This window comes from Rhamphochromis longiceps, linkage group LG3, assembly GCF_057381845.1.
Source record: "Rhamphochromis longiceps isolate RC_006_pf linkage group LG3, R_longiceps_female_GT1.1, whole genome shotgun sequence".
Lineage (NCBI taxonomy): Eukaryota > Metazoa > Chordata > Actinopteri > Cichliformes > Cichlidae > Rhamphochromis > Rhamphochromis longiceps.
In genome coordinates, this window is record NC_140559.1 from 59,742,889 (window position 1) to 60,623,213 (window position 880,325).

Genomic DNA, 880,325 nt, shown 5'->3' on the forward strand with positions numbered 1-880,325 from the left:
GGTGTTGAAGGCACTGGAGAAATCAAAGAACATGATTCTCACAGTGCTTCCAGCGGTCTCCAGGTGAGCGAGGGAACGATGTAGGAGGTGAATAACGGCATCATCCGCTCCAATGCCAGGCTGGTAGGCAAACTGAAGTGGGTCCAGTGATGAGCTTGTTAGGCGCCGAAGCTGAGCCAGGACCAACCGCTCCAGGGTCTTCATCAGGTGGGATGTCAGAGCCACCGGCCTATAGCTGTTGAGGTCCTTGGGGCGTGAAGTCTTTGGCACTGGAACAACACAGGAGGTTTTCCAGAGCTGTGGGACTCTTCCCAACCTCAGGCTCAGGTTGAAGAGGTGCTCCATCACCCCACACAGTTGGTCCGCGCAGGACCTGACGACCCTCGAGCTGATGCCATCTGGACCCGCTGCCTTCTTGCCATTAATCCTCCTCAGTTCCCTCCTAACCTGGGTGGTTGAGAGAGACAGGCTGGAGCCTTGTGTTGAGTGTGTATTGGATGCTGTTGTTGGGGGTGGGGGGGAGTGAGCAGGGTGAATAGAAGAGGTGTGAAGTGTCTGAGGTGTCAGAGGTGGAACAGCAGCAGTGGGGGTGGGTGAGTCTGCAGCCGATGTTGCAGACTGCCTCATGGCTGAATCAAATCTGTTGAAGAAATGATTCAGTTCATTTGCCCATCTCACATCCCTCCCAGGCAGAGAGTTCTGCTGTTTGTGGCCCGAGATGGTTCTGAGGCCTCTCCAGACTTCACCAACGTTGTTTTGCTGAAGCTGTTTCTCCATCTTCTGCCTGTAGCTGTCCTTCCCATTCCTTATCAGTCCCCTCAACTCTCTCTGCACCCTTTTCAACTCCTCTTTGTCTTTGGATTTGAAGGCCCTCCTCTTCTGCTTGAGGACAGCTTTAATTTCTGGGGTAATCCAAGGTTTGTTGTTGGAGAAACACCGTACAGTCCTGGTAGGTACGGTGTTATCCACACAGAAATTAATATAGTCAGTAATGCATGTAGTAAGGCCGTCGATGTCCTCTCCGTGGTCGTCACAGATCACCTCCCACACAGTCGACTCAAAACAGTCCTTAAGAGCCTCCTCGCTCTCCTCTGACCATCTCTGCACTGTGCGGGTGGCTGGTGGCTCCCTGCGCACTAAGGGCTCATACACAGGGACAAGGTGCAATGCAGTTATCCTCAGCGTTCCCTGAAACACATTCATAGTTAGGTTTTAATCAAACATTATTTATTGAATAATTAAAAAGTAATTGTACATGTTTCCCAAATATACTTCATGGAAAATTAGTCTCCTGAATTTTTTATATAGGGAGATAGGCCTCCATACCTTGGAGGGCCTGAGATGTCCCCAGAGAGGTGGCGTCTGATACCCAACCTGACATATAGACACAGACATACAGGCACACACAGACACAAACATCCATTCCCACCCTCATGCTCTCATATGCACTTCACACTCAACCGACGTGGAGACAGACATAAAGCTGAAATACTGATTCAACGTTCTCCAAAAGTTGATTCTGTTCATCTGTTCGTAGCGTTTTGTGGGAGAAACGTTGCGTCTCTCATCCAGGTGACTCCTTCAGTCTCACCTGACTGCAGGTTTCAATCTTATAAACAGGACATTTACATAATGACTGAAACCAGCCCACTGAAGGAACAATGGGCTGGGAGGTCAGTTCCTTAATCTTAATTATGCAAATTCTCATGACCATTGATCAACAACCACTGATCAATGGTCATGAGTACCATTCACAGCAAGCTGGGGAATGGCTGCAATCACAGCATTGTAAGATGGTGACAGATGTACCCTTAGGCCCCCTCCTCGTTTCAGAGATGGTCTTTCCCTTTTCACTAAATGGCCTACTTGACTCCACCCTCAAACCAGCGTTCCTCCGGGATGTTACATCCTCATCATTGAAAAAGTGTCCACTGGCCTGTAGGTGTAAATAGACTGCAGAGTCCTGGCCTGACGAGGTGGCTCTTCTGTGTTGTAGCCAGAGGTTGTTTGGTTTCCCCGATGTATAAATCCTGGCAATCCTCCTGCACTTAACAGCGTACACTATGTTACTCTGTTTGTGTCGGGGGACCCGATCCTTGGGGTAGACCAGTTTTTGGTGCAGCGTGTTTTTGGGTTTAAAAGCCACAGAGACCCGGTGTTTAGAAAAAATGCATCTCAACTGCTCCGATACTCCTGACACGTACGGGATCACTACAGGTTTTCTCTTAGGCAGCGGTTGTCCTTCTCACCTGGATCGGCTGGAGCTTTCTTTAGGCGCCTTTCCAGCTTTGACAAAAGTCCAGCTGGGACACACTTATGCTACGTCCAGATGAACAGAATCCACTTTTGGAGATTTACTTTCCTGGATGATTGAGAATGCATCAAGACGTTCCTCTTAAAGTGTTATTCAGTGTTGTGACAGTCAGCTGCTTCAGCTGCTGCTGGGATGGGCTGTGGCAAAGAGAACAGAGAAAATCCAAATCAGAGTTTTTCTCTGAATTAAAAGCAAGGAAACAACAATATATTCTACATGGTGAAACTGATGGTTTATGGTGTTTGGCTCTGTTTTTCTGTATTCATGCAGATAAAGTGTAAACTCAGATGAATTATACCATCAAATGTTAAAGGAAAATATCAGGATGAGTGTCTGTGAGCTGAGAAGGACGTGAAGCGAGCAGTTTATCCCAGAGTTGAAGCTGCTCTGTGTGCAGAGATGAGCTCAGATTCCTGCTGTGATTGATCAACAGTCACAGAAATGTAGACTTGTAGTTATTACTGCAGTATGGTCACAGCAGATACTGATAAACATGTATTATGAGGATGGATGATCATGTTTCTCACTCTCTCCTTTAAATCTCAGTTTTTTTCTTCTTCACAGTTTATCTGTTAATTTATTAATGAATAACACTGAAAGAGTTTCTGTTATATTTCCCCTTGAACATCAGCTTATTAGGGCGGCATTAGGAAATAGCCCCCCTCCAAAGAATGAATAAATGAATGATGATAATAATGAAATGATTCAAAAGCAGAGCTCAGAGTGGTAGAATGGTCAAACATGGATCCACGGGTGGTTCAACTGCATTTGGTGACGTGACTAAAGCAAATCTTTCAAATAATCCCACCATCAACGGGATGTTGTCTCCTTTACTACGGTTACTTTACTTGGTCACCGTGTGAGTTTCTTTGAAATGAACCAAATTCTTTTATTTGTTGATTGTTGCATATTTAACCTCTACAGTCAGGAAAGGAGGAGATGAGGCCTCAACAATGTTGGGTTGTAGCTGTGGTTCAGGTTAGAGTGAGTGTCCATGGAATAAATGTAAGTCAGTGAACTGGAAACATGACTGTGTTCAAACTTTGTTTTCCTTTTTATAATGAGTCTAATCAAAGGTGGACAGAAGTATCTCCACTTTGACTTTTCTGTGTCACCATCAGAGCTTCTGCACAGTGTGGAGAAAGATCCAGAAGCAGAGCTGGACTGCAGACAGTCAGTCAGAGCAGCTGTGTACAAAGTAAGACTGAACATCTGTCTGCTGATGGACTCATTTCTGAAAACTGGACTTCTTGTGTTGTTCAGACATTGAAGAGTTTTCTTTCTCTTTAGTCTCATTGTTTTTCTTTCTTTCAGCAGATGTTGGTCTGCAGGAGGTTTTAGATGAACATAAGATCAGCCTGAGGAGGAGATGTGAACGTGTGACTGAAGGAAGTGAGGAAACAGGAAGTAGAACCCTCCTCAACAGGATCTACACTGACCTCTACATCACAGAGGGACAGAGTGAAGAGGTTCATACCCAACATGAGGTGAGGCAGCTGGAGACAGCTTCCAAGATGGACGCCCTCCATGACGCTCCAATCAGGTGCCAGGACATCTTTAAAGCCTTACCTGACCAACAGAGACCCATCAGAGTGGTTCTGACCAATGGCGTGGCTGGTGTTGGAAAAACCTTCTCAGTGCAGAAGTTCACTCTGGACTGGGCAGAGGGCTTGGAGAACCAACATGTCAGTGTGGTGGTTCTGCTTTCATTCAGGGAGCTGAACCTGATCAGAGATGAGCAGTACAGTCTTCTGGAGCTGCTCCATGTTTTCCATCCAACATTACAGAAGGTTACAGCAGAGAAGCTGGCTGTCTCTCAGCTTTTGTTCATCTTTGACGGCCCGGATGAAAGCAGACTTTCATTGGATTTCACCAACAGGAAGCTGCTGTCTGATGTCACACAGAAGTCATCAGTCAGCCAGCTGCTGACAAACCTCATCCAGGGAAATCTGCTTCTCTCGGCTCTTGTCTGGATAACTTCCCGACCCGCAGCAGCCAATCAGATCCCTCCTACATGTGTTGACAGGCTAACAGAAGTACGAGGCTTCACTGACGCCCAGAAGGAGGATTACTTCAGGAGGAGATTCAGTGATGAAGAGCTGTCCAGCAGAATCATCTCCCACATGAAGACATCCAGGAGCCTCCACATCATGTGTAGTATCCCAGTCTTCTGCTGGATCACTGCTACAGTTCTGGAGCACATGTTGACTACAGAGCAGAGAGGAGAGCTGCCCAAGACCCTGACTGACATGTACTCACACTTCCTGCTGCTTCAGACAAAGAGGAAGAAGAACAAGTACCATGAGGGACGTGAGACGAGTCCACAGGAGCTGACGGAGGCTGACAGGGAAGTTCTTCTGAAGCTGGGGAGGCTGGCATTTGAACATCTGGAGAAAGGAAACATCATGTACTACCAAGAAGACCTGGAGCAGTGTGGTCTGGATGTGACAGAGGCCTCGGTGTACTCAGGAGTTTGTACAGAGATCTTCAAAAGAGAGTGTGTGATCTTCCAGAAACCAGTCTACTGCTTTGTTCATCTGAGCATTCAGGAGTTTCTGGCTGCTGTCTACATGTTCCACTTTCACACCAGCAGGAAGACAGAGGTGCTGAAGATGTTTCTAAAATCAGAATCTTTAATCAAGATGATTTTCAGTCTTTTTGATAACAAAGATCTCCAATCACTTGATGTATTTCTGAGGAGAGTCATGGAGAAATCCCTCCAGAGTAAAAATGGCCACCTGGACCTGTTTGTTCGCTTCCTTCATGGCCTCTGTCTGGAGTCCAACCAGAGACTCTTAGTAGGTCTGCTGGGTCAGACAGAGATCAGTCCAGGAACCATCCAGAGAGTCATCAACAACCTGAAGGAGATGAACAGTGATAAAATCTCTCCTGACAGAAGCATCAACATCTTCCACTGTCTGATGGAGATGAACCACCTCTCATTATTTCAGGAGATCCAAGAGTTCCTGAAGTCAGAGAACAGATCAGAGAAGGAGCTCTCTGAGATCCAGTGCTCAGCTCTGGCCTTCATGCTGCAGATGTCAGAGGAGGTTCTGGATGAGTTGGACCTGCTGAAGTACAAAACATCAGAGCGGGGACGACAGAGACTGATTCCAGCTGTGAGGAACTGCAGAAAGGCTGGGTGAGTCCAGATGTGATCACTAACATCATTGATCAGTGTAGGTTAGTAGTTTAATGTTGAAAATAAAATCAGATTGTAACCACAAAGTGTTTGTGTCCGTACGCTGCAACCTTCCACACCATTCCTTTATTGTACAGACTCAGCAGCAGCTCCATGGATCCCAAATCCAAGAGTGGAGAACAGATTTGAAGTGTGTCACATCCATGCAGTCACAGCTGTTTCCACCATGTTTCCACTGATATTGATCCTGTTCAATGACACGTTTCATATCAGTGAATATGTTCTTTAGGACGTCCACTGACATGTTTAAGTGTCCTGCTGGAAATCACTCAAATCATCCATGAAATCCATGAAAAATCCTTTTAGTGTTTCTAACTTCTCCCTCTGTCCTCTCTCTCTCTCCATCCTCCTCACTGCTTCACTGATAATCACACATACATCGTATTCAGCTACAAAATAACACAATAATATCATCTGATCATCATTATTATAAGAGCAGGATCCATATTTGATATCAGAGTAACACACTGCTTGGTTATGTGCAGTCATCATCAGTGACTGTGGGTCAAACAGAAGCTCTCTGATTGGTTGCTGACCTTGGTCACCTGTCCACTCTCACCTGTTTGTGTTTGCTCTCTCTTTGCTGTCTCCATCCTCTCTCTCCTTTCTCTCCCTCTCTGTCTTTGTACGTCACTCAGGTCCAATGGAAACAGTGACATTTACAAACCAATCAAAGACAAACTGATCCATGTCAGGTTATAACAATATTCAAAGTGAATACAGTCTGCTGCTGGACACAGACAGGTAACATCATTTTGACCTGCTGTCACCTGGATCTGGACTCATAAACACTGAAGCCCTGAACAGGAATACAAATCATTTTCTGCCAACTAGCGACACAGCAGCAGATAATGGCTCAGAAAGCTCAAATGAGCCAATCATTTCTGTGTTTAGTTCCCCTGAAATCAGATCTGATATCAACAGCTCTGAGTTCATTCATCATTATTGTCCAGTGATGAGATTTCTGCTCCGTTTGGTAACAGTCAGCAGGTTTTTCCTGCGTGTGGACGTGAACAGTCGTACCTGACAGCAGGTAGCAAACAGAGATTATCTTTCCAGCTGGAACTCTTCACTGAGCTGAACTCATTCAAAATGTTCTGGAGTCAAAACAGGAAACAGTCCAAATGTGTGTCTTCACTCTGACTCTGGATCAGATCTCAGTGACAGACTGTGGACATTATGGAAGCCTAAATGTGACACCATCTTCCTCCTTCATCTGCAGATTAAAGCCAAACAAAGATTCTCATTAAAAGTCTGCAGGTCTGAGAGAGACTCAATCGTTGTGTCATGTCAAACACAGTAAGAGGAGCTGAAGCACAGATGTGAAGAGCAGATTCATCAGATTATGACCTCACTCTGTTTTGTCTTCATATATATTCAGTCTGTGTTTATAATGCAGATTTTCTGCTTTTATAATAACACATTTTATTTTTTCTATCATCACAGACTGACTCAGTGTGGACTCTCAGAGTCTCACTGTGAAGTTGTGGCCTCAGCTCTGAAGTCCAACCCCTCCCATCTGACAGAGCTGGACATTAGTAACAACAAGCTGCAGGATTCAGGTGTGAAGCTTCTGTGTGCTGGACTGGAGAGTCCAAACTGTCGACTGGAGACTCTGAGGTGAGTTCACTGACTGCGGCTGTTGTTGTTTTTCTATATTTCAGATCTTTGATTGATGTTTGAAACTTTCTTTAGTTCCTACATGTTCAGGATGTGTCTGAAGACAAATGTGAAGAAGTTTGAGTGCTTTCAGAAATGTTGTCTTTCCAAACGACTGAACAACAGTTTTTCCTTTTGGCTCCAAACAGAAGTGACAGACTTGAGCAGGGTTCATTTAAAGGCTGACAGAAGTGGAGTGGTGACGGGGAGATGTTTGACAGGACAGTGTTTCAGCCTCCACAGGTTCATGTTGTGCTCCATCAGTCAGTGAAGATGAAGTCAGTGCTGATGAGGCTGTAGAGTGTGTGAGGGATGTGAATGAGGATGATGAAGATCTGATGATAGCAGGTAAAAACAGGCTGCAGAGACTTTGAGCCATACAGGGCACACAGTGTGTGTACAGAACAGCTGAAATCATTATGGAGGCCTCACTGGGATATGGAAGCATCACAGTACAGCTTCAGTGAAGCTTTAAAGTCTCTGATATGAGATGAGAAATGAAGCAGCCAGAGCTTTTTCATGAGTGGAAATCCACTGTGACTGTGAGCTGCTGCTACAGCCTCCAGATTAGCCAGCAGCTCATCCTGCTCAACATTTCCTCACCAACTTTAATGGAAGTGTGATGTTTTCAGCTGGAGTGATGGTCAGGGTGGCCTCCCTCTCCTCTTCTTCTCCTCTTCCTCTTTCATTTGTAAAGCCACTTCTGCTGCTTTCATTCATTTGGAAGTCCTGTAGCTGAGTTTGGGAGAGACTAACAGCCTCGGCAGCAGAGGGGAGAAAGGCTGTAACACCACCACTTTACTCTGTTCTACCTGTCACATCATTTTATCAGGAAACAAATATGCTCATGTTTTTACTATGTTTGTCTTGAAGATGTAAGAAGATCACATGGTGCTTTTTATTATTGTGTTGGTTTGTTTCATGTCTCTTGGATGGAGCCCAGCTGTGCGTGGCCCCTGGGCCTGTGGTCAGAGTGTGTGCTGGATAATCCGGCCCAGGATGAGGCCAAACTGACATGGGATGAAATGTCTGTCACATAATTGAGCTTAGTGTAGTTTCATTTCTGCACAATTTAAAAACAACCAAAACTTTGTTCTGTCTTTTCTATGTTATACTGTAGACTTTCTTTGATACTGTGTCCAAAAGGAGCAGCTTTTACTTTGAAGGGGAGCCGTCTGTTTCCTCTTCAGGTTGGATGATGGAAGCAAATGAGTGTGTGATGTTCTTTCAGTGTTGCACTTTGTAGACGCTCCCTGAGCACTGGTCTCACAGCCAGCTGCACATAGAGACCAGTGTTGTTAGTCCAGGTCAGAAGATGACTTGTTGGAATGAAAATGAGCTTGTAGTTTGTCTGCTTTAACCCTTTAAAGCCGGTCGGAGCGGGCACGCTCTGTTTTGAGTAACTCTTTTTAAATCCCGGTAACACTGCAACCACGTAAGCTAGCGCAATAATTTTTTTGCATATGAAACCGGAGGAGTTGTACTTACATCTTATGCCATCAGCTTGTCCTCGGTCACAGTTTCCTTCCACATAAAGCTTTGCAAAAACTGCATAAAAATCACTTGCAGCAACAAAAACATAATATTCCAGAAACACGCTTTGCCGATCCGATCAGCTATTTGTAACATTTCCTACGTCCATCAGCGCGAACTATCATATGTCCTCCATGTCCTGCCCAAAAGCGGGAGTGATGTCATTTTGTGGAAATGTAGTTTTTTACCATCAGGGCCTTATGAGCTTATACTGGTGTTTTTAAAAGTTATCTTTGACTTCATGACTTTCTGTGTCGTTTCTGGGATGCTTAGGACTCATATTGCACTGCTGGAAATAGTTTATTTTAATGCAAATGCTGTTTTTTTTGCAAATTTACATTATAATATTTATTTTCATTTTTCCTGCAGTATATGAAAATTGGTGTATTTCAAAAATAAAACTATTAAGACACTTAAAATAAATTTCCTGTGGTGGGAAACAATTTTGTGCAACTTTTTTGTATTTACAGTTTTGAGGGATAAGCCTCTTAAATTTCTCTAACTAGAAATATATGTTAAAAAAAAAGTAAAACGATTTTAAATTATTTTGTAGTTTATTGCACTTTTTTGCAATGGATGTAATTACTAATATGTAATTGTATGTAATATGTAAATGTAATTGCACTTAATTCAGACATATTATTAAAATTTGGGATATAATGGTTGTATTGATGTATATCAACTTGAAATGCTCCCAAAAATGGCACCACAGCATGTAAACATATAATATAACCTCTAGCGGACTTGGTTCTATGGTAGGTCTTAAAGGGTTAATAATGTGACTGGAAAAAGGTGTTGGACTTCAAATATGTCCATTTCTTTCACACTTCACCATTAAAAGTGAAGCCTTGTGGTTCCTGGAAGTAAAAACATGACTTTTTCAAGTCTTTGTCCTGTTTTTATGATAAATGTACGACTTTAATGTGAAACATTCAGAGTTTTTTCTCTTGTTGTGTTTGTTTGAAGCTGCTTCCTGTTGGCTTCAGCTGTTTGGAGTTTCCATTTTCTAAACTTCTACATTCTGAACCTTCTTCAGCTCTGAACAGATGATGAAACACTGAATGATTTCAAGCTCACACTTTGTCTAATAAACTTACATCTTTCATTTTTTATACAGATTGAGTGTCTGTGGTTTGTCAGAGATCAGCTGTGATTATCTGGCAGCAGCACTGAAGTCCAACCCCTGCCATCTGAGACTGCTGGAGCTGAGCCCTAACTACAAGCTGCAGGATTCAGGAGTGAAGCATCTGTGTGGTTTCCTGGAGAGTCCAGGATGTGGACTTGAAACTCTGAGGTCAGTCAGCATGTTTTAGTTGTGCTGAGATGAATACATAGCTGGACTGGCCATCGGGCATACCGGGCATTTGCCCGGTGGGCCGATGGTGATTTTTTGTTTTTTTGGGCCGATGGGGTTTTTTTTTTTCATGTTTTTTCCGTAACGGTATAAACACTGCACATGTTTGTTTTTTTGTTTATTTATAAGGAACCCCATTAGCTTCCACAACAGTGGTTGCTAGTCTTCCTGGGGCCCAAACCATCAAATACCACCAAATAAAATGTTACACAATGAGTTGGATGCAAATTGTCCACATAATTTGGCTCTTAGATCCACAATAAGGTTTTACAATTCTGAAAATGTAAACATGTGAATATTAAAAATTATATAAAAAAGCAAAAAAACCAAAACACAACACTCAAACAAAATACACAATTTCCATTACAAGTGACATTACCCTCTACAGTTTTTACAAATACATTAAAAACGGCCTAAATAGGCTTTTAGGTGATTTTTAAAATTATGAATAGAAGCCAATTCTCTAATTGCATAAGGCAACTTATTCCACTGAAAAGATGCTTTAAATATAACAGAGTTTTTCAAAAAGTTACTTTTAACTCGAGGAGTTACTAAATTGTGGTTAGTTGAGAATCGTGTAGCATGATTATGTATTTCATCTGGATACTGCAACTGAGCATAAAAAAAGTGTGGTGTGTTTACCAGTATTGCTTTCTTTAAAAATACAAGTAAGCCATAGTATAATTTAGCTTGTACAGAAAGCCAAGAAAGTTTATCGTGCATTTTATCAATACTTGTATAGTATGAACACCTTAACACTAATCTGGCCGCCCTATTTTGGACTAACTGAAGTCTGTTCAGATCTGTCTTATTAGCTGCAGAACAAATGATTGAGCAGTACTCTAGATGAGATAATACTAGTGCATTAATGACATCTTTCATAATTGAAGAAGTGATGTAAAAAGAGCATTTCCTAGCTATAGCTATGCCCTGTCCCATTTTCTTAATAACAGAGTTGATGTGCTGAGACCATGAAAGGTGGTGGTTTATGGTAACACCAAGTAATTTAATCTGGGTGACCTGTTCTAATGCCGATCCAGCTATGGAAAGATTTAGTTGTGGGCTGTTGACTAAGCGTACTCTACTTCCTATTAACATGGATTTGGATTTAGTCACGTTTATAATCATGTTGTTTTTACTTATCCAATCAAACACGTTCAGCAAATCTAGTTGTAACACGCTTGTCAATTCAGAGTGGCTACTGGCTGAATAAAACATGGTGGAATCATCAGCATACATTACAAGATGAGATTTATCCAGGACATACGGCAAATCATTTGTAAAGACTGAGTAGAGAAGTGGACCGAAGCAGCTGCCTTGGGGTAGACCACAGTTCATTTCACAGCCCTCCGAGAAATAACCATTATAATAAACCTTTTGCCTTCTTCCAGACAGATAACTTTCCATCCAGCACAAAGCAGCTGGTGAAAATCCATAACATTTTAGTTTATCTATCAAAAGATCATGATTTATCAAATCAAATGCAGCACTAAAATCCAAAAATACCACCCCGGCCAAATTCCCATTATCCAGATATTTGTACCAGTTATCTGTCATGTGAATAAGAGCTGAACTGGTGGAATAACCAGGTTTGTAGGCATGTTGAAACTGAGTGAGTAACTGATTTTCTATTAGGTAACGTTGAATTTGTTCATAGACAATCCTCTCCATAATTTTACTTAGAACGGGGAGCAGACTAATAGATCTGCTATTGACACCATTAAAAACGTCATTCTTGTTTTTAGGGATGGGAATTATTTTCGATTCTTTCCACTGCAATGGAAATAAGCTGCATGCCAAAGATCTATTACATATGGGACATATAGGAAGGGACACAAACTTGGCTGCAAGTTTGAGCAGTTTACTGTCTATGTTATCAGAGCCGGAGGATGTATCGTCAGGAAGTGATATCAATAAGCGCTCTACCATCTGCACGTTCACTGCCTCAAACTTAAATTGGCATAGCTTATTATTCATGATAACATCCTGTATAAGACGACGTGATAAGGTGGGATTGCCTTTGCTCATATTAGATTTTAAATTTGTTATTTTATTGCTGTAATAATTCGCAAAATAATTGGCTATGTCCTTAGCTTTACTTATAAACCTACCACCCGTGTAGATGTGAGACATCACCATAGCAAGATCTCTACCCATTATATTATTTAAAACTTTCCACACCTTTTTGCTGTCCTTATTGGCCTCCTTGAGCTTAAGTTGATAATATTCTTTCTTCTTGCGCCTATTCAATTTAGTTACTTGATTTCTTAACTCGTGATATCTTGCCCACTCTTGTGGACTGATAGACTTATGTGCTTTTGCTTTTGCTATATTCCTTTCTGACATTGCAACCTTAAGTTCATTATCTAACCAAGGTGCGTAGTTCTTTTTAACAGTAAATCTTTTTAAGGGGGCATGTTTGTCAGCCAGGTAGCAAAAGTTTTCAATAAACATAGATAATGCCATATCAGGGTCACTCTCGAGGCAGATGTCAGTCCAGTGAATTTCTTTTACGTCATTAATATACTTATCTGCATTGAAATTTTTGTATGATCTATGAAAAATAATCTTTTGTGCAGTTTTCAGTGGTTTCATTTTCTTGGTCAAACCTACAAGATTATGGTCACTATAACCAACTGGAATAGAAACAATATTAGAGCAATGCTCAGGAACATTTGTATATATATATGATCAATGCATAATGATGACCTATGACCTCCAGCGTTGACCGTGACCCGGGTGGGAATGGTGATCATCTGAGACAGGCAACAAGCCGACGCTGATGAACTTATCTTTTTCCTTAAAGAACAAGAAGGAGCTGACCAATTGATATTAAAGTCTCCTAATAAGAACATGTCTTTGTTTTCCTCAGTTACTCTTTCCAGCATTTCACAGATTCGTTTTACATACAACATATTACTACTTGGGGGTCTATAGCAGCAACCTGCTAATACAGGCCTGCCATAGAGCGGGTGTAACTGAACCCACACAATTTCCAGGTCGTTAAACATTAAGTCTGTACGTAGTTTGCTTGCCATCCATCCATCCATCCATTTTCATCCGCTTTGTCCGAGGCCGGGTCGCAGGGGCAGCAGCTTAAGCAAAGAGGCCCAGACCTCCCTCTCCCCAGCTGTCAAGAACCGAAGTTCAACACACAAGCTGGACCCAGGAGCAGAACACACACACAGCGGTACGAGAGAAAAAATAAACTTTATTATAACTGAGAGTGTCCCGGGAGAGTAGAAGGGAGAAAACGCACGGAACCAGAGAAACCGAGGGACCGGGAGAAGAATCGCGCAGGAAACGCCGAGAGCGGGACCGTGGGAGGCTGAAACAGAAAAAGAAAAAAGGATTATTGGGGTGCGGGTAAACCGGCAGCATATGAGGGGAGGTAGTGTACGCGTCTTACGATGATAGCGGGGCCAAGGGAACCGGAGGGAGGGGTGAGGGTCCGTGGGGAGAAGCTCCAGAAAGGGCGAGGCGGCTGGGGTTGATCGTGATCCAAATTCTGGACAGGCAGGTGGACAGGCTGGTGACTCAAAACACGCCGAGCAGTGATCTGGGTATACAAGGCAGAGTTAGTACTAGTTCACACGGATAGGATTGCCTAAGGACTTTCCCGTAGGTGTGCGTTACCGCTGAAGGACGATTACGGACTGGCGTGGAGCAGCAGGCTGGGCAGGATTAAATGGTCCACCTGGTGATCGCCTGGGATGGGATGCAGGTGTGGAGTCAGCGGCCACGCCCACGGGAGTGGGCATCCCATCAGCACCTCAGACGCCAGGCCGCGGACCATGACAGTACCCCCCCCTCAAGAGTCGCCCCCAGGCGACAGGCCGGGACCCCGCCTGCGGAGAGAAGCATGGAAAGCAGAGATGAGGCGAGGGTCCAGAACGAAGGAGCGCGGGACCCAGAGGCGGTCCTCGGGGCCGTACCCCTCCCAATCCACGAGATACTGCCAGCCGCGCCCGCGCCGGCGCGCATCCAGGATACGCCGGACCGCATAGGCCGGATGGCCGCCGACGAGCCGGGCGGGAGGAGGGGGCGTGGAAGGAGGGCACAGGGGGCTGAGGCGGACTGGTTTAAGCTGAGACACATGGAACGTGGGGTGCACACGCCGGGAGGCTGGAAGCCGAAGCCTGACCGCCACCGGGTTGATGACTCGGCCCACCTCGTATGGCCCGATGAAACGGGGAGCCAGTTTGCGGGACGTGCCCCGGAGTGGGATGTTCCCAGCAGCCAACCAAACCTTCTGTCCCGGCTGGTAGTCAGGGGCTGGGGCGCGGCGACGATCGGCGTAGTGCGCATGTCGTTCCTTCGCACGCAGGAGGGCGCTGTGAACGCTGCGCCATACACGTTGGCAGCGCCGAAGGTGGTGTGGAGCCGACGGGACGGAGAGAGTCAAGTCCTCTTCAGGGAAGAGCGGAGGCTGATATCCGAGAGACGCCTCGAAAGGTGATAGACCGGTGGAGGACGAGGTTAGAGTGTTGTGGGCATACTCCACCCAGGGCAGGTAGGTAACCCAAGAGGAGGGGTTTTGACTGGCCACGCACCGTAGCATAGTCTCCAGTTCTTGATTGAGACGTTCAGTCTGTCCGTTGGATTGCGGGTGGAAGCCGGAGCTTAGGTTAACCTTGGCGCCGAGAGCGGAACAGAAGGTCTTCCACACCTGTGAGGTGAACTGGGGACCTCGATCGGAGACAATTTCCAAGGGGATTCCGTGGAGCCTGAACACATTAGCAACCAACGACTGGGCAGTCTCAGCGGCTGAGGGCAGCTTGGCTAGCGGGATGAAGTGAGCGGCCTTGGAAAACCGATCTACAACGGTGAGAATGACACGCTTTCCGGACGAGACAGGGAGACCGGTAACAAAGTCGAGGGAGATGTGAGACCAGGGCCGGTGGGGTGTAGTGAGCGGGTGGAGCTGGCCTGCGGGGCGCTGGGTGGATGACTTATTACGGGCGCAGACGGCACAGGCAGACACATAGTCCCTCACGTCCCTTATTAGCGTTTTCCACCAAAAATGTTTCTTGAGGAGGTGCGTCGTTCTGTTCACGCCTGGGTGGCACGTGAATCGTGCTGTGTGGATCCAGTGGATGACAGCTCCACGGGCGGCAGCAGGAACGAAGCGCCGTCCGGGTGGTCCGGTCCCTGGATCGGGGTCTCCTGGGAGAGCTCGGCGAATGGTCTCCTCTATTTCCCAGGTGAGGGCGCCCACCTAGGATGGGTAGGATGGTGGCGGGGGGAGTCGCTTCGCTGTCGGAGGAGTACTGACGGGAGAGCGCATCGGGCTTGGTGTTCCGCGATCCTGGACGATAGGAGAGCGTGAAGTTGAAGCGGGCGAAGAATAGGGACCAGCGAGCTTGGCGTGGATTCAACCTCTTGGCGGTTCTCAGGTACAGGAGGTTCTTATGGTCTGTCCAGATGAGGAAGGGCTGAGCGGCCCCCTCCAGCCAGTGGCGCCATTCCTCTAAAGCGAGTTTAACGGCTAGCAGTTCCCTGTCGCCGATGTCATAATTCTTCTCTGCGGGGGTGAGTCGGCGTGAGAAGAAGGCGCATGGCCGGAGCTTATTCAGAGGCCCAGACCGCTGGGAGAGAACTGCTCCCACTCCCGCATCAGACGCGTCAACTTCTACAACAAACTGCTTAGCAGCGTCTGGGTGGGTTAGGATGGGTGTGGAAGTGAATAACCGTTTTAACTTAGCGAAGGCTGCGTGGGCTTCAGGGGACCAGGTGAAGGGCACTTTGGGTGAGGTGAGCTGGGTGAGCGGCGCTGCCACCTGGCTGTAGTTCCGGATGAAGCGGCGGTAAAAGTTCGCAAACCCCAGGAAGCTCTGAAGCTTCTTCCGTGACTCCGGAACCAGCCATTCCAACACTGCCTTGACTTTCACCGGGTTGGTCTTCACCTGCCCACCTGCTAGAATGTAGCCCAAGAAGGAGACGGATGAAACGTGGAACTCACATTTTTCCGCCTTGACGTACAACCTGTTTTCGAGCAGCCGTTGTAGTACGCTTCTCACATGGATGTGATGTTCTTCGGGTGTTTTGGAAAAGATCAGAATGTCATCTAGGTATACGAAAACAAACACATTTAGGAAGTCCCGTAACACGTCGTTGACTAGAGCTTGAAAAACCGCCGGGGCGTTGGTTAGTCCAAACGGCATCACCAGATATTCGAAATGCCCCAGTGGGGTGTTGAAGGCAGTCTTCCACTCATCACCCTCACGTATTCGAACCAGGTGATAGGCGTTCCGCAGATCCAGCTTGGTGAAGACTGTGGCTTCCTGGAGTGAGTCAAAAATAGAATTAATTAGTGGGAGGGGATATTTATTCTTGATGGTGATGTCGTTAAGACCCCGGTAATCGATGCAGGGGCGAAGCGTCCCGTCCTTCTTTCCCACAAAGAAAAAACCCGCAGCGACAGGGGAGGACGACGGCCTGATTCGTCCTGCTGCTAGCGACTCTTGGATGTAATTCTCCATGGTTTCTCTTTCGGGGCGAGACAGGTTATACAGTCTGCTAGAGGGCAGCGAAGCTCCCGGGAGTAAATCAATGGCACAGTCATAAGGACGGTGAGGAGGTAGTGAGAGCGCCTCGTCCTTACTGAACACCTGCCGAAGATCGTGATATTCGGGGGGCACGGAAGAGAGGTCCGGTGCGGGTGGCGGGGTTGAATTTCGTTTCGTTGAGGCGGAGGGAACGGCCGACCCCAAACAGTTCGCCAGACAGAACACACTCCAGCTCGCGATCCTCTTTCCGGCCCAATCGATGCGAGGGTTATGTTTCTGTAGCCAGGGGTAACCTAAGATAAGCGGGGTGTCAGGAGCGGGAAAAGTGAAAAAGGAAAGCTGCTCCTGGTGATTCCCTGATGTGACTAACTGTACGGGTGCAGTTTGGTGGGTGATATAAGCAAACACTTGATTATTCAACGTGGAAGCAGGGATGGGCGGCTCGAGTGGCGTGAGGGACACAGCTAATTTCTTAGCCAGTCTCTCATCCATAAGATTCTGTTCCGCCCCGGAGTCTACCAGCGCGGAGCATGTAAAGGTCTGGTTATTAGTTACGAGGGTAACGGACAGTAATAATCGGGGTCTAGTAGTGCTTAACGTGCTGCCCACCCGTATCCCCGGACTTACCGGTGGGCCGGGTCGTTTGGGCGGACCGGGCAGACAGCGATGCGGTGACCGGGCCTCCCACAGTACAGGCATTCTCCAGCCCGAAATCGGCGTTCCCTCTCCTCCGGAGAAAGCCGAGAGCGTCCGATCTGCATGGGTTCGGGCGGGGGAGGCGACGGAGAGCGCGCACACGCAGCCGTGGGCGTGGGCGGAGAAACACTGATCCCGGGGCGCAATACGGAGCCCATAGGTTTAAGCCGCCGCTCGGCATCCCTCTCCCGCAGGAGAGGGATGCTCGACTAGGTACTCCGCGATACTGCGCCGCCCCTGACGGAGCCCCAGCAACTTCTGTGTGGCGTCATCTTCCGAGACCGGAGGGGAGAACGTAGCCCGGAACTCCTCCAGGAAATCATCGTAATCGCAATCACGAATGGAGTGAGATGTTAAATAGGCCTCAGCCCACGTTAAAGCACGTCCCCGTAATAAACCTACAAAATAGGAGATTTTAGCTGCATCCGTGGGGAAGGCGTGTGGCGTGCGGCTGAAGAACAGGGAGCATTGAAAAAGGAACCCCCCACACAGGTCTAACTCCCCGTGGAAGGGCTCCAAAGGCGGAGGCGAAACGCCGTGGGGCACGGGATCGGGCGGCTTGGTTCGCAGCTGTTCCCGAGTGTCACTGAGCTCTTGGTAGCGGTCCTGGAGCGATTGAAGCTGCTGGTCGTGGCGACCGAGAATAGCGCCCTGCTTATTAATGGCGGAACGGAGTGGATCTGCTGGGTCCATACTGGCCAGTCCGTACTGTCAAGAACCGAAGTTCAACACACAAGCTGGACCCAGGAGCAGAACACACACACAGCGGTACGAGAGAAAAAATAAACTTTATTATAACTGAGAGTGTCCCGGGAGAGTAGAAGGGAGAAAACGCACGGAACCAGAGAAACCGAGGGACCGGGAGAAGAATCGCGCAGGAAATGCAGAGAGCGGGACCGTGGGAGGCTGAAACAGAAAAAGAAAAAAGGATTATTGGGGTGCGGGTAAACCGGCAGCATACGAGGGGAGGTAGTGTACGCGTCTTACGATGATAGCGGGGCCAAGGGAACCGGAGGGAGGGGTGAGGGTCCGTGGGGAGAAGCTCCAGAAAGGGCGAGGCGGCTGGGGTTGATCGTGATCCAAATTCTGGACAGGCAGGTGGACAGGCTGGTGACTCAAAACACGCCGAGCAGTGATCTGGGTATACAAGGCAGAGTTAGTACTAGTTCACACGGATAGGATTGCCTAAGGACTTTCCCGTAGGTGTGCGTTACCGCTGAAGGACGATTACGGACTGGCGTGGAGCAGCAGGCTGGGCAGGATTAAATGGTCCACCTGGTGATCGCCTGGGATGGGATGCAGGTGTGGAGTCAGCGGCCACGCCCACGGGAGTGGGCATCCCATCAGCACCTCAGACGCCAGGCCGCGGACCATGACACCCAGCCACCTCCTCCAGCTTATCCGGGGGAATACCAAGGCGTTCCCAGGCAAGCCGAGAGATATAATCTCTCCAGCGTGTCCTGGGTCTGCCCCGGGGCCTCCTCCCGGTGGGACATGCCTGGAACACCTCACCCAGGAGGCGCCCAGGGGGCATCCTTGTCAGATGCCCGAACCACCTCAGCTGGCTCCTTTCGATGTGGAGCAGCAGCTGCTCTACTCTGAGCCCCTCCCGGATGGCCGAACTTCTCACCCTATCTCTAAGGGAGAGGCCAGCCACCCTTCGGAGGAAGCTCATTTCTGCCGCTTGTATCCGCGATCTCGTTCTTTCGGTCACTACCCACAGCTCGTGGCCATAGGTGAGGGTAGGGACGTAGATCGACCGGTAAATTGAGAGCTTCGCTTTTACACTCAGCTCCCTCTTCACCACGACGGACCGGTGCAGCGTCCGCATTACTGCAGCTGCAGCCCCAATCCGTCTGTCGATCTCCGGCTCCCTTCTCCCATCACTCGCGAACAAGACCCCGAGATACTTGAACTCCTCCACTTGGGGCAGGAACTCATCCCCGACCCGGAGTGGGCACTCCACCCTTTTCCGGCTGAGAACCATGGCCTCAGATTTGGAGGTGCTGATCCTCATTCCCGCTGCTTCACACTCGGCTGCGAACCGTTCCAGTGCGAGCTGGAGGCCCTCACCCAGCTCGCACTGGCAAGTTTGCTTGCCATATTATCATTAATGTATAGGGCTACGCCCCCTCCAAATCTGTTCCTGTCCTTCCTATACAACTTATAACCGTTTATTTCAAATTCATTATTCTCAAAGGCAGCATCTAAATGTGTCTCGGAAATAGCCAGCACACTTATCTAACTAAGGGAGTTTTTCCTTCCCACTGTCACCAAAGTGCTTGCTCATAGGGGGTCATATGATTGTTGGGTTTTTCTCTGTATCTATGAAGCGCCTTGAGGCGACTTTTGTTGTGATTTGGCGCTATATAAATAAAATTGAATTGAATTGAACTTATCGTATTTATTGACAACAGTGACTGAATTTCCTGAGTCTTATATTTAAGGCTACAAATATTAACATGAGCCACTGAAAAATCTTTAACGGAGAATCCGGGAATAAGTATAGGATCCGACATTTGCAGACCGATCGATCTCAACAGCAACACTGCACATGTGTCAAGGTCAAGGCCCGCGGGCCACATCCGGCCCGGCGTACATTTATATCCGGCCCGCGAGATCGTTTTATATAGATGTACTATTATTGTTATGCATGGCCCTGCGATATGAGGCGCTAATAATATACAAACTACAGATCCCATAATGCAGCGCTGCAGCCTCCTTGTTGAACGCTAAACTTCTGTTATTGCGAAGCTAACCGCTCACAATGGTGGAGAGAAAAGTTGATTCTGAAAGCAGAGCCTTTCAGCGCCAGTGGGTGACTGAATATATGTTTACATACATTGCTGGTAAACCCGTGTGTCTTAAAGAAGACACACGGGAAGAAGAAGAATCTGACATTTCAGCAGACTTTTTTCATCAGAGCAAAATCACAAATTGAAGCTGTTGTGAATGAAAATTTTATTGTAGCAGAGGAGAGAAATGAGCCCGGTACCACTCTGAAGAGCTGCATGATGAAGCTGTGCGACGTCTTGTGTCCAGACAAAATGCAGATTTTGGAAAATGTGAGCCTGAGCAGAAATACGATTGCTGATTGGGTTTGTGAGATGGCCACTGATTTAAGAACACAGTTGTGTGAAAGAAGCAAAAACTTTATTGCATACTCTCTTGCTGTGGATGAAAGTACAGACAAACGGAATTGCACAGGGGGCCAAACAGAAACACATGAAGCAGATTTTCCTGTTCTGGCTTTTTATACAGATAACCTTCTAAATATTCTGCAGTCCATCAAAACTGAAGCAAACCATGAATCAACATGTGAACATGAGCTGATGCTGCTGAAGTGAAGCAAAGTTCCAGAGGTTTGATTACAGACACAGCTGAGAGTTTGTAATCTGTCATCATTTTAAAAGGTTTAAATTTCTTCAGTATTGAACAGCAGAAATGAGGCTTTGTTTTGGGAGGCCGACAGCAGTGAACACAACAGCAGACTGGTGCGTAATAAGCAGTGAATAATGCAGGAAACAGATTTTTGAAGGTAAACTGTTCTTGAAGTACACTGTTGAGAGAGAGAGAGCTGTGCAGGAAGTAAACGTCAAAGTCAGAGAGAATTCATGACGATGTTCATCAAACATAAAGCGTAGTTTGGATCTTCTTCTGCTGCTGGTTCAGTCAGTTTTGGTTGGAGACAGATGAAACCTGCAGCTTCAGGATCTGTGAGCTGTCCACTTTCAGCCCCGACGGCGTGTCCATGTACGTGCTGTCGAGTGAACGATCCACGCTCTGTGTTTCCATCTTTGTGTGTTTAGCTGCTCTCATTTACTGTTTTATCTGTTTGCTTGTTGTTGAAATACTTTTGGGAGCTTTAACCTGAGATTCTGGCAAAATACATTTATATTAAAAATCGATTCAGGATTGAATGAATCAACATCGCTTTATTCAAATTAAAACCATTTAAATAGGAAAATCCATTTTTTTACAGCCGCCTCTAATGCTGGGTAATGTCAGCTGGTCCATGTGCAGCTGGCTGTGAGGCTCAGGGAGCGTCTACAAAGTGCAACACTGAAAGAACATCATCCATAATCGCATCCAGTAGTGGCTAGTTAATGGGCGATTGTGGCTCAAGAGTTGGGAGTTCGCCTTGTAATTGGAAGGTTGCCGGTTCGAGCCCTGGCTTGGACAGTCTCGGTCGTTGTGTCCTTGGGCAAGACACTTCACCCATTGCCTACTGGTGGTGGTCAGAGGGCCCGGTGGCGCCAGTGTTCGGCAGCCTCGCCTCTGTCAGTGCGCCCCAGGGTGGCTGTGGCTACAATGTAGCTTGCCATCACCAGTGTGTGAATGTGGTGTGAATGGGTGGATGACTGGATATGTAAAGCGCTTTGGGGTCCTTAGGGACTAGTAAAGCGCTATATAAATACAGGCCATTTACCGGGCCATAAACATTGAGTAATAACTGCACTCTCATACAGCGAGACTCAAATGCCTTTAAACATCAGCTTATCCTGCTGATCCAAGTCCAACACTGAGTTTGTAAAAACATGTTTGTCAATCATTTTGTTTGGTTTCTGAGGAAAATGATTCAATAACTTTGTAGTGTTCTGTTGCAGAGTGTAGCAACTCCGATCAAACACCAAGCTAAACCTCTGTCAATGAATACACGAGTCCGAGTAGAGTTGACTTTTTACTCAGAATCTTCATTTGACAAGTGGTGAAAACTGTAGTTGAAAAGAAATACAGAATAGAAAAAATGATCGTTTACATAAATATTGCATCATGAAATAACTCAAAATGTGACCTTACACCTTCGTGTTAGCTTTAGCAACAGTAATGATCATCAAAACTGCCCTTTTTTAACATGTACAAATCAACCTCCATGAATCACAAATAAAATATAATTTTTAACAAATACCGCTATTTATGCCTTTTTAACACCTTCACCATGAAATATATACACTTACGACGTTGCCTGAACAATGTTCCCAAGTGGATGGCTGTGGATAAGCCTCAGAGCAAGACCGCATGTCCCTCTCCCTCTTAGAGCAACCAGGAAGAGGAATTAAACAGGAAATGAAGTAATACAGGTCACCCACCAGGAAGTGAGGTCACCAGCAAGCTAACCTTCAAATTTAAAGCTTCTTAACATTTTGAAGTCTTTTTACTGTTCTTTTTAACTTAAATACATACGAAAGAATTACTTTAAGCAAACATTAAAGATAAATGAAATAAATGCCTTTGAGGCATCACACTCCCCGCCTGGCCTGTGTGAGGCCACTATGAACTTGAATGAGTCCAAACAACAGTCCTTAAATCAGTCCTTAGGCAGAAGAAGAACTACTTCTGCAACTGGCCTAAGGAAGGTTCTTGTGTCACCGTGGTCGGTCGTTTTTACTTCAACCTTTCTCACATGTCCATCCTTCCCAGGAAAGGTTGCTGTGACTATGGCCATGGGCCAGTAGTTGCAGATGGTCTGCTTGTCCCTGAGGAGGACCAGATCCCCAACTTGAAGGTTTCTGCGTGTCACTGTCCATTTTTGTCTTTGTTGTAAGGATGGTAAGTATTCTTTGCTCCAACGGGCCCAAAACTGGTTTGCGAGCGCTTGAACTTGCCTCCATTGTTTTGTGAAGAGGTCCTTGTCTGTGAAATCTCCTGGAGGAGGTGGAACTCCTGATTTCTGTGTGAGGAGCATGGCTGGTGAAAGAATGAAAGGTTGGTTTGGGTCTGTAGACACAGGTAGGAGTGGACGTGCATTGATGATAGCTATAATTTCTGCCATTAGTGTTGACAGCACTTCATGGGTCAGGCGACTCTTTTGCTGCAAGAGCATTGAATCAAGGATTCTCCTGGCAACACCAATCATCCGTTCCCATGAGCCTCCCATGTGGGAAGCATGCGGAGGTCTGAAGTTCCAGCTACATCCTTGCTTGCTGAGGTACCCCTGTACAGTATTACCCATCTCCAACTCCTTGCTAGCTCCAATGAAGTTGGTCCCACAATCAGACTGAAGTTCCTTTGCAGGGCCTCTGAGAGCGAAGAACCGCCTGAGAGCATTTATACAGCTAGATGTGTCCATAGACTCAATCAGCTCAATGTGGACGGCCCTTGAACTCAAACAACTAAACATCATGGCCCACCGTTTTCTCTCTGCCTGTCCTCCTCTGGTGCGTCTGGTTACAACAGACCAAGGACCAAAGACGTCAAGCCCCACGTATGTGAAGGGAGGGCAAACCTTGAGACGTTCCGGCGGTAAGTTGGCCATACGTTGTTCTTCCGGTCTCCCACGCAGCTTCCGGCAGATTACGCATTTGTGTAGGACTGAATTGATTAGTCGCTTCCCACCCAAAATCCACAGTCCAGCTGCCCTTACTGCACCTTCTGTGAGATGTCGACCCTGATGTCTCACCTGCTCATGGTGATGTCGTACGAGCAGTAAGGAAACGTAGCTGTCCTTGGGTAGGATTACTGGGTTCTTTTCTTCACACGTTAGTTGAGAATGTTTCAGTCTGCCTCCAACGCAGATGAGACTACTCTCCAAAGTTGGACTGAGTTTATGCAACGGGCTGTTTGTGGGCACCACTTTGTTTTCTTGGAGGGCCGACAGTTCCTTGGCAAAGGCTGGCCTTTGTGCTACTTGCAGAATGACATGTTTCGCTTGAGCTATTTCATCCACAGTACGAGGTAAGCGGCATGTGTGCCACCCTGTACACCTGCTGTTTTGGTTTGAATGTTTGTGAGATCTTGCCACATGGATAAGGAAAGCCACAGCTCGCAGTAGAGAGGTAAAGGTGGAGAAACGGCGAAAGCGATCAGGGGTAAGTACAGGTTCCTTCAGATGAGTAGTGTAGGTGCGTACCTGTGGTCGAATCTCTGAGTCATTTCCCGGGTCGATGAGCTCAAACGTCTCACTGGTTCGTGTTGTTTCTGCAGATAACTGATGCAGGAATGAAGGTCCGGTGAACCAAGAACTCTGTGTCAGATGGGATGCAGGCAGAGATCTGGATGCATGGTCCGCAGGGTTTGCTTCCGTGCACACATAATGCCATTGTTCTGGTCTGGTAGATTGTCGGATACGTTGGACTCTGTTATGGACATATGTGTAGAAGCGTTTTGTCGTATTGCAAATGTACCCGAGTACCACCTTACTGTCCGTGTAGAACCTGACAGCATCCAATTTCAGATCCAGCTCCTCTCGGATGAGATCTGCCATTTCTACTGCAAGGACAGCAGCGCAGAGTTCGAGCCTCGGGATTGTTGGTTCAGACTGGGGTGCTAATTTGGCTTTGCCCATAACAAATCCTACTTCCACTTTTCCATCCTCCTGGATGGCTCTCAAGTAAGCGATAGCCCCAATGGCCATAGTTGAGGCATCTGAGAATACAAACAACTCTGTGCGCACAGCTTTGGTGAGCGAGGTTGATGTGTATGCACGTGGCACATGAAGCTCCTTTAGGACTTGGAGAGAATCTCTCCAGGTTTCCCATTTCTTCAGCTTGTCTTCTGGGAGAGGTGCATCCCAGTCAGTCAGTTCCGAACTAAGTTCCCTAAGAAGAGCTCGTCCCTGGATTGTGACGGGTGCCAGCATACCCATTGGATCAAAAACACTATTGACGGTGGAGAGGACTCCACGTCGAGTGAAAGGTTTGATAATAGTTGATGCAGAGAATGTAAATGTGTCTTTTCTGATCTCCCAAAGCAAACCCAGGCTGCGCTGCATGGGTGCTGTCTCCCCACTCAAATCCAGATCCTTGATGAGCGGGACACAATCTTCTGGCGGGAAAGCTCCAGTGACTGCTGGACTGTTCGACACAAACTTGTGCAAGCGGAGGTTTGATTCAGCAAGTGAAGCCTGAGTCTGTTGGAGAAGGTTGATTGCTTCTGCTTCAGATGGGAGAGACACCAAGCCATCATCCACGTAAAAGTGCCTTTCCACAAATTTCATTGTGTCGGCACTGTACTTCTGGGCACCTGCAGCAATGGCTCTTCGCAGACCATAGATAGCCACAGCCGGAGATGGTGAGTTGCCAAAGACATGAACCCTCATGCGATAGTCGATAACTGCCTTGGTGAGGTCGTTTTCCTCATACCACAAAAACCGGAGGAAGTTGCGGTGCCTTTCATGGACCAAAAAGCAGTGAAACATTTGTTGGATGTCGGCGAGGATAGCTACTCTCTCCCTTCGAAAGCGTAGAAGGACGCCCAAGAGAGAATTGTTGAGGTCGGGACCAGTCAGAAGCACGTCATTGAGGGAGACCCCGCAGTACCAAGCGCTGGAATCAAAAACCACCCTGATTTGGTTGGGCTTTTGTGGGTGGTATACCCCGAATGATGGAAGAAACCAGCACTCTTCATCTTCCCTCAAGGGTGGTGCCACCTCTGCGTGACCGTTGGCAATGATCTTCTCCATGAATGCCACATATTGCTTCTGCATCTCAGGTTTCTTCCTGAATTGGCGTTGCAAGGATTCAAACCTCTTAACCGCATGATCTTTATTATTTGGCAAACGTTGCCGTGGCTCCTTGAACGGCAATGGAGCAACCCAACTACCAGTGTCATCTCTGTGGACATTTGTATCCATGATCTCTAGGAAGAGGATGTCTTCTATTGATGGAGCAGGTTTGTTATCATGTTCAGATTGGTTAAACACTGTGTGTCCTAGCATCCTCTCTGGCATTTTGTTAGACTTGCTGAAGCTTGGCTGTGTTTCTTTGACATGCATGAAACTTGCACAGGGCTGAAATATGGAATGGCGACCGCTGTCTACCACATGGGTCTTGAATGTGTCCACCGTTGGCTTATGCACATTACCTAGGCACACCTCCCCTATCACCACCCAGCCTAGATCGAGACGTTGTGCAAAGGGAGCGTTGTGTGGCCCGTTAACTTGCTGCCTGACCTTGTGTGCTCTAAGCACGTCTCTCCCGAGCAGCAGGAGTATCTCTGCTTCTGGGTCTAGATCGGGGATGTGTTTGGCTATATGGTGGAGATGAGGATGATGCAAAACAGCACCTGGTGTTGGGATTTCCGCTCGATTGTTAGGGATTTCGGGGCACTCAAGGAGTGGTGGAAGAGGTATGAGCACGTTGCCGTTCAACGACTCTATCTGGAATCCCTCTGCCTTTCTGCCATACGTTTCGATGACACCGGAGCATGTTCTGAGATGGTATAAGAGTGGTTCGTTCTCCACACCAAACAGCTCAAAGAACTCTGGCCTGGCTAAAGAGCGATTGCTCTGGTCGTCCAGAATTACATAAGCTTTAATGGCTTTGTGTTTTGAATGTTTGGGGTAGACCTTTGCAAGGCAGATCTTAGAGCAAGAACGACCCCACTGGCCGGGGCCACAAACCTCTGTGCAGCTGGTTCTAACATCAGTTACGTTAGAGTCATCTTCTCCCTCCCCGCCATTCTCTTGTGGTGGTGGTGGAGCCTTGGTGAGTTGAGGTTGTGGGCCAGGGTGCATGGCTGCATCATGATAGATGCTTTCACACTCTAAGCATTTCACGGAAGATTTGCAGTCTTTGGCAACATGTGAAGTTGAAGAACAACACTTGAAGCATATTCCTTTCTGTTTTAGAAAGGCCTTCCTGTCATCGATGGACTTGTTTCTGAATGTCCTGCATTTTTTAAGTGGGTGAGGTTTATTGTGCAATGGGCAGTTCTTGTTAGCGTCGTTGTTGATTGTAGAGACATCTGTTTTGTGAACCGCGATAGACTTGTTGGTGTTAAAGCTCTTCATAGGTAATCTTTCTGGTTTTGTGGGGCTTGCGCCGTTGCTTTGACGAATAAAGCTGGGGTCATTTCGCTTCTTTGCCTCATGACAAACAAAGTTACAAAAGTAACTAAAGGGAGGGAAGCAGCCGTTATTCTCTTCTTTGTACCACGACCCAGATGACACCCACTTATCCTGGAGCCCATATGGGAGCTTGTCTACAATGGGTCCGATACCTCTGGAGGTGTCTAGATATGACAGCCCAGTGAGGTATCCATCCTCCTTTGCGCCTTGTATCTCCATAAGCAAATCCCCAAGTTCACGTAATCTGATGTGATCTTTGGCTGCAATTTTTGGAAAACTGTCAAGTCTCTGAAACAGTGACTGCTCGATCATCTCAGGGGCACCATAGCAGTCATTCAGCCTCTCCCATGCCTTGCGCAGAGCCAAACCAGCATTATTCACATGCACTGAGCGTATGCATCTTATTTGCTGTCCAGACTCTTTTCCTAACCATTTGGTCATGAGGTCTAATTCTTGTGTTTCTGTAAGTTGAACCTCAGCCACAGCGTTAGTGAATGAGGACCGCCATGCACGGAAATTCTCTGGCTTATCATCAAATTGGTACAGTCCTGACGTAACGAGATCACGTCGCGCCAAATATTGTGCCAGAGGGTCTGGAGGTTGTGGCACGCTCACTGGAAGCATATGCTGGGGTGTTTGTGATTGAGCACTTATATACATGCGAGGGTTTGTTCTTTCGACGTCGGTCTTCGATTCAGCTCTGGTCAGTTTAGACAGGTTTGTTGTGGGTGGATGCGTCCCATTATCCACGTCAGGCTTGGGCTTGCTATTGCTATGTTGGAATTCCGCTAAGCTTACAGGTGGATGCCATGTTCTGAAACTGTCTTGTGATTCTGTACGGTCTACAGATTTAACAGGTGGGACAGATACTGGTGCGAAGGTAGACTGATTCTGATCATTTTGAGAGCAAACATATTCACTAGTACGTTGCAATCTAAGCCTGTCTTCTGACTCAGATTTCATATTTTCTACATTTCCATGCATTTCTGCTACATCTTCTAACACCTGTGCTTCAGCGATGGCTGCGTCTGCTTCACGATTTAATGTTAGCACTTCCAGCTCTGTATCAATTCTAGCAGCTTCCAACTGATTTTGAGCTTCTCTAGTTTTCCTTTCTGCTTCTCTAGCAGCCTTTTCCAATTTTAATTTAGCCTCCTGGCTAGCATATGATGCTCGTACCTTAGCAGCTTCTGCTTTAGCTCTGGCGCGAGCCGCACTTACAGATGATGCTGATGTCACGTTGCTCCTGGTATTTGATACCGATGACTTGTTGCTTGCTGCCATCATGAACACGTAGGACCATCGAGTGCCGTCTTTTCACTGTAGTGTTCTGTTGCAGAGTGTAGCAACTCCGATCAAACACCAAGCTAAACCTCTGTCAATGAATACACGAGTCCGAGTAGAGTTGACTTTTTACTCAGAATCTTCATTTGACAAGCGGTGAAAACTGTAGTTGAAAAGAAATACAGAATAGAAAAAATGATCGTTTACATAAATATTGCATCATGAAATAACTCAAAATGTGACCTTACACCTTCGTGTTAGCTTTAGCAACAGTAATGATCATCAAAACTGCCCTTTTTTAACATGTACAAATCAACCTCCATGAATCACAAATAAAATATAATTTTTAACAAATACCGCTATTTATGCCTTTTTAACACCTTCACCATGAAATATATACACTTACGACGTTGCCTGAACAATGTTCCCAAGTGGATGGCTGTGGATAAGCCTCAGAGCAAGACCGCATGTCCCTCTACCTCTTAGAGCAACCAGGAAGAGGAATTAAACAGGAAATGAAGTAATACAGGTCACCCACCAGGAAGTGAGGTCACCAGCAAGCTAACCTTCAAATTTAAAGCTTCTTAACATTTTGAAGTCTTTTTACTGTTCTTTTTAACTTAAATACATACGAAAGAATTACTTTAAGCAAACATTAAAGATAAATGAAATAAATGCCTTTGAGGCATCACAAACTTGCTGCTAATACACAACATTTCATCATATTTCCTCATAAGCCTCTTTTGTCTGACCATTTGATCCCATTTGAATTTGCAATAAAGGATACACAGAGTTTGGTGACAATAATGACAGTAGATGTTTGTGTGAAAGTGCTGGAAGCAAATGAGTGTGTGATGTTCTTTCAGTGTTGCACTTTGTAGACGCTCCCTGAGCACTGGTCTCACAGCCAGCTGCACATAGAGACCAGTGTTGTTAGTCCAGGTCAGAAGATGACTTGTTGGAATGAAAATAAGCTTGTAGTTTGTCTGCTTTAATAATGTGACTGGAAAAAGGTGTTGGACTTCAAATATGTCCATTTCTTTCACACTTCACCTTTAAAAGTGAAGCCTTGTGGTTCCTGGAAGGAAAAACACGACTTTTTCAAGTCTTTGTCCTGTTTTTATGAGAAATGTACGACTTTAATGTGAAACATTCAGAGTTTTTTCTCTTGTTGTGTTTGTTTGAAGCTGCTTCCTGTTGGCTTCAGCTGTTTGGAGTTTCCATTTTCTAAACTTCTACATTCTGAACCTTCTTCAGCTCTGAACAGATGATGAAACACTGAATGATTTCAAGTAGGGCTGCACGATTAATTGTTAGAAAATCGCGATCTCAATTCATACTTATGTGCGATCTCATTTCCAAATGTCAACAATTAAAAAAAAAAAAAAAGACGACGATTGTACCGCATTTTGATCCGGGACGTACTCTGCATGAAACCAAGCGCTCACTCTTCCTGCTCAAGAAATGACAAGGGCGGAGCCTTATACCACGTGATACAGAAGCTGTGCCGTGTGATGCTAATATTAGCAGGGAAAAAACAACGGAGAGCACGTCAGGGATGACGAGAAAGTGACAGGAGAAAATCCGTCCCAGTCAACCACCCAAACATCAATAACGGGAACCTTATACAGCGCTTCCCTATACCCGTCGAACTCCCGCAGGCACAAAGAAATTACGGAGGCTATCACTTATCACCTGACCAAAGATATGGCTCCCATCAACACTGTGCAAAACGAGGGATTTAGGAAAACGATCAACACCCTAGACAAACGCTACACAGTGCCGTCCCGCCCCGTATTTTTCTATTGTTGCACTACCTGCTCTATACACGCAGTGTCGAGCAACGGCGGAGGTGGAATTTCAAGCAGTACAACATTTTACGGCAATGACAAAACGTGAGACATTTGTTGTTTTTATGTTTATTTATGGTTTTTATGTTCAGTCTCAACTGTTATAGAAGTTCTTGTGCTGTTAATAAGCGCAATAAATATTTATATTGGAAAAGAAAATCGTGACAGAATCATGATCTCAATTCTAAACAAAAAAATCGTGATTCTCATTTTATGCAAAATCGTGCAGCCCTAATTTCAAGCTCACACTTTGTCTAATAAACTTACATCTTTCATTCTTTATACAGATTGAGGGGCTTTGGTTTGTCAGACATCAGCTGTGATTATCTGGCAACAGCGCTGAAGTCCAACCCCTCCCATCTGAGACAGCTAGACCTGAGTAATGGCCCCGCCTATTTGTTGACTAACAACAACAAGCTGCAGGATGCAGGAGTGAAGCATCTGTGTGGTTTCCTGGAGAGTCCAGGATGTAAACTTGAAACTCTGAAGTCAGTCAGCATGCTTTAGTTGTGCTGAGATGAATATGATGTGAAAGTTGTGCTGACACTAAACTGCAGACATCAGGCTGATATTATACTGATCCACACTGAGGATCTTCATGGTAAAGTCTGTTTTCTTCTTCTCTGGTTTAGTCCATTGACTGCAGCAGAACAATGTTCACATTTCAAACCTTCAAAGAAGAAGAAAAATCCTCCACTGGATAATTCACTGTGAAACTCTCAAACTCTTCATTCCACCTTAAAGTCTGTCTGACACTGAAATCCAAAGCAAAATGTGTGTTTGCTTTACAGACAGCAGTCCAACACAAACATACACACATCATCCAAAACACAGTCCAACATCCAAATCTCCTCCACTGCCAGCATGAATGATGGGAAAGAGAAGGAGGAACACTCTGACATTCAGGGTTAGAATGAGTTTCATGAAGCAGACTGTGAAGATCAAAGCTGCATTAGAAAGCTTACATGAATGAATGAGTGGACAGAAGTGGACAGAGATCATCTGAAGCACTTCAAAGGCTTTAAATCAGCACATTTCTCTTTATTCTTTATCAACTCTGTTAGTTTCTCTCAGTTTTCTGTGGAATGAAGCTAACAGCAGGCTAATAAGATGCTGACCAATAGATTTCTATTAAAGGTTGTAATTTGTATATGAAAAAGTGCTTTTGCTCAGCAGGGATCAGCTTACAGGTAGAATACAGCTGCTGGATGGGATTAGCATGTCATAGCTATCTACCAAACTGCTAACTGGGGGATTTCAGGCCATCTATGGATCATTTTTGCTAACTATTTATTCAGCTTAGGCTCACAGGGCTGCAGCCTGTGCCCTAGCTGTCATAGGGCAAGAGGCGTGGTCCACCTGCACAGGTGAGCAGTCCATCACAGGGCCAACAGAGAGAGACAGAGAAGCACTCTCTCACATCCACACCTACAGCCAATTTAGAAGCACCAATAAACCTAAGCAGCATTTCATTGGACTGTGGGAGAACATCCAACCTCCACAGAAAGACCAACAAGCTTCAGCCTACAACCTTCTTGCTTTAAGGCACTAGTGCGAACCACTTTTCCCCATTTCAGCCCAAATCCTGCATCTTCCTGTTTCTGACTCCAGGCCAGCTCAACTAACACTTTCTCATCAGACACTGCCACCTAGTGGAGGAAGTCTTAGTTCCATTTGAAGCTTCAGATTACAGTTAGTTCCTTTAAAAAGAGGTGGAGATGGTGGGGCCACCTCTCATGTTTAGCTGTTTTCCACTTTTTCTTTGGTCATTTTAGCCTTTTTGGCCAGGGTGAAGGGAGTATCTGCCATCAAACAAGAAGACAGCCACATGTAACTACGACGGTGTTTGCTAGTTCACCTTACATGTATTAATGCAATAACGTGGTTAACCTACTCAACGTAAATTACACACGAACAACATAAAGCTACACACGCAGAGAAGAACGGCTGCTGCTGCCATCATCATCCGTCATCATTTCTGCTACACTGGCAGGGCTAGGGGTCAGGACTCTCCTCTTCGGTTTCTTTGGGTATGTTGCTAACTCCGGGTCTGATAACAGGCACCACACCCGCAGTAGATGTGCTCGGTGTGAGGTCTTGTAGCAAGCTATCAGATACTAGGGCTGCCACAATTAGTCGACTAGTCACGATTACGTCGGTCACGATTACGTCGACTATCAAATTCGTCAACGACTGATTTAATAGTCAACGCGTCGTTTGAAGCTTTGTAAAATCACAAAAGACGCAGGAATAAGTAGTATGATTTAAGAGTGTAATAACGGACTGAAACAGAAGATGGCGGCACTGCATGTACAAGGATGCCAGCTGCCGTTAAACCCCGAAGAAGAAGAAGTAGCTCTGTCCCAGAATTCATAGCGCAGCCCAGCTCAGTTTCCAACAATGGCGGCAGCTAGTTAGTTTTAATATTACTCTTATTATTCTTTCTGGGTCACAAAATAAACGTTCAACATATTTTCAGGCGAGAATGTAGCTGTGTAAACCTCAAATATCTGCTCCGTTTATCAAGACACCACATATTTTCAAAAGCGCTCCGACGTTTTCGGAGACGTCTGTTACCCACTACAGTGGGGCAAAAAAGTATTTAGTCAGCCACCGATTGTGCAAGTTCCCCCACTTAAAATGATGACAGAGGTCAGTAATTTGCACCAGAGGTACACTTCAACTGTGAGAGACAGAATGTGAAAAAAAATCCATGAATCCACATGGTAGGATTTGTAAAGAATTTATTCGTAAATTAGGGTGGAAAATAAGTATTTGGTCACCTCAAACAAGGAAAATCTCTGGCTCTCACAGACCTGTAACGTCTTCTGTAAGAAGCTTTTCTGTCCCCCACTCGTTACCTGTATGAATGGCACCTGTTTGAACTCATCATCTGTATAAAAGACACCTGTCCACAGCCTCAAACAGTCAGACTCCAAACTCCGCCATGGCCAAGACCAAAGAGCTTTCGAAGGACACCAGGAAAAGTATTGTAGACCTGCACCAGACTGGGAAGAGTGAATCTACAATAGGCAAGCAGCTTGGTGTGAAAAAATCAACTGTGGGAGCAATCATCAGAAAATGGAAGACATACAAGACCACTGATAATCTCCCTCGATCTGGGGCTCCACACAAGATCTCATCCCGTGGGGTCAAAATGATCATGAGAACGGTGAGCAAAGATCCCAGAACCACACGGGGGGACCTGGTGAATGACCTGCAGAGAGCTGGGACCAAAGTAACAAAGGTCACCATCAGTAACACACTACAACGGCAGGGAATCAAATCCCGCAGTGCCAGACGTGTTCCGCTGCTGAAGCCAGTACATGTCCAGGCCCGTCTGAAGTTTGCCAGAGAGCACATGGATGATACAGCAGAGGATTGGGAGAATGTCATGTGGTCAGATGAAACCAAAGTAGAACTTTTTGGTATAAACTCAACTCGTCGTGTTTGGAGGACGAAGAATACTGAGTTGCATCCCAAGAACACCATACCTACTGTGAAGCATGGGGGTGGAAACATCATGCTATGGGGCTGTTTTTCTGCCAAGGGGACAGGACGACTGATCCGTGTTAAGGACAGAATGAATGGGGCCATGTATCGTGAGATTTTGAGCCAAAACCTCCTTCCATCAGTGAGAACTTTGAAGATGAAACGAGGCTGGGTCTTCCAACATGACAATGATCCAAAACACACCGCCCGGGCAACAAAGGAGTGGCTCCGTAAGAAGCATTTGAAAGTCCTGGAGTGGCCTAGCCAGTCTCCAGACCTCAACCCCATAGAAAATCTGTGGCGGGAGTTGAAAGTCCGTGTTGCTCAGCGACAGCCCCAAAACATCACTGCTCTCGAGAAGATCTGCATGGAGGAATGGGCCAAAATACCAGCTACTGTGTGTGCAAACCTGGTAAAGACCTATAGTAAACGTTTGACCTCTGTTATTGCCAACAAAGGTTATGTTACAAAGTATTGAGTTGTATTTTTGTTATTGACCAAATACTTATTTTCCACCCTGATTTACGAATAAATTCTTTACAAATCCTACCATGTGGATTTATGGATTTTTTTTTCACATTCTGTCTCTCACAGTTGAAGTGTACCTCTGGTGCAAATTACTGACCTCTGTCATCATTTTAGGTGGGGCAACTTGCACAATCGGTGGCTGACTAAATACTTTTTTGCCCCACTGTAGCTCGATAGGTCACTAGAGCCCGTGAGAGCACCGGACTCCCGGCAAATCGTTTTCAAACCCACCACCATCTTTCTCCACTCTGGTTAAACATGATATATAAGTCACTTAGATAACTTAAAAATGTTATTGTTTGGCTTTTTTTTAGTATTTTATTTGTTCCTGAGTAAATCGGTTTGGCTGAGATTAAAGTTATAGTTTTTACACAGCTGAATAAACGTCAAGCAGACAGCTGATTATCAGAAGTGTGAGATGCTCGAGAATATACTACGGTGTCCCGTTATAGTTTAGATAGCAAGGAGTTTATTAAACTTCACCGAAACAATCTGCAAATTACATTAAAATTTAATAAGCTATCATCTTGTCTTTATTTTTAATTAGCATATACCTGAAACACTTAAAGCTGTAAGCTAATGATAGTTATATAAGAGCAGATGCTGCTGGTGCAATAAGCTGTACGTTTTACGTCCAACGGATACATGATCTGATTAGTCGACTAATCGCAAAAATAATCGGTGACTAGTCGACTATCAAAATAATCGTTTGTGGCCGCCCTATCAAATACGGTGCATTTCTCGGCTTTAAAAAAACGCTATGCCTCGCCAGGTGTTTCATCAGATTCGAGGTGTTACCTCCCTGCACAGTATCACCTTAAAGCACTTGTTGCAGGCTGCTGAGTTTGCATCTTTTGCTGTGAAGTACAGCCAGACTTTGGACCGCTAAGCCTTGGGCATTTTTAATCTGTAGCTCTGCTCTAAAAGAACGTACATACCTGAGCCCACCTACTATCCTTGGAAAGGTAAAATGATTGGCTAGAATCCAAAGTGTATCTCAGGGGGGAAAAAAGCACCGAAATGTGCACTGCTTTTCGGTTTGGTTACTATGTCAGAACTGGTGCCATAATGGCACCGGATACCGGTACCCATACCTACTGAGTGCCATAGGACACTTATCCTTTGTTTCCATATGCTGGGAACTTCCAAGGAGGACTGGAAAATGTGTAGAAATTTCCCAGTCAGTTCCTCACAGCACACTTCAATCATTTCCCTCCCACAGCATCAGCTTTTTCTCTCTTTGATCAAACTAAGAGATTTCCACACAAACACCTCATCAGTGGGACTCTCAGAGCTACCAGCCCTTTGCTACAATCACAAAGCTCTTCATTGAAATCAATGATATCAAAGCTGGAATCAAATGAGTCCAAGTCTTCTGCTGATTCAGCATCACATTCATCTTTGCTCCTTGTTCTGCATCCCCACCATGGACTTCATTCCTTTCCAAGCCAGCCTTGAGTGTCCTTTATTCAGCTCATCCTCTGCTTTACTTTTACACCTGATTTTAGCTGCTTTATCTCTCTTTCAACAAGTTTCTGTGCCTCCATCTTTTTCTTCTCTCCCTCATAAGAAGACAGCTTCTTCTGCCTGAGAACATGTTGGAGTGATTTACTAATCCAGGGCTGCTTATTGGGGAAAATACTTCCTGTTTTCAAAGTAATCCGAATTTTTCCCAGAAAGAAATGTAAGTAGAAATCGATGATCTAAGTGAGAACATGAGCCTTTAAAAAGTCCCAGTGGGTACAGTCAAAGCCGTCCCTCATTCCCAGTATAGTCTTTGGTCCTGACTGGAACAACTGTGTGCCCAGTTTGAGCTCTCTTCAGTCCTGTGACCTGACAGACCCAGAGGGGCCATCACATCACATTTAGAAGCTCCCCTAATGGAGCCACAACATATGTCCAATACTTAGTCTGTCTTGTTGGACCAACTGGAAGAAATGATTCAAGGACTTAGTCACAGAACAGAGATTCAAATCTCCAAAATCCAACTGGCTGCATCAGGACATATAGTCTGAAACTCTGCACAGTTTCCTGTTTGAAGCTGCTTCCTGTTGGCTTCAGCTGTTTGGAGTTTCCATTTTCTAAACTTCTACATTCTGAACCTTCTTCAGCTCTGAACAGATGATGAAACACTGAATGATTTCAAGCTCACACTTTGTCTAATAAACTTACATCTTTCTTTCTTTATACAGATTGAGTGTCTGTGGTTTGTCAAAGATCAGCTGTGATTATCTGGCAGCAGCGCTGAAGTCCAACCCCTCCCATCTGAGAGAGCTGGACCTGATCCTGAACAACCTGAAGGATCCAGATGTGAAGCAGCTGTCTGATCTTCAGCAGAGTCCAAACTACAGACTGGAGACTCTGTGGTCAGTAGAGTGATGGAGTGAGTGGGTGGTCACCGTCTCTGGTTCAACTTTTATCTGAGCTGCATTTTAATGATGTCTTTCAGATGGATGATTTTCATTGGGACTGGCTTTCTTCTGTGTCTGATGATTTTAAGGCACGCTGCTTGTTTTAAAACTGACTCAAATTATTTAAAGCCTCACACGCCTTGATCCTAAACACCCAGATAAATCTGCTCTTATTGACCTTTTTTAACTAATATGCTGCGTAAGTTTTCCACATCTGCAGTTTTTGCCAACGACCTGAGTGATCACTGCGTAGTTGGTGCTGTGAGAAACACTAAAATCTCACGCTCCGAGCCCGCATCAGTTTGAACTGGGGTCGTATTAAACAGGCTGACAATGTCAGTTTGGGAACATTTACAGGAGAGTTGTGTCTACTTTGTGGACAGACACGCCCCTTTTTGCCAGGTCAGGGTGAAAGGTCGGGACAGGCCTGGTTTGGTTCAGTACCGGCCGATCTCCTACATGAGAGAAACCAGGCCTGGGCAGGAAGTCTGGCTCTGATGCTAATTGGCTACGTTTTCATTAGCTGTGTAATTGGATTACTGCCTCCATCATCTAGATCCAATATAACTATTTTTTTACTGTAACGACTGACAGTCCAAACGACCGTAGGAGGTTTTGGCAAACTATAAAGTGTCTCTGCCAGCTGTGACTCCTCAGAGCTTCCTCCTCACTTAAATATCGACTCCACTCCTGTGTCAGACAAAACTGAAATGTTGCTTTAACAAACACTTTGTTGCTTCTTGTTCTTTGTTCAGCACAGTATCTGATGGTAAACCTCTTGCACACAACTCTGCTCGTAGTTCCTGCTTACTGATACCTTTTCCTTCACACCTGTCACAGTAGAAGAGGTTTGTAAGGCTTTGAATAGCCCCAACACCAGAAACTCGTCCTCACAATCGTTCTCCTTCCTTCTTGCACTTGGCTGCAAATATCATAGCTGAGCCAGTGTCTTATATTTTTAATCTTTCTCTACAACAGAAGGCTTTACCACAGATGTGGAAGTGTGCCTCTGCACTCCCCCACTGAAAGCTGGTAATTCTTCAACAGTTAGTAATTACAGGCCAATTTCCAAACTCTGTGTCTTATCTACAGTGTTGGGAAGGTTACTTTTAAAATGTATTCCGTTACAGAATACAGAATACATGCCCCAAAATGTATTCTGTAACGTATTCCGTTACGTTACTCAATGAGAGTAACGTATTCTGAATACTTTGGATTACTTAATATATTATCATGCTTTTTACAACAACGTGAATGTACTATTGCTGTGTGATTTATTACTATTACTGAAGGTCCGCGACTCCGAACTGTAGTAAAGGGACCTCTGACTAATACAGCGGGATCCCTGTCGGCTCATAGCCGAAAAATAGCTTTACTTTGTTGTGTGGGTCAACTTTTCTTGAGAGACGGAGAGAGGCGTTGAAAGACTGCTCCAACGGAACTTATTGTTTCGGAGGAAAACACGAACACGGTGTACAGTCGAGTCTTAATAGCTTACCTACAACTGGGCTCGTCAGGGACTCTTCTTGGCTGCAGTGGTTATTATTATATTTACATGCTTCCAGCTCCCGTTTTTCCTCGACGATAACTCGTACCTTTCCACTCCCCTTTTTCTCCCTCCTCGCGCTCACAGACCCATAACGTGTATGGCAGTCCATTCTCCCTGCAACACGGACTACACTGCCCATGATGCTACATTCTTTAGTAGCATCGGTACCGCCGTTACGGTAACACGTAACGGCGGTACATGTATTCCGTTACTCCCCAACACTGCTTATCTAAGGTTCTTCAAAGGCTGGTAAATAATCAACTTCAAAGTTATCTGGATGAAAATAGGATTTTATCTCCCTTCCAGTCTGGTTTTAGGAAACTGCACAGTACTGGAACTGCTTTGATAAAAGTTCTCAAAGACATCTATGAAGCGCTGGATGCAAAGAACTACTGTGCAGCTCTTTTTATTGATCTATCAAAGTCTTTGACACTGTCGACCACAACAAAAACTCTTCTGGCACAACTTCACCTACTTCCAAGCTGCGTGGAGAGGATGAGGATCTAACAGCACAGGAACTCCAGCAACACTCAGCAGCAGCTGCTCCCAGTCCCTTGGTTTATGAGCTGAGCTGCTGACCACAGCATTTTATGTCAGAGATTACTGGAAATAGGCCTTTCAGACCGAGCAGCTGGCTGCTTCTCTAATGTTCTTTTGGACATCAGCAGTGCGTTCAGCTCAATGGTCTCTCTTCCAGCTTTTTAAATGTCACTAAACGAGTGCACAGGGTTCTGTCCTGGGCTACTTATGTCAACGGTGTGGCACAAAATCTAGATGCATCTGTTCATTTTATACCATCAACATAGTTTTCAAACCATTACAGCAGCTGTTGATAGTATTCAGTCTCAGCTGGCTCAGACTGGCTTTAAATGTAGAAAAAACCAAAGTCATGTTGTTCACAAACAGAAAGAGGGTCCGCCTTTATTTCCTTCTCCTGTATCTGCTCAAAGTATTTCTATTGAAACTGTGGCCTCGTACACAGACCTCGGTATTGTGGTTGATGACAGTCATTCCTATAAGCCACACATTGAACATCTAATAAAGACACTGAGGCTGAAGTTGGGCTTCTCTTCCAGGAACAGATCATGTTTCACAGGAAAAAGCTTGTTGCTGCCACCTTTTTTTTACCTGCCCTGGATTACAATGACATGATTTATATGAATGACTCTGCTCGCTCTCTTCATCTGTTGGATTTTGTCCATCATGGGGCATTAAGATTTATAACTGTCTGTAAACCTTTAACACACCACTGTACTCTGTGTTCTCTGGTTAACTGGTCCTCATTGGTCTTACACAGGATGGTCCATTAGTATCATTTTATCTATCAATCTGTTTCTGGGTTACTGCCTCCTATTTATCAGAGTACATGTTAGGCAAACAGTTTAGTCACAGCCTGCAGTCTCAGGACATCATTACATCCACTGTTCCATCAGTTCATGCAGAGCTTGGGAAGAAGGCGTTCTCCTTTTCTGCTCCGTCTTCATGACCCAAGTGGATGAATTGAAGAGTCTGAAGGCAGCAGAAGGAACGATCTCCTGTAACGTTCCCTCAGACAGCAGGGTTGAAGGAACCTGTTGCTGAAACTGCTGTGCAGATTGTCCAGTGTATCATGGAGGGGTGAGAGTCATTGTCCATGATTGACAGCAGTGTGTCACAGATCACCTCCTCCAGGTGGTCCATTTACCATCTGAGCCTTCGTAGAAAGTAAAGCTGGCTCAGACCCTTTTTGTAGGCAGCGTCCATGTTGGCAGACCACTCCAACTTGTGATCCAGATGAACTCCCAGATACTTAAAGGATGTGACTATTTCAACATCATTCCCACCAGTGCAGACAGAGGAGGGATCTGTTTCTGCCAAAGTCCACCACCAGCACCTTTGTTTTGGCCACATTCAGTTTCAGGTGATTCTCCTCACACCACCTCACGAACTGACCAATCAGCCCTCTGTATTCCTCTTCCCTTCCCATTCCTGGATTAAAGAATCCAGGATCTCAACCAGTTTGTTATGTTCTCTCTTATAACTTAACTGTTAAAGTAACAACACCTGTTTGGTTGTTAGTAACTTACTTTATTAACCTTGTTGTGGAAAGGCAGAGGCATATCAATGTGCACATATACCACATTTGGTGTTCTCTACTTTACACAGAAAGTAGTACCACAAAAATATAATCAGATTTTACATAACAGCTCCTCCCATCCAGCTTTGATGAACACAATAAGTATCAAACAACCGAGATATTTTCAAGTAAATGCCGTAACCCAATAATTGTACTTAAACTGAAATATGACACCTACTCAGTGATTTACAACATAGAGGTAGGTTGAACTGGAAACCTATAAGTTAAGTAAGTAAACTTACGTTTGAAAAAGTGGTTAATCAGTTAAGTCATGATCAGTGTTGGGGAGTAACGGAATACATGTACCGCCGTTACGTATTTAGAATACAAAATATGAGTAACTGTATTCCGTTACAGTTACCGTTTAAAAAGGTGGTATTCAGAATACAGTTACTTTGTTGAAATAAATGGATTACACTGCGGTACTTTCCTGTTTCATTTTGTCGCGGGTCAGGACTGTTTGGGTTTTGTTTGACAGCTACGTTCTGTTGTTCCAGGCGGCAGCGTTACGGTTGCCATGGTTACAGGGCGACGCTCTCTCTCTCTCTGCGACTGTGTGTTTCCTGGGTGAGAGAGCGCCTTTTCGTTGTTGTTGTGCTAAGCTAACAGGCAGAATGCTACAAGCACAGCTCTAAAGAATGTAGCATCATGGGCAGTGTAGTCCGTGCTGCAGGGAGAATGGACTGTTATGGGTCTGTGAGCAGGAGGGAGAAAAAGGGGAGTGGAAAGGTACGAGTACATGTAAATATAATAATAACCACTTCAGCCAAGAAGAGTGCCTGACGAGCCCAGTTGTAAGTAAGCTATTAAGACTCGACTGTACACCGTGTTCGTGTTTTCCTCCGAAACAATAAGTTCCGTTGGAGCAGCCTTTCAACGCTTCTCTCTGTCTCTCGCAAGAAAAGTTGACCCACACAACAAAGTAAAGCTATTTTTCGGCTACGAGCCGACAGGGACCCCGCCGTATTAGTCAGAGGTCCCTTTACTACAGTTCGGAGTCGTGGACCTTCAGTAATAGTAATAAATCACACAGCAATAGTACATTCACGTTGTTGTAAAAAGCACGATAATATATTAAGTAATCCAAAGTATTCAGAATACGTTACTCTCATTGAGTAACGTAACGGAATACGTTACAGAATACATTTTGGGGCATGTATTCTGTATTCTGTAATGGAATACATTTTAAAAGTAACCTTCTCAACACTGGTCATGATGAGGTGAAAGGAGTGTGTTGGGTGTGTAATCAGGCAGCGGAGGCGACGTCTGGGTTCAACACTTTATTTTAGGCTTTACAGCGGAGCTCCATCTTGTTCTCGCTCTCTACTTTCTTCTTCTCCTCTTTCTCTTACCCAGCCTCATTAGCGACACCCCTGGTCTGACAGGGTAACAGCATGTACTAATTTTCTTCCCTTATTATAGAACCTTGTAAACACAACATCTCCCCCTTTTCTCAAATAATACTCTTTCCCTTGTAGCACAACATGAACCATTCGACAGCCTTTTACTTTTGAGGCAATTAGTAACTTCAGAACAGTATTATATATATATCCTGATAAAAGAACTGTAATGGCAAAGTAAACGTGCCCCGGATCAACCCTGAATCAACAGTAACAACCATGTGCCCTCTTCTCAGCTTATCAGAAGTCACAGCTGGAATTAAAGATAACTAATGAAACTCAAATGCACTTTCCCTTCACAGTCATTTCTCACATCTGCATATTTCTCCTTTCTTTTTACCTCTGAACTATTTCATAACAAAGTCTTTTGTCCATCTTGGTGGTTGTCTGTCCCTCTGCAGTGTGGGACGTGTAGCAGTCTGTGCTGAGCTGATGTTTTCTGTCTCTGTATCAGCTCTTTGTGTGTGTTTTGAGTTCTCTGGGACAAGTGAGAGACGTGCTGCATTCCATCTTCTCCCATCGCTGAGGATGAAAGAACTCTCACCCGTCTGCTGCTGTACCTCCAGCGGCTTGGTGTATTGTGGCTCTCCTTTTCCCACATGGAATGGCTTTCGTACTCTCACTGACGCACCCACAGTCACTTTAGTAGGTTTAGCACCTCTCTTTCTGTCTGTATAAAGTGCACTTCTTTTCTGTGTCAATGTCACTTTGGATCTGATGTGGTCATATTGTCCAGCATCCTTTGGTGGTGGTAGAATGTTGAGTTTAGTCCGCATGGCTCTTCCTCTGAGGAGCTGGAAAGGGGACTCACCGGTTGTAGCGTGGGGAGTCGCTCTATAACTTTGAAGCAGTTCTGTAACCACAGTTTTCCATGGTCGCTGAGTAGCTTGTGCTGTCTGTATGGAGTCCTTCAGTACTCTATTAAAGTGCTCCACACATCCATTTGCTTGAGGATGATAAACGCTTGTCCTGATGTGTTTTATGCCCCTTTCAGCGAGAAACTCAGCAAAGGCAGCTGAGGTGAACTGCGGACCATTATCAGTTGTAATTTCATAAGGGTTTCCTTCACGGGCGAAAATGGAAGTCAGAAATGCAATCACTGTCGCAGTTGAGGCGTTTGGTGTGAATGCGACTTCAGGCCACTTACTGAAATAGTCAACTAGTGTGATGGCAAACCTGCAGTCATAGGTTCCTTGTTCCAACGGACCAACAATGTCGACAGCAACATGTTGAAACGGACCCTCTGGGAATTTGATGGGTTGTAACGGTGCAGGTGAAACAGCTGCAGTCTTGTCACACAATTGGCAGGTTGTGCATGTGGACAATATTTCGTGGACCAGTTCATCCATGTTTGGCCACCAATATAGATCTCTCAGGCGTTGGTTGGTTCGGACCATGCCTTGATGTCCTTCATGGGCTAGGTGCACTACTTTTCCTCGCAGAGATTTGGGAACAATCAGCCGTGTTCCTCTAAATATCAGCGGTGACTCTGCTGCCAGTTCATGTCGGACCAGGAAGTAGGGTTTGACATCATCTGGTAAGGATTTGCTTAATTTCGGCCAGCCCGAAAGAACGATCTGTCTTAGTTTTGTTAATTCAGGACAGTCTTCACATTCTGCTCTGAAGTCAGCCAGTGGAAGCGCTGTTAGCTGAGGAGAAATTTCAGCAATCTCTGTGATTAAGTCCTGTTCAGAGTCTTCACTTGTGTTTGTGGTATGCAGGGGAACACGGGACATACAGTCAGCTATAACATTTTGGCTTCCTGGACGGTACTCTAAGTCATACTGGAAACACATCAGTCTGGCTGACCAACGTGCTATCCTCATGCCAGCTCTGTTCATCCCCTTAGTACTTAACAGGGTGGTGAGGGCCTGGTGATCAGTTCTCAGAGTAAATCTCTGTCCCCATATGTACGTCCTCCATCTTTCAACGGCCCATACGCAGGCGAGGGCTTCTTTTTCAATTGTTGAATATTTCCTCTCGGCAGGGGACAGGGTGCGGGAGCCAAAAGCAACAGCACGTTCCTCATTGTTTGAGTTGATCTGGGTCAGAACAGCTCCAAGACCATAATCTGACGCATCAGTGGTGATGAACGTTGGCAGATTTGGGTTGAAGATTGCCAGTGCTGGGCTTTTTAGTAGCATTTCCTTCAGTTTGTTGAAGCTTTCATTTGCTGTATCAGTCCATTGAAGTTCAGCTGTCTGACTTGTCCGAAGTAACTCACGGAGTGGTTCAACCACAGTTGCATAGTTTGCTAGGAATTTGCTGAACCACGAAGTCAAGCCTAAGAAGGAACGAAGAGCAGCCATGTCCTGTGGTGCAGGGGCTTTGGCAATGGCAGTCAGGTGGTCTGGGCTGGGGCTCAGGCCATCCTTGGAAATGACGTGTCCCAAGAACGGAATAGATGTCTGTCCAAATGAACTTTTGTTGAAGTTGATCTGCAGACCGACATCCTTCAGGCGTTGGAGGACAGCCTGTAACCGTTCATCATGCTCTTCTCTGGAATGTCCATACACTATTATGTCATCCAAGTAGTTCTGTACTCCTGTCTGGTCTTTTAGGACTGTTTGCATCATCTTTTGGAAGGCAGAAGGGGCTGAAGCAAGTCCAAATGGAACTCGGGTAAACTGGAAGAGTCCCTCATGGGTTATGAATGCTGTGAGGCTTCGGCTATCAGGGTGAAGAGGCAGTTGGTGATAAGCTGAACTTAAATCAATCTGGCTAAAATGTGTAGCCCCAGCCAGCTGTGCGAACAAATCCTCCATGTGAGGAAGAGGGTAACAGTCCATGATCACACTCTTGTTAGGTTCACGCAGATCCACACAAAGTCTTAAGTCTCCCTTACTTTTTCTTCCAACCACCAGAGGACTCACCCATTCAGCTGCATCCACTGGTTCGATGATGCCTGCTTGGAGTAGACGTTTCAATTCAGCTGACACCTCCTCACGTATGCTGAGTGGTAGACGCCGCAGTTTTTGACAAACTGGCTGTACTGTCTTGTTCACTTGAACTTTGTGGATAAACCCTTTAACAGCTCCAAGATGATGGGAAGAAGAGGAATCAATGTTATTCACCATGCATGTTTGTTTACTGGCTGGTGCTCCTCTTGCAGGATCCTCTCCTTTGTTGATGACTTTTCCAGCAATGATATCAATGTTAAGTGCTTTAATTAAGTCCAACCCCAGCAACGGTGATCCATCTTTAACTATGAAGAATGATCCTGGCACTTTTCTGTCATTGCTTGCAACCCTCACTGAAGCCTGTAGGCAGCCAATGACAGGCAAGTCACCTTTTGCATAAGTGACAAGCTTAACTTTCGGTTCAGTCAAAGCGCAGGGTGCAAAATGTTCTTTGTAGATGGCTTCTGGGAGGATAGATACTGAAGCTCCTGTATCCACAATTAACTCCAGAACCTGAGAGTTTCCCTGTGGTGTTTCAATGTTCATTTTGCATGTAATCTTATCACATGCTGCAGTCATCAGTTTGTGATCATCGACACATAAAACTGTGAACTCAGGAACAACTACTTCCCTGACCACTGCTACAGCTGATTTACAAACTCTGGCGAAGTGCCCTTTTTTGTTGCATTTATCACATTTTACTGTTGCTGCTGGACAGTTTTTATCATTAGCCAGGTGTTTCTCGGATCCACATCTGAAACAATGACGCTGTTGCTCTTTATCACTTGCCTTTTTGTGCCATTCTTTAGATGTAGGTCCCCGAGCTTGAGCCGGTCGCGCTCCTCTTTTTCCCCGAAGACGTGCGTCCTTCACCCCCACAGCTTGTACTGCAGCAGTCTGGGCCGTGGGTGCAGCAGAGAGGAGTGTAGCATTCTTGACCACAGCCTCCACCTGACATGCAATAGTAACTGCCTTGTCCAATGTAAGGTCCTCCTCCAGCAGCAATTTTTCTTTAACAACACTGAGATTAGCATTAGCAACAAGTTGATCCCGAATCATTTCACCCTCCATTATTCCAAAACCACATGGCACAGCTAACGCTCTGAGGGCGGCAACATACTGAGTCACCGTTTCATCAGCCCGCTGAATTCGCTGTCTGAATGTGTGCCTGCATGCCACTACATTCACTTTAGGGACAAAGTGGTTTTCAAGCGCAGTCATGGCTTCAGCAAACGTCGTACCTTGATTTGGCAGTGTGTAGAACAGTCGTTGTCCCTCTGGTCCCAAGCAATGTAATAAGACGGCTCGTCGTCTCGCCTCCGGCCATGCATCTCCCGTAGCATTTATCACTAGCATGTAGTTCTCAAAGAATTTGCACCACGTCATAAACGGTATTGGCGGCTCACCCGCATGTTGCAAAAAGGGCGGTGGGCTCGGCACTGAAGCGCTCATCTTCGTCGCCAATTTGTTGGGTGTGTAATCAGGCAGCGGAGGCGACGTCTGGGTTCAACACTTTATTTTAGGCTTTACAGCGGAGCTCCATCTTGTTCTCGCTCTCTACTTTCTTCTTCTCCTCTTTCTCTTACCCAGCCTCATTAGCGACACCCCTGGTCTGACAGGGTAACAGCATGTACTAATTTTCTTCCCTTATTATAGAACCTTGTAAACACAACAGAGTGGTTTTTCATTTTTGAGAAATACTGATGTCATCAAGAGGATCTAGAAGAGAAGTAAGAGTAAAAGCCAGGAGATGGCAGTAGTGCAACATCTTTGGATGCAAGCTGCTGTTAAAAATGACAGAAGAAGAAGTTTGCTTGATCATTCCTCAGCTCATCTGTGTGAAGCTGAGTGTAAAGAGGCTCCTGCTGTTAGAGAAACACTCTGACTGTTTAACAGAGTCAGACATGTTCAGACTGAATTTCAGTCAGAAACTCAGCATCACACTGATGAAGCTGCAGATTAATTGTGGTTAATTTCTGATTAACTTCTTTGCTGCCAGCTGAAATTTAAATGTAATTTAAAAGATGGATTCAAGGGTATTGGGTTTTTTGAACCCAAAGATATCACATGAACGTATATGAATTGATGTTGATGTTGATTGTGATTGGTTTTATTTCTTCAGTGGTTGTAGTGTTTTAATATTTAGTCATTTTTCCATTATTGTAATTGTGTATAAAGTTTAATTTGAATGAAATTTACATTCAAATGCTTTCAGTGTTGCTGTGTTGAGTGTTTGTTAACATTTGTATGGAAGACACATAAAGACATGTGACTAAAGAAATCTGTGCTAGAGGGACTTTTTAAATAAATAGTAGAAAACAAAACAGATGTTGAATTCTTTAGATAATTTTCTAGAAATCTATTTCTTTCTAAACAGAATTCAGAATATTGATGTTTGAGATGGAAGGTGTTTCTACAGGATCCTGATGGACACTCAAAGCTTTTATAAAATGTTCTCATTAGTTGTTTACAGCAGAATATCAATGTATGTGAACCAAAACAAAAAATAAAGAAAGAAACAAAAGGAGGGTGTGGTGTTCAGGAAGTACAGACTGTAGCTCAGCAGGTAGAATTACTAACTGGAAGGTTGGAGGTTTGATCCCTGGCTGCTCCAGTCTGCACGCCACGGTATCCTTGGGCAAGATGTGGAACCCCGACTTCCTCTCCGATGCATCCATCATAGTGTCATTGTTAGAAAAAGAAGTGCTTGTGTGAATGAAGCACGCTGTATAAAATGCTGTGACTGCTCATACAGAAAAGCAGCTCATAAGAACTGGTTCATTTTCCAGATAATTCCACTATTAAGACAACAGACATTGGGAGGCTTTCTCTGAGAGTAACACTGAAAGTCTTGCTGCTCCTCCACAAAATGAACTTCAGATTAAAGACACAGCTCAGCTAAACACAACTCAAACTAATCTACACTATTTTTCTTTATTACGCAGCGTTTTTATAACTATTTCCAGATGTTTCTAAAGATGAAAGCAGAATTAAACTCCAGCCTGATGCGTTTCTGAGGTTCCTGACTCTGACCGTCCCTCAAACGCCTCTCTGGGCGTTTCCTTCCGTCGCTTTTACTTTCACTTTCGTGAATGTTGTGGCGCAGTTGATCGTCTCGAAGTTAAGGTAACGTTAGCAGTCTGTACTGTTTTCCTGGCTGACATCAGCTGTGTGCAGCTTAGTTTCAGCATAAATCTGCTTCGTTTTATGTGAGATCAGAGTCTGGGAACGAGACAGAAACAGTTGATGATCAGCAGCTGAACTCGATGTTACTGTGGATCCACTGACTGATGTCTGTAGGCAGCTTCTCCTGCCTCCATCAGTCTGTGGCTGTATGGGCTCAAATTGTGGTCATAAATATTTTGTACTTATAAATCAGGATTTGTAGGTGTAAAAAAGATTTGTGTGTGGACTTAGCCAAGCAATACGTGTGAAACTCTGCACTCAAGTTTCAAGTACGACCCTATTTTTCTGCCTTTCATCTGATTAGCCAATGTCATGTCAATCACAAATTTAACAATCCAATCAGAGAACAGGTGGGTTTGGCTATTTGAGTGGTGCTTTATGAAGCTTCAGATCCTTGAAGGGAATAAATGCCCCTTTTCATTCCTTCATCACTAGGAAGTGTTACGAGTTCAAAATTGGGGATCGAGACAAGAGGAAAAACGATGATTTTAATGATCACACGCGTGGGAGATGGACACTGTATGCAGACAGCATCAGATCTCAAAATGGTGGAGCATTGCTCAAACTCTTATAGCCTCTGGTGCCTCCACCTTATCATAAAAGCCTAAACATTCACATGCTTTCTCTCACACGGCGCCTAAGCTACGACCTTGGCTCCCCGTTTATCTGCTCCTGCTGAGATGGGGCAGAAAACTCCAGCATGTTCTGTTCTCTTCTAATCAGACAAATAAGGCGATGACTTTCTGCAAACAGTATTTCTTATAACTCAGCAGTATAATGCATCATAAAACAATATCTTTCATTCACAACAAGCCAGCAGTCTAATGTAATGCAAATCAGTTTAACAAATGCAATAGTTATCAGCTTCTTCTAATTCAGGAGAATAATGCAAACTAAAACTACATAATAATTCACAATCTTTAATTAGGGGTCTAACATGGCATAAAATAATATTATAATTTAACAGAAGGAAAACAGTCTGTGGTGGTCCGAGTTTTGTGATTTTTTGTGTCACAGGTTTACGTGCTTAGTTAGCAGTTAGCATTAGCAGCACATGCTGCGTCTGATGTGAAAGGACCTTTATGCTGCGAAATGTGACTCACAGCAATGGTCCCGGGTCAGCCCTGACTTTGTGTTAAACTAATCCTAAAGTAATAATGGTAATTCTAACCACTGACATACCACAACTTTATCCTTTCAACAGCTACTGAAAGTTAGGGATTGACATGGCATTGACCAATCAAATGAAAGGAAGAAAATAGGGTCAAAATTTGTACTTGTAACTTGAAACTTGAGTGCAGAGTTTCACACGTATTTTTTGGCTAAGTCCACACACAAACCTTATTTTACACACACACAAATTCTTTTTACACATACAAAACTGATTTACAAGTACAAAATATTTATGACCACAATTTGAGCCCATAGGTGGATGTTGATTAACTGCTGACAGTGAGACAGGGCTGTCCTAAGAGTTGCTTTTCGGAAGTCGCTGCCAACACTTCATCTATAAAATGCATTTCTCTGCTCGTTCGCTATAGTCTGCTGTCGTATTTGTGTGCAGGTTATTTTCAGTTTAACTGGTGATGTTCATTCGTGTATTGTAGGTGAATGCGTTGATGATTGATCATAAATTAGTAAACTGGCCGTTTTTGTTCAATAATTCCTGTTTCATGTTCAAACCGTCAGACAGAAACTCTGCGTTTGTTTTTATGTTCTTCAGCCTGTTGTTCTTGAGGTAATCTGTGATGCGTTCAATGACCCTCCACATGCTCTGAGGCTCATTTGAAGAGAAACAGAACTTCATCTTTAGAGCATAAGTGGGTTTTTGCCCTCTTTATGCCCGCGGTCAGGCTCTGTTTATTGTAGTATAACACTCATAGGACACAGTGACCCGCTGCACACACACTGCACACACACTGCACACACACTGCACACACACTGCACACAATGACAGCTGCAGAGTTTGTGTCTGATGTATTAAGTATGAAACACTGTTGGGTTAAAATCTGGTCAGAATGAATCCAGGTGCAGGTGTGTCAGTTTAGGACCACTGGACTAACATCCAAGTGCTCACAATATAAAGTGTATTCTGTAGTAACATCCTGGTGTTGCAGCAACAGTCCCACATGGAAACGTCAACACTCAAACTCAAAGTCTCTTTTTGTCAACAATAAAATGACAGCAGACCAATTTGAACAAAGTTGGTAAAAAGCTTCAGAAATGAGTAAAATATTAAAAAGTGTCTTGATGCTCAATCATCCAGTAAATCCCCAAAGAGTTGATTCTGTTCATCTGGACGTTTTCAGCAGCATGGATCAGTGTGAGGACAGAGAGGAGGGAGTCCCTCCCTCTAAAAGCACTCTGTGTGGGGAACATGAGAGCCAGACCAAAGCTCAGAGGTGAGATGACCATCTCTAACTGTCCATGACTCTTCTCCATGTCACAGCTCAGCACTCACATCACTGCTCCATCATTATTCACACTCATACCTCTGTGTGTGTTGTTTTAAAGCCCAGAGCTGTGGGGCGTACCAGGCTCAGCTGGACATAACCCTGAAACTAATCCAGAGCCTGGACCTGAACCCAGCTGTGTTTCCTTAAAGAGCAACAGGTCAAAGGATATTGGTGTAAACTTTAACAAAAGTCTGTTATGTGACAAAGAGTAAGTACATTATTTTTATGAGTTTGTTCATCATGTCTTTAATTTAATATTTCCAGTTTTTCCTTCCTGTCTCATGAAGCTGTTACATTTATTGTTTTTCTTTTAGGATCAATAAGAGGCCAGAATCTCCTGGACCTGAACCCAGCTGTGTTTCCTTAAAGAGCAACGTGTCGAAGGATATTGATTTAAACTTTAAAGGATGTTCTTCTGCTGCTGAGAGGTAATGTGTGTCTAGATGTTGTTCCTGACTCTGTATTTCTAAATAAATCCTCATGTTTAATATCAGCTCAGCTCTTTTTCACACATTTCTATGTTGGTATGTGAAGCGGTGTGTGTTGGAGTGTTTCCACAAACACAGCAGTCAGAGTGGAAAGAGTGGATGTTGTAGGAGGTGTTTGTGTAGTGAAGAGGCTGAGTGTCTGTAGGACTCCAGCTGCTCCAGCAGGTGTCTCCTTTGTGCTTTGCTTCAAACACAGTGTAGGGAGGAGCTTCCACTCAGGTGTTTCAGGTGGTATAGCCTATGGTTTAGTTTGACTTCCTTCTGCAAACTCAGCTGCTCTGTTGCTGATACACGTCTCCATGAATATGATTGATCAGATGCTGCCAACACCATGTGTTTCATGTGAGCGCTCAGCTGAAACCCTGGGTTGACTTATCGAGTTAATAACAAGCTTCACGTGACTGTGAATGCTAAAGTGAATCCAGATAAAGGAACGAGACCCTGCTAATGTTGGACTCACTTCTTAGTGTAGATCCCAGGAGGAAGTTCAACATAGCCATTCTTTGTGCTAGCTCGACCAAACTTGAGACCACAGTGCAGGATAATGATCATCATCTGTCTCTGTCAAGGACATTTAAAATCCACAAATAACAAACATAATTATATTTGATCATTAAAAATCTCTTTTCAATTAAAAAAGCATGAGCACACTGGTGGATTACAGAAACATGAAAACTCGTTAACAGTAAAGTTAATTTAGGCGTAAACAAAGTGTCAAACATACTGAAGTAGAAGGACTGATGTTTGTGTTAAAATACCTTCTTAAAGCTGAAATACTGATTCAACGTTCTCCAAAAGTTGATTCAGTTCATCTGGACGTAGCGTTTTGTGGGAGAAACATTTCGTCTCTCATCCAGGTGACTTCTTCAGTCTCAGCTGACTGCAGGTTTCAATCGTATAAACAGTACATTTGCATAATGACTGAAACCAGCCCACTGAAGGAACAATGGTGTCACGATCAGGCGAATTACACACAGTAGTTCGGCGTGCCCGTGTGGCATGCTGGCTAGACTCCAACGCGGCGAAGGCTAGCGGTGGGTTGGAAGAGACACGCAGTTATTCTAGTAACGATCAGTGCACGAAGCGTGGCTTCGGAACTGTCGTCACAGATGGAGTGATAGGTTTGTAGCTTGAACCTATTCGCTGGAACGTTAAGACAATATAATTACACTGCTAAGCAAGACACAAATAGGCAAAGTTCTTCATGTTACTCGTGCACGGGAGAGACCGGACAGAGCGCCGTCCCTTCGCTTGACCCCAGTTGCTCTCGTCCGTTCTCCCATACACTGTCCTTTTATTGAGGTTACATGAATATGCATAGGTTCATTAACATACGACGTCTACATACAAACAAAGAGTACCTTGCCTGTGTGTGTGTGTGTGTGTGTGTGTGTGTGTGTGTGGACTGCTGATCAAAGGGTCAAACATCCTTGGTCAGGAAGAGGGTAGCCTCCCCCTCACCCTAGATGGTTCATCCTAGATAACACGGTGAGGAAGTCCTGCAGTTCATCTAAACAAAGAGCACTTAGACTAGAACAGACGCAACTACGTTAATCCTACCATAAAACAATAAGACACGGTATGACCTCTCATGCTCCCAAAGTGCTGTCTAATACACACAAAGTTTGCAGACTATCAAGGATCAAAACCTCTACCAATCTACAACTAATTACAAAACTCTAAGCATATATAAGTAAATATTTCTAAGCATAAATGACAATCAACAATACAAATCTAACACGGAGAGCGAGCGGAGCCAGGTGGGTGGCGTCTCTCCTTTAAACCCGGCCCCGTGATCAGCTGATCACCAGCTGACAAATGGGCTGGGAGGTCATCTTAATTATGCAAATTCTCATGACCATTGATCAATGTCCATGAGTCCCATTCACAGAGAGTTGGGGAATGGCTGCAATCACAGCGCTGTAAGATTGTGACAAATGTACCCTTAGGCCCCCTCCTCGATTCAGAGATGGTCTTTCCCTTTTCACGTAAATGGCCTCCTTGACTCCGCCCTCCAACCAGCGTTCCTCCCTACACATGATGAGGATGTAATTGAAAGAGTGTCCACTGGCCTGTAGGTGTAAATAGACTGCAGAGTCCTGGCCTGACGAAGTAGCTCTTCTGTGTTGTAGCCAGAGGTTGTTTGGTTTCCCCGATGTATAAATCCTGGCAATCCTCCTGCACTTAACAGCGTACACTATGTTACTCTGTTACTCTGATCCTTGGGGTGGACCAATTTTTGGCGCAGCGTGTTTTGGGGTTTAAAAGCCACAGAGACCCGGTGTTTAGAAAAAATGCATCTCAACTGCTCCGATACTCCTGACACATCACTACAGGTTTTCTCTTAGTCAGCGGTTGTCCTTCTCTCCTGGATCGGCTGGAGCTTTCTTTAGGAGCCGTTCCAGCTTTGACAAAAGTCCAGCTGGGACACACTTATGCTACGTCCAGATGAACAGAATCAACTTTTGGAGATTTACTTTCCTGGATGATTGAGAATGCATCAAGACGTTCCTCTTAAAGTGTTATTCAGTGTTGTGACAGTCAGCTGCTTCAGCTGCTGCTGGGATGGGCTGTGGCAAAGAGAACAGAGAAAATCCAAATCAGAGTTTTTCTCTGAATTAAAAGCAAGGAAACAACAATATATTCTACATAGTGAAACTGATGGTTTCTGGTGTTTTGGTCTGTTTTTCTGTATTCATGTAGATAAAGTGTAAACTCAGATGAATTATACCATCAAATGTTAAAGGAAAATATCAGGATGAGTGTCTGTGAGCTGAGAAGGACGTGAAGCGAGCAGTTTATCCCAGAGTTGAAGCTGCTCTGTGTGCAGAGATGAGCTCAGATTCCTGCTGTGACTGATCAACAGTCACAGAAATGTAGACTTGTAGTTATTACTGCAGTATGGTCACAGCAGATACTGATAAACATGTATTATGAGGATGGATGATCAAGTTTCTCACTCTCTCCTTTAAATCTCAGTTTTTTCTTCTTCACAGTTTATCTGTTAATTTATTAATGAATAACACTGAAAGAGTTTCTGTTATATTTCCCCTTGAACATCAGCTTATTAGGGCGGCATTAGGAAATAGCCCCCCTCCAAAGAATGAATAAATGAATGATGATAATAATAAAATGATTAAAAAGCAGAGCTCAGAGTGGTAGAATGGTCAAACATGGATCCACGGGTGGTTCAACTGCATTTGGTGACGTGACTAAAGCAAATCTTTCAAATAATCCCACCATCAACGGGATGTTGTCTCCTTTACTACGGTTACTTTACTTGGTCACCGTGTGAATTTCTTTGAAATGAACCAAATTATTTTATTTGTTGGTTGTTGCATATTTAACCTCTACAGTCAGGAAAGGAGGAGATGAGGCCTCAACAATGTTGGGTTGTAGCTGTGGTTCAGGTTAGAGTGAGTGTCCATGGAATAAATGTAAGTCAGTGAACTGGAAACATGACTGTGTTCAAACTTTGTTTTCCTTTTTATAATGAGTCTAATCAAAGGTGGACAGAAGTATCTCCACTTTGACTTTTCTGTGTCACCATCAGAGCTTCTGCACAGTGTGGAGAAAGATCCAGAAGCAGAGCTGGACTGCAGACAGCCAGTCAGAGCAGCTGTGTACAAAGTAAGACTGAACATCTGTCTGCTGATGGACTCATTTCTGAAAACTGGACTTCTTGTGTTGTTCAGACATTGAAGAGTTTTCTTTCTCTTTAGTCTCATTGTTTTTCTTTCTTTCAGCAGATGTTGGTCTGCAGGAGGTTTTAGATGAACATAAGATCAGTCTGAGGAGGAGATGTGAACGTGTGACTGAAGGAAGTGATGAAACAGGAAGTAGAACCCTCCTCAACGGGATCTACACGGAGCTCTACATCACAGAGGGACAGAGTGAAGAGGTTCATACCCAACATGCGGTGAGGCAGCTGGAGACAGCTTCCAAGATGGACGCCCTCCATGACGCTCCAATCAGGTGCCAGGACATCTTTAAAGCCTTACCTGACCAACAGAGACCCATCAGAGTGGTTCTGACCAACGGCGTGGCTGGTGTTGGAAAAACCTTCTCAGTGCAGAAGTTCACTCTGGACTGGGCAGAGGGCTTGGAGAACCAACATGTCAGTGTGGTGGTTCTGCTTTCATTCAGGGAGCTGAACCTGATCAGAGATGAGCAGTACAGTCTTCTGGAGCTGCTCCATGTTTTCCATCCAACATTACAGAAGGTCACAGCAGAGAAGCTGGCTGTCTCTCAGCTTTTGTTCATCTTTGACGGCCTGGATGAAAGCAGACTTTCATTGGATTTCACCAACAGGAAGCTGCTGTCTGATGTCACACAGACGTCATCAGTCAGCCAGCTGCTGACAAACCTCATCCAGGGGAATCTGCTTCCCTCGGCTCTCGTCTGGATAACTTCCCGACCTGCAGCAGCCAATCAGATCCCTCCTACATGTGTTGACAGGCTAACAGAAGTACGAGGTTTCACTGACGCCCAGAAGGAGGAGTACTTCAGGAGGAGATTCAGTGATGAAGAGCTGTCCAGCAGAATCATCTCCCACATGAAGACATCCAGGAGCCTCCACATCATGTGTAGTATCCCAGTCTTCTGCTGGATCACTGCTACAGTTCTGGAGCACATGTTGACCACAGAGCAGAGAGGAGAGCTGCCCAAGACCCTGACTGACATGTACTCACACTTCCTGCTGGTTCAGACAAAGAGGAAGAAGAACAAGTACCATGAGGGACATGAGACGAGTCCACAGGAGCTGACGGAGGCTGATAGGAAAGTTCTTCTGAAGCTGGGGAGGCTGGCGTTTGAACATCTGGAGAAACGAAACATCATGTTCTACCAAGAAGACCTGGAGCAGTGTGTCTGGATGTGACAGAGGCCTCGGTGTACTCAGGAGTTTGTACAGAGATCTTCAAAAGAGAGTGTGTGATCTTCCAGAAACCAGTCTACAGCTTTGTTCATCTGAGCATTCAGGAGTTTCTGGCTGCTGTCTACATGTTCCACTGTCACACCAACAGGAAGACAGAGGTAGTGGAAGACTTCCTGGGAGATTTTTGTTATGATTCTGACTTTGATTTTGACTATCATGATTATACTAATTTGCTTCGGTTTCCCCACATTAAACCATCTCTGGATGAATCATCTCTGGATGATTTCCCGAGGAGAGCCATGGAGAAATCCCTCCAGAGTAAAAATGGCCACCTGGACCTGTTTGTTCGCTTCCTTCATGGCCTCTGTCTGGAGTCCAACCAGAGACTCTTAGTAGGTCTGCTGGGTCAGACAGAGATCAGTCCAGGAACCATCCAGAGAGTCATCAACAACCTGAAGGAGATGAACAGTGATGAAATCTCTCCTGACAGAAGCATCAACATCTTCCACTGTCTGATGGAGATGAACGACCTCTCAGTACATCAGGAGATCCAAGAGTTCCTGAAGTCAGAGAACAGATCAGAGAAGGAACTCTCTGAGATCCAGTGCTCAGCTCTGGCCTTCATGCTGCAGATGTCAGAGGAGGTTCTGGATGAGTTGGACCTGCTGAAGTACAACACATCAGAGCGGGGACGACAGAGACTGATTCCAGCTGTGAGGAACTGCAGAAAGGCTGGGTGAGTCCAGATGTGATCATTAGCATCATTGATCAGTGTAGGTTAGTAGTTTAATGTTGAAAATAAAATCAGATTGTAACCACAAAGTGTTTGTGTCCGTACGCTGCAACCTTCCACACCATTCCTTTATTGTACAGACTCAGCAGCAGCTCCATGGATCCCAAATCCAAGAGTGGAGAACAGATTTGAAGTGTGTCACATCCATGCAGTCACAGCTGTTTCCACCATGTTTCCACTGATATTAATCCTGTTCAATGACACGTTTCATATCAGTGAATATGTTCTTTATGACGTCCACTGATATGTTTAAGTGTCCTGCTGGAAATCACTCAAATCATCCATGAAATCCATGAAAAATCCTTTTAGTGTTTCTAACTTCACCCTCTGTCCTCTCTCTCTCTCTCCATCCTCCTCACTGCTTCTTTCACTGATAATCACACAAACATCGTATTCAGCTACAAAATAACACAATAATATCACCTGATGATCATTATTATAAGAGCAGGATCCATATTTGATATCAGAGTAACACACTGCTTGGTTATGTGCAGTCATCATCAGTGACTGTGGGTCAAACAGAAGCTCTCTGATTGGTTGCTGACCTTGGTCACCTGTCCACTCTCACCTGTTTGTGTTTGCTCTCTCTTTGCTGTCTCCATCCTCTCTCTCCTTTCTCTCCCTCTCTGTCTTTGTACGTCACTCAGGTCCAATGGAAACAGTGACATTTACAAACCAATCAAAGGCAAACTGATCCATGTCAGGTTATAACAATATTCAAAGTGAATACAGGCTGCTGCTGGACACAGACAGGTAACATCATTTTGACTTGCTGTCACCTGGATCTGGACTCATAAACACTGAAGCCCTGAACAGGAATACAAATCATTTTCTGCCAACTAGCGACACACCAGCAGATAATGGCTCAGAAAGCTAAAATGAGCCAATCATTTCTGTGTTTAGCTCCCCTGAAATCAGATCTGATATCAGCAGCTCTGAGTTCATTCATCATTATTGTCCAGTGATGAGATTTCTGCTCCGTTTGGTAACAGTCAGCAGGTTTTTCCTGCGTGTGGACGTGAACAGTCGTACCTGACAGCAGGTAGCAAACAGAGATCATCTTTCCAGCTGGAACTCTTCACTGAGCTGAACTCATTCAAAATGTTCTGGAGTCAAAACAGGAAACAGTCCAAATGTGTGTCTTCACTCTGACTCTGGATCAGATCTCAGTGACAGACTGTGGACATTATGGAAGCCTAAATGTGACACCATCTTCCTCCTTCATCTGCAGATTAAAGCCAAACAAAGATTCTCATTAAAAGTCTGCAGGTCTGAGAGAGACTCAATCGTTGTGTCATGTCAAACACAGTAAGAGGAGCTGAAGCACAGATGTGAAGAGCAGATTCATCAGATTATGACCTCACTCTGTTTTGTCTTCATATACATTCAGTCTGTGTTTATAATGCAGATTTTCTGCTTTTATAATAACACATTTTATATTTTCTATCATCACAGACTGACTCAGTGTCGACTCTCAGAGTCTCACTGTGAAGTTGTGGCCTCAGCTCTGAAGTCCAACCCCTCCCATCTGAACGAGCTGGATATGAGTTGGAGCAAGCTGCAGGATTCAGGGATGAAGCTTCTGTGTGCTGGACTGGAGAGTCCAAACTGTCGACTGGAGACTCTGAGGTGAGTTCACTGACTGCGGCTGTTGTTGTTTTTCTATATTTCAGGTCTTTGATTGATGTTTGAAACTTTCTTTAGTTCCTACATGTTCAGGATGTGTCTGAAGACAAATGTGAAGAAGTTTGAGTGCTTTCAGAAATGTTGTCTTTCCAAACGACTGAACAGCAGTTTTTCCTTTTGGCTCCAAACAGAAGTGACAGACTTGAGCAGGGTTCATTTAAAGGCTGACAGAAGTGGAGTGGTGACGGGGAGATGTTTGACAGGACAGTGTTTCAGCCTCCACAGGTTCATGTTGTGCTCCATCAGTCAGTGAAGATGAAGTCAGTGCTGATGAGGCTGTAGAGTGTGTAAGGGATGTGAATGAGGATGATGAAGATCTGATGATAGCAGATAAAAACAGGCTGCAGAGACTTTGAGCCATACAGGGCACACAGTGTGTGTACAGAACAGCTGAAATCATTATGGAGGCCTCACTGGAATATGGAAGCATCACAGTACAGCTTCAGTGAAGCATTAAAGTCTCTGATATGAGATGAGAAATGAAGCAGCCAGAGCTTTTTCATGAGTGGAAATCCACTGTGACTGTGAGCTGCTGCTACAGCCTCCAGATTAGCCAGCAGCTCATCCTGCTCAACATTTTCTCACCAACTTTAATGGAAGTGTGATGTTTTCAGCTGGAGTGATGGTCAGGGTGGCCTCCCTCTCCTCTTCTTCTCCTCTTCCTCTTTCATTTGTAAATCCACTTCTGCTGCTTTCATTCATTTGGAAGTCCTGTAGCTGAGTTTGGGAGAGACTAACAGCCTCGGCAGCAGAGGGGAGAAAGGCTGTAACACCACCACTTTACTCTGTTCTACCTGTCACATCGTTTTATCAGGAAACAAATATGCTCATGTTTTTACTATGTTTGTCTTGAAGATGTAAGAAGATCACATGGTGCTTTTTATTATTGTGTTGGTTTGTTTGCTGTCTCTTGGATGGAGCCCAGCTGTGCGTGGCCCCTGGGCCTGTGGTCAGAGTGTGTGCTGGATAATCCGGCCCAGGATGAGGCCAAACTGACATGGGATGAAATGTCTGTCACATAATTGAGCTTAGTGTAGTTTCATTTGTGCACAATTTAAAAACAACCTAAACTTTGTTCTGTCTTTTCTATGTTATACTGTAGACTTTCTTTGATACTGAGTCCAAAAGGAGCAGCTTTTACTTTGAAGGAGATGGGGTCTCTGTTTCCTCTTCAGGTTGGATGATGGAAGCAAATGAGTGTGTGATGTTCTTTCAGTGTTGCACTTTGTAGACGGTCCCTGAGCACTGGTCTCACAGCCAGCTGCACATAGAGACCAGTGTTGTTAGTCCAGGTCAGAAGATGACTTGTTGGAATGAAAATGAGCTTGTAGTTTGTCTGCTTTAATAATGTGACTGGAAAAAGGTGTTGGACTTCAAATATGTCCATTTCTTTCACACTTCACCTTTAAAAGTGAAGCCTTGTGGTTCCTGGAAGGAAAAAACACGACTTTTTCAAGTCTTTGTCCTGTTTTTATGAGAAATGTATGACTTTAATGTGAAACATTCAGAGTTTTTTCTCTTGTTGTGTTTGTTTGAAGATGCTTCCTGTTGGCTTCAGCTGTTTGGAGTTTCCATTTTCTAAACTTCTACATTCTGAACCTTCTTCAGCTCTGAATAGATGATGAAACACTGAATGATTTCAAGCTCACACTTTGTATAATAAACTTTCATCTTTCATTCTTTATACAGATTGAGCGGCTGTGGTTTGTCAGAGATCAGCTGTGATTATCTGGCAGCAGCACTGAAGTCCAACCCCTCCCATCTGAGAGAGCTGGACCTGAGTAACAACAACAAGCTGCAGGATTCAGGAGTGAAGCATCTGTGTGGTTTCCTGGAGAGTCCAGGATGTGGACTTGAAACTCTGAGGTCAGTCAGCATGTTTTAGTTGTGCTGAGATGAATATGATGTGAAAGTTGTGCTGACACTAAACTGCAGACATCAGGCTGATATTATACTGATCCACACTGAGGATCTTCATGGTAAAGTCTGTTTTCTTCTTCTCTGGTTTAGTCCATTGACTGCAGCAGAACAATGTTCACATTTCAAACAGTGAGACTCAACGTATGGCCCGCGGCCCACACACGGCCTGCCCACCTTTCCTGATTCAGAGAGAGGGGACCCTGATTAACTGTGTAGTGTTCTTCCTCACAGTCCTAAGTATCAGACACAACAATGAATAATCCATAGCTGACTGTCTTTAGCAGGTCAAAGGTCACGGCACACAGCAGACAATGGGAAATATTGTAATTCTGATCATTTATCAGCACATATCCATATGTATAAAAACAAAGCTGACACTGTGAGACTTGATCAGAGGTGTGATCATCACAGCAGAGGCCTTTGTGTCAAAGCCACTGAGGATCAAACAGAAACACATGAATCAGATTTTCCTGTTCTGGCTTTTTATAGCAGATAACCTTCAAAATATTCTGCAGTCCATCAAAAACTGAAGCAAACCATGAATCAACATGTGTGTGAACATGAGCTGATGCTGCTGCAGGGAAGCAAAGTTACAGAGGTTTGATTACAGACACAGCTGAGAGTTTGTAATCTTTCATCATTTTAAAAGGTTTAAATTTCTTCAGTATTGAACAGCAGAAATGAGGCTTTGTTTTCGGAGGCCGACAGCAGTGAACACAACAGCAGACTGGTGCGTAATAAGCAGTGAATAATGCAGGAAACAGATTTTTGAAGGTAAACTGTTCTTGAAGTACACTGAGAGAGAGAGAGCTGTGCAGGATGTAAAGGTCAAAGTCAGAGAGAATTCATGACGATGTTCATCAAACGTAAAGCGTAGTTTGGATCTTCTTCTGCTGCTGGTTCACTCAGTTTTGGTTGGAGACAGATGAAACCTGCAGCTTCAGGATCTGTGAGCTGTCCACTTTCAGCCCCGACGGCGTGTCCGTGTACGTGCCGTCGAGTGAACGATCCACGCTCTGTGTTTCCATCTTTGTGTGTTTAGCTGCTCTCATTTACTGTTTTATCTGTTTGCTTGTTGTTGAAATACTTTTGGGAGCTTTAACCTGAGATTCTGGCAAAATACATTTATATTAAAAATCGATTCAGGATTGAATGAATCAACATCGCTTTATTCAAATTAAAACCATTTAAATAGGAAAATCCATTTTTTTTACACCCGCCTCTAATGCTGGGTAATGTCAGCTGATCCATGTGCAGCTGGCTGTGAGGCTCAGGGAGCGTCTACAAAGTGCAACACTGAAAGAACATCATCCATAAATATTGAGTAATAACTGGACTCTCATACAGCGAGACTCAAATGCCTTTAAACATCAGCTTATCCTGCTGATCCAAGTCCAACACTGAGTTTGTAAAAACATGTTTGTCAATCATTTTTTTTTGGTTTCTGAGGAAAATGATTCAATAACTTGCTGCTAACACACAACATTTGAACTCACAGACTCTGTCATTGGATATATTGGAAAGTGCATGGATGATACCATCACAAAAACCACTGTTCGCATATATCCAAATCAGAAACCCTGGGTAAATAAAGACGTCCGCTCCAAGCTAAAAGTGCGGACCTCTGCCTTTAACTCCGGGGATGCTGATGCATATAAAGCAGCCGGGTATGACCTCCGAAAGTCCATAAAAAAGGCCAGAAAGGACTACAAGGACAAAATGGAGTCCAGCTACCACAGCTTTGACACCAGGCGACTGTGGAATGGACTGTGCTGCATCACTGACTACAAGAAGGTCAACACAGTCAGTGTTCAGCCCACTGCATCTCTTGCAGACGAGCTTAACAACTTCTATGCTCGTTTAGACAACAGAGAGCAGATCCTCTACCCTCAGGAGGACAGTGAGGCTGCAACTCTAACTCTGAAAACAGAAGCTGTGAGATGGACCTTTAAAAAGGTAAATCCTCACAAAGCTCCAGGACCAGACGGCATCCCAGTCCGGCTACTCGGAGTGTGTGCAGACGAGCTGGCAGAGGTGTTCACCAACATCTTCAACCTCTCCCTGAGGCAGTCAGTGGTCCCCACGTCCCTCAAAGCATCCACCATCATTCCCGTTCCCAAAAAATCAGTGATCTCCTGTCTGAATGACTACCGTCCTGTTGCACTGACATCCGTCATCATGAAGTGCCTGGAGCGGCTGGTCAAAGGTCACATCTGCTCATCCCTCCCTGACACACTGGACCCTCTTCAGTTTGCCTATCGGACAAACAGAGCCACAGAGGATGCCATCGCCCTGGCAACGCACACCACCCTCACTCACCTGGAGAAAGGGAATACATATGCAAGGATGCTCTTCATCGACTACAGCTCAGCATTTAACACCATCATCCCCTCAAAACTTGCCACGAAGCTCGTCGACCTTGGGCTGGGAACACCGATGTGCAGATGGATTCTAAACTTCCTCACAAACAGGCCCCAGGTGGTGAGAGTTGGTAAGCACACCTCCTCACCACTCATCCTAAACACAGGTACGCCACAGGGTTGTGTGCTTAGCCCCCTCCTATATCCCCTGTTCACACACGACTGTGTTGCTAAACAAGAGTCCAACATCATCATCAAGTTTGCGGATGACACAACCATCATAGGCCTCATCACAGACAACGATGAGACGGCCTATAGAGATGAGGTGATGGCACTGTACGAGTGGTGCCTGGAAAATAACCTGACTCTCAACATCAGCAAAACTAGAGAGATGATAGTGGACTACCGGAAACGACCAGTCAGAGAGCACCAGCCCATCCACATCAACGGTGTCAAGGTCGAAAGGGTCAGCAGTTTCAAATTCCTTGGAGTCAACATCACTGAGGACTTCTCCTGGACCCTTCACACAGACACTGCTATCAGGAAAGCTCGCCAGCGGCTTTACTTCCTGAGGAGGCTGAGGAAGTTTAGCATGAATGCCAACATCACCTCAAATTTTTACAGGTGTGTAATTGAGAGCTTGCTGACGAGCTGCATCACAGTTTGGTACGGAAGCTGCTCTGCCAGCAGCCGTAAATCACTACAGAGGGTGGTGAAGGCAGCAGAGCACATCACTGGCACGAGGCTTCCTGCCATTCAGGACATTTATCTCCAGCGATGCCTCCGTAAAGCACACAGCATCATCAAGGACCACAGCCACCCAGCATATCAGCTGTTCTCCTTGTTACCATCTGGCAGATGTTACAGGAGCCTGTCTGCTCGGACTACAAGACTCAAAAACAGTTTTTACCACCAAGCCATTCGACACCTCAACCACAACACTTAAACACACACAACACAGCACTCAGAAGCTACCCTGCAGCTTCACAAGTACTCTGTTTAATCTGCACTGGTCACTCCACTTTATTGTTATTGATATTTATATTTAAAAGTGCAATACTGTGATTTTCTGCTGCTCATTCCTGTGCAATATCCCATCTGCCCTCCTGTCATATTTCTTTTCAAGATTTTGTTATTTAATCACTAGTGTACATATATTTATATTTATAGATACATATATATATTTAGTCATCTTTTCTCTTTTATCATGTCTCTCTAATATTTGCTCCTCACTATTTTTCTATTTTCTGTATTATTTTATTTTATTTTATTATATTTTCTCCTACTGTATCATGCTGCTGAGTGACTGCAGCTCGTCAAACACATTCCATTGCAATGTTGACCCTGTGCTAACTTGCATATGACAAATAAAACTGATAGAAACTGATAAAAAACATTTCATCATATTTCCTCATAACCCTCTTTTTTCTGACCATTTGATCCCATTTTAATTTGCAATAAAGGATCCACAGAGTTTGGTGACAATAATGACAGTAGATGTTTGTGTGAAAGTGCTGGAAGCAAATGAGTGTGTGATGTTCTTTCAGTGTTGCACTTTGTAGACGCTCCCTGAGCACTGGTCTCACAGCCAGCTGCACATGGGCTGTATCCCAATTCAGGATCTGCAGCCTTAAAGTACGCAGCCTCACCGATCCTCAAGGGCCGCGTACTCAAAGACCGCTAAGGCCGGAAGTGCGAGGCTTGTGAAATGGGACGGTCTAGCCTCCGTTGCGCTGCCCAGGTTGCCTAGAAACCATGATACTAACAGCTGGAAACGTGTCATACAGCTTTGTTTGACAGAAATGAAGGAGAAAATCTTTTGTTCATTTTTTTGTTTGCTTCTACCTGAGGTTTGATCATTCTCTGTAAGATTAAGCTCAGCTATTGAACGGCGTATATTTTAAAGTAAAGGCTTTAAAACCAAGTTAGTACAAATGTCACATAACTTTGCCAACATGTGGCCAACAGTAATGTTTTAATGTTCTTCGTTATTAAACATTTACACATAAATAAGTGACATAATATTCAGTACTTACTTAAAGTTTACTCTTCGGGTGCCCCTCATCCGCCGTTATTATCCACACCCACCACCGCGCTATGAATTCTGGGATATGTTGGGCCACGAAGTCTACACTGACACAGCCTTGAAATTCAGGGAAATGAAGGACGCATTTCAGGGCCGCATTTCGAGCAGCCTTTGAATTGGGACAGCCTTCAGCACGCCGCTGTGACGTAATCGGCCTTGAAATGCGTACTTTAAGGCTGCAGACCCTGAATTGGGATACAGCCATAGAGACCAGTGTTGTTAGTCCAGGTCAGAAGATGACTTGATGGAATGAAAATGAGCTTGTAGTTTGTCTGCTTTAATAATGTGACTGGAAAAAGGTGTTGGACTTCAAATATGTCCATTTCTTTCACACTTCACCTTTAAAAGTGAAGCCTTGTGGTTCCTGGAAGGAAAAACACGACTTTTTCAAGTCTTTGTCCTGTTTTTATGATAAATGTACGACTTTAATGTGAAACATTCAGAGTTTTTTCTCTTGTTGTGTTTGTTTGAAGCTGCTTCCTGTTGGCTTCAGCTGTTTGGAGTTTCCATTTTCTAAACTTCTACATTCTGAACCTTCTTCAGCTCTGAACAGATGATGAAACACTGAATGATTTCAAGCTCACACTTTGTCTAATAAACTTACATCTTTCATTCTTTATACAGATTGGTGAGCTGTGGTTTGTCAGAGATCAGCTGTGATTATCTGGCAGCAGCGCTGAAGTCCAACCCCTCCCATCTGAGAGAGCTGGAGCTGAGCTGCAACAACAAGCTGCAGGATTCAGGAGTGAAGCATCTGTGTGGTTTCCTGGAGAGTCCAGGGTGTGGACTTGAAACTCTGAGGTCAGTCAGCATGTTTTAGTTGTGCTGATATGAATATGATGTGAAAGTTGTGCTGACACTAAACTGCAGACATCAGGCTGATATTATACTGATCCACACTGAGGATCTTCATGGTGAAGTCTGTTTTCTTCTCTGGTTTAGTCCATTGACAGCAGCAGAACAATGTTCACATTTCAAACCTTCAAAGAAGAAGAAAAATCCTCCACTGGATAATTCACTGTGAAACTCTCCAACTCTTCATTCCACCTTAAAGTCTTTCTGACACTGAAATCCAAAGCAAAATGTGCGTTTGCTTTACAGACAGCAGTCCAACACAAACATACACACATCATCCAAAACACAGTCCAACATCCAAATCTCCTCCACTGCCAGCATGAATGATGGGAAAGAGAAGGAGGAACACTCTGACATTCAGGGTTAGAATGAGTTTCATGAAGCAGACTGTGAAGATCAAAGCTGCATTAGAAAGCTTACATGAATGAATGAGTGGACAGAAGTGGACAGAGATCATCTGAAGCACTTCAAAGGCTTTAAATCAGCACATTTCTCTTTATTCTTTATCAACTCTGTTAGTTTCTCTCAGTTTTCTGTGGAATGAAGCTAACAGCAGGCTAATAAGATGCTGACCAATAGGTTTCTATTAAAGGTTGTAATTTGTATGTGAAAAAGTGCAAACAGAAGCCTTTAAAAAGTCCTAGTGGGTGCAGTCAAAGCAGTCCCTCAGTCCCAGTATAGAGTCTTTGGTCCAGACTGGAACAACTGTGTGCCCAGTTTGAGCTCTCTTCAGTCCTGTGACCTGACAGACCCAGAGGGGCCATCACATCACATTTAGAAGCTCCCCTAATGGAGCCACAACACATGTCCAATACTTAGTCTGTCTTGTTGGACCAGCTGGAAGAAATGATTCAAGGACTTAGTCACAGAACAGAGATTCAAATCTCCAAAATCCAACTGGCTGCATCAGGAAATATAGTCTGAAACTCTGCACAGTTTCCTGTTTGAAGCTGCTTCCTGTTGGCTTCAGCTGTTTGGAGTTTCCATTTTCTAAACTTCTACATTCTGAACCTTCTTCAGCTCTGAACAGATGATGAAACACTGAATGATTTCAAGCTCACACTTTGTCTAATAAACTTACATCTTTCATTCTTTATACAGATTGAGTGTCTGTGGCTTGTCAGAGATCAGCTGTGATTATCTGGCAGCAGCACTGAAGTCCAACCCCTCCCATCTGAGACAGCTGGACCTGAGAGGAAACAACCTGAAGGATCCAGATGTGAAGCAGCTGTCTGATCTTCAGCAGAGTCCAGACTACAGACTGGAGACTCTGGTGTAAGTAGAGTGATGGAGTGAGTGGGTGGTGCTGTCAGCAGTATTGTACTAAACACAGTCAGTATGAAACAAAGATCCAGTGTTTTCTGTAAAGCTGCAGCTTCTCAGTGAAGCTGTGAGAGGAGAATGGTGACAGGCTTCAGGATTGGACACAAACACTTCCTGTTTCTGACCTTTATGGTCACCATAGTAACAGCTGTCACGCTCTGATCAAACACTGTCAACAGCCAATCATCTCTCTGAACAAAGCAGCACGCAGACCAATGACTGCATTCATTTCCAAGTTTAAAGCAGTGAAGAACACAGTCTGTAGGTGAGGAAGAATTTAGTGAGAGCAGATGTTTGGATGGAATTCCTCCAGTTAACAGCTGGAACCGTCCATCTGGATTGTTGGGCTTGTTGTTGGGGTTCCTACAGAGCTCAGAGTGGACACACCAAGGTTCTTCTAATGAATGAAAGTCCAAACTCAAACTAGGAGGGAAAAACATTGTCAGCAACTTCAATGAAAATCCAAAGATTAGAAAAAGTGAAGCAACAATGAGTCCTAGTACAGTCCCAGCACTGAAGTCCCTGCTGCTCTTTATACTGGATGTGCTGCATCACTGACTGACAGCTGATGAAGAGTCTCTGGAAACACTCGTTTATCTCCTCTGCTCTTCCTTCTTCTCTCTGCAGGTGGAGCTGGTGGTAAACAGGACGGTGTGTGTGCTGAGAGAGGAGGAGCTGTGTCCTGATGATCCAGAGAGGTTGAAGCAGCAGCAGCTTGTGTGTAGAGACGCTCTGACTGGGCCATGTTACTGGGAGGTGGAGAGGAGAGCTTCATCCAGCAGTGACTGACAGAGGAATGAGAAGAAGTGCAGATGACTGTCAGTGCTGCAGAGTGAACTGCTCTGAGAACAGCTCCACTGTCAGACACAATGTAGAGTCCAGCATCATCCCTGTGTGTCCCTCTGGATCTGACAGAGGATCATCAGTGTATCTGGACTGCTCTGCTGCTGCTCTGTCCTTCTACAGTCTCTGCACAGTCTCTGTCTGACTCTGGCTTCAGACCCTCCTGGATCAAACTCACCTGGAAAGACTTTCAAACATCACTCAATAGATTTGAATACAGAATATATTTGATATATACTGTAGATGTACTGTAGAGTTGCAGTTTGTCACTTGTAAATACAGTCTGTGAGCAGCTGTGAGCTGAAAGATCTTTCTAGAAACACGAAATGTTTTCACTCTTCTGTTGCTTTTTCATATATTTCCACAACATTAATATTGATCCCACCTGTCTCACCTGTTTCATGCTTTTATACATAATAACAGGACACGTGTGATCTGAGCGCTGCTGTGGTTGCTGTGCTGCACGTCTTCATTTAGATAACAGAGACATCTAGTGGTTCAGAGGGAGAACTGTGGCCTTTTGTTGTGGGCAGTCTGAGGTACACCTGTGCACTACTCATGATGTCAGATCAGCATCCTGATGTGGCACACCTGTGAGGTGGGATGGATTATCTCAATATAGCAGATGTGCCCACTACCACACATTTGGACTGATTTGTGACCACTGTTTGGGAGGGATGGTTATATTGTGTATCTGGAATGAATTTTAGGTCTCTACGTCCATCCCATTGGGAATGGGAGCAGTAACAAAGGTGTTGCGTTTATATTTTTGTTGAGTGTATTATAGATTAAGTGCCTGAGTTGTTAGGTGTGGATGATTAGATTATAGTTTATTGCAATAACAAGTTGTGCCTTGTTCTCAGATAGACAGCAAGTAGAGAGTGATATATGAAATGATGGGATGGAAGGAAGAAGAGAAGCAAAGAGTGATTCACAGGCAGAGTCTAGTTTATTTCTCATAGTTTTTGTTGCCTTATGGTTCCAAGCGCTGTCACCAATCTTTGCATTTTGTTATTATCTCATGACACTTGTTTAATCAGCTACCATCTCTCCTATGGACTTTTTAATGTCTACAGTCTCAGATCAACACAGCCCTGCCCTTCCCATATTAGATTCTTGATGAATGTGTGTTGTTGTTATTCAACCTGGTTCAATGTGCCCCTTTTTAACTTTGAGCACCCGCCCCTTTAAAGCTCTCTGCACGGCCCTGGATGGGACACTGCCTGGGAATACCAGGTGCTGTAAGCTTTTGCACTTCCACACACAAACTGCAGAGGGCACTTCTGCTCCTGCTTGTGCTTAGAGGCATGAGAAGTTAACATTTATGGGTGATAAAATCCTTTTTCTATATTTTTAACATGAGAATATCAGTTTTCCATCTTGTGTTCCAGAGTAATCGGACAAAAGACAAACGTAGAACAAGGAAAAAAGAGGCCAAGTGTCTCACCTATAAAACAAAATGACTGTTTTCTGAATAGTCTCACACAGATAAACATTTGCAGGGAATACCTTTTCCTTCAAAACAAACGTCACAGACTGTGTTTTTCTTTACTGATTGTATTTGAGTAGAAACTCAGATTAAAATGGCATCAGTGCTCATAAAATGATTTAACTGTAAAAGTAGGTGTAGTGGATCACTTTGCATAGATCTAGATAAAAGTGCAGTAAGCAAAGACTACAGTGGTCATTGAGCAGCTGTTCCTATAATGTGAATCTGGGATAAAGGCACAGATTATTTGTTTGCCTTTGTTTCCTGGTTCTTTCTTTCTTATCCAAATGGAAAAAGAGAGCATAAAAGTACTGTTTACAAGCAGCTTATCTATCTCATTGTGCCCACTATCATAACATCTTGGTTGACTGAGCACTGAGCCATCTACCACTCGAAATTGAACCTGTGTGGGACAACAACAAAGTCCAGTATACTAAGTTTCAGTAATGTGCAGTTTTTTCTGTGGAAGATGTAAATCTAAATAGATGTCCTATTGTATGCATGATATACCACTGAACTTTATAAAACAACTTCTAAAAGCAAATTTCGATTTATTTTAGATTTTCTCAAATCCAAACAGTGCTAAAAGCATGCACACAGTCAAATATTTTTCATACGAGGTGCTGAAGGTTCTGCAATGTTCTGTCAGTGCGCCCCAGTGCAGCTGTGGCTACAATGTAGCTGCCATCACCAGTGTGTGAATGTGTGTGTGAATGTGCGAATGACTGAATGTAGTGTAAAGCTCTTTGGGGTCCTTGGGGACTAAGTAAAGCGCTGTACAAATACAGGCCATTTACTGTGCGTGTGTTTATGCTCAAGTGTATGAATAAATTAGTCAGTTTTAAACAGTTGCAATTTAAACAGTAGAAGAGTGGCACTATATTTATATATTTATAAAGAATTTCAAACAACAATTAATTGATGCTCAAAGCAGGTTTATTTAATTAATATCCAGATTTCCAATTAGTTCCCAATTCATTCAGCAGCAAATCACATCACCAGTCACTTCAAGGCTGTATGTATTATTGTAAGGTAGACCCTACAATAATACATACAGAGAACCCAACAATCATATGACCCCCTATGAGCAAGCACTTTGGTGACAGTGGGAAGGAAAAACTCCCTTTTTACAGGAAGAAACCTCCGGCAGAACCAGGCTCAGGTCGGGGCGGCCATCTGCTGTGACCGGTTGGGGTGAGAGAAGGAAGACCCCCCCCCCCCCCCCCCCCCCCTCTGTCCCCTTCTGGCTGCCTCTGCCTCAATTTTATCCCACAACTTAGACATTCACATTATTCACACTCTCATTACACATACATATAGGATCTTGGGGGTGGGCACAATCACGGAGTCCAAATTACCATCAGGGTGTATACCTCACCCCTGACGTCGTTGCCCACCTCTCAATTTTAAATACACTTAGTCATTGAGGGCTAGCAGGAGGGACTATGCGCTTACCTGCTGCTCCTTGGCAGGTAGCTCCATGCCCTCCTGGGTTTTTTGCACCTTAGAACACATATGCATCAACACTACAATGAGCGGGTGGAGGGAGGTTTGGAGTCTTCTCCCACCCCCATTCTCTGCGGCCTGCTGGAGCGGGAGGGCTAGTAGGAGGAGTTGGCCGTCCGACTGCGGTCTGGGGTGTGGGGCCTCCCTGCTGCTGCGGAGTCGGGGTGGTCTGCCTCTCCCCACCGCAGGGAAAAGGGTAACACCACCTGGGTCTGGGTGCAATTCCCCCCTCCAGGGGCAAGGGTACCTAGACCCGGTTTGTAGAGTACGCTTGGGGAGTGTGATTGTGTGTACAGCGTCTCTTTATGTCTGTCTCCACGTTGGTTGAGTGTGGAGTAAGTGCATATGAGAGCATGAGGGTGGGAATGGATGTTTGTGTCTGTGTGTGCCTGTATGTCTGTGTCTATATGTCAGGTTGGGTATCAGACGCCACCTCTCCTGGGACACCTCAGGCCCTCCAAGGTTTGGAGGCCTATCTCCACCCACCACCACTTCCCCTGCCGGTGGCGGACTCCCTCAGGTGTCGGTGTGTTGGTGGTTCTTTGTGTCTGGGGGTGGGCGTCCGGGTACACACCGGCTCACTCCTTGGCGGCCGCTTGTCGGGGCCTGGGGCCTGGGGCTCGCTCGGGCCCCTTTGGAGGTGGGGTGCCCCCGGCCTCTCGGCCTGGGGCTCGGTCACTCAGGCACAGCTGGGGGCCGGCGGAGCTCACGGGCGCGTCACTGCAACTCCCCCTGACTTCTGCTCCGCGGCTGCTGGGCGAGCCCTCATCTGGGACTCTCCTCAGCTCTTACTGGAACAGTGGTGCGGCTGCCCCTCTGTTGGTCTTCCATGGTCTCTTGTGTTCTGGGGGCCTCTGGATGTCTGGAGTTTTGATCTCCTCCATACCCGCTTCACACCCTGGAGGACGGGGCTGTGGCCCCCCCACACTCCCTAGCAGATCATTACATGGAGAAACCTTTGGAATGCAAGCATGCTGATCCACACAGGTATGCACACATGGGTATTCACAGACGCGGACTAAAGCTTTCTTGGCTGCTGCCTCAAAGCACACTGTGCGCTGTCTATCTTGCGTGCTGCACAATATCGTTTATTATTTAGTAACTATTGATATCTATGACTAGCTAGTTTATTGTGATGGTGCTTTGTTTTCTCTATTATTATGTTGCTCTTTGTTGTTTGCGGTCTCCTCTGTTTGTTTTTTTTGTTTGTTTGTTTTTTTCTCCATACAGGTGACCCAGGAGTTTTTTTTTTTTTTTTTTTTTTTTCTCTCTCTTCCCCCCCCTTCTCACCGTCTCTTCTCCCCTTTGGTTTTCTTTCTTTCTCTCCCCCTCTTTCTCTCATTCATTCCCCCTGTCCTATTTATTAAAAAAAAAAAAAAAAGAGAGAAGGAAGACGTTTGTTGTAGGTCTGATTGAAGGACTGATGTGATGGTAAGTTGTCTGCTGCTCCGCTTTGAATATTGAGAGATTAGTTGATGGATTTCAAGCCAAATTGTGCCCAAGTTTAAGACCACATTCATTGGTTGTTTTTGTTGATGTTATTGTTTTGGGCTTTTTTTCCACAAGAATTTCTAGCTCCCCTAAAATTCTGGCCACCCAAACGATGATTGCTGCTGAGAGAGCACAAGGTTTTGTCCCCCTGTACTATTCATGTCCGTGCAGGGAGTTCTCCTTGAGAGGCCAGGGTCAAGAAAGGGATGCTTCAGAACCTCCGAGGGTGTTATGCGCTGATTTGCATCCAAGGCCAACATTTCTTTGATTAGCCTTACAAATAATGTTTGGCCATTTTCCGGTCCTCGCCTAACCTTCAGCAGTTGTTCGAGGTCATCGAGACGCTTAAGTTTTATATATCGAGTTTCCTTGGATCGATAATCTGTCTCGTATTGAAATTGTTCTTGGGTCTTAAATGTCCAGCGCTGTTCGTTGTAGTTATCCTCGATGAAATAGCTGTCAGTGTACAAGCCAGACTCTAGAAGATGATCTGGTAGCTGACCCTGGGTTTCAATTATGAATTTCAAAACATCATAATCGTCTTCCCCAGGATAGAGAGGCACCCCCGTAGCAAGCTCCACAGCTACCAGCCCCAGAGACCACATGTCGATTGCTTTGTTGTATGGAATGCCAAGCATAACCTCAGGTGCACAATAACCAATTGTCCCCACACGGTCACCAGGAATCACTGCAGAGGTGTTACATGCGAGGCCAAAGTCTATGAGTTTGACTTTGACGGGAGACTCACTGCGGTTCATAACCATGATGTTTCCAGGTTTGAGGTCAGCATGCACTATTCCCACAGAACCCAGGTGGAACAGAGCATTTGCGAGCTGATGCAAAATTGGCCTGATTTCTCTCATTGGGAGACCTCGGTTATTCCGGTCCCCAATGTAGTCCCACAGGCTTTGGTCGAGGAGTTCGAAATTCAAGCAAATGCGCTCTCCATCGAGGAAATAGCCGTTCCATTCGACAATGTTGCACCTGTCTGGATCCAAGCGTCGTAGCTGCTCCAGGATGAAAATTTCCAGTTTTGCCTGGAGCAGAATTTCAGGGTCACTCTTGTTGACTTTAATAGCAACCGTTTTGTTGTTTTTTGTATCGCGACATCTGGTTACCAAACCAAAGCCTCCTTCTCCAAGGAAGGCCTCCACCACGTGTTGATCTCCTAAAATGGTCCCTTTCGTTATTTGAAGATCATCTTCAGAGGCAGATGGGTTGGCTGAGGTGTTGATGTCTCTTTTTTGAGGAAATTCAACTGAGTTTTGGAAACTGTAGCTGAATTTTTGCGATCCATGACTTTTCCAGCTTGAAGGCTGCTGAGAGAGCACAAGGAGTTCTCCCCCTGTACTATTCATGTCCGTGCAGGGGGTTCTCCTTGAGAGGCCAGGGTCGAAAAAGGGATGCTTCAGAACCTCCGAGGGTGTTATGCGCTGATTTGCATCCAAGGCCAACATTTCTTTGATTAGCCTTACAAATAATGTTTGGCCATTTTCCGGTCCTTGCCTAACTTTCAGCAGTTGTTCGAGGTCATCGAGACACTTAAGTTTTATCGATCGAGTTTCCTTGGATCGATAATCTGTCTCGTATTGAAATTGTTCTTGGGTCTTAAATGTCCAGCGCTGTTCGTTGTGGTTATCCTCGATGAAATAGCTGTCAGTGTACAAGCCAGACTCTAGGAGATGATCTGGTAGCTGACCCTGGGTTTCAATTATGAATTTCAAAACGTCATAATCGTCTTCCCCAGGATAGAGAGGCACCCCTGTAGCAAGCTCCACAGCTACCAGCCCCAGAGACCACATGTCAATTGCTTCATCATATGGAGTGCCAAGCATAATCTCAGGTGCACAATAACCAATTGTCCCCACACAGTCACCAGGAATCACTGCAGAGGTGTTACATGCGATGCCAAAGTCTATAAGTTTGACTCTGACTTGAGACTCACTGCGGTTCACAACCATGATGTTGACAGGTTTGAGGTCAGCATGCACTATTCCCACAGAACCCAGGTGGAACAGAGCATTTGCGAGCTGATGCAAAATTGGCCTGATTTCTCTCATTGGGAGACCTTGGTTATTCCGGTCCCCTATGTAGTCTGACAGGCTTTGGTCGAGGAGTTCGAAATTCAAGCAAATGCGCTCTCCATCGAGGAAATAGCCGTTCCATTCGACAATGTTGCACCTGTCTGGATCCAAGCGTCGTAGCTGCTCCAGGATGAAAATTTCCAGTTTTGCCTGGAGCAGAATTTCAGGGTCGCTCTTGTTGACTTTAATAGCAACAGTTTGGTTCTTTTTTGTATCGCGACATTTCGTTACAACACCAAAGCTTCCTTCTCCAAGGAAAGCCTCCACCATGTGGTGATCTCCCAAAATGGTTCCTTTAGATATTCCAAGCTCATCTGAGCCGAAGGATGGGTTGGCTGACATGGTGTAATGTGTCTGTTTGCGCTGTGAATTGGTGAGAAACAAAACTGAACTTGTTTTGGTTTCTCTCGTAAATTGCTCTCAAAACTTCTCGAAAGGGTTTTAGTTGCTGCAGGTCAACGTCCGTTAAGCATAAAGTAACAGGTGAGCGCTCCTATTTATGGGTTTTGGGATCAAAGCAAAGTTATGACGTCAGAAAGGATCAAAGCAAAGTTACCGCGTCACAAGCGATCGAAGCGATTCTAATATGTGCGCATGCGCACATATGAGAAGCGATCGAAGCGATTCTAATATGTGCGCATGCGCACACACGTGCTTGTTTGTGTAATATTGTTCACACTAAACTTGACCCTAATCAATTTAATATCAGTCAATCAAAGAAAATGTTAGTTTTGGAAAATTTTAAAATGACATAACTGACAGTTAAAACATTTTTTGTTCATGTATTTGTATTTGTATTGTCTTCGGGGTTGTTTTTGCATACCATGTCAAGCTTTTCTGTATATAGTCATGTCGTAGATTTCGGAGCAAACAAGAAATTGAATTGGATTTTAATATTGCAGTGCTTGGATTTCGGATTTGGTGCTTAAAACTTCTTGAAACTGTAACCGTATTTCATTCACCACAAATAACTATCTGATTGAATAGTTTTCTCATCAGATAGAGAAATAAAACGAGTCGCAAAGTCTAAAAGCAACATTTCTCTGCCTGGGCTGTACCTCTGCACGTTAGTCTGTTTCAGTGTGTGACCCCTCACCCCCTCCCTGATCAGTCGGGGGTGAGTGCGCTAATGTGCCTGGAGGCCGTTTTAATGAGTGTTTGCTGGAAAACGAAAAATACAAGAAGGATTTGTACGTTTTCACAACGGGGGAGTTTGCGTAAGTACTAGTAAATAATTTTCTCGAGTGTGTACGTTACACATGTTATTTGTTTAAAATTGGTATTATTATTTTGCTAGCTAGCAAACTCGCGGGATAAAGGATTGAAGTGCACTCAGTGCGATACAATACGGTGGCGCTATTCTAACAGTTAGTTATTGCAGGGTAACTTGTAGAATATGCTGTGAATTGAACCAAGATTACACAGCAGTAGCAGTAATACGAGTTACTTCCCTCAAGTGAAAGCGTTAAACGTTAGCCCGATGCTTAACTAGCCAACGTCAGGCTTTCTGATTGAAGGCTAAAAGCGACGTTGTCACCAAGTAAACAGAATATTGATGATATTTTTGTGTATCGCTGCAGCCTTTTCAAGTATTAACCTGGTGTCTTTGGGAACAGCTTAGGGGGAAATGACGGTAATATGACTGAACCGTATGGGAACAAAGAATAGGCACTTTTTTGTGCTACCGAAGTTTCCTCGCTTTCATTCAAAATCTGTTTATCATTAAACAATTGAAACATAATGGCTTCAAGCTGACATTGAGGCCTGTGGGGCACTATCAGCCACTGAGACAGTAGACAAGTGACTATTTCACACTTTAAGGCTGCCTGTTTATTTAAGGGAGATGAACAGTACATTATAACTGTACATAATAATATCAATGATGATAGATTAAATAAATGGGTTTTTGAAAGACGCTTGTGCATTTTTAAAGTCTAAAGTGTTGAATTGATCTGAGTATGTCATCTGTTCAAAGCCTCTCCCAGTCAGTGCTGTTCTCTATGCCTGTCTTACTCTACATGATGTTATTAGCACAAACACTTTAAAGGTGATAATTAGGTCTACAACAATAACACAGACTGCAATGTAGTTAAGCGTCTTACAGTTAGTTTTGAATGAATGAACTTAAAAAACAACACAAGCAAAGATCTGTCTCCTCCTGTTTTTTGTGTCACATAAGAAAGAAGCATCAATATCTGATGAGAAGACTTATTATTAATTTGGCCTTTCACGTGGTCTTATTCAGGTGATGCGAAGTGAAATATGCATCCTTTTTATGGTAATGTGCTGGAAAATGTTGAAAATGGACATTAAACGTGCTCACAAAGTGCTTGAATTTGACCCTGAAAGGTGTATGAAGCCAGAAAAAGTCACACTTGGAGTAAAAACCTCTCATAGCAAGTTAATCATATTCAATTGATTTGATGCTTTCAGCACAAAATTTAGCCACACAGTCAGGACAGCGTCTGATTTACCTTCATCGGTAAACGTGTTTATGCAGTACATAGTAACAGTGTGGCTGAGTCCTCTGGTTCAAATCAGTTCCAGTACATTTGGAGATGTAAGTCTTAACCTTTCACATGCATCGGGAAGGAAAAAACATTTAATCTGCACAGTACTGCCGAAGTGCAGCGATACATTGTGAAGTGCACATTTCCATTTCTCATACAGTACCGAGCAAAAGTCTTGAACCACCCCCTTATTTTTTCGTGTTTTGCCAGGTCAGTCTGTGTTAACGGTGTTATTAACTGCATTCTTCAACTAAAGAAGTGAGAACAAATGATGTGGGCTTTTGTTTTTTTGCAATAGGCTGCAAGTAAATGTGTACAGATACAATTTAAAATTGGTTCTTTGTTAAGTTTTCTGGTCCTTTCCATGACTTAGGTGTCTGTTTATGTTTGAATGTTTCAGAGATTAGTGTGAAGGGTCTTAACAGACAAAAAGTGGTCAAATACAAGCCCTGGATTAAAAATCAGAAACACTTTAAAAAGCCTGGAGAGCTATTCCTTAATACCACTTTAAAGATTACAGGGAAGTCCGGATCCCTGGAAGCAAATGAGGGATGGCTCAAGACTTTTGCACAGTGCTGTACATGTCATGTTCCCTGTTTTATAGCTCAGCTCAAACTGACACGTTCTCACTAACTGCTTCTCATTTTCTCCACAGTGAACTTTGACCACTTCCAGATACTGCGGGCCATCGGGAAAGGAAGCTTTGGAAAGGTAATGCAGCCTCCATTTTTCACGCAACTTGTATATTGTTTGGCCTTAATTACCCACCACGGTCGTCATCTCTAAAGAATCAGTGCAAGCGAAGCGAAATGTGCTGGGATTACACTTTAGTTCTCGTGTGCTGCTGTTATTTAATAACAGTTATAAATGCAGCTTATGTAATTATTTCTATAAAGTCAGTTAGAGGAGAGCCGATTTCTATTTCATCTCACTCAATCTAGGTGGGAATTTTGACCCCACGTCTCAATTTAATTACAGAGCACATTGAACGTCTGGATGAGACTTCAGTAATGAATTCAGGACTGTGTGTGTGTGTGTGTGAGATACACAATTGGGGCTGCAGAGATTGGAATAGTTTACCTTCATTTTAAATATCACTGCCCTGTGCACATTGTCGGCTTTAAAATTCAAACTTAAAGAGTTTGTAAGTAAACTGGCTGAGATGAGACAGACGATGCACCGGGTCCTCGTCTGAGTGCTGGCTTTCAGTTGTGCTGTCTCTGTTGCCTAGCCATGCACACACAGACACTGTGCTACACTTACACAGTGAGACAGATGCTCACAGAGACGTCCAGATACATTTTGTCCTCGCTGGAGGTCATCTTGTGTTTTTTGGCCCACTGTGGCCTCACACCGAGCTCCTGCTGTTTTTTGAACACTTTAACAGCACCAGTCTTTAGCTTCCTGTTGAACACACAGTGGGGGGGTGCAGGAGGTAATAAATCAAGTTTGATTATCCTAATTTATAGCTGTCTTTATGTTAAGGATTAAAATAAAATTCACAAGAGGAAGGTGTTGGTGTGTGTGGTTGGGAAGAGAAGGGCGAAGCTAGAATGAAGCACAGAGGGAGGTGTTTGCCTCTCGCTGTAGCGCTGTGAAACACGATCTGTAGATTGCAGCTTGTGTAGGTGCTCCAAGAAAATGGGTTCATTGGCATGCAGCACTGTAGATGTGCACGTATGCACTCGCGAAAGAGAGAGGATGCTTGTGTTGCTGAGCTCGTTCTTGCACAGCGGGGAGATGTGAGGTAGGTTGGGGCTACCTCATAACTCCCCGCTGTGAGGCTGCCAGATGGGAAGAAGAGGAAACCGCCTCGTTGTCCTGAAACGCTCGTTTTCCTCTGCTCACTTTTCATCTTTACAATCTCAGCACTTGGGTGTGTATCTTCTTGCAGTGGGCCTCTCAGTTTCATTCTTATTCATAAGCTCCTCTTTGTGTTATTTAGTTTGTACCTGAAAAGTCTAATTTATGCCTGAGTACACAAGTACAAATAAAAGGAGTACCACGTACTTTAATGGGTCAGCTTGGGTCCAGACCTGAATTAGAGATAATGTTGGGCTGTTTTAGGTCTGAGCCACTAACCTGACGAAAACGCAACACAACTGCTGGTAAGTGCGTGTTGTTTAAAACAGATAGTTGGAGAGGCAGGTCAGTGCTTTTAAAGGTTTATCAGGTGTCAAATCATTTTATAGATGGGAAATGTAGGACTGTGCAAAAGTTTGAGCCACACCTTAATTCTAAGATATAACTTGCTGGGTAATGGGAAACGGGTGCAACAGTTTAAATTTGAAAAGTTTACATGAAAATACAATATAAAAGGCAAAAACAGAGTTGATATAATGAGGTAATGAGCTTGAGCATCTTTATCTTCAGCACGCCCTGAACTCTCTTAGGCACATTTCTTTGGAATTCCTTTAAGTAGTCTTCAGGAATAGTTCTCCGAGCTTCTTTAAGGACATTCAGAGCTCTTCTTTCGATATCAGCTGCCGTTTTGTTCCATTCTCTGCCGAGATGATCCCACACGGCTCAGGTCAGTCCATGAATGATGGTGTTTCGATGTGTTTAGTAAGCTGCTGCCGATCAGACGCTTTCCAGATGGTATTGCATGGTGCATCAAAGTCTGGTGGTACTTTTCATAATTCCATCAATTTTGACGAAATCCCCAACACCCTGGCTGAAATGCAGACCCAAACTATGGCAGAGCTGTACAGTAGTTTACAGGTGGTTGTAGACATATTACCACAATTTGAACCAGAACTGTCAAATTTTGGTTCATCACTCCATCAGACCTGCTGCTACTGATTTTCAGTCCAGTTCTTGTGTAATTTGTTATCCCTCAGCCTTTTCTCCCTGTTCCCTTCCTTAATAATGGCTTCTTGACAGCCACCCTTCACTGACACCATGAGATGAGGCTTTGGTGAACACTAGATGGATCAACTGAAGGACCAAGTGCATCTTTCAGGTCCTGTGTCAGGTGTTTGCTGAATTTTTTTTGACATGACTTTCAGGTACTGTTCCTCCACTGTAGATAGATTTTTCAGCTTGTCCCCTTTTTTTCTGTCTTCTACTTTCCCAATCCAAAGAAATTAAATAGTGTGTTTCTGTGACAGGTTGCTAGTAACAAAGTCCCTAAAGATAAAATTTAAAATTGGTTCTTTGCTAAGTTGTGTGTTTTGTATTGTATTTGACAACTCGGGTTTGTCCCCTTGAGTTAGGTTAAGTGGTTTAACCCCCCCAAAAAACAAAAAAATCGCTCTGAAAGCGATCAGGTACAAGGACTGGACTGAAAATGGGTGAAAAAGCAGTTAATGTCCAAAGAAAAACTTTAAATGACCTTCAGAAAGTCTAAAGAAAGGAAGAAGAAGAACATCTGGCTCAGTGCAGGCAAAATATAAAGAACTGAGGAGAGGCTCAAGACTTATTCACAGATAATCAATCAAATTAATCAAGCGTCATCTGGAAGCATCCTCCTGGCTGTAAGAGCGTCTCGTTTTTGTCTCATTAACTGTCTGGTGGCGCTCACAGTAGTCTGCTGTGACGGGGACCTCGAGGACTAATGTTACAGGGAAATCATTAGGAAAGTGCTTTGGACTGAGCTTTACTGAAATCTCAGTTTTCCCCCTGTCGGAGAGCTCCACCACCTCCACCCCTCCTCCTCCTATTCCTTCTTTTTAAACGTCAGTGCAGGTACCGTCTCCCTCCCTCCCATCCCTGTATTTTTGTTACATAGAACTTAGTGGCTGTGCTCACTGTTCAATTCAAGTTGGTTTAAGAGAGATGGTAGTTTAAAAAACACAAAAACAAGCTGTTTTGGTAAAGCAATATATATGATTATTAAAGATAAAATATAGTGTTAATTTGTTTGAGTTCCTTCCCTCTCTCTTTACTTCTCACTCTGTTTTGAAGCATCTGCCTTCCAGCAGATGGGGGAGACTGTATTGGCAGCTGCTTTCCAGGAGGATGTAGCTCATCTGTATCACGAGGCCTGTTGGGCCATATACGTCCTAAGAGTAAGAGTAATTTCCTGCTCTCTCTTTTCCTCTCTAACTTTTCCCTGTGTGCATTAGGGCTGCCACAAACGATTATTTTGATAGTCGACTAGTCACCGATTATTTTTGCGATTAGTCGACTAATCAGATTAGGGCTGCACGATTAATCGTTAGAAAATCGCGATCTCGATTCATACTTATGTGCGATCTCATTTCCAAATGACGATTTAAAAAAAAGAAAAAAAAAAAAGACGACGATGATTGTACCGCATTTTGATCCGGGACGTACTCTGCATGAAACCAAGCGCTCACTCTTCCTGCTCAACAAATGACAAGGGCGGAGCCTTATACCACGTGATACAGAAGCTGTGCCGTGTGATGCTAAAATTAGCAGGGAAAAAACAACGGAGAGCACGTCAGGGATGACGAGAAAGTGACAGGAGAAAATCCGTCCCGGTCAACCACCCAAACATCAATAATGGGAACCTTATACAGCGCTTCCCTATACCCGTCGAACTCCCGCAGGCACAAAGAAATTACGGAGGCTATCACTTATCACCTGACCAAAGATATGGCTCCCATCAACACTGTGCAAAACGAGCAATTTAGGAGAATGATCAACACCCTAGACAAACGCTACACAGTGCCGTCCCGCAACTATTTTTCTATTGTTGCACTACCTGCTCTATACACGCAGCGTCGAGCAACGGTGGAGACGGAATTTCAAGCAGTACAACATTTTGCGGCAACAACAAAACGTGAGACATTTGTTGTTTTTATGTTTATTTATTGTTTTTATGTTCAGTCTCAACTGTTACGAAGTTGATGTGCAGTTAATAAGTGCAATAAATATTTATACTGGAAAAGAAAATCGTTGCCCCTGGTGAGAGGCGGCGGGCTGGGGTGGGTATTCTAATATCCCCTCGGCTTGCTGCCGGTACGTTGGGGTTTTTCCCGGTGGACGAGAGGGTTTGTTCCCTGCGCCTGGGAACGCCTTGGTATTCCCCCGGATAAGCTGGAGGAGGTGGCTGGGGAGAGGGAGGTCTGGGCCTCTTTGCTTAGGCTGCTGCCCCCGCGACCCGGCCTCGGATAAAGCGGATGAAGATGGATGGAAGAAAATCGTGAGAGAATCGTGATCTCAATTCTAAGCCAAAAAATCGTGATTCTCATTTTATGCAAAATCGTGCTGCCCTAAATCAGATCATCATCCATTGTACGTAAAACGTACAGCTTATTGCACCAGCAGCATCTGCTCTTATATAACTATCATTAGCTTACAGCTTTAAGTGTTTCAGGTATGTGCTAACTAAAAATAAAGACAAGATGATAGTTTATTAAATTTTAATGAAATTTGCAGATTGTTTCGGTGAAGTTTAATAACCTCAGCCGTCTGCTCCTTGCTATCTAAAATATAACAGGACACCGGAGTATATTCTCCAGCATCTCACACTTCTGATAATCAGTTGTCTGCTTGACGTTTACTCAGCTGTGTAAAAACTATAACTTTAATCTTAGCTAAACCGATTTGCTCAGGAACAAATAAAATACAAAAAAAGCAAACAATAACATTTTTAAGTTATCTAAGTGACTTATATCATGTTTAACCTGAGTAGCGAAAGACGGCGGTGGGTTTGAAAACGATTTGCCGGGAGTCCGGTGTTCTCACCGGCTCTAATGAGCCTTGCTCCCGGCTAGCTATCGAGCTAGTGACTAACAGAAGTCTCTGAAAACGTCGGAGCGCTTTTGAAATATGCGGTGTCTTGATAAACTGAGCAGATATTTGAGGTTTACACAGCTACACTCTCGCCTGAAAACATGTTAAACGTTTATTTTGTGACCCAGAAAGAATAATAAGAGTAATGTTAAAACTAACTAGCTGCCGCCATTGTTGGAAACTGAGCTGGGCTGCGCTATGAATTCTGGGACACAGCTTCTTCTTCTTCGGGGTTTAACGGCAGCTGGCATCCTTGTACATGCAGTGCTGCCATCTTCTGTTTCAGTCCGTTATTACACTCTTAAATCCTACTACTTATTCCTGCGTCTTTTGTGATCTTACAAAGCTTCAAACGACGATTTTGATAGTCGACGTAATCGTGACTAGTCGACTAATCGTGGCAGCCCTAGTGTGCATCAGACTTTCGCCCCCCTCTTCTTTGTCACTCCAATGTTCTCAGCTCAGGCTGCATAGGAAGCTGGCATTTCTCTTGCCGGGCTTATTAAAGCCTGTGCTTTAGAGCTCTGGAGGGGGGCTAACACTCGAGGGGGACATGACAGTCATTGGCAGCGACAGCAGTTTAGTGACAGCTTCCTAATGTCAACAGTCACATGGACAGGTAAACATCTAAACGGATAGAAGAGAGGTGGATGGAGAGAGACAGGGAAGGTCAGAAGTTGTGGATGAACTCAGCGTGCGGTTCCTGCGTCTTCTTTCCCTGCGCCGTGCAGCTGCTTCAGTGGGAATAAATCCTCATTAGGATGGAAATGGGAAGGCAGACTAACAGAGACGGCTGCTGGAAATGAGTGGGAGTAAAAACGAGATGGAGATGAGGGAGTAGATGATCAAACCTTCAACGTTTTCAACTTTTTTTTCTCTTTTTTTTAACATCCGTTGGGCTCCCAGACGGCCAATCAGTCCTTCTGTCTGTAAAGACTGACAGTAGCTGCTTTTTACTTCTCATCCCTCCCTTCTTTGCACCTTTCAAAACCAACTCTCGTCTTTACTGCAGGGCTCTAGACTAACTTTTTGCCATGGGCGTACCGGTACGCCTAACTCTAAAAAGTTAGGCGCACACAAATTTTATAATAATTGATATAATATAATGTGTTTTTCTGGATACACTGTGCTTTTTCAGCTTTCAAAGATTGATGACACCGTGTCAGAGCACTGGCTATGAATTTCAGAAGGATCAGGACTTAACTTAACAGAAAAGTTAGCAATAGTTGTTTTCCTATTACAGCTACATCCACTTCTGTCGTGCCTAGGCTGCTCACTAGGGCTGGGTATCATCACTGATTTCTATAATCCATTCGATTCCGGTTTTCAAAGTCCCGATTTGATTCAACTTAGCCTCAGACAGTCAGAAATATTATAACTCTGATCATTTATCAGTACTGACTTCATCAGAATTGTGAACATCACAGCAGATGCCTTTGTGTGAAAGTAACTAAGAATAAAACACAGAAAAACATGAAGGAGATTTTCCTGGTCTGGCTTTTTATAGCAGATAACCTTAAAAATATTCTACAATGTTCTGCATATGAAGTTTAAATTTCTTCAGTATTGAACAACAGAAAAAATAGGCTTTCTTGTCCGAGGTCATTTAAGTGAAAAAAAGAAAAAGACAGCAGCCCACAGCGCTGTAAACAACGGTAGACTGGTGGGTAATAAGCGAATGAATAATACAGAAAACAGAGATTGGAGACGGGAAACTGTTCTTGAAGTACAGAGAGAGATAGAGAGAGAGCTAGCTGTGCATGGAGTGTGATTTTAATAGTCGTGGAAGCAAAACAGCAAAATTAATGACGACATTGATCAAATGTGAAGCGCAGTTTGCTGCTTCTTTTGCTGCTGGCTCTGTGAATTTTGGTTGGAGAGACAAAACCTGCAGCTCAGAATCAGCGCAAGAAGACGTAAACACAGCGCGGACCGGACGCATCAGGATCGCTAAGCTCCGACAGCGTGTCCGTCTACGAGCCGTCGGGTGAGAAAGCCGAGAAAGACAAAGCTGATTCTGATGCGTCGGTCCGTTCTGTGTTTACGTCTTTGTGTGGAATCAGTGTACCTGCTCTCATTTACACGGATTCGCATTTGCGACCAAATTGGTTGCACTCTAGAGCCCTGTTACTTGATGAAAGTTGGTTTTGCAGAGTTAATCTTGCAGCTCAGCCACAGCATAGGCCTCAGCAACCAAAAGCATGCTAGCGGGCCGTTGTTATTATGTTATTACTGTGCTTTTCGGAAAATAAGGCACTCTAAAAATCAGTCCTTTGATTTTTCTGGAAATCGACAGTGCTCCTTATAATCCGGTTTGCCTTATGTCTCTACCAGCTTTGCACATCTACAGACTGAAATCTTTGCCCATTCTTCTTCACAAAACAGCTCCAGCTCAGTCAGATTAGATGGGCAGCGTTTGTGAACAGCAGTTTTCAGATCTTGCCACAGATTCTTGATTGGATTTAGATCTGGACTTTGACTGGGCCATTCTAACACATGGACATGTTTTGTTTTAAACCACTCCATTGTTGCCCTGGCTTTATGTTTAGGGTCGTTGTCCTGCTGGAAGGTGAACCTCCGCCCCAGTCTCAAGTCTTTTGCAGACTCCAAGAGGATTTCTTCCAAGATCGCCCTGTATTTGGCTCCATCCATCTTCCCATCAACTCTGACCAGCTTCCCTGTCCCTGCTGAAGAGAAGCCCCCCCAGAGCATGATGCTGCCACCACCATATTTGACAGTGGGGATGGTGTGTTCAGAGTCATGTGCAGTGTTAGTTTTCCACACAGAGCATTTTGCATGTTGGTCTCATCTGACCAGAGCACCTTCTTCCACATGTTTGCTGTGTCCTCCACATGGCTTGTGGCAAACTGCAAACGGGACTTCTTATGGTTTTCTGTTAACAATGGCTTTCTTCTTGCCACTCTTCCATAAAGGCCAACTTTGTGCAGTGCACGACTAATAGTTGTCCTATGGACAGATTCCCCCACCTGAGCTGTGTATCTCTGCAGCTCGTCCAGAGTCACCATGGGCCTCTTGGCTGCATTTCTGATCAGCGCTCTCCTTGTTCGGCCTGTGAGTTTAGGTGGACGGCCTTGTCTTGGTAGGTTTACAGTTGTGCCATACTCCTTCCATTTCTGAATGATCGCTTGAACAGTGCTCCGTGGGACGTTGTTTCTTTTTGTAGCCTAAGCCTGCTTTAAATTTCTCAGTAACTTTATCCCTGACCTGTCTGGTGTGTTCTTTAGACTTCATGGTGTTGTTGCTCCCAATATTCTCTTAGACAACCTCTGAGGCCGTCACAGAGCAGCTGTATTTGTACTGACATTAGATTACACACAGGTGCACTCTGTTTAATCATTAGCACTCATCAGGCAACGTCTATGGGCAACTGACTGCACTCAGACCAAAGGGGGCTGAACACACACCCCACTTTGCAGTTATTTATTTGTAAAAAATGTTTGGAATCATGTCTGATTTTGGTTCCACTTCTCACGTGTTCACCACTTTGTGTTGGTCTTTCACGTGGAATTCCAATAAAATTGATTCATGTTTGTGGCTGTAATGTGACAAAATGGGGAAAAGTTCAAGGGGGCCGAATACTTTTGCAAGCCACTGTATGAATCCTGGTTGTGTTTACTGACCTGGAAACGATTTTATGTGCACGGCGCTCGAAAATCTGTCAAATGTTTTAGTACGACTTTGCTAAGCTACGAAGCCGCACCGCTTGATGGGTTGTTGGAGCATTACAGCTATCGTAGGCAGGAGCCTCGCGGAGTGATACGTACTGTGCTTCAACATAATATTACTGTATTGTGTGTTTGTTTAACCTCTTTTTAAGTTTTGTGGATATTATACATGGTTGTGCTGAGGATATGTCGGCCAGTTTCCACTGGAAATGCCTTTTGGTTAAACTGTCAGGGAGGAATTTGCATTTGCACTGTTACATTTTTATACAAGTTTAATGCACATGAAAAGCAGCTGCTTATTTAAGTGAAAATACATTGATTTTTTTTTTTTTTTTGCACAAATGAAGTGGAGTTGTAAAGTATTCTGTCTCGTGTCAGTTATATCGTTATCGCACATTTTCAAATTTATATCGTGATGAATATTTTTGGCCATATCGCCCTGCTCTACTTCTACAACATGCCTTGTGTAGATGAGTTAGTGAGCCAAACTGATCAGCTGTCTTATTGTGTCTGTTGAGTGTTTGGTTTTGTGAACGGCCTCTTTAATGCACGAGGGTGTGACCATCCACATCCTTGTATCTGTCCACTGTCAGCCATTCATTTTGTGCAAATCTGGCCAAGTCTTCCAAGTGTGCGTGTTTTTTTTCCTTCTGACCAGATGCAGCTTTCTGCAACATCACTTTAATGTCCTTATACTGATCACCACACTGTGTATGTGCGCTAAAACAGCAATCATTTCACTGCTCCTTTGTAGTGACAGGTTACAAAACGTCATAAGATGCTGCATGGCTGTACAAGATAGACTTTGGTTAGCAACAACTCTCTGAGGCCTTTACTGTGAAACAGAACGCTGTCTTATCCAGCTAACTTCAAGGGTTAATGTGGGATTTTTTTGTAATTCAAGACATAATGCCAGGTCAACTCATGCTTTGAACCTAATCTGCTCCAGAGCAAATCATGTTCCAAATGAGAGATCAACAGGTAGAAAATCACAACCTACTAACCAGTAAGACCGAAAAAGAACAAAATAAATAAAATCCCCGATCCTGGAAGGTCCCTCAGACCGCTGTGTGCAGAGAGTAGGAGTGTAAAATGTTTCAGCAGAGTCTGACGTCTTTGTCTTTCCATGATGAGCAACAATAATGAACATAGATTCTCTACAACAACTTTATTGTTTTGGAAGTATTAATATATGATCCCAAAACGTCTACATCTAACCTTTTAATCAGACCAGCAAAAATCTAGTATTGAATCTTAGCACAGTCATAAAAAACTATTTGCTAAAAGCATTTTTGCAGCTGAATATTTTAAATGACAGTTAGGATTACTGGTTGGCTGTTTCACCTGTAAGACATTAAAATAACATGCTAAGGTTTAATAGTCTATAAGGAATACACTCTGAGGCCTGGGCAGTGTTGTGCTAATGAGAGAAGGTTTGTGTGTGCAGTGAAACAGTAATTTTTTTATTTCATAATTTATTGATATGTTTGATCCTTTCTGAGCTGCGTTAATGAAGCAGTCATTAGAGCACCATGTCCGCTAGAATAGTTCTGTAGTTTGATGCTTGAGTCGTTGCGGACTTGTTGAAACTCCCTCACCCGTCAAAGCAGCGTCTTTGTTATTCGAGTCCAGCAGATGGCAGTGTTTCACTGTCTGACGGCTGTCTGAAGCTTCAGCTGGATTATCCGTTTAAATGAGATCGTTTTATAAAATTTACAACAACAGGCCTGAACCTGCTTAGCTCCAAAGAGCTGGCTAAACGATGGGGCATGTTCAGAATCTTCCTGAAGTTTAACAATTTCCCAAAAAGCTACACAAAGTGAATTTTCATATAAGACAAGAAGGAAAGAACAGGGTGTGACGTGGAAGGGGCACTCTGGCAAACAAATTACTGCTTTTATTAAGTTACAAAACTCGCAGTCTTGTTCACGAGTGATCAGAGAAGGGAACAGGAGATGGACAGATGGATCGGTGCTGCGGCTGCAGACTCTTCACCAGTCGATTTACGTCCTTACCCTCTGTCACAACGGGACTGAACGGACTCACGCGTAGGCTCTGAGTAGGGAACAATAAAGGTTTTTTATTTACAGAAGCACCAGGTGATCTATTTACACAGTGGGGAAAAGACGGGTTCCGGGAATCCACACACGAACAGGAGGGGGGAAAGACACTTGCAGTCCACACACGCTCCAAAGTCCTCACTCCATCCACGCTCCACGCTCCTCTTCACACTCCACAAGAAACACAAAAGCTCGCTCCAATCCTCACACACTTGATCGCTCAGGTAACACAGGGGCAGGTCCAGGGAAATCTATTCACAGAGATGCAAAAGGTTACTGTAAGAAGATCGCTAGGGAAACACGAGAATGAACTGAGCTGGGGTTAACACTGACGAGAGTCGGCAACGGTCCAGCGACGAGAAATACAGGGCTGCCATCTTATAAGGGGACTGGAACACTGTTGGGTGATGAGCCACAGGTGTCACCAGGTGCGTGGGCCAAGGGCAGGAGCCCACAGATGAGCTCCGCCCAGGCAGTGAGAGAAGGAGGGAGGGAGAGAGCGGGGACAAAATCAAAACAAAAAAACACATGTAGCCACACTGAGGCGACCGGGTAGACACAGGGACCCTGACACCCTCGCCTTTTTCACAAATGTCATGTATGAAAATCTATAATAACTCCAGTTATACGGATATCAATATCCTCATAAGTGAGGATATTGATAAACTGATTTGAACTTTTACTGATTTCTGTTTAGATATAAATTGATTCAAAGTGGTCAGATATGCAGATTCTGACCTTTCCTCTGGCAAATATATAAACTCACTGAAAACAGTTTGACTTTTCAGAGAGTTTCCTATCTATCTGTATTTTTACTTTAATAGTTAAGCACGATTAACATTTATGAAACAAAAATAAACAAGTTAATAAATGAAATGAAATAATACTGATTTATATATTCACTCTGTTTACTTTTTCGATATAGAAATACAATGAAGACTTCCATGTTCCTGCTGGTGGCGCTCTCTGGCACTGTGCTCTGCATAACTAACGGACGTGTTCAGAAATTCGAAAACCAGCATATCATCAACATGATCCCACAAGGGGGATGTGATGATCTGATAGCAAACAGAGATAATAATGGTAACTGTAAGCGCAAGAATACCTTTATCATTGGTGACTTTAATCAAGTTAGAACAATTTGTGATCCGAGCAATTGTATCAATGCAAATAGAAATCTTTATAAAAGCCCCACAGACATGCACATTCTGTATTGTAAACTGCTGGGACAAACAACGATACCCATTGTACATCCAGATACAGATGAAAAGGCGTATTGTAATTGCATGTGATAAAATCAATACTTTCCTTCAGCCTGTGCACTTTGAATGTTGCTCTTGAGTTGAGAGATGCTGTGAGCTTGCTGCCATCTTTAAACATCACTTCATGATGCTGGTTTAGATGCTTTATAAGACTTTGTTACGTTTCTTAAACAGTGATGAAAATAATAAAGAGGAAATATGAGAGAAGTGATTTTCAGTGAATGTTGAAAAAAATCCCACAATAACAAAAACGATGGCAACATTGCTACACTTTGCTTTCTTAGCTTGCATATTGTACATTTTCACAGTTGTTTCTGATTGGCTCCATCTTCTCTCGTTGTCACAGCTGTTGCTCAACTTTCAGCACTCATTAAATTAAAAAAACAACAAACAAAAAAACCAAGCTGCTGCTGGTAAGGTTGGCATTCTTGCAAGACTCAGTAACACAAAACAAATAAAAAAATGCACATCCCATGTTTATCCCATGTTATTCCAGGCTGAGTTTATGCATTTATGCTTATTTGTTTATAAAATATTATAAGCTGGTCTGAGGTCATTTGTTACTAAAGAAAAACAAACAAACACTGTGTCATTATTTAATCCACTAAAACTAAGACACAATGCAGAAGCAGTGTGTGAAAACTAAGTGCACCTTCACTGGTGTAGCATCTGCCTTAGAAACAATCAAGTCAAATGAAACTGTTGAATCATCTCTATGTGCTAAAGGCTCATTTTAATGCAGCATTAATCACGTTGCTTTAACAGTGCTGCATTTTAATAATGTTTATCACGTTCTTTGTAGATTTTAATTATCACCATCGTCGCTGTGAGAACATGTCTGGTTGGAGCAGGCGGCACTCAGGGATCATGTTGTGTGGAAGAAGAGTCATGTGATTGTTTTTTTTTTTAAAGATTTTTTCTATGAGTGCACAGAGTGTGAAACAGAAAGATAGGATTGACAGAGAAAGCTGATCATGTCTGTTGTGACACCTGCAATCTCTGACTAGAGTTTTAGGTTTTGTCAGGCAGCTAACACAAAGAAAGCCTGGCTTCATTGTACAAATACAACTTACATATACAACACATGACATATTACACAGAGTCATTATTTATTCAACAAAAACTAAGCCAGATGCAGTTTTTGGATTTTATTTCAAAATGTTCTTATTCTGATTGTTTACTTAATATATTTAGACACATTTGGTTTATTTCTATAAAAATGATATTTTACACAAAACTTCAAACAGCTGCCTGCAAACATGGCTCTTTATTGTAAAGCCAGGTATGAACAACAACCTGCAGCTGCATGCTGTTGTGGTCATTGGTGTCACATTATGTTCTGAACCACAAACAGAGAAGTTTCTTAGAACTGCTGGGCTAGTGATGTAGGTGTTGATGCAAATGATGGCTTAGGGTGGTGCTACGACAGTGTATAAAAACTGAAGCTCCCAGAGCCAAGTGTTATTTGTTCTTCCGTAACTGAGGTGAACTATAACCTGCTCAGGTAGAATTTAATAACAGCGTGTCTGAACTGCTCATCTCCAGGCTTCACGTCTCATTCTGTAAGAACTTGTTGTTTGTTTATGAACTTTTTAGAAACAACAGACTTTTGTATACTTCCAAGAAAGAGGGAGAACTTACTCTTCTGCCACACTCACGTTCATCTTTATCTGTCATCAGTTCAGATAAAAGCATCACTGATTATTCTGAACACTGTTTTAAAGCTTCTGCGTCACTCTGATTTCTTCTTAAAGTTGGCAGACAGGATTGTGAAGAAGGACATAGTGGATCCCCCCTTTTAATGAGCATATTATCTGTGAACACTGAATACAAACAACCTAAATGCTCATTAAAGAAGCAGGTTGGCTCATAAAGTGCTCTGTACTTGTTTTATGCAAGTGCTGTTTCTGGAAACAACCACCATCTGTAATCAACACAGGACTTATTGAACTGTCAGGTGTGCAGACAACATGGCACATTTTGGGAACACCTATAGTTGATGTCTTAATTATGAAAATAGCTACTATGTAGTTGATGCTTCCTGTTCTGCCAGAGCAGGTGCAGCCTTTGTGGAAGTGGGTTCCACTGGACCAGCGTCTGTGAACGATCCATTGTGGGTGATTTTTTTTTTTTGACCTTACATCTGTGTGTAAGGACCAACCACAACCATCTAAAATCTTTGCATGTTATTTTATCTTCTGTGTAAGAAGTACACAGCATACCCTGATGATCAGCTTCAAGGGTTCTCAGTGTAGGATGCATACAGTATGTCATGCTGAAATATAGAGCACTTACAATAGAACCCACTAGAAACCAATTATTTTAGCCTGGTTCCTTAAATCTATGGCATTTTTCCCATGCTGACTGATATGCTGCTCAGTGTCTTTTGCTGTCTGTCATGATCCTGGGCCATGTTGGCCCAGCATTCTTAGTTTTCGTATGTTTTGTGTGTTGTTCTTTATTTATGCCATGGTTTCTGTTAAGATGTTCCTTATTTGATTACCTCCTGTGTGCCCCTCTGTTTATCTGTGAGCCCTCGTTTCCCCTCCTTGAGTTTTATTCCATGTTTTCCCAGCCCGTTATGTCCGTGCTCTCCCCGTGCTGTCTCTCCTCCTCTCTGAACCTCCGTGTACTTCCTGTTTTACTTTGACAGTCTCCCGTCAGTGTTGCGTTCACTCCTGCCGTGTCTTGTTATGATTATCAGTGTCACCTGTGTTCCCCGTGTGCTCCCACTTCCCTCGTTAACCCTCTGTGTATTTATGTCTGCGTCTCCCTCAGTTCTGTGTCGCGTTCTCCCTCATTCATGGCCGTGTGTTTCTCTGTGTATTACGTTATAGTTTCCTCGTTTAGGTTGTATGGTTTTTCTCTCCAGCAATAAAGCTGTGTTTTGAGTTCATTCCTGCCTCCGTGAGCTTGCGTTTGGGTCCTCATCCTGCCTGCACACAGCCGCAACCATGACAGTCTGCTTTTAAATCAGATGTCACTCTGAACATAAACACAAGCCACAGCAGCCCAGCTGTCTTAGCTGAGTACAAGGATACATTTACTCTCTTTGTGTAAAATATTGTGATGATTTTACATTATATTAGGCAGGCAGCTGCCCAAATTAAACCGTGACTATTAGCAGTTTGGTTATTTTGAACGCCTCGGCTGGAAAAAATTCAAAATGGTTTGTAAGGTTGGCCACAGCTTTGTATGTAAAGGGGAGTTAGAAGATTGCTTCATATTTTAAGATTGATTAAGATTAATTAATATTTTTAATTGTTTTATTTTACATCTCACCTTTTACACTGCATTGAGTTGCTGCCATGTGATTGGCTGAGTGTACATCGTTCTTTGTTTCAAAATGGACTTAATGCTTGGTTGAACAGTTGTGATGTTTATCTCCTTTAGATTTATTTTTTATTTTCATGATGAAAAATGGTTTGTTGGTTCATACCTATGAAGTTACAGTGTTTCTGAAAAGCCTAAAAAGATGAATTGTTACCATAGTAAACTTCAAAGCAGACTTTATTATTTGATATAGTTATAAAATTGGATAAAAACTGACTTCAGCATAATATAAAATAATGTGTTGTCACTATGTATGCATTGGTCAACTTTCAGATCTATAAAGTTCAGCTCCCCCAGCTGTGTCTCCCTTCTGTGGCCCATTCCCTCATTACTACCCTGTGTATTTAAGCCCTGTGTTTTCCCATGCTTGGTGTCGCGTCGTACCCTCAGACCCTGCCTGTGTGTTCCTGCTTGGTTTCATGGTTTGGTTTCTGTTTTTGTTTCATGCCAGCAATAAAAGCTGTGGTTTTAGTTACATTTCGTCTCGGAGTCCTGCATTTGGATCCACATTTCCACCTGCCCGCACTCAGAGCCCTGACATCAGCATAATATAAAATAATGTGTTTTCCCGATACCTGATTTTTAGCACTATGTATGCATTGGTCAACTTTCAGATCTATGAAGTTCAGCTCAGTTATCTATGTTTTCATTTTTAGTTTCCATTTGCATTTAGATGCACGGCCGATTCTCTGATGTGTGATCTGTTTCTACCTGTGCTGATGCTAGCAGGACTAAAGCTGATCAAGCAGCAGTAAATATGTGAAGCAAGGCTGAAGGATACACTCATAAAATGAACAGAATCATAAGAATATAACAGCACGAGCACTGCAAATGCAACTAAAACATGTTGACATCAAATGGTATGTTATTTGAAATCTATATGAAATAATGACACATCTATGTTTTCCATTTTTTTTTTTTTTTTTTGTATTTATTTAGTTTTTCCACAGTTGTGTAAATCAGTCTGTCTGTGGACTGGTACAGCTGAAAAGCTGACGCAGCCAGTTCCTCTTCTTCTTCTTGGGTTTTTTGTCTGCCACAGTCTTAGCTTCAGTTTTGAGTTCAGCTGGATTGGTAGTTATCGTGTTCTCTCTGTCTTCTGTTTGTTGTAGAGAGTCATGCAGAGACATCTCAGTTGATGTCAGGGAGTCTTCTTCTTCTTCCTTGTCCTGTTCTTTGGTGTCTTTTTCCACCAGAAGCTCAGATTTTCCATTTGCTGTGTTGGAATTTTGTTCATTTTGCTCCTGTGTGATTTTAATGTAGGACGCTTTGACTTCTTTCAACTCTTGATAAAGAGTCTCTACTTTCATGTCATGAAGCTCCTTGTTGGAGCAGAGCTGGGATTTAAGCTCACTGATTTCCATGTTCAGTGTCTCCTGGTCCTGCCTATGTTTGTCTTCCTGTTCCTTGAGTTGGTGTTGAGCTTCTAGGAGCTGTTGTTGGAGTGTTCCTATTTGCTCTTGTTGAGTCTTGTATTGGAATTCAAATTGAGCCTCCTTCAGACCTACACAGTCCGTGTGCGAAGCCTCTGTGGACACGACTTAAATACACAGAGAAACACAGGGGAATTACACACAGGTGGTGGACACAGCTGGGAATAATCAACAAGACGAGACAGAGATAAAACTGAACACTCACATGAGACGCAGACCTTCACAATAAAACAGGAACAAGAAACCATCACACTAAGACGCAGACTCGACATAGAGAGAGAGACAGAAAATGACACATGGAACTAAACTAAACCTGCAAAAACATGACAACTCAAAATACTGGGTCAAACTGACCCAGAACCGTGACAGATTTTCTATAATGTTTTGCTTGAGCATGTCCTGCTTTTCTGTAATGTTATTTCTACAGTTTTAGCAGTTCTTCTCGAGGGAAAGAGAAAGATGTAAAAATCTTATACGTTATATATGTTAAATAACATGTGTAGTGCTCACATGTAATGCAGATGTTAGCTTTGATCTAACCAATGAATCCTGATTGGATGTTGTTAGCGTTAGCACTTGTGTTTGCTTCCCTGCTGTACAACAGCATTACCAAAATACAACTGAAGAAACAAACTCAGTTATGAAAAGTTTGTGTTCAGTTTGCAGTCGCTGAAAATAATTACACCTTTGGGAATGACATGGAAATGCTCCCACACTAAAGATTGGGTTTTGTTTTGGGGATTTTCCATCTTAATTTATCTGTCTTATTTGGCTACATCTACGACACTGCTATGCTCTCTCTTGCCTATGTTTTCGTGGCTGCTGCTATCTGTATTTTAATATATATATATATATATATGCAATGAAAATTCCCGTCTCGCCCCTCCCGGCAGTCTGTATACTTTAAGCTCGGGTAGTTTTTACACAGGATACGGGAGGATTATTGAGAAGAACCTAAGCAAACACGTGACAAGTTTTCAACAGGAATGAATGACAGTAAAAATGTTACCTCACAGATCGTTTTCATGCCATCAGTAATGAGCTGGTTTCAGCTGGACTGGACACACTCAAATGGCAAAGAAGGTTGTGTAGCCTTTGCAGAGAAGATGAAATGCATTCATGTAAATCAAAATGCATCTTTTAATTGAGGTAGAGGTTTGTCAGAGATATTATTCTCATAATGTACCTTTGTCCCAGCTGATTACCTTCATTAAACAGCAGGTTGCAAAAACCTCTTGTGTACCTCTTTTCAACCACTGGGAGGCGCTACAGCTTCATTCCTGTCACACTAAGGCAGCGGTAGGGAACTCCAGGCCTCGAGGGCCGGTGTCCCTGCAGGTTTTAGACGTTCCCTACCCCTGCACTAAGGCCTTTGAAATCTTCATTAACACTGAGTTTGAAATTTCTATCAGTCGAATGCAAAGGAGTCCTGTGGTTGTAGGACAGAGGTAGGGAACGTTAATCTGCCATCATTTAGATTATATGACAACAACCTTCAAATCTGAAGTCTCAGAAATCTGCTTCATGTACAAGTTCCTCCAATAATCAGGGCTAATATCACCAAATTGTACATAAACAGACTTTTACATGTTAAATATTTCTCAAATATGGGGAAAAAAACAATATAAAATACTATATTATTAACAAAATATCTTAAGATACAGCTACAAATTGCTTGAAACATTTGCAATGAAATATATAAAACAGCTTTATTGTCAGTGAGGACAAAGTTATAGTGATGCTGTGCTGGAGTGTTCAAAAGAAGACAGAGACATGAAGTATAAATATTGTATAATATTAAATATAAGAAAGAACAAAGTTATAAAAACATTAATAATTGAAATCTGCAACAATATTCACATAAAGTGTAAAATACAGAGTTAACTGTTTAATAGGTAAAGTTTAGGTCTTGCAGTCGAACAATGATCCCAAACACAGCAGCAAATCTACAGCAGAATAGCTGAAAAGCAAAGTCCAGACCTCAACCTGGGACATTCAGAGAGCTGTGCTTAAATAAATGCCCACAAAGCTCAAAGAACTGAAGCAACGTTGTAATGAAGAGTGGGCCAACATTCCTCCACAACAATATGAGAGACTGATAAAGTCAAGCAGAAAACAATTAGCTCACATTTGTGCTGCTAGAAGTGTTTCTAGTTATTCACAGGACTGTAGTTTGAATTTAAAGAAATGTGAAAGTGCACTGAAATTAACATAAAGTTATTGCAATTTTTAAAAAAATCAAGAAATCTAAGAGGAAGAAACAATGTAAACCACACAATTTTTTTCCTTATATTCTCCACACGGCAATGCACATAACATACATAAAATATTTGCATTTATCAATAGAAAATATACAATTTTTCCATAGTCATAGCCAGGCCCGATTACTGCCAAACCTGTGCTGAATCAATCACTTAAACAGGACCTGTCTGACAAAGTAGAGTAGACCAAAAGATCCTCAAAAACTACACATCATGGCGCAATCCAAGGAAATTCAGAAGCAAATAAGAAACAAAGTAATTGAGATCTCTCAGTCTGGAGATGCAACGTCAAGATGAACAGAATCCAGTTTCTGGGATCCTGAAGGAGAATGTCTGGCATCTGTTCACGACCACAAGCTGAAGTGCACTTGATCCAAAGCACACCAACAAGTCCACCTATTGATCAAAGAGAAAATGCATACTACCACAATGCATTGTTATTGCATCTCAGTTTCTCACCATCACTGATAATCTGACGTCTGCTGGACCTCAGGAATCGTCTCCATCACCTCTCTGTGAGGAGCAGAGAGCACTCGTGCTGCACATCCCACCTGTGTGCTGTGTTTACGTGAACCTGAGAGCACAGCTGTAGTGGTGACAGTGACTGTAGCGTTGGTGTTGGACACATTGACAGTGTTGTACTGTGAGACACTGAGTGTTACAGTGGGAGCAGGTCGACCAGTGGCTGAACAGGAAACAACCCACTCTTCAGCAGAGTTTGACTCTCTGACATCAACAACAGGTTCATGCAGCTCTGTGAAGGATCAGGAGATATAAAATAAGGAGTATATTGTTAAAGATACATTGACTTCTAACACATGTAACGCATTAAGGTACACGATTTATAAACTCCAGTTTGTTAATTATTTGTTCATTATTCATAACTATATACTTAATTTTTTAAAAATTAAGTGCTTTTGGTCAAATGGAATTTCTTTTTGGGTAATTTTAGCCCCTTTTAGCCCTCTGCCAAAATGTTTTAACCTTTCTGTCTCTAACAGTAAAACATCGTTCCTTTATCTTCTGTGTCTGGTGTGTTGGTCAGGATTAGCTAGCTTGGCAAAAAGTTCACATTAAACAAAGTGTGTTACTGTGAGGTGTGTGTTCGTACTATGAGTCACAGCTGGAGTTTTCTTGCGGGTGAAGGTTTTTCACCTCGCTGTCATTCTTGCATAAAAGTGTTTGACCCCTTCAGAAAAAAAAAACGAAATTTGGGATTATTTTTTGTTTTGTTCATTGTGTGTATTTGTTTCTACTTTTTACTTTTTCTTTTACTGTGTACAGCACTTTGGTCAACCTGTGTTGTTTTTAGACATGGTTATTGATTGATTGATTGATATGTCTTTGATTAAAATACAGCCTACTCCACATCCTCCAAGTTACAGAGAAGAGGAACCATCTGGGGTGAACTTGTGCACTTGGTATTGGCTGTCATGGTCCCTGTGCCTCTCCGGCTCGCTCATGTTGGCCACAGGTTTGTTTTGTTTTCTCTCCTGCTTCCCTGGGTGGAGCTCATTGTGGGCTCTCACCCTTGGCCCACGTATCTGCGGTGATTTCTACACCTGTTGCTGATCAGGCGGCGTCCCCCTTGCCTATTTAACGCTGCGGCACGGAGTATTCGGCACTGGAATGTTGAACCTCCCATGTTCGTGCTCTCAGCTCTCCTAAGACAAACTCTCTCAGTGTTGTGTGGCGTATTGATCTAATTGGACTCTTTGTGTTTAGATCTCCCCGGAACTGGTGGCGGACCCTGACCTGTGATCCCTGTGTGTGTCAACATAAGTGGAAATTGGAGCGAGAGTGGCTGTGGAGAAGCGAGTGTGCGTAAGAAGAGGAGTGGCGGAGTTTGGGCCGAGTGGAGAGCGAGTGTGGATTCCTTCCCCTGGAGCCCTGAAGCCCTGCCCCATGCACTGTATATACACATCACTGTGGTTTCCCTTCTGTGTTAATAAATTGTCAACCCTTTGCTTGCCAGAACGCTGCCTGCGTCTGAATCCATCTGTTAGCCCTGACATTGGATACCTGGAAATCAGTGAAGGGACCATTAATGCTTCAACTTGTACACAGGTTTGAGAGCAACCACCCAAAAGCTTCTGCTAATAAACACTAGTCTGTGTTTGTGATGCAAATGTTTCTGGCTGTGTTCACAAACATTTAGTAAGGTGAGTGAGGAATATTAATACTTATTATTAGATCATTAGCAGACTGTAGAACTTGACTGCACGCCAAGGTGGCAGTTCAGCCATTTGATTCATGTTGCAGCAGCTCATGAGTGAATGAACATCGTGCAATAAAAGTACTTCTAGAAGTACATTTTTGCAAAAACGTACATTGTGGAGGAATGTAGGGAAGACACGAGGGAGCCCAATATTTTACTCAAACGTTAATCGCTGCATCACACAACTGAACATTCAAAGCGCCACAACCTAACCCTCTCACTTCCCGTTACACTGGGTACGAGTGGAGCTACCTGGTGGTATGTACTTACATTTATTTAAATTTACTTGAGTAGGGTAGAGTCATGCTAATGACCTAATAATTTTATTCAGGTGTGTTGCAGCAGAGATACATTTAAAAGCTTCAGGACGCTGGCTCTCAAGGCCTGGAGTTTGACACCCCTGCTTTACACAAAGATGGGTTAAATCACAGTGCAAAGAATGAATGAATAAATGAAATATAAAAAATAAATAATTATTAAATAGTCTTACACATCAATGTCATTGGTTGACTTTTGAAGTATTTGAATCCTTATTGGGTTCCCTGAGTGACAGAAGGATTAAAACACTTTAAAATCAGTACTGAAAATATGTGCAGACATTACTAGATAGATTTAGGGTTAGAATCAATAAATCACTATCATGTTAAACACTCTTAGAGTTCAAACCTTCGTAGAAACATAAGTCCAGTATCATGGAATGAAACCTAAAGGTGCATTTGAGGGTGCAAAACGTTTCGTCGGCATTGTTGTGTTTGTTTGGGAGAAAACTTACAAACATACAGTGCAGCACTTCAGAGTTACACTGCTAGCGATCGAAGATTTATGTAAATTCGACAAGCTAAACGCATTCTGTACTGTACAGCAGGAGTCCCCAACCTTTTTGCGCCACAGACCACTTTAATGTCAGACAATATTTTCAGGGAACGACCTTTAAGGTGTCGCGGATAAATACAACAAAAGAATAAAAAAAAGAAAATGTGGTATTTTGTAAATATAATAATAAACGTGACTTGAGCTGTGCGCCAACAACAATGACAGTGACATCCTCCTCTCTGCTTTTTAATGCTCTCTGGTCGCTATGGTAACGCGTAAATAGTTCTTTCAAAATAAGACACACAACTACAACCATACATTTCACACCGGAGGATCAACTCTCGCAGAACGGTACCAAAAGACTCACGGACCGGTCCCGGTCCGTGGGCCTATTAGGGACCGCTCCTGTACAGGAGACACTGGATTAGATTGATTGACAATGGTCTACACTCAGAACGCACAACACGATGTGCTGTAAAAAAAATTAAAAAATCAGCGAAACAGCAAGTGTCACTTTTGGCCACGAACAATTTAGGGCATGGTGAATTTTTTTGAACAAACCCAGAGTGTTAAAAAAAAATTAAAACCATTTTTATTTATCAGCAGCATCAATAGTAACAAAAACGCAATTTAGTTTTCGCTGTCAGAGTTGATTTAACTGAAGTTACGTGTTTCCGGTTACTGTGGAGCTCCACAGCAGCTGCAGCCAGAAGCTGTTTCTACAGGATCCTGATGGACACTCAAAGCTTTTAGAAAATGTCCTCATTAGTTGTTTGCAGCAGAATATCAACCAATGTGAACCAAAACAAAAAAAGTGCTCTGCACATGTGTGTGAGACTACAGATTCTAGAATCAGAACTGCTGATTTCATTACTCTGAACTTTTAAAGGCGGGTTTGTATCTGAGAGCAGGGACACTTGCTGTGTTCAGTGTGACTCGTCTCTGCAGAAGGTCAGGGCTCTGATAGTTGCAGTTAGCGGGTGACTTACTGGGCAGGTGGATCCTGAGTGTCTGTGGGAGTCAGGGTTCATTATGGTCCTGGTTGCTACTGGAAATAAAGAAACAAAAGGAGGGTGTGATGTTCAGGAAGTACAGACTGTAGCTCAGCAGGTAGAATTACTAACTGGAAGGTTGGAGGTTTGATCCCTGGCTGCTCCAGTCTGCACGCCACGGTATCCTTGGGCAAGATGTGGAACCCCGACTTCCTCTCCGATGCATCCATCATAGTGTCATTGTTAGAAAAAGAAGTGCTTGTGTGAATGAAGCACGCTGTATAAAATGCTTTGACTGCTCATACAGAAAAGCAGCTCATAAGAACCCAGAGGGGAATGGAGACTTGCAAGAGTTGTAGAGACTGTCAGTGGAAAAGATGGACTTGTGCGAAGGGTAAAGATCTCACTTGGAGAAAAGAGACTCAATAATAAAGGTCAACGCTCTACTAAACTATCAGTTGTTGAGCGTCCAGTACAAAAACTTGTATTGTTGTTAGAAAGTTCCTAAGGTAACTCCTACATGGGTTATTTTGTTTTCGGAAAATTATTCATTTTGGTTCTTATGTAAACCAATTATTCGTAATTTTGGTGGGAGTGTAAATAACCCTGAATGCCTTTCCTTGCACCTTATTTTGGCACTCATTCCTGTTTTCTACTACCAACTTCCTGTTCGTGTGTAGAAGCTTTTATTTTGATGGGACGATTTCCTGTAAAAACTGTTTTTGGCGTAGTTTTCAGCAGCAGTCCCGGGAGTTTTGAAATGTGATGGCTTAACGGAGCCTATGGAGATTTCTTTTGTCATTAGCAGCCCCCTTGATAGAGGCACAAGGTATGGTTATGATATAAATGAGGACACGTTTAGATGTTTCTGTGACAGTTGCTACATTTGTTAAATGTTACGTTGATACGAACTTCATGTTATAAGGTTTACGATTGTAAGAGTGTGGATTATTTTTGCTTACACGCTGTTTCTATGTATACATCCCCAGCTCTTACGGTGAGATTGATGGTTTACTGCCATTAAACCTTCAAAACGTCATCAGTAAAGTGTCATCCTTCATTCGGGGGGGTTCACTACAAATTGTATAACCATCCATCCATCCATCCATCTTCATCCGCTTTATCCGAGGCCGGGTCGTGGGGGCAGCAGCCTAAGCAAAGAGGCCCAGACCTCCCTCTCCCCAGCCACCTCCTCCAGCTTATCCGGGGAATGCCAAGGCGTTCCCAGGCCAGCCGAGAGATATAATCTCTCCAGCGTGTCCTGAGTCTGCCCCGGGGTCTCCTCCCGGTGGGACATGCCTGGAACACCTCACCCAGGAGGCGCCCAGGGGGCATCCTTGTCAGATGCCCGAACCACCTCAGCTGGCTCCTTTCGATGTGGAGCAGCAGCGGCTCTACTCTGAGCCCCTCCCGGATGGCCGAACTTCTCACCCTATCTCTAAGGGAGAGGCCAGCCACCCTTCGGAGTGTTGTATTGCTTATAATGTTTGCACTCCGTGCTTACTGTCCCTTGTGGTCCACCGTAGTGGCAAGGGGGAGTGTTTGTTGTCACGAAAGTGGGTGTGTTTTATGTTGAACTGGACGAGCGGCAATAAAGATAATGGTGGCTCACGAAGCAGATTATGAACACGTTATTCATAAGTTTGAGACAGAACATTACACGGAGGAAGCTCATTTCTGCCGCTTGTATCCGCGATCTCGTTCTTTTGGTCACTACCCACAGCTCGTGGCCATAGGTGAGGGTAGGGACGTAGATCGACCGGTAAATTGAGAGCTTCGCTTTTACACTCAGCTCCCTCTTCACCACGACGGACCGGTGCAGCGTCCGCATTACTGCAGCTGCAGCCCCAATCCGTCTGTCGGATAACTATAGATTCCTTTTTGTGTCTCCTGAAGCTGCCCTTGCATTTGACAAGTCTTGCTTGTACTGAAGCTCTAGTTTAGTTGAATTGCATGTTTTCACTGTGCAGTATTAGTAAGGAATGTAGGAGTGCCTTCACTGGAGTCTCTGTTCTCTTACTGCGTGTCTGTGGTTCCCAGCACTGATACTGGATTGAGATTTACAGTCTATAAAGTCTTTAAAGGACTTCAGCGGCAAAGAGAATATTTTCACACACTTACTGGATGTTAAGTCTGTTTGCCATGACTTTAAACCAATTTGTTAAGAAAGTAAAATATCGTCTAGCTATTGTGATATTAATCAGAATCAGAATACTTTATTGATCCCGAGGGGAAATCATTTAATATTAATAATTAATCATTATATTAATACTCAATATTAATAGTAATTATTAATTAATAATATTTAATATTAATTATCACTACAGTGTCATTATTTATCTTTAAATTCATTTTAATGACTGCTAACTACGGTGCACTTTATCCAAAAATTATCCAGTATTTTATTTTGAGCATGAAATGCGGTCATTTCCGTTACGGTCTTCGTTACGTTCAACAAACCGGATCGCTTTAAGAGGCACAGCGCACGCGCGGCTTGGTTCACCCGCTTGAGGCCTCAGAAAGAGCACGAGATGCAAAGAACCAATAAGAGAACAACAGATCCACAGATCTCCAATCAACTATCGGCAACCTCCCGTAAGAACGCTACGTTCAGGTCCCAAAGGAAACCTGATGTTTCTGCCTTAAAACAATTAAATGTAACGTTCAAAGTCGCTCGAACTGGAGTTTACGTTTAAAATGATAATCTGATTGTTCCAGGCTAACGAAAAGAAGTAATTCAGTGAAAGTCCAGTTTCCCCTTTTCTGTGCATATATGTTACTAAAAAGGTTTTTTACTATACTGCATAATAACTCCCAAATTTGGACAAAATAATAAGAAAGTCTATGAAAAATCCTCTTATACAAACTAGCCTTCAGTGTACTCCAGAGAATTAGCTTAAAGTGTCATATAATAACAACAATAAATAACCATCATTATTGTATAGCACTATTTAAAACACATTTCTGAAACTCTTAACACATCACAGAGAGGTCTACATATCGCATCACACAGTATAGAAATATGTATATTCAACCATAAACTGTTACAGATCCTTCTTGCAAACATATTAACATTAAAGCAGTGGTGTGAATCATAGTCAATAGGAAATGGATAAATGGATGGAGATAGAAGGAAATGAAATTACATCTAATTATTACTGGTACATGGTACAGTATAGGACTGCTGCATATTCTTCCCACTGAATGTGTCCAGTTACCCTTAATTAACATACAATGAAAGCTGAGTTAGTCTGAGGATTGACCCTTGTGGGATCCCATAGGAGTGGAGTAAGCTGTTAAGTCTAATTGTTGAATGTTGCCATTGTGTTTCTTAAATTTGTACAGTCTTAGTTTAAGCAGTAGGATCAAAGCCATCCCTTTGATCCTGACCACCTCTCCAACCACTCTGTGCTGGGGGAGGTTTTATTGTAGATACATCCTATCTGAAAGATCTGTTTCTTTTGATGTAAACTTCCTGGGTTTACGACCCTTTGGTCAGCAGGAGGTCTGACACACACACACACACACACACACACACACACACACACACACACACACACACACACACACACACACACACACACTCTTACAGAAGTTCACACATATACATTTACATACAGTGGCTTGTCTTTGTAACCAAAGGGGGTTGCAAGGGGAGGTGTTTTGTAAACTATTGTTTGAAGTTTGTCAATAAAAGGCAGCGAGAGGAGGCCATCATTGGGGTTCTTTGTCGTGCTGGACACAGACGAGGCCTCCCTTGTGCAAGTAATGGATCGATCGACTGTCTTGTTTTCTTCATGATGAATAAGTCTCTAGAATTAGCGGGGTTTGTGGAAACACAGACCCAACATAAGCCCTGTAGTTATTTATATGAATTTTGAAGTGTTTGTGAGATAAGAATGATGAAAACTATGTGAGAGCATCGCTATAACTATAATCTCAGTTCACTATTCTGTTTGAATGGCATTAATCACCTTACCATTACTCAAGAATATTATTTTGGAGTTTCAGTAGGCACAGTGATTTACACACTGGTGCCTTCCTGCAAAAACCTGTTCCTGGTATTAACGCCTGTCAGCGGGGGGCTGTATTCCTGTTTTCTCCTACAATCCAAGGGCCCTAAATTTAATTGACCATAGTGTGAATATGAGTGTGTGGTTCTGTCTCTCAGTGATGGACTAGTGGCAGGTCAAGAGGTACCCATGACAGGTGGGATGGGTTCGTGACACCACAGGTTCCTAAGTTGGAGGAGAGGTTAAGAGGATGGATGGATGGATGGTGTTTTAGTGCTGTGACTCTGAGAGAAACTAGATTAGAACTGATGCAAGGTGCAGGGTTCCTTAACCAGTTGAAGAAGCAGGTTTTTGGAAAACTTCAGTAACGACTTGTATTTTAGAAATGTGGCTGTAATTATATAACAGTGGAAGACACAGGCTGCCTTCAAGTGTTCAGGTATCCAAAGCAAAAGCTGATAACATGAAGGAAAGGGGAGATGACCAGAAAGGTATCTTTGAGAGATTTACCAGGAATAATATCAGCAGAAGGCTATGCATATGAAAATTGGTATTCACGAAATCGAAACTGTACATTCAGGCAACAGTTATTAATTTAAATTAATGTTCAAAATATTTAAAATGAAAGATTTTACTACTTTGTGAAAAGTATTAGTTGATCTTGAATTTAAGGGCATCGACTCATCTTTATAAAGGTGGGACGGGGACCAGAAAAACCCAGAGAAGTAAGTGTTGGAGGGACAGGAATATTTTGCAACTAATTCGCTTATCTGGCCATAGGGAAGTCATTTAATTGGGTATAAAAGGAGCATACTGGAAGAACAGGGCTCTCATTGGTTTACCCATCTACAAACTGTGGCACAATATCAGAATAATGTTCTGCAGTGTAAAATCTTTACTGGGTAAATCTAGTAAAGATCTGAAAACCAACATGATCTTCTGTTACTCAGGTGGCATGCTGTCATGGAAATCACTGCATGGGTTTAGGAACACCTGCACGTTCTGCCTGTGAACACTGACATATCCAAATGGTCTGAGCTGAAGTTTGTTATCAGTGTTTAAAAAGGCTGCATCTCTGATGGTTGGCATTAGATCAGTGCCTATGGAATTGGCACCTTGCACATTTGGAAAGGAACCAAGACTGAATTATATACACAGGTTTTAGAGCAACATGCTCCCATGGAGATGATGTCTTTTACATGTTTATGGAGGATGTTGCTAAGCTGCACACTACAGCAGGGCTTTGTAGTGGAAGACCGCAAGTTCTGCACCAGATATTTGATGATATTTGTGACATCACGAGAGGAAAAGCCGCAGGACTGTTGAGCAGCTCTGTCCCTTATATCAGACAGAAATGGGACAACGATGCTCTCCGAAAAGTCCAGCACCTGGTCTCCTCAGTTCCCAGGTGTTTATGGATGGTTGTTGAAAGTAGAGGTGATGTTGGAAACATGGCCATGCTGCAAGCTTTTTGGGATGTTGCTGCCACCAAATTCACAATGAGCTCATTTGTTTTCTATGTTGCGTTATGAGTAAAGTATGGGTTCATGAGATTTGGAGGAGGTAAAGTTTGTTGAACAGCATGTATAACTTTAACTGAGCTTCCTTAGTCTTTCTTAGCCTGCTGCAGTTACAGTTACAGCCGCGTATCTGTTACAGTGAACCTGCCGTCAGCTGTATAACGTTAGCATTAGCCTGTGTTGATGCTAAGCTGCTATTAGCAGGTCCTGTTCAGCGCTAAGTTGTGTCCGGACGACTTTACAGTTTAGTTTTCTCCGATCACCAGATAACTGTGGATGGCCTCGTGTGTACGGAAGCTTCGTGGTGAAGCGCTTTGGCCTGTGGGAAATGTAGGAAACACCAGGACGAGCTGCGCACCGCAGGAAACAAACATGCTGCTCTGTCTTGGGTGGTTGGCTTTGCCATTTCCAGATTGAGCGTTGTTATATATCTGGGGGATTACTCCTGATTAATTATTTGAGCTGTCACGTACTATGTGGCTGTATCAGTGTGAGTGCAGCTCATCATGGTGTGTCGCACTAATTTAATAACAGTAGATGTTAGCCTGATGTCCTCTTAGAGACCAACAGAGCAACGCTGCTGATTTTATTTTTGTATTTTATAGTTTGAAAGTGACACTTGGGACACAATGAGTGTGCGTCCCAATGTATTGTGCTCCTTCAGACACAGATCCACACAGCATGTGTATATAAACCATGGAAGAAGCAGAGCTTTCATAGTGACACACTGCTTAGCTTCACAGTGTGTGTGACACAGGTGGGTCACTTGGATGGGCAGAGGTGAGGCCTGGTAAAAAGCTACAGCTGTAAACTGTGACAGTGCTCATATAGGGGGCTGTTGGGGTTGTCTCACTTTTGGATGCAGGCTCCAGGGGCCGTTAGGGGAATTGCAGTTTTTGGCACTTCTGCACAGGTTTCAGTTTTCAGCCCTGGAGGTGCCGCCTGATATGAGGTGACACTTTTGTCTTTGTCCTCTCACCGTCTGTGAGAGGTGGGTATCCACCATGTGAGTCCCTCCCTCTCCACCAGTCGGTCAGACGTCTGCCCGTCCTCCAGTCTGTTTCGGCTAAAAGGGAGATTTTCCTTCCTGCTGTGGCCGAGGGCTTGCTCATTGGGGTAGAGCGGTTAGTGGGATTTTCTCTGTACTTCGTGGTCTGTGCCTTCACGTGACTGTTGTTGTGATTTGTTGATCACAGAGACCTAAAAGACCTGGTGACCTCTAATTTCCTGCTTCTAAATCCAGACAGAGGCTGTTGTGCTCGGCCCTAAAACTCTTAGAAACAGCATCATCGTGGCCTCCAGTGAAGCTGTGAGGAGCCATCTTTGAGCAGAATATATCATTCAGTGTGCACAAACAACCACGTAGGTCTGTGAACTAAGCTGAGAGTGATTCTAGCTGCACGATTGTGAGTCAGTGTTATCAGACAGGTGCCATGAAAAGCCTCAAAGCCTCCAGTTAACCTGAAACGCTGCAGCACGAGTACCAACAGGAAGTAGAAAGAGAGCATATCTGTCACATATTAGCTCCTCTTCACTGACTCCCTGTTAAATCCAAGATTTAAAGTCCTCCTTCTAACAGACGAGGCCTCGAATAATCAGCCTCTGTCGTCTCTTAAAAAGCTTGTAGTACAAAGTTATACTGATAGAGCACTCCCTCCTCAGACTGCAGCCTTATTTGTTGTTGCTAGGTAGAATAGGAGGCAGTGCCTTCAGCTGTCTCTCAGTGGCCCATCTCCTGTGGACCAGCTCCCAGCTTGGATTCACGAGACTCCCCATTTAGTTTTCGTGTTTTTTCTCTAAAGCTTATTGTTAGAACTGGATCAGGTGTCTCTGAGCCGTATCCCAGTAACACTGCAGTAGGAGGGCTGCTGGGAGACTTCATCATCTATCACCATGTGTTCTCTTTGAAAGCTACATATTTCTTATATAAGATAACGTAATCAGGCACTGTTAGCATCTCTGTTTGAACACTTATTAATAGATATACACGACAGCACACTGCCACAGTACTAAAATAGTTTAGCAAAGTGCATTTGGAAACAACAATGTACACGTCATGTAAGTTCATATAAAGTTTCATCCAGACTGATCACATGTCTCTGAGGTGAGGAGGAGCAACATCACCTCATTACATCATTTTATTCCCTGTTCACAACCACAGTTTAAATCATGATTCAAGTACAGATTTGAAGCTTTAACAAAAGTATTGCTTTCATTTCTCATAAATATTTTAATGCTCTCACCACATTTATTGGACACATTCATTTTAAATATAAAGATTGTTTTTAATACCTTGATGAAAATCCTTTGCAGATGATGCCTCAGGTCTAAAACTGTATTCCCAGTATTCCCAGTGTGCCTCCTTAGTGTCATGGTAACACGTTGGCTCAGGAAGTGACAAAGTCACTTTTTAAAGGCAAATAAGAAGCTTTAAAAAATAAAAGCTGCCATATGAAACAAATGGAGCTTCCTGCTGTGGTGACCCCAGAGTGACTAAAGCATTTCTATAAACTAACACAAGAATAAACGAAAACATATCAAAATGAAAAGTAACTGCCATAAATCTCATGTACTTACACAGAAAAGTCAAAGCTCTGCCCATCAAAGCCCCGACTGTGATGACCTCAGGGCTCCACCACAGCAATCACAGGCTGCCACTGTGCCGCTGAGTGCTCTCCCAAAAAGCCGCGGCCCGTCAGGCCCGTCGGGCTCGTGCAGTCTGAGTGTTGCACAGCAAAGCCTCCGTGGTGTCATTTCTAAAGCATCGTGCTCATGCATTGTTCTGGCTTGTATTGCTAGTGCAGACCTAGCATTACAGCACAGCCTGTATTGTTTGCTGTATAGGCAACATCCTGTAGAAACCGCTGGCACTGTTTGGTTTCAGACTTTCAAACCATTCACAGCCATGAAACAGGACTGAGCTTATTTTCAGCATCACCTAAAATATAATGAAGGCTTTCTTTATGCTGTTGGAACGTCTTCTTTATGTTGGTGACACGTTTGAAAGTGTTCAGATTTAAAGTGCAGTGGTGTGTGTGTGTGTGTGTGTGTGTGTGTGTGTGTGTGTGTGTGTGGTGTGTGTGTGTGTGTGCACTGTCACGCTGCTCTGACTGGTCAGTGACTCTGTTCTACATATTGTAGTAAATAAGCTGTTGATAAGATGAACAGGTGCTGACTTACCTGTTCCTGTTTTTGGGAGCCAGTAAACAGGCTGCTGGTAGCAGGTGGACAGTACAGCCTGGCTTATCGTTATGGTAACAGCAGGTGGGTGGGACTGGGTGTGTTTGGGGAGGGGCTTGGGTTACTGTGTTAGTATATTAATAGTATTCAAAAACAATATGTGTTTACTGATGCTGCTCATCCCCTCATTGTTTAGTATATGTAATAAATAATTGTTATTATTATCAATATTATTATCAGGTTAAGTGAAATTCATTCAGTCCAACTCAAAGAGAATTTCTATTTGTGCAAAATATTCCGTTTGCATAACATCAAGAAGCATAAATTCTTATTAAAATATATAAGAAAACCAAAGTGTTGTTTAGTTCGTGGGTGGATGGCTGAAGGGTAATCTTGGTTTCCTTTGTTTGGGACAAACATTTGGGAATATTTGTTTGAGAGGAAGAACTTTACATTATATATATTATATATATTATATATTATATATATTATAACACACGATAACTTTAAATGAATGTCGTGTTTTTAATTCCGCTCCGGACTCGTGAATCTCAACCCAGCAGCAGCGGTAACGTTTGCACGTCCTCTCCCGTTAATGCGGCAGGTAAATAATCAACTAACAGTGCACATTATGTTAGCGCGATCTGCCTTATTACAAACCTGCCATCACTGTGCATTTAGTGACCATGATGAGACAGACAGAGTCTGGCTCAGATGCTGGCAGTTCTCGCTGCAGTCTGCCGGTAGCGTCTCCTTTCAGGCCAGGATAGACGAACGTCACCGAGCAGTGACTCAGTTTGTGGTCAAAGGCTTGCACCGATTTTCGGTAAGTGAATGTGTTTAATTGTAGGGACATTACTGGATATTCTTGTGTAATTGCTACAGAATAATTTATGTTACACTTTGTTATTGCTACAGGAGAATATTTATTTTATTATTTTACATTTACATATTTCTTTCCTGGGGACCCTGTGACACCCATTGAAGAGCCGTAGGCTGTGGATCTCTTAAGATCTCACTGTTGGGTTTGTAAGGCCATGTTACTCCTAAATTTCTACCTTGTTCAAAGAGAAGATATAAAACAAAGTTCTGAGCTAATCGACCTTAGTGTTCTCCTTTTTTAAACAGAATCGATAAAGAATCGAAAATGGAACCGGAATCGTGAAAATCTTATCAATACCCATCCCTATTTGTCGGTACTGCGCAAAGTGGCCAACAATCCAGCAGCAGCGACCGATTGGCTGTTGGCGGTCAGCTCCGCCCTGTCGTCCAGCCAGCGCCTGTCCTCCTCTCTTGTCCTGATTGTGACTTATCTCATCATCATGGGTCAGGAAAACATCTGCCAGCTGGCTTTGAAAGCAAGCCAGGCTGTCGCTGCTGCCGACCCCTGCCAGGTAGATAACCCACACAACTGTTCTCTTAAATCTGTGGACTGAATATAAAGTAATGCATGTTGTTCCCTCTGACATGTAGATTTGTTGTATGTAAGGGAGCTAGCTTGTGTTTGTCTTTTTAAGAGCAGGAAACACATGTTGATAACCTGGTGTTTTGGCACCAACACATGACTTTGAAATGGTTCAGATCAGCAGGAAGATAAAAGCTGTCACTGCTGTGTGATTGCTGCTGATCTGCTGCCGTATAAAGGGAGAGGTTAGGGAGTGCTCTAAGGGGACAGACCTCCCTCTGGACTTGTGTTGGAGTCACTAGCTGCAGATGAAGTGTGAGTTTACCCCTCATTACTCAAGCGTGCACCGGGCCCCAGAGGATTCACCTTCTGCTCTAATTGCTCCCAGAGTGCTGCACACACTGGTGTTTGGATGCACTGGTTGAAGGTTGTTGGCATATTTGAGTCCTCTGGAGATCTCTGCTCGCTCGTACTTGTCATGTTAAACGTGCAGCAGCAGGTCTTTGTTACAGGAAAAGCCAGAAGCTAACCACTATGAAACCTAAATGATGATTTACTGCAGTGATTTTGATTCAAAGTGATGTTTTTGGCTCGACAGCATTAAACGTGTCATCGCTCAGCTTTATTTTCTTTGCCCCTCCCTCTCGCTCTCGGGCCGTGCAGGTGAAGCGGTCGCTCTGCAACAGTTAAGGCTCGGAGTGCCATTAGGTGTGTGGTGGTAATTAAGCTGTGACACTGCACAGCAGCGTGGTGTGTCTAAGGACCGTGATGCTGTCTCACTGTTTCCTTATTTGTAACCTGTCTCATACTAAAGTGTCAGGACTTCATGTGTGATCTTTGAAGCTTTAACTGACTGCAGAGTACAAGATGGGCACCACACATTTAGTATCACAAGGGCAGACTCAACCCTGCTCTATCTGTTTATGCTGAACATCCTGTGAAGCTGTCAGTTTGTGTGCACGTACAGGTCAGTGATGCAGCCTCTGTACGGTCTGACAAAGTGCATTTAATGTTTGGTTGGTGTGTTTGCTGATGTGGGTGTTTCCCTCTGCAGGTCCCGCCCCTCGTGCTGCTTCTTTTGTTCAAACTGACCAAAGAAAAGAATCCTGGCTCACGCTGTTCTCACAAGCCTGCCAAACCTCGGCACTCATAAGGTACGACTAAGAAGAACCTGTACTGACTGTGAGCGTCTGGAGACGGGGCTGGAACATCAGCAGCACCTTTCTACTTCATCTGAGCGCTCACAGTGTGTTTTAGTCCATCATACACACATGTGAGCTTTTATCTGTGGGGTCATCCAGGTCATGTAGTCTGAGGAGCTTTTCTTCATCCAGGAGGATGTCTGTACTTTTGCACAAGGTGAAGTGTTTGCTATGTGCCAGGGAGCTGGGATATAACAACAACACCTCATCCATGCTTAGGCACTACAGAGCTTTGCATGAGAATAAGGGGAACACCGATTGTGGAGCAAGACCAGGTGAGCCATCAAATGTCATGATAATATAGCATGCAGTAATGTTACTAAATGATATAACAATATTATACAGCTGTAATAAGTTACGTGTGTGATATTTATATTTGTGCTTTGTCTTTATTGTCTTTCCTCAGGAGAACAATCTCAAATAGATGAAGACCAGGGGCCCGTTCTTCGTACCTCGCTAAGTAAGTTAGCTGGATTTGATTGTTGACGATTTCGCGTGATCTTGGATCGTTCGGTTCCCCGAAGCTCATCCGGGACTTGCTGTCATAGCAACAGAGCCGTAAGCGTAAACCTGCTCGGGAGCAGGTTTACTTTATGTAAACAGGATTAGATCGCGGCCACGCAGGTATGTCCGCTTCATTTATACGAAAGCAACAGCGATATTCCACCACTGTTTCACCATAAATAAATAACATCAATGTAACTAAAGATAATGCAGCACTTGATCCTTTTATTGATCTCACACAGATACATACAGGTCATTTCCTAAAAAAAGGGAAATGTACTATTAACATTCTATTACATGTATGTGATTATTACAGATGTAATTCATATTTCAGAGTAGTAATTGTAAATTACTTCGTGTAATCAAGATGAGAGACCACGGCTATAAAAGCGAAGGTGGATTTGGGAAGTCTGTCGCAGCCATGTCCTGTCCGTTTACGCGAGCCACCCATTGCGGAAGGTGCAAGATTGATAAGGAGAGTCCTCAGAATCCAGCGCATATTGCGGGACAGACAGGATCCTTTAGCTCAGCGCGACAGTGTGCTCATTGAGAGATATCGATATTCCCGTGAGGGTATTATTTACTTAACCAACTTGTTGACGAGGGGGTGCAGGACCACCACCTGTCTTTTTTGTGCTCTGCCCTTTTCTTGGTTGCTGTTATGAACAAACAAACAGATTATTTCAGGGTCTCTTTTCAAGAGACTAAAAGCAATATAAGTGATAAATATTACCATTCTGTAGAATATTCTTATATTTCACTTTTACTTGTGCCCATGTTCTAGTGGGTCCTGTTGTGGCTCTAATGTGAAAGGGGATATAATGTAACATAATATAATATAATGCCATATAATATTGGATAATATAGTGTAATATAATACATCTACCCTACTGCCTACTGGTGTTGGCCAGAGGGGCCGATGGCGCGATATGGCAGCCTGGCTTCTGTAAGTCTGCCCCAGGGCAGCTGTGGCTACAACTGTAGCTCGCCTCCACCAGTGTGTGAATGTGAGAGTGAATGAATAGTGGCATTGTAAAGCGCTTTGGGTGCCTTGAAAAGCGCTATATCAATCCACTCCATTATTATTGTTATTATTAAATTACTTACGAGTTTAATTTGTCAGCAACTTCCTGCCAGCCCTCGCTCCTTGCTTTTGCAGCCTTTGCAGTGTTCCCTTGCGTTCTGATTAAACTCTGAAACTCCTGAAATCCCTCACTCAAGAGTTCTTGCTCTGCTGCCAAAAAATACCGAGCGCGCTCCTTCGACATTTTCGCCGACCAATCAGAGGGTTGCCGATCAATGTTTCTACTATCGATGCGTAGCCCCTTTTACGACACCCAGTGATCTCACATTACTTCATCCAGCTGTACTAATCGTCAACAGCAGGTGTGTTCGGAGAACCGGATTAGCGAGCTCACGGTTAGCGCGATGATTTGGTCTTAGATATGTCATTTGATCTTGGATGTAGTAAGCGACGTACGAAGAACGGGCCCCTGGTTAGCATGGTGATTGAGGACTCCCAGCCATTTAGCATTGTGGAGGACAAAGGATTCAAAAGATTTGTTAAATCATTAAATCCTAGCTATGTTCTCCCCACTAAAAAGGCCATAAAAGCAGTGAAAATTTAGTTTTTACAGAATAAAATGTGGGCAGGACTGACGCCTCAGTGTGTAGCTGTCCATACCTCAACGTTACAAAAGCACAACTACTGTCCACACCCCAACCACACCTCACCTCACAGTAAATGATCATTTCCATTTTAAACATTTCCAAATTATCATTTTCCATACTGCCAGTATAAATATACAAAGTATACTGCCATCACTACAATATAGATGTTTTACACACTCCTTTTGTTGTTGACATTTACAGGCTGTGTGCAAAAGGCCACACTCTTCAAATTCATGCCAACTAATATTTTTACGTCCAGTAGATGTCCTACTAGAGCAAATGAAGCTTTAAGAAGCTTTGCGCTGGGATGAACCAATTGGATGAAAAGCTTCAGTGCTTCATGAAGCTTCATCTGCCCATCACTAGGTTTTATTGACCCAAAAATTGTCAATATTACAGTTCTGATCATTTAACAGTATATATCCATAATTTCGTATCTATTAAAAGAAAGCTGACACATGTGAGACTTAATTAGAGATGTAAACAGAGAGTTATGAAACCTGCAGCTGCAGAAGCCAGCGAAAAAAAAAGAGGCAAACACAGCGCGGACCCGACGACACACCAAAATCTGATTCTGACGCGTCGGGTCCGCGCTCTGCGTTTACGTTTGTATGCAGAATCCGTAAACCTGCTCCCAGTTACTGTTTTAGCTGTTTGGTGTTTGACGACATGTTGTGAGGTTTAACCTGAGATGCTGGCGTTTCAGGCATAATAACGTTAATTTACAAATCGACACGGGATTTTAATGAATCAATATCACTTTATTCAATTTAGTATGGATTGTAATCAGAAAAGCGATAATCAAAACCCACCCCTAATCAAGAACTTGCAAAGTAAAAACATGATCAATGTAAGGTAGCCCTTTTGTTATTTACATTTAAAAAGAGGATTAGTGTTACTGTGTGCTGGCTGAGTCGGTTTCTTTTCTTAGAAATAGTTTCTCCTGCCCTGGAGAAAATCCACTTGCATGGAATAGAAGAGGCTGTGGAGTGCAGGAACCACACTGCAAGCTGGTAGATATGCAGGTATTCCTGGGTCCTGCAGACTATCACCCAAAAACAATAAACAAAATGATTTTCTAAACTGTAGCAATGTAATGTACGTATAGTGTCAAATACATTTTTGTAGTCTTCATTAGCTTTAATTCACATGGAAGTGTTCCTAAAGTCATATGCTGTAATGATATTTACATTATGAAAACATGATTTTGGACATTTCAGGTTTTTCACTTCGGCAGATAAAATGAATTGAGCAAAATCAACTCAAAATATTCCCACACGCCATAACGTCCTCTCTTCCTCGCTGGCTCCATATCTGTCAGTGGAATGATCACCTCTTCGCTATCTGTCACCATCAACACACTCCACGAATCCAGTGGATGATTCACTTCCTTATATCCGTTTGAATCAGGTACCGAAGCAGTTACGTGCGTAATGAAGCTTCGGACGTCACTGGTCACGTGACTTTTGCCAAACGAAGCAAGCCTCGACACAGTGCTTCTGAACCAGTGTGTTGTTTTTTTCGACACACGCTCCGGAGCGTCAGCTTCAAGCGGGCCATCACTAGTGCACACCATATAAACATTGGAAGGTGTGATGGAAAAATAAATACATTTAATAAAGAAACAATATTGAACAATAAGTAGAATATTTTAAAGTAGTGACTGTAAATTAAACTAAAGTGAATCAACGGGTGGTGAGGTGTGGAGCTTACCATGTGTGGCATGCCATCACAACTGCACAAAGTTGGCCTTTATGGAAGAGTGGCAAGAAGAAAGCCATTGTTAACAGAAAACCATAAGAAGTCCCGTTTGCAGTTTGCCACAAGCCATGTGGGGGACACAGCAAACATGTGGAAGAAGGTGCTCTGGTCAGATGAGACCAAAATGCAAAATGCTCTGTGTGGAAAACTAACACTGCACATGACTCTGAACACACCATCCCCACTGTCAGATATGGTGGTGGCAGCATCATGCTCTGGGGGTGCTTCTCTTCAGCAGGGACAGGGAAGCTGGTCAGAGTTGATGGGAAGATGGATGGAGCCAAATACAGGGCAATCTTGGAAGAAAACCTCTTGGAGTCTGCAAAAGACTTGAGACTGGGGCGGAGGTTCACCTTCCAGCATGACAACAACCCTGAACATAAAGCCAGGGCAACAATGGAGTGGTTTAAAACAAAACATATCCATGTGTTAGAATGGCCCAGTCAAAGTCCAGATCTAAATCCAATCGAGAATCTGTGGCAAGATCTGAAAACTGCTGTTCACAAATGCTGTCCATCTAATCTGACTGAGCTGCAGCTGTTTCAAAGAAGAATGGGCAAAGATTTCAGTCTGTAGATGTGCAAAGCTGGTAGAGACAGACCCTAAAAGACTGGCAGCTGGAACTGCAGCAAAAGGTGGTTCTACAAAGTATTGACTCAGGGGGGTGAATAATTACACACACCCCACTTTGCAGTTATTGATTTGCAAAAAATGTTTGGAATCATGTATGATTTTCGTTCCACTTCTCACGTGTGCACCACTTTGTGTTGGTCTTTCACCTGGAAGTCCAATGAAACTGATTCATGTTTGTGGCTGTAATGTGACAAAATGTGGGAAAGTTCAAGGGGGCCGAATACTTTTGCAACCCACTGTATTTTACCTACACATGCATTCTTATATTTAGACAACACCTGAGGGATAAAACAAACTGTAAATGTCTCCCGCTGGTGTTAACAGCACCACTAACACATCTGTGCTGATGGGGTGTGTGTATCTGTGATCTACAGCTCATGTCTGTCACATCAAATGCAGCTGAGTTTATGTAGATCCATAAAGCACAGCTGATCGTCCTGCGCTGTCTGTGGTCCTGAAATGAACCTAATAAACAAAGATGTGTTTTTGAGGTTTATCAGTGTAAAAGCAGAGATCAGACTGATGTCCATCAAATCTCTGTGATGCCATCTCTGTGCACAAATGAATGGCACAATATCAAGAGCAACAAATCAAACACTGCATTAAACAAACTGTGCTAAATATTAGCACCATTAGCAGGGCACTGTGTGTGGCAAATGTTGGTAAATCAGTTTGTGCACATAACTGAAATGTTCCCCTCTCGATGTTTAGCACTTTGACAAAGGAACAAAGAGAAATTCCCACGTCTTCCACACAGTTTTCTCTGTGTGAACACAGACAGTGTTTCTTGTACCCAGTTTGTAGGAGCTGGGATTGGACTCCACCACAGCAGCCTCTGTGTGGGATAGATGCAGTGCTCTGTAGTATAAAGCACTCTGTCAGTGAGCTGGACTCTCCAAACCAGCAGTCATCGTCTAACATCTGCCTTCTTCAGCTGTAACCGTGTGTTTCTCTTGTAAACTTGGCTCTGATCGTATGTGCTGTAATATTCCAGCTTTGCTTCCCGATCGTGCTGCACAGTCTGCACATGCTGGCCGGCTCCCCCAAGCTGAGAGCAGTGGGACTGCGCCTCATGACCGCTCTGTGGAAAAAACAGGTTTGCAATAATAACGCATTACTATAAATGTCATATTCATGTGTTCAAAGCTTCTGTTTGTCTTTGATTGTGTGCTGCTTTGGTCATGTCTGTAAGGACCGGGTCTACCCAGAGCTGCAGCGTCTAATGAGCCAGCAGGACAGCAGGGTGGTGCTGGGGAGGGACGCCCAGTGGGAGCAGATCCTGGCCAGGGCCGCCTGTGTCAGGGACATCTGCAGAGAGAGGTGGGTCCTCCCATACTTACAGAAACAGTGGGCACTTCCTACATTCACTGGTTCATTCATTCAGTGGACTTTGCATGCACAGTGCAGACAGTGTGAGCTTCCAACACCAGGATTCTTCATCTTCCCTTCTAATGAGTAATAATCACTGACTGGACTCTTCATAGATGTTTCTGCTCAGCAAGCTGATGAAAGTTCAGAAACATAGAAATATTTGTTTTTTCAGTCACATCACATCAACTTTGCTTGTTAAGATAAATGAATGCACTTTGTAGCTTTGCAGTGAATGAAGCCTCAGCTCAACGCTCCACTGAGTCCCTGTTTCTCCAAAAATCAGCAGGAGTCCAGTTTTAAATATTTCCGTACAAATGTCCAGAGCAGCTACACGTGCCTGAATCCAGAAGGATCAAAGTCTTACAAAGTTCAGTTCAAACAGAGAGACTGAGAGGCAGCTAACTTCCTGTCTCTGCCAGACTATCAAAATAAAAGCATACATTTGAAGCAAAAGAAATCCAACTATGTCAGTCTGTAAGCACTGCTTCCCATATAATACAACTCTAAGCAAGTGAGCCATAACTTTATAGTTTTAACTTTAATCCAAACTATATTCATCATATAAACTCCACAAACTGCATCCAGGCCTTTATGGCCTTTATGTGTGTTGATGAAATAAAACGATGATTTTATTTGATTATTTCCTTTGTTCTAACCAGCTGGTGCACACTGTTCATCCTCCCGGGGCCTGTTACGCCTGCTAACATGTACATGCAGCTTTTTTAGCAGCATTAGTGAAAACCTGGGAAACCCTCTGGATATATGCTACAGTACAAATTTAGCAAATCATTGAGCTGTTTCGTTGTTTTCACAAATGCTTACGTTTTTCTTCCCCTGCCAGTGGCGGACTCCCTCAGGTATCGGTGCGTTGGTGGTTATTTGTGTCTGGGGGTGGGCGTCCAGGTACACACTGGCTCACTCCTTGGCGGCCGCTTATCGGGGCCTGGAACCTGGGGCTCGCTCGGGCCACTTCGGAGGTGGGGTGCCCCCGGCCTCTCGGCCTGGGGCTCGGTCACTCAGGCACAGCTGGCTGCCGGCGGAGCTCACGGGCGCGTCACTGCAACTCCCCCTGGCTTCTGTGGCGCGGCTGCCCCTCTGTTGGTCTTCCATGGTCTCTTGTGTTCTGGGGGCCTCTGGATGTCTGGAGTTTTGATCTCCTCCATACCTGCTTCATACCCTGGAGGACGGGGCTGTGGCCCCCCCACACTCCCTAGCAGATCGTTACATGGAGAAACCTTTGGAATACAAGCACGCTGATCCACACAGGTATGCACACAGGTGTTCACTGCTCGTGGACTTAAATTACACCTTTCTTGGCTGCTACTTCGAAGCACATCTGTCCTGCGTGCTGCACAACAACATTGAATATTTAGTATTTACTGCTGTTTACACTAAGCTAGATTAATGCGATGGTGTTGTGTTTAGTATGTTGCTTTGTTTTTTTTGTTTTTTTTTGCTTGTTTTCTATTCTTCTCTCAACAGGTGATCCAGGAGATTTTTATTTTTTTTGTTTTGTATTGTTTAACATTGTAACATGTAACATTGTTTTTCCTTTCCTTCCTCTTTCTTTCTCCCTTTCCTATCCCTCACTCATGTCTGTCAAAAAAAAAAAAAAACAACAACAACAAAAACAACAACAACAACAAATGCTTACGTTTGCTTTTATTGTAAAACATTTGCAGCCATAAGAGTTTGCAATGATAAGAAGCTGTGTTTGGCATTTACTTACTTACATGTGTCCTGGCACTTTTAATGCTTTTTTCTTAAATAAAAATGGTAACAAAATTAGAAGAAACACATTTCCCACTTTGTTCACGCTGATGTGTGTGTTAACCAGGCCTTACCAGCATGCAGGGGACATGGTGGCTGCCATTTCACTCACTTTAAAACAGTGCAACAGACCAGACCTGGCAACCCCGGCTGCTCTCGTCCTGCAGGGACTACAGGAGCTGTGTCGAGCAGAGGTACCTCGCCTGTCTCCATTTGTCTCTTTAAATTCAGGAATCATCATTTTTCTGGATCATAACTTTTGAATCTTTTCCAAAGTTCTGGTCTTAAAACAAATCTTTCTTTCTCAGGTGGTGGATATTATCTCAGCATGGAGAACTGTTTGGCCTGAGCTCAGCTGTCACTCACAGCCAGAGGTGGTTCAAGCCATCGCTGAGCTTTTGGCTCTGGTGCCTCAGCTCACAGTTAAATCAGAGCAGTACGAGGTGCGTCGTAACGTTCATGTTGCTCTGTGTTGAGGAGCTAACAGAGCGACACAGGAACTCCACCAGGTTGTTTTTCTCTGTGGTTCTGTCTGTAAACAGGACTCTCACCAGCTGTTTGTATATTCTAACCTCACTGTAGAGTCACATCTCTACATCACTGTGTTTGGTAGCTAAAGTTAGCACATCAATGTAAAGCTGGGTAGAAGCACAAAGTACAGACGTGTGAGGGTCCAGTCCTCAGAGTCCTGCTCTGGTCGGACTTCACAGTAACTAATAAATGGATCAGCGAGTGTGAGCATCTTTTTAAAAACAGAAGTTTTGCTAATTTGTTGCTCTGGAGGATTCAACACAGTGCAGCAGTGGCCGTCCCAGCAGATGAATCCTAGACCATGCAGTGCTGCTTGTTGGAAAGCTCTCCTCCTCTCTAACAATGATATGGCAGTACAGCTTAGGTTTGCAAAGTTGCATCTAAACAAACACAAGACCAAAGGCCAAAACCAAACATGGCGTATTAGCACAGGACATCTGATAGACTCCCCCCCATCATCCTGACTGACACCCCCATCACCTCTGTGGACTCATTCCGATTCCTGGGTACCACCATCACCCAGGACCTGAAGTGGGAGCCCACCATCACCTCCGTCATTATGAAAGCCCAGCAGAGGATGTACTTCCTGAGGCAGCTGAAGAAATTCAACCTGCCAACACGGACGATGATGCAGTTCTACACTGCAATCATCGAGTCCATCCTCACCTCCTCCATCACCGTGTGGTACGCTGGAGCCACTATCAGGGACAAACAGAGACTGCAGCGTGTTGTGCGCTCTGCTGAGAAGGTGATTGGCTGCAGACTCCCATCTCTGCAGGACCTGTACACCTCCAGGACACTGGGGCATGCAGCTCGGATCTCAGCTGACCCTTCTCACCCTGGACACAGTCTGTTTGACCTGCTCCCCTCAGGCAGGAGGCTCCGGTCCATTCGCACCAGAACCTCTCGCCATAAGAACAGTTTCTTCCCCTCTGCTGTCGGACACATGAACAATAACCGTATGACTGTTCCCACCACTAACACATGACCCTACGCTGTGTCACTGCATCATTCCATGTTTGCACTGATCACCACCTGCACTCATGTATATATCATGTATATATCTATCTACTTAGCACTTTTAATTCTTATTCTTATTTTTATTTTTATATCTATTTAAGCATTTATGACAGTATGATTGCACTAAGCACCGCAGCAATTTCCTAATGTTGTAAACCTGCTCAACATTTGGCAATAAAACCCTTTCTGATTCTGATTCTGATAGGGATGCTTTTGGGTTGCAGCCACAGGACCTGCGCAGCACCTTGCAGTCACTGAGTCAGACACAAATTTCTCTGCTGTGTGAACTTAAGCTTAGAGAAAATCGGTGAATGTGAAATAAAACCAACGGCTAAACCTCCTTAGGAAACTCAACTCCTTTGGAGTCAGCACACCCATCATGATGACTTTTTACTACGCCTTCCTGGAAAGCATCATGACCTTCTCCATCAGCTGCTGGTCCCACTCCCTCAGCCTTCATACAGGAACAGACTGCAGCATCAGTGTGCTCTAAAATCATTGGCCTGCCTGTCAGAACTCTGGCAGGTTTTCATCAACAGGCCCTTAGACAGGCAGCCAAAATCATCAACGACCTCTCTCACATTCTTCACCCTGCATTTCAATGGCTCCCCTCTGGGCGACGCCTCCGCTGCATTTCCTGCAGGACTGAGAGGAGGAGGAGCGCCACCTTTGTCCCCAAAGCAGCTCTGCTTTTTAACTCCAGCTGATAAGAACATTTCCCACACCAGAAACATAAACTACACTCTTATACTACCAACACTTTACTCACTTTTAGTCACTTACAGTTATTTATTCACCTTCAGTCACTTTAATTTTAAAACTGTGTAATTTTAAAACTGTATATTCTGTGTATTTATTATCTCACTTTTATTGTGCTTATCTTCAACGTCATGCTGCTCTGTTGTATGTTAATTGGCCCTTGGGGATAAATAAAGTCTCTCTGATTCTGGTCTTGTTTTTTTATATATTGGTAGTTTGATAGGTTTCGTATTTGTTTTCTTTTACATCATATTAAAATGTATAAATATATAGATTTAAATATATTTGTGTATTCATGTCTGGATTGTGTTTGGTTTTCTTTTATTTATTTCTGCTGTGGTTGTTGTGTATTACTATTTAAATTGTCTTTTTTCCATTATTGTAATTGTGTCTAAAGTTTGATTTGAATGAAAGTTACACTCAAATGCTTTCAGTGTTGCTGTGTTGAGTGTTTGCATGTTTAATGTTTGTATGGAAGACACAGAAAGACATTCGGCTAAAGAAATCTGTGCTAGAGGGACTTTAAAAAAATAAATAAACAGAATGTAAATAATGATGTTTAGTGTTTGAGATGGAAGCTGTTTCTACAGGATCCTGATGGACACTCAAAGGTTTATAAAATGTTCTCATTATTTGTTTGCAGCAGAATATCAACCGATGTGAACCAAAACAACAAAAGTGCACAAGTGTGTGAGACTACAAATTCTAGAATCAGAACTGCTGATTTCATTACTCTGAACTTTTAAAGGCAGGTTTTGTATCTGAGAGCAGAGACACTTGCTGTGTTCAGTGTGACTCGTCTCTGCAGAAGGTCAGGGCTCTGATAGTTGCAGTTAGCGGGTGACTTACTGGGCAGGTGGATCCTGAGTGTCTGTGGGAGTCAGGGTTCATTATGGTCCTGGTTGATTTAAACTGTACAGGCACATGTGTTCAGTGCCATTCAGCAAACCAGCAAACAGCCGCCTCGCACACATGCGTGTGCTCAGCAGCACCGTAGAAGAATTTAATTCACTTGTTAATGACTTTTCTTTTCAACAAATCAACAACAGCACAGGACAAAGGGGGGTGGGTGGTGGGGTGTTGAGATGTAATCAGATAAATCTGGAATATTAACTGTGATAACAACAATTATCCTAATAGATCTTCAGCTGCTTGTTGGGAGAATCTGGGAGAGGAAAACTAACGTGAGCACAAAGTGTCTGAATGTTTTCCCATCGTCACTTTCCACGATGCACAGAGGACAGGGCTGGGGTGATGTCAGGATGTGACGAGACTATAGTGAGTCCAACTGTTGTGTTACACAGGTGGAAGTATTCAGTCTGGCAGTGTGAAGCTTAAACAATGTTTTTAACATCACTTTAGGTCCAGCTGACATAAACTTATCACACTCACTGGTAGAAATCAAAGAAAGCAAAATGATGCGTCCAACAGTCTGTTGTCATGCAAGCGTAACACCAAGTACACAGTGGTAGCCTAACACTTATTGTGTGCCCTGTAGAGACTGTGGTATGGTTGTCATAAGGTTGCTACACTGTTTGGATTAAACGCTCCTTAGCAGCAGGATCGATATTGAACAGTGTTGTTTCACCGCCTCCAGCTGACACGCAGCACCCCTGCACACAGGCAGACACACAACCTCTTTCCTCACTACGACACATGTAGCTGACATTCACAACAATGCACAGCACTCAGCAAAACTCCAATGTAAAGAAAACTGAAGTGTTACACAGTTACCATAATCGTTAACCTGCTTGGTGGGAATTTAACATGCTCACGATTTGAGATAATTAGCTGTTATCATTAAAGTGGACATGAAACGCTACATGTATGAAGGCTAATTTACACCACTGAGCCCTGCTCTCAAAGGTAACGCTGTCTGTGCAGCTCGATTTAAGAAGTAAGTGCTTAAAGTTTAAGTTTATATAACACGTTTACCGACATCAGCATGTGATGTCACTGGGTTGGTTAGTTTATGTTAGCTTACTAGTAACAGTAACACTTTAAAATAGTCGGTGCTAGTGCCTATGGCTGATTACAAAACAGTAACAATACTGTGGCTCTATGTTAATTACACATGGAGGCGTTTGCCTGAAAAATGTTATGCTCATGTTAACCTCCTAGGACCGGGCGTCCACATATGTGGACATCACATTTTGGGTTATTTAGACCAAAATACTAAATTTTGCTCTACAAGGGCCTGATATCCACTTACGAGGACATTATACTGCTGCTGTTCTATAAAATTTTATCAGATGTGGCTGATATTTTTCTTAAAAACAAAAATAAGGTAAAAAACCAAATCTGGTAATTCTTTGTTTTTACATTCATCGGGCCCCAATGTGACCAAATATCAAAGAGAAAGTCTGGAACTGAAGTTAAGAAGTACCCACTGAAGGAAGGATGAATGGCTGGATCATGAAAACCTGACATATCTCTGCATGTTGTGTTTTTCCTCTCGGCTGTAAAAAGGCTGATTGTCATCACCCCGCTGGTCGGATGGTTGGGGTGGAGAGCCAGGTTTGTGCATGCAGTACCTCAAGAACGAGGCTACGTAGGATTTAAGCTAACGACGTCGACGAGTTTGAATCTCGGTGACCTCGACCTCGAGGTCTCTGGCAGTGGACCCGGTCATGTGAGAAATGTTGTGCCTGGCTCTTCCACTTTAGGGATTACAGCTCCTAACGCGTTCATTCCTACTGGGACCACTTCGTTCTTGACCTTCTACGTTGGCTCCAGTTTTCCTCCAGTTTTTCTCATGCTCCCCTTCCTGACATGCTCTCTGCTGGGACTGCCACATCTATCACAACTGCAGCCTTCTGCTCCTTGTCCAGCACCACTGTGTGTGGTTGATTAGCCAGCAGCTGCTGCCAGGTGTTCTTGGAGGGCTGTTTGCCTCTTTAGCCAGTAGGTGTCCAGTACTATCCAGCTCTTCATTGTGGAGTCATTGTTGGATGTCTGTGTTTGTTATGTTGGCTTTTTCTGGGAGGTTCTTTGGTCTGCTGTTGGGTCCTCCAGCCACCTGATGTTGGTGTTGTGTGATGCTACTTTCTCACAGTACTGCTCAGTCTCAGGACCTGGTCATGGCGCCATCTCTGTCTTCCCTGGCTAACAGTAGTCTTGCATTCTTCCAGCCTGTGCGCCATCGCCCCACATAACCTGCACTGTGGCTCCTCCGTCATTGACTTGTAGACTAAGCGGAGCAATATTAAGATGTGGAAAGGCTCCAAAGTTAAAGCCAATTAATCGTCTGCTTTGACAGGTCCCACTATGTCCAGATTCCTTGTAAACCCAGTTCCGTGCTTTCCTCCTCTAGCTGCCGGACCTCGGCTCGGACCATGCCTCTCCTCAGCCAGGGCTCAGCTATTGCCCATTGTTGGAAGTGGGTGGACCCGAGTCCCTAACGCCCCATGCAGGACTTGCCAATGAGTCTTGGTACTATACCATGCTGGTATAGCCAGACCTTGAATTCGCCTGGTATGCCTGAACCTGCATCTTATGTAGCCACTCTACATCGTGCTCCTGCAGTGGACGAACTCTCATTTCCAGCCCGCTGGCACAGACTTTCCCAGGAAGGCTGAGGAGAGTGATCCCTCCTACATATTCTAATATGAACCATAAGCTTTATTATTGTAAAGTGGAAGCATTAACTAGCTGTGTATATCATATTGTCTGCAATCATACACAAATTCTTACGTGATACAAAACTGTCGTACTGAGATATCATTGCTATAGCAACACCAGGTGGTTATGATCCCTAGTGCATGCAATTAAGAGACAAGCCTGGGCATGTCTGGGAGTGAGAGCCACATGTGTCAGTCTGCAGTGGAGCAACTTCAGGAACCTCCAACAATCACAGTGCTCTGCAACATATGCAAGAACCTGTTTCAGCCCTTCAGGTGAAAAAACTGTGCGCTACAGTCAGGCTGTGTGTGGGGAGATATTAGCTGCTGGTGTCATGTGACCCAAATGTAAACAAATGACTCCACCAAGTGTGGCTGAAGGACGTCATGTGACAGGAAGAGCAAACAGTGGATGAAAGTTACTGATACAGTACATGGTGCAAGACCAAAGCAGCAGGTTAAAAAGCTCAACTCATGACCCAACATCCCAGGTAGAAGAGTCTTCAGCTTTATTGTGAAAATATTGTGCAGGTTCCTAAAGAGTCACAAGGTTAAGTTACTTTAGTTACTGTTTAACAAAAGTTTCCAGGCCAAACTACGACTAACACCAACCCAGTTTCTGTACTACATTTGACTTATTCTGTGTTGCAGTGCCGTGCCACTTTCACGCTGCTGCAAACGGCACTGTGTCATCAGTGACAGTAGCTCATTGGAAGCAATCATGGGATGCCCTTCATTTAATCAAACTTAGAAATGCTGCAGAAAATATCTTTTTGTGTAAATGATCAGAAACATTATTACCACAAATCTTCTTAAAGTATCACTTTGAGCCTGTAAACAAACGGGCACAGCCCTGGTTTATAAACTTTTACTTTGAGTCGGTTCAGAAAGTTGAAGACGTCGTAAGAGAGGCTGCTAAATCATTTTGAGATTGAAGAACATGAAAGAATCATGTTGTTTTCCTGAGCAATGAGAACAATTGAAAACCAGAGCTGTAAGTCAGCTATGTAGAGTTCGAGATGTGTGCATGTTCCCTTTGAAAGTCAGATCACCAGTCCACATTTGCTGAGCTTTACAGTACCAACGTCACAATCTGCAGCTTTCTGCTTGTATTCCTGAGGTTTAAACTGCAATGACTGAGGCTTTATTGAACTGTTCCACTCAGTGCTTGGCCCGCTGCAGTCAGTGATGCAGGATCTGCACTCGGACGACGACGACGATTCAGAGGACGACAACGACGACGTGGATTCAGACAGGGATCGAGCAGCACACCTCACACACCACCAGCACAGGTTAGTAACCCGAGGGCAGCTTTTCGAATGGCTGAACCGCACACTAGTTTAGTTTCATAGAGCTGTGTGCAGACATTGGTAATGAATTCCTTTTAACCAGGATATTGCTATTATGAGGGCTACTTTGTATCTCACATGTTTGTGCAGTAGAGCCAGCCTTTAACAACAAACCTGTAAAATGATGAAGAGCCGCTATTTAAATCTTGGTTAAAATTGCTTGGGACAGTTTCTAAAGGTTCTTTCAACGTGCCTTTTACTAACTTTTCAAGTATTTCATGTAAGCTCTTTCCAACTCTCTCCACCATCCTGTTGGTGGAGGCGTGCCGTCAACCTTGGCCAAAAAGCATAACTTAACCAGATCGTCTCCGTCTCCAACAGTTGACCGGTTTTCTATCATCTATGCCAGGGGTGGGCAATTCCAGGCCTCGATGGCCGGTGTCCTGCAGGTTTTAGATGTGTCCTTGATCCAACACAGCTGATTCAAATGGATAAATGACCTCCTCATGATGTCCTGAAGTTCTCCAGAGGCTGGTAATGAACTAATCATGTGATTCAGGTGTGTTGACCCAGGGTGAGATCTAAAACCTGCAGGACACCGGCCCTCGAGGCCTGGAGTTGGACACCCCTGATCTAGCAGGCCCCTCCCTGACACTGATTCTGCGAGAGTCATCTTCATGTTAAAGACCGTCCTTCGTCCCCACTCTCTCAGATGGGGGATTTTTCATTGTTAGCGGTTTTTAGCTAACAGCTGAGACAACAGTTTTAATGTCTTTATTCTTTGTGACTTCATACTTAGGATTAGTTTAAGTGATGGCAGCAGAAGTGACAGCTCCTCCCATTCCCCGCTGTCGTGCAGTGAGGCCCCACCCTTATTAAAGTCTACTAATAACCAGGTAATCATATCAGTAATATACTGGCTTATGTCTTAGAGCAGCATGATTGAAAGCCACAGTATCCAGGTGTGTGCGTGACCCTGGGTGACTCTTTGCTCTTCTGTCTGTCAGATAGTGGAAGTAAAAAGTCCCACCAAGCAGAGCAAGCAAGACAAAAGCATGGAGTGTGATAAGGTGAGAACGAGTGTCTTTGGTTTTTAGATGTGGAGTAGACTAGTAAATATTCTGAAATATAGAAAGTGTTGTTATGTCTTGGGGTTTGTTACCATCAGCCACTGCTACATCATGACAGCCGTGTTTGCTGTGTGCTTTTCAGGTTTACCTGGATGAGCTGGTGGAGCTGCATAAAAGACTAATGACACTAAGAGAAGGTCACATACTGCAACAGGTGAGCTGATGTCAGCAGTGTCCGATACGTCCATCAGACACAAACCCACTTCTACAAAGCTTGGGATCCGTGTCAGATGTAAAAACTGAATTCAGTGATTTTCAGATCTCAGATTTTATTCACACGATTTAAATCGACCAGTTGAGGAAACACGTTAGCGCAGGTCGAAGCTCTCTTCTGATTGGCCAGCTGAGAGCGTGCTGTGCCTGCAGCAGATGACTGCATAAAGAAATCTGCTTGTTTAAAATAAATATTAGACCTTAGACGAAATAATAATGATGAAGTAGTAATGTATAACAATAGTTAATAGTTGCAGACTTTACTTTGACCCAGCCTGTGCCCACCACTCTCACTGTCTGTCTTGCAGATTGTAAACCTGATTGAAGAGACCGGACACTTCCACATTACAAACACTACGTTTGACTTTGACCTTTGCTCTTTGGACAGAAGTACAGTAAGGAAGCTGCAGAGCTATCTCGGGACGTCCTGAGGCACACAGCAGTTGGGTGCTGGATCCGAGCCTCTGACTCGTCCTGTATCAGTTCCAGCTGTAGTTGGCGTGTCTAAACCTCACAGTGGGTCCAGCCTGCTGCTTCGACTCCCCCGAACAAAGAGTTCACCCTGCTGCAGAAATCGGGGGTAGATGTACGAGATCAGGATGTCAGCAGGCAACAATCTGAAAGCTTGATATGAAGGGTTGGTGGGTGGGAGTGATTCTGCTGCCATGTATGTTGTTGTTTATCGTGACAAGTGCATGATCAACTTTGCCTTACAACATTGTACGTCTTATTTATTAAATTTAATTTGCAGGTGTGTGTGCGTGTGTGTTGGGTGGAAAAAAGTGAAACAGGACTTTGAAGAGCTCTATAAGGCACAAGTCTGACCAGTAACACTACTCTGCTTCGGTCTCCGATCAGATATCCGATTCATTCATTTCCCTGGGATCAAACAGCGTCCGCACAGATGCATCTCTGTTGTTCTGTTTTGTTGTGTGCGACCTCACAGTTTGCAAAGACGTGTGAAATATGAAGAAGAATCCAGCAGGAGGTCTGGATACAAAGTGACACATCATGGCGAGCGTGCTGAGTTGAGAGCGCCGTCGTCTGAAAACTAAAAGTTGAGAAGTTTCTCCAGTTTGTTCTGGAGTTAAAGCTTTAAAAAAACTTTATTTGTAAGTGTGTCTTTATTAAAGCCACCTTTATGCAAACTCTGAACTTTGAATCCACTGGAGCTTTACAAAAATCTTTGGCCTTGTCTCCTGCTGAAAGTGTCCTTCCTACATAGGAGTGTAGGGAGCACATTAACATAAAGGTCCTTCTGAGAATAAAGTGGAAATGTGCAGATTAGTTATTGCAACTAAACCTGATCCTGAAGCATTTCACCAGCTCACAGTGCAGCCGTGGCACTTAAAACGACTGTAATCGCCACATTTCAGTGTTTTTCTCTAAAAAGATTTTTGACTTTATTCTCAAAATGATCGACATTGTTTTTTAATCTTACTGTGGTCCTGTTACTCGGCTCTACAAAGTGAACTCATTTTACCAGCTTTAAATACCAGATGAACTCATGTCGGCTGCTTTAAAAACCTGTTTAATGTTGTTTAAACAGCAGGGCATGAATGGCTGCTCGCCTGTGCTGAGCACTCATCTTTGGTACAGGAGAGCTGCCTCTCAGGAGGTCCTGCCCACTAAGCTTTTGCTTCTGATCGCCTGCCTAAGCACAGATCATGGGTTCAGTTGGTTTAGGATGTTTGTAGACAAAGATCCACTAACACGTGGAGTCATACAACCGACCCAAAACCTGCAGGAGGAACCGTTAACAGGTACTCTGAGGTGTGGATGTGTTTCACCTGTTAAATCAAAGCTCAGCGTGAGACGAGGCCTTTCTTGGAGTCGCCACAGGGACACGTGACAGTCTGATGAGGATGATTTCGTATTTTGAGGATTGAATGAACTATAAATGTTCTGTATGATGTGCAGATCGCACACATGTGGATGAGCTGGTTTTTGTATGTGCGTCTGAAGTAGCTGTGTACACTGTGCACAAATTGTGGTGTCAGGCCCAAAATGTTTGCTGTGTGCATCTTACAGCAGCCTCTGATCATTAGTTCAAAATATCAGCTTTTAGCTCCACCTAGTGGTAGCATGTTAAAACTGCTGCACAGCTCCCTGAAGTGGGAAATCCACAGTTAAATGATTCATCTCATCTTTATTCACTGCTTATATTAAGTTAATGTGAATGATGCATACAAAGCCCTGCCTTTGGTTCAAGCAGACTTACCCCACGATTCTGTGACCATCGTTACCCCCAAAGTCGATGTCTTTGCCTAAAAATATGTAAAATGTTGTTTCCTGGTTAAAGCAGTCACAGGACAGCCCTCCGTAAAGGAAGCTAAAATAGACTGATTGCCCCCTATTGGCTGTTAGTACAGGCCGACAGCTTCACCCTTCTGTACTACACCTTAAAATAATATAAACTCATTAATAGCACTAATAAAAATGTGATTATCTGACCAGTTTTTGATGTGATGCTTTAAAAGCAGTGCGTTTCGTTATGGCTGACAGCTGCAGAGGCCCCTGTTTAGATTACAGTAGCTGTTCTGCATCCTTAAAACTAACCTGCCTGTTCCAACAACAAACTTAAGTAGTGCAGCTGCTAAACTGTAGTGATGCACTCAGAGCCTGGAGACCCAGGCTGGTAAAATCAGTTCCCTCGTTTCCTACAAGCTAAACAAGCAAAAGTAGTTTTGGGTTTTTTGGACTGCCTTCATGTTCCTGCAGCTGGAGGATTGGTACCTTCTGTATTTACTTCCATAACTGAATCTGAGGCCATGGTCCTCAGCAGGAAAAGGGTGGAGTGCCCACCCACAGTGGGCTGATCTCTTAGATGGACATTAACACCCTCACCCCTCGTCAGGTTTTCCAACTGCTTTGTGGATAAGACGTCTTGGACGATCATCTTGGGTGTTGCAGGAAACAGCGGGATGTTTCATCCCGGGGATGGAGGTGCCATGTTTCTGCTGATGTTCTAAATGAGCTCATCTGCACAGCATAGTGGAAGCATGTGCTAGGATCATTGTAGTCTCCCCTTCATGCTACCATTGCTACTGCTATTGTAATCATTTATTTAAACAGCATTATCTCTGGTGGACACGATAAAGGCTTCATTACGAGCCACGAGGGTTTTGTGTTGCTTTTTTAAACTAAAAGGGAAAGTCCCCACTGAGACTCCTTTAAGCCATTCTCGCTTGAGAAAATGTAGCTGAGGGAGAGGAGCTGGGTACAAAGGAAGAATGGAACCGAGGGGTGGGAGAACGCTTCAGCGGTCCGGCAAACACTTCCTCCAATAAAACTGGGAGACCTTCAAAATAACCTCCCGCAGAAGAGACACAGAGACATCGACTGTCACACTGGCATAAGGCCAAGGAAGTGAAAAGCTGCCCACCCACCAAACCCCACCCTCACCTCCACACAAACCTCTGCACATGATGACACATCTGCCCTTCCTCACTCGTATCACTGCCTGCAGCTGTGAAGGCAGGCTTCTTGGGGAAAACACACTTCCTTCACTTCTACACATAAGCAAGTGCAACTGACTGATTTCATCGTAAATTGTAAACAAAATAAATATTAATTCATTTAAAAAAGTGTTCTTTGAGTTTCCTTGGCATATTGTTTACAAACAAGCATGTTAGCACAGCGGATTTATCACTGAACACAGTAGCAGCTCGATCTGCATGTTTACAAACCCTTTGTAAGTAACCAAGTTCAAGCAGCCACATATAGACTCATCAGACTTTGGCTCAGTGACGTGAATCCGTTGAGATGAAGCCTTGCAGATAAAGAAGATATCCGACATCAATAACACAGTTCCTTGAGGACTGCAGTGCTAATAGGACCGATGCAATGAATGCTACTATCATCAATTTGGTTAAATGGTTAATTACTCTAAGCTGGATAACTAAGCTAATAAAATATTAACCGATGCATCTCAAAGTTGGGACAGGGCCATCTCTACTGCTGACCATGAAACAGAGCTTTTGACCCACTGTTAGTTTAGTTTTCAAATCAAATCAAATCACTTTTATTGTCACATCACATGTGCAGGCACACTGGCACAGCACATGCGAGTGAAATTCTTGTGTGCGAGCCCCACAAGCAACAGAGATGTGCAAACACAACAACACAAACAAGCAAAATACAAGAATGGCCAACCTGAAACTAATAAATATATGTACAATATATAATAGTGTATGCATTTCTGGATGTGTATACTAAATGTTTTCCTACGTGTGTGTGTGTGTGTGTGTGTGTGTGTGTATACACATTTTTACAAATTAAATAGTAAAAAAAATAATAAAATAAAATATATAAAAATATACAGAGTTGAATATGTGCAAAACAGTGGCATTACTGTACAGTGTGTAGTGCATAATGTTGAAGTTCCAGTAGTGAAGCTGAGGTGTCTATGAAGTGTTCAGCAGTCTGATGGCCTGATGGAAAAAGCTGTCTCTCAGTCTGCTGGTACGGGACCGGATGCTGCAGAACCTCCTTCCTGATGGAAGTAGTCTGAACAGTTTATGGCTGGGGTGACTGGAGTCCTTGATGATCCTCCCCGCTTTCCTCAGGCACCGCTTCCTGTAGATGTCTTGGAGGGAGGGAAGCTCACCTCCAATTATCCGTTCAGAGCACCGCACTACTCGCTGGAGAGCTTTGCAGTTGTAGGCGGTGCTGTTGCCGTACCAGGTGGTGATGCATCCAGTGAGGATGCTCTCAATGGCACAGTGATAGAAGGTCCTGAGGATGCGGGGGCTCATGCCAAATCTTTTCAGTCTCCTGAGAAAGAAGAGGCGCTGCTGCGCCTTCTTCACTGTTTTGTTTATGTGTACTGACCACGTAAGATCCTCAGCCAGGTGTACGCCAAGGAACCGGAAGCTGCTCACTCTCTCCACAGCAGCGCCGTTGATGGTGATGGGGGTGTGTACTTCTCTGCACCTCCGGAAGTCCACTATCAACTCCTTTGTCTTTGCGACGTTGAGGGTGAGATGGTTGTCTTGACACCAGTGGGTCAGGGCGCTGACCTCCTCCCTGTAAGCCGTCTCATCACCGTTGGTGATAAGACCCACCACTGTAGTGTCATCCGCAAACTTCACAATGATGTTGGAGTTGTTAGTGGCTGTGCAGTCGTAGGTGTAGAGTGAGTACAGGAGAGGGCTCAGTACACACCCCTGTGGAGCACCAGTGTTCAGTGTGATGGGGGATGAGGTGATGCTGCCCAGTCTGACCACTTGGCGTCTGTCAGACAGGAAGCTAAGGATCCAGCTGCAGAGGGAGCTGCTCAGTCCTAGATCCTGCAGTTTCCTGTCCAGCTTCGAGGGAACGATGGTATTGAATGCTGAGCTGTAATCTACAAACAGCATTCTCACATACGTGTCTCTCTTCTCCAGAAGAGAGACACATGATGACCACGTTTTGGTCATCATGTGACCTGCAGTCAGCTGAGGCTGAAGCAGTGATGTGGTCACTCAGTGAAAATGCAACATCCAGATGAACAGAATACACATGCAGGGATCTCAGCTGAAACGTTTGTTCTACTGTCCATAAAATATGGAAATATGAAGTTTTACATTTTAGAGCGTTCCAGCTTTTCTTGGAATTGAGATCGTGTCACGTTATGGCATTTATTCACCTCAAACATACAATATGCACATTGACCCACACAGAAATAACTGCAAAGTGAAGATAATCAAAATTAATGAAATCACAAAAAAAAATCAGGTTCCAGCTCACGAATAGTTTTTCCTCCTCAACTCATTCCCGTTTCTCCCAGCGGGGAAGCTGACAACAAAGTGAAGACCACCAGAGTGTACGTGGCCTCTGTTTGCAGAGGGATCCTCGACCTCCCAGCCATTGTCATCAAATTTGCAAAGAGCTGCCATAATTCAAACACGTGCATGGATGCTATGCTTTTGGCTCGCTCGTGTCCGTCATTTCCCCTGTGGCCAATCATGTTGGCCTTCCTGTTGCTCTCCTGTGGAATTCTGGGTGGGGGGCATTTCTGTCTTCCTCCCTCCCCCACCCTTTTGCTCACAAAATCCATAAGAATTAGCTGTTCAAAAAATTCAATCAAGTTATGTAAAGGACAAAAGCAAGCAGACTTCAAAGGGGCGGGATGAGGAGACATGCTGCATACAAAGGCTCCAGACACTTCTTTCAGCACTCAGACCCCCTGCACCAGCAAAACGGACCCAGCCTCTTGGAACAAAGCCCAGTCCTGAACCTGGTCTTTGATTTCAGCGGTCTTGGCACTGCTCCTTCTTTGCTTTGTTCGTCTTGATGGAGCTACGCTGTGTAGCAAACCGTGACCCCTGCAGCCCACCCTGTTTGCATGAGGCAGCACACACAGTCATACATGCAGACAAAGCCAAACTGCCATAAAACAGGAAATAAGAAGAAAGCTGATAAGGGAAAAAAACCAGTGTGCTGACAATACAGTCTCATCTCTCACAGATTACAGGCACCGTGAGTGTTGCTGCTGTCTGTTCTGATAAATTAGTCATGTGTGATGGTGCGTCTGAACAAGGAAGCGGGAAGGGAAAGAAAAACCAAACTTAGAGTCCCCGCTCTCCTGGAAACCGCCTCATTGTCTGTGTTGTCCAACGCCGCATTTGTTTTTTAGCGTGCCAGTTTCTACTCCATTCTCAAGCTTTTATAAAAATCTAACATCGGATATGTTTATTTAATTTACTGGGGTTGTATTTGAAGAATTACTTGCAGTAAGTAACTGTGCACTTCTGGAAACGAGAGGCAAAAGACACAAGCAGTCAGCTGATCCAAAAACAGCTACAGTAAGTACAGCAGGTCAAAGGTAACGCAGGCTCTGCTTTGTTTTAGCTACTTTTACAGTTCAGCAAACTCAGACTAAACCAGGTAAATCTCAAACTGACTGTTTTATTAAGGTAGAAGTCCACAAGATGTGAAAAACAGCACAGTTTTTACAACACAGCTACCACCATGCTAATGTCTGCAGCCTGTTAGCAGCCCAAATGAAGCAGCAGCATTACTTAACAATACTGTGGTAATGAGCATCGACTATAAAGTTTGGGCTGACCTGACTGCGTTTGTGTGTTTGTAGGGACAGAGATGAACAGGGAGACAGAATCAGATGAATTTTTCTGAGTGCATCCTCCACAGAGCATACACAAGAAGAAAACCATAATCATTTGTCCTCACTGTAAACAGAAGCTAAACTAAAACCACTGCAAAAGAAAACATCACAGTGAAACAGTCCAAGGACTGCCCACGGGGGATCTTATCACAGCCACAGAACACAGCTTTAAATTGTGTAATTTAAGTGATCTCGATAGCTCTGTTTTGGAAGTTCAGTTAACGCTAGAAATGTGTTTTGGACTTTGTACATGCTCTTTGGAGTTTGTACGTAACCACTTTTTTTACATTAGAAATTCCTTTTGTGCATGATTTTAATAATAAATTAATTAAAGCAACAAAACAACCTGAAGAGCCAGTTGGGAGCCGAAAGAGCCGGCTCTTTTTAGTGAGCCGAGCAGAAAGAGCCGGTTCTCTAAAGAAGAGCAGAGTCCTGGCCCCTAGCCCTGCCAGTGTAGCAGAAATGATGAGGATGATGATGCAGCAGCAGGTGTTCTTCTCTGCATGAGTAGCTTAATGTTGTTCGTGTGTAATGTACGTTGAGTAGGCTAACCACGTTATTACATTAATGCACATAAGGTGAACTAGCAAACACCATTGTACCATGCGGCTGTCTTCTTGTTTGATGGCAGATACTCCCTTCACCCTGGCCAAAAAGGCTAAAATGACCAAAGAAAAAGTGGAAAACAGCTAAACATGAGAGGTTTTTGGACAAAGTTTGTGTTTTTTCCATTGTTTAAGCACTGCTTCCAGCCAAGAGTGATACCATATATGCCCCTATAGCTGCAGAAAAGGCTAACATTGTTATCTTTTTACAAAAAAACAGCTGAACATGAGAGGTTTTTGGACCAATTTTGTGTTCTCCATTCTTTAAGCACCAGTTTGAGCACCGTTTAAGCACCGGCACCGTTTCAAAAGTACTGGTTTGGTACTGGTATTGGATAAAACCTAAACGATACCCATCCCTACATGCTACCAATCCCAAAGTGGCAAAAAGAAAGGGAGAAAACAGGAGCTTTCTGAACAGGTGGGAGAATATGATGAAAAAAATTAATTTAATTAAATTTAAAATTTAATTCAGAATGCTGCAAATGCAATTTTTATTTAAGAAATGACTTCAACTGATCTGTTATTTAATTGGAAATTTGATTTTGCATGTGTGCAATATTAAGTTTATATTAGTTTTATATATTGTTTAGTATTAAGCTTTGCTTGTTCCATATTTCGTTTTTCAGCAAAACTTGTTTGAGTCCATAAGAAAAGATTCCTTGTTATATTTGGAGGAAGATTTTTTTTCAATGATTATTTGATCCAGTTATGAACTGGTGCAGAACTGAAGAAGCTTCTCGGATGAGAGGTGAAACGTCTTCAAGTAACTTAAAGAAGTCCAGACGCTTTTCTTTGCAAGCTCCTTTGATCCAGTTATGAACTTTGGCCCACTGTGTATTTGAGTTTGACACCCCTGCCCCCTGCTTTAACGCGTAAAATGAAGTGGCAAACCGTCCTGGCTTTATAATTATGATCTGTCTTTCAACAAATATTTAATTTATTACTTAGTCTCGCTGATACTCGTGTAATTTTAGGAGGCGATTTTAATTGTGTACTTGATAAACTCTTGGTTAGATCCACTCAAACCTCCCAGTTGTTTAACGCTTCGACTGTTCTGAATAATAATATGTTGAGTTCTACTAACCTGTTGATGTTTGGAGACTGTGTAACCCCACTGGTAGAGATTACTCTTGTTTTTCACAAGTGCACAAATCGTACTCCAGAATAGATTATTTTTTTGCTTGATTCTAAATTGATGTCTAAAGTTGTATGCTCAACTTATCATAATATCTTGATCTTGGATCTTTAGTCCTGGACTTCTGTGGTACGAAACAACTGGCGTTTTCACCCGTCACTCCTGTCTGAGACATCCTTTTGCCGATTTATGACAACTAAAATATCAGAATTCTTGGAAACTAATGATAAACAAGACGTTTCTGATTCGATTCTATGGGAAACATGCGAGGAGAAATTATTTCTTTTGAATCCTCGTTAAAAAAAGGACGCCAGAAACGCCTGTTTGAAATAGAAGCTGAATTAACACAGTTAGAACAGGACCACAAGGCCTCCTCTTGTCCCTCTTTGTTTCAAGACATCATTAAAAGGAAGTTTGAGTAAACCACAATTTTATCTTGTCAAGTAACAGATCAGCTATTTAGGATCAGACAGAAGCATTTTGTGTTTGGAGATAAGCCCCATAAGCTTCTTTCTCGGCAGCTGAGAGGCCTACAGGCTAGTAGGGCTATACACAAAATAAAATCAAGATCAGGCGAAATTTTAATTAGCCCTAAAGCTATTAATGAGCGATTTAGAGAATATTATGAAGAGCTCTATATGTCGAAATCTTGGGGCAATATTTCTCATTGGTTTGGGAAGCAGGATCTCCCGACAATGAATGACGCTGCAGGAGAGGCTTTAAACTCAGATATTACTGTTGAAGAAGTTTCGAAAGCTATTAAGTCATTCCCCAGTGGAAAGTCCCCAGGCCCAGATGGGTTTGGCATTGAATTGTATAAAAAATACTCTGAAAAGGTGGCCCTGCTTTTATTGAGAATGTTTAAGCATTCTTTCCATACTCAAGCATTCCGCCGTGCGCTAATATTTCTTTGTTATTGAAAGAAGGAAAGGATGAAACAGAATGTTCCTCTTATCGACATATTGCTTTGTTGAATTTGGATATGAAAATTTCCACTAAAATTTTGGCAAACAGATTAAATAGACATGTTGGATCAATTATCCATCCGGATCAAACTGGGTTTGTCCCCCAGAGGTTTTCCTTCTTTAATGTTTGAAGATTGATGAATGTTATGTACAGTGTTGGGTAAGTTACTTTAAATTAGTAACTTAGTTACATTACTAGTTACTTATATCAAAAGTAACTCAGTTACTTCAAGTTACTCATTACTTTCAGAGTAACTAGTTACTAGGGAAAGTAACTTTGGTTTTACTCAGACTTCTCTTGTTAATGTGTTGCTTCTGTAACTGGATACCCAGCATTGCCAGTCTTCTAGCTTGCTTACTTGCCACACGTGCACTGTGCCACCTACCAATAGAAAGGAAAAGATAATGTGCACATTTCCAGGAGAGAAATCCCACGCTTGGACCGTTGTTGGCCGCTGCATGATTCATGATTCTCACTCGCTTTTGCAACTTTGTACTTTTGTGTTACTCGCAGCAACAACTCCACCTCATTGTTAGTCCATTTAAAAAAACTCTGCGCTTTTCAAAGAGACGTTTCTAAGAGCCGGGAAGTAAATAAGCGGCAGACAGAAATGAGGCAGGTCGAATCGTCTTGCGTTTCACGCATGCGCAGTACTGGGACGTAAGAGTTTCAACCCTTTCAATGTGGATGCACAACTCTGTGAAAACAGCTGAAAACACTAGTGTGGACGCGGAGTGTTTTCAGACAAAGACGCCGTTTTCAAATCTATCCGGGCTGGTGTGGACGTGGCCTCAGTCTGGAAAAGACGTGTTTCTCAATCCCACAAGCACCACTGTGAGCCTGTCTGCTGCCAGCTGCCGACTGGGGGACTTGTGTCTGTCAGACGCGTGTGATTTTAGCAAAGATTATTTAGTTTTGCAACATAAGAGAAAGAGGAATTTGGTGACCTTGGTCCATGAGAAGTCCATAACAAATAAGTTGGATATGGATGACTCTGTAAGAGTGTTTTTGGAAAGGTAAACAGGAGACTGTTGTTGTAGAGTGGACCGAGGAGAAAGGAGAGTGGAGCTGTTTAGTTGCAAACAGACTTCAGTTCCTTGCGAAACAAATAAGCTTAAAGCATGACAAAATCTGTTTTGTTCAAGAGCTGGTGATTTTTTTTTTTCATTACTATGCCAACCCGTTTTAGTTTTGTAAATATTGGTTATATTGAGAAGTCTTATTTTAATCTTTATTTTACAAATTTATTTGAGAATTAGGCCATTCAATAAAGATGGATTTGATGTTGTTGGTTGTAAAGATCTGGATGGATAGTTTAATTTATTCTTTATTTTCTTTTTTAATTCTATTTTTGAGTTTTATTTTTTAAGACTTGGTGAACTGTATTTTTTAAATAACATCGCCTACCCTTTTTAGTTTTGTTAATATTAGCAATAGTAAGATGTATTATTGCTGGGCTTGGATATATTTAATATAAGGCATCTAATTAGTGCTTTTAGTTGTTAGTTGTTGTTTAGTTGTTGTTAGAATCTGATGATGTCATGGTCCTGGGTCGGTGACCCAGCGCTTTAAGTTTATTATTATCATTTTCCAGTTTATTATCATGATGATTATTGTTGTTTGAGTTCTACGTGTTATATTCGGTCTGCATCTGTATCTCTGTCTGTCTATGGTGTCACCCTGTCTGTGTGTGAATCTGTCTGTTTAGTTCAACATCTTGTCTCCCTGTGTCTGAGTTTCCTGTTTTATTGTGAAGGTCTGTGTCATATGTCAATGTGTTCAGTTTTACCTTTCTCCTGTCTCGTTAGCCTAGTTCCTCCCAGCTGTGTTCCCCACCTGTGTTCTCTGAGTGTATTTAAGTTGTGTCTTCTGTCATGGTAGTTGCTGGTTCGTCTGCGTCATTTCCCTTACGCCATTCTGTGTTTATGCCTCCGGCTTCCTGGTCAGTCTCCCTGCAAGGTACCCTCGCTCGTGTTCTGGTGTTGTGTTTAGTTTTCCCAGTTCAGAGTTTTTACCGTTCTGTTTCTCGCCACCCCTTTTTGTTGTACTTCTCCGGTTGTAAATAAAGCTCACCCTCCACTTAAGCAGTCTGCATCTTGGGTCCGTTATTTATCCACACGGCCTGCCCCGGCAAACCGTGACAGATGAGGAATATTTTGGTTGTTTTGTTTTTCTGTTTCCCCCCTGACGGATTACCACCTTAATGTGGTCAGGGGGTTTGCGTGCCTCGGTGACCCTAAGAGTTAGACCAGCCTTCAGGTGGGACACCCAAGTTGGTCTAGCCTTAGGGTAGAGGCCTGACAAAGTGCAATTCAGTTACATGACAAAAACAGTTATTAAGAACACCCCACCCAACCCCACCCCTTTCCTGCCTCCACTTCCACCATTTGCCCCCTTTACATTTCGGTCTGCCCCCTTATATATGCTTGTCTAGAACCGGTCCAGGTCGACTATGACAAGTTGCTCCGTTTGGTTTCACTTTTTTCATAACTCCTCCTATGAGGTGTTCAAGCGCCCCCAAATTTAATCAGAGCACCTCTAAAAATACTACTACTACTATATTAATACTAGTAATAATACCACATGTTAGTATTATTTTCTGGAATTATCATTAAACATTATATTTTCTTAACTTGCCTAATGATGACATACAGGACAGATGAGAACAAGTTTCATATGCAGTGTTTATGGTATCATGATGTTACAGTGCGCTCACACAGAGGCTGGTTTGTCATTAATCGCCTAATTAAGACTTTCTTTGCTGTGGCAGAAAGACGATGAAGAGATCATGTCATGGCACAAATCAGTGATGCAGATTTAAAACACACTTTAACTGAAATACAGCAAAAGTTCAAACTGTCCTGATAATACGGGGACGTTGCTGTGAAAAAAAGTTTTTATCTGTTCTCTAAATAGCATCAAAAACATTAGAGATTATTAGCTAACTCTAACCTTCTGATCCACTAGTCTGCTTGTATTCAGGGGCTGAGAAGCTGATGAAATTTATTATTTTAGTTCGTTAAAGATTTCTGTTCCTACTCTGATGGAATTGGGCTTCAGTGTTTGTTTACAGTGCAGCTCCACATCCAGGCGACAGCAGGTGAAAATGATGTTACCTGTCAGTGTCCAGCTGCAGCCTGTGTTCAATATTGTTATAAACTGATGTGGATCAGTTCGTGTCTTTTTTTGTTTTTGTCTTTGTAAATTCTGTTTCACTGCAACATTGAACAAAGCCTGAGAGAGCAGGATGAAGACAGCCTTCAAGCATCAAACTTTAAGCATGAGGACATTTCAAATGCAACGTTTCTATCAGCTCAACAAACATCAGCAAACACACAAACTCTTCATGTGCAGTTTGTGTCACAGTGAGTTGTAGCTAAAGGTCCAGCTGCTGTATTTCACAGGGAGGGGGTAAAGCTCACATGTAACATTTAAAGCTTAGTTTTTAAATCAAATATTGGGTCTGTACATGTGACATTATGTTTTTTCATATTCTGAAATGTGCTGCTAAACAAACTGATGAAGACTAACTGTGTTATTTAAAGGTTGCATGCTACTGCAGGATAAACAGGTTAGTTTGCTGCACTGTGATGGATTTAAAGTACAGAACAGTGTGTGACTGTGGCGCTTAGATTCACTGAATTCCACCTTCAGAGCAGCTGAATAGTGTCTAATCTAAAGACAGCATAAACAATTTACTGTCAGTGTAGAGAATGGAAATCAGCCTGTTCAACTCATAAAAACATCAGCTGACATCTGGTTGAATTCACTTGTGTAAATCCACAAAGAGCAGCAGGTCAGCTGATCACAGCCTGTACATTCAGAAAATCCACTGGAGCTCTGAATAGAAATGATTGTGATTTGTGATCTTTTCCAGGCACTGAGCCATTACAGCTGATTTTAGGGTTCCTCCACCTGCTGAATCCACTTTAACTCCTGACTCCTCATTTTCCTGTTTAGGGACAAAGTCGCCCTCTACAACGTAGGCAACAGAAAATAGAGCCATGTTTTATTTTCCTTCTTTTTCTCTGCTCACGAGGCAGAACTCAGCTACTTTTTACTGTCTTACACTGAGTACATTTCAGAGCCTGTACTTTTTCACTTTTACTTAAGTAAATACATTGAATCAGTTTTACTGGAGCATTTTTAACACAGGTTTCTGTACTTCTACTTAAGTACAACGTGTGTGTACTTTTGCCACATTAAAGTCTCCCTCTTCTGTGGTGCCGCCTTAAGTCTTCTTTATCATGATCTTTTTCACCTCTGAGGGGAAATTTTGATGCTCGTCCTCTTTGTCAGAAAGATGCAGTCCTCAGCTGACTGAATAAGCTCACTAGAGCTTTCAGCAGCTAGCAGTGGAGCTAAAGCCTGAACAGGTAATAGAGCTAGAAACTGACCTATGGTATGGGTAGGTGCAAGGTGCAGAGCGGAGCTCAGTAACAGTCACTGGGTAAACTAGGTTAATGGTGTCAAACACAGTTTCAGGAGACAGACGTATGGCAGGCTGGTTTTAGCAACTCTGCTGTTCTTAAGCTGTCCATGTTCGAAATAGCGAATCTTTGAAACAGTCTTTGTATACACAGATTCAGGCTTAGCAAACTCAGTAACTCTCAGCTCAGAAGGAGGTTACAGAAGCAGGTGTATTTTCACAGGCCATCACAGAATAAACTGCACAGTCCAAGGGTGTAACAATACCACAACAGTGTTAACAGTGACTGACACAAAAGCATGGTGAGCTGGTTTACATATAAATGGCTGTGAAACACAAAATCCAACCTAATTCATTATTTCTGAGGCACTAATTCCAGCATTTCAGCCAGTTTAACTATGGCAGGTGGCACTCTGCTACCATTTACGTTTACCAGCTGAGGCGCAGAAAATATCACAAACCGGGAAACTGGCGGATCAACACAGGAAGTCTCAGATGCAGGAGCAGGATTACTGATGTCCAGACTCCTCAGCACGCACTGTTTTATTCACAACTGTTGATGGTGTGGCTGGGCTCAGGCTGTGAAACCTCAGAATCAGCAGGCTGAGGAGGAAAACAGTCCAGTGGGGATACAATGCCAGTGATAGTGTGGAGGTGAGTCTGGGGTGGAGTAACAGTCCTTTGTTCAGCAAACTCAACAGCTGGAAAATCCATATTGGCTAACTCAGAGAAAACACTGCGAGCATTAGCAGAGTCTGACGGCTCAGGAACACAAAGATCACGAGCGAGGACAACCGGTGAATAACGTGACACCGAGGAGTCCCTCTGAACAATGTCTGTAGAGTTCAAACACACAGTCATCTGATGTAGCAGATACAGAGTCCACGGAAGACGAAGCAGTGTTACTCACAGTGGCAGATCTGTCATGAAGTCCAGGATCAGAATGCTGAGCGTGCGAAACACAGTCACTCTCTCCCACGGCTGCAGTCTGCTCAGCTGTACTGGAGCGACGGCGGCGTGAACACCAATCTGACAGCGGCGTGACGTTTTGACAAACATCGGTTCAGGAAGCGCTCCTCTCCTGTTCAGGTGGAGTCGTTTAGCGGGTTTGTAGAAACTGCAGTTTGCGGTTCTTTGAATTTAAGTTGGTGTTCTGCTAAATGCAGTTTGTCACTCTGAAGATATTGTAGCTGCTGCTGAGGGATACCCTGCTGCTTTGTTCTCAGTTTGCTTTCCTGTTTGTGCTGCTCGTTTGTTCTCGGTTGTGTTGCTGTAGTTCTTTTTGCTGCTGTGTGCATTGACTTGGATCATCCATCAGTAAAAATCTAACTCAAATGCAATACAACAAATTCATCATTCATATAAAAAAATCCACATGGACACAGACTTTCTAATCGGACATCACAAAGTTATTCTGAAGCTGTAAATCTGTAAAATTAAAAACTCCCCAGAACTACTATGAGAAAACCCTGAAAAGGTTCAATGATAGAAGAAAAATGCTTTACATATAAAACCAACAGAGGTTCCTAATAAATAGACTAATAAACAGAGAATAGCTGAACAGTTTCTGTGACACAGACCTAAAAATGCATAAATGCTCCATGATTTTCGTTTCTATCCATCATCTTGAACACTGGCTATAAATGTGTTCACGTCATTATTGTGTGATTTGGTTTCTTCACGTGTCTCCTTCAGTGCAAATAAAGGATTGTTAGAGTGTGTGCTGTGTGTTTTTCTGAAGCATGACAATCCTTTCCAACAAGTATTTCCAGCTGTTTGTCTCCCCTCTGCACTTTAATCTTTCTTCTTGTCATGTCTGTGTTTGTCCACCAGATGTCTCCCTCAGCTCATTTACTCCAAATCAGAAGCATCAGCTTTGTGGAGCGTGGAGATGCTCTGCCTGCCAGACACAGCTTAGGGCAAAGTAACATGTCTCTCCTCCACGTCTGTCATCTGAAAAATGACATTAAATGTCATCACTCTAGATACAATAAGAACAATTAAAAAAAACTCAAAGATTCAATCTTTTGTTACATTTTAAAAGTTCAAACCTTTAAAGACATTAAGTTTAAGATCATATATGATCAAGAAAATCATGCTTTTGTTCATTCCGAGTATGTATTCTGTTGTGATTTTGCCATTTGTTAGGTTTCTGTTCTTTGCCTGCCTGCTCCCACTTCTCTGTGTTCCCTCTGTCTGTCCATGGAGTTATTGTGTCTGCTCATGAGTCTGCCTGTCAAGTTCAGTGTCCTGTCTGGTTCTCTGTGTCTGTTAGTTTCCTGTTTAATTCTGAAAGTTCATGTCTCATGTCAGTGTGTTCAGTTTTACCTCTCCCCTGTCTCGTTAGCCTAATTGTGAGTGTCTGGTTTAAGTTTTGTTCTTTAGTTTTCCATGTTTAGGTTGTTTACTCCCCGCTCTGCTCTTCCTGTTTTTGTCACCTTATCACCGCTGTAAATAAACACTCACTCGCACCCCAGCCAGTGCCTGCCTTTTGGATCCTTTTCTCAATACACCACACGACTGCCCCCAGCCGTGACAAATCTTCACATTTCAGAAACTGGAACCAGCTTTAAATGTGATTAAAATAATGACAAAACAATCAATTCTCTGGTCATTGACTAACTGATGAATAACTGCATTTGACAACCCGCTACAGCAACAACCAGGGGCGGAGCGTGGGGGTGGCTTACTGGGCTTAAGCCCGGGTTGTTTTGTCAGAAGCCCGGGGTCTTTTGGAGTGTAATTTTTTCATAGTTAGATGCCTGGCTGACAACTGTATAAAACAAAAAGTACACACAATATTCGAAGCACATAGTGCACACCGTGGGAATTTACGACTGTGCGTGAATCCCCCCTCATATTGGTATGATCCGAGCTCAGGCACTAAGCGACTGAGCGAGGGGGCGGGGCAGCTGCTGCCAGCAGTGAGTGCGCTGTTGGAGAAACGGAGCCAGCCATACTAAGGAGAGCTTAAGTTTGACCAGGTACCAAAGAAAATCATTCGTACTGTACAAATAATGTAAATATGACGGTGCATCACGAAAGATTGATATCAAACTGATCACTTGACCAATATTACGTTACTTGCTCTTCGAGTGAATCAACAAATGGCGAAATGAAAAGCCGAACAAATGCTATTTTTTTGAGAGTCTTAGCTTACGTGTGTTTATTTCATATTTTCAGTTCTTACCCTCCCCGACTAAATCGGTTTCAGTTATGCACTGAAATATAAGAATGGACATTAGAGGGTTCTTTCAAAGAAAAAACTCAGGTAAATGTTATTTTATATATTATGCTTTGTATGTTGTTCAGTATATTTCTATGCAAAATAAGAGGGATTTCAGTACACAGCAGGATATTCACATTTGTAACCAGATATTTACACTTTAGGGAGAAAACATAAAACATTTTTACTGTACAACATCAATTTAGAGTAAACTTTTCTTTTAGATAAATATTGAAATATCTTTTGAATTAGTTAAATGTCAGAATAAAGAGAGACAGAGCTGTATTTTTTTATCACTTTCATCAAATTTAGGAGTACATGTACACTAAGTTTATTGTTAACTAATAAGAAACTCCAGACGATTCCATTCTGAGCTGAAGAAGCTTCTGATAGGTTAGTAGAGTCCATGTGAGTAAATTTTCTGTGACATGGGAAAATCAAAAGATGTCAACCAAAACACCAGGAAAAGAACTGTGGAGCTCCATAAGTGTGGCTCAGTTTGAATACAATTTGGTGCCATTTGCAATTAAGAAATACAGATAGTTTCTCTCTTTACTCTTAAAGTTAACAAATATGTTTTTTAGATTTATCAGTCTAAAAAATAAACATTTAGTCTGATTTGATGTTACAATTAAAAAAGTGTTTGTGTTTTGATCCGAAGAGTACATAAATATGTGGTTTCAACTGTATATTTGATGATTGTCAGCACAAAGAGAGAGAGAGGAACAGAGAGGGAGAGAGAGGAGAATGAGGACAGAACAGAGGTGGAACAAGAGCAGGTGAGACACACATGTTAGTCAAATGGTTGTTTACCAAAAGTATCACCGTCCTCATGTATCTCGTACCTAGTGTTTCTTTTTAGGTTTGTTATTTTTCAAATTCTATATTTATTAAGTTCTGCAGGCTTGTTTGCACAACAAGGCTAAATAATTATATAAACTTTTCTCAATCTAAATATTGTACTTTGGTAGAATTAAACAATAAATGTACTGCAGGTCTATGATGACTTTTAGTGCTACTATCATCTAGTTCTGATTCTGGTTCTGTCTTGGTTAAGTCCTCAGTAGTCCTGATTTTGAACTGTTGTAGTCCTGTTTTAATTCCGGATCAGTTCTGGGTCTGGTTGAATTGGGGTTTAGTCCTCATGTCTTGATGCAGCCCCGATTTTGTTCTGCCTTGCTGCCTAATTAAAAAACTAGTTTAAGGTGTCCTGCACATGTGATATATATTTTTCCCTATATGAAGTCATTGTTTTTTGAACAAAACTCAAAACAGAGCCAATTAATCTTTCAGTAATTTCTACCCCCCCCCCAAAAAAAAAAAAAAATCCCACATGCATACTACCCTTTTGGTCTAAGCCCCGGGTGTTTCAAATGTCTGGCTCCGCCTCTGGCAACAACAGAATAAAAGCACTAACCAGACCGATGAAAGGTTTCAAACATACTGAATATGAAGAGTAGTATAATTTAAACTCAAGTGACTCAAGCAGCTTCAAGCCTCAAGCAGGCTCAAGGTGCTTCAAGCAGCTTTAAACCTCCGGCAGATCTCACCCTGCAGCAGTTCTCAGCTGCTAGCAGCACTCTGCTTCAAGCAGTCACCTGCAACTTCCAGTAGCTGTCAAATAACAGCAGGTCTCAGCTTCCAGCAAACATCCAGCAGCACTTAGCAACGCATGCCTGCTCCTCAAGAACTCACAACCAACCACGAGGGGACTCGAATCTGCAATGTTCTGATCCGAAGTCAGACGCCTTGTCCGTTAGGCCACATGGTCTGGCAGAAGCTCCCACTTTTCACGAACGTTCGTTGGAGTCTGCTTGAGCCAACTGCTGGTGTTGGGTTGGTCACGTGGCTGGTGGATATTGCTTGATTGTTGCTTGAAATAATTGATTGTTGCTTGAAATAAGTGCATGCCACAGCATTTCTCCCATGTATCACGCTCTTAAAAACGTAGTCCTACCTGCCACATGCACAGTGGATCCACCCACTAAGCCAGAGTATCAACTGCCAATGGACGTCATAAAGCTTACGTGGCCCGATCTGTCACCTGGAAGTTGGCAGAAGTTTTTTTCTTGGATCCCACCAAACAAAACCACAGTCTACCATGAGACAGCACCTTCCATACTGGAATGGCCAGTATGGGGATTGAACCCATGACTTTGGCATTATTAGCACCAAGCTCTGACCAGCTGAGCTAACCGGCCCACAACTTGTGCCTAAACTGACCCCTTTTTTTGTCTAATATACCAAAAAATAGGGTGGAAGAACTGTTAAGAACACAAGAGAAATGTGTGTTTACAAGAAATTACTTCAACATAGTGGGAAAAAAAACTCTTCTGTTGACTTACAAAAAATGCTTTAAGAAGAAATTTGCCACAAAACAATACATGGTGTGCGTCTTCTACTGTTAGGGTCGATAGGTGAGGATATAAAGCAGCAGTTTTTGATGCAGTATGCTGTGTCAGACTTTGGAAATGAGTGATTTATCCAGAAAGTAGCTGGAAAAGTGATTTGGAGATTGTAGCTAAGCATGTAATGTATTCATTAGCGTGTCATGTGTCAGTGAATTTTGTGGTTTGCTGTCATTTGTAGTTGCGTACATCACTGACCTGGAAGTTGGCAGAGGTTTTTTTTTGGATCCCACCAAATAAAATCCACAGTGTATCACCAGACAGCACCTTGGATGGCTGCTGGAATGGCCAGTATGGGGATTGAACCCATGACTTTGGCGTTATTAGCACCACGCTCTGACCAGCTGAGCTATCCGGCCCACAACTTGTACCTAAACCGACCCCTTTTTTTGTCTAATATACCAAAAAAGAGGGTGGAAGAACTGTTAAGAACACAAGAGAAATGTGTGTTTACAAGAAATTACTTCAACATAGTGGGAAAAAAACTCTTCTGTTGACTTACAAAAAATGCTTTAAGAAGAAATTTGCCACAAAACAATACATGGTGTGCGTCTTCTACTGTTAGGGTCGATAGGTGATGTTATGGTTCAAAAATATTGGGGATGGAGACAAGAGAAAAACCACAATAACAACACTGGTCCGGTCGGGTTGAGTCAAACGATGATTTTAATGATCACACACGTGGGAGATGGAAACTGCAGACAGCATCAGATCTCAAAATGGTGGAGCATTGCTCAAACTCTTATAGCCTCTGGTGTCTCCACCTTATCATAAAAGCCTAAACATTCACATGCTTTCTCTCACACAGCGCCTAAGCTACGACCTTGGCTCCCCGTTTATCTGCTCCTGCTGAGATGGGGCAGAAAACTCCAGTATGTTCTGTTCTCTTCTAATCAGACAAATAAGGCAATGACTTTCTGCAAACAGTATTTCTTATAACTCAGCAGTATAATGCATCATAAAACAATATCATTCATTCACAATAAATCAGCAGTCTACTTTAATGCAAATCAGTTTAACTAATGCAATAGTTGTCGGCTTCTTCTAATTCAGGAGAATAATGCAAAGTAAAACTACATAATAATTCACAATCTTTAATTAGGGGTCTAACATGGCATAAAATAATATTATAATCTAACAGTGAGGATATAAAGCAGCAGTTTTTGATGCAGTATGCTGTGTCAGACTTTGGAAATGAGTGATTTATCCAGAAAGTAGCTGGAAAAGTGATTTGGAGATTGTAGCTAAGCATGTAATGTATTCATTAGCGTGTCATGTGTCAGTGAATTTTGTGGTTTGCTGTCATTTGTAGTTGCGTACATCACTCACCTGGAAGTTGGCAGAGGATTTTTCTTGGATCCCACCAAATAAAATCCACAATCTATCACCAGACAGCACCTTAGATGGCTGCTGGAATGGCCAGTATGGGGATTGAACCCATGACCTTGGCGTTATTAGCACCACGCTCTGACCAGCTGAGCTAACCGGCCTACAACTTGTGTGCAAACTGATCCTTTTGTTGACTAATATACCAAAAAAGAGGGTGGAAGAACTGTTAAGAACACAAGAGAAATGTGTGTTTACAAGAAATTACTTCAACATAGTGGAAAAAAAACTTGAACCCATGACTTTGGCATTATTAGCACCACGCTCTGACCAGCTCAGCTAACCGTTGATGGAGGAATTAACAGTGAAGTGAGGAAGTAATTATTGAAGTTAACTCAGAAAGATCAATTAGAGAAAAAGAGTCTAACTTAACATCAATGGTACTAAGAGTAACTGTAGATAATATTGCATCTGTGGGATGATTATTGGTAATTTTTTCTCTAATGATAAAAATTTTATTTGTGAAGAAGTTCATGAAGTCATTACTAGTTAACGTTAAAGGGATGGTTGGCTCAAAAGAGCTCTGACTTTTTGTCAGCCTGGCTACAGTGCTGAAGAGAAACCTGGGGTTGTTCTTATTTTCTTCAATCAGTGATGAATAGTAAGATGTTCTGGCTTTGCGGAGGGCTTTCTTATAAAGCAGCAAACTATTTCTCCAGGCTAAATGATGATCCTCTAAATTTTCCTCTCCAGCTTACGAGTCATCTGCTTTAGGGTACGTGTTTCAGAATTATACCACGGAGTCAGGTACTTCTGATTTGAGGCCTTAGTTTTCACAGGAGCTACAGTATCCAGAGTCGTACGTAGTGAGGAGGTAAAATTATTAACAAGATAATCGACCTCTGTTGGGGTAGCGTTCAGATAGCTGCTCTGCTCTATGTTGGTACAGGGCATTGAAGATGATAACAGTGGGTGCATTATATTCTTAAACTTAGTTACAGCACTTTCAGAAAGACATCTACTGTGATGACATCTACTCCCCACTGCTGTGTAATCAATCATTGCAAATGTAAATGTAAATTTTCAGCTCAGGAGGGTAACTCCTAAATTCCAGCTGCATTGTGCTCCTCAAAGAAGCAGAAATCCTTGTTGCACAAACAACAAATACAAAGTTCTGGTTGTGTAGGGGGGGGGGGGGGCTTCCAGATGTTGAGCAGCTGCACTGTTTCCCTGTCTTTTGTTCCTTCTTCCCACTAAAGAAATATTCTTTAATAATATATTAATGTTCAAAGGCAAAGAGGAAACACACACTGCATACTAAAGTGTGTGTGGAACATGAGGACACATCACCATGGCAGAGCACCCGGTATGGATTGCAAACCATGATAAAAAACACTGACATGGAGTGCACATTATCTGCAGGTTTCCACAGGGGGAAATTAGACTTATGTGGCTGCAGCTCACAAGTTCTTGTTTTTATAGTTCTGTGTAACAAAAATAAAAGTAATGTTAACATTGCTGTTCACAAAATTTATAGCTGTAATAAAATTCTACTTTATTTCTTCACCTGCAGGAAGTGTAGTCAGCTGATTTTAATGCCATTTTTAACATATGATGATTGATATTTTGGTTTAAAATGATCAAATGTGTCCTGAAGCTGGGAGGTTAAATAAATCCAGTCTGGTGTGTGTAAAATAATCAGCTGTAGTTTGTTTCATAGGTTCATTTTCTGCAGAGACAATGTAGACTGACAGTCTCACAACTCTGTCTCAAGCCAGGCTGTGAAGTAATCATGACCTTTAATCTATAGATTCATAATCCACGACACAAAGTTTGTATTCATGGAATTGAAATTGAGGTTTTATACTTTTAAGTCATTAAAAAAGCACACACTTGGATAATGGAGGGGTATCAGCAGAATAAACCAAATTGTTTTCTCACATAGGGCACTCACATATTTTTTTTTTCTACTTGTTAACTACATTATTAATTTTACTAGCAGGGAATACATCCTCGATTAGATTAGAAAACATCTATGGAATGATACTGGAATAAGCAAACATTTAGGCCTGAGACGACATGTAAATGAGAGCAAACAGCAAGATCATTTAATGGGGTTGAGATGTAGAAAGAATGGGTTGGTTTGAAATATAACGGTTAACCTTTTTTTTCTTGACTGCCATGGTCATGCCTTTGTGCTCACATGCTCTCTTTCGTGCCCTTTTAACACTTTGAAGCATTTATTTATTATTTATTATTTAATTTTATTTTTATATTATGTTTTTATATTATATATATTTATATAATTTTATTTTTTTCTGGAGTCAATGTGACATCTATAGAATAATTATGAATTTATTCTAAACAAATTAAAACCTACTGACTGCAGTAACAAGAATATTTAAAACTATTTTTAAATGAAATAATTTGTGTATTATTCTCAGTTTCCTGTTTTCTTCTTTCTGGATAGAATCTCACACCAACACATTCAAAGAGAGATATAAAAAATAAATGTAAACTTTTTTATCACTCTGTGCTGTTTTTTGTTTGTTTGTTTTTTATGTGACTTATTTGTGCCTTTATGGTATTTTATATTCCCAATGCACCCTTAATCAAATGGGTGGAGAAAAAAAATACAAACAAGAAAAACAAGCAAAGCTGATGAACATTTGGAGCCAGACAACACAAGTTGAGACAAGAACACAGTGACAAACCTTGGGTGTATAGTAGAGATTCTTCAGCTTCTGCTCTGTTTGAACAACCTGTAAGTCTCTCTTCTTTTTACCATAAACTTATATATTTATTATATTATAGATCACTTTTTTGTGATTTGACATGTGAAATTCTAGTGTGGCTGGAATCAAATAGTTTGATGAACAGATGACATTTGATATCTGGAGTTCAGATAAATATTAAATATGTAAGTATCTGATTCAAAACACTGCTTCACAAACTAATGGATTTTCTACAACAGGAAGTAAATATTTGTTATCCTGATGGGATTAGACTGACAAAATTTATCATGTTAACATATCATAAATCAGTCTGTCAATCACTCAGAAAATTGAAAGATAAATACACAGTCGTCTTAACATCATATTTACACACATTTATGAATTACCAAAAAATGAACTGCTGCCTAAAAACAAACATAATTTTATTCAAAGTGGCGATGTTACAGAAGGTATTCAGTCGCTGGATTTCAGTACAAAATGGGCAAATTTCAGTGGGCAAATTTAGCACAATTTAGAAAAAACACATACATTTAGATATTGTACAAACACAACCCCCTTTTTTCTTAGTTTTAAAAAAACAAAGTATATTGACTCTTTTTCATAAGAAAGTGTATGACAACAGCAGGTAAACAAGAATTACTGAAACAGAAAAATGTATCTGTCATGATCCACTGTTTGCTCTGTTAATCATAACCAACAGAATAGATAAATTGAGCTTGTATTAATTTTTACTTTTATGTGGTCTGTTTTGGTGTTTGGCTTTAGAGACAGTTACAAACACTGGATTTACAATGAACTCTCTTAATGGAAGACTTGGGTAATGATGGTCTCCCTCCTTGAGAGTCTTCCTCACTTGGCTGATGTTGTGATGAAGGCTTTTTTTTACCGTGATAGGATCTGGATCATCCACACGTGTCTTCTGTGGAAGTCCAGGCCTTTCTCTGGTCTTTTCTTCTGTGAATGGACTAAACTGTCGATGTGTCCTCTGCCGATTGACTATTTCTTTCAGAGCTGCTCCACAGGAGGTCAGGGTGTCACATAAACAGCTTTAACTGCACAACGACACATTTAAATCATTTCCACACTTCTTAGTGTGGTTAATTAAAAAAAAATAATGATAAAAAATCCCTAAAACCAATCTAACTCCATTAAAGGTTTAAGGGACTTATTAAAGACAACTCTTTTTTTTACTTTAGTCTTTTTTTTTTTTTTTTTTTACAAATAATCAATAAAACCTGTAAAAAAAATATCCACTCTTAAATCTGCACTTTAGAATGTTCCACTAGAGTCCTAAAGTTTTTACTCCTCGTAGCTGTGGGTATATGAGAACCAAAATGTGAACTCACAGGCAGAAAGGATTAAAAAGCTAACCCAAAAATCCAGAGAAGTCAAAAGCCAAAATCCAAATTTCAGGAAAACACACAAGAGAACAACTTCTCAACAGAAAATAAATGCCAGCTTCAATGGCATTTATTGCCAATTTCAAGAAACACAGAAATTTTGGTTGAGTAAAAAATATATTGAATGAATCCTTGAATACAACAGTTCACATGGGGTGCATCTTGGTTTTCAATTACTCTGAAACGGAAACATTTCCAGTATCATGTCATGGTTCCATCTTCTTGTATTGTGATAGTTGAAGCTGTTAATGAGTCACTGAGGCATGTTGGTCTAATGAAAGCTGTGATCTTTGCAGGTTGTTCACATGAAGAGTAAACTGGAAACATTTTACAATAATGGATTTGAGTTTTGTTCATTATGTAGTCATAATCAGCTGATCAGGCCTGAGGTAAAAAGTTGTTTTTTTGTTTTTTTTTCTCTCTAAATAAAAATTCAGGTATCAACACAAACTGTGGCCCAATAATGGAGGCGTTAACTTGAATGTGGTTTTGGAGAACTGTTACAGTCTTGATATCTCATGCAGCTCTGTACAAATTATTGCAACAGATTTAATGTTCAAAGGCAAAGAATGCATTTGAACTACAAATTAAAGTGTGTGTGGAAGTGAATCAATACACTTGAGTTTCACACGGAAAATAACCACAGTGAACTAGACCAGTTCAAACTTGTATAATTACTCAGGTTTGACTAACAGTCAGTTTCTACTGGGCGTTGCTCAGACAAGTACAACACTCACAACCAGGCTCACGTGCACGTTACTATCATCTGCTGGTTTACTCAGGGAAAAACAAATAGTCTGTGTTATATAGCTTGAAAACACGCATCACAGCAACTACAGGGTGGGGTTTGTTGGACTGACAAGCTTTTGTTTGTAGTAAGGCAGGTCTTTATTTTTGAGTGAGATGCAAAGAAAAGTTTAAAAGTTACTAATTTTAGTTTTTACAGCATTACTTGTTGCACTTTTGGGTCTGATAAAATGTTACTATTGACTGCCACTGGCTGGTAGCCTGTAAGAACTTTGGCTTTATTAAGCCTTAACACATTTGAACAGGTCAGTTAGCTACAGAAACCAAACTGAAGAGCCACTCCCATGATTGATCTGAATCTGGAAACAAAAGGAAATCAAAGTGAATTGAGCTGCGAGTGATAGTGAAAATGCTTCCTCAAAATTAATGTGTTAAACATTATTTGTTGCATAACATGAATCATTTGAATCTGAAAGAAAGAATTTTGTTCCACTTATCACTGCATCATTTTTTTTGTTAAATACACATGGTGACAAAATGAAGTATGCATTAAGATAAAGTCAAGTAAATAGTATTACGACAACACCAAGAGAAAAACAAAATAAATATCCACCCATCCAAATATGTATCCACACACACACGTATGAGTATATGGTTATGGCGTTAACGTCATTTTAACAAGATTAACGCTGACAGCACTGATATATATGTGTATCTTACATCATTTGTGTGTCTCTGGATGTATTTCACAAACTCAGCAACTTCCTCATTTTCTTCAATGAAGACACCTTCAAAGTTCCCCTGCTCTGAAGTGCTGAACGAACACAGTGACAGTTATTTGAAAAGAAACATCAAAATACAATTTTTGTACAAATCCATATTTGATTTATGTCCACAATGCATAACGTACCTTGCATTTGATTGAAAGCGATAAAGCTTGCGGTTTCCATCAACTGACACGGCGAGCATGTCTGGAGTGCAGGCAGGGCAGCTAAAGCATGGCTCCTTGCACATCCTGTCCACTTCACACTTTACAGCACTCCACTCCAAGAAACTTTTACTGAAGGCATCAGCTGATATTCGGCCAGTCTTTTAAGTAGAGGACAAACAACAGAATATTCAAGGACAGTCATCATAAGATTAGATTAGACTAGATTTCATGTTGTTTTCAAAGCGGTCTGGTAAATCCAAATGACCTTTGACAGGTGCCCACATATACTGCGGGCCGAGGGTAATTCAAAACAATGTAGCAATGTACAATTTGCACTAAAACCTGCAAACACATCTATTGTGTATGTAGTGTGTGACAAAAGAGCAACTTACCATTTATGGTTACAAGAGCCACAATTGCACCGGGTGAAACCTCAACGTTACCTGCTGGGCAGTCACACACAGTCTGGCCTTTGCACAGGCAACAGCTGAACTAACATTAAAACACACAATATATATAAAAAGAATTAGAAATGAACTGATACACAATAAATATACAATAACAGCACACACTCATAGTACATAGCAAGAAATGCATAGGACTTAAAAACCGTACCTATTGGCCTGTGAAACTCTGATGAAGGCTTCAAAAACCCTCCTGTTACTGCCTCTCTGCTGTGCAGGACAAAACGTGTGTGAACTGCAATATCACAGTCAGCACAAAGGAATGGAAGAGGCAGGCAGTCCAGACACCTCACAACTACTTGTTTGCCACACTGACACACACGGTGTGACTGTGGATCCAGAGTAGCTAACATATTGTCTATAAGACAAGGCCTGGCCTCTTTCCACTTTTGCAAGGACACCATGTTTCTGATCTCCCAGTGAGTAGCAGCTGCCTCAGACGACGTCTCACAAGTCATGGCTGCGTCCTCTTCTCCATCCTCCAACAACTGAAGGAGCTCCTGACGAAGCACCTCAGTTCCACACACTAACAGAAAATAATAAAGAAACTCTTCCACAAAGTGAAAAACACTCTAGGCAGTATGTTTCTTAGGACTGCACAAAAGCCCTGCCTAACTCAACTATAACAACAAATATAAAAGTAAACTTTAAAAAAGGAATAACAACATATAAAAGAAGGTAAAGTACCTTTTGTTGGGTTGACACTGGCAACATAACTAGGTTCTTCACGTGGACATTGATGCTGATCTGCAGACACTGGGGGGGAAAAGAGACTGAAGAATATTTACTTACTGAAATTCTTTGGTGAAAACAAGTTGTGAGATAAAATCAATGGTTGTGAGAACACTGACCACATGGCAACTAGTACTTCGACTGGATGATGGTCTTTGAGGAATAAAATCTCCCTGTCTGTCACGTTTTTTCCAGAGCACTGGTCTTGGCTGAGGTTCACTCTGTGCATCATTCTACGCAATTAACGAGGAAAAAAATGCAACACCTAAAATACAGTCTATGATTAAAGCGTGGTGGGGGCGGCATCACAGGCATGGGCAGAAAAAAACCAAAAGAAAACGTTCATGCTGAGCCACAGCTGTAAAAGCTGCTGGTCATAATATCAGTTTGGATATGTGGTGAGAGGGAAACATGAAGATGAAACCAGGAGATGTCCTTACTGAATCATCAGAGCTGAACAGGTGATGGAGAAACAGGTTTACCTTTCAGGTGACATGAATGAGTTGAAGGGAAGTTATGAACTGTTTCTGAGAGACAAATAACACCAGGATCCTTTTTTGTGTAGCTGACAGCTGGTAACTGTGCAGGGGTGAGTTTAGCAAAGTGTTGCCAGGGGGGCAGGTAGGGCATTAACAGGGAGAGGGGGGCACAAAGAAACACTTTTCTTTCTTATTATCTGAATCTTACAACCAAAGTTTTTATCTGATGTAAAATGTATAGAAATCATACATATACCAACAAGACTGTACATCAGTGTCACAACAGCGTTTGTTTTCATTCAAAGGCTTTATGGCTTTAATACCTGGTGGGCCGGTCTCTAGTCAAAATGCCCGGGCTGAGTTTTTGTCCCAGTCCAGCCCTGGCCAATGGGGAAACAAACGCCGACACTGCGGTGCAGTCTCGGATGACAGTACACCTAAAGCTGGGCAGACACTGTGCGATTTTCAAACTGCACGATTGACTCGCAGGGGTTATAAGTTCGTAGGTCACGATGCAGGTCTCACACTATACCGCCCGATGCTCTGATGCGACCTGAGTGCTCACACTGTGCCTCCATAACATGAAGATTATAACAGAAAATCTGTCGCTCTCTCTGTCTTTCACTCACACAGACACACCACCATCAACTTTGCTAAATTGCTAATGAAAAACATTGATCAGGCAGCTGTGATTGAGCAGCAGTGTAAATCCAACTATTTTCACGTTTGTTGTGGTCGTGATAATTTTGTGATGCCACATCGAAAAGGCTCGGATGAGCTTTCCGAAGTTCCACAAGTTGTGCCTCCATCGCTTGTGTCCAGATCACAGGCTGCACAGCCGTGCTGCTCCGTCTTTTCACCGATGTTTACATGTTTCCGCGTGAGCAGTGTGAGCGGCTGCGGTGACACCCTGACGAGCGAGCAATGTTTGTTCGCTCAGAGAAAGAAAAAAAGGCTGCAAAAGTACAGGGAGGAATGGGAAAAGGGAAACACCTGGCTGGGAAAGGTCACCATAACACCTATAAAGCGCACTGCACTGTGTGCCGGCGCACTTTTTCCATAGGCATGCTTCTAATGGTGGGCACATGAAGAACGTGAGGGGCGTGAAAGCTCGGGGAACCCTTAACCAATTTCTTGTCCACCAGGCCACGGCAGAAGCAGATATGGTATGTAAACACTGGTTTGTTTTTTAAACCCTCTGGTTAAGGTTAATATGGGCATGTGCAGTGAATATCAGCGCTATGTGGCCAGAAGTGTGATAATATAATTTATTTTGTGTAATAAACAACTGCAAGGATAGATGATTACAACAAATAGATCACTAATACATAAAAGTAATACATAGATGAATAATGATGATGAGTTAAGATGCGTAATCATGGGAACAAGTGGGTTTACAAACAGGAGCAGCTGATTAGCTTTAGAAAAGGTGAAATAATACCTCAACTGAAGCCAATTGTACTAAATGCACTAAATGTGCACAGTTACAAGAATATTTTTGTTCTATTGTTTTCTATTAATTTATATAATTTTAAGTTAAGCAGGACAGAGTTCTTTTAAAGAAAGATTTACTTATATTCTCAAAAGTTAAGCATGACAGGCTTCTGTTTAAGAAAGAGACCTGTTTTACTGTGTTAATGTTGTCATTTTGAGCTAAAAATAAATGGCCAAATGATCATTTGTTTCCCATATGGTCATATCACAAAGAATACGCATCTGCTTAAATCAAATTCAAGTCAAATGGTTAAAAAAATAATTTCACACACAAAAAAAAGAGCTAAAAAATTCACCACACTGGGAAGGGTGAAGACAACTGGGTTGCCCGGCCCTGGCCACGAGGTGTCCCTTATTTATTTCTCAGGGAGTTGCCAACCCTATGTCTTCATGATCGAAATAACTTGAACACAAACACAAACAAACAAAGAGGAAGACCGAACCGGAAGGAAAAAACTACAAGTCCCAGCATCCGCTGTGTTTAGGGAGGAGTAGTGAAAGTGAAAGTATTGAGCCTCCGTTGAGGAGGAAGGTGGAGCTGAGGCAGGTGAGCAAAGGCGTAGATTTTGCATGGACGGGAGGGACGTGTCCCCACCAATAATTTGATCTCTTCGGGAAAAGAAAAACAAACCCGATAGAAAGAAAGAAAAAAACAATCTGTCAACGTCTCATTCACCCAGCGGTGCAGAAAGAGTTAAATTACGTTCTCTACTGGAGTCCTACGTCATGTGACAAATATGGCCAATGTGATTGGCTGTGCCTTTCAGGGAGCTCTGTTTAGTAGTGATGTGCGATACCACTGATTTCCTTTCCGATCCGATACCAAGTAATCTCGAGTAATCGGTGATACTGATCCGATACGGATACTCTGTACAAAAACGTAATGTTTCATTGCATTACATAATACAATATATAATTGTATTGTGTAATTGTAATAATAACATAACCATATTGCTTCATAATGATTAGAGGACATCAGACAACTTGTTTTTATTGCTTAATAATGCAGAATAATCATATAGAAATAAAAAAAACTGACGTTGTGCTATTTGAGCATGTTGCCTGCCTGCAGCACTAAAGGACTCTGCGAGAGACGTCTGTCTCGCTCTAGCAGCACCTGTCCCTGTCCTCCTCTTCAGTTCACCTCAACATAAGCTCATCATATTCTGTGATGTGATTTACTCCGAGGTGTTTGACGACGTCAGTGCTGTTGCCACAACACCTCACTGTTTTGCCACATATATCACAAACCGCGCCTGGGCTGTTTGTGGAGGTAAAACGCGTCCACACAGGACTCTGTTTGCGCTCAGCCATTGTTGTGAGTGTGCACGCCATGGGCTGCGACACATTTATACAGCCGTATTTCGCATATGACTATGAAAGGCGTAAGAGGAAGTAGTTCCTTCCAAATTAGACGATCCGAATGATATAGTTTCTTTCCACTGCGTTCATTTTAATGGAAAAACTACAAATTTACCCCAGAGTACTAAAATATCGATATTATAATATGAGAATCGATTCTAGAACATAAATTGCTGGTATCGGAAGAATCGATATTTCAGTATCGATCCGCACACCACTACTGTTTAGTTTTAGCAGCGGCAAGCCTGCGCTGCTAGGGCCTGCAAGGAGCAGAGGTGGGTGGCAGCAAAAAGGAAGAACCTGGATATAAGAAAGTGTTTTTCAAAGAAACCTGTAAGTTACTTAAAGTCAAGCTCACTCATAAAATGTGTCCGTCACAATAACATTACAGGCTATGCTAGGCTTTGGCCCACATCAGTCTAAAATTGTATGTAACCATGAATAATGTGTTTTGGAAACTAACTGCACAACAGGCAGCACTATTAGTTCTCTCAGTCTCTGAGCAGCATTTCTAATTTTGATTGAAACTGTCAGAGAAAACGGCAGCGTCGAGCAAGCCAGGATATTACTTTACAGAGGCTGTTAAAATTATATGTCTAATGTTAAAATGTTGGTGACACAATAATTTCATCCTAATGGCACTGACATATTCATAGGGTTCATTTTTGAGACAAAATATAACGAGGTAGTCATGATTTTGCAAATAAATAAAAATAAAACCTTGTAGTGCAGTTTGCACAAATTGTTTTAAAAATGCACTCAGCCTACAAACATTACTGACGAGTCAAGATCTGCACAAAGTGACAGAAACACCGAAGCAGCTCCACATTTTATTCTTATTGTCACGTATGTTCTATTTGTCAGGTGACAGAAGAACCAACACAAAGCTCAGAGAGTAATGGTGACACAAGATCACAGGTGAAAATAAAAAACTTAAAATAACCCGGTTGCACAAATATGCACACCCTTAAACTAATACTTTGTTGCAGCACCTTTGCCTTTTATCACTCTAATCAGTCTTTTTGGGTAGGAACCTATTAGCATGGCACATCTTGATGTGGAAATATTTGCTCACTCTTTTTTGCAAAATTCACATATAAAACTATGAATTGTAATTTTAAATGGTTTAAAAGCAGGTAGAATAGCATATGTACACAGCAAATCCAGCATGTCCAAATTAACACTGTCGGATTTGATTTCAACACTATTAAAGTGTCTATATGGATCCACACCAGAGAGTGTTAATTTAACTCTTTTTGGAGAGTTGGTACGTTAACTCTGATTTAGTGTTAAACACCAAATCTGTCTGGAGTTGATAATTTAACACTTGGTGTTAAGAGTTTATATATTAACTCTCAAAGAGTATTTTAGTTTAACTACGTAAGAGTTATCTTCTACAAGTCATGCATCAACAAGAAAATAAGCTACTTGACTATGAAGGAAGATCCCGACGAAAAAATTTAAGGATCTATAACGTCAAAGTGAATGCACTTTTTGAGGAGGTAGGATTAATTGACATATGGCGAGACCTTTTTCCTAATAGAAGGGACGATACTTACTACTCTGCCCCACACTCTCTTTATACAAGGATAGATTATTTTATAACATTTGGTAAAGATAAGGATAAAATATATACTTGTGGAATTGGAACGATAGATATAAGTGACCATGCACCAATATATTTATCCATTGATTTTAACTTACGGTTAAAAAATAATACATGGAAATTGAACTCAAGTCTATTGAATGATTCACCTTTCAAGGCACAAATTAAATCAGAAATTAGTGTCTTTTTAGAGTTCAATGATACCGGAGAAGTACCACCTCCCATACTATGGGATACTCTGAAGGCGGTACTAAGAGGGAAAATTATAGCAATAGCTTCATTTAGGAAAAAAGATAAGAATAGAAAATTAGAAGAGTTGAGTAAGAAACTAAAGGAATTAGAAAGAAGACATAAAAGGGACTCAACACAGGATATATTAAGGGATATCAAAAACATTAGGAACGAAATTAACAATCTAGCCACACAAGAAATCAAGAAAGATTTAATGTTCTTGAAACAGAGACAATATGAAAGTGGCATTAAATCTACCAAAATATTGGCGTGGAAATTGAAAAAAAAGATAGCGGAAAATACAATTTATAAAATTAGGGACCCAAGTACAAAAGTGATAAAAAATAAATTAAATGAAATACAGGAAGCCTTTGAAAGATTTTATAAAACCCTATACTCTGAAGCCCCCGGGCGGGACTGAAGCTCAGATGGATAGCTTTCTGAACTCTCTAGAGTCTAGAGTCTAGACTTACCCACTCTAGATGAAGAACAAAATCAAGCAATGACAATGAATATAACTGAAGAAGAATTAAAAGCTGCAATTAATAGGCTTAAATTAAGTAAATCACCAGGACCAGATGGTTACACGGCAGAGTGGTATAAAGAATTTAAAAAGGAACTGATACCTGTTTTACTGCCTACATTGAATTGGGTTTTGAAAAAGGCACAAATGCCCCCCAGTTGGAAGGAGGCAATTATTTCAGTTATACCAAAAGAAGGCAAAGATAAAATGGAATGTGGATCTTTCAGGCCAATCTCTATCCTTAACGTGTGTCCTAACCAACACAAAGCTCAGAGAGTAATGGTGACACAAGATCACAGGTGAAAATAAAAAACTTAAAATAACCCGGTTGCACAAATATGCACACCCTTAAACTAATACTTTGTTGCAGCACCTTTGCCTTTTATCACTCTAATCAGTCTTTTTGGGTAGGAACCTATTAGCATGGCACATCTTGATGTGGAAATATTTGCTCACTCTTCTTTGCAAAATTCACATATAAAACTATGAATTGTAATTTTAAATGGTTTAAAAGCAGGTAGAATAGCATATGTAGGCAGGTATACTTCTCCTTTTTTATCAAGAAGCAAAGACAAAAAGGGGAACAAAAGAAACAGAGCAGGGTTCAGTGGTTGAATCATCCGTCCCCACCAATGCCAAAACCAAATCTACGCCTTTGCAGGTGAGTGTTAACATGAATATGTTTCTTCTTATGACATAAAATAATTCCACGCTGTTCGTGTCTGTGGGTGAAATGTGAGGCCGGTCGGCTCCTCTGAGCGCTGGTTTCCTGTAAGTAGAGAGGAAGTGAGTTTAGCTGAGCCTCCGTTTAGTGTGAGAGAGCAGGAGGAGAGTGAGAGCTGTGCTGAGGCAGGGTGAGTGTTAACACCGCTCTGACATTACTGTGTCTCTGTGGCGGGAACAACAGGCTCCGTCAGTGGAGGCAAAAATAATCAGACTTTGGTTTTTCAAAGGAAACAACTTTATGTCGGAAGTTCCCGCACGCTCATTGGATAACGATGTGTCAATCTCGAGCTATTAGCCAATGAGCGTGCGGATTCACAGAATGCCCCGCCTTTATCACGGGACTTTAAAAGCTACAATGGCGACAGAAACTCCGTGAGTGGAGTTCAGGGTGACGTTATGAAACTGTGACGTTTGAGCCACTTCCTGTTGTCAGTCCCAGCGTCCTGATCACCGAGGTTTCTGTTGCTCTGATATCTGATATTGATTATATTGGTAAACAGGCTGTAGCATAAACATCAAACACAGTGTGGAGCAGGGAAATTATTTTACTGCTATTGTTAAAGAATAATCATCATCACCATTGCATTAATAATATAATCTGTAGTTTATATTGCATTCAGAGGTTGAACAGTGTGTCTTTCAGAAAAGGCTAAAAGTCACAGGCTGACAGGAAACAGGCTTGCAGAGAGTTTGCAGAAGTGAAACCAGTCTTAGGTTATTTTGAGCAGCAGGCCAGACGAGGCCATTTGAATTACTAGGTTATTCAAATTGATCATTGCTTTAACAATGTAACAGATAGCTTTAAGATGGCCTTAAGATGTTTATGCATTCAAGTTATTATATTAATTTTGTATTTCAGATGCAGTTATAACTATTTTATACATAATGCATATCTGTGCTTATTTGAGTTGATGTTCAGGTTCATTAATGGTCTAAAGCTTCACTAGTGAGAGTGTCTAGATGATCCATGCTGAGGGAAAACTAGAACATAGAAGGAATTGCAATACATGCTTACAAAACACTTATATCAGTTTATTTTAATATCTTTTATATGTTCATATTCTTGTATTAAGCTTTTAGTAGGGGTTCTTGATTAAAACATTTATTTAGTAGATGACATATCCATAGTTTTAGTTCAGTTATTACATATCTGAGAGTGGCTTCTGTCTCTCTGTCTAGAGGTCAGGAGCTAGTCGCGAGGTGAAATAGGGTGCAATTGTGGTTAGCACACAGACACACACACACTCAGTTAGAGAGAATCATTTATAGGTAAAAGTTTAATCATGTTTTGCTTGGGGTTGCAAAAAGAGCAGTTTGTCGCAGAACTGCTGCTGAGGTGCCAAGATGACAAGCGAGCATCCGGCAGTGACAGGAAGCACCTGTTATGAAGATAGAAGACAATTGTTCTTTTAAATTGTGTCAAAAGTCGTTGTGGTTTTGATATTGACGTATGTGTATATATCCTGTCTGTGACGCATGAAGGGGCGTCAGTAAATCAAGCCCTGACGGTATAAAATCTGTGTATGCTTTGAGGAAGTCGAAGATCAATTGCTGTCTGTAGCGATCTTCCCACACGTGTGTATTCATTAAAAATCATTGTTTGACCAAGAGCTTCTGGACCAAGGGTGGTTTGTACTCTCCTTCCTCAATTTTGAACCTTAACATTTGGGGGCTTCGTCCGGTGGTTGAGGAGGGAGGATTGGAGGTGTAGATGGTGAAATTTGGTGGTCCGTTGTGGTCAGACAGGCAGGCGTGACCTGGCAACCAAACTGAGGGGACAGGCGCCTTTAAAAAGAGGTAGGCACAGGCCTGTTGATTTTATCCGAAGTGTGCTGAATTGGATGATAAAATTAAATGTCTATTCAGTAAAAGTTGCCGGTAAATGTCTGTTTTGATTTTGATGAAAAATCTCATGAGTTGAAGCAGTTAGAGTTCTGCTAAGAAGAAATGAAAGCAGTTTGAGTCTGCTAGGAAAAGTTTAAATACTGGGTTGAAGTCCCAAAGAAATTGAGTTAGAGTCTCAAGTAGTTTGGTAGGGAATTTGGTCATTTTGTGGGTTTAAGTCCCGGTTGGTCATTAGGTCAGACCTTTGTTGGTCATTTTGTGGGTTAGAGTCCCCATTGTCCATCAGGGTCGATCTGCCTCAGTCATACACTTGTTTTGGGTGTTGATTGTTGTTTCAAAGTATTATAAATTATTTTAGGACGGCAGTTAGAGTCTGCTAGGAAGCGCAGTGCTCAGAGGTAACGCTTGCCAATGCCAAGGACGCTTAGGCATTGTCCTCGAAGAGGGATAGTCAGTTGGTCACTGTGGAGTTTGGGGCACTCCAGAATCACTAGGAGTTAGAGTCTCCTTACCGTTTGGAACGGTAGTCTGCGCTTTTTTGGTCAGGAGAAGTTGGACTTCGGGCGTGAAACCTTAACTTAAAACTTCGGGGTAAGCCTTGGCTGGGAAACGCCAAAAAATAGAGCTTCAGGCAAAGTTTGGGTTGGTTGACGCTTTTAAATTGAGTTGTTAGGGACTTTAGAGATGAGGCCAGAAACTGTTGGACAGATACTGGTTAATTGATTACAAAAAAGTTGGACTTTTTCGGTGGGACCGTTAACTTAAATTTGTCGAAATTGTGTAGGCGCTAAAGCTGACAGATCTGGCAGTAGTTGTAAATATAAGACGTCTTTGTAATATAAAGTGAGAGGAGGCTGTGTGTCGAGTCAGTAATGCACTGACTGTCTGCTGCTATTTTTAGACGGTGTGTGTGAGTGTGAAAATGCAAATGAGTAAGTAGTGAACTGTTTAAACCACAGTTGGTTTTACAAATACTGCTGCAAACATTGTTGAGTGTGTGTTTAAGATGCCATTTATGTTTATTAGAGGACTATAAATAAAGTTTTGAGTTGCCGTAGTGGATGTATAGTAATTGACTGAGTTTGGATGTAGATATATAAATATATTGAGTGCACTGTATATACTTAAGACTAACACATTACTTTCAGTAGTAACTTTTCTCCAGCATTAGTTGCTGGTGTGTTTTATTTTTTCAATTTTTTGTGTGTGCGGTGAGAATTAATGGAGGTTTCAATTTTTCGTTTGTTTGTTTTTGACTTGCTCTTTCTGATTATGATAAGCATGTCTAAAATACTCTTACGAAAGTGTGTTTTGAGTTATATTCCTCAACTCTGGTCACAGTTTAAGTGTGAATGCGGTGACTAGAAGGTTTTGAATGAGGAATAAAGGTGTGAGAGGTATTTCTTTGGTGATGTCAAGTAGGATGTTTTAAAGTTTGAAAGTGTTTTTAATTTGAGAGAGGCATGAGTGATGTTATAAGAGTTTGAGTTTCTTTTTCTTTCAGTTCAAGAACACATAAGTACATACACTTGGTACACCCGTTTACTCTTTGACTTTATTAAAACAGACGGTGTATTTGAGTTTGAATTTCAGTAATTGTATGTTGATATGGTAATTTAGTTTATGTTAGGTGAAGGAGATGTCCATCTCTGCGTCTTGCAGGATTTAAAGTGAGCACGTTGAAGGTTGTGATGTGAATGCTGTGAGTACTCGATTTGAATGATTCTGTGTGATTTGAACAAAATAATAAATAACTAATAATAATAACTCATAGGCGAGTGTGTGAACAGAGGAAGTCTGCAGAGTGTGTGTGCGTAAAAAGAGGGTGTATTGTTTTTACATCAAGGTTTAGTAGAACTAAAGTAGAACGTTACAAACGGATTAAAAAAAAGTAAAATAAAGAGAGAAAATAACTGACAATCACATTAATGAATAGAAAACATACATACACAAAGTGCCATATGTGAAATTATTCGAGGAAAGAATCAGAAGCGAGATAGTTTAATATAAGATGCAATGAAGGAAGCAGCTTACACTCCTTTAATTTCCAGAGCCAGTGTGTTCCCTATGCTCATAGCACCCCTGCCCACTTGGCCCCCGTATCAGGCGAGTATGGAAGGCTGGATAGCCCATGACGGGTAAGATCCCACCTCGAAACCCTGGGACAACCTAAGGCAGGCACAGTCACGATTACTCGGCCTCCTGTGACCTCAGACTCACTGGTGAGATGAAGTGAAGAAGACGGGACCTCACGGGTAAAGCCGCTGGGCTGAGGCAGAGGGGGAGAGTGGCAAGTGGAGCCCTGACTTCTGGCTGAGGAGCAGGAATGCTGTTAATAAGGTGGGAACTTAAAATTTGGGTTAGCAAATTTGGGAAAGAGAACTGACGGCTTAAGTGGAGAATTGTGCAGGAGTCGGACACACTGCAAAAGCAACATATGCAAATTCACATACACAAACAGAAAATGCATTAACCTTAAAAAGACAAGACAAGCTCATGGAGATTAATGCATAGACACTGATTAAACCTGGCTTAGAACACAAGATATGCAATGAACATCAGCTTGCTACTTATATGAGTGGTAGAATGGTGTGACTGGTTAATAGAATACATTTGAGTTTGTAGTTGAGGAATAACTCAAAGAAGCTATATGACAAAGGGAGTTATGAAAATAAAAGTGATTAAAGTAGTTTTAAAAAGAGTGACTTAGGAGTGCTCTCTCGTACTGAGTGATCAAAACCAGTGATCACTGTAGAAAGAAATAAAGTGATTTAATAAGGTGGTAATGTTTAAACATATGTTTCTGTTGTTACAGCAACTCATTGAGAGATGACTCAGTATGCAAATTAGCTGGAGTGAGTGGTGACGGAGGAACTTCCTGTGTGTGTGTGTGTGTGACTGAGGAAGTGACTTTCAGAAGAGGAAGCATAGCAGAGAAGAGAAGTGCAGATTTGGGTAGGAAATTTATAGTTTAGTGATATGTTGTTGTAAGGGGGGTTATGTTTTATGCTGAATTGAAGTATGTTAAAGTGCATAAAGGGGGTGATTTTTGTGGGCAAATTGTGTGGTTTTAATGAGACTTTCGGTGTATTGAGGAGGTGAAATTATGTGGTGGCAAAACTTGTGTGTTTAAGGTTGTTGAGGTTGTTGGGGTGATGGGTTGATTCTGTCAGTTAGGTTAGGGTTGTTGTTGTTTTTGTTTTTAATAGAGGGAGTTTTAGGAAACATGGACATGTCTAAGAATTGGCCCATTATTTTTAACAGTGCACTTAAAGAAAACCTGCCAGGTGATTTTGTTTTGTGTTTTGTGAGCTAATGATCAGCTCTATTTTTTCTCATTTCTGTTCTAAGCAGGCCTGCAACAGCGCTGACAAATTCTCGGGGAGAGCAAATGTAAGGGGGGCTTTCCAGATTACAACTGGCTAAGGAGAAAGCTACCTGTGATCAGGTCTAAGTCCCTGTAAAAAGGATTGTGGCGATTCAATCCAGTCCAAAAGCATAAAGAAATATTTTCCTATGGAAAATAAAAAATGAGCTCATTTTGCCGAGGGTGGAGAATCTGATCTGAAGCTCCACTATTAGCAAATATATGGTGTGACTGAATGTGAATGTGTGTGACTGGATGAAGGTGGGGGAATGAATAAATGTGGACAAACAATTGGCTTCTACCAGAGAAAATTTCTGTTTTGTTGACTGGGGTTAGATTATGGGATTATAGTATATTGTTGGGAGAATGCCAAATGTTAAAGGGGAAACATTTTCGGTTATGACTCAGTTACCATTAATTGGAGGAACACATGACTGATAATTGTTCTGTTTTAAGTTTATTTTTATGACATAGATTGGAACATGAGTGGGGAAAACTGAGCATTTTAAGTTTTGTATGGTATTGTGGATGTATAGTATTTTTGACACATGAAATGTGTCAAAAATAAAAGGGGGAATTTAGGGTTTAATAATTTAGGATTATTTCAGGACTTTTTGGGGTTTTTTGGTCATTTGGGTATGGTAAAACTGAAACTGTTATTTTTATGTTAAGGTTAAAGGATTAAAGAACTGAATCCTGTTTAGAAGATACAATGCCAGTGTTTCAAAGCTGTGAATAAATTTTAGGGGGAAAATTAGTGAGGGTTGAAGGAGGAGAACAGGTTTGATTTCTTTTGATTTCTAGAAGAAGTGGTTATAATGTAGGCTTACACATACAGATATTACATAGATTTATTTTTAGGATAAATGGGAGAGCTTATAAATAGAAATAATTACACGCTTACAGACACAGAGTCCAGAAACACACATGACAGTATTGATTCCAGGCAAAAGGCCTCAAATTCATTTAGCTTTTAACTGAACTTAAAGAAGGACCAAAGAGGAAGGAAAGCATATATTTTGGTTAAGTCTGATAAACTAAAATTAGAAGGTATTGTTACATTAAAAGGAGCAAAATGAAACAAAAAGGCTATACCAAAAACAGGTTATAACATAGGAAATGTGAGGTTAAAATGAAGTTAGTGTTAACACACAGGAGTTGTTTCTAGGCAGCATTTAACTATGATGAAATGTATACAGGAGTAATTGCTTATATGCTTAAACTTAATTGATTAAAGTGGTTGTTTTCTTTTGGAGCTTTTAGTAGAATAGGCGCTTATAATGATTTTCTTGTTAAAAAGGTGACTTAAGATTAGAGTGGGGGCACTTGCAGCAGCGACAGTTTGTGTGTCAGAGCGTTCTCACTCCCGAGGCGTAACATGTCGACGTTTTGTCACGTCCCGCGGCGTTCCTGGGGAACGCGAAAGGAGACCTTCGGCGTTCTTATGGTACGCGGCGGGTTATGGCTGGAATCCAGTGAATGACACTCCCGCGGTAATAGACGTTCCAGCCCTGTATTCCAGCCCTAAACCTAACCTTATCCCTAGCCCTGACCATAACCTTATTCCTGACCTTAACCAGGTCTTTAATGATGTTAAATAGCGTGTTTCTAAGCGATTTGAAGAAAAAGAGCGAACATGTGTAGATTCAGTCCAGACGGTTCTCATATGTCCTCTTTTTTCCGCGGTCGTCATTTAGGAACGTGGTGGGTAGCCGAAAACGTAATATGGTGACGATTTGTCACCTAGCGTAAAATGTTACGCTTTGGGAGTGAGAACGGGTTGTGTGTGTACAGGATGTTGATGATCAGATAAGGGAAAATAGAGCAAGCAACCGGACGTGAAAGCAGTGCTTAAAGAGTTTCAAAGTGATGAGTAACGTTGAAGAATATATATAAATACAAGTCAATAAGAACATAATTAGGATCAGGCTTTTGATTACAGATAGGATAAGTTAGGGAGGTGCAGGAAAAGGTGTTTTGTTTCCTTTGCAGAAGATCTCGACGACCACAGGGAGGTCCGAGACCACAAGAGAGGGACCGAGAAAACCAAAGCTTACACATGGAGTGTTCTCGAAGGGGAGCTGGTGTTTATTACTGGACCAATTAGATGACATGAGGTTGTCTGATTTGCTGAGCAAGGACACAATGTATTGCGACCTCTGGTGTTCCAGAGGTCGAGAGAGGGAGTGTGGAGCAGGGAAATTATTTTACTGCTATTGTTAAAGAATAATCATCATCACCATTGCATTAATAATATAATCTGTAGTTTATATTGCATTCAGAGGTTGAACAGTGTGTCTTTCAGAAAAGGCTAAAAGTCACAGGCTGACAGGAAACAGGCTTGCAGAGAGTTTGCAGAAGTGAAACCAGTCTTAGGTTATTTTGAGCAGCAGGCCAGACGAGGCCATTTGAATTACTAGGTTATTCAAATTGATCATTGCTTTAACAATGTAACAGATAGCTTTAAGATGGCCTTAAGATGTTTATGCATTCAAGTTATTATATTAATTTTGTATTTCAGATGCAGTTATAACTATTTTATACATAATGCATATCTGTGCTTATTTGAGTTGATGTTCAGGTTCATTAATGGTCTAAAGCTTCACTAGTGAGAGTGTCTAGATGATCCATGCTGAGGGAAAACTAGAACATAGAAGGAATTGCAATACATGCTTACAAAACACTTATATCAGTTTATTTTAATATCTTTTATATGTTCATATTCTTGTATTAAGCTTTTAGTAGGGGTTCTTGATTAAAACATTTATTTAGTAGATGACATATCCATAGTTTTAGTTCAGTTATTACATATCTGAGAGTGGCTTCTGTCTCTCTGTCTAGAGGTCAGGAGCTAGTCGCGAGGTGAAATAGGGTGCAATTGTGGTTAGCACACAGACACACACACACTCAGTTAGAGAGAATCATTTATAGGTAAAAGTTTAATCATGTTTTGCTTGGGGTTGCAAAAAGAGCAGTTTGTCGCAGAACTGCTGCTGAGGTGCCAAGATGACAAGCGAGCATCCGGCAGTGACAGGAAGCACCTGTTATGAAGATAGAAGACAATTGTTCTTTTAAATTGTGTCAAAAGTCGTTGTGGTTTTGATATTGACGTATGTGTATATATCCTGTCTTTGACGCATGAAGGGGCGTCAGTAAATCAAGCCCTGACGGTATAAAATCTGTGTATGCTTTGAGGAAGTCGAAGATCAATTGCTGTCTGTAGCGATCTTCCCACACGTGTGTATTCATTAAAAATCATTGTTTGACCAAGAGCTTCTGGACCAAGGGTGGTTTGTACTCTCCTTCTTCAATTTTGAACCTTAACAACAGCTGAAGCAGTTTTTGGATGGTTGGCTTCAAATGATCCGTCGGTTTGAAAAGTAAAAACAATTTAAAATAGGTGAAGCTGATGCAGGGTGAGTGTTAACACCAGGACTTTAGAGGGAAGAAGAGTCACAGCATGTTGTTGACGCGTTGTTGTTCAATCGGGGGAGGCTCTCCATTGAGGAGAAAAGCTTGAATTTGTTTGTATACGGATTATCCATTGTTTATTATTGCTCACCACAAACAACTATCTGATTGAATAGTTTTCTTATCAGATAGAGAAATAAAATGCGTCGCAAAATGTAAAAGCAAAATTTCCCCACCTGGGCTGCCTTGCGCCTGATTGTTCTGTAAATAGTTTGAAATGGTTACATAAAAAGCGTCTGAGCCTTGGCTGCAATTTTAGGTAAATATAACTTTGTTGTCTGCAAAACGTTTGTGTATTTTAAAAAATGTACAATTTCTCTTTGCATTTCAAGTTATGAAAATGATTTGTTAAACATGCTTGTGGTTTTTACAGTCAAAAATATCACTTTCTACTCGTATTTTAAATTTTGTCTGAATTTAGATAAATTGTGCTGATACAGTTTGTCAAAATGAGAAAATAACAGATTGGCAAGATAAACAGTTTTTAAATGTGAAATACAGAGGCCACATCAAAAGTAGTCAAAAACGGCCAATTACACCCTGGACACCAGCTTTCTGGAGTATTTGAAATAACGGTAATATGAGTGATCCATATGGTCACAAAGAATAGCCACTTGTTTCTGTGCTATCAAAGTTCCCCGGCTTTCATTCAAAATGTGTTTATGGTCAGCACCTGCACATTAAACTACTTAAACATTATAAATGTCTTCAAGCTCACACTGAGGCCTGTGGGGCACAATCAGCCACTGAGACAGTTCACACATTTATATGTGTTTGTATATGAATATTTCATACTTTAAGGCTGCCTGTTTATTTAAGGGAGATGAACAAAATACATTGGAATTGTACAAAATAATATCACAGATGACAAATTCAATAGATTTTAAGTAGATGCTTGTGCATTCTTAAAGTCTTATATGTTGAACTGAACTATGTGATCTGTTCAAAGCCTCCCAGTCAGTGCTGTTCTCCATGCCTGTCTCACTGTACATGTTATTAGCACAAACACTTTAAAGGTGATCCTTTAGGACTTCAGCAATAATCCAGACAGCAATGTAGTTAGCAATAAAACAGTTTTACTGGGAATTACAGTGGGGCAAAAAAGTATTTAGTCAGCCACCGATTGTGCAAGTTCCCCCACTTAAAATGATGACAGAGGTCAGTAATTTGCACCAGAGGTACACTTCAACTGTGAGAGACAGAATGTGAAAAAAAAATCCATGAATTCACATGGTAGGATTTGTAAAGAATTTATTCGTAAATCAGGGTGGAAAATAAGTATTTGGTCACCTCAAACATGGAAAATCTCTGGCTCTCACAGACCTGTAACGTCTTCTGTAAGACGCGTTTCTGTCCCCCACTCGTTACCTGTATGAATGGCACCTGTTTGAACTCATCATCTGTATAAAAGACACCTGTCCACAGCCTCAAACAGTCAGACTCCAAACTCCGCCATGGCCAAGACCAAAGAGCTTTCGAAGGACACCAGGAAAAGTATTGTAGACCTGCACCAGACTGGGAAGAGTGAATCTACAATAGGCAAGCAGCTTGGTGTGAAAAAATCAACTGTGGGAGCAATCATCAGAAAATGGAAGACATACAAGACCACTGATGATCTCCCACGATCTGGGGCTCCACGCAAGATCTCATCCCGTGGGGTCAAAATGATCATGAGAACGGTGAGCAAAGATCCCAGAACCACACGGGGGGACCTGGTGAATGACCTGCAGAGAGCTGGGACCAAAGTAACAAAGGTCACCATCAGTAACACACTACAACGGCAGGGAATCAAATCCCGCAGTGCCAGACGTGTTCCGCTGCTGAAGCCAGTGCATGTCCAGGCCCGTCTGAAGTTTGCCAGAGAGCACATGGATGATACAGCAGAGGATTGGGAGAATGTCATGTGGTCAGATGAAACCAAAGTAGAACTTTTTGGTATAAACTCAACTCGTCGTGTTTGGAGGATGAAGAATACTGAGTTGCATCCCAAGAACACCATACCTACTGTGAAGCATGGGGGTGGAAACATCATGCTATGGGGCTGTTTTTCTGCCAAGGGGACAGGACGACTGATCTGTGTTAAGGACAGAATGAATGGGGCCATGTATCGTGAGATTTTGAGCCAAAACCTCCTTCCATCAGTGAGAACTTTGAAGATGAAACGAGGCTGGGTCTTCCAACATGACAATGATCCAAAACACACCGCCCGGGCAACAAAGGAGTGGCTCCGTAAGAAGCATTTGAAAGTCCTGGAGTGGCCTAGCCAGTCTCCAGACCTCAACCCCATAGAAAATCTGTGGCGGGAGTTGAAAGTCCGTGTTGCTCGGCGACAGCCCCAAAACATCACTGCTCTCGAGAAGATCTGCATGGAGGAATGGGCCAAAATACCAGCTACTGTGTGTGCAAACCTGGTAAAGACCTATAGTAAACGTTTGACCTCTGTTATTGCCAACAAAGGTTATGTTACAAAGTATTGAGTTGTATTTTTGTTATTGACCAAATACTTATTTTCCACCCTGATTTACGAATAAATTCTTTACAAATCCTACCATGTGAATTCATGGATTTTTTTTTCACATTCTGTCTCTCACAGTTGAAGTGTACCTCTGGTGCAAATTACTGACCTCTGTCATCATTTTAGGTGGGGGAACTTGCACAATCGGTGGCTGACTAAATACTTTTTTGCCCCACTGTAACTTAAAAAACAAACAAATATCTGTCTCCTAATTCTTGTCACACAGGAAAGAAGCATCAATATCTGATGAGCAGACTTATTTCTTTCTTTTTTTGTTTTTTTGTTCACATTTTCACATCTTAATTTTTAAGTGAAATGGGCATTTAGAGTTTATACACTATGTATATAAGGTAGTACAGTACAGTGGAACCCCGACTTACAAAATGAATTCATTCCTGAGGGTCTTTCGTAATTGAGTTGCGTGTTTTAAGTGAGGCGATGCTGAACGATAGGCTATAGGCTAATTGCTAACTAGAACAACAATTCGTCGTTCAAGTGGAACGGCGAAGCGCAAGTGTGGAAACCAAGGGGTTGTCACATGATTCGGAAGGCATTGTGGGCGTTGTAGGCTCAGCCAATCGGAGCCAGCGGATTTTGATACTCGGGCATTTTGCCATAACACGGGCAGAAATATTATTCGTAATATAATATTCGTAAAATATTCGTAAGTCGGGGTTCCACTGTATTTTTGTGTGGTGCGTTTTTCTATTTCTTAGCAAAAGTTGAACAAAGGTATTTAAGTTCACGTAGGATGATTTGTTTTCATTTTCACATGGTCTTACTGAGGTAATGCGAATTGAAACATGCATTCTTTTTTTTTTTGGCAGGGGGGCTGATGTGCTGGAAAAGCTTGAAAAGGGACCTTGAAAGTGCTTAAAAAGTGCTTGAATTTGACCCTGAAAAAGGCGTAGGAACCCTGCTCACGGCAAAGCGTGGGACAGACCCGCTCGCCTCGCAAGCAATCGAGCTGTTATTACCACTGACAAAGCGCATGTCCCGGTACACAGCTGCCATAACCCCCGCTGTACACTGACTTCATTTACTGAGGTTTTATTTCCTGATGTTCGCATGTGTCATACGTGTTCCAGTCGCCAATTCTGAATTATAACTAACATTAAAAACATGTTTAAGGAGGAGAGAGAGCAAAAAAATTCGATTAACAGCTGATGTTTGGGTTTTTGTTCAATAATCAGCGTGACCTGATAAACGCATAAAAGAAATAACGTTGGTGTTTCCGTCATGTAGTAACTGTTAGGTTTAACTGTACAAAGGTGGTTCGACACTATGAAACACACACAGACTTCATGATGTTCGCCTCATTTTTTTATTGTGAATATTAATCATGAGGGTAAACGGCCCTGTTCACCACGGAGCGAGGTCAGCATGTCCACGATATCTTCAGCTCTCTGAGTTAACCCATCAAACTAATCTAACGCTCATCTACGAATAACTCACGGCTCATATCAATATGATTTTACAGAAAATCATCCTTATTGCTGCCAACTATTCCAGAGACATGAAAATCTACAGCATAAAGAACACAAAAATATATAGCAGTCTAACGCAACACTTTAACAGAGATGAATGCATCAGTCTGTCACAGATCAAAGTGGAATGAATGTGATTGGTTGAACTGGTGTTCGTGATCTGTGTTTTCTGCATTTTCATCAGCGTAAGAGACTCAGCAGCAGATTATGACAGTTATACATTTGATGAATCACCAAATTAATAAACGCAAGAAACGATCAAACCTGTTCCGACAGTTTGAGTTTGTGTTCCCTCAGCTGCAGACTCGCTGCTTTTTAAATGTTTGAGAGTGAAGATGAGATAGTGACTAAGCAGCAAAGAGAACAGAGAAAATCCAAATCAGAGTTTTTCTCTGAATTAAAAGCAAGGAAACAACAATATATTCTACATGGTGAAACTGATGGTTTCTGGTGTTTGGGTCTGTTTTTCTGTATTCATGCAGATAAAGTGCAAACTCAGATGAATTATACCATCAAATGTTAAAGGAAAATATCAGGATGAGTGTCTGTGAGCTGAGAAGGACGTGAAGCGAGCAGTTTATCCCAGAGCTGAAGCTGCTCTGTGTGCAGAGATGAGCTCAGATTCCTGCTGTGATTGATCAACAGTCACAGAAATGTAGACTTGTAGTTATTACTGCAGTATGGTCACAGCAGATACTGATAAACATGTATTATGAGGATGGATGATCAAGTTTCTCACTCTCGCCTTTAAATCTCAGTTTTTTCTTCTTCACAGTTTATCTGTTAATTTATTAATGAATAACACTGAAAGAGTTTCTGTTATATTTCCCCTTGAACATCAGCTTATTAGGGCGGCATCAGGAAATAGCCCCCCTCCAAAGAATGAATAAATGAATGATGATAATAATAAAATGATTAAAAAGCAGAGCTCAGAGTGGTAGAATGGTCAAACATGGATCCACGGGTGGTTCAACTGCATTTGGTGACGTGACTAAAGCAAATCTTTCAAATAATCCCACCATCAACGGGATGTTGTCTCCTTTACTACGGTTACTTTACTTGGTCACCGTGTGAATTTCTTTGAAATGAACCAAATTCTTTTATTTGTTGGTTGTTGCATCTACAGACTGTGAGCTCCGTCTTCTTTGTCTTTGGAGCCGAACTCTGACAAAGTTAGGAACAAAACTTTCTCCAGCGTGTGAACTTTCCTCCTAGACTCAGTCTGAGCAGTCAGACCACATATTTCTAAAGCAGGCTGAACTGGGCTGAACTGGGTTCTGTGACACTTTTTGTAGTGAACTGATGAAAGCTGCGTCTCAGATGGATGTTAGTCCAACACATCAGACACGACCTCTGCAGCTCTCAGTTGATGTGCACATGAATGATTTGTGTTTCCTCTGCAGGTGAAGGTAGAAAGTGTGTGTGAGCTGATGTGGATTGAGCAGCATGGATCAGTGTGAGGACAGAGAGGAGGGAGTCCCTCCCTCTAAAAGCACTCTGTGTGGGGAACATGAGAGCCAGACCACAGCTCAGAGGTGAGATGACCATCTCTAACTGTCCATGACTCTTCTCCATGTCACAGCTCAGCACTCACATCACTGCTCCATCATTATTCACAGGAACCAGCCTGGACCTCCACCCAGCTCTGTGTCGTCTAAGAGCAAACGGGTGAAGCATTTCTTTCGTAATTTAGGGCAAAAGAAGTCATCTGACGAAAAGTAAGTTCATGTCAGTATTAAAATGTTTGAAATTTTAATCAGCTTTTTACTATTTAACGATTTAAATAATAAACTATTTACATAGTTTATTTATAGTTTTTATCTAATGTATTGGACACATTGGATGTGACACATGTTTCATGTTCACTTATTTTTAGCGTCAATCAGAAACCATCCAGCTCTGTGTCCTTAAAGAGTGACCGGTCCAATCCTCGAGGCATTAATTTTAAATCCCAGCCAGTGTCTGCTGCAGAGAGGTGAGCTGTTAGTAACAAGAACTCTCTGATTTAAATGATTTTGATGTTTCCTGGTTTCTAAAATGCATCTCTGTAGCAGAGCAGTGTCTCCAAAGACACACAGGCTCAGCTGTAACTGTCAGTTTATCTGGTTTAAGACACATTTGGACTCAATTGGCTGTTTTTAACTATGTATTTTAATCAGAGGTGTAAATTTAGACCTCACACATCTGGATCCTAAACTATGATAGAAACAGCTGCTAGCAGTGGGTAGTTTGACTTTGATACGCTGCTCTAGAAAGCAAACAAAGGTTTGTGCAGCTCCTCTTCAGAAAAGTGTTCAGAGAGCAGCTGCTGTATTAGACAAAGGCTCGTCGTGTGAGCCCAGATGTGTGTAACAGCTGGATGAAGGAGAACCATCACAGTCACGTCTCCATCCCGCCTTTATTAATGAACTTCCTGTTGCTTGCAGATGACAGGAACACAAAGTGTTTGTGCCACGTGATGCTGCAGGATTTGTTAACGTGTCCATGATGGTAACATCTCCTCGTCTAACTGCAAACACATGAGCGCTCCTAACGGCAGCTATCACAGCCACACAGGCAGACTGTGTCTCACTGTTGCATTCAGGGACATTTGTTTTCCTGTAAAAAGCTGAACTGAGTTTGTAAGATCATCACACTGCCCCTCTGACTGTCTCCCCAACTACTCTTTCAAGGATTGTCAGGTTGGAGATCGGCCTATAATTAGCTAAGACAGCTGGGTCTAGGGATGCTTTTTAAGTAAAGGTTTAACTACAGCCAGCTAGGGATGGGTACCGTTTAGATTTGAAAACCTGCTAAATCAGAATCAGTTGCTGATGATGGCTTGTTTCTTTGACATTAATCACGTATAATCTTAACTCAAAGTGAACATAGACTTGATTGAAGTAACTCAGATCAGCCAATTCAAAATGCTAATTCAATCATCTCTGAGTTTATAACTAGACTCAGTTTGTTGGCCCTGCACCTTAAAACTATTCCCTGTTTGTCCCTCATGTTTTTTGGATATTGTTTTCACATCTTATGTCACGGCTAGCGGGGCGAGCCATGTTGAATTTAATAAAGGACCCAAGATGCCGACACTGCTGTGAAGTGAGTGAGCTTTATTGAAACGGTGAAGTGCAGTGAAGATGGCCTGTGCAGAAGCTAAGATAACCTCTACTGAAAAACTAAAAAACTAACCTGAAACCTTAAACGGAGACACGGGGAGATAACACAGACGAACCAGCAACAAGCAGGAGAAAACAAAGGGCTCATATACACAAAAGAGCCATCAGGGAATGAGAAAAGGGAGACACAGCAGGATTCATTGGACATAACCAGACAAGGGGAAGCAAAAGTAGACACACTAACATAGGACATGGCACTGTCAAAATAAAACAGGAAGTGAACACAGAGACACAATACTAACACAGTACAGAGGGAACACAGAAACCAAAACTTCAGAACTAGAAAATCTTAATCAGAATGAAATTGTAACAAAAGTCAATAACAATCAAAACAAAACTACTGAGTCCACAGACTCGGGACATACATCGGCTCAAACTGTGGTCATAAATATTTTGTACTTGTAAACAGTACAATCGTACTGTTTACTGTAATCGGATTACTTTTTTCAAGTAACGAGTAATGTAAGGGATTACTATTGCAAAAACGGTAATTAGATTACCGTTACTTTCCCGTAGGAACACTGCGTTACGGCGTTATTAAAACAGTGAAATTTTTGCGAGAATGTCTCATGACAATGACGCAAGCGAGTGCAACGGCTGTGGTAGCTCGTGTGTCAACAATAGAAAACATGGAGCGAGGGATAGAGTACGATCGTGCAGCATTTAATACTTGGAAATACCGACATTACTTTGAATTTGACTCTTTAAAAAGCGACAAAAACATAAGCGTACGTTGTACACTCTGCATCGGAAGAAAACTTCTTTCTACGTCGAAAAATTCCACTTCCAACCTGAGCAAGCACCTAGCACGCTGCCACAAGACGAGCTCTACAGAGGGTTGTGCGGTCAGCTGAGCGCACCATCCGCTCCGAGCTCCCTGACCTGCACTCAATCTACAGCAGGCGGTGCTGGACCAAGGCCAGGAAGATCGTGAAGGACCTCAGCCATCCCAACAACAGACTGTTCTCTCTGTTGAGGTCAGGAAAGCGATTCCGCTCCCTGAAGACCAACACAGAGAGACTGAGGAGGAGCTTCTTCCCGCAGGCGATACGGTCTCTCAATCACACCACCACACAGTACTGACCCACACATATGGTTCTTACACACACACTGGACTTTCTGGACATTGTTTTTGCACAACACTGGTCACTATATTCTTCATTTCCAGTTAATACTTGTACAGCTGCTGTTATTGTGTATATATTTATTTATATTTAGATTTCTTCATACATTCTTATATAGTTCTATATTGTGTATTTTGTTGTACAGTTATTTTATTTTCAACTTTAATTTATATATTTTATCTTATTCTTCCCAGTTAAATTTACCCTTCATTCTAATTTGTGTTGTACAGTTATTTCATTTTTAACCTTAATTTATATTTTATTCCTTCCTAGTTAAATTTACCCTTTTTAATTTTTCATATTTATTTCCTATCTTATTCATAGCCTTTCCTTTTTTGTTTTCTTTAGGTCACGAGCAGTTGTCCAAGCATTTCACTACATATCGTACTGTGTATGACTGTGTACGTGACAAATAAAATTTGAATTTGAATTTGATTTGAATGTTAAATTGACAGAAAACCCCCAGGATCCCCTCACTGACGTGACCGCTGTGGCTACCACATCTACTTCCACCGGGCAAACCTCAGCTGGACCCACTCCTGCTAAACAGGTTAAACTAGACGTAAGAGCAACAGGACTTAGTGCCACTGAACTGAAGAAGCTTGTCGTTGCCTATATCGTCGAGGACATGTTGCCGATTTCCACTGTAGACTCTGAATCATTCCGACGCATCGTAGAAAAAATACCAACTAACAGTGGTGTCAAGCTGCCCCAGAGAAAGTCATTTGTAGGATACCTTGAGAGAGAATATGACAAAATGAACTCTAACTTGAAGGCTACACTCGAAGAGGCAGAGTTTGTTTCCACCACTGCTGACATCTAGACGGTAAATAATAAAAGTTTATGGGTGTAACAGTTCACTGGATTAATTCCACATTACAACACAACAAGGCCGCTCTAGCATGCAAGAGAATTAGAGGCAGCCATACCTATGATGTAATTGGAGCAGAGATTGAAGAAATCCATATGGACTACAAGGCAAAGTTATTGCCACTGTAATGGATAATGCATCCAATTTTGCCAAAGCATTCAGAGTATGTCAGCCCTGTCATTTGGAGTCTGAATCTGAAAATGAAGAAGGTGATGACGAGGAACCGACCTTTACTGAGGTCATAGAAGCTCTTTCAGCTGCATCTGGTGATGCACAGTTTAGCCTCCCTCCACACTACAGATGTGCATCGCACACAATTAACTTGATTTCAACAAGCGATGTTGACAAACATCTAAATTCCTGTGCAGACACCAAGGCTGTATATAGGAGTAGCATTGCAAAATGTTCTGCTCTTTGGACTAAAGCAAATTATCTGAACTTTTATTCTAATAAATTTAATCAGCTTGAACATTTTGTAGCACAAAAGTAGAAAATAGCTCCGTTTGCTGTTGCCTGCATTGTAGATGGGCGGCTTTGCCTCAACACCTAAACAGGAAAATGAGTTTAGTCAAGTATTAAAGTGGGATTGAAGAGGTCTGGAAAATAGAGATCAGGTGTTGTGGTGCAGCATGGTCACAAGAATCATTTAGAAATGGGTCAAAATATTTTCTCTTCTAGATTTTTTGCACAGTCTGATGTGCTGCTGCTCTGAGGTTTACTGCTCTCTGTGTGCTTAGAAAACTGTGAGGTACAAGTAGATTTGACACAAGTTATAATGGCTGATTTCCATATAACGGTGGAATACAGGGACTTAATCGTTAAGTAAGAAGGAAAGTTTGAAGCCTAATCTTAAAAGTAGAGACAGTGTCTGTCTCCAGAATCCAAACTGGAAGCTGGTTCCACAGAAGAGGGGCCTGAAAACTGAAGGCTCTCCCTCCCATTCTACTTTTAAATACTCTAGGAACAAGAAGTAGGCCTGCAGTGTGAGAGCAAAGTGCTCTAATAGGGTGATATGATACTACAAGGTCATTAAGATAAGATGGGGCCTGATTATTTAAGACCTTGTATGTGAGGAGCAGGATTTTGAATTCTGGACTTAACAGGAAGCCAAAACAGGAGAAATATGCTCTCTCTTTCTAGTCCCTGTCAGGACTCTTGCTGCAGCATTTTGGATCAGCTGAAGGCTTTTCAGCGAGTTTTTAGAACTTCCCGATAATAATGAATTACAGTCGTCCAGCCTGGAAGTAATAAATGCATGAACTAGTTTTTCAGCGTCACTCTGAGACAGGATATTTCTAACTTTAGAGATGTTGCACAAATGGAAGAACACAGTCTTACATATTTGTTTAATATGTGCATTGAAGGACATGTCCTGGTCAAAAATGACTCCAAGGTTCCTCACAGTGTTACTGGAGGCCAAGGTAATGCCATCCAGAGTAAGAATCTGCTTAGATACCATATTTCTAAGGTTTTCAGGGCTGAGTACTTGGAAATACCGACATTACTTTGAATTTGACTCTTTAAAAAGCGACAAAAACACAAGCGTACGTTGTACACTCTGCATCGGAAGAAAACTTCTTTCTACGTCGAAAAATTCCACTTCCAACCTGAGCAAGCACCTAGCACGCTGCCACAAGAATGTTAAATTGACAGAAAACCCCCAGGATCCCCTCACTGACGTGGCCGCTGTGGTCGATCAACATTAGCCTCTGAACAGGTGGAGGAAGTCAGTCGGAGGAAACTAATGGTACCGACATCCACAAGGTGGAATTCCCTGTATGAGGCCATTTCTAGAATCATCACAATTCCCTTGAATTAACTTAATCCCCTGTGTGTAAAACTGGGAATCAAGTGCCTTAATGAAAGGGAGTACCAGTTCTTGAAAGAGTACTGTACTGTGATGAAGCCCCTGACAGTGGCCCTGGACATCTTACAAGGGGATGAGTGCACCTACGGGGCTTTACTGCCAACACTCACAAGCCTGATGTCAAAGACCCTTTCCCTGAAAGATGACCTCTCTAGAATGACAGCCAGCCTTCCAGATGTCATTGTAAAGGTAAGATTATTATTAATTGCTTTGGGTGGATTTGTTAAATTTATTATACCATTCACAGTGGGTGGATGTTATACTTTGTTTTAAGCAGTGGGTACAATTAGTAAAATGATAGAATAAAAGACCAAGTATTCACCCCTTGTTAAATATCAGGGACATTGATCATCATTAATCATGAATATTAATCATAATATCAACAAAAGCCTCAGCCAAAATTAAATCTCATACAGTACATACATACAATACATACATGATAATAGAAAATATAGATGGTTTAGAGCTGTAAAGCCCACAAAATATTGACAATAGGTAATTATACAGTAAAATAATTTTATTCTTAGTTGCATCATATTGTATGTTACAGGCCCTCAAGACTCGTTTTGATGCTGTTCTGGACAGCCAAGAAGGACTTCTCGCAGCGGCCACTTGTCCCAAGTTTAAACTTCGTTGGCTGAGAGATGAGCGTAGGAGAGAGTATGTGAAGGAGCTCCTGCAACTGAGAACACTAATGTGTCCCAAATCCCAGCCAGCCCAGCCAAAATGGACTTTTTTGAATTTCAGAATCAGCCCACAGAAAGCTTCTCAGCAGAAAAAGAAGTGCGGTAACTGACTTTTTAAAGTCAGGCTATGAGCTTGAGATTCTGAATCAGTTTCCAAATCTCAAAAAGATGTACATGAAATACAACAGTCCAACTCCATCCAGTGCACCAGTGGAACGGCTGTTCAATTTAGGTGGATTGGTGCTTTCCCCCCAAAAAAACAGAATGTCTGATAGAAGGTTTGAGAAACTTCTGCTGATGCGATATAACCACTGTTTCAGTCCAAAAGAAAACAATAAAACATAGGTCTTTTTCAGGGTTGCCACAAACTGAGACTGGATTAACAGCCTGAATGTAGCATGCAATAGCATTTTCTGTTTTTGTAATCTCAACATTATGCCTCTCTGCACTTTACCAACTGTTAAAAGATGTTTTTGTTAATTTTATTTATTTTATTTATTTATTTTTTGCTTTATTTATATGAAAAGATGTGTGTATACACAAAAATAATTTATGTTATATGCTGGAGTATGCAGAAATACAGTTTAAGCCTTTATTTTCTTAAAATATGGTGTAATGTGCAGAAATATGTTCAAATGTTAAACAAATTTATTAAAGTCAAAGACTGTTGAATTTAATTTAACTTTTTGTTTGATGAACTGTTTATAAAGTTAAGATTAAAAGTAATAAACAAATTTTTTAAAAAGACACTTTTCCATTTGATTCACTTTTATATGATGGATTATGCAGAAAAAATAGAATTGGCCCAAAAGGTCTATTGATTTATCACGCATTCAGGTAGTGAACATGTTTTTTAAAAGTAACTAAATAACTAAGTAATTAATTGCTTTTGAAAATAAGTAATCAGTAAAGTAACGGGATTACTTTTTTGAGAAGTAATCAGTAATCAGTAACTAATTACTCTTTTCAAGTAACTTGACCAACACTGCTTGTAAATCAGACTGTGTAGTTGTGAACTGAGTTTTGTAACATTGTAAAACAAAATATCTGAAAAGTTTATGTTTTTGCGTTCATTGGTTTGTGTGTAAAAATGTAAAAAATATAATAAATGTAAGAAACATTAGAACTACTTTTGCTGACACAAAGTTTGGCGAGCACTGCAAGTTGGCACTTTAAACCAGTCACTGATATAAAGAGAGCACCTTGTTCCAGGGCATCTGAGCATGGAGGGAAAGCTTTATGCAGGAGATGGTAAGAGCTGTTGGGACTAAAGAAACTGAGCAGAAAACTACAGACATCTGGAACTGAGTTGTTAATTCTCAGTGGGATCAGCAGGACTAGCAAAGCTTCACCATGACAGTCATCTGATTGACTGAACCCATCCAAACATCACTTCATGGACCTTTAGCTTGTGTCTGTGTGTGGACAGACATAACATGAGCTAATTATACATTACTCCTCCACAGAGTGGACCAGGAGAGAGCAGAGGTTTCCACTGGTCAGTCTGCACAGCAACATCAAACACACCTGGACTCTGTGGTTATGGTTTGTAGTACTACGTTTACATTTGTTCTTTTCAGTCACCTCTATGCTGCACTTTGTGGACCAGAGGATTGTCAGTGTGTCCAACATAAATCAGAGTTTGGGCTCCATGATTTCAGTCAGATTGGGGTGACTGTAGCTCAGGAGGGGAGCAGGTCAGCTACTAGTCAGAAGGTTTGTGAATCAAACCCTGGCTGGCAAATGTACTGAGTAACGTACTAAACCCAAGCTGCCCTCTGATGCATCCATCAGAGTGTGAAAGAAAGTATTTAAGCATAGAACAATGTGCTTGGTTGAATGAGGCATGTTGTATAAAAGAGAGCTATATAAGAACCAGTCCATTTACCAATGGGTAATTCATATAGTCTTCTTTTCTAGCGGCTGGAGGACAACATCACCATGTTTGTGAAGAACGAGCTGAAGAAGATCCAGAAGCTTCTGAGTCCAGATCACCCAGAAACTTTAAAGAGCCAGATGGAGGATGAGGAGATGTTTGAAGGTGAGGATGAAGATGAAAGAAAGAGCTGCAGAGAAGCATTTCTGAAGATCACACTCCACTTCTTGAGGAGACTTAAGCAGCATGAGATGGCTGACCATCTGCAGAGCAGTAAGAGAATTTCTCTAAAGACTGAATATTGATCTTTCCTAATAGCTCAAGAAATGGACCAATAGACATTCATCCTTTCAGGGTACTGAAAGGCTAGGATATTTATTGTATAATACTTGTTTCTGAATTTCTTACCTTCAGAAATATTTGCTCCACTCTGTAAACGTGAACTTAAAGCCCAACTGAAGAAGAAGTTCCAGTGTGTGTTTGAGGGCATCGCTAAAGCAGGAAGCCCAACCCTCCTGAATCAGATCTACACAGAGCTCTACATCACAGAGGGAGGAACTGCAGAGGTCAATGAGGAACATGAGGTCAGACAGATTGAAACAGCATCCAGGAAACCAGACAGACCAGAAACAACAATCAGACAAGAAGACATCTTTAAAGCCTCACCTGGAAGAGGTGAACCAATCAGAACAGTGCTGACAAAGGGAGTGGCTGGCATTGGGAAAACAGTCTTAACACAGAAATACAGCCTGGACTGGGCTGAAGACAAAGCCAACCAGGACATCCAGTTCATATTTCCATTCACTTTCAGAGAGCTGAATGTGCTGAAAGAGGAAAAGTTCAGCTTGGTGGAACTTGTTCATCACTTCTTTAATCAAACTAACGAATCAGGAATCTGCAGGCTTGAAGACTTCCAGGTTGTGTTCATACTTGATGGTCTGGATGAGTGTCGACTTCCTCTGGACTTCCACAAAACTACAATCTTAACTGACCCTAGAAAGTCCACCTCAGTGGATGAGCTGCTGACAAACCTCATCAGGGGGAAACTGCTTCCCTCTGCTCGCCTTTGGATAACAACACGACCTGCAGCAGCCAATCAGATCCCTCCTCAGTGTGTCGACATGGTGACAGAGGTCAGAGGGTTCACTGACCCACAGAAGGAGGAGTACTTCAGGAAGAGATTCAGAGATGAGGAGCAGGCCAGCAGGATCATCTCCCACATCAAGAAAGCTCGAAGCCTCCACATCATGTGTCACATCCCAGTCTTCTGCTGGATCACTGCTACAGTTCTGGAGGATGTGCTGGAAACCAGAGAGGGAAGAGAGCTGCCCAACACCCTGACTGAGATGTACATCCACTTCCTGGTGGTTCAGGCCAAAGTCAAGAGGATCAAATATGATGGAGGAGCTGAGACAGATCCACACTGGAGTCCAGAGAGCAGGAAGATGATGGAGTCTCTGGGAAAACTGGCTTTTGATCAGCTGCAGAAAGGAAACCTGATCTTCTATGAACCAGACCTGACAGAGTGTGGCATCGATATCAGAGCAGCCTCAGTGTACTCAGGAGTGTTCACACAGATCTTTAAAGAGGAGAAACAACTGTACCAGAACAAGGTGTTCTGCTTTGTTCATCTCAGTGTTCAGGAGTTTCTGGCTGCTCTTCATGTCCACCTGACCTTCATCAACTCTGGACTCAATCTGCTGGAAGAGCAAGAAACAACTTGGAAGGTGTTTCAAACAAGAAAATCTTCAGAGAAATACTTCTACCAGTGTGCTGTGGACAAGGCCTTACAGAGCCCCAATGGACACCTGGACTTGTTCCTTCGTTTTCTCTTGGGTCTGAAGACTAATCAAAGTCGTTTGCAAGGCCTGATGACACAAACAGGAAGTAGCTCACAGACCAATCAAGAAGCAGTTCAGTACATCAAGAAGAAGCTCAGTGAGAATCTGTCTGCAGAGAAAAGCATCAATCTGTTTCACTGTCTGAATGAACTGAATGATCGTTCTCTGCTGGAGGAGATCCAACAGTCCCTGAGTTCAGGACGTCTCTCCACAGATAAACTGTCTCCTGCTCAGTGGTCAGCTCTGGTCTTCATCTTACTGTCATCAGAAAAAGATCTGGATGTGTTTGACCTGAAGAAATACTCTGCTTCAGAGGAGGCTCTTCTGAGGATGCTGCCAGTGGTCAAAGCCGCTAAAAAAGTTCTGTAAGTTATAAAGTTTTTATTTAATATTTATATATTTATATAATTTTATATATTTATATATAATATTTATTTAATATTGATGTCTTAAATTTATTTTTGATTAAACTAGCAATAATTTTATGGTAGTATTAAATAAATACATCATTAATGAATTATTTATTTTAGTAATTAATTAAAAAATATATTGATAATTAATTATCAGTTAATTTCATTTAAAATAATTCATTATTTATTTATGTACAATTCAAATTAGTTAATTACATATTTAATCAATTATTGGTTTGTTTTCTATTTTAATTGTTTTACTGACACATTTAATGAATTATTTAATGATGTATTTATTTAATTCACGTTGCTACTCCTGGCCCTGCATCACTGTTCATAAATACATTTTATTTGTCAGCTTCACCCATCAAAGTCAGGGGGCGGGGTTAATGCTGATCAAGTCAAAACCATTGCTTTGGTCTGGTGGGCGTTCTTTTAGTGGGCTTTTCTCAATACTAAGTAGGCCTACACACCAGGGTTTGGACATGTGTGGACCCAAACTATACTTAAACTTTACCCTTTTTTGTGTGTCACCAAATACACTTTTAATATTTTCTAGACAAGAATGTAGTGGCGTAATCTTTAACCTCTTTTGGCTCCAAACAGAAGTGACAGACTTGAGCAGGGTTCATTTAAAGGCTGACAGAAGTGGAGTGGTGACGGGGAGATGTTTGACAGGACAGTGTTTCAGCCTCCACAGGTTCATGTTGTGCTCCATCAGTCAGTGAAGATGAAGTCAGTGCTGATGAGGCTGTAGAGTGTGTGAGGGATGTGAATGAGGATGATGAAGATCTGATGATAGCAGATAAAAACAGGCTGCAGAGACTTTGAGCCATACAGGGCACACAGTGTGTGTACAGAACAGCTGAAATCATTATGGAGGCCTCACTGGGATATGGAAGCATCACAGTACAGCTTCAGTGAAGCTTTAAAGTCTCTGATATGAGATGAGAAATGAAGCAGCCAGAGCTTTTTCATGAGTGGAAATCCACTGTGACTGTGAGCTGCTGCTACAGCCTCCAGATTAGCCAGCAGCTCATCCTGCTCAACATTTTCTCACCAACTTTAATGGAAGTGTGATGTTTTCAGCTGGAGTGATGGTCAGGGTGGCCTCCCTCTCCTCTTCTTCTCCTCTTCCTCTTTCATTTGTAAAGCCACTTCTGCTGCTTTCATTCATTTGGAAGTCCTGTAGCTGAGTTTGGGAGAGACTAACAGCCTCGGCAGCAGAGGGGAGAAAGGCTGTAACACCACCACTTTACTACCTACCTGTCACATCATTTTATCAGGAAACAAATATGCTCATGTTTTTACTATGTTTGTCTTGAAGATGTAAGAAGATCACATGGTGCTTTTTATTATTGTGTTGGTTTGTTTCCTGTCTCTTGGATGGAGCCCAGCTGTGTGTGGCCCCTGGGCCCAGGATGAGGCCAAACTGACATGGGATGAAATGTCTGTCACATAATTGAGCTTAGTGTAGTTTCATTTCTGCACAATTTAAAAACAACCAAAACTTTGTTCTGTCTTTTCTATGTTATACTGTAGACTTTCTTTGATACTGTGTCCAAAAGGAGCAGCTTTTACTTTGAAGGGGAGGCGTCTCTGTTTCCTCTTCAGGTTGGATGATGGAAGCAAATGAGTGTGTGATGTTCTTTCAGTGTTGCACTTTGTAGACGCTCCCTGAGCACTGGTCTCACAGCCAGCTGCACATAGAGACCAGTGTTGTTAGTCCAGGTCAGAAGATGACTTGTTGGAATGAAAATGAGCTTGTAGTTTGTCTGCTTTAATAATGTGACTGGAAAAAGGTGTTGGACTTCAAATATGTCCATTTCTTTCACACTTCACCTTTAAAAGTGAAGCCTTGTGGTTCCTGGAAGGAAAAACACGACTTTTTCAAGTCTTTGTCCTGTTTTTATGATAAATGTACGACTTTAATATGAAACATTCAGAGTTTTTTCTCTTGTTGTGTTTGTTTGAAGCTGCTTCCTGTTGGCTTCAGCTGTTTGGAGTTTCCATTTTCTAAACTTCTACATTCTGAACCTTCTTCAGCTCTGAACAGATGATGAAACACTGAATGATTTCAAGCTCACACTTTGTCTAATAAACTTACATCTTTCATTCTTTATACAGATTGAGGGGCTGTGGTTTGTCAGAGATCAGCTGTGATTATCTGGCAGCAGCACTGAAGTCCAACCCCTCCCATCTGAGACAGCTGGACCTGACTTGGAACAACAAGCTGCAGGATTCAGGAGTGAAGCATCTGTGTGGTTTCCTGGAGAGTCCAGGATGTGGACTTGAAACTCTGAGGTCAGTCAGCATGTTTTAGTTGTGCTGAGATGAATATGATGTGAAAGTTGTGCTGACACTAAACTGCAGACATCAGGCTGATATTATACTGATCCACACTGAGGATCTTCATGGTAAAGTCTGTTTTCTTCTTCTCTGGTTTAGTCCATTGACTGCAGCAGAACAATGTTCACATTTCAAACAGTGAGACTCAACGTATGGCCCGCGGCCCACACGCGGCCTGCCCACCTTTCCTGATTCAGAGAGAGGGGACCCTGATTAACTGTGTAGTGTTCTTCCTCACAGTTCTAAGTATCAGACACAACAATGAATAATCCACAGCCGACTGTCTTTAGCAGGTCAAAGGTCACGGCACACAGCAGACAGTGGGAAATATAACTCTGATCATTTATCAGCACATATCCATATGTATAAAAACAAAGCTGACACTGTGAGACTTGATCAGAGGTGTGATCATCACAGCAGAGGCCTTTGTGTCAAAGTCACTGAGGATCAAACAGAAACACATGAAGCAGATTTTCCTGTTCTGGCTTTTTATAGCAGATAACCTTCAAAATATTCTGCAGTCCATCAAAAACTGAAGCAAACCATGAATCAACATGTGAACATGAGCTGATGCTGCTGAAGGGAAGCAAAGTTACAGAGGTTTGATTACAGACACAGCTGAGAGTTTGTAATCTGTCATCATTTTAAAAGGTTTACATTTCTTCAGTATTGAACAGCAGAAATGAGGCTTTGTTTTCGGAGGCCGACAGCAGTGAACACAACAGCAGACTGGTGCGTAATAAGCAGTGAATAACGCAGGAAACAGATTTTTGTTAGGTGTAGCTGTGTGCAGACAGGAATAGGACCCAAGGTGCAGACTCCGGAGACAGAACTTAAACAAAAACAGCTTTAATGCTGAACGCAAACATGACATAACTGGAAAATGTCAAAAATAAACTAACACCGGTGGACAGGCAAAACACACAGCAAAATAAACGGTAGATCGCGACACGGACACAGAGAAACACAGGGCTTAAATACACAGAGGGAGAAATCAGGAAATGAGTAACAGGAGGGAAACACAGCTGGGGCAAATCAGAACTGACGAGACCAAAGAAGCGTAATCTGAACACACTGAGAAAAGACAGAGACCTTCAAAGTAAAGCAGGAAACGCATAACACAGACTGAACAAAGACACAGGCTCATAAGCAGGCACTACAAAGGAAACAGAGATGTGGGAACAGGGCAGACACAAACACTGACTGAACACGGGGATATAGGAACTAAGGATACACATAGACGCGAACTAGACAAGGGGATGCAGGTGATAGGGGAGACAGAGCAACTAAAGAAGACAGAGACCTAAGCCATAAGACAGAACTCAAAGAAACCAAAAACTAGACAGTATAAATAATATCATAAACTCAAAAACCCTGGGTCGACGACCCAGGCATCCTAACAATTTTTGAAGGTAAACTGTTCTTGAAGTTGTTGAAATCTCCCAATTCTTTGAATCTTTGGGCTGAAGGAAGGACAATACTCGGTATGGTGTTCCTGGTTCTCGCCAACCCCTTCATGGTTATTGCTGTGTTTGTGGGATCCATCTTCTCAAGGAGCCCAAACGCCATGACACTTGACCCCAGTTGCTGTCGCAGCACTCCCTACATCTGTCTCTGCTGTGAAGGGTCCTCATATCTCCGTGTCCCCGTCTGGTGTCTGCTCCTTTCTCTGCAAGAGACCGAAAATCAAAACACCTCTCTCCCTAGCCTTGATAATCTAATATTGTTATCCATTGTTCTTCTAATGATTCAAATTTGGTTCAGAATATTATGTTCAGGACTTATTCTAATCATAATCTATGTGTGTGTAAAAGTAATCAAAAATTAATGAATCATCTCTAAGTCTAACACATTATAAGCCTAAGTTTTACCATAGCTAAATTATTAAACACAAAAATAAACTCATAGAAATTTTCATATCACCATTGTTAGATGTTCAAACTCAACTTCCACTTCCAGAAAAGGTCAGTGACATCATATCTCAAAAAGCATCAGAAATTCTCCTCTTCAGTCTCTCTTATCGTCCTGCTCCTGCAAAAATAAAACAAAACAAAGCGAAGCATCCACCCTTCTCTTGCCGGCTGGGTGAATTATTTGTTGGCATTTACTAATCCTAAAGTTGGTACAGTCATTGTCTCAGTCTCAAGTCAGTCAAAACTTTTAGTCCGTCCATCACAGTCCAGTCACATGCATTCATTCACACACATTCATACCAGATGTTGCTGATAATGGAGTCTCACGCGCAACCTATTCGAGCATCCATCACCAGCAAGATGACGTCATCATTTTAAAAGGAAAACAATTCCTTGTTGTTTTTTTGGACCGGATTGACTCGGTGCAATCCTTTTAGACTCAGAACTTCTCAGTGTTCCCTATACAGTGGGGCAAAAAAGTATTTAGTCAGCCACCGATTGTGCAAGTTCCCCCACCTAAAATGATGACAGAGGTCAGTAATTTGCACCAGAGGTACACTTCAACTGTGAGAGACAGAATGTGAAAAAAAAAATCCATGAATCCACATGGTAGGATTTGTAAAGAATTTATTCGTAAATCAGGGTGGAAAATAAGTATTTGGTCAATAACAAAAATACAACTCAATACTTTGTAACATAACCTTTGTTGGCAATAACAGAGGTCAAACGTTTACTATAGGTCTTTACCAGGTTTGCACACACAGTAGCTGTTATTTTGGCCCATTCCTCCATGCAGATCTTCTCGACAGCAGTGATGTTTTGGGGCTGTCGCCCAGCAACACGGACTTTCAACTCCCGCCACAGATTTTCTATGGGGTTGAGGTCTGGAGACTGGCTAGGCCACTCCAGGACTTTCAAATGCTTCTTACGGAGCCACTCCTTTGTTGCCCGGGCGGTGTGTTTTGGATCATTGTCATGTTGGCAGACTCAGCCTCGTTTCATCTTCAAAGTTCTCACTGATGGAAGGAGGTTTTGGCTCAAAATCTCATGATACATGGCCCCATTCATTCTGTCCTTAACACGGATCAGTCGTCCTGTCCCCTTGGCAGAAAAACAGCCCCATAGCATGATGTTTCCACCCCCATGCTTCACAGTAGGTATGGTGTTCTTGGGATGCAACTCAGTATTCTCCTTCCTCCAAACACGACGAGTTGAGTTTATACCAAAAAGTTCTACTTTGGTTTCATCTGACCACATGACATTCTCCCAATCCTCTGCTGTATCATCCATGTGCTCTCTGGCAAACTTCAGACGGGCCTGGACATGCACTGGCTTCAGCAGCGGAACACGTCTGGCACTGCGGGATTTGATTCCCTGCCGTCGTAGTGTGTTACTGATGGTGACCTTTGTTACTTTGGTCCCAGCTCTCTGCAGGTCATTCACCAGGTCCCCCCGTGTGGTTCTGGGATCTTTGCTCACCTTTCTCATGATCATTGTGACCCCACGGGATGAGATCTTGCATGGAGCCCCAGATCGAGGGAGATTATCAGTGGTCTTGTATGTCTTCCATTTTCTGATGATTGCTCCCACAGTTGATTTTTTCACACCAAGCTGCTTGCCTATTGTAGATTCACTCTTCCCAGTCTGGTGCAGGTCTACAATACTTTTCCTGGTGTCCTTCGAAAGCTCTTTGGTCTTGGCCATGGCGGAGTTTGGAGTCTGACTGTTTGAGGCTGTGGACAGGTGTCTTTTATACAGATGATGAGTTCAAACAGGTGCCATTCATACAGGTAACGAGTGGGGGACAGAAAAGCTTCTTACAGAAGACGTTACAGGTCTGTGAGAGCCAGAGATTTCCCTTGTTTGAGGTGACCAAATACTTATTTTCCACCCTAATTTACGAATAAATTCTTTACAAATCCTATCATGTGAATTCATGGATTTTTTTTTTCACATTCTGTCTCTCACAGTTGACGTGTACCTCTGGTGCAAATTACTGACCTCTGTCATCATTTTAAGTGGGGGAACTTGCACAATCGGTGGCTGACTAAATACTTTTTTGCCCCACTGTAAGTGATTTTTCTCCCAAGCCAATTACAATCATGGAGAAGCACACTTTGCAACTGTTTACAGTAATAAATTTTTTATAGCGCTTTAAATTTCAATCTTTCAGGCCTGGTTTAAAGAGCTGATTGTTAAATCATGAACTCACAAAATATCACCATGTCACCACCTCACCACCGGTGGATCACACCTCTCAGATGTTTTTTCCTCAGTGCACTGTAACAAAAACGAAAACAGACGTAACTAACAAAACACTAATAACAATAACACAAACTAGGGCCCGTTGCAGACATGTCCAAGCATAAAACTATCCCTCTCTCGCTTACGAGAAAGAACACAAGCCAAAGCTCACTGATAAAATCAAGCTAGTGCTCAGCAAAACCAAAAAAATAAACCAGAAACTCACAGGAACGTTTTGCTTCCTGCCGAGACAATATTGTGTGGGAATGAGAACCTCAGGTGCCGTAACACCTTTTGTTCCTCCTTGTATTAAAACTCAATCACAGAAAATGCCGTACTCCAACCTAAACTTACACTATTAATTCATCATCTTCACTCTGTGCCACTGTTCCTCATCAGGGCTGTGTGAAGCACAGCAAAGAATTCAGTCAAAGCCTTGAGCCATAAACAGACATCACGCACAGACATTGTTTTCATAACCAAACCGTTTTAGACCTTATTAACTCTACATAAATGCCCTCTGGGTGACATATAACACATTCTAAGTTATCAATGGTAATCAATGGCTCCTCATAAAAATTATGTACTGGGATGTTTGTGTGCAGCATTTTGCATAACAGCATAAGCAAAGCATTCTTCATTGCATGAGCGTGTGTGTGTGTGTGGATCACTCCTCATTGCACAAGCGTGTGCATGTGTATGTGTGTGCATCATTTCTCAGTGAATCAGCATTCCAATGTGTGTATGTGTGTGTGTGTGTGTGTGTGTGTGTGTGTGTCATTTCTCACTGAATCAGCATTCTAATGTATGTATGTGTGTGTGTGTGTGTGTGTGTGTGTGTCATTTCTCACTCAATCAATGAGTGCACATGTGTTCATGTGTGTATTTCACTTTATTCTGAATCTGTGTGTTTGTAGATGTATGTGTGTGTGTTCATCACTTCCCTGTTCTGGTGTTCTGGGTAAACCACAGCCTGAAGCATGCCCTGGGGTCCTGCCCTCCTCCTTTTCAGTCTGTTTGCGACCATTGCTGTTGCTGCTGCTCAAAGTTCCGTCCGTCCTGGTTCTGACCCCCATTGGGGCAGTCCTTTCTCCAGTGTCCATGCTCGCCGCAGGTGAAAACCTGCATCTTCTTCTGTGTGTTTTGTCCATTCTGAGGTGCCTTTTGACCTCAGTTACTCCTCCTGTCCCGGTCACGCCCTTTTCGCCGCCCGATCCTCCGTGTTGGTCCATCACTGTCCTGCACAGTGTTAATGCAAAGTTATCAAGGTCAGCATTGTTTTGCTCGGCCTTACTTTTCATCTGGGCTTGGCGGGCGCCTCGTCACAGCTCTGTCAGCTGACGTAGTCTGAGAATTTTCCCCCGTGTAGTGAAACGGGCCTTAGATTTAGTGCTCTCCGTCTCTGCTGCATGAGATCACATTCCTGCAGCACTGTTGACTTTTCAGGTCGTTGTTGTGGGTCCAGCTGTTGCAGCATTTGATCAGTGTCACGTATGGGGGAGAGCAGGAGTCCAGTCAGCCTCGGCTTTCAGGGCGGCAAAGCAGCCTGTAATTAAGCATAAAGAGAAAAAACAAAAACAAAACAAAAACAAACACAAACAAAAACAAAAACAAACAAACAGGAAAATGATGTTGTGTTGGCTGTGTTATTTAGACGGGGAAACAACGGGGCCAGGCCCTGTGTCAGCCTTCTCTCCCCCTTTTTTTTTTTTTTGTTTTTTCTCACCATATAATCCACTCATGACCCACCAAGCTGACAGGACAACACAGGTACATATTAAAATTCTTAAGATCATGTTTAAAAGCCCAAAAATGGAATTTTCTTTCATTCAGTAATCACTTTTATTAATCAATCAACAGAAAACATGTCACAATTTGAATCTTTTTACCACTAAATTTGTTGTGTCTTCCCTGGTTGGTTAGACCAGTGTTTCTTTTTTTTTAGTTAAATTGTTGTCCTGCAACCCAGAGGGTTTCTTTGTCAGTAATGTATAAACTTTATTATTTAAGTATGTTAATTTTTTCTTTAACCTTGCTGGAAAATCTTCACATGTTCATGAGTGTAAGCTGTTTCTTCATTGCATGTGTGTGCATTTGTAGGCAAGCAGGTTAATTTTAACTTTTTCTCAAACTAGGCGTTACCTTAAAAGGAGCCTTTCTCTCACATTTCTCTGCTTGTGTGTGTTTTTGTTTCACCTTTTGTTGTGATGCTCCGGACGCCTTTCCCAACCTCCACAAGTTCGTTGGCCCCAATTTTATGAGTTAAAAACTTCTCTTAATTCCTCCTCGCTGCTGTCTGTTTCACAGCTGCTGATTCATGCTGGGTGTGGTTCCCATTACCTATAATTTTACTTCGGCCACTGTGCTTGTGGGGGCAGTTGGTCCAGGTCCGCAGCTTCCTGTATTGACACACTAAGAGATTTATTTAATTTCATTTTCATCACTGTTAAACAGATAAGCAGGCAACACGCCTACCTTGACAGCGTAAACTGCACGCCAGTCTCCCAACACATTCCTCTCTCTACTCCTCCATAATTCTCCACTACACACCTCTCACTATCTCTCCTTTTTATTTTTATTACACCACAGAGTAATACACCCAATTTAGCCCGTCTATCTCTATGTGGCTCCAAATTCCCTCATTATTTAATTTCACACTCGTCAGGGGACAGGCACACAACAATTTCAACCACTGAAACGAGGAATTCAACCTTTTTATATTTCACCTATGATAGAACTCAACCTTAGATGTAAAAGCATTCTCTTGTTCTATTCCAGAATAAATGTGAACCCGTGGTTACACGGCCGTTCCAGTGTTATTCTGGGGCTATGCAGGAGTCCTCAGTTCCCAAGTTGCCAACTTAGCATCCAGACGCCGCTGGTCCTGGCCGCGCGTCCACGACCAGGAGGGTCGCCACACCTTGAACAAAATTTCCACAGGTACACTAGGCATCAACCTTTGATCCTAAAATGTGTCTTTGCTCTAATGTCCTCCTATTCAAACACATCAATCGTCACTGTCACTGTATTCACACTTCACACTCACAAAAAACACTCAGAGCGCACCTCACCCACAGCCAGAGCGCGCCTTACACACACAGCGCGTTTCACCATCAGTGAGACACACAGAGAGCGCTCCTCATCAGCAGAAATTTGCACAGAAACCTCTGAGCTCAACTGTTAAAACTCTTCTGGAGCACAACAACCAAAGATCAAAATACCCTTTTCTCTGCGCTTATGGCCGCCACAACGGGGCAAAGTCGCATCATAAAAGTGATGCCTGCGTCCCCAGAAGTTCTACCAGACACCATAAACCAGGTTTTTCTCTATGTACTTCTTGGCAAGTAAAATTTTACTTTGTTTATGACTGCAGCCCTCGTTGCACCACTGCACCACAAACCACCGTCTAACCTCTATTCAATGTACTGAAACCAGCACCAACCACTGCTGCACTTCCCGGCCGCACCACCGGAACACGCCCGTATCATAAACCAAAACCTACGGATGTGTTGCGCTCTCGCGTTGCCAGCGTCCAACTGCACCGTAAGCCAGCATCTGCTTTTCCTTAAATCAACTTCTATTTCATGGCCGCATCAACAAAAGACTCAACCGACATCATAACCAACTTCAAAACCTCGACTTCAAATGTACTGAACTTATGGCTGCGTCTCCAGAAGAAATTCTAATGTATTATTGCTACAGAAGCCAGTTTTAGACGAAATTAAATGTGGAAGGCAAAGTGGGCTGCAACTAGACCAACGTAGTGTGTTATTAGTATCTCGGTAGAAGCAGTTTATTGCAACTAGTCCAACGTAGTATGTTATTAGTATCTCGGTAGAAGCAGTTTACATAACACACTGGAATTCAGCCTCAACTTATGTTGTTAGTATCTTGCGCCAAAAACCAGACACCGACAAATTTACTGTGAAAATACATGTGACTCAGTGAACAGATTAATTTGGAAAGCCCAATATGCACCTTTTGGTATAATACAACAGGCTGTGCTTACCTTTTTATTTTTGGACATGTCCTCTGTTCACCTCGCCTCACGATCTCACCAAAGGCCAAATCTGCACCTCCTCAGCACACCAAAGATCCGGGTCACACGGCACCAAGTTGTTGAAATCTCCCAATTCTTTGAATCTTTGGGCTGAAGGAAGGACAGTACTCGGTGTATAAATGCTCAATCAACAATCATTTATTTCCATATAATTCAACACTTATGAGCATTAGAACCATCATGATGGGGAGAGCTGCCTGCAGAGGGTCACAGCAAGTCTCAAAATGGTGACGGGTTACACAGCTCTTTATACTCTTCTAGTGGCCCCCACCTGGTCGTAAAAGCCCAAATATTCACATTCTTTCTCTCACGGCGCCTAAGTTATGACCTCGGCTCCCTGTCTTTCTGTGTGAAGTAGGAAGGGGGGTAAGGAATGTGGTTTTATCTCCTCTCCCCAGACACCAAGTCTTCTGCTTACAACCTTCTTCATATGATTCAGCAGTAAAACATGTCAAGAAACAATGTAATACATTCAACAGTGTTGAGTAATATAGGTCAAACAAATAGATCGAATGATTTTCCCACTCTTTTAGGTCAGAAGTATAATGCAAACTAAAACTACATACTAATCACACACTCTATATTAAAAGGTATAATATGATCTACAGCAATATCATAATTCAACTATTTTGATTACATCTATAAGGTAACATATAATAACAGAATAATATCACAAAGTACACTGAGAGAGAGAGAGCTGTGCAGGAAGTAAACGTCAAAGTCAGAGAGAATTCATGACGATGTTCATCAAACGTAAAGCGTAGTTTGGATCTTCTTCTGCTGCTGGTTCAGTCAGTTTTGGTTGGAGACAGATTGTTATGGCCCGTCTAGGCGCGGCCAGACCACAACATAAAGGGTGATCCATCCGCGTCCAACCCCAAGTAGCACGTCACACACTTAATACTTTTTAATAGTGATTTATTTACAATGAGTGCAGTTAAACAAAGGAAGGGAGCATATCATAACTTCAGGGTGAACCCAAGGCCAAAAACACAGACATAAGGTAGCCTATCTCAGGAATAAATACAACTTACCTACGCAAAAAGAACTAACTCAAACGACAATCACTTTCCTCCCTGCCTAACAAAAACAGGAGAAAACTGATCAAACAAAAAGGTGGTCCACTCCTACATGCTCTTACATTAACCAACATAGTGACACAGTTAACGGTCTGCCGGTTGGGTTGGGCCAAGGTTGAATGACATGGCAGTCCCTGGCGGTATCTTCTTATCTGCTGCCAGCCATCCACCCTGGATGCACCAATCATGGAGGAGCACCTGCACACTCAAATTTACATATAATTACGACAACAGTCGTAACACTGATGAAACCTGAAGCTTCAGGATTTGTGAGCTGTCCACTTTCAGCCCCGACGGCGTGTCCGTGTACGTGCCGTAGAGTGAACGATCCACGCTCTGTGTTTCCATCATTGTGTGTTTAGCTGCTCTCATTTACTGTTTTATCTGTTTGTTTGTTGTTGAAATACTTTTGGGAGCTTTAACCTGAGATTCTGGCAAAATACATTTATATTAAAAATCGATTCAGGATTGAATGAATCAACATCGCTTTATTCAAATTAAAACCATTTAAATAGGAAAATCCATTTTTTTAGCCGCACGTTTTGAGTGTTTCCTTTACATGTGTGTGTTCCTTCTTTTTTCCTTCAGGAACACACACATGTAAAGGAAGCACTCAAAACGTGCGGCTATCCTAAATGGGCGTTTTTAAAGTCAGCAAAGAGGCACAGAAAAGAAGACCAGACACCAGCGAGGGAGGATAAGAAGGACAGACGCAACAACATTGTCATCCCCTATGTAGCCGGTGTATCAGAAAAACTCAGGAGAGTTTTCTCCAAGCATGACATCCCAGTGTATTTCAGACCCAGCAACACACTCAGACAGAAACTGGTTCACCCGAAAGACAAAACACAAACTTAACAACGTGGTGTATGCTGTACAGTGCAGCGTGGAATGCTCAGACCTCTACATTGGAGAGACCAAACAGCCACTTCACAAGCTCATGGCACAACACAGAAGAGCCACCTCCACAGGACAAGACTCAGCTGTCCATCTGCATCTTAAGGATAAAGGACACTCTTTCGAGGATGCCAATGTTCACATTTTGGACAGAGAGGACAGATGGTTTGAAAGAGGAGTGAAAGAAGCCATCTATGTCCACTGTGAGCGACCATCTTTGAACAGAGGCGGGGGTTTACGACCCCAACTCTCTGCCATCTATAATCCAGTTTTGAGATCCCTTCCCAGACGCCTTAACGCCCACTCACATCCTGGGCCATCTGACCTCAGGAATTCGCATGACAAGGTGGGGCCAGGTTTCACAATGAACACACCCGAAACTCTTGCTGATTGGGTCCCACACCCAGTTTCACACCTTGGCTCAGGTGATTAGAGGATCATCAGGGGGTCCTTTTGTCCCTCTGTGGGGGTCACTCCCACTAGGTTTATATCTGGGACTCTCCACCATTTGACCTTAGAACTGAAGAAGCTTCTCGGATGAGAGGTGAAACGTCTTCAAGTAACTTAAAGAAGTCCAGACGCTTTTCTTTGCAAGCTCCTTTGACTACGATGACCTGGATGACTGAGAACCTTCACAGACATTGAGTAATAACTGGACTCTCATACAGCGAGACTCAAATGCCTTTAACCCTTTACAGCCGATCGGAGCGGGAACGCTCTGTTTTGCGTAACTATTTTTAAATCCCAGTAGCACTGCAACCACGTAAGCTAGCGCAAAAATTTTTTTTGCATATGAAACTGGAGGAGTTGTACTTACATCTCATGCCATCAGCTTGTCCTCGGTCACGGTTTCCTTCCACATAAAGCTTTGCAAAAACTGCATAAAAAGCGCTTGCAGGAACAAAAACATAATATTCCAGAAACACGCTTTACCGATTCGATCAGCTGTTCATAACACTTCCTACGTTGGAACAGACGTCAGCGCGAACATTTGCATTTCCGCCATTACCTGCCCGAAACCGGAAGTGACGTCATTTTCGCGGAAATGTAGTCTTTTTTACTATCAGGTCATCAGGGCCTATACTGGTCTTTTTAAAAGTTATCTTTGACTTTATGACTTTCTGTGTCGTTTCTGGGATGCTTAGGACTCATATTGCACTGCTGGAAATAGTTTATTTTGATGCATATGCTGCTTTTTTGCAAATTTGCATTCTAATATTTATTTTCGTTTTTCCTGCAGTGTATAAAAATTGGTGTATTTCAAAAATAAAACTATGAAGACACTCAAAATAAATTTCCTGTGGTGGGAAACTATTTTGTGCAACTCTTTTGTATTTACAGTTTTGAGGGATAAGCCTCTTAAATTTCTCTAACTACAAATATATGTTAAAAAAGCAAAAACAATTTTCAATTTTTTTGTAGTTTAGTGCACTTTTTTGCAATTTATGTAATTACTATGCACTTAATGAATACATATTATTAAAATCTGGGCTATAATGGTTTTATTGATGTATAGCAACTTGAAATGCTCCAGAAAATGGCTCCACAGCATGTAAAAATATAAAAAAGCTCTGGCAGACTTGGTTCTATGGTAGGCCTTAAAGGGTTAAACATCAGCTTATCCTGCTGATCCAAGTCCAACACTGAGTTTGTAAAAACATGTTTGTCAATCATTTTGTTTGGTTTCTGAGGAAAATGATTCAATAACTTGCTGCTAATACACAACATTTCATCACATTTCCTCATAACCCTCTTTTGTCTGACCATTTGATCCCATTTGAATTTGCAATAAAGGATCCACAGAGTTTGGTGACAATAATAACAGTAGATGTTTGTGTGAAAGTGCTGGAAGCAAATGAGAGTGTGATGTTCTTTCAGTGTTGCACTTTGTAGACGCTCCCTGAGCACTGGTCTCACAGCCAGCTGCACATAGAGACCAGTGTTGTTAGTCCAGGTCAGAAGATGACTTGTTGGAATGAAAATGAGCTTGTAGTTTGTCTGCTTTAATAATGTGACTGGAAAAAGGTGTTGGACTTCAAATATGTCCATTTCTTTCACACTTCACCTTTAAAAGTGAAGCCTTGTGGTTCCTGGAAGGAAAAACACGACTTTTTCAAGTCTTTGTCCTGTTTTTATGATAAATGTACGACTTTAATATGAAACATTCAGAGTTTTTTCTCTTGTTGTGTTTGTTTGAAGCTGCTTCCTGTTGGCTTCAGCTGTTTGGAGTTTCCATTTTCTAAACTTCTACATTCTGAACCTTCTTCAGCTCTGAACAGATGATGAAACACTGAATGGTTTCAAGCTCACACTTTGTCTAATAAACTTACATCTTTCATTCTTTATACAGATTGAGGAGCTGTGGTTTGTCAGAGATCAGCTGTGATTATCTGGCAGCAGCACTGAAGTCCAACCCCTCCCATCTGAGAGAGCTGGACCTGAGCTACAACAACAAGCTGCAGGATTCAGGAATGAAGCATCTGTGTGGTTTCCTGGAGAGTCCAGGATGTGGACTTGAAACTCTGAGGTCAGTCAGCATGTTTTAGTTGTGCTGAGATGAATATGATGTGAAAGTTGTGCTGACACTAAACTGCAGACATCAGGCTGATATTATACTGATCCACACTGAGGATCTTCATGGTAAAGTCTGTTTTCTTCTTCTCTGGCTAGGCTTAGTACACCATTAATCAGTTGTGTTTTACCATTGCTCTCTGCAGGGTTGATGTCAAGACTTTTAAATCTTCCATAGACAAAACCAGTGAGTACTGAGACTCTGTGTCACATTCATCACTATTTCATCAACAGCATATCACATGAAAGCTCGTTTGTGCTTATTTAATTCTGCAAAAATCTATAAATTATGGGGGTTTTTAAGGATGTGTTTTTAGGTACTGGTTTTGGTCAAAATATTTTAATACTTTTTAAAATCTTTTTAGTGAGTGAGAAGGCTGCAGCTGAAGAAGATGGTGGGTCCTTAAGGAAGAAAGAGAAATCCCTCACAAACAGTTTGTATTTGATCAGAAAACCACTAAAATACTAATATGATTGTAAACAGCACCAGTTAGAGTTCCAGGAAATCCTTAATTATTCGATGTTTGTCTCTCATCAGGTTACTCTGAGGTCAGACTGAATCCAGACTCATTAGACACAGAGCTATATTTGTCTAAAGATGACATAAAGCACATTAAGGTGAGAGAAAAGCATGTGGATCTGATTGTCTTGTGATACAAAAAAGAGGCCTTCAGCACAGAAATTTGTCAGGCGTGTTAAAGCACAGGGCAGACAACCAGTCAGGTTTAAGATTCTGTGTCATTGTCAGTATGTTACTCGCAGTTTTGAAAGTGTGTACAGATAACACCTGATGTGTACTCTGTGTGCCTAGGGGCACACGCCACTAGCTGTGTGGTCCATCTATGTTTCTACCCTCACATATGGCCACGAGCTGTGGGTAATGACTGAAAGAACGAGGTTGCGAATACAAGCGGCAGAAATGAGCTTCCTCCGAAGGGTGGCTGGCCTCTCCCTTAGAGATAGGGTGAGAGGTTTAGCCATCTGGGAGGGGCTCAGAGTAGAGCCGCTGCTCCTCCACATCGAAAGGAGCCAGCTGAGGTGGTTTGGGCATCTGACAAGGATGCCCCCTGGGCGCATCATGGGTGAGGTGTTTGGGCATGTCCCACCGGGAGGAGGCCCCGGGGCAGACCCAGGACACGCTAGAGAGATTATATCTCTTGGCTGGCCTGGGAACGCCTTGGTGTTCCCCCGGATAAGCTGGAGGAGGTGGCTGGGGAGAGGGAGGTCTGGGCCTCTTTGCTTAGGCTGCTGCCCCTGCGGCCCCGGATAAAGCGGAAGAAAATGGATGGATGATGGATGGATGGGTGTACTCTGTATAGTTTGTTCACCGTTTACGTGTTTATTGCTGCTTTAAACAGCTGATGTATTTCCTCTCTGAATTCCAGGCTCCATCAAGCTTCACCCCTCAAGTACAAACTGAATCCACACACATCTCCTACAGGTGCTTCTAAATTCACATTAGGTTGATAACATGTATTTAATGATGTGACAAGATGCGTGATACAGCTGGAGGTGATCAGACCTCAGCTCATACAGGCTGGTTGGAGTGCTTCAGCCCTTCTGTGTCCTACAGGTTCAGGTGTGCTGGTCCAGGTGTGTTCCAGTGTACTCTGACCAGACTAGTGTTTGTTATGGCTCAGGAGGCAGAGCTGTTGTACAGGACTGTCCAATGGGATGAGAGCCTCCTTCAATCAGCTGGAAAAACAGCTGCAGGGCCGCTGTTTAACATCACATGCTCTGTGGATGCAGTCTGGGAGCTCCACCTGCCACACTGTGAAACAAAGGAGGGTGAGCACTGTGCTGTGAAACATCTGTGTTACTGTGTGGTGCTCAGCTAATATGAACTGTTCTTTATCATACAAATAACCACAATGCAGTTTATTTATAATTCAATTCAATTCAATTTTATTTATATAGCGCCAAATCACAACAAAAGTCGCCTCAAGGCGCTTCATAGATACAGAGAAAAACCCAACAATCATATGACCCCTATGAGCAAGCACTTTGGCGACAGTGGGAAGGAAAAACTCCCTTTTAACAGGAAGAAACCTCCGGCAGAACCAGGCTCAGGGAGGGGCGGGGCCATCTGCTGCGACCGGTCAACCCGTTCTCACTCCCAAAGCGTAACATTTTACGCTAGGTGACAAATCGTCACCATATTACGTTTTCGGCTACCCACCACGTTCCTAAATGACGACCTCGGAAAAAAGAGGACATATGAGAACCGTCTGGACTGAATCTACACATGTTCGCTCTTTTTCTTCAAATCGCTTAGAAACACGCTATTTAACATCATTAAAGACCTGGTTAAGGTCAGGAATAAGGTTATGGTTAGGGCTAGGGATAAGGTTAGGTTTAGGGCTGGAATACAGGGCTGGAACGTCTATTACCGCGGGAGTGTCATTAACTGGATTTCAGCCATAACCCGCCGCGTACCATAAGAACGCCGAAGGTCTCCTTTCGCGTTCCCCAGGAACGCCGCGGGACGTGACAAAACGTCGACATGTTACGCCTCGGGAGTGAGAACGCTCTGGACCGGTTGGGGTGAGAGAAGGAAGACAGGATAAAGACATGCTGTGGAAGAGAGACAGAGATTAATAACAGATATGATTCAATGCAGAGAGGTCTATTAATACATAGTGAGTGAGAAAGGTGACTGGAAAGGAAAAACTCAATGCATCATGGGAATCCCCCGGCAGCCTACATCTATTGCAGCATAACTAAGGGAGGATTCAGGGTCACCTGGTCCAGCCCTAACTATATGCTTTAGCAAAAAGGAAAGTTTTAAGCCTAATCTTAAAAGTAGAGATAGTGTCTGTCTCCCGAATCCAAACTGGAAGCTGGTTCCACAGAAGAGGGGCCTGAAAACTGAAGGCTCTCCCTCCCATTCTACTTTTAAATACTCTAGGAACAACAAGTAGGCCAGCAGAGCGAGAGCGAAGTGCTCTAATAGGGTGATATGATACTACAAGGTCATTAAGATAAGATGGGGCCTGATTATTTAAGACCTTGTACGTGAGGAGCAGGATTTTGAATTCAATTCTGGATTTAACAGGAAGCCAATGAAGGGAAGCCAAAACAGGGGAAATATGCTCTCTCTTTCTAGTCCCTGTCAGGACTCTTGCTGCAGCATTTTGGATTAGTTGAAGGCTTTTCTGCGAGTTTTTTGGACATCCTGATAATAATGAATTACAGTAGTCCAGCCTGGAAGTAATAAATGAATGAACTAGTTTTTCAGCGTCACTCTGAGATAGGATATTTCTAATTTTAGAGATGTTGCGCAAATGGAAGAACGCAGTCTTACATATTTGTTTAATATGTGCATTGAAGGACATGTCCTGGTCAAAAATGACTCCAAGGTTCCTCACAGCGTTACTGGAGGCCAAGGTAATGCCATCCAGAGTAAGAATCTGGTTAGATACCATATTTCTAGGCTTTTCAGGGCCGAGTACAATAACCTCAGTTTTATCTGAATTAAGAAGCAGAAAGTTAGCGGCCATCCAGGTCTTTATGTCTTTAAGACATTCCTGCAGTTTAACTAATTGGTGTGTGTTATCTGGCTTCATGGACAGATAGAGCTGGGTGTCATCAGCATAGCAGTGAAAATGTATGCTATGTCTTCTAATGATGCTGCCTAAGGGAAGCATGTATAATGTAAACAGAATTGGTCCTAGCACTGAACCCTGTGGAACTCCATAATTAACCTCAGTGTGTGAAGAGGACTCTCCATTTACATGCACAAACTGGAGTCTATTAGATAGATATGATACAAACCACTGCAGCGCAGTACCTGTAATACCTACAGCATGTTCTAATCGCTCTAATAGGATATTATGGTCAACAGTATCGAACGCTGCACTGAGGTCTAGCAGGACAAGCACAGAGATGAGTCCACTGTCAGAGGCCATAAGAAGATCATTTGTAACCTTCACTAAAGCTGTTTCTGTGCTGTGATGAGCTCTGAAACCTGACTGAAACTCTTCAAATAAACCATTCCTCTGCAGATGATCTGTTAGCTGTTTGACAACTACTCTTAAAAATGATTTTTGATATGAAAGGAAGGTTGGAGATTGGCCTATAATTAGCTAAGATTGCTGGGTCTAGAGATGGCTTTTTGAGTAAAGGTTTAACTACAGCCAGCTTGAAGGCCTGTGGTACATAGCCGATCATTAGAGATAGGTTGATCATATTTAAGATCGAAGAATTAATTAATGGCAGGACTTCTTTGAGCAGTTTTGTAGGAATGGGGTCTAAAAGACACGTTGATGGTTTGGAGGAAGTAATTATTGAAGTTAACTCAGAAAGATCAATTGGAGAAAAAGAATCTAACTTAACATCAATGGTACTAAGAGTAGCTGTAGATAATATTACATCTGTGGGATGATTATTGGTAATTTTTTCTCTAATGATAAAAATTTTATTTGTGAAGAAGTTCATGAAGTCATTATTAGTTAACGTTAAAGGGATGGTTGGCTCAAAAGAGCTCTGACTTTTTGTCAGCCTGGCTACAGTGCTGAAGAGAAACCTGGGGTTGTTCTTATTTTCTTCAATCAGTGATGAATAGTAAGATGTTCTGGCTTTGCGGAGGGCTTTCTTATAAAGCAGCAAACTATTTCTCCAGGCTAAATGATGATCCTCTAAATTTGTGACACGCCATTTCCTCCCCAGATTACGAGTCATCTGCTTTAGGCTACGTGTTTGAGAATTATACCACGGAGTCAGGTACTTCTGATTAGAGACCTTCGTTTTCACAGGAGCTACAGTATCCAGAGTCGTACATAGTGAGGAGGTGAAATTATTAACAAGATAATCGACCTCTGTTGGGGTAGCGTTCAGATAGCTGCTCTGCTCTGTGTTGGTACAGGGCATTGGAGATGATAACAGTGGGTGGATTATATTCTTAAACTTAGTTACAGCACTTTCAGAAAGACATCTACTTTGATAAAGTCTACTCTCCACCGCTGTGTAATCAATTATTGTAAATGTTATCAGGAAATGATCAGACAGGAGAGGGTTTTCAGGAAACACTGTTAAATGTTCAGTTTCTATGCATATGTTAAAACAAGATCTAGAGTGTGATTAAAGTGGTGGGTGGGTTCTTTAACATTTTGAGAGAAACCAATTGAGTCTAATAACAGATTAAATGCCATGTTGAGGCTGTCATTTTTAGCATCTATATGGATGTTAAAATCACCCACAATAATTATTTTATCTGAGCTCAGAACTAAATTAGATATAAAGTCTGAGAAATCAGACAGAAACTCTGTGTAAGGCCCAGGTGGACGATAGATGATAACAAGTAAGACTGGTTTCTGAGTTTCACAGCTGGGGTGGACAATGTTAAGCATCAGGCTTTCAAATGAATTACAAACCAAGAACATATATAACTGCACAAACGTGTAACATAACTGATGCCTAGTTCTGAGCTTTATGTAATGAATAATGCAAAAGTTTTGGGCTGTTCACATTTATAACAAAAAAGGATGGAGGGGAACTTGTTTGCAGGAGATGTAATCCTCAGATAAGGTGAGAAGTAAATCTGAACTCTCAGAATGAAAAGCTCTTTCCTTTCACAGCGCTGTGTGTTGATGGCCTGCTGTCTGTTGCCCACATCTCTGATGATGGGATGAGCATCTTGGAGCCGCTGGAGATCACTGCCACCCATGTGGTTGTGAAGGTTCCTCACCTCTCTGGGTGGGGCGTCATCTGGGATGATTTTAAGCGGCTCCTGAACATAACAGTAAATGGCCAAGTTCTGCTGTTCTTCCGACCTTCAGAGCCTGCAAGAATCAATGTGTTTCTACTCCAGGAAAATATCCCATTGTCAGAGGTAAATAGTTTCATCATCTTCACTCTGTGGTCCTCTCAGAATCCAAATGATTCTCAGCAGCTTTCTGATAATAAACTAAAGTTATGTACAGGTTTACTGGTCACTCCACTCTGATTACCTGAGACAAAGAGTCAGGCTCCATTTAACTTTTCTTACCCACATTGTTGACCAATCACTGCTCTTCTTTATTCACTCCCAGTAATGACCCTAAGCTGTGAACATTTGATGTTTGTGACCCATAATGTCAGATCTGACACTTCACTGATAAAAATAAAATCATGGAGCTTTTTTTCTCTGCAAAGCTATTCTATCTCAAGAATGATTGTTTTTGATTCATACTGACACATGATATTCTACACCTGATATGTTTAAATGAGCTCTACAGGTGAATAGACTTATTAACATTACCAGCATAATAAACTGTCCTGTCACTGCAGGTGTCTGCCCAACAACACGATGATGCTGAATACCTCCAGACCCCTGCTGACTGTCTTTTCAGCTTCGGTCAAAGGTACAGTGTCCACTGTGAGCCTGAGAGCAGGATAATACAGCCGAAGGTGAGTCAGCAGTTAGAAACTATATGCTGCTGAAATGAAATGAAAGTCCTGGATAACCCACTCGTCATGAAAATGGCACCTTTCTGTTGTTGTTTAGCAAACACAGTTTCGCTCAAAGTCTGGCCCAAATTACCATCCAACATTTCAAGTTTTCCTGAATACAAATTCAGGGTTTGTGAGTCTGATAGTCAAAGACCAAGAGGGGAATGAAATCTGGAAATCATCTGTTTGCCTGCCAGGTAAGATTCCTGCCAAATACCAGCAGAAATTACCCTACAAACTTTTTATTTTATATTTTATAAAACTTCAACTGAAATCATACTTCTCTTTTCATCCTCAGTTCAGAGTGCTGTTAAATGTCTATCTTTCTTTGTTCCTTCAGCACCAAGAACAGAAACCTTAATGAGAAATGTCCCAGATGAGTCCGGAGTCCCAGCAGACGAGAGGCTGCTCACAGTTCGCTCACAGTTTATTGACAGAGTGTCTGAACCTGTTTTAAACAAACTTCTGGATAAACTCCTGGAGCAGCATATTATCAATGAGCAGGAGATGGAATCAGTCAGATCACAGCAGAGCAAAGCAGATAAAGCACGAGACGTTATTGACACAGTGCGACGAAAAGGAAGTATAGCCACCTCACTCCTGATCGCTGCTCTCCGTGAGGAGGATCCATGCCTTTTCATAGAGCTGAACTTAAGATAAGACAGATTTCTAATAAATCTCAAAGACCACTGACAGTGTCATTATTGTGATCTTCATGTGTGTGTTGGAAACTGGACTTTAGTTCTTATTAAAACCTGGACTCTGACTAGAAGCTGAGCAGGACATTGGATGGACTGAAGCAGAGTCTGGGACCTCGGTAAGTCTCTGGGCTGCTCATTATTAGTGCACAAACCAGGAAATATGTGAAGCTCCAACCTGTAGATGCTGAACCACATCTACAGGTTGAAGAGCAACACCTCAAGTTATCTGTGACCGGCGTCTGTTTCCAACAATATAACTGAAGCTGTTTTTACCTTTAATGCTGGAATAACATGTTGAATCACATGATCAGTGTTTACAATCTGATTACTGAGGTTCTCGTCTGTGCTAGCTTCTGCTCTGAGCAGCATTTTGTGTTTCTGCCTGTATAAATAAAGTTTTGCTGTTTGCTTTCTTATGCTGGAGTTTGAATTCGTGTTTTTAAACAGTTTGAGCTTCCTGTTCGTGTAACCCGTTCATGTGTTACACCCGTCATTGCGTTGTGTTCTGGCGTGAAAGTAAGAGGCAGGAGACAGCACTTGGGTCTTTGGCTCTTTACTGCACATCTGCAACACAGAAATAAGTGTCTGATCTGTGTGTGTCACGCGACTGCCAGTACACCTCTCCTCCGGCCATGCTGAAAGGAGCTGTGCCTGCAGCTTCATTAACACCACAATAATATAATAAATCTAATACAACAAATTGTTTTAAAACATTAACTTAAGCTCTCAAAAACAAAAAGCATAAAATAAATAACATGTCACTGAAAAATCATTAAAAACAACTTATAAGAATAAACAAAATAATTCAAAAACAAATAAACAGTCAGATAAATACAATTCAATAACCAGGACCCAATATTCTAGTGCTTATAGTTCAAACATTATACTTCAGTACAATTATATTAATAACCGCCATCCAACAGGCAATACAACACTGTACTTATAAAAACAATAAATGAAAGAGTGCATCTCCAAAACATAAGAACATCTCCATACCTGCAACACAGAAATAAGTGTCTGTTCTGTGTGTGTCACGCGCCTGCCAGTACACCTCTCCTGATGAAGGAAAAAAGAGTGCACGCTGTTAAAAAAACTGCAGTGAATACGCTCACAAGCCTCTAGCGTTCAGGCTAACTTAGCATGCTAGCATTTCAGCTGCGTTCTCAGCTAAAACTCATTAAAAACGTATATTAGCAAACTCTGTCCTCCACAAAACTTATCCCGAACGAGTCTCTTAACGACAAACAAAAATGCGGCGGTTCGGCTGTATTCACATTGCAGCTTGGGGTCTGAACAAACTGAGCAATGTGGCAGTGACTTACCTCCGGCCATGCTGAAAGGAGCTGTGACCGGGGCACACATGCACGCGCCTACGTCACCACGCAGCGCGCACACACACGAACGCACACAGACTCAGATCACACAGGTAGGAGAGTGAGATGCAAAATGACATATTTAATTTAAAAAAAGGGTGTTTTGGGTGAAATTCAAAAGTATTTAACATAAATGTTACATTCGTCTGATTGACTTGATTTGCGTCTTATATAGGGATGGGTATTGATAAGATTTTAACGATTCCGATTCCATTTTCGATTCTGTTTAACGATTCGATTCTTTATCGATTCTCTTATCGATTCTCTTATCGATTCTCTTATCGATTCTTTTTTTTTTTTTTTTTTTAAAAAGGAGAACACTAAGGTTGATTAGCTTAGAACTTTGTTTTATATCTTCTCTTTGAACAAGGTAGAAATTTAGGAGTAACATGGCCTTACAAACCCAACAGTGAGATCTTAAGAGATCCAGCCTACGGCTCTTCAATGGGGTGTCACAGGGTCCCCAGGAAAAAAAATTGTAAATGTAAAATAATAAAATAAATATTCTTCTGTAGCAATAACAAAGTATAACATAAATTGTTCTGTAGCAATTACACAAGAATATCCAGTAATGTCCCTGCCTACAATTAAACACATTCACTTACCAAAAATCGGGGGCATCTGCTGTGGCAAATGGGTGCAAGCCTTTGACCACAAACTTAGACACTGCTCGGTGACATTCGTCTATCCTGGCCTGAAAGGAGACGCTACCAGTAGACTGCAGCGAGAACTGCCAGCGAGCGCCAGCCAGTCTGTCTCTCTCATCATGGTCACCTACATGTACAGTAATGGCAGGTCTTGTAATAAGGCAGATTGCGGTAACATAATATGCACTGTTGGTTGATTATTTACCTGCCGCATTAACGGGAGAGGACGTGCAAACGTTAGCGCTGCTGCTGGGTTGAGAGTCACGAGTCCGGAGCGGAATTAAAAACACGTGTCATCGCGTGTTTTGTGAGCAAATGCTTTTGCATATTCGTAGTGTTTCCTCCCTTAAATGAAATATCGACTTTGCAAGTTCCCCTGTTGTCATCGGTTCTCATAAAGTATAATCAAACTTTTGAGCATTTGAGCCGCTTAGGCGCCGTGTTTCCTGCCAGGTAAATGACGCTCCGCAACGTGGTGACGTCATTCGGGGCGACTGGAATCGATAAGGGAATCGTTTGCAAAAATGGCAAACGATTCCAAGGAATTGAAACAGTGGGAACCGGTTCTCAACAAGAACCGGTTTTCGATACCCATCCCTAGTCTTATATCTGAATCATGTCGTCATGAGACTGTCAATGTATCTTAAACATACTGCTTCACAAACACTGTGTGACAGTGATGTACACTGTCTCGTTTGTATATATGTATGATTTCTATACAGTTTACACCAGATGACCACTTAAGGACATCTCCTGGTTTCATCTTCATGTTTCCCTCTCACCACATATCCAACCCGATATCATGACCAGCAGCTTTTACAGCTGTGGCTCCAACAAACATCAGCTGATACTAGAAATTAATATTAAATAAATTCTAACAACAGCTGATCAAGCTTAAACGCTGCTGTTGTTCATCGTGACATCTGCTTGTTTTCTCTTTTTGGCTCAAAGTGGGTGATAAACAAACAAGACCGACAGGACTTGCGAAAGAAAAGCCGATCAGCTGATCATTGATCAGTTTCATGATTGAAGTGGCAACAGGAGAGGAAGGGGGAGAGGAGGAGAGAAGAGGCAGCTGTGCAGCAAAGACAGAATGACTCCAGCTTTGTGTCAAATGCCCAGTATGTCTGATGGCCAGTCCAGCTGTGAGGTCAGCTGGTGGGTAACAGGCATCTTTGAAAATGTTAGAGCACTTTTGCAAATATGTGATGTCCTAACAGCAACAATCTATCCTGAAAATATCTTTTTTTTTTTGTGACCCAGAAAGAAATATGTATATTTCAAACTCTGCGTTCCTCCACCACTGCCTCAATTTGAGTTGTGGATGAAATGCATTCTGGGATATTTGCCTGGGCTTAGCTACAGTAGCTAGCAAGCTGATTGGAGACCAAAACAGCCAATCAGAATTTTTGCATCCAAGTCTGTGATTGGTTGGTTTTGTGGCACGCTTATAACGGTGTACAGAAGCTGTCTCCGTTATCATGGCTACTCGGCAACGGAACTCAAAAGTCTGGGAGCATTTTGACAAAACAAAAGAAAAGAAGGTCCAATGAAAAATCTGCAAAATGGAACTTGCCTTCCATGACAGTATGACGGCGATGCATGAGCATCTGAAAAGGAAGCACGTCGTGTAGAACAAGCACTTTGCAATAATCTAGAGATCTCAGTCCTACCATTTATCAGCTCAAACATCCAACGACATGAATGCTTTAAAAGCATCGACATCAGCTCTTCTCTGACAGCATGGTGGGAGTTTCTAAAATTGACGGCGTCTTCATTAATCCCATGCAAACGTACACCTATCTGGAACAACCCTGACATATTACAAAACAATAATATGATAAACTTTTCAGATTGGAGTGGTAAAGGAATCAAATATTTAGAACATATACTAGAAGGAACAGAATTTATTTCATTTGACGGACTAGTTACACAATATGGGATCAACAAGAAAAGATTTTTAGAATATCAACAAATTAAATCCATAGTAAAAAAGAAATTTAAACCGGGTCAAGTTGAACTACAAACACCACCAAGTGTGGTTCAATTTCTTACTCTTAAAACCCCCAAATTACTATCCAAAATATACAGAATGCTTTCTAAAACAGATGAATCAACATCACTTCCTATTGCAAAATGGGAAGCGGATTTATCAGTTAACTTAGACCAAAACTTCTGGTCTCAGACTTGCTTAAAAACCTTTCATCTAATCAGAAATCCCAGTCTTCAAATAATTCAATACAAAATATTACATAGAGTGCACTATACAGGTCATCGGATGTTCAAGATGGGCTTTACGTCTACCAACAACTGCTCACACTGCCAAACCAATTCACCGGACAATTATATCCACGCTCTTTGGTTCTGTCCACCAGTTCAGAAGTTTTGGCGCGAGATATGTGAAGACTTATCAAAGTGTCTGAAATGTAACATTCCAACCTCCCCCTTAGTGTTTTTGTTGGGCAGCTTAGATAAAGTCACTTCAGATAAAAATATAGCCCATATGGTTCTCCCTGCCCTATGCATAGCCAAGAAAACTGTCCTCATGAACTGGAAAAATAAAAAATAATCTTAATTCTAACGAATATAGAAATTATCTATTAGATTACATTAGTCTTGATACAGCCTCTGCCACCACACCAGATCAATTGCTCTGGGCTCCTTTGATCAGCTCCATCACCTAGTGGGGGTGGGGGGTCATAGTTTGGTCCCGCCTTCACTGTGATTGGTGTGGGGGTAGGGACAGGGATAGGGCGTCGGGGGGTTCACCAGGGGCATCTTCCTTGGGGGGCTCAATCTGGGGTAGCAGTCATGTCCGGTTAGGGGCTCTGTTGGCTCTCGGGTGACTGTTTCCTCGTGGCTGCGTGCAGCGGGGCTAGGGGAGGGTCTGTGCTGACGGACGTGGGTTACTGACCTGGTAGCCTGGCTGCCCCTGGGTGGGTCCGGGATGGGCGTGAGGTTCTGGGGGCGCTCCGTCTCTGGGCTGGGGCCCTGGCCGGGCCTCGGGAGCTTGGGTCCTGGTTGGTGTGTTGCCGGGGTTGTGGGTGGGTGGGTGCATGGGGGCCCAGCCCTGGCGCAGGGTGCCGCCGGTGCGTCGAGCCACCTGGGGGGCTCTTCAACTGGTGGGGGAGATTGTCACATCTCACAGGAGCTTTCCGCTCTTCAGGAACTCTCTCTGCAGGAGGGGGAGATACAGGAGAGGTGGAGGAAGATCTCAGCCTGGGCGTCTATTGTCTTATGTAGTCTGGAAGATGAGTGGATGGTGGGGTGGGTGCAGTTTTCTCTGTGGTGGGGTTGGGTGGACTGTCCTGGGCTCTGTGGGGCGCTGCTGCACTGGGACCCGGTCTGGATAGGCCTGGTCCCCCTTTCCCTGGCGGGTCGCGGAGTATGGGGGTGCCTACTGGGGTCAGTGGGGGAGCTGGCCCCAGGGAGGGGTCACTTGCCCCTCCCTTCCTTCCCTCCCCATCTCCAGCTGCCTCCCTCTTCCCGCTCCACCACAACCACCCACCCATGCAGGGCCTTGGAGTAGGGGTATGTCACCAGGGTGCAGAGGAGGCTACCCCCCCCCCCCCCCCCTCTGTCCCCTTCTGGCTGCCTCTGCCTCAATTTTATCCCACAACTTAGACATTCACATTACTCACACTCTCATTACACATACATATAGGATCTTGGGGGTGGGCACGACACACGGAATCCAAATTACCATCAGGGTGTACACCTCACCCCTGGCGTCGTTGCCCACCTCTCAATTTTAAATCAGAATCAGAATACTTTATTGATCCCTGGGGGAAATTATTTTTTGTTACAGTGCTCCATTTTAAACCAACATTAAGACAAGACAGACAATACACTAACTAAGAATAGTACAATATATACATATATATATATATATACATACATACATACATACATAAGTCACTCATAAATAAATAGTTGGAAAAGAAACATGTGTAGCTGTAGCAGCAAACGGTGTGTTAAGTGGATGCGTTGTACAGGGAGATGGCCACAGGCAGGAATGATTTCCTGTGTCGTTCAGTGGTGCTTTTCGGTAATCTCAGTCTCTCACTGAACGTGCTCCTGTGACTGACCAGCATGTCATGGAGTGGGTGGGAGTAGACATGGAGGGCTAGCAGGAGGGACTATGCGCTTACCTGCTGCTCTCTGGCAGGTAGCTCCATGCCCTCCTGGGTTTTAAATGCACCTTAGAACACACATGCATCAACACTACAATGAGCGGGTGGAGGGAGGTTTGGAGTCTTCTCTCACCCCCGTTCTCTGCGGCCCGCTGGAGCAAGGGGGGGCTAGGAGGAGGAGTTTTGGCCGTCCGACTGCGGTCTGGGGTGTGGGGCCTCCCTGCTGCTGCGGAGTCGGGGTGGTTTGCCTCTCCCCACCGCAGGGAAAAGGGTACCTAGACCCGGTTCGTAGAGTACGCTTGGGGAGTGTGATCGTGTGTACAGCATCTCTTTATGTCTGTCTCCACGTTGGTTGAGTGTGGAGCAAGTGCATATGAGAGCATAAGGGTGGGAATGGATGTTTGTATCTGTGTGTGCCTGTATGTCTGTGTCTATATGTCAGGTTGGGTATCTCTGGGGACATCTCTGGGGCTCGCTCGGGCCACTTCGGAGGTGGGGTGCCCCCGGCCTCTCGGCCTGGGGCTCGGTCACTCAGGCACAGCTGGCTGCTGGCGGAGCTCACGGGCGCGTCACTGCAACTCCCCCTCGCTTCTGCTCCGCGGCTGCTGAGTGAGCCCTCATCTGGGACTCTCCTCAGCTCTTTCTGGGACAGTGGCGCGGCTGCCCCTCTGTTGGTCTTCCTTGGTCTCTTGTGTTCTGGGGGCCTCTGGATGTCTGGAGTTTTGATCTCCTCCATACCTGCTTCATGCCCTGGGGGACGGGACTGTGGCCCCCCCACACCCTGTAGCAGATCATTATATGAAGGAACCTTTTAAAAAAACAAGCGCGTCCATGCTCACAGGTGTACACACTACTTATTATTACTTATATTGATAGCTGTAAACGTTACGTTACAGGACTGCTAAAAAAATATGTTCGTCTTTAATGGACAAGTTTGTCACCAAGCCAACAACATGTAAACCTCGGCAAGCAGATGTCCTGACTGAATCAATCTTGAACATGTTGGTGACGGACATGAGACTCCTGTCTATGGTTGATGATCAAGGTTTCAAAGAGATGATCAAGCAGTTCAACCCAGATTACCATGGTAACTACCTACCAGGCCGATCCCACTTCACCAAATTGATGGAAAAGAAATATGATGCTACCTTTAAGAAGGTTGGTCTCTCTTTCTCTCCACTCTCTCACACCACAAACACAAAATAGCCATTTGTATTAGAATTTAATACATTTCATGATGAAATAATATTAAGAGCTGGCTGACTGAGCAACCAATAAATTCATCTTGGTTAAAGGCAAGGCATGGCAAGGCAAGTTTATTTGTATAGCACAATTCAACAACAAGGTGATTCAAAGTGCTTTACAGAGACATTAGAAACAAAAACAAATAAAAAGCATGATTTAAAATATATTAAAACAAGCAAATAAACTAACTAACTAATTAACAAACAAACAAACAAACAAACAAAACAGTATATAAAATCAAAACAGATAAAATCAGAACAGTAGATAAAATCAGTAGTTAAATGTAAGTTTTGAAATTTAAGCTTAAAAGTGTGGATTTGGTGCTTTATTCAAATGCAGCTGAGAACAGGTGAGTCTTCAACCTGGATTTAAATAAACTGAGTGTTTCAGCTGATCTGAGGCTTTCTGGGAGTTTGTTCCAGATATAAGGAGCATAAAAGCTGAATGCAGCTTCTCCGTGTCTGGTTCTGACTCTGGGAACTGATAAAAGACCGGATCCAGATGACCTGAGGGATCTGGAAGGTTCATACTGGGTCAGGAGGTCATTGATGTATTTTGGTCCTAAACCATTCAGAGCTTTATAGACCAGCATCAGAACTTTAAAGTCTATCCTCTGACGGACAGGCAGCCAGTGTAAAGACCTCAGAGCTGGACTGATGTGGTCCACTTTTTTGGTCTTAGTGAGGACTCGAGCAGCAGAGTTCTGAATGAGCTGTAGTTGTCTGACTGATTTTTTCGGTAGACCTGTAAAGATGCTGTTACAGTAATCAAGCCTACTAAAGATGAATGCATGGACTAGTTTTTCCAGGTCCTGTTGAGACATCAGATCTTTTATCCTTGAAAGCATGTACAGTACAGGAAAGTTGCTGTTGTTGTTTTTTTTTTTTTAATGATATGTTGAATGTTTATTGTTTAACATGCGTAACTGTATTTGATGTAACTGAATTATTCAATTGGTAAATTTAAATCTTGATGCATAAACTGACAAGCATTATTAATAATGAAAAAATATACTGTAATATATTTCCCTAATGCTTACTATTGTTCCAAATCATCTCATATCTTTAGGTAAAGCAGACCCTTGGTGGTGTCAAAGGTTTTTTCACCCTGACTGCTGATATCTGGACCAGCCATGCAGAGGCCTACCTTGGTGTGTCTTGCCATTTCCTGAGTGAAGATTGGAAGATGAAGAGCTTCATCCTTTACACCATGCCTCTTGAGGAGAGGCATACTGGTGCCAATATAGTGACATGGATGGAAGAGGTGCTAACAAAGTTTGACATCTTGCCTGCCAAAATAAAAGCAGTAGTACATGACAGTGGTTCCAATATGGTGGCAGCAATGCGACTGCTTGAAGAAAAACATGGATGGGCCTCTATCCGCTGTGCTGGACACACACTCCAGCTCATAGTCAATACTGCTCTCAAAGAAACCACCATCAGAGCACTAGGTGCAGCTAGTGGAGCACTTTAAGGGAAGCGAGCTGGCTAGTACAAGGCTAAAAATGAAACAGGAGCAAATGAATATGAAGAAAAATACACTGATCCAAGATGTCAGTTAGGGCTGCCGAAAACGATTATTTTGATAGTTGACTAGTCATCGATTATTTTTTTGATTAGTCGACTAATCAGATCATCATCCATTGGACGTAAAACGTACAGCTTATTGCACCAGCAGCATCTGCTCTTATATAACCATCATTAGTTTACAGCTTTAAATGTTTAAGGTGTGCGCTAGGTAAAAATAAAGACAGTTTAATAAACTCAGCCGTCTGCTCCTTGCTATCTAAAATACATCGGAGTATATTCTCGAGCATCTCACACTTCTGATAATCAGTTGTCTGCTTGACGTTTATTCTGCTGTGTAAAAACTTTAATCTCAGCCAAACAGATTTACTCAGGAACAAATAAAATACTAAAAAAAAGCCAAACAAAATAATTTTTAAGTTATCTAAGTGACTTATATATCATGTTTAACCTGAGTAGCGAAAGACGGCGGTGGGTTTGAAAACAATTTGCCGGAGTCCGGTGTTCTCAACGGCGCTAGTGTGCCTTGAACGACGGCAGCTATTGAGCTGGTGGGTAACAGACGTCTCCGAAAACATTGGAGCGCTTTTGAAAATATGTGATGTCTTAACCCTTTAAGACCTACCATAGAATCAAGTCCGCCAGAGCTTATATTATATTTTTACATGCTGTGGTGCCATTTTTGGGAGCATTTCAACTTGATATACATCAATACAACCATTATACCCAAAATTTTAATAATATGTATGCATTAAGTGCATAGTAATTAAGTAAATCAAAGGACATTCAGAGTGTTTTGCACTTCTCCTTACTTTAATTTAAATTGAATTAATATTTCACATCCAGTTTTTCTGTAAAAACTGCACAGCCTTAAGATGAAATGTCTGTAAATTTGAAGTATCTATCTGGATTATGTTTCTTGTTGCTACTCACAAATATTTCTTCTTACAAATATTTCTTGTACCTGAGTGATAAGCCTTAACATCGGTGTTTTTTATGGCAGTAATTGAATCATTTACTCTAACTTGTTATCTTTATGTTTGTCACAGCAGATTCACCGATGGAGAGTTTGTGGACGATGAGAACCAGCAGCAAATGCTGACACTGGCAAAGGTAAGTCCCTTTAACTAGGCAGGAGCTGGACCCAAAATGCAGGCACTCAGACTCGAGGGATGAACTCAAAATCACAGCTTTATTGGCTGGCAGGGGAAAACAAGCATACATAGCAAACTAAAACATTTAGATTAATATAGTCTTTGTTTTGGAATTCATAAGGTTGTTGAAATCTCCCAATTCTTTGAATCTTTGGGCTGAAGGAAGGACAATACTCGGTGTATAAATGCTCAATCAACAATCATTTATTTCCATACAATTCAATACTTATGAGCATTAGAACCATCATGATGGGAGAGATGCCTGCAGAGGGTCAGCAGCATGTCTCAAAGTGGTAGCAACTTTCACAGACTTTTATAGCTAGTAACAGCCCCCCTCCTTGTCGTAAAAGCCCAAACATTCACATTCTTTCACTCACGGCGCCTAAAATATGACCTCGGCTCCCTGTCTTTCTGTGTGAAGTAGGAAGGGGGGTAAGGAATGCGGTTTTATCTCCTCTCCCCAGACACCAAGTCTTCTGCTTACAACCTTCTTCATATGATTCAGCAGTAAAACATGTCAAGAAACAATGTAATACATTCAACAGTGTTGAGCAATACAGGTCAAACAAATAGATCGAATGATTTTCACACTCTTTTAAGTCAGAAGTATAATGCAAACTAAAACTACATACTGATCACACACTCTATATTAAAGGGTATAATATGATCTACAGCAGTTAACATAATTCAACTATTTTGATTACATATATAAGGTAACATATAATAACAGAATAATCTCACAAGGTTTAACTGATTTCAATCAGATTTAATGATTTAATACAAGCAGTTCTTATGTCCCAGTCATCATCTAAATGTAATTATGTCTCTCTCACCACTTATTTAAGTCAAAGCTGTGAAATAACTGCCTGAACTTGTTCCAAAATGGCTGCTGAGCTCACAGAGATTACGTCTACATATGCTGACATCCGTATTTGAGGCTTTGTGACATGCTCTGTTTTCTTTGACTTTACATTTCTGGCTTTTGTTTGTAGTCCAACCATTACTTTTGTTATGCTATAACCTGCTGACACTAGAAGAACACATGCTAGTGTACTCATGTGTGATAGAGAGTAATAGACTTGAATAAAATTTGCCAAGGAGGAAAACATTAGAGTTAAAGCCGAAAACATTTTCTTTATCAGCCGTTACTCTAGAATTCATACACTAATTATGTCTACCAAAGCATTCCCCAATTTAGGGTTTTGCTAGTTTATCTCAATCTCCCTTTGCCCTTTGTTTTGTAGTGTTTTGTGCAGCCCAAAATAAAAGTTTGATTTTATTTTATCTTCTCACTCCATCTCCGTTTCCTGCATTTGTGTCCACACTTTCTCATCTCCACACCGTCTGCCTCAGCAGACGTGACAATGTTTTAGATTGTTGTCACTTGTCAGGCGTTGTGTGGAGGCGAGGAAGAAGGAACCCAAACGCAGGACTCGCAGGTAGGTGAAGACTGGTGAGGGTTTATTATAAGGAGTGGATGAACAGAGGGTGAACGGACACTGACTGGCTGGACAACTGAATGGCTGACTAAACTGAGGGAACACACGGGCAGGACAACATCACATCAACATCAATGACACGACAGTGAACGAGTAGAAACAGAGGGCTTAAATACACAGACTGATGAGAATGATTATGAGAGACCGGTGAGTACACAGCTGAACATAATCTGGCTAATGACACGAGACGAGCTGACACAGGAAAAGCAGGAAGTGAGAACATTGAAGTGGCAAAATAAACTGAACATGAACAAAACTGAAAACACTGGGTCACCGACCCAGGAACCCTGACATCTCTTTCTTCTTTCTCTTTAAAACCAGAACAACCCAGACAGACTTCATGAGGAGGTTGGGGTAGATTTTTATGAAGAACAGCTTGATCTTCCCAGCCAACATGGAGGCAAAGTCTGCCTCTTTGACCAGTGTGGGAAAAGATTCAGGAGTTTATCACATTTGAAGCGTCACCAGCGTATCCACACTACGGAAAAACCCTACTCCTGCAATGAGTGTGACAAGCGCTTCAGTCAATCATCAGACCTGAAAATTCATCAGCGTATCCACACTGGGGAACAGCCCTATGCCTGCAATGAGTGTGGAAAAAGCTTCAGTCAGTCATCAAGTCTGACGGTCCATCAGCGTATCCACACGGTAGAAAAGCCCTATGCCTGCAATGAATGTGGAAAGAGCTTCAGTCATCTATATAGTCTGAAGGTACATCAGCATAACCACACTGAAGACAAGCCCCACTCCTGTGATCAGTGTGGGAAGGGTTTCAGTGTGTCATCACATCTGAAGAGGCATAAGCGTATCCACACAGGAGAGAAGCCGTACTATTGTGATGAGTGCAACAAGGGATTCAGTCAGTCATCACATCTGAAGCGTCTTCAGCGAATCCACACTTGAGAGAAACCGTACATCTGTCAAAAGTGTAGGAGGCGTTTCAGGCACTCATCCACTTTCAAACGTCACAAGAATACATGTAGACGCATCCCCCGAACCCAAATGAGCATTTCCACAAATGTTTGTTAAAATATTTCACAAAACTATTAAAGTCTTATCCAAGCATATTAAAATGTTCTAATTCTAATTTCATTTTCAAATAAAAGCCATTGACAGAAATGTTTCAGCGCTTAGAGAGGGTGTATTTAACCAAATCTGGTTTGTTCAAAGAATTTAAACCAGTTGCTCGAACAGAATACAAAAGCTAGATTTCCAAACTATTAACATCAAACTTCAGTGACCTCAAATAATGGGTAAAATCAACAAAAAAAGAAATAATTACAGCATTGCAATGTGTTTTGCTCTCTCATAACTCTTTCCAGATGCTGCAGACGTGATTAATCTTAGCAGAATCTTAGAGTGGACACCCTAGTCGACTTTCTCTGAAACGTGGTTCTGTACTGTTCCCTGGTAAAAATAAAAAAAAAGGTCCTTTTAGGGCGTGGAATGATGTCAGAGTGTTGAAGAACTTTATTTACAACGAGCCCACATCAAACTCACACTCTCGCTGGAGAGTAAGGATGTGGTTCTAAAATGAATACAAATAAGAAATAACATAAACATCTCTTTCACTGGTTCAACATCTCTCACATTCAGTATAGGGCTTTGGAGTTGACGTCACGCCGCAATGCATTGTGGGAGCGCAGCGCCATTTTCGGGGTCTACGAATCAAAACAAACACACTGTGTTGGAACGACGACTACAAGAAAGATGCTTAAGAGCCTCTCAAAAGAGAATGAACTGTATAGAGACCGATTGCGTCCAGAGGCGAAGCAGCGGTACTTGCAGAAAATAGCGTGCATTGGAAATGTGGACCTGTATGACATACTGCCGTGGAGTAGAAACCCCGAACACCTAGCGCTATTGACGTAGCCTGATATATTTTCGTACCTTGTCTGTGGAGTCAGTGTGTACAAGTCGTCATTCAATCAAAGGTATGTCAGCTCGAGTACTGCGTGTGAAATGCGTTTGATTTCCCTGCAAACATTCACATTAGTGCAGCATAAATTCATTCATGAGGGGAAATTACAGTGAGAACATGTGGAGGCTGTTAGAGGGATAACATAGTGAGTTCAGTGCATTGATGTGACATTGTCCTGCAGGATTTAGTTATTCTTTATGGATAAAGAAATTGCACTAATTAATTCACATTTATTATAAATAATCCTAATTACACATCTTGCTTCCATGTTTGTATCTTGTCACTAAAAATACATTTTATTTTAGTTTTATACATTGATTAATGACCTACAGAATCTCCTTATCATATTAAGTGATTCATAATTGTCACTTTATGCTTTCTCCATCTTGACAGTGATGACATCCTTGCATTACATACTTTAGGTTCATTTTCTGCAGGCAGGTTTCTGACAGAACAGGCAGATTTACACTATAACATGCAGCGTTCTATAGATGGACACATAAAGAAATGAAAAATGACATGTATGTGCTAACTTTCTAGACACTTTGTTACATTTATGATAAAGTAGATTAAACACATTTGTGTCGGCCTTGGCTCATAGTTCTTGTCTTTAAATTAACTTTGTCTGTGTGTGTTTCAGGTCCTGCACTCTAAGACTGAATGAACCAGCATTGCAGCCATGGGTCACTGTGAGCATCACAGGGAAGGTTGAAGCCGCCCACTGCACCTGTAAGGCCGGAGTCGCAGAGACCTGCAGCCATGTCACTGCTCTTCTGTTTAATGTAGAAGCAACAGTGTTGATCTGTGGCACAAGGACTGTTACAGATGAACCTGCATACTGGGTTTTGCTGGGTAATGTGACCAAGATACAGCCAGAGGTTGGCCATAAGATGGACTTCTCCTCTTCAGCTGCCCAAAAAAAGGCTCTTGATCAAAACATAAACAGACCATCTGTAGTGACAGGTAAAAGGAGCCGTCCTCAAAACAGAAAAATCCCACCTGCTACTGTGGAGGAGTTGTCACTGCTATTGGATACTTTGCTGGAACACAGTAAAGCTGTGGGTTGTGGGAATGACCCATAATGTTTTATCTAGGGGTCTAGATTTATGCCTGTAGTGCACTGCCGTGTAAATAATTTGCATTTACTGAATATCTACTGACTGAGTCCCACTGTTCAAAAGTTGAATAAAGAAACAAACTAATTTTTGCCTCTTTTTTTATTTTATTAAAACCACTTTATAGAACATCACATCAGTAACAGTGTAAAATCCATGTCATTTATAGTTTACAAATGACAAAATGTTTACACCAAATCATGAGTATTTACATGATATCACCCACTACTAACATTACTTTATTTACTGTATCTTTTGAAAAAATAACAGCACAAGACTTCTAATAGGCTATAAAGAGAGATATGAACATATTTACAACTTACCGGAATGAAATTGTCTGGAGAACCAACAGATATCTGGAGATGGAAGAGAACTGCACGTCAGCTCGTCTCACAGCTGCTATCCAGGCTGGACGCCTTCGTTTGGTAACATCGATACACGAGCTGCCTCATGTTGCTTCCAGGTTGGGAAAGAATGAAAAGATAAACCATTTTCAAGCTTATTTTCTTGCTGGTCGTGTGATCGAACATTGCAGCTGACCACACAGGAAATACCAACCGTGGCTGTTGTGTGTGCTCCCTCTTCACTTGCGCTAGACCCCCAAAATGGCGGATTGGGCCAAAATCCTTTCCACGCCCACCCCTGTGACATCACGCTCCAAAGCCCTATTACAGAGAACCCCATACCAGATTGAGCATGGACAGAACCAGATACCAGAAAAAGATTATCATAATGACATGACAGGACATGACAGGCATAAACACAGAATCATAGTTAATTTAGGCTAATTCCCTCATTTGTGAGTCAACACCACCCTCTAGCATATTAATAATTAATATTAATTATCACTACAGTGTCATTATTTATCTTTAAATTTATTTTAATGACTGCTAACTACGGTGCACTTTATCCAAAAATTATCCAGTATTTTATTTTGAGCATGAAATGCGGTCATTTCCGTTACGGTCTTTGTTACGGATCGCTTTAAGAGGCACAGCGCACATGCGGCTTGGCGTACCTGTGATGGGATTTCCAGCTCTTTTTAGAGAGCCGGCTCTTCAGGTTGTTTTGTTGTTTAATTAATTTATTATTAACAATAATATAAAATTCTGCACAAAAGGAATTACTAATGTAAAAAAAAAGTGTTTTATTTATATATGTTTATATATAAATATATGCGGTGGCCCCTAGAGACAAAACACGTACAAACTCCAAAACACATTTCTAGCATGAACTGCACTTCCAAAACAGAGCTACCTAGATCACTTAAATTACACAATTAAAAGCATGAAAGCATATGTGTATTGTTTGTCTATTTATACACAAGCATTCATATATAGTCAAATAATTAAAAAAAAAAAGTTTATTTACCTGTTACTACCACACACCAAATCCGGTCGTTGGTACTTGCTGGCTTCTGTAGCCACTAGGTAACACAATCTCAACACTGTCCCTAGCATCCTGGAGCACTTCTGTTGTCTTTTGTACGTGTTTTGAGTTAGTATGTGCTTCTGAGTTTATACGTGTTTTGGAGTTTTTACGTGTTTTGGAGTTTGTACGTGCTTCAGGGTTCGTATGTGATTTGAAGTTTGTATGTTGTTGTTTATATGTTTGTCTGTAGGGGCCACCATAAATATACTTTTATTTATTCACTCCACATAAAATGTAATAAATAAATCACATAATACAAAAATCAACTATTCACAGTTCAACATTTAACTATTTAAATTTTCAGCTTTTTCCTTTTACAAATTTAAAGTGAAAACAACACAAAACACTGCAAACCACAACACAATTAAATATAAATTATAATATGAAAATAAAAAGAACACATATTTTCTGTCATATGGGCCTGCATGAATAAACTTTCTGAATCCTTTATCATCTGCAACTGAAAATAGTTGATGTAGATGATTATACCTTTCTAATGTGACGTTGTTGTCCCTGGCTCTTTCTCTGTCTCTCCCTCCTGCTCTGTTCCTGTGCTACTGAGTGTAATTACCGCCCCTCCGCCCTCTTCCCAGCGTAAAGCACAAGGCTCGCATGCTGAGTGAAGCGGGAAAAAGTGCGAGAGAGAGGGTGAGAGAAAGAAAAAAACAAACAAAAACAAAACCACAGCTCAGCTAATGACCCGGCTCTAAGAGCCATTTCGTTCGCGACCGACCCATCACTATGGCTTACCCGCTTGAGGCCTCAGAAAGAGCACGAGATGCAAAGAACCAATAAGAGAACAACAGATCCACAACTATCGGCAACCTCCCGTAAGAACGCTACGTTCAGGTCCCAAAGGAAACCTGATGTTTCTGACTTAAAACAATTAAATGTAACGTTCAAAGTCGCTCGAACTGGAGTTTACATTTAAAATGATAATCTGATTGTTCCTGGCTAACGAAAAGAAGCAATTCAGTGAACTCCAGTTTCCCCTTTTCTGTGCATATATGTTACTAAAAAGGTTTTTTACTATACTGCATAATAACGCCCAAATTTGGACAAAATAATAAGGAAGTCTATGAAAAATCCTCTTATACAAACTAGCCTTCAGTGTACTCCAGAGAAGTAGCTTAAAGTGTCATATAATAACAACAATAAATAACCATCATTATTGTATAGCACTATTTAAAACACATTTCTGAAACTCTTAACACATCACAGAGAGGTCTACATATCGCATCACACAGTATAGAAATATGTATATTCAACTATAAAACTGTATAGTACTGCTGCATATTCTTCCCACTGAATGTGTCCAGTTACCCTTAATTAACATACAATGAAAGCTGAGTTAGTCTGAGGATTGACCCTTGTGGGATCCCATAGGAGTGGAGTAAGCCCTGTCGTTATTTATATAAATTTTGAAGTGTTTGTGAGATAAGAATGATGAAAACTATGTGAGAGCATCACTATAACTATAATCTCAGTTCACTATTCTGTTTGTTAGAATGGCATTAATCACCTTACCATTACTCAAGAATATTGTTTTGGAGTTTCAGCAGGCACAGTGATTTACACACTGGTGCCTTCCTGCAAAAACCTGTTCCTGGTATTAACGCCTGTCAGCGGGGGGCTGTATTCCTGTTTTCTCCCACAATCCAAGGGCCCTAAATTTAATTGACCATAGTGTGAATATGAGTGCGTGGTTCTGTCTCTCAGTGATGGACTAGTGGCAGGTCAAGAGGTACCCATGACAGGTGGGATGGGTTCGTGACACCACAGGTTCCTAAGTTGGAGGAGAGGTTAAGAGGATGGATGGATGGATGGTGTTTTAGTGCTGTGACTCTGAGAGAAACTAGATTAGAACTGATGCAAGGTGCAGGGTTCCTTAACCAGTTGAAGAAGCAGGCTTTTGGAAAACCTCAGTAACGACTTGTATTTTAGAAATGTGGCTGTAATTAAATAACAGTGGAAGACACAGGCTGCCTTCAAGTGTTCAGGTATCCAAAGCAAAAGCTGATAACATGAAGGAAAGGGGAGATGACCAGAAAGGTATCTTTGAGAGATTTACCAGGAATAATATCAGCAGAAGGCTATGCATATGAAAATTGGTATTCACAAAATGGAAACTGTACATTCAGGCAACAGTTATTAATTTAAATTAATGTTCAAAAACATTTAAAATGAAAGATTTTACTACTTTGTGAAAAGTATTAGTTGATCTTGAATTTAAGGGCATCACCTCATCTTTCTAAAGGTGGGACGGGGACCAGAAAAACCCAGAGAAGTAAGTGTTGGAGGGACAGGAATATTTTGCAACTAATTCGCTTATCTGGCCATAGGGAAGTCATTTAATTGGGTATAAAAGGAGCATACTGGAAGAACAGGGCTCTCATTGGTTTACCCATCTACAAACTGTGGCACAATATCAGAATAATGTTCTGCAGTGTAAAATCTTTACTGGGTAAATCTAGTAAAGATCTGAAAACCAACATGATCTTCTGTTACTCAGGTGGCACGCTGTCATGGAAATCACTGCATGGGTTTAGGAACACCTGCACGTTCTGCCTGTGAACACTGACATATCCAAATGGTCTGAGCTGAAGTTTGTTATCAGTGTTTAAAAATCTGCATGTTGGCATCTCTGATGGTTGGCATTAGATCGGTGCCTATGGAATTGGCACCTTGCACATTTGGAAAGGAACCAAGACTGAATTATATACACAGGTTTTAGAGCAACATGTGCTCCCATGGCGATGATGTATTTTACATGTTTATGAAGGATGTTGCTAAGCTGCACACTACAGCAGGGCTTTGTAGTGGAAGACCGCAAGTTCTGCACCAGATATTTGATGATATTTGTGACATCACGAGAGGAAAAGCCGCAGGACTGTTGAGCAGCTCTGTCCCTTATATCAGACGAAAATGGGACAACGATGCTCTCCGAAAAGTCCAGCACCTGGGGCCCGTTCTTCGTAGGAGAAACCTGAAATCGTGAAATCGTCAACAATCTAATCCAGCTAACTTACTTAGCGAGGTACGAAGAACGGGCCCCTGGTCTCCTCAGTTCCCAGGTGTTTATGGATGGTTGTTGAAAGTAGAGGTGATGTTGGAAACATGGCCATGCTGCAAGCTTTTTGGGATGTTGCTGCCACCAAATTCACAATGAGCTCATTTGTTTTCTATGTTGCATTATGAGTAAAGTATGGGTTCATGAGATTTGGAGGAGGTAAAGTTTTTTGAACAGCATGTATAACTTTAACTGAGCTTCCTTAGTCTTTCTTAGCCTGCTGCAGTTACAGTTACAGCCGCGTATCTGTTACAGTGAACCTGCCGTCAGCTGTATAACGTTAGCATTAGCTTGTGTTGATGCTAAGCTGCTATTAGCAGGTCCTGTTCAGTGCTAAGTTGTGTCCGGACGACTTTACAGTTTAGTTTTCTCCGTATTACGATCACCAGATAACTGTGGATGGCCTCGTGTGTACGGAAACTTTGTGGTGAAGCGCTTTGGCCTGTGGGAAATGTAGGAAACACCAGGACGAGCTGGCGTACCTCAGTAAACAAACATGCTGCTCTGTCTTGGGTGGTCGGCTTTGCCATTTCCAGCGTTGTTATATATCTGGGGGATTACTCCTGATTAATTATTTGAGCTGTCTCGTACTATGTGGCTGTATCAGTGTGAGTGCAGCTCATCATGGTGTGTCGCACTAATTTAATAACAGTAGATGTTAGCCTGATGTCCTCTTAGAGACCAACAGAGCAACGCTGCTGATTTCATTTTTGTATTTTATAGTTTGAAAGTGACACTTGGGACACAATGAGTGTGCGTCCCAATGTATTGTGCTCCTTCAGACACAGATCCACACAGCATGTGTAACCATGGAAGAAGCAGGAGCTTTCATAGTGATACACTGCTTAGCTTCACAGTGTGTGTGACACAGGTGGGTCACTTGGATGGGCAGAGGTGAGGCCTGGTAAAAAGCTACAGCTGTAAACTGTGACAGTGCTCATATAGGGGGCTGTTGGGGTTGTCTCACTTTTGGATGCAGGCTCCAGAGGCCGTTAGGGGAATTGCAGTTTTTGGCACTTCTGCACAGGTTTCAGTTTTCAGCCCTGGAGGTGCCGCCTGATATGAGGTGACACTTATGTCTTTGTCCTCTCACCGTCTGTGAGAGATGAGTATCCACCATGTGAATCCCTCCCTCTCCACCAGTCGGTCAGACGTCTGCCCGTCCTCCAGTCTGTTTCGGCTAAAAGGGAGATTTTCCTTCCTGCTGTGGCCGAGGCCTTGCTCATTGGGGTTGAGCGGTTAGTGGGATTTTCTCTGTACTTCGTGGTCTGTGCCTTCACGTGACTGTTGTTGTGATTTGTTGATCACAGAGACCTAAAAGACCTGGTGACCTCTAATTTCCTGCTTCTAAATCCAGACAGAGGCTGTTGTGCTCGGCCCTAAAACTCTTAGAAACAGCATCATCGTGGCCTCCAGTGAAGCTGTGAGGAGCCGTCTTTGAGCAGAATATATCATTCAGTGTGCACAAACAACCACGTAGGTCTGTGAACTAAGCTGAGAGTGATTCTAGCTGCACGATTGTGAGTCAGTGTTATCAGACAGGTGCCATGAAAAGCCTCAAAGCCTCCAGTTAACCTGAAACGCTGCAGCACGAGTACCAACAGGAAGTAGAAAGAGAGCATATCTGTCACATATTAGCTCCTCTTCACTGACTCCCTGTTAAATCCAAGATTTAAAGTCCTCCTTCTGACAGACGAGGCCTCGAATAATCAGCCTCTGTCGTCTCTTAAAAAGCTTGTAGTACAAAGTTATACTGATAGAGCACTCCCTCCTCAGACTGCAGCCTTATTTGTTGTTGCTAGGTAGAATAGGAGGCAGTGCCTTCAGCAGTGCCTTCAGCTGTCTCTCAGTGGCCCATCTCCTGTGGACCAGCTCCCAGCTTGGATTCATGAGACTCCCCATTTAGTTTTCGTGTTTTTTCTCTAAAGCTTATTGTTAGAACTGGATCAGGTGTCTCTGAGCCGTATCCCAGTAACACTGCAGTAGGAGGGCTGCTGGGAGACTTCATCATCTATCACCATGTGTTCTCTTTGAAAGCTACATATTTCTTATATAAGATAACGTAATCAGGCACTGTTAGCATCTCTGTTTGAACACTTATTGATAGATGTACATGACAACACACTGCCACAGTACTAAAATAGTTTAGCAAAATGCATTTGGAAACAACAATGTACACGTCATGTAAGTTTATATAAAGTTTCATCCAGACTGATCACATGTCTCTGAGGTGAGGAGGAGCAACATCACCTCATTACATCATTTTATTCCCTGTTCACAACCACAGTTTAAATCATGATTCAAGTACAGATTTGAAGCTTTAACAAAAGTATTGCTTTCATTTCTCATAAATATTTTAATGCTCTCACCACATTTATTGGACAGATTCATTTTAAATATAAAGATTGTTTTTAATACCTTGATGAAAATCCTTTGCAGATGATGCCTCAGGTCTAAAACTGTATTCCCAGTATTCCCAGTGTGCCTCCTTAGTGTCATGGTAACACGTTGGCTCAGGAAGTGACAAAGTCACTTTTTAAAGGCAAATAAGAAGCTTTAAAAAATAAAAGCTGCCATATGAAACAAATGGAGCTTCCTGCTGTGGTGACCCCAGAGTGACTAAAGCATTTCTATAAACTAACACAAGAATAAACGAGAACATATCAAAATGAAAAGTAACTGCCATAAATCTCATGTACTTACACAGAAAAGTCAAAGCTCTGCCCATCAAAGCCCCGACTGTGATGACCTCAGGGCTCCACCACAGCAATCACAGGCTGCCACTGTGCCGCTGAGTGCTCTCCCAAAAAGCCGCGGCCCGTCAGGCCCGTCGGGCTCGTGCAGTCTGAGTGTTGCACAGCAAAGCCTCATTGGTGTCATTTCTAAAGCATCGTGCTCATGCATTGTTCTGGCTTGTATTGCTAGTGCAGACCTAGCATTACAGCACAGCCTGTATTGTTTGCTGTATAGGCAACATCCTGTAGAAACCGCTGGCACTGTTTGGTTTCAGACTTTCAAACCATTCACAGCCATGAAACAGGACTGAGCTTATTTTCAGCATCACCTAAAATATAATGAAGGCTTTCTTTATGCTGTTGGAACGTCTTCTTCATGTTGGTGACACGTTTGAAAGTGTTCAGATTTAAAGTGCAGTGATGTGTGTGTGTGTGTGCGCGTGGGTGTGCGTGTGAGTGTGTGTGTGTGTGTTTGCGTGTGTGTGTGTGTGTGTTTGCGTGTGTGTGCACGTGTGTGTGCGTGTGTTTGCGTGTGTGTGGGTGTGTGTGTTTGAGTGTGTGTGTTTGCGTGTGTTTGTGTTTGCGTGTGTGTGTGTGTTTGCGTGTGTGTGTGCGCGTGTGTGTCTGCATGTGGTAGTGCGTGTGTGTGTTTGCGTGTGTGTGTTTGCGTGTGTGTGTGTGCGTGTGTTTGAGTGTGTGTGCGTGTGTGTGTGCGTGTGTGTGTTTGCGTGCATGTGTGTGTGCGTGTGTGTGTGTGTTTGCGTGTGTGTGTTTTCGTGTGTGTGCGCGTGTGTGTGTTTGCGTGTGTGTGTGTGTGTTTGCGTGTGTGTGTGTTTTGCGTGTGTGTGTGTTTGCGCGTGTGTGCGTGTGTGTGTGTTTGCGTGTGTGTTTGCGTGTGTATGCGTGTGGTTGTGCGTGTGTGTTTTGCGTGTGTTTTGCGTGTGTGTGTGCGTGTGTGTGTTTGCGTGAGTGTGTGCGTGTGCGTGTGTGTGTTTGCGTGTGTGTGTGTGTTTGCGTGTGTGTGTGCGTGTGTGTTTGAGTGTGTGTGCGTGTGTGTTTTGCGTGTGTGTTTTGCGTGTGTGTGTTTGCGTGTGTGTGTGTGCGTGTGTTTGCGTGCGTGTGTGTGTGCGTGTGTGTGTGTGTGTGTTTGCGTGTGTGTGTGTTTGCGTGTGTATGCGTGTGGTTGTGCGTGTGTGTTTTGCGTGTGTTTTGCGTGTGTGTGTGTGTGCGCGTGTGTTTGGGTGCGTGTGTGTGTGTTTGCGTGAGTGTGTGTGTGTGCGTGTGTGTGTTTGCGTGTGTGTGTGCGTGTGTGTGTGTGTTTGCGTGTGTGTGTGCGTGTGTGTTTGCGTGTGTGTTTTGCGTGTGTGTGTGCGTGTGTGTGTTTGCGTTTGTGTGTGTGTGCGCGTGTGTTTGGGTGCGTGTGTGTGTGTTTGCGTGAGTGTGTGTGTGTGCGTGTGTGTGTTTGCGTGTGTGTGTGCGTGTGTGTGTGTGTTTGCGTGTGTGTGTGCGTGTGTGTTTGCGTGTGTGTGCGTGTGTGTTTTGCGTGTGTGTGTGCGTGTGTGTGTTTGCGTGTGTGTGTGTGTGCGCGTGTGTGTTTGCGTGTGTGTGTGTTTGCGTGAGTGTGTGTGTGTGCGTGTGTGTGTTTGCGTGTGTGTGTGCGTGTGTGTGTGTTTGCGTGTGTGTGTGCGTGTGTGTTTGCGTGTGTGTTTTGCGTGTGTGTTTTGCGTGTGTGTGTTTGCGTGTGTGTGTGTGTGCGCGTGTGTTTGCGTGCGTGTGTGTGTGTTTGCGTGAGTGTGTGTGTGTGTGCGTGTGTGTGTTTGCGTGTGTGTGTGTTTGCGTGAGTGTGTGTGTGTGCGTGTGTGTGTTTGCGTGTGTGTGTGCGCGTGTGTTTGCGTGCGTGTGTGTGTGTTTGCGTGAGTGTGTGTGTGTGCGTGTGTGTGTTTGCGTGTGTGTGTGTTTGCATGTGTGCGTGCGCATGTGCGTGTGTGTGTTTTGCGTGTGTGTTTTCATGTGCGTGTGTGTGCGTGTGTTTGATTGTGTGTGTGTGTGTGCGTGGGTGTGTTTGCGTGTGTGTGTGTGTGTGTGCGTGTGTTTGCGTGTGTGGGTGTGTTTGCGTGTGTGTGTTTGTGTGTGTGTGTGTGTTTTGCGTGTGTGTGTGCGTGTGTGTTTGCGTGTGTGTGTGTGTGTGCGTGTGTTTGCGTGTGGGTATGTTTGCGTGTGTGTGTGTGTGTTTGCGTGTGTTTGTGTGTGTATGTGTGTTTGCGTGTGTGTACGTGTGTGTGTTTGCGTGTGTGTGCGCGCGTGTGTGCGTGTGTGTTTGCGTGTGTGTGTGTGTGCACGTGTGTGCGTGTGTGTGTGCGTGTGTGTGTGTGTTTGCATGTGTGCGTGTGTGTGTGTTTGCGTGTGTGTGTGTGTGTGCGTGTGTGTGTGTTTGCGTGTGTGTGCATGTGTGTGTGTGTGTGTTTGCATGTGTGTGCGCGTGTGTGTGCGTGTGTTTGCGTGTGTGTGTGTTTGCGTGTGTGTGTGTGCGTGTGTGTGCGCGTGTGTGTGCGTGTGTGTGTGCGTGTGTGTGTGTTTGCGTGTGTGTGTGCGTGTGTGTGCGCGCGCGTGTGCGTGTGTGTGTTTTGCGTGTGTGTTTGCGTGTGCGTCCGTGTCTTTGCTTGCGTGTGTGTGTGTGTTTTGCCTGTGTGGTTGTGTGTGTTTTGCGTGTGTGTTTGCGTGTGCGTGTGTGTGTGTGTTTTGCGTGTGTGTCTGCGTGTGTGTGTTTTGCGTGTGTGTGCGTGTGTGTGTTTTGCGTGTGTGTGTGTGTGTGCGTGTGTGTGTGTTTTGCGTGTGTGTGTGCGTGTGTGTGTGTGTCTGCGTGTGTGTGTGTTATGCGTGTGTGTGTGTGCGTATGTGTGTGTTTTGCGTGTGTGTGCGTGTGTTTTGCGTGTGTGTGTGTGTGTGTGTGTGTGTGTGTGTGTGTGTGGTGTGTGTGTGTGTGTGTGCACTGTCACGCTGCTCTGACTGGTCAGTGACTCTGTTCTACATATTGTAGTAAATAAGCTGTTGATAAGATGAACAGGTGCTGACTTACCTGTTCCTGTTTTTGGGAGCCAGTAAACAGGCTGCTGGTAGCAGGTGGACAGTACAGCCTGGCTTATCGTTATGGTAACAGCAGGTGGGTGGGACTGGGTGTGTTTGGGGAGGGGCTTGGGTTACTGTGTTAGTATATTAATAGTATTCAAAAACAATATGTGTTTACTGATGCTGCTCATCCCCTCATTGTTTAGTATATGTAATAAATAATTGTTATTATTATCAATATTATTATCAGGTTAAGTGAAATTCATTCAGTCCAACTCAAAGAGAATTTCTATTTGTGCAAAATATTCCGTTTGCATAACATCAAGAAGCATAAATTCATATTAAAATATGTAAGAAAACCAAAGTGTTGTTTAGTTAGTGGGTGGATGGCTGAAGGGTAATCTTGGTTTCCTTTGTTTGGGACAAACATTTGGGAATATTTGTTTGAGAGGAAGAACTTTATATTATATATATTATATATTATATATATTATATATTATATATATTATATATTATATATATTATAACACACGATAACTTTAAATGAATGTCGTGTTTTTAATTCCGCTCCGGACTCGTGAATCTCAACCCAGCAGCAGCGGTAACGTTTGCACGTCCTCTCCCGTTAATGCGGCAGGTAAATAATCAACTAACAGTGCATATTATGTTAGCGCGATCTGCCTTATTACAAACCTGCCATCACTGTGCATTTAGGTGACCATGATGAGACAGACAGAGTCTGGCTCAGACGCTGGCAGTTCTCGCTGCAGTCTGCCGGTAGCGTCTCCTTTCAGGCATGACAGACGAACGTCACCGAGCAGTGACTCAGTTTGTGGTCAAAGGCTGGCACCGATTTTCGGTAAGTGAATGTGTTTAATTGTAGGCAGGGACATTACTGGATATTCTTGTGTAATTGCTACAGAATAATTTATGTTAATTAATTAATTTATTTATCTTGTTCAAAGAGAAGATATAAAACAAAGTTCTAAGCTAATCGACCTCAATGTTCTCCTTTTTTAAACAGAATCGATAAAGAATCGAAAATGGAACCGGAATCGTGAAAATCTTATCAATACCCATCCCTATTTGTCGGTACTGCGCAAAGTGGCCAACAATCCAGCAGCAGCGACCGATTGGCTGTTGGCGGTCAGCTCCGCCCTGTTGTCCAGCCAGCGCCTGTCCTCCTCTCTTGTCCTGATTGTGACTTATCTCATCATCATGGGTCAGGAAAACATCTGCCAGCTGGCTTTGAAAGCAAGCCAGGCTGTCGCTGCTGCCGACCCCTGCCAGGTAGATAACCCACACAACTGTTCTCTTAAATCTGTGGACTGAATATAAAGTAATGCATGTTGTTCCCTCTGACATGTAGATATGTTGTATGTAAGGGAGCTAGCTTGTGTTTGTCTTTCTAAGAGCAGGAAACACATGTTGATAACCTGGTGTTTTGGCACCAACACATGACTTTGAAATGGTTCAGATCAGCAGGAAGATAAAAGCTGTCACTGCTGTGTGATTGCTGCTGATCTGCTGCCGTATAAAGGGAGAGGTTAGGGAGTGCTCTAAGGGGACAGACCTCCCTCTGGACTTGTGTTGGAGTCACTAGCTGCAGATGAAGTGTGAAGTTTATCCCTCATTACTCAAGCGTGCACCGGGCCCCAGAGGATTCACCTTCTGCTCTAATTGCTCCCAGAGTGCTGCACACACTGGTGTTTGGATGCACTGGTTGAAGGTTGTTGGCATATTTGAGTCCTCTGGAGATCTCTGCTCGCTCGTACTTGTCATGTTAAACGTGCAGCAGCAGGTCTTTGTTACAGGAAAAGCCAGAAGCTAACCACTATGAAACCTAAATGATGATTTACTGCAGTGATGTTGATTCAAAGTGATGTTTTTGGCTCGACAGCATTAAATGTGTCATCGCTCAGCTTTATGTCTGTGAAGGTTCTCAGTCATCCAGGTCATCGTAGTCAAAGGAGCTTGCAAAGAAAGGCGTCTGGACTTCTTTAAGTTACTTGAAGACGTTTCACCTCTCATCCGAGAAGCTTCTTCAGTTCTAAGGTCAAATGGTGGAGAGTCCCAGATATAAACCTAGTGGGAGTGACCCCCCACAGAGGGACAAAAGGACCCCCTGATGATCCTCTGAGACAAGGTGTGAAACTGGGTGTGGGCCCCAATCAGCCAGAGTTTCGGGTGAGTTCATTGTGAAACCTGGCCCCACCTTATCATGCGAATTCCTGAGTGGTGTATGCTGTACAGTGCAGCAAGGAATGCCCAGACCTCTACATTGGAGAGACCAAACAGCCACTTCACAAGCGCATGGCACAACACAGAAGAGCCACCTCCACAGGACAAGACTCAGCAGTCCATCTGCATCTTAAGGATAAAGGATGCCAATGTTCACATTTTGGACAGAGAGGACAGATGGTTTGAAAGAGGAGTGAAAGAAGCCATCTATGTCTACTGTGAGCGACCATCTTTGAACAGAGGCGGGGGTTTACGACCCCAACTCTCTGCCATCTATAATCCAGTTTTGAGATCCCTTCCCAGACGCCTTAACGCCCACTCACATCCTGGGCCATCTGATCTCAGGAATTCGCATGACAAGGTGGGGCCAGGTTTCAAGTTTTGGCTTTGTTAAATATATTTTCATATTTTTGGGTCAATAAAACCCCTTTTTTGAATTAAAACCACCTGTGTCCTTTGTGCTTTACTGCTTGGTCCCTGACAGCAGTGCACGACTAATAGTTGTCCTATGGACAGATTCCCCCACCTGAGCTGTGGATCTCTGCAGCTCGTCCAGAGTCACCATGGGCCTCTTGGCTGCATTTCTGATCAGCGCTCTCCTTGTTCGGCCTGAGTTTAGGTGGACGGCCTTGTCTTGGTAGGTTTACAGTTGTGCCATACTCCTTCCATTTCTGAATGATCGCTTGAACAGTGCTCCGTGGGATGTTCAAGGCTTGGGAAACCTTTTTGTAGCCTAAGCCTGCTTTAAATTTCTCAGTAACTTTATCCCTGACCTGTCTGCTGTGTTCTTTGGACTTCATGGTGTTGTTGCTCCCAATATTCTCTTAGACAACCTCTGAGGCCGTCACAGAGCAGCTGTATTTGTACTGACATTAGATTACACACAGGTGCACTCTGTTTAGTAATTAGCACTCATCAGGCAACGTCTATGGGCAACTGACTGCACTCGGACCAAAGGGGGCTGAACACACACCCCACTTTGCAGTTATTGATTTGTAACAAATGTTTGGAATCATGTCTGATTTTCGTTCCACTTCTCACGTGTGCACCACTTTGTGTTGGTCTTTCACGTGGAATTTCAATAAAATAGATTCATGTTTGTGGCTGAAATGTGACAAAATGTGGGAAAGTTCAAGGGGGCCGAATACTTTTGCAACCCACTGTATTTTACCTACACATACATTCTTGTATTTAGACAACACCTGAGGGATAAAACAAACTGTAAATGTCTCCAGCTGGTGTTAACAGCACCACTAACACATCTGTGCTGATGGGGTGTGTGTATCTGTGATCTACAGCTCATGTCTGTCACATCAAATGCAGCTGAGTTTATGTAGATCCATAAAGCACAGCTGATCGTCCTGCGCTGTCTGTGGTCCTGAAATGAACCTAATAAACAAAGATGTGTTTGAGGTTTATCAGTGTAAAAGCAGAGATCAGACTGTCCATCAAATCTCTGTGATGCCATCTCTGTGCACAAATGAATGGCACAATATCAAGAGCAACAATTCAAACACTGCATTAAACAAACTGTGCTAAATATTAGCACCATTAGCAGGACACTGTGTGTGGATAATGTTGGTAAATCAGTTTGTGCACATAACTGAAATGTTCCCCTCTCGATGTTTAGCACTTTGACAAAGGAGCAAAGAGAAATTCCCACGTCTTCCACACAGTTTTCTCTGTGTGAACACAGACAGTGTTTCTTGTACCCAGTTTGTAGGAGCTGGGATTGGACTCCACCACAGCAGCCTCTGTGTGGGATAGATGCAGTGCTCTGTAGTATAAAGCACTCTGTCAGTGAGCTGGACTCTCCAAACCAGCAGTCATCGTCTAACATCTGCCTTCTTCAGCTGTAACCGTGTGTTTCTCTTGTAAACTTGGCTCTGATCATATGTGCTGTAATATTCCAGCTTTGCTTCCCGATCGTGCTGCACAGTCTGCACATGCTGGCTGGCTCCCCCAAGCTGAGAGCAGTGGGACTGCGCCTCATGACCGCTCTGTGGAAAAAACAGGTTTGCAATAATAAGGCATTACTATAAATGTCATATTCATGTGTTCAAAGCTTCTGTTTGTCTTTGATTGTGTGCTGCTTTGGTCATGTCTGTAAGGTCCGGGTCTACCCAGAGCTGCAGCGTCTAATGAGCCAGCAGGACAGCAGGGTGGTGCTGGGGAGGGACGCCCAGTGGGAGCAGATCCTGGCCAGGGCCGCCTGTGTCAGGGACATCTGCAGAGAGAGGTGGGTCCTCCCATACTTACAGAAACAGTGGGCACTTCCTACATTCACTGGTTCATTCATTCAGTGGACTTTGCATGCACAGTGCAGACAGTGTGAGCTTCCAACACCAGGATTCTTCATCTTCCCTTCTAATGAGTAATAATCACTGACTGGACTCTTCATAGATGTTTCTGCTCAGCAAGCTGATGAAAGTTCAGAAAAATAGAAATATTTGTTTTTTCAGTCACATCACATCAACTTTGCTTGTTAAGATAAATGAATGCACTTTGTAGCTTTGCAGTGAATGAAGCCTCAGCTCGACGCTCCACTGAGTCCCTGTTTCTCCAAAAATCAGCAGGAGTCCAGTTTTAAATGTTTCCGTACAAATGTCCAGAGCAGCTACACGTGCCTGAATCCAGAAGGATCAAAGTCTTACAAAGTTCAGTTCAAACAGAGAGACTGAGAGGCAGCTAACTTCCTGTCTCTGCCAGACTATCAAAATAAAAGCATACATTTGAAGCAAAAGAAATCAAACTATGTCAGTCTGTAAGCACTGCTTCCCATATAATACAACTCTAAGCAAGTGAGCCATAACTTTATACTTTTAACCTTTAACCCAAAAACTATGTTGATCATATAAACTCCACAAACTGCATCCAGGCTCCTGCACACGTCCTTTACATGTTAGCTGTTAGCTAATGCTTGTCAGTTTTTGTGAACTGGCCTTTATGTGTGTTGATGAAATAAAACGATGATTTTATTTGATTATTTCCTTTGTTCTAACCAGCTGGTGCACACTGTCCATCGTCCCGGGGCCTGTTACGCCTGCTAACATGTACATGCAGCTTTTTTAGCAGCATTAGTGAAAACCTGGGAAACCCTCTGGATGGATGCTACAGTACAAATTTAGCAAATCATTGAGCTGTTTCGTTGTTTTCACAAATGCTTACGTTTGCTTTTATTGTAAAACATTTGCAGCCATAAGAGTTTGCAATGATAAGAAGCTGTGTTTGGCATTTACTTACTTACACGTGTCCTGGCACTTTTAATGCTTTTTTCTTAAATAAAAATGGTAACAAAATTAGAAGAAACACATTTCCCACTTTGTTCACGCTGATGTGTGTGTTAACCAGGCCTTACCAGCATGCAGGGGACATGGTGGCTAAACCTCCTTAGGAAACTCAACTCCTTTGGAGTCAGCACACCCATCATGATGACTTTTTACTACGCCTTCCTGAAAGCATCATGACCTTCTCCATCAGCTGCTGGTCCCACTCCCTCAGCCTTCATACAGGAACAGACTGCAGCATCAGTGTGCTCTAAAATCATTGGCCTGCCTGTCAGAACTCTGGCAGGTTTTCATCAACAGGCCCTTAGACAGGCAGCCAAAATCATCAACGACCCCTCTCACATTCTTCACCCTGCATTTCAATGTCTCCCCTCTGGGCGACGCCTCCGCTGCATTTCCTGCAGGACTGAGAGGAGGAGGAGCGCCACCTTTGTCCCCAGCTAACTCCAGCTGATAAGAACATTTCCCACACCAGAAACATAAACTACTCTCTTATACTACCAACACTTTACTCACTTTTAGTCACTTACAGTTATGTATTCACCTTCAGTCACTTTAATTTTAAAACTGTGTAATTTTAAAACTGTATATATGTATTTATTATCTCACTTTTATTGTGCTTATCTTCAACGTCATGCTGCTCTGTTGTATGTTAATTGGCCCTTGGGGATAAATAAAGTCTCTCTGATTCTGATCTTGTTTTTTTTTTTATATTGGTAGTTTGATAGGTTTCGTATTTGTTTTCTTTTACATCATATTAAAATGTATAAATATATAGATTTAAATATATTTGTGTATTCATGTCTGGATTGTGTTTGGTTTTCTTTTATTTATTTCTGCTGTGGTTGTTGTGTATTACTATTTAGATTGTCTTTTTTCCATTATTGTAATTGTGTATAAAGTTTGATTTGAATGAAAGTTACACTCAAATGCTTTCAGTGTTGCTGTGTTGAGTGTTTTCATGTTTAATGTTTGTATGGAAGACACAGAAAGACATTCGGCTAAAGAAATCTGTGCTAGAGTGACTTTAAAAAATAAATAAACAGAATGTAAATAATGATGTTTAGTATTTGAGAAGGAAGCTGTTTCTACAGGATCCTGATGGACACTCAAAGGTTTATAAAATGTTCTCATTAGTTGTTTGCAGCAGAATATCAACTGATGTGAACCAAAACAAAAGTGTGTGAGACTACAAATTCTATAATCAGAACTGCTGATTTCATTACTCTGAACTTTTAAAGGCAGGTTTTGTATCTGAGAGCAGGGACACTTGCTGTGTTCAGTGTGACTCGTCTCTGCAGAAGGTCAGGGCTCTGATAGTTGCAGTTAGCGGGTGACTTACTGGGCAGGTGGATCCTGAGTGTCTGTTGGAGTCAGGGTTCATTATGGTCCTGGTTGCTACTGGAAATAAAGAAACAAAAGGAGGGTGTGTTGTTCAGGAAGTACAGACTGTAGCTCAGCAGGTAGAATTACTAACTGGAAGGTTGGAGGTTTGATCCCTGGCTGCTCCAGTCTGCACGCCACGGTATCCTTGGGCAAGATGTGGAACCCCGACTTCCTCTCCGATGCATCCATCATAGTGTCATTGTTAGAAAAAGAAGTGCTTGTGTGAATGAAGCACGCTGTATAAAATGCTTTGACTGCTCATACAGAAAAGCAGCTCATAAGAACTGGTTCATTTTCCAGATAGTTCCACTATTAAGACAACAGACATTTGGGAGGCTTTCTCTGAGAGTAACACTGAAAGTCTTGCTGCTCCTCCACAAAATGAACTTCAGATTAAAGACACAGCTCAGCTAAACAAAACTCAAACTAATCTACACTATTTTTCTTTATTACGCAGCGTTTTTATAACTATTTCCAGATGTTTCTAAAGATGAAAACAGAATTAAACTCCAGCCTGATGCGTTTCTGAGGTTCCTGACTCTGACCGTCCCTCAAACGCCTCTCTGGGCGTTTCCTTCCGTCGCTTTCCTGAATGTTGTGGCGCAGTTGATCGTCTCGAAGTTAAGGTAACGTTAGCAGTCTGTACTGTTTTCCTGGCTGACATCAGCTGTGTGCAGCTTAGTTTCAGCATAAATCTGCTTCGTTTTATGTGAGATCAGAGTCTGGGAATGAGACAGAAACAGTTGATGATCAGCAGCTGAACTCGGTGTTACTGTGGATCCACTGACTGATGTCTGTAGGCAGCTTCTGCTGCCTCCATCAGTCTGTGGCTGTATGGGCTCAAATTGTGGTCATAAATATTTTGTACTTGTAAATCAGGATTTGTAGGTGGAAAAAGACTTTGTGTGTGGACTTAGCCAAGCAATACGTGTGAAACTCTGCACTCAAGTTTCAAGTTACAAGTACGTCCCTATTTTTCTTCCTTTCATCTGATTGGCCAATGTCATGTCAATCACAAATTTAACAATCCAATCAGAGAACAGGTGGGTTTGGCTATTGGAGGGGTGCTTTATGAAGCTTCAGGTCCTTGAAGGGAATAAATGCCCCTTTGCATGCCAGCCCAGCGTTTCCTTCATCACTAGGAAGGAAAACAGTCTGTGGTCTGTGTCACAGGTTTACGTGCTTAATCCAGAGGACACATAGGACACAGTGACCCGCTGCACACACACTGCACACACACTGCACACACACTGCACACGATGACAGCTGCAGAGTTTGTGTCTGATGTATTAAGTATGAAACACTGTTGGGCTAAAATCTGGTCAGAATGAATCCAGGTGCAGGTGTGTCAGTTTAGGACCACTGGACTAACATCCAAGTGCTCACAATATAAAGTGTATTCTGTAGTAACATCCTGGTGTTGCAGCAACAGTCCCACATGGAAACGTCAACACTCAAACTCAAAATCTCTTTTTGTCAACAATAAAATGACAGCAGACCAATTTGAACAAAGTTGGTAAAAAGCTTCAGAAATTAGTAAAATATTAAAAAGTGTCTTGATGCTCAATCATCCAGTAAATCCCCAAAGAGTTGATTCTGTTCATCTGGACGTTTTCAGCAGCATGGATCAGTGTGAGGACAGAGAGGAGGGAGTCCCTCCCTCTAAAAGCACTCTGTGTGGGGAACATGAGAGCCAGACCAAAGCTCAGAGGTGAGATGACCATCTCTAACTGTCCATGACTCTTCTCCATGTCACAGCTCAGCACTCACATCACTGCTCCATCATTATTCACACTCATACCTCTGTGTGTGTTGTTTTAAAGCCCAGAGCTGTGGGGCGTACCAGGCTCAGCTGGACATAACCCTGAAACTAATCCAGAGCCTGGACCTGAACCCAGCTGTGTTTCCTTAAAGAGCAACGAGTCGAAGGATATTATTGAAAACTTTAACAAAATACTGTTATGTGACAAAGAGTAAGTACATTATTTTTATGAGATTCAGATTGTTCATCATGTCTTTAATTTAATATTTCCAGTTTTTCCTTCCTGTCTCATGAAGCTGTTACATTTATTGTTTTTCTTTTAGGATCAATAAGAGGCCAGAATCTCCTGGACCTGAACCCAGCTGTGTTTCCTTAAAGAGCAACGACTCGAAGTATATTGTTGTAAACTTTAAAGGCTGTTCTTCTGCTGCTGAGAGGTAATGTGTGTCTAGATGTTGTTCCTGACTCTGTATTTTTGAATAAATCCTCATGTTTAATATCAGCTCAGCTCTTTTTCACACACATTTCTATGTTGGTATGTGAAGCGGTGTGTGTTGGAGTGTTTCCACAAACACAGCAGTCAGAGTGGAAAGAGTGGATGTTGTAGGAGGTGTTTGTGTAGTGAAGAGGCTGAGTGTCTGTAGGACTCCAGCTGCTCCAGCAGGTGTCTCCTTTGTGCTTTGCTTCAAACACAGTGTAGGGAGGAGCTTCCACTCAGGTGTTTCAGGTGTTGCTGGATGGAGGAGGACAAATAGTTTTTCCCTTCAGTGACACTTCAGCAGCTCAATGTTCTGGGAGATGTTTGTCTTTATGAAGGTTTATGGATTCTTGTTCTTACTTTGGTTAAACTGAGCAATACATTTTCCATCTAACATTTAAAGTAAATTTCCAGGTGAATAAAAGATCTGCAGCTGCAGCCTCTGTGATGTTTCACAGTCTGAAAGTAACAAATTCAACCAGAGTTCAAACAAAGGCTTAATATACGTGTGTGTTTGATATAATGCCAACAAGTACAAATAGGTGTTCTTACAGGTCTTAATCACAGAGGTCTGATAAGTCTGGTGACTTTCACACTCAGCAGTTTTGCTGCCTTTTATTTTATATTGGCCTTTTTAAAGCCCTTCAAAGTCTCCCACATTCATACAGAGCTTTTAACACCAAACTCCTTTACAGTCCTTCTCCTCTCACACACGATCACACGACTGATTTGTCTGCAGCAGCTGTGTTACTGCTAGTATTTTATTATGTGTGTATCTCCTCATATTGTTCCTGTGGTTTAGTTTGACTCAGCTGCTCTGTTGCTGATACACGTCTCCATGAATATGATTGATCAGATGCTGCCAACACCATGTGTTTCATGTGAGCGCTCAGCTGAAACCCTGGGTTGACTTATCGAGTTAATAACAAGCTTCACGTGACTGTGAATGCTAAAGTGAATCCAGATCAAGGAGAGAGACCCTGCTAATGTTGGACTCACTTCTTAGTGTGGATCCCAGGAGGAAGTTCAACATAGCCATTCTTTGTGCTAGCTCGACCAAACCTGAGACCACAGTGCAGGATAATGATTATCATCTGTCTCTGTCAAGGACATTTAAAATCCACAAATAACAAACATAATTATATTTGATCATTAAAAATATGTTTTCACTTAAAAAAGCATGAGCACACTGGTGGATTACAGAAACATGAAAACTCGTTAACAGTAAAGTTAAGTTAGGCTTAAACAAAGTGTCAAACATACTTAAGTAGAAGGACTGATGTTTGTGTTAACCCTCTTGATTGAGCATCAAGACACTTTTTAATATTTTACTAATTTCTGAAGCTTTTTACCAACTTTGTTCAAATTGGTCTGCTGTCATTTTATTGTTGACAAAAAGAGATTTTGAGTTTGACTGTTGACGTTTCCATGTGAGACTGTTGCTGCAACACCAGGATGTTACTACAGAATACACTTTATATTGTGAGCACTTGGATGTTAGTCCAGTTGTCCTAAACTGACACACCTGCACCTGGATTCATTCTGACCAGATTTTAGCTCAACAGTGTTTCATACTTAATACATCAGACACAAACTCTGCCGCTGTCATTGTGTGCAGTGTGTGTGCAGTGTGTGTGCAGTGTGTGTGCAGTGTGTGTGCAGTGTGTGCAGTGTGTGTGCAGTGTGTGTGCAGTGTGTGCAGTGTGTGTGCAGCGGGTCACTGTGTCCTATGAGTGTTATACTACAATAAACAGAGCCTGACCGCGGGCATAAAGAGGGCAAAAACCCACTTATGCTCTAAAGATGAAGTTCTGTTTCTCTTCAAATGACCCTCAGAGCATGTGGAGGGTCATTGAACGCATCACAGATTACCTCAAGAACAACAGGCTGAAGAACATAAAAACAAACGCAGAGTTTCTGTCTGACGGTTTGAACATGAAACAGGAATTATTGAGCAAAAACGGCCAGTTTACTAATTTATGATCAATCATCAACGCATTCACCTACAATACACGAATGAACATCACCAGTTAAACTGAAAATAACCTGCATACAAATACGACAGCAGACTATAGCGAACGAGCAGAGAAATGCATTTTATAGATGAAGTGTTGGCAGCGACTCTTAGGACAGCCTGTCTCACTGTCAGCAGTTAAACAACATCCACACACTGGAAGCCCGTTTCCGTCACTAAAAAAAAGAAGGATCCAGAACTCGAAATTTCGACTTATTTTCTCGTAATTTCGACTTATTAACTTGGAATTTTGAAAAAACTAACTCAAAATTAAGAGTTAGTGCTGTCAATCAGTAATTTACGTGAATGACGTAATTTCCTTGTTACCCGGAAGCTGAAGCCCTCAGCTACAAATGCTACAGCTAAGATACCAGAATTACAGCCAGTCATAAATGCACAAGTCGCTGATTATTGTCTGTGTGGCTTCACAAATGATGAAATCCTTCTGTTATTAGCTGAATCACATGGCGTTAATATCAGCTAACGTACTCTCGAAAGCGCCGGTTTGTTGCGATGCGGGTTTGAGTGCGCATTGTAGCTAGATTACTGATTGGCAGAACTAACTCGAAATTTCGAGCTATAAGTCGAAATTTTGAGAATGGATCCTGTTTTGTGGCGGAAACGGGCTTCCGTAACAGACTGATGGAGGCAGGAGAAGCTGCCTACAGACATCAGTCAGTGGATCCACAGTAACATCGACTCTGAGTTCAGCTGCTGATCATCAACTGTTTCTGTCTCGTTCCCAGACTCTGATCTCACATAAAACGAAGCAGATTTATGCTGAAACTAAGCTGCACACAGCTGATGTCAGCCAGGAAAACAGTACAGACTGCTAACGTTACCTTAACTTCGAGACGATCAACTGCGCCACAACATTCAGGAAAGCGACGGAAGGAAACGCCCAGAGAGGCGTTTGAGGGACGGTCAGAGTCAGGAACCTCAGAAACGCATCAGGCTGGAGTTTAATTCTGTTTTCATCTTTAGAAACATCTGGAAATAGTTATAAAAACGCTGCGTAATAAAGAAAAATAGTGTAGATTAGTTTGAGTTGTGTTTAGCTGAGCTGTGTCTTTAATCTGAAGTTCATTTTGTGGAGGAGCAGCAAGACTTTCAGTGTTACTCTCAGAGAAAGCCTCCCAAATGTCTGTTGTCTTAATAGTGGAATTATCTGGAAAATGAACCAGTTCTTATGAGCTGCTTTTCTGTATGAGTAGTCAAAGCATTTTATACAGCGTGCTTCATTCACACAAGCACTTCTTTTTCTAACAATGACACTATGATGGATGCATCGGAGAGGAAGTCGGGGTTCCACATCTTGCCCAAGGATACCGTGGCGTGCAGACTGGAGCAGCCAGGGATCAAACGTCCAACCTTCCAGTTAGTAATTCTACCTGCTGAGCTACAGTCTGTACTTCCTGAACATCACACCCTCCTTTTGTTTCTTTATTTCCACTAGCAACCAGGACCATACCCAGATAGCAAGGAGACATTGAACAGACATTGAATTTTAAAGCCGACAATGTGCACAGGGCAGTGATATTTAAAATGAAGGTAAACTATTCCAATCTCTGCAGCCCCAATTGTGTATCTCACACACACACACAGTCCTGAATTCATTACTGAAGTCTCATCCAGACGTTCAATGTGCTGTGTAATTAAATTGAGACGTGGTGTTCAACAGGAAGCTAAAGACTGGTGCTGTTAAAGTGTTCAAAAAACAGCAGGAGCTCGGTGTGAGGCCACAGTGGGCCAAAAAACACAAGATGACCTCCAGCGAGGACAAAATGTATCTGGACGTCTCTGTGAGCATCTGTCTCACTGTGTAAGTGTAGCACAGTGTCTGTGTGTGCATGGCTGGGGAAGAGAGACAGCACAACTGAAAGCCAGCACTCAGACGAGGACCCGGTGCATCGTCTGTCTCATCTCAGCCAGTTTACTTACAAACTCTTTAAGTTTGAATTTTAAAGCCGACAATGTGCACAGGGCAGTGATATTTAAAATGAAGGTAAACTATTCCAATCTCTGCAGCCCCAATTGTGTATCTCACACACACACACACACACACAGTCCTGAATTCATTACTGAAGTCTCATCCAGACGTTCAATGTGCTCTGTAATTAAATTGAGACGTGGGGTCAAAATTCCCACCTAGATTGAGTGAGATGAAATAGAAATCGGCTCTCCTCTTACTGACTTTATAGAAATAATTACATAAGCTGCATTTATAACTGTTATTAAATAACAGCAGCACACGAGAACTAAAGTGTAATCCAGCACATTTCGCTTCGCTTGCACTGATTCTTTAGAGATGACGACCGTGGTGGGTAATTAAGGGCAAACAATATACAAGTGGCGTGAAAAATGGAGGCTGCATTACCTTTCCAAAGCTTCCTTTCCCGATGGCCCGCAGTATCTGGAAGTGGTCAAAGTTTACTGTGGAGAAAATGAGAAGCAGTTAGTGAGAACGTGTCAGTTTGAGCTGAGCTATAAAACAGGGAACATGACATGTACAGCACTGTGCAAAAGTCTTGAGCCATCCCTCATTTGCTTCCAGGGATCCGGACTTCCCTGTAATCTTTAAAGTGGTATTAAGGAATAGCTCTCCAGGCTTTTTAAAGTGTTTCTGATTTTTAATCCAGGGCTTGTATTTGACCACTTTTTGTCTGTTAAGACCCTTCACACTAATCTCTGAAACATTCAAACATAAACAGACACCTAAGTCACGGAAAGGACCAGAAAACTTAACAAAGAACCAATTTTAAATTGTATCTGTACACATTTACTTGCAGCCTATTGCAAAAAAACAAAACCCCACATCATTTGTTCTCACTTCTTTAGTTGAAGAATGCAGTTAATAACACCGTTAACACAGACTGACCTGGCAAAACACGAAAAAACATAAACACAGATGAGAGGCTTTGAACAGATGACATACTCAGATCAATTCAACACTTTAGACTTTAAAAATGCACAAGCGTCTTTCAAAAACCCATTTATTTAATCTATCATCATTGATATTATTATGTACAGTTATAATGTACTGTTCATCTCCCTTAAATAAACAGGCAGCCTTAAAGTGTGAAATAGTCACTTGTCTACTGTCTCAGTGGCTGATAGTGCCCCACAGGCCTCAATGTCAGCTTGAAGCCATTATGTTTCAATTGTTTAAAGATAAACAGATTTTGAATGAAAGCGAGGAAACTTCGGTAGCACAAAAAAGTGCCTATTCTTTGTTCCCATATGGTTCAGTCATATTACTGTCATTTCCCCCTAAGGTGTTCCCAAAGACACCACCCAGATAGCAAGGAGACATTGAACAGATGTTGATTTTCCATCTGAACCATCAGAATCGTCAGAATTGAAATGTCAACACAAAACCAATGTTGAAACAACATTGAAATACTGATGAAACCTGACACTGACATTGAAATAACATTGATTCACTGTTGTTCTGTCATCGTTGATTGTTGATCTATTTATAGTTGACAAGGTGACAACAATCACGTTGAAAAACCATCGATTTATGGTTGAGCGGGAAATTAAAGCTGCTACCACTTGGACTATTCCGCAGCACCCCTATCACATTGGTACATCCCTCCAGGTAACCATTGTCTTGTACAGTAGAGCGGGACATTAGATTTACTCTCAGCGGAATTGACCGGAGAAGGCATCAGTTCATGCACTGCACTGGCCTGCACCACGATTAGTATAAGGTAAGAATGAATGACTTTTGTTCTATTCGTTATTTCCACGGTTGCATTTGAATAATTGTAAAAAAAACAAAACAAATTTGTTAATGTAAAGTTTCGGATAAAATGTGGGAGCCCGAAATTGTGTCTACTTTCATCTTACAATCCGGCAACAAATAAATTGCACTGCAAACAAAGTCTATCAACAAAGAAAACATTTTCGTTTCATACACAGCAAATCCAGCATGTCCAAATTAACACTGTCGGATTTGATTTCAACACTATTAAAGTGTCTATATGGGTCCACACCAGAGAGTGTTAATTTAACTCTTTTTGGAGAGTTGGTACGTTAACTCTGATTTAGTGTTAAATACCAAATCTGTCTGGAGTTGATAATTTAACACTTGGTGTTAAGAGTTTATATATCAACTCTCAAAGAGTATTTTAGTTTAACTACGTAAGAGTTATCTTCTAATTCATTCTAAAAAGCGGGAATTTTACTGTTCTGAACTTCTAGAAATTTCTTTTGGAAATAAACATTTACTAAAAAGATGCAATGGTTTTTGAAAAACATTTATTCTGAACTGTGCACCACAATTTCAAAACATTTTCTGAAAGATGTAAAGGTATACATGTTCTCACTTTCATTAGAATTTTGTTTATCAAAAGGTCTGACATGGTAAATGCAAATAACAGCATCTCATCACTTATTGCTTCAATACAATATGCATGTCCTTCATTCATCCCTTTGTGGAACTTCAACGCACTTCTGCTCTCCCCCATATTCCATCTTCACAAGCATATCCTGTGCGGAGATTGAATAAAAATTAGTTGACACTAATTAATGGCACAAATAATCCAGTAAACAATTGCAGCCCAGTAAAAAAAAAAAGGAACCCTCTTTGAGCCATTACTTGTGTAAAGTATTTTCCCAAAAGACAAGGACACAGGCAACAGGTAATACTGAACTAAATGTAAAACCTCAACCTTTTTCATTTTTACCTAAACCGTGTGCACAAAACTCTGGAGGGATCTATGCTAACGTAGAATCCAGTCAGGACGTCTGCTACTGCTGTTTGCTCGCTTTTTAATGGGCGATCGTTTTCAGGCTTCAAGCAGCACCATTATACCAACATTTCACATTCTACACATTGTTTTAGGTGTATTTGACCAAAAGTTTGACTGAAAATTCACATGCAAGCTTTTTTCAAGGCTGTGGTATTTGCCCGCAAACAATACCTTTCAGCTAGCTAAAACAGAATGTTATGCTATCAGCGAGCAACATGGCTAATGCCTTTCACACAGCTTTGTCTCAACTCCAAAGAGCCACAGAAGTAAAAGCTAATAATAATAATTGAAACAATATTTGAAAGAATGACTTACCAAGCATGGCAAACAACTCAAATATGTAGAGCAAAATGTTCTGAAACGGCTTCACTTCAGCTTCGATTGGAGCCGTGCTGGGGGCGGAGTCTGTGAATTTACTCTGTTGGTGTCATAGCCCCTGTAGGAGTTCAGAGTTAAGAGGTCAAGAGTTAATGTTTCCATTGTAACACCTCCAGATTTGACAGAGAAACACTCATTTTTAACACTCGATTTTAACTACTATCATTTTACACCTCAGAGTTACATTAAAAGAATGTGACTCTGCTTAGAGTAAAATTAACTCTACTTTTGCAAGAAGACTATTAACACCAAAACATTTAACACTGTTGAATTTGCTGTGTACTTTTCCGTTATATTCTCTTACAAAGCTAGCTTTAACGCTTCGAGGGTTCCTTTGTTCTTTTTTTTTTTTTTTTTTTTTTTTTAAATGACATCAGAAACAGCAGTATGCGACATTACGTGATGGCAGAGCTTCAGTTCATCCTTTGTCATTTTTTTTTTTTTTTTTTTTTTTTTTTAATAAATAGGACAGGGGGAATGAATGAGAGAAAGAGGGGGAGAGAAAGAAAGAAAACCAAAGGGGAGAAGAGACGGTGAGAAGGGGGGGGGAAGAGAGAGAAAAAAAAAAAAAAAAAAAAAGAACTCCTGGGTCACCTGTATGGAGAAAAAAAAAAAACCAAACAAAAAAAACAAACAGAGGAGACAGCAAACAACAAAGAGCAACATAATAATAGAGAAAACAAAGCACCATCACAATAAACTAGCTAGTCATAGATATCAATATTTACTAAATAATAAACGATATTGTGCAGCACGCAAGATAGACAGCGCACAGTGTGCTTTGAGCGCATGCATGTCTTAAAGCCAAGAAAGCTTTAGTCCGCGTCTGTGAATACCCATGTGTGCATACCTGTGTGGATCAGCATGCTTGCATTCCAAAGGTTTCTCCATGTAATGATCTGCTAGGGAGTGTGGGGGGGCCACAGCCCCGTCCTCCAGGGTGTGAAGCGGGTATGGAGGAGATCAAAACTCCAGACATCCAGAGGCCCCCAGAACACAAGAGACCATGGAAGACCAACAGAGGGGCAGCCGCGCCACTGTTCCAGTAAGAGCTGAGGAGAGTCCCAGATGAGGGCTCACTCAGCAGCCGCGGAGCAGAAGTCAGGGGGAGTTGCAGTGACGCGCCCGTAAGCTCCGCCGGCCCCCAGCTGTGCCTGAGTGACCGAGCCCCAGGCCGAGAGGCCGGGGGCACCCCACCTCCAAAGGGGCCCGAGCGAGCCCCAGGCCCCAGGCCCCGACAAGCGGCCGCCAAGGAGTGAGCCGGTGTGTACCCGGACGCCCACCCCCAGACACAAAGAACCACCAACACACCGACACCTGAGGGAGTCCGCCACCGGCAGGGGAAGTGGTGGTGGGTGGAGATAGGCCTCCAAACCTTGGAGGGCCTGAGGTGTCCCCAGAGAGGTGGCGTCTGATACCCAACCTGACATATAGACACAGACATACAGGCACACACAGACACAAACATCCATTCCCACCCTCATGCTCTCATATGCACTCACTCCACACTCAACCAACGTGGAGACAGACATAAAGAGACGCTGTACACACAATCACACTCCCCAAGCGTACTCTACAAACCGGGTCTAGGTACCCTTGCCCCTGGAGGGGGGAATTGCACCCAGACCCAGGTGGTGTTACCCTTTTCCCTGCGGTGGGGAGAGGCAGACCACCCCGACTCCGCAGCAGCAGGGAGGCCCCACACCCCAGACCGCAGTCGGACGGCCAACTCCTCCTACTAGCCCTCCCGCTCCAGCAGGCCGCAGAGAATGGGGGTGGGAGAAGACTCCAAACCTCCCTCCACCCGCTCATTGTAGTGTTGATGCATATGTGTTCTAAGGTGCAATTAAAACCCAGGAGGGCATGGAGCTACCTGCCAAGGAGCAGCAGGTAAGCGCATAGTCCCTCCTGCTAGCCCTCAATGACTAAGTGTATTTAAAATTGAGAGGTGGGCAACGACGTCAGGGGTGAGGTATACACCCTGATGGTAATTTGGACTCCGTGATTGTGCCCACCCCCAAGATCCTATATGTATGTGTAATGAGAGTGTGAATAATGTGAATGTCTAAGTTGTGGGATAAAATTGAGGCATAGGCAGCCAGAAGGGGACGGGGGGGGGGGGGGGGGGGGGTAGCCTCCCCTGCACCCTGGTGACATACCCCCACTCCAAGGCCCTGCATGTGTGGGTGGTTGTGGAGGAGCGGGAAGAGGGAGGCAGCTGGAGATGGGGAGGGAAGGAAGGGAGGGGCAGGTAACCCCTCCCTGGGGCCAGCTCCCCCGCTGACCCCAGTAGGCACTCCCACCCTTCGCGACCCGCCAGGGAAGGGGGGCCCAGGCCCATCAGACCGGGGCCCAGTGCAGTAGCGCCCTCCGGCTCCACAGAGCCCTGGACAGTCCACCCAACCCCACCACAGAGAAAACTGCACCCACCCCACCATCCACACATCTTCCAGACTACATAAGACGGTAAACGCCCAGGCTGAGATCTTCCTCCACCGCTCCTGTATCTCCCCCTCCTTGCCGTCGCCTCGGCGCTTGACCCAGACTTTCGCTCTGTAGTTGCTTTTTAGCATAGTACTACAAAAAATTGTAAATCTGTGATGTATGATTGATAAACGTAAAGGTAACTGTATAAATGTGTTCAGTGACTTTGTTACTTTTAATGATTGGTGAGCACCCGCTTCGATTCGCACTCAATTCAAACTTTACGCTGCACGCTCACCTAACTTGCGTTTGCACCTTTTGTCCACACGTAAACTGCGTTTAGCATTTACGTGTGGACGAGGAAGACGGAGAAAATGCAGCGTCAAAGGTGTGCGCCTATTTTGACGCCACACTGTGCGCCAAGTTTTTGTCTCGGTGCCATGAATTCCTACAATGGCAGACTTAGACAAAATACTGTTAATGTTATTATCTTCAGTGTTTAAATGCTTACATATACGGGTTTGCTTGTAATTGTTGCCTATATACATTTTAAGCTATTATTTATTATTTAGTTCAATCAATAGATCAAGTTTTGTAGTGACTATGAAATATTATCATCACTGCTTAATCAACACACATCTCTCTCTCTCTGTTTTTGTGAACAGTCCTTTCTTAAAAGCAGAAAATGAAATTGTAGTTGTTCTTGTCTGATCAACACAAAACCTTTTTCCTATTATTATTTTTTATCTACAATATAAATTTTGTCTCTTTTTCACTCTCTTTTTTTTTTCTTCTTTACAATAGCTGGTGACCTGCAGAATCACCGCTCTCACAATTGGAGGCAATTACGTTTACACAGCGCACAAAAACACTGTGACGTCAAACACATTCACACTCACTTTTTCATCTGCATAAATAAATCATATGGCTGATGATATGTGCCATGGTGATCCATAAATATGATCACAAGTTTATTTAACTATTTTCAACCCAACAAAACAAATAAACAAAAACATGATGCTGATGCTATGAACACTCTACACACACGAGTCAAGATGCAGAAAAACTGCTCATGGAAACTCTGCACACTCCAGTTATCATAGTTATCATAGTTCTGTTTCCCTCTCTTTGAGGAGTTCTCAGCCAGCTCTCGATCTGATAATGTGTAGCTTGCTCATCAGCTCAGAAGAGACCGCAACGCAACCTCACACAGTGGTTGCGTGCTTTGCCCACAGTGGCAAAGACTTGCACTTTCATATTCAATTCAGCTTCTCCATCATGTACTTTTAGATGTTTCATACAGGGTTCAGCATATTAATTGTTTTCACAGGTGTGCTCTATACCTCAACAATGGCCCATAATAAGACGACAGTCTTTCACACAGGTCACGTGCCTCTATGCACATTGTTAGTTTAAATATTTGCCTGTTTTACTACATCTCATATGTCATTGTACTGAATTTGAGCAACCCTGAGCTTAATGCAGATTACTTTTAGCAATTATCCACCTCAATTAAATCTATGGTCTGGCACACAGGCTGTTGTCGATCAGGGCAAGCTAAAGAATAAACATTCGTGTCAGCAAGGGGTGTATGGAGTTAACTCCATACTCTTTCCTTCATTCCTTCATATCTTTAACATCCCAGCAGCATTGTCTCTGTGTAGAAATCAACTCCTCCTTCTAATTTATCTTTCTTTTCCAGATGAAAATGAAATTCACATGTTTCTTTCAGTGCCCTTTAGGACGAGTCCGAGAGCACCCGTTAGCTCGCTTCTTTGGTTGGCGGCTGTAGACAGAAAGAAAAAATAGTTCCTCTGTGAAACAGCTCGGGTCATGTTGGCTTAGTTTGGTGGATTTTTGTGTTGAGGCGTGAACGATCACATCTGGAAACAAAAATCAAGTCAAAGTGCTTAAACGGAGGCTTCACAGACGGATGATGTCACGTGGTTACTTCTACTTTTTTATACAGTCTGTTGATGCTTCCATCATTTATATACAGTCTGTGGCCACATCCATCTTTTATATAAGGTGGTGTCTATAACATAGCTGCTGGTTTTTGGGGAGTTATTTATTTAAATAGATTTTAGGTGGAGGAGGGTGGAGAGTTACCTCCGTCTGACGATTACTAACGTGTGCACGTGCTATTAACGCACACATATGAAAACAAAACTGCTGCATATAAAGCAGTTTATTACTTATGAAGGAAAATATTAAAATAAGATGATGGCACCAGTTCTGACATAAACGGTAGTAACCAGACCGAAAAGCAGCCCACATTTCGGTGCTTTATTTCGGTGCTTTTTTTTCCTGAGCTGTGATACACTTTAGATTCTAGCCAATCATTTTACGTTTCCGAGGATAGTAGGCGGGGCCAGGTACGTACGTTCTTTTAGAGCAGAGCTACAGATTAAAAATGACCAAGGCGAAGCAGTCAAAAGTAGTGATGGTAAATTTGATTCTTTTTACTGAATCGGGTTTTATTGAGTCACTCACCAAAGTGAATCGAGTTTTTTGAGTCATTTGATTCACTGAGTCAGTTGACCAGGGAGTGGAAAAAATTTACATTTTCACTCAAACTTAATTTGTTTCTCTTTTCATGTAAATCCCACTGCTAAGATGAATGATTCTAAAAAAAACCAACTATTTTATACAGCAAAAAAGAGCAAGAACATTTCTAAAATTAAGCAATTTCCTATCGAAATTGCTTAATAAACATTTATTTTGTTTATTTTTATTTTATTAGTATTTTCCTTAAATGTGTTAAATATATATTTTCTCATCTAAATGTCCACTGAGCTGTGAGCCAGGGGGCGGTAATGCGCCTTAACATTGGTTGCCAACCAAGAAGAAGAAGAAGCTGTGAGCCAGGAGGGAGGGGGTGAGTGAGTGAGTGATTCGTTCGCTTGCTCTATGATTCAGCACAGGAGGGAGGGGGTGAGCGAGTGAGTGATTCGTTCGTTCGCTCTATGATTCAGCACAGGAGGGAGGGGGTTAGTGAGTCCTGAGTGATTCGCTTACGCTTACGATTCAGCACAGGAGGGAGGGGGTTAGTGAGTGAGTGAGTGCTCTATGATTCAGCACAGGAGGAAGGGGAAGGGGGTGAGCGATTCCTGAGTGAGTTGCTTACGCTTACGATTCAACACAGGAAGGGAGGGGGTGAGTAGCTCAAATGTGCTGTTAGCATGTTAGCAGAGCGATGCTACTGTGAACCGAGGAGCTATTTTCTTGATGTGAGCTTCTACTCAGGGTTTTTTCTTCCAGTTCAGAGCAGAAATGCTTTTGTTAAGAAACTGGCTGTTGTTCCCCCCCCACAATTTTAATTATAAGCTAGATATATTTCTACTAAGCGAATTAGTTTGCTAACAGAAACAGGGATGAGTCAGTGAGTCAGTTGGGCTTGTGAATCATGATTCACGAGTCAGTAAAGTGATTCTCGAGTATTGAACGATTCGTTCACGAATCGAACATCACTAGTCAAAAGTCTGGCTGTACTTCACAGCAAAGGATGCAAACTCAGCAGCCTGCAACAAGTACTTTAAGCTGATACTGTGATACTGTCAAAGGAGGTAACACCTCAAATCCGATGAAACACCTGGCGACGCATAGCGTTTTTTTTAAAAACCGAGAAATGTGCCGTATTTGATAGCTTGCTGCGAGACCTCACACCGTGCACATCTACTGCGGGTGGGTTGCCTGTTATCGGACCCGGAGTTAGCAACATCCCCCAAAAACACGAAGAGGAGAGTCCTGGTCCCTAGCCCTGCCAGTGTAGCAGAAATGATGACGGATGATGATGCAGCAGCAGCCGTTCTTCTCTGCGTGAGTAGCTTAGTGTTGTTCGTGTGTAATTTACGTTGAGTAGGCTAACCACGTTATTACATTAATTCATGTAAGGTGAACTAGCAAACATCATCATAGCTACATGTGGCTCTCTTCTTGTTTGATGGCAGATACTCCCTTCACCCTGGCCAAAAAGGCTAAAATGACCAAAGAAAAAGTGGGAAACAGTTAAACATGAGAGGTTTTTGGACAAAGTTTATGGTTTTTCCATTGTTTAAGCACTGCTTCCAGCCAAGAGTGATGCCATATAAGCCCCATAGCTGCAGAAAAGGCTAACATTGTTGTCTTTTTACAAAAAAAACAGCTGAACATGAGAGGTTTTTGGACCAATTTTGTGTTCTCCATTCTTTAAGCACTGGCACCGTTTCAAAAGTACCGGTTTGGCACCGGTATCGGATAAAACCTAAACGATACCCATCCCTACTCCTTGCACAGACTCACTTTTACCTGCAGTCTAATTTTTTTTTTTTTTTTTTTTTTTTGCCTGTCCCGTTTGGCTCTTTTGCCATCAGAATTGTTGTCTAAAGGCAAAGAAAGATGCCCAACGGATTTACTTTACCAAATTGACCATCCCAGCCTTGCCGTAATGGTCCATTTGATTCACCTTTTATTGTCTATTTTATTTTCACTTACTGAATACGGGACAGACTTGACTGGGGGAAAGAAGGGGAGAAAGAAAGAGGGAAAGAGAAACAGCTGAGAAAAGGGACGGAGGAGAAGGGCAAAAAACAAAAATCAACAGAACGGGCAGGAAAAAAAGAAAAAGAAAAAAAAAACGCATATATCAATCACCTGGATCACCTGCTGAGAAAGAAAAAAGAAAACAAGCAGAAGAGAACAAGAGTAATAGAATAAACAACATCACAATGATATATGGGAATATGACAGTAAATACTAAATATTAAACATTATTGTGCAGCACATAAGATCAACAGAACACAGTGTGCTTTGAGGTAGGAGCCAAAAAGGGTGTAGTTTGTGGGTGTGAGCACCCGTGTGTACACCTGTGAGCATGGACGCGCTTGTTTTTTTTTTTTTTTTAAAAGGTTCCTTCATGTAATGATCTGCTAGAGGGTGTGGGGGGGCACAGCCCCGTCCTCCAGGGCATGAAGCAGGTATGGAGGAGATCAAAACTCCAGACATCCAGAGGCCCCCAGAACACAAGAGACCAAGGAAGACCAACAGAGGGGCAGCCGCGCCACTGTCCCAGAAAGAGCTGAGTAGAGTCCCAGATGAGGGCTCACTCAGCAGCCGCGGAGCAGAAGCCAGGGGGAGTTGCAGTGACGCGCCCGTGAGCTCCGCCGGCAGCCAGCCGTGCCTGAGTGACCGAGCCCCAGGCCGAGAGGCCGGGGGCACCCCACCTCCGAAGTGGCCCGAGCGAGCCCCAGGCTCCAGGCCCCGATAAGCGGCCGCCAAGGAGTGAGCCGGTGTGTACCTGGACGCCCATCCCCGGACACAGAGAACCACCAACGCACCGATGTCTGAGGGAGTCCGCCACTGGCAGGGGAAGTGGTGGTGGGGGGAGATAGGCCTCCAAACCTTGGAGGGCCTGAGATGTCCCCAGAGAGGTGGCGCCTGACACCCAACCTGACATATAGACACAGACATACAGGCACACACAGACACAAACATCCATTCCCACCCTCATGCTCTCATATGCACTTACTCCACACTCAACCAACGTGGAGACAGACATAAAGAGACGCTGTACACACGATCACACTCCCCAAGCGTACTCTACGAACCGGGTCTAGGTACCTGTTACGTCCCCACTTAAAAGTCTAGGCGATGAGGGTGGGGGACAGTAACAGTTAGATCCAGGTGGAATGAAAAGAACGCCAGGCAGAGGTATTTAACATAAAATAGATCTTTATTGTAGGCAAACACCTCAATAATCATATAAATGGCAACAACAAAAGGAGACAGCACCGCTGCTTTAATGAGAAATCAGGGAGGTCAACCCAAAGTGGTAATGACCACTTCAACAAAGAAAGCAACAATAAGGCTTCAACAGAAAGAGACAGCAACGCTGCTAGCAAACAATATCCAGGTAGGCCACACAAACTAATGAAGGCCGCCGTCACTCATGGGCAATCACTGCTCAGTTAAGCACTACTCACAAAGAGCCACACACCAGAAGGCTGGTCATACGCAGCAGGCTGTTCCACACCTAAGCCAGTAGCACACTCTGACCAGCACAGAGGAAATCCACTGGAAACCTCTCCCTTCCTCCTCCACACTGCTCTTCTCCAGCTTATATCACCCCTGAGGGTAATTGGTTGTAATGAGAGCAGATGAGCAGCAGGTGTGACCTAAAGGAGAAGGCAGGGGCAGAGAGAGACAAGGGGAGGGGCCAGAACGAAGGAGGAGGAGAGGGAGAAGACAACACCACGCCCACACACTCCCACAGCCTCCCAGGATGTAACAGTACCCTTGCCCCTGGAGGGGGGAACTGCACCCAGACCCAGGTGGTGTTACCCTTTTCCCTGCGGTGGGGGGAGGCAGACCGCCCCGACTCCGCAGCAGCAGGGAGGCCCCACACTCCAGACCGCAGTCGGACGGCCAAAACTCCTCCTCCTCCTAGCCTCCCCCCCCCCGCTCCAGCAGGCCGCAGAGAACGGGGGTGAGAGAAGACTCAAAACCTCCCTCCACCCGCTCATTGTAGTGTTGATGCATGTGTGTTCTAAGGTGCAATTAAAGCCCAGGAGGGCATGGAGCTACCTGCCAGAGAGCAGCAGGTAAGCGCATAGTCCCTCCTGCTAGCCCTCAATGTCTACGTGTATTTAAAATTGAGAGGTGGGCAACGACGCCAGGGGTGAGGTGTACACCCTGATGGTAATTTGGATTCTGTGTATCGTGCCCACCCCCAAGATCCTATATGTATGTGTAATGAGAGTGTGTGTAATGTGAATGTCTAAGTTGTGGGATAAAATTGAGGCAGAGGCAGCCAGAAGGGGACAGGGGGGGTAGCCTCCTCTGCACCCTGGTGACATACCCCTACTCCAAGGTCCTGCATGTGTGGGTGGTTGTGGTGGAGCGGGAAGAGGGAGGCAGCTGGAGATGGGGAGGGAAGGAAGGGAGGGGCAAGTGACCCCTCCCTGGGGCCAGCTCCCCCGCTGACCCCAGTAGGCACCCCCATACCGCCAGGGAAAGGGGGCCCAGGCCCATCCAGACCAGGGCCCAGTGCAGCAGCGCCTCCCGGCCCCACAGAGCCCGGGACAGTCCACCCAACCCCACCACAGAGAAAACTGCACCCACCCCACCATCCACTCATCTTCCAGACTACATGAGACGATAGACGCCCAGGCTGAGATCTTCCTCCACCTCTCCTGTATCTCCCCCTCCTGCAGAGAGAGTTCCTGAAGAGAGGAAAGCTCCTGCAAGATGTGACAATCTCCCCCACCAGTTGAAGAGCCCCCCAGGTGGCTCGATGCACCGGCGGCACCCTGCTCCAGGGCTGGGCCCCCATGCACCCACCCGCCCACAACCCCGGCAACACACCAACCAGGACCCAAGCCCCCGAGGCCCGGCCCGGGCCCCAGCCCAGAGACGGAGCGCCCCCAGAACCTCACGCCCATCCCGGACCCACCCAGGGGCAGCCAGGCTACCAGGTCAGTAACCCACGTCCGTCAGCACAGACCCTCCCCTAGCCCCGCTGCACGCAGCCGCGAGGAAACAGTCACCTGAGAGCCAACAGAGCCCCTAACCCGACATGACCGCTACCCCGGGTACAGCCCCCCAAGGAAGATGCCTCCGGGGAACCCCCCGACGCCCTAAGCCTGTCCCTACCCCCACACCAATCACAACAGTGAAGGCGGAACCAAACTATGACCCCCCACCCCCACTAGGTGATGAAGCTGATCAAAGGAGCCCAGAGCAATTGATCTAATGTGGTGGCAGAGGCTGTATCAAGACTAATGTAATCTAATAGATAATTTCTATATTGGTTAGAATTAAGATTATTTTTATTTTTCCAGGTCATGAGGACTGTTTTCTTGGCTATGCATAGGGCAGTGAAAACCATATGGGCGATATTCTTTTCTGAAGTGACATTATCTAAGCTGCCCAACAAACACACTAAGGGGGAAGTTGGAATGTTACATTTCAGACACTTTGATAAGTCTTCACATACCTCGCGCCAAAACTTCTGAACTGGTGGACAGAACCAAAGAGCGTGGATATAATTGTCCGGTGAATTGGTTTGGCAGTGTGAGCAGTTGTTGGTAGACGTAAAGCCCATCTTGAACATCCGATGACCTGTATAGTGCACTCTATGTAGTATTTTGTATTGAATTAATTGAAGACTGGGATTTCTAATTAGATGAAAGGTTTTTAAGCAAATCTGAGACCAGAAGTTTAGGTCTAAGTTAACTGATAAATCCGCTTCCCATTTTGCAATAGGAAGTGATATTGATTCTTCTGTTTTAGGAAGCATTCTGTATATTTTGGATAGTAATTTGGGGGTTTTAAGAGTAAGATATTGAACCACACTTGGTGGTGTTTGTAGTTCAACTTGACCCGGTTTAAATTTCTTTTTTACTATGGATTTAATTTGTTGATATTCTAAAAATCTTTTCTTATTGATCCCATATTGTGTAACTAGTCCGTCAAATGAAATAAATTCTGCAGTCTTCAATCACGTCCGTCGGAGTCCCGGTCGGTCGGTCCGGTGTCGGTCCCTGAGTCCAACCTTCAGCACCGACATACGGCGCTCCTCTCTCTCTGTGCACGAGCTGCGCAGTCACGCTGGCAGCATTCAACCCAGCGTGTGCAGGAAGTGAGCGGAAGGGCCTTTCAAAGTAAAGTCTGAATGAAAATTGAGTGTTTAAAAGGGTTTCACTTGTGAGGCACATTTAAAAACGTTTCTCTGTCAGTTTCTAATCCAACCCCACACAGATGTTCCTGCTACTTCATCATCATCACCTGTTACCTGTCTGCGTCTCACCTGTTTTGATCACCGTTCATCAGATCCACTGTCTCTGAAACACACCCGATGACATCATCACATTTTTGGTTGAAAATCATTTCTGTTTGTTGGAGGGGATGATGCCCAGGTGTGTTTAGAGAGGTGCGGGGAATAGGGTGGCATCTCCTCCTGATGTATGACGAGCCAACCCCGACTGATGTGATTGGATTAAACAATCACAGTCACATTTCTTTCCCTGACTGAAGCATTAACATGCTGGTACTTTTTTAAAATGATGAAAAAGGTTTTAAAGCTTTAAAGTGAATTCAAACTACCAGCAGGTTCTCAGCTCCACAGGTCACGGCTGATTCCTTCAGCAGAAGGAATCTGAGTAAAGGAGGAGACCTAATCCCAGGTGAGTCCATCCCAAACATCAAACCTTGACCCACATGATGACACTCAGGACCTCCTCCAGGCTGGAACACCAGCTTTTAGGCTGAGAGGTCAAATCTTCGTGAGCCTGACAAATCGTCAAAGTGCCTTCACCTCAAACAGGAAGCGAAGAAAGAGCCACTGTGACATCACTTCCAGGACACAGGTGTGTTTCATTGCACAGAAGTTAAAGCTGTGCTTTGGTGTCATGACTTAAGGAGGCCTGTGAATTCATTAAGACTAAATTTTTGTTGTTCAACCTCCTGAAGAATTTTAATGCACCTGTGAGTCTCTTACACTCAGGTTTACCTGTCACAGGTGAGTCAGACACCTCATGTTAACCTGAACCCTCCGTCAGGTGTTTAAAGTAGATTGTTTTTTATTTTTCCCTGCAAAATGACTGCAGTCACCGAAACACATTCAGGGATGGTTTCCTTAGAAACCACCATCATCCCAGCCTGCACGTGATGCGTTCAGTGGATATCGGTAAACGGCACGAACATAAAAAAAAATCCACATCGCTGAAACGTTTCTGCTGAGCTATTTGACAACTAAGCAGCGCTGCCGTGTGGCCAAACGAGTGCACTGCATCAGAAATCAAACGAACTTCCAAACCACCAGATTTTTTAGCATTAAACAAAACACTCTTTTTAATATTGGCTTTTATTTCTCCATATACAATCAACAGAAGCTTTTCAGTTATCTTCAGAGGCATTTGTGATGATGAGGAAACATGAACAGATGCGGAAATCCGTTCAGTGTGGCATATCTCTGCGCATACTTCAGTGGTAGACCCAAAAAAATCCTCCACAGCTGATGAACAGGATCTGAAAGTCACGAGAAAAAAATCCAGCAAAGAGAAAAAAAAAACACACAAATAACCAACATGGAAGCAAAATGACCCGAGTAAATAAGTGAAACCAAAATTCTTTGTCAAAGCGAAGACATTTGTAAAAACGTACGAGTTCATGTTTCCCCGTGTGTCACAGCAGAGCAGTGTGAGGTGGAAAGCTTCCTGCAATAGAATGTGAAAGATTGTGCCAGAATCTCGTTGATCCATCTACGGTACTTTGAGATGTCCGTATAGACGTTGGGTTTATCGGGGTAGTTACAGTTATCGTAATAGTTGAAGGAAACGAGACCAACAGCCAAATCGTCGCACACCAGAGGACCACCAGAATCACCCTGTGAGGATTTTAATTTGTCAGATTTTTTTATACGTTTGTCAACAGAACACAAGTTTCCACTGAAAGCACAGAAAACATACCTGACAGAATCCTTTGGTTGTCTTATATCCACCTGCACAGATAACATTGGCAGGAAGACCAGGCCACTGTTTCTTACAGACCTGTTTATCAATGACAGACACGCCCACCACCCTCAGCTCATCAACAGGTTCACCATCACGTTTAGTTTTTCCCCATCCAGCCACCTGACACACTTGATTTTCTTTTAGGTGTATTTCAGCAGATGGAAGCTGAACTGTCTGTACTCTGTGGCCTAATCGAACTTTCTCAGACAGCTAGAGACACAGCATGGAGTTAAATAGAAACATGTTTTTTCATATAGAAGCGTTTATTAAAAATGTAATTATACCACAAATACGTCACATAAAACTGATGTTGCAATAAATATGGACTTACTTGGAGTAACATGATGTCATTACCTAGTTCAATTTGTAGGTAATTTTCATGGATGATTTTTTTTTTAATTCTTACTTTCTGCTGATCAGCCTTCTTCAGATTGTGGTTGCCGAGAGCGACGTGTGTGAGGCCTCTGAGGGAGTAATTATTGAGAGGGAATTTAAAATTTAAACTTTTTTAAACCTGATATCTTGATTTCTCACTGTTACATGCAGGCTAATGTCAGCAGTGCTGTAACTAACGGCTGTCAGAGGTTTGTTTGTTGTTACATATTCCAAATGTCATTAATATTTGATGATGTTAAAGTTAATCATCTTTTATTGTCCCTTAAAATAACACCTGCCTTATACAATAACTTAGAGTGATCTGATGAATAAATACAAGTTTGAAAATGTTTTGTATAAACTTGATGAACAGGAAATCAAACTCACAATTTGTCACAGTGTGCACTAGTGAGCACAAAGTCTTCAGTGATGAGAAAACCTCCACAGACATGTCGACCCTTGTTATCCTGCACTGACACCATGTACGGCATCGAGTTCTCCGGAGCTTTTTCTCCATGAATAATTCCTGTTGCAAACTCTGATAAATAAAAGAAGAAGTTAAAGTCAGTGTGGCTTTTACAGCATTAAGATAAATCAGGTATATTTGAAGTCTCACTGATGTCTGGTAGACATGGTAGAAGACAAAGAAGAAGCTTGTGCAGACGGTGCATGGTACCAGCAGGAACCTCAAGCCGTCCTTTACTCTGTAGACTGGCTAGATAAGACTTTTATACATCACGCATCTTAGTTTGAAGGCTGGACTATCTTCATCATCTCGACTTCCTGTCATGCCAACCGCAGGCTTGTTCTTAGCATTATCTAATGTTGGAATCTTGTTGGTTATGATACACACAGCTGTCACATCTAGTTTTGTTTTTTCCTGTTGGTACATTTAGACTTTATTGGCTCTCATTCTGCAGTTTACAGACATTTTGATCCACCTGAAGTAACCGGCACCGTCACAACCATTAGTGACCTCACGGTGTCTGCTGTGAGGACGGCTCTGGAGACCAGAGACAGCACACACTTAATACATATAACAGTCAGAGACACCACAACACTTATACTGTAAAATGATTTTTACGATTTGTTAAATGAATTTAGTTTAGTTCTGAGTAAAGAAGAGAGGTGTCTGTATAGAAATTTTCCAAGCCCCCCCCCCCCTTTTCTTACAAGAGTGGTTAGCATCATGGAGAAAACAAAAACACGCTAGAGAGAAGAGATTTCATCAGCTGAAAGTGAGATTAAGAGCTGTTCAGTGTGCGATTCAGCAGCAACTCTCAGGTGAAACTGTATTCAACATCATCATACAGGCCTGCAGGTAAAAAAATACAACAGAAAACAAACTGAAGCCTTGCTGGGAAACATCCTATTTTTCATGGTTGGATCAGGGTTCCAAGTAGAGCTTCAACATGCAACAGGAAGAAATGGGAGTGAGACAGAACATTGTTTTGAGTATGCAAAACAACTCTTAAACTGAAACAGGCTGTTTTACAGTCCAATAAGGTGCCTTTAAAGTCTGAACTGAACTCTGGCTCATTTCGATTCCTCAAATTTACAGTTAAAGACCAAAAACACAACTGAATGATTGATTACATAAAATAAAGGTAGTGCATTAAAACCTCAAGGATGACAGGTGCACAGAAATGTACCTGTCCAGCCAGTTCAAGACATTTGTTGCCATGGTAATCTCCGTCATCCACCTCGCTGTCCCCTGGAGCCAGCATCACCCTCGGTGGGAGTTATCGTGGTGAGCATTCTGTTTACACACATATGAGAGAAGGAGAGATGCTAACAGCTCTCTGGCCTAAAATGTTGACGAATTGTCACCTAGCGTAAAATATTACGCTTAGGGAGTGAGAACGTGTTGCCCCACATCTCCTGTGTCCGCACTTTATTCCCAGGATACCTCAGAGCCTGAAGCAGAGCAGCCAAACAACCATATTCGACTCCACCGTCTGAGGGATATCAATATTTTGGCCCAAGACTTTATTGATCTTATACACAAGGGTGCAAAAAGCAGCCCACCCCACCTGAACTCATGGATAATTAAAAGGATGAAAGCCTAGACTCATCGTCACCATCTCCTGTCTATAAAAGAGTCTTTTCAAAATGTGCTTCATTAGTTACACTTTGCTAGTAGCAGGTTGGATCTCCTTTTGCCTTCAGAGCTGCTTCACTTCTTCGAGACACAGAGTCAACGAGGTGTCAGATACATCTTCCACATATTTTGGTCCATATTGACACAACAGCATCACACAGATGCTGCAGACAAATCCATGATGTGAAACTCCAGTTCCACCACATCCCAGGTGCTCTATTCGACTGAGATCTGGTGACTGTTTATACTAAATTCTGACCCGATCATCTCAATGTTGCAGCAGACATTTCAATTCAGTTTTATTCATACAGTGCCAAATCACAACAGTTGCCTCAAGGTGTGTGACATAGTAAGACCCTACAACAATACATAGAAAAGCCCAACAATCAGATGAGCAAGCATCTGATTGCTCATCTGATGCTTGCTCATCAGATGAGCAAGTGGGAAGGAAAAACTCCCTTTTCAACGGGAAGAAACTCAAAAAACTGTTTTTAAATCGGGATCAGGTCTGTAGTTGTGTATTACCAACAAGTTCTCGCTCGTCAAATGTGTGACGAATGGTCAGGCTCCCTCTGCTTCACTTATCGATGTGCAGGGTACCCCCCTCGCGTCGAGAATTGGCGTGCAGGGTCCTCTCATTGAATACTATAGGAAGAGCCTGTTGTCCGAAATCACATTGTAGTGACGTATACTGAACACAATAAATTATATAATGTAAACAACTACCTGAGAAAGTATGGAACGCCAGGACTGCCATAATGAATTAATTAAATACACCATTAAATAATTAATTAAATGTGTCAATAATTAATTAAAATTGGAATTAATTAATTAAATAAATAGTTATGACACATGTAATTAATTAATTATTGACACATTTAATTAATTATTTATGTATTTCACATTTTAATTAATTATTGACACATTTAATTAATTAATTATTGACACATTTAATTAATTATTTATGTATTTCACATTTTAATTAATTATTGACACATTTAATTAATTATTGACACATTTAATTAATTATTTAATGATATATTTATTTATTTCATTTTGGCAGTCCTGGCGCCTGGCTCTCATCATGAAATAATTTTATCTGTCAGCCTCACCCATCAAACTCAGGGGCGGGGTTAACGCTGATCGAGTCAAAACCATTGCTTAGGCCTGGTGGCCATTGTTTCTAGCACACAACAACCGGCATGTGGAAGCTAACAGAACTGAACTTTGAAAAACCCTGTTTGTGTGTCACCAAATACCGTTTTAATATTTTTTAAGCCGAGAATGTAGTGGTTTAATCTTCATGTGTCTGGTCGGTTTGTCAAGATACAGCCTCTTTGCAAAAGTGCTTCGATGATTTCGGAGATGTCTGCCCAGTCTCACGGCAAAGCGTGGGATAGACCCGCTCGCCTCGCAAGCAATCCCACCGACAAAGCGCAGGCCCCGGTACACAGCTGTAGTAACCCCCGCTGACTTCTTTTACTGAGGTTATATTTATCGGTGTTTTATTTCCTGATGTTCTTCTGTGTCCTACGTGTTTCAGTCGCCAATTCTGAATTATAACTAACATTAAAAACGTGTTTAAGGAGGAGAGAGAGCAAATAAATCTGTTTAACATCTGATCTTTGGGTTTTTGTTCAGTAATCAGCGTGACCTGTGTATAAACGCATAAAAGAGATAACGTTGGTGTTTCTGTCATGTAGTAACTGCTGGCTTTAACTGTACAAAGGTTGTTCGACGCTATGAAACACATACAGACTTCATGATGTTCGGCTAATATTTTTATTGTGAATATTAATCATGCTGACCTCGCTCTGTACACCACGCAGCGAGGTCAGCATATCCACGATATCCTCAGCTCCATGAGTTAACACAAAGTTTCTCAGCTGACTATCTAACTTCCAACTATTCCAGAGACGTGAAAATATACAGCATAAAGAAAAGTGTAAGAGACCCAGCAGCAGATTAGAATAATAGTTATACATTTAATAAATCACCAAATGAATCCAAGAAACGAGCAAACCTGTTCCGACAATTTGAGTTTGTATTCCCTCAGCTGCAGACTCGCTGCTGTTTAAATGTTTGAAAAGGAAGATTAGATATAAACAAACGTCAAACATAGACTCAGTCTGCCTTCACATTTGATATGAGACCAGCACGTATAGTGGCTGTGTCCTGTTTTAAGATCATACATGTAAAATTGTTGTCTGACCTCCGTCGATCCAGCCGCTCAGAGTCCGTGGTTACCATGGTTACTGCATAATCAGCTATAATGTTAACAGCTGGCACTGAGGAAACCTACCGGCAGCATGGGTGTTTATGTTTTTCATTGCAAAAGAACCGTCTGAATGGTTAACTGAAGTTAACTTGGATAAATTATAGTTAAGGAGTATCACAGATAACGCCCACGTGAGCTGTGTGACTGTTCACCACTACACTGAAATCAGCAGGCTATTACTGAAATACACGTGCTATATCATAAACTATGATATAAATAGGGAGGTCCTATTAACATGTTTAGTTTTAAAGGACACCTTCCTGCCTTTAGTCTCCTTCATGAGCAGTATTAGTTTTCTTCTAACATCCAGAAGTCTGCACGATGTGTTTCATAGTTTGTAACAAGCCTTTGACAGGTAAACATAACATGACCAAAAAAGAAAAAAAAAGAGAAAAAAAAAAAAAGAAAAAGAAAAAAAAGAGAGAGAGTGTTGACATAAGAGAAAATGCTCTCAATTATGGAGACGGGCAAATGGTTCATTTATGTTTGACGTGTGTTTATTCCTCCCTAAATATCGTCGGTGAAGTTTGCCATGCACGTCAGATTTTCCTGCGCATTTTTATACCTCTGCCAACAGAGACAGAAAAAAAAAAATCACATTCTAACAGACAGCTGGTGCTTAGAATACAGTTGAATAACTATTAAAAAACAGATGATATTTAGATGATAGTTCAGTCTAACACATGTGCCACTGAACCATTAAACGTCTGTGAAACTATGCAGTTATGAAACGTAACTTTAACCTCAGCCAAACCGCTTTGCTCAGTTGTAAATAAAACAGCGAAGTAAACGTGACCCGACAGACAGAACCTGAGTGAATGAAGTCCAGCGTTTAACCACTGAGAGCTAAAACTCAGCTGAGGTTTCAAAGCTGTGTGCCGGTGATTGGACATCAGCCGCTGATGAAGTGCTCTGTAAGGAAACAAGCTCCAGCAGCTCTGCGCTCGGGGAAAACACTATATTTACTTATCTTGTGCAGAAAAATGCGCTGACATTGCTTTATATCGAGTACCGGCTGCCCAGTTAAACTGTGACTATCACCAGGTAACGTAGGCGTGTTTCTTGAATTAGCAGCAGGTGTTAAACAGCTGACAGATGAGGAGGAGGATGCATGCAGGTAAACTGAGGGTCTGTTGAGCTGATCGCTGGTTTCGTGAGAAAAATGTCAGCTCGTTCTTTATGTTACAGAAGGACAGAGACACAAGACCAGGCGCAAAGAGACGATCGTTCGGTCAAAATGAGAATCTGCGAATGCAACATGTGGAACACGGAGAGTGGAATATGTAAACAAACCGGTTAACGTAACCCCCTGGGTGCACTCTGCATGCTAATTGTTAGCAGAGCTAGTGAAATCTCTGAAAACATCTGAGCACTTTTGCAAACATGTTCTATGTTGACAACCTGACCAGACGTACGTCGCGACATTCGCGGCTAAAACACTGTTAAAAGTGTAGCTGGTGACAGAAAAACGGGGTATTTTAAAACTACACCACCACCATTGCTGCCTGTGATTTGATCTGCATTCTGGGATACCTGGCTGCCCCAAGTCTACACAAGCAATCGATTATCTATAATTCCAATTTTAATTAATTATTGACACATTTAATTAATTCATTATGGCAGTCCTGGCATTCGATACGTTTGGGGCCTGTTGGGTTGCACCTGCGCTCACATCACATCACGAAATAAAATGTATAAAATAAAAAATAAAACCACGTTAACCGAGACTACTGCTTCATCATTATCATACTGGTGAACATACAACAGGTTTTATTCTTATATTTATAGTATTTATCTTTTATTATTGATTTATTTTTGATCAACTCAGTGATTAACAGAGTAATGATGAATCACAATTAACAATAACAATGTTGTAGTGCATTACTGAGTCGTGTAAACTCACTGGGTTACATCTCTGTTATCTAAATGAAGACGTGCAGGTGTAGGTGTGCATTCCAGTGTGGATGTGAATGCACACATACATCCTGGGAGCATGAGAAGAGGTCGTACCTTGTTTTATTGTTTTATGGCAGGATAAACGTGGCTGTACCTGTTTTAGGCTAAGTGCCTTTTGTTTAGGTGAACTGTTGGACTTCCAGACCAGCAGGTTTAGGGAAGTCATTTATGGGGTCACCCCCCCCCCCCCCCACACACACACACACAGTATCCTTTGTTCACATGTATACCTATGTAAGATGTTATATGTTAATGACCCTATGCATATTCATGGAACCACAATAAAAGGAGTGCTATTGGGAACCTGGCTGAGAGTCTGACGGAGGTCAAGTGGTGGGACGACACTTGGCTCCAGGCAGGTCTCCCTCATGCATGAGTAAACCAGAGAACTTTGGTGCCTTGTGTCTTGCTTTTTGCTGCGTAGCAGATTGTCCTTAACGTTCCAGCGAATAGGTTCAAGCTACAAACCTATCAATCCATATCAGCCAACCAAACGACAAGTTCCTCCCTTTGTGCTTCAAATCCCTCCCACTCTGAGACAAGGAGCTGAAAGAGAGAGAAAAGAGTCAATTATGAAGAAGAGAGAAAAGTGAAACCCTCCTCAGAAGGTCTGACTCGCATACCTGCAGTTGACCTGTGATGGACTCCAGTTTGGCGTTGACTCCAGTTTGGCGTTCACGTCATCCCTCGCCGATGCCAACAGCCAAGTCTGCAGGGTGCCCTGGAAGAGCTGAGTTAATGTTCGACTCATCCTGGTCAGGCTCTCCAGCTGGATGAGCCGAGGTCTCCCCTCTCGCCGCTGCCTCTGAACACACAAACACAAATTGCATCTGAAGCAGGAGGTGCAGATTTTTTTTGCTATTCTTTTCTAAATCTAGGCTTGATCACGTGGAGGTCTTTGGAAAACTGTTTTGGCCAGCGGACGACTGTTGTCTTGCAGAAAGTCAAATCAAACCTATGCGATACACAATCAATTCACAAGAACACATTATAAAAAATAAGTCCAGTTCTTGCCTGATTTCAAGTGAATTCTGCATCAAAACAGGGTGACAGAAGTAAAACGAGTGCACAAAGCCTCACTTTGTACAAGCCTGCTATTAAAGTTCTCCTCTATGCAGACGACGTTCCTGTTTTCAAGGCACAACTTGGATCTGCTGTACGAATCTTATGGATACACACTAAATGAAACAATAGTGTGCATGACTCCAGATTCTGATCTCTCATCCTAATATGGTCCCAACATAGCAACAGCAATAAAGCAAATGTTGAGGCTTCAAAATACAAAGTCCATAAACCAATGGCTGACATGGGTTTTATCATAAGGGTGATAAATATACAGATTTCAGTCTGTCTTAGAGATTTGATGTTCAATTACCTGCAGATGCACTATACGTGCCTGCTCCGTGGTTTTTCACAACATTTTGCACACCACTATTTATTACAGGAAGTAGGTGAACTAAAACAAGTCATCTTTCTTTGTGAGAGGACCATATTAATGAAACAAACCTCAATGACATCATAGGGATCCCTAAAGATGCTCCTGCTGCTTCTCTTCCTCCTCATCCTAAGCTTCCTTCTCCTTGTCCTCGTCTTCCATCCAATTGTAATTCAACCTAATTATGTTTCTCCCCCTCCTCTTCCTCATTTTGTTGGAGCTGCGAACACAATTAATGTGAATCTGGATTAATTTGTGCAAACAAGAAAAATCTACAGCTTTTTGGTCAGAGGTGCTCTTGTGATTTAAGCCGGGAAGAGTAGATTTATGTGTTGATGCTACCTGCTTCAGCTCTACGACTGAGTGATATTTACACCCTGGCTGGATTACAAACTTTAACCATGTGCTGAACTTTGGCCCAGCGTTGATACCTCTTGTTAGAATAACGACCCCTTCTTAGCTTGTATGTATGATGGTGGATAAATGAAATATACAAAGAAAATTTAACTATATTACAAAAGAACATCTATCTTAGAAACATCAAATGACCGGAGCATAACTTGTCAGCTAGTCCGAAACTAAGTTATACAGGAACAGTCAAAGACACACCTTCTCATGTCACATTTCTATTCATTTTTATATTAGACAATAAAGAGTTATCTAATCTAATTATTCATTCAAAACACTTATGCATAGCTGTATTTTATACAGCTCATACAGAATTCAAAGTACAGGTTCATGTGACTATTTAATGTACGGCTCAGATCTTCAGAGTTTCTAGAGCAGACACAGAGCTCACGTCACAACAGGCTTCAGGCGCCATTTTAGTGACTTTAACAATATATTAAATTTTAATTTCGGTCTAGCTGACATTAGGTTATGTACGCAGCACGCAATTGAACCACATATTTTAGAAGCCAAAGGTTCAAATTAGCTGGGAGCAGCTTCACTTAATTATAACAGTGGTTTTGTTAGGAAAACAGTTTCTGTATACCGGATACTAAATTGCGCTGACGTCAACGGCTAACGTATCTAGCTAATCGCTACTGTTAGCACAACATTAACAGCAAGCTACAATGACGAGTAACAAAAACAAAACAGTAGTAAGGTTTTAATGAAAATGTTTTACCTTTTCCAACAGTCCCAGAATCCAGAGCTTCAAAGTCCAGCAGGTACTGAAGACTGCTATCCGCCTCACTGTCACCGGCCGTGAGAAAGAGTTTTTCTCCCCGAAAGGTCAAGGCCCGCCGCTCGCGCACTCTGTCTGCGCATGCGCATCCCAACGACTGACCCCCTCCGTCCGCTCCCGGGAGGTTATAGTATGACGTGTTCTGACGTCACTCTCTCTCTCCCTGTCATTTATTTGGCTCGAAACACATATTAACAAATTGCTCAGTGATGAACAACTACTCAGATCATTTCCCTAAGCAGTGCGCTTTGTCAAAACGAAGTGTGTGTTCATTACACTGACATTCCGTTCTGCAATTGTTATTTACTTGTATTTTATAATTTGACTATACATACTGCTGGGTGGTTTGTAAAGTTTACAATAACTAGTATTATCATTGTGCTATATTTTCAAAAATATATAATAATCTCAAAAGTAATGCCTTGGAGTAGAAAATAGTAATGCTTTATTAAAATTTAAAACTGAAGTACAGTATTTGAATGTGTGTATTGTGTCTACTGTTTGTTAACTCACCATATTCATAATGGGTTTGCGGGGTTAGGGGTGTGTGTGTGTGTGTGTGTGTGTGTGTGTGTGTGTGGGGGGGGTCTTTAGGCTTTCACCCCCCACCCCTGCCACCAGTATATTTTTAAGAAATTATTTCTAACTTTTATTTGAATATTCAGTTTCCTACCATCTTCTCTTAAAGGGCAATTGCCAGGTATCCCGCCCTCCCCCTTCACACACACATGCACACAAAGAAAACACACAGTATAATTCACAGCCTCGTTATAGTGAATAAATATTTATGCCGTTTACACCATCAAACTTAGATTGCTAAGCATGAAGAACCTTTTGTTCTTTAAAGAACCATTTGTAATAACTGAAAAACCATCCACAAAAAAAAAAAGGTTCTTTGACGTATGATGGTTCTTTAAAGAACCATGAAGACATCTGAAGAACCATTTAAGAACCATAATTTTTCTGACTGTGTATTCAAATCTATTGAGTGATGTTTGAAAGTCTTTCCAGGTGAGTTTGATCCAGGAGGGTCTGAAACCAGAGTCAGACAGAGACTGTGCAGAGACTGTAGAAGGACAGAGCAGCAGCAGAGCAGTCCAGATACACTGATGATCCTCTGTCAGATCCAGAGGGACACACAGGGATGATGCTGGACTCTACATTGTGTCTGACAGTGGAGCTGTTCTCAGAGCAGTTCACTCTGCAGCACTGACAGTCATCTGCACTTCTTCTCATTCCTCTGTCAGTCACTGCTGGATGAAGCTCTCCTCTCCACCTCCTAGTAACATGGCCCAGTCAGAGCGTCTCTACACACAAGCTGCTCCTGCTTCAACCTCTCTGGATCATCAGGACACAGCTCCTCCTCTCTCAGCACACACACCGTCCTGTTTACCATCACCAGCTCCACCTGCAGAAAGAAGAAGGAAGAGCAGAGGAGATAAACGAGTGTTTCCAGAGACTCTTCATCAGCTGTCAGTCAGTGATGCAGCACATCCAGTATAAAGAGCAGCAGGGACTTCAGTGCTGGGACTGTACTAGGACTCATTGTTGCTTCACTTTTTCTAATCTTTGGATTTTTATTGAAGTTGATGAAAATGTTTTTTTTCCCTCCTAGTTTGAGTTTGGACTTTCATTCATTAGAAGAACCTTGGTGTGTCCACTCTGAGCTCTGTAGGAACCCCAACAACAAGCCCAACAATCCAGATGGACGGTTCCAGCTGTTAACTGGAGGAATTCCATCCAAACATCTGCTCTCACTAAATTCTTCCTCACCTACAGACTGTGTTCTTCACTGCTTTAAACTTGGAAATGAATGCAGTCATTGGTCTGCGTGCTGCTTTGTTCAGAGAGCTGATTGGCTGTTGACAGTGTTTGATCAGAGCGTGTCAGCCGTTACCATGGTGACCATAAAGGTCAGAAACAGGAAGTGTTTGTGTCCAATCCTGAAGCCTGTCACCATTCTCCTCTCACAGCTTCACTGAGAAGCTGCAGCTTTACAGGAAACACTGGATCTTTGTTTCATACTGACTGTGTTTAGTACAATACTGCTGACAGCACCACCCACTCACTCCATCACTCTACTGACCTCAGAGTCTCCAGTCTGTAGTCTGGACTCTGCTGAAGATCAGACAGCTGCTTCACATCTGGATCCTTCAGGTTGTTCCAGCTCAGGTCCAGCTGTCTCAGATGGGAGGGGTTGGACTTCAGCGCTGCTGCCAGATAATCACAGCTGATCTCTGACAAATCACAGCGTCCCAATCTGTATAAAGAATGAAAGATGTAAGTTTATTAGACAAAGTGTGAGCTTGAAATCATTCAGTGTTTCATCATCTGTTCAGAGCTGAAGAAGGTTCAGAATATAGAAGTTTAGAAAATGGAAACTCCAAACAGCTGAAACAGGAAGCAGCTTCAAACAGGAAACTGTGCAGAGTTTCAGACTATATGTCCTGATGCAGCCAGTTGGATTTTGGAGATTTGAATCTCTGTTCTGTGACTAAGTCCTTGAATCATTTCTTCCAGTTGGTCCAACAAGACAGACTAAGTATTGGACATGTGTTGTGGCTCCATTAGGGGAGCTTCTAAATGTGATGTGATGGCCCCTCTGGGTCTGTCAGGTCACAGGACTGAACAGAGCTCAAACTGGGCACACAGTTGTTCCAGTCTGGACCAAAGACTCTATACTGGGACTGAGGGACTGCTTTGACTGCACCCACTGGGACTTTTTAAAGGCTCATGTTCTCACTTAGATCATCGATATCTACTTACATTTCTTTCTGGGAAAAATGGGGATTACTTTGCAAACAGGAAGTATTTTCCCCAATAAGCAGCCCTGGATTAGTAAATCACTCCAACATGTTCTCAGGCAGAAGAAGCTGTCTTGTTATGAGGGAGAGAAGAAAAAGATTGAGGCACAGAAACTTGTTGAAAGAGAGATAAAGCAGCTAAAATCAGGTGTAAAAGTAAAGCAGGATGAGCTGAATAAAGAACACTCAAGACTGGCTTGGAAAGGAATGAAGTCCATGGTGGGGATGCAGGACAAGGAGCAAAGATGAATGTGATGCTGAATCAGCAGAAGACTTGGACTCATTTGATTCCAGCTTTGATATCATTGATTTCAATGAAGAGCTTTGTGATTGTAGCAAAGGGCTGGTAGCTCTGAGAGTCCCACTGATGAGGTGTTTGTGTGGAAATCTCTTAGTGGGATCAAAGAAAGAAAAAGCCCTGGTCCTGATGCTGTGGGAGGGAAATGATTGAAGTGTGCTGTGAGGAACTGACTGGGAGATTTTCACACATTTTCCAGTCCTCCTTGGAACAACAGGAAGTTCCCAGCATATGGAAACAAAGGTTAAGTGTCCTATGGCACTCAGTGATGATGGTGCTGTGGCCCCACCACCTCCACCTCTTTGTAAAGGAACTAACTGTAATCTGAAGCTTCAAATGGAACTAAGACTTCCTCCACTAGGTGGCAGTGTCTGATGAGAAAGTGTTAGTGGAGCTGGCCTGGAGTCAGAAACAGGAAGATGCAGGATTCGGGCTGAAATGGGGAAAAGTGGTTAGCACTAGTGCTTTAAAGCAAGAAGGTTGTAGGTTGAAGCTTGTTGGCCTTTCTGTGGAGGTTGGATGTTCTCCCACAGTCCAATGAAATGCTGCTTAGGTTCATTGGTGCTTCTAAATTGGCTGTAGGTGTGGATGTGAGAGAGTGCTTCTCTGTCTCTCTCTGTTGGCCCTGTGATGGACTGCTTACCTGTGCAGGTGGACCACGCCTCTTCCCTATGACAGCTAGGGCACAGGCTGCAGCCCTGTGAGCCTAAGCTGAATAAACAGTTAGCAAAAATGATCCATAGATGGCCTGAAATCCCCCAGTTAGCAGTTTGGTAGATAGCTATGACATGCTAATCCCATCCAGCAGCTGTATTCTACCTGTAAGCTGATCCCTGCTGAGCCAAAGCACTTTTTCATATACAAATTACAACCTTTAATAGAAACCTATTGGTCAGCATCTTATTAGCCTGCTGTTAGCTTCATTCCACAGAAAACTGAGAGAAACTAACAGAGTTGATAAAGAATAAAGAGAAATGTGCTGATTTAAAGCCTTTGAAGTGCTTCAGATGATCTCTGTCCACTTCTGTCCACTCATTCATTCATGTAAGCTTTCTAATGCAGCTTTGATCTTCACAGTCTGCTTCATGAAACTCATTCTAACCCTGAATGTCAGAGTATTCCTCCTTCTCTTTCCCATCATTCATGCTGGCAGTGGAGGAGATTTGGATGTTGGACTGTGTTTTGGATGATGTGTGTATGTTTGTGTTGGACTGCTGTCTGTAAAGCAAACGCACATTTTGCTTTGGATTTCAGTGTCAGACAGACTTTAAGGTGGAATGAAGAGTTTGAGAGTTTCAAAGTGAATTATCCAGTGGAGGATTTTTCTTCTTCTTTGAAGGTTTGAAATGTGAACATTGTTCTGCTGCAGTCAATGGACTAAACCAGAGAAGAAGAAAACAGACTTTACCATGAAGATCCTCAGTGTGGATCAGTATAATATCAGCCTGATGTCTGCAGTTTAGTGTCAGCACAACTTTCACATCATATTCATCTCAGCACAACTAAAACATGCTGACTGACCTCAGAGTTTCAAGTCCACATCCTGGACTCTCCAGGAAACCACACAGATGCTTCACTCCTGAATCCTGCAGCTTGTTGTTGTAGCTCATGTCCAGCTCTCTCAGATGGGAGGGGTTGGACTTCAGTGCTGCTGCCAGATAATCACAGCTGATCTCTGACAAACCACAGCCCCACAATCTGTATAAAGAATGAAAGATGTAAGTTTATTAGACAAAGTGTGAGCTTGAAATCATTCAGTGTTTCATCATCTGTTCAGAGCTGAAGAAGGTTCAGAATGTAGAAGTTTAGAAAATGGAAACTCCAAACAGCTGAAGCCAACAGGAAGCAGCTTCAAACAAACACAACAAGAGAAAAAACTCTGAATGTTTCACATTAAAGTCGTACATTTATCATAAAAACAGGACAAAGACTTGAAAAAGTCGTGTTTTTCCTTCCAGGAACCACAAGGCTTCACTTTTAAAGGTGAAGTGTGAAAGAAATGGACATATTTGAAGTCCAAAACGTTTTTCCAGTCACATTATTAAAGCAGACAAACTACAAGCTCATTTTCATTCCAACAAGTCATCTTCTGACCTGGACTAACAACACTGGTCTCTATGTGCAGCTGGCTGTGAGACCAGTGCTCAGGGAGCGTCTACAAAGTGCAACACTGAAAGAACATCACACACTCATTTGCTTCCATCATCCAACCTGAAGAGGAAACAGAGACGCCTCCCCTTCAAAGTAAAAGCTGCTCCTTTTGGACACAGTATCAAAGAAAGTCTACAGTATAACATAGAAAAGACAGAACAAAGTTTTGGTTGTTTTTAAATTGTGCAGAAATGAAACTACACTAAGCTCAATTATGTGACAGACATTTCATCCCTTGTCAGTTTGGCCTCATCCTGGGCCGGATTATCCAGCACACACTCTGACCACAGGCCCAGGGGCCACGCGCAGCTGGGCTCCATCCAAGAGACAGGAAACAAACCAACACAATAATAAAAAGCACCATGTGATCTTCTTACATCTTCAAGACAAACATAGTAAAAACATGAGCATATTTGTTTCCTGATAAAATGATGTGACAGGTAGAACAGAGTAAAGTGGTGGTGTTACAGCCTTTCTCCCCTCTGCTGCCGAGGCTGTTAGTCTCTCCCAAACTCAGCTACAGGACTTCCAAATGAATGAAAGCAGCAGAAGTGGCTTTACAAATGAAAGAGGAAGAGGAGAAGAAGAGGAGAGGGAGGCCACCCTGACCATCACTCCAGCTGAAAACATCACACTTCCATTAAAGTTGGTGAGGAAATGTTGAGCAGGATGAGCTGCTGGCTAATCTGGAGGCTGTAGCAGCAGCTCACAGTCACAGTGGATTTCCACTCATGAAAAAGCTCTGGCTGCTTCATTTCTCATCTCATATCAGAGACTTTAATGCTTCACTGAAGCTGTACTGTGATGCTTCCATATCCCAGTGAGGCCTCCATAATGATTTCAGCTGTTCTGTACACACACTGTGTGCCCTGTATGGCTCAAAGTCTCTGCAGCCTGTTTTTATCTGCTATCATCAGATCTTCATCATCCTCATTCACATCCCTCACACACTCTACAGCCTCATCAGCACTGACTTCATCTTCACTGACTGATGGAGCACAACATGAACCTGTGGAGGCTGAAACACTGTCCTGTCAAACATCTCCCCATCACCACTCCACTTCTGTCAGCCTTTAAATGAACCCTGCTCAAGTCTGTCACTTCTGTTTGGAGCCAAAAGGAAAAACTGTTGTTCAGTCGTTTGGAAAGACAACATTTCTGAAAGCACTCAAACTTCTTCACATTTGTCTTCAGACACATCCTGAACATTTAGGAACTAAAGAAAGTTTCAAACATCAATCAAAGACCTGAAATATAGAAAAACAACAACAGCCGCAGTCAGTGAACTCACCTCAGAGTCTCCAGTCGACAGTTTGGACTCTCCAGTCCAGCACACAGAAGCTTTATCCCTGAATCCTGCAGGTTGTAGTTTCTACTCATGTCCAGCTGTGTCAGATGGGAGGGGTTGGACTTCAGAGCTGAGGCCACAACTTCACAGTGAGACTCTGAGAGTCCACACCGAGTCAGTCTGTGATGATAGAAAATATAAAATGTTGTGGTATACACCAGGCACAAACACACGCACACGCAGGTATGTACTGCCAATTTCCACATTTATTGACGTTTGTGTTTTGACAGCTGAATCGGTCGCACAGCCTGACAGCTCACGAGTCCAGCTGATCTCCCTCTGGCCGCTCCTCCCCGTCTCACTATAAACACAGCGGAGGGAGACCATCATCAGTACATAAACACCATCAGCTGTTCTTACCGGCCTCGCAGCGCCGCCCTGTTGAGCCTTCTGCTCCACTCCTTCCCTGCAGCTGCGCCCGGGGCCACGCCTCCGCCACACACCCCCACCGCCCGTTCGAGGCCGGGGAGCCGTCCGGCCGAGCCAACTCCCCCCCCCGCGAGCGAGAGAGGAAATGGGCCACTGCCATCTGCGCCCCCGGCCTATGGATCACCTTGAACTTAAAGGGCTGCAACGCCAGATACCACCGGGTGATCCGGGCGTTGGCATCCTTCATGCGGTGGAGCCACTGCAGCGGGGCGTGGTCCGAACAGAGGGTGAATGAGCGTCCCAGGAGGTAATAGCGCAGGGAGCCGACCGCCCACCGGATGGCCAGGCACTCCTTCTCCACGGTGCTGTACCGGCGCTCGCGCTCCGCTAGCTTCCGGCTGATGTATAGGACGGGGCGGTCAGCCCCCCTCACCTGCTGGGACAAAACGGCTCCCAGCCCTCTGTCCGAGGCGTCAGTCTGCAGAACAAAAGGGAGGGAAAAGTTAGGAGTGTGAAGCAGCGGCTCCCCACAGAGAGCGTTTTTCACTCGCACAAACGCCGCCTGGCACGGCCCCCTCCACTGGACCAGATCCGGGGCACCCTTTCGAGTGAGATCGGTCAGGGGGCTGGTTAGCTGCGCAAACCCCGGCACAAAGCGACGATAGTAACCCGCCAACCCCAAGAACCGTCTCACCTCCTTTTTCGTCCTGGGGCGCGGGCAGGATGCGACAGCCGCCGTCTTCTCCACCTGTGGACGCACCTGCCCGCCCCCCAGGTGGTACCCCAGATACTGCACCTCCCTCCGTCCAACCGCGCACTTCTTCGGATTGGCCGTGAGCCCCGCCTGCCTCAGGGACTCCAGGACCGCGGCCACCCGCAGCACATGCTCCGCCCAGGTGTCGCTGTGGATGATCACGTCATCCAGGTAGGCGGCAGCATACGCCGCGTGCGGACGCAGTACCCGGTCCATGAGACACTGGAAAGTGGCCGGGGCCCCGAACAGGCCGAACGGGAGTGTCACGAACTGGTACAAACCGTACGGAGTGGAGAAGGCCGTTTTCTCCCTGGCCTCGGCAGACAAGGGAATCTGCCAATAGCCCTTGGTTAAGTCCAGTGTCGTGAAAAAGCAGGCCGTGCCTAACCGGTCCAGGAGCTCGTCGACCCGAGGCATGGGGTAGGCATCAAAGCGTGACACTTCGGTCACCCTGCGATAGTTGACACAGAACCGTATAGACCCATCCTTCTTCACCACCAGAACGATGGGGCTACACCAGGCGCTGTGCGACTCTTCTATTACTCCCATCCTCAGCATTTCCGCCAATTCCCTCTGCACGATTTTTCGCTTATGCTCCGGGAGCCTATAGGGCCGTGAACGCACCGTCACGCCGGGCTGCGTCACGAAATGGTGCTCGATGAGGGAGGTCCGGCCGGGCAGGGGGGAGAACACGTCCGCAAAACGCTGTTGCAACGCGACAACATCCGCTCTCTGGGCCTGTGTGAGATGGTCATCACAAGGGAGGGAGGTGGGAATGATAGAATTTGGCACCTCAGGCCCCAACTCATCTCTCTCCTTCACCAAGCTCACCAGAGAAGCGGTTTCGACCTCTCGCCACTGTTTGAGGAGATTGAGGTGATAAATCTGCGTGGCTCCTCCCCTGTCCGACCGAGCGACCTCATAGTCCACGTCCCCGACTCGCCGTGTGACCACAAAGGGTCCTTGCCACTTGGCGAGCAACTTTGAGCTGGAGGAAGGGAGTAACACAAGCACCTTATCTCCCGGTGAAAATTGCCTGAGCCTAGCCCCTCTGTCATACAGGCGTTGCTGACGCTGCTGAGCCTGGAGCAAATTCTCCCGTGACAACCTCCCCAAAGTGTGGAGTTTTGCTCTCAGGTCCAACACGTACTGAATCTCATTTTTGGCGGGGCTCGGACCGTCCTCCCAGCTTTCTTTAATCAGGTCGAGCACCCCACGTGGCTTCCTGCCGAACAGCAGTTCAAAGGGAGAAAATCCCGTGGAGGCCTGGGGCACCTCCCGCACTGCGAATAACAGAGGGTTTAGCCAGTGATCCCAATTGCGTTCATCCTCGTTAATGAACTTCCGAATCATGGACTTTAAGGTCTTATTCAGCCACTCCACCAGCCCGTCAGTCTGAGGGTGGTAGACGCTGGTCCGAATAGATTTAATGCCCAGTAATTCGTACAGTTCCCGCAGTGTACGAGACATAAACGACGTGCCCTGGTCAGTCAGTATCTCTTTTGGGATTCCGACTCGGGAGGTGACCTGGAACAGTGCCTGCGCCACACTCTTTGCAGAGATCTGCTTCCGGGTACCGCGTTGCGTAATCCACCAGGACTAACACAAAGCGGTAACCGCGTGCACTCCGGTGAAACGGCCTGATGAGGTCCATGCCGATGCGCTCAAACGGGACCTCAATGAGGGGGAGAGGGCGCAGAGGCGCTCTCGGTATGGCCGGCTGGTTAACAAGTTGGCAGTCCGGGCAGGACGCGCACCAACGGCGCACATCCGCTCGGATGCCCGGCCAATAAAATCGGGCCGTTATTCGCTACAGAGTTTTCTCGTAGCCCATATGCCCTGCCATGGGGTTATAGTGGGCCTGGAAAAGTGTTTCCCGGCGGCCCTGCGGCACCAACAACTGGGTGTGTGTTTCCTCTGTCTGAGTGTCACGACTCACTCGATATAATCGGTCATTTAATATGACGAAACGCGGGTAGGTCTGCGCGGCCTCAGGGCGCACCACGTGACCATCAATAGCCATCACTTGGTCAAAGGCTGAGCGTAGGGTGCCGTCACGAGACTGCTCCAGTGGGAAATCACCCATGGGGGACACTTCCGGGGCCGGCGGGACGTCCCGTGAGGGACCCGCCGGCTCCTCCCCCCCGGAGTCGGTGTCGGACGACCCCGCGTCACCGCTGAAAGCCGCGCACACGCTACACCCCGCTTCCGGTCGTGATCGCACCCCCGCGTACTGCCCCAGTAGCTGATGAAACCCCGGCCAATTGGTACCCAGAATCAGGGGGTGCGACAGGCGTGGGCTAACCGCCGCCGTTACCCTATGCTGATGAAACCCCGGCCAATTGGTACCCAGAATCAGGGGGTGCGACAGGCGCGGGCTAACCGCCGCCGTTACCCTATGTGTATGGCCCTTGTATTTTAACAGCAGCGGCACTATGGGGTACCGGTGCACATCACCATGAACACATCTCACCTCCACCCATTCTGCCTCCTATAATGCCCCGGGGCGAACCAAACCTTGGTGCACGAGGGTCTGTGTGCAGCCCGTGTCCACCAACGCCTGGCGTATACCCCCTCGAGTCCTTACCGGAATACTGTATGTCCCTCCTGGACCGGGGGAGGGTGCTGGGGCGCCAGCAACGCGAAACACCTGCCCCACTTCCATAAGCGGACAATCCCTCCTCAGGTGTCCCGGCTGCCCGCACTTCCAACACTCCGGCCCCGGCGTCTGTGCTGCCCTCCGTGGCTCGGGGGCGGCTCCACTCGGCTCGGCTCCCCTGGACGGCACCAACGCCGCGAAAGGGTTAGTGGGGCTCAGCGCCGGCAGCCGCTCTGCCTGCCCTGGTGCCGGCACACGGCGCCTCGGGGCCGGCACTGGGGCCTGTTTGTTCGGCCTCCGTCCGGCGTCCCCGGGCTCCCCTGCTCCAGCGGCAAGGTGGTCCTCCGCCAGCGTCACCGCTACCTCCAAGCTTGCGGGCCGGTGGCACCGGACCCGTCTCGCCGTCTCCGCTGGCAATCCCTCCGTGAACTGCTCCAGCACCACCTTGTCAACCAGCTTCGTCTCGCCCTCCGATGCTCCCGGCTGCAGCCAGCGCACCTCCGCGTCGCGCAGCTGCCGGGCCCAGGCGAGTGGTCGGTCCGTTGTAGCCAGCCGACAGGCCCGGAACCGCCGGCGATGGTCTTCGGCGGTGAGCCCCAGCCTGTCCACCACCGCCCGGCTCACATCCGGGAAGCTGCTCCTCGACGCCGGAGGCAGACTCAGGGCCGCTGTTTGTGCCTCCCCACACAGCAGGGGGAGCAGCCGCGGAGCCCACTCCTCCTGCGGCCATTGGCAAGCCTCCGCCGTGGCACGGAAGGTCTCCAAAAAAACCTGTGGGTCGTCCCCGTCCCCCATCCGGGGCACCGCCACCGACAGTGGCGAGGGCTTCGGCGTGGCAGCGGCCCCGACCAGCCGCTCCAGAACTTGCGTCTGTCGGTCCATCTGCTCCCGCAGCGCGGCCAGGTGGGCACGCTGGTCGGCCGCCTGATCCCGGCTCATCGTCGCCATCTCCGCTAGCATCTGCGCCAAGAATTGCAGAGGCTGGGCGGGTGGCGCGGCCTGTGGGTCGGACATTCCCCCACCGGCACCTTCCTGGGTTTCGGCACCACTTGTGGTATACACCAGGCACAAACACACGCACACGCAGGTATGTACTGCCAATTTCCACATTTATTGACGTTTGTGTTTTGACAGCTGAATCGGTCGCACAGCCTGACAGCTCACGAGTCCAGCTGATCTCCCTCTGGCCGCTCCTCCCCGTCTCACTATAAACACAGCGGAGGGAGACCATCATCAGTACATAAACACCATCAGCTGTTCTTACCGGCCTCGCAGCGCCGCCCTGTTGAGCCTTCTGCTCCACTCCTCCCCTGCAGCTGCGCCCGGGGCCACGCCTCCGCCACAAATGTGTTATTATAAAAGCAGAAAATCTGCATTATAAACACAGACTGAATGTATATGAAGACAAAACAGAGTGAGGTCATAATCTGATGAATCTGCTCTTCACATCTGTGCTTCAGCTCCTCTTACTGTGTTTGACATGACACAACGATTGAGTCTCTCTCAGACCTGCAGACTTTTAATGAGAATCTTTGTTTGGCTTTAATCTGCAGATGAAGGAGGAAGATGGTGTCACATTTAGGCTTCCATAATGTCCACAGTCTGTCACTGAGATCTGATCCAGAGTCAGAGTGAAGACACACATTTGGACTGTTTCCTGTTTTGACTCCAGAACATTTTGAATGAGTTCAGCTCAGTGAAGAGTTCCAGCTGGAAAGATGATCTCTGTTTGAGAAATGTGGATTATTAAATATTAGGTCTCTCTCCTCCAAGTCTCTGTTAGTACATGACTTAATAATTGATCAACAAATTGATTTACTCTGCCTTACAGAAACCTGGTTGCAGCAGGATGATTATGTTAGTTTAAATGAATCAACACCCCCGAGCCATTCTAACTACCAGAAATCTCGAAGCACAGGCCGAGGGGGCGGTGTGGCAGCAATTTTTCACACCAGCCTATTAATTAATGAAAGACCAAGACAGACTTTTAATTCATTCGAAAGCCTGATGCTTAACATTGTCCACCCCAGCTGTGAAACTCAGAAACCAGTCTTACTTGTTATCATCTATCGTCCACCTGGGCCTTACACAGAGTTTCTGTCTGATTTCTCAGACTTTATATCTAATTTAGTTCTGAGCTCAGATAAAATAATTATTGTGGGTGATTTTAACATCCATGTAGATGCTAAAAATGACAGCCTCAAAATGGCATTTAATGTGTTATTAGACTCAATTGGTTTCTCTCAAAATGTAAAAGAACCCACCCACCACTTTAATCACACTCTAGATCTTGTTTTAACATATGGCATCGAACCTGAACATTTAACAGTGTTTCCTGAAAACCATCTCCTGTCTGATCATTTCCTGATAACATTTACTTTTACAATAATTGATTACAAGGCGGTGAAGAGTAAAATTTATCAAAGTAGATGTCTTTCTGAAAGCACTGTAACTAAGTTTAAGAATATAATCCACCCACTGTTATCATCTCCAATGCCCTGTACCAACACAGAGCAGAGCAGCTATCTGAACGCTACCCCAACAGAGGTCGATTATCTTGTTAATAATTTCACCTCCTCACTACGTACGACTCTGGATACTGTAGCTCCTGTGAAAACTAAGGCCTCAAATCAGAAGTACCTGACTCCGTGGTATAATTCTCAAACATGTACCCTAAAGCAGATGACTCGTAATCTGGAGAGGAAATGGCGTGTCACAAATCTAGAGGATCATCATTTAGCCTGGAGAAATAGTTTGCTGCTTTATAAGAAAGCCCTCCGCAAAGCCAGAACATCTTACTATTCATCACTGATTGAAGAAAATAAGAACAACCCCAGGTTTCTCTTCAGCACTATAGCCAGGCTGACAAAAAGTCAGAGCTCTTTTGAGCCAACCATCCCTTTAACGTTAACTAGTAATGACTTCATGAACTTCTTCACAAATAAAATTTTTATCATTAGAGAAAAAAATTACCAATAATCATCCCACAGATGTAATATTATCTACAGTTACTCTTAGTACCATTGATGTTAAGTTAGACTCTTTTTCTCCAATTGATCTTTCTGAGTTAACTTCAATAATTACTTCCTCCAAACCATCAGCGTGTCTTTTAGACCACATTCCTACAAAACTGCTCAAAGAAGTCCTGCCATTAATTAATTCTTCGATCTTAAATATGATCAACCTATCTCTAATAATCGGCTATGTACCACAGGCCTTCAAGCTGGCTGTAGTTAAACCTTTACTCAAAAAGCCATCTCTAGACCCAGCAGTCTTAGCTAATTATAGGCCAATCTCCAACCTTCCTTTCATATCAAAAATCCTTGAAAGAGTAGTTGTCAAACAGCTAACAGATCATCTGCAGAGGAATGGTTTATTTGAAGAGTTTCAGTCAGGTTTCAGAGCTCAGCACAGCACAGAAACAGCTTTAGTGAAGGTTACAAATGATCTTCTTATGGCCTCTGACAGTGGACTCATCTCTGTGCTTGTCCTGCTAGACCTCAGTGCAGCGTTCGATACTGTTGACCATAATATTCTATTAGAGCGATTAGAACATGCTGTAGATATTACAAGTACTGCGCTGCAGTGGTTTGTATCATATCTATCTAATAGACTCCAATTCGTGCATGTAAATGGAGGTTAATTATGGAGTTCCACAGGGTTCAGTGCTAGGACCAATTCTGTTTACATTATACATGCTTCCCTTAGGCAGTATCATTAGAAGACATAGCATACATTTTCACTGCTATGCAGATGACACCCAGCTCTATCTGTCCATGAAGCCAGATAACACACACCAATTAGTTAAACTGCAGGAATGTCTTAAAGACATAAAGACCTGGATGGCCGCTAACTTTCTGCTTCTTAATTCAGATAAAACTGAGGTTATTGTACTCGGCCCTGAAAATCTTAGAAATATGGTATCTAACCAGATTCTTACTCTGGATGGCATTACCTTGGCCTCCAGTAACGCGGTGAGGAACCTTGGAGTCACTTTTGACCAGGACATGTCCTTCAACGCACATATTAAACAAATATGTAAGACTGCTTTCTTCCATTTGCGCAACATCTCTAAAATTAGAAATATCCTGTCTCAGAGTGACACTGAAAAACTAGTTCATGCATTTATTACTTCCAGGCTGGACCTGTCAGCCGGTGATCAGCTGTGATCAGCTGATCACGGGGCCGGGGTTAAAAGAGAGACGCCACCCACCTTTTCGCCGCTCAGACATCATTCTCTTCGTGTCAGGAGCTCCGAAACTCTGCCGACGTCAGTCTCCGCCTGATTCAGCAACCGTGAGTGTTTTTCCCTTCAATCCTTTTTCTCTTCCCGGCTCCGCTCGCTCTCTGTCTGTAACGACAGTTCCGAAGCCACGCTTCGTGCACTGATCGTTACTAGAATAACTGCGTGTCTGCTCCAAACCCACCGCTAGCCTTAGCCGCGCTTGGGTCTAGTCAGCACGCTACACAGGCACGCCGAGCTACTGTGTGTAGCTCGCCCCGCCGTGACAGGATGTCTGAGCCTGCTATAGACCCAGCGGAATTCGAACGGCTGAAAGCCGAAGTTCTATATCTTCGCGGTGTGGTAGATCAGATGTGCACAAAAGTGGAGTCCCTCACCGAAACTGTCCTCCAACTTTCCACTTCCGTCACCTCGCTGCAACGTCAGCCGGCGCCGGTGAGCGCGGAACCCCGGATTGGACTACCAGACAAGTGGAACGGAGTTGATGGCCGGCCTGATGGTTTGCTTGCCACTTTAGACATGCTGTTCGAGTGTCAGCCCACTAAATACGCCACCGCCCGTGCTAAGGTTGCACTGCTAACCTCTCTCTTGTCTGGCCAGGCTCAGGAATGGGCCGCGGCTCTCTACTACAATAAATCGGCAGCTTGCAATGACTATGCCCTGTTTGTGGAGGAATTAAAAAAGACATTTGTCCCCCCGAGCAGCGAAGTGGAAGTGGAGTCACAGCTGCTTCATCTACGCCAGGGCAGCCGACCCGTCTGTCACTTTGCCTCTCAATTCCGCACCCTGGCCGCTAAACTACAGTGGGGAGACGCTTCTCTGCGCTCTATTTTTCTGGAGGGACTGGCTGACTACATCCGAGACGAGATGACCGGCCGTGAGGCCCCTAAAACTCTGGATGAGGTCGTGGACCTCGCGCTGAAGATTGACCAACGAGTGATGTCGCGGCCTCGCCATACCCCTCGGGCCTTCAAACCCTTCCAGCCTCAGAGGACCACGTCTTCGCGACCTGCTCCCCCCTCTGATGGAGCCACGGCTAGCCCAAGCAGCACATCCAGCGAGGAGCCCATGCAGCTGGGTGGACTCCCCAAAGAGGAGAAAGAGAGACGCTGGCGTGAGGGCCTCTGCGCCTACTGTGGATCAGCTCGACACCGTCGTCCCCAGTGCCCGCTACGGCCGGGAAACGACGACGCCAGGTAGACTGCGGGGGTGTCCCACCTGGCCCTTCCCTCTCCTCTGACCCCTCTCGTTTTCTGTTACCGGTAACATTTCACCTGAAACACCAACGGCTCTCATCTGAAGCCCTCCTGGACACCGGAGCCGCTGAGAACTTCATCGATCAAAAACTAGCCTCTCGGCTTCGCATTCCGTTGACGTCCGTCGACCGATTCCTCCTGGTGACCTCAGTAGACGGGCGACCACTCCAACCCTACCCGATCCAGTTCCAGACCCAGCCAGTCCGCATGTCTGTCGGGGATCATCAGGAGGAGATCCGGTTTTTAGTAGTCTCGGCCACTTCCTCTCCTCTCATCCTCGGATACCCCTGGTTCCGTCAACATGACCCCCACGTCTCCTGGTCTTCCTGCCAGATCCTGGACTGGGGTCCCCAGTGTTCACGCCGCTGCTTTCTCTTCCGGACTGGAAAGGACTCAAAGTCAGAAGAGGCGTCACCCCCGGAGTCCATCGATCTGGATAAGATCCCTCCGGCTTACCATGACCTGTCTGAGGTCTTCAGTAAGAGGCGAGCCTCTGCTCTCCCTCCTCATCGCTCCTACGACATGGCCATCGAGCTCCTCCCGGGAGCGGTCCCTCCTCGTGGTCGCCTGTTCTCGCTGTCACCCGCAGAGAACAAAGCCATGGAGGAGTACGTCGCTGAGGCTCTCCAACAGGGCTTTATTCGCCCTTCTACCTCCCCTGCAGCTGCGGGATTCCTCTTTGTCAAGAAGAAAGACGGCGGGCTTCGCCCCTGTATAGACTACCGGGGCTTGAATAAAATCACTGTTAAGAACCGCCATCCTCTTCCTCTGCTATCCACCGCACTCGATTCCCTCTCCCAGGCCTGCATCTTCACCAAACTAGACCTACGCAGCGCCTACAATTTGGTGCGGATTAGGGAAGGGGACGAATGGAAGATGGCCTTCATCACCCCTAACGGGCACTGGGAGTATCTGGTGATGCCCTTCGGCCTCTGCAACAGCCCTGCTGTCTTCCAACACCTGATCAACGATGTCTTGCGGGACATGCTGGGCCGGTGGGTGTTTGCTTATCTGGATGACATCTTGATCTACTCCCGCACCGAAGTGGACCATATTCGCCATGTGTGGGCCGTGCTGAGCAGGCTGCTCGAGTACCAGCTGTTCTGCAAACTGGAAAAGTGTGCCTTCCATCAGCGGTCCACCACCTTCCTGGGCTTCACCATCTCCTCCAATGGCCTGACCATGGACCCGCAAAAGGTCCAAGCCGTGACCCAGTGGCCTCAGCCTTCCAGCCTTAAGCAGCTACAGAGCTTCCTGGGCTTTGCCAACTTCTATCGGCGCTTTATCCGCAATTTCACCGCCATTGTCGCCCCACTGACATCCCTCACCAAACCAGCTAACCTGCCCAAGCCCTTCTGCCTCCCCCCTGGTGCGAAAGAGGCATTCCGAGACCTTATCCGCCGGTTTGCTACGGCTCCCGTCCTGCTCCACCCTGATCCTGCCGGAGATTTTGTGGTGGAGGTGGATGCCTCCGATGTTGGCGCTGGCGCCGTCCTCTCTCAACACGGCCCGGATGGGAAACTTCACCCGTGCTGCTATTTCTCGAGGAAATTCTCTGACACGCAGCGACGGTATGGTGTCGGCGACCGAGAACTCCTGGCCATCAAGTGGGCCTTGGAAGAGTGGCGGCATTGGCTCCTGGGAGCAAAAGAACCGTTTCTGGTCTGGACTGATCATCAGAACCTGATCCATATTCGTTCTGCCAAGCAGCTCAACCCAAGGCAGGCCCGTTGGGCCTTATTCTTCGAACCTTACAACTTCCACCTCGCCTACCGCCCTGGCTCCAAGAACACCAAGCCAGACGCTCTCTCCAGGCAGTTCGCCCAGGACGGCCTCACATCAGACCCTGGACCTATCCTACCATCTCATTGTTTCGCTGCCCCCCTTCGGTGGCCCTTGGAGGACTCTATCCGGGATGCCCTGACCGCCGAACCGCCTCCGCCTGACACCCCGGCTGGGAGGCTCTATGTACCATCCCGGTGCCGTCAGGAGGCCTTGCTCTGGGCTCACTCCTCCCCGCTCTCTGGTCACCCAGGGCCCGACAGGACCCTCCAGCTCCTCCGTCGTGCCTTCTGGTGGCCCTCCATGACGCGGGACGTCCGTGACTTTGTTTCCGCCTGTGACACCTGTGCTCGGGCCAAGTCCTCCTCCCAGCCATCCGCTGGCGACCTTCGCCCTCTCCCTGTGCCGAGACGTCCCTGGTCCCATGTCGGCCTTGACTTTGTTACCGGCTTCCCATCTGTGGACGGTCTTGACACCATCCTCACCTTTGTGGACCGGTTTTCTAAGGCGGTGCACCTGGTCGCCCTGGCCGGCCTCCCCTCCGCCAAACGGACGGCCGAGCTCCTCCTGGACCATGTCGTCCGGCTTCACGGATTCCCCAAGGACATAGTCTCCGATCGGGGGCCCCAGTTCACCGCCAGGTTCTGGAAAGCCTTTTGCCGCCTGATTGGAGCGTCTCCCAGCCTCTCGTCCGGTTATCACCCTCAGACCAATGGGCAGGTTGAACGGACCAATCAACAGTTGGGGCGCTTCTTACGGTGCTTCGTCTCCGCCCAACCGTCGCTTTGGCCTCGTTACCTGGTGTGGGCTGAGTTGTCTCATAACCTTCACGTCTCTTCTGCCACCGGTCTCTCGCCCTTTGAGGTCTGTCATGGTTTTCATCCTCCTATCTTCAGCCATCAGGAAGCGGGGGTCGACGTGCCTGCTGCTGAACGGATGGTCCGCCGCTGTCGTCAGGCCTGGATCAAGGCGCGGGCTGCCATTACCCGGGCCAACGCTCTGTACACCCGGCAGCATCGTCGCCGCCACCGCCCGGGTCACCCCTTCCAGCCGGGGGACCGCGTCTGGCTCTCCACAAGGCACCTGCGGCTGCGCGGTGAGTCCAAAAAGCTCACTCCCCGGTTCGTCGGCCCGTACGAAGTCACTGCCCGGCTCAACCCCGTGGCTTACCGTCTCCGGCTTCCACCCGCCATGAAGGTCCATCCGGTTTTCCACGTCTCGCAGCTCAAGCGGCGTGTCACTTCCTCGCTAGCGCCCCCCTCCCGGGCCCCGCCCCCGCCCAGGATCGTCGATGGGGGTGCTGTCTACACTGTCCGACGGATCTTGGACTCCCGTCCCCGGGGCAGGGGGGTCCAGTATTTGGTGGACTGGGCTGGCTACGGCCCTGATGAGCGCTCCTCAATCCGAGATGGATCCTTCCCTCATCTCGGATTTCCGTCGCCGCCGGGTGCCGGTCCTCGGAGGGGGGGTCCTGTCAGCCAGTGATCAGCTGTGATCAGCTGATCACGGGGCCGGGGTTAAAAGAGAGACGCCACCCACCTGTTCGCCGCTCAGACATCATTCTCTTCGTGTCAGGAGCTCCGAAACTCTGCCGACGTCAGTCTCCGCCTGATTCAGCAACCGTGAGTGTTTTTCCCTTCAATCCTTTTTCTCTTCCCGGCTCCGCTCGCTCTCTGTCTGTAACGACAGTTCCGAAGCCACGCTTCGTGCACTGATCGTTACTAGAATAACTGCGTGTCTGCTCCAAACCCACCGCTAGCCTTAGCCGCGCTTGGGTCTAGTCAGCACGCTACACAGGCACGCCGAGCTACTTTGCGTAGCTCGCCCCGCCGTGACAGGACTACTGTAATTCATTATTATCAGGATGTCCAAAAAACTCACTGAAAAGCCTTCAGCTAATCCAAAATGCTGCAGCAAGAGTCCTGACAGGGACTAGAAAGAGAGAGCATATTTCTCCTGTTCTGGCTTCCCTTCATTGGCTTCCTGTTAAATCCAGAATTGAATTCAAAATCCTGCTCCTCACATACAAGGTCTTAAATAATCAGGCCCCATCTTATCTTAATGACCTTGTAGTACCATATCACCCTATTAGAGTGCTCCGCTCTCGCTCTGCAGGCCTACTTGTTGTTCCTAGAGTATTTAAAAGTAGAATGGGAGGGAGAGCCTTCAGTTTTCAGGCCCCTCTTCTGTGGAACCAGCTTCCAGTTTGGATTCGGGAGACAGACACTATCTCTACTTTTAAGATTAGGCTTAAAACTTTCCTTTTTGCTAAAGCATATAGTTAGGGCTGGACCAGGTGACCCTGGATCCTCCCTTAGTTATGCTGCAATAGATGTAGGCTGCCGGGGGATTCCCATGATGCATTGAGTTTTTCCTTTCCAGTCACCTTTCTCACTCACTATGTATTAATAGACCTCTCTGCATTGAATCATATCTGTTATTAACCTCTGTCTCTCTTCCACAGCATGTCTTTATCCTGTCTTCCTTCTCTCACCCCAACCGGTCGCAGCAGATGGCCGCCCCTCCCTGAGCCTGGTTCTGCCGGAGGTTTCTTCCTGTTAAAAGGGAGTTTTTCCTTCCCACTGTTGCCAAAGTGCTTGCTCATAGGGGGTCATATGATTGTTGGGTTTTTCTCTGTATCTATGAAGCGCCTTGAGGCGACTTTTGTTGTGATTTGGCGCTATATAAATAAAATTGAATTGAATTGAATTGAATTGAATTGAATTGAATTGAATTGAATTGAATTGAATTGTTTGCTACCTGCTGTCAGGTACGACTGTTCACGTCCACACGCAGGAAAAACCTGCTGACTGTTACCAAATGGAGCAGAAATCTCATCACTGGACAATAATGATGAATGAACTCAGAGCTGCTGATATCAGATCTGATTTCAGGGGAACTAAACACAGAAATGATTGGCCATTATCTGCTGCTGTGTCGCTAGTTGGCAGAAAATGATTTGTATTCCTGCTTAGGGCTTCAGTGTTTATGAGTCCAGATCCAGGTGACAGCAAGTCAAAATGATGTTACCTGTCTGTGTCCAGCAGCAGCCTGTATTCACTTTGAATATTGTTATAACCTGACATGGATCAGTTTGTGTTTGATTGGTTTGTAAATGTCACTGTTTCCATTGGACCTGAGTGACGTACAAAGACAGAGAGGGAGAGAAAGGAGAGAGAGGATGGAGACAGAAAAGAGAGAGCAAACACAAACAGGTGAGAGTGGACAGGTGACCAAGGTCAGCAACCAATCAGAGAGCTTCTGTTTGACCCACAGTCACTGATGATGACTGCACATAACCAAGCAGTGTGTTACTCTGATATCAAATATGGATCCTGCTCTTATAATAATGATCATCAGATGATATTATTGTGTTATTTTGTAGCTGAATACGATGTTTGTGTGATTATCAGTGAAAGAAGCAGTGAGGAGGATGGAGAGAGAGAGAGGACAGAGGGTGAAGTTAGAAACACTAAAAGGATTTTTCATGGATTTCATGGATGATTTGAGTGATTTCCAGCAGGACACTTAAACATGTCAGTGGACGTCCTAAAGAACATATTGACTGATATGAAACGTGTCATTGAACAGGATTAATATCAGTGGAAACATGGTGGAAACAGCTGTGACTGCATGGATGTGACACACTTCAAATCTGTTCTCCACTCTTGGATTTGGGATCCATGGAGCTGCTGCTGAGTCTGTACAATAAAGGAATGGTGTGGAAGGTTGCAGCGTACGGACACAAACACTTTGTGGTTACAATCTGATTTTATTTTCAACATTAAACTACTAACCTACACTGATCAATGATGTTAATTGTCACATCTGGACTCACCCAGCCTTTCTGCAGTTCCTCACAGCTGAAATCAGTCTCTGTTGTCCCGGCACTGATGTTTTGTACTTCTGCAGGTCCAACTCATCCAGAACCTCCTCCGACATCTGCAGCATGAAGGCCAGAGCTGAGCACTGGATCTCAGAGAGTTCCTTCTCTGATCTGTTCTCTGACTTCAGGAACTCTTGGATCTCCTGAAATAATGAGAGGTGGTTCATCTCCATCAGACAGTGGAAGATGTTGATGCTTCTGTCAGGAGAGATTTCATCACTGTTCATCTCCTCCAGGTTGTTGATGACTCTCTGGATGGTTCCTGGACTGATCTCTGTCTGACCCAGCAGACCTACTAAGAGTCTCTGGTTGGACTCCAGACAGAGGCCATGAAGGAAGCGAACAAACAGGTCCAGGTGGCCATTATTACTCTGGAGGGATTTCTCCATGGCTCGTTTAAGGAAATCATCCAGAGGGAACTCGTATTGTTTTCCCAAAAAGTTCTTCAGCACCTTTGTCTTCCTGTTGGTGTGACAGGGGAACTTGTAGACAGCAGCCAGAAACTCCTGAATGCTCAGATGAACAAAGCAGTAGACTGGTTTCTGGAAGATCACACACTCTCTTTTGAAGATCTCTGTACAAACTCCTGAGTACACCGAGGCCTCTGTCACATCCAGACCACACTGCTCCAGGTCTTCTTGGTAGAACATGATGCTTCCTTTCTCCAGATGTTCAAACGCCAGCCTCCCCAGCTTCAGAAGAACTTCCCTGTCAGCCTCCGTCAGCTCCTGTGGACTGGTCTCACGTTCCTCATGGTACTTGTTCTTCTTCCTCTTTGTCTGAACCAGCAGGAAGTGTGAGTACATGTCAGTCAGGGTCTTGGGCAGCTCTCCTCTCTGCTCTGTAGTCAACATGTGCTCCAGAACTGTAGCAGTGATCCAGCAGAAGACTGGGATACTACACATGATGTGGAGGCTCCTGGATGTCTTCATGTGGGAGATGATTCTGCTGGACTCTTCATCACTGAATCTCCTCCTGAAGTACTCCTCCTTCTGGGCGTCTGTGAAGCCTCGTACTTCTGTTAGCCTGTCAACACATGTAGGAGGGATCTGATTGGCTGCTGCGGGTCGGGAAGTTATCCAGACGAGAGCCGAGGGAAGCAGATTCCCCTGGATGAGGTTTGTCAGCAGCTGGCTGACTGATGACTTCTGTGTGACATCAGACAGCAGCTTCCTGTTGGTGAAATCCAATGAAAGTCTGCTTTCATCCAGGCCGTCAAAGATGAACAAAAGCTGAGAGACAGCCAGCTTCTCTGCTGTGACCTTCTGTAATGTTGGATGGAAAACATGGAGCAGCTCCAGAAGACTGTACTGCTCATCTCTGATCAGGTTCAGCTCCCTGAATGAAAGCAGAACCACCACACTGACATGTTGGTTCTCCAAGCCCTCTGCCCAGTCCAAAGTGAACTTCTGCACTGAGGAGGTTTTTCCAACACCAGCCACGCCGTTGGTCAGAACCACTCTGATGGGTCTCTGTTGGTCAGGTAAGGCTTTAAAGATGTCCTGGCACCTGATTGGAGCGTCATGGAGGGCGTCCATCTTGGAAGCTGTCTCCAGCTGCCTCACCTCATGTTGGGTATGAACCTCTTCACTCTGTCCCTCTGTGATGTAGAGCTCAGTGTAGATCCTGTTGAGGAGGGTTCTACTTCCTGTTTCATCACTCCCTTCAGTCACACGTTCACATCTCCTCCTCAGACTGATCTTATGTTCATCTAAAACCTCCTGCAGACCAACATCTGCTGAAAGAAAGAAAAACAATGAGACTAAAGAGAAAGAAAACTCTTCAATGTCTGAACAACACAAGAAGTCCAGTTTTCAGAAATGAGTCCATCAGCAGACAGATGTTCAGTCTTACTTTGTACACAGCTGTTCTGACTGGCTGTCTGCAGTCCAGCTCTGCTTCTGGATCTTTCTCCACACTGGGGACAGGAGGAGTCTCCTGATGGAGCAGACTGGTCCCAGTATGAGGAGATGCACTGTCTGCAGAACCAGTGTCCACAGCTGGTAGAGACTGGATCCTTCAGGACGTCCTGACACAAAGCACAGCAGGACAGCTGCTCCTCCTCACAAACACCACTCCTCTTCCTCTTCCTCCCTCTGTGAACACATTTCTTTATCACTAAAAACATTTACTGTCAGTGAAAAACATCCAGATGTGACCAAACTGCAGTTCCTCACAGTTCCTTTGATTTCATCAACACTAATGAGCTGCTCTTCCTGTCTGCCTGTCTCATTAAACACTGAGCGATGAATACAAACTCAACACTTCCTGCAGACTTCCTGACTTCACAATAAAAGCTTTCCATCAGAGAGAGACAGTTATGACTTTCACTGTTTTACAACCGCTGTGTGCAGATTATCTGGGTCAGTTCACTCTGAAGCAGCTTAGAAGTGTCTGTGTAGAGCCGTGGTCTGACACACAGAGACTTCTGATTTTCTCTATTTAAACAAACATGATGAAGATGAGCAGGTTTCTCTTCTAGTATAAACTCTGTGTCTCTCTGGCTGGCTCATGATGGCTTTTCAGGTTTTATGTTTTGCTCTCTCCTGCTATGGTTTTGCCTGCCTGGGTGGAGCTTGTAATGGCCTCTCGCTCTTGGTCCACACAGCTATGATGATTACACCACCTGTTGCTGACTCACCTGGGCTTGCCGGTAACCATTTAACGCTGCGGCATGGAGCAGTTTGTCGCTGGGACATTGACCCTCCTGTGTTCATGATCTCAGTTCTTTGCTAAGAAATCTCTCTCTAAATTCACCAGTTGGGTTAACTTTGTGTATACTTTGAGTAAATATTTCCCTGGACCTGGTTACAGACGCTTACCTGTGACTCCCGTGTGTGGCTGTGTGAGTGCAGAGCAGGACAAGAGTGACTGAAGAGGAGTGAGAGTGGACTCCCTTCCCTCTTTTCCCTGGAGCCCCGGACCCCCTCCCCAACTCACTGTACATATATAGAGCACTGTGGTTCACCCCTTTGGTAAATAACCTGTCACCTTTTTGTTTGTCAGAACTCAGTCTGTGCTTGAGTTCCTCTGTTAGCCATGACATTTTGTTGGTTCTCTCTCTTCAGGTCCCTGTAAGTGTTTGATCTAAAACATTATATTTATTCTGCTTTGATTGTTTTGTGTGCTGAGCGACATTGTTGCATGATCCACTTTTTCTTATCACTCAAATATCCTGATACTTTCAGAAAGTTGGAGAGCTCTCCTGGCTTGCTTAGTCTTTGCTCTGTACTGCAGTACTTGCACTGGTTTCACTGGACAAGTCTGCATGTGAATCTACAACTGATTTGACATTGTGGCACAAACACAGTAAACAAACACTACGAGCACCTTGTTTCATGTGCAGTGGCTTTCTTCTCATTCTGTTACTGAACACTGTATGAAAAGCCTCTCACTGCCAGCATCCTTCCAGCCCCACGACAACAAGACCAACTCACATCTTCACAACACCAAGAATTTTTCCCCTTTTCTTTGGAGAAACTGAGAAGCCAATAGGATTGCAGCTCAAACTTGCCCACAGTCCTGCTTCATCACTGCTCACTCCTACCTGTGTTGGTGCTCAGTGGACAGTCATTAGGGTTGCCAACTCCCTGAAAAATAAATAAGGGACACCTCGTGGCCAGGGCCGGGCAACCTAGTTGTCTTCACCCTTCCCAGTGTGGTAGCTCTTGTTTGTGTTTGTGAAATTATTTTTTAACCATTTGACTTGAATTTGATTTAAGCAGATGCATATTCTTTGTGATATGACCATATGGGAAACAAATGATCATTTAGCCATTTATTTTTAGCTCAAAATGAAGACATTAACACAGTAAAACAGGTCTCTTTCTTAAACAGAAGCCTGTCATGCTTAACTTTTGAGAATATAAGTAAATCTCTCTTTAAAAGAACTCTGTCCTGCTTAACTTAAAATTATATAAATTAATAGAAAGCAATAGAACGAAAAATATTCTTGTAACAGTGCACATATAGTGCATTTAGTACAATTGGCTTCAGTTGAGGTATTATTTCAGCTTTTCTAATGTAATCAGCTGCTCCTGTTTGTAGACCCTCTTGTTCCCATGATTACGCATCTTAACTCATCATCATTATTCATCTATGTATTACTTTTATGTATTAGTCATCTATTTGTTGTAATCATCTATCCTTGCAGTTGTTTATTACACAAAATAAATTATATTATCACACTTCTGACCACATAGCGCTGATATTCACTGCACATGCCCATATTAACCTTAACCAGAAGGTTTAAAAACACAAACCAGTGTTTACATACCATATCTGCTTCTGCCGTGGCCTGGTGGACAAGAAATTGGTTAAGGGTTCCCCGAGCTTTCACACCCCTCATGTTCTTCATGTGCCCACCATTAGAAGCATGTCTATGGAAAAAGTGCGCCGGCACACAGTGCAGTGCGCTTTATAGGTGTTATGGTGACCTTTTCCAGCCAGGTGTTTCCCTTTTCCCATTCCTCCCTGTGCTTTTGCAGCCTTTTTTTCTTTCTCTGAGGGAACAAACATTGCTGCTCTAATGCTGGGCTTACACTGTGCGATTTTTGGCCCATTTTGAGACGACTTTTGAGTCGTGCGACCGATTTGGTGATCGGCCCAATTTTGGCCTTCATCGTGCATCGTGTAGTATACGTGGGGTAACGAGAAGCGATTAACACCTCGAGCAGCTCCCGATCATCAATCGCTCGTGAGCCACTCACACTGCTCACGCGCAAACACGTAAACGTCGGTGAAAAAGACGGAGCAGCACGGCTGTGCAGCGTGTGATCTGGACACAAGCGATGGAGGCACAACTTGTAGAACTTTGGAAAGCTCATCCGAGCCTTTTCGATGTGGCATCACAAAATGATCACGACCACAACAACCGTGAAAATAGTTGGATTTACACTGCTGCTCATTCACAGCTGCCTGATCAATGTTTTTCATTAGCAATTTAGCAAAGTTGATGGTGGTGGTGTGTCTGTGTGAGTGAAAGACAGAGCGACAGATTTTCTGTTATAACCTTCATGTTATGGAGGCACAGAGTGAGCACTCGGGTTGCATCAGAGCATCGGGCGGTATAGTGTGAGACCTGCATTGTGACCTACCAACTTCTAACCCCTGCGAGTCAATCGTGCAGTTTGAGCAGGAGCTGAATAACGTGACTGAAAAAATCGCACAGTGTCTGCCCAGCTTTAGGTGTACTGTCGTCCGAGACTTGCACCGCAGTGTCGGCGTTTGTTTCCCTGTTGGCCATGCTTCTTGTTGTGGTCATCTGTTGTCTTCTGGTATTTTCTCCGCAAGCGACCTTTCCTCGACCAATGAGATGAGCGGTATTGTCATAAGTGTGCTGTCAGCTCATTGGTCACAAAGCAGGAGAGGGGCTGGGAATTATGTTTTCAAACAAAGCGTTAATTCCATTAACATTTATAGACTACTTTTGATTCTCACTGTATTACGGGACAAAGTGCGTCCCTTATTAGCTCAATACGGGACGTGTGCTTTTGTTTCTAATTACGGGACGATTCCGTTTTTTAAGGGACGGTTGGCAACCCTAACAGTCATAGCCTGCTGCTAGCATGAATGCTAAACGTACTGCTGTGGATGATCAGCAGAAAAAGATGTGGTCAGTTTGACTGTTTGCTGTATTTAAAGTGTTTTTCTCAGTTCGTCTGTATTCAAAGTGCATTCGGGGCTTTAGCTGACAGCTCTTTGTGCTAATAAACTAAACTCTCTTAGTTTAAGCCAGCAGACTTTACCAAACACAAAGCCTGCTGCTGCCTCCATGGGTTAGCTTGTGTGACTGGTGTTTACAGCAATGAAATCTAAATCACACTAATGTGTCCTCCAAGGTGTTTGGTGGGAGCACTGAGTGAAACATAAGAGCTCTGGTTAAGCCTCATCAGCTGGATAGGCTGTCCACCCTAGTCCAGGCTTTAACTCAAATCTCTGATTGGCTTTCTAACAATTACCTTGTTAGAACAAGACAGAGACCATGATCATAGCTCCTCCTGATCTATATTCTAAAATCAGTCAAGTTGTTGCCCCTTTCTGTTCTTCTGCTAAGCCAAATATTCGAAATCTTGGAATAATATTTGACTCTTCTTTGGGCCTTGACTCACATGTAAAGTCTCTGTCTCGTTCCTGTTTCTTTCATTTAAGGAATATTTCTAAACTGTGACATATGGTCTCCTTAGCTGAACTGGAAAAAATTGTCCATGCATTTGTGTCATCGCGTTTAGATTATTGTAATTCCCTGTTTACCAGCTTGGATAAATCATCTCTTTCTCGCCTCCAAGCTGTACAAAACGCAGCACCCACTCTACTAACTCGCTCTACCCAGCGAGCTCACATCACTCCTATTTTATGTTCTTTACATTGGCTCCCAATAGATTTTAGAATTCGTTTTAAATGATTGTTTTAACGTACAGAGCACTAAATGGCCCCAGATTATTTATCCAAGCTTCTCACTAAATACACTGCTGCTCGCTGTCTCCGCTCACAGACTCAGAGTTTGTTGGTTGCTCCCAGAACACGTCTGAAGACGAAAGGGGGCGGAGTCTTTCAGTCTGTGGCACCAAGGCTGTGGAACAGTCTACCTCTACAACTACGTTTGGTTGACTCTGTGGAATCCTTTAAAAAACAGTTAAAAACTTTACTGTTTAAACAAGCTTTCTGTTGACCAATGCTGTTTACATTTTTATATTTTTCATTTACATTTAAACTCTATATTGTGTATATTGTGCATTTTGCTATTTATCGTACTGTTTATTTTAATCTCTGTGTGCAGCACTTTGTGACTACCTGTCTATGAAAAGCACTTAATAAATAAACTTTACTTACTTACTTACTAAAATAACAAACAGGGCTGTGAGAGCAACTGAAGTGATAAAAATACTGTTTAAAGATAAAAAACACTTTGATGTTCTCTCGTCACCTAACAAAGTCCAAACCCTGTGAACTATTTTAGCTTTAATAACTGTGGATTCAGGTATCCTGAACCCATCTTTGGACATGTGTAATTAAATATTTTAAAACTCCATCAGAGACTCCTGATGTGGCTGTTTGGAGAAGGAAAAGAGGGACAAAGTGGAGCGTCGAGCTGAGGCTTCATTCACTGCAAACCTACAGTTATGTTTTCTTATTTCTGCTGTTTGCATGTTCACAGCTGAAATAAAGCTGCCTCTTTGACTTCATCCTGTTGTGTTTGGGTCCAATCCTGCCTGCCACACAGCGCTACAGGACAAAGTCTAATATTTTTATCTTTTTAATGAATCTTTGGTCATATTTATGCAGGAAAACACAAACATGTAAAGGAGTCATCACAGGTTTCTGACCTCGTTGGTCCAGGTGCAGCACTGAACTCTGGAGGGTAACGTTTGGACCAGTCACTCCTCACAGACGGACAGCTGGATCCTGCAGACTGTGACCTCTGACCTCTGCAGACACAAACATGTTTTATTCAATGATCAATTCTCTGATAAAGTGATTGAAGCAGCTGTGGTCACACAGACTGCAGATAATGCAGCTGTTTCCTGTCAGTAACAGTCCTCTTAGATTAGAGTTCAGCTTTTTACAGGAAAACAAATGTCCCTGAATGCAACAGTGAGACACAGTCTGCCTGTGTGGCTGTGATAGCTGCCGTTAGGAGCGCTCATGTGTTTGCAGTTAGACGAGGAGATGTTACCATCATGGACACGTTAACAAATCCTGCAGCATCACGTGGCACAAACACTTTGTGTTCCTGTCATCTGCAAGCAACAGGAAGTTCATTAATAAAGGCGGGATGGAGACGTGACTGTGATGGTTCTCCTTCATCCAGCTGTTACACACATCTGGGCTCACACGACGAGCCTTTGTCTAATACAGCAGCTGCTCTCTGAACACTTTTCTGAAGAGGAGCTGCACAAACCTTTGTTTGCTTTCTAGAGCAGCGTATCAAAGTCAAACTACCCACTGCTAGCAGCTGTTTCTATCATAGTTTACGATCCAGATGTGTGAGGTCTAGATTTACACCTCTGATTAAAATACATAGTTAAAAACAGCCAATTGAGTCCAAATGTGTCTTAAACCAGATAAACTGACAGTTACAGCTGAGCCTGTGTGTCCTTGGAGACACTGCTCTGCTACAGAGATGCATTTTAGAAACCAGGAAACATCAAAATCATTTAAATCAGAGAGTTCTTGTTACTAACAGCTCACCTCTCTGCAGCAGACACTGGCTGGGATTTAAAATTAATTCCTCGATGATTGGACCAGTCACTCTTTAAGGACACAGAGCTGGATGGTTTCTGATTGACGCTAAAAATAAGTGAACATGAAACATGTGTCACATCCAATGTGTCCAATACATTACATAAAAAGTATAAACTATGTAAATAGTTTATTATTTAAATCGTTAAATAGTAAAAAGCTGATTAAAATTTCAAACATTTTAATACTGACATGAACTTACTTTTTGTCAGATGACTTCTTTTGCCCTAAATTACGAAAGAAATGCTTCACCTGTTTGCTCTTAGAGGACACAGAGCTGGGTGGAGGTCCAGGCTGGTTCCTGTGAATAATGATGGAGCAGTGACGTGAGTGCTGAGCTGTGACATGGAGAAGAGTCATGGACAGTTAGAGATGGTCATCTCACCTCTGAGCTTTGGTCTGGCTCTCGTGTTCCCCACACAGAGTGCTTTTAGAGGGAGGGACTCCCTCCTCTCTGTCCTCACACTGATCCATGCTGCTCAATTCACATCAGCTCACGCACACTTTCTACCTTCACCTGCAGAGGAAACACAAATCATTCTTGTGCACATCAACTGAGAGCTGCAGAGGTCGTGTCTGATGTGTTGGACTAACATCCATCTGAGACGCAGCTTTCATCAGTTCACTACAAAAAGTGTCACAGAGCCCAGTTCAGCCTCCAAATCCTCTATTACTGTAGTCCTACAAAGCAGCAGGTCAAACATGGCTGCAGAGAGCAGCTTTATGTCAGTAACAACGTCCAGGACCGAGCTGACTGCTTACAGAGTTCATACTCTAACTGCTAGCTGCTCTGCTAGCTAAGCTAACTCAGTAACAGTGACTCTGACAGCAGTTACTGTGGAACAGCGGCCGAGCTCAGGACACATTCAGTGTGTTTAGTCTGAGTCCTGGACTCTGATTCAATGGATTCAATTCAGCTCAGAGTTTCATGTGTTCCTCAGAATAAAATACATGTACTAATATAACAGAAGTAATGCTCTGAATGCAGGACTGCAATGGAGGATAAATAAGGTTTTTACAGCCTGAAAGAAACATTCAGTTCATATATTTGTAGACAGTGAAGCAGTTTTTAATACTGCAGCTGTTTCCTTCACCTGTGTGTGTGTGAGCCACACCTTCATGTGCTGCTTTAGAAATATGTGGTCTGACTGCTCAGACTGAGTCTAGGAGGAAAGTTCACACGCTGGAGAAAGTTTTGTTCCTTACTTTGTCAGAGTTCGGCTCCAAAGACAAAGAAGACGGAGCTCACAGTCTGTAGATGGTCCTCAGTGTGTGTGTGAAGCCAAGAAAGCACACAGGAGTGTGTTTATGTCAGCAAATCAGTGTGTGTGAAGAGTCTGAGGGAGTGTGTGAATGAGACTCAACACTGAAACCAACAGTCCAAGAAAAGCGTCTGGATTTCTTTAAGTTTAACTTAAAGAAGTCCAGACGCTTTTCTTTTTGTCTCCATAATGTCTCCATAATGCTGCAATGTTATCTGCCCCAGAAACACTGTGCAGAAGCTCTGATGGTGACACAGAAAAGTCACAGTGGAGATAATTCTGTCCATCTTTGATTAGACTCATTATAAAAAGGAAACAAAGTTTGAACACAGTCATGTTTCCAGTTCACTGACTTACATTTATTCCATGGACACTCACTCTAACCTGAACCACAGCTACAACCCAACATTGTTGAGGCCTCATCTCCTCCTTTCCTGACTGTAGAGGTTAAATATGCAACAACCAACAAATAAAAGAATTTGGTTCATTTCAAAGAAATTCACACGGTGACCAAGTAAAGTAACCGTAGTAAAGGAGACAACATCCCGTTGATGGTGGGATTATTTGAAAGATTTGCTTTAGTCACGTCACCAAATGCAGTTGAACCACCCGTGGATCCATGTTTGACCATTCTACCACTCTGAGCTCTGCTTTTGAATCATTTCATTATTATCATCATTCATTTATTCATTCTTTGGAGGGGGGCTATTTCCTAATGCCGCCCTAATAAGCTGATGTTCAAGGGGAAATATAACAGAAACTCTTTCAGTGTTATTCATTAATAAATTAACAGATAAACTGTGAAGAAGAAAAAACTGAGATTTAAAGGAGTGAGAAACTTGATCATCCATCCTCATAATACATGTTTATCAGTATCTGCTGTGACCATACTGCAGTAATAACTACAAGTCTACATTTCTGTGACTGTTGATCAATCACAGCAGGAATCTGAGCTCATCTCTGCACACAGAGCAGCTTCAGCTCTGGGATAAACTGCTCGCTTCACGTCCTTCTCAGCTCACAGACACTCATCCTGATATTTTCCTTTAACATTTGATGGTATAATTCATCTGAGTTTACACTTTATCTGCATGAATACAGAAAAACAGACCCAAACACCAGAAACCATCAGTTTCACCATGTAGAATATATTGTTGTTTCCTTGCTTTTAATTCAGAGAAAAACTCTGATTTGAATTTTCTCTGTTCTCTTTGCTGCTGATTCTCTATCTCATCTTCGCTCTCAAACATTTAAAAACCAGCGAGTCTGCAGCTGAGGGAACACAAACTCAAACTGTCGGAACAGGTTTGATCGTTTCTTGCGTTTATTAATTTGGTGATTCATCAAATGTATAACTGTCATAATCTGCTGCTGAGTCTCTTACGCTGATGAAAATGCAGAAAACACAGATCACGAACACCAGTTCAACCAATCACATTCATTCCACTTTGATCTGTGACAAACTGATGCATTCATCTCTGTTACAGTGTTGCGTTAGACTGCTATATATTTTTGTGTTCTTTATGCTGTAGATTTTCATGTCTCTGGAATAGTTGGCAGCAATAAGGATGATTTTCTGTAAAATAATATTGATATGAGCCGTGAGTTATTCGTAGATGAGCGTTAGATTAGTTTGATGGGTTAACTCAGAGAGCTGAAGATATCGTGGACATGCTGACCTCGCTCCGTGGTGTACAGGGCCGTTTACCCTCATGATTAATATTCACAATAAAAAAATGAGGCGAACATCATGAAGTCTGTGTGTGTTTCATAGTGTCGAACCACCTTTGTACAGTTAAACCTAACAGTTACTACATGACGGAAACACCAACGTTATTTCTTTTATGCGTTTATCAGGTCACGCTGATTATTGAACAAAAACCCAAACATCAGCTGTTAATCGAATTTTTTTGCTCTCTCTCCTCCTTAAACATGTTTTTAATGTTAGTTATAATTCAGAATTGGCGACTGAAACACGTATGACACATACGAAAATCAGGAAATAAAACCTCAGTAAATGAAGTCAGTGTACAGCGGAGGTTATGGCAGCTGTGTACCGGGACATGCGCTTTGTCGGTGGTAATAACAGCTCGATTGCTTGCGAGGCGAGCGGGTCTGTCCCACGCGTTGCCGTGAGCAGGGTTCATACGCCTTTTTCAGGGTCAAATTCAAGCACTTTTTAAGCACTTTCAAGGTCCCTTTTCAAGCTTTTCCAGCACATCAGCCCCCCCGCCAAAAAAAAAAAAGAAGAATGCATGTTTCAATTCGCATTACCTCAGTAAGACCATGTGAAAATGAAAACAAATCATCCTACGTGAACTTAAATACCTTTGTTCAACTTTTGCTAAGAAATAGAAAAACGCACCACACAAAAATACAGTGGAACCCCGACTTACGAATGCCCCATTTCACGAAAAATTCATGTTACGAAGGCACTGAATGGCAATATTTCTGCCCGTGTTATGGCAAAATGCCCGAGTAACGAAATCCGCTGGCTCCGATTGGCTGAGCCTACAACGCCCACAATGCCTTCCGAATCATGTGACAACCCCTTGGTTTCCGCACTTGCGCTTCGCTGTTCCACTTGAACGACGAATTGTTGTTCTAGTTAGCAATTAGCCTATAGCCTATCGTTCAGCATCGCCTCACTTAAAACGCGCAACTCAATTACGAAAGACCCTCGGGAATGAATTCATTTTGTAAGTCGGGGTTCCACTGTACTGTACTACCTTATATACATAGTGTATAAACTCTAAATGCCAATTTCACTTAAAAATTAAGATGTGAAAATGTGAACAAAAAAAGAAAAAAAGAAAGAAATAAGTCTGCTCATCAGATATTGATGCTTCTTTCCTGTGTGACAAGAATTAGGAGACAGATATTTGTTTGTTTTTTAAGTTAATTCCCAACAAAACTGTTTTATTGCTAACTACCTTGCTGTCTGTATTATTGCTGAAGTCCTAAAGGATCACCTTTAAAGTGTTTGTGCTAATAACATGTACAGTCAGACAGGCATGGAGAACAGCACTGACTGGGAGGCTTTGAACAGATCACATAGTTCAGTTCAACATATAAGACTTTAAGAATGCACAAGCATCTACTTAAAATCTATTGAATTTGTCATCTGTGATATTATTTTGTACAATTCCAATGTATTTTGTTCATCTCCCTTAAATAAACAGGCAGCCTTAAAGTATGAAATATTCATATACAAACACATATAAATGTGTGAACTGTCTCAGTGGCTGATTGTGCCCCACAGGCCTCAGTGTGAGCTTGAAGACATTTATAATGTTTAAGTAGTTTAATGTGTAGGTGCTGACCATAAACACATTTTGAATGAAAGCCGGGGAACTTTGGTAGCACAGAAACAAGTGGCTATTCTTTGTGACCATATGGATCACTCATATTACCGTTATTTCAAATACTCCAGAAAGCTGGTGTCCAGGGTGTAATTGGTCGTTTTTGACTACTTTTGATGTGGCCTCTGTATTTCACATTTAAAAACTGTTTATCTTGCCAATCTGTTATTTTCTCATTTTGACAAAATGTATCAGCAGAATTTATCTAAATTCAGACAAAATTTAAAATACGAGTAGAAAGTGATATTTTTGACTGTAAAAACCACAAGCATGTTAAACAAATCATTTTCATAACTTGAAATGCAAACAGAAATTGTACATTTTTTAAAATACACAAAAGTTTTGCAGACAACAAAGTTATATTTACCTAAAAATGCAGCCAAGGCTCAGACGCTTTTTATGTAACCATTTCAAACTATTTACAGAACAATCAGGCGCAAGGCAGCCCAGGCGGGGAAATTTTGCTTTTACATTTTGCGACGCATTTTATTTCTCTATCTGATAAGAAAACTATTCAATCAGATAGTTGTTTGTGGTGAGCAATAATAAACAATGGATAATCCGTATACAAACAAATTCAAGCTTTTCTCCTCAACGGAGAGCCTCCCCCGATTGAACAACAACGCGTCAACAACATGCTGTGACTCTTCTTCCCTCTAAAGTCCTGGTGTTAACACTCACCCTGCATCAGCTTCACCTATTTTTAAATTGTTTTTACTTTTCAAACAGACGGATCATTTGAAGCCAACCATCCAAAAACTGCTTCAGCTGTGTTTATGCTACAGCCTGTTTACCAATATAATCAATATCAGATATCAGAGCAACAGAAACCTCGGTGATCAGGACGCTGGGACTGAGAACAGGAAGTGGCTCAAACGTCACAGTTTCATAACGTCACCCTGAACTCCACCCACGGAGTTTCTGTCGCCATTGTAGTTTTTAAAGCCCCGTGATAAAGGCGGGTCTTTCTGTGAATCCGCACGCTCATTGGCTAATAGCTCGAGATTGACACATCGTTATCCAATGAGCGTGCGGGAACTTCCGACATAAAGTTGTTTCCTTTGAAAAACCAAAGTCTGATTATTTTTGCCTCCACTGACGGAGCCTGTTGTTCCCGCCACAGAGACACAGTAATGTCAGAGCGGTGTTAACACTCACCCTGCCTCAGCACAGCTCTCACTCTCCTCCTGCTCTCTCACACTAAACGGAGGCTCAGCTAAACTCACTTCCTCTCTACTTACAGGAAACCAGCGCTCAGAGGAGCCGACCGGCCTCACATTTCACCCACAGACACGAACAGCGTGGAATTATTTTATGTCATAAGAAGAAACATATTCATGTGAACACTCACCTGCAAAGGCGTAGATTTGGTTTTGGCATTGGTGGGGACGGATGATTCAACCACCGAACCCTGCCCTGTTTCTTTTGTTCCCCTTTTTGTCTTTGCTTCTTGATAAAAAAGGAGAAGTATACCTGCCTACATGTGCTATTCTACCTGCTAAACCATTTAAAATTACAATTCATAGTTTTATATGTGAATTTTGCAAAGAAGAGTGAGCAAATATTTCCACATCGAGATGTGCCATGCTAATAGGTTCCTACCCAAAAAGACTGATTAGAGTGATAAAAGGCAAAGGTGCTGCAACAAAGTATTAGTTTAAGGGTGTGCATATTTGTGCAACCGGGTTATTTTAAGTTTTTTATTTTCACCTGTGATCTTGTGTCACCATTACTCTCTGAGCTTTGTGTTGGTTCTTCTGTCACCTGACAAATAGGACATACATGACAATAAGAATAAAATGTGTAGCTGCTTCAGTGTTTCTGTCACTTTGTGCAGATCTTGACTCATCAGTAATGTTTGTAGGGTGAGTGCATTTTTAAAACAATTTGTGCAAACTGCACTACAAGGTTTTATTTTTATTTATTTGCAAAATCATGACTACCTCGTTATATTTTGTCTCAAAAATGAACCCTATGAATATGTCAGTGCCATTAGGATGAAATTATTGTGTCACCAACATTTTAACGTCAGACATATAATTTTAACAGCCTCTGTAAACTAATATCCTGGCTCGCTCGACGCTGCCGTTTTCTCTGACAGTTTCAATCAAAATTAGAAATGCTGCTCAGAGACTGAGAGAACTAATAGTGCTGCCTGTTGTGCAGTTAGTTTCCAAAACACGTTATTCATGGTTACATACAATTTTAGACTGATGTGGGCCAAAGCCTAGCATAGCCTGTAATGTTATTGTGACGGACAGATTTTATGAGTGAGCTTGACTTTAAGTAACTTACAGGTTTCTTTGAAAAACACTTTCTCATATCCAGGTACTTCCTTTTTGCTGCCACCCACCTCTCCTCCTTGCAGGCCCTAGCAGCGCAGGCTTGCCGCTGCTAAAACTAAACAGTAGTGGTGTGCGGATCGATACTGAAATATCGATTCTTCCGATACCAGCAATTTATGTTCTAGAATCGATTCTCATATTATAATATCGATATTTTAGTACTCTGGGATAAATTTGTAGTTTTTCCATTAAAATGAACGCAGTGGAAAGAAACTATATCATTCGGATCGTCTAATTTGGAAGGAACTACTTCCTCTTATGCCTTTCATAGTCATATGCGAAATACGGCTGTATAAATGTGTCGCAGCCCATGGCGTGCACACTCACAACAATGGCTGAGCGCAAACAGAGTCCTGTGTGGACGCGTTTTACCTCCACAAACAGCCCAGACGCGGTTTGTGATATATGTGGCAAAACAGTGAGGTGTTGTGGCAACAGCACTGACCTCGTCAAACACCTCGGAGTAAATCACATCACAGAATATGATAAGCTTATGTTGAGGTGAACTGAAGAGGAGGACAGGGACAGGTGCTGCTAAGGCGAGACAGACGTCTCTCGCAGAGTCCTTTAGTGCTGCAGGCAGGCAACATGCTCAAATAGCGCACAACGTCAGTTTTTTTTTTATTTCTATATGATTATTCTGCATTATTAAGCAACAAAAACAAGTTGTCTGATGTCCTCTAATCATTATGAAGCAATATGGTTATGTTATTATTACAATTACATAATACAATTATATATTGTATTATGTAATGCAATGAAACATTAAGTTTTTGTACAGAGTGTCGGTATCGGATCAGTATCACCGATACCACCCTGAATTTTACTTGGTATTGGATCGGAAAGGAAATCAGTGGTATCGCACATCACTACTAAACAGAGCTCCCTGAAAGGCACAGCCAATCACATTGGCCATATTTGTCACATGACGTAGGACTCCAGTAGAGAACGTAATTTAACTCTTTCTGCACCGCTGGGTGAATTAGACGTTGACAGATTGTTTTTTTCTTTCTCTCTATCGGGTTTGTTTTTCTTTTCTCGAAGAGATCAAATTATTGGTGGGGACACGTCCCTCCCGTCCATGCAAAATCTACGCCTTTGCTCACCTGCCTCAGCTCCACCTTCCTCCTCTCAACGGAGGCTCAATACTTTCACTTTCACTGCTGCTCCCTAAACACAGGGGATGCTGGGACTTGTAGTTGTTTCCTTCCGGTGCGGTCTTCCTCTTTGTTTGTTTGTGTTTGTGTTCAAGTTATTTCGATCATGTAAACATAGGGTTGCCAACTCCCTGAGAAATAAATAAGGGGCACCTCGTGGCCAGGGCCGGGCGACCGTTTGTCTTCACCCTTCCCAGTGTGGTAGCTCTTTTTTGTGTGTGTGAAATTATTTTTTTTAACCATTTGACTTGAATTTGATTTAAGCAGATGCGTATTCTTTGTGATATGAACACATGGGAAACAAATGATCATTTAGCCATTTATTTTAGCTCAAAATGACAACATTAACACAGTAAAACAGGTCTCTTTCTTAAACAGAAGCCTGTCCTGCTTAACTTTTGAGAATAAAAGTAAATATTTCTTTAAAAGAACTCTGTCCTGCTTAACTTAAAATTATATAAATTAATAGAAAACAATAGAAAGAAAAATATTCTTGTAACAGTGCACATTTAGTGCATTTAGTGCAATTGGCTTCAGTAGAGGCATTATTTCAGCTTTTGCTCCCGTTTGTAAACCCGCTTGAGTACGCATCATAACTCATCATCATTATTCATCTATGTATTACTTTTATGTATTAGTCATCTATTTGTTGTAATTATTTATCCTTGCAGTTGTCTATTACACAAAATAAATTATATTATCACACTTCTGGCCACATAGCCCTGATATTCACTGCACATGCCCATTTTAACCTTAACCAGAGGGTTTAAAAAACAAACCAGTGTTTACATACCATATCTGCTTCTGCCGTGGCCTGGTGGACCAGAAATTGGTTAAGGGTTCCCCAAGCTTTCACGCCCCTCATGTTTTTCTTGTGCCTATTGAAAAAGTGCGCCGGCACACAGTGCAGTGTGCTTTATAGGTGTTATGGTGACCTTTTCCAGCCAGGTGTTTCCCTTTTCCCATTCCTCCCTGTACTTTTGCAGCCTTTTTTTATTTCTCTGAGGGGAACAAACATTGCTCGCTCGTGAGGGTGTCACCGCAGCCGCTCACGCTGCTGACGCGCAAACACGTAAACGTTGGTGAAAAAGACGGAGCAGCACGGCTGTGCAGCGTGTGATCTGGACACAAGCGATGGAGGCACAACTTGTAGAACTTTGGAAAGCTCATCCGAGCCTTTTCGATGTGGCATCACAAAATTATCACGACCACAACAAACGTGAAAATAGTTGGATTTACATCGCTGCTCAATCACAGCTGCCTGATCAATGTTTTTCATTAGCAATTTAGCAAAGTTGATGGTGGTTTGTGTGTCTGTGTGAGTGAAAGAAAGAAGGAGAGCGAGCAACATATTTTCTGTTATAACCTTCATGTTATGGAGGCACAGTGTGAGCACTCAGGTCGCATCAGAGCATCGGGCGGTATAGTGTGAGACCCTGCATCGTGACCTACCAACTTCTCACCCCTGCGAGTCAATCGTGCAGTTTGAAAATTGCAGTGTCTGCCCAGCTTTAGGTGTACTGTCGTCCGAGACTTGCACCGCAGTGTCGGCGTTTGTTTCCCTGTTGGCCAGGGCTGGTTTTCCCTGGTTTTACTACCACACTGTTCACCAAAATGCAGCAAACCTTCACCATCTTATCCAGAAGGGTCACCTCTTCACCCTCACATGGAAGTAGTAATCTGATTGGCATGGTGGTATGTTTGAAGCAGGTCCCTTGTGTAGCGCTGGAACTCAGTCACGATGTGTTTCATCCATTTCATCGGCTGGTTTGCTGCAATAATGCCAAATAATTAGCAACTCTATAAATAGAATTTAGTTCTGCAAAATCACTCAGTAGGATGTTTGTTGTAATTTGCTATGACCTCAGAGCGCATAGAAAATAAAACTAATAGGCTATAAGGAGAGATATGAACATATTTAGAACTTACCGGAATGAAAATGTCTGGAGCACCAACAGATATTTGGAGATGGAAGAGAACTGCACGTCAGCTCGTCTCACAGCTGCTCTCCAGGCTGGACGCCTTCGTTTGGTAACATCGATACACGAGCTGCCTCATGTTGCTTCCAGGTTGGGAAAGAATGAAAAGATAAACCATTTTCAAGCTTATTCTCTTGCCAGTCGTGTGATCGAACATTGCAGCTGACCACACAGCAAATACGAACCATGGCTGTTGTGTGTGCCTTCGCTCCCTTTTCACTTGCGCTAGACCCCCAAAATGGCAGATCGGGCCAAAATCCTTTCCACGCCCACCCCCGTGACATCACGCTCCAAAGCCCTATAGTATTTTTTTCATATTAATGTAATTTTTCATCTAATTGAATACAATCTATTTGTGTATGATTGTCAGTCCAAAGAGGGAGAGAGGAAAGAGAGGAACGTGAGGAGAAGCACAAGGTCAGGAAGAACCAGGTAAGCAAACAGACAGGGAGCAGTGACAGGCACAACAGAAACTGTTAAACTGACAAAGAAAAAAAAAAACCTGATTTTACTCACAATCTGGAAGTTGTGTCCTCCCTATATTAAAGCTGCTGTACAGAATCTGCAAAACAAACTGGGTTGAAACATTTTTGACCCTCTTTAACAACATTCCAACATAACATGATCATTGATTGGGGAGATTAAAATTAATGATATATTTTTATGTGGTTCAGCCACAACTCTACTAAAACCTCAGCCAGTAATAGGTAGGCTGACTTTTGGACCGTCCAGTTGTCTGTATGACTGCCACAGTACGTGCACCACATTTGCACACTATCAGAAAGCGCCAAACAGCCCTGGTGGAGTGAGGAGCTGTAAAGAGAAGCAGAAGCTCTGTTTCTAAAAATGTTTTAAGCTTGTTTCAAAGATTCTGTACTGCAGCTTTAAATGTTTTCCAAAAGCACACAGACACTTATCAGTGTTTCTCACACTTTTTACAGTGTGGACCACCTGATAAAAATGTCAAGCTCTCCTAAGGACCACTACGAAAGCATGAAACTCATAAATCTTACAACACAAAATTAGTATTATTGAATTAGTAAAATTAGCATCTGCAGTAAAGATTTTTTCATACATTGTATACATTCTACCACAGGCAAAGTTGCCTCCATTTTTATATATATTTTTTAAATATTTTGTAATAATTTATTTGTAATAATTTATTCTGTTTTTTTATGCATCTGTATTATATTATACAAACACATTAAAAGTGGATATCTGTCCAAAAAATGCACTCAGTTTACTTTTTACTCACTGTGAGCATCATTCATTATTCTCCCCCAGTAATTAAGGTTAGGATATGTATTTCTTTTATTCTAATCCATTCTTCTTTTGCAGCATTTAAATAACCTTGATCAGATTTGATGGTTTTGTTACAGACTTTTCAAAAATAGTGTTTTGCTTTTCTTTCACAAATGTTGGGATTAAATTGTGTTAAAATGTACAAAACAGTGATGTCATGTTTTGTGACGACGACCCAGGCACAGAGAGACTTGATGAATTTAAGAATCTTATGATTTAATAAAGACATTTGCAGACTTGCACAAAGATGGTAAAATTATGATGACTGATAACGGAGACGAAGACAACAGACGATGAGGACAGGGAGGAACAGGGGTTTAAATGCACCAAGGAGACAGTCAGAGAGAACTCGGGACAACTGGAGGCATTTAGGGATGCAGGGACTGACAGAGATGGGGAAGAAGTCTCATTGTGACAAGTAAAGTTTATCTTGCCTGGCTGGGCAGCTCTCCTGGTGCTCAGCACCCCCAAAGCTCTGATCCTAGAATCGCCCCTGTTTCAACTACTTATTGTTTCAAACTTAACTATCTAATAAAATGAACTTAAATGCGAGAGTTGCCTATGATGGCAGCTGCAATCATTGTAGAACTCCACAAACATCACGTGTTGTTTTCCACATGTAAGATCAGCAAACATACAGAAACTTCCTGTTGCCACACACGGCCTCTAAAATCTCTTCCACGGTTTCTGTCTGAAGTCCACTCTCTGTGTCGGATCCACAGGAAACAACAAGATCTTATTAACATGGTTTTCAATGTGTCTCCTTACAAAAAAGTCCAACCAATGAACAAATGTGTGTATTTGTGGAGGCCGAACAAAAGCATGACACATTTCTCTGTTTCTATAAACTGGTGTCTTATCTTAACATTTAACCACTGACTAATGTTTCTTTGACACAGGGTTACAGGTTTGGAGTGGAGCTGCTCCAAGAGAAACCCTGGAGAATTTTTCAGAGAGAATGTGCAACATTCTTGTGCATGTCTCATTGTGTGGAGTTGACACATGGCGAGAGCCGTGTGGCAAAAGAGGAGTGTCAATATTTTAACTTGCAGATGTTGTGACGTGCCCTGAGAAGGAGTGACTGAAGGAGATCATCCACAAGATGGAAGCTGAGGCCTGGAGAGAGGCTTCAGGAGGATCATAGAGGAGCAGAGATCACCTTCAGCACAGCAGACATCCCACAGTGAGCTGTGCTACTGAGCTTCCAGAAGATCGTCGAGAGGAGACTTTGAACAGCAAACAACCAGAAGGAGTGAAAGAGATTCAACGTTGACGTTGAGGAAGACAACTAGGGTGTACGATGTGCTCTGCCCTAATTCTTCAGCGGCGTTGGAACAGAAGCAGAAGGATGAAGGGAGCGTGCCAAGCTCTAATCGACGGTGCAGAGAGGAAGTTCAGCGATGGAATTGTGATTCTGTGAACAGCACAGACGCCAGGGGACTGGGAAATAGCTGACAGCACTTTTCCCAATGATGGAGATCACCTAAAGTGTGTCACTGTGCCATGCAGACTTCATACTGCAGAGGGGCTTTTGTTTACATTTGCATCATGTGTTACACTTTTTTAATCTTTAATTTTAAATTGAAACTAACATTTAAAAACATTTGGTACAATGTGGAAAGAGGAAGAGTATTTCCACCAGGAGCAGAAACGTCTGACTCAGCATGACGATGCTGTTGGTGGATACTGAAGAGCTCAGCCTGTCAAGACAGGATTAGGTTATCGTTTTCAAAAATGTTTATTCAATTATATTCTGAGGCCAGTTATCTGGTATAATCTTTGGAAGTCTATTAAAATAAAAATGAAATCAGATGTGTGGTCTTTTGGTTGTTTTTGTTTTGTTCAATAAGCAGATGTTGGTGTTTCAGCAATGCAGTAACTTAAGTTTAAAAGGCTTGTTAGAAACTATGAAACACATCATACAGACTTGTGGACATTAGAAGACGACTAATAATCATCATGAATAAGACTAAAGGCAGGAAGGTGTCCTTTATAACTAATAATATTAATAACTAATAATATTAATATCATAGTCTGTCTGCAGCTGAGACAATACAAACTCAAACTGTGGGGAGAAGATTATATCACTTCAGTTTAAATTGACCTGGAAGCGCCACATTTTCACAGACTTCTTTATTTACAGCATTTTTTACGTGCTGTATAGATTATACAGTTAGGTCCATAAATATCTGGACAGAGAGAACTTCATTTCTGATTTTGGTTCTGTACATACACTAAAATCAATTTTAAATGAAACAACTCAGATGTGTTTGAAGTGCAGACTTTCAGCTTTAATTCAGGGGGTTGAACAAAGAGATGCAGAAAAATGTGAGGAACTAAAGCATGTTTAACACAATCCCTTCATTTCAGGGGAAATGTGGAGGAAAAATTAGAAAAAATAAATAACTTAATTAAATTAATTAAATAATAAGATTGCCAGCTGGTAACCAGCTTCATGCGACCGCTTATCCTGGTCCCAGTGTTAGGGTCAGTGAATCCAGTTAACAGAAAGATATCCTGGATATACTTGACTGACTTTTTAGACTCAAGATTAATAATCATAATAAAAATTATAGTCTAACATCCAGAAATCTGCACGATGTGTTTCATTATGTCTAACAAGCCTTGTACAGTTAAAGCTAACAGTTACTACATGACTGAAACACCAACATTATCTCTTTTATTAAAACATGCATATTAGGGCTGGCATCGTCACTCATGTCTAGAATCGATTTGATTCAATTTGATTCAATTTGAATCGGGGAAATTTTGCCTCAGACAGTCAGAAATATTATAATTCAGGTCATGCATCAGTACATTTCTATATTTTTATATCTATAAAAAGAAATCTGACACTTGCGAGACTTTATCAAAGGTGTGAGCGTCACAGCAGATGCCTTTGTGTCAAAGTAGCTGAGGATCAAACAGAAAGACATGAAGGTTTTCCTGACCTGGGATTTTATACAAATATTCTGCAGTACATCAAAAACAAAAGAAAACCATTAATGAACATATGAACATTACCTGATGCTGCTGACGTGAAGCAGAGCAAAGTTACAGAGGTTTGATTACAGACACAGCTGAGCGTTTTGCAATTTTGCATCATTTTAAAAAGTTTAAATTTGTTCAGTATTGAACGGCAGAAACGAGGCTTTGTTTTCATAAGTAAGTAAAAGAAAGAAAAAACAGCGGCCGACAGGCTGTAAGAACGGTAGACTTGTGCATAACAAGCAAGCGAATAATGCAGAAAACAGATTTTTAGACGGGAAACTGTTCTTGAAGTACAGAGAGAGAGAGAGAGAGAGAGAGAGAGAGAGAGAGAGAACTGTGCATGAAGTGTGATTTTATCCTGGTGGCAGCAAAACAATCAGAGGGAATTCATGACGATGTTTATGTGAAGCGTAGTTTGGAGCTTCTTTTGCTGCTGGCTTACTCAATGTTGTTTGGAGAGAGATCAAACCTGCAGCTTCAGAATCAGCACAAAAAGGGCGTAAACACAAAGCGCGGAGCCGCCGAAACATCAGAATCAGCGAGCTGTCGGCTTTCAGCTCGTGTCCGTGCCGTCAGGTGAGAAAGTCACATCTCACTGATTCTGATGCGTCGGCGGCTCCACGCTTTGTGTTTACGTCTTTGTGCAGAATCCATGTTCCTGCTCTCATTTACTGTTTTAGCTGTTTGGTGGTTGTTGAAATTTTGGGAGGTTTAACCTGAGATTCTGGCGTTTTGGCCAAAATAAGCGGAGATACTGAAGGACCCGTCCCATCCTGGCAACAAGCTGTTCCAACTTCTGCAATCTGGTAGAAGGTTCCGCATCATCCGGGCAAGGACAGAGAGACTCAAGAGGAGCTTCTATCCCCAAGCCATCCAGGCCCTAAACACACACACCCGCCCTCTCACATCATCCATAATTGACTGAGACAGGACTCTCTTCCAGACACTCTAAACGAAGGCACAATGTACATTCCAAATACCTTTAATTTTAAATATGTTTATATTGTCAATCCTCTAAAATAGTCAGATGTCTATTCATATTAATGTACAGAATTCACCTGCTTGCTGCTACTACTGCACATTCACCCAATGTATATACTATATGTATATGTATTCTTCCTCTACCCCCCCCCCCCCCCCCCCCCCCCATTTTTGCACATGTCGAGGAGCGTGTCAGGCTACATTTCACTGTGTGTTATACTTGTATAACTACACAGCAAAATCTCCAGTGTTAAATTAACACTAGAGAGTGTCTATATGGGTCCACACCTCTGAGTGTTAAATACAACACTGTTGAGTGTTAAATTAACACTTTTGACAGTGTTATATGTTTAAAAGTAACCTAGTCAGTTTTGAAGATTAACAATGGCTAACACTGAGCAGTGTTGATTTTCTAACACTGGAATATTTCTAACATTTTGAGTTATTTTCCAGTGTTAGAAAATCAGCACTTCTCACGTGTTCACCACTTTGTGTTGGTCTTTCACGTGGAATTCCAATAAAATTGATTCATGTTTGTGGCTGTAATGTGACAAAATGTGGGAAAGTTCAAGGGGCCGAATACTTTTGTAAGCCACTGTAAAGTTCACTATCAGTAACATCATAGCACCACCCAGCTATATAGAAACTCCGTCATGCTAGCTAGTAGCAGTACGAGTTATTGCAACTGACTGTAAAAAGTCAGCACAATGAAAACAAACTCCACCTAAACTTGGTTTATATCTGACCCAGATAGACTGCAGGTCATAACTTCTTACCTGAAGTCCAGTTCACCTGACACTCTGACCGGCGGCCGCCTCGGATCTCTGCTCCTCCTGCCTCCCCTTTCCCTCATCCACCTGCTGCCTCTGTGGAAGCTCCACCATAGCCACCACCAAACAACTGACTTATTTCTACACATCAACCAGCATCCGGCCAATCCACCACCTTTCATTGTTTATACCAGAACAAAAAAATAAAAAAACATCATCGGCCCATAAAAACAAAAAATCACCATCAGTATGCCCGATGGCCAGTCCAGCTATGGTCGTGCCATCAGTTAACCCTTCACGTGGCAGCTGTGACACGCGTGCCCAGGGTTGCCGACCCCTGCTCTAAAGCATCTGATTTGGATTCCTGAGATCAAATATATTTTCCTTTGGCTTTGTTTTCTTCCCATTTGTGGCTTTAATGTAGTGTTACATCCTGTTTGTTTGCTTCCCTCTGTATACATGTCCAGATTCACTGTTATGTTTCTATTCTTACATTGCTGTGTGATCACTGTTCCCTCTGCTGACTGATGTGACCTTTTGTATCTCACACTGATACTTGTCATATTTGTATCTGCGCCTAAAAGATAAAAAGTTTTCCATGCTAAAACACAGCTCCACCTCCTGCAGTTCTCCCTCTGAACCACTAGATGTCTCTGTTATCTAAATGAAGACGTGCAGCACAGCAACCACAGCAGCGCTCAGATCACACGTGACCTGTTATTATTTATGAAAGCATGAAACAGGTGAGACAGGTGGGATCAATATTAATGTTGTGGAAATATATGAAAAAGCAACAGAAGCAACAGAAGAGTGAAAACATTTCGTGTTTCTAGAAAGATCTTTCAGCTCACAGCTGCTCACAGACTGTATTTACAAGTGACAAACTGCAACTCTACAGTACGTCTACAGTATATATCAAATATATTCTGTATTCAAATCTATTGAGTGATGTTTGAAAGTCTTTCCAGGTGAGTTTGATCCAGGAGGGTCTGAAGCCAGAGTCAGACAGAGACTGTGCAGAGACTGTAAAAGGACAGAGCAGCAGCAAAGCAGTCCAGATACACTGATGATCCTCTGTCAGATCCAGAGGGACACACAGGGATGATGCTGGACTCTACATTGTGTCTGACAGTGGAGCTGTTCTCAGAGAAGTTCACTCTGCAGCACTGACAGTCATCTGCACTTCTTCTCATTCCTCTGTCAGTCACTGTTGGATGGAGCTCTCCTCTCCACCTCCCAGTAACATGGCCCAGTCAGAGCGTCTCTACACACAAGCTGCTGCTGCTTCAACCTCTCTGGATCATCAGGACACAGCTCCTCCTCTCTCAGCACACACACCGTCCTGTTTACCATCATCAGCCCCACCTGCAGAGAGAAGAAGGAAGAGCAGAGGAGATAAATGAGTGTTTCCAGAGACTCTTCATCAGCTGTCAGTCAGTGATGCAGCACATCCAGTATAAAGAGCAGCAGGGACTTCAGTGCTGGGACTGTACTAGGACTCATTGTTGCTTCACTTTTTCTAATCTTTGGATTTTTATTGAAGTTGATGAAAATGTTTTTCCCTCCTAGTTTGAGTTTGGACTTTCATTCATTAGAAGAACCTTGGTGTGTCCACTCTGAGCTCTGTAGGAACTAGAGATGGTACGATACCGATACCGATATCATAAATTTGGATATCTGCCGATACCGATATGAATCCGATATTTTTTAATCAATAAAACGTTTTTTTAATATCTTGCTGCATTTTGTATAAGTTCATACGCAAGTTTAAAAAACAAACAAACACTAAAGCTATTCTGTTGTAAAAAAATACACTGCGCCCAAAATATTTCATAGTTCAGCAACACTGATCAATCTAATAAACTTAAACCTGCAACATCCTCCCTATTCTGGTATTTTAAAGAGTACTTAGCAGAAATATTAAGCAACCTGACTAATAGGGTTGCAAACTCCCAGCAAAAAAAAAAATAGGGAACCACCCTCCATCTCATGATGCTTAATCGATGTAATCAAATTTAATTTGATGCAGGGGAAAAAATGCACAGAAATAAATTATTTTTCAAGAATAATTAAATAGATTCAACATCTTTCTTCAACAGAATTACAGAACTCACAGATGGTACCTTCCCAAAGGAAAAAGTACTATAGCTTACTAGGGTATATTAGACTTAACAGTTACTATATACAGTAATGGACTTCTATATATTTTACATCAGATTAAAACTTTGGGTATAAGAGTCAGATAATTATTTATTAAAAGCCAGACATTTTAAATGAGAATAAGAAAGAAAAGTCTGTCTTTGTGCCCCCTTTTCCTTGTTCATGCCCTATCGGCCCCCCTGGCTAAACTTTGCTAGATCCGCCCCTGCACAGTTACCAGCTGTCAGCTGTAGAAAAAGATCCTGGTGTAGAAAGTAATATTAAATAAATTCTAACAACAGCTTATCAAGCTTAAACGTTCTGCTGTTGTTCAGCCGCTGGTTTCCTCTTTCTGGTGCAAAGTGGACCAAAAACAAACAAGAGAGACGGACTCGCGACAGAAAAACCGATCAGCTGATCATTAAGCAGTTTCACGATTGAAGTAGCAGCAGGAGAGCGAGAGGCAGTCGCTCCATTAATTGGTTGTTAAGCTTAACGTGGGAATGCTTTACAGACATTCAGAGATGAACTTACACACTTGCTTTAATTCTCTATTGGATGACTTCCTCGGAGATGAGCCGAGTTACGCCGTGTAGCAAGTTTTGTGAGGTGCTTTATTGATATTTAATGGATCGGATTACATTTTTTATTTCTCACCGATATCCGATCCAGTAATTTACGTCAGTATCGGACAGATACCGATACGTAATATCGGATCGGTCCATCTCTAGTAGGAACCCCAACAACAAGCCCAACAATCTAGATGGACGGTTCCAGCTGTTAAGTGGAGGAATTCCATCCAAACATCTGCTCTCACTAAATTCTTCCTCACCTACAGACTGTGTTCTTCACTGCTTTAAGGGGCGATCGTGGCTCAAGAGTTGGGAGTTCGCCTTGTAATCGGAAGGTTGCCGGTTCGAGCCCCGGCTCGGACAGTCTCGGTCGTTGTGTCCTTGGGCAAGACACTTCACCCGTTGCCTACTGGTGGTGGTCAGAGGGCCCGGTGGCGCCAGTGTCCGGCAGCCTCGCCTCTGTCAGTGCGCCCCAGGGCGGCTGTGGCTACAATGTAGCTTGCCATCACCAGTGTGTGAATGGGTGGATGACTGGATATGTAAAGCGCTTTGGGGTCCTTAGGGACTAGTAAAGCGCTATATAAATACAGGCCATTTACCATTTAAACTTGGAAATGAATGCAGTCATTGGTCTGCGTGCTGCTTTGTTCAGAGGGCTGATTGGCTGTTGACAGCGTTTTATCAGAGCGTGTCAGCTGTTACTATGGTGACCATAAAAGGTCAGAAACAGGAAGTGTTTGTGTCCAATCCTGAAGCCTGTCACCATTCTCCTCTCACAGCTTCACTGAGAAGCTGCAGCTTTACAGGAAACACTGGATCTTTGTTTCATACTGACTGTGTTTAGTACAATACTGCTGACAGCACCACCCACTCACTCCACCACTCTACTTACAGCAGAGTCTCCAGTCTGCAGTCTGGACTCTGCTGAAGATCAGACAGCTGCTTCACATCTGGATCCTTCAGGTTGTTTCCTCTCAGGTCCAGCTGTCTCAGATGGGAGGGGTTGGACTTCAGTGCTGCTGCCAGAGAATCACAGCTGATCTCTGACAAACCACAGACACTCAATCTGTATAAAGAATGAAAGATGTAAGTTTATTAGACAAAGTGTGAGCTTGTGTGATATTATTCTGTTATTATATGTTACCTTATATATGTAATCAAAGTAGTTGAATTAGAATACTGCTGTAGATCATATTATACCCTTTAATATAGAGTGTGTGAGCTGTATGTAGTTTAGTTCTCGTTATACTTTTGAGTTAAAAGAACATATTCACATATTAGTTCATTAGATAAATGTGCATCACTCTGTATCCTTGATCTGCTGGGAATGTGTTACACTGTTTTCTTGACATGCTTAATTGTTGAATCATGAAGAGAAGGTTGTAAGCAGGAGACTCTGTGTCTAAAGACAGGGGAGATAGATAGACTACATTCCACACCCCCACCTTACAGAAAGCAGAGAAACAACTGCTGAGGTCATAACTTAGGCGCTGTAACAGAGAAAAAAATGTGATGTTTTGGCTTTTACGACTAGCTGGGGGCCACTAGAGACTATAAAAAGCTGAGCAACCCGTCACCATTTTGAGACATGTGCCTGACCCTCTGGTAGCATCTCTCCCGTCCGGACGTTGTAATGCTCTGACTGTTGAATTGTATGGAAATAAATGATTGTTGATTGAGCATTGATACACCGAGTATTGTCCCTCCTTCAGCCCAAAGATTCAAAGAATTGGGAGATTTCAACAACTTTGTGCCGTGTGACCCGGATCTTTGGTGTGCTGAGGAGGTGTAGATTTGGCCTTTGGTGAGATCGTGGGGCAAAGTGAACAGAAGGCCAGCCTAAAACAGAAAGGTAAGCACAGCCTGTTGTATTATAAATACCAAATGTGCATATTGGGCTTTCCAAATTAATCTATTCGCTGAGTCACATGTATTTTCACAGTAAATTTGTCGGTGTCTGGTTTTTGGCGCAAGATACTAACAACATAAGTTGAGGCTGAATTCCAGTGTGTTAAATAAACTGCTTCTACCGAGATACTAATAAGATACTACGTTGGACTAGTTGCAGTAAACTGCTTCTACCGAGATACTAATAACATACTACGTTGGACTAGTTGCAGCCACTTTACCTTCCACATTTAATTTTGTCTAATACTGGCTTCTGTAGCAATAATACATTAGAATTTCTTCTGAAGACGCGGCCATTAGTTCAGTACATTGAAGTCGAGGTTTTGGAGTTGTTTATGGTGTCGGTAAAGTCCTGGCTCTTGCCGGCTATGAAATAGAAGTTGATTTAAGGAAAAGCAGATGCTGGCTCACGGTGCAGTTGAACACTGGCAACGCGGAAGCGAAACACGTCCGTAGGTTTGGTTTATGATACGGCCGTGTTCCGGTGGTACGGCCGTGGAGTGCAGTAGTGGTTGGTGCTAGTTTTAGTACATTGGATAGAGGTTTGACGGTGGTTTGTGGCGTCAGTCGAGTCTCAAGGGCTGCGGTCATAAAACAAAGTAAAATTTTACTTGCCAAGAAGTACATAGAGCAAAACCTGGTTTATGATGTCAGGTATAACTTCGGGGATGCAAGCATCACTTTTATGATGCGACTTTGCCCCGTTGTGGCGGTCATAAGCGCAGAGAAAGGGGTATTTTGGTCTATGGTGCAGTGTGCTTTAAGAAGACCTAATAGTTGAGCTCAGAGGTTTCTGTGCAAATTTCTGCTGATGAGAGGCGCTCTCTGTGTGTCACACTGATGGTGTAACGCGCTCTGGCCGTGGGTGAGGCGCGCTCTGAGTGTGCTTTTTGTGTGTGTGAAGTCTGAACACAGTGACAGTGACGGTTGATGTGTTTGATTAGGAGGACATTAGAGCAAAGACACATTTTAGGATCAAAGGTTGATGCCTAGTGTACCTGTGGAAATAATTTTGCCCTAGGAGTGGTGACCCTCCTGTTCGTGGACGCGCGGCCAGGACCGGCGGCGTCCGGGTGCCGAGGTGGTGACTTGGGGAGGTGAGGGCCCCCGCATAGCTACGGAATAACACTGGGACCGCAGCGTAATCGCGGGTTCACATTTATTCCAGACTAGAACAAGACACATTTTGCGAACAAAGGTTGAGTCTAGATTAGTAAAGAAATATAAAAAGGTTGAATTCCTCGTTTCAGTGGTTGAAATTGTTGTGTGCCTGTCCCCTGACGAGTGTGAAATTAAAATAAAGAGGGAATTTGGAGCCACATAGAGATAGACGGGCATAATTGGGTGTATTACTCTGTGGTGTAATAAAAATAAAAAAGAGAGATAGTAAGAGGTGTGTAGTGGAGAATTATGGAGGAGTACAGAGAGGAATGTGTTGGGAGACTGGCGTACAGTTTACGCTGTCAAGGTAGGCGTGTTGCCTGCTTATCTGTTTAAAAGTGATGAAAATGAAATTAAAATAAATCTCTTAGTGTGTTAATACAGGAAGCTGCGGACCTGGACCAACTGCCCCCACAAGCACAGCGGCCGAAGCAAAATTATAGGTAATGGGAACCACACCCAGCACGAATCAGCAGCTGTGAAAAAGACAGCAGCGAGGAGAGAATTAGAGGAGGAATTAAGAGAAGTTTTAACACATAAAACTGGGGCCAACGGACTTGTGGAGGTTGGGAAGGCGTCCGGAGCATCACAACAAAAAGGTGAAACAAAAAGCACACACAAGCAGAGAAATGTGAGAGAAAGGCTCCTTTTAAGGTAACGCCTAGTTTGAGAAAAGATAAAATTAACCTGCCTGCCTACAAATGCACACACACGCAATGAAGAAACAGCTTACACTCATGAACACGTGAAGATTTTCCAGCAAGGCTAAAGCAGCGAAACTTAACATACATCTGTTGTTAAAGGATAAATACATTACTGACAAATAAACCCTCTGGGTTGCAGGACAACAATTTAACTTCAAAGAAAAAGACACTGGTCTGACCAACCAGTGATGACACGACAAATTTAGGGGTTAAAAGATTCAAATTGTGACATGTTTTCTGCTGATTGATTGATACAAGTGATTACTGAATGAAAGAAAATTTCCTTTTGGGCTTTTAAACATGATCTTAAGAATTTTAACAGGTGCATGTTGTCCTGTCAACTTGGTGGGTTAGGAGTTGATTATATCGGGAGAGAAAAAAAAAAAAAAAGGGGGAGAGAAGGCTGACACAGGGCCTGGTCCCGGTGTTTCTCCCCTCTCGTTGTAATACAGCCAACACAACATCATTTTCCTGTTCGTTTGCTTTTGTTTTTGCCTATTTTTGTTTTTTTGTTTTTTCTCTATATATATTTAATTACAGGCTGCTTTGCCGGCCCTGAAAGCCGAGGCTGACTGGACTCCTGCTCTCCCCCATACGTGACACTGACCAAATGCTGCAACAGCTGGACCCACAACAACGACCTGAGAATGTCAACAGACCTGCAGGAATGTGATCTCATGCAGCCGAGACGGAGAGCACTAAACCTAAGGCCCGTTTCACTACACGGGGGAAAATTCCCAGACAGCTTCAGCTGACAGAGCTGTGACGAGACGCCCGCCAAGCCCGAATGAAAAGTAAGGCCGAGCGAAAGAATGCTGACCTTGATAACTTTGCATTCACACTGTGCAGGACAGTGATGGACCAACACGGATGATCGGGCGGCGAAAAGGGCGTGACCGAGACAGGAGGAGTAACTGAGGACAGAAGGCACCTCAGAATGGACAAAAAACACAGAAGAAGATGCAGGTTTCACCTGCGGTGAACATCGACACTGGAGAAAGGACTGCCCCAATTGGGGTCAGAACCAGGACGGACAGAACTTTGGGCAGCAGCAGCAGCAATGGTTGCAAACAAACTGAAAAAGAGGGGGGCAGGACCCCAGGGCACGCTTCAGGCAGTGGTTTACCCAGAACACCAGAACAGGAAAGTGATGATCACACACACACACACACACACACACACACACACACACACACACACACACACTGTGTGATTGCTGATGCAATGAAGAATGCTTTGCTTATGCTGATATGCAAAATGCTGCACACAAACATCCCAGTGCATAATTTTTATGAGGAGCCATTGATTACTTAGAATGTGTTATATGTCACCCAGAGGGCATTTATGTAGATTTTAGAAATAAGGTCTAAAACGGTTTGGTTATGAAAATAATGTCTGTGCGTGATGTCTGTTTATGGCTCAAGGCCTTGACTGAATTCTTTGCTGTGCTTCACACAGCCCTGATGAGGAACAGTGGCACAGAGTGAAAATGATGAATTAATAGTGTAAGTTTAGGTTGGAGTACGGCATTTTCTGTGATTGAGTTTTAATTCAAGGAGGAACAAAAGGTGTTACGGCACCTGAGGTTCTCATTCCCACACAAGATTGTCCCAGCAGGAAGCAAAATGTTCCTGTGAATTTCTGGTTGATTGTTTGGTTTTGTTTAGCGCTAGTTTGATGTTATCAGTGAGCTTTGGCTTGTGTTCTTTCTCGTAAGCGAGAGAGGGATAGTTTTATGCTTGGACATGTCTGCAACGGGCCCTAGTTTGTGTTATTTTAGTAGTATTTTGTTGGTTATGTCTGTTTTCGTTTTTGTTACAGTGCACTGAGATAAGAAAATCTGAGAGGTGTGATCCACCGGTGGTGATATGTTGATATTTTGTGAGTTCATGATTTAACAATCAGCTCTTTAAACCAGGCCTGAAAGATTGAAATTTAAAGCGCTATAAAATATTATTACTGTAAACAGTTGCAAAGTGTGCTTCTCCATGATTGTAATTGGCTTGGGAGAAATTCACCTATAGGGAACACTGATCTAAAAGGATTGCAGCGAGTCAATCCGGTCCAAAAAACAACAAGGAATTGTTTTCCTTTTAAAATGATGACGTCATCTTGCTGGTGATGGATGCTCAAATAGGTTGCGCGTGAGACTCCATTATCAGCAACATCTGGTATGAATGTGTATGGAGGTATGCATGTGAATGGACTGTGATGGACTGACGACTAAAAGTTTTGACTGACTTGATACTGAGACAATGACTGCACCAACTTTAGGATTAGTAAATGCCAATAAACAATTCATAAACAATTCACCCAGCCGACAAGAGAAGGGTGGATGCTTCGCTTTGTTTTGTTTTGTTTTTTCAGGAGCAGGAGGATAAGAGAGACTGGAGGAGGAGACTCTAGCTTCACATAAGTATGAACTGCAGACTTAACACTGTGGTTGCTGATTTTGAGTTACCACATTAACCACAGCAGGCCACTGTAAAAAAGTCAATTAAATTTTATAGAGGAAAATCGCCAAAATTTAACAATACCTATGAATGACTGGCCACATTCAGAATAGAGATATGCAATAACAAACATTGGTCCACGTGATTTAGGTTCTCATTTGAAATAGTAAGTTATTAAATGTAGAATATAATTGACAGGGACATTTGATAGGATGTGGTACTGCAAAAGAACAAGAGCAAAGTAAATAAAGAAAAATATTGTGTTTGGTTTGGATAAATTCAGATTAAAATGTACCATTACACTCAGAGGATCAATATGAAATAAAACATATGCAAAATTTGTATGAAGTACATGACTGATAACTGTTCTGTCCTGAGCTTTTGTTTCTATAGCACCCACTTGACCACACCAACAGTTTCTCGCCACCAACAGGGGGTATTTGCAAAGAATAGGGAGGAATATCATCAAAACTGGGAAAGGTAAGCCCCGAAGGGGGTGATGACACCATAACTTTCACTTATGGTCAAATTCTTAAAATTTGACCCCAAACTTGAAAATTCTTCAAACATTTAGAGATAGAGTGGATAAACATAATGTCGCAAACCACATAAGGATGGAGCATTTGAATCAATAAGATGGTGAAATAACACGCAGTAAAATGTGGATCATGTTGATTATGTTTATTCCAGTGTGCAGAGGAGTCAATTCCCTTCACAAAGCTTGTAAATTCACTTGAACCAAAATTGGGAGCTGCAAGAGTTAATAGTCACAATACCCAAGGATAAGCACAAGAGCATGACTGATATGGTGGGACTGGGATTTTGCTACACTTAATTATTGCAGACACAACTAAAACTATAACTGAAACTAATCAAAACTAAATTAAACTAGCAAACAATTGGTAAAAACTGATTTATACTGATATAAAATTGAAAATCTGAAGTCGAAGCTAAATAAAAATAAAAGCTAATGAAAATTTCAAAACTATTACAACCCTGGTCCAGACTAAGATGGCGTTGGACATCTTCAGGGCAGAAAAGGGTTGGTGTGACCAAGCTGTGGTTTGGCTTGTTGTCAAAATGTTACAGCTCTGGATGGACCAGTTACCAGGGCATGGAAGGATGACAGACTTCATTACATGAGGAGAAGGGAAATTTCTGGGATTGAGGATCCTCTGGGATAACAAGGCTGGAGCAACGGTACTCGAGAGAAGAATTTCTGATACTTTCTGAGATATGATGTCACTAACCTTGTCTTTTAATTGTCTAGCTCCAATGAATTGACACATGGGAGTGTGTCAAAAAGGGGGAGTTGAGTCCGAACAGCAAACAATGGTTTTATGAACATCTTATGACGTTATTTCTGTGTTTAATAATTTAGCTATGGTAAAACTTAAGCTTATAATGTGTTAGACTTAGAAAGGGTTCACTAATTTTTGATTTCTTTTACATACACATAGATTATGATTAGAATAAGTCCCTGGGTCAAAGAGTCCTGAACATAATATTTTAAACCAAATTTGAATCATTAGAACAACAATGGATAACAATATTAGATTATCAAGGCTAGGGAGAGAGGTGTTTTGGTTTTCTGTCTCTTGCAGAGAAAGGAACAGACACCAGACGGGGACACGGAGATGTGAGGACCCTTCACAGCAGAGACAGATGTAGGGACTGCCGAGACAGCAACTGGGGTCAAGTGTCATGACGTTTGGGCTCCTGGAGAAGATGGATCCCACAAACACAGCAATAACCATGAAGGGGTTGGCGAAAACCAGGAACACCAGACCAACGAGGTTCGAGAGGCTCTTGGCAAAAAGGGGGACACGCCGGTGAACCCAAAACACACAGATCTTTGTTTGAACTCAGGGCAGAATAATCCCCAGAACTGTGCAATGACTAAAGGGTGGTCTAACCCCGGAGGTCGAAGAAAGAAGCTGAGAATCACCCAACTGGAAGACACTGGTAGCTGCAGCAATAAAAATAAAGGTTAAAAGCTCCTTAGACAGAGGTTCTAGTCTAAGTACATTTGAAAGGTATAAGGGGGCATTAAAATGGGAGTGGAAAACTGGAGCACCAAAATAAAGCTGTGGGAGAATTGGGGAGTGATGGGAGAGTCATCTGTAACTGCTGTTATGGTTGTAAATCTAACTTTGCTTGCATCTGAACTGCGTGAACACAGAGGTCATCCCACATATGGTCCACCCGTTAAAGGGGGACAGAGGGCCTCAGGATCAAGAAGACCTGGACCTTGCAATGCTGGAGTGTATGTTGTAAGTGATCTCTTTGAAGAAAAGAGATCAAAGGGGGAATTGTGATATTATTCTGTTATTATATGTTACCTTATATATGTAATCAAAGTAGTTGAATTAGAATACTGCTGTAGATCATATTATACCCTTTAATATAGAGTGTGTGAGCTGTATGTAGTTTAGTTCTCGTTATACTTTTGAGTTAAAAGAACATATTCACATATTAGTTCATTAGATAAATGTGCATCACTCTGTATCCTTAATCTGCTGGGAATGTGTTACACTGTTTTCTTGACATGCTTAATTGTTGAATCATGAAGAGAAGGTTGTAAGCAGGAGACTCTGTGTCTAAAGACAGGGGAGATAGATAGACTACGTTCCACACCCCCATCTTACAGAAAGCAGAGAAACAACTGCCGAGGTCATAACTTAGGCGCTGTAACAGAGAAAAAAATGTGATGTTTTGGCTTTTACGACTAGCTGGGGGCCACTAGAGACTATAAAAAGCTGAGCAACCCGTCACCATTTTGAGACATGTGCCTGACCCTCTGGTAGCATCTCTCCCGTCCGGACGTTGTAATGCTCTGACTGTTGAATTGTATGGAAATAAATGATTGTTGATTGAGCATTGATACACCGAGTATTGTCCCTCCTTCAGCCCAAAGATTCAAAGAATTGGGAGATTTCAACACTTGAAATCGTTCAGTGTTTCATCATCTGTTCAGAGCTGAAGAAGGTTCAGAATGTAGAAGTTTAGAAAATGGAAACTCCAAACAGCTGAAGCCAACAGGAAGTGTAGCCCAGTGGCAAACAGATGGAATTAGAGACTGTTTATTGTAATTATTATTAAAGGTTTTTATTCTGTTCAGTTAAAAACACTCATGATTGGAGAGAGACTCTAAAGAAAAAATCCAAATTATTTTGTATGGAATTGCTTTATTTGTGTTATTTATTTATTTTTGTTTCTCAAAGGTTATTTTTTTGACCTGGATGCAAATGCAGTCCAACCAATGGGATTGTTTGTCCCGCCTTGTGTTTTCATGTTTGGTTGCGCTGCTAAGGCAACCCGTTCTCACTCCCAAAGCGTAACATTTTACGCTAGGTGACAAATCGTCACCATATTACGTTTTCGGCTACCCACCACGTTCCTAAATGACGACCTCGGAAAAAGAGGAAATATGAGAACCGTCTGGACTGAACCTACACATGTTCGCTCTTTTTCTTCAAATCGCTTAGAAACACGCTATTTAACATCATTAAAGTCCTGGTTAAGGTCAGGAATAAGGTTATGGTCAGGGCTAGGGATAAGGTTAGGTTTAGGGCTGGAATACAGGGCTGGAACGTCTACTCCCGCGGGAGCGTCATTGCACTGGATTCCAGCCATAACCCGCCGCGTACCATAAGAACGCCGAAGGTCTCCTTTCGCGTTCCTCAGGAACGCCGCGGGACGTGACAAAACGTCGCCATGTTACGCCTCGGGAGTGAGAACGCTCTGGCTAAGGCTGCTTAGACACACGCGCCATAGCTGTACCTGTGGGGAAAACGTGGTAGCTGTTGAAACAGCGAAGCTTTTGGTGTCTGCCTGATTAGCCGCCAGATTTGGATAGCCGAAGCTAGTTTTATGAATACGAAGTGCTTTGCACTGGTGAGTAACGAAACTGTTAAAGCCACTGATCGGCATCCTGAAATGTTAATGTTGTTTGTTTCAAAAAAAAAAACAAACGCTAATGGTGACGGTACTATGCAAGTAGCTAGCGAGTGTGCTAGTAGCTAGCGAGTGTGCTAAACGCTCACTCCCGTTGTTAAGCGTTAGTTGAGAACTTATTAGCTGTTGTTAGGTTAAGGAAAAAACAGTATGTCTATCTGATGTATTGAAATGTTTTATTGTGTTACTTTTATTCATCACTGTTGTTACTTGACATTGAGCAGAGTATATTAAGGTTGCTGCTTTTAATGAGCAGTGTGAATTGCTTTAATGATTGGTGATAGCTACATTGCCATGTAATGAAAACGTTTAGAATTTGATTAGTTGTACAACATTAGAAATTGAAACGCATTTTGTTCATGATTTATACTTTAAACAGAAGTGTTAGTTAAGTGTGAACCATGTTCATTTGAAGTAATTCTGACCTCACTCTTAGGTCAGGTTTTTTTGAGTTGGAGAAAGGAGCCGAGATTCCTCGGAGAACATTGGATTACAGACTTTGTGGAAATCCGCAGAAGAGGAATAATTTTCCATTGCAATGGATGGCGAGCCACAGCCCATTTGGAATTGAATCTGGAAGTCTGGTTGCCTGAACTGTGGTAGGACAAAACAGTGCAAACCATACATCGATCGTGGACTGAACTCACACCAATAACTCACCAGATCACCAAACAGGCCTGATCTGGATCCTATTGACACTTTAAAAGACCCGGGTCTAACATTCTTTTCTTTTTATTTTGGGTATCTGTGCGCGCACACACAATTTTGGTTGTTATTGTAAATGCAATACAGTGCACAAATTTCAAATATAGTTGAACCGTTGCTTCATCATTTGCAGTTGTGGTTCCATTGTGGTTACCCACCCTAGGGGCTCCTGTCGTTCCTGAAATCTTCTGATTTGCCCATTGTTTATATATTTTGTTACATACTGGTTACAGAAGCAGCTTCAAACAGGAAACTGTGCAGAGTTTCAGACTATATGTCCTGATGCAGCCAGTTGGATTTTGGAGATTTGAATCTCTGTTCTGTGACTAAGTCCTTGAATCATTTCTTCCAGTTGGTCCAACAAGACAGACTAAGTATTGGACATGTGTTGTGGCTCCATTAGGGGAGCTTCTAAATATGATGTGATGGCCCCTCTGGGTCTGTCAGGTCACAGGACTGAAGAGAGCTCAAACTGGGCACACAGTTGTTCCAGTCTGGAGCAAAGACTCTATACTGGGACTGAGGGACTGCTTTGACTGCACCCACTGGGATGTTTTAAAGGCTCATGTTCTCACTTAGATCATCGATTTCTACTGAGATTTCTTTCTGGGAAAAATGGGGATTACTTTGCAAACAGGAAGTATTTTCCCCAATAAGCAGCCCTGGATTAGTAAATCACTCCAACATGTTCTCAGGCAGAAGAAGCTGTCTTGTTATGAGGGAGAGAAGAAAAAGATTGAGGCACAGAAACTTGTTGAAAGAGAGATAAAGCAGCTAAAATCAGGTGTAAAAGTAAAGCAGAGGATGAGCTGAATAAAGGACACTCAAGGCTGGCTTGGAAAGGAATGAAGTCCATGGTGGGGATGCAGAACAAGGAGCAAAGATGAATGTGATGCTGAATCAGCAGAAGACTTGGACTCATTTGATTCCAGCTTTGATATCATTGATTTCAATGAAGAGCTTTGTGATTGTAGCAAAGGGCTGGTAGCTCTGAGAGTCCCACTGATGAGGTGTTTGTGTGGAAATCTCTTAGTGGGACCAAAGAGAGAAAAAGCCCTGGTCCTGATGCTGTGGGAGGGAAATGATTGAAGTGTGCTGTGAGGAACTGACTGGGAGATTTTCACACATTTTCCAGTCCTCCTTGGAACAACAGGAAGTTCCCAGCATATGGAAACAAAGGTTAAGTGTCCTATGGCACTCAGTGATGATGATGCTGGTCTAATTGGTCGGCGAAAATGTCGAAGGAGCGCGCTCAGTATTTTTCGGCAGCAGAGCAAGAACTCTTGATTGAGGGATTTCAGGAGTTTCAGAGTTTAATTAAAACGCAAGGGAACACTGCAAAGGCTGCAAAAGCAAGGAGAGAGGGCTGGCAGAAAGTTGTTGACAAATTAAACTCGTAAGTAATTTAATAATAATAATAATAATAATGGATTGGATTTATATAGCGCTTTTCAAGGCACCCAAAGCGCTTTACAATGCCACTATTTCCCGTCCCTCTTCTCAGCTGTTTCTCTTTCCCTCTTTCTTTCTCCCCTTCTTTCCCCCAGTCAAGTCTGTCCCGTATTCAGCAAGTGAAAATAAAATAAACAATAAAAGGTGAATCAAATGGACCATTATGGCAAGGCTGGGATGGTCAATTTGGTAAAGTAAATCCGTTGGGCATCTTTCTTTTAGACAATAATTCTGATGGCAAAAGAGCCAAACGGGACAGGCAAAAAAAAAAATACAATACTACTATTCATTCACTCTCACACACTGGTGGAAGCAGCTACAGCTGTAGCCACAGCTGCCCTGGGGCAGACTGACAGAAGCGAGGCTGCCATATCGCGCCATCGGCCCCTCTGGCCAACACCAGTAGGCGGTAGGGTAAATTTATTATATAACACTATATTATATTATAGTATATTACATTATATCCTCTTTCACATTAGAGCCACAACAGGACCCACTAGAACATGGGAACAAGTAAAAGTGAAATATGAGAATATTCTACAGAATGGTAATATTTATCACTTATATTGCTTTTCGTCTCTTGGAAAGAGACCCTGAAATAATCTGTTTGTTTGTTCATAACAGCAACCAAGAAAAGGGCAGAGCAAAAAAAGACAGGTGGTGGTCCTGCACCCTCGTCAACAAGTTGGTTAAGTAAATAATACCCTCACGGGAAAATCGATATCTCTCTATGAGCACACTGTCGCGCTGAGCTAAAGGATCCTGTCTATACCGCAATATACGCTGAATTCTGAAAACTCTCCTTATCAATCTTGCACCTTCCGCAATGGGTTGCTCGCGTATACGGACAGGACATAGCTGCGACAGACTTCACAAATCCACCTTCACTTTTATAGCCGTGGTCTCTCATCTTGATTACATGAAGTAATTTACAATTAGGCTACTACTCTAAAATATGAATTACATCTGAAATAATCAAATACATGAAATAGAATGATTAATAGTACATTTCCCTTTTTTTAGGAAATGACCTAAAGAATCAAATACTGCATTAACTTTAGTTACATTGATAATATTTATTTATGGAAAAACTGGAAAAATATCGCTGTTGCTTTCGTATAAATGAAGTGGACATACCTGAGTGGCGGCGATATAGTCCTGTTTACATAAAGTAAGCCTGCTCCCAAGCATGTTTACGCTTACAGATCTGTTGCTATGACAGCAAGTCCCGGATGAGCTTTGGAGAACCGAACGATCCAAGATCACGCGAAATCGTCAACAATCAAATCCAGCTAACTTACTTAGCGAGGTACGAAGAACGGAACCCTGGAGTCAGAAACAGGAAGATGCAGGATTTGGGCTGAAATGGGGAAAAGTGGTTTGCACTAGTGCCTTAAAGCAAGAAGGTTGTAGGTTGAAGCTTGTTGGCCTTTCTGTGGAGGTTGGATGTTCTCCCACAGTCCAATGAAATGCTGCTTAGGTTCATTGGTGCTTCTAAATTGGCTGTAGGTGTGGATGTGAGAGAGTGCTTCTCTGTCTCTCTCTGTTGGCCCTGTGATGGACTGCTCACCTGTGCAGGTGGACCACGCTTCTTGCCCTATGACAGCTAGGGCACAGGCTCCAGCCCTGTGAGCCTAAGCTGAATAAACAGTTAGCAAAAATGATCCATAGATGGCCTGAAATCCCCCAGTTAGCAGTTTGGTAGATAGCTATGACATGCTAATACCAACCAGCAGCTGTATTCTACCTGTAAGCTGATCCCTGCTGAGCCAAAGCACTTTTTCATATACAAATTACAACCTTTAATAGAAACCTATTGGTCAGCATCTTATTAGCCTGCTGTTAGCTTCATTCCACAGAAAACTGAGAGAAACTAACAGAGTTGATAAAGAATAAAGAGAAATGTGCTGATTTAAAGCCTTTGAACTGCTTCAGATGATCTCTGTCCACTTCTGTCCACTCATTCATTCATGTAAGCTTTCTAATGCAGATTTGATCTCCACAGTCTGGTTCATGAAACTCATTCTAACCCTGAATGTCAGAGTGTTCCTCCTTCTCTTTCCCATCATTCATGCTGGCAGTGGAGGAGATTTGGATGTTGGACTGTGTTTTGGATGATGTGTGTATGTTTGTGTTGGACTGCTGTCTGTAAAGCAAACGCACATTTTGCTTTGGATTTCAGTGTCAGACAGACTTTAAGGTGGAATGAAGAGTTGGAGAGTTTCACAGTGAATTATCCAGTGGAGGATTTTTCTTCTTCTTTGAAGGTTTGAAATGTGAACATTGTTCTGCTGCAGTCAATGGACTAAACCAGAGAAGAAGAAAACAGACTTTACCATGAAGATCCTCAGTGTGGATCAGTATAATATCAGCCTGATGTCTGCAGTTTAGTGTCAGCACAACTTTCACATCATATTCATCTCAGCACAACTAAAACATGCTGACTGACCTCAGAGTTTCAAGTCCACATCCTGGACTCTCCAGGAAACCACACAGATGCTTCACTCCTGAATCCTGCAGCTTGTTGTTGTAGCTCAGGTCCAGCTGTCTCAGATGGGAGGGGTTGGACTTCAGTGCTGCTGCCAGATAATCACAGCTGATCTTTGACAAACCACAGTCCCTCAGTCTGTATAAAGAATGAAAGATGTAAGTTTATTAGACAAAGTGTGAGCTTGAAATCATTCAGTGTTTCATCATCTGTTCAGAGCTGAAGAAGGTTCAGAATGTAGAAGTTTAGAAAATGGAAACTCCAAACAGCTGAAGTCAACTGGAAGCAGCTTCAAACAAACACAACAAGAGAAAAAACTCTGAACGTTTCACATTAAAGTCGTACATTTCTCATAAAAAGAGGACAAAGACTTGAAAAAGTCATGTTTTTCCTTCCAGGAACCACAAGGCTTCACTTTTAAAGGTGAAGTGTGAAAGAAATGGACATATTTGACGTCCAACACCTTTTTCCAGTCACATTATTAAAGCAGACAAACTACAAGCTCATTTTCATTCCAACAAGTCATCTTCTGACCTGGACTAACAACACTGGTCTCTATGTGCAGCTGGCTGTGAGACCAGTGCTCAGGGAGCATCTACAAAGTGCAACACTGAAAGAACATCACACACTCATTTGCTTCCAGCACTTTCACACAAACATCTACTGTCATTATTGTCACCAAACTCTGTGGATCCTTTATTGCAAATTTAAATGGGATTCAAATGGTCAGACAAAAGAGGGTTATGAGGAAATATGATGAAATGTTGTGTATTAGCAGCAAGTTATTGAATCATTTTCCTCAGAAACCAAACAAAATGATTGACAAACATGTTTTTACAAACTCAGTGTTGGACTTGGATCAGCAGGATAAGCTGATGTTTAAAGGCATTTGAGTCTCGCTGTATGAGAGTCCAGTTATTACTCAATATTTATGGATGATGTTCTTTCAGTGTTGCACTTTGTAGACGCTCCCTGAGCCTCACAGCCATCTGCACATGGACCAGCTGACATTACCCAGCATTAGAGGCGGGTGTAAAAACATGGATTTTCCTATTTAAATGGTTTTAATTTGAATAAAGCGATGTTGATTCATTCAATCCTGAATCGATTTTTAATATAAATGTATTTTGCCAGAATCTCAGGTTAAAGCTCCCAAAAGTATTTCAACAACAAGCAAACAGATAAAACAGTAAATGAGAGCAGCTAAACACACAAAGATGGAAACACAGAGCGTGGATCGTTCACTCGACGGCACGTACACGGACACGCCGTCGGGGCTGAAAGTGGACAGCTCACAGATCCTGAAGCTGCAGGTTTCATCTGTCTCCAACCAAAACTGAGTGAACCAGCAGCAGAAGAAGATCCAAACTACGCTTTACGTTTGATGAACATCGTCATGAATTCTCTCTGACTTTGACGTTTACTTCCTGCACAGCTCTCTCTCTCTCAGTGTACTTCAAGAACAGTTTACCTTCAAAAATCTGTTTCCTGCATTATTCACTGCTTATTACGCACCAGTCTGCTGTTGTGTTCACTGCTGTCGGCCTCCGAAAACAAAGCCTCATTTCTGCTGTTCAATACTGAAGAAATTTAAACCTTTTAAAATGATGACAGATTACAAACTCTCAGCTGTGTCTTTAATCAAACCTCTGTAACTTTGCTTCCCGTCAGCAGCATCAGCTCATGTTCACATGTTGATTCATGGTTTGCTTCAGTTTTTGATGGACTGCAGAATATTTTGAAGGTTATCTGCTATAAAAAGCCAGAACTGGAAAATCTGCTTCATGTGTTTCAATTTGATCCTCAGTGACTTTGACACAAAGGCCTCTGCTGTGATGATCACACCTCTGATCAAGTCTCACAGTGTCAGCTTTGTTTTTATACATATTCATCATCATTCATCATATTCATCTCAGCACAACTAAAACATGCTGACTGACCCCAGAGTTTCAAGTCCACATCCTGGACTCTCCAGGAAACCACACAGATGCTTCACTCCTGAATCCTGCAGCTTGTTGTTGTAGCTCAGGTCCAGCTGTCTCAGATGGGAGGGGTTGGACTTCAGTGCTGCTGCCAGATAATCACAGCTGATCTCTGACAAACCACAGTCCCTCAGTCTGTATAAAGAATGAAAGATGTAAGTTTATTAGACAAAGTGTGAGCTTGAAATCATTCAGTGTTTCATCATCTATTCAGAGCTGAAGAAGGTTCAGAATGTAGAAGTTTAGAAAATGGAAACTCCAAACAGCTGAAGCCAACAGGAAGCAGCTTCAAACAAACACAACAAGAGAAAAAACTCTGAATGTTTCACATTAAAGTCGTACATTTCTCATAAAAACAGGACAAAGACTTGAAAAAGTCGTGTTTTTCCTTCCAGGAACCACAAGGCTTCACTTTTAAAGGTGAAGTGTGAAAGAAATGGACATATTTGAAGTCCAACACCTTTTTCCAGTCACATTATTAAAGCAGACAAACTACAAGCTCATTTTCATTCCAACAAGTCATCTTCTGACCTGGACTAACAACACTGGTCTCTATGTGCAGCTGGCTGTGAGACCAGTGCTCAGGGACCGTCTGCAAAGTGCAACACTGAAAGAACATCACACACTCATTTGCTTCCATCATGCAACCTGAAGAGGAAACAGAGATGCCTCCCCTTCAAAGTAAAAGCTGCTCCTTTTGGACACAGTATCAAAGAAAGTCTACAGTATAACATAGAAAAGACAGAACAAAGTTTTGGTTGTTTTTAAATTGTGCAGAAATGAAACTACACTAAGCTCAATTATGTGACAGACATTTCATCCCATGTCAGTTTGGCCTCATCCTGGGCCGGATTATCCAGCACACACTCTGACCACAGGCCCAGGGGCCACGCACAGCTGGGCTCCATCCAAGAGACAGGAAACAAACCAACACAATAATAAAAAGCACCATGTGATCTTCTTACATCTTCAAGACAAACATAGTAAAAACATGAGCATATTTGTTTCCTGATAAAATGATGTGACAGGTAGAACAGAGTAAAGTGGTGGTGTTACAGCCTTTCTCCCCTCTGCTGCCGAGGTTGTTAGTCTCTCCCAAACTCAGCTACAGGACTTCCAAATGAATGAAAGCAGCAGAGGTGGCTTTACAAATGAAAGAGGAAGAGGAGAAGAAGAGGAGAGGGAGGCCACCCTGACCATCACTCCAGCTGAAAACATCACACTTCCATTAAAGTTGGTGAGAAAATGTTGAGCAGGATGAGCTGCTGGCTAATCTGGAGGCTGTAGCAGCAGCTCACAGTCACAGTGGATTTCCACTCATGAAAAAGCTCTGGCTGCTTCATTTCTCATCTCATATCAGAGACTTTAATGCTTCACTGAAGCTGTACTGTGATGCTTCCATATCCCAGTGAGGCCTCCATAATGATTTCAGCTGTTCTGTACACACACTGTGTGCCCTGTATGGCTCAAAGTCTCTGCAGCCTGTTTTTATCTGCTATCATCAGATCTTCATCATCCTCATTCACATCCCTCACACACTCTACAGCCTCATCAGCACTGACTTCATCTTCACTGACTGATGGAGCACAACATGAACCTGTGGAGGCTGAAACACTGTCCTGTCAAACATCTCCCCGTCACCACTCCACTTCTGTCAGCCTTTAAATGAACCCTGCTCAAGTCTGTCACTTCTGTTTGGAGCCAAAAGGAAAAACTGTTGTTCAGCGTTTGGAAAGACAACATTTCTGAAAGCACTCAAACTTCTTCACATTTGTCTTCAGACACATCCTGAACATTTAGGAACTAAAGAAAGTTTCAAACATCAATCAAAGACATGAAATATTGAAAAACTACAACAGCCGCAGTCAGTGAACTCACCTCAGAGTCTCCAGTCGACAGTTTGGACTCTCCAGTCCAGCACACAGAAGCTTCACATCTGAATCCTGTAGCTTGTTCCAACTCATGTCCAGCTCTGTCAGATGGGAGGGGTTGGACTTCAGAGCTGAGGCCACAACTTCACAGTGAGACTCTGAGAGTCCACACTGAGTCAGTCTGTGATGATAGAAAATATAAAATGTGTTATTATAAAAGCAGAAAATCTGCATTATAAACACAGACTGAATGTATATGAAGACAAAACAGAGTGAGGTCATAATCTGATGAATCTGCTCTTCACATCTGTGCTTCAGCTCCTCTTACTGTGTTTGACATGACACAACGATTGAGTCTCTCTCAGACCTGCAGACTTTTAATGAGAATCTTTGTTTGGCTTTAATCTGCAGATGAAGGAGGAAGATGGTGTCACATTTAGGCTTCCATATTGTCCACAGTCTGTCACTGAGATCTGATCCAGAGTCAGAGTGAAGACACACATTTGGACTATTTCATGTTTTGACTCCAGAACATTTTGAATGAGTTCAGCTCAGTGAAGAGTTCCAGCTGGAAAGAGGATCTCTGTTTGCTACCTGCTGTCAGGTACGACTGTTCACGTCCACACGCAGGAAAAACCTGCTGACTGTTACCAAATGGAGCAGAAATCTCATCACTGGACAATAATGATGAATGAACTCAGAGCTGCTGATATCAGATCTGATTTCAGGGGAACTAAACACAGAAATGATTGGCTCATTTTAGCTTTCTGAGCCATTATCTGCTGGTGTGTCGCTAGTTGGCAGAAAATGATTTATATTCCTGTTCAGGGCTTCAGTGTTTATGAGTCCAGATCCAGGTGACAGCAAGTCAAAATGATATTCCCCGTCTATGTCCATCAGCAGCCTGTATTCACTTTGAATATTGTTATAACCTGACATGGATCCGTTTGTCTTTGATTGGTTTGTAAATGTCACTGTTTCCATTGGACCTGAGTGACGTACAAAGACAGAGAGGGAGAGAAAGGAGAGAGAGGATGGAGACAGCAAAGAGAGAGCAAACACAAACAGGTGAGAGTGGACAGGTGACCAAGGTCAGCAACCAATCAGAGAGCTTCTGTTTGACCCACAGTCACTGATGATGACTGCACATAACCAAGCAGTGTGTTACTCTGATATCAAATATGGATCCTGCTCTTATAATAATGATCATCAGATGATGTTATTGTGTTATTTTGTAGCTGAATACGATGTTTGTGTGATTATCAGTGAAAGAAGCAGTGAGGAGGATGGAGAGAGAGAGAGGACAGAGGGTGAAGTTAGAAACACTAAAAGGATTTTTCATGGATTTCATGGATGATTTGAGTGATTTCCAGCAGGACACTTAAACATGTCAGTGGACGTCCTAAAGAACATATTCACTGAAATGAAACGTGTCATTGAACAGGATTAATATCAGTGGAAACATGGTGGAAACAGCTGTGACTGCATGTGACACACTTCAAATCTGTTCTCCACTCTTGGATTTGGGATCCATGGAGCTGCTGCTGAGTCTGTACAATAAAGGAATGGTGTGGAAGGTTGCAGCGTACGGACACAAACACTTTGTGCTTACAATCTGATTTTATTTTCAACATTAAACTACTAACCTACACTGATCAATGATGTTAATGATCACATCTGGACTCACCCAGCCTTTCTGCAGTTCCTCACAGCTGGAATCAGTCTCTGTCGTCCCCAGTCTGATGTGTTGTACTTCAGCAGGTCCAACTCATCCAGAACCTCCTCTGACATCTGCAGCATGAAGGCCAGAGCTGAGCACTGGATGTCAGAGAGTTCCTTCTCTGATCTGTTCTCTGACTTCAGGAACTCTTGGATCTCCTGAAATAATGAGAGGTGGTTCATCTCCATCAGACAGTGGAAGATGTTGATGCTTCTGTCAGGAGAGATTTTATCACTGTTCATCTCCTTCAGGTTGTTGATGACTCTCTGGATGGTTCCTGGACTGATCTCTGTCTGACCCAGCAGACCTACTAAGAGTCTCTGGTTGGACTACAGACAGAGGTCATGAAGGAAGTGAACAAACAGGTCCAGGTGGCCATTTTTACTCTGGAGGGATTTCTCCATGGCTCATTTAAGGAAATCATCCAGAGAGGACTCGTTGTATTTTTGTCCCAAGAAGTTCTTCAGCACCTCTGTCTTCCTGTTGGTGTGACAGTGGAACATGTAGACTGCAGCCAGAAACTCCTGAATGCTCAGATGAACAAAGCAGTAGACTGGTTTCTGGAAGATCACACACTCTCTTTTGAAGATCTCTGTACAAACTCCTGAGTACACCGAGGCCTCTGTCACATCCAGACCACACTGCTCCAGGTCTTCTTGGTAGAACATGATGCTTCCTTTCTCCAGATGTTCAAACGCCAGCCTCCCCAGCTTCAGAAGAACTTCCCTGTCAGCCTTCGTCAGCTCCTGTGGACTCGTCTCACGTCCCTCATGGTACTTGTTCTTCTTCCTCTTTGTCTGAACCAGCAGGAAGTGTGAGTACATGTCAGTCAGGGTCTTGGGCAGCTCTCCTCTCTGCTCTGTAGTCAACATGTGCTCCAGAACTGTAGCAGTGATCCAGCAGAAGACTGGGATTCTACACATGATGTGGAGGCTCCTGGATGTCTTCATGTGGGAGATGATTCTGCTGGACAGCTCTTCATCACTGAATCTCCTCCTGAAGTACTCCTCCTTCTGGGCGTCAGTGAAGCCTCGTACTTCTGTTAGCCAGTCAACACATGTAGGAGGGATCTGATTGGCTGCTGCAGGTCGGGAAGTTATCCAGACGAGAGCCGAGGGAAGCAGATTCCCCTGGATGAGGTTTGTCAGCAGCTGGCTGACTGATGACTTCTGTGTGACATCAGACAGCAGCTTCCTGTTGGTGAAATCCAATGAAAGTCTGCTTTCATCCAGGCCGTCAAAGATGAACAAAAGCTGAGAGACAGCCAGCTTCTCTGCTGTGACCTTCTGTAATGTTGGATGGAAAACATGGAGCAGCTCCAGAAGACTGTACTGCTCATCTCTGATCAGGTTCAGCTCCCTGAATGAAAGCAGAACCACCACACTGACATGTTGGTTCTCCAAGCCCTCTGCCCAGTCCAGAGTGAACTTCTGCACTGAGAAGGTTTTTCCAACACCAGCCACGCCGTTGGTCAGAACCACTCTGATGGGTCTCTGTTGGTCAGGTAAGGCTTTAAAGATGTCCTGGCACCTGATTGGAGCGTCATGGAGGGCGTCCATCTTGGAAGCTGTCTCCAGCTGCCTCACCTCATGTTGGGTATGAACCTCTTCACTCTGTCCCTCTGTGATGTAGAGCTCAGTGTAGATCCTGTTGAGGAGGGTTCTACTTCCTGTTTCATCACTTCCTTCAGTCACACGTTCACATCTCCTCCTCAGACTGATCTTATGTTCATCTAAAACCTCCTGCAGACCAACATCTGCTGAAAGAAAGAAAAACAATGAGACTAAAGAGAAATAAAACTCTTCAATGTCTGAACAACACAAGAAGTCCAGTTTTCAGAAATGAGTCCATCAGCAGACAGATGTTCAGTCTTACTTTGTACACAGCTGCTCTGACTGGCTGTCTGCAGTCCAGCTCTGCTTCTGGATCTTTCTCCACACTGGGGACAGGAGGAGTCTCCTGATGAAGCAGACTGGTCCCAGTATGAGGAGATGCACTGTCTGCAGAACCAGTGTCCACAGCTGGTAGAGACTGGATCCTTCAGGACGTCCTGACACAAAGCACAGCAGGACAGCTGCTCCTCCTCACAAACACCACTCCTCTTCCTCTTCCTCCCTCTGTGAACACATTTCTTTATCACTAAAAACATTTACTGTCAGTGAAAAACATCCAGATTTGACCAAACTGCAGTTCCTCACAGTTCCTTTGATGTCATCAACACTAATGAGCTGCTCTTCCTGTCTGCCTGTCTCATTAAACACTGAGTGATGAATACAAACTCAACACTTCCTGCAGACTTCCTGACTTCACAAGAAAAGCTTTCCATCAGAGAGACAGTTATGACTTTCACTGTTTTACAGCTGCTGTGTGCAGCTTATCTGTGTCAGTTCACTCTGAAGCAGCTTAGAAGTGTCCGTGTAGAGCCGTGGTCTGACACACAGAGACTTCTGATTTTCTCTATTTAAACAAACATGATGAAGATGAGCAGGTTTCTCTTCTAGTATAAAACTCTGTGTCTCTCTGGCTGGCTCATGATGGCTTTTCAGGTTTTATGTTTTGCTCTCTCCTGCTAGCGTTTTGCCTGCCTGGGTGGAGCTTGTAATGGCCTCTCGCTCTTGGTCCACACAGTTATGATGATTACACCACCTGTTGCTGATTCACCTGGGCTTACCGGTAACCATTTAACGCTGCGGCATGGAGCAGTTTGTCGCTGGGACATTGACCCTCCTGTGTTCATAATCTCAGCTCCTTGCTAAGAAATTTCTCTCTAAATTCACCAGTTGGGTTAACTTTGTGTATACTTGAGTATATATTTCCCCGGACCTGGTTACAGACGCTTACCTGTGACTCCCGTGTGTGGCTGTGTGAGTGGAGAGCAGGACAAGAGTGACTGAAGAGGAGTGAGTGTGGACTCCCTTCCCTCTTTTCCCTGGAGCCCTGGACCCCCTCCCCAACTCACTGTACATATATAGAGCACTGTGGTTCACCCCTTTGGTAAATAAACTGTCACCTCCAGGACACTGGGGCGTGCAGCTCGGATCTCAGCTGACCCTTCTCACCCTGGACACAGTCTGTTTGACCTGCTCCCCTCAGGCAGGAGGCTCCGGTCCATTCGCACCAGAACCTCTCGCCATAAGAACAGTTTCTTCCCCTCTGCTGTCGGACACATGAACAATAACCGTATGACTGTTCCCACCCCTAACACATGACCCTACGCTGTGTTCAATGCATCATTCCATGTTTGGCACTGATCACCACCTGCACTCATGTATATACCTATCTACTTAGCACTTTTAATTCTTATTCTTATTTTTATTTTCATGTCTATTTAAGCGTAATTTATGACAGTATGTTTGCACTGAAGCACCGCAGCAATTTCCTAATGTTGTAAACCTGCCCAACATTTGGCAAGAAAACCCTTTCTGAGTCTGATTCTGATTTGTTTGTCAGAACTCAGTCTGTGCTTGAGTTCCTTTGTTAGCCATGACATTTTGTTGGTTTCTCTCTCTTCAGGTCCCTGTAAGTGTTTGATCGGCCTTTCTAAAACATATTTATTCTGCTTTGACTGTTTTGTGTGCTGAGGGACATTGTTGCATGATCCACTTTTTCTTATCACTCAAATATCCTGATACTTTCAGAAAGTTGGAGAGCTCTCCTGGCTTGCTTAGTCTTTGCTCTGTACTGCAGTACTTGCACTGGTTTCACTGGACAAGTCTGCATGTGAATCTACAACTGATCTGACATTGTGGCACAAACACAGTAAACAAACTCTACGAGCACCTTGTTTCATGTGCAGTGGCTTTCTTCTCATTCTGCTACTGAACACTGTATGAAAAGCCTCTCACTGCCAGCATCCTTCCAGCCCCACGACAACAAGACCAACTCACATCTTCACAACACCAAGAATTTTTCCCCTTTTCTTTGGAGAAACTGAGAAGCCAATAGGATTGTAGCTCAAACTTGCCCACAGTCCTGCTTCATCACTGCTCACTCCTACCTGTGTTGGTGCTCAGTGGACAGCCATAGCCTGCTGCTAGCATGAATACTAAATGTACTGCTGTGGATGACCAGCAGAAAAACTTGTTTTCAGTTTGAGTGTTTGCTGTATTTAAAGTGTTTTTCTCAGTTCGTCTGTATTCAAAGTGCATTCGGGGCTTTAGCTGACAGCTCTTTGTGCTAACAAACTAAACTCTTAGTTTAAACCAACAGACTTTACCAAACACAAAGCCTGCTGCTGCCTCCATGGGTTAGCTTGTGTGACTGGTGTTTACAGCAATGAAATCTAAATCACACTGTGTCCTCCAAGGTGTTTGGTGGGAGCACTGAGTGAAACATAAGAGCTCTGGTAAAATAACAAACAGGGCTGTGAGAGCAACTGAAGTCATAAAAATACTGTTTAAGATAAAAAACACTTTGATGTTCTCTCGTCACCTAACAAAGTCCAAACCCTGTGAACTATTTTAGCTTTAATAACTGTTGATTCAGGTATCTTTGGACATTTGTAATTAAATATTTTTAAACTCCATCAAAGACTCCTGATGTGGCTGTTTGTAGAAGGAAAAGAGGGACAAAGTGGAGCGTCGAGCTGAGGCTTCATTCACTGCAAACCTACAGTTATGTTTCCTTATTTCTGCTGTTTGCATATTCACAGCTGAAATAAAGCTGTTAGGTGTGGCTGTGTGCAGGCAGGAATAGGACCCAAGGTGCAGACTCCGGAGACAGACGTGAACTCAAAAAGGCTTTAATTAGGTACTCAAAAATATAACATAACTGAAAAAACTCAAAACAAACACAGCTGGGGCAAATCAGAACTGACGAGACCAAAGAAGCGTAAACTGAACACACCGAGATAAGACAGAAACCTTCAAAGTAAAACAGGAAACACATAACACAGACTGAACAAAGACACAGACTCACATGCAGGCACTACAAAGGGAACAGAGACGTGGGAACAGGGCAGACACAAACACTGACTGAACACGGGGATATAGGAACTTAAGATACACATAGACGTGAACTAGACAAGGGGATGCAGGTGACAGGGGAGACAGAGCAACTAAAGAAGACAGACATAAGCCATAAGACAGAACTCAAAGAAACCAAAAAACTAGAAAGTATAAATAATATAATAAACTCAAAAACCCTGGGTCAACGACCCAGGCATCCTAACAGTACCCCCCCCCCCCCCCCTCCCTTAAGGGCTGGCTTCCAGACAGCCCAAACCAAAACATCAAAACCAAAAACAACCCAACCAGGGTGGGCGGCGGGGGAAACAGGATGGAGGGCTCGAAAACAAACCAAACAAGGAGCCAGAAACAACAAAACAAAAAAAAAAAAAGTGCAAACACTGGATCCCGGAAAGCAACAGAACAAAAAACAGGAACAAAGTCCAAAACAACAGCACCAAGGCCCGGGCAAAGTCCAAAAGCAAACAAACAAAAGAGCTCATGAAAGGCACAGAGGCCCAGGCAATAGTCTCAAAAAAGTTCAGGGGGCCGGCCCGGAGGCTGACGGCACAACAGTCCAAACCCGGGTAGGTCAGGGGGGCGGCCCGGAGGCTGATGGTCCAAGAGCCCAGAAAACAGGTCAGGAGGCCGGCCGGGCGGGAGGCACTGGTGGCGACGTAGTTCAGGGGGCCGTCCATGACGGCGGCGTAGTACAGAGAGCTGTCCATGACGGCAACGACGTCCAGTCATCGGCCGGACAGGACGTGCAGGCCGTGCAGGCCGGTCGGGACGTGCAGGAACAGACAGATTGGAGACCTCAGGAGCAGACAAAGCTGAACACTCGGAGACTGGACCAGGCGGAGCTGCAGAGGCCGGGGCCGGACCAGGCGGAGCTGCAGACTCGGAGGCCGGACCAGGCGGTGGAGCCGGTGGTGGCTGAACGGCCTCGCCAGAACCATCAGCAGAAACTGGGACGTGCTGGCTGGGTCCTCCAGGACCCCCAGCTGACGAGGCAAGAGGCTGAACGGGCCCCTCGGACCCTCCAGCGGAGACAGGTGGCTGAACGGGCCCCTCGGACCCTCCAGCGGAGACAGGTGGCTGAACGGGCCCCTCGGACCCTCCAGCGGGAAGAGACGGCTGAAGCGGTTCCTCGGACCCTCCAGCGGAAACAGGAGGCTGAACTGGCCCCTCGGACCCTCCAGCGGGAAGAGACGGCTGAAGCGGTTCCTCGGACCCTCCAGCGGAAACAGGAGGCTGAACTGGCCCCTCGGATCATCCAGCAGGAAGAGACGGCTGAAGCGATTCCTCCAGCGGGCCCTCCAGCTGACGTGGCGTGAGGCTGAACGGGCTCCTCGGGCCCTCCAGGGCTCCTCGGGCCCTCCAGCTGACGTGGCGTGAGGCTGAACGGGCTCCTCGGGCCCTCCAGGGCTCCTCGGGCCCTCCAGCTGACGTGGCGTGAGGCTGAACGGGCTCCTCGGGCCCTCCAGGGCTCCTCGGGCCCTCCAGCTGACGAGGCGTGAGGCTGAACGGGCTGCTCGGGCCCTCCAGCTGACGAGGCGTGAGGCTGAACGGGCTGCTCGGGCCCTCCAGCTGACGAGGCGTGAGGCTGAACGGGCTGCTCGGGCCCTCCAGCTGACGAGGCGTGAGGCTGAACGGGCTGCTCGGGCCCTCCAGCTGACGAGGCGTGAGGCTGAACGGGCTCCTCGGGCCCTCCAGCTGACGAGGCGTGAGGCTGAACGGGCCCCTCGGACCCTCCAGCGGAGACAGGTGGCTGAACAGATTACCGAGGAGAGGAGCGACGGTGGCGTCGCTTCGTTTTAGACGAGGAAACAGGAACCAGTGGAGAAACGGAGACCTCCTCCTCATCCTCCGACCACACAGCCGCCAGAAAAAAGGCAGGCGAACGGACAGGCGAACAAGGTCCCGGCTGGCGTGAGGAAGGGGAGGAAGCCTGCAGTGGCGATGAGGCAGAGTGTGCGTTGTCCTGCGGCAGCGGTGGGGAAGATGTAGTGAGGGAGAGAGCAAGCTCACCAGCCCTGACCTGCTCTCTCCAGGCAGTTATGGTGTTCCCCAACTCAGTGTCCTTAGCAAACTGGCTAAGCCGGGGATATTGCCGAATGATGGCCTCCACTCAGCCCCACTGCCATGGTCCTTAAATCCGGGGACAGGGCGATGCGGTCGAGCAGGCTCACCATCCGCTCCATCTCGCCGTAGAACTCAGAGGAAAAAGAGTCTGCAGGGTCCATGTTCTGGTCGCGATCTTCTGTTAGGTGTGGCTGTGTGCAGGCAGGAATAGGACCCAAGGTGCAGACTCCGGAGACAGACGTGAACTCAAAAAGGCTTTAATTAGGTACTCAAAAATATAACATAACTGAGAAAAAACTCAAAACAAACTTAAACTGAAGGAATGACAGAACACACAGCTAGGAAAATGGTAGATCGCGACACGGACACAGAGAAACACAGGGCTTAAATACACAGAGGGAGCAATCAGGGAATGAGTAACAGGAGGGAAACACAGCTGGGGCAAATCAGAACTGACGAGACCAAAGAAGCGTAAACTGAACACACCGAGATAAGACAGAAACCTTCAAAGTAAAACAGGAAACACATAACACAGACTGAACAAAGACACAGACTCGCACGCACTGTAACAGAGGGAACAGAGACGTGGGAACAGTGCAGACACAAACACTGACTGAACACGGGGATATAGGAACTTAAGATACACATAGACGCGAACTAGACAAGGCGATGCAGGTGATAGGGGAGACAGAGCAACTAAAGAAGACAGAGACATAAGCCATAAGACAGAACTCAAAGAAACCAAAAACTAGAAAGTATAAATAATATAATAAACTCAAAAACCCTGGGTCAACGACCCAGGCATCCTAACAAAAGCTGCCTTTTTGACTTCATCCTGTTGTGTTTGGGTCCAATTCTGCCTGCCACACAGCGCTACAGGACAGTCTAATATTTTTATCTTTTTAATGAATCTTTGGTCATATTTATCCAGGAAAACACAAACATGTAAAGGAGTCATCATAGTTCTCTGACCTCATTGGTCCAGGTTCAGCACTGAAGTTTGGAGGTTGATGTTTGGACCAGTCACTCCTCACCGACGGACTGCTGGATCCTGCAAACTGTGACCTCTGACCTCTGCAGACACAAACATGTAAAGGAGTCATCACAGGTCTCTGACCTCGTTGGTACAGGTTCACCACTGAACTCTGGAGGTTGACCTTTGGACCCATTAGAGTTCAGCTTTTTACAGGAAAACAAATGTCCCTGAATGCAACAGTGAGACACAGTCTGCCTGTGTGGCTGTGATAGCTGCCATTAGGAGCGCTCATGTGTTTGCAGTTAGACGAGGAGATGTTACCATCATGGACACGTTAACAAATCCTGCAGCATCAAGTGGCACAAACACTTTGTGTTCCTGTCATCTGCAAGCAACAGGAAGTTCATTAATAAAGGCGGGATGGAGACGCGACTATGATGGTTCTCCTTCATCCAGCTGTTACACACATCTGGGCTCACACGACGAGCCTTTGTCTAATACAGCAGCTGCTCTCTGAACACTTTTCTGAAGAGGAGCTGCACAAACCTTTGTTTGCTTTCTAGAGCAGCGTATCAAAGTCAAACTACCCACTGCTAGCAGCTGTTTGTATCATAGTTTAGGATCCAGATGTGTGAGGTCTGAATTTACACCTCTGATTAAAATACATAGTTAAAAACAGCCAATTGAGTCCAAATGTGTCTTAAACCAGATAAACTGACAGTTACAGCTGAGCCTCTGTGTCCTTGGAGACACTGCTCTGCTACAGAGATGCATTTTAGAAACCAGGAAACATCAAAATCATTTAAATCAGAGAGTTCTTGTTACTAACAGCTCACCTCTCTGCAGCAGACACAGGCTGGGATTTAAAACCAATGCCTCGATGATTTGACCGGTCACTCTTTAAAGACACAGAGCTGGATGGTTTCTGATTGACGCTAAAAATAAGTGAACATGAAACATGTGTCACATCCAATGTGTCCAATACATTAGATAAAAAGTATAAACTATGTAAATAGTATATTATTTAAATCGTTAAATAGTAAAAAGCTGATTAAAATTTCAAACATTTTAATACTGACATGAACTTACTTTTCGTCAGATGACTTCTTTTGCCCTAAATTACGAAAGAAATGCTTCACCCGTTTGCTCTTAGAGGACACAGAGCTGGGTGGAGGTCCAGGCTGGTTCCTGTGAATAATGATGGAGCAGTGATGTGAGTGCTGAGCTGTGACATGGAGAAGAGTCATGGACAGTTAGAGATGGTCATCTCACCTCTGAGCTTTGGTCTGGCTCTCATGTTCCCCACACAGAGTGCTTTTAGAGGGAGGGACTCCCTCCTCTCTGTCCTCACACTGATCCATGCTGCTCAATTCACATCAGCTCACACACACTTTCTACCTTCACCTGCAGAGGAAACACAAATCATTCATGTGCACATCAACTGAGAGCTGCAGAGGTCGTGTCTGATGTGTTGGACTAACATCCATCTGAGACGCAGCTTTCATCAGTTCACTACAAAAAGTGTCACAGAGCCCAGTTCAGCCTCCAAATCCTCCATTACTGTAGTCCTACAAAGCAGCAGGTCAAACATGGCTGCAGAGAGCAGCTTTATGTCAGTAACCATGTCCAGGACCGAGCTGACTGCTTACAGAGTTCATACTCTAACTGCTAGCTGCTCTGCTAGCTAAGCTAACTCAGTAACAGTGACTCTGACAGCAGTTACTGTGGAACAGCGGCCGAGCTCAGGACACATTCAGTGTGTTTAGTCTGAGTCCTGGACTCTGATTCAATGGATTCAATCCAGCTCAGAGTTTCATGTGTTCATCAGAATAAAATACATGTACTAATATAACAGAAGTAATGCTCTGAATGCAGGACTGTAATGGAGGATAAATAAGGTTTTTACAGCCTGAAAGAAACATTCAGTTCATATATTTGTAGACAGTGAAGCAGTTTTTAATACTGCAGCTGTTTCCTTCACCTGTGTGTGTGTGAGCCACACCTTCATGTGCTGCTTTAGAAATATGTGGTCTGACTGCTCAGACTGAGTCTAGGAGGAAAGTTCACACGCTGGAGAAAGTTTTGTTCCTAACTTTGTCAGAGTTCGGCTCCAAAGACGAAGAAGACGGAGCTCACAGTCTGTAGATGGTCCTCAGTGTGTGTGCGAAGCCAAGAAAGCACACAGGAGTGTGTTTATGTCAGCAAATCAGTGTGTGTGAAGAGTCTGAGGGAGTGTGTGAATGAGACTCAACACTGAAACCAACAGTCCAAGAAAAGCGTCTGGATTTCTTTAAGTTTAACTTACTACTTCGTGTCTTGCTTGATGTGTAATTATATTGTCTTCAATGTTCCAGCGAATAGGTTCAAGCTACAAACCTATCACAGACCCAAACACCACAAACCATCAGTTTCACCATGTAGAATATATTGTTGTTTCCTTGCTTTTAATTCAGAGAAAAACTCTGATTTGGATTTTCTCTGTTCTCTTTGCTGCTGATTCTCTATCTCATCTTCGCTCTCAAACATTTAAACAGCAGCGAGTCTGCAGCTGAGGGAACACAAACTCAAACTGTCGGAACAGGTTTGATCGTTTCTTGCGTTTATTAATTTGGTGATTCATCAAATGTATAACTGTCATAATCTGCTGCTGAGTCTCTTACGCTGATGAAAATGCAGAAAACACAGATCACGAACACCAGTTCAACCAATCACATTCATTCCACTTTGATCTGTGACAAACTGATGCATTCATCTCTGTTACAGTGTTGCGTTAGACTGCTATATATTTTTGTGTTCTTTATGCTGTAGATTTTCATGTCTCTGGAATAGTTGCAGCAATAAGGATGATTTTCTGTAAAATCATATTGATATGACCGTGAATTATTCGTAGATGAGCGTTAGATTAGTTTGATGGGTTAACTCAGAGAGCTGAAGATATGGTGGACATGCTGACCTCGCTCCGTGGTTTACAGGGCCGTTTACCCTCATGATTAATATTCACAATAAAAAAATGAGGCGAACATCATGAAGTCTGTGTGTGTTTCATAGTGTCGAACCACCTTTGTACAGTTAAACCTAACAGTTACTACATGACGGAAACACCAGCGTTATTTCTTTTATGCGTTTATCAGGTCACGCTGATTATTGAACAAAAACCCAAACATCAGCTGTTAATCGAATATTTTTGCTCTCTCTCCTCCTTAAACATGTTTTTAATGTTAGTTATAATTCAGAATTGGTGACTGGAACACGTATGACACATACGAACATCAGGAAATAAAACCTCAGTAAATGAAGTCAGTGTACAGCGGGGGTTATGGCAGCTGTGTACCGGGACATGCGCTTTGTCGGTGGTAATAACAGCTCAATTGCTTGCGAGGCGAGCGGGTCTGTCCCACGCTTTGCCGTGAGCAGGGCTCCTACGCCTTTTTCAGGGTCAAATTCAAGCACTTTTTAAGCACTTTCAAGGTCCCTTTTCAAGCTTTTCCAGCACATCAGCCCCCCCGCCAAAAAAAAAAAAAGAATGCATGTTTCAATTCGCATTACCTCAGTAAGACCATGTGAAAATGAAAACAAATCATCCTACATGAACTTAAATACCTTTGTTCAACTTTTGCTAAGAAATAGAAAAAACGCACCACACAAAAATACAGTGGAACCCCGACTTACGAATGCCCCATTTCACGAAAAATTCAAGTTACGAAGGCACTGAATGGCAATATTTCTGCCCGTGTTATGGCAAAATGCCCGAGTACCTGTACTAATACCTTATATACATAGTGTATAAACTCTAAATGCCCATTTCACTTAAAAATTAAGATGTGAAAATGTGAACAAAAAAAGAAAGAAATAAGTCTGCTCATCAGATATTGATGCTTCTTTCCTGTGTGACAAGAATTAGGAGACAGATATTTGTTTGTTTTTTAAGTTAATTCCCAATAAAACTGTTTTATTGCTAACTACATTGCTCTCTGTATTATTGCTGAAGTCCTAAAGGATCACCTTTAAAGTGTTTGTGCTAATAACATGTACAGTCAGACAGGCATGGAGAACAGCACTGACTGGGAGGCTTTGAACAGATCAAATAGTTCAATTCAACATATAAGACTTTAAGAATGCACAAGCATCTACTTAAAATCTATTGAATTTGTCATCTGTGATATTATTTTGTACAATTCCAATGTATTTTGTTCATCTCCCTTAAATAAACAGGCAGTCTTAAAGTATGAAATATTCATATACAAACACATATAAATGTGTGAACTGTCTCAGTGGCTGATTGTGCCCCACAGGCCTCAGTGTGAGCTTGAAAAGACATTTATAATGTTTAAGTAGTTTAATGTGCAGGTGCTGACCATAAACACATTTTGAATGAAAGCCGGGGAACTTTGGTAGCACAGAAACAAGTGGCTATTCTTTGTGACTATATGGACCACTCATATTACCGTTATTTCAAATACTCCAGAAAGCTGGTGTCCAGGGTGTAATTGGCCGTTTTTGACTACTTTTGATGTGGCCTCTGTATTTCACATTTAAAAACTGTTTATCTTGCCAATCTGTTATTTTCTCATTTTGACAAAATGTATCAGCAGAATTTATCTAAATTCAGACAAAATTTAAAATACGAGTAGAAAGTGATATTTTTGACTGTAAAAACCACAAGCATGTTAAACAAATCATTTTCATAACTTGAAATGCAAACAGAAATTGTACATTTTTTAAAATACACAAAAGTTTTGCAGACAACAAAGTTATATTTACCTAAAAATGCAGCCAAGGCTCAGACGCTTTTTATGTAACCATTTCAAACTATTTACAGAACAATCAGGCGCAAGGCAGCCCAGGCGGGGAAATTTTGCTTTTACATTTTGCGACGCATTTTATTTCTCTATCTGATAAGAAAACTATTCAATCAGATAGTTGTTTGTGGTGAGCAATAATAAACAATGGATAATCTGTATACAAACAAATTCAAGCTTTTCTCCTCAACGGAGAGCCTCCCCCGATTGAACAACAACGCGTCAACAACATGCTGTGACTCTTCTTCCCTCTAAAGTCCTGGTGTTAACACTCACCCTGCATCAGCTTCACCTATTTTAAATTGTTTTTACTTTTCAAACCGACGGATCATTTGAAGCCAACCATCCAAAAACTGCTTCAGCTGTGTTTGATGTTTATGCTACAGCCTGTTTACCAATATAATCAATATCAGATATCAGAGCAACAGAAACCTCGGTGATCAGGACGCTGGGACTGACAACAGGAAGTGGCTCAAACGTCACAGTTTCATAACGTCACCCTGAACTCCACTCACGGAGTTTCTGTCGCCATTGTAGCTTTTAAAGTCCCGTGATAAAGGCGGGGCATTCTGTGAATCCGCACGCTCATTGGCTAATAGCTCGAGATTGACACATCGTTATCCAATGAGCGTGCGGGAACTTCCGACATAAAGTTGTTTCCTTTGAAAAACCAAAGTCTGATTATTTTTGCCTCCACTGACGGAGCCTGTTGTTCCCGCCACAGAGACACAGTAATGTCAGAGCGGTGTTAACACTCACCCTGCCTCAGCACAGCTCTCACTCTCCTCCTGCTCTCTCACACTAAACGGAGGCTCAGCTAAACTCACTTCCTCTCTACTTACAGGAAACCAGCGCTCAGAGGAGCCGACCGGCCTCACATTTCACCCACAGACACGAACAGCGTGGAATTATTTTATGTCATAAGAAGAAACATATTCATGTTAACACTCACCTGCAAAGGCGTAGATTTGGTTTTGGCATTGGTGGGGACGGATGATTCAACCACTGAACCCTGCTCTGTTTCTTTTGTTCCCCTTTTTGTCTTTGCTTCTTGATAAAAAAGAAGTATACCTGCCTACATATGCTATTCTACCTGCTTTTAAACCATTTAAAATTACAATTCATAGTTTTATATGTGAATTTTGCAAAGAAGAGTGAGCAAATATTTCCACATCAAGATGTGCCATGCTAATAGGTTCCTACCCAAAAAGACTGATTAGAGTGATAAAAGGCAAAGGTGCTGCAACAAAGTATTAGTTTAAGGGTGTGCATATTTGTGCAACCGGGTTATTTTAAGTTTTTTATTTTCACCTGTGATCTTGTGTCACCATTACTCTCTGAGCTTTGTGTTGGTTCTTCTGTCACCTGACAAATAGGACATACATGACAATAAGAATAAAATGTGGAGCTGCTTCAGTGTTTCTGTCACTTTGTGCAGATCTTGACTCGTCAGTAATGTTTGTAGGGTGAGTGCATTTTTAAAACAATTTGTGCAAACTGCACTACAAGGTTTTATTTTTATTTATTTGCAAAATCATGACTACCTCGTTATATTTTGTCTCAAAAATGAACCCTATGAATATATCAGTGCCATTAGGATGAAATTATTGTGTCACCAGCATTTTAACGTCAGACATATAATTTTAACAGCCTCTGTAAACTAATATCCTGGCTCGCTCGACGCTGCCGTTTTCTCTGACAGTTTCAATCAAAATTAGAAATGCTGCTCAGAGACTGAGAGAACAAATAGTGCTGCCTGTTGTGCAGTTAGTTTCCAAAACACGTTATTCATGGTTACATACAATTTTAGACTGATGTCTAATGAATGGCTATCGTGGCTCAAGAGTTGGGAGTTCGCCTTGTAATCGGAAGGTTGCCGGTTCGAGCCCCGGCTCGGACAGTCTCGGTCGTTGTGTCCTTGGGCAAGACACTTCACCCGTTGCCTACTGGTGGTGGTCAGAGGGCCCGGTGGCGCCAGTGTCCGGCAGCCTCGCCTCTGTCAGTGCGCCCCAGGGTGGCTGTGGCTACAATGTAGCTTGAAATCACCAGTGTGTGAATGTGTGTGTGAATGGGTGGATGACTGGATATGTAAAGCGCTTTGGGGTCCTTAGGGACTAGTAAAGCGCTATATAAATATAGGCCATTTACCATGTGGGCCAAAGCCTAGCATAGCCTGTAATGTTATTGTGATGGACACATTTTATGAGTGAGCTTGACTTTAAGTAACTTACAGGTTTCTTTGAAAAACACTTTCTTATATCCAGGTTCTTCCTTTTTGCTGCCACCCACCTCTCCTCCTTGCAGGCCCTAGCAGCGCAGGCTTGCCGCTGCTAAAACTGTGCGGATCGATACTGAAATATCGATTCTTCCGATACCAGCAATTTATGTTCTAGAATTGATTCTCATATTATAATATCGATATTTTAGTACTCTGGGGTAAATTTGTAGTTTTTCCATTAAAATGAACGCAGTGGAAAGAAACTATATCATTCGGATCGTCTAATTTGGAAGGAACTACTTCCTCTTATGCCTTTCATAGTCATATGCGAAATACGGCTGTATAAATGTGTCGCAGCCCATTGCGTGCACACTCACAACAATGGCAGAGCGCAAACAGAGTCATGTGTGGACGCGTTTTACCTCCACAAACAGCCCAGACGCGGTTTGTGATATATGTGGCAAGACAGTGAGGTGTTGTGGCAACACCACTGACCTTGTCAAACACCTCGGAGTAAATCACATCACAGAATATGATAAGCTTATGTTGAGGTGAACTGAAGAGGAGGACAGGGACAGGTGCTGCTAGAGCGAGACAGACGTCTCTCGCAGAGTCCTTTAGTGCTGCAGGCAGGCAACATGCTCAAATAGCGCACAATGTCAGTTTTTTTTTATTTCTATACGATTATTCTGCATTATTAAGCAATAAAAACAAGTTGTCTGATATCCTCTAATCATTATGAAGCAATATGGTTATGTTATTATTACAATTACATAATACAATTATACACAGCAAATTCAAAAGTGTTAAATTTTTTGGTGTTAATAGTCTTCTTGCAAAAGTAGAGTTAATTTTACTCTAAGCAGAGTCACATTCTTTTAATGTAACTCTGAGGTGTAAAATGATAGTAGTTAAAATCGAGTGTTAAAAATGAGTGTTTCTATGTCAAATCTGGAGGTGTTACAATGGAAACATTAACTCTTGACCTCTTAACTCTGAACTCCTAGAGGGGCTATGACACCAACAGAGTAAATTCACAGACTCCACCCCCAGCACGGCTCCAATCGAAGCTGAAGTGAAGCCGTTTCGGAACATTTTGCTCTACATATTTGAGTTGTTTGCCATGCTTGGTAAGTCATTCTTTCAAAGATTGTTTCAATTATTATCATGAGCTTTTACTTCTGTGGCTCTTTGGAGTTGAGACGAAGCTGTGTGAAAGGCATTAGCCATGTTGCTCGGTGAGAGCATAACATTCTGTTTTAGCTAGCTGAAAGGTATTGTTTGCGGCAAATACCACAGCCTTGAAAAAAAGCTTGAATGTGAATTTTCAGTCAAACTTTTGGTCAAATACACCTAAAACAATGTCTAGAATGTGAAACGTTGGTATAATGGTGCTACTTGAAGCCTGAAAACGATCGCCCATAAAAACAAAAACAAACGAGCAAACAGCAGTAGCTGACGTCCTGACCGGATTCTACGTTAGCATTTAGATCCCTCCAGTTTTATGCACACGGTTTAGGTAAAAATGAAAAAGGTTGAGGTTTTACATTTAGTTCAGTATTACCTGTTGCCTGTGTCCTTGTCTTTTGGGAAAATACTTTACACAAGTAATGGCTCAAAGAGGATTCCTTTTTTTTTTTTTACTGTGCTGCAATTGATTACTGGATTATTTGTGCCATTAATTAGTGTCAACTAATTTTTATTCAATCTCCGCACAGGATATGCTTGTGAAGATGGGATATGGGGGAGAGCAGAAGTGTGTTGAAGTTCCACAAAGGGATGAATGAAGGACATGCATATTGTATTGAAGAAATAAGTGATGAGAATGCTGTTATTTGCATTTACCATGTCAGACCTTTTGATAAACACAATTCTAATGAAAGTGAGAACATGTACACTGTTACATCTTTCAGAAAATGTTTTGAAATTGTGGTGCACAGTTCAGAATAAATGTTTTTCAAAAACCATTGCATCTTTTTAGTAAATGTTTATTTCCAAAAGAAATTTCTAGAAGTTCAGAACAGTAAAATTCCCGCTTTTTAGAATGAATTAGAAGATAACTCTTAAGTAGTTAAACTAAAATACTCTTTGAGAGTTAATATATAAACTCTTAACACTAAGTGTTAAATTATCAACTCCAGACAGATTTGGTGTTTAACACTAAATCAGAGTTAATGTACCAACTCTCCAAAAAGAGTTAAATTAACACTCTCTGGTGTGGACCCATATAGACACTTTAATAGTGTTGAAATCAAATCCGACAGTGTTAATTTGGACATGCTGGATTTGCTGTGTATATTGTATTATGAAATGCAATGAAACATTAAGTTTTTGTACAGAGTATCTGTATCGGATCAGTATCACCGATACCACCCTGAATTTTACTTGGTATCGGATCGGAAAGGAAATCAGTGGTATCGCACATCACTACTAAACAGAGCTCCCTGAAAGGCACAGCCAATCACATTGGCCATATTTGTCACATGACGTAGGACTCCAGTAGAGAACGTAATTTAACTCTTTCTGCACCGCTGGGTGAACGAGATGTTGACAGATTGTTTTTTTCTTTCTTTCTATCGGGTTTGTTTTTCTTTTCTCGAAGAGATCAAATTATTGGTGGGGACACGTCCCTCCCGTCCATGCAAAATCTATGCCTTTGCTCACCTGCCTCAGCTCCACCTTCCTCCTCCTTCTCCTCTCAATGGAGGCTCAATACTTTCACTTTCACTTCTCCTCCCTAAACACAGAGGATGCTGGGACTTGTAGTCTTTTCCTTCCGGTTCGGTCTTCCTCTTTGTTTGTTTGTGTTTGTGTTCAAGTTACTTCGATCACGAAGACATAGGGTTGCCAACTCCCTGAGAAATAAATAAGGGGCACCTCGTGGCCAGGGCCGGGCAACCCAGTTGTCTTCACCCTTCCCAGTGTGGTGAATTTTTTAGCTCTTTTTTTTTTGTGTGTGAAATTATTTTTTAACCATTTGACTTGAATTTGATTGAAGTAGATGCATATTCTTTGTGATATGAACACATGGGAAACAAATGATCATTTGGCCATTTATTTTTAGCTCAAAATGACAACATTAACACAGTAAAACAGGTCTCTTTCTTAAACAGAAGCCTGTCATGCTTAACTTTTGAGAATAAAAGTAAATCTTTCTTTAAAAGAACTCTGTCCTGCTTAATTTAAAATTATATAAATTAATAGAAAACAATAGAAGGCACCATTTCCATTGAGAAAAATGGACATTCAAAGTTTGAATTTTTTTTTTTTTTTAAAGAGCCATGGCTTGAAAAGTGAAAACTGCAGTAATAAAGGCCCCAAGTTGAAAAGTGCCAGAAAAATAAGTTTCACTATGTCCTGAAACTTTACCAGTGCTGGCTTAAAAGAAAGGATGGTACATATTCGAAGAGGTAAACATGTTGTTCCCACATCATAACTGGAAAACTGTTCAATCGTACAGTCTGGTCCTGAAAACCTGGGCCTTCTTTGAAAGGCTGTTCCTTTTGAGCTCCATAACCAGTTTCTATAATATCTCAAAGGTATACTTTTCCAGTGGGTAGGTGAGGTTCAAAGTGTACATTAGTCCAAACAGCATTTCAGCTGCTAGGGTATAGTTATCCAAATCCTGCCAGACTCTCTGGCCTTCAAGGACTATCCTGATGTCCTCAAGGCTGCCATTGCCATCTCTTGACTTTTTGATGTAAATTCCCATGGTTGTTTCCTTATTAGATCGTTGGATAATGGCTTCATCTGTGGCCTAGAAAATGCAGAATTCCAAAATTTAATTAAACAGAACACTGGTCAAAGAACATTATACCAAATCTTATTTTAATCTGTGTCACTATTCCAAAAAATGTTAACATTAACACATTAGGTGAACAAAAAACGGATTCATTACAGCATGTGATTTGAGTCCTCAGAATGCTTAAAAAGGTAATGCATGAAGTGAAATCTCCATGCAAAGAAGCAGAATACTGTCAGAGCATAGAGAGGTGTTCAACTATGAACTCCACACACAGTTCTAATGCAGGTAAAAGAAAAAAAAAGAAAAATAAACGCACCCATGGTAAATTGTGAAAATCCCAGGTGATTTTCAACATACTCCTGGGATAGAGTGACAAGCAGCCTTTTGTTAAAATTATTATTTTCCCTAAAGTGTATACACAAATTTATTTTTTTCTTACCTGGGCCGTGGGCTCCAGAATGTTCTGAAGTCTTCTTCCTATTTGTCCTTCTCGACTTTTCAAGACCTTTATTAGTTTGTCAGATAGCACATCTATCTGCGAGAGTAATCTGGACTGCAGTGGCATGGTGGTAATGCGCTTAAACTCTGCATTTATCTAAAAAGAGAAGTTGTCACATAAAAATGCTGCCAAAATCTCAAATCTCACAAGGTTACATCCACACAAAGTTGTTATTTTATGTCATATTACTATTTATTAGCTATGGGTCCCATGTTGCTGAGCAGTTCCATAGTTGCCCTTACTTCCATACCACCCAAAGCCTGTTTGCAACCACAGCAGTTGCCTCCTTCTGGGCCATTTTGCAGTTCTGCCAAATGACCCAGAAACTACATCTATTATTGTCATATACACATCAAGGTCTTTCATTAATACTTAGTTAAATTAGTTAATTTGACCTTTCCAGAAAATTTACCTTACAGAATGTGAGATAACATATGCAAATCTTCACTAGTAAATAAAATAATGTTATTAAAACCTTAACTGTAACACCTCTACGTAACAGTGCTAGAGAATTGTTCTGAAGCAACACCAATCTGCCCTTCAGCAGGGATAAGCACCATATATCGATACAGAAAAAATAAATTTAACATATTTATATTGTCATTATTTTTATCTCTTTAAGCCCTCCTTTCAGTCTCTCTATAAATCAGTTAAAACAATTTGGTGTCATGCCCTAAATAAACCGACTTTAGTGAAGACCCCCCCCCCCCCCCCCCCCCCCCAACCAACACACACACAGAGCCCACCCCATGGCAAACTAGCTTATTTAACTGTTTAACTAAAACATTTTAGGTACAACCAGGGGCCCGTTCTTCGTACCTCGCTAAGTAAGTTAGCTGGATTTGATTGTTGACGATTTTGCGTGATCTTGGATCGTTCGGTTCCCCGAAGCTCATCCGGGACTTGCTGTCATAGCAACAGAGCCGTAAGCGTAAACCTGCTCAGGTTTACTTTATGTAAACAGGATTAGATCGCGGCCACGCAGGTATGTCCGCTTCATTTATACGAAAGCAACAGCGATATTCCACCACTGTTTCACCATAAATAAATAACATCAATGTAACTAAAGATAATGCAGCACTTGATCCTTGTATTGATGTCACACAGATACATACAGGTCATTTCCTAAAAAAGGGAAATGTACTATTAACATTCTATTACATGTATGTGATTATTACAGATGTAATTCATATTTCAGAGTAGTAATTGTAAATTACTTCGTGTAATCAAGATGAGAGACCACGGCTATAAAAGCGAAGGTGGATTTGGGAAGCCTGTCGCAGCCATGTCCTGTCCGTATACGCGACCAACCCATTGCGGAAGGTGCAAGATTGATAAGGAGAGTCCCCAGAATTCAGCGTATATTGCGGGATAGACAGGATCCTTTAGCTCAGCGCGACAGTGTGCTCATTGAGAGATATCGATATTCCCGTGAGGGTATTATTTACTTAACCAACTTGTTGACGAGGGGGTGCAGGACCACCACCTGTCTTTTTTTCCTCTGCCCTTTTCTTGGTTGCTGTTATGAACAAACTAACAGAGTATTACAGGCCAGTATTACCTTGCCAAGAGACGAAAAGCAATCTAAGAGATAAATATTACCATTCTGCAGAATACTCCTGTATTCCACTTTTACTTGTTCCCATGTTCTTGTGGGTCCTGTTGTGGCTCTAATGTGAAAGGGGATATAATATAACATATTATAATATAATATAATGCCATATGATATTGGACAATATAGTGTCATATGATAGATCTACCCTACCGCCTACTGGTGTTGGCCAGAGGGGCCGATGGCGCGATATGGCAGCCTGGCTACAACCGTAGCTGCCTCCACCAGTGTGTGAATGTGGGAGTGAATGAATAGTGGTATCGTAAAGCGCTTTGGGTGCCTTGGAAAGCGCTATATAAACCCAATCCATTATTATTATTATTATTAAATTACCTACGAGTTTGATTTGTCAGCAACTTTCTGCCAGCCCTCTCTCCTTGCTTTTGCAGCCTTTGCAGTGTTCTCTTGCGTTTTAATTAAACTCTGAAACTCTTGAAATCCCTCACTCATGAGTTCTTGCTCTGCTGCCGGAAAATACCGAGCACGCCCCTTCGACATTTTCGCCGACCAATCAGCGGGTTGCCGATCAATGTTTCTACTATCAATGCGTAGCCCCTTTTACGACACCCAGTGATGTCACATTACTGCGTCCAGCTGTACTAATCGTCAACAGCAGGTGTGTTCGGGGAACCGGATTAGCGAGCTCACGGTTAGCGCGATGGTTTGGTCTTGGATGTGTCATTTGATCTTGGATGTAGTAAGCGACGTACGAAGAACGGGCCCCAGTTAACTAAATGGACACAAGTTTGTTAGTCTGTATTCACTGAGAAAAAACAAGCGAATGTGACTGGGCACACACTGAAAAAAAGCTAATGCACATAATATTGTCTCGCAGCTTAAGCTAGCATTATCGTTAGTTAACTTAAGGAATGACTTGTTTTTTACATTATGTTGCACAACAGCAATTCATGAGAAAAACTTCCCCATCTAATGGATGTTCTCTTCGTGTCCTCTCAAACATGTAGTTTTCAGTTTACCTCTACAAAGTAAAGCTCAGCACCAAACGTAAACGAAGCGAAGACAAAAAATGGCGGACCGCCACAGTGAATTTTCCCTCGCAGAACACACCCGGGGGGGGGGGGGGGGGAGTTTCAACAGAAAGCATAACTATTTTCTGTTATTTTGATATGACTGGTTTTAAAAGACTGAACATCCTTCTAAAACAAGTGAAAGGCGTGAGACTTAATTATGTTTATGTTCCGTTATTTGAGGTTATGGATGTTCCTACCACTTAACATTTACCTGATACTACAGTTTAGACCAAAAATATAAATGATTCATGTTGGATATATTTACTGTATTTTTACTAATTTAACAACCTCATCATTGCATTAGTCGCTTTATGCTATAGCATTACGCTTACATTAGCTTGAAGCTCAAGGTCGTCATTTTATTTAATTTCTTTTTCTGGGCTTACAAACAGGACACACAACATTTAGATAACCGTTACACTGAATCTTGGGTCTGTGTTGAGTCTTCCAGCTGCTGACTACAGAAGCTAGATTGACCTTTCAGCATGTTTATAGCGGCTGTGGCTATGTGCTGGTAATGTTACCTTGTGTGAGCAGTCACATTGGCAGCAGACACGTTTCAACAAACTAGTCATATCCCAGCCCTACATTAGCTTGTTTAATGGTTAAGACACTGCAGGTACCACCACTTACTACAGACACCGATGCAAGTTTGTAATAGTCTGTTAATTTAGACTGAAAGAATATACAAACAATATTAACTCACATTATATATGTTAATTACTAATTTGCTTATCGCATAATTTCGGTTACCATTAGCTAACTGGAGCCTTACATTAGCCTTTCATGGTTTTCGATAAACAGCCCACATACCTGTAAAATAACAACACCCCAGTAAAAGTCCACATGTATAAAGGGTCTACACTCTTTCTCACTGGTGTATTAGCTTTAAAATCTTATTTACCTTCAAGTGTAAAACTCCAGATGGTAGTAGATTTTCCAAAGCGAGAGACAAAAATGGCGGACAGTGCAGCCGATTTTTCCTTTCCAGGGGGCGGAGCTTGAGGATAAAACACGACTAACTTGTTTCTTTTCAACATGATTTGTTCTAAAAGAATGAATATTCTTAAAGAATATGTGAAAATTAAAAGACAAAAATATGTTTAGATGTGAAATTTAAATTAGTCATGCTGGATATATGAAGTAATTCTATGCAAATTCAACAACCACCCTATTGCATTTTTTTCAGTGTGCTTAACTTTTGAGAATAAAAGTAAATCTTTCTTTAAAAGAACTCTGTCCTGCTTAATTTAAAATTATATAAATTAATAGAAAACAATAGAAAGAAAAATATTCTTGTAACAGTGCACATTTAGTGCATTTAGTGCAATTGGCTTCAGTAGAGGCATTATTTCAGCTTTTGCTCCCATTTGTAAACCCGCTTGAGTACGCATCTTAACTCATCATCATTATTCATCTATGTATTACTTTTATATATTAGTGATCTATTTGTTGTAATCATCTATCCTTGCAGTTGTCTATTACACAAAATAAATTATATTATCACACTTCTGGCCACATAGCGCTGATATTCACTGCACATGCCCATATTAACCTTAACCAGAGGGTTTAAAAAACAAACCAGTGTTTACATACCATATCTGCTTCTGCCGTGGCCTGGTGGACAAGAAATTGGTTAAGGGTTCCCCGAGCTTTCACGCCCCTCATGTTCTTCATGTGCCCACCACTAGAAGCATGCCTATGGAAAAAGTGCGCCGGCACACAGTGCAGTGCGCTTTATAGGTGTTATGGTGACCTTTTCCAGCCAGGTGTTTCCCTTTTCCCATTCCTCCTGTACTTTTGCAGCCTTTTTTTCTTTCTCTGAGGGGAACAAACATTTCTCGCTCGTCAGGGTGTCACCGCAGCCGCTCACACTGCTCACGCGCAAACACGTAAACGTCGGTGAAAAAGACGGAGCAGCACGGCTGTGCAGCGTGTGATCTGGACACAAGCGATGGAGACACAACTTGTAGAACTTTGGAAAGCTCATCCGAGCCTTTTCGATGTGGCATCACAAAATGATCACGACCACAACAACCGTGAAAATAGTTGGATTTACACTGCTGCTCAATCACAGCTGCCTGATCAATGTTTTTCATTAGCAATTTAGCAAAGTTGATGGTGGTGGTGTGTCTGTGTGAGTGAAAGAAAGAAGGAGAGCGAGCGACAGATTTTCTGTTATAAGCTTCATTTTATGGAGGCACAGTGTGAGCACTCGGGTCGCATCAGAGCATCGGGCGATATAGTGTGAGACCTGCATCGTGACCTACGAACTTATAACCCCTGCGAGCCAATCGTGCAGTTTGAAAATTGCAGTGTCTGCCCAGCTTTAGGTGTACTGTCGTCCGAGACTTGCACCGCAGTGTCGGCATTTGTTTCCCCGTTGGCCAGGGCTGGACTGGGACAAAAACTCAGCCCGGGCATTTTGACTAGAGACCGGCCCCCCAGGTATTAAAGCCATAAAGCCTTTGAATGAAAACAAACGCTGTTGTGACAGTGATGTACAGTCTTGTTGGTATATGTATGATTTCTATACATTTTACATCAGATAAAAACTTTGGTTGTAAGATTCAGATAATTATTTGTTAAAAGCGAGACATTTTAAATGAGAATAAGAAAGAAAAGTGTTTCTTTGTGCCCCCCTCTCCCTGTTAATGCCCTACCTGCCCCCCTGGCAACACTTTGCTAGACCCGCCCCTGCACAGTTACCAGCTGTCAGCTACATAGAAAAGGATCCTGGTGTAATTTGTCTCTCAGAAACAGTTCATAACTTCCCTTCAACTCATTCATGTCACCTGAAAGGTAAACCTGTTTCTCCATCACCTGTTCAGCTCTGATGATCCAGTAAGGACATCTCCTGGTTTCATCTTCATGTTTCCCTCTCACCACATATCCAAACTGATATTATGACCAGCAGCTTTTACAGCTGTGGCTCAGCATGAACGTTTTCTTTTGGTTTTTTTCTGCCCATGCCTGTGATGCCGCCCCCACCACGCTTTAATCATAGACTGTATTTTAGGTGTTGCATTTCTTCTTGTTAATTGCGTAGAATGATGCACAGAGTGAACCTCAGCCAAGACCAGTGCGCTGGAAAAAACGTGACAGACAGGGAGATTTTATTCCTCAAAGACCATCATCCAGTCGAAGTACTAGTTGCCATGTGGTCAGTATTCACACAACCATTGATTTTATCTCACAACTTGTTTTCACCAAAGAATTTCAGTAAGTAAATATTCTTCGATCTCTTTTCCCCCCAGTGTCTGCAGATCAGCATCAATGTCCACGTGAAGAACCTAGTTATGTTGCCAGTGTCAACCCAACAAAAGGTACTTTACCTTCTTTTATATGTTGTGATTCCTTTTTTAAAGTTTGCTTTTATATTTGTTGTTATAGTTGAGTTAGGCAGGGCTTTTGTGCAGTCCTAAGAAACATACTGCCTAGAGTGTTTTTCACTTTGTGGAAGAGTTTCTTTATTATTTTCTGTTAGTGTGTGGAACTGAGGTGCTTCGATGGAGAAGAGGACGCAGCCATGACTTGTGAGACGTCGTCTGAGGCAGCTGCTACTCACTGGGAGATCAGAAACATGGTGTCCTTGCAAAAGTGGAAAGAGGCCAGGCCTTGTCTTATAGACAATATGTTAGCTACTCTGGATCCACAGTCACACCGTGTGTGTCAGTGTGGCAAACAAGTAGTTGTGAGGTGTCTGGACTGCCTGTCTCTTCCATTCCTTTGTGCTGACTGTGATATTGCAGTTCACACACGCTTTGTCCTGCACAGCAGAGAGGCAGTAACAGGAGGGTTTTTGAAGCCTTCATCAGAGTTTCACAGGCCAATAGGTACGGTTTTTAAGTCCTATGCATTTCTTGCTATGTACTATGAGTGTGTGCTGTTATTGTATATTTATTGTGTATCAGTTCATTTCTAATTCTTTTTGTATATATTGTGTGTTTTAATGTTAGTTCGGCTGTTGCCTGTGCAAAGGCCAGACTGTGTGTGACTGCCCAGCAGGTAACGTTGAGGTTTCACCCGGTGCAATTGTGGCTCTTGTAACCATAAATGGTAAGTTGCTCTTTTGTCACACACTACATACACAATAGATGTGTTTGCAGGTTTTAGTGCAAATTGTACATTGCTACATTGTTTTGAATTACCCTCGGCCCGCAGTATATGTGGGCACCTGTCAAAGGTCATTTGGATTTACCAGACCGCTTTGAAAACAACATGAAATCTAGTCTAATCTAATCTTATGATGACTGTCCTTGAATATTCTGTTGTTTGTCCTCTACTTAAAAGACTGGCCGAATATCAGCTGATGCCTTCAGCAAAAGTTTCTTGGAGTGGAGTGCTGTAAAGTGTGAAGTGGACAGGATGTGCAAGGAGCCATGCTTTAGCTGCCCTGCCTGCACTCCAGACATGCTCGCCGTGTCAGTTGATGGAAACCGCAAGCTTTATCGCTTTCAATCAAATGCAAGGTACGTTATGCATTGTGGACATAAATCAAATATGGATTTGTACAAAAATTGTATTTTGATGTTTCTTTTCAAACAACTGTCACTGTGTTCGTTCAGCACTTCAGAGCAGGGGAACTTTGAAGGTGTCTTCATTGAAGAAAATGAGGAAGTTGCTGAGTTTGTGAAATACATCCAGAGACACACAAATGATGTAAGATACACATATATATCAGTGCTGTCAGCGTTAATCTTGTTAAAATGACGTTAACGCCATAACCATATACTCATACGTGTGTGTGTGTGGATACATATTTGGATGGGTGGATATTTATTTTGTTTTTCTCTTGGTGTTGTCGTAATACTATTTACTTGACTTTATCTTAATGCATACTTCATTTTGTCACCATGTGTATTTAACAAAAAAAAATGATGCAGTGATAAGTGGAACAAAATTCTTTCTTTCAGATTCAAATGATTCATGTTATGCAACAAATAATGTTTAACACATTAATTTTGAGGAAGCATTTTCACTATCACTCGCAGCTCAATTCACTTTGATTTCCTTTTGTTTCCAGATTCAGATCAATCATGGGAGTGGCTCTTCAGTTTGGTTTCTGTAGCTAACTGACCTGTTCAAATGTGTTAAGGCTTAATTTCTTGCTCATTGTGTCAGATGTTTAGTTACTCCTCGGCCTCCTTTAGCAGTAATGATATCTGTAACAAATGTAGCATATTTGCAGCGCTGGAGGCCAGGATTACTGAATTGGAGACTCTGCTTCGCACCCTTCATTCACCCGCAGCTAGCCAGGCCCCTGTAGCTGGTGCAGCCGAAAATAGCGTAGGCCCCGCTAGCTGTTCCCCGGCAGGTCCCAAGCAGCTGGGGAATCAGGGCGGCTGGGTCACGGTGAGGAGGAAGCATAGTCCTAAACAGAAGCCCCAGGTACACCACCAACCCGTTCATGTGTCTAACCGTTTTTCCCCACTCGGCGACACACCCGCCGGGGGTCAAACTCTGGTAATTGGCGATTCTGTTCTCAGACATGTGAAGTTAGAGACACCGGCAACCATAGTCAATTGTCTTCCAGGGGCCAGAGCAGGCGACATTGAAGGAAATTTAAAACTGCTGGCTAAGGGTAAACGTAAATTCAGTAAAATCATAATTCACGTCGGCAGTAATGACACCCGGTTACGCCAATCGGAGGTCACTAAAATCAATATTGAATCGGTGTGCAACTTTGCCAAAACAATGTCGGACTCTGTAGTTTTCTCTGGTCCCCTCCCCAATCAGACCAGGAGTGACATGTTTAGCCGCATGTTCTCCTTAAATTGCTGGCTGTCTGAGTGGTGTCCCAGAAACGATGTGGGCTTCATAGATAATTGGCAAACCTTCTGGAGGAAACCTGGTCTTGTTAGGAGAGACGGCATCCATCCCACTTTGGATGGAGCAGCTCTCATTTCTAGAAATATGGACAAATTTATTAAACCCCCCAAAATATGACTATCCAGAGTTGGGACCAGGAAGCAGAGTTGCAGTCTTACACGCTTCTCTGCAGCTTCTCTCCTCCTGCTACCCCCCCCAAAAACCCATCTCCATAGAGACTGTGTCAGCTTCCAAAAAGACAAAAAACAAACTAAAAACCAGCAACAAACAACTTAAACATAAACAATCACAAAGAAAGAACAATACAGTATCCACATCTGAACCAAAGAGTAAAACAGTGAAATGTGGATTATTAAATATTAGGTCTCTCTCCTCCAAGTCTCTGTTAGTACATGACTTAATAATTGATCAACAAATTGATTTACTCTGCCTTACAGAAACCTGGTTGCAGCAGGATGATTCTGTTAGTTTAAATGAATCAACACCCCCGAGCCATTCTAACTACCAGAAATCTCGAAGCACAGGCCGAGGGGGCGGTGTGGCAGCAATTTTTCACACCAGCCTATTAATTAATGAAAGACCAAGACAGACTTTTAATTCATTTGAAAGCCTGATGCTTAACATTGTCCACCCCAGCTGTGAAACTCAGAAACCAGTCTTACTTGTTATCATCTATCGTCCACCTGGGCCTTACACAGAGTTTCTGTCTGATTTCTCAGACTTTATATCTAATTTAGTTCTGAGCTCAGATAAAATAATTATTGTGGGTGATTTTAACATCCATGTAGATGCTAAAAATGACAGCCTCAACATGGCATTTAATCTGTTATTAGACTCAATTGGTTTCTCTCAAAATGTAAAAGAACCCACCCACCACTTTAATCACACTCTAGATCTTGTTTTAACATATGGCATCGAACCTGAACATTTAACCGTGTTTCCTGAAAACCCTCTCCTGTCTGATCATTTCCTGATAACATTTACTTTTACAATAATTGATTACACAGCGGTGAAGAGTAGACTTTATCAAAGTAGATGTCTTTCTGAAAGCACTGTAACTAAGTTTAAGAATATAATCCACCCACTGTTATCATCTCCAATGCCCTGTACCAACACAGAGCAAAGCAGCTATCTGAACGCTACCCCAACAGAGGTCGATTATCTTGTTAATAATTTCACCTCCTCACTACGTACGACTCTGGATACTGTAGCTCCTGTGAAAACTAAGGCCTCAAATCAGAAGTACCTGACTCCGTGGTATAATTCTGAAACACGTACCCTAAAGCAGATGACTCGTAATCTGGAGAGGAAATGGCGTGTCACAAATCTAGAGGATCATCATTTAGCCTGGAGAAATAGTTTGCTGCTTTATAAGAAAGCCCTCCGCAAAGCCAGAACATCTTACTATTCATCACTGATTGAAGAAAATAAGAACAACCCTAGGTTTCTCTTCAGCACTGTAGCCAGGCTGACAAAAAGTCAGAGCTCTTTTGAGCCAACCATCCCTTTAACGTTAACTAGTAATGACTTCATGAACTTCTTCACAAATAAAATTTTTATCATTAGAGAAAAAATTACCAATAATCATCCCACAGATGTAATATTATCTACAGCTACTCTTAGTACCATTGATATTAAGTTAGACTCTTTTTCTCCAATTGATCTTTCTGAGTTAACTTCAATAATTACTTCCTCCAAACCATCAACGTGTCTTTTAGACCCCATTCCTACAAAACTGCTCAAAGAAGTCCTGCCATTAATTAATTCTTCGATCTTAAATATGATCAACCTATCTCTAATAATCGGCTATGTACCACAGGCCTTCAAGCTGGCTGTAGTTAAACCTTTATTCAAAAAGCCATCTCTAGACCCAGCAGTCTTAGCTAATTATAGGCCAATCTCCAACCTTCCTTTCATATCAAAAATCCTTGAAAGAGTAGTTGTCAAACAGCTAACAGATCATCTGCAGAGGAATGGTTTATTTGAAGAGTTTCAGTCAGGTTTCAGAGCTCAGCACAGCACAGAAACAGCTTTAGTGAAGGTTACAAATGATCTTCTTATGGCCTCTGACAGTGGACTCATCTCTGTGCTTGTCCTGCTAGACCTCAGTGCAGCGTTCGATACTGTTGATCATAATATCCTATTAGAGCGATTAGAACATGCTGTAGGTATTACAAGTACTGCGCTGCAGTGGTTTGTATCATATCTATCTAATAGACTCCAATTCGTGCATGTAAATGGAGAGTCCTCTTCACACACTGAGGTTAATTATGGAGTTCCACAGGGTTCAGTGCTAGGACCAATTCTGTTTACATTATACATGCTTCCCTTAGGCAGTATCATTAGAAGACATAGCATACATTTTCACTGCTATGCAGATGACACCCAGCTCTATCTGTCCATGAAGCCAGATAACACACACCAATTAGTTAAACTGCAGGAATGTCTTAAAGACATAAAGACCTGGATGGCCGCTAACTTTCTGCTTCTTAATTCAGATAAAACTGAGGTTATTGTACTCGGCCCTGAAAATCTTAGAAATATGGTATCTAATCAGATTCTTACTCTGGATGGCATTACCTTGGCCTCCAGTAACGCGGTGAGGAACCTTGGAGTCATTTTTGACCAGGACATGTCCTTCAACGCACATATTAAACAAATATGTAAGACTGCTTTCTTCCATTTGCGCAACATCTCTAAAATTAGAAATATCCTGTCTCAGAGTGACGCTGAAAAACTAGTTCATGCATTTATTACTTCCAGGCTGGACTACTGTAATTCATTATTATCAGGATGTCCAAAAAACTCACTGAAAAGCCTTCAGCTAATCCAAAATGCTGCAGCAAGAGTCCTGACAGGGACTAGAAAGAGAGAGCATATTTCTCCTGTTTTGGCTTCCCTTCATTGGCTTCCTGTTAAATCCAGAATTGAATTCAAAATCCTGCTCCTCACATACAAGGTCTTAAATAATCAGGCCCCATCTTATCTTAATGACCTTGTAGTACCATATCACCCTATTAGAGCGCTCCGCTCTCGCTCTGCAGGCCTACTTGTTGTTCCTAGAGTATTTAAAAGTAGAATGGGAGGGAGAGCCTTCAGTTTTCAGGCCCCTCTTCTGTGGAACCAGCTTCCAGTTTGGATTCGGGAGACAGACACTATCTCTACTTTTAAGATTAGGCTTAAAACTTTCCTTTTTTCTAAAGCATATAGTTAGGGCTGGACCAGGTGACCCTGAATCCTCCCTTTGTTATGCTGCAATAGATGTAGGCTGCCGGGGGATTCCCATGATGCATTGAGTTTTTCCTTTCCAGTCACCTTTCTCACTCACTATGTATTAATAGACCTCTCTGCATTGAATCATATCTGTTATTAACCTCTGTCTCTCTTCCACAGCATGTCTTTATCCTGTCTTCCTTCTCTCACCCCAACCGGTCGCAGCAGATGGCCGCCCCTCCCTGAGCCTGGTTCTGCCGGAGGTTTCTTCCTGTTAAAAGGGAGTTTTTCCTTCCCACTGTCGCCAAAGTGCTTGCTCATAGGGGGTCATATGATTGTTGGGTTTTTCTCTGTATCTATGAAGCGCCTTGAGGCGACTTTTGTTGTGATTTGGCGCTATATAAATAAAATTGAATTGAATTGAATTGAATTAATAAAGCCAAAGTTCTTACAGGCTACCAGCCAGTGGCAGTCAATAGTAACATTTTATCAGACCCAAAAGTGCAACAAGTAATGCTGTAAAAACAAAAATTAGTAACTTTTAAACTTTTCTTTGCATCTCACTCAAAAATAAAGACCTGCCTTACTACAAACAAAAGCTTGTCAGTCCAACAAACCCCACCCTGTAGTTGCTGTGATGCGTGTTTTCAAGCTATATAACACAGACTATTTGTTTTTCTCTGAGTAAACCAGCAGATGATAGTAACGTGCACGTGAGCCTGGTTGTGAGTGTTGTACTTGTCTGAGCAACGCCCAGTAGAAACTGACTGTTAGTCAAACCTGAGTAATTATACAAGTTTGAACTGGTCTAGTTCACTGTGGTTATTTTCCGTGTGAAACTCAAGTGTATTGATTCACTTCCACACACACTTTAATTTGTAGTTCAAATGCATTCTTTGCCTTTGAACATTAAATCTGTTGCAATAATTTGTACAGAGCTGCATGAGATATCAAGACTGTAACAGTTCTCCAAAACCACATTCAAGTTAACGCCTCCATTATTGGGCCACAGTTTGTGTTGATACCTGAATTTTTATTTAGAGAGAAAAAAAAACAAAAAAACAACTTTTTACCTCAGGCCTGATCAGCTGATTATGACTACATAATGAACAAAACTCAAATCCATTATTGTAAAATGTTTCCAGTTTACTCTTCATGTGAACAACCTGCAAAGATCACAGCTTTCATTAGACCAACATGCCTCAGTGACTCATTAACAGCTTCAACTATCACAATACAAGAAGATGGAACCATGACATGATACTGGAAATGTTTCCGTTTCAGAGTAATTGAAAACCAAGATGCACCCCATGTGAACTGTTGTATTCAAGGATTCATTCAATATATTTTTTACTCAACCAAAATTTCTGTGTTTCTTGAAATTGGCAATAAATGCCATTGAAGCTGGCATTTATTTTCTGTTGAGAAGTTGTTCTCTTGTGTGTTTTCCTGAAATTTGGATTTTGGCTTTTGACTTCTCTGGATTTTTGGGTTAGCTTTTTAATCCTTTCTGCCTGTGAGTTCACATTTTGGTTCTCATATACCCACAGCTACGAGGAGTAAAAACTTTAGGACTCTAGTGGAACATTCTAAAGTGCAGATTTAAGAGTGGATATTTTTTTTACAGGTTTTATTGATTATTTGTAAAAAAAAAGAAAAAAAAGACTAAAGTAAAAAAAAGAGTTGTCTTTAATAAGTCCCTTAAACCTTTAATGGAGTTAGATTGGTTTTAGGGATTTTTTATCATTATTTTTTTTTAATTAACCACACTAAGAAGTGTGGAAATGATTTAAATGTGTCGTTGTGCAGTTAAAGCTGTTTATGTGACACCCTGACCTCCTGTGGAGCAGCTCTGAAAGAAATAGTCAATCGGCAGAGGACACATCGACAGTTTAGTCCATTCACAGAAGAAAAGACCAGAGAAAGGCCTGGACTTCCACAGAAAACACGTGTGGATGATCCAGATCCTATCACGGTAAAAAAAAGCCTTCATCACAACATCAGCCAAGTGAGGAAGACTCTCAAGGAGGGAGACCATCATTACCCAAGTCTTCCATTAAGAGAGTTCATTGTAAATCCAGTGTTTGTAACTGTCTCTAAAGCCAAACACCAAAACAGACCACATAAAAGTAAAAATTAATACAAGCTCAATTTATCTATTCTGTTGGTTATGATTAACAGAGCAAACAGTGGATCATGACAGATACATTTTTCTGTTTCAGTAATTCTTGTTTACCTGCTGTTGTCATACACTTTCTTATGAAAAAGAGTCAATATACTTTGTTTTTTTAAAACTAAGAAAAAAGGGGGTTGTGTTTGTACAATATCTAAATGTATGTATTTTTTCTAAATTGTGCTAAATTTGCCCACTGAAATTTGCCCATTTTGTACTGAAATCCAGCGACTGAATACCTTCTGTAACATCGCCACTTTGAATAAAATTATGTTTGTTTTTAGGCAGCAGTTCATTTTTTGGTAATTCATAAATGTGTGTAAATATGATGTTAAGACGACTGTGTATTTATCTTTCAATTTTCTGAGTGATTGACAGACTGATTTATGATATGTTAACATGATAAATTTTGTCAGTCTAATCCCATCAGGATAACAAATATTTACTTCCTGTTGTAGAAAATCCATTAGTTTGTGAAGCAGTGTTTTGAATCAGATACTTAATATCAAATGTCATCTGTTCATCAAACTATTTGATTCCAGCCACACTAGAATTTCACATGTCAAATCACAAAAAAGTGATCTATAATATAATAAATATATAAGTTTATGGTAAAAAGAAGACAGACTTACAGGTTGTTCAAACAGAGCAGAAGCTGAAGAATCTCTACTATACACCCAAGGTTTGTCACTGTGTTCTTGTCTCAACTTGTGTTGTCTGGCTCCAAATGTTCATCAGCTTTGCTTGTTTTTCTTGTTTGTATTTTTTTTCTCCACCCATTTGATTAAGGGTGCATTGGGAATATAAAATACCATAAAGGCACAAATAAGTCACATAAAAAACAAACAAACAAAAAACAGCACAGAGTGATAAAAAAGTTTACATTTATTTTTTATATCTCTCTTTGAATGTGTTGGTGTGAGATTCTATCCAGAAAGAAGAAAACAGGAAACTGAGAATAATACACAAATTATTTCATTTAAAAATAGTTTTAAATATTCTTGTTACTGCAGTCAGTAGGTTTTAATTTGTTTAGAATAAATTCATAATTATTCTATAGATGTCACATTGACTCCAGAAAAAAATAAAATAATATAAATATATATAATATAAAAACATAATATAAAAATAAAATTAAATAATAAATAATAAATAAATGCTTCAAAGTGTTAAAAGGGCACGAAAGAGAGCATGTGAGCACAAAGGCATGACCATGGCAGTCAAGAAAAAAAAGGTTAACCGTTGTATTTCAAACCAACCCATTCTTTCTACATCTCAACCCCATTAAATGATCTTGCTGTTTGCTCTCATTTACATGTCGTCTCAGGCCTAAATGTTTGCTTATTCCAGTATCATTCCATAGATGTTTTCTAATCTAATCGAGGATGTATTCCCTGCTAGTAAAATTAATAATGTAGTTAACAAGTAGAAAAAAAAAATATGTGAGTGCCCTGTGTGAGAAAACAATTTGGTTTATTCTGCTGATACCCCTCCATTATCCAAGTGTGTGCTTTTTTAATGACTTAAAAGTATAAAACCTCAATTTCAATTCCATGAATACAAACTTTGTGTCGTGGATTATGAATCTATAGATTAAAGGTCATGATTACTTCACAGCCTGGCTTGAGACAGAGTTGTGAGACTGTCAGTCTACATTGTCTCTGCAGAAAATGAACCTATGAAACAAACTACAGCTGATTATTTTACACACACCAGACTGGATTTATTTAACCTCCCAGCTTCAGGACACATTTGATCATTTTAAACCAAAATATCAATCATCATATGTTAAAAATGGCATTAAAATCAGCTGACTACACTTCCTGCAGGTGAAGAAATAAAGTAGAATTTTATTACAGCTATAAATTTTGTGAACAGCAATGTTAACATTACTTTTATTTTTGTTACACAGAACTATAAAAACAAGAACTTGTGAGCTGCAGCCACATAAGTCTAATTTCCCCCTGGGGAAACCTGCAGATAATGTGCACTCCATGTCAGTGTTTTTTATCATGGTTTGCAATCCATACCGGGTGCTCTGCCATGGTGATGTGTCCTCATGTTCCACACACACTTTAGTATGCAGTGTGTGTTTCCTCTTTGCCTTTGAACATTAATATATTATTAAAGAATATTTCTTTAGTGGGAAGAAGGAACAAAAGACAGGGAAACAGTGCAGCTGCTCAACATCTGGAAGCCCCCCCCCTACACAACCAGAACTTTGTTTTTGTTGTTTGTGCAACAAGGATTTCTGCTTCTTTGAGGAGCACAATGCAGCTGGAATTTAGGAGTTACCATCCTGAGCTGAAAATTTACATTTACATTTGCAATGATTGATTACACAGCAGTGGGGAGTAGATGTCATCACAGTAGATGTCTTTCTGAAAGTGCTGTAACTAAGTTTAAGAATATAATGCACCCACTGTTATCATCTTCAATGCCCTGTACCAACATAGAGCAGAGCAGCTATCTAAACGCTACCCCAACAGAGGTCGATTATCTTGTTAATAATTTTACCTCCTCACTACGTACGACTCTGGATACTGTAGCTCCTGTGAAAACTAAGGCCTCAAATCAGAAGTACCTGACTCCGTGGTATAATTCTGAAACACGTACCCTAAAGCAGATGACTCGTAAGCTGGAGAGGAAAATTTAGAGGATCATCATTTAGCCTGGAGAAATAGTTTGCTGCTTTATAGGAAAGCCCTCCGCAAAGCCAGAACATCTTACTATTCATCACTGATTGAAGAAAATAAGAACAACCCCAGGTTTCTCTTCAGCACTGTAGCCAGGCTGACAAAAAGTCAGAGCTCTTTTGAGCCAACCATCCCTTTAACGTTAACTAGTAATGACTTCATGAACTTCTTCACAAATAAAATTTTTATCATTAGAGAAAAAATTACCAATAATCATCCCACAGATGCAATATTATCTACAGTTACTCTTAGTACCATTGATGTTAAGTTAGACTCTTTTTCTCTAATTGATCTTTCTGAGTTAACTTCAATAATTACTTCCTCACTTCACTGTTAATTCCTCCATCAACGGTTAGCTGAGCTGGTCAGAGCGTGGTGCTAATAATGCCAAAGTCATGGGTTCAAGTTTTTTTTCCACTATGTTGAAGTAATTTCTTGTAAACACACATTTCTCTTGTGTTCTTAACAGTTCTTCCACCCTCTTTTTTGGTATATTAGTCAACAAAAGGATCAGTTTACACACAAGTTGTAGGCCGGTTAGCTCAGCTGGTCAGAGCGTGGTGCTAATAACGCCAAGGTCATGGGTTCAATCCCCATACTGGCCATTCCAGCAGCCATCCAAGGTGCTGTCTGGTGATAGATTGTGGATTTTATTTGGTGGGATCCAAGAAAAAACCTCTGCCAACTTCCAGGTGAGTGATGTACGCAACTACAAATGACAGCAAACCACAAAATTCACTGACACATGACACGCTAATGAATACATTACATGCTTAGCTACAATCTCCAAATCACTTTTCCAGCTACTTTCTGCATAAATCACTCATTTCCAAAGTCTGACACAGCATACTGCATCAAAAACTGCTGCTTTATATCCTCACCTATCGACCCTAACAGTAGAAGACGCACACCATGTATTGTTTTGTGGCAAATTTCGTCTTAAAGCATTTTTTGTAAGTCAACAGAAGAGGTTTTTTTCCCACTATGTTGAAGTAATTTCTTGTAAACACACATTTCTCTTGTGTTCTTAACAGTTCTTCCACCCTCTTTTTTGGTATATTAGACAAAAAAAAGGGGTCGGTTTAGGTACAAGTTGTGGGCCGGTTAGCTCAGCTGGTCAGAGCGTGGTGCTAAAAATGCCAAAGTCATGGGTTCAATCCCCATACTGGCCATTCCAGTATGGAAGGTGCTGTCTCATGGTAGACTGTGTTTTTGTTTGGTGGGATCCAAGAAAAAAACTTCTGCCAACTTCCAGGTGACAGATCGGGCCACGTAAGCTTTATGACGTCCATTGGCAGTTGATACTCTGGCTTAGTGGGTGGATCCACTGTGCATGTGACAGGTAGGACTACGTTTTTAAGAGCGTGATACATGGGAGAAATTCTGTGGCATGCACTTATTTCAAGCAACAATCAATTATTTCAAGCAACAATCAAGCAATATCCACCAGCCACGTGACCAACCCAACACCAGCAGTTGGCTCAAGCAGACTCCAACGAACGTTCGTGAAAAGTGGGAGCTTCTGCCAGACCACGTGGCCTAACGGACAAGGCGTCTGACTTCGGATCAGAAGATTGAGGGTTCGAGTCCCTTCGTGGTTGGTTGTGAGTCCTTGAGGAGCAGGCATGCGTTCGCAGCATGCCAACCTCAGCTCCTTTGTGTCATCCAAAATTGCTACGCTGTTGTCAACTTCATGTCCTTCAACAGAGACTCTACGAGGCTCGAATGGACAGGTTGGGGACTGAAGCCATGAACTTGGCCTTATCAGTGCCAGGCTCCAGTAGTCTTGGCTTAGAAGATACCATAGAAAGTCAATAACATGCCATGACCTCAAGCGACATGGGTGAAAAATTTACCACTTGGAAGCAGGCTGTTGGTGGAACTCCACCTGCATAGGTGGCTTCTGATCAGTAGGAGCTTCCAAGAGTTGGCTTTCATTGGTACAGCTTGAAGTAATTTCTTGTAAACACACATTTCTCTTGTGTTCTTAACAGTTCTTCCACCCTCTTTTTTGGTATATTAGTCAACAAAAGGATCAGTTTGCACACAAGTTGTAGGCCGGTTAGCTCAGCTCGTCAGAGCGTGGTGCTAATAACGCCAAGGTCATGGGTTCAGTCCCCATACTGGCCATTCCAGCAGCCATCCAAGGTGCTGTCTGGTGATAGATTGTGGATTTTATTTGGTGGGATCCAAGAAAAAACCTCTGCCAACTTCCAGGTGACTGATGTACGCAACTACAAATGACAGCAAACCACAAAATTCACTGACACATGACACGCTAATGAATACATTACATGCTTAGCTACAATCTCCAAATCACTTTTCCAGCTACTTTCTGGATAAATCACTCATTTCCAAAGTCTGACACAGCATACTGCATCAAAAACTGCTGCTTTACATCCTCACCTATCGACCCTAACAGTAGAAGACGCACACCATGTATTGTTTTGTGGCAAATTTCTTCTGAAAGCATTTTTTGTAAGTCAACAGAAGAGGTTTTTTTCCCACTATGTTGAAGTAATTTCTTGTAAACACACATTTCTCTTGTGTTCTTAACAGTTCTTCCACCCTCTTTTTTGGTATATTAGACAAAAAAAAAGGGGTCGGTTTAGGCACAAGTTGTGGGCCGGTTAGCTCAGCTGGTCAGAGAGTGGTGCTAATAACGCCAAAGTCATGGGTTCAATCCCCATACTGGCCATTCCAGCAGCCATCTAAGGTGCTGTCTGGTGATAGATTGTGGATTTTATTTGGTGGGATCCAAGAAAAAACCTCTGCCAACTTCCAGGTGAGTGATGTACGCAACTACAAATGACAGCAAACCACAAAATTCACTGACACATGACACGCTAATGAATACATTACATGCTTAGCTACAATCTCCAAATCACTTTTCCAGCTACTTTCTGGATAAATCACTCATTTCCAAAGTCTGACACAGCATACTGCATCAAAAACTGCTGCTTTATATCCTCACCTATCAACCCTAACAGTAGAAGACGCACACCATGTATTGTTTTGTGGCAAATTTCTTCTTAAAGCATTTTTTGTAAGTCAACAGAAGAGGTTTTTTTCCCACTATGTTGAAGTAATTTCTTGTAAACACACATTTCTCTTGTGTTCTTAACAGTTCTTCCACCCTCTTTTTTGGTATATTAGACAAAAAAAAAGGGGTCCGTTTAGGGACAAGTTGTGGGCCGGTTAGCTCAGCTGGTCAGAGCTTGCTGCTAATAATGCCAAAGTCCTGGCTTCAATCCCCATACTGGCCATTCCAGTATGGAATGTGCTGTCTCATGGTAGACTGTGGTTTTGTTTGGTGGGATCCAAGAAAAAAACTTCTGCCAACTTCCAGGTGACAGATCGGGCCACGTAAGCTTTATGACGTCCATTGGCAGTTGATACTCTGGCTTAGTGGGTGGATCCACTGTGCATGTGGCAGGTAGGACTACGTTTTTAAGAGCGTGATACATGGGAGAAATGCTGTGGCATGCACTTATTTCAAGCAACAATCAATTATTTCAAGCAAGAATCAAGCAATATCCACCAGCCACGTGACCAACCCAACACCAGCAGTTGGCTCAAGCAGACTCCAACGAACGTTCGTGAAAAGTGGGAGCTTCTGCCAGACCACGTGGCCTAACGGACAAGGCGTCTGACTTCGGATCAGAAGATTGAGGGTTCCAGTCCCTTCGTGGTTGGTTGTGAGTCCTTGAGGAGCAGGCATGCGTTCGCAGCATGCCAACCTCAGCTCCTTTATGTCATCCAAAATTGCTACGCTGTTGTCAACTTCATGTCCTTCAACAGAGACTCTACGAGTTCTCAAACGAGGCTCGAATGGACAGGTTGGGGACTGAAGCCATGAACTTGTCCTTATCAGTGCCAGGCTCCAGTAGTCTTGTCTTAGAAGCAACCATAGAAAGTCAATAACATGCCATGACCTCAAGCGACACGGGTGAAAAAATCACGACTTGGAAGCAGGCTGTTGGTGGAACTCCACCTGCATAGGTGGCTTCTGATCAGTAGGAGCTTCCAAGAGTTGGCTTTCATTGGTACAGCTTGAAGTAATTTCTTGTAAACACACATTTCTCTTGTGTTCTTAACAGTTCTTCCACCCTCTTTTTTGGTATATTAGTCAACAAAAGGATCAGTTTGCACACAAGTTGTAGGCCGGTTAGCTCAGCTGGTCAGAGCGTGGTGCTAATAACGCCAAGGTCATGGGTTCAATCCCCATACTGGCCATTCCAGCAGCCATCTAAGGTGCTGTCTGGTGATAGATTGTGGATTTTATTTGGTGCGATCCAAGAAAAAACCTCTGCCAACTTCCAGGTGAGTGATGTACTCAATCCAACACCTTTCACTATATATACCCTTCCTAAAAAAAAACAAAAAAAAACCCGTCAGCCCATAAAAACAAAAAATCGCCAGCGGCCCACCGGGCAAATGCCGGTATTCCCTATGGCCAGTCCAGCTATGGTAGAGGGTCTGTTTTGATTGTGATGAGGATCCGCGTGTGTTATGCAGTTAAAGTCGGCTAAGAGTCTTTAATGAAGTTGAAGAAGTATGAAATGCTGGGTTAGAGTCCCAAGGCATTGAGATAAAGGCTCAAGTAGTTTGGTAGGGAATTGGTCATTTTGTTGGTTAAAGTCCAAATTGGTTATAAGTGTGGACCTGTGTGATTATAAGTGAGGGTAGGCTCCATTGACCTCTAGGTTGCACTTGCCTTAGTCAGACTCTTGTTTTAGGGCGTTGGCTGTTGTTTCAAATTGTTATAAATTATTATAGAACGGCGGTTGGACCGCTAAGAAGCACATTGCTCAGAGGTAACGCTTGCCGGGGTTGGGGACGCTCAATGCCCGTCCTCTTTGAGGGATAGTCAGTTGGTCACTGTGGAGCCTGGGGCACTCCAGAACAACTAAGTGGTTTCACCACTTCACCGTCAGAAACGGTGTTATGTGCTTTTTTGGACAAAGTTAAATTGAGTTAGGTGCTCTTTAGAAATTAGGTCAGAAACTGTTCCAGAAGTAACAGATACTGTTTGATTGATTACAAAAAAGTTAACTTTCTTCGGTTGGACCCGTTATGGTTAAATTTGTCGAAATTTGTTAGGTGCTGAATCTGTCTGGCCTTGCAGTGATTGTAAATATAAGACGTCTTTGTAATATAAAATAAAAGAGTTTTGTCTGAGCTTTGTGTGAGACTGTGGGTGAGGCGCAGCTGCAGCGCTGCGAGCTATTTTTAGATTGTGTGTGAACATGCAAATGAGCTGTGACGCGCACAGAGGACTTTTGTTGCTGTTTAGCGTGTTTTTGAGCTTTATAATTATGAGTTGCAAACAATGATACATGCCTGTAATTAAAACTCTGATTTTGCTGATTATAATATTACAAATAAGGTTTTGAATGACTAGGGTGTGAATGATGTTGGGTTTTAAAACTGAAACTCAGAGAGGAGTGTGTTGGGAGACTGGCATGTAGTCTGCAGTGCAAAGGTGGGCGTCTTGCCTGCTGATCTATTTAACAGTGATGAAAATGATATTAAATAAATCTCTCAGTGTGTTGATACAGGTGGCTACGGGCCTGGACCAACTGCCCCCACAAGCACAGCGGCCAAAGCAAAATTATAGTAATGGAAACCAAACTCAGCAAGAATCAGCAGCTGTGGAAAAGACAGCAGCTAGCAGAGAGTTAAAGGACAAATTATGAGAAGCTTTAAAGGAGAAATTAAGAGAAGTTTTAACACATAAAATTGGGGCCAACAGACTTGTGGAGGTTGGGAAGGCGTCCGGAGCATCACAACAAAAGGTGAAACAAAACACACAAGCAGAGAATTGTGAGAGAGGCACATGTTAGAGAAATGCCTCGTTTAAGAAAAAACGTTAAATTAGCCCATCTACAAACGCACACGCAATGAAGAAACAGCTTACACCCATGAACACGTGAAGATTTTCCAGCAAGTTTAAAGCAGTGAAACTTAACATATACCCGCCGTTAAATAATAAAGTTTATCCACTACTAACAAATAAACTCTCTGGGTTGCAGGACAACAACTTAACTTCAAAAAAGAAAAAAAAGACACGACAAATTTACTGGTTAATAAAAGTCAAATTGTGACATGTTTTCTGCTGATTGATTAATACAAGTGATTACTAAATGAAAGAAAATTCCAATTTTTGTGCTTTTAAACATGATCTTAAGAATTTTAACATGTACCTGTGTTGTCCTGTCAGCTTGGTGTGTTATGAGAGGATTATATGGTGAGAAAAAACAAAAAAAGGGGGAGAGAAGGCTGACACAGGGCCTGGTCCCGTTGTTTCTCCCCTCTCTGAATAACGCAGCCAAAATAACATCATTTTCCTGTTCATCTGTTTTTGTTTTGTTTTTGTTTTGTTTTTTCTCTTTATGCTTGATTACAGGCTGCTTTGTCACCCAGAAAAGCCGAGGCTGACCCTGGACTCCTGCTCTCCCCTCTACCATCGTTGCTCTCTCCTTTACCATCTTTGATGTGACCCTGACCAAATGCTACAGCAGCTGGACCCACAACAACAACCTGAAAATGTCAACAGGGCTGCAAGAAAACGATCTCATGCAGCAGAGACGGAGAGAGTTAAATCCAAGGCCCGTTTCACTACACGGGGAGATTTCCGTCAGCGTCTCTTCTTTCTGAGAAGACTGAGAAAGGCCCGGCTCCCACCACCAATTCTGACCACCTTATATAGAGGAACTATCGAGAGCATCCTGAGCAGCTGTATCACTGTCTGGTTTGGGAACAGCACCAGGCCGGACAGACAAGCTCTACAGAGGGTTGTACAATCAGCTGAGCGCACCATCCGCTCCGAGCACCCTGACCTGCACTCAATCTACAGCAGGCGGTGCTGGACCAAGACCAGGAAGATCGTGAAGGACCTCAGCCATCCCAACAACAGACTGTTCTCTCTGTTGCTGTGTACGTGACAAATAAACATCTGGATTTGGAAAACGAGGCACTCGCAAAGCCACCAGCATTGTGCCTGATCGGACACACTCCTCTCACACACTCTTCACACTCTTGCCATATGGAAAAAGACAGCTTCAGCTGACAGAGCTGTGACGAGACGTCCATTAAGCCCAGATGAAAAGTGAGGCCGAGCAAAACAATGCTGACCTTAACCACTCTGCATTAAAACTGTGCAGGACAGTGACGGACCAACAATGATCATCGGGCAGCAAAAAGGGCGTGCCAGAGACAGGAGGAGTAACTGAGGTCAGGAGGCACCTCAGAATGGACAAAACACCAGGAGAAAATAAGCTGAAGGCACAGGTGTCGGGGCTCGGCCAGGAGCTGACCTCTGAGAAGAGCCGAACAGCAAAGCCGCAAAAGGCCGTGGAGCAAAGCAAGGAAAACATCGATGGACTTCAATCTGAAGTGGACGGAAAAGATTGTGAGGTTTCTGCCCCTCAGTGAGAGCTCAAGGCATCAGAGCAGAAACTGACCATGGCTCAGGAGGAGCTGGCTGATTATCGAACCCATCAGACTTGGAGTCCCAGACACACGACTTGAAATCAGGCTCAGGACCTCAGCAAGGAGATGAGAATAAAGCAGAACGAGCAGCAGTGACAGCAGCTGAACTTTGACCTGAACAAAATCTTGACTTGGCTGGGAGAAACAGAGGAAGAGCTGGAGCAGCAGCGTAGACTGGAGCTTGACACTGACATCCAGACGATTGAGCTGCGTATCAAAACCCTGAAGGAGCTACAGAAGCAAAAGGGTCAAGTTAAGGAGGAGGGCAGGACCCCAGGGCATGCTTCAGGCCTTGGTTTACCCAGAACACCAGAACAGGAAAGTGATGAACACAAACACCCACACAAACACACACATCTACATGCACTGACTCAGAATGAAGAGAAACACACATATGAACATATGCACTCGTTGATTGAGTGAGAAATGACACACACACGTGCAAAAAAAAAAAATCGAAATGCTGATTCAATTCACTGAGAAGTGATCCACACACACACACATTTACAAGCTTGTGCAATAAAGAGTGATACATACACACGCTGATGCAATGAAGAATGCTCTACTAACAAATGCTGCACACAAACATCCAAATATGGAGTCGGTTACAACAATAAGAACTCATTGATTGTTTATTGGTTAAATGCATTTCATGCCACACAGAGGGCATCTGTGTAGATTTAGGGGACAGGGTCTAAAGCAGTTTGGTTGTGAAAACAATGTCTGTGCGTGATGTCTGTTTATGGCTTAAGGCCTCCACTGAATTGTGTACTGTGCTTCACACAGCCTGATAAGGAGCAGTGGTACAGAGTGAAAATGATGAGTGAATGGTGTGAGTTTTAGTTCGGAGAGAATATGAAAAGGTTGTGTTGATTTGACTCAGTTGTTTAAGTTTCTGCCAAAGCAAAACATTTGTGTGTAACCAGTGTCCACTATTGAATCAAGTCAATCCAACATGTTTTTGTCAGTGAAAAAAAAAAAAGGGGGACACCTTCCTGTTCTTTTTTCTGGAGGATACACAGATCGTTGTTTGCAATCGGGGCAGAATAATCCCCTGATCTGTGCCACGACTGAAGGGTTGTCTAACCCCTAAGGTTGAAGAATGAAGAGCAGAGGATCACCCAACTGGACGACACTGGTAGCTGCCGCAATAAAATAAAGGCTAAAAGCTGTGGGAGACCTGGGGAGTGTCATCTGTACCCGCTATTGTTGGAATAATAGTTTTTCTTGCATCTGAACTGCGCAAACATAGAGGTCATCCCACATATGGTTCGCCCCTCAGGGGGACAAAGGACCTCAGGAGTGAGAAGAGATGAACCCGGCCACACTGAATTGAAGGGTGTTGGTGAGGTCATTAGAATAATGACCTCATCTGGGGGAATTGTTAGATTATAATATTATTTTATGCCATGTTAGACCCCTAATTAAAGATTGTGAATTATTATGTAGTTTTACTTTGCATTATTCTCCTGAATTAGAAGAAGCTGACAACTATTGCATTAGTTAAACTGATTTGCATTAAAGTAGACTGCTGATTTATTGTGAATGAATGATATTGTTTTATGATGCATTATACTGCTGAGTTATAAGAAATACTGTTTGCAGAAAGTCATTGCCTTATTTGTCTGATTAGAAGAGAACAGAACATACTGGAGTTTTCTGCCCCATCTCAGCAGGAGCAGATAAACAGGGAGCCAAGGTCGTAGCTTAGGCGCTGTGTGAGAGAAAGCATGTGAATGTTTAGGCTTTTATGATAAGGTGGAGACACCAGAGGCTATAAAAGTTTGAGCAATGCTCCACCATTTTGAGATCTGATGCTGTCTGCAGTTTCCATCTCCCACGTGTGTGATCATTAAAATCATCGTTTGACTCAACCCGACCGGACCAGTGTTGTTATTGTGGTTTTTCTCTTGTCTCCATCCCCAATATTTTTGAACCATAACATCACCTATCGACCCTAACAGTAGAAGACGCACACCATGTATTGTTTTGTGGCAAATTTCTTCTTAAAGCATTTTTTGTAAGTCAACAGAAGAGTTTTTTTCCCACTATGTTGAAGTAATTTCTTGTAAACACACATTTCTCTTGTGTTCTTAACAGTTCTTCCACCCTCTTTTTTGGTATATTAGACAAAAAAAAGGTGTCGGTTTAGGGACAAGTTGTGGGCCGGTTAGCTCAGCTGGTCAGAGCGTGGTGCTAATAACGCCAAAGTCATGGGTTCAATCCCCATACTGGCCATTCCAGTATGGAATGTGCTGTCTCATGGTAGACTGTGGTTTTGTTTGGTGGGATCGAAGAAAAAAACTTCTGCCAACTTCCAGGTGTCAGATCAGGCCACGTAAGCTTTATGACGTCCATTGGCAGTTGATACTCTGGCTTAGTGGGTGGATCCACTGTGCATGTGGCAGGTAGGACTACGTTTTTAAGAGCGTGATACATGGGAGAAATGCTGTGGCATGCACTTATTTCAAGCAACAATCAATTATTTCAAGCAAGAATCAAGCAATATCCACCAGCCACGTGACCAACCCAACACCAGCAGTTGGCTCAAGCAGACTCCAACGAACGTTCGTGAAAAGTGGGAGCTTGTGCCAGACCATGTGGCCTAACGGACAAGGCGTCTAACTTCGGATCAGAAGATTGAGGGTTTGAGTCCTTGAGGAGCAGGCATGTGTTTGCAGCATGCCAACCTCGGCTCCTTTATGTCATCCAAAATTGCTGCGCTGTTGTCAACTTCATGTCCTTCAACAGAGACTCTACGAGTTCTCAAACGAGGCTCGAATGGCCAGGTTGGGGACTGAAGCCATGAACTTGGCCTTATCAGTGCCAGGCTCCAGTAGTCTTGGCTTAGAAGCAACCATAGAAAGTCAATAACATGCCATGACCTCAAGCGACAAGGGTGAAAAAATCACGACTTGGAAGCAGGCTGTTGGTGGAACTCCACCTGCATAGGTGGCTTCTGATCAGTAGGAGCTTCCAAGAGTTGGCTTTCATTGGTACAGCTTGAAGTAATTTCTTGTAAACACACATTTCTCTTGTGTTCTTAACAGTTCTTCCACCCTCTTTTTTGGTATATTAGACAAAAAAAGGATCAGTTCGCACACAAGTTGTAGGCCGGTTAGCTCAGCTGGTCAGAGCGTGGTGCTAATAATGCCAAGGTCATGGGTTCAATCCCCATACTGGCCATTCCAGCAGCCATCCAAGGTGCTGTCTGGTGATACACTGTGGATTTTATTTGGTGGGATCCAAAAAAAAACCTCTGCCAACTTCCAGGTGAGTGATGTACGCAACTACAAATGACAGCAAACCACAAAATTCACTGACACATGACACGCTAATGAATACATTACATGCTTAGCTACAATCTCCAAATCACTTTTCCAGCTACTTTCTGGATAAATCACTCATTTCCAAAGTCTGACACAGCATACTGCATCAAAAACTGCTGCTTTATATCCTCACCTATCGACCCTAACAGTAGAAGACGCACACCATGTATTGTTTTGTGGCAAATTTCTTCTTAAAGCATTTTTTGTAAGTCAACAGAAGAGGTTTTTTTCCCACTATGTTGAAGTAATTTCTTGTAAACACACATTTCTCTTGTGTTCTTAACAGTTCTTCCACCCTCTTTTTTGGTATATTAGACAAAAAAAGGGGTCGGTTTAGGCACAAGTTGTGGGCCGGTTAGCTCAGCTGGTCAGAGCATGGTGCTAATAACGCCAAAGTCATGGGTTCAATCCCCATACTGGCCATTCCAGTATGGAATGTGCTGTCTCATGGTAGACTGTGGTTTTGTTTGGTGGGATCCAAGAAAAAAACTTCTGACAACTTCTAGGTGACAGATCGGGCCACGTAAGCTTTATGACGTCCATTGGCAGTTGATACTCTGGCTTAGTGGGTGGATCCACTGTGCATGTGGCAAGTAGGACTACGTTTTTAAGAGCGTGATACATGGGAGAAATGCTGTGGCATGCACTTATTTCAAGCAACAATCAATTATTTCAAGCAACAATCAAGCAATATCCACCAGCCACGTGACCAACCCAACACCAGCAGTTGGCTCAAGCAGACTCCAACGAACGTTCGTGAAAAGTGGGAGCTTCTGCCAGACCACGTGGCCTAACGGACAAGGCGTCTGACTTCGGATCAGAACATTGCAGATTCGAGTCCCCTCGTGGTTGGTTGTGAGTTCTTGAGGAGCAGGCATGCGTTGCTAAGTGATGCTGGATGTTTGCTGGAAGCTGAGACCTGCTGTTATTTGACAGCTACTGGAAGTTGCAGGTGACTGCTTGAAGCAGAGTGCTGCTAGCAGCTGAGAACTGCTGCAGGGTGAGATCTGCCGGAGGTTTAAAGCTGCTTGAAGCACCTTGAGCCTGCTTGAGTCACTTGAGTTTAAATTATACTACTCTTCATATTCAGTATGTTTGAAACCTTTCATCGGTCTGGTTAGTGCTTTTATTCTGTTGTTGCCAGAGGCGGAGCCAGACATTTGAAACACCCGGGGCTTAGCCCAAAAGGGTAGTATGCATGTGGGATTTTTTTTTATTTTTTATTTTTTTTGGGGGGGGGGGGGGGGGGGGGGGGGGTAGAAATTACTGAAAGATTAATTGGCTCTGTTTTGAGTTTTGTTCAAAAAACAATGACTTCATATAGGGAAAAATATATATCACATGTGCAGGACACCTTAAACTAGTTTTTTAATTAGGCAGCAAGGCAGAACAAAATCGGGGCTGCATCAAGACATGAGGACTAAACCCCAATTCAACCAGACCCAGAACTGATCCGGAATTAAAACAGGACTACAACAGTTCAAAATCAGGACTACTGAGGGCTTAACCAAGACAGAACCAGAATCAGAACTAGATGATAGTAGCACTAAAAGTCATCATAGACCTGCAGTACATTTATTGTTTAATTCTACCAAAGTACAATATTTAGATTGAGAAAAGTTTATATAATTATTGAGCCTTGTTGTGCAAACAAGCCTGCAGAACTTAATAAATATAGAATTTGAAAAATAACAAACCTAAAAAGAAACACTAGGTACGAGATACATGAGGACGGTGATACTTTTGGTAAACAACCATTTGACTAACATGTGTGTCTCACCTGCTCTTGTTCCACCTCTGTTCTGTCCTCATTCTCCTCTCTCTCCCTCTCTGTTCCTCTCTCTCTCTTTGTGCTGACAATCATCAAATATACAGTTGAAACCACATATTTATGTACTCTTCAGATCAAAACACAAACACTTTTTTAATTGTAACATCAAATCAGACTAAATGTTTATTTTTTAGACTGATAAATCTAAAAAACATATTTGTTAACTTTAAGAGTAAAGAGAGAAACTATCTGTATTTCTTAATTGCAAATGGCACCAAATTGTATTCAAACTGAGCCACACTTATGGAGCTCCACAGTTCTTTTCCTGGTGTTTTGGTTGACATCTTTTGATTTTCCCATGTCACAGAAAATTTACTCACATGGACTCTACTAACCTATCAGAAGCTTCTTCAGCTCAGAATGGAATCGTCTGGAGTTTCTTATTAGTTAACAATAAACTTAGTGTACATGTACTCCTAAATTTGATGAAAGTGATAAAAAATACAGCTCTGTCTCTCTTTATTCTGACATTTAACTAATTCAAAAGATATTTCAATATTTATCTAAAAGAAAAGTTTACTCTAAATTGATGTTGTACAGTAAAAATGTTTTATGTTTTCTCCCTAAAGTGTAAATATCTGGTTACAAATGTGAATATCCTGCTGTGTACTGAAATCCCTCTTATTTTGCATAGAAATATACTGAACAACATACAAAGCATAATATATAAAATAACATTTACCTGAGTTTTTTCTTTGAAAGAAGCCTCTAATGTCCATTCTTATATTTCAGTGCATAACTGAAACCGATTTAGTCGGGGAGGGTAAGAACTGAAAATATGAAATAAACACACGTAAGCTAAGACTCTAAAAAAAAAATAGCATTTGTTCGGCTTTTCATTTCGCCATTTGTTGATTCACTCGAAGAGCAAGTAACGTAATATTGGTCAAGTGATCAGTTTGATATCAATCTTTCGTGATGCATCGTCATATTTACATTATTTGTACGCTACGAATGATTTGCTTTGGTACCTGGTCAAACTTAAGCTCTCCTTAGTATGGCTGGCTCCGTTTCTCCAACAGCGCACTCACTGCTGGCAGCAGCTACCCCGCCCCCTCGCTCAGTCGCTTAGTGCCTGAGCTCGGATCATACCAATATGAGGGGGGATTCATGCACAGTCGTAAATTCCCACGGTGTGCACTATGTGCTTCGAATATTGTGTGTACTTTTTGTTTTATACAGTTGTCAGCCAGGCATCTAACTATGAAAAAAATTACACTCCAAAAGACCCCGGGCTTCTGACAAAACAACCCGAGCTTAAGCCCAGTAAGCCACCCCCACGCTCCGCCCCTGGTTGTTGCTGTAGCGGGTTGTCAAATGCAGTTATTCATCAGTTAGTCAATGACCAGAGAATTGATTGTTTTGTCATTATTTTAATCACATTTAAAGCTGGTTCCAGTTTCTGAAATGTGAAGATTTGTCACGGCTGGGGGCAGTCGTGTGGTGTATTGAGAAAAGGATCCAAAATGCAGGCACTGGCTGGGGTGCGAGTGAGTGTTTATTTACAGCGGTGATAAGGTGACAAAAACAGGAAGAGCAGAGCGGGGAGTAAACAACCTAAACATGGAAAACTAAAGAACAAAACTTAAACCAGACACTCACAATTAGGCTAACGAGACAGGGGAGAGGTAAAACTGAACACACTGACATGAGACATGAACTTTCAGAATTAAACAGGAAACTAACAGACACAGAGAACCAGACAGGACACTGAACTTGACAGGCAGACTCATGAGCAGACACAATAACACCATGGACAGACAGAGGGAACACAGAGAAGTGGGAGCAGGCAGGCAAAGAACAGAAACCTAACAAATGGCAAAATCACAACAGAATACATACTCGGAATGAACAAAAGCATGATTTTCTTGATCATATATGATCTTAAACTTAATGTCTTTAAAGGTTTGAACTTTTAAAATGTAACAAAAGATTGAATCTTTGAGTTTTTTTTTAATTGTTCTTATTGTATCTAGAGTGATGACATTTAATGTCATTTTTCAGATGACAGATGTGGAGGAGAGACATGTTTCTTTGCCCTAAGCTGTGTCTGGCAGGCAGAGCATCTCCACGCTCCACAAAGCTGATGCTTCTGATTTGGAGTAAATGAGCTGAGGGAGACATCTGGTGGACAAACACAGACATGACAAGAAGAAAGATTAAAGTGCAGAGGGGAGACAAACAGCTGGAAATACTTGTTGGAAAGGATTGTCATGCTTCAGAAAAACACACAGCACACACTCTAACAATCCTTTATTTGCACTGAAGGAGACACGTGAAGAAACCAAATCACACAATAATGACGTGAACACATTTATAGCCAGTGTTCAAGATGATGGATAGAAACGAAAATCATGGAGCATTTATGCATTTTTAGGTCTGTGTCACAGAAACTGTTCAGCTATTCTCTGTTTATTAGTCTATTTATTAGGAACCTCTGTTGGTTTTTATATGTAAAGCATTTTTCTTCTATCATTGAACCTTTTCAGGGTTTTCTCATAGTAGTTTTGGGGAGTTTTTAATTTTACATCACAAAGAATAACTTTGTGATGTCCGATTAGAAAGTCTGTGTCCATGTGGATTTTTTTATATGAATGATGAATTTGTTGTATTGCATTTGAGTTAGATTTTTACTGATGGATGATCCAAGTCAATGCACACAGCAGCAAAAAGAACTACAGCAACACAACCGAGAACAAACGAGCAGCACAAACAGGAAAGCAAACTGAGAACAAAGCAGCAGGGTATCCCTCAGCAGCAGCTACAATATCTTCAGAGTGACAAACTGCATTTAGCAGAACACCAACTTCAATTCAAAGAACCGCAAACTGCAGTTTCTACAAACCCGCTAAATGACTCCACCTGAACAGGAGAGGAGCGCTTCCTGAACCGATGTTTGTCAAAACGTCACGCCGCTGTCAGATTGGCGTTCACGCCGCCGTCGCTCCAGTACAGCTGAGCAGACTGCAGCCGTGGGAGAGAGTGACTGTGTTTCGCACGCTCAGCATTCTGATCCTGGACTTCATGACAGATCTGCCACTGTGAGTAACACTGCTTCGTCTTCCGTGGACTCTGTATCTGCTACATCAGATGACTGTGTGTTTGAACTCTACAGACATTGTTCAGAGGGACTCCTCGGTGTCACGTTATTCACCGGTTGTCCTCGCTCGTGATCTTTGTGTTCCTGAGCCGTCAGACTCTGCTAATGCTCGCAGTGTTTTCTCTGAGTTAGCCAATATGGATTTTCCAGCTGTTGAGTTTGCTGAACAAAGGACTGTTACTCCACCCCAGACTCACCTCCACACTATCACTGGCATTGTATCCCCACTGGACTGTTTTCCTCCTCAGCCTGCTGATTCTGAGGTTTCACAGCCTGAGCCCAGCCACACCATCAACAGTTGTGAATAAAACAGTGCGTGCTGAGGAGCCTGGACATTAGTAATCCTGCTCCTGCATCTGAGACTTCCTGTGTTGATCCGCCAGTTTCCCAGTTTGTGATCTTTTCTGCGCCTCAGCTGGTAAACGTAAATGGTAGCAGAGTGCCACCTGCCATAGTTAAACTGGCTGAAATGCTGGAATTAGTGCCTCAGAAATAATGAATTAGGTTGGATTTTGTGTTTCACAGCCATTTATATGTAAACCAGCTCACCATGCTTTTGTGTCAGTCACTGTTAACACTGTTGTGGTATTGTTACACCCTTGGACTGTGCAGTTTATTCTGTGATGGCCTGTGAAAATACACCTGCTTCTGTAACCTCCTTCTGAGCTGAGAGTTACTGAGTTTGCTAAGCCTGAATCTGTGTATACAAAGACTGTTTCAAAGACTGCTATTTCGAACATGGACAGCTTAAGAACAGCAGAGTTGCTAAAACCAGCCTGCCATACGTCTGTCTCCTGAAACTGTGTTTGGCACCATTAACCTAGTTTACCCAGTGACTGTTACTGAGCTCCGCTCTGCACCTTGCACCTACCCATACCATAGGTCAGTTTCTAGCTCTATTACCTGTTCAGGCTTTAGCTCCACTGCTAGCTGCTGAAAGCTCTAGTGAGCTTATTCAGTCAGCTGAGGACTGCATCTTTCTGACAAAGAGGACGAGCATCAAAATTTCCCCTCAGAGGTGAAAAAGATCATGATAAAGAAGACTTAAGGCGGCACCACAGAAGAGGGAGACTTTAATGTGGCAAAAGTACACACACGTTGTACTTAAGTAGAAGTACAGAAACCTGTGTTAAAAATGCTCCAGTAAAACTGATTCAATGTATTTACTTAAGTAAAAGTGAAAAAGTACAGGCTCTGAAATCTACTCAGTGTAAGACAGTAAAAAGTAGGTGAGCTCTGCCTCGTGAGCAGAGAAAAAGAAGGAAAATAAAACATGGCTCTATTTTCTGTTGCCTACGTTGTAGAGGGCGACTTTGTCCCTAAACAGGAAAATGAGGAGTCAGGAGTTAAAGTGGATTCAGCAGGTGGAGGAACCCTAAAATCAGCTGTAATGGCTCAGTGCCTGGAAAAGATCACAAATCACAATCATTTCTATTCAGAGCTCCAGTGGATTTTCTGAATGTACAGGCTGTGATCAGCTGACCTGCTGTTCTTTCTGGATTTACACAAGTGAATTCAACCAGATGTCAGCTGATGTTTTTATGAGTTGAACAGGCTGATTTCCATTCTCTACACTAACAGTAAATTGTTTATGCTGTCTTTAGATTAGACACTATTCAGCTGCTCTGAAGGTGGAATTCAGTGAATCTAAGCGCCACAGTCACACACTGTTCTGTACTTTAAATCCATCACAGTGCAGCAAACTAACCTGTTTATCCTGCAGTAGCATGCAACCTTTAAATAACACAGTTAGTCTTCATCAGTTTGTTTAGCAGCACGTTTCAGAATATGAAAAAACATAATGTCACATGTACAGACCCAATATTTGATTTAAAAACTGAGCTTTAAATGTTACATGTGAGCTTTACCCCCTCCCTGTGAAATACAGCAGCTGGACCTTTAGCTACAACTCACTGTGACACAAACTGCACATGAAGAGTTTGTGTGTTTGCTGATGTTTGTTGAGCTGATAGAAACGTTGCATTTGAAATGTCCTCACGCTTGAAGTTTGATGCTTGAAGGCTGTCTTCATCCTGCTCTCTCAGGCTTTGTTCAATGTTGCAGTGAAACAAAATTTACAAAGACAAAAACAAAAAAAGACACGAACTGATCCACATCAGTTTATAACAATATTGAACACAGGCTGCAGCTGGACACTGACAGGTAACATCATTTTCACCTGCTGTCGCCTGGATGTGGAGCTGCACTGTAAACAAACACTGAAGCCCAATTCCATCAGAGCAGGGGCAGAAATCTTTAACGAACTAAAATAATAAATTTCATCAGCTTCTCAGCCCCTGAATACAAGCAGACTAGTGGATCAGAAGGTTAGAGTTAGCTAATAATCTCTAATGTTTTTGATGCTATTTAGAGAACAGATAAAAACTTTTTGTCACAGCAACGTCGCCGTATTATCAGGACAGTTTGAACTTTTGCTGTATTTCAGTTAAAGTGTGTTTTAAATCTGCATCACTGATTTGTGCCATGACCTGATCTCTTCATCGTCTTTCTGCCACAGCAAAGAAAGTCTTAATTAGGCGATTAATGACAAACCAGCCTCTGTGTGAGCGCACTGTAACATCATGATACCATAAACACTGCATATGAAACTTGTTCTCATCTGTCCTGTATGTCATCATTAGGCAAGTTAAGAAAATATAATGTTTAATGATAATTCCAGAAAATAATACTAACATGTGGTATTATTACTAGTATTAATATAGTAGTAGTAGTATTTTTAGAGGTGCTCTGATTAAATGTGGGGGCGCTTGAACACCTCATAGGAGGAGTTATGAAAAAAGTGAAACCAAACGGAGCAACTTGTCATAGTCGACCTGGACCGGTTCTAGACAAGCATATATAAGGGGGCAGACCGAAAGGGGGCAAATGGTGGCAGTGGAGGCAGGAAAGGGGTGGGGTTGGGTGGGGTGTTCTTAATAACTGTTTTTGTCATGTAACTGAATTGCACTTTGTCAGGCCTCTACCCTAAGACTAGACCAACTTGGGTGTCCCACCTGAAGGCTGGTCTTACTCATAGGGTCACCGAGGCACACAAACCCCCTGACCACATTAAGGTGGTAATCCGTCAGGGGGAAAACAGAAAAACAAAACAACCAAAATATTCCTCATCTGTCACGGTTTGCCGGGGCAGGCCGTGTGGATAAATAACGGACCCAAGATGCAGACTGCTTAAGTGGAGGGTGAGCTTTATTTACAACCGGAGAAGTACAACAAAAAGGGTGGCGAGAAACAGAACGGTAAAAACTCTAAACTGGGAAAACTAAACACAAAACCAGAACACGAGCGAGGGTACCTTGCAGGGAGAATGACCAGGAAGCCGGAGGCATAAACACAGAATGGCGTAAGGGAAATGACGCAGACGAACCAGCAACTACCATGACAGAAGACACAACTTAAATACACTCAGAGAACACAGGGAGATTACACACAGGTGGGGAACACAGCTGGGAGGAACTAGGCTAACGAGACAGGAGAAAGGTAAAACTGAACACTTTGACATATGACACAGACCTTCACAATAAAACAGGAAACTCAGACACAGGGAGACAAGACGTTGAACTAAACAGACAGATTCACACACAGACGGGGTGACACCATAGACAGACAGAGATACAGATGCAGACCGAATATAACACGTAGAACTCAAACAACAATAATCATCATGATAATAAACTGGAAAATGATAATAATAAACTTAAAGCGCTGGGTCACCGACCCAGGACCATGACATCATCAGATTCTAACAACAACTAAACAACAACTAACAACTAAAAGCACTAATTAGATGCCTTATATTAAATATATCCAAGCCCAGCAATAATACATCTTACTATTGCTAATATTAACAAAACTAAAAAGGGTAGGCGATGTTATTTAAAAAATACAGTTCACCAAGTCTTAAAAAATAAAACTCAAAAATAGAATTAAAAAAGAAAATAAAGAATAAATTAAACTATCCATCCAGATCTTTACAACCAACAACATCAAATCCATCTTTATTGAATGGCCTAATTCTCAAATAAATTTGTAAAATAAAGTAAGATTAAAATAAGACTTCTCAATATAGCCAATATTTACAAAACTAAAACGGGTTGGCATAGTAATGAAAAAAAAAATCACCAGCTCTTGAACAAAACAGATTTTGTCATGCTTTAAGCTTATTTGTTTCGCAAGGGACTGAAGTCTGTTTGCAACTAAACAGCTCCACTCTCCTTTCTCCTCGGTCCACTCTACAACAACAGTCTCCTGTTTACCTTTCCAAAAACACTCTTACAGAGTCATCCATATCCAACTTATTTGTTATGGACTTCTCATGGACCAAGGTCACCAAATTCCTCTTTCTCTTATGTTGCAAAACTAAATAATCTTTGCTAAAATCACACTTTGTGTCGCGTCTGACAGACACAAGTCCCCCAGTCGGCAGCTGGCAGCAGACAGGCTCACAGTGGTGCTTGTGGGATTGAGAAACACGTCTTTTCCAGACTGAGGCCACGTCCACACCAGCCCGGATAGATTTGAAAACGGCGTCTTTGTCTGAAAACACTCCGCGTCCACACTAGTGTTTTCAGCTGTTTTCACAGAGTTGTGCATCCACATTGAAAGGGTTGAAACTCTTACGTCCCAGTACTGCGCATGCGTGAAACGCAAGACGATTCGACCTGCCTCATTTCTGTCTGCCGCTTATTTACTTCCCGGCTCTTAGAAACGTCTCTTTGAAAAGCGCAGAGTTTTTTTAAATGGACTAACAATGAGGTGGAGTTGTTGCTGCGAGTAACACAAAAGTACAAAGTTGCAAAAGCGAGTGAGAATCATGAATCATGCAGCGGCCAACAACGGTCCAAGCGTGGGATTTCTCTCCTGGAAATGTGCACATTATCTTTTCCTTTCTATTGGTAGGTGGCACAGTGCACGTGTGGCAAGTAAGCAAGCTAGAAGACTGGCAATGCTGGGTATCCAGTTACAGAAGCAACACATTAACAAGAGAAGTCTGAGTAAAACCAACGTTACTTTCCCTAGTAACTAGTTACTCTGAAAGTAATGAGTAACTTGAAGTAACTGAGTTACTTTTGATATAAGTAACTAGTAATGTAACTAAGTTACTAATTTAAAGTAACTTACCCAACACTGTACATAACATTCATCAATCTTCAAACATTAAAGAAGGAAAACCTCTGGGGGACAAACCCAGTTTGATCCGGATGGATAATTGATCCAACATGTCTATTTAATCTGTTTGCCAAAATTTTAGTGGAAATTTTCATATCCAAATTCAACAAAGCAATATGTCGATAAGAGGAACATTCTGTTTCATCCTTTCCTTCTTTCAATAACAAAGAAATATTAGCGCACGGCGGAATGCTTGAGTATGGAAAGAATGCTTAAACATTCTCAATAAAAGCAGGGCCACCTTTTCAGAGTATTTTTTATACAATTCAATGCCAAACCCATCTGGGCCTGGGGACTTTCCACTGGGGAATGACTTAATAGCTTTCGAAACTTCTTCAACAGTAATATCTGAGTTTAAAGCCTCTCCTGCAGCGTCATTCATTGTCGGGAGATCCTGCTTCCCAAACCAATGAGAACTAGAAAAATTTGCATTTCCTGCGAAAATGCTGTGTGGATGCCTTAACGCTGAAGATGTCTGCTGAAAAAAGCTGAAAAAGTTGAAAAACAAAACAAAAAACATTGCCCTAAGCAGGATTCGAACCTGGCCCTTCTGGTCTAAAGGCGGCAACTCACCTCACTGCACCAAACTCATTCACACAAAAAAGAGGTGGAGAGACTGACAATTCTTGTGAAATTAGCAGAAGCTGCTTAGAATTGTGCTGATAAGAGGTGAAATGGCTAAACATTTGGCAGAAAAGATGTGAATCAGAAGAATTTCTGCTGAAAAGAGGCAAAGAAGCAAAAAGATGAGCTGAAAAGAGGTGTAGAAGCAGAAGTGCTTGCTGAAGATGGCTGTATGTGTAATGACACACTGGAGAGTGTCAAGAAAGCAGCGCGCATGCAAGCAGGGAACATGTGTAGCAACTGTCACAGGTAGGATTCGAACCTCTGCCACCGGGTCTCACGGCAGCTGCCCTATCCTCTGAGCTAAATGAGTTCTGGTCACAAGCAAAGATATGATGAGAGGGAAAATGTGCACTGTGGGGCAGAAGCTCAAATTAGCAGAAAAGAGGTGAAGAGGAAGAACTTTGTTGTGAAATGAGGTAAAGAAACTGAAATTTGTGCTTAATACAAGTGAAAAAGCTGAACTCTGAAATCCTGCTAAAACAGCAGAAGAGGCTGATATTTTTCAGCTACTCATGGAGCCAAACTGGTTCTCACGTAACTGAACAAAAAACTCTTCTGAAAAGAGTTCAATCAGCAGAATTTTGCTGAAAAGAGTTTTTTTTCTGAAAACAGCAGAAAAAACTGAAAATTTTGCTGAAAAGAGTTGAATGAGCAGAATTTCTGCTGAAAAGAGGTTTTTGCTGAAAACAGCTGAAAAGCTGGTATTTGTGCTGAAAAGTGGTGAAAAAACTGAAAATTGTGTTGAAAAGGGGTGAAAAAGCTGAAATTTGTGTTGAAAAGAGTTAACAAAGTTTAACTGTTGACTGAAAGAAATGTTGCCATAAGCGGGATTTGAACCCAGGCCTCCCAGTCTGAGAACGGACGCTTATCTCACTGAGCTAAAACACAGCTCAGTCCAGCATGCAAAATCAGTGAGGCCATTGATAATGTGTTCCATTCATTTCAATGGTCAAAAGTGATAACACACATCAGCAGAAATAGCAGAATTTTTTAAAGTTTAAACATAGTATTTCTGCTAAAACTTAGTATTTATACTAAATAATATTTTTTTCCTGCCAAATCATAGCATTTGTGCTGGAAGACAGAAAATTCTGCCAAATCCTACAATTTGTGCTAAAACATTATTTATGATTTAGCAGAAACACTGGGACTCGGTAGAAATAGTATGATTTACATGAAATACTTTGACTTAGGAGAAGTACTACAATCTAGGAAAAAAGTACTATAGCATAGCAGAAATTCTATCATTGAGCAGAATTACTAGGATTTAGAAGAAATACTAAGATTTGGCACAAACACTGATGTGGCTCAAGAACCTTTATTGTGCAGTTATACTGTGATTTGGAAGAAATACTATGCTTTGGCACAAATACTATGATTTGGAAGAAATACTATGTTTTAGCACAAACACTGATGTGGCTCAAGAACCTATATTGTGCAGTTATATTGTTATTTGGAAGAAATACTATGCTTTGGCACAAATACTATGATTTGGAAGAAATACTATGTTTTAGCACAAATACTATGATTTGGCTCAAATACTATGATTTACCAGTAATACTATGTTTTGGTACAAATACTACACTTTGTCACAAATATTATAATTGAGTACAAGTACTATACGTTTACAGAAATACTATGATTTAGCAGAAATGCAATGTTTTTGCAGAAACACTGTAATTTCGCTTAAATATTATGAAATAGCAGTAATACTATGATTTGGCAGAAATACTACTTTTTAGCACAAATACTATTGTACAGAATGGTGTACGTCAGTTTAATGCTGGGTGGTGCTGCAATAGTAACTATCCTCGGTCAGAAGGAGAGGCTGACATCCAGGGATTAGATTACCACAGGTGGAGTTTATTGGCGGTCAGATGGATGGTACAGGGAGGTATGGCATACAGTAGGAGGATGTGGAGAGGTGATATGGTGTGGTTTCTATGATTAAGAAAACTGGCAACAAATTCCTCCACTACAAATCAGTCTGATACCACTTCTTACAGAGTTCACGTTTACTAAGGCACTACCCAAAATGCGCCACAAGAGGGAACTCCAACACAAGAGATGACCTATTTACACTGTAAACACCCCCTACTTAGCCACTACATACTACAGTGATATTACAGTATACAAATTCACACAAATACTATGATTTGGCAGAAATACTATGACTTAGTAGTAATACTATAACATAACAGTTCAATGTTCTTGGACAAATGCCACAATATGGCAGAAATACTATGTTTTAGCATAAATACTGTGATTTGGTATAAATACTACGATTTGGCACAAATACTATATTCCGCAGATACACTATAACATAACAGATATTCTACGACTTAGTAGTAATACTATAACATAACAGAATTATTAATTGGGCACAAATACCACAATTTGGCAAAAATACTATGATTGGGTACAAATACTATGATTTGGCAATAATACTGCATTTTAACAACAACTACTGAGATTTGATTGAAATACTATGACTCCATACAAATACGATGCTTTGGCACAAATACTATGATTTGGCACAAATACTATGACTTAGTAGTAATACTATAACATAACAGATTTCCTAAAAAAACTATGAAATTGCAGTAATTCTATGACTTGGCAGAGATATTACGTTTTAGCACAAATACTATAACAACGCAGAAATACTATGACTTAGTAGTAATACTATAACATAACAGTTCAATGTTCTTGCACAAATGCCACAATATGGCACAAATACTATGTTTTAGCACAAATACTGTGATTTGGTATAAATACTACGATTTGGCACAAATACTATATTCCGCAGATACACTATAACATAACAGATATTCTACGACTTAGTAGTAATACTATAACATAACAGAATTATTAATTGGGCACAAATACCACGATTTGGCAAAAATGCCATGATTCAGCACAAATACGATGACATGGCAAAAATACTATGATTGGGTACAAATACTATGATTTGGCAATAATACTGCATTTTAACACAACTACTGAGATTTGATTGAAATACTATGATTTAGAAGAAATACTATTACTCCATACACATATAAGTACTATGCCTTAGTAGTAATACTATAACATAAGAGATATACTATGGTTTTTCAGACATACTATGTTTTTGCACAAATACCATGATTTGGCACAAATGCTATGATTTAGCAGAAATACTATGATTGGGTACAAATACTATGATTTGGCAATAATTCTGCGTTTTAACAACAACTACTGAGATTTGATTGAAATACTATGATTTAGAAGAAATACTATGACTCCATACAAATACAATGCTTTGGAACAAATACTATGATTTGGCACAAGTACTATCATTCAGTACAAATACTATGATTGGGCAGAAGTACTATGTTTCAGTAGAAATACTATGATTTGGCAGGAATACTCTGATTTAGCAGAAATACTATGTTTTAACATAAATACTATCTTTTCGCAGAAATTCCTGCTAAAAAGGACTATTTCTGCTTTTTAGCAGAAATACTATAATTTGGCATAAATACTATAATTTGGGATAAATACTATGATTTGGCACATATAATATATTCAGCACATATATTATAAAATAACAGAAATATTATGATTTGGCCTCAAAACCATGATTTTGCACAAATACCATGATTTTGCAAAAATACTATGATTTAGCAAAAATACTATGATTTAGCAGAAGTACTAAGATGTAGCAGAAGTACTTTGTTTTAGCAGAAATACTATGATTGAGGAGTAATACCTAAACATTGGAGAAATATTGATACACAGACACACATACACAGAGAATAAAGGGAACAGGAGCTGTTGAGAGTCTGGGCTTGGTATATGTAGGTCAGTTAAATTAGCTGCACCTGCTGTAGTCAGCCCTTACACACACAGACACAGAGAGAGGTGTGAGTTTTCTTTAGTGTATTTCTGACATTCAGGATTCCCCTCAAACAAATGGCCATAATTTCCTAACTGTAGAGGCTAGAATGGTCATTCAGACATTGTTTTGTTCAGAAGAGATGGGGAAATCTTCAGGTCTTCATAATTCAGAGATAAAATATAAATTATTAAAGATATATGACTTGTAATACACTGTAACTCAGTAGAGGCGAAGCAAAAACTGCCTTGACTTGCCCTCAAACAACGCTTTGTAACTCGAAATCTATTTGGAGTATCGATATCATTCTTTCACCATAAGAGACAGCAGGCTTTGGTGAACAGTCATGGACATTTTCAGGTCTCTGTGGAAATCCAACAAAAAGTTATGACGAGAGAAAAAAGTGGTTCATTTCCAGGGTTTGAAATCTGAAGAAATCTGAGCGAAGGACAAATTTCCTACCCTCAAACAAGTCCAACTCATTTCAGAACGGTAATAGGTGAGAAAGAAATTCTTGAATTGTGAGCGTCAGGGGTGTCTGAAGATATTCGGGGACAAGCCTCATGTCTTAACTTTGCTTCGTTAAGGAGATATGACGATTCGAATATGCCTCTCATTACAGAAATCCAGCCGTGATTTTGAACAAACTCTCCATTGACTTTATATGGAGAATTTTCCGACATTGTGTTGGTCTGAGGAGATTTGCCAAAATTCTATAAATCCCACAACAATGATAGTGACATTTTCTGAAAGCCAGCAAAAATACCTACGTTTTGATGTATAATTTGTGGAAGTTGAGTGAAAATTGAGCAAGTAGCAAGAAGTTGTTTGGATATGAAGAGAAAATTCAAACAGTTTCACTGTCCCCTCTGAGTTAATTGCATAGCAACCATAGCAACGCATGTATTTTCTGAAAAATCACAATTTTGCAACTGAAAACTCAAAGAGGGATAAGATTAAAACGGTAGAAGATCTGAAAAAGCTGAATCATACAGGAATAGCCAAATCATTTGAGAACATTTTAAAGTTTGAATGGAGTTTCTAGGTGAAAGTATGAGGCAGTAGTTAAGTTTCAAAGACAAGAAAGTTTTAGCAGAATTGTGGAAGTTTCCCATTCATTTCAATGGGACAAATTAAAGGAAAAAAGTGTAATATTTTAAAAAGTATAATAGTAATAAACACCAAAAGTCATAGCCGGCATTAGCAGAAAGAGCAGAACAGTTTAGAGTTTGAACGGTGAAAATAGCACAAAAATTGTGGAAGTAGATCCACGGCGAAAAGTGTACGGAAACACCCGGAATAATAAAGACTAAAGAGAAACAGGAACTCAATAGTGTGGATGCCCATTGAGGGCATCCACACAAATATTGCCCCAAGATTTTGACATATAGAGCTCTTCATAATATTCTCTAAATCGCTCATTAATAGCTTTAGGGCTAATTAAAATTTCGCCTGATCTTGATTTTATTTTGTGTATAGCCCTACTAGCCTGTAGGCCTCTCAGCTGCCGAGAAAGAAGCTTATGGGGCTTATCTCCAAACACAAAATGCTTCTGTCTGATCCTAAATAGCTGATCTGTTACTTGACAAGATAAAATTGTGGTTTACTCAAACTTCCTTTTAATGATGTCTTGAAACAAAGAGGGACAAGAGGAGGCCTTGTGGTCCTGTTCTAACTGTGTTAATTCAGCTTCTATTTCGAACAGGCGTTTCTGGCGTCCTTTTTTTAACGAGGATTCAAAAGAAATAATTTCTCCTCGCATGTTTCCCATAGAATCGAATCAGAAACGTCTTGTTTATCATTAGTTTCCAAGAATTCTGATATTTTAGTTGTCATAAATCGGCAAAAGGATGTCTCAGACAGGAGTGACGGGTGAAAACGCCAGTTGTTTCGTACCACAGAAGTCCAGGACTAAAGATCCAAGATCAAGATATTATGATAAGTTGAGCATACAACTTTAGACATCAATTTAGAATCAAGCAAAAAAATAATCTATTCTGGAGTACGATTTGTGCACTTGTGAAAAACAAGAGTAATCTCTACCAGTGGGGTTACACAGTCTCCAAACATCAACAGGTTAGTAGAACTCAACATATTATTATTCAGAACAGTCGAAGCGTTAAACAACTGGGAGGTTTGAGTGGATCTAACCAAGAGTTTATCAAGTACACAATTAAAATCGCCTCCTAAAATTACACGAGTATCAGCGAGACTAAGTAATAAATTAAATATTTGTTGAAAGACAGATCATAATTATAAAGCCAGGACGGTTTGCCACTTCATTTTACGCGTTAAAGCAGGGGGCAGGGGTGTCAAACTCAAATACACAGTGGGCCAAAGTTCATAACTGGATCAAAGGAGCTTGCAAAGAAAAGCGTCTGGACTTCTTTAAGTTACTTGAAGACGTTTCACCTCTCATTCGAGAAGCTTCTTCAGTTCTGCACCAGTTCATAACTGGATCAAATAATCATTGAAAAAAAATCTTCCTCCAAATATAACAAGGAATCTTTTCTTATGGACTCAAACAAGTTTTGCTGAAAAACGAAATATGGAACAAGCAAAGCTTAATACTAAACAATATATAAAACTAATATAAACTTAATATTGCACACATGCAAAATCAAATTTCCAATTAAATAACAGATCAGTTGAAGTCATTTCTTAAATAAAAATTGCATTTGCAGCATTCTGAATTAAATTTTAAATTTAATTAAATTAATTTTTTTCATCATATTCTCCCACCTGTTCAGAAAGCTCCTGTTTTCTCCCTTTCTTTTTGCCACTTTGGGATTGGTAGCATGTAGGGATGGGTATCGTTTAGGTTTTATCCAATACCAGTACCAAACCAGTACTTTTGAAACGGTGCCGGTGCTTAAACGGTGCTCAAACTGGTGCTTAAAGAATGGAGAACACAAAATTGGTCCAAAAACCTCTCATGTTCAGCTGTTTTTTTGTAAAAAGATAACAATGTTAGCCTTTTCTGCAGCTATAGGGGCATATATGGTATCACTCTTGGCTGGAAGCAGTGCTTAAACAATGGAAAAAACACAAACTTTGTCCAAAAACCTCTCATGTTTAGCTGTTTTCCACTTTTTCTTTGGTCATTTTAGCCTTTTTGGCCAGGGTGAAGGGAGTATCTGCCATCAAACAAGAAGACAGCCGCATGGTACAATGGTGTTTGCCAGTTCACCTTACATGCATTAATGTAATAACGTGGTTAGCCTACTCAACGTACATTACACACGAACAACATTAAGCTACTCATGCAGAGAAGAACACCTGCTGCTGTATCATCATCCTCATCATTTCTGCAACACTGGCAGGGCTAGGGGCCAGGACTCTCTTCTTCTTTAGAGAACCGGCTCTTTCTGCTCGGCTCACTAAAAAGAGCCGGCTCTTTCGGCTCCCAACTGGCTCTTCAGGTTGTTTTGTTGCTTTAATTAATTTATTATTAAAATCATGCACAAAAGGAATTTCTAATGTAAAAAAAGTGGTTACGTACAAACTCCAAAGAGCATGTACAAAGTCCAAAACACATTTCTAGCGTTAACTGAACTTCCAAAACAGAGCTATCGAGATCACTTAAATTACACAATTTAAAGCTGTGTTCTGTGGCTGTGATAAGATCCCCCGTGGGCAGTCCTTGGACTGTTTCACTGTGATGTTTTCTTTTGCAGTGGTTTTAGTTTAGCTTCTGTTTACAGTGAGGACAAATGATTATGGTTTTCTTCTTGTGTATGCTCTGTGGAGGATGCACTCAGAAAAATTCATCTGATTCTGTCTCCCTGTTCATCTCTGTCCCTACAAACACACAAACGCAGTCAGGTCAGCCCAAACTATATAGTCGATGCTCATTACCACAGTATTGTTAAGTAATGCTGCTGCTTCATTTGGGCTGCTAACAGGCTGCAGACATTAGCATGGTGGTAGCTGTGTTGTAAAAATTGTGCTGTTTTTCACATCTTGTGGACTTCTACCTTAATAAAACAGTCAGTTTGAGATTTACCTGGTTTAGTCTGAGTTTGCTGAACTGTAAAAGTAGCTAAAACAAAGCAGAGCCTGCGTTACCTTTGACCTGCTGTACTTACTGTAGCTGTTTTTGGATCAGCTGACTGCTTGTGTCTTTTGCCTCTCGTTTCCAGAAGTGCACAGTTACTTACTGCAAGTAATTCTTCAAATACAACCCCAGTAAATTAAATAAACATATCCGATGTTAGATTTTTATAAAAGCTTGAGAATGGAGTAGAAACTGGCACGCTAAAAAACAAATGCGGCGTTGGACAACACAGACAATGAGGCGGTTTCCAGGAGAGCGGGGACTCTAAGTTTGGTTTTTCTTTCCCTTCCCGCTTCCTTGTTCAGACGCACCATCACACATGACTAATTTATCAGAACAGGCAGCAGCAACACTCACGGTGCCTGTAATCTGTGAGAGATGAGACTGTATTGTCAGCACACTGGTTTTTTTCCCTTATCAGCTTTCTTCTTATTTCCTGTTTTATGGCAGTTTGGCTTTGTCTGCATGTATGACTGTGTGTGCTGCCTCATGCAAACAGGGTGGGCTGCAGGGGTCACGGTTTGCTACACAGCGTAGCTCCATCAAGACGAACAAAGCAAAGAAGGAGCAGTGCCAAGACCGCTGAAATCAAAGACCAGGTTCAGGACTGGGCTTTGTTCCAAGAGGCTGGGTCCGTTTTGCTGGTGCAGGGGGTCTGAGTGCTGAAAGAAGTGTCTGGAGCCTTTGTATGCAGCATGTCTCCTCATCCCGCCCCTTTGAAGTCTGCTTGCTTTTGTCCTTTACATAACTTGATTGAATTTTTTGAACAGCTAATTCTTATGGATTTTGTGAGCAAAAGGGTGGGGGAGGGAGGAAGACAGAAATGCCCCCCACCCACAATTCCACAGGAGAGCAACAGGAAGGCCAACATGATTGGCCACAGGGGAAATGACGGACACGAGCGAGCCAAAAGCATAGCATCCATGCACGTGTTTGAATTATGGCAGCTCTTTGCAAATTTGATGACAATGGCTGGGAGGTCGAGGATCCCTCTGCAAACAGAGGCCACGTACACTCTGGTGGTCTTCACTTTGTTGTCAGCTTCCCCGCTGGGAGAAACGGGAATGAGTTGAGGAGGAAAAACTATTCGTGAGCTGGAACCTGATTTTTTTTTGTGATTTCATTAATTTTGATTATCTTCACTTTGCAGTTATTTCTGTGTGGGTCAATGTGCATATTGTATGTTTGAGGTGAATAAATGCCATAACGTGACACGATCTCAATTCCAAGAAAAGCCGGAACGCTCTAAAATGTAAAACTTCATATTTCCATATTTTATGGACAGTAGAACAAACGTTTCAGCTGAGATCCCTGCATGTGTATTCTGTTCATCTGGATGTTGCATTTTCACTGAGTGACCACATCACTGCTTCAGCCTCAGCTGACTGCAGGTCACATGATGACCAAAACGTGGTCTTCATGTGTCTCTCTTCTGGAGAAGAGAGACACGTATGTGAGAATGCTGTTTGTAGATTACAGCTCAGCATTCAATACCATCGTTCCCTTGAAGCTGGACAGGAAACTGCAGGATCTAGGACTGAGCAGCTCCCTCTGCAGCTGGATCCTTAGCTTCCTGTCTGACAGACGCCAAGTGGTCAGACTGGGCAGCATCACCTCATCCCCCATCACACTGAACACTGGTGCTCCACAGGGGTGTGTACTGAGCCCTCTCCTGTACTCACTCTACACCTACGACTGCACAGCCACTAACAACTCCAACATCATTGTGAAGTTTGCGGATGACACTACAGTGGTGGGTCTTATCACCAACGGTGATGAGACGGCTTACAGGGAGGAGGTCAGCGCCCTGACCCACTGGTGTCAAGACAACCATCTCACCCTCAACGTCGCAAAGACAAAGGAGTTGATAGTGGACTTCCGGAGGTGCAGAGAAGTACACACCCCCATCACCATCAACAGCGCTGCTGTGGAGAGAGTGAGCAGCTTCCGGTTCCTTGGAGTACATCTGGCTGAGGATCTTACGTGGTCAGTACACACAAACAAAACAGTGAAGAAGGCGCAGCAGCGCCTCTTCTTTCTCAGGAGACTGAAAAGATTCAGCATGAGCCCCCGCATCCTCAGGACCTTCTATCACTGTGCCATTGAGAGCATCCTCACTGGATGCATCACCACCTGGTATGGCAACAGCACCGCCTACAACTGCAAAGCTCTCCAGCGAGTAGTGCGGTGCTCTGAACGGATAATTGGAGGTGAGCTTCCCTCCCTCCAAGACATCTACAGGAAGCGGTGCCTGAGGAAAGCGGGGAGGATCATCAAGGACTCCAGTCACCCCAGCCATAAACTGTTCAGACTACTTCCATCAGGAAGGAGGTTCTGCAGCATCCGGTCCCGAACCAGCAGACTGAGAGACAGCTTCTTCCACCAGGCCATCAGACTGCTGAACACTTCATAGACACCTCAGCTTCACTACTGGAACTTCAACATTATGCACTCCACACTGTACAGTAATGCCACTGTTTTGCACATATTCAACTCTGTATATTTTTATATATTTTATTTTATTATTTTTTTCACTATTTAATTTGTAAAAATGTGTATACACACACACACACACACACACACACACACACACACGTAGAAAAACATTTAGTATACACATCCAGAAATGCATACACTATTATATATTGTACATATATTTATTAGTTTCAGGTTAGCCATTCTTGTATTTTGCTCGTTTGTGTTGTTGTGTTTTGCACATCTCTGTTGCTTGTGGGGCTCGCACACAAGAATTTCACTCGCATGTGCTGTGCCAGTGTGCCTGCACATGTGATGTGACAATAAAAGTGATTTGATTTGATTTGAAAACTAAACTAACAGTGGGTCAAAAGCTCTGTTTCATGGTCAGCAGTAGAGATGGCCCTGTCCCAACTTTGAGATGCATCGGTTAATATTTTATTAGCTTAGTTATCCAGCTTAGAGTAATTAACCATTTAACCAAATTGATGATAGTAGCATTCATTGCATCGGTCCTATTAGCACTGCAGTCCTCAAGGAACTGTGTTATTGATGTCGGATATCTTCTTTATCTGCAAGGCTTCATCTCAACGGATTCACGTCACTGAGCCAAAGTCTGATGAGTCTGTATGTGGCTGCTTGAACTTGGTTACTTACAAAGGGTTTGTAAACATGCAGATCGAGCTGCTACTGTGTTCAGTGATAAATCCGCTGTGCTAACATGCTTGTTTGTAAACAATATGCCAAGGAAACTCAAAGAACACTTTTTTAAATGAATTAATATTTATTTTGTTTACAATTTACGATGAAATCAGTCAGTTGCACTTGCTTATGTGTAGAAGTGAAGGAAGTGTGTTTTCCCCAAGAAGCCTGCCTTCACAGCTGCAGGCAGTGATACGAGTGAGGAAGGGCAGATGTGTCATCATGTGCAGAGGTTTGTGTGGAGGTGAGGGTGGGGTTTGGTGGGTGGGCAGCTTTTCACTTCCTTGGCCTTATGCCAGTGTGACAGTCGATGTCTCTGTGTCTCTTCTGCGGGAGGTTATTTTGAAGGTCTCCCAGTTTTATTGGAGGAAGTGTTTGCCGGACCGCTGAAGCGTTCTCCCACCCCTCGGTTCCATTCTTCCTTTGTACCCAGCTCCTCTCCCTCAGCTACATTTTCTCAAGCGAGAATGGCTTAAAGGAGTCTCAGTGGGGACTTTCCCTTTTAGTTTAAAAAAGCAACACAAAACCCTGGTGGCTCGTAATGAAGCCTTTATCGTGTCCACCAGAGATAATGCAGTTTAAATAAATGATTACAATAGCAGTAGCAATGGTAGCATGAAGGGGAGACTACAATGATCCTAGCACATGCTTCCACTATGCTGTGCAGATGAGCTCATTTAGAACATCAGCAGAAACATGGCACCTCCATCCCCGGGATGAAACATCCCGCTGTTTCCTGCAACACCCAAGATGATCGTCCAAGACGTCTTATCCACAAAGCAGTTGGAAAACCTGACGAGGGGTGGGGGGTGTTAATGTCCATCTAAGAGATCAGCCCACTGTGGGTGGGCACTCCACCCTTTTCCTGCTGAGGACCATGGCCTCAGATTCAGTTATGGAAATAAATACAGAAGGTACCAATCCTCCAGCTGCAGGAACATGAAGGCAGTCCAAAAAACCCAAAACTACTTTTGCTTGTTTAGCTTGTAGGAAACGAGGGAACTGATTTTACCAGTGGCGCTGTCTGGGTCTCCAGGCTCTGAGTACATCACTACAGTTTAGCAGCTGCACTACTTAAGTTTGTTGTTGGAACAGGCAGGTTAGTTTTAAGGATGCAGAACAGCTACTGTAATCTAAACAGGGGCCTCTGCAGCTGTCAGCCATAACGAAACGCACTGCTTTTAAAGCATCACATCAAAAACCGGTCAGATAATCACATTTTTATTAGTGCTATTAATGAGTTTATATTATTTTAAGGTGTAGTACAGAAGGGTGAAGCTGTCGGCCTGTACTAACAGCCAATAGGGGGCAATCAGTCTATTTTAGCTTCCTGTACGGAGGGATGTCCTGTGACTGCTTTAATCAGGAAACAACATTTTACATATTTTTAGGCAAAGACATCGACTTTGGGGGTAACGATGGTCACAGAATCGTGGAGTAAGTCTGCTTGAACCAAAGGCAGGGCTTTGTATGCATCATTCACATTAACTTAATATAAGCAGTGAATAAAGATGAGATGAATCATTTAACTGTGGATTTCCCACTTCAGGGAGCTGTGCAGCAGTTTTAACATGCTACCACTAGGTGGAGCTAAAAGCTGATATTTTGAACTAATGATCAGAGGCTGCTGTAAGATGCACACAGCAAACATTTTGGGCCTGACACCACAATTTGTGCACAGTGTACACAGCTACTTCAGACGCACATACAAAAACCAGCTCATCCACATGTGTGCGATCTGCACATCATACAGAACATTTATAGTTCATTCAATCCTCAAAATACGAAATCATCCTCATCAGACTGTCACGTGTCCCTGTGGCGACTCCAAGAAAGGCCTCGTCTCACGCTGAGCTTTGATTTAACAGGTGAAACACATCCACACCTCAGAGTACCTGTTAACGGTTCCTCCTGCAGGTTTTGGGTCGGTTGTATGACTCCACGTGTTAGTGGATCTTTGTCTACAAACATCCTGAACCAACTGAACCCATGATCTGTGCTTAGGCAGGCGATCAGAAGCAAAAGCTTAGTGGGCAGGACCTCCTGAGAGGCAGCTCTCCTGTACCAAAGATGAGTGCTCAGCACAGGCGAGCAGCCATTCATGCCCTGCTGTTTAAACAACATTAAACAGGTTTTTAAAGCAGCCGAACTGAGTTCATCTGGTATTTAAAGCTGGTAAAATGAGTTCACTTTGTAGAGCAGAGTAACAGGACCACAGTAAGATTAAAAAACAATGTCGATCATTTTGAGAATAAAGTCAAAAATCTATTTAGAGAAAAACACTGAAATGTGGCGATGACAGTCGTTTTAAGTGCCACGGCTGCACTGTGAGCTGGTGAAATGCTTCAGGATCAGGTTTAGTTGCAATAACTAATCTGCACATTTCCACTTTATTCTCAGAAGGATGTTTATGTTAATGTGCTCCCTACACTCCTCTGTAGGAAGGACACTTGCAGCAGTAGTTGTTTTAAAGGAGACAAGGCCAAAGATTTTTGTAAAGCTCCAGTGGATTCAAAGTTCAGAGTTTGCATAAAGGTGGCTTTAATAAAGACACACTTACAAATAAAGTTTTTTTAAAGCTTTAACTCCAGAACAAACTGGAGAAACTTCTCAACTTTTAGTTTTCAGACGACGGCGCTCTCAACTCAGCACGCTCGCCATGATGTGTCACTTTGTATCCAGACCTCCTGCTGGATTCTTCTTCATATTTCACACGTCTTTGCAAACTGTGAGGTCGCACACAACAAAACAGAACAACAGAGATGCATCTGTGCGGACGCTGTTTGATCCCAGGGAAATGAATGAATCGGATATCTGATCGGAGACCGAAGCAGAGTAGTGTTACTGGTCAGACTTGTGCCTTATAGAGCTCTTCAAAGTCCTGTTTCACTTTTTTCCACCCAACACACACGCACACACACCTGCAAATTAAATTTAATAAATAAGACGTACAATGTTGTAAGGCAAAGTTGATCATGCACTTGTCACGATAAACAACAACATACATGGCAGCAGAATCACTCCCACCCACCAACCCTTCATATCAAGCTTTCAGATTGTTGCCTGCTGACATCCTGATCTCGTACATCTACCCCCGATTTCTGCAGCAGGGTGAACTCTTTGTTCGGGGGAGTCGAAGCAGCAGGCTGGACCCACTGTGAGGTTTAGACACGCCAACTACAGCTGGAACTGATACAGGACGAGTCAGAGGCTCGGATCCAGCACCCAACTGCTGTGTGCCTCAGGACGTCCCGAGATAGCTCTGCAGCTTCCTTACTGTACTTCTGTCCAAAGAGCAAAGGTCAAAGTCAAACGTAGTGTTTGTAATGTGGAAGTGTCCGGTCTCTTCAATCAGGTTTACAATCTGCAAGACAGACAGTGAGAGTGGTGGGCACAGGCTGGGTCAAAGTAAAGTCTGCAACTATTAACTATTGTTATACATTACTACTTCATCATTATTATTTCGTCTAAGGTCTAATATTTATTTTAAACAAGCAGATTTCTTTATGCAGTCATCTGCTGCAGGCACAGCACGCTCTCAGCTGGCCAATCAGAAGAGAGCTTCGACCTGCGCTAACGTGTTTCCTCAACTGGTCGATTTAAACCGTGTGAATAAAATCTGAGATCTGAAAATCACTGAATTCAGTTTTTACATCTGACACGGATCCCAAACTTTGTAGAAGTGGGTTTGCGTCTGATGGACGTATCGGACACTGCTGACATCAGCTCACCTGTTGCAGTATGTGACCTTCTCTTAGTGTCATTAGTCTTTTATGCAGCTCCACCAGCTCATCCAGGTAAACCTGAAAAGCACACAGCAAACACGGCTGTCATGATGTAGCAGTGGCTGATGGTAACAAACCCCAAGACATAACATCACTTTCTATATTTCAGAATATTTACTAGTCTACTCCACATCTAAAAACCAAAGACACTCGTTCTCACCTTATCACACTCCATGCTTTTGTCTTGCTTGCTCTGCTTGGTGGGACTTTTTACTTCCACTATCTGACAGACAGAAGAGCAAAGAGTCACCCAGGGTCACGCACACACCTGGATACTGTGGCTTTCAATCATGCTGATCTAAGACATAAGCCAGTATATTACTGATACGATTACCTGGTTATTAGTAGACTTTAATAAGGGCGGGGCCTCTCTGCACGACAGCGGGGAATGGGAGGAGCTGTCACTTCTGCTGCCATCACTTAAACTAATCCTAAGTATGAAGTCACAAAAAACAAAGACATTAAAACTGTTGTCTCAGCTGTTAGCTAAAAACCGCTAACAATGAAAAATCCCCCATGAGCAGCATGTGAGAGAGTGGGGACGAAGGACGGTCTTTAACAGGAAGATGACTCTCGCAGAATCAGTGTCAGGGAGGGGCCTGCTAGATCAGGGGTGTCCAACTCCAGGCCTCGAGGGCCGGTGTCCTGCAGGTTTTAGATCTCACCCTGGGTCAACACACCTGAATCACATGATTAGTTCATTACCAGGCCTCTGAGAGCATCAAGACATCATGAGGAGGTCATTTATCCATTTGAATCAGCTGTGTTGGATCAAGGACACATCTAAAACCTGCAGGACACCGGCCCTCGAGGCCTGGAATTGCCCACCCCTGGCATAGATGATAGAAAACCGGTCAACTGTTGGAGACGGAGACGATCTGGTTAAGTTATGCTTTTTGGCCAAGGTTGACGGCACGCCTCCACCAACAGGATGGTGGAGAGAGTTGGAAAGAGCTTACATGAAATACTTGAAAAGTTAGTAAAAGGCACGTTGAAAGAACCTTTAGAAACTGTCCCAAGCAATTTTAACCAAGATTTAAATAGCGGCTCTTCATCATTTTACAGGTTTGTTGTTAAAGGCTGGCTCTACTGCACAAACATGTGAGATACAAAGTAGCCCTCATAATAGCAATATCCTGGTTAGAAGGAATTCATTACCAATGTCTGCACACAGCTCTATGAAACTAAACTAGTGTGCGGTTCAGCCATTCGAAAAGCTGCCCTCGGGCTACTAACCTGTGCTGGTGGTGTGCGAGGTGTGCTGCTCGATCCGTGTCTGAATCCACGTCGTCGTTGTCGTCCTCTGAATCGTCGTCGTCGTCCGAGTGCAGATCCTGCATCACTGACTGCAGCGGGCCAAGCACTGAGTGGAACAGTTCAATAAAGCCTCAGTCATTGCAGTTTAAACCTCAGGAATACAAGCAGAAAGCTGCAGATTGTGACTAGAGCAGGGCGATATGGCCAAAAATATTTATCACGATATATATTTGAAAATTTGCGATAACGATATAACTGACGATATAATTGATGCGAGACAAAATACAACTCCACAACATTACTAGCGCAAAAAGACAACCTTCCATTTATTTTCACTTAAACAAGAAGCTGGTTTTTATGTACATTAAAGCTTTATAAAAATGGAACAGTGCAAATGCAAATTCCTTGCTGAAAGTTTAACCAAAAGGCATTTCCAGTAGAAATGGGCTGACATATCCTGGGCATAACCATGTATAATATCCACTGAAGTTAAAAAGAGGTGCTTTGCAACATTAAACTGCAGTGTGCAGTACGTATTTTTCTGACCATAAGGTGCATGGGATTATAAGGCACATTAAGCGAAACAAAGCAGTCAGATAAATCAAACTTTATTAAACTCATTCTTCTTGCTTCCTTCACTTCTGTACCATTGATTCATTAATGTTGAATTCTCTGGCAGCTGCATGTTGTTGCAGTATATTAATGACTAACCTCGTATTGTGGATGGATTATCTCAGCTGTTCTCCTGACTGAAGTTTGGTCCGTTTACAGCATCCTGCCATGCGATTGCATTTGTCTCTAACTATCAGGAACGTTAACTTTTATAAGTGGAAAAGTGTTAGTGTTCGTCCTCCAGCTTCACTGTTTATGTTATGCTAACATAGCTGTGTCGCTAGCGATCACGTAGCACATCATTATATAGCAGCTAGCCCATCTTCAGTAACCCTACAAACGTCACTGCTGTTTAGTTTCCTGTCTTCATTTATGTTGGAAGTGATAGCAGAGCTGTACGTTTGATTTTTTTCAGAAATCTCTGTCAGAACATGCAATATCATGCTTAGGTAACTAGCGAAACTAGCGAGCTAACTTCCGCTAGCTCCCTGCTAACTTCTAACTCCGTTAAATGTAATAAATTTTGTTTTCATGGATGCCTGGAAGTTAAACTTCATAGTTACACCTGGTAAAGCAGCAATGCTGATCGTTTTATTAAAGATGAAAGAATTTAGACAGTTTTTAACTCTCAGTGATGCTGCAGTGTTCGTTTGACCTGAAGCATACGGAGTTTAGGACCCAGATTACTCCCAGATTTAAGAGCATCTTAGTCCGACAAATACGACAATAACGACGGCCGCTTGCATGTTCTGCAAAAAAAATGTGCTTTGTCGTGTATCTGACGGACAAACACCAAACCAGTTCCACATCACTGAAGTTGCAACATTTTTACAAACCAATTCTGGTTCATCTGATTCACTCAACAATCGGCCATGTGCGTATGAAAACAAAGGCACTGCGCATGCGCGTTTTACTCATATTCTATCGCGATATTTCATTTTCCTATCGTTGCCCAACATTATACCGGTATTACCGTGAACGGTATAATATGGCCCAGCCCTAATTGTGACGTTGGTACTGTAAAGCTCAGCAAATGTGGAGATCTGACTTTCAAAGGGAACACGCACACATCTCGAACTCTACATAGCTGACTTACAGCTCTGGTTTTCAATTGTTCTCATTGCTCAGGAAAACAACATGATTCTTTCATGTTCTTCAATCTCAAAATGATTTCGCAGCCTCTCTTACGACGTCTTCAACTTTCTGAACCGACTCAAAGTAAAAGTTTATAAACCAGGGCTGTGCCCGTTTGTTTACAGGCTCAAAGTGATACTTTAAGAAGATTTGTGGTAATAATGTTTCTGATCATTTACACAAAAAGATATTTTCGGCAGCATTTCTAAGTTTGATTAAATGAAGGGCATCCCATGATTGCTTCCAATGAGCTACTGTCACTGATGACACAGCGCCGTTTGCAGCAGCGTGAAAGTGGCACGGCACTGCAACACAGAATAAGTCAAATGTAGTACAGAAACAGTCGTAGTTTGGCCTGGAAACTTTTGTTAAACAGTAACTAAAGTAACTTAACCTTGTGACTTTTTAGGAACCTGCACAATATTTTCACAATAAAACTGAAGACTCTCTTCTACCTGGGATGTTGGGTCATGAGTTGAGCTTTTTAACCTGCTGCTTTGGTCTTGCACCATGTACTGTATCAGTAACTTTCATCCACTGTTTGCTCTTCCTGTCACATGACGTCCTTCAGCCACACTTGGTGGAGTCATTTGTTTACATTTGGGTCACACACAGCCTGACTGTAGCGCACAGTTTTTTCACCTGAAGGGCTGAAACAGGTTCTTGCATATGTTGCAGAGCACTGTGATTGTTGGAGGTTCCTGAAGTTGCTCCACTGCAGACTGACACATGTGGCTCTCACTCCCAGACATGCCCAGGCTTGTCTCTTAATTACATGCACTAGGGATCATAACCACCTGGTGTTGCTATAGCAATGATATCTCAGTACGACAGTTTTGTATCACGTAAGAATTTGTACCGGTATGATTGCAGACAATATGATATACACAGCTAGTTAATGCTTCCATTTTACAATAATAAAGCTTATGGTTTATATTAGAATATGTAGGAGGGATCACTCTCCTCAGCCTTCCCGGGAAAGTCTGTGCCAGCGGGCTGGGAATGAGAGTTCATCCACTGCAGGAGCACGATGTAGAGTGGCTACATAAGATGCAGGTTCAGGCATACCAGGCAAATTCAAGGTCTGGCTATACCAGCATGGTATAGTACCAAGACTCATTGGCAAGTCCTGCATGGGGCGTTAGGGACTCGGGCCCACCCACTTCCAACAATGGGCAATAGCTGAGCCCTGGCTGAGGAGAGGCATGGTCCGAGCTACTAGTAAGCTAACATAAACTAACCAACCCAGTGACATCACATGCTGATGTCGGTAAACGTGTTATATAAACTTAAACTTTAAGCACTTACTTCTTAAATCGAGCTGCACAGACAGCGTTACCTTTGAGAGCAGGGCTCAGTGGTGTAAATTAGCCTTCATACATGTAGCGTTTCATGTCCACTTTAATGATAACAGCTAATTATCTCAAATCGTGAGCATGTTAAATTCCCACCAAGCAGGTTAACGATTATGGTAACTGTGTAACACTTCAGTTTTCTTTACATTGGAGTTTTGCTGAGTGCTGTGCATTGTTGTGAATGTCAGCTACATGTGTCGTAGTGAGGAAAGAGGTTGTGTGTCTGCCTGTGTGCAGGGGTGCTGCATGTCAGCTGGAGGCGGTGAAACAACACTGTTCAATATCGATCCTGCTGCTAAGGAGCGTTTAATCCAAACAGTGTAGCAACCTTATGACAACCATACCACAGTCTCTACAGGGCACACAATAAGTGTTAGGCTACCACTGTGTACTTGGTGTTACGCTTGCATGACAACAGACTGTTGGACGCATCATTTTGCTTTCTTTGATTTCTACCAGTGAGTGTGATAAGTTTATGTCAGCTGGACCTAAAGTGATGTTAAAAACACTGTTTAAGCTTCACACTGCCAGACTGAATACTTCCACCTGTGTAACACAACAGTTGGACTCACTATAGTCTCGTCACATCCTGACATCACCCCAGCCCTGTCCTCTGTGCATCGTGGAAAGTGACGATGGGAAAACATTCAGACACTTTGTGCTCACGTTAGTTTTCCTCTCCCAGATTCTCCCAACAAGCAGCTGAAGATCTATTAGGATAATTGTTGTTATCACAGTTAATATTCCAGATTTATCTGATTACATCTCAACACCCCACCACCCACCCCCCTTTGTCCTGTGCTGTTGTTGATTTGTTGAAAAGAAAAGTCATTAACAAGTGAATTAAATTCTTCTACGGTGCTGCTGAGCACACGCATGTGTGCGAGGCGGCTGTTTGCTGGTTTGCTGAATGGCACTGAACACATGTGCATGTACAGTTTAAATCAACCAGGACCATAATGAACCCTGACTCCAACAGACACTCAGGATCCACCTGCCCAGTAAGTCACCCGCTAACTGCAACTATCAGAGCCCTGACCTTCTGCAGAGACGAGTCACACTGAACACAGCAAGTGTCCCTGCTCTCAGATACAAAACCTGCCTTTAAAAGTTCAGAGTAATGAAATCAGCAGTTCTGATTCTAGAATTTGTAGTCTCACACACTTGTACACTTTTGTTGTTTTGGTTCACATCGGTTGATATTCTGCTGCAAACAAATAATGAGAACATTTTATAAACCTTTGAGTGTCCATCAGGATCCTGTAGAAACAGCTTCCATCTCAAATACTAAACATCATTATTTACATTCTGTTTATTTATTTTTTTAAAGTCCCTCTAGCACAGATTTCTTTAGCCGAATGTCTTTCTGTGTCTTCCATACAAACATTAAACATGCAAACACTCAACACAGCAACACTGAAAGCATTTGAGTGTAACTTTCATTCAAATCAAACTTTAGACACAATTACAATAATGGAAAAAAGACAATTTAAATAGTAATACACAACAACCACAGCAGAAATAAATAAAAGAAAACCAAACACAATCCAGACATGAATACACAAATATATTTAAATCTATATATTTATAAATTTTAATATGATGTAAAAGAAAACAAATACGAAACCTATCAAACTACCAATATATAAAAAAACAAGACCAGAATCAGAGAGACTTTATTTATCCCCAAGGGCCAATTAACATACAACAGAGCAGCATGACGTTGAAGATAAGCACAATAAAAGTGAGATAATAAATACACAGAATATACAGTTTTAAAATTACACAGTTTTAAAATTAAAGTGACTGAAGGTGAATAAATAACTGTAAGTGACTAAAAGTGAGTAAAGTGTTGGTAGTATAAGAGTGTAGTTTATGTTTCTGGTGTGGGAAATGTTCTTATCAGCTGGAGTTAAAAAGCAGAGCTGCTTTGGGGACAAAGGTGGCGCTCCTCCTCCTCTCAGTCCTGCAGGAAATGCAGCGGAGGCGTCGCCCAGAGGGGAGCCATTGAAATGCAGGGTGAAGAATGTGAGAGGGGTCGTTGATGATTTTGGCTGCCTGTCTAAGGGCCTGTTGATGAAAACCTGCCAGAGTTCTGACAGGCAGGCCAATGATTTTAGAGCACACTGATGCTGCAGTCTGTTCCTGTATGAAGGCTGAGGGAGTGGGACCAGCAGCTGATGGAGAAGGTCATGATGCTTTCCAGGAAGGCGTAGTAAAAAGTCATCATGATGGGTGTGCTGACTCCAAAGGAGTTGAGTTTCCTAAGGAGGTTTAGCCGTTGGTTTTATTTCACATTCACCGATTTTCTCTAAGCTTAAGTTCACACAGCAGAGAAATTTGTGTCTGACTCAGTGACTGCAAGGTGCTGCGCAGGTCCTGTGGCTGCAACCCAAAAGCATCCCTATCAGAATCAGAATCAGAAAGGGTTTTATTGCCAAATGTTGAGCAGGTTTACAACATTAGGAAATTGCTGCGGTGCTTAGTGCAATCATACTGTCATAAATGCTTAAATAGATATAAAAATAAAAATAAGAATAAGAATTAAAAGTGCTAAGTAGATAGATATATACATGATATATACATGAGTGCAGGTGGTGATCAGTGCAAACATGGAATGATGCAGTGACACAGCGTAGGGTCATGTGTTAGTGGTGGGAACAGTCATACGGTTATTGTTCATGTGTCCGACAGCAGAGGGGAAGAAACTGTTCTTATGGCGAGAGGTTCTGGTGCGAATGGACCGGAGCCTCCTGCCTGAGGGGAGCAGGTCAAACAGACTGTGTCCAGGGTGAGAAGGGTCAGCTGAGATCCGAGCTGCACGCCCCAGTGTCCTGGAGGTGTACAGGTCCTGCAGAGATGGGAGTCTGCAGCCAATCACCTTCTCAGCAGAGCGCACAACACGCTGCAGTCTCTGTTTGTCCCTGATAGTGGCTCCAGCGTACCACACGGTGATGGAGGAGGTGAGGATGGACTCGATGATTGCAGTGTAGAACTGCATCATCGTCCGTGTTGGCAGGTTGAATTTCTTCAGCTGCCTCAGGAAGTACATCCTCTGCTGGGCTTTCTTAATGACGGAGGTGATGGTGGGCTCCCACTTCAGGTCCTGGGTGATGGTGGTACCCAGGAATCGGAATGAGTCCACAGAGGTGATGGGGGTGTCAGTCAGGATGATGGGGGGGAGTCTATCAGATGTCCTGTGCTAATACGCCATGTTTGGTTTTGGCCTTTGGTCTTGTGTTTGTTTAGATGCAACTTTGCAAACCTAAGCTGTACTGCCATATCATTGTTAGAGAGGAGGAAAGCTTTCCAACAAGCAGCACTGCATGGTCTAGGATTCATCTGCTGGGACGGCCACTGCTGCACTGTGTTGAATCCTCAAGAGCAACAAATTAGCAAAACTTCTGTTTTTAAAAAGATGCTCACACTCGCTGATCCATTTATTAGTTACTGTGAAGTCCGACCAGAGCAGGACTCTGAGGACTGGACCCTCACACGTCTGTACTTTGTGCTTCTACCCAGCTTTACATTGATGTGCTAACTTTAGCTACCAAACACAGTGATGTAGAGATGTGACTCTACAGTGAGGTTAGAATATACAAACAGCTGGTGAGAGTCCTGTTTACAGACAGAACCACAGAGAAAAACATAACCTGGTGGAGTTCCTGTGTCGCTCTGTTAGCTCCTCAACACAGAGCAACATGAACGTTACGACGCACCTCGTACTGCTCTGATTTAACTGTGAGCTGAGGCACCAGAGCCAAAAGCTCAGCGATGGCTTGAACCACCTCTGGCTGTGAGTGACAGCTGAGCTCAGGCCAAACAGTTCTCCATGCTGAGATAATATCCACCACCTGAGAAAGAAAGATTTGTTTTAAGACCAGAACTTTGGAAAAGATTCAAAAGTTATGATCCAGAAAAATGATGATTCCTGAATTTAAAGAGACAAATGGAGACAGGCGAGGTACCTCTGCTCGACACAGCTCCTGTAGTCCCTGCAGAACGAGAGCAGCCGGGGTTACCAGGTCTGGTCTGTTGCACTGTTTTAAAGTGAGTGAAATGGCAGCCACCATGTCCCCTGCATGCTGGTAAGGCCTGGTTAACACACACATCAGCGTGAACAAAGTGGGAAATGTGTTTCTTCTAATTTTGTTACCATTTTTATTTAAGAAAAAAGCATTAAAAGTGCCAGGACACGTGTAAGTAAGTAAATGCCAAACACAGCTTCTTATCATTGCAAACTCTTATGGCTGCAAATGTTTTACAATAAAAGCAAACGTAAGCATTTGTTGTTGTTGTTGTTGTTTTTGTTGTTGTTGTTGTTTTTTTTGACAGACATGAGTGAGGGATAGGAAAGGGAGAAAGAAAGAGGAAGGAAAGGAAAAACAATGTTACATGTTACAATGTTAAACAATACAAAACAAAAAAAATAAAAATCTCCTGGATCACCTGTTGAGAGAAGAATAGAAAACAAGCAAAAAAAAACAAAAAAAAACAAAGCAACATACTAAACACAACACCATCGCATTAATCTAGCTTAGTGTGAACAGCAGTAAATACTAAATATTCAATGTTGTTGTGCAGCACGCAGGACAGATGTGCTTCGAAGTAGCAGCCAAGAAAGGTGTAATTTAAGTCCATGAGCAGTGAACACCTGTGTGCATACCTGTGTGGATCAGCGTGCTTGTATTCCAAAGGTTTCTCCATGTAACGATCTGCTAGGGAGTGTGGGGGGGCCACAGCCCCGTCCTCCAGGGTATGAAGCAGGTATGGAGGAGATCAAAACTCCAGACATCCAGAGGCCCCCAGAACACAAGAGACCATGGAAGACCAACAGAGGGGCAGCCGCGCCACAGAAGCCAGGGGGAGTTGCAGTGACGCGCCCGTGAGCTCCGCCAGCAGCCAGCTGTGCCTGAGTGACCGAGCCCCAGGCCGAGAGGCCGGGGGCACCCCACCTCCGAAGTGGCCCGAGCGAGCCCCAGGTTCCAGGCCCCGATAAGCGGCCGCCAAGGAGTGAGCCAGTGTGTACCTGGACGCCCACCCCCAGACACAAAGAACCACCAACGCACCGATACCTGAGGGAGTCCACCACTGGCAGGGGAAGAAAAACGTAAGCATTTGTGAAAACAACGAAACAGCTCAATGATTTGCTAAATTTGTACTGTAGCATATATCCAGAGGGTTTCCCAGGTTTTCACTAATGCTGCTAAAAAAGCTGCATGTACATGTTAGCAGGCGTAACAGGCCCCGGGAGGATGAACAGTGTGCACCAGCTGGTTAGAACAAAGGAAATAATCAAATAAAGTCATCGTTTTATTTCATCAACACACATAAAGGCCATAAAGGCCTGGATGCAGTTTGTGGAGTTTATATGATGAATATAGTTTGGATTAAAGGTAAAACTATAAAGTTATGGCTCACTTGCTTAGAGTTGTATTATATGGGAAGCAGTGCTTACAGACTGACATAGTTGGATTTCTTTTGCTTCAAATGTATGCTTTTATTTTGATAGTCTGGCAGAGACAGGAAGTTAGCTGCCTCTCAGTCTCTCTGTTTGAACTGAACTTTGTAAGACTTTGATCCTTCTGGATTCAGGCACGTGTAGCTGCTCTGGACATTTGTACGGAAATATTTAAAACTGGACTCCTGCTGATTTTTGGAGAAACAGGGACTCAGTGGAGCGTTGAGCTGAGGCTTCATTCACTGCAAAGCTACAAAGTGCATTCATTTATCTTAACAAGCAAAGTTGATGTGATGTGACTGAAAAAACAAATATTTCTATGTTTCTGAACTTTCATCAGCTTGCTGAGCAGAAACATCTATGAAGAGTCCAGTCAGTGATTATTACTCATTAGAAAGATGAAGAATCCTGGTGTTGGAAGCTCACACTGTCTGCACTGTGCATGCACAGTCCACTGAATGAATGAACCAGTGAATGTAGGAAGTGCCCACTGTTTCTGTAAGTATGGGAGGACCCACCTCTCTCTGCAGATGTCCCTGACACAGGCGGCCCTGGCCAGGATCTGCTCCCACTGGGCGTCCCTCCCCAGCACCACCCTGCTGTCCTGCTGGCTCATTAGACGCTGCAGCTCTGGGTAGACCCGGTCCTTACAGACATGACCAAAGCAGCACACAATCAAAGACAAACAGAAGCTTTGAACACATGAATATGACATTTATAGTAATGCGTTATTATTGCAAACCTGTTTTTTCCACAGAGCGGTCATGAGGCGCAGTCCCACTGCTCTCAGCTTGGGGGAGCCGGCCAGCATGTGCAGACTGTGCAGCACGATCGGGAAGCAAAGCTGGAATATTACAGCACATACGATCAGAGCCAAGTTTACAAGAGAAACACACGGTTACAGCTGAAGAAGGCAGATGTTAGACGATGACTGCTGGTTTGGAGAGTCCAGCTCACTGACAGAGTGCTTTATACTACAGAGCACTGCATCTATCCCACACAGAGGCTGCTGTGGTGGAGTCCAATCCCAGCTCCTACAAACTGGGTACAAGAAACACTGTGTTCACACAGAGAAAACTGTGTGGAAGACGTGGGAATTTCTCTTTGTTCCTTTGTCAAAGTGCTAAACATCGAGAGGGGAACATTTCAGTTATGTGCACAAACTGATTTACCAACATTTGCCACACACAGTGCCCTGCTAATGGTGCTAATATTTAGCACAGTTTGTTTAATGCAGTGTTTGATTTGTTGCTCTTGATATTGTGCCATTCATTTGTGCACAGAGATGGCATTACAGAGATTTGATGGACATCAGTCTGATCTCTGCTTTTACACTGATAAACCTCAAAAACACATCTTTGTTTATTAGGTTCATTTCAGGACCACAAACAGCGCAGGACGATCAGCTGTGCTTTATGGATCTACATAAACTCAGCTGCATTTGATGTGACAGACATGAGCTGTAGATCACAGATACACACACCCCATCAGCACAGATGTGTTAGTGGTGCTGTTAACACCAGCTGGAGACATTTACAGTTTGTTTTATCCCTCAGGTGTTGTCTAAATACAAGAATGTATGTGTAGGTAAAATACAGTGGGTTGCAAAAGTATTCGGCCCCCTTGAACTTTCCCACATTTTGTCACATTACAGCCACAAACATGAATCAGTTTCATTGGACTTCCAGGTGAAAGACCAACACAAAGTGGTGCACACGTGAGAAGTGGAACGAAAATCATACATGATTCCAAACATTTTTTGCAAATCAATAACTGCAAAGTGGGGTGTGCGTAATTATTCACCCCCCTGAGTCAATACTTTGTAGAACCACCTTTTGCTGCAGTTCCAGCTGCCAGTCTTTTAGGGTCTGTCTCTACCAGCTTTGCACATCTACAGACTGAAATCTTTGCCCATTCTTCTTTGAAACAGCTGCAGCTCAGTCAGATTAGATGGACAGCATTTGTGAACAGCAGTTTTCAGATCTTGCCACAGATTCTCGATTGGATTTAGATCTGGACTTTGACTGGGCCATTCTAACACAGGGATATGTTTTGTTTTAAACCACTCCATTGTTGCCCTGGCTTTATGTTCAGGGTTGTTGTCATGCTGGAAGGTGAACCTCCGCCCCAGTCTCAAGTCTTTTGCAGACTCCAAGAGGTTTTCTTCCAAGATCGCCCTGTATTTGGCTCCATCCATCTTCCCATCAACTCTGACCAGCTTCCCTGTCCCTGCTGAAGAGAAGCACCCCCAGAGCATGATGCTGCCACCACCATATCTGACAGTGGGGTGTGTTCAGAGTGATGTGCAGTGTTAGTTTTCCACACAGAGCATTTTGCATTTTGGTCTCATCTGACCAGAGCACCTTCTTCCACATGTTTGCTGTGTCCCCCACATGGCTTGTGGCAAACTGCAAACGGGACTTCTTATGGTTTTCTGTTAACAATGGCTTTCTTCTTGCCACTCTTCCATAAAGGCCAACTTTGTGCAGTTGTGATGGCATGCCACACATGGTAAGCTCCACACCTCACCACCCGTTGATTCACTTTAGTTTAATTTACAGTCACTACTTTAAAATATTCTACTTATTGTTCAATATTGTTTCTTTATTAAATGTATTTATTTTTCCATCACACCTTCCAATGTTTATATGGCGTGCACTAGTGATGGCCCGCTTGAAGCTGACGCTCCGGAGCGTGTGTCGAAAAAAACAACACACTGGTTCAGAAGCACTGTGTCGAGGCTTGCTTCGTTTGGCAAAAGTCACGTGACCAGTGACGTCCGAAGCTTCATTACGCACGTAACTGCTTCGGTACCTGATTCAAACGGATATAAGGAAGTGAATCATCCACTGGATTCGTGGAGTGTGTTGATGGTGACAGATAGCGAAGAGGTGATCATTCCACTGACAGATATGGAGCCAGCGAGGAAGAGAGGACGTTATGGCGTGTGGGAATATTTTGAGTTGATTTTGCTCAATTCATTTTATCTGCCGAAGTGAAAAACCTGAAATGTCCAAAATCATGTTTTCATAATGTAAATATCATTACAGCATATGACTTTAGGAACACTTCCATGTGAATTAAAGCTGATGAAGACTACAAAAATGTATTTGGCACTATACGTACATTACATTGCTACAGTTTAGAAAATCATTTTGTTTATTGTTTTTAGGTGATAGTCTGCAGGACCCAGGAATACCTGCATATCTACCAGCTTGCAGTGTGGTTCCTGCACTCCACAGCCTCTTCTATTCCATGCAAGTGGATTTTCTCCAGGGCAGGAGAAACTATTTCTAAGAAAAGAAACCGACTCAGCCAGCACACAGTAACACTAATCCTCCTTTTAAATGTAAATAACAAAAGGGCTACCTGACATAGATCATGTTTTTACTTTGCAAGTTCTTGATTAGGGGTGGGTTTTGATTATCGCTTTTCTGATTACAATCCATACTAAATTGAATAAAGTGATATTGATTCATTAAAATCCCGTGTCGATTTGTAAATTAACGTTATTATGCCTGAAACGCCAGCATCTCAGGTTAAACCTCACAACATGTCGTCAAACACCAAACAGCTAAAACAGTAACTGGGAGCAGGTTTACGGATTCTGCATACAAACGTAAACGCAGAGCGCGGACCCGACGCGTCAGAATCAGATTTTGATGTGTCGTCGGGTCCGCGCTGTGTTTGCCTCTTTTTTTTTCGCTGGCTTCTGCAGCTGCAGGTTTCATAACTCTCTGTTTACATCTCTAATTAAGTCTCACATGTGTCAGCTTTCTTTTAATAGATACGAAATTATGGATATATACTGTTAAATGATCAGAACTGTAATATTTCTGACTGAGGCAAAACTTTCCAGATTCCAATCAAATTGAATCGGATCCTGTATCGAATCAAAATGATTCTACAAATCGGTAACGATGCAGCCGTACTCAGCTTCCTAAGCATTTTCCCTTTCCAGTTCACAATCAATCCCACCCCTAGGTCAAAAATATGTATAGGACAATTGGCCTCATCTAATATTTTGTATGAACCTGTCCAGCTGTCCAGTGATTAAATGACAAGTAGATGGAGGCAGGACTCCACAGCAGGGGCATACTGCATAATGTGCTGTGCGTTATCATATATATTGCTCACTTATTGTATTTACCAACATCAAGGAGTTATGAGCAAAGAAAGGCCACACCATAGTGCATGTTTAAATAGGGAAAGTTTATTGATCAAAATGTATTACGCAAATACGCATTACATTTTTTTCAGCCCCCCAATCGAGAAAACAAAATCAATTACATGTTCAAAGCAATGGAACGGTGGCCCAATATCAGAGAGAACTCCACTCTTGAGTGAGCAGTGATGATTGAGCAGTCCGTTTTATTTTGCAGATTCAAGCTGCTCTTCAAAATTTTCACCACCAGATGTCACCGGAGAGGACTGTGTTGAAAAGCTTCGAGTAATGAACCGTTTTTCAATACAAGCTTCAGTGCTTCGGAAAGCTTCATTTGGCCATCACTAGCGTGCACTAGTGATGGTCCGCTTGAAGCTGAAGCTCCGGTGCGTGTGTCAAAAAAATCAACACACTGCTTCTGAAGCACTGTGTCGAAGCTTGATTCGTTTGGCCAGAGTCACGTGATCAGTGACGTCCGAAGCTTCATTTAGAACCTAACTGCTTCAGTATCTGATTTGATGGTTTATAAGGAAGCGAATCATTCGCGGGATTTGTGGAGTGTTTTGATGGTGACAGATACTGTTAGGGTTCCTGTGTTTTGTGTTTTTGGTTATTTGATTTTGTCATTTCATTATATTCTAGCTTTGCTTTACGGGTTTTTCTTAGTTAAGGTCTTCTGGGTGGGGTTTGGTTAGAGTTTTAGTGTTTTGGTTTTCTGTCTGTGTTCCGTAGTTGCTGTCTTCCTTGTCTGCTGTATTTCCACGTCCAGTCAGTGTCTGTGTCTGCCCTGGTCCCACGTCTCTGTTCCCTTTGTAGTGCCTGCATGTGAGTCTGTGTCTTTGTTCAGTCTGTGTTATGTGTTTCCTGTTTTACTTTGAAGGTCCCTGTCTTATCTCAGTGTGTTCATGTTCATGCATCATGTTTTTAATTTGCAAGTTCATAAGCATTTTCCTTTTCCATTTCACAATCAATTCTACCCCCAGGTCAAAAATATGTCTGGGAAAATTTCCTTAATATAATATTATTTATAAATACACCTGTCTAGCGATTAATTGCATAAGTGCATGGAGGCAGGACCTCACAGCAGAAGCATACTCCATAATGTGTTTTACATTATTATATGTATATATATGTAAAGTGGTATTTTTCAATTATTGTATTTACCAACATCAAGAAGTCACAAGCAAAGAAAGACCACACCATGGTGCATGTTTAAACAAGGAGAGTTTACTGGTTAAAACTATGTATTAAACAAATAAAACACATTTTCTTAACCACCAAAAAATACACGTTCAAAGCAACACAACGGAGGCCCAATATCAGACAGGATTCCACTCTGTAGAGTGGGCAATCATAATGAAGCGGTTGGTTTTATTTTGTGGATTCAAGCTGCTCTTCATATTTTTGGCCACCAGATGTCACCAGAGAGGACTGTGTTGAAAAGCTTCGAGTAATGAACCGTTTTTCAATACAAGCTTCAGTGCTTCGGAAAGCTTCATTTGGCCATCACTAGCGTGCACACATATTAACCTTGCAAGGTCAAAGTTCCGTTTTATGTTATATTAATACATATTTTCTTTGTTTGAGTTACCTGGGGGTTGGCTTCTCCTCCTGTCTGGCAAAAGGTGTGGCAAAGGGCTGGGAGACCTGAAGTACCACTGACAGCCTAATTGGATTGCACCACATGCTTCATTGCCTGGGGGGTGTTTCATGTGTGTTTAATTGTTTTGTATTAGTTGGTTATATGGCAGCCATCTTGTTTTCCCCCGTGTGTGTCATTTGGTTTAGCTAAACCGGTATTTAAGTTCCCCTGTGTGTAATTTCATCAGTTCAGTTTGTCATATGGTTGTTTGAGGTTTTGTTAATTATTATCTTGAGTTTAGTTTATTGAGTTGACCTCTTTTATTAGTCTGCCTGTTTAAGTTTTGGCTTTGTTAAATATATTTTCATATTTTTGGGTCAATAAAACCTAGTGATGGGCAGATGAAGCTTCATGAAGCACTTAAGCTTTTCATCCAATTGGTTCATCCCAGCGCAAAGCTTCTTAAAGCTTCATTTGCTCTAGTAGGACATCTACTGGACGTAAAAATATTAGTTGGCATGAATTTGAAGAGTGTGGCCTTTTGCACACAGCCTGTAAATGTCAACAACAAAAGGAGTGTGTAAAACATCTATATTGTAGTGATGGCAGTATACTTTGTATATTTATACTGGCAGTATGGAAAATGATAATTTGGAAATGTTTAAAATGGAAATGATCATTTACTGTGAGGTGAGGTGTGGTTGGGGTGTGGACAGTAGTTGTGCTTTTGTAACGTTGAGGTATGGACAGCTACACACTGAGGCGTCAGTCCTGCCCACATTTTATTCTGTAAAAACTAAATTTTCACTGCTTTTATGGCCTTTTTAGTGGGGAGAACATAGCTAGGATTTAATGATTTAACAAATCTTTTGAATCCTTTGTCCTCCACAATGCTAAATGGCTGGGAGTCCTCAATCACCATGCTAACCAGGGGCCCGTTCTTCGTACGTCGCTTACTACATCCAAGATCAAATGACATATCTAAGACCAAATCATCGCGCTAACCGTGAGCTCGCTAATCCGGTTCTCCGAACACACCTGCTGTTGACGATTAGTACAGCTGGATGAAGTAATGTGAGATCACTGGGTGTCGTAAAAGGGGCTACGCATCGATAGTAGAAACATTGATCGGCAACCCTCTGATTGGTCGGCGAAAATGTCGAAGGAGCGCGCTCGGTATTTTTTGGCAGCAGAGCAAGAACTCTTGAGTGAGGGATTTCAGGAGTTTCAGAGTTTAATCAGAACGCAAGGGAACACTGCAAAGGCTGCAAAAGCAAGGAGCGAGGGCTGGCAGGAAGTTGCTGACAAATTAAACTCGTAAGTAATTTAATAATAACAATAATAATGGAGTGGATTGATATAGCGCTTTTCAAGGCACCCAAAGCGCTTTACAATGCCACTATTCATTCACTCTCACATTCACACACTGGTGGAGGCGAGCTACAGTTGTAGCCACAGCTGCCCTGGGGCAGACTTACAGAAGCCAGGCTGCCATATCGCGCCATCGGCCCCTCTGGCCAACACCAGTAGGCAGTAGGGTAGATGTATTATATTACACTATATTATCCAATATTATATGGCATTATATTATATTATGTTACATTATATCCCCTTTCACATTAGAGCCACAACAGGACCCACTAGAACATGGGCACAAGTAAAAGTGAAATATAAGAATATTCTACAGAATGGTAATATTTATCACTTATATTGCTTTTAGTCTCTTGAAAAGAGACCCTGAAATAATCTGTTTGTTTGTTCATAACAGCAACCAAGAAAAGGGCAGAGCACAAAAAAGACAGGTGGTGGTCCTGCACCCCCTCGTCAACAAGTTGGTTAAGTAAATAATACCCTCACGGGAATATCGATATCTCTCAATGAGCACACTGTCGCGCTGAGCTAAAGGATCCTGTCTGTCCCGCAATATGCGCTGGATTCTGAGGACTCTCCTTATCAATCTTGCACCTTCCGCAATGGGTGGCTCGCGTAAACGGACAGGACATGGCTGCGACAGACTTCCCAAATCCACCTTCGCTTTTATAGCCGTGGTCTCTCATCTTGATTACACGAAGTAATTTACAATTACTACTCTGAAATATGAATTACATCTGTAATAATCACATACATGTAATAGAATGTTAATAGTACATTTCCCTTTTTTTAGGAAATGACCTGTATGTATCTGTGTGAGATCAATAAAAGGATCAAGTGCTGCATTATCTTTAGTTACATTGATGTTATTTATTTATGGTGAAACAGTGGTGGAATATCGCTGTTGCTTTCGTATAAATGAAGCGGACATACCTGCGTGGCCGCGATCTAATCCTGTTTACATAAAGTAAACCTGCTCCCGAGCAGGTTTACGCTTACGGCTCTGTTGCTATGACAGCAAGTCCCGGATGAGCTTCGGGGAACCGAACGATCCAAGATCACGCGAAATCGTCAACAATCAAATCCAGCTAACTTACTTAGCGAGGTACGAAGAACGGGCCCCTGGTCTTCATCTATTTGAGATTGTTCTCCTGAGGAAAGACAATAAAGACAAAGCACAAATATAAATATCACACACGTAACTTATTACAGCTGTATAATATTGTTATATCATTTAGTAACATTACTGCATGCTATATTATCATGACATTTGATGGCTCACCTGGTCTTGCTCCACAATCGGTGTTCCCCTTATTCTCATGCAAAGCTCTGTAGTGCCTAAGCATGGATGAGGTGTTGTTGTTATATCCCAGCTCCCTGGCACATAGCAAACACTTCACCTTGTGCAAAAGTACAGACATCCTCCTGGATGAAGAAAAGCTCCTCAGACTACATGACCTGGATGACCCCACAGATAAAAGCTCACATGTGTGTATGATGGACTAAAACACACTGTGAGCGCTCAGATGAAGTAGAAAGGTGCTGCTGATGTTCCAGCCCCGTCTCCAGACGCTCACAGTCAGTACAGGTTCTTCTTAGTCGTACCTTATGAGTGCCGAGGTTTGGCAGGCTTGTGAGAACAGCGTGAGCCAGGATTCTTTTCTTTGGTCAGTTTGAACAAAAGAAGCAGCACGAGGGGCGGGACCTGCAGAGGGAAACACCCACATCAGCAAACACACCAACCAAACATTAAATGCACTTTGTCAGACCGTACAGAGGCTGCATCACTGACCTGTACGTGCACACAAACTGACAGCTTCACAGGATGTTCAGCATAAACAGATAGAGCAGGGTTGAGTCTGCCCTTGTGATACTAAATGTGTGGTGCCCATCTTGTACTCTGCAGTCAGTTAAAGCTTCAAAGATCACACATGAAGTCCTGACACTTTAGTATGAGACAGGTTACAAATAAGGAAACAGTGAGACAGCATCACGGTCCTTAGACACACCACGCTGCTGTGCAGTGTCACAGCTTAATTACCACCACACACCTAATGGCACTCCGAGCCTTAACTGTTGCAGAGCGACCGCTTCACCTGCACGGCCCGAGAGCGAGAGGGAGGGGCAAAGAAAATAAAGCTGAGCGATGACACGTTTAATGCTGTCGAGCCAAAAACATCACTTTGAATCAAAATCACTGCAGTAAATCATCATTTAGGTTTCATAGTGGTTAGCTTCTGGCTTTTCCTGTAACAAAGACCTGCTGCTGCACGTTTAACATGACAAGTACGAGCGAGCAGAGATCTCCAGAGGACTCAAATATGCCAACAACCTTCAACCAGTGCATCCAAACACCAGTGTGTGCAGCACTCTGGGAGCAATTAGAGCAGAAGGTGAATCCTCTGGGGCCCGGTGCACGCTTGAGTAATGAGGGGTAAACTCACACTTCATCTGCAGCTAGTGACTCCAACACAAGTCCAGAGGGAGGTCTGTCCCCTTAGAGCACTCCCTAACCTCTCCCTTTATACGGCAGCAGATCAGCAGCAATCACACAGCAGTGACAGCTTTTATCTTCCTGCTGATCTGAACCATTTCAAAGTCATGTGTTGGTGCCAAAACACCAGGTTATCAACATGTGTTTCCTGCTCTTAAAAAGACAAACACAAGCTAGCTCCCTTACATACAACAAATCTACATGTCAGAGGGAACAACATGCATTACTTTATATTCAGTCCACAGATTTAAGAGAACAGTTGTGTGGGTTATCTACCTGGCAGGGGTCGGCAGCAGCGACAGCCTGGCTTGCTTTCAAAGCCAGCTGGCAGATGTTTTCCTGACCCATGATGATGAGATAAGTCACAATCAGGACAAGAGAGGAGGACAGGCGCTGGCTGGACGACAGGGCGGAGCTGACCGCCAACAGCCAATCGGTCGCTGCTGCTGGATTGTTGGCCACTTTGCGCAGTACCGACAAATAGGGATGGGTATTGATAAGATTTTCACGATTCCGGTTCCATTTTCGATTCTTTATCGATTCTGTTTAAAAAAGGAGAACACTAAGGTCGATTAGCTCAGAACTTTGTTTTATATCTTCTCTTTGAACAAGGTAGAAATTTAGGAGTAACATGGCCTTACAAACCCAACAGTGAGATCTTAAGAGATCCACAGCCTACGGCTCTTCAATGGGTGTCACAGGGTCCCCAGGAAAGAAATATGTAAATGTAAAATAATAAAATAAATATTCTTCTGTAGCAATAACAAAGTGTAACATAAATTATTCTGTAGCAATTACACAAGAATATCCAGTAATGTCCTTGCCTACAATTAAACACATTCACTTACCGAAAATCGGTGCAAGCCTTTGACCACAAACTGAGTCACTGCTCGGTGATGTTCGTCTATCCTGGCCTGAAAGGAGACGCTACCGGCAGACTGCAGCGAGAACTGCCAGCATCTGAGCCAGACTCTGTCTGTCTCATCATGGTCACTAAATGCACAGTGATGGCAGGTTTGTAATAAGGCAGATCGCGCTAACATAATATGCACTGTTAGTTGATTATTTACCTGCCGCATTAACGGGAGAGGACGTGCAAACGTTACCGCTGCTGCTGGGTTGAGATTCACGAGTCCGGAGCGGAATTAAAAACACGACATTCATTTAAAGTTATCGTGTGTTATAATATATATAATATATAATATATATAATATATATAATGTAAAGTTCTTCCTCTCAAACAAATATTCCCAAATGTTTGTCCCAAACAAAGGAAACCAAGATTACCCTTCAGCCATCCACCCACGAACTAAACAACACTTTGGTTTTCTTATATATTTTAATAAGAATTTATGCTTCTTGATGTTATGCAAACGGAATATTTTGCACAAATAGAAATTCTCTTTGAGTTGGACTGAATGAATTTCACTTAACCTGATAATAATATTGATAATAATAACAATTATTTATTACATATACTAAACAATGAGGGGATGAGCAGCATCAGTAAACACATATTGTTTTTGAATACTATTAATATACTAACACAGTAACCCAAGCCCCTCCCCAAACACACCCAGTCCCACCCACCTGCTGTTACCATAACGATAAGCCAGGCTGTACTGTCCACCTGCTACCAGCAGCCTGTTTACTGGCTCCCAAAAACAGGAACAGGTAAGTCAGCACCTGTTCATCTTATCAACAGCTTATTTACTACAATATGTAGAACAGAGTCACTGACCAGTCAGAGCAGCGTGACAGTGCACACACACACACACACACACACACACACACACACACACACACACACACACACACACACACACACACACACACATCACTGCACTTTAAATCTGAACACTTTCAAACGTGTCACCAACATAAAGAAGACGTTCCAACAACATAAAGAAAGCCTTCATTATATTTTAGGTGATGCTGAAAATAAGCTCAGTCCTGTTTCATGGCTGTGAATGGTTTGAAAGTCTGAAACCAAACAGTGCCAGCGGTTTCTACAGGATGTTGCCTATACAGCAAACAATACAGGCTGTGCTGTAATGCTAGGTCTGCACTAGCAATACAGGCCAGAACAATGCATGAGCACGATGCTTTAGAAATGACACCACGGAGGCTTTGCTGTGCAACACTCAGACTGCACGAGCCCGACGGGCCTGACGGGCCGCGGCTTTTTGGGAGAGCACTCAGCGGCACAGTGGCAGCCTGTGATTGCTGTGGTGGAGCCCTGAGGTCATCACAGTCGGGGCTTTGATGGGCAGAGCTTTGACTTTTCTGTGTAAGTACATGAGATTTATGGCAGTTACTTTTCATTTTGATATGTTCTCGTTTATTCTTGTGTTAGTTTATAGAAATGCTTTAGTCACTCTGGGGTCACCACAGCAGGAAGCTCCATTTGTTTCATATGGCAGCTTTTATTTTTTAAAGCTTCTTATTTGCCTTTAAAAAGTGACTTTGTCACTTCCTGAGCCAACGTGTTACCATGACACTAAGGAGGCACACTGGGAATACTGGGAATACAGTTTTAGACCTGAGGCATCATCTGCAAAGGATTTACATCAAGGTATTAAAAACAATCTTTATATTTAAAATGAATCTGTCCAATAAATGTGGTGAGAGCATTAAAATATTTATGAGAAATGAAAGCAATACTTTTGTTAAAGCTTCAAATCTGTACTTGAATCATGATTTAAACTGTGGTTGTGAACAGGGAATAAAATGATGTAATGAGGTGATGTTGCTCCTCCTCACCTCAGAGACATGTGATCAGTCTGGATGAAACTTTATATGAACTTACATGACGTGTACATTGTTGTTTCCAAATGCATTTTGCTAAACTATTTTAGTACTGTGGCAGTGTGTTGTCGTGTATATCTATTAATAAGTGTTCAAACAGAGATGCTAACAGTGCCTGATTACGTTATCTTATATAAGAAATATGTAGCTTTCAAAGAGAACATGGTGATAGATGATGAAGTCTCCCAGCAGCCCTCCTACTGCAGTGTTACTGGGATACGGCTCAGAGACACCTGATCCAGTTCTAACAATAAGCTTTAGAGAAAAAACACGAAAACTAAATGGGGAGTCTCGTGAATCCAAGCTGGGAGCTGGTCCACAGGAGATGGGCCACTGAGAGACAGCTGAAGGCACTGCCTCCTATTCTACCTAGCAACAACAAATAAGGCTGCAGTCTGAGGAGGGAGTGCTCTATCAGTATAACTTTGTACTACAAGCTTTTTAAGAGACGACAGAGGCTGATTATTCGAGGCCTCGTCTGTCAGAAGGAGGACTTTAAATCTTGGATTTAACAGGGAGTCAGTGAAGAGGAGCTAATATGTGACAGATATGCTCTCTTTCTACTTCCTGTTGGTACTCGTGCTGCAGCGTTTCAGGTTAACTGGAGGCTTTGAGGCTTTTCATGGCACCTGTCTGATAACACTGACTCACAATCGTGCAGCTAGAATCACTCTCAGCTTAGTTCACAGACCTACGTGGTTGTTTGTGCACACTGAATGATATATTCTGCTCAAAGATGGCTCCTCACAGCTTCACTGGAGGCCACGATGATGCTGTTTCTAAGAGTTTTAGGGCCGAGCACAACAGCCTCTGTCTGGATTTAGAAGCAGGAAATTAGAGGTCACCAGGTCTTTTAGGTCTCTGTGATCAACAAATCACAACAACAGTCACGTGAAGGCACAGACCACGAAGTACAGAGAAAATCCCACTAACCGCTCAACCCCAATGAGCAAGCCCTCGGCCACAGCAGGAAGGAAAATCTCCCTTTTAGCCGAAACAGACTGGAGGACGGGCAGACGTCTGACCGACTGGTGGAGAGGGAGGGACTCACATGGTGGATATCCACCTCTCACAGACGGTGAGAGGACAAAGACAAAAGTGTCACCTCATATCAGGCGGCACCTCCAGGGCTGAAAACTGAAACCTATGCAGAAGTGCCAAAAACTGCAATTCCCCTAACGGCCTCTGGAGCCTGCATCCAAAAGTGAGACAACCCCAACAGCCCCCTATATGAGCACTGTCACAGTTTACAGCTGTAGCTTTTTACCAGGCCTCACCTCTGCCCATCCAAGTGACCCACCTGTGTCACATACACTGTGAAGCTGAGCAGTGTGTCACTATGAAAGCTCTGCTTCTTCCATGGTTTATATACACATGCTGTGTGGATCTGTGTCTGAAGGAGCACAATACATTGGGACGCACACTCATTGTGTCCCAAGTGTCACTTTCAAACTATAAAATACAAAAATAAAATCAGCAGCGTTGCTCTGTTGGTCTCTAAGAGGACATCAGGCTAACATCTACTGTTATTAAATTAGTGCGACACACCATGATGAGCTGCACTCACACTGATACAGCCACATAGTACGTGACAGCTCAAATAATTAATCAGGAGTAATCCCCCAGATATATAACAACGCTCAATCTGGAAATGGCAAAGCCGACCACCCAAGACAGAGCAGCATGTTTGTTTACTGCGGTGCGCAGCTCGTCCTGGTGTTTCCTACATTTCCCACAGGCCAAAGCGCTTCACCACGAAGCTTCCGTACACACGAGGCCATCCACAGTTATCTGGTGATCGGAGAAAACTAAACTGTAAAGTCGTCCGGACACAACTTAGCGCTGAACAGGACCTGCTAATAGCAGCTTAGCATCAACACAAGCTAATGCTAACGTTATACAGCTGACGGCAGGTTCACTGTAACAGATACGCGGCTGTAACTGTAACTGCAGCAGGCTAAGAAAGACTAAGGAAGCTCAGTTAAAGTTATACATGCTGTTCAAAAAACTTTACCTCCTCCAAATCTCATGAACCCATACTTTACTCATAACGCAACATAGAAAACAAATGAGCTCATTGTGAATTTGGTGGCAGCAACATCCCAAAAAGCTTGCAGCATGGCCATGTTTCCAACATCACCTCTACTTTCAACAACCATCCATAAACACCTGGGAACTGAGGAGACCAGGTGCTGGACTTTTCGGAGAGCATCGTTGTCCCATTTCTGTCTGATATAAGGGACAGAGCTGCTCAACAGTCCTGCGGCTTTTCCTCTCGTGATGTCACAAATATCATCAAATATCTGGTGCAGAACTTGCGGTCTTCCACTACAAAGCCCTGCTGTAGTGTGCAGCTTAGCAACATCCTCCATAAACATGTAAAAGACATCATCTCCATGGGAGCATGTTGCTCTAAAACCTGTGTATATAATTCAGTCTTGGTTCCTTTCCAAATGTGCAAGGTGCCAATTCCATAGGCACTGATCTAATGCCAACCATCAGAGATGCAGCCTTTTTAAACACTGATAACAAACTTCAGCTCAGACCATTTGGATATGTCAGTGTTCACAGGCAGAACGTGCAGGTGTTCCTAAACCCATGCAGTGATTTCCATGACAGCGCGCCACCTGAGTAACAGAAGATCATGTTGGTTTTCAGTTCTTTACTAGATTTACCCAGTAAAGATTTTACACTGCAGAACATTATTCTGATATTGTGCCACAGTTTGTAGATGGGTAAACCAATGAGAGCCCTGTTCTTCCAGTATGCTCCTTTTATACACAATTAAATGACTTCCCTATGGCCAGATAAGCGAATTAGTTGCAAAATATTCCTGTCCCTCCAACACTTACTTCTCTGGGTTTTTCTGGTCCCCGTCCCACCTTTAGAAAGATGAGGTGATGCCCTTAAATTCAAGATCAACTAATACTTTTCACAAAGTAGTAAAATCTTTCATTTTAAATATTTTTGAACATTAATTTAAATTAATAACTGTTGCCTGAATGTACAGTTTCGATTTCGTGAATACCAATTTTCATATGCATAGCCTTCTGCTGATATTATTCCTGGTAAATCTCTCGAAGATACCTTTCTGGTCACCTCCCCTTTCCTTCATGTTATCAGCTTTTGCTTTGGATACCTGAACACTTGAAGGCAGCCTGTGTCTTCCACTGTTATTTAATTACAGCCACATTTCTAAAATACAAGTCGTTACTGAAGTTTTCCAAAAGCCTGCTTCTTCAACTGGTTAAGGAACCCTGCACCTTGCATCAGTTCTAATCTAGTTTCTCTCAGAGTCACAGCACTAAAACACCATCCATCCATCCATCCTCTTAACCTCTCCTCCAACTTAGGAACCTGTGGTGTCACGAACCCATCCCACCTGTCATGGGTACTTCTTGACCTGCCACTAGTCCATCACTGAGAGACAGAACCACACACTCATATTCACACTATGGTCAATTAAATTTAGGGCCCTTGGATTGTAGGAGAAAACAGGAATACAGCCCCCCCGCTGACAGGCGTTAATACCAGGAACAGGTTTTTGCAGGAAGGCACCAGTGTGTAAATCACTGTGCCTACTGAAACTCCAAAATAATATTCTTGAGTAATGGTAAGGTGATTAATGCCATTCAAACAGAATAGTGAACTGAGATTATAGTTATAGCGATGCTCTCACATAGTTTTCATCATTCTTATCTCACAAACACTTCAAAATTCATATAAATAACTACAGGGCTTATGTTGGGTCTGTGTTTCCACAAACCCCGCTAATTCTAGAGACTTATTCATCATGAAGAAAACAAGACAGTCGATCGATCCATTACTTGCACAAGGGCCTCGTCTGTGTCCAGCACGACAAAGAACCCCAATGATGGCCTCCTCTCGCTGCCTTTTATTGACAAACTTCAAACAATAGTTTACAAAACACCTCCCCTTGCAACCCCCTTTGGTTACAAAGACAAGGCACTTTATGTAAATGTATATGTGTGAACTTCTGTAAGAGTGTGTGTGTGTGTGTGTGTGTGTGTGTGTGTGTGTGTGTGTGTGTGTGTGTGTGTGTGTGTGTGTGTGTGTGTGTGTGTGTGTGTGTGTGTCAGACCTCCTGCTGACCAAAGGGTCGTAAACCCAGGAAGTTTACATCAAAAGAAACAGATCTTTCAGATAGGATGTATCTACAATAAAACCTCCCCCAGCACAGAGTGACTGGAGAGGTGGTCAGGATCAAAGGGATGGCTTTGATCCTACTGCTTAAACTAAGACTGTACAAATTTAAGAAACACAATGGCAACATTCAACAATTAGACTTAACAGCTTACTCCACTCCTATGGGATCCCACAAGGGTCAATCCTCAGACTAACTCAGCTTTCATTGTATGTTAATTAAGGGTAACTGGACACATTCAGTGGGAAGAATATGCAGCAGTCCTATACTGTACCATGTACCAGTAATAATTAGATGTAATTTCATTTCCTTCTATCTCCATCCATTTATCCATTTCCTATTGACTATGATTCACACCACTGCTTTAATGTTAATATGTTTGCAAGAAGGATCTGTAACAGTTTATGGTTGAATATACATATTTCTATACTGTGTGATGCGATATGTAGACCTCTCTGTGATGTGTTAAGAGTTTTAGAGGTTTGTTTTAAATAGTGCTATACAATAATGATGGCTATTTCTTGTTGTTATTATATGACACTTTAAGCTAATTCTCTGGAGTACACTGAAGGCTAGTTTGTATAAGAGGATTTTTCATAGACTTTCTTATTATTTTGTCCAAATTTGGGAGTTATTATGCAGTATAGTAAAAAACCTTTTTAGTAACATATATGCACAGAAAAGGGGAAACTGGACTTTCACTGAATTACTTCTTTTCGTTAGCCTGGAACAATCAGATTATCATTTTAAACGTAAACTCCAGTTCGAGCGACTTTGAACGTTACATTTAATTGTTTTAAGGCAGAAACATCAGGTTTCCTTTGGGACCTGAACGTAGCGTTCTTACGGGAGGTTGCCGATAGTTGATTGGAGATCTGTGGATCTGTTGTTCTCTTATTGGTTCTTTGCATCTCGTCCTCTTTCTGAGGCCTCAAGCGGGTGAACCAAGCCGCGCGTGCGCTGTGCCTCTTAAAGCGATCCGGTTTGTTGAACGTAACAAAGACCGTAACGGAAATGACCGCATTTCATGCTCAAAATAAAATACTGGATAATTTTTGGATAAAGTGCACCGTAGGTAGCAGTCATTAAAATGAATTTAAAGATAAATAATGACACTGTAGTGATAATTAATATTAAATATTATTAATTAATAATTACTATTAATATTGAGTATTAATATAATGATTAATTATTAATATTAAATGATTTCCCCTCGGGATCAATAAAGTATTCTGATTCTGATTAATATCACAATAGCTACACGATATTTTACTTTCTTAACAAATTGGTTTAAAGTCATGGCAAACAGACTTAACATCCAGTAAGTGTGTGAAAATATTCTCTTTGCCACTGAAGTCCTTTAAAGACTTTATAGACTGTAAATCTCAATCCAGTATCAGTGCTGGGAACCACAAACTGATAAGAGGACATAGACGCCAGTGAAGGCACTCCTACATTCCTTACTAATACTGCACAGTGAAAACATGCAATTCAACTAAACTAGAGCTTCAGTACCAGCAAGACTTCTCAAATGCAAGGGCAGCTTCAGGAGACACAAAAAGGAATCTATAGTTATCCGACAGACGGATTGGGGCTGCAGCTGCAGTAATGCGGACGCTGCACCGGTCCGTCGTGGTGAAGAGGGAGCTGAGTGTAAAAGCGAAGCTCTCAATTTACCGGTCGATCTACGTCCCTACCCTCACCTATGGCCACGAGCTGTGGGTAGTGACCAAAAGAACGAGATCGCGGATACAAGCGGCAGAAATGAGCTTCCTCCGTGTAATGTTCTGTCTCAAACTTATGAATAACGTGTTCATAATCTGCTTCGTGAGCCACCATTATCTTTATTGCCGCTCGTCCAGTTCAACATAAAACACACCCACTTTCGTGACAACAAACACTCCCCCTTGCCACTACGGTGGACCACAAGGGACAGTAAGCACGGAGTGCAAACATTATAAGCAATACAACACTCCGAAGGGTGGCTGGCCTCTCCCTTAGAGATAGGGTGAGAAGTTCGGCCATCCGGGAGGGGCTCAGAGTAGAGCCGCTGCTGCTCCACATCGAAAGGAGCCAGCTGAGGTGGTTCGGGCATCTGACAAGGATGCCCCCTGGGCGCCTCCTGGGTGAGGTGTTCCAGGCATGTCACACCGGGAGGAGGCCCCGGGGCAGACTCAGGACACGCTGGAGAGATTATATCTCTCGGCTGGCCTGGGAACGCCTTGGCATTCCCCGGATAAGCTGGAGGAGGTGGCTGGGGAGAGGGAGGTCTGGGCCTCTTTGCTTAGGCTGCTGCCCCCACGACCCGGCCTCGGATAAAGCGGATGAAGATGGATGGATGGATGGATAGTTATACAATTTGTAGTGAACCCCCCCGAATGAAGGATGACACTTTACTGATGACGTTTTGAAGGTTTAATGGCAGTAAACCATCAATCTCACCGTAAGAGCTGGGGATGTATACATAGAAACAGCGTGTAAGCAAAAATAATCCACACTCTTACAATCGTAAACCTTATAACATGAAGTTCGTATCAACGTAACATTTAACAAATGTAGCAACTGTCACAGAAACATCTAAACGTGTCCTCATTTATATCATAACCATACCTTGTGCCTCTATCAAGGGGGCTGCTAATGACAAAAGAAATCTCCATAGGCTCCGTTAAGCCATCACATTTCAAAACTCCCGGGACTGCTGCTGAAAACTACGCCAAAAACAGTTTTTACAGGAAATCGTCCCATCAAAATAAAAGCTTCTACACACGAACAGGAAGTTGGTAGTAGAAAACAGGAATGAGTGCCAAAATAAGGTGCAAGGAAAGGCATTCAGGGTTATTTACACTCCCACCAAAATTACGAATAATTGGTTTACATAAGAACCAAAATGAATAATTTTCCGAAAACAAAATAACCCATGTAGGAGTTACCTTAGGAACTTTCTAACAACAATACAAGTTTTTGTACTGGACGCTCAACAACTGATAGTTTAGTAGAGCGTTGACCTTTATTATTGAGTCTCTTTTCTCCAAGTGAGATCTTTACCCTTCGCACAAGTCCATCTTTTCCACTGACAGTCTCTACAACTCTTGCAAGTCTCCATTCCCCTCTGGGTTCTTATGAGCTGTTTTTCTGTATGAGCAGTCAAAGCATTTTATACAGCGTGCTTCATTCACACAAGCACTTCTTTTTCTAACAATGACACTATGATGGATGCATCGGAGAGGAAGTCGGGGTTCCACATCTTGCCCAAGGATACCGTGGCGTGCAGACTGGAGCAGCCAGGGATCAAACCTCCAACCTTCCAGTTAGTAATTCTACCTGCTGAGCTACAGTCTGTACTTCCTGAACATCACACCCTCCTTTTGTTTCTTTATTTCCAGTAGCAACCAGGACCATAATGAACCCTGACTCCCACAGACACTCAGGATCCACCTGCCCAGTAAGTCACCCGCTAACTGCAACTATCAGAGCCCTGACCTTCTGCAGAGACGAGTCACACTGAACACAGCAAGTGTCCCTGCTCTCAGATACAAACCCGCCTTTAAAAGTTCAGAGTAATGAAATCAGCAGTTCTGATTCTAGAATTTGTAGTCTCACACACCACTTGTGCAGAGCACTTTTTTTGTTTTGGTTCACATTGGTTGATATTCTGCTGCAAACAACTAATGAGAACATTTTATAAAAGCTTTGAGTGTCCATCAAGATCCTGTAGAAACAGCTTCTGGCTGCAGCTGCTGTGGAGCTCCACAGTAACCGGAAACACGTAACTTCAGTTAAATCAACTCTGACAGCGAAAACTAAATTGCGTTTTTGTTACTATTGATGCTGCTGATAAATAAAAATGGTTTTAATTTTTTTTTTAACACTCTGGGTTTGTTCAAAAAAATTCACCATGCCCTAAATTGTTCGTGGCCAAAAGTGACACTTGCTGTTTCGCTGATTTTTTTTTTTTTTTTACAGCACATCGTGTTGTGCGTTCTGAGTGTAGACCATTGTCAATCAATCTAATCCAGTGTCTCCTGTACAGGAGCGGTCCCTAATAGGCCCACGGACCGGTCCCGGTCCGTGAGTCTTTTGGTACCGTTCTGCGAGAGTTGATCCTCCGGTGTGAAATGTATGGTTGTAGTTGTGTGTCTTATTTTGAAAGAACTATTTACGCGTTACCATAGCGACCAGAGAGCATTAAAAAGCAGAGAGGAGGATGTCACTGTCATTGTTGTTGGCGCACAGCTCAAGTCACGTTTATTATTATATTTACAAAATACCACAGTTTCTTTTTTTATTCTTTTGTTGTATTTATCCGCGACACCTTAAAGGTCGTTCCCTGAAAATATTGTCTGACATTAAAGTGGTCTGTGGCGCAAAAAGGTTGGGGACTCCTGCTGTACAGTACAGAATGCGTTTAGCTTGTCGAATTTACATAAATCTTCGATCGCTAGCAGTGTAACTCTGAAGTGCTGCACTGTATGTTTGTAAGTTTTCTCCCAAACAAACACAACAATGCCGACGAAACGTTTTGCACCCTCAAATGCACCTTTAGGTTTCATTCCATGATACTGGACTTATGTTTCTACGAAGGTTTGAACTCTAAGAGTGTTTAACATGATAGTGATTTATTTATTCTAACCCTAAATCTATCTAGTAATGTCTGCACATATTTTCAGTACTGATTTTAAAGTGTTTTAATCCTTCTGTCACTCAGGGAACCCAATAAGGATTCAAATACTTCAAAAGTCAACCAATGACATTGATGTGTAAGACTATTTAATAATTATTTATTGTTTATATTTCATTTATTCATTCATTCTTTGCACTGTGATTTAACCCATCTTTGTGTAAAGCAGGGGTGTCAAACTCCAGGCCTTGAGAGCCAGCGTCCTGAAGCTTTTAAATGTATCTCTGCTGCAACACACCTGAATAAAATTATTAGGTCATTAGCATGACTCTACCCTACTCAAGTAAATTGAAATAAATGTAAGTACATACCACCAGGTAGCTCCACTCGTACCCAGTGTAACGGGAAGTGAGAGGGTTAGGTTTTGGCGCTTTGAATGTTCAGTTGTGTGATGCAGCGATTAACGTTTGAGTAAAATAGTGGGCTCCCTCGTGTCTTCCCTACATTCCTCCACAATGTACGTTTTTGCAAAAATGTACTTCTAGAAGTACTTTTATTGCACGATGTTCATTCACTCATGAGCTGCTGCAACATGAATCAAATGGCTGAACTGCCACCTTGGCGTGCAGTCAAGTTCTACAGTCTGCTAATGATCTAATAATAAGTATTAATATTCCTCACTCACCTTACTAAATGTTTGTGAACACAGCCAGAAACATTTGCATCACAAACACAGACTAGTGTTTATTAGCAGAAGCTTTTGGGTGGTTGCTCTCAAACCTGTGTACAAGTTTAAGCATTAATGGTCCCTTCACTGATTTCCAGGTATCCAATGTCAGGGCTAACAGATGGATTCAGACGCAGGCAGCGTTCTGGCAAGCAAAGGGTTGACAATTTATTAACACAGAAGGGAAACCACAGTGATGTGTATATACAGTGAATGGGGCAGGGCTTCAGGGCTCCAGGGGAAGGAATCCACACTCGCTCTCCACTCGGCCCAAACTCCGCCACTCCTCTTCTTACGCACACTCGCTTCTCCACAGCCACTCTCGCTCCAATTTCCACTTATGTTGACACACACAGGGATCACAGGTCAGGGTCCGCCACCAGTTCCGGGGAGATCTAAACACAAAGAGTCCAATTAGATCAATACACACAACACTGAGAGAGTTTGTCTTAGGAGAGCTGAGAGCACGAACATGGGAGGTTCAACATTCCAGTGCCGAATACTTCGTGCCGCAGCGTTAAATAGGCAAGGGGGACGCCGCCTGATCAGCAACAGGTGTGGAAATCATCGCAGATACGTGGGCCAAGGGTGAGAGCCCACAATGAGCTCCACCCAGGGAAGCAGGAGAGAAAACAAAACAAACCTGTGGCCAACATGAGCGAGCCGGAGAGGCACAGGGACCATGGCAGCCAATACCAAGTGCACAAGTTCACCCCAGATGGTTCCTCTTCTCTGTAACTTGGAGGATGTGGAGTAGGCTGTATTTTAATCAAAGACATATCAATCAATCAATCAATAACCATGTCTAAAAACAACACAGGTTGACCAAAGTGCTGTACACAGTAAAAGAAAAAGTAAAAAGTAGAAACAAATACACACAATGAACAAAACAAAAAATAATCCCAAATTTCGTTTTTTTTTTCAGAAGGGGTCAAACACTTTTATGCAAGAATGACAGCGAGGTGAAAAACCTTCACCCGCAAGAAAACTCGAGCTGTGACTCATAGTACGAACACACACCTCACAGTAACACACTTTAATTGTTTAATGTGAACTTTTTGCCAAGCTAGCTAATCCTGACCAACACACCAGACACAGAAGATAAAGGAACGATGTTTTACTGTTAGAGACAGAAAGGTTAAAACATTTTGGCAGAGGGCTAAAAGGGGCTAAAATTACCCAAAAAGAAATTCCATTTGACCAAAAACACTTAATTTTAAAAAAATTAAGTGTATAGTTATGAATAATGAACAAATAATTAACAAACTGGAGTTTATAAATCGTGTAACACATCCTTATGGTAAGAAATTTTACCTTAATGCGTTACATGTGTTAGAAGTCAATGTATCTTTAACAATATACTCCTTATTTTATATCTCCTGATCCTTCACAGAGCTGCATGAACCTGTTGTTGATGTCAGAGAGTCAAACTCTACTGAAGAGTGGGTTGTTTCCTGTTCAGCCACTGGTCGACCTGCTCCCACTGTAACACTCAGTGTCTCACAGTACAACACTGTCAATGTGTCCAACACCAACGCTACAGTCACTGTCACCACTACAGCTGTGCTCTCAGGTTCACGTAAACACAGCACACAGGTGGGATGTGCAGCACGAGTGTTCTCTGCTCCTCACAGAGAGGTGATGGAGACGATTCCTGAGGTCCAGCAGACGTCAGATTATCAGTGATGGTGAGAAACTGAGATGCAATAACAATGCATTGTGGTAGTATGCATTTTCTCTTTGATCAATAGGTGGACTTGTTGGTGTGCTTTGGATCAAGTGCACTTCAGCTTGTGGTCGTGAACAGATGCCAGACATTCTCCTTCAGGATCCCAGAAACTGGATTCTGTTCATCTTGACGTTGCATCTCCAGACTGAGAGATCTCAATTACTTTGTTTCTTATTTGCTTCTGAATTTCCTTGGATTGCGCCATGATGTGTAGTTTTTGAGGATCTTTTGGTCTACTCTACTTTGTCAGACAGGTCCTGTTTAAGTGATTGATTCAGCACAGGTTTGGCAGTAATCGGGCCTGGCTATGACTATGGAAAAATTGTATATTTTCTATTGATAAATGCAAATATTTTATGTCTGTTATGTGCATTGCCGTGTGGAGAATATAAGGAAAAAAATTGTGTGGTTTACATTGTTTCTTCCTCTTAGATTTCTTGATTTTTTTAAAAATTGCAATAACTTTATGTTAATTTCAGTGCACTTTCACATTTCTTTAAATTCAAACTACAGTCCTGTGAATAACTAGAAACACTTCTAGCAGCACAAATGTGAGGTAATTGTTTTCTGCTTGACTTTATCAGTCTCTCATATTGTTGTGGAGGAATGTTGGCCCACTCTTCATTACAACGTTGCTTCAGTTCTTTGAGGTTTGTGGGCATTTATTTAAGCACAGCTCTCTGAATGTCCCAGGTTGAGGTCTGGACTTTGCTTTTCAGCTATTCTGCTGTAGATTTGCTGCTGTGTTTGGGATCATTGTTCGACTGCAAGACCTAAACTTTACCTATTAAACAGTTAACTCTGTATTTTACACTTTATGTGAATATTGTTGCAGATTTCAATTATTAATGTTTTTATAACTTTGTTCTTTCTTATATTTAATATTATACAATATTTATACTTCATGTCTCTGTCTTCTTTTGAACACTCCAGCACAGCATCACTATAACTTTGTCCTCACTGACAATAAAGCTGTTTTATATATTTCATTGCAAATGTTTCAAGCAATTTGTAGCTGTATCTTAAGATATTTTGTTAATAATATAGTATTTTATATTGTTTTTTTCCCCATATTTGAGAAATATTTAACATGTAAAAGTCTGTTTATGTACAATTTGGTGATATTAGCCCTGATTATTGGAGGAACTTGTACATGAAGCAGATTTCTGAGACTTCAGATTTGAAGGTTGTTGTCATATAATCTAAATGATGGCAGATTAACGTTCCCTACCTCTGTCCTACAACCACAGGACTCCTTTGCATTCGACTGATAGAAATTTCAAACTCAGTGTTAATGAAGATTTCAAAGGCCTTAGTGCAGGGGTAGGGAACGTCTAAAACCTGCAGGGACACCGGCCCTCGAGGCCTGGAGTTCCCTACCGCTGCCTTAGTGTGACAGGAATGAAGCTGTAGCGCCTCCCAGTGGTTGAAAAGAGGTACACAAGAGGTTTTTGCAACCTGCTGTTTAATGAAGGTAATCAGCTGGGACAAAGGTACATTATGAGAATAATATCTCTGACAAACCTCTACCTCAATTAAAAGATGCATTTTGATTTACATGAATGCATTTCATCTTCTCTGCAAAGGCTACACAACCTTCTTTGCCATTTGAGTGTGTCCAGTCCAGCTGAAACCAGCTCATTACTGATGGCATGAAAACGATCTGTGAGGTAACATTTTTACTGTCATTCATTCCTGTTGAAAACTTGTCACGTGTTTGCTTAGGTTCTTCTCAGTAATCCTCCCGTATCCTGTGTAAAAACTACCTGAGCTTAAAGTATACAGACTGCCGGGAGGGGCGAGACGGGAATTTTCATTGCATATATATATATATATATATATTAAAATACAGATAGCAGCAGCCACGAAAACATAGGCAAGAGAGAGCATAGCAGTGTCGTAGATGTAGCCAAATAAGACAGATAAATTAAGATGGAAAATCCCCAAAACAAAACCCAATCTTTAGTGTGGGAGCATTTCCATGTCATTCCCAAAGGTGTAATTATTTTCAGCGACTGCAAACTGAACACAAACTTTTCATAACTGAGTTTGTTTCTTCAGTTGTATTTTGGTAATGCTGTTGTACAGCAGGGAAGCAAACACAAGTGCTAACGCTAACAACATCCAATCAGGATTCATTGGTTAGATCAAAGCTAACATCTGCATTACATGTGAGCACTACACATGTTATTTAACATATATAACGTATAAGAGTTTTACATCTTTCTCTTTCCCTCGAGAAGAACTGCTAAAACTGTAGAAATAACATTACAGAAAAGCAGGACATGCTCAAGCAAAACATTATAGAAAATCTGTCACGGTTCTGGCTCAGTTTGACCCAGTATTTTGAGTTGTCATGTTTTTGCAGGTTTAGTTTAGTTCCATGTGTCATTTTCTGTCTCTCTCTCTATGTCGAGTCTGCGTCTTAGTGTGATGGTTTCTTGTTCCTGTTTTATTGTGAAGGTCTGCGTCTCATGTGAGTGTGTTCAGTTTTACCTCTGTCTCGTCTTGGTGATTATTCCCAGCTGTGTCCACCACCTGTGTGTAATTCCCCTGTGTTTCTCTGTGTATTTAAGTCGTGTCCACAGAGGCTTCGCACACGGACTGTGTAGGTCTGAAGGAGGCTCAATTTGAATTCCAATACAAGACTCAACAAGAGCAAATAGGAACACTCCAACAACAGCTCCTAGAAGCTCAACACCAACTCAAGGAACAGGAAGACAAACATAGGCAGGACCAGGAGACACTGAACATGGAAATCAGTGAGCTTAAATCCCAGCTCTGCTCCAACAAGGAGCTTCATGACATGAAAGTAGAGACTCTTTATCAAGAGTTGAAAGAAGTCAAAGCGTCCTACATTAAAATCACACAGGAGCAAAATGAACAAAATTCCAACACAGCAAATGGAAAATCTGAGCTTCTGGTGGAAAAAGACACCAAAGAACAGGACAAGGAAGAAGAAGAAGACTCCCTGACATCAACTGAGATGTCTCTGCATGACTCTCTACAACAAATAGAAGACAGAGAGAAAACGATAACTACCAATCCAGCTGAACTCGAAACTGAAGCTAAGACTGTGCCAGAGAAAAAACCCAAGAAGAAGAAGAGGAACTGGCTGCGTCGGCTTTTCGGCTGTACCAGTCCACAGACAGACTGATTTACACAACTGTGGAAAAACTAAATAAATACAAAAAAAAAAAAAATGGAAAACATAGATGTGTCATTATTTCATATAGATTTCAAATAACATACCATTTGATGTCAACATGTTTTAGTTGCATTTGCAGTGCTCGTGCTGTTATATTCTTATGATTCTGTTCATTTTATGAGTGTATCCTTCAGCCTTGCTTCACATATTTACTGCTGCTTGATCAGCTTTAGTCCTGCTAGCATCAGCACAGGTAGAAACAGATCACACATCAGAGAATCGGCCGTGCATCTAAATGCAAATGGAAACTAAAAATGAAAACATAGATAACTGAGCTGAACTTCATAGATCTGAAAGTTGACCAATGCATACATAGTGCTAAAAATCAGGTATCGGGAAAACACATTATTTTATATTATGCTGATGTCAGGGCTCTGAGTGCGGGCAGGTGGAAATGTGGATCCAAATGCAGGACTCTGAGACGAAATGTAACTAAAACCACAGCTTTTATTGCTGGCATGAAACAAAAACAGAAACCAAACCATGAAACCAAGCAGGAACACACAGGCAGGGTCTGAAGGTACGACGCGACACCAAGCATGGGAAAACACAGGGCTTAAATACACAGGGTAGTAATGAGGGAATGGGCCACAGAAGGGAGACACAGCTGGGGGAGCTGAACTTTATAGATCTGAAAGTTGACCAATGCATACATAGTGACAACACATTATTTTATATTATGCTGAAGTCAGTTTTTATCCAATTTTATAACTATATCAAATAATAAAGTCTGCTTTGAAGTTTACTATGGTAACAATTCATCTTTTTAGGCTTTTCAGAAACACTAACTTCATAGGTATGAACCAACAAACCATTTTTCATCATGAAAATAAAAAATAAATCTAAAGGAGATAAACATCACAACTGTTCAACCAAGCATTAAGTCCATTTTGAAACAAAGAACGATGTACACTCAGCCAATCACATGGCAGCAACTCAATGCAGTGTAAAAGGTGAGATGTAAAATAAAACAATTAAAAATATTAATTAATCTTAATCAATCTTAAAATATGAAGCAATCTTCTAACTCCCCTTTACATACAAAGCTGTGGCCAACCTTACAAACCATTTTGAATTTTTTCCAGCCGAGGCGTTCAAAATAACCAAACTGCTAATAGTCACGGTTTAATTTGGGCAGCTGCCTGCCTAATATAATGTAAAATCATCACAATATTTTACACAAAGAGAGTAAATGTATCCTTGTACTCAGCTAAGACAGCTGGGCTGCTGTGGCTTGTGTTTATGTTCAGAGTGACATCTGATTTAAAAGCAGACTGTCATGGTTGCGGCTGTGTGCAGGCAGGATGAGGACCCAAACGCAAGCTCACGGAGGCAGGAATGAACTCAAAACACAGCTTTATTGCTGGAGAGAAAAACCATACAACCTAAACGAGGAAACTATAACGTAATACACAGAGAAACACACGGCCATGAATGAGGGAGAACGCGACACAGAACTGAGGGAGACGCAGACATAAATACACAGAGGGTTAACGAGGGAAGTGGGAGCACATGGGGAACACAGGTGACACTGATAATCATAACAAGACACGGCAGGAGTAAACGCAACACTGACGGGAGACTGTCAAAGTAAAACAGGAAGTACACGGAGGTTCAGAGAGGAGGAGAGACAGCACGGGGAGAGCACGGACATAACAGGCTGGGAAAACATGGAATAAAACACAAGGAGGGGAAACGAGGGCTCACAGATAAACAGAGGGGCACACAGGAGGTAATCAAATAAGGAACATCTTAACAGAAACCATGGCATAAATAAAGAACAACACACAAAACATATGAAAACTAAGAATGCTGGGCCAACATGGCCCAGGATCATGACAGACAGCAAAAGACACTGAGCAGCATGTCAGTCAGCATGGGAAAAATGCCATAGATTTAAGGAACCAGGCTAAAATAATTGGTTTCTAGTGGGTTCTATTGTAAGTGCTCTATATTTCAGCATGACATACTGTATGCATCCTACACTGAGAACCCTTGAAGCTGATCATCAGGGTATGCTGTGTACTTCTTACACAGAAGATAAAATAACATGCAAAGATTTTAGATGGTTGTGGTTGGTCCTTACACACAGATGTAAGGTCAAAAAAAAAAAATCACCCACAATGGATCGTTCACAGACGCTGGTCCAGTGGAACCCACTTCCACAAAGGCTGCACCTGCTCTGGCAGAACAGGAAGCATCAACTACATAGTAGCTATTTTCATAATTAAGACATCAACTATAGGTGTTCCCAAAATGTGCCATGTTGTCTGCACACCTGACAGTTCAATAAGTCCTGTGTTGGTTACAGATGGTGGTTGTTTCCAGAAACAGCACTTGCATAAAATAAGTACAGAGCACTTTATGAGCCAACCTGCTTCTTTAATGAGCATTTAGGTTGTTTGTATTCAGCGTTCACAGATAATATGCTCATTAAAAGGGGGGATCCACTATGTCCTTCTTCACAATCCTGTCTGCCAACTTTAAGAAGAAATCAGAGTGACGCAGAAGCTTTAAAACAGTGTTCAGAATAATCAGTGATGCTTTTATCTGAACTGATGACAGATAAAGATGAACGTGAGTGTGGCAGAAGAGTAAGTTCTCCCTCTTTCTTGGAAGTATACAAAAGTCTGTTGTTTATAAAAAGTTAATAAACAAACAACAAGTTCTTACAGAATGAGACGTGAAGCCTGGAGATGAGCAGTTCAGACACGCTGTTATTAAATTCTACCTGAGCAGGTTATAGTTCACCTCAGTTACGGAAGAACAAATAACACTTGGCTCTGGGAGCTTCAGTTTTTATACACTGTCGTAGCACCACCCTAAGCCATTATTTGCATCAACACCTACATCACTAGCCCAGCAGTTCTAAGAAACTTCTCTGTTTGTGGTTCAGAACCTAATGTGACACCAATGACCACAACAGCATGCAACTGCAGGTTGTTGTTCATACCTGGCTTTACAATAAAGAGCCATGTTTGCAGGCAGCTGTTTGAAGTTTTGTGTAAAATATCATTTTTATAGAAATAAACCAAATGTGTCTAAATATATTAAGTAAACAATCAGAATAAGAACATTTTGAAATAAAATCCAAAAACTGCATCTGGCTTAGTTTTTGTTGAATAAATAATGACTCTGTGTAATATGTCATGTGTTGTATATGTAAGTTGTATTTGTACAATGAAGCCAGGCTTTCTTTGTGTTAGCTACCTGACAAAACCTAAAACTCTAGTCAGAGATTGCAGGTGTCACAACAGACATGATCAGCTTTCTCTGTCAATCCTATCTTTCTGTTTCACACTCTGTGCACTCATATAAAAAAAGCTTTAAAAAAAAAATCACATGACTCTTCTTCCACACAACATGATCCCTGAGTGCCGCCTGCTCCAACCAGACATGTTATCACAGCGACGATGGTGATAATTAAAATCTACAAAGAATGTGATGAACATTATTAAAATGCAGCACTGTTAAAGCAACGTGATTAATGCTGCATTAAAATGAGCCTTTAGCACATAGAGATGATTCAGCAGTTTCATTTGAGTTCATTATTTCTAAGGCAGATGCTACACCAGTGAAGGTGCACTTAGCTTTCACACACTGCTTCTGCATTGTGTCTTAGTTTTAGTGGATTAAATAATGACACAGTGTTTGTTTGTTTTTCTTTAGTAACAAATGACCTCAGACCAGCTTATAATATTTTATAAACAAATAAGCATAAATGCATAAACTCAGCCTGGAATAACATGGGATAAACATGGGATGTGCATTTTTTTATTTGTTTTGTGTTACTGAGTCTTGCAAGAATGCCAACCTTACCAGCAGCAGCTTGGTTTTTTTGTTTGTTGTTTTTTTAATTGAATGAGTGCTGAAAGTTGAGCAACAGCTGTGACAGCGAGAGAAGATGGAGCCAATTAGAAACAACTGTGAAAATGTACAATATGCAAGCTAAGAAAGCAAAGTGTAGCAATGTTGCCATCATTTTTGTTATTGTGGTATTTTTTTCAACATTCACTGAAAATCACTTCTCTCATATTTCCTCTTTATTATTTTCATCACTGTTTAAGAAACGTAACAAAGTCTTATAAAGCATCTAAACCAGCATCATGAAGTGATGTTTAAAGATCGCAGCAAGCTCACAGCATCTCTCAACTCAAGAGCAACATTCAAAGTGCACAGGCTGAAGGAAATGATTGATTTTATCACATGCAATTACAATACGCCTTTTCATCTGTATCTGTGTGTACAATGGGTATCGGTTGTTTGTCCCAGCAGTTTACAATACAGAATGTGCACGTCTGTGGGGCTTTTATAAAGATTTCTATTTGCATTGATACAATTGCTCGGATCACAAATTGTTCTAACTTGATTAAAGTCACCAATGATAAAGGTATTCTTGCGCTTACAGTTACCATTATTATCTCTGTTTGCTATCAGATCATCACATCCCCCTTGTGGGATCATGTTGATGATATGCTGGTTTTCGAATTTCTGAACACGTCCGTTAGTTATGCAGAGCACAGTGCCAGAGAGCGCCACCAGCAGGAAAATGGAAGTCTTCATTGTATTTCTATATCGAAAAAGTAAACAGAGTGAATATATAAATCAGTATTATTTCATTTCATTTATTAACTTGTTTATTTTTGTTTCATAAATGTTAATCGTGCTTAACTATTAAAGTAAAAATACAGATAGATAGGAAACTCTCTGAAAAGTCAAACTGTTTTCAGTGAGTTTATATATTTGCCAGAGGAAAGGTCAGAATCTGCATATCTGACCACTTTGAATCAATTTATATCTAAACAGAAATCAGTAAAAGTTAAAATCAGTTTTATCAATATCCTCACTTATGAGGATATTGATATCCGTATAACTGGAGTTATTATAGATTTTCATACATGACATTTCTGAAAAAGGCGAGGGTGTCAGGGTCCCTGTGTCTACCCGGTCGCCTCAGTGTGGCTACATGTGTTTTTTTGTTTTGATTTTGTCCCCGCTCTCTCCCTCCCTCCTTCTCTCACTGCCTGGGCGGAGCTCATCTGTGGGCTCCTGCCCTTGGCCCACGCACCTGGTGACACCTGTGGCTCATCACCCAACAGTGTTCCAGTCCCCTTATAAGATGGCAGCCCTGTATTTCTCGTCGCTGGACCGTTGCCGACTCTCGTCAGTGTTAACCCCAGCTCAGTTCGTTCTCGTGTTTCCCTAGCGATCTTCTTACAGTAACCTTTTGAATCTCTGTGAATAGATTTCCCTGGACCTGCCCCTGTGTTACCTGAGCGATCAAGTGTGTGAGGATTGGAGCGAGCTTTTGTGTTTCTTGTGGAGTGTGAAGAGGAGCGTGGAGCGTGGATGGAGTGAGGACTTTGGAGCGTGTGTGGACTGCAAGTGTCTTTCCCCCCTCCTGTTCGTGTGTGGATTCCCGGAACCCGTCTTTTCCCCACAGTAAAGGCCTCAGAGAGTTGTTGCTAACCAAAGTCTATCTTGTACAGCCATGCAGCATCTAATGACGTTTTGTAACCTGTCACTACAAAGGAGCAGTGAAATGATTGCTGTTTTAGCGCACATACACAGTGTGGTGATCAGTATAAGGACATTAAAGTGATGTTGCAGAAAGCTGCATCTGGTCAGAAGGAAAAAAAACACGCACACTTGGAAGACTTGGCCAGATTTGCACAAAATGAATGACTGACAGTGGACAGATACAAGGATGTGGATGGTCACACCCTCGTGCATTAAAGAGGCCGTTCACAAAACCAAACACTCAACAGACACAATAAGACAGCTGATCAGTTTGCCTCACTAACTCATCTACACAAGGCGTGTTGTAGAAGTAGAGCAGGGCGATATGGCCAAACATATTCATCACGATATAAATTTGAAAATGTGCGATAACGATATAACTGACACGAGACAAAATACTTTACAACTCCACTTCATTTGTGCAAAAAAAACAAAAAAACAATCAATATATTTTCACTTAAATAAGCAGCTGCTTTTCATGTGCATTAAACTTATATAAAAATGTAACAGTGCAAATGCAAATTCCTCGCTGACAGTTTAACCAAAAGGCATTTCCAGTGGAAACTGGCCGACATATCCTCAGCACAACCATGTATAATATCCACAAAACTTAAAAAGAGGTTAAACAAACACACAATACAGTAATATTATGTTGAAGCACAGTACGTATCACTCCGCGAGGCTCCTGCCTACGATAGCCGTAATGCTCCAACAATCCATCAAGCGGTGCGGCTTCGTAGCTTAGCAAAGTCGTACTAAAACATTTGACAGATTTTCGAGCGCCGTGCACATAAAATCGTTTCCAGGTCAGGAAACACAACCAGGATTCATACAGTGGCTTGCAAAAGTATTCGGTCCCCTTGAACTTTTCCCCATTTTGTCACATTACAGCCACAAACATGAATCAATTTTATTGGAATTCCAGGTGAAAGACCAACACAAAGTGGTGAACACGTGAGAAGTGGAACGAAAATCAGACATGATTCCAAACATTTGTTACAAATAAATAACTGCAAAGTGGGGTGTGTGTTCAGCCCCCTTTGGTCTGAGTGCAGTCAGTTGCCCATAGACGTTGCCTGATGAGTGCTAATGATTAAACAGAGTGCACCTGTGTGTAATCTAATGTCAGTACAAATACAGCTGCTCTGTGACGGCCTCAGAGGTTGTCTAAGAGAATATTGGGAGCAACAACACCATGAAGTCTAAAGAACACACCAGACAGGTCAGGGATAAAGTTACTGAGAAATTTAAAGCAGGCTTAGGCTACAAAAAGAAACAACGTCCCACGGAGCACTGTTCAAGCGATCATTCAGAAATGGAAGGAGTATGGCACAACTGTAAACCTACCAAGACAAGGCCGTCCACATAAACTCACAGGCCGAACAAGGAGAGCGCTGATCAGAAGTGCAGCCAAGAGGCCCATGGTGACTCTGGACGAGCTGCAGAGATCCACAGCTCAGGTGGGGGAATCTGTCCATAGGACAACTATTAGTCGTGCACTGCACAAAGTTGTGCTTTATGGAAGAGTGGCAAGAAGAAAGCCATTGTTAACAGAAAACCATAAGAAGTCCCGTTTGCAGTTTGCCACAAGCCATGTGGGGGACACAGCAAACATGTGGAAGAAGGTGCTCTGGTCAGATGAGACCAACATGCAAAATGCTCTGTGTGGAAAACTAACACTGCACATGACTCTGAACACACCATCCCCACTGTCAAATATGGTGGTGGCAGCATCATGCTCTGGGGGGGCTTCTCTTCAGCAGGGACAGGGAAGCTGGTCAGAGTTGATGGGAAGATGGATGGAGCCAAATACAGGGCGATCTTGGAAGAAAACCTCTTGGAGTCTGCAAAAGACTTGAGACTGGGGCGGAGGTTCACCTTCCAGCAGGACAACGACCCTAAACATAAAGCCAGGGCAACAATGGAGTGGTTTAAAAGCAAACATGTCCATGTGTTAGAACGGCCCAGTCAAAGTCCAGATCTAAATCCAATCAAGAATCTGTGGCAAAATCTGAAAACTGCTGTTCACAAACGCTGCCCATCTAATCTGACTGAGCTGGAGCTGTTTTGTGAAGAAGAATGGGCAAAGATTTCAGTCTGTAGATGTGCAAAGCTGGTAGAGACATAAGGCATACCGGATTATAAGGAGCACTGTCGATTTCCAGAAAAATCAAAGGACTGATTTTTTGAGTGCCTTATTTTCCGAAAAGCACAGTAATAACATAATAACAACGGCCCGCTAGCATGCTCTTGGTTGCTGAGGGCTATGATGTGGCTGAGCTGCAAGATTAACTCTGCAAAACCAACTTTCATCAAGTAACAGGGCTCTAGAGTGCAACCAATTTGGTCGCAAATGCGAATCCGTGTAAATGAGAGCAGGTACACTGATTCCACACAAAGACGTAAACACAGACCCGACGCATCAGAATCAACTTTGTCTTTCTCGGCTTTCTCACCCGACGGCTCGTAGATGGACACGCTGTCGGAGCTTAGCGATCCTGATGCGTCCGGTCCGCGCTGCGATTACGTCTTCTTGCGCTGATTCTGAGCTGCAGGTTTTGTCTCTCCAACCAAAATTCACAGAGCCAGCAGCAAAAGAAGCAGCAAACTGCGCTTCACATTTGATCAATGTCGTCATTAATTTTGCTGTTTTGCTTCCACGACTATTAAAATCACACTCCATGCACAGCTAGCTCTCTCTCTATCTCTCTCTATACTTCAAGAACAGTTTCCCGTCTCCAATCTCTGTTTTCTGTATTATTCATTCGCTTATTACCCACCAGTCTACCGTTGTTTACAGCGCTGTCGGCTGCTGTCTTTTTCTTTTTTTCACTTAAATGACCTCGGACAAGAAAGCCTATTTTTTCTGTTGTTCAATACTGAAGAAATTTAAACTTCATATGCAGAACATTGTAGAATATTTTTAAGGTTATCTGCTATAAAAAGCCAGACCAGGAAAATCTCCTTCATGTTTTTCTGTGTTTTATTCTCAGTTACTTTCACACAAAGGCATCTGCTGTGATGTTCACAATTCTGATGAAGTCAGTACTGATAAATGATCAGAGTTATAATATTTCTGACTGTCTGAGGCTAAGTGGAATCGAATCGGGACTTTGAAAACCGGAATCGAATGGATTATAGAAATCAGTGATGATACCCAGCCCTAGTGAGCAGCCTAGGCACGACAGAAGTGGATGTAGCTGTAATAGGAAAAGAACTATTGCTAACTTTTCTGTGAGATCGCACATAAGTATGAATCGAGATCGCGATTTTCTAACGATTAATCGTGCAGCCCTAATCTGATTAGTCGACTAATCGCAAAAATAATCGGTGACTAGTCGACTATCAAAATAATCGTTTGTGGCAGCCCTAATGCACACAGGGAAAAGTTAGAGAGGAAAAGAGAGAGCAGGAAATTACTCTTACTCTTAGGACGTATATGGCCCAACAGGCCTCGTGATACAGATGAGCTACATCCTCCTGGAAAGCAGCTGCCAATACAGTCTCCCCCATCTGCTGGAAGGCAGATGCTTCAAAACAGAGTGAGAAGTAAAGAGAGAGGGAAGGAACTCAAACAAATTAACACTATATTTTATCTTTAATAATCATATATATTGCTTTACCAAAACAGCTTGTTTTTGTGTTTTTTAAACTACCATCTCTCTTAAACCAACTTGAATTGAACAGTGAGCACAGCCACTAAGTTCTATGTAACAAAAATACAGGGATGGGAGGGAGGGAGACGGTACCTGCACTGACGTTTAAAAAGAAGGAATAGGAGGAGGAGGGGTGGAGGTGGTGGAGCTCTCCGACAGGGGGAAAACTGAGATTTCAGTAAAGCTCAGTCCAAAGCACTTTCCTAATGATTTCCCTGTAACATTAGTCCTCGAGGTCCCCGTCACAGCAGACTACTGTGAGCGCCACCAGACAGTTAATGAGACAAAAACGAGACGCTCTTACAGCCAGGAGGATGCTTCCAGATGACGCTTGATTAATTTGATTGATTATCTGTGAATAAGTCTTGAGCCTCTCCTCAGTTCTTTATATTTTGCCTGTACTGAGCCAGATGTTCTTCTTCTTCCTTTCTTTAGACTTTCTGAAGGTCATTTAAAGTTTTTCTTTGGACATTAACTGCTTTTTCCACCCATTTTCAGTCCAGTCCTTGTACCTGATCGCTTTCAGAGCGATATTTTTGTTTTTTGGGGGGGTTAAACCACTTAACCTAACTCAAGGGGACAAACCAGAGTTGTCAAATACAATACAAAACACACAACTTAGCAAAGAACCAATTTTAAATTTTATCTTTAGGGACTTTGTTACTAGCAACCTGTCACAGAAACACACTATTTAATTTCTTTGGATTGGGAAAGTAGAAGACAGAAAAAAAGGGAACAAGCTGAAAAATCTATCTACAGTGGAGGAACAGTACCTGAAAGTCATGTCAAAAAAAATTCAGCAAACACCTGACACAGGACCTGAAAGATGCACTTGGTCCTTCAGTTGATCCATCTAGTGTTCACCAAAGCCTCATCTCATGGTGTCAGTGAAGGGTGGCTGTCAAGAAGCCATTATTAAGGAAGGGAACAGGGAGAAAAGGCTGAGGGATGCCAAATTACACAAAAACTGGACTGAAAATCAGTAGCAGCAGGTCTGATGGAGTGATGAACCAAAATTTGACAGTTCTGGTTCAAATTGTGGTAATATGTCTACAACCACCTGTAAACTACTGTACAGCTCTGCCATAGTTTGGGTCTGCATTTCAGCCAGGGTGTTGGGGATTTCGTCAAAATTGATGGAATTATGAAAAGTACCACCAGACTTTGATGCACCATGCAATACCATCTGGAAAGCATCTGATCGGCAGCAGCTTACTAAACACATCGAAACACCATCATTCATGGACTGACCTGAGCCGTGTGGGATCATCTCGGCAGAGAATGGAACAAAACGGCACCTGATATCGAAAGAAGAGCTCTGAATGTCCTTAAAGAAGCTCGGAGAACTATTCCTGAAGACTACTTAAAGGAATTCCAAAGAAATGTGCCTAAGAGAGTTCAGGGCGTGCTGAAGATAAAGATGCTCAAGCTCATTACCTCATTATATCAACTCTGTTTTTGCCTTTTATATTGTATTTTCATGTAAACTTTTCAAATTTAAACTGTTGCACCCGTTTCCCATTACCCAGCAAGTTATATGTTAGAATTAAGGTGTGGCTCAAACTTTTGCACAGTCCCACATTTCCCATCTATAAAATGATTTGACACCTGATAAACCTTTAAAAGCACTGACCTGCCTCTCCAACTATCTGTTTTAAACAACACGCACTTACCAGCAGTTGTGTTGCGTTTTCGTCAGGTTAGTGGCTCAGACCTAAAACAGCCCAACATTATCTCTAATTCAGGTCTGGACCCAAGCTGACCCATTAAAGTACGTGGTACTCCTTTTATTTGTACTTGTGTACTCAGGCATAAATTAGACTTTTCAGGTACAAACTAAATAACACAAAGAGGAGCTTATGAATAAGAATGAAACTGAGAGGCCCACTGCAAGAAGATACACACCCAAGTGCTGAGATTGTAAAGATGAAAAGTGAGCAGAGGAAAATGAGCGTTTCAGGACAACGAGGCGGTTTCCTCTTCTTCCCATCTGGCAGCCTCACAGCGGGGAGTTATGAGGTAGCCCCAACCTACCTCATATCTCGCCGCTGTGCAAGAACGAGCTCAGCAACACAAGCATCCTCTCTCTTTCGCAAGTGCATACGTGCACATCTACAGTGCTGCATGCCAATGAACCCATTTTCTTGGAGCACCTACACAAGCTGCAATCTACAGATCGTGTTTCACAGCGCTACAGCGAGAGGCAAACACCTCCCTCTGTTTGTGCTTCATTCTAGCTTCGCCCTTCTCTTCCCAACCACACACACCTACACCTTCCTCTTGTGAATTTTATTTTAATCCTTAACATAAAGACAGCTATAAATTAGGATAATCAAACTTGATTTATTACCTCCTGCACCCCCCCCCCCCCCCCCCCCCCCCCCACTGTGTGTTCAACAGGAAGTTAAAGACTGGTGCTGTTAAAGTGTTCAAAAAACAGCAGGAGCTCGGTGTGAGGCCACAGTGGGCCAAAAAACACAAGATGACCTCCAGCGAGGACAAAATGTATCTGGACGTCTCTGTGAGCATCTGTCTCACTGTGTAAGTGTAGCACAGTGTCTGTGTGTGCATGGCTGGGCAAGAGAGACAGCACAACTGAAAGCCAGCACTCAGACGAGGACCCGGTGCATCGTCTGTCTCATCTCAGCCAGTTTACTTACAAACTCTTTAAGTTTGAATTTTAAAGCCGACAATGTGCACAGGGCAGTGATATTTAAAATGAAGGTAAACTATTCCAATCTCTGCAGCCCCAATTGTGTATCTCACACACACACACACAGTCCTGAATTCATTACTGAAGTCTCATCCAGACGTTCAATGTGCTCTGTAATTAAATTGAGACGTGGGGTCAAAATTCCCACCTAGATTGAGTGAGATGAAATAGAAATCGGCTCTCCTCTAACTGACTTTATAGAAATAATTACATAAGGTGCATTTATAACTGTTATTAAATAACAGCAGCACACGAGAACTAAAGTGTAATCCCAGCACATTTCGCTTTGCTTGCACTGATTCTTTAGAGATGACGACCGTGGTGGGTAATTAAGGGCAAACAATATACAAGTGGCGTGAAAAATGGAGGCTGCATTACGTTTCCAAAGCTTCCTTTCCCGATGGCCCGCAGTATCTGGAAGTGGTCAAAGTTTACTGTGGAGAAAATGAGAAGCAGTTAGTGAGAACGTGTCAGTTTGAGCTGAGCTATAAAACAGGGAACATGACATGTACAGCACTGTGCAAAAGTCTTGAGCCATCCCTCATTTGCTTCCAGGGATCCGGACTTCCCTGTAATCTTTAAAGTGGTATTAAGGAATAGCTCTCCAGGCTTTTTAAAGTGTTTCTGGTTTTTAATCCAGGGCTTGTATTTGACCACTTTTTGTCTGTTAAGACCCTTCACACTAATCTCTGAAACATTCAAACATAAACAGACACCTAAGTCACGGAAAGGACCAGAAAACTTAACAAAGAACCAATTTTAAATTGTAACTGTACACATTTACTTGCAGCCTATTGCAAAAAAACAAAAGCCCACATCATTTGTTCTCACTTCTTTAGTTGAAGAATGCAGTTAATAACACCGTTAACACAGACTGACCTGGCAAAACACGAAAAAATAAGGGGGTGGTTCAAGACTTTTGCTCGGTACTGTATGAGAAATGGAAATGTGCACTTCACAATGTATCGCTGCACTTCGGCAGTACTGTGCAGATTAAATGTTTTTTCCTTCCCGATGCATGTGAAAGGTTAAGACTTACATCTCCAAATGTACTGGAACTGATTTGAACCAGAGGACTCAGCCACACTGTTACTATGTACTGCATAAACACGTTTACCGATGAAGGTAAATCAGACGCTGTCCTGACTGTGTGGCTAAATTTTGTGCTGAAAGCATCAAATCAATTGAATATGATTAACTTGCTATGAGAGGTTTTTACTCCAAGTGTGACTTTTTCTGGGTTCATACACCTTTCAGGGTCAAATTCAAGCACTTTGTGAGCACGTTTAATGTCCATTTCCAACATTTTCCAGCACATTACCATAAAAAGGATGCATATTTCACTTCGCATCACCTGAGTAAGACCACGTGAAAGGCCAAATTAATAAGTCTTCTCATCAGATATTGATGCTTCTTTCTTATGTGACACAAAAAACAGGAGGGGACAGATCTTTGCTTGTGTTGTTTTTTAAGTTCATTCATTCAAAACTAACTGTAAGACGCTTAACTACATTGCAGTCTGTGTTATTGTTGTAGACCTAATTATCACCTTTAAAGTGTTTGTGCTAATAACATCATGTAGAGTAAGACAGGCATAGAGAACAGCACTGACTGGGAGAGGCTTTGAACAACTAACCCTAACCCTTGAACAAATTACAACAATAAAAGAAAAGTTTGTGTAATGTACTCAGTCACATTAAAAACGAGAACAAGTTCCCAGAGATGGTTTCACAAAAACATGTGTACGTCTTTTGAAGTCTGCAAGTGAAATCAACGGAGAGCCTTAAATCCTTCGGTTATGTTTTCCATGAAGACGGAGCAGAAAAGGAGAACGCCTTCTTCCCAAGCTCTGCATGAACTGATGGAACAGTGGATGTAATGATGTCCTGAGACTGCAGGCTGTGACTAAACTGTTTGCCTAACATGTACTCTGATAAATAGGAGGCAGTAACCCAGAAACAGATTGATAGATAAAATGACACTAATGTACCATGAGGACCAGTTAACCAGAGAACACAGAGTACAGTGGTGTGTTAAAGGTTTACAGACAGTTATAAATCTTAATGCCCCATGATGGACAAAATCCAACAGATGAAGAGAGCGAGCAGAGTCATTCATATAAATCATGTCACTGTAATCCAGGGCAGGTAAAAAAAAGGTGGCAGCAACAAGCTTTTTCCTGTGAAACATGATCTGTTCCTGGAAGAGAAGCCCAACTTCAGCCTCAGTGTCTTTATTAGATGTTCAATGTGTGGCTTATAGGAACGACTGTCATCAACCACAATACCGAGGTATGTGTACGAGGCCACAGTTTCAATAGAAATACTTTGAGCAGATACAGGAGAAGGAAATAAAGCCGGACCCTCTTTCTGTTTGTGAACAACATGACTTTGGTTTTTTTCTACATTTAAAGCCAGTCTGAGCCAGCTGAGACTGAATACTATCAACAGCTGCTGTAATGGTTTGAAAACTATGTTGATGGTATAAAATGAACAGATGCATCTAGATTTTGTGCCACACCGTTGACATAAGTAGCCCAGGACAGAACCCTGTGCACTCGTTTAGTGACATTTAAAAAGCTGGAAGAGAGACCATTGAGCTGAACGCACTGCTGATGTCCAAAAGAACATTAGAGAAGCAGCCAGCTGCTCGGTCTGAAAGGCCTATTTCCAGTAATCTATGACATAAAATGCTGTGGTCAGCAGCTCAGCTCATAAACCAAGGGACTGGGAGCAGCTGCTGCTGAGTGTTGCTGGAGTTCCTGTGCTGTTAGATCCTCATCCTCTCCACGCAGCTTGGAAGTAGGTGAAGTTGTGCCAGAAGAGTTTTTGTTGTGGTCGACAGTGTCAAAGACTTTGATAGATCAATAAAAAGAGCTGCACAGTAGTTCTTTGCATCCAGCGCTTCATAGACGTCTTTGAGAACTTTTATCGAAGCAGTTCCAGTACTGTGCAGTTTCCTAAAACCAGACTGGAAGGGAGATAAAATCACATTTTCATCCAGATAACTTTGAAATTGATTATTTACCAGCCTTTGAAGAACCTTAGATAAGACACAGAGTTTGGAAATTGGCCTGTAATTACTAACTGTTGAAGAATCACCAGCTTTCAGTGGGGGAGTACAGAGGCACACTTCCACATCTGTGGTAAAGCCTTCTGTTGTAGAGAAAGATTAAAAATATAAGACACTGGCTCAGCTATGATATTTGCAGCCAAGTGCAAGAAGGAAGGAGAACGATTGTGAGGACGAGTTTCTGGTGTTGGGGCTATTCAAAGCCTTACAAACCTCTTCTACTGTGACAGGTGTGAAGGAAAAGGTATCAGTGACCAGGAACTACGAGCAGAGTTGTGTGCAAGAGGTTTACCATCAGATACTGTGCTGAACAAAGAACAAGAAGCAACAAAGTGTTTGTTAAAGCAACATTTCAGTTTTGTGTGACACAGGAGTGGAGTCGATATTTAAGTGAGGAGGAAGCTCTGAGGAGTCACAGCTGGCAGAGACACTTTATAGTTTGCCAAAACCTCCTACGGTCGTTTGGACTGTCAGTCGTTAAAGTAAAAAATAGTTACATTGGATCTTGATGATGGAGGCAGTAATCCGATTACACAGCTAATGAAAACGTAGCCAATCAGCATCAGAGCCAGACTTCCTGCCCAGGCCTGGTTTCTCTCATGTAGGAGATCGGCCGGTACTGAACCAAACCAGGCCTGTCCCGACCTTTCACCCTGACCTGGCAAAAAGGGGCGTGTCTGTCCACAAAGTAGACACAACTCTCCTGTAAATGTTCCCAAACTGACATTGTCAGCCTGTTTAATACGACCCCAGTTCAAACTGATGCGGGCTCGGAGCGTGAGATTTTAGTGTTTCTCACAGCACCAACTATGCAGTGATCACTCAGGTCGTTGGCAAAAACTGCAGACGTGGAAAACTTACGCAGCATATTAGTTAAAAAAGGGCAATAAGAGCAGATTTATCTGGGTGTTTTAAAAACAAGCAGTGTGCCTTAAAATCATCAGACACAGAAGAAAGCCAGTCCCAATGAAAATCATCCATCTGAAAGACGTCATTAAAATGCAGCTCAGATAAAAGTTGAACCAGAGACGGTGATGTGCTGGGGGAAGCAGGTGGAGGCTGATAGCAGCCAACAACAGTCTGATTTCCAAACAGATCAATAGTTAAGGCCAAGATTTCAAATGGCTGAGGTGCAGATGGAGAGAACAAGACTTGAGCAGCAAGACAGACCTTCACATAAACTTCCAGACCTCCGCCTTTTCTGGGACAGTCTGAGAGCTAAATGTTAAATCCATCAGTTGCTACGTTTTTATCCAGTAAAGATTTGGAAAGTCTCAGAAACAACAATGATACCAGCACCGCTTGAACAGGCCCAGATTCCAATCATATCCATGTTAGGAAGCACACGACGTGATGCACGTGTAACCCAGACAGTTTTTAACATCTGCTGGTGTTTCACATTCAGCCAGAGGCCCAGGGTTAGGTTGGATACCAGACAATAATAAAAGCATCGTTATTAGACTCTAGAGCTCGTTTATAGCTGACACCACATGTAGAGTTTAAGTTCACACAGAGACGATGACATTTTTCTAAAACCAGCAAACAATAAACAAGAAATGTAACAAGAGTTTCAGAAGAAGCTGTTTTACAGAGAAATGATTCCCTGAAGACAAAATTATTATTATCATCTTTATTTCTCCAGGTGAAAATTTAATTGAGATTAAAAATGTTGTTTTCAAGAGAGACCTGGCATCATGGCAGAAAGAGTCAGAAATACATCATAATTCAAACAAATACAAAATAGGAGAAACATCCTACATAAACTTCATAAAGTTTCATTAACAGACTTTGAACAATGGACTTCAAACTTCCCCCCAAAACAACAGAAACACATTTGAAGATAATGAATGACATTTATCCCTCTAAAGAAGGACTTAGACTACGATTGAATATGAATGAGAACATGTTCATAAATGGATGCAACCAAGGATTTCATCAATCCCTGATTTAGAAACAGAACGTTTGGTTTGATTTCACAAGATAAGAATGACGACTGAGTTGGAAGATTGTTTTATGTTTAGTCAAATCTTTCATACATAAAGTCGGATTACAAAATCATCCCCTAAGTTTGTTGTTTTATTCAAGGAATTGAAATTATAGAGAAAATCTGTGAAATGGCTTAAAGAAAACATCAGCTGTGGATTCCAGCTGTATCTTACACTGATACTTGTCATATTTGTATCTGCGCCTAAAAGATAAAAAGTTTTCCATGCTAAAACACAGCTCCACCTCCTGCAGTTCTCCCTCTGAACCACTAGATGTCTCTGTTATCTAAATGAAGACGTGCAGCACAGCAACCACAGCAGCGCTCAGATCACACGTGTCCTGTTATTATGTATAAAAGCATGAAACAGGTGAGACAAGTGGGATCAATATTAATGTTGTGGAAATATATGAAAAAGCAACAGAAGAGTGAAAACATTTCGTGTTTCTAGAAAGATCTTTCAGCTCACAGCTGCTCACAGACTGTATTTACAAGTGACAAACTGCAACTCTACAGTACATCTACAGTATATATCAAATATATTCTGTATTCAAATCTATTGAGCGATGTTTGAAAGTCTTTCCAGGTGAGTTTGATCCAGGAGGGTCTGAAGCCAGAGTCAGACAGAGACTGTGCAGAGACTGTAGAAGGACAGAGCAGCAGCAGAGCAGTCCAGATACACTGATGATCCTCTGTCAGATCCAGAGGGACACACAGGGATGATGCTGGACTCTACATTGTGTCTGACAGTGGAGCTGTTCTCAGAGCAGTTCACTCTGCAGCACTGACAGTCATCTGCACTTCTTCTCATTCCTCTGTCAGTCACTGCTGGATGAAGCTCTCCTCTCCACCTCCCAGTAACAGCCAGAGCGTCTCTACACACAAGCTGCTGCTGCTTCAACCTCTCTGGATCATCAGGACACAGCTCCTCCTCTCTCAGCACACACACCGTCCTGTTTACCATCATCAGCTCCACCTGCAGAGAGAAGAAGGAAGAGCAGAGGAGATAAACGAGTGTTTCCAGAGACTCTTCATCAGCTGTCAGTCAGTGATGCAGCACATCCAGTATAAAGAGCAGCAGGGACTTCAGTGCTGGGACTGTACTAGGACTCATTGTTGCTTCACTTTTTCTAATCTTTGGATTTTTATTGAAGTTGATGAAAATGTTTTTCCCTCCTAGTTTGAGTTTGGACTTTCATTCATTAGAAGAACCTTGGTGTGTCCACTCTGAGCTCTGTAGGAACCCCAACAACAAGCCCAACAATCCAGATGGACGGTTCCAGCTGTTAACTGGAGGAATTCCATCCAAACATCTGCTCTCACTAAATTCTTCCTCACCTACAGACTGTGTTCTTCACTGCTTTAAACTTGGAAATGAATGCAGTCATTGGTCTGCGTGCTGCTTTGTTCAGAGAGCTGATTGGCTGTTGACAGTGTTTGATCAGAGCGTGTCAGCTGTTACTATGGTGACTATAAAGGTCAGAAACAGGAAGTGTTTGTGTCCAATCCTGAAGCCTGTCACCATTCTCCTCTCACAGCTTCACTGAGAAGCTGCAGCTTTACAGGAAACACTGGATCTTTGTTTCATACTGACTGTGTTTAGTACAATACTGCTGACAGCACCACCAACTCACTCCATCACTCTACTTACACCAGAGTCTCCAGTCTGTAGTCTGGACTCTGCTGAAGATCAGACAGCTGCTTCACATCTGGATACTTCAGGTTGTTTCCGTACAGCTCCAGCTGTCTTAGATGGGAGGGGTTGGACTTCAGTGCTGCTGCCAGATAATCACAGCTGATCTCTGACAAACCACAGCGACTCAATCTGTATAAAGAATGAAAGATGTAAGTTTATTAGACAAAGTGTGAGCTTGAAATCATTCAGTGTTTCATCATCTGTTCAGAGCTGAAGAAGGTTCAGAATGTAGAAGTTTAGAAAATGGAAACTCCAAACAGCTGAAGCCAACAGGAAGCAGCTTCAAACAGGAAACTGTGCAGAGTTTCAGACTATATGTCCTGATGCAGCCAGTTGGATTTTGGAGATTTGAATCTCTGTTCGGTGACTAAGTCCTTGAATCATTTCTTCCAGTTGGTCCAACAAGACAGACTAAATGTTGGACATGTGTTGTGGCTCCATTAGGGGAGCTTCTAAATGTGATGTGATGGCCCCTCTGGGTCTGTCAGGTCACAGGACTGAAGAGAGCTCAAACTGGGCACACAGTTGTTCCAGTCTGGACCAAAGACTCTATACTGGGACTGAGGGACTGCTTTGACTGCACCCACTGGGACTTTTTAAAGCCTCATGTTCTCACTTAGATCATCGATTTCTACTTACATTTCTTTCTGGGAAAAATGGGGATTACTTTGGAAACAGGAAGTATTTTCCCCAATAAGCAGCCCTGGATTAGTAAATCACTCCAACATGTTCTCAGGCAGAAGAAGCTGTCTTGTTATGAGGGAGAGAAGAAAAAGATTGAGGCACAGAAACTTGTTGAAAGAGAGATAAAGCAGCTAAAATCAGGTGTAAAAGTAAAGCAGAGGATGAGCTGAATAAAGGACACTCAAGGATGGCTTGGAAAGGAATGAAGTCCATGGTGGGGATGCAGAACAAGGAGCAAAGATGAATGTGATGCTGAATCAGCAGAAGACTTGGACTCATTGGATTCCAGCTTTGATATCATTGATTTCAATGAAGAGCTTTGTGATTGTAGCAAAGGGCTGGTAGCTCTGAGAGTCCCACTGATGAGGTGTTTGTGTGGAAATCTCTTAGTGGGACCAAAGAGAGAAAAAGCCCTGGTCCTGATGCTGTGGGAGGGAAATGACTGAAGTGTGCTGTGAGGAACTGACTGGGAGATTTTCACACATTTTCCAGTCCTCCTTGGAACAACAGGAAGTTCCCAGCATATGGAAACAAAGGTTAAGTGTCCTATGGCACTCAGTGATGATGGTGCTGTGGCCCCACCACCTCCACCTCTTTGTAAAGGAACTAACTGTAATCTGAAGCTTCAAATGGAACTAAGACTTCCTCCACTAGGTGGCAGTGTCTGATGAGAAAGTGTTAGTGGAGCTGGCCTGGAGTCAGAAACAGGAAGATGCAGGATTTGGGCTGAAATGGGGAAAAGTGGTTCGCACTAGTGCCTTAAAGCCAGAAGGTTGTAGGTTGAAGCTTGTTGGCCTTTCTGTGGAGGTTGGATGTTCTCCCACAGTCCAATGAAATGCTGCTTAGGTTCATTGGTGCTTCTAATTGGCTGTAGGTGGATGTGAGAGTGTCATGGTCCTGGGTCATTTTGACCCAGCGTTTTGTGTTTCCTTGAAGTTCATTTTTGTGCCTTGTGTTTATTCTGATTTTTTACTAGTTTAGGGTTGAACCTGAAGTTTGATGTATATTCAGCCCTACCTGTGTCTGTCCTTGGTGCTCTGTTCATGTCCCCGTGTTGTGTTGTAAATCAGTCTGTGTGTTTCCTGCTTTACTTGGAATGCTCGTGTTCTAGATTTCCTGTTCTATTCTGAAGGTCTGTGTCTGTTGTCATTGTATTCAGCTTGTGTCCTCCAGTCATCATGTGTATTCAGATCAGCTGTTCTTCCCTCCTGTGTGCGATTACTCGATTACCTTGTGTGTGTGTATATTTAGTGGGTGTCGGTCTGTGTTCCTTGTCGGCTCGTGTGCATTCATCCGTGTATCTCTGCGTTCTATGGTGTTCCTGTTCCTTAGTCTGCGTCTCTCTGCTCTGCTCCCCGTTTCATTAAGATTTCAGGTTTGCTCTTTAGTTTCTCCCAGTTTAGGTTTCCGTTTGTAATTACTCACGCTTCGTTGGCTGTTTTTGCCACTGCCACCTTTGTAAATAAACATCACTCATATCATCAGTCGGCTGCCTGCATTTTGGGTCCTCCTTTTCCTCCACACCACATGGCTCACGCCGCCAGCCGTGACAGTGAGAGTGCTTCTCTGTCTCTGTCTTCAGTTTTTCATATACAAATTACAACCTTTAATAGAAACCTATTGGTCAGCATCTTATTAGCCTGCTGTTAGCTTCATTCCACAGAAAACTGAGAGAAACTAACAGAGTTGATAATGAATAAAGAGAAATGTGCTGATTTAAAGCCTTTGAAGTGCTTCAGATGATCTCTGTCCACTTCTGTCCACTCATTCATTCATGTAAGCTTTCTAATGCAGCTTTGATCTTCACAGTCTGCTTCATGAAACTCATTCTAACCCTGAATGTCAGAGTGTTCCTCCTTCTCTTTCCCATCATTCATGCTGGCAGTGGAGGAGATTTGGATGTTGGACTGTGTTTTGGATGACGTGTGTATGTTTGTGTTGGACTGCTGTCTGTAAAGCAAACGCACATTTTGCTTTGGATTTCAGTGTCAGACAGACTTTAAAGTGAAATGAAGAGTTTGAGAGTTTCACAGTGAATTATCCAGTGGAGGATTTTTCTTCTTCTTGGAAGGTTTGAAATGTGAACATTGTTCTGCTGCAGTCAATGGACTAAACCAGAGAAGAAGAAAACAGACTTTACCATGAAGATCCTCAGTGTGGATCAGTATAATATCAGCCTGATGTCTGCAGTTTAGTGTCAGCACAACTTTCACATCATATTCATCTCAGCACAACTAAAACATGCTGACTGACCTCAGAGTTTCAAGTCCACATCCTGGACTCTCCAGGAAACCACACAGATGCTTCACTCCTGAATCCTGCAGCTTGTAGTTGTCACTCAGGTCCAGCTGTCTCAGATGGGAGGGGTTGGACTTCAGTGCTGCTGCCAGATAATCACAGCTGATCTCTGACAAACCACAGCTCTCCAATCTGTATAAAGAATGAAAGATGTAAGTGTATTAGACAAAGTGTGAGCTTGAAATCATTCAGTGTTTCATCATCTGTTCAGAGCTGAAGAAGGTTCAGAATGTAGAAGTTTAGAAAATGGAAACTCCAAACAGCTGAAGCCAACAGGAAGCAGCTTCAAACAAACACAACAAGAGAAAAAACTCTGAATGTTTCACATTAAAGTTGTACATTTATCATAAAAACAGGACAAAGACTTGAAAAAGTCGTGTTTTTCCTTCCAGGAACCACAAGGCTTCACTTTTAAAGGTGAAGTGTGAAAGAAATGGACATATTTAAAGTCCAACACCTTTTTCCAGTCACATTATTAAAGCAGACAAACTACAAGCTCATTTTCATTCCAACAAGTCATCTTCTGACCTGGACTAACAACACTGGTCTCTATGTGCAGCTGGCTGTGAGACCAGTGCTCAGGGAGCGTCTACAAAGTGCAACACTGAAAGAACATCACACACTCATTTGCTTCCATCATCCAACCTGAAGAGGAAACAGAGACGCCTCCTCTTCAAAGTAAAAGCTGCTCCTTTTGGACAGTATCAAAGAAAGTCTACAGTATAACATAGAAAAGACAGAACAAAGTTTTGGTTGTTTTTAAATTGTGCAGAAATGAAACTACACTAAGCTCAATTATGTGACAGACATTTCATCCCATGTCAGTTTGGCCTCATCCTGGGCCGGATTATCCAGCACACACTCTGACCACAGGCCCAGGGGCCACGCACAGCTGGGCTCCATCCAAGAGACAGGAAACAAACCAACACAATAATAAAAAGCACCATTTGATCTTCTTACATCTTCAAGACAAACATAGTAAAAACATGAGCATATTTGTTTCCTGATAAAATGATGTGACAGGTAGAACAGAGTAAAGTGGTGGTGTTACAGCCTTTCTCCCCTCTGCTGCCGAGGCTGTTAGTCTCTCCCAAACTCAGCTACAGGACTTCCAAATGAATGAAAGCAGCAGAAGTGGCTTTACAAACGAAAGAGGAAGAGGAGAAGAAGAGGAGAGGGAGGCCACCCTGACCATCACTCCAGCTGAAAACATCACACTTCCATTAAAGTTGGTGAGAAAATGTTGAGCAGGATGAGCTGCTGGCTAATCTGGAGGCTGTAGCAGCAGCTCACAGTCACAGTGGATTTCCACTCATGAAAAAGCTCTGGCTGCTTCATTTCTCATCTCATATCAGAGACTTTAATGCTTCACTGAAGCTGTACTGTGATGCTTCCATATCCCAGTGAGGCCTCCATAATGATTTCAGCTGTTCTGTACACACACTGTGTGCCCTGTATGGCTCAAAGTCTCTGCAGCCTGTTTTTATCTGCTATCATCAGATCTTCATCATCCTCATTCACATCCCTCACACACTCTACAGCCTCATCAGCACTGACTTCATCTTCACTGACTGATGGAGCACAACATGAACCTGTGGAGGCTGAAACACTGTCCTGTCAAACATCTCCCCGTCACCACTCCACTTCTGTCAGCCTTTAAATGAACCCTGCTCAAGTCTGTCACTTCTGTTTGGAGCCAACAGGAAAAACTGTTGTTCAGTCGTTTGGAAATACAACATTTCTGAAAGCACTCAAACTTCTTCACATTTGTCTTCAGAAACATCCTGAACATGTAGGAACTAAGGAAAGTTTCAAACATCAATCAAAGACCTGAAATATAGAAAAACTACAACAGCTGCAGTCAGTGAACTCACCTCAGAGTCTCCAGTCGACAGATTGGACTCTCCAGTCCAGCACACAGAAGCTTCACATCTGAATCCTGTAGCTTGTTCCAACTCATGTCCAGCTCTGTCAGATGGGAGGGGTTGGACTTCAGAGCTGAGGCCACAACTTCACAGTGAGACTCTGAGAGTCGACACCAAGTCAGTCTGTGATGATAGAAAATATAAAATGTGTTATTATAAAAGCAGAAAATCTGCGTTATAAACACAGACTGAATGTATATGAAAACAAAACAGAGTGAGGTCATAATCTGATGAATCTGCTCTTCACATCTGTGCTTCAGCTCCTCTCACTGTGTTTGACATGACACAACGATTGAGTCTCTCTCAGACCTGGGGCCCGTTCTTCGTACGTCGCTTACTACATCCAAGATCAAATGACACATCCAAGACCAAACCATCGCGCTAACCGTGAGCTCGCTAATCCGGTTCCCCGAACACACCTGCTGTTGACGATTAGTACAGCTGGACGCAGTAATGTGACATCACTGGGTGTCGTAAAAGGGGCTACGCATCGATAGTAGAAACATTGATCGGCAACCCGCTGATTGGTCGGCGAAAATGTCGAAGGGGCGTGCTCGGTATTTTCCGGCAGCAGAGCAAGAACTCATGAGTGAGGGATTTCAGGAGTTTCAGAGTTTAATTAAAACGCAAGAGAACACTGCAAAGGCTGCAAAAACAAGGAGAGAGGGCTGGCAGAAAGTTGCTGACAAATCAAACTCGTAGGTAATTTAATAATAATAATAATAATAATGGATTGGGTTTATATAGCGCTTTCCAAGGCACCCAAAGCGCTTTACGATACCACTATTCATTCACTCCCACATTCACACACTGGTAGAGGCAGCTACGGTTGTAGCCAGGCTGCCATATCGCGCCATCGGCCCCTCTGGCCAACACCAGTAGGCAGTAGGGTAGATCTATCATATGACACTATATTGTCCAATATCATATGGCATTATAAGATAAGATAAGATAAGATAAGATAACTCTTTATTGTCATTGCACAGTCATACATAGTACAGTAGTACAATGAAATTGGAAAAACTGTCCTACGTCGGCAGTACATATAACACAACACGACACGATATGACACATCACAATATATTATATTATATTTTTTATATTATATTATAATATGTTATATATATTATATATATATATATATATATATATATATATTATATTATATTATAATATGTTATATTATATCCCCTTTCACATTAGAGCCACAACAGGACCCACAAGAACATGGGAACAAGTAAAAGTGGAATACAGGAGTATTCTACAGAATGGTAATATTTATCTCTTAGATTGCTTTTCGTCTCTTGGCAAGGTAATACTGGCCTGTAATACTCTGTTAGTTTGTTCATAACAGCAACCAAGAAAAGGGCAGAGGAAAAAAAGACAGGTGGTGGTCCTGCACCCCCTCGTCAACAAGTTGGTTAAGTAAATAATACCCTCACAGGAATATCGATATCTCTCAATGAGCACACTGTCGCGCTGAGCTAAAGGATCCTGTCTATCCCGCAATATACGCTGAATTCTGAGGACTCTCCTTATCAATCTTGCACCTTCCGCAATGGGTTGGTCGCGTATACGGACAGGACATGGCAGCGACAGGCTTCCCAAATCCACCTTCGCTTTTATAGCCGTGGTCTCTCATCTTGATTACACGAAGTAATTTACAATTACTACTCTGAAATATGAATTACATCTGTAATAATCACATACATGTAATAGAATGTTAATAGTACATTTCCCTTTTTTAGGAAATGACCTGTATGTATCTGTGTGACATCAATAAAAGGATCAAGTGCTGCATTATCTTTAGTTACATTGATGTTATTTATTTATGGTGAAACAGTGGTGGAATATCGCTGTTGCTTTCGTATAAATGAAGCGGACATACCTGCGTGGCCGCGATCTAATCCTGTTTACATAAAGTAAACCTGCTCCCGAGCAGGTTTACGCTTACGGCTCTGTTACTATGACAGCAAGTCCCGGATGAGCTTCGGGGAACCGAACGATCCAAGATCACGCGAAATCGTCAACAATCAAATCCAGCTAACTTACTTAGCGAGGTACGAAGAACGGGCCCCTTCAGACTTTTAATGAGAATCTTTGTTTGGCTTTAATCTGCAGATGAAGGAGGAAGATGGTGTCACATTTAGGCTTCCATAATGTCCACAGTCTGTCACTGAGATCTGATCCAGAGTCAGAGGGAAGACACACATTTGGACTGTTTCCTGTTTTGACTCCAGAACATTTTGAATGAGTTCAGCCCAGTGAAGAGTTCCAGCTGGAAAGATGATCTCTGTTTGCTACCTGTTGTCAGGTACGACTGTTCACGTCCACACGCAGGAAAAACCTGCTGACTGTTACCAAACGGAGCAGAAATCTCATCACTGGACAATAATGATGAATGAACTCAGAGCTGCTGATATCAGATCTGATCTCAGGGGAACTAAACACAGAAATGATTGGCTCATTTGAGCTTTCTGAGCCATTATCTGCTGGTGTGTCGCTAGTTGGCAGAAAATGATTTGTATTCCTGTTCAGGGCTTCAGTGTTTATGAGTCCAGATCCAGGTGACAGCAAGTCAAAATGATGTTACCTGTCTGTGTCCAGCAGCAGCCTGTATTCACTTTGAATATTGTTATAACCTGACATGGATCAGTTTGTCTTTGATTGGTTTGTAAATGTCACTGTTTCCATTGGACCTGAGTGACGTACAAAGACAGAGAGGGAGAGAAAGGAGAGAGAGGATGGAGACAGCAAAGAGAGAGCAAACACAAACAGGTGAGAGTGGACAGGTGACCAAGGTCAGCAACCAATCAGAGAGCTTCTGTTTGACCCACAGTCACTGATGATGATTGCACATAACCAAGCAGTGTGTTACTCTGATATCAAATATGGATCCTGCTCTTATAATAATGATCATCAGATGATATTATTGTGTTATTTTGTAGCTGAATACGATGTTTGTGTGATTATCAGTGAAAGAAGCAGTGAGGAGGATGGAGAGAGAGAGAGGACAGAGGGTGAAGTTAGAAACACTAAAAGGATTTTTCATGGATTTCATGGATGATTTGAGTGATTTCCAGCAGGACACTTAAACATGTCAGTGGACGTCCTAAAGAACATATTCACTGATATGAAACGTGTCATTGAACAGGATTAATATCAGTGGAAACATGGTGGAAACAGCTGTGACTGCATGGATGTGACACACTTCAAATCTGTTCTCCACTCTTGGATTTGGGATCCATGGAGCTGCTGCTAAGTTTGTACAATAAAGGAATGGTGTGGAAGGTTGCAGCGTACGGACACAAACACTTTGTGGTTACAATCTGATTTTATTTTCAACATTAAACTACTAACCTACACTGATCAGTGATGTTAATGATCACATCTGGACTCACCCAGCATTTCTGCAGTTCCTCACAGCTGGAATCAGTCTCTGTCGTCCCCGCTCTGATGTTTTGTACTTCTGCAGGTCAAACTCATCCAGAACCTCCTCTGACATCTGCAGCATGAAGGCCAGAGCTGAGCACTGGATCTCAGAGAATTCCTTCTCTGATCTGTTCTCTGACTTCAGGAACTCTTGGATCTCCTGATGTACTGAGAGGTCGTTCATCTCCATCAGACAGTGGAAGATGTTGATGCTTCTGTCAGGAGAGATTTCATCACTGTTCATCTCCTTCAGGTTGTTGATGACTCTCTGGATGGTTTCTGGACTGATCTCTGTCTGACCCAGCAGACCTACTAAGAGTCTCTGGTTGGACTCCAGACAGAGGCCATGAAGGAAGCGAACAAACAGGTCCAGGTGGCCATTTTTACTCTGGAGGGATTTCTCCATGACTCTCCTCAAAAATACATCAAGTGATTGGAGATCTTTGTTATCAAAAAGACTGAAAATCATCTTGGTGAAAGATTCTGATTTTAGAAACATCTTCAGCACCTCTGTCTTCCTGTTGGTGTGACAGTGGAACATGTAGACAGCAGCCAGAAACTCCTAATTTTCTCAGATGAACAAAGCAGTAGACTGGTTTCTGGAAGATCACACACTCTCTTTTGAAGATCTCTGTACAAACTCCTGAGTACACCGAGGCCTCTGTCACATCCAGACCACACTGCTCCAGGTCTTCTTGGTAGAACATGATGTTTCCTTTCTCCAGATGTTCAAACGCCAGCCTCCCCAGCTTCAGAAGAACATTCCTGTCAGCCTCCGTCAGCTCCTGTGGACTCGTCTCACGTCCCTCATGGTACTTGTTCTTCTTCCTCTTTGTCTGAACCAGCAGGAAGTGTGAGTACATGTCAGTCAGGGTCTTGGGCAGCTCTCCTCTCTGCTCTGTAGTCAACATGTGCTCCAGAACTGTAGCAGTGATCCAGCAGAAGACTGGGATACTACACATGATGTGGAGGCTCCTGGATGTCTTCATGTGGGAGATGATTCTGCTGGACAGCTCTTCATCACTGAATCTCCTCCTGAAGTACTCCTACTTCTGGGCGTCAGTGAAGCCTCGTACTTCTGTTAGCCTGTGTTAAGATTCAAGAATTGAGAAAGGGTACAAGAGGTGATCGAAAAATAACCACACTGGTCCGGCCGGGTGAAGTCAAACGAAGATTTTAATTCACATGTGGGAAGATCACTGAACACAGCAATTGATCTTCAACTTACTAAAGCACAAACAATTATTTTATAACATCAGGGTTTGTTTACTGACGCCCCTTCATGCGTCACAGATACATTTTATACATAGATCAGATCAACATCATCATGACTTTTCACCTAGAAAATCATCTTCTATTTTCATGGCTAGCCCTTCCTGTCTACCTTTCAGTTCTTGTCTTGTTCCTCTTTCTTGCCGAGACACCAAGAAACGGTTCCTCTTTTACCAAGACAATTTTGCAGTTACAGCCAAACATAACTAACCTCTTCCTCTAAATAAATCTAATTTAAAGTGTGTGTGTGTGTGTGTGTGTGTTGACCTCACATGCTCTTTGTGTCACCTCTTCACCTACTGTCTGTGTCTCGTCCTCAAATGCTCTTTCTCAATTCACCTGTTGCACTTCTGACCTTTTACCAGACCAGAAGCTCACTGAGACTATGTGTATGTCTTCTACTAAATAAATGTTTTAACCAAGAACCTCTACTAAAACCTTAATACAAGAATATGAACATATAAAAGATAATAAAATAAACTGATATAAGTGTTTTGTAAGCATGTATTGCAATTCCTTCTATGTTCTAGTTTTCCCTCAGCATGTATCACCTGAACAGTCACGTCAGTGAGGCTTAAAACCTTTAAAGAACCTGAACATCAACTCAAATAAGCACAGATATGCAATATGTATAAAATGGTTATAACTGCACCTGAAATACAAAGTTAGCATCATCATAAACATCTTAAGGCCATCTTAAAGCTATCTATTACATTGTTAAAGCAATGATCATACTGCAGATTATATTATGCTGGTAAAATACTTTTTGTTCATCCCCACAATTCCCCCTTACGACCTCTGGCACACCAGAGGTCGATACACAGGTTGTTGTTCACTCCTCAGTCCACTCGGCTACCTCCAGATCCATCATCGGCATCATGGACATAGGGGCCACCGCCCCAGGGTCCACTGCCTTTACAATCACTTTCTCTACCAACCTTCGGGCACAAGGAATGAGACAACAACCACAGGTCACCAAAATACCCACCAATACAGATAGAGACAACATAATTGACAGAACAAGCCCCTTCCACCTTCCGAACACTGAGGTCATCCAGCTCTCCAGCGGGTTGTCAATTCCCGAGTGGTCATGCATGGTCCTAGAGAGACTCTTTAGCCCCTCCAAGGCTCGCGTCACCGAGCCATCTGGGGCAGTGTTATTCGGGATAAAAGTACAACACTGATCTCCGAACATCGCACAAACCCCTCCTTTTTCCGCCAATAACATATCAAGGGCCATTCTATTTTGGACTCCCATTAATGAGGTCGGACCCATCTGCTCCGCTAACCCTTCCATCCCGTCTCTGGTAAGGTTAGAGAGCCTCAGCAAATTATAGTGAACATAATTAATTCTGTCTACATTTTTGTTCGGGGTCACTGGAAAAAGAGCAGAAATTATTGGAAGATTCTCAAAACCCGCAGCTATTTGATCTACGAGTTTATATTCATTCGGAACTCCTCTGGGGACCCCTATTGAGTCAATCCAGGTTGGCGAGTTTAGCCTAGGGTCATAAGCGTGTGTTCCCTCAATCCCGCTTTTGGACAGGATATGTCTCTTCCGCCTAGCTGCCAATGTGCGTGTGTTGTGCTGTGGAATGTTTTTTACCTGATTTCCAATTAGCATAAGAGGTGCTCCTAGTCTGACCATCGCGCACGTCCCCACACTTCCCAGAGGAACACGAGCCAAAAGAGTCTTGTGCCCACAATAATAATAAAGTCCACTTCTAGCCCAAGTCCCAATTAAAGTGTTGGGATCACTTACATTGTTTGTGGTTCTTCCCGTCTGGGTAACAGCGCACCAACTTGGGTCGATTTCCCCCACGTTATATATTACTTTATCTGTGGAGAACTTAAAACACGTATAATTACCTTTTTTCGGCAAAAATGGTCCTACCTTTGTCCGCTTATCAACTGGAGGAAACAAACTGGATAACACAGTACAGTCTCCAGTACTCACCGCTCCTCTAGTCATTCGCAACATGCAATCATAACCCCACTTGTCCTCCAGATGGAGTGGAGCGGGCTCTGTGAACAACCGTGGTCTAGCAGAGGCACAAGCAACACAATTGGATACCTCTTGTTCCCTAGCATTTAGAGCCATCCAGTCCAGCCAGAGATTACTGTCACTGAACCCAGTGGCGTGCTCAATTAAATCCTGAGGCTTCAGTCTAGTGTAGTCCACCGCCAGGACTCGTCTATCCTTTAGTTCCTGTTCCTCTGGTACCACATATGACGGCCCATTTCCCCTTTTTCCTGTAGAATTTACAACAGCGTTTATTTGGTTGTTAATCATGTGTATTTCCTTTTCTTCTCTAACTGGCTCTACGGGATTTACGGGATTGGCCTTTTCACGAAAGTTAATTTTAATTAACCCCTTCGGGTCAGTTCCCACAGTCTCCACACCTAAGACTAAATACAAAGAGTTTTTACGCCGCCAGTTGCCCAGCGACATAGTCAAAGGATTCTTAGATGGACTATAATCTCTTTGGAGTTTTAACACGTTCTCTGACCCTTGTCCTGACGTTTCCCCATTTTCCCCAGTGTAACCCTTTACCTGATTCCAGTTCCGACACCAGTTTGCAAAGGGCCTACTCCCTCTTTCACAATGTGTACTTACTGCATAATCCCAACAAACCCACACATTATATCCTCTCCAACTAGTATCTGCTCCTTCACACTTTAAAACATCGCATAAGTCAAAGGTGAATGAAGTTGTGGACCCATTAACATAATTCAACTCTAAACCACCATATGTACTCAGGCACTCATCTCTTTTACCCGAAACCTCGCGCTTTGATCTCCTTTTTAGCCCTGTTTCAATAAACGATTTCTCTTTTAGTGCTGGATTCAGCTGGCCCCAGTGTTCAGACAGTTCGCGGGGGCCTCCCTGCAAAATATAAACAAGCAAACATAGGGCCATTATCAATATCATCACAGTCATCAAACTAACAATCACAAGCAACATTTTAATCAGTCCTCTTTCCTCACGAATCTCCGGTTCGCGGGATGGCATTGTGTTATGTATATTTGTACTTAGCATAAATTTTAAAACTTTGTTTCTGTTTTCCTCCTTGTTATTTGAACCACCCCTTTTCAAACTCTCAATTTGTTACCACTCCTTTTTGTAGGCGCGGCGATCTCCTCCTAGGCTGCTCTTCTTTCTTCGGCCTTCCAGGTAGACTACTGGTCGGCCCGTTACACAGGTGAAGAGGTTTATTCTGCCTCTGTTCCTTGACACCTGCGTTCCTTGAAGACGAATTTTCCTCCACCAAGCTCTCGTGTGCGGGTGCACACTGCGACCAATGGTACCAGGTGTCGCCTTTCCCTTTCAGCTGGACTGCTGTAGCCGTCCGGGCGGTCACCTCATACGGACCAGTCCAGCGGGGCTCCTTCCACTTTCGCTTAATGACCTTCAGCCACACTGCCTTTGCGTCCGGGACCTCTCCGTTCCCCGTGGGTCTCTCACAAGTGACCTGTTTTGTAAAGCTGGACACAAGAGCCTTCAACTCATTAAAATATTCTGCATGAGACCTGTTGCTTGTCCTGGGCTGCTCCACCGGGACCACTGTCCAGGGTGCTGGAAACTGTCTCCCAGTCAGCAGCTCATAAGGGGTGAAACCTGTGGATTGGTTAACAGAACATCTTATGGTCATCAAAGCAATGGGCAGGGCTGCGACCCAATTTAGCCCTGTCTGCGCACAAATTTTAGCCAACTTGTTTTTCAAATTTAGGTTCATCCTCTCTACCTTTCCTTGAGATTGAGGATGATAGACCGTTCCGAACTTATGTTGCACTCCCAACATCCTCTCTACCTCTTGCAAATCTTTATTCTTGAAGTGAGTACCATTGTCTGATCTAATTCTCTTGGGAAACCCATGCCTTGGAATGTAATGATTGATTAAGCACTTAATCACACTTTTCGCATCTTCACATTTGGTCGCCCATGCTTCGGGCCATCCAGTCAGAACATCCACACACACCAACAAATACCTCACCCCACCTGGGCCTGTATCAATCATGTCGGTATAATCAATCACGACCTCTTCTCCTGGCCTTTCTGGCATGAGAAACTTACCAGCTTCAGGTTTTACTGCTGGCTTTGGGTTGTGTGCCCCACAAATTAGGCACGTTCTGGCCTTTTCCAGTATCATCCTTCTCAAATCAGGATGCCACCATCGGCACAAATTTCTCTCCATCTGTTTCACTCCCACGTGACCAAGCCCGTGAGCCTCATTCACCTTCTGTTCCGCCATTTTGACCGTTAAAGCGGGACGCCCATCTGGCCCCCTCCACAAACCGCCATCTTGCCAGGCTCCTTTGTTTTCCCACACCCCCTTTTCCTCTGGGGATGTCTCCTCCTGAGCCTGTCTAACTTCTTCCATGCTGTTAGTGCTAACCTCCTCTTCTGGGGTTACCTGCACCAGTTGTCTCTGTCCTTTGTAGCCCGCTGCTTCCTTTGCGGCTTCGTCAGCTTTCTGATTTCCTCTTGCCACCATACTGTCTGCTTGTGAGTGGCCTTTGCATTTTATAATACTTACCTCGTCTGGGTCCTCCAGGGCCTTTTCCAGTTCCTCCATTTCCTTTTTGTGACAGATGGGTGCATTAGTGGCCGTTCTGAACCCGGCTCTCTTCCACTGAACCAGTTCCACATGAGCTGCTCCAAACGCATATGCTGAGTCAGTGTAGATGTTCACTCTCATGTTTTTAGCCAGCCTCAGGGCTCGAGTTAGGGCTATCACTTCAGCTCTCTGGGCCGACTGTTGTCCCTCAATTTTTCCTGCTTCTTTCACCTGAAACTCAGTTCCTACTCTACAGACTACTGCATAGCCCGCTTTCAATCCTTCTTCATCTCTGTGGCAGCATCCATCTGTGAACCAATCCTCAGCTCCAAGTATGGGCTCTGCCTTCAGGTCTTCCCTGATTTTTCCTTCAACTTGGGCTTTCTTAATACAGTCATGTGGTTCTCCTGACCCCATTAGGTCTGCCATATTTATTCCTTCATGTGTGAATATCAAATTTGGCGCCTCTAAAATTTTGCTCAACCTTTGTTGCGTCAGTGGAGTCATTGTGAATGCCTGTGAGTTCACATAGGCCACTACACTGTGTGTAGTAAGCACTTTCAGTGGGTGTTCCCTCACTATATGTGCTGTTTTCTGAATTATCTTTGCTACTCCTGCTGCGTGTTGTGTGCATGTGGGATGCCTTGCTTCTGTTGAATTTAATCTTATGCTGACATACATAAGTACATCCCTACCTCCCCCTTTTTTCTGAAACAACACACCATTCACAACTCCCTTTGTTTCTGAAACATCAAGATAAAATGCCTCATCATAGTTAGGTGTGGCCAGATCTGTGGCTCTTGACAAATCCTGTTTTAGTGAAATGAACGCTGTCTCTGTGTCCGGCGTCCAAGGCAATTCAGCCTTCAGATTTCGAACACCAACTTTCTTGATCATGTCCCTTAAAGGGGCCGTTTTACCCGCATAGTTCGGAATGAACTGCCTGCTGTAACCTGTCAAGCCAAGAAAGGAAAGCAACTCCTTCACAGTTCTTGGTTTTGGATGTGTCAGAATTTGGTCTCTGTGTGTGTTCATTAGCCCCACTGATCTGTGTGCGATCACACGGCCCAGGAATGTTACCTCTGGCCGGACCAACTGCAGTTTTTCTTTGCTCACTTTGAAGCCACACTCCGCCAATCTGTTCAACACCACGAGCGATGCTGCCATACAGGCCGCTGCTGACGGGGCTGCAATAAGAAGATCATCAACATACTGTATTAATGTACAGCCCCCTGGCAGTTGACATGGGGACAATGCCTCTTTCAACACCTGATTAAAAATTCCTGGTGAGAGTGCAAAGCCTTGTGGTAGGCGTGTGTACCTAAATTTGCGGCCTCTGTATGTGAATGAGAAAATGTCTCTGAGTGACTCGTGCAGTGGGAGACAAAAGAATGCATTCGCTAGGTCAATACATGTGAACCACTTTTGGTCCCCAGTAATTTCGGTCAGAGCCGTGTAGGGATTTGGTACAGGCACAGTGTCAGTCCTCAGCATGGCATTTATTGCTCTCAAATCATGTGCCATACGGTACTTCCCTGTCCCATGTTTTTCCACTGGCAAAATAGGTGTGTTCCAAAATGACCATGAGGGCTCAAGCACTCCTGCCTTCCACAGTCCTTCAATGGTTTCAGCTATACCTTCTTCTGCTTCAGTTTTGTGCTTATATTGTGGTCTGTTAATTGGTATGTCAGACTTCAGCTGGAACAGGACAGGCGAACAGTTAGCTAGACCTACATCTGTGGGCCCTGCGGACCACAAAGTACCAGGCAATTTTGAGAGCTCAGCTACTGCATCAGGATGATCCATTCTTTCCCTGCCATGTATTCTGGAGATTTCTTTATGTTCTAAGATCACTGCATCGTTGGACAAACAAGTTATGCGATATATTTTACATTTCGGTGCATACCAGACATTTGGAATTTGGGTGCTTTGCCAGCATGCGTTGTCCAGCGCCCGCTTGACCATTGGTCCCAGATCTCTTGGCCCATGACCCTCGTGGACCGCCAATGTAATGTGAGGGGCTGAATCCTCTCCCACATTGTACCAAGGCAGTTGTTCATCAGTAAATTTCACAGCCGCGGCCACACCTTCTGGTCCAACATAAATGTTATGTGTTTGCACATTCCACGTCTGTCCCTCAAGATCAGACTGGAACTGTTCCCGATAGATATCGTTATCTTCCCTATCATAAAAGAGTGTAACGTGGAAAGGATCTCGCGGAGGGGAGTAGACGGCCAGGCTCATTATCCAGGGTTTCCATAGCTGATAATGTCTCAGAATGCCTTCTTCCACCAGCCTCCCCCAGTAGATTTCGGCAGTGGGTTGTTCAGAGTTCTGGACTAGATATTGAGTCTTTGAAGGTGATCCCAGACACGGGAATTCTTTTCCTCCAGGCAGAGTAACAATCAGTCCATCTGGTGAGCACATGATTGTGGCTCCCAGTTTCACAAGCAGGTCCCTGCCCATGAGATTTGCAGGCACCTGTGAGGACACCACATATTGGTGTTTCAAAGTCTGTTTTCCCAGCTTTGTCAATGCTGGATCCGTCAATGGCAGTGTCATTGGAATCCCGGAAAAGCCTACCACATTAACTGTGTGACAGGAGAGTGTTGCACTGTCTGGTGTGTCTTTCAATGTTGAGTATGTTGCTCCAGTATCCACCAGGAAGGGCAATTCAGTGCCTTCCACGGTCATCGACAGCATGGGTTCTGCCGTTCCCACGCTGTTCGGTTTCTCCGGGCTCCGTCAGTATTGCTCCCCCTCCCAGCCCCAGTCGGCTACTGGGTACTGGGGGGCTGGTGCTGCATTCGGGTTTGGAGCTTGATGTGCTCCCCTGTTAGCAGCTCTTTGTCTCGGGCCTCCTTGTGCCTGGGATTGATAGCCTCGCCCCTGATAGTTCTGCGGCGGTTCAGGGCAATCTCGGGCCCAGTGTCCTTCTGCTCCACATCTCAGACACGCAGTCCAAGACACCCTGCCAGGATTCCCCGGATTCCGAGCCCTTTGTCCTCCCCTCACGGATCCACCACGCCCTCTCTGCGGTCCACCGGTCCCCCAATTCCCTACTGGTTGACGCTGCCTTGGTGCATTGACGGGCCAACGGTCATCAGGGTAGAGACCCGGATCCTGATCTGGCCAGTCAGGCACAGGATCGGGCTGAGACCTTGCCACCATTATTTTCCTTGCGCTCTCTTTATCCTCTTTCTTTCTGTCACCTGCCTTGTTTCTCGCCTCCGTCAGCTGTATCTTTACCAGCTGCGCCTGTGCCTCCTCCAACTCTTTCTTTTGTTTGTTTGCCAAATCCTGTTCCTGCTGAAGTCTGTGGGTCACATGTCTCTCCCACTGCACCGAGTCTGCAACGGCAAAATCTGGGTTGTTTTCCAAGTCAACTGCAACCTGGTTGGGCAGCCCTGCCAGCACTGCCGAACGAAACCACGCTCTACTTTCACCCTCCTTCCCCGGATGTATTCCTGTTTCTAACAACCATTGTTCCTTTGCTTTAGCTAAAAACTCTCTGGGTGTGTTTTTAGGATCCCAAATAATTTTTGGAATGGCTCCAGAGTTAGGAGTTGGGTACTTCTCCCGGACTGCATCTGCTAAGTCATTCTGCACCTCATGGTATTGTAGGTCATTTGCATATCTGGTTGTTTGAGCTATCTGCTCTACATCTGCTAACCCACCACCCAGCATACAACGTCCGGCCAAAGCGCGAAAATCGCCCAGCGCTAATTCTTCTCCTTCGGTCAGCGCGCCCAGCCTTCTCAACCAGCTAGCTCCTCCCTCAGTTATTGGTGGAAGTTGTTTAACCAATGCTTCCAAATCTCTCACCTTATAGGCGCGATAAACTGGTTCGTTCTTTGGACCTGCCATTAGAGGCAGATTTAAACCAGGGTCAGGAGCTCCTTGTTCAAAACTCACTTTTCTACTCTTCCTCGACTTTCCTTTTCCCTTTGAGCTCCTAAATATGGGCTGTCTCTGTGCTTGGTCTCTCTTCACACTTCTTTTCCTCAAAATTAGGCTTGTACTTGGTTGGGGCTCAGGTCCTCCATCTTCGTCCTCCTCATCGTCCTCTTCTTCTGATGACGTCGCACGGTCTTCATTCTCCTCTTCTGGCCCTCCCTGCATTACTCTCTGCTTTATAACCTCCAATACCGTTAATGCCTCTATTAACGCACGTGGGGGCTCATGCATTTGTCCATACACTTCTCCTTCCCAATGTTCTCCCTTGGTTATCACTCCTTGTGGTATTTTGTCCTTCATTCTAGGGGTCCTTTTGGCCTCCCCGTCCTGCTTTGGCTGTTCCACTGTAGACACTTCGGCCCGTATGATGTTTCCACTATCCACCAAACTGGGAGGCGAGGTCGAGCCTTCATCTGCAGCTGAGGCTATCATTCTCCCTCCCATATCTTGGGACTGACATTCCACTGCCCTTATCCCTTCTTCAGGGATATTCAGGGGAGTAGTAGTATATTCAACATCTACTATTCCGCCAAGGACAACTCCAGTCTGTCCATCAGGACCACGAACTTGTCCCCCTCCAAGGGTCATTACAGGCATGACATATGGTGGTGGTGGTGCACAACGTGCCAATTCGGCCCAAGGATATAGTTTCGGTGTGTAATACCTGTTAGCCTCTTCTACCTTCGGAGTCAAGTCCTTCACTTGGTCCTTTAGCTTCTTATTTTCCTCCTTCAAATGTTTCAAAGACTCCATTATACTCACCATGTCTCCTGATTTTCCTGTGTCATCCTCTTCTGTCATCCAGGAAGAGGCTGCCCTCCACAGGAACAGCCACTTACAGCACCTGTCATGAGTTTCTTTTAGGTCCTTAATTTCTCCTCTGGCTTTCCTGTTCACTGAATGTCCCTTGGACTCCTCTTCAAATTGTTTCAATTTCTGTTCACATCTCTCTCCCTCAGTTTTTAACACCAGGCTCAGAGCTATTTTATCACCCAGCCCTTTCTGTTGAGATGTAATAAGTTTGCTTACCTCAACCTCCATCGCTTGGCACTCTTTCTCTGCTGCTTTTAATGCTCCAGGTGAAGCCAAACGAATAGCTTTCTTAAGCTGTTCAAGCTGATCCTTCAGAGGTTTGCATCCCCTTTTCCCACTAGGTGTCGCACCCGAGCTGTCAGCCATTCTCTGAAACACAGACTTACCTCTTCCAACGGCGTTGGTCGACTCCACCTTCTAGGTCTAGGTCACCCAGACACGCTTAACTTTCGGTTTCAGTCTTCGTCTCGCTGTTCTCGCAACCACTGGCTCCTCTTCCCCTGCTCGGTGACACACAAAGTTTAACCCAGCACTTTAAACGCTGTCCTCGCGTTCTCAAGCGTTGACACTCAATCAAAATTATTCGCCCTCAAAGTGTTAATATATGACACCAGCAACCCTTATGCGCAACGCGCTCACCTCCGTATACTTACCTCTCCAATAGTTCCTCGGATTAGTGTTTTTTCATTTATTTTAAACCCATTAACGGCGCTGCGCGTCCCTTATATACTTTACAGCAACACACCCTCAAGGGTCCCTCAACTTGTCCCGTACTAATAAGTCTAAAACCAAGAAATCACCTTTATGACATTATGTCAAAGCTTTCTCCATGTTGCACAGCCTGCCACAGGTTTAACAAAAAATCGCTGCCCGAGAAGGCTCCCACATATCAAGGTGGTCGTTTTCACAAACTTCCAGCAGACCCTCAAATAAACAAAAACAACGACCCAGGCAGGCTTCCAGTTCAGCCTCCTCAATTTCTATGCACACTGAAAACTCATGGGGAGATTCTTCTGTCTCCCCGTGTCCTTCACAATTCACCTCCAAATGATCCCCTACAATTGAAATTTCAGTGTGGAATGACGCAGAGATTAACATTTCCTTATTTATTCACTATATGTAACCTGAATTTTCTCTCTCTTATCAAATAACAAAGGTTCTCTTTACAATTTGTTATTGAACTACTAATTAAGTTGCTTTTTATGGTGTCAGTGATAAACTGCCCCTAAAAAGTCCACTTTATTGCGTGCTCATTGAGTTACTCCTATCAAAACTATTTAACAAGTTCAATTTACACATACTCATTAATTTGTCACGCTTATTAGTGGCTCATGGTTGCTTAAAGCCTATGTCTGACTTGACCACAGAGTTAGAGCATCATTCAATCCTCCCAGGATGACCACTCCACTTACTCTGCATCCAGTCAGCTCATGAATTAACAACACTTGCAGACTGTAACCCTTTTATTTTTTGTTTATGCCTTCAAATCCACCTTAAATCTTCTTTACCTAAACGTTGGTTTTAAACACAAACAATTCTTATATTCTATTTTGAAACGCTGTCACCATTCATATATTTACAATGTTATTATTTACTAAGCCAGCATTTTAATCGCAGACATTTATCCACATTTGCAAACAATAGTTATAGAGCTGAATGACACACAAAACCGAAAGCATAGTCCTCTCATGCGCTCTGCATCAGCTGCCTCATTTGCATGCACACACACTCTTCATCTAAGAATAGCAGCAGGCAGTCAGTGCATTGCTGACTCGACCCACAGAAATCTTTTTTATTACAGAGACGTCTTATATTTACAACTGCACAGATTTTAAACCTTTTAACACCTATCGAATTTCGACAAATTTAACATAACAGTTTAACCGATAAACTCCCTGAGTTTTTTACGATCAATTAACCAGTATCTGTCCACCAGTTTCTGGCCTCATCTCTAAACTCCCTAACTCAATTTAAAAGTGTCCAACACCCAAGGTCCAACCTTTGCTGCCCAAAAAAGCGCAGATACCGTTCCAAACGGTAAGGAGACTCTATCTCCTAGCTTAATTCCGGGATGCCCTGTACCCCACAGCTAAACCACACTGAACTAACCCTCTTCGCCGAGAGGTCAATGTCGCGCGTCCACGACAAGGAGGGAGCGTAACCTCCGGGCTCTGCGCTTCCTACCAGTCCAACTGGCGTTCTTGAGTAATTTATAATACTTTGGAACAACAGTAAAACACCCAACCAAGTGTAAGACTGAAGCAGGTCCAACCTTATAACCAAAAAATAACCAAATTCCCTAACCTACTAAACGGTCCAACCGCATTCAATCATTACCAGCAGTCCAACTGCTTTAAATCCTCAGATTCTTATCAAAATCAAAACAGACATGCACCAGTAATTTCAGTGAGTAGACTTTTAATTTTCACAGCCCAATTTGACACACTTTGGAAATAATTCAACAGGTAGTGTCTTACCTTTTTTAAATATGATGCGCCGGCGTGCGTCCACTCACTTTTGACCACTGGCCAAGTCTGCCCGTCTGACCACCTCGGACCACCGCTCACACCTCCACTTTTTTCCCTTACTCAACCACCGGACGAAGCCCCCAAATGTTAAGATTCAAGAATTGAGAAAGGGTACAAGAGGTGATCGAAAAATAACCACACTGGTCCGGCCGGGTGAAGTCAAACGAAGATTTTAATTCACATGTGGGAAGATCACTGAACACAGCAATTGATCTTCAACTTACTAAAGCACAAACAATTATTTTATAACATCAGGGTTTGTTTACTGACGCCCCTTCATGCGTCACAGATACATTTTATACATAGATCAGATCAACATCATCATGACTTTTCACCTAGAAAATCATCTTCTATTTTCATGGCTAGCCCTTCCTGTCTACCTTTCAGTTCTTGTCTTGTTCCTCTTTCTTGCCGAGACACCAAGAAACGGTTCCTCTTTTACCAAGACAATTTTGCAGTTACAGCCAAACATAACTAACCTCTTCCTCTAAATAAATCTAATTTAAAGTGTGTGTGTGTGTGTGTGTGTGTTGACCTCACATGCTCTTTGTGTCACCTCTTCACCTACTGTCTGTGTCTCGTCCTCAAATGCTCTTTCTCAATTCACCTGTTGCACTTCTGACCTTTTACCAGACCAGAAGCTCACTGAGACTATGTGTATGTCTTCTACTAAATAAATGTTTTAACCAAGAACCTCTACTAAAACCTTAATACAAGAATATGAACATATAAAAGATAATAAAATAAACTGATATAAGTGTTTTGTAAGCATGTATTGCAATTCCTTCTATGTTCTAGTTTTCCCTCAGCATGTATCACCTGAACAGTCACGTCAGTGAGGCTTAAAACCTTTAAAGAACCTGAACATCAACTCAAATAAGCACAGATATGCAATATGTATAAAATGGTTATAACTGCACCTGAAATACAAAGTTAGCATCATCATAAACATCTTAAGGCCATCTTAAAGCTATCTATTACATTGTTAAAGCAATGATCATACTGCAGATTATATTATGCTGGTAAAATACTTTTTGTTCATCCCCACACCTGTCAACACATGTAGGAGGGATCTGATTGGCTGCTGCGGGTCGGGAAGTTATCCAGACGAGAGCCGAGGGAAGCAGATTCCCCTGGATGAGATTTGTCAGCAGCTGGCTGACTGATGACTTCTGTGTGACATCAGACAGCAGCTTCCTGTTGGTGAAATCCAATGAAAGTCTGCTTTCATCCAGGCCGTCAAAGATGAACAAAAGCTGAGACAGCCAGCTTCTCTGATGTGACCTTCTGTAATGTTGGATGGAAAACATGGAGCAGCTCCAGAAGACTGTACTGCTCATCTCTGATCAGGTTCAGCTCCCTGAATGAAAGCAGAACCACCACACTGACATGTTGGTTCTCCAAGCCCTCTGCCCAGTCCAGAGTGAACTTCTGCACTGAGAAGGTTTTTCCAACACCAGCCACGCCGTTGGTCAGAACCACTCTGATGGGTCTCTGTTGGTCAGGTTTAAAGGCTTTAAAGATGTCCTGGCACCTGATTGGAGCGTCATGGAGGGCGTCCATCTTGGAAGCTGTCTCCAGCTGCCTCACCTCATGTTGGGAATGAACCTCTTCACTCTGTCCCTCTGTGATGTAGAGCTCAGTGTAGATCCTGTTGAGGAGGGTTCTACTTCCTGTTTCATCACTTCCTTCAGTCACATGTTCACATCTCCTCCTCAGACTGATCTTATGTTCATCTAAAACCTCCTGCAGACCAACATCTGCTGAAAGAAAGAAAAAAAAATGAGACTAAAGAGAAAGAAAACTCTTCAATGTCTGAACAACACAAGAAGTCCAGTTTTCAGAAATGAGTCCATCAGCAGACAGATGTTCAGTCTTACTTTGTACACAGCTGCTCTGACTGGCTGTCTGCAGTCCAGCTCTGCTTCTGGATCTTTCTCCATACTGTGCAGAAGCTCTGATGGTGACACAGAAAAGTCAAAGTGGAGATACTTCTGTCCACCTTTGATTAGACTCATTATAAAAAGGACAACAAAGTTTGAACACAGTCATGTTTCCAGTTCACTGACTTACATTTATTCCATGGACACTCACTCTAACCTGAACCACAGCTACAACCCAACATTGTTGAGGCCTCATCTCCTCCTTTCCTGACTGTAGAGGTTAAATATGCAACAACCAACAAATAAAAGAATTTGGTTCATTTCAAAGAAATTCACACAGTGACCAAGTAAAGTAACCGTAGTAAAGGAGACAACATCCCGTTGATGGTGGGATTATTTGAAAGATTTGCTTTAGTCACGTCACCAAATGCAGCTGAACCACCCATGGATCCATGTTTGACCATTCTACCACTCTGAGCTCTGCTTTTTAATCATTTTATTATTATCATCATTCATTTATTCATTCTTTGGAGGGGGGCTATTTCCTAATGCCACCCTAATAAGCTGATGTTCAAGGGGAAATATAACAGAAACTCTTTCAGTGTTATTCATTAATAAATTAACAGATAAACTGTGAAGAAGAAAAAAACTGAGATTTAAAGGAGAGAGTGAGAAACTTGATCATCCATCCTCATAATACATGTTTATCAGTATCTGCTGTGACCATACTGCAGTAATAACTACAAGTCTACATTTCTGTGACTGTTGATCAATCACAGCAGGAATCTGAGCTCATCTCTGCACACAGAGCAGCTTCAGCTCTGGGATAAACTGCTCGCTTCACGTCCTTCTCAGCTCACAGACACTCATCCTGATATTTTCCTTTAACATTTGATGGTATAATTCATCTGAGTTTACACTTTATCTGCATGAATACAGAAAAACAGACCCAAACACCAGAAACCATCAGTTTCAGCATGTAGAATATATTGTTGTTTCCTTGCTTTTAATTCAGAGAAAAACTCTGATTTGGATTTTCTCTGTTCTCTTTGCCACAGCCCATCCCAGCAGCAGCTGAAGCAGCTGACTGTCACAACACTGAATAACACTTTAGGAGGAATTTCAGAGGTCAGTAAAGCTCCAGTTTCAACATCAGTTAAACTGCTTCCTCACACCTGCTTCATGAATATGAAGAGTTATGGTGGGAGGAGGTGGTGTGAAATCCTCTTTTGTGTGGGGTGAGGAGGGGGGTGTTGTAGGTGGAGTGTTTGAAGGTGGTGATGGCTCTATGGAGAGGTGGGGGAATGAGTGTCCAAAGTGTCTCTATTGTTGGGGCCGTTGGAGGTGTGAAGGCTGCCTGATGGCTCGTCAAAACGGCAGTAAAAGTCGTTAAGGGTGTTGGCCAAGAGCGAGTCATCAGTGGAGTGGGGGATTTTAGGCTTGTAGTTTGTGATATTCCTAAAACCTTTCCACACAGAGGCCGAGTCATTCTCTGAGATCTGCTGCTGCATCTTCTCAGAGTGCTGATGTTTAGCAATGTCCACTTCTTTAGTGAACCTGTACTTGGCCTCTCTGTAGCAGTCCCTGTCTCCGCTTCTGAACGCCTTTCTCTTTTCCAGCCACAGCTTTTTGAGTTTAGGAGTAAACCAGGGTTTGTCAAATTTATAATTCACCCTGGTGCGTGATGGCACAATGCTGTCCTCACAGAAGTGGATATAGGAGGTGACAGTGTCCGTAAACTCGTCCAAGCTGTTAGAAGCAGCCTTCATTGTGTCCCAGTCTGTAGACTCCAAACACGTGCGAAGCTCCTCCACAGCCTCGTTGCTCCACAGTTTTTTGGTCCTCACGACAGGTTTGTAGAGCTTCAGCCTCTGACTGTACGCGGGGATTAGGTGGATCATGACGTGGTCAGAAAGTCCGAGTGAAGCGCGGGGCACCGCGCGATAGGCCCCGCTGATCGTGCTGTAACAGTGGTCTAATGTCCTCTCCTCTCTGGTCGGGCATTTAATATACTGCTTGTATTTGGGAAGCTCATGGCTCAGATTGGCTTTGTTAAAGTCCCCAAGAGCAATGATGAGAGAGTCCGGGAATGTCCGCTCCATGTGCAGTATCTGCTCCGCGAGTGCGCACTGAGCTGCCTGCGTATGAGGTGCCGTAAGGGACATTATTACTGAAACGCTCTCACACACACTACTGAAACGCTCTCACACACACTACTGAAACGCTCTCACACACACTACTGAAATTTTACCTCTCACACACACTACTGAAACGCTCTCACACACACTACTGAAACGCTCTCACACACACTACTGAAATTTTACCTCTCACACACACTACTGAAACGCTCTCACACACACTACTGAAACGCTCTCACACACACTACTGAAATTTTACCTCTCTCACACACTACTGAAATGCTCTCACACACACTACTGAAATTTTACCTCTCACACACACTACTGAAACGCTCTCACACACACTACTGAAACGCTCTCACACACACTACTGAAATTTTACCTCTCTCACACACTACTGAAATGCTCTCACACACACTACTGAAATTTTACCTCTCACACACACTACTGAAACGCTCTCACACACACTACTGAAAATCCAAGGCATTTCAGTTGACCAGGAAGGCGTTTCAGTTGAACAGGAAGGCATTTCAGTTGAACAGGAAGGAGTTTCAGATGAACAGGAAGTTGTTTTCCAGACCAGGAAAGTGAAGGAAAAAGTGGTACACTTCAAACCACTACACAGATGTCTACTCAGCAACCTGCTAGTAGCCTAAGTGAAGCAGCCGCATTACTCAACAGTATATTAGCCTCAGCAGAGACCATCAGAACTTTGTCAAATGCGACAGTCGTGGGGCAGCAACCTGTTGCAAGTACCAGTGTGGACGGACTGGATAGTCACTTAACATCCCTCTTTCCCTCACGTCAACGTAGCAGCTTGCCCATGCCAGCGACATCTACAGTCAGGAGCGAATGTGCACCTGCACCACGTTATCAAACTCGGCAATGCTTCGGCAGCTGGACATCAGGCACCAGAAGAAAAAGGTAGTTACAAAGTTTAATGAGTTTGTATTCACTTGCCTGAAATGGGGCCATATGTAATAGTCTGATATTTAAGAATATACTGCAGGGCACGCAAAATCGCTAGCCCGACGTCCCAGGGCTAGCGATTTTTCCAGGTTACCAAAATCTATCTCTGCCCTGCCCGTCGGGCTATCGTACGAAGGAAAAATATATGTCAATGCTTTTGCATTCTTTCGGAAATGTAGCTGGGTAATTATGTCATTGGCATCGGTGAGCCACTGCCAATATGTGACATATTGAAATCGCGTTTGAATTTGCGCTTGTTTTTTGCTTTCACTTTGCAATCGTGCGAACTGTGTATAGAGAGCGACAGCACTGATTGGTGAGTGATGATAATTTGCGCACCAATTCCTCTGACATCGTCTTATCAATCGTTAGCTTACTATGCAAACATGGCAAGTGATATCTCCCGCAGCAAGCTTAAACATGTGAGAGGTTGATCGCGCAGAGAATCGCTGAGCGTTATGTGAGTCCGTGTGTAAAAGCAGCAGCATATATATTTTAGTTCTGCTGAGCCAAATAAGACAGGTCAGGGTGAAGAAGTGACAGCCAAAGAAAAGCTTACCACAAAACAGAAAAGTTAGGACAAATCAGACTATAAGGCAAAAAGAAAGTGCAGCTGTATGGTTTCATGGACAAAATAATTTCTGTGGCTGCAATATGACGAGCTATATAACCAGGGCTGCACATAATTGTTCCGCAGGTGCGCATTAGCTGTCAAAACAAAAGACGCGCACAAGATAAGAAGTTGCAACGCGTGTTTGCGTACATAGGATTTTCTGGAGGAGGACAGACATTTGTTTAGAACTCTTAAAGATGTCGAAGACGCTCCTTTAAGCAATTACTTTGGTTTTCCTCCACCTCCAAAGAAAAAGTCCGAACCACAAAAGAAGCGCGTATTCTCGGAAAAGTATAAAAAAAAAAGTATATAAAATTAACCCTTATGTTTGCCTAACTACAACAATTTTGTCTATGAAAGCATTCTGTGTAGGGGTTTGGATAGTGTTCTGCTGTCTGCATCTCAGTATTATTAGTTATCACTTGCTGTTGTTTATGGTATCTAATAGTTATATTTATATTTCAGAGTTATGGCCCAGCAGCATGACCATTACAACAAAGATGTTATACTACTTCCAACTCCATCATGGGGAGTAGTGTGCAAACAAGGTTCAAAATTATGGTTACACAAACATGGGCACATCCTCAGTGCTTTTGAATTCCAGAAGACCTGGGACAACCAAACTGTCATGAAACACATCAAGGAAAGCTTTGGTGAACGCATTCCAGAGGATGTCAGGTAAAATACTATTGTTTATTGTTACTGTGTGTATTCATGTAATGACTTGTACTTAAAGATAATATACCAAAGTAAAGAAGTTTAAAATATTATTCATCATTATAAAAACATATGGAGTATACCAGTAGAATTTAAAAGTCATAAAAGCATACACACAAACAGAACAGTATATAATAAAATATTTAACTAATATTTAAAATATTTAACTAATTAGCAATTGCTGTTCTCCCTATTTATTTTTTGTAGCCTCGAGTTTCTAATGGCTTGTGGCAATAAGCTGGTGTCTCCAAAGCTCCAAGATGGTCAGGAGCTGAATGGGATGCTGATCCTAAAGGTTTTTAAAACCAAAGCCCTCTATGTAAGGCCATCAAGGACACTTTTAGTAAGTTCCTAAAAGAATGAAAAGTAATCATGATTTGGGAAAAAACCATGTCAACAATTGGGCTTCTACCAAAATAGAATATATTTATTTAAAACAATTGTTTGGGAGCAATCAATATGGATATTTCTTATTTTAATCTTTTTAAGATAAGCTATAATTACTTGCTTTTGATATATGTTTTTGGTCTTTCTCTGTTGAAGAGTGAATCAGATGAAGACAAAGATCCTTCCCACATCAGCTCCAAATCAGCATTAAGCAGTTGTGCAACTGATAAGGACAGTGACAATGATTGTTTTGAAGTTGATAGTTCAAAAATCCAACAAGACATGAGCAGCCACGTCACTACAAGGTTAAGAAGTCATGTTAAAGGTGATAACCCTGGCACTAGCAGTGATGAAGAAGATGATACTGGGACCAACTGTATTGGAAGGAGTATTGGTAAAAGGCAACGAGCAAAGCAAGGAAGTGATGGGAACAGCATTTGTGATGAAGGCTACATGGCAAGAAGTGATGACAAACCTAGCACAAGCAGTCAAAGCAGAGATTTCAATGCAAGAAGTGAAGACATGCCTGCCATGAGCGTTAATGATGAAGATTATTCTTCATATTTAACTCTCGTGGCATCGCTTTCTGGCGATTCTTCAGATGATGAGGATTTAAATCAAGCTATAATTGCGAGCTTGGAGAATCAGATGTGAGTAACAAACATACAGAATTTGAGTTTGAGACATGATTATAGCTTTCCAGAATTGTCAAATCAATATAAAACTTTTAAGCTTTAAATCTCTATGATCAGTGTGACACATATTCTCAAATTCTGTAACATGGCTGATATATTTTATTTTCTGTTTTATTTTCTTTTTTTAGTGCAGAAAAAGTCCCTGTTCAAGAGATACTGCTGGAACTATCAAGCAAAATTAGCACAAAACAGCAGTGCAAATTTAATATAAATCGCTCTGCTGTGTGGGAGGGAGCCTTGCGTGGTTTTCAAAGGCTATCTTATGATCCCAACTTGATGATCTGTGTGAAATTCTCAGATGATATGGGGAAAAATGAGGAAGGGGTTGATTTAGGTGGGCCGAGGAGGGAATTCTTGAGACTATTGATGGACACCATTGCCAGATCAGCCATGTTTGAGGGGAAAGAAAACTGCAAGAACTTGGCTCTTGACAGTACTGGTAATTACCTATTTTTCTAAGATTAATACGGGAACTGTTTAACTGATATTTATTTTTACAGGCAACATTACTAACAATTTTGCTTTTCCTTTTATTCTGTTGCTTTGCAGCTCTCAGAGGGGACTGGTACTACATCTCTGGCAGAGCCATTGCAGTGAGCTTGGTACATGGTGGTCCACCACCTAACTTTCTGTCACCAACAGTATTTTCCCTTCTGGTTGGAAATTCAGCAAATCCAGCCCTGGAAGACATAGCTGACCTGGAACTCTTTGAAAGAGTCAAAAAGGTCTCTAGATGTTTATTTTATAAATCTTATAGTGAATTGGAAATAGTTTGTGTTCCAGTTTTCTTTTGCAGGGAGTGTTTATCCGGATCAGTCTGGCCATTGCTGATTGCCAAGTTTTTATATGTTGCTGCTGTATTAAACTAAGACTCAGCAGATAAGGGTGGAACAAAAGAGTATATTTTCCCATTTTTTTTAAGCACATTGTAAACATATTAAAAAAATATGTGTAGTCATTTGACTTCCAATGTACGCTTGGGCATATTGTGATTGTGTAGACCACTGGTGGCTGGGTTCCTTCTAATAGGTTATAAGACTACTTCCATAACAAGCCCTTCCTCTGCTCTTTGTGATGCTAGATATCTCAAAGTACAACCCTTGAGGACCTTGAAAAATCAAAAGAAGCTCTGCTTGATTACTTGGCCAATGCAGGATGCCTGAGGCCTATGCGTTCACTAAGAGACAGGGATCTGCTGGTACATGACATTGTCATGTTTCAGGTCATCCACAGGGTTCAAGGTCCATTTCAAAGGTATTTGGGTATTCTGTGTTTTTCAGATTAATTAAAATGGTGATAAAAATCTTACCTATTAATCAAAATGGCCAGTTAATAACCTAGTATAATTGATTGTGCCAAATTGATAATATACAATTAACTTAGAAGCATGAAATTGCAGAATTATTGAATAAAATTTCTTTGTGCTGTTTATCCAGATTTTGTGAAGGTCTGAAAACTCTTGGGGTTCTTGATAAAATGAGGAGGCATCCAGACAGTTTTCGCCCTCTGTTCTGCTATGAGCCACATATGCTGACTGCTGACCAGGTGGATGATCTTTTCAACATTCATCTATCTCCAGAAGGGAGCAACAGAAGAGCTGCTGAGGAGATGGTTGTTACCTTCTGGAGAGACTATCTCCAAGATGCAGAAGGTAATTGTCACTTTAGTGCACAATAAATGGATGTAACGATTTATAGGTTAGCATTTCTGAAATCTTTATTTTAAATAACATACTCATATAACAATAACACCACATTACCCTCTTGGTTGTAGTAACATTTTTACATAGTTCTTTGAGACTATTGAAAGATGAAAAGCATGCTCTATAGTCATTGCAATAACAGTCATTAAGATTCTTGCTTTAGATTAGTACTCACTGACAATTTATGTTGGCCAAATGAAATAACCTTTTAACACTTTTTTCCTTCTCTGTTTTATGCAGAAGAAGAAGGACCTTCCAAATTACAGAAGATATTGGCCTTTGCAACTGGAGCAACTGCGGTGCCACCTATTGGCTTTTCCCCAGCACCCTCGATTGAGTTCATTCATAGAGGAGACGATGACTTCTCTTCTACACCAATTTTCCCTCTTGCCAACACGTGTGTTAACTGCATTAGGCTGCCACTGCATGTTTCATACCAGCTGTTCAAGGAGAAGTTTGATTTTGCATTAGGTAACACTTACGGCTTTGGAAGGGTATGAACACATTATGCTGGAGGAGTTTGCGTGTTTCTCTTTTGTATTGGTCTCTCTATTGATTCAAAGTGATTATTGAGTATTAACTTGTTAAGGTTTTAATATTTCCAAATTTACCTGCCTCAGTAAAATTGATGTTTTAAGACATCAATTTGACAAGAAGTGATTGTTCTTCAGGATTCATACAGGTAGATACCAATTGTTTAACAGCACGTCAGAAGTTAATTTAGATTGTTGAGTTTGAATATACAAAATTTGTGTCACTTTACTCATTTCATGTGTATGTCCATCGGTTTTTGATTTGGTTGTCTTTGTGTCTGTTTATTCTTCTGCCTGTGTCAGTTTCTGTTTGACAAAAGAGCTGTCATTTTATCATTTTAAGGAAAATGGTTTCAATATGTTAGTTTCGATCAGATATGTTTTCTGAAATGTTTGTTTTATATATTTATTTTTTATTTTTTGCAAAATATTTTATTTAATGTAGAAGGTGTAAAAGTGAAGAAAACACATCGATTCCATGATTTCCATCATTTTCTAATGGATTCGCTTGTTGAATTATGTTCATTGCAGTCTCATTTATGTTGATGTCAATAGCTGGAATATTGACATTATTGTTTGTTTGAAGTTCTGGTAATGGCCCTTCTTCATCTATGCCATAATAGTTATCAACATGAAAAATGTCATTTATAAACGACAGGATTCCCACATTGTTTGTGACACCTGTATGCCACAGCTGAAGAGGGGTCCGTCCTCCTTGTGTAGAGAGACCATGGTTGTTCCACTGATTGACAAATTCTGTTAATGCTCTTTCAATCCTTGGCAAATAAACATAATGCAGACAAAAAAGATGTAGCTCATTCAGTGAATCCAACATACCCTGTTCTTCCATAAAGTTAAAGATATTTATAAAGTGTCTTGATACAACTCTGTTGAGTTCTGCCCACAGTCTTTCAATTCTTTGGTTATGTACTGAAACACCTGTAATAATACTGCCTACTCCTCTTCTCTGTAACATAAAATGAGCAACCTGTATATTTTCCATACCATGATCACACCTGACCCTTAAGGGCAAACCAAAGTTTTGTATTCCTTCCAAAAATAATGACAAGACACTTGAGGCTCTGTTATTGGATAAGCAACGTAAGTATATGATAGTTCGGCTGAAGCCATCAACACAGCCATGCAGGACCAAGCGCCATCTAATCAACTTGTGGTTGCCGTCAAAATGCCTGTTGAGAGATCAGAAAGCATTACTACAGTTCCACATGTTTGTTCATATTATTTAGTAGTGAATTCCTCACCCTGTACTTAAACAAAAACTAGAGGTTTCATTTTTTACATTTACTTCAACAACACCACACCTCTCTCTCACACACACACACACGTGCTTGCACGTGCACACACATACACACAGTGGCATAAAATGTCTTTTTCCACACTACGTTTACCTGGCACAATCGATGTTAGAGATTAAAATTGTGATATGAAATAAAGGATTAAACAACTCAACAGTATATACATTAGACAACATCTAAATTGATGTACTATGAATCCCCCAAATATTTAACATACTTATATCAATTTCAGTTTTTTTGGTTATTGTTATTTTTTTTATTATTATTATTATTATCTTATGCTGATCATACAGATTAACTTCAGTAATGTTTTGAATGAAGGAGCTTTAATTTTGATGTATTGTGTTAATACTTTTAAACACAAGGCCTGATCATTTGTTTCAAACCAGTGAACTTACCATAAGTGGTTGGAGGCCTGAACACTATAGATCCTTCGCCTTATCGCATGACGACGTCTAAATGCACGTCCAATAGGATCCACTTCCTGTAGACTTTGTCTGACCCTCCAACGTTGAACTCTTAAGCCACGAGATCTCAGACTTCCAAGAATATATACTTCCCCTGCATTTGGAGTGTTCTGTAGGATATCCGTCACAAGGCCATTCAGTTCTTGATTTGAAATATCCACATAGCTTAATGGCTCAAATCCCAAAGTTTGTCTGTGTCTGTACAGAGTTCTTCGACTTATTCCAAAGCATGATGCAATTCTCTGCTATGTCATACCAATGGAAACAAAGTGAGAAATCTGTTCAGCAGATATAGTGTATCGTGGCCGACCTGGATGACCACTCAAGGTGGTTGGGGGTAACAATCTGTGGGTCACATAAGCAGATCTCTGTCTAGCATCATATTCATGTAGCAAGCTGCAAAAGCATCTATACAAGGATCCTAGTAGGTTGGTGGCAACCCTATTATTGGGATCATATCGAGATACAGCAGCAAGAAATTCTGATAGAGTTCGTGTATGATCATCTAGCTCTCTATATAGCCGCTCTTGTCTGATATTGTCCGAATTTTCATTTTGGAGCGCTCCAATACATTGCAGAGCACAAGTATCTTTCAAAAAATCTTTCAACATCTTCTTCATTGGTTCTCACCTCAAACAACAAAGAATGTATGTAAAAAATGACAAGGATCCGATGTAATTTCATTGTAGATGAGGTACTGTCAGACACAGTCTTTCCAGATTATACGGGCAGCTAGCATAGCCAGGATGCCCCGACTTGTTGCAATAGGCTGCTACGCTACAGCAATGTTTGGATAGTCACTGATGAAGGCAAAATATTTTTCAATTATACCTCTAACAGACTGTTGTAGACATCACCGTGGTGTTAGCTGTGCATTAATGTGTTATTTGTTTTTCCTCACCTTCCTGTGCAGCTAAAATACCTTCCTGTTCAATTGAAATCTTCTTCGTTTTCAGTAGTGTGTGTGAGAGCGTTTCAGTAGTGTGTGTGAGAGCGTTTCAGTAGTGTGTGTGAGAGCGTTTCAGTAGTGTGTGTGAGAGGTAAAATTTCAGTAGTGTGTGTGAGAGCGTTTCAGTAGTGTGTGTGAGAGGTAAAATTTCAGTAGTGTGTGTGAGAGCGTTTCAGTAGTGTGTGTGAGAGGTAAAATTTCAGTAGTGTGTGTGAGAGCATTTCAGTAGAGTGTGTGAGAGGTAAAATTTCAGTAGTGTGTGTGAGAGCGTTTCAGTAGTGTGTGTGAGAGCGTTTCAGTAGTGTGTGTGAGAGGTAAAATTTCAGTAGTGTGTGTGAGAGCATTTCAGTAGTGTGTGTGAGAGGTAAAATTTCAGTAGTGTGTGTGAGAGCATTTCAGTAGTGTGTGTGAGAGGTAAAATTTCAGTAGTGTGTGTGAAAGGTAAAATTTCAGTAGTGTGTGTGAGAGCGTTTCAGTAGTGTGTGTGAGAGCGTTTCAGTAGTGTGTGTGAGAGCATTTCAGTTGCGTGTGTGAGAGCATTTCAGTAGTGTGTGTGAGAGGTAAAATTTCAGTAGTGTGTGTGAGAGCGTTTCAGTAGTGTGTGTGAGAGTGTTTCAGTAGTGTGTGTGAGAGCGTTTCAGTAGTGTGTGTGAGAGGTAAAATTTCAGTAGTGTGTGTGAGAGCGTTTCAGTAGTGTGTGTGAGAGGTAAAATTTCAGTAGTGTGTGTGAGAGCGTTTCAGTAGTGTGTGTGAGAGGTAAAATTTCAGTAGTGTGTGTGAGAGCGTTTCAGTAGTGTGTGTGAGAGGTAAAATTTCAGTAGTGTGTGTGAGAGCGTTTCAGTAGTGTGTGTGAGAGTGTTTCAGTAGTGTGTGTGAGAGCGTTTCAGTAGTGTGTGTGAGAGGTAAAATTTCAGTAGTGTGTGTGAGAGCGTTTCAGTAGTGTGTGTGAGAGCATTTCAGTAGTGTGTGTGAGAGGTAAAATTTCAGTAGTGTGTGTGAGAGCGTTTCAGTAGTGTGTGTGAGAGGTAAAATTTCAGTAGTGTGTGTGAGAGCGTTTCAGTAGTGTGTGTGAGAGCGTTTCAGTAGTGTGTGTGAGAGCGTTTCAGTAGTGTGTGTGAGAGGTAAAATTTCAGTAGTGTGTGTGAGAGCGTTTCAGTAGTGTGTGTGAGAGGTAAAATTTCAGTAGTGTGTGTGAGAGCGTTTCAGTAATGTGTGTGAGAGCGTTTCAGTAATAATGTCCCTTACGGCACCTCATATCCACCTTTGGTCTTACCAGAGAGAGAGGCCTGCTGGTCCGCGCGCAGCAGATGGAAGCCCTCCAGCTTGAGCGCGCAGTCCGGGATGTCCTCACAGAGCCACGACTCCGTAAAACATAAGACACAGGAGGAGGCAAAGTCTCTGTTCATGCTTCTCATCAGGGCCAGCTCGTCTATCTTATTCCTGAGTGAGCGTACATTGGAAAGGAAGATCCCAGGAAGAGCAGTTCGCAGTCCGCGTCTCCTCAGACGCACGAGTGCGCCGGCTCGCTTTCCTCTCTTTCGGCGTCTCACTTTCCTGATCAGAGTCTGCAGTAAATCTGCCGCAGATGCGACAAATATTGGAAGTAAATCCACAGGTGTTGTAGTCCTGTAGTTAAGAAGCTCTTCTCTGGTGTAAGAATATCCAGAGGAGTGCCCAGACACAGAAGTTATGCACAAAAACAAAACAGAAGTAACGCATTGAAGCACCAGGGCATCCAAACGCGGCGCCATCTTGGATTTGGATGCCCATTAACCTTATAACTCCTGGTGTGTGTGTGTGTGTGTGTGTGTGTGTGTGTGTGTGTGTGTGTGTGTGTGTGTTTGTGTAGAGAGAGACAGCCAGGTTCATAATGGATATAAGGAAGTTTTTTCCAAAAAAAGGAGCCACATTCAGGTAAAAGTGTAAAATCAAATGATCCGTCAATCAAGAATAATGTTGGATCAGTGTTTCAGTATTTATATCTTTTATGTGGTTGGGTTATTTGCCTTTTGGTTGAAAGTACACTGAGAGAGGACTTTTTGTTAGTGATCTTAATAGGGCTTTGGAGTTGACGTCACGCCGCAATGCATTGTGGGAGCGCAGCGCCATTTTCGGGGTCTACGAATCAAAACAAACACACTGTGTTGGAACGACGACTACAAGAAAGATGCTTAAGAGCCTCTCAAAAGAGAATGAACTGTATAGAGACCGATTGCATCCAGAGGCGAAGCAGCGGTACTTGCAGAAAATAGCGTGCATTGGAAATGTGGACCTGTATGAAATACGGCCGTGGAGTAGAAACCCTGAAGACCAACCGCTACTGACGTAGCCTGACATATTTTCGTACCTTGTCTGTGGAGTCAGCGCGTACAAGTCGTCATTCAAACAAAGGTAAGTCAGCTCAAGTACTGCGTGTGAAATGCGTTTGATTTCCCTGCAAACATTCACATTAGTGCAGCATAAATTCATTCATGAGGGGAAATTACAGTGAGAACATGTGGAGACTGTCAGAGGGATAACATACTGAGTTCAGTGCATTGATGTGACATTGTCCTGAAGGATTTAGTTATTCTTTATGGTTAAAGAAACTGCACTAATTAATTCACATTTATTATAAATAATCCTAATTATACATCTTGCTTCCATGTTTGTATCCTGTGTCACTAAAAATACATTTTATTTTAGTTTTATACATTGATTAATGACCTGCAGAATCTCCTTATCATATTAAGTGATTCATAATTGTCACTTTATGCTTTCTCCATCTTGAAAGTGATGACATCCTTGCATTACATGCTTTAGGTTCATTTTCTGCAGGCAGGATTCTGACAGAGAACAGGCAGATTTAGACTATAACATGCAGCGTTCTATAGATGGACACATAAAGAAATGAAAAATGACATGTATGTGCTAACTTTCTAAACACTTTGTTACATTTATGATAAAGTAGATTAAACATATTTACGTCGGCCTTGGCTCATAGTTCTTGTCTTTAAATGAACTTTGTCTGTGTGTGTTTCAGGTCCTGCACTCTAAGACTGAATGAACCAGCATTGCAGCCATGGGTCACTGTGAGCATCACAGGGAAGGTTGAAGCCGCCCACTGCAGCTGTGAGGCCGGAGTCGCAGAGACCTGCAGCCATGTCGCTGCTCTTCTGTTTAATGTAGAAGCAGCAGTGTTGATCTGTGGCACAAGGACTGTTACAGATGAACCTGCATACTGGGTTTTGCTGGGTAATATGACCAAGATACAGCCAGAGGTTGGCCATAAGATGGACTTCTCCTCTTCAGCTGCCCAAAAAAAGGCTCTTGATCAAAACATAAACAGACCATCTGTAGTGACAGGTAAAAGGAGCTGTCCTCAAAACAGAAAAATCCCACCTACTACTTTGGAGGAGTTGTCACTGCTATTGGATACTTTGCTGGAACACAGTAAAGCTGTGGGTTGTGGGAATGACCCATAATGTTTTATCTAGGGGTCTAGATTTATGCCTGTAGTGCACTGCCGTGTAAATAATTTGCATTTACTGAATATCTACTGACTGAGTCCCACTGTTCAAAAGTTGAATAAAGAAACAAACTAATTTTTGCCTCTTTTTTTTATTTTATTAAAACCACCTTATAGAACATCACATCAGTTCCAATGTAGAATCCATGTCATTTATAGTTTACAAATGACAAAATGTTTACACAAAATCATGAGTGTTTACATGATATCACCCACTACTAACATTACTTTATTTACTGTATCTTTTGAAAAAAATACAGCAATTTTAACAGCACAAGACTTAAGAACATTTAACAGGAGCAGGTTTCATTCTTCCCTGGTTTTACTACCACACTGTTCACCAAAACGCAGCAAACCTTCACCATCTTATCCAGAAGGGTCACCTCTTCACCCTCACATGGAAGTAGTAATCTGATTGGCATGGTGGTATGTTTGAAGCAGGTCCCTTGTGTAGCGCTGGAACTCAGTCACGATGTGTTTCATCCATTTCATAGGCTGGTTTGCTGCAATAATGCCAAATAATTAGCAACTCTATAAATAGAAGGTAGTTCTGCAAAATCACTCAGTAGGATGTTTGTTCTAATTTGCTATGACCTCAGAGCACATAGAAAATAAAACTAATAGGCTATAAAGAGAGATATGAACATATTTAGAACTTACCGGAATGAAAATGTCTGGAGCACCAACAGATATTTGGAGATGGAAGAGAACTGCACGTCAGCTCGTCTCACAGCTGCTATCCAGGCTGGACGCCTTCGTTTGGTAACATCGATACACGAGCTGCCTCATGTTGCTTCCAGGTTGGGAAAGAATGAAAAGATAAACCATTTTCAAGCTTATTCTCTTGCCGGTCGTGTGATCGAACATTGCAGCCGACCACACAGCAAATACGAACCATGGCTGTTGTGTGTGCCTTCGCTCCCTTTTCACTTGCGCTAGACCCCCAAAATGGCAGATCGGGCCAAAATCCTTTCCACGCCCACCCCCGTGACATCACGCTCCAAAGCCCTATAGTATTTTTTTCATATTAATGTAATTTTTCATCTAATTGAATACAATCTATTTGTGTATGATTGTCAGTCCAAAGAGGGAGAGAGGAAAGAGAGGAACATGAGGAGAAGCACAAGGTCAGGAAGAACCAGGTAAGCATACAGACAGGGAGCAGTGACAGGCACAACAGAAACTGTTAAACTGACAAAGAGAAAAAAACCTGATTTTACTCACAATCTGGAAGTTGTGTCCTCCCTATATTAAAGCTGCTGTACAGAATCTGCAAAACAAACTGGGTTGAAACATTTTTGACCCTCTTTAACAACATTTCAACATAACATGATCATTGATCGGGGAGATTAAAATTAATTATATATTTTTATGTGTTTCAGCCACAACTCTACTAAAACCTCAGCCAGTAATAGGTAGGCTAACTTTTGGACCGTCCAGTTGTCTGTATGACTGCCGCAGTACGTGCACCATATTTGCACACTATCAGAAAGCGCCAAACAGCCCTGGTGGAGTGAGGAGCTGTAAAGAGAAGCAGAAGCTCTGTTTCTAAAAATGTTTTAAGCTTGTTTCAAAGATTCTGTACTGCAGCTTTAAATGTTTTCCAAAAGCACACAGACACTTATCAGTGTTTCTCACACTTTTTACAGTGTGGACCACCTGATAAAAATGTCAAGCTCTCCTAAGGACCACTATGAAAGCATGAAACTCATAAATCTTACAACACAAAATTAGTATTATTAAATTAGTAAAATTAGCATCTGCAGTAAAGATTTTTTCATACGTTGTATACCTTCTACCACAGGCAAAGTTGCCTCCATTTTTATATATATTTTTTAAATATTTTGTAATAATTTATTTGTAATAATTTATTCTGTTTCGGGAGTGTTTTTTTATGCATCTGTATTATATTATACAAACACATTAAAAGTGAATCTCTGTCCAAAAAATGCACTCAGTTTACTTTTTACTCACTATGAGCATCATTCATTATTCTCCCCCAGTAATTAAGGTTAGGATATGTATTTCTTTTATGCTAATCCATTCTTCTTTTGCAGCATTTAAATAACCTTCATCAGATTTGATGGTTTTGTTACAGACTTTTCAAAAATAGTGTTTTGCTTTTCTTTCACAAATGTTGGGATTAAATTGTGTTAAAATGTACAAAACAGTGATGTCATGTGTTGTGACGAGGACCCAGGCACAGAGAGACTTGATGAATTTAAGAATCTCATGATTTAATAAAGAAATTTGCAGACTTGCACAGAGATGGTAAAATTATGATGACTGATAACGGAGACGAAGACAACAGACGATGAGGACAGGGAGGAACAGGGGTTTAAATGCACCAAGGAGACAGTCAGAGAGAACTCGGGACAACTGGAGGCATTTAGGGATGCAGGGACTGACAGAGATGGGGAAGAAGTCTCATTGTGACAAGTAAAGTTTATCTTGCCTGGCTGGGCAGCTCTCCTGGTGCTCAGCACCCCCAAAGCTCTGATCCTAGAATCGCCCCTGTTTCAACTACTTATTGTTTCAAACTTAACTATCTAATAAAATGAACTTAAATGCGAGAGTTACCTATGACGGCAGCTGCAATCATTGTAGAACTCCACAAACATCACGTGTTGTTTTCCACATGTAAGATCAGCAAACACACAGAAACTTCCTGTTGCCACACACGGCCTCTAAAATCTCTTCCACGCTTTCTGTCTGAAGTCCACTCTCTGTGTCGGATCCACAGGAAACAAAAGATCTTATTAACATGGTTTTCAATGTGTCTCCTTACAAAAAGTCCAACCAATGAACAAATGTGTGTATTTGTGGAGGCCGAACAAAAGCATGACACATTTCTCTGTTTCTATAAACTGGAGTCAAACACAAATATGAAGAGTTTCACTGACAGACTCCAAAATGCCCCCACAGTGAATCAAAGGGAAATCCTACAGTGTGGCCAGAGACTCTTAATGGCTCCAACATCAACACATCCACAATGTTGGATTCAGTTCTGCCTCACATAGTTACTAAGACACACCCTCTGCCAGCATCACAACAGCTCCACCTGCTTCACCTGCCTCCTCAGCATCTGTACACCTGAAGAGAAAAGAAAGGCTCCAACAGCTCAAATCTACAAAGGATTCATGAAGTTTCATCCAACAATAACATGTTTGCCTTCCACAGTGTGCTGTTAGACACCACTGTACCTCTGCCATTTCAAAAAGAGCAGCTTGGGAACATTTTGGCTCCAAACACTTTGTGTTTAAGTCCTTTGTTTTCTTTGTGAAGCCGACAACATCTGGAGCTTTTTGACTCATAGAAACATCATTTTGTTCTTTAGATGATTGGGACTGAATAATCAATCACTATCAAACCAATAAAGACAAAATTGCTGATTTTACAGGAACTTTGTTGGAGAAGCTGTAAAGACATGAAACTGGTGGAGATCCCAAACCAGTTGATAGTGCTGGTTATTCCAAATAAAGCTGTTTTCCATTTGAGATGAAATGACTTTCTGTCCTGATATATAATAAAGATGTTGTTGTTTTTGAGCCCCTGTATTAAAAGTAGTTTAAAGTCAGCTTGAGTTTGATGTCTTTATGTCAAAGCTGCTCATGATGTTGAGCTGCTGATGGAATAAAAACAGTGAAAAATCTCCTCAATATAAAAGCATGTAGTCCAGACTTAAATGTAGCCTGTTGTTAGCTGAGGTCCACACACAGTGTTTGACAGTGTAAAGTGTGTGAAAGGGCTGCTGGTGGAGCTCACTAGGATGAGCAGGTGACCATGTGCCACGAGGTGGAGAGCAGCTGGCCTGGTTTGATTCTGACCCGGGCCACGCCCCCTTTCTCTCTCCCTCTGCCTTGCTGTCACTTATCTTCACTGCTCTGTCCAATAAAGCTGAAAAAGGCCCCAAATCAAAGAAATCTGCTGCAGCCTCTGAAATGTCTTCTGTTTCCTTCCCGACGGCTTTTTCACCGTCATACATACATGAAACTATCAAAGCTGACAATCATTTCATTCCAATAACATCTAATGGTACATATATATAGACACAGGACTACAAGTAAATGGCTCTCAGCATCTGGCTGTGGTAACAAATGTTTTGTGTTCAAATTGTGTGCATGTTTTAGACGTGTGTCACATGTAGAAACACAAAAATCCCACAATGACACAAAGATTGGTTTGACACAACTGTGCAGCTGTAAGTTGTTTCTAATGATTCATTGAAGCTCTTCTAACATTCTGGAGACGATCAGTACATGAATCTGTTCAACACGACAACAATTTGACTCATGAAGCATGAGATTCTGTTTGTCATCTTGTCCAAGTCACTAGTAAGATGAAAGTGATACATAGACTAGTGGACGAACATTATTTTGGAGGACAGATGGTTGCATCATAGAGGAGAAAACAGGACGCTGATGAGGGGTCTTGAATGAGTGAGCTGATTGTTGAGTTTCTGATGTGTGAAGAAGTTTTAACATGGCACACATTTGGTTACATGAGAAGAAACTCGTTATGTGATGAGACAACAGGGTTATGTTGTGTGGTGTGAGGTGTGTGGCTGAGTGGATGAATGTTTGAGATTAATCTGGCTGATGATTTGTCTTTTGTTGCAAAGTTGAACCTGCCAGTTAGGTTTGGTATGATTTCCCCTCCTGGGATGAAGAACACGTGTCATGACTTAACAAGGCCTTTCTTTCTTTTTTTCCTTTTTATTCTGTTACTTTCACAGTGCACTGAAAGTTTGTTGCTAAATCTCTGTCATTTAAAGCACATCTGAACATTTGAACAGGAAGAACTACACAACATGTTGCAAACGGTTGCAAAGTGAGTTTCTCCAAAATTAAAACGGGCTCAGGAGAAAGCCACTTATTGGGACAATTAGGAAGCGAGTCCCTGTCTGAAAGGATTCAGCGGTGATCCAGTCTAAATTCTTTTTCTTTTTGAAATGGCGTCATATTGCTGAGGGTGGAAACGAAATGCGACGATAGATTCCACTATCAGCACTGAATGAATAAATGAATAAAAAATGAGTAAAAATGGGGAACTGACTGGACTGCTGAAAGCTGACAAGAGTTGACTGACTTAACACCACTATGCAAAGGTTAACCCCCACCCAGATGTGACAAAGGGGTGGATGTATCTCTGTGTGTGTCTTTTGTTGCAGGAGCAGGAGGAGACCAGAGGAGGAAACTTTGGGTCACATGACTGTGTGAACTCTGCAAATTTAAGCTTTTAGCTGTAAATTTTCTGTGTGTCTGTGAATTTAACAGCAGTGTGTTATTCATGATCCTGTATTACTCACAATGCAGACGTCACTGTGAGAAAGTGTGTACACACCTGCGCAGCGCTAACATTTACATTACTTTTCTAGAGCAGAGGGTTAATCATGTGATTTGATCATGTGATTTACAGCAGGACACAACTTAATAATGTTTTTCTACCACAGGATTACTGAGTTTTTGTGTGAAGGAAACTGTGTTGACAGGCTGTATGTTGGTGATGAAATTACACTGTGTTGTTGAGGAATGTGAATATTACAGTGGAGATGTGAATACAGTGTGAGAGACATCCTGTGTTGAAGCCAGTGTTACTTCTTTTACAGCAGAGTGTTAACTTTATGACCTTTTACAGCACCTCTGGAGTCTGGTGACCCAGGCCTGACCTAGGATGCTACTGCTAATGTTTCTCTAATGTGCTTGTAAAGGATTCAGCACAGACAGACAAGTGACAACTGAGCAGATGTGCAGGGTTATAGAATAGTTAAAACGGGGCTCATTATCTGACCACTATTGAGCTCATAGTGATGAAATAAGTGAGCGACAAACTTAAGGAAAGTCACTGATTACAATGTGGGATGAAGTTGAGATGATCGATGATTTGGAGGAAATTATGGCACAAAAGCAGGAGTTTAATGATTTAGAATAAACCTGCAATGATACTTGTCTCTGTGATGCTGAATACTTTATTACTCTTATGAGCTACAGTTGTTTGCAAATGTGAAGTTTGTTTTAACTTACAGAGTTTTGTCTACAGGCAAGGATACAGGCTCCGGGTGGAGCTGGGAGTTGAACAATCTTAACATTTAACCACTGACTAATGTTTCTTTGACACAGGGTTACAGGTTTGGAGTGGAGCTGCTCCAAGAGAAACCCTGGAGAATTTTTCAGAGAGAATGTGCAACATTCTTGTGCATGTCTCACTGTGTGGAGTTGACACATGGCGAGAGCCGTGTGGCAAAAGAGGAGTGTCAATATTTTAACTTGCAGATGTTGTGACGTGCCCTGAGAAGGAGTGACTGAAGGAGATCATCCACAAGATGGAAGCTGAGGCCTGGAGAGAGGCTTCAGGAGGATCATAGAGGAGCAGAGATCACCTTCAGCACAGCAGACATCCCACAGTGAGCTGTGCTACTGAGCTTCCAGAAGATCGTCGAGAGGAGCCTTTGAACAGCAAACAACCAGAAGGAGTGAAAGAGATTCAACGTTGACGTTGAGGAAGACAACTAGGGTGTACGATGTGCTTTGCCCTAATTCTTCAGCGGCGTTGGAACAGAAGCAGAAGGATGAAGGGAGCGTGCCAAGCTCTAATCGACGGTGCAGAGAGGAAGTTCAGCGATGGAATTGTGATTCTGTGAACAGCACAGACGCCAGGGGACTGGGAAATAGCTGACAGCACTTTTCCCAAGGATGAAGATCACCTAAAGTGTGTCACTGTGCCATGCAGACTTGATACTGCAGAGGGGCTTTTGTTTACATTTGCATCATGTGTTACACTTTTTTAATCTTTAATTTTAAATTGAAACTAACATTTAAAAACATTTGGTACAATGTGGAAAGAGGAAGAGTATTTCCAGCAGGAGCAGAAACGTCTGACTCAGCATGACGATGCTGTTGGTGGATACTGAAGAGCTCAGCCTGTCAAGACAGGATTAGGTTATCGTTTTTAAACATGTTTATTCAATTATATTCTGAGGCCAGTTATCTGGTATAATCTTTGGAAGTCTATTAAAATAAAAATAAAATCAGATGTGTGGTCTTTTGGTTGTTTTTGTTTTGTTCAATAAGCAGATGTTGGTGTTTCAGCAATGCAGTAACTTAAGTTTAAAAGGCTTGTTAGAAACTATGAAACACATCATACAGACTTGTGGACATTAGAAGACGACTAATAATCATCATGAATAAGACAAAGGCAGGAAGGTGTCCTTTATAACTAATAATATTAATAACTAATGATATTAATGTCATAGTCTGTCTGCAGCTGAGACAATACAAACTCAAACTGTGGGGAGAAGATTATATCACTTCAGTTTAAATTGACCTGGAAGCGCCACATTTTCACAGACTTCTTTATTTACAGCATTTTTTACGTGCTGTATAGATTATACAGTTAGGTCCATAAATATCTGGACAGAGAGAACTTAATTTCTGATTTTGGTTCTGTACATACACTAAAATCAATTTTAAATGAAACAACTCAGATGTGTTTGAAGTGCAGACTTTCAGCTTTAATTCAGGGGGTTGAACAAAGAGATGCAGAAAAATGTGAGGAACTAAAGCATGTTCAACACAATCCCTTCATTTCAGGGGAAATGTGGAGGAAAAATTAGAAAAATTAAATAACTTAATTAAATTAATTAAATAATAAGATTTTCAGCTGGTAACCAGCTGAAAACCAGCTCCATGCGACCGCTTATCCTGGTCCCAGTGTTAGGGTCAGTGAATCCAGTTAACAGAAAGATATCCTGGATATACTTGACTGACTTTTTAGACTCAAGATTAATAATCATAATAAAAATTATAGTCTAACATCCAGAAGTCTGTACGATGTGTTTCATTATGTCTAACAAGCCTTGTACAGTTAAAGCTAACAGTTACTACATGACTGAAACACCAACATTATCTCTTTTATTAAAACATGCATATTAGGGCTGGCATCGTCACTCATGTCTAGAATCGATTCGATTCAATTTGATTCAATTTGAATCGGGGAAATTTTGCCTCAGTCAGTCAGAAATATTATAATTCAGGTCATGCATCAGTACATTTCTATATTTTTATATCTATAAAAATAAATCTGACACTTGTGAGACTTTATCAAAGGTGTGAGCGTCACAGCAGATGCCTTTGTGTCAAAGTAGCTGAGGATCAAACAGAAAAACATGAAGGTTTTCCTGGCCTGGGATGTTATACAAATATTCTGCAGTACATCAAAAACAAAAGAAAACCATTAATGAACATATGAACATTACCTGATGCTGCTGACGTGAAGCAGAGCAAAGTTACAGAGGTTTGATTACAGACACAGCTGAGCGTTTTGCAATTTTGCATCATTTTAAAAAGTTTAAATTTGTTCAGTATTGAACGGCAGAAACGAGGCTTTGTTTTCGGAAGTAAGTAAAAAAAAAAAAAAGCTGCCGACAGGCTGTAAGAACGGTAGACTTGTGCGTAACAAGCAAGCGAATAATGCAGAAAACAGGAAACTGTTCTTGAAGTACAGAGAGAGAGAGAGAGAGAGAGAGAGAGAGAGCTGTGCATGAAGTGTGATTTTATCCTGGTGGCAGCAAAACAATCAGAGGGAATTCATGACGATGTTTATGTGAAGCGTAGTTTGGAGCTTCTTTTGCTGCTGGTTTACTCAATATTGTTTGGAGAGACATCAAACCTGCAGCTTCAGAATCAGCGCAAAAAGGGCGTAAACACAAAGCGCGGAGCCGCCGAAACATCAGAATCAGCGAGCTGTCGGCTTTCAGCTCGTGTCCGTGCAGTCAGGTGAGAAAGTCACATCTCACTGATTCTGATGCGTCGGCGGCTCCGGGCTTTGTGTTTACGTCTTTGTGCAGAATCCGTGTTCCTGCTCTCATTTACTGTTTTAGCTGTTTGGTGGTTGTTGAAATTTTGGGAGGTTTAACCTGAGATTCTGGCGTTTTGGCCAAAATAAGCGCAGATACTGAAGGACCCGTCCCATCCTGGCAACAAACTGTTCCAACTTCTGCAATCTGGTAGAAGGTTCCGCATCATCCGGGCAAGGACAGAGAGACTCAAGAGGAGCTTCTATCCCCAAGCCATCCGGGCCCTAAACACACACACACCCGCCCTCTCACATCATCTATAATTGACTGAGACAGGACTCTCTTCCAGACACTCTAAACCAATGCACAATGTACATTCCAAATTCCTTTAATTTTAAATATGTTTATATTGTCTATCCTCTAAAATAGTCAGATGTCTATTCATATTAATGTACAGAATTCACCTGCTTGCTGCTACTACTGCACATTCACCCAATGTATATACTATATGTATATACAATGTTCTTCCTCTACCCCCCCCCCCCCCTCCCCCCATTTTTGCACATGTTGAGGAGCGTGTCAGGCTACATTTCACTGTGTGTTATACTTGTATAACTACACAGCAAAATCTCCAGTGTTAAATTAACACTAGAGAGTGTCTATATGGGTCCACACCTCTGAGTGTTAAATACAACACTGTTGAGTGTTAAATTAACACTTTTGACAGTGTTATATGTTTAAAAGTAACCTAGTCAGTTTTTTTTTTTTTTTTTTTTTTTTTTAAATGACATCAGAAACAGCAGTATGCGACATTACGTGATGGCAGAGCTTCAGTTCATCCTTTGTCATTTTTTTTTTTTTTTTAATAAATAGGACAGGGGGAATGAATGAGAGAAAGAGGGGGAGAGAAAGAAAGAAAACCAAAGGGGAGAAGAGACGGTGAGAAGGGGGGGGAAGAGAGAGAGAGAAAAAAAAAAAAAAAGAACTCCTGGGTCACCTGTATGGAGAGAAAAAAAACAAACAAACAAAAAACAAACAAACAGAGAAGACAGCAAACAACAAAGAGCAACATAATAATAGAGAAAACAAAGTACCATCACAATAAACTAGCTAGTCATAGATATCAATATTTACTAAATAATAAACGATATTGTGCAGCACGCAAGATAGACAGCGCACAGTGTGCTTTGAGGTAGTGGCCAAGAAAGCTTTAGTCCGCGTCTGTGAATACCCATGTGTGCATACCTGTGTGGATCAGCATGCTTGCATTCCAAAGGTTTCTCCATGTAATGATCTGCTAGGGAGTGTGGGGGGGCCACAGCCCCGTCCTCCAGGGTGTGAAGCGGGTATGGAGGAGATCAAAACTCCAGACATCCAGAGGCCCCCAGAACACAAGAGACCATGGAAGACCAACAGAGGGGCAGCCGCGCCACTGTTCCAGTAAGAGCTGAGGAGAGTCCCAGATGAGGGCTCGCCCAGCAGCCGCGGAGCAGAAGTCAGGGGGAGTTGCAGTGACGCGCCCGTGAGCTCCGCCGGCCCCCAGCTGCGCCTGAGTGACCGAGCCCCAGGCCGAGAGGCCGGGGGCACCCCACCTCCAAAGGGGCCCGAGCGAGCCCCAGGCCCCAGGCCCCGACAAGCGGCCGCCAAGGAGTGAGCCGGTGTGTACCCGGACGCCCACCCCCAGACACAAAGAACCACCAACACACCGACACCTGAGGGAGTCCGCCACTGGCAGGGGAAGTGGTGGTGGGTGGAGATAGGCCTCCAAACCTTGGAGGGCCTGAGGTGTCCCCAGAGAGGTGGCGTCTGATACCCAACCTGACATATAGACACAGACATACAGGCACACACAGACACAAACATCCATTCCCACCCTCATGCTCTCATATGCACTCACTCCACACTCAACCAACGTGGAGACAGACATAAAGAGACGCTGTACACACAATCACACTCCCCAAGCGTACTCTACAAACCGGGTCTAGGTACCCTTGTCCCTGGAGGGGGGAATTGCACCCAGACCCAGGTGCTGTTACCCTTTTCCCTGCGGTGGGGAGAGGCAGACCACCCCGACTCCGCAGCAGCAGGGAGGCCCCACACCCCAGACCTCAGTCGGACGGCCAACTCCTCCTACTAGCCCTCCCGCTCCAGCAGGCCGCAGAGAATGGGGGTGGGAGAAGACTCCAAACCTCCCTCCACCCGCTCATTGTAGTGTTGATGCATATGTGTTCTAAGGTGCAATTAAAACCCAGGAGGGCATGGAGCTACCTGCCATGGAGCAGCAGGTAAGCGCATAGTCCCTCCTGCTAGCCCTCAATGACTAAGTGTATTTAAAATTGAGAGGTGGGCAACGACGTCAGGGGCGAGGTATACACCCTGATGGTAAATTGGACTCCGTGATTGTGCCCACCCCCAAGATCCTATATGTATGTGTAATGAGAGTGTGAATAATGTGAATGTCTAAGTTGTGGGATAAAATTGAGGCAGAGGCAGCCAGAAGGGGACAGGGGGGGGGGGGGGGGGTAGCCTCCTCTGCACCCTGGTGACATACCCCCACTCCAAGGCCCTGCATGTGTGGGTGGTTGTGGAGGAGCGGGAAGAGGGAGGCAGCTGGAGATGGGGAGGGAAGGAAGGGAGGGGCAGGTAACCCCTCCCTGGGGCCAGCTCCCCCGCTGACCCCAGTAGGCACCCCCACCCTCCGCGACCCGCCAGGGAAGGGGGGCCCAGGCCCATCAGACCGGGGCCCAGTGCAGTAGCGCCCTCCGGCTCCACAGAGCCCTGGACAGTCCACCCAACCCCACCACAGAGAAAACTGCACCCACCCCACCATCCACACATCTTCCAGACTACATAAGACGGTAAACGCCCAGGCTGAGATCTTCCTCCACCTCTCCTGTATCTCCCCCTCCCGCAGAGAGTTCCTGAAGAGAAGAAAGCTCCTGCAAGATGTGACCATCCCCCCCACCAGATGAAGAGCCCCCCAGGCGGCTCGACGCACCGGCGGCACCCTGCTCCAGGGCCGGGCCCCCATGCACCCACCCGCCCACAACCCCGGCAACACACCAACCAGGACCCAAGCCCCCGAGGCCCGGCCCGGGCCCCAGCCCAGAGACGGAGCGCCCCCAGAACCTCACGCCCATCCCGGACCCACCCAGGGGCAGCCAGGTTGCCAGGTCAGTAACCCACGTCCGTCAGCACAGACCCTCCCCTAGCCCCGCTGCACGCAGCCGCGAGGAAACAGTCACCTGAGAGCCAACAGAGCCCCCAACCGGACGTGACCGCTACCCCGGGTTGAGCCCCCCAAGGAAGATGCCTCCGGGGAACCCCCCGACGCCCTAAGCCTGTCCCTACCCCCTCACCAATCACAACAGTGAAGGCGGGACCAAACTATGACCCCCCACCCCCACTAGGTGATGGAGCTGATAAAAGGGGCCCAGAGCAATTGATCTAATGTGGTGGCAGAGGCTGTGTCAAGACTAATGTAATCTAATAGATAATTTCTATATTGGTTAGAATTAAGATTATTTTTATTTTTCCAGTTCATGAGGACTGTTTTCTTGGCTATGCATAGGGCAGTGAAGATCATATGGGCTATATTCTTTTCTGAAGTGACATTATCTAAGCTGCCCAGTAGACACATTAAGGGGGAAGTTGGAATGTTACATTTCAGACACTTTGATAAGTCTTCACATATCTCACGCCAAAACTTCTGCACTGGTGGACAGAACCAAAGAGCATGAATGTAATTGTCTGGTGTATTGCCTTGACAGTGTGAGCAGTTGTTGGAAGATATAAAGCCCATCTTGAACATCCGATGACCTGTATAGTGCACTCTATGAAGTATTTTGTATTGTATTAATTGCAGACTGGGATTTTTAATTAATTTGAAAGTTTTTAAGCAAATCTGAGACCAGAAGTTTTGGTCTAGGTTGACTGATAAATCTGCTTCCCACTTTGCAGTAGGAAGGGATATTGATTCATCTAATTTAGAAAGTGTTCTGTATATTTTAGATAATAATTTGGGGGATTTAAGAGTAAAAAAATGTGCCGCACTTGGTGGTGTTTGTAATTCGACTTGACTGAGGTTAAATTTCTTTTTTACTATGGATTTAATTTGTTGATATTCTAAAAACCTTGTCTTGTTGATCCCATATTGTTCAACTAGTCTGTCAAATGGAATAAATTCTGTTCCCTCTAATATATGTTCTAAGTATTTAATTCCTTTACAACTCCATTCTGGGAAATTAATCATATTATTGTTTTGTAATATGTCAGGGTTATTCCAGATAGGTGTACGTTTGCATGGGATTAATGAAGACTCCGTTATTTTTAGAAACTCCCACCATGCTGTTAGAGAAAAGCTGATGTTGATACTTTTAAAGCATTCATGTCTTTTGATGTTTGAGCTAATAAATGGTAGGTCTGAAATCTCTAGATCCTTGCATAGTGCCTGTTCAACATCTAGCCAGGGCTCAACTAAGAAGGTATGTTTTAACCATTCTGAGATGAACTGAAGCCTGTTGGCTAAGAAGTATTGGTGAAAATTAGGCAGATCTAATCCTCCTCTATCCTTGGTTCTTTGTAGCGTTTTTAAGCTAATACGCGGGGGTTTATCTTTCCAAAGGAATTTGGAAATATATGAATCCAGAGATCTGAACCAATCTTGTGATGGTTTGTTAGGGATCATCAAAAATAAGTAATTTATTTTTGGCAAGATCATCATTTTTATAGTGGCAACCCTTCCCATGAGTGATATGGGTAAAGATTTCCATCTAGTCAGATCGCCTTCTACTTTCTTTAGAAGTGGGATGTGGTTTAGTTTAGTTAAGTCTGAAAGCTTAGGAGAGACATTAATACCTAAATATTTAATATTTCCGGATTGCAGTGGGGCAGAGGAAGAATTATGGAAGGAGCAGTTAATGGGGAGAACTGTAGATTTTGGCCAGTTAATTGAATAATCTGAAACTCTTGAAAACCAGTTTATTAAAGTAATTACCTCAGAGAGGTTGGTTTGTGTGTTTTGCAGAAAAAGCAACACATCATCCGCATAGAGACTGATTTTATGTTCTATGTTCTTACATGTTATGCCCTTAATTGTTGTAGCCTGTCTAAATGCTGCTGCTAGAGGTTCGATAAAAATTGCAAAAAGTGAAGGGGAGAGTGGGCATCCCTGTTTGGTGCCCCTCAGGAGACAGAAGCTGGAGGATGTCTGGTCATTTGTTCTGATACGAGCCGTTGGGGAATTGTATAATATTCTTATCCAGTTTATGAAAGAGTTTCCAAAACCAAATTTGTGTAAAGTTGCGAGTAAAAATTTCCAATTAACTCTGTCAAATGCTTTTTCTGCATCTAGAGATAATATTATGGTTTCGATGTTTTTATCGTATGAGTAGTCTATTAAATTAAGTAATCTACGAGTGTTTGTTGAGGAGTGCCGACCTTTTATGAAACCAGTTTGGTCAGGATGAATTAAGAGGGGGGTCATTTTCTCTAATCTCTTTGAGAGAGCTTTGCAGATTATTTTAAGGTCTACATTTAAAAGAGAAATTGGACGATAGCTTGAGGGAAATAAAGGGTCTTTGCCTGGTTTTAGCAGGAGACTAATGTTGGCAGAATTCATATTTGGTGGTAGTCTGCCCTTTTCCTCGATTTCCTGCAACATGCTGTGGAATACTGGTGCCAAAATTGTCCAGAATTCTTTGTAGAATTCTGCAGGGAAGCCGTCTGGACCTGGAGCCTTATTATTGGGCATACTTATCAGGGCTTCCTGGAGTTCACTTGGCGTCAGTGGCGAATCCAGTTCCATTGCTTGACTGTCTAGTAATTTTGGAAGAGTTACGTTGTCAAGAAACAGATCAATTTCATTTTTAGATGGGTTTATTTGTGGTGAGTATAAAGTTTCATAGAAATCCCTAAAAATGTTGTTTATTCTTCCAGGATCATATATTGTGTTCCCCGATAAATCTTTAGCAGCACATATAGTTATTTTTTCTTTATTTATTTTTAGCTGGTTAGCTAGAAATCGACCTGATTTGTTACTGTGTTCAAAATTCTGCAAGCGAAGTCTTTGTATAAGGAATTGTGTTTTTTTATTAATAGTTTCATTTAATTCTAGTTTTGTTTTGCATATTTTGTTCAATGTTTCCTGATCTTGGTGGGACGCGTAGGCTTCTTCTAGTGATTTGATGTTTTTTTCTAATTCCTGAATATTTTTGTTTTCTTCTTTCTTTTTGTGTGATGAGAAAGAAATTATTTTACCTCTCATCACAGCTTTCCCTGCTTCCCATAGAACAGAAGCAGATATTCCGGGAGTGTCATTAAAGTCTAAATATGAAGTCCATTCCTTTTTAAAGTATTTAATAAAGTCTTCATCTTTAAGTAGTGATATATTAAATCTCCAGTTTTTACTTGGCGTAGTATTATTCTTGTGCATTAGTGTTAAAGATACAGGAGCATGATCGCTGACAGCTATAGGATGAATCTCAGTGTCTGAAATGTCACACAGCAGTGAGCTGCTGACCAAAAAATAATCCAGACGAGAGTAAGAGTGATGAACATGCGAGAAAAAAGTATATTCCTTACTGGTGGGGTGAAGAGAGCGCCATGCATCGCAAAGACCAAAGTCGTTCATATACTGTTTGATTATATTTGTGGACTGCCAATTACGCTGAGTTCCTGTTGTGTTGAGCCTATCCATTTCTTCATTTAGTCCAAGGTTGAGGTCACCGCCAAGAATGAGTGTGCAATCAAGGTGTTCAGAGAGTGCACTAAAAAATCCGTGGAAGAATGAGGGTTCATCAACATTTGGACCATATATACTAACAATACATAGTTTTTTGTTCAATATTGATAGTTTAATAATTAGAAATCTACCCTCTGGATCTATAACTGTATCGAGTACTGTAAAATTAACATTTTTATGTATTAAAATTGCTACTCCCCGTTGTCTAGAATTATAACCGGCTGCAAACACGTTAGGAAACTCAGGTGTTTTAAGTTCATTTAAACCTGTGACAGGTTTGTGAGTTTCTTGTAATAAAACAACATCTGCCTGTAGTTTTTTAAGCTGGTTAAATATTTTTAACCTCTTTCCTCTGGTGCCAGCTCCATTTACATTCCATGTGACAAACCTCAGCATGCCCTTAATTGTGCGTGTATGTCTAATGATGTATGCTGGGTGTTTCGTTTAGACAGGTGGAGAGAATATGGAAACATCCCTTGTTTATAAATAGAAAGAGAAAAAGAAGTGTGGTGAGAGACTCCATAAGTCTGACTATGTGTGTGAATATTCACTAATATGAACAAGCGTGGCTTGCTTATGTGTCCTGCAAGTCTGTGCGTGCTGGGAGGCTGTTGTGAATGTGCTGCCGTTGAGCTGATGTGTTTGCGTGATCGTGTTGTGAAAATATGGAGAAATAGAGGGTGTTGTTTGTAGGTGAGTGGGGAAGTAGGTGACCACAGCAGTGAAAGACAAGAGAAAGAAAGAAACCACATGAACTGTGAGCGTCAGTTTTGAAGATTAACAATGGCTAACACTGAGCAGTGCTGATTTTCTAACACTGGAATATTTCTAACATTTTGAGTTATTTTCCAGTGTTAGAAAATCAGCACTGGTTTCAGTTACTGCTGTTGATATGTTAAGAGTAAGAATAAGTTCAGATTCTCTTAAAGATAACAACACTAATATGTTAACAATTGTTGGACTTGTGGAGGTATTTTGAGAACCCTTATAAACATCTGAAGGAAAAATATTCTTTAATCATAGATGCAGACTCATGGAAAAAAATATTGATTAATCATTTTATTTGATTTTGTAGAGTTAGAACAAACAGATTGGATTCTCAAAATCAGTCAGTTTCTTGGGGTCTGAAGCAACAACAGAACAGGGCTCTGAATTTTTGGAAGAAGCCCTTTTTTTTCTTCTTTTTCTCCTTGATTTTAATGTTGTCAGACTTCTCTGAATTATTAGTAAAAGAGACAACTGGCTCAGACATGGATAGACATACAGAAGGGAGTTCCTCACTAGGAAGATCATCAGACGTTGCCAGACTTTCAGAAGCAGGCTCTTTAGTAGGAAGAACATCAGCCTTTGATGAACTTTCAATGAGAGGTTCTTTAGTAGGATGAACATCTGACTTTGGCAGACTTCCACGAGCGGGTTCTCCAGTGGGAAGAATATCAGCCATTGTTGAACTTTCAAAAAGAGGTTCGGAAGTAGGAAGAACATCTGACTTCAGAACACTTTCCCAAGCAGGTTCTTGAGGTTCTTTAGGAGGAACAACATCTGGCTTCAGCAGATTTTTACAAGCAGGCTCTTTAGTCGGAAGAACATCAGCCTTTGTTGAACTTTTAGAAGAAGGTTCATGAGTGGAAAAAATATCAGCAATTCGTGAACTTTCAACTGGAGGTTGGGAAGTGGGAAGAACATCTGACTTCAGCAGACCTTCAGGATGAGGTTCTTTAGTTGGAAGAACATCAGACACTACTGGACTTTCACAAGGGGGCTGGAAGATCTGGCATATGCTCGTCTTTGCTACATCAGAAATTGCCCTGAGTAGTCCTGGTGCAAAGTTTGCAATGTGGCTCAGCAGAATCTTTTCTGAATATTTCTCTCTGACTTCAGACAGGATACTTTGCACCATGTCATCTCTGATGGACCTTGAGAAGATGGTCTGGTTTTCCATTGTTAGGAGAGATTTGGACACTCGATCCAAAGTGGCCTTTGTTACACTGGTGGAGAGGATGCTCAATTTTTGGGAGGACATGTTCAGTAGGGGGTAAGAAGGAAGCTTCCAGAAGCCATGCAGGACACGGGGAACCACCTCTATCACCACGTCTGTTGCAGTGAACAGTTTGGAGGTTTGTGCGTCCTGCTGCCTCTCTTTAAGGAGGTCAATGTACTTCCTGACATTGCTGAGGAGCTTAGGTGTTCTGCAGAATAAAGTTATAAGAATGATCTTTTACACCTATTTAAAAAAATAACAGAAATTTTGAAATACTGTAGCTGGACTGTTAATGATTTTATGTCAGAGGTGACTCACTGAAATTTAGGAGGTATGGCCTCTGGAAATTCCAGCAGCATCCGGGCTTGAAACTCGATGTCCCTCATTTTATTTATTGTGTTCACTGCCCACACCTGAAACAGAAAGCATGTTTACATTGCAGTTTTGTTGAGAGGTTATGTGATTGTAGTAAAAAAAAAAAAAAAAAAAAGATCTCCAAATGACTAAAACTCTTGTGAGTTTTCTAGTCTTACCAGTTTCAGAAGAGGTTTGGCTTCTGTTTCTTCCAAACCCTCCAATTCAAACTCCCAAAGTCTTCAAAAGAAAACAAAAGAGAGGTTTTCTCTCAGCATTTACACTTCAGCACAAACCGTTTCAGGTGTGAGGTGGATGGTCTGTAGGTGTCACAGTAACTCACTGCTCTCTGACTGTCTCTTTGCTCCTCTCCACCAAAAGATCTCCCATATCTTCTGCAGTGAGGCTTGATGGTATTTGGTTTTCCTTCTGAAGTCTGAGGAATTCCGTCATCATTGCAATCTAAAAATAAAAGGAGACATTTAATCAGCATCACTCCCAGGTCTTCAGAAATCACCTGACATTTTATCTCAGTTTTGATTTGGATGGATCTGGGTCTTACCTGAGCCCTGTAACCTGGTAGATACCAGCAGATCTCCACAGCTGTGTTATATATGGGTGTGTTGAACAGCACCTGTCAAAGAAATAAGAAATTATTCATTGTAACTTAAATTGATTCTCAGTTTGTCAGCTTTTTAAAACTACATCAAATTCTTCAAAAATGCAGTAAAAACAAAAAGTGTCACATACCCTGATGGGTTTGTAGATCCCTTTACTGGCTTCCATTAAAACGCTGCTGTTCTATCACAGTTGGGGAAGAGAAACTTTCCAAAACTCTTCAAAACTTGTGTAAGATCAAATGTAGATATGAAAATACTCCTGACTTGATGGTTTTTCTTGCACAGATGAGCTCTTTTTCAAGTCTGATGCAGATTTAAAAATGCACAATTCTAAAACAGTCACCATGGAAACATTTGATCCCTGCTTTATGTCATTAAATTAAAAGAAAACACTCTATTTTACACTACATTACACTATATGTTGTTCATTATATAAGTAAATAAGGGTAGGCTACAGCCGTCCTTAGGTCACTCCTGTGAAAAGATGCATACAAACTGGTGAATCAGAAAAGAAAGAAAGCCAACCTGCAGCATTATGTCCTTTTATGTTATTTCAATTCAATTCAGTTTTATTGATACAGCACCAAATCACAACAACAGTCGGCTCAAGGTGCTTTACTTTGTAAGGTAGACTCTAAAATAATATACACAAGGAGAAAAACCCAACAATCATATGACCCCCTATGAGCAAGCACTTTGGCGACAGTGGAAAAAAACTCCCTTTTAACAGGGAGGAAGCGCCGGCAGTAACAGGCTCAGTGAGGGGCGGCCATCTGCCAGGAGTGGTTGGGGTGAGAGAACGAAGATGGGACAAGAGGCATGCTGTGGAAGAGAGACAGAGATTAATAACAAGTGTGATTCAATGCAGAGAGGTCTATTAACACATAGTGAGGGAGAAAGGTGACTGAAGAAGAAATACTCAATGCATCATGGGAATCCCCAGCAGCCTACACCCATTGCAGCATAACTAAGGGAGGATTCAGGGTCACCTGATCCAGCTCTAACTATATGCTTTAGCAAAAATTAAAGTTTGAACCCTTCTCTTAAAAGTAGAGATAGTGTCTGTCTCTCAAATCCAAGTCTGGAAGCTGGTTCCATAGAAGAGGGGAGAAACCAGTTGGCCTGCAGTGTGAGAGGGCAACACGTTCTCACTCCCAACTCGTCAAACGTGTGACGCATGGTCAGGCTCACTCGGCTTCACTTATGGACGCGCAGGGTACCCCCCTCGCGTCGGGAATTGACGTGAAGGGTCCTCCAGGGTCAGTGTAAAATACAATCCCAGCTGTGTGAACAAAGCCTGGCTCCTTTAATCCTGCATGACAAACCTCAGGATGCAGGTTATTATTACTCTTTCCTGCTGGCACACCTGTCACACCTGAGAGTCAGCTAGAAACGTACAATGACGTGGACATCATGCAAAGACTGCCAGACTCTGTAAACTTTAAACGGTACCTCTGTGTCTCTGTGTGCTGAACATCTAGGATTGAGTCAGGCTGCATTGACTGTGGGACTTTAATGTGTTAAAAGTAGGTTCAAGACGGCTCAGAAACATTTGAAGATTAAAATTTAGCATTATGGCTGCTGGTGGTTTGTAAAGCCTCTACTCAGCTGTATTTTTGTTACTAATTTATGTTTGTTGTTGTTTAACACAGATTTCAGAAGAGCAAATATGCTTAATAGTTTAACTAGATTTCATTTGTCAGTGTGGGACTGCTGAGTCACCTGAAGAACTCATTTCATTCATTCTCCACATGATGTTCATTTACAGAAATGTTTCACAGGAACTGCTTTTTCCCAAAGGGTGAACTAGTGTGTTTCCATAGATTACCTCTGTATGAATGTACTTCTTAAATGAAGGCAAGTGTTTGTCCTTTTTTGTTCCTCAGGTACAGTACGTGATATCAAGGGCAGGCGGTCAACACTGGGGGAAGACAAGAAGCAGACGTACTTCCAAGAGGGAGCTGCAGTGAGGTCAGAGGTCAGAATCTGAAACAGCTCAGGTTTATATTTTAGAGGTTATAAAAAATCAAAATGTATTTATAAAGAAACCTTTAAATAATAGTCATAATTATGATTATTATAAGAAATATCAAACATTTAAGTGGATTTTCTGTTACACATATTGTGTTAGCCCTGCAATAACTGGCAGCCTGTCTTTGTCCTGTATCAGCTGGGATAGGCTTCATCCTCCCGCAACCCTGAATTGGATACATTGTATTCCAATTATGTAATCTGATCATTTACAAACTCAAGGTATCTAATCAAAATGTAAGTAATAATTATAAAATGGGAAAGCAGAAATAAGTGTGACATGAATGTAAATGTGTGAGCTGACATAGAGGACAGCTACATGCAGTCTGAAAAACCTTTGTTGTCAAGTTTGCAGGTCTATCAGCACGAGACATTCTTACATAGAAGAGACGTTAAAGTCTCTGACTCAGTGAAGCATTATTGGTCCCGTCTGTTTGGATAAATATAGTAAGCTGATGTATGTCCATTTATTGACACATTTTCTTAAGTGCTTATCCAGCTCAGGATCACAGTGGAGCTGCAGCTGGATATGTTCACTAAATAAACCTTACAAAAGTTAACAATAAACCTGCATCTCTGTTCGTTGTTGTCCACAGGATGAGAAAATCAAACTGGAACACTGTGGAACATGTTAATAAATGTTTGTGTGTTTATGCCTGGAAGGTTTCCCTAATAGTTCCTGGTGAATCAAAGCAGAAGCATAAAGGTTGCTGGACTGCATGATGGCCTTACCCCTGAGCCGTCATCCTGTTAAAGGAGGAACCAGTGAGAAGCTGTTTTCAAAGTAGCTGAGCAGATTTCATCTCAAGTAAGCGATTAACTGTTTGTTCGTCTGTTCTGCCACTTAAAGAGCATTTAAGGACGTCTTTCGAGTGTCCAGTTGAATTAATTCTACTGGCTCTCATGGTCATTTGTGATTATGGACATATTTTTCATGTTCATCCAGCTATTTAGTAAATTCTATCTATTTAGTAATATCCGTCAGCTATAAAATGTAATATAAATATAAAAATATCTAAATATCTCCTGTCCTTTATGTTTTAATGATGTAAGTCTGTTATCGTGTTACATTAGCATTCCTCACATATCAATGAGATGCTGTACAGTACAATCCTACTGACACAGCAGAGGGATAACGACGGCTATTCAACATCGTTACACGACACATTCGAGCTGCATGACACAGACAAAGAGACTAAATCATCTTTTTGTGGTTTATTGTCTTTAAAGCAGCAGACAAAGCCGATGGCAGAAGATGTCAGAGAAGAACTTCAGGCCGTGTACTGAAAAGGTATTTTTTTTCTTGTTATCAAAGACATTTGGAGTGTCAGCTTCTACAACTGGTTGTGCTGAAGTAAAGCTTACAGTCTAAGAAATCACAGTGTTGATATTCAGCACAAAGAGAAAAGCTCACTTGTTTGAATTTATTTACAATCATAGTTTTATAAATTCTGACTGTAAACAGCTTTTAAGTGTGTTAGACTAACCCTAACCCTAAGTCACGGAAAGGACCAGAAAACTTAACAAAGAACCAATTTTAAATTGTATCTGTACACATTTACTTGCAGCCTATTGCAAAAAACAAAACCCCACATCATTTGTTCTCACTTCTTTAGTTGAAGAATGCAGTTAATAACACCGTTAACACAGACTGACCTGGCAAAACACGAAAAAATAAGGGGGTGGTTCAAGACTTTTGCTCGGTACTGTATGAGAAATGGAAATGTGCACTTCACAATGTATCGCTGCACTTCGGCAGTACTGTGAAGATTAAATGTTTTTTCCTTCCCGATGCATGTGAAAGGTTAAGACTTACATCTCCAAATGTACTGGAACTGATTTGAACCAGAGGACTCAGCCACACTGTTACTATGTACTGCATAAACACGTTTACCGATGAAGCTAAATCAGACGCTGTCCTGACTGTGTGGCTAAATTTTGTGCTGAAAGCATCAAATCAATTGAATATGATTAACTTGCTATGAGAGGTTTTTACTCCAAGTGTGACTTTTTCTGGGTTCATACACCTTTCAGGGTCAAATTCAAGCACTTTGTGAGCACGTTTAATGTCCATTTTCAACATTTTCCAGCACATTACCATAAAAAGGATGCATATTTCACTTCGCATCACCTGAGTAAGACCACGTGAAAGGCCAAATTAATAAGTCTTCTCATCAGATATTGATGCTTCTTTCTTATGTGACACAAAAAACAGGAGGAGACAGATCTTTGCTTGTGTTGTTTTTTAAGTTCATTCATTCAAAACTAACTGTAAGACGCTTAACTACATTGCAGTCTGTGTTATTGTTGTAGACCTAATTATCACCTTTAAAGTGTTTGTGCTAATAACATCATGTAGAGTAAGACAGGCATAGAGAACAGCACTGACTGGGAGAGGCTTTGAACAGATGACATACTCAGATCAATTCAACACTTTAGACTTTAAAAATGCACAAGCGTCTTTCAAAAACCCATTTATTTAATCTATCATCATTGATATTATTATGTACAGTTATAATGTACTGTTCGTCTCCCTTAAATAAACAGGCAGCCTTAAAGTGTGAAATAGTCACTTGTCTACTGTCTCAGTGGCTGATAGTGCCCCACAGGCCTCAATGTGAGCTTGAAGCCATTATGTTTCAATTGTTTAATGATAAACAGATTTTGAATGAAACTTCGGTAGCACAAAAAAGTGCCTATTCTTTGTTCCCATACGGTTCAGTCATATTACCGTCATTTCCCCCTAAGGTGTTCCCAAAGACACCAGGTTAATACTTGAAAAGGCTGCAGCGATACACAAAAATATCATCAATATTCTGTTTACTTGGTGACAACGTCGCTTTTAGCCTTCAATCAGAAAGCCTGACGTTGGCTAGTTAAGCATCGGGCTAACGTTTAACGCTTTCACTTGAGGGAGGTAACTCGTATTACTGCTACTGCTGTGTAATCTTGGTTCAATTCTCAGCATATTCTACAAGTTACCCTGCAATAACTAACTGTTAGAATAGCGGCACCGTATTGTATCGCACTGAGTGCACTTCAATCCTTTATCCCGCGAGTTTGCTAGCTAGCAAAATAATAACACCAATTTTAAACAAATAACGTGTGTAACGTACACACTCGAGAAAATTATTTACTAGTACTTACGCAACTCCCCCGTTGTGAAAACGTACAAATCCTTCTTGTATTTTTCGTTTTCCAGCAAACACTCATTAAAACGGCCTCCAGGCACATTAGCGCACTCACCCCCGACTGATCAGGGAGGGGGTGGGGGGTCACACATTGAAACAGACTAACGTGCAGAGGTACAGCCCAGGCAGAGAAATGTTGCTTTTAGACTTTGCGACTCGTTTTATTTCTCTATCTGATAAGAAAACTATTCAATCAGATAGTTATTTGTGGTGAATGAAATACGGTTACAGTTTCAAGAAGTTTTAAGCACCAAATCCGAAATCCAAGCACTGCAATATTAAAATCCAATTCAATTTCTTGTTTGCTCCGAAATCTACGACATGACTATATACAGAAAAGCTTGACATGGTATGCAAAAAAACCCCGAAGACAATACAAATACAAATACATGAACAAAAAATGTTTTAACTGTCAGTTATGTCATTTTAAAATTTTCCAAAACTAACATTTTCTTTGATTGACTGATATTAAATTGATTAGGGTCAAGTCTAGTGTGAACAATATTACACAAGCAAGCACGTGTGCGCATGCGCACATATTAGAATCCCTTCGATCGCTTCTCATATGTGCGCATGCGCACATATTACAATCCCTTCGATCGCTTCTCATATGTGCGCATGCGCACATATTAGAATCGCTTCGATCGCTTGTGACGTGGTAACTTTGCTTTGATCCTTTCTGACGTCATAACTTTGCTTTGATCCCAAAACCCATAAATAGGAGCGCTCACCTGTTACTTTATGCTTAATGGACGTTGACCTGCAGCAACTAAAACCCTTTCGAGAAGTTTTGAGAGCAATTTACGAGAGAAACCAAAACAAGTTCAGTTTTGTTTCTCACCAATCCACAGCGCAAACAGACACATTACACCATGTCAGCCAACCCATCCTTCGGCTCAGATGAGCTTGGAATATCTAAAGGGACCATTTTGGGAGATCACCACATGGTGGAGGCTTTCCTTGGAGAAGGAAGCTTTGGTGTTGTAACGAAATGTCGCGATACAAAAAAGAACCAAACTGTTGCTATTAAAGTCAACAAAAGCAACCCTGAAATTCTGCTCCAGGCAAAACTGGAAATTTTCATCCTGGAGCAGCTACGACGCTTGGATCCAGACAGGTGCAACATTGTCGAATGGAACGGCTATTTCCTCGATGGAGAGCGCATTTGCTTGAATTTCGAACTCCTCGACCAAAGCCTGTCAGACTACATAGGGGACCGGAATAACCAAGGTCTCCCAATAAGCGAAATCAGGCCAATTTTGCATCAGCTCGCAAATGCTCTATTCCACCTGGGTTCTGTGGGAATAGTGCATGCTGACCTCAAACCTGGAAACATCATGGTTGTGAACCGCAGTGAGTCTCAAGTCAGAGTCAAACTTATAGACTTTGGCATCGCATGTAACACCTCTGCAGTGATTCCTGGTGACTGTGTGGGGACAATTGGTTATTGTGCACCTGAGATTATGCTTGGCACTCCATATGATGAAGCAATTGACATGTGGTCTCTGGGGCTGGTAGCTGTGGAGCTTGCTACAGGGGTGCCTCTCTATCCTGGGGAAGACGATTATGACGTTTTGAAATTCATAATTGAAACTCAGGGTCAGCTGCCAGATCATCTCCTAGAGTCTGGCTTGTACACTGACAGCTATTTCATCGAGGATAACCACAACGAACAGCGCTGGACATTTAAGATCCCAGAACAATTTCAATACGAGACAGATTATCGATCCAAGGAAACTCGATCGATAAAACTTAAGTGTCTCGATGACCTCGAACAACTGCTGAAAGTTAGGCGAGGACCGGAAAATGGCCAAACATTATTTGTAAGGCTAATCAAAGAAATGTTGGCCTTGGATGCAAATCAGCGCATAACACCCTCGGAGGTTCTGAAGCATCCCTTTTTCGACCCTGGCCTCTCAAGGAGAACCCCCTGCACTGACATGAATAGTACAGGGGGAGAACTCCTTGTGCTCTCTCAGCAGCCTTCAAGCTGGAAAAGTCATGGATCGCAAAAATTCAGCTGCAGTTTCCAAAACTCAGTTGAATTTCCTCAAAAAAGAGACATCAACACCTCAGCCAACCCATCTGCCTCTGAAGATGATCTTCAAATAACGGAAGGGACCATTTTAGGAGATCACCACGTGGTAGAGGCCTTCCTTGGAGAAGGAGGCTTTGGTTTGGTAACCAGATGTCGCGATACAAAAAACAACAAAACGGTTGCTATTAAAGTCAACAAGAGCGACCCTGAAATTCTGCTCCAGGCAAAACTGGAAATTTTCATCCTGGAGCAGCTACGACGCTTGGATCCAGACAGGTGCAACATTGTCGAATGGAACGGCTATTTCTTCGATGGAGAGCGCATTTGCTTGAATTTCGAACTCCTCGACCAAAGCCTGTGGGACTACATTGGGGACCGGAATAACCGAGGTCTCCCAATGAGAGAACTCAGGCCAAGTTTGCATCAGCTCGCAAATGCTCTGTTCCACCTGGGTTCTGTGGGAATAGTGCATGCTGACCTCAAACCTGGAAACATCATGGTTGTGAACCGCAGTGAGTCTCCCGTCAAAGTCAAACTCATAGACTTTGGCCTCGCATGTCCTGCTTCTGCAGTGATTCCTGGTGACCGTGTGGGGACAATTGGTTATTGTGCACCTGAGGTTATGCTTGGCATTCCATACGACGAAGCAATCGACATGTGGTCTCTAGGGCTGGTAGCTGTGGAGCTTGCTACAGGGGCGCCTCTCTATCCTGGGGAAGACGATTATGATGTTTTGAAATTCATAATTGAAACCCAGGGTCAGCTACCAGATCATCTTCTAGAGTCTGGCTTGTACACTGACTGCTATTTCATTGAGGATAACCACAACGAACAGCGCTGGACATTTAAGACCCAAGAACAATTTCAATACGAGACAGATTATCGATCCAAGGAAACTCGATATATAAAACTTAAGCGTCTCGATGACCTCGAACAACTGCTGAAAGTTAGGCGAGGACCGGAAAATGGCCAAACATTATTTGTAAGGCTAATCAAAGAAATGTTGGCCTTGGATGCAAATCAGCGCATAACACCCTCGGAGGTTCTGAAGCATCCCTTTTTCGACCCTGGCCTCTCAAGGAGAACCCCCTGCACTGACATGAATAGTACAGGGGGACAAAACCTTGTGCTCTCTCAGCAGCAATCATCGTTTGGGTGGCCAGAATTCTAGGGGAGCTAGAAATTCTTGTGGAAAAAAAGCCCAAAACAATAACATCAACAAAAACAACCAATGAATGTGGTCTTAAACTTGGGCACAATTTGGCTTGAAATCCATCAACTAATCTCTCAATATTCAAAGCCGAGCAGCAGACAACTTACCATCACATCAGTCCTTCAATCAGACCTACAACAAAGGTCTTACGTCTCTCACCCCAACCGGTCGCAGCAGATGGCCGCCCCGACCTGAGCCTGGTTCTGCCGGAGGTTTCTTCCTGTAAAAAGGGAGTTTTTCCTTCCCACTGTCGCCAAAGTGCTTGTTCATAGGGGGTCATATGATTGTTGGGTTCTCTGTATGTATTATTGTAGGGTCTACCTTACAATAATACATACAGCCTTGAAGTGACTGGTGATGTGATTTGCTGCTGAATGAATTGGGAACTAATTGGAAATCTGGATATTAATTAAATAAACCTGCTTTGAGCATCAATTAATTTTTGTTTGAAATTCTTTATAAATATATAAATATAGTGCCACTCTTCTACTGTTTAAATTGCAACTGTTTAAAACTGACTAATTTATTCAAACACTTGAGCATAAACACACGCACAGTAAATGGCCTGTATTTGTACAGCGCTTTACTTAGTCCCCAAGGACCCCAAAGAGCTTTACACTACATTCAGTCATTCACACATTCACACACACATTCACACACTGGTAATGGCAAGCTACATTGTAGCCACAGCTGCCCTGGGGCACACTGACAGAACATTGCAGAACCTTCAGCACCTCGTATGAAAAATATTTGACTGTGTGTATGCTTTTAGCACTGTTTGGATTTGAGAAAATCTAAAATAAATCGAAATTTGCTTTTAGAAGTTGTTTTATAAAGTTCAGTGGTATATTATGCATACAATAGGACATCTATTTAGATTTACATCTTCCACAGAAAAAACTGCACATTACTGAAACTTAGTATACTGGACTTTGTTGTTGTCCCACACAGGTTCAATTTCGAGTGGTAGATGGCTCAGTGCTCAGTCAACCAAGATTTTATGATAGTGGGCACAATGAGATAGATAAGCTGCTTGTAAACAGTACTTTTATTCTCTCTTTTTCCATTTGGATAAGAAAGAAAGAACCAGGAAACAAAGGCAAACAAATAATCTGTGCCTTTATCCCAGATTCACATTATAGGAACAGCTGCTCAATGACCTCTGTAGTCTTTGCTTACTGCACTTTTATCTAGATCTATGCAAAGTGATCCACTACACCTACTTTTACAGTTAAATCATTTTATGAGCAATGATGCCATTGTAATCTGAGTTTCTACTCAAATACAATCAGTAAAGAAAAACACAGTCTTTGACGTTTGTTTTGAAGGAAAAGGTATTCCCTGCAAATGTTTATCTGTGTGAGACTATTCAGAAAACAGTAATTTTGTTTTATAGGTGAGACACTTGGCCTCTTTTTTCCTTGTTCTACGTTTGTCTTTTGTCCGATTACTCTGGAACACAAGATGGAAAACTGATATTCTCATGTTAAAAATATAGAAAAAAGATTTTATCACCCATAAATGTTAACTTCTCATGCCTCTAAGCACAAGCAGAAGTGCCCTCTGCAGTTTGTGTGTGGAAGTGCAAAAGCTTACAGCACCTGGTATTCCCAGGCAGGCTCCCATCCAAGTACTGACCAGGCCCGACCCTGCTTAGCTTCCGAGATCAGACGAGATCGGGTGTGTTCAGGGTGGTATGGCCGTAAGCGATGGAAGAGTTGTCAAAAAGACCTTTTATTGGTGCCAAAATGTCACACAGTTTGATATATATTATTGTGCTAAACTTCATATGTTACAGCGACAACATGCAAACCTTCGTTATTAACTGCAGCTTCAAATTGAGCTCCAAAAATGCTTTTCCCGCAGTAACATCACGATAAGAAGACATGTTCGTTGATTACAGCACAGTGTTAAAGTGACAGAGAGAAAACAGTGTGTTGGGTCGATTTGGAAGTCCAACATTTTTGTCGTTTGGACATTTTAACTTAAATATAGAAAACAAAAACGTAAGCGTGTATGTGTCATTACAGCATGTATAAAAACGCCGTTTCTGAGCTGACCTTTCGCTTACGGCCATACCACCCTGAACACCCCCGATCTCGTTTGATCTCGGAAGCTAAGCAGGGTTGGTGCCTGGTCAGTACTTGGATGGGAGACCGCCTGGGAATACCAGGTGCTGTAAGCTTTTGCACTTCCACACACAAACTGCAGAGGGCCCCGCTGCTCACTCAGTGGAGGCAGCTTGAGGAAAAGCTTCATGACAACGCTCCTCATTGCATTTCGCTTTTGTGCAAAACAAAACAAAAGAACAATAGGAAAGAAATATTTAGGAAATACACAAACTTATTTATTCTGTAAATGTAGGAAATGTCTACGGCTAGTCCGTCTGGGCTCAGTAGTGAGGAACTTGTTAACCTTGTAGCGTGCAGCGGGCACAGTGTCAACCTGACACTCATGTGCAACGAGTTTTAACTCTTATCGGCTGCCGACTGCGGCCCCGAAGAATACTGAATAAATGCGCATCAGTGTGCTACCCTGAGCAGGGAACACGATATCATGGAGTTTCTAACATGGAGCAAGGTGAAGGTGACGCGACTATGCAGGACCGCCCCTGCTTAGCTTCAGAGATCCGATGAGAACAGGCTGGTATGGCCGTAAGTGAGAGGCTTCCTTGACAACGGGGTTCATGTAGATACTGTAACCCATTTATTGGGATTTAAAAAACAATTTAGAGTGAAGGATATTGATTAGTTTCTACTTTTATTTTTAATAGCTGCACATGACAGCACAGTTATAATGCATACTTAATGCTGCAATATTCACGTCATAAACAATTGTGAGTGTTTGCACAAAAACATCTACAGGTGCTCTGTGCATGTACAGTGATATTGATGTAACGCTTGAAGAATTTGACATTACTACATGAGTGGAAGAGCTCTTTGGGCAAGAGACTCACTAACCATCCTATTCGAAAACGAGCTTAAAGAGTGCCTCAGATCCGTTTCAATATTTAAACTGTCATTTGTGTGTTGAAATGCAAAAGCTTACGGCACCTGGTATTCCCAGGCAGTCTCCCATCCAAGTACTGACCAGGCCCGACCCAGCTTGGCTTCCGAGATCAGACGAGATCGGGCGCGTTCAGGGTGGTGTGGCACGAAACGAAACGGAAACATTCCAATTAAAGCAATGACGGAGGGTGACGGTGTTATGTCTGCTATGACATCATATTGATATTACTAGGTTAAACCAATGTTAAAGGAGAAAGTGTGAATGAATAAGAAAAGAGTGTAGCGGGTTCTTATCTGGAGTGCAGTCAATATAACCACGGTGTGGTGCCGGGGTCGCGGTAGAGCTGTCCGTCCACGTAGAGCCGGTCCACGGCGATGACAGCACGGGAGCCTTTCTGGATAAAGCTGCGTCGAACTGGGAACAGGACCTTGCGTCGTTCCAGGATCTCTTTGGGGAACTGGTCGTTCACGCTGAAGTCCGTTCCTTTCAGCTCTCTGCCGCGACTCTTCACCTGTTCCTTCTGTTTGAATTGACCGAATTTGGCCACAATAGGCCGTGGTTTCCCGGTCCGCGACCGCACGCCCCCCAAGCGATGCACTTTATCGAAATCGATGTTCTTTACGGTGTCCTCCGGCAGCTTCAGGTGGATTTTAATGAAGCTTTTCACCGTTGCCTCTGTGTCCTCTCCGGCAGATTCTGGAATACCAGAAAACACAAGATTATCTCTCATGCTACGGGCTTGTAAATCGATAACGGATTCTTTTACTTTTTTATTTTCAATGTTTAGCTGGGTCACGTTATCGGTGAGAGATTTGACCGACTCCCGTAGCGTGGCATTTTCAGCGGCAAGCGTTTCCACCTGCTGCTGGCTGAATTCCAGGGATTCTCTCAGAGATTTAAATTCCCGGTGTAAAATCTCCACCAGGGACAGCCTCGCATCAAAACTGGACAATCGCTTGTCGATTGACTCCAGGATGTCTGCGATGTCTTTGCCGGCAGGCGATGTTGTACCGGGGGAGTCTGCTGGACGACATCTCTTCGATGACGGCGTCTCAATTTTGGCCGGGGAAGATGCACCCTGAGCCTTCTTCATTACTAAATCTTGAAAACAGCGGTCGATGTAATCTTGGAGAGCGTCTAAACTCTCCCCGTTGTCATCCAGGGTGTTAAAGATGATAGGACAGATGGTGTTAGTTATATGACAATTGATTAGTATATTTGGTAATACTGAAGCTTGAAAAACCTTTGTTAAACTCTATGCTACCATTTGCTTTTTTTTTCTCCGCCAAAATCTCCGGCGTCTGACGTCACCTACAACATGGGTCGCTTACCTTGTCCGTCACTTCCGTCACTTACCTCTCACTTCCGTCACTTCCTGTCTCTCACAGTTGACGTGTACCTCTGGTGCAAATTACTGACCTCTGTCATCATTTTAAGTGGGGGAACTTGCACAATCGGTGGCTGACTAAATACTTTTTTGCCCCACTGTATCTGGAATAACCCTGACATATTACAAAACAATAATATGATTAATTTCCCAGAATGGAGTTGTAAAGGAATTAAATACTTAGAACATATATTAGAGGGAACAGAATTTATCCCATTTGACAGACTAGTTGCACAATATGGGATCAACAAGAAAAGATTTTTAGAATATCAACAAATTAAATCCATAATAAAAAAGAAATTTAACCTCAGTCAAGTTGAATTACAAACACCACCAAGTGCGGCACATTTCCTTACTCTTAAATCCCCCAAATTATTATCTAAAATATACAGAACACTTTCTAAATTAGATGAATCAATATCCCTTCCTATTGCAAAGTGGGAAGCAGATTTATCAGTCAGTTTAGACCAAAACTTCTGGTCTCAGGTATGCTTAAAAACCTTTAAATTGATTAAAAATCCCAGTCTGCAATTAATACAATACAAAATACTACATAGAGTGCACTATACAGGTCATCGGATGTTCAAGATGGGCTTTACATCTTCCAACAACTGCTCACACTGTCAAGGCAATACACCAGACAATTACATTCACGCTCTTTGGTTCTGTCCACCAGTGCAGAAGTTTTGGCACGAGATATGTGAAGACTTATCAAAGTGTCTGAAATGTAAAATTCCAACTTCCCCCTTAGTGTGTTTGTTGGGCAGCTTAGATAATGTCACTTCAGAAAAGAATATAGCCCATATGGTTTTCACTGCCCTATGCATAGCCAAGAAAACTGTCCTCATGAACTGGAAAAATAAAAACAATCTTAATTCTAACCAATATAGAAATTATCTATTAGATTACATTAGTCTTGACACAGCCTCTGCCACCACATCAGATCAATTGCTCTGGGCTCCTTTGATCAGCTCCATCACCTAGTGGGGGTGGGGGGTTATAGTTTGGTCCCGCCTTCAATGTTGTGATTGGTGTGGGGGTAGGGACAGGCTTAGGGCGTCGGGGGGTTCCCCGGAGGCATCTTCCTTGGGGGGCTCAACCCGGGGTAGCGGTCATGTCTGGTTGGGGGCTCTTTTCTGACTGTTTCCTCGTGGCTGCGTGCAGCGGGGCTAGGGGAGGGTCTGTGCTGACGGATGTGGGTTACTGACCTGGTAGCCTGTCTGCCCCTGGGTGGCGCTCCGTCTCTGGATTGGGGCCCTGGTCGGGCCTCGGGGCCTTGGGTCCTGGTTTGTGTGTTGCCGGGGTTGTGGGCGGGTGGGTGCATGGGGGCCCATCCCTGGCGCATGATGCCGCCAGTGTGTCGAGCCACCTGGGGGGCTCTTCAACTGTGGGGGAGATGGTCACATCTTGCAGGAGCTTTCCTCTCCTCAGGAACTCTCTGCAGGAGGGGGAGATACAGGAGAGGTGGAGGAAGATCTCAGCCTGGGCGTCTATCGTCTCATGTAGTCTGGAAGATGAGTGGATGGGGGGTGGGTGCAATTTTCTCTGTGGTGGGGTTGGGTGGACTGTCCCGGGCTCTGTGGGGCCGGGGGGCGCTGCTGCGCTGGGCCCCGGTCTGGATGGGCCTGGGCCCCCTTTCCCTGGCGGGTCGCGGAGTATGGGGGTGCCTACTGGGGTCAGCGGGGGAGCTGGCCCCAGGGAGGGGTCACCTACCCCTCCCTTCCTTCCCTCCCCATCTCCAGCTGCCTCCCTCTTCCCGCTCCACCACAACCACCCACACATGCAGGGCCTTGGAGTAGGGGTATGTCACCAGGGTGCAGAGGAGGCAACCCCCCCCCCCCCCCCTCTGTCCCCTTCTGGCTGCCTCTGCCTCAATTTTATCCCACAACTTAGACATTCACATTACTCACACCCTCATTACACATACATATAGGATCTTGGGGGTGGGCACGATACACGGAGTCCAAGTTACCATCAGGGTGTACACCTCACCCCTGGCATCGTTGCCCACCTCTCAATTTTAAATACACGTAGACATTGAGGGCTAGCAGGAGGGACTATGCGCTTACCTGCTGCTCTCTGGCAGGTAGCTCCATGCCCTCCTGGGTTTTAATTGCACCTTAGAACACACATGCATCAACACTACAATGAGCGGGTGGAGGGAGGTTTGGAGTCTTCTCTCACCCCCGTTCTCTGCGGCCTGCTGGAGCGGGGGGGCTAGGAGGAGTTGGCCGTCCGACTGCGGTCTGGGGTGTGGGGCCTCCCTGCTGCTGCGGAGTCGGGGCGGTCTGCCTCTCCCCACCGCAGGGAAAAGGGTATCACCACCTGGGTCTGGGTGCAGTTCCCCCCTCCAGGGGCAAGGGTACCTAGACCCGGTTAGTAGAGTACGCTTGGGGAGTCTGATCGTGTATACAGCGTCTTTTTATGTCTGTCTCCACGTCGGTTGAGTGTGGAGTAAGTGCATATGAGAGCATGAGGGTGGGAATGGATGTTTGTGTCTGTGTGTGCCTGTATGTCTGTGTCTATATGTCAGGTTGGGTATCAGACACCACCTCTCTGGGGACATCTCAGGCCCTCCAAGGTTTGGAGGCCTATCTCCACCCACCACCACTTCCCCTGCCGGTGGCGGACTCCCTCAGGTGTCGGTGCGTTGGTGGTTCTTTGTGTCTGGGGGTGGGCGTCCGGGTACACACCGGCTCACTCCTTGGCGGCCGCTTATTGGGGCTCGCTCGGGCCACTTCGGAGGTGGGGTGCCCCCGGCCTCTCGGCCTGGGGCTCGGTCACTCAGGCACAGCTGGCTGCCGGCGGAGCTCACGGGCGCGTCACTGCAACTCCCCCTGGCTTCTGCTCCGCGGCTGCTGAATGTGCCCTCATCTGGGACTCTCCTCAGTTCTTACTGGGACAGTGGCGCGGCTGCCCCTCTGTGGGTCTTCCTTGGTCTCTTGTGTTCTGGGGGCCTCTGGATGTCTGGAGTTTTGATCTCCTCCATACCTGCTTCATACCATAGAGGACAGGGCTGTGGCCCCCCCACACTCCCTAGCAGATCATTACATGGAGAAACCTTTGGAATGCAAGCATGCTGATCCACACAGGTATGCACACAGGTGTACACATGGGTTTTCACAGACGCGGACTACAGCTTTCTTGGCTGCTGCCTCAAAGCACATTGTGCGCTGTCTATCTTGCGTGCTGCACAATATCGTTTATTATTTAGTAACTATTGATATCTACTGCTAGCTAGTTTATTGTGATGGTGCTTTTTTTTTCTTATTATGTTGCTCTTTGTTGTTTGCTTTCTCTTCTGTTTTTTTTCTCCATACAGGTGACCCAGGAGTTTTTTTTTGTTTGTTTGTTTGTTTTTTTTTCTCTCTTCCCCCCTTCTCACCGTCTCTTCTCCCCTTTGGTTTTCTTTCTCTCCCCCTCTTTCTTTCATTCTTTCTCCCTGTCCTATCCCACAGTCATGTCTGTCCCGTTTGTAGCAACTGAAAATAAAATAAATTCATAATTATAATAAAGGTCAATCAAATGGACCAATATGGCAAGGCCATGATGATCCACTTGGTAAAATAAATCCGCTTGGCATCTCTCTTGGCCTTAAGACAACAATTCTGATGGCTAAAGATCCAAACGGGACAAAAAAAAACAAAAAAAAAAAAAACAAGAGAAGGGTGCTGCCTGACTATACAACACTCCCTTATGGATACTGATCAGGATCAAGCCTTTGATGGGAGGCTCCAGCACCCTTTAGTTTAGTTATTAGCGGGCCGAGTAATTGTGGAAAGACTTTCTTTGTCAAAAGCATCATTGAAAAAGCATCCACTGTTATTTCAACCAAAATTGACAATATTGTTTACATCTACTCCTGCTGGCAGCCTTTATACAATCAACTTCTTCAGATAAGAAAAATCACCTTTGTGAATGGTATACCGGAGTCTCTGAGTGACGATGTGCTTTTACCTCCGGATAAGAACAACTTGCTCATTATTGACGATGTGATGAATACTGCGTCTGACAGCATAGAAGTTCAAAATGTGTTCACACAATACGTTCATCATAGGAACTTGAGCTGCATGTGTTTAGTTCAGAACTTGTTTATGCAACAATTTCGTTCAACACTAATTATTTAATTCTGTTTAACAACCCCAGAGATAAATATCAAATTTCAGTTTTAGGTAGACAGATGTTTCCAGGTAATACAAAATACTTCTTAGAAGCTTTTAATGATGCCACATCCACCCCATACGGGTATCTTCTAATCGATTATAAATCTAAGACGCCTGAGTATCTAAGACTCAGAACCAATTTGTTGTCAGATCGTCAAGTTGTTTATATCCCCAAAAAACGGCTAAAGCGGTAAAAAGGATGTCGTATTCACGGATGCAGAGAAACATTGCACTGTTGGAGTTGTTGTATAAATCCCCACCCAGCGTACGGAGGAATATTATTTGTAATGCAAGCAGGGATTTTATTAATGCTCTGTGTGAGATATCGCTCAATGTTTTGAAAGGTGTTATCCCGCTGACTGATCAACAGTACAGACAGCTAAAAAAGAAAAAAAGTAATCAGGCTGGTTGCAGACAAAAAGGTCAAAAGTTTGAAAAAGAGAAGCTCCATCAACCAATCTGGAGGATTCTTGCTACCGTTATTAAGGGCTGCCATACCCTTCATCACCAGTCTTATAGCAAATAGGTGAAAATGGAGCACACACAGAAAATGTTTTTGGTCCCGCAGCATCAGTTGGACATGTTAAACCATCAGCAGCAACAACATACAGGCTCCGTCAGACATGTAGAGCAAAACGAGCGAGACAAAGCTATGGTTGAAGTGCTGCAGCTGCAGATTTGGATGTGTATGAGAGGCTAAAAAGTATTCTGCCATTCTTCAGAGATACCGTTCACTTGTGAAACAAGGCATGAGTGAAAAAAATGTGCTAACACTATCTTTGCCTTCTGAAACCGGTCAGGATGCATCTGACCGCCAAAGCAATGTTGGTGGTGACAGACAAAAAGACATGTTTGGGATGAGATTTTGTCCTATATGGCAAAAAGGAGCAGGAAAAATGCAGAGCTTATTTTAACAGCGCTCACTCGTGCGTCGGGAGTTTCTTGGAATGATAGGGGTGAGATTATTATTGACAACCAGATAATCAGAGGTTCGCATCTCTATGATTTGATCCAAAGTGCAACAGCAACACGTAGAGCAACAGATGTTTCATGGCCTGCAGGGTGGTCGACATTTTTAAAAACACTCGCCCGCTTAAATGTTCCTCTGTCTGCTTTTCCTAATGCTGAGGTGAGGAGGACTATTAGCCAATATAAAGGCGACACTGGCGACCCGAGTGTTGAAACAAATGGTTTGCACAAGAAGCGGTCACTGAGCGATCAAAGCTTATTTACCACACATAAAAAATCAAGGCAGAGTAGAAGCGGGTGGATCGATTTTTAATGAATTTTAAAATTATGTTTGTGTTTCTTATTCTTGAAAAAAAGATCATTTACCCTCGCATTTGTTTCCCTTTTTATATACTACTACTTATGTGTGTTTTTTCTTATTTATGTCTATATTGTTTTGTTAAACAGATGACAGTTTTCCCCTTTTTACTACTTTTTGAACTCTGTTCTGATGTTTAAAGATTTTATTATTACTAAATAATGTTTTTAACAATTAGGTGAAAATAAATATCAGATGAAACGATATTCTCTTCTGTTATCTTTTATTATTTGTTACTTGAATCAGTATCCGCACTGCACACAATCAAAGTTATTTTCAAAACATGCAGAAACAGGTCTTATTTTGTTAACAAAATGACAAACCATTGCATCGTTACAAACAAGGTTATCACTGTACATATTAATTAGTCTTGAATAAGACGCTCCTTTTTGGACATGATATAGAAAAAACACACAGTGTTGTCCGCAGGTTACCGAAAAGTCCTTCTGAACCTGTCTCCCAGAATACAATATCCGAGCGGTGTTTTTTAAAAGAAAAACTTTTATCTCGGGTGAAAACGTATCAGGTGAGTTACCGAAGCTGTCAAAAAAGTGCCCTTGCTTGTCTTTGTGATATAGAACGCCAACCAGTGCTTCCCAGGTAAGTCTGATGGATCTGTACTCACAATGCCCATGCATGGATATCTGATGGGCTTTGTTGGCAGCTGGTCACATGCTAAGACGCCTAGAAGATGAGCCCTGTTACTAATCCTTTTAACAATGCTGGTTAGTTCTATTGTATTCATTTTGAATCTTTAGTAGTCGTCCAGCAGCACTTGTCTCATATTAGATATTTGGATGACTGAATCAAATACAGAGTAACACACCAGGTTCATTGTTCGGGGTAGCGGATTTCTGAAACGGGTTTCCAGCCTCACGTTCCCTGTTTGAACTAACGATACATTCCCTGAATGTCCTTCATCAGCTTCCAGATTGAAACAGAATAATGTGTAGCCAAAGTCCTCACGTGTTATGGCCAATGGTCTATCCTTTAAATGTCTTCCAGTGGTTTGTATCAGCTGATAAAGTTCTCTGGTGTAGTGTTTTCTCTGAAAATTTGGCTGGAATTTTTTGGCCGGATACGACTGTCCACCAGCGTATAAACACATGAATTCTATATCACAGTTTCAAAATTAAATGGATTACGTGTAAAAGAACCAGGATAAGCTTCGTTATCCACGAAGGCGATGATGACAAATTTAGGCAACCTGCCCATAAATAAATTAGTTGATATTCTTGCCCCAGCAGGTGTGGAGAAGGTCTTTAAAGAAACTCTGTCTACAGCATATTTTGCATTTGCATGATGCAGCGCCTTGCCGTGTGCCAGCCTGACACTTGGTGAGACACTGATTCTTTTCACAAATAAGCTGGCAGAGACGATTTTAACTTTATACGCGGTGTTAGCTCCAGTCATGACAGCAAATTCGTCTTTAGAGCGCACAAATTTCAGCGACAGATCGATTCCATTAAGTAATAATTTTTCTTGAAAAAACAGGTCTGCGTGTACTGGAGCAATCAATTCAACAATACTGCTATTCGCTGTATAAGTACCTCTGGTCACCAGACCCTGGTTCTCCCCTTCTATACATGCATCATTCATGTGTGAGGCTGTGTCTGTACAGAATAAAGCGCTGCTGAACTGTGTGTCTAAAGTCTGCTTATTATAATTGATAAGACATTCTATTATGCCTCTGTATGGATACGTGTTGGATGATTGGCTGATCAAGCGATCCCCAAATTTACATCTACCTGACTAAATAAGGTGCAACCTGGATAATTAACAAGTCCCACGTTTGCATCCCTGCCTAAGTTTGTGCCGTCAGCATCTGTGATTCTTACTCGTGTGTAGATATAGGAATCGTTTAGATCCAGGTAATCCTCTCCGGACGATGAGATTTAAACTCGATTGGACCTCCGTCTGTGATTGCAGAAAGAAGATGCATAATGCCCCACAGACAGCTCAATCACGGTTATGGACAATGCTCCATTTGTGACTGGATCATAAATTTCCACTCGCGAATCTGATTGTGGAAAAGACAACCATAGTCTTGGGTATTGAAATTCTATAACACCGACCTCATACGGTTCATTTAAAACAATAGGTTTTGCTAGCTTTGTTCTAAAATTAGATATCTTATTGCCTGGATAAACATGTGCTGAAGCATTCGAGAAGAGGCTCACATAAAAGCCTGCGTTGTTGTTGTTCGTTTTATCCATTCCTTCCCTCCTTCCTCAGTCTTTGTCTAGTGCAGAATGAAAGTATGCAGAGCTGCGGCGTCTCTGTTAATCACACTTCAACGATGTCTTTTTCAGGGATCCATGAATTCAAATGAGAAGGCCAACCGAGCCATTTGACCAGTGCTAACTTTTTTCGGTCCTCTTTTTTTCTGCCAAGTATTTTCTCTATTTTAAACCTTTTGTTTTTGTCAATAGTCACCTGCTGTATCTCAGGTTCGTAAAATACACCTTTCACTGCAGCTCCTGTGAGATCCTCTAGTTTGTATACGGGAGGGTCTCTTCCTAAACGCTCCTTTATGGTAAAGTACTCGTGTGTGTAGGTCTGATGGTAACCCTTTCAGAATATGCCTCGTAGTTTAGATATTCTCACCGTATCGCCCACATTAAATTTAAAAGTCACCGGTTTTTGGGGTTTCATTTTGTACAGGGTGTTAAAGACTGCTTTCTCATTATCTTTGCACACCTCGGTGGGGGTCATTTTGATAGAGCTGTGATAAGACATGTTATAGGACTGTACAAGATCTTGGATCACATTAACATATCTTGGCGAGTTAACTGATGTTAAGTATTTCCACATTTTCCCCTTTAAGGTGCGGTTGAAACGCTCTACCACACATGATTTCATTTCACTAAAGGTTGAAAAATGTGTGATGTTATGCTGCTCCATTAGTTTTTTAAAATGTTTATTATAAAATTCCTTCCCTAATCTGTTTGGAGTTTTTCAGGCACACAGCCCTCTCTCAGAATATCACCAAAAGCCTCAGCAACAGCCTGTCCTGTCTTGGTTTCAAGGCACCTAACCCATGCATACTTAGAAAACACATCTATGCATGTCAATAAGTACCTAACATTATCATTATCCGCAGAATATTCACGCATGTCAACCAAATCAGCTTGAAACTGTTTGTCAATCCCGTTAACCAAAACTCTATTTCTGTATCCTTGCATTTCTGTATCCTCTATCCTTGCAGGTTTATGAAGAGTATATGTGTCATCTCCTTTTAAAAACGCTCCACGTCAGGTAATGACGGCTTTAAGCCTGTTGCCTCACTGACAGCGATACGGAGCTTCTTTACACTTCCTAAACCCCCTGGGTGTGCAGGGTTGTGATATATTTTTCTCAGCGTGTTTTCCATAATCACTTTGACCAAACACAAATACAAATGACCAGAAAAAAGTGTTAGCATACGTTTTTATTTAATTTTCTGTGTAGTGCACAGTAAGGTTTTTATAACAGATGTACATTAAATCTTGTGTCTCCCAGACCAGTAGTTTCCAATCATGTGGAGCAGCGCTGATTTAACTCCGCGGGTGTGATGATTGGTATTTAGCAGGTATCCGACATTCTCATCAGTGGTGCAAACAATGTGCGGCACTGATCTCAGTTCACACAGAAGACGCTCTGCAGTGCTGATGATTTGTGCTTTAGCCTCACTGACACTGTATGAGCATACAAACAGACGGATGGCCGGGATGAATCGGGGGGTCCGGAGCTTTTCCATCACCTCATCATAGTAGGTCTCGAAGAAAAACACAGGCAGCTCAAACAGGCAACTGTGTTGTAACTGGCTGGGGTGACCGGATTGGCATCCATAACATATCTCCTGCACATACTCATTCAGTGCCATCGACAGCAGGTGGAAGGTTACGAGTTTAATGTTGAGTTCCGTTTCCTCAGACGGGTGTGATTCTGCAGAGTCCTGTGAGCATCCTGGAGAGGGGGGCGGAGTCGGTGGGGTCTGGTGTTAGAGTGAATTGTTAAATGTTTGTCATTTTTATGTTTACCATTTGTACATTGTTTTAACTCTGATGAAAGAAATTCCACTGTCCTTCCCCCCAGATTCTCGAGGATCAAGGTGGGGGGCTGTAGTCTTTTATCACAGACACATCCTTGTGCTTCTTTTGATGTAACCTTCCTGCGTTTACGACCCTTTGGTCAGCAGGAGGTCTGACACACACACACACACACACACACACACACACACACACACACACACACACACACACACACACACACACACACACACACACACACATTCTTACAGAATGGCCTGAACATGGCAGAAGGTAAACCAATCTTCGGGCCATGTGCGAGCTGATCATATACAAGACGCTTCCTAATATTCTCATAAGAAGAGAGGACCTTGTCTCTCTTGATAGTCTTATCGGCCTCATTAAACACCCGCTGCAGTGCTCTCCAGTCTGACCACTGAATAAAAAACAAATCCTTAAACCATGATAAACGTTCTTCAAGGGTTAGGGGGTATGGGTTCAACCTCCCGTTTTCAAGGCCCCAGAGTGAAACCTCTGTAATGTTGAGGTTTCACCCGGTGCAATTGTGGCTCTTGTAACCATAAATGGTAAGCTGCTCTTTTGTCACACAGTACATACACAATAGATGTGTTTGCAGGTTTTAGTGCAAATTGTACATTGCTACATTGTTTTGAATTACCCTCGGCCCGCAGTATATGTGGGCACCTGTCAAAGGTCATTTGGATTTACCAGACCGCTTTGAAAACAACATGAAATCTTCACAACATGAAAAACATGAATGTCTTTGTTGAGCCATGACTGGATTTCTCCTTATCCTTCCTAAAGGCCGTTATAACCTTGCACTGCCAGTGGTGAGCTGCACCAGCTGTGACCTAATGTGTTCCCCTCAGTTAAGGACATCCTGGGTGGTGGATATTGGCCTGGCACCTTAAATTTCTGCACCCTGTTTTCAATGGATGTCTTTCAGTCTTTCTATGACATTAAGAAGCTGCACCAGGGATGTCACTTAAGGCCTTTGTCAAAGTGCTGGATGAAAGAACAGCCCATTTTGGAAGGGTAAGTTTCTAAATTTGTCAAGTTTAAGGAAATTGTGCAAATCAATGTTTATGATGACTGTCCTTGAATATTCTGTTGTTTGTCCTCTACTTAAAAGACTGGCCGAATATCAGCTGATGCCTTCAGTAAAAGTTTCTTGGAGTGGAGTGCTGTAAAGTGTGAGGTGGACAGGATGTGCAAGGAGCCATGCTTTAGCTGCCCTGCCTGCACTCCAGACATGCTCGCCGTGTCAGTTGATGGAAACCGCAAGCTTTATTGCTTTCAATCAAATGAAAGGTACGTTATGCATTGTGGACATAAATCAAATATGGATTTATACAAAAATTGTATTTTGATGTTTCTTTTCAAACAACTGTCACTGTGTTCGTTCAGCACTTCAGAGCAGGGGAACTTTGAAGGTGTCTTCATTGAGAAAGATGAGGAAGTTGCTGAGTTTGTGAAATACATCCACAGACACTCAAATGATGTAAGATACACATATATATCAGTGCTGTCAGCGTTAATCTTGTTAAAATGACGTTAACGCCATAACCATATACTCATATGTGTGTGTGTGTGGATACATATTTGGATGGGTGGATATTTATTTTGTTTTTCTCTTGGTGTTGTCGTAATACTATTTACTTGACTTTATCTTAATGTGTACTTAATTTTGAGTAGCTCACAATTGGAAATGCGAGGTATACTGCAGCTTATAGTCTTGGATAAGTTTAAGACATTTTGTTATAAGGTTGAATGAATTCAGCAGTCATGTATTGTGACCTCCTTTCTATAGATCAAATGGGGAGGTGCGTTTCAGGATGGGGCCGGTTCTACAGTTGGAGAAGAGGTGGAGCAAGTAAACAGTTTCCTGTCTAGGGCGGCCATCACAACGAAGTACATGTCTAAAGCAGGTGTGTGTCTGTGTGTGAGATTCCACTCAGTCTCCTGCTCATTCATTCTTATTTGTATACTAACTGAAATGCAGGGCGAACAGACATGCTGAGCCTCCTGGCTTTGGGCTGGAACAAAAGGAAAGTGGAACAACTGGGCCGCACTTTGAGCCAGAGATATCTAAAGGTCATTTTTTCAACACCCATTTTAATGTGTGTGGTAATGGGGGAAAACACCAGTACTCTAAAAATGTCCATATGAATGACATTTATTAATGTATTCTTAGATCATAAGGATCCTTAGAGAACAAGTGGAGAGCCTGAATGCGAGCAGAAATGAGCTGGGTGTGGATGACGACACACTGCAGCAATGGGTGGCCGATGTGCAGCAATGGGCTGAAGGTGAGTCTCAATATAATGCACTCGTGTATAACAACAGGACCCACCATGGCCTCATTAAAGAACTTAGAGTTAAGATCTTTCTGACAGTGTCAACAAACAAGGAAAAATAAGCCTTGTAAAAGCAGAATTGATGGCAGAGTTGTTGCGTTTGATCAAATTGGATTGGACCTGGGTTGAAGTGATGTCGTACTAGTTGGTTTTATAAAGCTGAACACCAACATACTTGTTATCTCATGATAATGCAGCACATGAAGGCTCCACATGTCTTATAATGAATATCATCAAGTCAGTGATTACAGAGTCCACTGTAGTTTGGTGACTGTTACTCATCCTGTGTTCTGATTAATATTCCTCTCACTTAGAAACGGATCAAGCTGATGGCAGCCTTGGAGCGTTGCAGGCACGAGTAGAGGAGCTTGTCGTCATCATCAGAGTGCGAACACAAAGTCTTTACAGACAAAATGGTGTCACAGTTTCTTTGAAACGGACCGTTTGATGCTCTGTACAGCTTGTACAGCTACTTTGTAAACAGAATAAAATCAGATCCAGGTTTGTTTGAGCTGGATGTGATTTGTTCTAGCAAACAAATTGATGAGTGTAGATTAAAATGTAAATGCATTATGTGATGGTGTTCCTTTTTATGATTATTTACAGATGGCAACAAGAGGCGACACAGAATTCACAAGGTCATCTTAGATGAGAAGGAACGCTTGGCGGCTGCTGTTGACGACTACAACAAGCTCGCTGAACCAACAAAGCAAATCGTATCCAGTGATGCCTTCATGCAGACCGACGTTTGGCCCTGGCAGAGCACAAGTGAACGTAAGCTCTTGATTTCTAAATATCCTTTTTAAACAAACTCCCAGTATCTGAGCAGTAGTTGAATGTTTTGTTCTTGAATCATAATATGCTGCTATGTTTTCCCATCTGATGCTGTTAAACTGTAGCTGCTGCTGACCTCCGGACAAAGAGAAAGGTCTTTGAGAAGGTGATGGCTGTGAGGCGCCTGAGAGAGGAGGAGATGATCCTTTGCAGGGAGATGCAGCATCACTGGACAGTGTTGCGAATGCGATCTGTGGTGTTGGGGACAATCTCCTCAGACTGTAAGCACATCTTTTATTTATTTATACATTTGGTGCTGAATTGATTGAAAATAATAGGGAAAAATAGAAAAAATGACAATTAAAAAAAATAATACCCTGTATATAAAAACCACATATGACCACGACTCCAAATGTGCAATTGTCACTGCATCTAAACATGACAGATGACATATTACAAACAGGTAGAAACGTATAATATACAACATGTTGTGAAGCTGGTACTGGTGCAGTTAGCTTTGCTTTAGGCTCCCATACACAGCACTGCTGACCCTAATCACCTCATACAAGATGTTACTTACTTTACGTGCAGTCCAGTATTGCTTTAACTTGCAATATGTTATAATAGCCAAGTCACTTCTATATTTATGAGCATGTAGACAATAATGTTGGCTGATATGTAAAACTATGAGATATCGAGTGCTGGGAAGATATTATTGATGGATCAGATTCATGAGTGTTTTATGTACTTAAGCCACAGTTAGAGCGTGAAACAGAGACTGACACTGGTTAGAATTGTACAGTAAATATTTTATTTTGAACTTTTATGCTGAACTACAAACTGTGAACTGTGCGATCTCTGCCACCTGTGGTGCCTGGTTTACTGTGTGTAAAACTGCGCAGGTTCCCATGTGTCATCCCACACTTTGCCACTGTCAGGAGAAAAACATAACAAACCACAACCACACACACAAAATAGGATCATTTAGGTTGTGACATATGACAATTTTTTAGGATGAAATATCTTCTATATTCATGTCATGCTTTATACACCTTCATTGTAATATAAATGAATCAAATCAAGTCAGAGAGTAATAATATATGAAACAGACGTCAAGCAGGACCACAGCAGCAGCCACGATCCTTCAGAACCTGCTGGATGAGAGAGCACAGAAACTCCAGGGAAGAAGTTTAGTTAGTAACATGCATGAACTGCATTACTGAGACATGTGTGTTTACAGATGGTGGTGAGGGAGAGGGGGAGAGTTTTTAGTAAAAGGAGACGTGACTGCATCTTCAACCAATACTGAGCCTGCATAACCCTGAAAGAGACAGACAGAGAGGGGGGGGGGGGGGGGGGGGGGGGCACTAACCTATGACAGCATAACTAAGGGCTGAGCTGAACCAGCCCTAACTATAAGCTCTATAAAGAAGTGAAGTCTTATGCCAACTCTTAAAAGTGTTGACCATGTCCACCTCCAAAACTCATAATGGACTTTGGAGGTGGACAGCTATCAAGCTCCTCACAGAAGAGCAGCTTGACAGCTAAAAGCTCCCAATTTACTTTAGTCCAAATACATGAATTCAAATTGAGGTGATAACTATTTATCAACAGTATGAATGTCTGTTCCCGTCCAACAAAGTTGTTACTACATACCATGTTGAGCAGGGCTTCCACTTGACTTTAACTTCTTCTTTTTCCTGAAAAACATGATATAAACAAACATTTAGTTAAGAAAGACATGCAAGTTGCATACAAAAAGGAGCCTACAAACATTTGTGTACTATTGAATGGCTCAATATATTATACAATTAGTTTACAAAAACATAAGAACCACTACAATGCTTGTACTGCCAGCATCGAGTGCATGTCAGCAAAGCAACACTGCTTACATTGTGGCTCACAAGCAAAACTAACTGAAGCAGATGTTACTGAATGGGAAGGAGCACCTCCACATCAATCACTCCTTCTGAGCATGATGTCAGGAGGACTTTAAAGAACGTAAACATCAGGAAGGCAGCACGACCAGGTCGTATCAGGTGGTATGTTCCTATTTAATGTCCTATTTGGAGCGAAATCCAGACTCGGTGGCTGAATTAGTGAAGATTCATCAAATACAAAAGCTTATGGATATTCAGTCAGGCACAGTTCAAATCCGGGAAGTCCAAAGATGCAAACAAATCTGCACAGCAGCAGGCTAAATTACTTACATTTACAACTCTCCTGTCTACTATCTCTTCATATTTGAAAATCTTCTGTGTACGGTGTTTTCAGCATTCTGAAAAATAACAAAGGAAATATTTACATGAGGTCTGTAAAACTGAAGAAAATGAAAGAATGAAACAAAATGAAAAAAGAAATCTTATCAAACTTAATGAACCTGTCATGTGTTTTGTACATTTACAATAACATAACGTCTAACCTTTACTTTTCCTTTTTTTGGTTGGGACATCCGAGGTGTGGGTAGAAATCGAGGGAGATGCAGGAAGTGGAGATGGAGAGGAAGATGCAGGAGGAAGCAGAGATGAAGACGAGGATGCAGGAGGAAGCAGAGATGAAGAGGAGGATGCAGGAGGAAGAACAGACGAAGAGGAGGATGCAGGAGGAAGCAGAGACGAAGAGGAGGATGCAGGAGGAAGAACAGACGAAGAGGAGGATGCAGGAGGAAGCAGAGATGAAGAGGAGGATGCAGGAGGAAGCAGAGATGAAGAGGAGGATGCAGGAGGAAGCAGAGATGCAGGAGGAGGATGCAGGAGGAAGCAGAGATGAAGAGGAGGATGCAGGAGGAAGCAGAGATGAAGAGGAGGATGCAGGAGGAAGCAGAGATGAAGAGGAGGATGCAGGAGGAAGCAGAGATGAAGAGGAGGATGCAGGAGGAAGCAGAGATGAAGAGGAGGATGCAGGAGGCTGACAGAGGGAAGATGTTGGTTCAGGCTCTAAATGAAGAATAAATTCCTGGTTTAGAGCCTCTGGGTCTGGGACTGGTCCAGCATCCACACTGTCAGCAGAGGATGGTCCAGCTGCTGGTGGAGAACTTTTAGCAGGAGGTGAAACTTGTAATTCTGCAAAATTTTAAATACTAAATATTCATTAAAAGGGGTTGAAAATGTACAGTACACATAAACACATAATAAGTAGTGATTTGCATGTTTTCAGTTAGGTTTTTACTAAAGTTACAACTTGTAAATATTGGCATCAAGTAAGTCATCTCACACCCTCACTGACCCAAATCATTCAGTACAAGTGCCCTCGGGGGTAGTGTGACATCTGTAGTGCTTTTTGTTACGAAATCAGTTTTACCTCGGTTCTTTTTATTCCTCGAGCATCCAGAGATGGCACCGGACTCAGTAGTCATTTTCACAAAACCTTTATTCATCTTTACTCTTCTTCATTTATCTTTACTCTTCTTCATTTAAGCATGCACTTCTAGAAAGGAAGACGAGGCCGGTGTCCCTCTCCAAATCTTCACCCCTTTGTTAGTTACAGCCAGCTTTATAGAGGCGTCCCCCTCATAAAACCCCCTACAGTGTGCTGCAAACTCTGTGTCTGTGTCTATGTGCACGAGCACATGAATGCCTACATGTGCGCGTTCCCACGTGTCTATGTGAGTGCTCGTGTGTGACTGTGTACGCATACCTGTGTGTATGTGTGAGTGCACATGAGTGAGTGTGCGTGTGGATGTGTGTGCGTGACAGTTAAAACACTGTGGGTGTAGGTGACTCCCTAGAGGTCATAAAACCCATCTCCCTTCCAGACCACAGTTATCCAGTTACAAATGTTGAGACCCCCAACCTAAACATCCTCTGGGGAAATTCCACTCTGTGGGGGAGAGGTTTCCTACACTCTACTCCTAAGTTCACAACACAGTCAGCCTTTATTACTTTAAGGGCAGTGTCTCTACAATAGTTCTACATTCTATGTTAACACATTTCTAAACTCTAAAATAAGCTAAACACTCCTACAAATCCCCCTTTTTATCTGCTCTATGGCAGATAAAACTAAACTAAATCTCTCACCATAATGTTTTCACACTGTGACTCCCCATTTCCCAAAAGTGGCATCATGGTGTCGGCCTTTGTATCAGATTCTCCCACAGCACGATTGATGAGTCTTACGAACAAGGCTCTGATACAAGGCACACAACAACGCCCACATGTCACTGATACTGCAATAAAACAGACAAAGAAACCATAATTAACATAATGAACCCTTTCCATTGCCCAAAGACAGAGGTCATCCATGCTTCCAGCAGGTCATCTAATCCCAAATGCTCATACATTGCGGTGGACAACGTCTTTAGGCCTTCCAGAACTCGGGTCACAGAGCCGTCGGGAACTGTGTTATTTAACGTAGTCCAACTCTATACCGCCATAATAATCAAAACACTCATCTGATTTACCTGTTTCACTACGTTTGGTTCGCTTCACCGTGGCCTGTGATGGTGGAGTCGCTGGAATGGATTCAGGTCTGTCTCTGGGCAATTCACTTATAAGAAAAATCACAGTTACAATAACAACAGTCACACCTAACACTACCGTTTCTCTCCAATTCCCCCTCAACCAGCCTAGAGAAGTTGACATGATTTAAATGTAGATAAAAGGCTCGTCTGTTTACATCTCTCCCTCACAGAAGGCTTCTCTGCAGAGCATCAAATCTGCATGGCAAAGTGACACACTTTAGGTGATCTTCATCCTTGGGAAAAGTGGTGTCAACTATTTCCCAGTCTCCTAGTATTTGTGCCTCACACAGAACCACAATTCCATCGCTGGACTTCCTCTGCGCTGTCACTTTTGGAGCTTGGCACGCTCTCTCCATCCCTCAGGTTCTCATGTTCCAACGCTGCTGAAGATTTAAGGCAGAGCACGTCGTACACCTTAGTTGTCTTCCTCAGCGTCAACATTGACTCTCTCATTTTATTTAAGATTTTGCTGTGGGAAGTCTCCTCTTGATCTCCTGGAAGCTCAGTAGCACAGCTCTCTGTGTGATGTCTGCTGTGCTGAAGATGATCTCTGATCCTCCTGAAGCCTCTCTCCTGGCCTCAGCTCCCATCTTGTAGACGATCCTCTCAGCCACTCCTTCTCGTCATGGCACCTCACGACATCTACAGATTAAAAAATAACACTCCTCTCGCCACACGGCTTTCACCATGTGTCAACTCCCCAATGAGACATGCACAAGAATGTTGCACAGTCTCCCTAAAACAATCTCCAGGGTTTCCCACTTGGAGCAGCGATACTCCAACCTGTAACCCTGTGTAAAAACATTAATCAGCAGTCACATGTTAAGCTTGTTCAACTCCCAGCTCCACCTGGAGCCTGTAACCTGGAAGACAAATCTGTTAAATCAAACTTCACATTTGCAACCAACTGTAGATCATAAGAGTGATGAAGTACTCAGCATAACAGACAAGTATCATGTGCATGTTTTCTTCAATCATTAAATCACTATTATTACCATAATTTGTCCCAAATCATGAATCATCCCAATTTATTCCACAATTTAATCTGTGACTTTCCTTAAACAATGTCACTCCACCCATTTTATCACTATAAGCTCAATAGCCCATCTTCAACTATTCCATAAACACTGCATCCCTTATTTGTTTTTCTCATGTCACTTGTCCGCTTCTGCTGAATCCTCCACATGCACTCTTAAAGAAAACAAACATTAGGAGCACACCATCCTGGTGGGCAGGCGTCGGCCATCCACATTCCAGAGGTGCCGTAAAAGGCAATAAAATTAAGCCCGCTGTAAAAAGGATGACACTGGTTTCAACACAGGAAATTTCTCACGTTATTCACATCGTCAAAGTAACCTTCAACATTTTCCCAACAACACAGTGTAACAGCATCGCCAACTCACAACCTGTAGTAGAGAAACAAACATCCACCAATTGTTCTGTTAGAAATCACATCATCAAATCACATGAAGAACTGTAATGCTGTAGAAAAGAGAATGCAAATGTTAGCGCTGCGCAGGTGTGTACACACTTTCTCACAGTAACTTCTGTGAGCAACACAAGCCCATGAATAACACACCCCTGGTAGATGCACAGACACAGAAAATGGCATTTAAAAGGTTAAACCATCACGCAACCTCGAATGTTGCTGTCATCCTTCTGCTCCTGTAAAAGGAAACACATAAATTCATCCACCCTTTTGTCCTGTCTAGGTGGAGGTTAACCTTGAGTCGTGGTCAAGTCTTGTCAGCTTTTACCAGTCAGTCAGTTTGTTTTTATTTCCATTCATTCATTCATTCATTCATTCTTTCTTTCTTTGCTGATAGTGGAACCCATCGTCGCATTTAGTTTCCACTCTCAGCAAAATGACGTCATTTCAAAAAGAAAAAGAAGAACTTTAGCTCGGATTACTTCGCTGAATCCTTTTTAGGCAGGAACTCTCATTTTCTAATTGTCCCAAACAAGTGGCTTTCTCCAGAGCCCATTTTAATGTGGAGAAACTCACTTGCAACAATTTTCTCAACGACATGTAGCGCTTTTAATTCCCGACGTGCAGATCTGCTTAAAGAAAAGAAATTCACAAATAAAAATCAGTGCACTGTTCAAAAAATAAAAATAAAATGAAAAATGACAAATAAAACTGAAAAACAAAAGAAAATAAAAAATACAGAAGCCCGGTCTTAAGACTTGTCACAGAATCTTCTTTCTCTTATAGGTGAGAAAACACCCATACTTCAGAAACAAAAACAAAACACAAAACAAAACAAAAATCTGCCAGTTTCACTCATTTAGTTTCACTCATTCAAACTCTGGCTGCAGGATTCTGTTCACCCTGCTATCATGTTCCCCAAAATAATACTAATTCAGTCGTCTATGTATCAGTTCTCAACCCACTCAATAAACCAGACAGGATGATGGTAACAGTATTGCCTACTTAAAATTGTGTTTGATCTTCATTACGTGTGTGTGTGTGTGTGTGTGTGTGTGTGTGTGTTAGTCGGGTTAATACATTTTCTATTTTTATGTACACTGTTAAAAAAAATTCCGTTATAAAACGGAAAAAGTGCTGGTAATTAATTACCAGCACTTTTTCCGTTATTGTACGGGCACTTCCGTAAACCTTAAAACGGATATTTCTGTAGATTTACCCGAGTTTTTCTGTACCATTGACGGACATTTCCGTCAAACCTAAAATGGAAAATTCCGTATTTTCCATAAATTTCGGCGTTATTGCACAGACAATTCCGTAAACCCTATAACAGATATTTCCGTAGATTTACCTGACTTTTTCTTTACCATTTACGGACAGTTCCATCAAACCTAAAATGGAATATTCCGTATTATTTAAGTACTCAATCCATACCATTTACGGACACTTCAGTCATCCTAAAATGTTTAATTCTGTACCATTCTCTATACCGTTTACCATCAATAAAGCACAAATGTAGAATCACAGCAATTATTTATTTCCTTTAACAGCTGCCAGTGCTTTAAAGTGATTTCACTTTTTGTGGTGAATGATTTGCAATATTTACACTACAACCATTAAAACATTCAGAACATCACCTTCACATTCAGAGAAATTTTACATACACAAACCAGCTGTTTTCTCAAAGAAGTACAGCCATGTCCTTTAACAGGGAGATGCCAAATCTAGCAACTTTTTAGCATCCACAGGCTGACAGGCATTAATAACAAATTGATTTGTTAAAGACAATGACAAAATAAGACAATAAAACTGCCAGCATTGCTGTTGCTGTCTCACCTGTCAGTGCAAAATGAGGAGCCCCCTCCAGGAGGATGCAGAAACCTACACCTCCAACTCCACATATCACACCGACAGGCAGTGCTCTGCAACCAGTGGCTGACCTTTCTACAAAAAACAAATAGAACATTAGAAGTATTACATTATACAACTTTTCTATAAAACATCAGTGCAGCAATAACAACCATGACCTTAGAAGGATGACTGTGCAACATGCCATAAAGAGATTTTTAAAACTCTTAAAACAACTTAAAACTAAAAAAAAATGAAAACTTACACCTCCAACTCCACAATGACAGGAAAAGCTTAACTGGAATGACAAATATCGCCCACCTTCCCTCCCCCTTAACATGGGGGATTTGAAACTGCAGCATGTGTGTTGTGGGCATCTAGTTAAAACATCTGAACTCACCTAATACTGTAAAAATCTGTATTTCTACTCCCAAGCCCCATGTTTTTGGATTTGCCTTTGTGTGTGTGTGTGTGTGTGTGTGTGTACATTCAGTCCAAAAAGGTATTTTCTGAGCTCTGAGAACAGCTCAAATGGCCCATTCAGATTCCTTCTGCTTGCATTCAAATTCCTTCAGCTGAGAAACCAGCTTGCACACCTGTGGAGGAATGAAGTGCCGTTTCTTCCCCTTCTTCTCTGCCTTGGAGCCTCGCTCAGGATTGACCCCAAAGAAAACTCTGAGGGAAAAAAAAAAAACAATAGTGATATGCAGACAAAGTTTGCACATGTAGTGTGGCTTGACAGGAGTGGAGCAGTTCAATAAAATCCTACATTTGTTTTCTTCAATATGCCCCTATGTGTGAACCTCTCTATCATTCTAGTTGACCATCTGTCTAGAACCCAATGTTGTTGTGGTGCTGGTGCCAGTGGCTAAGCTCTCTTCCTTTGTCTTTTCAAGACACATGCATTCACACTGTGCATATACAGAAATGTTTGCAAGGGTGAGAAGTCTGCTTATCACCAACACATGACAGCATGCATCCTCAATGTGTATGCAGGGATATTATAAATGCACAGAACACAGAAGGGGATAGAAAACACAGTTGACATTGTCCTATCAAAAGGTGTAACAGCACATTTGAACACGGACTGTCCTGGGGGTTATTCAAACATGGAGTGGAGAAACTGTGACATTCAGTGCACGTTACACATCAGTACAAGTATTAACATTTGGGCATGAATCCACTATGTAGTATTTTTTAAATTAATATGTTTAGTCTTTCCTTCGGGGGGGGTCCCTGGAACAACATATTTTGAGTTTGGGGTCTGCAGCCAAATAAATTTCAGTTTGTGTGTCTTTGACATGAAAAGGTTTGACCACCACTGACATAACCTGGTCTCAGGTGCTAATGGTTTTAAAGAGATAGCTCAAACGAATTTTGTGTCAACAAACCATTCTGAGAAAAATATGTTTTTGCTCCATTTCCCAACTGGAATCATGTTATGTTTGTTTTGTTATTGATTGACTTAGGACACTATTTAAAGCAAAAAGCATGTTACCTGCCCTTTAAAAAGATATGACACATTTATTCCAACAATAGTCTTCAACAGGGAGCTACAAAATCTCTGAACAAATCCATATTCAGGGGGATCATAAGCCAATAACAGCTGATCTAAAAGCTCACAGCATGTGACGACACATTTTGAGCTTGTACATCTCAGACAAACGGGTTTAGTGTAGATTGACAAAAAGCAGGTCAGGTGCAGAAAGGCACGGCAAAGTCACATTTACAAAGTATTTCCAAACAATGAGTGCTTACCTTTGCATGAATTCGAGAGTAAAAGCCATCTCCGGTGGGTATTGGATGTTGCAGACATAAAACATGGAGAAGACGTAGCTCAAGGCCACAATGGGAGAGGTGATGTGGTCATTGACAAGTAACCCGTCAACAGCAATCTTGAATTGCTGGTCACCTTAAACACAGATAAAAACCATGTACCATTTACAAAAAAAAAAAAAAAAATCCTATATTTTAAGGCAAGCAAAACATTTCTTTAATAAATATGACACAACAACAGCTTATAACAACAGCTAACAACAGCTTGCTGGGATACAAAAAAAGATTTAACTACAAACCTCTGATTAGGATGCATGGGGTCACTGGGAGTTCGACTTCAGGATCTGCAGAGATCTGTTTTGGTGACAGACATGATACATGAATTAATGTTTCCAGTACACACAAACCTGCTGGCAAATTGACTATCTGCTAGTGTCTTCATCAGACAGAGGTAGCCATTATGCAAAAACATTAATGTAAATAGTTTATAGATAGAGAGTTTATAGAGAATATCAGCAGCACAATTAGGGGAATCTATACTTCCTACTGTGGTTGGTTACTTGGTTCACCACTGGATGCAAATAATTATCTTGCACACAGTTTAAAATCTACAACATCTACCTCTTTTTTGTGGAAGAGTTTATAAGAGTCTTCCTTGAAGTATTTTGAAATGCCACAGATGAGCTGTATTGGACCTTCGCCCATCTTCATCCCTTTGGAGTCAAGGAAGTCATTGATCCCCTTTTCTTTTTTGGAAAGTTCCTGTTCAAGGTTCAAGGTGTTAATTTTGTACAAGTACATAAGACTAACACTCATTTTCGTTTGGAGCTATGGAGAGAATTTTGAAAAAAATAAAAATAAAAATGAATTATTTCATTTTCATTTGCAACCTGTTCTGTTTTGATCTCAAATGTCCTGCTTTTTTGGTTGTCACTTCCTGATTTTTGGTCTCAAATCTATTCCATTTGATTGTTCATCCAAGTTATTCTATTTGATTGGTTGCCAGTTTATCTTTTTTGGTCTCAACTCTCTTTTTGGTTGCAAATCTTTTTCTGATTGATTAATAAAGACAAAATTCTCTCCATATGGAACAGCACAGCACAATCATAATAATAACAATAACAACACACCTGTGCCAGCTTGTTTTGTACAGAGAAGCCAAGGAGTTTAGATGCATGATCAAACAGGTGAGGAACTTCAAACAGGAACGGCCACTCGTCCTTTACAACGGCAATAGTGGTATCATCATCGTTGAGGATTTCACGCTGAATGGGATATGTTTCAGTCATCAATTTTCGAACAGATGACTCCTAAAGATATGAGGCAGTTAGACAAACAGTCGAACAGTTAGTCAAACTAACCAATTAAAATAATAAAACAGGGTATCAATTTCAATTGACTATGGGCATAGTGATCTACAGACGATCTACAATTTCACAATGTGTCCTAAATTGTACTTGGACCCAGACCTTATCGCATTACTCCTGCTATATACTATTGCTGTGTGAATGGTTGTATGTCTAGATGGTGGACTGTAGGAACCGAATTGCCCTTCGAGGATTAATAAAGCTTTCTGTATCTGTAATGGATGATTGCAGACCCACCTGAAGATCCTGGGTTTGAAAGGCACGTTTCAACTCATCTCGTTTAGACAGCAGGTCTTCTCTACACACGGCCCCCTCAATGATTGGATCCCACGCCACACATCCATACAGATCTGAATTCCTGGGCCTTTTCTTTGTTGAATTTTCACCCCCTGCTTGCCTCTTCAGTGAGCTTTGTGGCCTCTTCATATTTTCAATTCTGTGTTCCAGCTGACGAAAGAGAGTTTCAGAACCATCTTTTGCAAAAGGTTTGTTTCCAAACGGCTCTGTCAGCTTGAAGGAGGCAGGATATTGTCCTACAATCATACTGGCGAGTTCCCTCAGCTTTTGTCTACCAGGTCTTCCTGGGTGTTTATGGAGGTAATCTTCAGCGACGATCCGAACCATCTCTCGTCTGTCTTTCCCCATTATGTACTTTTTTTCACGCAACTCATCCATGACTTTTGAGGGAAATTTGTGCCATGGTACAGAATATGCGTCTTGGGATGGGGAGTCGGCTGTCTCAGGTGGTGTTGAGGGCAGCTGAAACCTCTGTGGTTCAGGTGTTGATGAGGGGCCAGGCCGGGTGAACTGCGGTGGAGTTTGTGAATCTATGGATGACATGACAAACATCTCCATAAATTAAACACATCACAATTGTTGCAAATCAATTAATACATTGGTCCTCAATGTCCAGTTTGGGTCAACCAGGAATACAAATGGACCTAATTATGAAAACCAATTATAGAGTAATTATTGCCATGTACAGCTGATGGCAACTTTTTTTTTGCATTTTTGGAATAAACCTTTGTAGTTTCAGAAAACTTGCATTAAAACAGAGGGGCAAAAACTCACCTGCTTCCAATGCTTTGACAGCTCTGACGAATCTTTTGCACTGAATGAATGGCAGAGTGTCTTTAATGTCCTCCGGGTCCACAAGGCTCAGGTCATCTACAGAGAGAACTCCTAATTCCTCCAGTTTAGCCATGAGTGTATCCATCTGATCGCTACTGAGCGATGGCATTGCTTTCTTGACATAGTTTTTCACAAGTTCCATGTTGGTGTGTGTTTAAGAGGAATGAGCCACCGAGTACCTCTCTGGTAAGAATAAAGTGGATGATAATCATCAAGTTTGTTCAAATCATGGCAACTGAACAGGTCAGAAGCATTTTCATCAAGTTCATAGAGTCCAAGATCAGGTATCCAGCTGGCAGTTTTCCCTCGAAGCAAAAGTAGGACAGTAGTTTCATTTTTTACAAAAATGCTTGCTATTTGTCCTAACTGCAGTAGTCCTTTTGCGTAGCTCAGTAAGACCAGCATTCCATTTGCATATGTAGTGCCTTTAACCTGCACACTCTCTGTGACAACTGAGTTACTTGAGTTCAAATCAAATTCTCCAACCACTGTCTTTATGTTCTGGTCATAGAGCTCTGGATAGAACCGTGTTGAGTCTGAGACATGAACCTGGGAACGAAACAAGGTACCACAAGACTGATAAGCCTGAAGCAACTGGTGCCGTTCAGCCAGAGACTTGGTTACATTTATGAAGTTCTTACTTGCCCTAATGCACCTTTTAAAATAAGAATGTAATGCCTTGTGCATAGGGCTCTGCTCGTATATACTATTCCCAAGAGATGTTACAGTCTCCCTTGGAACACCATACTGCCCCAGTTCACAGGCTAGTGCATCCACAGTATATTCCTGTTGAATATCACTTATAGTTCTCATTTCATTTGCTATTTCTGTTATTGTGGAGGCTGGAACAGAATATTTTGCCTGTAAACCCAAGTAAAACTGAGCAAGACTCTCTGTGAAGTTGTCTTTCACTTGATCACTGCAGAAATTATCACTTTGTTCTGCATCAATGTTAAAACTTTCAGGTTCTTCAGGTTCTACATGTGATCCTTCACCTTGGAAAGACCGTTCTGTTAGTTCACATATATGAACTGGGGCTATCTTGGTAACATCCCACCCTTTATGGTATCTGGAAATATGCGTTAGGGATGACTTTACATTGAATGTCTTAGAACATCCATCAAAGGGACACGTTACAGTCAAACCCTCATCTATGTGACCACTCAAATGACACTTTAAAGTTTTAAGATCATCATATTCACTGCTGCAAAAATTAAACAAGCACCTTAACTGTACAGACACATTACGGTTCCATGTTTGTGTGCTCCTTCTGTCTACATGAGCTCGTGACATATGCACAGCAAGGCTACTGTATGTGTTAAACTTCCTTCTGCAATCCCTATGGCCACATAAAAAGATACATTATTATTATTTCTGTGTGTTCGGCAGTGTTTCAAGTAATCAGTCGAAGACCGAGCGTTAAAGCCACAAATGTTACAAGTCAACATTTTTAAGAGATTGAATTTGCCAATTGACGGATAGCCAGAATCAGAACAGAATCAATATGAAAACAATAAATTTATATCAGCACAGTGAAGCATATTCACTTTTCAGGTACCTTCAAATAAGTAATCTGCGTTGGGCTGCATGGGCCACTCTCTTTGGGCTGCAATGTTTTCTGCAATGAAATCTGATTCTACTTAACTATCACCCCTTTTAATTATTACCATGTTCAGTTGCATACTAACGTAACATAGCGAGCTATAACAATACACACATGTGGCTAATTTACACACACACACACACACAAGCGCGCGCATCCAACTTATGGGCTAACGTTAACTTTAGTTGGGCAAACCACGCTTCAAAATAACGCAAAACCCACACATTCAAATGTTACCATGAAACACACACGGCTACCAACTGACTATCGAGACCAAATTTCATGTAAGAGGGAGGGAAAAAATGGTTTTTGACGTACTTACGAAGCGCAGGCGGCTGGCTAATGCTAACGCAGCTAGCAGCAAACGTCCACTCACATACACACCACTACCAACTGCCTATCGAGACCAATTTAATGTACGAGGGGGAACAAGGTGGCACTCCATTCTCATTCTCATTCCACACAACCAACCTGTTTCCAACTTTCCTTGTGACTTGCAGAAATTTAGGTAGGCACTGACCGCACTGAAAGTAATGGCGTCGGAATATTCTGGCTGGGGGAGAAAATTCTGCCTTGCGCAACAGCAAACTTTCTGTATTTCGCAAAACGGAGCGAATCCGTAGCAAATCCACGGTAAAGGGACCCCTAAATTTACGGATTTTTTTAACAGTGTATCCTTTCATGTACCTTCCCCCTTTTTTCTGAAACAAAACTCCGTTCACTCCAAATTTTGTTTCAGAAACATCTAAATGAAAAACTCTGTCATAGTCAGGCACAGCTAAACCCCAAATGCTTGCAGGTTACCATAGGCAACCACGCTGAGTGTTGTTAACCCCTTCTACAAATACCCTCTTTTAATGTGTAACACTTTGTGTATGATTTTGTGTTATCTCTGGTGCATATTATCTGCATGTGTGGTGTCACCTTTCCATTGTTCTAACAGTACACTTGCATACCTCAGTGCTTGTCTTCCTCCCCCTTTTGTGGTGGTTTGGACACTGTGTCAATCCTCCACTTCCAGGCAGTCGTTTGTCTCCCCGGATTCCTTAACCCAATTTGATTGCCCACACTAAAACAGCCGCCTCAGCCCTCTTCTGCTCCTTTTCTTCTCCCTTCCACTTTTCAGTACAATGGCAGTCAGTTTTCTTCAGCTTTGTCCCGTATCTCTCTTTGTCCCACTGTCTCTTTCATTGCCATCTCACTCCAAACATGGCACATGTCAAACTCAGACAGTCTTCTCAAAAGTCCTTCACACACAGTGAGGTTGCAGCTTGCTGGAAACGCATCTCCATCCATCCAATCTAGATGGTGGTTCTTCTCTTTCTGATGCCGTTTGCCCACAGCGCTGCTGGACCTCTCTGCTCAGAACTCTGTTATTGTCTCTTGGACTCCTGTCCACTGTTGATGTTCATGCTCGTGCTTCTGAAACTGCACTCGGTGTCTTCAGGGAGAGATTAGCTTCCTTGGAGCTTGCTTGTTCAGGATGAGGACGGGAAGCTGCAAAACAATTCAGCCAAAAAATTTTGGCTGGGTGTTTCTATTTTTTCTAATGATTTTAACCTATAATTTTCTTCCGACTGCTGCCCGTGGAGAATTGATCCAGGTCCGTTCCCCACCTGTAAACGACAGACTGAGAGACTTTCATTATTCACTGTGACTGCATATGTTTTCATCACTCCTAAAGCAACACATCTCTACTTATTTTGTTTTGATCTCTACTGACTTTAAACCCCAAAAATGAAATTTTTATTTGGTCTTAACCGCAAACACAAAAATCTTCTTGATGTTGTTGTTAATTATTTTCATCCACAGCACTCCAAATTGTGTCTTCTTTTGTGTCCAGCAGGGGAAGAAGGTGACCTGTAGTGTCACTGCTTCCCCCAGTTGGAGACAATTTCCCACTCACACTTCCACACTTTTTATTTTCTTTGTTTTCATCATTTTCTTTCTCTTTTTTTTTTTACTCCATTGTTTTACACCCACACATTAACCTGTTAACTCACTCCTCCAACCTCATCTTCCTTTCACCCCAACAGCTCTCATACAGTCAGCAATCAAATTCTCCATTCATCCTTGGATACTTGATCACCTTTAAATGTCACTGTTAATTTTATCAATTTATTTATCATTAGTTTAACACTAATCCACTCTTTAATTTGCTTTATTTACTTTAGTTCATTTTCTCCTATTTGATCACTACGATTTCTTGACTATTATTATTTCACAAAAAATCAACTAATCTACTTTGTCTCCCTTTTTGTCATCAAGGAATTCACACACACTCACAGGCTGGTCACTCGCCCCCACCTTTTCTTTCTCTCTCACACACACGCACATTTTACTCTTCGTTCGTTCCACCTGTGAACCCGCCCCTCGAGGCTGGCTCACACACACCTCATGCTTCTCGCAGTCCCATTCAAACTTTCTGCGAGACACTTCTGCTGATTCAGGACAACGCCCTAAGCGGCACACAGAGCGGGTGCCGTCTGCTCGTGCACCTCATAAATTATTCAAACTGCGCCACGGACTTGATACCGCGGTTTCTCTTCCCTTAAAAAATATAAAACCAAATTAAACCCCCCAATTGACTTCACAGTTTGCAACGACTCGTGACATGGCCTCCTGCCGCGATTTCTGCACACCACAAACACACACTTTTAGACACGAATTCTTTTTGTTACTTTAATTGACTCCCGTACTTCAGACGAGACACAGACTCTAACTGCACTTTCACACACACACGCAATCTACACACACTGCAGTCAGTGGGCTGAGCCAAGCAGTCGTACTCTCACTAAGAAGCAACTTGCCCCCACTCTCATGCATGTTATCAACCGCGACTAGGATCCAACACCTAGCTTTAGTTATTTAAGGCGTCCCCGGTGCCCAGGTTACCAACCTGGCTCCTGTCCCACAGGACCCAATGACGCGTCCGAAGATGGGTTGAGTTGCCAAACTCAGAACATAAACACGGCCCTCAGCCCCCACAAAACCTTAAACCCCGCTTTCTAACTAATAGTAACACACGTTTCCTGCTTTAACGCACGGGGACGGATCACACACCGCCACTTTTCCTAATAACTAAGACGGATCACACACCGCCACTTTTCCTAATAACTAAGACGGATCACACACCGCCACTTTTCCTAATAACTAAGATGGATCACACACCGCCACGGATGAAACACCGATTCTATTAATCCGTAACAAACTTCTCCTGCTTTAACGCACCGAGATGTCCTTACGGGGCGCTAAACATCAACCTGAGTTCTTATCAAAAGTCTCTTGCTTTAACGCACTGAGACGGACGCTAGCCGCCTTTTTTACTACTGAGTGAATTTACACTGGGATACGTTCAACTTAGCGAACAGATAATTTAGGCTTTAAACAATATGCACGGTTCGAAAATAAACAGGTCGTGCTTACCTTTTAATCATGTGAGCTAGCTCTCTGTTCGCCTCGTTTCACGATCTCAGCTCTGCCAATTCATCTCTGGGCCTCGAGCGAATCCCGGGTTTCGGCACCAAAACTGTTACGAAATCAGTTTTACCTCGGTTCTTTTTATTCCTCGAGCATCCAGAGATGGCACCGGACTCAGTAGTCATTTTCACAAAACCTTTATTCATCTTTACTCTTCTTCATTTATCTTTACTCTTCTTCATTTAAGCATGCACTTCTAGAAGGGAAGATGAGGCCGGTGTCCCTCTCCAAATCTTCACCCCTTTGTTAGTTACAGCCAGCTTTATAGAGGCTGTCCACCTCATAAAACCCCCTACGGTGTGCTGCAAACTCTGTGTCTGTGTCTATGTGCACGAGCACATGAATGCCTACATGTGCGCGTTCCCACGTGTCTATGTGAGTGCTCGTGTGTGACTGTGTACGCATACCTGTGTGTATGTGTGAGTGCACATGAGTGAGTGTGCGTGTGGATGTGTGTGCGTGACAGTTAAAACACTGTGGGTGTAGGTGACTCCCTAGAGGTCATAAAACCCATCTCCCTTCCAGACCACAGTTATCCAGTTACAAATGTTGAGACCCCCAACCTAAACATCCTCTGGGGAAATTCCACTCTGTGGGGGAGAGGTTTCCTACACTCTACTCCTAAGTTCACAACACAGTCAGCCTTTATTACTTTAAGGGCAGTGTCTCTACAATAGTTCTACATTCTATGTTAACACATTTCTAAACTCTAAAATAAGCTAAACACTCCTACATTTTCTACATTGTACATTAACTCCTACATTTTCTACATTGTACATTAATAAATTAATGAGTGTGACTTTAAATCCAGATAGCTAATGACTTTTATCCTCTGATGACACTACTTTCCTGAATTTGTAGTGCACAACATTTGACACTTCAACCTAGTACTGTGACTTAAGAGTTTTGTACAGTGGTGATGCTAACGACCTCAAGGAGGTAATCAGGTAACCTCTTAAGAAGTATATAAGTGTATAAGAATCTTTGTGTTCATATTGGTAACATGTTTACATATGTACTTGTTATACTAGAAAGTCTCAAAGAGAATTATCAGGTGTCGTGTTTGAGAAGATTTGTACAATTACATTTGTATATACATGAGTGTGAAAGACCATAATATACACACACACACATGTACAAAATTGTTAAGTCAGGTAACACCAGAGTTTCACGATGGCTAGCTTTGGTGATGTGAACACCACATGGGGCGGTAATAAGGCATATATAACACTATTTCAGGGCTCTAGAGTGCGACCAATTTGGTCGCAAATGCGACCAAATTTTTCAGTGGTGCGACTAAAAAAAAATATTGGTGCGACCAACTGTTCAGGTAACAAAAAAATAAATAAATAAATCTCTGCAACTCTCCGTGTGGTCAACAACAGACACACATTATGCCCCTATCGTGGAATAAACCAATCAGAGATAGTCAGGGGCGGGACCTCTCTGATTGGCTGTGGTCCAGTTGAAAGTGCAGTTGAAAGAGAGAGGTGAGGAGTTTGAATAAGGCGATATCGATTCATTAAATCCTGAATGGACTTTTAAATATAACTGTGTTTTGCCAATAACGCCAGATTCTCAGATTAAAGCTCAAAAAAATATTTCAACAACCACCAAACAGCAAATGAGAGCAGGTACATGGATTCCACACAAAGACGTAAACACAGAGCGGACCCGACGCATCAGAACCAGCTTTGTCTTTCTCGGCTTTCTCACCCGACGGCCCGTAGACGGACACGCTGTCGGAACGTTAAAGTCTGTTTGGCTCGACACCACCGAACAGAGGCAGCAATATAACATAGCTAACATTGACAGTGCAGTGAATCCTGCTTGTGCCGTGATATTCAGGACTGCAAACCGAGCAGCATCACTGACTTTCAGCTTGTTGTGTTTGTGGATATACGACTGACTTTAATTACCCATAAAATCATCACATTCTCTGTAAGATTAAGGTCGACTCTTGAACGGCGTATATTTTAAAGTAAAGGCTTTAAAACCAAGTTAAGTTAAAGTACAAACATCACTAATGTCACATAACTTTGCCGACATGTGGCCAACAGTAATGTTTTAATGTTCTTCATTATTAAACATTTGCACATAAATAAGTGACATAATATTCAGTACTTTAAAAGTTTACTCTTCGGCCGCCCTTCTTCTGCCGTTTTTTTGGGCAAAATTATCCACACCTACCGCCACGCTATGGAGTCTGGGATATGTTGGGTCATGAAGTCTACACCGCCACATCCTTAAAATTCAGGGAAATGAAGGACGGATTTGAGGGCCGCATTTCGAGCAGCCTTTGAGTTGGGACAGCCTTCGTCGTGTCGCTGTGACGTAATCGGCCTTAAAATGCGGCCTTTGAGGCTGCAGACCCTGAATTGGGACACAGCCCTTGGCTGATTGTGACCTACACCTGTTTTCACACCTTGGCTCGTGTGATTAGGCAGAGGATCAATAGGGAGTCCATGACCCTCTTAGGGGGACACTCACACAGGACCTAAACCTGGGATTCTCCACCAGTCGCTCTCAGAACTGAAGAAACTTCTTGGATAAAAAGTCTTCAAGAAATTTAAAGCAGTTCAGATGCTTTTCTTTCCCAGCTCCTCAGACTGTCCACCCTGTTAGCTTGGTTAAGTAGCCACGAAGAGTAGAAGGCCAAGTATGAGTTTCAAACAGTAAACACATTTATTTTTAAACCCTGCAAATAAAAAACATTAACATCAAAAGTTTTACATTTTCCTAAATTTATCCCACAATCTGAATATAACACCCACTTCCCTACATTTGATCCGCTGTGTTAAACATGATTAAGAACAGAATGCAATCATTTGCAAATCCTATAAACCAGTATTTTAAACAAAGTGAGAAAATGAAACATGTAAAGAAAAATATTAGCCCATTTTGAACTTGATGGCAGCATCCTCTCTCCATAAGCTAAAGGCTTTACGATGTTTAGTGCTGGACCATGTTGGTTCATGTGTAAACTTCTGAAACGTTCAACAGTTTCCATTTTGATTAACCTGACCAACATCTAACATAGAACACCTTTGAAGTGGACCTTGCAGCCTGTCGATAACTTCAAACATGTCGAGGTCTTCAGAGGCTGAACTTTTACCCAGCATCACAAGGAGGGCCATAAACACTTGTTACGGTTATTAGAAGGAACCCAGCCTTTAGACATCCCCACAATGACATCGTGACCAAGGGTCTGTTGCATGATTTTTAACATGGCTACAATGTGTCGTCTGCTGAGTCATCGTTTAATACAACAACGTACTGAAAGAGAGCATTCAGCATCTGACTGAGCTGGACTAACCTTCCCTTTCAAAAGTGAAAACTGCAACATAAAACTGGAATACAACCAACTTCTAATGAAATGTAACATTTTATAACATGAACACAGATTCCAGGTGAGCTGTGTCTTCCAGGACTGGATTTACCAGAACAGGTATGAGGATGGTGCCTGACGGGCATGTACGAGCTGGAGTGGATCCCAGCTAACACAGGGTGAGGAGACAGACGACCGTTCACGCTCACACTTATTCACCAGTTAACCTAACCCCACTACCTGAATGTCTGTGAACTGTGGGAGGAAGCCAGAGTCCCCTGAGAGGACCCACACAAACACGGGGAGAACATCCAACCTCCACAGAGACTCTCTCTGCACTAAAAGCACAAAATAAAAATCACACCGTCATGTAATTCAAGAAACTGGTGTTAAAAAACAGTTAATCTAATATGTCCACATGGAGCCCGTGTTAAGGTCCGTACTGGGCTTCAGAACATCAAGTGAACAACGTCAAATGGGACCTGGGTGCGTTGTCTCCTGATAGAAAGTGCTGAGGATCAGAAGGACTCAGGGACAACACGATATCTGTCCAGCAGAGGGCGGCATTATTCCAAACGGCTCCATCCTAGAAACATGATGAGAAGGGAGCGGCCGAAGAGGTTTGTTTTTTCTTCCAAACTTTATTGAAATTATAAAGCGAACAGTCATTCATTCCAGTTCAGTTTGTACAGTAGACATATAAGGCAAATAAGAGTAACAATATACAGTACAGTGAAATAAGAAGGATAAATAAATAAAGGATAAAAAAGAAAAAAGAAAGAAAAAGGGGGGAATGTGACAGACTTCATAACAACTTTGTACTTGAAAGTTGTGACAGCTCATTCGTTAAACATTTCTGAATGAATTTCAATCAATGATAAACCTTTTTTATTGGAAGTTAATTTAAGAGAGTTTAAGTAATATTCAATTTCAATCAAAAACAAATTAAATGATGGGGTTGAGTTTTGAAATTACAATTATGTATATGGAATTTCCCTAGTAAGATGGAGCAGCCGAAGAGTGAACTGTCAAAAGTACTGAATATGACGTCACTTATTTATGTGCGAATGTTTAATAATTAAAGTCAATGATATATATATATATATATATATATATATATATATATATATATATATATATATATATATATATATATATAGTACATAGTGGTGGTAGACAAACAGAAGAAGACGGCCGTAGTGATCGATGTAGCGGTTCCGAATGACAGCAATATCAGGAAGAAGGAACACGAGAAGCTGGAGAAATACCAAGGGCTCAGAGAAGAGCTCGAGAGGATGTGGAGGGTGAAGGTAACGGTGGTCCCCGTGGTAATCGGAGCACTAGGTGCGGTGACTCCCAAGCTAGGCGAGTGGCTCCAGCAGATCCCGGGAATAACATCGGAGATCTCTGTCCAGAAGAGCGCAGTCCTGGGAACAGCTAAGATACTGCGCAGGACCCTCAAGCTCCCAGGCCTCTGGTAGAGGACCCGAGCTTGAAGGATAAACCGCCCGCAGGGGCGTGCTGGGTGTTTTTTTTTTTTTTTATATATTATATATATATATATATATATATCATAATAATCTGACAATACTATAATATTGGCCATATTATATTTACATTACCACAGTGAGATGACTTTAGTCTCATGAACAACATTAGCTAATTGTTATTTACTAACTAATCTTAAATGACTGTTCAGCACAGAAATGAAGCCCAACAATCATGTTTTACAGTCCCGTGGTCTCAGCCTCAGACACTCAACTAATCAAAGTGATGTCATGACAAAAATGAATGACCAACAAAACATTTTTCTCCTTCATTTCTGTCAAACAAAGCTGTATGTAACGTGTCTCGCAGTTAGTATCATGGTTGTTAGGCAACCTGAGCAGCGTGACGAAGCGTATACCGTCCCATTTCACAAGCCTCTCACTTCCGCACTTCTCGTACTTATAGTACGCACCGTACGTAGTACGCGTAGTGCGCGTAGTGCGCGTACTTCAAGCGTGCAGACCCTGAATTGGGACACAGCCATAGTCAGTCCCACGTCTGCCATGTTCTCAGCTTCCTTTAGTACAGGTAGCTTTAATGATCATTTCAAGTGTGGTTGTTTCATGGAAACAGAGAGCAGACTGCAGCATCCGTGACAGCCACCTCTAACACTCTGATGGACGTGTGGACAGCAATACTGCCTTGAACAGTACCGATGTTTCAGGGCTGGATGACATTTTTGGGTGGGACATCTACATCCTGACATATCAAGGTTACTTTACTTTTAGGTAAATTTGCTTTACAGAAAAATAATAGCATTTGTCATCAAGATATTTATATGACTGCACTTGCTCAGGTTTGTCCGGATTTTAAACTGTTCTAAAAGTCTTTTGATTCAAATCTGGGGCTGTGTTATTGAAAGCAGAAGAGAAATCGATGAACTGAAGTCCTTTACTCTCTACGTGTTTGACAATCAGGTGAAGTAGAATCAAAAGCGCGTCCTCCACTCCTCTATTGGGCTTATGTGCAATCTGCATTGAATCAAGCTGAAGTTCAGTGTCTTCCATAATCACATTTCTGATGATTTTTTCAAAGACTGAGGTGAGGGCAGCAGGCCTGAAGTCATTTAGAACTTTTGGACGACTAGATTTAGGACCAGGAACCACAAGCACACTCAGGCCTGACAGCTTAGCACCTACACAATTTTGACAAATTTAATATTAACTGCCCAGCGGATAAAGTCCAACTTTTTTGCAATCAATTAACCAGTATCCGTCCCAGACGGTGGCCCGATTTCTAGTGCCCTAACTCAATTTAACAATCAACTGTTCTGCATCAAATTTGATGCCACACAAATTATTTGTGCCACTGCAAAAAAAGAATTTCTGTCCACTATGAGATAAAGGAGAACAACAGCCTGATACCTGCAGGCCTGACAACAGGAGATGTATCACTGCTGTAACACCTGTAACATTCAGCAGTCGCCTCATTGTTCTGATGCACCTCATTGTTTTTCACTCCTAAAACTTACCGCCTCCCTCAACAACTAATGCCATGTTTTGATTGGTCGACATGGTACATTTTTCCACCAATAGGAAAGGGTGGGGACCTTTGGTTTTGTTTTTGCTCACAGGCGGAGAGTGTTTTCGAGCGAGTGTTTCCCTATAAAATGCAGTTTTTACCGTTTCCCGCAGTAAATATAAACAACGATAGTATTCAGGAAGAAAACCAAACATTGCAGATATTTTTATCATAACTCTGGTTTTACGTGGCCCATCAACACAATTTAAAAACTGGTATAAAGTCCACACTTTTTCCGTCAATTGTTCCGTCTGCCCTGCTCACATTGTATTATGGTTTGTATCCCGATGCTTTTGTTATGCTTGGTTTATTGGTATTCTATGTTTCTGTTATTCTTAGTGAGGGATTACTTCTTAGGTTGTGTCTCGTGTTTAGTATAGGTTCAGTGTCAAGTCTGCGTCTGTTTCTTGTTTCCTGTTTTATTGTGAAGGGTTGTGTCATGTCAGTGTGTCTAGCTTTGCTCCCCGTGTCTCGTTAGCCCAAACCCTCCCAGCTGTGTCTCCCTCCTGTTTCTTTCCCTGATTACTTCCCTGTGTATATAGGCCCAGTGTTTTCCTGTGCTCTCTGTCGCGTCGTACCCTCAACTTGCTGTGTGTTTGTTATGTCCGGTCCTCAGCGTCTTGTTTTTGCATTGCTTTTTGTGAGTTTTATTTTATGAAGAGTTTGTCCAGCAATAAAGCTGCGTTTTCAGTTTAAATCCCGTCTCCAAGAGTCCTGCATTTTGGATCCACCACTTCTGCCTGCCTGCACACATCACAACATGACAGCTTTAGAGCAATTTATCAATTTAGGGAGAATTTATCTAACAGAAATGGAAAGTTTACCAAGATGTATCAATCCAACGCACACTAATGTCATTCCAGATAAATGAACAAGAGCTATTAATCAAATAAACTTTAATTTTATCTGGAGAAATAAACCTCACTACATGAAAAAGAAACATTTGATCCAATACACTAAAAATGGCCTGAAAGCTGTTGACTTTGACCTCCTTAAAAATAAACTGTTATGTATTTAGTAAAATCAGTTTATATTTTTGTGGTACTACTTTCTGTGTAAAGTGTGGTGTTTGTGCGCATTGATATGCCTGTGCCTTTCCACAACATGGTTAATAAAGTAAGTTACTAACAACCAAACAGGTGTTGTTACTTTACCAGTTAAGTTATAAGAGAGAACATAACAAACTGGTGACGAGGATTAAAACGGATCTCCGATGTGCACTGGACGACAGGAGGGAGAAATCCTTGTGAAAGTGGACAAAAGACACGGAAAAAGTTACGGCAAAAACAACTAATCATCCGTGTGGATGCTAACTCACTCGCCTGGCTAGTGCGCTGCAGAGAGGACGTGAGTAACATCAGTTCTATTAAGTTAAGGATACTTATGAAAATACTGAGAAAATGTCAGGTGGCGTTGGACAAATGGACGTTTTTGATAATGGCACAGAGGATTGAACAACATATGTGGAGAGAGCTGAACAATATTTTCTGGCTAACAAAATAGAGGATGAGAGGAAAGTTGCTGTGTTACTGAGTGTGATGGGAGTGAAAACATACAACTTGTTGCGCAGCCTAAAAGAAAAACTAAATGTGGAAAAGAGAAGGAAAGCTGCATGAAGTAACTGAGAAAGACTCAAATGATTCTTAGGAGGATTTGGCATGCCTGGAGCTGTACACAATGCAAGAGAAAGACAATGATGCAATATGGCTCACACCAAAAATACAAGAGGTTGAGTTACAGATGGAACTGGACACTGGGTCTGCCCTCTCACTGATCTTATATGAAGATTACAGAGACAAATTCCCCAATCTGAAACTGAAACACACCTCAGTGAAACTGAAAACATACACAGGTGAAAGAATAACTCCTCTGGGAAAACTAAAAGTGAATGTGGAATATGAGAAAAAGAAACGCAACCTGGAACTTTATGTTCTGAAAAAATGGAGGTGTGCCATTATTTGGGCGTGACTGGTTGAAACACATCCACCTCAACTGGAAAGAAATAAAGTCAATGAGACTGGAACGAGGCCCGGGTGATCAAAGATGGAATCAGCACCCTGAAAAATATTAAAGCACAGATCATACTGGAGGACAATGCAAAACCAAGATTACACAACGCACGTCCTGTACCTTATGCTTTACGCCCCAAAGTCGAAGCAGAGCTCCAACGCTTGGAAGAGGAAGGAATACTCACCAAGGCGGAATGGTCAGATTGGGCTACACCAATAGTGTCAGTAAGCAAGAAAGCAAGTGACAGAGTGCAGATCTGTGGTGATTTTAAGGTTTCAGTGAACCCAGTTCTCCGTATAGATCAGTACCCACTTCCACGGATAGAAGTCATATTCACAGCAGTCGCAGGTGGCAAACACTTTTCAAAAATTGACCTTGCCCAGGCTTATCTCCAGTTGGAAGTAGAAGAGACATCCAGGAAATATCTGGAGATAAACACTCACAAAGGCCTATATCAGTACAACAGACTGGTATTTGGCATCGCCAGTGTCCCAGCAGTATGGCAACGTGCCATGGATCAGGTCCTACAAGGCATTCCAGGAACACAGTGTTTTCTGGATGACATAATTGTCACTGGTGTTGATGAGGAGACTCATCTGGCTAACCTAACAGCAGTCCTGGTCAGGCTAGAAAAACATCGATTGAGAGCAAACAAAAACAAATGTGAGTTCTTCAAGGATGCCATTGAGTATTGTGGACACAAGATCGACAGACATGGGCTCCACAAAACCGAGGACAAAGTTGAAGCAGTCCTGAAGGCACCAGAACCTAAAAATGTGAGAACATAACAAACTGGTTGAGATCCTGGATTAAAGAGGGAATGGGAAGGGAAGAGGAATACAGAGGACTGATTGGTCGATTTGTGAGGTGGTGTGAGGAGAATCACCTGAAACTGAATGTGGCCAAAACAAAGGTGCTGGTGGTGGACTTTGGCAGAAACAGATCCCTCCTCTGTCTGCACTGGTGGGAATGATGTTGAAATAGTCACATCCTTTAAGTATCTGGGAGTTCATCTGGATCACAAGTTGGAGTGGTCTGCCAACATGGACGCTGCCTACAAAAAGGGTCTGAGCCAGCTTTACTTTCTACGAAGGCTCAGATGGTAAATGGACTGGTTCTTATATAGTGCTTTTCTACTCTCATTGAGCACTCAAAGCACTTTATACAACTTGTGCATTCACCCAATCATACCCATTCACACAAGCGCTTTCTCTAAGGTTTTTAGTGCTCCTAACATTCACTCGCATTCACACTACGATGGATGCTTTAAGACACTGTCACTATTGTGGTTTTTTTTTTTTTAATGTCCACATGTATATCCCTGAGAAAATTAGTCAACAGAATGACTGGGATGTGTATCTGGATGCTACACTGTTTTCTTTGAGGTCCAAGGTCCACACCACAACCAAATACACACCATTCCGTTTAATGTATGGGAGAGAATTGGTAAATGGTAAATGGCCTGCATTTGTATAGCGCTTTACTCAGTCCCTAAGGACCCCAAAGCGCTTTACACTACATTCAGTCATTCACCCATTCACACACACATTCACACACTGGTGATGGCAGCTACATTGTAGCCACAGCTGCCCTGGGGCGCACTGACAGAGGCGAGGCTGCCGGACAGTGGCGCCACCGTGCCCTCTGACCACCACCAGTAGGCAGACATGGGTTAGTATCTTGCCCAAGGACATTTGGCATGCAGCCAGGAGGCAGCCTGGGATCAAACCACCGACCTTCTGTTTAGTGGCTGACCTGCTCTGCCACCTGAGCTACGTATTCTTCCTGTTGAAGTCCCAGTAAGTGTTATTAAGGAATTCTATTTATGCAAAAACTGTGATAATGCATGAATTAAATGTAATCTTAATTGGAAAGTGTGCATACTGATATTAGCTGCAGCTTTAATCTTCTCTGCTTAACTTCTATACGCAAGATACATTTTAAAGATAAAGTAAGTGACTAGTTACTACTTTATGTTTGTATCTTTATGTAAAGTAATAAATGTTGAGGAGACCTTTCAGTATGTGTTCACCTATGGAAGTGTATCAAGAGTAAAAAGTGACTATACACAAAATGATAGGAGTCTATCTTTGTGGCTTTCTGTGATCAAAGCTTTATAATAGTATATTTACTTTTAAACATGAGTTATTATAGTTCGGATTTTCAGTTCATGTTTCAAATGCATTATTTGCCATTATGATTTTAATTGTGATTTAAAATGTGAAAATTTTAGCTGTCCTCCATCATTCTCCCTGAGGAGTCGAGTTACGGTGACTTTGTATCTTCTACAAGAGACGCACAAGAGCAAGTTAAAAAAAACTGTAGAGGAAAATATGGCAAAGTCCCAAGACTTACAAAAGGAAGCCTATGCTAGACAAGTCCAGAAGTACAGAAACCTTGTGTACAGCGTTGGAGATGAAGTTCTTCTTTTGAACATGAGGAAACGTGGAAGGAAGGGAGGAAGACTTGATCCAGATTTTTACAGGACCCTACACCATTCAAGACATCGCTGGCAAATGGAGCAACTTTAAGAAATCACTACAGCATTGACCATATCAAGCTGTACAGAAGAAGACACCATGTAAATATCAGTGACAATGAAAAATACCCAACTCACAGTCAGACAGTGAACAGCAGCACAGACCTGAAGATGCCCCCCTGCCATCCTACTGCTAACCCTCAGTGCCAGCAAAGTCCAGAGGATACCAGACCCTCTGTTATTCATTATGCACCCAAAACGGCTGACAAAAGTTGTTGCTCCCACAAGGAGTTTAATTGTGTTCCAGGACCAGAAACACATGAACAAGAACTTCCCTCCCGGAAACAAAGCTTAGAAAATGAAGGTGGCATAGTGAACAACTCTTTTTGACCCATTGGTCATTTGTTGCCAGTTTGGCGTTGCAACTTGATTGACTGTTGCATGACTTTGTTTGCATTTTGCAGTCTTCAACTCATATTGGATATAAAGAAACATGCAACGTGCACTGAGCTTGTAGAAGTCTAGAAATGGATCTGCCTGTCAGTAATTTTCTATTTTGCCCACCCGCTGTACCTTTCCTATTTCTCTGCGTGTAAATGCATGCCTATCATATTTTTCTTTTAGTAAAGAGGCTATGGCGTGCAAAGGATACTGGGCGCCTGGAGTCAGTTGTTGGAACATAAAAGTTATTTGATTCCTTTTTTCGAACACTGCAGGGGTCACGGTGGTTTCTGATGAGGTAAGAGAACTTATCATTATTGATTCTGATTTCGAGGTTCTGCTCCTTCTGAAGCATTTGCAGTACAGAGACCATTAATAGTTTAAAATGTGCGGGTAGGTCGGGGGGTTTATATTGCAAAACTCTAAGTGTCACGGGCTGCGATGGCAGACAGTGGAGTGGCAGTGAAAGTAGGGCCCAAAACGCGAGACTCTTAGCGAAGGACAGTGGATTTATTTACAGGAGGTGAAAAACACACAACTATATACAAAATCCCAGCACTGTGGTCCCGTGGTGATTCTCCCTGAATCCCACACAGTGCAGATGTCCGTGAGAAGTGAAAGGTGGCGACTCCAAAAAACTCCAATTCCCACACCGTGACTTTAGAGGCGTACTCCGCTCCCGATTCGAGTTCTGACTCAAGGATCCAGCGTCGGCCTCAGCTCAGCTGCAGTCCTAAATGCCGTTCCTTGACGAGCGTAATCTGCTGCAGCTGGCAGAGGACGGCGAGCGGCAGGTGTGGCTGTCTCTCGAGTAGACCACTTCCGGGTTCGCAGTCTCCTCAGCGAACCCACACCTCCGGAAGCTCACACAGAGACACATGGAGAGACGGAGAGCAAACCAATACAACACACGGAAAACATAAACATAAACATACACTGAAAATGCCTGAGCCCTGGGTCCCTAGACCCGGGCCATGACACTGGTTTCACCCATTCACTTCAACAGGAAAAAATGTTATCAACCACAACACAGATGTTGTGACATCTGTGACATCATAATATCCAGTTTCAGTATATGCAGAAAGAACCTTTATCAGCAATTATATTCCTTTAGATGTTTTTGTGTACAGCACTCAAGCAGTTACTTCAAAAATTGTTGCTGTTGTTGTATAAACTCTGATTTTTCAAAATAGGTCATTGATGCATATCTGCACCGTGTTATTGAGAGACGAAAGGAAAGTAAGAAATGTCATTTGCCTACTAATTTTGAAATAAAAAAAAAAACGTATTTACTGTTCTCTAACATTTTTGTATACTTGTGCAGAATGCTGCACACCTGCTCTGTTCAGTAGTTGCAAGCTCGTTGTTTTCTGGGCAGTTCAGATGCCTCAACAAGGTATGTTGAAAGTTCAAAAGTGGTCCAAACAGTTGACTCCTTTCTGTTGCTGAGGAAAGAGTTCGGTTCCTTTAAAGAAGACTATATTTGAAAACACCCTGAGACGCATGGTACCTAAGTAAATCCAAATTACTCTACACTTCCAATCCCACAGATGAAGTTCCCAGTTGAAGACGTGGCTGTGCCCTGTGAACTTTGGTACACACTGGATTCTTGTGGTATGTGTTCATTTTGTTATTAATTTGCGTAATTTGTTGTGAAGCAGTTACTTGCACAAAGTGTTGTTTTTTTTTAAATACGTTTTCAGTGGCACAAACTATTGTAATTTTTTAATTGATTAACTTTTTCTTCAGATTGTCAACATTTCTGCACAGAAAATACTGCTCATAGACCCCATGGGGAATGAAGGTGTTTATGACAGGAAAATTCTGTGCAACTGAGGTATGCATTATTACTGAGGTATTATTCTTAGGTAAAACATTTCTTGTTTCATTACAAACATTTTTGTTCAACTAGGAATTTTCTGAGGATGAGAGGGCATGAAGACACCATGGAGTGGCAGTTACAGACTATGCAACACAACAAGCGACAGGATTCCAGCAGTTGTGGAGTTTTACTGTTAAAGGTAACCCTTATTCAAATGATTCCATTTCTTGTTAGCTATAATTAAGACTTTAAGTGAATTTAAGTGAAGTGAAATTTATTTCGGTCAACAACAACAACACAGATTATCATTTTACATAGAAGTACTTAATCATACAGTAACTGAAAAAGGAATAGGCTGAAGCTTTGTGGCTTATAATTATCTTATCCTTTACCTAATTAAGACTTTACATTCTAATTATGATCAATCTCACAGTTTGCAGAACACTACCTTGATTTTGGAGAGGTCAGTGAGGTGTCAACCACTACAGAGGCAGTTGTGCTGGAGCGAATGCAGATAGCTTGCACCCTACTTGAAAATCGAGGTAAGTCCAGTAAAGTCCTTATCACGTTAGAGTGTGTACTTCCATTTTAAATAGTGCTTTTCAAACAGCACAGTGCAAACAGCTAGGAGGAGTTGGCCGTCCGACTGCGGTCTGGAGTGTGGGGCCTCCCTGCTGCTACGGAGTCGGGGTGGTCTGCCTCTCCCCACCGCAGGGAAAAGGGTAACACCACCTGGGTCTGGGTGCAGTTCCCCCCTCCAGGGGCAAGGGTACCTAGACCCGGTTTGTAGAGTACGCTTGGGGAGTGTGATCGTGTGTACAGCGTCTCTTTATGTCTGTCTCCACGTTGGTTGAGTGTGGAGTAAGTGCATATGAGAGCATGAGGGGGGGAATGGATGTTTGTGTCTGTGTGTGCCTGTATGTCTGTGTCTATATGTCAGGTTGGGTATCAGACACCACCTCTCTGGGGACACCTCAGGCCCTCCAAGGTTTGGAGGCCTATCTCCACCCACCACCACTTCCCCTGCCAGTGGCGGACTCCCTCAGGTGTCAGTGCGTTGGTGGTTCTTTGTGTCTGGGGGTGGGCGTCCAGGTACACACCGGCTCACTCCTTGGCGGCCGCTTATCGGGGCCTGGAACCTGGGGCTCGCTCGGGCCACTTCGGAGGTGGGGTGCCCCCGGCCTCTCGGCCTGGGGCTCGGTCACTCAGGCACAGCTGGCTGCCGGCGGAGCTCACGGGCGCGTCACTGCAACTCCCCCTGGCTTCTGCTCCGCGGCTGCTGAGTGAACCCTCATCTGGGACTCTCCTCAGCTCTTACTGGAACAGTGGCGCGGCTGCCCCTCTGTTAGTATTCCATGGTCTCTTGTGTTCTGGGGGCCTCTGGATGTCTGGAGTTTTGATCTCCTCCATACCTGCTTCATACCCTGGAGGACGGGGCTGTGGCTCCCCACACTCCCTAGCAGATCGTTGCATGGAGAAACCTTTGGAATGCAAGCGCGCTGATCCACACAGGTATGCACACGGGTGTTCACTGCTCGTAGACTTAAATTACACCTTTCTTGGCTGCTACTTCGAAGCACATCTGTCCTGCGTGCTGCACAACAACATTGAATATTTAGTATTTACTGCTGTTTACACTAAGCTAGAATAATGCGATGGTGTTGTGTTTAGTATGTTGCTTTGCTTTTTTTGTTTTTTTTGCTTGTTTTCTATTCTTCTCTCAACAGGTGATCCAGGAGATTTTTATTTGTTTTTCTCCCCCCCTTTCTCACTGTCCCTCTCCCCTTCTGTTTTTCCTTTCCTTCCTCTTTCTTTCTCCCTTTCCTATCCCTCACTCATGTCTGTCCCGTCTGTAACATCTGAAAATAAAATATAATAAATAATAAAAACAAAGATCGACCAAATGGACCAATACGGCAATGCCACGATAATCCATTTGGCAAAGTAAATCCATTGGGTATCCTTGTTGGTCTTCAGACAACAATTCTGATGGCTAAAGAACCAAATGGGACAGGCAAGAAAAAAAAAAAAAAAAAAAAAAAAAAAGAAGTACTTAATCATACAGTAACTGAAAAAGGAATAGGCTGAAGCTTTGTGGCTTATAATTATCTTATCCTTTACCTAATTAAGACTTTACATTCTAATTATGATCAATCTCACAGTTTGCAGAACACTACCTTCATTTTGGAGAGGTCAGTACGGTGTCAACCACTACAGAGGCAGTTGTGCTGGAGCGAATGCAGATAGCTTGCACCCTACTTGAAAATCGAGGTAAGTCCAGTAAAGTCCTTATCACGTTAGAGTGTGTACTTCCATTTTAAATAGTGCTTTTCAAACAGCACAGTGCAAATAGTGCTCTTCAAACACTTTCAGCTAAGACCCTTCTCAAAGTCTAATTTAAAAAATTCAGGAGACAAATTTTCCATGAAGTATATTTGGAAAAAATGTACTATTACTTTTTAATTATTCAATAAATAATGTTTGATTAAAACCTAACTATGAATGTGTTTCAGGGAACGCTGAGGATTACTGCACCATGTTAGATGCTAACGCTGACCGCAGCATGATTGAAATGGTAAAGCAAAACAAAAGAAAAGAAACACATAAGTCTTAGTATCATTACTTGCCAATCATGATTTTTTTTTTTTTTTTTTTTGCCTGTCCCATTTGGTTCTTTAGCCATCAGAATTGTTGTCTGAAGACCAACAAGGATACCCAATGGATTTACTTTGCCAAATGGATTATCGTGGCATTGCCGTATTGGTCCATTTGGTCGATCTTTGTTTTTATTATTTATTATATTTTATTTTCAGATGTTACAGACGGGACAGACATGAGTGAGGGATAGGAAAAGGAGAAAGAAAGAGGAAGGAAAGGAAAAACAGAAGGGGAGAGGGACAGTGAGAAAGGGGGGGAGAAAAACAAATAAAAATCTCCTGGATCACCTGTTGAGAGAAGAATAGAAAACAAGCAAAAAAAACAAAGCAACATACTAAACACAACACCATCGCATTAATCTAGCTTAGTGTAAAAAGCAGTAAATACTAAATATTCAATGTTGTTGTGCAGCACGCAGGACAGATGTGCTTCAAAGTAGCAGCCAAGAAAGGTGTAATCATGATTAAAATGTTGAGTAATAGTATTCACCAAACATAAAATGAGTGTTTTATTTTTCCTTTCCAGGTGCAGTGTGAATCTTGCCAAAGATGGGCACATTTTGCATGTAAAAAATATAAAGAGAGCAACCAAGAATATAAATGCCAAAAATGTAAGGAAAACACATAACAACTTCAAATAAAAACAGCTGTCTTTTCCCCTCCATGTGTGTTTGTATTCTTTGTCAACATTAGATGATTGTGTACTGGAAGCATGTTTTAATATTGTGATTTGGCCATCTGACCATGTTACCTATATAAATCCAAGCAGGAAGCATGTTATTAATGTCCTAGCAAAATAACTCGAAGTTTTGAAGTGATTTGGCTATCTGAACGTCCTACCTATACGAGGGAGCCATTAACCACGTAAGGTAGCATATTCTGATAAGGTAGCACGGATTGATAGACAAGACCATAAATTTACGCTACGGTAGGATGTTTTGACAGAACACCGGGACAAACTGTGTTCCTTCTCAGCTCAACACGAAACGCGTAATATTTTCTCTGAATACAGAACGATTCAGTTTTTTTAGGGGACGGTTGGAAACTCTACTAAAATAAAGTTCACTATCAGTAACATCATAGCACCACCCAGCTGTATAGAAACTCCGTCATGCTAGCTAGTACGCAGTACGAGTTATTGTAACTGACTGTAAAAAGTCAGCACAAGGAAAATAAACTCCACCTAAACCTGGTTTATATCTGACCCAGATAGACTGCAGGTCACAACTTCTTACCTGAAGTTCAGTTCACCTCAGGTCTCTGCTCCTCCTGCCTCACCTTCCCTCATCCACCTGCTGCCTCTGTGGAAGCTCCGCCATAGCCACCACCAAACAACTGACTTATTTTTACACATCGACCAGCATCCGACCAATCCACCACCTCTCATTGTTTATACCGTTACAAAAAAATAAAAAAACATCATCGGCTCATAAAAACAAAAAATCACCATCAGTATGCCCGATGGCCAGTCCAGCTATGGTCGTGCCATCAGTTAACCCTTCACGTGCCAGCTGTGACACGCGTGCCCAGGGTTCCCGACCCCTGCTCTAAAGCATCTGATTTGGATTCCTGAGATCAAATATATTTTCCTTTGGCTTTGTTTTCTTCCTGTAACACCGGACCCAAGAAACATAAGCTGGGCGAATATGGCAACAGCAGAACTTTTATTCAATACTGTGGTCTTGCATTGGGACACAGACACTCCCGCTCTCTCCCACTGCTGTCACGTCCGCTCTCCCCTCCGACTGTCACTGCCAAGATATAAAGAGAGACTATCAGTGACAGATCCCCAGCACACCTGTTCACCCCGCCCCTGCGCCGCCCCAGGAGCTCACTGCGTCACCCCTCCTCTACAGCTGGCCAGAGACAACACCCACGCCACACTTCCCATTTGTGGCTTTAATGTAGTGTTACATCCTGTTTGTTTGCTTCCATCTGTATACATGTCCAGATTCACTGTTATGTTTCTATTCTTACATTGCTGTGTGATCACTGTTCCCTCTGCTGACTGATGTGACCTTTTGTATCTCACACTGATACTTGTCATATTTGTATCTGCGCCTAAAAGATAAAAAGTTTTCCATGCTAAAACACAGCTCCACCTCCTGCAGTTCTCCCTCTGAACCAGGGGCGGAGCGTGGGGGTGGCTTACTGGGCTTAAGCCCGGGTTGTTTTGTCAGAAGCCCGGGGTCTTTTGGAGTGTAATTTTTTCATAGTTAGATGCCTGGCTGACAACTGTATAAAACAAAAAGTACACACAATATTCGAAGCACATAGTGCACACTGTGGGAATTTACGACTGTGCGTGAATCCCCCCCTGATATTGGTATGATCCGAGCTCAGGCACTAAGCAACTGAGCGAGGGGGCGGGGCAGCTGCTGCCAGCAGTGAGTGCGCTGTTGGAGAAACGGAGCCAGCCATACTAAGGAGAGCTTAAGTTTGACCAGGTACCAAAGCAAATCATTCATACCGTACAAATAATGTAAATATGACGGTGCATCACGAAAGATTGATATCAAACTGATCACTTGACCAATATTACGTTACTTGCTCTTCAAGTGAATCAACAAATGGCGAAATGAAAAGCCGAACAAATGCAATTTTTTTAGAGAGTCTTAGCTTACGTGTGTTTATTTCATATTTTCAGTTCTTACCCTCCCCGACTAAATCGGTTTCAGTAATGCACTGAAATATAAGAATGGACATTAGAGGGTTCTTTCAAAGAAAAAACTCAGGTAAATGTTATTTTATATATTATGCTTTGTATGTTGTTCAGTATATTTCTATGCAAAACAAGAGGGATTTCAGTACACAGCAGGATATTCACATTTGTAACCAGATATTTACATACACTTTAGGGAGAAAACATAAAACATTTTTACTGTACAACAACAATTTAGAGTAAACTTTTGTTTTAGATAAATATTGAAATATATTTTGAATTAGTTAAATGTCAGAATAAAGAGAGACAGAGCTGTCTATTTTTTATCACTTTCATTAAATTTAGGAGTACATATACACTAAGTTTATTGTTAATTAATAAGAAAACTCCAGACGATTCCATTCTGAGCTGAAGAAGCTTCTGATAGGTTAGTAGAGTCCATGTGAGTAAATTGGTGGCACAGCTGTGGATGCATATAAGGCAAAACACAGAGCCTGTTTCTTTGACATGGGAACATCAAGAGATGTCAACCAAAACACCAGGAAAAGAATTGTGGAGCTCCATAAATGTGGCTCAATTTTGAATACAATTTGGTGCCATTTGCAATTAAGAAATACAGATAGTTTCTCTCTTTACTCTTAAAGTTAACAAATATGTTTTTTATATTTATCAATCTAAAAAAATAAACAATTAGTCTGATTTGATCTTACAATTAAAAAAGTGTTTGTGTTTTGATCTGAAGAGTACATAAATATCTGGTTTCAACTGTATATTTGATGATTGTCAGCACAAAGAGGGAGAGAGAGGAGAACGAGTACAGAACAGATGAACAAGAGCAGGTGAGACACACATGTTAGTCAAATGGTTGTTTACCAAAAGTATCACCGTATCATAGGTACTCATGTATCTCGTACCTAGTGTTTCTTTTTAGGTTTGCTATTTTTCAAATTCTATATTTATTAAGTTATGCAGGCTTGTTTGCACAACAAGGCTAAATAATTATATAAACTTTTCTCAATCTAAATAGTGTACTTTGGTAGAATTAAAAAAATAAGTGTAGTGCAGGTCTATGATGATTTTTAGTGCTACTATCATCTAGTTCTGATTCTGGTTCTGTCTTGGTTAAGTCCTCAGTAGTCCTGATTTTGAACTGTTGTAGTCCTGTTTTAATTCCGGATCAGTTCTGGGTCTGGTTGAATTGGGGTTTAGTCCTCATGTCTTGATACAGCCCTGACTTTGTTCTGCCTCGCTGCTTAATTAAAAAACTAGTTTAAGGTGTCCTGCACATGTGATATATATTTTTCCCTATATGAAGTCATTCTTTTTTGAACAAAAGTCAAAACAGAGCCAATTAATCTTTCAGTCATTTCTACCCCCCCCCCCCCTCAAAAAAAAAAAAAAATCCCACATGCATACTACCCTTTAGGGCTAAGCCCCGGGTGTTTCAAATGTCTGGCTCCGCCTCTGCTCTGAACCACTAGATGTCTCTGTTATCTAAATGAAGACGTGCAGCACAGCAACCGCAGCAGCGCTCAGATCACACGTGTCCTGTTATTATGTATAAAAGCATGAAACAGGTGAGACAGGTGGGATCAATATTAATGTTGTGGAAATATATGAAAAAGCAACAGAAGAGTGAAAACATTTTGTGTTTCTAGAAAGATCTTTCAGCTCACAGCTGCTCACAGATTGTATTTACAAGTGACAAACTGCAACTCTGCAGTACATCTACAGTATATATCAAATATATTCTGTATTCAAATCTATTGAGTGATGTTTGAAAGTCTTTCCAGGTGAGTTTGATCCAGGAGGGTCTGAAGCCAGAGTCAGACAGAGACTGTGCAGAGACTGTAGAAGGACAGAGCAGCAGCAGAGCAGTCCAGATACACTGATGATCCTCTGTCAGATCCAGAGGGACACACAGGGATGATGCTGGACTCTTGTGTCTGACAGTGGAGCTGTTCTCAGAGCAGTTCACTCTGCAGCACTGACAGTCATCTGCACTTCTTCTCATTCCTCTGTCAGTCACTGCTGGATGAAGCTCTCCTCTCCACCTCCCAGTAACATGGCCCAGTCAGAGCGTCTCTACACACAAGCTGCTGCTGCTTCAACCTCTCTGGATCATCAGGACACAGCTCCTCCTCTCTCAGCACACACACCGTCCTGTTTACCATCATCAGCTCCACCTGCAGAGAGAAGAAGGAAGAGCAGAGGAGATAAACGAGTGTTTCCAGAGACTCTTCATCAGCTGTCAGTCAGTGATGCAGCACATCCAGTATAAAGAGCAGCAGGGACTTCAGTGCTGGGACTGTACTAGGACTCATTGTTGCTTCACTTTTTCTAATCTTTGGATTTTTATTGAAGTTGATGAAAATGTTTTTCCCTCCTAGTTTGAGTTTGGACTTTCATTCATTAGAAGAGCCTTGGTGTGTCCACTCTGAGCTCTGTAGGAACCCCAACAACAAGCCCAACAATCCAGATGGACGGTTCCAGCTGTTAACTGGAGGAATTCCATCCAAACATCTGCTCTCACTAAATTCTTCCTCACCTACAGACTGTGTTCTTCACTGCTTTAAACTTGGAAATGAATGCAGTCATTGGTCTGCGTGCTGCTTTGTTCAGAGAGCTGATTGGCTGTTGACAGTGTTTGATCAGAGCGTGTCAGCCGTTACTATGGTGACCATAAAGGTCAGAAACAGGAAGTGTTTCTGTCCAATCCTGAAGCCTGTCACCATTCTCCTCTCACAGCTTCACTGAGAAGCTGAAGCTTTACAGGAAACACTGGATCTTTGTTTCATACTGACTGTGTTTAGTACAATACTGCTGACAGCACCACCCACTCACTCCATCACTCTACTTACAGCAGAGTCTCCAGTCTGTAGTCTGGTCTCTGCTGAAGATCAGACAGCTGCTTCACATCTGGATACTTCAGGTTGTAGTTGCAGCTCAGGTCCAGCTGTCTCAGATGGGAGGGGTTGGACTTCAGCGCTGCTGCCAGATAATCACAGCTGATCTCTGACAAACCACAGCCCCACAATCTGTATAAAGAATGAAAGATGTAAGTTTATTAGACAAAGTGTGAGCTTGAAATCATTCAGTGTTTCATCATCTGTTCAGAGCTGAAGAAGGTTCAGAATGTAGAAGTTTAGAAAATGGAAACTCCAAACAGCTGAAGCCAACAGGAAGCAGCTTCAAACAGGAAACTGTGCAGAGTTTCAGACTATATGTCCTGATGCAGCCAGTTGGATTTCAAGGTTCAGGGTTCTTTATTTGTCACATGCATAGTTATACAAGTATAACACACAGTGAAACGTAGCCTGACACGCTCCTCGACATGTGCAAAAATTTGGGGGGGGGGGGGGGGGGGGGGGGTGTAGAGGAAGAACATATACATATATATATATATATATATATATATATATATATATGTTCTTCCTCTACACCCCCCCCCAGTGTATATACACTGGGTGAATGTGCAGTAGTAGCAGCAAGCAGGTGAATTCTGTACATTAATATGAATAGACATCTGACTATTTTACAGGATAGACAATATAAACATATTTAAAATTAAAGGAATTTGGAATGTACATTGTGCCTTGGTTTAGAGTGTCTGGAAGAGAGTCCTGTCTCAGTCAATTATAGATGATGTGAGAGGGTGGGTGTGTGTGTTTAGGGCACGGATGGCTTGGGGATAGAAGCTCCTCTTGAGTCTCTCTGTCCTTGCCCGGAAGATGCGGAACCTTCTACCAGATTGCAGAAGTTGGAACAGTTTGTTGCCAGGATGGGACGGGTCCTTCAGTATCTGCGCTGCTCTAGTCCGGCATCTCCTGGTGTAGGTGTCCTGAAGCGGGGGGAGAGCAATCCTGCAGCAGCGTTCTGCTGTACGGATCACTCTCTGGAGATCTTTTTGGTCCTTCACACAGCTGTTCCCGAACCACGATGTCATGTTCTGTGTGAGGATGCTCTCCACAGCGCCTGTATAGAAAATCCTGAGGATCTTTGGAGAGACCCTGAACTTCCTCAGTTGTCGTAGGTGATACAGGCGCTGCCTAGCCTTTTTGGTCTGGGCCTGAATGTGGGCAGCCCATGTCAGGTCTGAGGAGATGTGGACACCAAGATACTTGAAGGACTGCACCCTCTCCACTGGAGCTCCATTGATGATAATGGGCTTGTAGTCTCTGTGCTGACCCCTTCTGAAGTCCACCACCAGCTCCTTGGTCTTGCTGACGTTCAGCTGGAGGTGGTTGTCCTGGCACCACGATGCCAGATTCTTCACTTCATCCATGTAGGCCGCCTCATCGTTGTTGGAGATGGCACCCAACACCACTGTGTCGTCAGCAAACTTCACAATGGTGTTGGAGCCATGGGTGGCCACACAGTCTGAAGTGTAGAGGGAGTAGAGCAGTGGCGAGAGGACACATCCCTGAGGTGCTCCTGTGTTGATGGTGATGCTGTTGGAGAAGCACCTGCCCACCCTCACCACCTGAGTTCTGCCAGTGAGGAAGTCCAACACCCATGCACACAGACGGCTGTTAAGTCCCAGATCCCTGAGCTTTGTGAACAGTCTGCAGGGCACTATTGTGTTAAACGCTGAACTGTAATCAACAAACAGCATTCGCACATAGTTACCCTGTTTCTTGTCCACGTGGCTAAGAGTGGTGTGTAGGACGTGGGCAATGGCATCCTCTGTGGATCTGTTGGATCTGTAGGCGAACTGCAGCGGATCTGTGGTGTCTGGGATGGAGGAGGAGATGATGTTCTTCAGCAGCCTCTCAAACACCTTCATTACTACCGAGGTCAGTGCAACTGGCCGGTAATCGTTCAGGGATGAGGGTTTGCTGTTCTTGGGCACAGGGATGATGGTGGATCTTTTGAAGCATGTGGGGACCACAGACTTCGCCAGGGACTCGTTGAAGATGTAAGTGAACACACCTGCTAGCTGGTCAGCACAGCAGCGCAGCAGACGGCCGGTGATGCCGTCTGGCCCCGCCGCTTTCCTTGTGTTCACTCTCCTCAGTGCCGCTCGGACGTCATGCTCCGCGATGCTGGTCACCGATCTCTCGCTGATGACGTCACTGTCCTCGGTAGTCAGGCGGTAGATAGCATTAGCCGCCTGGCTAACCTCGAAACGGGCGTAGAACCGATTCAGCTCGTTGGTGAATGCAGAGTCGGCGTTGATCGGCGCAGTGTCCCTGGCTTTGTAGTCCGTAATGGTGCGTAGTCCGTGCCACATACTCCGTGTGTCGCCCTGGTGGAAGCGGGACTCCACACGTTCCCGGTACCGGCGTTTGGCATCTCTCACCGCGCGCCGCACGCCGTATGAGGCCGCTTTGTAGGCGCTCATATCGCCAGTGGCGAGACCCGCGTTGTAGGAGGCGGTCCTGGCGTTTACTGCAGTGCGGATCGATCTGTCCATCCACGGTTTCTGGTTTGGGAATGTGGTGACTCTCGCAGTGGGGATAATCTCCTCCGCTAGCATATTGACGAAGCATACTGCTACTTCCGTAAACTCGTTGATGTCGACTGCGCATGCTCTGAACATGTCCCAGTCGACGTCGTTGAGTGCGTCCTGTAGCGTAGCTTCTGATTGGGCAGTCCACCGTTTTACCTCCCTCGTGGTCACGTCTTCCCTCCGTATGCTTTGTTTATACTGGGGAATGAGGAAGATGGCGTTGTGGTCAGACTTCCCAAAAGCCGGGTGTGAAACAGCTTTGTAGCCCTGCTTGTATGGCGTGTAGCAGTGATCCAAAATCCGATCCCCTCTCGTTGGACACGAGACATGCTGGTAAAAGTTTGGCATGACTTGTCTGAGGTTCGCTTTGTTAAAGTCTCCTGCTACAATGAGGGCTGCGCCCGGGTCCTTGTTTTGAAACGAGCTCAGCACATCATGTAATTCGGACAAAGCCATACCTGTGTCCGCTTGGGGTGGGATGTAGACCACCGTGGCGATAACTGAGGTGAACTCACGGGGCAGATAGAAAGGGTGGCACTTAATGCTCAGGAACTCCAGATGTGGCGAGCAGCTGCTGGAGAGAGTAGAAATGCTCCTGGCATCACACCACTTTCTGTTTACCATGAAACACACTCCTCCACCTTTGGTTTTGTTCGACTCTGCCGTTCTGTCCGCGCGGAGCACAAAGAATGAATCCGACGGAGTTACGGCCTGGTCCGGCACGGTGGGGGTCAGCCATGTCTCCGTGAAGCACAGAATGTTGCAGTCCCTCATGTCACGTTGGAAGGTGACCCTTGCTCTTAGGCCATCGAGCTTGTTCTCCATGGATTGTACATTGGCCAGTAGGATACTGGGCAGTGGTGCGCGATGCGCCTGCTGTCTCAGTCTGTTCCTAATACCAGCGCGTTTTCCCCGGCGCTTCTTTGTTCTGCACCTCGGATGAGCGGCCCGTCCTTTGTTGTTCTCCGCGCCGCGTAGAATCTCTGGCGGCCAGGAAGGGTCAGGTTTAAAAGTGTCCAAGATTAGATGTGCAACCTTGGCACCGATGTTTACAAGTGATCCGCTGTCGTATACTATAAGACTAGAGGATTTTGGGATGTAAACCAGAGCAAAAAATAAGTAAAAAACAAGAAAAGTGGATAGTCGGAGCGGAGCGGTCAGGAAGGCGTCTGGACGTGGCCGCGCCATCTTGTGTGTGTGTGTGTGTGATTTTGGAGATTTGAATCTCTGTTCTGTGACTAAGTCCTTGAATCATTTCTTCCAGTTGGTCCAACAAGACAGACTAAGTGTTGGACATGTGTTGTGGCTCCATTAGGGGAGCTTCTAAATGTGATGTGATGGCCCCTCTGGGTCTGTCAGGTCACAGGACTGAAGAGAGCTCAAACTGGGCACACAGTTGTTCCAGTCTGGACCAAAGACTCTATACTGGGACTGAGGGACTGCTTTGACTGCACCCACTGGGACTTTTTAAAGGCTCATGTTCTCACTTAGATCATCGATTTCTACTTACATTTCTTTCTGGGAAAAATGGGGATTACTTTGAAAACAGGAAGTATTTTCCCCAATAAGCAGCCCTGGATTAGTAAATCACTCCAACATGTTCTCAGGCAGAAGAAGCTGTCTTGTTATGAGGGAGAGAAGAAAAAGATTGAGGCACAGAAACTTGTTGAAAGAGAGATAAAGCAGCTAAAATCAGGTGTAAAAGTAAAGCAGAGGATGAGCTGAATAAAGGACACTCAAGGCTGGCTTGGAAAGGAATGAAGTCCATGGTGGGGATGCAGAACAAGGAGCAAAGATGAATGTGATGCTGAATCAGCAGAAGACTTGGACTCATTTGATTCCAGCTTTGATATCATTGATTTCAATGAAGAGCTTTGTGATTGTAGCAAAGGGCTGGTAGCTCTGAGAGTCCCACTGATGAGGTGTTTGTGTGGAAATCTCTTAGTGGGACCAAAGAGAGAAAAAGCCCTGGTCCTGATGCTGTGGGAGGGAAATGATTGAAGTGTGCTGTGAAGAACTGACTGGGAGATTTCCACACATTTTCCAGTCCTCCTTGGAACAACAGGAAGTTCCCAGCATATGGAAACAAAGGTTAAGTGTCCTATGGCACTCAGTGATGATGGTGCTGTGGCCCCACCACCTCCACCTCTTTGTAAAGGAACTAACTGTAATCTGAAGCTTCAAATGGAACTAAGACTTCCTCCACTAGGTGGCAGTGTCTGATGAGAAAGTGTTAGTGGAGCTGGCCTGGAGTCAGAAACAGGAAGATGCAGGATTTGGGCTGAAATGGGGAAAAGTGGTTCGCACTAGTGCCTTAAAGCAAGAAGGTTGTAGGTTGAAGCTTGTTGGCCTTTCTGTGGAGGTTGGATGTTCTCCCACAGTCCAATGAAATGCTGCTTAGGTTCATTGGTTCAATTCAATTTAATTTTATTTATATAGCGCCAAATCACAACAAAAGTCGCCTCAAGGCGCTTCATAGATACAGAGAAAAACCCAACAATCATATGACCCCCTATGAGCAAGCACTTTGGCGACAGTGGGAAGGAAAAACTCCCTTTTAACAGGAAGAAACCTCCGGCAGAACCAGGCTCAGGGAGGGGCGGCCATCTGCTGCGACCGGTTGGGATGAGAGAAGGAAGACAGGAGAAAGACATGCTGTGGAAGAGAGACAGAGGTTAATAACAGATATGATTCAATGCAGAGAGGTCTGTTAACACATAGTGAGTGAGAAAGGTGACTGGAAAGGAAAAACTCAATGCATCATGGGAATCCCCCGGGAGCCTACATCTATTGCAGCATAACTAAGGGAGGATTCAGGGTCACCTGGTCCAGCCCTAACTATATGCTTTAGCAAAAAGGAAAGTTTGAAGCCTAATCTTAAAAGTAGAGATAGTGTCTGTCTCCCGAATCCAAACTGGAAGCTGGTTCCACAGAAGAGGGGCCTGAAAACTGAAGGCTCTCCCTCCCATTCTATTTTTAAATACTCTAGGAACAACAAGTAGGCCTGCAGTGTGAGAGCGAAGTGCTCTAATAGGGTGATATGGTACTACAAGGTCATTAAGATAAGATGGGGCCTGATTATTTAAGACCTTGTATGTGAGGAGCAGGATTTTGAATTCAATTCTACAGGAAGCCAATGAAGGGAAGCCAAAACAGGAGAAATATGCTCTCTCATTCTAGTCCCTGTCAGGACTCTTGCTGCAGCATTTTGGATTAGTTGAAGGTTTTTCAAACATCCTGATAATAATGAATTACAGTAGTCCAGCCTGGAAGTAATAAATGCATGAACTAGTTTTTCAGCGTCACTCTGAGACAGGATATTTCTAATTTTAGAGATGTTGCGCAAATGGAAGAAAGCAGTCTTACATATTTGTTTAATATGTGCGTTGAAGGACATGTCCTGGTCAAAAATGACTCCAAGGTTCCTCACAGCGTTACTGGAGGCCAAGGTAATGCCATCCAGAGTAAGAATCTGGTTAGATACCATATTTCTAAGATTTTCAGGGCCGAGTACAATAACCTCAGTTTTATCTGAATTAAGAAACAGAAAGTTAGCGGCCATCCAGGTCTTTATGTCTTTAAGACATTCCTGCAGTTTAACTAATTGGTGTGTGTTATCTGGCTTCATGGACAGATAGAGCTGGGTGTCATCAGCATAGCAGTGAAAATGTATGCTATGTCTTCTAATGATACTGCCTAAGGGAAGCATGTATAATGTAAACAGAATTGGTCCTAGCACTGAACCCTGTGGAACTCCATAATTAACCTCAGTGTGTGAAGAGGACTCTCCATTTACATGCACAAATTGGAGTCTATTAGATAGATATGATACAAACCACTGCAGCGCAGTACCTGTAATACCTACAGCATGTTCTAATCGCTCTAATAGGATATTATGGTCAACAGTATCGAATGCTGCGCTAAGGTCTAGCAGGACAAGCACAGAGATGAGTCCACTGTCAGAGGCCATAAGAAGATCATTTGTAACCTTCACTAAAGCCGTTTCTGTGCTGTGCTGAGCTCTGAAACCTGACTGAAACTCTTCAAATAAACCATTCCTCTGCAGATGATCTGTTAGCTGTTTGACAACTACTCTTTCAAGGATTTTTGATATGAAAAGGTTGGAGATTGGCCTATAATTAGCTAAGACTGCTGGGTCTAGAGATGGCTTTTTGAGTAAAGGTTTTGTCAGGGCTCTGTGTGCGGGCAGGCGGAGATGAGGATCCAAGTGCAGGACTCGAACACAGAATTTTAACTCAAAAACCTCAGCTTTATTGCTGGCAGAGCCCAAACTAAAAAACGAGGAGCACCAGAGTCCAAAAAACGCAGGAAAGCATATCAAAAACAAAACGAAACCAGAGCTCACCAAGAGTCCACAAAAAGTTCAGGGGGCCGACCGTGCACACGGCAACGGCGGCGACAGGCGAACAGTCCCGGAGGCCGACCGTGCACACGGCAACGGCGGCGACCGGCAAACAGTTCCGGAGGCCGACCGTGCACACGGCAACGGCGGCCACTGAGCAGTTCCGGAGGGTGGCCGCGATGCCAGCGGCGGCGACAAACCCTTTCTGGAGGCCGTCCCCGAAGGCCATGATGCCACCTAATAGGCCCGGAAAACGGCCGGCAGAGGCGAGGCAGAACGGGTCGAGCTGGCTCTGACGGCGGTGTGGCAACCGAAGGCAGGACCAGACGAAGACGAAGGCGGAGCCGAAGCCGGACCAGGCAAAGACGAAGGCGTGGATGAAGACACGGAGGCCGGACCAGGCGTGGATGAAGACACGGAGGCCGGACCAGGCGTGGATGAAGGGACGGCTGCGGAACCTGACGGCAGCGGGACGGCTGCAGGTGATGATGTAAAAGTCGCGGGGGACGATTCAGCAGGTGATGGCTGAACCAATTTCCCCGGACCATCAGCAGGTGTGAGGATGTGCTGGCTGGGTCCCCCAGGACCCTCAGCTAACGAGGCGTGGTGCTGGGTGGGCTCCTCAGACCCTCCAGCAGACATGGCGTGAGGCTGGCTGGGTTCTGCCGAACCCCCAGCAGGCGAAACACGAGGCTGGCTGGGTTCTGCCGAACCCCCAGCAGGCGAAACACGAGGCTGGCTGGGTTCTCCCGAACCCCCAGCAGGCGAAACCTTAGGCAGGACGGGCTCCTCGGGCCCTCCAGCTGGAGTAGATGCAGGACCAGAGGTGAGTGGGACCTCTGGCTGAGGGTGATGAGTGGCTGATTTAGTGGATGACAACGCCAATGATTCCTTCACTAACTGAACTACTGACTGGGTTATGGACTGTAACAAAGCTTGCAAAAAATCTGATTGTGGTTGCGACTGAGCTATGAATAACGGGGGTGAAGACTGAGCTACGGGTGACGTAATTCGAGATGAAAGCGGTAGTGGAGTAGGTGACAGGGCTGAAGGCGGCTGCTGATCAGGGGACACTGTAAACTCAGCTGAAGGTGGCTGCTGATCAGGGGACACTGTAAACTGAGCTGAAGGTGGCTGCTGATGAGCTGACTGAACTGAAGGTGGCTGCTGATCAGCTGACTGAACTGAAGGTGGCTGCTGATCAGCTGACTGAACTGAAGGTGGCTGCTGATCAGCTGACTGAACTGAAGGTGGCTGCTGATCAGCTGACTGAACTGAAGGTGGCTGCTGATCAGCTGACTGAGCTGAAGGTGGCTGCTGATCAGAAAACTGAGATGAAGGTGTGGAAATGAAAACTGCACCAGTCCATACTACAGGTGAGAATGGAAGTGTGGTTGGATGATGATGGCGAGGGTTGCATTTCTTCCTCAGGGACGGATCAAATGATTTGGTGATAAACCGTTGCAAAAAATGGTGCTGTCGCTGAGAGTACCAAGTGGCGAGGGCTTCCAGGAGAACAGCTGAATCCTCTTTCCCCGGGCCGCCCATGCCAAACAGTTCAAAGGCTAGCCTCGCTCTTAGAGCTGTTATCATTTGCTTAAGTCCGTTTATGTGCAGAAAACTGACGGTGCAGGCAGTAGACGACAAGAAATTATCAAAAAACACTACCTCCATATGCCTCGTGTAGGGGCTCGCAGCGTGGATTATCCTCCGACATTAATCCCATAGGTGCGCGAGATTCTCTCCCTCAGAGGTGAAAAGTGAGTCCGCTGGATCCATACTGGTCGCGTCGTTCTGTCAGGGCTCTGTGTGCGGGCAGGCGGAGATGAGGATCCAAGTGCAGGACTCGAACACAGAATTGTAACTCAAAAACTTCAGCTTTATTGCTGGCAGGAAAACAAACATGAAGTGAGGATGGAACACCGAGACCAAGGACACACAGGCATAATCTGAGGGTACGACGCGACACCGAGCATGGGAAAACACAGGGCTTATATACACAGGGTAGTAACGGGGGAATCGGCAACAGGAGGGAGACACAGCTGGGAGAGATCAGGGCTAACGAGACAGGGGGAACAAAGCTGCACACACTAACATCAGACAGGAACAAGAACCTTCAACGTAAAACAGGAAACAAAACACACTTTACTAAGACAGACTAGACAGAGACAGACTTGACACTGACCAAAGGCTACTAAATGATAATCATAATCACAACAGTATCAGATCATAAATCATAATATAGAAAAACACCAAGATAACTGAAACACCAAGTACCAGAGAAACATAAAGGAAAATCCATGATGCAAAAGTACCAAAACATAATGAACTCAAAATACTGGGTCCAACGGACCCAGAACTGTGACAGTTTTAACTACAGCCAGCTTGAAGGCCTGTGGTACATAGCCGATTATTAGAGATAGGTTGATCATATTTAAGATCGAAGAATTAATTAATGGCAGGACTTCTTTGAGCAGTTTTGTAGGAATGGGGTCTAAAAGACACGTTGATGGTTTGGAGGAAGTAATTATTGAAGTTAACTCAGAAAGATCAATTGGAGAAAAAGAGTCTAACTTAACATCAATGGTACTAAGAGTAGCTGTAGATAATATTACATCTGTGGGATGATTATTGGTAATTTTTTCTCTAATGATAAAAATTTTATTTGTGAAGAAGTTCATGAAGTCATTACTAGTTAACGTTAAAGGGATGGTTGGCTCAAAAGAGCTCTGACTTTTTGTCAGCCTGGCTACAGTGCTGAAGAGAAACCTGGGGTTGTTCTTATTTTCTTCAATCAGTGATGAATAGTAAGATGTTCTGGCTTTGCGGAGGGCTTTCTTATAAAGCAGCAAACTATTTCTCCAGGCTAAATGATGATCCTCTAGATTTGTGACACGCCATTTCCTCTCCAGATTACGAGTCATCTGCTTTAGGGTACGTGTTTGAGAATTATACCACGGAGTCAGGTACTTCTGATTTGGCCTTAGTTTTCACAGGAGCTACAGTATCCAGAGTTGTACGTAGTGAGGAGGTGAAATTATTAACAAGATAATCGACCTCTGTTGGGGTAGCGTTCAGATAGCTGCTCTGCTCTGTGTTGGTACAGGGCATTGGAGATGATAACAGTGGGTGGATTATATTCTTAAACTTAGTTACAGCACTTTCAGAAAGACATCTACTTTGATAAAGTCTACTCTTCACCGCTGTGTAATCAATTATTGTAAATGTAAATGTTATCAGGAAATGATCAGACAGGAGAGGGTTTTCAGGAAACACTGTTAAATGTTCAGTTTCTATGCCACATGTTAAAACAAGATCTAGAGTGTGATTAAAGTGGTGGGTGGGTTCTTTTACATTTTGAGAGAAACCAATTGAGTCTAATAACAGATTAAATGCCATGTTGAGGTTGTCATTTTTAGCATCTACATGGATGTTAAAATCACCCACAATAATTATTTTATCTGAGCTCAGAACTAAATTAGATATAAAGTCTGAGAAATCAGACAGAAACTCTGTGTAAGGCCCAGGTGGACGATAGATGATAACAAGTAAGACTGGTTTCTGAGTTTCACAGCTGGGGTGGACAATGTTAAGCATCAGGCTTTAAAATGAATTAAAAGTCTGTCTTGGTCTTTCATTAATTAATAGGCTGGTGTGAAAAATTGCTGCCACACCGCCCCTCGGCCTGTGCTTCGAGATTTCTGGTAGTTAGAATGACTCGGGGGTGTTGATTCATTTAAACTAACATAATCATCCTGCTGCAACCAGGTTTCTGTAAGGCAGAGTAAATCAATTTGTTGATCAATTATTAAGTCATGTACTAACAGAGACTTGGAGGAGAGAGACCTAATATTTAATAATCCACATTTCACTGTTTTACTCTTTGGTTCAGATGTGGATACTGTATTGTTCTTTCTTTGTAATTGTTTATGTTTAAGTTGTTTGTTGCTGGTTTTTAGTTTGTTTTTTGTCTTTTTGGAAGCTGACACAGTCTCTATGGAGATGGGTTTTTGGGGGGGTAGCCGGAGGAGAGAAGCTGCAGAGAGGCGTGTAAGACTGCAACTCTGCTTCCTGGTCCCAACTCTGGATAGTCATATTTTGGGGGGTTTAATAAATTTGTCCATATTTCTAGAAATGAGAGCTGCTCCATCCAAAGTGGGATGGATGCCGTCTCTCCTAACAAGACCAGGTTTCCTCCAGAAGGTTTGCCAATTATCTATGAAGCCCACATCGTTTCTGGGACACCACTCAGACAGCCAGCAATTTAAGGAGAACATGCGACTAAACATGTCACTCCTGGTCTGATTGGGGAGGGGACCAGAGAAAACTACAGAGTCCGACATTGTTTTGGCAAAATTGCACACCGATTCAATATTGATTTTAGTGACCTCTGATTGGCGTAACCGGGTGTCATTACTGCCGACGTGAATTTTGATTTTACTGAATTTACGTTTACCCTTAGCCAGCAGTTTTAAATTTCCTTCAATGTCGCCTGCTCTGGCCCCTGGAAGACAATTGACTATGGTTGCTGGTGTCTCTAGCTTCACATGTCTGAGAACAGAATCGCCAATTACCAGAGTTTGACCCCCGGTGGGTGTGTCGCAGAGTGGGGAAAAACGGTTAGACACATGAACGGGTTGGTGGTGTACCTGGGGCTTCTGTTTAGGACTATGCTTCCTCCTCACCGTGACCCAGCCTCCCTTTTTCCCCAGCTGCTTGGGATCTGCCGGGGAACAGCTAGCGGGGCCTACACTATCTTCGGCTGCACCAGCTACAGAGGCCTGGCTAGCTACGGGTGAATGAAGGGTGCGAAGCCGAGTCTCCAATTCAGTAATCCTGGCCTCCAGCGCTGCAAATATGCTACATTTGTTACAGATATCATTACTGCTAAAGGAGGCCGAGGAGTAACTAAACATCTGACACAATCAGCAAGAAAGTGCAGGAGGGACAGGTGAAGTAGCCATGGTGCTAACGAGTCAGCTACGAGCTAAGCTAAGCTAGCGAGACAGTACAGAGACAGTGAGTGAATACTTTGGCTATAAATTAGGTAGTGAGTACACAGAAAGTGTGCTTCGGATGAAGCACGTGAAGATTATACTATGAAAGAAGAATGTATTTAAAAGTTGTTAATTAAATTGCTAAGCAAATAAGCTACTTAGAAACACCACTGTGTTTGAGCAGGAACAGGAAGTGATACTCTACCACAGAGTGAGCGAACACCAAGTGACAGCGCCACCAAGAGACAGGAGTCAGCCTGGTGCTTCTAAATTGGCTGTAGGTGTGGATGTGAGAGAGTGCTTCTCTGTCTCTCTCTGTTGGCCCTGTGATGGACTGCTCACTTGTGCAGGTGGACCACGCCTCTTGCCCTATGACAGCTAGGGCACAGGCTCCAGCCCTGTGAGCCTAAGCTGAATAAACAGTTAGCAAAAATGATTCATAGATAGCCTGAAATTCCCCAGTTAGCAGTTTGGTAGATAGCTATGACATGCTAATCCCATCCAGCAGCTGTCTTCTACCTATAAGCTGATCCCTGCTGAGCCAAAGCTGTCACGGTCCCCGTGTCTCTCTGGTTGGCCCACGCTGGCTACAGGTTTTGTTGTTGTTAGTTTTTGTTTTCTTTGTCTCTCCTCCTCCTCTCTGCCTGGGTGAAGCTCGTTACGGGCTCTCGCTCTTGGCCCACGCACCTGTGTGATTGTGTCCACCTGCTGCTGATCTGGCTGATTTCGCCAGCTGCTATTTAAGGCAGTGGCACTGAGCAGCTCACCGCTGGAACGTTGAACCTCCTGAGTTCGTGCTCTTGGCATTTTCAAAAGAATCCCCTGTGTGTATTTTGCTGTGGAACTAACGTCAACTTCTCTACTAGCTCCTCCCCTTTTGCAAGTGTGGACGCTTCATCTCTTTGCTCCTTAAATGCTTTTCTTCTTTTATTGATTTTTATGCTGATTTTTTCCCTTTTTTCCGTATGAACTTACCTGCGATAGCGTCTGGACACTTATAGATCATTAGGACTAAAGTGTTCTTAACAGAAACAGCAACATTTTTATAGTTACCTTATCCTCAGCGCTCCGTGTGTCTGTGGCCTAGACACAGCTGAAGCCTGATTACAGCATCTGGGCACCAAACAGCCTCAATAGCCTGGAAAGGTGCTAACCGCTAGGCTAACTAGCAACAAGATGCCTTCCCTCGCCACAGATGACTACCACAGCCTCCTGCAGAAGATTGCAGTACTGGAGACAAAAATTCATCGCTTAGAAGTAAACGTGGCGGTAAATGGACTGTGTGGAAATGAAACAACCTTGCCTTTGATTCAAAACAATGGCGATGAGCAAGCTAGTACACAGCTAAGGAGCACAGATAACATGACCAAGAAAGTAGACTCTGTGCATTATTATAAATCCTCAAGTGATAATCCCCCTTTGGACTTTCTTGGTGCAAAACCAAGACATAAATCATGTCTCCTGGAAGGGGGAGGACGTATCACGGGCAGAGCACAGCGAGCTGAAATCTCTGAAACCGACTGGCCTTCACTTCCTACGAGACAGAGAAGCTCTTCTACCCCTGTATACGAGAGGAAACAGGACTGGACAACCGTGAATAGGAAGGTTAACAACAAACCTCCAAAACAACTGAATGTGAAACTGCACAACAGATTTGCTCCACTATCAAAGGACCCTGGATCTATATCGGACAACCATCCATCTAAAAGCAGCAAAGTAAGGTCTGAAAATCTGTTGAAAAGTGAAAGGCCACAGGGAAAGCTAAAGGCTAGGCCTGAAACTCTGATTGTGGGTGACTCTGCCGTAAAGGATGTACAAAGGATGTGCGGTAAGAACACTAAAGTCCTCTGCTTTCCTAACGATATGGTCAACAACCTGAAGGAGAGAATTCTTCAAATTGCAGATGAATATCCAACTGTGACAAACATTGTTCTGCATACAGGGTCAAACGATGTGTCCAAACAACAGTCGGAGGTTCTGAAACGGGACTTTACTGGATTACTAAATACTGTAAACTCTCTGAATGCAGCTGTATTCATCAGTGGACCTGTACCGCCAGTCAGAGGAGGAGACGAGAGATTCAGCAGGTTGTTTACACTGAATAAATGGCTTATATCAGCATGTACTGACCACTCGGTGCATTTTATCAACAACTTCAATATTTTTTGGGAACGCAGGCATCTGTTTAAAGCAAATGGATTTAATTTTAACAGTTTGGCCATAACGAACACCCTGTTCGAACATAAGTGTCCATAAGTGCACGTGGCACCAGGATGCTCTAGGCCGTAGGTCGATGATCGATTTTGTAATCGTATCACCAGACCTGCGACCATATGTTCTGGACACTCGGGTAAAGAGAGGGGCTGAGCTGTCAACTGATCACCACCTGGTGGTGAGTTGGATCAGGTGGCGGGGGAGGACACTGGACAGACCTGGTGCACCTAAACGCGTAGTGAGGGTGTGCTGGGAACGTCTAGCAGAAGCCCCAGTCCGCGAGATCTTCAACGCACACCTCCGGCAGAGCTTCGTCAGCATTCCGAGGGAGACTGGGGACATCGAGTCCGAATGGACCATGTTCAGCGTCTCCATTGCCGAAGCTGCTGCATTGAGCTGCGGCCGCAGGGTGGTTGGTGCCTGCCGTGGTGGTAATCCCCGAACCAAATGGTGGACACCAGAGGTGAAGGGAGCCACCAGGCTGAAGAAGGAGTCCTATCAGGCTTGGTTAGCCTGTGGGACTCCGGAGGCAGCCGACAGGTTTCGACAGGCCAAGCGGAATGCGGCTCGGGCAGTGGCTGAAGCAAAAACTCGGGTGTGGGAGGAGTTCGGAGAGGCCATGGAAAAAGACTTTTGGACTGCCTCGAAGAGATTCTGGCAAACCGTCAGGCGTCTCAGGAGGGGAAAGCGGTGCTCTACCTGCACTGTGTATAGTGCTGGCGGAGCGCTGTTGACGTCGACTGAGAAAATTGTCAGGCGGTGGAAGGAATACTTCGAGGACCTCCTTAATCCCACTGACACGTCTTCCGAGGAGGAAGCAGAGTCTGGGGATGAGGGGAATGACCCGCCAATTTCCGGGGGCGAGGTCACTGAGGCAGTTAAACAACTCCTTGGTGGCAGAGCCCCTGGTGTTGATGAGGTCCGCCCCGAGTTCCTGAAGGCTCTGGACGTTGTAGGGCTGTCCTGGTTGACACGCCTTTGCAATGTTGCGTGGAGATCAGGGGCAGTACCTGTGGACTGGCAGACCGGGGTGGTGGTCCCCATCTTTAAGAAGGGGGACCGGAGGGTGTGTTCCAACTACAGGGGGATCACACTCCTCAGCCTCCCTGGGAAAGTCTATGCCAGGGTGCTGGAAAGGAGAGTTCGTCCGCTAGTCGAACCTCGGATACAGGAGGAACAATGCGGTTTTCGTCCTGGTCGCGGAACACTGGACCAGCTCTTTATCCTCTCGAGGATACTTGAGGGTGCATGGGAGTTTGCCCAACCAGTCTACATGTGTTTTGTGGACTTGGAGAAGGCATTTGACCGTGTCCCTCGGGGTGTCCTGTGGGAGGTGCTGCGGGAGTATGGGGTGTCTGGCCCATTGCTACGGGCCATTCGATCCCTATACAACCGTTGCAAGAGCTTGGTTCGCATTGCCGGCAACAAGTCGGACTCGTTCCCGGTGGGTGATGGGCTCCGCCAGGGCTGCCCTTTGTCTCCGGTTCTGTTCATAATTTTTATGGACAGGATTTCTAGGCGCAGCCAAGGGGCGGAGGGCTTTCGCTTTGGTGGCCTCAGAATCTCATCTCTGTCCCACCGGGAGGAGGCCCCGGGGCAGACCCAGGACACGCTGGAGAGATTATATCTCTCGGCTGGTCTGGGAACGCCTTGGTATTCCCCCGGATAAGCTGGAGGAGGTGGCTGGGGAGAGGGAGGTCTGGGCCTCTTTGCTTAGGCTGCTGCCCCCGCGACCCGGCCTCGGATAAAGCGGATGAAAATGGATGGATGGAATGGATGGATTTAATTTTAACAAGTCAGGGGTGAAACTGTTCACCTCCAACTTGTTTTATTCCATACGTCATCCATCTCTGCTTGGTGCCAAGGCTGAGATAAATGAGGAGTTATCTCATAAAGAGGAACAAACAGTACTCCAAGAACAGACAAAGCCCAGCAGAAACCTTGAGGAGGAGCTCCATTTGCCCCCACCTGGGAAGAGCCTCAGAAAGGAGAGACATCTGAGGCAAGAAGAGGGGTCCCTATTTTCCTCCAACTCTCTCAACAACACCAACGACCAGGACCAGGGACCACGATCTTCCCCAGTCCCCCAAACCCCTGACAGGCCATCACCCTCCTCCCCCTCCCTTTCTCCCTCCTCCCCACACCTGAAATTCACTGAGGAGATGATGGAGCGGGTCAATGCTGGGCTCAGATCTACCCCCCGGCCCAATCCCTTTTTGTCCCCCATAAACCCGCCACCAGAGCGGCCAAATGTTCGCCATCGAGCCCCACCCTCAACAGAGCAATCAAAGTCACATTGCCCAGCCTCTCCCCCCTTAGTTCCTCCTTACCACCTTCATGCTCTGTCTCCGCAGTCTGATGTGTGATGTGTGAAGGGTCCGGGCTGCGAGGATTACGGCAGTGGTGACTTTTCCCAGGAGAAGCTGGGACCCTGTTTACTAGAAGGTTTTAAAATCTCTGTACTTTTAGGTGACAGAAGGAGACATGTGGCCTGGTCAAAACACAGAGAGCTGCACTCTAAAAGATCTTTAAACATAGTAAACATACCTTGTGTGCCACAGACTGCTCCCAAACATGAGGGGACAAGTAATGCCTCTAAAACACTTAAGTTGGCTTTATTAAACGTTAGATCTTTAGCTGGGAAAACATTTTTAATTAATGATTTAATCACTGAGCACAGCCTTGATTTTATGTTTTTAACTGAAACTTGGTTGGACCAAAGTAACAGTGGAGCTGTTCTCATCGAGACGACCCCTCCTAACTACAGTTTTATCAGTGAGGCCAGGCTCAGCAGGAGAGGAGGAGGGGTTGCTGTCTTATTTAATGAATCATTTCAATGTAAGCAGCTATCTCCTGGAAGTTTTCAGTCTTTTGAATATGTAGCTTTACAGCTGAAGGCCCCATCCAAAGTTGTGTTTCTTAATGTTTACAGGCCTCCCAAATACTGCACAGACTTTTTTAATGACCTCAGTGAACTGCTGTCTGTGATCTGTGTTGATTTTGACTGGGTAATTATTGTTGGGGATTTTAACATCCATGTGGACAACCCTCAGGACAAAGGGACTAAAGACCTGAGTAACACTCTAGGCAACTTTGGGCTGACTCAGCATGTAACAGAGGCCACACATAATAGAGGACACACTCTTGACCTACTGATCTCCAAGGGCCTGAGCATTTCAAAGGTTACTGTGTCTGATGTGGGCGTGTCTGATCATTACTGTGTTTTCTTTTAAAGTAAAATCTCAGCCCACATAAATATGTCAACAGCAGTGATCACAAAACGGTGTATAACTGAACACAGTAGTGCAATTTTTAACCAGGTCTTCCCATTAACACCTGACCTGTCCAGAGGGTCAGTCAATGAGCTCGTCAATAGCTTCAATGCTAACATGTTAAATGTAATGGACACTATTGCTCCCATTAAGGTGAAGGTTATCTCTGGAAGGAAAAAGTCTCCATGGAGAAACTCCACACTGGTGAAAAATGAAAAAAGAGAGTGTAGGAAAGCTGAGTGCAGATGGAGAAAAACAAACCTCCAGGTTCACTATGACATCTATAAAGAGAAACTTCACAATTATAATTTACAACTGAGGAGTGCAAGGAGGTCCTACTTCTCTGACATCATCACTAAAAACAGCCATAATGCTCGGGTCTTATTTTCTACAGTTGATAGGCTAACAAGCCCTCCTGTGTCAGTGGCAGCTGAACTTCATTCGACCATGGTCTGCAATGACTTTGCCAAATTCTTCACAGAAAAAATCCAAAAAATTAGACAAGCAATTGGTACATCAACAGCAGATCCAGAATATGTACTGTGTCCACCGAAAAACTGTTTAAACACCATGAAACAGTTTCACCCTATTAACAGCAAAGACCTGGAGGACATCTTAGGTCAACTGAACTCCTCCTCCTGCTGTTTAGATGTCCTGCCAACAAGTTTTTTCAAAAAGGTCTCAAAGACTTTAGAGTCAGACCTGTTACACATCGTCAACTTTTCTTTATTATCAGGTGTGTTTCCAGAATCACTAAAAACTGCTGTAATAAAACCTATACTGAAAAAGGACAATCTTGACAAGACACAAATGAACAACTACAGGCCGATCTCAAATCTCCCATTTTTAAGTAAGATCATTGAAAAAGCAGTTTCTCAACAGCTCAGTTACTTCTTAAAACAGAATAACTGCTACGATGCCTTCCAGTCAGGTTTTAGACAGAACCACAGCACTGAAACCGCTCTGACCAAAGTGTTTAATGACATATGTCTGAATACAGACAGTGGAAAAATGTCAGTCTTAGTTTTACTGGATCTCAGTGCAGCATTTGATACAGTTGACCACAACATATTACTCAAACGACTGGAGAACTGGACAGGTCTTTCAGGAACTGTACTAAACTGGTTCAAGACATACTTAGAAAACAGGAAATACTTTGTATCAATAGGTAACTTCACATCTGAGCAGACAAGTATCACATGTGGAGTTCCCCAAGGTTCCATCTTGGGACCCCCTCTGTTTAACATTTACATGCTCCCACTGGCACAGATTATAGAGAACAACAAAATAAACTATCATAGCTATGCAGATGACACACAAATATATATCACAATGTCACCAGGAGACCAAGGCCCTGTACAGGCTCTTGGTAAATGCATTGAGGAAATTAATGACTGGTTGTGCCACAATTTTCTCCAGCTAAACAAAAACAAAACTGAGGTAATAGTCTTTGGCGCCAAAGAAAAACGATTACAGGTCACCAGAGAACTTCAATCTATACATCTAAAAACCACAAACCAGGCGAGAAATTTGGGTGTAGTGATGGATGCAGACCTAAACTTAGAAAAACACATTAAGACAATAACAAAGTCAGCTTACTATCACCTCAAGAATATTTCAAGGATAAAAGATCTGATGTCTCAACAGGACCTGGAAAAACTAGTCCATGCATTCATCTTTAGTAGGCTTGATTACTGTAACAGCATCTTTACAGGTCTACCTAAAAAATCAGTCAGACAACTACAGCTCATTCAGAACTCTGCAGCTCGAGTCCTCACTAAGACCAAAAAAGTGGACCACATCAGTCCAGCTCTGAGGTCTTTACACTGGCTGCCTGTCCGTCAGAGGATAGACTTTAAAGTTCTGATACTGGTCTATAAAGCTCTGAATTGTTTAGGACCAAAATACATCAGTGACCTCCTGACCCAGTATGAACCTTCCAGATCTCTCAGGTCATCTGGATCCGGTCTTTTATCAGTTCCCAGAGTCAGAACCAGACACGGAGAGCTGCATTCAGCTTTTATGCTCCTTATATCTGGAACAAACTCCCAGAAAGCCTCAGATCAGCTGAAACACTCAGTTTATTTAAATCCAGGTTGAAGACTCACCTGTTCTCAGCTGCATTTGAATAAAGCACCAAATCCACACTTTTAAGCTTAAATTTCAAAACTTACATTTAACTACTGATTTTATCTACTGTTCTGATTTTATCTGTTTTGATTTTATATACTGTTTTGTTTGTTTGTTTGTTTGTTTGTTTGTTTGTTTGTTTGTTTGTTTGTTTGTTTGCTTGTTTTAATCAATTTTAAATCATGCTTTTTATTTGTTTTTGTTTCTAATGTCTCTGTAAAGCACTTTGAATCACCTTGTTGTTGAATTGTGCTATACAAATAAATTTGCCTTGCCTTGCCTTGCCTCTGTGTAGATATCCCTCTTCTGGACCAAATCACGGGACCAGCCCGGGTGTGGCAGCGTGTGTGGAGTTTTGGAGCGAGTGCGGCTGAAGCGGAGTGCGTGTGTGCGGAGGAGCTGTGGCGGTGACTGTGTGGAAGAGGAAGCGTGTGTGTGGATTTCCCCACTCCTTCTCTCCCGGGAGCCCTGGACCCCCTCCCAACTCACTGTACATATATATAGCACTGAGGTGACCCCTGTTGTCAATAAATCTCCTTTTGTTCTTTGACAAAGAACTGTCTGCGCGTGAGTCCATTCAGTAGCCATGACAAAAGCACTTTTTCATTTACAAATTACAACCTTTAATAGAAACCTATTGGTCAGCATCTTATTAGCCTGCTGTTAGCTTCATTCCACAGAAAACTGAGAGAAACTAACAGAGTTGATAAAGAATAAAGAGAAATGTGTTGATTTAAAGCCTTTGAAGTGCTTCAGATGATCTCTGTCCACTTCTGTCCACTCATTCATTCATGTAAGCTTTCTAATGCAGCTTTGATCTTCACAGTCTGCTTCATGAAACTCATTCTAACCCTGAATGTCAGAGTGTTCCTCCTTCTCTTTCCCATCATTCATGCTGGCAGTGGAGGAGATTTGGATTTTGGAATGTGTTTTGGATGATGTGTGTATGTTTGTGTTGGACTGCTGTCTGTAAAGCAAATGCACATTTTGCTTTGGATTTCAGTGTCAGACAGACTTTAAGGTGGAATGAAGAGTTTGAGAGTTTCACAGTGAATTATCCAGTGGAGGATTTTTCTTCTTCTTTGAAGGTTTGAAATGTGAACATTGTTCTGCTGCAGTCAATGGACTAAACCAGAGAAGAAGAAAACAGACTTTACCATGAAGATCCTCAGTGTGGATCAGTATAATATCAGCCTGATGTCTGCAGTTTAGTGTCAGCACAACTTTCACATCATATTCATCTCAGCACAACTAAAACATGCTGACTGACCTCAGAGTTTCAAGTCCACATTCTGGACTCTCCAGGAAACCACACAGATGCTTCACTCCTGAATCCTGCAGCTTGTTGTTGGAGCTCAGGTCCAGCTCTCTCAGATGGGAGGGGTTGGACTTCAGTGCTGCTGCCAGATAATCACAGCTGATCTCTGACAAACCACAGCCCCACAATCTGTATGAAGAATGAAAGATGTAAGTTTATTAGACAAAGTGTGAGCTTGAAATCATTCAGTGTTTCATCATCTGTTCAGAGCTGAAGAAGGTTCAGAATGTAGAAGTTTAGAAAATGGAAACTCCAAACAGCTGAAGCCAACAGGAAGCAGCTTCAAACAAACACAACAAGAGAAAAAACTCTGAATGTTTCACATTAAAGTCGTACATTTATCATAAAAACAGGACAAAGACTTGAAAAAGTCGTGTTTTTCCTTCCAGGAACCACAAGGCTTCACTTTTAAAGGTGAAGTGTGAAAGAAATTGTCACGGCTGGCGGGGTGAGCCATGTGGTGTTGGAGGAAAAGGAGGACCCAAAATGCAGCAGTGACTGATGATTCGAGTGATGTTTATTTACAAAGTGGCAGTGACAGAAACAGGCAACGAAGCGTGAGAGATTACTAACGGAAACCTAAACTGGGAGAAACTAAAGAGCAAACCTGAAATCTTAACGAAACGGAGAGCAGAGCAGAGAGACGCAGACTAAGGAACAGGAACACCATAGAACGCAGACGAGCCGACAACGAATACAGACCGACACCCACTAAATATACACACACAAGGTAATGGACTTCTTTATTGAAAAGTACTTTAAATGTTTAGTCATGTGAGTGCAGCAGAGGAAATGCTGCTGTCATCCAACACTTGAGACTTGAACGCACCACAGCCCAGTCACACTCTTGCTAGTTGGACAGAATAAAGTGTTTGTTTGTTTAGGGTTTGTGGATCCCTGAAGGCGAGAATGTGAAGATCCCAGTAGCCATCAAAGTTCTCAGAGAGGCCACGTCACCAAAAGCCAACCAAGAAGTCCTGGATGTAAGACTCCTCTGTGTGCTTCTTCTATTTCCTGCTCTACAAACACATTGTTAGTGACTGTTAACTATTTTGTGTCTTGAATTTTAAGTCGCTCCACCAAATATCTTCTTACATTTAAGTGGTTTAAAAACATTAGATCTTAATCTTGAGCTGATTAAAGGGCTGAAGCTTAACTGAAGTTAAAAATGCTCCACAGCTGCATCTGTAGCTCAGACTTTCCCATGTAGGCAGCGACTGTGGATGTTTCTCAGTAACACTGCTGTCTGTGTAGGAAGCGTATGTGATGGCGAGTGTGGATCACCCTCATGTGTGCCGCCTGCTGGGAATCTGCCTGACATCATCAGTCCAGCTGGTTACTCAGCTGATGCCGTACGGCGGCTTGCTGGACTATGTCCGGCACCACAGGGATAGCATTGGGGCGCAGTGGCTGCTCAACTGGTGTGTCCAGATTGCTAAGGTGAGTAAATGAGGTCAGCAAGACCTCCTCTAAGGAGAAACTCTCCTGCCTGAGGCGCCAGCTCAGTGTGCAGCTCTCTTTAAGCCTGCTGAGGCTCATTAATGCAAACACAAGAAACCGTGTGCTAATCTGTTTAGTCCGTTTTAAGTATGATTTGGATTTTTAAGTGCTGGGAAAATCACAAGGTACAAGGTCAGAGGCTCACAGTGAAACCTGATGAGAGCAGTCTCCATTCATAAAGTGTGCTGATGGGATCGTGGGTGCTGAATATGGAGCTGATGGCAGGAGAAAAATGGGAAAACCTCAGAGATAGTTCATGGATGCAGTGAAGGAGGAAGTGCAGAAAGCTGGTGTGACCGATGAGGATGCTGGGAGAGGGGGAGATGGGGGCAGATGAGCTGCTCTGGCGCCCCCTAAAGGCAGCAGCCTGAAGAAGTTAAACAAAAACAAACAATTTACACAGATGAGTTACAGTCATTTACACATTTTTGTATGAGGCTGTAAACATGTTTATCTCTGCTGTAACTTTTGAAATTTTTACACGTGGATCTGTGGACACCGAACGATTGTTGGAGTCAGCATCACCTGCAGTTTCTGGAGATACTGGTGCTGCAGCCCAGCCAGTTATCACACAGCTGGTTTTACTCATACTGAAAACTTGTGTGCATGCATGACGTTTGTGTGCAGGGCATGAACTACCTGGAGGAGCGTCACCTGGTGCATCGTGACCTGGCTGCAAGGAACGTCCTTTTGAAGAGTCCTAACCACGTCAAGATCACCGACTTCGGCCTTGCCAAGCTTCTGACGGCAGATGAGAAGGAATATCACGCTGATGGAGGAAAGGTGTGTTTTCATGTGGCTGGCACTCGGAGACGAGCTGATTTCTATCAGGACAAAACCACAAAAGACTAAATCAGACAGGATGTTGGGCTTCTCTGTTAAAATGTTCCTCACCTGTCTGTGTATGTTTGTCTTCCTCTGTTTAACGCAGGTTCCCATTAAGTGGATGGCATTAGAGTCGATCCTCCAGTGGACTTACACCCATCAGAGTGATGTTTGGAGTTACGGTGGGTCAATCTGTGGCTCTCTAGCCTGCACAGGGCCCACTGGTTACTTGTTTCACTAGACCTGAAAAAGTTATTTTCTTACTGTGACATAAAAAGACAGCTGTTCTATCACAGCTGGGATAGGCTCCACCCACGACACTGAATTTGATAAGTGGAAGTAGATTGGATATAAAAAAGTATCATGAGGTAGCCCTCCATAAAGAATCATCTGCTTTATTGTCTATTTTACTTCAAATGGAAACATTAACATTGAAACCATTAACATGCTGTTGTCTTGTGTATGACCTGACACAAGAGGTCGACCATAAACTCCTAAAATGCTCTCTGATGTCATAGATCCAGTGAGCATTAGAGTGATCTTCTCATAGATTTCAGTCTGACAGGACTGCCCCCTCTTGGGTATTTGAAAGAAAAACGGTTCAGGTTCAAGATGCTTACTTACTGATCCACCGTTCGGACCCCAGAACGTATTTCTGTCTTTTATATACATGCAAATAAAAATGATCATTATCATTAAAATTCTCATCAGGAACAAACCCTCCTTGAACTCATGTTGTTTACTTCATCGTGTCTGTTGTTGTGTAACGGAGGTTTTACTGAGAGCTGAGTCTGCTCTAACAGTCGATGGTCTGCAGGTGTGATGGTGTGGGAGATCATGACGTTCGGCTCCAAGCCATACGACGGCATCCCAGCCAGCGAGATCGCCACGGTGCTGGGGAGAGGCGAGCGGCTGCCTCAGCCCCCCATCTGCACCATCGATGTCTACATGATCATGGTCAAATGTAAGATGAGACGCAGGTGGTGCTGGTAGAAAAATTGCGCCTTGATGGGAACATGAAGGTGTCAAACTTTTAAATAGTTATGTCTCCATCATGTCTCCAAATCGGGCGTCTGTTTGTCTTACAATGGCTCCAGGCTACGGTCTAAATTTCATGAAGTCAGACAAACAAATTCTACATCAAGTACTAAAAGTTCTTTGGTATGACGAACACGAATATAAAGTCTGGAGCAGCTCAGCTGTACAGAAGACTGAAAATCATCCCCTTTGCTTCTGCAGGCTGGATGATCGACCCGTCCAGTCGGCCCAGGTTCAAAGAGTTGATGGTGGAGTTCTCTAAGATGGCCAGCGACCCGTCCAGATACCTGGTCATACAGGTAAACCAGGGATTTCATGTCATTTACTTGTATAATGACACTTATAAAAAGATTTTCTTCACTGAGGGTTGGTAATATGGAGATCCTTTACCGTCTGACTGTCCAGATATTTTCTACATGTAATAATATTAATATTGTCTTATTTCTCAGACATTTGTTCATTCAAAAGCTGTGCTGAACGTGAACTCTTGACTCACCACACACATCAGGGGGACTGTTGTTAAACAAGCTAATGGTCTGATCGGTCGAATATTTGTGACATTTGTGAGAAATCATTTACACTCATAGGACTCAGTGTTTCTGTATGAAGGTAAATCACTTGGTCAGCAATCAGTTCTATTATTAACAATCCATAAATATTTACATTTTAACCTTAACAATAATCTACTTTTATAGTAATCAAAAAATAAACCAAAACCTTCTTACTGAAAATGAAAGAAGGAAGCTGACACTTAACCTATTTAACCTAATTAATAAGTTAACTGATTAGAAAAAGATAAAGCATTTCTACTTCTAATGATCACATTTAACTCAGTTTTTCCTGTTTTGAAAATGAAGATGTTAGAAAAATAAAACAATTTTGTTTTCATATGGAAAACCGTCCGTCGTCTTTTCTTTTTGTTTCCTCTTGATTGCGCTGGCATATGATGAATTAAAGTATGATACAATTAATTTTTTAAATGTAAAGAACCAAACTAGTATTCTGATCACAGTACGGGGTGCACGTGGAGAATATGTCCCGATCTGGATCATTCAGACACAAAACAGGAATAAATTTAATCCAGGAGAAAAAGTATTTTAGAAATATCTACAGCTGAGATTTTTTCTTTTATGAAACCACATGAACATAGTTGAATTATTAGACCCGACAAACATCATATGGTAAATGGCCTGTATTTATATAGCGCTTTACTAGTCCCTAAGGACCCCAAAGCACTTTACATATCCAGTCATCCACCCATTCACACACTGGTGATGGCAGCTACATTGTAGCCACAGCCACCCTGGGGTGCACTGACAGAGGCTGTCAGACACTGGCGCCACCGAGCCCTCTGACCACCACCAGTAGGCAACGGGTGAAGTGTCCTGCCCAAGGACACAACCATCGAGACTGTCCAAGCCGGGGCTCGAACCGGCAACCTTCCAATTACAAGGCGAACTCCCAACTCTTGAGCCACGATCGCCATATCATCAGTTCATCTCTTTACTTCCTGTTTATTAGAGAATTAAGCAGTTTGGGATCAACGTGTGTTCTAACTCATACTCACACGGTGAATATAGATGAGTAAACTGTTAAAATGAAATAATATTAGTATTTATTAACTGCACAGAACTAACAGGGAATGTAAAGTTTCGGTGTGTAGAAAGAAGGGGTTCAAAAGAAACACGAGAAAATGATTTCAAACGAACTTCCAATAAATGCAAAGCTGTTTCTCTTTGGTTTCAATCCAGAAGATGATCATTATAATAAAAATGAACGAGCAATAATGATTGTCTTTAAAGAAAAAAACTGTTACATAGCATAAACTCAACTACATTAATTATTTTTGTCAGGGGGACCTGCCAAGTCCGTCAGACAGCAGGTTTTACTCTCGTCTGCTGAGCACCGACGACACCGAGGACGTTATTGACCCGGACGAATACCTGCTACCCTACAGAGGCATGGGTAACCATAAGGACCGGCCCATGGTATGGACACACACACACACACACACCTATTGTAGTCTAATCTAGTCTAAAGACACATTGTTACATGTCTATATGTTTTATCAAACATTTTAGTAAATGTTACATGAAAAAACATCGTACTTAAGAAAGTGTTCGGCGCCCCCTGGTGACCCAAGTAAATGTAAACAGTCTACTTCCACTCGCCATAAGTGGCCAGAAGTACAGCTATTTATTTCCTCTGTGTTTCATTCTAATGAACGTGCTTTGATGAAACAGAGGTGTTTCATTGATTCTCTTCGTTCGTGTCAGAATGGTCATCCGGCCGGAGAGAACAGCCTCGCCCTGCGGTACATCACCGATCCCACTGACAGCGCACTGGAAAAGGACTTCATCGACCACGGTATCCATCATCAAACATAACTCAGACCAGTGACAAATAATTAGGAGATGTAAATCAATTAATAGCTGGACAGCAAACTGTCTTCATGACAGAAAATTAATTTATTTATACCTAAACAGCATTTTCCTGCTCTGTCTTCCAGAGTACATGAACCAGAGTGTGAGTGAGACCAGCCAGAGCAGCCGGCTCTCCAAGGTTTTAAACCCTAATTATGAGGACCTGAGCCTGGGCTGGGGCCCACTTCCCCACCTGCTGGAGGATCTGAACACCTCCCAAGTGCCCTATGGACCTGAATACCTGAACGCGTCCTGCAAACTGCGCCCTCTGGTGACCAGTCACAGCCTTGATAATCCAGACTACCAGGCTGACTTCCTGCCTCAGATCATTACAGATGCAACTTTAGCCGAGAACCATCTGTTCCTCCCAGCAGCAGAGAACCTCGAGTACCTGGGTGTGGGCGGTGCTCTACATGCTCCCGTCCGCTAGGGGGCAGCAGCTCTCGGGCTGTCAGACTGAAGCTGTGCTCTACTTTCATTCAAGCTGCCCACAGGAATTAATTGTTTTACAGTCAGTTCTTCAGGAAACACTGACTGGAGCAGAGGCAGCACTTCATCCAGACCGACAGCCTCAGATTCACAATTGATCTTTACAAGTTTGTTTGACTGGTAGGACCAAAGGACTTGGTTTAAGCTCTGCAGCTCCTGAACGAGTTTCTTTAACAGTCTCAGTCTGACTAAAACCTTCTGTTTGACTTGAAATACTCTGAATGAACTTTTATTGTATAAAGTGTATAAAGTTATGAATTCTTTGCTTTACTTGACAAGAATGAGCCAAATCATGATTTCCTGTTAACCACTACTGCTCGTGTCTGTGTATCACTGTTGATAGTGTAAATTTATGGAAGTTGAGAGGCTGTCTGCAGATACTGAACCTTTGTCAGCTTTTCCTTTTCAAGAGAATAAATAGTTTCATATTTATGGAAACGATGATGATCAGGACTTTAATGTGTTAGAGGAACATGGATGATGAAGATGTGCCCAACAACGAACAATAAAGAGCATCTGACCAGAGTGGGAGCAGTTTGGAGTGAGTCTCGAGCGTCCAAAGAGAACAACTTTTCAATCTATCAAATTTAGATCCAACTTTTACAGCTCACAGTGCTGAACTGGTTGTTTTTAGTTTGAATATTCCAAAAATCAACCCAAGTTTTATCGACAATGCTGAGTTATTGTCATTGTTGTGGTGCATCGGTTACTGAGGGCCCCTCATAGATGATGGCTTGACATTCGAGTCCCTGTTTGGCTGGAGCCTCTCTGTGACATAGATGTAAACTGGCTGTAGTGGTGGAAAGCATAAAGTACTACATGAATGTGGCTTGTAGCGTAGAAGGCTTCGAGTTAAAAATGGTAAATGGCCTGTATTTATATAGCGCTTTACTAGTCCCTAAGGACCCCAAAGCGCTTTACATATCCAGTCATCCACACACACATTCACACACTGGTGATGGCAGCTACATTGTAGCCACAGCCACCCTGGGGCGCACTGACAGAGGCGAGGCTGCCGGACACTGGCGCCACCGGGCCCTCTGACCACCACCAGTAGGCAACGGGTGAAGTGTCTTGCCCAAGGACACAACGACCGAGACTGTCTGAGCCGGGGCTCTAACCGGCAACCTTCCGATTACAAGGCGAACTCACAACTCTAGAGCCACGAAAAAGACAACAACTGCTTTTTAAGGCGGTAGTGTTTAGAATTAATCAGCTAATTTCTCTGTGCTTGAACTCATTTGGAGACAAATCATGTAAATTATGACCTTTGACAGCCTTCAGCCTCCATAGAGAACCACACTGAATGTCTGTATATGTGATGTGAATCGGTTTGGCTTTAACTGTGGTTAGATGGGAACTCAGGTGTGAATTCAGTTTTCTTTAGCTGACCTGCTAACAGGTTACATTCTCTGTTTTCTTGTTTGACACTGAATGACGTTAAATATCTGCAGGATATTTATCTAAGGTTTATTTAGAGCAAAATTCCACAAATGTCAGCACCAATCTTTTAGAGTTCGTAGGTGGAAAACGTGGGAATGCTCAGTGTGGTCTCAGAATAAGGTGTTGCCTCAGGTGGAAGGTGTTTTGTAGTGTAAGGTTGAGAGCTTAATACAAAGAGATGATATAAATATATTCCTGCCCTCACCTATGGGCATAAACTGTGGGTATCACAATAATAAGGGAGTCGAGCTCAGCCTAATGTGGGTGTTAGTTTCCCCAACATCTGCCAGAGTCTCCTGAAGTCCAAGTGACTTATGGATCTGAGCGGATATCCTCATGCCTGCCAGCTCTGTGACCGTGCACACATGTTGTGTTGTCTCCATCTCTAAGTGTCAGAGTATGTTCACCACTTAAGAGATAAAATAACAACCTGAGCAGCTACTACTCCATATTGGAAGGATCCAGACGTGCTTGTGTCATCTGACTGTTTCTACCCAGGAAGCAGTGGGGAGTCTCGTGGCTGGATTAGGAATACATCATTATTCCTGTGGAAGAGCTGGAAGTGGTGGAAATGGAGAGGAAGGTCTGAGGATGTCTGCTGAGACTGCTGCCCCAACATCTGGATGCTGACAAGCAGTGGAAAGTGGATGGATGGAGGAATGTAACCATGATGAATATGATGGATGGACAGGAAAGACTCTGAGAAAACTTCAAACTAAAAGATCATAAGAAGAGAACAGAAACCAAACCATTCCTGTACATGTTGCTTCTATGTGATTAACCTCACTGCTATTTCAGCCAATATTGAGTGAGTGGTGTTCTTTGCCTCTCGCAGATCAGGGTTCACTGAGTAAACATTGCTGGGTTTTCATAAAAAAATGTCAACTAAAACTTTATTTAATACATCGGAAAGACCTACATGTAAAATATGAGCTTTTCATGACATTGATTTTTCAAAGTTTAATTTCAGTTTTTGATCATTTATGGAGTGTGATGACAGCTGCCATGTTGTGTCTCCACTCTAACAGTCACTCGATTATCAGTTATATTATTTTCACTTCAGAGACACTGGCACATATCCCTGCATGAACCATGTAAATGATCCGGCTGATGAATGGGGACCTTGTCTCTGTCGTGTTCTGTGCTGGTTTGTTGTGGATTTTGTGACCCCCTCTGAGTCCAGAGCAGGCGTTTCCTCCATCATCCAGGGATGGAGTCATGATTCCCGCCCCTCATCATCCTCATTAAACACAGGTAGTTAAGGACCAGCTCGAGCATCCAGTCTAAACCCGATAGTCTGCTCCTGCCAATGCTTTTGTCTCCCTGTTCCCAGCACCTCCCCTACCTGAGGAGGGAGTTACTCACCTTTACAGCTTACCTGCTTCCTCAGAGCTGGTCCTCTTCCTTCTGGAACACACTTCCTTTGTATCCTGGTCTTCAGGGATCCTCTCCCTGCGAGTAAAAAGAAACAGTGGCAGAAGGATTCTCTCCTGCAATGATCAAACCTTATTTGAGTAGCTTTTTTGTGAGAAATAAGCGCCTTGTGACTGTGAACGCTGTGTCTGTCATTTTACCTTGTCCTGAGTGGCCCGCACCTCTTCAATGGCTTCCTGAGTGAAGACATCCCAGCTTCCACAGGGTGAGAGGCGGGTACATCCTGGACAGATCGTCACTCTGATGCAGGGCTAACCATTCACAGCTATGGGCAAGAACCACCAGTGAACCTAACCCCACCAACTGCATGTGTTTGGAAAATAATTATTTTGTGTTATCACTCATCCTGAAAGAAAGCTTAAAGTTGAATCTCTAACCATCCCCTGAATCCATCCTGGCAGCTCATTCCACATGAGCGGCGTCTGAAAGCGCTAAAACGTCTAATAACTACAAGTAAGTTGGCAGTGTGAGAAAGAAGAGCTCTAATGGGTGATATGGTTCTGTAAGTTTGACACCTAGGGTCTCAAAATAATGAGACACTGAAGAACATCTGGACACTCGCTCAAAGTAGGCCCATGATAATGATCAGCAAAATGAAATTAGCTAATACTAAAATATTCAACACTGCTACAATCTAACTGTAAAAACAATGGATATTTACAATAAAGGATGTTTGAGCAAAAAAAAACGAGTGAAACTTGATCTGTGCTGTCATATGTATTCATCAAAGAATCTCCATCCATCCATCCATCCATCCATCCATCCATCTTCATCCGCTTTATCCGAGGCCGGGTCGCGGGGGCAGCAGCCTAAGCAGAGAGGCCCAGACCTCCCTCTCCCCAGCCACCTCCTCCAGCTTATCCGGGGGAACACCAAGGCGTTCCCAGGCCAGCCGAGAGATATAATCTCTCCAGCGTGTCCTGGGTCTGCCCCGGGGCCTCCTCCCGGTGGGACTTGCCCGGAACACCTCACCCAGGAGGCGCCCAGGAGGCATCCTTGTCAGATGCCCGAACCACCTCAGCTGGCTCCTTTCGATGTGGAGCAGCAGCGGCTCTACTCTGAGCCCCTCCTACTTCTCACCCTATCTCTAAGGGAGAGGCCAGCCACCCTTCAGAGGAAGTTTATTTACGCTGCTTCCTTCTCCCATCACTCGCGAACAAGACCCCGAGATACTTGAACTCCTCCACTTGGGGCAGGAACTCATCCCCGACCCGGAGTGGGCACTCCACCCTTTTACGGCTGAGAACCATGGCCTCAGATTTGGAGGTGCTGATCCTCATTCCCGCTGCTTCACACTCCGCTGCGAACCGTTCCAGTGTGAGCTGGAGGCCCTCACCCGATGAAGCCAACAGAACCACATCATCCGCAAAAAGCAAAGAATCTCAAGTGCCGTTATTATTATTATGTGTGGGGTCACTGTTCTCTCTGAAGTCGTTCCATCTCGCATTAAACTTCACTGAAGTCCAGCTTCAAAATCCTCCGAGGAACTTTTGACGGGAATCAAAGAAAGAAACTGTAACCTGCTCAAAGTTCAGTCTTTTTTCTTTAAAGAGCAAAACTCAAGTAAAAAGAACATAAAGTGTTAGACTTTATTCAGTGCTCACATACATACACACACACACGTGATTGTGGGGTTTGTATAAAATATTTGTATACTAAATATAGATATTTGCAGGCACGGAGCCCTAGGCAAAGTGTGATCCACTCGTCTGTGGAAGAGACAGGGAACATACAAACACTATGATCGTTACAGTGTGATGATGATGACTGATGAAATATTATGTTCAAAGTCAAATTTGTTTCATAGAGATTAAAAAGCTTAGCAAAAAACCTGCTGAATGGAATCCAACCGAACAGCTTGGAAACTACACAGAATACAAGCAGCAACATCAATCAATCAATCAATCAATCAGTCTTTATTTATAAAGCACTTTTCATACAGAAAATGTAGCACAAAGTGCTTTACATAGTTAAAAGCAGCCCACCCCACCCCGCCCTCCAACTCACTCCCCACACTCTCATTAACATAAATGATGTGAATACACACATACCCCCCTCCCCCCCCCACCACACACACACACACACACACACACACACACACACACACACACACACACACACACACTTAAAGAGTAAAAATTGGGCTGGGTACGCATGTGCCAAGTGCGGAAACACTATAACAGGGAGCCGTCTGCACCGGGAGCCGGTCACAGACCGCAGCCTCCGGGCTGGGCACAGTTGTGTACAGCACCAGAGAGGCCCACCATGTGTTTCAGTCTGTTTAAAAGAATAGCGTGGTCTACTGTATCAAAGGCTGCACTTAGATCCAGTAGCACCAGGACTGAGAGCTTTTGGGAGTCCCAGTTACATCTAAGATCATTTAAAACCTTTAGAAGAGCCGTCTCTGTGCTGTGGTTCACCCTAAATCCAGACTGGAATATCTCCAGGATCTGTCTATCATTCAGAAAATCAGTAATTTGAGTAAAAACAAGTTTTTCTAAGATTTTACTTAAAAATGGTGAGTTGGATAGAGGTCTGTAGTTATTAAAATCATTACAATCCAAATTGCAATAATAAAAGACAACACATGAACCAAAACACTAGGTTACAGAACTGGACAATCATTAGAATACCCATAAAATAAAATGATCACATTATCGTTATTATAGACCCCAAATCACATTAACTACTTCTCACAATATATGAAAATAATACAAGAAATAACAACAGGAAACCAAAGGTTCACAAACAAAACCTGAAAAACTCTAGAACAGTGAGACAGAAATGAACCAAGACCTCAGTGAGACCACGAAAGTGCAGTGATAACAGTCACCTTCCCCCAACAGTACAGTGAGATTGGAGGGTTTGTGAATTTAACAGCTCTCTTCAGCCTGACTCTTCATCTCTGTTAGCGTCATTAAACACAGACTAAAAGCTGCTCTAATCACCTTCGTCTCTACTCCACCTCTTAGACACCTGGCCCAGTCCAGAGTGTTTCTATACACATGCTGCAGCTGATTCAGCCTCTCTGCACCATCAGGACACTGCCCATCCTCATTCTGCACATGCTCCACCTTATTTATCATTTCCACCTGCAGAGAGAAGAGAAAGAGCAGAGGGGACAACAAGTGGCAGTTATGCAGTTTAAGTTAATTTCATGGTTTTGACTTACAATTTAAAATAATTTATGTTTAATAAATCCATTGTTGTTTTTAAACACGCATTTAAAGGTTCTACATAATGTGTCCAGGATGGAACCAATGTTCAATCTGTTGTTAAGGTTTGACAATATTTTACATGCCACACTCGGTAGAGGGCAGCATCTTCCCTTTCTCAGTCTGTGGATAGACATTTGGGGATGTGTGCAGCAAGGTTTGGGTAAAGAGGGTGTTTTTATTAACCTCTTCAAGTTAATGCGGCCAATGGAGCATGTAATTAGTATTTTATGTGCTGGTATGAAAATAAGATCTTTATTTGTGACAGACCTGTCGAGTTTATGTTATTTATGTGTAATACAGTCGTCATTTTGTAAAGGTCAAATGAACTGATTGTGGATGTTTTGTGTTGGTGAATAATATGTTTTAATGTTTACTCGCTATGACAATGCCTTAATGTGAAAATTGATTATTTTATGTTGCTTTGTACAGTTTTCATGGCATCTAATAAATGCCAGTAGGAGTCAAGAACACCTTGTGTCTGTCATTCTACTTGGAGGGAGTTGCATCCAGTATAAAGAGCAGCAGGGACTTTAGTCCCATTCAGGGCAACAAGGTGGCTCAGGTTTGCACTATGAATTAAGTTCAACATACCCAGGATATTTTTCCATTATCTGTCTTTACTTAACCTGACTTCTTTTGGAGTATTAGCTTAAAAATCTACCCCAGATTCCAGCCTTCATCATTCAAGTCCAGCCTATTTGAAGCTGGAAAAACTCTGGCTGAAATGTTAACTATGTAAATCAACATTTAACTCAGTATCATGTCTTTATCATCAAGTCAATAATTACATCATCATGTAATTATTATTCTATTAGATTAATATCACAGTTTTCAGTCGCAGCCTCTGTGATATGTAACAGGACACAACACTATGATTTTTACTAATGCTCATTAGATAAAGACAAAGACTTAAGATGGTCATCTGTTTCTGAAATATCATTGGACTAATAAACATGACCGAATGTACTGAAAGAAAGACACATGTATAAATGTGATTCGTGGATGTCGGGGCTTCTGGTCTGTAAATCACGTCTGACACTGTGGTCAGCAGCACAAGAGCACCACAGGGAACTGTGCTGTCCCCTCTTCTCTTCACCCTGTACACCTCTGACTTCTGCTACAACTCTGAATTATGCCACATTCAGAAGTTTGCAGACGACACAGCCATCATGGGGTGTATCTGGGATGATCAGGAAGAGGAGTACAGAAGTCTGGTGAGGAACTTTGTCGCATGGAGTCACACAAACCACCTTCAACTCAACACCTCAAAGACAAAGGAACTTGTTGTGGACTTCGGGAGGTCCAGAGAAGGTCCACTGCCGGTTCAGATAGAGGGGGAGGAGGTGGAGGTGGTCAACAAGTACAAGTACCTCGGGCTGTGGGTGGACAACAAACTGGACTGGTCATGCAACACAGAGCACCTGTATAAAAAAGCCCAAAGCCGACTGTACTTCCTCAGGAGGCTGAGGTCTTTTAACATCTGCAGGAAGCTCCTGAGGATGTTTTACCAGTCAGTGGTTGCTGGAGTACTTTTCTATGCTGTGGTTTGCTGGGGGAGCAGCACAGCAAAGAAGGACTCATCCAGGCTGGAGAAACTGATCAGGAAGGCTAGCTCTGTGGTCGGCATGAAGCTGGACACTCTGGTGACAGTGGCAGAGAAAAGGACACTAAAGAAACTGCTGGACATTATGAACAATGCTGGGCATCCTCTGCACACGGCCGTAAACAACCAGAAGAGTCTGTTCAGTGACAGGTTGCTTCTCCCCAAGACAAGAACTAACAGACTTAAAAACTCCTTTGTCCCACACGCCATCAGACTGTTTAACTCCTCTCTGGAGGGGAGAGGGAGGGGAAACAGGAGGACAAAGGAGGGGGGGACAACTAAGCTGTAGTGCCTCTTCACCTCACTGTGCAATACCTTTTGTGCAATACTTTTGTTAATAGTCAACGGTGCAATAGACTCCATACTTGAAATGTGCAATTCACTTGTATTTTTATTTTTATTCCTATTTATTCTATTTATCCCTTTCATATATTTTATTTATATTTGTCTCTGTATTTATATGTGTGTGTGTGTGTGTGTGTGTGTGTGTGTGTGTATAATATTCTGTAACTCTGTAACTTCTGTCGGTGCTGTGCTTTTTGGAAACCGAATTTCCCAGAGGAACCCACCCGAGGGATTAATAAAGTTTTACCTTATCTTATCTTAAATATCACATGGATAATAAATTTAATGACAGTTCTCTGATTTCAGGGCTGTGACAAAAATGAAACTGACCAGGTGTTTAGTTTTGAAATGAGAAAACAAAGTGTGAGATCAGATTTAATCCTCCCACAGTTTGATGAGTGAGGACCAACGTCTCTATAAATCTGTAATGTCAGTTGGATTTCAAATGTATTTCGTGTAGACATGAACACAATAAAAACAGTCATTGTTCTCTTTGTGTTCTTGTCTCATAGGTTTCACTGAGAAAAGAGGTACTGAGAAAGCTGTAAATTTACAGGAAACAGTGGAGTTTTTCTTTAATTCTTCACTGTGTTAATTATAGTACTGCTGAAAGTACCATGGACTCACTCCAACAATTTATTCACCTCAGAGTTTCCAGTCTACAGTGTGGGCTCTCCACCAGATCAGACAGCTTCTTCACATCTGAATCCTGAAGGTTGTTTCTTCTCATGTACAGCTGTCTTAGATAGGAGGATTTCAATGCTGATACCAGATAATCACAGGCAATCTTTGACAAACCACAGTTTTCCAAACTGAAGAAGAAAAAAAACATTAGTTCATTAGTAAGTTTCAGCTTGAAGTCATTCAGTGTTTCATCATCTGTTGAAAGATGAAGAAGGTTAAAAATCTAGAACTATATAATCTTCACACACACATATTCATCTCAGCACAACTAAAACATGCTGACTGACCTCAGAGTTTCAAGTCCACATCCTGGACTCTCCAGGAAACCACGCAGATGGTTCACTCCTGAATCCTGCACATCAGTGTTGTTACTCAGGTCCAGATGTTTCAGATGGGACAGGCTGGACTTTAAGGCTGAGACTAGAGAAGCACAGCTGACCTCTGACAACCAGCAGTACTCCAATCTAATTTCAATCAATCAATCAATCAATCAATCAGTCTTTATTTATAAAGCACTTTTCATACAGAAAAAAAAATGTAGCACAAAGTGCTTTACATAGTTAAAAGCAGCCCACCCCACCCTCGAACTCACTCCCCACACTCTCATTAACATAAATGATGTGAATACACACATACCACCCCCACCACACACACACACACACACACACACACACACACACACTTAAAGAGTAAAAATTGGGCTGGGTACGCATGTGCCAAGTGAGGAAACACTATAACAGGGAGCCGTCTGCACCGGGAGCCGGTCACAGACCGCAGCCTCCGGGCTGGGCACACAGCAGGAGGGAGGCAAAGAAGCCCCCCAGCCAGGCTGAGAGGACCCCCAGAGACCCAGCAGCCACGGTGCAGAGAGCGCCCTCCGAGGAAACACTGGAGATATGACACAATAGGATATATACAGGGTAAAATGATAAAATAAATAAGGACGGGATACAATATAAATATAAATAGAGTAAGAAGATTAAAAAATGAATAAGAATAAAATCAATAAATATTAGGTAAAGCCTAAATTAATAATAGAATAACAGGATAGAGTAAATAAGCATAAAATAAATAAACGCTAAGTAAAAGCTAAATTAAAAAGGTGGTTTTGAGCCTGTTCTTAAAAACATGTACGTTCTCTGCGGCCCTGAGGTCCTCCGGCAGGCTGTTCCACAGACGAGGTCCATACCACTGAAAAGCTGCCTCTCCGTGAGTATGTGTCCTGACTTTAGGGACAATCAAAAGGCCAGTACCAGAGGACCTCAGGGTCCGCGAGGGTTCATATGGTAAAAGCAGATCTGAGAGATAAGAAGGCCCAAGACCATTAAGACATTTAAAAACCAATAAAAGAACTTTAAAATCAATCCTGAAACACACGGGGGGCCAGTGCAGCGATTCTAAAACCGGTGTAATGTGGGCCCGCCCTCTGGTCTTCGTCAGCACACGAGCTGCCGAGTTTTGCAAAAGTTGTAAAGTTGAAATATTCTTTTTAGGAAGACCAGAGAGCAGGGCATTACAGTAATCAATGCGACTGGTAATAAAAGCATGCATCAGCATCTCTGTGTTGGCCTGAGAGAGAATAGGGCGGACTCTGGCTATATTTTTTAGATGATAAAATCCAAATTTGGTTACATGTTTAATATGTGGGATAAAACCAAGCTCAGAGTCAAAAATAACACCCAGGTTTTTCACTTGTAGCGAAGGACATAGTGAAAATGCCTCTAATTTAGACAAGAGTTTCTCTCTCTGAGCCTCAGGACCGACGATTAAAACTTCAGTTTTGTCCTGGTTAAGCTGTAAAAAGTTTTCTGCCATCCAAGATCTTTTATCTAAAATACAGTTAAAAAGGGCATCCATTGGTCTGGTGTCATCAGCAGACACGGAGATGTACAGCTGAGTGTCATCAGTGTAACTGTGAAAGTTCACTCCATGCCTCCTGATGACACCGCCGAGAGGGAGCATATACAAATTAAAAAGTACAGGGCCTAAAACCGACCCTTGAGACACACCACATGTCATTTTATGGATCTTAGAGGAGCATGTATCCATACTCACCATAAAAGTTCTGTCTGAGAGACAGGAAGTGAACCAGTTGTGTACAGCACCAGAGAGGCCCACCATGTGTTTCAGTCTGTTTAAAAGAATAGCGTGGTCTACTGTATCAAAGGCTGCACTTAGATCCAGTAGCACCAGGACTGAGAACTTTTGGGAGTCCCAGTTACATCTAAGATCATTTAAAACCTTTAGGAGAGCCGTCTCTGTGCTGTGGTTCACCCTAAAACCAGACTGGAATATCTCCAGGATCTGTCTATCATTCAAAAAGTCATTAATCTGAGTAAAAACTAGTTTTTCTAAGATTTTACTTAAAAATGGTGAGTTAGATACAGGTCTGTAGTTATTACAATTATTACAATCCAAATTGCTCTTCTTCAGAAGGGGCCTCACCACTGCCGTTTTATAGGCAACAGGGAAGACACCCAACTGAAGAGAGCAATTCATCATGTATAAAAGCTCAGCCTCAAAAAATCCATAAAGTGTTTTAAAGAGTGAAGAAGGGATTGGATCTAAAAGACATGTGGTGGGTCTCACTGTGGAGAAAACTTTCTGAAGGTTCTCAGCATTAACCAGGAAAAAGCTGTCCAGTGTCTCCTCAGGTACAATCGAGCCCTCAGATGTGTTTAAAATCATATCGCAATTAGATAAAATATCAGATCTGATGGCGCTGACGTTTCCCCTGAAGTGGTCTGCAAACTGCTCACAGAGTGAGTCTGTGGGGGTTCTTTGGGAGATGTTAAAATCAGGGTTAAATAAATGATCTATAGTGGAAAAGAGGACCTTGGGATTATTTTTGTTATTATTGATTATTTTGGCGAAGTATGAATTTCTTGAATTCCTTAATGTATTATTGTACATTTTAAGTTGCTCGCAAAATATTTGATGGTTGATAGTATTTTTATTTTTCCTGCATCTCCTTTCTGCTGTCCTGCATTTTCTTTTGAGTTTTTTGACTTCTTCATTTCTCCAGGGTGATGCATGTTTTACATTAATCTTTTTGGTGGTGAGTGGAGCAACGGAGTCAATGCTTTTCTTCAGTTTGCTGTTAAAATGATTAAAAATCAAATCACAGGGTGCAGGTAAAATCACAGGGTAGCATTCGTCTAAAACCCTGGTAAAATTTGCAGCCACTTCAGAGGTTGGATAGCGCCTCCTCACAGTTCGCACGAGGTCTCCCGCTGAATAAAACCGGCGATGTTAAAAAACACACAGTAGTGGTCAGAGACAGCCAAGTCAATTTAAGAAGAAAACATGTAAAAAAAAGTTTCAAACATAAAGATTTGAAATATAGTAAAAACCAGTCAGTGAACTGACCTCAGATTCTCCAGTCGACAGTTTGGACTCTCCAGTCCAGCAGACAAACACTTCACTCCAGAATCCTGCAGCTTATTGTAACTCATGTCCAGCTCTGTCAGATGGGAGGATTTGGACTTCAGAGCTGAGGCCACATTGTCACAGTGAGCTTCTGAGAGTCCACAACCAGCCAGTCTGTGGTTAGAGAAAATATAAAATGTGTTTTTATAACAGCAGAAAATCTGCATTATAAACACAAGACTGAATGTATATGAAGATAAAACAGAGTGACATCATAATCTGATGAACATCTGCTCCTCACATCTGTGTTTCAGCTTCTCTTACTGTGTTTGACATGTGAAGCTTTAGGGGGAAAGGTGAGCTTAACGTCAGGTTTGCATCCTGGTAAATAAATTGTTGGAGTGAGTCCTGGCCAAACCAGTAGGTAGAAATAGTCTTACGATGTGAAGTATCTTCAAACTCAGTCACCTTGAGCTCCCATCTAACTTGGATTGAGTATGCACACAACAGCCTCAGCTCTTCTGTTAACAGTTTCTTTACATTTGAAGTTTCTTTAAATCACCATCTTGACTGTAAATTCCAGTCAAGATGGTGAAGTGGTCCCATCTGCTGCAACACCATCTGCGACACTGGCATTGTGCCTGGAAATCGATAAAGGCTGTGTTTCTCAGATTGGTAGATAAGAATTGGCGCATGGAGAACAATCAGAGGACTGTCTACCTGTTCAAGAAACCTGTTGAACCTGTCAGCGGCTGTCAGTGTCTGATCCTTGGCTCTGATTGGCGGTTAAACATGACACAGTACCACTGTATTAAATTAAATGACGCACAACTGTACAGTGTATAGTGTCAAGTGAAAGTGAGATAATGAAGATTTGAATTAATGTTAGAAATAAGATGCAGAAAGAAACCTGCAGTTTCTGGCCATTCTTAGATTGCAGTAATTCTTTGCAAGAATTATCTGAATTACAAATACTAAATTTGTGAGAATCCATTAAATTATGTTAAAGACCCATAAACACACACTGAAATTCAAACCTCATTGAAGCTCAGATATTCAGCTTTGAAACAAACTTAATTTGGACTTCTTCTTCTTCACATGTTTATCTCAGCACAAATAAAACATGGTGCTGACCTTAAAGTCTCCAGTATACAGTCTGGACTCTCCAAAAAAACACACAACTGCTTCAGTCCTGAATCCTGCAGGTCGTAGTTGCTGCTTAGGTCCAGCTCTCTCAGATGGGAGGGGTTGGACTTCAGAGCTGAGTTCAGGTAATCACAGCTGACCTCCGACAATCTGCAGTTTGTCATTCTGAATGAAGAAAAAAAGATGTAGATATTTAAGTTTCATTTTTTGATGTCCTCATCAGTGAGGTTATTTTTTTAATCAACAGACTTATTATCATGAATCATCATCAAGCCTTCTGTTAACATTAAGATTGAATCAAACTTTAGACACAAACAGGAAGAAGGTCAGACTCCAAACAAACCTGACCACATGACCTCATCTCTCTGAGGTGACCAATAATTGGAGTATGAACTTTACAGAGGTATTCGAATGAGTTTGTTTTTATCTTAAATTTAAGGAACACAGGATTTTTGACAGTTTGGGATTAATAAAGTTTAACCTGACTCAGTATTAATGAAAAGTTAAACAGATAGATAGAGGTTCAACCAGTAATCAAAACTGTACAAAGTTTTTGGAATCACTTGTACCAGGTACTGTACATAGCATACATTTTCACTGCTATGCTGATGACACCCAACTCTGTCCATGAAGCCAGATAACACACCTCTATTAGTTAAACTGCAGGAATGTCTTAAAGACATAAAGACCTGGATGGCCGCTAACGTTCTGCTTCTTAATTCAGATCAAACTGAGGTTATTGTACTCGGCCCTGAAAAGCTTAGAAATATGGTATCTAAGCAGATTCTTACTCTGGATGGCATTACCTTGACCTCCAGTAACACTGTCAGGAACCTTGGAGTCATTTTTGACCAGGACATGTCCTTCAATGCACATATTAAACAAATATGTGAAACTGCTTTCTTCCATTTGTGCAACATCTCTAAAATTAGAAATATCCTGTCTCAGAGTGACGCTGAAAAACTAGTTCATGCATTTATTACTTCCAGGCTGGACTACTGTAATTCATTATTATCAGGAAGTCCTAAAAACTCCCTGAAAAGCCTTCAGTTAATCCAAAATGCTGCATCATGAGTCCTGACAGGGACTAGAAAGAGAGAGCAGATTTCTCCTGTTTTGGCTTCCCTTTATTGGCTCCCTGTTAAATCCAGAACTGAATTGACAATGATGCTTGTCTTTTTGAAAACACGCATGAGACATACTTTCATTGTATACTGATCATTGTTTTATATCTGCAGTTTAGTGTCACTACAACGTCCAAATCATATGCATCTTAGCACCCAAATAAATTTGGTGTCTGACCTCAGAGTTTCCAGTTGACAGTGTGGACTCTCCAGAAAAGCACACAGAAGCTTCACTCCTGAATCCTGCAGGCTGATATTGTCACTCAGGTCCAGATGCTTCAGATGGGAGGGGTTTGACATCAGAGCTGACAGCAGAGTAGCACAGCTGATCTCTGACAACCAGCAGTCCTTCAGTCTGAGTGAAGAGAAAAAAAACACACACACACTAGTAAATCATCGATTAGCTATTAAGATATGTTCTCATCAATGTGATTTTCTCAAACACCATGCAGGTCAGACACTAACCACACCTGAAGCAACTGCAATATATGACTTCATCTTTGTAAGTGCAGAGCACTAAAATCATAAATATTACAGTTATCTGAATGTGTTTCACTTTGTCTCAAATGTAACAACCAAAGCAGTTTGAGTAAATTTGAAAGAATAAATCATGTAAATTAAAATCTAATTAGCGATGCTATTCTTTCAAGTATCTGTAACATTATCTGTAACATATGGGGTGATCGTGGCTCAAGAGTTGGGAGTTCGCCTTGTAATCGGAAGGTTGCCGGTTAGAGCCCCGGCTTGGACAGTCTCGGTCGTTGTGTCCTTGGGCAAGACACTTCACCCTTGGCCTACTGGTGGTGGTCAGAGGGCCCGGTGGCGCCAGTGTCCGGCAGCCTCGCCTCTGTCAGTGCGCCCCAGGGTGGCTGTGGCTACAATGTAGCTTGCCATCACCAGTGTATGAATGGGTGGATGACTGGATATGTAAAGCGCTTTGGGGTCCTTAGGGACTAGTAAAGCGCTATATAAATACAGGCCATTTACCATTATCATCACATATTTTTCCACACAATAGCATTTACTAAAGCTATCTATACTACAGGCTCAATCCTAATCCGTACCTTAGTCTGAGGTTCAAGCTGTGTGTGAGGATGATTTAGAAACCTGATTTTAAAGACTCTCAGTAATTAAATGAATCCTGCTACAGTCTGACAATGAGCCAAAAGAAAAAAAACAGTTGTTTGGTCTTTTGGATTCTGCAGGTCGTAGTTACTTTTGGTAAGGAAACATTTCCAAAGCAGACACATCCTGAACATATATGAACAGAAATAAGTTTCAAACTTTCCACCAAATATCTGAACTATAGAAAAATAACAGCTGCAGTCAGTGTACTCACCTCAGAGTCTCCAGTCGACAGTTTGGACTCTCCAGACCAGCACACAGAAGCTTCACTCCTGGACACGGCAGGTCATTGTAACTCATGTCAAGCTCTATCAGATGGAAGGGGTTTGACTTGAGAGCTGAGGCCACAACTTCACAGTGAGTCTCTGAGAGACCACAAGAATTCAGTCTTCAATTAGAGAAAATATAAAATGTGTTAGTATAAAAGCAGGTAAGGTAACATCATAATATGCAAACATCTCATCTGTGATTGTGTGTGAACAATTTGACGACTGAGCTCTAAAATTCTGATAAAATGCAAAATAGCACTTTATTAAAAATGTCCTACTAAAGAAAAAGTAACATATGGGATATAAACTTAGCACAAAAGAAAAGGAAATTTGTGTTGGTAGAATATTCCTTTGCTATAACTGCTTCTTGGCAAAAGATCTTATACCATGAAAATCCTGATTATCTTTCCCTAAATGTGGCCTATTTCTTAGGAAATGAAGGACAATCCATTTGTGGGTAGAGCAGCAGATTTGAGTATGTCAGTTGCAACCATGAAAAAAATCTTGCCAAATCTTCTATGCCAGTGCCAAACAGCTTATTCTGTTATTGACTCTTCTTTTGAGCTTCTAGTAGCCCAGGTGATGCTAATCAGGTTCTTGATTGGTGCCTGTGAGCATGAACCCTGCTACGGTGGTCAGTTGATGTCTGCTCCAAGTATACCATATTTAAATGATTTGGTTAAGGAGAAACTATGCTGACTGCTGCACCAATCGGGTAACAGCTTTCGGTGGAAGCAGTGTGATAGTGTGGGGCAGAATCTTACTCACTGGAAAAATAAGGCTTTGCATTATTGGAGGAAATCTCAATGCAGAGAGATACTGAGATACTGTAACCAGTGGCAATCCCATATCTCCACAGTCTGGGCCTGGACTCTATCCTCCAGATGACAACACTTGCACGCACAGAGTGGGGTTTATCAGCGACTACGTTTGGGAGTGGAGAGGAAGACCTGTCCGCAGTCCTAACCTTAACCTCATTGCACACATGTGGAATCAGCTTGGTTGTGCTGTCCATGCCAGTAACCAATACAACCACATTGGCTGACTTGTAACAAATGCTATGCCACACTAGTGTGTGACCAAATTGGTGACCAGGATGAGGTGGAACCAGGCTGTTGTGCCTGTGTTTGGTTCTTCTGCATGCTAATGAGCTTTAAATTTCCCCGAAATGGGCCAATCGTTTCTTCAAACATTCAATCCAGGAAATGACAGCGGAAAAAGTAAATACCAGAGCAAGCTCTTTGGCATTGGCAGAGAAAATCTAACAAGTGTTTCATGGATGCAAACCACATAGTCAGCTGTGCTGCTGTAACACCAAAAGTGTTCATTTAATTGAAATGAGGAGTGAGTGCATATTTGAAACAGGTGGATGGATCAGGAGATTTATACCTTTTAAATTTAACTTTATCATCTATGCCTCAAAAATTAGCCACCTGGAAACAATGGGTTATAGCTGGTTTGCTATTTCAAATGATTGGCCTGCCAATGATAACAGTCATAACCTGGCATTGGTGAAATGTTGGGGACTTGGAGCGGATCAGCCTACAGATAGAGTACTGGGGGGATTTACTGGGACCTGTAGCTACTGGAAGATCAAGACTGAATGCAGTCAGACCTGGCCATGGGCTACAGGCCAACAATGGACAGGTGTTATTGTTCCAACGTTTTTATCAACTTTTAGCCAGTGCTATTGATCGTTATGGCCCTCATTTGTTCTCGTTGTGGATGATGATCAAAGATTCTAAAGGAGAGGGCGTGTAAAAGATCCACATCTCGGGCTTGGAATATGTTTGTTTTCAGCACTGCAACTCTAGCAGTAATTATTTTTTTTTTTTGGTTTGGTAGAGGCTGGAGATACAAACTTCTAATTACTTTTCTGAGTAGAATTGAGTACTAAAACCTGGTACTAAAGAGGCCCTGAAATTAAATTATTAAAGACTGAAGTATCAATAAATTTTGACTTTGCAGAAAATTTACGGAGAAATTCAGTTTTCAATGCTCACTTCATAGTTCATCTATAGTTGTCTAAGGAGCTTGGATAGAAAAGCATCTGGACTTCCCCTCTGAGAGGTGAAACATGAAACCTGACACTAACTAAACTACTAATTAGCAATGATCAATAATGCTAATGATCAGATCTGGACTCACCGAGCTTTTCTGCAGTTCCTCACAACTGGAATAAGTCTGCGTCGTCCCTCCAATGATGTGTTGTACCTCTTTAGGTCCAACTCATCCAGAACCTCCTCTGACATCTGCAATATGTGGGCCAGAGCTGAGCAGTGGATCTCAGAGAGTCTCTCTGATCTGTTCTCTGACTTCAGGAACTTTTGGATCTCCTGATGTACTGAGAGGTGGTTCATCTCCATCAGACAGTGGAAGATGTTGATGCTTCTGTCAGGAGAGATTTTATCACTGTTCATCTTCTTCAGGTTGTTGATGACTCTCTGGATGGTTTCTGGACTGTTCTCTGTCTGACCCAGCAGACCTTCTAAGAGTCTCTGGTTGGACTCCAGAGAGAGGCCATGAAGGAAGCGGACAAACAGGTCCAGGTGGCCATTTTTACTCTGGAGGGACTTTTCCATGGCTTGTTTAAGGAAATCATCCAGAGCTGACCCACTGTACTTTTGTCCCAGGAAGTCCTCCAACACCTCTGTCTTCCTGTTGGTGAAACAGTGGAACATGTAGACTGCAGCCAGAAACTCCTGGATGCTCAGATGAACAAAGCAGTAGACTGGTTTCTGGAAGATTACAAACTCTCTTTTGAAGATCTCTGTGCAAACTCCTGCGTACACCAAGGCCTCTGTCACATCCAGACCACACTGCACCAGGTCTTCTTGGTAGAACATGATGTTTCCTTTCTCCAGATGTTCAAACGCCAGCCTCCCCAGCTTCAGAAGAACTTCCCTGTCAGCCTCCGTCAGCTCCTGTGGACTCGTCTCATGTCCCTCATGGAACTTGTTCTTCTTCCTCTTTGTCTGAACCAGCAGGAAGTGTGAGTACATGTCAGTCAGGGTCTTGGGCAGCTCTCCTCTCTGCTCTGTAGTCAACATGTGCTCCAGAACTGTAGCAGTGATCCAGCAGAAGACTGGGATTCTACACATGATGTGGAGGCTCCTGGATGTCTTCATGTGGGAGATGATTCTGCTGGACAGCTCTTCATCACTGAATCTCCTCCTGAAGTACTCCTCCTTCTGGGCGTCAGTGAAGCCTCGTACTTCTGTTAGCCTGTCAACACATGTGGGAGGGATCTGATTGGCTGCTGCGGGTCGGGAAGTTATCCAGACGAGAGCCGAGGGAAGCAGATTCCCCTGGATGAGGTTTGTCAGCAGCTGGCTGACTGATGACTTCTGTGTGACATCAGACAGCAGCTTCCTGTTGGTGAAATCCAATGAAAGTCTGCTTTCATCCAGGCCGTCAAAGATGAACAAAATCTGAGAGACAGCCAGCTTCTCTGCTGTGACCTTCTGTAATGTTGGATGGAAAACATGGAGCAGCTCCAGAAGACTGTACTGCTCATCTCTGATCAGGTTCAGCTCCCTGAATGAAAGCAGAACCACCACACTGACATGTTGGTTCTCCAAGCCCTCTGCCCAGTCCAGAGTGAACTTCTGCACTGAGAAGGTTTTTCCAACACCAGCCACGCCGTTGGTCAGAACCACTCTGATGGGTCTCTGTTGGTCAGGTAAGGCTTTAAAGATGTCCTGGCACCTGATTGGAGTGTCATGGAGGGCGTCCATCTTGGAAGCTGTCTCCAGCTGCCTCACCTCATGTTGGCTATGAACCTCTTCACTCTGTCCCTCTGTGATGTAGAGCTCAGTGTAGATCCTGTTGAGGAGGGTTCTACTTCCTGTTTCACTTCCTTCAGTCACACGTTCACATCTCCTCCTCAGACTGATCTTATGTTCATCTAAAACCTCCTGCAGACCAACATCTGCTGAAAGAAAGAAAAACAATGAGACTAAAGAGAAAGAAAACTCTTCAATGTCTGAACAACACAAGAAGTCCAGTTTTCAGAAACGAGTCCATCAGCAGACAGATGTTCAGTCTTACTTTGTACACAGCTGCTCTGACTGGCTGTCTGCAGTCCAGCTCTGCTTCTGGATCTTTCTCCACACTGGGGACAGGAGGAGTCTCCTGATGAAGCAGACTGGTCCCAGTATGAGGAGATGCACTGTCTGCAGAACCAGTGTCCACAGCTGGTAGAGACTGGATCCTTCAGGACGTCCTGACACAAAGCACAGCAGGACGGCTGCTCCTCCTCACAAACACCACTCCTCTTCCTCTTCCTCCCTCTGTGAACACATTTCTTCATCACTAAAATCAGTGACTGTTAGTGACAAACATCCAGATTTGATGACACTGTGCAGAAGCTCTGATGGTGACACTGAAAAGTCACAGTGGAGATACTTCTGTCCACCTTTGATTAGACTCATTATAAAAAGGAAAACAAAGTTTGAACACAGTCATGTTTCCAGTTCACTGACTTACATTTATTCCATGGACACTCACTCTAACCTGAACCACAGCTACAACCCAACATTGTTGAGGCCTCATCTCCTCCTTTCCTGACTGTAGAGGTTAAATATGCAACAACCAACAAATAAAAGAATTTGGTTCATTTCAAAGAAATTCACACAGTGACCAAGTAAAGTAACCGTAGTAAAGGAGACAACATCCCGTTGATGGTGGGATTATTTGAAAGATTTGCTTTAGTCACGTCACCAAATGCAGTTGAACCACCCGTGGATCCATGTTTGACCAGTCTACCACTCTGAGCTCTGCTTTTGAATCATTTTATTATTATCATCATTCATTTATTCATTCTTTGGAGGGGGGCTATTTCCTAAAGCCGCCCTAATAAGGTGATGTTCAAGGGGAAATATAACAGAAACTCTTTCAGTGTTATTCATTAATAAATTAACAGATAAACTGTGAAGAAGAAAAAAAACTGAGATTTAAAGGAGAGAGTGAGAAACTTGATCATCCATCCTCATAATACATGTTTATCAGTATCTGCTGTGACAATACTGCAGTAATAACTACAAGTCTACATTTCTGTGACTGTTGATCAATCACAGCACGAATCTGAGCTCATCTCTGCACACAGAGCAGCTTCAGCTCTGGGATAAACTGCTCGCTTCACGTCCTTCTCAGCTCACAGACACTCATCCTGATATTTTCCTTTAACATTTGATGGTATAATTCATCTGAGTTTACACTTTATCTGCATGAATACAGAAAAACAGACCCAAACTCCATAAACCATCAGTTTCACCATGTAGAATATATTGTTGTTTCCTTGCTTTTAATTCAGAGAAAAACTCTGATTTGGATTTTCTCTGTTCTCTTTGCCACAGCCCATCCCAGCAGCAGCTGAAGCAGCTGACTGTCACAACACTGAATAACACTTTAGGAGGAATTTCAGAGGTCAGTAAAGCTCCAGTTTCAACATCAGTTAATTAATCATAGTTCATCATTAATGTTAACCTGGCTGGCACACACGTTAATGTTAGCCATTTAAATATTAGCAGTTAGCTGAGGCCACAAGAAGAAGAGGCCCTAGAAGAACAATGGATGATAAGATTAGATTTTCAAGACTAGGCAGAGACGTGTTTTCCTTTACTGTCTCTTACAGAGGAGGGAGCAGATACCAGACGAGGTCACGGAGGTACGGGGAGGATTCGCAGCAGACAGCAAGACTGCCACGTCCATGCGAGAGAGCGATGGCTACGATAATCTCTGTTTTTGTCTCCCTATATAATGTTGTACAGCCCATGTGAGGATTAACACAGACATCAGTCCTTCTACTTCAGTATGTTTGACACTTTGTTTACACCTAAATTAACTTTACTGTTAACCAGTTTTCATGTTTCTGTAATCCACCAGTGTGCTCATGCTTTTTTAAGTGAAAACATATTTTTAATGATCAAATATAATTATGTTTGTTATTTGTGGATTTTAAATGTCCTTGACAGAGACAGATGATGATCATTATCCTGCACTGTGGTCTCAGGTTTGGTCGAGCTAGCACAAAGAATGGCTATGTTGAACTTCCTCCTCGGATCTACACTAAGAAGTGAGTCCAACATTAGCAGGGTCTCGTTCCTTTATCTGGATTCACTTTAGCATTCACAGTCACGTGAAGCTTGTTATTAACTCGATAAGTCAACCCAGGCTTTCAGCTGAGAGTTCACATGAAACACATGGTGTTGGTAGCATCTGATCAATCATATTCATGGAGACGTGTATTAGCAACAGAGCAGCTGAGTTTGCAGAAGGAAGTCAAACTAAACCACAGGAACAATATGAGGAGATTACACACATAATAAAATACTAGCAGTAACACAGCTGCTGCAGACAAATCAGTCGTGTGATCGTGTGTGAGAGGAGAAGGACTGTAAAGGAGTTTGGTGTTAAAAGCTCTGTATGAATGTGGGAGACTTTGAAGGGCTTTAAAAAGGCCAATATAAAATAAAAGGCAGCAAAATTATTGAGTGTGAAAGTCACCAGACTTATCAGACCTCTGTGATTAAGACCTGTAAGAACACCTATTTGTACTTGTTGGCATTATATCAAACACACACGTATATTAAGCCTTTGTTTGAACTCTGGTTGAATTTGTTACTTTCAGACTGTGAAACATCACAGAGGCTGCAGCTGCAGATCTTTTATTCACCTGGAAATTTACTTTAAATGTTAGATGGAAAATGTATTGCTCAGTTTAACCAAAGTAAGAACAAGAATCCATAAACCTTCATAAAGACAAACATCTCCCCAGAACATTGAGCTGCTGAAGTGTCACTGAAGGGAAAAACTATTTGTCCTCCTCCATCCAGCAACACCTGAAACACCTGAGTGGAAGCTCCTCCCTACACTGTGTTTGAAGCAAAGCACAAAGGAGACACCTGCTGGAGCAGCTGGAGTCCTACAGACACTCAGCCTCTTCACTACACAAACACCTCCTACAACATCCACTCTTTCCACTCTGACTGCTGTGTTTGTGGAAACACTCCAACACACACCGCTTCACATACCAACATAGAAATGTGTGTGAAAAAGAGCTGAGCTGATATTAAACATGAGGATTTATTCAAAAATATAGGAACAACATCTAGACACACATTACCTCTCAGCAGGAGAAGAACAGCCTTTAAAGTTTAGACGAAAATCCTTCGACTCGCTGCTCTTTAAGGAAACACAGCTGGGTTCAGGTCCAGGAGATTCTGGACTCTTATTGATCCTAAAAGAAAAACAATAAATGTAACAGCTTCATGAGACAGGAAGGAAAAACTGGAAATATTAAATTAAAGACATGATGAACAATCTCATAAAAATAATGTACTTACTCTTTGTCACATAACAGTCTTTTGTTAAAGTTTTCACCAATACCCTTCGACACGTTGCTCTTTAAGGAAACACAGCTGGGTTCAGGTCCAGGCTCTGGATTAGTTTCAGGGTTATGTCCAGCTGAGCCTGGTACGCCCCACAGCTCTGGGCTTTAAAACAACACACACAGAGGTATGAGTGTGAATAATGATGGAGCAGTGATGTGAGTGCTGAGCTGTGACATGGAGAAGAGTCATGGACAGTTAGAGATGGTCATCTCACCTCTGAGCTTTGGTCTGGCTCTCATGTTCCCCACACAGAGTGCTTTTAGAGGGAGGGACTCCCTCCTCTCTGTCCTCACACTGATCCATGCTGCTCAATTCACATCAGCTCACACACACTTTCTACCTTCACCTGCAGAGGAAACACAAATCATTCATGTGCACATCAACTGAGAGCTGCAGAGGTCGTGTCTGATGTGTTGGACTAACATCCATCTGAGACGCAGCTTTCATTTCAGTAACAGTGCCCAGGACCAAGCTGACTGCTTACAGAGAGTTCATACTGTAACTGCTAGCTGCTCTTTGGGCTCCGCCTCCAAGACTGTGTTGTAGGTTGAATGGCTTCTTTGTGAGCATGGCTGCTGAGTTATTGCATTTATGTGCAAGGAATTTAATTGTACCCTTGAAATGAAATTATTTGCTCGGATCATGTTTTTGCTAATGCTTGTGTTATGACATAAAAAAAAACTGTAGGACAGGTGAGAAGTGGGAGGAGATTTTCAAATTAATTTGTAGATGTTTATCTTTGTCTTGTCAGAGTTAAATGTATCTTATATCTCCCTTTTTTCACTGAGCAGTTTCAAATTTTATTAAAAATGGAATGATATTTTTTTAAGTCTGCAACTTGTGGATTATCAATAAAGTGCATTTATTTTTTCAACATGAATAGTGTACCACTCTTCAACCTTCTGCATGACTTGACTTTCTTTTTCTTTTCAAACATACTTTACTAAGAGCATAAACAGGACATAATGCCAGCATAAAGATGATGATTGGTGATGGGCCTGCCTCGCACAACCCCTCGCTGGAACAGAGACAATTCAACTACAACAGCAAAAAGCTTTGAACACCAGGCAGAGCTCTTTGAGCTTCTCGTGCATGAGGGAGAGAACTGGACAAAACTCATACTGGAGACATACAAAAACAGATGTGTTTGTATGTGTGGGGGTCAAGATGTGACCCCATAAACAACTTCCCTAAACCTGCAGTCCAGCTATTGTTGGGATTTAAATATATATTCTTAATTCTTATTTTCTCATTATATTTTTTTTATTTATTTTAATATGAGAGGCCTTCAGAAACTGAGCTCAGAGGAGACAAGACTAGGTGTAGGCATAAAACAATAAAAGAAGGTATGACCTCTCTAATGATCCCAAGTTGTGTGTGCATGCCAGAGCACTCTGGAAGGCACACAGAGTCTTTACAGACTACTAAGGATCAAACCTCTATCATCATGCAATCGATTATAAAACTCTAAGCATATATGAGTAAATATTTCTAAGCATAAATGACAATCAACAATATTAACCTTACAATTGGCATCAGGGATTTACTTTTAGACAATAGGGCAGTTTTACTTGCTGCTCAGCAAAAACATATTTATGTTACAGTTTTTTCAGCTAAGAAGAGCTTAAAGACTCTCAGCTTTTATACTCAAGCCCCTGTAAATAGTTGGACAAAAAAAAATTTTTCTCAGAAGTGTTCATGTTCATGTTCCTTTATTCACAGATTATTTCACAGATAGAGACTGAATAACATTTGTAACCCGGCACTTTGCAAAAACCAATGACTTTAAATAAGTATTGTATTATTTTAAAAGTCGGAATATAGTATAAATACTATGCCTAACCAGAAACTTGTGACTTTTATTAAAAAAATATTTTTAAAAAATTGATCGTTTAAATGCATTTATCTTTAAATAGTTTTTGTCATTAACCAAAATGCAGTGAGTTTATTTTCGAAATGTAAAACCTGTCAAAACCGTTTATGGTGTGAACAAAGCGGACATTTTATGACGCAGTATTTTAAAGCAGAGTCAGACATCAGAATCTAGAAACTATCAACTACATGTAGGTAAAAGACTAACTTGTGACTTTTTTTAGCTTGTGCTGTTTCCATGAATACAAAGACAAATTGTTAAAGGAGAAAACAAAGCAAACTTACAGTTTCTTCACACACCAACAAGCTCCGCTCCACACCTGGACACTAAACACGGACACACAGGTGAGCTTCTTCCAGGAAGGAGGCGGGACTCCACCTGAAGCTCACAGGTGGGAGGGGCTCAGCTCTATGTGTGCTGATGTGTTAACTTTAAAAATATGTCGTCTGACTGCTCAGACTGAGTCAGAAAGTTCACATGCTGACGTGTGGAGACATGAAACCTTGTTGTAGCTGCAGGTGTGAACACACTGATCCCAGATCAGCTCTGCTGTATTTGTAACATGAACATTTCTGCTGCAAAGCTTCAAATGTTCAGCATGTTTCTCTGTTTCCAGTCTATAGATCCAGTCACACTTTCTACCTTCACCTGTGCAGCAGAGGCGGAGGCAGACATTTGAAACCAACCGTCCAATCAGTGAGCAGCATCAACACCTGAGCTTCATTCAGATTCTGTTATTGAAGATGTTGTTGGTACAAAGTTCATCTGCTGCTCACATGAATCCTGTGATGAAAGCTTTATTTCACTGAATGTTTCTTCAAAGCTCATTTCAACCTGTTGAAGTCATGAATGAAAGTGCAGACTGAGAGTGGATCACATGATGTTTAAGGTGTGTCATGTGACATGTTCAGTATTGTCACACATGTCTAGTTTGTCCCTGATATCATAACTGCTCAAACACTGATGATTATATTTGAAGAATTATTACTGATGGCAGCAAAATTTGAATTGAGCTCTCTGTCTGTGCGGATTTGTCGCCCTCTGGAGGTCAAAACACAAACTGCATGATGTCACTGTAACCAGTGACATCATGCAGATATATATACATATATCTTCTTCCTCCTAGCGTTTTTCCCGCTTGGTTGCAGGTTCCGCTTTTCTGCAAAGTCGTCTCCTCTTGGGTCGGTCAAGGGCGTCGGTCAGATCGACTTCGATCTTCTTCACGTCGTCCTTGATTCGGTCCATCCATCTCCGCTTTGGTCTGCCTCTAGGTCGACGTCCTTGGGGGCTGAGCCGCAGTGCTGTTCTCACCACTGAGTTCTCATCGCTCCGTACCACATGTCCGTACCACCGCAACCTCGCTTCTTGCATCTTATCTGTGATTGGCGCGACTCCCATCCTCTTTCTAACGTCGGTGTTCATGACGTGGTCCCATCGTGTCAGGCCTAGGCACCATCGCAGCATCCGCATTTCCATCGTGTGGAGGGCTTGTTCGTGCTTTGCGGTGGCTGGCCAGCACTCGGATCCATAGAGGGCGACAGGGCGCACTACACTCTTGTAGATCTTTGACTTGAGGTGATTGGGCATTCTTCGGTCACACAGGACGCCGGTGACTTGGCGCCATTTCATCCACGCTGCGTTGATCCTGGCTCGTACATCTAGTAGGATATCGCCGTCATTGCTGATCATCGATCCGAGGTATTTGAAATGAGGTACTTTCGCCAGATCTTCTCCATCGACGCTGATCGTGCCGTCGGTCTGGGGGCCAGCCTCTAAGTATTCGGTCTTGTTGGTGTTAAGCCTCAGGCCGAAGTCAGCTAGGTGAGTCTTCCACTGCTGCGTTTGATATTGCAGTTCTATTCGCGATTCATCAGCCAGGAAGACATCGTCGGCGTAGAGAAGTGTCCAGGGATGGGGTGACTGGAGATCCGCCGTCACAGTGTCCATGCAAAGGATGAAGAGCAGCGGGGAGAGTGCCGAACCTTGGTGGACGCCCACATTGATGTTAAAGGGCGACGATGTTCCCACTGGGCTTCTGACCACACTGGTGACTTGTCGGTAGAGGAGCTTTGTCCAGTTGACGTAGGCTTCAGGAACTCCATGTGATCGCAGGGAGTGCCAGATGAGGTCGTGTGGGACACGGTCAAACGCCTTTTCCAAGTCGAGGAAGGCCATGTGGATGGTCTTGGACTTCTCTCGGTGCTTCTCCAAAAGCAGGCGGGCAGCATGGATGGCGTCCGTCGTGCCACGCCCCCTGATGAAGCCACATTGGTTGGGCGTTAAGTTGACGATTTCTCGCATCCTGGCGTCGATGATCCGTTCGAAAACCTTCATGGTATGGCTTAGGAGTCGGATCGGGCGGTAGTTGGAGCATTCAGCCACATCGCCTTTCCCTTTCCAGATGGGCACTGTTATGCTGGTAGACCAGGCTGCTGGGACGGTCCCGTCTCTGATGATGCTATTGAACAGGCTGGCGAGGACTAAGGCGCCTTGGCGCCCGAGCAGTTTCCAGACTTCGGCTGGTATGTCGTCTGGTCCGGTCGCTTTGCCATTCTTCATATTTTTAACGGCTGTTTCCACTTCCTTGATGGTGATTGGCGGGACAGGTCCTGGGACGGGCGGGGCACTGTGGATTGGCTGGTGAGGGAACTCCACGTTGCAGATTTCGGAGAAATACTCGCTCCAGCGATTGAGGATGGCGGGCGGGTCGCGGAGGGTTTGATGGTTAGCATCCTTGATGTGTTTGACCTGGCCAATATCCTGTGTTGCTCGATGGCGGCTACTGGCAAGGCGGTAGATTTTGTTTGCTCCTCCGGGCGTGTCCAACTCTTCATACAGTTGGTCATAGTGCGATGCCTTTGCCGCTGCTACCGCCTTCTTTGCGTCCGATCGTAGGGCCCTGTATTGCTGGTAGTCGCCATCGCTGCGGGATTGAAGCCACACTTTGAGTGCCGACTTCTTTTCCTTGATGGTTTGCTGCACGCTATCATTCCACCACCATACTTGCTTGTCAATGAAGTGCTTCCCTGGTTTCGTCGCCCCAAGGGTGTTGCCTGCTGCGTCACGTATTTGACTGGCGACGTTCTCCCAAGCCTTGTCCACTGGCTCATTGGAGTCCACGTCGAGGTGTTCAAGGGCGTCTATAAGCTGTTGTTTGCACTCAGAGAGGCGCCACCACTTGATCTTCTCCACCGTCGTGGTTGGTGTTCTTCGTCGTCGTTGGCCAGGTTGAGTCGGAGATCCATCACAAGTAGCCGATGTTGAGGGCCAATATGGGTTGATGGTATGACTTTTACGTTCGTGACTAGGCTGAGATGGGGTCTTCGGACTAGCCAGTAGTCGATTTGGGTGTCTCTGCCGCCGCTGGAGTACGTGATGAGGTGTGCCGGCTTCTTTTTAAAGAAGGTGTTAGTCACGGCAAGATCGTGGGCGTCTGCGTAGTCCAGTATCCGGCAACCGCCGTCGTTTCTGGTCCCAAATCCTTGGCCGCCATGGAATCGGTGATATCCGTCTCTCCCCTTGCCTACATGTCCATTTAGGTCGCCACCTACCGCCACATGTTCCTCAGGGCTAATCGTTTGCAGGTGGTCGTTGAGGGCGCGCCAGAATTCTGTCTTCTCCTCGTCGGGGCAGTTGGTCTGTGGTGCATAGCAGGAGATAATCCGTAGGACGGTCGGGTCGGCGTCGATCTTCACTGACATGATGCGATCCGATATGCGGGTAACTTCGACCACGTTGTCCCGGAGCTTTTGACTCACCACTATGCCCACTCCATTCTGGGCCCGGTTGCCATTGTAGAAAAGCTTAAAGCCTTCTCCAATGTCTCGTGCCTTCGCTCCCTTCCACTTGGTTTCTTGAATGCACGCGATGTCGATGCGGCGGGTTTTTAGGGCGTCAGCCAATTCTCGACTTCTTCCGGTCATTGTTCCGATGTTCAGGGTTCCAAGGCGGATTTGGGCTTGCTTCTTCAGCCCACTCTGTCTATGAGCAGGTAGCCTTTGTCCACTTCTCACGTCGTTCAGGCGGGGACGATGCGCGTCGCCTACGGGGGACGCCCTAGCTTTTTGAGACGTCATTGCATGGGATGTGACTGTGGAATACATCGACCAGCGCGTCACTCCACCTGACGTCGAGGACCCTCACCGTTAGCCAACTTCCCGAGGGTCGTTGTTTCCAGCTGGCACCGTGAGGAGGTGGTGATGGGATTTTGCCAGCCATATATATACATATATATATATATATATATATACACACATATACATATATCACTGACTTTCAGCTTGTTGTGTTTGTGGATATATGACTGACTTTATTATTAAACATTCGCACATAAATAAGTGACGTCATATTCAGTACTTTTGACAGTTCACTCTTCGGCTGCTCCATCTTTTTAGGGAAATTCCATGTACATAAATGTAAATTTCAAAACTCAACCCCATCATTTAATTTGTTTTTGATTGAAATTGAATATTACTTAAACTCTCTTAAATTAACTTCCAATAAAAAAGGTTTATCATTGATTTAAATTCATTCAGAAATGTTTAATGAATGAGCTGTCACAACTTTCAAGTACAAAGTTGTTATGAAGTCTGTCAAATTCCCCCCCTTTTTTTTCTTTTTTTTCTCCTTTATTTATTTATCCTTCTTATTTCATTGTACTGTATATTGTTACTCTTATTTGCCTTGTATGTCTACTGTACAAACTGAACTGGAATGACTGACTGTTCACTTTATAATTTCAATAAAGTTTGGGGAAAAAAAAAGAAAATCTCTTCAGCCGCTCCCTTCTGCCGTATTTTGCGGCAAAATTATCCACACCCACCGCTGGGCTATGAATTGTGGGATATATGGGACCACGAAGCGTGCGCTGGACCACGCTTGATATTTGGGGAAATCGACGGCGCATTTGGAGTATGCATTTGAAGTACACTTCGAATTGGGACAGCCGTCGTCGCGTGGCAGTGACGTAACCGCACTTAAAATGCGTACTTCAAGCATGCAGACCCTGAATTGGGACAGAGCCATCAAGCCATCCTGTCACACTGAGCATGTGCAAACACAGCAGCCAACATCCTGTTGCACTGAGCATGTGCAAACATCCTGTTGCACTGAGCATGTGCAAACACAGCAGCCAACATCCTGTTGCACTGAGCATGTGCAAACACAGCAACCAACATCCTGTTACACTGAGCATGTGCAAACACAGCAACCAACATCCTGTTGCACTGAGCATGTGCAAACACAGCAGCCAACATCCTGTTGCACTGAGCATGTGCAAACACAGCAGCCAACATCCTGTTACACTGAGCATGTGCAAACACAGCAACCAACATCCTGTTACACTGAGCATGTGCAAACACAGCAGCCAACATCCTGTTGCACTGAGCATGTGCAAACACAGCAGCCAACATCCTGTTACACTGAGCATGTGCAAACACAGCAGCCAACATCCTGTTACACTGAGCATGTGCAAACACAGCAACCAACATCCTGTCATACTGAGCATGTGCAAACACAGCAGCCAACATCCTGTCACACTGAGCATCTGCAAACACCGCTCTCAGCTTCCATCACTCACAAGCTCCACCCTCCACTTAAAAGCCCAGAACAAAACTTGTGACCAACACAGCACAGACAGAGGTGATGTTCACGCTCTGTTTCTGGGTGGGAAACTCACCTGTGGGTGTGGCTGTTCCTCCCCTACAATCTCTGATGTCACAGCTGCTAAATTAGACTGAAGCCAGACTCAAACAGAAAACATCCTCAAAGACTTAGAGAGAGCGCTGCTCTATCTCTGGACCCAAAATATATGTTCCACCACCACGCTGCAATGCATCTTGGGATAGGGTGGGCCCACCTGTGCTTCAAATCCAGGGAGAAGGTGGACATGTTTGTGGGAGGCTAGGATTCTGGACGCCCTTTGCGGCCACGCTGTGATGTCATGGACCTCCAGAGGAAGCAGAGGCTGAATTTAAACACACCTGCTGACTTCATGTGTTCTGCTCTGACAGCTGCCATGTGTCACAGCGTGGATAATAAATCCATCAAACTTCACTCAGCTCCAATAACACCATCAGTGTTTGATGTCCAGAGGATTCATCAGCTTTAACCATGATAGAAGCAGGAAGTTAAGATGAAGATGATAAACCACACTGAGCGACACACTGCGAGCAGGTTCGCAGAGATCTGAGCAAGAGCGAATGAAAAAACTGAGCGAGAGGGGCTGTTATTAAATGAATGAAGTCCTCACCTCCCAGCTTCAGTCAGACTGGTTCACCTGTCCCCACACCAGTCACACCACTGGCTGAGAACATGGATCAGCACTTGCACTTGCACTTGAGCACATGGATAATTTGACTTTTGGTTCAGAGACAGCAAGCAGTTAGGCAAAGAGAGAAGAACTCAGCCTGTGGGATTCACTGAAAGATGTCATATAAATCCTCAGCACCATCCACAAGCATTTGCATTATTTGCAAAGAACATGGAGAACATCGGTGTATGAACGCAGCAGTATTCGTGTATATTGAAACACCTGCATTAGGAAAACAACATTTACAGCTACATTTACCAGAGGATCACAGACCCGCGCAGTAAACACAAGAGAGATAAAGATGTTTGTGAACACAGGTTTGTTCTTACAGATTTATGACTTAACCCTTTAAGACCTACCATAGAACCAAGTCCGCCAGAGCTTATATTATATTTTTACATGCTGTGGAGCCATTTTTGGGAGCATTTCAAGTTGCTATACATCAATACAACCATTATAGCCCAGATTTTAATAATATGTATTCATTAAGTGCATAGTAATTACATAAATTGCAAAAAAGTGCAATAAACTACAAAAAAATTGAAAATCGTTTTTGCTTTTTTAACATATATTTGTAGTTAGAGAAATTTAAGAGTCTTATCCCTCAAAACTGTAATTACAAAAAAGTTGCACAAAATAGTTTCCCACCACAGGAAATTTATTTTGAGTGTCTTCATAGTTTTATTTTTGAAATACACCAATTTTTATACACTGCAGGAAAAACGAAAATAAATATTATACTGCAAATTTGCAAAAAAGCAGCATATGCATCAAAATAAACTATTTCCAGCAGTGCAATATGAGTCCTAAGCATCCCAGAAACGACACAGAAAGTCATAAAGTCAAAGATAACTTTTAAAAAGAGCAGTATAGGCCCTGAGGCCCTGATCGCAAAAAAGACTACATTTCCGCGAAAATGACGTCACTTCCGGTTTCGGGCAGGTAATGGCGGAAATCCAAAAGTTCGCGCTGACGTCTATTCCAACGTAGGAAGTGTTTTGAACAGCTGATCAGATCGGTAAAGCGTGTTTCTGGAATATTATGTTTTTGTTCCTGCAAGGGCTTTTTATGCAGTTTTTGCAAAGCTTTATGTGGAAGGAAACCGTGACCTAGGACAAGCTGATGGCATCAGATGTAAGTACAACTCCTCCGGTTTCATATGCAAAAAAAATTTTTGCGCTAGCTTACGTGGTTGCAGTGCTACTGGGATTTAAAAATAGTTACGCATAACAGAGCGTTCCCGCTCCGATCGGCTCTAAAGGGTTAATGCCAAACTATTCTGATCTCATTTTAAAATGAAACATGTCCATGTAATGACTGCATTAACCTGATGGGCCTGAGGTCAAGCTTAGAATATATTGTTCATTTCTTCAAAAGATGTTTCAGATTGGTCGTACCTGATAAGTAGAAAAAGTAAAAATTATCTTTGAATGGTGTTTTTGTGTTTATTTATTTCTAAATGCTTGGACTGGCCAAAATGAAAAGGATTAGCAATGAGTATGTAACACTGGTGGTGCAATACTAGTAATGGGCATGTAAGACCTGTTAGTGCTACTTCTTGCCTTCGTTGCCTGTAGTACGGCAGTATAGTTACCTTTAACCACAGTACGAGGACAGAAGGGAAATATGGACCAGATCAGACAGGTTCTAGATTTGTAGGAGCTAAGGGTGTATGACAACAGAGGACTTGTACACAGTAGGTGTAGAAAACACAATTGCATTTATTAGCAATTATTAAAGTTGTGCACATTTAACAAAAGTAGAGTGCGCTTCTTGAAAACAAAATAAAATAAACCCCACATATGGTCGAAGAAGTTTTAAGCACCAAATCCGAAATCCAAGCACTGCAATATTAAAATCCAATTCAATTTCTTGTTTGCTCCGAAATCTACGACATGACTATATACAGAAAAGCTTGACATGGTATGCAAAAAAAACCCCGAAGACAATACAAATACAAATACATGAACAAAAAATGTTTTAACTGTCAGTTATGTCATTTTAAAAAAATTTTTTTTTGAAGTTAAGTTGTTGTCCTGCAACCCAGAGAGTTTATTTGTTAGTAATGGATAAACTTTATTATTTAACGGCGGATGTATGTTACGTTTCACTGCTTTAAACTTGCTGGAAAATCTTCACGTGTTCATGGGTGTAAGCTGTTTCTTCATTGCGTGTATGTGCGTTTGTAAATGGGCTAATTTAACGTTTTTTCTCAAACGAGGCATTTCTCTAGCACGTGCCTCTCTCTCACATTTCTCTGCTTGTGTGTGTTTTTGTTTCACCTTTTTGTTGTGATGCTCCGGACGCCTTCCCAACCTCCACAAGTCTGTTGGCCCCAATTTTATGTGTTAAAACTTCTCTTAATTTCTCCTTTAATTCTCTGCTAGCTGCTGTCTTTTTCACAGCTGCTGATTCTTGCTGAGTTTGGTTTCCATTACTATAATTTTGCTTCGGCCGCTGTGCTTGTGGGGGCAGTTGGTCCAGGCCCGTAGCCACCTGTATCAACACACTGAGAGATTTATTTAATATCATTTTCATCACTGTTAAATAGACCAGCAGGCAAGACGCCCACCTTTGCACTGCAGACTACATGCCAGTCTCCCAACACACTCCTCTCTGAGTTTCAGTTTTAAAACCCAACTTCATTCACACCCTAGTCATTCAAAACCTTATTTGTAATATTATAATCAGCAAAATCAGCGTTTTAATTACAGGCATGTATCATTGTTTGCAAATCAAAATTATAAAACTCAATAACACGCTAAACAGGAAGCAAAGTCCTCTGTGCGCGTCACAGCTCTATTGCATGTTCACACACAGTCTAAAAATAGCTCGCAGCGCTGCAGTGCGCTGTCGTCACACACAGGGTCACACAAAGCTCAGACAAAACTCTTTTATTTTATATTACAAAGACGTCTTATATTTACAACCACTGACAGGCCTGACAGATTCAGCACCTAACAAATTTCGACCAATTTATCATAACGGGTCCAACCGAAGAAAGTTAACTTTTTTGTAATCAATTAAACAGTATCTGTTACTTCTGGGAACAGTTTCTGACCTAATCTCTAAAGAACCTAAACAATTTCGACAAATTTATCATAACGGGTCCAACCGAAGAAAGTTAACTTTTTTGTAATCAATCAAACAGTATCTGTTACTTCTGGGAACAGTTTCTGACCTAACTTCTAAAATCCCTAACTCAATTTAACTTTGTCCAAACAAGCACATGACACCGTTTTCAACGATGAGGAGACTCGGTAACTCCTAGCTTATTTCAGGATGCCCTGTACCCCACAGATAAGCCAAACTGAACTATCCCTGTTCGACGACAGGTCAAAGCCGCGCGTCCACGGCCAGGAGGGAGCGTAACCTCCGGGCTATGCGCTTCTTAGCAACTTCCAGTGCCGTCCTATAATAATTTTCACCTAACCGATTTTGACAAATTTATCATAACGGGTCCGACCGAAGAAAGTTAACTTTTTTGTAATCAATTAAACAGTATCTGTTACTTCTGGGAACAGTTTCTGACCTAATTTCTATAACAACACATAGCCAATTCCCTACCAAACTACCTGAGCCTTTAACTCAATATCCAGGGACTCAAATCCAACATTATTACGTTCATATTTCTTCAACTTCATTAAATACTCTTAAGCAACTTTAACTGCATAACAGACGGTGATTCTCATCAAAATCAAAACAGACACTCTACCAGTAATTTCAGTGAGTAGACTTTAATTTAGTCATATCCAATTTGGCACACTTTGGAAATAATTCAACAGGTAGTGCCTTACCTTTAAATAAGCCGGCTTATGCCCACTCACATCAGACCACTGGCTCGTGTCTGTCCGTTCGACAACCTCGGACCGTCCAAACTTTTAAATTCCACCCCAATACCACAGGACGAGCCCCCAAGCTGTTACGAGTTCAAAATATTGGGGATGGAGACAAGAGAAAAACCACAATAACAACACTGGTCCGGTCGGGTTAAGTCAAACGATGATTTTAATGATCACACACGTGGGAGATGGACACTGATGAAGACAGTCTCAGATCTCAAAATGGTGGAGCATTGCTCAAACTTTTATAGCCTCTGGTCCCTCCACCATATCATAAAAAGCCTAAAAATTCACATGCTTTCTCTCACTCAGCGCCTAAGCTACGACCTTGGCTCCCTGTTTATCTGCTCCTGCTGAGATGGGGCAGAAAACTCCAGCGTATTCTGTTCTCTTCTAATCAGACAAATAAGACAATAACCTTCTGCGAACAGTATTTCTTATAACTCAGCAGTATACTGCATCATAAAACAATATCATTCATTCACAACAAGTCAGCAGTTTAATGTGATGCACATCAGTTTAACTAATGCAATAGTTATCAGCTTCTTCTAATTCAGGAGAATAATGCAAACTAAAACTAAATAATAATTCACAATCTTTAATTAGGGGTATAGCATGGCATAAAATAATATTATAATCTAACACAGCTCAGTGTTGAAGCTGCAGTTCACAACAAAGGTTTGCATGTTTTCGCTGTAACATGTGAGGCTTAGTACAATCCTATATTTTAAAGTGTGTGACATTTGCCAAGTATAAAAAGGTCTTTTATAGTGGGTTTCCCTCGCTTACGGCCATACCATCCTGAACACGCCCGATCTCGTCTGATCTCGTAAGCTAAGCAGGGTCGGGCCTGGTCAGTACTTGGATGGGAGACCGCCTGGGAATACCAGGTGTTGTAAGCTTTTGCACTTCCACACACAAACTGCACAGGGCGCCACTGCTCACTCAGTGGAGGCAGCTTGAGGAAAAGCTTCATGACAACGCTCCTCATTGCATTTCGCTTTTGTGCAAAACAAAACAAAAGAACAACAGGAACGAAATATTTAGGAAATACACGAACTTATTTATTCTGTAAATGTAGAGAATGTCTACGGCTAGTCCGTCTGGGCTCAGTAGTGAGGAACTTGTTAACCTTGTAGCGGGCACAGTGTCAACCTGACACTCCTGTGCAACGAGTTTTAACTCTTATTGGCTGCCGACTGCGGCCCCGAAGAATACTGAATAAATGCGCATCAGTGTGCTACCCTGAGCAGGGAACATGATATCATGGAGTTTCTAACATGGAGCAAGGTGAAGGTGACGCGACTATGAAGGACCGCCCCTGCTTAGCTTCAGAGATCAGATGAGAACAGGCTGGTATGGCCGTAAGTGAGAGGCTTCCTCGACAACGGGGTTCATGTAGATACTGTAACCCATTTATTGGGATTTAAAAAGCAATTTAGAGTGAAAGATATTGATTAGTTTCTACTTTTATTTTTAATAGCTGCACATGACAGCACAGTTATAATGCATACTTAATGCTGCAATATTCACGTCATAAACAATTGTGAGTGTTTGCACAAAAACATCTACAGGTGCTCTGTGCTTGTACAGTGATATTGATGTAACGCTTGAAGAATTTGACATTAGAACATGAGTGGAAGAGCTCTTTGCGTGAGACTCACTAACCATCCTATTCGAAAATGAGCTTAAAGAGTGCCTCAGATCCGTTTCAATATTTAAACTGTCATTTGTGTGTTGAAATGCAAAAGCTTACGGCACCTGGTATTCCCAGGCAGTCTCCCATCCAAGTACTGACCAGGCCCGACCCAGCTTGGCTTCCGAGATCAGACGAGATCGGGCACGTTCAGGGTGGTGTGGCCGTAAGCGAGGGACTGCTTCACAAACAGCCTCTTTATACATGCTGTGATGACACAGTCATGCTTACGTTTTTATGTCCTGTATATAAGTTGAATTGTCCAAAGCACAAAAATGTTGGACTTCCAAATGGTCCTAACACACTGTGTGCTCTCTGTCACTTTAACACTGTGCTGTGAGAAAGTAACATGTGTTATTATGGTGACGTTACCGCGGGAAAAGCATTTTTGCAGCTCAGTGTTGAAGTTGCAGTTCACAACAAAGGTTTGCATGTTTTCGCTGTAACAAGTGAGGCTTAGTACAATTATATTTCAAAGTGTGTGACATTTGCCAAGTATAAAAGGTCTTTTATAGCAGGTTTCCCTCGCTTACAGCCATACCACCCTGAATGCGCCCGATCTCGTCTGATATCGGAAGCTAAGCAGGGTCGGGCCTGGTCAGTACTTGGATGGGAGACCGCCTGGGCATACCAGGTGCTGTAAGCTTTTGCACTTCCACACACAAACTGCAGAGGGCGCCACTGCTCACTCAGTGGAGGCAGCTTGAGGAAAAGCTTCATGACAACGCTCCTCATTGCATTTCGCTTTTGTGCAAAACAAAACAAAAGAACAACAGGAACGAAATATTTAGGAAATACACGAACTTATTTATTCTGTAAATGTAGAGAATGTCTACGGCTAGTCCATCTGGGCTCAGTAGTGAGGAACTTGTTAACCTTGTAGCGTGCAGCGGGCACAGTGTCAACCTGACACTCCTGTGCAACGAGTTTTAACTCTTATTGGCTGCCGACTGCGGCCCCGAAGAATACTGAATAAATGCGCATCAGTGTGCTACTCTGAGCAGGGAACACGATACCATGGAGTTTCTAACATGGAGCAAGGTGAAGGTGACGCGACTTTCCAATTTTAACATTGGTGGCGCTGTCACTTGGTGTTCGCTCGCTCTGTGGTAGAGTATCACTTCCTGTTCCTGCTCAAACACAGTGGTGTTTCTGAGTAGCTTAATTGCTTAGCAATTTAATTAACAACTTTTAAATACATTCTTCTTTCATAGTATAATCTTCACGTGCTTCATCCGAAGCACACTTTCTGTGTACTCACTACCTAATTTATAGCCAAAGTATTCACTCACTGTCTCTGTACTGTCTCGCTAGCTTAGCTTAGCTCGTAGCCGACTCATTAGCACCATGGCTACTTCACCTGTCCCTCCTGCACTTTCTTGCTCATTGTGTTAGATGTTTAGTTACTCCTCGGCCTCCTTTAGCAGTAATGATATCTGTAACAAATGTAGCATATTTGCAGCGCTGGAGGCCAGGATTACTGAATTGGAGACTCGGCTTCGCACCCTTCATTCACCCGTAGCTAGCCAGGCCCCTGTAGCTGGTGCAGCCGAAAATAGCGTAGGCCCCGCTAGCTGTTCCCCGGCAGGTCCCAAGCAGCTGGGGAAACAGGGAGGCTGGGTCACGGTGAGGAGGAAGCATAGTCCTAAACAGAAGCCCCAGGTACACCACCAACCCGTTCATGTGTCTAACCGTTTTTCCCCACTCGGCGACACACCCGCCGGGGGTCAAACTCTGGTAATTGGCAATTCTGTTCTCAGACATGTGAAGCTAGAGACACCGGCAACCATAGTCAATTCTCTTCCAGGGGCCAGAGCAGGCGACATTGAAGGAAATTTAAAACTGCTGGCTAAGGGTAAACGTAAATTCAGTAAAATCATATTTCACGTCGGCAGTAATGACACCCAGTTACGCCAATCGGAGGTCACTAAAATCAATATTGAATCGGTGTGCAACTTTGCCAAAACAATGTCGGACTCTGTAGTTTTCTCTGGTCCCCTCCCCAATCAGACCAGGAGTGACATGTTTAGCCGCATGTTCTCCTTAAATTGCTGGCTGTCTGAGTGGTGTCCCAGAAACGATGTGGGCTTCATAGATAATTGGCAAACCTTCTGGAGGAAACCTGGTCTTGTTAGGAGAGACGGCATCCATCCCACTTTGGATGGAGCAGCTCTCATTTCTAGAAATATGGACAAATTTATTAAACCCCCCAAAATATGACTATCCAGAGTTGGGACCAGGAAGCAGAGTTGCAGTCTTACACGCCTCTCTGCAGCTTCTCTTCCCCTGCTACCCCCCCAAAAACCCATCTCCATAGAGACTGTGTCAGCTTCCAAAAAGACAAAAAACAAACTAAAAACCAGCAACAAACAACTTAAACATAAACAATTACAAAGAAAGAACAATACAGTATCCACATCTGAACCAAAGAGTAAAACAGTGAAATGTGGATTATTAAATATTAGGTCTCTCTCCTCCAAGTCTCTGTTAGTACATGACTTAATAATTGATCAACAAATTGATTTACTCTGCCTTACAGAAATCTGGTTGCAGCAGGATGATTATGTTAGTTTAAATGAATCAACACCCCCGAGTCATTCTAACTACCAGATATCTCGAAGCACAGGCCGAGGGGGCGGTGTGGCAGCAATTTTTCACACCAGCCTATTAATTAATGAAAGACCAAGACAGACTTTTAATTCATTCGAAAGCCTGATGCTTAACATTGTCCATCTCAGCTGTGAAACTCAGAAACCAGTCTTACTTGTTATCATCTATCGTCCACCTGGGCCTTACACAGAGTTTCTGTCTGATTTCTCAGACTTTATATCTAATTTAGTTCTGAGCTCAGATAAAATAATTATTGTGGGTGATTTTAACATCCATGTAGATGCTAAAAATGACAGCCTCAACATGGCATTTAATCTGTTATTAGACTCAATTGGTTTCTCTCAAAATGTAAAAGAACCCACCCACCACTTTAATCACACTCTAGATCTTGTTTTAACATATGGCATAGAAACTGAACATTTAACAGTGTTTCCTGAAAACCCTCTCCTGTCTGATCATTTCCTGATAACATTTACTTTTACAATAATTAATTACACAGTGGTGAAGAGTAGACTTTATCAAAGTAGATGTCTTTCTGAAAGCACTGTAACTAAGTTTAAGAATATAATCCACCCACTGTTATCATCTCCAATGCCCTGTACCAACACAGAGCAGAGCAGCTATCTGAACGCTACCCCAACAGAGGTCGATTATCTTGTTAATAATTTCACCTCCTCACTACGTACGACTCTGGATACTGTAGCTCCTGTGAAAACTAAGGCCTCAAATCAGAAGTACCTGACTCCGTGGTATAATTCTCAAACACGTACCCTAATGCAGATGACTCGTAATCTGGAGAGGAAATGGCGTGTCACAAATCTAGAGGATCATCATTTAGCCTGGAGAAATAGTTTGCTGCTTTATAAGAAAGCCCTCCGCAAAGCCAGAACATCTTACTATTCATCACTGATTGAAGTAAATAAGAACAACCCAAGGTTTCTCTTCAGCACTGTAGCCAGGCTGACAAAAAGTCAGAGCTCTTTTGAGCCAACCATCCCTTTAACGTTAACTAGTAATGACTTCATGAACTTCTTCACAAATAAAATTTTTATCATTAGAGAAAAAATTACCAGTAATCATCCCACAGATGTAATATTATCTACAGTTACTCTTAGTACCATTGATGTTAAGTTAGACTCTTTTTCTCCAATTGATCTTTCTGAGTTAACTTCAATAATTACTTCCTCCAAACCATCAACGTGTCTTTTAGACCCCATTCCTACAAAACTGCTCAAAGAAGTCCTGCCATTAATTAATTCTTCGATCTTAAATATGATCAACCTATCTCTAATAATCGGCTATGTACCACAGGCCTTCAAGCTGGCTGTAGTTAAACCTTTACTCAAAAAGCCATCTCTAGACCCAGCAGTCTTAGCTAATTATAGGCCAATCTCCAACCTTCCTTTCATATCAAAAATCCTTGAAAGAGTAGTTGTCAAACAGCTAACAGATCATCTGCAGAGGAATGGTTTATTTGAAGAGTTTCAGTCAGGTTTCAGAGCTCAGCACAGCACAGAAACAGCTTTAGTGAAGGTTACAAATGATCTTCCTATGGCCTCTGACAGTGGACTCATCTCTGTGCTTGTCCTGCTAGACCTCAGTGCAGCGTTCGATACTGTTGACCATAATATCCTATTAGAGCGATTAGAACATGCTGTAGGTATTACAAGTACTGCACTGCAGTGGTTTGTATCATATCTATCTAATAGACTCCAATTCGTGCATGTAAATGGAGAGTCCTCTTCACACACTGAGGTTAATTATGGAGTTCCACAGGGTTCAGTGCTAGGACCAATTCTGTTTACATTATACATGCTTCCCTTAGGCAGTATCATTAGAAGACATAGCATACATTTTCACTGCTATGCAGATGACACCCAGCTCTATCTGTCCATGAAGCCAGATAACACACACCAATTAGTTAAACTGCAGGAATGTCTTAAAGACATAAAGACCTGGATGGCCGCTAACTTTCTGCTTCTTAATTCAGATAAAACTGAGGTTATTGTACTCGGCCCTGAAAAGCCTAGAAATATGGTATGTAACCAGATTCTTACTCTGGATGGCATTCCCTTGGCCTGCAGTAACGCGGTGAGGAACCTTGGAGTCATTTTTGACCAGGACATGTCCTTCAACGCACATATTAAACAAATATGTAAGACTGCTTTCTTCCATTTGCGCAACATCTCTAAAATTAGAAATATCCTGTCTCAGAGTGACGCTGAAAAACTAGTTCATGCATTTATTACTTCCAGGCTGGACTACTGTAATTCATTATTATCAGGATGTCCAAAAAACTCACTGAAAAGCCTTCAGCTAATCCAAAATGCTGCAGCAAGAGTCCTGACAGGGACTAGAAAGAGAGAGCATATTTCTCCTGTTTTGGCTTCCCTTCATTGGCTTCCTGTTAAATCCAGAATTGAATTCAAAATCCTGCTCCTCCCATTCAAGGTCTTAAATAATCAGGCCCCATCTTATCTTAATGACCTTGTAGTACCATATCACCCTATTAGAGTGCTCCGCTCTCGCTCTGCAGGTCTACTTGTTGTTCCTAGAGTATTTAAAAGTAGAATTGGAGGGACAGCCTTCAGTTTTCAGGCCCCTCTTCTATGGAACCAGCTTCCAGTTTGGATTCGGGAGACAGACACTATCTCTACTTTTAAGATAAAACTTAAAACTTTCCTTTTTGCTAAAGCATATAGTTAGGGCTGGACCAGGTGACCCTGGATCCTCCCTTAGTTATGCTGCAATAGATGTAGGCTGCCGGGGGATTCCCATGATGCATTGAGTTTTTCCTTTCCAGTCACCTTTCTCACTCACTATGTATTAATAGACCTCTGCATTGAATCATATCTGTTATTAACCTCTGTCTCTCTTCCACAGCATGTCTTTATCCTGTCTTCCTTCTCTCACCCCAACCGGTCGCAGCAGATGGCCGGCCCTCCCTGAGCCTGGTTCTGCCGGAGGTTTCTTCCTGTTAAAAGGGAGTTTTTCCTTCCCACTGTTGCCAAAGTGCTTGCTCATAGGGGGTATATGATTGTTGGGTTTTTCTCTGTATCTATGAAGCGCCTTGAGGCGACTTTTGTTGTGATTTGGCGCTATATAAATAAAATTGAATTGAAAATTGAATTGAATATGAAGGACCGCCCCTGCTTAGCTTCAGAGATCAGATGAGAACAGGCTGGTATGGCCGTAAGTGAGAGGCTTCCTCGACAACGGGGTTCATGTAGATACTGTAACCCATTTATTGGGATTTAAAAAACAATTTAGAGTGAAGGATATTGATTAGTTTCTACTTTTATTTTTAATAGCTGCACATGACAGCACAGTTATAATGCATACTTAATGCTGCAATATTCACGTCATAAACAATTGTGAGTGTTTGCACAAAAACATCTACAGGTGCTCTGTGCATGTACAGTGATATTGATGTAACGCTTGAAGAATTTGACATTAGAACATGAGTGGAAGAGCTCTTTGCGTGAGACTCACTAACCATCCTATTCGAAAATGAGCTTAAAGAGTGCCTCAGATCCGTTTCAATATTTAAACTGTCATTTGTGTGTTGAAATGCAAAAGCTTACGGCACCTGGTATTCCCAGGCAGTCTCCCATCCAAGTACTGACCAGGCCCGACCCAGCTTGGCTTCCGAGATCAGACGAGATCGGGCGCGTTCAGGGTGGTGTGGCCGTAAGCGAGGGACTGCTTCACAAACAGCCTCTTTATACATGCTGTGATGACACAGTCATGCTTACGTTTTTATGTCCTGTATATAAGTTGAATTGTCCAAAGCACAAAAATGTTGGACTTCCAAATGGTCCTAACACACTGTGTGCTCTCTGTCACTTTAACACTGTGCTGTGAGAAAGTAACATGTGTTATTATGGTGACGTTACCGCGGGAAAAGCATTTTTGCAGCTCAGTGTTGAAGCTGCAGTTCACAACAAAGGTTTGCATGTTTTCGCTGTAATATGTGAAGCTTAGTACAATCCTATATTTCGATTAGTTTCTACTTTTAATTTTAATAGCTGCACATGACAGGACTATGGAGCGCCACGATTGACATAATGAATTAATTAAATACACCATAAAAATAATTAATTAAATGTGTCAATAATTAATTAAAATTGGAATTAATTAATTAAATAAATAGTTATGACACATGTAATTAATTAATTATCGACACATTTAATTAATTATTTATGTATTTCATATTTTAATTAATTATTGACACATTTAATTAATTAATTATGGACACATTTAATTAATTATTTATGTATTTCACATTTTAATTAATTGACACATTTTATTAATTATTTAATGATATATTTATTTATTTCATTTTGGCAGTCCTGGCGCCTGGCTCTCATCTTGAAATAATTTTATCTGTCACCCTCACCCATCAAACTCAGGGGGCGGGGTTAACGCTGATCGAGTCAAAACCATTGCTTTGGCCTGGTGGCCATTGTTTCTAGCACACAACAACCGGCATGTGGAAGCTAACAGAACTGAACTTTGAAAAACTCTGTTCGTGTGTCACCAAATACCGTTTTAATATTTTTTTAGCCGAGAATGTAGTGGTTTAATCTTCATGTGTCTGGTCGGTTTGTCAAGATACAGCCTCTTTGCAAAAGTGCTTCGATGATTTCGGAGATGTCTGCCCAGTCTAACGGCAAAGCGTGGGACAGACCCGCTCGCCTCGCAAGCAATCCCACCGACAAAGCGCAGGCCCCGGTACACAGCTGTAGTAACCCCCGCTGACTTCTTTTACTGAGGTTATATTTATCGGTGTTTTATTTCCTGATGTTCTTATGTGTCCTACGTGTTTCAGTCGCCAATTCTGAATTATAACTAACATTAAAAACATGTTTAAGGAGGAGAGAGAGCAAATAAACCTGTTTAACATCTGATCTTTGGGTTTTTGTTCAGTAATCAGTGTGACCTGTGTATAAACGCATAAAAGAGATAATGTTGGTGTTTCTGTCATGTAGTAACTGCTGGCTTTAACTGTACAAAGGTTGTTCGACACTATGAAACACATACAGACTTCATGATGTTCGGCTAATATTTTTATAGTGAATATTAATCACGAGGGTAAACGGCCCTGTACACCACGGAGCGAGGTCAGCACATCCACGATATCCTCAGCTCCATGAGTTAACACAAAGTTTCCCAGCTGACTATCTAACTTCCAACTATTCCAGAGACGTGAAAATATACAGCATAAAGAAAAGTGTAAGAGACTCAGCAGCAGATTAGAATAACAGTTACACATTTAATAAATCACCAAATGAATCCAAGAAAAGAGCAAACCTGTTCCGACAATTTGAGTTTGTATTCCCTCAGCTGCAGACTCGCTGCTGTTTAAATGTTTGAAAAGGAAGATTAGATATAAACAAACGTCAACCATAGACTCAGTCTGCCTTCACATTTGATATGAGGCCAGCACGTATAGTGGCTGTGTCCTGTTTTAAGATCATACGTGTAAAATTGTTGTCTGACCTCCGTCGATCCAGCCGCTCAGAGTCCGTGGTTACCGTGGTTACTGCATAAGCAGCTATAATGTTAACAGCTGGCACTGAGGAAACCTACCGGCAGCATGGGTGTTTATGTTTTTCATTGCAAAAGAACCGTCTGAATGGTTAACTGAAGTTAACTTGGATAAATTATAGTTAAGGAGTATCACAGATAACGCCCACGTGAGCTGTGCGACTGTTCACCACTACACTGAAATCAGCAGGCTATTACTGAAATACATGTGCTATTTCATAAACTATGATATAAATAGGGAGGTCCTATTAACATGTTTAGTTTTAAAGGACACCTTCCTGCCTTTAGTCTCCTTCATGAGCAGTATTAGTTTTCTTCTAACATCCAGAAGTCTGCACGATGCGTTTCATAGTTTGTAACAAGCCTTTGACAGGTAAACATAACATGACCGAAAAAGCAAAAAAATGGTTCATTTATGTTTGACGTGTTTATTCCTCCCTAAATATCGTCGGTGAAGTTTGCCATGCACGTCAGATTTTCCTGCGCATTTTTTATACCTCTGCCAACAGAGAGAGAAAAAATCACATTCTAACAGACAGCTGGTGCTTAGAATACAGTTGAATAACTATTAAAAAACAGATGATATTTAGATGATAGTTCAGTCTAACACATGTGCCAGTGAACCATTAAACGTCTGTGAAACTATGCAGTTATGAAACGTAACTTTAACCTCAGCCAAACCGATTTGCTCAGTTGTAAATAAAACAGCGAAGTAAACGTGACCCGACAGACAGAACCTGAGTGAATGAAGTCCAGCGTTTAACCACTGAGAGCTAAAACTCAGCTGAGGTTTCAAAGCTGTGTGCCGGTGATTGGACATCAGCCGCTGATGAAGCTGGTTCACCTATAAAGTGCTCTGTAAGGAAACAAGCTCCAGCTCCAATTTTAATTAATTATTGCCACGTTTAATTAATTATTTAATGGTGTATTTAATTAATTCACTATGGCAGTCCTGGCGCTCCATATGCTGCTGCTGTTTTATCAAAATTTTATCAGATGTGGCTGATATTTTTCTTAAAAACAAAAATAAGGTAAAAAACCAAATCTGGTAATTATTTGTTTTTACATTCATCGGGCCCCAATGTGACCAAATATCAAAGAGAAAGTCTGGAACTGAAGTTAAGAAGTACCCACCGAAGGAAGGATGAATGGCTGGATCATGAAAACCTGACATATCTCTGCATGTTGTGTTTTTCCTCTCGGCTGTAAAAAGGCTGATGGTCATCACCCCGCTGGTCGGATGGTTGGGGTGGAGAGCCAGGTTTGTGCATGCAGTACCTCAAGAACGAGGCTACGTAGGATTTAAGCTAACGACGTTGACGAGTTTGAATCTCGGTGACCTCGACCTCGAGGTCTCTGGCAGTGGACCCGGTCATGTGAGCAATGTTGTGCCTGGCTCTTCCACTTTAGGGATTACAGCTCCTAACGCGTTCATTCCTACTGGGACCACTTCGTTCTTGACCTTCTACGTTGGCTCCAGTTTTCCTCCAGTTTTTCTCATGCTCCCCTTCCTGACATGCTCTCTGCTGGGACTGCCACATCTATTACAACCAGTGTTGGTCAAGTTACTTGAAAAAAGTAATCAGTAACTAATTACTGATTACTTCCCCAAAAAAGTAATCCCGTTACTTTACTGATTACTTATTTTCAAAAGTAATTAATTACTTAGTTACTTAGTTACTTAGTTACTTTTTAAAAACACGATTTACAACCTGAAGAGGTGATAAAGCGATAGATCTTTCAGCCCAATTCTACTTTTTCTACATAATCCATCATACAAAATGTAATCAAATGGAAAAGTCCCTTTTTAAAACTTGTTTTATTAGTTTTAATCTTTTAACTTTATGCATCAAGCAAAAATGTAATTATATGCAACATTCACTGACTGGAAGAAATTTGTTTAATATTTAAACCTATTTTCTGCACATTCCAGCACATAATTTTTTTTTTTGTGTGTTTACACTCAGTCTTTCAAATAGATGCAAGTAAAACACAGCAGAAAATAAATAAAGTCAAAGACTAGCGGTCCTTTTGCTCTATTTTCACCTGTAAAGCAGGAGCAGGGTAGGCGGAGGTTTACCCTGGTGCAGGTGTGCCGCAGCGGTCAGTGGAAGGATATGGCAGCTCTGTGAATTTCCCATTACGTCGTTGCGCACTCGGTGCTTGCTTGGAAGTTTAGGGTTTTTTTCGCTGTAAAAAGAAGTTTTCTTCCCACGCACGATGGACACTAATGTTTTTGTCACTTTTTATGGAGTCAAACTTAAAGTAAGGTCAGTACTTCCACGCTTTAAACGCTGCACGCTCATACTCTCTCCCGCACTCGATATATGATCCATTGTTGATCTGCACACAGCTGTTGTCACTAACGGCGCACTTGCTTACGTCACTGTCATGAGACATTCTTGCAAAAAAATCACGGTTTTAGTAACACAGTAACGCAGCGTTCCTACGGGAAAGTAACGGTAATCTAATTACCGTTTTTGCCACATACTCCTGCTAGAACACTCAGATCTGCCACTCAACTACTTCTGACCCAACCCAGATCTCGACTGAAGTCCCGGGGTGACCGTGCGTTTGCTCTGGCTGCCCCGGTACTGTGGAATACCCTTCCTCTCGACCTCCGCGCATCTGATTCCATTGCACTGTTCAAATCACGATTAAAAACCCACTTATTCAATCTTGCCTTTCCCTCTAGTTAATATTTCTTTTATGATTTTATATCATGCACTTCTATGCTCATTTAAATTCTTGTTTGCTCTGTACCTGTTGCTTTCCTATGTATTAGTGACAGTTATCTGCTTGCATATTTAGTACTTGCTTTGGTCCTATTTCTATTATCCTCCTCCTATACTCTATTTTACTTGTTAAGCACCTTGGCATACCCTTGGTTTTTAAGTGTGCTTTATAAATAAAGTTTATTATTATTATTATTATTATTATCATAGTAATCCCTTACTTTACTCGTTACTTGAAAAAAGTAATCGGATTACAGTAACGCGTTACTGTAATCGCGTTACTGCCCATCTCTGATCACAACTGCAGCCTTCTGCTCCTTGTCCAGCACCACTGTGTGTGGTTGATTAGCCAGCAGCTGCTGCCAGGTGTTCTTGGAGGGCTGTTTGCCTCTTTAGACAGTAGGTGTCCAGTACTATCCAGCTCTTCATTGTGGAGTCATTGTTGGATGTCTGTGTTTGTTATGTTGGCTTTTTCTGGGAGGTTCTTTGGTCTGCTGTTGGGTCCTCCAGCCACCTGATGTTGGTGTTGTGTGATGCTACTTTCTCACAGTACTGCTCAGTCTCAGGACCTGGTCATGGCGCCATCTCTGTCTTCCCTGGCTAACAGTAGTCTTGCATTCTTCCAGCCTGTGCGCCATCGCCCCACATAACCTGCACTGTGGCTCCTCCGTCATGGACTTGTAGACTAAGCGGAGCAATATTAAGATGTGGAAAGGCTCCAAAGTTAAAGCCAATTAATCGTCTGCTTTGACAGGTCCCACTATGTCCAGATTCCTTGTAAACCCAGTACCGTGCTTTCCTCCTCTAGCTGCCGGACCTCGGCTCGGACCATGCCTCTCCTCAGCCAGGGCTCAGCTATTGCCCATTGTTGGAAGTGGGTGGACCCGAGTCCCTAACGCCCCATGCAGGACTTGCCAATGAGTCTTGGTACTATACCATGCTGGTATAGCCAGACCTTGAATTTGCCTGGTATGCCTGAACCTGCATCTTATCTAGCCACTCTACATCGTGCTCCTGCAGTGGATGAACTCTCATTTCAAGCCCGCTGGCACAGACTTTCCCGGGAAGGCTGAGGAGAGTGATCCCTCCTACATATTCTAATATGAACCATAAGCTTTATTATTGTAAAGTGGAAGCATTAACTAGCTGTGTATATCATATTGTCTGCAATCATACTGGTACAAATTCTTACGTGATACAAAACTGTCATACTGAGATATCATTGCTATAGCAACACCAGGTGGTTATGATCCCTAGTGCATGCAATTAAGAGACAAGCCTGGGCATGTCTGGGAGTGAGAGCCACATGTGTCAGTCTGCAGTGGAGCAACTTCAGGAACCTCCAACAATCACAGTGCTCTGCAACATATGCAAGAACCTGTTTCAGCCCTTCAGGTGAAAAAACTGTGCGCTACAGTCAGGCTGTGTGTGGGGAGATATTAGCTGCTGGTGTCATGTGACCCAAATGTAAACAAATGACTCCACCAAGTGTGGCTGAAGGACGTCATGTGACAGGAAGAGCAAACAGTGGATGAAAGTTACTGATACAGTACATGGTGCAAGACCAAAGCAGCAGGTTAAAAAGCTCAACTCATGACCCAACATCCCAGGTAGAAGAGTCTTCAGCTTTATTGTGAAAATATTGTGCAGGTTCCTAAAGAGTCACAAGGTTAAGTTACTTTAGTTACTGTTTAACAAAAGTTTCCAGTAGTGATGGGCAGATGAAGCCCCATGAAGCACTGGAGCTTTTCATCCAATTGGTTCACCCCAACGCGAAGCTTCATGAAGCTTCATTTGCTCTAGCAGGACACCTACTGGACGTAAAAATAATAGCTGGCATGAATTTGAAGAGTGTGGCATTTTGCACACAGCCTGTAAATGTCAACAACAAAAGGAGTGTGTAAAACATGTATATTGTAGTGATGGCAGTATACTGTGTATATTTATGCTGGCAGTATGGAAAATGATTATTTGCGGCAAAGTTCGAACCGCTTCATGAACCAGTCACGTGGTACAGCCGGGCAGCGAGGCTTCGGACGTCATCATTTTCAGCTCCTCCCATAAATGAAGCAAGCCTCGATACGCGCTTCGCGGAAACGCCCCCTCCATTACTCGACACACGCTCCGAAGCCTCGATACAGAACGTCCCATCACTAGTTTCCAGGCCAAACTACGACTAACACCAACCCAGTTTCTGTACTACATTTGACTTATTCTGTGTTGCAGTGCCGTGCCACTTTCACGCTGCTGCAAACGGCACTGTGTCATCAGTGACAGTAGCTCATTGGAAGCAATCATGGGATGCCCTTCATTTAATCAAACTTAGAAATGCTGCAGAAAATATCTTTTTGTGTAAATGATCAGAAACATTATTACCACAAATCTTCTTAAAGTATCACTTTGAGCCTGTAAACAAACGGGCACAGCCCTGGTTTATAAACTTTTACTTTGAGTCGGTTCAGAAAGTTGAAGACGTCGTAAGAGAGGCTGCTAAATCATTTTGAGATTGAAGAACATGAAAGAATCATGTTGTTTTCCTGAGCAATGAGAACAATTGAAAACCAGAGCTGTAAGTCAGCTATGTAGAGTTCGAGATGTGTGCATGTTCCCTTTGAAAGTCAGATCACCAGTCCACATTTGCTGAGCTTTACAGTACCAACGTCACAATCTGCAGCTTTCTGCTTGTATTCCTGAGGTTTAAACTGCAATGACTGAGGCTTTATTGAACTGTTCCACTCAGTGCTTGGCCCGCTGCAGTCAGTGATGCAGGATCTGCACTCGGACGACGACGACGATTCAGAGGACGACAACGACGACGTGGATTCAGACAGGGATCGAGCAGCACACCTCACACACCACCAGCACAGGTTAGTAACCCGAGGGCAGCTTTTCGAATGGCTGAACCGCACACTAGTTTAGTTTCATAGAGCTGTGTGCAGACATTGGTAATGAATTCCTTTTAACCAGGATATTGCTATTATGAGGGCTACTTTGTATCTCACATGTTTGTGCAGTAGAGCCAGCCTTTAACAACAAACCTGTAAAATGATGAAGAGCCGCTATTTAAATCTTGGTTAAAATTGCTTGGGACAGTTTCTAAAGGTTCTTTCAACGTGCCTTTTACTAACTTTTCAAGTATTTCATGTAAGCTCTTTCCAACTCTCTCCACCATCCTGTTGGTGGAGGCGTGCCGTCAACCTTGGCCAAAAAGCATAACTTAACCAGATCGTCTCCGTCTCCAACAGTTGACCGGTTTTCTATCATCTATGCCAGGGGTGGGCAATTCCAGGCCTCGATGGCCGGTGTCCTGCAGGTTTTAGATGTGTCCTTGATCCAACACAGCTGATTCAAATGGATAAATGACCTCCTCATGATGTCCTGAAGTTCTCCAGAGGCTGGTAATGAACTAATCATGTGATTCAGGTGTGTTGACCCAGGGTGAGATCTAAAACCTGCAGGACACCGGCCCTCGAGGCCTGGAGTTGGACACCCCTGATCTAGCAGGCCCCTCCCTGACACTGATTCTGCGAGAGTCATCTTCATGTTAAAGACCGTCCTTCGTCCCCACTCTCTCAGATGGGGGATTTTTCATTGTTAGCGGTTTTTAGCTAACAGCTGAGACAACAGTTTTAATGTCTTTATTCTTTGTGACTTCATACTTAGGATTAGTTTAAGTGATGGCAGCAGAAGTGACAGCTCCTCCCATTCCCCGCTGTCGTGCAGTGAGGCCCCACCCTTATTAAAGTCTACTAATAACCAGGTAATCATATCAGTAATATACTGGCTTATGTCTTAGAGCAGCATGATTGAAAGCCACAGTATCCAGGTGTGTGCGTGACCCTGGGTGACTCTTTGCTCTTCTGTCTGTCAGATAGTGGAAGTAAAAAGTCCCACCAAGCAGAGCAAGCAAGACAAAAGCATGGAGTGTGATAAGGTGAGAACGAGTGTCTTTGGTTTTTAGATGTGGAGTAGACTAGTAAATATTCTGAAATATAGAAAGTGTTGTTATGTCTTGGGGTTTGTTACCATCAGCCACTGCTACATCATGACAGCCGTGTTTGCTGTGTGCTTTTCAGGTTTACCTGGATGAGCTGGTGGAGCTGCATAAAAGACTAATGACACTAAGAGAAGGTCACATACTGCAACAGGTGAGCTGATGTCAGCAGTGTCCGATACGTCCATCAGACACAAACCCACTTCTACAAAGCTTGGGATCCGTGTCAGATGTAAAAACTGAATTCAGTGATTTTCAGATCTCAGATTTTATTCACACGATTTAAATCGACCAGTTGAGGAAACACGTTAGCGCAGGTCGAAGCTCTCTTCTGATTGGCCAGCTGAGAGCGTGCTGTGCCTGCAGCAGATGACTGCATAAAGAAATCTGCTTGTTTAAAATAAATATTAGACCTTAGACGAAATAATAATGATGAAGTAGTAATGTATAACAATAGTTAATAGTTGCAGACTTTACTTTGACCCAGCCTGTGCCCACCACTCTCACTGTCTGTCTTGCAGATTGTAAACCTGATTGAAGAGACCGGACACTTCCACATTACAAACACTACGTTTGACTTTGACCTTTGCTCTTTGGACAGAAGTACAGTAAGGAAGCTGCAGAGCTATCTCGGGACGTCCTGAGGCACACAGCAGTTGGGTGCTGGATCCGAGCCTCTGACTCGTCCTGTATCAGTTCCAGCTGTAGTTGGCGTGTCTAAACCTCACAGTGGGTCCAGCCTGCTGCTTCGACTCCCCCGAACAAAGAGTTCACCCTGCTGCAGAAATCGGGGGTAGATGTACGAGATCAGGATGTCAGCAGGCAACAATCTGAAAGCTTGATATGAAGGGTTGGTGGGTGGGAGTGATTCTGCTGCCATGTATGTTGTTGTTTATCGTGACAAGTGCATGATCAACTTTGCCTTACAACATTGTACGTCTTATTTATTAAATTTAATTTGCAGGTGTGTGTGCGTGTGTGTTGGGTGGAAAAAAGTGAAACAGGACTTTGAAGAGCTCTATAAGGCACAAGTCTGACCAGTAACACTACTCTGCTTCGGTCTCCGATCAGATATCCGATTCATTCATTTCCCTGGGATCAAACAGCGTCCGCACAGATGCATCTCTGTTGTTCTGTTTTGTTGTGTGCGACCTCACAGTTTGCAAAGACGTGTGAAATATGAAGAAGAATCCAGCAGGAGGTCTGGATACAAAGTGACACATCATGGCGAGCGTGCTGAGTTGAGAGCGCCGTCGTCTGAAAACTAAAAGTTGAGAAGTTTCTCCAGTTTGTTCTGGAGTTAAAGCTTTAAAAAAACTTTATTTGTAAGTGTGTCTTTATTAAAGCCACCTTTATGCAAACTCTGAACTTTGAATCCACTGGAGCTTTACAAAAATCTTTGGCCTTGTCTCCTGCTGAAAGTGTCCTTCCTACATAGGAGTGTAGGGAGCACATTAACATAAAGGTCCTTCTGAGAATAAAGTGGAAATGTGCAGATTAGTTATTGCAACTAAACCTGATCCTGAAGCATTTCACCAGCTCACAGTGCAGCCGTGGCACTTAAAACGACTGTAATCGCCACATTTCAGTGTTTTTCTCTAAAAAGATTTTTGACTTTATTCTCAAAATGATCGACATTGTTTTTTAATCTTACTGTGGTCCTGTTACTCGGCTCTACAAAGTGAACTCATTTTACCAGCTTTAAATACCAGATGAACTCATGTCGGCTGCTTTAAAAACCTGTTTAATGTTGTTTAAACAGCAGGGCATGAATGGCTGCTCGCCTGTGCTGAGCACTCATCTTTGGTACAGGAGAGCTGCCTCTCAGGAGGTCCTGCCCACTAAGCTTTTGCTTCTGATCGCCTGCCTAAGCACAGATCATGGGTTCAGTTGGTTTAGGATGTTTGTAGACAAAGATCCACTAACACGTGGAGTCATACAACCGACCCAAAACCTGCAGGAGGAACCGTTAACAGGTACTCTGAGGTGTGGATGTGTTTCACCTGTTAAATCAAAGCTCAGCGTGAGACGAGGCCTTTCTTGGAGTCGCCACAGGGACACGTGACAGTCTGATGAGGATGATTTCGTATTTTGAGGATTGAATGAACTATAAATGTTCTGTATGATGTGCAGATCGCACACATGTGGATGAGCTGGTTTTTGTATGTGCGTCTGAAGTAGCTGTGTACACTGTGCACAAATTGTGGTGTCAGGCCCAAAATGTTTGCTGTGTGCATCTTACAGCAGCCTCTGATCATTAGTTCAAAATATCAGCTTTTAGCTCCACCTAGTGGTAGCATGTTAAAACTGCTGCACAGCTCCCTGAAGTGGGAAATCCACAGTTAAATGATTCATCTCATCTTTATTCACTGCTTATATTAAGTTAATGTGAATGATGCATACAAAGCCCTGCCTTTGGTTCAAGCAGACTTACTCCACGATTCTGTGACCATCGTTACCCCCAAAGTCGATGTCTTTGCCTAAAAATATGTAAAATGTTGTTTCCTGGTTAAAGCAGTCACAGGACAGCCCTCCGTAAAGGAAGCTAAAATAGACTGATTGCCCCCTATTGGCTGTTAGTACAGGCCGACAGCTTCACCCTTCTGTACTACACCTTAAAATAATATAAACTCATTAATAGCACTAATAAAAATGTGATTATCTGACCAGTTTTTGATGTGATGCTTTAAAAGCAGTGCGTTTCGTTATGGCTGACAGCTGCAGAGGCCCCTGTTTAGATTACAGTAGCTGTTCTGCATCCTTAAAACTAACCTGCCTGTTCCAACAACAAACTTAAGTAGTGCAGCTGCTAAACTGTAGTGATGCACTCAGAGCCTGGAGACCCAGGCTGGTAAAATCAGTTCCCTCGTTTCCTACAAGCTAAACAAGCAAAAGTAGTTTTGGGTTTTTTGGACTGCCTTCATGTTCCTGCAGCTGGAGGATTGGTACCTTCTGTATTTACTTCCATAACTGAATCTGAGGCCATGGTCCTCAGCAGGAAAAGGGTGGAGTGCCCACCCACAGTGGGCTGATCTCTTAGATGGACATTAACACCCTCACCCCTCGTCAGGTTTTCCAACTGCTTTGTGGATAAGACGTCTTGGACGATCATCTTGGGTGTTGCAGGAAACAGCGGGATGTTTCATCCCGGGGATGGAGGTGCCATGTTTCTGCTGATGTTCTAAATGAGCTCATCTGCACAGCATAGTGGAAGCATGTGCTAGGATCATTGTAGTCTCCCCTTCATGCTACCATTGCTACTGCTATTGTAATCATTTATTTAAACAGCATTATCTCTGGTGGACACGATAAAGGCTTCATTACGAGCCACGAGGGTTTTGTGTTGCTTTTTTAAACTAAAAGGGAAAGTCCCCACTGAGACTCCTTTAAGCCATTCTCGCTTGAGAAAATGTAGCTGAGGGAGAGGAGCTGGGTACAAAGGAAGAATGGAACCGAGGGGTGGGAGAACGCTTCAGCGGTCCGGCAAACACTTCCTCCAATAAAACTGGGAGACCTTCAAAATAACCTCCCGCAGAAGAGACACAGAGACATCGACTGTCACACTGGCATAAGGCCAAGGAAGTGAAAAGCTGCCCACCCACCAAACCCCACCCTCACCTCCACACAAACCTCTGCACATGATGACACATCTGCCCTTCCTCACTCGTATCACTGCCTGCAGCTGTGAAGGCAGGCTTCTTGGGGAAAACACACTTCCTTCACTTCTACACATAAGCAAGTGCAACTGACTGATTTCATCGTAAATTGTAAACAAAATAAATATTAATTCATTTAAAAAAGTGTTCTTTGAGTTTCCTTGGCATATTGTTTACAAACAAGCATGTTAGCACAGCGGATTTATCACTGAACACAGTAGCAGCTCGATCTGCATGTTTACAAACCCTTTGTAAGTAACCAAGTTCAAGCAGCCACATATAGACTCATCAGACTTTGGCTCAGTGACGTGAATCCGTTGAGATGAAGCCTTGCAGATAAAGAAGATATCCGACATCAATAACACAGTTCCTTGAGGACTGCAGTGCTAATAGGACCGATGCAATGAATGCTACTATCATCAATTTGGTTAAATGGTTAATTACTCTAAGCTGGATAACTAAGCTAATAAAATATTAACCGATGCATCTCAAAGTTGGGACAGGGCCATCTCTACTGCTGACCATGAAACAGAGCTTTTGACCCACTGTTAGTTTAGTTTTCAAATCAAATCAAATCACTTTTATTGTCACATCACATGTGCAGGCACACTGGCACAGCACATGCGAGTGAAATTCTTGTGTGCGAGCCCCACAAGCAACAGAGATGTGCAAACACAACAACACAAACAAGCAAAATACAAGAATGGCCAACCTGAAACTAATAAATATATGTACAATATATAATAGTGTATGCATTTCTGGATGTGTATACTAAATGTTTTCCTACGTGTGTGTGTGTGTGTGTGTGTGTGTGTGTGTGTGTGTATACACATTTTTACAAATTAAATAGTAAAAAAAATAATAAAATAAAATATATAAAAATATACAGAGTTGAATATGTGCAAAACAGTGGCATTACTGTACAGTGTGTAGTGCATAATGTTGAAGTTCCAGTAGTGAAGCTGAGGTGTCTATGAAGTGTTCAGCAGTCTGATGGCCTGATGGAAAAAGCTGTCTCTCAGTCTGCTGGTACGGGACCGGATGCTGCAGAACCTCCTTCCTGATGGAAGCAGTCTGAACAGTTTATGGCTGGGGTGACTGGAGTCCTTGATGATCCTCCCCGCTTTCCTCAGGCACCGCTTCCTGTAGATTTCTTGGAGGGAGGGAAGCTCACCTCCAATTATCCGTTCAGAGCACCGCACTACTCGCTGGAGAGCTTTGCAGTTGTAGGCGGTGCTGTTGCCGTACCAGGTGGTGATGCATCCAGTGAGGATGCTCTCAATGGCACAGTGATAGAAGGTCCTGAGGATGCGGGGGCTCATGCCAAATCTTTTCAGTCTCCTGAGAAAGAAGAGGCGCTGCTGCGCCTTCTTCACTGTTTTGTTTATGTGTACTGACCACGTAAGATCCTCAGCCAGGTGTACGCCAAGGAACCGGAAGCTGCTCACTCTCTCCACAGCAGCGCCGTTGATGGTGATGGGGGTGTGTACTTCTCTGCACCTCCGGAAGTCCACTATCAACTCCTTTGTCTTTGCGACGTTGAGGGTGAGATGGTTGTCTTGACACCAGTGGGTCAGGGCGCTGACCTCCTCCCTGTAAGCCGTCTCATCACCGTTGGTGATAAGACCCACCACTGTAGTGTCATCCGCAAACTTCACAATGATGTTGGAGTTGTTAGTGGCTGTGCAGTCGTAGGTGTAGAGTGAGTACAGGAGAGGGCTCAGTACACACCCCTGTGGAGCACCAGTGTTCAGTGTGATGGGGGATGAGGTGATGCTGCCCAGTCTGACCACTTGGCGTCTGTCAGACAGGAAGCTAAGGATCCAGCTGCAGAGGGAGCTGCTCAGTCCTAGATCCTGCAGTTTCCTGTCCAGCTTCGAGGGAACGATGGTATTGAATGCTGAGCTGTAATCTACAAACAGCATTCTCACATACGTGTCTCTCTTCTCCAGAAGAGAGACACATGATGACCACGTTTTGGTCATCATGTGACCTGCAGTCAGCTGAGGCTGAAGCAGTGATGTGGTCACTCAGTGAAAATGCAACATCCAGATGAACAGAATACACATGCAGGGATCTCAGCTGAAACGTTTGTTCTACTGTCCATAAAATATGGAAATATGAAGTTTTACATTTTAGAGCGTTCCAGCTTTTCTTGGAATTGAGATCGTGTCACGTTATGGCATTTATTCACCTCAAACATACAATATGCACATTGACCCACACAGAAATAACTGCAAAGTGAAGATAATCAAAATTAATGAAATCACAAAAAAAAATCAGGTTCCAGCTCACGAATAGTTTTTCCTCCTCAACTCATTCCCGTTTCTCCCAGCGGGGAAGCTGACAACAAAGTGAAGACCACCAGAGTGTACGTGGCCTCTGTTTGCAGAGGGATCCTCGACCTCCCAGCCATTGTCATCAAATTTGCAAAGAGCTGCCATAATTCAAACACGTGCATGGATGCTATGCTTTTGGCTCGCTCGTGTCCGTCATTTCCCCTGTGGCCAATCATGTTGGCCTTCCTGTTGCTCTCCTGTGGAATTCTGGGTGGGGGGCATTTCTGTCTTCCTCCCTCCCCCACCCTTTTGCTCACAAAATCCATAAGAATTAGCTGTTCAAAAAATTCAATCAAGTTATGTAAAGGACAAAAGCAAGCAGACTTCAAAGGGGCGGGATGAGGAGACATGCTGCATACAAAGGCTCCAGACACTTCTTTCAGCACTCAGACCCCCTGCACCAGCAAAACAGACCCAGCCTCTTGGAACAAAGCCCAGTCCTGAACCTGGTCTTTGATTTCAGCGGTCTTGGCACTGCTCCTTCTTTGCTTTGTTCGTCTTGATGGAGCTACGCTGTGTAGCAAACCGTGACCCCTGCAGCCCACCCTGTTTGCATGAGGCAGCACACACAGTCATACATGCAGACAAAGCCAAACTGCCATAAAACAGGAAATAAGAAGAAAGCTGATAAGGGAAAAAAACCAGTGTGCTGACAATACAGTCTCATCTCTCACAGATTACAGGCACCGTGAGTGTTGCTGCTGTCTGTTCTGATAAATTAGTCATGTGTGATGGTGCGTCTGAACAAGGAAGCGGGAAGGGAAAGAAAAACCAAACTTAGAGTCCCCGCTCTCCTGGAAACCGCCTCATTGTCTGTGTTGTCCAACGCCGCATTTGTTTTTTAGCGTGCCAGTTTCTACTCCATTCTCAAGCTTTTATAAAAATCTAACATCGGATATGTTTATTTAATTTACTGGGGTTGTATTTGAAGAATTACTTGCAGTAAGTAACTGTGCACTTCTGGAAACGAGAGGCAAAAGACACAAGCAGTCAGCTGATCCAAAAACAGCTACAGTAAGTACAGCAGGTCAAAGGTAACGCAGGCTCTGCTTTGTTTTAGCTACTTTTACAGTTCAGCAAACTCAGACTAAACCAGGTAAATCTCAAACTGACTGTTTTATTAAGGTAGAAGTCCACAAGATGTGAAAAACAGCACAGTTTTTACAACACAGCTACCACCATGCTAATGTCTGCAGCCTGTTAGCAGCCCAAATGAAGCAGCAGCATTACTTAACAATACTGTGGTAATGAGCATCGACTATAAAGTTTGGGCTGACCTGACTGCGTTTGTGTGTTTGTAGGGACAGAGATGAACAGGGAGACAGAATCAGATGAATTTTTCTGAGTGCATCCTCCACAGAGCATACACAAGAAGAAAACCATAATCATTTGTCCTCACTGTAAACAGAAGCTAAACTAAAACCACTGCAAAAGAAAACATCACAGTGAAACAGTCCAAGGACTGCCCACGGGGGATCTTATCACAGCCACAGAACACAGCTTTAAATTGTGTAATTTAAGTGATCTCGATAGCTCTGTTTTGGAAGTTCAGTTAACGCTAGAAATGTGTTTTGGACTTTGTACATGCTCTTTGGAGTTTGTACGTAACCACTTTTTTTACATTAGAAATTCCTTTTGTGCATGATTTTAATAATAAATTAATTAAAGCAACAAAACAACCTGAAGAGCCAGTTGGGAGCCGAAAGAGCCGGCTCTTTTTAGTGAGCCGAGCAGAAAGAGCCGGTTCTCTAAAGAAGAGCAGAGTCCTGGCCCCTAGCCCTGCCAGTGTAGCAGAAATGATGAGGATGATGATGCAGCAGCAGGTGTTCTTCTCTGCATGAGTAGCTTAATGTTGTTCGTGTGTAATGTACGTTGAGTAGGCTAACCACGTTATTACATTAATGCACATAAGGTGAACTAGCAAACACCATTGTACCATGCGGCTGTCTTCTTGTTTGATGGCAGATACTCCCTTCACCCTGGCCAAAAAGGCTAAAATGACCAAAGAAAAAGTGGAAAACAGCTAAACATGAGAGGTTTTTGGACAAAGTTTGTGTTTTTCCATTGTTTAAGCACTGCTTCCAGCCAAGAGTGATACCATATATGCCCCTATAGCTGCAGAAAAGGCTAACATTGTTATCTTTTTACAAAAAAACAGCTGAACATGAGAGGTTTTTGGACCAATTTTGTGTTCTCCATTCTTTAAGCACCAGTTTGAGCACCGTTTAAGCACCGGCACCGTTTCAAAAGTACTGGTTTGGTACTGGTATTGGATAAAACCTAAACGATACCCATCCCTACATGCTACCAATCCCAAAGTGGCAAAAAGAAAGGGAGAAAACAGGAGCTTTCTGAACAGGTGGGAGAATATGATGAAAAAAATTAATTTAATTAAATTTAAAATTTAATTCAGAATGCTGCAAATGCAATTTTTATTTAAGAAATGACTTCAACTGATCTGTTATTTAATTGGAAATTTGATTTTGCATGTGTGCAATATTAAGTTTATATTAGTTTTATATATTGTTTAGTATTAAGCTTTGCTTGTTCCATATTTCGTTTTTCAGCAAAACTTGTTTGAGTCCATAAGAAAAGATTCCTTGTTATATTTGGAGGAAGATTTTTTTTCAATGATTATTTGATCCAGTTATGAACTGGTGCAGAACTGAAGAAGCTTCTCGGATGAGAGGTGAAACGTCTTCAAGTAACTTAAAGAAGTCCAGACGCTTTTCTTTGCAAGCTCCTTTGATCCAGTTATGAACTTTGGCCCACTGTGTATTTGAGTTTGACACCCCTGCCCCCTGCTTTAACGCGTAAAATGAAGTGGCAAACCGTCCTGGCTTTATAATTATGATCTGTCTTTCAACAAATATTTAATTTATTACTTAGTCTCGCTGATACTCGTGTAATTTTAGGAGGCGATTTTAATTGTGTACTTGATAAACTCTTGGTTAGATCCACTCAAACCTCCCAGTTGTTTAACGCTTCGACTGTTCTGAATAATAATATGTTGAGTTCTACTAACCTGTTGATGTTTGGAGACTGTGTAACCCCACTGGTAGAGATTACTCTTGTTTTTCACAAGTGCACAAATCGTACTCCAGAATAGATTATTTTTTTGCTTGATTCTAAATTGATGTCTAAAGTTGTATGCTCAACTTATCATAATATCTTGATCTTGGATCTTTAGTCCTGGACTTCTGTGGTACGAAACAACTGGCGTTTTCACCCGTCACTCCTGTCTGAGACATCCTTTTGCCGATTTATGACAACTAAAATATCAGAATTCTTGGAAACTAATGATAAACAAGACGTTTCTGATTCGATTCTATGGGAAACATGCGAGGAGAAATTATTTCTTTTGAATCCTCGTTAAAAAAAGGACGCCAGAAACGCCTGTTTGAAATAGAAGCTGAATTAACACAGTTAGAACAGGACCACAAGGCCTCCTCTTGTCCCTCTTTGTTTCAAGACATCATTAAAAGGAAGTTTGAGTAAACCACAATTTTATCTTGTCAAGTAACAGATCAGCTATTTAGGATCAGACAGAAGCATTTTGTGTTTGGAGATAAGCCCCATAAGCTTCTTTCTCGGCAGCTGAGAGGCCTACAGGCTAGTAGGGCTATACACAAAATAAAATCAAGATCAGGCGAAATTTTAATTAGCCCTAAAGCTATTAATGAGCGATTTAGAGAATATTATGAAGAGCTCTATATGTCGAAATCTTGGGGCAATATTTCTCATTGGTTTGGGAAGCAGGATCTCACGACAATGAATGACGCTGCAGGAGAGGCTTTAAACTCAGATATTACTGTTGAAGAAGTTTCGAAAGCTATTAAGTCATTCCCCAGTGGAAAGTCCCCAGGCCCAGATGGGTTTGGCATTGAATTGTATAAAAAATACTCTGAAAAGGTGGCCCTGCTTTTATTGAGAATGTTTAAGCATTCTTTCCATACTCAAGCATTCCGCCGTGCGCTAATATTTCTTTGTTATTGAAAGAAGGAAAGGATGAAACAGAATGTTCCTCTTATCGACATATTGCTTTGTTGAATTTGGATATGAAAATTTCCACTAAAATTCTGGCAAACAGATTAAATAGACATGTTGGATCAATTATCCATCCGGATCAAACTGGGTTTGTCCCCCAGAGGTTTTCCTTCTTTAATGTTTGAAGATTGATGAATGTTATGTACAGTGTTGGGTAAGTTACTTTAAATTAGTAACTTAGTTACATTACTAGTTACTTATATCAAAAGTAACTCAGTTACTTCAAGTTACTCATTACTTTCAGAGTAACTAGTTACTAGGGAAAGTAACGTTGGTTTTACTCAGACTTCTCTTGTTAATGTGTTGCTTCTGTAACTGGATACCCAGCATTGCCAGTCTTCTAGCTTGCTTACTTGCCACACGTGCACTGTGCCACCTACCAATAGAAAGGAAAAGATAATGTGCACATTTCCAGGAGAGAAATCCCACGCTTGGACCGTTGTTGGCTGCTGCATGATTCATGATTCTCACTCGCTTTTGCAACTTTGTACTTTTGTGTTACTCGCAGCAACAACTCCACCTCATTGTTAGTCCATTTAAAAAAACTCTGCGCTTTTCAAAGAGACGTTTCTAAGAGCCGGGAAGTAAATAAGCGGCAGACAGAAATGAGGCAGGTCGAATCGTCTTGCGTTTCACGCATGCGCAGTACTGGGACGTAAGAGTTTCAACCCTTTCAATGTGGATGCACAACTCTGTGAAAACAGCTGAAAACACTAGTGTGGACGCGGAGTGTTTTCAGACAAAGACGCCGTTTTCAAATCTATCCGGGCTGGTGTGGACGTGGCCTCAGTCTGGAAAAGACGTGTTTCTCAATCCCACAAGCACCACTGTGAGCCTGTCTGCTGCCAGCTGCCGACTGGGGGACTTGTGTCTGTCAGACGCGACACAAAGTGTGATTTTAGCAAAGATTATTTAGTTTTGCAACATAAGAGAAAGAGGAATTTGGTGACCTTGGTCCATGAGAAGTCCATAACAAATAAGTTGGATATGGATGACTCTGTAAGAGTGTTTTTGGAAAGGTAAACAGGAGACTGTTGTTGTAGAGTGGACCGAGGAGAAAGGAGAGTGGAGCTGTTTAGTTGCAAACAGACTTCAGTTCCTTGCGAAACAAATAAGCTTAAAGCATGACAAAATCTGTTTTGTTCAAGAGCTGGTGATTTTTTTTTTCATTACTATGCCAACCCGTTTTAGTTTTGTAAATATTGGCTATATTGAGAAGTCTTATTTTAATCTTTATTTTACAAATTTATTTGAGAATTAGGCCATTCAATGAAGATGGATTTGATGTTGTTGGTTGTAAAGATCTGGATGGATAGTTTAATTTATTCTTTATTTTCTTTTTTAATTCTATTTTTGAGTTTTATTTTTTAAGACTTGGTGAACTGTATTTTTTAAATAACATCGCCTACCCTTTTTAGTTTTGTTAATATTAGCAATAGTAAGATGTATTATTGCTGGGCTTGGATATATTTAATATAAGGCATCTAATTAGTGCTTTTAGTTGTTAGTTGTTGTTTAGTTGTTGTTAGAATCTGATGATGTCATGGTCCTGGGTCGGTGACCCAGCGCTTTAAGTTTATTATTATCATTTTCCAGTTTATTATCATGATGATTATTGTTGTTTGAGTTCTACGTGTTATATTCGGTCTGCATCTGTATCTCTGTCTGTCTATGGTGTCACCCCGTCTGTGTGTGAAACTGTCTGTTTAGTTCAACGTCTTGTCTCCCTGTGTCTGAGTTTCCTGTTTTATTGTGAAGGTCTGTGTCATATGTCAATGTGTTCAGTTTTACCTTTCTCCTGTCTCGTTAGCCTAGTTCCTCCCACCTGTGTTCTCTGAGTGTATTTAAGTTGTGTCTTCTGTCATGGTAGTTGCTGGTTCGTCTGCGTCATTTCCCTTACGCCATTCTGTGTTTATGCCTCCGGCTTCCTGGTCATTCTCCCTGCAAGGTACCCTCGCTCGTGTTCTGGTTTTGTGTTTAGTTTTCCCAGTTTAGAGTTTTTACCGTTCTGTTTCTCGCCACCCCTTTTTGTTGTACTTCTCCGGTTGTAAATAAAGCTCACCCTCCACTTAAGCAGTCTGCATCTTGGGTCCGTTATTTATCCGCACGGCCTGCCCCGGCAAACCGTGACAGATGAGGAATATTTTGGTTGTTTTGTTTTTCTGTTTCCCCCCTGACGGATTACCATCTTAATGTGGTCAGGGGGTTTGCGTGCTTCGGTGACCCTAAGAGTTAGACCGGCCTTCAGGTGGGACACCCAAGTTGGTCTAGTCTTAGGGTAGAGGCCTGACAAAGTGCAATTCAGTTACATGACAAAAACAGTTATTAAGAACACCCCACCCAACCCCACCCCTTTCCTGCCTCCACTGCCACCATTTGCCCCCTTTCGGTCTGCCCCCTTATATATGCTTGTCTAGAACCGGCCCAGGTCGACTATGACAAGTTGCTCCGTTTGGTTTCACTTTTTTCATAACTCCTCCTATGAGGTGTTCAAGCGCCCCCAAATTTAATCAGAGCACCTCTAAAAATACTACTACTACTATATTAATACTAGTAATAATACCAGATGTTAGTATTATTTTCTGGAATTATCATTAAACATTATATTTTCTTAACTTGCCTAATGATGACATACAGGACAGATGAGAACAAGTTTCATATGCAGTGTTTATGGTATCATGATGTTACAGTGCGCTCACACAGAGGCTGGTTTGTCATTAATCGCCTAATTAAGACTTTCTTTGCTGTGGCAGAAAGACGATGAAGAGATCATGTCATGGCACAAATCAGTGATGCAGATTTAAAACACACTTTAACTGAAATACAGCAAAAGTTCAAACTGTCCTGATAATACGGCGACGTTGCTGTGACAAAAAGTTTTTATCTGTTCTCTAAATAGCATCAAAAACATTAGAGATTATTAGCTAACTCTAACCTTCTGATCCACTAGTCTGCTTGTATTCAGGGGCTGAGAAGCTGATGAAATTTATTATTTTAGTTCGTTAAAGATTTCTGTTCCTACTCTGATGGAATTGGGCTTCAGTGTTTGTTTACAGTGCAGCTCCACATCCAGGCGACAGCAGGTGAAAATGATGTTACCTGTCAGTGTCCAGCTGCAGCCTGTGTTCAATATTGTTATAAACTGATGTGGATCAGTTCGTGTCTTTTTTTGTTTTTGTCTTTGTAAATTCTGTTTCACTGCAACATTGAACAAAGCCTGAGAGAGCAGGATGAAGACAGCCTTCAAGCATCAAACTTTAAGCGTGAGGACATTTCAAATGCAACGTTTCTATCAGCTCAACAAACATCAGCAAACACACAAACTCTTCATGTGCAGTTTGTGTCACAGTGAGTTGTAGCTAAAGGTCCAGCTGCTGTATTTCACAGGGAGGGGGTAAAGCTCACATGTAACATTTAAAGCTTAGTTTTTAAATCAAATATTGGGTCTGTACATGTGACATTATGTTTTTTCATATTCTGAAATGTGCTGCTAAACAAACTGATGAAGACTAACTGTGTTATTTAAAGGTTGCATGCTGCTGCAGGATAAACAGGTTAGTTTGCTGCACTGTGATGGATTTAAAGTACAGAACAGTGTGTGACTGTGGCGCTTAGATTCACTGAATTCCACCTTCAGAGCAGCTGAATAGTGTCTAATCTAAAGACAGCATAAACAATTTACTGTCAGTGTAGAGAATGGAAATCAGCCTGTTCAACTCATAAAATCATCAGCTGAGATCTGGTTGAATTCACTTGTGTAAATCCACAAAGAGCAGCAGGTCAGCTGATCACAGCCTGTACATTCAGAAAATCCACTGGAGCTCTGAATAGAAATGATTGTGATTTGTGATCTTTTCCAGGCACTGAGCCATTACAGCTGATTTTAGGGTTCCTCCACCTGCTGAATCCACTTTAACTCCTGACTCCTCATTTTCCTGTTTAGGGACAAAGTCGCCCTCTACAACGTAGGCAACAGAAAATAGAGCCATGTTTTATTTTCCTTCTTTTTCTCTGCTCACGAGGCAGAGCTCAGCTACTTTTTACTGTCTTACACTGAGTAGATTTCAGAGCCTGTACTTTTTCACTTTTACTTAAGTAAATACATTGAATCAGTTTTACTGGAGCATTTTTAACACAGGTTTCTGTACTTCTACTTAAGTACAACGTGTGTGTGCTTTTGCCACATTAAAGTCTCCCTCTTCTGTGGTGCCGCCTTAAGTCTTCTTTATCATGATCTTTTTCACCTCTGAGGGGAAATTTTGATGCTCGTCCTCTTTGTCAGAAAGATGCAGTCCTCAGCTGACTGAATAAGCTCACTAGAGCTTTCAGCAGCTAGCAGTGGAGCTAAAGCCTGAACAGGTAATAGAGCTAGAAACTGACCTATGGTATGGGTAGGTGCAAGGTGCAGAGCGGAGCTCAGTAACAGTCACTGGGTAAACTAGGTTAATGGTGCCAAACACAGTTTCAGGAGACAGACGTATGGCAGGCTGGTTTTAGCAACTCTGCTGTTCTTAAGCTGTCCATGTTCGAAATAGCGAATCTTTGAAACAGTCTTTGTATACACAGATTCAGGCTTAGCAAACTCAGTAACTCTCAGCTCAGAAGGAGGTTACAGAAGCAGGTGTATTTTCACAGGCCATCACAGAATAAACTGCACAGTCCAAGGGTGTAACAATACCACAACAGTGTTAACAGTGACTGACACAAAAGCATGGTGAGCTGGTTTACATATAAATGGCTGTGAAACACAAAATCCAACCTAATTCATTATTTCTGAGGCACTAATTCCAGCATTTCAGCCAGTTTAACTATGGCAGGTGGCACTCTGCTACCATTTACGTTTACCAGCTGAGGCGCAGAAAATATCACAAACTGGGAAACTGGCGGATCAACAGCAGGATTACTGATGTCCAGGCTCCTCAGCACGCACTCTTTTATTCACAACTGTTGATGGTGTGGCTGGGCTCAGGCTGGGAAACCTCAGAATCAGCAGGCTGAGGAGGAAAACAGTCCAGTGGGGATACAATGCCAGTGATAGTGTGGAGGTGATTCTGGGGTGGAGTAACAGTCCTTTGTTCAGCAAACTCAACAGCTGGAAAATCCATATTGGCCAACTCAGAGAAAACACTGCGAGCATTAGCAGAGTCTGACGGCTCAGGAACACAAAGATCACGAGCGAGGACAACCGGTGAATAACGTGACACCGAGGAGTCCCTCTGAACAATGTCTGTAGAGTTCAAACACACAGTCATCTGATGTAGCAGATACAGAGTCCACGGAAGACGAAGCAGTGTTACTCACAGTGGCAGATCTGTCATGAAGTCCAGGATCAGAATGCTGAGCGTGCGAAACACAGTCACTCTCTCCCACGGCTGCAGTCTGCTCAGCTGTACTGGAGCGACGGCGGCGTGAACGCCAATCTGACAGCGGCGTGACGTTTTGACAAACACCGGTTCAGGAAGCGCTCCTCTCCTGTTCAGGTGGAGTCGTTTAGCGGGTTTGTAGAAACTGCAGTTTGCGGTTCTTTGAATTTAAGTTGGTGTTCTGCTAAATGCAGTTTGTCACTCTGAAGATATTGTAGCTGCTGCTGAGGGATACCCTGCTGCTTTGTTCTCAGTTTGCTTTCCTGTTTGTGCTGCTCGTTTGTTCTCGGTTGTGTTGCTGTAGTTCTTTTTGCTGCTGTGTGCATTGACTTGGATCATCCATCAGTAAAAATCTAACTCAAATGCAATACAACAAATTCCTCATTCATATAAAAAAATCCACATGGACACAGACTTTCTAATCGGACATCACAAAGTTATTCTTTGTGATGTAAAATTAAAAACTCCCCAAAACTACTATGAGAAAACCCTGAAAAGGTTCAATGATAGAAGAAAAATGCTTTACATATAAAACCAACAGAGGTTCCTAATAAATAGACTAATAAACAGAGAATAGCTGAACAGTTTCTGTGACACAGACCTAAAAATGCATAAATGCTCCATGATTTTCGTTTCTATCAATCATCTTGAACACTGGCTATAAATGTGTTCACGTCATTATTGTGTGATTTGGTTTCTTCACGTGTCTCCTTCAGTGCAAATAAAGGATTGTTAGAGTGTGTGCTGTGTGTTTTTCTGAAGCATGACAATCCTTTCCAACAAGTATTTCCAGCTGTTTGTCTCCCCTCTGCACTTTAATCTTTCTTCTTGTCATGTCTGTGTTTGTCCACCAGATGTCTCCCTCAGCTCATTTACTCCAAATCAGAAGCATCAGCTTTGTGGAGCGTGGAGATGCTCTGCCTGCCAGACACAGCTTAGGGCAAAGAAACATGTCTCTCCTCCACATCTGTCATCTGAAAAATGACATTAAATGTCATCACTCTAGATACAATAAGAACAATTAAAAAAAAACCAAAGATTCAATCTTTTGTTACATTTTAAAAGTTCAAACCTTTAAAGACATTAAGTTTAAGATCATATATGATCAAGAAAATCATGCTTTTGTTCATTCCGAGTATGTATTCTGTTGTGATTTTGCCATTTGTTAGGTTTCTGTTCTTTGCCTGCCTGCTCCCACTTCTCTGTGTTCCCTCTGTCTGTCCATGGAGTTATTGTGTCTGCTCATGAGTCTGCCTGTCAAGTTCAGTGTCCTGTCTGGTTCTCTGTGTCTGTTAGTTTCCTGTTTAATTCTGAAAGTTCATGTCTCATGTCAGTGTGTTCAGTTTTACCTCTCCCCTGTCTCGTTAGCCTAATTGTGAGTGTCTGGTTTAAGTTTTGTTCTTTAGTTTTCCATGTTTAGGTTGTTTACTCCCCGCTCTGCTCTTCCTGTTTTTGTCACCTTATCACCGCTGTAAATAAACACTCACTCGCACCCCAGCCAGTGCCTGCATTTTGGATCCTTTTCTCAATACACCACACGACTGCCCCCAGCCGTGACAAATCTTCACATTTCAGAAACTGGAACCAGCTTTAAATGTGATTAAAATAATGACAAAACAATCAATTCTCTGGTCATTGACTAACTGATGAATAACTGCATTTGACAACCTGCTACAGCAACAACCAGGGGCGGAGCGTGGGGGTGGCTTACTGGGCTTAAGCTCGGGTTGTTTTGTCAGAAGCCCGGGGTCTTTTGGAGTGTAATTTTTTTCATAGTTAGATGCCTGGCAGACAACTGTATAAAACAAAAAGTACACACAATATTCGAAGCACATAGTGCACACCGTGGGAATTTACGACTGTGCATGAATCCCCCCTCATATTGGTATGATCCGAGCTCAGGCACTAAGCGACTGAGCGAGGGGGCTGCTGCTGCCTGTGTGCACTGTTGGAGAAACAGAGCCAGCCATACTAAGGAGAGCTTAAGTTTGACCAGGTACCAAAGCAAATCATTCGTAGCGTACAAATAATGTAAATATGACGATGCATCACGAAAGATTGATATCAAACTGATCACTTGACCAATATTACGTTACTTGCTCTTCGAGTGAATCAACAAATGGCGAAATGAAAAGCCGAACAAATGCTATTTTTTTTAGAGTCTTAGCTTACGTGTGTTTAATTCATATTTTCAGTTCTTACCCTCCCCGACTAAATCGGTTTCAGTTATGCACTGAAATATAAGAATGGACATTAGAGGCTTCTTTCAAAGAAAAAACTCAGGTAAATGTTATTTTATATATTATGCTTTGTATGTTGTTCAGTATATTTCTATGCAAAATAAGAGGGATTTCAGTACACAGCAGGATATTCACATTTGTAACCAGATATTTACACTTTAGGGAGAAAACATAAAACATTTTTACTGTACAACATCAATTTAGAGTAAACTTTTGTTTTAGATAAATATTGAAATATCTTTTGAATTAGTTAAATGTCAGAATAAAGAGAGAGAGAGATCTATTTTTATCACTTTCATCAAATTTAGGAGTACATGTACACTAAGTTTATTGTTAACTAATAAGAAACTCCAGACGATTCCATTCTGAGCTGAAGAAGCTTCTGATAGGTTAGTAGAGTCCATGTGAGTAAATTTTCTGTGACATGGGAAAATCAAAAGATGTCAACCAAAACACCAGGAAAAGAACTGTGGAGCTCCATAAGTGTGGCTCAGTTTGAATACAATTGGGTGCCATTTGCAATTAAGAAATACAGATAGTTTCTCTCTTTACTCTTAAAGTTAACAAATATGTTTTTTAGATTTATCAATCTAAAAAATAAACATTTAGTCTGATTTGATGTTACAATTAAAAAAGTGTTTGTGTTTTGATCTGAAGAGTACATAAATATGTGGTTTCAACTGTATATTTGATGATTGTCAGCACAAAGAGAGAGAGAGAGGAACAGAGAGGGAGAGAGAGGAGAATGAGGACAGAACAGAGGTGGAACAAGAGCAGGTGAGACACACATGTTAGTCAAATGGTTGTTTACCAAAAGTATCACCGTCCTCATGTATCTCGTACCTAGTGTTTCTTTTTAGGTTTGTTATTTTTCAAATTCTATATTTATTAAGTTCTGCAGGCTTGTTTGCACAACAAGGCTCAATAATTATATAAACTTTTCTCAATCTAAATATTGTACTTTGGTAGAATTAAACAATAAATGTACTGCAGGTCTATGATGACTTTTAGTGCTACTATCATCTAGTTCTGATTCTGGTTCTGTCTTGGTTAAGCCCTCAGTAGTCCTGATTTTGAACTGTTGTAGTCCTGTTTTAATTCCGGATCAGTTCTGGGTCTGGTTGAATTGGGGTTTAGTCCTCATGTCTTGATGCAGCCCCAATTTTGTTCTGCCTTGCTGCCTAATTAAAAAACTAGTTTAAGGTGTCCTGCACATGTGATATATATTTTTCCCTATATGAAGTCATTGTTTTTTGAACAAAACTCAAAACAGAGCCAATTAATCTTTCAGTAATTTCTACCCCCCCCCCCCCCCCCCCCCCCCAAAAAAAAAAAAAAAAAAATCCCACATGCATACTACCCTTTTGGGCTAAGCCCCGGGTGTTTCAAATGTCTGGCTCCGCCTCTGGCAACAACGGAATAAAAGCACTAACCAGACCGATGAAAGGTTTCAAACATACTGAATATGAAGAGTAGTATAATTTAAACTCAAGTGACTCAAGCAGCTTCCAGCCTCAAGGTGCTTCAAGCAGCTTTAAACCTCCGGCAAATCTCACCCTGCAGCAGTTCTCAGCTGCTAGCAGCACTCTGCTTCAAGCAGTCACCTGCAACTTCCAGTAGCTGTCAAATAACAGCAGGTCTCAGCTTCCAGCAAACATCCAGCAGCACTTAGCAACGCATGCCTGCTCCTCAAGAACTCACAACCAACCACGAGGGGACTCGAATCTGCAATGTTCTGATCTGAAGTCAGACGCCTTGTCCGTTAGGCCACGTGGTCTGGCAGAAGCTCCCACTTTTCACGAACGTTCGTTGGAGTCTGCTTGAGCCAACTGCTGGTGTTGGGTTGGTCACGTGGCTGGTGGATATTGCTTGATTGTTGCTTGAAATAATTGATTGTTGCTTGAAATAAGTGCATGCCACAGAATTTCTCCCATGTATCAAGCTCTTAAAAACGTAGTCCTACCTGCCACATGCACAGTGGATCCACCCACTAAGCCAGAGTATCAACTGCCAATGGACGTCATAAAGCTTACGTGGCCCGATCTGTCACCTGGAAGTTGGCAGAAGTTTTTTTCTTGGATCCCACCAAACAAAAACACAGTCTACCATGAGACAGCACCTTCCATACTGGAATGGCCAGTATGGGGCTTGAACCCATGACTTTGGCGTTATTAGCACCACGCTCTGACCAGCTGAGCTAACCGGCCCACAACTTGTGCCAAAACCGACACCTTTTTTTTGTCTAATATACCAAAAAAGAGGGTGGAAGAACTGTTAAGAACACAAGAGAAATGTGTGTTTACAAGAAATTACTTCAACATAGTGGGAAAAAAAACCTCTTCTGTTGACTTACAAAAAATGCTTTAAGACGAAATTTGCCACAAAACAATACATGGTGTGCGTCTTCTACTGTTAGGGTCGATAGGTGAGGATATAAAGCAGCAGTTTTTGATGCAGTATGCTGTGTCAGACTTTGGAAATGAGTGATTTATCCAGAAAGTAGCTGGAAAAGTGATTTGGAGATTGTAGCTAAGCATGTAATGTATTCATTAGCGTGTCATGTGTCAGTGAATTTTGTGGTTTGCTGTCATTTGTAGTTGCGTACATCACTCACCTGGAAGTTGGCAGAGGTTTTTTCTTGGATCCCACCAAATAAAATCCACAATCTATCACCAGACAGCACCTTGGATGGCTGCTGGAATGGCCAGTATGGGGATTGAACCCATGACCTTGGCGTTATTAGCACCACGCTCTGACCAGCTGAGCTAACCGGCCTACAACTTGTGTGCAAACTGATCCTTTTGTTGACTAATATACCAAAAAAGAGGGTGGAAGAACTGTTAAGAACACAAGAGAAATGTGTGTTTACAAGAAATTACTTCAAGCTGTACCAATGAAAGCCAACTCTTGGAAGCTCCTACTGATCAGAAGCCACCTATGCAGGTGGAGTTCCACCAACAGCCTGCTTCCAAGTCGTGATTTTTTCACCCATGTTGCTTGAGGTCATGGCATGTTATTGACTTTCTATGGTTGCTTCTAAGCCAAGACTACTGGAGCCTGGCACTGATAAGGCCAAGTTCATGGCTTCAGTCCCCAACCTGGCCATTCGAGCCTCGTAGAGTCTCTGTTGAAGGACATGAAGTTGACAACAGCGTAGCAATTTTGGATGACACAAAGGAGCCGAGGTTGGCATGCTGCGAACGCATGCCTGCTCCTCAAGGACTCACAACCAACCACGAAGGGACTCGAACCCTCAATCTTCTGATCCGAAGTCAGACGCCTTGTCCGTTAGGCCACGTGGTCTGGCAGAAGCTCCCACTTTTCACGAACGTTCGTTGGAGTCTGCTTGAGCCAACTGCTGGTGTTGGGTTGGTCACGTGGCTGGTGGATATTGCTTGATTGTTGCTTGAAATAATTGATTGTTGCTTGAAATAAGTGCATGCCACAGAATTTCTCCCATGTATCAAGCTCTTAAAAACGTAGTCCTACCTGCCACATGCACAGTGGATCCACCCACTAAGCCAGAGTATCAACTGCCAATGGACATCATAAAGCTTACGTGGCCCGATCTGTCACCTGGAAGTTGGCAGAAGTTTTATTCTTGGATCCCACCAAACAAAAACACAGTCTACCATGAGACAGCACCTTCCATACTGGAATGGCCAGTATGGGGATTGAACCCATGACTTTGGCGTTATTAGCACCACGCTCTGACCAGCTGAGCTAACCGGCCCACAACTTGTGCCAAAACCGACACCTTTTTTTTGTCTAATATACCAAAAAAGAGGGTGGAAGAACTGTTAAGAACACAAGAGAAATGTGTGTTTACAAGAAATTACTTCAACATAGTGGGAAAAAAAACCTCTTCTGTTGACTTACAAAAAATGCTTTAAGACGAAATTTGCCACAAAACAATACATGGTGTGCGTCTTCTACTGTTAGGGTCGATAGGTGAGGATATAAAGCAGCAGTTTTTGATGCAGTATGCTGTGTCAGACTTTGGAAATGAGTGATTTATCCAGAAAGTAGCTGGAAAAGTGATTTGGAGATTGTAGCTAAGCATGTAATGTATTCATTAGCGTGTCATGTGTCAGTGAATTTTGTGGTTTGCTGTCATTTGTAGTTGCGTACATCACTCACCTGGAAGTTGGCAGAGGTTTTTTCTTGGATCCCACCAAATAAAATCCACAATCTATCACCAGACAGCACCTTGGATGGCTGCTGGAATGGCCAGTATGGGGATTGAACCCATGACCTTGGCGTTATTAGCACCACGCTCTGACCAGCTGAGCTAACCGGCCTACAACTTGTGTGCAAACTGATCCTTTTGTTGACTAATATACCAAAAAAGAGGGTGGAAGAACTGTTAAGAACACAAGAGAAATGTGTGTTTACAAGAAATTACTTCAGGCTGTACCAATGAAAGCTCCTACTGATCAGAAGCCACCTATGCAGGTGGAGTTCCACCAACAGCCTGCTTCCAAGTCGTGATTTTTTCACCCATGTTGCTTGAGGTCATGGCATGTTATTGACTTTCTATGGTTGCTTCTAAGCCAAGACTACTGGAGCCTGGCACTGATAAGGCCAAGTTCATGGCTTCAGTCCCCAACCTGGCCATTCGAGCCTCGTAGAGTCTCTGTTGAAGGACATGAAGTTGACAACAGCGTAGCAATTTTGGATGACACAAAGGAGCCGAGGTTGGCATGCTGCGAACGCATGCCTGCTCCTCAAGGACTCACAACCAACCACGAAGGGACTCGAACCCTCAATCTTCTGATCCGAAGTCAGACGCCTTGTCCGTTAGGCCACGTGGTCTGGCAGAAGCTCCCACTTTTCACGAACGTTCGTTGGAGTCTGCTTGAGCCAACTGCTGGTGTTGGGTTGGTCACGTGGCTGGTGGATATTGCTTGATTCTTGCTTGAAATAATTGATTGTTGCTTGAAATAAGTGCATGCCACAGAATTTCTCCCATGTATCAAGCTCTTAAAAACGTAGTCCTACTTGCCACATGCACAGTGGATCCACCCACTAAGCCAGAGTATCAACTGCCAATGGACGTCATAAAGCTTACGTGGCCCGATCTGTCACCTGGAAGTTGGCAGAAGTTTTTTTCTTGGATCCCACCAAACAAAACCACAGTCTACCATGAGACAGCACCTTCCATACTGGAATGGCCAGTATGGTGATGGAACCCATGACTTTGGCGTTATTAGCACCACGCTCTGACCAGCTGAGCTAACCGGCCCACAACTTGTGCCTAAACCGACACCTTTTTTTGTCTAATATACCAAAAAAGAGGGTGGAAGAACTGTTAAGAACACAAGAGAAATGTGTGTTTACAAGAAATTACTTCAACATAGTGGGAAAAAAAACTCTTCTGTTGACTTACAAAAAATGCTTTAAGAAGAAATTTGCCACAAAACAATACATGGTGTGCGTCTTCTACTGTTAGGGTCGATAGGTGAGGATATAAAGCAGCAGTTTTTGATGCAGTATGCTGTGTCAGACTTTGGAAATGAGTGATTTATCCAGAAAGTAGCTGGAAAAGTGATTTGGAGATTGTAGCTAAGCATGTAATGTATTCATTAGCGTGTCATGTGTCAGTGAATTTTGTGGTTTGCTGTCATTTGTAGTTGCGTACATCACTCACCTGGAAGTTGGCAGAGGTTTTTTCTTGGATCCCACCAAATAAAATCCACAATCTATCACCAGACAGCACCTTGGATGGCTGCTGGAATGGCCAGTATGGGGATTGAACCCATGACCTTGGCGTTATTAGCACCACGCTCTGACCAGCTGAGCTAACCGGCCTACAACTTGTGTGCAAACTGATCCTTTTGTTGACTAATATACCAAAAAAGAGGGTGGAAGATCTGTTAAGAACACAAGAGAAATGTGTGTTTACGAGAAATTACTTCAAGCTGTACCAATGAAAGCCAACTCTTGGAAGCTCCTACTGATCAGAAGCCACCTATGCAGGTGGAGTTCCACCAACAGCCTGCTTCCAAGTGGTAAATTTTTCACCCATGTCGCTTGAGGTCATGGCATGTTATTGACTTTCTATGGTTGCTTCTAAGCCAAGACTACTGGAGCCTGGCACTGATAAGGCCAAGTTCATGGCTTCAGTCCCCAACCTGGCCATTCGAGCCTCGTAGAGTCTCTGTTGAAGGACATGAAGTTGACAACAGCGTAGCAATTTTGGATGACACAAAGGAGCCGAGGTTGGCATGCTGCGAACGCATGCCTGCTCCTCAAGGACTCACAACCAACCACGAAGGGACTCGAACCCTCAATCTTCTGATCCGAAGTCAGACGCCTTGTCCGTTAGGCCACGTGGTCTGGCAGAAGCTCCCACTTTTCACGAACGTTCGTTGGAGTCTGCTTGAGCCAACTGCTGGTGTTGGGTTGGTCACGTGGCTGGTGGATATTGCTTGATTCTTGCTTGAAATAATTGATTGTTGCTTGAAATAAGTGCATGCCACAGAATTTCTCCCATGTATCAAGCTCTTAAAAACGTAGTCCTACCTGCCACATGCACAGTGGATCCACCCACTAAGCCAGAGTATCAACTGCCAATGGACGTCATAAAGCTTACGTGGCCCGATCTGTCACCTGGAAGTTGGCAGAAGTTTTTTTCTTGGATCCCACCAAACAAAACCACAGTCTACCATGAGACAGCACCTTCCATACTGGAATGGCCAGTATGGTGATGGAACCCATGACTTTGGCGTTATTAGCACCACGCTCTGACCAGCTGAGCTAACCGGCCCACAACTTGTTCCTAAACCGACACCTTTTTTTGTCTAATATACCAAAAAAGAGGGTGGAAGAACTGTTAAGAACACAAGAGAAATGTGTGTTTACAAGAAATTACTTCAACATAGTGGGAAAAAAACTCTTCTGTTGACTTACAAAAAATGCTTTAAGAAGAAATTTGCCACAAAACAATACATGGTGTGCGTCTTCTACTGTTAGGGTCGATAGGTGAGGATATAAAGCAGCAGTTTTTGATGCAGTATGCTGTGTCAGACTTTGGAAATGAGTGATTTATCCAGAAAGTAGCTGGAAAAGTGATTTGGAGATTGTAGCTAAGCATGTAATGTATTCATTAGCGTGTCATGTGTCAGTGAATTTTGTGGTTTGCTGTCATTTGTAGTTGCGTACATCACTCACCTGGAAGTTGGCAGAGGTTTTTTCTTGGATCCCACCAAATAAAATCCACAATCTATCACCAGACAGCACCTTGGATGGCTGCTGGAATGGCCAGTATGGGGATTGAACCCATGACCTTGGCGTTATTAGCACCACGCTCTGACCAGCTGAGCTAACCGGCCTACAACTTGTGTGCAAACTGATCCTTTTGTTGACTAATATACCAAAAAAGAGGGTGGAAGATCTGTTAAGAACACAAGAGAAATGTGTGTTTACAAGAAATTACTTCAAGCTGTACCAATGAAAGCCAACTCTTGGAAGCTCCTACTGATCAGAAGCCACCTATGCAGGTGGAGTTCCACCAACAGCCTGCTTCCAAGTGGTAAATTTTTCACCCATGTCGCTTGAGGTCATGGCATGTTATTGACTTTCTATGGTTGCTTCTAAGCCAAGACTACTGGAGCCTGGCACTGATAAGGCCAAGTTCATGGCTTCAGTCCCCAACCTGGCCATTCGAGCCTCGTAGAGTCTCTGTTGAAGGACATGAAGTTGACAACAGCGTAGCAATTTTGGATGACACAAAGGAGCCGAGGTTGGCATGCTGCGAACGCATGCCTGCTCCTCAAGGACTCACAACCAACCACGAAGGGACTCGAACCCTCAATCTTCTGATCCGAAGTCAGACGCCTTGTCCGTTAGGCCACGTGGTCTGGCAGAAGCTCCCACTTTTCACGAACGTTCGTTGGAGTCTGCTTGAGCCAACTGCTGGTGTTGGGTTGGTCACGTGGCTGGTGGATATTGCTTGATTCTTGCTTGAAATAATTGATTGTTGCTTGAAATAAGTGCATGCCACAGAATTTCTCCCATGTATCACGCTCTTAAAAACGTAGTCCTACTTGCCACATGCACAGTGGATCCACCCACTAAGCCAGAGTATCAACTGCCAATGGACGTCATAAAGCTTACGTGGCCCGATCTGTCACCTGGAAGTTGGCAGAAGTTTTTTTCTTGGATCCCACCAAACAAAACCACAGTCTACCATGAGACAGCACCTTCCATACTGGAATGGCCAGTATGGTGATGGAACCCATGACTTTGGCGTTATTAGCACCACGCTCTGACCAGCTGAGCTAACCGGCCCACAACTTGTGCCTAAACCGACACCTTTTTTTGTCTAATATACCAAAAAAGAGGGTGGAAGAACTGTTAAGAACACAAGAGAAATGTGTGTTTACAAGAAATTACTTCAACATAGTGGGAAAAAAAACTCTTCTGTTGACTTACAAAAAATGCTTTAAGAAGAAATTTGCCACAAAACAATACATGGTGTGCGTCTTCTACTGTTAGGGTCGATAGGTGAGGATATAAAGCAGCAGTTTTTGATGCAGTATGCTGTGTCAGACTTTGGAAATGAGTGATTTATCCAGAAAGTAGCTGGAAAAGTGATTTGGAGATTGTAGCTAAGCATGTAATGTATTCATTAGCGTGTCATGTGTCAGTGAATTTTGTGGTTTGCTGTCATTTGTAGTTGCGTACATCACTCACCTGGAAGTTGGCAGAGGTTTTTTCTTGGATCGCACCAAATTAAATCCACAATCTATCACCAGACAGCACCTTGGATGGCTGCTGGAATGGCCAGTATGGGGATTGAACCCATGACCTTGGCGTTATTAGCACCACGCTCTGACCAGCTGAGCTAACCGGCCTACAACTTGTGTGCAAACTGATCCTTTTGTTGACTAATATACCAAAAAAGAGGGTGGAAGAACTGTTAAGAACACAAGAGAAATGTGTGTTTACAAGAAATTACTTCAAGCTGTACCAATGAAAGCCAACTCTTGGAAGCTCCTACTGATCAGAAGCCACCTATGCAGGTGGAGTTCCACCAACAGCCTGCTTCCAAGTGGTAAATTTTTCACCCATGTCGCTTGAGGTCATGGCATGTTATTGACTTTCTATGGTTGCTTCTAAGCCAAGACTACTGGAGCCTGGCACTGATAAGGCCAAGTTCATGGCTTCAGTCCCCAACCTGGCCATTCGAGCCTCGTAGAGTCTCTGTTGAAGGACATGAAGTTGACAACAGCGTAGCAATTTTGGATGACACAAAGGAGCCGAGGTTGGCATGCTGCGAACGCATGCCTGCTCCTCAAGGACTCACAACCAACCACGAAGGGACTCGAACCCTCAATCTTCTGATCCGAAGTCAGACGCCTTGTCCGTTAGGCCACGTGGTCTGGCAGAAGCTCCCACTTTTCACGAACGTTCGTTGGAGTCTGCTTGAGCCAACTGCTGGTGTTGGGTTGGTCACGTGGCTGGTGGATATTGCTTGATTCTTGCTTGAAATAATTGATTGTTGCTTGAAATAAGTGCATGCCACAGAATTTCTCCCATGTATCAAGCTCTTAAAAACGTAGTCCTACCTGCCACATGCACAGTGGATCCACCCACTAAGCCAGAGTATCAACTGCCAATGGACGTCATAAAGCTTACGTGGCCCGATCTGTCACCTGGAAGTTGGCAGAAGTTTTTTTCTTGGATCCCACCAAACAAAACCACAGTCTACCATGAGACAGCACCTTCCATACTGGAATGGCCAGTATGGTGATGGAACCCATGACTTTGGCGTTATTAGCACCACGCTCTGACCAGCTGAGCTAACCGGCCCACAACTTGTTCCTAAACCGACACCTTTTTTTGTCTAATATACCAAAAAAGAGGGTGGAAGAACTGTTAAGAACACAAGAGAAATGTGTGTTTACAAGAAATTACTTCAACATAGTGGGAAAAAAACTCTTCTGTTGACTTACAAAAAATGCTTTAAGAAGAAATTTGCCACAAAACAATACATGGTGTGCGTCTTCTACTGTTAGGGTCGATAGGTGAGGATATAAAGCAGCAGTTTTTGATGCAGTATGCTGTGTCAGACTTTGGAAATGAGTGATTTATCCAGAAAGTAGCTGGAAAAGTGATTTGGAGATTGTAGCTAAGCATGTAATGTATTCATTAGCGTGTCATGTGTCAGTGAATTTTGTGGTTTGCTGTCATTTGTAGTTGCGTACATCACTCACCTGGAAGTTGGCAGAGGTTTTTTCTTGGATCCCACCAAATAAAATCCACAATCTATCACCAGACAGCACCTTGGATGGCTGCTGGAATAGCCAGTATGGGGATTGAACCCATGACCTTGGCGTTATTAGCACCACGCTCTGACCAGCTGAGCTAACCGGCCTACAACTTGTGTGCAAACTGATCCTTTTGTTGACTAATATACCAAAAAAGAGGGTGGAAGATCTGTTAAGAACACAAGAGAAATGTGTGTTTACAAGAAATTACTTCAGGCTGTACCAATGAAAGCCCCTACTGATCAGAAGCCACCTATGCAGGTGGAGTTCCACCAACAGCCTGCTTCCAAGTCGTGATTTTTTCACCCATGTTGCTTGAGGTCATGGCATGTTATTGACTTTCTATGGTTGCTTCTAAGCCAAGATTACTGGAGCCTGGCACTGATAAGGCCAAGTTCATGGCTTCAGTCACCAACCTGGCCATTCGAGCCTCGTAGAGTCTCTGTTGAAGGACATGAAGTTGACAACAGCGTAGCAATTTTGGATGACACAAAGGAGCCGAGGTTGGCATGCTGCGAACGCATGCCTGCTCCTCAAGGACACACAACCAACCACGAAGGGACTCGAACCCTCAATCTTCTGATCCGAAGTCAGACGCCTTGTCCGTTAGGCCACGTGGTCTGGCAGAAGCTCCCACTTTTCACGAACGTTCGTTGGAGTCTGCTTGAGCCAACTGCTGGTGTTGGGTTGGTCACGTGGCTGGTGGATATTGCTTGATTCTTGCTTGAAATAATTGATTGTTGCTTGAAATAAGTGCATGCCACAGAATTTCTCCCATGTATCAAGCTCTTAAAAACGTAGTCCTACCTGCCACATGCACAGTGGATCCACCCACTAAGCCAGAGTATCAACTGCCAATGGACGTCATAAAGCTTACGTGGCCCGATCTGTCACCTGGAAGTTGGCAGAAGTTTTTTTCTTGGATCCCACCAAACAAAACCACAGTCTACCATGAGACAGCACCTTCCATACTGGAATGGCCAGTATGGTGATGGAACCCATGACTTTGGCGTTATTAGCACCACGCTCTGACCAGCTGAGCTAACCGGCCCACAACTTGTGCCAAAACCGACACCTTTTTTTGTCTAATATACCAAAAAAGAGGGTGGAAGAACTGTTAAGAACACAAGAGAAATGTGTGTTTACAAGAAATTACTTCAACATAGTGGGAAAAAAAACTCTTCTGTTGACTTACAAAAAATGCTTTAAGAAGAAATTTGCCACAAAACAATACATGGTGTGCGTCTTCTACTGTTAGGGTCGATAGGTGAGGATATAAAGCAGCAGTTTTTGATGCAGTATGCTGTGTCAGACTTTGGAAATGAGTGATTTATCCAGAAAGTAGCTGGAAAAGTGATTTGGAGATTGTAGCTAAGCATGTAATGTATTCATTAGCGTGTCATGTGTCAGTGAATTTTGTGGTTTGCTGTCATTTGTAGTTGCGTACATCACTCACCTGGAAGTTGGCAGAGGTTTTTTCTTGGATCCCACCAAATAAAATCCACAATCTATCACCAGACAGCACCTTGGATGGCTGCTGGAATGGCCAGTATGGGGATTGAACCCATGACCTTGGCGTTATTAGCACCACGCTCTGACCAGCTGAGCTAACCGGCCTACAACTTGTGTGCAAACTGATCCTTTTGTTGACTAATATACCAAAAAAGAGGGTGGAAGATCTGTTAAGAACACAAGAGAAATGTGTGTTTACAAGAAATTACTTCAAGCTGTACCAATGAAAGCCAACTCTTGGAAGCTCCTACTGATCAGAAGCCACCTATGCAGGTGGAGTTCCACCAACAGCCTGCTTCCAAGTGGTAAATTTTTCACCCATGTCGCTTGAGGTCATGGCATGTTATTGACTTTCTATGGTTGCTTCTAAGCCAAGACTACTGGAGCCTGGCACTGATAAGGCCAAGTTCATGGCTTCAGTCCCCAAACTGGCCATTCGAGCCTCGTAGAGTCTCTGTTGAAGGACATGAAGTTGACAACAGCGTAGCAATTTTGGATGACACAAAGGAGCCGAGGTTGGCATGCTGCGAACGCATGCCTGCTCCTCAAGGACTCACAACCAACCACGAAGGGACTCGAACCCGCAATCTTCTGATCCGAAGTCAGACGCCTTGTCCGTTAGGCCACGTGGTCTGGCAGAAGCGCCCACTTTTCACGAACGTTCGTTGGAGTCTGCTTGAGCCAACTGCTGGTGTTGGGTTGGTCACGTGGCTGGTGGATATTGCTTGATTCTTGCTTGAAATAATTGATTGTTGCTTGAAATAAGTGCATGCCACAGAATTTCTCCCATGTATCAAGCTCTTAAAAACGTAGTCCTACTTGCCACATGCACAGTGGATCCACCCACTAAGCCAGAGTATCAACTGCCAATGGACGTCATAAAGCTTACGTGGCCCGATCTGTCACCTGGAAGTTGGCAGAAGTTTTTTTCTTGGATCCCACCAAACAAAACCACAGTCTACCATGAGACAGCACCTTCCATACTGGAATGGCCAGTATGGGGATTGAACCCATGACTTTGGCGTTATTAGCACCACGCTCTGACCAGCTGAGCTAACCGGCCCACAACTTGTGCCTAAACCGACACCTTTTTTTGTCTAATATACCAAAAAAGAGGGTGGAAGAACTGTTAAGAACACAAGAGAAATGTGTGTTTACAAGAAATTACTTCAACATAGTGGGAAAAAAAACTCTTCTGTTGACTTACAAAAAATGCTTTAAGACGAAATTTGCCACAAAACAATACATGGTGTGCGTCTTCTACTGTTAGGGTCGATAGGTGAGGATATAAAGCAGCAGTTTTTGATGCAGTATGCTGTGTCAGACTTTGGAAAACGAAATTTGCCACAAAACAATACATGGTGTGCGTCTTCTACTGTTAGGGTCGATAGGTGAGGATATAAAGCAGCAGTTTTTGATGCAGTATGCTGTGTCAGACTTTGGAAATGAGTGATTTATCCAGAAAGTAGCTGGAAAAGTGACTTGGAGATTGTAGCTAAGCATGTAATGTATTCATTAGCGTGTCATGTGTCAGTGAATTTTGTGGTTTGCTGTCATTTGTAGTTGCGTACATCACTCACCTGGAAGTTGGCAGAGGTTTTTTCTTGGATCCCACCAAATAAAATCCACAATCTATCACCAGACAGCACCTTGGATGGCTGCTGGAATGGCCAGTATGGGGATTGAACCCATGACCTTGGCGTTATTAGCACCACGCTCTGACCAGCTGAGCTAACCGGCCTACAACTTGTGTGCAAACTGATCCTTTTGTTGACTAATATACCAAAAAAGAGGGTGGAAGAACTGTTAAGAACACAAGAGAAATGTGTGTTTACAAGAAATTACTTCAACATAGTGGAAAAAAAACTTGAACCCATGACTTTGGCATTATTAGCACCACGCTCTGACCAGCTCAGCTAACCGTTGATGGAGGAATTAACAGTGAAGTGAGGAAGTAATTATTGAAGTTAACTCAGAAAGATCAATTAGAGAAAAAGAGTCTAACTTAACATCAATGGTACTAAGAGTAACTGTAGATAATATTGCATCTGTGGGATGATTATTGGTAATTTTTTCTCTAATGATAAAAATTTTATTTGTGAAGAAGTTCATGAAGTCATTACTAGTTAACGTTAAAGGGATGGTTGGCTCAAAAGAGCTCTGACTTTTTGTCAGCCTGGCTACAGTGCTGAAGAGAAACCTGGGGTTGTTCTTATTTTCTTCAATCAGTGATGAATAGTAAGATGTTCTGGCTTTGCGGAGGGCTTTCTTATAAAGCAGCAAACTATTTCTCCAGGCTAAATGATGATCCTCTAAATTTTCCTCTCCAGCTTACGAGTCATCTGCTTTAGGGTACGTGTTTCAGAATTATACCACGGAGTCAGGTACTTCTGATTTGAGGCCTTAGTTTTCACAGGAGCTACAGTATCCAGAGTCGTACGTAGTGAGGATGTAAAATTATTAACAAGATAATCGACCTCTGTTGGGGTAGCGTTTAGATAGCTGCTCTGCTCTATGTTGGTACAGGGCATTGAAGATGATAACAGTGGGTGCATTATATTCTTAAACTTAGTTACAGCACATTCAGAAAGACATCTACTGTGATGACATCTACTCCCCACTGCTGTGTAATCAATCATTGCAAATGTAAATGTAAATTTTCAGCTCAGGAGGGTAACTCCTAAATTCCAGCTGCATTGTGCTCCTCAAAGAAGCAGAAATCCTTGTTGCACAAACAACAAAAACAAAGTTCTGGTTGTGTAGGGGGGGGGGCTTCCAGATGTTGAGCAGCTGCACTGTTTCCCTGTCTTTTGTTCCTTCTTCCCACTAAAGAAATATTCTTTAATAATATATTAATGTTCAAAGGCAAAGAGGAAACACACACTGCATACTAAAGTGTGTGTGGAACATGAGGACACATCACCATGGCAGAGCACCCGGTATGGATTGCAAACCATGATAAAAAACACTGACATGGAGTGCACATTATCTGCAGGTTTCCACAGGGGGAAATTAGACTTATGTGGCTGCAGCTCACAAGTTCTTGTTTTTATAGTTCTGTGTAACAAAAATAAAAGTAATGTTAACATTGCTGTTCACAAAATTTATAGCTGTAATAAAATTCTACTTTATTTCTTCACCTGCAGGAAGTGTAGTCAGCTGATTTTAATGCCATTTTTAACATATGATGATTGATATTTTGGTTTAAAATGATCAAATGTGTCCTGAAGCTGGGAGGTTAAATAAATCCAGTCTGGTGTGTGTAAAATGATCAGCTGTAGTTTGTTTCATAGGGTCATTTTCTGCAGAGACAATGTAGACTGACAGTCTCACAACTCTGTCTCAAGCCAGGCTGTGAAGTAATCATGACCTTTAATCTATAGATTCATAATCCACGACACAAAGTTTGTATTCATGGAATTGAAATTGAGGTTTTTCACTTTTAAGACATTAAAAAAGCACACACTTGGATAATGGAGGGGTATCAGCAGAATAAACCAAATTGTTTTCTCACACAGGGCACTCACATATTTTGTTTTTCTACTTGTTAACTACATTATTAATTTTACTAGCAGGGAATACATCCTCGATTAGATTAGAAAACATCTATGGAATGATACTGGAATAAGCAAACATTTAGGCCTGAGACGACATGTAAATGAGAGCAAACAGCAAGATCATTTAATGGGGTTGAGATGTAGAAAGAATGGGTTGGTTTGAAATACAACGGTTAACCTTTTTTTTCTTGACTGCCATGGTCATGCCTTTGTGCTCACATGCTCTCTTCCGTGCCCTTTTAACACTTTGAAGCATTTATTTATTATTTATTATTTAATTTAATTTTTATATTATGTTTTTATATTATATATATTTATATTATTTTATTTTTTTCTGGAGTCAATGTGACATCTATAGAATAATTATGAATTTATTCTAAACAAATTAAAACCTACTGACTGCAGTAACAAGAATATTTAAAACTATTTTTAAATGAAATAATTTGTGTATTATTCTCAGTTTCCTGTTTTCTTCTTTCTGGATAGAATCTCACACCAACACATTCAAAGAGAGATATAAAAAATAAATGTAAACTTTTTTATCACTCTGTGCTGTTTTTTGTTTGTTTGTTTTTTATGTGACTTATTTGTGCCTTTATGGTATTTTATATTCCCAATGCACCCTTAATCAAATGGGTGGAGAAAAAAAATACAAACAAGAAAAACAAGCAAAGCTGATGAACATTTGGAGCCAGACAACACAAGTTGAGACAAGAACACAGTGACAAACCTTGGGTGTATAGTAGAGATTCTTCAGCTTCTGCTCTGTTTGAACAACCTGTAAGTCTCTCTTCTTTTTACCATAAACTTATATATTTATTATATTATAGATCACTTTTTTGTGATTTGACATGTGAAATTCTAGTGTGGCTGGAATCAAATAGTTTGATGAACAGATGACATTTGATATTAAGTATCTGATTCAAAACACTGCTTCACAAACTAATGGATTTTCTACAACAGGAAGTAAATATTTGTTATCCTGATGGGATTAGACTGACAAAATTTATCATGTTAACATATCATAAATCAGTCTGTCAATCACTCAGAAAATTGAAAGATAAATACACAGTCGTCTTAACATCATATTTACACACATTTATGAATTACCAAAAAATGAACTGCTGCCTAAAAACAAACATAATTTTATTCAAAGTGGCGATGTTACAGAAGGTATTCAGTCGCTGGATTTCAGTACAAAATGGGCAAATTTCAGTGGGCAAATTTAGCACAATTTAGAAAAAACACATACATTTAGATATTGTACAAACACAACCCCCTTTTTTCTTAGTTTTAAAAAAACAAAGTATATTGACTCTTTTTCATAAGAAAGTGTATGACAACAGCAGGTAAACAAGAATTACTGAAACAGAAAAATGTATCTGTCATGATCCACTGTTTGCTCTGTTAATCATAACCAACAGAATAGATAAATTGAGCTTGTATTAATTTTTACTTTTATGTGGTCTGTTTTGGTGTTTGGCTTTAGAGACAGTTACAAACACTGGATTTACAATGAACTCTCTTAATGGAAGACTTGGGTAATGATGGTCTCCCTCCTTGAGAGTCTTCCTCACTTGGCTGATGTTGTGATGAAGGCTTTTTTTTACCGTGATAGGATCTGGATCATCCACACGTGTTTTCTGTGGAAGTCCAGGCCTTTCTCTGGTCTTTTCTTCTGTGAATGGACTAAACTGTCGATGTGTCCTCTGCCGATTGACTATTTCTTTCAGAGCTGCTCCACAGGAGGTCAGGGTGTCACATAAACAGCTTTAACTGCACAACGACACATTTAAATCATTTCCACACTTCTTAGTGTGGTTAATTTAAAAAAAATAATGATAAAAAATCCCTAAAACCAATCTAACTCCATTAAAGGTTTAAGGGACTTATTAAAGACAACTCTTTTTTTTACTTTAGTCTTTTTTTTCTTTTTTTTTTACAAATAATCAATAAAACCTGTAAAAAAAATATCCACTCTTAAATCTGCACTTTAGAATGTTCCACTAGAGTCCTAAAGTTTTTACTCCTCGTAGCTGTGGGTATATGAGAACCAAAATGTGAACTCACAGGCAGAAAGGATTAAAAAGCTAACCCAAAAATCCAGAGAAGTCAAAAGCCAAAATCCAAATTTCAGGAAAACACACAAGAGAACAACTTCTCAACAGAAAATAAATGCCAGCTTCAATGGCATTTATTGCCAATTTCAAGAAACACAGAAATTTTGGTTGAGTAAAAAATATATTGACTGAATCCTTGAATACAACAGTTCACATGGGGTGCATCTTGGTTTTCAATTACTCTGAAATGGAAACATTTCCAGTATCATGTCATGGTTCCATCTTCTTGTATTGTGATAGTTGAAGCTGTTAATGAGTCACTGAGGCATGTTGGTCTAATGAAAGCTGTGATCTTTGCAGGTTGTTCACATGAAGAGTAAACTGGAAACATTTTACAATAATGGATTTGAGTTTTGTTCATTATGTAGTCATAATCAGCTGATCAGGCCTGAGGTAAAAAGTTGTTTTTTTGTTTTTTTTTCTCTCTAAATAAAAATTCAGGTATCAACACAAACTGTGGCCCAATAATGGAGGCGTTAACTTGAATGTGGTTTTGGAGAACTGTTACAGTCTTGATATCTCATGCAGCTCTGTACAAATTATTGCAACAGATTTAATGTTCAAAGGCAAAGAATGCATTTGAACTACAAATTAAAGTGTGTGTGGAAGTGAATCAATACACTTGAGTTTCACACGGAAAATAACCACAGTGAACTAGACCAGTTCAAACTTGTATAATTACTCAGGTTTGACTAACAGTCAGTTTCTACTGGGCGTTGCTCAGACAAGTACAACACTCACAACCAGGCTCACGTGCACGTTACTATCATCTGCTGGTTTACTCAGGGAAAAACAAATAGTCTGTGTTATATAGCTTGAAAACACGCATCACAGCAACTACAGGGTGGGGTTTGTTGGACTGACAAGCTTTTGTTTGTAGTAAGGCAGGTCTTTATTTTTGAGTGAGATGCAAAGAAAAGTTTAAAAGTTACTAATTTTTGTTTTTACAGCATTACTTGTTGCACTTTTGGGTCTGATAAAATGTTACTATTGACTGCCACTGGCTGGTAGCCTGTAAGAACTTTGGCTTTATTAAGCCTTAACACATTTGAACAGGTCAGTTAGCTACAGAAACCAAACTGAAGAGCCACTCCCATGATTGATCTGAATCTGGAAACAAAAGGAAATCAAAGTGAATTGAGCTGCGAGTGATAGTGAAAATGCTTCCTCAAAATTAATGTGTTAAACATTATTTGTTGCATAACATGAATCATTTGAATCTGAAAGAAAGAATTTTGTTCCACTTATCACTGCATCGTTTTTTTTGTTAAATACACATGGTGACAAAATGAAGTATGCATTAAGATAAAGTCAAGTAAATAGTATTACGACAACACCAAGAGAAAAACAAAATAAATATCCACCCATCCAAATATGTATCCACACACACACACGTATGAGTATATGGTTATGGCGTTAACGTCATTTTAACAAGATTAACGCTGACAGCACTGATATATATGTGTATCTTACATCATTTGTGTGTCTCTGGATGTATTTCACAAACTCAGCAACTTCCTCATTTTCTTCAATGAAGACACCTTCAAAGTTCCCCTGCTCTGAAGTGCTGAACGAACACAGTGACAGTTGTTTGAAAAGAAACATCAAAATACAATTTTTGTACAAATCCATATTTGATTTATGTCCACAATGCATAACGTACCTTGCATTTGATTGAAAGCGATAAAGCTTGCGGTTTCCATCAACTGACACGGCGAGCATGTCTGGAGTGCAGGCAGGGCAGCTAAAGCATGGCTCCTTGCACATCCTGTCCACTTCACACTTTACAGCACTCCACTCCAAGAAACTTTTGCTGAAGGCATCAGCTGATATTCGGCCAGTCTTTTAAGTAGAGGACAAACAACAGAATATTCAAGGACAGTCATCATAAGATTAGATTAGACTAGATTTCATGTTGTTTTCAAAGCGGTCTGGTAAATCCAAATGACCTTTGACAGGTGCCCACATATACTGCAGGCCGAGGGTAATTCAAAACAATGTAGCAATGTACAATTTGCACTAAAACCTGCAAACACATCTATTGTGTATGTAGTGTGTGACAAAAGAGCAACTTACCATTTATGGTTACAAGAGCCACAATTGCACCGGGTGAAACCTCAACGTTACCTGCTGGGCAGTCACACACAGTCTGGCCTTTGCACAGGCAACAGCCGAACTAACATTAAAACACACAATATATACAAAAAGAATTAGAAATGAACTGATACACAATAAATATACAATAACAGCACACACTCATAGTACATAGCAAGAAATGCATAGGACTTGAAAACCGTACCTATTGGCCTGTGAAACTCTGATGAAGGCTTCAAAAACCCTCCTGTTACTGCCTCTCTGCTGTGCAGGACAAAGCGTGTGTGAACTGCAATATCACAGTCAGCACAAAGGAATGGAAGAGACAGGCAGTCCAGACACCTCACAACTACTTGTTTGCCACACTGACACACACGGTGTGACTGTGGATCCAGAGTAGCTAACATATTGTCTATAAGACAAGGCCTGGCCTCTTTCCACTTTTGCAAGGACACCATGTTTCTGATCTCCCAGTGAGTAGCAGCTGACTCAGACGACGTCTCACAAGTCATGGCTGCGTCCTCTTCTCCATCCTCCAACCACTGAAGGAGCTCCTGACGAAGCACCTCAGTTCCACACACTAACAGAAAAAAAATAAAGAAACTTTTCCACAAAGTGAAAAACACTCTAGGCAGTATGTTTCTTAGGACTGCACAAAAGCCCTGCCTAACTCAACTATAACAACAAATATAAAAGCAAACTTTAAAAAAGGAATCACAACATATAAAAGAAGGTAAAGTACCTTTTGTTGGGTTGACACTGGCAACATAACTAGGTTCTTCACGTGGACATTGATGCTGATCTGCAGACACTGGGGGGAAAAGAGATCGAAGAATATTTACTTACTGAAATTCTTTGGTGAAAACAAGTTGTGAGATAAAATCAATGGTTGTGTGAATACTGACCACATGGCAACTAGTACTTCGACTGGATGATGGTCTTTGAGGAATAAAATCTCCCTGTCTGTCACGTTTTTTCCAGCGCACTGGTCTTGGCTGAGGTTCACTCTGTGCATCATTCTACGCAATTAACAAGAAGAAATGCAACACCTAAAATACAGTCCATGATTAAAGCGTGGTGGGGGCGGCATCACAGGCATGGGCAGAAAAAAACCAAAACAAACGTTCATGCTGAGCCACAGCTGTAAAAGCTGCTGGTCATAATATCAGTTTGGATATGTGGTGAGAGGGAAACATGAAGATGAAACCAGGAGATGTCCTTACTGGATCATCAGAGCTGAACAGGTGATGGAGAAACAGGTTTACCTTTCAGGTGACATGAATGAGTTGAAGGGAAGTTATGAACTGTTTCTGAGAGACAAATTACACCAGGATCCTTTTCTATGTAGCTGACAGCTGGTAACTGTGCAGGGGCGGGTCTAGCAAAGTGTTGCCAGGGGGGCAGGTAGGGCATTAACAGGGAGAGGGGGGCAAAAAGAAACACTTTTCTTTCTTATTCTCATTTAAAATGTCTCGCTTTTAACAAATAATTATCTGAATCTTACAACCAAAGTTTTTATCTGATGTAAAATGTATAGAAATCATACATATACCAACAAGACTGTACATCACTGTCACAACAGCGTTTGTTTTCATTCAAAGGCTTTATGGCTTTAATACCTGGGGGGCCGGTCTCTAGTCAAAATGCCCGGGCTGAGTTTTTGTCCCAGTCCAGCCCTGGCCAACGGGGAAACAAATGCCGACACTGCGGTGCAAGTCTCGGACGACAGTACACCTAAAGCTGGGCAGACACTGCAATTTTCAAACTGCACGATTGGCTCGCAGGGGTTATAAGTTCGTAGGTCACGATGCAGGTCTCACACTATATCGCCCGATGCTCTGATGCGACCCGAGTGCTCACACTGTGCCTCCATAAAATGAAGCTTATAACAGAAAATCTGTCGCTCGCTCTCCTTCTTTCTTTCACTCACACAGACACACCACCACCATCAACTTTGCTAAATTGCTAATGAAAAACATTGATCAGGCAGTGTAAATTGAGCAGCAGTGTAAATCCAACTATTTTCACGGTTGTTGTGGTCGTGATCATTTTGTGATGCCACATCGAAAAGGCTCGGATGAGCTTTCCAAAGTTCTACAAGTTGTGTCTCCATCGCTTGTGTCCAGATCACACGCTGCACAGCCGTGCTGCTCCGTCTTTTTCACCGACGTTTACGTGTTTGCGCGTGAGCAGTGTGAGCGGCTGCGGTGACACCCTGACGAGCGAGAAATGTTTGTTCCCCTCAGAGAAAGAAAAAAAGGCTGCAAAAGTACAGGAGGAATGGGAAAAGGGAAACACCTGGCTGGAAAAGGTCACCATAACACCTATAAAGCGCACTGCACTGTGTGCCGGCGCACTTTTTCCATAGGCATGCTTCTAGTGGTGGGCACATGAAGAACATGAGGGGCGTGAAAGCTCGGGGAACCCTTAACCAATTTCTTGTCCACCAGGCCACGGCAGAAGCAAATATGGTATGTAAACACTGGTTTGTTTTTTAAACCCTCTGGTTAAGGTTAATATGGGCATGTGCAGTGAATATCAGCGCTATGTGGCCAGAAGTGTGATAATATAATTTATTTTGTGTAATAGACAACTGCAAGGATAGATGATTACAACAAATAGATCACTAATATATAAAAGTAATACATAGATGAATAATGATGATGAGTTATGATGCGTACTCAAGCGGGTTTACAAATGGGAGCAAAAGCTGAAATAATGCCTCTACTGAAGCCAATTGCACTAAATGCACTAAATGTGCACTGTTACAAGAATATTTTTCTTTCTATTGTTTTCTATTAATTTATATAATTTTAAATTAAGCAGGACAGAGTTCTTTTAAAGAAAGATTTACTTTTATTCTCAAAAGTTAAGCACACTGAAAAAAATGCAATAGGGTGGTTGTTGAATTTGCATAGAATTACTTCATATATCCAGCATGACTAATTTAAATTTCACATCTAAACATATTTTTGTCTTTTAATTTTCACATATTCTTTAAGAATATTCATTCTTTTAGAACAAATCATGTTGAAAAGAAACAAGTTAGTCGTGTTTTATCCTCAAGCTCCGCCCCCTGGAAAGGAAAAATCGGCTGCACTGTCCGCCATTTTTGTCTCTCGCTTTGGAAAATCTACTACCATCTGGAGTTTTACACTTGAAGGTAAATAAGATTTTAAAGCTAATACACCAGTGAGAAAGAGTGTAGACCCTTTATACATGTGGACTTTTACTGGGGTGTTGTTATTTTACAGGTATGTGGGCTGTTTATCGAAAACCATGAAAGGCTAATGTAAGGCTCCAGTTAGCTAATGGTAACCGAAATTATGCGATAAGCAAATTAGTAATTAACATATATAATGTGAGTTAATATTGTTTGTATATTCTTTCAGTCTAAATTAACAGACTATTACAAACTTGCATCGGTGTCTGTAGTAAGTGGTGGTACCTGCAGTGTCTTAACCATTAAACAAGCTAATGTAGGGCTGGGATATGACTAGTTTGTTGAAACGTGTCTGCTGCCAATGTGACTGCTCACACATGGTAACATTACCAGCACATAGCCACAGCCGCTATAAACATGCTGAAAGGTCAATCTAGCTTCTGTAGTCAGCAGCTGGAAGACTCAACACAGACCCAAGATTCAGTGTAACGGTTATCTAAATGTTGTGTGTCCTGTTTGTAAGCCCAGAAAAAGAAATTAAATAAAATGACGACCTTGAGCTTCAAGCTAATGTAAGCGTAATGCTATAGCATAAAGCGACTAATGCAATGATGAGGTTGTTAAATTAGTAAAAATACAGTAAATATATCCAACATGAATCATTTATATTTTTGGTCTAAACTGTAGTATCAGGTAAATGTTAAGTGGTAGGAACATCCATAACCTCAAATAACGGAACATAAACATAATTAAGTCTCACGCCTTTCACTTGTTTTAGAAGGATGTTCAGTCTTTTAAAACCAGTCATATCAAAATAACAGAAAATAGTTATGCTTTCTGTTGAAACTCCCCCCCCCCCGGGTGTGTTCTGCGAGGGAAAATTCACTGTGGCGGTCCGCCATTTTTTGTCTTCGCTTCGTTTACGTTTGGTGCTGAGCTTTACTTTGTAGAGGTAAACTGAAAACTACATGTTTGAGAGGACACGAAGAGAACATCCATTAGATGGGGAAGTTTTTCTCATGAATTGCTGTTGTGCAACATAATGTAAAAAACAAGTCATTCCTTAAGTTAACTAACGATAATGCTAGCTTAAGCTGCGAGACAATATTATGTGCATTAGCTTTTTTTCAGTGTGTGCCCAGTCACATTCGCTTGTTTTTTCTCAGTGAATACAGACTAACAAACTTGTGTCCATTTAGTTAACTGGGGCCCGTTCTTCGTACGTCGCTTACTACATCCAAGATCAAATGACACATCCAAGACCAAACCATCGCGCTAACCGTGAGCTCGCTAATCCGGTTCCCCGAACACACCTGCTGTTGACGATTAGTACAGCTGGACGCAGTAATGTGACATCACTGGGTGTCGTAAAAGGGGCTACGCATCGATAGTAGAAACATTGATCGGCAACCCGCTGATTGGTCGGCGAAAATGTCGAAGGGGCGTGCTCGGTATTTTCCGGCAGCAGAGCAAGAACTCATGAGTGAGGGATTTCAAGAGTTTCAGAGTTTAATTAAAACGCAAGAGAACACTGCAAAGGCTGCAAAAGCAAGGAGAGAGGGCTGGCAGAAAGTTGCTGACAAATCAAACTCGTAGGTAATTTAATAATAATAATAATAATGGATTGGGTTTATATAGCGCTTTCCAAGGCACCCAAAGCGCTTTACGATACCACTATTCATTCACTCCCACATTCACACACTGGTGGAGGCAGCTACGGTTGTAGCCAGGCTGCCATATCGCGCCATCGGCCCCTCTGGCCAACACCAGTAGGCGGTAGGGTAGATCTATCATATGACACTATATTGTCCAATATCATATGGCATTATATTATATTATAATATGTTATATTATATCCCCTTTCACATTAGAGCCACAACAGGACCCACAAGAACATGGGAACAAGTAAAAGTGGAATACAGGAGTATTCTGCAGAATGGTAATATTTATCTCTTAGATTGCTTTTCGTCTCTTGGCAAGGTAATACTGACCTGTAATACTCTGTTAGTTTGTTCATAACAGCAACCAAGAAAAGGGCAGAGGAAAAAAAGACAGGTGGTGGTCCTGCACCCCCTCGTCAACAAGTTGGTTAAGTAAATAATACCCTCACGGGAATATCGATATCTCTCAATGAGCACACTGTCGCGCTGAGCTAAAGGATCCTGTCTATCCCGCAATATACGCTGAATTCTGGGGACTCTCCTTATCAATCTTGCACCTTCCGCAATGGGTTGGTCGCGTATACGGACAGGACATGGCTGCGACAGGCTTCCCAAATCCACCTTCGCTTTTATAGCCGTGGTCTCTCATCTTGATTACACGAAGTAATTTACAATTACTACTCTGAAATATGAATTACATCTGTAATAATCACATACATGTAATAGAATGTTAATAGTACATTTCCCTTTTTTAGGAAATGACCTGTATGTATCTGTGTGACATCAATACAAGGATCAAGTGCTGCATTATCTTTAGTTACATTGATGTTATTTATTTATGGTGAAACAGTGGTGGAATATCGCTGTTGCTTTCGTATAAATGAAGCGGACATACCTGCATGGCCGCGATCTAATCCTGTTTACATAAAGTAAACCTGAGCAGGTTTACGCTTACGGCTCTGTTGCTATGACAGCAAGTCCCGGATGAGCTTCGGGGAACCGAACGATCCAAGATCACGCAAAATCGTCAACAATCAAATCCAGCTAACTTACTTAGCGAGGTACGAAGAACGGGCCCCTGGTTGTACCTAAAATGTTTTAGTTAAACAGTTAAATAAGCTAGTTTGCCATGGGGTGGGCTCTGTGTGTGTGTTGGTTGGGGGGGGGGGGGGGGGGGGGGGGTCCTTCACTAAAGTCGGTTTATTTAGGGCATGACACCAAATTGTTTTAACTGATTTATAGAGAGACTGAGAGGAGGGCTTAAAGAGATAAAAATAATGACAATATAAATATGTTAAATTTATTTTTTCTGTATCGATATATGGTGCTTATCCCTGCTGAAGGGCAGATTGGTGTTGCTTCAGAACAATTCTCTAGCACTGTTACGTAGAGGTGTTACAGTTAAGGTTTTAATAACATTATTTTATTTACTAGTGAAGATTTGCATATGTTATCTCACATTCTGTAAGGTAAATTTTCTGGAAAGGTCAAGTATTAATGAAAGACCTTGATGTGTATATGACAATAATAGATGTAGTTTCTGGGTCATTTGGCAGAACTGCAAAATGGCCCAGAAGGAGGCAACTGCTGTGGTTGCAAACAGGCTTTGGGTGGTATGGAAGTAAGGGCAACTATGGAACTGCTCAGCAACATGGGACCCATAGCTAATAAATAGTAATATGACATAAAATAACAACTTTGTGTGGATGTAACCTTGTGAGATTTGAGATTTTGGCAGCATTTTTATGTGACAACTTCTCTTTTTAGATAAATGCAGAGTTTAAGCGCATTACCACCATGCCACTGCAGTCCAGATTACTCTCGCAGATAGATGTGCTATCTGACAAACTAATAAAGGTCTTGAAAAGTCGAGAAGGACAAATAGGAAGAAGACTTCAGAACATTCTGGAGCCCACGGCCCAGGTAAGAAAAAAATTAATTTGTGTATACACTTTAGGGAAAATAATAATTTTAACAAAAGGCTGCTTGTCACTCTATCCCAGGAGTATGTTGAAACTCACCTGGGATTTTCACAATTTACCATGGGTGCGTTTATTTTTCTTTTTTTTCTTTTACCTGCATTAGAACTGTGTGTGGAGTTCATAGTTGAACACCTCTCTATGCTCTGACAGTATTCTGCTTCTTTGCATGGAGATTTCACTTCATGCATTACCTTTTTAAGCATTCTGAGGACTCAAATCACATGCTGTAATGAATCCGTTTTTTGTTCACCTAATGTGTTAATGTTAACATTTTTTGGAATAGTGACACAGATTAAAATAAGATTTGGTATAATGTTCTTTGACCAGTGTTCTGTTTAATTAAATTTTGGAATTCTGCATTTTCTAGGCCACAGATGAAGCCATTATCCAACGATCTAATAAGGAAACAACCATGGGAATTTACATCAAAAAGTCAAGAGATGGCAATGGCAGCCTTGAGGACATCAGGATAGTCCTTGAAGGCCAGAGAGTCTGGCAGGATTTGGATAACTATACCCTAGCAGCTGAAATGCTGTTTGGACTAATGTACACTTTGAACCTCACCTACCCACTGGAAAAGTATACCTTTGAGATATTATAGAAACTGGTTATGGAGCTCAAAAGGAACAGCCTTTCAAAGAAGGCCCAGGTTTTCAGGACCAGACTGTACGATTGAACAGTTTTCCAGTTATGATGTGGGAACAACATGTTTACCTCTTCGAATATGTACCATCCTTTCTTTTAAGCCAGCACTGGTAAAGTTTCAGGACATAGTGAAACTTATTTTTCTGGCACTTTTCAACTTGGGGCCTTTATTACTGCAGTTTTCACTTTTCAAGCCATGGCTCTTTAAAAAAAAAAAAAAATTCAAACTTTGAATGTCCATTTTTCTCAATGGAAATGGTGCCTTCTATTGTTTTCTATTAATTTATATAATTTTAAATTAAGCAGGACAGAGTTCTTTTAAAGAAAGATTTACTTTTATTCTCAAAAGTTAAGCATGACAGGCTTCTGTTTAAGAAAGAGACCTGTTTTACTGTGTTAATGTTGTCATTTTGAGCTAAAAATAAATGGCCAAATGATCATTTGTTTCCCATGTGTTCATATCACAAAGAATATGCATCTACTTAAATCAAATTCAAGTCAAATGGTTAAAAAATAATTTCACACACAAAAAAAAAGAGCTAAAAAATTCACCACACTGGGAAGGGTGAAGACAACTGGGTTGCCCGGCCCTGGCCACGAGGTGCCCCTTATTTATTTCTCAGGGAGTTGGCAACCCTATGTCTTCGTGATCGAAGTAACTTGAACACAAACACAAACAAACAAAGAGGAAGACCGAACCGGAAGGAAAAGACTACAAGTCCCAGCATCCTCTGTGTTTAGGGAGGAGAAGTGAAAGTGAAAGTATTGAGCCTCCGTTGAGAGGAGAAGGAGGAGGAAGGTGGAGCTGAGGCAGGTGAGCAAAGGCATAGATTTTGCATGGACGGGAGGGACGTGTCCCCACCAATAATTTGATCTCTTCGAGAAAAGAAAAACAAACCTGATAGAAAGAAAGAAAAAAACAATCTGTCAACATCTCGTTCACCCAGCGGTGCAGAAAGAGTTAAATTACGTTCTCTACTGGAGTCCTACGTCATGTGACAAATATGGCCAATGTGATTGGCTGTGCCTTTCAGGGAGCTCTGTTTAGTAGTGATGTGCGATACCACTGATTTCCTTTCCGATCCGATACCAAGTAAAATTCAGGGTGGTATCGGTGATACTGATCCGATACAGATACTCTGTACAAAAACTTAATGTTTCATTGCATTTCATAATACAATATACACAGCAAATCCAGCATGTCCAAATTAACACTGTCGGATTTGATTTCAACACTATTAAAGTGTCTATATGGGTCCACACCAGAGAGTGTTAATTTAACTCTTTTTGGAGAGTTGGTACATTAACTCTGATTTAGTGTTAAACACCAAATCTGTCTGGAGTTGATAATTTAACACTTAGTGTTAAGAGTTTATATATTAACTCTCAAAGAGTATTTTAGTTTAACTACTTAAGAGTTATCTTCTAATTCATTCTAAAAAGCGGGAATTTTACTGTTCTGAACTTCTAGAAATTTCTTTTGGAAATAAACATTTACTAAAAAGATGCAATGGTTTTTGAAAAACATTTATTCTGAACTGTGCACCACAATTTCAAAACATTTTCTGAAAGATGTAACAGTGTACATGTTCTCACTTTCATTAGAATTGTGTTTATCAAAAGGTCTGACATGGTAAATGCAAATAACAGCATTCTCATCACTTATTTCTTCAATACAATATGCATGTCCTTCATTCATCCCTTTGTGGAACTTCAACGCACTTCTGCTCTCCCCCATATCCCATCTTCACAAGCATATCCTGTGCGGAGATTGAATAAAAATTAGTTGACACTAATTAATGGCACAAATAATCCAGTAATCAATTGCAGCACAGTAAAAAAAAAAAAGGAATCCTCTTTGAGCCATTACTTGTGTAAAGTATTTTCCCAAAAGACAAGGACACAGGCAACAGGTAATACTGAACTAAATGTAAAACCTCAACCTTTTTCATTTTTACCTAAACCGTGTGCATAGAACTGGAGGGATCTAAATGCTAACGTAGAATCCAGTCAGGACGTCAGCTACTGCTGTTTGCTCGTTTGTTTTTGTTTTTATGGGCGATCGTTTTCAGGCTTCAAGTAGCACCATTATACCAACGTTTCACATTCTAGACATTGTTTTAGGTGTATTTGACCAAAAGTTTGACTGAAAATTCACATGCAAGCTTTTTTTCAAGGCTGTGGTATTTGCCGCAAACAATACCTTTCAGCTAGCTAAAACAGAATGTTATGCTATCACCGAGCAACATGGCTAATGCCTTTCACACAGCTTCGTCTCAACTCCAAAGAGCCACAGAAGTAAAAGCTCATGATAATAATTGAAACAATCTTTGAAAGAATGACTTACCAAGCATGGCAAACAACTCAAATATGTAGAGCAAAATGTTCCGAAACGGCTTCACTTCAGCTTCGATTGGAGCCGTGCTGGGGGCGGAGTCTGTGAATTTACTCTGTTGGTGTCATAGCCGCTCTAGGAGTTCAGAGTTAAGAGGTCAAGAGTTAATGTTTCCATTGTAACACCTCCAGATTTGACATAGAAACACTCATTTTTAACACTCGATTTTAACTACTATCATTTTACACCTCAGAGTTACATTAAAAGAATGTGACTCTGCTTAGAGTAAAATTAACTCTACTTTTGCAAGAAGACTATTAACACCAAAAAATTTAACACTTTTGAATTTGCTGTGTATAATTGTATTATGTAATTGTAATAATAACATAACCATATTGCTTCATAATGATTAGAGGATATCAGACAACTTGTTTTTATTGCTTAATAATGCAGAATAATCGTATAGAAATAAAAAAAAACTGACGTTGTGCGCTATTTGAGCATGTTGCCTGCCTGCAGCACTAAAGGACTCTGCGAGAGACGTCTGTCTCGCTCTAGCAGCACCTGTCCCTGTCCTCCTCTTCAGTTCACCTCAACATAAGCTTATCATATTCTGTGATGTGATTTACTCCGAGGTGTTTGACGAGGTCAGTGGTGTTGCCACAACACCTCACTGTCTTGCCACATATATCACAAACCGCGTCTGGGCTGTTTGTGGAGGTAAAACGCGTCCACACATGACTCTGTTTGCGCTCTGCCATTGTTGTGAGTGTGCACGCAATGGGCTGCGACACATTTATACAGCCGTATTTCGCATATGACTATGAAAGGCATAAGAGGAAGTAGTTCCTTCCAAATTAGACGATCCGAATGATATAGTTTCTTTCCACTGCGTTCATTTTAATGGAAAAACTACAAATTTACCCCAGAGTACTAAAATATCGATATTATAATATGAGAATCAATTCTAGAACATAAATTGCTGGTATCGGAAGAATCGATATTTCAGTATCGATCCGCACAGTTTTAGCAGCGGCAAGCCTGCGCTGCTAGGGCCTGCAAGGAGGAGAGGTGGATGGCAGCAAAAAGGAAGAACCTGGATATAAGAAAGTGTTTTTCAAAGAAACCTGTAAGTTACTTAAAGTCAAGCTCACTCATAAAATGTGTCCATCACAATAACATTACAGGCTATGCTAGGCTTTGGCCCACATGGTAAATGGCCTGTATTTATATAGCGCTTTACATATCCAGTCATCCACCCATTCACACACACATTCACACACTGGTGATTTCAAGCTACATTGTAGCCACAGCCACCCTGGGGCGCACTGACAGAGGCGAGGCTGCCGGACACTGGCGCCACCGGGCCCTCTGACCACCACCAGTAGGCAACGGGTGAAGTGTCTTGCCCAAGGACACAACGACCGAGACTGTCCGAGCCGGGGCTCGAACCGGCAACCTTCCGATTACAAGGCGAACTCCCAACTCTTGAGCCACGATAGCCATTCATTAGACATCAGTCTAAAATTGTATGTAACCATGAATAACGTGTTTTGGAAACTAACTGCACAACAGGCAGCACTATTTGTTCTCTCAGTCTCTGAGCAGCATTTCTAATTTTGATTGAAACTGTCAGAGAAAACGGCAGCGTCGAGCGAGCCAGGATATTAGTTTACAGAGGCTGTTAAAATTATATGTCTGACGTTAAAATGCTGGTGACACAATAATTTCATCCTAATGGCACTGATATATTCATAGGGTTCATTTTTGAGACAAAATATAACGAGGTAGTCATGATTTTGCAAATAAATAAAAATAAAACCTTGTAGTGCAGTTTGCACAAATTATTTTAAAAATGCACTCACCCTACAAACATTACTGACGAGTCAAGATCTGCACAAAGTGACAGAAACACTGAAGCAGCTCCACATTTTATTCTTATTGTCATGTATGTCCTATTTGTCAGGTGACAGAAGAACCAACACAAAGCTCAGAGAGTAATGGTGACACAAGATCACAGGTGAAAATAAAAAACTTAAAATAACCCGGTTGCACAAATATGCACACCCTTAAACTAATACTTTGTTGCAGCACCTTTGCCTTTTATCACTCTAATCAGTCTTTTTGGGTAGGAACCTATTAGCATGGCACATCTTGATGTGGAAATATTTGCTCACTCTTCTTTGCAAAATTCACATATAAAACTATGAATTGTAATTTTAAATGGTTTAAAAGCAGGTAGAATAGCATATGTAGGCAGGTATACTTCTCCTTTTTTATCAAGAAGCAAAGACAAAAAGGGGAACAAAAGAAACAGAGCAGGGTTCAGTGGTTGAATCATCCGTCCCCACCAATGCCAAAACCAAATCTACGCCTTTGCAGGTGAGTGTTAACATGAATATGTTTCTTCTTATGACATAAAATAATTCCACGCTGTTCGTGTCTGTGGGTGAAATGTGAGGCCGGTCGGCTCCTCTGAGCGCTGGTTTCCTGTAAGTAGAGAGGAAGTGAGTTTAGCTGAGCCTCCGTTTAGTGTGAGAGAGCAGGAGGAGAGTGAGGGCTGTGCTGAGGCAGGGTGAGTGTTAACACCGCTCTGACATTACTGTGTCTCTGTGGCGGGAACAACAGGCTCCGTCAGTGGAGGCAAAAATAATCAGACTTTGGTTTTTCAAAGGAAACAACTTTATGTCGGAAGTTCCCGCACGCTCATTGGATAACGATGTGTCAATCTCGAGCTATTAGCCAATGAGCGTGCGGATTAGCAGAATGCCCCGCCTTTATCACGGGACTTTAAAAGCTACAATGGCGACAGAAACTCCGTGAGTGGAGTTCAGGGTGACGTTATGAAACTGTGACGTTTGAGCCACTTCCTGTTCTCAGTCCCAGCGTCCTGATCACCGAGGTTTCTCTTGCTCTGATATCTGATATTGATTATATTGGTAAACAGGCTGTAGCATAAACATCAAACACAGCTGAAGCAGTTTTTGGATGGTTGGCTTCAAATGATCCGTCGGTTTGAAAAGTAAAAACAATTTAAAATAGGTGAAGCTGATGCAGGGTGAGTGTTAACACCAGGACTTTAGAGGGAAGAAGAGTCACAGCATGTTGTTGACGCGTTGTTGTTCAATCGGGGGAGGCTCTCCGTTGAGGAGAAAAGCTTGAATTTGTTTGTATACGGATTATCCATTGTTTATTATTGCTCACCACAAACAACTATCTGATTGAATAGTTTTCTTATCAGATAGAGAAATAAAATGCGTCGCAAAATGTAAAAGCAAAATTTCCCCGCCTGGGCTGCCTTGCGCCTGATTGTTCTGTAAATAGTTTGAAATGGTTACATAAAAAGCGTCTGAGCCTTGGCTGCATTTTTAGGTAAATATAACTTTGTTGTCTGCAAAACTTTTGTGTATTTTAAAAAATGTACAATTTCTGTTTGCATTTCAAGTTATGAAAATGATTTGTTTAACATGCTTGTGGTTTTTACAGTCAAAAATATCACTTTCTACTCGTATTTTAAATTTTGTCTGAATTTAGATAAATTCTGCTGATACATTTTGTCAAAATGAGAAAATAACAGATTGGCAAGATAAACAGTTTTTAAATGTGAAATACAGAGGCCACATCAAAAGTAGTCAAAAACAGCCAATTACACCCTGGACACCAGCTTTCTGGAGTATTTGAAATAACGGTAATATGAGTGGTCCATATAGTCACAAAGAATAGCCACTTGTTTCTGTGCTACCAAAGTTCCCCGGCTTTCATTCAAAATGTGTTTATGGTCAGCACCTGCACATTAAACTACTTAAACATTATAAATGTCTTTTCAAGCTCACACTGAGGCCTGTGGGGCACAATCAGCCACTGAGACAGTTCACACATTTATATGTGTTTGTATATGAATATTTCATACTTTAAGGCTGCCTGTTTATTTAAGGGAGATGAACAAAATACATTGGAATTGTACAAAATAATATCACAGATGACAAATTCAATAGATTTTAAGTAGATGCTTGTGCATTCTTAAAGTCTTATATGTTGAATTGAACTATTTGATCTGTTCAAAGCCTCCCAGTCAGTGCTGTTCTCCATGCCTGTCTGACTGTACATGTTATTAGCACAAACACTTTAAAGGTGATCCTTTAGGACTTCAGCAATAATACAGAGAGCAATGTAGTTAGCAATAAAACAGTTTTATTGGGAATTAACTTAAAAAACAAACAAATATCTGTCTCCTAATTCTTGTCACACAGGAAAGAAGCATCAATATCTGATGAGCAGACTTATTTCTTTCTTTTTTTGTTCACATTTTCACATCTTAATTTTTAAGTGAAATGGGCATTTAGAGTTTATACACTATGTATATAAGGTATTAGTACAGGTACTCGGGCATTTTGCCATAACACGGGCAGAAATATTGCCATTCAGTGCCTTCGTAACTTGAATTTTTCGTGAAATGGGGCATTCGTAAGTCGGGGTTCCACTGTATTTTTGTGTGGTGCGTTTTTTCTATTTCTTAGCAAAAGTTGAACAAAGGTATTTAAGTTCATGTAGGATGATTTGTTTTCATTTTCACATGGTCTTACTGAGGTAATGCGAATTGAAACATGCATTCTTTTTTTTTTTTTGGCGGGGGGGCTGATGTGCTGGAAAAGCTTGAAAAGGGACCTTGAAAGTGCTTAAAAAGTGCTTGAATTTGACCCTGAAAACGGCGTAGGAGCCCTGCTCACGGCAAAGCGTGGGACAGACCCGCTCGCCTCGCAAGCAATTGAGCTGTTATTACCACCGACAAAGCGCATGTCCCGGTACACAGCTGCCATAACCCCCGCTGTACACTGACTTCATTTACTGAGGTTTTATTTCCTGATGTTCGTATGTGTCATACGTGTTCCAGTCACCAATTCTGAATTATAACTAACATTAAAAACATGTTTAAGGAGGAGAGAGAGCAAAAATATTCGATTAACAGCTGATGTTTGGGTTTTTGTTCAATAATCAGCGTGACCTGATAAACGCATAAAAGAAATAACGCTGGTGTTTCCGTCATGTAGTAACTGTTAGGTTTAACTGTACAAAGGTGGTTCGACACTATGAAACACACACAGACTTCATGATGTTCGCCTCATTTTTTTATTGTGAATATTAATCATGAGGGTAAACGGCCCTGTACACCACGGAGCGAGGTCAGCATGTCCACCATATCTTCAGCTCTCTGAGTTAACCCATCAAACTAATCTAACGCTCATCTACGAATAATTCACGGCTCATATCAATATGATTTTACAGAAAATCATCCTTATTGCTGCAACTATTCCAGAGACATGAAAATCTACAGCATAAAGAACACAAAAATATATAGCAGTCTAACGCAACACTTTAACAGAGATGAATGCATCAGTTTGTCACAGATCAAAGTGGAATGAATGTGATTGGTTGAACTGGTGTTCGTGATCTGTGTTTTCTGCATTTTCATCAGCGTAAGAGACTCAGCAGCAGATTATGACAGTTATACATTTGATGAATCACCAAATTAATAAACGCAAGAAACGATCAAACCTGTTCCGACAGTTTGAGTTTGTGTTCCCTCAGCTGCAGACTCGCTGCTGTTTAAATGTTTGAGAGCGAAGATGAGATAGAGAATCAGCAGCAAAGAGAACAGAGAAAATCCAAATCAGAGTTTTTCTCTGAATTAAAAGCAAGGAAACAACAATATATTCTACATGGTGAAACTGATGGTTTGTGGTGTTTGGGTCTGTGATAGGTTTGTAGCTTGAACCTATTCGCTGGAACATTGAAGACAATATAATTACACATCAAGCAAGACACGAAGTAGTAAGTTAAACTTAAAGAAATCCAGACGCTTTTCTTGGACTGTTGGTTTCAGTGTTGAGTCTCATTCACACACTCCCTCAGACTCTTCACACACACTGATTTGCTGACATAAACACACTCCTGTGTGCTTTCTTGGCTTCGCACACACACTGAGGACCATCTACAGACTGTGAGCTCCGTCTTCTTCGTCTTTGGAGCCGAACTCTGACAAAGTTAGGAACAAAACTTTCTCCAGCGTGTGAACTTTCCTCCTAGACTCAGTCTGAGCAGTCAGACCACATATTTCTAAAGCAGCACATGAAGGTGTGGCTCACACACACACAGGTGAAGGAAACAGCTGCAGTATTAAAAACTGCTTCACTGTCTACAAATATATGAACTGAATGTTTCTTTCAGGCTGTAAAAACCTTATTTATCCTCCATTACAGTCCTGCATTCAGAGCATTACTTCTGTTATATTAGTACATGTATTTTATTCTGATGAACACATGAAACTCTGAGCTGGATTGAATCCATTGAATCAGAGTCCAGGACTCAGACTAAACACACTGAATGTGTCCTGAGCTCGGCCGCTGTTCCACAGTAACTGCTGTCAGAGTCACTGTTACTGAGTTAGCTTAGCTAGCAGAGCAGCTAGCAGTTAGAGTATGAACTCTGTAAGCAGTCAGCTCGGTCCTGGACATGGTTACTGACATAAAGCTGCTCTCTGCAGCCATGTTTGACCTGCTGCTTTGTAGGACTACAGTAATGGAGGATTTGGAGGCTGAACTCGGCTATGTGACACTTTTTGTAGTGAACTGATGAAAGCTGCGTCTCAGATGGATGTTAGTCCAACACATCAGACACGACCTCTGCAGCTCTCAGTTGATGTGCACATGAATGATTTGTGTTTCCTCTGCAGGTGAAGGTAGAAAGTGTGTGTGAGCTGATGTGAATTGAGCAGCATGGATCAGTGTGAGGACAGAGAGGAGGGAGTCCCTCCCTCTAAAAGCACTCTGTGTGGGGAACATGAGAGCCAGACCAAAGCTCAGAGGTGAGATGACCATCTCTAACTGTCCATGACTCTTCTCCATGTCACAGCTCAGCACTCACATCACTGCTCCATCATTATTCACAGGAACCAGCCTGGACCTCCACCCAGCTCTGTGTCCTCTAAGAGCAAACGGGTGAAGCATTTCTTTCGTAATTTAGGGCAAAAGAAGTCATCTGACGAAAAGTAAGTTCATGTCAGTATTAAAATGTTTGAAATTTTAATCAGCTTTTTACTATTTAACGATTTAAATAATATACTATTTACATAGTTTATACTTTTTATCTAATGTATTGGACACATTGGATGTGACACATGTTTCATGTTCACTTATTTTTAGCGTCAATCAGAAACCATCCAGCTCTGTGTCTTTACAGAGTGACCGGTCAAATCATCGAGGCATTGGTTTTAAATCCCAGCCTGTGTCTGCTGCAGAGAGGTGAGCTGTTAGTAACAAGAACTCTCTGATTTAAATGATTTTGATGTTTCCTGGTTTCTAAAATGCATCTCTGTAGCAGAGCAGTGTCTCCAAGGACACAGAGGCTCAGCTGTAACTGTCAGTTTATCTGGTTTAAGACACATTTGGACTCAATTGGCTGTTTTTAACTATGTATTTTAATCAGAGGTGTAAATTCAGACCTCACACATCTGGATCCTAAACTATGATACAAACAGCTGCTAGCAGTGGGTAGTTTGACTTTGATACGCTGCTCTAGAAAGCAAACAAAGGTTTGTGCAGCTCCTCTTCAGAAAAGTGTTCAGAGAGCAGCTGCTGTATTAGACAAAGGCTCGTCGTGTGAGCCCAGATGTGTGTAACAGCTGGATGAAGGAGAACCATCATAGTCGCGTCTCCATCCCGCCTTTATTAATGAACTTCCTGTTGCTTGCAGATGACAGGAACACAAAGTGTTTGTGCCACTTGATGCTGCAGGATTTGTTAACGTGTCCATGATGGTAACATCTCCTCGTCTAACTGCAAACACATGAGCGCTCCTAATGGCAGCTATCACAGCCACAGAGGCAGACTGTGTCTCACTGTTGCATTCAGGGACATTTGTTTTCCTGTAAAAAGCTGAACTCTAATGGGTCCAAAGGTCAACCTCCAGAGTTCAGTGGTGAACCTGTACCAACGAGGTCAGAGACCTGTGATGACTCCTTTACATGTTTGTGTCTGCAGAGGTCAGAGGTCACAGTTTGCAGGATCCAGCAGTCCGTCGGTGAGGAGTGACTGGTCCAAACATCAACCTCCAAACTTCAGTGCTGAACCTGGACCAACGAGGTCAGAGAACTATGATGACTCCTTTACATGTTTGTGTTTTCCTGGATAAATATGACCAAAGATTCATTAAAAAGATAAAAATATTAGACTGTCCTGTAGCGCTGTGTGGCAGGCAGAATTGGACCCAAACACAACAGGATGAAGTCAAAAAGGCAGCTTTTGTTAGGATGCCTGGGTCGTTGACCCAGGGTTTTTGAGTTTATTATATTATTTATACTTTCTAGTTTTTGGTTTCTTTGAGTTCTGTCTTATGGCTTATGTCTCTGTCTTCTTTAGTTGCTCTGTCTCCCCTATCACCTGCATCGCCTTGTCTAGTTCGCGTCTATGTGTATCTTAAGTTCCTATATCCCCGTGTTCAGTCAGTGTTTGTGTCTGCACTGTTCCCACGTCTCTGTTCCCTCTGTTACAGTGCGTGCGAGTCTGTGTCTTTGTTCAGTCTGTGTTATGTGTTTCCTGTTTTACTTTGAAGGTTTCTGTCTTATCTCGGTGTGTTCAGTTTACGCTTCTTTGGTCTCGTCAGTTCTGATTTGCCCCAGCTGTGTTTCCCTCCTGTTACTCATTCCCTGATTGCTCCCTCTGTGTATTTAAGCCCTGTGTTTCTCTGTGTCCGTGTCGCGATCTACCATTTTCCTAGCTGTGTGTTCTGTCATTCCTCCAGTTTAAGTTTGTTTTGAGTTTTTTCAGTTATGTTATATTTTTGAGTACCTAATTAAAGCCTTTTTGAGTTCACGTCTGTCTCCGGAGTCTGCACCTTGGGTCCTATTCCTGCCTGCACACAGCCACACCTAACAGCTTTATTTCAGCTGTGAATATGCAAACAGCAGAAATAAGGAAACATAACTGTAGGTTTGCAGTGAATGAAGCCTCAGCTCGACGCTCCACTTTGTCCCTCTTTTCCTTCTCCAAACAGCCACATCAGGAGTCTTTGATGGAGTTTAAAAATATTTAATTACAAATGTCCAAAGATACCTGAATCAACAGTTATTAAAGCTAAAATAGTTCACAGGGTTTGGACTTTGTTAGGTGACGAGAGAACATCAAAGTGTTTTTTATCTTAAACAGTATTTTTATGACTTCAGTTGCTCTCACAGCCCTGTTTGTTATTTTACCAGAGCTCTTATGTTTCACTCAGTGCTCCCACCAAACACCTTGGAGGACACAGTGTGATTTAGATTTCATTGCTGTAAACACCAGTCACACAAGCTAACCCATGGAGGCAGCAGCAGGCTTTGTGTTTGGTAAAGTCTGTTGGTTTAAACTAAGAGTTTAGTTTGTTAGCACAAAGAGCTGTCAGCTAAAGCCCCGAATGCACTTTGAATACAGACTGTTGGGGGAAAACTCTGTAAAAGACCCAGGAGAAATAAAGACACAATGAGACAAAGTTACTTTCTTTATCAAACGTGTACACGGGTGAGCTGCCAGGAACAACTCACACCATGCACAGTGGCTTGGTAATTTTTATAGGAAAGACAGTGAGAACAGGATAAGAAAATACAAAACAAATAAAATAAACAACTCCATATGTGGCGCTAGTCTCGTCAGCAGAGAGCTGGGAGAAGGCTGTGAGAGATAAAACAATCTAAAACAATATGTCCCAAAACAGTATGTCTTTGCTGAGAAAGTCTAAAAAGATAATTCTAAACTAATCTAACCATAGGCAAAGGGCAGACAAAAGGCATCTTTGTACATTTAAAAGAAGGTAAAGAAACATAGAATCATTTCTACTGTAATTTTCCCTTTGTTCATCTTTATTTCGTACTTTTTATATTTATATCTACTCAGTGGGGTCTGTTTTCAACCCTTTTAAACTACCTCAAACTACTTTGATCTCTAGTTTTCACTTAATAAGGGATTATTATGTTCTTCCTGATATGGGTGTTGCTGCACATGCGGCTGCAGGAATGAGTGATGGTTTACTAAAAGGATTGTGGGAACTGCACAGTGTCTCGTCTTCTGGTTTTACTAAACTGGCAGTTGGATTCTGTTCTCCCGACTGTTTATATTTTGTTTTCTTAAATCTCTCAGTTTACAGACACTGTTTTTGTCCGGCGTCTGGACTTTTCTTTTCTCACCACTGCTCGTCAGCAGGAGTGAGTTTTAATTTCACTTGCTTGATTACCCATCTTATTTATGTATTTACTTATTTTTGTTTAAGTAATATATACACAATACAGCTGCTATCACCTTCGCTGGTATTAGAGACGAGAGTGGTTGCTCACACGCCCTTCTACTTTCGGACTATTTCCAAAAGCGGTGTGAACTTTACGAGACGGAACTCGACCGTTCTCTCAACTCACCAGCACGTCAGTGAATAGCAGTAAAAGAAAAACACAGTAGGAGCAGCTCAGTCTCTTATCGGACCGTGAAAAGTCAGCTTGCTCCGTTAATTAAAACAATACACACACATACATTCACATTCACACTTATTCGCGCGATCGGAACCCTTATCATAAGGGGAGCTGCCAGTCTTTCTGTAGACGAGCTACTTATTCCCTTGACCCAGCTGGGGGAGCTACCCAGAGCTCCAAACCTAACCCACAGAAGTGGGGAGCTTCCAGTCGACGAGCTCCAAGCTACCAGCCGACGAGCTACTTTAAACCCACAGAAGTGGGGAGCTTCCAGTCGCGACGAGCTACTTTCGCTATTTTAAATTCCCTGAATTTAAAATACGTTTTTACGCAAGATTGTGTCAGTGTGTCTGTATCTACCTGGTCAGTGTCGCCGGGTCTGGTCCACCTCGATCGGGCCCCACCACCGTGGGTCGCTTTCTAAGACATTGGCCAAGACCCGAATTTAACGCTCTTGGTCTTTTTCCACACACCTAGTGTGTGGGCTGTCGACAGGCGAACAACGTGGACTGGTCACGGAGATGGGACACGATGGAGGTGATCCGGCTGTCGAAGGACCAAGAAATGTTGGGGGAAAACTCTGTAAAAGACCCAGGAGAAATAAAGACACAATGAGACAAAGTTACTTTCTTTATCAAACGTGTACACGGGTGAGCTGCCAGGAACAACTCACACCATGCACAGTGGCTTGGTAATTTTTATAGGAAAGACAGTGAGAACAGGATAAGAAAATACAAAACAAATAAAATAAACAACTCCATATGTGGCGCTAGTCTCGTCAGCAGAGAGCTGGGAGAAGGCTGTGAGAGATAAAACAATCTAAAACAATATGTCCCAAAACAGTATGTCTTTGCTGAGAAAGTCTAAAAAGATAATTCTAAACTAATCTAACCATAGGCAAAGGGCAGACAAAAGGCATCTTTGTACATTTAAAAGAAGGTAAAGAAACATAGAATCATTTTTCCTGTAACACAGACGAACTGAGAAAAACACTTTAAATACAGCAAACACTCAAACTGAAAACAAGTTTTTCTGCTGGTCATCCACAGCAGTACATTTAGCATTCATGCTAGCAGCAGGCTATGGCTGTCCACTGAGCACCAACACAGGTAGGAGTGAGCAGTGATGAAGCAGGACTGTGGGCAAGTTTGAGCTACAATCCTATTGGCTTCTCAGTTTCTCCAAAGAAAAGGGGAAAAATTCTTGGTGTTGTGAAGATGTGAGTTGGTCTTGTTGTCGTGGGGCTGGAAGGATGCTGGCAGTGAGAGGCTTTTCATACAGTGTTCAGTAGCAGAATGAGAAGAAAGCCACTGCACATGAAACAAGGTGCTCGTAGAGTTTGTTTACTGTGTTTGTGCCACAATGTCAGATCAGTTGTAGATTCACATGCAGACTTGTCCAGTGAAACCAGTGCAAGTACTGCAGTACAGAGCAAAGACTAAGCAAGCCAGGAGAGCTCTCCAACTTTCTGAAAGTATCAGGATATTTGAGTGATAAGAAAAAGTGGATCATGCAACAATGTCCCTCAGCACACAAAACAGTCAAAGCAGAATAAATATAATGTTTTAGAAAGGCCGATCAAACACTTACAGGGACCTGAAGAGAGAGAAACCAACAAAATGTCATGGCTAACAAAGGAACTCAAGCACAGACTGAGTTCTGACAAACAAATCAGAATCAGACTCAGAAAGGGTTTTCTTGCCAAATGTTGGGCAGGTTTACAACATTAGGAAATTGCTGCGGTGCTTCAGTGCAAACATACTGTCATAAATTACGCTTAAATAGACATGAAAATAAAAATAAGAATAAGAATTAAAAGTGCTAAGTAGATAGGTATATACATGAGTGCAGGTGGTGATCAGTGCCAAACATGGAATGATGCATTGAACACAGCGTAGGGTCATGTGTTAGGGGTGGGAACAGTCATACGGTTATTGTTCATGTGTCCGACAGCAGAGGGGAAGAAACTGTTCTTATGGCGAGAGGTTCTGGTGCGAATGGACCGGAGCCTCCTGCCTGAGGGGAGCAGGTCAAACAGACTGTGTCCAGGGTGAGAAGGGTCAGCTGAGATCCGAGCTGCACGCCCCAGTGTCCTGGAGGTGACAGTTTATTTACCAAAGGGGTGAACCACAGTGCTCTATATATGTACAGTGAGTTGGGGAGGGGGTCCAGGGCTCCAGGGAAAAGAGGGAAGGGAGTCCACACTCACTCCTCTTCAGTCACTCTTGTCCTGCTCTCCACTCACACAGCCACACACGGGAGTCACAGGTAAGCGTCTGTAACCAGGTCCGGGGAAATATATACTCAAGTATACACAAAGTTAACCCAACTGGTGAATTTAGAGAGAAATTTCTTAGCAAGGAGCTGAGATCATGAACACAGGAGGGTCAATGTCCCAGCGACAAACTGCTCCATGCCGCAGCGTTAAATGGTTACCGGTAAGCCCAGGTGAATCAGCAACAGGTGGTGTAATCATCATAACTGTGTGGACCAAGAGCGAGAGGCCATTACAAGCTCCACCCAGGCAGGCAAAACGCTAGCAGGAGAGAGCAAAACATAAAACCTGAAAAGCCATCATGAGCCAGCCAGAGAGACACAGAGTTTTATACTAGAAGAGAAACCTGCTCATCTTCATCATGTTTGTTTAAATAGAGAAAATCAGAAGTCTCTGTGTGTCAGACCACGGCTCTACACGGACACTTCTAAGCTGCTTCAGAGTGAACTGACACAGATAAGCTGCACACAGCAGCTGTAAAACAGTGAAAGTCATAACTGTCTCTCTGATGGAAAGCTTTTATTGTGAAGTCAGGAAAGAGAGTTAATCCCATACAGCTTATGACAAAATTTGATCCGAAGTGATTGATGGCCCTAATCACGACCTTTTGACCCCCCGCCCCTCCCCTCCGTGGGAAACCCCCGCGTGACGAATCGTATCCGGAGAAAGGGGGGTGGGAAACCCCCCGCGTGACGAATCGTATCCTGAGAAAGGGGGGCGGACCCCGGAAGCGCGCCATCTGTTGCTAACCGTAACGAATTGCACCCCGAGAAAGGAGGGGTGAACCCCCGGAAGCGCGCCATCTGTTGCTAACCGTGTCGAATCGCATCCTGAAAAAGGAGGGGTGAACCCCCGGAAGAGCGCCATCTGTTGATGTGAAAAAAAAGTTTTTAGTGGGAGGGACTGCAGCGAGGGAGGAGAATAAAAACCAGAGAGAGGAGTCCCGTCACAATTTCTAAGTCTCTCACACACAAGATGGATTCTTTCCTTCTGCAGCCCTCCAGCGGTCCTGTTTACTTGGACGGTGAAGAAATCTGTTCTCCCGCAGAACCCTCCTCGAGCATGGGCGGCAGCAGCAGCGAGTGGGCCTCGTCGATTATCAGCGATACGCCGGTCTCTATCTACAGTACCAGACCCGAAGCAACCGACACTCCGCGGAAAGAAGGAAGAAGTAAGAACGTCTTCATGTTCCGCAGCCAAATTCCAGCACCGAGAAACTTGCGAGGAGAATGGACTCTGCCTGCTGAGGGTTGTGGAAAGTGGGGCTACATATTCAAATATGAGTCGGGGGAGGTCTGGTTTTATCAGTTGAACGAAGGAGAAAGCTTGACGGAATCGAGCACCATTGTGAAGCTGACTCCCAGTGACTGGGCCGTGCTGAAGCTGCTTGTTGCGATGGCTATCGGAGAGGCAAATGAGGATTTTCCCATTCCTGAAGAGGAAGATGTTGCCGCTAAAAGACCCCGGAGAGAGGTAGATTCTCCTCCCCCTCCTCCTCCTTCTCCTTCCGGCTCCAATGATGAAGAAGAGCATGATGCTGCTGTTGATGAAAAAGATCCTCCTTCCCCTCCTTCTGTCTCCTCTGATGAAAAAGCGGATACTGCTGTTGTGAATGATGAGGATAAAGAAAAGACCCCCTCTGTAGAGGATGCTTCCTCCCCTGATGAATCAGCTGATGATGATGATGATGATGATGATCATCCTCTCGACACAGAAGAAGAAGAAGAAGAAGAAGAAGAAGAAGATGATGAGCCCCTGGCTGAAAAACTTCTAGAAGAAGATGATGAGCCCCCAGCTCCAGAAACAAAAGAGGAGAAAGCAGCTCCTGAGAATAAAGAAAACATTCCCCCAGCTCCAGAAATAAAAGAGGAGAAAGCAGCCGCTGAGAATAAAGAAAACATTCCCCCGGCTCCAGAAAAAGCTACGGAAGAAGAAGCTATTCCCCCTCCCCCGCCGCGGAACGGAGGCATACGCTTCAACGATGAGCAACTGATCAAGACTAAAACAATCTTGTCAACCGTCTGGTCTTCAGGAACCACAGCCACGGGGAGATGGAGAATGAGAGCGAGTCTGCGTTCGACTGACGAGTCTGATGCCCCTGACATTTTTGTCTTGGAAAAATTCAGCTCCGACTGCGGATTATTTCGCAGCTTGATGGTTATACCAGCCAAAGAGTGGGTCGTAAGAATGCTGCAAGTGAGGAAGGATATTACAATTCTTTTTCAAACTTGCCGCTGCTGGAGGGATGCCGTAGGAGTAAGGAAATGTCTCAACTTCTGAAAATCCCCGCCCCTCCCGGACCACGCCCCCCTTCCTTCTGTTTTAAAAGTCCGATCAAAAAAGCCTTTTTTAGCTCAGAGAGAGAGAGATGGACTCTGCACCCCTGCTTCGCGATGAGGAGACCGGCTCCACCGATTGTTTTTCTGACGAGGGCGAGCTGGTACCCGATACTCCCGGTTACTGGCCTCTGAAGCGCCAGAGGCGGCAGCGGCAGCATACCGACGAGATGGACGGCTGGGCGTCTTCTTTATTCATCGACACTGTGAAAACAGCCGTGTATCATCTGGTCAACTTGGTGATAAACAAGCACCGCACCGACGAATGTAATGGATGTAAGATAGACCATCCCAGCCAGAGACAACACGAGTGCCTGCAAATTCTGGAGGATGATTTTTATTCCGACAATTATTATAACATCAGAAAGAAACTGCTCACTCCTCGCTTTGTGCCTTCAATTCAACGTCTGCTGATTGCTCGCAACATCAAGACTGAGGATGTTAAAGTAGGGATGGTTGCGGAGACCTTGCTTCATGAGCTGAAATCGGTGAGGAAAGTCTTTGACGCCATCACAGACGCTTATGACAATTTGGTGGGGCAAGATGTGGTTAAAATCGGGGAACTCCGTTTGGTTACGGAGTTTTACAAAGGTTGCTGATTCTTATCCTGCATGCTTCCTATAGTTAACCTTGTTTTTTAAACCATGTATTCTGTTTCTTTTTAAAAAAAAAAAAAAAAAAAAAAAAAAAAAAAAACTACCTCGTTTTTAATCGTGTATTCTGTTTTTTTAAAATCCTACCTCATTTTTTAATCGTGTATGCTTTAAAAAAAAAAGTATCCTGTTTGTTTGTAACCTTTTAACATGTTTACCTCATGTTTTTTTAAAAAAAAAAAAAAAAAAAAAAAAAAAAAAAAAAGTTTTTGTAACCGTTTGACTCTATAACTGTGTTTTATCTCAGGGTTTTGAATAAAAGTGTATTCTGTTTCTTTTTAAAAAAACTACCTCGTTTTTTAATTCTGCTTTATTTTAATCATGTATTCTGTTTCTTTTTTAAAAAAAAAAAAAACTACCTCGTTTTTTAATCGTGTATGCTTTAAAAAAAAAAAATATCCTGTTTGTAACCTTTTATCATGTTTACCTCATGTTTTTTTTAAAAAAAAAAGAGTTTTTGTAACCGTTTGACTCTATAAGTGTGTTTTATCTCAGGGTTTTGAATAAAAATGTATTCCTGTTTTTTTCGCATGTTAAACCTTCTGGTTTTGAATAAAAGTGTATTCCTGTTTTTTTGTAACTTACTTGTATTCTATAACTGTGTTTTATCTCAGGGTTTTTGAATAAAAATGTATTCCTGTTTTTTTTTGCATGTTTAAACCCTCTGGTTTTGAATAAAAAATATTTAAAAAGCATTCATCTCTGGTTTTTTGAATATTGTATTCCTGTTTTCTACACATTAAGCCCTCTGGTTTCAAAAAAATAAAAATAAATAAATAAAAAAAACATTCATCTCTGGTTTTTGAATAAAATAATAAAAGCCGACTCCTGCGACGTTATAACGCAGACGAGCTTTTTATCAGAAGACGAGATGGCCGAGAAAAGTGAGATGAAAAAAGTGTATTATGACCCGCATCACCCAGGTAGTTTCGGAGGAGTAAATAGACTTCGACGCGCTTTAGAAGATGAAACTGGTAAAAAAGTAGATATCCGCAAGGTGCAGAATTTTTTATCCGAGCAGGACGCCTATACTCTGCACAAGCCGGCGCGAGTAAGATTTAAGAGAAATAGAGTGTTTGTGACCAAACCCCTGAAGCAGCTTCAGGCCGACCTGTGCGACATGAGACAGCTGTCTGAATACAACGACGGATTCAATTATTTATTAACCGTCATAGACGTATTTTCAAAAAAGGCTTACGCCCGCCCCCTGAAAAAGAAGACGGGTTCTGAAGTGACTGAAGCTTTCGAATCTGTGTTGAGAGAGAGTGAAATACCGGAAAATTTACAGACCGATGCGGGAAAAGAGTTTTTCAACAAGAGTTTTCAAGCTCTGATGAAAAATCACAGCATCTCCCATTTTGCTACCGCCAGCGACCTAAAGGCCTCGGTGGTGGAGAGATTTAACCGCACTCTGAAAACGAGGATGTGGAGATATTTCACCGCGCACAATACCAGACGCTATCTGGAGGTGTTGCCCGACCTGTTAGAAGGATATAACCGCAGTTATCACAGCAGCATTAAAATGACACCTGCCGAGGTGCGCCCCGAGAACGCGGATCAGGTGTTTCGCAACTTGTATGGAAACACACCCGCCCGTCCTAAAATAAAGTTGAAATTTAAGAAGGCGGATCTGGTGAGGATATCCAAATTGAGAGGAGTATTTGATAAAAAATACGAACAGAGTTTCACGGACGAAATCTTTACTGTGATCAGGGTCCTTCACCGATCGCCACCGGTGTATAAATTACAAGATTATGACGGGGACCCCATTGATGGGTCGTTTTATGAGCCCGAGCTGCAGAAAGTGAAACTGACCGAGGACAAAGCGTTTCATGTGGAGAAGATTTTAAAGCGGCGCACAGTCAGAGGGGAAAAACAGGTTTTTGTCAAGTGGAAAAACTGGCCGGATAAATTCAACAGCTGGGTGAAAGCCTCGGAAGTGGTAGGAGTATAAAAAAAGAGACCCCTCGCATCATTCGGCTCATTTTTTAAAATTCATCATGCAGTCCGAAGGGTTTTACGTGACCCTGCCTTCCAACGCCAGCAAGGGCTTATTTAAAGATAACGCCAGCGGCTGCTACACGGTGGATCTGGCCAAACCCCTCGAGCTGACCGGAGAATGGAGCGTGGGCTTATGCGAATTCATTTATCCGCGCACATGGTACAATCTACCGCCGGACGCCTCCTACTTGGAGCTGATGCGGACGACGGAGGAAGATCAGCCCCTGGTGATTTTAAAATTCGGCAGGGGAGGTCATTACGGACGCGTTAAAGATCTATTGGATCACCTGGTGCCAGCGATCCAAAAGTACGACCCGTCCTTCGAGGCTTCATTCAACAACGTCACCAAACGTCTGGATATCAAAGGAGTCGGGAGCCATAAAATAAAGGTCTTCCCTCCTCTGGCTTACATGCTGGGATTGAAAACGAACGAGTGGTGGACTCTGTCAAAGCGCTCTACTCCGTATCCGTGCGATATGAACGCGGGCGTATATAACCTGTTTCTCTACACCGACATCGTTCAGTACCAGCCGGTCGGTGACAGTTACTCACCGTTGCTCAGCGTCCTTAACGTGAAAGGCGATTACGGAGACGTGATCAGCATCAGACATAATACGGTCCATTACTTACGCGTTTCTAAAAAATACATTAAAACCATACGCGTAGAAATTAAAACGGACCGCGACAGATTCGTGGATTTTGTTTACGGGAAAACGATAGTCAAGCTGCACTTTAAACCGTCTTGACAATGGCTGCGCGTCTTCCGCAGGACCCCCACCGTTTTGTGAGGTATTATGAGGGGCAGGTGGGAGGTTCCCTTCCGGGTTTTTACGGAGCGCCCGTGATGTACGGCAGAGGGATAGGATCCATCTTCTCCAGACTGTTTCGTTTCGTGTCTCCTCTCTTCAAATCCGGGTTCGCCGTAGCTAAACCTCACCTGAAAACGGCCGCAACCAATATCGCTACAGACGCTGTGAAAAGAGTGATGGGTAAGCTGACAGAGCCTCGCCAGGAGGGGGCGGGTGGTATGATGGTCCTCTCCCGCAGGAAGAGGAAACGCCCTCCGGGCGAGCGGATTAAAAATAAAAGCGTCGGAGTAAAAAGTAAATCAGTTAAGGCTGGCAGCGGGAAGAGAAGGAAGCCCCAGAGGAGCTCTGACATATTTTAGAAGAAAATAAATAAATAAAAAATGTCTCTCTTACACAAGAAATCTGCCGAATGCACCCTTGCCGAACTGGATCTATTTTCGGCTCCCATGACCCAGCTATCCATAGAGGATAAAAAATATCAAGAATGTCAGCCCCTCTCTGCTTTGAACGACAACTCACCCATTGAATTTTTCATCCCCGGAGACGGGGAAAAGTATCTCGATCTGAACGACACCATGCTCCATCTGAGAGTGAAAATTACGGAAAGGGACGGGAGCAACATCCCACCCGACGCGGGGGTAGCCCTCATCAATTATCCTCTCAACACAATTTTCAGTCAGTGCGACGTTATTCTGGGGGATCGATTGATTTCGCAGTCCAGCGCCACCCATCCTTACAGGGCCATGATCGAGACGCTGCTCAACTTTTCAGAAGACACTCTAAAGAGTCAATTCAGCGCCGGTCTGTTTTACAAAGACACTGCCGGAGACATGGATTCTATAGTTATAAGCAACGGGCCGAACAGAGGGATAAAACAGAGAGCCGTTTTCACGGCCGAGTCGCGAGAAGTGGACCTGCTGGGTCCCCTCCACGCAGATATTTTCTTCTGCGAGAGGCTCCTGCTGAACTCTGTGGATTTGAGAATTAAATTGATACGCAACAGCGATGCCTTCAGTCTGATGGGAACTCGGGATTCGCAGTTTGCTCTGAAAATAACTTCGGCCTCTCTGTTTGTTAAAAAGGTCACTGTCTCGCCGGCCGTCAGGCTGGGGCACGCCGCGGCCCTGATGAAAGGAAACGCCCTCTATCCTCTTTCGCGCGTTTCTGTGAAAACCTACTCCATCCCTGAAAATTCCAGGATCTGCAACCAAGAGAATCTCTTTCTGGGAGCCATGCCAAAATACGTGGTCCTGGGCATGGTTCATCACGACGCTTTCACCGGGAGGAGGGATCTGTCGCCTTTCAACTTTAGACACAACGATGTAGAGTATCTGGCGTTGTGTCAGGACGGCAGGCAGGTGCCCGCCAAAGCTTTCCAGCCACAGTTTGACCGCGGAAATTCGGTCAGGGAGTTTTATCACATGTTTTCCGCCACGGGGAGACACCTCAAAGATTTACCTCTGAGCATCGATCGCCGGGAATTTAATGAAGGGTACGCCCTTTTTGCCTTTAATCTGGAACCCAGCGAGGATGCTGACGCCCTGTCTCCCGTCTCCAACGGGAATTTGAGGCTGGAGATGAGATTCAGAGTTCCTCTACCTCAAACCACAACTCTCATAGTGTACGCCTGCTACGATTCAATTCTGGAGATTGACTCTAAAAGACAGGTGCTGGTGGATTATTACTAAAATATACACACATGGATAACCTTCAGCTGGAGCACATTCTACATCGCGCCTTGGGAGACGTTTTCTGCGGTGTTTGGGCCTCGGACCAGCTGGCCTTTTTGAGGCGCGACTTTAAACCCCCCGCCTACTTTATAGTAAACACTCACCCCTCGCACTTGAGGGGAGAACACTGGCTGGCTCTGACTCTGGAAAAGGACGGCTCCTCCACTTTTTTTGACTCTTACGGATTCCCTCCCGACTTTGCTCACTATCCCTCGGTCATCTCAGAGTTTCTGGAAGACCGCTCTGACAAAATACTCTATCACGATCGTCAACTTCAGCACCCTATGTCTGTCGTTTGCGGGCAACATTGCATTTTTTATCTATGTCACAAGGCTCAGGGGTTATCCGTCGGTAAAATACTTTCTCTGTACTATAACGATGTGTTTAAAAATGATGATATGGTGTCTGACTTTCTGAAAGGACGCTGCCCCGCTCGCTCTCGCAGAGGTCATCACGTGGCGTGCTCCTTACAAAAGTTTAAAGATGTGTGTATCGAATAAAGAAACGTAAACAAAAAAAAAAGTTTGTTGCAGCGTTTTTTTTATTTCATTTGTAAACAAAAAAACAATTGATTTTTACATAGAGGTCCAGGTCGGGGAAAGCGTTATTTTGACCCGAGAAGGTTTTCTCCCCCTTCGCGCAGGTGTCTGTCCTCCCTCCTCCTCCTCCTCCTCCTCCACAGATTTAAGACGCGCATACTGGTCGCGAGCTCTACGGTTATGTATTGAGGATGAGGGTATGTTTGTTTCGACCAAAGTAGTTAAAAACGCGTTCCATCCTTTCGGTCGCGTTTGGTTTTTACTTTTAAAAGAGAGGGAGAGGTTTTTAAATAGATCGATCATGTGCGAACCCCGCACCGCATCCCCCTTGTAAACAAATTCACCCCTCTTTGTCCATCCTCCTCCACCCTCAGGTAATTTCTGCATAATGTAGCGGGCGTTTTTGCGATCTCGAGGGGGTAAGGATTTTAATACTTCTTCCATCATTTCATCATCCTCCTCTCTGGGCCGCTGCACTTGTTGCTGCTGCTGCACTTGTTGCTGCACCTGCTGCTGCACTTGTTGCTGCACCTGCTGCTGCTGCGCCTCCTCGGGCGGGAGGTGGAAAGTCACCCTACTCTCCTCGTCCCGGCCCTGTTTAGAGAGTGTGAGATATCTCCGCAGCAGAGACTCGTATCTTTTGATTTTTTCATACGAATTTAGTCGCGGATCCTCCAGTATGGCTTTCATCTTTTCGTCCAAATCGTCTTTGGCAGTTTCTCTGACGGTAGGCTCGGTGGGTCGGGTCAGTTTTTTCAACTCGTGAGAGGGAACGAGAATCATTTTTTTAAACATCTCAGCGTTTTTGAAATATTCCTCCCAGCAGGTTCCCCAGAATGGGTACGGCTGCGGACAACAGAGGGAAAAGAAACCCGCCCGTTTGTTTCTTTAAAACTTGACGTTTACGGTTTAAACTCGTTTTCTTGTCGGCCAGCAGCCTGATGATCTTTTTCTGGCGTTTCAGTTTTTGGTATTGAGGAGCGGAAAGAGGTATGTTTCCCTTTAAAAGATTTAAAGCTATCTTGCACAGCGCCTGGAGGAAATCCGGGGAGCTGTGAGCGAGAATGTCTTTGCGTTTCTGCGGCGACGCGTGGTACAGAGCTTGCAGTAAGACTGCGTTTCTTTTTATACGCTGAGACATGGCTACTTGGGTTTAGGCAGGTAAATGACGGGGTACTGCCCCGGAAGCAGACCGGCGCGCACTCTGTAGCGTTCTGGGCACGAGGGAGTGAGATCGAGGATTAAATACCCGTGGGGCTCCTCGGTGGCGTCTTTGAAACTGTCGGAGAAAAATGTTTTTTGTCATGCGCCGTGGTGCGCGGGCACGAAAGGATCCAGGCGCAGACTCCGAGCTAACAAAAAGACACTTTATTAAAACAACGAAAGGCGACCCGGGGAAAGTAGAGAGCAAAACAGAAACTAAAAATCCGGGGAAACAATGACACGAGGAAGCCGGGATCGGGACGGCGGGGGGCTGCAATAGAAAGGGGAGATGATTACTAGGGAGCCAGGAAGCGGGGAGAACATATCAGGACTGAGTTAGAGTAGGGGCTTACGATAGAACGGAACCGTGGGAGCTCGGGAGGGAAGTGTGGCAGTCCGTGGGGGCAGGAAGTCCGTGGAATGGCGAGTGGGCCAGGTGAGCGCCGCGAGATCCAGTTGAGCCGGAGGACAGGCAGGTAGCAGACGCCGAGTAGAAATCTGGACAGAAGTAGGCAGGTTAAACAAAGTTCCAAGCAGAAGAGAATGCACACTTTTCGTGGAAGTCTGGTTACCACTGTGGGGATGACTACGGACTGGCGTGGAGCATCCGTCAGCGCCGGATTAAGTGGATCTCCGTGTAATCACCGGGATGGAGAGCAGGTGTGCTAGTGATGGCCCAGCCCGGGGGTGTGGCTACCCGAGCATCACGCATTCCACAGACCATGACATTTTTTGCGAAGGGAAAATCTGACGGGCCAAATTCTCAATCTGCAGCTTGTCTCTGGGGTTTTTAAACAACACCATATAATTGGAGTTTAAGCTGATGGTGCGGCTGTATTTACCCTGATGGAAAACATTCTGGGTCAGCATCATGACCGAGACGTTTTTATGGTGGCGGTATTGAGTGAAAATTTTAACCACTTCCTGGTGATCCGAGGCCTGAAAGATGACGTCATCCAGCACCACCAGAACGTCTCGGAAATCTTCAAAAGAATCAGGCAGCCCCTCGACAAATTTAATGTTTTTATTGGTCTTTGAAAGCTCCTCGTACATGGGTTGAAAAGAAGTATAAATCCACACAATATTCGCGGGCACAGTATCCATGACGCGTTCACAGTTTTCCAAAACACACTTTACAAAATGAGTTTTCCCACACCCGCTAGGACCCACAACTAGACAGGAAAAAGGCACTTTCAGTCTGTGATCAAAATCAGTTTCCTCCATTCTTTTTTTTAGAAGAAAACAAAAACACTAGTACCCGAAAGGCAGAGTTGTACCGTCTGGAAAGAGACGTCTCTTGTCGTAAACCACGCGAAACTTTTTCTGAAATGTTCTGTTTTTGAGCACAAAGCCTCTCTTATCCCTCTGAATTCCGTTCTGAGGGGTCTGGAGCTCCGCCTCTTTCATACCAGAAAGGTAACTTTCCACCAACCCGCTCATACTGTCGAAATTGACGCGTTCGCAACATTCTCTCGTCTGCGTTATTCCTTTCATTTTTACCACCATTTTCTTTTTGTTTCTGGTCCGGTAGGCGTAACTCTTTGGACCCGCGGAGACAAATTCCTGGATGGTGTCCCCGTCTAATTCGTCCGTGAGATCCCCTAGATAGTTACCCAGCTCTAAAGGTTCCTCCCCCTCTTTCACTACGTAGATCAGAGAGTCGGTGTCGGTGTACAGAACGCTGCGCTGCAATTTTTCTAAATACTCGTAGAGTTTTAGGCGGGCGTAGGCTGTAGTGAAAGCGGCGATAAAAACGTTATTGGTAGCGCCGGGAGGTATCACGCACTGCTCGTTATAGCTCCACTGAATTAAAGCCACTTCCTGTTTTTTGGTCTTTAAAAAAGAGACGTGTTTAAAGACGTACTGTCCTGAAAAGACGTAGTTAAAAAACTGACTCGGCTTTCTGACCAGAGCGGTCTGAGTCATGTTGGCTCTCTGAGCAAACTTTCCCCAGAAACTGTTGAGACACAATTTCGAAACTTGTCTTTTGGCCGGATTCACCTCTATTTTTGACGGGTCTAAACGTATGCCCTGATGCCTGTGGTACTCTTCCACGTATTTGTTCCTCTCATCCTCGTCGCGAGCTTCCGGAGGATAACCGGAGGCTTCCTGTTTGCCTTTGAGAAAAGTGTTAATATAGCCGGCGAAAATATCGCTGCTGCTACTATCAAAGTGCCAGACCTCTGTGATTTTAACCACTCTGTAACCTATTTCTAAGGCTTTGTTAAACTCGACGGTGACCCAGACCCCGGTGAGAGCTCTAGCCTCGTCGTCGTGAAGGCACGGACCGCTTTGTTGATTGGTCTCGGCGCAGGTGCGACAGAGGGAGAATATTAATTTACCTCCGGGGGTTTTGTACGGTAGAACGGGGAAATAGAGCCCGCGCGGCGGGTAAACGGTGGCTCTGATCAGCCCGAAATAACTGCGAGGGTCTGCAAAATTCTCTCTGATGATTTGAGGGTGATGCAGAGGGTAAGTGCGCTTGGCGTTGACGTAAGGGTACAGGGATGTGACGTCTACGTAATACACATTTTCTCCTGGCGAGGCGCTGTAACGCAGTCTCAAGGCCGAAGTGCGGCCTCCGTAAAGCCCCGAGCGAGGAGACAGAGGTTCCGGGACTTCGTAGTTCCGCATAAAATTTATAACCTCCTCGTTCGATTTTTTCATCTCGTTCCATTCGTGCTCCCACAGAGTGACCGTGCGGACTCTGTAAACGTTTCTCAGCTCCCGGAGCCTCGCCTCGGCAGAGGCGTGCAGGTCCCCGTAAGGAGCGCGGGTCAAAGGGCAGATTTCCTCAGGCCTGTAGCATTTTGGACAGCCGTGATAAAAGCATCCCAGAAATTCCCACACCCACTTTTCCCCGTTAATCAGCGCGTATCCGTCGACAAAGTACGGGCCTATTTTTTTCTCTCCGCCGGTTGTGAGAGCGTGTTGAACGGGAATTTTCTGAGAGTGAGCTACCCACTCCAGCCACTGAATGGACGCGTGCGAATAGGCTTTGAACCTGCGCCCGTAGTTGTCGGGCGAGGGGATGGCCAGACTGTTTTCGGGTAGGAAATTGGTGAGAAACACTTTCATGCAGGCTGAAGCTATAGTGACGCAGCTGAAAGGGTCTACTTTAGTTTCGCCTATAAACCCGTCTCTGAACTTTACGCACGCCTCTCTCAGAATATTAACGTCGTTTCGGCAGTAATACAGGGATTCTTTTTCAAAGTTAAACACTCCCCGGGAGGCCTCGCAGTGCCATCGCAAAAACTCTGCCCTTTCGGCTGGTGACATGCGCTCCACCCCGTAATCTGAAGGAGGAGGGTACGGACCCGAGTATTTTAAGCGGTCCCGCGAGCTGAATTTGTGAGGAAAAAATCCCTTGGATTTGTCCTCGAAGCCTAAAGCTTTGGGCATAGCGCTGAGACGCATGGTGAGAAAAGAAAGCGAGTCTATGAATTTGAGAAGGAAATCGGATTCTGTGAAACATATAATTTTACTGCCTTGCATGATGAGAGAGGGCGTCATCCCACCCCCCACCAGGTGACTTAGAATTAAATAGCTGTCAAACCCTTTCGCGTTGTGCGCAACGAACGTGGTCTCTCTATATTTTTTCCTTCTGTATCTTTGGAGAAACTTTTCAACACAGTCTACACCGTAAGCGTGCCACTCTTCTCCTTCTAGAGATTTTGTGCACACTAGGTAAGGGACGTGCGCCCCCTCCCTGTCTGGGAAGGTTTCAAAGTCATAAAAGATTATGGAAGCGTTATCAGAGTTTTCATGTTTCAAAGGTTGGATGTAACACAGGTGTTGATCGTTGTCGGGAGGAAGCTCCGCGCGACAGATTTTACATCTGGCGGCTGTGCACCTGTGCATTCCGCGACGGGAGAGGTGCTTGCAGTCCGGACATTTATACAATTGTTGACAAACGCTGAGGTCTGAACCGGAGTGAATTCTAGGTTGTTTGTGCTTTAAATAACACGCACGTGTGCGACATGATCTGTTACAATCCGTACAGATTACAGAGTCCAGAAAGTGAGAGGGGCATGCGGGGTCAAAACAGAGGTTGCAGCGGTTTTGGCAAAAGTGTTCTTCTCTTTTATAATACCCGCGGTGACATTCGTCGCAAATGTACTGAATTCCTAAAAATGTTTTTAGATTTTTTATCCCGTAATAGTGGTGGTGGAATAAGAATAAGTACAGCGGGTGAGGCGTGTTCGGGTAGTCTGTTTCGATTAATGAAAGAGTTCTGTCCTCGGGCGGGCGGTAAAACACGACGATTTTACGTTTTAGTATTTGTTCGAATTTACCTATGTCTGTGAGAGTTACCTGAGTGCGATCGCTCAACCCCGCTAAACGCTGCAGCTCTCTGCCGCGTTCCAGGGCCTGTTTATCTGTGAAATGAGGTTGAGTGAGGTGAATCAGGTTGATGGCAAAACACAGATTATCGTTTTTGTTTTTTACCACGTACAGACAGCGTCGCTTTTTGACTAGAATTTCATCGTCTAACATTTTGTGAATCTTTTTACGCGGGTCATTACTGCCACCGCCTCTAGGATTTCTAATTACTTGCACAACAATTTCTAGGGGAGAGCCTGCGACGATCGCTCCGTTTGATTGTATCAGCCTGGCTAGCAGGTCCTCAAAAACCGGTACAATGTTTTCAGCGCTTTCGTCATCGACGTTAAAAACAGAGTGATTTCGCGCGTGCTCGCTGATGATCTCCAGTTGAACCCGGTCGTTACGACTAACTTCCGGTCTGACCCTATCCGCTAGATCTACAAAATTATCCCTGACGTTGAGGTAAAATTGAGCGAGGTCGCTCGCTTCATCCGGAGAGGGAATGTTAAATACTCGCCTTATTTCGAAATTATTAAAATGTTCGCGGCGAGTCACCGCATCGTTCTGTACCCGAGATCCTCCTCCTCCTTGTTGATGCTCCGCAGGCCGGTCCTCCTCCTCCTCCTCCTCCCTGGGCTGCTGCTGATGCTGCTGCTCCACCTGCACCTGCTGCTCCCCCTGCTGCCGGTCGTAGAGCTGAAGAGCATTTTCTATCGGCTGCAGAGGGTCAAAGTTCAGTAGACCGGCAAGCCGTTCGTTTTCAATGTTTTGAAGGAGGACCTGCAATGCGTTTTCTAAAGGTTGTAGTGGGTCGTTTGGTGGTGGTGGGGCTATATTGTTTTCTAACGGTGGGGCTAAATGTTCATGGTTTCTGTTTAATTCTGCCACGGCTTCCAACAAAGCCTCAGGAATGCTGTGTTCTTCCGACATGATTTTCTTTATTTCTTAATTCACTGACTTTTACATGCTTTTACTTTACAGGTCCTTGTGTCTGTATATCGATGCAAATGTGCGAACTGTTGCGACGTACATGAAAGCGAGTTTTTCAAGGATTCTCTTCTTATGAAGCATCCGTCGAGCTGTAAGAAAAGACGGACAGAATGTATTTTTTAAACCTTACATTTTTTATAGAGCAGAGAAGTTTAATAGGTTCGATTCATCCCCCCGTCAATTACCTCTCAGTCTTCCGAGAGGAGCTCTCACTCTCCTGATAGGAGCCGATCTGGACGGTTCCTCCTCAGCCTGATTTTCTTCCGTCTGATTTTCTGTATCGGTCTCTGTCGGGGAAAATAAAACAGAAGAGATTTAAGAAAACAAACCTCCTCTTTCCTATTTTTCGAGAATGAAAAAACTTTTTATTTACCTCGCTCCTCCGCGCGATTGTCTGTAGCGGAGGGGGGTTGAATAGGTATATCCGCAATCTCGGCTGCCGAGAAATAAAACAGAAAAGAGAAAGATTTAATAAAAAAAAAAAACAAAAAAAAAAAAACTTTTTAGCTCGCTTTATACCACTCCAAGTCGGGAGGGGCGGTATAGCACACTCGGATTACTCCGCCACATCCTGATATTTATCGAAATGACGGATATTGCATCATATTGTTTACCTTTTGGTTTAAAAGGTATTTTCCTGCAGTTCTCCCGGTATGCGTTGACGAAAATAACGTCGTCGTCTTCTTCTTCTTCTTCTTCTTTTCGCTGCGGCGGGGTCTGTATATTCTCGGTTACCTCTGTCGAGAAATAAAGCAAAACTTTTTTAAAAATCTGCTCCGGGTCGGGAGGGGCGGTATAGCACACTCGGATTACTCCGTCACATCCTGTTATTCAACAAAATGGCTGATAATGCATCATATTGTTTACCTTCGATTTTAAAACTTTTTTCTCCGCGGTTCTCCCGGTATGCGGAGACGAAAATAGTGCCGTCTTCTCTTCCACGCGGCGGCGGCGGAGGTTCTGCGGGGGATATGGCTTCTAATTCGCCGCGGAAAACGGCCGGATTTCTGCTGTTACTCACTGCATTATCGATTGTTTCTGTAAGTATCAGAGCATGGTTAAATCAAGTCTATCTAAACTTATTTAAAAAATGGTATATACTTATTTAAACGTACCGTAGTCCACTTGCGTGAAATCATTGATGTAGAAATCTAAAAGAAAGTAATCAAATTATTGACATCTCTGTTGATATATAATTTAAAGTCGTAAAGAAAAAAAACTTACCGGGGTGAGGTATGAACAGATCCGGCGAGATGGCCCTCTGATCGGCGTCGTTGTTTGAACGGAATGCTGACATAATATTCACGGATTCTTCCTCGCGATTGGTAGAACTGTCACAGATAGCGACTCCCCTTCCGCTTCTTCTCTCATTTTATCCTAGTCTAGCGAAGCATCTGTTTTTCGCATCTTTCTCTTGACAATACCGGTAGTTAGAGTGGGCTGTTTTTTTTCGATTGGCTTCTTGCGAACGCCGTCTGTTTTCCCCCATTCCGCAACGGTAAAATATGGCTTTGAGACGGGTATTTGTTTTACCAAATGGACAATTGCTGTCTGACCTTGTTCTTGCTGTTGACAAAACTCGGCTCATGGTTGACTCTTTCCCACAGAGGGGAATAAACTTATTCGAATATTAGCTTTTTTTCCTCGCTAAGACTAGTTTTATGGGGAGATGTAAGAAACAGGGTTACAAGCAATGATAATATCGGATGTTGACTCCTCAGCGTCATCATTTTCTATCTATTGAGAAAACTTATTGTAAAAAGTAATGAAGAAAAAAACTCCTCCTTGCCCCGCGGGGTGGGTGTGTGTGTGTGTGTGTGTGTGTGTGTGTGTGTGTGTGTGTGTGTGTGTGTGTGTGTGTGTGTGCGCCTTCTGTTTTCTGCAACGGTAAAATACGACTTTGAGACGGATATTTGTTTTACCAAATGGACAATTGCTGTTGACAAAACTCGGCTCATGGTTGACTCTTTCCCACAGAGGGGGGTGCTTTAATAAACTTATTCGAATATGAGCTTTTTTTTCCACTAAGACTAGTTTTATGGGGAGATGTAAGAAACCGGGTTACAAGCAATGATAATATCGGATGTTGACTCCTCAGCGGATCAACATTTTCTATATATTGAGAAAACTTATTGTTAAAGTATTGAAGAAAAAACTCTCTACTTTGGTCTGACAAGGAGCAGGTTGCGTAAAACCTACCTCATATAGATGTTTTAATAATAATAATAATAATAATATTTTTTTGGAGGGCGTGTTATAGGATATAAGCATTGAGAAAAAAAAAACCTGATATCTGCCGTCTCACTCCTCCTTGGCCTGCGGGGTGTGTGTGTGTGTGTGTGTGTGTGTGTGTGTGTGTGTGTGTGGGCCTTCTTGCGAACGCCGTCTGTTTTCTGCAACGGTAAAATACGGCTTTGAGACGGATATTTGTTTTGCCAAATGGACAATTGCTGTTGACAAAACTCTCATGGTTGACTCTTTCCCACAGAGGTGTGTGTGTGTGTGTGTGTGTGTGTGTGTGTGTGTGTGTGTGTGTGTGTGTGTGTGTGTGTGAAACAAGATCGCCTGTCGCTGGTTTGTTTTTTCAGTCTCTTGTAAAAAAAGGACTCTCAAAAGGAAAAGTAGTATTCACTAAGCGATATTTATTCAATTTTTTTTACACATAGGCAGCCTGTAGGTTACAAGCGGATAGAAAGTTCTTCTTTTCATCACAAGCTATGGTGTATCTTAAAGGTTTTTTACAACGTCTGTATTATAGGAAAATAAAATACTATTGAAATCTCTACAGGAAGTCACTCTTTATTTCCATTACAAACGCCGGTGCAGCTTAAGAAAGTAAAATTACATCCGCTCTGTCTCTCTATACATCACAGAATCATCTGCTGCATCACCGCTGTGCTTAGGGAACATGACGCATCAGGTCTGAAAATGACTAGACACTTCCGGAGTATTTCCGGTAGGATCGATGCCTTCCATAGTAAATATGCTGTATTTGAATATGTCATATTCAAAACCTTCTTCTTTGGGAGAGCAGATCTCATCGGACACAGGACCGCTGCGGGGCTGCAGAAGGAAATCCATCTTGTGTCTGTGCCTTAGAAATTGTGATGGACTCCTCTCTCTGCTTTTTTATTCCCCTCCAACAGATGGCGCGCTTCCGGAGGTTTTCCCCCTCCCTCTAAAAACTTTTTTTTTCCCCCAACAACAGATGGCGCGCTTCCGGGGGTTCACCCCTCCTTTCTCGGGGTGCAATTCGTTACGGTTAGCAACAGATGGCGCGCTTCCGGGGTCCGCCCCCCTTTCTCAGGATACGATTCGTCACACGGGGGGTTTCCCACCCCCCTTTCTCCGGATACGATTCGTCACGCGGGGGTTTCCCACGGAGGGGAGGGGCGGGGGGTCAAAAGGTCGTGATTAGGGCCATCAATCACTTCGGATCAAATTTTGTCATAAGCTGTATGGGATTAACTCTCTCAGGAAGTCTGCAGGAAGTGTTGAGTTTGTATTCATCACTCAGTGTTTAATGAGACAGGCAGACAGGAAGAGCAGCTCATTAGTGTTGATGACATCAAAGGAACTGTGAGGAACTGCAGTTTGGTCACATCTGGATGTTTTTCCACTGACAGTATATGTTTTTTAGTGATAAAGAAATGTGTTCACAGAGAGAGGAGGAGGAAGAGGAGTGGTGTTTGTGAGGAGGAGCAGCTGTCCTGCTGTGCTTTGTGTCAGGACGTCCTGAAGGATCCAGTCTCTACCAGCTGTGGACACTGGTTCTGCAGACAGTGCATCTCCTCATACTGGGACCAGTCTGCTTCATCAGGAGACTCCTCCTGTCCCCAGTGTGGAGAAAGATCCAGAAGCAGAGCTGGACTGCAGACAGCCAGTCAGAGCAGCTGTGTACAAAGTAAGACTGAACATCTGTCTGCTGATGGACTCATTTCTGAAAACTGGACTTCTTGTGTTGTTCAGACATTGAAGAGTTTTCTTTCTCTTTAGTCTCATTGTTTTTCTTTCTTTCAGCAGATGTTGGTCTGCAGGAGGTTTTAGATGAACATAAGATCAGTCTGAGGAGGAGATGTGAACGTGTGACTGAAGGAAGTGATGAAACAGGAAGTAGAACCCTCCTCAACACCATCTACACTGAGCTCTACATCACAGAGGGACAGAGTGAAGAGGTTCATACCCAACATGAGGTGAGGCAGCTGGAGACAGCTTCCAAGATGGACGCCCTCCATGACGCTCCAATCAGGTGCCAGGACATCTTTAAAGCCTTACCTGACCAACAGAGACCCATCAGAGTGGTTCTGACCAACGGCGTGGCTGGTGTTGGAAAAACCTTCTCAGTGCAGAAGTTCACTCTGGACTGGGCAGAGGGCTTGGAGAACCAACATGTCAGTGTGGTGGTTCTGCTTTCATTCAGGGAGCTGAACCTGATCAGAGATGAGCAGTACAGTCTTCTGGAGCTGCTCCATGTTTTCCATCCAACATTACAGAAGGTCACAGCAGAGAAGCTGGCTGTCTCTCAGCTTTTGTTCATCTTTGACGGCCTGGATGAAAGCAGACTTTCATTGGATTTCACCAACAGGAAGCTGCTGTCTGATGTCACACAGAAGTCATCAGTCAGCCAGCTGCTGACAAACCTCATCCAGGGGAATCTGCTTCCCTCGGCTCTCGTCTGGATAACTTCCCGACCTGCAGCAGCCAATCAGATCCCTCCTACATGTGTTGACAGGCTAACAGAAGTACGAGGCTTCACTGACGCCCAGAAGGAGGAGTACTTCAGGAGGAGATTCAGTGATGAAGAGCTGTCCAGCAGAATCATCTCCCACATGAAGACATCCAGGAGCCTCCACATCATGTGTAGAATCCCAGTCTTCTGCTGGATCACTGCTACAGTTCTGGAGCACATGTTGACTACAGAGCAGAGAGGAGAGCTGCCCAAGACCCTGACTGACATGTACTCACACTTCCTGCTGGTTCAGACAAAGAGGAAGAAGAACAAGTACCATGAGGGACGTGAGACGAGTCCACAGGAGCTGACGAAGGCTGACAGGGAAGTTCTTCTGAAGCTGGGGAGGCTGGCGTTTGAACATCTGGAGAAAGGAAACATCATGTTCTACCAAGAAGACCTGGAGCAGTGTGGTCTGGATGTGACAGAGGCCTCGGTGTACTCAGGAGTTTGTACAGAGATCTTCAAAAGAGAGTGTGTGATCTTCCAGAAACCAGTCTACTGCTTTGTTCATCTGAGCATTCAGGAGTTTCTGGCTGCAGTCTACATGTTCCACTGTCACACCAACAGGAAGACAGAGGTGCTGAAGATGTTTCTAAAATCAGAATCTTTAATCAGGAGGATTTTCAGTGTTTTTGATAACAAAGATCTCCAATCACTTGATGTATTTATGAGCAGAGCCATGGAGAAATCCCTCCAGAGTAAAAATGGCCACCTGGACCTGTTTGTTCGCTTCCTTCATGGCCTCTGTCTGGAGTCCAACCAGAGACTCTTAGTAGGTCTGCTGGGTCAGACAGAGATCAGTCCAGGAACCATCCAGAGAGTCATCAACAACCTGAAGAAGATGAACAGTGATAAAATCTCTCCTGACAGAAGCATCAACATCTTCCACTGTCTGATGGAGATGAACCACCTCTCATTATTTCAGGAGATCCAAGAGTTCCTGAAGTCAGAGAACAGATCAGAGAAGAAACTCTCTGAGATCCAGTGCTCAGCTCTGGCCTTCATGCTGCAGATGTCAGAGGAGGTTCTGGATGAGTTGGACCTGCAGAAGTACAACACATCAGAGCGGGGACGACAGAGACTGATTCCAGCTGTGAGGAACTGCAGAAAGGCTGGGTGAGTCCAGATGTGATCACTAACATCATTGATCAGCGTAGGTTAGTAGTTTAATGTTGAAAATAAAATCAGATTGTAAGCACAAAGTGTTTGTGTTCGTACGCTGCAACCTTCCACACCATTCCTTTATTGTACAGACTCAGCAGCAGCTCCATGGATCCCAAATCCAAGAGTGGAGAACAGATTTGAAGTGTGTCACATCCATGCAGTCACAGCTGTTTCCACCATGTTTCCACTGATATTGATCCTGTTCAATGACACGTTTCATATCAGTGAATATGTTCTTTAGGACGTCCACTGACATGTTTAAGTGTCCTGCTGGAAATCACTCAAATCATCCATGAAATCCATGAAAAATCCTTTTAGTGTTTCTAACTTCACCCTCTGTCCTCTCTCTCTCTCCATCCTCCTCACTGCTTCTTTCACTGATAATCACACAAACATCGTATTCAGCTACAAAATAACACAATAATATCATCTGATGATCATTATTATAAGAGCAGGATCCATATTTGATATCAGAGTAACACACTGCTTGGTTATGTGCAGTCATCATCAGTGACTGTGGGTCAAACAGAAGCTCTCTGATTGGTTGCTGACCTTGGTCACCTGTCCACTCTCACCTGTTTGTGTTTGCTCTCTCTTTGCTGTCTCCATCCTCTCTCTCCTTTCTCTCCCTCTCTGTCTTTGTACGTCACTCAGGTCCAATGGAAACAGTGACATTTACAAACCAATCAAAGACAAACTGATCCATGTCAGGTTATAACAATATTCAAAGTGAATACAGGCTGCTGCTGGACACAGACAGGTAACATCATTTTGACTTGCTGTCACCTGGATCTGGACTCATAAACACTGAAGCCCTGAACAGGAATACAAATCATTTTCTGCCAACTAGCGACACAGCAGCAGATAATGGCTCAGAAAGCTCAAATGAGCCAATCATTTCTGTGTTTAGTTCCCCTGAAATCAGATCTGATATCAGCAGCTCTGAGTTCATTCATCATTATTGTCCAGTGATGAGATTTCTGCTCCGTTTGGTAACAGTCAGCAGGTTTTTCCTGCGTGTGGACGTGAACAGTCGTACCTGACAGCAGGTAGCAAACAGAGATCATCTTTCCAGCTGGAACTCTTCACTGAGCTGAACTCATTCAAAATGTTCTGGAGTCAAAACAGGAAACAGTCCAAATGTGTGTCTTCACTGTGACTCTGGATCAGATCTCAGTGACAGACTGTGGACATTATGGAAGCCTAAATGTGACACCATCTTCCTCCTTCATCTGCAGATTAAAGCCAAACAAAGATTCTCATTAAAAGTCTGCAGGTCTGAGAGAGACTCAATCGTTGTGTCATGTCAAACACAGTAAGAGGAGCTGAAGCACAGATGTGAAGAGCAGATTCATCAGATTATGACCTCACTCTGTTTTGTCTTCATATACATTCAGTCTGTTGTTTACAATGCAGATTTTCTGCATTTCTTCTTGGCTCTCAGCAAAGGCGGTCATACTTTTCTCCTCTCCTCCTTACCCTTATCTTCTCTGCTTACCCTCTATGTCCTTGTCTTGTCTCGTGTGCATTACTTTCCCTGGAACAGTCTCTCACTGTCGTTCTCTAAAACCTAAAAGAGAATTATGGATTTGATCAACTGGTCTCTGAATGCTATTGACACCCTTTTCTCAACGAGAAGTCTGGGCTCGGGAGAGCCTGAGTGCCCTGGAGGGACTTTCCCTGCCGGATACACGAAGGACGGGTGGAAGAACTGGAGGGTCATGTGCCTGGCGGGAATGTCGATCGAGGACGCTGAAGATATCTATCTATTCAGAACCATGATAACAGGGTTCTTGCTGATCGGAGTTGGCTTAGCCCTGGTTTATCTGAGAAATAAGAGAGCAGAACCGGCTGTTCAATCCCCCCCTAAGGCTGCCCGCTAGAATCGAAGCGATGGGACGAGGCGCGACCTCTCACAACGAACGTAATATGGTTAACACCTTGGAGACGCTTACAGCTGCTGTGAAGGCTCAAAATAACACCATTGAGCGTATGGGGGGATACATCAGAGAGAGGCCTGCTCAAAATGAAACCCTTGAGCGAAAGTTGGAACACATCGCGGAACGGATCACTGCAGTTGTGAGGTCTCAGAATCAAAAGAATGACAACACCACGGAACAGAAGTTTGATACCATCATGGGGAGGCTCGCGGCTCTCCAACGGGAGATTGAGAGGCCAGCGTCAGAGTGTTAAAGAGCAGCCTGAAAATTCTCCTGGGCTGCTTGCATGGAAATTTACAAAATCATCGAAATTGCGAACCCCCATCACGGCGCCAGCTGCAGGCCCAAGGCTGGAGCCAAACAATCACTCCCTGATAGCAACTGTGTTATGGCTGTTCTTCCCATTTCATGCAAGGCCACCTGGGTTGGCTGGTAGACTGTTTACTTAGCCTGGCAGGGCGAAGGACGCTGTCTCAGCTGAACTATGGACACGCATACACATACACTTACACTGATAAGCACTCACTCATCCCCCCTGCCTTTCCAATGCCTTCGATGCTTGTTTCCTGCGAGGGAACACGGCGGGTCTGTGTGCCGCGCTGGAATGGTAGCGCTGTGCAGGGCGGCTGCTGTGTTCGCTTCGGATTACTCCTCACCCCTCACCCAACCCTGTGGCTTGTCATGTCTTCACAATGTTGTGCTGTGGACATTTATGTGCTTTTTGTGCAGAGGAGATTTTTGGTTCCTGTTCTAATACTGTCCTACCATGGAAGCATAGCATGAGTAGGGGTCTCTTTTTTTCCTCTTGTACTTTCCCCATTGTAGTGAACATTTCAATGTTTTTTTCTCTAATGCTACCAATCTCCGACCTGTATCCCCATGTAATGTCTGTGCTATATGTGTAAGGTCGGGGGGGGGGGGGGTCCCATTTCACTGCAGGGCAACCTGCATGTGAAGAATAAAGCTTTGATTGATTGATTGATTGATTGATTGATTGATTGATTGATTGATTGATTGATAATAACATTTTATATTTTCTATCATCACAGAGTCATCAGATTATGACCTCACTCTGTTTTGTCTTCATATACATTCAGTCTGTGTTTATAATGCAGATTTTCTGCTTTTATAATAACACATTTTATATTTTCTATCATCACAGACTGACTGAGTGTGGACTCTCAGAGTCTCACTGTGAAGTTGTGGCCTCAGCTCTGAAGTCCAACCCCTCCCATCTGACACAGCTGGACATGAGTAAAAACTACCAGCTGCAGGATTCAGGTGTGAAGCTTCTGTGTGCTGGACTGGAGAGTCCAAACTGTCGACTGGAGACTCTGAGGTGAGTTCACTGACTGCAGCTGTTGTAGTTTTTCTATATTTCAGGTCTTTGATTGATGTTTGAAACTTTCTTTAGTTCCTAAATGCTCAGGATGTGTCTGAAGACAAATGTGAAGAAGTTTGAGTGCTTTCAGAAATGTTGTCTTTCCAAACGACTGAACAACAGTTTTTCCTTTTGGCTCCAAACAGAAGTGACAGACTTGAGCAGGGTTCATTTAAAGGCTGACAGAAGTGGAGTGGTGACGGGGAGATGTTTGACAGGACAGTGTTTCAGCCTCCACAGGTTCATGTTGTGCTCCATCAGTCAGTGAAGATGAAGTCAGTGCTGATGAGGCTGTAGAGTGTGTGAGGGATGTGAATGAGGATGATGAAGATCTGATGATAGCAGATAAAAACAGGCTGCAGAGACTTTGAGCCATACAGGGCACACAGTGTGTGTACAGAACAGCTGAAATCATTATGGAGGCCTCACTGGGATATGGAAGCATCACAGTACAGCTTCAGTGAAGCTTTAAAGTCTCTGATATGAGATGAGAAATGAAGCAGCCAGAGCTTTTTCATTAGTGGAAATCCACTGTGACTGTGAGCTGCTGCTACAGCCTCCAGATTAGCCAGCAGCTCATCCTGCTCAACATTTTCTCACCAACTTTAATGGAAGTGTGTAAGAGGATTTTTATGAAATACAATATAATCAAGTATGCCTTACATTGATAATCAAGTGTGCCTTATATTCAAGTGTTCATATATTTTCACATAACCAAGCCTATTGTTGAAGAATCACCTAACCAAGTCTATTGTTAAAGGAAAACATGATGCATTCCTTACCTCAGTGTCTGAGATGTTTGACAAACATGATATAATGATGCATTCTTTACTTGGGTGTCTGTGATGTCAGATAAAGCATGATATACTTCTGTATTCTTATCCCAGTGTGTGAAAGATCAGATAAGCTGATCTAATACCTAACCCCTCTTCGACTTCTGTTAAAAAAGGAAGTACTATGTAACCTGCTTTGCCCTATAAATAAAGGAAGCAAGCCTGCATTCGGTGTGTGTGTTCCTCAGAGACACTCACCCGTGCGCACGCTCTTATACACTCTGAGTTTGGTCTGCAGTGTCTTATTTCTCTTGCTTGTGTTTGAACGAATGTCTACCCCTGACAAAGTGTGATGTTTTCAGCTGGAGTGATGGTCAGGGTGGCCTCCCTCTCCTCTTCTTCTCCTCTTCCTCTTTCATTTGTAAAGCCACTTCTGCTGCTTTCATTCATTTGGAAGTCCTGTAGCTGAGTTTGGGAGAGACTAACAGCCTCGGCAGCAGAGGGGAGAAAGGCTGTAACACCACCACTTTACTCTGTTCTACCTGTCACATCATTTTATCAGGAAACAAATATGCTCATGTTTTTACTATGTTTGTCTTGAAGATGTAAGAAGATCACATGGTGCTTTTTATTATTGTGTTGGTTTGTTTGCTGTCTCTTGGATGGAGCCCAGCTGTGCGTGGCCCCTGGGCCTGTGGTCAGAGTGTGTGCTGGATAATCCGGCCCAGGATGAGGCCAAACTGACATGGGATGAAATGTCTGTCACATAATTGAGCTTAGTGTAGTTTCATTTCTGCACAATTTAAAGCAACCAAAACTTTGTTCTGTCTTTTCTATGTTATACTGTAGACTTTCTTTGACACTGTGTCCAAAAGGAGCAGCTTTTACGTTGAAGGGGCGGCGTCTCTGTTTCCTCTTCAGGTTGGATGATGGAAGCAAATGAGTGTGTGATGTTCTTTCAGTGTTGCACTTTGTAGACGCTCCCTGAGCACTGGTCTCACAGCCAGCTGCACATAGAGACCAGTGTTGTTAGTCCAGGTCAGAAGATGACGTGTTGGAATGAAAATGAGCTTGTAGTTTGTCTGCTTTAATAATGTGACTGGAAAAAGGTGTTGGACTTCAAATATGTCCATTTCTTTCACACTTCACCTTTAAAAGTGAAGCCTTGTGGTTCCTGGAAGGAAAAACACGACTTTTTCAAGTCTTTGTCCTGTTTTTATGAGAAATGTACGACTTTAATGTGAAACATTCAGAGTTTTTTCTCTTGTTGTGTTTGTTTGAAGCTGCTTCCTGTTGGCTTCAGCTGTTTGGAGTTTCCATTTTCTAAACTTCTACATTCTGAAGCTTCTTCAGCTCTGAACAGATGATGAAACACTGAATGATTTCAAGCTCACACTTTGTCTAATAAACTTACATCTTTCATTCTTTATACAGATTGATCGACTGTGGTTTGTCAAAGATCAGCTGTGATTATCTGGCAGCACTGAAGTCCAACCCCTCCCATCTGAAAGAGCTGGACCTGAACTGCAACAACAACCTGCAGGATTCAGGAGTGAAGCATCTGTGTGGTTTCCTGGAGAGTCCAGGATGTGGACTTGAAACTCTGAGGTCAGTCAGCATGTTTTAGTTGTGCTGAGATGAATATGATGTGAAAGTTGTGCTGACACTAAACTGCAGACATCAGGCTGATATTATACTGATCCACACTGAGGATCTTCATGGTAAAGTCTGTTTTCTTCTTCTCTGGTTTAGTCCATTGACTGCAGCAGAACAATGTTCACATTTCAAACAGTGAGACTCAACGTATGGCCCGTGGCCCACACGCGGCCTGCCCACCTTTCCTGATTCAGAGAGAGGGGACCCTGATTAACTGTGTAGTGTTCTTCCTCACAGTTCTAAGTATCAGACACAACAATGAATAATCCACAGCTGACTGTCTTTAGCAGGTCAAAGGTCACGGCACACAGCAGACAGTGGGAAATATTATAATTCTGATCATTTATCAGCACATATCCATATGTATAAAAACAAAGCTGACACTGTGAGACTTGATCAGAGGTGTGATCATCACAGCAGAGGCCTTTGTGTCAAAGTCACTGAGGATCAAACAGAAACACATGAAGCAGATTTTCCTGTTCTGGCTTTTTATAGCAGATAACCTTCAAAATATTCTGCAGTCCATCAAAAACTGAAGCAAACCATGAATCAACTTGTGAACATGAGCTGATGCTGCTGAAGTGAAGCAAAGTTACAGAGGTTTGATTACAGACACAGCTGAGAGTTTGTAATCTCTCATCATTTTAAAAGGTTTAAATTTCTTCAGTATTGAACAGCAGAAATGAGGCTTTGTTTTCGGAGGCCGACAGCAGTGAACACAACAGCAGACTGGTGCGTAATAAGCAGTGAATAATGCAGGAAACAGATTTTTGAAGGTAAACTGTTCTTGAAGTACACTGAGAGAGAGAGAGCTGTGCAGGAAGTAAACGTCAAAGTCAGAGAGAATTCATGACGATGTTCATCAAACGTAAAGCGTAGTTTGGATCTTCTTCTGCTGCTGGTTCAGTCAGTTTTGGTTGGAGACAGATGAAACCTGCAGCTTCAGGATCTGTGAGCTGTCCACTTTCAACCCCGACGGCGTGTCCGTGTACGTGCCGTGGAGTGAACGATCCACGCTCTGTGTTTCCATCTTTGTGTGTTTAGCTGCTCTCATTTACTGTTTTATCTGTTTGCTTGTTGTTGAAATACTTTTGGGAGCTTTAACCTGAGATTCTGGCAAAATACATTTATATTAAAAATCGATTCAGGATTGAATGAATCAACATCGCTTTATTCAAATTAAAACCATTTAAATAGGTGTAGCACCCCACCCGTGATACTGGGTCTAAGTCCACTTACCTCAGTTTGGACCCCCTAGGCGGGGTGTTAGGTTCGTTACAGCCTAGATACCACAAAAGGTTCTGGTATAGACAGGAATCAGGGAAACTATCAGTAAACATTTGCCTGCAAGTTAGACTTAACCAGTAGTAAAAGAATCAACCCCAGACAACTCTTTAACTCTTTAACACAAACCAAACGTTTACTGAATGTAAGGGCAGGAAAAAAAAAAGTAATGTACAACACACCCTTTTCTTAACTCAACTCAAATGATATCCAGCTTCATAAACAAACGAAACATGCTGTGTAAATGAAATAATTCTCTTTGAAATTATGTTAAACAACACAAATTATGTTATCACCTCTTGGTAAGTGACTCACTAATATACACTCAAAATATGCTATATAAATCCACTAGATACACAATATTCACACATGGGCCCCACACACACTCACATTCACACTTGTTGCAGGCCTTTTTGCTGCTCACCAGAGGCGGAGCCAGACATTTAAAACACCCGGGGCTTAGGGCTTTTTTTTTGGGGGGGGGGGCGTAGAAATGACTGAAAGATTAATACGCTCTGTTTTGAGTTTTGCTCAAAAAAGAATGACTTCATATAGGGAAAAATATATATCACATGTGCAGGACACCTTAACCCTTGTTCATATTTTTGTTACTCAGCTAGTGTTCATGGGTCTGGTGGACCCGCTAGAGTTTTGGCTTTCCAAATTAACACTATCAAACAATTTTATGTTAAATTACTCAACAGATGTTTACTTCATCCCAATTACAAGCCATATGAACAGCAAACATGGTTAATTTTTTCCCTTTACCTTTGTTAGATCACATTTATGAATTAATATGCTTCTCGTTTTTTTTTTTTTTTTTTTTTTTTTTTTTTATCAAATGTTATAAAACAATCAGTTATAATCAAGTGGAGTGAGTGGAAAGACACAACACATTTACACGTGAAGCAATATGTTTCACAACTAAATGGGATCAGCTGCTCATCAATTGTGACATTAGGCCCAGGGTTGTAAAACAGGGGGAGGTGGTGCACACACTTATCACACACTGTTCTGATGGCAGCTAGCTTGTCTCTCTGCCGTTGAGCTAGTCTGTCATCTCTGTTATCAAAACGGATAATCCTGGAAATTTTGTGGAAGTTTTCCAGAGACATTGATGCACGGAAAGGTTCTTGTCGGTTTCTGCATCCCACAGGGATTCTGTGGATTCCCCTTTGGACCTGAAAACTCCTGCAAGGATAAGAACCCCGAAGTAGGCCTTTGGGGTTCTTAGAATTTGGTCCATCTCCTTCCACCTCTCTCCAAAAACACACCTTCCTTCTAGATTACTGCAATCCAGAAAAATTTTCTGGATGGAATCTGGGATGAAAAGCTCAAATGAAGACTTGATGTCCTGCACATGAGTACCTGTCAGCCGTGTTGGCCCTGGCTTATCACAGTAACAGCTCTGCAGGGTGGCTCATTTCTTGGGCAAGAAGACCATTCAATTTCACCAGTTATTGACATCCATATTTCTTCACTTGCTGTCTGGTGGGCTTGTTCTGGTCCTGAGCTGGCTGCAGATGGGGTACTCGTCTTCGTTTTGTTACTAAATGGTGCTCAAACTCATCCTCTTCTTCAAAGTCACTGTCAGACTCTGAATTTTCAGAAATGTGAAATATTCTGAAACCTCTTTGTCAACATCATCATCCAAAGCCCCTCTCTCTTCCAAAATCAATTGGATGGCCCTCGCAGCAGATAATCTTTTGCCATCTTGATCAGTTGTGATAAAGAACCACACTGGCAAAGTCTTTTTTATAGTATTATGCCCCTAATTTGCAGGTGGGACAGGGTATGAGAAAATAAAATTTGGATCCCTCAAGAAAGAGGGTAAAATGTGTGGGAATGTAAGAGCAGACAACAATGTTGCAACTTTGTGCGGGAGCAGGAGGGGAAGAAAACACTATCAGCAGCACCAGAAAGGAGGAAGACAAAGTGTGGGAACACAGGACCTGCACTTTCAACACTTTTATTAGACCTGGGTCCAGTGGACCCGAACACCTTTTATGTAATGTAAATGCGTGGGGGGAGGTACAGTATGAGGTCATTGAAAATTAGTTCGGATTTATGTTCTTCACAGAAAATAAGCCAAAGCCAATGAATTTCAGGTTGAAAAAAATAATTGTTTAATTTTTCTTTTGAAAAAAACTGAAAACGGGTCTCACAGACCCGAACACCATACAAGGGTTAAACTAGTTTTTTAATTAAGCAGCAAGGCAGAACAAGGTCAGGGCTGTATCAAGACACGAGGACTAAAGACCCAGAACTGATCCAGAATTAAAACAGGACTACAACAGTTCAAAATCAGGACTACTGAGGACTTAACCAAGACAGAACCAGAATCAGAACTAGATGATAGTAGCACTAAAAATCATCATAGACCTGCACTACACTTATTTTTTTAATTCTACCAAAGTCCACTATTTAGATTGAGAAAAGTTTATAAAATTATTTAGCCTTGTTGTGCAAACAAGCCTGCATAACTGTTAGGTGTGGCTGTGTGCAGACAGGAATAGGACCCAAGGTGCAGACTCCGGAGACAGTCGTGAACTCAAAAAGGCTTTAATTTGGTACTCAAAATATAACATAACTGAAAAAACTGAAAACAAACTTAAACTGGAGGAATGACAGAACACACAGCTAGGAAAACGGTAGATCGCGACACGGACACAGAGAAACACAGGGCTTAAATACACAGAGGGAGCAATCAGGGAATGAGTAACAGGAGGGAAACACAGCTGGGGCAAATCAGAACTGACGAGACCAAAGAAGCGTAAACTGAACGCACTGAGATAAGACAGAAACCTTCAAAGTAAAACAGGAAACACATAACACAGACTGAACAAAGACACAGACTCGCACGAACTGTAACAAAGGGAACAGAGACGTGGGACCAGGGCAGACACAGACTGGACATGGGGATATAGCAACTAAGGATACACAGAGACGCGAACTAGACAAGGGGATACAGCTGACAGGGGAGACAGAGCAGCTAGAGAAGACAGAGACATAAACCATAAGACAGAACTCAAAGAAACCAAAAACTAGAAAGTATAAATAATATAATAAACTCAAAAACCCTGGGTCAACGACCCAGGCATCCTAACAGTATCCCCCCCTTAAGGGCTGGCTTCCAGACAGCCCAAACCAAAACATCAAAACAAAAAAAACAAAAACAACCCAACCAGGGTGGGCGGCGGGGGAAACAGGATGGAGGGCTCGAAACAAACCAAACAAGGAGCCAGAAACAACAAAACAAAAAAAACAAAAGTGCAAACACTGGAGCCCGGAAAGCAACAGAACAAAAAACGGGCTCACGACAGGCGCAGGCGGCCAGGAAAAACAGTTCACAAAAAGTTCAGGGGGCCGGCCCAGAGGCTGACGGCACAACAGTCCAAACCCGGGCAGGTCAGGGGGGCGGCCCAGAGGCCGATGGTCCAAGAGCCCAGAAAACAGGTCAGGAGGCCGGCCAGGCGAGAGGCACCGGTGGCGACGGAACAGATCAGGAGGCCGGCCGGGCGGGAGGCACCAGTGGCGGCGTAGTTCAGGGGGCCGTCCATGACGGCGGCGTAGTTCAGAGGGCTGTCCATGACGGCAACGACGTCCAGTCATCGGCCGGACAGGACGTGCAGGACGAGCAGGCCGGACAGGATGTGCAGGCCAGATAGGACGAGCAGGATGAGCAGGCCGGACAGGACGAGCAGGATGAGCAGGCCGGACAGGACGTGCAGGATGAGCAGGCCGGACAGGATGTGCAGGCCGGATGGAACGTGCAGGACAAGCAGGCCGGACGGGACGTGCAGGAACAGACAGATTGGAGACCTCAGGAGCAGACAAAGCTGAACACTCGGAGACTGGACCAGGCGGAGCTGCAGAGGCCGAAGCCGGACCAGGCGAAGCACAGGCTGAGGCCGAAGCTGGACCAGGCGGAGGCGAAGCAGGAACAGAGGTTGAGGCTGAGGCCGGACCAGGCGGAGCTGCAGAGGCTGAGGCCGGACCAGGCGGAGCTGCAGAGGCTGGGGCCGGACCAGGCGGAGCTGCAGAGTCAGGACCAGGCGGAGCTGCAGACTCGGAGGCCGGAAGCCTGCAGTGGCGATGAGGCAGAGTGTGCGTTGTCCTGCGGCAGCGGTGGGGAAGATGTAGTGAGGGAGAGAGCAAGCTCACTAGCCCTGACCTGCTCTCTCCAGGCAGTTATGGTGTTCCCCAACTCAGTGTCCTTAGCAAACTGGCTAAGCCGGGGATTATGCCGAACGATGGCCTCCACCGCGCTCAGCCCCACTGCCATGGTCCTTAAATCCGGGGACTGGGCGATGCGGTCGAGCAGGCTCACCAGCCGCTCCATCTCGCCGTTGAACTCTGAGAAAAAGGAGTCTGCAGGGTCCATGTTCTGGTCGCGATCTTCTGTTAAGTGTGGCTGTGTGCAGACAGGAATAGGACCCAAGGTGCAGACTCCGGAGACAGTCGTGAACTCAAAAAGGCTTTAATTTGGTACTCAAAATATAACATAACTGAAAAAACTGAAAACAAACTTAAACTGGAGGAATGACAGAACACACAGCTAGGAAAACGGTAGATCGCGACACGGACACAGAGAAACACAGGGCTTAAATACACAGAGGGAGCAATCAGGGAATGAGTAACAGGAGGGAAACACAGCTGGGGCAAATCAGAACTGACGAGACCAAAGAAGCGTAAACTGAACACACTGAGATAAGACAGAAACCTTCAAAGTAAAACAGGAAACACATAACACAGACTGAACAAAGACACAGACTCGCACGCACTGTAACAAAGGGAACAGAGACGTGGGACCAGGGCAGACACAGACACTGACTGGACACGGGGATATAGCAACTAAGGATACACAGAGACACGAACTAGACAAGGGGATACAGCTGACAGGGGAGTCAGAGCAGCTAGAGAAGACAGAGACATAAACCATAAGACAGAACTCAAAGAAACCAAAAACTAGAAAGTATAAATAATATAATAAACTCAAAAACCCTGGGTCAACGACCCAGGCATCCTAACAATAACTTAATAAATACAGAATTTGAAAAATAACAAACCTAAAAAGAAACACTAGGTACGAGATACATGAGTACCTATGATACGGTGGTACTTTTGGTAAGCAACCATTTGACTAACATGTGTGTCTCACCTGCTCGTGTTCATCTCTTTTCTGTTCTCGTTCTCCTCTCTCTCCCTCTTTGTGCTGACAATCATCAAATATACAGTTGAAACCAGATATTTACTCTTCAGATAAAAACACTTTTTTAATTGTAACATCAAATCAGACAAAATGTTTATTTTTTTAGATTGATAAATATAAAAACATATTTGTTAACTTTAAGAGTAAAGAGAGAAACTATCTGTATTTCTTAATAGTAAATGGCACCAAATTGTATTCAAAATTGAGCCACACTTATGGATAGTTATGGACACTTATAGCTCCACAGTTCTTTTCCTGGTGTTTTGGTTGATATCTCTTGATTTTCCCATGTCACAGAAACTGTCATGATCCTGGGTCCTTTTGACCCAGCGTTTTGTGTTTTCTCTTCGATTTTGGTTCTGTTTTCCTCTAATTGGTGTTACCCTGTTCCCCCCCGTGTGTTCCTGTTTGTTTGTTTCCTGTTTCCTGTGTGTTCTCTGAGTGTATTTAAGTTGTATTTTCTGTCTTAGTAATTGCTGGTTCGTCTGTGTTGTTTCCCCTCTGTCTCCCTGCGTCTCTCCGTATGTATTTCCCCGGACCTCCCTGCATCTTCGTTTCTGGTTTGTGTTGTTAGTTTACCCAGTTTAGGTTTCAGTTTCATGTTCCCAGTGCCTTGTTGTTTATATTTCTTTCGTTTAATAAATACTCACCTGCACCAGAGCTGCCGCGTCCTGGTCCTACATATTTCCACACGGCTTGCCCCGGCAAACCGTGACAGTACGAACCAGCCACCATGGACCCAGCGGCAGTAAATCCGTCCGAGGAGCTCCGGGACGACGTTACATATAACGTGGAGATTCTCCTCGGGCTGTGGCTTGAGAACCCTCCAGAGGAGCTTCGCCGCGCCGTGGAAAATCGGCTACTACGGCTCTTTTCCGGCCTGCCATGGCTTCTAACTTTGCTTCCTCCGACCGTGCAGGCTTTTCTCCAGCACACACCCCACCTTCTCTCAGCCACTCCTGCCTCGCTGCCCGACTCGCTGGATGTGGTCTTGCCCGGCCCGTCGGAGCCATCTGCGGGGAGGAAACGCTGATCGCGCCGCGGGCGCGCCACCCCACAGCCGGACGTTCAGACTTCTAATTCGCCGGCTGTGGTGAATGAGGACTCTGTGTCTGTTCCAGACTTTGTGACTGTTCATTCAGGGGCTGTGTTTTGTGTGGCGGAGCTGCTTATCGCCTGTGCAGCTACCGGCAGCCCAGTTAGCCGCCCCGCAGACACACTCTGCTCAGTCAGCTCCCCCGCAGCCTCTCTCTTTTTTTTTTTTTTTTTTTTTTTTCACCTGTCCCATTTGGTTCTTTAGCCATCAGAATTGTTGTCTGAAGACCAACAAGGATACCCAATGGATTTACTTTGCCAAATGGATCTTCGTGGCATTGCCGTATTGGTCCATTTGGTCGATCTTTGTTTTTATTATTTATTATATTTTATTTTCAGATGTTACAGACGGGACAGACATCAGTGAGGGATAGGAAAGGGAGAAAGAAAGAGGAAGGAAAGGAAAAACAGAAGGGGAGAGGGACAGTGAGAAAGGGGGGGAGAAAAAAAATAAAAATCTCCTGGATCACCTGTTGAGAGAAGAATAGAAGAAAAAAAAAACAAAAAAAACAAAGCAACATACTAAACACAACACCATCGCATTAATCTAGCTAAGTGTAAACAGCAGTAAATACTAAATATTCAATGTTGTTGTGCAGCACGCAGGACAGATGTGCTTCGAAGTAGTAGCCAAGAAAGGTGTAATTTAAGTCTACGAGCAGTGAACACCCGTGTGCATACCTGTGTGGATCAGCGTGCTTGTATTCCAAAGGTTTCTCCATGTAACGATCTGCTAGGGAGTGTGGGGGGGGGCACAGCCCCGTCCTCCAGGGTATGAAGCAGGTATGGAGGAGATCAAAACTCCAGACATCCAGAGGCCCCCAGAACACAAGAGACCATGGAAAACCAACAGAGGGGCAGCTGCGCCACTGTCCCAGCAAGAGCTGAGGAGAGTCCCAGATGAGGGTTCACTCAGCAGCCGCGGAGCAGAAGCCAGGGGGAGTTGCAGTGACGCGCCCATGAGCTCCGCCGGCAGCCAGCTGTGCCTGAGTGACCGAGCCCCAGGCCGAGAGGCCGGGGGCACCCCACCTCCAAAGTGGCCCGAGCGAGCCCCAGGTTCCAGGCCCCGATAAGCGGCCGCCAAGGAGTGAGCCGGTGTGTACCTGGACGCCCACCCCCAGACACAAAGAACCACCAACGCACCGACACCTGAGGGAGTCCGCCACCGGCAGGGGAAGTGGTGGTGGGTGGAGATAGGCCTCCAAACCTTGGAGGGCCTGAGGTGTCCCCAGAGAGGTGGTGTCTGATACCCAACCTGACATATAGACACAGACATACAGGCACACACAGACACAAACATCCATTCCCCCCCTCATGCTCTCATATGCACTCACTCCACACTCAACCAACGTGGAGACAGACATAAAGAGACGCTGTACACACGATCACACTCCCCAAGCGTACTCTACAAACCGGGTCTAGGTACCCTTGCCCCTGGAGGGGGGAACTGCACCCAGACCCAGGTGGTGTTACCCTTTTCCCTGCGGTGGGGAGAGGCAGACCACCCCGACTCCGTAGCAGCAGGGAGGCCCCACACTCCAGACCGCAGTCGGACGGCCAACTCCTCCTAGCCCTCCCGCTCCAGCAGGCCGCAGAGAATGGGGGTGGGAGAAGACTCCAAACCTCCCTCCACCCGCTCATTGTAGTGTTGATGCATGTGTGTTCTAAGGTGCAATTAAAACCCAGGAGGGCATGGAGCTACCTGCCAGAGAGCAGCAGGTAAGCGCATAGTCCCTCCTGATAGCCCTCAATGTCTAAGTGTATTTAAAATTGAGAGGTGGGCAACGACGCCAGGGGTGAGGTGTACACCCTGATGGTAATATGGACTCCGTGATTGTGCCCACCCCCAAGATCCTATATGTATGTGTAATGAGAGTGTGAATAATGTGAATGTCTAAGTTGTGGGATAAAATTGAGGCAGAGGCAGCCGGAAGGGGACAGAGGGGGGGGTAGCCTCCTCTGCACCCTGGTGACATACCCCTACTCCAAGGCCCTGCATGTGTGGGTGGTTGTGGTGGAGCGGGAAGAGGGAGGCAGCTGGAGATGGGGAGGGAAGAAAGGGAGGGGCAGGTAACCCCTCCCTGGGGCCAGCTCCCCCGCTGACCCCAGTAGGCACTCCCACACTCCGCGACCCGCCAGGGAAAGAGGGCCCAGGCCCATCCAGACTGGGGCCCAGTGCAGCAGCGCCTCCCGGCCCCACAGAGCCCGGGACAGTTCACCCAACCCCACCACAGAGAAAACTGCACCCACCCCACCATCCACTCATCTTCCAGACTACATAAGACAGTAAACGCCCAGGCTGAGATCTTCCTCCACCTCTCATGTATCTCCCCCTCCTGCAGAGAGAGTCCCTGAAGAGAGGAAAGCTCCTGCAGATGTGACCATCTCCCCCACCAGTTGAAGAGCCCCCCAGGTGGCTCGACGCACCGGCGGCACCCTGCTCCAGGGCTGGGCCCCCATGCACCCACCTGCCCACAACCCCGGCAACACACCAACCAGGACCCAAGCCCCCGAGGCCCGGCCCGGGCCCCAGCCCGGAGACGGAGCGCCCCCAGAACCTCACGCCCATCCCGGACCCACCCAGGGGCAGCCAGGCTACCAGGTCAGTAACCCACGTCCGTCAGCACAGACCCTCCCCTAGTCCCGCTGCACGCAGCCGCGAGGAAACAGTCACCTGAGAGCCAACAGAGCCCCCAACCGGACATGACCGCTACCCCGGGTTGAGCCCCCCAAGGAAGATGCCTCCGGGGACCCCCCCGACGCCCTAAGCCTGTCCCTACCCCCACTCCAATCACAACAGTGAAGGCGGGACCAAACTATGACCCCCCACCCCCACTAAGTGATGGAGCTGATAAAAGGAGCCCAGAGCAATTGATCTGATGTGGTGGCAGAGGCTGTATCAAGACTAATGTAGTCTAATAGATAATTTCTATATTGGTTAGAATTAAGATTATTTTTATTTTTCCAGTTCATGAGGACTGTTTTCTTGGCTATGCATAGGGCAGTGAAAACCATATGGGCTATATTCTTTTCTGAAGTGACATTATCTAAGCTGCCCAACAAACACACTAAGGGGGAAGTTGGAATGTTACATTTCAGACACTTTGATAAGTCTTCACATATCTCGCGCCAAACCTTTTGCACTGGTGGACAGAACCAAAGAGCGTGGATGTAATTGTCTGGTGTATTGCCTTGACAGTGTGAGCAGTTGTTGGAAAATGTAAAGCCCATCTTGAACATCCGATGACCTGTATAGTGCACTCTATGTAGTATTTTGTATTGTATTAATTGCAGACTGGGATTTTTAATTAATTTAAAGGTTTTTAAGCAAATCTCAGACCAGAAGTTTTGGTCTAAGCTGACTGATAAATCTGCTTCCCACTTTGCAATAGGAAGGGATATTGATTCATCTAATTTAGAAAGTATTCTGTATATTTAAGATAATAATTTGGGGGATTTAAGAGTAAGAAAATGTGCCGCACTTAGTGGTGTTTGTAATTCAACTTGACTGAGGTTAAATTTCTTTTTTACTATGGATTTAATTTGTTGATATTATAAAAATCTTGTCTTGTTGATCCCATATTGTGCAACTAGTCTGTCAAATGGAATAAATTCTGTTCCCTCTAATATATGTTCTAAGTATTTAATTCCTTTACAACTCCATTCTGGGAAATTAATCATATTATTGTTTTGTAATATGTCAGGGTTATTCCAGATAGGTGTACGTTTGCATGGAATTAATGAAGACTCCGTTATTTTTAGAAACTCCCACCATGCTGTCAGAGAAAAGCTGATGTTGATACTTTTAAAGCATTCATGTCTTTTGATGTTTGAGCTAATAAATGGTAGGTCTGAAATCTCTAGATCCTTGCATAGTGCCTGTTCAACATCTAGCCAGGGCTCAACTGAGAAGGTATGTTTTAACCATTCTGAGATGAACTGAAGCCTGTTGGCTAAGAAGTATTGGTAAAAATTAGGCAGATCTAATCCTCCTCTATCCTTGGTTCTTTGTAGCGTTTTTAAGCTGATACGCGGGGGTTTATCTTTCCAAAGGAATTTGGAAATATATGAATCCAGAGATCGGAACCAATCTTGTGATGGTTTGTTAGGGATCATCAAAAATAAGTAATTTATTTTTGGCAAGATCATCATTTTTATAGTGGCGACCCTTCCCATGAGTGATATGGGTAAAGATTTCCATCTAGTCAGATCGCCTTCTACTTTCTTTAGAAGTGGGATGTGGTTTAATTTAGTTAAGTCTGAAAGCTTAGGAGAGACATTAATACCTAAATATGTAATATTTCCGGATTGCAGTGGGGCAGAGGAAGAATTATGGAAGGAGCAGTTAATGGGGAGAACTGTAGATTTTGGCCAGTTAATTGAGTAATCTGAAACTCTTGAAAACCAGTTTATTAAAGTAATTACCTCAGAGAGGTTGGTTTGTGTGTTTTGCAGAAAAAGCAACACATCATCCGCATAGAGACTGATTTTATGTTCTATGTTCTTACATTTTATGCCCTTAATTGTTGTAGCCTGTCTAAATGTTGCTGCTAGAGGTTCGATAAAAATTGCAAAAAGTGAAGGGGAGAGTGGGCATCCCTGTCTGGTGCCCCTCAGGAGACAGAAGCTGGAGGATGTCTGGTCATTTGTTCTGGTCCAGCCTCCGTGTCTTCAGCCTCGTCTGGTCCAGCCTCCGAGCCTTCATCCTCGTCTGGTCCAGCCTCTGCCTGTGCTTCGCCTGGTCCAGCCTCTGCAGCCTCGCCTGGTCCGGCCTCGGCCTCTGCAGCCCCGCCTGGTCCGGCCCCGTCATCGCCTGCTTCGTCTGGTCCTGTGCCCACTGGGCCTCGGCCAGTACGCTTGACACTGGAGTGCCGCCGCTGCCTTCCGCGCGGTCGGCCCCCTGAACTGTTCCGTCGTCTCCTTCACCGCCGCCGCTGCCTTCCGCGCAGTCAGCCCCCGGATCACCATCGCCTGAGTCGCCGCCTTTGCCGTCCGCATGGTCGGCCCCCGGAACTGCTCCATCGTCTCCTTCGCCGCCGCCGCTGCCTTCCGCGCGGTCGGCCCCCTGAACTGCTCCGTCGTCTCCTTCACTGCCGCCGCTGCCTTCCGCGCGGTCGGCCCCCGGATCACCATCGCCTGAGTCGCCGCCGTTGCCGTCCGCACGGTCGGCCCCCGGAACTGCTCCATCGTCTCCTTCGCCGCCGCCGCTGCCTTCCGCGCAGTCGGCCCCCGGATCGCCGTCGCCTGAGGGACCGCCGTTGCCTTCCGCACGGCCGGCCCCCGGACCAGCGCTGTGGGCGCCGCCGTTGCCATCCGCACAGTCGGCCCCCTGAACGTTTTGGACTCCTGTGCTGTCGGCCCCTGGCCGACCCCCTGAACTCTTCTGTTTTGGACTCTGTTATCTTGTGCTCTGGTGTGCTTCTTTTCTTTTGGTTTTCGTCTCGTGTTTTGTTTTTCTTTTGTCTTTTGACCTTCTGGTGCTCCTGTTTTGTTTTGCCTCGAGCCCTCCGTCCTGGGCCCCCGCCGCCCTGGTCGGGTTGTTTTCTGTTTTTTCTGGCTGTTTTGTTTCTTGTTGGGCTGTCTGGAGCCAGCCTTTGAGGGGGGGGGGGGGTACTGTCATGATCCTGGGTCCTTTTGACCCAGCGTTTTGTGTTTTCTCTTCGATATGAACCAAGATGAACCAACTGAACCAAGATGGCGCCGCGTATGGATGCCCTGGTGCTTCAGTGCGTTACTTTTGTTTTGTTTTTGTGCATTTCTTCTGTGTCTGGGCACTCCTCTGGATACTCTTACACCAGAGAAGAGCTCCTTAACTACAGGACTACAACGCCTGTGGATTTTATTTCCAATATTTGTCGCATCTGCGGCAGATTTACTGCAGACTCTGACCAGGAAAGCGAGACGCCGAAAGAGAGGAAAGCGAGCCGGCGCACTCGTGCGTTTGAGGAGACGCGGACTGCGAACTGCTCTTCCTGGGATCTTCCTTTCTAATGTACGCTCACTCGGGAATAAGATTGACGAACTGGCCCTGATGAGAAGCATGAACAGAGACTTTGCCTCCTCCTGTGTCTTATGTTTTACGGAGTCGTGGCTCAGTGAGGACATCCCGGACAGCGCGCTCAAGCTGGAGGGCTTCCATCTGCTGCGCGCGGACCGGCAGGCCGCTCTCTCCGGTAAGTCCAAAGGTGGAGGGGTCTGCTTCTACATCAATAGTGGCTGGTGCACAGATGTGACAGTGATTGCTCAGCACTGCTCTTCCTCTCTGGAATATCTTTTTATTCACTGCAAACCGTTTTATTCTCCGCGGGAGTTTGCTTCATTCATCCTGGCCGCTGTTTACATCCCGCCAGACGCGGATGCGCAAGCAGCTCAGTGCGCACTCGCAGAGCAGATTCTCCACATGGAGCGGACATACCCGGACTCTCTCATCATTGCTCTCGGGGACTTTAATAAAGCCAATCTGAGCCATGAGCTTCCGAAATACAAGCAGTATATTAAATGCCCGACCAGAGAGGAGAGGACATTAGACCACTGCTACAGCACGATCAGCGGGGCCTATCGCGCGGTGCCCCGCGCTTCACTCGGACTTTCTGACCACGTCATGATCCACCTAATCCCCGCGTACAGACAGAGGCTGAAGCTCTCCAAACCTGTCGTGAGGACTAAAAAACTGTGGAGCAACGAGGCTGTGGAGGAGCTTCGCACGTGTTTGGAGACCACAGACTGGGACACAATGAAGGCTGCTTCTAACAGCTTGGACGAGTTTACGGACACTGTCACCTCCTATATCCACTTCTGTGAGGACAGCATTGTGCCATCACGCACCAGGGTGAGTTATAACAATGACAAACCCTGGTTCACCCCTAAACTCAAAAAGCTGTGGCTGGAAAAGAGAAAGGCGTTCAGAAGCGGAGACAGGGACTGCTACAGAGAGGCCAAGTACAGGTTCACTAAAGAAGTGGACATTGCTAAACATCAGCACTCTGAGAAGATGCAGCAGCAGATCTCAGAGAATGACTCGGCCTCTGTGTGGAAAGGTTTTAGGAATATCACCAACTACAAGCCTAAAACCCCCCACTCCACTGATGACTTGCTCTTAGCCAACACCCTTAACGACTTCTACTGCCGTTTTGACGAGCCATCAGGCAGCCTTCACACCTCCAACGGCCCCAACAATAGAGGCACTTTGGACACTAATTCCCCCACCTCTCCCCCCTCCATAGAGCCATCACCACCTTCAAACTGTTCACCTACAACACCCCCCTCCTCACCCCACACAAAAGAGGATTTCACACCACCTCCTCCCACCACAACTCTTCATATTCATGAAGCAGATGTGAGGAAGCAGTTTAAGAATCTGAATGCTCGGAAAGCTCCCGGCCCAGACGGCGTGTCTCCTGCCACCCTCAGACACTGTGCAAACGAGCTGGCCCCAGTGTTTTCTGGCATTTTTAACTCCTCACTGCAGGCATGTCATGTGCCTGCCTGCTTCAAGTCCTCTACCATAATCCCTGTCCCCAAGAAACCTAGGATCACTGGACTAAATGACTACAGACCCGTGGCTCTGACATCTGTGGTCATGAAGTCATTTGAGCGCCTAGTTCTCTCCCATCTCAAGACCCTCACGGCCCCCCTCCTGGACCCCCTGCAGTTTGCATACAGAGCCAACAGGTCTGTAGACGACGCCATCAACATGGCCCTACACTTCATCCTGCAGCATCTGGACTCCCCAGGAACCTACGCCAGGATCCTGTTTGTGGACTTCAGCTCTGCCTTCAACACCATCCTTCCAGACCATCTCCAAGGCAAGCTTTCCCAGATGAATGTGCCTGATCCCATCTGCCGGTGGATCACTGACTTCCTGACGGACAGGAAGCAGCATGTGAGGCTGGGAAAGAATGTCTCGGACTCCCGGACCATAAGCACCGGCTCCCCTCAGGGCTGTGTTCTTTCTCCTCTGCTCTTCTCCCTGTACACCAACTGCTGCACCTCCACCCACCAGTCTGTCAAGTTAATCAAGTTTGCAGATGACACCACCGTTATTGGGCTCATCTCGGACGGGGATGAGTCTGCCTACAGGAGGGAGGTTGAACGTCTGGTGTCCTGGTGAAGCCACAACAACCTGGTGCTGAATGCCCAGAAGACAGTGGAGATTATTGTGGACTTCAGGAAGCACACAGCCCCACTCCCCCCCATCATCCTGACTGACACCCCCATCACCTCTGTGGACTCATTCCGCTTCCTGGGTACCACCATCACCCATGACCTGAAGTGGGAGCCCACCATCACCTCCGTCATCAAGAAAGCCCAGCAGAGGATGTACTTCCTGAGGCAGCTGAAGAAATTCAACCTGCCAACACGGATGATTATGCAGTTCTACACTGCAATCATCGAGTCCATCCTCGCCTCCTCCATCACCGTGTGGTACGCTGGAGCCACTATCAGGGACAAACAGAGACTGCAGCGTGTTGTGCGCTCTGCTGAGAAGGTGATTGGCTGCAGACTCCCATCTCTAAAGGACCTGTACACCTCCAGGACATTGCGGCGTGCAGCTCGGATCTCAGCTGACCCTTCTCACCCTGGACACAGTCTGTTTGACCTGCTCCCCTCAGGCAGGAGGCTCCGGTCCATTCGCACCAGAACCTCTCGCCATAAGAACAGTTTCTTCCCCTCTGCTGTTGGATACATGAACAATAACTGTATGACTGTTCCCACCACTAACACATGACACTACGCTGTGTTCACTGCATCATTCCATGTTTGCACTGATCACCACCTGCACTCATGTATATATCGTTCTACGTAGCACTTTTAATTCTTATTCTTATTTTTATTTTTTCATGTCTATTTAAGCGTAATTGATGACAGTATGTTTGCACTGAAGCACCGCAGCAATTTCCTAATGTTGTAAACCTGCTCAACATTTGGCAATAAAACCCTTTCTGATTCTGATTCTGATCCAGTCAGTTAGCTAGTAAGTATCCATTTCAAACAGGACAGTGGTAACAACAGCAGGCTACGGACAATTTTAAGTTTTAGATTTTAAATAGGCTGTATGCATTTCAATGGGAGCAACAGGACGGTCAAATCTCGCTGATTTTACTACAGAGCAGGACGAATTGTAGGGTAGCAAACATCATTGGAAAACACATTTTCAACACTGCAGGTTACCTGGTGTAATGTTTTTCAGCTAAAAAGAAACATGGTCTGACTCCTACCTAACTATACAGGGAGTGCAGAATTATTAGGCAAATGAGTATTTTGTCCACATCATCCTCTTCATGCATGTTGTCTTACTCCAAGCTGTGTAGGCTCGAAAGCCTACTACCAATTAAGCACATTAGGTGATGTGCATGTCTGTAATGAGAAGGGGTGTGGTCTAATGACATCAACACCCTATATCAGGTGTGCATAATTATTAGGCAACGTCCTTTCCTTTGGCAAAATGGGTCAAAAGAAGGACTTGACAGGCTCAGAAAAGTTTTAAAAAAGTGAGATATCTTGCAGAGGGATGCAGCAGTCTCAAAATTGCAAAGCTTCTGAAGCGTGATCATCGAACAATCAAGCGTTTCATTCAAAATAGTCAACAGGGTCGCAAGAAGCGTGTGGAAAAACCAAGGCGCAAAATAACTGCCCATGAACTGAGAAAAGTCAAGCGTGCAGCTGCCAAGATGCCACTTGCCACCAGTTTGGCCATATTTCAGAGCTGCAACATCACTGGAGTGCCCAAAAGCACAAGGTGTGCAATACTCAGAGACATGGCCAAGGTAAGAAAGGCTGAAAGACGACCACCACTGAACAAGACACACAAGCTGAAACGTCAAGACTGGGCCAAGAAATATCTCAAGACTGGTTTTTCTAAGGTTTTGTGGACTGATGAAATGAGAGTGAGTCTTGATGGGCCAGATGGATGGGCCCGTGGCTGGATTGGTAAAGGGCAGAGAGCTCCAGTCCGACTCAGACGCCAGCAAGGTGGAGGTGGAGTACTGGTTTGGGCTGGTATCATCAAAGATGAGCTTGTGGGGCCTTTTCGGGTTGAGGATGGAGTCAAGCTCAACTCCCAGTCCTACTGCCAGTTTCTGGAAGACACCTTCTTCAAGCAGTGGTACAGGAAGAAGTCTGCATCCTTCAAGAAAAACATGATTTTCATGCAGGACAATGCTCCATCACACGCGTCCAAGTACTCCACAGCGTGGCTGGCAAGAAAGGGTATAAAAGAAGAAAAACTAATGACATGGCCACCTTGTTCACCTGATCTGAACCCCATTGAGAACCTGTGGTCCATCATCAAATGTGAGATTTACAAGGAGGGAAAACAGTACACCTCTCTGAACAGTGTCTGGGAGGCTGTGGTTGCTGCTGCACGCAATGTTGATGGTGAACAGATCAAAACACTGACAGAATCCATGGATGGCAGGCTTTTGAGTGTCCTTGCAAAGAAAGGTGGCTATATTGGTCGCTGATTTGTTTTTGTTTTGTTTTTGAATGTCAGAAATGTATATTTGTGAATGTGGAGATGTTATATTGGTTTCACTGGTAAAAATAAAAAATTGAAATGGGTATATATTTGTTTTTTGTTAAGTTGCCTAATAATTATGCACAGTAATAGTCACCTGCACACACAGATATCCCCCTAAAATAGCTAAAACTAAAAACTACTTCCAAAAACATTCAGCTTTGATATTAATGGGTTTTTTTGGGTTCATTGAGAACATGGTTGTTGTTCAATAATAAAATTATTCCTCAAAAATACAACTTGCCTAATAATTCTGCACTCCCTGTATAAAGAGTAACTGAAGGTTAAATGTAGCTAATATGTCCTGTTTTAAGCCAGGCACTTACACCTCCGCTCCGCTGCGTCTCAGCCACCATCGCTCTGGCAGAAAGGGCGCTAGAGCCAGAGTAGAGGAGAGGCGAGCTGGAACAAACCATTATGGGAGGGGGGTATCTATACTTTTGTTGTTAAAATGTTATGTCTCAACCAAATACTGTATGCTTTTTATATTTTTAGTAGTGTGTCACACAAACAGCAAATATTGTCAAAAAAGTAAGAAATCTTGGGGGTGCTTTGATTCATTTTGGGGGTGCTGAAGCACCCCCAAAAATGGGCTAAAATCGCCCCTGAGTTGAAATATTAAGAAATAAATAGTAATTCATGTTTGTTGATTAGATTTATATGTTTAAATGTGTTATTTGTGCTAATTGTGCAATTAGATAGGAACCTTTTCTAAAGTTGTGTTGTGGCTAAGAGGGCATTTTTTGGCTGTCACACTCAGCAAGCTAATTAAGAGACGAGCCATGAGGTTTGCACATGTGCAGAAAGATAAATAAAGAGTGCCTTTTTTTGGACCTCCCCACCACGTAAAAATGAAAGTTTATTCCCTTTGAGTGAGGCCAATGTTTTATTTATTATCGTTGTATGTAAATGCGCGACTGTTGCGTGGTATTCAAGTGCAATAGCCGCAGTGTGAGGTGTAATGTGTACTTTATTGATCATTTTCTTGGAATGTTTCGTTGAATATAACGCTTAAGGACTTTAGTAAGAATATTCATTTAAGTTTGTATTTCCTTTTAGTTCTGACGGCATTGTATCGGCTGTGGTTGGACATCATTACATGTTAAGATGTGGAAGAATCCTCCTGTCCGAAATAAATGTAAGTTTAAACACAAAGAACAAGTTGAGCTTTATTAAGACTCGAGGGGAGTAACAATGATCATTGTTCTGACAGCATTTTGAGTGGGAACAGTTCAAAGTTATTTACTGATTGAAACAAGCTGAATGTTTCTGTGCACGATGAAGAAGATCAGCAGCAGGAGCTCAGCTGATCAATGAATTGACATCTATCAGTCGTTTCATGAGATGAAGTCATCAGCAGACATTTGTTCTAACTGTGTGATGAATGTCAGAACGTCAGGGCTCTGCTTTAGTCACTACTTGATGATCATTGGCTCATTGTTGAATCCAGGGGCCCAGTCTGACCTCTGACCCTTTGCTGCAGGTCTTCTGTGTTATCTCCACTTTCATGTCTGATCTTCTGCTGTATCGTCCAAAATAAACATCTGAATCATTTCCAACACTTCAGCAGATCTTTAGTTTGGGCAGTACAGCACAAAATAACACATATTGTACTATACTGCCCACTTCCTGATCTTATTGGATCTGTGTGTGAGGTTGGTGAAGGAAACACATGTTTACTGAGTGAATCGCTGCCATTAGGAACTAGTTGTTCATATCACAGCCTAGAAATCACACAGGACCATTTCTGCAAGTGAAAATTGGAGGAAAATAATTGTATAGTTTGTGCGTGTGAAGTAGTCAGACTCGAACGTCAAGGAAGGTGGTAGGGAAGCAGACATTTCAGATTTCCAAGGTGAGCAACTTATTTACAGTGAAGTTAATTTAATGTAACTTAACAAAACTTCCTCCCCAAATAAACTCTATTAACAAAACTCAACATAACATGGATCTGGTGACACAGCTCACCTCTCCTCTCTCCTGCATCTGATAGAGACTGGCTTTAAATAGGGCCACCAATTTCCCTCCAATTGTCCAGCCAGTACCACTCACTCAACTGAGGGATCTAAAACGCTACACAGATTATCCAAAAAACACAAAACCTCTACACACTTCTAACATGCACATTTACACAACTAAATGGCAGTATTAACGAAAGGAAAAACATTCAACAAATCCCTTTAAACCTTAACACAAACAAAAGGAAGCATCTCTATGGAAAAAGAAACCCCTCCACTTTGTTTGACCTGCTAATGTCATATGTGACATCATCAGGACTTTAAAATGAGGAAATCCCAGGCGGGCGTTTCCCCACACCTGACCCTTAGGACGACTGAAAAGACAAACAAAGTAAGTATGAACAAATGACTTAATCTGTAACATAATAAAATATAAAGAAACATAACTTAGTATTTGTCTTAATTTGCAGAATGTTTGATTTGCCGGCAACAGAACGCTTACACAAACAAACCCGGGATAGTGAGTGAAGCAATGTTACTTGACAAATAGCAAATCATAGCAAATACATAGAAACAGAATAATGTGTACAATGTGCAAGAAAAGGTAAACACATATGGGACAAATGGAGAGCATTGCAACTGCTCCTCCACTTTGTCACAGTGCGACTGTTGTTTGTAAATGAAAACTTATCCCAACTACATGTGCTGCTGACCTTTGACCTTTTCTTTAGGTGCACAGAGGCCAGAGGAGTCTGTGGAAACATCCAGAACTGAGGCAGTGCTACAGATGTCTTCAAATAAAGTGGTGTATTATCCATGGATGCGTTCCATTCCTGTTTAGACCTGCTGGCTGTCAATGGGCTTCATTCCATTTCAGACTGCCGGTGGTCGGCTGGAATCTAAACTCAACATGGCTCCTGTGTTAGAAGAGCCTCTGATTTTAAAATATGCACATTGAATAGTTTCTTTCCAGCACTATGGAGCTACCAGCCCAGTATATGTAGCCCACAGTAGATGGAGTTTTCAAGCTGGACTGACAAACATCAGGACTCATGTGATCCCTACATGTGGACCTTTCACAGATGGATCCAAGTGCAGATTTAACTCTGCATTACATTTGACTTCAGCTGTTACACACTTTCATTTTCTAGCTGTGTCACTTCCTGCTTTTTGGATCAGATAGTTTATCCATGTCCACAAATGTTTGGCTGCATATTTTTATCATCTATATTTTCCAGTCTTCATGCAGCCGATATTTCATGTGAACTCCAATCTGCCACCTGCCATCACGTTTTCAGGGTTAGTTCAGTGTTGGACATGTAGGACAAACAGCAGCACATGTTCTCTAAATGTTTGCAGTCATTTTTAAATGACGCTGATACTACATGAGACATTTTCCACATTTATTGTCTTTGAACAGAGAATAATAAAGCCATCAAACATATACAGGCTTCTGCAAATACAAACTTCTGTGGTGCATTTGATGACCTGCAGAGGAGAACAAGTCGGGCTTTTCAGCCCTAACACAACCTCTCAACCTCTTTGTTCTCAATACTACAAAACCTTAAAAGGCTGATATGCAAGTTTGCATGAATCACCAACACAGTTGTGTTTGTTTCTAGTGTAGTTATAAATAAGGTGATCAAATATCTGCTGACTGATTAGATCCAGTATCTATTACAGATGAACTGGATATCACAGCGCATGTTGTTAATCCGTCATATCAAACTAAACAGTGTTGCTGGTGTAAATATCCTCCAATAAAGTCAGATGGGCTGAGGGCTGCTGTTGCCAGGTAACGATGATGTCACACTGGATCTTCTGATCTTTAGCATCGTAGCGCTCGGAGTCTGATGTTGGCTCATGTGTTGTCATACACCAACATGACGTTCTACTAGTCAAGGCCTCACCTTCACCCACTGATGCTGATCACACAGACCCACTAATAGAACTGTTTTATCAGGTTTATGCAGCGTCACCATTAATGTCACATTTAATCAGACCACATTTACATTACAAGCCCACTACAACCATTATCAACATGTTAAATTACATTATACATCTGCAGTGGTTTAAAGGACCACTATTTTAACCTGATTCATTTCTCCACCTTAACAGTTCATTCCTCAAATGAAGCAAAAAAATGTACCAACAAATAATTTAATATTTATTTTCCAACTTTACAAGTGAAATCAAACAAGTGTATTTAACACTGAAACCAGAGTGGAAGCTGCTCATATAGAGTCCAACCCAGGCTAAAAGTAAGTTGAGTAGACCAGCATCATCAAAGTGTCGGCTCTCTGAACACGGTGCAAGATCGCCATCTGCAGGACAAAACTAGTTTTTCTCATCCTCCTCGTCAACATCAAGATGATGTCATCGTACAACAAAACATGCAGATCAGGTGACATGACTGTATGAGAGGCGGAGTTACACTGTGGCAGGTGAGCATGTGGAGGAGGAGCAACAACATGACGCTGGAACATCATCATTGCATTATACAGTTTCCTCTCTAACTGGATGATGCTGTGAACAAGAACAGCTGTGGAACCATTGGCCATTTGCCATAGTGTAGCTGAGTCAAAACAGCCCAAGTGCTGAGAGGGAAAACATGATGATTTATGTAAAGTCATAACTGGCTGCAGCAGCTGAGCTTTGACCTGTGAGCTGCAGCTTAAGCTTCTTTTATGGTTCAGTGTTTAATGTTTAAACTGTTTATGGCTGCACACACGCCTGCAGTCAGGTTGTATACATATTGAAATATTATATACAGTGTGGCAGCTGACCTTTGACCTTTGACCTGCGAGCTTCAGACTCATTGCTGGTGTGAGGTGTTTAATACTATTGAAGCTTGCAGACACACCCACATCCTCTGATTTGTTCTCAGGGTTGTTCAGTGTGTTGGAGTTGGAGCAGAAACCTGCTGCAGGTTAATTATTGATCAAACAATATCACACAATGAGCAGCAGCTGACCTTTGACCTTTGAGCTTCAGACTCTTTGCTGGTGTGAGGTGTTTAATGTGACTTCAGCCTGCAGACACAGAGGACTGATGAAGCAGAAGATTGTCTCTGTTTCTACACAGACCTGGTCCAGACAGCAGAGCTGCAGAGTGAAGACGTTCATGGGAAGAAGCTGAGTAAGTGCAACGTCCTCTTTGAATCCTGGATCAGGAAGTGAAGCCGGTGAATATTTGGTGTTTAAATAAGGTTTCTGTCTTTGACTCAGTCTGCTGTCACTTTGTTTCAGAGAGAAAAAGAGATTTCAGATTAACTGCATTATATGCTGAGTAACTAAATGCTGCTAGTCTGTGGTGTCACTCCCAGCAGCATCACGTCATTTCTTTACTCTGACCTTTAACATCAGTTAACTTAGCTAGCAGAGCAGCTAGAGTTAGAGTATGAACTCTGTGTCAGCAGTCAGCTTGGTCCTGGTGGTCACCTGGTTTCATGTTTGCTGATGATCCAGATGTGTCCACATAATTATTTATTTCTTTACAGATAAACAACAGCAGCCCTCTGGCTGGACTCTAACCTGTGAGTTTCCTGTGACTGAAACCACAAGCTGACATTTTCCTTCTGAAGCAGCTGAATGGATGTTTGAGTTTACCTGCATACATGGTGCAAATAAACCCGCTTTGGATGGTTTGGAGGCGGAGCCCAAAGCAGGACAGGATTCTAATGTGATTGGTCACTTTGATGAGGTGGCTGGAACTCAGGTGGTCGAGCAGGTCACCTGCTAACCAGAAGGTTGGTGGTTTAATGCCAGTCTGCATGATGTCCTTGGGTAAGATACTAACCCCATGTTGCTCTCCGATGCAGACGCAGGTTCTGCAGCCTCTGCAGCCTCTGCACTGCTGTGCCATCAGTCTGTTGGACAGTATTTGATAGATTTCAGGGGAAAATGAAGGAACATGAACAACTGGTCAGAAACACTTATACTTTATACATCATGCTTTTCTTACGCAACATCCACATGTGAATCATGAAACTTTAACATTTAAAGTATCGTAGCTCTGTTGCTAAATTTTCTGACTCTTGTTTTAATGGTAATAGTCAAAGTGTGATCGGTGAATTGTGAGCAGCAGAAAGGATGAAAGCACTAATGCTGGCACAAGGGGCCACAAGCCAGTGTACTCCAAGTGCCAGCCTGGGTAAATGGGGAGTGTTGCATTAGTAAGGGCCTTCTGAACTAAAGCTTTACCAAATAAAATGTGTGGATCATAATGAATAAGACTGTCATGCTATTGATGGCTGAAAGAAAAGGAAGAGGAGGAAGGAGGCATGTTAGGAGTAGGGATGGGTATCGTTCAGGTTTTATCCGATACCGGTGCCCAACCGGTACTTTTGAAATGGTGTCTGTGCTTAATCGGTGCTCGAACCAGTGCTTAAAGAATGGAGAACACAAACTTTGTCCTAAAACCTCTCATGTTTAGCTGGTTTTTTTTGTAAAAAGACAAAAATGTTAGCCTTTTTTGCAGCTATAGGACATATATGGTATCACTCTATCAAACAAGAAGACAGACACACATTTAACTTCGACGGTTTTTGCTAGTTCACCTTACATTAATGTAATAACGTGGTTAGCCTACTCAATGTAAATTACACACGAACAACATTAAGCTACTCACCCAGAGAAGAACGGCTGCGGCTGCCATCATCATCCGTCATCATTTCTGCTACACTGGCAGGGCTAGGGGCCAGGACTCTCCTCTTCGGGTTCTTGGGGGATGTTGCTAACTCCGGGTCTGATAACAGGCACCACACCCGTAGTAGATGTGCTCGGTGTGAGGTCTCGCAGCAAGCTATCAGATACGGTGCATTTTACAAAAAACACTATGTGTCGCCGGGTGTTTCATGGTAAATGGACTGATTCTTATATAGCGCTTTTCTACTGTCCCGGAGTACTCAAAGCGTTCTATAAAACATGTCACATTCACCCAATCACACCCATTCTCACAAGAACTTTATCTACACTCAGTGCTTTCTAAGTACATTCACACACATTCACACTCTGATGGATGCATTGGAGAGCAAGTTGGGGTTAGTATCTTGCCCAAGGATACGTGACACGCAGACTGGAGGAGCCTGAGATCGAACCATCAACCTTCCGACCAGTAGGTGACCAGCTCTACCCCCTGAGCTACAGCCACCCTGTTTCATTAGATGTGAGATGTTACCTCCTTTGCACAGTATCAGCTTACAGCACTTGTTGCAGGCTGCTGAGTTTGCATCTTTTGCTGTGAAGTACAGCCAGACTTTGACCACTTCGCCTTGGGCATTTTTAATCTGTAGCTCCGCTCTAAAAGAACGTACGTACCTGGGCCCGCCTACTATCCTTGGAAAGGTAAAATGATTGGCTAGAATCTAAAGTGTACGACATCTCAGGAAAAAAAATATCAAAAAAAGCACTGAAATGTGCGCTGCTTTTCGGTCTGGTTACTTACGTTTATGTCAGAACCGGTGCCATTATGTCACCGGATACCGGTACCCATCCCTAGTTAAGAGGCAATGGTAGAGAAGGAAAGACAGGACAGTGGAGGTGATGTATCTAAATGCATCTGAACAAAGCAGAAGTGCACACCAAACTCAATGGATAGTCAAATGTAGAATCACAGAACAGAACTGCAGGCTGAGTTTGGATGTTTGTCTTTCACACCTCTCTGTGGCTCACACACACAGTGACGTCAGACACAGTCACACTCACTGTTCCATCTGTTTTGTGCACAAATTCATTACTTTCTTCCTTCAATGATCTACATACTACGTGCTGCCCAGTGAATACTTTGCAATGTATTTCATCCCCTTTCAAGGCAGAATTTCTCAGTTTATTCCCCATTACAAGACAACAATCAGCCACACTCGCACAGACCACGTCTGGCCCGCACTCGCTCACACACGCTTTCACACACAAAATAGGCACCAATGAGAGCTCTATCCTCCTTACATATTGGTGGAGAAACCAAACACTCAACGGTGGAATGTTACCTTGCAATACGTTAAAGGCTATCTCACACATGCATTGATGAAACCCAAGTTTACATTGCTAATAATAACTCTCCATAGAGCCGGGGGAGACTTGTATATCAACTCCAACAGGGACAGATTCCTCCGCATGTGTGATGACATCCTTTCACCTCTTCACTGTTTTCTGTTTTGGGATATAAACAACCGGACGGTCTGACAGTAAATTTCTTCGGGGTCTTAACTTTATAGTCTATTAAAACATACCCATGTGTTGTGGATGTGGCATCATTAAACGCTTCTATAATATATTTAGTATTACCAGGAAAGATTTGCCTACCTAAAAGCATGACTTGATATTTATCTCTTGGATTTTTAAACAATATTAGGTAGTTAGTGTTCAAGGAAATAGTTCTACTGGATTTTCCTTGAATAAACAAATTTTGAACCAGATATATACAACTCAAATTTCTATGATGCACATACTTTGTGAACACATTTTGTATTTCTAAATTGTTAGCGGCATCGTTCATTACATCGTCTATAATTAACAAATTGTTCTTGTCTGCAGGAAGAAGGGTGTCATCAACAAGAGATTCGTGTAAACCATTAACAAAGTTTATGTCTCTTATCTGAAGAAGCTAGTCATATAGTGGCTGCCAGCATGAGTATATATACACAATGTTATCAGTGCTGTGTGATATAATCCTGGAAGAATTTTCAATGACGCTTTTAACAAAAAATGTCTTGCCGCAGTTACTGGAACCGCTGGCCACCATGCTGAACGGGTGCTGTAACCTGGTGTCAAACCCCTGATCTAATTTAAAATCCATAAGGTAGGGTTGTATAGTCTGGGAGCACACGGCGCTTATTGTAAACAACCTTAAGCTTCTTCACAATGGTTTCATTCTTCAAATGAAGCTTCTTTTTATCACGTCTGATATTATCAGAGATGGCGACTAGGTGTGCGTCTGATGTCTGATTGGCTACAAACTCATGGACTAAACCTTTCAAGGATTCGTGGGTGACAACTTTTGAGTTTAGTGCGTTCAGTGTTACGCCTTTACATTTGACCTGGGTCTTGCCCAGCGATGTGTGATATGTGTAGCATTTTGGCCCACCGGAAACAAATTCTACTATGTGATCCTCCACACCTCCCTCTCCAGAATCTAATTCGCTGGTGAGATCCCCCAGAAATGGGCCTAGAGGAGGCATCCAGTCGCCAGGGCGTGCCGTGAAAATGATGCTGTCTGTATCACAATACAGCACGCACTGCTGCAAGTTGTCTAACAAATCATACAGCATGAGTCTGGCATGTGCAGCGGTCATGGCCCCCACAAAGACATTAACGTCCTTCACGCGGGATGCTCTACCATCAGAGTGGCGCCATTGCACCATGGCGACGTCGTCAGAGATGAAACAAAACTGCCACACGTCATCCTGGTCGCTAAACATTAGCTGGCTAAACCTGGAAGGGTCTGTGATGAACTCAGATGACACCATATTCAACCTCATACTGAAACCACCCCATAACGAGTTTAGCAACAGCTTGTTACAGTTTCGAACAGCTTTATTTACGGACGGATCTAGCATTATTTCCTCCTTCTCATAATACTCATCTATGTACTTCTGCTGCTCGTCAGGTGTTTTCACATGTTCTGGATACGCCGAGGCCTCCTGTTTAAGTTTTAGAAAGGCTTTCACATAGTCTTTAAAAAATGTGTCAGTCTTGTTGGGGAAATGCCACACCTCATCAATAGAAACAATCCTGTATCCTTTCTCAACAGCTTTTTCAAGCTCAAATGAGACCCATGTGCCATTCAACACCCGCTCACTGTCACTGTGCCCACATGCTGTGTGCTGCTTCTGGTCTTCAGCGCACAAGCTGCAGAGCGGAAACATCAGTTTGCCGTGGCACCTGTAGGGAAGGACGGGGTGAAAAAGACCTCTTGGCGGCAGTTCTGAGCATTTAACAAAGCCGAAATAATTTTCTAGGCTGTCAAAGTTTCTGTAAATGATTTGAGGGTGTCCTACAGGATAATCTTTTTTAGATTGCACTGTGGGATAGAGACTGGTGAAGTCATAGTAAAATATTTTTTCATCACACGCAACCTTCTTCTACAGTTTTAGAGCATTTGTGAAAAACCCAACAATCATATGACCCCCTATGAGCAAGCACTTTGGCAACAGTGGGAAGGAAAAACCAGGCTCAGCGAGGGGCGGGGCCATCTGCTGCGACCAGTTGGGGTGAGAAAAGGAAGACAGGATAAAGACATGCTGTGGAAGAGAGACAGAGATTAATAACAGATATGATTCAATGCAGAGAGGTCTGTTAACACATAGTGAGTAAGAAAGGTGACTGAAAAGGAAAAACTCAATGCATCATGGGAATCCCCCGGCAGCCTACGTCTATTGCAGCATAACTAAGGGAGGATTCAGGGTCACCTGGTCCAGCCCTAACTATATGCTTTAGCAAAAAGGAAAGTTTGAAGCCTAATCTTAAAAGTAGAGTTAGTGTCTGTCTCCCGAATCCAAACTGGAAGCTGGTTCCACAGAAGAGGGGCCTGAAAACTGAAGGCTCTCCCTCCCATTCTACTTTTAAATACTCTAGGAACAACAAGTAGGCCTGGAGTGTGAGAGCGAAGTGCTCTAATAGGGTGATATGGTACTACAACGTCATCAAGATAAGATGGGGCCTGATTATTTAAGACCTTGTATGTGAGGAGCAGGATTTTGAATTCTGGATTTAACAGAAAGCCAATGAAGGGAAGCCAAAACAGGAGAAATATGCTCTCTCTTTCTAGTCCCTGTCAGGACTCTTGCTGCAGCATTTTGGATTAGCTGAAGGCTTTTAAGGAAGTTTTTAGGACTTCCTGATAATAATGAATTACAGTCGTCCAGCCTGGAAGTAATAAATGCATGAACTAGTTTTTCAGCGTCACTCTGAGACAGGATATTTCTAACTTTAGAGATGTTGTGTAAATGGAAGAAAGCAGTCTTACATATTTGTTTAATATGTGCGTTGAAGGACATATCCTGGTCAAAAATGACTCCAAGGTTCCTCACAGCGTTACTGGAGGACAAGGTAATGCCATCCAGAGTAAGAATCTGCTTAGATACCATATTTCTAAGATTTTCAGGGCCGAGTACAATAACCTCAGTTTGATCTGAATTAAGAAGCAGAAAGTTAGCGGCCATCCAGGTCTTTATGTCTTTAAGACATTCCTGCAGTTTAACTCATTGGTGTGTGTCATCTGGCTTCATGGACAGATAGAGCTGGGTGTCATCTGCATAGCAGTGAAAATTTATGCTATGTCTTCTAATAAATTAGAAATAATTAATTAAAATGGGAAATAATTAATTAAATAAATACTTTTTTGACACAATTAATTAATTAATTAATTAATTCATGTTTTAATTAATTATTGCCACATTTAAATAATTATTTAGTGGTGTATTTAATTAATTAATTTTGGCACTGTTGACTCCTTCAGGTCTCACCATAAATTTATTTTATCTGTCAACCTCACCCATCAAACCCATGGGGCGGGGTTAACGCTGATCGAGTCAGAACCATTGGTTTGGCCTTGTGGCCATTGTCTTTAGAAGGCGTTACTGCACACCAACAACTGCCATGTGGAAACTAACAGAACTGAACTTTGAAAAACCCTGTTTGTGTCTCACCAAATACCGTTTTAATATTTTTTTAGCCTAAAATGTAGCGGATTAATCTTCAGATGTCTGGTCGGGTTGTCAAGATACAGCTTCTTTGCAAAAGTGCTTCGATGACTTTGGAGATGTCTGCCCAGCCCAGTCTCACGGCAAAGCGTGGGACAGACCCGCTCGCCTCGCAAGCAATCGAGCTGTTATTACCGACAAAGTGCAGCCCCCGGTACACAGCTGTAACAACCCCCGCTGTACACTGACTTCATTTACTGAGGTTATATTTATCGAGTTTTTATTTCCTGATGTTCGTATGTGTCATACGTGTTCCAGTCGCCAATTCTGAATTATAACTAACATTAAAAACACATTTAAGGAGGAGAGAGAGCAAAAAATTTCGATTAACATCTGATGTTTGGGTTGTAGACCTTTAGTTATTACAAATATGGTCGCAGCAGATACTGATAAACATGTATTATGAGGATGGATGATCAAGTTTCTCACTCTCTCCTTTAAATCTCAGTTTTTTTCTTCTTCACAGTTTATCTGTTAATTTATTAATGAATAACACTGAAAGGGTTTCTGTTATATTTCCCCTTGAACATCAGCTTATTAGGGCGGCATTAGGAAATAGCCCCCCTTAAAACACCACAGCACTTTACAGGAAGGGCCAGAGTCGTCTCTATTTTTTGAGGTGACTGAGGTCCTTCAGCATCTGCCAGAAAATGCTGAGGATTTTCTATGAGTCTGTTGTGGCCAGTGCGATCCTCTATGCTGTTGCATGCTGGGGGAGCAGGCTGAGGGTCGCAGATGCCAACAGACTTAATAAACTGATCCGTAAGGCCAGCAATGTTGTGGGGATGGAGCTGGACTCCCTCAAGGTGGTGTCGGAGAGGCGGATGCTGTCCAAGATAAAGACAATGTTGGATAACACCTCCCACCCACTCCATGACATGTTGGTCAGTCACAGGAGCTCGTTCAGTGAGAGACTGAGATTACCGAAAAGCACCACTGAAAGACACAGGAAATCATTCCTGCCTGTGGCCATCTCCCTGTACAACGCATCCACTTAACACACTGTTTGCTGCTACAGCTACACATGTTTCTTTTCCAAATATTTATTTATAAGTGACTTATGTATGTATGTATGTATGTATATATATGTATATATTGTACTATTCTTAGTTAGCGTATTGTCTGTCTTGTCTTAATGTTGGTTTAAAATGGAGCACTGTAACAAAAAATAATTTCCCCCAGGGATCAATAAAGTATTCTGATTCTGATTCTGATTCAAAGAATGAATAAATGAATGATGATAATAATAAAATGATTGAAAAGCAGAGCTCAGAGTGGTAGAATGGTCAAACATGGATCCACGGGTGGTTCAACTGCATTTGGTGACGTGACTAAAGCAAATCTTTCAAATAATCCCACCATCAACGGGATGTTGTCTCCTTTACTACGGTTACTTTACTTGGTCACCGTGTGAGTTTCTTTGAAATGAACCAAATTCTTTTATTTGTTGGTTGTTGCATATTTAACCTCTACAGTCAGGAAAGGAGGAGATGAGGCCTCAACAATGTTGGGTTGTAGCTGTGGTTCAGGTTAGAGTGAGTGTCCATGGAATAAATGTAAGTCAGTGAACTGGAAACATGACTGTGTTCAAACTTTGTTTTCCTTTTTATAATGAGTCTAATCAAAGGTGGACAGAAGTATCTCCACTGTGATTCTGTGTCACCATCAGAGCTTCTGCACAGTGTTTCTGGGGCAGATAACATTGCAGCATTATGGAGACATTATGGAGACAAAAAGAAAAGCGTCTGGACTTCTTTAAGTTTAACTTAAAGAAGTCCAGACGCTTTTCTTGGACTGTTGGTTTCAGTGTTGAGTCTCATTCACACACTCCCTCAGACTCTTCACACACACTGATTTGCTGACATAAACACACTCCTGTGTGCTTTCTTGGCTTCACACACACACTGAGGACCATCTACAGACTGTGAGCTCCGTCTTCTTTGTGTTTGGAGCCGAACTCTGACAAAGTTAGGAACAAAACTTTCTCCAGTGTGTGAACTTTCCTCCTAGACTTGTCACGATCCTGGGTCTTATGACCCAGTGTTTTGAGTTTTAGTTCATTTTGATGTTTATAGTATGTTTAAGCTCATTAGGTCTCCTATGTTCATTTGCTTATTAGTTCCCCCTTGTGTTTACAACCCATGTTAAGTCTCCCCTGCTCTTCATGTGTTTCATGTCTGTGTCTTACGTTGTCAAGTTCTGGTTGTCATGTCTTCGTCTCATTATGTTTCCTATTTTATTTTGAAGAGATCTTGTGTTTTTTATATTATGGTTTATGTTTTGAGTCCTTTGTACCGTTTCTTGTTTCCCTAGGTCTGTTATGGTTATCATAGGTTTAGTTCTTTGGCTTTGTCATATGGCTTCCCTGTGTTCCATGTTATGTCCACTGTGACGTTTTTGTACCATGTTTCAGGTTCCTATGTTCTGTCTCCCCAGTTGCTGTTAAGTTTGCATGTTTAGAATTCAGTCTGCATGTTTCCTGTTTTATTTTGAAAAGGGTCTTGTGTTCTGTGTTCATGTGGTTAGTTTTACTCTTGCCTGTGCATCATTATGTTTATCCTAGTCAGCTGTTTCCTCATGTGTCTCCACTTCCCCTGATCACCTCATGTGTGTGTATTTAAGTCCTCTGTTTTCTAAATGTCATTGTCGGGTCGTCTGTTATCCCCACCATAGTCATAGTCTGATGAGAGATTTTTTAATTTTGTGAATTATGCTTAGTTGTAGCTTCATTAAAGAAGAAGAGTTTGTGAATTGGAGCCAACACAGGAAGAGAGATTGAAGCCATATGTGTGTAAAAGGAATGTGGTGACATCCGGTTTTAAACAGACAGACTGGCGCTCCCCCTCTCTCTCTTCCCTTTTATGGAAAATGTCTGCATTTCTATACATACTACTTCTTTTGTCAACAGGCAAGCTTAACGGTCTCTTTCTCCTTTTATGGAAATGATTTTGTATTCTGAACATGCCACTCCTACTTCTTTGAAGGATAAATAAAGAAAGATCTGAAAGCCCTGGGCGGTTTTTCCTCTGTCACGTCTGTCCTGCACACGTTGCTGTGGGATGGATCGGGGGATGAGGAACAATCGTCCATGTGTGCACATGTAAACGATATCTTGAGTCTGAGTTTCATTATCTTCTAAATAATTTTCTCTTCACATAGTCCTTCATAGTATTTGTTTCTTAGTGTTTTTTTACTTGGCTTAGGGTTCCTTGGTTAACCCCTGTAATCATCTAAATAAAGGATCGCTTTCTGTTTAAACTTGCAACACCTCGTCCACATCTGCTTTTGGGTCCTGTTTCAAAAAACAACCCGGCGCACCCCGCCGTGACAAGACTCAGCCTGAGCAGTCAGACCACATATTTCTAAAGCAGCACATGAAGGTGTGGCTCACACACACACAGGTGAAGGAAACAGCTGCAGTATTAAAAACTGCTTCACTGTCTACAAATATATGAACAAATATATGAACTTCTTTCAGGCTGTAAAAACCTTATTTATCCTCCATTACAGTCCTGCATTCAGAGCATTACTTCTGTTATATTAGTACATGTATTTTATTCTGATGAACACATGAAACTCTGAGCTGGATTGAATCCATTGAATCAGAGTCCAGGACTCAGACTAAACACACTGAATGTGTCCTGAGCTCGGCCGCTGTTCCACAGTAACTGCTGTCAGAGTCACTGTTACTGAGTTAGCTTAGCTAGCAGAGCAGCTAGCAGTTAGAGTATGAACTCTGTAAGCAGTCAGCTCGGTCCTGGACATGGTTACTGACATAAAGCTGCTCTCTGCAGCCATGTTTGACCTGCTGCTTTGTAGGACTACAGTAATGGAGGATTTGGAGGCTGAACTCGGCTATGTGACACTTTTTGTAGTGAACTGATGAAAGCTGCGTCTCAGATGGATGTTAGTCCAACACATCAGACACGACCTCTGCAGCTCTCAGTTGATGTGCACATGAATGATTTGTGTTTCCTCTGCAGGTGAAGGTAGAAAGTGTGTGTGAGCTGATGTGAATTGAGCAGCATGGATCAGTGTGAGGACAGAGAGGAGGGAGTCCCTCCCTCTAAAAGCACTCTGTGTGGGGAACATGAGAGCCAGACCAAAGCTCAGAGGTGAGATGACCATCTCTAACTGTCCATGACTCTTCTCCATGTCACAGCTCAGCACTCACATCACTGCTCCATCATTATTCACAGGGACCAACCTGGACCTCCACCCAGAAGTGTGTCCTCTAAGAGCAAACGGGTGAAGCATTTCTTTCGTAATTTAGGGCAAAAGAAGTCATCTGACAAAAAGTAAGTTCATGTCAGTATTAAAATGTTTGAAATTTTAATCAGCTTTTTACTATTTAACGATTTAAATAATAAACTATTTACATACTTTATTTATACTTTTTATGTAATGAATTGGACACATTGGATGTGACACATGTTTCATGTTCACTTATTTTTAGCGTCAATCAGAAACCATCCAGCTCTGTGTCCTTAAAGAGTGACCGGTCCAATCGTCGAGGCATTGGTTTTAAATCCCAGCCTGTGTCTGCTGCAGAGAGGTGAGCTGTTAGTAACATGAACTCTCTGATTTAAATGATTTTGATGTTTCCTGGTTTCTAAAATGCATCTCTGTAGCAGAGCAGTGTCTCCAAGGACACACAGGCTCAGCTGTAACTGTCAGTTTATCTGGTTTTAAGACACATTTGGACTCAATTGGCTGTTTTTAACTATGTATTTTAATCAGAGGTGTAAATTTAGACCTCACACATCTGGATCCTAAAACATGTGAACATGAACATGAAAAAAAAAAAACATGAAACATGTGATCCAGCTGTGTTTGGTCACATGGATCTGCTCTGTGTAGCCAGATGGGCTACTCGCCTTCCGTTTTTTTTTCTTCTCTCATTCTCTCTCTCGCTCGCTCTACCACCCTCGTTCTCTTTCCGCTGCACTCGCTCCTTGTATCAGGTGATTGGGTTAATTGGGAACCCACCTGCACATTGATTGCAGGGTGGCGCTAGCCCGTATAAAGCTAAGCCGATGTTTTGTTGGATGAATCCCTCCTGAGCTTCTGGTGCGAAACAGCAGTAAATGCTGGCGTACTGCGAGGGACTGATCAGCAAGAGCCGATTATATGACAGCTACAGGTATGCTCTCGCTTAACCTCAGATTCCCTCCGAATACTGGAATTGGTGTTAATATCCTTTTCCGGCCTGTTGTAGCGCAGCAGTCTGTTTAATTCTGCCATTGCGCAGAGAGGTGTTCGTGGTATCTCCACCAATGAGAATATAGTGCCTCCGGTCCTGGGGTAAGTCGTTAGAACTACTTTTATTAGCATTCATAGCTATAAGAGTTTAAGGTTACATTTATCTGTTTCAGGGTTTCACTGCTGTACTCACCTCTCCATGGCAAATTGCCAACCTAAATTGGAAGAGTGAACTGCCTTCTCAGCTGCTGTTGTGAACTCCTCCTTGGTGGAGTCTGCTGTCTTGTCTTGTTTTGTCTTATCTTGTTTTTATTAAGTAGGCTTACCTTTTTTTTGGGTTCGCCTGGTGTTCTATTTTACCCTGGACTGTTGCTCGTACCCACGCTTCTGTGATCGGGCTGAAGTGATTCTCTGCCCGAGTGTCGTGCTGGGACTCTAAATCGCCTGGGTGGCTGGTCTCAGCCGGTGGGGAGCCAGACCGGCCTACGCCTGAGAATAATTATTACCAGCACGAGTGGTAGTTTGACCCGTGGGGAATAAGCCTTTCCTGTGTGTGTGTGTGTGTGTGTGTGATTTCTGTTATTAAAGCGTGTTTTAGTCTTTTTATGATTTGTAGCGAGCCTGACGCTCGGTGTCCTTTTATTCTTTTAACATACTTCTCTGTGTTTTATTTCAGTGAAGGAGGATGAGCCAGTGGCCCTGGGACCTCAGGTGGTGGGTCGTTTTCACACTTTCTTTTGTACAGCACTGGGTGGTCTGCAGTGATTCTTTTGGTGTGATTTTCTTTTGGTTCCACGGCTACTGGTAAGTCCAAGTTCCACGATTGTTTATTTTTACTGTAGGACACTGTCAATAATGACGCTACATCTTGACTTTTAATATTTTATTTATAAAATATTATTTATAATATTTTATTCATTTCTATAAATAAAACTGTTTAAATATTGGAAGCCAACCTGCCTCAGTGTGCATCCTTGTATCTGTGCGGTCTTCTTTTATTCCTTTTATTTATTTTTCTTAAATATATTTCCTGGGGGTGTAATTCCCCTAGGTGGCGTTGTCAAGTTTATTTTGTTCATAACCCCGCCGACCACTTGGTCACACTATGATAGAAACAGCTGCTAGCAGTGGGTAGTTTGACTTTGATACGCTGCTCTATAAAGCAAACAAAGGTTTGTGCAGCTCCTCTTCAGAAAAGTGTTCAGAGAGCAGCTGCTGTATTATTTTGTGGTGGGTTTTTTTTTTTTTTTTTTTTTTTTTTTTTTTTTGTGTCCCGTTTGGATCTATAGCCATCAGAATTGTTGTCTTGAGGCCAAGAAAGATGCCAAGCGGATTTATTTTACCAAGTGGATCATCATGGCCTTGCCATATTGGTCAATTTGGTTGACCTTTATTATAATTATGAATTTATTTTATTTTCAGTTGCAAACGGGACAGACATAACTGTGGGATAGGACAGGGGGAAAGAATGAAAGAGAGAGGGGGAGAGAAAGAAAGAAAACCAAAGGGGAGAAGAGAGAAAAAAAAAACAACAAAAAAAACTCCTGGGTCACCTGTATGGAGAAAAAAAAACAGAGGAGACAGCAAACAGCAAAGAGCAACATAATAATAGAAAGAAAAAAGCACCATCACAATAAACTAGCTAGTCATAGATATCAATAGTTACTAAATAATAAACGATATTGTGCAGCACGCAAGATAGACAGCGCACAGTGTGCTTTGAGGCAGCAGCCAAGAAAGCTGTAGTCCGCGTCTGTGAATACCCATGTGTGCATACCTGTGTGGATCAGCATGCTTGCATTCCAAAGGTTTCTCCATGTAATGATCTGCTAGGGAGTGTGGGGAGCCACAGCCCTGTCCTTTATGGTATCAAGCAGGTATGGAGGAGATCAAAACTCCAGACATCCAGAGGCCCCCAGAACACAAGAGACCAAGGAAGACCCACAGAGGGGCAGCTGCGCCACTGTCCCAGTAAGAGCTGAGGAGAGTCCCAGATGAGGGCTCATTCAGCAGCCGCGGAGCAGAAGCCAGGGGGAGTTGCAGTGACGCGCCCGTGAGCTCCGCCGGCAGCCAGCTGTGCCTGAGTGACCGAGCCCCAGGCCGAGAGGCCGGGGGCACCCCACCTCCGAAATGGCCCGAGCGAGCCCCAATAAGCGGCCGCCAAGGAGTGAGCCGGTGTGTACCCGGACGCCCACCCCCAGATACAAAGAACCACCAACGCACCGACACCTGAGGGAGTCCGCCACCGGCAGCCGCTGTATTAGACAAAGGCTCGTCGTGTGAGCCCAGATGTGTGTGTAACAGCTGGATGAAGGAGAACCATCACAGTCGCGTCTCCATCCCGCCTTTATTAATGAACTTCCTGTTGCTTGCAGATGACAGGAACACAAAGTGTTTGTGCCACGTGATGCTGCAGGATTTGTTAACATGTCCATGATGGTAACATCTCCTCGTCTAACTGCAAACACATGAGCGCTCCTAATGGCAGCTATCACAGGCAGACTGTGTCTCACTGTTGCATTCAGGGACATTTGTTTTCCTGCAAAAAGCTGAACTCTAATTTAAGAGGACTGTTACTGACAGGAAACAGCTGCATTATCTGCAGTCTGTGTGACCACAGCTGCTTCAATCACTTTATCAGAGAATTGATCATTGAATAAAACATGTTTGTGTCTGCAGAGGTCAGAGGTCACAGTCTGCAGGATCCAGCTGTCCGTCTGTGAGGAGTGACTGGTCCAAACATCACCCTCCAGACTTCAGTGCTGAACCTGGACCAACGAGGTCAGAGAACTGTGATGACTCCTTTACATGTTTGTGTTTTCCTGGATAAATATGACCAAAGATTCATTAAAAAGATAAAAATCTTAGACTTTGTCCTGTAGCGCTGTGTGGCAGGCAGGATTGGACCCAAACACAACAGGATGAAGTCAAAGAGGCAGCTTTATTTCAGCTGTGAACATGCAAACAGCAGAAATAGGGAAACATAACTGTAGGTTTGCAGAATCAGAAATCAGAATCAGAAAGGGTTTTATTGCCAAATGTTGAGCAGGTTTACAACATTAGGAAATTGCTGCGGTGCTTCAGTGCAAACATACTGTCATAAATTGTGCTTAAATAGACATGAAAAAATAAAAGTAAGAATAAGAATTAAAAGTGCTACATAGAAAGATATATGCATGATATATACATGAGAATAAGAATTAAAAGTGCTACGTAGAAAGATATATACATGAGTGCTCAGTATCAGTGATCAGTGCCAAACATGGAATGATGCAGTGAACACAGCGTAGGGTCATGTGTTAGGGGTGGGAACGGTCGTACGTTTACTGTTCATGTGTCCAACAGCAGAGGGGAAGAAACTGTTCTTACGGCGAGAGGTTCTGGTGCGAATGGACCGGAGCCTCCTGCCTGAGGGGAGCAGGTCAAACAGACTGTGTCCAGGGTGAGAAGGGTCAGCTGAGATCCGAGCTGCACGCCCCAGTGTCCTGGAGGTGAATGAAGCCTCAGCTCGACGCTCCACTTTGTCCCTCTTTTCCTTCTCCAAACAGCCACATCAGGAGTCTCTGATGGAGTTTTAAAATATTTAATTACAAATGTCCAAAGATGGGTTCAGGATACCTGAATCCACAATTATTAAAGCTAAAATAGTTCACAGGATTTGGACTTTGTTAGGTGACGAGAGAACATCAAAGTGTTTTTTATCTTTAAACAGTATTTTTATCACTTCAGTTGCTCTCACAGCCCTGTTTGTTATTTTACCAGAGCTCTTATGTTTCACTCAGTGCTCCCACCAAACACCTTGGAGGACACATTAGTGTGATTTAGATTTCATTGGTGTAAACACCAGTCACACAAGCTAACCCATGGAGGCAGCAGCAGGCTTTGTGTTTGGTAAAGTCTGTTGGCTTAAACTAAGAGAGTTTAGTTTGTTAGCACAAAGAGCTGTCAGCTAAAGCCCCGAATGCACTTTGAATACAGACGAACTGAGAAAAACACTTTAAATACAGCAAACAGTCAAACTGACAACATCTTGTTCTGCTGATCATCCGCAGCAGTACGTTTAGCATTCATGCTAGCAGCAGGCTATGACTGTCCACAAGGCTTAATATACGTGTGTGTTTGATATAATGCCAACAAGTACAAATAGGTGTTCTTACAGGTCTTAATCACAGAGGTCTGATAAGTCTGGTGACTTTCACACTCAGCAATTTTGCTGCCTTTTATTTTATATTGGCCTTTTTAAAGCCCTTCAAAGTCTCCCACATTCATACAGAGCTTTTAACACCAAACTCCTTTACAGTCCTTCTCCTCTCACACACGATCACACGACTGATTTGTCTGCAGCAGCTGTGTTACTGCTAGTATTTTATTATGTGTGTAATCTCCTCATATTGTTCCTGTGGTTTAGTTTGACTTCCTTCTGCAAACTCAGCTGCTCTGTTGCTGATACACATCTCCATGAATATGATTGATCAGATGCTGCCAACACCATGTGTTTCATGTGAACGTTCAGCTGAAACCCTGGGTTGACTTATCGAGTTAATAACAAGCTTCACGTGACTGTGAATGCTAAAGTGAATCCAGATAAAGGAAAGAGACCCTGCTAATGTTGGACTCACTTCTTAGTGTAGATCCCAGGAGAAAGTTCAACATAGCCATTCTTTGAGCTAGCTCGACCAAACCTGAGACCAAAGTGCAGGATAATGATTATCATCTGTCTCTGTCAAGGACATTTAAAATCCACAAATAACAAAAATAATTATATTTGATCATTAAAAATGTGTTTTCACTTAAAGCATGAGCACACTGGTGGATTACAGAAACATGAAAACTCGTTAACAGTAAAGTTAATTTAGGCGTAAACAAAGTGTCAAACATACTGAAGTAGAAGGACTGATGTTTGTGTTAAAATACCCTCTTAAAGCTGAAATACTGATTCAACTTCTTTACTCAAGTAAAGGTAAAAGAGTACAGGCTCTGAAATGTACTCACGGTATTAAAGTAAAAACTCCATCTTTGAAGGAAATTTCTGCCAGTTTTTGTGCAAAGTTACCTGAATTTCTACCTCCAACATTAATATGAGAAAATTATCTGAACTCTTATTCTAATGAATTTAATCAGCTTGAACATTTTGTAGCACAAAAGTAGAAAAAACTCAAAGGGAATAAAAAATAGCTCAATTTGCTGTTGCCTGCATTGTAGATGGGCGGCTTTGCCTCAACACCTAAACAGGAAAATGAGTTTAGTCAAGTATTAAAGTGGGATTGAAGAGGTCAGGAAACCAGAGATCAGGTGTTGTGGTGCAGCATGGTCACAAGAATCATTTAGAAATGGGTCGAAATATTTTCTCTTCTAGATTTTTTGCACAGTCTGATGTGCTGCTGCTCTGAGGTTTACTGCTCTCTGTGTGCTTAGAAAACTGTGAGGTACAAGTAGATTTGACACAAGTTATAATGGCTGATTTCCATATAACGGTGGAATACAGGGACTTAATCGTTAAGTAAGAAGAAAGTTTGAAGCCTAATCTTGAAAGTACAGATAGTGTCTGTCTCCTGAATCCAAACTGGAAGCTGGTTCCACAGAAGAGGGGCCTGAAAACTGAAGGTTCTCCCTCCCATTCTACTTTTAAATACTCTAGGAACAACAAGTAGGCCTGCAGTGTAAGAGCGAAGTGCTCTAATAGGGTGATATGGTACTACAAGGTCATTAAGATAAGATGGGGCCTGATTATTTAAGACTTTTTAAGACTTCTACTTTTAAATACTCTAGGAACAACAAGTAGGCCTGCAGTGTGAGAGCGAAGTGCTCTAATAGGGTGATATGGTACTACAAGGTCATTAAGATAAGATGGGGCCTGATTATTTAAGACCTTGTATGTGAGGAGCAGGATTTTGAATTCTGGATTTAACAGGAAGCCAATCAAGGGAAGCCAAAACAGGAGAAATCTGCTCTCTCTTTCTAGTCCCTGTCAGCACTCTTGCTGCAGCATTTTTGGATCAGCTGAAGGCTTTTCAGGGAGTTTTTAGGACTTCCTGATAATAATGAATTACAGTCGTCCAGCCTGGAAGTAATAAATGCATGAACTAGTTTTTCAGCGTCACTCTGAGACAGGATATTTCTAACTTTAGAGATGTTGCCCAAATGGAAGAACACAGTCTTACATATTTGTTTAATATGTGCGTTGAAGGACATGTCCTGGTCAAAAATGACTCCAAGGTTCCTCACAGTGTAACTGGAGGACAAGGTAATGCCATCCAGGGTAAGAATCTGGTTAGATGAAACCGCTCTGACCAAAGTGTTTAATGACATATGTCTGAATACAGACAGTGGAAAAATGTCAGTCTTAGTTTTACTGGATCTCAGTGCAGCATTTGATACAGTTGACCACAACATATTACTCAAACGACTGGAGAACTGGACAGGTCTTTCAGGAACTGTACTAAACTGGTTCAAAACATACTTAGAAAACAGGAAATACTTTGTATCAATAGGTAACGTCACATCTGAGCAGACAAGTATCACATGTGGAGTTCCCCAAGGTTCCATCTTGGGACCCCTTCTGTTTAACATTTACATGCTCCCACTGGCACAGATTATAAACAACAACAAAATAAACTATCACAGCTATGCAGATGACACACAAATATATATCACAATGTCACCAGGAGACCAAGGCCCTGTACAGGCTCTTGGTAAATGCATTGAGGAAATCAATGACTGGTTGTGCCACCATTTTCTCCAGCTAAACAAAAACAAAACTGAGGTAATAGTCTTTGGCGCCAAAGAAAAACGATTACAGGTCACCAGAGAACTTCAATCTATACATCTAAAAACCACAAACCAGGCGAGAAATTTGGGTGTAGTGATGGATGCAGACCTAAACTTAGAAAAACACATTAAGACAATAACAAAGTCAGCTTACTATCACCTCAAGAATATTTCAAGGATAAAAGATCTGATGTCTCAACAGGACCTGGAAAAACTAGTCCATGCATTCATCTTTAGTAGGCTTGATTACTGTAACAGCATCTTTACAGGTCTACCGAAAAAATCAGTCAGACAACTACAGCTCATTCAGAACTCTGCTGCTCGAGTCCTCACTAAGACCAAAAAAGTGGACCACATCAGTCCAGCTCTGAGGTCTTTACACTGGCTGCCTGTCCGTCAGAGGATAGACTTTAAAGTTCTGATGCTGGTCTATAAAGCTCTGAATGGTTTAGGACCAAAATACATCAATGACCTCCTGACCCAGTATGAACCTTCCAGATCCCTCAGGTCATCTGGATCCGGTCTTTTATCAGTTCCCAGAGTCAGAACCAGACACGGAGAAGCTGCATTCAGCTTTTATGCTCCTTATATCTGGAACAAACTCCCAGAAAGCCTCAGATCAGCTGAAACACTCAGTTTATTTAAACCCAGGTTGAAGACTCACCTGTTCTCAGCTGCATTTGAATAAAGCACCAAATCCACACTTTTAAGCTTAAATTTCAAAACTTACATTTAACTACTGATTTTATCTACTGTTCTGATTTTATCTGTTTTGATTTTATATACTGTTTTGTTTGTTTGTTTGTTTGTTAATTAGTTAGTTAGTTTATTTGCTTGTTTTAATCAATTTTAAATCATGCTTTTTATTTGTTTTTGTTTCTAATGTCTCTGTAAAGCACTTTGAATCACCTTGTTGTTGAATTGTGCTATACAAATAAACTTGCCTTGCCTTGCCTTGCCTAGATACCATATTTCTAAGATTCTCAGGGCCGAGTACAATAACCTCAGTTTGATCTGAATTAAGAAGCAGAAAGTTAGCTGCCTTGGTGATTTCAACATCCATGTCTGCTGTGACTCTAAACTTCTGGTCAAGGACTTTTTAAATATTATTGACTCTTTTAACTTGACCCAGTGGGTTACTGGTCCCACGCATGAAAAAGGTCACACACTAGTCTTGGAGCTTTCCCACGGGCTGCATGTGTGCGTCACTGAAATATCTGAGTTGGGCATCTCCGATCATTTTCCTGTGTTGTTCACTGTAACTATGCGCCGCTCGGTAGATAAGCCATGCGCCTCAGCGTGTAAAAAGTGAGCGCTTAATGCTCTAACAGCGCCGCTTTTTCTGCTGCCTTTATGGACTCTGGAATAATGAACTCCAGCTGTTAAAGTGTTGAGGACCTTTCGGACATTCTTCATTCTACCTGCACTGATACTTTGGACTCTATTGCTCCGTTCAGGACTCTGCGCGCTCAGCATTTATCAGAGCTGTGGTTGAATGAACATACGCGCTCCCTTAGACGTGACTGTAGACGCGCTGAAAGGAGATGGAAAAAAGACAGATTGTTTCTCCACAGATTTTAAGGACTTTCTGTCTTTCTGCTCACCAAGAAGCTGTAAAACCTGCAGACACAGTTTGTCTTAAACTTACTGTCAGTAAACAGTCACAGGCCTCAGGTACTTTTTAATGTCCTCAATCGCTTTCTTCGTTCACGTGATAATGTCGGAGTCATTTCTTCACCAAGTATTTGTGATGATTTTTTAGCATTTTTAACTTCAAGGTTCTATCTATTAGGGCTCTTGTCTCGCCGACTGCTGCCTCAGATCCGAGTCTTTCTCCTGTGTGCTCAGCTGTCTTAGAGCAGTTTGATCCCATCTCCCTTAATGACTTGACTGCGGTAGTTTGTAACCTAAGATCATCACACTGCCCCTCTGATTGTCGCCCCAACTACTCTTTCAAGGATTGTCAGGTTGGAGATCGGCCTATAATTAGCTAAGACAGCTGGGTCTAGGGATGCTTTTTAAGTAAAGGTTTAACTACAGCCAGCTAAGGATGGGTACCATTTAGAAAACCTGCTAAATCAGAATCAGTTGCTGATGATGGCTTTTTTCTTTTACATTAATCATGTATAATCTTAACTCAAAGTGAACATAGACTTGATTGAAGTAACTCAGATCAGCCAATTCAAAATGCTAATTCAATCAACTATTGAGTTTATGGCTAGACTCAGTTTGTTGGCCCTGCACCTTAAAACTATTCCCTGTTTGTCCCTCATGTTTTTTGGATATTGTTTTCACATCTTATGTCACGGCTAGCGGGGCGAGCCATGTTGAATTTAATAAAGGACCCAAGATGCCGACACTGCTGTGAAGTGAGTGAGCTTTATTGAAACGGTGAAGTGCAGTGGAGATGGCCTGTGCAGAAGCTAAGATAACCTCTACTGAAAAAACTAAAAAACTAACCTGAAACCTTAAACGGAGACACGGGGAGATAACACAGACGAACCAGCAACAAGCAGGAGAAAACAAAGGGCTCATATACACAAAAGAGCCATCAGGGAATGAGAAAAGGGAGACACAGCAGGATTCGTTGGACATAACCAGACAAGGGGAAGCAAAAGTAGACACACTAACGTAGGACATGGCACTGTCAAAATAAAACAGGAAGTGAACACAGAGACACAATACTAACACAGTACAGAGGGAACACAGAAACCAAAACCTCAGAACTAGAAAATCTTAATCAGAATGAAATTGTAACAAAAGACAATAACAATCAAAACAAAACTACTGAGTCCACAGACTCGGGACATACATCGGCTCAAACTGTGGTCATAAATATTTTGTACTTGTAAGTCAGACTGTGGAGTTGTGAACTGAGTTTTGTAACATTGTAAAACAAAATGTCTGAAAAGTTTATGTTTTTGCGTTCATTGACTTGTGTGTGTAAAAATGTAAAAAATGTAATAAATGTAAGAAACATTAGAACTACTTTTGCTGACACAAAGTTTGGCGAGCACTGCAAGTTGTCACTTTAAACCAGTCACTGATATAAAGAGAGCACCTTGTTCCAGGGCATCTGAGCATGGAGGGAAAGCTTTATGCAGGAGATGGTAAGAGCTGTTGGGACTAAAGAAACTGAGCAGAAAACTACAGACATCTGGAAACTGAGTTGTTAATTCTCAGTGGGATCAGCAGGACTAGCAAAGCTTCACCATGACAGTCATCTGATTGACTGAACCCATCCAAACATCACTTCATGGACCTTTAGCTTGTGTCTGTGTGTGGACAGACATAACATGAGCTAATTATTCATTACTCCTCCACAGAGTGGACCAGGAGAGAGCAGAGGTTTCCACTGGTCAGTCTGCACAGCAACATCAAACACACCTGGACTCTGTGGTTATGGTTTGTAGTACTACGTTTACATTTGTTCTTTTCAGTCACCTCTATGCTGCACTTTGTGGACCAGAGGATTGTCAGTGTGTCCAACATACATCAGAGTTTGGGCTCCATGATTTCAGTCAGATTGGGGTGACTGTAGCTCAGGAGGTGAGCAGATCAGCTACTAGTCAGAAGGTTTGTGTTAGGTGACGGCTGTGTGCGGACAGGGATAGGACCCAAGGTGCAGACTCCGGAGACCGAACTTAAACCAAAACAGCTTTAATATTGAACTCAAACATAACACAACTGGGAAAAAAAAACTCAAAATAAACTAACACTGGTGGACTGGCAAAACACACAGCAAAATAAACGGTAGATCGCGACATGGACACAGAGAAACACAGGGCTTAAATACACAGAGGGAGCAATCAGGAAATGAGTAACAGGAGGGAAACACAGCTGGGGCAAATCAGAACTGACGAGACCAAAGAAGCGTAAACTGAACACACTGAGAAAAGACAGAGACCTTCAAAGTAAAACAGGAAACACATAACATAGACTGAACAAAGACAGACTCACATGCAGGCACTACAAAGGGAACAGAGACGTGGGAACAGGGCAGACACAAACACTGACTGAACATGGGGATATAGGAACTTAGGATACACATAGACGCGAACTAGACAAGGGGATGCAGGTGATAGGGGAGACAGAGCAACTAAAGAAGACAGAGACATAAGCCATAAGACAGAACTCAAAGAAACCAAAAACTAGAAAGTATAAATAATATCATAAACTCAAAAACCCTGGGTCGACGACCCAGGCATCCTAACAGTTTGTGAATCAAACCCTGGCTGGCAAATGTACTGGGTAACGTACTAAACCCAAGCTGCCCTCTGATGCATCCATCAGAGTGTGAAAGAAAGTATTTAAGCATAGAACAATGTGCTTGGTTGAATGAGGCATGTTGTATAAAATGCTTTGTGTGCACAGAGTATCAAAGAGAGCTATATAAGAACCAGTCCATTTACCACTGGGTAATTCATATTGTCTTCTTTTCCAGCGGCTGGAGGACAACATCACCATGTTTGTGAAGAACGAGCTGAAGAAGATCCAGAAGGTTCTGAGTCCAGATCACCCAGAAACTTTAAAGAGCCAGATGGAGGATGAGGAGATGTTTGAAGGTGAGGATGAAGATGAAAGAAAGAGCTGCAGAGAAGCATTTCTGAAGATCACACTCCACTTCTTGAGGAGACTTAAGCAGCATGAGATGGCTGACCATCTGCAGAGCAGTAAGAGAATTTCTCTAAAGACTGAATATTGATCTTTCCTAATAGCTCAAGAAATGGACCAATAGACATTCATCCTTTCAGGGTACAGAAAGGCTGTGATATTTATTGTATAATATTTTTTTCTGAATTTCTTACCTTCAGAAATACTTGCTCCACTCTGTAAACGTGAACTTAAAGCCCAACTGAAGAAGAAGTTCCAGTGTGTGTTTGAGGGGATCGCTAAAGCAGGAAGCCCAACCCTCCTGAATCAGATCTACACAGAGCTCTACATCACAGAGGGAGGGACTACAGAGGTCAATGATGAACATGAGGTCAGACAGATTGAAACAGCATCCAGGAAACCAGACAGACCAGAAACAACAATCAGACAAGAAGACATCTTTAAAGCCTCACCTGGAAGAGACGAACCAATCAGAACAGTGCTGACAAAGGGAGTGGCTGGCATTGGGAAAACAGTCTTAACACAGAAATACAGCCTGGACTGGGCTGAAGACAAAGCCAACCAGGACATCCAGTTCATATTTCCATTCACTTTCAGAGAGCTGAATGTGCTGAAAGAGGAAAAGGTCAGCTTGGTGGAACTTGTTCATCACTTCTTTAATCAAACTAACGAATCAGGAATCTGCAGGCTTGAAGACTTCCAGGTTGTGTTCATACTTGATGGTCTGGATGAGTGTTGACTTAATTTGGACTTCAACAAAACTAAAATCCTGACTGAAACAAGAAAGTCCACCTCATTGGATGAGCTGCTGACAAACCTCATCAGAGGGAACCTGCTCCCTTCTGCTCGCCTTTGGATGACAACACGACCTGCAGCAGCCAATCAGATCCCTCCTCAGTGTGTTGACATGGTGACAGAGTGCAGAGGGTTCACTGACCCACAGAAGGAGGAGTACTTCAGGAAGAGATTCAGAGATGAGGAGCAGGCCAGCAGGATCATCTCCCACATCAAGAAAGCTCGAAGCCTCCACATCATGTGTCACATCAACGCAACACGTTCTCACTCCCAACTCGTCAAACGTGTGACGCATGGTCAGGCTCCCTCTTCTTCACTTATCGACGCGCAGGGTACCCCCCTCGCGTCGGGAATTGACGTGAAGGGTCCTCTCATTGAATACTATAGAGCTCCCTAAACGTTGCTTATTGATGACAAGAGATTGCCGCGGAAGAGCCTGTTGTCCGTATATTTCTATATTTCCAAAATCACATTGTAGTGACGTATACAGAACACAATAAATTATATAATGTAAACAACTACCTGAAAAACAGGTAGAACGATACTTTTGTATCGTTTATTGCATTTATGGAGGGAGTGATGTATGCTGGGTAATGGCACAGCTAGCGACTGGGTGACTTTATTCACCCGCTTCGGCTGTTATCAGTCCATACAATGGGCGTTATTAGCACAAATCAGTCCCATAGATATGGGCCATCTCCTGCTAGATTGTTCAGAAGGTTGTTCTCATCCATCCAGATGGAGGATCACTAACAGGAGCGTGGGAAGACTCCAGAATCCACTCTGGCTGGAATCCGGTGGATATGCAGTGTGTACAGTTAAGACCGTTTAAACGGACAGCATTTATAGAATGACTGTTAAAAGTCAGCGAGTGTCAGTAATGTTAATGTGGTTATGTTAGTAATACACCGAGTTCTAATATAACAGCTTTAAGATGCATTTGTAGATATTATTACGTGTTTTACCGTCTTTATGGTGCTAGCTTAAAGTTACGGTGTAAACGTTAGCTTATATTGGAGTAAAGCTGTTACTGTTTAAACGATGTTAGCACAGAAATATTAGCTTCTGTCATGACTGATGAAGTTACTAGTTAATAAAGTTTCCAGTAAAGTGTTTAATCGCAGCCACAGATTGACAGCAAATATTAGCTTCAGTGCATCTGTAATAAATATGTGCAAGTTTCAGTGCTTCGTTTAAACTGTATGATACTTATACTGACCCAGGGTCAGTGTAAAATACAATCCTAGCTGTGTGAACAAAGCCTGGCTGCTTTAATCCTGCATGACAAACCTCAGGATGCAGGTTATTATTACTCTTTCCTGCTGGCACACCTGTCACACCTGAGAGTCAGCTAGAAACGTACAGTGACGTGGACATCATGCAAAGACTGCCAGACTCTGTAATACTGCAAATGATCAGTGACTCAGGTTAACACTAAACTTTAAACAGTACCTCTGTGTCTCTCTGTGTTTGTGCTGAACATTTAGGATATAATAAAAACATATTCTGTCTTCATAACTATCAATAACATGAAATGATTTGCAAAGTGTGAAAGTGTTACAGCTGCAGAGAGCTGTGGCGGTATCTTTGGAAGCTGTTTACATAGCTAATAATATACGATGTAACTATGGAGACAGTAAGTCACGTGAGCTAGCTGTGCAGGTTTACTACAGTAAATAAGGTGATTGTGTGCACAGCGTACAGTGTACACACCCAGACTAAGTGGTTTCTTACACACCTGCAGCTCTACTGTCAGAACAAATGCTGCTGTGATCCACAGTCTTCATTATCACATTAAAAACTCATCTGGATCAGCACGAGTCGACTCTGATATATTGCTTATATATGTGTACCTGCCATGTTTGTTCAGAGAGGTGCTGACATAATGGACATGAATGGTTGTTAGCTGCATGGTGGCTCTTTTCTACTGTAATGTTCAAAACCACAAAGGTAGTTTCAGGTATGACATCAAGTACTATTGAAACACTATTAAATATACGAAATGTGTACTCTTATGGTTTAGGGAGGTGCTTGTCCATCTGTCTGTAAACCTGATAAACTGGATTCTGCCATTGTGACATCATTTGCATCACCACCTTGCAGTCAGGTGAGATGTACAGGTTATTTGTTTTTGAGTCAGATACCACACAGACACACCTGAGCGAGGACGCCCAGTCTCTTCCTCACACTTTCTTTCTATCATTTTACGGTAAAACAACGACAGGTGAGTAAGAACAAACACAACAGTGTTTATTCCTGGGTCTTTGTTCTGGACAACAGCGTTTTTACACAGCAAAATCTCCAGTGTTAAATTAACACTAGAGAGTGTCTGTCTATATGGGTCCACTCCTCTGAGTGTTAAATACAACACTGTTGAGTGTTAAATTAACACTTTTGACAGTGTTATATGTTTAAAAGTAACCTAGTCAGTTTTGAAGATTAACAATGGCTAACACTGAGCAGTGCTGATTTTCTAACACTGGAATATTTCTAACATTTTGAGTTATTTTCCAGTGAATACTTGAATACTTTGGCTATAAATTAGGTAGTGAGTACACTGAAAGTGTGCTTCGGATGAAGCATGTGAAGATTATACTATGAAAAAAAGAATGTATTTAAAAGTTTTTAATTAAATTGCTAAGCAGATAAGCTACTCAGAAACACCACTGTGTTTGAGCAGGAACAGGAAGTGATACTCTTCCACAGGGCGGTAGATCTGCACAAACGCTCAAACATTTTCAGTCTTAACTGAAAACCAATTTTTATGCACCCCATGTTCGAACCCCTTTTAGCACCCATCGACCCAAACAGTTTTGTTTTAATGGTCTTTGTTGTTGTTGTTTTAGTTGTATTTATTTTCTTATTCTCTCAGTTCTATAATTTTTCATTGTTGTGCATTTTACTTATTTTACTTGCATTTTAGTTTGCAAACTACTTTGTCTATTTGACTATTGGGGGTGTGCATTTTCTTTTCATGCCCCACTGTTAGGGAATATATTCTAAAACACTTCTTCAGTAAAGACTCAGAGAAGAGAAACACACAGAACTTCTTGCTAGCAAGGGCAGCCTCCAGACAGAGAGACTCCGCTAAGAAACTGCTCCAGTCTTTATTTTGTCAAGGTTCGAATTTTGAGGAAGAGACATACGACTGAAAAGTCCATAGTGAGTCAATAAAGTATTTTATTAAAAACACACAGTACAGTGTGGGAAGAGCCGGACTTCCCCAAGCAGACCGCTCCCCATCCTTACATTACCCATGATGACGTCACACAGTTAGACCTTACTGGAAATGATAACAGTTCCCCACACTCAAAAAGTTCTCCTTATATAGACATCAGATGCTACTTTAGAGACAAACAAGTGTGTGATATGTTGTGCAGTTTTGTGAGACTGTGTGTCCAACAGAGGCTGTCCTGAGACGACCTCCCTGTCCTTAATAAGTGTGTATGTGAACGTGCGTGTTTTACATAACTCTCTATGTGCATGTTTGTGTAGACCTGACTATGTGTGCACATGAATGTAGAAGGCCCAGCTGGACCCACCGCTTCGAGAGGTTGTGAATACAATGATGTGGATACCATTTAAGACTGATTAAATTGATGATAATATGCATACATTAATATTTGCTCAGATTACCATAGATATGATTCAGAGATTATACTGTCAACAGATTCGACAATGATGAATGATTGATCAATGATAGTTCTGATTATAAACTGTCACCATAAGAATACAAAATAAAATATCTCTCGTCCACAATTTATACTTCAGTGAGTGTATGTGTGTGTGTGTGTGTGTGTGTGTGTGTGTGTGTGTGTGTGTGTGTGTGTGTGTGTGTGGCCCCATAAACAACTTCCCTTAACCTGCTGGTCTGGAAAATCCAACAGTTCATCTATATGTAAAGAAGCACTTAAACTAAAACAGACATAGCTACGTTAATCCTACCGTAAAACAATAAGACTCTCTCATGCTCCCAGGATGTGGGGGTGAACCCCCTAGAATGTTACAGACCTCCTAGGATGAGAGATTCTTTCAATATGCCACCAACTATATACTTCTACACACAAATGATTACATGCAGCATTCTACCATATGCAAACTTATATCACTAAAAGATTATACTGACTGCTAAATACAATTTTCCCTTGACACCCACCTTTGTGGAACCTCTGTCAGGATATTAGGCAGGCAGGCTATGGAGTTTTTTAGTTAAAAACTAACTTGTTCACCCGATGCTATGTTTCCTCATTCTCTGCCTTCAGCTTTTATTGGTTCTTATATCTATGCCCTTTTGTTTTATCAGTTTTTAAACTGTATTGTTTTTATTTATTTATCTTTTTTTTTATCTTCAAATAGCTATTCAGCACTTTGTTTGAAAGCACTTTATAAATAAAGTTATTATAATAATTTGCGCAGCATTATCTGTTGAAAATGTGCAATCCAAATAAACTTGACCAGGGGCCCGTTCTTCGTACCTCGCTTACTACATCCAAGATCAAATGACACATCCAAGACCAAATCATCGCGGTAACTCTGAGCTCGCTATTCTGGTTCCCCGAACACACCTGTTGTTGACGATTAGTACAGCTGGATGAAGTAATGTGACATCACTGGGTGTCGTAAAAGGGGCTACGCATCGATAGTAGAAACATTGATCAGCAACCCTTTGATTGGTCGGCGAAAATGTCGAAGGAGCGCGCTCGGTATTTTTCGGCAGCAGAGCAAGAACTCTTGAGTGAGGGATTTCAGGAGTTTCAGAGTTCAATCAGAACGCAAGGGAACACTGCAAAGGCTGCAAAAGCAAGGAGAGAGGTCTGGCAGAAAGTTGCTGACAAATTAAACTCGTAAGTAATTTAATAATAACAACAATAATGGAGTGGATTTATATAGCGCTTTTCAAGGCACCCAAAGCGCTTTACGATACCACTATTCATTCACTCTCACATTCACACACTGGTGGAAGCAGCTACGGTTGTAGCCACAGCTGCCCTGGGACAGACTGACAGAAGCCAGGCTGCCATATCGCGCCATCGGCCCCTCTGGCCAACACTAGTAGGCGGTAGGGTAGATCTATCATATGACACTATATTATCCAATATTATATGGCATTATATTATATTATAATATGTTATATTATATCCCCTTTCACATTAGAGCCACAACAGGACCCAAAAGAACATGGGAACAAGTAAAAGTGAAATATAAGAATATTCTACAGAATGGTAATATTTATCACCTACATTGCTTTTAGTCTCTTGCAGAGAGACCCTGAAATAATCTGTTTGTTTGTTTATAACAGCAACCAAGAAAAGGGCAGAGCAAAAAAAGACAGGTGGTGGTCCTGCACCCCCTCGTCAACAAGTTGGTTAAGTAAATAATACCCTCTGTCATGATACGTTGTGTGGCAGGCAGGAGAAGGACCCAAGATGCAGATTCACAGACACGGGGATAAACTCAAAAACACAGCTTTATTGCTGGCCACGAGAAGCAATACAAATAAACTAAAACTGGGAAAACTAAAGCATGAGATGTACAAGGAACCGAACCACGGGGAGAATAACACACAACATGAGGGAGAACGCGACGCCGAACAGAGGGAGACTCAGACAGAAATACACAGAGGGTAAACGAGGAAAGTGGGCACACACAGGGAACACAGGTGACACTGATAATCATAACGAGACAGGGCGGGGTGAACTGAACATGACATGTACAGGCACAGAGGTTCAGACAGGAGGAGAGAGAGCACGGGGAAACACAGACATAACGGGCTGGGGAGACATGAAACAACCACAAAGGGAGACGAGGGCTCACAGATACACAGAGGGGCACACAGGGGGTAAAAGCCATGAAGGGAAAACACTTAGGGAACAACACAACAGGGCAACTCAGAAAACATGGCCTAAATAAGGAACGAAATACAAAAATACAAGGAACTAAGAATACTGGGCCCACATGGCCCAGGACCATGACATCACCCCCCCCTAAAGGGCTGGCTCCCGACAGCCCAAACCCGAGAAACAAAAACAAAAACAGAAAACAACCCACCCAGGGCGGGAGGCGGGGGACCAGGACGGAGGGACCAGAACGGGAAACAAAACAAACAACAGAAAACACAGGAGCACATGACCATAGTCAAAATAAAGTTCAGGGGGCCGACCCAGAGCCCACAGGCACAAGAGTTCACGGGTCACACGGTCGGGGGGCCGACCAGGCGGGTGGCACAGGTGACAGAGTTGGTCCGGAGGCTGGCCGTGCGGAAGGCAGCGGCGGCGGCGGCGAGGGAGACGACGGAGCAGTTCAGGAGGCCGGCCGCGCGGAAGGCAGCGGCGGCGGCGAGGGAGACGACGGAGCAGTTCAGGGGGCCGGCCGCGCGGAAGGCAGCGGCGGCGGCGAGGGAGACGACGGAGCAGTTCAGGGGGCCGGCCGCGCGGAAGGCAGCGGCGGCGGCGAGGGAGACGACGGAGCAGTTCAGGGGGCCGGCCGCGCGGAAGGCAGCGGCGGCGGCGAGGGAGACGACGGAGCAGTTCAGGGGGCCGGCCGCGCGGAAGGCAGCGGCGGCGACGAAGGAGACGACGGAGCAGTTCAGGGGGCCAACCGTGCGGAAGGCAGCGGCGGCTCTCCAGTCTCAGGCGTGCTGGCCATGGCGATGCGGGGGCCAGACCAGGCGTCGCTGCAGAGGCTGAGGCTGGACCAGGAGGAGCAGAAGCCAAAGTTGGAGCTGGGCCAGACGAGGACGAAGACTCTGAGGCTGGGCCAGACGAGGACGAAGACTCTGAGGCTGGGCCAGACGAGGCACGGGCTGGAGCTGCGGCTGACGAAGCACAGGCTGGAGCTGCGGCTGACGAAGTACGGGCTGGAGCTGCGGCAGACGAAGCACGGGCTGGAGCTGCGGCTGACGAAGCACGGGCTGGAGCTGCGGCTGACGAAGCACGGGCTGGAGCTGCGGCAGACGAAGCACGGGCTGGAGCTGCGGCAGGCGAGGCTGAAGACTCGGAGGCTGGACCAGGCGAGGCTGAAGCCGGGCCAGGCGAAGATGAAGCCGGGCCAGGCGAAGATGAAGCCGGGCCAGGCGAAGATGAAGACGCTAGAGCTGCAGCGAACGTGGACGAGGCTGCCGGTGGAGCAGCTGGTGGCTGAACGGGCCCCTCGGACCCTCCAGCGGAGACAGGAGGCTGAACGGGCCCCTCGGACCCTCCAGCGGAGACAGTAGGCTGAACGGGCCCCTCGGACCCTCCAGCGGATGAGGTAGATGGCGGCGTGGGAGCCGCGGAGTCCTGGATGAGCTCATCCGAGCTCCCAGCAGGAGCTGATGCAGAGCCAGGGAGATTTGGGACCCCTGGCTGAATGTTAAGCTGACCAGCGGACCGTACTGCTATCGGGGACTGGGCTACAGGAGCTACTGGGGCCTGCGCTACAGGCGGCACTGGAGCTACTGGGGCCTGCGCTACAGGCGGCACTGGAGCTACTGGAGACTGAACTGGGGGTGACACTGGAGACTGAACTGAGGGTGGCTGCGAGGGAGCTAACTGAACTGAGGGTGGCTGCGAGGGACCTAACTGAACTGAGGGTGGTTGCGGGGGAGCTAACTGAGCCGGGAGTAGCTGCGGGGGAGCTAACTGAGCCGGGAGTAGCTGCGGGGGAGCTAACTGAGCCGGGAGTAGCTGCACAGGCGATAAGCAGCTCGCGTTGACATCCGCCACACAAAACACAGCCCCTGAATGAACAGTCATAATGTCTGGAAAAGACACAGAGTCCTCACTCACCACAGCAGGTGAATTAGAAGTCCGAACGTCCGGCTGTGGGGTGGCGCGACGGCGGCGTGAACGCCGTTTTCTTCGGGATGGGGAAGGAGCTGAGCCGGGCCGCGAATCCTCCAGCGGACCGGACTGAACGTCCTCCGACTCTTCCCACCGGAGAGGCAGTTCCGGGAGGATGCCTATGGTGGACACGAGGAAGTCCCGGATGTGGGGGCGCAGCGCGCTGAACAGCCACGGGAGTCCGGACACCATCCGCTGTAGACGGTCCGCTACGACCTCCCGGTGTTTGTCTCCTGGCAGCGCCTCCCACTCCTGACAGTGGTACTCCACCATATAGATCAAGTCGTCCTGGAGGTCCGCGGAGGGGTTGTGAACTGCTGGGTCCATGTCGCGGTCGCGTTCTTCTGTCATGATACGTTGTGTGGCAGGCAGGAGAAGGACCCAAGATGCAGATTCACAGACACGGGGATAAACTCAAAAACACAGCTTTATTGCTGGCCACGAGAAGCAATACAAATAAACTAAAACTGGGAAAACTAAAGCATGAGATGTACAAGGAACCGAACCACGGGGAGAATAACACACAACATGAGGGAGAACGCGACGCCGAACAGAGGGAGACTCAGACAGAAATACACAGAGGGTAAACGAGGAAAGTGGGCACACACAGGGAACACAGGTGACACTGATAATCATAACGAGACAGGGCGGGGTGAACTGAACATGACATGTACAGGCACAGAGGTTCAGACAGGAGGAGAGAGAGCACGGGGAAACACAGACATAACGGGCTGGGGAAACATGAAACAACCACAAAGGGAGACGAGGGCTCATAAATACATAGAGGGCACACAGGGGGGAGAGAGAGCACGGGGAGAACTTAGACATAATGGGCAGGGGAAACATGGAATAAAACATAAGGAGAGACGAGGGCTCACAGATACACAGAGGGGCACACAGGGGGTAAAAGCCATGAAGGGAAAACACTTAGGGAACAACACAACAGGGCAACTCAGAAAACATGGCCTAAATAAGGAACGAAATACAAAAATACAAGGAACTAAGAATACTGGGCCCACATGGCCCAGGACCATGACACCCTCACGGGAATATCGATATCTCTCAACGAGCACACTGTCGCGCTGAGCTAAAGGATCCTGTCTATCCCGCAATATACGCTGGATTCTGAAAACTCTCCTTATTAATCTTGCACCTTCCGCAATGGGTGGCTCGCGTATACGGACAGGACATGGCTGCGACAGGCTTCCCAAATCCACCTTCGCTTTTATAGCCATGGTCTCTCATCTTGATTACACGAAGTAATTTGCAATTACTACTCTGAAATATGAATTACATCTGTAATAATCACATACATGTAATAGAATGTTAATAGTACATTTCCCTTTTTTAGGAAATGACCTGTATGTATCTGTGTGACATCAATAAAAGGATCAAGTGCTGCATTATCTTTAGTTATTTTGTTGTTATTTATTTATGGTGAAACAGTGGTGGAATATCGCTGTTGCTTTCGTATAAATGAAGCGGACATACCTGCGTGGCCGCGATCTAATCCTGTTTATATAAAGTAAACCTGCTCCTGAGCAGGTTTATGCTTACGGCTCTGTTGCTATGACAGCAAGTCCCGGATGAGCTTCGGGGAACCGAACGATCCAGGATCACGCGAAATCGTCAACAATCAAATCCAGCTAACTTACTTAGCGAGGTACAAAGAACGGATCCCTTGACAATAACTATAACTAGTTATTGTGTACCAGTGAGTCCTGCACTCTGATGAGTTACAGCTGGTTCTTTAGATGCTTTTAACCCCAGTAACTGTTGATAGTGAAATTTGTTTCTTTGTTTTTTTACAGTCCTCTCCACCCGCCTCATCTGCAGCGGTGCCACAGCCTATAACTCCATCACAGTGCTGTTCTGGTTCATCTGTGACTCAGACTCCCAGTGTAAGTCTTTCAGACTGATAGATGTCAGTGACTTTGTTTAGATGGTGATGTGCTGCTTTTTGAGATCTGCTCCTCTTTGTTAAACAGCTTCTATTTAAGTTATTTCTTAATCCTTCATGTGTGGAAGTAGTCAGGCCTGGGTGTGACAGTGAAACTTGTGGTTAATCACAGTTTACTCCTTATTTTCCAGCTCTGCATGTGAGGACCCAGGAGAGCTCTCTCTCTCTCTCTCTCTCTGCTGCCCAAACATAGCCCAGCATCCTTCACACTGAGCCTTCACAATGAAACCAAACAGGAAACACAAAATGTGAATATCCTGCACTAAAAGCCGGTGACCGAGACAGTTAGACAGTTTTCTTATGATGTATTATTGTTGGTCTTTACCTTACAGTGTAAAGCATCTTGAGGCGACTGCTGTTGTGATTCAGAGCTATATGAATTCCAACAAAACCTAATCAAATATATCTGAAATATTTCACTTTACGTGAGAGTTTACCGTTATGTAAAAATTAATTTTTTTCATGATATTCAGATTTATTGAGATCATGCAGTGTATGTGAGTTTTATTTATACCCTTTACATGATAACTGTGAGGTGTTTGTGCTCCAGACTGAACCTGGACCAGGAGACTAAGAATTAGACGAACAGCTTCTCACCTGAGGAGAAGATCTGAATCTTCTGCTGCCTGCTGAAGGACCCATAGAGGACACTTTCCATCAGGACAAACCAGGATCAGAGAACCCGTGACACCCGTCTCTCTTTGAAACTATGGCTGCTGCAGATCCTTCAGCTGACTCTGAACTTAAATATTTACATTTAGGTCATCTGAACATACGCAGTCTGAGAACAAAGGGTCTTGACATTGAGAAAATATTAACAGATAATAAAATCCATGTGTTGGCCTTGACTGAAACTCATTTGAACGACAGAGTTCAACATTCTGAAATATCTATAGAGAATTTCAGGTTTTACAGAAAGGATAGAAAGGGTAGAAAGGGAGGTGGTGTTGGTTTCTATATTGAGAAAAACATGATGGTTATTCAGCGGTATGACTTGGATCACACAGATCTCGAGATGATTTGGGTTGAGATTTACCTGCCACATAAGAGACCACTGCTAGTGGGTTGTTGTTACATGACAGAAATGGATGATTTTGATCAAATCTGCAGAAAAATAGAAATGGTGACAAATGAAGAAAAAGATGTTTTCCTTCTGGGAGACTTTAACATTGACTGGCTGAAAGAGTCTACAGAGGAGAAGAAGAAGAAGAAGAAGAAGAAGAAGAAGATTGATTTTGTCACCTCAGTTTGTGGACTGACCCAGATCATAGATGAGCCTACCAGAGAGGATGAGAAACAATCCACATCAACATGTATCGATCACATCTACACAAATATTTCAAAGCTCCACTCCAAATCAGTCATTCCTCAAGTTAAATCATTGAGTGATCATAAACTCATCACTGTCAAGGTACGAAAAAGAGAACTTACATGCAGGAACACAGAAGCGGATCCTTCTGTTTGTTCTGAACTGTCAGAGCTTATTACAAAGAAGATAATGGAAAACAAACACTGTTCTCTCAAGTTTAGAAGAGTTAAAGAGGAAGAGGTTGAGAGGTTGTTGTCCCTCGTCGATGCTTATCTTCTACAAACTGAAGCTCTGTACATCTCTGCTCCCATATGTCACAACCTGAACTCGTGCATCAAGCACAGCAACTTTCCATCAGAGAAACATGAGAGCTTCATTTTCCGTCGGATCCTTGAGAAAGTTCTCCTCCAGCAGATGGAGGAGTACTTTCATAACAATAAGTTATTCACTCCTCAGGACACTCTTACTAACATAACTGATCAGTGGCTCAGAGATCTGGAAAACAATAAACAAGTCGGAGTTGTGCTCATTGATTTCAGTTGCTCCTCTGACATCATCAGTCTTGATCGGCTGCTTCGCAAACTGAAATCTTATGGTTTCTCACGCTCAACCATTTCTATGATGAGAAGTTTTCTCTCTGATAGAAACAGCTCATGTTGGTGGACAGACGCTCACTGTGAGCTGCCACGAGGACGCTGCATGACCCACTTCCTTTTCTCTGTTTATACAAATGATCTTAAAGTTGCTTTAGAAAGTGCTCATGTTGTTGTGAGTGGCAGTAAGCTGATGATGTATCACTCAGCTGATGACTATGAGGGTTTAAAGGAAGTGTTGAGAGATGAATCAGAAGTTGTGCGTGGCTGGCTCAGAGAAAACAGGATGGTTTTAAAGACGTTCACATCAACAAGGATCAAAAAGAAGGAGCCAGTGAAGCAAATACGAACTCGCCTCAGATCCACACTCCATGTAAATGTGGAAGAGTTTAATTGGATCAGAGTATTAGGGGTTTTACTGCACGATGCACCTCACCTGGTTTGGACATCTTAATAAAATCCTTCAGAAAGAGAAGTGCTGCACAGTTTGCTCCTCCCCTTTTTCCTCTGTTAATATTTATTATGAGTTGATCAGAAGTGGAGAGTTTTGTGCTTCAGCCGTCTGCACCATGGGCACCCGTCTGGTGATATATTTAACTACAGAGGTGATCTATGAGATTGTTAAGATTTAGAAAATGTTGAAAGGTTATTGACTTTAGACGCCAGTGTATTTTAATTACTTTCTTCATATTTAATGGTTGTTTCATCATTTTATCTGCTTTTCTGTGGTTTAATTGGTTTATCATTTGCTGTATCTGTCAGTTTTAAATGAAGATCGAGGATCCAGACGTGTAGGTGCAGGGAGAATAAAACAAAATAGGAAAAGGCACATTTTGGGATGGATGTGATTTTTACTACAGTAGTCTGTTGGGGTTAGCGGTCTTTTCCTCTGTTGAATTATGTTTTGTGTTTTTTGTAAACATCTGTGCTCATAAAAAGAAAAACAAACAATTCCGAGTTATTTGTGTTATTGTTGGGTCTTCACCTTACAATATAAAATGCCTACATACTTTATCAATAAAAAAGCCGTTCACTCCAGCCCTCTGCGTCTCCTATATACATGACCCTCCTCTGAGCTCTTCCTCTTCTTCTCCTGCCTCCATCTTCATCCCCCACTCCCTCTTCTGCATATGCTCAGACCATCCATCCTGCTCACTGAACATCTGAACACCTCCAGCTCGCCTCCACCATCTAAGAGAGTTCAGACTTTGTTGAAATGTTGACTTGAAGCTTGTTTTGATTTGTACAAACTTTGTATTTGCCTCGTGTGCTTGTATTTACCCAAATGTTTGCATGCTTACAAACATGACTTTTGCACAGTAGTGTATTATCTTGATCTGGTACATGGTCCCTGGATATAACATGGAAGTGCTCAGGAGAGAAATGAAAACTGAAGCCCAGGCTTCCTGGACGCTCTGTTACTACAGTAACCTTACAGACATATTATGGGTCACATGACGTCATTAAAAACACTCCAAAAGGCTCCAAAAGCACAAAATCAGTCCAGCTCAGCTGAAGCTAGCAGACAGCTAGCAGCTACAGCCCCCTGTGTTACCATCCACCTGTCAGTCACAAAGGCCACACCCCTAATAATGCAAACAGGTGAGTTATAGAAGCATTGTCCTTGTCTAGTCTTGTCTACTTTGTTTGTTTGTTTTTTACCCTGGAAGAGTCTCACAGTCTGTTCTTTAAAACCTATGGATGTGATCAACTGATCCCTGAATGCAATTGACACCCTCTTCTCAATGAGAAGCCTGCGTTTGGGAGAGCCCGGCTGTCCTGGAGGGACTTTCCCTGCCAGATACATGATGGACGGGTGGGGGAACTGGAGGGTCGTGTGCATGGTGGGACTGTCGATCGAGGACAAAGAAGACATATCTTTTCAGAATCATGATAACAGGGTTCTTACTGTTCAGAGCTGGCCTGGCCCTGGCTTATCCAAGATTAAAGAAAGCAGAAATGGCTGTTCAAACCCCAACAAGGCTAGGACTGGAACGATGGGGCAAGCTGTGGCCTCTGAAATGTGCTCATTGAATGCAGCACGGATAAGATCTTGGAGAAGCTCGCGGCTGTTGTGAGTACTCAGACTATGCTCTCTGAGAGGAAATTTGGTAACATCTTGGAGAGGCTCACGGCTTTCCAACGAGAGATTGACAGACCAGTGATGGACATTTTGATCAACTGTAAAATTTGACATGCAGTTGTTTGCACTTGTGGGATAAAAAGGGGATGTTTTTCTGTTATTTTAGAATCTGCATTATTAGTTCATTAGAATCATATAATCAGCTTTGCATTAAACATTTATTGAAGCTTTTGACCTTACATTAACCTTTACATTACAGTGATTGTTATAACCTTAGGTTAATCTTCTATTTACAGGTACCAGAATAATCATATGATCTTTCATTGCAGGTGTAACCATGATCATCTCACACATATTGCAGTTTGTTGCTCATTATAGAGTTGTGCTCAAGTTAATAAGGGTTAAAAGCTACAGTCAGCGCAATGTCTGACTGATCTATGGAGGGGAAAGGCTTTGAGCATAGAAGGCCGCACGCGCTTACACAACACTGATATAATGTTATTCTTTGTGATTCTGTATTCAGTTATATCTTTTGTTATGTTTTAAGTAGTGGCAGTTGTTTAAACAATATTCATTTAATATTACATACTTGATTCAGAGCATTACACACTGATCACCTTAATCAATTTGGAAATCCTTGTAGCTGCAATGTTGTGTCTCCGCAGGGGGACAGTTGGCTCCAGGAGACAGGTGGGAGTCAGTGCCTGTCCTTGGGAAGGAGCGAATGTTCTTTTCTGTGTAAATAAACTGTCAACATTGATTGTATTGCACCTGTCTTATGCATGAAGGGGCATTCTAATACCCTGATTTCATAAAACTATGGAAATGTGGTTTTTGAGGCGAGATCTGAGGCTGTCTGCGTACGGTGTCCATCTCCCACTCGTGTGACCATTAAAATCATTGTTTGACTCAACCCGGCCGGACCAGTGTTGTTCTTTGGGTTTTTCGTCTTGTGTCCATCCCCAATATTTGAATCCGTAACAGTTTGGGGGCTCGTCCTGTGGTATTGGGGTGGAAGTTGGAGGTTTGGACGGTCCGAGGTTGTCGAACGGACAGGCACGAACCAGTGATCTGTACTCAGTGTTTTCTAAGTGCATTCACACTCCGATGGATCCATCAGAGAGCAAGTTGGGGTTAGTATCTTGCCTAAGATACTTGACACACAGGTTGGAGGAGCCTGGGATCGAACCATCAACCTTCCGATCAGTAGGTGACCAGCTCTACCTCCTGCATCTGAACAAAGCAGAAGTACACACCAAACTCAATGGATAGTCAAATGTAGAATCACAGAACAGAACTGCAGGCTGAGTTTGGATGTTTGTCTTTCACACCTCTCTGTGGCTCACACACACAGTGACGTCAGACACAGTCACACACACTGTTTCATCTGCTTTGTGCACAAATTCATTACTTTCTTCCTTCAATGATCTACATACTATGTGCTGCCCAGTGAATACTTTGCAATGTATTTCATCCCCTTTCAAGGCAGACTTACCCAGTTTATTCCCCATTACGAGACAACAATCAGTCACACTCACACAGACCACGTCTGGCCCGCACTCGTTCACACACAAAATAGGCACCAATAAGAGCTCTATCCTCCTTACATATTGGTGGAGAAACCAAACACTCAACGCCCTCAGCGGCGGAGGAAAAACCTCCTTTCGGTGGAGAAACCATCCTTAACCCTCCTTGAAACTGGCCGGGAAACCAGACCTCCTTATGTATATGTGTGTGTATATGCATGTGCTTGAATGTGTGTGTGTGTGTTTAACCCACTGCATGCTGATCACACAGACCCACTAATAGAACTGTTTTATCAGGTTTATGCAGCATCACCATTAATGTCACATTTAATCAGAACACATTTACATTACAAGCCCACTACAACCATTATCAACATGTTAAATTACATTATACATCTGCAGTGGTTTAAAGCACCACTATTTTAACCTGATTCATTTTTTCCACCTTAACAGTTCATTCCTCAAATCAAACAAGATATTTGACTCTCAGAAAATGTACCAACAAATATTTTTGCAATAACATATTTATTTTTCAGCTTTTACAAGTGAAATCAAACAAGTGTATTTAACACTGAAACCAGAGTGGAAGCTGCTCATATAGAGTCCAACCCAGGCTAAAAGTAAGTTGAGTAGAGCATCACCATCAAAGTGTCGGCTCTCTGAACACGGTGCAAGATCGCCATCTGCAGGACAAAACTAGTTTTTCTCCTCGTCAACGTCTAGATGACGTCATCGTACAGCAAAACGTGCAGATCAGGTGACATGACTGTCTGAGAGGCGGAGTTAAACTGTGGCAGGTAAGCATGTGGAGGAGGAGCAATAACATGACGCTGGAACATCATCATTGCATTATACAGTTTCCTCTCTAACTGGACGCAGCTGTGAACAAGAACAGCTGTGGAACCAGGGTCCTGAGTGGCATCTATGGATGAATGCAGGTCAGTGTGTTGCTGGTGAAGGTGATGAATCACAGGGTCCATCTCACGTTGGAGTCACAGCTTCTCTTCAGCTGCTCTGCTCTTCAAATGTAAGGAATCGACGGCTCTCCTTTTCAGCTCTGTTGGAATATCACCTTCTTCTGTCTGAGAAATGTTAATGAAACAAACCTGACAAAACACAAACAGCAGCAGTAACAGTAAATTGCACTTATACATTCACTGAAAACCCACATTTGAACTCTACCTACTTGTTCATCGAGGCATGAGCAGAAGGGCAAGGAGACTTCACAGACATGTTGAAATTGTGATGTGAAGACGGTGGACTGTGGTGGTGGCTGCAGACTGTTGGACTCTGTTACAATCTTCTTCAGTCTCTGTTACAGACGTGGATTTGATTGGACAGCTTCATAGCGACTCCCTGTTTGTCCCAAACAAAGCATTTACATTCAAAAAGACATTTACAGAAAACACCAACAACACATGATATTATTTATTATATATTATAATCATTTATTCATATTTATTTTTCAATGAAGATGACAACCAACTGGAGCTTGAATCATTGAATTTACACCAAGCACTTCAGATATATTTGAAGATTTCTACATTTTATGAATAGTGACAAAAATTCTTTGTGTTGTCAATAGAGACACATTAAAGCAAACTTTGCTTGATGACAATAAGCTCAGTTAAATCAGTACAATAAGTGTGGAGCCCTTCCCTGAGAACGTGTCTGCGTAGGTTCTCAGTCATCCAGGTCATGGTAGTCGAAAGATGCAACCACAACCTCCCTGCAGAACATTTTGCAAAGTGAAATTTGTTTATTGTCCCATCAACAGTTTACCTGCAGAATGGGTACAAATATCCTTTCTGTGAGGAAGTGACGCAGAAAATACAATGTTTCCCTCTCCTCTGTGACAATGAAAAAGTGCTTGAGATTGAGTAGAGCGATCCTTCTTCCTTGCTTCATTTCTTGCTCGCAGTCTCTCAGCGTTGACTGGAAAATCAAATGAGACTCACACCATCTGCTTGTAATGTGGGCGTGTCTGTCAGTAGTTTGAAGAGCACTCTCTGGCCTAAACACAATAGGAAGATCAACACCGCCCCAAAACAAACATTTCCAGATTAGATGAATGGCACCGTAATTGGAAATGGTAACATTAACACGTTAACTTCCTGTGTTTGGTCTGCAGTGGGTGACTCGTGATTCAGGGATCTACATTTAAAAACGCACATGTAAAACTGACAGCAAGGTTTTCCCATCATATAGTCGACATAACTAAGCACAACTGTTAACCTTTATGTTTGCTAACATTTGAACTCTTACGATTGGAATATCAACAAAACACTAAATATAGTTTAATTCAATCCTACCTGAGCTGGTTGAATTGAACCAGTTTCAAATTCAAGTTCAAATTGTATTTATCACACACACAAAACCATACACAGTATGACATGAGGTGAAATGCTTGTAGCTGTGCAATGCCCGACCAGTTTCATGACATACTTCCTCTTCCATCTGGGAACAGAATCTAAAGACAGGAAGTAGCCACTGTCAGCTTCCTGAGTACCCAATAAGAAACAAATCAGGCAAAATCAACAAACCTTTGGGTCTCGTTTTCAAAAGTGCATGTTTGTCAGCTTCTGTCTCTCTTTCCATCCACTGTTGGATGTCTTGTTCTGAAATAGTCACTTGGACAAACATGGAAGAGAAAAGATTCACTTGCGACTACAAGCATACGTTCCATTAAAGTCGGGTTTCTCGGGGACTCTTTCAGGGTGGCAGAAATCTCCTCCTCAGCAGACTTGTGACCTTCTCCTCTTTGTCCCATCTCTGAAGGAGCTGCACTTCTATCAGTAGGAACTGTCAGCTCTCTCAGTTTGAATGTAAATGAGTCATTTTAACTACTAATACAGAAACATGTGTACCTAGATCCGATGACTTCCTCCTCCCATAATGCAATAATGCATCAGTCAGAAGGTCCAGTCGATCTGATGGAGTCATCTCTTTGTGATTCCTGCAGATCTTCTGAGGAAGGAGCAGAACCTCTCCATGCCTTCTCCATCGTTCAGCCCAAACGCAGGAAGCCGTCGTGTGCTCTAAAAGATTTCTGATTAACACATATTTACTGTTTACTGTACAAGAGTTTATCAAAGTATGGACTGAATAGTGTGTGCATGTGCTTAGGATGACATGTGTGTCAGTTTGTGTACATTGACCAATAAATCATAGCTGGCACTGCAGTTTATGTCCATAAACATGGACAGCCAGGGAAATACCTCGAGGTGTTCCTCCTCCATTTGTCTGATAAACACCAAACAGTGTTTTATAAACCGGAAATGTTGTTCTTGTGTCATATAGTAACAGAAAATACTCACATGTATATGTGAGGACGGCACACACACGGTGTCGTATATGAAATTCAGCTTGATGTTCTTGTCCTGGTATCTTTTCACCAGCTCACTGATGACATACGTTGGATCTGCTCGCCTGTTTAAAAAAAAGATCATCTCAATGGTTTCGAGTCGATAAGAGAAATAATATTTTTGGGAAACATTTGGTGACATTGTTGACTGTAGGTTAATGACGTAAGCATTGATTAACAACTCAGCGTTCTCCATTAATCATGTTCAAAAACATGAGGGGAATTTCATGACGACAGGAGGCTCCAAATACACCAGTTACACCAGTTACACCAGTTACATCCTGTCTTTTTTGGCTGGTTTTTGTGACTGAAGTAAATTTCTGGCTTTAAAGTTGCTACAATCCTAATTACAAAAGGAAATAGTAGTCCTCAATCAGCCATAATAACTTTAACATGACAGAAATTATCTTTAAAATAAAATAAAAAATAGGGGTGTGTGTGTGTGTGTGTGTGGGGGGGGGGGGGGCACTCAACATCTGCACATTCAAAAACATCTGTTTCCATCACAAATACTTCAAATGTTGTCTCTTACATAACCAATCCATTTAAAACTATGACTTATTTAGGAGAACACCTCACTAGTGATGGAGCAGTGACATGAAATTTCCTTCAACATTTCCTCAGCTCAGCTGGTTTGGAGCTATCAGGATGAGACTGCAGATATTCCTCTACATCTTTGTCTCTTACAAACATGATGTTTCCATGAAAGCGCTCAATAATACTTCTTCTTTTTCTTCCAAGACCAAAGTAGGCATCCATGGTCACAATCATTGTGCCATCAGTCTGAAACCAAACATCAACACTGGTTCATCCATTTCTGTCATTGATGGAACCAAATCTTATGACAGGATTATTAACTTGGTTGGTAGATCATTAGATAGCACCTCACAGACTGATCACCAACCCACTCCAGTGCACATAAGAGTAGAAAATATGATCTAGTGTCAACATTTATGGACTTTTTAGCCTGAAACATTTTTGTGTTGCACTGAGGAATGACACTCTAGTGTCCTCAGTTGTTGGTGAAATACTGAGATATGAAACTGCTCGTTTGAAGCTTTAGGAGTAAAGAATTATTGTCAATGTATGAAGACAACAATGATTTTTTTTGGATTAGCTACAGAAACATAAATTTATATCAATCGATGATACAGCAGCATAACAGAATGACTCATTTCTGATGTCGATACGATGTCAGGTTGGAAAATGTTGAACTTAAAGTATTAAATGACCTCCAGAAAAGTAAGACAGTGAGTCATCCCACAATTGTTTTTATGAACCTCCTGAGACCCACTGCGCTCATATGGTGACATGGTGATGATGGTAGCTCCATCTTCATCCTCCTCTTTCCAATATATCCACTAACCCTCTGTGCACAATCTGTCTCAGCCTCTCAGACTTTCAAACCTGAGCTGTGCCTGCCATGTACTCATTGCTAAACCTTTTCATTTTGGCCAGTTCAAGCATTTAGAAATAAATAAACACAAAAACACCATTCAAAGATATTTTTTACTTTTTCTACTTATCAGGTACGACCAATCTGAAATATCTTTTGGAGAAATGAACATTATATCCTAAACTTGACCTCAGGCCCATCAGGTTAATGCAGTCATTACATGGACATGTTTCATTTTAAAATGAGATCAGAATAGTTTGGCATTAAGTCATAAATCTGTAAGAACAAACCTGTGTTCACAAACATGTTTATCTCTCTTGTGTTTACTGCGCGGGTCTGTGATCCTCTGGTAAATGTAGCTGTAAATGTTGTTTTCCTAATGCAGGTGTTCCAATATACACGAGTACTGCTGCGTTCATACACCGATGTTCTCCATGTTCTTTGCAAATAATGCAAATGCTTGTGGATGGTGCTGAGGATTTATATGACATCTTTCAGTGAATCCCACAGGCTGAGTTCTTCTCTCTTTGCCTAACTGCTTGCTGTCTCTGAACCAAAAGAGCTCCAAGTCACATTATCCATGTTCTCAAGTGCAAGTGCTGCTCCATGTTCTCAGCCAGTGGTGTGACTGGTGTGGGGACAGGTGAACCAGTCTGACTGAAGCTGGGAGGTGAGGACTTCATTCATTTAATAACAGCCCCTCTCGCTCAGTTTTTTCATTCGCTCTTGCTCAGATCGCTGCAAACCTGCTCGCAGTGTGTCGCTCAGTGTGGTTTATCATCTTCATCTTAACTTCCTGCTTCTATCATGGTTAAAGCTGATGAATCCTCTGGACATCAAACACTGATGGTGTTATTGGAGCTGAGTGAAGTTTGATGGCTTTATTATCCACGCTGTGACACATGGCAGCTGTCAGAGCAGAACACATGAAGTCAGCAGGTGTGTTTAAATTCAGCCTCTGCTTCCTCTGGAGGTCCATGACATCACAGCGTGGCCGCAAAGGGCGTCCAGAATCCTAGCCTCCCACAGACGTGTCCACCTTCTCCCTGGATTTGAAGCACAGGTGGGCCCACCCTATCCCAAGATGCATTGCAGCGTGGTGGTGGAACATATATTTTGGGTCCAGAGATGGAGCAGCTCTCTCTCTCTAAGTCTTTGAGGATGTTTTCTGTTTGAGTCTGGCTTCAGTCTAATTTAGCAGCTGTGACATCAGAGATTGTAGGGGAGGAACAGCTACACCCACAGGTGAGTTTCACACCCAGAAACACAGTGTGAACATCACCTCTGTCTGTGCTGTGTTGGTCACAAGCTTTGTTCTGGGCTTTTTTTTTTTTTTTTTTTTTTTGTTGCCTGTCCCATTTGGTTCTTTAGCCATCAGAATTGTTGTCTGAAGACCAACAAGGATACCCAATGGATTTACTTTGCCAAATGGATCATCGTGGCATTGCCGTATTGGTCCATTTGGTCGATCTTTGTTTTTATTATTTATTATATTTTATTTTCAGATGTTACAGACGGGACAGACATGAGTGAGGGATAGGAAATGGAGAAAGAAAGAGGAAGGAAAGGAAAAACAGAAGAGGAGAGGGACAGTGAGAAAGGGGGGGAGAAAAAAAAATCTCCTGGATCACCTGTTGAGAGAAGAATAGAAAACAAGCAAAAAAACAAAAAAAAAACAAAGCAACATACTAAACACAACACCATCGCATTAATCGAGGTAAGTGTAAACAGCAGTAAATACTAAATATTCAATGTTGTTGTGCAGCACGCAGGACAGATGTGCTTCGAAGTAGCAGCCAAGAAAGGTGTAATTTAAGTCTACGAGCAGTGAACACCTGTGTGCATACCTGTGTGGATCAGCGCGCTTGTATTCCAAAGGTTTCTCCATGTAACGATCTGCTAGGGAGTGTGGGGGGGCCACAGCCCCGTCCTCCAGGGTATGAAGCAGGTATGGAGGAGATCAAAACTCCAGACATCCAGAGGCCCCCAGAACACAAGAGACCATGGAAGACCAACAGAGGGGCAGCCGCGCCACTGTCCCAGTAAGAGCTAAGGAGAGTCCCAGATGAGGGCTCATTCAGCAGCCGCGGAGCAGAAGCCAGGGGGAGTTGCAGTGACGCGCCCGTGAGCTCCGCCGGCAGCCAGCTGTGCCTGAGTGACCGAGCCCCAGGCCGAGAGGCCGGGGGCACCCCACCTCCAAAGTGGTCCGAGCGACAAGCGGCCGCCAAGGAGTGAGCCGGTGTGTACCTGGACGCCCACCCCCAGACACAAAGAACCACCAACGCACCGACACCTGAGGGAGTCCGCCACTGGCAGGGGAAGTGGTGGTGGGTGGAGATAGGCCTCCAAACCTTGGAGGGCCTGAGGTGTCCCCAGAGAGGTGGTGTCTGATACCCAACCTTACATATAGACACAGACATACAGGCACACACAGACACAAACATCCATTCCCCCCCTCATGCTCTCATATGCACTTACTCCACACTCAACCAACGTGGAGACAGACATAAAGAGACGCTGTACACACAATCACACTCCCCAAGCGTACTCTACAAACCGGGTCTAGGTACCCTGTTCTGGGCTTTTAAGTGGAGGGTGGAGCTTGTGAGTGATGGAAGCCGAGAGCGGTGTTTGCAGATGCTCAGTGTGACAGGATGTTGGCTGATGTGGTTGCATATGCTCAGTGTGACAGGATGTTGGCTGCTGTGTTTGCACATGCTCAGTGTGACAGGATGTTGGCTGCTGTGTTTGCACATGCTCAGTGTGACAGGATGTTGGCTGCTGTGTTTGCACATGCTCAGTGTGACAGGATGTTGGCTGCTGTGAAAGCTGAATGCTCTCTGGTTAGAAGTGATGTCACACATTAGGATAACTGTGCTAGCTTTCTGTCAGAGTACCAGGGCCTCGCTTTGACCACATGACTCTCAGTACACAGCATGATGTGTGCGCTGTAAACAGGAAGCAGAGGAGCAGGACTGAGGTAAACCTCTGAGGGATCAAACTGAGACTGAGCTCCAGATGTTTCCACATGTTTCTGCTCTGCGTGTGTTTGATGATTATTTCAGGTATAGATGATGGAATATGACCAGTCTGATGTCAGCCTGCTTCTCTGACAGCGCCTCACCTCTCTATGCTGCCCCCTGCTGGCTCTTATCATTACTGACTGAGTCCTTGCTGCCACTTTATTAGGTACAGCTTGCTAACACAGGCTCAGACCTGCTTTGCCTTTACAGATACCTTAAACCTTCATGGCTCAGATTCAGCGAGGTGCTGGAAACATCCCTCAGAGTCATGTCATCAGTGACGCCTGCTTCAGCACTGACAGACAGAAAAGTGCATCCACATAAACAGGAAATATAATAATAATAATCAAATGCTGGTTCTCATCTTTTCAGCCCTTTGTCTGGATGTTAGTCCAGCTGTGTGTGTTTGTGATGACAGTAAATAAATGTCAGACTTACAGCTCCTGTTTTACTGCATTAAAGTAACATGGATGGTAGTGAAAGCAGGAAATAACAAATGTAGCACAGCAGCAGCGTTTAACACGTCTGAGCTGGAAACAGAAACTCTGGGATGAACATCATTCATAGAACAGCTTCCAGCTTCTTTTGCTCGGCTACAGTTTGGATGGATTTGCATTTAAAGATGCAACGAGACTGAAATGGTTAGGGTCAGCAGGTCAAAGGTCAGAGCTTCAGTGGGTCTGAGGGCGGCCTCACGCTGGAGAAGGATGAAGGAGTCTGACCTGAGCCAGTGTTTGACATGAACACATCAGCACTGCTGTCAGTGAGCCTAACGACAGCCGTTAGCATCATTTCAGTGTTTCAGTCATAAAAACACTTCCTGTCACTGTGGTGGTTACAGTGACATCATGCAGTTTGTGCTTTGACCTCCAGAGGGCGACAAATCAGCACAGACAGAGAGCTCCATTCAAACTTTGCTGCCATCAGTAATAATTCTTCAAATATAATCATCAGTGTTTGAGCAGCTATGATATCAGGGACAATCTAGACATGTGTGACAATACTGAACATGTCACATGACACACCTTAAACATCATGTGATCCACTCTCAGTCTGCACATTCATTCATTACTTCAACAGGTTGAAATGAGCTTTGAAGAAACCTTCAGTGAAATAAAGCTTTCATCACAGGATTCATGTGAGCAGCAGATGAACTTTGTACCAACAACATCTTCAATAACAGAGTCTGAAGGAAGCTCAGGTGTTGATGCTGCTCACTGATTGGACGGTTGGTTTCAAATGTCTGCCTCCGCCTCTGCTGCACAGGTGAAGGTAGAAAGTGTGACTGGATCTATAGACTGGAAACAGAGAAACATGCTGAACATTTGAAGCTTTGCAGCAGAAATGTTCATGTTACAAATACAGCAGAGCTGATCTGGGATCAGTGTGTTCACACCTGCAGCTACAACAAGGTTTCATGTCTCCACACGTCATCATGTGAACTTTACTCTGACTCAGTCTGAGCAGTCAGACGGCATATTTTTAAAGTTACCACATCAGCACACACAGAGCTGAGCCCCTCCCACCTGTGAGCTTCAGGTGGAGTCCCGCCTCCTTCCAGGAAGCAGCTCACCTGTGTGTCTGTGTTTAGTGTCCAGGTGTGGAGTGAAGCTTGTTGTTGGTGTGTGAAGAAACTGTAAGTTTGCTTTGGCTTCCTCCTTTAACGATTTGTCTTTGTATTCATGGAAACAGCACAAGCTAAAAAAAGTCACAAGTTAGTCTTTTACCTACATGTAGTTGATAGTTTCTAGATTCTGATGTCTGACTCTGCTTTAAAATACTGCGTCATAAAATGTCCGCTTTGTTCACACCATAAATGGGTTTGACAGGTTTTACATTTCGAACATAAACTCACTGCACTTTGGTTAATGACAAAAACTATTTAAAGATAAATGCATTTAAACGATCAATTTTTTAAAATATTTTTTAATAAAAGTCACAAGTTTCTGGTTAGGCATAGTATTTATACTATATTCTGACTTTTAAAATAATACAATACGTATTTAAAGTCATTGGTTTTTGCAAAGTGCCGGGTTACAAATGTTATTCAGTCTCTATCTGTGAAATAATCTGTGAATAAAGGAACATGAACATGAACACTTCTGAGAAAATGATTTTTTTGTCCAACTATTTACAGGGGCTTGAGTATAAAAGCTGAGAGTCTTTAAGCTCTTCTTAGCTGAAAAAACTGTAACATAAATATGTTTTTGCTGAGCAGCAAGTAAAACTGCCCTATTGCCTAAAAGTAAATCCCTGATGCCAATTGTAAGGTTAATATTGTTGATTGTCATTTATGCTTAGAAATATTTACTCATATATGCTTAGAGTTTTATAATCGATTGCATGATGATAGAGGTTTGATCCTTAGTAGTCTGTAAAGACTCTGTGTGCCTTCCAGAGTGCTCTGGCATGCACACACAACTTGGGATCATGAGAGAGGTCATACCTTCTTTTATTGTTTTATACCTTAACTTAGTCTTGTCTCCTCTGAGCTCAGTTTCTGAAGGCATCTCATATTAAAATAAATAAAAAAAATATAATGAGAAAATAAGAATTAAGAATATATATTTAAATCCCAACAATAGCTGGACTGCAGGTTTAGGGAAGTTGTTTATGGGGTCACATCTTGACCCCCACACATACAAACACATCTGTGGTTGTATGTGTCCAGTATGAGTTTTGTCCAGTTCTCTCCCTCATGCACGAGAAGCTCAAAGAGCTCTGCCTGGTGTTCAAAGCTTTTTGCTGTTGTAGTTCAATTGTCTCTGTTCCAGCGAGGGGTTGTGCGAGGCAGACCCATCACCAATCATCATCTTTATGCTGGCATTATGTCCTGTTCATGCTCTTAGTAAAGTATGTTTGAAAAGAAAACAAAGTCAAGTCATGCAGAAGGTTGAAGAGTGGTACACTATTCATGTTGAAAAAATAAATGCACTTTATTGATAATCCACAAGTTGCAGACTTAAAAAAATATCATTCTATTTTTAATGAAGTTGAAACTGCTCAGTGAAAAAAGGGAGATATAAGATACATTTAACTCTGACAACACAAAGATAAACAGCTACAAATTAATTTGAAAATCTCCTCCCACTTCTCACCTGTCCTACAGTTTGTTTGTTTTTTATGTCATAACACAAGCATTAGCAAAAACATGATCCGAGCAAATAATTTCATTTCATGGGTAAAATTAAATTCCTTGCACATAAATGCAATAACTCAGCAGCCGCGCTCACAAAGAAGCCATTCAACCTACAACACCGTCTTGGAGGCGGAGCCCAAAGAGCAGCTAGCGGTTACAGTATGAACTCTCTGTAAGCAGTGAGCTTGGTCCTGGGCACTGTTACTGAAATGAAAGCTGCGTCTCAGATGGATGTTAGTCCAACACATCAGACACGACCTCTGCAGCTCTCAGTTGATGTGCACATGAATGATTTGTGTTTCCTCTGCAGGTGAAGGTAGAAAGTGTGTGTGAGCTGATGTGAATTGAGCAGCATGGATCAGTGTGAGGACAGAGAGGAGGGAGTCCCTCCCTCTAAAAGCACTCTGTGTGGGGAACATGAGAGCCAGACCAAAGCTCAGAGGTGAGATGACCATCTCTAACTGTCCATGACTCTTCTCCATGTCACAGCTCAGCACTCACATCACTGCTCCATCATTATTCACAGGAACCAGCCTGGACCTCCACCCAGCTCTGTGTCCTGTAAGAGTGACCGGTCTAAAGATTTCATCATTGAGTTTAAAGTCTCTGCTGCAGAGAGGTGAGCTGTTAGTAACAAGAACTCTCTGATTTAAATGATTTTGATGTTTCCTGGTTTCTAAAATGCATCTCTGTAGCAGAGCAGTGTCTCCAAGGACACACAGGCTCAGCTGTAACTGTCAGTTTATCTGGTTTTAAGACACATTTGGACTCAATTGGCTGTTTTTAACTATTTATTTTAATCAGAGGTGTAAATCTAGACCTCACACATCTGGATCCTAAACTATGATAGAAACAGCTGCTAGCAGTGGGTAGTCTGACTCTGATACGCTGCTCTAGAAAGCAAACAAAGGTTTGTGCAGCTCCTCTTCAGAAAAGTGTTCAGACACTTATCAAAGTGTCTGAAATGTAACATTCCAACTTCCCCTTTAGTGTGTTTGTTGGGCAGCTTAGATAATGTCACTTCAGAAAAGAATATAGCCCATATGATTTTCACTGCCCTATGCATAGCCAAGAAAACTGTCCTCATGAACTGGAAAAATAAAAATAATCTTAATTCTAACCAATATAGAAATTATCTATTAGATTACATTAGTCTTGATACAGCCTCTGCCACCACATCAGATCAATTGCTCTGGGCTCCTTTGATCAGCTCCATCACCTAGTGGGGGTGGGGGGTCATAGTTTGGTTCCACCTTCACTGCTGTGATTGGTGTCGGGGTAGGGACAGGCTTAGGGCGTCGGGGGGTTCCCCGGAGGCATCTTCCTTGGGGGGCTCAACCCGGGGTAGCGGTCATGTCCCATTGGGGGCTCTGTTGGCTCTTAGGTGACTGTTTCCTCGTGGCTGCGTGCAGCGGGGCTAGGGGAGGGTCTGTGCTGACGGACGTGGGTTACTGACCTGGTAGCCTGGCTGCCCCTGGGTGGGTCCGGGATGGGCGTGAGGGTCTGGAGGCGCTCCGTCTCTGGGCCGGGGCTCTGGCCGGGCCTCAGGGGCTTGGGTCCTGGTTGGTGTGTTGCCGGGGTGGTGGGCGGGTGGGTGCATGGGGGCCCAGCCCTGGCGCAGGGTGCCGCCAGTGCGTCGAGCCACCTGGGGGGCTCTTCAACTGGTGGGGGAGATTGTCACACCTTGCAGGAGCTTTCCTCTCCTCAGGAACTCTCTCTGCAGGAGGGGGAGATACAGGAGAGGTGGAGGAAGATCTCAGCCTGGGCGTTTACTGTCTTATGTAGTCTGGAAGATGAGTGGATGGTGGAGTGGGTGCAGTTTTCTCTGTGGTGGGGTTGGGTGGACTGTCCCGGACTCTGTGGGGCCGGGCGGTGCTGCTGCACTGGGCCCCGGTCTGGATGGGCCTGGGCCCCCTTTCCCTGGCGGGTCGCGGAGTATGGGGGTGCCTACTGGGGTCAGCGGGGGAGCTGGCCCCAGGGAGGGGTCACCTTCCTTCCCTCCCCATCTCCAGCTGCCTCCCTCTTCCCGCTCCACCACAACCACCCACACATGCAGGGCCTTGGAGTAGGGGTATGTCACCAGGGTGCAGAGGAGGCTACCCCCCCCCCCCCCCTCTGTCCCCTTCCGGCTGCCTCTGCCTCAATTTTATCCCACAACTTAGACATTCACATTACTCACACCCTCATTACACATAGATATAGGATCTTGGGGGTGGGCACGATACACGGAGTCCAAGTTACCATCAGGGTGTACACCTCACCCTTGGCGTCGTTGCCCACCTCTCGATTTTAAATACACGTAGACATTGAGGGCTAGCAGGAGGGACTATGCGCTTACCTGCTGCTCTCTGGCAGGTAGCTCCATGCCCTCCTGGGTTTTAATTACACCTTAGAACACACATGCATCAACACTACAATGAGCGGGTGGAGGGAGGTTTGGAGTCTTCTCTCACCCCCATTCTCTGCGGCCTGCTGAGACGCCACCTCTCTGGGGACATCTCAGGCCCTCCAAGGTTTGGAGTCCTACACCCCCCCCCCCCCCCCCCACCACCACCACCACTTCCCCTGCCAGTGGCGGACTCCCTCAGACATCGGTGTGTTGGTGGTTCTTTGTGTCTGGGGATGGGCGTCCAGGTACACACCGGCTCACTCCTTGGCGCCGCTTATCGGGGCCTGGATCCTGGGGCTCGCTCGGGCCACTTCGGAGGTGGGGTGCCCCCGACCTCTCGGCCTGGGGCTCGGTCACTCAGGCACAGCTGGCTGCCGGCGGAGCTCACGGGCGCGTCACTGCAACCCCCCCTGGCTTCTGCTCCGCGGCTGCTGGGTGAGCCCTCATCTGGGACTCTCCTCAGCTCTTTCTGGGACAGTGGCGCGGCTGCCCCTCTGTTGGTCTTCCTTGGTCTCTTGTGTTCTGGGGGCCTCTGGATGTCTGGAGTTTTGATCTCCTCCATACCTGCTTCATGCCCTGGAGGACGGGGCTGTGGCCCCCCCACACCCTCTAGCAGATCAATACATGAAGGAACCTTTTAAAAACAAGCGCGTCCATGCTCACAGGTGTACACACGGGTGATCACACCCACAAACTACACCCTTTTTGGCTCCTACCTCAAAGCACACTGTGTTCTGTTGATCTTATGTGCTGCACAATAATGTTTAATATTTAGTATTTACTGTCATATTCCCATATATCATTGTGATGTTGTTTATTATATTACTCTTGTTTTCGTCTGCTTGTTCTCTTTTTTCTTTCTCAACAGGTGATCCAGGTGATCGATATATGCATTTTTTTTTCTGCCCATTCTGTTGGTTTTTGTTTTTTGCCCTTCTCCCCCGTCCCTCTTCTCAGCTGTTTCTCTTTCCCTCTTTCTTTCTCCCCTTCTTTCCCCCAGTCAAGTCTGTCCCGTATTCAGCAAGTGAAAATAAAATAAACAATAAAAGGTGAATCAAATGGACCATTACGGCAAGGCTGGGATGGTCAATTTGGTAAAGTAAATCCGTTGGGCATCTTTCTTTGCCTTTAGACAACAATTCTGATGGCAAAAGAGCCAAACGGGACAGGCAAAAAAAAAGAAAAGAAAAAAAAAAGTGTTCAGAGAGCAGCTGCTGTATTAGACAAAGGCTTGTCGTGTGAGCCCAGATGTGTGTAACAGCTGGATGAAGGAGAACCATCACAGTCACGTCTCCATCCCGCCTTTATTAATGAACTTCCCGTTGCTTGCAGATGACAGGAACACAAAGTGTTTGTGCCACGTGATGCTGCAGGATTTGTTAACATGTCCATGATGGTAACATCTCCTCGTCTAACTGCAAACACATGAGCGCTCCTAACGGCAGCTATCACAGCCACACAGGCAGACTGTGTCTCACTGTTGCATTCAGGGACATTTGTTTTCCTGTAAAAAACTCTAATCTAAGAGGACTGTTACTGACAGCAAACAGCTGCATTATCTGCAGTCTGTGTGATCACAGCTGCTTCAATCACTTTATCAGAGAATTGATCATTGAATAAAACATGTTTGTGTCTGCAGAGGTCAGAGGTCACAGTCTGCAGGATCCAGCTGTCCGTCTGTGAGGAGTGACTGGTCCATACATCACCCTCCAGACTTCAGTGCTGAACCTGGACCAACGAGGTCAGAGAACTGTGATGACTCCTTTACATGTTTGTGTTTTCCTGGATAAATATGACCAAAGATTCATTAAAAAGATAAAAATCTTAGACTTTGTCCTGTAGCGCTGTGTGGCAGGCAGGATTGGACCCAAACACAACAGGATGAAGTCAAAGAGGCAGCTTTATTTCAGCTGTGAACATGCAAACAGCAGAAATAAGGAAACATAACTGTAGGTTTGCAGTGAATGAAGCCTCAGCTCGACGCTCCACTTTGTCCCTCTTTTCCTTCTCCAAACAGCCACATCAGGAGTCTCTGACGGAGTTTTAAAATATTTAATTACAAATGTCCAAAGATGGGTTCAGGATACCTGAATCCACAATTATTAAAGCTAAAATAGTTCACAGGGTTTGGACTTTGTTAGGTGACGAGAGAACATCAAAGTGTTTTTTATCTTTATTTTTATTAGTCCTTTATTTATTCAGGTAAAAAAATCTCATTGAGATTAAAAATCTCATTTCCAAGAGAGACCTGGCATCATGGCAACAAAAGTCACATACCACATAGGTATATAACATTTAAAACAAATACAATATCAGGGCTCTAGACTAACTTTTTGACATGGGCGCACCGGTACGCCTAACTTTAAAAATTTAGGCGTACCAGCACAAAAGTTAGGCGCACTCAAATTTTTCAACCGCATGGCTTAACACCGCAGTTTTACATGTGCACTTTCTTTGGGGGGGAAGTCCATACAGACAATATTCATTTCTAAATTATTAACTAACAAACTTGTGCTTAAAGTGCTTATTCAATATTGTAGAAAATGTTAAACTTAATCATCATCTCGGCCTCCTCTGACGACCTCTTTGCTGCTGTCTGTTGCTGAAAGGCAGTGGGGAGAGGGGACACTTGGGCAGTGCATTTATTGCAGCATATAATGTGTTTCCTGGATACACTGTGCTTTGTCAGCATTCAAAGATTGATGGCACCATGTCAGAGCACTGGCTATGAATTTCAGACGGTTCAGGCCTTAACTTAACAAAAAAGTTATCAATCGTTCTTTTCATCTTCTCTTATTACCCACAGCTACATCCACTTCTGTCGGGCGTAGGCTGCTCACTAGGGCTGGGTATCATCACTGATTTCTATAATCCATTCGATTCCGGTTCTCAAAGTCCTGATTTGATTCAATTTAGCCTCAGACAGTCAGAAATATTATAACTCTGATCATTTATCAGTACATGAGACTTCATCAGAATTGTGAACATCACAGTAGATGCCTTTGTGTGAAAGTAACTGAGAATAAAACAGAAAAACATAAAGGAGATTTTCCTGGTCTGGCTTTTTATAGCAGATAACCTTAAAAATATTCTGCAATATTCTGCAATTTTGCATGATTTTAAGAAGTTTAAATTTCTTCAGTATTGACCAGCAGAAATTAGGCTTTCTTGTCCGAGGTCATTTAAGTGAAAAAAGAAAAAGACAGCGCTGTAAACAAGGGTAGACTGGTGGGTAATAAGCAAATGAATAATGCAGAAAACAGATTTGAGACGGGAAACTGTTCCTGAAGTACACAGAGAAAGAGCTGTGCAGGAAGTGTGATTTTTATCGTGGTGGAAGCAAAACAGCAAAACTCAGAGGGAATTCATGACGACATTGATCAACTGTGAAGCGTAGTTTGCTGCTTCTTTTGCTGCTGGCTCGGCAAATTTTGGTTGGAGAGAGACAAAACCTGCAGCTCAGAATCAGCGCAAAAAAGACGTAAACACAGAGCGGACCCGACGCATCAGAATTGCTGAGCTCCGACAGCGTGTCCGTCTACGGGCCGTCAGGTGAGAAAGCTGAGAAAGACAAAGCTAATTCTGATGCGTCGGGTCCGCTCTGTGTTTACGTCTTTGTGTGGAATCCGTTAATGAATTGATATCGCTTTATTCAAGCTACTCGCCTCTCTCTTCCACCTGCACTTTCAACTGGACCACGGCCAATCAGAGAGGTCCCGCCCCTGACTATCTCTGATTGGTTTAGTCCACGATAGGGGCATAATGTGTGTCTGTTGTTGACCACATGGAGAGTTGCAGAGAATTTATTTATTTTTTGTTACCCCAACAGTTGGTCACACAGGTGCGACCAAATATTTATTTTTAGTCACACCACTGAAAAATTTGGTCGCACTCTAGAGCCCTGAATATCCCATACCAACATGTGTAAAATATACAATAACAGATCAAATTAAGAGTACATTAAAAACAATCACACTGAGTAAAAGAGCTGTTCTCTCGTTCCTTTAAGACAGACTTAAACTCTCCCAAGGTAACCAATTCTGATAATTTCAGTTCCTTCTGCAGTTTATTATTATTATAAGCAGGGGCAGCGTATTTAAAAGCCTTTTTCCCCAATTCTGTTCTGATTTTTGGGACAATCAATTGTATGATTTTGTGCGAACGAAGGCTGTATTGGTTGTGGTTTTTACACATATAAACACATAAATAAGATGGAACCAGCCCAAGGAGAGATTTATAGATAAAGATCAACCAATGGGAGAGTCTGCGAATATGCAAAGATGGACATTTAGCAGCAGCATACAAAGAACAATGATGTACACGATTTCCATAGCCAGTAATAAAACGTAAAGCACAATGGTATACAGTATCCAACCTCTTTAGGTAGTGGGCAGGTGCATTCATAATAAGCAGGTCACCATAATCCAATGAAGGTAAAAAGGTTGCACGAATCAAATGTTTTCTCACTTGGAGGGAGAAACAGGATTGGTTTCTAAAAAAGTAACCTAGTTTTAGTTTTAACTTCGACACAAGCCTTTGAATGTGAGACTTAAATGACAAATTCTGATCTATAATGATCCCTAGATACTTGTAAGACGTGACCATTTCAATTTCGGTTCTTTGAATTGTTTTAATCTTAGGAGAACTCTTTGCCATTTGAGAATAACATGAACTTGGATTTCTCTGGATTTAACACCAACTTAATTTGAGTTAAATGGGACTGAACAACATCAAAGACAGACTGCAGAAACTGCAGGGTTTGTGCTACTGAAGGGGATGAACAATAAATAATTGTGTCATCTGCATAAAGATGAAATGCTGCATTTGACAAATTATCACAAAGGTTGTTTATGTAAAGAGAAAATAGCAATGGTCCTAATATGGAGCCCTGCGGAGCTCCTTTGGACACTGGGAGAAAAGAGGAAGAAGACCCAGCAGCACGGACACACTGTTTTCTTGCTGACAAGTAATTTGAAAACCAACTTACAGCATTTACAGATAGACCAATATTGATTAGTCTATTTAATAAAATAGCATGGTCAACTGTATCAAAAGCCTTTGACAAGTCAAGAAAAAGAGCAGCACAGTATTTTTTGCAGTCCATTGATTCAACAATGTCATTAACCACTTTAATAGCAGCAGTTATTGTGCTGTGTTGTTTTCTGAATCCTGACTGATGTTGGGAAAGAACTGAATTTTTGTCCAAAAAGTCTTTCAGTTGTTCACTAATGAACTTTTCTAGAACTTTTGCTAGAACACACAATTTAGATATGGGCCTGTAATTATTAACATCTGAAGGATCACCTCCTTTCAGCAAAGGGAGAACATAGGCAGATTTCCATATTACAGGGATCTCACTTTTCGAGAGGCTAAGATTAAAAATGTAAGTTATTGGTTCTGCTATAAAATCTGCAGCCAACTTAAGAAAATAGGGATCAAGTTGATCCCAAGTTGAGTTTAAGCAGTATTTTTATCACTTCAGTTGCTCTCACAGCCCTGTTTGTTATTTTACCAGAGCTCTAATGTTTCACTCAGTGCTCCCACCAAACACCTTGGAGGACACATTAGTGTGATTTAGATTTCAGTGGTGCAAACACCAGTCACACAAGCTAACCCATGGAGGCAGCAGCAGGCTTTGTGTTTGGTAAAGTCTGTTGGCTTAAATTAAGAGAGTTTAGTTTGTTAGCACAAAGAGCTGTCAGCTAAAGCCCCGAATGCACTTTGAATACAGATGAACTGAGAAAAACACTTTAAATACAGCAAACAGTCAAACTGACAACATCTTTTTCTGCTGATCATCCACAGCAGTACGTTTAGCATTCATGCTAGCAGCAGGCTATGACTGTCCACTGAGCACCAACACAGGTAGGAGTGAGCAGTGATGAAGCAGGACTGTGGGCAAGTTTGAGCTACAATCCTATTGGCTTCTCAGTTTTTCCAAAGAAAAGGGGAAAAATTCTTGGTGTTGTGAAGATGTGAGTTGGTCTTGTTGTCGTGGGGCTGGAAGGATGCTGGCAGTGAGAGGCTTTTCATACAGTGTTCAGTAACAGAATGAGAAGAAAGCCACTGCACATGAAACAAGGTGGTCGTAGTATGTGTGTGATTGTGCCACAATGTCAGATCAGTTGTAGATTCACATGCAGACTTGTCCAGTGAAACCAGTGCAAGTACTGCAGTACAGAGCAAAGACTAAGCAATGGTGTTATTGTAAACTTTAACAAAAGACTGGTATGTGACAAAGAGTAAGTACATTATTTTTATGAGATTGTTCATCATGTCTTTAATTTAATATTTCCAGTTTTTCCTTCCTATCTCATGAAGCTGTTACATTTATTGTTTTTCTTTTAGGATCAATAAGAGGCCAGAATCTCCTGGACCTGAACCCAGCTGTGTTTCCTTAAGTAGCAACGAGTCGAAGGATTTTGTTTTAACCTTTAAAGGCTGTTCTTCTGCTGCTGAGAGGTAATGTGTGTCTAGATGTTGTTCCTGACTCTGTATTTTTGAATAAATCCTCATGTTTAATATCAGCTCAGCTCTTTTTCACACACATTTCTATGTTGGTATGTGAAGCGGTGTGTGTTGGAGTGTTTCCACAAACACAGCAGTCAGAGTGGAAAGAGTGGATGTTGTAGGAGGTGTTTGTGTAGTGAAGAGGCTGAGTGTCTGTAGGACTCCAGCTGCTCCAGCAGGTGTCTCCTTTGTGCTTTGCTTCAAACACAGTGTAGGGAGGAGCTTCCACTCAGGTGTTTCAGGTGTTGCTGGATGGAGGAGGACAAATAGTTTTTCCCTTCAGTGACACTTCAGCAGCTCAATGTTCTGGGAGATGTTTGTCTTTATGAAGGTTTATGGATTCTTGTTCTTACTTTGGTTAAACTGAGCAATACATTTTCCATCTAACATTTAAAGTAAATTTCCAGGTGAATAAAAGATCTGCAGCTGCAGCCTCTGTGATGTTTCACAGTCTGAAAGTAACAAATTCAACCAGAGTTCAAACAAAGGCTTAATATACGTGTGTGTTTGATATAATGCCAACAAGTACAAATAGGTGTTCTTACAGGTCTTAATCACAGAGGTCTGATAAGCCTGGTGACTTTCACACTCAGCAATTTTGCTGCCTTTTATTTTATATTGGCCTTTTTAAAGCCCTTCAAAGTCTCCCACATTCATACAGAGCTTTTAACACCAAACTCCTTTACAGTCCTTCTCCTCTCACACACGATCACACGACTGATTTGTCTGCAGCAGCTGTGTTACTGCTAGTATTTTATTATGTGTGTAATCTCCTCATATTGTTCCTGTGGTTTAGTTTGACTTCCTTCTGCAAACTCAGCTGCTCTGTTGCTGATACACGTCTCCATGAATATGATTGATCAGATGCTGCCAACACCATGTGTTTCATGTGAGCGCTCAGCTGAAACCCTGGGTTGACTTATCGAGTTAATAACAAGCTTCACGTGACTGTGAATGCTAAAGTGAATCCAGATAAAGGAAAGAGACCCTGCTAATGTTGGACTCACTTCTTAGTGTAGATCCCAGGAGGAAGTTCAACATAGCCATTCTTTGTGCTAGCTCGACCAAACCTGAGACCACAGTGCAGGATAATGATTATCATCTGTCTCTGTCAAGGACATTTAAAATCCACAAATAACAAACATCATTATATTTGATCATTAAAATATGTTTTCACTTAAAGCATGAGCACACTGGTGGATTACAGAAACATGAAAACTCGTTAACAGTAAAGTTAGTTTAGGCGTAAACAAAGTGTCAAACATACTTAAGTAGAAGGACTGATGTTTGTGTTAAAATACCCTCTTAAAGCTGAAATACTGATTCAACTGTCTCCAAAAGTTGATTCTGTTCATCTGGACGCAGCGTTTTGTGGGAGAAACGTTTCGTCTCTCATCCTTCAGTCTCAGCTGACTGCAGGTTTCAATCTTATAAACAGGACATTTGCATAATGACTGAAACCAGCCCACTGAAGGAACAATGGGCTGGGAGGTCAGTTCCTTAATCTTAATTATGCAAATTCTCATGACCATTGATCAGCAACCACTGATCAATAACCATGAGTACCATTCACAGAGAGTTGGGGAATGGCTGCAATCACAGCATGTAAGATGGTGACAGATGTACCCTTAGGCCCCCTCCTTGATTCAGAGATGGTCTTTCCCTTTTCACGTAAATGGCGTCCTTGACTCCGCCCTCAAACCAGCGTTCCTCCCTGTCCAGAATGTTACATCCTCATCATTGAAAGAGTGTCCACTGGCCTGTAGGTGTAAACAGACTGCAGAGTCCTGGCCTGACGAGGTGGCTCTTCTGTGTTGTAGCCAGAGGTTGTTTGGTTTCCCCGATGTATAAATCCTGCCAATCCTCCTGCACTTAACAGCGTACACTATGTTACTGTGTTTGTGTCGGGGGAACCCGATCCTTGGGGTGGACCAGTTTTTGGTGCAGCGTGTTTTGGGGTTTAAAAGCCACAGAGACCCGGTGTTTAGAAAAAATGCGACTCAGCTGCTCCGATACTCCTGACACAAATGGGATAACTACAGGTTTTCTCTTAGGCAGCGGTTGTCCTTCTCTCCTGGATCGGCTGGAGCTTTCTTTAGGAGTCTTTCCAGCTTTGACAAAAGTCCAGCTGGGACACATTTATGTACGTCCAGATGAACAGAATCCACTTTTGGAGATTTACTTTCCTGGATGATTGAGAAGGCATCAAAACGTTCCTCCTAAAGTGTTGTTCAGTGTTGTGACAGTCAGCTGCTTCAGCTGCTGCTGGGATGGGCTGTGGCAAAGAGAACAGAGAAAATCCAAATCAGAGTTTTTCTCTGAATTAAAAGCAAGGAAACAACAATATATTCTACATGGTGAAACTGATGGTTTATGGTGTTTGGGTCTGTTTTTCTGTATTCATGCAGATAAAGTGTAAACTCAGATGAATTATACCATCAAATGTTAAAGGAAAATATCAGGATGAGTGTCTGTGAGCTGAGAAGGACGTGAAGCGAGCAGTTTATCCCAGAGCTGAAGCTGCTCTGTGTGCAGAGATGAGCTCAGATTCCTGCTGTGATTGATCAACAGTCACAGAAATGTAGACTTGTAGTTATTACTGCAGTATGGTCACAGCAGATACTGATAAACATGTATTATGAGGATGGATGATCAAGTTTCTCACTCTCTCCTTTAAATCTCAGTTTGTTTCTTCTTCACAGTTTATCTGTTAATTTATTAATGAATAACACTGAAAGAGTTTCTGTTATATTTCCCCTTGAACATCACCTTATTAGGGCGGCATTAGGAAATAGCCCCCCTCCAAAGAATGAATAAATGAATGATGATAATAATAAAATGATTAAAAAGCAGAGCTCTGAGTGGTAGAATGGTCAAACATGGATCCACGGGTGGTTCAACTGCATTTGGTGACGTGACTAAAGCAAATCTTTCAAATAATCCCACCATCAACGGGATGTTGTCTCCTTTACTACGGTTACTTTACTTGGTCACGGTGTGAATTTCTTTGAAATGAACCAAATTCTTTTATTTGTTGGTTGTTGCATATCTAACCTCTACAGTCAGGAAAGGAGGAGATGAGGCCTCAACAATGTTGGGTTGTAGCTGTGGTTCAGGTTAGAGTGAGTGTCCATGGAATAAATGTAAGTCAGTGAACTGGAAACATGACTGTGTTCAAACTTTGTTTTCCTTTTTATAATGAGTCTAATCAAAGGTGGACAGAAGTATCTCCACTTTGACTTTTCTGTGTCACCGTCAGAGCTTCTGCACAGTGTGGAGAAAGATCCAGAAGCAGAGCTGGACTGCAGACAGCCAGTCAGAGCAGCTGTGTACAAAGTAAGACTGAACATCTGTCTGCTAATGGACTCATTTCTGAAAACTGGACTTCTTGTGTTGTTCAGACATTGAAGAGTTTTCTTTCTCTTTAGTCTCATTGTTTTTCTTTCTTTCAGCAGATGTTGGTCTGCAGGAGGTTTTAGATGAACATAAGATCAGCCTGAGGAGGAGATGTGAACGTGTGACTGAAGGAAGTGATGAAACAGGAAGTAGAACCCTCCTCAACAGGATCTACACTGAGCTCTACATCACAGAGGGACAGAGTGAAGAGGTTCATACCCAACATGAGGTGAGGCAGCTGGAGACAGCTTCCAAGATGGACGCCCTCCATGACGCTCCAATCAGGTGCCAGGACATCTTTAAAGCCTTACCTGACCAACAGAGACCCATCAGAGTGGTTCTGACCAATGGCGTGGCTGGTGTTGGAAAAACCTTCTCAGTGCAGAAGTTCACTCTGGACTGGGCAGAGGGCTTGGAGAACCAACATGTCAGTGTGGTGGTTCTGCTTTCATTCAGGGAGCTGAACCTGATCAGAGATGAGCAGTACAGTCTTCTGGAGCTGCTCCATGTTTTCCATCCAACATTGCAGAAGGTCACAGCAGAGAAGCTGGCTGTCTCTCAGCTTTTGTTCATCTTTGACGGCCTGGATGAAAGCAGACTTTCATTGGATTTCACCAACAGGAAGCTGCTGTCTGATGTCACACAGAAGTCATCAGTCAACCAGCTGCTGACAAACCTCATCCAGGGGAATCTGCTTCCCTCGGCTCTCGTCTGGATAACTTCCCGACCCGCAGCAGCCAATCAGATCCCTCCTACATGTGTTTACAGGCTAACAGAAGTACGAGGCTTCACTGACGCCCAGAAGGAGGAGTACTTCAGGAGGAGATTCACTGATGAAGAGCTGTCCAGCAGAATCATCTCCCACATGAAGACATCCAGGAACCTCCACATCATGTGTAGTATCCCAGTCTTCTGCTGGATCACTGCTACAGTTCTGGAGCACATGTTGACTACAGAGCAGAGAGGAGAGCTGCCCAAGACCCTGACTGACATGTACTCACACTTCCTGCTGGTTCAAACAAAGAGGAAGAAGAACAAGTACCATGAGGGACGTGAGACGAGTCCGCAGGAGCTGACGGAGGCTGACAGGAAAGTTCTTCTGAAGCTGGGGAGGCTGGCGTTTGAACATCTGGAGAAAGGAAACATCATGTTCTACCAAGAAGACCTGGAGCAGTGTGGTCTGGATGTGACAGAGGCCTCGGTGTACTCAGGAGTTTGTACAGAGATCTTCAAAAGAGAGTGTGTGATCTTCCAGAAACCAGTCTACTGCTTTGTTCATCTGAGCATTCAGGAGTTTCTGGCTGCAGTCTACATGTTCCACTGTCACACCAACAGGAAGACAGAGGTGGTAGAAGGTTTTCTAGGGAATTTCCGAGAAGAAAACAAAGACAGATATTTTTTTAAGAACATGTTCAAGTCTTATAGCTTCCCATCAATGGATGTCTTTTTGACTAAAGGCATGTATAAATCCCTCCAGAGTAAAAACGGCCACCTGGACCTGTTTGTTCGCTTCCTTCATGGCCTCTGTCTTGAGTCCAACCAGAGACTCTTAGTAGGTCTGCTGGGTCAGACAGAGATCAGTCCAGAAACCATCCAGAGAGTCATCAACAACCTGAAGGAGATGAACAGTGATGAAATCTCTCCTGACAGAAGCATCAACATCTTCCACTGTCTGATGGAGATGAACGACCTCTCAGTACATCAGGAGATCCAAGAGTTCCTGAAGTCAGAGAACAGATCAGAGTTTCTCTCTGAGATCCAGTGCTCAGCTCTGGCCTTCATGCTGCAGATGTCAGAGGAGGTTCTGGATGAGTTGGACCTGCAGAAGTACAACACATCAGAGCGGGGACGACAGAGACTGATTCCAGCTGTGAGGAACTGCAGAAAGGCTGGGTGAGTCCAGATGTGATCATTAACATCATTGATCAGTGTAGGTTAGTAGTTTAATGTTGAAAATAAAATCAGATTGTAACCACAAAGTGTTTGTGTCCGTACGCTGCAACCTTCCACACCATTCCTTTATTGTACAGACTCAGCAGCAGCTCCATGGATCCCAAATCCAAGAGTGGAGAACAGATTTGAAGTGTGTCACATCCATGCAGTCACAGCTGTTTCCACCATGTTTCCACTGATATTATTCCTGTTCAATGACACGTTTCATATCAGTGAATATGTTCTTTAGGACGTCCACTGACATGTTTAAGTGTCCTGCTGGAAATCACTCAAATCATCCATGAAATCCATGAAAAATCCTTTTAGTGTTTCTAACTTCACCCTCTGTCCTCTCTCTCTCTCCATCCTCCTCACTGCTTCTTTCACTGATAATCACACAAACATCGTATTCAGCTACAAAATAACACAATAACATCATCTGATGATCATTATTATAAGAGCAGGATCCATATTTGATATCAGAGTAACACACTGCTTGGTTATGTGCAGTCATCATCAGTGACTGTGGGTCAAACAGAAGCTCTCTGATTGGTTGCTGACCTTGGTCACCTGTCCACTCTCACCTGTTTGTGTTTGCTCTCTCTTTGCTGTCTCCATCCTCTCTCTCCTTTCTCTCCCTCTCTGTCTTTGTACGTCACTCAGGTCCAATGGAAACAGTGACATTTACAAACCAATCAAAGACAGACAAACCGGTCCATGTCAGGTTATAACAATATTCAAAGTGAATACAGGCTGCTGCTGGACACAGACAGGTAACATCATTTTGACTTGCTGTCACCTGGATCTGGACTCATAAACACTGAAGCCCTGAACAGGAATACAAATCATTTTCTGCCAACTAGCGACACACCAGCAGATAATGGCTCAGAAAGCTCAAATGAGCCAATCATTTCTGTGTTTAGTTCCCCTGAAATCAGATCTGATATCAGCAGCTCTGAGTTCATTCATCATTATTGTCCAGTGATGAGATTTCTGCTCCGTTTGGTAACAGTCAGCAGGTTTTTCCTGCGTGTGGACGTGAACAGTCGTACCTGACAGCAGGTAGCAAACAGAGATCATCTTTCCAGCTGGAACGCTTCACTGAGCTGAACTCATTCAAAATGTTCTGGAGTCAAAACAGGAAACAGTCCAAATGTGTGTCTTCACTCTGACTCTGGATCAGATCTCAGTGACAGACTGTGGACATTATGGATGCCTAAATGTGACACCATCTTCCTCCTTCATCTGCAGATTAAAGCCAAACAAAGATTCTCATTAAAAGTCTGCAGGTCTGAGAGAGACTCAATCGTTGTGTCATGTCAAACACAGTAAGAGGAGCTGAAGCACAGATGTGAAGAGCAGATTCATCAGATTATGACCTCACTCTGTTTTGTCTTCATATACATTCAGTCTGTGTTTATAATGCAGATTTTCTGCTTTTATAATAACACATTTTATATTTTCTATCATCACAGACTGACTCAGTGTAGACTCTCAGAGTCTCACTGTGAAGTTGTGGCCTCAGCTCTGAAGTCCAACCCCTCCCATCTGACAGAGCTGGACATGAGTTACAACCTCAACCTCCAGGATTCAGGGATGAAGCTTCTGTGTGCTGGACTGGAGAGTCCAAACTGTCGACTGGAGACTCTGAGGTGAGTTCACTGATTGCGGCTGTTGTAGTTTTTCTATATTTCAGGTCTTTGATTGATGTTTGAAACTTTCTTCAGTTCCTAAATGTTCAGGATGTGTCTGAAGACAAATGTGAAGAAGTTTGAGTGCTTTCAGAAATGTTGTCTTTCCAAATGACTGAACAACAGTTTTTCCTTTTGGCTCCAAACAGAAGTGACAGACTTGAGCAGGGTTCATTTAAAGGCTGACAGAAGTGGAGTGGTGACGGGGAGATGTTTGACAGGACAGTGTTTCAGCCTCCACAGGTTCATGTTGTGCTCCATCAGTCAGTGAAGATGAAGTCAGTGCTGATGAGGCTGTAGAGTGTGTGAGGGATGTAAATGAGGATGATGAAGATCTGATGATAGCAGATAAAAACAGGCTGCAGAGACTTTGAGCCATACAGGGCACACAGTGTGTGTACAGAACAGCTGAAACCATTATGGAGGCCTCACTGGGATACGGAAGCATCAGAGTACAGCTTCAGTGAAGCTTTAAAGTCTCTGATATGAGATGAGAAATGAAGCAGCCAGAGCTTTTTCATGAGTGGAAATCCACTGTGACTGTGAGCTGCTGCTACAGCCTCCAGATTAGCCAGCAGCTCATCCTGCTCAACATTTCCTCACCAACTTTAATGGAAGTGTGATGTTTTCAGCTGGAGTGATGGTCAGGGTGGCCTCCCTCTCCTCTTCTTCTCCTCTTCCTCTTTCATTTGTAAAGCCACTTCTGCTGCTTTCATTCATTTGGAAGTCCTGTAGCTGAGTTTGGGAGAGACTAACAACCTCGGCAGCAGAGGGGAGAAAGGCTGTAACACCACCACTTTACTCTGTTCTACCTGTCACATCATTTTATCAGGAAACAAATATGCTTATGTTTTTACTATGTTTGTCTTGAAGATGTCAGAAGATCACATGGTGCTTTTTATTATTGTGTTGGTTTGTTTCCTGTCTCTTGGATGGAGCCCAGCTGTGCGTGGCCCCTGGGCCTGTGGTCAGAGTGTGTGCTGGATAATCCGGCCCAGGATGAGGCCAAACTGACATGGGATGAAATGTCTGTCACATAATTGAGCTTAGTGTAGGTTAATTTCTGCACAATTGAAAAACAACCAAAACTTTGTTCTGTCTTTTCTATGTTATACTGTAGACTTTCTTTGATACTGTGTCCAAAAGGAGCAGCTTTTACTTTGAAGGGGAGCCGTCTCTGTTTCCTCTTCAGGTTGGATGATGGAAGCAAATTAGTGTGTGATGTTCTTTCAGTGTTGCACTTTGTAGACGCTCCCTGAGCACTGGTCTCACAGCCAGCTGCACATAGAGACCAGTGATGTTAGTCCAGGTCAGAAGATGACTTGTTGGAATGAAAATGAGCTTGTAGTTTGTCTGCTTTAATAATGTGACAGGAAAAAGGTGTTGGACTTCAAATATGTCCATTTCTTTCACACTTCACCTTTAAAAGTGAAGCCTTGTGGTTCCTGGAAGGAAAAAAACGACTTTTTCAAGTCTTTGTCCTGTTTTTATGAGAAATGTACGACTTTAATGTGAAACATTCAGAGTTCTTTCTCTTGTTGTGTTTGTTTGAAGCTGCTTCCTGTTGGCTTCAGCTGTTTGGAGTTTCCATTTTCTAAACTTCTACATTCTGAACCTTCTTCAGCTCTGAACAGATGATGAAACACTGAATGATTTCAAACTCACACTTTGTCTAATAAACTTACATCTTTCATTCTTTATACAGATTGAGGGGCTGTGGTTTGTCAGAGATCAGCTGTGATTATCTGGCAGCAGCGCTGAAGTCCAACCCCTCCCATCTGAGACAGCTGGACCTGAGCTCCAACAACAAGCTGCAGGATTCAGGAGTGAAGCATCTGTGTGGTTTCCTGGAGAGTCCAGGATGTGGACTTGAAACTCTGAGGTCAGTCAGCATGTTTTAGTTGTGCTGAGATGAATATGATGTGAAAGTTGTGCTGACACTAAACTGCAGACATCAGGCTGATATTATACTGATTCACACTGAGGATCTTCATGGTAAAGTCTGTTTTCTTCTTCTCTGGTTTAGTCCATTGACTGCAGCAGAACAATGTTCACATTTCAAACCTTCAAAGAAGAAGAAAAATCCTCCACTGGATAATTCACTGTGAAACTCTCCAACTCTTCATTCCACCTTAAAGTCTGTCTGACACTGAAATCCAAAGCAAAATGTGCGTTTGCTTTACAGACAGCAGTCCAACACAAACATACACACATCATCCAAAACACGGTCCAACATCCAAATCTCCTCCACTGCCAGCATGAATGATGGGAAAGAGAAGGAGGAACACTCTGACATTCAGGGTTAGAATGAGTTTCATGAAGCAGACTGTGAAGATCAAAGCTGCATTAGAAAGCTTACATGAATGAATGAGTGGACAGAAGTGGACAGAGATCATCTGAAGCACTTCAAAGGCTTAAAATCAGCACATTTCTCTTTATTCTTTATCAACTCTGTTAGTTTCTCTCAGTTTTCTGTGGAATGAAGCTAACAGCAGGCTAATAAGATGCTGACCAATAGGTTTCTATTAAAGGTTGTAATTTGTATATGAAAAAGTGCTTTGGCTCAGCAGGGATCAGCTTACAGGTAGAATACAGCTGCTGGATGGGATTAGCATGTCATAGCTATCTACCAAACTGCTAACTGGGGGATTTCAGGCCATCTATGGATCATTTTTGCTAACTGTTTATTCAGCTTAGGCTCACAGGGCTGCAGCCTATGCCCTAGCTGTCATAGGGCAAGAGGCGTGGTCCACCTGCACAGGTGAGCAGTCCATCACAGGGCCAACAGAGAGAGACAGAGAAGCACTCTCTCACATCCACACCTACAGCCAATTTAGAAGCACCAATGAACCTAAGCAGCATTTCATTGGACTGTGGGAGAACATCCAACCTCCACAGAAAGGCCAACAAGCTTCAACCTACAACCTTCTTGCTTTAAGGCACTAGTGCGAACCACTTTTCCCCATTTCAGCCCAAATCCTGCATCTTCCTGTTTCTGACTCCAGGCCAGCTCCACTAACACTTTCTCATCAGACACTGCCACCTAGTGGAGGAAGTCTTAGTTCCATTTGAAGCTTCAGATTACAGTTAGTTCCTTTACAAAGAGGTGGAGGTGGTGGGGCCACAGCACCATCATCACTGAGTGCCATAGGACACTTAACCTTTGTTTCCATATGCTGGGAACTTCCTGTTGTTCCAAGGAGGACTGGAAAATGTGTGAAAATCTCCCAGTCAGTTCCTCACAGCACACTTCAATCATTTCCCTCCCACAGCATCAGGACCAGGGCTTTTTCTCTCTTTTGTCCCACTAAGAGATTTCCACACAAACACCTCATCAGTGGGACTCTCAGAGCTACCAGCCCTTTGCTACAATCACAAAGCTCTTCATTGAAATCAATGATATCAAAGCTGGAATCCAATGAGTCCAAGTCTTCTGCTGATTCAGCATCACATTCATCTTTGCTCCTTGTTCTGCATCCCCACCATGGACTTCATTCCTTTCCAAGCCAGCCTTGAGTGTCCTTTATTCAGCTCATCCTCTGCTTTACTTTTACACCTGATTTTAGCTGCTTTATCTCTCTTTCAACAAGTTTCTGTGCCTCAATCTTTTTCTTCTCTCCCTCATAACAAGACAGCTTCTTCTGCCTGAGAACATGTTGGAGTGATTTACTAATCCAGGGCTGCTTATTGGGGAAAATACTTCCTGTTTTCAAAGTAATTCCCATTTTTCCCAGAAAGAAATGTAAGTAGAAATCGATGATCTAAGTGAGAACATGAGCCTTTAAAACGTCCCAGTGGGTGCAGTCAATGCAGTCCCTCAGTCCCAGTATAGAGTCTTTGGTCCAGACTGGAACAACTGTGTGCCCAGTTTGAGCTCTCTTCAGTCCTGTGACCTGACAGACCCAGAGGGGCCATCACATCACATTTAGAAGCTCCCCTAATGGAGCCACAACACATGTCCAATACTTAGTCTGTCTTGTTGGACCAACTGGAAGAAATGATTCAAGGACTTAGTCACAGAACAGAGATTCAAATCTCCAAAATCCAACTGGCTGCATCAGGACATATAGTCTGAAACTCTGCACAGTTTCCTGTTTGAAGCTGCTTCCTGTTGGCTTCAGCTGTTTGGAGTTTCCATTTTCTAAACTTCTACATTCTGAACCTTCTTCAGCTCTGAACAGATGATGAAACACTGAATGATTTCAAGCTCACACTTTGTCTAATAAACTTACATCTTTCATTCTTTATACAGATTGAGGAGCTGTGGTTTGTCAGAGATCAGCTGTGATTATCTGGCAGCAGCTCTGAAGTCCAACCCCTCCCATCTGAGAGAGCTGGAGCTGTACTACAACAACCTGAAGGATCCAGATGTGAAGCAGCTGTCTGATCTTCAGCAGAGTCCAGACTACAGACTGGAGACTCTGGGGTCAGTAGAGTGATGGAGTGAGTGGGTGGTGCTGTCAGCAGTATTGTACTAAACACAGTCAGTATGAAACAAAGATCCAGTGTTTCCTGTAAAGCTGCAGCTTCTCAGTGAAGCTGTGAGAGGAGAATGGTGACAGGCTTCAGGATTGGACACAAACACTTCCTGTTTCTGATCTTTATGGTCACCATAGTAACAGCTGACACGCTCTGATCAAACACTTTCAACAGCCAATCAGCTCTCTGAACAAAGCAGCCCGCAGACCAATGACTGCATTCATTTCCAAGTTTAAAGCAGTGAAGAACACAGTCTGTAGGTGAGGAAGAATTTAGTGAGAGCAGATGTTTGGATGGAATTCCTCCAGTTAACAGCTGGAACCGTCCATCTGGATTGTTGGGCTTGTTGTTGGGGTTCCTACAGAGCTCAGAGTGGACACACCAAGGTTCTTCTAATGAATGAAAGTCCAAACTCAAACTAGGAGGGAAAAACATTTTCATCAACTTCAATAAAAATCCAAAGATTAGAAAAAGTGAAGCAACAATGAGTCCTAGTACAGTCCCAGCACTGAAGTCCCTGCTGCTCTTTATACTGGATGTGCTGCATCACTGACTGACAGCTGATGAAGTGTCTCTGGAAACACTCGTTTATCTCCTCTGCTCTTCCTTCTTCTCTCTGCAGGTGGAGCTGATGATGGTAAACAGGACAGTGTGTGTGCTGAGAGAGGAGGAGCTGTGTCCTGATGATCCAGAGAGGTTGAAGCAGCAGCAGCTTGTGTGTAGAGACGCTCTGACTGGGCCATGTTACTGGGAGGTGGAGAGGAGAGCTTCATCCAGCAGTGACTGACAGAGGAATGAGAAGAAGTGCAGATGACTGTCAGTGCTGCAGAGTGAACTGCTCTGAGAACAGCTCCACTGTCAGACACAATGTAGAGTCCAGCATCATCCCTGTGTGTCCCTCTGGATCTGACAGAGGATCATCAGTGTATCTGGACTGCTCTGCTGCTGCTCTGTCCTTCTACAGTCTCTGCACAGTCTCTGTCTGACTCTGGCTTCAGACCCTCCTGGATCAAACTCACCTGGAAAGACTTTCAAACATCACTCAATAGATTTGAATACAGAATATATTTGATATATGAAAGAAATCTCCGTCCCAGGTCCGTGGATCGGGTTTCCTTCGAGGCGTGAGCAGAGTTTTGTTTAAGATTCAAAATTATTCTCAAGTAACACTCAGGTATGCCGTTCAGCGGGTTAGTTACAGCGCCGGGAGTAGCTTGGGAGAACAAGGAAACACAGACTGCTTCAGGTTGCCTTCCCAAACCAACTCAAAGGTTTATTCATCTTACAACAGTATATATAGAGGAAAAAGGTTCGTGTGTCAACAGATTCTCAGTTCAGACCGGTACAGACCAAATAAGGAAACGTCTTCCTGCCTTGTGAGCAAAGAAGTATCCTTTGTGTAGTTTATCAGTTCAGCTACAATTTATGATCATCCCAGCAAAATACACTCCTAGACATAGAATACAGAGTTCTTTCATTAGTGAATTCTGAAACGAACCACCTGGCCTTTAACAAGCCCTTTCCTAAGAGATAAGAAAGGGAGGATGGGAGTAAGGAAGTGGTCTCTGTGGTATTTTCGACCTTGAAGTACCAGCCTGTGATTCTTACACATTAATTCTTGGGTCACAGAGAAAGAGAAAAACAACTACTAAATGAGTAACAGTTTTCCTGTATAATATCACTATAAAACAATATCCTGTAAATGCTAACCGTAGTGCTAAAATTCACAACAGTTCTCTCCTTTTATCATAAAATGATAACATAGTATAAAGACAGAATGTAATAACATAATCTACAGACAAATCATAAACATAAAACAAATCATAAATGTAACTAGTCCTTCGAGCAAGCTTAATATCAAAAAATCTGAGAGCGTATACATGGTATCACACAACAGACAATAATAATCAAAAACAAAATAATACATGCTGCAACGGTTACAAAGGCTACAATTAGTTCCTTCCATTTTCCAAACATGTCCTGTAGCCACTTGTCTAGCCACTGACTGTGACCTGTATTGGCTCTTAGTTCTATCTGCAATGCTTCAAGTCTATTCATAGCTTGTGTGAATGAACCGTTAGGGGCGGTGTTATTGGGAATGAAAGTACAGCATACATCTATGTAAACGTTATGTGAGTAAGCGGAGCGTTTTGTACGTCTGCTGGATACAGGCGGATCAGAGGTTTGTTGTATTAGTAGTTCTTGGGCTAAAGTTACTAGACCACAGGTACCGGTCCAATTAACAGGTAAAGCTAATCTAAGAGTATTATTGCACAACCAATAACCGTTAGGGATTGCTCTAGTTAAGCGCGTGACCATGTGTGATTTAACTAACTCCCCCCAGTCAGTATCATTTAATACACCCTCTGGGGGAACAATGATCGATTCTCCGCTCGAACTTGAACTGTGTGTGTGTTCCTCCAGATATGATAAAACTTCAGCCACAGAGACAGCTAGCCATGTCTCATTACAGCGTGCACCTGGGGAGTCAGAGAAGAATGTATAGTTATCCTTTGTATAATCTATGTGGGTGTCTGGGCCAGTTAACTTTAGTCTGCGCAGACATATCATACTAGTATTAAAATGGGAAGGGATCTGTCCTAGGGGTAGTGAGGGCTTTAACCTATTCTTAGGGCGTTTCATTGGGGCGCAGGTCCCTGCGGTGTCATTAGATAACTTCAATAATTCGCCTAATGGAGTCTCAGGGTTAGTTGGTGTGTGTGTGTGTCTAAGTAGGCAGTCGAGAGGGCTCAGAGTCAACTGTAAAGTGTCTTTAAGGAGAGCATTATCTCCGCCGATTTTCTCTAGTCCCTCAGTGAGGGGGAAACCGGATATGGGGTATCCTACTATAACCTGTTCTGGATTACCCTTTGAACAGACATAACAGTTACTGTTTCCTAAATCACGAGCAGCTGTTCTAGCATTTTCATACCAGGAGTTAACTCCTGCTCTAGAGGGCGCATAAAATGGTTTATTAGTGGCGTCTATGTTGCCATTTACTGATTGTGAGGAGCGTATTAAGTAGGTGTCTCGCAAAATAGAGCATGAGGTATTGTCAGCAAAATATGACCTGCAGAAATGTGAACATGGTTGCAGTCTACAATACAAAATAGCAAAGAAAAATCCTAAAGTTAATGCGATAGATATGATAAATAACCTAAATATATAAGAAAAAATATAAGAGAAACAGTTCTTCAGTTGTCTCCTGGCCTGGTCCCAGGTTCGAGAGACATAGAATAAGCGTCGTATGATGACAATGGGCATTTCATTTTCTCCATTATCAGGATGGAATGAGTCTATCTTTATCAGGTTAGACATCGTGTGGTACTCTCGGCTTTCTGTTCCTGCTGAATGTTCGAGTACCTTGTTGTTGTTCACGTGGAGGATCAAAGAGCTCTGAGCCTTGGCTCTTTCAGGCGTTGTGTGTTAATCAGTAATTGCGTGTGTGTAGGTGTATTGGATCCGGGCGCTGGCTCGCCGGAGACGTCATCTGCTTGATCCGACACCTGAGGTGGTCTGGTTGGGCTGGTTTTAACCCTGCTGGCATGAATCCACTGAGGTTGTCCGTCTGTGAGGATGCTGGTTCTTCGTCACTGCCAGTACAGTCTGGGGGCTGGAAAACGCGGCCTCCCCGAGTTTCCTTGGTTTTAGCGACTTCACCAACACCGCATCTCCTTGTCTCCACTGATGGAACTGTGGAGGGGAGAGGCTGAGAGAGACAAACTTTCTGATAGTTATTATTCAGTGTTTCTACCAAATTGTGAACATAGTCGGACAATGCAGTGTCTATGTCCCCTTCCAATAGCGGTGCCCCTCTGGAGGCTGACCATGGTGTTGGGAATGGTCTTCCCATAATTATTTCAAATGGAGATAATTTGGTTGCTGCGGATGGAGTCATAATGTATGAAATGGAAAATCTGGTTGTGATAAATGCTGATGTTTCGCTTTTGGTCTCCCTACATTAATTTGTGCACATGTTAGACAGGTTGCTAATATGCTTTTTACTGCATGTGATGTTTTCTCAATTACAAATCTTGATTTTATTGCCCCTATTACCCCTCCCTCTCCGACATGACTCACACCGTGAAAATGTCGGACAAGGACTGGCAGCAGGGAAGATGGGAGGGCAATCAAACCCTTAAGATTTTGTATAGGCCATCTCTGTCATCTAAGGTACAGTCATTATCCTCCCAATAGGTGTAATCAGATGCAGAGGCCTGCTCTTGTATAAATTTCAAATCAACATTTGTTTCTAAATAGTCTGGAAGTGTAACAAGTGGCAGCTGTAGGGGCACAGATAATACTTCCTGTGGAGGTGGGAGCTGTGACGCAGCTGCAGCCTTGGCAGTCACGTCTGCTAGGGCATTACCTGCTGCTTCGTCTGTGTCAGCTGTACTGTGTCCTTTCGTTTTCACGACTGCAACAGCCGATGGTAGCTGTATAGCCTGCAAAAGTCTTTGCACAAGATCAGAATCTAGCAATTGATTTTCCGTCAGCAGATCTAAATCCTCTTTGTCTCCACAATGTGCCAAAGTCATGTACGACGCCAAACGCATAACGGCTGTCTGTGTAAATTGTCACACGCTTATCCACATGTAACTCACAGGCGCGTATTAAAGCCATGAGCTCTGCTTTTTGTGCTGAGTGAAATGGTAATGAATGAGCCTCTAGTATAATGTCAGGCAATGTCACCACTGAATAGCCACAAAGAAATGAGCTGTCATTCGGCCTTGAACAGGACCCGTCCACATAAACCGTGGCTGAGTCTGGAATAGGTGTTTGCTCTAGATCTGGACGTGGTGCTGTGGATTCCTGTATGCGTGTCATGCAGTCATGAACGTCAAGCCCGTCTGAGCCATCCTGTCGGTCAGAGGAACACAGCATACGAATCAATAAATGTGCTGGCGAATTGGGTGTGCTGCTCGCTTTTATGGTGAGATTAGCTGTGGAGGTCAGTGTAGCTTCATAACCTTAGCGACTTTGTGCGGTCATGTGTTGTGTAGTTATGTTTGCTAGAATGGTCGTGACCTGGTGATTGGTGTGTAGAATAGTGTCATGTGAGAGTGTGAGCTTCTCGCAGTCCCTTATCATGATAGAGCAAGCTGCTACTGTCCTCGGGCAGGCCGGCATCCCCTGAACAACCACAGGCAGCACCTTTGAGTGGCGGAGGTCAGCACTCCCTTTAATGTATTGAAAGAGGCAGTCATTTCTGTGGACCACAGTATTTGAGGAGGCTTGTCTTTTTTTACAACAGTCACGCAGAATGTGGTCCTGAAAAGAACAGTCTGGTATCCACTGTCTGCAATAGTTCACCATGCCTAGGAAGGACAACATTTCCTTCTGTGTAGTGGGCCGAGGGACGGAGGTCACAGCTTTGACCCTGTCTGCAGTCATGGAACGTTTTCCGTGAGACAGTGTGAATCCCAAATATTGAACAGAAGTCTGACAGTACTGCATTTTCTTTGCCGATGCTTTGTGGCCAGTCTGTTGGAGGTGCTGGAGAAGCATGTGTGTAGCAGTTTGACATAGTTCCTCACTCGGAGCACAGAGGAGGAGGTCATCTGTCATTTCTGTATCAAGGTACAGCCCTCCGGAGGAGTGAAGCTGTCCAGGGTAGCACGGACCACCATTGAGAAAGCAGTAGAGCTATCTACCATGCCTTGGGGCAAACGAGTCCAAGTGTACTGCTTATTTCTATGTGTGAATGCAAATATCGGCTGTGTGTCTTCATGCACAGGCACTGAGAAAAAAAGCGGAGCACAGGTCCACCACGGTAAAATGTGTAGCTGTGGATGGAATGGATGTCAATATGCTGGGAACGTCTGGGACGAGAGGTGGCAGAGGCATAATGACTGCATTAATTTGCCTTAAGTCTTGTGTAAAGCACCATACGCCAGGTTTGTTAGGCTTTGGCACAGGATTGACAGGAGTGTTATATGGAGATACTGTGGGCTTTATTACTCCTGTAGTCAATAAATCTCCTATGATGACATCTAGGGCTGCGGCTTTTTCGGTGGAAATGGGACATTGCTTGACATATACTGGCTTGTTGTGTTTCAGCTGTGCGTGATAAGGTGTAAAGTCAATAAATCCTACATCATTCTCACTTTTAGACCACAATGTCATATTCTGGTATTCAGCTGGCAACGTAACTGCAGAAATAGTACAGTGGATAGAGTAGGTTAGACCTATGTCTGAGTTATGTGACAAAACCACTGTTTGACCTTCACTGGTGTGAGCAGTTATCATGTTGTTGAACAGTGTGAGAGAGACAAAAGTGTGGCTCCCAGATGTGCGATTACCTGTTAGTTGTGTCTGTACACGTGTTTGGCACAGTGTGACATTGAGTACCGGACAAAAAGGATGTTGATTTCATTCTCTGCTGAGGCGTCCAGCTGACACAGAGGCTGTTCTTTCTCCATGATGTCGGTGCATAGGGCAGAAAAAACATAAGCTGTTATCAGTGTCAGCAAACATTTCACCCTTTGTGTAACACAAATTCATTTTTGCTCTGGGTGTCTGCGGCTGCTGGAAGACTGAGCTAAATTTGCACCTCTAGCTTGTCTACCTTGTGGGTTAAAATTCGGGTTGTAAGACTGCAGCCTGTATGTGGGGCCATTATTGCATGCTTCCCGTTGTTGCCAGTTACCTTGACTGGAAGAGCTCTGCTGACGCCTAGTGGCAGGAACTTGTCCTGCATTTTGTGGTTGAGGCGCGCGTGCTCTATTGGAGGCTGCATCATTTTAACACTTTTAGCTTTCGTGGTAGTAGGGGAAAGTTCTGCACTGGCCTTCAGTTTTACTGACCTGTTTTCTGGCGATAATCGTTCGGGATAGGGCTCCGGAAATAAATTAGAATGCATTGAACTTACAGTTCTTAAGTTGTAGACAAAGTCAGTCACGTAAGTACTTCCGCATGTTCTGGATACATAATCATGGAAGTCTTCACCGATTCGCGAACGTGGGTTACACGTAACCGGAAGTGGGAGTCGTACTGAGCCGTTATTTGTGACTTTATATTTTTTTTTTTTTGGTTTTACAGTTAATTTCGATTTTTCATCGGACCTGTCTGAGGTCTTTGAATTATTCTGACCCATGTTCAGTGATTTCCAGAGGGGTTTACACGCTTGAAGGATTTATGTTAGTATTTCGCTGTGGCACAGCTGAGGTTACTTTCGATTTATTGCTAGCAATATTTTTTTTTTTTTTTTGGGGTGAGCAACTTCTCACTTAACGAGCAACTTCTCGCAAAACAACAGGCAACTTCCTGTGTCTCTCTGCTTTTAATTTACTTTAATCGGGGACTAAGGAAGTCGTCAGTGTATCCCATTTATCTGGGCCACTAAGTGAAACTTCGTCAGCATATCCCGTTTCTTTATGGATCGATCACTGAGAAAGGTATAATACAGTCCCATATAAATATAAAAGACACGTATTTACCTTCGTCAGCGGATCCCACTTCTGACACCAAATTGAAAGAAATCTCCGTCCCAGGTCCGTGGATCGGGTTTCCTTCGAGGCGTGAGCACCGATAAGCAGAGTTTTGTTTAAGATTCAAAATTATTCTCAAGTAACACTCAGGTATGCCGTTCAGCGGGTTAGTTACAGCGCCGGGAGTAGCTTGGGAGAACAAGGAAACACAGACTGCTTCAGGTTGCCTTCCCAAACCAACTCAAAGGTTTATTCATCTTACAACAGTATATATAGAGGAAAAAGGTTCGTGTGTCAACAGATTCTCAGTTCAGACCGGTACAGACCAAATAAGGAAACGTCTTCCTGCCTTGTGAGCAAAGAAGTATCCTTTGTGTAGTTTATCAGTTCAGCTACAATTTATGATCATCCCAGCAAAATACACTCCTAGACATAGAATACAGAGTTCTTTCATTAGTGAATTCTGAAACGAACCACCTGGCCTTTAACAAGCCCTTTCCTAAGAGATAAGAAAGGGAGGATGGGAGTAAGGAAGTGGTCTCTGTGGTATTTTCGACCTTGAAGTACCAGCCTGTGATTCTTACACATTAATTCTTGGGTCACAGAGAAAGAGAAAAACAACTACTAAATGGGCCTTATTGAGTAACAGTTTTCCTGTATAATATCACTGTTATGGCCCTGTCCATAATCTGTTTTGGTGGCTGTTGTAGTCTGTGCCTTTAAGTTTTGCAGGTCCCGGAGTGGATGAGCTGACGGCTGCTGATTGGTCCCCTGGCCATGTGATCCTCTTCATATCCCTCACCAGCAGTTGTCCTGGGGCAGCCACTGACAGCAGCAGCAGACCTGACCCTGGTCTCCAAAACCTGAGACATTTGTGCCTGTGACTTTGTGCGACTTTTCTGAGTTTTGTATATAGTGTGTACATTAGTTTCATTGTAAATAGCACATTGTAAATATCACTGCAACAGAAGGGGTGAGCTGCCTTATTGTTTTCCCTTGCACTGTTTTCTCCTGTTTATTTCAGTTAGGGAGTTAGGTGTAGCGCTTGTCTTTCGTTTGATGTTTGATTTCACATAGGGTTTTAGATAACACCTTCTCCTGACTTAGCTTGTTTTGTTTGTTATTTTGGCCTTTGTTCACCCCGGAGCTTTTTGTGCAGTGCGGGAAAATAAATCACGATTCACTAAGAAATTGGTTTCCCTTTGTGTATGGTTTTGGGGACCAGGGCGGGGCAATCCTTCCAAACTTGTGTTGCGTTCCTGTACCCCTAGACTGGGGCGTAACATAAAGTGGGGGCTCGTCCATTTTTTTTTCTTTTGCCGTTCTTTTTGCTCGTTGTGTTTTGTGGGTTGTCTGCAGTTTTGGTTGGCAGTTTTTTTGTGGTGTTGGGGGTGATCTAGTCACGATGACTTTTGACGTGGATGATTTTGCACTGCGACCCACCATGGATAAGTTGGATCGATGCAGAAAGGCAGATTTGTTGTTGGTGGCGGATTTGTTTAATGTTAGTGTGCCTTTACATGCTAAAAAGGCAGAAATTAGGCAGTGCCTGACAGCTCAGCTGGTGGATAAGGGGGTATTTGCGGAGTCGAAACCTCGGCCGGTTGAGGCGACTGGAGGTTTGGTGGTGGATGCGGGGGAAGAAGCTGCTGCAACCACCCCGCAAGCTGCCAGTGGACGGGTGTCGCCAGGGGCGGAGGCTCCTGCTGTCATTCAGATCCCAAACGTTAGCCCAGCCGGACAATCAACAGGATTGGTTACGGAGGATCTTAGGCTCACCCTCCGCCTGAAAGAGGTGGAGCTTGCGGCTAAAGCCAAAGACGTTGAGCTTATGCATCTCCGCATAAGGGCTATGGAGCTGGATCCTTCCCGACAACGCACGGTTACCTCTACCCCAGTGAGTAAAATTGTGAGTAAATCTTCTGATTCGTTCTCCTCTGACCAATTTGAAGCAAGCAAGCAAATTGCTTTAGTGCCACCTTTCAGAGAAAGTGAGGTTGACTCTTACTTTAATGCCTTTGAACGCATCGCAACCACTTTGAAATGGCCCAAGGATGTGTGGAGTTTGTTGCTGCAGTGTAAATTGGTGGGGAAGGCACAGGAAGTGTGTGCGAGCTTATCTATTGATGACAGCCTGGATTATGAAATTGTGAAATCCACTATTTTAAGGGCTTATGAGCTAGTTCCGGAGGCATATCGCCAGAAGTTTCGGTCATGTGAAAAATCTGCCAACCAAACACATGTAGAGTTTGCCAGGGAGAAGACTGTCTTGTTTGATAAGTGGTTAGCTGCAAGTAAAGTGAAGGACTTGGCTCAGCTAAGAGAATTGGTCCTGCTGGAGGAATTCAAAACGTGTCTTCCAGAGAATGTTGTTGTATATATCAATGAGCAAAAGGTGGATTCGTTGTCTAAAGCTGCTGTTCTCGCAGATGAGTTTGTGTTGACCCATCGCGTTGCGTTTTCAGCTGTGCGCCGTGAATGTGCCCCGTTGTCGAAACCTGCGAGGAGTCTGAGGGTTTCTCCTAAGCGTCAAACGCGCCCTGATCAGGTCCCCATGACTGTCCGAGAATGCTTTTATTGCCATGATACTGGCCATCTCATTGCCAATTGTCCGTTGCTCCGTCGCAAAGAGCAAACTCACACATGGAAAAAGCCAAAAAGCATTGGTTTTGTTCAGTCGGTTTCTACTCCTAATCCCGTCAGTGATGAACCAGGAAATGACAGTCTTGACAGCAGTTACCGACCATTCATTTCACAAGGGTTCGCCTCACTGACTGGAATAGAGGAGGATCGCGTGCCGATTGTAATTTTGCGCGACACTGGGGCTGCCCAGTCTCTCATTTTGGAAAGCGCGTTGCCTTTTTCAAGTAACTCGTTTTGTGGTGCTGATGCTCTCGTGTGGGGAGTGAAAATGAGTGTGTTACGAGCTCTGCTGCACAGACTTTTCATACAGTCACCTCTAGTTTCGGGCCCGGTAACAGTTGGGGTGCGCGCTCGCTTGCCCGTGCAGGGGGTTACTATGATTCTGGGGAATGATCTAGCCAATGGAAAAGTTTTCCCGATCCCAGAAGTAATTGAAAACCCCGTCGATGTTTTTGTTTCTGAGCCTGCTGCTGACAGTCTGCCCTCTGTTTTTCCTGCCTGTGTTGTCACACGCGCCCACAAGCGCAAATATGGTGATGTTGACTTGTCTGACTCTTTTCTATGTTCTGAAGCTGTTCCTGAGAAAGCTGAACTGCCTGTGGAAATAGCTGAAAAATGTGTGTCTGATAAAATGCTACCCGCTACACCTCACCTGTCTTTTGAGGTAAACAAAACAGATTTTATTCATGCGCAACAGAATGACCCGACTTTGGCCAAATGTTTACTTGCCGCAAACTCAAGCGATCAGAATCCCTGTGTCTACAGCATCGAAAATGATGTGTTAATGCGCAAATGGCATCCTCCCTCCTCTAGTGATCTTGGCTGGAACGTATTTTAACAAGCGGTTGTACCGCAAAATTTCCGACACCAAGTACTCAGCCTAGCACATGACAGTTTCTCTGGACATTTAGGAGTTAGGAAAACTTACCTTCGTATTCTGCGTCACTTTTTCTGGCCAGGTTTGAAGACTGATGTGACCAAATATTGCCGCTCTTGTCACGTTTGCCAGGTCAGCGGAAAACCCAACCAGGTTATTCCTCCTGCTCCATTGCATCCAATCCCAGCCTTAGGCGAACCATTTGAGCACATAATCATCGATTGTGTCGGTCCGCTTCCAAAAACAAAGTCAGGACATCAGTACCTCTTGACTTTGATGTGCGCCGCCACACGCTTCCCCGAGGCTTTTCCGTTACGCACTATCAAAGTCAAAGCCATTGTCAGAGCATTAGTAAACTTTTTCTCCATTTTCGGTTTGCCTAAATCAGTTCAAACGGACCAAGGGTCTAACTTCATGTCCAAGATATTCGCTCAGGTCTTAAAATCGCTATCCATCAAGCATCAAAAATCCAGTGCATATCACCCCGAATCACAGGGTGCGCTTGAGCGTTTCCACCAGACTTTAAAAGCCATGATGAGGAAGTTCTGCCTCGAGTCAGGAAGAGAGTGGGACGAAGGTCTGCCACTTCTTCTTCTAGCGGTGAGGGAGAGTGTGCAGGAGTCCACAGGTTTCAGTCCCGCAGAGCTGGTGTTTGGACACACAGTGCATGGTCCCCTGCGGCTGCTTAAAGAGAGATATCTGTCCGACACAGCTACCCCCGAGCAGAACGTATTAGACTACGTAAGTTGTTTTAGGGAGCGTCTGCATAAAGCATGCGGAATTGCACGCGAGGCTCTTTCCGCGTCTCAGGAAAAAATGAAAAGGATATTCGACAAAAAGTCCGTGCAGAGAAAATTTGAAGTGGGTGACAAAGTGTTGACTCTCCTACCCGTTCCTGGATCCTCTCTCCAGGCAAAGTTCTGTGGGCCCTATACGGTTCAAGAGAAACTGAGTGACACAGATTATGTTATAGGTACCCCAGACCGTAGGAGAAAGCATCGTGTGTGTCATGTTAATTTGATGAAGCCTTATTTTGTTCGTGATGCAGGTGTAAACTCCTCCTCATCCCCCGCTGCGCTGTCCGCCGTGCCGGTAGTTGTGCCAGCATCTCCGTCTCAGTATAGCCCAGAAAGTGATGGCTTAGCTTTCGTTTGTGCTGAGGGTTGCTCCCGACTCAGAAACAATAAAAGATATAAAACAATATCCTGTAAATGCTAACCGTAGTGCTAAAATTCACAACAATATATACTGTAGATGTACTGTAGAGTTGCAGTTTGTCACTTGTAAATACAGTCTGTGAGCAGCTGTGAGCTGAAAGATCTTTCTAGAAACACGAAATGTTTTCACTCTTCTGTTGCTTTTTCATATATTTCCACAACATTAATATTGATCCCACCTGTCTCACCTGTTTCATGCTTTTATACATAATAACAGGACACGTGTGATCTGAGCGCTGCTGTGGTTGTTGTGCTGCACGTCTTCATTTAGATAACAGAGACATCTAGTGGTTCAGAGGGAGAACTGCAGGAGGTGGAGCTGTGTTTTAGCATGGAAAACTTTTTATCTTTTAGGCACAGATACAAATATGACAAGTATCAGTGTGAGATACAAAAGGTCACATCAGTCAGCAGAGGGAACAGTGATCACACAGCAATGTAAGAATAGAAACATAACAGTGAATCTGGACATGTATACAGATGGAAGCAAACAAACAGGATGTAACACTACATTAAAGCCACAAATGGGAAGAAAACAAAGCCAAAGGAAAATATATTTGATCTCAGGAATCCAAATCAGATGCTTTAGAGCAGGGGTCGGTAACCCAGGAGGAGGAGAGACCCGAAGCGTCAGGTGTTTGGACCAATGTTTTCTTTTCTGATCAAACCAGAAAGCTTTAATGAGCAGCTGGATTTGTGTCGCATTAACTGGCTGGACACAGAGGACATCGAAATGCAGCTGATTGAACTGAAAAGCTCGACTCTGTGGGGTCAAAGTTTGCAGAACTATGAACACAGCTGGAATCCACAGCTGTGCGTGTTCATGGAGTTGCATGTTCACCTGCTGGACTACCTGACAGGTTTAACTGTCTTCAGAACATTGCAGAGGCCTTATTGACAGTATTTGGCTCTACATATCTGTGTGAGCAGATTTTCTCTCACATGAAGAGAGTCCTCAGGTCTGAATGCTGGACACTCGGAGACCTCTGTCTCTGACTGGGAGACCAGAGATCACATTAACATGTGTGTCCCTGTATTAACAAACATGCCATATTGGCCCAGTTTATTTTTCTTATCATTGTTGTGAGGAGACCATAAATAGCATTTGTATTTTCTGTTGTACAGTTCATTTGATGTTATGGATAAAAAGTCTTTTTTTGTTTCAAAGTAGCCAACATCTGCGCACAAATATAATCAGATAAAGTGGTTCTATATAGTGTGTAATTTATTGCTAATGCAATCATATGGCACATTGACTTCTGAGGAAATTTTAGATGCACTCATCATCAGAAAGGTGTCCGACCTAAACCAGGGGGTTTAGAGCATCATAGAGTTTTTGTGGGTTTTTTTCTTTCAGTCATTTCACAGATTTTCTCTATAATTTCAATTCCTTGAATAAAACAACAAATTTAGGGGATGATTTTGTAATCCGACTTTATGTATGAAAGATTTGACTAAACATAAAACAATCTTCCGACTCAGTCGTCATTCTTATCTTGTGAAATCAAACCAAATGTTCTGTTGTCTCTAAATCAGGGATTGATGAAATCTTTGGTTGCATCCATTTATGAACATGTTCTCATTCATATTAAATCGTAGTCTAAGTCCTTCTTTAGAGGGATAAATGTCATTCATTATCTTCAAATGTGTTTCTGTTGTTTTGGGGGGAAGTTTGAAGTCCATTGTTCAAAGTCTGTTAATGAAACTGTATGAAGTTTATGTAGGATGTTTTTCCTATTTTGTATTTGTTTGAATTATTATGTATTTTTGACTCTTTCTGCCATGATGCCAGGTCTCTCTTGAAAACAACATTTTTAATCTCAATTAAATTTTCACCTGGAGAAATAAAGATGATAATAATAATTTTGTCTTCAGGGAATCATTTCTCTGTAAAACAGCTTCTTCTGAAACTCTTGTTACATTTCTTGTTTATTGTTTGCTGGTTTTAGAAAAATGTCATCGTCTCTGTGTGAACTTAAACTCTACATGTGGTGTCAGCTATAAACGAGCTCTAGAGTCTAATAACGATGCTTTTATTATTGTCTGGTATCCAACTTAACCCTGGGCCTCTGGCTGAATGTGAAACACCAGCAGATGTTAAAAACTGTCTGGGTTACACGTGCATCACGTCGTGTGCTTCCTAACATGGATATGATTGGAATCTGGGCCTGTTCAAGCGGTGCTGGTATCGTTGTTGTTTCTGAGACTTTCCAAATCTTTACTGGATAAAAACGTAGCAACTGATGGATTTAACATTTAGCACTCAGACTGTCCCAGAAAAGGCGGAGGTCTGGAAGTTTATGTGAAGGTCTGTCTTGCTGCTCAAGTCTTGTTCTCTCCATCTGCACCTCAGCCATTTGAAATCTTGGCCTTAACTATTGATCTGTTTGGAAATCAGACTGTTGTTGGCTGCTATCAGCCTCCACCTGCTTCCCCCAGCACATCACCGTCTCTGGTTCAACTTTTATCTGAACTGCATTTTAATGACGTCTTTCAGATGGATGATTTTCATTGGGACTGGCTTTCTTCTGTGTCTGATGATTTTAAGGCACGCTGCTTGTTTTAAAACTGACTCAAATTATTTTTACTTTTTATTGTTCTGATTCTGGTTCTGTCTTGGTTAAGTCCTCAGTAGTCCTGATTTTGAACTGTTGTAGTCCTGTTTTAATTCTGGATCAGTTCTGGGTCTAGTTGAATTGGGGTTTAGTCCTCGTGTCTTGATACAGCCCGACTTTGTTCTGCCTTGCTGCTTAATTAAAAACTAGTTTAAGGTGTCCTGCATATGTGATATATATTTTTCCCTATATGAAGTCATTCTCTTTTGAACAAAACTCAAAACAGAGCCAATTAATCTTTCAGTCATCCCCCCCCCCCCAAATCCCTCATGCATACTATCCTTTAGAGCTAAGTCCGGGTTGTATCAAATGTCTGCCCCCACCTCTGGTGTAGATTCTGGTGAGGGGGAGATTTGGGGAGTTGGCGGGACACACTCTATGTCTATCAAAAATTGGAAACTGTTTCGCTCAGTCGTCTGTCCGGACCTGGATCAACCGGGGGTCCCGGAGATGCTTTATGTTTCGCATAGGGTCAGTCCAACAGGACCTGAACTCTACGGTGTAGAAGCGGACCGTTTCAATCGTCCTGGTGACAACTTCATTTTTCTTAGTGTGTGTGAAGACAGGGAGGGTGTAATTGAGGACAGGGGCCTTGAAAACTGGAGGTTGAACCCATACCCCCTCACCCTTGAAGAACGTTTATCGTGTTTTAAGGATTTGTTTTTAATTCAGTGCTCAGACTGGAGAGCACTGCAGCGGGTGTTTAATGAGGTCGATAAGACTATCAAGAGAGACAAGGTCAACTCTTCTTATGAGAATATTAGGAAGCGTCTTGTATATGATCAGCTCACACATGGCCCGAAGATTGGTTTACCTTCTGCCATGTTCAGGCCAAAAATCATCAAAAACCCTGAGGACAGAAAAAGGAAAAAAAAAAAAAAAACAATGGTAGGTTGTCTCTGTGTGAGAGACGTTGGCATTATACCTGATATTTTAAAAAATGCAATGTGTGGATTTCTTTTACAGACAACATCTGCCATGTTGTGGACCGCTCAGAGTCTCCCCCTCCAGCACTGCTAATCCAGACCACACCGACTCCGCCCCCCTCTCCAGGATGCTCACAGGACTCTGCAGGATCGAACCCGTCTGAGGAAACGGAACTCAACATTAAACTCGCAACCTTCCACCTGCTGTCGATGGCACTGAGTGAGTATGTGCAGGAGATATGTTATGGATGCCAATCCGGTCACCCCAGCCAGTTACAACACAGTTGCCTGTTTGAGCTGCCTGTGTTTTTCTTCGAGACCTACTATGATGAGGTGATGGAAAAGCTCCGGACGCCCCGATTCATCCCGGCCATCCGTCTGTTTGTTTGCTCATACAGCGTCAGTGAGGCTAAAGCACAAATCATCAGCACTGCAGAGCGTCTTCTGTGTGAACTGAGATCAGCGCCGCACATTGTTTGCACCACTGATGAGAATGTCGGATACCTGCTAAATACCAATCATCACACCCGCGGAGTTAAATCAGCGCTGCTCCACATGATTGGAAACTACTGGTCTGGGAGACACAAGATTTAATGTACATCTGTTATAAAAACCTTCCTGTGCACTACACAGAAAATTTAATAAAAACGTATGCTAACACTTTTTTCTGGTCATTTGTGTTTGTGTTTGGTCAAAGTGATTATGGAAAACACGCTGAGAAAAATATATCCCAACCCTGCACACCCAGGGGGTTTAGGAAGTGTAAAGAAGCTCCGTATCGCTGTCAGTGAGGCAACAGGCTTAAAGCCGTCATTACCTGACGTGGAGCGTTTTTAAAAGGAGATGACACATATACTCTTCATAAACCTGCAAGGATAGAGGATACAGAAATGCAAGGATACAGAAATGCAAGGATACAGAAATAGAGTTTTGGTTAACGGGTGTCAAAGAAGAAACGCTTTTATGAGTTTTATGTTGCATTAAAGTATATGTTCATATTTTACTCTTAATAAGACAAGAACAAAATGTACTACTCACTCTGTCTCTAGAAACAGGAAGTGCACCCAGTGACATTTATACGAACTTAGACACACACACACACACACACACATGCAAAATTAGAGGAAACTGCTTGATATATAAATAAACAACTACTGCAGCTCGGTGTGATTGCTCTCTGAGTATTTCACCCGTGCAGCACGTTAACTATCTCGAGTGTCTCAGTGTTGTTTATTCACCTGACTGTTTGTTAACTGTAAATCTCTGACATTTAATTGGTCCTTCGAAGCCGTTAATGGACTGGTATTAATAATAATATTATGCTCCATTTCACAGTGGTATCCTTCCTCAAGTCCCTACACCGTGACAAACCTGCGTTGAAGCCTCTGCAGAGCACCCTCCAGGAAGGGTTGAAAGTCCAGGGACGTTAAAATTCAGGTCCTGGCCAACGTTTTATTAAGGCCCACGGCGGTGGGGCTTGAAGGAGGACACCCGACAGACCGGCAACAGCGAAGCCAGGTGATTATTCCACATTTGACACACCTTGCGTGAAATTATCGGTGTTTAGGGTGACATTGTTCCTAGAAAACTCGTCCTACGGGGACTGGCAGTTTTAAGACTCGCTTGTAAGACGAAACTGGCAGTGTAATAGACACTCGTTTCGCAGTTAAAAAAAAAGCTGGAAGTCTAAATTTACTAGAAGGTAAATAAGTGTACGGAAAGTGTCAACTAACATAGGATAGAAATTGCGCGAACTGTTTGAATAAATGTATTGAGAGAATGAGTGACCTTTGAAGGGACTTTAGGACCCTACACCGTTCTCACTGTTTTTCCTGTGATAACTTACGTACTGGTGAGGAAAGAGAAAAAAAGGTTGTGTTTCATCACATAAAACTGAGACCGCCCCTGACAATAGGACAGGGGTTGAAGGGTGTCTTAGTAACCTCTCTTGACTCTCGTGCCAGAGACAGTTTCACAGTTCTGTGAATAATTTAATAAATTAAAATGGGTAACAAACAAACAAAGCCTGACCTAACAGCTGATGAACAGTGGTTAGAGATAAAATGTTCAGGCGCAGGACTAATTAGCGCAAATCGTTGGAGAAATCCTAAAAAACTAAATTGTCCTGCGTGGGAGGGGAAATGCAGTCCCTCTGCAGTAACTATTCTAAGAGGAACCTTACAAACAGAACTAAACAATGAAATATAGTTGGCATGACGATCATGCCCAGATTGTATAAAATAAATAAAAGGAAATCATTCACATGAAAACCTTTTCTATAAAAAAGAGAGATGCATAAGGTAGATTAAGGCTGTGTCACTGTTCAGCCAAGGAAAGTGTGTAGAAGGGTAGATGTCTCCAGCTTGGGAACGGGTGAAACTGCAGATCACCCGAAGCCCTTGATGGATACAAAATAAAATATAAAATATATAATAATAAATTACTTGGTTCGACATGCAACAGAGTGAATGAATGTGACTGAAAGTTGGATCTGACATGAGGCAAACAGAAGACCAGTCTAAAAGTAGGCACAAACCTGTTCAGAGAAAAAGCAAATTTGTACAGGTTGAATGAATTCTAAATTATCTGTTTGCTGAGTAAGATGATCCTAACTATTAAATTGGCTCAGTAGTAGTATAGTGAGATACACTGATAAAATGTTGTAATATACTGTTGTTATTATATGAAAAGAAAAAGATGATAATATTAATAAAAATATAATATTAATGACAAGAAGTATCCTAGTCAGTATGATGTGAGATGGACAATTGTTATGACGTAGTCTGCATCAAGCTTAAGGTTTGCTCAAACTCAGCATAATGACATATGAGATGAAGAAAATAAAGGCAATATCTAAACCAATTAGGTGCATAGAGGCACTTAACCTGCTTGAAAACCTGTCATTTATCCTAGATAAATATTACTGAGATGTAGAGCACATTTATAATAACAACTAATAAGCCAAACCCTGTAGATAATAGCTAAACCTACAGGATTGAGGAGCTGAATTAAATATGTGGACACCGCTAAGTTGATGAACATGTTACACATTTTCATTTATTTTGATTTATTTGTTTTTAGAGCAGAGGCTGCATGCTATTAAAAGCCAACACATGCAGCTGTCTGTGCTCAGTTTTTCCTCACACTTCTGCTCTGTTTTAGTAGCAGCATTTTTCTTTTTGTGTCCTGACTCATGTATGTTTTCGGTTTTGTTTGATTATTTTATTTTGTTGGTTTGGAAACAAATTTGTGAATCACAATTACACATAGTGATTAGACATATAATTTATAAATGCCTAGTTTTAGAGCTGTGAGCTATGAACTGTGAGAAATGTAAAGACAGAAGTGTATTTAAAAAAAAAAAAAACCCACCAAACCTCAAATTCTCAAATAACACACTGTCTCTAGAAACAGGAAGTGCACCCAGTGACATTTATACAAACTTAGACACACACACACACACACACACACACACACACACACACACACACACACACACACACACACACACACACACACATATGCAAAATTAGAGGAAACTGCTTTATATAAAAATAAACGACTACTTCAGCTCGGTGTGATTGCTCTCTGAGTATTTCACCCGTGCAGCACGTTAACTATCTCGAGTGTCTCAGTGTTGTTTATTCACCTGACTGTTTGTTAACTGTAAATCTCTGACAACGGGATTGACAAACAGTTTCAAGCTGATTTGGTTGACATGCGTGAATATTCTGCGGATAATGATAATGTTAGGTACTTATTGACATGCATAGATGTGTTTTCTAAGTATGCATGGGTTAGGTGCCTTGAAACCAAGACAGGACAGGCTGTTGCTGAGGCTTTTGGTGATATTCTGAGAGAGGGCCGTGCGCCTGAAAAACTCCAAACAGATTTAGGGAAAGAGTTTTATAATAAACATTTTAAAAAACTAATGGAGCAGCATAACATCACACATTTTTCAACCTTTAGTGAAATGAAATCATGTGTGGTAGAGCGTTTTAACCGCACCTTAAAGGGGAAAATGTGGAAATACTTAACATCAGTTAACTCGCCAAGATATGTTAATGTGATCCAAGATCTTGTACAGTCCTATAACCTGTCTTATCACAGCTCTATCAAAATGACCCCACCGAGGTGTGCAAAGATAATGAGAAAGCAGTCTTTAACACCCTGTACAAAATGAAACCCCAAAAACCGGTGACTTTTAAATTTAATGTGGGCGATACAGAGAGAATATCTAAACTACGAGGCATATTCTGAAAGGGTTACCATCAGACCTACACAGACGAGTACTTTACCATAAAGGAGCGTTTAGGAAGAGACCCTCCCGTATACAAACTAGAGGATCTCACAGGAGCTGCAGTGAAAGGTGTAATTTATGAATACACAGCAGGTGACTATTGACAAAAACAAAAGGTTTAAAATAGAGAAAATACTTGGCAGAAAAAAAGAGGACCGGAAAAAGTTAGCGCTGGTCAAATGGCTCGGTTGGCCTTCTCATTTGAAAATCATGGATCCCTGAAAAAGACATCGTTGAAGTGTGATTAACAGAGACGCCGCAGCTCTGCATACTTTCATTCTGCACTAGACAAAGACTGAGGAAGGAAGGAAGGAAGGAATGGATAAAACGAACAACAACGCAGGCTTTTATGTGAGCCTCTTCTCGAATGCTTCAGCACATGTTTATCCAGGCAATAAGAAATCTAATTTTAGAGCAAAGCTAGCAAAACCTGTTGTTTTAAATGAACCGTATGAGGTCGGTGTTATAGAATTTCAATACCCAAGACTATGGTTGTCTTTTCCACAATCAGATTCGCGAGTGGAAATTTATGATCCAGTCAAAGATGGAGCATTGTCCATAACCGTGATTGAGCTGTCTGTGGGGCGTTATGCATCTGTGGCGCAGATAATAAAACATTAAAACATAACACCGACATTAAAACACAATACAGTGAAGTTAGTAACTATGTTAGTGTTATGGGCCCTATAGGGGCACAGTTCTCACATTTAGAGGGAGACTGGCAGGAATCTTAGGATTCAAATCAGAAGACCCGTTTGTACTTCATTATAAAAACACATACGCACCACATCCTGCAGACGTATACGGCGGAAGATAGAACATTTTTATTTATGCAGATATCGTTGATTACCAGCTTGTGCGTGACGTCCATGCGCGGCTATTAAGAGCAATAAATATAACAGACGATGACCGTCGGGTAGCCATTCTTCAATTTGACAGCCCACACTACACACACTACACACCCGTCTCCAAATCCTTAATCGATGACATAGAAATTGATTTGAAAGACGACCAAAATCAACACATACCCTTTTTATATGGGAAGGTGTTTGTCAAGCTCCACTTCCGACCCATAAGACACCATTTTTAAAAAATAAGGATGTCTGTCTACAACACAGATGAAGCAAAATATGTATGTGAAAAGAATGTTGTTGAATTGATTGCTCCAGTACACGCAGACCTGTTTTTTCAAGAAAAATTATTACTTAATGGAATCGATCTGTCGCTGAAATTTGTGCGCTCTAAAGACGAATTTGCTCTCATGACTGGAGCTAACACCGCGTATAAAGTTAAAATCGTCCCTGCCAGCTTATTTGTGAAAAGAATCAGTGTCTCACCAAGTGTCAGGCTGGCACACGGCAAGGTGCTGCATCATGCAAATGCAAAATATGCTGTAGACAGAGTTTCTTTAAAGACCTTCTCCACACCTGCTGGGGCAACAATATCAACTAATTTATTTATGGGCAGGTTGCCTAAGTTTGTCATCATCGCCTTCGTGGATAACGAAGCTTATCCTGGTTCTTTTACACGTAATCCATTTAATTTTTAAACTGTGATATAGAATTCATGTGTTTATATGCTGATGGACAGTCGTATCCGGCCAAACAATTCCAGCCAAATTTTCAGAGAAAACACTACACCAGAGAATTTTATCAGCTGATACAAACCACTGGAAGACATTTAAAGGATAGACCATTGGCCATAACACGTGAGGACTTTGGCTACACATTATTCTGTTTCAATCTGGAAGCTGATGAAGGACATTCAGGGAATGTATCGTTAGTTCAAACAGGGAATGTGAGGCTGGAAACCCGTTTCAGAAATCCGCTACCCCGAACAACGAACCTGGTGTGTTACTCTGTATTTGATTCAGTCATCCAAATATCTAATATGAGACAAGTGCTGCTGGACGACTACTAAAGATTCAAAATGAATACAATAGAACTAACCATCCATCCATCCATCTTCATCCGCTTTATCCGGAGCCGGGTCGCGGGGGCAGCAGCCTAAGCAAAGAGGCCCAGACCTCCCTCTCCCCAGCCACCTCCTCCAGCTTATCCGGGGGAACACCAAGGCGTTCCCAGGCCAGCCGAGAGATATAATCTCTCCAGCGTGTCCTGGGTCTGCCCCGGGGCCTCCTCCCGGTGGGACATGCCTGGAACACCTCACCCAGGAGGCGCCCAGGGGGCATCCTTGTCAGATGCCCGAACCACCTCAGCTGGCTCCTTTCGATGTGGAGCAGCAGCTGCTCTACTCTGAGCCCCTCCCGGATGGCCGAACTTCTCACCCTATCTCTAAGGGAGAGGCCAGTCACCCTTCGGAGGAAGCTCATTTCTGCTGCTTGTATCCGCGATCTCGTTCTTTCGGTCACTACCCACAGCTCGTGGCCATAGGTGAGGGTAGGGACGTAGATCGACCGGTAAATTGAGAGCTTCGCTTTTACACTCAGCTCCCTCTTCACCACGACGGACCGGTGCGGCGTCCGCATTACTGCAGCCGCAGCCCCAATCCGTCTGTCGATCTCCGGCTCCCTTCTCCCATCACTCGCGAACAAGACCCCGAGATACTTGAACTCCTCCACTTGGGGCAGGAACTCATCCCCGACCCGGAGTGGGCACTCCACCCTTTTCCGGCTGAGAACCATGGCCTCAGATTTGGAGGTGCTGATCCTCATTCCCGCTGCTTCACACTCGGCTGCGAACCGTTCCAGTGCGAGCTGGAGGCCCTCACCCGATGGAGCCAACAGAACCACATCATCTGCAAAAATCAGAGATGAGATTCTGAGGCCACCAAAGCGAAAGCCCTCCGCCACTTGGCTGCGCCTAGAAATCCTGTCCATAAAAATAGAACTAACCAGCATTGTTAAAAGGATTAGTAACAGGGCTCATCTTCTAGGCGTCTTAGCATGTGACCAGCTGCCAACAAAGCCCATCAGATATCCATGCATGGGCATTGTGAATACAGATCCATCAGACTTACCTGGGAAGCACTGGTTGGCGTTCAATATCACAAAGACAAGCAAGGGCACTTTTTTGACAGCTTCGGTAACTCACCTGATACGTTTTCACCCGAGATAAAACTTTTTCTTTTAAAAACACCGCTCGGATATTGTATTCTGGGAGACAGGTTCAGAAGGACTTTTCGGTAACCTGCGGACAACAATGTGTGTTTTTTCTATATCATGTCCAAAAAGGAGCGTCTTATTCAAGACTAATTAATATGTACAGTGATAACCTTGTTTGTAACGATGCAATGGTTTGTCATTTTGTTAACAAAATAAGACCTGTTTCTGCATGTTTTGAAAATAACTTTGATTGTGTGCAGCGCGGATACTGATTCAAGTAACAAATAATAAAAGATAACAGAAGAGAATATCGTTTCATCTGGTATTTATTTTCACCTAATTGTTAAAAACATTATTTAGTAAAAATACAATCTTTAAACATCAGCATAGAGTTCAAAAAGTAGTAGAAAGGGTAAAACTGTCATCTGTTTAACAAAACAATATAGACATAAATAAGAAAAAAACACATAAGTAGTAGTATATAAAAAGGGAAACAAATGCGAGGCTAAATGATCTTTTTTTCAAGAATAAGAAAAACAAACATAATTTTAAAATTCATTAAAAATCGATCCACCCGCTTCTACTCTGCCTTGATTTTTTATGTGTGGTAAATAAGCTTTGATCGCTCAGTGACCGCTTCTTGTGCAAACCATTTGTTTCAACACTCGGGTCGCCAGTGTCGCCTTTATATTGGCTAATAGTCCTCCTCACCTCAGCATTAGGAAAAGCAGACAGAGGAACATTTAAGCGGGCGAGTGTTTTTAAAAATGTCGACCACCCTGCAGGCCATGAAACATCTGTTGCTCTACGTGTTGCTGTTGCACTTTTGATCAAATCATAGAGATGCGAACCTCTGATTCTCTGGTTGTCAATAATAATCTCACCCCTATCATTCCAAGAAACTCCCGACGCACGAGTGAGCGCTGTTAAAATAAGCTCTGCATTTTTTCTGCTCCTTTTTGCCATATAGGACAAAATCTCATCCCAAACATGTCTTTTTGTCTGTCGCCATCAACATTACTTTGGCGGTCAGATGCATCCTGACCGGTTTCAGAAGGCAAAGATAGTGTTAGCACATTTTTTTCACTGATGCCTTGTTTGACAAGTGAACGGTATCTCTGAAGAATGGCAGAATACTTTTTAGCCTCTCATACACATCCAAATCTGCAGCTGCAGCACTTCAACCATAGCTTTGTCTCGCTCGTTTTGCTCTACATGTCTGACGGAGCCTGTATGTTGTTGCTGCTGATGGTTTAACATGTCCAACTGATGCTGCGGGACCAAAAACATTTTCTGTGTGTGCTCCATTTTCACCTGTTTGCTATAAGACTGGTGATGAAGGGTATGGCAGCCCCTAATAACGGTAGCAAAAATCCTCCAGATTGGTTGATGGATCTTCTCTTTTTCAAAATTTTGACCTTTTTGTCTGGAACCAGTCTGATTACTTTTTTTCTTTTTTAGCTGTCTGTACTGTTGATCAGTCAGCGGGATAACACCTTTCAAAACATTGAGCGATATCTCACACAGAGCATTAATAAAATCCCTGCTTGCATTACAAATAATATTCCTCCGTACGCTGCGTGGGGATTTATACAACAACTCCAACAGTGCAATGTTTCTCTGCATCCGTGAATAAGACATCCTTCTTACTGCTTTAACCGTTTTTTGGGGATATAAACAACTTGACGATCCGACAACAAATCGGTTCTGAGTCTTAAATACTCAGGCGTCTTAGATTTATAATCGATTAGAAGATACCCGTATGGGGTGGATGTGGCATCATTAAAAGCTTCTAAGAAGTATTTTGTATTACCTGGAAACATCTGTCTACCTAAAACTGAAATTTGATATTTATCTCTCGGGTTGTTAAACAGAGTTAAATAATTAGTGTTCAACAAAATTGTTGCATAAACAAATTCTGAACTAAACACATGCAGCTCAAGTTCCTATGATGAACATATTGTGTGAACACATTTTGAACTTCTATGCTGTCAGACGCAGTATTCATCACATCGTCGCTAATGAGCAAGTTGTTCTTATCCGGAGGTAAAAGGACATCGTCACTCAGAGACTCCGGTATACCGTTCACAAAGGTGATTTTTCTTATCTGAAGAAGTTGATTGTATAAAGGTTGCCAGCAGGAGTAGATGTAAACAATATTGTCAATTTTGGCTGAAATAATAGTGGATGCTTTTTCAATGATGCTTTTGACAAAGAAAGTCTTTCCACAATTACTCGGCCCGCTAATAACTAAACTAAAGGGTGCTGGAGCCTCCCATCAAAGGCTTGATCCTGATCAGTATCCATAAGGGAGTGTTGTATAGTCAGGCAGCACCCTTCTCTTGTTATAGACCACCTGAACTTTTTTTACAACTGTTTCATTCCTGAGATGAAACCTCTTCTTATTGCGTTTGATGGTGTCAGACTCTGCAACTAAACGCGCTAATCCCTGTTGGCCACAAATGCCTTGACTAAGCCTTTCAACGATTCGTGGGTAACAACTTTAGAATTAACATCATTGAGTGTTACACCTTTACACTTAACCTGAGTCTTGCCCTGTTTTGTGTAATAAGCATAGCATTTTGGACCTCCAGAGACAAACTCAGTAATGTGATCATCCTCTCCAGACCCGCCGTCATTGAGCTCATCAGTCAGCTCACCGAGGTATGGTCCTAAAGGGGGTACCCACTCCCCGGGATGAGAGGTGAAGATAACTGAATCTGTGTCGCAGTAAAGAATGCGTTCCTGCAGCTTGTCTAACAAGTCCTACAGAGTGAGCCTCGCATAGGCCGTAGTCATAGCACCGACAAAGACATTCACATCCTTCACCCGCGACCCTCTACCATCAGCGTGACACCACTGAACCATTGCAACATCATCAGAGATGAAACAAAACTGGCGAACGTCATAATGGTCACTGAACATCAGCTGTGTGAATCTGGCAGGGTCTGTAATCAGCTCGCAAGATTGCATATTTGTTCGCATGCAGAATCACCCCCAGAGAGAGTTCAGAAGCAGTTTATTACAACTTCTGATTGCTTTGTTTACACAAATCTTAGCAGGGTCAAGTCTGATGCCTTCTCTCTCATAATAGTCTTGAACAAACTTCTGCTGCTCCTCAGCTGTTTTGACATTTTTCGGGTATCCAGATGCCTGCTGCTTGAATTTCAAAAATGTTTTGACATACGGCTTAAACAGTGTGTCAGTCTTATTAGGGAGGTGCCAAACTTCAGCGATGCAGACAATCTGATACCCTTTTTCAATAGCCTTTTCAAGCTCAAAGGAAACCCAAGTACCTGACAGTTGCCTCTCACTCTCAGCATGCACACTGTGCTGGCGCTGCTCTTCAGCACACGTTCTGCAGAGAGGAAACATCAGCTTATTGTGGCACTTGTAGGGCAGAACAGGATGAAATAGACCCCTTGGAGGAAGCACAGTGCACTTAACAAACCAGAAATAATTTTCAACTCTGTCAAAATTATTGGATATGATCTGAGGGTGACCTATTGGATAATGTTTCGTGCACTGAACAGTGGGGTAAAGACTTGTAAAATCATAGTATCTGATCTTTTCATCTCCACCATCATCAACCTTGTGGTACAGTTTCATCGCATTAGTCCTCCCCCCAAACAACGCGTCTCTAGGGTCCAGAGGCTCAGGCTTTTTGTATTTGTGCATAAAGTCCTTGACTGACTGATCAGTCGACTTTAATGATGACCAATCACACCCCCACATGACCACGACATTAAGACCATAATGCATTCTTAGAGCATTCACCTTCTCACAACTTGCATGATACAACTCGCCATATGACCGCTTGGCGGCAGGGTTAACATCACTCTCCGGGTAGCAGCGGAGACAACCGTGATAGAAACACCCAAAGAATTCATATGCAGTTCTGCTGGAAGCATCAAATCCATCCACAAAATAAGGTCCTACTTTTTGTTCGCCGCCTCTGAGAGCATGCTTGATAACAATGTTTTGTTTCGTATTGAAGCCATTCAAGAGACACGTCTGAAAATGTCTTATTCTGATCAACATGCGCACCGTGATGAGTCAATGCCAGGGTGTCTTTTGGAAGAAACAAGGTTTTGAAAATCCCCATGCAGTATGATGCCAGGGTGGCGTGTGAAAATGCATCAATATGCGTGCACTCCATCAATGTCTCGTGGTATATTTTACAAGCCATTCTCAACACTTCGACATCATTAATGCAGTACTTACGCATTTCAGCCTGTAAATCAAATGGTTTCTCGCAGGCAGGCTTGTACCACGCCATAAATTTCTCCTTTTCAAATTCAGACATTTTTTCATACCCGTAAAAAGACGGGGCAGGATAAGGACCTACATAGAATTCGTCAGCCCTTGTATTAAATGTGTGTGGAAAGAAGCCTTTTTCAAGGTCCTCGAATCCCAAGGCAGAAGGTGTTTTGGCCAAACGCATGGGCAGAGAGCTAAATGAGTCCATCCATCTCTGATCATAGGATTTGTCATACATTAGAACGACACGACTCCCTCTCATTGTTACACCCGGAGCAATACCCTGTTTAACGAGGTATTCCAGGAGAATATAGCTGTCGAAACCCGAAGAATTATGGGCTATAAATGTATAGCCACGGTATTTAGGCCTTCTGTAGTGCCCAACGAATGCAGACACACAATTCAATGTGTTGAAACAGAATTTTTTCCCATGCATATCCATTGTGCACACAAAAACAGCCTCCTGCTTTCCGTCATGATACCGGGTCTCAAAATCCTATATTATGTATTTTTCATGAGGTTGTTTCATTTCAGCAGGCTGAAGAAAACACTCGTGATTCATGCCAGTGTCTACCAGGCGTTCTCCACAGAGTGTACATGCACTTGGGGCACATTTGTGTTCTGATTTGTCTGACTTCCTGTATACCGTACCACATGTTTCACAGTATTTCATACGATCACACGGTATTAGATTATGTACCGGTTCTACTAGTTTGTGCTGATGGTAGCAATGCTGCGACTTACAGACACGTTTACAGTCTGCACATTTCACAGTCTGTGACGGGTAGTTTTGACACAGTGTAAAGCATACATTGCATCTGAATCTACATGTGTGGCACAGTGGAGTCTGATATGTACTATAACAATAATTACAAAAATAGCTAACTCCAAAAAACCCTGTTGTGCTTTCAATGACATAATAATGACCATCGTGTAAATACATATATATGGTTTGAGGCTGCGGTGTGTCGTGTGTTTTGAAACACTGTAGCTGTTTTCGTCCTGCAGTATGATGGAAAATAACAATTTTAACATTTAGCTGTTTTTCAAAACTGCTGACATTGGTGAAAGAAACCTGCTGCCTGGGGTCGAGCCCTGCATCAATGTGTAGCTGCTTTGCACAGAGTAGTTTCTCATCCTCAGACACCTCAGCATTGAGAGCATGCGCCAAGCACAGACAAAAACACAGGTTGTTATTACTATTTTGAGGATTATACAGATGTCATTATACAGATTATACAGATGTCATGCATCTTCTAAGGCTTGGTCAATTGAATTAAATTACATTTAATTACCTAAATTAGCTAAACTCTCTCGCACCCTGCAGGGAACCTGTTGCAGATTATCTAGACCGGTCTCTCTAAAATCAAGACGCTAACGCAGCTCTCTGGAATTAAAATGAGGCATGTCCCTACTCCTAACCCCACCGCTGCCATCACCACTGCTGCCGCCAATCTGCACAGTGTCACTTTCATTCGTATTATCTAATACATCAACACCTGCATCAAAATCATTGCTAGGAGAAGGCGGATGCTCATGAGAGTCAAAATGGTCAGCAGAGGACACAACATCAAGACTACCAGTTGCATCAGAATGCGCAGTAGGTGACAACAGGAGGTCGTCATTAACACTGTCAATTGCTTGATACCAAAGTACAGATTGTGAAAGAAGCTCATCAATGTCAAAATGCCCTTCAGAAGGTGTGGCATCAATATCACCAGTTTCATCAAACCATTCTGTAGAGGATGGTGTGTGATTGCATTCACCGCCGTCATCACCCACATTATCAGCATTGCCAACATGAGAATTAACAGCACCGTTACTTCGCATAAATTTTCAGTTAAAATTTTAAATAATTAGAACAAAAATACGCGGCACTAGATTGATTTACAATGGTCTACAGCAATCAGAACGCACAACACAATGTGCTGTTAAAGAAAAAAAAAATCAGCGAAACAGCAAGTCTGCGAAAGGTGAACCGCGTTACAGTGAGGGACCGCTGTACAATAATGTCCAGTAGCACTGCTGGTATATGAAATGGTGAGTTTTGAGGTTGTCTTCAAACAAGTGCATTGTACTAGAAAAGGGTGTTTGAAGGATTAAAAATGTAAAAAGTAATGACTATTTTATATTTATGAAAAAACTTTATGCAGAAAAAGTAGCAAAGAAACAAACACATAACACATGGACACTTTTGGCCACGAACAAGCTGAAGGGATGGTGATTTTTTTCAATGAACCCAGATTGTTAAAAAAAAACACTTAGACTCAAATTTATTTATCAGCAGCATCAATAGTAACAAAAATGCAATTTAGTTTTCGCTGTCAAAGTCGATTTAACTGAAGTGACGTGTTTCCGGTCGCAATATGGCGCCCCCCTGTGGCTGCAGCCAGATGCTCATGTACCATCAATGTGGATTGTCAAACAGCTCTGCATAGCTGGAGCTGAATTTGGTGATAGCAGGTTTACAAACAAAGTGATCAGTTATATTTTGATAAATGAAATTTGCCCTAATCCGGTTAAAAGAAATTTTATCCTTAAAGAATTTGAGACCATGGAGGTTAAGGCGATAAGAAAAAAGTATACTTCACTTCCTCTTTCCCCTAAAGTAAAAGAGGTTCACTTTAAAATCATTAATGAGGTTTATCCAACCAATGAATTCTTAAGACGGAAATTTAACTTAGATGTGAACGCCTGCACATTTTGTGAAAATGATATTGAAAGTCTGGATCACTTGTTTTTCTACTGTGAATCAGTGCACTCCTTCTGGACTGACATGTGGAGCTGGCTACAGTCCAGGAGAATTCAGTTACCACATTTGACGGTGACAGTAATAAAGTTTGGAATTCTTGCTGAGAATGCAGATTTCGACCTGTTGATTAGGACGTTTTTGTTAATGGGAAATCTTTTTTATTCAGAAATGCAGATACTTTAAAGCTAAACCATGTATAAACAGATGGCTGAATGACTTTAAACTCTGGGCTAAATCGCTGAAACTTGTGAATAACAAGAAAGCTCATAAACTTGTTGTTTTATTTAAAGAGTTTAATCTATGTTAAAAAAGAAACCTCCCTAATTTATAATCTTGACTGCCCTTTTTTGTTCATGTTATTTTTTGCCTTTGGTTCAAATCCTTCAACGACTGTTCTTTCTTTTTGTGCTAGCTCTTTTGGCTTTGTGTTTATTTATTTTTATTTTTTTTGTTTGTTTTTTTCTTCCTTTTCTTTCTTGCAATAATGCTCAACCGAGGATGTTACATATTCGGATTAATGATGGTGCCTTGTATGTTATACTGTTGTTTGTAAATAAAGTTCCTTAAAAAAATAAATTAAAAAAAATGTGGATTGTCAGGACTGAGAGACCTCTTCCCTCAGGGGAGGAAACAAGATGGCGGAGTGTGCAGCAACTTTACTGCAGGCGTCCGAACTTTTTTGGCTTTCTTTTGTCCTGAAACTGTGAATTTATTAAAAGCAATAACCCGTCTTTTGCGCTTTTTGTGCACTTCAACCAGCCACTGAAGAATTAACTATAAACCAGCTTTAAGTTGTAATTTTTCCGGGGTTAATTTTGATACTTGTCCTATGACCACGATGGATCATGACTACAACGCTTCGGTGTTGAGAGAGGCGTGTGACGAGGAGGATATTCAAGATTTGGAGATCACTGACATAACTTCCAATGACTCCAGAATCAACTGGGCTCACACTCCGACGAAAAGCCCTAACCCGAAGAAAGCAAGAGGGGTGCGAGCGCAGCCGCTGGAGGAAGAGGATACCGCCGCAGCTATCTTGCAAGCAGTCAATGTGTTAAAGCATAAGATGGATGAACAGACGGCGTTGCTGCGTGAGTTTGAAAAGCGCATTGATATGAACACGGCGGAAATAAGAAAAAATAAAGAGAGTATAGTAGAACTCCAGGAGAAAGTTGGTGAGCTGCAGAAAGAAAACAAATCCCTGCGCAGCTCCTGTGAGGAACATGCTCGATATAAGAGGAGATGGAACCTAAGGCTGACTGGTCTTCCTGAGAAAGATGATGAAAACACGAGAGAGTCAGTTATCGGGATTCTCACCAGAGTTGTGCCCTTGTCTGTGGATAAACTGAGAGAGACTGTTGATACTGTTCATCGGCTGGGAAAGAAGGGGAACGCTGCATCTTCCGGGTCCCCGAGAGCCATAATTATCCAGTTTGGCATGAGAACGGTCCGGGACGACGTCTGGAAGAAATCGAGGCATGGAGATGAACATCCGCTTCAAGGAAGACTTCTCCAAGGAAGATCGGGAGGCTCGAGTGAAGCTGTGGCCGCTGGTCCAGGACGCCAGGAGTAAGGGAAAGAGAGCGTTTTTGAAGGACGGCTACGCTCTGATTGATAACCAAAGAGTGGACCCGAACTGATTTTCTTTTGTGTGACCTTTTTCACCTCTCAGGTATGCTGCTGTTGATTAAGCCTATTGCTTAGCATGTCATTTAATTAAAAATTTCCCGGTTGTTATGGGTTATTGCACTGAATAGTTCTTTTATACAGGACACAGCTGCTCGTTCCTGCGTGTCTTCTTAAGTTTCTTTTTTTCCCCCAATACTTTTGTAATAGTGTTATATGTTATCTGTTATTTCTTTGAACGTCAGGGGGCTAAGAAACATTGTGAAGCGTAAGGCTATCTTTCTTTTTTGCAAGGAGCAACAGGCTAATTGTGTCTTTCTACAAGAGACCCATTCGGCAGAGGCAGACACAAAGTTCTGGAAAACACAGTGGGGTGAATCTGTTTTCTTTAGTCATGGTACGTCTCACTCAGCTGGAGTGATGATTTTATTTAATAGGTTTCCGGGAAATGTCATAGACTGTAAAAGTGATTCTGATGGTCATTGGCTGATGATAGTGTCAGAGATTAATGGTTCAAAATACATTCTGCTGTGTGTATATGGTTATACTAATAGAGCTCAGAATAAGAAACTTCTAACCTTCCTTTGCGAACAGTTAGAGCAATGGAAATTGAGCTATCTTGTTGACAAAGTTGTTGTGGGGGGAGACTTTAACTTAGCTCCTGATCCCTCTGTTGATCGTCTTCCATCCAGGACCTCATGCCACAGTTACGATGAAAGTATCCTTAATTTGGTCAACAAAGTTAGTCTCTGTGACGCTTGGAGGCTGAAAAATCCATCTGTATCTCAATTTACTTGGTTTAATTCATCT

At 42.9% G+C, this 880,325-nt stretch overlaps 29 protein-coding genes, 4 long non-coding RNA genes, 41 other non-coding genes and 4 pseudogenes across 88 annotated transcripts; 30 read left to right on the plus strand and 48 right to left on the minus strand.

Annotated features, from left to right (window-relative positions):
- The first annotated feature begins 3,637 nt into the window (after positions 1 to 3,637).
- On the plus strand, positions 3,638 to 36,694 carry LOC146675486 (protein NLRC3-like). Of its 5 annotated transcripts, none has more exons than XM_085400526.1 (4): positions 3,638 to 5,456; positions 6,963 to 7,136; positions 9,826 to 10,002; positions 36,401 to 36,694. In XM_085400526.1, the coding sequence occupies exons 1-4, from the start codon at positions 3,829 to 3,831 to the stop codon at positions 36,585 to 36,587; spliced, it is 2,166 nt and encodes a 721-aa protein (XP_085256652.1). In that variant the 5' UTR covers positions 3,638 to 3,828; the 3' UTR covers positions 36,588 to 36,694. The 5 variants fall into 5 exon arrangements, with proteins under 5 accessions (XP_085256652.1, XP_085256653.1, XP_085256650.1 ...); XM_085400524.1 differs by having other exon boundaries at positions 3,715 to 5,456; positions 9,832 to 10,002; positions 36,401 to 36,692; XM_085400525.1 differs by lacking the exon at positions 9,826 to 10,002 and having other exon boundaries at positions 3,715 to 5,456; positions 36,407 to 36,694.
- Positions 12,936 to 13,837, minus strand: LOC146675487 (uncharacterized). The gene is made up of 3 exons (XR_014910285.1): positions 13,699 to 13,837; positions 13,472 to 13,621; positions 12,936 to 13,390 (listed from the first exon to the last, which is right to left on the minus strand). It is a non-coding gene; the product is annotated as an uncharacterized LOC146675487 (long non-coding RNA).
- Positions 22,576 to 28,824, minus strand: LOC146675488 (uncharacterized). The gene is made up of 2 exons (XM_085385588.1): positions 28,745 to 28,824; positions 22,576 to 28,501 (listed from the first exon to the last, which is right to left on the minus strand). Exon 2 carries the CDS (start codon positions 28,339 to 28,341, stop codon positions 22,576 to 22,578), a length of 5,766 nt encoding a protein of 1,921 aa, XP_085241714.1. The 5' UTR covers positions 28,342 to 28,501; positions 28,745 to 28,824.
- Positions 36,695 to 47,651: 10,957 nt separating the features above from the next.
- LOC146675489 (uncharacterized) lies at positions 47,652 to 177,189 on the plus strand. Its single transcript, XR_014908039.1, has 4 exons — positions 47,652 to 47,710; positions 176,614 to 176,745; positions 176,830 to 176,928; positions 177,087 to 177,189. It is a non-coding gene; the product is annotated as an uncharacterized LOC146675489 (long non-coding RNA).
- On the plus strand, positions 47,719 to 55,608 carry LOC146675490 (protein NLRC3-like). The gene is made up of 6 exons (XM_085400531.1): positions 47,719 to 47,910; positions 49,199 to 50,172; positions 50,285 to 50,434; positions 50,541 to 50,654; positions 54,268 to 54,344; positions 54,461 to 55,608. Exons 2-6 carry the CDS (start codon positions 49,994 to 49,996, stop codon positions 55,591 to 55,593), a joined length of 1,653 nt encoding a protein of 550 aa, XP_085256657.1. The 5' UTR covers positions 47,719 to 47,910; positions 49,199 to 49,993; the 3' UTR covers positions 55,594 to 55,608.
- On the plus strand, positions 55,614 to 210,066 carry LOC146675491 (NACHT, LRR and PYD domains-containing protein 1-like). The gene is made up of 14 exons (XM_085400548.1): positions 55,614 to 56,326; positions 57,839 to 58,012; positions 59,759 to 59,935; positions 65,060 to 65,236; positions 66,392 to 66,565; positions 202,309 to 202,349; positions 202,528 to 202,596; positions 202,701 to 202,780; positions 203,548 to 203,603; positions 203,736 to 203,950; positions 207,739 to 207,992; positions 208,430 to 208,549; positions 208,647 to 208,788; positions 208,932 to 210,066. Exons 1-14 carry the CDS (start codon positions 55,716 to 55,718, stop codon positions 209,249 to 209,251), a joined length of 2,610 nt encoding a protein of 869 aa, XP_085256674.1. The 5' UTR covers positions 55,614 to 55,715; the 3' UTR covers positions 209,252 to 210,066.
- Positions 75,143 to 98,550, plus strand: LOC146675492 (uncharacterized). Its single transcript, XR_014910284.1, has 4 exons — positions 75,143 to 75,243; positions 77,192 to 77,247; positions 97,634 to 97,748; positions 98,000 to 98,550. It is a non-coding gene; the product is annotated as an uncharacterized LOC146675492 (long non-coding RNA).
- LOC146675493 (focadhesin-like) lies at positions 110,153 to 119,829 on the plus strand. 2 transcript variants are annotated; one of them, XM_085400541.1, is made up of 6 exons: positions 110,153 to 110,404; positions 111,470 to 111,569; positions 117,181 to 117,282; positions 117,379 to 117,506; positions 119,395 to 119,521; positions 119,636 to 119,829. In XM_085400541.1, the coding sequence occupies exons 3-6, from the start codon at positions 117,214 to 117,216 to the stop codon at positions 119,801 to 119,803; spliced, it is 492 nt and encodes a 163-aa protein (XP_085256667.1). In that variant the 5' UTR covers positions 110,153 to 110,404; positions 111,470 to 111,569; positions 117,181 to 117,213; the 3' UTR covers positions 119,804 to 119,829. The 2 variants fall into 2 exon arrangements, with proteins under 2 accessions (XP_085256667.1, XP_085256668.1); XM_085400542.1 differs by lacking the exon at positions 111,470 to 111,569 and having other exon boundaries at positions 110,182 to 110,404.
- On the plus strand, positions 124,134 to 131,476 carry LOC146675494 (protein ENL-like). Its single transcript, XM_085385604.1, has 7 exons — positions 124,134 to 124,154; positions 124,951 to 125,085; positions 126,440 to 126,549; positions 127,310 to 127,442; positions 127,554 to 127,616; positions 127,759 to 127,830; positions 128,198 to 131,476. Exons 1-7 carry the CDS (start codon positions 124,134 to 124,136, stop codon positions 128,318 to 128,320), a joined length of 657 nt encoding a protein of 218 aa, XP_085241730.1. The 3' UTR covers positions 128,321 to 131,476.
- trnai-aau (transfer RNA isoleucine (anticodon AAU)) lies at positions 147,489 to 147,562 on the minus strand. The gene has a single exon. It is a non-coding gene; the product is annotated as a tRNA-Ile (tRNA).
- trnai-aau (transfer RNA isoleucine (anticodon AAU)) lies at positions 148,055 to 148,128 on the minus strand. Its single transcript has one exon. It is a non-coding gene; the product is annotated as a tRNA-Ile (tRNA).
- trnai-aau (transfer RNA isoleucine (anticodon AAU)) lies at positions 149,186 to 149,259 on the minus strand. Its single transcript has one exon. It is a non-coding gene; the product is annotated as a tRNA-Ile (tRNA).
- LOC146675498 (protein NLRC3-like) lies at positions 184,848 to 189,684 on the plus strand. The gene is made up of 3 exons (XM_085400529.1): positions 184,848 to 185,071; positions 185,213 to 187,004; positions 189,177 to 189,684. The coding sequence occupies exons 1-3, from the start codon at positions 184,864 to 184,866 to the stop codon at positions 189,370 to 189,372; spliced, it is 2,196 nt and encodes a 731-aa protein (XP_085256655.1). The 5' UTR covers positions 184,848 to 184,863; the 3' UTR covers positions 189,373 to 189,684.
- On the plus strand, positions 209,283 to 222,953 carry LOC146675499 (uncharacterized). Its single transcript, XM_085400538.1, has 4 exons — positions 209,283 to 209,408; positions 217,759 to 217,953; positions 219,269 to 219,329; positions 221,191 to 222,953. Exons 3-4 carry the CDS (start codon positions 219,312 to 219,314, stop codon positions 221,770 to 221,772), a joined length of 600 nt encoding a protein of 199 aa, XP_085256664.1. The 5' UTR covers positions 209,283 to 209,408; positions 217,759 to 217,953; positions 219,269 to 219,311; the 3' UTR covers positions 221,773 to 222,953.
- An 11,680-nt stretch (positions 222,954 to 234,633) lies between these two features.
- On the plus strand, positions 234,634 to 240,157 carry LOC146675500 (focadhesin-like). The gene is made up of 3 exons (XM_085400547.1): positions 234,634 to 238,463; positions 238,560 to 238,687; positions 239,800 to 240,157. The coding sequence occupies exons 1-3, from the start codon at positions 238,395 to 238,397 to the stop codon at positions 239,840 to 239,842; spliced, it is 240 nt and encodes a 79-aa protein (XP_085256673.1). The 5' UTR covers positions 234,634 to 238,394; the 3' UTR covers positions 239,843 to 240,157.
- Positions 240,158 to 241,701: 1,544 nt separating this feature from the next.
- Positions 241,702 to 749,609, plus strand: LOC146675501 (protein NLRC3-like). 2 transcript variants are annotated; one of them, XM_085400511.1, is made up of 8 exons: positions 241,702 to 241,747; positions 721,788 to 721,919; positions 722,004 to 722,102; positions 722,257 to 722,355; positions 723,094 to 723,195; positions 746,068 to 746,309; positions 746,426 to 748,253; positions 749,540 to 749,609. In XM_085400511.1, the coding sequence occupies exons 2-8, from the start codon at positions 721,831 to 721,833 to the stop codon at positions 749,565 to 749,567; spliced, it is 2,487 nt and encodes an 828-aa protein (XP_085256637.1). In that variant the 5' UTR covers positions 241,702 to 241,747; positions 721,788 to 721,830; the 3' UTR covers positions 749,568 to 749,609. The 2 variants fall into 2 exon arrangements, with proteins under 2 accessions (XP_085256637.1, XP_085256638.1); XM_085400512.1 differs by lacking the exon at positions 749,540 to 749,609 and adding an exon at positions 748,956 to 749,178.
- LOC146675502 (uncharacterized) lies at positions 249,663 to 308,944 on the minus strand. The gene is made up of 3 exons (XR_014910288.1): positions 308,824 to 308,944; positions 250,448 to 250,568; positions 249,663 to 249,869 (listed from the first exon to the last, which is right to left on the minus strand). It is a non-coding gene; the product is annotated as an uncharacterized LOC146675502 (long non-coding RNA).
- On the minus strand, positions 263,079 to 264,470 carry LOC146675503 (granzyme-like protein 1). The gene is made up of 5 exons (XM_085385644.1): positions 264,416 to 264,470; positions 264,187 to 264,337; positions 263,756 to 263,888; positions 263,380 to 263,634; positions 263,079 to 263,297 (listed from the first exon to the last, which is right to left on the minus strand). The coding sequence occupies exons 1-5, from the start codon at positions 264,468 to 264,470 to the stop codon at positions 263,079 to 263,081; spliced, it is 813 nt and encodes a 270-aa protein (XP_085241770.1).
- Positions 273,747 to 302,972, minus strand: LOC146675504 (protein NLRC3-like). 2 transcript variants are annotated; one of them, XM_085400504.1, is made up of 10 exons: positions 302,875 to 302,972; positions 302,692 to 302,790; positions 302,439 to 302,537; positions 301,574 to 301,675; positions 296,103 to 296,344; positions 294,201 to 295,986; positions 279,303 to 279,479; positions 277,382 to 277,558; positions 274,845 to 275,018; positions 273,747 to 274,166 (listed from the first exon to the last, which is right to left on the minus strand). In XM_085400504.1, the coding sequence occupies exons 1-10, from the start codon at positions 302,961 to 302,963 to the stop codon at positions 274,154 to 274,156; spliced, it is 2,958 nt and encodes a 985-aa protein (XP_085256630.1). In that variant the 5' UTR covers positions 302,964 to 302,972; the 3' UTR covers positions 273,747 to 274,153. The 2 variants fall into 2 exon arrangements, with proteins under 2 accessions (XP_085256630.1, XP_085256631.1); XM_085400505.1 differs by lacking the exons at positions 273,747 to 274,166; positions 274,845 to 275,018; positions 277,382 to 277,558 and having other exon boundaries at positions 279,299 to 279,479; positions 296,103 to 296,338.
- On the minus strand, positions 319,613 to 359,464 carry LOC146675505 (NACHT, LRR and PYD domains-containing protein 12-like; annotated as a pseudogene). Its single transcript, XR_014910283.1, has 12 exons — positions 359,439 to 359,464; positions 351,030 to 351,161; positions 350,847 to 350,945; positions 350,594 to 350,692; positions 349,754 to 349,855; positions 343,626 to 343,861; positions 341,718 to 343,509; positions 340,038 to 340,211; positions 338,118 to 338,294; positions 336,139 to 336,315; positions 322,242 to 322,415; positions 319,613 to 320,003 (listed from the first exon to the last, which is right to left on the minus strand). The product of XR_014910283.1 is annotated as an NACHT, LRR and PYD domains-containing protein 12-like (transcript).
- trnai-aau (transfer RNA isoleucine (anticodon AAU)) lies at positions 378,107 to 378,180 on the plus strand. The gene has a single exon. It is a non-coding gene; the product is annotated as a tRNA-Ile (tRNA).
- trnaf-aaa (transfer RNA phenylalanine (anticodon AAA)) lies at positions 378,674 to 378,747 on the plus strand. Its single transcript has one exon. It is a non-coding gene; the product is annotated as a tRNA-Phe (tRNA).
- trnar-ucg (transfer RNA arginine (anticodon UCG)) lies at positions 379,104 to 379,176 on the plus strand. Its single transcript has one exon. It is a non-coding gene; the product is annotated as a tRNA-Arg (tRNA).
- Positions 379,632 to 379,705, plus strand: trnai-aau (transfer RNA isoleucine (anticodon AAU)). The gene has a single exon. It is a non-coding gene; the product is annotated as a tRNA-Ile (tRNA).
- Positions 380,200 to 380,273, plus strand: trnai-aau (transfer RNA isoleucine (anticodon AAU)). Its single transcript has one exon. It is a non-coding gene; the product is annotated as a tRNA-Ile (tRNA).
- trnai-aau (transfer RNA isoleucine (anticodon AAU)) lies at positions 381,738 to 381,811 on the plus strand. The gene has a single exon. It is a non-coding gene; the product is annotated as a tRNA-Ile (tRNA).
- On the plus strand, positions 387,234 to 387,307 carry trnai-aau (transfer RNA isoleucine (anticodon AAU)). Its single transcript has one exon. It is a non-coding gene; the product is annotated as a tRNA-Ile (tRNA).
- On the plus strand, positions 388,182 to 388,255 carry trnai-aau (transfer RNA isoleucine (anticodon AAU)). Its single transcript has one exon. It is a non-coding gene; the product is annotated as a tRNA-Ile (tRNA).
- On the plus strand, positions 388,748 to 388,821 carry trnai-aau (transfer RNA isoleucine (anticodon AAU)). The gene has a single exon. It is a non-coding gene; the product is annotated as a tRNA-Ile (tRNA).
- Positions 412,732 to 416,065, minus strand: LOC146675515 (protein AF-9-like). The gene is made up of 5 exons (XM_085400544.1): positions 415,276 to 416,065; positions 414,374 to 414,470; positions 414,200 to 414,262; positions 413,986 to 414,057; positions 412,732 to 413,618 (listed from the first exon to the last, which is right to left on the minus strand). Exons 1-5 carry the CDS (start codon positions 415,377 to 415,379, stop codon positions 413,496 to 413,498), a joined length of 459 nt encoding a protein of 152 aa, XP_085256670.1. The 5' UTR covers positions 415,380 to 416,065; the 3' UTR covers positions 412,732 to 413,495.
- Positions 421,844 to 434,538, minus strand: LOC146675516 (focadhesin-like). Of its 2 annotated transcripts, XM_085400540.1 has the most exons (7): positions 434,319 to 434,538; positions 433,747 to 434,012; positions 432,582 to 432,681; positions 424,601 to 424,702; positions 424,377 to 424,504; positions 422,366 to 422,492; positions 421,845 to 422,251 (listed from the first exon to the last, which is right to left on the minus strand). In XM_085400540.1, exons 4-7 carry the CDS (start codon positions 424,667 to 424,669, stop codon positions 422,084 to 422,086), a joined length of 492 nt encoding a protein of 163 aa, XP_085256666.1. In that variant the 5' UTR covers positions 424,670 to 424,702; positions 432,582 to 432,681; positions 433,747 to 434,012; positions 434,319 to 434,538; the 3' UTR covers positions 421,845 to 422,083. The 2 variants fall into 2 exon arrangements, with proteins under 2 accessions (XP_085256665.1, XP_085256666.1); XM_085400539.1 differs by lacking the exon at positions 432,582 to 432,681 and having other exon boundaries at positions 421,844 to 422,251.
- Positions 467,858 to 626,963, minus strand: LOC146675517 (ribonuclease inhibitor-like). The gene is made up of 6 exons (XM_085401167.1): positions 626,959 to 626,963; positions 625,320 to 625,496; positions 609,983 to 610,159; positions 472,304 to 472,480; positions 469,324 to 469,495; positions 467,858 to 468,646 (listed from the first exon to the last, which is right to left on the minus strand). Exons 1-6 carry the CDS (start codon positions 626,961 to 626,963, stop codon positions 468,290 to 468,292), a joined length of 1,065 nt encoding a protein of 354 aa, XP_085257293.1. The 3' UTR covers positions 467,858 to 468,289.
- On the minus strand, positions 478,155 to 492,087 carry LOC146675518 (protein NLRC3-like). The gene is made up of 2 exons (XM_085385657.1): positions 491,885 to 492,087; positions 478,155 to 478,791 (listed from the first exon to the last, which is right to left on the minus strand). The coding sequence occupies exon 2, from the start codon at positions 478,692 to 478,694 to the stop codon at positions 478,155 to 478,157; it is 540 nt and encodes a 179-aa protein (XP_085241783.1). The 5' UTR covers positions 478,695 to 478,791; positions 491,885 to 492,087.
- Positions 485,374 to 486,353, minus strand: LOC146675519 (uncharacterized). The gene is made up of 2 exons (XM_085385669.1): positions 485,443 to 486,353; positions 485,374 to 485,389 (listed from the first exon to the last, which is right to left on the minus strand). The coding sequence occupies exons 1-2, from the start codon at positions 486,237 to 486,239 to the stop codon at positions 485,374 to 485,376; spliced, it is 813 nt and encodes a 270-aa protein (XP_085241795.1). The 5' UTR covers positions 486,240 to 486,353.
- Positions 495,454 to 500,497, plus strand: LOC146675520 (uncharacterized). Its single transcript, XM_085400523.1, has 9 exons — positions 495,454 to 495,779; positions 496,903 to 497,115; positions 497,362 to 497,497; positions 497,698 to 498,191; positions 498,365 to 498,675; positions 498,786 to 498,961; positions 499,318 to 499,490; positions 499,673 to 499,887; positions 500,179 to 500,497. The coding sequence occupies exons 1-9, from the start codon at positions 495,481 to 495,483 to the stop codon at positions 500,436 to 500,438; spliced, it is 2,277 nt and encodes a 758-aa protein (XP_085256649.1). The 5' UTR covers positions 495,454 to 495,480; the 3' UTR covers positions 500,439 to 500,497.
- On the minus strand, positions 500,754 to 502,485 carry LOC146675521 (uncharacterized). The gene is made up of 4 exons (XM_085385676.1): positions 502,459 to 502,485; positions 502,186 to 502,364; positions 501,139 to 501,661; positions 500,754 to 500,777 (listed from the first exon to the last, which is right to left on the minus strand). The coding sequence occupies exons 1-4, from the start codon at positions 502,483 to 502,485 to the stop codon at positions 500,754 to 500,756; spliced, it is 753 nt and encodes a 250-aa protein (XP_085241802.1).
- On the minus strand, positions 523,353 to 525,368 carry LOC146675522 (uncharacterized). Its single transcript, XM_085400550.1, has 6 exons — positions 525,333 to 525,368; positions 525,145 to 525,216; positions 524,926 to 525,044; positions 524,762 to 524,822; positions 524,547 to 524,641; positions 523,353 to 524,436 (listed from the first exon to the last, which is right to left on the minus strand). The coding sequence occupies exons 1-6, from the start codon at positions 525,366 to 525,368 to the stop codon at positions 523,353 to 523,355; spliced, it is 1,467 nt and encodes a 488-aa protein (XP_085256676.1).
- Positions 531,297 to 533,633, plus strand: LOC146675523 (uncharacterized). The gene has a single exon (XM_085385689.1). It carries the CDS (start codon positions 531,297 to 531,299, stop codon positions 533,631 to 533,633), a length of 2,337 nt encoding a protein of 778 aa, XP_085241815.1.
- LOC146675524 (5S ribosomal RNA) lies at positions 535,265 to 535,383 on the minus strand. The gene has a single exon (XR_014910952.1). It is a non-coding gene; the product is annotated as a 5S ribosomal RNA (ribosomal RNA).
- On the plus strand, positions 535,741 to 535,860 carry LOC146675525 (5S ribosomal RNA). Its single transcript, XR_014910986.1, has one exon. It is a non-coding gene; the product is annotated as a 5S ribosomal RNA (ribosomal RNA).
- On the minus strand, positions 536,717 to 536,835 carry LOC146675526 (5S ribosomal RNA; annotated as a pseudogene).
- LOC146675527 (uncharacterized) lies at positions 548,571 to 550,397 on the plus strand. Its single transcript, XM_085385699.1, has 7 exons — positions 548,571 to 548,627; positions 548,725 to 548,903; positions 549,000 to 549,093; positions 549,403 to 549,520; positions 549,595 to 549,686; positions 549,787 to 549,901; positions 550,264 to 550,397. Exons 1-7 carry the CDS (start codon positions 548,571 to 548,573, stop codon positions 550,395 to 550,397), a joined length of 789 nt encoding a protein of 262 aa, XP_085241825.1.
- LOC146675528 (uncharacterized) lies at positions 553,141 to 557,859 on the minus strand (annotated as a pseudogene).
- On the minus strand, positions 558,537 to 565,000 carry LOC146675529 (uncharacterized). 6 transcript variants are annotated; one of them, XM_085400534.1, is made up of 8 exons: positions 564,808 to 565,000; positions 562,674 to 562,916; positions 561,840 to 562,429; positions 561,366 to 561,545; positions 560,857 to 560,997; positions 560,535 to 560,589; positions 560,218 to 560,371; positions 558,537 to 559,134 (listed from the first exon to the last, which is right to left on the minus strand). In XM_085400534.1, the coding sequence occupies exons 2-8, from the start codon at positions 562,873 to 562,875 to the stop codon at positions 558,987 to 558,989; spliced, it is 1,470 nt and encodes a 489-aa protein (XP_085256660.1). In that variant the 5' UTR covers positions 562,876 to 562,916; positions 564,808 to 565,000; the 3' UTR covers positions 558,537 to 558,986. The 6 variants fall into 6 exon arrangements, with proteins under 6 accessions (XP_085256660.1, XP_085256658.1, XP_085256661.1 ...); XM_085400532.1 differs by having other exon boundaries at positions 562,674 to 563,282; XM_085400535.1 differs by lacking the exon at positions 564,808 to 565,000 and adding an exon at positions 564,655 to 564,740.
- LOC146675530 (melanoma receptor tyrosine-protein kinase-like) lies at positions 610,171 to 616,246 on the plus strand. Its single transcript, XM_085385704.1, has 10 exons — positions 610,171 to 610,179; positions 610,915 to 611,013; positions 611,285 to 611,470; positions 612,158 to 612,313; positions 612,462 to 612,537; positions 613,173 to 613,319; positions 613,595 to 613,692; positions 615,247 to 615,381; positions 615,670 to 615,760; positions 615,903 to 616,246. The coding sequence occupies exons 1-10, from the start codon at positions 610,171 to 610,173 to the stop codon at positions 616,244 to 616,246; spliced, it is 1,341 nt and encodes a 446-aa protein (XP_085241830.1).
- Positions 628,389 to 636,669, minus strand: LOC146675531 (NACHT, LRR and PYD domains-containing protein 12-like). Its single transcript, XM_085400510.1, has 6 exons — positions 636,116 to 636,669; positions 634,214 to 635,999; positions 632,011 to 632,184; positions 630,850 to 631,026; positions 629,536 to 629,712; positions 628,389 to 628,575 (listed from the first exon to the last, which is right to left on the minus strand). Exons 1-6 carry the CDS (start codon positions 636,375 to 636,377, stop codon positions 628,389 to 628,391), a joined length of 2,763 nt encoding a protein of 920 aa, XP_085256636.1. The 5' UTR covers positions 636,378 to 636,669.
- LOC146675532 (uncharacterized) lies at positions 639,170 to 641,694 on the minus strand. Its single transcript, XM_085400546.1, has 4 exons — positions 641,617 to 641,694; positions 639,674 to 639,766; positions 639,412 to 639,561; positions 639,170 to 639,305 (listed from the first exon to the last, which is right to left on the minus strand). The coding sequence occupies exons 2-4, from the start codon at positions 639,760 to 639,762 to the stop codon at positions 639,188 to 639,190; spliced, it is 357 nt and encodes a 118-aa protein (XP_085256672.1). The 5' UTR covers positions 639,763 to 639,766; positions 641,617 to 641,694; the 3' UTR covers positions 639,170 to 639,187.
- On the plus strand, positions 652,268 to 652,386 carry LOC146675533 (5S ribosomal RNA). Its single transcript, XR_014911041.1, has one exon. It is a non-coding gene; the product is annotated as a 5S ribosomal RNA (ribosomal RNA).
- Positions 653,234 to 653,352, minus strand: LOC146675534 (5S ribosomal RNA). The gene has a single exon (XR_014910700.1). It is a non-coding gene; the product is annotated as a 5S ribosomal RNA (ribosomal RNA).
- Positions 653,708 to 653,826, plus strand: LOC146675535 (5S ribosomal RNA). The gene has a single exon (XR_014910997.1). It is a non-coding gene; the product is annotated as a 5S ribosomal RNA (ribosomal RNA).
- On the minus strand, positions 659,368 to 659,486 carry LOC146675536 (5S ribosomal RNA). The gene has a single exon (XR_014911008.1). It is a non-coding gene; the product is annotated as a 5S ribosomal RNA (ribosomal RNA).
- On the plus strand, positions 666,472 to 671,869 carry LOC146675537 (protein AF-9-like). Its single transcript, XM_085400545.1, has 5 exons — positions 666,472 to 666,942; positions 667,739 to 667,835; positions 667,947 to 668,009; positions 668,152 to 668,223; positions 668,591 to 671,869. Exons 1-5 carry the CDS (start codon positions 666,839 to 666,841, stop codon positions 668,711 to 668,713), a joined length of 459 nt encoding a protein of 152 aa, XP_085256671.1. The 5' UTR covers positions 666,472 to 666,838; the 3' UTR covers positions 668,714 to 671,869.
- trnai-aau (transfer RNA isoleucine (anticodon AAU)) lies at positions 687,848 to 687,921 on the minus strand. The gene has a single exon. It is a non-coding gene; the product is annotated as a tRNA-Ile (tRNA).
- trnai-aau (transfer RNA isoleucine (anticodon AAU)) lies at positions 688,416 to 688,489 on the minus strand. The gene has a single exon. It is a non-coding gene; the product is annotated as a tRNA-Ile (tRNA).
- On the minus strand, positions 688,945 to 689,017 carry trnar-ucg (transfer RNA arginine (anticodon UCG)). The gene has a single exon. It is a non-coding gene; the product is annotated as a tRNA-Arg (tRNA).
- Positions 689,374 to 689,447, minus strand: trnai-aau (transfer RNA isoleucine (anticodon AAU)). The gene has a single exon. It is a non-coding gene; the product is annotated as a tRNA-Ile (tRNA).
- trnai-aau (transfer RNA isoleucine (anticodon AAU)) lies at positions 689,942 to 690,015 on the minus strand. Its single transcript has one exon. It is a non-coding gene; the product is annotated as a tRNA-Ile (tRNA).
- trnar-ucg (transfer RNA arginine (anticodon UCG)) lies at positions 690,457 to 690,529 on the minus strand. The gene has a single exon. It is a non-coding gene; the product is annotated as a tRNA-Arg (tRNA).
- Positions 690,886 to 690,959, minus strand: trnai-aau (transfer RNA isoleucine (anticodon AAU)). Its single transcript has one exon. It is a non-coding gene; the product is annotated as a tRNA-Ile (tRNA).
- On the minus strand, positions 691,452 to 691,525 carry trnai-aau (transfer RNA isoleucine (anticodon AAU)). Its single transcript has one exon. It is a non-coding gene; the product is annotated as a tRNA-Ile (tRNA).
- Positions 691,981 to 692,053, minus strand: trnar-ucg (transfer RNA arginine (anticodon UCG)). Its single transcript has one exon. It is a non-coding gene; the product is annotated as a tRNA-Arg (tRNA).
- trnai-aau (transfer RNA isoleucine (anticodon AAU)) lies at positions 692,410 to 692,483 on the minus strand. Its single transcript has one exon. It is a non-coding gene; the product is annotated as a tRNA-Ile (tRNA).
- On the minus strand, positions 692,975 to 693,048 carry trnai-aau (transfer RNA isoleucine (anticodon AAU)). The gene has a single exon. It is a non-coding gene; the product is annotated as a tRNA-Ile (tRNA).
- Positions 693,504 to 693,576, minus strand: trnar-ucg (transfer RNA arginine (anticodon UCG)). The gene has a single exon. It is a non-coding gene; the product is annotated as a tRNA-Arg (tRNA).
- Positions 693,933 to 694,006, minus strand: trnai-aau (transfer RNA isoleucine (anticodon AAU)). Its single transcript has one exon. It is a non-coding gene; the product is annotated as a tRNA-Ile (tRNA).
- On the minus strand, positions 694,499 to 694,572 carry trnai-aau (transfer RNA isoleucine (anticodon AAU)). The gene has a single exon. It is a non-coding gene; the product is annotated as a tRNA-Ile (tRNA).
- On the minus strand, positions 695,028 to 695,100 carry trnar-ucg (transfer RNA arginine (anticodon UCG)). Its single transcript has one exon. It is a non-coding gene; the product is annotated as a tRNA-Arg (tRNA).
- Positions 695,457 to 695,530, minus strand: trnai-aau (transfer RNA isoleucine (anticodon AAU)). The gene has a single exon. It is a non-coding gene; the product is annotated as a tRNA-Ile (tRNA).
- Positions 696,022 to 696,095, minus strand: trnai-aau (transfer RNA isoleucine (anticodon AAU)). The gene has a single exon. It is a non-coding gene; the product is annotated as a tRNA-Ile (tRNA).
- Positions 696,537 to 696,609, minus strand: trnar-ucg (transfer RNA arginine (anticodon UCG)). Its single transcript has one exon. It is a non-coding gene; the product is annotated as a tRNA-Arg (tRNA).
- On the minus strand, positions 696,966 to 697,039 carry trnai-aau (transfer RNA isoleucine (anticodon AAU)). The gene has a single exon. It is a non-coding gene; the product is annotated as a tRNA-Ile (tRNA).
- Positions 697,532 to 697,605, minus strand: trnai-aau (transfer RNA isoleucine (anticodon AAU)). The gene has a single exon. It is a non-coding gene; the product is annotated as a tRNA-Ile (tRNA).
- trnar-ucg (transfer RNA arginine (anticodon UCG)) lies at positions 698,061 to 698,133 on the minus strand. The gene has a single exon. It is a non-coding gene; the product is annotated as a tRNA-Arg (tRNA).
- On the minus strand, positions 698,490 to 698,563 carry trnai-aau (transfer RNA isoleucine (anticodon AAU)). Its single transcript has one exon. It is a non-coding gene; the product is annotated as a tRNA-Ile (tRNA).
- Positions 699,168 to 699,241, minus strand: trnai-aau (transfer RNA isoleucine (anticodon AAU)). The gene has a single exon. It is a non-coding gene; the product is annotated as a tRNA-Ile (tRNA).
- LOC146675561 (uncharacterized) lies at positions 742,298 to 743,702 on the minus strand. Its single transcript, XM_085385715.1, has 7 exons — positions 743,630 to 743,702; positions 743,521 to 743,556; positions 743,273 to 743,443; positions 743,020 to 743,142; positions 742,779 to 742,841; positions 742,591 to 742,692; positions 742,298 to 742,494 (listed from the first exon to the last, which is right to left on the minus strand). Exons 1-7 carry the CDS (start codon positions 743,700 to 743,702, stop codon positions 742,391 to 742,393), a joined length of 672 nt encoding a protein of 223 aa, XP_085241841.1. The 3' UTR covers positions 742,298 to 742,390.
- A 38,076-nt stretch (positions 749,610 to 787,685) lies between the features above and the next one.
- On the plus strand, positions 787,686 to 848,870 carry LOC146675562 (protein NLRC3-like). The gene is made up of 12 exons (XM_085400503.1): positions 787,686 to 787,931; positions 788,016 to 788,114; positions 788,273 to 788,371; positions 791,698 to 791,799; positions 831,437 to 831,538; positions 836,146 to 836,259; positions 839,567 to 839,643; positions 839,760 to 841,596; positions 843,111 to 843,287; positions 845,032 to 845,208; positions 847,579 to 847,752; positions 848,428 to 848,870. Exons 1-12 carry the CDS (start codon positions 787,843 to 787,845, stop codon positions 848,435 to 848,437), a joined length of 3,057 nt encoding a protein of 1,018 aa, XP_085256629.1. The 5' UTR covers positions 787,686 to 787,842; the 3' UTR covers positions 848,438 to 848,870.
- LOC146675563 (protein NLRC3-like) lies at positions 798,869 to 801,592 on the plus strand (annotated as a pseudogene).
- Positions 848,871 to 880,325: the final 31,455 nt, after the last annotated feature.

Coding starts and splice junctions, on each gene's coding strand:
- LOC146675486 (XM_085400526.1), top strand. CDS start 3,829: ATGGACGCCCTCCATGACGCTCCAATCAGGTGCCAGGACATCTTTAAA. Junction 5,457..6,962: donor AGGAACTGCAGAAAGGCTGG/GTGAGTCCAGAT, acceptor CTATCATCACAG/ACTGACTCAGTGTGGACTCT. Junction 10,003..36,400: donor TGTGGACTTGAAACTCTGAG/GTCAGTCAGCAT, acceptor TTCTTTATACAG/ATTGAGTGTCTGTGGTTTGT.
- LOC146675488 (XM_085385588.1), bottom strand. CDS start 28,341: ATGATGGCAGCAAGCAACAAGTCATCGGTATCAAATACCAGGAGCAAC.
- LOC146675490 (XM_085400531.1), top strand. CDS start 49,994: ATGAGTAAAATATTAAAAAGTGTCTTGATGCTCAATCATCCAGTAAAT. Junction 50,173..50,284: donor AGCCAGACCAAAGCTCAGAG/GTGAGATGACCA, acceptor GTTGTTTTAAAG/CCCAGAGCTGTGGGGCGTAC. Junction 50,655..54,267: donor TGTTCTTCTGCTGCTGAGAG/GTAATGTGTGTC, acceptor TGTCACCATCAG/AGCTTCTGCACAGTGTGGAG.
- LOC146675491 (XM_085400548.1), top strand. CDS start 55,716: ATGTTCCACTGTCACACCAACAGGAAGACAGAGGTAGTGGAAGACTTC. Junction 58,013..59,758: donor TGTCGACTGGAGACTCTGAG/GTGAGTTCACTG, acceptor TTCTTTATACAG/ATTGAGCGGCTGTGGTTTGT. Junction 203,604..203,735: donor TCCACACACATCTCCTACAG/GTGCTTCTAAAT, acceptor TGTGTCCTACAG/GTTCAGGTGTGCTGGTCCAG.
- LOC146675493 (XM_085400542.1), top strand. CDS start 110,333: ATGGGTCAGGAAAACATCTGCCAGCTGGCTTTGAAAGCAAGCCAGGCT. Junction 117,507..119,394: donor AGGGACATCTGCAGAGAGAG/GTGGGTCCTCCC, acceptor TGTGTTAACCAG/GCCTTACCAGCATGCAGGGG. Junction 119,522..119,635: donor AGGAGCTGTGTCGAGCAGAG/GTACCTCGCCTG, acceptor TTTCTTTCTCAG/GTGGTGGATATTATCTCAGC.
- LOC146675494 (XM_085385604.1), top strand. CDS start 124,134: ATGGTTGGGGTGGAGAGCCAG. Junction 124,155..124,950: donor TGGTTGGGGTGGAGAGCCAG/GTTTGTGCATGC, acceptor TTCCTCCTCTAG/CTGCCGGACCTCGGCTCGGA. Junction 125,086..126,439: donor CTTGGTACTATACCATGCTG/GTATAGCCAGAC, acceptor GGCCCGCTGCAG/TCAGTGATGCAGGATCTGCA.
- LOC146675498 (XM_085400529.1), top strand. CDS start 184,864: ATGTTTGTGAAGAACGAGCTGAAGAAGATCCAGAAGCTTCTGAGTCCA. Junction 185,072..185,212: donor GGCTGACCATCTGCAGAGCA/GTAAGAGAATTT, acceptor TCTTACCTTCAG/AAATATTTGCTCCACTCTGT. Junction 187,005..189,176: donor AAAGCCGCTAAAAAAGTTCT/GTAAGTTATAAA, acceptor TTCTTTATACAG/ATTGAGGGGCTGTGGTTTGT.
- LOC146675500 (XM_085400547.1), top strand. CDS start 238,395: ATGCTGGCTGGCTCCCCCAAGCTGAGAGCAGTGGGACTGCGCCTCATG. Junction 238,464..238,559: donor CCGCTCTGTGGAAAAAACAG/GTTTGCAATAAT, acceptor CATGTCTGTAAG/GTCCGGGTCTACCCAGAGCT. Junction 238,688..239,799: donor AGGGACATCTGCAGAGAGAG/GTGGGTCCTCCC, acceptor TGTGTTAACCAG/GCCTTACCAGCATGCAGGGG.
- LOC146675503 (XM_085385644.1), bottom strand. CDS start 264,470: ATGCACCGTCTGCACAAGCTTCTTCTTTGTCTTCTACCATGTCTACCA. Junction 264,338..264,415: donor ACCATGTCTACCAGACATCA/GTGAGACTTCAA, acceptor TTTATTTATCAG/AGTTTGCAACAGGAATTATT. Junction 263,635..263,755: donor ATGACATCATGTTACTCCAA/GTAAGTCCATAT, acceptor CTGTGTCTCTAG/CTGTCTGAGAAAGTTCGATT.
- LOC146675504 (XM_085400504.1), bottom strand. CDS start 302,963: ATGGATCAGTGTGAGGACAGAGAGGAGGGAGTCCCTCCCTCTAAAAGC. Junction 302,791..302,874: donor AGCCAGACCAAAGCTCAGAG/GTGAGATGACCA, acceptor CATTATTCACAG/GAACCAGCCTGGACCTCCAC. Junction 295,987..296,102: donor TCAGAACAGCTGTGTACAAA/GTAAGACTGAAC, acceptor TCTTTCTTTCAG/CAGATGTTGGTCTGCAGGAG.
- LOC146675515 (XM_085400544.1), bottom strand. CDS start 415,379: ATGCAGGATCTGCACTCGGACGACGACGACGATTCAGAGGACGACAAC. Junction 414,058..414,199: donor AAAGCATGGAGTGTGATAAG/GTGAGAACGAGT, acceptor TGTGCTTTTCAG/GTTTACCTGGATGAGCTGGT. Junction 413,619..413,985: donor AAGGTCACATACTGCAACAG/GTGAGCTGATGT, acceptor TCTGTCTTGCAG/ATTGTAAACCTGATTGAAGA.
- LOC146675516 (XM_085400539.1), bottom strand. CDS start 433,818: ATGGGTCAGGAAAACATCTGCCAGCTGGCTTTGAAAGCAAGCCAGGCT. Junction 424,505..424,600: donor CCGCTCTGTGGAAAAAACAG/GTTTGCAATAAT, acceptor CATGTCTGTAAG/GACCGGGTCTACCCAGAGCT. Junction 422,493..424,376: donor AGGGACATCTGCAGAGAGAG/GTGGGTCCTCCC, acceptor TGTGTTAACCAG/GCCTTACCAGCATGCAGGGG.
- LOC146675518 (XM_085385657.1), bottom strand. CDS start 478,694: ATGAAGACATCCAGGAGCCTCCACATCATGTGTAGTATCCCAGTCTTC.
- LOC146675519 (XM_085385669.1), bottom strand. CDS start 486,239: ATGCTGTCGATGACCGTGGAAGGCACTGAATTGCCCTTCCTGGTGGAT.
- LOC146675520 (XM_085400523.1), top strand. CDS start 495,481: ATGTCTACTCAGCAACCTGCTAGTAGCCTAAGTGAAGCAGCCGCATTA. Junction 497,116..497,361: donor CGCATTCCAGAGGATGTCAG/GTAAAATACTAT, acceptor TATTTTTTGTAG/CCTCGAGTTTCTAATGGCTT. Junction 498,962..499,317: donor TCTTTGAAAGAGTCAAAAAG/GTCTCTAGATGT, acceptor TTGTGATGCTAG/ATATCTCAAAGTACAACCCT.
- LOC146675521 (XM_085385676.1), bottom strand. CDS start 502,485: ATGCTTTGGAATAAGTCGAAGAACTCT. Junction 502,365..502,458: donor GGAATAAGTCGAAGAACTCT/GTACAGACACAG, acceptor GATATCCTACAG/AACACTCCAAATGCAGGGGA. Junction 501,662..502,185: donor CAGGCCTCCAACCACTTATG/GTAAGTTCACTG, acceptor ATCTCTCAACAG/GCATTTTGACGGCAACCACA.
- LOC146675522 (XM_085400550.1), bottom strand. CDS start 525,368: ATGGAAGCCAGTAAAGGGATCTACAAACCCATCAGG. Junction 525,217..525,332: donor GGATCTACAAACCCATCAGG/GTATGTGACACT, acceptor TTTCTTTGACAG/GTGCTGTTCAACACACCCAT. Junction 524,642..524,761: donor CCAAACCTCTTCTGAAACTG/GTAAGACTAGAA, acceptor TTTCTGTTTCAG/GTGTGGGCAGTGAACACAAT.
- LOC146675523 (XM_085385689.1), top strand. CDS start 531,297: ATGTCAGCCAACCCATCCTTCGGCTCAGATGAGCTTGGAATATCTAAA.
- LOC146675527 (XM_085385699.1), top strand. CDS start 548,571: ATGTCACTTAAGGCCTTTGTCAAAGTGCTGGATGAAAGAACAGCCCAT. Junction 549,521..549,594: donor GAAGTACATGTCTAAAGCAG/GTGTGTGTCTGT, acceptor ACTGAAATGCAG/GGCGAACAGACATGCTGAGC. Junction 549,687..549,786: donor TGAGCCAGAGATATCTAAAG/GTCATTTTTTCA, acceptor ATGTATTCTTAG/ATCATAAGGATCCTTAGAGA.
- LOC146675529 (XM_085400534.1), bottom strand. CDS start 562,875: ATGGAACTTGTGAAAAACTATGTCAAGAAAGCAATGCCATCGCTCAGT. Junction 561,546..561,839: donor TTCAAACCCAGGATCTTCAG/GTGGGTCTGCAA, acceptor TCATATCTTTAG/GAGTCATCTGTTCGAAAATT. Junction 559,135..560,217: donor ACTCTCGAATTCATGCAAAG/GTAAGCACTCAT, acceptor TTTTTCCCTCAG/AGTTTTCTTTGGGGTCAATC.
- LOC146675530 (XM_085385704.1), top strand. Junction 613,320..613,594: donor CTACATGATCATGGTCAAAT/GTAAGATGAGAC, acceptor TTGCTTCTGCAG/GCTGGATGATCGACCCGTCC. Junction 615,382..615,669: donor ACCATAAGGACCGGCCCATG/GTATGGACACAC, acceptor CGTTCGTGTCAG/AATGGTCATCCGGCCGGAGA.
- LOC146675517 (XM_085401167.1), bottom strand. Junction 469,496..472,303: donor TGTGGACTTGAAACTCTGAG/GTCAGTCAGCAT, acceptor TTCTTTATACAG/ATTGAGTCGCTGTGGTTTGT. Junction 468,647..469,323: donor ACTACAGACTGGAGACTCTG/GTGTAAGTAGAG, acceptor TTCTCTCTGCAG/GTGGAGCTGATGATGGTAAA.
- LOC146675531 (XM_085400510.1), bottom strand. CDS start 636,377: ATGAAGAAATGTGTTCACAGAGGGAGGAAGAGGAAGAGGAGTGGTGTT. Junction 632,185..634,213: donor AGGAACTGCAGAAAAGCTCG/GTGAGTCCAGAT, acceptor CTCTAATTGAAG/ACTGAATTCTTGTGGTCTCT. Junction 629,713..630,849: donor TGTCAACTGGAAACTCTGAG/GTCAGACACCAA, acceptor TTCTTCATTCAG/AATGACAAACTGCAGATTGT.
- LOC146675532 (XM_085400546.1), bottom strand. CDS start 639,762: ATGGATCAGTGTGAGGACAGAGAGGAGGGAGTCCCTCCCTCTAAAAGC. Junction 639,562..639,673: donor AGCCAGACCAAAGCTCAGAG/GTGAGATGACCA, acceptor GTTGTTTTAAAG/CCCAGAGCTGTGGGGCGTAC. Junction 639,306..639,411: donor AGACTGTTATGTGACAAAGA/GTAAGTACATTA, acceptor TTTTTCTTTTAG/GATCAATAAGAGTCCAGAAT.
- LOC146675537 (XM_085400545.1), top strand. CDS start 666,839: ATGCAGGATCTGCACTCGGACGACGACGACGATTCAGAGGACGACAAC. Junction 667,836..667,946: donor TAAAGTCTACTAATAACCAG/GTAATCATATCA, acceptor TCTGTCTGTCAG/ATAGTGGAAGTAAAAAGTCC. Junction 668,010..668,151: donor AAAGCATGGAGTGTGATAAG/GTGAGAACGAGT, acceptor TGTGCTTTTCAG/GTTTACCTGGATGAGCTGGT.
- LOC146675501 (XM_085400512.1), top strand. CDS start 721,831: ATGGATCAGTGTGAGGACAGAGAGGAGGGAGTCCCTCCCTCTAAAAGC. Junction 722,103..722,256: donor AAGAAGTCATCTGACGAAAA/GTAAGTTCATGT, acceptor ACTTATTTTTAG/CGTCAATCAGAAACCATCCA. Junction 746,310..746,425: donor TCAGAGCAGCTGTGTACAAA/GTAAGACTGAAC, acceptor TCTTTCTTTCAG/CAGATGTTGGTCTGCAGGAG.
- LOC146675561 (XM_085385715.1), bottom strand. CDS start 743,702: ATGTCAGCATTCCGTTCAAACAACGACGCCGATCAGAGGGCCATCTCG. Junction 743,557..743,629: donor TCTGTTCATACCTCACCCCG/GTAAGTTTTTTT, acceptor ACTTTCTTTTAG/ATTTCTACATCAATGATTTC. Junction 743,444..743,520: donor TTTCACGCAAGTGGACTACG/GTACGTTTAAAT, acceptor TGATACTTACAG/AAACAATCGATAATGCAGTG.
- LOC146675562 (XM_085400503.1), top strand. CDS start 787,843: ATGGATCAGTGTGAGGACAGAGAGGAGGGAGTCCCTCCCTCTAAAAGC. Junction 791,800..831,436: donor GCTGAACCTGGACCAACGAG/GTCAGAGAACTG, acceptor TTGTGTCTGCAG/AGGTCAGAGGTCACAGTCTG. Junction 841,597..843,110: donor AGGAACTGCAGAAAGGCTGG/GTGAGTCCAGAT, acceptor CTATCATCACAG/ACTGACTCAGTGTAGACTCT.